Source organism: Pseudorca crassidens, chromosome 9 (genome assembly GCF_039906515.1).
Source record: "Pseudorca crassidens isolate mPseCra1 chromosome 9, mPseCra1.hap1, whole genome shotgun sequence".
NCBI lineage: Eukaryota > Metazoa > Chordata > Mammalia > Artiodactyla > Delphinidae > Pseudorca > Pseudorca crassidens.
The window spans coordinates 55500024-56476388 of NC_090304.1; the positions used below are offsets into that span (position 1 = coordinate 55500024).

Consider the following 976365-nt stretch of genomic DNA (forward strand, 5'->3'; position numbering starts at 1 on the left):
GCAGAGCACAGGAGAGATTCTCACTTCTCTGAGAAGCTGGGGCTGTGAGTAGAGGGTGCTGGAGACCACCTGGGGGAGGTCAGAGGAAACCACGGCTTCACAAACTTGTTGAAAGAACAAAGGCTGTGGCCCAGATGTGCAACCATCTGCCCCCCGTGGCAGCAGGAAATACTGCACTATCTGAATAATTCTTGTGCCTTTGTTTATCGGAGTTTGGATTTGAAGCCAAGTCTGTCTAACTCCAGTGATTACACTTTCCACTCCATCCTGTAAGGTGACTGGAGACTAATCCCCTTTATGACAACCATGAGGTAGGCCCAAATCCCTGCCATGCCCACCTCTTAGGTCTGCAGAGAGAATCCCCTAAGAGGAGGAAGAGTGGTCCATGAAGGGTAGGGGTGGGCGCTAACGTCCTCATAGATGTTAGAAATGATAGAGTTTGGCCGCAGGAGATGCCCTTATGGGGTCGCAGGTACCCGGGGTTCCCGTCCCTCCCGGGACTCTTCTCTAGCAAAGTGCAGCCAGGAGGACGCAACTAGCTTACGTTAGCCACTGTGCCTCCCCGCAGGAACACTGGATCTCCCCGCAGAATGCCAGGCACATCAAGCCCATGCACCCCACGTCGGTCCACGGCGTGGAGGACATGATCCGCTTGGGGGACCTCAACGAAGCTGGCATCCTGCGCAACCTGCTCATTAGATACCGAGACCATCTCATCTACGTGAGTGCCGCCCCGCCTGCCAGCAGCCCCGCCCACTTGCAGTCCCTCTGACTTGCAGCCAGCCCTGCCCAGCCTCTGCAGCTAGCCACTGGGGACCAGGGACTCAGCCCATGCCCACAGCCGCTCGGGTCTGTGGCTCATCCTCTCTTTTGGGCTGTGGCTTGTGTGGTCTGTGATTGGAGAATGGGGAGGTTTTTTCCCAGAGGTTCATGTGCCTCCGTAGGGCTGAAACCGCCGGGAGGCCAGACCAGGGAGGGGACGGTGACAGGCTCAGTGCTTTGCCCAGAGATGGGGGATCTGCTGCTCTCCCTGGGTTTGCTGTGGGGTCAGGACCTGCCACGGGTCCTCAAAGTCAAGAGGGGATGGGTTGGAAGTCTGTGTCCTCTTGAAGGGGATGGGGGCTGGACATGCTCCTTGATCCCCCAAACCCTTGAAATTAGAACCAGTCATACACACCCCCCCACACTTCCCCACCTTGAAACTCAAGAGGACAAATAAAGAGCATCTCACTCAGCCAGGAGTGAGCTGATCCCAAGAGGTGAGCTGAGAGACCATGAGAACAAGAAGGGCCCATCAGGATCATTTAGTCTAGAGATTCTCACACTTTCTGGCCTCAGGAGTGCTTTATGTTCTTAAAAATTATTGAAGACCTCAAAGAGCTTTTGTTTATGTGGGTTGTATCTATTGATATTTAACATATTAGAAATTTAACTGAGACATTTAAAAGTAACCACAAAAAATCCATTATAGGATAATGTATTTTTATGAAAAATAACTATATTTGCCAACATAAAACAATTAGTAAGAAGAGGGGCATTGTTTTACATTTTTTTCAAATATTTTTAGTATCTGACTCAATAGAAGACAACCCGATTCCTGTATCTGCTTCACATCCAGACTGATGTGACATTGTGTTGACTGAAGTGTATGAAGAAACTCTGGCCTCACAGATATGGAGGTGGAGAAGACAAGACCTTATGGACTTCCTGAAAGGGTCTCTGGGACCCTCAGGGGTCTTTGGACCACACTCTGAGAACTGCTGACCTAGTCCCATTTTACAGACAGGGAAACTTAGGCTCTATAAGGCTTAGCCAGGCCCGGAGCTGTGTGCCCAAGCAGCTCAGGGGTGAAGGAAGCTGTGGGTGTACAACAAGGAGAGAGCAGGAGGGAGCCCCCTGAGCCAGGTCCCCAGGCTGGGCATGCTCAGGGGAGGTGTGGGGTGATAAGTGCCTGAGAGGGGTGCGGAGCTGGTTCCGCAGAGTCTGTAGGAGTGAGGTCTTGCTCCCAGGTCACCTCCTGGCCGCTGGCGGAGATGGCGTTCAGGAAGGGACACTTCATGAACAGAAGGCCTGAGGCAGGACCGTGCCGAGTGAGTGATTTGTCAGACTGTGAAGGGGAGCCAGGGAGACAGAGCTGGGAGAGTCTGAGGGAACCTGAGGAAGCACAACAAGGAACTCTCGGGCCCTCAGAAGTCCTGGAATTGTGGTGCCTCAGCTGCTCGGGAGGCCCCCTGCCAGCCTCCCCACTCAGGGTCCTTCTGTAGCTTTCAGCTCCCAAGAAGAGGCTGTGCTTGGGCCCCTGACGTGCGTTGATTGCATTGGCACAGCAAGCAGCTTTCTCAGGGAGACCCTTAGTACCCACAAAGCCCCTCTCACTCCTTTCCTCACCCAGGGGGCAGGGCACAATGGCACCTCCAGATGTGAGCAGTGTCACCTAGACAATGGCGTGGGGGAGCTAGGACTTGAGCCCAGGCCAGAGATATCCCATGGGACCCACTGGTGTCTGCACCCCAGTTCTTGGCGGTTCCCTCCTCCCTCCTCTCTCTGGACAGCAGGTGGACACAGGATGGTCCAGGGGCTCTCCATGGCCATCCACCCAGGTCTGGGTGGAGTCTGACACTTGGGTCTGGAGGTGAGTGGGAGCCTACCTACTTGCCTGCCCAGGGAGGCCACTGCAGAGCTGACGTCCTGACACAATCTCCTTTTGGGGGTGAGCTTCACAGGGGGGAGCTGAGTGAGGTGGGAGTTGTTTCCACCAGGGACCCCGCGGACAATGTCTAAGAATAATTCAGAGGCATGTAGTTGGTTATTTTGCACGTTGTTTAGTGATTTTGCCGGCAAAATGGTTCTTTGTAAGTGAGGGGGTCGGTTGGTAGACTGAATCAAAGAACAAAGGCAAACGCAGGATTCAAAAGGGAGAGAGGAGGAAAAAACTTCAGACAGTCCGAGATCAGTGAATCTTGTTTGTGAAGTTTTGAGGGTAGACTGGCAGCCGGCAGAGAAATCAGCCTGAACATTAGGCCTTACCTAGGTTGACTGTGGGATCAAAGAAAAGAATTCTAGAGTTTTGTGGATTCTCCAGAGAACGCTGGGATCTGCACCGTTTGCCTCATTAGAAGTTTCACTAGTAGCCTTTCTGACTGATTTTTGGGTGAGGGTGGGAGGGCACGGGGGTGGAGCCCACACGAGGTGTCTGAGCTGTCTTTCTCCTTCAGAGACTCATGGCTGGAAGTCAAGTCGTGGCACCTGGAAGGTGCCCAGCTTGGATAGTCTGTGGGCCTGAGATGCTGGGTGTCTGTTGGTCTGGGGAGCCGTGCTCCACAATTGTAGGGCTCAAGAGTCAGCTCAAATGACTCTCTGACTCTATGATTCTGTGACTGGGTGCGTGAAGTAGGATTAGAGCAGGGCTTTGAAGAAGCAGCCAGGCCATTGTCCCACCCAGAAACCATACCTGTCCCTAACCATGGCAACCCCTGGTCACTTCATGGCTTGGGTTACCCTGGGCACACCCCCACACGCCCAGGATTTCCTCAGATTACCACGGCCACTCACAGCCTTTGGCCCGGAGGACGCTCTGTCCCTGACTGTCTGCCCAGGGCTTGCCTGCTCCAGCTGGCCTGGCCCCAGGTGTGTGAGGGACAGCACCCCAGGGCCGTAAGTCAGCCCGAGGCACCCTACATGGAGCAGAGCCTTCAGAGGACACCTAGCAACCTCTCGCTGGGTGGTCCCAGAGGCCAGGGGTCATCCCTGGGTCTTGTGGGCAGCAGGTGGCAGGGCTGATGCTAAACATGGGCTGGAGCCCTGGTCTGGGGGCTGGGGGGCCTGGATCCAGGTCTTGACAGGTTGCCTTTAGGGAGTCCCCACCCATTTCTGGTCTCAGCCGTCCCTTTGGCACAATGGGGTGGGTGCCTCTGTGACACTGGGAAGGTGTATGTGTCTAAGATGTATGTCTTGGTCTCCATGGTCTGCTAAGGGAGAGGCCCCAGGGCTAGCAGGCCCGGAGGCTTCCTGGAGGAGGTGGATTCCTACCATATCTCCTGGGGTGTGTCTCTGGCCCAGGAGAGGCTCCTTGAACTCCACCTGGGGACTTGGGGGCCCCTAGGGACCTGTGTGCTATGTCCTTGTCTTGGGAATAATCCTTATCTCTTCCCTACTCCAGCCCATGGGCCCACAGGGCAGGCTTTATTACTGGAGAAGAGGCCTGTGCTGGGTAGTTGGACATTAACTCTCTGCTGACCATGAACCCTTGGAGAGACAGAGCCAGAGGGCCTCAGGGAGCAGTGCCTAGAACCTCAGGGGACGGACGGGTGCTAAGGCCCAGAGAAAGGCAGGATGGGCCTGGGTCTCATTGTCAGCAGTGGCCAAGCCCCTCACTTCTCTTACTTCCCCCACCGCCAGCTCCGCAGTCTCACAGGTGAATTCCTGGGATCTGGGGGAGCCCAGGTGGGGAGGCGAGAGCTGGGGTTCTGGTGCCAGGGTCCCTCCTTCATCCCACTCCCTGCTTATCTGCTGTGCAACCTTGGCAAGCCCCGCCCCTTCTCAGAGGCTCAGTTCTCCCATCTGAGAAGGGGCGTCATGACTACATCTCACAGGGTCCTACTGACAATACAGAGAGAGCTGGCCTGGAAGCTGCAAGTCCTGCGCCCGACAGGGATCTTCCTGGCAGGTGGTGTGTCCTTGTTCTGCTGGGCCGGGTCCTCTCGCTGAAGGAAAAGGCTTCGTTTTTATTATTTAGTTTGAAATGGGTACATGTGCTACAGATTGGAAAATATTCCTTCTGCCACAGAGATGACCGCTGCTACTCACTTCTTATCTATCCTCTAAGAGAAAGACTATATATATATGATATATATGATATTAAATTATATATATATATATAATTAAAAATTTTTTCTACACAAATGATAGCATTTCTCCTCACACCTGTGTGCTTTTTCCACTAGCCCCAGCCCGGGCCATCCTTCCTGTCAGCGTAGGCAGGCCCGCCGCAGTGTTGCTGACAGGCCTGTCCCCTCAGCTCCTTTTCTTGCTGTTTCCTGTGGACAGCAGTGAATTTCTTCTCCATCCATTAATTTAGTGACTCATTCGTTCACTTGCCAAACATTTGCTGAGCGTGTCTTACGCACCATGCACAGTATTGGGCCCCAGGTAGAGAGAGGAGTGAGGCTGGGGGGCAGAGGCCTTGAACCAGAATTATGGAGGAGTTGGGGGCCAAGTGAAGGGGACCATGGAGGCTGTGATGGGTCACACAGGAGGGCGCCTGGCTTCCTGCGGGGGGAGCGCTCATCTCCGTTTGGACCTGAAGGATGAGCAGGCATTGGCTGGGTGAGGGGGCAGGGGATGGAGTTTGGTGCTTTTAACAGAAGGTTTAACATGGAGGGAGCCTCTGGCTGTGGGATGCAGATAACGAGGGCCAGGGCTCGGAGGTCTGTGGGCAGGAGAAGGATACTGACTTTGTCCTGAGGCCATGGGGAATCTCCTGAGGGTTTTCAGGAGGAGGATGACACAGTCAGATTTTCAGAGCTGACTCTGGTTCCCAGTGGAGGACAGATTGTAGGGGCCAGTGTGGAAGCTGGGAGCCCAGAGGGGAGGCGCCTGGCCGGGGAGGTGGCCGTGCCCACGGAGTGAAGTGCATTGTTATGAAGGAGAGGGAGGCCTCCCGGGTCCCGCCCTGGTGAAGGTCCGCCTGGTGAAGGTCGGCGGTGAAGGTCAGCCGTGAAGGATGGTGGTGGTGCTGTTGGCCGAGCTGGGAGGCAGAGGAGGAGCAGGGTTGAGGGGAGAGTGAGCTCCCATCTGGACAGGCTGGTGGACGTCAAGTGGGGGAGGAGGCTGAGGGGTCTAGTGCTCAGGAGGGCCCTCTGGGCTGTGGGCAGAGTAGACAGGGCCATGGGAGCTGTGAGGGGGAGAAGAGGGTCCAGGCCCAGCCCCTGGAAGGCTGCTTGTGGCATCTCAGCGTTCCCTTTGCCCTGTGCTTGGTCTGTCCTCAGGGCCACCTCGGTCTGGCTCTGACTCCCCCCGTCGATCGGTTCATTGGGTCTGAAATGGTGTCTCTGCCTCCTGCGTCTGTAGCTGCTCTTCATTCTCCCCAGCTGCCAGGGTGACCTTTTCCCAGCAATCCTCCCAAGTGTCCTGTCCTTTTATGCCTCTGTGTTTATCCCCACTGATGAGCCCTCCACTCCCCCGTCCCCCCCCCCCCGCCCCAATCTCAAGGAATCCGTGTGCTTGGTGCAAGCTGCCAGGGCCCCAGGCTCTCCCTCCCTGCCACCCAGCGTGTGGCTGTCAGCCTCCCCACGTGCCTCAGGGAAGGGTTCTTGAATGACAGCACGGAGCCTAGCTGACCTGAGGCCACGTGAGGATCACGGGCCAGGTCGTTGAGCATCACTTTGTTAGGGAAGTATTCAGAAGAAAGGAAGGGAGCATTTGTGGACAGCTGACTCTATATCAGACACCTGTCAAAGGTTGTGCCCTTTGGTCTCTATGACAGCCCTGGGAGGTGGGTGTTAACCATCTCCCTTTTACAGATGAGCAAACTGAAGCTTAGAGAAGCAAAGTGATCTGCCAAAGGGATGTTCCTTGTGGCTGTCTCTCCTACCTGGTTACCAGAGTCTAGCTGGTAGGAAGAGCCAGGGGGAGAGGAGAGTCCACTGGGGCCCAAAAGGACAATGTCTGGCAGGAGAGAAGCCTGGGTCTGGGGTGCTCAACCCAGGGCAGCTTTGCATGGCCACACCTGCCCCCGGGGTGGGCACTTGCCCTGGCATGCGGTGCTGGCAGCAGCCCCTTCCCTGCATGGCCACCTTGGGCTGAGGCTGCTAGGGCGTGACTGGGGCTCTGGTATGATGCACTGGGCCCTGGGTGGGAGGGGATGGGCAGGGCTGTCGCCTCCCCTGCACAGTCACGTCTTTCTTCAACCCCTCTGGGCCCAGATGTCAAAAGATCCGTCACCATTTATAAGCTGGGCCTGACCTTTTTGAGTTGGAGTGGGGAGAGGTGGGGAGGGAAGGAGAAGTAACCCCTGAGGGCCTCCCTGTGTCCTGGTGGCAGGAGGGCCAGGCCTTGTGTCCCCTGTGTAGCAGGGCCCACAGCAGGAAATTTTGCACGTAGGTGCCCTAACAGAGGAGCCCGAGGAGAGAAAGCCCCCAGAAGGCTCTCTGAGGTGTGTCTGGCCTGTGTGTCCCCACTGCCTGGGATGGCTGGAGGCACTCTGTCCCCCACAGCACAGGGGCAGTGCTGCAGAGACTGGGGCCCACCCAGCCCCTTTAGCTCTTTATGGCTTCATTCCACTCCCCCCTCACCAACCCAACTCCTCCACTCTGGGAAGGTCCAGTTTGTGAATTTTACTCTGAAGGTTTGGGATGCAGGGTTTGGAGGCAAAGGTGGGGGCCAGCATTTGAGAATTACCTGCAGTGTGCTATAAATTTTAAAGTCCACCATCTTCTTTCATAAAGTTATATTATGCCCATTTTACGGATAAAGATAAGGAAATTGAGGCTTTGAGACCCACCTTCCCTCCCTCCCCACTTCCTCCCTCCTTTCATCAAATGTCTCTGAGCACCTACTGTGAGCCCGACCCAATGCTAATCTGAAGGCCCCACCCCCAGCTCATAGGGAGGTAGGATTCTGACCCCAGATCCATGGGACTCCAAAGCCAGTGCTGTCCCTTCCAGAGGGACGGAGCAGGGCAGAGCCTGAGAGCTTTCTAGAGTCAGAGCCTCCCACATGGGAAGGAGTGAGCTCCCTGTTCCTTGTTGCCCACAGACCTACACGGGCTCCATCCTGGTGGCTGTGAACCCCTACCAGCTGCTCTCTATCTACTCGCCAGAACACATCCGCCAGTACACCAACAAGAAGATTGGGGAGATGCCCCCACATATCTTCGCCATTGCTGACAATTGCTACTTCAACATGAAGCGCAACAGCCGTGACCAGTGCTGTATCATCAGGTGGGCGGCCCAGGACCAGCATGGAGCTCCAGGCTTGGCCCCTAGAACTCCTGCTCTGTGCTCCCGCTAATGCCTCCTAATATAGAGAATCACCTCCCCTTTCCCAGGCCTTATACCTCTATTAATGCTACCAAAGCACATGTTAACTGTTGAGACCAAACTTGTTTACTGCTGGCTCCTGTTAAATTATGGTCAGTTGCAACCTTAGGCTCCTGTTCTCTCTTGGGCAGAGGGTAAAACAACAAAGCATTGATCGAGCATCTAGTTCGTGCCATGCTGTGTGGCAGTATGGGTGGAGGAGTGTGTGTGTCTGAATAAGGGGAAAGAAGGTAACCTTTAGCTGTGGCAGGGCGCTGAGCTCCTTTCGCCTTCCCCAGACCTGGAAGGTCCGTAGTGTCAGCCCATTTTACAGATAGGGAGCTGGTTGGAGGGGGGGCCACAGTTTAGGGCAGTAACAGGTCTTGCCTCTGCCTGGGGCTCCTCTGCAGTGGGGAGTCTGGGGCAGGGAAGACGGAGAGCACAAAGCTGATCCTGCAGTTCCTGGCGGCCATCAGTGGGCAGCACTCATGGATCGAGCAGCAGGTGCTGGAAGCCACCCCCATCCTGGAAGGTAGGGCCGGGCTCTCAGGGCGGGGCTGGGGGGCTGGGGGGCGACTGACATTGACCGTGACCCATGAACGTCTGCCCACTCTGCAGCATTTGGGAATGCCAAGACCATTCGCAACGACAACTCAAGCCGCTTCGGGAAGTACATCGACATCCACTTCAACAAGCGGGGCGCCATCGAGGGCGCCAGGATCGAGCAGTACCTGCTGGAGAAGTCACGTGTCTGTCGCCAGGTGGGCCCGAGCCCCTGGGCAGAGCTGCAGCTGCGCGGGACCCCCAGCCTCAGGGGGGTGTGGGGTGCACACCGTCTGCATGGCCTTGGTTGTCCCTGTGTTGCAGTTCGCTTGCCTCAGTGCCTGAAATCCCAGCAGGAAACCCACCCACGGGGACTTTTTCATGAAAGGCACTTGTTAACATAGTAAACTGGTTACAGTCTGCTTGTCTGTCTGGCTCCCGATGGCCTCCTCCCGCCCTCCCATCCCCCAACACCTTGTGCTCCCATTTTCAGGCCCCCGATGAAAGGAATTACCACGTGTTCTACTGCATGCTGGAGGGCATGAGTGAGGAACAGAAGAGGAAGCTGGGCCTGGGCCAGGCCACAGACTATAACTACTTGGCCATGGTGAGGCCCAGGTGGGGCACCCGGGGAGGGGGACACCGTCCCAGCCCCTCCGCAGCTCCAGGCCTGGTGGGTAGGAACTTCTCTGTGGGCTTCCTTCCATCCTCTGACTGGCCCCAGCCCACCATAAGGCCTGTTCCCCACGTGGGCACACGCCTGCTTGTACACACATCTAGACGAATTATCACCACAGACACACACATGCCTAAATGTGTACACGTCCCAGCCCCAGGGACGCAAAGACACACACACGCCCACGAGTACGCGCACCCGGCCCTGTCTGCACACGTGGGAGGTGATACGTTATTCTTTGAGGACGTGGAGACTGGGACCTCTGCCAGGGCCCCCAGGATTGTAGGGTACAGCCTGCTGTGGCTTCAGCCCCGGGGGCTTACTGGTTGCCAGGCCCTGTTGCCAGCCTCTTGCTGTCTGGACATAAAGGAAAAGTGGGCCTGAGGCCATTGCTGCCACTCAGCGCCAGTGGTGGGCCATGCACACAGCAGGCTGGACTGGGGGGAGCCCACGCCGGGTTGTCTGGACCTGAGGTGCGCCAGCCACGTGGACACAAGTGTGGGCCATGGCAGCTGAGGGATGTGGGACAACCAAGGGGGGTGTGTGTGTATGTCTGTGTATTGTAGGTGTGGCAGGCCTTTCTGGACACTTCCGTTAGCTGGTTGGCACACTTGGATACACACACACACGTGCACACACGGGTCTCATAGGCACACACAATGGGGCAGACCCCAGGCGATGCCCTGCCTGTCTGTAGTTACCACCTCCCGCCTTCTACCCCAGGCTGCACCTTGTGAGGGGTTCAGGTTCCTGAGGGTGGATGTCCATGGGGGGGAGAGGGGTAAGGTAAGGCCTTGGTGCTGTGACTTGCCAGGCGGGGTGACGGGGGCAGGCCTGGCATCAGTGACCCGGCTCCTCTCACTCATGGGAAGAAGGGGCATCCATGCTCCCCAGATGTGGGCAATGTATTCCTGAGAAGGCCAGCCAGGAGCTTTCTAGACTTCCTGGAGGAGTCATAGGTGAAGTCAGTGCTCAGAAACCCAGGCTGGCCTGGCCAGGCAGAGGGCCCTTCAGCCCAGGCACTGTGGGTACCTGTGGCCTCCCCGACACCCTTCTACTCCCCACTCTCCCACCCACTCCCACCAGGGTAACTGCATAACCTGTGAGGGCCGCGAGGACAGCCAGGAGTATGCCAACATCCGCTCGGCCATGAAGGTGCTTATGTTCACAGACACGGAGAACTGGGAGATCTCAAAGCTCCTAGCCGCCATCCTGCACCTGGGCAACCTGAAGTATGAGGGTGAGTGACTGAACAGCTATCTTCAGAAAGGAAGGCAGGCTAGAAAAGGGAACACGTTCACTCATCTGACACTCCAGCGATGTGCCAGGCTGGGAGGAGGTCCTCTGAGACAGGCACCAAGTCCACTCTGCTCTTGCCCTGGTGTCCAGCATGGCCCCAGGACAGAGTAAGAGCTCTGGGAATGTTTGCTCAGTATGAATGAATGATCCCAGCTCTAAGGAGCTCACAGTCTAGTGAGTCTTGAAAGACTAAGAGACGTGGAGAAAGCACGCACCAGGCAGAAGGAAGAGCCTGTGCAAAGGTCCTGAGGCCTGAGAGAGCAGGGCACATTTGGCGAAGGGCAGATGGTATCAGGCACAGAGCTAGACAAGTTCTCCAAGCCTGTCTCAGGAGCCCCTGATTGCTCTGGGGGTCTGGAGTGAGGGTCATGGGAGAGAGGGCCGTGACTGCCAGTGTCCGCTACGTGGATATCAGGCATGGGGCCAGATGCTGGGCATACGTGCTCCCTACCCTCCTGGTGACCGTGGCTCACGGTGACAACATTCGTCAAACTGATATTAACCCAGAAAAGCATTTAGTCATGGTGCTGATGCCCTCTGTGGGCAGGGCAGTCCCCCTGAGACTCGAGACAAGAGCTGCCTTGTCCTGCTAGACTGTCCCTTTCCCCCCACGCCCCGCCCCTTGCCTGACGCTGCGCCCTGATGCTGCTGACAGACCGTACGTTTGAAAACCTGGATGCCTGCGAGGTCCTCTTCTCCCCATCCCTGGCCACAGCCGCGTCTCTGCTCGAGGTCAGTGAGAGCTTTCTGTCCCCTCGCCTGCTTCTCCCTCTCCCAGAGGAGCAATTTTGACTTCATCAGGGAGCTGGGGCCCTCTGCTTGGAGAGTTCTGGAAGTTCGACGTCGAGAACCGGTTGTGTGCAGGATCTGTGTTGGGCACGGGTCCCAGAGAAGGAGTGGGGACCTAGCACGGCTGCCCCTGGGGAGGGTGTGGAGCATGAGGGGCCCTGAGAAGGTCAGTCAGTCTTGTAGTAAAGATTTACTAGACTCTGCCTCGAGTTGGAAAACTGGTATAAATAAAGCCAGAGTCAAAGCCGGTGCTGGAGGGACAGGGGACATGCTGGGGGGATGGGAGGGGGCTGTCGAGGAGAGAGCAGTTCCTTCTCAGCCGCCCTTGGGTGGGTTTGATGACTAGGGAGGATATGGCCGTGGAGGGCAGAGTCTGAGTCAGGCCTGGTGGAAGGCGGGAGGGGTTCTAGGTGTGATGGAGGGAGGGGTAGGCTGGCGGGCGGCTGAGTGGGTGCCTGGATGTTGCCCCACTAGGTGAACCCCCCAAACCTGATGAGCTGCCTGACCAGCCGCACCCTCATCACCCGTGGGGAGACGGTGTCCACCCCGCTCAGCAGGGAGCAAGCGCTGGACGTGAGAGACGCCTTCGTCAAGGTGGAGTGGCTGCCGGCTCTCCCCGGCCCACGGGAGGTGGGGTTGTTCACGGACAGGAGCCGAGGAGTCCACAGAGCTGGAAGGACGTCTGGGCCCTGACCCCGGTCTGCCCTTGGGTCCGGCTCCAGCCACTGGCGCTCTCTGGGGCTTGGGCAAGAGTCTGCCTTCCCCGGAGCCTCATTCGTCTGTCCCACAAGGGGTGGGAGCTGTGCTCTTCAGCGGCCCCAACAGCTCTGGTGCCCTGAGGCCCTCCACACCTGGCCTGCTTCATGTTGAATCATAACCTTTGGTCACTCGGTCTGCTGTGCTATTCCCAGCCCAGGGCATACCCTCTCTGATCTCTCCAACGAAGACCGCCGAAGAGGGGCTGGGTCGGGTGGAGAAGCCCCCCAGTCCTGCCGTTTTGTCATCCGTCGAGCCCCTCCGCTGTGCCAGGCCCTGTGCTGGGCTCTGGGACCCTCGTGATAATCAGACCTGAAGGGGAGACAGAGATGGTTGGGAGAGATGGGAGCCCAAACTGCATGAGGTCAGGAGAAGTTTGTTGGTGGAGCTGACGTCTCCACAGAGCTTTGAAGGACAGGCAGGAATTGTTCTGGCAGGAGAGGGTGAAGCTTGGGGGTTTCGTGCTGCAGGAAGGGGCTGGAGCGAGGCCGCCGAGGCCCAGGAGCCTGGCCGGTCCTCCTGCAAGGCTGTGGCTGCACCCGTGGCTTACGTGGCTGCCTCTGCCCGCAGGGGATCTACGGGCGGCTCTTCGTGTGGATTGTGGACAAGATCAACGCGGCAATTTACAAACCTCCCTCCCAGGAAGTGAATAACTCTCGACGGTCCATTGGCCTCCTGGACATCTTTGGGTTCGAGAACTTTGCCGTGAACAGGTACCACGTGGGCTGTGTCCTGTGGGAATTTTCTTCTGCAACATGGACTTCAGTGTCAAATCTCTCCCTTTAAACTACATTTAGTGGCTCCAAGCACACTCTGCCAGGCTGTTGGAAAATTTGACTCCAGACACCCTCTGGGGCCCTTTCCCCTTCTTCCCTGTCCCCTCCAGTCCCTGGGTCAGCTGAGGCCAGCTGGGGTGGTGGAGCGAAGGCTCTTACACCATCACAGACACTCTAGTCCCCGCTGCCCATCAGTCCAGTGTCCAAGTTCCAAGGTGCCGCAAAGCAGGTGAGGCCGGGCCTGAGCCAAGCTTGAGATGGGGTGTTGGCCATAGCTGGTGTCCCACTTGGGGGCTGTGTGAGGGGCAGATCGATGGAGCAGGCCCAGGTGGACACTGGAGCTGGAGGCAGCCAGCCCTGCCCCACTTTTTAGCTGTGTGACCCCAGGCAAGTCACTTCAATTCCTGTAATATTCAGATGTCTCAAAGCCCTCCACACCACCAAAACACTCACACTGAACACATGAAGTGTCTGTCACCTGGGAGAGCACTGAGTTGGTGGCGCAGAGATGTCACTGTCAAGGCCCTTCTTGCCCAATCTCGCGAGCCCGCTTCCCATGTCTGCTGACGCTTTGGATCTCTCTTTGAGGCCCCTCCCCAGCGCTTTGGCTCTTCCTCTCCCAGGTGCTCTGCCAGGGGTGTGGTGCCCATCCACCAGCCCTCTCTCAGGGCCTGGTCATGCAGAGAAGAGGGCTCCAGCCTTAACTCTCCTTCCGACTCACTGAGTGACCTTGGGCAAGTGCTGTGCCCTCTCTGGGCTTCCATGCCCTCTTCGGTAATGGAGGGGGTTGGACTTGCAATGCTGGTTCACCTCAGAGATTGGAAGTCCCAGGGGCACACTGCACACCAAGCTGGGGCCGGCCCCTGAGCGGCAAGGCAGGGCCTGAACATCCCCCTGCCTCCCGCTGCCCCCTGTGCCCTGCACCCCTCCCTGCAGCTTCGAGCAGCTGTGCATCAACTTCGCCAATGAGCACCTGCAGCAGTTCTTCGTGCGGCACGTGTTCAAGCTGGAACAGGAGGAGTATGACCTGGAGAGCATCGACTGGCTGCACATCGAGTTCACAGACAACCAGGACGCCCTGGACATGATCGCTAACAAGCCCATGAACATCATTTCCCTCATCGATGAGGAGAGCAAGTTCCCCAAGGTGGGCCTGCAGCGGAGCGGGGCAGACACGTCCCCTCCACACTCTGAGCCTCCGCTTTCCTCATCTGTGGAATGGGACTAATGATATGCGCCTCTCAGAGCAGCTCTGGGGCCAGTTCAAATGCGCTCATCTGACATTTGGGAATTACCTACGGTCCAGTGGGTCCTGGACCAAACTATGAAGATCTAAGCATGCAGCTGGTGCAGAATAGGTGCTCCAGACACAGAATATGTCTTGGAGTGGGGGAGGGGCTGCTCTCATGATTTTAATCATGGAAAATAGATTTTCTAAGCTGGAACGTACTTTCAAGGTTGTGTAATTCCAATTCACCCGCTTAACAGATGGGGAAATGGAGGCCCAGAGAGCTCCTGTGTGGGGAATAAATAAAGGGAGGGAAGCTGTTGGGAAAAACAGAAGAGGGGGTGAAAAGACAGGGGGCAGGAAAGGCAGTAGGGCCTGGTAGAGAGTGGGATGACGGGGAGGAGTGGGTGGGCTTGACAGCTGCCGCTTGGTTCCCACAGGGCACAGACACCACCATGTTGCATAAACTGAACTCCCAGCACAAGCTCAACTCGAACTACATTCCCCCCAAGAACAACCACGAGACCCAGTTTGGTATCAACCACTTTGCAGGCGTTGTTTACTATGAGAGTCAAGGTACAGGTGGGCCCTCCGGGGCTGGCTGTCTCTCTTTGCTTGTGTCCCCTCCCTTCCTTCCACTTGTCCAGCCCAGGACAGAGACCAGGGCCCTGGAATACAAAGAGGGAAGGGATGTTAGGAAGCACTGGGCTCAGTGCTTCTTTTTTAGGGATTTAAAAAAAATTGTGGTAAAATATAATATGAAATTTACCATTTTAACAATTTTTAAGCCTACAGTTCAGTGGCCTTAAGTATATTCACAATATTGTACGACCATCACCACTCTCCAGAGCCTCTTCATCACCCCAAATAGAAGCGCTGTACCCACTAAACAATGACTCTCCACCCTCCCCCCACCCGCTAGTGCCTGATAACCTCTATTCTACTTTCTGTCTCTATGTATCTGACTATTCTAAGTACACCATATAAGCGGAAACATACACTATCTCACCTTTTGTGTCTGGCTTATTTCACTTAGCATAATGCCCTCAGGGTTCATCCCTGCAGCATGTGTCAGAATTTTCTTCCTTTTCATGACTGAATAATATTCCATTGTGTGTGTATGTGTGTGTGTGTGTGTGTATACACCACATTTTATTTATCCATTCATCTGTCGGTGGACATTTGGGTTGTTTCCACCTTTTGGCTGTTGTGACAGTGCTGCCATGAACATGGGTGTATACCTACCTATTTTTTGAGTCCCTGCTTTCAATTCTTCGGGTGGGCTCAATGTTCTTTTGCACATATGGGGAAACTGAGTCTCAGAAGGGGCAGTTAATGTTTTTTTTAGATCACATGGCCTATTGGCTGCAAAGTCAGGCCTAGAACTAGCCCCGTTACTCACCAAAACTCTTCGAGCAGCAAGACCAAGTTTGGTCTTTGAAGGAGATGTATCTTCTTTCCTCTTGGGAGATACAATTGGGCTCATTTATAAGCTAGAAGTGAGGAAGACGGTCAGAAAACGGTCAAGTTTTCCCCACTTGGAATTCCTACAGGGTCTGTCAAAAGCGGGCAGACTGCCCTTGCCAACCTCAGTCCTCACACCCTGGTGCAAAGGGGTGGCCCTGAATGGGCATCAGCTGTGGGATGTGTCTGCCCTCCCGCCTTCAGTCCCAAAGTGTCCCAGCCACAGCCAAAGCCAGTGAAATTTCAAACGAACAAGCAAAGAGCCACTGCTTTCATACTTCCTTGTTGAGTTGGTCCAGGAGGCAGAGAGCAAGCCATGCGGCAATTATGCAATCAGAAGGCTGCTCAGCCCTCATTAGGGTGTGAGATCCGCCCCACCTGTTAGAAAGAAGAAACCCAATGTTAAGTTTGAAGGAGTGTTGAACAAACAAATAGATCTGTTGTTTGGAGTAAGAGAGGGTTTTTTTTTTTCAGTGCAGTCCAACCAACGTTCACTGAGCATCTATTATGTCCTAGGCTTCATGATGTGGCTGAGGAGACGAAAATGAAAATTGAGCAAACTCTACTCAGTTATAAAATTATAGAATATTATTAGATCTGGAGGAAACATACGGCTCATCTACTTTTATGGATTTGGAAACTGAGGCCCCGAGAGGGAAATGACTTGCCTAAGGTCACTAATCAGTTTTGAGCTACTTTAAACAATTGTGTCAGCATTTTCTGTGTACAGAGCACTGTTTCAATTCAGTAAATTTTATTTATGACATGTGTGGTGCTAGGTGATCCAAAAAGAAGCTAGAGCTTATGGGTGCATCCTGTTCATTCAACAGATAAGGAAGCTGAGGCCCAGAAGGGGACCTCCCTAGGGTCCCGTAGTGAGTCTGTCATAGAGCTTTAATTAGGACCCTACAATTCCATCCCAACTTCAGAGCCCCCCTTCCAGTACTGAGTGCCACCTGCAGCTCACCCCTCCCCAGATGCCAGGTGGGCAGCTCCGCACTGGGTCTCTGTGCCATCTGCCAGCCAGGGCAGCCTGAGTCCTGGGGGAAAGGGTGCTGCTTCTCTGCAGGGTTCCTCCTCCTCGGGCATCCCCAGCCCTTGGGCTCCTCATCTTCATCCCCGCGCTAGCAAGGCCCCCCATTAACCAGTTCCTAAGTCCTCAGGCCCTGGTAATGGTAGCCTGCTTTGGAGTCTCTGGTGCAGGGGAGCCTCCCTGGGCTGGTGCCAGGGCTCCTGTGCTCAGGTCTTAACTCTGCCCGTGGCTTGCTGTGTGCAGTTAGACAATTTGCTTAGCTTCTCTGAACATCAATTTCTTCCCTTGTGAGAGTGGGGAAGATAGTCTCCACCTGTCCTGCATATACAGGGGGAGTTGTGAGCATTCCAGCTGTGAAGCCACTACCCAAACACAAGGTATTTTAAATGCATTCCTTTACTATTAGCTGGTACCAGATGAACTTGTGTTCTCTCCCAGGGCACACACTTAACGAGGGCTTTTGACACCTTTGTCACTGAACTTGGGTCCTTGGACTTTTTAATCAATAGAAATTGGTAAGAAGCCAGACAAGAAATTCAGGCAAGCTTTGCAGGGGCTCGTGCTGCTTTAGCACGAGGGAGTGAGAACAAGAAACAGGTGCCTTTGCTCACTCCCTGAGCGGGGGGCGGGCTGGTTCCTTAAATGAGATGAGGGCGGTGGCGGATTGGTGGGCCAGGCTGGGGGGTGGGGCGGCTTACGTGGTCAGCTCACTCTCTTGGTGGTGCTGTGTGCTGGGGTCACGGGCAGTTCCCTGCTTTTGCTCCCAGCAGCTCAGGAATGGCAGTCGGTTTGTGGCCTTTTTGTATCTTATTGTTCACAATTGCTGGTACCGCACATGCGTGTGGTTATTTTTAGTCCCTAAGTTTCTTTGTATTTTGTTGCTGGAGGAGACGTTTGTCCAGGTGCGAGCACTCCGGTAGAGGGTCCCAGGTCCCAGACTATCTCCCCTTCGTCCAAAAGACTGAAGCTGGCATTTCAGGGGTTGCGGTGGTTGAGCTGGCAAGGTGCCCCGCTCCCTCCCGGGGCCTGAGACTTCCTGCCCTCCGCTTTGGCCAGGCCGGGAAGAGGTGAGCTGTGAGGCTGGGGAGACGAGTTCCAGTGCTGGCTCTGCCCCTCGCTCTCTCTGGGACCGTGGGCAAGCTACTGTCCTCTACAGGCCCCAGAGTCCCCAGCTGTAACGTGGATGTTGTTGAACTAGGTGGCTTTTGAGGGTCTTCCTGGACCAGGCGTTGTGGCTTCGGGGAAGGGGTGAGTCTTGTCAGGGAGACGCTGCCGGAGCTGGCGAGGTGTGACCGCTCTTTGCCGCCGCCCAGGCTTCCTGGAGAAGAACCGGGACACCCTGCATGGAGACATCATCCAGCTGGTCCACTCCTCCAGGAACAAGTTCATCAAGCAGATCTTCCAGGCTGACGTCGCCATGGTAATGTCGGGGTGTGGTTTTCATTGGGCAGGAAGGGCCCCCAGAAGCCAGGCCGGTATCTAGATGCCCCCTTGTCTAGTGGCTTCAGCTGAGCTCCTCTGGCCATAGAGCAGGGGTGGTGCTTTGCTGTGGTTCCGGGAGGGGCTGGAGGGCCTCCAAGGTCCTCCTATCGGGTCCTCTTGTACTAATGAGGTAGAGTGGGTGGGGTGTAAGGCCCAGAGAAGGATCACGTGGGGTGCTGCGGAGCAGAGCTTGGTCAGGACTCGGTTTTCCATGGGGGGCCCCTCCCCCACCCTGACCTCCAGCAGCTAACAGGGAGCACCGGCAAAGAGGGGACGTCCGGCCTCCAGGACACAGACAGGTGTGGGTGTTCAGAGAAATGGGCCCAAACGGCATATTTGCACCAGCCCTGGACCCCAAACTGCGGGGGGCGGGGGAGAATTTCCCACCCTCGACATTTCCCACCCTCGACATTTCCTTTGGCCCTAGCGTGTTAGCCTGGACTCTGTAGTGGGCTCAAGCCAGATTCAAATCCCAACTCCACCACCTTCTCAATGGGTGGACTTGTTTCTTGCAGGATTTTATGCCTTTTTATCTCATATTTTCCTCCTGTCCCATGGCTTCCTGGAGAGTGCATGGAGGGGCTCGGGGTGGGGGGCAGAGCCGCTGCCCCCTCAGTGCCTGTCCTGCTGCCTGTGTTGCCCCCAGCCTCCCAGAAGCCCAGACCACTGCCCTGAGGGTTGTCCTCTCTCCCTGGTGGATTTTGCTCCCTGTTTTCTGACCCGCCACGTTCTCCTTGCCCCCCACCCCATCTCGCCGTGCACTGTGGTTCCTGTTGTAGTTTCTCTGTGGTTATTCATCGGGCACTCTCTGCCAGTCAGCGGCTTCTGCGAAGGTAAAAGACCCCAGCCCGGGGCCAGAGGATGGCGGGAGAGGCCTCAGCAGCCCTTGGGGCTGGGCTGTGTCCTCAGCCCCTGAGGCACTGAGGCTTGGGGAAAGGGCCCTTTTTTCTTTATTGTTTTGGAGTGTGCGTTTTTGTGGAGTGGTTTGTGGAGTGCTTTGATTTTTGTTTTCTGAGTTGTGTGGACTTCAGGCATCTCAGTTTCTTAAAGGAGGAAACTGAGCCCTAGAAAAAGAGGTGTGAGACCTGCCCAGTGTATCGGGGCAGGGCTGGGACTCGAACCCTTCTCTCCCAAGTTCTCTGCCTCCACGGAGTCTCTTGGAGGCATCAAGACCTGCTCCTTCCATCAGGCCCTACTAAGGGTTTCTACGTCCATGACTCAGTCAGATCCTCAGATTAACCTTGTAGATCAGGAGAGACAGGTGGTACTATTTTCTGAATTTGCAGATGGGGGACTGAAGCTCAGAGATGGAGTGTGGTTCACTCCCAGTCACAGCATCTGGGGGAGCTGGGACTAGAAGCCACTCCCTGCCCCCTGACCTCCTTAGGCCCTGGAACAGCATCCCTGGTGTGTCCTGACCACCAGCTGCAGGTCGTGCGTGGCTCCCAAGGCTCTTTGGGCCCCAAAGATGCTGGGTACCCTTAGCAGCAGCATAGCTCTGGCGTCCCTTCGCCTCCCTTTTCTCTTCTCAGCCCTCAGTTTCCTCTCTGCCTGATGCTGACATCCTCTCACACTCGCTCTTGACGCTGGGTCCCCCTTCCTTCCTGCATGTCTGGCATCCCCCTGCGGCCTGGTGCCTGCAGAGTTCTGGCACAAATCACAAAACCACTGGTAGTGCAGGGCCCCCAGCACATCAAGAGCAGGGAGGTCGTCTGGAAGGAGGCCTCTGTCCTCTGCCCACAGTCGGCCCCAGGCCAACACTGGCCCAGCCGGTCGATGGGATGAACGTAGGGCCACCACCAGAGAGGGGCCCAGGCGCCTGGAGCTCCAGCACCGGCAGTCCCCAGCATGAAGCCCACAAACTGCCGGTCGCAGTGTTGGTGACACAGGTGTGGCTCTGGACTCTCCCCCACTCTCTCCTGTCCTTCTGTAGACGCCAGCCCAGCCCCTACCAGGCCTACCCACTCGTCCTGGTCTTGGGCAGTCCCGGAAGACACTGAACCCATCTTTTCCTCCTACTTCTCTTTCCCAAGCCCGTGGAGGCATGTGAGGACCTCTCCATGAAGTTTCCTGTTCTAAGCCCCCTTCCCTGAACTCTGGGAATAGAACCCACTTGCTGAGGAAACGTGGAGAGGTCCAAGTGTGAGACTGTGAGGTGTCCAGAAGTGGCCCGCTCCCGAGGGAGTTTTTGGAGCACAGAATGAGAACATGGCAGTGACAGATTTGATACCAATTACATCTACTCTTCTGGCCCACTTAGGCATCCCCGTGAGTAATTACTATTGCCCCTACCTTACAGGTAAAGTAACTGGGGCCCAGAGAGGCCAAGGTCTTTGCTAGAAGTCACACAGCTGGTGACACACAGGGATTGGTTCCAGGTCTGTCTCAGGGAGGTGCAGGGACTTGGCCAAGGTCACGTACAAGTGAGGGCTACAGTGAGGCTTTCTTGCCCCTGCTCCTTTTCACTGTACTGTGCTACCTGCAAGCTTTGCCTCAAGGAAAGAAAAAAATACTTCGTAACTGTTGGAAACATGATAGCTCTGTTAAAGGAACGAGCAAATGGGCTTGGTGAAGTGTGGATGCTGAGTCAGTTTGTTGGATGACAGCGTACCAGCCGCAGAGTTCTCTTTAGGGTGAGGGCCCACGTCCTTCCAGTGATCTGACCTGTGTCCTGCGCAGGTCCCCAGCCCCTGAATTTCTACCCTTTTGACTCTTGTGTCTGCCTCCTCAGGGCGCCCCGGGCAGCCCCACCCCAATCGTTGCTACTGGAGGGAGCAGCAGAGCGGGGCGGCTCTTCCAGGGCGTGAACACCACCCCACCCCCAACCCCAGGCACATGACCCGGGCGCCCTGAGTCCACAGGACGCTGGTTCACTCCTTATGCAGGTGGCTCCTCCTGACAGTGACTTCCCAGCACCGATCACATCATGCTCAGGTGCCTGTGCCTCACATCCCCACCGAGGCATCATTTAACGCTGACCTTTGGACTTCTCACTTCTGCCTTTACCCCGTCCCTAGTTATCTGCAGATTATCCCAGAAAACAACAAATGTCGGAAAAGACGACCTTTCCCCTCAATGAAATAAAACCAAATCAGAAACCAGGTGGCCAGGGAAGTGAGAGCAGATCCTGAGATCATAGACCCCATTCACTCATTCCTTCCTTCCTTCCATCACAAATACCTACTGAATGCCTGTTATATGTCAGACAGCGTCATATGTGCTGGGGACACAGTAGTGAACAAAACAGAAAGAAACCTCTGTCCTCGTGGGGCTTGTGCTCTAGCAGAAGGAGGAAATAGTTAATAAGCAAATAAATAAGTGTATTACATAATTTTAGATGGTGACTTATGAGATGGGGAAAAATGAAGGCGGGAAGGGTGCTGGTGGTGGGGCTTTGCAGTTTTGAATAGGGGATCAGGAGAGGGCTTACTGAGAGGTTGGTGAGGAGGTGAAGAAGCCAGCCACGTGCTTTCTGGAGGAAAAGCATCGCAGGGAGAGGGAACAGCAACTGCAAACCCTAAGGTGCTTTTTAAGCCCCAACCTGCCCTGGGAAGAGCATGGAGGCAGGGGTGGCTGGAAGGGAGGGAATAAAGTGGTGGAGAGGCTGGAGGTAACTGGGACCAGGTCCTGTGGGGTGGGTTCTTACAAGGGACCTTGGCATTCATGCTGAGTGAACTGGGGAGCCACTGAGGATTTTGAGCTGGTTGGGGGAGGGCAGACATGACTGGATTTGTGTTTTAACAGCCTCACTATCACTGTGTCGATAGTGGAGTGGAGGGCGGTGTGGAGAGTGGGCAACAGAAACAGGGAGACCGGTTTGGAGGTTATTGCAATAACGAGAGAGCCATGCAGGCAGCTTGGACCAGGCTGACAGTGGAGGAAGTGGTAAGAAGGGGTCAGATTCTGGGTCCATTTTGGAGGTAGAGCCAATAAGATTTGCTGACATATTGGATATGAGAGAGGAGGAGTTGGGAATGGTTCCCAGATCTGTGGCTTGAGCAGTGGGACAATTTCTCGGAGTTCAGCACCACTTCAGTTCAGCAAAGTGTTGTTGATTGTTGCTGTTGCTGGGCCCTGGGGCACAGCAGTAAACTAGGCAGACCCGCCTGTTCTCACGGGGCTCACAGCTCAGCAGGGAAGACAGACAGAAAGTGGTTCCATAGTGCTGATCGAAACCGAAGAAGGGTGTGTCCTATGTGTATGTGTGTTGTTTGTGTGTATTGTGCATGTGTGCATGCTGTGTGTGCGGGTGTGCTCTGTGTGTATGTGTGTTTTGTGTGTGTGTCTGGTGTGTGTGTGCCGTGTGTATTTGTGGGTGGCGTGTGTGTATATGTGTGTCTGTGTGTACATTTGTGTGTTATGTGTCTGTGTGTCTATGTGTGCTGTGTGTGCCTGTGTGTGTGCTGTGTGTGCACACACGTGCTCCTGGCAAGGCCTCTAATGCAGGCTGTGTACAGCCCACCCTGGACAGCTTCCCCCCCAACTGGGGGTCACCCAGTGCTACTGCTGGATCAGGTTCTGGGGCAGACTTGGGGGCTGAAGACCTGACATTCACCCTACCCCAGTGCAGATACTCCTCAGCTTCTCTTGGCAAAATCCTAGAATGTGTTCCAGATAATACTAAAACAGAAAACATGGCAAATTTCAGAAGAGCAAGCATTTGCTGTTTCTTGGCAAGTTTCATTTCATTCCGGGGGCGTGTGGTCTAACTTTAGAAGGGGTTAAATGCCTCTCCCTCCCCCCATATCTCACACGTTGACATCTGCATCCTTGGGTTTTGGTGCTACAGGATATCAGATAAAATGATGACTCATTTAAAATATAAAATCTTACAATAATAATCAAATTCACTAATTAAAACATCCTCACCCCAAAGAAATTGCCAGGAAAACAATAACATCAAAATGCTTTGGAATCGAATGTTGTTTCTGTGTCCAATTTCTTGGTCTGAGAGGTTCTGCTTCCTGTTTGCTTGTTGCTCAGGTCCTCCCCCAGGACCCCAACTCATTTCCTAGTCTTCTGAGAGGGGGACCCCAACAGGGCAGGGAGGTGCAGGGGGCCGCTGGCCAGCTCACCCAGATGGTGGCTGGTGGAGCACGGGGCCCCTGGGCCTTGGTGCTGGACGCGGCCAGATGCCAGCTCGGGCCTTCTTAGGGGCTTATCTGGGTCTGCCCCGCCCCCCTGCTGCTGACCTGCTAATCCCACAGGGAGGGCAGAGGGTGTAGGTAGCACCGCCGCCCTCGCGGGCTGCTGTTTACTGAGACACTCTCACAGCCTGGTCAGCTAGATAGGTGGCACTATTCCCATTCAGGAGACAGGCTCAGTGTTGCTTAGTGACCTGCCTAAAATCACGGGACTCCGAGGTGGTGAGCCAGGGTTTGAATTTAGGTCTGTCTAACCCGTCTCTAGAGATGACCCCATCGTCCTGAGGCGACCAAGTCTGGTCACTCATTTATACTGGGAAGGGAGGGTGGAGACTCAGAGAGGGGCTGCGTCTTGCCCAGAGTCATCCAGCACACCAGGGCGTGTGCCGCGCTCCTGGGCCCAGGATCAGGGAGGCTTTCCAGAAGGGGGTGCGTCTGGGATCCAAGCTCCAGCGCAGACCAGGCGGGTCACAGGAAAACCCATGTGCCTGGCCAGCCTGCTTCCTTGGGCGGCTCTCCCTCAGGACCTTGACCAGCTGACCTCTCCTCTCCTGCTTCCCTTCCGGAGGGCTGGAGGGGTACGGGTCAGCCCCTCCCATCGCTGTGGTCCATCCCCCCAGGGCGCCGAGACCAGGAAGCGCTCACCCACGCTCAGCAGCCAGTTCAAGCGGTCCCTGGAGCTGCTGATGCGCACGCTGGGTGCCTGCCAGCCCTTCTTCGTGCGCTGCATCAAGCCCAACGAGTTCAAGAAGCCCATGGTGAGCAGCCCTGGCCTGGGAGGGGGCAAGGGGGAGCCAGATAGGGCCAGCCTGTGGGGTGGGAGGGGCTGCGCCATGTGAGACTTTGTGCTCTGTGGGGAACGGCAGGGCCCCTGAGGGGCTTAAAGAGCAAAGTTCCTATTTACTGGAGGCAGCAGGTGCCCTGGAGAGAGCCTGGACTCTGTAGTCGTGGGCTCGAGCCAGATTCAAATCCCAACTCCACCACCTTCTCACTGGGTGACTGTAGACAAGTCACTTCATTCTCTCGTGCCTCAGTTTCCTCACAGATGGAAATGGGACTGATCGTACCCACCTCCTGGGGGTATTCCATGCAATAACGCATGCAAACTGCCTGGCGCCTAGGAAGGCACTCAGTAAATGGCAGCTGTGTTTCTTGCTGCGGCCCTGACTTTGAAAGCCTTCTCTCCTTTGGTCCAGCCAATGACCACCTCCTCCTGGAAGCCTTCCTGGATTCCTTTGATTGGTTGGGAACATTTTCGTTTTTGGCTTTTCTGAATAACATCTGTTGAGCCCTTTCTGTGTGTCCGGAGCAGAATGGATTGTCTCTCCAGAGCCTCATTTAACCTTCCCAACAGCCCAGGAGGGAGGGACGTTTATGGCCCCATGTTCGAGATGTGGAAGCAGAGGCTCAGGGAGGTTGAGGGGCTTGAGGCTGCAGATCCAGGAGCCTGGGCCGCCCCTCCCTGGGAGCCCTCTCCTTCCCCAGCTCTGGGAGGTGTTGTTTACCACAAGCCTCTTCCCAGAGATAGGAGGGGAGGCCCAGGGGAAGCTGGGGCCTGAGGGTCTGGGGAGGGACGGAAGGCGGGAGGCCAGTACTGGGCCAGGGAAAGTGCCTGTAGGGAGAGGAAACAGGTGGCGGCAGCCAGCCTTCCGCATGCTAACTCTGTCCCCTGTCCCCTGCCTGGAAACGGTCCCCAGAGTGGGCTGGCCAGTCCCCCTGGGGATCGGGACGGGGTCTTCAGGGAGAGTCACAGAGGGCTCCAGTGGGCTCCCCTCTAAGGCAGGAGGTCCAGGGGACCGAGGCCAGGGCCCTGTAGTTGGGCACCATCTCTCTTGCTCTCAGATGCCTCTGGAACCTTCTTTGGGCTGACCTCAGCATCTGTGGCCTGGCCCTTGGCTGCAGGACCTCCTCCCTGGGCCTCCTGCCTCCTGCCCCCCACTTCCGTCCTCCTCCCCATTGCAGTGAGAGACATGGTTCTCAAACACAAATCTGACCCGGTCACCTTCTGCTTCCCTAGCCTGGTCTCTCAGGTCCTTCACAGCCCATCCAACAACCCTGCTGCTATCACAAAAATGACTTTGTGCCAATTAGAAAAATGTATCTCTTTCTTAAGGAAGGTACTTTGCTGTCAGCAGCCAGAAAGCTGTCTGAAAAACTATCAATCTAAGATGGCTATAATATGAAGGGCGACCCCTGGGGTTATACAAGGCACCCACCACCTGCACAGCCATAATCCTGGCATAGATTAGCCTCCTCAGTCCCCATAAAATCCCCCAACACGTCCTGTGCTTTCAGGCTTGCTCACCTTTGCCTGAGCTAGCTCCTCCAGCACCCTCTCTCCTGTCAGGGTCAGAGCAAAGGTCCTCCACGAAGCCCCCTCGAGAGGTCCCAAGGGGAATTAAGCTGTCTGTCCCCTGTGCCCTCAAAGCACTCAGCTCACCCCACGTGAGGGCCTCATTCCATGCTGCTCCGTGGGGTTTGGACTGCAGAGCCACGTGTGGTCCCGCCTTTGCTCCTCATGTGCTGTGTGACCTTGGCCTCTCGGGGCCTTTGTCTGGGGCCAGGAAAATACAGAGCAGGGCTGGCCTCCCAGCGGGGGCCTCCAGCCCCGACGCCCTTGGCTCCTTGCTCGGCAGCTCTTCGACCGGCACCTGTGTGTGCGCCAGCTGCGGTACTCGGGCATGATGGAGACCATCCGAATCCGCCGAGCCGGCTATCCCATCCGCTACAGCTTCGTGGAGTTCGTGGAGCGGTACCGAGTCCTGCTGCCCGGCGTGAAGCCGGCCTACAAGCAGGTACGGAGCTGGGGGCATAGGCGGGCGGGTGGGTCCCAGCCCTGGGCTGGGCGAAGGTCCCTTGTTCTCATTGGAACAGTGTGCTGGGCGTGACATCCCCTCGGCCCCCTCAGGTATGGCTGGGAAAATTGGGGTCAGGCAGTGGAGTGCATCTGAGAGCTTCCATCGCCATGCTCGGCTGGTGTGGACTTCACACGTGTGGTGAGTGGGCCCTGGCTCTTAGCTGGAGGCAAGGGTTTTACAATCACCGGGCCGAGCGAAGGAGAAAAGCGAGTGTCAGAGACGGCAGGGCCCGGCTGCGACCACACACAGTTAGGGGCAGAGCTGGAGCAAGAGCCCCGCCTCCCAGCCTCGGGAGGGACACCAGGTGGCCTTTCCACGGGTGGGGCCACCCATTCTCTTATGTACCCCACAGGATGACCTTCAGGGGACATGTCAGCGCATGGCTGAGGCTGTGCTGGGCACCCACGATGACTGGCAGATCGGCAAAACCAAGATTTTTCTGAAAGTGAGCACGGCCTCTGAGTCCGGCTGCCTTGACGGGGCTGTGGGCTCCCCGTCACGGTGGGAACAGGTCCTAGGGGTGTGCTATAGAGGAGTTGCAGCACCGAATGGGGTCAGTGCTGGGCCTCTGTGACCCTCCTGCCCTGCAGCTGTGGCTGGTTGGAGCGGGTAGTGGAGGGGCAGTTGGCATTTGAGAGCATCTATGACCTGGAGGTGGGGTTGGAGCAGTGACCCCGGGTGAGGAAACCGAAGGCCAGAGGTGGGCTCATCAGGGAGGCCTGGGTTCAGTCCTGACCCTGTGGTTGTCTGTCCTGGGAATTTGGGCAGGTCACTGGCCGTTTCTGAGCCTCATTTTCCCATCTGTAAAATGGGATGTGCTTGTGGTAGGGGGCTGTTGAGTGTACCTTTGGTCCATTCCCTTTTTTCCTGCCAGGCGGGGCTCATGCTAGGCTGTGGTCAGCCGTGTGCTACTCACCTTGCTCTCTGGTGTCCCCGGGCCTGTTCCCGCGCTCCCCGAGCAGACACCTGGGGCCCTCTGGCTCCCACCACAGCTTGGGCAGGACTTTGGGGGCTGGGCGGTCAGGGAGGGGGCAGGGCTGGGAGCAGGAAGCTGGGCCGGGGGAGCTTGCTGGAGCTGGTGGAGACGGGACAGCTAGAGCAGGGACAGCGTGAGCGCTAGCTTCTCCATTTCCGTTTCTGCTGTTCTAGATTTCTGGCTGTCCTGGGTGATGGGGCAGGGCTCCTTCCTCTGCATAGGGTGGGCCCAGGCAGCCCAGGACAGCTGGGGAGAGGGAACGGGGGAGCCAGCCCTGCGCTGGAGGGAGTCCTGGGATCTAGTTTAATTCCTCCCTGGCTGAGGGGCCTGGGCTGGTGCCTTCGTATCTCTGAGCCTTCATCTCCTCATCGGAAAAATGTGTTGACTCTTCCCTGCCTGTGTGTCTCACAACTGCCACCTGGAGAACACGTTCCGTGGGCCAGGCCCCAGTGGGGGCTTTTTGTCCATCATCACTCATTTAGTCATCACAGCAGCCCGTGAGATAGAATTATTATGCCCGTTTCAGAGGCTTAGCACGTAGGGGTGAGGTGCGCATGGTCAGGCGCTACCCTGGAGTGGAGAGCAGGGCTTCCAGGCTGTGGTTCTGATGCCCAGCCCACATGGGTAAGGGAGGGAAGGCATGCGGCATGGCGGCATCTAGTCCCAGAGACGTCATTGTCCCCATCCTCCACATCCTCACTTTTCTGGGCTCTTCAGAAACCAGTAGTGGTTTCTAGACCCCAAACATCTGCTTCTCATTCGTTCCCTCCCTCGTTCACAAAGCCTTGGCTAAGCAGCCCCTCTGTGCCGGGCCCTGTCCCCAGCTGATGTGTCCTGCGATTATCTGATGCATGTTCCTCCCCCACCAGACTGAGACTCCCCAGGGCGGGGCCCAGGTCTGCCTGGTTCATTGCAGCCTCACCCTAGCACTTAGCACACGGCTGGCACATGGAGATATTTGATTCATGTATTGAATGAACCATGAGTTTTGTCCAACTGGAGTGAGGGTTAGGGGCTCAGGGGTGAGAAGGAGAGGGGGCTGGAGAAGTGGGCAGGGCCTGATGGTAGAGGACCCGGGTGCCAGGGGAGGAGACCAGGCTTGACCCCGGGAGACAGTGGGGTATCTCTGTGAGATCTGTCCTTGAGGGAAGGCCAGAGGGGGAGCGACAGAGGACAGGAGACTGGTTAGGAGGCTGTTTCTAAGATCCTGGAGAGAAACGATGGTGGCCTGGCCCAGGCCAGGGGCTGATGTGACAGAGACACCTAGAAGAGCTGGGACTGGGGTAGAGATGGCCATAGGATGAAGCCAGTGTGTGTGCGTGTTGGGCCCCCGACTCCATGCAGTCAAATTAGGCGCCCCCTGCTCCCTTTGTCCCTCCCAGGCCTCTGGCACCCACCACGACAGTACCTGTCTGTACTTGCGGCTGTGAGAGGCTGCCCCATGGGGCCAGGGCAGGGTTGGGAGCCTTTGGGGCCCAAATGAGCCCTAGGCCTGGGCTCTGAGTGAAGGAAGAGGGGGCCCACCTGGGGCGGCCTCAGCTCTGGGACTGGAGAGGTTGGTAGGGGCGCCGCTCAGGAGCTCTGCCCTCCAGGACCACCATGACATGCTGCTGGAGGTGGAACGGGACAAGGCCATCACTGACAGAGTCATCCTCCTCCAGAAGGTCATCCGGGGCTTCAAAGACAGGTTCGTACCTGGACCAGCTCTTCCCCACCTCAGCCCGCATGTGTGTGTGTGTGTGTGCGTGTGCCTGGCTCACCTCCGCTCCTCCCACGTGAACACGGAATAAACACCCACGTGCACACACAGAAACATGCACACACGTGCACAGCATGCCCACAGGGTCATGAGAACAGGGTTGAACACTCAGACACGTGGACCCATCTGTGCCCCCGTGCCCAGTAACACAGTACCCCCACCTACACACAGGCTTGCACACGTGGGTACGTAAGGCACACAAGTGGACCCTCTGTTGGTCTCAGATGCCCGATGAAATTTCCCAAAGAGGAAATTTGAGATTTTGTGAGTGACAAAGTGTGTCCCATATTCCATGTAAGGGGCATGTGTACAGCTGTGTCAGTTCTCAGATGGGCAGGGCTGACTCTGGAGTGTGATTCAGCTCCACAAAAATCCCACAGCCTGCATCTTTTGCAGTTCATCTGGTCACTCTCTTCCTCTATCCGTCCACCTACTTGTCCATCTGTCTGTCCATCTGTCCAGCCATCCTTTGTCCATCCATCCACCTGTCTGTCCATCAACTTGTCCCTCGTCCCACGGCTGTGCCCTCGTTTGTGCGTGTATCCAGGAATTGGCTTGCTGGCTCACCCACACTGACGTAGCCATCCTTCACTCCTCCCTTATTTATTTCTACGTTCAGGAGACACCTGCTGTTTGATGTGTGGTCTCTTGTCCTCCATCAGGTTGAAGGTGACTGTCGGCCTATAGAAGCTGCCTAGTGTACACAGGGAAAAGCATGGCGCTCAGTCAGTCAGAAGACGAGGGCTCCGGCCCCAACCTCATCAAGTCTCAGTTTCCTCACCTATAAAATGAGGGAGTTAGGTACTCAGTAATAAGTGATGTTTACAGTTTTCAAAGTGTTTAATCTTTGTTTACTGACTACTCATACATTTATTCATGAGTAACCTTCTGAATGTCCACCTTACTGGGTTTATGTGACGAGGCTGTGAGGTAGGCAGGGCAGGTATTCTGCGTGTTTTACAGATAAGGAAGCTGGGGTGCAGAGAAGTTATATGCCTTTGCCCAAGGTCATGGAGCCAAGGAGACGCAGAGCTGGGACTCAGCCCTGCTCTCCTAATTCCAAGCCCCGCCCCCCGGACCCTGGCAGAGGCCCTCCTGCATCACACTGCTGTTTTAGGTCCAACTTCCTGAAGCTGAAGAGCGCTGCCACGCTGATCCAGAGGCACTGGCGGGGCCACAACTGCAGGAAGAACTACGGGCTGGTGAGCCTCCTCGAGGGAGCTGCTTGTTGCCTCACGAAGCCTTTGAACCTGGCCCTGTTGCCATAGCAGCAGGACTTACCTGTTTGCGGGGCCTGGCTGACCTCTTGCCACCCTACCAGCCCCTACCCTTCCTCCAGCCCAAAGTCCGAGTCTGGTTTTGCAGCTCTCCCCATCTGGTCAGCAATGCTTGTGCTTTTCTTCTGGAATGTTTTGGTGGGTGATGAACACCTGGGTTATTAAACACCTCAGAGGGGGCCGGGAACGGGTGTGTCCCATGGACCCCTGTGAAGGAACTGGCCTTGGGGCTGGGGAGGTGGACAGGAAGGAGGCCCACTCCTGGTCTGAGGATGGGAGTCTCCTGGGGGGACCACATCACAGGGGAAGCCAAGGCCACTCCCTGGGCAACTTTGGTCTGAGAGGAGACAGCTGGGCCTTCGGGGAATGCAGGTTGGAGAGTGGAGCCCGGGGCAGTGACCTCCACTGGGCAGGGTTGGTCTGGAATCAGGGCCCTGGTTCTCAGCAGGCGGCCATCCTTGCAGATGCGGTTGGGCTTCTTGCGGCTGCAAGCCCTGCACCGCTCCCGGAAGCTGCACCAGCAGTACTGCCTGGCCCGCCGGCGCATCATCGGGTTCCAGGCCCGCTGCCGCGCCTACCTGGTGCGCAGGGCTTTCCGTCATCGCCTCTGGGCTGTGATCACCGTGCAGGCCTACGCCCGGGGCATGATCGCCCGCAGGCTGCACCGGCGCCTCAGGGCTGAGGTAAGGGTCCCAGGCCCACAGTGGCCACAGCTCTGAGCCCTGTGAGAGCTGTGTCCTCCGAGGGGTGCTCTTCCACCTCAGGCAGACACATCGCCCCCACGTGTGGCCTGAGCCTGTCGGGGGGTGCGGATGTAGGGCTCTACCTCTTTGGAGGCATGCACAAGACTGGCTCCCTCATTTCCCTCTTTCCAGCCAGGGGCAGGGCAGGGGCCCAGTCCCTGTTGTGACTCTTTGGGAGGCCAAGGCGAACCTGCTGTGGCTTTGGGATCAGCGGTGCCCCCAACCCGCTGTGGCACCTGGAGGGTTTCTCATGTGCCTCAGTTTCCCTCTACCAAATTATTTGGCAAAGTCATTCCCAGTCCCAGAACTCAGCCGGGGTGGGGTGGGGTCGAGCTGGCGGGAAGCACCGTGAGGGTCACACACGGTTTGGTGCGCACCCTGCCGCCCCCTCCCCCAGTACCTGCGGCGCCTGGAGGCTGAGAAAATGCGGCTGGCGGAGGAGCAGAAGCTCCGGAAGGAGATGAGCGCCAAGAAGGCCAAGGAGGAGGCTGAACGCAAGCATCAGGTGAGCTGGGGATGTGCCGACTCCTTAGACATCCATTCACTGGTTCAGCAGCCCTCAGCCAACACCGGCTGTCCAGCCTCTGTCCACGCGACCTTCCTTCATGCGCTGGGTGCCTGTTCTGTGCCAGGCCAGAGGGCTGTGGCTCCAGGGCGAGCGGGTCCAGGCCCTCAGCTGTGTTGTGACAGGATAAACAGCCTGAGCCGGGGTGGGAGCCCCCAGCCATGTGTAGCTACAGAGCACTCGAAAGGGCAAAGCACTGTCAGTGCAAAATACAGACTTGATTCCTTTTTCTTTTTTTTCTTTTTGGCCACGCAGTGAGGCTTGTGGGATCTTAGTTCCCCGACCAGGGATCGAACCCGGGCCCACGGCACTGAAAGCACCAAGTCCTAACCACTGGATTTCCAGGGAATTCCCAATTACACACTAGATTTTGAAGACTCAGTAAAAAAAAAAAAAAAAAAAAAAGGAATATAAAATATCTCAGTACTATTTTTTAATATTAATTACATGTCAAGATAATACTTTGGAAATATTGGGTTAAATGAAATACATTATTAAAGTTGATCTAACCTATTTTTTGAAAAACTATTTTGAATGTAGCCACTACGTATGTGGCTTGCATTATATTTCTATTGGACAGTGGTGGTCTAGAGCCTATACCCAGTGGCTCTTGGATTTGGGGGTTGGTGTGGTCCCCTTCGGGTGGGGAGAACTGAGCAGGCTTCCTGGAGGAGGTGGTCCCAGCTGAGCCTCGAGGCAGGCAGGCGACGTTACTGTCTGAGCTTGTTGTGAGCTGTCTCTGGCTCAGCACCGGGCATCTGTCTGCACTGAGCTGTGAGGGATGAGCTGGTGTGTCCCAGGGTGGAGAGGCCCGAGGCTCTGTCCTTCCCAGCGGTCAGGAGGGCCCCGAGGAGGTTGGGACTCTGGCCTGGCTGCTGCAGGGGCTCCAGTGGGCTCCCCACGGGGGGCTTGCTCCCTGACGCTGCATCACCCCCACCTCGCAGGAGCGCCTGGCCCAGCTGGCCCGTGAGGACGCAGAGCGGGAGTTGAAGGAGAAGGAGGAGTCTCGGCGGAAGAAGGAGCTCCTGGAGCAGATGGAGAGGGCCCGCCACGAGCCCATCAATCACTCGGACATGGTGGACAAGATGTTTGGCTTCCTGGGGACTTCGGGCAGCCTGCCAGGCCAGGAGGGCCAGGCACCTAGTGGCTTCGAGGTACCAAGCTGGGGAAGGGGCTGGAACAGGCCCCAGTGTGGCGCTGTCCCTCCTCTTGCACCCCTCTGTGTTAAAGTCCACGTGGTCCTCTCTGAGCAGAAGGCAGCTGTGATGACGTGGGACGGGGCTGCAGTCCCAGGCCCTGTCCAGCCACCAGCCTGCCCTATGACCTTGGGCCAATCACTGTTCCCCTCCAGGGCCATTCACAAACCTTTATTCATTCAGTGTTGAGGATCTACCTTGCACTAGGCTCTGTCTGGGGAGTGAACAGGATGAACAGCACCCTACACTTCTGGAGGAAGAGCTGGCCCTACAGGGACAGGCTGGGGGACTGCAGCCCAGCCCCATTTGCCCCTATGGCAGGGAACCCTTTTTGTCTCCCCAGGACCTGGAGCGCGGGCGGAGGGAGATGGTGGAGGAAGACCTGGATGCGGCCCTGCCCCTGCCTGATGAGGATGAGGAAGACCTCTCTGATTATAAATTCGCCAAGTTCGCTGCCACTTACTTCCAGGGCACGACCACGCACACCTACACCCGGCGGCCGCTGAAGCAGCCACTGCTGTACCACGACGATGAGGGCGACCAGCTGGTGAGGGCTGGGGCTGTCTGTGCTGGCAGCGCGGGTGCCGAGGGGCTGGGGCCCAGCTGTGCAGGGACCAGGGCTGACCTCATCCCGCACCCAGCCTGCGGCCGGGCCACAGGGCAAGGCCCTGAGGAACGCCCACAAGGCACTCAGCTCAGTGGTCCTCCTCCGGTTGGCGGGAGTGGGGTTCCCCATCCTCTCCCCCACCCCTGGGTCATTTTGACGGCTTCAGCCGCATCCTGCGCTCAGGCTTTCTGACTGGCCTGGGTCTGTCCCCAGGCGGCCCTGGCGGTCTGGATCACTGTCCTCCGGTTCATGGGGGACCTCCCTGAGCCCAAGTACCACACGGCCATGAGTGACGGCAGTGAGAAGATTCCCGTGATGACCAAGATTTATGAGACTCTGGGCAAGAAAACATACAAGAGGGAGCTTCAGGCCCTGCAGGGCGAGGGCGAGGTGAGTCGCAGGTGCCCTCTGGCCAGGGTCCCTTCCAGGCCACCCCCAGCCTTAAGGTCCCCAGCAGAAGGAGCACCCCAAAATTTGCCTCTGCCTCACCTCCCTGACCCCTGCCCTCCTCTGTCTACTCCTGGGAACGATTAGTGTGAGCTTGATATAAACTGTAAAGTGCTGACCACGATTGAGGCCACGTGGCAGGGCAGACAGGCTTTGCAGTCAGAGCCAGCTTCAATTTTGACTTGCTGGGAGGCGGTGGGTGGGTTACTACGCTTTTCAGTCTCAGTTTTCCCATTTGTCACTGGGCTGATGGGCTGGGGTGATACACGTTAGTGTGGAGGTGAGACAATTCTAACCACATTGTCAACTGCTCTTGTCATTACTTTCGGTCCAGTGGTTTGACTCTGACCCCTGTTTGTCCGGCAGGCCCAGCTCCCTGAGGGGCAGAAGAAGAGCAGCGTGAGGCACAAACTGGTGCACTTGACCTTGAAGAAGAAGTCCAAACTGACAGAGGAGGTCAGAAAAGACCCTGCACGGCCTTGGTGGCCCAGGCTGGGGCAAGGCTGGGCTTGGGACCAACAGGGACGGGAGTGGAGTGGATACTGCCTGTCCTCAGGGGACCAGGGTGGCCAGCAGGACAGCGTTGGATGTGATCAGGCAGACAGGATGCAAGGAAGAGGGCGCTGTTCTCAGGCTGGGGTCGGTCAGGGAGGCTTCCTGGAAGATGGGCCACGAGAGCTGGGGAGGGCTGGAGTGGCAGATGGTGAGAGGGAGGACATGCCAGGGCATGGACCCGATGCTTTTGATCCAGGGACTTTTTTTTTTTTGCGGTACGCGGGCCTCTCACTGTTGTGGCCTCTCCCGTTGTGGAGCACAGGCTCCGGACACGCAGGCCCAGCGGCCATGACCCAAGGGCCCAGCCGCTCCGTGGCATGTGGGATCTTCCCGGACCGGGGCACGAACCCGTGTCCCCTGCATCAGCAGGCGGACTCTCAACCACTGCGCCACCGGGGAAGCCCTGATCCAGGGGCCTTTTAGTCGATGAGAATTTTCTGTGGGATAACAGTGCCCATGGGGCACTAACACTATTAGTTTGTTTGTCATTCATTTAGTCACCTTGTGTTTTCTGAGCACCGTCCTGGCCCATTGCTCCAGGAATGTCCAGGCTGGGAGGGCCGACAGACACAAACTAAGGCATTCATGGTGCAGAGGGACTGGTTCCTCCATGCCCCTGCTTTTGTGCACACCAGTCCCTCTGCCTAAACTTCCTCCTTCCTCTTCTGTGCCTGGGGGGGTCACCTCCTCCAGGAAGCCTTCCCCTCTACAGCAGAGTCAGGCTGCTTCTCCTGGGCTTCCTCAGCCTGCTTTGTCTTTGTCCTCATTTTGTTCCCCATCTGAGGCTCCAATCCAGTCTTGTAGCTATGTTACCCCAGATCTGAGTCCCAGCTCCACTGCTCGGTATCCAAGGCACCCAGGGAAGAAAATGCCTGCTAGTGGCTTCCTGGAATGATGGAGTGAGATGATGGCCGTGGGTGCTCAGCAGACATGAGGACTGCCTGCAGGGGCGTGCTCCCGCCACTCACCCTGTCTCTGGGCAGAGCGCGGGGCTGGCGTTGTGGCACATGTGGAACCAGAGAGGAAAAGCCCATCTATAAGAACCCAGGCCCAAGGCTATTCACACAGGAGCCAGGGAGTTAATGACAGGTGATGGTGGCCGGGTGTTTGGAACCCAGGTGTACTCTGGGTGTCGGAGTGGTGCGTGGCCCACCTCAGAGAGAGAGGGATCCCATCAGGAGTCAGAGGAGCCCCTGGCCTGGATGAGGGGACTTCCCTGGGGCAGGGCTGGGGGTAGATGTCAAGGAGGCTGCAGAGGAGCCTTATCCCAGAAGCGCGTAGCCCCGGGCCAGGCATCCACCCAGCATCTGTTCTGCACGGGCGGGGCTATGACAGTGGTGGGGAGCCAGCTCTCTGGCTACTCCCAGGATTCTGCTCTCTGGGGGAGTGGGCAGACTCAGGGAAATAGCAGGGCCCCGGCCAAGCCTTGGTCAAGCCTTGCCCCGCCCTGTGGCCCAGGTGACCAAGAGGCTGCATGACGGAGAGTCCACGGTGCAGGGCAACAGCATGCTGGAGGACCGGCCCACCTCCAACCTGGAGAAGTTGCACTTCATCATTGGCAACGGCATCCTGCGGCCAGCGCTCCGGTCAGTGCCTGAGGGGCAGGGGCACAGGGAGGGGACAGCTATCGGGGAGGCATCCCGCACTTCCAGACCTGAAAGGCTTTTGCTGGCTGAGTGGTGGCTCTGTCACTTTAGCAACTGATTAAGCTAAGCAGGCCTGGGTTTAGCTCTGCTGCTAGCTGGTTGTGTGACCTTGGTAGAGTGATTTCAGCTCTGTAAGCTTCAGTTTCTTCATCTGTAAAGATGGAATAATAAAAGTACCTACCTTGTAGGCTTGTGGGCAGATAAAACTATGGAAAGTGTGACACAGGACCTACACAGTGGGCACTCGGTAAACGGTAGCTGTTGTTAGCATTATCTGACATGCATCTTCTGCTGTAACCCTATCCCTGCCGGCACCTGTGGTGACCCAGCCCAGGCCCGTGGTCAGGGTTACTGTGGTCAGAATGCCTGGGATCCTGCAAGTGGCTCCTTCCCCACACAGGCCCAGGAGAGGCCTTTGCTCAGGTCCCTGGGGTGTTGGGGAGGCGCTGCGATGATCCATGACTTTCCAGGAGCAATTACGGAATCAACTCGGCTGCATCAGCGGAGGGAAGGCAGATAGGGTTTCTCTGAGAACTCCATCTGCACGGGATGGCTGGTTAGGAGAGCTGATCCCATGAACTTGTGTGTGCTGGCTGGGAGGACAGCAGGATGGCCCGGGTGGGGAGGTCAAGTGTCATTTTCCCAGTGGGAGACATGAGGTCCAGAGAGGAAGAGGTTTGCCCAGGGGTCACTGGCCTCCCTTTCATTGCTCCTCGAGGCCAGTGACTACCTCGCTCGCCAGAGATGTAGCACTTGGGGCCGCCAGCCTCCAGGAAGAAAAGGTGGCTGCCCAAGGTATGTTTAAGGGCAAGAATTTGCCTCCCAGTTAGCTCACCATCAGACCTAAAGGGGTACTTCTAGAGAACACAGTGCCAGGAGCCCTGGACCGTTAGAAGCCTGGGGTGCCAACTCCCTGAGGGACCATGGCTAATCCCTCCCTCCTCCCGGCCTCCGTCTCCCTGTCCATGAATCGAACGGGATCAGGGGCTCCCAGCTATGGGTGACAGTTGTCACTGGTCTGTAGCAAGATGGGAAAAATAAGGATGTTTCTAAATTAGACTTATTTAAAGCACTGTTCTTTGTTCTGAGATTTTGCCCTTCCTACTTTTTGGATATTAAAATTACATTTGTTTTATAAAATGATTGTGATAGATAGTGGGCAGGTGCTGTGTGTGTGGTGTGTTTTAAATGTCCTTATTGTCTTGATAATAAGTTAGCGACGTCCACAATTTATTTTGAGGTTGCATTGGTCCATGAGCTCTCAAAATCGGGGAGCCACTGAATTAGATACCCGCCCTTCACAGAGGGAGGAGCAGCAGTTAGTGCCCCCTGGTGGTCACTCCCTCTTGGTGGGTCCCGCCCTTGGCCCTGGAGGGGGCATGCAGCATCTTCACAGCTGCAGCTAGGCTGGCATCGGCGGGGGTTTTACTGTGCTGGACACCGTGCCAGGTGCTGTATAATAAGCCTTGGCTCATTTTTCTTCACAGAAATCCTGTAAGGAAGGGGTGGTATCATTTCCCTTTAAAATGAAAACAAGACGAAAAACTACCTTCATTGCTTTAATCTGATTGCAGAAGTAAAGCATGGCCATTTAAATATTCAAATATTATAGCACTATATCAAGAGAACGTCATTCCATCCCCCAGAGAATCTCCCCAGCTGTCCTTCCTGTTTCTGCTCTGCCAGTTACCATTAGTAGAAATTGTACCTGCTGCCGTGTCTGTGGGCCAGGCTCCGAGGTGAGCTCACCTGCCCAGGCGGTGCAGCTTGGTGAGGGAGGAGGCACGTGGGGAGCCTGTGCTTCTCATCAAAGTGGTCACCAGTGACTGGGGCCACTGTGCCCAGGAGCAGGGTATGCACCGCCCTCTGGATCACGGGGCCCCGGCCGTGGACTCTGGACTGGAGTCAGGAACGTGCGTGCTTCACGCCTGATGAGCCTATCTCCTGCGGTAGCCGCAGAGCCCTGGGCTCAGCCTTCCCCACCTGGCCTCGCCTGCCTCCTCCCAGGTGGTCTCTGGCAGGTGGGAGAGCAAGCATCCTACCTGCTGCTGGGAGGGGTGGGGCTTTCCCTCTGAGGCAGTGCGTCTCCCGTCCTTGCCCCCCACCCCCGCCTGCCTAGGGATGAGATCTACTGCCAGATCAGCAAGCAGCTCACCCACAACCCCTCCAAGAGCAGCTACGCCCGGGGCTGGATCCTCGTGTCCCTCTGTGTGGGCTGCTTCGCCCCCTCTGAGAAGTTCGTTAAGGTAGGGGAGGCTTTTGGCCTCCGGGGGTGGGAAGGGGAGCCGCGCCCGGTGTCTGGGGTTGAGGGGCAGAGCACGGGGAGGAAACTCAGAGGGGCTTGGCAATGAGGCCCTGCCCGGGTCATCTCCTCCCAGGCCTCCCCACCTCCGCAGGCCCCCTCCTCCTGGGCACCCGCCACTGCGCCCCATCTCCTCAAAGCCCCATTTTCATTATGCGGATGCTGAACGTGACAACAGCGCCCCCTGGACCACATGCTGGTCTGAAGCACTTCCGTTCATCTCAGGCCCTTTCGTGACCTCCTTAGTGTCAGACCCTGGGTGCTGGGGACACAGAGGCAGAGCAGGTGACGGCTGGATCAACCCAGCTGGTCAGCGCTGCGCAGAGGGAGGGCTCAGGGAGGTGCGCCCTGGAGGAAGAGGAGCAGTTAAGCTGGGTGAAGGGGGTATGGTGTGTGGGGTGAGGCAGGAGGTGCAGCTGAGACTAGGCGGGGCCGGATCACGGTGGCCGTGCTGCCAAACGTGAGGGAGGTGGACTTGATCTGGAGGACAGTGGGGAGGCCTGGAAAGCCGAGGAGGGACGGGATGGATGGGCCTTGAGGAGCGGGTTCAGTGTGGGTGGAGGGACCAGAGGCAGGAGACCCGGTGAGGCTGCTCTGATGGTCTGGGGGTTACCGACCTGGGTCCTCTTTAATCGATAGAAGTTGATAAGAGGTCAGACAAGAAATTCAGGCAAGGCTTTACTGGGACTCATGCTGCTTTAGCACGAGGGAGTGAGAACAAGAAACAGGGGCCCTTGCTCACTCCCTGAGCGGGGGCGGGCTGGTCCCTTAAATGAGGTGAGGGCGGTGGCGGATTGGTGGGTCGGGCTGGAGGGGGGGGCTTAGGTGGTCTGCCCACCCCCTTGGTGGTGCTGTGTGCAGGAGTCATGGGCAGTTCCCTGCTTTTCTCCTGGCAGTTGGTTTGTGGCCTTTTTGTATCTTATTGTTCATAATTGCCCTGACTGCACATGTGTGCAGTTTTTAGTCCCTTTTGATTTCTTTGTATTTTATTGTTGGAGGAGACGTTTGTCCAGGTGCAAGCACTCCAGTAGAGGGTCCCAGGTCCCAGACTATCTCACAGGTGGGGAGGCCGAGGGAGGCTGGAGTGGGGCCCCCTCAGCTGGTCCTCTGTGCATAGTACCTGCGGAACTTCATCCACGGGGGACCACCTGGCTACGCCCCATACTGTGAGGAGCGGCTCCGGAGGACCTTCGTCAACGGGACACGGACACAGCCACCAAGCTGGCTGGAGCTGCAGGTGCGGCCCCCAGGCGTGTGTGTGTGTGTGTGTGTCGCCAGTGCACCCCAGTGCCCCAGAAACATTGCCTACTTTGGGATTCTGTGGTCATTCAAGCACCCACGCTCAAGTTCTGGAATTTCAGGGCTACTGGAACGGGAAAGCCCACAGTGGTGATGACTCCTATCTGCTGGCTTTATAGTCAAAGTGACTTGGGCAGGGGGTTTCCTCTGTGTCTCAGTGGCTTCATCTGCAACATGATAGTAAAGATATTCATTTCACAGGGTCTTGTGATGGTTACATGACAGGAGGGCGGAAGCCCCTGAACGTGGCAAAGCCCAACCACCCAGCCCTAGTGCCCCACCTCAGGGACCCTGAAGGTCCTTTCAGGGTGGGGAGCACAGCAGGGCTCCCCGGGCACCTGTGACCAGGGACAGGCAATGCGCCGTGGGATGCTGAGGTCCGAGGGCTCCAACCCCATAGGGAGCAGGGAGCCAGGAGCTCAGAGGCAGATGTTCTGAAGTGAAAGGATTCCCACAAAGCCTTGGATCACTTTCAGGCCACCAAGTCCAAGAAGCCCATCATGTTGCCTGTGACGTTCATGGACGGGACCACCAAGACCCTGTTGACAGACTCGGCAACCACGGCCAAGGAGCTCTGCAACGCGCTAGCCGACAAGACCTCGCTCAAGGACCGCTTCGGGTTCTCCCTCTACATCGCCCTGTTTGATAAGGTGAGGTTGGCCCTGATGCCCCTCCTCCTGGCGCCCCCAGGGCCACCCACCAGCTCCCACCCCAGTGCTGCCACCTACTGGCTCAGGTGCCCTTGCATGGTTGCTGACCTTCCAGGGCCTCAGTTTCCTCCCGTAAACCAGTGGTAACCCTGGTCCTGCCCCAACTCCTTAGGATCAGGGAGAGGTCCGAAGCACCTAAAGAGGAACCCAACAGCACACTGGTGATTGAAATCCAGGGCTCACTGCACTCGTATGTGTGCAGGTGGATTCAATCCTCTGCTGGTGACAGAAGAAGAACATGGCAGAGAGAGAGAGCCACTGGCTCGCTGATATAAAAAAAATGGGTTTTCCCATTTGCAAATGGGCATGTGATTCCTTATCAGGTTGCTATGGTAGTTCCTCTTCACTTGTTACCGACCAGCCAGAGTGTATGCCTCCCGGGGCACATCTGGGCTTGGAGTCTTCTCTGCTGAGCTGGCCCTGGGAGTGGGTGATTTTGCCTCCACACCCAGCATCACCACCCACAGCAGAGGTGACCCCCAGCCCTCACCCCAGCAGGTCCAGCGATAGGCACGTGTTGTCTGATGCCGTTTGCCTGGACTTTTCTCACCAACAGCTACCTCCCGTGTTTTCAGTGGCCATTTGTCCATCAGTTTCACCAAAGGCTTGTACTAGGAAATGGAAACTCCCACGTGGCTGGTCTGCCTCCTGGGTGACCTGGGCAAGCCCCTCCTCTCTCTGAGCCTTGGTTTTCCATCCGAATGAGAAGAGTTGGCACAGTCAGTAGCTCCTTGCGGTCCTTCCCAGCCTGCTCACCCTTCCACTGGGTGACCTCCAGCCCTGTGCCCGCAGGTGTCCTCCCTGGGCAGTGGCAGCGACCACGTCATGGACGCCATCTCCCAGTGTGAGCAGTATGCCAAGGAGCAGGGCGCCCAGGAGCGCAACGCCCCATGGAGGCTCTTCTTCCGCAAGGAGGTCTTCACTCCCTGGCACAACCCCTCAGAAGACAATGTGGCCACCAACCTCATCTACCAGCAGGTGGTGCGAGGGGTCAAGTTTGGGGAGTACAGGTGTGAGAAGGTGAGTGAGAGCTAATTTTCTGGCTGAGTTTGTTTGGTCAAGTCACCTGTGTGCTGAATTGGGCTGAGTGTTGCTGCCCTTGACTCACCGTCAGCAAATGTGGAGGTTAGCCAGATGGAGGCTGGGCATTATCTAGGCTTCTCCTGGATTTAACACGATCTATAGGAGCAAGGGCTTTGAAGAGTAGCCTGAATTCTGCAAGTAGTTCCTGCTTTGCTGCAGTGACTGTACATGCTTCAGAACTTGCTGTATTGTTCTTTTTTTTTTTGACCTCTTTAGATCACTTATTTAATTTATTTATTTGTGGAGTATATATTTTTTTGTTTTGTTTTGTTTTGTGTGTGGAGTATATTTGATTTACAATGTTGTGTTAGTTTCAGGTCCATCCATGTTGCTGCAAATGGCATTATTTCATTCTTTTTTATGGCATTATTTGCAAATATTTTCTCCTATTCTATGGGTTGTCTTTTCATTTTCTTTATGACTTCCTTTGCTGTGCAAACCTTTTAAGTTTAATTAGGTCCCATTTGTTTATTTTTGTTTTTATTTCCATTACTTTAGGAGACGGGTTGAAAAAGATTTTGCTTCAATTTATGGCAAAGAGTGTTCTGCCTATGTTTTCCTCTAAGAGTTTTATAGTATCCAGTACATTTAGGTCTCTAATCCATTTCGAGTTTATTTTTGTGTGTGGTGTTAAGGAGTGTTCTAATTTCATTCTTTTACATGTAGCTGTCCAGTTTTCCCAGCACTACTTATTGAAGAGATTGTCTTTTCTCCATGATATAGTCTTACATCCTTTGTCATAGATAAATTGACCATAGGTGCATGGGTTTATTGCTGGGCTTTCTATCCTGTTCCATTGATCTATATTTCTGTTTTTGTGCCAGTACCATTCTGTTTTGATCACTGTAGCTTTGTAGTATAGTCTGAAGTCAGGGAGCCTGATTCCTTCAGCTCCATTTTTCTTTCCAAAGATTGTTTTGGCTATTTGGGGTCTTATGTTTTTCCATACAAATTTTAAGATTTTTTTCTTCTAAGTCTGTGAAAAATACTATTGGTATTTTGATAGGGATTGCATTGAATCTGTAGATTACCGTGGGTAGTATAGTCATTTTGACAATTTTGACTCTTCCAATCCAAGAACATGGTATATCTTTCCATCTGTTTGTGTCATCTTTGATTTCTTTCATCAGCATCCTATAGTTTTCAGAGTAAAGGTCTTCTGCCTCCTTAGGTAGGTTTATTCCTAGATATTTTATTCTTTTGGACGTAATGGTAAATGGGATTGTGTCCTTGATTTCTCTTTCATATTTTTCATCATTAGTGTATAGGAATGCCAGAGACTTCTGTGCATTAATTTTGTATCCTGCTACTTTACCAAATTCATTGATTAGCTACAGTAGTTTTCTGGTGGCATCTTTAGGATTCTCTATGTATAGTATCATGTCATCTGCAAACAGTGACAGTTTTACTTCTTCTTTTCCAATTTGTGTCCCTTTTATTTCTTTTTCTTCTCTGATTGCCGTGGCTAGGACTTCCAAAACTATGTTGAATAATAGTAGAGTGGACATCCTTGTCTTGTTCCTGATCTTAGAGGAAATGCTTTCAGCTTTTCACCATTGAGAATGATGTTTGCTGTGGGTTTGTCATATATGGCCTTTATTATGTTGAGGTAGGTTCCCTCTATGCCCACTTTCTGGAGAGCTTTTATCATAAATGGGTTTTGAATTTTGTCAAAAGCTTTTGCTGCATCTGTTGAGATGATCATATGGTTTTTCTTCTTCAATTTGTTAATATGGTATATCACATTGATTTATTTGCATATATTTAAGAATCCTTGAATCCCTGGGATAAATCCCCCTTGATCATGGTGTATGATCCTTTTAATGTGTTGTTCGATTCTGTTTCCTAGTATTTTATTGAGGATTTTTGCAACTATATTCATCAGTGATATTGGTCTGTAATTTTCTTTTTTTGTAGTATCTTTGTCTGGTTTTGGTATCAGGGTGATGGTGGCCTCACAGAATGAGTTTGGAAGTGTTCCTTCCTCTGCAATTTTTTGGAAGAGTTTGAGAAGGATGGGTGTTAGCTCTTCTCTAAATGTTTGATAGAATTCTCCTGTGAAGCCATGTGGTCCTGGACTTTTATTTGTTGGAAGATTTTTTTTTTAACATCTTTATTGGAGTATAATTGCTTTACAAAGGTGTGTTAGTTTCTCCTTTATAAGAAAGTGAATCAGTTATACATATACATATGTTCCCATATCTCTTCCCTCTTGTGTCTCCCTCCCTCCCAGTCTCCCTATCCCACCCCTCCAGGCGGTCACAAAGCACCGAGCTGATCTCCCTGTGCTATGCAGCTGCTTCCCACTAGCTATCTACCTTACGTTTGGTAGTGTATATATGTCAATGCCTCTCTTTCGCTTTGTCACACCTTACCCTTCCCCCTCCCCATATCCTCAAGTCCATTCTCTAGTAGGTCTAGTAGAACACAGTCTTTATTCCTGTCTTACCCCTAGGTTCTTCATGACAGGTTTTTTTTCTTAAATTCCATATATAAGTGTTAGCATACGGTATTTGTCTCTCTCTTTCTGACTTACTTCACTCTGTGTGACAGACTCTAGGTCTACCCACCTCATTACAAATAGCTCAATTTCGGTTTTTTTATGGCTGAGTAATATTCCATTGTATATATGTGCCACATCTTCTTTATCCATTCATCCGATGATGGACACTTGGGTTACTTCCATCTCCGGGCTATTGTAAATAGAGTTGCAATGACCATTTTGGTACATGACTCTTTTTGAATTATGGTTTTCTCAGGGTATATGCCCAGTAGTGGGATTGCTGGGTCATATGATAGTTCTATTTGTAGTTTTTTAAGGAACCTCCATACTGTTCTCCACAGTGGCTGTATCAATTTACATTCCCACCAACAGTGCAAGAGTGTTCCCTTTTCTCCACACCCTCTCCAGCATTTATTGTTTCTAGATTTTTTGATGATGGCCATTCTGACTGGTGTCAGATGATATCTCATTGTAGTTTTGATTTGTATTGCTCTAATGATTAGTGATGTTGAGCATTCTTTCATGTGTTTGTTGGCAGTCTGTATATCTTCTTTGGAGAAATGTCTACTTAGGTCTTCTGCCCGTTTTTTGATTGGGTTGTTTGTTTTTTTGTTATTAAGCTGTATGAGTTGCTTATAAATTTTGGAGATTAATCCTTTGTCAGTTGCTACATTTGCAAATATTTTCTCCCATTCCGAGGGTTGTCTTTTTGTCTTGTTTATGGTTTCCTTTGCTGTGCAAAAGCTTTGAAGTTTCATTAGGTCCCATTTGTTTATTTTTGTTTTTATTTCCATTTCTCTAGGAGGTGGGTCAGAAAGGATCTTGCTGTGATTTATGTCATAGAGTGTTCTGCCTATGTTTTCCTCTAAGAGTTTGATAGTTTCTGGCCTTACATTTAGGTCTTTAATCCATTTTGACTTTATTTTTGTGTATGGTGTTTGGGAGTGATCTAATCTCATACTTTCACATGTACCTGTCCAGTTTTCCCAGCACCACTTATTGAAGAGGCTGTCCTTTCTCCACTGTACATTCCTGCCTCCTTTATCAAAGATAAGGTGACCATATGTGTGTGGGTTTATGTCTGGGCTTTCTATCCTGTTCCATTGATCTAGCTTTCTGTTTTTGTGCCAGTACCATACTGTCTTGATTACTGTAGCTTTGTAGTATAGTCTGAAGTCAGGGAGCCTGATTCCTCCAGCTCCGTTTTTCGTTCTCAAGATTGCTTTGGCTATTTGGGGTCTTTTGTGTTTCCATACAAATTCTGAAATTTTTTGTTCTAGTTCTGTGAAAAATGCCAGTGGTAGTTTGATAGGGATTGCATTGAATCTGTAGATTGCTTTGGGTAGTAGAGTCATTTTCACAATGTTGATTCTTCCAATCCACAAACATGGTATATCTCTCCATCTATTTGTACTATCTTTTATTTCTTTCATCAGTGTCTTATAATTTTCTGCATACAGTTCTTTTGTCTCCTTAGGTAGGTTTATTCCTAGATATTCTATTCTTTTTGTTGCAATGGTAAATGGGAGTGTTTTCTTGATTTCACTTTCAGATTTTTCATCATTAGTGTATAGGAATGCCAGAGATTTCTGTGCATTAATTTTGTATCCTGCTACTTGACCAAATTCATTGATTAGCTCTAGTAGTTTTCTGGTAGCATTTAGGATTCTCTATGTATAGTATCATGTAATCTGCAAACTGACAGCTTTACTTCTTCTTTTCTGATTTGGTTTCCTTTTATTTCCTTTTGTTCTGATTGCTGTGGCTAAAACTTCCAAAACTATGTTGAATAAGAGTGGTGAGAGTGGGCAACCTTGTCTTGTTCCTGATCTTAGTGGAAATGCTTTCAGTTTTTCACCAATGAGGACGATGTTGACTGTGGGCTTCTCATATATGGCCTTTATTATGTTGAGGAAAGTTCCCTCTATGCCTAGTTTCTGCAGGGTTTTTATCATAAATCGGTGTTGAATTTTGTCGAAAGCTTTCTCTGCATCTATTGAGATAATCATATGGTTTTTCTCCTTCAATTTGTTAATATGGTGTATCGCGTTGATTGATTTGCGTATATTGAAGAATCCTTGCATTCCTGGAATAAACCTCACTTGATCATGGTGTATGATCCTTTTAATGTGCTGTTGGATTCTGTTTGCTAGTATTTTGTTGAGGATTTTTGCATCTATGTTCATCAGTGATATTGGCCTGTAGTTTTCTTTGTGACATCCTTGTCTGGTTTTGGTATCAGGGTGATGGTGCCCTCGTAGAATGAGTTTGGGAGTGTTCCTCCCTCTGCTATATTTTGGAAGAGTTTGAGAAGGATAGGTGTTAGCTCTTCTCTAAATGTTTGATAGAATTCACCTGTGAAGCCATCTGGTCCTGGGCTTTTGTTTGTTGGAAGATTTTTAATCACAGTTTCAATTTCAGTGCTTGTGATTGGTCTGTTCATATTTTCTATTTCTTCCTGATTTAGTCTTGGCAGGTTGTGCCTTTCTAAGAATTTGTCCATTTCTTCCAGGTTGTCCATTTTATTGGCATAGAGTTGCTTGTAGTAATCGCTCATGATCTTTTGTATTTCTGCAGTGTCAGTTGTTACTTCTCCTTTTTCATTTCTAATTCTATTGATTTGAGTCTTCTCCCTTTTTTTCTTGATGAGTCTGGCTAATGGTTTATCAATTTTGTTTATCTTCTCAAAGAAGCAGCTTTTAGTTTTATTGATGTTTGCTATTGTTTCCTTCATTTCTTTTTCATTTATTTCTGATCTGATTTTTATGATTTCTTTCCTTCTGCTAACTTTGAGGGTTTTTTGTTCTTCTTTCTCTAATTGCTTTAGGTGCAAGGTTAGGTTGTTTATTCGAGATGTTTCCTGTTTCTTAAGGTAGGATTGTATTGATATAAACTTCCCTCTTAGAACTGCTTTTGCTGCATCCCATAGAATTTGGGTCGTCGTGTCTCCATTGTCATTTGTTTCTAGGTATCTTTTATTTCCTGTTTGATTTCTTCAGTGATCACTTCGTTATTAAGTAGTGTATTGATTAGCCTCCATGTGTTTGTATTTTTTACAGATCTTTTCCTGTAATTGATATGTAGTCTCACAGCGTTGTGGTCAGAAAAGATACTTGATACAATTTCAATTTTCTTAAATTTACCAAGGCTTGATTTGTGACCCAAGATATGATCTATCCTGGAGAATGTTCCATGAGCACTTGAGAAAAATGTGTATTCTGTGGTTTTTGGATGGAATGTCCTATAAATATCAATTAAGTCCATCTTGTTTTATGTATCATTTAAAGCTTGTGTTTCCTTATTTATTTTGACTTTGGATGATCTGTCCATTGGTGAAAGTGGGGTGTTAAAGTCCCCTACTATGAATGTGTTACTGTCGATTTCCCCTTTTATGGCTGTTAGTGTTTGCCTTATGTATTGAGGTGCTCCTATGTTGGGTGCACAAATATTTACAATTGTTATATCTTCTTGGATCAATCCGTTGATCATTATGTAGTGTCCTTCTTTGTCTCTTTTAATAGTCTTTATTTTGAAGTCTATTTTGTCTGATATGAGAATTGCTACTCCAGCTTTCTTTTGCTTTCCATTTGCATGAAATATCTTTTTCCGTCCCCTTACTTTCAGTCTGTATGTGTCTCTAGGTCTGAAGTGGGTCTCTTGTAGACAGCAAATATATGCGTCTTGTTTTTGTATCCATTCAGCCAATCTGTCTTTTGGTGGGAGCATTTAGTCCATTTACATTTAAGGTAATTATCGATATGTATGTTCCTATTCCCATTTTCCTAAGTGTTTTGGGTTCGTTATTGTAAGTCTTTTCCTTCTCTTGTGTTTCTTGCCGAGAGACGTTCCTTTAGCAGTTGTTGTAGAGCTGGTTTGGTGGTGCTGAACTCTCTCAGCTTTTGCTTGTCTGTAGAGGTTTTAATTTCTCCATCAAATCTGAATGAGATCCTTGCTGGATAGAGTAATCTTGGTTGCAAGTTTTTCTCCTTCATCACTTTAAATATGTCCTGCCAGTTCCTTCTGGCTTGCAGAGTTTCTGCTGAAAGATCAGCTGTTAACCTTATGGGGATTCCCTTGTGTGTTATTTGTTGTTTTTCCCTTGCTGCTTTTAATATGTTTTCTTTGTATTTAGTTTTTGACAGTTTGATTAATATGTGTCTTGGTGTATTTCTCCTTGGATTTATCCTGTATGGGACTCTCTATGTTTCCTGGACTTGATTAGCTATTTCCTTTCCCATATTAGGGAAGTTTTCAACTATAATCTCTTCAAATATTTTCTCAGTCCCTTTCTTTTTCTCTTCTTCTTCTGGAACCCCTATAATTCGAATGTTGGTGTGTTTAATGTTGTCCCAGAGGTCTCTGAGACTGTCCTCAGTTCTTTTCATTCTTTTTTCTTTATTCTGCTCTGCAGTAGTTATTTCCACTATTTTATCTTCCAGGTCACTTATCCGTTCTTCTGCCTCAGTTATTCTGCTATTGATCCCATCTAGAGTATTTTTCATTTCATTTGTTGAGTTGTTCATCATTGTTTGTTTCATCTTTAGTTCTTCTAGGTCCTTGTTAAATGTTTCTTGCATTTTGCCTATTCTATTTCCCAGATTTTGGATCATCTTTACTGTCATTATTCTGAATTCTTTTTCAGGTAGACTGACTATTTCCTCTTCATTTGTTAGGTCTGGTGGGTTTTTATCTTGCTCCTTCATCTGCTGTGTGTTTTTCTGTCTTCTCATTCTGCTTATCTTACTGTGTTTGGGGTCTCCTTTTTGCAGGCTGCAGGTTCGTAGTTCCCATTGGTTTTGGTGTCTGTCCCCAGTGGCTAAAGTTGGTTCAGTGGGTTGTGTAGGCTTCCTGGTGGAGGGTACTAGTGCCTGTGTTCAGGTGGATGAGGCTGGATCTTGTCTTTCTGGTGGGCAGGTCCATGTCTGGTGGTGTGTTTTGGGGTGTCTTTGACCTTATTATGGTTTTAGGCAGCCTCTCTGCTAATGGGTGGGGTTGTGTTCCTGTTTTGCTAGTTGTTTGGCATAGGATGTCCAGTACTGTAGCTTGCTGGTCGTTGAGTGAAGCTGGGTGCTGGTGTTGAGATGGAGATCTCTGAGAGATTTTCGCCATTTGATATTATGTGGAGCTGGGAGGTCTCTTGTGGACCAGTGTCCTGAAGTTGGCTCTCCCACCTCAGAGACACAGCACTGTCTCCTGGCTGCAGCACCAAGAGCCTTTCATCCACACGGCTCAGAAGGTAAGGGTGGAGTATGGAGCTGAAAACAGGAACGGTGGGAAGTCTGTGTATCAGTCTCCCATGTGTCCTCCTTCACTCTGAGCAGCCTGGAAACGATTATTCCTTTACCCTGGGAGATGATTCGGCATCTTTTCTGTGGCTAGTTTGAAAACCTGCTGGTCTTGGAGAGTCTCCTGGAGAGGCGGAGGGCAGCTGCAGCACATACAGGGGAGCTCCTTCTACTGCACAAAGCCCATGCTGGCGGGCGCCATTGCGGAGGCTCCTCCTGTTGGAAGATTTTTAATCACAGTTTCAATTTCATTACTTGTGATCGGTCTGTTCATATTTTCTGTTTCTTCCAGGTTCAGTCTTGGAAGGTTATACCTCTCTAAGAATTTGTCCATTTCTTCCAGGTTGTCCATTTTATTGGCACAGAGTTGCTTGTAGTAGTATCTTAGGATGCTTTGTATTTCTGTGGTGTCTGTTGTAATTTCTCCTTTTTCATTTCTAATTTTATTGATTTGACTCCTCTCCCGCTTTTTCTTGATGAGTCTGGCTAATGGTTTATCAATTTTGTTTATCTTCTCAGAGAACCAGCTTTTAGTTTTATTGATCGTTGCTATTGTTTTCTTTGTTTCTGTTTATTTCTGCTCTGATCTTTTTAATTTCTTTCCTTCTACTAACTTTGGGTTTTGTTTGTTCTTGTTTCTCTGATTCCTTTAGGTGTAAGTTTAGATTGTCTATTTGAGATTTTTCTTGTTTCTTGAGGTAAGCTTGTATTGCTATAAACTTCCTGCTTAGAACTGCTTTTGCTGCATCCCATAGGTTTTGGATCATTGTGTTTTCATTGTCATTTGTCTCTAGGCATTTTTTGATTTCTTCAGTGATCTCTTGGTTATTTAGTAACATATTGTTTAGCCTCCATGTGTTTTTGTTTTTACGTTTTTTCCCCTGTAATTGCTTTCTAATCTCATAGCGTTGTGGTCAGAAAAGATGCTTGATATGATTTCAATTTTCTTAAAATTACGAGGCTTGATTTGTGACCCACGATGTGATCTATCCTGGAGAATGTTCCATGTGCCCTTGAGGAGAAAGTGTATTCTGTTCTTTTTGGATGGAATGTCCTAAAAATATCAATTAAATCTATCTGGTCTATTGTGTCATTTAAAGGTTCTGTTTCCTTATCAATTTTCTGTTTGGATGATCTGTCCATTGGTGTAAGTGAGGTGTTAAAGTCCCCCACTATTACTGTGTTACTGTCGATTTCCTCTTTTATAGCTGTTAGCAATTGCCTCATGTATTGAGGTGCTCCTATGTTGGGTGCATATATATTTATAATTGTTATATCTTCTTCTTGGATTGATCCCTTGATCATTATGTAGTGTTCTTCCTTGTCTCTTGTAACATTCTTTATTTTAAAGTCTATTTTATCTGATATGAGTATTGCTACTCCAGCTTTCTTTTGATTTCCATTTGCATGGAATATCTTCTTCCATCCCCTCACTTTCAGTCTCTACGTGTCCCTAGGTCTGAAGTGGGTCTCTTGTAGACAGCATATATATGGGTCTTGTTTTTGAATCCATTCAGTGAGCCTGTGTCTTTTGGTTGGAGCATTTAATCCATTCACGTTTCAAGTAATTGTCAATATATATGTTACTATTACCATTTTCTTAATTGTTATAGGTTTGTTTTTGTAGGTCCTTTTCTTCTCTTTTGTTTCCCACTTAGAGAAGTTCCTTTAGCATTGGTTGGAGAGCTGGTTTGGTGGTGCTGAATTCTCTTAGCTTTTGCTTGTCTGTAAAGCTTTTGATTTCTCCCTCAAATCTGAATGAGGTCCTTGCTGGGAGAATAATCTTGGTTGTAGGTTCTTCCCTTTCATCACTTTAAATATATCATGTCACTCCCTTCTGGCTTGTAGAGTTTCTGCTGAGAAATCAGCTGTTAACCTTATGGGAGTTTCCATGTATGTTATTTGTCATTTTTCCCTTGTTGCTTTCAATATTTTCTTTGTCTTTAATTTTTGTCTCTTTGATTACTATGTTTATTGGCGTGTTTCTCCTTGGGTTTATCCTGCCTGGAACTTTCTGTGCTTCCTGGCCTTGGGTGGCTATTTCCTTTCCCATGTTAGAGAAGTTTTCAACTGTAATGTCTTCAAATATTTTCTCGGGTCCTTTCTTTCTCTCTCTCTTCTCCTTCTGGGACCTCTATAATGTGAATGTTGTTGCGTTTAATGTTGTCCAAGAGGTCTCTTAGGCTGTCTTCGTTTTTTTCATTCTTTTTTCTTTATTTTGTTCAACAGCAGTGAGTTCCACCATTCTGTCTTCCAGGTCACTTATCCGTTCTTCTGCCTCAGTTATTCTGCTATTGATTCCCTCTAGTGTATTTTTCATTTCAGTTATTGTATTGTTCATCTGTTTGTTTGTTCTTTAATTCTTCTAGGTCTTTGTTAAACATTTCTTGCATCTTCTCAATCTTTTCCTCCATTCTTTTTCCATGGTCCTGGATCATCTTCACTATAATTATTCTGAATTCTTTTTCCAGAAGGTTGCCTATCTCCATTTAGTTGTTTTCCTGGGGTTTTATCTTGTTCCTTCATCTGGTACACAGCCCTCTGCCTTTTCATCTTGTCTAACTTTCTGTGAATGTGGTTTTTGTTCCACAGGCTGCAGGATTGTAGTTCTTCTTGCTTCTGCTGTCTGCCCTCTGGTGGATGAGGCTATCTAAGAGGCTTGTACAAGTTTCCTGATGGGAGGGACTGGTGGTGGGTAGAGCTGGGCATTGCTCTGGTGGGAAGAGCTCAGTAAAACTTTAATCCACTTGTCTGCTGATGGGTGGGGCTGGGTTCCCTCCCTGTTGGTTGTTTGACCTGAGGTGACCCAACACTGGAGCCTACCCAAGCTCTTTGACGGGGCTAATGTCAGACTCTGGGAGAGCTCACGCCAAGGAGTACTTCCCAGAACTCCTGCTGCCAGTGTCCTTGTCCTCATAGTAAGACACAGCCACCCCCTGCCTCTGCAGGAGATCCTCCAACACTAGCAGGAGGGCTGATTCAGTCTCCCATGGGGTCTCTGCTCCTTCCCCTGGGTTCCGATGTGCACACTACTTTGTGTGTGGCTTCCAAGAGTGGAGTCTCTGTTTCCCCCAGTCCTGCCAAAGTCCTGCAATCAAATCCTGCTAGCCTGCAAAGTCTGATTCTCTAGGAATTCCTCCTCCCGTTGCCTGACCCCCAGGTTGGGAAGCCTGACGTGGGGCTCAGAACCTTCACTCCACTGGGTGGACTTCTGTGGTATAAGTGTTCTCCAGTTTGTGAGTCACCCCCAGCAGTTATGGGATTTGATTTTATTGTGATTGTGCCCCTCCTACCGTCTCATTGTGGCTTCTCCTTTGTCTTTGGATGTGGGGTATCTTTTTTGGTGAGTTCCAGTGTCTTCCTGTTGATGATTGTTCAGCAGTTAGTTGTGATTCTGGTGCTCTGTCAAGAAGGAGTGAGCACACGTCCTTCTACTCTGCCATCTTCAAGATTGTACCTTCCTAAGAATTTGTCCATTTCTTCCAGGTTGTCCATTTTGTTGGCATACAGTTCGTTGTAGTAGTCTCTTATGATCCTTTGTATTTCTGTGGTGTCAGTTGTAACTTCTCCTTTTTCATTTCTAATTTTATTGATTTGAGCCTTCTCCATTTTTTTCTTGATGAGTCTGGCTAAAGGTTTATCAATTTTGTTTATCTTTTCATAGAAACAGCTTTTTGTTTCATTGATATTTTCTATTGTTTTCGTTGTCTCTATTTCATTTATTTCTGCTCTGACCTTTATGATTTCTTTCCTTCTACTAACTTTAGGTTTTGTTTGTTCTTTCTCTAGTTGCTTTAGGTATAAGGTTAGGTTGTTTACTTGAGATTTTTCTTGTTTCCTGAGGTAAAATTGTATTGCTATACAATCTTAGAACAGTTTTTGCTGCATCCCATAGGTTTGGATTGTCGTGGTTTTGTTGTCGTTTGTCTCTAGGTATTTTTTAAAAATCTTTTTGGCTGAGCTGTGTGGCATGTGGGATCTTAGTTACCCAACCAGGGATTGAACTCACCACCCCCTGTGGTAGAAGCATGGAATCTTAAGCACTGGACCACCAGAGAAGTCCCTAAGTATTTTTAAATTTCCTCTTGATTTCTTCAGTGATCCATTGGATGTTTAGTAACATATTATTTAGTCTCCATGTGTTTTTGTTCCTTACCGTTTTTTTTCTTGTAATTGATTTCTAATCTCGTAGCATTGTAGTTGGAAAAGATGCTTGAGATGATTTCAATTTTCTTAAATTTAGTGAGGTTTGATTTGTGGTACAAGATGTGATCTATCCTGGAGAATGTTCCATGTGCACTTGAGATGAATGTGTATTCTGCTGCTTTCAATGGAATGTCCTATAGATACCGATTAAGTCTATCTGGTCTAATGTGTCATTTAAGGCTTGTGTTTCCTTATTAATTTTCTGTCCGGATGATCTGTCCATTGCTGTAAGTGGGTTGTTAAAGTCCCCCACTATTACTGTGTTACTGTTGATTTCTCCTTTTATGGCTGTTAGCATTTGCCTTATATATTGAGGTGCTCCTGTGTTGGGGGCATATATATTTACAATTGTTATATCTTCTTCTTGGATTGCTCCCTTGATCATTATGTAGAGTTCTTCCTTGTTTCTTGTAACAGTCTTTATTTTAAAGTCTATTTTGTCTGATATAGGTATTGCTATTCCAGTTTTCTTTTGATTTTCATTTGCATGGAATATCTTTTTCCATCCCCTCACTTTCAGTCTGTATGTGTCCCTAGGTCTGAAGTGGGTCTTTTGTAGAGAGCATATATACAGATCTTGTTTTTGTATCCATTCAGCCCATCTATGTCTTTTGGTTGGAGCATTTAATCCATTTATATTTAAAGTAATCATCAATATGTATGTTCCTAGTGCCATTTTCTTAATTGTTTTGGGTTTGTACATCTTTTTTCTTCCCTTCCTCTTTTGTTCTCTTCTCTTGTGGTTTGATCACCATCTTTAGTGTCGTGTTTGGGTTGCCTTTTCTTTTGTGTGTGTGTATCTATTGTAGTTTTGGGTTTGCATTTCCCCTGAGGTTTTGATTTAGCAGTGTATATATGTACCACTGTATATAAAACCAACTTGTTTTAAGTTGCTGGTCTCTTTCCCACCTAGAGAAGTTCCTTTAACATTTGTTGTAAAGCTGGTTTGGTGGTGCTGAATTCGCTTAGCTTTTGCTGTAAATCTTTTGAGTTCTCTCTTGAATCTGAATGAGAGCTCTGCTGGGTAGAGTATTCTTTTTTTTTTAATAAATTTATTTATTTAATTTATTTATTTTCAGTTCAATTGGGTCTTCATTGCTGCGCCTGGGCTTTCTCTAGTTGCGGTGAGTGGTGGCTACTCTTCATTGCAGTGTGCAGGCTTCTTATTGCCGTGGCTTCTCTTGTTGTGGAGCATGGGCTGTAGGCGTGCGGGCTTCAGTAGTTGTGGCACACAGGCTCAGTAGTTGTGGTGCGCAGGCTCTAGAGTACAGGCTCAGTACTTTTGGCTCATGGGCTTAGTTGCTCCGAGGCATGTGAGATCTTCCCAGACCAGGGCTTGAACCCATGTCCCCTGCATTGGTAGGTGGATTCTTAACCACTGCACCACCAGGGAAGTCCCTGAGTAGAGTATTCTTGGTTGTAGTTTCTTCCCTTTCATCACTTTAAATATATCACGCTACTCCCTCCTGGCCTACAGAGTTTCTGCTGAAAATTCAGCTGATAACCTTATGGGGATTCCCTGGTATGTTGTTTGTTGGTTTTCCCTTGTTGCTTTTAATATTTTTCTTGTCTTTAATTTTTGTCGTTTTGATTAATATGTGTCTCAGTATGTTCCTCCTTGGGTTTATCCTGCATGGGATTCTCTGTGCTTCCTGGACTTCAGTGAGTTTTTCCCTTCTCATGTTAGGCAAGTTTTCAGCAATAACATCTTCAGATATTTTCTTAGGCTCTTTCTCTTTCTCTTCTCCTTCTGGGAACCCTATAATGCGAATGTTCATGTGTTTAATATTGTCCTAGAGGTTTCTGAGACTGTCCTCATTTCTTTTCATTCTTTTTTCTTTATTATGTTCTGTGGCAGTGATTTCCATCACTCTGTCTTCCAGCTCACTTATCCTTTCTTCTGCCTCATTTATTCTGCTGTTGATTCCTTCTAGAGTATTTTTCATTTCAGTTATTGTATTGTTCCTCTCTATTTGTTCTTTAAATCTTCTAGCTCCTTGGGTTTTTAAATAACTAACTAAATAAATAAATAATTTAAAAATTTTATTCATTCATTCATTCATTCATTTATTTATTGCTGTGTTGGGTCTTTGTTGCTGCTTGCAGGCTTTCTCTAGTTGCGGCGAGCCGGGGCTACTCTTCGTTGCAGTGCACAGGCTTCTCATTGCGGTGGCTTCTCTTGTTGCGGAGCACAGGCTCTAGGCTCACAGATTTCAGTAGTTGTGGCATGCAGGCTCAGTAGTTGCACCTTGCAGGCTCTAGAGTGCAGGTTCAGTAGTTGTGGAGCATGGGCTTAGTTGCTCCACGGCATGTAGGATCTTCCTGGAGCAGGGATTGAATCTGTGTCCCCTGCATTGGCAGGTGGATTCTTAACTGCTGTGCCACCAGCAAAGTCCATAGCTCCTTGTTAAACATTTCTTGTACCTTCTCGATCTGTGCCTCCACTCTTTTTTGAGATTTTGGATCATCTTTACTATCATTACTCTGAATTCTTTTTCAGGTAGGTTGCCTATCTCCTCATCATTTAGTTGTTCTTGTGGATTTTATCTTGTTCCTTCATTTGCAACATATTTCTCTGTCACTAATTTTGTCTGACTTTCTGTGTTTGAGGTCTCCTTTCCACAAGCTGCAGGATCATAGTTGCTCTTGTTTCTGGTGTCTGCTCCCCGGTGGGTGAGGTTGGTCCAGCGACTTGTGTAGGCTTCCTGCTGGGAGGAACTGGTGCCTGCCCTCTTGTGGGTGGAGCTATGTCTTGTCCCTCTGATGGGCAGGGCCATGTGAAGGGGTGTGTTTTGAGGTGGCTGTGAGCTCAGTATGACTTCAGCCAGCCTGTCTTCTGATGGGTGGGGCTGTGTCCTTATCTCGGGCGTTGTTTGGACTGAGACTTTCCAGCTCTCAAGCCGGGCCTTGGTGCTGAAATGTGCACCTCTGGAAGATCTCACTCTGATCAGTATTCCCTGGGCCTTCAGTGTCCTAGCCTTCACAGTGAGTGATAGTTGACCTTCGCCTCCCCAGGAGACCCTCTAAGACCCCTAGGTAGGTATAATCCAGGTTTCTATCAGGTACTGCTTTGTGCTGGGTCCCAGTGCACGTGAGACCTTGTGTGCACCCTCCAAGAGTGGAGTCTCCATTTCCTCCAGCCCTGTGGAGCTCCTGCCCTCAAGCCCTGCTGGCCTTTGGGGCTAAATGCTCTGGGGGTTCTTCTGCCCAATGCCAGACTCTCACACTGTCTTGGAGGGCTATTTTATGTGGGAATGTCCATGTGTAGCCTGCGTGGGTTTAATATTTTTTGGTGCGAGGGTTGTTTTTAGTATAGATATCTGCCACTTCTTTCCTCAGTGTATTCTGGACATTAGCCCCTTTATAGGAGGTATGACTGATGTTGTGGTGACCATAGCCTGTACTGGATATTGAGTAGAGCTTCCCCTTTGCTCTGTGGTTGTCACTGCCCTGTCAGAGATGGGCTCTACTCCCTAGTTGTTGGAGTAGAGGCCCCCAGGTCTTCTTCTTAGCTGTGGTTCTGATCTGCACTGTGAGGTAGGCAGGATTGGAGCACTCCCACTGGGAAGGAAGCCACTGAGTATTCCTCCTCTGGAGCTGTTCGCCTGTGGGGTTGCTCTGTTGTGTCACCTTTCACCTGTTGTGCGAGCTCTCAGATTACACCATCATTGGCACTGCTCTCAGCCCCACCTTAAATGTGGGTATGCCAGCAATCGGCCCTGGTGTCTCTCATATGTTGTTTTCACCAGGCCACCAGCATAGATCTACTGAAGTCAGGTCCTAGGATTGCAGTAATCATGGATCTGGACCCACTGTGGATGCTATGGGGGCAGCTCCAACTCTAGGCCAGCCCAACCCTCATGTGTATGTGCCCACAAAGTCTACAGCTGCTAAAGCTAGACCTGCCTTGGCTGCAGGAGCACTGATTGTCCATTCAGATGTTCTGTAGGTGCTAACTTTACAAGGCCAGTCACGGGGGTGTCAATTCATGGTTTGTGCAGCTGTGAAGAGAGATTTCAGCTTTTCTTCCTTAGTTGTATGTCCCCTGGGGCTCAGCTGTCGTTTCAGCCCCACCTCTGTGTGTGGGCCACCCACAGGGGTCTGCTCCCGAGGCTGCCCTGGAGCACGTGAGTCTACCCTGGTGGCGATGGGCACGTGGGGGAGCCAGCAGTCACGGGCACAGGAGAGCTGGCCCCAGCGGGGGCCCTTCTTAGTTCCCCGGGGAGGCAGGGGCTGGAACACGGGGAGAGAGTCTGCAATGGCAGCTTTGCCCCTTACGCATCACTTAACTATGGCTCTTTGCTTCTGTGGCAGTCCAAGTTTCCTCCACAAGCATTCCCAGTTGTGGATTTCCTCACTTCCATCCCCTCAGGCTGTCTCCTCACAGCCAACAGAAGCCCTCTCCTGGGTCTGCTCTCCAAACCCCATGTTCCAGCACTCAGCCTCTGTGCACACCAGTGGACACCTGTCTCAGGCTGGGGCACACAGGGCTGTGGCACAGGCCATCTGTGTAGGTTTCACTCTGTCCTGCTTGGCTGTTGGCACTCTCTTCCAATAGCCCATGAATTCCCTTGTGTCCCAATTCATGCCCCTGTCTATGAGGGGGCTTCCCCAGATGTGGGACCCTCTCCTCTCCTTCAGCTCCCCACGACCCAGGGGTGCCGTTCCCATCCCGCTTCCTCTCCTTTTCTTTTTCCCTTTTTCTTTCTTTCATCCTACCTGGTTACACGGGGATCTTTCTTGTCCTTTTAGGTATCCAAGGTCCTCTGCTAGTGTTCAGCTGGTGCTCTGTGAGAATTGTTCCATTTGTAGATGTATTCTTGATGCGTTTGTGGGGAGAGATGAATTCCACGTCCTCCTACTCCTCTGCCATCTTGCCGACCCCTTTGGATTTTATATTACTATCTATCAATGAGTTAATCAATCAATTAACCTTAATTATTTCTTCTTCTAAATGAGTATCAGTTGATATAATCTCGCCCAAAAGAATGGGTCTCTTTTGGTTGGTCAATGCAATACAGAAACTCTGCAGGTAAGAAGTATCCAAGTTATTCCACTATATCTGGGGTGGTGTCATAATAGTAGTGTCCACCTTTTCCATGATGACTGAAACACCGAGTGTGCTCCAACCTCAAATCAAACCCTGGGTCTCTGAAGACAAAAACCAGCAGACAGACCAAAGGAGCCTTCATCTCATAAAAATGCAACAATTTATTCACGTCTTCATCAGAGTTCAATGGGCAGGAAGACAATTCTGTGGGCATAATGTGAGTCTTCACTTTTCTCTTCTGAATCACGAAAGTACCTTCCAGCCCCACAGGCTTATCTCCATAATCTTTTTCAAGAGTCTGTCTCATACAAGTCACAAAGTTAAGTTTTCCAGTTCTTCTTTTGGCTTTCATCTCAATGACCTTTCCAGGTTGGCCCCCACTGGCAAAAAGATTAGCCAGTAATGCACACCCCAAATCATGATATTCTCACTGTACTTCTCTAGTAGGCACCCTCCATCTTTAGGGTTAATACGAGCAAATGAACTTCAATACACAGGAGGTTTGTGTTCACTTTCTGTTTGAACAACTGACATAAACTCAGAATTGAATCCAAGAGTCTGAAATGGGTCTACTCCTGCTCTAAGAATAAAAGCTCTGGGAAGTTGGAGTTCTTTTGCAATCTTATTTAGGTTATAAACTTGTTTTTTGATTTACAAGAGGCAATAAGTAAGGCATACCTCCTACTTCTGCAATTCTAGTTTTCCCACAGATGCCTTTTACAGGAAAGGTAAATGGTCCTTAGTCAAATCAGGGCACTCAACTACAGAGACCTGGACATCAGCAAAGTTATCCTTTAGCACCTTCTGCAGAACTCCAACAAGCTCCTCTAGACTTGACAGCTGAAAAGAATACTCAGCGCAAGCCATCTTCCTTAGGTGTGAATGAAACAAGAGGGAAGGGGGCAGGGCACAACCTGGAATGGTGGTTTTTATTCTTCAATTCGTTAGTGTGGTGTATCACACTGATTGATTTGCAGAGATTGAAAAACCCTTGCATCCCTGGGATCAATCCCACTTGATCGTGGTGTGTGATCCTTGTAGTGTTGGATTTGGATTGCTAGTATTTTGTTGAGGATTTTTGCATCTGTGTTCATCAGTGATATTGGACTTTTTGTGTGGTATTTTTTGAATAGTTTCAGAAAGATGGGTGTTAACTCTTCTCTAAATGTTTGACAGAATTCACTGTGAAGCTATCAGGTCCTGGACTTTTGTTTGTTGGGAGTTGTTAAATCACAGTTTCAATTTCAGTACTTCTGATTGGTCTATTCATATTTTCTGTTTCTTCCTGGTTCAGTTTTGGGAGACTGTACTTTTCTAAGAATTTGTCCATTTCTTCTAGGTCGTCCATTTTATCAGCATATAGTTGCTTGTAGTCGTCTCTTATGATCCTTTGTATTTCTGTGGTATTGCTGTAACTTCTTTTTCATTTCTAATTTTATTGAGACCTCTCCCTCTTTTCCTTGATGAGTCTGGCTAATGGTTTATCAATTTTTTATCTTCTCAAAGAACCATCTTTTTGTTTCATTGATCTTTTCTGCTATTTTTTTCATCTCCATTTCATTTATTTCTGCTCTGATCTTTATGATTTCTTTCCTTCTGCTAACTTTGGGTTTTGTTTGTTCTTCTTTCTCTAGTTGCTTTAGGTGTAGTTTAGGTTGTTTATTTGAGATTTTTCTTGTTTCCTGAGGTAAGATTGTGTTGCTTTAAACTTCTCTCTTAGAAAAGTTTTTGCTGCATCCCACAGGTTTTGGATCATCATGTTTTCATTTTCATTTGTCTCTAGGAATTTTTTGATTTCCTCTTTGATTTCTTCAGTGATCCATTGGTTATTTAGTAGCATATTGTTTAGCCTCCACGTGTTTGTGTTTTTTACAGTTTTTTTCCTTGTAATTGATTTCTAATCTCATAGCATTGTGGTCAGAAAAGATGCTTGATATGATTTCAGTTTTCTTAAATTTATCAAGGCTTTATGGCGCAGCATGTGATCTATCCTGGAGAATGTTCCATGGGCACTTGAGACGAATATGTATTCTGCTGCTTTTGGTTGGAATGCTATATAAATATCAATTAAGTCCACCTGGTCTGATGTATCATTTAAGGCCTGTGTTTCCTTATTGATTTTCTGTCTGGATGATCTGTCCATTGATATAAGTGGGGTGTTAAAGTCCTACACTATTATTGTGTTACTGTTGGTTCCTCCTTTTATGGCTGTTAGCATTTGCCCTATATATTGAAGTGCTCCTGTGTTAGGTGCATATATATTTACAGTTGTTTTATCTTCTTCTTGGATTGCTCCCTTGATCATTATGTAGTGCCTACCTTTGTCTCTTGTAACTGTCTGTCTTTATTTTACAGTCTATTTTGTCTGATATGGATATTGCTACTCCACCTTTCTTTCGATTTCCATTTGCATGGAATATCTTTTTCCATCCCCTCACTTTCAGTCTGTATGTGTCCCTAGATCTGAAGGGGGTCTCTTGTTGACAGCATATATATGGGTCTTGTTTTTGTATCCATTCAGCTAGTGTATGTCTTTTGGTTCATTTGCATTTAAGGTAATTTGATTCATTTGCATTTAAGGTAATTACTGATATGTATGTTCTTATTGACGTTTTGTTAATTGTTTTGGGATTGTTTTGTAGTTCTCTCTTCTTCCCTTCCTCTTTTTTTCTCTTTTGATTTGATGACTAGTGTTGTGTTTGGATTCTTTTTTGTGGGTATCTCTATTGTAGAGTTTTGGTTTGTGGTTACCATGAGATTTTGATATAGCTGTCTATATATATACAAGATTGTTTTAAGTTGTTGGTCTCTTAATTTCAAATGTGTTTCCAACATCCTGCATTTGTACCCTCTTCTCACCATTGCTGATTTTGTTAACATATTTGTGTGTGGATGGTTTCCCACCTTTACTGTATGTTTGCCTTTATCAGTGAGCTCTCCCATTTGTAATTTTCTTACTTCTAGTTGTGGGCTTTTCTTCTCTACCTAGAGAAGTTCCTTTAGCATTTGTTGTAAAGCTGGTTTGGTGGTGCTGAATTCTCTTAGCTTTTGCTTGTCTGTAAAGCTTTTGATTTCTCCATCAAATCTGAGTGAGAGCCTTGCTGTGTAGAGTATTCTTGGTTGTAGTTTTTTCCCTTTCATCATTTTAAATATATCGTGCCACTCCCTTCTGGTCTGCTGACGACTCAGCTGATAACGTTATGGGGATTCCCTTGTATGTTATTTGTTGCTTTTCCCTTGCTGCTTTTAATATTTTCTTTTTGTCTTCAATTTTTGTCAGTTTGATTAATATGTATGTCAGCGTGTTCCTCCTGGGGTTTATCCTGTATGGGATTCTCTGCACTTCTTGGATTGGGTGACTGTTTCCTTTCCCATGTTAGAGAAGTTTTCAGCTGTTATCTCTTCAAATATTTTCTCAGGTCCTTTCTCTCTCTCTTCTCCTTCTGGGACCCCTGTAATGTGATTGTTGGTGCGTTTAACATTGTCCCAGAGGTCTCTTAAACTGTTCTCATTTCTTTTTCTTTTCTTTTTTTAAATAAATTAATTTTATTTATTTATTTTTGGCTGTGTTGGGTCTTCGTTGCTGTGCGCAGGCTTTTCTCTGGTTGAGGTGAGCAGGGGTTACTCTTCGTTGTGGCGCTCGGGCTTCTCATTGTGGTGGTTTCTCTTGTGGAGCATGGGCTCTAGGCACACAGGTTTCAGTAGTTGTGGCACATGGGCTTAGTTGCTCCGTGGCATGTGGCATCTTCCTGGACCAGGGCTCAAACCCGTGTCCACTGCATTGGCAGGTGGATTTTTTTTTTTTTTTTTTGCGGTATGCAGGCCTCTCACTGTTGTGGCCTCTCCCGTTGTGGAGCACAGGCTCCGGATGCGCAGGCTCAGCAACCATGGCTCACGGGCCTAGCCACTCCGCGGCATGTGGGATCTTCCCGGACTGGGGCACAAACCCGTGTCCCATGCATCGGCAGGCGGACTTTCAACCACTCTGCCACCAGGGGAGCCCAGGCAGGTGGATTCTTAACCACTGTGCCACCAGGGAAGCCCTGTCCTCATTTCTTTTCTCTTTATTCTGTTCTGTGGCAGTGATTTCCACCACTCTGTCTTCCAGCTCACTTACCCTTTCTTCTGCCTCATTTATTCTGCTATTGATTCCTTGTAGAGTATTTTTCATTTAAGTTTTTGTATTGTTCACCTCTGTTTTTGTTCTTTAGTTCTTCTAGGTCTTTGTTAAACATTTCTTTTACCTTCTCAATCTTTGCCTCCATTCTTTTTCCGACATCTTGGATCATCTTTACCATCATTACTCTGAATTCTTTTTCAGGTAGATTGCCTATCTCCACTTCACTTAGTTGTTCTTCTGGGGTTTTATCTTGTTCCTTCATCTAGAACATATTCCTCTGCTGTCTCATTTTGTCTAACTTTCTGTGTTTATGGTCCCACAACCTGCAGAATTTTAGTTCCTCTTGCTTCTGGCGTCTGCCGCCTGATGCATGAGGCTGGTCTAAGAGGCTTCCTGGTGGGAGGGACTGGTTCCTGCCCACTGGTAGGTGGAGCTGGGTGTTGTCCCTCTGGTGATCAGGGCCATGTCCAGGGGTGTGTTTACAGGCAGCTGTGGGCTCAGGAAGACTTTAAGCATCCTGTCTGCTGATGATTGGGGCTGTGTTCCTGGCCTTCTGGTTGTTCAGCCTGAGATGTCCCAGCATTAGAGCCTTCGAGCTGTTGGGTGGGCCAGGTCTTAGTGTCAAAATGGCAGCCTCCAGGACAGCTCATGCCAATGAGTACCCTGTACCTCCACCACAAGTGTCTTTGTTTCCACAGTGAGCCACAACCACCCCCTGTCTCCCCAGGAGACCCTCTAAGACCTGCAGGTAGGTCTGGCCCAGGCTCCTGTGGAGTCACTACTTTGCCCTGGGTCCCAGTGCATGTGAACTCTTGTGTGTGCCCTCCAAGACTGCAGTCTCTCTCTCCCCCAGTCCTGTGGAGTTCCTGTGATCAAGCCCAGCTGGCCTTCAAAGCCAAATGCTCCAGGGGCTCCTCTTCCCTTTGCCAGACGCCCAGACTGGGGAGCCTGACATGGGACTCAGAACTCTCACTCCTTTGAGAGAACTTCTGTGATATGATTATTTTCCAGTTTGTGGGTTGCCCACCTGGCTGGCATGGGGTTTGATTGTATTGAGAATGCACCCCTCCTACTGTCTTGTTGTGGCTTCTTCTCTGTCTTTGGAAGTAGAATATCTTTTTTGTTAGGTTCCAGTGCTTTTTTGTCGATGGTTGTTCAGCAGTTAGTTGTGATTTTGGTGTTTTTGTGAGGGGAAGTGAGCTCAGGTCCTTCCACTCCACCATCTTGTCTGTGCATCTTGCTGTATTGTTAGTTAGTCTAGAAACTCTGCTCTAAAGGAGTAAGAGATCCACTCGTTTAGACCACAGTTTACAAACGTGTATCCTTTTATCTCCTGAGGACAGGATTGATGTGGTTGCTTTGTTTTTGATGGTGATGATGGTTTTCATGACACTTATGGTTCTGTTGGTTATTATGATGGAGGAATAAGGATGGAGATGATGGAAATGAGGGATGATGGTGGAGGTAGTGATGGTGTAGGTGGTGGTAAAGGTAGTGATGATGATGATGGTGCTGCTGATGGTGGTGTTGGTGTTGGTAATGGTGGTGATGATAATAGTGGTGGTTTTGGTGTTGGCGAGCTGATATTCAAGGAGAATGTATTAGTACAGCCATATCAGTTGCTAAAATTCCAAACTACTTTGAACTAGTTGGAAAACATCTACTGCCTTCAAGGTGCACAAGACCCTTTCCCTATTGCCCCTGCTGCCATAGCCCTGGGGAGCCCCAGGCAGGCATCACTGGGGCTGCCATGCACCAGCCTCAGACAGAAAAGGGGCAAATGCTCAGTGCCCATCTGGCTCTCTGCAACCTCTGCATTATGACTCACTGGTTGTTCAATGCCTTGACTGTCCCCAGGGGGTGTAGTGATGGTGATGGAGGTAGTGATGCACCCCGTTCCTCTGATAGTCTCCAGCGGTACCCAGGTCCCCCATTCTCCAGGGCAGGCCTTTCTCATCAGGCTGAGAAGGTAGTGGCTGACCCATTACCAATGGGCTGGCTGGTCCCCCTGGGTCAGCTCATGTGCCCCTGGGCAGAGTCCAGCTCTGTGCTGGTGCTGAGGAAACCCAGGAGCAGGTGAGTGTGGTCCTGCCCTTGGGGTGCTCATGGCTCCACCAAGCAGACAGGAGGTCCTGGTGAGTCAGGGAGAGCACAGGGTCCCAATGGCAAGGGTCTGAAAGTGACAGGATGCAGGGCCTGGGGGCTTTGGTGGCCCGGAATGGCTTCCCAGAGCGTGTGTGAATGAGATCTCCCCACACCTAGGAGGATGACTTGGCCGAGCTGGCCTCCCAGCAGTACTTTGTGGACTACGGCTCTGAGATGATCCTGGAGCGCCTCCTGAACCTCGTGCCCACCTACATCCCTGACCGTGAGATCACGCCCCTGAGGACGCTGGAGAAGTGGGCCCAGCTGGCCATTGCTGCCCACAAGAAGGTCAGAGGGCTGGGGTTGTGAAGGAGGGGCTTTCTGATGACCTGGCTGAAGGGTAAGGACCTGAGAAATCAAAGAGGCCACAGCTCTTACCTGACATCTGTCTGTCCATGGGGCTGGGAGGACAGGATGGCACCCTTGACCTCCTGGCTCCCAGCAGCCTTTCTCCACCATGGGTATCAGTTCACTTGTGTTTTCTGCCCTCTACTCTACACTGGGCGCCAGGGACACAGAGATGGATCAAATCTAGCCCCATGGCCTCATGAGGGAAACCATGGGTCCATGGGCACTGGGGGTCCCAGCTCCTGGCCTCCCACCAAAGCTTATTAGTGCTGCAGCTCAGGAGAGTTGGTGCATGCTGGAGGAGCTTCTAGGAAGTGCACCTCCTTTCCCCTAAAAGAGCTCTGGCCCAACTTCCTGCCTGGGGAATTTGAGGTACTGGCCCCCTCTGCCTCTTGTTTAAGGCCCCAGGCCCATAACCAGCCCTGAGTAGCTCCCTTCTAAGCTAAGAGACCCGCCCCAAGTAGAGCAGGGGTGCCCTGGTTGGGGTGGGGGACCCTGGCTGCTGGAGGGGACCCATGGGCCTCCCCATCTCCAGGCCCTGGTTGTATAAGAGCAGAATCCTCTTTGCACACAAGTTGCCAAGGGCTCCAAGATCAGTGTGTCTCAACCCCTACGCCACGTGGCCTCTTCCCTAACCCAGGAGCCCCATGTGTCTCCCCCTGAGCTCTTTGCCTCCCCTTGAGCTGCCCACAAGTCTCCACCTGTACCCGAATGCTCCCTGCACCCCCTGTGCTTCTAGACCTGGCTCACCCCCGAGGACCTCCCTGTCCTCAGCCCCCTCCAGAAGAGATGCATGTACTCCCTCCCCCACTCTCTGTCCTTGGCCACCTCCTCTCCCTCACCCCTCACACTTGGTTAGCTGCTGAAGCCCGTCCATTCCACCTGCCAGCAGCTCCAGCCTCCGTCCCCACCTCCACTCCTCTGCCTTCCCTGGGTCCTCGGTGTGCGCGGCCAATGTGCATGTGGCACCTGGCATGTTCTGGGTTGGGTGCCATCACTCATGAATTCCCTTTGTTTTGGGTGCTTGCCATGTGCTGGGCACTGCACCAGGCCCTGGAGACACAGCTGCGAGTACAACAGATGTGCCCTCTGCCCTCTCAGAGCCCATGACCGAGCTCGTGTGTCTCCCCCTGGACTGTAGTGCCCTGGCCTGTGCGTTCCAGAGCCCTGGCCCCGGCCTCTTGTAGAGTGGACAGGTCCGAATTAGCATGATTATTAGGGTCAGAGGAGTAAAAACATTTTATTTTGAAATAATTTCAAACTTACGAAAAAGTTGCAAGTTAAAAAGCTAGGCCTGCTGTGTACAGTATGCACTTCACCTAGACTCACCAGATGTTAACATTGTCCCACATTTGCTTTTATTTTCTCTGCACACATACATGTTATTATTTTTTCTGAGCCATCTGAGATTAGGTTGGAGATGCTGAGCCCCTTATCCCTGAATACTCACAGCTCTTGGGATGGCATTGCTTCTGGGCCCTCTTCGTGCATGGAAATGTGACAGCACAGGGGCTGGCACACACACGTCTTCATCTATGTTTGTGTTCATAGATGATAAAAACCATGAGTTCATTCTGATCCCTCCAATTCTACTCCAATACCACCAAGTTCTTATTAAAGCTCGGCAGAATATTTTTAGATAATAAAACATGCGTGCATTAATTTCTTGCCAGGAGCACTGCATTATTCCCCCATCTGCTTGCCCACTCCAGGCTCCAACCCTTCTCTACCCTGCAATCTTCCTAACTCCCAAGTTTACCTGTCAGTTTCCACTAAGAGACCAGCCTCACAGTGGTGGCCTCGCCCATGGTTCTCTGTGACCTGGCTCCTACTCACCGGTTTCCCACTCCCTCTTCTTGGTCAGGCCTGGCACCCCCCCCGGCCCCATCCTTAGCCACTCATGTTCCTGTTCCCCAAACTCTTTCCCTGATCCCTGCCCTTGTGCCTTGCACATGCGCCGGCTGGGATTGTGGGCTTTCTTGTCACTCTGCTGAATCGGGAGCTCCCTGAGGGGGGGACCCATGTTCCTCTAGCAAGTGCTCTCCGCTGTTGATGGAATCGGAGGAAGATGGAGTGACGGGGAGGCTGTGGGCTGGGGGGGTGGGGTGAGGCCATGGTGTGCACGAGGACACGGTGGCCTGGGGCCCACTTCTGACGTGCAGACAGGGACGTTTGATTTCCAGGCAGAGCTTGTGCCAAGTCTCTTGTCCCCTGTCCCTGTCTGTGCCCCTCCAGGGGATTTATGCCCAGAGGAGAACTGATGCCCAGAAGGTCAAAGAGGATGTGGTCAACTATGCCCGCTTCAAGTGGCCCTTGCTCTTCTCCAGGTTTTACGAAGCCTACAAGTTCTCAGGTACCCCTCAGCCCACCTGCCTCCCATCCCTCCCTCGATGGCTCTGGTCCGTGACAGAGGGAGGGGGATGGCCTGAGCCAGACTCCCCAGTCAGCCAGCCTCCTGCCCGCAGGGCTGCCTGGCCTCCAAGTGAGTGTGCTGAGTGGGTCCTGCCTCCCTGCAGCCCAGTAGGGCTCCGTGGCACATAGTAGGTACTCAGCAACACACTGGGTCAAACAATTGACTGAGTATTGTGATCATTAAAGCACCTACTGTGTACAGAAGAGGGTGGCCCAGAGCACAGGCTGGGCCGAACCCGTGAAGCTGAGAGTAGATGCAGCCGACAGACCTGTCCTGGCCACTTGCTTAGCCAACCTCGGGCCACCGGTACCAGGCACCTGCTCCATGCCAGGCCCTGTGCTGGTGGTGGCTTCACAGAACCACCAAATATCAGGTTCGAGGGAACGTTGGGGCTCAGTTTGTCTGACTCCTCCCCGTATCCCACCATACCGCAGGGCAGGGACTTGTCCCAAGCTGCACAGACCAGTGGCAGGAACGCGGCTCCAACCCAGTTCCTTAATCCAACACTCTCTTCCCGCCGCACCTGGGGTTTCGGCTCGTAGGGAGGTTGTGTTCTCCGAGCCTCAGTTTCCACATCTGTAAAATGGACATCAACATACCCCACCCTGGCCACCTCCCTGGTGGTTATGAGGATCAAGAAGGGCTGGGTCCGGGAGCGGGCAGGTGCCCTCTCAGTGCCTCTGTCTCTGCCCCAGGCCCCAGCCTCCCCAAGAACGACGTCATCGTGGCCGTCAACTGGACGGGCGTCTACTTCGTGGACGAGCAGGAGCAGGTGCTTCTGGAGCTGTCCTTCCCCGAGATCATGGCCGTGTCCAGCAGTCGGTTAGTCCAGCCCCCACCCCCCGCGTCAGTGCAGGGCGGGGACTTGTCCAAAGCCGCATGAAGACCAGTGGCAGGGATGGGACTCAAACCCAGGGTCCTGATTCAGCACTTTCTGAAGTGAGGAGGGGCAGATGGAGACACAGGCGGACACACAGGGAAGGAGAGAGCTCCCGGGGCTTTTCTGCGGGTCATGGGGGCCTTTGAAGGAAACCTAACAGAGGACATCACCGAGGTGCAGAGACACGCAGTGGCCTGTCCTGGTCGCACGTGACCGAGCAGTATGTGCTGCACCCTGCAGACCCCTCAGGCACCTTCCTCCCTATAGGGTGTGGGGGGGCGGGTATTTACAGCACATTCGTGGCTGTTCTGAGATGGGCACGGGTGGTTAGGACAGTCAGGGACAGTCGAGCGTGTACAAAAAGCTGGCCTGAGATTCAGGGCTCCGTGTGGGACTCACCTCCACGCCCTCATCTCTAAAATGGAGGTCTTTCCATCAGTACAGTGGTGAGGAATACATGCAATAATTGATAGGAGAGCTCTTTTGTAAACTGAGAAGTGCAGTGCACATGGGAGCAACGTTGGGAGTGGGTCCTGGAATGGACTGGCATTCCCAGCAGTGCCTCCTCCCCGCATCTGGGGCTTGTAGGAGTGTCTCTGGGCTGTGTCCGATGTGGGCAGGGGTTGGGTCGTGTCCAGCTCTGACCAGGCACATGGGATGCAGTGGTGACAAGATAGTCCTTGTCCTCTTGCAGCTTCACTTGAGAGGGGGAGATGGGCATCGAATAAGCCATTGTAAAGTAGGGGCCAGTGTGCTGAGGGCTATGGGAAGGCAGGGAGGGCTTCCTGGAGGCGGTGGTTTCTAGGCTGAGCCCTAAAGGGTGAGTGGGAATTAGACAACAAAGGGGAAGTGAGCTCCCCCTGCAGGCCTCCCAGGACCATGTGTGACTTTGGCCTGGCCGTGGCTGACTCAGGCTGAGCTGTGGCTGCCTGGGCCCCATCTCACCCTGGCTGGGCCGGCCTCTTTCTGGCTGGGCCACATCTGACTGGGCTGGCCTTGGTCTCCTTCAGGGAGTGCCGTGTCTCGCTCTCGCTGGGCTGCTCTGACCTGGGCTGTGCTGCATCTCACTCAGGCTGGGCAGGAGTGACCCCGACAGGGCCCTGTTCTCCGTGTTGGTCCTGCAGGGGAGCGAAACTGGTAGCCCCCAGCTTTACGCTGGCCACCATCAAGGGGGATGAGTACACCTTCACCTCCAGCAATGCTGAGGACATCCGTGACCTGGTGGTCACCTTCCTGGAGGGGCTCCGAAAGAGGTCTAAGTATGTGGTGGCCCTGCAGGACAACCCCAGCCCTGGTGAGTGGCTCCTGGCACGAGATGCCGGTCCCCGGGGTCAGGGTGTTAGGCAGATTACGTGCCCTGGCCTTGGCCTGGCGTTCAGGATCACTAGAGCCTGTTACCCATTCTTCCCCAGAAACCTTCGTTTCCAGCTGGACCAAATAGCTCAACCCTGTGCCTTCGATCTGTGCCCTGTGGGGAACCTTCCTCCCTCTGGTCTTAAATACCTATTACTTGCCAACTTCTCCAAATGAGATCAGGGGTTCCTCCTCAGTGTTCCCCCAATACCCACCATCTTCAAATGATGACAGTGGTAACAACTATGGACCGTGCATCCCCGGGCCTTTGAGGTCCCGAGCAGAGCGTGAGAAAGAGACGAAATGAACCCAGCCCTGCCCTCAGTGGGGAGGGGGTGGGAACAGACAGTGACCATCCCTGTGATAGTGCAGTGACCCGGGAAGCCCAGAGGCTGTGGGAGCCTGGGGTTCGGGGAGGACGTATGTGTGAACAGAACGTTTGGGGCAGAGAGGAGAACCGAGCAGAGGCTGGAGGGGGCAGGTGTGTCTGGGAACTGCGGGTAGTTTGTTTCGGCTGGAATGGGTGAGGTGAGGCGGGAGGGGCAAAAAGTGAGGCAGAAGACGTCAGGAAGGCCATCTGCCAGCAACAGGCCTGTAGCGTGTCGAGGAGTGTGGGATTCCTTTTAGGGCAGTGGGGAGCCACGGAAGGCTTCTGAGCTGGGAAGGGGCCCCCTCCGATGGCTATCTGTGTTGGGGGTTGTGCAAGGTAGAGGCAGAGCGGCTGCTGAGCAGATACGGGACAGGGCCTCAGTTCCAGTGGGGAGGAGAGGCTTACGGGTCATCAACCCCAAGAGAGGTGTTCCAACCCAGCCTCTCTCTCTGCCCCCATGTGGCCCTGCTCACCCATGCCTTCCAGCGGGCGAGGAGTCAGGCTTCCTCAGCTTTGCCAAGGGGGACCTCATCATCCTGGACCATGACACAGGAGAGCAGGTCATGAACTCAGGCTGGGCCAATGGCATCAATGAGAGGACCAAGCAGCGTGGGGACTTCCCCACCGACTGCGTGTATGTCATGCCCACTGTCACCATGCCACCGCGGGAGATTGTGGTACGTGGCCCGGGGTGGGGCAGATGCATGGGAGGCTCCCCTGGCCCCTCCCCTGGCCCCTCCTTGTCTTCTTCCCACATAAAATGGAGTGAGGGGTTACAGTAGATTCATGCTTTGCAGCTTCTGTGAAGATGATCTGGGGGTCTTATGGGACCATAAACTGAAAGTTGGGGGCAACTATCAAATGTATGCCAGGTGGAGAGGGACCTAGAAATTGCATCAGAGGAGGAACTGCCCAGGGGTAGGGGATCAGAGAAGAGTGGCCTAGGGGATGGGGACGGGGGTAGGGGCTTGCACTGTCCAGAAAGGCAGTGAGGGCAGAGATGGGAAGTGAGGCCCTGCTTCCTCTGGAGCCCCTTGAGCCAGCACTGAGGACTCGGAGCCCAGCTTTCCAGGCAGCTCCGGAGCCAGGCTCTGTTGACGGGGCAGTTCTCACACTGCATCCGCTGCCTTGTCCAGGCTTTCTGACTGACCCAACTTAGTTCAGACACAGGGCACCAAGGGAAGGGTCCTAAGGCCAGCATGATGGAGGCAGTGGTAACGGCAGTGATCCCCCAGGAGGAAAGGTGTTCCCAGGGTCAGAATGGGGCACAGGGTCCACCTCCAGACCCACTTAAGAAGGCTCTGGGCTTTACCATGTTGATCCAGGGGCCCGGGGTAGAGATCCAGGGGTGCCTGACCTCAGCTCCCCGTCTCTCGGTCTCTAGGCCCTGGTCACCATGACCCCCGACCAGAGGCAGGACGTTATCCGGCTCTTGCAGCTGCGAACGGCAGAGCCTGAGGTGCGCGCCAAGCCCTACACGCTGGAGGAATTTTCCTACGACTACTTCAGGTGACGGGGGAAGGGGAGAGAGGGCCCCAGGACAGGGAGCTGCAGGCTTCTACTCTCTGGTCTGCGTGCTGGGGTTGCTTTGTGGTGTCCCTGTCTGTGAACAGTGCCCAGGTCAGAGGGAACCAGAGGGCAGTTTCAGTCCATCGAGATGACGCTTCTCATGTTGTGTCATCTTATCCTTCCTTTATTTAAGATACTGTGACTGCGCCCACCCTAGGTGGAGTCCTGGGCGCTCCTGACTCAAGGCTGTACCTGCCTCACCGATTCACAGTCCTGGTGGGGAGACAGGCATGAGACCAGGCGGCTGTTATTCTGTGCGCCCAGTGTTGTGATGGAGATGCTGGGTCGGGGTGGAGATGGAGGCTTCGTGGAGGAAGTGGTGTCTGAGCTAAGCTGGGGCGGGGTGAGCCGGGTGGAGGAGCGCCACAGCTGGAGCAGAGCGAGCAGAGAGAAGCAGGCGCGAGCAGGCCGGGGAGGCGGGCAGGGCTGCCGGGGCCCAGCCAGCCTTGTGGGCTGAGAAAGTAAGGCCCCTGCAGGGCTGGTGACTCATCCCAGGTCACGCGGCGCAGCAGGGAAGCCGGTTCCCTCCGCTCCGCTTCCTGCACGGGGCGGGCGGGATGGGGCTGGAGTCTCACAACCTGGCCGTCAGTGCGGACTGTCCCGTGCTGTGCAGGCCCCCACCCAAGCACACGCTGAGCCGCGTGATGGTGTCCAAGGCCCGCGGCAAGGACCGACTGTGGAGCCACACGCGGGAGCCGCTCAAGCAGGCGCTGCTGAAGAAGATCCTGGGCAGCGAGGAGCTCTCGCAGGAGGCCTGCATGGCCTTCATCGATATCCGCACCCTCAGGGCTGGGGGGGTCACGGGGAGGGGGCACCTAGGGCAGGGGAGGGCTGGGCTGGGTCTGGCCTCTAGGGTTTTCGTCTAGACACTTACTTCCTTCTGAGGGGCCCAGCTGGGGCCTGGGCAGACGTGGGGGGATGCTGACGGAGCGGCTCCCTCTGTGTGCCCGGCACCTTACAGCGTGCAGGGGGCTGCCTCACCCGTTGTCTCCTCGCACCCTGTCACTTGGTTGACAGATGTATATCGTGCCATGTGCTGGGCCAGGCATGGAGACACGGCGGTGAGCAGACCCAGTCCCTAGCCTCATGGTGCTCATAGTTGAGAGTGGAGATGTGCTGATCGGGGTCAGTGCTGTGATGGGACCCGACAGCACATTGACCTGACTTGGCCTTGGAGGAGGGCAGGGAGGACTTCCTGGAGGAAGTATATCTAGGCTGGAGACTGGGAAGGCCTTGGCCAGTCAAAGGGGAGATAGGTGGGGAATGTTCTTGACAGAGGGAGCAGCATGTATAAAGGCCCTGAGGCAAAACAGAGCAGGGCTGTTTCAAGGGCAGAAATTAACTCAGCACAGCTAGAGGCTAGAGTTCAAGAAGGGAATCCTAAGATGTGGGCTGATGGATGAAAGTTTCCCAAGGCCTGTTAAGAAGCTTGGACTGTGTCCTGCAGTGCAGCCATGGGGAGCCACTGGGGCAGGGGGTGGCATGGTTAGATCTGTGATTTGGAAAGTTTATTCTGGTTGCTGTGAGGACTCTGGTAGTGGGGCTGGGGCCTGGAGCACGATGGCCAGTGAGGAGGTGGCCAGAGGAGTTGAGGAGAGAGGGTGGGCAGTGGGCATGGAGAACAGTGTGGGCAGATTATGCCCATTTCCTGGGTGAGTAGCCTGAGGCCCAGGGCCACATGATCAGGGGTGGCAGACCCTGCTGGAGAGTGTGGCCGCCTGCCTCCCGGGCCATTGTTCCCCGATTGGCCACAGCCTTCCTTGACAGCTCCCCACCCGTGCTCAAGTACATGGGTGACTACCCGTCCAAGAGGATGCGCTCCGTCAATGAGCTCACAGACCAGATCTTCGAGGGTGCCCTGAAGGCTGAGCCCCTCAAGGACGAGGTGTACGTGCAGATCCTGAAGCAGCTGACTGACAACCACATCAGGTAAGCCGGGATGGTGGGAGGGTGAGGGGCAGGCCCCCCCCAGTGCTAACAGCTGAAGGTAATCGTGAAGGTCCTCCTCCCACTGTGAGCTCACTCCCTGCCCAGGCAGCAGCTGGCTCTGCCTGGGAACAGTCCTTCTTCACTCAGAGCAGGAAGCTGTCCTCAGTCCCCCTCATGTCCTAGCTCTCCCTCAAGGCCCAAGGAAGAGGGTCAAGAACCGAGAGGTGGTGGCTGCGCCCTGAGTCTGTCCTCCCCGCAAGCTGAACAGCCCCGGCTCCTCCTCATTTCCCGCTGCTCTCTGCCCGAGCCTCCTCTGGATACCCGCCCTAGCCCAGATGCCACTGTCGCCTACAGGTGCATCTCATGAGCACTTGTCCCATCCCTGGCTCAGGCTGAGCTGTCAGTCAGAAGCTCTGGCTAAAAACTCTCATGGGGGCTTCCCTGGTGGCGCAGTGGTTGAGAGTCCGCCTGCCGATGCAGGGGACGCGGGTTCGTGCCCCGGTCTGGGAGGATCCCACGTGCCGCGGAGCGGCTGGGCCCGTGAGCCATGGCCGCTGAGCCTGCGCGTCGGGAGCCTGTGCTCCGCAACAGGAGAGGCCACAACAGTGAGAGGCCCGCATACCGCGAAAAAAAAAAAAAAAAAACTCTCATGGGCTGGGGGTGTTGGACCCCAGAGGGTGTCACCGCCTCCCTGATGGCCCAGACCATGGCAGGAGGGGGAAGTCAGGCACATGCTCATCTCAGAGCCTGAGAGAAGCCCCACCCTCTCCCTTTATTCCCAGACTTCCAACTCCCTCCCCAGCTTTGTCACTCTCTACATCTCTTAAACAAGTCTACCATTGGACCATGCGTCAGATCTTTTCGCACGTTCTGTGCCCACAGCCAGGAAAACCTTTCTTCTCCTTTGCATATCAGAATCTGCCTCAGTCTTCAAAGCCTAGATCAAATGCCACCTCCTCCTAGAAGCCCTCCAGGCTTCCCTCCTGCCAGACCGAAGGAGCTCAGAGTAGTGCCTGAGGGAGTCCTGGGGCTGGTCTAACGTAGTGCTGCTCAAATAACATACGAGTTAAAGAGCTGCTGCCATAATATAAATCACACACTGCTTCCGTCATAGGAAAGTCTTTCTAAGAAAAAAAAAATCTTAGCCAGAGTGCTTGATGACACAGCTGACACAAGCACCTTACCTCCACCTGACTAGTAAGTGTGCGGCCTGGGGTGGGGTTGGCAGACCAGACTTTGAGTAGCACTAATGGGATCAGGCTGTCAGGGGGGTGGGTCCGTGTTGGTCCTCAGACAGGGGTGGGGGTGAGGGCAGGCATGTGCTGCCGCGTGAGGAGCTGAGGCGTATCGGCCCGCGGTGGCCCTGCTGGACACCACACCTCTTCCTGCAGGTATAGTGAGGAGCGGGGCTGGGAGCTGCTCTGGCTGTGCACAGGGCTCTTCCCGCCCAGCAACATCCTCCTGCCGCATGTGCAGCGTTTCCTGCAGTCCCGCAAGCACTGCCCACTCGCCATCGACTGCCTGCAGCGGCTCCAGAAAGCCCTGAGGTACAGCAGGGGCTGCAAGGGGCAGAGGGGGCAGTGGGCATAGTGCGTGGTGGCAGGCACTGGGATGGGCTTCCGGCCACCCTGGCTTGCGAGACGAGTCCCTTGGGGATGCTGAGGTCCTGACCCATCATCTTCGGGGTCCCACAGCTGCCAGGTTGACAAAGGTGGCAGTGCCCAGTACCCATTCTGGACAGTTTGAGAGTCTGGTTGCTCAGAAAGTTATTTTCTCATACCTTCAAGTCTGCTGGGGAGGCAGACACCTGGGCCGCACTCCACACTCTGCAAAGCCCACCTGTACCCTTTGCTTCATTCGGTCCCCTCCACATCCCTATCTGGTGGGTACCATGATCACCTCATTTTACAGATGAGGAACTAGAGGCTTGAGAGTTTGTCACCTGGTAGGAAGTGGTGGCTGGGGATTAGGACTGGGTTTGCCTGTCTCCAAAGTGCCCTCTGCTCTCTGCTCCCCATGGCCCCAGGAATCTGCTGCCTCCTGACTTGCCCCCCTTCCCCCCCCCCGCTGGTTTTCAGAAACGGGTCCCGGAAGTACCCCCCGCACCTGGTGGAGGTGGAGGCCATCCAGCACAAAACCACCCAGATTTTCCACAAGGTCTACTTTCCCGATGACACAGACGAGGTGAGGGACTCTGGCTTCTTGGTCTGTGGGTGCCCCTGAAGGACCAGGCTCCCTCGGGGACACGGGGCAGCCCTGCTGTCTCTTCCCCACCACCCCCACCTTTGCCCCCATCCTCCTGCCCCTCAGTGGAGCCGGGGCTCAGTCAAGAGGCCACAGACGCCTCGGGTCAGGAGCCCTTGGGTTCCTGGTTCAGCCTCTCACTTCCTTGATCAGCTTCCTTGAGAAGCTCACCCCTCCCTCTCTCTGAGGAGCCTCTGCTTGGAGAAACGTGCTTTCTCCCTCTGAGCTGAGCTCTGTGTTGACGTCATCTCCGATGCCAGCTCTGTTCCTGGGCACAGGCCTGCTCCGCAGCCCAAGACCTCCCCCATTGCCCCAAGCCCACTCTCCTGCAGACTAACACTTCCTTCCTTCTCACCTGACCTGAGTGTGAGTCCCCTCCACCGCGGTCCCCTGGGCAAAAGTCCTATTTGTCTTCTTGTCATGCCGGCTCCTGATCTACACCCCCTGCTCCATCCCAGCACAGCATCTCATTCAGATAAACAAGACCAACAGTGAAATTTTCGGTTTGAAAAGCAGTTTAAAACAGTTTAAAAACTTGTCTAGACTAGAGACTCAGAAATACCACCAGGGGATTCTAGTCACAAGGACAGAAAAACTTCCTAAAATCTTTTCCTGTCCCCTATGGAGGGTTACATGGAGCACCCCCCCACCCCTCAAATTGCACTCCTCCCTCATCTGGGCTTCTCCAGACCCTCCCATCCCTCCCAAGCCCAGTCTGGGCTGCTTCCCGGCTCTTGACTCCTCACCCTTTCTGGAGTTTGCTCTCTCCTTCCTCCAGTTTCTCTCCTTCCATTCACCCTGTCCCTCCTGTGCTCCCTTGGCCTCTGCCATCACTCATGCTTGTACAGCTGGGCCCAGGACCCTGGAGGCCAAGGCTTAGTCCCGCTTGAAGGGTTGGGAAGGGCACGATCTGGGAAGACCCAGACAGGAGTTGCTTTTCCTTCTTTTAAAAAAAATTATTTTTAATTGAAGTTTAGTTGATGTACAATATTATATGAGTGTCAGCTGTACAACACAGTGATTCACAAATTTTAACGGTGGTGTTCCATTTATAATTATTATAAAATATTGGCTATATTCCCTGTGTTGTGCAGTATATCCTTGTAGTTTGTTTATTTTATACAGGGTAGGTTTTATACTTCTTCCTTGTCTTAAGCATGGTGCCCAGCTCTGGGGAAGCCCCCTCAGGAGGAGGGTGTCTTGCATGGGAGGGGGCTCCGTCCAGCTGGAGGCACAGCCACAGGGATGCGAGAGGCCCTGGGAGAGGCCCTGCCAGAGGCAAGCAGGTGCTCCCCCGCCACCCCTTCCCCCAGGCCTTCGAGGTGGAGTCCAGCACCAAGGCCAAGGACTTCTGCCAGAACATCGCCGCCCGGCTGCTCCTCAAGTCCTCCGAGGGATTCAGCCTCTTTGTCAAAATTGCAGATAAGGTGGGTTGGGGGGGGCATTGCTTGCTTATCTGCCTGCTCTTGGTCTGTCTCATGGGAAATTTGCTGGCGCCCTGGGAGCTCATGGGGCAGCGGGGGTGGGGACAGAGACAGAAGGAGGGACGGGGAGAGGAAGAGGCCCTCTTGCACACGGCATCTGATTGTGCCCGTCTCTTTCTTACATCCCTGCAATGGCCCCCTGACATGCAGCAGCTATGCCTACATCTCTCTCCTCTGAGGCATTGCACAGCCTGGCCACAGACCTCTTGGGAGCACTCTGTGCTCTGGACACACTAGGCTCCTCGCCCTGCCCCAATACACATGTACTTTCCAGAGTTGATTTGACTGGTCCCTCAGCTGCCAGGCTGAGGTCAGTTCATCTCTGAAAAAGCCCTTGAAGGGAGAATGACCATCCCCACCTAATAGACCACAAAACCTGGACTCAGAAGTGTTAAGTGACTTATCTCAGGTCACACAGCAGGGACTCAGATCCAGGTGGGGCTGACTCTGAAGCACAGGCCCCTGCCTTCACCCCACATTGCCCCCTGCCCCATTTATGTCCATAGGAGTCAAAGGCCCAGCTTGAAAGCCCCTTCCCCTGGGGGGCTTCCCTGACCCTTGCAGGCAGGTCAGGTGCTCTCTCCTGTCGCTCACCCACAGTTCCCTGTGCATCCATGTCTGTCTCCTCACTTCATGTCTGTCCCTGTGCCAGACACTGTGACCCAGAGGTGATCTCCGTGAGGTCCTGGACCCAGCAGGGCTTAGAGCCTGTGGGAGGAGCAGGACACGGATACCAGAGAATGTCCAAAGCAGGGACTGGGCCCCTTTCTCGGCCTTTTTTCCAGGGTCCTAGAGCAGCAGTGACTCTTTGCTGAATGACTGAAGGGAGTCACTGTCACTGGACAGACACACTCAACAGGCACAGTCGGGGCAAGATGGGGTTGATACATGGACACTCCCTCTGGCTGCGAGCAGGAGTTCTTCTGGAGAAGGGGCTGCCGGGGAGGCCTTGGGTGGGAAAGTCAGAAAACTCAGTATTGCTCCAATTAAAATGAGTGGACTAGAACGGCCATGTCCCTAGGTCATCAGCGTTCCTGAGAATGACTTCTTCTTCGACTTTGTACGACACCTGACGGACTGGATAAAGAAAGCACGGCCCGTCAAGGATGGTAACGTGAGGCTGAGTCCTGGGATCATCCGAGGCCTGGGCCCAGCAGGTCCTGGCTCGGGGCCATACCTGAGGCCCACCTGGGTGGGGCCCGAGTCAGGCCTTCCTCCAGGGCTGGTGCTGGGATCTTCTGGGTGACCGACTGCCCTCTGCCACAGGAATCGTGCCCTCGCTCACCTACCAAGTGTTCTTCATGAAGAAGCTGTGGACCACCACGGTGCCAGGGAAGGACCCCATGGCCGATTCCATCTTCCACTATTACCAGGTGAGCTGCCCAGAGCCTCTCTGCTGTGGTTGCCTGCTGTCCTTGCCAGGGGAGGGGCAGCAGCATGGACTGGAAGCCATTCCTGCTGGGGTCTCCGGAGGTGGCCCAACTTCAGATCCTTCTCCTTCCCAACCCTCCAGCCCTCGGGCTGAGCTCGCAGGCCCTTCCCTTGGTGAGGGGCTATGCTCTGGATTTGGGATTCTGCTGGTACACCTGGGTCTGTAGACGTTTTCCAGCAGGGCATGGGCCTGCGGGAAGCCAGCAGGTGGCTCCCAGGCTGAGCCTCTATTGTGTGTCTGGCAGCTTGTACTCATTCTGTCCTCCCAACAACCCCCAAGAAGGAGTTACGTTGTTCCCATTTCACAGAGGAACACTCAGATCAAGTGATGTAATTAGGATCACAGGGCTGATGGAACTGGGGTTGGATTCCAGGTCTTCATGACTGCAGACTCAGTGGTCTCTTCCGAGGTGGCCGTTTACCGTTCTGTGGGACAGACAGACCAGGATGCTGGGAGGGGCGCCAGTGGTGGGGAAGGCAGCTGCCCTGGTAGAGAGAACCATGGCCTGCGAGCCAGAAGGGCCGCCTTCCTTCAAACCCAGGATCTTCCTCTCCCCTTTGCCCCATGTTGCCCGTTTAGCAAGTGGCACCGTTAACTACCAGCTCCCCCAAGGCAGAAACCTGAGTCAGCGTGGACCTCTCCCATGTCCCAAATCACTCACCTGAAGACTTTACCTCCCGACTATCTCTTATCTCTGAAACACATTCACGTCTCTCCATCATCACCTCCACCAACTTGGGTCGGTCCACCATCTTCTCTCATCGGGAAGAAGCCCATAACCTTCTCTCTGATCTCCTCCATCTGCCTTTTTAAATCTGTAAAGCGCTGAATCTGTGGCATAATGCTGTTTCCCCGTACTGTGCCTTCCCCCCTTGGGGAGCAGTGTCAGCTGAGGTTGGGGAAGCAGGTGGGCCCAAATGTGGGGTAAAGCAGTAGACCCGGCCTCACGGGGGGTGGGGGGGTGGGGGGTGCTTAAGGGAAGAAGCCCACTTCCTCCAGGTGCCTCCACTGCCTGTGACCCGCTCTGTCTCTGGCAGGAGTTGCCCAAGTATCTCCGAGGCTACCACAAGTGCACGCGGGAGGAAGTGCTGCAGCTGGGGGCACTCATCTACAGGGCCAAGTTTGAGGAGGACAAGTCCTACTTCCCCAGTATCCCCAAGCTTCTACGGGAGCTGGTGCCCCAGGACCTCATCCGGCAGATCTCGCCTGACGACTGGAAGCGGGTGACCGTGGGGGAGACAGTGGGAATAGGGGCCCCCTGAATGGTTCTCTGGGTACCCCAGGGTCAAGGGGGCAGGTGCTGGACAGCAGCCCAGGGAAGTATCTCTTGTGGCCCCTGTAAATTCAGCCGGCCACTTGGCAGTAATTTGCCCTGTCCTGGTTACCATGGTGACCGGATTTTAATTGATACTGTTTGGCCTGCTTGCTTTGGGGAGGGAAGGGCTGTCAGGAGTCCATTAACTGGTAGAAGTGGGGAGGCTTCATAGCCTCCAGGGCCCATGGCAGCTGCTGACAGTGCAGATGGGGCAGGAGCGGCAGGGGAGAGGACTCTGACCCCCCCGCTCCCCCTGCAGTCCATCGTCGCCTATTTCAACAAGCACGCAGGGAAGTCCAAGGAGGACGCCAAGCTGGCCTTCCTGAAGCTCATCTTCAAGTGGCCCACCTTCGGCTCAGCCTTCTTCGAGGTGAAGGTATGCCGTGGGTGCGTGCTTCTCAGGACAAGGGGGAACCAGATGGCACAGAGGCTCCTCCCCATGACTCTGGGAAACTGCAGTGGCCTCTGCCACCTGCCTGGCAAGGAAAGGAGGAAATGGCCCAGCTAGGTGTCTCAGCTAAGTACTGGGCCCTGGGCTTAGTCCTGGGACACTGAGGCGGCTTCCTGGAGGAGGCAACGTTGAGCTTTCCAGGGAGACCCTGAGGGGAGGGTTCCTGGCAGACGGCCTGGCACGAGCAAAGACCCAGAGAGGTGTGAGAGCTCAGGCCTGGGCAGGAAGTGCGAGTGGGTGAGTGTGGATGGGCGGGGGTGTGAAGCGCGCAGACTGCGGTAAGCAGCAGGTTGGCGAGCAGGAGAGGCCAGTAGGGTTCCTCCTGCAGGTGGTGCCCAGCCTGGACGGTTTTGCACAGGGATGATTGATGGGGCCAGAGCCCACTCTGACTTCAGGGTGGGGGTGGATCTGAGGGGCAGGACCAGAGGCAGGAGAATGGTGAAGTGGCTGGGGCGAGGGGATAGGTCAGGATGGAGAGGGGGGAATGGCCTTGCTACACACTGAGGAGAGGGCCCCTTTGAGAAGCCTGGCTGTGCAACGAAGAGAGCCTGGAGGCAGGTGTAGGGTTCAAGGAGGCTTTTTAAAGATGAGGGGCTTTAGGGCTGAGAGGGAGCAATAGCAGAGACTCCTAGAGAAGCAGGACAGAAGGGCTGAAACTGCTGCCGGGCTGGTTGGGGGCCCGTGAAGGGATTTGGGGTAGCTCTGGGGGCCCAGCAGAGGTATTGCTAGAAACCACGAGGTCGTGGAGCACCAGTGCACCCCTGGCATCACGCAGGCAGCAGGAGAGGCAGACTCAAGCCCAGCTGGGGGCGGCTCCTGGGGGCGGTTCCCCACCTGACGTCTCTGGCTTTTTTTTTTTTTTTTAACTAGCAAACTACAGAGCCAAACTTCCCTGAGATTCTCCTAATCGCCATCAACAAGTATGGGGTCAGCCTCATTGATCCCAGAACCAAGGTGAGCAGCGACAGGGAAGAGGACGCGGGTGGGCTTCTCTGTTTGCACTTCTAACAAAGGCCCCCAGACTCAAACCCCGAGAGACCCTATCAGCCACCACCATCCTCGCTTCATCCACCCAGCTGGCCACACATCTGAGAGGCTGACCGTGTTTGCTGCGTCTACTTCCTTACCTCTCATCTCTCCATCGAAACTGCTGAGTTACTAACAAAGCCCTCGCTACTAAATCCCATCACTCTAGTGCTTGGCCTTTCAGCGTCACTGGATACTTCCAAGCACTTCCTCCCAGAATGCTCTCTGTCCACACTGGTCAGGGTGGGAGGCTCTACTGGAGTAACTGCTGCTCAGGTCTGTGGGCCTGAGCAGTTCCTACCGAGGGGGCCAGGAGACAAGTCCTACCACTGACACAGAGAGGGCACAACGGGGGCTGTTGGCGAAGGGGGCAACGACCACCATCTTCCCCGTGGCTCTATGTGCCCACTTTCCTGGTTTTCCTCATGTCCCCCTTGGTCTCCCTCTCAGGCACTTCTCTACACAGCCCACACACTGTGTTCCCCCAGCCTGTGTCTTCTTGTCTCCCCCCTCCAACTCCGCTGGACCATCTCATCTGTGACCACAGTTTCAGTTCCTTCAGGCTCTCAGATTTCCAGTTCCGGGCCCCATACACCTGACGGCCTCTTGTCCCACCAGCCGGCCCCACCCAAGGCCTGGAGGGGGAAGGCATCTGCTTCCCACAGCAGCTCCACAGCACAGCTGGACTCTTCCCTTTGCCCCTTTTCTCGTCTGAGAGTCTGGGGTCCTTTGCATGGGTGGTGTCTGGGCTGGAGCTGAGGAGAGTGAGGCCGGACGGTCCAGGCCGTGCAGCTTCAGACACTCTCTGCTCCCCTAGGACATCCTGACCACTCACCCCTTCACCAAGATCTCCAACTGGAGCAGCGGCAACACCTACTTCCACATCACCATCGGGAACCTGGTGCGCGGGAGCAAACTTCTCTGTGAGACGTCACTGGTGAGAGCTCTTCCTTCCAGGCCTGGCGGGCTCCCCTGCCTCACCTGCAGCTTCAATTGAGGGACCCACAAATTAGCACCTTAATGTGAGGTCGCAACAGCTTAGAGCCCTAGATGTCTGGCTGGATGAATCCAACCCTTCAGCTGTGTGGCTGGGGAGACTTAAGTAAGTCCAGAGCAGGGAGCAGGATCTGCCTTTGTCTGGGCTTCTGTCCACTGCAGTTTGCTGGGAGCTGTGTCCTGGGTCTGAGTGGGCGGCCGTGTCCTACATCTGTTTATCTTCTTGCTGCTGTTTCCAGGGCTACAAGATGGATGACCTCCTGACTTCCTATATTAGCCAGATGCTCACAGCCATGAGCAAACAGCGGAGCTCCAGAAGTGGCAAGTGAACAGTGGGGAGGTGGCGCTGGCTCTGTGCCTGCCTCTAGGCAGCAGCTGGCTCAGGACCATCAGCTACCTCTGCAGCCAGGGGAAGACCTTTGCCATCGAGGCAGGGAGGCTGGGCCGGCTGGCCACCACTGACCGTACCATCGTGGCCTCTGAGCCTTCTTCGGGTGCAGCGGCCTCGCCGGGATGCAGAACTCCCCTCCACCCCTGAAGCACCCGGTTGGTTCTAGTCCTGGCTTGCTGTGGCCTTCCCAGTTGTAAAACCCTGTGCTCCTTGGATGCTGTTCTTAGCTCAGACTAGCCCTACTATGTGACCTCTTTTGACTTTCTGTGCACCACCAGGAAAGGTAACCAAGAGGACTACCTAGTTCTTCAGGCTGGGAACCACCAACCAAGATTGTTCTGAAGCCTAAAGGACTGGCTTCATTCCCCTAAGTCCAGGAGCCTCAGCTGGGGTGAGGGAGACAGACCACTTTTATATATTACAGTGTGAGTGAGCGCTGAGCCCCTGCTCGAGGCTCCCCTGATCACCTCAGGCATAAAGCATGTGTTCCACCTTCTGGCCCTGTAGTGTCTTTGCTGGGGGAGGGGCAGGGTGTGGGGCCAGGACAGGGCCCTTTGGGGGAGTGGCCTATAGAACTGTCTCCTTGTTCTGGGTCTGGGGGTTGGTTGGGGGTGCTTAAAGGACTGGCTGAGCCTGGGGCAGGCTGAGGGGATGCTGCCCTGGGAGGTGGTGACCTCAGTGTGGATGAGCTGGAGATCCAGAGGGGGGAACCAGCTTCTGGGCCTTACCTAGGGCCAGTGGATCAAGAGTGGCCCTTGCGTCCTGCCAGAAACATCTCCTTGGCTCATCAAGAAACCTCCAAGAACCTCAGGAACCACGCTGCCTTGGGATGAATGCTTACGTCCAGTAGGTGCCTGTAAAATATTACTTTGTGACCAGGATGGAACATACAAGTTTGGACAGGACCTGGGCAGGTCCGGGGGTGGGGGATTCAGACAGGGAAGGTGTGATCTGGGGGTGGGCTCCTTCTGGGCTGTGGCTGGGATGAGCGCCTAGAGAAATGACAGGGGAGAGGTTGGCATGTTTGTGATCTGTCCTCAAGGCCCCCACTGGTACTTCAGCACAGCCAGCCCAGCTCCACTTGCCCTCACACACTCAAGGGTCTGGGGTCACCTGCATGTAGGTGACAAACCACTCCACAGGGAGTGCTATTCCTGCTCTCTCCAGATGCCTGTGCGGGAGGTGGAGGGGCTGGCTGGTGAAATGGAGGCCCCAAACCAGACAGCCCTGCTTTCTGGGAGGACAGTGCAGCCACCTGAGGCAGCCCTGCCCCACCAATGTTCACATGACTCCACAGTCAGCCCGGGATAAATCTGAGCCCTAAGGAAGGTGCTGTGGTGTCTGCCCCTACACGTCATCAAATACATGGGAATATGAGCCCTGGAGGCGTGTGAATACCTGACGGGCACATAATGGAACACAACTTGCTGCTTCTAACGCTGGGCTCCCAAACAGGTATTCTCAGCTCTAGTTTCCCTTCAAGACCAAATGCCTTTGGGTGGACATGGGATTATGCCCATCAATCAACCCACTGGGGAATCAGCCAATGACAAGCTATTAGGACGCACCCACTGCACACTGTACAACAGGATGTGCGTGTGGGATGAGATCTTTACCCCCAACGCGTGCCCATGCCACCTCTCCTTCTCTGACTCACTTTGGCAATCATCCCCTAGTCTTTGTCAGTCTGAGTGACCACAGACGGTCTAAAGATTGCATCACTTACCTTCGGAGTTCCTGAGAGGTTGGTCTTTTTTTTTTAAACATCTTTATTGGAGTATAATTGCTTTACAATGGTGTGTTAGTTTCTGCTTTATAACAAACTGAATCAGTTATACATATACATATGTTCCCATATCTCTTCCCTCTTGCTTCTCCCTCCTTCCCACCCTCCGTATCCCACCCCTCTAGGTGGTCACAAACCACAGAGATGATCTCCCTGTGCTATGCAGCTGCTTCCCACTTGCTATTTTACGTCCGGTAGTGTATATATGTCCATGCCACTCTCTTTGTCACAGCTTACCCCTCCCCTTCCCCATATCCTCAAGTCCATTCTCTAGTAGGTCTGTGTCTTTATTCCCGTCTTACCCTTAGGTTCTTCATGACCTTTTTTTTTTTCCCCCTGACATTCCATATATATGGGCTAGCATACAGTATTTGTTTTTCTCTTTCTGACTTACTTCACTCTGTATGACAGACTCTAGGTCCATCCACCTCACTACAAAAGAACCCAAATAGCCAAAGCAATCTTGAGAATGAAAAATGGAGCTGGAGAAATCAGACTCCCTGACTTCAGACTATACTACAAAACTACAGTAATCAAGACAGTATGGTACTGGCACAAAAACAGAAAGATAGATCAATTGAACAGGATAGAAAGCCCAGAGATAAACCCACGCACATATGGTCACCTTATCTTTGACAAAGGAGGCAAGAATATACAGAGGAGAAAAGACAGCCTCTTCAATAAGTGGTGCTGGGAAAACTGGACAGCTACATGTAAAAGTATGGGATTAGAACACTCCATAACACCATACACAAAAATAAACTCAAAATGGATTAAAGACCTAAATGTAAGTCCAGAAACTATCAAACTCTTAGAGGAAAACATAGGCAAAACACTCTATCACATAAATCACAGCAAGATCCTTTTTGACCCACCTCCTAGACAAATGAAAATAAAAATGAACAAATGGGACCTAGTGAAACTTCAAAGCTTTTGCACAGCAAAGGAAACCATAAACAAGATGAAAAGACAACTCTCAGAATGGGAGAAACAATCTGCAAATGAAGCAACTGACAAAGGATTAATCTCCAAAATTTACAAGCAGCTCATGCAGCTCAATATCAAAAAAACAAACAACCCAATCCAAAAATGGGCAGAAGACCTAAACAGACATTTCACCAAAGAAGATATACAGATTGCCAAGAAACACATGAAAGAATGTTCGACATCATTAATCATTAAAGAAATGCAAATCAAAACTACAGTGAGATATCATCTCACACTGGTCAGAAGGCCATCATCAAAAAATCTACAAACAATAAATGCTGGAGAGGGTGTGGAGGAAAGGGAACACTCTTGCACTGTTGGTGGGAATGTAAATTGATTCAGCCACTATGGAGAACAGTATGGAGGTTCCTTCAAAAACTCAAAATAGAACTACCATATGACCCAGTAATCCCAGTACTGGGCATATACCCTGAGAAAACCATAATTCAAAAAGAGTCATGTACCAACATGTTCATTTCAGCTCTATTTACAATAGCCAGGACATGGAAGCAACGGAAGTGTCCATCAAAAGATGAATGGATAAAGAAGATGTGGCACATAGATACAATGGAATATTACTCAGCCATAAAAAGAAACGAAATTGAGTTATTTGTAGTGAGGTGGATGGACCTAGAGTGTGTCATACAGAGTGAAGTAAGTCAGAAAGAGAAAGACAAATACCGTATGCTAACACATATATATGGAACGTAAGAAAAAAAAATGTAATGAAGAACCTAGGGGTAAGACGGGAAAAAAGACACAGACCTACTAGAGAATGGACGTGAGGATATGAGGAGGGGGAAGGGTAAGCGGTGACAAAGGTAGAGAGTGGCATGGACATATATACACTACCAAACGTAAAATAGACACCTAGTGGGAAGCAGCTGCATAGCACAGGGAGATCAGCTTGGTGCTTTGTGACCACCTAGAGGGGTGGGATAGGGAGGGTGGGAGGGAGGGAGACGCAAGAGGGAAGAGATATGGGAACATATGTATATGTATAACTGATTCACTTTATTATAAAGCAGAAACTACCACACAATTGTAAAGCAATTATACTCCAATAAAGATGTTAAAAAAAATAATCTTCCAACAAACAAAAGCCCTGGACTAGATGCCTTCACCGGCAAATTCTATCAAACATTAAGAGAAGAGCTAACACCTATCCTTCTCAAACTCTTCCAAAATATAGCAGAGGGAGGATCACTCCCAAACTCATTCTATGAGGCCACCATCACCCTGATACCAAAACCAGACAAAGATGTCACAAAGAAAGAAAACTACAGGCCAATATCAGTGATGAACATAGATGCAAAAATCCTCAACAAAATACTAGCAAACAGAATCCAACAGCATATTAAAAGGATCAAACACTATGATCAAGTGGGGTTTATCCCAGGAATGCAAGGATTCTTCAATATACGCAAATCAATCAACGTGATACACCATATTAACAAACTGAAGGAGAAAAACCATATGATCATCTCAATAGATGCAGAGAAAGCTTCTGACAAAATTCAACACCCATTTATGGTAAAAACCCTCCAGAAAGTAGGCATACAGGGAACTTTCCTCAATATAATACAGGCCATATATGACAAACCCACAGCCAACATCATCCTCAATGGTGAAAAACTGAAACTGTTTCCACTAAGATCAGGAACAAGACAAGGTTGCCCACTCTCACCACTATTATTCAACATAGTTTTGGAAGTTTTAACCACAGCAATCAGAGAAGAAAAAGAAATAAAAGGAATCCAAATCGGAAAAGAAGAAGTAAAGCTGTCACTGTCTGCAGATTACATGATGCTATACATAGAGAATCCTAAAGATGCTACCAGAAAACTACTAGAGCTAATCAATGCATTTGGTAAAGTAGCAGGATACAAAATTAATGCACAGAAATCTCTAGCACTCCTATACACTAATGATGAAAAATCTGAAAGTGAAATTAAGGAAAGACTTCCTTTTACCATTGCAACGAAAAGAATAAAATATCTAGGAATAAAGCTACCTAAGGAGACAAAAGACCTGTATGCAGAAAATTACAAGACACTGATGAAAGATATTAAAGATTATACAAATAATTGGAGAGATATACCATGTTCTTGGATTGAAAGAATCAACAGTGTGAAAATGACTCCACTACCCAAAGCAATCTACAGATTCAATGCAATGCCTGTCAAACTACCTCTGGCATTCTTCACAAAACTAGAACAAAAAATTTCACAATTTGTATGGAAACACAAAAGACACCAAATAGCTAAAGCAGTCTTGAGAAAGAAGAACGGAGCTGGAGGTATCAGGCTCACTGACTTCAGACTATACTACAAAGCTACAGTAATCAAGACAGTATGGTACTGGCACAAAAACAGAAATATAGATCAATTGAACAGGATGGAAAGCCCAGAGTTAAACCCACGCACATATGGTCACCTTATCTTTGATAAAGGAGGCAAGAATATACAGTGGAGAAAAGACAGCCTCTTCAATAGGTGGTGCTGGGAAAACTGGACAGCTACATGCAAAAGAATGAAATTAGAGTACTCCCTAACACCATACACAAAAATAAACTCAAAATGGATTAAAGACCTAAATGAAATGCCAGACACTATCAAACTCTTAGAGGAAAACATAGGCAAAACACTCCATGACACAAATCACAGCAAGATCCTTTTTGACCCACCTCCTAGACAAATGGAAATAAAAACAAAAATAAACAAATGGGACCTAGTGAAACTTAAAAGCTTTTGCACAGCAAAGGAAACCATAAACAAGATGAAAAGACAACTCTCAGAATGGGAGAAACAATTTGCAAATGAAGCAACTGACAAAGGATTAATCTCCAAAATTTACAAGCAGCTCATGCAGCTCAATATCAAAAAAACAAACAACCCAATCCCAAAATGGGCAAAAGACCTAAACAGACATTTCACCAAAGAAGATATACAGATTGCCAAGAAACACATGAAAGAATGTTCGACATCATTAATCATTAAAGAAATGCAAATCAAAACTACAGTGAGATATCATCTCACACTGGTCAGAAGGCCATCATCAAAAAATCTACAAACAATAAACGCTGGAGAGGGTGTGGAGGAAAGGGAACACTCTTGCACTGTTGGTGGGAATGTAAATTGGTTCAGCCACTATGGAGAACAGTATGGAGGTTCCTTCAAAAACTCAAAATAGAACTACCATATGACCCAGTAATCCCAGTACTGGGCATATACCCTGAGAAAACCATAATTCAAAAAGAGTCATGTACCAACATGTTCATTTCAGCTCTATTTACAATAGCCAGGACATGGAAGCAACGGAAGTGTCCATCAAAAGATGAATGGATAAAGAAGATGTGGCACATAGATACAATGGAATATTACTCAGCCATAAAAAGAAACGAAATTGAGTTATTTGTAGTGAGGTGGATGGACCTAGAGTGTGTCATACAGAGTGAAGTAAGTCAGAAAGAGAAAGACAAATACCGTATGCTAACACATATATATGGAACGTAAGAAAAAAAAATGTAATGAAGAACCTAGGGGTAAGACGGGAATAAAGACACAGACCTACTAGAGAATGGACTTGAGGATATGGGGAGGGGGAAGGGTAAGCGGTGACAAAGGTAGAGAGTGGCATGGACATATATACACTACCAAACATTAAATAGATAGCTAGTGGGAAGCAGCTGCATAGCACAGGGAGATCAGCTCGGTGGTCTGTGACCACCTAGAGGGGTGGGATAGGGAGGGTGGGAGGGAGGGACACGCGAGGGGTAAGGGATATGGGAACATATGTGTGTGTGTGACTGATTCACTTTGTTATGAAGCAGAAACTAGCACACCATTGTAAAGCAATTATACTCCAATTAAGATGTAAAAAAAATAAAAAACGAAAAAAAACGTAGCCAGTCCCAATTAGTACATATTGTGTGATCCGATTTATATGAAATGCTTGAAACAAAAATCTCCAGATACAGTAAATAGGTTAATGGCTACATAGGGCTGGGTGGGTCAGGAAGCCAGTTGGGTGGGGAGTGACTGATAGTGGGTATAGAGTTTCTTTTTAGGATAATGAAAGTGTTCAAAATTGCTTATGGTGATGGTTGTACAACTCGATATACAAAACTCATTAAATTACATACTTTAAATGAGTGAATTATACAGTGTGTGAATTATATCTCAATAAAGTTATTTTTTAAAAGGAGGGTGATCTGTACGCAAACTTAAGGATAACAGTAATGCCACTCATTTGGGTAATACTTAATTTTTTCCAAGTGCTTTTTGATCCATATGGCACCCCTAAGATACATGCAGTATGAATGTTCTAATTTACAATTTAAAGATAAATAATTTGAGGCATATTGATTTCCCCAAGCATACATTTGCATATATTCTCTACCAGTGAAAGTCAATTTCTGGGGTGAGTGAAAAACATCTTAGATATTCCAATTGTTGTGGCTTTCCAAATGGCCACTGTACATAAACAGGTATATAGTATAACTATGATATCAAATTTTATGTGATTAGGAAGCAATGTCTTAAAAGGCTCCTGGGGCGGGTGGGGGCGAGTGGAGACAATGAAAAAAAAGTTGAGAAACACTGCCTTAGTGGTACAGCAAAGAAAATAAGTCAGATCTTCTAAGCATCCCAGGCCTGTGTTACTTCCATTAACGTGTGTGTGTGTGTGTGTGCGCGCGCGCGTGCGTGTTCTAGATCTCAGGGGTTTTAATGCAAAGGTGATCATATTTTCTAGGACAGTAACAATTTCACATGATTTTATTTTTCCTAATATTGATTAAACATACAACTACGGGGACTTCCCTGGTGGCGCAGGCCCAGCGGCCATGGCTCACGGGCCCAGCCGCTCCGCGGCATGTGGGATCTTCCCGGACCAGGGAGCGAACCCGTGTCCCCTGCATTGGCAGGCGGATTCTTAACCACTGCTCCACCAGGGACGTCCCCAGACCTTAAATTTTTAATAGCAATGAGGAGAAAGGCGATACCGATTTAAGCTTTGTTTTCCATTTCTTTTGCCTGGAAGTACTTTACCCTAGACTTCTGCCTGGCTTGCTTCTGCATACCATTAATATCTTTAGTCAAATGTATGGCAAAACCTTCCCTGACTGCTCTGTCTGAAATAGTACCCCCTCTGTCATTACCTTCTTTCTTTTCCTTATATCCTTCATAGCACATGAAGAAAGTAAAATTAAAATATGATATAAATATATATCCATATAAAAGAGATAATGGAAAATATTACAAAGTGTTTACAGCAATTAACATATACAGGTTGAAATTATGAGTGAAAAAAATATACATGGTACTTCCCAATTTGTCTACAATGTTAACATAATTTTGTTTTCAAAATAAAGGTATCATTAAAGAAAATATTATGTTAACAGAAATTCCAAAACAGGTGTAATAAGAGAATGAAGGGGAGTTCAGTTAATTTCTCCCACCTCTACAGTGCCCAGGCTGAGATCTCAACAGGTGCAGAACTTTGAGATACATAGATATGGAGGCCACGTCCTGCTCAAGGCTGGTTGGCCTCTGGCCTTACCTCATGGCACACAGCTCCAATCTGGCCTTCATCCATGTGGGTTCCCAAGTATTCCATGTCAAAGAACCTCCAGCCAAGTATTCCATTACGACTCATAGCCCATCTCCCGCAAGGTAACTGTAGGAGTAAAGATAACGGGTGAGAAGGAATAGAGTACCCTGGGCCATAGCAGTGGTTTTCAAAGGACAAGAATACACACAGAGTGACTCTGCATTTCCCTCAGCTCTGGAAGAATCTAGGGCTCTTTTTCCTAAGCAAAAGCAAAATCTGGGGGACAGGATTACTAACTTGACACCTCTTAAGTATTCACCAGGAGAAAACAAAGTAGACTCTTCTGTGAAGCCCCAAAGGGCAGAACTAAAATCGAGAGGTTGAAGATATAATAAAATTTTATTTCATCACAACACAAAGTAGTAATGCCTAAAATTAGGCATGACTCCCAAACCTCTAAAAGCATGAAAGCAGAGAGCACCCAAACATTTGACAAAGTTGGGATTTGGAGTCCATGTTACCAATATTAGGGAAAATCACTAAACCTCCTTGAGTTCTATTAGATTTGAGATCCATGAGACCCGCACTGGGTCTTGTTCAAAACTCCATACCCAGAGAGTCCAGCACAATGGATGTCAGTATTTGCTGAATAAATCAAATAAAAGATAATTGTAAATACTAAGTGAAATAAGCATCATAAAAGCCACTGAAAAGCTGTAGAGTTTTATACACATGTCATCATGCTGACAATGATCTCCATTTTGAATGTCTCCGATTCTAGGAATGGAATGAATTCAGTAAGGGCTGCAGAACCAAAGCCTCTTCTGGAAGCCAAGGGCTGCCGATTAAGTACTGTCGGAGAGATTATGGGGCTGACACGAGTTAGAACTGATAGCTTCACTCAGAGATTGGATCACTCAGCGCTATTATGTGATAAATTAAAAGGTCACTTGGCCTGTCTGGTCAGTTTCCTCAGCAGTAGAATAAGACAAATAACAACAAAGATAGTCCAGAGCTCTACAGACTCTTGTGCTCGCTTTAGACAGAGAAGCTAGACTGGACTGACTTAAGCTGTGTGGTGTGTCATCTTATCTTCATCCAGATACTGGGACTATTGCTGGGCAGACAGGGAGACTACTGGAAAAAACACATGGTCTCAACCAAAGGGTAAGCTTTGAGCCCTATTCTCTTGACTATGGTTCAATCCAGTCCTCTTTCCATAATGTTCTTCATTCTTTATACTTGAAAGTCATGTAGTTTTTTTAATGTCCATGAAGAATAAATATGACAGATTGCTTTTCTCTTCAACAATCACTTCTGAGAGAGAAGACTATGGGAACGTGGACCAAAAGAGAATCAGGACTGGGTAAAAAGCCTTCCACTTGCCAGGAGCCTATTTCCTCACTGACAAAGAATACACATTTATGGCCTGTCACCCAGCACATGGAGAAGACATCTTCAACTTGGACTGACTGGGGGAAAATATGAGGGTCCAAAAGACTATCTCTAGACACTGACAAAGCTGATTCTCTTTCCTGGGTCCGACATGTCCCTGTCAAAACGAATACAATGCAAGACCAGATTCAGGTTGTCTCAAACACTTTGTGACTACACACTGTGCCAAGGTAACTTCTAAAATCACGTCTCAGGGAATTCCCTGGTTGTCCAGTGGTAGGGACTCTGCACTCTCACTGCTGAGAGCCCGGATTTGATCCCTGGTCGAGGAACTAACATCCCACAAGCCGAGCAGCATTGCAAAAAAAAAGAGAACAAAAAAGCAGATAGCCTTTTCATTGTATGATTAAAATCACATCTCAAGGTAAAACCTCAGAGCATCACATATTTTGAGAAGAAGTAATATGAATGGAGCTCTCTTCTGGGAACTCACAAAAGCCATAGACTCTCAAATGCAGTACCTTCACTGAGTGCTCAAATTAAGAGCACCCACTTTGTCCTCCCGCAGGAGCCCCCCGGTATTCTTTTCTATGCCAAACTAGGAGCTATCTGATGGCAGGGACTGAGCCTTATACTTCTGATTCCACAGTAAAAGCCTCTGGAGACACCAGAAAAGGCACGATCAATAAACAATTTATAAATCTTCTAATCCCTTCCTAGAACACAAATTCCTTCAACAACATTGTCATGTATTTACTGTTTAGATAACTCCAATGATGATGGGAAACTCCCTGTTTTATGAGACAGGCCATAACTCTATTGGACAGCATTCATTTTTGCTTATCCTGAGACAAAATCTGGTACCTTATAACTTTTAGTACTTTGTCCACACACTATTCTCTGTATGAGTTCATAAAAGAGATGAGAAGATGGAAAATAACTTTCAGAGGCTTTTTCAGAGCCAGTCATGACCCACATTGTGGAGAGACAATCATCCCCCAAAAGGATAAGGCTCTGTTTTCTACAGTTATCAACAGCATGTGTTGGAAAGATCAAAGTCCTCTTAAAACAAAACAGAAACTTACCAATGTTTTAGATGCAGAACAAGAATCTGGCGGAATCTAGCAGAAATGAAATCTAGCAGGCAATGCAATATAAACAGTAAAGGAATTAGAGTCCAAGACTTGGGCCAATATCACCTGCACCTGTGACATCTCTGAGCTGGGCAAGAAGCTCACTTTCTTTTTTACATTTGAAAAATGGAAAGGGAATGGAGGTTGATGTAGGAATATTCAAATCCAAAACCCTCTTTTGCTACTTACTCTGGCTTCCTGATCTTGGACAAGTTATTAACTTCTATGAACTTCAGTTTCTTCATCTGTAAAATATAGATAATAAACCCTGCCTCACAATGAGATACTACTGTTCAGGAAAGTGTTTAGTACAAAGTAAAGCATGACACAAATGTTAGCTACAGCCCTTATTATTATGCTGAAGAACAGAAGTCTGATGGACTGGAACAATGGAGTGGAATATTCAAAATGGGGTTTAATGAAGATAATTTAAAAGTTCTATGTTACCAGCTTAAGGCAATCTCATGTTTAAGAAAAGGGTCAGAGATTTAAATTGGCTACAACTGTACCAGGGGTCAACAATGAAAAAGACCACCTAAAAAAAAAAAACCACAGAACAATGAATGAAATCATTAGGTTGTGTTGAGTTTCTAACAAAAGCTGAGTCCCAGCCACTCCATAATGGTCAAATCTCAAAGGAAACTACTGAGTGTCACATTTTAAGAGAATGCAGACAAACTAGAAGTTATTCAGCAGGGTAAGCAGGATAAGGAAAGATTTGAGATGCAGAATGATTTAAAGACCTATACGTTTGACTCAGGCAGATGGGCTGAAGGCGTTCCCTAGGGCAGAACAAACAGTACCAGGACCAGCTGTGAGAAGGTACACGGTGGTAGGGTTCAGCCTAACCCCAGAATACTGTGCAGCAATCAGAGGTGTCCAGCAACATGCAGGGTCAGAGGCAGAGAGCCAAGCATCATAGACTAATCTTAAATGGAGGCAGTTCTGAGCACTGGTGTTGCCTTCTCCTCTAACAGCTCCACCATCCATCTGTCCCAAAGGCCCTATTTCTCTGGCAGGACTCCACTCCATAAGTAGTTCACAATATTTGGGCTCTTGCTTTCCCTTATGACCAGGATCTCATTAATAATCAGGTCTCTCTTCAGCTGCTGCTGAAGGTTCATCTGCTTAATGGCCACCTGAAATCAGAATACATTCAATGTACAGAGTGACTCGGTATGTACTAAGCACCTACTAAGTACCAGACCATAAGCACTTAGGAGACAGAGATGAATAAGATATGGTCTTAGCCCTTGAGGAACTCACAGTTTATTATCGGAAACCAGTGGTACTCAATGTGAGGTCCCCAGACCAGCAACATCAACATCATCTGGGAATGAGCTAGAAATGAACATTTTCAGGCCCCACCCAGACCTGAACCAGAAACTCTGTGATTTAATAAGCTCTCCAGGAAATTCTCATGTGCACCAAAGCTTGAGGATTAAACTTTGTACTAAATAAAATACTTACATTAGAAAAATACTTTTTAAGATCGAAGGTCATGTAGACAGCGCGTCCCGCCCCCGTACCCCTAAGATCTCGCGTGAGTGTAATTTCCGTCCTTTTGGCTCTCGGAACAGCACCATGGCGGTCGGAAAGAACAAGCGCCTTACGAAAGGCGGTAAAAAGGGAGCCAAGAAGAAAGTGGTTGACCCATTTTCTAAGAAAGATTGGTATGATGTGAAAGCACCAGCTATGTTCAATATAAGAAATATTGGGAAAACACTAGTCACGAGAACTCAAGGAACCAAAATCGCGTCTGATGGCCTCAAGGGTCGTGTGTTTGAAGTGAGCCTTGCTGATCTGCAGAATGATGAAGTTGCATTTAGAAAATTCAAGCTTATTACTGAGGATGTTCAGGGCAAAAACTGCCTGACTAATTTCCATGGCATGGATCTTACCCGTGACAAAATGTGCTCCATGGTCAAAAAATGGCAGACCATGATTGAAGCTCATGTTGATGTCAAGACTACCGATGGTTATTTGCTTCGTCTCTTCTGTGTGGGTTTTACTAAAAAACGCAACAATCAGATTCGGAAGACCTCTTATGCCCAGCACCAGCAGGTCCGCCAGATCCGCAAGAAGATGATGGAAATCATGACCCGAGAGGTACAGACAAATGACTTGAAAGAGGTGGTCAATAAATTGATTCCAGACAGCATTGGAAAAGACATAGAAAAGGCCTGCCAATCTATTTATCCACTCCATGATGTCTTTGTTAGAAAAGTAAAAATGCTGAAGAAGCCCAAGTTTGAATTGGGAAAACTCATGGAGCTACATGGTGAAGGTAGTAGTTCTGGAAAAGCTACTGGGGACGAGACAGGTGCTAAGGTTGAACGAGCTGATGGGTATGAGCCACCAGTCCAGGAATCTGTTTAAAAATCAGACTTTTAATGGTGACAAATAAAAGACCTCATTTGTGATAAAAAAAAAAAAAGAAAAAAGAAAAATACTTTTAAAAATCACAATATAAAAGAGGCTAACTACAGCAAGAGTCCAAAAGGAATCCAAACTGGAAAAGAAGAAGTTAAACTGTCACTATTTATAGATGACAGGATACTATAAATAGAAAATCCTAAAGATGCTACCAGAAAACTACTAGAGCTCATCAATGAATTTGGTAAAGTTTCAGGATACAAAATTAATACACAGAAATCTTGCATTTCTATAAACTAGCAATGAAAGATCAGAAAGAGAAATTAAAGAAACAGTCCCATTTACCATCACATCAAAAAACTAAAATACCTAGGTATAAACCTACATAAGGGACAAAAGACCTGTACTCCAAAAACTATAAGATGCTGATGAAAGAAACTGAAGACAACACAAACAGATGGAAAGACATACTGTGTTCTTGGATTGGAAGAATCAATATTGTCAAAATGACTATACTACCCAAGGCAATCTACAGATTCAGTAATCCCTATCAAATTACCAATGGCATTTTTCACAGAACTAGAACAAAAAAATCTTAAAATTTGTATGGAGACACAAAAGACCCCAAATAGCCAAATCAAACTTGAGAAAGAAAAACGGAGCTAGAGGAATCAGTCTTCCTGACTTCAGACTATACTACAAAGCTATAGTAATCAAAACAGTATGGTACTGGCACAAAAACAGAAATATAGATCAATGGAACAGGATAGAAAGCCCAGAAATAAACCCACATACCTATGGTCAATTAATCTACAACAAAGGAGGCAAGACTATACAATGGAGGAAAAACTGTCTCTTCAATAATTGGAGCTGGGGAAAACTGGACAGCTACAGGTAAAAGAACGAAATTAGAACATTCTCTAACACCATACACAAAATTAAACTCAAAATAGATTAAAGACCTAAATGTGAGACCGGACACTATAAAACTCATAGGCAGAACACCCTCTGACATAAATCACAGCAGTATCTTTTTTGATTCGTCTCCCAGAGTAATGGAAAAAAAACAAACAGATGGGACCTCATTAAACTCAAAAGCTTTTGCCCAGCAAAGGGAACCATAAACAAAACAAAAGGACAACCCGCAGAATGGGAGAAAATATTTGCTAATGATGCAACCGACAAGGGATTAGTCTCCAAAATTTACAAACAGCTCATGTGGCTTAATATCATAAAAACAAACAACCCAACCAAAAAATGGGCAGGGGCTTCCCTGGTGGCACAGTGGTTGAGGGTCCGCCTGCCAATGCAGGGGGCACGGGTTTGTGCCCCGGTCTGGGAGGATCCCATGTGCTGCGGAGCGGCTGGGCCCGTGGGCCGTGGCCGCTGAGCCTGCGTGTCCAGAGCCTGTGCTCCGCGACGGGAGAGGCCGCAGCAGTGAGAGGCCCGCGTACAACAACAAAAAAAAAATGGGCAGAAGACCTAAATAGACATTTCTCCAAAGAAGACATACAGATGGCCAAAAAGCACATGAAAAGATGTTCAACATCATTAATTATTAGAGAAATGCAAATCAAAACTACAGTGAGCTATCACCTCACACCAGTCAGAATAGCTATCATCAAAAAGCCACAAACAATAAATGCTGGAGACGGTTTGGAGAGAAGGTACCCTCCTACACTCTGGGTGGGAATGTAAACTGGTAAAGCCACTCTGGAGAACAGTATGGAGATTCCTAAAAAAACCTCAAAATAGAGCTACCATATGATCCAGCAAGCCCACTCCTGAGCATATATCCAGAGAAAAACATGGTCTGAAAGGATACATGTACCCCAATGTTCATTGCAGCACTATTCACAATAGCCAGGACATGGAAGCAACCTAAATGTCCATCAACAGAGGAATGGATAAAGAAGATGTGGTACACATATACAATGGAATACTACTCAGCCATAAAAAAGAACAAAACAATGCCATTTGCAGCAACATGGATGGGCCTAGAGATTGTCACACTGAGTGAAGCAAGTCAGAGAAAGACAAACATCATATGATATTGCTTATACGTAGAATCTAAAAAACAGGACACAAATGAAATTATTTACAAAACAGCAACAGACTCACAGACTTAGAGAATGACTTATGGTTACAAGTGGGAAAGGTGGAGGGGAGGCATAGTTAGGGAGTTTGGCCTTGACATGTACACACTGCTATGTTAAAAATGGATAACCAACAAGGACCTACTATATAGCACATGGAACTCTGCTCAATATTATGTAACAATCTAAATGGGAAAAGAAGTTTAAAAAGAATAAATCCATGTACATGTGTAACTGAACGAAAAAAGCTACCTGACTTGCAAGAGGATTTGTTACCCAGCCCTTATAGTCCTGCACTAGAATCGCTTTAATTTTGACGAAGAATACCAGAAAAGAATTTGCCAAGACTTATCAAATGACTCTTAATTGTAAATTATTTTTTTCACTTAGAAGCACCTCACACTCAGAAAAGGGAGGGAAAATTGGAAATAGTCTTAATTTCAATACTTTCTTCCGAATACAGTATTTTCAATAAAATTTATTTTTATTGAAAAAAAAAGTTCCACATACTGAAGTTTATGATGATTAGTTAGGGTGTGTATCTCAAGCAGCTTGTGAGCTCATTTGAAAGCTCAGAATCCCTGCTGCCAAGTACAGGGCCTGGAACACAGTGGGTGCTCAGCAAACATTTGTGGAAATGAAGAGGGGAAGAGAGAATTCAGTGGGTTGATAAGTACTTTGTTGTTAAACAACAAAAAGCATCAGCAATAGGCTACTCTATCCCAGAGGACTAGACTATAAATTACTTGGTAAATGTTTATTCCCTAAAGATATTTTATCTTTTTCTTGCTTAACAGACAATAACATGACAAACTAACAGAACAACTAAATTAGTCTTTCCAGAATCAGCAAAACGTGTAGAGATGAATAATGCAAATTTTATGGGAAAATTCTAGACTCTATTATTTCTTCAAGTCAAGTATAGACAATCTTCTGCCAAGAGCCAGTTCATCAGTAAGAATAGAAATGATTTTTTAAAACATTTTGATCACCTCCATTCCCTGCCCCAAGTGAGAAAAAATTGCTTTGGAGTGGAGTCTCCTATCAGCTTAGGCTTCTGGTCTGGCTGCAGCTTGCTATAACAGCTGATGATTAGCTTTTTCTAATGTCTGAAGAGGAACACAGTGATCTAAAGACACATTACATTAAGACTGTAAGCCCTTACAACACATACTAAGATCTAGGTTCTCTAAGTTCCTCAGGCCATCCTGGAGGATGGGACAGCGCTAGTGAACCTCACAGAGGTCACTGCTGCAGTAGCAAGGGAGAAAAGAGGCAGCCTGTGGATAACAGACGGGGTGGCAAGACACCAGGAATCCTTTTCAATAGCTACTGACTAACTATGGGCTAGGCTAATGCCCTTCACCTAATCAGATCCCTCCTATTCAGGCCAGCAGATAGCACTCCTATAACAGAAAAAAAACTGGACTTGAACTCTGGGGGCCTAAGCTCTGGGGCTGGGTCTGTCACTTACTAACCTTGACTAGTCACAAGCTCTCTGAGCCTCCGTCCCTTTATCAATACTGAGGATAATAATCCCACCCTGAATCCCCTCCTCACAGGATTGTTCTGAGAACTAAATGAGACAGTGGTCAATGTGTTACTCATACATAAGAAATGTAAATAATACAGTAAGACAACAATGAAAATGCTAATCATTGTCATAACTGCATTTGATGAGTAATTGGCACAGAGCAGCAAGAGTGACAACGTTATCAGCAGGAATGACAGCAAAAACAAACCACCCTCCCACCACTACTGTTTATTGAATGCCTGCTCTGTGCCAGCGCTGTGTTAGGTGCTCTACTGACATTATCTCTGTAAAACCTAACAACAAGCCTGTCGAGCAAAAATCATTATCTGCGTTTTCAGGGAAGAAAATGAAGACTAAGACTTGCAGAAAGTTGCCCAAGGTCATAATCAATGCTTTCAGGTTCATATGACTTCAAAGCCTCTTCCAGTCCATTCTTTCTATTACACACATTCCCTCTAAAAAATGGGCTTGAAAATTAATTGCTGGATCTGTAACTGGAGGATTTCCAGCACTAATATGCTAATCTTCTTACATATGACAGACAATAGCTCTCCTCTTCTCAGCTGGATAACTCCCAATAGGCACTTGCTCACAAACACAGAGTATCTCGCTAGCTCCACTAAAGATTTACACTCCCTGGGGGAGGAAATGAGGCCTTCCTGGCTACACTGCATCAGCCACCCTAATGCACTCGCTTTCACTCATAGTTCTGTAACCACAAGGCAGGCACATAGTGAAGTCACGTTTGTTTCCTGTGGCCAGCTGCTCACACATGGAGCCTCCAGGCCTTCCAGAAACCGGCCAGCACCAGCCTGCCTCCCATCAAGGGCTGTGAGGTCCTAGAGGCCAGAAACGCGACCAGGGGCCGTGGTGCCTAACCTTAGCTCTGCTGCGGCCTTGCAGCCCAGAAAGCACAAGTTAAAATTTTAGAATCAAAGGATTCTAACCCAGCCCTTGCTAACTGCTATTAGCACAACCCGGCCAAAGTTACTAAACTCCCGAGTCTCCAATTCCTCATCAGTAAAAAGGAAATAATATCACCTACCAGGTAGGGTTCTTTTTAGTATTGGTATCATCTCATTTTTAGGGTTCTTTTTAGAATTGGTATCATCTCCTCTTCTTTATTTCTGCCTCCAATTAGCCATATTTAAAATTGGCAGAGTGATACCATGCTAACTTCTCACCATTATTTTACACAGGTGTCTTGTCAGCACTACAGTTTTATATGTACATGATGGAAAAAATGGTTTCTTACATTTATATGCTACATGATTATAATGTCTGAATCTTTAACAGTTCTTAGCACAAGGTGTAGCATAAAGCAAATGTTCAGTAAATGCTTTATGGAACAAATAAACACAAGTAAAAATTAATATATATGTAATTCTTAGTTTATGATGCATTTTCACAGGCATTACTTGACTCAACTTTTTCAACACTTTCATGAGGTATATGTTATCATGCACATTTTACAAATAAATAGAATTCAGGCTCAGGAGGTCAAATGACTTGCCCAAGGTTATGTAAGTAGGTAAAGGTAAGCATCTAGGTTATTGGATTCTTACATCTAAGAACAATTAATAAATCTTTTTTTTTTAAGTTGACTTACCCTCGATGGAGCCTCAATATTTGGCTCAGACACTTGTAAAAGCCTGACAAAAGCACAGTGAGGTACGTGTTGTCCCTATTAACCATGACTTCTCCAGTACACCATGGGGTTTCAACCACCAAACATATACAAGCAGGTCCTAGTAGCCTCCCTCAGAAGAGCCCAACTCTGTTTTCACTGGAACAGGAGGTGCCTCTCTTAAGCTCTGAGCCCCATTAGTCTTTTGAGCTAAGATCTTCCCCAGGCAACTCCCATATACAACCCACCTTCCAACATTCCTGCTCTGCAACCAAAGAGTACAACGCAAAGCAACTTCAAGCCTTCTAGACTCCCTTCATGGCTTCTTCTGCTGAAGATAAGAGCTTGGGTCATCAGGCCTTAGCAATAAGATCAGAGCCTTCCCAGCTTATGAAATGTGAGAGACAAAGAGGTGCCTCCAAATGAGGACTTCAACGTCTACTGGAATCCTGGGCACAGAGTAATGGAAGGACCACTAGATTGGGAGGCAAGAGACACATGTTTAAATCTCTTCTATATCAGATTTCTCTCCCAAGCACCAGACTTGTAAAACTAATTGTCCAGGAGTGATGTCAGCATCAAGATGGAGAGAAAGACGTTCCCTTTGTTTCTCTCCTCAATCTCTAACCAGTAAAATATCCATAACTCAACAAAGGTTCCTCTGCCCAACGCATCACAATGGTGGAGAATTCTACACATCTGTATATCTAAAGGTGAAGATGTGGGAACACATAGAGGAGGTGGAACCAGGGGAACCATGGAGGCAGTGAAGAATCCCAGTTCCCTGGCCTCAACAGCTGAGTCCACATTCCCAGAGAACCCAGTAGCAGCAGGAGAGGTGGCACACATGACTTTGGCTTCCCAGCTACAGTGGCACCCATGGCCACAGGTAACTAGGAAGCAGTGAACCCTACCCATCCAGCCACAGAGGCACCCACAACTCCACTCCACCCCTATGCACAGTAGTGGAGCCCGAGAACCTGACAACAGGAACATGGCAGAGGTGTCTACCTGACCCAGCTCCCTGCCCACTCCCACCCCCACCTGCAAGAGTGAAGCCTGAAGCTCAGCAGGTCCCAGACACAACAGAAGAGCCCGTCATCTTGGTGCCCCAGGCAGCATCACCAGGAACAGTGGCAGCAGCATGGCACCAGTGACTGTGGGAAGCACAAGAAATTATAGTGAGTGCAAGGGGCCAAACTTCCAACAGACATAAACTGGAGGATGTAAAGTGTGGACTCTTAAATATAATCAGAGGCAGGTCAGGTAAGTGAAACCAAAGACATGTGCTATAGTGCCACCTACTGGAAAACAAAAGAAAGACCTCTAATTTCTTATCTGTTGAATTGTTAGAAACAAGTAGAAAGATGTTCACTACCTCAAATGCACTGGTAGAGGAACAACTAATCAAGCACCATGCAGAACCACAGTAACACTGTAACACACACACACACACAAAATGACAATTCTTCAGAAACCAAGCTTAAAGTCAGAGAATATTGCAATCTAACTGATAGAGAATTCAAAATGGCTGGCATGAAGAAACTCAACAAGCTACAGGAAAACTCAGAAAGGCATTTTAATGAGCTCAGGAATAAAATTAATAAACAGAGGAATAATTTATCAAAGAGACTGAATATCTGAAAAGAACAAAACAAATTCTAGAGCTGAAGACTCAGTAAATGAGACGAAGAATGTATTAGAATGCATTGGAATGAGAGCAGAACATATGGAAGGAAAATTAGCAAGCTCAAACATAGAAATCTAGAAATTATAGAAGTAGAAGAGGAAAGAGAAATAAGATTTGAAAAAATAAGGAAATTCTACTAGACCTATCCCACTCTTCTAGGAAGGGCTGCATTAGGGTAATGGGTACAGCAGAAGGAGAAGAGAGGGAAAAGGAAGCAGAGAGATTACTGAAAGAAATAATAGCTGAGAAATTCCCAATACTGGGGGACAACTATATGGTCCATGAGCTAAGAGAATACCTAATTACATCAACACAAAAAGACCTTGCCCAAGACATATTATACAAAAGCTATCAAAAGTCATTGATAACTATACTACCTAAGGCAATCTACTAATTCAATGCAATCCCTATCAAATTACCAGTGGCATTTTTCACAGAACTAGAACAAAATTTTTTTTAATTTCTATGGAAACACAAATACCATGAATAGCTAAAGCAATTCTGAGAAAGAAAAATGGAATTGGAGGAATCAGTCTTCCTGACTTCAGACTATACTACAAAGTTACAGTAATCAAAACAGTATGGTACTGGAGCAAAAACAGAAATATAGATCAATGGAACAGGATAGAAAACCCAGAGATAAACCCACGCACCTATGGTCAATTAATCTATGACAAAGGAAGCAAGGATTTACAATGGACAAAAGACAGTCTCTTCAATAAGTGGTGCTGGGATAACTAGACAGCTACATGTAAAAGAATGAAATTAGAACATTCTCTAACACCATACACAAAAATAAACTCAAAATGGATTAAAGACCTAAATGTAAGGCCAGACAGTATAAAACTCTTAGAGGAAAACATAGGCAGAACGCTATTTGACATTAATCACAGCAAGATCTTTTTTGACCCACCTCCTAGAGTAATGAAAATAAAAACAAAAATAAACAAACGGGACCTACTTAAACTTAAAAGCTTTTGCACAGCAAAGGAAACCATTAGCACGATGAAAAGACAACCCTCAGAATGGAAGAAATTATTTGCAAATAATTAAACTTAATAAAACTTACAAAGGATTAATCTGCAAAATATATAAACAGCTCATGCAGTTCTATGTTAAGAAAACAAACAACCCAATCAAAAAATGGGCGGAAGACCTAGACATTTCTCCAAAGAAGACATAAAGATAGCCAACGAACACATGAAAAGATGCTTATTGTTAGAGAAATGCAGATCAAAAGTACAATGAGGTACCTCCTCACACAGGTCAGGATGGCCATCATCAAATAATCTAGAAACAATAAATGCTGGAGAGGGCATAGAAAGAAAGGGAACCCTCATGCACTGTTGGTGGGAATATTAATTGGTACAGCCACTATGGAGAACAGTATGGAGGTTCCTTAAAAATCTAAAAATAGAACTACCATATGACCCAGCAATCCCACTACTGGGCATCTACCCAGAGAAAACCATAATTCAAAAAGACACATGTACCTCAATGTTCATTGCAGCACTATTTACAATAGCTAGGACATGGAAACAACCTAAATGTCCATCAACAGAGGAATGAATAAAGAAAATATGGTACATATATACAATAGAATATTACTCAGCCATAAAAAGGAATGAAAGTGGGTCATTTGTTCAGGTGTGGATGGACCTGGAGTGTGTCATACAGAGTGAAGTAAGTCAGAAAGAGAAAAACAAATATCATGTATTAACTCATATATATGTGGAATCCAGAAAAATGGTATAGAGGATCTTATTTTCAAAGCAGAAATAGAGACATAGATGTAGAGAACCAATGTATGGATATCGAGAGGAAGGGGGGGTGGGAGGTATTGGGAGATTGGGATTGACATATATACATTATTGATACTATGTATAAAATAGATAACTAATGAGAACATACTGTATAGCATAGGGAACTCTACTTAATGCACTGTGGTGACCTAAATGGAAAGGAAATCCAAAAGAGGGAATATATGTTTATGTATAGTGGATTCATTTTCCTGTACAGTAGAAACTAACACAACATTGTAAAGTAAATATACCCTAATAAAAATTAATTTAAAAAATAATTTAAGTAAAATTTTTCAATTTTATTTAAAACCAGTTATGTTCTCATTATATTTTAAATAATATAGAAATATAAGGAGTTAAAGGTGAGTATTCTTTAGGGATGTGGTAAAGATGGCAGATTGAACATAGGCATGGTCTTTTAAAGCCATTAAACCTAGAAGTTTGGGGTGAACAGGAAAGGAGACAAGATCAGCAAAGGAGGCGATGACATATTGGTGAGCAGTAAATAACTCAAGGAGGAATCCAGTGCTGACAGTGGGCAAAACTGAAGACCAATTTATATATCTATGCTTCCGAATCCTCAAAAGGTTCAGGAATTGGTAGCACAATATGCTTCTGAAACTGGAGGAGTGGAGCAGGGGTGGGGGGTACTAAAGCCAGATTCAATGAAAGTCACTTAAATGCAGTTAGATCCCCAAACTCTTTCCCTACTCTGTAACACTGAGTGATTGCCTACACCTTCCTCAGCAGAAAATTGGAGGTTTATTCTCTGGAGATGGAAAAACACAGGATTTCTGGATTAGGCAATGTAAAGTACAGTTAAATATAAGAGGATCATAGGAAAAACAGGGTAATAAAGTAAATATATGCATACTAATGCTGAGATCCCTAACCCTCTTATCTTACTGTGCTCCTGAAATATTACTCAAACTTTTATTCTCAAAGCAGCAGATTAGAAGATTCTTCGCTGGATCTGATCAGCCTAAATTCTAAACACAAAAATAAAGAAAACTGGGGCTTCCCTGGTGGCGCAGTGGTTGAGAGTCCGCCTGCCGATGCAGGGGACGCGGGTTCGTGCCCCGGTCCGGGAAGATCCCACATGCTGCGGAGCAGCTGGGCCCGTGAGCCATGGCCGCTGGGCCTGCACATCTGGAGCCTGTGCTCCGCAACGGGAGAGGGTCAGGGAACTAAGATCCCACATGCCACAGGGCGACTAAGCCCGCATGCCTCAGCTATTGAGCTCATGTGCTCTAGAGCCTGCTCACCACAACTAGAGAGCCCATGCACTGCAACTACTGAGCCTGCATGCTCTGGAGCCCACACACCACAACTAGAGAGCCCACACGCCACAACTACCGAGCCCACGTGCTTTGAAGCCAGTGTGCCACAACTAGAGAGCCTGCGAGCTGCAACTACTGAGCCCGCATGCTCTGGAACCCACACACCACACCTAGAGAGAAGCCAGTGTGCCGCAACTAGAGAAGCCCATGCCTCAATGAAAGATCCCACATGTCACAATGAAGATCCCACATGTCATAACGAAGATCCCCCGTGCTGCAAATGAGACCCGACACGGCCTAATTAATGAATTTTTGAATTTATACATAGTATCCTGTCATCTGCAAACAGTGACAGTTTTGCTTGTTCCTTCCCAATTTGGATTCCTTTTATTTATTTTGTCGGATTCCACTGGCTAGGACTTCCAATACTATGTTGAAGTGGTGAGAGTGCACATACTTGTCTTGTTCCTGATCTTACAGGAAGTACTTTTAGCATTTCACCATTGAGTATGATGTTAGCTGTGGGCTTGTCATATATGGCCTTTATTATGTTGAGGTATGTTCTCTCAGTAGCCACTTTGTTGAGAATTATTATAAATGGATGTTGAATTTTGTCAAAAAGTTTTTCTGCATCTGAGATAATCATATGATTTTTATTCTTCAGTTTGTTAATGTGGTGTATCACACTGAGTGACTGGTGGACATTGAGCCATGCTTGCATCCCTGGGATAAATCTCATTTCATTATCACGTATGATTCTTTTAATGTATTGTTGAAATTAGTTTGCTGATATTTTGTTGGGGATTTTTGCATCTATGTTCATCAGTGATAGTGGCTTGTAATTTTCTTTTTCAGGGAGTCTTTATTTGGTTTCATATCAGGGTGATACTGGTGTCATAGAAAGAGTTCAGAAGCAGGCCTTCCTCTGTAATTATTTTTTAATAGTTTGAGAAGAATTTGTGTTAACTCTTCTTTAAGTGTTCATTAGAATTCACTTTGAATATAAGATGGCACTCCCTTCTGGCCTACAAAATTTCTACTGAAATTCAGTTGATAGTATTATGGGAGTTCCCTTGTATATAACTAAAAATGCCACAAAAATCTAGTAGAACTAACATATGAATTCAGAAAAGTTGCAGAATACAAAATTAATATACAGAAATCTTGCATTTCTATACAGTAACAATGAACAATCAGAAAGAGGTATTAAGAAAACAGTCCAGTTACAATTGCATCAAAAGAATAAAATAACGAGGAATAAATCTAACCAAGGAGGTTAAATAACTGTACTTGGAAAACTGCAAGACACTGATGAAAGATATTGAAGATGACGCCGACAAAGGGAAAGATACACCATGCTCGTGAATAGAAAAATCAATATTGTTAAAATAAACTTACCACCCAAGGAAATCTACAGATTCAAAGCAATCATTGTCAAAATACCAATGGCATTATTCACAGACCTAGAACAAACAATTCTTTTTTTTCTTTTTTCCTGCTGCACGCAGGCCTCTCACTGCTGTGGCCTCTCCCATTGCGGAGCACAGGCTCCGGACACGCAGGCTCAGCAGCCATGGCTCACGGGCCCAGCCGCTCCACAGCATGTGGGATCCTCCCGGACTGGGGCACGAACCCGCGTCCCCTGCATCGGCAGGCGGACTCTCAACCACTGTGCCACCAGGGAAGCCCAGGAACAAATAATTCTAAAATTTGTACAGAAACACAAAAGACCCTGAATATCCAAAACAATCTTGAGAAAGAAGTACTAAGCTGGAGGTATCATGATCCCTGACTTCAAACTATACCACAAAGCTACAGTAATCAAAACAATATGGTACTGGGACAAAAACAGACACATAGATCAATGCAACAGAACAGAGAGCCTAGAAATAAACCCACACTCATACGGTCAATTAATCTATGACAAAAAAAGGCAAAAGTATACAATAAGGAAAAGACAGCCTCTTCAATAAATGGTGTTGAGAAAACCAGACACCTACCTACAAAAGAATCAAACTGTATCACTTTCTCACACCATATATAGAAATAAACTCAAAATGGATTAAATACTTAAACATAAGATATGAGACCAAATATTTCTAGAAGAAAAATTAGGCAGTACACTCTGTGACATTGGTCTTAGCAATATATTTTTTATTTTGTATATGTCTCCTCAGGCAAGGAAACAAAATCAAAATACAAACAAAATTGATTATATCAAATTAAAAATCTTTTGCACAACAGAAGAAATTATCAACAAAAGGAAAGGGCAGCTTACTCAATGGGAAGATCTCTTTGCCATGACATATCTGATAAGGGACTAATAACTAAAATATATAAAGAACTCATACAACTCAACATACAAAAACAAAAATTCAGCGGTCCTTAATAGACATTTTTCCAAGGAAGATATACAGATGGCCAACAGACACATGAAAAGATGCTCAGTGTCACTAATCATCAGGGAAATGCAAATCAAAACCATAATGAGATTCCATCTCACACCTATCAGAATGGTTTTTATCAAAAAGACAAGAAATAACAAGCATTGGCAAGGATGTGGAGAAAACAAAAAACTTGTGCACTGTTGGTGGGAATGTAAATTGCAGTCCTAGTGCAGCCACTAGGAAAACAATATGGATATTCCCCCAAATATGAAAAATAGAACTCCCATATGATCCAGCAATTCCACTTCTGGGTATTTTCCCAAAGAAAACAAAATCACTAATTGGAAAATATATATGCACCTCTATGCTCATGGCAACATTCTTTACCCTAGCCAAAATATAACAAGCTACCTAAGTGTCCATCAATAGATCAATGGATAAAGAAGACACACTCACTCACTCACACACACACACACACACACACACACACACACACACACACAGGAATATTACTCAGCCATAAAAAAAAGAACAAAATCTTGCCAAATGCCACAACATTGATGGACCTAGAAAGTATTATGCCAAGTGAAATAGTTCAGACAGAGAAGGACAAATATCATATGATTTCACTTGTATGTGAAATCTAAAAATCAAAACAATCATACATAACAAAATATAAACAGTCACATAGATACAGAGAACAAACAGGTGGTTGCCAGGGAGGAAGCGGGAAGATGAAAAAAATGTGTGAGTGAGATTAAGGGGTACAAATTTCCAGCTATAAAATAAATAAGTCACAAGGGTATAATACACAACATAGGGAATATAGTCAAAAATATTGTAATAACTTTTTATGGTGACACATGGTAAGCAGTTACCATGGTGATCATTTTGTAACATGTAAAACTATTGAATCACTATGTTGTACACCTGAAACTAATATACTATTGTAAGTCAATTATACTTCAATGAAAAAAAGAAAAAATATTATCTGGTATAAGCTTGGAATCAAAATTCTGCTACCTTTTTCTTACTGCAAAATGGAGACTGTGGGACTTCGCGGTTAAGACGCCGTGCGTCCACTGCAGGGGGTGCAGGTTCGATCCCTGGTCGGGAAACTAAGATCCCACATGCCACGCAGTACGGCCAAAAAGTAAAAAAAAAAAAAAAATGGAGACTGTCCCTGCTCTTTCAAATGCAGAATTTTAATTAATTTATCCATGAATATAACCCAGGATTCATTCCTGCTTCTTATATATATTCTCTCAGTCCATATTCTCTGGAATTACTCTTATCTTCTAGGATTTTTCTCCTCTACGTAATTAAGCTGTGGTTTCTTCTGCTCCAATCAGTCTGACTTTACCTGCTTCCTATCTTCCATGAACCTTCTGACCATGGTCCATTCATGTCCTGTTTTTGTTTTGGAGCACTGTTTTTTTTTTTTTTTTTTTTTTTTTTTTGCCGTACGCAGGCCTCTCACTGTTGTGGCCTCTCCCGTTGCGGAGCACAGGCTGCGGACGCGCAGGCTCAGCGGCCATGGCTCACGGGCCCAGCCGCTCTGCGGCATGTGGGATCTTCCCGGACTGGAGCACAAACCCGTGTCCCCTGCATCGGCAGGCAGACTCTCAACCACTGCGCCACCAGGGAAGCCCTGGAGCACTGTTTTGAGTTCATTTTTTATGTATCTTTTCTGAAATTAAGAAATTTAGCATAACCAGAGAGAGACACATGAATTCACTCTACTACCCTACCCTGATCAAAATTCTTTCTAATATGGTAGTTTAGACTAAAATGCCCATCCAACTATATTAATCTCCCATCTAAAATACTTCCTCAGCTTCAGCACAAAGTCCAAATTCTTTGGCCTGACATGATGAATCTTTAACTTGGCTTTTGTTCATGCTACCTCACACAAGAAACCATTGCCCTTCTCTCTGGCTCGTATCCTTACCTGTGCTGACCTGACACTGTATTATAAATCCTTATTTACATGTTCTGAGTCCTCACTAAATTATAAGATCAAAAGCAAAGACCTTACCAGTCCTTGAGTCTTCAGCACCCAAAGGGCCTATCACATAGCAGTTGTTCATTTTATAAATAAGAATTTGGGCACAAAAGTGCTACTGAAAGAGCTGGATCTCAGACCAATGAGCCACGAATAAAAGAAGTTTAGAGTGGAAAGAACCTTAAATATCATGTTTGTTAAATGAACAAATAGTGAGGACCCAACGATTCCATACAAATTTCCTTGTAATACCAGACAGAATAAGTCACTCCATCAAATATGACCCTCATTGTACATTATTCATGTACCTCTCTTGCAGCCCTTATCCCTCTATCCTGTTGTTAATTTTTTCTCAAAGACTAAGAGAGAGCATATTCAATTTTGTATCACCAACACCTGGGCACAAAGAAGGTGCTACACAAATATTTTTGGTATGCATGAATAAATAAATGCTTAGGAGAACTGGATTTGGTATTGGTCTCTACTACTGACTCATTCAAGGGTACAGAGCAAGTCATGTAAAGTATCTGAGTTCCAATTTCTTAATTTGTGTCATGGAGATAACAATCCCAACCAATTATTTTACAAATAAAATGGAATGATTTGTGTGAAAACAATGCCATGCTCCCACAATACAAAACCACATGCCCCACATAAAACTAGCAAGGAAATAAAGAGGCCTGAGCCACAGGGACAGTATTCTGAACTGGGGGAGATAATGTCCTTGACAGCCTGAGTAGTTTTAATTGTAGATACTAAATCAGTACAGGATTTTACCAAGCAGGTGTCATCCTCTCTGCCATATGGCATGAGCCCCAGGGCCCCTCCTCCTCACCAAGGAACAACAGAGCTAAGGCTTTACTGCAGCCTCCTTTATAAGACCTCTCTGACATCTTTCTCAGTTCCCTGCCACAGTGAAAAGAATGCTGGATGGGGACTCAGAAAACCCTAGATCTAATCTGGTTCTGCCACAATAGCAATTATGAGCCTTCAGGAAAGTCTGTTTTGTCACCAGCAAAGAGGGGAGGATAATACTTTCTTCGCAAGGTAATTGTAAGGACTAATTATTCTAACATACATAAAGTTATTAACACAGTGCCTGGCACATGCTAGCTACTCAATAAATAATAGCTGTTACTCCTCCTATAAAAACATAAAGACATTTGAGCCACAAAGCTAAGCTCAGCTTTGTTCAGACCCCTTCTTCAATAATTTACAGTTCAGCAATGGGGAGAAACTCCCAAGGATCTCAACATTTGCACATTCTTCCCCATCTTTTAATTCCATTTCTTCCATTTGATGAAAGAGTGGATCAGGGGAAAGTGACGCAGACCGCAGATCAGATACTTTATTGTTATTAACCCTTCTTGATTTCAGTTTTATCATCTACGAAACAAAGATAAGAAACCACCTCACTAAATTCCAGCGAAGATTAAAAGAGACAGTGAATAAAAAAGGACCTGGTATGCCACAAGGCATTAGATATGTGAATACTTTTGATAATTGATAAGTGTATAAATGACTCAGAGTAAACTTCCCCACTTCTGGAAGCATGATTCAAAGTATTTGGATGGTTACTCAGTATCGTATTAGAACGTACGACCCCCACTTAAAATTTTTCAATAGCTTCTCATTACCTTAAAGTTATAACTCCTATATGATCAGACCTGTCTACGCTCCTCATCACCCACCTCTAGTCCCTTCACACTTCACATTCCCATCGTAACAAACCACTTGCAGTTCTCTGTGTAAGCCTACCTCGTGAACCTTGTTACCTTAGCACATGCTAATTATTCTGTCTGCAATACTCTCATCTCTCCTTAATTCTCAACCTAAATAACTCATTTAGCTCAGACTCTACCATCAAGAAGCCTTCCTTATACATCCAACCTTTCATTCAGTCAATTGTTCCTTGCCAGATACATGGATCCAGCAATTAACAAGTCAGACACAGCCCCTGGCCTCATGAAGTTTTAGCATGCTGCACTGTAACTGTTTGTGCCTTCATGTTGTTCACAAGATTCGGAGATTCTTAGGAGTTGGGACAATGCCTGATTCATCCCAATATTGTCACTTCTCCACACAGGACCTGGCAAAGTGTAGGGACTTTGCAAATGTTTAGTTAATCAATATGATTTAATAAATCCATATAATTACCACCTTCGTACAAGAGACAATATCAGGTATAAAGAAGAGCAGTATTCTTTTTAATGGCTGAGTAATATTCCATTATATATATTACCACATCTTCTTTGTCCTCTGTCAATGGACATTTAGATTGCTTCCATGTCTTGGTTATTGTAAACAGTGCTGCAATGAACACTGGGGTGCATGTATCCTTTCGGACCATGTTTTCCTCAAGATACATGTCCAGGAGTGGGATTGCAGGATCATATGGTAGCTCTATTTTTGTTTTTTTAAGGAACCTCCATACTGTTCTCCATAGTGGCTGTACCAATTTACATTCCTAGCAACAGTGCAAGAGGGTTCCCTTCTCTCCACACCCTCTCTAGCATTTATTGTTTGTGGATTTTTGATGATAGCCATTTTGACTGATGTGAGGTGATATTTCATTGTAGTTTTAATTTGCATTTCTCTAATAATTAGTGATATTGAACATCTTTTCTACAGATTGTCATACTGAGTGAAGTATGTAAGGCAGAGAAAGAGAAATATTGTATGATATCACTTACATGCGGAATCTGAAAAGAAATGATACAAATGAACTTCTTTACAAAACAGAAACAGACTCACAGACTTAGAGAATGATCTTATGGTTACAGGGTGGGGGGGAGGCAGGGGGGGAGTGATAGTTAGGGAGTTTGCAATTGACATGTACACACTGCTATATTTAAAATAGATAACCAACAAGGACCTATTGTATAGCACAGGGAACTTTGCTCAATATTATGTAACAACCTAAATGGGAAAAGAATTCAAAAAAGAATAGATACATGTATGTGTGCATATATATATATAACTAAATCACTTTGCTGTACATCTGAAACTAACATAACACTGTTAATCAACTCTACTCCAATATAAAATAAAGTTAAAATAAAAAAGAATAGCAGTATTCTCTCAGTTATGTCACAGCTTATAAGACCCTTTCAAATACATCCACATCTCGTCTTATCTGCTCTGAAAAACAGAATTTGTAAGTTGAGAGAGACAGAGGGATCCTTGAGGTCCTTTAATCTTACTTTCTACCCAATTCATCAATGGTTCCTATAATATCCCTTCAAGTGACAGGACATGCACAACAACTTCGGAATGAATGACTTTAAATTCATAGAATCCGCTCCCTTCAACAAGTAGTCCTAATCCTAGTTTTGTAGACCCAACAAACCCAAAAGAAGGAATTCTCTTCTAAATTCAGTTATTTGAAGACATGTCAGGAAAGGCAAAGTGTATTACGCTCACTTTATTGATGAAAAACACTGAAGCTCAGAAAGGCAAATTGGCTTTGCTAATGTTCAAATCTATAAATGAAAAACTGAGTCCAGCAGCCAGTTCTTCTGGTTCCAAGGTTAGGATTTCTACAACATTAATAAACTAAAGCTGGAAGGGATGCCTACCGTTTATTAAGTCCAAGTCCTTTACTCTGAGGCCCAGGGTGGGAGAGTGACCAAGATGAGTACCCCCCAGCCCAGGCTCTGCATCTACCACACTGACTTGATCCCTAAAAATCATACCTGCCCACATCAGAATAGAGGAAATAAAGCTTACCAAAGTGTTAGAAGGACTATAATCCTCAGCTAATTCACCTCCAAAGGAAAAAAGACACTGGATTTAGTCAGTAAACAATTACAGTTAATCCTTTCTTGAGAGCTAAGGAAGCCTATTCAGTCAAGCACTTGCTAGGCTCAGAGAATAATCATCATAGCGTTACTGGTACTATAGGCCCAACAGCGTGCTAAACACGTTACACACATTACCTCCTCTAATCCTCACTACGGCTCTCAGTACTATTATTATGTCTACTTTCATAGATTTGGAAACTGAGGTTCAGGGAAGTTAAGTAATTTGCCCAGTAGTTATTTAACACATGGATTGGTAGGAATCAAGAGTTGAATCCTGGTGTACTTCTAAACACTATGCTAGAACTGTATCCACATCAACAACTGCATCATCTTCAGGCCTCAATGGCCAAAGAGATTTCCTGCATTATAAGTGAAAGGGAAAGAATTCATGGCTGGCACTGTGCTGAGCCACCCATAACAAATGATGACCAGTTTTTAGAGAGGACCCTTCTACATCCATGTCTATTCCCCACAGGGAGAGAAAGACTAAGCCTTAGGAAAAGAGAGGCTTTAATCATCTCAAGTTTAATCAAAGGCAGGGTCTTATTTTCTAAGAATAGATCCAACTTCCTGAAAGCAGATAATTACCATAGTTCACCGATTCTTAGATGTATATTTTTTCACATTAACACGTCTGAAACAGAGATTTGTCCTACAATCAAAGGCATTCCATGGTTCAACTATTTTTCTTTAACGGCATATAAAATAACGGTGCATTTTACAATGAATGATAGCTTAGATTTGATGAAATATGAAACATAGATCCAATGGAGATCATAGCAAAAACATAAGTTTAAAGACTAAGTATTGTGTTTCTTTTTATTCTTTAATTCCTAAAGGTCTAAGAAGAAACTGACTTCACCAGTTCATTACCAATGGAATTAAGGAGGAGAAAAGTCTACCAAATTCAACCTATTTCTCAACAAGAACCAAGCCCAAAGAATGTCCAAAATCCCAATTCCATCAGATAAGAAATTACCAGGTACAGCTTTTTGGTCCTATGACAAATCAAATCATGAATACAAAAACTGTGACAATAAGTTCTTAAAATAAACCTTGAACATCCATCTGTACCTTGGAGAAATCAATTCAGGATTGATTCACATTTTTTTCTTGTCCAAAAGTACATCACCTTAGACAGAACAAAGTATAATACTACGCCTTCATCTTGTGCACTGGATATTCTGGTATTAAACATATCACCGCTCTATAAAAAACAGGTAAGCACTCTTTTTAAACGTGATTTACAATTTCTATGTATCAAAATCACATTCCATAGCCCAGAATGACAGAACAGAAAGTACTTTCAATCCCTTCATTTTATAAATGAATAAACTAAGGTTCAGAAGAAAAGAAACTGGTACAAGGTTACATAAATCAGTGGCAAAGTAGGGCTAAAACCCAGAACCTTGGGTTGTCTATCTAGTTTAGGTTTTGCTTATCATATTAGCTACTAATTGGTACAGAATATAAAGTGCTAAAAGAAATAGGAAACGTGACAAAAACTGGCATGAAGGATTGTGCTTGGATTATAGACAGCAAACTGTTTAAGGGCCCAAGTTGAAAACACCCTTCCATCACATATCAGTTGAGTCGCTCTGAGTAAGTCACTTACTTTCCCGGAGCCTAATTAATTTGTCTGAGTCTGCAAAATCGGGATAATAATCCTTTCCCTACCAATCTCTCAAGGCCATCATGAGAATCAAATGAGATAATTCATGTGTAATCACATATAAATTGAAGTAGTTTTATCATAATTAGTAGTATGAGAAGAGGGGAAAGTTAGCCCTGGACTTCAACTTCTAGAAAATTAAAAATCCTTCACATGTGTGCATGCACACACATGCACACATACACACATGCACATATACACGTTTGCACAAATTTATACACACAGAAGTAGCTGTATGGGCACATATCTATACATATAAACTCAATGTTATTCATTTATGCATGCACAGATGAACATACACAGAATTACCTGAATGTGTATATCTATACCCATATTTAGTCATAAATACTTAAATGGACTTTAATTCCAAACATAGGCAAACCCACAAAGCTATGCTTCCATATACATAAATGGCATTTGTACATATCTACACACATACACATAAAAACAGACTCTTCCAAAGACTTGGCCGCTGAGGCTTTCAAAGTCATCTTCTAATCTGTTGTCTCCATGACAAACTTTATAAAACACAAGCCTTCATCTCCTGACCAGAAAACTTTGCTACCCAGCACCCCTCAACCCCAATGACTCCTTGGAATGATCCAGGCCTTCAATGAAAGAAGTGAGACAGACCCAGCAGGCCAGATGTCAGGAAGGAAATATGCTAGGATCATGCATGACCCTCTCCAGGGCACCACTATGCAGCATGAGCAAAGCTGCAGTCTGTCATCCTCACCATCTGTGCCTACTGCTGCAAGCCAGATACTTGCTGGGGAAAGCATCCTTCAAAATTAGCTAGTTTCATCCCGGCTCTCACCTTCCCCAACAATACTGCCCTTTGAAAGAGACAGCATGAACACCAGAAAAAGCACTGGACTCAGAGTTAAGACCAGTGGTTAAGAGATCACTAATTTAGCCACATTAGAAAGGCATTTTGGGCTCTAATGTTTGCAAAACAAGGGGAAACTGGAAGTGGTATATACTAAAGATACTTCTTGCCCTAACATTCTAAGATGCTATATAAAAGGCAAGTTTCCAGAAATGTAGGCCTTCCTATGACTTGCCTAAGAAAAGAAAAATCTCTCTGCTATGGAGGTGCTCCAAATAGAGTTACTAGAACCAAGTGGTAAACTGAAAAGGTACTGGTCAAGGAATTAGGAGACCTGGATTCTAATCCCAATTTTGCAATTAAAAACATTCTGAAAAACATAGTCCCTTATATATATAGAGAGAGAAAGAGTATACCTAAAGAACATTTATTATTACTGGCCTATTTTTCATTTGATAAAAATCAGTTTCTTGAGGAAGAAATTGGGTTTGCCTACTTAAAAGATACACATTAAATGTCATCACATAATTCATTAATATTGAAAACAAAGTTTATAATGATGGCTACATTTCCATGGTTCTGTTTTACAACCTGTAAAGAACTGGGACTTCCCTGGTGGTGCAGTGGTTAAGAATCCAACTGCTAGTGCAGGGGACACAAGTTCGAGCCCTGGTCCAGGAAGATCGCACATGCAGCGGAGAAGCAAAGCCCGTGCGCCAGAACTACTGAGCCTGTGCTCTAGAGCCTACAAGCCACAACTACTGAGCCCACGTGCCACAACTACTGAAGCCCGTGTGCCTAGAGCCCGTGCTCCGCAACGAGAAGCCACCGCAATGAGAAGCCCGCGCACTGCAAAGAAGAGTAGCCCCTGCTCGCCACAGCTAGAGAAAGCCCACGAGCAGCAATGAAGACCCAACACAGCCAAAAATAAATAAATAAATATATTAAAAAATAAAAAGAACTTCGACATCAGTGAGCTCATTTATCTGCACTACAGACTCTGGAGATTGGAATTATTATTCCCATTTTGAACTTCGAAGAAATGAAGTGACAGTTAGAAGCTACTGAGTGTCAGAATCTACGTCTTCTAGCACAAAGTCTACGTTCTAAATATACAAAATACACTACTTTTAAAAAACCTTCAGTTTCAGGGGATTCCTTGGCGGTCCAGTGGTTAGGACTCTGTGCCTTCACTGCCGAAGGCCCAGGTTCAATCCCTGGTTGGGGAACTAAGATCTCACAAGCTGCACAGCACAGCCCCCCAAAAAACTAACAAAATAAAATGAAATAAAATACCTGCAGTTTCAGAGTAAAGACTCCATTTGATGCAAAAACCCATCATCTTGGCTCTCAAATTCCAAAATTCCATCTCAGTGAACGTGCCATCTCCACTCTTTCCGATACGTTCTTCCTCCACCCCACACTAACAGGCATCTACTAAGATGAAAACCTCTTCTTTCCTAGACTGCCCTGGACACAATCCCCATACCTGTAAAGCTCTGGCTATTGGAGGTCTTCTTCGAGTTATAAAATTCCAATACACCCAGGACTGCCTGCGGGTTTTTCTTCTGCTCCAACTTGGTGATATTTGATGTCTGAAGCAAGCGGGCCCACTGCTCTGGCATCCCCTACAAGAGAGACATGCGAGGCTGTCAGCAAGGCATAATCACAGGGGACCCTGAATGAAATTCAGAACTAACTCTGATAACTGATGGCAGCTAAAGATGGCTTTAGTCATTCCTTTCTCTCTCTGCCCTCAGAGTTCCACACTGGTCTCTCTTATAACACATCTCTTACTATATCTGTCATTTCTTGTGGTATTTGCCCCTTCACCAGGCTATTCCTCCTTTACAGCAGGAATCATGTCTGATTTGTCTCTGGATCATCAGTGCCCAGCACAGAGCCTGATGCCAAGGGGCCAGTTAACCGAGGTCTATTTAAGGAATAGAGATTCAAAGGCTTCTCTAGTACAATTCTGGAGGGGAGGAACGTGTCCCTCTCAAGAATATAAGAAGATAGTAATGAGGGTCTTGGGCAAAGACAGAGGCATCAGGCAGTCTGGAAAGGATTAAATCTAACAGTGCATAGCCAGAACTCTGAAAGACCAAAGGTCTTTCTGTGACCCAGGACTTACTGTAAACTCGCCTGTGACAGCATCAAAACCAATGTGAGGGCTTCCCTGGTGGCGCAATGGTTGAGAGTCTGCCTGCTAATGCAGGGGACGCGGGTTCGAGCCCTGGTCTGGGAGGATCCCACATGCCGCGGAGCAACTAAGCCCGTGCGCTACAGCTACTGAGCCTGCGCGTCTGGAGCCTGTGTTCCGCAACAAGAGAGGCCGCGATAGTGAGAGGCCCGCGCACCGCGATGAAGAGTGGCCCCCACTTGCCACAACTAGAGAAAGCCCTTGCACAGAAACGAAGACCCAACACAGCAAGAATAAATAAATTAATTGATAAACTCCTACCCCCAACATCTTCTTTAAAAACAAACAAAAAAAAATGTGAACCGTGTACTCAAAATCTGAAGGAAGAGAAATCTCTGACTGTTCCTTCTCCTGCCTTTTTTTTTTTCTGCAAGAGAAACAGGGAAAAGTAGATAAATCCAGGACATTATTATATTTTTAGGCTTATTTAGCTATTTGTTGAGCTCTTAACTCCTCTAGAGGCCAAGGACTGTGATTAAAAATTCACACGTGTATTTACAGAGCTCAGAGTTGGATCTAGGTTGGAGTAGACGGAGTAGTAAATTAAGCCATGATTAAAGGCTTTTCATTGATCTAAAGTAAGGGAGGGGCAGAAAGAACTTTCATCAGAGTTAATAGTCTTGGTTCTACCACTAATGAGTCAGTTGATCCTGACTCATTAGTGGTAGGTCAAGTCACTTCCTCTCTCTGAACCCTGGTTTCCTCATCTGCAAAACAAGAAGACTCAAATAGATGGTCTATAAAGACCTTTCCAGCCCCGGACATCTTACATTCTATGAGCTTCTATAAGCTGCATCCCACCATTTTGGTCCTTGATTATGGGCCATTGTAAGGTTCTCTAAATTACAGCATTTTAGATTTGGAACTTGTTTTAATAATATGAATCGCTAATATTATCATATCAGGTGTTCAGTAGACAGTGATTCAAGTTCTTCACATGTATTAACTTGCTTCAGCCTCACAGCAACCGTACCAATTAGATACTATCATCCTTATTTTGCAGATAAAGAAACGGAAGCACAGAGATTCAGTGACTTGTCCACAATCACATGATTACTAATTGGCAGTAGCCAGACCCAAACCCAGGCAGTGTGGCCCAGAGCCTGAGCTCTAACCACTATGCTATGCTGCCTCTCTTGCTAGGACCCTAAAGGATCATGAAGTCCAAATACTTGTAGTCATCCCTCTCCCATCAAGAGTCTTGCATACAGTAGATGTTCACTAAGGTCCTGATGACCTGACAGGAAAAACGTCCAATATTTAAGGAGTTGTATTGCTGAAGTACCCTTGTTAGGGGATGAATTGTGTTCCCCAGATTCCTATGCCGTAACTCCCAGTACCTCACAATGTGATCTTATTTGGAAAGAGGGCCTTTGCAGATATAACTAGTTAAGTTATAATTAGGTCATACTGGAGTAGGGTGGGCCCCTAATCCAATAATTCTGGTGTCCTTATTAGAAAAAAAATTTGGAGACAGATGCACACAAGAGAACATCTTAAGATAAAGGCAGAGATCAGAGCAATGTTTCCTCAAGCCAAGAAACACCAAAGATTGCCAGAAAGTCACTAGAAGCTAGGGGAGAGGCATGGAATAGAGTTTTCCTCACAGGTCTCAGAAGGAACCAACCCTACAAACACCTTGATCTTGGGCTTCTAGCCTCCAGAACAGAAACAATAAATTTCTGTTGCTTAAGCTCCTGGTTTGTGGTAATATGTTGCAGCAGATCTAGCAAACTAATATAACCCTCTTCCAACTAAAAAGAGTTTCAGGTTCTTGCTATTATCTAGACCTCAGCAAGCACCTGCAAATGCAACCCAGCTGAAACAGGCTTAAATACCTTCCAAGGCTCAGCCTGATAATCTTTCTTCCTAGATAGGGACCTACAGAGCCAAGATTTTAAACATCTGTAGAAACCCTCCCCCTTCCTTCAGCCAAGGTTCTTCTTCCTTCAATGTCCTAGGGAAGAGGTAGAGGACAGGACCATGTGGTCTAAACTTGCAGAGAACTCCCTACATATCACCTAGGGTTACTGGTTTCAGAGGGTAACTGCAAAAGCTACCATTTATGAAGCTATTAGTATGTGCCAGGCATGCATTAAGAATTTTGTATGTGTTATTTCACTGAATACTCATGAAATGCTGCAAAACAGATATTAATATCCCCATTTTATAGTACTTATTTTTAATAATTTGCTTGACCATTCCTGAGTATCAGTGACAAGCATGACCTGAAAGTATCCAACTTGCCATATACTCAAACCAGAAACACATTGCAGGCCTATGAGGCAAGACCAGAATATCCCCTCTTTAAGGCAAGTGAGCAAGGAAAGGCCAGGAGCCCTGAGCCTCTGGTCTTCCCCACTACCAATCTCCCAAGAAAACCTCCAGAGTTTCTCCCTGTAGGAGAAGTTATTCTCCACACTATCACAATCATGTCACAAAATCCTTGGCTCCATGACAAGCTAGACGTTTTCCCTCCTAGAAATGCCCAGCACCATACACCAGCAAGGCTCAGCGTTAAAGAATGGAAGCCCCAAATTCACCTCTAAAAGAATTCAGTGAGGGCTTCCCTGGTGGCGCAGTGGTTGAGAGTCCGCCTGCCGATGCAGGGGACGCGAGTTTGTGCCCCAGTCCGGGAAGATCCCACATGCCGCGGAGCAGCTGGGCCCGTGAGCCATGGCCGCTGAGCCTGCGCGTCCGGAGCCTGTGCTCCGCAACGGGAGACGCCACAACACTGAGAGGCCCGCGCACCGCAACAACAAAAAACAAACAAACAAAAGAATTCAATGAGCAGTACCTGGGCTGGGGTCAGACAGGGGCTGAATGCCAGGCTTGTCTGGGCCTATCCTTGGAGTTCATATTAAAAGTATAGGCTAAAGCCCATGGGCTAAAATAAGGCTCCCAAATCCACAGTTAAGGCCCCAGTGCCCAGGAAGAGCTGGACTGCATTTACATGAGCCACTTATTCTGTAACACTTGTTCTATTGCCCTTCCAGGTTGAAATGTCTGAGCCTCACTACCAGACTGAATATTCCTACAGGCCAAAGAAATTATCAGTATGTCACCGGCAAAGCCCATTAACAATTCGCAGGAAACAAACATAGAATCGGGTAATAAAGTCTAACCTTTTTTTTTCCTTTGTGCTGCTTAGTCTAGCTTCACTTGCTCATTGGGTACCGTGTGCAGAAGCCCTGCACCAAGCCCTTCAGACCAAAGCTGCTAGTGGGAAACGGCTGGTCCCGACACCGCAGCTCCGCAGGGCCATGGGCAGAAGCTCTGGCAGGACTCCGCATCCAAGATGGCAGCGAGGGGCCGCGAACCGAGACGCTGCGCCTGGCTCTGCAGTCTTAAGCCTGAGCAGCGCAGCAGTGCCCGCCCACAAGGACTCCTCCCCCTTCCCTGCGGAGAAGAACCCTATAAAGCAGCCCCGCCCACCGCCTTTCAGCTGAAGCAGGGGCTCTAGAGCACAGGTCCACATCTCTTCATGCCTTGATCAAAGAATAAAACTTTCCTTGGCTTCTAAACCAAACTCAGTCTCATCCTGTTGGCTCAAATGACACTGGGCAGGAGGACCCTTGTTGGGGCCTGACTCAAAAGGGTCAGTAACAAGTATACCCCTTAGCACTTTAGATTTACATTTCATAATAATTACAATGATCACCTTCATCTGTGTCATGCTCTCGTTTACATTTCATAATTACAATAATCACCTTCATCTGTGTCATGCTCTAGTTTTGACAAAGCACTTTCACATACCGTAGTTCATTAGCACCTCAAAACAACTGTGTGACAACAGGGCAGTGATTATGGTGCCCAGTTGACAGAAGAAACAGAGGTCCCAAGAAATTAAGTAGCCTGCCCCAGTTTACATAGCAAGTTAGCAGCAGATCTGGGGCCAGGACTGAGGTCTTCGGACTCCCAGCCCCAAGGCCTTTGTATTCAGTCATTCTGCCTCCTCTGGACAGCTGCTGCTCATGATGATGTTATTTCTCCTCTCTCTCCCAATGCATTCCACTCACCAAGTCATTAATGATTTTATCTTCTATACAGTGATCAAATTTACCCACGTTTCTCTGTCACCATGGCCCCCACCCTATTTCAGCCATCATTATCTGTGGCCTGAATCATTCTAACAATAACCTGTCACCTGCATTCTGGTCCCCTCCAATGGAAACAGCTGCCAGGGTGATCTATAGCCTTGCTATCAAAGCAGCAACAGCATCACTTGGGAGACTGCTGGAAATGTGGAATCCCAAGCTCCACCCCAGACCTACTGAATCAGAATCTGAATTTTAATAAGATCCCAAATGATCCATGTAACTTTTACATGTGCATGTAAAAGTTTGAGAATCAAGAGAATGTGAAGAAAAACCAGAGACAGGAAGAAAATATTTGCAAAAGATACACAGTTGGTCCTCCATATCCATGGGTTCTTTATCCATGGATTCAACCAACTGTGGATCAAACATATTTGGAAAAATATCCAGAAAGTTCCAAAAATCAAAACTTGAAATGCTGCACTGGAAACTATTTACATAGCATTTACATTGTAGTTACAACTATTTACATAGCATTTACACTGTATTCGTTATTATAAGTAATCTAGAGATGATTTAAAGTATAGGTATAGGTTATATGCAAACGCTATGCCATTTTATATAAGGGACTTGAACGTCCATGGATTTTGGTACCTGTGGGGTCCTGGAACCAATCCCTCATGGATACTAAGGGAAGACTCTATCTTATAAAGGACTATTATCCAAAATGTACAAAGAACTCTTAAAACCCAGCAAGAAGAAAACAAACAACCTGATTAATAAAATGGGCAAAAGATCTGAACAGACACCTTACCAAGAAGATATACAGTTGGAAAAAATGCTCAACATCGTATGTCATTAAGGAACTGCAAATTATAACAACAGTGAAATAACACTTCACACCTATTAGAATGGTCAGCATCCAAAACTGACAACACCAGATGCTGACGAGGATGTGGAGCAATAAGAACTTTCATTCATTGCTGATGGGAACGCAAGATGGTTCAGTCCCTTTGGAAGACAAGTTGACAGTTTCTTACAAAATTAAACATACTTTTACAATACAATCCAGCAATCACACTCCTTGTTATTTACCCAAATGAGCTGAAAACTACGTTCACAAACAAAAACTTGCACACGGATGTTTATAGCAACTTTATGAATAATTGTCAAAACTTGGAATCAACCAAGATGTCCTTCAGTAGGTGAATGAATAAATAAACTGTGGTACTTCCAGAAAATGAAACATTATTCAGCACTAAAAAGAAAGGAGCTATCAAGCTATAAAAAGACAATGAGAAACCTAAAATACATATTAAGATCAGTGGTTTCCATGGGTTAGGGGGGAAGGAGGGGTGAATTGGTGGAGTACAGAGGAACTGTAGGGCAGTAAAACCTATTCTCTATGATACTATAATGGTAGATACCTGTCATTATACATTTCTCCAAACCCACAGAATGTACAACCTGTGTAAAATGTTGTAACCCTAATGTAAAATATGGTCATAAATTGAATATGATGTATTGATGTAGGTTCATCAATTATAACAGATATGCCACCCGAGTACAGGATGTTGGTTGTGGGGAAGGTTGTGCATACGTGTGGGCAGGAGGTTTATAGGAAATCTGTGTACTTTCCACTTAATTTTACTGTGAACCTAAAACTGCTCTAAAAAATAAGCTATTTAGGGCTTCCCTGGTGGCGTAGTGGTTGAGAATCTGCCTGCTAATGCAGGGGACGCGGGTTCGAGCCCTGGGCAGGGAGGATCCCACATGCCGCGGAGCAACTGGGCCCGTGAGCCACAACTACTGAGCCTGCGCGTCTGGAGCCTGTGTTCCGCAACAAGAGAGGCCGCGATAGTGAGAGGCCTGCGCACCGTGATGAAGGGTGGCCCCTGCTTGCCACAACTAGAGAAAGCCCTCACACAGAAACGAAGGCCCAACACAGCAAAAATAAATTAATTAATTAATAAACTCCTTCCCCCAACATCTTCTTTAAAAAAAAAAAAGCTATTTAACAAATAGATTGGGAAGCTCTGCTCTGCAGACTTGTATCCTCTCCTTCATCTCCCACTACTTACGCTTCATACACTCTACACCCACTACACTGAACAGTGATGGTTCACCAAACATAATGGGCTCTTTCACATCCCTTCAGCTTGTCTCATGTTGCTCCCTTTGCCTGTAAATCCTGCCTTTCTCTTTCCCTTCCCTTGCCGCCTCACCACACAAGCCCTTTTATTTATCCTTGTCAGGTCTCAGCTTAAAGGTCATCCCTTCTGTGAGGTCCTCCCTGATCTCTAGTTTGGGCCGTTCTTCACCGTCTCCTCCTCAGACCCCAGTATGGTCTCCCCCAGCACCATACTAGTAATTGTCTGTTTTAAGGGTTTATCTTCCCAGCCAAACTGAGTTCCAAGTGCAGGGGCCACATACAATTTACCATGAATCCCCAGCGGCTAGCAAGGGTCTGGCATAAACCAGGTGCTCAGACAATGAATGAAGAAAGGAATAAATGACCAGGCCCCAAACTCAACCTGGCAAGGAGTCTAAGGAATCAGCCTAAGACATGCAAATTCTCTCCAGAGCAGGAATAAAGGTTTCATTTTTACTAGCTCTGACCTGACCTACACAATCCTGTTTTAAAACCTGCTCTATGGGAGCTTCGCACACTGGCCAAAAGATATTCTGAAGTCCTTGTGCCTCCAGGGACCCAGCACAACCCTGATGAAAAGCAGCAAAATGGGGGGACAAACAAGAAGATCTAGAGTCCAGGCCAGTTTTGCCTCTACCACACCATATAGTCCAGGTGTTCATCTCTCTTATCTGAACCATGGAAAGAATGGACTAGATGATTTTTTTATTATTGAAGTAAATTGACTTACAATATTAGTTGCAGGCCTACAACAAAGTGATTCCATATTGTTACACATTACAAAATGATCACAACAATGAGTCTGGTTACTATCTGTCACCATACAAAGTTATTACAATATTATTGACTATATCCTCTAGGCTGTACATTACATCCCCAGGACTTACGTATTGTATATCTGGAAATCTATCTGGTCTAATGTGTCATTTAAGGCCAGTGTTTCTTTATTGATTTTTCTGTCTAGATGATCTGTCCATTGAGATAAGTGGGGTGTTAAAGTCCCTTACTATTACTGTGCTACTGTCAATTTCTCCCTTTATGTTTGTTAATATTTGCTTTATGTATTTAGATGCTCCTATGTCAGGTGCATATATATTTAGAATTGTTATACCTTCTTGTTAGATTGATTCTTTTCTTTATATTTCACTTAATTTTTATTCTCAAATTACCCATTTTTATTCAATGTGTCAATAATAGTTTAAATTTATTGATGTATTTATGAAGCTTTATGCTCATTATTTCTTTTTGAATCTCATTCCTTTATTCTAGCTCAAGCTTTGTCTCCTGAAATGTAACCATTTGATATAGATTTTTTAACATCTTTATTGGATATAATTGCTTTACAATGGTGTATTAGTTTCTGCTTTATAACAAAGTGAATCACCTATACATATACATATATGCCCATATCTCCTCCCTCTTGCGTCTCCCTCCCACCCTCCCTATCTCACCCCTCTAGGTGGTCACAAAGCACCAAGCTGAGCTCCCTGTGCTATGTGGCTGCTTCCCACTAGCTACCTATTTTACATTTGGTAGTGTAGATTGATTCTTTTATCATTATATAATGTCCATCTTTGTCTCTTGTTACAATTTGGCATTATACGTGTCGTTACCCTTGCGTTTTTTGTTTCCATTTGCATGCAATAACTTTTTTCCATTACCTCACTTTAGGCTGTGTCTTTAGATCTGAAGTCAGCTCCTTATAGGCAGCATATATATGAGTCTTGTTTTTTTAATCCATTCAGCCACTCTGTCTTTTCACTGGAGCATTTAGTCCATTTACATTTAAATTGATAAGTATGTACTTATTGACATTTTATTCATTGTTTTCTGGGGGTTTTTTTAGTACTTTTTATTCCTCTCTTCTTCTTTTGCTCACGTTCCCTGTGGTTTAGTGTTATGCGTGGATTCCTTTCTCTTTTTTCTGTGTATCTATTATAGATTTTGGATTGTGGTTACATTGAGGTTCTTATATAACAACATATATGTATATATAGTGCTGATCTTAAGGTGATGATCTCTTAAGTTCAAATGCATTCCAACAAGCCTGCATTTTTACCCTGCCCACTTTAATTTTTTTTACATAATATCTTATTCCTTTGGTTTTATGTGTCCCTTAACCTCTTACTGACTGTGGATATAGTTGATTTTACTATTGATACTTTTGTCTTTTAATCTTCCTACTAGCTATAAAGGGTTGATCTATTACTTTTACTGTATGTTTGCCTTTGCAAATGAGATTTTTTTTTCTTGCTTAATTTTTATGTTTCTACTTGTGGTCTTTTTTTCCACTTAGAGAAGTCCCTTTAACATTTCTTGTAAAGCTGGTTTAGTGGTGCTAAACTCTTTTAGCTTTTCTCATCTGTAAAACTCTTTATTTCTCCTTCAAATTGGAGTGAAGGCCTTACCAGGCAGAGTATTCTTGGTTGTAGTTTTTTTCATTTCATCATTTTGAATACATAGTGCTACTCCCTTCTAGCCTGCAAAGTTTCTACTGAAATTCAGCTGGTAGTCTTTGGGAGTTCCCTTGTACATAGCTAGATGCTTTTCTCTTGCTGTTTTTAAGAATCTCTATATTTAAATATTTTGGCCATTTTAATTACAATATGTCTTGATGTGAACCTCTTTGGGTTCATCTTGTCTGGGACTCTCTGTGCTTCCTGGACCTGGATGTCTGTTCCTTTCCCCAAGTTAGGGAAGTTTTCAGCTATTATGTCTTCATGTAACTTCTCTGCCCCCTCTTCTCTCTTTTCTTTTCCTGAGACCCCTATAATGTGACTGTTAGTGTGCTTGATGTTTTCCCAGAGGTCTCTTAAACTATTCGTATTTTTTAAAACTCTTTTTATTCTTTCTGTCCCGCTTGAGTGATTTCCACTCTTCTGTCTTCCAGTTCACTGATCTTTTCCTCTGTATCATCTATTCTACTGTTGCTTCCTTCTTGTGCATTTTTTTTTTTTTTTTTTTTTTGCGGTACGCGGGCCTCTCACTGTTGTGGCCTCTCCCGTTGCGGAGCACAGGCTCCGGACGTGCAGGCTCAGCGGCCATGGCTCACGGGCCCAGCCGCTCCGCGGCACGTGGGATCTTCCCGGACCGGGACACGAACCCGTGGTCCCCTGCATCGGCAGGCGGACTCTCAAGCACTGTGCCACCAGGGAAGCCCCTTTGTGCATTTTTTATTTCAGTTACTGTGTTCTTCATCTCTTTTGGTTCTTCTTCATATTTTCTAGGCCTTTGTTAAACTCTCGCTGTGTTCATCCATTCTTTTCCCAACTTTGTTGTGCAGCTCTATGATCTTTACCTCGAACCCTTTATTGGATTGATTGCTTATCTCCACTTCACTTAGTTTTTCTTCTGGGGTTTATCTTGTGTCTTCATTTGGAATGTATTCCTCTGTCTACTCATTTTGCCTAATTCTCTGTGTTCTTTTCTATGTATTACATAGGCCTGTTACACTTCCCAGTTTTGGAGAACTGACCTTATGGAGGAGATGTCCTCTGGGGTTCCCCTCTGGTCACCAGAGCTAAATGCTACAGGGGTGCCCCAATGTTGGTTTTGTGGGTCCTACTTTCATGACAAGGCTGACTATTGTGCATGCACTGGTGTGTGGGGCTGGACTCTGGCCCAGCTGGCTGTGAGGACCTGCTTCCTTCAGTGGCTGTCAGTTACAGGAGGCAGGGCCTTGTCCTAGCCTGGCTGGCTTGCAGACCAGGGGATTCTGGGTCTTGTTCCGACCTGCTGCTGGGCAAGGCCAGGTCCGATTGTGGCTGCCTTCGTGGCCATGTGGTCCCAGAGACCATGTCTGCCTGCTGGTGGGTGGAGCTGGGTCCTGGGATGGCTGGCTGTGGGGCTCTGGAGGTCTTGTAGCTGGTGTCAAGACCCAGGAGGGCTCCAGGGCTGGTGCCAGCACACAAATGGGTGAGGTCAGGTTACTATCCAGGTTTCTGTTTGGCCTTGGGGGTCATGGACCTGGTGCTGGTACACTGACTGTGGGCACATTCCTGGCACTAACAGGCTAGGGGGAGGACTCCAAAATGGTGCTTGCCAGCACCAGTGTCCTTGTGGTATGATGAGCTCCCCAGATGGCTGCCACCAGAGTCTGTGTTCCCGTGGGGTATCTCTGTTGCCTTCTGCCTCTCTGGGAGGCTCTCCAAGGTCAGCAAGTGGGTCTGACCCAGGCTCCTTTAAAATTACTGCCTCCGCTCTAGACTTGGAGCTTATGAGATTTTGTGCATGCCCTTTAAGAGCAGAGTCTGTTGCCTACAGCCCTCCACCCCTCCCATACAGAAGCTCCATTGGCTTTCAAATCCAGATATTTTGGGGGCTCATCTACCTCATGCAAGACTCCTGGACTGGGGAGCCTGATGTGGGAATCAGACCCCTCGCTCCTTGGGGGACCCCTCTGCAATTGTGATTATTCTCCTGTTCGTGGGTGGCCTACCCAGGGGTGTGTGTCTTGACTACACTCATCTCCGCCCCTCCTACCCATCTCATGGCGTTTCCTTCTTTATCTTTTCAGTCATGGAAAATCTTTCCTGTGAGTCTTCAGATCGTTCTCATCGATGGTTGCTCTGTAAATTGTTGTAATTTTGGTGTGCCCGTGAAAGAAGGTGAGCTCAAGGTCTTCCTCCACCTTCTTGGCCTACCTGGACTAGATGATGTTAAGTGCCCTTCCAGCTCCTACTTTCTAAATGTCTGTGAAAACAGAAAGATCAGTACACTCAAAGCTCTGTAGCTATATCTCTTCCTGACACAGCATCCCACAGTCTTTAACAGGTACTTCACACACATCATTTCATATAATGAACACAATCCTGAAGCTCAATTTTTACTTGGAGATTAGGAAGTTGAAGCATGGGCTTACCTACAATTATTTAAGTAACTGAAATTCACAATGTCTGGCATCACAGCCAAGGCCATTTACATTTCTACTACTTTAGCTCCCTTAAAAAAATTTCAAGTGGAGTCAAGAAAACATACTTTGGTATGATGAGAAGAAGAAATAACATTAAATAAGAACTTACCATGTATAAGATACCATTCACAACTATTTTCCAATCCTATGGGATACATTATTACTACTGTCATTTTACAGATAAGGAAACTAAAAAGCAGTTAAATAATTTGCCCAAGCTCATACAGCTAGTAAGAGCTGGAATTTGAACCCAGGTCTCATTCCTAAAGTCCCTTCCTCAATATCTTAATGAGAACTATTTGTCTACGTGCCAGTTGTTAGTGTTTAAGTTATTTATATAAGTGGCCAGTTCCACTCCAGAAGCAGCTGCTTTGAGAAAGGGAAAGCTAGGGGTGTATCAGGACCCAAATTAAGCTGTCATCTATGACATAAGCGCATCTGTCTTACTCATAGCTAGAATACATGGGACATGCTGCAGGGCTTTGGAATTGCTGTCTGTTCCTAAATTTCCTCTCATCTAGTCACTTAAAAGATTTTAGGGGGTTTCCCTGGTGGCGCAGTGGTTGAGAGTCCGCCTGCCGATGCAGGGGACATGGGTTCGTGCTCCAGTCCGGGAAGATCCCACATGCTGCGGAGCGGCTAGGCCCGTGAGCCATGCCCATTCAGCCTGCACGTCCGGAGCCTGTGCTCCGCAACGGGAGAGGCCACAACAGTGAGAGGCCCACATACCGCAAAAAAAAAAAAAAAAAAAAAAGATTTTAGGAAAAAAAAATTATGTTTATGTTCTATTTAGATTTTTGTTTTATATTTATGTGCTTTATATTTTCATATTTTATTTCCATTATATGTTATTAATATACTGTGTAATATACAATCATAGGCGTGAAATGTCAAATACAAAAAATGCACAAGGAACTTTGGTAATAGTGACGTGAAAGAGAGTGGCTCAGAGGATGAAATAAGTGTATAGAAAATAGCCCCAGGGAAATGAAATCATTTAATGCATGAACAAACATATAGGGAAATGCTGAAGTTGGCTTTGCTTCCACAGGTCACTTTTCACCCCACAACCTTTGCATATGCCTCCCAGATCCCCACCGCCAAGTTTTTGCTTACTTTTCCTTCTCCTTGCTTAGAACGTTGCTCCTTTCATTCTCCCTGTCAAACTCTCAACCACCATTTAAAGACTGGTTCAAGTGCCACCTCTCCCTGGAAGGATTTCCTGACCTCTCCTCTCTGTATGAATTCCCAAGACATGGAGTTTGCCAAACCACCATGCATTTGGTCATTTCCTGATTTGTATGATTCTTTGATGTTTTTAAGACTTACCTCCTCACCTAAAATGTAATCTTCTTGAGGACCAAAATCATGGCCTACAATCATGGCTTCTTCTTATGATCATTATACTTCTGAATCTCAAGTAGGACCCAACACCAAGCTTACTTAGTTCAGGAACACCTCAGAAGATATTAGGAAGTGACCTCAGAGACTAGGTTACTCTACTCCCTGAGGAAAGGGGCTTGTGTCATAGAGCGCATAGCGGTAATACTCAGTTTACCTGATCAAGTCTTTTACCCTTTGTGATATCCCCTGATTTGACTGGAAGCAACTACTGACTGATTTGACTGGAAGCAACTACTGACTGAAATAACAAGTTGAATACAGACCAGTCCTGAGGAATAATATGAGGAAGAGCTTGGCTGAAGTGGGAGAGGAGGGAAGTGTGGGGAGGAATGAAACTTAGCTGCCAGGACTTATTATGAGTGCTGTGCAATTTAGGCTGAGTACTTACTGGCTGGAGGTCACAGCAGAAAACTGGGTACCTGAGGCAGGAAAGCAGGAGAGAACTGGAGAAGCCATGCAATCACAGAAGCATCTGGCACTCAGTAAATATCTTCCTGGAAGTAACAATCACCTCCCTCACATGTGTATAGCCCTTCACAAACCCCATTCACAGTCACTGTCTAACTGGCTCCTCACAAATACTCCAGGAACTGAACAGCATGAGTTATCTCCATTTTACAGCTAAGAATACTGAGGTCAGGCAATTAAAAGAAATATATCTTGCCTAGTTCATCCACCTGTAATATTGCTGCCTTTCATTGTTTCAGTTTACAACCCCGAAAATTGTAGCAAACCGATGATAATACAAATGATTCTTGTCCGTAAAAAAGAAAGAAAGAAATATATCCTGGGCTAGGAGCCAGAGGAAGATGGATCCAGTATATCCTTGCCATTAACTCACTTTACGAACCTGGGCAAGTCCCTTTCTTTCTCTGAGTTCAAATCCTCAATCTGTAAAACAGGTCAATGATCCATGCTCAGGCTAGAGAGAAAGGTAAGTAATAAATCACCTTTCTGGAGAAGACACTACCTCAAAGAACTCGCGAAGGATAAACAGGAGTTGGTCAGGCAGAGATGGGGAAGGCCATTCCAGAAAGAAACAGAATAAACAAAAACCCAGAGGAGTAGTGACAGGGATCTTTGTCCCAGCTTTCTGCCTGTCCAGCAAGCCAAGCAAATTTTATAAACTCTTACTAAGGGTGTACTCTGGGCTTGAGACTGAGGGAAGATAAAATAAAGAAAATGAAGCAAACTCAGGATCCTGTTAGTCCCATATCCCCAGGCCACAGATATCAGGATCCCTGGGACTACTGCTGCTGCAAGCAGATGATTGGTTTTGGTTTGTCTTATGGTGACAGAAGTACGAGTCTACAGGCATCTGATGAAAACTTGTGTCTACACAAAAACGTGGAAGTGAATATTCACAGCAGCGTTATTCAAAAGAGTCAAAAAGTAGAAACTCAAATGTACCTCAGCTGATGAATGGATAAATCAAACGTGGTATAGCCACACAATGGAATGTTATTTGGTCCTTAAAAAAAAAAAAAGAAAAAAGAAATCCAGATCCTTGCTACATCATGGATGAACCTTGAACACATTATGCTAAGTGAAAGAAGCTAGTCACAAAAGGCCATATATTGTATGATTTCATTTATATAAAATGTCCAGGAAAGGCAAATCCATAAACAGAAAGTAGATCAGTGGTTGGCAAGGGCTGAAGGAAGGGAGAAATGGGGGTATGGATACTAACAGTTTCTTTTTAGGGTGATGAAAATATACTGTAATTAGACAGTTGTGATGGTTATACAAGCTTGTAATGTACTAAAAATCACTGAATTGTACACTTTGAGATGGTGAACTATGTGGTACATGAATTACATCTCAATGTTTTTAAAAAAGTAAATGTAATTTACCATATTAACAAAATAAAGAAGATAACGTATGGAATCAATTAATGCAAAAACGGATTTGCTAAAATTCGACATCCAACTGTGATTAAAACCTCTTAGTAATCTAGGATTACAAGGGAATTTACTTCATCTAGTAAAAAAAGCTAATTACCAAAAACCCTAGAGCAAAAACCATACTAAGTGATGAAATGTTGACAGTTTTCCCTCTTAGATTAGAAATAAGACAAGGATGTGCTACCACTACTTCTATTCATCATTATACTGAAGGTACTAGCAGTACAATTAGGAAAGTAAAAGAAGAAAATGAAGGATTAGAAAGGAAGAAACAAAACTATCACAATTTATGGATAATATGATCATGTATACAAACATAGAAAGTTCTAATAGAAAAAAACTTCATATCTTAGAGTAGGTAAAGATTTCAGATATAGAACAGAAAGCATTAGAAAGGAAATAATTAATAAATTTGACTATATTAAAATTCTATCAAAGACACCATGTCATGTATCTATCAAAGATACCATCAAGAGCATAAAGAGTACTCCTGAGCATATATCCAGAAAAGACAAAAACTCTAATTCAAAAAGATACATGTACCCCAATGTTCATAGCAGCACTATTTACAATAGCAAGGACATGGAAGCAAACTGAATGTCCATCAACAGATGAATGGATAGAGAAGATGGACGTATATACAATGGAATATTTTAAGCTGTAAAAGAGAATGAAATACAGTAAGTCCCCTACATATGAACCTTCAAGTTGTGAACTTTCAAAGATGCGAACACGGAGCTTACTAATGAAGCCCGGACAGAATTGGAGGCCCAGAGAAAGGACGAAGACAGACAAGAGGAAGAAGAAGTAACTGAAGAGAGTCACGACGCAGGAAATGGTAGGGGGATTTTCTTTATCTGAGGAGGCACTGTTAGTTTTTGAGGCATAGGACCCAAACGTAGAATGGTACACGAAGGTTGCAGCGGCCGTTCAGAACGCAATCCAGTGCTACCATGTCATCTATGATGAGAACAAAAGAGCTACTACCCAGACATCACTGGAGCGTTTTTTCAAGAGGGTAGATAGAGTTGAATCCAGCAAGGAACCAGAACCTGTGCCATCAGCGTCAGGCATCAGTGAAACTGCAGCCTGGCCTCCATCTCCTGCTGTTGATGATCCCTCAGCTCTACCATCTCCCACCTCCTCTCCCTCCTCCAGTCAGTAACTCTTCTTGCCTGTTCACTCGATGCCAGCCCCTATATGCCAGCTGTTGTACTGTACTGCTGTACTTTCCAAAGTATTGTACTGTAAGATTAAAAATGTTTTCTTTATTTTTGTGTTTGTTTTTTATGTATAATTTGTGTGAAAAGTATTATAAACCTATTACAGCACAGTACTATATAGCCGATCGTGTTAGTTGGCTACCTAGGCTAACTTCGTTGGACTTAGGAATGCAATCTTGTAACAGAATGTTCTTATGTAGGGGACTTAATTGTAAAATTATTTGCAGGAAAATGGACAGACCCAGAGATTATCATACTAAGTGAAGTAGGTGGAACAGAGAAAGATAAATATCATATGATATCACTTATATGTGTAATATTTTTAAAATGACACAAATGAACTTATTTAGAAAACAGAAATAGGCTCACAAACATAGAAAACAAACTTATGGTTATCAGTGGGGAAAGGGCCAGGGGAGGGATAAATTAGGAGTTTGGGATTAACAGATACACACTACTATATACAAAACAGATAAATAACAAGGGCCTACTGTATAGTACAGGGAACTATATTCAATATCTTGTAATAACCTATAATTGAAAAGAATCTGAAAAAGAATATATATGTGAAAAAGTATCCCTGAAACTAATACAATATTGTAAATCAACTATACTTCAATAAAATTTAATTTTTATTTTTAAAAGAGTCTATTACTGAAATCAACCCTATATTCATCAATACTACAATGGAAGATATTCTTATAAGAGAATATTATATAGCAATGAAAATAAACATGTATGTAAAAAAAATAGAAATATCTTATAATCAATGTTAATCTAATGAAGGCAAAGAAAATAATATACACTGCATGATTCTATGAATAGAAAGTTCAAAAACAGGCAAACTCATTTATGATGTTTATCTTCTGAAGGAGACAGATGTTAGTGCCTGAAAGGGAAAACATAGGGAGCTTACAGGGGGCTGGTTATACCCTGTTTGTTGGTCAAGGTAGTGGCCACACAGGTGGTCAATGTGGTAATTCATTGAGCTGTACACTGCTGAACTGTACGTTTTTCTACATAAAGATTTAACAAATGCAGTGGAGGAACATACAAGAATCATGGTTCATGAGCTACATATGACCTTACAGAGCATTCAGTCCAATTTATTCATTTTACAGATGAGAAAGAAACTGAAGCCCAGAGAAGGTCATGGAGTTGTCACACAACAAGTGGAAACATTGCAATAGGGACAAAACCCCAAACAAGATATTTTATATTTTTTAACAGATGCATTTATTTTTTTAATAAATTTATTTATTTATTTTTGGCTGCGTTGGGTCTTCATTGCTGCACGCGGGCATTCTCTAGTTGCGGTGAGTGGGGGTTACTCTTCGTTGCGGTGCGTGGGTTTCTCATTGTGGTGGCTTCTTTTGTTGCGGAGCATGGGCTCTAGGCACACAGGCCTCAGCAGCTGTGGCACACGGGCTCAGTAGTTGTGGCTCACAGGCTGTACAGTGGAGGCTCAGTAGTTGTGGCACATGGGCTTAGTTGCTCCGCAGCATGTGGGATCTTCCCAGGCCAGGGCTCAAACCTGTGTCCCCTGCCTTGGCAGGCAGATTCCTAACCACTGCACCACCAGGGAAGCCCCAGGATATTTTTAAATGTTATTACTTAGAGAATCGTGAACACATAGTTGGCTGATAAGCCTAACTCCTGGTATATCGTATGTACAGCAATGTTTCCAACCCTGTTGACAACAACTATGTAAGTGAATTAGGAGAACACAGAGGAAGAGAAAGAAAGAAAGGGAAAAGGGAGATGGTTAGAGTAAGAAAGAAAAAAAGAGTATCTGAGATTTGTAGTTTTAAGAGGCTTACCTTCTTTGGCCTCAGTTTCAAATACAGTATTTGTTCCAGAGGCCCAGGCCCACGTCCAGAGCTTAGAATCCTGCTTCTGACGTTACAGAGAACTCTTGAGAACTCCTTAGGAAACCTCTCCTTGGGTCTGCTTAGTCTCAGTGCACAAAATTCTTTAATCTGGCCTTTCCAATAGCCCTATCTAAGCCAACAGGAAATACAGCCTATATGTAGGAAGAGAAAGGCTTTTTACCCCAGGAAAATTCTTTAATTCTATATTGGAGCAACTCCACTAAGAGTTGTTATTTCTTAAATCTCATAACAACTCAAGTGTTAATCACAGATTCCAAAAGAAAGCCATGACTGCAAGCAGTAATAGCCACAAAATTACTACCAACTCTGAATAAAGCTGCAGTTTGCATAACCTTTTTCACACCTTTAGCCTTATAAATCCATTCAGCAACTCTATGAGGTAAATATTATTATGTACCTATATTACAGGTAAGACAACTGAGGTGAAGGAAGGTAGAGCAACTTACCAAAGGTCACAGAGTCAGGGATGGTCAATGGTGATAACCTCAAGTGCTTGAACTCCAACGTAGCTGCTTCTACATGCACTGTGCCTTCCCCATATTGCAGACCAGGTGAATGTGAATGGATGTCATTAAATGCAAATTTGTTTTAAAGTTAAAAGAACTAACTAACTCATTTCTACTAAAGGCATTAGTCTGAACATCTCTAGGATGGGGAAACTTCAAATACTATATGGTGTCTGAGGACTTAGAAGAATTAAAGAGCACAGTACAGAAATCAAGAGACAATGGTTGAAATGCAGACTCCATGCACTGCAACCATGCAGCATGTGACCTCGGGCAGGTCCTTGATTCTCTGAGCCCAAGAGTATCACTGTTGTACAGTGGAAAGGTGCTTGGAATCATAGAGAAGAGCTAAAATCCCAGTTCAGCCATCCTAACTAGAAGACCTTGGGCAAGTTACTTTAAAACTATGAACCTCAGTTTGCTGTCTACAGAGTGAAATATTTATCTCCCTGAAAGGATCAGTACACTTCACAAACATGAAAGTTCCTAGTATAATATGTGGTAACTAACAGGCATTCAATAGATAGTAGCTTGGTTATTGCTGTTTCTATTTTACGGTTATTACTATTGTGTTATTGCTATTTGTTATTAATATTTTTATTATTGCTGTTCTTATTATTTTCAGGATCAACTAAGGTAAAGAAAATGTATTTACTTTGTAGAAGCTAAAGAGATTTACAAACATGAGTTATCATTAAATGAAGGAAAGGGTCAGAGTAAGATTTCCCAACCCACTCATTAAGACAGAGAAACTGTGGCTGAGGAAAAAGAAGAATGAATCACCTGATTTCATGAAACTAGAGATTAAAGGCTTGAGGAAATAAAGTGGAAAAAGAAGCCTGCAACCCTATCCATCCTATATTTGGCCAAATCTATTTGCTTCCTGGTAGCATGGGAAATGAGGCTGACATTGCCAAGTCCCAGGTTGCCGTACAGCCGTCCAAGTCTCATCACGGATCACTGACCTTGTTTATTTTTTCAAGATTTATTTTTAAGAAGCCCCTCTCATTAGTTCAGCTGAGCTAATCTAAGCTCAAGGCAGTAAAAACTCCAAACTGGAGAGAGGAAACACTGACGTAGTCCAGTTTTTAAATCAACTTTGTTAAAATCTTCCCAAGCTTGGAGAATTCCACCTTCGTTGTGAAAACGCAGCCAGAAAAGAATTCTAAACTACATGCTGTAGGACTTCTTAGAATAAACCAAAGGCTCCAGATCCTAGCCACAGGAACCAGGCTTTCCCACAGGGAATTCTGCAACTCAGCGCCACCTAACACAGGCCCTCAATTACAGCCTCTTGCAACCATTTACACATCCCCCCAGGCACACACTGAAGCCACGCTGGAGGTCAGCATTAGGTAATGCCCATAGACATTCTACCCATTGCCAGCTCAAATCTCAACCACTAACGCAGCCCACAGAGAGCTCTTCTTTCTCATCCCCCAAATCCCCTTAGACCCCAAAACTACAACTCTGGAAATTCTGACGCTGAAAGTCTGGGTGGGACCCAGGCAGCTGTATTTCAGAAAAGCACCATGAGTGAGTCAATTTGTGTAAGCTGGGCTGGGAACAACTAACAGAGATAGAATGTTGTGACATAATCTTTAGGAAGACTTAGTTCCACACTCATCCCTGCCACTTTCCAGGTGTGAGACCTTGATCAATTTACTTTTCTCTAAGCCTCAGCCTCCCCAGGTGAAAATGAATTGTTGTGGGTATCAGATAAAACAAGAAATGAGGTTTCCTTTAAAAATAAAATAGTTCAGGGCTGGAGATGGCCAAGACGGTGTAGGAAGACCCTGAACTCACTTCTTCCCACAGACACACCAAAATTACAACAATTTACAGAGCAACTACCTATGAGAATAACCCGAAGACTAGCAGAAAAGATTTACCACACCTAAACATGTAGAGAAGGAACCACAGCAGGATGGGTAGAAAGAGCAGAGATGCAGTATAGTCAGGACCCACTCCCCTGGGCCAGTAACCCAAAAACAGGAGGAATATCACAATTGCAGAGGTTCTCCGCAAGGCGAGGGGTTGAAGCCTCACATTGGGCTCCGCATCCGGAGGGTCCTGAACCAGGAAGATGAGCCCCCAGAAAGTCTGGCTTGGAAAACCAGTGGGTCTTCTGTTCAGGAGAGCTGGAGGAAAGAGCCTACACTTTTTTTTTTTAACATCTTTATTGGAGTATAATTGCTTTACATTGTTGTTTGTTTCTGCTGTATAACAAAGTGAATCAGCTATACGTATACATATATCCCCATGTCTCTCCCTCTTGCATCTCCCTCCCATCCTCCCTATCCCACCCCTCTAGGTGGTCACAAAGCACTGAGCTGATCTCCCTGTGCTATGCAGCTGCTTCCCACTAGTTATCTATTTTACATTTGGTAGTGTATATATGTCCATGCCACTCTCTCACTTTGTCCCAGCTTACCCTTCCCAATCCCCGTGTCCTCAAGTCCACTCTTATTAAAGGGGCACACTCAAAAGCTCACACACTCTGAGTTCCAGTGTAGAGGCAGTAGTTTGAAAAGACCCTGAGTCAGACACATTTGCTAATGTTGGAGAGCCTCACAGAGAGTCAGGAGTGAACTGGGACTCTCCTGGGGGAAAGCATTTCTTCTCTGGTAATTCAGAGGAGAAATGATATCTTTTTATTGAAGCATAGTTGATTTACGATGTTGTGTTAGTTTCAAGTGTACAGCATAGTGATTCAGTAGTTTTGCAAATTATATTCCATTATAGGTTATTACAAGATATTGGGTATAGTTCCCCTGTGCTATACAGTAAATCCTTGCTGCTTATCTATTTTATATATAGTAGTTTATATCTAGTTTGTATCTGTTAATCCCATACCCCTAATTTGTCCCTTCCTCTTTCCCTCTCCCCTTTGGTAAACATAAATTTGTCTTCTATGTCCGTGAGTCTCTTTCTGTTTTATATACAGATTCATTTGTATTATTATTTTTTTAATTCATACTAAATTCTTTTTCTTTTGTTTTTCTTTCTATTTTTTTTTAACATCCTTATTGGAGTATAATTGCTTAACAGTGCTCTGTTAGTTTCTGCTTTATAACAAAGTGAATCAGCTATACATATACATATATCCCCATATCTCCTCCCTCACACCCTTCCTATCCCACCAGTCTAGGTGGTCACAAACCACAGAGCTTATCTCCCTGTGTTATGCGGCTGCTTGACACTAGCTATCAATTTTACATTTGGTAGTGTGTATATGTCCAAGCCACTCTCTCACTTCATCCCAGTTTACCCTTCCCCCTCTCCGTGTCCTCAAGTCCATTCTCTACGTCTGCATCTTTATTCCTGTCCTGCGCTTAGGTTCTTCAGAACCACTTTTTTTTTTTTTTTAGATTCCATATATATGAGTTAGCATACAGTATTTGTTTTTCTCTTTCTGACTTACTTCACTCTGTATGACAGACCCTAGGTCCATCCACCTCACTACAAATAACTCAATTTCGTTTCTTTTAATGGCTGAGTAATATTCCATTGTATATATGTGCCACATCTTCTTAATCCATTCATCTGTCGATGGACACTTAGGTTGCTTCCATGTCCTGGCTATTGTAAATAGTGCTGCAGTGAATATTGTGGTATATGACTTTTTGAATTATGGTTTTCTCAGGGTATATATCCAGTAATGAGATTGCTAGGTAGTATGGTAGTTCTATTTTTAGTTTTTGAAGGAACCTCCATACTGTTCTCCACAGTGGCTGTATCAATTTACATTCCCATCAACAGTGCAAGAGGGTTCCCTTTTCTCCACACCCTCTCCAGCATTTATTGTTTTTCTTTTTTTTGTGTGTGGTATGCGGGCCTCTCACTGCTGTGGCCTCTCCCGTTGCGGAGCACAGGCTCCAGATGCGCAGGCTCAGCGGCCATGGCTCACGGGCCCAGCCGCTCCGCGGCATGTGGGATCTTCCCGGACCGGGACACGAACCCGTGTCCCCTGCATCGGCAGGTGGACTCTCAACCACTGCGCCACCAGGGAAGCCCCAGCATTTATTGCTTGTAGATATTTTGATGACAGCCATCTGACCAGTGTGAGGAGATACCTCATTGTAGTTTTCATTTGCATTTCTCTAATGATTAGTGATGTTGAGCATCCTTTCATCTGTTTGTTGGCAATCTGTATATCTTCTTTGGAGAAATGTCTATTTAGGTTTTCTGCCCATTTTTGGATTGGGTTCTTGTTTTTTTAATATTGAGCTGCATGAGCTGCTTGTAAATTTTGGAGATTAATCCTTTGTCAGTTGTGTCATTTGCAAATATTTTCTCCCATTTGGAGGGCTGTTGTTTTGTCTTGTTTATGGTTTCCTTTGCTGTGCAAAAGCTTTTAAGTTTCATTAGGTCCTGTTTGGTTTTTTTTTGTTTGTTTTTATTTCCATTTCTCTAGGAGGTGGGTCAAAAAGGATCTTGCTGTGATTTATGTCATAAAGTATTCTGCCTATGTTTTCCTCTAAGAGTTTTAGAGCATCTGGCCTTAAATTTAGGTTTTTTAATCCATTTTGAGTTTATTTTTGTGTGTGGTGTTAGGGAGTGTTCTAATTACATTCTTTTACATGTAGCTGTCCAGTTTTCCCAAGCACCACTTACTGAAGAGGCTGTCTTTTCCCCATTGTATATTCTTTCCCCCTTTATCAAAGATAAGTTCACCACATGTGTGTGGGTTTATCTCTGGGCTCTCTATCCTGTTCCACTGATCTATATTTCTGTGTTTGTGCCAGTACCATACTGTCTTGATTACTGTACCGTTGTAGTATAGTCAGAAGTCCAGGAGCCTGATTCCTCCAGCTCAGTTTTTCTTTCTCAAGATTGCTTTGGCTATTCGGTGTCTTTTGTGTTTCCATACAAATTCTGAAATTTTTTGTTCTAGTTCTGTGAAAAATGCCCTTGGTAGTTTCATAAGGACTGCATTGAATCTGTAGATTGTTTGGGTAGTATAGTCATTTTCACAATGTTGATTCTTCCAATCCAAGAACATGGTATATCTCTCCATCTGTTTGTATCATCTTTCATTTCTTTCAGGTCTTTCTTCTCCTTAGGTAGGTTTATTCCTAGGTATTTTATTCTCTTTGCTGCAATGGTAAATGCATTGCATTGCGGTGCACAGGCTTCTCATTGTGGTGGCTTCTCTTTTTTTCAGAGCACAGGCTCTAGGCACACAGGCTTCAGCAGTTGTGGCTCGTAGGCTCTAGAGTGCAGGCTCAGTATTTGTGGTGCACAGGCTTAATTGCTCCGTGGCATGTGGGATCTTCCTGGACCAGGGCTCGAACCTGTGTCCCCTGCATTGGCAGGCGGATTCTTAACCACTGTGCCACCAGGGAAGCCCTTGTTTGTTTTTTATGTATTATTTGTGTGAAAAGTTACTATAAACCTATTACAGTATAGTGCTATATAGCTGACTGTGTTAGTTGGTTTCCTAGGCTAACTTTGTTGGCCTTATGAACAAATTGGACTTAATGAATGTGCTCTCGGAACAGAACTTGTTCTTATGTAGGGGACTTACTGTACTGGGAAGTGCACTCTGTGGTATCACCTGTCACCCATACACTGTTTTTGGCACTGCCCTCAGCCCGGACTCATCCATGGGAATTCAGGCAATCAGCCCAGGTGTCCCTCAGGCACTGTACTCACAAAACCTCTAGCACAGATCTGTTGGCACAGAACCACTGAAGTCAGGCACCGAGACTGCCACAGTCACTCACCTGGACCCACCACGGGAGCTACTGAGTCAGTCCCAACCTTGGCCCCGCCTCAGTGTGCTTGCGCGGCAAAGCCTGCAGCCACTATCGCCGGATCCGCCCCAGCCACAGGAACACCAGTGATCTGCTTGGATATCCCAGACAAACTGAGTTTACATAGCTACGTGTGTCGCATAAGTCCCTGGGTTGCAGAACCACTGCACACTCAGATTTCAGTCCTGCTTCTGAAGTCGCTCAGCCTCTGGGGATCAGCTGGAATTTCAACCCCACCTCCACTTGCAACCTACCAGCGCTTGCGTGCTCCCAGAGCTCATAGAGATGGAGCCACTCCTGCTGTGAGCAAGTTGAGGAAAGCTGCTATGGTGGGGCCCATCCCTCCCTTCGTGCACATTAACCGTGGGGCTTCATTGGCAGAGCCCTGCCAGCTGTGAGCACGCTGAGAATGAGGCTGCCGTGGTGAGCCTCACCCCGCCCTTCGAGCATGCATGTTAACAATGGGGCTTCAATGGTGGACCTGGGCTCCTTCCTGCACACACCCCCAGTCGCAGCTTGGACCACACTCCAGGCCCTTCAGGCTGTCTCCATGAAGCCAATCCATCTTCTCTCTGGGTCTGTCCTCCGAATCCCAAGCTTCAGCACCTAGCACCTCACACACACCAGCAGACATGTGTCTCAGGCTAGGGAGTGCAGGGAGGTGGCCAGATCCTCTGTGCCGGTCTTTCTCTGTTCTGCCTGCTGCAAACTGGCTGCTGCACTCTCCTCCAAGCCTCTGGAGCTCTCTTTCTGTTCTACCTGATATCCCCACCAGCGAAAGCGCTTCCCAGTGTGAGGGAACCTTTTCTCTTTCACAGCTCCCGCCCAGGGCACAGGTCCCATCTCAATTCCATTCTTTTTCTTTCCTCCTACCCAGTTATGTGGTGATCTTTTTTGTATTGGTTTTATGAGATCTTCTGCCAGCATTCAGCAAGTATTCTGTGAGAACTGTTCCACATGTAAATGTATTTTTGATGTATTTGTGGGAGGAGGTGAGCTCCCCATCTTTCTATTCCACCATCTTGATCAGGCTCCCCTTGTTTTATTTCTGATCTTAGAGGGAAAATATTCATTGTTTCACCATTAAAATGATACTGGCTGTAGGTTTTCTGTAAATATTTTCCATCAGATTGAGGAAGTCCCATTCTATTCCTAGTTTGCCCAGAGCTTTGATCATAAATGGCTGTTGATTTTTGTCAAATATGCTTTTTCTACTTTATTTTGTTAATATGGTGGATTATAATGATTAATTTTCAAATGACATATTTATCTGGCACTGTTGGGATAAACCCCACTTACTCATGATGCATTACCCTTTTTATGTACTGATAGATTCAATCTGCTAATATTTTGTTCAGGATTTTCGTCTAAGTTCATGAATGATATTGATCTGTATATTTAGTACTTGTAACATCTTTGTCAGGTTTTATATGAGTTTATTGCTGACCTCAAAGAATCAGCTGGGAAGTGTTCCTTCCTCTTCTTTTTTCTGAGTTGGTATGGGATTTCCTTCCTTCCTTCCTTCCTTCCTTTTTATTTCTTAAATATTTGATCAACCAGTGAAACTCTTTGGCCCTGGACTTTTCTTTACGGTGAAGTTTTTGATAGACAAATTTGACTCTGACAGATAGTAGGCTATTACAAATTTATGTATCTTTTCTCAATTCTAGGAAGTTTTGTATTTCAAAGAATTTCTCTACTTCAAGTTGTCAAATATAATGGCATAAAAATGTTCATAATATTCCTTTTTATGTCTAGGATCTGGAGTGATATTTCCTCTTTCATTCATCATTTATCATATTGGCAATCAAACTCTCTCTCGCTAAAAGTTTATCAATTTTATTTATCTTTTCAAGAACAAACCTTTCATTTTCTCTCTGTTTGTATCTTTTCTATTTCATTGATTCCTGCTGTCTTTAGTGTTTCCTTCCTTTTACTTAGAGATAAATTTACTTTTCTTTTTCTAGATTCTTAAGGTAGAAAATTAATCAATATTAAACCAATCTTCCCTCTAACATTTAAAGTTAGAAATTTCCCTCTAAGTCCTGCTTTAGCTGTACCCCACAAATTCTGTTGTTGTATATGCATTATCCTTTAGTTTGAAATATTTTCCAACTTCCCTTGTGATTTATTCCTTGATCAATGGGGTGTTAAGAAATACGTTAATTTCCAGCATCTAGAATTCATGTTTGTTTCTAATTTAATTTTGCTGTGGTCACAGAACATACTCTGTAAGATTTCAGTCTTTTGAAATTCATCTATTGATGACACTTTTCACACTTTTTAATTTTATGCATTCCTTAACTAATTATTGCAATTTTAGTTATTTTTACTTTTGTCTTTTAACCTTCATGCTTGCTTTTAACCTTCATGCTTGCTTTATAAGTGATTGATCCCCTACCTTTATTATATATTTACATTTTCCAGTGAGATTTTAAGTTTTGTATGTTTTCTTATTATCAGTTAGTGCCATTTCTTTTCAGTTTAAAGAAGTCCCTTTAATATTTCATGTAGAATCAGTGTAGTGGTGATAAACTCCTTTAGCTTTTGCTTATCTTGGAAACTCTTAATCTCTCCTTCATTTCTGAACGATAAACTTGCTGGGTAGAGAGTTCTTGGTGAGATTTTTTTTTCCTTTCAGCACTTTGAATATGTCCCACCACTCCTTTATTGCCTCAAGTTATTTTTCTCTTGCTGCTTTAAGGATTTCCTCTTTATCCTTAACTTTTACCATTTTAATTGTAATGTGTCTCTTTGGGTTCATCTTATTTGGAGCTCTCTGGGCTTCCTGGACCCAGATATCTGTTTCCTTCCCCAGATTAGGAAATTTTTTAGTCACTATTTCTTCAAATAATTTTTCTGGCCCTTTCTCTCTCTCTTCTCCTTCTGAGACCCAAATGTTATTCCACATGACGTTTTCCCAAATCTTCCATATGATATCTTCACTTTTTAAAATTCTTTCTTCATTTTGCTGCTCTGTCTGGGGGAGTTCCACCATTCTTTTAGCTTGCTCATTAGTTTTCCTACCTCATCTACTCTGTTGTTGAAGCTGCTAGTGCATTTTTTCAATTCAGTCATAACTTCTGTTTGGTACTATCTTATATTTTTTATCTCATTGTGAAAGTTCTCACTATGTTCATCCTTTCCTCTCCCGAGTTTGATGAGCATATTTATGACCATTACATTAAAGTCTATCAGGTAGATTGCTTATCTCAGTTGCATTTAGTTGTTTTTCTGAGGTTTTTGTCTTGTTCGTTTGATTAGACCATATTCCTCTCTCTCCTCATTTTGCCTAATTCTCTGTTTCTTTCTATGTATTAGGTATATCAGCTGTCTCTCCCAGACTGTTGTATAGATTGTCATGTAGTCTATTTGGGGAAATATGCCATGTACACCTGAAAATATTCTGCAGTTGTTGGGTAAGATGTTATATGTCAATTAGGTCAAGGTGGCTAAAAGTGCTGTTCAGACTTCTATATTCTTTTTGTTTTATTTTTTGTGCTTAATTGTTCTTTCAAGTACTGAGTAAAGAATGTTAAAATCTCCAACTATGATCTCTCTTTCAGTTGTTGTCTAACATGTTTTGAAACTCTGTTATTAACTGAAAACAGAGTTATAACTATAATGCCTTCCTGATATACTGACCTTTTCATCATTATGAAATCTATCTCTGTTTCCAGTAATGTTCCATGTTTTGAAGTTTATTCCTTTTCAGAAAATATTTTTATGTTTATTGTTTGCATGGCATATCATTGTCCCATCCTTTCACTTTGTAATCTATTTGTACCTTTGTATTTGAAGTATTTCTTTTGTAGACAGCATATGGTTGGGTCTTGTGTTTTTCTATCTAGTCTGACAATCTCTACTTTTGATTTGAGTATTTGATCCATTTATACTTAATGTAAGTAATTAAATGGTTGAATTAATGATGACCATGTTTCAACTTGTCTTCTATTTGTTTTGTCTGTTATTTTGCCTCCTTTGTCCTTTTCTCTCTGAATCCATCTACTATAAAGAGAGATTCTCTTGCTGGCATTGAAGAAAAATCTGCCACATTGGGAGTGGGCCAAATGGCTAGGACTGGATATAGTCTCTAAACTCAAATCAAAACCCAGTCAACAGTGATCACAAAAAAAGGGACATTTCAGTTCCTGTAAGGAACTAAATTCTGCCAACAACCAGTGATCTTGGAGACTCTAAGTCTCAGAAGAGATTGCTGCCCAGGCCAACACCTCAATGTTAGCCTGGAGAGACTCTATGCAGACGACCCAACAAACCCATGCCTCCACCCGTGACCCACACAAACTGTGAGATGATAAATTTGTGTTGTATTGAGCTGCTAAATTTGTGGTAATTTTTTTCTATAGCAATAAAAACTAATATATATGGTAATAGAATCTATCCAAAATGAAGCAAAGAAATTAAATAGGCTAAAAATAAACATGAACAGAGTTTCAGTCACTTATAGGATAAAATGAAACTGTCTACCATCTATGTAATTGGAATCCCAGAAATAAGGTAGAGGCAAAAAATTTTTTGAAAAATAAAGACTGAAAATTTATCCAGTTTGATAAAAATTATACTCTGACTGATCTAAGGAGCTCAAAAACTCCAAGCAGGATGGACACACACACACACAAACACACTCACTCACTCACTCATATACACACTCATATACAACAAGATAAACTATAATCAAATTACTGAAAACCAGTAATAAGAGAAACAATCTTTAAAAGCAGCCAGAGAAAAAGGACATATACAAGTAAAAAAAACAATGATTTTTTTTTAAAAAATGAAAGATCTTTTTGGAAGACTTTTCATAAGAAACTATATGAGACGGAAGACAAAGGATCAACTTCTTTAAAGGTCTGAAAAATATATCCTAAAGCTAGAGAGGTGATAAAGCATTCCAGTGGCAGCAGTAGGTGCAGCAGTACATGCCCATCCTGGAGATGGTCATGGTGCAAGATGTGACACTATGCTTAGTGTTCAAGGCTCTATTCTCCCCAAACTGGATTGGTCTGGACTGTGTTTTCGGCTTCTTTCCAGTCTTCCTTGTTCCTTGCCTGATTCCAAACTTGGTCCACCCCTTCTAGGTATCTCTTGGAGGTACTCAAACAGCCTTCTCATGCATTTACTTAGTTCAGGCAAAATTGGTTTCCCTAATTGGGCAATTAAAAAATCTTAAAAACAGGAAAAATTCTTAATTTATTTCCTACTTACCTTACTTTCTTATCATCATTCAACACAGTTGGAAGTTGGGGTCAAGTTAACTGAGTACTTTTCTAAGGCATTATAGCCATGTCTTTTATCCCAATTTAAACAGCTCTTTGAGCTTTCCTTTAAAAGTTCTCTCCGTTCATGCTTTCCTCAACATTCCCATATTCTTTTCATTTCTTCACTGGATTACTGTTATGGGCTAAATTGTGTCCCACATTCATATGTTGAACCTCAAAATCTGACTATATGGAAACTAGATTAAAATGAGGCCATTGGGGTTGGCCCTGATCCAGTCTGACTAGAGTAGAGAAAATTTGGACACACCGAGAGACATGAGGCAGGGGTGGGTAGAGGTGTGTGCACAGAAGAAAGGCTGTGTCAGGACACAGAAGAAAGTGGCTATCTGAAAGCCAAGGAGAGAGGCCTCAGTAGAAACCAAACCTGCTGACACATTGATCTTGCACCTCTAGCCTCCAGAACTGTGCGAAAATCAATTTCTGTGTTTTAGCCACCCAGTCCATGGTATTTTGTTATGGCAGCCCTAGTTTACTAATAAAACTACTAAAAGTCATAAGGAAGCTGGAACATAGCCTTCAGACTTCTTAACAGCCAGCAGGATGATCTAAAAATCCATGTAACTCAGTGTTATTTGAGATCTCTCTGTCCCTTAAGAGATTTGAGTGAGCTTGGTTTAAACCTTCAGTTTCACAGAATGAAAGTCTATTTCCTTTCATTTAATTTATTCAAATTTCTGAACTTATTTTTTCATGGTCCCTTTGGATCCATTGCTGCAACTCTAAGTAATATATGAGTTTAACTCTCTGCCAGCTGGTACATGGCATCTCATGATCTTTACCATTGTCCACAATAAATTAAATTAATTCATGATTTTGTGACTGTATCAACTTTACTTAAGGCTCCAAGAGCTATGGGAAGAAACTGTATCTGGTACTGCACAGTCCTCTGCTTCCTAACTGGTTTTCCCTTTGACACTGCACTGACTTCCCAAACCTGTAACTCACTGTGTGATTATACCCACAACCACCTGAATAATAAACTCTAGCTTCCATTCCCTTACTGGACCTATCTCACTTAGCCTCTGAGTTATTCTGTTGAATAATAAGTTATTCTGCTATTCCATCCCTTTACTCAGAAGTCTGCACAAGCTCCCTTGTTTGAAATTCACTTGCCATCTCCTGATTGCTTATATGCAGAGCCTAGACTCGATTCCAGCATCCCCCCTCCACAGTTTTCTCTCTCCACCTTCCAATATACATCACCCACAACTGAAGCCATATAAAGCACATTCAGCCCTGGTAAGCATGGCACCTTCTCTGTCCTGGACCTAGGGGCCTAGCCTAATGGCATCAATTGCTATGCCTCTGCCTGCTTCGTCACTGCTCTCTGTGGGCCAGAACCTCTGTTCTCTTGTGTCACCCCATAGACGGCTTTCAGTTACTTCAGTCTCTCTCACAGTGCCTGGCACAAAGTAGGTACTCAATAACTATGTGATGAATGAATATATCAACAAGTGAACAAAAAATGCCCGTGTTCAAAATCTTCCAAGGAGTCTTATTGTTTAGAGGATAAAGTCCACAATGAATCCTTATGCCAAGGGCCCTCCAGAATCTGTGCCCAGCCTCTTTGTCCCAACTTCTCACTGGTCCCCACTCTTTCAACGCTTGTCAAATACATTAAAGGCAGGCCCTGTATCCTGGAGGCAATGGGTAGGAATTAAGAGAGTGGGCTAGGCCTCTGATTTACCTGTGTGAATGCCAGTGCTCTGGAGTAATTTTTCTTTTTGGCTCTCTCTCCACCTGGAAGGAAGCAGACTATCCATGAGCCTCACAGACCTCTTCCAAAATAGGCCATAATTCAAGGCAGTGGCCAGAAAGGAACATTATCCAGTCAAATTCTACCTTAAGCAGAGGGTTTGTAGTTTCCGCCTTTAAAGGAGAACTCAAATGAGGAAATGATGGGCATGATGAGGTCTAAACCACCATGGACTCTTCTAGCTAAAATTCTTCTACCAGATGTCCCCTCTCCCACCCTGAACCTTGCAATCTTGAAGCATTTTCCCTCAAGAATTCTCAAATGTTATTTTCTTGGACAGATAAAAAGACTATGGTCTGGAAAGGGGCAGTGATTTTCCCAGGGTCACCCAGAAACTAAGGGCAAAGCCACAACTAAAATCCAGGCTCCCCAGTTTGTGAACTTGCTCTTTACACAGCACTCTGCATGTCCAATTTTGTGGAAGGTGGGGAGGTGGAGACACTTGTTCTGAACAACCTTCAATCCCTGTCCTCTCCCAACTGATCCACACCAAAACAGTAGTAACAGGATTTGATTAAGCTTTAGTGAGAGTCCTTATTCTTAGAATATGGTCTCATTTTTAGGAGGTAGAAGGGGTGTGAGGAGCTGCAAGCAGCATGAGAAGAAATGGGAGGTTCAGATGATAAAACCCTGTCTTCCTGAGAATTCGCCATATAGAATTATGGGGAAAATGTAACTGTTTTTTCTCAGATTTACATAAGGACCATTTATATTTTTATTTTGGGAAAAAATCATTTAAAATTACAAACATATGCTTACCAATGAAAATAAAATATGGCAACAATGAAAACTGCAGAAACACAATCCACGAGAATCCACATGAACTTATAGTAACTTGGTGTCTGCAAAATAGAAAATAGTTAAAGGATTTACAGCTAGAAGGGATTTTAGATCATGTAGGCCAGGTCCCTTGCTTGGCTGCCCGGGAGGAGAGGGGGCAGACCAGGCAGAGGAACCTTGATGATGGGGTTGGTCTCAAACACAGAGAGTACCTGCTGCTATCCTAACAATGCCCCCTTACATGTGCCAAAGGCTCTACAAAGGATAAAATACTTCCCACACTTCTCCCTGGACCCTCAAGATAGGTGTTTGAGGGAGTCCCAGAGATGTCACAGAGCAAGTGTATTCTGGACCCAGGACTACAGCCCAAGTTTCTTGACTTCCAGTGTTCTATGTTTTCATGGCATGGCTTCCCAAACCTGGCTGTGCATCCAAATCTACCTGAGCAGCTTTTAGTAATACAGGTTCCTGGGCCTCACTACAGACTCAGGAATGAGAATTTCTGTATTTTTAACAAGCTTCCCAGGAAAAAGCAACCAGTCTGTGAACCAGCATTTAGGAATCCTTCTCCTAAATCATCATGCTTCAGATAAATATGTTGAAATTATAATTCTTAACTAACAGGCCAACTTCTCCAGTCTCCTTGCCTGAATCACCCATTTCACAGAGCTCCATCTTCTAGGTTCTCTTGTATGAGTTTTTCATTTCGCTAGTTTACTCATCCCTTTCCACCTTCATTGTCCCCCTTCTAGTATTACTTGATGGTACTGGGTCTATCATTTTTATTTTTTCTTATGCCATTTCCACCCTATCCCATGGTCTTTCCTTGGACTGATTAACAATGATAATAATAACAATAACATGAACTATCATGATAATGATGAGAACAACAGCTAACATTAATGAGAATTTACAGGAGTTAAGGAAGCATTCCAAGCACTTCAAAGGTATTTTCACAGTTAATCCTCACAACAGCTCTTCTAGGCATGTACATTAGAAGCTCTTAACCAACTTCCACTAAATTGAGGCTCTTAATCCTCTCTGGGAACCTAACTGACCTATGCTTTGGCCTGCTTCAGGATGCCCACTAAGTGAGCTGGACCGTCACCAAGAATCAGTTGTTCTTACTACCCAAATGGCTTAGAACAGCTGTACCAGTTGTTTAAATTGCGCAGTGTAATTCAGTGTTACTTAAATCTGTAAAATCTGAGTTTAAAAAGTATGTCATTTTCAAGGAAACTAAGTCGATGCTTTGAAAAACGATGAAGAAAGAAAAGGTCATTAAAAAATAAACTGCTTTTGATTTAGGTATGAGAGAAACACTAAGAGATGAGGGGACGATTATAAAAAACTGGGTGGCTTCCTCATTCCCGTCATTTCTCCAAATGACTTCACGTTGTTTTATTTTTAATTTTTTAAAGTATTTATTTATTTATGTATCTTGGCTGCGCCGGGTCTTAGTTGAGGCATGCAGGATCTTTTAGTTTCGGCATGCAGGATCTTTTTGTTGTGGCATACAGACTCCTAGTTGCAGCATGCGGACCTCTTAGTTGTGGCATGCAGACTTCGTTGCAGCATGCAGGCTTTTTGGTTGTGGCATACGGGAATTTTTAGGTGCAGCATGCGGGTTTCTTAGTTGTGGCATGCAGACTTCTTAGTTATGGCATGTGGGCTCTTAGTTGTGGCATGCAGGATCTTTTAGTTGCAGCACGTGGGCTTCTTAGTTGCAACATGCGAACTCTTAGTTGTGGCATGCATGTGGGATCTAGTTCCCTGACCAGGGATCAAACCCAGACCCCCTGTATTGGGAGCGCAGAGTCTTACCCTCTGGACCACCAGGGAAGTCCCTCAAGTTCTTGTTGTGCTTTAAGGAAACAAAACGTAGAAATCATAGATGGTTCATTGGAAAGTATACATAAGCAAGAGAATACAGAATTCAATCAGCTGAAATACACTCAAAGGAAAGACATTAAGTCTATGTCAAAAAGTGAATGGTTTAAATTAAAATGTGTGAGGTATGTATGTGGTAGATTGTTTATAAAAAAGACCAAAATATTCCTTCCAAAATGCAGGTCTATATGCAATGTGACTTTGCTGTTCCTCTCCATCAAAAGGTAAAGTCTGTTTCTTCCCTGCCCCACCTTGAATCTGGACTTGACCATGTGATTTTCTTTGGCCAATGGAACATTAGCAAACATCACACTGGGATATCCTTGAAAAGGTATGTGCATTGGGACTTGACCTCTCTTGCTGCTGAGAACCCAATGCAACCAGGTGAACATACACAAGCTGGATTCCTTAAGGATGACTGACCAAACGAAGAGAGACCACAGTCATCTCAGGTAAGACCATAGACATATGAATGAGGCCATCCTACCACTTAGTCCAACCAAACTGGCTGAGCACAGAGAAACCACTCAGCCATCATAGAGAATGTGACAAACATTTGTTTGTTTTAAGCCACTAAGTATTAGGTATTTTTTTTTAATGTAGTAAAAAGCTAATACACTGTATATCATTTATTTCACGATTCCCCATTTAAAATTTTTGAATTAACAGACTGCTAAGCAAAGAGGATTATTTTGGATAAAATTGCTTCTATTGTAGTATTTTTTATACATCTTTATTGGAGTATAATTGCTTTACAATGGTGTGTTAGTTTCTACTGTATAACAAAGTGCATCAGCTATACAGATACATATATCCCCATATATCCTCCCTCTTGCAGCTCCCTCCCACCCTCCCTATCCCACTCCTCCTGGTGGTCACAAAATTCCAAGCTGATCCCTCTGTGCTGTGTGGCTGCTTCCTACTAGCCATCTGTTTTAGATTTGGAAGTGTGTATATGTCCATGCCACTCTCTCATTTCGTCCCAGCTTACCCTTCCCCCTCCCTGTGTCCTCAAGTCCATTCTCTACATCCGCATTTTTATTCCTTTCCTGCCCTTAGGTTCTTCAGAACCTTTTTTTTTTTTCACATTCCATATGTATGTGTTACCATATGGTATTTGTTCTCCTCTTTCTGACTTACTTCACTCTGTATGACAGACTCTAGATCCATCCACCTCACTACAAATAACTCAACTTCGTTTCTTTTTATGGCTGAGTAATATTCCATTGAAAACATGTGCCACATCTTCTTTATGCATTCATCTGTCGATGGACACTTAGATTGCTTCCATGTCCTGGCTATTGTAAATAGAGCTGCAATGAATATTGTGGTACATGACTCTTTTTGAATTATGGTTTTCTCAGGGTATATGCCCACTAGTGGAATTGCTGGGTCGTACAGTAGTTCTATTTTTAGTTTTTGAAGGAACCTCCATACTGTTCTCCATAGCAGCTGTATCAATTTACATTTCCACCAACAGTGCAGGAGTGTTCCCTTTTCTCCACACCCTCTCTAGCATTTATTATTTGTAGATTTTCTGGTGATGGCCATTCTGACTGGTGTGAGGTGATACCTCATTGTAGTTTTCATTTACATTTCTCTAATGATTAGTGATGTTGAGCATCCTTTCTTGTGTTTGTTGGCAATCTGTATATCTTCTTTGGAGAAATGTCTATTTAGGTTTTCTGCCCATTTTTGGATTGGGTTGTTTGTTTTTTTGTTATTAAGCTGCATGAGCTGCTTATAAATTTTGGAGATTAATCCTTTGTCAGTTGCTTCATTTGCAAATATTTTCTTCCATTCTGAGGGTTGTCTTTTGGTCTTGTTTATGGTTTCCTTTGCTGTGCAAAAGCTTTTAAGTTTCATTAGGTCCCATTTTTTACTTTCGTTTTTATTTCCATTTCTCTAGGAGGTGGGTCAAAAAGGATCTTGCTGTGATTTATGTCATAGGGTGCTCTGCCTATATTTTCCTCTAAGAGTTTTATAGTGTCTGGCCTTATATTTAGGTCTTTAATCCATTTTGAGTTTATTTTTGTGTTTGGTGCTAGGGAGTGTTCTAACTTCATTCTTTTACATGCAGCTGTCCAGTTTTCCAGCACCACTTATTGAAGGGGCTGTCTTTTCTCCATTGTATATTCTGGCCTCCTTTGTCAAAGATAAGGTGACCATATGTGCATGGGATTACCTCTGGGATTTCTATCCTGTTCCATTGATCTATCTTTCTGTTTTTGTGCCAGTACCATACTGTCTTGATTACTATAGCTTTGTAGTATAGTCTGAAGTCAGGGAGCCTGATTCCTCCAGCTCAGTTTTTCTTTCTCAAGATGGCTTTGGCTATTCGGGGTCTTTCGTGTTTCCATACAAATTATGAAAGTTTTTGTTGTAGTTCTGTGAAAAATATCATTGGTAGTTTGATAGGGATTGCATTGAATCTGTAGTTTGCTTTTGGTAGTACAGTCATTTTCACAATGTTGATTCTTCCAATCCAAGAACATGGTATATCTCTCCTTCTGTTTGTAGCATCTTTAATTTCTTTCATCAATGTCTTATAGATTTCTGCATACAGGTCTTTTGTCTCCTTAGGTAGGTTTATTCCTAGATATTTTATTCTTTTCATTGCAATGGTAAATGCAACTGTTTCCTTAATTTCCCTGTCAGATTTTTCATCATTAGTGTATAGGAATGCAAGAGATATCTGTGCATTAATTTTGTATCCTGCTACTTTACCAAAATCATTGATTAGCTCTAGTAGTTTTCTGGTAGCATCTTTAGGATACTCTATGTATAGCATCATGTCATCTAAAACAGTGACAGCTCTACTTCTTCTTTTCTGATTTGGATTCCTTGTATTTCTTTTTCTTCTCTGATTGCTGTGGCTAGGACTTCCAAAACTATGTTGAATAATAGTAGTGAGAGTGGACAATCTTGTCTTGTTCCTGATCTTAGAGGAAATGTTTTCAGTTTTTCACCGCTGAGAATGATGTTGGCTGTGGGTTTGTCATACATGGCCTTTGTTATATTGAGGTAAGTTCCCCCATGCCTACTTTCTGTAAGGTTTTTGGCTGTTTAATTAGGTCGAAAGCTTTTTCTGCAGCTATTGAGATGATCATATGGTTTTTCTCTTTCAATTTGTTAATATGGTTTATCACATTGATTAATTTGCATACACTGAAGAATCCTTGCATTCCTGGGATAAACCCCACTTGATCATGGTGTATGATCCTTTTAATGTGCTGTTAGATTCTGTTTGCTAGTATTTTGTTGACTCTATGTTCATCAGTGATATTGGCCTGTAGTTTTCTTTTTTGTGTGACATCTTTGTCTCGTTTAGGTATCAGGGTGATGGTGGCCTCGTAGAATGAGTTTGGGAGTGTTCCTCCCTCTGCTATATTTTGGAAGAGTTAGAGAACGATAGGTTGTAGCTGTTCTCTAAATGTTTGATAGAATTCGTCTGTGAAGCCATCTGGTCCTGGGCTTTTGCTGGCTGGAAGATTTTTAATCACAGTTTCTATTTCAGTGCTTGTGATCCGTCTGTTTATATTTTCTATTTCTTCCCGGTTCAGTCTGGGAACGTTGTGCTTTTCTAAGAATTTGTCTATTTCTTCCACGTTGTCCATTTTATTGGCATAGAGTTGCTTGTAGTAATCTCTCATGATCCTTTGTATTTCTGCAGTGTCAGTTGTTACTTCTCCTTTTTCATTTCTAATTCTATTGATTTGAGTCTTCTCCCTTTTTTCCTTGATGAGTCTGGCTAATGGTTTATCAATTTTGCTTATCTTCTCAAAGAACCAGCTTTTAGTTTTATTGATCTTTGTTATTATTTCCTTCATTTCTATTTCATTTATTTCTAATCTGATCTTTATGATTTCTTTCCTTCTGCTAACATTGGGGGTTTTTGTTCTTTCTGTAATTGCTTTAGGTGTAAGGTTAGGTTGTTTATTTGAGATATGTCTTGTTTCTTGAGGTAGGATTGTATTGCTATAAACTTCCCCCTTAGAACTGCTTTTGCTGCATCCCATAGGTTTTGGGTCCTTGTGTTTTCATTGTCATTTGTTTCCAGGTATTTTTTGATTTCCTCTTTTATTTCTTCAGTAATCTCTTGGTTATTTTATAGTGTATTGTTTAGCCTCCATGTGGTTGTATTTTTTACAGATTTTTTCCTGTAATTGATATCTAGTCTCATAGCATTGTGATTGGAAAAGATACTTGATATGATTTCAATTTTCTTAAATTTACCAAGGCTTGATTTGTGACCCACGATATGATCTATCCTGGAGAATGTTCCATGAGCACTTGAGAAGAAAGTGTATTGTTCTTTTTGGATGGAATGTCCAAAAAATATCAATTAAGTGCATCTTGTTTAATGTGTCATTTAAAGCTTGTTTCTTTATTTATTTTCATTTTGGATGATCTGTCCATTGGTGAAAGTGGGGTGTTAAAGTCCCCTACTATGATTGTGTTACTGTCGATTTCCCCTTTTATGGCTGTTAGCATTTGCCTTATATATTGAGGCGCTCCTATGTTGGGTGCATAAATATTTACAATTGTTATATCTTCTTCTTGGATTGATCCCTTGAGCATTATGTAGTGTCCTTCTTTGTCTCTTGTAACACTCTTTATTTTAAAGTCTACTTTGGCTGATATGAGAACTGTTACTTCAGCTTTTTTTTGATTTCCATTTGCATGGAATATCTTTTTCCATTCCCTCACTTTCATTCTGTATGTGTCCCTAGGTCTGAAGTGGGTCTCTTGTAGACAGCATATATATGGGTCTTGTTTATGTATCCATTCAGCCAGTCTATGTCTTTTGGTTGGAGTATTTAATGCGTTTACATTTAAGGTAATTATCGATATGTATTTTCCTATTACCATTTTCTTAATTGCTTTGGGTTTGTTAGTGAAGGTCTCTTCCTTCTGTTGTGTTTTCTCCCTAGAGAAGTTCCTTTAGCATTTGTTGTAAAGCTGGTTTGGTGGTGCTGGATTCTCTTAGCTTTTGCTTGTCTGTAAAGGTTTTAATTTCTCTGTTGAATATGAATGAGGTCCTTGCTGGGTAGAGTAATCTTGGTTGTAGGTTTTTTCCCTTTCATCACTTTAAATACGTCCTGCCACTCCCTTCTGGCTTGCAGAGTTTCTGCTGAAAGATCAGCTGTTAACCTTATGGGGATTCACTTGTATGTTATTTGTTGTTTTTCCCTTGCTGCTTTTACTATTTTTTCTTTGCATTTAATTTTTGATAGTTTGATTAATATGTGTCTTTCTCCTTGGATTTATCCTGTGTGGGACTCTGCGCTTCCTGGATTTGATTGACTATTTCCTTTCCCATATTAGGGAAGTTTTCAATTATAATCTCTTCAAATATTTTCTCAGTCCCTTTCTTTTTCTCTTCTTCTTCTGGGACCCCTATAATTTGAATGTTGGTGCGTTTAATGTTGTCCCAGAAGTCTCTGAAACGGTCCTCAATTCTTTTCATTCTTTTTCTTTATTCTGCTCTGTGGTAGTTATTTCCACTATTTTATCTTCCAGGTCACTTATCCGTTTTTTCCCTCAGTTATTCTGCTACTGATTCCTTCTAGAGAATTTTTAAATTTCATTTATTGTGTTGTTCATCATGGTTTGTTGCTCTTTAGCTCTTCTAGGTCCTTGTTAAATGTTTCTTGTATTTTCTCCATTCTATTTCCAAGATTTTGGATCATCTTTACTATCATTACTCTGAGTTCTTTTTCAGGTAGACTGCCTATTTCCTCTTCATTTGTTTGTTCTGGTGGGTTTTTACTTTGCTCCTTCATCTGCTCTGTGTTCCTCTGTCTTCTCATTTTGCTTAACTTACTGTGTTTGGGGTCTTTTTGGAGGCTGCAAGTTCGTAGTTCCCGTTGTTTTTGGTGTCTGCTGCCAGTGAGTAAGGTTGGTTCAGTGGGTTGTGTAGGCTTCCTGGTGGAGGGGATTGATGTCTGTGTCTGATGGATGAGGCTGAATCTTTTTTTTCTGGTGGGTAGGACCGTGTCTGGTGGTGTGTTTTAGTGTGTCTGTGACCTTTTTATGATTTTAGGCAGCCTCTCTGCTAATGCGTGGGGTTGTGTTCCTCTCTTGCTTGTTGTTTGGCATAGGGTGTCCAGCACTGTAGCTTGCTGGTCTTTGAGTGGAGCTGGGTCTTAGCGTTGAGATGGAGATCTCTGGGAGAGCTTTTGCCATTTGATTTTATGTGGAGCCGGGAGGTCTCTGGTGGACCAGTGTCCTCAACTCGGCTCTCCCACCTCAGAGGCACAGGCCTTGACACCCAGCTGGAGCACCAGGACCGTGTCAGCCACATGGCTCAGAAGAAAAGGTAGATGGGAAAGAAAGAAAGGACGGAAGGAAGGAAGGAAGGAAGGAAGGAAGGAGGGAGGGAGGGAGGGAGGGAAGGAAGGAAGGTAGGAAGGAAGGACGGAAGGAAAGAATAAAGTTATTAAAATTAAAAATTTTTAAATTATTAAAAACTAAAAAAATTAGAAGAAAGAAAAGGAAAGAAAGAAAGAAGAGAGCAACCAAACCAAAAAACCAATGATAACACGCGCTAAAAACAACACAGACACACACACACACAAATGGACAGATAGAACCCTAGGACAAATGGTAAAAGCAAAGCTATACAGACAAAATCACACAAAGAAGCATACACATACACACAAAAAGAGAAAAAGGAAAAAATATATATATATCTACATATAAAAAAGGAGAGCAACCAAATCAATAAACAAATCTACCAATGATCATAAACTCTAAATATTAAACTAAGATAAACATAAAACCTGAAACAAATTAGGTGCAGAGAGCAAACCCCAAGTCTACAGTTGCTCCCAAAGTCCACTGCCTCAATTTTGGGATGATTCGTTGTCTATTCAGTTATTCCAGAGATGCAGGGTACGTCAAGTTGATTGTGGAGATTTAATCCACTGCCCCTGAGACTGCTGGGAGAAATTTCCCTTTCTCTACTTTGTCGGCACAGCTCCTGGGGTTCAGCTTTGGATTTGGCCCTGCCTCTGCATGTAGGTCACCTGAGGGCGCCTGTTCTTTGCTCAGACAGGACAGGGTTGAAGTAGCAGCTGATTAGGGGGCTCTGAGTCACTCAGGCCGGGGGGAGGGAGGGTTACAGAATGCAAGGCGAGCCTGCGGTGGCAGAGGCCGGCGTGAAGTTGCAACAGCCTGAGGCATGCCCTGTGTTCTCCAGGGGAAGTTGTCCCTGGATCACGGGACCCTGGCAGTGGCGGGCTGCATAGGCTCCCGTGAGGGGAGGTGTGCATAGTGACCTGTGCTTGCACACAGGCTTCTTGGTGGCTGCTGCAGCAGCAGCAGCCTCAGCGTTTCATGCCTGTCTCTGGTTTCTGCGCTGATAGCCGCAGCTCACACCTGTCTCTCGAGCTCGTTTAGGCAGTGCTGTGAATCCCCTCTCCTCAAGCACCCCGAAACAATGGTCTCTTGCCTCTTCGGCAGTTCCAGACTTTCCCCCAGACTCCCTCCCAGCTAGCTGTGGTGCACTAGCCCCCTTCAGGCTGTGTTCACGCAGCCAATCCCAGTCCTCTCCCTGGGATCTGACCTCCGAAGTCCGAGCCTCAGCTCCCAGCCCACACCCACCCCGGCGGATGAATAGACAAGCCTTTCAGGCTGGTGAGTGCTGGGCGGCACCGATCCTCTGTGAAGGAATCTCTCCGCTTTGCCCTCCACACCCCTGTTGCTGCACTCTCCTCCGTGACTCCGAAGCTTCCCCCCTCCGCCACCTGCAGCCTCCGCCAGCGAAGGGCCTTCCTAGTGTGTGGAAGCTTTTCCTCCTTCACAGCTCCCTCCCAGAGGTGCAGGTCCCGTCCCTATTCTTTTGTCTCTGTTTTTTCTTTTTTTTTTGCCCTACCCAGGTACGTGGGGGAGTTTCTTGCTTTTTGGGAAGTCTGAGGTCTTCTGCCAGCATTCAGTAAGTGTTCTGTAGGAGTTGTTCCACATGTAGATGGATTTCTGATGTATTTGTGGGGAGGAAGGTGATCTCCACGTCTTACTCCTCCACCATCTTGAAGGTTTCCCTATTGTAGTGTTTTTATTCCCAATTTACAAATAAACAAATAACCTGTCTGAGGCCCAGACAGGTTAACTAACATTTCCAAGGTCACACAGTAAGTGGTAGAGTCAAGATTTGAATCTGCATATTCTAACCCAGAGTGTGGGCTGCTTAGGAAAGTCCTTGGGATACTGGCCCCACCTCCCTGAACAAAGTGACTTTGGGTCCTTTAAAAAAGCCCAGGCCAGGTGTAGAGGGAAGTTTTTTACTTACATTCTTTTATACTCTTTGAATTTTGAATCACATGAATTTATTATCAATTCAAATATTATGAATTAAAATATTAAAATGAAAAGTTTTACTTAATAAAGTTTTATTTGATATATACAAAGGGACAACGTTAAGATATTACTGATTTAGGGGGGATAGGATTATGGAGGAGTGTACTGCTTTCTAATTTATAGGTTTTCATAATGATTGAATTTTATATAATGAACAAGTTTACTTTGCAATCAATTTTAAAAAACAAAAATGTTAGAAAAGTATATAGTACATACATGAAGCGGGATGGTATGGGGACAGACAAGTGGAGAGGTTTTATCTATGCCAAGGGACCTGCCATCCAAGGTTTCCTTGAGGGTCATCTATAGAAGAATGCCCGAGCCACCAAGAAAGAAGAGGGAAGCAATTTTACACTGCCACCAGAGGGCCTCAGTACAGGCACTGGCCCTGTGAGATTGTGCCCTTGGCCTTGATCCCCTTTCTCCTGCTCCTGACGCTGATCAAGACAGAAACAAGGGCCAGTGAACCTGGAGTTATGGAGAAAGCAACAAGAAATATTTAGGCCTCTCATTTAAAAAGCTTTAATTTTCAAGGCAGTTTAGAGTCTGGGTTATTCTCTGGACTAGACTGTTGATGCTGAACTGAGGCTTTTTGGTGACTAAACTGTACTTTAAGAAATTATCTAAGAGTGACTAGAAAAGCTATGGGATCTGAGTGAGACCTCATTCAAGGGCAAGGAAAGATCTAGTTCACAGAGCAGTTTAAAGAGTCAGTGGAGAGAAATTAAGCTGTTTTCTGTTATAGATGTCCGACTCAGTCAACATACTCTACACTGATTTGAAAAACAGCTTCTGTAGCAGTTAACTGGTTAGCTGGGGTTCCCTCTACAGACAGTAAGTGGTGGGATTTAGCTGGGATTAAAACACAGGTCTTCAGGTCCCCACACTTCTGGCCATAAGCAGTAGCAGGACAGAGGTGAAATCAAGCTCGGTGGCTGGACACTCACTCTCCTTTGCTCAGGACACACAGTTTTCACTTTGGAATCAAGTACACTTGATTTTCTCCCCACACCCCATGCCACTGTCATTGTTGTTGTGCCTACAGGAAGGTGTGGCTGCAGTAACAAAACTCTGGAGTCAGACCTCATTTTGAACCTTGTATCATGTGAAGCTACACACTTCAGATCCCCCATGGGGATACTCCTAGTGGCTAACTCAGAGGGTTAAATTACATAATGCACGAAAGGCAGTGTGAAGATTCAATATTAATTCAATTATTAAAACAACATTAATTTTTCCCTGAAAATCACAGAAGGATCTGGGTGAGAGAAAGGGGAATGCCATTTCCAAGGTCACATAAATCTCTGCTCTTAAGCAGCTTCCCTGGGGACTGCACAGTGGGCAGTGTAGGGGTGGGGTGGGGGACAGAGACCCCTATTATACCAGAGTCGGAAGAACAATCTGGACCATCAGCTCACCATGAAGAAGTAAGGGTGATTTATCTCATTTAGGACCTGAATGTTGTCTGTGGTCACTGAATGAATGCTGGAGCACCAGGCCAGTGAGAAAAGCCAAGGTTCATTGACGATGTATAAGTTGATGTTGATGTTAACTGCTTTATATTCTCTGGGAAGAAAAAGAACCCACAGGAGATTTAGACTTAATCTCACTCTCATCATGTAAAAGGGAAACAGCCACCATGTCCGTGAAAGGCTGTTGCTTAAATCACCAGAAGCAGTTGGTAGTAGGACAACTTATGATATGACATGCAGAATGAGCTCATGTTACGGTGAGATAAAGGACTGGATTTAATACCTTTCCTCCTGTACCAACAGTAGTATTTTAGTAAACTGGCTTCCTAAGGGAAAGAGGAGGGAAGGAAGGAAGGAAGGAGGAGAGGGAGAGTGGGAGGGAGGGAGGAAGGAAAGGGAGACGGAGGGAAAGAAAAAAGAAGAAAAGCCCTAACTGTAGAATTTGCCAATTTCCATGGTGTAAATACTCCCACAACTTGCTCCCATAAGCTGAAATGCACCAGCTCCAGTACACTGTTTTGTAGCAAATGTACTTCCTTCTATCAGAGTACTTACCACACTCTACTCTATTTATCTGCTTTCCTATCAGTCTTCTTTACTTGACTGTAAGCAAATTAAAAGCAGAGACTGTGTCTTACTCATCTCTGTATATCCAGTACCTAGCATACCTGCCTTCAGAAATAGTTAAAGGAAGGAATGAAGAAATGAATACCAATTTGTTGAATATTTAAATTTCAAATATAAAGAATTTTTATAAGCATTGAGTAGGGGGAATGGAACACAACACTTCCCAATGTCAGAACTTCAAATGTCAGTAAATATTTGTGCACTATCTACAGAAACAGTAGAAGAACACCTAGTCAAGTTGTTATTTTCAGAGATTAAATTTCTCAGAAAATACACCATGTAAGTGCCTTCAAAAGACTTTTTAAACCCTGAGATGGTATAGCATATTGAAAACAGCTCTGTACAAGCCTGGGTTTGAATCCCAGCTCTGTCACATACTAACCTGGCAATTTCTTAGGCTCAGTGTATACACTGTAAAATAAAAATAACCATACCACCTTTACAGGAGTGCTTGCCATTAGTTACCCAATATGTTACATTGTCTTTAAGAGAATTCTACAGATCACCTAAAGATAAATTTAAAAAATAGAAATAAGGAAATGGTTTTTAAAAACCTATTTTTTATACTTTTTGAAACCAACACATAAAAACCAAACACATTTCTATACATTAATAAACATATAGAAATTGAAATTTAAAACAATACTATTAGCAATCACTCCAAAGAAAATTAAATACTTAGGTATAAACTTAACAAAACAAGGAAGGATCTGAAAGCTGTAAATTGCATAATAGTGATGAAAGAATATGTTTAAAACATAGGAGAAATCTTTGAGATCTAAGAGCTAGACCAAGAACTCTTAGACTTGACACTAAAAGCATGATCCATAAAAGGTAAAATATAACTATTTTGTAACTATGGAATCTATTGAAGGCTTTCAACTTCCAGGGGAGTTTTGGATGGTAAGTTATAGTTAACTTTGGTTGATTTCATCACTTGGCACAGTAGCAGTTACAGTACACCAGCCCCTAGCCCCATGGCAGGCAGCTGTGCCCATGTTCCTGAAGCAGCTTGCACACACCTTGTAGGAGCCAAGGTGAGCCAAAAGGATGCTATCCTTCATATATTAGGTATCTGTGCTCTGATCACTGATTGATGCTTCCATCCACAGAGCTGTAGACAGAGTAGGGAAGCCATGATTTTTGTACCTTCCCCCATTGTTGCAAACCCCTCCCACTCCCACTGAAGTGACTACCAGGGGTTAAAAGGGCCAGCACTCTTTCCTCCCCACCTTTTATTTTTCTTTTTTTCCCTTTTTGGGAGTCATACATTAAAGACTAGGACATGCAAAAGCAACTTTATATAGGGGGAAAATTAGAAAGTGACATGTATGAGCAAGGAAAGGAACAGAAGAGATTTGAGAAGAACTCAGGCTGATCCTTGGCACAGAGACAGCCAACAACAACAAATAAACAAATAACAAAAATACAGCATACCTTGAGGAAGGGAAGAATCTGATTTCCAGAGTTACCAGATTATTAGATTGAAATATACATTTTTCAACCAAAAAAAATCACGAGGCATACTAAGAAACAAGAAAATAGGGTCCATTCAAAGGAAAAAAAATAACTTGATAAAAACTGTTCCCAGAAAAGAGCTGTTGGCAGATATGCTAGACAAGGACTTGGAAACAAGTATTTGAAAGATACTCAAAGAACTAAAGGAAGATGTAGATAAAGTTTAAAAATGTATAAACAAAATTTAAATATTAATAAAGAACATAAATCCTAAAAGAGAAACCAAAAAGAATTCTAGAATTGAACAGTATAGTAACTGAAATGAAAATTTTATTATTAGGATCCAAAGGCAGATTTGAGCAGGTAGAAGAAAGAATTGGTGAAGTTGAAGACAGGCCAATAGACATTAACCATTCTGAAGAACAGAAAGAAAAAAAATTGAAGAAAAATGAACAGCCTAAGATGTCTATGGGACACCATCAAACAGATCAATATATGCATTCTTGGATTCCCAAAAGGAAAAGAGAAATAGACCAGGACAGAAAGAATATTTGAAAAAATAATGGCTTAAAACTTCTCAAATTCGATCAAAGACATGAAGGAAAACATCCAAGAAGATCAACAAACTCCAAATAAGATGAATTCAAAGGGACTCACGCTGAGATGCATTATAATCAGATTTTCAAAAGCCAGAGAGAGAATGCTGAAAGCACCAAGAGAGAAGCAACTTGTCTCATACAAGGGATCCTCAACATCACCAGCAGATTTCTCATCAGAACTTTGGAGGCCAGAAGGCAGTGGACCAACCTATTCAAAGTGTTAAAATACTGTCAATGAAGGATCTTATATCCAGAAAAACTGTCATTCAGAAGTGAGAAACAAATTAAGATATTCCCAGAAGAACTAAAGCTGAGGGAGTTCATGGCCACTAGACTCACCTTGCAAGAAAAACTAAATGGAGTTCTGCAAGGTGAAATGAATGGACACTAGACAGTTACTCAAAACTGAAGGAAGAAATAAAGATCTCAATAAAAGCAAATATATGGGCAATTATAAAAGCTAGTACTACTGTAACACTGGTTTGTGACTGTACTTTTTATTTTCTACATGATTTAAGAGACTAATATATCTAAAGAAAAAAAATTATTAGTCTAAAAGTTAGTATTATTGTAAATTTGGTTTGTAGCTCCAAAAGTTGTTTTCTATGTAATTTGAGACTAATGCCTTTTTTTTAAATTACTAGTTTATGTTTTGGGGCACACAATGTATAAAGATTTAATTTTCTGATGTTAACAACCCAGAAAGGTAGGAATAGATCTGTAAAGGAAAAGAGTTTTTCTATATTATTGAAATTAAGCTGATATAAATTCAAATAAGAGTGTTAAAGCTTTAGTATAGTAAATGTAATTCCCATGCTAACCACAAATAAAATAGATATAGAATATACACCCCCCAAAAATGAGAAAAGGATTTAAACATTTCACTATAAAAGGTCAACAAAACAACAAAGAAAATTGTAATGCAGAAACCAAAGTGATAAAAAAGGTATAAGGCATACAGAAAGTAAAGAAAGAAAAAAAAACAGATGACAGAAACAAAATAACAAATATTTACAGAAATGACAGAAGTAACAGTGTGACAAAATCCCTCCTTGCCAGTAATTATTTTAAATATAAATGGGTCAAACTCTCTAAGTAAAAGACAGAGACTGGCAGAACAGATAAAACATATGTTTCAATTCATGATGTCTACAAGAGACTCACCTTATATTCAAAGACACAGATAGATTACAAGGGAAAGGATGGAAAGACAATCCATGCAGATAGTAACCAACAAGAGCAGGGGTGGCTATGCTGATATTAGACAAAATAGGCTTTATATCAAGGTTATAAGAGACAAAGAAGGACATTATATATTAATAAGAGGTTCAATACAGCAAGAAGATACAACAATTATAAACATTTACACACCTAATGACAGACCAGCAAAACTGACAGAGCAAAAACTAACAGAATTGAAGGGAGAAATAGACAGCTGTACAATAATCATTAGAGATTTCAATATCCCACTCTCAACAATGGATAGAACAACCACACCAAAGGTAAGTAAGGAAATAGAGTACTTAATCAACACAAGGACTAACTATATCTAACAGACATATACATAATACTCAGCCCAACACTAACAACATACTCATTCTTCTCAAGTGCACACTTTGCAAGACAGACAACATGTTAGGCAACAAATTAAGTCTCGATAGATTCAAACAGATTGATACCATACAAGTATCTCCTCCAACCACAACAAGATGAAATTAGAAGTCAATGACAGAAGGAAAACTGGAAAATTCACATATCTGTGGAACTTAACACACTTTTAAACTACCAATGGATCAAGAAAGAAATCACAAGGGAAATTACAAAATACTTGGGACAAATGAGAATAAAAACACAACATACCAAAACTTATGGTATGCAGCAAAAGGGGTGCTGGGCGTAAATTCATAGTTATACATGCTTACATTTAAAAAACAAGAAAGATCTCAAATCAGCATCCTAACTTTGTAACTTAAGGAACTAGAAAAAGATGAACAAATTGATCCAACATAGCAAAAGAAAGAAAATAATAAAGATTAGAGCAGATATAAATGAAATTGAAAACAGAAAACCAATAGAGAAAATCAATGAACCCAAAGGTTAGTTCTTCAAAAAGATCAACAAAATTGATAAACCTTTATCTAGATGTACTATTAATAAAAAGAGAAACTCAAATTACTGAAAGCAGAAATAAAAGTGGGGACATTACTACCAATTTTACAGAAATAAAAAGGATTATAAGAGAGTACTATGAACAGTTGTATCCCAACAAATTGGATAACCTAGATGAAACAAATTCCTAGAAACACAAAACCTACCTTTTAATCATAAAGAATTAGAAAATGCAAATAGACATACAATGAATAAGGAGATTGTATCATTAACCAAAAACCTTCCAACAAAGAGAAGTCCTGGACCCATTGCCTTCACTGTTGAATTCCACCAAACCTTTCAAGAAGAACTAATACTAACCCATTAGGATAGCTACATCAAAAAAAAAAAAAACCCAGAAATCAACAAGGGTGCAGAGGATATAGAGAAATTGGAACCCCTGTGTACTGTTGGTACAGCTGTTATGGAAAGCAGTATCCTCAAAATATTAAAAATAGAATTACCATATGATCCACAAAGTCCACTTAATGGATATATTGCCAAAACAATTGAAAGAAGGGTCTTGAAGAGATATTTGTACACCCATGTTCATAGCAGCATTATTCACTATATCTAGAATGTGGAAGCAACTCAAGTGTTCATCAACTGATGAATGAATAAGCAAACTGTGGTGTATACATGCAATGGAATATTATTTAGCCTTAAAAAAGAAAGAAATTCTGCAATGGATGGATTTAACATGGATGAACCTAGAGCATTTTATGCTAAGTGAAATAAGCCAGTTGCAAAAAGACAAATACTACATGATTCCACTTATATAAGTCAAAATCAGAGAAAGAATGCAGAATGGTGGTTGCCAGGGTCTGGGGGTGGGGGAGTTGGTAGGGATGTTATTGTTTAATGAGTACAGAATTTGAGCTTATAAGACAAAAAGAGTTAGGTAGCTTGATGGCAGAGATGGCTGCACAATGTAATGAATGTATATTAGAATGACTGAACTGTATGTTTACAAATGATTAAAACAGTACATTTTATATTATATGTATTTTTACCACAGTTAAAACATTTTTTAAAAATGACTAAAATCTGAATAAACTATAGACTTTTAATTTAAAAACCTTATGTTCACATGAAAACCTGTACACAAATGTTCATAACAGATTTATTTATAATAGCTCATAAACAGAAACAGTCAGATAGCCTTAAGTTGGTGAATGATTAAACAAACTTCAGTACCTCCACACAATGGAATACTACTCAGAAATGAAAAAGGATAAACTATTATATACGTAATAACCTGGATAACTCTCAAAGGGAATTATAGTGAATGAAAAAAAGCCAATCACAACAGGTTATATACTCTATGATACTATTTATATTACATTCTCAAAATGACAAAATAATAAAAGTAGAGAACAGATTAGTGATTGTGAAGAGCTAGGGTTTGAGGTGAGGGGAAGTGGATGGAAGTAAGGGGAGTGTAGTTATCAAAGGGAAACAAAAAGAATACTTCCAGTGATGAAACTAGTCTATGTCTTGGTTGTGGCACTGGATATACAATCCTACACATGTGAAAAAACTGCACAGAGCTATATATACAATCACACAGAAGATGAATATAAGTAAAACTGGGGAAATTTGAATAAGATTGGTGGATTGCATCAATGTCAATACCTTGGTTTTGATATTGTACTAAAGTTTTACAAGTTTTACCATTGGAGTAAACTGGGTAAAAGCTATACAGGATCATTTTGTGTTATTTCTTACAGGTTAATATGCAATTATCTCAAAATAAAAAGTTTAATTTAAAAAATACAATTTTTTTAACATCTTTATTGGGGTATAATTGCTTTACAATGGTGTGTTAGTTTCTGCTTTATAACAAAGTGAATCAGTTATACATATACATATGTTCCCATATCTCTTCCCTCTTGCGTCTCCCTCCCTCCCACCCTCCCTATCCCACCCCTCCAGGCGGTCACAAAGCACCGAGCTGATCTCCCTGTGCTATGCAGCTGCTTCCCACTAGCTATCTACCTTACGTTTGGTAGTGTATATATGTCCATGCCTCTCTCTCGCTTTGTCACAGCTCACCCTTCTCCCTCCCCATATCCTCAAGTCCGTTCTCTAGTAGGTGTGTGTCTTTATTCCTGTCTTAACCCTAAGTTCTTCATGACATTTTTTTTTCTTAAATTCCATATATATGTGTTAGCATACGGTATTTGTCTTTCTCTTTGTGACTTACTTCACTCTGTATGACAGACTCTAGGTCTATCCACCTCATTACAAATAGCTCAATTTCGTTTCTTTTTATGGCTGAGTAATATTCCATTGTATATATGTGCCACATCTTCTTTATCCATTCATCCGATGATGGGCACTTAGGTTGTTTCCATCTCCGGGCTATTGTAAATAGAGCTGCAGTGAACATTGTGGTACATGACTCTTTTTGAATTATGGTTTTCTCAGGGTATATGCCCAGTAGTGGGATTGCTGGGTCATATGGTAGTTCTATTTGTAGTTTTTTAAGGAACCTCCATACTGTTCTCCATAGTGGCTGTACCAATTCACATTCCCACCAGCAGTGCAAGACTGTTCCCTTTTCTCCACACCCTCTCCAGCATTTATTGTTTCTAGATTTTTTTCATGATGGCCATTCTGACTGGTGTGAAATGATATCTCATTGTAGTTTTGATTTGCATTTCTCTAATGATTAATGATGTTGAGCATTCTTTCATGTGTTTGTTGGCAGTCTGTATATCTTCTTTGGAGAAATGTCTATTTAGGTCTTCTGCCCATTTTGGGATTGGGTTTTTTGTTTTTTTGTTGTTGAGCTGCATGAGCTGCTTGTAAATTTTGGAGATTAATCCTTTGTCAGTTGCTTCATTTGCAAATATTTTCTCCCATTCTGACGGTTGTCTTTTGGTCTTGTTTATGGTTTCCTTTGCTGTGCAAAAGCTCTGAAGTTTCATTAGGTCCCATTTGTTTCCTTTTGTTTTTATTTCCATTTCTCTAGGAGGTGGGTCAAAAAGGATCTTGCTGTGATTTATGTCATAGAGTGTTCTGCCTAAGTTTTCCTCTAAGAGTTTGATAGTTTCTGGCCTTACATTTAGGTCTTTAATCCATTTTGAGCTTATTTTTGTGTATGGTGTTAGGGAGTGATCTAATCTCATACTTTTACATGTGCCTGTCCAGTTTTCCCAGCACCACTTATTGAAGAGGCTGTCCTTTCTCCACTGTACATTCCTGCCTCCTTTATCAAAGATAAGGTGACCATATGTGCGTGGGTTTATCTCTGGGCTTTCTATCCTGTTCCATTGATCTAGCTTTCTGTTTTTGTGCCAGTACCATACTGTCTTGATTACTGTAGCTTTGTAGTATAGTCTGAAGTCAGGGAGCCTGATTCCTCCAGCCCCGTTTTTCGTTCTCAAGATTGCTTTGGCTATTCGGGGTCTTTTGTGTTTCCATACAAATTGTGAAATTTTTTGTTCTAGTTCTGTGAAAAATGCCAGTGGTAGTCAATTTTTAAAAATAAAATAAAAATGTACTCTAGGTTTATAACAAAAATATTATTTATAACAACAATAGCACAAAGGGCAGCAGTCAATGGAATTAAGATTTTAATATTCTATACTCTATATTATGGAATAATTTAACTCAAGGTGGATTGTAATAAGATAAGGATATTTTTTATAATTCATAGAGCAACCAGTAAAAAATAATTTAAAATGTAAGAAGCCAGTAGAGGAGATAGAATAGAATACTAAAAAATAATTGATTAACTAAAAAAAATTAAAAGGCAGGAAAAGAATGACCAAAATAAACAACCTAGAATAAAAAGGACAAATAGAAAAAAATAGTATGATGTAATATAAACCCAAGTATATTAATTATTAAACTAAATATTAATGGGCCAAACATTCCCATTGAAAAGCAGAGACTGTCCTACTAAATATAAAAGCAAGAACCTATAATATTTTATGAGATGTTTATAAGAGATGTACTTTAAATATAAAGACACAAAGCAGTTGAAAGACAAAGGACACAAAAAGAAATATCACACAAATACTAATTATAAGAAAGCAAGTGTGGCAATATTAATAAAAGTAATCTTTAGGCAAGAATTATAACCAGAGAAAATGGACATTTCATAATGAAAGTGTGGATTCACCAAAAAGATCTAACAATTATAAAATGCAAATACACCTAATAAAAGAGTTTAAAATATGAGAAGCCAAACAACCATAACAATCACAATAACAGCAACAGACAGAGCTAAAGGGAGAAATATACAAATCAACAATCATAATTGGAGATACTACACCCCCTTCTCCATAACTGACAGATGATGCACAAGGAGGCCTTAATTTCTCTCTGACTGAAGAGGTTGCTCCCAGAAGAAAGAAGGAAGAAGACATGGTCTAATCTCCTTGTCAACATGATACCTACATATTTTCTAAATATAATAATAATATTTACCAGGAAGAAAGGCCTTATGTATAGAACATTTTTTAAAAGGATGTTTCTGGTTGAGTATTTCTTTATTATATATTTTGTAAATAAATACAGAATGTGGATTTATGAGGCATGCGTCCCTGGAGAAAGTCACATAAGCCATACAACTCCCTGGGAGTATTAAATGCAGATGTTCTGTAACTCAAATGCTCTCCTTCTAAGTGAAATAACCCTGCAAACACTCACTTGGAGGCCGTATCTATTACTGTGGGCCACAGAGTACGGGTCCAATAAAGGAAGAAACCTGCAAAGTTGAAATCAATGTCTCTGACCTCTCCTTGCTTTGTCTGAGCCTCTTGATAGACTGCTGTATCTTTGAAATTAATAATAAAACTTCATAGTAGGTAAGTTCTCTGATGTGTGTGAGTTTGATCTGCAAACTAATGTTTCGTGTTAACTGAATAGGAAAAGCAGGGGGAAGATGCAGTATAAAATGCTTAAAAAGACTATCAACCAATTTAAACTAATTGATATTTATAGAATATCACACCCAACAAATGAAGAGAGCTCACCTTTTTCAGGTGGACATGGGAAGTTCACCAAGATATACAGCATAGTGGTCTATAAGAAAAGTTTAAATACATTTAAAGTACTGAAATCATGTGTTTTATAATGTTCACTGAGCACTCTTGATTAGCACCAAGGTGAGCTTTGGTGAGATTTTTTATCATTTCTATGTGTCTGGACTACAGGAAGAAATCAATGGGGAGGAGATTCATAAATCAGCGTTCATGTCAAGACAAATCAGAATAATGCCTCTATTATTTCAATCAATAAACCATCTTTACTCCCAACATCTGATATACACATTGTGTCCATCTGTTTGTATTTCAAATTGGCCGCTTTGCCTTATACCAAAACAAACCTTTCAAAGGCATGTCAGTAAAATTAAAAAATTAAAAATAAAGTATTGAAATCATATAGAGCTGTTCTCTGGTCACAGTGACCTTAAATCAGAAGTCAATAACACTAGAGTAGACGGAAAATCCTCAAATTTTAAAAAAGTTAGCAACACGTTTCTAAATAATCCATGAGTCAAGTGGGAACTAAAAAAACTTTTAAATATTTTAAATTGGATAATAAGAATATATCAAAATTATTTGTGGAATGCAATTAAAGCAATGCTTGCAGGGAAATTTACAGCCTTAAATGTTTACATTAGAAAAGATCTAGAATCAATCACCTAATTTTCTGCTTCTAAAAGAAGAGCAAATTAAACCTAAAGGAAATAGAAGAAAGAAAATAATAAAGATAACAGCAGTCAAAGAAATAGGAAAGAAAATGTGCAACAGAATAAAGCTAACAAAGCCAAAATTTGGTGTTTTGAAATTGTTAGTAAAATTCATAAACCCCTGGCAAGACTGACCAAGAATCAGAGGGAAAATAAAAATGTTCAGTACCAAAATGTATTGGAACTACAGGTGACAGTTGCACAACATTGTGAATGTACTAAATGCCACCGAATTGTTTACTTTAAAATGGTTAACTTTATGTGAATTTCACCTCACTAAATTTTTAATAAATTAAAATTTTTTAAACACTTAAAAATTCCCACATCAGAAATAAAACAGAGGGCATCTCTATATTCATATAAGTTTGATCAAAGTAATGTATTTAAAGCATTCTCAGTCAAAATGGCAAGGTCACAATGTCTTGTGAGTGTGGTCTGATGGAAGTAAGCACTGCTCACAGAGAATGTATTGGAAATGTGATCATAATAAGTATTCTGGTCATGAACAGTATGCAAATAACAAGTTACAACCGCTTAACTTCTTAAAATTTAGTGTTTCTTGAGGGGAATGACTTGGAATAAAGTCTGCTCATGAACTGTCACAATCAACCTTGTATTATAGGCATATGGAAGAAACCCTTATTCTTATTAGAATATATAGTTTCCTTAAGAAAAAGGATGATGCCTCGCTTATGTTGACTTTTCACATAAAACTAGCATGGCATGCTGTACATATTACTACTCAGTGAATATTTGCTGAGCTAAATTAAACTGCTTGATTTTCTAATAGGACTCAGGATATGATCTCTCTTAAGTCTGATGCCAGCTGAAACTACGTCCATATAACTATGGCCAAAGAATAACTAAAGGCTTATTAGTGAAAGAATTTGGACTCTGGAGTCTGTCAGGCCTATATTTAAATCTCAGTGTGGTCCCTTACTGACCAACTGTATTGACTTTGGTGAATTACCTAACCTCCCTAAACTTTTCCTCTTTACAGGCAAGATGCCTCATTCGCAGAATGGTAGTGATGATAATTTCCAGGGCACAGAATGTAAGGATGGTGATAATGAAAGCAACATTCATACAACAACATATGAACAACATTATGTTCATATATTTGCCCAGCATTTTGCTCTGTGCATATATGAATTATGTCACTTAATCTTTCAACCATTCTATCAAGTTACTGTTATCCTTAATTTTCAAATGAGAAAACTGATTATTAGAAACTTGTCCAAAGTCACACGCATAGCTGATGGGTAAGCCAGAATTTCCAAAAGAGCCTGTGGTCTACCAACAGAACTTGACACATAATAAAGGCTCAATAGTGGAAGCTATTATAATTATTTCCAACTACTAGATGAATCTAAATTATGATTAGGAGAGAAGCAAATCATCTTGGAGCCATTTTCTCTTTGATAAAAAAGTAAAAGGGGGGCTTCCCTGGTGGCGCAGTGGTTGAGAGTCCGCCTGCCGATGCAGGGGACACGGGTTTGTGCCCCGGTCCGGGAGGATCCCACATGCCGTGGAGCGGCTGGGCCCGTGAGCCATGGCCGCTGAGCCTGCGCGTCCGGAGCCTGTGCTCCGCAACGGAAGAGGCCACAACAGTGAGAGGCCCGGGTACCGCAAAAAAAAAAAAAAAAAAAAAAAAAGTAAGAGGAAACAGAAATACACTCAAAACAGAGAAGTAGTTGGGCAAAGAGAAATCTTCTGAATGGGAAAAAGAGGTAATACATGTATAATTATCTAATTCTAAAAGAAAAAAGACATATTTTATGATCATCTCCCCCCATGGCCAGAGAGGCTGGAAAAGTCAGAACATGAACAGAGGTGTATCCAACAGCCTAGCTCATGGCTTGAGATACAGAAAGATATCTAGGGGAATTTTTACTAGCTCAAGAGATTTTGGAGATATATATGTATATCTGAACAAAATACATATACATGTTCAGACTGTCTCTGAAGCCTTTACAATTACCTGAAAAAAATTATTTTTAATCTAAGAGAAAGGGAATATGGATTAAATTAAACAGTGATTAATAATAGCTAAGTTTGAAAAAGTTACCACTTTATTCCCAGGTGCTTTTAATTCTAAAAATCTGTCTCTGATTATATATTTATAAATGTGGTGGTTAAGAATTTCAGTTTCTTCTCATACTTGGCTGTTTTAAGGGTTTTTCTAATAATGATTTAATTATGTTCTGAATTATATCTATAAGAAATCTGGCTATCTGGATTACAAAGTTATTTACAAGGTACTGCAATCCATCTAGTAATGGCAGAAGGAAATCGACAACTTTCTGAGTTCTGACTTTTCAATGATCAATTTATATAAAAACAAAAACACCAAGCATACAAAAAGGTGTGTTGAATGATGAGAGATTGAAGCATGAAGGAGGAGCTGAAGAGTATGTTCCAGGAAGAGTCTACCCTTGATAAATGTTTGTTGGCAGAGACGGAGGGAAGGGTAAGAAGATGAAAACAGGAGATTCGAAAAAGATAGCCACACACAGAAATCTTGAGGTGGGAGGGGGGACCTAAGTAGCTTGGTTGGGATACAGATTTCGTGCAAGTAAGGCAATATATGCCGAAAGAGATGTGGCCAAACACTTACCTCAATCCACTGTAGAACAGCCTCTTGTGGTCAACATTTATTCTACTGATATTTTCTTTTGTGAGGCGTTCAATGGAGAATAACTGGCCCACTTGCTGAAAACCAGGAGCTCTTCTCCTGACATACTCCCTATCAAAACCAGGCAACCAAAAAATCTGTAAGGAAAAACAGGAAGTCTTTCAGTGGATAATCCAGCTGTTTAGGTACCAACAGCCCCAAGTAGAATGGCTGGAGCCCCATTCCAGCATGGGTAACAGTCTACAGGGAGCAGAGAGATTCTAGCCCTTGGTGATAGAGTCAACCTGGCCTAATATTGTCTAATGAATCCTTATAATGGGGCTTTCACCCAGGTTGTTCTGGAGCTGAGTTTTCCCAGTTAACATCATAGGACCAAGGGTCCACTGTGTCCTCACACTGGCCAGAGTGGATGAGGAGCTGGTACGTGTGGAGGAAAGGTGGGAATCATAAACATCTCCTCTGGCTAATGATGCTAAGAATCATCTTTGCAGGGGGTCATTTCCTGCCAACAGGGAATGCTATTATGACTCATCTGTGGAAATAGTTCTATTTGCAAAAAGACACATATTTGTTTCACTCATAGCTTTCTTCTATATTCTGAGAATTTAAGACATTTGGAATGACTGACTGCCCAAATGCAGAGTTGCTTCTGAAGAACATGATGAAAAACTCTCTGCTCAAAAAGTCTCTTTATATGTCATTAATGAAAGCCAAGTCCTCAAAGCCTTAGTGTTCCATACCGAGGCTCTTTCTTTTCTTTCTTTTTTTTTTTATAAGGACCAATGGCTATAGAACTTGAGTGGCTTGGCCAATTAAATAAATTATTCCCCCCAGTGGGGAGCAGCAACGAAGAGAAGAAAGATGGGGTAGATTCTTTCTCCCCGTTACCTCAAGGCTCTTTCTAATAGCTGTATGCTGGTGATGGTGCAGGTCACGTCATATAGCCATTACACACATTCCCTTTTAACAGAGTGGTGACATTTCATTTGGTTTGTAATAGCAAAAGCCTCAATGTTTTTCCCCACTGATGTAAATTTCATTGGGTCATTCTCAGATTGCCACATATAGCTGTATAAAGTAGTCATCTCCATTTTTACAGGGAGCAAAATTATTTTAGGATCCCAGGGAAGATCTACAAGGTAGGTCAGATTCAGCTGCTATGCTCCTGGGACATGCTACCCACCTCCCAACCTCTACCATAAATACTAAGATAGACATACCAGATGTTGCTCAATCTTAGAGTCAAGGATCACGCTTACTACATGGCGGACATACAAGCTTCTGTGAAAATGTCTTGGTGCGGGGGCATTAAGATCAAATATCACAGATATTTTTTCCTTCTGTGCCAGTTCCAATAATTCAGTTAGTTTTGGAATCTTCTGATTTCCTGCTTTTTCTCTATCAGCCTCTGATAGGGGCTTCATATTGTAAAATGGTTTGAACTAAAAATAAATATATCAGAGAAAACACTGGCTCCTATCAAAAGCATTTTCCAATTCTCCTGCTTTTAGTCCCGTACCCAGCCCTACCTCCATGTTGGTCCATTACCATTCAACCCACCAGGCCCTCCAAAATACTGGTCCTGAGAGAAGATTTGCCAAGAAGAGATATTAAATGTAATCTCCATAGGTAATCATGGTATTTGGAATGATTTATTCTATATTGTAGAACCTGATGTATTTGTACTGAAGGTCCTTCATGTTCTTGTCTTGAAGTTCCTTTTCAACCTTTTTTTTACTATAACTCAAAATATTACAATCCCCTTTCAGTTGCACTGGCTTCCACATTTTCTCTCACTGTTCTAGTTTTGTGTAATGGAAAGAAAATAGGCTTTGACTTCAGACTGAATTGAATTCAATCCCAGCTCTATCACTCATTTGCCTTTGTTACCATATCCACCTGTTAAAATCCTATCCTCAAACTGCAAAGCCCAGTTCAAATGCTACCTCCTTAATGAACCCTCCCTTAAATATTCCTAAACTAAAGAGACTTCAATGGTGCTAAACCCCAACGACCCATTTTTAGGCCTTTGTAATTGTATGTCTCATTCTGCCTTCTTCAGTCATTTGTACATATCCTAGACCAGATTCAAATCCTAGCTTCATATACTTCTTGCTGTGTAACATTGGTAAAACCATTTAAAATTTCAAAGTCTTCATCACCCTAATGTAAAATGGGGAAGGGGAGAAGTAATCTATGTATTCACAGGATTATTTTGAAGATCAAGTATGATAAAACATTTACCAGGTCTAGGAGCATGTCTGGCACACAGAGAAGCGCACAGTTCACAATAGTTCCCTCACTCTCTACTGCTTCTACTGCAGTGCAACTCCCTAATGGCAGGAACTGTTATAACTTCTTTGCAGTACACAGCATTTCATCTTATACCTCAGTCCATACATATATTAGCTATATTAACTTTAAGAGATGGCTACTTTTATTGTCATTTGCCAATTTGTAGGTAAAGTCAGTGATAACAGGCTATCTCTCAGGAGAAGGAAGCAGCAGCTACCTCACATTTTACCAAGACTCAAATAATCTCTCTTTTTCTCTATACAACTTTATCTTCATTCTCCTTCTCACACTTTCCACTTCTTCTCCATCCTTTGACTTCCTAAGCAACCTGCCCTTTCTCACCTTTTTCTCAAGAAAGAATAAATCACATTGCACAATATTCCCATGCTATACCTGAAGGCAGATCGTAAGTCTGGAATTAAACCATGGTCTACATCTGAGTAGAGGTTTATAAGTAAAGGTTTTCTTAATCCTCAGGAAAATAGAAATTTGCTTTGGAATACAAGCTTTTGTTAGATTCCACCAGATCTAGACCAACTGATGCACTTAATCATTAGACCTTCATGAGGGGAAAATTGTTAAAAGAACAGGATGGGAAAGACCAAGAAAGGATTTAAATAACTCAGCCGTGCATAATTTTTAAAATGTCCCTGAATGGGAAAAAGGAATAAGAAGTGCACTATACAAGGACATTTATTTATGAAACCTTTACTTTAATGATAAAGTGGATGAAAAATTCAAAATAGTAAAATTATAAAGATTAATCAATAGAGTTTAAAACTAGATTCCAGTAATCTCTAAATAGCATTACAGGGTAGATCTAATATCTGAAGTAAGTTGAGCCTCTTTTTTATATATAAAATGGGAGAACTTATTCAGAAAAATAAACTGGAAAGGGACAATGCCAGTTTAGACTATCTCCAATGTAAAGTTGAACATTTTCAAAACAGTACTAAAAAGTTCTCTATGCCTATGCTTAGAAAAATTTCAAGTAGAAGAGCCAGTGGGTGATTCAATGTATCATATTGGTTTAGAAGTAGGAAAATTATCCAAAATCTGCCTAATGGTGCCACTCTGAGGGAAACAATACCGCTCAACAGACAATTATGAGAACTATCTGTAAATATCAATGAACAACAATACAGTTTTCTTGTTGATACAGGTACAACTACCTTTACTATTAATGTCACTACCATAGCAAATCACATTTCTCAGAGCACTAAAACCAAGAAGTGGGAATTTTTAACAACCCTAAGTCCTTTTCCATGTCTTTATCTGTAACAGTCAGAAGAACACTACTCTCTTCTCTATGGCACACTCTTATAAGCTTTGTTAGGAACCTACTTTGCAAGAACCACCAGAAGAAATGTACCACAGACAAGTTACTATCAGGAGTCACAGAAAATTCTACTGCACATTATCAAATTATAACTACGGACTTGAGTATGTTGATTCAAAAAAATGACCAAATAATTGTCCACGGTACCAGAACCCAAGGGGAAAAGAGGCAGAATAATTGGAGTTAAACCCACAGGAGTTCAGATTGACTCTGTCGACACTGTTGCCTAAGATCCTATTAATGCTGAAGTTAGAAAAGATCTAAGCCAACTATAACAGGCAATATAACAAGGCTTAATTATCCCTTGCATTAGTCCAAGCAATATGTCTATTTTACATGTTTTTTAAAAACCCCAAAACTGAGATGGTGGTCTGCCATCAATATCTGTGAGCTATTAACCAAAGAGTTATACCTCATTTTCTAGCACTGCCTAACCTGAATGTACTCTCTTTGGTCCTATCTTTACCTTCTTTCATTTCCTAGCTTATAAAGATAGCCAATATTTATTGCTTTCACCAGAGCAAAATCAACACTTCACCTGGAAAGTTATGTTTCAGGCATTTATGGAAGTCCCATCCTACTTTGCTCAAGTCTTAAACCAAGATCTTAAGGATATGCAGTAACCCATACCCATCTTGAAATTCTAAGACTGACTCTATAAATTCTATTCACATAGACTCTAAGGAGAAATTTTAACTGTACAAAGTAACATTTCATTATCCAGGAATCAGCAAACTTACCCTGTGAAGGGCCATACACTAAACATTTTTGACTTTGTTAGACATATAGTCTATGTCACAATTATTCAACTCTGCTATTATATTGCAAAAACAGCCATAGACAATTCATAAGTAAATAAGTATGGCTATGTTCCAATAAAACTTTATTTATGGATACTGAAATTTGACTTTTATATAATTTTTATGTGTCATGAAACATTATTCTTTTGATTTTTCTTCAACCATTTAAAAATGCAAAAACCATTCTGAGCTCACAAGCTATAAAATAGTCAGTGGGCTGGATTTGAACAGCATGCCATACTTTGCAAACCCCTGACCTTGGCCATGACCTATTGGCTAAGGAGAGACATAACCTAGTGAGAGATTACAAATTATCCAAAATTATCCAAGGCCAAACACTCAAGAAAATTAAGATGATTTCTGGGATTAACTGGATGTTGTAGAGTATAGGTAGCAAGCTTTTTTGAAATAGCTCTCTGTTATGATTTGACTTACATCTTGGAACCATTCTCACAAAACACAGAAAGACCTTCAGTGATCTCAAAATATTTCTTCAACCATCATCTTTGCTGATCTTCCAGATCATCATAAATCTTTCTTTTTGAAAGTAAAAGGGAAGGCCATAGTCTATGGGTATTAATTTAACGACAAGACATACATCAAAGACTGCCTATTAATGCCTATTCCTTGATCCAAGGCTTTTTATCTTTGCCTCAGAAAAACATGCAGTCTTAGCTAAATTAGTCTAATAATTTTCAGATCTCATAATAGGTTCATCTATTTTATGGTACCACATTCAATATAATGCCTCTTGTTAACTTAAAATATCCAGTATTTTTATATTAGTTGATTAATTACAAAATACCTACCTTCTCTTTCTCATATTACCAGTTACTAATGTAACACGCTTAATAGCAACTGTATTATCCTATCAACAAAGGAGAATCTCATCATTTCTATAATTTGAGAACTGTCCATACCTGGAACAGATCTTTTGGATGCTCCTATATCAAATCTTGATTTAATGTTACTTATTGATAGGTTAAACTTAAAAATGAAAAAAGGTAATAATAGGCTGATTATGCAATAATTTTTCTAGATTCCCTTATAGAATCTCAGATCCATTACCAGATATCAAATTGGCTCAACTGGCCAAAATTATGGCTGTCTCTATGGCATGTGGGATTACTAAAAATAAAAGGGTAAATATATGCATTGCTTGTTTGCCTTTCAAGTGATTCACAACTTGGGAATGTTATGGGGGAAAAAATAGAGATTTTTAACCTCTTCAGTTATCTGTATTAAAAATGAATAATAAATATGCCTATTACTAGATGTTTTGGAACTCCCCAAACAAACTGCTGTCCTAAAGGTAGAGCCCCACAGTAAAACAGACATTAGAGGAAATACTTTGGCAGATCATCAACAGATGATCTAAACAGAATGCTCTGATTAATGTCCTTAGACAAGGGCCTCTTATAGAAAAGAAAGACCAACCTATGGAATTCAAGAATTCCATCATTAATGCAAACTTGGTAATTGACGAGAAATTTATTCTCTCACAGTTTGGAGGCCAAAAGTCTAAAACCAAGGTGTTATCAGGCCCATGCTCACTCTGGCGGCTCTGGCGGAGAATCTGCACTAGCTTCAGGTGACTGCTGACATGCCTTGGCCTTCTTTGGCTAATAGCCACATCACTCCAGTTCCTACCTCCATGATCACATCGCTTCCCTTCTCTGTGTGGTCTCCTCTATATGTATGTCTGTTCTCCCCTTGTCTCTCCATTACAACAATATATGATTATATTTAAGGCCCACCCAGATAATCCAGGATAAGCTCCTTCTTTCCAGATCCTTAACTTAATCACATCTTTTGCCTTTATGATAATGGTCACAGGTTCTAGGAATTAGCATGTGGCTATATCTTTTCTGGAGTCACCAATCAGCCTACTACACCAACTCAATGATTATTTGTGTAAGTAATACCTAAATGAAGGGAAATATACTTAAGCTAGTAGAAGATTTTTTAAAATGCTTGGGGTGTAATAGTGAATGTTTGTCATGACAATTCTCAGAGAAAATATACATAAATTTCACTAAAGTTGGTTGTGTCTCTTGTATAATTTCTGTCTTCTTTTAATATGTGGGAATCAAGCTTTTTGATGTTAACCCAGGACAAGGTTAAATGTTCTCTGGGGCTGTTAGACCTCTCCAATTGTAGGACTCCCCAAACCCTTAGAAAACAATATCCGCTTATCAAGAGTCTGAAAAAATAGCGTATTTCCTAGGAAACAGCCTTCTAAGGATATTGATTCCATCAACAGGAATTGAATAATTTGAGGTAATTATCAAAAATTTGTCTTTCACTTTGGCTGATACAATAAACATATAATTTATTATAGTATTATAAATAACATAGCCCAAGCCCTCGGCATACATCACACTTTAAATTCTTTAGCCTGAGTAAATATAGAAAATAAAAAAGCACTAAATTTACTTTTAACCAACTAGCACCATTGTTAACACTTTGTGTTGTAGCTCCATTGGGTAGGTGATGTTTATTAAATGCAATTACAAGGACTTGCATTGGACTTGGTCTTGTGGCAGTGGATGGTACTTGAAATGCAGTGTTACAGGAAAATTAATTTATCAATGCCATTAACTATACATTTTCAACAACATTGAGAGAGAAGAAATGAGTATGACACACAGATTTGCTTACTAAGCCCTGGATAACCATTCATTCAGCAAGCTTATGCTGTGCGTTCATAAAACACCAATCCTGCTCTCAAGATATTCACAGTATAGTAAGGGAGATAAGACAGACAGACAGACAAATAAAACATGATATAACTTCCATGACAGTGGTCACTGAAAAAGTGACCTTCTTAGAGTTGGACTACAGTAACAATAAAATACAATTTGCGGAAAACTTCAAATGCATTATTTAATTCAACCGCAGAACACTACATTAAAAATGAAAAAACTGAAGCTTGAAAGCATAAATGACATGCCCAATGGTTCAACTAATAGGTAAATGATAAGTGACACTGAACTGTTCAACAATTGATGAACAATTCCAGACAAAAATCTAACCCTGATGCTGGGATGCTTTCCTCAGCTGTATTATTTCCCACTATAAATATGTTAGAATAAGGGTATTCAAAGTACTGGTTAGTAATGAGGTGGGGAGTTTGTACCAGAATATATTTTAACCAACTACTTTCTTCACCAAGAAATCTTGCTATGTAAAGAAAAAACTGAACTAAACAGTGTGTTTAGTGACACAGCTGATTTAAATTATCCGGTTGTTCTAGAATAATAATAATTAAAAACAAATAGGTGGGTACAATAAGTTACAGAAGATTTGAGAGAAAGTGAACTATAGTTGCTTTAGTTTACGATAACTGAAAATAATGAATGTGGTAAGAATCAATTAAATACATTAAAATTTTGACAAAGTTGGTTCAGAAACAAGCTCATTTAAGATTTTTTCAAGTGTTGTGAATCCTTTACCAACAAATGTTATATTATTGCAAGATTGTAATTCAGTTTCCTTTTTGTTAAAATGACAAAACTGATCTTTGAATATTCAGTCTTTTCCTTAGAATATGGACTAAATCTTTATTTACATTGTGGGTCATCTGCCCAAAATATCTGTCCTATTTTTCCCCAAAATAACTGTGTACTTTGTGGTAACCTTGGCATGCCTGGTATTATTTTTAAATAAAAACAGAAGTTCCTCACTTCTGAAGGAACTCAAGTTCCTTAAAATTATGTTATCTTCTGCTATTTTTATTTTAAAACATTGTATTACCAGTCTGCTTAATAGGTAGTAAAACTACAAACATTCATTGTTATCAAGTACGTAATATTCTTAAGTGACCAACCCACTATAATAACATTTTTTATATCACCTTTCCAGTATAGGACTCTAAATTCAGAAAAACAGAACTCCTTGAACAACGCAGGAGTTAGAGGTGCTGATCCCCACGCAGTCAAAAATCTGACTGTAACTTTACAGTCGGTCCTCTTTGTCCACAGTTCTGCATCTGCGGATTCAACCAACCACAGATGGTGCAGTGCTGGGTATGCGTTTTTTTTTTTTAATCTGCATGTAAGTGTACCCATGCAGTTCAAGCCCATGTTGTTCAAGGGTCAACTGTAAGATTATTAAATACTTTTACAACCAAATTATGTGCTGTTTCTTAGATAGCAAAATATCAAAGGTTGACTTCTTCATGCTATATGCCATATCCTACTTACAAGCAAGAAGGATGCCAGAAACACTTAGATATGTTTGGTATGCTCTGAATTACTTTTAATCTTGGCAATATTCCTTGTTTACAAATCTATGGTAAGTGTATGTTTATCATTACAAGCAACAGCCAAATGGTTTTCCAGAGTGGTTGTATCATTTTGCATTCCCACCAGCAATGCATGGGAGTCCAAGGGATCCATATTCTCACTAGTTATTGCTATTCCCAAGACTTTCTTTTTCTGAAGTCATTCTATAGGTTTTACCATAGTATCTCATTGTGGCTTAAATTTGCATTTCCTTAATGATTAATTAAATTGAGCATCTTTTCATGTGCTTATTTGCCATCCATGTACTTCTTTGGTGAAGTAGCTATTCAAATATTTGGCCATTTTTTAAATGGCTTAATTTCTGATTTTTGAGTTTTGGGTTTTTTTATTATTATTCTAGATAAAAGTCCTTTATCAGATATGTGATTTGCAAATATTTTCTCCCAGTCTGTGACTTGTCTTTTCATTCTCTTAACAATGTATTTCACAGAGCAAGTTTTTCATTTTGATAAGGATCAACTTATCAATTTTTTCCTTTTAAGGATCATGCTTTTGTTGTTCTAAGAACTCTTTACTAATCCAGGGTCACTGCAATTTTCTTCTACACTTTCTACCAGAAATCTATACTGAATAATAAAAATAGAAGATTTTATTTTTAAGTGTCATTTATTCCTTCTCTGATTCTCTTTCTTTCATGTCGATCCAAGTTTCTGACCTATGTTATCTTCCTTCTCTCTGAAGAACTTCTTTTGATGTTTCTTGCCAGGCAATTCTCTTGGTGACAAATTACCTCAGTTTTTGTTTGAACAAGTCTTTATTTCTCCTTTAATTTTGAAGAATAATTTTGCTGGATATACAACTTTAGGTCAGTGGGTTTTTTTCTTTCAACATTATAAATTGTATACTCTTCTTGTTTGCATGGTTTCTGATGAGAAGTCTAATGTAATTCTTATCTTTGCTCCTCTGTAGGTGAGGATTTTTACCCCTCTCTTTGGATCCTTTTGTCTTTGGTTTTCTGCAGTTTAAATATAGTATGGCTAGGTATAGATCTTTTGGGTATTTATCCTGCTTGGTGTTCTCTGAGCTTCCTGGATATGTGGTTTGGTTTCTGTCATTAATTTTGGAAAATTTTCTGCCATTAGTACTTCAAATATTTCTTCTGTTCCTTTCACTTTTTCTTTCTCCATTTGGAATTCCTATCACATGTATGTCATACCTTTTGTAACTATCCCACAATTCTTGGCTCTTCTGTTCTTTTCTTTTCTATTACATTTCAGTGTAGGAAGTTTCTAGTGATATATCTTCAATATCACTGATTTTTCCTTATCATTTTCCAGCCTACCAATGAGTCCATCAAAGGCATTCTTTATTTCTGTTAAATGTTTTTGATTTCTAGTGGTTCCATTTGATTCTTTCTTAGAGTTTCCATCTCTCTGCTTACACTACTTATTTTTTCTTTCATGTTGTCTACTTTTTCCACACTTCTGTTAGAGCCCTTAACATATTAATTATAATTATTTTAAATTCTCTGACATTTCCAAAGTCTGTGTTATACCTGAGTCTGGTTGTGATGCTTGCTTTGTCTCTTCATACTGTGTTTTTTCTTGTCTTTTAGCATATCTTATAATTTTTTTGCTGGAAGTTGGATATGATGTAAACAGTAATAGGAACTGAGATAATCATGCTTTTACTGTCAGGTTTTATATTAATCTGGCTAGGACCTGGACTATGTTTAATGCCTACTATAGCTATAGGTACCAGAGGATTCAGTTTCCTTGTTTTATTTTGTGCCCTATCCTATTTCTCTGGGTTCCTTAAGAACTTAAACAGAGTCTGTTTAAGTTCTCTCAGTCATAATCCACTTTTATTATACAGAAGCCCTGTTCATGTAAGGTGCTGAGGAAGGGAAGTATACTATAACCTTATGATTAAATCTTTGTATTTTTTAGTGGGTCTGAGTCTTGGCTATGACTTTCAAAAGCATTTCTTAGTATTTTTTTTCTCTACCTTTACATGACAGGAAGGCTAGAGAGGGCTTGAGTTGACTGATTTCCCTCCCCATGTATTTGATAAGGTTATGGTAATGTGGTTACTTCTGGAGACTAAACCTTTGTAATGGAGAATACTCTGGATGTATTTCAAAAGGGTTATATTCTCCTTTCCCTGTTCAAAACCAGAGATGGTTTTGTTTTCTTGATCTTCACTGTAAGAACCTGATGGAGTTCCTGGAGGCAAAACCCACAAAAATGTGGGGGCCTGTATAAAACTGGGCCCTCAGGAGTTTTTAAGACTCAAACTAGTTCACACTCAGCCTTCAGCAATTACTCAATATTACCACTTATACTTAAACTGCTCCTACCAGTTACTGGCTCCAATGGCTTCTGCTTCTGGTAAGCTGATCTTGGCTGTGATTCTCTATATTCACTTGTCTCTCCAGATTTCAGAGTAACGGTTTGCCCTACAACTTCAATTCTCAAATGTATCCAAGAAAATTCATTGATTTTCAGTTTGCTTGGATTTTTTCTTGTTTTAAGGAGGGCAGTGACAACTTCCAAACTCTTTACATATCAAAGTTGAAACTGGAAGTCCTCTCTGATTAGATTAAGGGGGTTTGGGGGTTTGCTTTCTTCAAATATTGACTTTGTATCCTGTGTCCACCCTAAACTCACCTATTAATTCTTGGATATTTCTGGTAGATTCCTTGGGATTTTATACATAGACAATCAGATCCTCTGCAAACAGAAATAGTTCTCTTTCTTCCTTTGCAATCTGTATGCCTTTTTCCTTACTTATTGCACAGGCTAGGACTAACAATATGATGTTAAATAGAGTGATGAGGCATCCTCCCTTTTGCCAGGTCTTATGGAAATGAATTCAGTCTTTCACCATTCAGTATGATGGTGGCTATAGGTATACTGTTAAGAAAGGTTGCTTTCTGTTTTTAGTTTTCTGAGAGAGTTTACCAAGAATGGAACTTGATTATATTTTCTTCTTTGTGTATGTTAACATGATAAAATTCATTCATTTTCAACTGTGAACCAGACTTGCATTCTCAGGATAAAACCCCTTTGATCATGACATGTTATCCTTTTTATATATTACTGGATTCAGTTTGTTAATATTTTGTTGAGGATGTCTATATTTTTATCCACAAGGAATACTGTTCTAAAGATTTTTTCAAATGGCTGGGACTTCCCTGGCTGTCCAGTGATTAAGACTCCATGCTCCTGATGCAGGGGGCAAGGGTTTGATCCCTGGTCAGGGAACTAAGATCCCCCATGCCGCACAGTGCAGCCTAAAAAAAAAAAAGGATTTCTTCAAATGCCTTTTTATGGATTTGTTATCAGAGAAATGCTGATATCATAAAAATTCATTAGAAATTATTCTCTCCTCTTCTATATTCTGGAAGGTATTTGTAGAATTGGTCTTATTTCTTCCTTGTGCATTTTGTAGAATTCACCAGTGAATATGTAACCAAGCAGGACCCCATGGGGGCCTTCCCAGGACAGACCCTCCCCCATATCCTCTGCTTTAGCTCCTCTCTGAAGTACCTAGATAACAGTATTTGATGCACATTTCCTGAGTTGTTTTGCAGATGTAAAAATCCCCCCTCTCCAACAAATGGAAGGTGCTAACTACTTGAGACCACGAGCACATAGCCCCAGGCCTTCTGGAGCCTAAGGACTGATAATGTTAATCCCTGTGACACCACCCTTATACCTCACCATCAGCCAATCAGAGAATTGTGCACAAGCTGATCACATACCCTTCAAACCCTGGCTCCCTCACCGGGCTTTTAAAAGTGCTTTGCCGAGGGCTTCCCTGGTGGCGCAGTGGTTGAGAGTCCGCCTGCCGACACGGGTTCATGCCCCGGTCTGGGAAGATCCCACATGCCGCGGAGCGGCTGGGCCCGTGAGCCATGGCCGCTGAGCCTGCGCGTCCGGAGCCTGTGCTCCGCAACGGGAGAGGCCACAACAGTGAGAGGCCCCCGTACAGCAAAAAACAAAACAAAACAAAACAAAGAAAAAGTGCTTTGCCGAAACCCTTCAGGGACCTCGGGGCTTTTTAGGGCATGAGCCACGTTGTCTCCTTGCATGGTCTTGCAAAAAATCTTTCTCTGCTCCAAACTCCGACGTTTCAGTTTGTTTGGCCTCAACGTGTGTTGGGCACACGAACTTATGTTAACAAATACATCAGCAACTGGAATCTTCTGTTGGAAGTATTTACACTACAGATTCAATTTATTTAATAGATATAATACTATTTAGTTTGCGCATTTCTTCTTGAGTGAGTTTTGGTAGTTTGTGTCTTTAAAGAATTGTTCCATTTCATCTAAATTGTCACCTTTATGAGCATAGAGTTGTTCATAGAAAATGGTGTGCTGCTAAATGTTTAACAATGGGCTCTCCATGAATATAAAGGCCTGATCTATACTGTTTGCCAATTTTTGTTGCTTAAATACTACAACCATGCCTAATATCGTAACCGGGTTTAACAACTAGTTTCAAAATTTCTGAAATGTAATAATTGGCCCTCATGAGCCAATATGAGCCAGCTCCACAGTTCACACTATTTCATTATTATCCTTTTTTAATGTCTGGAGAGTCTGTAATGAGGAACATTCTTTCTTTCCTTAATATTGAAAATTTGTCTTCTCCGTTTTTGTCTTCGTCAGTTGACTAGAGGTTTATCAATTTTGTTGGTCTCTTTAAAGAATAAGTTTTTGTTTCACTGACGTTTTCTATTTCTCTGTATCTATTTCATTGATTTCTGTTCTTTATAATTTATTCTGCTTATTTTGGGTTTAATTTGCTCTTCTTTTTCTAGTTTCTTAAAGAGAAAGCTTAGATTATTTATTTGAGACTCTTCTTTTCTAATATAAGCAGATAATCCTAGGGTTTTTCCTCTAAGCAGTGCTTTAGTTGTAATCCACCAATTTTAATATGTTGTATTTTTATCTTCTTTCAGTTCAAAGTATTTTCTAACTTTCCTTGACATTTACCTTTTATCTATGGGTTATTTAGAGGTGTGTTTTTTTAATATTTGGGAATTTTCCAATTCTAAAAAAGAACCAAACAGAAATTCTGGAGTCAAAGAACTCAACAAATGCAGTAGAATGCACTGAAAATAGAGCAGATCAGATAAAAGAGAGAACAGTGAGCTGTAAGATAGGAATCTAAAAATAATTTGGGTAGGAGATGGAACTAAGGTTTTTAAAAAGTAAAAAAAAAAATCCCTGCAAGAGGTATCAGACTCCATTATTAGAGCCAACATAAGAATAATGGGTATACCAGAAAGAGAAGAAAAAGAAAAGGGGACAGAGAGTTTACTAAAGGAAATAATAGTTGAGAAATTCCAAACCTGGGCAAAGACCTGGACATCCATGAAATTAATTGATCACCTTATTATCTCAGTGCAAAAAACCTTCTCCAAGACACACTATAATGTAGCTGTCAAAAGTCAATGATACAGAAAAAAAATCTTAAAGACTGCTGTTGGGGGTGGTGGGGAGTAACCTTCAAAAAAAACCAACCCACTAGACTATCATCAAATTTCTCAGCAGAAACTCTACAGGCCAGGAGGGAATGGAATGACATATACAAAATATTGAAAGATAAAAATTGCCACCCAGAAAACTCTATCCAGCAAAGTTATCCTTCAGATATGAAGGAGAAACAAAGGCTTTCCTAGACAAACAAAAGCTGAGGGAATTTGCTACCACTTGACCTGCCTTACCAGAAATGTTGAAAGGAACTCTTCTATCTGAAAAGAAAAGACAAAAGTACACAAAACTCTAAGGAAGGTGATAAATAGGATTAGGAAACTGTAACTCTATTTTAGAATAGGGTGTTAAACATTTGATTATAGCATAAAGGTTAATGGAAAAGAGCACTAAAATGGACTATAGCCACTATAATTCAGTAATGAACTCACAGTATAAAAAGAGGTAATTTCTGGCAGCAAAATTATAAAAGGGGAAGAACAAAAGGACAGAACCTGTATGGGCAAATGAAGATAAGTTGCTATCAGTAGAAAACGGACTAATTTATTTATGAGACATTTTATTCAAACCTCATAGTAACTGCAAAAGAAAAATCTAGTGCAGAGACATGAAACATTTAAAAAGGGGGAAACTGAGCAAACTATCATGGAAAACCAATTTAAAAAGGTATACGGAGAGCTTGGCCAAGATGACAGAGTAGGAAGACCCTCAGCTCACCTCCTCTCATGGGTTCACCAAAATTACAAATATTTACAGAGCAACTATTGATGAGAAAGACCAGAATCTAGCAGAAAAAATCTTCTATAGTTAAGATATAAAGAAGGAATCATGAGACATGTAGGAGGGGTGAGGTTGCAGTGTACCCATACCCCCAGGTGGGAAACCCACAAATGGGAGGTTAATTGCAATTGCAGAAGTCTTCCCCAAGAAGCAATAGTTCTGAGCCCCACATCGGGCTCCCAGCCAAGGGATCCTGCACCAGGAAGATGACCCCACAGAGCATTTGGCTTTGAAGGCCAGTAGGGCTTACTTTTGGGAGACACAGAGGGCTGTGGGAAATAGAGACTCCATTTTTTCTTTTCTTTTTTTTAATTATTTATTTATGGTTGTGTTGGGTCTTCGTTGCTGCACGCGGGCTTTCTCTAGTTGTGGCAAGTGGGGTTGTTGTGGTGCGCAGACTTCTCATTACAGTGACTTCTCTTGTTTCAGAGCACAGGCTCTAGGCCTGTGGGCTTCAGTAGTTGTGGCACGTGGACTCAGCAGTTGTGGCTCCCAGGCTCTAGAGCATAGGCTCAGTAGTTGTGGCACATGGGCTTATTTGCCCTGCGGCATGTGGGATCTTCCCAGACCAGGGCTCGAACCCGTGTCCCCTGCACTGGCAGGTGGATTCTTAACCACTGCACCACCAGGGAAGTCCCAGAGACTCCATTCTTAAAGGGCGAACAGAAAATCTCACATGATCCAGGACCCAGGGCAGAAGCAGAAATTTGAAAGAAGCCTGGTTTAGACATATCTGCTGATCTCAAAGAGTCTCCCAGAGAGGCAGGAGGCAACTGGAGCTCATCCTGGGGACAAAAACACTGGTAGCAGCCATTTTCGGCAGCTCATTCTACCACATGGACACTGGTGCCGGCAAGCACCATTTTGCAATCCTCCCTCTAGCTTATTAACACTGGGACCCAGCCCAACCCAACAGCCTGTCAGCACCAGTACTGAGACACCTCAGGCCAAGCAGCTACCTGGGTGGGAACACAGCTCCACTCTCCAGCAGTCAGACTGCCTTAAGACGCCCTGAGCCCACAGGTGACCTGGGACACAGCCCACACACCAGTACACAGGCACTAGACCCAGGACCCCAGGGCCCTGCAGCCAGATACCCTAGGACACACCTCTGCCAGTGAGTGGACCAGCACTAGCCCCAGGACTCAGCTTCATCCACTGGTGGGTGGGAACCAGCAACAGGAACCCTTGGGCCCTGACCCCACCAACCAGCAGGTGGACACCAGCCCCAGGACCAATGCAGCCCCAGAGCCTGCCATAGCAGGACCGAAACCACCTACCAGCAGGCTGGTACCACCCCAGGACCCCCTGGGTCAGAGCCCTACCTACCAGAAGGCCAACACCAGCTCTGAGACACCTTGGGCCCCTCACCCAGCTATCCCAGGATAAAGCCCCACCCACCAGTGGGCTGACATAAGCTTCTGGACACCCTGGACTCCAGAGCCAGCTGTGTAAGGAACTGGCTCCACCCAACAGCAAGCCACACCAGCTCCAGTACCCCCAGGACCCTGCAGCAAGAGATTCTGACACCCACCTCTACCCACCAGTGAACTGGCACTAGCCCATGATGCCCCAGGCTCTGGCCCCACACCAGCAGGCCACACCAGCACCAAGATTCCTTAGATTCCTCAGCCAGCCACTCTGGGGTCCAGTGCCACTCACCAGCAGGCCAGTACCAGTTTTGAGATACCTCGGAAACCACAGCCAGCCATGTCAGGAACCAGCACCCCCACCAGCAGACCAACAAAAGCAGTAAAATCAAATACGTCTGCAATTAGCATTAAGGGATACAAAACAAAAAGCAGTAAGATATGATGTCAAAAACCATGGGAAAGAAGACTGAAAATGCAGTTATTAAAATGAGTTAGAAATTAAGAGATTAGGAACTTAAAATATTTACATATATATATAAGTATATATATAAATAGATATATGTAAATAGATACACACACACACACACACACGCACACATAAACACACATTGCTATTATACACCTCATGGTAACTAGAAACCACAAATCTATAACAGATACAAAAAAAAGAGAAAGGAATCCAAACATAACACTAAAGGTAGTCATCAAATCACAAGGAAAGAGGAAAAAAGAAGACAAAAGGAACAAAAAAGAACTATAAAAACAATTAACAAAATGGCAATAAGTATATACCAATTCATAATTACTTTAAATATAAATGGCCTAAATGTTCCAGTCAAAAGATCTAGAGTGGCTGAATGAATACAAAAACAAGACCCATATGTATGGTACCTACAAGAGACTCACTTCAGATCTAATGACACAGACACAGAGAAAGCAGGGGATGGAAAAAGATATTGCATGCAAATGGAAACAAAGAAAAAGCCAGGGTAGCAATACTTATATCAGACAAAATAGACATTAAAGCAAAGATTGTAACAAGAGACAAAGAAGGACATTACATAATGATCAAGGGATCAACCAAAGAAGATATAAAAATTGAAATATGTATTTACCCAACATAGGAGCACCTAAATACATAAAACAAATATTAACAGAAAAACAGGTAGAAAAACATAATAATACTATGAGAATTTAACACCCCACTTGCATCAATTGACAGATCATCCATAGAAAATCAATAAGAGAGATCAGCTCAGTGCTTTGTGACCACCTAGAGGGGTGGGATAGGGAGGGAGGGAGTGAGACACCACAGGGAGGGGATATGGGGATATATGTGTACGTATAGCTGATTCACTTTGTGATAGAGCAGAAACTAACACATCATTGTAAAGCAATTATACTCCCATAAAGATGTTAAAAACATAAATAAATAAAAAGATAAGTGTAAAACATGAAAAAAAAGGAAAATCAATAAGAAAACACTGGGCTTAAATGACACATTAGACGAAATGTGTATCTATTAGACTTAATAGAATATTCCATCCAAAAGCAGCAGGAGACAGACACATTCTTTTTGAGTGCACATGGAAAATTCTGCAGGAAAGGCCACAAAACAAGTCTCAATAAATTTAAGAAGACTGAAATGATATCAAACAACTGTCCTGACCAAAATGTTATGAGACTAGAAATCAACTACAAGGAAAAAAACTGCAAATACACAAACACGTAGAGACTAAACAATAAGCTTACTAAACAACCAATGGATCACTGAAGAAATCAAAGAAGAAATTTTAAAATACCTGGAGACAAATGAAAACAAGCCAACATCTATGGAACACAGCAAAAGCAGTTGTAAGAGGGAAGTTTATAGTGACACAAGACTACCCCAGGAAACAAGAAAAATCTGAAATGAACAACCTACCCTTACACCTAAAGGAACTAGGAAAAGAAGAACACACAAAACCCAAAGTTTAGAATGAAAGAAATGCAAAGATCAGAGCAAAAATCAATGAAATAGAGACTAAAAAAATAAACAATAGAAAAGATCAATGAAACTAAGATCTGTTTTTTTAAAAGATAAACAAAATTGATAAACCTTTAGCCATAGTCATCAAGAAAAAGAGAGCGTCCTTAGCAGGTGCAAACTATTATATATAGAATGGATAAACAACAAGGTTCTATTGTATGGCCCAGGGAACTATGTTCAATATTCTGTAATAAACCATAATGGAAAAGAATATGAAAGAGAATATTATATATATATATATATATATATATATATATATATATCCAGAAACTAAGACAACACTGTAAATCAACTATACTTCAATAAAAAATAAATTAAAAAAAAAGAAAAAGAGAGGGCCCAAATCAATAAATCAGAAATGAAAAAATTTACAACTGACACCACAAGAATATGAAGTATCACGAGAGATTACTACAAACAACTGTATGCCAATAAATTGACAATCTGGAAGAAATGGAAAAACTCCTAGAAATGTAAAATCTCCTAAGATTGAACCAGGAAGAAATAGAAAATATGAACAGACCAATTACCAGTAGTGAAACTGAATCAGTAGTATAAAAACAAACAAACAAACAACAACAACAAAAACCCAATTCCCAATAAACAAAGTCCAGGACCAGAGGGCTTCAAAGGTGAATTATACCAATGTTTAGAGAAGAGTTAACACCTATCTTCCTCAAAATATTCCCAAAAATTGCAGAGGAAGGAATGCTTCCAAACTCTTTCTATGAAGCCAGCATCACCCTAATACCAAAACCAAAGATACAACACACAGAAAAAATTACAGGCCAATATCACTGAATAACATAGGTGTAAAAATTCTAAACAAACTATTAGAAACTGAATTCAACAACACATTAAAAGGTCCATACACCATGATCAAGTGGGATTCATCCCAGGGATACAAGAATGGTTCAATATCCACAAACCAATGTGATACACCACATTAACAAATTGAAGAATAAAAATCATATGATCATTTCAATAGATGCAGAAAAGCTTTTGACACAGTTCAACATTCATCTATGATAAAAACTCTCAACAAAGTAGGTATTGAGGGAACATATGCCAACATAAGAAAGACCATGTATGATAAGCCCACAGCTAACATCATTGTCAAAGGTGAAAAGCTGAAAGCATTTCTTCTAAGATCAGGATCAAAACAAGGATGCCCACTCTCACCACTTTTTCTATATACTAACAATGAACTACCAGAAAGAGAATTAAGAAAATAATTCCATTTATCACTGCACCAAAAAGAATAAAATATCTAGGAATAAATCTAACTAAGAAAGTAAAAGAACTGAACTCAGAAAACTATAAGATGCTGATGAAATAACTGAAGACAACACAAACAGATGGAAAGATATACTGTTCATGGATTAGAAAATTAATATTATTAAAATGACAATATTACCCAAGGCATCTACAGATTCAGTGTAATCCCTATCAAAATACCAATGGCATTTTTCATATATCTAGAACAAATAATTTTAAAATTTGTATGGAAACACAAAAGAGCCTGAAGAGCCAAAACAATCTTGACAAAGAAGAACAGAGATGTAGGAATCATGCTCCTGGACTCCAGACTATACTACAAAGCTACAGTAATCAAAACAGTATGGGCCTTTCCAGTTTTTATAGCAGGAGGTGGTCCTGTCTCTTAAAGTAGAGGACTTCCCAAATACAAGAACAGTCTGGGGCTCAGAGTAGCCTGCCCAAGATATGCCATAATGCATATTATTTTGAATTAAAGTTACTTGAGAGAGGAGATTCAAGATGGCAGAGGAGTAGAAGGACGTGGAGTTAATCTCTCTCTATGGAAGCATCAGGAATACATCTATAGATGCAACAATTCTCACAGAACACCAGCTGAAAACTAGCAGAAGACCTTGGACCCTGGAAAGAACTATAAAAATCCCTACATAACTGGGTAGGATGAAAAAAGAAGGGAGAGGAGGAGGAGAGGAAGTGGGACAGGGCCTACACACCGAGGCAGGGGAGGTGAAGCAGAGGAGAGATTCCCGAATTCGGGGAAACCCTCTCTCCAACACAGAAATCAACTGGAACAGAAGGGAAGCATCTGAGGCTGTCGGAAGAGGGCCAAGTGGCCAATCTGTGACAGATGGGACAGAGTGAGAAATACACAGATAGTCTGTACCATGGCCCAACGTGTCCCGGACTTGGAGGTGTGTTCACAGATGTGCAAGGGGGCTGGGAGCTGGAGTGTGGGGATTTGAGAAGAGGCCTGGAGCGAGAACTGCTGTTGGCTGTGGGTAGACGGACTGAGGGGACAGGAGGGAGGAAACCCGCAGCAGGGAATGCCTACAGAGGAAGACTGATTGCCTTGGAAGCAGGGTATTACTGCTGAGTCACACACAGGGGAAGGAGCTGCTCTTGTAACCTCTCTCTCCCCACATGCCAGTGCCTGCTGCTGAGCAATAAAAAAAGCCCCCTCAGAGCTGGCCTTCATGCACTGGCTGAAGGGCAAAAAAAAAAAAACGCCCAGGGAAGGGACCTTCACGATGGCGGAGGAGTAGGATGTGGGAATCACCCTCCTCCCCACAAATACATCAGAAATACATCTACATGTGGAACAACTCCTACAGAACACCTACTGAATGCTAGCAGAAGACCTCAAACTTCCCAAAAGGCAAGAAACTCCCCACGTACCTGGGTAGGGAAAAAGAAAAAAGAAAAAACAGAGACAAAAGATTAGGGATGGGACCTGCACCTCTGGGAGGAGGAAAACTTTCACACACTAGGAAGCCCCTTCACTGGCAGAGACGGGGGGTGGGAGGGGGAAAGCTTCAGAGCCATGGAGGACAGTGCAGCAACAGGTGTGCAGAGGGCAAAGCAGAGAGATTCCCGCACAGAGGATCGGTGCAAACCAGCACTCACCAGCCTGAGAGGCTTGTCTGCTCACCCACCACGGTGGGTGGGGGCTGGGAGATGAGGCTTGGGCTTCAGAGGTCAGGTCCCAGGGAGAGGACTGGGATTGGCTGCATGAACACAGCCTGAAGGGGGCTAGTGTGCCACAGATAGCTGGGAGGGAGTCCATGAAAAATTCTGGACCTCCCTAAGAGGCAAGAGACCATTGTTCCAGGGTGCGTGAGGGGAGGGGATTCCTTTTCAGTGTGCCAACAGAAGGCAGAACACCACCTAAACAAGCTCCAGAGATGGGCACGAGCCATGGCTATCAGCTTGAACACCAGAGACGGGCATGAAACGCTAACACTGCTGCTACAGCCACTAAGAATCCTGTGTGCAAGCACAGGTCACTATACACAGCTCCCCCACCCCGCCCCAGGAGCCTGTGCAGTCCGCCAATGCCAGGGTTCCGTGATCCACGGACAACTTCCCCGGGAGAACACAAGGCACACCTCAGGCTGTTGCAATGTCGTACTGGCCCCTGCCACTGCAGGCTCACCCGGCATTCCAATTATAACTACTGTACACCTCCCTCTCCCCGGCATGAGTGAGCCGGAGCCCCTAATCAGCTGCTGCTTTAACCCCATTCTGTCTGGGCAGGAACAGAAGGCTGAGGGCAACCTACACGCAGAGGTGGGGCCTAAACCAAAGATGAACCCCAGGAGCTGTGCGAACAAAGAAGAGAAAGGGAAATTTCTCCATGCACCCTCAGGAGCAGTGAATTAAATCCCCAAAATCAATTTGAGGTACCCTGCATCTGTGGAATACTTGAATAGACAATGAATCAGCCCAAAACTGAGGCAGTGGACTTTGGGAGCAACTGTAGACTTGGGGTTTGCTGTCTGCAACTGACTAGTTTCTGATTTTTATGTTTATCTTAGCATAGTTTTTAGCACTTGTTATCATTGGTGGATTTGTTTATTGGTTTGGTTGCTCTCTTCTTTTTTTAATTACTTCTTTATTTTTGTATTTTAATAATTTTATTGTATTTTTTTTCTCCCCCTTTTCTTCTAAGCCACGTGGCTGACAGGGTCGTGGTGCTCCAGCCTGCTGTAGGCCTGAGCCTCTGAGTTGGGAGAGCCAAGTTCAGAACATTGGAACACCAGAGACCACGTGGCCCCACGTAATATCAATCAGCGAGAGCTCTACCAGAGACCTAAGTGTCAATGCTAAGACCCAGCTCCACGCAACAGCCAGCAAGCTCCACTGCTGGATGCCTCATACCAAACAACTAGCAAGACAGGGACACAGCCACACGCACTAGCAGAGAGGCTGCCTAAAATCATAATAAGGTCAAAGACACCCCAAAACACACCACCGGACGTGATCCTACCCACCAGAAAAACAAGATCCAGCCTCATCCACCAGAACACAGGCACCAGTCCCCTCCACCAGGAAGCCTACACAATCCACTGAACGAACCTTACCCACTGGGGGTAGACACCAAAAACAACGGGAACTACAAACCTGCAGCCTGTGAAAAGGAGACCCCAAACACAGTAAGTTAAGCAAAATGAGAAGACAGAGAAACACACAGCAGATGAAGGAGCAAGGTAAAAACCCACCAGAACAAACAAATGAAGAGGAAATAGGCAGTCTACCTGAAAAAATATCAGAGTAATGATAGTAAAGATGATCCAAAATCTTGGAAATAGAATGGAGAAAATACAAGAAACGTTTAACAAGGACCTAGAAGAACTAAAGAGCAAACAAACAATGATGAACAACACAATAAATGAAATTAAAAATTCTCTAGAAGGAATCAATAGCACAATAACGGAGGCAGAAGAACAGATAAGTGACCTGGAAGATAAAATAGTGGAAATAACTACCATAGAGCAGAATACAGAAAAAAGAATGAAAAGAATTGAAGATAGTCTCAGAGACCTCTGGGACAACATTAAATGCACCAACAGTCGAATTATAGAGGTCCCAGATGAAAAAGAAAAAACGAAAGGGTCTGAGAAAAATCTTTGAAGAGATTATAGTTGAAAACTTCCCTAATATGGGAAAGGAAATAGTCAAGTCCAAGAAGCACAGAGAGTCCCATACAGGATAAATCCAAGGAGAAACAGGCCAAGACACATGTTAATCAAACTATCAAAAATTAAATCCAGAGAAAAAATAGTAAAAGCAGCAAGGGAAAAACAACGAATAATATACAAGGGAATGTCCATAAGGTTAACAGCTGATCTTTCAGCACAAACTCTGAAAGCCAGAAGGGAGTGGCAGGACATTTTTAAAGTAATGAAAGGGAAACTCCTACAACCAAGATTACTCTACCTGGCAAGGATCTCATTCAGATTTGACAGAGAAATTAAAATGTTTACCGACAAGCAAAAGCTAAGAGAATTCAGCACCACCAAACCATTTACAACAAAAGCTAAAGGAACTTCTCTAGGCAGGAAACACAAAAGAAGGAAAAGACCTACAAAAACAAACCCAAAACAATGAAGAAAATGGTAATAGCAACATACATGTTGATAATTACCTTAAATGTAAATAGATTAAATGCTCTGACCAAAAGACATAGACTGGCTGAATGGATACAAAAAGAGACCTGTATATATGCTGTCTACAAGAGAGCCACTTCTGACCTAGGGACACATACAAAGTTAAGGGATGGAAAAAGAAATTCCATGCAAATGAAAATCAAAAGAAAGCTGCAATAGCAATTCTCATATCAGATGGGGAATTCCCTGGCCGTCCAATGCTCTCACTGCCGAGGGTCCAGGTTCAATCCCTGGTCGGGGAACTAAAATCCCACAGGTCATGCCATGCAGCGAAAAAAAAAAAAAAAAGGAAAAAGATATACCTTTTACATGTATCAGTATTCCATTACCAGGATAATGCTATGTACCAAGCATGGACAAAACCTTAGTCACATATAACAAAAAGCATCTACTACTCACACATCTGAGTTGATTGGCTCTCAATTCTGCTTATCTAGACTAGCTTCAGCTAGAATGACCAGACAACTCTGCTCCATGTGTCACTCAACCAGGTTGGCCTGAGTATGTTTTCATGGTGATGGAAGTTGTCCAAGAGAACAAGTCTCAATGTCAAGCCCATCTCAAGCTTCTGCTTCAAGGGATGTCTTGAAGTCAAAGTCAACTCATGGTAGAGGGCACTGTAAAGTTGCATGGCAAAGGGTGTGAACACAAAGAGTGTAATTAAAGAACGGTGAGAATCGAGGCCAAATGATATAATCTACCTCATTATATTATCAGCAAATCAAAAAACCTCGAGGCAAAAAGCATTAGCAGAGGGGCTTCCCTGGTGGTGCAGTGGTTGAGAGTCCGCCTGCAGATGCCGGGGACACGGGGTCGTGCCCCGGTCCGGGAAGATCCCACATGCCGCGAAGCGGCTAGGCCCGTGAGCCATGGCCGCTGAGCCTGCGCGTCCGGAACCTGTGCTCCGCAGCGGGAGAGGCCACAACAGTGAGGGGCCCGCGTACAAAAAAAAAAAAAAAAAAAAAAGCATTAGCAGAGACAAAGAGGGACATTTCATAATGATGAGAAATTACTTTTAAACAATTTTTCATTTATAGGCACCTAATCACACAGCCTCTGTAGGAGAAACAGACAAATCCACAATCATTGTGGGAAATTAAGCACACTTCTCTCAATAAAAGATATAATAAGCAGATAAAAAAGTCTGTGAGGATATAGAAGATTTTAACAACTTGATTAATAAATTAGTCTTAATAAACATTTATAAAACACTGTACTCAATGACTGCAGAATTTATATTCTTTTCAAATGGAAATGGAACATTTATCAAAAGTACAATTAAGCCAGAAATCAGTAAGAAAAAGAGAACTAGAAAATCCCACATTTGGGAATTAAACACCATATTTATAAAAACCCATGGGTCAAAGGAAAAAGACCACAATTGAAATGAGAAAAGAGTTTGAATCGGTTGATGATGAAACTACATGAACTTGGTATGACTAGCTGCAAATATTGGAGCGTCTAAGAAACATGCTGTGAACAAAAGTTCTGTGACTGGGAGGAAGGTGAGCTGCTTGAATACTGAATAAAAGGGAGCATTTAAACCAGAATCATTACCATAACCATTTTCCACATATCTACAGATCTCTAATTTTGTGTTCAACAGCCAGAGTAGGCAAGTTCACATGAAAATCAACAATATTTAGGGAAAGATCAATAAATATTATTTCCCTTGAAGCTCCTTCTCTGATTTCCAAACCCATGTATCCAACAGCCTACTGAAATCCCCACCTGGATTTTTCAGAGGCATTTCAAAATTAATATGTCCAAAACTGAACCCTTGACTTTCCTTCCAAAACCTGTTCCTCTTGAAGCCTGTCCCATCTCAGTAAAGGGCACCACTCTTCACACAGTTGCCTGAGGCAAAAACCCGGGCTTGCCTGTCAGGATTAAGATACCAGAAAAAAACTCACTCTCCCCCCATAAAAACTAGAAAACTGGACAAAATGCATGAAACAACTACTTTCAGACATTGAAAAGGCAGCCGTGAGCAGTGACACGCAAGAAGAGAAACAGACGAGCGCGCCCTTCACACCTGCAGGGACTTCTAGATAAGCCGAGCCACCGGGCCTGCCCAGGGGTGCGGGGCTTGGTACCGTTGTGCCGAATGGGGGCTGGGGGCCGGCTCAGGTGGAGCCCTTTGCTCTCAGCGTCGTCCTTCGGGCAGGGGTCACAGTGGCAGCTTGCAGCTACAGCTTCACCTGACGTGGTGAACTGACTGGATAGAGGGCCTCAGGTGTGCCTGCCAACTTGAGAGTATTAATGTATTAGAGTATTTTCTAGAGATGCTTACGGGGGAAGCACGGAACTGGCCACGGTACTTATGGTAACTTCACAGCCCCAGACCTAAACCTGGAATTCAGGCTGGAGAAGCCTGCGTCTCTCAAGATGGAGGCCAGGCGGAAGGAGGAGCCCAAGGCTGCAGGGGCGGGTGGGGCCTGGCCCCAGATGCCCAGTCAGACACTAAGACTGAATTTAAAGCCGACACCCGACCTTAGCTCCAAGCACCACGCTTTCAATGTCTTTTAAGGTTTACCCTGTTTGTTTTGTTTTTGTTCTTCTAAAAATAACATAAATATAAACTTAACTCTTGTTAACATTTAGTTCAGGCATTATTTTCCAGCCCACTTATTCATAGATTGTCTTTTTTTTACTACTTTTTCTTGCCTTTTTTTTCCCTAAGCTGCTTCAAAAATACACCTGTTTTAGTCTTGTTTGTTTAATCTTTGATTCATACAGCTATTTCTCTAGCTCTGACCTCATTTCTGAGCTCTAGATTCTTGTCTCCAACTGCCTGCTGGTCATCTTCATCTGCATGTCCTGCTGTAGACACCTCAAACTCAGTAAACCGTAACCTAAATTATCTTTCCATCTCCTGTGGCTCCAAATTGCTAAATAACAAGATCTGAAACCTACTCCTCATTCTTACCTCCTCCTTTTCCTCTGCAAACCCCCTCCCACCTTATACCAACTAAATTCTGCTTATTATATTTCCTTATTAATATATTAATATTCATTTCTATTCATTTCTCCTAGTCATTCTCTTGTTAATTTCAAGGCCCACTAGGCCCCTAATCATCTCCCTGGGTATCAACTGCTTAGTACTGCTATCTATGATAAGCGTTAAGGTGGTTACTACAGTAGACTCCCGAAGAATCTCACTGCTTCCAGTTTATCTTTCACAAAATCTACCTTTCAAAGATCAGGTAGTGATCTTGTTAAAATGCAAACCTGAACATGGTTAAAATTCATTCCTAAGGTTAAAGTTTAAGCTCCTTAAATTGGATCCTGCCTTTCTCTCCAGCTTCATCTTCCGCCGACTCTCCTTCATCCCCACTCATATTGAAACTCCAGCAAAACCAAACCACTTGTACTGCTCCCCTACACCATTGTGTATCTTTCTTCATGTTGTCCCTACTGCCAGACTAACCCACTTCCCACCCCCCAACTTTCACCTGTTAACTCTTGTTGGTGGAAGACTCAGCTCAGGAAGCCTTCTTTGATCATCACCACCCATTCCTCACCACCAGACTCGGTTAAATACTTCTTCCTCTTGTCCCTTATGTCCCTCCAAATGATTGCACCCACTGAGATGAGGTAGAAATCAAGGGATTAAGCGATCTTTTGTGATATGAAGATTTTCTGAAACTTCATTCTGACTTTTTCTTTAGACACCTTTTCCTCTTATCAACAGAGAATGAAACAAGCTATAGAGGTTGGTCCCATGTTAGGGCAAATACAGACCTGATCCTATCACTCTTGGTTTTAAAGCAGAAGCATAAAACTAAAGCATGCGATACAGAATATAGAAAAGGCTACCAAAGAGCTCATCAAGTAAGTCTAATTATCACATTATTATTTCAAAGAACATAAGTATTCAATTAATCTCTGTGGGAGGCTTTAACTTTTAACTTGCCTGTTAAAAATCAGTAATGAAAGTTGACTTGGGGACATGAAAGTAAGAAACCACAGATTTTCCACTGATATCTGGGAAGGTTATTTTCCCAGCTTTATTGTCCCAACAAAACGGACTCAATTTTGTAAACTCATTCATCTAATTAATTTGTAATAAATATTATTTTAAGTGTGGTGGGCCCTATCTGATCCTAGACAAAAAGTATGATGAACTCAAACAAGACTGTGTTGGAAGAACTTAGGTCTTTTTGACGACTCTTTCAAAACTACAAACTGAAAGTTTGTTAGTCATTTCTTCAAAACTCTACTTTCCTTCTGTAGAATATAGATTCTTAGTCCAATAGCTTCCATAAGGAGCAAGATGACCTGAGATGGTTTTTTCTAGTGATCATTGTTACACTATCATCTAAGGGAAAATTCTGCTTAAAATGACATAAGAGAAATTGTAGTTTGCTATGGACCATAAAGTCTAATTCAAATACTTTGCAAATGTATATTCTCCCTCTCTCTGTCTCTCTCTCTGTCTCTCTCACACACACACATACACACACACACACACACACACACACACAAAGCTGTATGCTGTTTAAACATCTAGGATGGCACGTGGTCACCTAGGCCTTTGCATATAGGAGAGGTTTCTCAGCAAAATATAAGAAGCTAGTAGTTGTATAAAAACACAGCAAATTCCTAACTTTGCCTGCATCCTAAAGTCTAGTCAACATCTATCTCAACTTTTTGTTTTCTAATTACTGTAAAAGCAATTTTATTGCTCACTGCTTGGAATGAAGGATGAGTCAGGGGTTGTTTTAAGTACCAGTTACCTAAATCTGAAAAATGATAAAATTGACACAAAGAAAGAGATAAATTTGAGACCTATAGATAAATGTCATCTCATCAGCTGAGTGCCAGCCTCTGATTTCTCTTTCTAGGCAGCATGCTGGGGCTTGAGGCAGATTCTAGTCAACTGTGCAGCAGTGTATCAACCCAAAGTCTGGGCCTTATTGCTGCTAAGTATTCCTGTTGTAACAAATGTCCTTATTAAAAGGAATGAATCTCCTTTTAAGTGGAAGGTCACTGAAATTAATATTTTGCTTTTAATACACCCATAATAAAGAAATATTGAACTACAAGTCTGAAAGAGATACTAAATACTAACATTAGGGCTTAATCCCTTAGCAGCTTGGCAAGAAAGAAAAAGAGGCCCATACTTTTGAACAGAGTGTCCTCAAGCAGCCTCAAGTGGATACAGGTTTTTATCAATGTTGATTGGCCTTTGATTCTGTGGACCAAAACCAGTTACTGGCTAACAGGCTCAAGCACAACTTAGACTCCTAGTTTTTGGTTCTTCTATAAAACCTTCAATTTAGTGCCAATAAAAGAGTATGAGGCATAAAATCTCCTGACAGACCAGGTAATTCCAAGCATTATAAAATAGGACTGCATTTGCTATGTGACAAGGATCGTGTTAAATGCTTGCACACATTTTATTTCCTTCAGGGTCTTAAATACTATAATTGTACTCATCTCACAGATCTAGAAACTGAGGCTCAGAAAGATTAAGTAGCTTCTCCACAGTCACACATACCTCTGACAGAGCCAAACATTAACCCAGCCCATTTGACTCCAATTACACTGTGCTATTTTGTTTCCTTAGACCTATGTGGTTCAGTTAAGTGGCTACTAGCCACCTATGGCTATGTAAGTTTTAATTAATACAAGTTAAATAAAATGTAAAAGTCCGTTCCTTAGTCACTAACCAAATTTCAAGTGTTTAATAGCTGCGTGTGGCTAGTGGCTACCATACTAGACAATGCAGTTATAGAATTCATTATTGCAGAAAGTTTATTGGACAGTGCTGGTCTAGAGTCTCTGGTAACTGGGAAGCTCTCTCTCTTTTCTGATAATGATAATTACATAAATTACCTTGTTACTTGACTTCCAGGAAGTCAAGTATCAAGTATTGTTATACTTGAGCTTCAGTTTAAGCTCAAGTATAGCAATACTTTAGCCCCTGTGGTCAACATATTTGTGTTCATCTTTTTCTTGGTCCTGATTTTCTGCCTGTATTTTTTTCTTATTGTTTCACTGAAAATGTTCTGTTTGCAGGTTTTCTTAAATTATTTGTGGAAAAGGCAGGATATAAATATAAATAAATAAAAATCAGGACACATGACCTGATTTTTGTATGCCCTTTCTGGTATAAGGTGCAGAATAGGACTCATGAGCCAACTATATGCTGTCTTCATTAAGCTCACTTCAAATATAACAATAAAGGCTGGATTAAAGAAAATGCATGGAGGGGCTTCCCTGGTGGCACAGTGGTTAAGAGTCTGCCTGCTGATGCAGGGGACATGGGTTCGTGCCCCGGTCCGGGAAGATCCCACATGCCGCGGAGCAGCTGGGCCCATGAGCCATGGCCACTGAGCCTGCGCGTCCGGAGCCTGTGCTCCGCAAGCAACGGGAGAGGCCACGACAGTGAGAGGCCCGCGTACCAGAAAAAAAAAAAAAAAAAAAAAAAACGCAAAAAAAGTAAATGCATGGAAAAAGTTTTATCATGTAAGTTTTTATCATGAATCAAAGGAAAGCAGAAGAGGCTACATTCATATCAGATAAATTATATTTCAGAGCAAAGATAATTACTAGAAACAGAGAAGGACATTATATAATGATAAAAAGGTCAATCCACAAAGAAGATATAGCAATTCTAAATATGTATTTGCAGCAGACAACAGAATTACAAAATATGTGAATGAAAAATTGATAGGACTGAAAGAGAAATGGACAGATCCACAATAACAGTTGAAGTCTTCAACACCCAACTCACAACAATTGACAGGACAATTAGACTGAGAATCAGTGAATATGTAGAAGAATTCAACAACAACATCAACCAACAGGATCTAATTGATATTTATAGAACACTCTACCCAAGAGCATCAGCATATGCATCCTTTTCAAGTGTGTATAGAACATATAATAACATAGACCATATTCTGTGCTTGAAAACAAACCTCAACAAATTTAAAGGGGTTTAAATCATACACAGTGTATTGTCTGATCCACTGGAATCAAACTGGAAATCATAACAGAAGGATAACATAAAAATCTACAAATATTTGCAAACTAAACCACATACTTCTAAATAATCTATGGGTCAAAGAACAAATCTCAAGGTAAATTTTTAAAACACACTGAACTGAATGAAAGTGAAAATACAACACAAAAAAATTGTGGGACACACCTAAGGCTGCGCTGAGAGGGAAATTTATGGCACTAAATGCATAAATTAGAAAAGAGGAAGTCTCAAATCAATAATCTAAACTCCCATCTCAAGAACCTAGAAAAAGAAGAGCAAAATAAACCATAACATAGAGCAAACAAAGCCAGCAGAAAGAAGGAAATTATATTAAAGAGGTATGAGGCAGGAGGGAAGTAGATGTGGCTATAAAAGTAATATGTGGTAATAGAAATGTTTGCATTTTCATTATATCGATGTCAACATTTTGGTTGTGATATTGTTCTATAGTTTTGCAAGGCATTACCAGTGGAGGACACTGGAAAAAGAGTATGTGGAATACCTCTGTATTATTTCTTACATTTCATGTGACTACAGTTATCTCAAATAAAGAGTTTAATTTTAAATACAAGCAACAAAATAAGAGTATTTTATAACACAAATATAAAAAGAATAATTATCCAGAATATACAAAAAATTTCAACAAATAAAATATTTAAAAGATGAAAAAGTAGGGAAAAAATGAGGAAAAGATTTGAAAAGGCACTTCACAAAAGAGTAAAAGCTATATGGAATACTGCAGTACACACACCGGATTGGTTATGATGAAATAGTCTGACAATATCAAATGTTAGCAAGGACTGACTCAGCAATGTGAAAAAGGTTGAGCAATGTGTATGAACTCCAACACTGGTGGGAGATTAAAGTGGTACAACTTCTTTGTAAAACTCTTAGGCATTATCTTAAAATAATTGAAGAGGTACATGCCCTATGATCTAATAATTCCACACCTAGGGTATCTTCTAGATAAATGTGTGCTTGTGGGCACCAGGATAAATATACAACACTGTTCATAGCAGCATTACTTGTCATAGCCCCAAATAGCAGCTAACTTACACGCTCAACAGAAGAACGAATAAATACTATCTGCACATTCATACAACTGAATAACATAGGGCAAACAAAGTCAGATGACCAGACAGCACACACACCAGGCCTTTAGAATAGGATTTATAGGAGGAAACCAACAGCAAGTTTGGAAGTCCCCTGTTGCTCACTGCAATTTGGAGTCAGCACACAGGGATGAAAGGGATCCTGGTCCTGGCATGAATATGGCTGTACAGTGTCTCCTAATCAACTCCCTCCTCTCTCACTGCCAATAAGGAAGGTTGTTTCTTCACAAAGGAAGAGATTTAAAACCATAGAGTGGCTGCCTGACAAGGGTTGTGATCCAATAGACGCATGACATGGCAGAACCATGGCTTCTAGCCCCATTCACCACTTTATCATACATCAGGTAGGAGTGCACAGGCTGTTTCCTGACAAGGGGCAAAAGGACATGTCTTGATATGGTAGACAAGCATTCCAGTAGAACTGATTTCCTTAAGCATTCAAATGTAGCTAGTTCCCATGGAACTCAAAGGCCATGTCTTTTCTAGGAGGCCAGCCTGCAGAGAATCTTGGGAAAGTTAGCCTTTATTTCTCAACCACTGAAGTTCTCCAACTCCAATCTCGGCATGGCCTCTATGCATTATACCCCATTCCATCTGTAATATATACCATTTCAATCTACAGGCAACCCTGGAGAATGGTTAGTACAGTGACTACGGCAGTGGTTCTCAAAGTTGGGCTGTTGGAATCACCTTGAGGGCTTATCTGCAGAATGCAGATCCACGGAGGTCTCTGAGAATTTGCAGGAGCTCTCAGATAATGCTAATGTTGCTGGTGCAGGTACCACACTTTGAAAATCTCTGGAAAAAGGAAAGCCATGAATAGTCCTTTCCTAAATCAGGGGCTAAGGGAGCTTAGACTCAGACAAGAAATGAGGTACCAGAGTTCTGACTGGGGTACATTGGATAACTATAGTGCCTTTTCCCATATGCAGAATACAGATTATTCTACTTGCCACTAATCATGATCCATAAAAACAGGAGGTGTTGATTAGGGCACAGACAGCCCTTTGGCTATAAGATTATGAAGATCAGTTCTGTGATCTAAATCCACCTGGTTAAAAGAATAATAATAACAATAATAAATAAAAATAAAATCATCCTGGCTAAGGAATCCAGGCTAATCCACTCAGTGACTAGAGTGGTCTCATCAGCTATAGCATAACTGGCAGATTTCCTACTGTCTTCAGCTACAATTACCCGCAACCAGGAGTAAGACTATGTAATGTCTCCTAGCCCTCCCCGCCACTGCCAACTGGGAAGTTTTCTCCTTTACATCTCAGCCAGGTGGTGGCTATGGGCCTGAGAATCACAGAAAACATGAAACAGCTGTGTTATCACCTCAGGTTCTAGGTCATGGTTAATGGAGGGAAACAGGTGACAGCCATTTGACCACACAGGAAAATAGCCTAGGAAGGGCATATTATGCAGTCCATCATTGTGTGTGTTTTTGTGTGTACGTGTGTACATTGTGTGTAGTTAAAGTTAACATTCATAGTTACAGGGCTTGAATAAAAACTAACCAAGACCTGTAGGATTGCTCCCAAGTCTTTCCCAATCACCAAGAATCTTGTCATCCCAGGAGGTAGGGAAAGAACTAAACATGGAACTTAAGTGTCCATTGTTCACAGTCAATTTCATAGGCAGGGAGTGGGTAGTATAATTCAATGGAGTAACATAGGAAACTGGGAGTAGGTAAGTGTTAGGAAACACTGGAGTGCTTCAAGCTCCCTTTGCTGCATCCAGTAACTGATGACTGATTCAGCATTGTGACACATTAGCAAAGAAACCACTGTCAATAAGTGATGCACGGAAGAATGGGGTGGCCTGGGTGACAATCCTCCGGAAGGGATCCAAGTATAAGAGAGTATGTACTTCCTCCAAATAAATGCCTCCCATGGTTTCAGGTATTCCCTTATTTCTGGTGAGAGGCTTCTTCTGAAAACATCTATAACTGGCCCAACATAATCACCTTAACAGGAACCCAGGAGTAGCCCCATCACCACCAATCTCCTTGCTCCATGGTCCCATAGTAGTTGGACTGCATTTACTTACACCCAGAGGTGAGGACACCTAGCACAATGCTAGGTGGCAAGGTTTACAATAATATCAAATGCAGAATAAAGATACTACTGTGACCTCAGCTGGATGGGCCACCACTACCCAGACTCATGGCGTAGCAGTGCCTTCAGGTTGGATCTGCTCACTCTTAGTACAGGGTATTGTGCAGACTTCCCAACTACCAAAGAGAATCAGGGTTTAGGAAAAAGTGCAGAGGTGTAGAAAGGAACATCTAGGTTCAGGTCCATGTACTACTCCAGTTATTTCCCCATCCCCTAACTCCTGGGTCCCTAACAGATGGCTGAGAGCATATAGACCCTTGCAGGGTTTGCTGGGCAGAATTCTAAGATGGCCCTTCTACGGTCTGAATGTGTCCCTCTCCCCCAAATTCATATGTTGGAATCCTAATGCCCAATGTGATGGTATTAGGAGGTGGGCCCTCTGGAGGTGCTTAGGTCACGAAGGTGGAGCCCTGATGAATGTGATTAGTGCTCTTATAAAAGAGACCCCATAGAGCTCCCTAACCCCTTCCACTATGTGAGGACACAGAGAGAAATTGGCAGTCTGCAACCTAGAAGAGGGCCTTCACCAGGACCTGATCATACTGACACCATGATCTTAGACTTCCTAGCCTCCAGAACTGAGAAATAAATTTCTGTTGTTTATAAGCTACCCAGTCTGTGGTATTTTGTTATAGCAGCCCAAACAGACTAAGACAGCCCCCCAATATTCCCTGCCTTTGGTATACATGTACCTTTTCCCAGTTGTTCAATACATACAGTAATATAGGTACTATAGTGAAGGGATTTTGCAGATATAATTAAGTTCCCAAATCAGTTGACTTTAAGATAGGGTAATTATCTAATTAAGGCTGACCTAATCATGTAAGCCCTTTAAAAGCAGTTTTCTCTGGCTAGTTGCCAAAGTGGATGTCAAAGAGCTATGTTCTAGCTGGTGTAGAAGAAAGCAAACATTCATTTTATGAACTGCCTATGGGGGCCATGTGGCAAGAAACTTCAGGCAGCCTCTAGGAGCTGGGTCCTCCGCTGACAGTTAGCAAGAAAATGAGCACCTCAGGAACTTCTCTGGTGGCACAGTGGTTAAGAATCCGCCTGCCAATGCAGGGGACATGGGTTCGAGCCCTGGTCTGGGAAGATCCTATATGCCACGGAGCAACTAAGCCCATGTGCCACAACTACTGAGCCTGCAAGCCACAACTACTGAGCCCGTGTGCCACAACTACTAAAGCCCACGCGCCTAGAGCCCCTGCTCCCCAACAAGAGAAGCCACAGCAGTGAGAAGCCCATGCACTGCAACAAAGAGTAGCCCCTGCTCGCTACAACTAGAGAAAGCCTGCATGTAGCAATGAAGACCCAACACAGCCAAAATAAATAAATTTTAAAAAAAAAAAGAAAAGAAAATGAGGACCTCAGTCCTACAACTACAAAAAAATGAATTCTACCAACAACCAGTGAGCCTGGAAGATGACTCCAAGCCCCACATGAACTACAGCCCTGGCTAACACCTGGACTTTCAGCCTGATGAGACCTTGAACAGAAAAACCAGCTGGAACCGAGCAGAACCCTGCGCCCCCCTCCCAAGTACAAATCCCCTCTATGTCTCCTGCCTCTTCTTTATAGAAAAGCTGAAGTCTCCAGGCCTTCCTGAGTCACAAAAGAGTAGGCTCAAGGAGCTAATGATTAGGACAATAGAATCACAGACTCAGTGTTTGATGCACATTCCTGAGTTGTTTTACAGACACTGTAACTGCCACCAGAGGGAAAAAGCTAACTGCATGATGATCAGACTGCAGCCATGACATGAACTGCTCCATCTTGAGCAATATTGAATCTATGGCTAGCACAATTCCAAGAACTGGCCTTAAGAGAATGGGATTAACACTATTGCTCATAATAATCTATATCCTTGTGGGCATCAAAATAATTTAGCTTGTTCTGCCTTTCTATGTAAATGAGCAACTACAATGGTCAGCAAAGAGATGGTACAGACCCACGTCAACATCTTCCACTCTAAGAACATGACGCCCTATTTCAGCGTGAAGAAGTTACAGAAGACCGACCTTCACTCATAATCCCATAGAAATGGAACGATGTTCTGACAAACGGGGATTTGTAAGCAGCTTTTGGCAGGAAAGAGCTCTTTGCAGGAAAAAGCTCTCCGCAGGAGGCACCCTTTTGTCTTGTCACTAACCTTAAACCAGGCACCCCCATGCTCTACTCATCTCTGGCCCTAGCACACCTTTCAGATCTTTTGATCACACAATACCTTGTCTAATCTCTTGGTTCTTTCTGTAGATCAAAGAAGTAGAAATGAAGTAATTAACAGATGACCAGATCTCTTCCCTAGGTTCCCCTTCAGTAATATTGTGAACAAACTCTGTGAACAAGATAGCATCTAAAGAAAAATCACAAGAAGTCAACAAGCCAGCACACAAGCCTGCACAGTGTGGGATGGCGATGACTCTGACCTCCATCTCAACGGTTAACTGAGATTATGTCCCTTTTTCCCTTTAAAAACTTTCATGGCTGAGCAGAATCTTTGGAGATGTTTTTTGGGGAACAATGAATCCACCAGCTCCCCGGATTGCTGGCATTCTGATTAAAAGCAACTTTCCTTTCTACCAACATCTGTCTCTTTCTCTCGAGTATTGATTTTTGAGCAACAACCAGATGGACCTGATTCGGTAAAACAGCCACATCATGCTCCAACTTCTGACCTATAGAAACTGTGAGACAATCTGTGTTGTTTTAAGCCACGATGTTTGTGGTAATTTGTTATGCAGTAATAGAAAACTAACACATAGGGGACAGATGTGTTCAGTACTCATATAGAATTAGACAAGCAGTGATTGTCTATGAGTAGAGAGTTTCAGAGTTCTGTTTCCACACTCTGCAGGCAAGGAAAGGCATGGAAATATGCGGTTAAGCTGCATGGACCTGAAGAATATTCCATTATCTGAGTGGATGTCTAGATATACCAGTAGTAAATGTTACCAAACAAAAGTTTGAGTGTCAGACACACAGTAAGGCCAAACAAATCGAAACATGAGAGTCTGGAGCAGAGAAAGGCTTATTGCAGAGCCAAGCAAGGAGAATGGGTGGCTCGTGCTCAAAAACCCCGAACTCCCCATTGGTTTTTGGAGAAAAGTTTTTACAGGCAAAATTTGGGGTGAGGGCTGAAGGGTTGTGTGACTTCTTCTCATTGGTTGGTGGTGAGGTAACAGGTTGATGTTCCAGGAATCTTGCGCTCAGCCTGTACCATCCTCCACCTGCATGGGGGCCTTAGTTCCTGCAGAAGAACTCAAAGATGTTGTTACGTATATCCCTTGAGGAGGAACCAGGATCCTGCTTTAATGGCTACATTACAGTTTCTTTTTTTTTGGCTGTACTGCACAGCATGTGGGATCTTAGTTTCCCAGCCAGGGATCAAACCCACACCCCCTGCATTAGAAGTGTGAAGTCTTAACCACTGGACCACCAAGGAAGTCCTGCACTACAGTTTCTTGATTCTTCCTCCTTTGTTTCTGCATTTCCTTACTTCACTGATTAGAAACTGTTTAATCTGCTCTTTGGAACTCAGTAAGGTCTAGAAGGCTGAAGCCTTGATCCTGCAAATAAGAAAGGAGGGGACATGGAACTGCTTTTGTGCCCAGGTGGGCCCCACAGGGTCCTGTTCGGTTTCATAAACAGTCATCCCTCTAATGCTTAAACTGAGTGTTGGAAAGTTCACAGGACAGCCAACACTGGGGTTTTAAAACCCAACCAATCAGATAACTCTAAGATTCCAGAGGGGTAATTAACTAACAATTCCTCAGCCCTCATCAGACTAACCAGTTTACTTCTGCAATCTCAAAGTAAGGAGGTACAATCTTTGGGTCTTCATCATTCCTGTCTTCTGATGGGCCATACCATCATCTAACATTCCTTCTACCTTATACATAAGCAATCCAATTGTACTTGTCCTTTCAGTAACTGCATGGAGGTTCTCCTGTGCCTGTGTATTATTTTTCATAATATCGGGGGTCACCAATCATCACTTTTGACCCCTTAATCTAAAAGCCATAACCACATAGCTTTATAAGAGTTGTTGGCTCACTCAGTCCTCACTGGAGTTACCTCCTTCGCTTGGAGGTGGGGATGGGGAGTGTGATGGTTAGTTCTGCCAACTTGTCTGGGAAGCCCATTATCTGGTTAAATGTTATTTCTGGGTGTGTCTTTGAGGGTGTATCCAGAAGAGTTTAGCATTTGAATTGATGGACTGAATAAAACAGATGGCCCTCCCCAATGTGGGCATCATCCAATTAGTTGATGGCCTGAATAGAACCAAAAGGGAGAGGAAGGCTGCTCTCTGACTATACAGCTGGGACATTGATCTCTGTCTGACTATACAACTGGGATATTGATCTTCTCCTGCCCTCAGTGCTCCTGGTTTTCAGGCATCAGACTTGGACTAGAATCTACACCATGGCTCTCTGGCTGTCTGGCCTTCAAACTACACCACTGGCTTTCATGGGTCTCCAACTTGCAGATGCAGATCATGGGACTTCTCACCCTCCACAACTACCTAAGCCAATACCTTATGATATACGAACATTTTTGGCCCATTTCTCTTAATTAAATTATATTTTCAAGTGTTAAGAATAAAGAATACACACTGAAGTATATAGTGGTAAAGGGGCAGCTTATCTGCAACTTAATCTCAAATGATTCCAGAAGAAAAAAAAATTTTTTTTCCCTTAACTTTCAAAATATCAAAATAAAAAATTAGAAAAGAAAGGAAGGGGAGAAGGAAGGAAAGAAACAAAGAAAGGCATACTCCAAGTAGAATATTTTCATCTCCTTTTATTGAAGGAAATAAAACTTGTGCTGCAGAGGCAGTAGTACCTCAGAGCATGACAAGGTAGCCATTGGGGCTGACATGACAAGCCATAGTGCTGGCCAGGGGTCCTACCATAATGGGAGGACCAAAACCACAAAGATAGCAGGAGGTAGCAAACATCCCCAACACCCAGTGCAGGCATTTCCATTTGCAGAGAGCTTGGCCATGCATTGTAAAAACAGGGTCCCCTCACAGCTGGCAGGCTATCATCTCAGGCCAACAAATCCATCCAAAACTAACACGTAGCCTCAGATTTAGAGATCGTTCCCTTTGACCCAAAGATTCAGGCCATCAGAAGATCTGAGTTAATCTTTTAGCTCTTTATTGCTGATGAAAAAAGAGGCTGAGTTCTTGAAACATCACATAGGTATAGCTGGACAGGTGCTGATGCCCAGCCTTGTTCTAAAAGCAGCTACATTTTTTTTTCCTGACTTTTCACACGGCTCTCACCCAGCATGTGCTCTAGGAAACCTCTCAACGTTCTAAACAAGGACAGAATGAGGGCAGCAGCCTAGGGGGATTTAGGGAGTCAAAAGCTGCTACACAGCCAAGACCATTTCACAGGAAATAGCGTGGGGAACACTATTGGGTCAAGATCCTCCCACACAGCTGCTAGAAGCGTACACGAAGAAAAATGTGGTAGCTCTCCCTCCCACATCAGGATCAGCTGTGCCAAAGTCATGGTCCAGAAAACAAGAGCCATTTCATGTCCCTGGAAGAATATCAACCTCCATGGCATTTCTCAAGTTATTCCAATTTTCAAGTACAATAGTGTGTGTGGGCAGTTTTGAAATAGAAAAGCAAGCACTAAAGAAAAATCTCAACCGACTGCAAATTGATAATGTTATAAAGCCAAAAATTTATACAGTCAAGAACTGATGGGTGGAGGAAGGATTTTGCTATGTAGAAACAGGAGTCCAAGGGTTTATTCCTATAAGCCCTTGATCATAAACCACCCTCACATCCACAGATTGGGAGCAAATTCCTTATTTTAAAATGGCCATCATCCGATTAGTCAACTGCAGTTCTCTTCGATGCTGGACACATGGTTTTCAAGGATCAAAGTCTTGAGAGCACTAGATCAGGAAAGGGGAGGAGCAAGACAAGGAAGAGCATCAGGGGCTGGAATTTCCGAAATGAGCATTTACTTCACAGAAGGCGTGGCACAATGAGGCTGGGGTGACGTGGTTTTAGTGATTGTTCTTGGTTGCCTCCTTTGCGGCAGCAATCAGTGGAGTGAGGCTGGAGAGGGGCTTGGCAATCTTCAGGAACTGATGCTAAAGAGGAGAAAAAGAACAAAAGACACATGACAATTTACCATTCTTCCTCAGCAACCATTACAAGATGATAAGGGCATCCATGTTTGCACAAGGTGCTGCCTGGAGAGCTTCAGATCATCATCCCCAAATTGAAGCATATCTTTAAAAGATAACATATCATTTTGGAGAACTGTTTGGCAGTATCTACCTACAGCTAAATACACGTCTATCCTATATCCCAGCAATTCCACTTCTAGATATATTTCCAAGAGAAATGAGCTTGTGAATCCACCAGAAGACACAAACAAAAATGCTCATAGCAGCTTTACTTATTACAGTCATAACTGAAAAGAACCCAAATGTCCAAGATAATGGAAGAATGAATAATATTATATTTATATAATACCACACAAAAATTACAGAACAAAAAAGGATAAATAATTGATACACTAACAACAGGATGAATCGCACAGACATTATGTTGCATGAAAGAAGCCAGACACAAGAGAGCTCATATTGTATGATTCTATTTTATATTAGGTAAGACCAAACTATGGTGATAATCAGAATAATAATCAGCTCAGAGGGAAGGTTATTAATTGATCATGACCCAATGGTACATTGCAATACTGCATTTCAGGAGCATTGATCTAGCAATTTGTTGTTCTATCCTTGAATCTAGTAAGGCTAATTAACCCAGGAAGGACTTCAATGGCTTGGTTCTTTCCCAAACCACTTTCACTGGGCTGTACTTTGGGCCACACCCACAACTATTAAAGAAGATCATTTTGGAGAAAACACCATATGAAACCTTTTTATGTTTTTAGTAAAAAACATTATGGAAAATGATTCTTTATGTAACTCAGAGCCTCTTAACTGTAAATGACTTTTCTTACATTTACTAGTGAAAAAGCTTTGTGTCTTGAGGATGTAGGATGTTTCTTCCATTTGATAAGAAACATAGGAACTAACATATTTCCTTTTCTGTCCTCGCTACCAGGAAACTAAGAACCAAATCTGATGTTTAAACAAAACTATTTAACTCAAATGATTAGCATATTTGATTCTCCTGCCATCCTCATAAGTCTCTTTATTAATCATATTGTATATGTATATACACACACATATAGACGTATTTACACATATTCTTTGCTGGAAGTGCTTCAACTTCTTTTTGGACAGAGATAGGATATAAAGAGGTACTGAGAGCAAGAAGTTACTATTACTACAAAAGGAATAAAAGATCTTGGCTAAATCATGAAGATATGAATTCAAACATAAAACCCTATGTATTTCTGTCCAGATATGTGTTTTCACAGGAGACAAAGATGTGAAGCTTTCATGATTTAAGACTCTGAAAGTCATGGTTTTGAACATTTACAATGTACAGTAACAAATTAAAGAGTCAGTGTTCTCAGATCACATGTTTATACAACTCCCCTCCCAGCTGAGAAAGCAGCATGATCCAACACCCGACTGGGAGGCCTCAATTTCCTTCCCTGTGTAATGAATAAAGCAGATGAGATAAGCCCTAAGGTCTTTCAAGTTTTAACACTCTGAGCCAAGCAGTGGCCAAGAGCACACACACTTGAGAGCCAAATAGACATAGGTTGACATCCTGGATCCACTGCTTATCAGCTACATAATCATGCAAAAGTTACTAAACACTTGAAACCTCAGTTGCCTCACCTGTAGAAATGGGAAAACAAGAATCTATTAACTCACAAGGTTTTTAAAAAGAATAGATGAAAAAATATATAAAGTGCTTAGTGCCTAGAATGTGGTAAAAATTCAACATAATGTATTTATTAGTAGTTATATCAGGAAGGAAACTCTAGAAGGCATTCATCTTTCAAAAACTATATTTTAATACCTAATTAACAATATCATCTTGAGGCTTAGAATAGTATTTGCACATTTCCCAAAGCTTAGGGTTTCCAGAACAAACCTCATATAAAAGGCAAAGGATCCTATATTATACTGCCTGTTATAAGGTGGTTTTATTCCCAAAGGATGCTAGAAACTAATGGGTTACACTTGGCAGAACCCATATCTAATAGACCAGTGCTCTGTAGTCAGTTACTCTGATTACAAAGAGGTGCTAAACATATTCCAGAGGGTAACATTTCAATGAAGGTTTAAGCAATCCCATTTAATTCAACAAGTATTTTCTGAATACCTATATTTTATTGAAGTGTAGCTGATGTACAATGTTATATAAATTACAGGTGTACAATATAGTGATTCACAATTTTTTTTTTTTTTTTTTGCGGTACACGGGCCTCTCACTGTTGTGGCCTCTCCCGTTGCGGCGCACAGGCTCCGAACGCGCAGGCTCCGGACACGCAGGCTCAGCGGCCATGGCTCACGGGCCCAGCCACTCCGCGGCATGTGGGATCTTCCCGGACCGGGGCACGAACCCGTATCCCCTGCATCGGCAGGCGGACTCCCAACCACTGCGCCACCAGGGAGGCCCCACAATTTTTTTTTAACATCTTTATTAGAGTATAATTTCTTTACAATGGTGTGTTAATTTCTGCTGTATAACAAAATGAATCAGCTATACATATACATATATCCCCATATCCCCTCCCTCTTGCGTCTGCCTCCCACCCTCCCTATGCCACCCCTCTAGGTGGACACAAAGCACCGAGATGATCTCCCTGTGCGACGCAGCTGCTTCCCACTAGCTATCTATTTTATATTTGGTAGTGCACATAAGTCCATGCTACTCTCTCACTTCGTCCCAGCTTACCCTTCCCCCTCCCTGTGTCCTCAAGTCCATTCTCTGTCTGCATCTTTATTCCTGTCCTGCCCCTAGGTTCTTCAGAACCATTTTTTTCTTAGATTCTGTATATATGTGTTAGCATACGGTATTTTTCTCTGACTTACTTCACTTAGCATAGTATCCTCCAAATCCATCCATGTTGTTATAAATGGCAAGATTTCATTCTTTTTATGGTTGAGTAGTATTCCACTGTATGGAATATTCTTTATCCATGCATCTGTTGATGGACACTTAGGTTGCTTCCATATCTTGGCAATTGTAAATAATGCTGCTATGAATATTGGGCTGCATGTATCTTGTCAAATTAGTGCTTTTGTTTCTTTCATATATATACCCAGGAGTGGAACCACTGGGTCATATGGTAGTTCTATTTTGAGTTTTTTAAGAAACTTCCATACTGTTTTCCATATTGGCTGCACCAATTTACATTCCCACCAAGAATGTAGGAGGGTTCCCTTTTCTCCATACCCTCTCCAGCATTTATTATTTGTGTTCTTTTTGATGATGGCCATTCTGACAGATACGAGGTGATATCTCATTGTGGTTTTGATTTGCATTTCCCTGATGCTTAGTGATGTTGAGCATCTTTTCATGTGCCTGTTGACCATCTGCATTTCCTCTTTGGAGAAATGTCTATTCAGGTCTTCTGCCCATTTTTTAACTGGGTTGTTTTGGGGGTTTTTTGCTGAGTTGTATGAGCTGTTTATATAGTTTGGATATTAACCCTTTATCAGTCATATCACTCGCAAATGTTTTCTCCCACTGAATACCTATTTTGAGTCAGGTCTCAGGTATAAGAGGAGACAAGAGATTAATAAGATAGAAGTTATAATCTAGTAAGAAAGACAGAATTGTTCATAACTAACTTCAATGTGGTACAGTATGGTAGGTCCTGCCCTGCCCTGACCAGTTGCTCTTCGTCCTCAAAATACGAAAGTAACTGACTATGAAAGCCTACAAATTAATCATTGTCATTAAGTTGCATGTGATACTTATTAAAGCACCAGTTGGCACTGTAGTAAAATAACACTAGGAATGAGAAATTGTACCCGAGACATAAATGTTAAATACAAATAATGTGGTCAGCTAAAAGCAGTTTTTACAACCATATGAAATAATTATGCTGTAATTTCAGGATTAAGCTGGTGGAGTATAACAGCCTTAGTAAACCCCCAGCTCCAGGTTCCCCACAGCCTGGCAGGATCTTACTCCAAACAAGCAGACTATATGGGACTTCCCTGGCAGTCCAGTGGTTAAGACTCTGCACTTCCACTGCAGGGGGCGTGGGTTCGATCCCGGTCAGGGAACTAAGATCCTGCGTGCTACATGGTGCAGCCAAAAATTTTATAAATAAACAAACAAACAAACAAACAAGCAGACTATCATCCCCACCAACTGAGAGGGTTTCCAATGAAGAAACTGGGAAGACTTGAAAAGCTGCACTAACTATCCTCTAAACTAATGTGCTCTGATAAACTGAAAATCTATCTTTTGAGCTTACCCCAGTAAAATATAACTTGTATAAGATTTGAACATCAAAGAGTTTCTTCTCATTAAGACTCACTCAAACTCTGCCAGACTAATTCAGGCAGAACAAAACAGGCACCAGAGGAAGACACAAGCAAAGCTCAACAGGAGCTCAGAAAGTAACTCTATAAGATGCAGCCTAGGAGAATGTACAGAGTTTTAATAGGCTGAAGAAGAGCCTAAGGGAGTAACATGAGCAAAGGCCCAAGGATAAAGATGAGGGAACTAGGAATACAAATTGAGCATGGGATGTGCTAGGACAGAAGCTTAGTTCTATAACAGCCAGTACCTCACAGACAAAAATGAAGCAAAAAAAGCCTTGGTTTAGTGATTTCTCGAATTAAGTGCTTCCCTGCATAGGGACAGTTACCTGCAACAGCTCTTTAGCTGAACCTCTCTTCTCCACATCCATTTCAAGACAGCGGTTCAGAAAGTCTCGGAAGATAGCTGACAGCTTCTCTGGGTTCTGAAGCTCCGGGGTCCCATTGGTGGCGATGAGGTACAAGGCCTGGCAATACAAACAGAGAATTGCCTTGGGCTCCAACTGAGGTTCTCTCTTGGTCCCCAGACAGGCCCTCTAGAAATATGGTCAGCTGCTTTCTGCCTTCAGAACACAAAGAGGCAGCTTTGGTATACTGGAAAGAATATGAGTTAAGGGTCAGGTTTAACATTTAAAGGCCATGTAACCAGGTGCAAGCCAGTGAACTTCCAACTTCTTCATCTGTAAAACAGGGATGATAATAGTGCCTACCTCACATGTCTGAAAAATAAAACAAGATAGTATATTAAAAGCACTCTGTAAGCTTATGAAGTGTTACTGACCCAAGGGTTTATTATTATCCTTGATTATAGATCTAAATGGTTTATTATTCATTTAGCCTGATGATTTAAACACCTGCCCACTTGCTGAAGGAAATTATTCCTGGTGCCATCACTTCAGTCATCTAAAAACTCATCTCTTCTAGCAGGACAGAAATATGTATAAAGGAAGCATTCTGTAAAGGAGCAACCTGTTTCACTGTTGCCATCCTGGTCCCCTAACATGAAGTATCTCCTGGGAAAGGTAAAGAAAGACACAGTCAAACTAAACCTTTTAAAGCACTCAGCACTTAAATTCATAAAGTGTTTACACAAATACTGTCTCATTTAATGACCACAATAACTCTGGGTAATAGGCAGGGCAAGAATTATCCCTATTTCACAGATAAAGCCCAGAAACATAGAGCGATATGCCTGGAATCATGCTGGTTACACAAGTTCATGTCCTCTGACTCTACTCCCAGTCTTAGTTCTGTCACGCCCTACTGATATCATTTTCAAGGCCACTCTAAGGTGGCAGAAGATGAGTGGCATGTGGATCCACCGGGCAAAACTGGGGGCCGAGGGTAGAAACTACGAAGGTAGTTTTACTTTGGTACACTAAAGCACTTTTCAATAATCAGAGCTATCCAACTAAGATTAGATGACCACCTATCAGTGACAATGCACAGGGAATTCCTGCACTGAATGGGAGGTTGGAATAAACAACAAAATGAAAGCAATAAAAATAACTCTCACCTTTGCGCATGATCAAAATTACCAACCTACTTGCATCTGTATTCACATACCCTGCTTTCCCTCTCCTATTACAACGGATAAATTGGGCATATTCTAATCTAATGCTCTTTACTTCAGTACTTGATCCAACCCCCTTCATCTACTTAAGGACATCACTCCTACAGATGTCACTTCTCTCTTGAACATGACCATTTTCCTCTCCACTAGATCAGCCCCATCTGCACAAAAACATGCTATAATAATATCTTAAAAAAAAAAAAAAGGGACCTCCCTGGTAGCACGGTGGTTAAGAATCCACCTGCCAATGCAGGGTAGACAGGTTTGAGCCCTGGTCCGGGAAGATCCCACATGCTGCGGAGCAACTAACCCCGTGCGCCACAACTACTGAGCCTGCACTCTAGAGCCCGTGAGCCACAACTACTGAGCCCGCATGCCACAACTACTAAAGCCTGCGCACCTAGAGCCTGTGCTTCGCAACAAGTGAAGCCACCACAATGAGAAGCCCATGCACCACAACAAAGAGTAGCTCCTGCTCATTGCAACTAGAGAAAGCCCCCGTGCAGCAACGAAGACACAACACAGCCATAAACAAACAAACAAACAAACAAACCCTCCCTCGACTCCACTTTAATATATTGCTCCACTGTTACCTTAACAAAACTCCTTACCTTAAAGCAAAACTCCTTTAAAAGAAAACAACAATGAAAAGTAAAAACTAACTGCTTACACATGCCATCTCAACTTTGCCCACTCTGGTGAATTTACTCTAATTAGGCTTTCATTCCTATCACTCCAGTGAAACTGATTGTCAAAGTCATCAATAACCTTCACACTGGCAAATCTAATGATCATTTCTTAGCGTTATCTTAAATGCAACCTATCAGTCAGGTTTGACACAGTGATCCATCCTCCTTCTCGAAACACTTTGTCCTCTTGGCCTCCAGGACACTTCTCTCAGTTCTCCTACCTGGAAGGCTACTCATTGGCCACTTTGCTAGCTCCTCTAACCTGTAAACATGACAGTATCCCAGGTCTCAGTACTCTCCCCTCACTCCCTAGGTGAGTGATCTCATTATCAACTAGCTCTGATTTTTAAATAAACCAACTATATAATACCTACTAATAAATTTATATTTAGAGTACTGACCTCTCACCCTTGAACTCTGAACTCTTATGCCCAATTCTACTCAGTATTTCCACTTGGACGTTTAATAAACATTTCAAATTAACACAGAACCTTGTCCACTCTGTTCACTCACTTCAGGGACACTGGCCTCCTTGGTTTTCCCTAGGATGTATCAAGCACGTTCTCAGAACAAGTTCTTTATATACTTGACACCTGGAAAACTCTTACGTCAGATTAATCTCATGGCTCACTACTTTATTTTCTTCAGATTTCTCCTCAAATAACTTATAAGAGAAGACTTCATTCTCTACCTAGAATAAAATAGCACACTTCTCCCTCCTTCCCCCCTTACTCTCTTAAGCCACTTACTCTGCTTTTTTTCACAGCTCTTATCTTCTGTTACTATATATTAATTTATCATCAGTAGAACAGTTTCTTGCCCATGATAAGAACTCAAATAATCATTGAATAAATGAATGAGTGACTGCTAATATACCTTTTCTTTAAGCATTTATACTTTAAATTCAACAGTGCCTAGTTTTTATCCAGAAAAGAGAAATCCAACAGCCCAAACATCTTGATATGGGCCTAGTAACACTCACTCTCAGAGGATTTTCATTAAGGTATGGGGGCTCCCCTTCAATCATTTCGATGGCCATGATGCCCAGGGACCAAATGTCAACCTTAGGCCCATAGGCCTTCCGTGTCACAACCTCTGGTGCCATCCAGTACGGTGTTCCCACCATGGTGCTCCGTTTGCTCTGCTCTGGGGTGATCTGGGCACAGAATCCAAAGTCAGCTAGAAAAAGAAAGGACAAGACAGAAAGGATTTATATGTAGGGTATGCCTTTTGTAAATATTGACTCTGTGCCTACCCCTAGGTATCAAGCTCTGCCTGCATCCTAGCCACTGCATCCCTTGTCTCTCCAAAGCCAGAATCACTTAACTGCCACCTTCAGCTCTTAGTCTGTCTCCTGTTCAACCCTGAAGGAGGAACATAACAAATATCATCTCTGGCTTCCTTACCCCTCCTCAAACCAGAAGCGCTAGGCATTAAAGTCCAAGCCACCCCCATTGACCTTGATTACTTGCCCCAGTACTGCTTTCTTCTTGAAAATCATTCCCATACACCAGTATCTGGTAACTAGGTCCTTGCTTTATTTCCTGGGCATGAGTCTTGGACTTAAACCCTAATCACCTACAACTAGGCATGGCCCTGCTTTAATAAGTTCCTCACCCTGTGCCCCAGGACAGAGACTGCTAACAGTCCTCCCATAAGCAGCCCATCCACCTGTGACACAACCTGTTTGTCTGGACTATTGGTCCTTACACATTCGAACAAAATGTTCTGCCTGCAGTTCATTCCCATTATATTGCAATTATATGTTTATTTAATTATGAGGCCTTCAATAAGAAGGACTGTCTTCTTACTCATTTTTTTCATTCCCAGAGGGCCCAGCATACAACAGACATTTAATAAAAGTTTGCTGAATGAATGACTGAATGAAAGAAGTTACACTAAACTCTTTCTTCTAATTATGTATTTTGTGTTCCCCATACTTGATTGGGAACTACTTAAATACAGGCAGAAGTATCCTCAGCGCCCATCACGGGTCCTAGCACATAGTGGGCATTCAGTAAAGTTTTTTGGCTGAATGTATAAATGAGTGGGGAAAAAAAAAGAAATGTCATCCTATATAGTGCTGAGTAATATAAAGTGTCCGCATATCCAAGGAAATACAGATTCTCTGGTGAGTCTTATAGCTACTCTTATATGATTATCATCCCAGAGGAGACGGTCCCGCAGGGAAGAGAAGTATTACCACTCCTACTCACTTAGCTTGACGGAGCCATCCATTCCCAACAGGATGTTGTCACTCTTGATGTCTCTATGAATAACTTGGCTCGAATGCAGAAACTCCAAAGCCTGCAGGCACTATTGAAGCGGTGTGGGCAGAGGGAGGAAGAAAGGACATATAATATGAAGACTTACAGAATATCGCTAATCCAACCTGCTCATTTGATGATAACAAAAGTGAGGCCACAGTGAGTAAAAGGACTTATTCCAAATAAGCGGAAAAGGCAGGTCTGGAACCTAGTCTCCTGTCTCCTAGCTAAGCATTCTTTTAACATTCCGTGCTGCTTTATATCTTTCTTATAATATACTTGACCATACCGTATTATAACACAGCTTACAATAGTTTTCTTTAACTACAGGAGTTCCTCCAAAGTATTTTAGAGTTGTTTACAGAACATCAGCACCTTGACAAAGAACCCGAGGCAACAAAAAATAAATAAATACTGAGGAAGAATGGAAGGGATTTTGTAATGAAAAAACTGGAGGAAAGTGAGAGTTACATTTGGGAAACTAGACAAACGGAAATGATATTAGAAGCAGTGAGCTTAGGAGGATAATCTTATTTTGGTGAGGAGATAAATTTGTACTGTTTGGGGTATGCTGGTTTTTATATTCCTATAAAGAGTTGCAGACTAACGTCCGTAGGCCACTGCAGATGTGAATCTTGAGTTCTGTGGAGAGGCTGGACTTGAAATAAATGTTTACAAGTCATTCGTGAAGAGGTGATTTTTTTTTTCTTTTTAAGTTATGGTAATGGTTGGAACTGGCAAATGCTATAGGAGATAGAGGAGAAAGAAAAGAACCTTGGAAAATACCCAGACTTAGCAAGCAGAATAAGTAACATAGAGACTGAATGGAACAATGAAAATGCATGGTTCTGACCAACAATATTATTCTAGACAAATCTCTTACTCCCTCTGGGCTACTGGCTATCCCCCATTTGTAAAATGTGGGGATCAGAAAAGATACTCTCAGAGTTACTACTAAATCTACTAGTTTAAGTTCATAACCGAAAGCTAAAATTTTAGGGGCTTCCACTGATTAAAAAACACTAAAAATGCAAACCAGTTAGAAGATACTATTTAAATATTCTCAACTTAATACTTCACTTTCTAAGAACATATCAATGGCTAAATTAAAAACAAACCAATATTCAGAAGCGGCTTTTCCCTGGAAAAGTATGACTTGCTTTCCTAAGGAGGCTAGAGACTTTGGCCTCTGGATGTAAAAAATTATGAACAGGGACTTCCCTGGTGGCGCAGTGGTTAAGAATCCGCCTGCTGGGGCTTCCCTGATGGTGCAGTGGTTGAGTCCGCCTGCCGATGCAGGGGACACGGGTTCGTGCCCCGGTCCGGGAAGATCCCACATGCTGCGGAGTGGCTGGGCCCGTGAGCCATGGCCGCTGAGCCTGCACGTCCGGAGCCTGTGCTCCACAATGGGAGAGGCCACAACAGTGAGAGGCCCGCGTACCGCAAAAAAAAAAAAAATCCGCCTGCCAATGCAGGGGACATGGGTTCAGTCCCTCCTCCAGGAAGATCCCAGATGCCACGGAGCAACCAAGCCTGTGCGCCACAACTACTGAGCCTGTGCTCTAGAGCCCGGGAGCCACAACTACTGAAGCCCACTCACCTAGAGCCCGTGCTCCACAACAAGAGAAGCCACTGCAATGAGAAGACCGTGCACCACAACAAAGAGTAGCCCCCGCTTGCCGCAACTAGAGAAAGCCCACACGCAGCAACGAAGACCCAACGCAGCCAAAACTTAATTAATTTAAAAAATATATAAACAAAAAGGATGATTTCAAGAAATTGGAACCCTCATGCATTGCTGGTGGGAATATAAAATGGTACAGCCACTGTGGAAAGCGTTTTGGCCAGTCCTTAAAATATTAAACATAGAGTTACTGTATGACCAGAATTTCCACTCCTAGGCATATACCCAAGAGAAATGAAAACATACATCCAACCAACAACTTGTACGTGAATGTTCACGGCATCATCCATAACAGCCAGTACGTGGGCCTCTCACTGTTGTGGCCTCTCCCGTTGCGGAGCACAGGCTCCGGACCCGCAGGCTCAGCGGCCATGGCTCACGGGCCTAGCTGCTCCGCGGCATGTGGGATCTTCCTGGACCGGGGCACGAACCCGCGTCCCCTGCATCGGCAGGTGGACTCTCAACCACTGCGCCACCAGGGAAGCCCTGTCACTATCTTTTTATTCTACTTTATTTCCTTCATAGCACATGAATAAAGCAGGAAAGCAGAATAAAAATATGATTAAAACATATACCCATATAAAAGAGGTAAAGGAAAATAAGTGTTCATAGCAGTTATTTTTAAGAGGTTGAAATTATGCGTGATTATGCATATATATACATATGTGTGTATATATATATATTTTGGAACTTTCTAACTTTCAGAATATAGTAATCTTTAAAAACAGGTATAAAAAGAGGATGATGGGAGAGAGTACAACTAATTTCTCCCACCTCTACAGTGCCCAGGCTGAGATTCCTTCAGATGCAGAACTTTGAGATATATGGACATGGAGACCACGTCCTGCTCAAGTCTGGTTGGCCACTTGCCTTACCTCACGGCACACAGCTGCAATCTGGCCTTCATCCATGCAGGTTTCTGTTACCACGTCTGTCAAAGAACCTCCAGCCAAATATTCCATGACAACCCATAGCTCATCTCCCACGAGGTAACTGTAGGAGTAAAGATAAAGGGTGAGGAGGAATAGAGTACACTGGACCATAGCAGTGGCTTTCAAAGGATAAGCATATACCAGAGTGACTCTGCATTTCCCTCAGTTCTGGAAGAGTCCAGGGTTCTTTTTTCTAAGGAAAAGCAGAATCTGTGGGACAGGTTCACTAACTTGACATCTCTTAAGGATTCGCCTGGGGAAATCAAAGCACACTGTTCTGTGAAGCCCCAAAAGACAGAACTACAATCACTAGGTTGAAGATATAAAATTATTTCATCACAACACAAAGTAGTACTTCCTAAAATCAGGCATGATTCCCACACCTCTCTGCATGAAAGGAGAGAGCATCCAAACATTTGACAAAGATGGGATTTGGAGTCCATCTTACCAATATTAGGGAAAGTCACTAAACCTCCTTTAGAATTCTATTAGATTTGAGATCCATAAGACCCATACTGGGTCTTGTTCAAGATTCCATTCCCGGAAAGTGTGGCACAGTAGATGTCAATATTTACCGAATAATTCAATGAGTAAAATAAAAGATAATTGTAAATGTAAAATGAAGTATTGACTATAAGAGCCATTGAAAAGCTGTAGAATTTTATACCCATAGCCATTATGCTGACAATGATCTCCATTTTGAATGTCTCTGATTCTAAGAATGGAATAAATTCAGTAAAGGCTGCAAAACCAAAGCTGCTTCTGGAAGTCAAGGGTTCCCAGTTAGTACTGTATCCCTAGAGAGATTATGGGGCTAACATGAGTTAAAACTGATAGTCTCACTCAGGGACTGGATCACTCAGCTCTATTATGTGATAAACAAAAACGTCACCTAGGAGAGACCTTCAAGATGGTGGAGGAGTAAGACGTGGAGATCACCTTCCTCCCCACAAATACATTAGAAATACATCTACATGTGGAACAACTCCTACAGAACACCTACGGAATGCTGGCAGAAGACCTGAGACTTCCCAAAAGGCAAGAAACTCCCCACGTACCTGGGTAGGCAAAAGAAAAAAGAAAAAACAGAGACAAAAGAATAGGGATGGGACCTGCACCTCTGGGAGGGACCTGTGAAGGAGGAAAAGTTTCCATACACTAGGAAGCCCCTTCACTGGTGGAGACGGGGGTCGGGGGGGGAAGCTTCGGAGCCACAGAGGAGAGCACAGCAACAGGGGTGCAGAGGGCAAAGCGGAGAGATTCCTGCACAGAGGATCAGTGTCGACCAGCACTCACCAGCCCGAGAGGCTTGTCTGCTCACCCACCGGGATGGGTGGGGGCTGGGAGCTGAGGCTTGGGCTTCGGGGGTCAGATCCCAGGGAGAGGACTGGGTTTGGCTGTGTGAACACAGCCTGAAGGGGCTAGTACGCCACAGCTAGCTGGGAGGGAGTCCAGGAAAAAGTCTGGACCTGCCTAAGAGGCAAGAGACCATTGTTTCGGGTGTGCGAGAAGGGATTCAGAGCACAGCATAAATGAGCTCCAGAGACGGGTGCAAGCCACAGTTATCAGTGCAGACACCAGACACAGGCATGAAACGCTAAGGTTGGTGCTGCAGCCACCAAGAAGCCTGTGTGCGAGCACAGGTCACTATCTACACCTCCCCTCCCGGGAGACTATGCAGCCCACCACCGCCAGGCTGGCATGATCCAGGGACAACTTCCCTGGGAGAACATACGGCGTGCCTCAGGCTGTGGCAACGTCATGCTGGCCTCTGCCACCGCAGGCTAGCCCCGCATCCCGTACCCCTCCTGCCCCCCCACAACCCCCCCACCCCCCACCCCGGCCTGAGTGAGCCAGAGCCCCCTAATCAGCTGCTACTTTATGCCTGTCCTGTCTGGGTGGGAACAGATGCCCTCAGGTGACCTACATGCAGAGGTGGGGCCAAATCCAAAACTGAACCCGGGAGCTCTGCGAGCAAAGAAGAGGAAGCAAAATCTCTCCCAGCAGCCTCAGGAGCAGCGGATTAAAGCTCCACAATCAGCTTGACGTACCCTGCGTCTCTGGAATACCTGAATAGACAACGAATCATCCCAAAATTGAGGTGGTGGACTTTGGGAGCAACTGTAGACTTGGGGTTTGCTCTCTGCACCTAATTTGTGTCTGGTCTCATGTTTATCTTAGTTTGTATTTAGAGTTTATTATCATTGGTAGATTTGTTTATTGATTTGGTTGCTCCCTTCCTCTTTTTTTTTTATATATATACATATTTTTTTTCCTTTTTCTCTTTTTGTGAGTGTGTATGCGTATGCTTCTTTGTGTGATTTTGTCTGTATAGCTTTGCTTTTACCATTTGTCCTAGGGTTCTGTCTGTCCGTTTTTTTGTTTTGTTTTGTTTTAGTATAGTTTTTAGTGCTTGTAGTCATTGGTGGATTTGTTTTTTGGTTTGGTTGCTCTCTTCTTTCTTTCATTACTTTTAATTTTTTTTATTTTTAATAATTTAAAAACATTTTTTATTTTAATAACTTTCTTTTCTTTCTTTCTTTCTTTCTTTCATTTTTTCCTCCCTTTTCTTCTGAGCTGTGTGGCTGACAGGGTCTTGGTGCTCCGGCCAGGTGCCAGGCCTATGCCTCTGAGGTGGAAGAGCCAAGTTCAGGACACTGGTCCACCAGAGACTTCCCAGCTCCACGTAATAACAAACGGTGAAAGCTCTCCCAGAGATCTCCATCTCAAAGCTAACAGCTCCACTCAACGACCAGCAAGCTACAGTGCTGGACACCCTATCCCAAACAACTAGCAAGACAGGTACACAACCCTACCCATTAGCAGAGAGGCTGCCAAAAATCATAATAAGGTCACAGACACCCCAAAACACATCAATGGATGCGGTCCTGCCCACCACAAAGACAAGATCCAGCCTCATGCACCAGAACACAGGCACCAGTCTCTTTCACCAGGAAGCCTACACAACCCACTGAACCAAACATACCCACTGGGGGCAGACACCAAAAACAACAGGAACTGCGAACCTGAAGCCTGTGAAAAGAAGACCCTCAAACACAGTAAGTTAAGCAAAATGAGAAGACAGAGAAACACACAGCAGATGAAGGAGCAAGGCAAAAACCCACGAAACCAAACAAATGAAGAGGAAACAGGCAGTCTACCTGAAAAAGAATTCAGAGTAATGATAGTAAAGATGATCCAAAATCTTGGAAACACAATGGAGAAAATACAAGAAACGTTTAACAAGGACCTAGAAGAACTAAAGAGCAAACAAACAATGATGAACAACACAATAAATGAAATTAAAAATTCTCTAGAAGGAATCAATAGCACAATAACTGAGGCAGAAGAACAGATAAGTGACCTGGAAGATAAAATAGTGGAAATAACTACCACAGAGAAGAATAAAGAAAAAATAATGAAAAGAATTGAGGACAGTCTCAGAGACCTCTGGGACAACATTAAATGCACCAACATTCGAATTATAGGGGTCCCAGAAGAAGAAGAGAAAAAGAAAGGGATTGAGAAAATATTTGAAGAGATTATAATTGAAAATTTCCCTAATATGGGAAAGGAAATAGTCAATCAAGTCCAGGAAGCACAGAGAGTCCCATACAGGATAAATCCAAGGAGAAATATGCCAAGACACATATTAATCAAACTATCAAAAATTAAATGCAAAAAAAAAAATAGTAAAAGCAGCAAGGGGAAAACAACAAATAACAGACAAGGGAATTCCCATAAGGTTAACAGCTGATCTTTCAGCACAAACTCTGCAAGCCAGAAGGGAGTGGCAGGACATATTTAAAGTGATGAAAGGGAAAAAACCTACATCCAAGATTACTCTATCCAGCAAGGATCTCATTCAGATTCGATGGAGAAATTAAAACCTTTGCAGACAAGTAAAATCTAAGAGAATTCAGCACCACCAAACCAGCTTTACAACAAATGCTAAAGGAACTTCTCTAGGCAGGAAACACAAGAGAAGGAAAAGACCTACAATAACAAACCCAAAACAATTAAAATGGTAATAGGAACATACATATTGATAATTACCTTAAATGTAAATGGATTAATGCTCCAACCAAAAGACACAGATTGGCTGAACGGATACAAAAACAAGACCCATACATATGCTGTCTACAAGAGACCGACTTCAGACCTAGAGACACATACAGACTGAAAGTGAGGAGATGGGAAAAGATATTCCATGCAAATGGAAATCAAAAGAAAGCTGGAGTAGCAATTCTCATATCATACAAAATAGACTTTAAAATGAAGACTATTACAAGAGACAAAAAAGGACACTACATAATGATCAAGGGATCAATCCAAGAAGAAGACACAGCAATTGTAAATATTTATGTACCCAACATAGGGGCACCTCAATATATAAGGCAAATGCTAACAGCCATAAAAGGGGAAATTGACAGTAACACAATCATAGTAGGGGACTTTAACACCCCACTTTCACCAATGAACAGATCATCCAAAATAAAAATAAATAAGGAAACACATGCTTTAAATGATACATTAAACAAGATGTACTTAATTGATATTTATAGGACATTCCCTCCAAAAGAACAGAATACACACTCTTCTCAAGTGCTCATGGAACATTCTCCAGGATAGATCATATCGTGGGTCACAAATCAAGCCTTGGTAAATTTAAGAAAATTGAAATCATATCAAGTATCTTTTCCGACCACAACGCTATGAGACTAGATTATCAATTACAGAAAAAATCTATAAAAAATACAAGCACTTTGAGGCTAAACAATACACTACTAAATAACCAAGAGATCACTGAAGAAATCAAAAAATAACTAGAAACAAATGACAATGAAAACACGATGACCTAAAACCTAGGGGAGGCAGCAAAAGCAGTTCTACGAGGGAAGTTTATAGCAATACAATCCTACATTAAGAAACAAGAAACATCTCAAATAAACAACCTAATCTTACACCTAAAGCAATTAGAGAAAGAAGAACAAAAACCCCCCAAACTTAGCAGAAGGAAAGAAATCATAAAGATCAGATCAGAAATAAATGAAAAAGAAATGAAGGAAGCAATAGCAAAGATCAATAAAACTAAAAGCTGGTTCTTTGAGAAGATAAACAAAATTGATAAACCATTAGCCAGACTCATCAAGGAAAAAAGGGAGAAGACTCAAATCAATAGAATTAGAAATGAAAAAGGAGAAGTAACAACTGACACTGCAGAAATACAAAGGATCATGAGAGATTACTACAAGCAACTATATGCCAATAAAATGGACAACCTGGAAGAAATGGACAAATTGTTAGAAAAGCACAACCTTCCAAAACTGAACCAGGAAGAAATAGAAAATATAAACAGACCAATCACAAGCACTGAACACGAGACTGTGATTAAAAATCTTCCAGCAAACAAGGATCAGAGATTTGAATTGACTACAAACTTACCAGGGGTCAACAATGAAACAGAACTCTTAAAAAAAAAAAAAATCAAATCAAGTTCTGTAGTGTTTAGAACAAAGGAGGGGTCCCAATGTCTCCGTAATGGTGAAATCTCAAACGAAACTACTGAATGTCACATTTTAAGAGAATGCAGACAAACTAGAAGTTATTCAGCAGGGTAACCAGGACAAGGAAAGATCTGAGATGCAGAATGATTTAAAGACCTACATGTTTGACTCAGGCAGATGGGCTGAAGGCATTCCCTGGGGTAGAACAAACAGTATCAGGACCAGCTGTGAGAAGCTACAGGGTGGTAGGGTTCAGCCTAACCCAGAATACTGTACAGCAATCAGAGGTGTCCACCAACATGCAGGGTCATTGGCAGAGAGCCAAACATCACAGATGAATCTTAAATGGAGGCAGTTCTGAGTGCTGGTGTTGCCTTCTCCCCTAAAAGCTCCACCATCCATCCATCCCTAAGGCCCTATCTCTCTGACAGGACTACCACTCCATACCTGTCCAAGTAGTTCACAATATTTGGGTTCTTGTTTTCCCTCATGACCAGGATCTCATTAATAATCAGCTCTTTCTTCGGCTGCTGCTGAAGGTTCATCTGCTTAATGGCCACCTGAAATTAGAGTACATTCAATGTACAACCAGAGTCACTCAGCATTTACTGAACACCTACTAAGTACCAGACATAAACACTAAGGAGATAGAAATGAGTAAGATATGGTCTTAGCCCTTGAGGAAATCACAGTTCATCTCCGGAGACCAGTGGTACTCAGTGTGAGGTCCCCAGACCAGCAACATCAACATTATCTAGGAATGTGCTACAAATAAAAATTTTCAGTCCCCACATAAACCTACTGAATCAGAAATTCTGTGGGTTGTTTTTTTGGTTTTGCTTTTTTTTTTTTTGCACAAACTTTCTATTTAATGGAAAAGTTCACTTGCTGAGTATAAGGATCATTTATTACTTGGTATTGGTACTAGTATCACTGGAGATGAGGATAAGACATAGTTATGAAGAATTTAAATGAGGAAGTGAAAGAATTTAAAAATTGATCTTTCCATTCATCTCTCTACCTTCTTAGATCTCTACTTAATCCAAGCCCAAGTAAATAGGGACTTCCTTTTCCTCAAAAACTCTGTACTTTAATAAGCCCTCCAGGCAATTCTCATGTGCACCAAAGTGTGAAGATCAAACTTGCTACTAAATAAAATACTTATATTAGAAAAATACTTTTAAAAATCACAATATAAAAGAGGTATGCTATATAACAAAAGTCCCTACAAAGTGTTACAGGAGCATAAAACTGGGCCAAGAACTCTTTCACACTATCAATGCAGAGGTTTCATAAAGGGGAGATAAGTTTTTGAACTTGTTGTGGAAAAATAAATCAGAGCTGACCAGGTTAAGAAAGAATAGAAAAAAGGGATCGTTAATGTTTATGTATGAAAAAGAAATTGATAGGCTTTGTGTCTACGGAAATAAACAAATTTTCACATAATACAAATTTAAGGAACACGTTAGTTTCCAAGGCACTTTTGTGTCCTTTTTTATGTGTCGGGTACTATGTAGGGTATTCTCAAATGTATTTCATTTAATCCTCTGAGACACTTTATGAGTTAAATATTACTATCGACCCCCTTTGACAGATAAGGAAATTGTGATTCAGAGAGGATATGTGACTTGCCTACACAGCTATTCAGTAGCAAAGTCAGGATTAGAATCTCGAAAGTGACGCCCATTTATCCTGCACACACAACCAGATTAATCCTCCCCACAGTACACATTTGGTGACTCTCTCCCCTGTTCAAAGCAGAAATGGCTCCTGTTTGCCTAGAGATGCTCCTTGGCCCAACATTCGAAGTCCTTATGATCTGACCCCTATCTTACTTCTTTCTCACTGTATTCCTTCATATACTACAATCTGAGCTTCTCTCCATTTAGAACATCTTGCTCCACTGTTTTTACATGTTCCAAACCTTCTTATACTTTGTATCAGACCAAAAGAAACCTCATTCTCCAAACCAGATAGGCTTTTTGCCTTCTTTAAAGCCCCATAAGATTATACTTATACCTCTCTTGTGGAACTCAGCACATACTGAATTGTATGATGATTAGTTAGGGTGTGTCCCTCGAGAAGCTTGAGAGCTCATTTGAAAGCTCAGAATCCCTGGTGCCAAGCACAGGGCCTGACACACAGTGGGTGCTCAGCAAATCTTTTCAGAAATGAAGAGGAAAAGACAGAATTGAGTGGGTTGATAAATACTTTGTTTTTAAACCACAAAGAGCATTAGCAATAGGCTGCCCTATCCTACAGGAGTAGACTTTAAATTATTTCCTAAATGTTTATTCTCTAGAAATAACAGCCAAGAACACGAACACCTAACAGAACAACTAAAATTAGTCTTTCCAGAATCAGCAAGAAGTGTAGAGGATGAATAATTCAACTTTTATGGAAAAAACCCAAATTCTATTATTTCTTCAATCAAGTATGAACAATCTTCTGCCAAGAGCCAGTTCATCAGTAAGAATAGAAATGATTTTTTTAAAACATTTTGATCACCTCCATTCCCTGCCCCAAGTGAGAAAAAATTGCTTTGGAGTAGAGTGTCCTATCAGGTTAGGCTTCTGGTCTGGCTGAAGCTTGCTATAACAGCTGATGATTAGCTTTTTCTAATGTCTGAAGAGGAACACAGTGATCTAAAGACACATTACATTAAGACTGTAAGCCCTTACAACACATACTAAGATCTGGGTTCTCTGCAGTTCCTCAGGCCATCCTGGAGGATGGGACAGTGCTAGTGAACCTCACAGAGGTCACTGCTGCAGCAGCAAGGGAGAAAAGAGGCAGCCTGTGGATAACAGGGGTGGCAAGACACCAGGAATCCTTTTCAATAGCTACTAACTGTGGGCTAGGCTAATGCCCTTCACCTAATCAGATCCCTCCTATTCAGGCCAGCAGATAGCACTCCTATAACAGAAAAAGAACTGGACTTGAACTCTGGGGGCCTAAGCTCTGGGGCTGGGTCTGTCACTTACTAACCTTGACTAGTCACAAGCTCTCCGAGCCTTGGTCCCTTTATCAATACTGAGGATAATAATCCCCACCCTGAATCCCCTCCTCACAGGATTGTTCTGAGAACTAAATGAGACAGTGGTCAATGTGTTACTCATACATAAGAAATGTAAATAATACAGTAAGACAACAATGAAAATGCTAATCATTGTCATAACTGCATTTGATGAGTAATTGGCACAGAGCAGCAAGAGTGACAACGTTATCAGCAGGAATGACAGCAAAAACAAACCACCCTCCCACCACTACTGTTTATTGAATGCCTGCTCTGTGCCAGCGCTGTGTTAGGTGCTCTACTGACATTATCTCTGTAAAACCTAACAATAAGCCTGTCGAGCAAAAATCATTATCTGCATTTTCAGGGAAGAAAATGAAGACTAAGACTTACAAGAAAGTTGCCCAAGGTCATAATCAATGCTTTCAGGTTCATATGACTTCAAAGTCACTTCCAGTTTACTCTATTACACACATTCCCTCTAAAAAATGGGCTTGAAAATTAATTGCTGGATCTGTAACTGGAGGATTTCCAGCACTAATATGCTAATCTTCTTACATATGACAGACAATAGCTCTCCTCTTCTCAGCTGGATAACTCCCAATAGGCACTTGCTCACAAACACAGAGTATCTCGCTAGCTCCACTAAAGATTTACACTCCCTGGGGGAGGAAATGAGGCCTTCCTGGCTACACTGCATTAGCCACCCTAATGGACTCCCTTCCATTCATAGTTCTGTAACCACAAGGCAGGCACATAGTGAAGTCAAGTTTGTTTCCTGTGGCCAGCTGCTCACACATGGAGCCTCCAGGCCTTCCAGGAACCGGCCAGCACCAGCCTGCCTCCCATCAAGGGCTGTGAGGCCCCAGAGGCCAGAAACACGACCAGGGGCCGTGGTGCCTAACCTTAGCTCTGCTGCGGCCTTGCAGCCCAGAAAGCACACGTTAAAATTTTAGAATCAAAGGCTTCTAACCCAGCCCTTGCTAACTGCTATTAGCACAACCCGGCCAAAGTTACTAAACTCCCGAGTCTCAAATTCCTGATCAGTAAAAAGGAAATAATATCACCTACCAGGTAGGGTTCTTTTTAATATTAATATTTAATATAACCTCCTTTTTTCTATCTCTACCTCCAATACAGTATATTTAAAATCAGCAGAATGATACCATCCTTCCTTCTTTACCATTATGTTATCACAGGTTCCTGTCAGCATTATAGGAGTTTTATATGTACACAACAGAAAGTATGGTTTCTTACATTTATATATATGATTTTAATGCCTGAATCTTTCACATAGGTCTTAGCGTAAAGGTAGCATAAAGCAAATGTTCAGTAAACATTCTGTAGAATAAATAAATACATACAAATAAATATTAATATATATGTAATTCTTAGTTTATGGTATATTTTCGCACGCATTACTTCACTCAACTCATTCACATTTTGTAAGGTATATGTTATCATGCACATTTTATAAATAAATAAAATTCAGGCTTAGGAGGTCAAATGACTTGCCCAAGGTTTTATAAGTAAGTAAAGGTAAACATCTAGGTTATTGGATTCTCACATCCAAGAACAATTAATAAATCTTTAAACATAATAATGTTTGTTTTTTTTTTTAAAGTTGACTTACCCTCAATGGAGCCTCAATATTTGGCTCAGACACTTGTAAAAGCCTGACAAAAGCACAGTGAGGTACGTGCTGTCCCTATTAACCATGACTTCTCCAGTACACCATGGGGTTTCAACCACCAAACATATACAAGCAGGTCCTAGTAGCCTCCCTCAGAAGAGCCCAACTCTGTTTTCACTGGAACAGGAGGTGCCTCTCTTAAGCTCTGAGCCCCATTAGTCTTTTGAGCTAAGATCTTCCCCAGGCAACTCCCATATACAACCCACCTTCCAACATTCCTGCTCTGCAACCAAAGAGTACAATGCAAAGCAACTTCAAGCCTTCTAGATTCCCTTCATGGCTTCTTCTGTTGAAGATAGATCTTGGGTCATCAGGCCTTAGCAATAAGGTCAGAGCCTTCCCAGCTTATGAAATGTGAGAGACAAAGAGGTGCCTCCAAATGAGGACTTCAATGTCTACTGGAATCCTGGGCACAGAGTAATGGAAGGACCACTAGATTGGGAGGCAAGAGACACATGTTTAAACGTCTTCTATATCAGATTTCTCTCCCAAGCACCAGACTTGTAAAAATAATTGTCCACCAGGCAGTTTCACAAGAAAGTCTCTCAGGCAACATCTAACTTCCTCAAATCTGTACTCCTCCTTTGTTCTTTCTCCTTGACTAGTACCACTCACTTGTGAGCCATCCTCACATTCACCAAATTCTGTCATATCTACTTAAGTACCTCTCAAATTCATCCACTTTTCCCCATTCATACTATGCCACCACCTTAGTCCAGACCATCATCTCTCACATGGAATTACACAGTAACCTCCTGACTCATTGCTCCACTCTTATCTCCCCCAATCTCTTCTCTGCACTGTAGGCACAGTGACTTTTTCCAAAATCTGTAAATCTCATCATGTTAAGGAGTTCTAGTCTGCAATACTGAGAAACTAGAAGTGTCCCTATTGAGCTAAGAAGGGCAAAAACTTAACAAAAAGAAAAAAGAAACAGTGGAACTGAAGGAGTAGTAGTTGGTGGTGGATACTTACCTCCTGTCCTGTGGCCACATCCATTGCAGTGTACACAGTGCCTGAAGCACTGAACAACAGGTGGGGGAAAGAAAAAAACAGGTGTTAGATGAAGTGACATTTGTCAAATGAAGCTCTACACACAATCTGGCAATGCAAGTGTTAATAAAAATAGCAGCAAAAATAATCCTCCCCATTGCCTCTCCCACTCCACTCTCATGAGAGGCAGTATGTAGTAGTAAAGAGAATATATGCTCTAGTGGCCATCAGGAAGTGAGGGAAGAAAGGAGGGACGGACGAAGAATGGCAGAGAAATACTAGGAATAATGCTAGGAAAGTAATCATGTCCATTCTAAATGACTAAAAACCACACTTTATGCCTATAACCATGAACCCTGTGTGTTTGTAGATGAGTGATATGCAACAATATTTGTAACCTTACATGTCAGTATGTCAGATTTATATGATGCGATTGAAAGAAACTTAAAATTCTATGTACTGCAAAAATGTATTCTAGGCAAGCTCTGTGATTATGCTTCCCAAGGAAGTCAGGTCAATTCGGGGGAAAAGTCACTTGTAAGTTTGCCTGGAAGACAGAAATTATGGTCACCAGCTTCCCAACTACAGCTCTTTAGTTAGGATCCTAGCTACATGTCAGGAAGTTGGCATCATAAGATATGGACAATCAAATAAGGATGGGATGCTTTGCATTGGCAGTTTTTTCCCCATTGCCTGATCATCCTACCTCTAGACATCTTCTGTCATAAAGCTGATGTCTATATTCCTGTCCCCATTCTCCCCTATCCCACCAGATATACCATTCTTTAAGGGCAAATATGCCCAGTCCTCAGGGAACTGGACATTTTGAGACTGTGTCTCCATGATTACAGAGGCTCAGAAGCTATTGAGGCCCACTGGTTAGTTCCTGATTGTTTCTGCCTCAAACAGACATATGATTAGATATATGAATTCCAGGTCAAAAAAACCTTCAGGTCTTAAAGGGAAAAAAAAAACAAGCAAAATTATAATGGTACTAATTTATCTTATTTGTGTGCCATGTACAGTTTTAAAATCATGGAACGTGGAAACATCAGCCTAGGTGCTTAATACATATTGCATTCCTCCCTTAGCACTAACACACCTGTCAAGTAAGCAAGGAAAAAAACTTTTGCAGATAGTGCCTATTTATGGGCCTTATACATCTGAACACACACATCAGCAGTTTGGGAGGTGAAAGACCCTGAATCCACAGCCCCTTTCGCTTAAATGAAGAAACTGAAGTCCAGAGATAGGACCTGACTTGCCCACACTTGTCTGTGTACCTTTCTGCTACATTCTTAATATCTCAATGTAATTATCTAAAGGAAATACCATCCCAGATTACTCTGAGGCAAGCAAAACAATTTCTTCTCAAGGTGTTAACTACCTTATACCGGTTCAGACTCACAAAAGCACCAGACCAGGAAAAAATGAGATGCACTCAAGTCCAGGGTTGTTTTGAGGATTGAATTAAACAATAGATGCAAATAACAGATGTAAGCTGTAGAATACTGTACAAATACAACATCAGTATATTATGCATTACTTTATCTTATTTCAGAAGTTCTTGGATGCATAAAAAAGAAAACTAAAACAGAAAGCTTCAATTACTTCATTAACAACAATGCTTTCACTCAAGTAACACTGAGAGCTTTCTACAAGCCAGACACTTTTCTTCAGTTTCTTTTTAATTTCAGCTAATTGGGTATATCTGTAGAAATCTTATTATTTTTCTTTTTTATACAGAGGTATAACTCACTTAATCTGCACAAATCTCAAGTACACAACTTGATGATTTTTCAATACGTACACACCTACATGTTCACCATCACGATCAACCCTGAAGGTTCTCTCTTGCCACATCCCAATCAACACTCCCCTCCCAGATGCAATGATTATTCTGACTTATATTAGCATTAGTTTTGCCTGTTCTTTAACTCCATATAAATAAAATCATACAGCATCTGCTCTTTTGTATCTGGCTTCTCTTACTCAAAATAATGGCCACTTTTAAGACTTATCACAGTATATTATAATTTTTTGTTTGACTGTCTATCTCCTTCTGTAGCCATGGGGTCTCTGAAGGGAGAGACTGATTCATAGCTGTATTCACAGTGCCTAGCACCTAACAGGAATTCAGTTAAGATTTGCTGAGTTCAGTACATTGAGGGCAGTATACAAGATGCAGAGAAGAAATCAGAGAGCAGGAGACATGAATTCTGGCATCCACTAGAAAAACAGATCCCATTATACTAGCAGAAGAGTCTGCAGTTCTGAGTCTTCCATTTCATGTTAGTGCTGGTAGGTCTCAGCATCAGGTAAACAGGGTTAATCTGGAAAAGCAGAGCTATAATTTGGGAAGAAGGTTTTGTGCCAAGAAAATAAATGGGTTTTTCACTCTCACCACAGGCGTATTTTTAGCAACCATGTCAGCTAATGGCACATCTCACATATTAAACATAATTCTGTAAACCTGAGGTCAGCCTAACAAAACGCCTTCAGATGGGTGAGGTGGAGAAAGAAGAACAAGATTTATGAGAGGCAGAACAAGATTTATGAGAGGCAAAACAAAAGCAAAATCATATATACCAGCACACACAATTTTAAGTCATTTTTCTAGGGAAGAAAATGCCCCTACTAACCCTTGTCCAATCTTCTCAAACCGTGTGTATTTCTTCTTAGGATCACCCACACTCACTATGCTCCCTTTGAAAGAAACAGAGAACATGAATCAGTTTTTCCCAGATCAACATACAAAACAGGCCCCATATTTTCCCAAATGCTGAGCTGGCAAGGATTAAAGAACTATCTCCAATACCTAAAAACCACACTAAGCAGGTCCTTAGTTTTCCCTCTTTAAGTTGCAACCAAAAGTTTCATCTCCTTACCGCTTTTATTCATAGTACTCTAATCCAATTCTAAACTCCTAAAAGTTATTCATTCATTTTAAAATCCATTCATTCAACAGACATTAACTCATTTTAACATGCTCACTTACTATGTACTAAGCTCTATGTTGAATGCAACAAATAAAGAGATAGATGAGACACAGTTAAGACAGTCTCTGCTCTCAAGAAGCTCTAATCTCAGGGGAGACAGACAATAAGTATAAAGTTCCATGAAAATATAATAACTGTGGTGATACAGAAAGAGGCAAAAATATAGACTGGAAAGGCTTCAGAAGGGAAGTGATATCTGGATTAATTTTTACAGGGTTAGTAGGAATTAGCCAGGGAGAGAAAGTCAAGAAAGGGTTACAACAGAAAGTACTTCAAGTGCAAAGACACAGAGGTATGAGAGAGTTGACAGTTTCAAAAAAAATATTCTGGATATGGCAAAACTGAGGCCCACAGAAAGGGAGATACTTCCCCTCAAGGTCACACAGCAAATTGGTGTCAGAGCTAAGATTAGGAGCTTGGTTTTGGTCTCCCAGTCCAAAGTCCTTTCCACTAATACCAATTACTACTATTTGGTACTTTTCACATACATTATTTCATCTGACTTACAAATGAGACAGGTATTAGCATCCCTATTTAAAAGATGAGAAAAAGGAGGGCCAGAGAACAGCAGGAAATCGCCCAACATGCAGGTTAGTGGCTGTGCTTCAACCCAAGGGTCCATAACTCCCAGGCCAGTCTGCTTTCCATAATTCTATGTTCTAAGTATTACTGTTTTTAAAAAAATCTGGTTCAGAGAAAAAGAATACATACAAGAGTAAACAGACGGCTAGGTAAGTGGCTTTTCTTATTTCATCATTTCGTAAGGGCTCTGGGCAAGGGCAACTTTTAAAAGAGTGAAATTTTTTTCTTCAAGGGTTAAAATGAGGAGTAAATGAAAAAAAATCAAGAAAATGCCTTGCTTGTCATTTGGTACATAACACAGGCTCACAAAATGTTAGTTTCCCTTACTTCTTTTCCTTCAGCCAAGATGGCAGATCCATCTTCTGTCAACAGAAACATCAATAATCAACATAGCACTCTTTCCCACCAGGTTTAGACAAGGCCTCGGTCTTTCTCAACACAACATTCCAGACTATTCACTAGGGAAAAGCTATTTGTCATCTCCATAACCCATGCCCAGTGGTAAGTGATTTCTAGCCCTTAAAGTGGGCTATCCACGCTATCATCACATTCCCATCCTAATGTTGCATCTAATCAGGGCTGGTGAGACAGAGGAGGCGGGTGCAAGGACAGGTGAAGAGAAGCACAGTCTGGCTAAGATGTAAAGCACAGCCAGCCAGCCACATACACCTAGCGCAGAACCAAGATCTTTATAGCAATAGAATTCCACCTTTGTGCTTGACCAGTCACATACCAGAGGGAAATTAAAAAACCTGGGAAGTGCTTACGTAATTTCTCCAAGATCTCCTCATCAGACATTTTAGGCTTCTTCTTCTGCTTCTCAGTATTCCGGGTCAGAGCATCTGGCAGAGTGGTATTATTCTCAGTAGGTGAAATGGGAGATGTAGCCACATCCCGAGTTGGAGTAATAGGAAGTGGTTCAATCACAGACCGTGTGTATACCTGCATTGTTGGTGCAAAAATTTGGCAAGGCCAGTCTGTCTTAGATGTGTGTGTTAGAACATCCACAGAACAAATCCCAGTAAACTCATCCCTTCTCCTAGGTCAAAATCTATGTTACTCTTCCTCTATACTCAGGCTGTGAGGATGGAATGGCCTTCCTTGCTCTCACTGTACACACAAGGGTTAGTGACAGTCTGAGCACTTAAGATATTCAGTACAAGTTAGACAACTCTCATTATAAATAGTTTAAAGGACATTCTGTCATTTGATGGGAATCTCCTTCATCTGTAAAAGTCTATTCTTTCCCAAGCTGAAATGAATATCCTGTATTCCCATAGTACTTTCCACGGCTAATACAACACAACATTATCTTCATTTGAGTTACTTCCTCTTTAAATCCTGAACGCTCACAGAGAAGGAACTGCAATTGTTCTTCTTTAAGAGGCAGTAACGGTGTAGTCATTTAGATCACAGACTCTGGAAACTGACTGACTGGACTTAAATCCCAACTCTTATTCTTTTTTTTTTTTTGCGGTACATGGGCCTCTCACTGCTGCGGCCTCTCCCGTTGCGGAGCACAAGCTCCGGATGCGCAGGCTCAGCGGCCATGGCCCACGGGCCCAGCCGCTCCGTGGCATGTGGGATCTTCCCGGACCGGGGCATGAACCCGTGTCCCCTGCATCGGCAGGCGGACCCTCAATCATTGCGCCACCAGGGAAGCCCCCAACTCTTATTTTTACCTTGTATGACTTTGGGCAGATTATTTAACTTCTCTATGCTTTAGTTTCCTCATTTGTAAAATGGTGATGTTAGTGATACCTATCTTATAGAGCTGCTGTGGTAATAAATTAATTAATGTGTGAAATGAGTAATATCACACCCAAAAGACACTAAGCTTTCAAATTTTGGCAAATATTATTACATTTCCTATTCATTCATTTACTTAATAAACATTTACTGAGAATCTGTTCTTTGCCTTGCTGTACAAAATGCTGCCCCATCCACTATTCCTGTGAAGGAAGTCTTGGAGAAAGTCCTAACTGCAAGGCAAAAGGGATAAGTGTCAGAAGATACGAGCAAACTGTATACTATTAATGTACAGAAGAGGTGATCATACGTTATACTGCCTTTCCCCAGGAGATGCATCAAGGCATTTATCACCTTTTTTCATAAAAATATCACAATTTTTTGGTTAGTCTATAAGCTCTATGAAGACAGGGAATCTGTGTCATTCATCCCTGAGTTCCTATATCTAACCAGTTGCCTAACAGAAAGCAAGCATTCAGGAAAATGTTTGATGAATCGATAAATAAATAGGATTCTTCAGCTGGATCTTGACGGATGGACATGATTTTAATAGGTAGAAAAGGGAGAGAACTTTCCACATAGTGGAAATAGCAATAAGTCAAGATACAGACCAGAGACTACAGCTTCTTTCCTGACTATTCCAGCATAATGATTTCTTAATTTTCTATTCTTGTACATGTAGACAAACTATATACCTGGCACCTAAACCTGTACTTTCATGCCTTCTCCTCCTCCTTTAGTTTTCTTGACATGCCTCCTTAAGGGCACGAACCCTGCTTTTTCCTTCTCTAAAATTCTCTTTTTCTGGCTCCCAGCACAGGTCTGCTCACATAAAAAGGCCACTGTGCTACGCTGGAATACAACCTGGACCTGGGGTCAATTACCTGCTTTCAGTTCTAGCTCTTTTGCTTACTTAGAGACTTTGGGTAGATCAATTTACCTCTCCAAATCTCAGCTTCTTCTATAAATTAGGAATTAACAATGTCTTTTTAGAAAGGAATGCTATCAAGATCAAATTTATCAATTCACTCAATACTAACTGCCTTTCTAAAACCTTCCAAGAGCTATGTTAAGCGCTGCAAATACATACATATATATATATGTATTTGCATATATATGTGTGTGTAAATGTATATGTGTGTGTGTGTGTACACACACAGGAGTTTGTGGTTTAGTGGGAAAAATTTTTAAATGAACATACTTGCAAAACAAAAAAACATATCAATATGAGATATCCTGAGAACGCTCCAATTTGAAGCTTATTTTCCTTAAAGTGACTTTGTAGCCTACAGAAAGGGTGATTCCACAGATTCTGCTTATAAATTCTAATCCTAAAAGGTCATCTAATCCCCCTGAATGTCCTCCACAGCATCTCCATAGTCAGTCAACCAACATCTGCTTGAACACTTCCACGAATTCTCTAATCCAGAGACAATCTTTTTTTGTATTATCACAGAGTTTAAGCCCTAGATCATTCTTTCATTTTGAAGCTCTTGTCATAATAAAAAGTCCAAACAAAGAAACACTAGTAGAGTATCATCTGATGAGAGATCAGTGCTCAATGATGCTAAACCATGTAAAAGGCAGATTGTGCCAAGTGAGGGCAGAGGGACCTGGCTATTCAGAGATGCAAGAACGTCAAAAGAAGTTAAATAAAAATCACTGCCGGGCTTCCCTGGTGGCGCAGTGGTTGAGAGTCCGCCTGCCGATGCAGGGGACACGGGTTCATACCCCGGTCCGGGAGGATCCCGCATGCCGCGGAGCGGCTGGGCCCGTGAGCCATGGCCACTGAGCCTGCGCGTCCGGAGCCTGTGCTCCGCAATGGGAGAGGCCGCGGTGGTGAGAGGCCAGCGTAACGCAAAAAAAAAAAAAAAAAAGGCACTCCTGATGTCCAGCATATTAATAGCACTAATGTTTTTATAAATTCTCTTGAGTCTTACAGTATCATCAATGATGTACTAAGAGGCTGAACACTGCACATTTAACAGAGAAGAAAAGATCTATAGCAGACTAATATGTTGCTTCCCAGGAGACTGGAATAATTTATGTTAGTCTTGCACTAAGTAACATTAATTCTGTATATCTTTCTGTATGTGAACAGGCTAAGTAAACTAGGCCTAAGTTGGTACAAAGACCAATTATCTAGGACACTTTGGGACTATGTGCAAACTAATGATAAATAAATACACCACTTCTTGTCTTTAATCATACAGAAAATACCTTTCAATCAAGGTAATTTGGTGATTTCACCACCTGCAAAATCTAAGTACTGCTACCAGATTATTAAACCTCTAGGCCTCAGCACCCACCCCTCACTCCCCCTCTAAACTCTAATATATCACAAAGCTGCCCACGTCCCCAAAGACTCACCGATTTTGTGTGCTCTGGGCGTGGAGCAATCACTGGAGGTGGGGTAGCATCATCATCATCATCTTCATCTTCTGAAACTGGTAGCACTGCAGGGGTCTCAGACACCGTCTTCACGTTCTGCACAGTGGAGAAAAGCCAGATTCATCATGTCCAGCTGACATGCAACTTAAGCTACCAGAGTCACCGATCTCCCAGAAGAAACCTTCTCCTGACACTCCTTCTGAAACACACATCAGCCTCAAGATCTCCACCTTTCTGTAGCCAGTCTCAGGAACTCAGCCACCTTCCCTCTCTTCTTTTAGATACCACTCCCCACTCAGGCCCTTGGGGGCTTCCTTCTCCCACCCAAAGCCTAACTGTGGATGGGGAAACCAGCTTACAGCTTCTCTACGTGCCTAGCCCAATCCAAACCCCGAACACAAGATCATAGTTCCTTCTTCTTCTATGAATTTTACTCTCTATGCTAAAGAGAGGATAAAGTACAAAATGCAGGGGAGGGATCAAAAGTCTGGGATTTCACAAAGTTTATCATTGTAATTCCTTAGTCCTTTCTGATACGATAAGTGGAAGTCCTGAGAGGCCTTTCCCTCTCCTTTTCCTTTCTTTACGAAAACCTACTGCAACCATTATGCCATCAGGTGCCCTTGCCTCAACCTGAAGATACAGAACATCAGAAGACCCTTGTCTCAAGAAGACAATGAGTTTTTCCCCAGATTGGATGCTATCTATTTCACTAAGCTTTTGCCCTGTCCTGGAATGAACCTTACCAGCACCACTAATTGAATATGCTATAATCTCAGCAACTTGATTTTCCCATGTAAACTGTACCAAAGCTGGGCTAAGACTGGCAGGTTTTAGGGCAGGTCCAGGCAAAAAGATCATACCATTACTGTTTATAACACATATTCAAGAGACAAAATAGCTCCCAAACATGAGATTTTTGATAGAGATTAAATGATTACAGTGTAGGGCCAGAGAAGCAAGGGAGTTTTTGTATATATTGCTATAATTCAACAGTTTCAGATACTTTCAGAGCATCTGCTTTGTGCTCAGTAAGATACTGTGATGAATGCTTTTGATATAAATGCACAAAAATGAAAAAGATGGCCCATGTCCTAAAGCAGCTCACCATATGATGCAGGAGACAGAGGGACAATTCCCTTCTGCTGCCATTTGGGGCCTCTGGAGAGAGGAATGTCAGGAGTCAGAATGACAGGGGATAAGTGAAGGAACTGTCTAGTCAAATGCTAGTCTAGAGCTCCTGTGTGGGAGCCTGGTCTTTACTACATTTGACATACTAAGATAAAGAAAACTGGCAAGCTCATAGATTCTAACAGGGCCTCCAGTGCAGGGCATAACTAGAAAACTGCCAGTGACAGGCATATGTAAGCAACTAGCTTTGGTGATCACAGGCAATGAATCCATCCTCTGGGTCTCAAGTTTCATCACTCGAGGAACGTGGAAGAATAGGACAGGTATAATTTGAGGGGTGACCCTAAGTCACTTTTAGTTCTAAAATCCAATAGAGGTTCTTCCCTTGTCAAAGCACATGTTTTGATATTTTTCTGCTCTAATTTCTTTTCTCCCTAATAGTTCACTCAGCAAAATTTAACTAGGAACCCAAAATGAGAATGAGGTTAACTCAGCAGCCTCTTCATCATCAGGTGAAGGGCCCTCGGTCTGACTAATGTAGACTCTAAACACTTGTTTGTTGCCTCCTAAAACTCTATAAAGAAGGGGATTTCATCACCTTAGCAACACACTCTGTTTTCCACAGGTGATGGCTTTGTGTGGTAGTATTAACAACTACCAGAATCAAGAGATTTAGGTTTTTGTCCCAGATTTTTATTTCTTATCCCTGTGTTCTTTGGCAAGGCTGTCCCACTCTAAGCTACAGTTTCTCATCCATAAAATGGAGGTGATGACAGAAGCTCTCTGCCTACCTCAGAGGGCCACTGGGAGGAAGAAATGAAGTGATGTGAGTATACAAGCACTTTGTAAATGGCAAGGGGCTAGAAAGATGTAAGGAATCAATTAAATTATCATTACGTTTAATAACCACAAACCTCTTTTTTAAGAAGTGACATCAACTCACCCATTCATTCACTGTGTACCAGGCTCTATTCAAAGCTCTGGGGCTATATTGAAGAACAAATTAGATAAAGCGCCTGGTTTTATGGATTACATTTGAGAAGAAGATACAGTCAAAATTAATCACCAAACTACCAGGCAGTAATAAGATAAACATAGGAGAACAGAGAATGGTTGAGGGTAGGGAATTATTACTTTACATACAGTAGTCATGGAAAGGCCTCTCTAATGGCCTGAAGGAAGTGAGAAAATGAGCCATCAGACCCTCTGGGAAAAGAATATTCCTGGCAGATGGAAGAAATACAAAGACTCTGAGAGAAGGGGACATGCTTGGTGTGTTCCCAAAACCCCAGGTGCCTACCTATACTACTGAGAAGTGCTTATGATTTTAAAACTGCTGAACTTTGGGTAGAAACATAGGAATCTCTGACGTTCTGGCCCAGGATTGCTCCCATCCATCCCACCCTAGCTCCATCAGAGGAGGGGTTCTTCCAGGACGAGGTAGGCTGTAACTATGGGACCCAAGAGGGCTTACATTCATTTGAAGCAGTGGCAATGCCCAGGCCCAGTGGTGCCACCAGTGGAAGTGACCTCCCAGAGGTAGTAGCAGGAGAGTGTCAACCACTACTAGCCTGAGGTTGCAATCCTGAATAAGGCAAACAAATTCTGGCCAAAGGTACAGCAGACACTAGAGAGAGGCCCCATACTAGTCATACATGCCTGGCTCTGTGCATGTACATAAAAACTTCGGAAGAGCCAAGCAGAAAGTAAAAGTTTCTGGACAGCCCTGAAAGAGGTCTCAATAATTAGCAAGGATATAGATTTTAACAACACTATCAATCAACTCAACCTAACTGACATGTACAAAACTTTCCATCCAAGTTCTACAGAACACACATTACTTTTAACCACTTATGGGTAATTCTTCAGATAGAACATATGCTGGGCCATAAAACACATCTCAATAAATTTTGAATGACTGAAAACACACAAAATGTATTCTTTAACCACAGTAGAATTAAATTAGAGATAAACAACAGAAAGGAAATTTCTCTAAAGAAGATAAACAAATGCCAAAAAGCACATGAAAAGATGCTCAACATCATTATTAGGAAACGCAAATCAAAACCACAATGAGATACCACTTCATATCCACTGGGATGGCTATAATCAAAAGACAGACAATAGGGACTTCTCTGGTGGTCCAGTGGCTAAGACTCCACGCTCCCAATGCAAGGGGCCCAGGTTCAATCCCTGGTCAGGGAACTAGATCCCACATGCCACAACTAAAGATTCCACATGCCGCAACTAAAAGATCCCGCATGCTGCAACTAAAAAGATCCCGCACATGGCAATGAAGATCCCCATGCTGCAACTAAGACCCGATGCAGTCAAATAAATAAATAAATATTTTTAAAAGATGACAGACAATAACAAATGTGGGGGAAGATATGGAGAAATTAGAATCCTCCTAACGTTGGTGGGACTTTAAAAAGGTGCAGCCACTGTGGAACACAGCCTAGCAGTTCCTCAAAAGGTTAAACATAGAGTCACCATATGACTCAGAAATTCTACTCCTAGGTATATACCAAATAGAAATGAAAACATAGATCCACACCAAAACTTGTACATGAATGTTAGTATGAGCATTATTTAGAATAGCCAAAAAGAAGAAACAAGCCAAATGCCCATCAACTGATGAATGTAAAAAATGTAGTATATCAATACAATAGAATATTACTCAGACATAAAAAGGAATCATGCTGATACATGCTACTACATGGATGAACCTCGCAAGCTTTTAACTGAAAGAAGCTAGACACAAAAGACTACATGTTATACAAGTCCATTTATATAAAATGTCTAGAAAAGGTAAATTTATACAGACAGAAAGAAGATCAGTGGTTTCCTAGGGTTAGGCATGGGAGTTTGAATGAAGTGTAAACGAGTACAAGGGAACTTTTGTGGTGGTGGCAATATTCTAAAACTAGATTAGTGATAGTTGCACAAGCCTATAAATTTAATAAAATCATTGAACTGTACAATCAGTATGGGTGAATTTTATGGTATGTAAATAATACCTCAATAATGCTGCCTTTTAAAAGTTAAATTTTTAAATTATATGTAAAACCAGTAGGTTCTCATTATACATTTCATATAATACAGATATATAAGGAGTTAAAAGTGAAAATTCCTCAGGAATGCCTGACAAAGATGGCAGATTGAACACAGGCATCTACTTCTTAAAACCTCACTAGAACTATAATAAACGAATGGCCTTTTAAAGGCATTAAACCCAAAGGCTGGAGAGAACAGGATAGGAGGCAAGATTAGCAAAGGAGGCAATGACTGATGGATGAGCAGTAACTGTCAAGGAGAATGATTCCAAAGCTGACGGTAGGCAAACCTGAAAACCAATCTACATATCTATGCTGCAAAATCAAGGCAAGGTAAAACAGAGTAAATATTTTTAAAAACAGAGAATCAGTCCAGGAAGTCTAAAAAAACAGGAGTTCCAGTAAGAGAAAACAAAGAAAAGTGGGGAAGACATCATCAACGAAATAATTCAGGAAAATTTCCTAAAACTGAAGCCTTGAGTCCAGGTTGAAAGAGTCCACAAAGCTCCTCACAAATTAAGTAGGTGAATATAGGGATGTAATTATGAAATTTCAAAGCAGTGGTGACAATAAAGATGCTACAAAATTCCCAAGTGAAAAATAAAAAATAGGTCAGATGCAAAGATGCAGGAATAAATAGCTTTGAATTTGAATAGCCAATGCTGAAAGCTAGATGACAAAAGGGCAATGTTTTCCAAATACTGGTAGAAAATTATTTTCAACCCAGAATTCCATATTCAGCCAAATATCAATCAAATGGTAGAATAGAATGGAGGCGCTCCATTTTGAGACCTGAAAGATATTAAATATTTACTTTCTCAAAGCTACTGGAAGATGGACTCCACCAAACTGGGAAGCCAACTAAAAATGAAGAAGCATTGCACAGAGAAACTCCAATACAGAAATTTCAAAGACAATAATCTTAAAAAACAATAATCTTAATCTTCTAATCCTCTAATTCTTCCTGAATCTCCTTGAATAATCTTCTGTGTCCCTTATTCTCATATTTTCCATGTGTTTTTATATTTTATATCAATAATCCACTCTTACATGCATTTTTTAATCCTTGGGAATTTGTTTCTTCAACTATATTTTTAATTTCTAAGAATTCTTTTTTTATCTTCTGATTGATCTACCTGCAGTGTTTTTGTGGATGCAACATCTATAGAACCTCTCAATATATTAGATTTTTTAAAACTTTCTTTCCTGAATTATCAATTTCCTCTGGGGTCAGTTTTATTTCTTTTTCTTGGTCCTTCTCTTTAACGCTTTGTTTCTCTCAAATGTCTAGAGATCCTTGGTTCTCCCCTCATATTTATCAGTGAAAAACCATATTAACTAGTGTATTCGACTAGCATGAGTTTCCTCTGTAGTTGTGTAAGTCTATTTCTCTGCTGTACCTTCCTCTGAATGGGAGGTCTGATGCAGTCTGTACGTGAGTTATACAGATGTGGTAACTGGCAAGCATCACTTCAGGGTGAGCTGCCATGGAAGAGTATGTATACCTCTCTTCCCAGTTATCAAAAGCATCAGGAATTTATCCTTGGGATGCAGCAATTTAATGTATTTTCTTCCACTGCAGAGCTACTTCTCCTTTTTCCTCTACTTTATGCCTGTTGTAGAGATCTGTAGTTAACTCCAGTTCTGCTCTGCTTCTCTCTCTTCTCTCCCTGTACCACACTAGGCATTTTCCTCAAGTAGGCAGTTTACCTTCTTCAGACAAGTATCTGGTTTAAGCTTAGGATCAACCTTCTGGTACCTTTTGCTCACTGTAACATGGACACTGCCCCTGCTGTTTCACTTACAGAATTTAATTTACTCTTGAAGATGACCCAAGACTCCTTCCTGTTTTGTTTTGGTTTTTTTTGCAGTACGCGGGCCTCTCACTGTTGTGGCCTCTCCCGTTGCGGAGCACAGGCTCCGGACGCGCAGGTCCAGCCGCTCTGCGGCACGCGGGATCCTCCCGGACCGGGGCATGAACCCGCGTCCCCTGCACCGGCAGGCAGACTCTCAACCACTACGCCACCAGGGAAGCCCTCCTTCCTGCTTTTTATATATATTCTCTCAGACCATTTTCTCTTGAGCTACTCTTATCTTCCTAGGAAATTTGTCTTCCACATACATACAGCAGCTGTGCTTTCCTCTGCTCCAATCAATCTGATCTTATCTGCTTTCTACCTTCCATGAATTCCTGACAATGGTTTATTAACATCCTGTTTTTGTTTTGGAGCACTGTTTTGAATTCATTTTTTATGTATCTTTTCTGAAATTAAGAAATTTAGTATAGCAGGAGACGTAAACATATGAATTCACCCCACTACACTGACCCAATTTCCAGAGGAATCTTTCTAAGATGGTAGTTTAGACTAAAATGCACATCTAACTATCTCACTTAAAATACTTCCGATTTAAACTATTTCCTTAGGAGACCTTCAAGATGGCGGAGGAGTAAGAAGTGGAGATCACCTTCCTCCCCACAAATACATTAGAAATATATCTGCATGTGGAACAACTCCTACAGAACACCTACTGAACGCTAGCAGAAGACCTCAGACTTCCCAAAAGGCAGGAAATGCCCCAAGTACCTGGGTAGGGCAATAGAAAAAGGAAAAAAGAGAGACAAAAGAATAGGGATGGGACCTGCACCTCTGGGAGGGAGCTGTGAAGGAGGAAAAGTTTCCACACATTAGGAAGCCCCTTCACTGGCGGAGACGGGGGTGGGGGTGGGAAGCTTCAGAGCCACGGAGGAGGGCGCAGCAACAGGGGTGCAAAGGGCAAAGTGGAGAGATTCCCGCACAGAGGATCGGTGCTGACCAGTCCGCTCACCTGCTGGGATGGGTGGGGGCTGGGAGCTGAGGCTCGGACTTCGGAGGTCAGATCCCAGGGAGAGGACTGGGGTGGGCTGTGTGAACACAGCCTGAAGGGGGCTAGTGCACCACAGCTAGCCAGGAGGGACTCCAGGAAAAAGTCTGGAGCTGCCAAAGAGGCAAGAGACCATTGCTTCGGGGTGCTCGAGGAGAGGGGATTCAGAGCACCGGCCTAAACCAGCTCCAGAGACAGGTGCAAGCCACGGCTATCAAACGGACACCAGAGATGGGCATGAAACACTAAGGCTGCTGCTGCAGCCACCAACAAGCCTGTGTGCAAGCATAGGTCACTACCCACACCTCCCCTCCAGGGAGCCTCTGCAGCCCATCACTGCCAGGGTCCCGTGATCCAGGGACAATTTCCCCAGGAGAAAACACGGCATGCCTCAGGCTGTGGCAACGTCATGCTGGCCTGTGACGCCGCAGGCTCGCCCCACATTCCGTACCACTTGCTCCCCCCGGCCTGAGTGAGCCAGAGACCCCTAATCAGCTGTTCCTTTAACCCCGTCCTGTCTGAGCGAAGAACAAAATTCCTCAGGTGACCTACATGCAGAGGCGGGGCCGAATCCAAAGCTGAACCCCAGGAACTGTGAGAACAAAGAAGAGAAAGGGAAATTTCTCTCAGCAGCCTCAGGAGCAGCGGATTAAATCTCCACAATCAGTTTGATGTACCTGCATCTGTGGAATACCTGAATAGACAAAAAATCATCCCAAATTGAGGCAGTGAACTTTGGGAGCAACGATATATACATTTTTTTCATTTTTCTCTTTTTCCCGTGTGCCTGACAGGGTCTTGATGCTCACACCGGGTGTCAGGCCTATGGCTCTGAGGTGGGAGAGCTGAGTTCAGGACATTGGTCTACCAGAGACCTCCTAGCTCCATATAATATCAAACAGCAAAAGCTCTGCCAGAGATCTCCATCTCAATGCTGAGACCCAGCTCCACTCAATGACCAGCAAGCTACAGTGCTGGACACCCTATGCCAAGCAACTAGCAAGACAGGAACACAACCTTACCCATTAGCAGAGAGGCTGCCTAAAATCATAATAAGGTCACAGACACACCAAAACACACCACTGGATGGGGTCCTGCCCATCAGAAAGAGAAGATTCAGCCTCAGCCACCAGAACACAGGCACCAGTCCCCTCCACCAGGAAGCCTACACAACCCACTGACCAACCTTACCCACTGGGGGTAGACACCAAAAACAACGGGAACTACGAACCTGCAGCCTGTGAAAAGGAGACCCCAAACACAGTAAGTTAAGCAAAATGAGAAGACAGAGAAACACACAGCAGATTAAGGAGCAAGGTAAAAACCCACCAGAACAAACAAATGAAGAGGAAATAGGCAGTCTACCTGAAAAAATATTCAGAGTAATGATAGTAAAGATGATCCAAAATCTTGGAAATAGAATGGAGAAAATACAAGAAAGGACTAGAAGAACTAAAGAGCAAACAAACAATGATGAACAACAAAATTAATGAAATTAAAAATTTTCTAGAAGGAATCAATAGCACAATAACGGAGGCAGAAGAACGGATAAGTGACCTGCAAGATAAAATAGTGTGAAAATAACAACCACAGAGCAGAATACAGAAAAAAGAATGAAAAGAATTGAAGATAGTCTCAGAGACCTCTAGGACAACATTTATCGCACCAACATTCAAATTATAGAGGTCCCAGATGAATAAGAAAAAGAGAAAGGGTCTGAGAAAATCTTTCAAGAGATTATAGTTGAAAACTTCCCTAATATGGGAAAGGAAATAGTCAAGCCCAGGATACACAGAGAGTCCCATACAAGATAAATGCAAGGAGAAACAGGCCAAGACACATATTAATCAAACTACCAAAAATTAAATACAAAGAGAAAATAGTAAAAGCAGCAAGGGAAAAACAACGAATAACATACAAGGGAATGTCCATAAGGTTAACAGCTGATCTTTCAGCAGAAACTGGCTTGATCTGGCTTGATCTGCAAGCCAGAAAAGAGTAGCAGGACATATTTAAAGTGATGAAAGGGAAAAACCTACAACCAAGATTATTCTACCCAGCAAGGATCTCATTCAGATTCGATGGAGAAATTAAAACCTTTACAGAAAACCAAAAGCTAAGAGAATTCAGTACCACCAAACCAGCTTTACAACAAATGCTAAATGAACTTCTCTAGGCAGGAAACACAAGAGAAGGAAAAGACCTACAATAACAAACCCCAAACAATTAAGAAAATGGTAAAAGAACATACATAGGGGTAAACAGATTAAACGCTCCAACCAAAAGACAAAGACCGGCTGAATGGATACAAAAACAAGACCCATATATATGCTGTCTACAAGAGACCCACTTCAGACCTAGGGACACATACAGACTGCAAGTGAGGGGATAGAAAAAGATATTCCATGCAAATGGAAATCAAGAGAAAGCTGGAGTAGCAATTCTCATATCAGACAAAATAGACTTTGAAATAAAGACTATTACAAAAGACAAGGAAGGACACTACATAATGGTGAAGGGATCAACACAAGAAGAAGATATAATAATTGTAAATATTTATGTAACCAATATAGGAGCACCTCAATATATAAGGCAAATGCTAACAGCCATAAAAGGGGAAATTGACAGTAACACAATAATAGTTGGGGACCTTAACACCCCACTTTCACCAATGACAGATCATCCAAAACGAAAATAAACAAGGAAACACAAGCTTTAAATGACACATTAGGGCTTCCCTGGTGGCACAGTGGTTGAGAGTCCACCTGCCGATGCAAGGGTCACGGGTTCGTGCCCCGGTCAGGGAAGATCCCACATGCCGTGGAGCGGCAGGCCCGTGAGCCATGGATGCTGGGCCTGCGCGTCCAGAGCCTGTGCTCAGCAATGGGAGAGGCCACGGCAGTGAGAGGCCCACGTATCACACACACACACAAAAAAGACACATTACACAAGATGGACTTAATTGATATTTATAGGACATTCCATCCAAAAACAACAGAATACACTTTCTTCACAAGTGCTCATGGAACATATCCAGGATAGATCATATCTTGGGTCACATATCAAGCCTTGGTAAATTTAAGAAGACTGAAATCATATCAAGTATCTTTTCCGACCACAATGCTATGAGACTAGATATCAATTACAGGAAAAAATCTGTAAAAAATACAAACACATGGAGGCTAGACAATACACTACTAAATAACCAAGAGGTCACTGAAGAAACCATAGAGGAATTCAAAAAATAACTAGAAATAAATGACAATGAAAACACAATGACCCAAAACCTATGGAATGCAGCAAAAGCAGTTCTAAGAGGGAACTTGATAGCAATACAAGCCTACCTCAAGAAAGAAGAAACATCTCAAATAAACAACCTAACCTTACACCTAAAGCAGTTTGAGAAAGAAGAACAAAAAAACCCCAGTGTTAGTAGAAAGAAAAAAATCATAAAGATCAGATCAGAAATAAATGAAACAGAATGAAGGAACAATAGCAAAGATCAATAACACTAAAAGCTGGTTCTTTGAGAAGATAAACGAAATTGATAATCCATTAGCCAGACTCAGCAAGAAAAAAGGGAGAATACTTAAATCAATAGAATTAGAAATGAAAAAGGAAAAGTAACAACTGACACTGCAGAAATACAAAGGATCATGAGAGATTACTACAAGCAAATATATGCCAAAAAAATGGACAATCTGGAAGAAATGGACAAATTGTTAGAAAAGCACAACTTTCCGAGACTGAACCAGGAAGAAAGAGAAACCATAAACAGACCAATCACAAGCACTGAAACTGAGACTCTGATTAAAAATCTTCCAACAAACAAAAGCCCAGGACCAGATGGTTTCACAGGTGAATTCTATCAAAAATTTAGAGAAGAGCTAACACCTATCCTTCTCAAACTCTTCCAAAATATAGCAGAGGGAGGAACACTCCCAAACTCCTTCTAAGAGACCACCATCACCCTGATACCAAAACCAGACAAAGATGTCACAAAGAAAGAAAACTACAGGCCAATATCACTGATGAACATAGATTCAAAAATCCTCAACAAAATACTAGCAAACAGACTCTAACAGCACATTAAAAGGATCATACACCATGATCAAGTGGCGTTTATCCCAGGAATGCAAGGATTCTTCAATATACGCAAATCAATGTGATACACCACATTAACAAATTGAAGGATAAAACCATATGATCATTTCAATAGATGCAGAAAAAGCTTTTGACAAAATTCAACACTCATTTATGATAAAAATCATCCAAAAGTAGGCATAGAGAGAACTTACCTCAACATAATAAAGCCCATATATGACAAACCCACAGTCAACATCGTTCTCAATGGTGAAAAACTAAAACCATTTCCACTAAGATCAAGAACAAGACAAGGTTGTCCACTCTCACCACTATTATTCAATATAGTTTTGAAAATTTTAGCCACAGCAATCAGAGAAGAAAAAGAAATAAAAGGAACCCAAATCAGAAAAGAAGTAAAGCTGTCACTGTTTGCAGATGACATGATACTATACACAGAGATCCTAAAGATGCTACCAGAAAACTACTAGAGCTAATCAATGAATTTGGTAAAGTAGCAGGATACAAAATTGATGCACAGAAATCTCTTGCATTCCTATACACTAATGATGAAAAATCTGAAAGAGAAACTAAGGAAACACTCCCATTTACCACTTCAACAAAAGAATAAAATGCCTAGGAATAAACCTACCTAAGGTGACAAAAGACCTGTATGCAGAAAACTATAAGACACTGAAGAAAAAAATTAAAGATGATACAAACAGATGGAGAGATATACCATGTTTTTAGATTGGAAGATTCAACATCGTGAAAATGACTATACTACCCAAAGCAATCTACAGATTCACTGCAATACCTATCAAAGTACCAATGGCATTTTTCACAGAACTAGAACAAAAAATTGCACAATTTGTATGGAAACACAAAAGACCCCGAATAGCCAAAGCTATCTTGAGAACGAAAAACGAAGCTGGAGGAATCAGGCTCCCTGACTTCAGACTATACTAAAAGCTACAGTAAACGAGACAGTATGGTACTGGCATAAAATCAAAAATATAGATCAATGGAACAGGATAGAAAGCCCAGAGATAAACCCATGCACATATGTCACCTTATTTTCAATAAAGAAGACAAGAATATACAATGGAGAAAAGATAGTCTCTTCAGTAAGTGGTGCTGGGAAAACTGGACAACTACATGTAAAAGAATGAAATTAGAACATTCCTTAACACCATACACAAAAATAAGCTCAAAATGGATTAAAGACCTAAATGTAAGGCCAGGCACTATAAAACTCTGAGAGGAAAACAGGCAGAACACTCTATGACATAAATCACAGCAAGATCCTTTTTGACCCACCTCCTAGGCAAATGGAAATAAAAACAAAAATAAACAAATGGGACCTAATGAAACTTCAAAGCTTTTGCACAGCAAAGGAAACCATAAACAAGACCAAAAGACAACCCTCAGAAAGGGAGAAAATATTTGCAAATGAAGCAACTGACAAAGGATTAATCTCCAAAATTTACAAGCAGCTCATGCAGCTCAATATCAAAAAAACAAACAACCCAATCCCAAAATGGGCAAAAGACCTAAATAGACATTTCTCCAAAGAAGATATACAGATTGCCAACAAACACATGAAAGGATGCTCAACATCACTAATCATTAGAGAAATGCAAATCAGAACTACAGTGAGGTATCACCTCACACCAATCAGAACGGCAATCATCACAAAATCTACAAACAATAAATGCTGGAGAGGGTATGGAGAAAAGGGAACCCTCCTGCACTGTTGGTGGGAATGTAAATTGATACAGCCAGTATGGAGAACAGTATGGAGGTTCCTTAAAACACTAAAAATAGGTGCTTCCCTGGTGGCACAGTAGTTGAGAGTCCACCTGCCGATGCAGGGGACACGGGTTCGTGCTCCGTTCTGGGAAGATCCCACATGCCGCGGAGCAGCTGGGCCCGTGAGCCATGGCCGTTGGGCCTGCGCGTCTGGAGCCTGCACGTCCAGAGCCTGTGCTCCACAATGGGAGAGGCCGCAATGGTGAGAGGCCCGCGTACCGCAAAAAAAAAGAAAACACACACTAAAAATATAACTACCATACGACCCAGCAATCCCACTACTGAGCACATACCCTGAGAAAACCATAATTCAAAAAGAGTCATGTACCACAATGTTCACTGCAGCTCTATTTACAATAGCCAGGACATGGAAGCAACCTAAGTGTCCATCGACAGATGAATGGATAAAGAAGATGTGGTACATATATACAATGGAATATTACTAAGCCATAAAAAGAAACGAAATTGAGTTATCTGTAGTGAGGTGAACGGACCTAGAGTCTGTCATACAGAGTGAAGTAAGTCAGAAAGAGAAAAACAAATACCGTACGCTAACACATATATATGGAGTCTAACAGAAAAAAAATGGTTCTGAAGAACCTAGGGGCAGGCCAGGAATAAAGTCGCAGACATAGAGAATGGATTTGAGGACACGGGGAGGGGGAAGGGTAAGCTGGGATGAAGTGAGAGAGTGGCATGGACTTATATATACTACCAAATGTAAAATAGATAGCTAGTGGGAAGCAGCCACATAGCACAGGGAGATCAGCTCAGTGCTTTGTGACCACCTAGGGGGTGGGATAGGGAGGGTGGGAGTGAGACGCAAGAGGGAGGAGATATGGGGATATATGTATATGTATAGCTGATTCACTTATAAACCAGAAACTAACACACCATAGTAAAGCAATTATACTCCAATAAAGATATTAAAAAAATAAAAATTAAATAAAATACTTTCTTAGCTCCAGCACACAGTCCAAGTTCTTTTGCCTGACACGATGGATCCTTAACAACTTGGCATTTGTTCATGCTACCTCACACAAGAAAGCATTGATTGCCCTTTTCTCTGGCTAGTATCATTGCCTATGTTTACCTGAAACTGTATTATCAATCCTTGTTTACGTGTTCTGATTCCTCACTAAACTGTAAGATCAAGAGCAATGACCTTACCTGCCCTTGATCTTAGGCACTCAAAGAGCCTATCACATAATAGGTGATCATTTTATAAATGAGAATTCAGGCACTTAAGTGCTATGTAATCTGGGAGATATATCTCAGACCAATGAGCCACAAATAAAAGAATTTTCGAGCTAGAAGAAACCTTAAAGGTTATGTTTATTAAATGAACAAATCGTAGGGCCCAAGAACCTTGTGCAAACTGTTCTGTACTACCAAGCAGAATAAATCACTCCATCAAATATGACCCCCATGGTACATTATTCATGTACCCCTCTTGCAGCCCTTATCCTTTTATTCTGTTGTTAATTTTTTCTCAAGGACTAAGTATAAAATTTATCTGTGTATCACTAACACCTGGGCACAAAGAAAGTGCTAAGTAAATATTTATGGTATGAATGTATAAATGAATGCTGAGGAGAACTGAATTTTGTATTGGTTTCTACTACTAATTCATTCAAGGATAGGGAGCAAGTCACATAATCTCTCTGAGTCCCAATTTCTTAACTTGTGTCATGGATGTTATAATCTCATCCAATTATTTCCCAAATCAATTGGAAAGATCTGTGTGAAACCAATATGGAAAACAATGCAATACTACCACAGTACAAACCATATCCCCCATGTGAAACTAGTAAGAAAATAAAGAGGACTGAGCCACAGGGAAAATTCTGAGTTGCAGAGAAAAATGTCCTTTACAACCTGGTAAACCAGTACAGGATTTTACCAAGCAGGTGTCATCCTCTCTGCCATATGGCATGAGCCCCAGGGCCCTTCCTCCTCACTAAGGAACAACAGAGCTAAGGCTTTACTGCAGTCTCCTTTATAAGACCTCTCTGACATGGTATTTCTCAGTTCCCTGCCACAGTGAAAAAAATCCACGACAGGGACTCAGACGACCCTAGTTCTAATCTGGTTGTGCCACAATAGCAATTATGAGCCTTCAGGAAAGTCTGTTTTCCTACCTGTGAAGTGGGGATGCTAATCTCTTCACTAAGTAATTGTGAGGACTAATTATGCTAACATACATAAAGTTACTAGCACACTGCCTGGCACATATTAGCTACACGATAAATAATAGCTGTTACTCCTCCTATAAAGGCATAAAGACATTTGTGCCACAAGGCACAGCTCAGCTTTGGTTAAGGTCCCTTCTTCAATAATTTGCAGTTCAATAATGGGGAGAAACTCCCAAGGATCTTAACATTAGCAAATTCTTCCCCACCTTTTAATTGTATCTATTCCATTTGATGAAAGAATGAATCAGGGGAAAGCGATGCAGACTGGGAATCAGATACCTACTGCCATTAACCATTCTCAATTTCAGTTTTATCATCGATTATACAAGGATAATAACCCACCTCATTAAACTCCTATGAAGATTAAAAGAGGTAGTGAATAAGAAAGGACTCAGTATGTGACAAGGTAATGGACATACGAACATTCTTTATCATCGATTACAGTATAAATGACTCAGAATAAACCAATCCCCATTGCTGGAAGCATGGTTCAAAGTATTTGGATGGTGACTCAGTATTGTGTTAGAATGTATGACATCCCCACTTAAAATTCTTCAATAGCTTCTCATTACCTTTAAGATAAAGTTAAAATTCCTACATGATCTGACCTGCCTCCCCTCCCCTCCCCTCCCCACCAGCCACCTCTAGTCTCTTCACACTTCACATTCCAATCATGACAAACCACTTGCAGTTCTCTGTACAAGCCGACCTCACAAACCTCCTTGTCTTGGCACATGCTAATTATTCTCTGTCGGGAATACGCTTGTCTCTTCATAATTCTTCCCCAAGATAACTAATTCAGCTCAGTCTGCACCATCAAGAAGCTTTCTTTATACACCCAATCTTTTATTCAGTAAATTGTTACTTGCCAGATGCCAGGGATCCAGTAACTGACAAGTCAAACATAGCTCCTGGCCTCATGAAGTTTTAGCATGCTGCACTGTAACTGGTTGTGCCTTCATGTCACTTACAGGATTGGGAGATTCTTAGGAGTTGGGATAATGTCTGATTCATCCCTATATTGCCACTTCTCCACACAGGACCTGGCATAGAATAGGGGCTTTGCAAATGTTTAGTAAATCAACATGAAATAACCAACTTTGCACAAGAGACAACACTGGATATAAAGAATAGCAGTATTCTAGTATATAAGTCACAGCTTAATAGCCATTAAGACCCTTTCGGATACATCAGCATCTCATCTTATAATCTGCCTTGGAAAACAGAATTTGTAGGTTATGAAGGGCAGAGGGACCTTTGAGGTCACCAATGACTCCTATCACATTCCTTCAAGTGATAGGGCATTCACTACAACTTCAGAGGACAGAATGAATGACCTTAAATTAATAGGATCTGCTCCCTTCAACAATTTGCCCTAATCCTGGTTTTGTAGACCCAACCAACCCAAAAGAAAGAATTCTCCTCTAAATGCAGCTATTTGAAGACATCTCTAAGTAAAGTGTATCATTCTCATTTATTGATGAAAAAACTGAAGCTCAGAAAGGCAAACTGGCTTTCCTAAGGGTCAAAGTGAAAACTGAAAATTGAGCCTAGCAGCCAGTTCTTCTGGTTCCAGGGTTAGGATTTCTAGAGCATTCATAAATTAAAGCTGGAAGGGATGCTTATTGTTTATTAAGTCCAAGTCCTTTATTCTGAGGCCCAGGGTGGGAAAGTGACCAAGATGAGTACCCCCCAGCCCAGGCTCTGCATCTACCACACTTGACTTGATCCCTAAAAAATCATACCTGCCCACATCAGAATAGAGGAAATAAAGGCTTACCAAAGTGTTAGAAGAATTATAATCCTCAGCTGATTTATCTGCAAAAGGAAAAAGACAAGGGACTCAGTCAGTAAACAATTACAGTTAATCCTTTCTTGAGACCTAAGGAAGCCTGTTCACTAAAGCACTTGCCAAGCTCAGAATAATAACAGTGTTACTGGTACTACAGGCCCAACACCATTTTAAACACGTTATACACATTACCTCCTCTAATCCTCACTACAGCTCTCAGTACTATTAGTATGTCCACCTTCACAGATTTGGAAACTGATGTTCAGAGAAGAGAAGTAATTTGTCCACAAATTACTTAACACAAAGGTTATTAGGAGTCAAGATTTGAATCCTGGTCTAATTCTAAATACTAGGTTAGAACTATATCCACATCATCAGGCCTCAATGCTCAAGGAAATTTCCTGCATTCTAAGAGAAAGGGAAAGAACTCCTGGCTGGCATCACCCTGAGCCATCTATAACAAATCATGACCAGCATGTGGCTTTAGCTTTTAGAAAGGATCCTTCTACATCCATGTCTATTCCCCACAAGGAGAGAAAGACTAAGCCTTAGGAAAAGAGATGCATTAGTCATGTCAAGTATAATTAAAGGCAGGGTCTTATTTCTAAGAATAGGTCCAAGCTCCTTCAATCAGATAATCACCATATTTTATTAATTCCGAGACATGTATTTTTTCACATTAACATCTCAGAAAGAGATGTGTCCTACAATCAAAAGTATTTCATGATTTAATTGGCAGCTTCTTTTTCTTTAGGGGCATGTAAAATAACAATGCACCTTACAATCAATGATATCTTAGACTTGATAAACTATGAAACAGACCCAATGGAAATCTTAGCAAGAAAATAAGTTTAAAGACCAAGTATTGTGTTTGGATTTATTCTTTAATTCCTAAAAGTCCAAGAAGAAATTGATTTCACCAGTTCACCACCAATGGGAATTAAGGAGAAGAAATATTATATCAAATCCTACATCTTCCTCACCAAGAAACAAGCCCGGAGAATGTCCAAGATCTCAATTCCATCATACATGAAAGTATCAGGTATAGCTTCTTTGGTCCTATGACAAATTATGAACCCATAAACTGTGACAATATGTTCTTAAAACAAACCCTGAATAGCCAGCTGTACTCTGGATAAATCAATTCAGGATATAGCTTAAACATAATTCACTTGTTTTTCTTGTCCAAAAGCACATTCTATACCAAGTGCAATACTGTTCCTTCCTTGCACCACCCCTAACCTTATGTACTGCTAGTATTTTTGAGGACTGGGTATTCTGGTAATAAATATATCTCCACCATATAAAAAATAAGTACGTTTGCTCCTTTAAAATGGGATGTACTATTTCTGTATATAAAAATCAAATTCCATAGCACAGAATGACAGAGCAGAAAGTACTTGCAATCCCTTCATTTTACAAATAAATAAACTAGGGTTCAGAGGAAAAGAAACTGGTTCAAGGTTACATAAATCAGTCGCAAAGTAGGGCTAAAACCCAGAACCTGGCATTGTCAATCTAGTCTAGGCTTTGCTTATCACATTAGCTACTAGTTGGTACAGAAAATAAAGTGATGAAAAGATAGGAAACTTAACAAAAAATTGGCACGGAGGATTGTGCTTGGGCTTTTAGACAGCAAAGGATTTAAAGGCCCAAGTTGAAAACACACTTCCAACACTGGTATATCACTCAACTGATATGTTGAGGTTCTGTGAATAAGTCACTTAATTTCCCTGAGCCTAATTAATTTCCCTGAGTCTGCAAAATGGGGATAATGCCCTTGCGTTTCCAATCTCCCAAGGCCGTCATGAGAATCAAATGAGATGGTTTATGTGCAAGCATATACAAACTGAAGTAGTGTTATCATAATTAATAGTATGAGAAGAAAGGAAATAGGAAAACGAGAGCTAGGACATTAAAAATAACTGTGCCAGGGCTTCCCTGGTGGCGCAGTGGTTGAGAGTCCGCCTGCCGATGCAGGGGACGCGGGTTCGTGCCCCGGTCTGGGAGGATCGCACATGCCGCGGAGCGGCTGGGCCCGTGTGTCATGGCCACTGACTGAGCCTGCGTGTCCGGAGCCTGTGCTGCGCAACGGGAGAGGCCACAACAGTGAGAGGCCCGCGTACCGCAAAAAAAAAAAAGGGGGGGGCTCTTCCCTGGTGGCGCAGTGGTTGAGAGTCTGCCTGCCGATGCAGGGGACACGGGTCCGTGCCCCGGTCCAGGAAGATCCCACATGCCTTGGAGCGGCTGGGCCCGTGAGCCATGGCCGCTGAGCCTGCGCGTCCGGAGCCTGTGCTCCGCAACGGGAGAGGCCACAACAGTGAGAGGCCCGCGTACCGCAAAAAAATAAAAAATAAAAAAATAACTGTGCCATAAACAACAAGGTCCTGCGTATAATACAGATAACTAAAATCAGTATTCTATGAAAAACCATAATGGAAAAGAATATTTTAAAAAAGAATGTATTTATAACCGAATCACTTTGCTGTACAGCAGTAATTAACACAACATTGTAAATCAACTATACTGCAATTTAAAAAAAATTTTTTTAAAAAGTGCCAAATATACAGTTTTGCTTGGAATTGCCTTGGTCTTCAACTTACAGAAAACAAAAAATCCCTCACGTGTGTGTGCATGTGCACACACACACACACACACATATTTGCACAAATTTATACACACAGAAGTAGCTGTATGGACACATGTCTATACATTCTATACATATACACTCAATGTTATTCATTTATGCATGCATGGAAGAACATATACACAATTACCTTAATGGGTATATCTATACCCATATTCACTCATAAATACTTAAGTGGACTTTAATTCCAAACATATGCAAACCCACATAGCTATGCTTCCATATACATAAATAGTATTTGTACACATCTACACACATATACATAAAAACAGATTCTTCGAAAGACTTTGCTGCTGAAGCTTTCAAAGCCAGCTTCTAATCTGAAGTCTCCAGGACAAACTCTTGAAAACACAAGCCGTAATCTAGAATACTTTCCTACCCATCACCCCTCAACCCCAATACTGCCTTGGAATGACCCAGTCCCTCAATGGAAGAAGTGATACAGACCCAGCGGGGCCAGATATCAGGAAGGAAACATGCTAGGAACATGTATGACACTCTACTGGGCACCACTATGCAGCATGAGCAAAGCTGCAGTCTGTCATCCTCACCATCTGTGCCCTTTGCTGCAAGCCAGATACTTGCTGGGGAAAGCATCCTTCAAAATTAGCTAGTTTCATCCCGGCTCTCACCTTCCCCAACAATACTGCCCTTTGAAAGAGACAGCATGAACACCAGAAAAAGCACTGGACTCAGAGTTAAGACCAGTGGTTAAGAGATCACTAATTTAGCCACATTAGAAAGGCATTTTGGGCTCTAATGTTTGCAAAACAAGGGGAAACTGGAAGTGGTATATACTAAAGATACTTCTTGCCCTAACATTCTAAGATGCTATATACAAGGCAAGTTTCCAGAAATGTAGGCCTTCCTATGACTTGCCTAAGAAAAGAAAAATATCTCTGCTATGGAAGGAGGTGCTCCAAACAGAGTTACTAGAAGCAAGTGGTAAACTGAAAAGGTACTGGTCTAGGAGTTAGGAGACCTGGATTCTAATCCCAATTCTGCAATCAAAAACATTCTGAAAAACACAGTCCCTTATACATATAGAGAGAGTACATCTAAAGAACATTTATTATTACTGGCCAGTTTTTCATTGGACTGATTGGACTGATAAAAATCAGTTCCTTGAGGAAGAAATTGGGCTTGCCTACTTAACTGGGCTATCACATAACCTACTGATATTGAAAACGATGATAATGATGGCTACATTTTCATGGTGCCATTTTGCAACCTATAAAGAACTTTCGTATCAATGAGCTCACTTATCCTCATTACAACCTCTTGAGATAGGAATTATTATTCTCATTTTGAAGCTCAAAGAAATGAACTGACTACTAGAACATAGTGAGTATCAGAATCTAGATCTTCTAGCACAAAGTCTATGTTCTTAACACGTAATATCACAGTACTTTTTCAAAACATGCAGTTTCAGAGTAAAGACTCAAGTTTGATGCAAAAACCCATCATCTTGGCTCTCAAATTCCAAAATTCCATCTTAGTGAACGTGCCATCTCCACTCTTTCCGATACGTTCTTCCTCCACCCCACACCAATAGGCATCTACTAAGATGAAAACCTCTTCTTTCCTAGACTGCCCTGGACACAATCCCCATACCTGTAAAGCTCATGTACTTCTGGCTGTTGGAGGTCTTCTTCGAGTTATAAAATTCTAATACATCCAGGACAGCCTGCGGGTTTTTCTTCTGCTCCGACTTGGTGATATTTGATGTCTGAAGCAAGCGGGCCCACTGCTCTGGCATCCCCTATAAGAGAGACATGCAAGGCTGTCAGCAAGGCATAATCACAGGGGACCCTGAATGAAATTCAGAACTAACTCTGATAACTGATGGCAGCTAAAGAAGGCTTTAGTCATTCCTTTCTCTCTCTGCCCTCAGAGTTCCACACAGGTCTCTCTTATAACACATCTCTTACTATATCTGTCATTTCTTGCAGTATTTGCCCCTTCACCAGGCTATTCCTCCTTTACAGCAGGAATCATGTCTGATTTGTCTCTGGATCATCAGTGCCCAGCACAGAGCCTGATGCCAAGGGGCCACTTAACCGAGGTCTATTTAAGGAATAGAGATTCAAAGGCTTCTCTAGTACAATTCTGGAGGGGAGGAACGTGTCCCTCTCAAGAATATAAGAAGATAGTAATGAGGGTCTCGGGCAAAGATAGAGGCATCAGCAAGTCTGGAAAGGATTAAATCTAACAGTGCATAGCCAGAACTCTGAAAGACCAAATGTCTTTCTGTGACCCAGGACTTACTGTAAACTCGCCTGTGACAGCATCAAAACCAACGTGAATCGTGTGCTCAAAATCTGAAGGAAGAGAAATCTCTGGCCGTTCCTTCTCCTTCTTTTTATTTGCTGTAAGAGAAACAGGAAAAAGGAGATAAAAACAAGGACATTACTACATTTTTAGGCTTATTTAGCTCTTTGTTGAGCTCTAAGCTCCTTCAGAGGCCAAGGACTGTGATACAAATGAGTCAGTTGACCCAGAGCAAGTCACTTCCTTTTTTCTGAACCCTGGTTTCCCCATCTGCAAAATGAGAAGACTCAAGTAGATGGTCTCTAAAGAGCCTTCCAACCCAGACATCCTACATTCTATGAACTTATATAACCTGCTTCTGCTTGCTTGATCCTTGATTATGGACCACTTTAAGGTTCTCTACATTACAGAATTTTAGATTTGGAAATTGTTTTAATTAAATGAATAGCTAATATTTTATCATGTGCAATGATTCAAGTTCCTTCTTTTTTCTATTATAGTTGATTTACAATATTATATTAGTTTCAGGTGAACAACACTGTAATTCAATATTTGTATAGATTATACTCCATTTAAAGTTGTTATAAAATATTGGCTATATGCCCTGTGCTGTAAAGTATATCCTTGTATCTTATGAATTAATTCAAGTTCTTTATTAATATTCACTGTAGCCTCACAACAACCCTGTAGTTAGGTACTGTCATCCTTATTCTGCAGATAAAGAAACTGAAGCACAGAGCCTAAGTTATTTGCCCAAGATCAACTGGATAGTAACTGGCAGCAGTCAGACCCAAATCCAGGCCGTCTGGCCCAGGCCCTGAGCACTAAACCACTCTACTATGCTGCTTCCCTAGGCTACAAACTTAAAGAATCACTAAGTCTGAATATTTGTAATCATCGAGGGTGTTGCATACAGTAGGTGTTCACTAAGGTTCTGCTGATCTGGCATAAAAAGCTTCAATATTTAAAGAGTTGTCGTGCCCTTGTCGTACCCTTGTATTCCGCCAAGATTCATATGTTCTTAACTCCCAGTACCTCAGAATGTGACTTTATTTGGAAACAGAGCCAGTGCAGATATAATTATTTAAAATATGATTAGGTCAAATTGGAGTAGGTTCAGCCCCCTAATCCAGTCAATGTCCTTATAAAAAGGGGATATTTGAAGACAAACGTACACAAGGAGAACACCTTATGAAGATAAAGACAGAGATCAGAGCAATGCTTCTTCAAGCCCAACAAATCACCAGAAGCTAGGGGAGAGGAATGGAACAGATTTTTCCTCACAGGTATCAGAAGGAACCAACCCTACAAACACCTTGATCTTGGACTTCTAGCCTCCAAAACTGAAACAATAAATTTCTGTTATTTAAGACCCCTAGTTTGTGGTAATTTTTTGCAGCAGCTCTAGCAAACTAATATAATCCTTTTCCAACTCAAAAGACTTTCTGGCCTTGGTATTAGCTAGACCTAGTCCACTGGAGCCTCAAAACAACTGTGTGACAAGCAGGGTAGTGATTTTGGTGCCCATATGACAGAAGAAGCCAGAGGTTCCAAGAAGTTAAGTAGCCTGCCCAATGTTACAGAGCAAGTTAGAAGCAGATCTGGGGCCAGGACTGAGGTCTTCGGCCTCCCAACCCCAAGGCCTTTGTATTCTCTTACACTACTATATATAAAATAGATAACTAATAAGGACCTACTGTACAGCACAGGGAACTCTACTCAATACTCTGTAATGGCATATATTACATTATATAATAGTAATATATATTATTACTATGCTTTTAGAAAAGAATCCAGAAAAGAATGGATATATGTGTATGTATACCAGATTCACTTTGCTGTACACCTGAAACTAACAAAACATTGTAAGTCAACTATACACCAATAAAAATTTTAAAAATAAAAGCTATAATTTCATACACAAGAAAACCCTCAACAATAAGAAAACGCAATTAATGAAATACGCAAAAGACCTGAAGAGACACGTCACCAAAGAAGATATAGATAGAAAAGATACTCAATATTGTATTTCATTAGGGAACTGCAATTAAAACAACAATGAAAAACCACTACACACCTATTAGAATGGCCAAAATCCAAAACTGACAACACCAAATACTAACAAGAATATGGGGCAACAAGAATTTTCATTCATTAGTAGTGGGAATGCAAAATGGTATAGTCACTAAGACACGTTGGCAGTTTCTCACAAAATTAAACATACTCTTACCATACAATCCAGCATTCGTGCTCCGTTATTTACCCAAAGGAGCTGATAACTTGTTCACACAAAAACTTTCACGTGGATGTTTGCAGCAGCTCTATTCATAATTACCAAAACTTGGAAGCAACCAAGGTGTCCTTCCATAGGTGAATGGATAAGTAAACTGTGATACATTCAGAAAATGGAATATTATTCAGCACTAAGAAGAAATGAGCTATCAAGCCATGAAAAGATAATGAGGAACCTTAAATACATATTACTAGGTGAAAGAAACCAGTCTGAAAAGACTATATACCATATGCTTCCAACTATCTGACATCCTGGAAAAGGTAAAACTATGGAGACAGTATTAAGGGTCAGTGGTTGCCACAGATTTGAAGGGAAGGAAGGGTGAATTACCAGAGCACAGAGGAATTTTAGGGTGGTGAAACTATTCTATATGATACTATAATGGTGGATATTTGTCTTTATATACATACACTTGTTCAACTCATAGATGTACAACACCAAGAGTGAACTCTAACGTAAAATACAGACTTAAGGTGAAAATGATGTGTTGATGTAGGTTCATCTATTGTAATGTACCACCCCGGTATAGGATATTGGTAGTGAGGTAAGTTGTACATATGTGTGGGCAGGAGGTTTATAGGAAATCTTTGTACCTTCCACTCAATATTGCTGTGAACCTAAAACTGCTCTAAAAAATAAACTCTTTTTTTTAAAGACTTTGAGAACTCTGCTCTACAGACTTACATCTTCTTTATCTCCCACTACAGGCATACCTCGTTTTACTGTGCTTGGAGTTACTGCACTTCACAAATATTATACCTTTTACAAATTGACGATTTGTGGCAACCTTGCATTGTCAGATGATGGTTAGCATATTTTAGCAATAAAGTTTTTTTTTTTTTTTTTGCGGTACGTGGGCCTCTCACTGTTGTGGCCTCTCCCGTTGCGGAGCACAGGCTCCGGACGTGCAGGCTCAGTGGCCATGGCTCACGGGCCCAGCCGCTCCACGGCATGTAGGATCTTCCCCGACCGGGTCACGAACCCGTGTCCCCTGCGTCGGCAGGCAGACTCTCAACCACTGCGCCACCAGGGAAGCCCGCAATAAAATATTTTTTAATTAAGGTATGTACATTGTTTATTTAAACATAAATGTACACTTAATAGACTACAGTATAGTGTAAACATAAGTTCTATATGCATTTGGAAACCAAAAAAATTCATGTGACTCTTTTTATTGTGATGCTCACTTTATTGTGGTAGTGAGCATCACAATAAAACTGGAACTAAACCCACAGTATCTCCAAGGCATGCCTGTACTTATGTTTCACACATTCTACACCACTGAACCAGTGATGGTTCACCAAACGTAATGGGCTCTTTCACACCTCTTCCTATTGTCTCAAGTTACTCCCTTTGCCTGTGAATCCTGCCTCTCCCTTTCCCTTCCCTTGCCACCTCACCACACAAACCCTTTTATTTATCCTTGTCAGGTCTCAGCTTAAAGGTCATCTCTTCTGTGAAGTCTTCCCTGATCTCTAGGTTGGGGAGTTCTTCACCCTCCCCTCTGTTCCCACAGCACCATTATAGTAATTGCCTATTTTAAGGGTCTATTTTTCCAACCAAACTGAATTCTAAGTTCAGGGGCCATGTCTAATTTATCACGAATCCCCAACAGCTAGCAAAAGCCAGGCATAAAATAGGTGCTCAGGCACCGAGTGAAGAAAGGAACAAACAATCAGACACCTAACTCAACTTGACAAGGAGTCTAAGGAATCTGCCTAAGACATGCAAATTCTCTCCAGGGCAGGAATAAATGTTCCATTTTTATCAGCTCTGACATGATTTTCACAATCCCGTTTTAAAATCCTGCTCTGTGGTAGCTCAGCACACCGGCCAAAAGATATTCTGAGGTCCTAATGCCTCCACAGACCCAATATAACCCTGATGAAAGGCAGCAAAATGCAGGGGGCGGCGGTGGCGGGGGGAGGACACACAAGAAGGTCTAGAATCCAGGCCAGTTTTGCCTCTACCACACCATACAGTCCAGGTGCTCAGCTTTCTCATCGGAACAATGGGGAGAATGAACTAGATGATCTTAAGTGCCCTTTCAGCTCCTACACTCCAAATGTCTGAAAACAGAAAGATCAGCACACTCAAAGCCCTGTATCTACATTTCTTCCTGACACAGCATCCCACAGTTTTAATAGGTACTTCATATACATCATCTCATATAATCACCACAATCCTGAGAGTCAACCTTACCTGGAGATTAGGAAATTGAAGCATGGACCTGCCTACAGTTCTTGAAGTAATTCAAATTCAAAAAGTGTGGCGTCAAGAGCCAAGGCCCTTTACATTCTACTACTTTACCTCCCCTAAAGAATTTCAAGTTGAATCAAGAAAACATACTTTGTTGTAATGAGAAGAAATGACATTAAATAAGAACTTACCATGTATAAGATACTACAACCATAAAATATTTTCCTTAATTCTTATAATCCTATGAGATACATTATTACTACTGTCATTTTACAGATGAGGAAACTAAAAAGTAGTTAAATAATTTGCTCAAGCTCATACAGCTAGTAAGAGCTGGGATTTGAACCCAGGTCTGATTCCAAAGGTTGTTTCCTTAGTATCTTAGTGAGAACCATTTGCCTACATGCCAATTGCTAGGGTTTAAGCTATTTTTACACTTGGCAATTTCCCTTCCAGAAGCAGCTGCTTTGAGAAAGGGAACGGTTTATTATGGTTCATAAATGGTTCATTTATGACATAAGTCCATCTGTCTTACTCATAGCTAGAATGCATGGGACATGTCGCAGGGCTTTGGAATTGCTTTCTGTTCCTAAATTTCCTCTGATCTAGTCAATTAAAACATTGTAGAGAAGAACACTTATGTTATTTTTATGCTTTACTTAGATTATTTTTATGTTTTACTTAGATTTTTGTTTTATAGTTATATATCTTATATTTTATATATTATTTCTATGATATCCTATTAATATACCATATAATATACCATCACAGGCATGGAATGTCAAATACAAAACAAACTTCGGTAATGGAAACACAGAAAGACAGTGGCTCAGAGGATGAATAGCCTATAGAAAAGAGCCCCAGGGAAGTAAAATCACTTAACACATGAACACATAAAGAGTATCTGAGATTTGTAGTTTTAAGAGGCTTACCTTTTTGGCCTCAGTTTCAAATAGAGTATTTGTTCCAGAGGTCCAGGCCCACGTCCAGAGCTTAGAATCCTGCTTCTGACATTACAGAGGACTCTTGAGAACTCCTTAGGAAACCTGTCCTTGGGTCTGTTTAGCCTCAGTGCACAAATTCTTTAATCTGGCCTAATAGCCCTATCTAAACCAACAGGAAATACAGGCTATATGTAGGAAGAGAAAGGTATTTTACCCCAGGACCATTCTTTAATTCTATCTTGGAGGAATCCAATTAAGAGTTGTTCTTTTGTAAATCTCATAACAACTCGTAAGTGTTAATCACAGATTCCAAAAGAAAACCATGACTGCAAGCAATAATAGCCACAAAATTACTTCCAACTCTTAATAAAGCTGCAGTTTGCATAACCTTTTTCACATCTTTAGTCTTATAAATCCATTCAGCAACTCTCTGAGATAAATATTATTATGTACCCATACTACGGGTAAGATAAGTGAGGTGAAGGAAGGTAGAGCAACTTACCAAAGGTCCCAAAATTAGGGATAGTCAATGGTGATAACCTCCAGTGCCTGAACTCCAATATAGCTGCTTCTACATGCACTATGCCTTCTGCAGACTAAGTGAATATGAATGGAGGTCATTAAATGCAAATTTGTTTTAAAATAAGTTAAAAGAACTAACCAAATCAGTTCTACTAAAGGCATTAGTCTGAACATCTCTAGGATGGGAGCCTTCAAACAGTACATGGTGTCTGAGGACTTAGAAGAATTAAAGAGCACAGTCCAGAAGTCAAGAGACAATTGTTCAAATGCAGACTCCATGCACCGCAACCATGTAGCATATGACCTTGGGCAAGTCCTTGACTCTCTGAGCACAAGAGTATCAGGGTTGTATAGTGGAAAGATCCCTGGAATCATAGAAAAAAGCTATAATCGCAGATCAGTCACTCCTAACCAGATGACCTTGGGCAAGTTACTCAAACTGAACTACCTCAGTTTACTGTCTACAAAGTGAAATATTTATCTCCCTGAAAAATTGGCACATTTCACAAACATCAAAGTTCCTAATATAATATGTGGTAACTAACAGGCATTCAATAAATAGTAGCTCGGTTACTGCTGTTACTTTTTATGGTTATTACTACTGTGTTAGTACTATTTGTTATTACTATTTTTATTACTATTGTTCTTATTATTTTAAGGATTAATGAAGATAAAGAAAATGTACGTGCTGTGTAGAAGCTAGAGAGCTTTACAAACATGAGTTATCATTAATAAAAGAAAGTGTCAGAGTAAGATTTACCAACCCACTCATTAAGACAGTTTAGAAACTGTGGCTAAGGAAAAAGAAGAACGAATCATCTGATTTCATGAAACTAGAGATCACAGACTTGAGGAAATAAAGTGAAAAAAGAAGCCTGCAAAACCATCCATCCTAATATTAACCCTATCTTTGGCCAAGTCCATTTGGCTTTCTGGTAACATGGGAAATGAGGCTGACATTATAAAATCCCAGGTTGCAGTACAGCCATCCAAGTTTCAGCACAAATCATTGACCTTATTTATTTTTTTTTAAAGATATATTTTTAAGAAGCCCTTCTCATTGGTTCAGATGACCTAATCTAAGCTCAAGGCAGTAAAACACTCCAACCTTGGAGAGATAAACACTGACGTAGTCCAGTTTTAAAATTAACTTTGCTAAACTCTTCCCAAGCTTGGAGAATTCCACTTCGGTTGTGAAAATGCAGCCAGGAAAAGATTCCAAACTAAATGCTACAGAACTTCTTAGAATAAACCAAAGGCTCCAGATCCTAACCACAGGAACCAGGCTTTCCCACATGGAATTCTGCAACTCAGCGCCACCTATCACAGGCCCTCAATTACAGCTTCTTGCAATCATTTATGCATCCCCCCAGGCACACACTGAAGCCACGCTGGAGGTCAGCATTAGGTAATGCCCATAGACATTCTACCCATTGCCAGCTCAAATCTCAACCACTAACGCAGCCCACAGAGAGCTCTTCTTTCTCATCCCCCAAATTCCTTTACACCCCAAAACTACCCCTCTGGAAATTCTGGCTCCAAAAGTCTGGGTAGGATCTGGGCAACTGTATTTCAGAAAAGCACCATGAGTGAGTCGGATGTGTAATCTGGGTTGGGAACAACTAACAGAGATAGTATGTTGTGATGTAATAGATACTTTTGGAAGACTTAGTTCCATACTCATCCCTTTCCAACTGTAAGACGTTGATCAATTTACTTTTCTCTAAGCCTCAGCCTCCCCAACTGAAAATGAGTTGTTACAGATATCAGATCAAACAAGAAATGAGGTTTCCCTTAAAAAAAAAAAAAAAAAACTTCATATTTGTATAGTGTTTTAGAGTTTAGAAAATGCTTTTACATCCACTACGTCAAATGACAAAAGCCTACTCATGATATGGGATGGATGGGAATTATAATCATTCCCCACTTTACAGTTAAGGATACAGGGATTAAAATAAATAGGTAAAAGGGCAAAAAATCACAGAGTTAATAAATGTTAGAGGTAGGACTCAATCCAGACTAAGTCCAGTTCTAGCCCATTTCTCTGTATAGCTGGTATAAATTCTCAAATACTTCATGAAGGGCATACCACTTCAAAGGCTGCCAACACTGCAGTGCATCCTTCTAGGACTAAGTTAAGCACGAAGCGGCAGGTCAACAAATCCTTATTGGTTGAATGATAAAATCAAAAAGTACAAAATCAAGCTGAATAAAGTTTCCAAACAAAAGGAAAAAATGCATTTATTTCATTTTGATGTATGCATTAATTATAGCCATCTAAGGTCTTAAAGCAAAGGAGTGAAACCTATGTGCTCAGGGTATGCATAGGAAATACAAAACTAGGTGGTGAAAGAGAGGCCACTACATCGTTTCACAAGAACTTCTTAGAACTCTATGCTTTCTACATCTATGCTTTGAACTTATAGAGCTACAGCTTTGATCTTGAGCTATGAGACTTATTTTCAGACCAGATTTGGCCTAGGGTTACTCAGCGAGGATTTCCAGAAGAACCTCTGCATCTACAGCTTTATTGCTGAACAAAGTACTTCACAATGGCCTAGTTTTGTTTCACATACTTATACAACCTGATCCAACCTCATCTTTATATCTCATTTATGTAATTATAGCATTTCAAAACTATAAGAGACTGTATATGTCTACTGGTTTGACTAATTTTTTAAAATTGTTTTTTATTGAATGAAAGATTCTTCAAATTCTAGAGTGCTTTACAATTTTCAAAGGTTTCACACACGATTTCTTTTTTTTTTAACTTTTTATTTTATATTGGAGTATAGCCAATTAACAGGGTTGTGATAGTTTCAGGTGCACAGCAAAGCAACTCAGCCATACATATACATGCATCCATTCTCACATGATTTCATATAACCCCATAATAACCCTCTTTTTCCCATACCCCTATATTATCTTTTCCCCCTTCCCTCTCCCCACTGGTAACCACTAGTTTGTTCCCTATATCTGTGTGACTCTAATATTTTAGATGAAGGCACTGAAGTCCAAAGACAAGTAACTGACCCAAACCAGGCAGCCAAATTATGAGAGAACCAAGACTACAACACCCATATCCCAATCCCCATCTCCCCATTCAATACATAAGGTCATCCCTTCGGTTCCCAATGATGTCTAAACACTTCCATCAGCTGTTTGTTTTTTTTTTTTAACAAAGTATTATTGAGATATAATTCACATACTATACAATTCACCCATAGAGTCTAAAATTCAGTGACTCAATACATTCATGGAGCTGGGGAATCATCTCCACAATCAACTTTAGAACATTTTCATTACCCCAAAAAGAAACCCCATACCTCTTAGCCACTGTCCCTTAAATCCCATTCACATCCCCCTACAACCCTAGGCAACCACTCTCCACTTTTTGTCTATGAATTTGCCTGGATAATTCATATAAGCAGAATCATACAGTATGTGACTTTGTGACTGGCTTCTTTCACTAATAATAATGTTTTCAAGGTTCCCCCTTTTGTAGTATGGATCAGGACTTCATTTCTTTTTGTTACCAGCTAATATTTCTTTGTATGGATATATCACATTTTATTTATCCATTCATCAATTGATGAACATTTGAGTTGTTCCCACTTTTTAGCTATTATCAATAATGCTGCTAGAAACATTCATGTACAAGTTTTTGTGTGGACATATGTTTTCATTTTTGGTAATATAGTAACTCTTTATATTTTTGATATAACATCCTTATCAGACATATGATTTAGGAAAATTTTCTCCCATTCTGTGGGTTATCTTTTCTCTTTCTTTCTGAAGCACAAAAGTTTTAATTTTGATGATGTCTATTGGTCAGGAATCTCATGATCTTCCTGGTTTGTCAATAAGAACAATTCCAGCTTTTTATTTTTAAAAGTCCTCCTTACTGCATGTAGAAACTTGGGCTGAAAGCCTACTTATTTATAGAGATCAAGAATTATGGCTGATAAAGTACAATATTAAAAATAAGCACACATCTAAACTGAGGGTTAAACAAAGTGGCTATATATGTGGGAAAAGATTCTATGGTAGAGTAACATCACCTAGATCATAGCCCCTCGCCTAGGAAGTTGGCAGCTACTACATAAATGAATTAGCCAGAAAACAAAGTTAAGCAACTTATGTGTGCCTCTTCTATCTAGACCCCAAAAGAGCTCACAATGAAGGTGGGGTAGAGGAAAGGGTAAACACAAAGATGCATGCCCAATGTACTCAATAAGAGTCCTCAATAGTTCTCATTTCAGTTTTTCAACAATCATTTCCTATATGTAAGATCACTGCCTATTAGACACCTCTATGTCAAGACGTCTCAAATACAAAGTGTCTAATATTATCTTTTCACTTCAAATGCAATGTGTTTAAGTCATCATCTTTCCTGCTCTCCAACCATCAACCTTCCTCACTTGTTCCTCTTCCTGTGTTCCCTATTTGGTTAATGATACTATTATCTACCATCTCCCCTGCTCTGTAGTTATGCAGGTATATTTTTCTGCAACATATTTTCTGCAATTCACCACTGTACTTGACATATTTGGCCTACTGTTTCAGAATCCCAATTCTGACTTTACCATGTAGCCTACTAGCTATGCCTCCTAGCTTCAATGAAAGAGTAAGAAAAAGGGTACTGGGACTTCCCTGGTGGCAGAGTGGTTAAGAATCCGCCTGCCAATGCAGGGGACACAGGTTCGAGCCCTGGTATGGGAAGATCCCACATGCTGCAGAGCAACTAAACCTGTGTGCCACAACTACCGAGCCTACGCTCTAGAGATCGCAAGCAACAACTACTGAAGCCTGCGTGCCACAACTACTAAAGCCCGTGCACCTAGAGCCCGTGCTCCACAACAAGAGAAGCCACTGCAATGAGAAGGCTGTGCACCGCAACAAAGAGTAGGCCCTGCTCAATGCAACTAAAGAAAGCCTGGGTTCAGCAGCGAAGACCCAATGTAGCCAAAAATTAATTAATTAATTAAAAAAAAAAAAAAGAATCTGGATACAAGGGACTTCCCTGCACTGCTGGTGCAGTGGTTAAGAATCCGCCTGCCAATGCTGGGGACACAGGTTTGATGCCTGGTCCGGGAAGATTCCACATGCCGCGGAGCAACTAACTCCGCGAGCGACAACTACTGAGCCCGCATGCCACCACTACTGAAGCCTGAGCACCTAGAGCCAGGGCTCCGCCACAGGAGAAGCCACTGCAATGAGAGGCCTGTGAAGCGCAACAAAAAGTAGCCCCCGCTCAACACAACTAGAGAAAGCCCGTGCGCAGCAATGAAGACCTAATGCAGCCAAAAATAAATAAATAAAATTTTTCAAAACAAAAAGAATCTGGAAAGATGACATTCCAAATGAAACTAGTTTGGGGGAAAAACCATATCCAAATGAAGACATTTCAATATTTCTTATATTTTGTGAGGTCATAAACAGTTTAAGAACTTAAAAAGTAAGTAAATATATGGGTTAAAAAAGGACTTCCGGGAAGATGGCGGAAGAGTAAGACGCAGAGACCACCTTCCTCCCCACAGATACACCAGAAATACATTTACGCGTGGAACAACTCCTACGGAGCACCTACTGAACGCTGGCAGAAGACCTCAGACCTCCCAAAAGGCAAGGAACCCCCCACGTACCTGGTTAGGGCAAAAGAAAAAAATAGAGACAAAAGGATAGGGACGGGTCCTGCACCAGCGGGAGAGAGCTGTGAAGGAGGAAAAGTGTCCACACACTAGGAAGCCGCTTCGCGGGCGGAGACTTCGGGTGGCGGAGTGGGGGAGCTTGGGAGCCGCGGAGGAGAGCACAGCAACAGGGGTGCGAAGGGCAAAGCGGGGAGATTCCAGCGCAGAGGATCGGGCCGACCGGCACTCACCAGGCGAGAGGCTTGTCTGCTCGCCCGCCGGGGCGGGCGGGGCTGGGAGCTGAGGCTCCGGCTTCTGTTGGAGCGCCGGGAGGGGACTGAGGTTGGCCGCGTGAACACAGCCTGCAGGGCGTTAGTGCACGAGGAGAGGGGATTAAGAACGCTGCTTAAGAGAGCTCCAGAGACGGGCGCGAGCCGCGGCTAAAAGTGCGGAGCCCAGAGACAGACATGAGACGCTAAGGCCGCTGCTGCCGGCACCAAGAAGCCTGTGTGCGAACACAGGTCACTATCCGCACCCCCTTCCGGGGAGCCTGTGCAGCCCGCCACTGCCAGGGCCCCGGGATCCAGGGACAACTCCCCCGGGAGAACGCACGGCGCGCCTCAGGCCGACCTACACGCACAGGCGGGGCCAAATCCAAAGCTGAGCCCCTGGGAGCTGTGAGAACAAAGAAGAGAAAGGGAAATCTCTCCCAGCAGCCTCAGAAGCAGCGGATTAAAGCTCCACAATCAACTTGATGTACCCTGCATCTGTGGAATACATGAATAGACAACGAATCATCCCAAATTAAGGAGCCCTGTGGATGAAAGGCTCTTGGTGCTGCAGCCAGGAGTCAGTGCTGTGCCTCTGAGGTGGGAGAACCAACTTCAGGACACTGGTCCACAAGAGGCCTCCCAGCTGCACATAATATCAAACAGCGAAAATCTCCCAGAGATCTCCATCTCAATGCCAGCACCCAGCTTCACTCAATGACCAGCAAGCTACAGTGCTGGACATCCTATGCCAAACAACTAGCAAGACAGGAACACAACCCCACCCATTAGCAGAGAGGCTGCCCAAAATCATAATAAGTCTACAGACACCCTAAAACACACCACCAGACGTGGACCTGCCCACCAGAAAGACAAGATCCAGCCTCATCCACCTGAACACAGGCACTAGTACCCTCCACCAGGAAGCCTACACAACCCACTGAACCAACCTTAGCCACTGGGGACAGACACCAAAAACAACGGGAACTACGAACCTGCAGCCTGCAAAAAGGAGACCCCAAACACAGTAAGATGAGCAAAATGAGAAGACACAGAAACACACAGCAGATGAAGGAGCAAGATAAAAACCCACCAGACCTAACAAATGAAGAGGAAATAGGCAGTCTACCTGAAAAAGAATTCAGAATAATGATAGTAAAGATGACCCAAAATCCTGGAAATAGAATAGACAAAATGCAAGAATCAGTTAACAAGGACCTAGAAGAACTAAAGATGAAACAAACAATGATGAACAACACAATAAATGAAATGAAAAATACTCTAGATGGGATCAATAGCAGAATAACTGAGGCAGAAGAACGGATAAGTGACCTGGAAGATAAAATAGTGGAAATAACTACTGCAGAGCAGAATAAAGAAAAAAGAATGAAGAGAGCTGAGGAGAGTCTCAGAGACCTCTGGGACAACATTAAACGCACCAACATTCGAATTATAGGGGTTCCAGAAGAAGAAGAGAAAAAGAAAGGGACTGAGAAAATATTTGAAGAGATTATAGTTGAAAACTTCCCTAACATGGGAAAGGAAATAGTTAATCAAGTCCAGGAAGCACAGAGAGTCCCATACAGGATAAATCCAAGGAGAAATACGCCAAGACACATATTAATCAAACTGTCAAAAATTAAATACAAAGAAAACATATTAAAAGCAGCAAGGGAAAAACAACAAATAACACACAAGGGAATCCCCATAAGGTTAACAGCTGATCTTTCAGCAGAAACTCTGCAAGCCAGAAGGGAGTGGCAGGACATATTGAAAGTGTTGAAGGAGAAAAACCTGTAACCAAGATTACTCTACCCAGCAAGGATCTCATTCAGATTTGATGGAGAAATTAAAACCTTTACAGACAAGCAAAAGCTGAGAGAGTTCAGCACCACCAAACCAGCTCTACAACAACTGCTAAAGGAACTTCTCTAGGCAAGAAACACAAAAGAAGGAAAAGACCTACAATAACGAACCCAAAACAATTAAGAAAATGGGAATGGGAACATACATATCGATAATTACCTTAAATGTAAATGGACTAAATGCTCCCACCAAAAGACACAGATTGGCTGAATGGATACAAAAACAAGACGCATATATTTGCTGTCTACAAGAGACCCACTTCAGACCTAGAGACACATACAGACTGAAAGTAAGGGGATGGAAAAAGGTATTTCATGCAAATGGAAACCAAAAGAAAGCTGGAGTAGCAATTCTCATATCAGACAAAATAGACTTTAAAACAAAGACTATTAGAAGAGACAAAGAAGGACACTACATAATGATCAAGGGATCGATCCAAGAAGAAGATATAACAATTGTAAATATTTATGCACCCAACATAGGAGCACCTCAATACATAAGGCAAATACTGACAGCCATAAAAGGGGAAATTGACAGTAACACATTCATAGTAGGGGACTTTAACACCCCACTTTCACCAATGGACAGATCATCCAAAATGAAAATAAATAAGGAAACACAAGCTTTAAATGATACATTAAACGAGATGGACTTAATTGATATTTATAGGACATTCCATCCAAAAACAACAGAATACACATATTTCTCAAGTGCTCATGGAACATTCTCCAGGATAGATCATATCTTGGGTCACAAATCAAGCCTTGGTAAATTTAAGAAAATTGAAATTGTATCAAGTATCTTTTCCGACCACAATGCTATGAGACTAGATATCAATTACAGGAAAAGATCTGTAAAAAATACAAACACATGGAGGCTAAACAATACACTACTTAATAATGAAGTGATCACTGAAGAAATCAAAGAGGAAATCAAAAAATACCTAGAAACAAATGACAATGGAGACACAACGACTCAAAATCTATGGGATGCAGCAAAAGCAGTTCTAAGAGGGAAGTTTATACAATACAATCCTACCTTAAGAAACAGGAAACATCTCGAATAAACAACCTAACCTTGCACCTAAAGCAATTAGAGAAAGAAGAACAAAAAAACCCCAAAGTTAGCAGAAGGAAAGAAATCATAAAAATCAGATCAGAAATAAATGAAAAAGAAATGAAGGAAACGATACCAAAGATCAATATAACTAAAAGCTGGTTCTTTGAAAGGATAAACAAAATTGATAAACCATTAGCCAGACTCATCAAGAAAAAAAGGGAGAAGACTCAAATCAATAGAATTAGAAATGAAAAAGGAGAAGTAACAACTGACACTGCAAAAATACAAAAGATCATGAGAGATTACTACAAGCAACTCTATGCCAATAAAATGGACAACCTGGAAGAAACGGACAAATTCTTAGAAATGCACAACCTGCCAAGACTGAATCAGGAAGAAATAGAAAATATGAACAGACCAATCACAAGCACTGAAATTGAAACTGTGATTAAAAATCTTCCAACAAACAAAAGCCCAGGACCAGATGGCTTCACAGGCGAATTCTATCAAACATTTAGAGAAGAGCTATCACCTATCCTTCTCAAACTCTTCCAAAATATAGCAGAGGGAGGAACACTCCCCAACTCATTCTACAAGGCCACCATCACCCTGATACCAAAACCAGACAAGGATGTCACAAAGAAAGAAAACTACAGGCCAATATCACTGATGAACATAGATGCAAAAATCCTCAACAAAATACTAGCAAACAGAATCCAACAGCACATTAAACGGATCATACACCATGATCAAGTGGGGTTTATTCCAGGAATGCAAGGATTCTTCAATATACGCAAATAAATCAACGTGATACACCATATTAACAGATTGAAGGAGAAAAACCATATGATCATCTCAATAGATGCAGAGAAAGCTTTTGACAAAATTCAACACCCATTTATGATAAAAACCCTGCAGAAAGTAGGCATAGAGGGAACTTTCCTCAACATAATAAAGGCCATATATGACAAACCCACAGCCAACATCATCCTCAATGGTGAAAAACTGAAAGCATTTCCACTAAGATCAGGAACAAGACAAGGTTGCCCACTCTCACCACTCTTATTCAACATAGTTTTGAAAGTTTTAGCCACAGCAATCAGAGAAGAAAAGGAAATAAAAGGAATCCAAATCGGAAAAGAAGAAGTAAAGCTGTCACTGTTTGCAGATGACATGATACTATACATAGAGAATCCTAAAGATGCTACCAGAAAACTACTAGAGCTAATCAATGAATTTGGTAAAGTAGCAGGATACAAAATTAATGCACAGAAATCTCTGGCATTCCTATACACTAAGGATGAAAAATCTGAAAGTGAAATCAAGAAAACACTCCCATTTACCACTGCAACAAAAAGAATAAAATATCTAGGAATAAACCTACCTAAGGAGACAAAAGACCTGTATGCAGAAAATTATAAGACACTGATGAAAGAAATTAAAGATGATACAAATAGATGGAGAGATATACCATGTTCTTGGATTGGAAGAATCAACATTGTGAAAATGACTCTACTACCCAAAGCAATCTACAGATTCAATGCAATCCCTATCAAACTACCACTGGCATTTTTCACAGAACTAGAACAAAAAATTTCACAATTTGTATGGAAACACAAAAGACCCCAAATAGCCAAAGCAATCTTGAGAACAAAAAACGGAGCTGGAGGAATCAGGCTTCCTGACTTCAGACTATACTACAAAGCTACAGTAATCAAGACAGTATGGTACTGGCACAAAAACAGAAATATAGATAAATGGAACAGGATAGAAAGCCCAGAGATAAACCCACGCAGATATGGTCACCTTGTCTTTGAAAAAGGAGGCAGGAATGTACAGTGGAGAAAGGACAGCCTCTTCAATAAGTGGTGCTGGGAAAACTGGACAGCTACATGTAAAAGTATGAGATTAGATCACTCCCTAACACCATACACAAAAATAAGCTCAAAATGGATTAAAGACCTAAATGTAAGGCCAGAAACTATCAAACTCTTAGAGGAAAACATAGGCAGGACACTCTATGACATAAATCACAGCAAGGTCCTTTTTGACCCACCTCCTAGAGAAATGGAAATAAAAACAAAAGGAAACAAATGGGACCTAATGAAACTTAAAAGCTTTTGTGCAGCAAAGGAAACCATAAAGAAGACCAAAAGACAACCCTCAGAATGGGAGAAAATATTTGCAAATGAAGCAACTGACAAAGGATTAATCTCCAAAATTTATAAGCAGCTCATGCAGCTTAATAACAAAAAAACAAACAACCCAATCCAAAAATGGGCAGAAGACCTAAATAGACATTTCTCCAAAGAAGATAGACAGAGTGCCAACAAACACATGAAAGAATGCTCAACATCACTAATCATTAGAGAAATGCAAATCAAAACTACAATGAGATATAATCTCACACCAGTCAGACTGGCCATCATCAAAAACTCTAGAAACAATAAATGCTGGAGAGGGTGTGGAGAAAAGGGAACCCTCTTACACTGTTGGTGGGAATGTAAATTGATACAGCCACTGTGGAGAACAGTATGGAGGTTCCTTAAAAAACTACAAATAGAACTACCATATGACCCAGCAATCCCACTACTGGGCATATACCCTGAGAAAACCATAATTCAAAAAGAGTCATGTACCAAAATGTTCATTGCAGCTCTATTTACAATAGCCCAGAGATGGAAACAACCTAAGTGTCCATCATCGGATGAATGGATAAAGAAGATGTGGCACATATATACAATGGAATATTACTCAGCCATAAAAAGAAACGAAATCGAGCTATTTGTAATGAGGTGGATAGACCTAGAGTCTGTCATACAGAGTGAAGTAAGTCAGAAAGAGAGAGACAAATACCGTATGCTAACACATATATATGGAATTTAAGAAAAAAAAATGTCATGAAAAACCTAGGGGTGAAACAGGAATAAAGACACAGACTTACTAGAGAATGGACTTGAGGCTATGGGGAGGGGGAAGGGTAAACGGTGACAAAGCGAGAGAGAGGCATGGACATATATACACTACCAAACATAAGGTAGATAGCTAGTGGGAAGCAGCCGCATAGCACAGGGAGATCCGCTCGGTGCTTTGTGACGGCCTGGAGGGGTGGGATAGGGAGGGTGGGAGGGAGGGAGACGCAAGCGGGAAGAGATATGGGAACATATGTATAGATATAACTGATTCATTTTGTTGTGAAGCTGAAACTAACATACCATTGTAAAGCAATTATATTGCAATAAAGATGTTAAAATGAAAAAAAAAAAAAAAAAGTAAATATATGGCTTCAGATTGCCCAAAATCTGGCAAGAGCATAATTATTTTCCTAGAATTTTGGTCAGATATAGTTAATAGAGTATAATAATGGGTCTGTTTTCCATTTGACTTCACAGTCATTTCAGGAAAAGAAGATAAGGAATAAGGAAAATATTTAATGAGAAAAAGAGGAATTAAAGGAAAATTAAATCAAGGAAGGGACAAATATTATATTCAGGTTACCAAAAAAAATTTTTTTTAAGTATACAAATGATGAGAAAGAAATGAAATACTGTACTTTTATCACCAGGTAAGATGGCTCGGTAAAATCGGTCCTTCTTTTTCTTCTCCTCTGGGTTTGGAGGCAGAGGTTTGGAACCATGGTTTAGGGTTCCAGCATCTTTGCTGCCAGCTCCAATCATAGTGCTGGTATTTCTCATCGGAGGGGCTGGGGGTTTGTCTTGAATGTCTAGGCCGTTATTCGACATTGTCAGCACCAGCAGCAGCTACTGGAATCAGAAAGAAGAACATAACTCTTTTATTATTTTTTGAGCAAAAGGAAATAGGTATTGAAAATTTTAAAGGAATCCAAATTTTACAACCCTTCCTCCAGGACCCACCTCAGGCCCTTCCACTGCATACCATGACTACTGCTATCTTATTCAGTCCACCATACTCAAAGATGTAATACCTACTCTGTGCCAAGCACTGCTGAAAATTCACAAGGTTCTTGCTTTTCTCTTCATTCTCCTATCTAAGGCATCGGAGAGCACAAAAAGCCACCATGATGTGATTTAAAAGGCAGAAATTTGGCCCAGTTAAACTGAGAATGAATCCCTGTGCTACTTAACAAGCTTTAGAGAAATTCCTTAACCACTTGGGTTCCATTCAGTCATTCACATGAAGATTAAATAAAACTGCCAACAGTATTCCACATAGTGAGTTCTCTGCCAAGCTCTAATTTTGTTACCTTAGGAAAATCATTCCTTCTCTGGTAGGAATTGTATCACTATACCAATGGTCAGTAAAGCTGCTGGTTTTGTAAACAGTTTTACTGGAACACAGCCACATCCATTCACTTACATATTGTCTATGGCTTCTTTCACATTCTAATGGCAATACTAGTAGTTGCAACAGGCCTAAAATATTTAGGTTGTTCACAAACCTAAAATATTTACTATCTGGTCATTTACAAGAAAAGTTTGCTGATCCCTGGCCTTTATCATCTCTCCAGTATCTCCTTCCTCTAAAATTTGACCTTGTTCTAAATATATGATGATCAATGCATTAACCATCTTGTCCTATATGGTGCTGAATTTACAGGCAATTTCCAGTGCTTCTCGGAAACAGAAGGAATAAAAGGAATAAAATCTAAAAGAAAAGGGAAAAAATCCCTATCAGATGGAACCAGTAGTTTTAGTGAAGATAGATGTTATTACCTTAAATAAGTGTGCTTGACAATAGATAAATATGAATATATCCAGAGTTAATAAAGTTTCTCATTATTCTTCATGCTACACTGGAAATTATATCTTTCTTTTTTTTTTTTTTCTCAGTACGCGGGCCTCTCACTGTTGTGGGCTCTCCCGTTGCGGAGCACAGGCTCCGGACGCGCAGGCTCAGTGGCCGTGGCTCACAGGCCTAGCTGCTCCGCAGCATGTGGGATATTCCCGGACCGGGGCACGAACCCGTGTCCCCTGCATCGTCAGGTGGACTCTCAACCACTGCACCACCAGGGAAGCCCCTGGAAATTATATCTTTAACCATGACTATTTAGAATGTAAGCTCCTTAGAGTCAAATACAACAGTGCTTTTTAGACTGAAGTTTCTAATCATCAAAAAAACAAAACAAAACAAAACAAAACAGTGTAATAATCACCAAAACTTTTCAGAAATATAGATGTCCTTGTATGACCCTCATAAATTCTGATTTAGTACGGCTGGGTTAAGCCCAAAATTTATAATTTTAAAACTTAGTGATCCCAGTGCCTGCCAGAATTGAATACCACTGCTTTAGAAGTTAACTACTTAAATGCTATGGACAAAATCTATAGGAGTCTTAACATTTTCTAATAAATGCAGAGCTAAATGATCCCTTGCATCCATTTTTTCCCTCAATCCTTTCTCCACACGCCATCAGTGATCTTAAAACACTCATACCTCTACTTAAAACCCTTCAGTGACATCCCAGAATAAAAGCTAAAGTTCCTTAGCTTGCTGTTAAAGGCCCTCCCATTGTTTAACCCATTCCACCATCAGCTTCATTTCCCACCACTACCACTCCCTCTAATTCCCCTTATACTCTAGCCACACCCAACTTCTTCAAGTATACTGTAGCTTTCACACTTTCATTCCTGTACACATGCTGTTCCCTCTGCTTAGAATGCCAATTTCCCTATCCTCAAATTCACTCATCCTTCAACTGCTATTTTTTTTTTTTTTTTGGCCGTACGCGGGCCTCTCACTGTTGTGCCCTCTCCCGTTGCGGAGCACAGGCTCCAGACGCGCAGGCTTAGCGGCCATGGCTCACGGGCCCAGCCGCTCCGCGGCATGTGGGATCTTCCCGGACTGGGGCACGAACCAGCGTCCCCTGCATCGGCAGGCGGACTCTCAACCACTGTGCCACCAGGGAAGCCCCTCAACTGCTATTTCTCCTATGAAGCCCTTTTGAAATGTTCTCACCTTCAAGAAGTTAAGGTCCCCTCCTCCACACTCCAAAGGCAATGGGTATATTTCCAGGTTATCACATTTATTTTTACTATGTTTTAATTATCTTCGCCAGAAGAATGTAACCCAAAGATCAGGCACGATTTTGTCACCTTTGTAATCCAAAAGAGCCTAGTATAGTATCTAACTCAACAGTGGATTCAATAAATATTTCTATTAATCAAAAGTTTGACATAGTTATATACCTTGCCTTTAAGGAATTCAGTACAGACGAAATTTTAAGGTCCTTTGCAATCTTTGATATTGAACTGCCTCACAAACTAAGCCATTGTACCTGGACACAGCTTGCATTCAAACCACACTTCAGAAATCTCTGTTCTCCTGAATTTGCCAAGTAGTCTCTTACCCTCCTCTTGCCCTACACCCCCCAACCCCAATGCTTCTTGTCAGTGATTTCTCCCTCCTCTGACTGATGAAAATCTTACTCATCTTTTAAGATCAAATTTAAACTTCATCTGTTTATATAATTCATCCTGACCTACCTCTGACAAACCCACTGCTCCTCACTTCTCTTTCTGAACAAAAGAAATCAAGTAAGCAAGGACAATCTTGTTAATCTAGAGTAACTCTCTGGGTGGTGTGCTTTTTATCCATTTCTTCCAGTTTCATTTTGCAGATTTGTCTTTGCTTTCCCTCCCAGCCCCAACTCAAGTCCCTCAGCTCCCCCAAAGAGAATTTCTACTGGCCCAGCTCTCAAGAGTACCTTCCCACTCCAGACTGCCAGTTCCAAAATTACACTCCCTGCAGCCACCTGATACCCTAAGCAGGCCCTTCCTTGCCTCTTAGGTCCTTCAGCCAAAAGCTTCATTGAATATTACTCCTTTCCAGGATGACAGCCCAGAATTTCACCAAGAAAGCCTTCATCAGGGCTTCCCTGGTGGCGCAGTGGTTGAGAGTCCGCCTGCCAATGCAGGGGACACGGGTTTGTGCCCCGGTCTGGGAGGATCCCACATGCCGCGGAACGGCTGGGCCCATGAGCCATGGCCGCTGGGCCTGCGCGTCCGGAGCCTGTGCTCCACAATGGGAGAGGCCACAGCAGTGAGAGGCCCGCACACTGCAAAAAAAAAAAAAGAAAGGCTTCATCAACCTTTCTGATAAGGCTTTTCTTCATTTCTCAGTTCTTCCACTGTGTTTGGAGAACTCTAGGTGGTAGATCGCCAATTTCAAAAAAAATTCTAAATTATTAAAACCTAAAATCTGTTGTTGGAATACAACGTTTGAATACTCTGTACCACATTCCAGCCCAGGTCATCTAGCCTGTGCTTGAAAACCTCCAGTGATAGGAAATCTACAGTCTCACAAGTCAGCCTATTCTATCTTTGGTGACCTCATTTAGAGAGCTCTCACTTATATTGCTTTTTTCTTTTTGCAGTACGTGGGCCTCTCACTGTTGTGGCCTCTCCTGTTGCGAAGCACAGGCTCCGGATGCACAGGCTCAGCGGCCATGGCTCACGGGCCCAGCTGCTCCGCGGCATGTGGGATCTTCCCGGACCGGGGCACGGACCCATGTCCCCTGCATCGGCAGGCGGACTCTCAACCACTGCGCCACCAGGGAAGCCCTCACTTATATTGTTTTATCTTTTCACACTGAATTGCAATTATTTGTTTACACATTTGCCTCTCCCTGCACTTCCCTTCCCTGCCAGACTTAAGACTATGAACTCCTCAAGAACAAAGTTCAGTCATCGCAATCCCCAACACCAGGCCTGGCACAGAACAGGTAATCAGTAAAGATTTGTTGAACAAATGAACAAGCAAATGAATAAATAAAAGAACAACAAATGAACAAACACTACTTCCATCTATTATTCCTAAATCCTATATGAGGGCTACTCAGTGAAAGTCTATTGCCTCTTCAGAACTTTACGTACCTGAAATCATCTCTCAAGACTCCCTCCACCGCCCAAAATCTATTTTCTCAGTGCTAAACAGTGCCAGTACTTTCAACTATACTCACAGAACACAAGTTTGTGCCTTCTTGAACCTTTCCTTTGAACTTACTTGGACTTAATATTTTTACACTACTTTCCAGTTTCTCTGCAGCCCTCCATCCAGTCCTTTCCTATGGCTTCTGCACAAGTCTTTACTCTCTTTACACTTCATAGATCCACTCAGAGGTCATTTTGTCCATCTATACCTAGCACAATAATTAGCACATTTTAAAACATACACTATTCTAAACTTTGTTTATAGGAAAACAAGTCCAAAATTTCAATCCTGATAGGAAAAAGAATTCTTTTTTTAAAATTTTTATTGGAGTATAGTTGATTTACAATGTTGTGTTAGTTTCAGGTATATAGCAAAGTGAATCAGTTATACAAATACATATATCCACTGTTTTTTAAAGATTATTTTCCCATATAGGCCATTACAGAGTATTGAGTAGAGTTCCCCGTGCTATACAGCAGGTTCTTATTAGTTATCTACTTTACATACAGTAGTGTGTATGTGTTAGTCCCAATCTCCCAGTTTATCTGTCCCCACCCTTATCCCCTGGTAACCATAAGTTTGTTGTCTATATCTGTGACTCTACTTCTGTTTTGTAAATAAGATTCATTTGTACCCTTTTTTTTTTTAGATTCCACATATAAGCGATATTTGTCTTTCTGTGTCTGACTTACTTCACTCAGTATGACAATCTCTAGGTCCATCCATGTTGCTGCAGATGGCATTATTTTGTTCTTTTTTATGGCTGAGTAATATTCCATTGTATGTATGTACCACATCTTCTTTATCCATTCCTCTGTTGATGGACATTTAGGTTGCATCCATGTCCAGGTTATTGTCAATAGTGCTGCAACGAACATTGGGGTGCATGTATCTTTTTTTGAATTACAGTATTCTCCGGATGCCCAGAAGTAGGATTGCTGGGTCGTATGGTAGTTCTATTTTTAGTTTTTTAAGGAACCTCCATACTGTTTTCCATAGTGGCTGTACCAATTTACATTCCCACCAACAGTGTAGGAAGGTTCCCTTTTCTCCACACCCTCTCTGGCATTTATTGTTTGTAGGTTTTTTGATGATGGCCATTCTGACCTGTGTGATGTTACCTCATTGTAGTTTTGATTTGCAAGAAATACACTCAGCTCTTGAATAACATGACCAAATATATATTAAATCTTCTAGCAATCTCTGCTGGTCAAAGATTTGGAAGGATGACAAGCCAACGCCTTCTGACAAGCTGCAGAATAAAGCTAAGCCCGAGGCCAACATTTAGAATGGAAGTTCCTCAATCTTAAGTCCAGCCCAAACATGTTTATACATTTCTATATTTGCCATTGGCTAGATTTGACGGATCTAAATGTAAATCAGAAGTAACATAGTTTAGGTCAGAATAGGTACAGCGGGGTGAGAATTACCTCAAGTATAGTTGGAAAATCCTTTGGCAGAGAGTCAGAAGACTTGAGTTCCAGTCCCCACCTTTAAATTTCTGTGTGATCTTTGGCAATTTCTTTCTGCTTTTTGGACCTCCGTACTCCTGTTACGTGAGGGGGTCAGATTAGATGACCTCTAAGGTTGCTTCTGGCTTTGATGTTATGTGTATCTTAAAATCTTTACTAACCTTTATCTATCCTAGATGACAAACTGATATAACAGAGAGAAAGACAGATTGACCATGTGTTACCAATGCCCCAGAGTCTCATTTATAAGCAACTAATTATACTGAAGTACTAATTTATAAGCAACTAATTATACTGAAGTACTAATTTATAAGCAACTAATTATACTGAAGTACTAATTATTAATCAACTGAATGACTCTATAATACATGTAGGATCACTGTGAGGTTTCAAAAGGGCCACTGGCAGGGCGATATAGTAAAAAGATGACTGGAGTTAGAATCAGACAAGTTTAAGTCCTGGTTCTGTTATTTACTAGCTATAGTCCTAATAGAACTCTCTTCACCTATGAGCTGCAAACTGTTGTTTCCTCCTGAGCAGTCAGTCTCTAGACAGACACTAGTCAAGAGGCAACCAAGGAGGGGAAGTGATTTATGTTTCTTTTTCTATAAAAAGCATAAAGATACAGTGCTAGAGTAGAAAAAAGGGAAAGAAAACAGTTTTCAAGTAGCCAGTATGTACAAGGTACTTTACATACTGAACAAAACCAGTCAGGGATTCAGAGGAGTATGTTCACCAACAATTACTTCTTTCTACTTTACCACATCTGGATTCCACAGCCACAAGTATAAATCACAGCCAAGATAATCAAAGATTTTAAGATACACATAACATCAAAGCCAGAAGCAACCTTAGAGGTCATCTAATCTGACCCCCTCACGTAACAGGAGTACGGAGGTCCAAAAAGCAGAAAGAAATTGCCAAAGATCACACAGAAATTTAAAGGTGGGGACTGGAACTCAAGTCTTCTGACACTCTGCCAAAGGATTTTCCAACTATACTTGAGGTAATTCTCACCCCGCTGTACCTATTCTGACCTAAACTATGTTACTTCTGATTTACATTTAGATCCGTCAAATCTAGCCAATGGCAAATATAGAAATGTATAAACATGTTTGGGCTGGACTTAAGATTGATATTTACTAAATGTCTGCCATGAGCAAGCAACAGAGAAGATAAGTAATTTCTTGGTCCTCAAATCAGCCATGTGAAAGTTATGTACACCTTTTACTGCAGTTGCAGGCTCTTCATTCAAGTACAATTCAAATAATTTTTAATGAGTACTTACTTGTAAGGTGCTATGCCAGAAACCAGGGATATAGAGATAAATAAATGAATATGTTCCCAACTCTAGAGGTTCTCACTGTCTAGTAAGCAAAACAGACAGGACCTAGAAAACCACAATGTCAGGCCAATTGTGAACAGTGCTGTAGAATAGTACAAGCAGTAAAATGTCAGAAGAAACAGAAAGGAAAGACTATATTAAACTGAGGTCATCAGTGAGGCTTCTCAGAAGAAGTGGTGTTAAGAGTAGGGGCTTAGGAGAATGCCCTGGTGATCCAGTGGTTAGGACTCCACACTTCCACTGCAGGGGGCATGGGTTCCATCCCTGGTCGGGAAACTAAGATCCCACATGCTGCACAGTGCAGCCAAAAAAAAAAAAAGAGTAGGGGCTTAAAGAATAAATAGGTCAGACTAGTGGTCTTTGACTCTGGGCTATTAGAATTCCCTAGGAGCTTTTTAAAACACCAGATGAAGTACTTAAGAGAGGAAGTATACTAATATCTGCAATTTACTTTGAAATGCATTTTTTAAAAGTAAGATACATTAGTGGATGAACATAGGGATGTGATGTAATATACATGTCAATATATAATATATAATGGATGTGATAAAGCAAGTTAACATGAAAATGTTAATGGTAGAAGAATCTACATGGCGATTACACAGGTATTCACTATAAAATTCTTTCAACTTTGCTGTATGTTTCAGATTTTCCTAATTAAAAAGCGGGGGCGGCAGGGGTGCGGGGGGAATACCACTGCTTTAACTCTGATTTTAATTGGTCTGGGATAGGCCCAGGCATTGGTATATTACCTTGACCAAGGAAAACAGACAATAAAATGAATGATTTTGACAGAGAACGACGAAGGCAAATATATCCCAGATCATAGGAATAACACGTGTGAGAGTACAGTGTGGTAGAAGGCAACATGAAGGTGAAAAAGTAGGACACAGCAATCACAGAGGACCTTTCATTTTCTGCAATACATACAGCGCTAGTCAGAAAAATGGTCCTTTCTAAGCAGTTCTAGATCTGTACAATGAATGTCCCATGTTAAAAATAAAAGATGACGCTGTTGATTAAAAAAGGCTGAGGGATGACAATGAGAAAAGAAGTGTTCCCTGGAGGAGGGGACCAGCTGCTATCCATCTGCACTGACGACTCTGTGGTGCCTTGAGCTCACACAATGGGACTTGGAATTTAGGAGAGTTCTCTAAATTGACTAACAAAGTTGCTAAAATTCTTTTAAGAGTATCCCCATTGAACCTTCTGGACTAACTGTCTTTACAAATAGGGTTTCAGCCATCACCTGGGGCTGATATTTCAATAACCACTAACATTAATGGAGTGTACAAGAAAACCTGGAAATCTATTTGGTTGGTATTATTTTTCTCACTCATTCATGTAAATATTTATTCATCACCTACTGTTTGCCAGACTGTGTTAGGCGCTGGGGATAAAAGAGTGAACAAATCAGAAGAAGCAAAATCTCAGAGATGCTGCCAGCCACCCAGGGTCACACAGCTAGTGGAGAGCAGAGGCAGGAACCTGAAATGAAGTCTGTGTGACTGCAGAATCACCTCTCTTTCCACCATACCATACCTCACTGTTCACTCTAGAGGCAAAGGAATGGACTAGATAACCTTTAATATTACCTCAGGCCATTATTTAAATGAAGATGCGGAAGGAAAAAAGAAATAAAACCTATCTCATGTATTAATCACATTTCTCAGTTCCAACAACTCAGAGCTGCTAAGACTGGCATGCTCAACAATCCACCCAAGACTGGGGAGTACTGCATGCCCTTGACACCTGGTTATGAGAATCTGATCTTTAATTAAATTGTGCCAGGAGGTTTTCTTTGGCAGAAGCCTGGAATGCTACAGTCTTGAATTTGCTGAGGGATGTCCTTCTGACAAGTCAAAGACATTCCCGCTGTGCAGCCTCCAGCCACTCACAGTGGTTTAGCAACAAGAAAGCAACTGCTAAGGTAGCAGGGAGGAAAACTGGAAGCTCTTTCTGAGCTGTTAGGAAAGCTACTTTAATTTTTGACCCTCAGTTTCCTCTTTTTTAAAATACAAATAGGATTGTCTATTTTACAGAGCTATCATGAGAATTGAAAAGCATATATAAAAGCTCCTAGCATGCTGCCTGACACAAAATAGATGTTCAAAAAATACCTGTTCTCATCCCCCACTCATCTATCCAGTTTCATCTCTTCTATCTCTAAACTTGTCATTCCAACCCAATCTGCTTTCAGGCTACTGCCTTTGCCCACACTGTTCTCTCTGCCTAAAATGTCCCAACTTGTCTGCCAAGAAAACTCCTACTCATTCTTCAAGACCCCGCTTGATTCACTTCCTCTACAAAACCTTCACACAGCCCTCCTATTTCTACCTTGCCCCAAATTTAATAGCATTTTATACATAATTCTATGCAGCAGGTTCCATATTTCATGATATCAACCTCACCAGACCATGAACAAGTCAAGGGACAAAACTAAGTCTGATTAATGTCTATGTCCCCGAGTCCCACCCAGCACAGACCTGGCACAACTAGGTAATTAGTAACGGTTCACTGACTAAAAGGCAGCCTGGTTTAGAGAAGAAAAACACAGGAGTTGGAAGGATCTTGAAAAATCAGCTAGTTCCAAATCTTTATTTCATAGTTCTAACATGAAACCCATAAGGGTATGCAACTTAGCTAAGATCACTCAATGAAACAGAATACCTGGAAAACTTCCTACAGTTGGAGAGGTATGAGAGGCAGCAAAGTGAAATGGAAAAGGCAGAGAGATTTGGAGTCAGAGACTTAAATTAACTTATGTTGACCCTATACCTTCACCCTCTCCTCCCCCTACCAATAATACTACACATCTTCCTCACCCCTATCACCCCTGCAGATAGTCACTAGAGTCACTCACAGAAACCAGCACCAAATGTCTTATAATCCTCCTCCTACCATCTTGGGAAATTCCTGACCTGTATCCCCCGTTGAGCTATTCCCAATAGTTAAGGGAAAAATTCAAATTTAAGCTTCAAACCTCCAGCCCTCCCCACGGATGGCCTGAAATGAGAAAATAATCACTAAAACCTGAGGCTCATACAATCTGAGAGCTGAAGGAACCAATAAGGTGATCTAGTTTAACCTCCCAAGAAACACTGGAATCTATTCTGCTGTCTCCTAGATAGATGATCTTCCAGTCAATCTGCCTGAACATATCCTATGATTTCCCACACTGCCACATGCTGCCTCAAAGGAACATATTCTCTTGGAAGTATTAGGAACAAAAGAATGAAACTAGACTGCCCTCTCTCCTTTAAAAGAGAATCACAACTAATTTAATCAAGCTTCCAGTGTCCATTTACTTCAGACAGCCTTGACCACCCAAACTCTCAAACCCAACCTTTCCTGTATGTCCTCTAATCTGACCAAATTCCTCAACCCTTTCCTGACTCTGGATCCCTCCCACTATTTCCTCTGGAACTTCCCATTTGTCATGGGCTCATTCCCCTTGCCTCTTTGCCTTAAAAGAAATTTGGTTATCTCCTGAGAAAGAGACTTCTCTAGCAGCTCTCTCAACTGAAGGCTGTTTTCTCTCTTACTTCCAACCTATCAGTGTGGTCCTTAATTTTCAGTGCCATTTCCAAACCACTCCTTTTTCTTCCTCTTGTAAAACTTCTGTTCCTTTGAGTAGCCTCCACTGGCTGCTATCACACTCCCTTGCTGCCTAATACCTACTTCCTGGACACTCCACTCAAAGGTCCCTAGATCAGTGTTCTTCTGTACAGTTAACATTCTAGGTGATTCAACAGCCACAATGATGACCCTTCCAATACTCTGGCTATTTCATTTGCTGACCTATAGTCCAAGTTAACCAATACTCCCATGATCACACCCTGGACCTTATCCTCAAAATGTTCATTGACTCCAATATCTAGAGAGAATCATATATACTCCAAACACAACTTCCTATCCATGTAGCTCACTTGTTCAAGAACTTCCACTACAATTCCCAGACTTTCTTTTGAGCTCCAATCCACTATCGGTTAGTCCCCACTACAATCACTTTCTTTTTTCCCTAAACATAGTCCAACAAAATCACTTAAACATCAAAAACCATCAACCTGGGCTTCCCTGGTGGCACAGTGGTTGAGAGTCTGCCTGCCAACGCAGGCACGGGTTCGTGCCCCAGTCCAGGAAGATCCCACATGCCACGGAGCGGCTGGGCCCGTGAGCTTTGGCCGCTGAGCCTGCACGTCTGGAGCCTGTGCTCTGCAACAGGAGAGGCCACAACAGTGAGAGGCCTGCGTACCGCAAAAAAAAAAAAAAAAAAAAATGAACCCTCTAAAATTCAACAACAAAAAAAACAAACAACCCAATTCAAATATGGGCTAAGGATTTCAATAGACATTTCTCCAAAGAAGATACATGAATGGGCAACAAGCACAAAAAAAGATTCTCAACATCACTAATATTTAGGGAAATGCAAGCCAAAACTACGAGACACCACCTTATACCCTTAGGATGGTTACTATCAAAAAACCCCAGAAAACAACAAGTGTTGGTGAGGATGTGGAGAAACTGGAACCCTTATGAATTACTGGTAGAAATATAAGATGGTACAGCCACTATGGAAAACAGAAGAGCAAACAGTTCCTCAAAAAATTAAAAATATTACAGAATTACCATATGATCCAGCAGTTCTACTTCTGGGGTATATACCCCAAAATATTGAAAGCAGGGTCTGTAAGAGCTATCTGTACACCCATGCTCATAAACAGTACGAACAATAAACTATTGGCTCATTGGCTAAGGGAGGGGGTGAATGAGAGGCCCAGTTGATGCTCATTTGAGGCAAGGTAAATCTGATAAAAAACAAAAACAAGAACAATCAACCCCCTTGCCTTCTCTCCCTTTCCAAAATTCAGTTGACAAAATTCCAGCTTTGGGATGGTTGAGCTCAACTCTCTCCAAACTGTCTCTATACTGAAAGAGCTGAGTATCCTAGAGAACATTACCTGGTTGACTGTTTTAGCTTGAAAATTATGAGGCTCTCCCTACTTATGATTACCTTGCCTCAAATGAGCATCAACTGGGCTTCTCATTCACCCCTTCCCTTAGCCAATGAGCCAAATTTCAATGAGAAAACAGAAATCTTTGCAGAAGAACTCTATCTTCCCACTCCTAAATCTGTATGCTTCCCTGCACTGTACCACCCAGTTACAATGAAGGAGGTGACCCTTCTCCCATCAAAAGCCATCCTCTCATTCTCTCTTCTCCCTCTACTCCTTGGCTTGTACTCCCTCCTCTCACCTGGAATGATCTCCTCCTTCAGCAGCTACATTAATCAATCAATCTCTCTCTCTCTCTCTCTCTCTCTCTCTCTCTCACACACACACACACACACACACTCACTCACACACACACACACATATTCAGTCATTCCACAAACACTTATTTAGCATTTACAGTGTACCAATACTAATCTAGCTGAACAGGACAAAGTCCCTGTGTTCATGAACTTTATGGATTAGTAAGAGAAGCAAAGAAATAAGCAAATAAATATACAATGTCAAGTCCATAATAAAAATTAAAGAGTAGTTCGTGTGAATATGAAGGGACAGGGATGGGGATGGTACATAAGATAGTGATCAGGAAAAATTTGCTATGGAGGGGAAAGGATTAGAAAGACGAAGCATGAGAGGAAAGGGATTAGAAAGGGGAGCAGTAAGAATGGAGAAAGTGGGGATGGGAGAAAAGGTGGGTAGAGCGCAGGACAGGAAAAATGTTCAGGAGTAGGAAGCAGAAAGAAAAGTGGGGAGAAGATGATAAGGAGGTAGAGTCACAGAACAACTGGGGGGAGGAAGGCAGCCCAAAATAATCAAGGTAGGTTAGTATCAGGCCTGACATGTGTTTCTTAGTTTCAGATGATCAAAAAGGAAAGAATTATAGCGATTAAGACATTACACAGCCTCAAGGTCTGTCATTAGCTTGACGGAGTACGGAGGAAGCTCCAGAGAAGACAGCCAAGTTTAAAGCAGCTTTATGCCCAAGTATCGAACAATTGGCCAGTTTGGAGAAAAACCATTAATATACCTCGATCTGCTTCTTCCCAACCCCATCTCCCTACACCCAATATACCTACACTCAACACTAAAATAATCAGCATTCTCAATCTCTGCCTCGTCTGTGAAGACACTGGGTCCTGAGCAGCCCAGTAAGATGCCATTCAAAAGACTGGCTGGGAGACAGGGTACCGAGGTCTTCTTCCCAAGTTTGCCTCCAAGGTCTGTGTCCCAAGTTTGCCTATCTCCTACAGTGTTGAGGGGGACATTTCTGCAGTCCATTCTGGGGCTTTTACCAACTCACCTGTCCAAAAGGCAGTTTGACAGCCTGAAAATGCCAGAGTCACAAACAAAATGTCAAGCCCTTCATTGCACAGATAAGGAAACTGAGGCCCCACAGAGGCTGCCTGAACAGGACCAGCCCCCCCACCCCACCCCAGGTCTCACAGCTCTCAGTTTACTCCACCTCTTAACAAGTCACTTATAATGCAATGCCCCCCCCAGCACCCAAGAGAAAAGCCCCCATGGTCCCAGCAGGCCAGCCGCTAATCCAAGGCTGAGGGAAGCATCACCCTAGCCACCAAGCAGAAGGGTGCTTGCAAAGGGGCAAGGCTCCTGAGGCAGAGCAAGTTCCCCCCAAACCAGCTTCCCCTTCACACTCTTCCCTAGCCAGAGCTCTGATTCCAGGGATGGCCTAGGCCTGCGTGGGCTCATCTGGGGGTTCCACCCTAAACCCCTTCTCTCACTTAGGGTCTCTTAAAGGAAGAGACCCTAAATCTACCGGACTCGCGTCACCACTCCCCGGAAGCCAGCAGAGACGTCCCCACCCCCCCACCCCCCGCCCCAGCACCGCGCAGCTGAGCGCGCCCCAGGGTGGGCCAGCATTACCTGGCGGCGGGATATGGCCCCGGCATCTCTGCTTACGGTTTTTGTGGCAGAGCCGCACCTCCCTCACGCCTGGCCGGCCGCGCAACACCCTGGGCTCCACCCAGGTGGCTCTACTTAGCTGGGGCCGGACTCCCAGCAGCTCGGCCGCCCCAGCTCTGGCTCCAGGGCGCAACACGCTCCCGCCCTCGCAGGGCGCAGCGAAAGCTCTGCTCCAGGGTTGGCGAAGCAGAAGGGGCGGGGAAATAAGGGAGGGAAGGAGGCGGGAGAAAACCGCGCTTCTCCTTTCTGCAAAGAGGCTCTGAGGGAAGGCGGGGAGACTACTACCTTGCCACCCTCTCAGCTATTCTCCCCAACCTAGTCTTCAGCAGGGGGTAATTTCTCAGTGAATCCAGTCTTTCCAGGGACTGTCAGAGCTTCCTGGGTGGGCCCCAGAGTCAAGGAAGAGAACCAGAGCTCCCCTGTGCCTTAGTTTCTCGAGCTGGGTCTGGACTCCAGGACAACTCAAATCAAACCTAGCATTCTATCAGATTAGGCTTCAAGGAAAGAAATACGCCTACCCACCGCCTCGAACAAAGGTGTCAGGTGCTAATTCTAATGCCCTAGGGAGAACACTGGGTGGATGCTTATAGCTGCTTCTAAGCAAAGAAAGCTCAGCAGCAGCTACCATTTATTAGCGCTGTTGTGTACCAGGTACTTTACAAAATCTTATGTCTGTCTCACCACAACCTTAGGAAGTAGACACACTACCAATTCACATGTGTCAAAACTGAGTCCCAGGAAGAATATGGTTTTGTACAATAAGGATTTCTTAAACACATATTGTGAATCAGGCATTGTAAAGGGCCCTGAGCAGAACAATACAGAATATTTACCAACACTGGCCCAGACTCCCTAAATGCTAGTAGTGCCCCTCAATAATTGAAACAATAATAAACACCTTCACACATTTCCAAATGCTCCGTAGGACGTCAAATTACCTCGTCAACTACCCCTCTATGTCTTGCTCTTGAGAGAGATGTCAGGAGTCAGAGTATGCAGGGCCTCTTGTGGGTCATAACTAGGAGTCTGGGATTTGTTCTAGGCTTTAGCAATGGGAAAGCTTTGGAAGGTTTGAAGCAGAATGACAAGGTCTAATCTATATTTTTTAAAAATCACTGACTGCTGAATGGAGAACAGAGGGGAGAGTTATGGAAATAAGAAGACAAATCAGTAGCTTCTTTCAGAACTCCAGGCAGAAGAAGACGGTAATGATTTAGAATAACATATTGGAAGAAGAGATGAGAAGAAACAAGAATATTCTAGCATACAGCTTGGAAGAAGCAGCAGCCGAACTCGGTAAAAGACAGGATGTGATGAGTGAGAGAGGTCAGTGACTTCCCCAGGACCACACAGCTGGTAAATGGCTGCATCATTCCAACTTTGGTCTGACTCTTAAGCCTATGCTTTATTTCTCTCTGCCATGTCAGTCATCTTTGTATTGACTACCATATCCCTCTCCCTACAGCCTGGCAAAGAGCAGGTAACCAGCATTATGTCTGATCAATAATTTAAGTGTGCTAGAGAGAAATTTTCCCTGACAGATGTCTACACCTCCATTTGATATGCCCAAAGTAATCTAATTGCAGAAGGATGTAGAGGAAGAACTCCAGGAGGACAGAAAGAGCTCTTCTGTTAAGTATTTTTCACCTTTCCCAGACCCTGAGTACTTGTGTTATTCCAACTATCAAAGTCTCAAATTTGGTAGAGGAGACAGGAAATTTCTTGAGGATCCCCTTGCCCACACAGAGAATCGGTCAGTAATACAGACTGGAGGGATCTGCTGCACTATGAGAACTCAGCTTCAAAGTAGTTTTAGGATGTTCTTTTGGGCCCACACCCTTGTCCTTCAACTTATGAATGAGAGGAGAACCAAAAAGAGTCCGCAGTCTTGGACATAGTTTTTCAAAGTAATCATCAATAATCATAACATGACCTTACCCAACTTCCCATCCCATGCAGCATTTGCTCTTACAGATAGGCTCTGCTGGAATATGCAGGAACAGAAAGCTCATCTGCAACGAGCACTATGAGACAGTGCTTCCTAATATTCAGCCAGGTGCCTCTCTGTAAACTTCCAATTCTGGCTACTAGAGCACTCAGAAAACATCCTTCAATGCCAAATCATATTAAAGGCTTTCAGATATGTGTATATGGTGATCTATCAAGGCCATGCACATTTTCTCTTCTCCAGAATAAACACACTCAGTTCTTTTAATCATTTGTTCATTCAATAACTATTTAAGCATCTTGTACAAGCCACCAGAGACATACACACCATCGAACAGGACTACACCTTCAAGAAGTTTATGGTTTGAGTATGGCAGTTTTTAACTCGCCCTGTGTATCAGTATTACCAGGGAAGCTTTAAAAATATATACTGAAGTCCTAGCAGAGATTCTGAATCAACTGGTCTGGGATGTAGCCTAGGCAACGTATCTGATCAATATAACTATAGCTACATATAGATATCTATCAGAGGACTAATACTACCTGATTTCAAGACTTACTATAAAGCTACAGTGATAAAGGTGGTGTGTTATTGGTGAAAGGACAGACAAATATATCAGTGGAACAGAATAGAGACCCTAAATAGACATACACAAATATAGTCAACTGATACTTGACAAATGAGCAAAGGAAATTCAATGGAGAAAGAACAGTCTTTTCAATGAATGGTGCGAGAACAACTTGACATCCACCTGCAAAACAATTTAGACACAGACTTCACACTTTTCACAAAAATTAGCTCAAAATGTATCCACAGACCTTAATGTAAAATGCAAAACTATAAAATGACTAGAAGATAACAAAAGAGAAAACCTAGATGACCTTAGATTGGGTGATGGCTTTTTAGATACAACAACAAAACCACAATCCATAAAAGAAAAGGTTGATAACTTGTACTTATTTAAAAATTATAACTTCTGTTCTGCCAAAGATAGTATTAAGAGAATGAAAAGACAAGTCATAGACTTGGGAAAATATTACCAAAACACACATTTGATAAAGGACTTATATTCCAAATATACAAAGAACTCTTAAAACTCAACAATAAGAAAACAAACAACCCAATCAAAAAATGGACCAAAAAAATCTGGACAGACACCACACCAAAGAAGATATAGAGATGGCAAATAAGCACATGAAAAGATAATCAACATCATATGTCATTAGGGACTTGCAAATTAAAACACAACAAAATACCACTACTTACCTATCAGAATGGCTAAAACCCAAAAGAGTGATAACAGCAAATGTTGGTGAGGATGTGCAGCAACAAGAATTCTCACTCACTACTGGGGGAATGCAAAATAGTACAGCCACTCTGAGACAGTTCGGCAGTTTCTTATAAAGCTAAATATAGGCTTACCATACAATCTAGCAATTGCACTCCTAGGCATTTATCCAAATGAGTTGAAAAACCTGTCCACAAATATTTATTGCAGCCATACTCATAATTGCCAAAATTCAGAAGTAACCAAGATATTCTTCAATAGATGAATGGATAGACAAGCATCCATACAATGCGTATTATTCAGCAATAAAAGAAATGAACTATTGGGCTTCCCTGGTGGCGCAGTGGTTGAGAGTCCGCCTGCCGATGCAGGGGACACAGGTTCGTGCCCCGGTCCGGGAAGATCCCACATGCCGCGGAGCGGCTGGGCCCGTGAGCCATGGCCGCTGAGCCTGCGCTCTGCAACGGGAGAGGCCACAACAGTGAGAGGCCCACGTACCGCAAAAAAAAAAAAAAGAAAAAAAAGAAAAGAAATGAACTATCAAGCCATGAAGACCTAGAAAAACCCCAAATGTATACTGCTAAGTGAAAAAACTAGTCTGAAAAGGCTGACTCCAATTATATAATATTCAGGAAAAGGAAAAACTATAGAAGCAGCAAAAAGATCAGTGGTTGCCAGGGGCTAAGAAAGTGGGGGCAGGGATGAACAGGTGAAACATAGGGCTTTTTTTTTTTTTTTTTGACTGCGCAGCGCAGCGTGCGGGATCTTAGTTCCCCAACCAGGGATGGAACCCATGCCCCCTGCAGTGGAAGCTCGGAGTTGTAACCACTGGGCTGCCACGGAAGTCCCCACAGGGCATTTTTAAGGTGGTAAAACTATTCTGTATGATACTATAATGGTGGATACCTGATACGATGCACTTGTCAAAACCCATAGAAATATACAACACAAAGAGCTTTAGTTAATAATAATGTATCAATGCTGATTCATCAATTGTACCCACTGATAACAAGATGTTAATAGAGGAAGTGCTGGGAGGAGTGGGAGAGATGGAGTACACAGGAGGTCTGTGTACTTCCTGGTCAATTTTTCTATAAGCCTAAAACTGCTTGAAAAATAAAGTCTATTAAAATAAAATAAAAAATAAAGGGCAAATATCAAACAAAAAAGACATATAAGATAAACCTCATTTTCTTTTTCATTAGACCTAAAATTACTCTGTCAAATTATTGTAAAAGTTTCTAAACTCTCTCAATTTCTATGCTTACCTCATTGCAGACTGGGAACAGTTCAAACTCTACTTTGAGTGATCTGGGCACCTTTTACTAAACACGGTCCTGTTTGCAATGACCCTGGTGCAACTAGGGCACCTTCCACTAAACACAGTCTTGTTTGCAATGACCCTCTTACTGCCTGGTACCCTATGGGAAAGGTGATAGTCTAAGGGCAGTCTATCCCCTATAGAACGTAGTTGGACTATCACCCCCATTTACTATACTTTGTACTTCTAATAATTCAGTCTGAAGCTGCACTAGCTTTTTAGCCACTGCAGTGCCTTTGGCTGACACTGGCCTTAGGCAGCCAAAACCACAACTTTCATAAGAATAGCATCAGGCTAGGTCTCCTCTAGGCTCCCCATATTTTGCCATTTCTTTCAGACTTAAAATATAGAACTTCACTGCCATCCACCTTAAATTTCATCTTTTTTGGCTTCAACCCACCTTTTCAAGCTCACTCGCTCTCACTCGCTCATTCTCTCTCTCTCTGTCTCTCTCTCTCTGTGCCATCTAGCATAGTAGTTTTTCCTTCCAGTCTTTATCACCTGCAAATCTAGTAAGTATTCTATCTCTTCAAACATTTATCAAACATCTGCCATGTGCCCTTGCCTGTACTTGGTTACAGGGATTAAAGATGACCTAGAAATGGCCTATGACTCCAGGAATCACCACTAATAAGGGAGAGTGGCATACATAAAACTGTAAAAAGTACTGCACTAGAAAACTGAATAAACAAAATAAATAGGATAAGATGGAAGAAACTACAAAACATGTATCATATAGTATAAGGCAGGACCACTAATGTCTTTAGCAAGGAAGATCAAATTCAGGCATCTTCTGTTCTAGATTTCAGTTCTCAAAAACCAGATGCTGGTTTGGTTATAGAATGCAGACCAGCCAGCTCACATGCTGTCTCTTTCAATGGTGGGTACTGCTATAGGAAGCTTGGCTAACCATGGCTTCCTCTGATGAAATACAAGACTCATGAAATTGAGGTATATTAATAAGAAGCCAGCATTTTATTTATTACTAAGGGCTAGTAAATTATAATCAAGGAAGAAACTATTAGCTAAAGAAATGAAAAAGCAGAATCAAATGAGGTAGAAGGGACTTTAAAAGACTAAACTACATAGTCAGTGAAAGAAATAAAATCCTACATATATCAAATAACTGGCCCAAGTTTACACAAGTTAGCAGTTAACTTGTTTTAAGTGCAATTACTCCTTGCATTTATATAGTCCTTTGGTTTTCCAAAGTAAATAATTCACAAACTATTCATTCAACCCATGGATCTTGACCAGTGATGTTTTGTCTATGTAGTCATCTTAGCCTAATCAGGCCCTTTAGGTTATTCAGCTGACTTCTACAAGCATATGAGTTTGCAACCACTGTTAACACTATATAAAGGCTAATGATCAGTAATAATTAGCAAAATTTGTTTAGACATTAAAGGTTTCAACTGATAGTGGCTGTAGGATTTGAAAGTGATTGTTTTTATTTGATTCTTGTGCAACCACAAATAATTTAAGACCAATATATTTACTGATTGAGAATTACAACTTCTGATATTACCAGTTAAATGTAGGAGGAAGTGGGGACTTCTCTGGTGGCGCAGCGGTTAAGAATCTGTCTACCAATGCAGGGGCCACGGGTTTGAGCCCTGGTTCGGGCAGATCCCACATGCCGCAGAGTAACTAAGCCTGTGTGCCACAGCTGCTGAGTGTGAGCTCTAGAGCCTGCAAGCCACAACTACTGAGTCCATGCACCACAACTACTGAAGCCCGTGCGCCTAGAGCCTGTGCTCCGCAACAAGAGAAGCCACTGCAATGAGAAGCCCACGTGCCCCAACGAAGAGTAGCCCCTGCTCACCGCAACTAGAGAAAGCCTGCACGCAGCAAAAAAAGACCCAACACAGCCAAAATAAAAAATAATAATTTAAAAAAATAAAGTCTTTAAAAAATATGTAGGAGGAAGTCAGTCAACAATGATGATTTGGGGTCTATTAAAATAGTCACCTAATATACCATTCTTTCTTGTAATTACATGGCAGAGCCTGTTGTCTATTAAGGACTATGGAATGAGGTGGAGAATAAAATAAATAGATAACAATAATGGCTTACCAAAATACTTCAAGAAAAGAAATAAGCAATGGAAGGATGGAAAAGGGGGGAAAAAGGCAAAAATCTATTCAGTGCCAGTCAGATATAAAGCAACTAACTAAATCAAAATGTACACGAAGTTCAAACAAGGCAAAAAGTACAGAGAAGGGAGACACCAACTATATCTGTAGAGCTGGGGGAAGTTTTGTGAAGGAGACAGTATTTGGGTTGGGTATTAAAAAGGAGTAGAATTTTCATAAATAGAGGTACTGAGAATGGGGGTGAGGGTTGAGAATCCCCTTGAGGGAACCACAAAAGCAAAGGCCCAAAGGAGGAAAAAGCATGAGCTCTGTTTAGGAAATAATAAACAATCTAGACATTCAAGGAAATAGTAAATAGTCTCATCATTCATTCACCATTTACTGAATTTGTTCTACATGCCAGATACAGTGCAGTCACAAAGGATGAAAATATGAGGAGACCTACTTCTTACTTTCAAGAAACAGAGCATTTTTAAAGACAACAGAAGACAAACCTGTGTCACTGGCACTCAGACGTAACAGATCCAAAAATCTGTTCCTTCTTCACCTGTCCCCATCTCAATGCAATTCTACTCTTCCAATTACCCAAGCCAAAAATCTGATTCATCTTTTTTTAATATATATAAATTTATTTATTTATTTTTGGCCGTGTTGGGTCTTGTTGCTATGCACGGGCTTTCTCTAGTTGCAGCAAGAAGGGGCTACTCTTTGTTGCAGTGCGTGGGCTTCTCATTGCAGTGGTTTCTCTTGTTGTGGAGCACAGGCTCTAGGTGCATGGGCTTCAGTAGTTGTGGCACGTGGGCTCAGTAGTTGTGCCTCAAGGACTCAGTTGCTCCGCAGCATGTGGGATCTTCCTAGACCAGGGCTCAAACCTGTGTCCCCTGCATTGATAGGCGGATTCTTAACCACTGTGCCACCAGGGAAATCCCAATCTGATTCATCTTTGACTCCATTTTTTCTATCACCTTTACCTCAAAGTCACCAGCAAATCCTAACAACTCTACCTTCAATATATATCTACAATCCAATCACTTCTCATTACCTTTACTGCTACTGCCTTGGTCCAAACCATCAGCAACTTTTACCTAGAATAGTGGTTCTCAATATTTGGAGGCTAGGGGGGAGAGATTTTTCTCCAAAGGAGAAATTTGGCAATGTCTAGAGAAATTTTTGTTGAAACAACTGAGGAGGTACTACTGGCATCTAATGCGCAGAGGTCAGGAATGCTACTAATAATACTATGATGCACAGGACAGCCCCTCGCAACAAAGAATTATCTGGCCCAAAATGTTAATAGTGGAGAAACTGTGACTTAGAGTATTGCAGTAGACTCTTAAACAGATCCACTCCTGCCTCCCAGAATGATCCTTTTATAATGTAAGTCTCAGATCACATCACTCTCTTCTGCTCAAAATCTTCCAGTGGCTTCCCAAGTCCCTCAATGTAAAAGCTAAAGTTCTTATGAAGACCTACAAGGCCATACATGATCTTACCTCTATCCTCCTCCTCCACCCCCCATCTTACCCTGCTACATCTCTGATCTGGTCTCCTACTTCTCTCTCCTTCATTCACACTGCTCCAGGCACAATGGCTTCCACCAACAGGCTATGTACACTCCCACCTCTGGGCTTTGGTACCTATGGTCACTCCGCCTAAAAACACATATTCCCCCAGATATCCGTATGACTACTTTCCTCACTTCCTTCAGGTCTCTACTCAAATATCACTTCATCAGAGGTCTTCCCTGACCACTCTTCATAAAACGACAGGAACCTCTCTTCACCCCATCTCAGCACTCTTTATTCCCTCCTACTCTGCTTTATTTGTATCCATAGCACTTACCATCAACTGACATATTTGTTTCCTTTTTGGTTGACTCCCACCAATAGAACATATGCCCCACAAGCAAAAACTTTTCCTTTATCCCCCGACCTAAGAACTATTCCTTGCATACAGTAGGAGATTGGTAAGTAATGGCTGAATGGATGAATAAGTGAATGAATAAGTGGAGCTGGAAAGACCAGTCAGGAAGAAACTAGAAAGACCAATGAAGGCCAGAAATGTGGATATAATCTTAGAATTGGCCTAAAGAAGAGACTGCCCAAGAGTGATTATCTTGTCATATGCCATACAAATCACCTTGTCTTCTCCATCAAATAGAGACAGAGAGAGTAACGGGGAATTCTATTTTATATCAATATAAGAACATTATAATAATTAGAAGTATACAATAATGAAATGGATAATCTTTAAAGTATTAACACCCTCAATCAACCTCTCAGCACGTAGGACGCAGTAACAAACTACTCTCCCATAATTTTCCCCTCTGCTTATCCTTTTGGATTCAGTTCAAATGTCACCACCTCTACCAAGGTTTTTCCAAACTCCCTCAAACAGAGTTAGCCACTGCTACTTATGGTCCTCAGAGCAATCTGTCCACTTATCCCAATTTACTAAAAGTGTTTGTTAATATATTATTATGACTGAATTGCGCCCTCCTTAGCTCCAAAATTCATATGTTGAAGCCCTAACCCCACCTGTGACTGTATTGGAGACAGGGCCTGTAAGGAGGTGATTAAAGTTAAATGAGGTCAAGGAAGTAACTTCAGAGGAGGATCTGATGGATATGGAAGTGGTCGTGGATTGGGGGATGGCTATAATGGGTATGGAGGAGGACCTGGAGGTGGTAATTTTGGAGGTAGCCCTGGTTATGGAGGAGGAAGAGAAGGATACGGTGGTGGAGGACCTGGATATGGCAACCAGGGTGGGGGCTACGGAGATGGCTATGAAAACTATGGAGGAGGAAATTATGGAAGTGGAAATTTTAATAATTTTGGAAATTATAATCAGCAGCCTACTAACTATGGCTCAATGAAGAGTGGAAACTTTGGTGGTAGCAGGAACAAGGGGGGACCATATGGTGGAGGAAACTATGGTCCAGGAGGCAGTGGAGGAAGTGGAGGTTATGGAGGGAGAAGCCAATATTGAGCTTCTTTCTATTTACCACGGGCTTCTCTGTATAAATAGGAGAGGATGAGAGCCCAGAGGTAACAGAACAGCTTCAGGTTATCGAAATAACAATGTTAAGGAAACTCTCATCTCAGTCATGCATAAATATGCAGACTACACCAGAGTAAGATGCAGAGAGCCATTTTGTGAATGGATTGGATTATTTAATAACATTACCTACTGGGGAGGAAGGATTGTAAAAAAAAAAAAAAAAGCCTTTGAGACAGTTTCTTAGCTTTTTAATTGTTGTTTCTTTCTAGTGGTCTTTGTAAGAATATAGAAGCAGTCCTTCTTTGATAATGTTAAATTTGTAAGTTTCAGGTGACATGTGAAACCTTTTTTAAGATTTTTCTCAAAGTTTTGAAAAGCTATTAGCCAGGATCATGGTGTAATAAGACATAATGTTTTTCCTTTAAAAAAAATTTAAGTGCGTGGGTAGAGTTAAAAAGCGTTATACGTTTATAATTTAATAAAATAATTCTAAAGGAAAAAAAGTTAAATGCGGTCATAAAGGAGGGACCTTGATCAAATAGAACTGCTGTCCTTATAAAAAAGGAAGAGACACTAGAATCTCTCTCTCTCTCTCTCTCTCTCTCTCTCTCTCTGCCTCGAGGACAGAGTGAGAAGGCAGCAGTCTGTAAGCCAAGAAGAGAGCTCTTACAAGAAGCCAAATCCTGCCAGAACCTTGATCTTGGACTTCTCAGTCTCCAGAACTGCGAGTCAATAAATTTCTTTTGTTTAAGCCACCCAGCCTAGCAGATTAAAACATATACCTTTTCACCTCTAGACTGAAAAATTACTTTATGTCCCCATTTACTGTTATATCCCCAGACCACAATATGGCAACTTTAATAAAATGTAGGCACCACGACATATTTTTATGGAATGATACAGAGTACAAATACGTTTTTAAAAACCATATTAAAAAGTCATCAAAGTCAAATGACTTTCAAATGCTTAACCAATAACTATTCTTCCCTTCATTCTTGCTAAATAAACCCTAATTTTGTTCAGGAAGGCAATGAGACAACTAAATATTCGTTTTCCCAGCCTTCCTCAAAGTTTAGTGTGCCCATGTGACACAGTTTTAGCCAGTAAAGTCATGAAAAGCTTCTAAGAATTCTGGGGAAATGGTTGCTTTAAATACAAAATAGGACATAGAAGAAGTGCTAGTTCTGCCTTTCCCCCTTTCTTTTTCCTCAAACATTCCTGCTGGAGCTACAGTAGCCATCTTGTAACTATGAGATCATAAGCACAAAGGCTGAAAGCAAACACTCTAAGGATGCAGACTGGAAAAACAGAAATAGCCTGGAATCCAAATGGTATTGTGAGTATCTGAACCCATGCCAGAACCATCCTTTCTCCTCCAGACTTCTTGTCAAGAAAGCTAATCCCTACATTTTAAGTCATTGTTAGGTTTTTCTACTACTTACAGCTGGAGACATTCCTAATTAACACAAACAAGAAGCATACTAGAGAATCAAGAGGAAGAGGATTCTTACTAGTCTGAATCCTCTATTCCTTATCAGCCACTGGCCCCTAACCATAAATGAATTTCTATTATTAGCATGAGATTGGAGATCATCTAGCAAATTTAAAAAATACAGAGTAGATATAAAAGGAGGACTGCACAGTAACAGACACCAGACAATCACTCTTCCTAATAAGTCCTTATTTTTATAAGAATAACGTTATAACTCTGTCTTCTTCAAAAATGGCTTTCAAGTTGCTTGCACATATAAAAGATAGATAAGATAGACAGACAGACAGACATCCTAGGACAATAGTAATCATCAATGGGGTATAGGTCATAAAGTTGAAGAAAATCACAGCAAGTACCAAAAAACCCACACTGAAGGTAGCTATTGCAATTCATGACTGAATTTTGCTCTGTGTATCCTGGAAGCCAAATCAAAATCAAAAGGAGGGCTTCCCTGGTGGCGCAGTGGTTGAGAGTCCGCCTGCTGATGCAGGGGACACGGGTTTGCGCCCCGGTCCGGGAGGATCCCACGTGCCGCAGAGCGGCTGGGCCCGTGAGCCATGGCCGCTGGACCTGTGCGTCCGGAGCCTGTGCTCCACAATGGGAGAGGCCACAACAGTAAGAGGCCCGTGTACTGCAAAAAAAAAAAAAATCAAAAGGAAGGGAGTGAAATTCAAACTATTAACTCTCATTGTCTAATGGAAGAAGTATATCAGTTTTGTTACGAGACAACCATTATCAGTTGAAGCAAGGATTGGAAAACTTTTTTCTGCAAAAGGCCAGACTAAATATTTTAGGCTTTGCAGGTCGTATCATTGCTGTGTCAACTACTCAACTCTGCCTGTGTAGCACAAAAAGAGCCGTAAACAAATGAGTATGGCTGTATTCCAATAAAACTTTATTTACAAAGACAGTCAACTGGCCAAATATGTCCTACAGGCTATAGTTTGCTGACCCCTAAGTCAGAAGATTATTGGATGTAAGCACCAGACCTCTTCTGGCAGTGCAGGAATTTGGCTTGAGTGCAACAGCCACTAGCATCAATGCTACTTCAGTGACAGACACTCAACCTTGCAGGTGATGCTACCTGCCTCTACAGCCAAAGAGAGAAAGTTAGCTCCCCATTACCTTTTCTCTCATGTCATTAAGTCCTAAACCAAGTGTGGTGTGGGCATACGGTATTGGTGAAAGCTAGGTCACTGCCAGTGCCCTAGAAGCAAGGAAGTTTGAGAAGCAACTATCTAAATTTTTATCTCCTTTAGGGGACAGCATCTTTGCCACCAAGAAGACTCATAAAACGGGGGACACGCGGCTTCCCTGGTGGCACAGCAGTTAAGAATCCGCCTGCCAATGCAGGGGACACAGGTTCGAGCCCTGGTCTGGGAAGATCCCACATGAGCACGTGTGCCACCACTACTGAAGCCCGCATGCCTAGAGCCCGTGTTCCGCAACAAGAGAAGCCACCGCAATGAGAAGCCCGCGCAGCGCAACAAAGAGTAGCCCCCACTCGCCACAACTAGAGAAAGCCTGCATGCAGCAATGGAGACCCAACTCAGCCATAAAAAAACAAATAAATAATTTTTTTTTTTAAACGGGGGACACAAAGTGCTATGCAGTAAAAAACAAATGACAACTATCCATTTCAGTTAACTCTTACTTATACCTTCCTTCCATATATAAATTGTTTTTTTTTAAAATACTCCAGCCTATCATCATCACTAATCAACAGGGAAATGCACATCAAAACCACACAATGAGGGCTTCCCTGGTGGCACAGTGGTTAAGAATCTGCCTGCCAATGCAGGGGACATGGGTTCGAGCCCTGGTCTGGGAAGATCCCACATGCCGTGGAGCAACTAAGCCCGTGCGCCACAACTACTGAGCCTGCACGTCTGGAGCCCGTGCTCCACAACGGGAGAGGCCATGACAGTGAGAGGCCTGCGCACTGCGATGAAGAGCGGCCCCCGCTTGCCGCAACTGGAGAAAGCCCTCGCACAGAAACGAAGACCCAACACAGCCAAAAATAAATTAATTAATTAATTAATTTTAAAAAAAAACCACAATGAGATATCACTTCACATCTGTCAGAATGGCCATCACCAAAAAGACCAGAAATAACAAGTGGTAGAGAGGATGTGGAGAAAACCATTCTCATGCACGCACTATTGGTGGGAATGTAAATTGGTGCAGCCTGTGGAAAACAGCATGGAGGTTTCTCCAAAACCTAAAAATAGAACTACCATATGATCCAACAATTCCACTCCTAGGCATATATCTGAAGAAAATGAAAATGCACCCCAATGTTCAAAGCAGCATTATTTACAATAGCCAAGATATGGAAGCAACCTAAGTGTCCATCAACAGATGAATGGATAAAAATATGATACACACACACACACACACACACACAATGGAATACTACTCATCCATAAAAAAGAATGAAATTTTTGCCATTTGCAGCAACAGAGATGGAGGGTATTATGCTAAGTGAAATAAATCAGACAGAGAAAAACAAATACTCATATGTATAATCTAAAAATACAACAAACTAGTGAATATAACAACAACAAAAAAAGCAGATTCACAGATATTGAGAACAAACTAGTGGTTACCAGTGGGGAGAGGGGAATGGGGAGGGGAAAGATGGGGCAGGAGATTAAGAGGTACAAATTGCTATGTATAAAATTCATAAGCTATAAGGATATATTGTACAACACAGGGAATATAGCCAATATTTTATAATAACTATAAATGAAATATAACCTTTAAAATTTGTGAATCACTATGTTGTACACTTGAAACATAGACTATTTACCTCAACTATACCTCAATAAAAAAAAATAGAGAAAAAAATACACTCCAGCCTAACATATTGTCACTAACCCTAACAAACTAAAAATGCTCTCACCTTCTCCCCAAAAAAGGGACAACACACAGTCTCATTAGTTGCAACATCCCAGCATTAAATTCTAAGGAATTTATCTCTATTTGTTGAGTGCTTTAAGTACCAGGTACTATTCTAAGCCTTCATGCCTTTGTTCATGCTGCTATTTCTGACTGGAATAGCCTTATCTCTCCTTATCTCCCTTTGTTTCCAGGAAAACTCTTAATCTTCAGGTGTCCTCTCCTCTAACTGGCCATCTCTGATGCAGTCCTGCCCAAAAGTTTGAATAGGTCTTCCTCCCTTAGGATATTAGAGCACCTCATGAAAACTCTTCTCACCTTATTTACCACAGGTGTCTTACATTTCCAGCCAGACTATAAGTCCCTTTGGTAAGGGAATGTTTCATTCATTCATTTCCACTCCCTCAGTACCTAATCAAAGCCTCATACATAGAAGGTTCTCAACAATTATACCTACTGAATCCAAACAAATCTAAACAATAAGAACATCACATACCTTTTGGCCCAGCCGCCTAATTTCCTTTTGTCTTGCTCTGATTCCTCTTATATCCCAGGATATATTCAAGGCAGTTTTCAAGGCTGCCTTAAATATCTCTCCTAAATATTTAAAATCCTGCAGCAACACAAGTGCTTCTTTAAAAAGATGATTATAAATAAGTTCTTTATAAACCCAAAAGCAGTTTTAAGGTCCACTGTGTCGTCAAAGCATAAGACCATTTTAAAAGGTATATCCCATTTTAAGGACTCCTAGACTCAAAACACTTTTAGACACAGATTTCTCTTTAATGAGTTCCCATCTTTCTTGCCACTGAAATCTTTCTTCTCAATTAAGCTTAGACTCCAACTATAGTGTTCCACTGTGTCAGCCAAGGCTTCAGAAAAGAAGTACCTTCTATAATATATGACAATCCCTAACATTTATGCAGTTCTTTTTTTTTTTTTTTTTTTTTTTTGGCAGTACGTGGGCCTCTCACTGCTGTGGCCTCTCCCGTTGCGGAGCAAAGGCTCCGGATGCGCAGGCTCAGCGGCCATGGCTCACGGGCCCAGCCGCTCCGCGGCATGTGGGATCCTCCCAGACCGGGGCACGAACCTGTGTCCCCTGCATCGGCAGGCGGACTCTCAACCACTGCGCCACCAGGGAAGCCCTATGCAGTTCTTTACAATCAACAAAGCACAGTAGTATCCATCACCCAATTTAATTTTTGCATACAATCCTGTGAGATTTCTCCTCACAAGCAAAGCCCAGTCCCAAAGCCGTCTCTTGTGGACTACGACCACCACCAGGGCCACCCCCTAACCCCATCAAACAGACACAGACACACACACACACACACACACACACACACAGACACACAGACACACACACACACACACACATTTGCTATAGCTCTTCTCACTCATACAGATAATCTATTATCCATAGTGAAGTGTGAGTAGCCTAAGGGAAGGAACCAGGCCTACCAGTGTATAGCACAGTAAATGTTTGATAATTGTCTGCTGAATAAACAAACCAAAGTGAGTTAGGCAAAACAGTCAGCATTTTTATTTCAATAAAGTAGAAACTGAGATGACTTTCCCAAATTTTCCTAGCTAAGACTATAATCAGGGTATTCTTGATTTTCAATTCAGGACTCTTTTTACCATGCTGCCCTCTCCACGGATTGTTCAGCGTACAAAAGAAGGAGTCCTGAACTGGGACTCATAAGTCCCGGTACTCAGACAAGCCACTTAACTTCTCTGAGCATCAGCTTCCTCATTTTTTACAAGCAGGAACAATCACACAGTCTTTTCCTCTCAACACACTGTGAAGACTAATATAAGATAATGTGAGTAGAAGTGACTTGAAGAGTGAAATGATATACTAGGCTACAGACAATGCTTAGGTTGATGACTCCCACTGTCACTGACAAAGTCAAAATCAGTCTGCCCTAGAAGAAACAAATTTATCCTAATAGCTAAAAGATCAGCTTTATTATCCTCATTTTACAGATGAGAAAACTGAGGCACAGAGAGCATAACACTTGCCAAAGACTGCAAACCTAGTAAGTATTAGACCTGGAATTAGATAGAATTCTAGTCCATCACATCCTAAAGATCTTCCCATACTGCTTCGCCAACATTACAGAATAAAAGCTTTCAATTGCTTCTAGACTGATGGAACAGTGCTAATCTTGAGTTGAGAACATTTCATTGTCTCTCAGACCAAATCAAACTAAGTTAGCCTTGTAGGTAAGTGCAGCTTGACTGCCATCCCTGTTGTGCCACACCTCAGTAGGATGAGCTAAAAATTGAATATGTATATTAGACAATGTTCTGACATGAATTTTGAAATTATTTTAACTAGACTGAAAATCTGACAGGAAAAGCAAAAGTGAACAATCTATTTTTTTTTTTTTACCATTCATTACAGTGATTATGAAACATGGAAAGAGCCTAGGCTTTGAAATCAGACAGTTCAAACTTAAGAGTAGAAAAGAAAAACCTAGACAAAGGCCAGGAGAAGGGAATTAGCAGAGAGGATCAAGGTATGACAATGGCTGGAGCAAGTAGGACTGGTAGTGAGACCTAAGAAAACACAGTCCCCTAGCCTCTTCTTCCTCCCCAAACACCCCCACAACCTGCAAGAAACCTAACCTGTGATGCTTCTTTTCTCCCTACAGCACCTGAACAATGCAGATTAGTAAGTCACTGAGAAAGTCTAAAACCCTCCTTTGCTAACACTTCCTCCTAAATGCCTCTCCGGAGACAGACAGGCTGTCAGAAGACACATGTTGTCATCATACTGTCCTTCATACAGTTTGGGATAGCGTTTTTTTTTGGTAGTGATGTAGCTGCTATTACTTGCAGCTTTAAATACCCACATACGTGTAGCCAGCAATTATTTTATTTGGGAAGAGAGTGTAAACAAATTTGTTTTAAAGAACATATTTGGAATTTACAAAAGAGGAAAGCCATGTAAATACATAATTTTCTCAGCAAGAGCTCTGGCATAGGGCAGGTATCTGACCCAGCAGTGCCACGGTCCAAACCCCTTCCTGTAGTTAGAGCCTCTTAGACCTCACCAAGGCATATAAACATATTTTAAATAAAAACAACAGACTCACAGTTGCTGTATGATCCAGCAATCCCACTCCTGGGCATATACCCAGACAAAACAATAATTTGAAAAGATACATGCACCCCTATGTTCAGAGCAGCACTATTTACAATAGCCAAGACATGGAAACAACCTAAATGTCCATCGACAGATGAATGGATAAAGAAGATGTGGTATACATATTCATTGGAATATTACACAGCCATTAAAAAGAATGAAATAATGTCATTTGTAGCAACGTGGATGGACCTAGAGATTATCATACTAAGCAAAGTAAGTCAGAAAGATAAATACCACAGGATATCACTTATATGTGGAAACTAAAGTACAACACAAATGAGCATATCTACAATACAAAAATGGACTCACAAATATAGAGAACAGACTCGTGGTTGCAGCGGGTGGGGGGGAAGGATTGGGTGATTGGAATTAGCAGATGCAAACTATTCAATATTATATATGGGATGGATAAACAACAAGGTCCTACTGTATAGCACAGGGAACTATATTCAATAACCTGTGATAAACCATAATAGAAAAGAATATGAAAAAGAATATATATATATGTGTATGTGTGTATAACTGAGTCACTTTGCTGTACAGCAGAAAATAAACACAACATTGTAAATCAACTATACTTCAATAAAAGTAAAAAAAAAAAAAAAAAAAAAAAGACTCACAACCCAGAATTCATTTTCTCGACAACTTCCATCAGGCGCTTTCGAGGACCAGCCAATGAATCAGAGACAACAGATAAAAATTAATCATGAAAACAGGAAGAATGAGCTAATACTCCATCAGAAGAAAAAAAGGGATTAATTTTTACTGTGAAGGTCAGAGAGGCTTCACCAGGTAACCCCCTCCCCTTAAAAGTCCCCTCCACACTGTTCTCAGATTCTGACATCTCACACCAGACATCTGAAATAGGACCCCAAGGGATTCTGTCAAATTGTGAAGAAAGGAGTTGGCTAAGCCAGGTAGAGGAGAAGGAAAAGGCAAAATGGAAGAGTATATGTACTGGGCTACGTCTAAGGAATGGCCAGTGACCATGACTGGAGTGCAGGGTACACAGAAGAATAAATAAGAAATGAGGCAGGAAAGGCACATTTGGGTCAGATCTTAGAAGGCCTTGAATGCCAGCCTAAGGAACTTGAAATTTATTCTACAAACAAGGGGAACTATTATTAAGCAGAGCTATGGTGTTAGAAAGATCACTCTAGAAGTATGTAAGGTAAGGGAAGATTAGAAGTGGTAAGACTGTTAGGAATCTACTGTGTTATAATAGTCTAGTTAAGAGATGATAAGAGCAGCCCAACATTGTCTACACTGTCTATACCCCAGGTCTACACTGGGGAGGGGAGAAGGGAGAGGAAGCCTGGTAAGAAGAATCAGAGCCCAAGGTGGTGAGAAGGGCATCCACACATGGGGCAGGGCGGAGGACTGAGTACAGTGAGGAGGGCATCCATATTGGGTGTGGGGAGAGTTGCCTGATACAGTATGTCAGAGCCCAAGGTGAAGAAGTGAAGGAGTCCCAATGGTAGAGCAGCCTGGGTTAGGGTGTTGGAACCCACGCAGAATGAGGAGGGCATCCACACAGTGGGAAGAGTCTGTAATAGGGAGCTGGAACTTCGTTTCCTCACTATGTCTACTGAGAGGGCCTGGGAGCAGCACCAACCCAATAGCAATAAGCACACCCAGCAGCCAGACCTTGGTTTCTAAATACTACTAAACAATAAAAGGAACTATGGCTCCTTGGTGAAATGGATTATTCCAGGCCTGGGGCACAGAACGCACGAATGAATCTAGAATATCTTGTTTGGTCAGAAAGAAAGGGAGTGGTCAAAGAGTAATAGGGACATAAAAGTAGACAGAAGCCAACCTGAATGCGGCTCCTAGTAGCCAAATCAGGGAGAATTTGAACATCAATAAAAAATGATATAGCAATAGATTGCTACCCATTGAATAAAGTAGGAAGCCAAGAGTCCAAACAGATACAAATAACTAACTATATTGAAAGTTTGGCAAAGAGAAAGATATTTACATAGTTTCATAGTACCTTCCTATAAAATACTTATTAATTATAGCTTCACAGTGGAGAAGCCTGGCAGACACCGTCCTGAGCAAGTTAGCAAACTGAACATCAACAGTAATGAGACAATGGCAGCAAAATATAATAGAAAGAATATGGACTCTAGAGTTAGGTCTAGTTTTGATTCCATACTCTGCCACCTTGGGCTGGTTATTTAATCTTTCTGAACTGGAATTTCCTCACCTACCAAATGAGATAAAGTTGTTCTTGTGAAGTGTTGGAGAAATAATGCTTAAAGCACCTATCAAAAGTGCCGAGAACAGTAGCAGCTTAAAATGTATCTATTACTTAGCTCTTTTTTGCTACATTTTATAACATTTTGCTATTATTTACAACATTGACAATCATTTGCATTATTGTTTATGTTTACATTATTTGATACATTATTTGCAACTCTAACTTCTGCAAACAACTCATGTTTATACCCAGCTCTATATGCATCTAGGATATCATTTACAACTAATATCAAGCCTATGAGATTATGCAATAGAAGTGGTCTTCTCTTTTCAATTTGACAGATGAGGAACTGAAACATGAAGAGAATGCATTGATGTGCCCAATGTTTAACAGTTAGCTAAATGTACATCTCAGCCCTGAAAGATACCCCCATCTCCCTCTGCAGTGACCTTTCCTCCTCATAAAATTTATGTGTTACTTAGGGACATGGCCTTTTTCAAGGGAATTTGGAATAATATGAAAGAAAATAATCTCTCCGAGATGGGAGTGTGATTAAGGTGAACTAAGAAGGAGTGAAGGATCTTTTTACCACTCAGAACACAAATAGGCACCTAACTACCTAGCCACTTGAAACTTACCAAAAAAAAAACCCCAAACTCTTCAGAAGGACCTAAGTGAAAGAAGCCCCACAAAAGGCAAGTAATTTCACAATATGTTAAAACTAGAAGGGATCTTAAATACCACGAAGTCCAACCTTCCCTTCCCATGTACAGATGGTGAAGCTGAGACTTGGAGAAGGGAAAGGACATACCTCACAAAGAGTTACAATATGCCAACCCTAGGGAATTCCATGGCAGTCCAGTGGTTAGAACTCCACGCTTCCACCTCTGGGGCCCCAAGTTCGATCCCTGGTAGGGGAACTAAGATCCTGCAAGCCTTGTGGAGCAGCCAAAAAAAAATGCCAACCCTATAATCACTGAATGGCCTGAAAATAAGGTCACTGTAGAGTTCATTTGGTAACTATTTACCACACATCAACACAAGATACTGTCTTTATCACACTCTTGTGTTCTCAACTTTAAGCCTGTGTTTTTTTCTGTCTCCTCAATTACAGTGAATGGCGCCAACATCTTAGTAATTCATGTACTCCTACAGGCTTGGTAAGTAGCTGGTGCCCAATAAGTACCTGTCATAAAATACAGTATGATCCCAGGTAGCTAGGTTGTTTTAACATCCAATAACATCAGTCAATACACCATATTAATAGAACAAATGAAAAAAAGCCATAAGATCGGGCTTCCCTGGTGGCGCAGTGGTTGAGAATCTGCCTGCCGATGCAGGGGACACGGGTTCGAGCCCTGGTCTGGGAAGATTCCACATGCCACGGAGCAACTAGGTCTGTGAGCCACAACTACTGAGCCTGCGCTTCTGGAGCCTGTGCTCCGCAACAAGAGAGGCCACGATAGTGAGAGGCCCGTGCACCGCGATGAAGAGTGGCCCCCACTTGCCACAACTGGAGAAAGCCCTCACACAGAAACGAGGACCCAACACAGCCAGAAATAAATAAATAAATAATAATTTTAAAAATTAATATCTGCTTATAAAAAAAGCCATAAGATTATTTAATTGATAAAGAAAAGGCATTTGACAAAATCCAACACGTTTTCATGTTAAAAGCACTCAAGAAAACAAGAATAGATGGAAACTTCCTTATACCTGATAAAAGGCATGTATGAAAAACTCACAGCTAATATCATACTTAATTGGTAAATAACTGACCGCTTTCTCCCTAAAATCAGGAACAAAACAAGGATACCTGCTCTTGCCACTTTTATTTAGCATTGTATTAAAGGTTCTAGCCAGAGCAATTAGTCAAGAAAAAGAAATAAAAGCATCCAGATTGGAAAGGAAGAAGTAAAACTTTTTCTGTTTGAGATGACATGATCTTATATACAGAAAATCCTAAGGAACCCACACAGGCGCACACATATACACATACACACAAACACACACACACACACAAACTATTAGAATTATAAAGTTCAACCAGGTTGCAGGATACAAGATCAATACAAAAATCAATTTTATATCTATACACAAGCAATGAACGATCCAAAAATTGAAATTTTAAAAAATTCCATTTATAATAGCATCAAAATATGCTATTATATGTGCCTATTGACCATATATAAATGGTCAATAGGCACATAAAAAGTTGCTCCACATCATTAGTAATTAAGGAAATTCAAATCAAAATCACAATGAGGTAGATGCCATTTCATATCCACCAGCATGGCTGTAACAAAAAAAGAGAATAATAAGTGTTTATGAACATGTGGAGAAATTAGAACCCTCATACACTGCTGTGGGAATGTAAAATGCTGCAGTTCCTTTGGGAAAAAGTCTGGCTGTTCCTCAAAGGATTAAACATAGGGCTACCGTCTGAGCCAGCAATTCCATTGCTAAGTATATACCTAAGATCAATAAAAATATACATCCACACACACAAAATGTTCATAGTACCATTATTCATAGTACTAAAAAAGTGGAAACAATCCAAATGTCCATCAACTGATACACTGATAAATAAAATGTGGTATATCCATACAATGAAATATTATTCAGCAAAAAATATCGTCAAATATTACTCAGCAATAAAAAGAAATTATACAAGTTACAACACGGATGAACCTTGAAAACACACTAAATGAAAGAAACAGGATACAAAAGGCCACATACTGTATGATTCCATTTATATGAAATGTCCAAAATAGACAAATCAAATCTAAAGAGACAAAAAGTAGATTAGTAGGTGTCTAGGGCCAGGGTGATGAGAATGGGGGAGAATGGTAAGTGCCTACTAATGGGCACAGGGTTTCTTTTAGGAGGCCTAATGTTCTACAACTATTCAACAGAACGTGTGATGATGGTTGTACAACCCTGTGAATATACTAAAAAACATTGGATTGTACACTTTAAGTAAGTGAATTTTATGGTATGTGAACTATGTCTCAATAAAGCTGTTAAATACACACACTATGGTAGAGTGACAAGAGCATCCCCTGGTCTTAAGAGTAAGACCTAGGTTCAAATCCTGGTTCTTACTACTCACTACCTGCACCACGATGACTTGTCCCTGAACCTTATTTGCTTTATTTGTAAAATTAGGATAATAATAGTAATCACTACCTTTGCATAGTGGCTGGAAAATAAGGTAAGAAAACAGACATGAAAAGTGCCTTGCATACAGCTAATTTCCTAAGACAGTTACTTTCTCTTGATAGACATTTCTTGTCATTAGTTTAACTGACAAAAATATATGAAACGAAGAGAGGACATTTTTCTCACCTGATTTAAGTAGCTTTGTGGTATTTTCCTACAAGCTATTGATAAAAAGAAAATGAGCAGGCCCCCAAATTTACAATGAAGAGTAAGAAAGCTCTGAAGTTATGAACATAGGCACTCAGCATGCAGTACTGAAGAAAGAAGGGGTATAAGTAGATACCCGATTGCCTTCTTTCCCTAGAACCTAAAACTACTTTGTTTCAATTCCTATACCCTGACCACCACATTACCACTGAAATATGAAGTCATTGTTCAGGAGAGATAACAGGATTCCTAGTTCTGGGTTGGCAAGGAGAATGAGGCTTTCCTGGTTCACAGTAGACACTTATCCTGTGGTTGGAGGCCACACCAGGACACCACTGGTGGGCAACCAAAGATGGAAAGGAGAAACAAGCAGCTGTTTAATACTTTTGTTTATAGAAGGGAACACCGAGGGATTTGCCTAAGGCCACACAGCAAAATCATATAATCTCAACTGTATGATAGGTATATGGCAAGCAAAACAATGTTTTACAAAGAATTCTGCGCCTGAAGATAGGGAAAATCAGATCTAGTCTCAAAATTGCTAGCAAATTGCTGCCTAATCTTGAATAAATCATTCTCTCTGACTCTGTTCCCTTCCCATGTGCCTACTAATTCAGAAATTTCACAAATAAAAGAAACTACTGCACACACGGCACTGTGCTGAGATAGTGTGTTGAACAGAGTCTGTTTACATGTAAGTCTGTATTTATGGAGTTTACAGAACAGAACGCTACAGAAGTCAGATATTAAAAAATAAATAAGCAAGCCCACTGTAACAGAATTACAACTTGTGACACACAGCCAGTGTCAATCAGGAAGTAAGAAGTGGGTAGGAGAGCACATATGCAGAAGAAAACGTCATCAACAAACTTTAGATTACAAATCAGAAGGAGTTCCTCTCACCTCTCCCTCCATCACAAATAGGGGCTCAGTATTTCTTTGCCATACACCTTGTCACCTGACTGCCTGCTGCTTTGTGTGGCTAGAGCATCACAGTCAACCACAAAAAAAACATGAAACATATACACAATAAATGCCACCTCCATCAGTTTCTTCTCCTCTCTCTGAGTCTCAGTGTCTTCAACTATAAAATGGCGATAATTCTATCTACTTCACAACACTATTCTGAAGATAAAATAGGAAAAAGTGCTTTGGAAACTAATCCACTCCAGAGTGCCCCCAGTGCTCAGTACAGGGTTAGACACAGTACAGCTTCCCCATCTGTAAAACTGCAGTTAACATCTGTACCCACCTCACAGAGTGACTGTGAGGATTAAATGAGATAACATATACATAAGGTACTTAGCAGAGTCCCTGACACATAGCAATTCATAAAAACATTAGCTGCTATCGATTCACTGAACCTTAGTCCCTCAGTTTAACCGTTTGTAAAACAGGGACAAGAAGAGTACCTAACTCATAGGATTATTATGGAGATTAAATGGGCTAATATATTTAAAGCCTTAGAACAGTGTCTGGCACACAGTAGGTGCTGTTTGAGATTTTATTATTATTATTATCATCATCATCATCATTAAATTTATCTTTTAACTGTCCCTACAATCTGCATGTATGTAGACCACCGGTTCTCAATCAGGGCTGATTTTATTCCCTAGGGGACATTTGGCAATGTCTAGAGACATTTTTGACTGTCACAACTGGAGTGGGGGTAGATGCTACTGGGTAGAGGACAGGATGCTGCTAAACATCCTAGAATATACAGGACAGCCCCTAGCCCCTAACATAAAATGATATGATCCAAAATATCAACAGTCTCAAGATTGAGAAACTCCAATACAGACTAAACAAATCAAACAGAAGTTCTCTCTTCCTCCTCCTCTAAACTCCTAGAGTATTTTATTTGGATCTTTCTTCTGGACTTTATTAAACAGGTATAAAAGTTTTAGACCTAAAACAGATCTTAGAGAGCTCCTTACTTTACCAAGAGCTAAAATGGGCAAGTGGTTTATGAAAGAACAGAGATTCAGTGGGAAAGCCAGAACTGGAACCCAGACTGGTGCTCCTTCCACGAGCTAATTCACATATCTAGCAAGCACTTCCTCTTTCTCTTCCCCACTCCCTCCAACCCTCTCCCTCTTCATCTCTGCCTCCCTCATCCCCAGGTTTGGAAACAAAATCTGTTTCTTTTCTAGCATCATCAGAAGTCAGAGAAGGGCTGACCTTTCTCCCCACCCTTCCGTTGCCTGCCTTCTCAAGGACCTGCCCTTTAGAGCTCCAGCCTAGGCTTTGGATAAGAAGCCAAGATTTCTTCCAATTTACCTGCCCTGGGTCCTTTCTTGCAGGAGCCAAGCTGAAACTGCTTTGGTCACTGCTCTCTCCCGAGGTTAGGCAGGCGTTCTGCCTGAAAGTATAACTTGGGTCAGACAACTTGGATTAATCTCCTTTTCCTTGTCTATGGGAATGAACTGGTCTCCGGAAGGGGCCAAAGGCAAGCTGTAAAAACTTACATTGGACTTTCTCCCCAAGAAGGGGTTTTGAAGAGAAAAACGACTGTGGTATCTTGGTGAGGAAAACATGGAGAAAGGATACATAAGAGAAAAACAGTGAGAGCTTTAACAGAGTACTCCGCCACACACAGGACTTCTCGAACATTTCCCACATCTAATTCTTACCAGTACTTCAAGGACAAATGCCTGACTCATCAAAAAAGCCTCCGATGACCACTTCAGTCCATGAAAATATTAAGCAAGAGTTCATTATGAGCCAGCCACTATAGTTAACTTTATCTCATTTAATCTTCACAACTTGAGGTAATTATTTATCCCCATTTTATTTTTTTAATAAATTATTTTATTTTATTTTTGGCTGCATTGGGTCTCCGTTGCTGCGCGCGGGTTTTCTCTAGTTGCAGCGTGCGGGGGCTACTCTTTGTTGCGGTTCGCAGGCTTCTCACTGTGGTGTCTTGTTGCGGAGCACGGGCTCTAAGTGCGCGGGCTTCAGTAGTTGTGGCACGCGGGCTCACTAGCTGTGGCTCGCGAGCTCTAGAGCGCAAGCTCAGTAGTTGTGGCGCGTGGGCTTAGTTGCTCCGCAGCGGCACGTGGTATCGTCCCGGACCAGGGCTCAAACCCGTGTCACCTGCATTGGCAGGCGGATTCTTAACAACTGCGCCACCAGGGAAGTGCTATCCCCATTTCAGAGATGAAGAAAATGAAGATAGCAGAGGTTAGTAACTTACTTGCCTATTGCCTTAGCCGATAAGTAGCACAGCTGCAATTTACCCCTACATCTTTCAGACACCAAAAACCTAAGCTCTCAACTACTTTACTAAATTGTCTCTCAAGACAGTTTCCCCTTTCTTTGAACCGGTATCACATTTCCTGTCTGTATCGTATATTAAGCAACTAATTTCAGGGTGCCTTTTCTTAGTTACATGTGAATCAGATTTGTTCCAGACCCTGTGCTAGATCCTGTGAATAAAAGATATAAATAGCAGTCTCTTTCCTAAAGCAGGGTTTATCAAACTGTTCTGACTACAATCTACAATAAGAATACAATTCAGATGGAATCCCAGTACATCCACACACATGCACATGTGTGCACACACACCATACATATAAAACTGAGACAAAAGTTTCAAAAGACAATCCTTGTTCTTCGTATATACAGTATATTCTGATATTTTCACTGGTATATTTGACTTCTTTTTTTTTTTTTTTTACTTTTTTAAAATGCTGGTCCAGCGTACTATGTTAAATCCGTGAACCATGGGTTATGAGGTACAGCTTAAAAAAAAAAACCAAACACTTCCCTTGAGAGCTCCCAGGTTAAAGGGAGAAATAAGGCATGAGTAACAATAAAAATAATTACAATAACAGTAGGCAAAATTTCAGGAACTCTTATTACATGTCTAGCACTTTGATAAGCACTCTACATGAATTACTGGAGCCAAGATCCAACCCAGGTCTGCCTGTTTGAATCCAATATTCTTTTCACCATACTATACTGCCCACACAGCATGAAAAGTTCTATAATAAGAAACATTTCCATGAGGCATGGAGGTCAGGGGGAGGGAATGGTTTGGAAACTTCACAAAATGAAGATTTCTGAATTGTGACCTGAAGTGGACACTTTCAAGAATGTGGCAAATGAGCTCCTATAGGTGGTCTATAAATATTTGTTGATGGAGTCCTTCTACATTGTCTTGTGATGGGGAAAAACAGCATGATATTTTTAGATGGAAATCTATGTAATTTTTAACTGATTCTGTCTCTCCTAATAGAAATCTCAAGGTACCCAGCCACATGGCACTAAAAAAAAAAAAGTTTTAGAGTTTGGTATAGCTTCTCTGTAAGAGCTGTCTATGAAAAGGCATCCAGACTGGCTGCCAGGAGACCAGGGTCCTAATCCCAGTTCTGTCACAGAATTTCTGTGTATAACTTTGGGCAGATGTCTCTACCCTCTGGAATGCAGTTACTAATTCATAAAATGATAATGAAAACAGGACATATGATTAGCAAGTTTCTTTCTAGTATTCATATATTCTAATAGTAATAAATTCTAATGATTCTAGTACTAATAAACTCAGCACGTCCACAAAAAAGAATAAATAGTTTTAATAAAAATCACTAAGACACAAGGTTGAATCTGAGGCTCCAGAACTGAGCTCATGGGTCTCTGTCTTGCTTGATCCCCTTAGCTGGAGGCAGAATGGAAGATGCACACACAATGGCCTGATATACACCATTTCATCTGCCTGAGCCTAAACGCCCTTATGTGAGAGGCCAGTGATTAGAAGGCACACAGCAGCAGATTTTAGTTTTAAGAGCCAAAATGTCAAGCCATGAAAATGACTGCCTCTAGCAATAGAGAGCTCTCCATCATGAAATTATGCAAACAGACACTGGAGAAATACTTGACAGGAACTTTGCAGAAGAAAGTTAAACATGGGGTAAAGGCTGTGTTAGATGCCCCTAAAGGGAACTTTCAGTCCTAAAATTCTACAATTCTCTCCTCACACAACAGAAAGATTAGCAGATTCTGGAGGGAAAAAAAACACCCAAGGAGTTTTCTTTTCCATTCCCCTTCCCTCCTTCCTTCTGTGTTTCCATCACAGCACACTAGGTCATTCACTTCCAGAGACATCATGGCTATACTACCCTCCTCTTTTCAGGATTTGTCTTCAACTCATGAAGAGGAAATGAGGGGTTAAGTTGTCAAGGAAAAACCCACCATGTATATCTGCAGGGGCCCCGGTCCACACCAGGGAATACTTCTCTCCTAGGACAGTACGAAATTACGACATTGGCTCCACCCAGCCGTATGCAAACTCAAGGGGAGCCACCAGTTTCTCATGGCACACAGACTGCTGGCCCTCAAAGCATAAAGTTAGGAACCTAGTGTGAATATCTAATCTAGCCCCAGGCACCCAGATTGGCCTAAGATACGCCGGTCATTGGAGAATCAGTTGTTGTAAACTGAGTCCCTGATGCCATCACTGGGTAACCTTGGGCCATTTACTGCTTCACTGAGTCCGAACAATTCCAATTATAAAATGTACTAACTGTAAAACAAATATGTAAGATGATCTATACAACTTTTCTACTATTAGTTTTGTTATTCTAAGAAATTATAAGAAACTAGTATTCTTATAATTAGCATCTATTCTAAATTCTCAAAGAGGTAGTACAAAAATAACAATAATTAAAAACTTACATACTAAGTTCACAGACACCCCAAAACACACCAATGGATGTGGTGCTGCCCACCAGAAAGACAACATCCTGCTTCATCCACCAGAATACAGGCACCACTCCCCTCCACCAAGAATCCTACACAACCCACTGACCCAACCTTACCCACTGGAGGCAGACACCAAAAACAACGGGAACTACAAACCTGCAGCCTACAAAAAGGAGACCCCAAACACAATAAGTTAAGGAAAATGAGAAGACTGAGAAACACACAGCAGATGAAGGAGCAAGGTAAAAACCCACCAAACCAAACTAATGAAGAAGAAATAGGCAGTCTACCTGAAAAAGAATTCAGAGTAATGATAGTAAAGATGATCCAAAATCTTGGAAATAGAATGAAGAAAATATAAGAAACGTTTAACAAGGACCTAGAAGAACTAAAGAGCAAACAAACAATGATGAATAACACAATAAATGAAATTAAAAATTCTCTAGAAGGAATCAATAGCACAATAACTGAGGCAGAAGAACAGATAAGTGACCTGGAAGATAAAATAGTGGAAATAACTACCACAGAGCAGAATAAAAAAAAAAGAATGAAAAGAATTGAGGACAGTCTCAGAGACCTCTGGGACAACATTAAATAAACTAACATTTGAATTACAGGGGTCCCAGAAGAAGAAGAGAAAAAGAAAGGGACTGAGAAAATATTTGAAGAGATTAGAGTTGAAAACTTCCCTAATATGGGGAAGAAAATAGTCAATCAAGTCCAGGAAGTGCAGAGAGTCCCATACAGGATAAATCCAAGGAGAAACACACCAAGACACATATTAATCAAACTATCAAAAATTAAATACAAAGAAAAAATAGTAAAAGCAGCAAGGGAAAAACAACAAATAACATACAAGGGCTTCCCCATAAGGCTAACAGTTGATCTTTCAGCAGGAACTCTGCAAGCCAGAAGGGAGTAGCAGGACATATTTAAAGTGATGAAAGGGAAAAACCTGCAACCAAGATTACTCTACCCAGCAAGGATCTCATTCAGATTCAACAGAGAAATTAAAACCTTTACAGAGAAGCAAAAGCTAAGAGAATTCAGCACAACCAAACCAACTTTACAACAAATGCTAAAGAAACTCCTCTAGGCAGAAAACACAAGAGAAGGAAAAGACCTACAATAACAAACCCAAAACAATTAAAAAAATGGTAATAGAACATAAATATTGATAACTACCTTAAACGTAAATGGATTAAATGCTCCAACCAAAAGACATAGACCGGTTGAATGGCTACAGAAACAAGACCCATATATATGCTGACCTAGGGACACATACAGACTGAAAGTGAGGGTATGGAAAAAGATATTCCATGCAAATGGAAATCAAAAGAAAGCTGGAGTAGCAGTTCTCATATCAGACAAAATAGACTTTAAAATAGAGATTATTACAAGACACAATGAAGGACACTACCTAATGATCAAGGGATCAAGCCAAGTAGAAGATATAACAACTGTAAATATTTATGCACCCAGCATAGGAGCACCTCAACACATAAGGCAAATGGTAACAGCCATAAAAGGGGAAATCAACAGTAACACAATAATAGTAGAGGATTTTAACACCTCACTTTCACCAATGGACAGATCATCAAAATGAAAATAAATAAGGAAATACTGCTTTAAATGATATATTAAACAAGATGGACTTAATTGATATTTATAGGACATTCCATCCAAAAAGAACAGAATACACTTTCTTCTCAAGTGCCCATGGAACATTCTCCAGGATACATCATATCTTGGGTCACAGATCAAGCCTTGGTAAATTTAAGAAAACTGAAATCATATCAAGTATCTTTTCCGACCACAACGCTATGAAACTGCATATCAATTACAGGAAAAGATCTGTAAAAAATACAAACACATGGAGGCTAAACAATACACTGCTAAATAACCAAGAGATCACTGAAGAAATCCAAGAGGAAATCAAAAAAGAACTATAAAAAACTGACAATGAAAACACGACCACCCAAAATCTAAGGGATGCAGCAAAAGCAGTTCTAAGAGGGAAGTTTATAGCAATACAATCCTACCTCAAGAAACAAGAAACATCTCAAATAAACAACCTAAACTTATACTTAAAGCAATTAGAGAAAGAAGAACCAAAAAAACCCAAAGTTAGCAGAAGGAAAGAAATGATAAAGATGAGATGAGAAATAAATGAAAAAGAAATGAAGGAAACAATAGCAAAGATCAATAAAACTAAAAGCTGGTTCTTCCAGAAGATAAAGAAAATTGATGAACCATTAGCCAGGTTCAACAAGAAAAAAAGGGAAAAGACTCAAGTCAACAGAATTTCAAATGAAAAAGAAGTAACAACTGACACTGCAGAAATACAAAAGATCATGAGAAATTACTACAAGAAACTATATGCCAATAAAATGGACAACGTGGAAGAAATGGACAAATTCTTAGAAAAGCACAACCTTCCAAGACTGAACGAGGAAGAAACAGAAAATATAAACAGACTAATCACAAGCACTGAAATTGAAACTGTGATTAAAAATCTTCCAACAAACAAAAGCCCAGGACCAGACGGTTTCACAGGTGAATTCTACCAAATATTTAGAGAAGAGCTAACACCTATCCTTCTCAAACTCTTCCAAAATATAGCAGAGGGAGGAACACTCCCAAACTCATTCTACGAGGCCACCATTGTCCTGATACCAAAACCAGACAAAAAGGTCACAAAGAAAGAAAACTACAGGCCATTATCACTGATGAACATAGATGCAAAAATCCTCAACAAAATACGAGCAAACAGAATCCAAGAGCACATCAAAAGGATCATAAACCATGATCAAGCAGGGTTTATCCCAGGAATGCAAGGATTCTTCAATATATGCAAATCAATCAATGTGATACACCACATTAACAAACTGAAGGATAAAAACAATATGATCATCTCAATAGATGCAAAGAAAGCTTTTGACAAAATTCAACACCCATTAATGAAAAAAACCCTCCAGAAAGTAGGCATAGAGGGAACTTTACCTCAACATAATAAAGCCCATATATGACAAACCCACAGCCAACATCGTTCTCAATGGTAAAAAAATGAAACCATTTCCTCTAAGATCAGGAACAAGACAAGTTTGTCTACTCTCGCCACTATTATTCAACATAGTTTTGGAAGTTTTAGCCACAGCAATCAGAGAAGAAAAAGAAATAAAAGGAATCCAAATCGGAAAAGAAGTAAATCTGTCACTGTTTGCAGATGACATGATACTATACATAGAGAATCCTAAAGATGCTACCAGAAAACTACTACAGCTAAACAATGAATTTAGTAAAATTGCAGGATACAAAATTAATGCACAGAAATCTCTGGCATTCCTATACACTAATGATGAAGAATCTGAAAGAGAAATTAAGGAAACACTCCCATTTACCACTGCAACAAAAAGAATAAAATACCTAGGAATAAACCTACCTAAGGAGACAAACAACCTGTATCCAGAAAACTATAAGACACTGATGAAAGAAATTAAAGATGATACAAACAGATGGAGAGATATACCATGTTCTTGGATTGGAAGAATCAACATTGTGAAAATGACTCTACTACCCAAAGCAGTCTACAGATTCAATGCAATCCCTATCAAACTACCACTGGCATTTTTCACAGAACTAGAACAAAAAATTGCACAATTTGTATGGAAACACAAAAGACCTCGAATAGACAAAGCTATCTTGAGAAAGAAAGACGGATCGAGAGGAATCAGGCTCCCGGACTTCAGACTATACTACAAGACTCCAGTAATCAAGACAGTATGGTACTGGCACAAAAACAGAAATATAGATCAATGGAACAGGATAGAAAGCCCAGAGACAAACCCACACACATATGGTTACCTTATTTTTGATAAAGGAGGCAAGAATATACAATGGAGAAAAGACAGTCTCTTCAATAAGTGGTGCTGGGGCTACATGTAAAAGAATGAAATTAGAACACTCCCTAACACCATACACAAAAATAAACTCCAAATGGATTAAAGACTTAAATGTAAGGTCAGACACTATAAAACTCTGAGAGGAAAACATAGGCAGAACACTCTATGACATAAATCACAGCAAGATCCTTTTTGACCCACCTCCTAGAAAAAGGGAAATAAAAACAAATATAAACAAATGGGACCTAATGAAACTTCAAAGCTTTTGCACATAAACAAGTTGAAAACAATACATAAACAAGTTGAAAAGACAACCTCAGAATGGGAGAAAATATTTGCAAATGAAGCAACTGACAAAGGATTAACCTCTAAAATATAAAAGCAGCTCATGCAGCTTAATAACAAAAAAACCATCAACCCAATACAAAAATGGGCAGAAGACCTAAATAGACATTTCTCCAAAGAAGATATACACATTGCGAACAAACACATGGAAGAAGGCTCAACATCACTAATCATTAGAGAAATGCAAGTCAAAACTACAATGAGGTATCACCTCACACTGGTCAGAATAGCCATCATCAAAAAGTCTACAAACAATAAATTATGGAGAGGGTGTGGTTAAAAGGGAACCCTCTTGCACTGCTGGTGGGAATGTAAATTGATACAGCCACTATGGAGAACAGTATGGAGGTTCGTTACAAAACTAAGAATAGAACTACCATATGACCCAGCAATCCCACTACTGGGCATATACCCTGAGAAAACCATAATTCAAAAAGAGTCATGTACCCCATGTTCACTGCAGCACTATTTACAATAGCCAGGACATGGAAGCAACCTAAGTACCCATCAGCAGATGAATGGATAAAGAAGATGTGGCACATATATACAATGGAATATTACTCACCCATAAAAAGAAACAAAATTGAGTTATTTGTAGTGAGGTGGATGGACCTAGAGCCTGTCATACAGAGTGAAGTAAGTCAGAAAGAGAAAAACAAATACTGTTTTGTTTGCTAACACATATATATGGAATCTAAAAAAAAAATGGTTTTGGAGAACCTAGGGCAGGACAGGAATAAAACACAGACATACAGAATGGACTTGAGGACACGAGGAGGGGGAAGGGTAAGCTGGGACGAAGTGAGAGAGTGGCATGGACATATATACACTACCAAATGTAAAATAGATGGCTAGTGGTCAGCAGCCCCAGAGCACAGGGAGATCAGCTGGGTGCTTTGTGACCACGTAGAGGGGTGGGATAGGGAGGGTGGGAGAGAGACGCAAGAAGGAGGAGATATGGGGATATATGTATATGTATAGCTGATTCACTTTGTTATAAAGCAGAAAGTAACACACCATTGTAAAGCAATTATACTCCAATAAAGATGTTAAAAAAAAAAAAGACTTAGCAACTAGTAAGCACATATTATGGGGCAGGTACAGTACTTTACCTGCTTATCTCCTTTAATCTTCACAGCAATGCTAGTTTACATATAAGGAGACAAACTGAGAAAGGTTAAGAAACTTGCCCAAGGTCACACGGGTAAGTGGGAGAGCTGGAGTTTCACCCAAAGCTACTGATTCTTAAATCTAGGCCTTGTTCCAGTAAACCATTCATTTCCAGGCTTCTATTCCAAAAAGAATATTTATCTGGAAAGTAAGAGACCAAAGAATAGGGAAAAGATTGCTAGAGATTAGCTTCAATCAGCTGGAAAGATCTGCTTTCTACAGCAAACAGGAAAATAACAAAAAGTACTGGAGTCTCCAAAAGACAAGAGGCCTTCTCAATGATGGAAGCAAAATTCATCTCAATACCTCCCACCCCTACCCACTCCATTAGTTTAGTCTACAAAAGATAGACGGGCTTGGGGACAAATTATAGGCCAGGGAAAGTATGTTTACATCTAAATAATTCAAAGGAGGCAGAGGTCAACTTAGAAAACCAGCCCTCTCACTTGCTGCTGACTCATCTAGCCCCCTCCTCTTCCAGGAAGTCTGTTCCATGACCTCTACCTCTCCAAAGAAGGCCTTCACTCTCCTAGATCTGGATGCTGATTCCTGAAGAAGCTACATCACCTTAGAAATGGAAGATGCAGGCATCAGCAATGAATGTCCACCTCTCACAACACTGGCTTAAAACAAAAAACTAAAGAGGAAACGGTGAGAAAAAAGTCTAAGTTTCTTAGGAACTGCACTGCTAAGGACCAGTGTCTTAGGGAACAAATGTCTTCGGAGACATCCAGGCCCACTGTTCTGTTGTAGAAATGCAGAAAGGAGGGTACTCCAGCACCCCCGAGGCAACTGCTTACCCAATGGCAGCAGAAAAGCCAACCCCTTTCTTTACACAGAGAAGTCTTTTGAGATCACTCAATCCAGGGATTTCCAAGCTTTTTTAAAAGCCTCTCAACCTCTTCTTCCAATCAAATCTTATGGAAACACCAATACTTAAACAGATAAAAAGTAGAACTGCTCTGGCTGAAAAGGAGATGGGGAAGTTCTACTTCCTCAGCCTCTTTCCTCTTCCTAATCTCACCCCCATATTCTGTGAGGTTGCATTTCAAAACCCTGAGACTCCAGTTTAACACTACCATGTTAAACTTAAGGAAACTAGGGTCCAGAGAAAACATGTCTTTGTCACGATCACACAGTCAGTTAGTGCCAAAGCTGGAACTCAAATTCAGATGTGCTGACTTATAGGGCAGTCGATTTCCCATATCATCACACGACTCCTTTGGGATAATCACATGAAAATGAATATGAAAGCATTTTTAAAAGCACTAAGTGCACAGGCCTGTACAGTTCCCTCAGCGAAATTTCTCTAAGGATAAAATAATTGTAATGCTCAGACTTCTAAGGACAATTTCACCACATACAACAGCACCTAACAGCAAAGAAATCCTCTCGTGTTCCCAATCCCTCAGTAAAGTGTCTGACTATCTATAAAAACAGGCATGATTATGTCGCCAACTTAGACTGATAGTAGATAACTGAGACTCAGGAGGCTTCTGAAGGATTCCCTGCTCCCTGCGTCCTGAGAAACCATCCCTTAAAGACATATGGGAATTCTCCTGGCATCCACCATGCATGAAACATGGAACAGAATCTGCACCTGTACATTACGGTTAACTCCTTAATAAATGATGTGTATAGGCTAGGCCTCATAGATTTTCTACAACTGTCGTAGCTAGCCTCCAAGAAAAATACCCTGCCTCCTGGTATTTGCACCTGTGTAACCTTTCCTACTTGGTAGAAGGGTCAGTGTGTGTGATCAAAAGAATACAGTAGAAGTGACAGCATGTCACTTCTGAAATCAGATTATAAAAGACATTGCACCTTCTGTTTTGGTTGCTTTCTCCTTTCTCTGATCACTTGCTGCGGGGAAGCCAGGTGACATGCTGTAAGCTGCCCTATGGAGAGGCCACATGGCAAGGAACTGAAGATGTCAGCCTGTTAACAGCCAGCAAGAAACTGAGGCTGGCCAACAACCAGATGAGTGAGTGTGGAAGGGGATCCACTAGGCCCAGTTGAGCCTCCAGATACCTGCAACCTTGGGTAACAGCTTGATTGTAACCTCATTAGACAGAGACACTGAGCCAGAACCACACAGCCTAGCCACTCTCAGATTCCTCATGCTTAGAGACTGTGTGAGATGATAAATGTTTATTTTTTAAGCTGCTAAGTTTCAGAGGCAATTTATTTACACAGCAATAGATAACTAATAGAACCACAAAACTAAGGTTTCCTGGGTTTACATCAGAAAGCCCGTTACGAAACCAAAAGTCCCTCTGAAACAAAACCCAAGGCCTCAAGGGTTGGGGCTTCATCTTAAATAATAACTGTCTCCATTGCTTATTCATAAGGTGACCAGTTGCAAGTCACTTCATCTCTCTTACCTGTGATTTCCTCGTTGAATATATAGGGACATTTTCCTTGCAGAGTATTGTGAGGATTAAATGGGAATAGTTTGTAAAAGTATCTTTAAAATAGTTGGAACTATACAAATTAAAGTTGTTACAAAGACGCTGGAAGGTAACCCACCAAGCCCACGCCCAACAGCAACTAAAAGGACATGACTCTGCTCAATGAAGTCAAATGGAAAGGCATCTTCTAGGCCACTTATCCAACTGTATTAAAAGTATCCCCTCTATCACTGCCTCTCATAATAACAATAGGAAAAAATTACCAGTGCTTGATATTACATATCAAGCATAGTGCTAAATGTTATCGCACTATTTTCTCATTTAATGCTACATTTAACCCATAGAGAAACTGAAAGAGGTTAAAATCATTTGGTTAGTAATGGAGCCAGGATTGAACTTCATATTCATGCAACTCCAAAGACCATGTTCTTTCCACTAAACCCATATGCTGTTCACTACACCAAGGAGCCTGAAAGTATCCAATACAGAAGGCATACAGGCACAACTTAACAAAAGAGCTGAAAAAATGAGAGACAGGAAGAAAAATCACCTTTCAAGTTAATGGGGAAATTAAAAGATTCAGGAGATGTAGAGTCTGGTCCTGTCTAGGGCACCAAGCAATTGTTAACACCTTGGACAAGTTATCTGTCATTGAAAATTTTTAAAACCCTCAGATTTACATAGTACTTTGGAATCTACAAAGCATTCTGAAGTACCCACAAATATTTGATTGTCACAGCAACCCTGGAAGGTAGTTTTAATAATCTCCATTCTATAAATGAAAAAACTGAGACTAAGAAAGAATCCCAGTAATTTGCCCGTGGTTATTAGACAGCTGGTACATGCCAGAGATAATATACCTGGATTTCTTTATTCTCAGAAGTACCTGAGACTCAAAAGGTTTAGGGAATGCTCAAAGGTCACAACAAAGACAAGAATCCAATTTACTTCTTATTCCCCTAATCCAGTGAGCTACAAACTGGATATGCAAACCAGATATGCGAACCTGGAGAACTTTTAAAAAACACTAATGCCTGGGCCCCATAACTACCCCTGCCCCCTCCTCCCCCTGCAAAAAAATTTTTTTGGTCCTGGGGGGAGGGGGGGGGCAGGGATCTGAGTATCAACGTATTTTTAAGCCTTCGAGGACTAGCCACACTTGAAAACTACTGCTCTAACCCCAAGAGCCACAGGTTAAGAAATGTTATGATCCACCCTCATTTCCTAATGTGAAATTCTCTCAGTGAAGTCATCTACTTTTCTGTAAATTCATTACATTTACAAAGCAAAAAACTTCTATTATTATAAACAACTATCTAAGTTAAAATAATTTAATTTCTGTTACCTAGAATAAATTTTTATGCACCATGCAATCAATATCTTAATGGTCAAGACTGGTTATGTGATATGCAGCAATAAAATTGCTTATAGAAAGAGAAAAGCTGCCCACAAGAGTATACTGTGAACAAAACAACTAAGAAAAAAATTGAAGTAATCTTTTATCTCTAAATGTCCCTTCTTGGGGATCTCAGAACTCCTTGGTTCCACTGAGATGAATTTCCTGGAGCATCCTCTAATGAGGGTTTGGATACTGCAAAGACTCGTCTCATAATATCTCCACTTCTCTCTGCTAATTCAAGTCTTACCTGACCAAGTTCTTTCCTTAACCATCAAGCCCATTGTTATGGGTTTAAATTGTGTCTCCCAAAAAAAGATTTGTCGAAGTCCTAACCGCTAGTACATCAGAATGTGACTTTATTTGGAAATAGGGTCTTTACAGAGGTAATCAAATTAAAATGAGGTCATGAGGGCCAGCCCTAACCCAATACAGCTGCTATCCTTATAAGAAGGGGAAATTTTGACACAAGAGACAGATATACACAGAGAGAAGACTGTGAAGGGACACAGGGAGAAGATGTTCATCTACAAGCCAAGGAATGCCTGAGACTTCCAGAAGCTAAGGAGAGAACTGGAACAGATCCTTCCCTTGTACCTTCATGGGGAGCATGGCCCTGCCAACACCTTGATTTCAGACTTTCGGTTTCCAAACTTGTAAGGTTATAACTTTCTGTTGTTCTAAGCCAACCGGTTTGTGGTACTTTGTTACAGCAGCCCTAGGAAACTAATCAACTACCTTTCACTAAATTCTCAAAGTTTGTACCCAGTTTATTTGGTGGAACTGTTTAATTTTTTTTTATCATATGCATCCTACCTTCCTAATGAAAGCAAAGCCTCTCAAGGAGAGGAACACCATTTTATACATCTTTTGTATCGTCTACCACTCTTAGGGAAAGACTGACCTCGGAAAAAGTATTCAGGAAACATTTGTTCACTTGATTACTTTCTGGAAAATGTTCAACAACCACTGCTGGTTGTTTCAGAATCTGATAACCAGAAAATCACTTTTCCTACTTCTATAATTCTGTCATATTGGAATTAGCTATGCTAAAATCAACATTCTTTTTCATGAGCTTTTTATATATCTATTATATAGATAATACCGCATACTCTCTAGTACCCATAAATAAAAATTTCACAAAATCGTAGAATCATGTACTGTGTGTGACTGGAAGAGAGCTTACAGACCATCTAGTGCAGTCCTGAACTAATATCTTCTTAAATGTATACAATATCATTTCTCTCTCTTTTATGGTAAATGCCACATTCTCCCTTGGCCATTGTATTAGTTATTGGTCTACAGGGCTCCTTCTCACTACCCACCCACCCGCCACTAGGCTATAAGTACATTGAAGGTTGAGAAAAAAAAAGTAGCAACATCAAAACAGTACCAATTTTTAGTCCAAAAAGAAAAATATACTGGTGAGATACTTTAACAGAATTAAACATTGAGGTACCTTAAATAGGTTAGGTCCTGAAGACCCCACAGCTGCCTGGGATGATAGGAAGTAGAGATTCCAAACAGTTCTCAGAAATTCACTCCAGTAGCTCTCAAAAGGGCAGACACTGCTTTCAGCTTAACTGACATAAATGTATTAATAGTACCCAAACCTCAGACTAAGAACAACAGTCTGGCCAAGTATCTTGTTGTTCCACATCGCCACTAGTATAAACAGAAGTCCAAGCCAGCATCAGAAAAACACTAACTCAGACTTCCAAAGAACTTCTCAGCTCCCAATAGGCTCCAATGACTTCCTAAAGGAGTCCTCTAGGTTTGTGCTGAAGTCCAGAAAAAGGGCTGAGCAACACTGAAAGACATCAACACATTTTCAAACTGGTGTACTCCTGTTCATTTCACACTCAAGTGTCACCTCCTCTATGGAGTCTGTACTGCCTCTCCTCCTCCCTTCCCCCTTCTTGCTTAGATAATACTTTGTACATCCCTCTATTATATATTCATCACTGAATGTTACAGTAATTCTAGTGTCTCTCTCTGTCTTGCTAGAGCAGACACACAATAATCATGGCTGCAAAAAGCAAAAAGCTGCTTCTTCTCATGCTAAGACCTCAGTTACCCTGGCTTATCTTAATACCAGGAGGAAAAGAAAAAAAAAGGTGAAATATTTTCAAATAGCTGCCTGTTTACTGTGTACTGTCTAAGAGCCATGGATTTCCACACTGTGATTCCTCTTTTTTTTTCAAGTATCGTGCTCTGGTCGATATGGCAGGCCGGTTCAGACAGACTTTAAAATACCCAGTCCTGTCTGTCTGAGTCCTAAGGCCTTAATCATCCTGAACAAGGGGCTGGAAGTTAGCATTAAAGGATCAGTGCTCTTCAGGAATCAGGAAAATCTCAGACTCCTTAGGACAGTAAGGGTAGAAAGAACTCAGAGGGCACCCAGCCAACTTCCTCATTTTACAGAGAGGGAAACTGAGGTCCAAAAAGGGGAAAGGATTTGGTCAAGGTCCCATAATCTGCTACAAGCAAACTCATGTTTTGATTCCCAGTTCAGTGCAACTTCTGATATATCTTTTCTCTTTTTAAAAAAATTTTCAATCTCAAAAATGAGTCACAGGAAGGTAACTTGTCCAAGGCCATATACCTAGTAGATGATGAAGCCAAGATTTGAACCCAGGACATCTCCTGGGAAGATCTATTCTCTCATTTACTCTCATGGTGAAGTTTTTGCAACTCCATATATAAATGCAACTTTACGTTCTGTTCCTTTAACTTCCTTTGAAGTTTGCTTCTAGTTAAATTTGGCAAATTAAAAACACATTTACCTATGTTCTCCCCAAAAATCACACTAAAATGCTACTAAAGATATATATATATTTTAAAAGGTATAAACCTAAACAAGGAAGAGAATGGGTGAGGGGACATCAGAAGACGAGACATTTCAACAAAATTTTAGACTATCCATAATGAATGGGGTATTTGTAACAAAAAAAGAATGGCAAAAAAAAAGCTTTAACCCAGAGCCTTGCATGGTCCCTAGGCAGCAGAGATGTGTGGTACCTGGACAGCAGGATCACATCCCCTGGAAAGAATCACTGGATTAGAACATATAAAGGAACAGGCCTAGGAAGTATAAATCACTTGCTCAAACTCACATAGGGCTAACAAGAGCTTGAACCTTGGTCTTCATATTTTTGTTACCCTTCTGTAACTCATGTGCTATTAGTCAGACTTCAGAGAATAAAAGGATGACTCAATAGCCCATGTCACAAAACAAGGAGACAGAGGTGTTTCCCAAGGTCTACCTTTTGTCCTCCTTTACCAACTCCAAAAAGTATTTTGTGTTTAGGCTCTCCCTGATGAGAGCTTAGGCTGTTCAAACAGTTGGGGTAAGAACCCCATATTCCAATTCATGTTCCAACTGTCTGATTCTACAGCTCTGAAGATGTAGGTTACCAGCACCTAACAAAAATATGACAAAGTTTGGAAACGAAAGATTTCAAAAGCACTAACAATGTTTCAGGTCAAATCTGAGCTCATCCCCCTTGCCTATGATAGTGTGAAAGAGGCAGCTTTTCATCCCTTTTTAGAACAGAACATGCCCAAAGGTAGGTGTTGTTATATCTGCCAACCAGCTAAAACAGTTTAATTTTAAATGCCAAATTACAGGATTGCCTACAGAACCAATTAAGGCATTAATGACTCTAAGGCCATTTCTTAATACAGCAATAATGTGAGTGCCACAGCTATTTGAACCCTACTCCCATTTGAACTCATGTCCATCACTGCATTAAACACATCTACATACTCAATTTGTGTTTTTCTGATGTGCACAGAAAGAATACTGAATTAGGAGTCAGAAGAATAGCTCTAAACACAGCTCAAGCTTTGGAGTCAGCAAACAAGTTTGAATTCCAGTCCTCTGAGTCCTAATCTCTCTGGGCCTCAGTTACTTCATATGTAATACCTACATGAGAGAACTAGTGTAAGGATTGAGAGTATCTATACAAGGCAACTTGCACAGCAATAAGGCACTCAGTAAACGTTAGTTTCTTCTGTTATTGATCAACTGGTAAATACCAGGTACTTCCAACCTTCGAAGGGCTGATTGTTTTGAGTAAATGTTTAGGGTGAGACAGGATAGATGAACAAATAATTCCAATATAATATAGTACAAATAAGTATAATACAACAAAATAAATGCTGTTATAGCCATTGGAACAAAGTATCACATTAACACTGGGAAAAAAAAAGCATACTAATTCTGTCCGAAACAGGAGGAGAGTATCAGGTAAGGTATGAGAGACAGAGACATCTGAACTGGGCCTTGAAGGTTGTTGAGGAGAAGCACAGCAAGCAAAGGAAAACATCTTAAACAAAAGAAACCATGATGGGCTTCCCTGGTGGCGCAGTGGTTCAGAGTCCGCCTGCCGATGCAGGGGACGCGGGTTCATGCCCCAGTCCCACATGCCGCGGAGCGGCTGGGCCCGTGAGCCATGGCCACTGAGCCTGCGCGTCCGGAGCCTGTGCTCTGCAACGGGAGAGGCCACAACAGTGAGAGGCCCGTGTACCACACACACAAAAAAAAAGAAACCATGAAAAACAAGTTAGGGAGATATGAAAGAGAACATATGGCTTATTTAAGCAACAGTGACAAAACTTAGGAGAGTAGAAGTGGATGGGTTACACAGGAGCAGAAGATTAGCATAAGGAAGGGCCTACCCACAGGAGTATTTTACTGAGAGAAAAGTGGTATGAGGGGCAAGGAGAGGTAGTCATCTGAGAAGCACTTGAAGAAAATATTTACCAGAGAAGAACAGAAATAAAATCACCATTATGATTATAAAGGATTGTAATATGGAGGAAGCTTGAATTTATTTTGTATGACCCAAAGGTCAGACCTAGGAAGGTGGATGAAAATTAAAGAGTGACACAAAATTGGCCTAGGAATATTAATCACGTACAAAGTGAGCCATTTGGAAGTGAAAAGGAAATGTCCATTCTTTAAGTGGTGAAATTAGCTCAGGGAGCTCAAGGAAGAAACTCTTATCTACTGGCTAAGGAACCCAGGCTTTCTCTTCCTCTTTGGGGACACGAGTAGACTTGATGGGCATTTGGTGCAACCAGGTTTGAGGAAGGTGCTTCTGCCACTTCCTGAAGCCTTACACAATTCAGTTCAACCTCAAAAGGGAATGCCAGCCCTCACAGAAACAGCCTAAAAAGAAAACTAAAGCAGGCAATAGACTTTAAGGGAAACTAGCTTAAAGAAAGAGGGGCAATGAGAATGCAGAACATCAGAGGCATCAATTCTCTGTTACCACGTTAATGGAGGAAGTAAGCAATGCAACAGCTGCAGACCATTATTTACATGTCTGAGTTGTGGGAGCCATAGAGGTCATCCAGTCCAACACCTCATTGTACAGAGTTAACTGAAGCCCAGAGAAGGGCAGGGAGAGCTACGCCTAAAAACAATTTAACATACACTTTACACTTCACACAGGCTCTTTGACTTGTATTATCTCAATTTTCCTCAAGGCAAAACAGTGAAGGAGGTGTTATTTTCCCAATGAGACACTAAGCTCTTTAGAGCATTATAAAGTTTGCGTTAGTTACTCTTATGGATTTCTGCAGTATATAATGCTTTCCTTTTTGATCCTATAGGTTATAAAAAAAATTCACCTTGAGGACTGGGGTTCTCCCCAGGCAAATAATGCAGACTAGGAAACAGTTTCTTAATACCTCATCCCTATTGCCCTACTCTCTAAGTCTACAACTTTCCAGTGTATAAATTGTTCAATAAAAATTATTCTTTTTCAGCTCCTGTACTGAGAATAGGAAACAGATTTGAATCAGATTAACACCCCTGCCTTCAAGAAGCTCCCATTTGGTAAGGAAGAAAGACACGGCAATCAGTGATTATCTTTGCGTCATAAAGACATGGGTTCACCCAAAGTTAGCAGAGGGAAAGAAATCATAAAAATCAGATCAAAAATAAATGAAAAAGAAAAGAAGGAGGGGCTTCCCTGGTGGCACAGTGGTTGAGAGTCCGCCTGCCGATGCAGGGGATACGGGTTCGTGCCCCGGTCCGGGAAGATCCCACATGCCGCGGAGCAGCTGGGCCCATGAGCCATGGCCGCTGAGCCTGCGCGTCAGGAGCCTGTGCTCCGCAGCAGGACAGGCCACAACAGTGAGAGGCCCGCGTACTGAAAAAAAAAAAGAAAAAAAAGAAAAGAAATGAAGGAAACAATAGCAAAGATCAATAAAACTAAAAGCTGCTTCTTTGAGAAGATAAACAAAATTGATAAACCATTAGCCAGACTCATCAAGAAAAAAAGGGAGAAGACTCAAATCAATAGAATTAGAAATGAAAAAGGAGAAGTAACAACTGACACTTCAGAAATACAAAAGATCATGAGAGATTACTACAAGTAACTATATGCCAATAAAATGGACAACATGGAAGAAATGGACAAATTCTTAGAAATGCACAACCTGCCAACACTGAATCAGGAAGAAATAGAAAATATGAACAGACCAATCACAAGCACTGAAGTTGAAACTGTGATTAAAAATCTTCCAACAAACAAAAGCCCAGGACCAGATGGCTTCACAGGCGAATTCTATCAAACATTCAGAGAAGACCTAACACCTATCCTTCTCAAACTCTTCCAAAATATAGCAGAGGGAGGAACACTCCCAAATTCATTCTACAAGGCCACCATCACCTTGATACCAAAACCAGACAAAGATGTCACAAAGAAAGAAAACTACAGGTCAATATCACTGATGAACATAGATGCAAAAATCCTCAACAAAATACTAGCAAACAGAATCCAACACCACATTAAAAGGATCATACACCATGAAAAACGTGGGGTTTATTCCAGGAATGCAAGGATTCTTCAATATATGCAAATCAATCAATGTGAAAAACCATATTAATAAATTGAAGGATAAAAACCATATGATCATCTCAATAGATGCAGAGAATGCTTTCGACAAAATTCAACAGCCATTTATGATAAAAAACCCTGCAGAAAGTAGGCATAGAGGGAACTTTCCTCAACATAATAAAGGCCATATATGACAAACCCACAGCCAACATCGTCCTCAATGGTGAAAAACTGAAAGTATTTCCACTAAGATCAGGAACAAGACAAGGTTGCCAACTCTCACCACTCTTATTCAACATAGTTTTGGAAGTTTTAGCCACAGCAATCAGAGAAGAAAAGGAAATAAAAGAAATCCAAATCGGAAAAGAAGAAGTAAAGCTGTCACTGTTTGCAGATGACACGATACTATACATAAAGAATCCTAAAGACGCTACCAGAAAACTACTACAGCTAATCAATGAATTTAGTAAAGTTGTAGGATACAAAATTAATGCACAGAAATCTCTTGCATTCCTATACACTAATGATGAAGAATCTGAAAGAGAAATTAAGGGAACACTCCATTTACCACTGCAACAAAAAGAATAAAATACCTAGGAATAAACCTACCTAAGGAGACAAACGACCTGTATGCAGAAAACTATAAGACATTGATGAAAGAAATTAAAGATGATACAAACAGATGGAGAGATATACCATGTTCTTGGATTGGAAGAATCAACATTGTGAAAATGACTATACTACTGAAAGCAATCTACAGATTCAATGCAATCCCTGTCAAACTACCACTGGCATTTTTCACAGAACTAGAACAAAAAATTGCACAATTTGTATGGAAACACAAAAGACCTCGAATAGCCAAAGCAATCTTGAGAACAAAAAACGGAGCTGGAGGAATCAGGCTTCCGGACTTCAGACTATACTATGAAGCTACAGTAGTCAAGACAGTATGGTATTGGCACAAAAACAGAAATATAAATCAATGGAACAGGATAGAAAGCCCAGAGATAAACCCATGCACATATGGTCACCTTATCTTTGATAAAGGAATGTACAGTGGAGAAAGGACAGCCTCTTCAATAAGTGGTGCTGGGAAAACTGGGCAGGTACATGTAAAAGTATGAGATTACATCACTCCCTAACACTATACACAAAAATAAGCTCAAAATGGATTAAAGACCTAAATGTAAGGCCAGAAACTATCAAACTCTTAGAGGAAAACATAGGCAGAACACTCTATGACATAAATCACAGCAAGATCCTTTTTGACCCACCTCCTAGAGAAAGGGAAATAAAAACAAAAATAAACAAAGGGGACCTAATGAAACTTCAAAGCTTTTGCACAGCAAAGGAACCATAAACAAGACCAAAACACAACCCTTAGAATGGGAGAAAATATTTGCAAATAAAGCAACTGACAAAGGATTAATCTCCAAAATTTATAAGCAGCTCAGGCAGCTCAATAACAAATAAACAAACAACCCAATCCAAAAATGGGCAGAAGACCTAAATAGACATTTCTCCAAAGAAGATATACAGACTGCCAACAAACACATGAAAGAATGCTCAACATTATTAATCATTAGAGAAATGCAAATCAAAACTACAGTGAGATATCATCTCACACCAGTCAGAATGGCCATCATCAAAAAATCTAGAAACAATAAATGCAGGAGAGGGTGTGGAGACAAGGCAACCCTCTTGCACTGCTGGTGGGAATGTGAATTGGTACAGCCACTATGGAGAACAGTATGGAGGTTCCTAAAAAACTACAAATAGAACCACCATATGACCCAGCAATCCCACTACTGGGCATATACCCTGAGAAAACCATAATTCAAAAAGAGTCATGTACCAAAATGTTCATTGCAGCTCTATTTACAATAGCCCAGAGATGCAAACAACCTAAGTGTCCATCATTGGATGAATGGATAAAGAAGACGTGGCACATATATACAATGGAATATTAGCCATAAAAAGAAATGAAATTGAGCTATTTTTAATGAGGTGGATAAACCTAGAGTCTGTCATACAGAGTCATACAGAGTGAAGTAAGTCAGAAGGAGAAAGACAAATACTGTATGCTAACACATATGGAATTTAAGAAAAAAAAAATGTCTGAAGAACCTAGGGGTAAGACAGGAATAAAGACATAGACCTACTAGAGAATGGACTTGAGGATATGGGGAGGGGGAAGGGTAAGCTGTGACAAAGGGAGAGAGTGGCATGGACATATATACACTACCAAACGTAAGATAGATAGCTAGTGGGAAGCAGCCACATAGAACAGGGAGATCAGCTCGGTGCTTTGTGACCACCTGGAGGGGTGGGATAGGGAGGGTGGGAGGGAGGGAGATTCAAAAGGGAAGAGATATGGGAACATATGTATATGTATAACTGATTCAGTTTGTTATAACGCAGAAACTAACACACCATTGTAAAGCAATTATACTCCAATAAAGATGTAAAAAAAAAAAAAGACATGGGTTCAAATTCTGGATCTACCCTTTGCTAGCTAAGGCAAGTCATTTCCTTTATCTGAACTCCATATTCTGTATCTGTGTAACTGAGGGCAATATCATCAGCTTAATTCAAAAAGCTACTTGTTAGCATTTGGTAAGATAATGTATTTAAAGCACACAGAAGAATGTCTGATGGTGGAGCTGGTAAGAGATTAGGGGCCACCAAGGGTTTATGGACCCCTATGGGTCACAGCAGTTCTCCACTTCAGATATTCATTCTTTCAATAAAAAATACATTGTATATCTACTGTAAGTCGGGTGTTCAGAACAACAGCGGACTTAGAGATAGTCCCATGACTTTGAGGCACTATAGTGTCAGAGACTGAGATCATAATGAAAAAAGTTTTCACCGTTAAGGTCCTGACATACTGATATTCTGTGGGCTGCAGGCAGTGGTGACCAAAAATAGTACCACTTATCCCATTTCCATTTTTCCTCCCAAGTTTCGCAGCCACCAAGTTTCCTCCACCTCACCTCGTCTTCAATCAATTCACCATATTCAATGCCTGCCATCTCCAGAGGCCCTTCCCTGGACTGAAGAGCCTGAGCATAGGCCACTACAGTTCAGAATAGAAACCTGACTAACAGCACACCCCACACCCTACCCCACCTACAGCCTCTGAATCAGACTCCACAAAATAGTTTTAAAGCCCCAGAATAAGTGCTGCTATATCTATGTTAAGCCTTTAGAGGAACAGTTCTGAGAAGACGGAACTAAGTCATCTGAGAATATCTCAAACACTCTCTGAACACCTCTTATGTGCCAGGCACCATTTTGAATGCTTTACATACGTTAATGCCCTCAAAACAACTCTGCAAGGGAGCTATTATTGTCCCAATTTTACAAAGGATAAACTGTGTTCACAGAAATTAAATGACTTGCCCTAAAATCACAGCTTATAGGTGATGGAGCTGAAATCCATAAGCAAATTTGCCTTCCTTTTATCCACTGCATCTCACATGGTATTCTAAAAATAACCCTGTGAGGCAGGTAAGAAAGTATCAGCATTATCCTATTTTACAAAGGAAGAAACTGGTGCTTAAGGAAGTGATATTACTTTCTCAGGCACAAGTCAGTAGGTGGCAGAGCCATGGCTTTTACTCAGATCTTTTGCCCCCAAACCTGTGCTCTTCTCACTACCCCACATTTCCTCTTTCACTGCCTTGCAGAACGGTATAGTAGAAATATACTTAACAGAGTCAGAAGGGCTGAGATATGGTCCTGACTCTGGAACTAACTTATTGTATATATTTTTTTAATTTTATAATATTAAGTGAGTAATTTTTTCTTCTCTTGGCCTCAGTTTTCTCATTCATAAAATAAGGGTATTAGATTGGATAACGCTTAGGTTCCCCTTCATCTGGAAATCTAGGTTTTAATTAGTACCAACAAGACTAGAATCAGTTTCTCTGGTTTCCTTGCCACCCAACAGTAACTCTCTAAAAGAAAAAAAAAAAATTAACTGTTATTTGTAGTGATAAGGTAAGAAGTGCTCAGCATCACAGAGTAGAAATTACCCATTCAATTTCATTCTTTCCTTCTTCGAACACACTACATGTAAACATAGAAAAGGCCACAAGCTACCTAATAACACAACACTGGCACCTCCTCTAAGTGGCACATTTAATAACATGCCAAGTATGACTAGGAGTGAAGAGTGTGTTCATGGCAGGGCCCTTCTTCCCACTGTTGGAGTCACAACACTTCTATTCACTAGGTAATCTTCCTAGGTTGGGACATCAGCTCTGCTTCACTTACAGCAGACCAGGCTTATGACTTTAAATCCCATCAGATATAAACAATTTACAAGTGACTCTTGACTATTTAATATTATAGAACAAAATATGAAATTTAACCCCAGATGTAATTCTTCCATGCCAAGAAAACAGAAGAGGGCAAGAAGCAGGACCCAAGACTGGATAAATTACTTCCCTGTCTTAGTTTCTTTATATATAAAGTAAGGGAGAGAGTCCAAACCAATCCTAAACACCTTTCCCACTGTAACCTAATATGAATTTATAAATATTCTATATTTAGAAAATGTGAAATGTGTAAAAAACAAAAAGTAGGAGGAAGAGGGCATAGTGTTACACATTAAAATGACCTCAGATAAGAAAATTCTAAAAAATGCCAAGGCAGAACATAAAATACGTATGGTCACATCACCCCCCAATACATATTAGTTATAAAAGCAAAAATAAAAATCTATAGCCCTGTGACAGCTGAAGTAAATAATTCACATAATTCCCTCAGGAAAAGACTGCTGAGGCAGAAAACCATTGCTCATGCAGTTAAACCAGAGCTGATCTGAATATGATCAGATCTGAAACAACTGGAAATTGTTTCCTGAAACCAGGAAATTGTCTTAAGAGGAAAGACAAGCCTAAGGGAGCAAGCCTCCCCTTGACCTCGGAATAAAGTTCATACCGCTTTAGCCAAGCATCATAATTTTCAGTAAATATTTACTTATTAATATGCTAAACAATGAACTAAGTGCTTCCACATACTTTTGTTCATTTAATTCTCCCAACATTCCAGTAGTTATAGTCCCTATTTTACAGAAGAGGAGTTTGAAGCTCAAAGAGGTAAAAAGACCAGGATGAGAACCCAATCTCTGACTCCAAGTTCAATGTACTTTCTACTTCATCCCTATTATATTCTATCTCCTTCACTGTACAGGTCCCTCACACATCCCTTGTCTAGTCTGAAATCTCACAACAAGCTTGTGAGGCAGACATTCAAGATTCTCATGAACTGATCCCTACTCACCTTTATAGTTCTGAAATGGATGCTACTGGCTAGCCAGCATCCATTCCCCTCTTCCTCCCTCCCAATAGAGCCCTGATTTTTATCCAGTATTCATTCCTCAGTAGCCAATGTAACTAAGGCAGTTCTCAAATTTTAGCATATTATCAGAGTCAAAAATCACCTGAAGAGCTTGTTAAAACACAGGTTCCTGGGCCCCACACCCAGAGTTTTCGATTCAGTAGGTCTGATACCTGGCCCGAGAATTTGCATTTTTAACAAGTTCCCAATTGACCACTTTTTGAAAACCACTGTCCTAAGGGAAAGCTGACCCCAAACCTAGCTCTAAGGGTAGGTCTTCATTCTACACCCAAACCAAATATAGTAATCCCATTCTCCTTGCAGTGATTAGTCCAAGAACTCAGGCTTAACCAATTGGCATCTGGCACATCCCTTGAAACTCTTGTAGTTCAGGGATGGGTAAGTGGCCTAAGGTGGTCCAATTGCACTAAAGGGGAAATTTTGTCCATTTTGGGAGATGAAGTCAGTGTCTGCCTCTGTCTCTCTCTCTGCCTCTTTCTGCCTCTCTCCCTGTCTCCCTCCCTTTCCCCCACCCCTCTATGTATCTATATCTCTCTCATCCACTGGTTAACAAAGAAACTTAGCCCCTCCAACGGTTACTATCAATTTACCACCATGATGGAAGGCAGCTTCGGGATATAAGTAACACAATCTTTTACTTTTGTGTTGTTATAATTTTCAATTTATATAAATTTCAATATGATATAAACCAAATTTGAGTCAGAATTGCTGCTTAAAGAATTCCAAATGACATAGAATTCAGTAATAGAAGATGGTACAAGCCACGTGAATACTCTCTACAGTGGAATCTGTAAATTGCTTTGCTCAATACCTATTCTAACCCCTTTCTAGCTTTGAGTACTTCAGAGATTGGAAAGCAAAAAAAACCTGTATTTCCCAGACTCCCTCCTAAAAGTCATTTAGGTTCTGCTAATCAGATGCTCTCACGCTAGATACTGATTTGTAACTATGTATTAGATGAGTGGAGAGACTGGGCACAGGACACCCCTTTTGCTGGAACAAACTGCAACAGAGGCAGCATAGTTCTAGATCTAGCAGTTGTAGCAACAGCTGCCTGATTCTGCAGCTTCTAGATTATGGCAAAGACAGCAGCATCCTTGAGAGCTTTATTCTTTGGTGCAGTTTGAAAAGTTTATTCCTGGAAGCTCAGCCTGGGTCCATTTCTTCTATTCTCCCAAAGACTCTTTCATCTCTCTGGTATCCTTTAATAAATCAATTTTCCTTGAACTTGCTAGAGTGGATTCTGTTACTTGCCCCACTAATAAGAACCCTGACCAGTAAACTACCCTACACTAAAGATAACATATAATATTTGCCATCATGTTCGCATAACAACTGACCCTTTCCTTCCTTGTCTTTGCATCAACTCTTCCCTCAGTGTGGAATGTCCTCCTTCACAATCATCCCATTTGCAAAAGTTGCCCACTTCCTCCATGAAGAGATTTACATAATGAGGAATTAATCACAGAAGAAAGGAAGAAAACCAACTTGACAGAGGAAGACTGAGCCCTGAAGAATGAGCAGTTGACATCTGGCAGAGAAGGGGCAAGGAGGATGGAGGGAGTGTTTCAAGTATAAAGAATAACATTCACAAAGGCAATAAAGTACCTCTTGCCACCAAGGACTGACCCTACAAATTCACAACTTCTTAGAGCTGGGAATGATGCTATAGCATATACTGAGTTTTGCTAAAAAATAATGTTGAATACAAGTGATTTTTATAGTCAGTTGTCAGTAATTAATAAGCACTAATAACTGTGTACAAAAAAAACTACTACATTAGGAGCTATAGGGAAATTCCCAAAGCAGAGATCACAGTCTTCCACTCTTAAAGATTTACAGTATAGAGAGAAACAAAGACATCTGAAAAGATCAAGGATACAGCACAAATACTACAAAGACAAGTGCAAATTCATATAAACAACTGTAAAGAAAAAAGTTTCAAGTCACTAGAGTATCTAATAATAGGTGTTATTCAGAGAAAATTTTTTCTAAAAGAATTCATTAATACACCAAATACTTACTAAACATCTACTGTATGCTAAAAATTATTTTAGTTGCTGAGGAAACAGAGAAGCAAGCACAAGGTCCTTGCTTTTACAAGGCTTAAACTCTAACTGAAGGAGAATTAGGAAAAAAGGTTTCAAGGACAGGGCTGTAAATTAAAGCACTGGTCATTAGGCTCATTTTCACTTCCCTATCCTGTAATATGGATAATTATGAGAGCCAACATTTATTGAGCACTTGTTTTGTGCCAGAATCTGCTAAATGCTTTACAATTATTACCTCATGTAATCCTGGTAACAAACTTATGAAGTAGGTGCTACTGTTAATATCACTTTAAGGATAAGGAATCTAAAACTACAGAGGTTAAGTAACTGCCCCCAGATCAGAGAGTCAGGAATTGGCAGAGCCATTGGATTCCAAGTTAGGTCAGTAGCAGAGGTTTTTAACTGCTACACAATATAGGGACAAAATTATATTTATATGAGATAGAGCTTTGTTAAAATAGGAGGCATGGAACTGTTAATGTGGCATGAGGTTGACCATCTCTGAGGGGTTTTGTTTCCTTATGCCATAAAATGAGGGGTTAGATTCCCTAAGCAATGGTCACTTTCAGCTTCTGTTTCTACGGTTTCAAAAACAATGTCAAAAATTTTTCAGGTGCCTAGTCCAGTTGTTGTTAGTGAAAAGGTACTTTGAAAGCTGACACTATACTGTTCTTATCCACCGGCTGAGACCCTGTGTTTCCATGCTTTCATTAAAGGGCATATTAGCATTATATTAATTGGCATAAACAGCTGTAGCATAAACCTCCTGCAGAATAGAAGGCTGGCAGCACAGAGAACAAAGGGAGAGGCAAGAAAGCAATGATTGGCTGACCTGGATTCATCTAGGTCAGGCATGGCATTTGGTCCCTCTGCATTTCTAAGTTCTCGTGAATGTGGATGCCCAGGCAGCAGCCCAAAGCCTTCCTCATTTCCATCTCAATCTCTAGAAAGAATTACAATGAGAACAAGAGCTATTGCGGCAGAGACCAGACTCTGAATATTAAAGTACACACTAGGCAGGAGCTAGCAAAAGGAAGAATAAGAGATGTTCTCTATTTGGACATAACAAAGTATAACAGTCAAACCCTACTCACTCACCTGCCACGCAAACTGTACCAAACGGTACCTTTTTTTTTTAGCCATGCAGCACAGTTTGTGGGATCTTAGCTCCCCTCCCCAAACAGTACCTTTTCAAGACACTTTTCCAAATCTCTTCAATTACTGTTCACTTCTTCCTAACCCTTTGCTTTAGTAGGTATCTCCTATGTGCCAGACTCTGAGCTAGGCCCCATAGGAATATAATGAATAATGCAAAATCCCCAACATCAGGGAAATAAATCTAATGGGGGGCAAGTGCATACAAAGGGATTCTTATTATCTGGGTATAACTAATACCCAAAAATGCCACTTAAGTTAACTGACGAAGGACAAAACTACAATAAAATAAAATAAATAAAAAGTAGGTGGGGCCTTTAATTTTTCAAAATAAGTATAAAACAAAAGTTTGTAATTTAACAAAATTTAAGCAATAATTGCCACTAAGGTAATTCTTAAACCAAAGAACATCGGTCATTTCATATTTGGCTTTCAGAACACGTTGATGAAGAGGATCAGTTGTGTAAAAATATTCAGGAGCTTCACCAGTTTTTGCCAAGGGCCTCTCTTAATCCTTTGTTACTCAAATCATTGTCGTCTGAATCTCCTATTATGACATAACTCACGTTAATTTTTCCTTCAATTTTAAACTGGTCTAATTTTACCTAATCCTCATTTGTCAATGACTATTGTGTGTGTGGTTCAAGCCATTCTTCAATATCACTTTATTTCAAATTCATAAAATTCTTTATGTTTTGCAGAAATTTCAGTTTTCCTTTTAGAATCTACTTGCATCATATTGTTAGATATTAATTATCCTACCATTTGAAATGCCCTTACTGACAAGGAGAGTGAGGAGGACAGAGCCCAGTGGTGAGCAGAGAGGGATGTCTGAGTGGGGAGTAATTTTATAAGTGATCAGTTCCTATGGATAACAAATGAACATCTATATATCTAATTATAGTGCAAAGGACCAAAAGAGTGCTATGGAAATTCAAAAAAGCTTAATAAATATTTGTTGAATGAGTGGATAAATTATTTTATTCAATAATTCAACAAGCATTTATTGAGAGCCTAGTACATGCCAGACACTGTTCAAGATACTGAGTATACAGCAAGGAACAAAATAAAGTACTACCTGTCTTAGTCCATTTGGGCTGCTATAACAGAATACCATAGACTAGGTGGCTTACAAACAAAAGAAATTTACTTCTCACAGTTCTGGAGGCTAAGAAGTTCAAAATCAAAGCACCAGAAGATTCAGTGCCTGGTGAGAACCCTTTTCCTGGTTCAGAGATAGCCATTTTCTCTCTCACATAGCAGAAGGGGAGAGGGAGCTCTCTGGGTCTACTTTTTAAGGACACTAATCCTATTCATGAGGGCTCCATCCTCATGACCTAATCACCTCTCAAAGGCCCCACCACCAAATATTACCACTTTGGGCATTTGGATTTAACATATAAATTTGGGGGAGGGCTTCCCTGGTGGCACAGTGGTTGACAGTCCGCCTGCCGATGCAGGGGACACGGGTTTGTGCCCCGGTCCAGGGAGATCCCACATGCCGCGGAGCAGCTAGGCCCATGAGCCATGGCTGCTGAGCCTGAACGTCCGGAGCCTGTGCTCCGCAACGGGAGAGGCCACAACAGTGAGAGGGCCGCGTACCGCAAAAAGAAAAAAAAAAAGAATTTGGGGGGGACATAAACATTTAGTCTACAGCATACCATCAAGGAATTTATAGTCATGAATGGGTGGATGAGGGCTGCAAGCCTACATGGAAGAAATGGCAGCCCAGTTGGATCTTGAAGAATGAAGAGCTTTAATAGCATAGAGGAAAAAGGAATTCCAGGCTGAGGGAACAAAGTGATATAACATATGAAAGTGTAGTAAACTCAGTCTTTTTAGGGATGGATTAGGGTCAAGAGAGATGAGGCTGAAGAAGTAGGTGGGGTCAAAGTGTAATGTTCCCTGAATAACAAACCAATTTACATGTTATCCTACCAGCAATGGGGATACACTGATGGCTTTTGAGAAAAACAGTAACAGGATCAGAAAAATTACTCCAGGCAGAATAATGGATGAATAAGAGGGCAGAAAGACTGGTGGCCAGCACTATGGAGAACAGTATGGAGGTTCCTCAAAAAACTAAAAATAGGGCTTTCCTGGTGGCACAGTGGTTGGGAGTCCGCCTGCCGATGCAGGGGACGCCGGTTTGTGCCCCGGTCCGGGAGGATCCCACATGCTGTGGAGCGGCTGGGCCCGTGGGCCATGGCCGCCGGGCCTGCGCGTCCGGAGCCTGTGCTCCGCGGCGGGGGAGGCCACAGCAGTGAGAGGCCTGCGTACCGCAAAAAAAGAAAACAAACTAAAAATAGAGTTGCCATATGATCCAGCAATCCCACACCTGGGCATATACCCAGACAAAACTATAATCGAAAAGATACATGTACCCCTATGTTCACAGCAGCACTATATCCAAGAGCCAAGACGTGGAAACAACCTAAATGTCCATCGACAGATGAATGGATAAAGAAGATGTGGACTATATATACACAATGAAATATTACTCAGCCGTAAAAAGAATGAAATAATGCCAGTTGCAGCAACATGGATGGACCTAGAGATTATCATACTAAGTGAAGTAAGTCAGAAAGAGAAAGACACATACCATATGATACCACTTTATGTGGAATCTAAAATATAACACAAATGAACTTATCTATGAAACAGAAACAGACTCATAGATATAGAGAACAGACTTGTGGTTGCCAAGGGAGAGAAGGGGTTGGGGGACGGATGGATTGGGAGTTTGGGATTAGCAGATGCAAACTGATATACAGGATGGATAAACAACAATGTCCTACTATATAGCACAGGGAACTATATTCAGTATCCTGTGATAAACCATAATGGAAAAGAATATGAAAATGATTATGTATATATATGTGTATAACTGAGTCACTTTGCTGTACAGCAGAAATTAATACCACATTGTAAATCAACTATAAAATTTTTTAAAATGAAAAAACAAAACAAAACAAAAAGACTGGTGGCCAGGACACTAGTTAAGAGGTAATTTAAAAACCTAGAGACAAGATAATTATGGTCTAAACCAGAGCACAGAGGATAGAAAGATAAAAACAAACTTGGAAATAACTTCAGAGATAAAACTGACAAGGCTTGATAATTCTTGATAATGTGAGCTCGTTCATTCAGCAAATATTTACAACACTCACTGTGGTCCTGGCACTGTACTAGGTGATGGGGTACAAAGGTGAACAAAAGAGATGATCTTTGACTCCATGGAGCTGAAAGGCTAGACATATAACAAACAGACAGGTACAGAATTACAGGTCATTATAAAAGCCATTACAGAAAATAACAAATACTGTAAGATGAAAATAGAGGGGATCTTCTTTAGATCAGATGGGTCCTGGCTTCCAGTAGATACCCAATATTTAGAAAGAAGAATATACTCAATTTTCTTAAAGAAGAAAAAGAGGGAGGCAGAGAAAAGCTAGACTTGTGAAGAAGCCAGAAATGGAGAAAAGCATACCAGGGGAGTAGAACAGGTGTGAAGGCCCTGAGGCAAGAAAGACTTTCTCAAACTTTGTGGCGGGGGGAGAGGAAAAACAGTGCCAATCACTCTGAAACACAGCCACTGAGGTGGAGAGTGGCACAAGATGAAGTTAGAGAAACAAAAAACAAGGTCAGGTCACTCAAAAACTTAAAATCATGTTTAAGATTTTATATTTGGGAATTCCCTGGCAGTCCAGTGGTTAAGACTCATCACTTTCACTGCCATGGGTCCGGGTTCGATCTCTGGTTGTGGAACTGAGATGATACAAGCCACGTGGCACAGCCAAAAAAAAAAAAAAAAGATTTTATATTTTCTCCTAAATAAAACAAAAAACTTTTACAGGTTTCAAGCAAAGAACTCAGTTAAAAGATAGTCCAAGGTAGGGACTTCCCTGTTCCCTGGTGGTACAGTGGTTAAGAATCCACCTGTCGGGCTTCCCTGGTGGCGCAGTGGTTGAGAGTCCGCCTGCCGATGCAGGGGACACGGGCTCGTGCCCCGATCCGGGAAGATCTCACATGCCGCAGAGCGGCTGGGCCCGTGAGCCATGGCCGCTGAGCCTGCGCGTCCGGAGCCTGTGCTCCGCAGCGGGAGAGGCCACAACAGTGAGAGGCCCACGTACCGCAAAAAAAAAAAAAAAAAAGAATCCACCTGTCGATGCAGGGGACACAGGTTCAATCCCTGGTCCAGGAAGATACCACATGCCTCAGAGCAACTAAGCCCGTGCGCCACAGCTACTGAGCCTGCGCTCTAGAGCCCTTGAGCCACAACTACTGAGCCCGCCTGCCGCAACTACTGAGGCCCACGGGCCTAGAGCCTGTGCTCCTCAACAAGAGAAGCCACCACAATGAGAAGTCCATGCACCGCAACCAAGAGCAGCCCCGGCTCGCCGCAACTAAAGAAAGCCCGCACGCAGCAACAAAGACCCAGGGCAGCCCAAAATAAGTTAATTAATTAATTAATTTTTTTAAAAAGATAGTCCAAGGTAGAGATGATGGTAGTTTGGATTAGAGAAGTCACAACAGAAATGTAGAGAGGTAGATAGATTCAAGCAATACAAAGGAAGTAAAATTAACAAGATAGGGAGTGGAGTTATCCATATGAAGGACAGGAGAGAAGGGTGTCAGGAGAGAAGGAGATGTCAGGGATGAACCTTAAATTTCTGGTTTGAGCAACTAGAGAAACAAAGATGCCACTTACTAAGACAGTGATAACTGGGAGAGAACCAGGTTTGTGGAAAAAGACCAAGAACGCAGTTTAGAGTATATAAAGAAGGAGATGTTGTAAGACCTCAGTGGAAATATCAAGTGGGCAATTGAATATTATGAGTCTAGGGTTAAGGAGAGAGGTTTAGACTAGAGATATCTGGGGAAATACAGAAGTTGAGAGCATATATATAGTATTCAAAGGTAGGACAATGAATGAAATCAAGTAGAAAGAGAGTACAGTGTAAGAGAAGAGGATCTCTCCCTTGAGGAATTCCAACATTTAAAATCAACATTGTAGAAAAGGCAACAAATTAAACTGAGGAATGGCCAGAGGTAGGAGGCAAACAAGGAAAGTGATATCACAGAAGGCAAAGCATATTTTAAAGAGGGAGTAATCAATAAAGGCAAATATACTGAGAGGTCCAGAAAGATAAGAATGAAATGGAAATTCTGTGGCTGCTAACAACACAAAAAGAGAGCCATCCAAGCACTGTGAGCCTCTCAATGAAAGAACACACCAACACCTATAAAGTGGCCATGCAAAAAAGAAAACCTGGATTTGATCAAGCCTCTAGATACTAACTTACAAATAATGTATAACCAAGGAACTTGTTAAATTATAACAGGGAGATGCAAAATCCAGACAGTGAGAAACTTTATAGGACAACTGGTTTCTTCAACAAACAATCTGAAAGGGAGAAAAAAGAGACTGAGAGGAAATTTAGAGATTAAAGGAAACATAAAAGACATGTCAACCAATCTCTCTTTGTAGCCCTTATCTGTTTCAAACTGTTAAAGAAAGAAAAAAAGAAAGAAAGAAAGAAAAGTATGACATTTGTACCACAACTGAACATTTTGATGATATTAAGGGATTATGGGAAGGGGAGTGGTGTATGTGTGGCTGCGGTTTTGGGGTTGTTTGCTTTTTTTCTTTTTCTTTTTTTTTAAGTAGATTTGGCACCATAGGGGTCATTATGGGCCTTAGCACAAGCAGTTATGATAAGGTGGGGGGATGGGGGTAGAAGCAGAGTGGAGTAGGCTGCCAAGTAAATGGAAGGTAAGGAATTAGAAGCAGAAGTTGTAAACAGCTATTTAAAGAAGACTAGTTTTGAAGGAAAGCAAAAATAGCGCTTAGCTGAAGGCTGACATGGGATCTCAGGAGCGCTTTTGTTTGGTGGAGAAGGGGAAAACTGTTTTCCTTTAAATAAAACATTTCAATGCTGCTTATGATAACCCAGTAGAAAGCAAAATGTCATGACGTAGTGAAGTGAGGTTTCTAAGACAGGACCACAGGAAAGAATCTAAAAGTATATGAGGGATCAGGCCTTTCCTTGAAAGAGAATCATTTCCTTCATTGTAAAAAAGGAGCGAAGGCAAAAATGGGTACAATCCAAGTAGATTCTCAGATTCAGAAGTAGGAATATAAAGCTTCTGTTTTATTTGTGATAAATGAGACAAAGTGAGGGGTAGTAGAGAAGAGAAAGCACAAAAGAGAAAGTGGGGCTTCCCTGGTGGCACAGTGGTTGAGAGTCCGCCTGCCGATACAGGGGACACAGGTTCGTGCCCCGGTCCGGGAAGATCCCACATGCCGCAGAGCGGCTGGGCCCGTGAGCCATGGCCGCTGAGCCTGCGCGTCCGGAGCCTGTGCTCTGCAACGGGAGAGGCCACAACAATGAGAAGCCCGCGTACCGCAAAAAAAAAAAAAAAAAAAGAGAGAAAGTGACAGGTGGAGACTGAGGGGAGAATTGAAGATAACCCTGAAGGAAAGCAGCTATTTCCAGAGCTAGAAAATACAGGGGGGAAAAAATAGGCTTTTGGAAATGGGAAATAAGTCAGTTGAACAGACCAACTCCTGAAGAAATCATTAAAAGAAAGGCTGTGGTGGTATTCTCAGTTTGCAAATATTAAATCCTGTCAAGAGCCTATTAGGTCTTCATATCACTTGATCCAGTAATTCCACCTATGGGAATTTATTCTAAAGAAATAAACTCTGAAAGTAAAAAGCTATATGTAGTGTTACAGATAAAATTACAGTGTAATTTATTACAGGGAAAAAAACCTAAATGATTGTGATGGTTAGTTTTATGTCAACTTGGCTAAGCTACAGTACCCAGTAGTTCAATTAAACACTAAACTAGGTGCTGCTGTGAAGGTATTTTATAGATACAGTAAACATCTACATTCAGTTGACTTTAAACAAGGGAGATTATCCTTCATAATCTGCATAGGCTTCACCCAATCAGTTGAAAGACCTCAAGAGCAAAACTGAGGTTTCCCTGCTAAAGAATTCTACTGGTTCTGTTTCTCTGGTAGGACACTGACTGATACAATGGTATTAGGCAAATTATGGAATAACATCTTAAATTTTATAATGAACACTACACAGTAACATGAGGGAAATGTTTATAAGTCAAGAAAAACAAGGCAAACAAATGTAGGTCTACATTGTGATTATAATTATGTAAATAGGTATGTTTACATACAAGAAAAAAGGAAACAAGAGTTTATTCATTTGACTGAAGGAATTGTGCCTGAATTTTAAATTTATTAACAGTATTACAAAATAGTTTGTTAAATAGAGCTCTGTTATTTTTAATGGAATAAAGTTAGTAACATTGTACGTGTTAAGCCTTATTAGAATTGTGGCCCTATAAAGAAATTGGTACTAACCTAAAAGAACTCTGCCAATTTTGAAATGTTGCCTGGGAGAGTACTAAAAAAAAATTTTTTAAGGAAACTTCTGGAAAGCAAATATGCCTAAAAGGGCTTTAATCCAATGCCATTTTTCAGTAACATTTAATTCTTCAACTCAAATAAAATGAAGAAAGACCCAGAATGGCAAAGTAGCTGGCGATCAGCTTAAGAATTTTCCACATCCTTAGCTAGCACCAGGGCATGCATTCAACTTTGACTCAGGTCAGAGATATTTGTACTGGGCACCTAAATATTTAACACAGTGAAGTTTCTTCTCTCCTGGCCTCTCCCAACACCAGACAATGGAAAGGATTCTTGTATGTTTGCTAAACTTGAGTGAAGAAGTCATATGGACCTCAGTTTGAATGCTGGCTCCACTTTCAAATTCATTCAATCAAAAAACATTTATGGCGCTTCCCTGGTGGTGCAGTGGTTGAGAATCCACCTGCCAATGCAGGGGACACAGGTTCAAGCCCTGGCCCAGGAGGATCCCACATGCCGTGGAGTGGCTGGCCTGTGCGCCACAACTACTGAGCCCGCGCGCCTAGAGCCCGTGCTTCTCAACGAGAAGCCACCGCAATGAGAAGCCCACGCACCACCACGAGAGTGGCCCCCACCCGCTGCAGCTAGAGAAAGCCCACACGCAGTAACGAAGACCCAACACAGCCAAAAATAAAAATCAATAAAATAAATAAATTTATTTTTAAAAATGTAAAAAAGGTCTTCCCTGGTGGCGCAGTGGTTGAGAGTCCGCCGGCCGACGCAGGGGACGCGGGTTTGTGCCCTGGTCCGGGAAGATCCCACATGCCGCAGAGCGGCTGGGCCCGTGAGCCATGGCCGCTGAGCCTGCGCGTCCGGAGCCTGTGCTCCGCAACGGGAGAGGCCACAACAGTGAGAGGCCCGCGTACCGCAAAAAAAAAAAAAAAACATCTCTGGAGTAGCTACTATATGCTAGGAACTGTAACTACAACAGGGAGCAAAAAAAAAAAAGATACTTTTTATTTTAAGGAAAGGGGTACTATGTTAAAATTCTTTCTCTTTAAGGTGTCATGCCTTAAAGAAAAATGATTCTCCGGAGCATAGGGCCTAGTAGGGCAGACAGACATTAATCAAATAATGCCATAGAGTAGTGGGTAAGAGTATGAATGCTAAAGCGTTTAAGGGTGAAGTGTACTGATGTCTGCAACTTTTTTTGAAATGCTTCAAAATAAGATGGATTGATGAATAGATTAAGGGATGGATATTCAATAAAGCAAATATAGTAAAATATTATAGAACCTAAATGAGTATATGAGTGCTCACTAAACATACTCCCATCGTAATACTGTATTATAAAGAATTTTTAAACATACAAAATAGTTGAAAGAAGTGTATTGCTTCAAGAGGAGTCAGCCTAAAGAAGGGATTTTTCTTTTTTAATAAAAAATTCAGACTTCCCTGGTGGTCCAGTGGTTAAGACTCTGCATTTCCAATGCAGGGGGTGTGGGTTTGATCCCTGGTTGGGGAACTAAGATCCCATGTGCCAAAAAAATTTAAAAAAAGAAAAAAGTTGAATAAAAAATTCAATCTTTGACAAAGAGTTCTACTTAGATACTACGGATATCCAGAGGCAATCTCAAAACCACTTAAAAACTTTGATTAGTCAATTTAATCAATTTACTCCTCAATATTTATTTGTTTGTTTGTTTTAGCTGACAATGATAGAGAACATTCTACACTCAAGACACTATGCTAAAAGTGCTGGTTCATCTCCTCATTCTAGCACCAAGGGGTGGGGGGTGGTTTGGGCAGTCACTATTTGTCTCTGTCTGTAAAGTCTGATTTATTCATCCCTTCTCAGTCTCTCAGGATTAACTAGGATACTGCACAGGGTAGCATCTTGAAAGGTCTCTTCCTACCACACCAGCTTCATCTCATACCATTCACTCTTGCTCCCTACGGCACATCAACCATAATGTCCTGTGTTTAGTTCCTCCATGTTGAGCTAAACCAGTGTTATCCAATAGAAATATAATGCAAGCCACTAACACAAGCTACATAGGTAATCTTAAATTTTCTGGTAGCTATATTTTAAAAGTTAAAAAAGAAAAGCAAGTTAAATTAATTTGAAAAAATATTTAACCCAATTTATCCAAATATTAACATTTCAACATATAATCAATATAAAAAGTTAATTACTTTAAATTCTTTTTTGCAGTACTAAGCCTGAAATCTGGTATGTATTTTACACTTACAGCACATCTGTATATGAACCAGCAACATTTCAAATGCTCAGTAATCCCACTGGCTAGTAGCTACCACACTGAACATCATAGTTCTAAACTGTTACCTACTTTCAGGGCCTTTGTGCACTTAAAATGTTCCCTCTGCCGGCAATGCCCTACACTCCATTCTCTGCATGACTAGTATCTACTTATCTTGCATATCTTATTTTAAAAGTATCATCTCCTCAATGAGGCCTTCCTCTTAGCACTCCAAAATTCTCTACCCTACTCCTTTATCTTCTGTAGGATTTATCAAAACCTGCAACTACTTATTTGCACATTTAATGCTTTACTCTTTATTCCCCTCTGGAGTATAAGTTTTATAAGAGCAAGGACAAGGACCATATTTCTGTATTGCTTATGACTGTACTCCTAGTACTAAGCACATGCCTGGCACATAGGAAGCGATCAACAAATATCTGTAGACTAATTAAGGGATAGATAAATAGAAGCACTGTAGAGATGCATTTGGTTTGTATGCATGTGGAGGTGTATATGTTTTGTCCCTACTCTACCAACCCACACATAAGGATATTCTCAGCAGCCATTCCCAAGTGGCCTGGGGCCTTAACAAAGTAGTCAGCTTCAGACAACTCTCTGGCAACGGCAATGGATAGAAACAACATGATTTTTGGAAAATGAATGAACTGCAAATAGCTTTTAACATTCTCCAAGGAACCAGGATTTTTTTTTAAGTCAAGGGAAAATGAAGGAAGTGCCACTGGTCAAGGCAGCACCCAAATGTTCAGGAGCCAACACCAGATTTGGAGACAGATGATATAGATTAAAGATTCCAATTTGCAAACTCCCAGCTCTGTTATCATGGACAAGCCACTTAACTTCTTTCCATCTGTAAAAATATGATGCATTAAGGACAGAATTAAATGAGACTGTATACGAAAGTGTTTCGAAAACAGTAAAGCCTAAATATATATTGTCTCTAGGCTGCTTAGGAAACGTGGACTTACAAAAGTGTATCATAATGAATTTTTCCCCTTTGCTCATCTAGTTTCTTGTTTTAAGTTACTTTGCAGATTACATATAGATAACTTCTTGAACTGACCAAGCAAAATGTACCCGGACACCAAACAAAAATATCAGACTCTGGACCAGCCAGGTAATTCCAGATGGGAAAATAATCTTAGAAAGAAGAAAATGTTATAAAATAGTAATTCTTCAACAGGTGATTGGGGAACTAAGAGTCCTTCCAACTATACCAAGTCCCATGCCCCAACCTGGAAATTTAAATTTTACTCCTCTAGCCCACTGAGAATTGTTTCCATAGTGAAATACTGTTACTGATAGACTATGGGGATCATGGACTATTTTACTATGGAGTAAGGGTGAGGGCAGGGGAGAGAAGAAGATAAAAATATTTTTTAAATAAATAAAAAACCTTAAAAACACTGTCATAAAATATCTGAACTAAGAAGCTGGCATCAAATTTAATACATCTAACAGGAGAAGCCACCGCAATGAGAGGCCCACGCACCACAACGAAGAATGGCCCCCACTCGCCACAACTAGAGAAAGCCCATGCACAGCAACAAAGACCCAACATAGCCAAAAATAAATAAATAAGTAAATAAATTTATTTTTTAAAATAAATTTTAAAAAATTTAAAACATCTATTTGACAGCTAAGGAAAACGGAGGCTCAGGGTGGTTAAGTGCCTTCCCGTAGTTACACAGTAATAATCATAAAAATGTCTTCAAATCCCAACTTGATCTCTCTGCTTCTAAATTTTCTAATCTGTAAAATGAGTATAAAACAGTATCTCTCTTATAGGATTATTCTGAGGAATAAATGAAAAACCAAATGTAAAGTACTTGGCACTGTGAAAGTCCCCAGTAAAAGGTCAGTTGTAATGAGGCTGAGGATGCTGATTTGTTCCTGATGTCATTTATCCCCAACATACAATGAGGCTGGGGGGAGAAGGTGGCTGGGAAACAGGGACATCACTATCCCAAACTCATTTTTTAAGAAGATTAAAAGGGTATAGATGAAATGCTATAATACTTACTATTGGTTATCTTTCTACAATAAAACTCTGATAGATTTGTTGTTGTCCTTGTTTTACCTTTTATTCTTCTGTATTCTCCATATTTTCTACAAGAATCACATATTATTTTCATAATAAAAGAAACATAAATGTATTTTAAAAACAAACAAGGGGGGCTTCCCTGGTGGTGCAGTGGTTGAGAGTCCGCCTGCCGATGCAGGGGACACGGGTTCGTGCCCCGGTCCAGGAAGATCCCACATGCCGCGGAGCGGCTAGGCCCGTGAGCCATGGCCGCTGAGTCTGCACGTCCGGAGCCTGTGCTCCGCAACGGGAGAGGCTACAACAGTGAGAGGCCCGCATACCGCAAAAACAAACAAACAAACAAACAAGGGGGTTTGAGTAAAGACATTCAAATTGGAAGAGTTACTATCTGACGCTATTTTAGCTTGCTGGACCCTGGTTACCAACTCCTAGAAAAAAAAATCTATTTAAATGATTAAGGAAAATCCGAGAAAATGCCCACAGAATCTTAGAGCTAAAAGCACTTTTATAGATCACTTAGTCCGTTAACTCCCAACTAATAGACAACATGAGTCAAGCACTTTACAGCTCATGAATTGCTATGCATTTATCTATGGAGCTCACCTGATCCTCACAACACCAGAAAAGCATAAGACAGCTACAGTGTATTGGAAGAAGCACAAGCTCAAGAGTCAGAAGGACTGGTCCTCAAACCATAGCTGTGCTGTACAGCCTCAGGCAATTCAATTAACCTCTGTTTTCACTTCTATAAAATGGACATAAAATAATTCCTGTCTTAGCTAACCCAGGGAGTTGCTGAAAGAATAAAGTGAGATGACATTAGTGGAAGTACTTTGTTCACTATCCAAAAGGCCATTCATCGTCTGAGCCTTGCTTTCCTGTCTGTTCTTACCACTCCCCACCTTGCACCCCATCCTCTAAGTGTACTAAACTACTCAGAGTTCCCCAAACATGCTCTCAAGCCTTCTAGCCCTTGTATCTCTCTCTTTCAGAAAGGTCCTCCTTCTCCCTTCTCTTTCTACCTCTCCCCCACCGTCTTGGTTAACCCCTGCTTATCTCTCAAAATCCAACTTAGGTGTCACTTCCATTGAGAAGGCTTGCCAGACCACACCTATTTCAGGTGAAGTAGATGCCTTTCCTCTGTCTTCACATAGCACCAGTATATATATCCATGTGTCATTTTTTTTCTCAATATAGTACAGTTGTCTACAGACATGTTTGTTTCTCAAATATAAACTTAAAGGTAGGGACAAGGTATCATCTGTCTGTTTCTTCACAGCCCATGACAATGCCTGAGGCTTAATATATGTTTAGCAAATTAAGGGACTTTAGATGACAATTAAAACAGTTTTCATATAATAAGTACCAAAGACATTTATGCAAAATATTATAAGGCAGTACTTTTCAAACTTGGCTGCATAACAGAATCATCTATAACTTTTCAAGAATAGAGATTCCAAGAGATTTTGATTAAGTAGACCTGAGATAGAGCCCAGGCAACTGTATTTTTTTTCACATCTTCACAAGTAGTTCAAACGCATAGCCAAAATTAAAAACCACTGCTACACAGAATTGCAGTCATAAAATTACAACAATTGTACCTAACATCTATATAACTTAACATCTTACAATTCATTTTCACATGTTATTCATTTAATCTTCACAACAACCCTGTGAGTTAGGTATTATTTTTATTTTCCAAATGAAGAAACAGAGATTTAAATAAGTTAAGTGTCCAAGTAGGTCTTTGCCTAACTTCAAATTTACTGCTCTTCCTTCTACATCTATCCCCTTCCCTAGAAAAATGATAAATAATATTGCCATAATATACAAAGTACTATGAGGCAAGGATTCAAATGAGAAAGCCATCAATCCCTTTGTGCAAATCAGGGAAAGAGAGAATAAGGAAAGCTAGGCCTTCAAGATATAGGCAGGCAGATGAGGGTGGAGGCCACACATATACTGTCACTGTCATTTATCACCCCAAAAGATTCAAAAGGCAGATTCTATAAAGGAGAAAAATGTCCTTGCAGCCTCAGTTAGTACTTACACAGTCTGAAAGGGAAAGGGACATTGGAGAGAACTGGAAGTAGAAAAGTGGAAGAAGAAAGCCCTATAAACAAGAATGAATTTCCCAAGGCTGCACACAAATTACCACACCCTGACTCCATGAATAAGAGCCAAAACATAATGGACTTTTTATAATTAAGACTTAGATAAATTTTAGAGAATTAATCAATACCAAACAAAATCATATTTATGAGGGATCAATGAACCTCTGGTTCTTCCTTGACTTGTTACTACACTTTTCCTAAAGACGGGATAATCTGGAGGATCCTGGCACATAGAAGATTTCTCCCATCTCAAAGACTAGATGGGAGAGTGGAGGAAGTTACTTAGGAGAGATAAAGCTTAACACTAAAGCAGAAAAATGTATTACATTATGTTAATAAATCTACATTGGCAAAGGAAAAATGAATATTCAGGCACAGGTGACTCAGAACATGGATAAAGTCTGATCTCCCAACTTCAGTAAAGAAGTGTTATCCTATAAGTCTGCAATATCATGACCATCTGGCAGAGTTTTATCAGCAGTTATTTTTGGGGGGCTCAAACTGTGGACTTCAGTTGGGATTTCTTAGTGAGAAGAGGTTAGAGAGATTAGAAAGCAATCTAAAAGGACATTTCTAGTGCCCCAAAGTTTAGCCTGATAGGGTTTAAAAGGCAATATGATATAGTGGCAAAAATAAAATACATTTAGATTCAAAAAAATGTAGTTTTAAACCAATATTTAGTCATTTGCTAATGATGCACCTTTGCGCAAGCCAATGGAAATTTCTATTTCACATGGCTGTTGTGAAGACTGAACAAAACGCACCAAGGAGGAGGTTCGCTGGTGGCGCAGTGGTTGAGAGGCCGCCTGCCGATGCAGGGGACACGGGTTCGTGCCCCGGTCCGGGAAGATCCCACATGCCGCAGAGCGGCTGGGCCCGTGAGCCATGGCCGCTAAGCCTGCGCATCCGGAGCCTGTGCTCCGCAACGGGACAGGCCGCAATAGTGAGAGGCTCGCGTACCACACACAAAAAAATGCACCAGGGAAAGGTGCTATTCTTTTCCCTAATGAATGATAAATGTAAATCCATGTAAGTCTTTCTTCACCAGTCTTTCTATGCACAAAAAAAGAGAGGAGGCTAAATGAAGAAAGATTTTAACTCTCACAGCAGTACACTTACAAAACATTCTTACACCCGCCATACAGAAAAGTTAAAGCAGCTGGGGTGATGAACATGCCACATAACTGCTGGTATCAGATGGATACAGACTGGAACTGAGGTTTGCCACTTACTTAACAAAAGCTTAAACAAGTTCCCTTTGCCAGTCTGAGTTTCAACCTCCTTATCCATGATATAGAGATACTAGCAATCTTCTTACGTGCTTATTTTGAAGATTGGAAAAAATATCTCCCATAGTATCTGGTACATAACAGTTGTTCAATAATGTAAGCGGCTGTTAATAAGTTTACCACCACCTAACAACCAGCTAACAAATTATACTTTTCAAAAGTTTCTTTACATTCAATGTTTTTTCAGTTGCTTCATAGCTGTAAGCTAGTCATAGCAACTGTTACTAACCCTATTATACAGTTAGGACAAAAGGCACAAAGATAAAATTACTTCCATAAGGTCATGCAGTAATATAGAGACTAAATTAAGGTCTCCTGACTTTCTCTGGGTTTTATTACCCACCCCACCCCAAATTATAACATTAGTCCTTAGGAATTAAAATGAAACAGCATATTCTTTTTGATAAACTTAAACTTCTCTCTTTACTATTTAAAAAAAAAAAAGTTTTTTCCCTACTTTCTAGTCATGATTTAGAAAGATAAAAAGGGGGGAAAGGAAAATTCATTAACAACAGAATTGAGAATTATCTCAAATTAGCAACTGCTGATTCTACCTTGATTTTTGTTTTAGTTTTCCCCAATAAAGCCAACAACCTCTTAATTAAAAGATTTTAAAGTCTGCTTATCAAAATGATGCTTGTTTGATAAACGATTCCAAAACTGAGAAAAAAAATTAGAAAGCTTTGTTCCATCTTTATGAGTATGCATCACTTTATCCCTCTATTTAATTTCTTCATTTCCACACTTATCACATCATGTTTTAGTATCTTTAACTCCTTAAGGACTTGAACCACATCCTATGGATATCTGAACATCCTGTCTAAGCCTGGGACCTGGCATATGGTAGAGAAGGACTCAACAAGTGTTTACAAATAAATGAATCAACAAATGAAGCCAATCTCCCAGAGGGAAGTTAGGAAAGGAGAAAACTGGATATGGTATCTTAGGGCTAATAAGAAAGTGAAAGAAACAAAACATTTTAAGAGCTTCACAAGGAAGAGAAACCTTTGTGTGGAGTCAAACAGGCCCTTGTATGGCTTTAAGCATCACTAGAGAAAGACAAAAACCACAGGAGATCAGGAAGAGATAGTTTCAAGTTAAAAGGTTCAAAATTAGGGTGCTTATTTAAACTTGCAAAACCACTTGCAAGTTCCCAAGAAACAATCCTGGCCTAGGATATTTTAAGTGCAATTTTAAGGTCCTGGCTGAAAGAAAAAAAAAAAAATCCTCCAGGCTTCGGTGGAGAAAGACATATGTAAAAGGGAAGAAAAGCTCAATCTAAAATAAATCCCCCAAAATGTTAGAATCCACTTGGCTTTGCATATTGGAGTGTGGTTCCTCTTCCTACTGAGAACTATTCTTGAATAAACCCCCAACGTAGCAGCTGGCAATAAATGGGATTAAATCATTTTTATATTATTCATTCAACAAATATTTGAGTGCCTGCTATATACAGTCACTATTCTAGGCCTTGGGATTAAGGCAGTAAATAAAACAAAATTCTCTGCTTTCAGGAAGCTTTCAATCAAGTGGCAAAAATAGATGATATGGAATGGAATGGAGTATAATAGGATAGGATGGAATGGAATGGAACAGAATGGAATAGATGGAATGGAATGTCAGGCAGTTTGTACCCTGGAAGAAAAAGGAGGGAGCGGGGAGGAGGAGAGGTGGCAAGGAGCTGGTCTTACCAAAAGCAGATCTTTTAACCCAGTGATTCTCAAACTTTAGCAAGTGTCAGAATCACCTGGAGGACGTGTTAAAGCAAATATTTGGAGTCCCCAACCCTAGAGTTTTTCATCTGTAGGTCTGGAATGGGACAAACAACTTGCAATTCTAACAAATTTCCAGATTGTATTGATGCTGCTGGTGCAGAGACCACACTTGGAGCTAATTATTCTAATCCAAAGAATTAGGTAACCTCTAACTCATGGGTCTTGACTTGCTTCTTTATTCATACATTCATTTCAAACACTTATTCACTGCCAGAAGCTTTGCTAGGCACTAGGACTAAACAGATCCTGCCCTCAAGAAATTCACAGGTTCATGGAAAAGACAGCCACAAACTCAAATATTTGCAATAGAGAGCTATAGAGACCTCTAGGAGTGGTCTGTACATGAGCCAGAGGGTGGAAGAGCAACTCATTCTATGGAGGTAATAGGAGGAGAAACTAAGGGACTACTTCCCAGAGGTCCAACAAGCACTTCTCCACAGGCAGGTACAGGGTGGCATTCCAGGCAGAAAGAACAGCACATGCAAAAGCAGAGATGAGAAGAGAGTGGCAAGGGAGTTATAGAAAGTGAGGCTGCAAAGGCTGGCAGTATTCTAATCTCTGAGAGCTTCTTACTCATGTCAAAGTGTATAAAATTTTATCTTTAGGCAATGACTAGTCGGGGTGGGGATAAATCACTGGGTTTTGTTTTACAAAGATCTCTCTGGATACACAGTGCCCTCCTTTTAGAAAGCACTCCTTCCTCCAAACCTAGCACAGGGCCTCATAACATGTGCTTAGTAAATGTATACTGAACTGAACTGAACAAGCTCTTTGTCAAGTGCTATTTTATAGATGAGAAGCAGGTCACCACCTTCCCTGAAGGACTCACTTTGGCCAGGACAAGACCTGAAAAACAGGTCCAGCAGCCTCAATTATTGCACACTACTCCCTGTACAACTGGAGTAGAGACTAGGGAAAGCCTTCATTGTTTACGTGTCTACCTCACCCACTAGACTTTGAGCTCTTTGAAGACAGGGAGTGTCTTAGTAGATTCTAAATCCCCATAGCCCTAGCAGGAGACCTGAAACACAGCTCTCCAGACTCCAGTAATGTGGGGTAAATGAATGACTGAATAAGCAAATTTACCAGATAGACCCATGAGCTAATGTAGGTAAGCTTCAGCGAATGTTTCAGGGTCCATCATTCCAAAACCCCTTCTGAGAAGCAGAGTTTCTAGTTGAGGTGAGGTGGATTTCATATGCACCTGATTTAGGATTTCCCAAATAGGAACAAAAAAATGTTACAAGTGCTGTGGCAGAAATCCTACCAGGCCTCTGAGGGACCCAGTGAGAAAGTTTGGCCTGAGAGGAGTATGGGGGCGGATGCCAGCAAAGACTTCACACTAGGGGTAGTGGGGTGGGGGGGATGCTTCAGTAGAGTCTTGAAAACTAAGTCGGTGGTAGACATCTGCCTGTTTCTAGGGCACAAGAGCAAACTCCTGGAACTTTAAGACTGGAAGTCACCTGCTCAAGGTCACACAGGAAGTAGATGAAGTCATAAGGTAAGACCAAGGAGGAGGCATCTGTGTACTGTTGACTCCTGTTTTCTCCTGATAAAGTTGAGAGAGAGAACCCAAAGACACAGTAGGCAAAATTAAAGATTTTTCTCAGGAACAGCTCTTAAAATAAAGGCTAGACTAGTGGATTCGAATTTTTATTGGTAACCATAGTACTAACCCTTCCCTTAACCTTTCACAGTTCGGGGGGGCAGGGAGGGGAGCATAAGACAGTTACCCAAAGGGCTTAACAAACAACAAGCTCTTTGCTCCCAACACCCACAAACACCCAAAACTTCCCAAGCATTCTTCCAAAACACTCCCGGTAATGTTTGCTGTGAAAATATTCAATACAGTAAAGACTATAATAAACATGTCTTTTGAAATGGAATAATGAACATAAAGTAACTCCAATTCTCCTTTCCCCGTTTAGTTTTTAACTCCACATGTTACAGAGTATTCCCGGGGTGGGGGAGGGGCAGCACAAGTCAAGCACTATCCACTCGTATTTTTCAAGGAGTTCAACTCTATAGGTGATTCCCCCCCACGGCCTGGACAGGGGTGATTTTTTCGTGCACAACGAATCTGACGCCGCCTTGCTAGGCTTTCCCGTCGCGGGCCAGGGTTAGGATCGGAGGACCACAAAGTTCGGGAGGGAGTCGCTCCCGGGGCCGGACCTGTCGGATCTCCCGTCCCCTCCCCTGCCCCTGTCCTCCCCCGGGCCCCTCAGGGCCCCAGGCGTCCGAGACCGGCGGCTGCGCCGGTTAGTACACAGGGGGCCTTTGTTGGTCCGATAGAAGCGGCCAGCCTCGCAGGGGCCGCCCCCGCCTCGCCTCACCTGGCGCCCCCGTCCAACCGGCCCCACCGCGGAGAATGAATGGGCCCCAGCGCCCCACCCCGCGCCGCCCCAGCCCCACAGCCAGGGGTACCGGGCGGGAGGCCGGCTCTCACCTTCCGCGCACGTTCGGCTCGACTCGGCTCCTCCTCCTTCTCCTGCTCGGAGGCGGCGGCCGAGCCCGGGAGTGAGCGCGCGAGTGCACTAGGGGACGCTTCACTTTCTCCCTCCCGCCGCCGCCGCCGCCGCTCTCTCGGCGCCTCCCCACCCCGCTCGCGCCGGGGAGTCCCTCAGGACCGGGCGGGGGTGGGAGGGTGGTCAGCGACCGTGGGGGGAGTCGGATAGGGGGGAGGCGGAGGGAGCTAGGCGACTCGGCTGAGGGGGGTGCGTGCTCCCAGGGTCAGAGATGTGAGGAGCTCGGGTGGCCTCTGGGGGAGGAGGTGGGGAGACAGTTCTTTGAGGGGCTCTCGCGAGCGCGGGGCTCCTTGAAAGAGGGGATAAGAGTCTGAGGGAAAGCTTCTGTGGAGTAGGACAGCAGAGCCAGGGATGGAGGGGGCGGGTAGGCGCGACAGACGAGCAGAGGGGGAGGGGGGAACCGTGAGGGGGCGTCTACGGTGCTGCCGACACCTTGGACTCTAGCTGCAGCTGCAGCCGCTGCAGGGCCGCCTCCCCAACCTAAGCCGAGCTATTGTACGCCGGCCCCCGGGCCGACCGCCTCGCCCACCGGCCCCCGCCCTTTCCCCCGCGAGGCTTAGGCGCCGGCGTTGCCCGGCTCGGCCCGCCTCCCGCAGGTGGGAGGGGGCGGGGAGGGCTGGACAGACCTACGTGAGCGAGGCCAACCGGGGTGGAGGGGGGGGGGAGCAAGCTCCTCGCATGACGTCATCGGTGCATGACGCAAGAGGCTGGGGAATCACCCGGCCGCCACGTGACGTCATTGCGCCCCCGTCTCACCTCGAGCCCCGCACAGTATACAGGGGCAGGCTCCTTGGACGCGGGAAGGCTTTGGGACGGTTTCTGGGGGCGTTAGTGGTGTGTCGAAGAAGATGGCTCACCCCCCCCCCCCCCCCCCCGTCTTACGGTCCTCTTCAGGTTATAAAGCACCACGGCATCTGCTAGCTCTTTGCCAAGCGCTGAATTTGGAAACTACCCCATCTCCTGGGACCTCAGAGCCAGACATTTATACTGTTTCTTTTTTTTTGGAGGGGGTAAGGGGGTAAAGAAATGATAATGGAGGTTTCAACTGCTGTTACAGACAGAAAAGAATGGGCTTCTTTTCCCGCTTTTCTCCTACCTGAAGGCTACATTCAACGCAAACCTTTTTCCTGAGCTCGGGTTCTGTATGTCCCAGTGCCTCTTCTATTTTCCAATGCAGTGCTTCCATACCCCACTGTACCTCAAATTCCACATGACCCAAACTGAAACAACATTAGTGACGAAGGGTTTGGAATCAGATTGCTTTGCTTCAAATTCCAGCTATACAAATGTTAGTGACAGGACCTTAACATTTCTAAGCCACAATTTCTCTATACGAGTGTATCCTTAACTTGATCTCTTTAAGCCTCAGTTTTACCATAATAATAGCAAGTGCAATTTAGCATGTATTAAGCCCTTTGAAATGTTGGCTATTCGTACTATGTTTTTCCCCCAAGCTTGCAACTCACGTTACTTTCTGGTCTTAGAGAACGGACTGCCATCCAGCAGTCCACTGACCCAGAAACCTGAACATAGCGCCCCATTCTTCCTCTCTCAACACTCTTATCAAATTGGTCACCAAGTCCTAACTATTTCTCAAGTCCTTGCCCTTCTCTTCACTCACTACCATCACCTAGACAAATGGAGCAGCTTTCAGTCTCTCCAGATTCAACCCATTCCTACTGGTGACTAGAATGTCCTTTTAAAACCACAGATCTGATGTCTTCCCCTGTTTAAATACTCTGAAAGGGTTTTGTTGCTTTCAGGATAAAATCTAAACTCCTTAACTTGGCACTGTACAACCTTGGTGCTTACACCAGCCTTTCTAGCTTCATCTCACATGGTATATCTTTTGTTCCAGCCACACTGAAATGATACTTAATGTTCTTTGAACACACATTTCTTCATGTATCTAGCCCTTCTCTCTTTATCTCACTGGCCAACACATATTCATTCTACAAAGCCCAGCTCAAATGTCCTTTTCATTTGTTCATTAAACTAATATTTCTTAAGTTTCCCTGAGCCTTCACAATGCTGTAATCTTATAATACTTCCATGCCTTTAATGGCATGTAGCAGACAGCATAGTAACTTTCTTTGTGTATCTGATGCCCTGAGCTCCTTGAGAGCAAGTCCTATTCCTATCCCTACTATCCATATCCCCAGTATCTAGAATAGTGCCTGACATATAGTAAGAATCAGTGTTATGAAAATGTATTTAATAAATGCTCACAAATTACTTACCTTGTGCCAGATACTGTTCTAAGCACCCTCTCTTTTAAACCTCTAACAACCCTTTGAGATAGACTACTGTTATCCCCCCGTTTTATTGGTGAGGAAACTGAGGTACAGAGGAGTTAAGTAACTTAACCCAAGATCATAACCCAGTAAATTAATTCTAATCTAAACTGTTTTTGCATGGTCTCGGTGGTGGGCAGAATAATGGCTCCCTAAAAATGTTCACATCCTAATCCCCAGAGCCTATATTACCTTCAACGACAAAAGGGATTTTGCAGGTGTGATTAAATTAAAGATCTCGAGATGAAGAGGTTATTCTGGATTGTCCAGGTGGATTCAGTGTAATCACAAGGATCCTTAAACGTGGGAAAAGTAGGCGGAAGAGTGAGGAAGAGGCAGATTAGACTACGTAAGAGGTCAGATGTGAGATGTGATTCAATGTGAGGAGCACTCCATCCACCTTTTGAAGACAGAGGAAGAGAGCTACCAACTAAGGGATAAAAACAACTCCAAAAGCTGGAAGAGGCAAGAAAACAGATTGTTCCTTGGAACCTCCAGCAAGGAACAGAGCCCTGCCAACACTGTGATTTTAGCCCAGTGATACTAATTTCAGACTTCCGGACCACAGAACTGTAAAATAATGAATGTTTGCTGTATTAAGCCACTACAGTTGTGATAGTTTGTTACAGCAGCAATAGGAACCTGACACAGTCTCAAGTCAAGGGTGACTGCTTATGCTAACAAGTGGGAAGGGCTCCTTGTTAGAGGTGCCAGATTCTCAGTTGCATCCACCCAAATGTCTCCATCCCAGGCCTCATCCCACTCCCCACAGGAACGCTGACTTTAGCATAAGAGAACAGTCAAGCGGTCTCTGAAACCGCAACTATTACATTCTGGGCCTGATTTTCAGCACAATCTGCTCTCTAGCTGCAGGAAAAGAGGGTTTTAAAAAAACCTTCCATGTAGGTCTTCTGGATCTCATACATGTCCTGAATTGATAGGTGGATGACCTGAGCCTGAATTTCTCTTTCTTCAGGGCTTTTAAGATAGTTCCAGTCAATTCCATGAATTATAATTAACATTACTCCCATCCCATTCAAGTGCTAGAGCATGCATTCTCAATAATGACAATATCAACCTCCAAGGAAGTGAAAACTTGTTCTTAGTTGGGCAAAACACATCTTAGATTTTATAATGGTTTGTGTCCTATTTGACAAAATCTTATTCCTTAGTATTTCATTTCCCTGGCTAGGGATAATTTATTGAGTTATAATTGATATAAAACATATTATTCATTTTAGGTGTACAACATAATGATTTAATACATGTATATATTATGAAATGATTGCCACCATAAGTTCAGTTAACATCCATCACCATATACAGTTACAATTTTTGTTTCTTGTGATGAGAATTTTTAAGACATACTCTCTTAGCAACTTTCAAATATGCAAAACAGTATGTTTAACTATAGTCACCATACTGTACATTACATTTCCCAGACTTATTTATAACTGGAAGCCTGTACCTTTTGATCACCTTCACCTCTTTTGCCCACCTCCCACCCAGAATACTTTAAATTAATTTAATTTTTCTCCCTAGGGGGACAATATTTTTTTAAATGGCTGAGAATCCCTGTGCTAGAGCTACTACATAATCTGGTGTGTTCCTTCCACTTGTACTTCCGGTCTTCCACAGGTGAAGAGTTTAGTCGTTGTGACTGCACAGCATATCAGGGGTTATCACTGCTCAACTTATCATCAACAGCAGAGTCCTTGTTGCCATCTGATCAGTGAGTGATTCAGTTCCAGAATCCATCCTGAGGGTGTTCACTCTGAGGTCACTCCTGGTATCAGCTAACTAAGTTTAGATTTCCCAAAAAGCAGAGCCTAAGATAAATACTTGGGTTCAGGTAGTTTATTTGGGAGGTGATCCTAGAAAACAGAAATGAGACAGGGGGAAGGGAAAACCAATGTAGAGTGTGTTATTGAGGGTCTCACTTCTGCCATAACCTCAGAGAAACATATAGAATGTCTCCCAGATTAGAACCATCTGAGAGGACTTCCCTAGTGGCTCAGTGGTTAGGAACCTGCCTGCCAATGCAGGCAACAGGGGTTCGAGCCCTGGTCCAGGAAGATCCCACATGCCGCAGAGCAACTAAGCCCGTGCGCCACAACTACTGAGCCTGTGCTCTAGAGCCCACGAGCCACAACTACTGAGCCCACGTGCCACAACTACTGAAGCCCGCGCACCTAGAGCCCGTGCTCCGCAACAAGAGAAGCCACGGCAATGAGAAGCCCACGCACCGCAACCAAGAGTAGCCCCTGCTCGCCGCAACTAGAGGAAGCCCATGCGTAGCAACAGAGACCCAACGCAGCCAAAAATAAATTAATTAGTTAATTTTTTTTTAAAAAAAAGAGGGCTTCCTGGTGGCGCAGTGATTGAGAGTCCGCCTGCCGATGCAGGGGACAGGGGTTCGTGCCCCGGTCCGGGAAGATCCCACATGCTGCAGAGCGGCTGGGCCCGTGAGCCATGGCCGCTGAGCCTGCGCGTCCGCAGCCTGTGCTCTGCAACGGGAGAGGCCACAACAGTGAGAGGCCCGCGTACCGCAAAAAAAAAAAAAAAAAAGAACCATCTGAGAGATGAGAGCTTTTATCCACAGGCTTCCATCCCTATTTGAATGCTGATTGCCCCCAGGGCTGTTGACTCCCAAGGACCTTGTGACTTTGCTTGCAGGGCTACAGGTATCAGAGAAGGTCCTAAGGCAGAATAAGGAAAGATGTAAAGTGTATACTTGAGGTGACACACTAGCACCATGAGGAGAGTTGGAACTGTTTTCCAAAATTTCAGCTGAAATTAGATGTGGGTTAAAGGAATGTGACAAGTACCAGAGATATCTGCCACAGACTAAGTGGGTTTCTTTTATAGTTTCACATTATAAAACCAACTTTAGTAGATAACACCAAACCTATGTTCCAAAATAATTGAACCAATTTACACTTCCACCAGCAATGAGAGTTCCAGCTGTTCCACATGCTCACCAGTACTTGGCATTATCAATCTTTATTATTTTAATCATTTGGTGGGTATGTAGTGATATCATATTATGTTTATCTGCATTCCTTTGATTACTAATCAGGTTGAAAACCTGTTCATAAGTTTGTTGGTCATTTGGATATCCTATTTTGTGAAGTGTCTGTTCAGATCTTTTGCTCAAGTTTTTAATATCAACTTTATTGGAGTATAAATTACATGTGATAAAAATACACCTATTTTAAGTGTTTAGCTTGATGATTTATGACAAATGTTTATTCCTTGTAACCACTACCATACCCTTTCTGACCCAGAAAGTTCCCTTGTGCCCCTTTACTGTCAATCCCCTACCCCCTGCCCCACCCTGGCAACCAATGATCTGCTACCACTGTAACTTAATTTTGCCTATTCTAGAATTTCATGTAAATGGAACCGTATGTACTTCTTTGTGTCTAGTTTCTTTCACTCAGCATAATGTTTTTGAGATCATCCATGTTGTTCATGTGTCAGTCGGTACTTCCTTTTTATTGCTGAGTAGTATTCCATTGTATGGATACACTACCACTAGTTTATCCATTTAACTGTTGATGGGCATTTCAAGTTTTTGGCTATTATGAATAAAGCTACTATGATCATTCATGTACAAGTCTTTATGTGGATATATATTTTCATTTCTTTTGGATATGAAATGAATGGGTTGTAGAATGAATGCATATTTAACTCTATAAGAATTGCTAAATTGTCTTCCAAAATAGTTATACCACTCAGTGTCCTTTTCACATGTCCCCATCTTTCTTTGAGCACTTCCTTGCTTTTTGGCCCAAGATGTTCCAGGCTCTTCTTGCACTTTCTTTGACCCAGTCCTCAAATAAGTCATGTCTCCAAAGAGTTCTTATTCCTTTCATTGAAGAACAGTATTTACAAGCCAAGATCTATGCACTAGCTGAGTTCATTACTGGGGAGAGTCACTGTTCCCAGGTGCTCTCGGTATATATAAGACTCCAAGCAGACTCACTCTCACTCTCCTTCTGGCCTTTGAAAAGCATGGCACCAGGAATTCTATAGCCACAAGGAAATGAATTCTGCCAACAACTTGAGGGAGCTTGGAAGCCTCTGATGATAATGCAAACTGTCAACACCATGTTTGTAGCCTTCTGAGACCCCGAGGAAAGGACCTGCCTAAGTCGTCCACAGACTTCTGACCCACAGAAACTAAGATGATAAATATGCGTTGTTTTAAGCCACAAAGTTTGTGGTAATTTACTGAGCAATAGAAAACTAATACAGGAGGGGTAGGAAAGAAAGCTCCACCAGTTAAAGGCACTCATGAAAGTTTGGGAAGGCAGAAGTGAGGCAGAGGCCATCTTCTTGCTGCCTTGGCTACTGCTGCTGGAAAGAACAGTTATGGAGACTTTGGGTTTTTCTGTAACAGTATCTCAGTGGCTACTCACTAACTTTGTGCTTATCTCGAGGTAGTTGTTGTCGCAGCAGCAGCAGCATCCTGACCCCTCAGTTGTATATTCTTGAAAATCAGTAGTTCCATTGGTGGGCTTCTGATCCCCTTGCTCCCTAATTGTACAAAAGGTGGCAGTTCCACTGGCAAGTCAGTTTGGCAGTGTTGTTCTGAGAGTTATTCCTGAAGGACCAGCCTGTAACTTACTCCTCCTAAATTTGCAACAACTTTAAAAGTACCTCATTTTTCTTTAAACCGTTTTCTACTAACAGTAGCTTGGGCGCTTTTTGTTTCCTGAATCTAAAGCTTACTGATATACCCATCTTTGCTTGAGCTACTTTAAAAGGCTTCCTGTTGCCTGTAGCCAAGTGATCCCAATCTAAGATACCAATGAGGCCACTAAAATTGATGGTTGCAACAAGCAGGTGAGGGGAACTGAGGAGTTCAGTGAGGCAAGGCTAGGGCTAATTCATTCAACCAACACATCTCATCCCCTGCTCTTTGTTGGGGCCTGGAAATAAAGAGATGGATCATGAATACCCTTGCCCTCAAAGAGCACAAAATCTAGTGGGGAGACAAACACATATATGAATAAGTCATAGTACAACATGTTATGACTTGTAAAGGAATTAGTTAAATGTAGTGAGAGCCCAGAGAAGACAACAATAATTCTGCCTCCCCAGGGGTATTGAGATGGCCTTTGAGCTGGGTCTCATAGGATGAGTGAGTCTAAAAAGAAGGAAGAGAAAAAAGACCCACTACCCACAAGCCTTGCTGAACCCAGAGTAAGTCAGTCACTTTCAATTCATCATTCCATTTAACCTTCACAACATCCCCATATATAGGTATTATCTCTTTTTAATAAATAAGCTGGGCCCCAAAGGTTAATAATTTGACAGTGTCACACAACTGAATATAACAGGAAACAGTCCATAGGATCTACTGTAGAAAATGGATAAAAATATAGCATAAAATATTTATTTCAGGGTATGAAATCATTTGAAGAATCATTGGGAATGCTAAAGATAAAGACTCCAGGCTGAGCTTTCAGGAGTGACTCCCAAGTCCTACTGGTGGGAGCCACCAACGGAGCTGTTGCCCTCCCACAGAAGCCTCTCTTTAGGCTGCTGGCTCCAGAACCGTGCCATCTCCTGCAGTTCATACCAGCACAAATGGTTACCTTGTGTCCTGCCTCTCTCCCCACTTAACTCAGTTCCAAACTCAAGTCTTGCTAGGATACATCTTATTTGTGAATCCTAGTTGGAAACAAGTCTAGGAAATGTGATTTGGTTTTCCAGCCTCCAGTACAGGAAGACATACCAGAAGGCAGCTGCATGGGATGTTGAATAAATCAATCCATAATTTCTGCCACATTTAGTTTGATAGGCTTAAGAATATTGATTCAAAAAAACAGTAAAATGGGGACTTCCCTGGTGGTCCAGTGGTTAAGACTTCGCACTCCCAGTGCAGGGGGCCTGGGTTCGATCCCTGGTCAGGGAACTAGATCCCACATGCCGCAACTAAGAGCCCACATGCCGCAACTAAAGATCCCGTGTGCCACAACTAAGACCCAGTGCAACCAAATAAATAAATATATATATATATATTTTTAAAACACTAAAATGATTAATAATGCCAATCATGTGGACATTCTTATATACTACCGGTGGAAGTGTAAACTGACATACACTTATTGGAAGTTACTTTGAAAGCATCTAATAATATTTAAAGCATGTATCTACTATGGCCCAGCAACAGCACTTTTAAGATTCTATCCTACCAAGGGAAAAAAAAATAGGAGAAATACATGAAGTTGAAGAATGTTTACTGCAGTACTGTGACTACATAAATCTGGAAACAACCTAATATCCATCAATAGGTGACTAATTAATCGAATGATACATCCATACAGCAGAATACTATACAGGCATTAAACAGAATTAAATGGATCTGTATGTACTGCCCTAAAAAGATGTCCTTTATTGTTGTTGAGTGCATAAAAACAAGCTGTAAGAAATTTGTATAATATAATCTCATTTTTTGTTTTTTAAAATGAAGGTAAATGATATATCAGTATAAGTATAGGAAAAATTGCTAGTAGTGCTTACTCTTGGGAATTGGAAAGGGGACGGTAGGGGGACTGGACTTTTACACACTTTATATAATTTTTTAAAGCTGAGGATTATAGGTAAGATTTGCTTTTCTTGGTTTAATTTTCAGTATTTTTCTTATATATATATGTGGGGTGTGTGTTGTGTGTCTTTGAAACTTTTTTCAAAGGATAATCTAATACATTTTAAAATTTTTTAATTGAAGTATAGTTGACATAATATTATGTTAGTTTCAGGTATATTACATAGTGATCTGACAATCAAATACATTACAAAATGATCACCATGACAAGGCCAGTAACCACCTGTCACCATACAAATTATTACAGTATTATTCACTATATTCCCTATGCTGTATATTACATCCCAATGAGCTATTTATTTAATAACTGGAAGTTTGTATCTCTTAATCCCCTATCACTTATTTCGCCCCACTTCCCCACTTCTGACAACCACCAGTTTGCTCTCTGTATCTGTAAGTCTGTTCCTGTTTTGTTTTTTTGTTTGTTTTGTGTTTTGAGATTCCACATATAAGTGCAATTATACAGTATTTGTCTTCCTCTGTCTGACTTATTTTGCTTAATTTAATACCCTCTAGGTCCATTCATGTTGTTGCAAATGGCAAGATTCCATTCTTTTTTATGGTTGAGTAATATTTCATTGTGTATATATACCACATCTTCTTTATCCATTCAGCTATCAATGGACATTTAGGCTACTTCCTAGAAATAAAAATAAAATCTGAAAGGTGTGGTTCTCCAGATGGTTCTCCTGATTCTCCAGGTAGGTAGAAAGATCCATGCTGAGACCCAAATCTGCAGGGTCAGTAAGGGTTAATCTAGCTTGACTCTGCCCTGCTGGGTAGAGGAACAAGTCGGGGATGATATGCATTTGAGAATTGAGTGAACATCTGCAAGTCTGTGGAGGGGAAGGTGTGCCCAGGTCCTTATGTCTCCATAGAGATGAGTCTGCCTTAAGGCCTAGGCATGGTAATAGGCCCTAGGGTTATGAAGATAAGTAATATAATCCTTGTTCTCAAAATGTTTACTGCCCAAAGAACAATAATACCAATGAAAATTTATATCTGAAATCATAATTTTTACATAGATCTGTATAGCCCTTAACAATTTACAAAACACTTTTCTTCTCCCTTGATTCTCTCAACAGCCCTGTGAAGGAGCCATGGCAAGAGTCATGTCCCCATTTCACAGATGAGGAAACCGAGGCCCAGAAGAGAAAGTGACTCATTCAAAGTGCATATACCAACTGCATTTTACCAACTGCTTTTATAACCATTAATTAGTTCACTAGGGACAAAGCCAGGCCTAAGAGAAGGGCATGGGGAGAGTGGTACTGGGCTCCAGTACTGTGTGTAGTGTGTTCCGGTGATGCAGCCCATTCAGCTGCTTGATCCAAGAATTCCATCCAACTCAACAACATGTACGGGGCCCGTTATGCTCTGTTCCAAAGGACAAGGCTGTTCAGCCATCAGTATGAGAACAAAAGGATCTCTACCTTGCTCTGTCCTCTGACTGTTAGTCCTACAGTCCTGTGTTATTTTGCATTTTCTGACTTTGCACTAGTGTTCACATTGTTGTATTCAAGTGTTTTGTTTTGCTTCTCACTAGAGTATTAATCCCCATAATGGTAAGCATGCTTAATTATTTGGTGTCTTCTAAGACTGTGTCTCTCTCTTTTGTTACTTTTTTCAGCTGCCACCTTCAGTAAAACTACAATTTATACATGTAATGGAAACAAGTTTTATAAAACAGTACTTATCCTTAATCTGAGCAATGTACCCTGATATTTTCTATTGTATTCTATAGAATTTCACTTTTTACTAGTCTCTTAAATATAATCCAGGGTTGGATTCCGGAACAGAAAAAACATTAGTGAAAAACAGGTGCAAGCCAAGTAAAATCTATAGTTTAGTTAATAATATTGTACCAATGTTAATCTCTCAGTTTTGGTAAATGTGCCATGGTTATGTAAGATGTCAACATTTTAGGGGAAGCTGGGTGAAAATATGTAGAAACTTTCTGAAGTATCTTTGCAACTTATCTGTAGATCTGAAGTTACTCCAAAAGAAAAAGTTTATTAAAAAAAAATACCAAATGTGTGGGGTAGGAGGTGGTGAAACAGGTGAAGTGGGTCAAAAGGTACAAACTTCCAATTATAGAATAAATTAAGTCGTGAGGTATAATATACAGCCTGATGACTGTGGTTAATAACACTGTATTGTATAGTTGAAAGTTGATGAGAGAGTAAATCTTAGAAGTCTCAATACAAGAAAAAAATGTATAACTACATATGGGGATGGATGTTAACTAGACTTATTGTGGTGATCATTTCACAACATATACAAATACTACAACATATACAAACACATTTCACACCATATACAAATATCATTATACATGTATCATTTCACAACATATACAAATACATTGTGTTGTATACCTGAAACTAATATAATGTTATATGTCAATTATACCATAATAATAAATGAATAAATAACTTACATAACATGAAAAATAAAAAGTTCTAGCTTGAGAATTTAAACTGATTTCATGACCCACTAATAGGTTGCAATTCACACTTTGAATGTTGTAGGTGTTTGCTATCATTTTATTTATTTATTTACTCTCTTTTTTTTAAGATAGATTTTATTCATTTTATTTATTTATTTTTGGCTGCGTTGGGTCTTCGTTGCTGCACGTGGGCTTTCTCTAGTTGCAGCAAGTGGGGGCTACTCTTCATTGTGGTGTGTGGGCTTATTGCAGTGGCTTCTCTTGTTGTGGAGCACGGGTTCCAGGCGGGCGGGCTCAGTAGTTGTGGCTCACGGGCTCTAGAGCACAGGCTCAGTAGTTGTGGGGCCCGGGCTTAGTTGCTCTGTGGCATGTGGGATCTTACAGGACCAGGGCTCGAACCCGTGTCCCCTGCATTGGCAGACAGATTCTTAACAACTGCACCACCAGGGAAGCCCTTGCTATCATTTTAAATAATGCTGGTGGGAATAGTTGTGGTGATCTGTGAAAGCCCATGATCGTTCTTTCTCTGACTCTCATCTCTCCCACAGCTGACCTCTCTCCCAGTCCTTGGCCTTGTCTATCTTGTCTTATGCTCATTTTTGTCTATATGGCCTATCTTTGAAGGGGTCTCCTTGCCTGACTCATCTGTGGGCCTTCAAAGGGATACATGATATATATTTGTTAAATAAATGTCTGAAGGAATAGCTGTGTTTCAACACCCTTGCTTGGGAATTTTTCTGCCTCTTCAAATTGTAGGAAATTTTTGTGTATACATAGAAATCTAGTATAAAATCTTTTCTGAAAGCTTTATGTGAAACAAAGATTTCCAAACCTGGCAGAAAGCCTTTTCTGACAAACAACTTCATGACCATCTTTGGGACTTCCTTTTTTTTTTTTTTTTAAATTGGGGCATAGTTGTTTTGCAGCGGTGTGTTACTTTCTGCTGTACAGTGAAGTGAATCAGTTATATGTATATATATATCCACTCTTTTTTGGATTTCCTTCCCATTTAGGTCACCACAGAGCATTGAGTAGAGTTCCCTGTGTTATACAGCAGGTTCTCATTAGTTATCTATTTTATACATATTAGTGTATGTATGTCAATCCTAATCTCTCAATTCATCTCACCTCCTCGTTCCTCCCTTGGTGTCCATATGTTTGTTCTCTACGTCTGTGTCTCTGTTTCTACCTTGCAAACAGGTTCATCTGTACCACTTTTCTATGTTCCACATATGGAACTTTCAATAACAAAGGAAGAACAGCTCCTCTGAAAAAGGTTTTAAAGTTTTTTAAACTTTTATTATTATTTTATTTCACAAGTGACACGCATTCACTACTGGAAAAAAATAAATAAAAATAGATGAAGGGCTTCCATGGTGGCACAGTGGTTGAGAGCCCGCCTGCCAATGCAGGGGACGTGGGTTTGAGCCCTGGTCTGGGAAGATCCCACATGCCATGGAGCAGCTGGGCCCGTGCGCCACAGCTGCTGAGCCTGCGCTCTGGAGCCTGCGAGCTACAACTGCTGAGCCCACGTGCCACAACTATGGAAGCCCGCGTGCCTAGAGCCCATGCTCTGCAACAAGAGAAGCCACCGCAATGAGAAGCCCGCGCACCACAACGAAGAGTAGCCCCCACTTGCTGCAACTAGAGAAAGCCCGCGAGCAGCAATGAAGACTCAGTGCAGCCAAAAATAAATAAATAAAATAAATAAATTTATTTTTTAAAAAAATGGATGAAAATTTAAAATGAAATTCTATAAGGTCACCTATAATCCCACCATAAATAGCTATTATTAACATTTTAGTGTATAACCCCTTTTATATCATATACATGTAAACACATATACTTTTTTTTTTTTTTTTTTTTGCGGTAAGTGGGCCTCTCACTGTTGTGGCCTCTCCCGTTGCGGAGCACAGGCTCCGGACGCACAGGCTCAGCAGCCATGGCTCACGGGCTTAGCCACTCCGTGGCATGTGGGATCTTCCCGGACCGGGGCACGAACCCGTGTCCCCTGCATCGGCAGGCGGACTCTCAACCACTGCGCCACCAGGGAAGCCCCAACACACATACTTTTAAAATAAATGGTGATATTATTCATACAATTTTAGAGGTATCTTTGCTCAGGCTGTTCCCTCATCCCGGAATGCATTTCCTCCTTTCTGTTCTTCATCTGAATATTTCCTGCTCATCTTTCTAGACTCAACACATGCTAACACCTCTGGGAAGACTTTTCTCGCCCTCTCTTCTTTCTTCTACCCTAGATGGATTAGGTACTACCTCTTAGGTTTTCCAATGAATCTTTAGTTCTTTCTTTTTAATTAATTTATTTATTTTTGTCTGTGTTGGGTCTTCATTGTGCACAGGCCTTCTCTAGTTGCAGTGAGCGGGGGCTACTCTTGGTTGCCACGCGCAGGCTTCTCATTGCAGTGGCTTCTCTTGTTGCGGAGCACGGGCTCTAGTCTCGTGAGCTTCAGTAGTTGTGGCACGCGGGCTCAGTAGTTGTGGCTTGTGGGCTCTAGAACGCAGGCTCAGTAGTTGTGGCGCACGGGCTTAGTTGCTCCATGGCATGTGGGATCTTCCCGGACCAGGGCTCGAACTCATGTCCCCTGCATTGGCAAGCGGATTCTTAACCACTGCGCCACCAGGGAAGTTCCTTTAGTTATTTCTTTATTACATTTTGTATCTTAATTCATTGTTTACATGTCTGCCTGTCCCAAGAGTCAGGGAGCTCCTCGATGGCAAGGATAATGGCCAGAGTAGGTTTTGTTGAATGGTGAGTGGATGGATGAAGGGATGGAAAAATGGGCGGCCAAATGAATGATGCACAGAAAGAGACACATGCATGAATTTTCATCTGCTAAGGAGAGCATCCTCACCTTTTTGGCCCTTTAGCCTCAGTCTCAGCTACGTTGCCATGGAAGAGTCATTGGTAGAGGGAACATGGATGATGCCATCATCTTATTACTGAGGCTATAAAGACAACTCGAGTGCTTGTCACCTCCACAAGGAAATCTTCCAAATCCCATCAAAGTTTTGTGCGAAGTCCCGGACTCTGGCCCTTCATTCACTGGAGAGGCAGCAGACCTGCTCAGCCATCCTGAAAACTAAGCATCAGGAGACCCAACTTTCAGTCTCAATTATGTGATAAACTTGCTATGCATGGCCTTGGACATGCTGCTCCCCTGCCACAGGCCTCAGTTTTCTCACTTTACAATAAGAGGAGTAGACTGAGTGGTCTCTAATTCTCCTTTCAGCACTCACTTTCTATGGTCTTATAATTTACTCACTGTTGATCTCACTCAGAGAAGAGACAGGATAGAGAGCATTGCCCACCTTACCTAAACTGTGCTCACTGCCACTATCTCACCAGATTCCCTTGGGCAAATCTCTACTTCCCAGGGCCCCAGTTTCCTCATCTGGAATGGGAAGATTGAGCCAGATTTTACACACTGAATTTATGCCCAGGGTGACTATAAATGCAACTTATGCAAGTCCCCTAATACAAAGAGAATATTCCATTTAAAGATGAACATTCAGAGTCTCTGAAAATATAGTAAGATTGCATTAGTTGATGTTCTCTGCTAAATGTATTCTCAGAGGCCAACATGTTGAGCTGAAATAAATGTTTTAGCTTTTACAAAAATCACTCTGATTTTGGGCAAAGCAGTTCCCAAACTCATTGCAGAGTCAGATCACACTGATTTTCAGAGCTTCCAAAAAATAAGAAAATGGCTAACATCAATACTGCAACTGCTGCTAAATTCTCAGTTGCTTCAGAACTTTTCACCTTTTATTCATAAAATGACAAAATTTAGAGTCATCTAAAGGTTGGAGTTCACTATCAATATTATTATAATATCAAGCTTAGACCTACTTTTCCATTAGAAAATACCATAGTTATTACATTAATTATAATAGAAATTATTAGCCATCAATATGAAATTTCAGTAATGAGCAAAAATTTGGAGAAGCATTTTTCCCCATATAGTAAAGGGTTAATATATACATATAAAGAACAGGAAAAAGAAAGGAAGAAAATGCATAAAACTCTTAACAACATATGAAAAGTTGCTCAATATCATTAGCCATTATGGAAATGCAAGTTAAAACCATGATAAAATACAACAATATACTTTTTAGAATGTAAAATATTAAAAAGACTTACCAAACCATGTGTTGGCGAGAATTTAGAAGAGTGGTGATGTATACTAGGTTAGAAAACAGTTTCTTAAAAAACAGTTTGGAAGTATCTTAAAAAGTTAAAGGTATACCTACCAAATGATGTAATAATTCTAATCTTAGATACTTACTAAAGAGAAAACATATGAAAGCTATATCCATAGACGTTCTCTTACATGAATATTCATAGTAGTTTTATTTGTAATAGCCAAACACTGGAGATAAACTTTTGGTGGTGATGGGTATCTTGGTTGGAGCAATGGCTCCACGTGTGTATATGTATATCAAAACTTATGAAATTGTACCAATGTTCATCAACAAGTGAATGGATAAACAAATTGAGGTATATTCATACAATGGAATACTACCCAGCAATAAAAAAGAATGAACAAGTTATGAATCTCAACAAATTATGCTGAGTGAAAGAAGCCACATAAAAAAAGAATATATAGCATATGATTCCATTGCTAAAATATTCTAGAAAATGTGAACAAATCTATAGTGACAGAAAGGAGATCAGTTGTTGTCTGGGTTTGGGAGAAAGAGTGGGAGGGAGATCACAAAGGGCACCAAAAACTCTGGGGGTGACGGATATGTTTATGATCCTGATTGTGACAATGGCTTATTAAAACTAAACTAGGGCTTCCCTGGGGGTACAGTGGTTCAGAATCTGCCTGCCAATGCAGGGGACACGGGTTCGAGCCCTGGTCTGGGAAGATCCCACATGCCACGGAGCAACTAAGCCTGTGCACAGCTACTGTGCTCTAGAACCCACAAGCCACAACTACTGAAGCCCACGCACCTAGAGCCCGTGCTCCATAAGAGAAGCCACCGCAATGAGAAGTCCACACACCGCAGTGAAGAGTAGTCCCACTCACCACAACTAGAGAAAGCCTGTGTGCAGCAAGGAAGGTCCAACGCAGCCAAAAATAAAATAAATTAGAAAAAACAAAAAAAACCTAAAGTTTATTTTATTATCAACCCTAGTTTAAAAACAAAAGACAAAGGGAATAAGACTCAACCATTCTCAGTGATTATTTGTGAGGAAAATACAATAAGGTATTTTACATGTTTTTGTGGAGGGCCTGCTCTATGGGGAAACTCACACATTGACTTATGAACCAGGAGTATTCATCAAACCAGCCAGAAGTGGGAATGTTAATTTATGTGAGCTGATATGGTCCTGAGTTCATACTGCTCCCTAAAACATTGAGTTGATATGTGCTGCCACCACACACACACACACACACACACACACACACACACACACCACTGAACCTTCTGGCATTTGGGGCTTTTACAGAGAGAACAGACACATCCTCGTTGATGTATCTTGCCCTCTTGACTTTTTCTTGCACTCGCCTTGCAAATCCACTATCCTGCATCAGCCAGCACTTCCATTCTCTGCTTCTACACCTGGCTCTGAGAGTGACTGGAAGGTCTTTGAATGCACATGTGTAAGATAAGTGAGTCTGACCATGAGTGAGTGAAAGAACTTTGTTCACTTGGAAAAGTTGTAATCACTTCATAAAAGTGAACACAGATTCTTATAGCAAAGATGAATGTATGTAACTCAGTTCAGTTGGGGACCCTCCTCTGCTGAAAGGTTGAGATAAAATTGGCTTAAACTCCTCTTCTCTCCAACTCCCTATCCTGTGAAAATCCAAAGCCCTCTTCAAGATTTCAGTTTCTTCCCAGTGATCTTCTGCTATTATAACCACCTGGCCTCTAGGCTCCTGGCTCCACACCTCTTCCACTGTTCTGCAGTGCATGGATCCAGACTCAATCCTATTCTGTTTCAACCCCAACTATTCTGACGTCATCTGTTGTGCTGCAATTTCAATTCTGACACTAAGCAACCAGAGTTATTGTCAGACTCCACAGCTGTAAGGGCACAGTCTCCAACAAGACTGCCCCCACTCCAGACACCAGGAGCAAGTAGGGGCCCAGGCCACCCATACTCCCAACCAACTGGCTACAAATCCAGAGGGTTCCTCCAACCCCGCTCAGGTTCTATAATGCAGCAGAATGACACAAAACTGAGGATAGCACTATACTTACAATTAGAGTTTTAGAGGATACAAATCAGACCAGCCAAATGAAGAGACACATAGGGCAAGGTCTGGAAGGTCCTGAACACAGAGCTTCTGTGCCCTCTCCCCATGGGACGAGGGCACCTCATCTTCCCAACATGAGTTCACCAACAAGGAACCTCCACTGAGCTTTGCTGTCCAAAGGTTTATTGGAGTTTCACTGATTAAATCATGGACCATGCACTTGAACTCAATCCTTCTTCCCTCCCTGGAGGTTGGGCTGGCTCAAAGTCCCAACCTTCTAATCAGTGGTTGGTCTTTCTGGTGACCAGTCTCAATCTTGAAGCTATGCAGGGTCCCACCATGAGTGCCCTCATTAGCATAAACTCAGGAGTGATCCAAGGGACTCATGAATAATAAAGACACTTTAGTCACTCAGGAAATTCCAAGGGTTCTAGAAGCTCCATGCCAGGAACTCTGCAAATTATTTTTGGAACTTCTACATGACTTGAGCAGGGCTGACCCCAGCCTATTCCAGTGATCCAAACAAGTGACGAAACCCACATAATCCGTACATTCCATCTCCCCGGCCAGACTGCTACTCAGGGATAGACTTGAGAGAACTCTTGGTGAGTGAAGGACTCTTACCCCTGGGGTCACTGAGCTGGTAGAAAGGTCAGCCTAGCATTGCTAGTGCCCATCTTTGCCAGCACAAGTGAAGAGTCTGCTTGAGAGTGAATCAAGACAAAGGAAAACAAAATCAAGAGATGGAGAGAAAACGCAGATATGGATGACAAAGTTTGACTTCCTGAATCCAACCATGTCTAACTAGATATCTGGGTTTTCCCTTAAGCCACATTGAGTTAAATTTCTGTCATTTGCAATTGCAAGAGTGTTGACCAATACCTTCTTTCTTCCCCCTCCTTTTCACAAGCAATAAACCATGTTCCTCTCTTTGTTTCATGCAAAACAGCTTCCCCTTGTCTGAGCTGGGCATCTGCTGACATCTGTGTCTGCAGGGCATTTCAAAGAGTTTTCATAAAGACAGTTTCCTCCATGTGAGATACATTGGTGTCATCCATTTTTTTTCACTCTGTCACAAAAATATTTATACAATCAAAACCGTACTGTTTGTATAGTTTCTTATCTGCTTTTTTCAATTTTCAGTCAACAAATATTTACATAAAAACTATATACTAGTCATATATTAAGCAACTAACACTCTATGTTGAGAATTTTCCCACATCATTAAAAAGATTTTGTAAATGTAATTTATTATTAACCAGTACAGAATATACAAGCACATAGACAGGTTTCTTTTTTAAGATTTTCATTTTTTTAGAGCAGTTTTAGGTTCACAGCAAAATTGAGGGAAAAGTACAGAGATTTCCCATATAACCCCTATTCCCTTATAGATAGTTTTTAAACTGAACATTTATTGTAGAATATTTAGCTTGTTTCCAAGTTTTATGAATAATGATAGACACATAACACCATTTAAATCTCTCACCATTTCCTTAGAATAGATTCCCAGAAGTAGAATTTCCATAAGAACTTCATTTTTTACCTCCCAAAAATGCAGAAAAAATTTACTAATCTCTGTTGTAGTAAAGCGTCTATCCCCTCTGACCCCACCTTGCCTGGAGAGATCTGGCCTAAAATACCTTCAGGTAGTACAAGAATCACGTTCCTTGAGAGCTTCCTGTTTCCTCTGAGTGCCCCTCCTCAGCTGTCCTTAAAGGGCTGGGGACTGACCAGGCAGCAGGCAGTCTGTCAACCTGGCAGACCTCTGGAGGCATAGTACATATAACTGCTTTAGGAATTGCTGAAAAAAATGGCATTCAGGGCAAGCCTGAAAGGGAGCTAGATGCCAAGACAAGAAAGTCAGCACTAACCATGACCCCATTTCCATTCTTAAGTCTCTTTTTCCCTACTTTATTTTCCTTAAGAAACATATGTGATTTATAATGGAAAATTTTAATTTATTGGTAAAAACAACAACAAAATGAGTTTCTCAAATTCAGTGTGGGACTGGAGATAATCTTCTGGTTCCTGGAAAAGCAGTTGTGAGCTATCTAGCTTGGCAATGCTTCCTACAAATCACTGGCTGACTCAGAAAAATACATGTGCACTTTAGTCACACGAAGGACAGGGTGATTCCCTCTGGGACCACCACAAAGGGGAATTGATGACTGTCTTCCAGACCTGAAAGAGGATTCTAAATTGCAATGTGTGAAAATAAGGGGTGGGTCTAAGAACTGTCAGTGGGAGCCTCCAAAACAAAGATTTTTGACTCATTGCAAGAACCTTCTAAGAGGCAGAGTAGCCCAAAGATAAAACCAGCTGCTCCAGGAGGTGATGACCTCCCCATCCTGTGAAGTGCTAAAGCACAGACTGGAGGCCAGTTGTCCTGGGTGGTGTGGCAGGGATCCAACTGCAAGGCAGGACAGTGGTTTTCAATCTTTTTGGTCTCTGGACTCCTTTACACTCTTAAGAATTACTGAGGATCCAAGGAACATTGTTTATATAGGTTCTATCTATCAACATTTACCATATTAGAAATTAAAACTGAGAAAAATTTAAATACTAATTTATTTTAAAATAACATTAGTAATTCCTTTCTACATTAACATAAAGAAAAGGTTTTACAGAAAATAACTATATTTACTCAAACAAAAAAAATCTAGCAAGAAGAGTAGCATTGGGGCTTCCCTGGTGGCGCAGTGGTTGAGAGTCTGCCTGCTGATGCAGGGGACACGGGTTCGTGCCCCGGTCCGGGAAGATCCCACATGCCGCGGAGCGGCTGGGCCCGTGAGCCATGGATGCTGAGCCTGCGCGTCCGGAGCCTGTGCTCCGCAACGGGGAAAAAAAAAAAAAAAAAAAGAAGAGTAGCATTTTTTTAAAAATCTTTTTACTATCTAGATCAATGGAACACAACTGGATGATTATATCTGCTTCTACATTTAATCTGTTGCAATATGTTCTTCAAGGTTGGTTGCAATGTGGAATCTGAAACCATATCAAGGAACTGTGACAGAGATCATAGAGCCTTGTGCCCAAAGAGATCACAACTGAACAATAATAAGGGAAAACACTTATTGAGCGCTTACCATTATCCAGGTTATATGTCAAGTATTCTACACACATTACTTCAAACAACTTTATAAAGGAAATTTACCTATTTTTACAGATGAAGAAACGAAAACATAGAGAAGCTGTATACCTTACACCAGGTCACACAGCCTGGTGAAGCCAGGATTTAGAGCAATTTAGCCTAACTGTTCTAATCTCGGCTCTAAATCCTGGCTTATTTTACCTAGCACAGTGTTTTCGAGGTTCATCCATGATGTACTTCATTCCTTCTTAAGGTGGAATAACATCCCATTGTATGTATATACCACATTTTGCTTAGCCATTCATCTGTTGTTGGATGCTTCTTAGTATGTTTTAAATAAACAATTACTACGTTCTGTAATAGAGGCAAGCACAGGTTCTAAGACGGAGAGACAGAGGAGGAGCCACCAATCCAGCTTGGGCTGAGGCAGCCAGGGGCTGGTGCCTGAGCAGAGACTTGCAGGATCGGTGGGAGACATCCAGGAAAAAGACAGGAAAGGGAGGAACCAAGGGACGTGTAAGAAAGAGAACCATAGCCAGCCCCATAGGGCTGAGTCAGGTTTGTGTGGAAGAAGGGCAAGAAGTAAGGCTAGAGAGGCAACAACATTGACATTACAGAGTATTTAAGACAGGCTGGGTGCTGTGCAAAGCCTCTTAGATGTTTTAACTTATTTAAACATTACAGCACCGTCTAAAAGAAAACCAGCCTTCTTGAGTATATACTGAGGACCAGGTACTGTTCTTAGTGCCTTGTGTGCAATAATAAATTTAATCCCCATAACAACTCGACGTCAGTACTATTATCATTCCCATTTTATAGATGGGGAAGTAAGGCATGGGAAGGATAAAACAATTTTGCCCAAGTTTATGCTGGTAAGCAGGGATGTGAACCCAGGTTTCAGCAGCTATGCTTATATCCTGATAGTTGAGAATATGAGAACAAGGGAAGGAATTTAGACTTTTACTGGACAGGTTTAGGCAGAAAGCAACTTGTCCTGATTTGCATTTTATAATCATTCTAGCGGCTGTATGGAGAGTGATAGGCAGGAAGAAGACCGGAGGCAGAGAGACCAGTTAGTAAGTCAAATGGGAAAGAATGAGAATGGGGCAGGGCAGTGCAAATACAGACAAGTGGAGGGTTCTGAGAGATATTCAGGACATGTAATAGTCAGCCGATGGTGATTTGTTGAAGCGGGGTCAGGGATGATTCCGAGTTTCTGAGAGGATGACAGTGCAATCACAGAGACGGAAGATGCATGGGAAAAACAAGTTTGAGGTTAGGGAGAATCAAGGGGTGAAGATAATGAGATCATTTGGGACATCTGAGTCTTGGTAGGCCCAGGGAGAGCGACCTGGGCACATAAGCTCCATGAAGGCAAAGATCTCTGTTTCGTTGACTGACATGGCCTAGTGCCAAGAACAGTACTTGGCATAAGACACCCAGTAAAGACAACCCAGTATGTAGTTGTTCAATGAATGAGTATGGGTACAGAGGAGAAAAGAGTGTGACCTGGAGGTTAGGAAATTGTGTCAGGAGTTGGAGCTACAGAGATTGTCCATAGTACATAAAGTGAGGAGAGTTATAAGGACAGAACTCTGGGGACACAATGCTTACAAGACAGGCAGAGAAAAGCCAACCGAACCTTAGAGAGACTGAGTGGCCACAGAGAGGGAGAAACTAGGAGAAGGGAGGTTGTCAAAGGCATCTCAAATTTTTAAGGTAAAAGAGACTTTGAAGTGCTTCCCAGTTTATAAACCATACTTTCTCAGATTCTTCTTTTACTTTTTAGTATAACATACCTTTTACTAAATTTTTTATTGAAGTAAAAAATTACTTTTATGATAAAGTGCAATCATCTTAAGTGTATATTGTGATGAATCTTTGCGTCTTCATGCATCTGTGTAACCCCTATCTGGATCACAATAGAGAAACACTCCAGCACTCAAATGTTTCCTTCACACCCCTTCTCAGTCACCACTCTCCTCCCCACTGGAGATAAGCATTCTTCTGGTTTCTATAATCTTCCATCAGTTCTTGAACTTGTATCAGTTCTTAAATTTCATATAGATGAAATAATACAGTATGTATTACTTTGTGTCCGGCTTCTTCCACTCAATATAATAGCTGCGAAATTCACGTAATGTTTTGAGCATCAGTAGTTTGTTCTCAGGTATTTTCAAAAATGTAATTCTCATTGAGGATAATAACATCTACCTGTAAAGGAATCAAATGGGATCATGCCTAGTAGCCACCCTACAAAATGAATATTTATTGATTACCTAGCTTTGGTTCAATATCAAAACAATTTAATGCTCATAGAGGAATCATTATTTCCTCTTTGCAGAATTTGGTGATATTTTGGAGGGAAGGGAAGAATGAAACAATGGTATGCTGGTAAGCCAGTTTTCTGGGGGGGTTGAGGGGAGTCCTTGACTTGGAGAATCTATAATAAATAGACATTCTTCCAAAGAAAACAGACAGATGGCCAACAGGCACATGAAAAGATGTACAACATCACTAATTATCAGGGAAAGGCAAATCAAAACCACAACTGTTATAATGGCTATTATCAAAAAGACAAGAAATAACAAGTGGTAGAAAGGATATGGAGAAAAGAGAACACTTGTGCACTGTTGGTGGGAATGTAAACTGGTGCAGCCACTATGGAGATTCCTCAAAATATTAAAAATAGAACTACCAGGACTTCCCTGGTGGTGAAGTGGTTAAGAATCTGCCTGCCAATGCAGGGGACATAAGTTCGATCCCTGGTCCAGGAAGATCCCACATGCCACAGAGCAACTAAGCCTGTGCTCCACAGCTACTGAAGCCTGTGTGCCCTAGAGCATGTGCTCTGCAACAAAAGAAGCCACTGCAATGAGAAGCCCACGGACTGCAGCAAAGAGTAGCCCCCGCTCACCACAACTAGAGAAAGCCTGCACGCAGCAATGAAGACCCAGAGCACCCCCCCCAAAAAATAGAACTACCGTATGATCCAGCAATTTCAGTTTTCCCAAGAAAACGAAATCACTAATTTGAAAAGATATATGTGCCCCCATGTTCACTGCAGCTTTATTTACAATAGCCAAGATATGGAAATAACTATGTCCAATGATGAATGAAGTGATAAAGAAATTGTTTTATATATATGGAATATATATATTCCATATATATGGAATACTACTCAGCCATAAAAAAGAATAAAAAAGAATGACATCTTGCCATTTTTGACAAATGGATGGACCTTGAGGGTATTATGCTAAGTGAAATAAGTCAGACAGAGAAAGACAAATACTGTATGATTCCACTTATATGTGGAATCTAAAGACCAAAATGCATGAACAAATAAAACAAAACAAAACTCACTGATACAGAGAACAGACTGATGGTTAACAGAGGTGTTGGGAGTTGAGGGATGGGAAAAATGGGTGAAAGGGATAAGCAATATGGTGACAGGTGGTAACTAGACTTATTGTGGAGATCACTTTTTAGTGTATATAAATATTAAATTATAATGTGCACCTCAAACTTATATAATGTAATATACCAATTTTACCGCAATAAAAAAATTTTTAAACCATCTAAAAAAAAATCCCTGATTTGTAGTGTTTGCTGATTTTTGTAGTGTAATACTCCCATTGTTGCTGATATCAAGCTACCAATGGCTTAACAACTGGCCTGCAGAATTTTTGGAAAGTTAACCATGAGCTCTCCAACACCGATATGAGCCAGTTCCAGCACACCACTGAGTGATTCGCAGACTCTCAAGCTCAGTCCAGCTGAGATTCTTGCTCAAGGTCTCAGACCTGGAAAGACCAGCCTTTTAAGACCAGCCTCTTCTGACCCTAATCCTCTCTGCTTTTCCCCCTATGTAAAGGATTCTTTAAAAATGAGCTGGCATCTACTGATGGACGTGAGTCTTACTGATGGGCCCCAAAATGACTCCAAAATTCAAAATTTTATACACTTTCATTTTCATTAGTCACCTACTAAGTGAATTATCCATTAATAAAATGTGATATTCATAAACTAAAATTGGGCGGCTACTAGAATTTATTAAAGAGTCTAAATTCAGTATTCCACTAAGAAGTCTGTCTGCCAGGCCAATCTTAACCCCGATTTGCCTCCTGCTGCACAGTACCTCACCCAGATAGCTGGAATGCTCTTAATTTGGGGAATGGACTCTCTGTTATCAGAGTATTAAATCCTCATTGTAGTATTGTCTTCAGTTTGTTGTGATTTTCAATTGCTAATATTCTTCCTCTTTAATTAAAATTACTGTTAGTTTAGCTCCCTCCTTTTTGTTTGTTAAGGTTGTTAAGTGTTAGAGAACACGCAGTGACACATATTTGCACCAGCAGCATTTTTGTCCTATAATTTTCTAATAACTAGACTTTAAGATATGTATACATCATGGTTCAATCATGACTCATCCATACCCTCATTGCTGAAGCTGATGTAAATATCATCTCTCTAAATTTCATTTTTGCACTCACAGTTCTGTGGTGATGTGTGCGGCTGCCTCTGAAGTGGTGCTGTTTAAACAACTTGCAATACACTCTCAATATAAATGCAATTACTGGGTTATTATTAATTTACAAGGTGTTGTTTATAATACAAAATTATATGAAAGTACACGTTCCCCCATGTGGAAATAATAAATGTAAATCCAACTATACCTATGCCTATATTCTTATATGTGGGAACAAGAGAAACAGAGAAGTTTACTGAGGTTTAGGAACAATTTCCACATGCCATACCAGGCAGTAAGGTGATATAGTTGAAGACAGAGGCTTTGGAATCAAAATGACTTGAATACATTTTAGCCATGTGACCTAGGGCAAAACATTTCTCTTTGTCTCAGTTTCCTTGAGTTTAAATGAAGCAAATGCCAACTACCACAGAAAGATATCTTAAAGATTAAATGCATAAAAACAGGCACATAGACCAATGGAACAGAACCAAGAGCACGGAAATAAACCCAGGCACGTTTGGTCAACTAACATTTGACGAGGGAGCCAAGAATACTCAACAGGGAAAGGATAGTCTTTTCAAATAAACGGTGCTAGGAAAACTGGATAGTCACATGTAAAAGAATGAAATTGGACCCCTATCTTTACACCATTCACAAAAATTAACTAGAAATGGATTAAAAACTTAAATGTAAGACCTTAAACCATAAAACTCCTAGAAAAAGAAAAACACACGAGGACAAAGCTAGTTGGCACTGGTCTTGGCGACAATTTTTTGGATATGACACCAAAACACACAACTGACAAAAGCAAAAACAAAGTGGGACATCAGACTAAAAAGCTTCTTCAGCAAAAGAAATGATCAACAAAATGAAAAGGCAAACAGTGGAATGGGAGAAAATATTTGCAAACCATATATCAGATAAGGGGTTAAAATCCAAAATATATAAGGAACTCATACAGCTCAACAGCAAAAAGACTAATAATTTGATTTTAAAATGGGCAGAGATCTGAACATTTTTCCAAAGAAGACACACAGATGGCCAGCAGGTATATGAAATGATGCTCAACACTCTAATCATCAGGGAAATGCAAATCAAAGCCACAATGGGATATCACCTCACATGTGTTAGAACGGCTATCATCAAAAAGACAGGAAATAACAAGTGATAGAGAGGATGTAGAGAAAAGGGAACCTTTGTGCACTGATGGTGGAAATGTAAATTGTACAGCCACTTTGGAAAACAGTATGAAGGCTCTTCAAGAAAATAAAAATAAAACTATTACATGATTCAGCACTTCTACTTCTGGTGATATGTCTGAAGGAAATGAAATCACTATCTTGAAGAGAGATCTGCACCCTAATGTTTATCGCAGCATTGTTTACAATAGCCAAGACATGGAAACAACCTAAGTGTCTATCAGTGGATGAATGGATAAAGAAAATGTGACACACACACACACACACACACATACACACATTTTTTTTTTAATTCAACCATAAACAGATGGAAATCCTGCCATTTGCAACATGGAGGGACTTGAAGGTATTACACTAAATGAAACAAGTCAGACAGAAGGACAAATACTGCAATATCTCACTTATATGTGGAAAAGTATATGTTTGGCTTAAAGTATATGTTTTAAGCCAAACATATATATATGTTTGGCTTAAAAAAAAAAGCCAAACTCATAGAAACGGAGAGTAGAATGGTGGTTGCCAGGGACTAGGTTGGGAAGAATGAGGTTGGTCAAAGGGTTAAAAATAAATAATTTTTTTAAAAAAATTAAATGAGATAATCATAGGCCCCCAAAAAGTAAATGATGTTTATTATTATTTTTCTCTGTGTGGCCTCCTATCAAGTAAAATCATAGACTTCCCTTCCCTATTGCTTCTCCAAGATTTCACCAGATACATAAATATTATATTGGCAGGTTGACAATACAATCGGTCATGCAGCCGAGATATATCTTTTCTAGAAAATCTGAGTAGAATTCATTCTATTTTTAAAAACTGGTCACTCTTGTGGACTTGTTTTCTTATCCCACATTAAGAACTTAAAGGTCCTACCCGCTTCAGCCGGAAGATGCACTATATGCTAGATATAATTGGCAGAGAGTTAACTCTCCAAAGGAGCATTTTTTAAAGAGAAAGCTGTAGCTTCAGGAAAGAAAAAAAGATGGGTGGGTACTGGTTGTAAGAAGTGATGTTGCATAAGAAGAGAGTAACTCTGTTGAGCACCATAATATGGCAATTCAGACTGAGGGTCATGGAGAGTAGAGTGGTGGTTACCAGGACTTCGGGGATGGAAGTTAGGGGGAGATATTGCTCAAAGGGTATAAATTTCCAGTGATAAGATGAACAAGTTTGGGGATCTAATGCACAGCATGGTGATTACAGCTAATAATACTCTATCATATACTTGATACAGAGTGTATCTCAAATGTTCTCACCACAAAAAGAAAATGGTAACTATGTTACCGGATGAAGGAGGTAACTAATACTATGGTGGTAATCATTTTGCAATTTATAAATGTATCAAATCAACATATTTTAAACCTTAAAATTATACAATGTTATGTGCCAATTATATCTCAATAAAGCTGGGGGGAAAGTTGTTTTTCTTTTTTAAAGAGTGAGGGTCAAGCGAGGCCTGCACTTTTCACACGTTGCCTCAGGGAACACTCGCCCAATGAAGAAGCTGAGGGTAAAGGCATCACCGCCAAAGCAGGAATGAGAGTGACCTGACACCAGGAGGGAAACCCCAAAGACGCTGCAGCCACAGGAGGCCGGAGTCCTGGCTGCTGTCGCCTTCCCCGAGGGCTTCGACCGGCCCCCTCAGGTCACGCAACAGATGAGTGCCACCCGCCTCATGGACCCTGTCCTGCCTTGTGTCATCGACACAGTTGCCCTGTTGCCAGAATGAGCTGAAGTCTGAAAATTGCTCAGCGGGACCAGGCATAGCACGGGCCTCTTCTCTTGTGGTTTCACTTGCCAATGACCACTATCCTGATAACTCCATGTGACAGACAGGGTCTTGGTGCTCCGGCCTCATGTCAGGCCTGAGCCTCTGAGGTGGAAGAGCCGAGTTCAGGACATTGGACCACTAGAGACCTCCTGGCCCCTCGTAATATCAATCGGCGACAGATCCCCCAGAGAATTCCGTCTCAACACTAAGACCCTGCTCCACTGAACGACCAGCTAGCTCCAATGCTGGACATCCCAGGCCAAACAACTAGCAAGACAGGAACACAACCCCACCCATTAGCAGAGAGGCTGCCTAAAATCATAATAAATTCACAGACACCCAAAAACACATCACCAGACATGGTCCTGCCCACCATAAAGACAAGATCCAACCTCATCCACCAAAACACAGGCACCAGTCCCCTCCACCAGGAAGCCTACACAACCCATTGAACCAACCTCACCCACAGGGGGCAGACACCAAAAACAACAGGAACTATGAACCTGCAGCCTGTGAAAAGCAGACCCCAGACACAGTAAGTTAAGCAAAATGAGAAGACAGAGAAATACACAGCAGATGAAGGAGCAAGGTGAAAACCCACCAGACCAAACAAATGAAGAGTAAATAGGCAGTCTACCTGAAAAAGAATTCAGGCAATTGAATAATTATAATGATAATAATAACAGTAATGATAGTAAAGATGATCCAAAATCTTGGAAATAGAATGGAAAAAATACAAAAAATGTTTAACAAGGACCTAGAAGAACTAAAGAGCAAACAAACAATGATGAACAACACAATAAATTAAATGAAAAATTCTCTAGAAGGAATCAATAGCACAATAACTGAGGCAGAAGAACGGATAAGTGATCTGGAAGATAAAATAGTAGAAATAACTACAGCAGAGCAGAATAAAGAAAAAAGAATGAAAAGGATTGAGGACAGTCTCAGAGACCTCTGGGACAACATTAAATGCATCAAAATTCAAATTATAGGGGTTCCAGAAGAAGAAGAGAAAATGAAAGGGACTGAGAAAATATTTGAAGAGATTATAGCTGAAAACTTCCCTAATATGGGAAAGGAAATAGTTAATCAAGCCCAGGAAGTGCAAAGAACCCACACAGGATAAATCCAAGGCACATATTAATCAAACTATCAAACATTAAATACAAAGAAAAAATATTAAAAGCAGCAAGGGAAAAGCAACAAATAACATACAAGAGAATCCCCAAAAGGTTAACAGGTGAATTTTCAGCAGAAAATCTGCAAGCCAGAAGGGTGTGGCAGGACATATATGAAGTGATGAAAGAGAAAAACTTACAACCAAGATTACGCTACCCAGCAAGGATCTCATTCAGATTCAACAGAGAAATTAAAACCTTTACAGACAAGCAAAACCTAAGGGAATTCAGCACCACCAAACCAGCTTTACAACAAATGCTAAAGGAACTTCTCTAGGCAGGAAACACAAAAGAAGGAAAAGACCTACAATAACAAACCCAAAACAATTAAGAAAATGGTAATAGGAACATACATATCGATAATTACCTTAAGTGTAAATGGATTAAATGCTCCAACCAAAAGACGGGCTGAATGGATACAAAAACAAGACCCATATATATGCTGTCTATAACAGACCCACTTCAGACCTAGGGACACATACAGACTGAAAGTGAGAGGATGGAAAAAGATATTCCATGCAAATGGAAATCAAAAGAAAGCTGAAGTAGCAATTCTCATATCAGACAAAATAGACTGTAAAATAAAGACTATTGAACTTCCCTGCTGGTGCAGTGGTTACGAATCCACCTGCCAATGCAGGGTACATGGGTACAAGCCCTGGTCCAGGAAGATCCCACATGCCGCAGAGCAACTAAGCCCATGTGCCACAACTACTGAGCCTGCACTCTAGAGCCCATGAGGACAATTACTGAGCCCTCGTGTCTAGAGCCTGTGCTTCGCAACAAGAGAAGCAACTGCAATGAGAAGCCCATGCACCGCAACGAAGAGTAGCCCCAGCTCACGGAAACTAGAGAAAGCCCGCATGCAGCAACGAACACCTAGCAGAGTCAAAAATAATAAATAAATAAAATAAATAAATTTATAAATAAATAAAAACAAAATAAAGACTATTACAAGAGACAAAGAAGGACACTACATAATGATCAAGGGATCAATCCAAGAAGAAGATATAACAATTATAAATATTTATGCACCCAACATAGGAGCACCTCAATACCTAAGGCAAACATTAACAGCCATAAAAGGGGAAATCGACAGTAACACAAAAATAGTAGGGTACTTTAACACCCCACTTTCACCCATGGACAGATCATCCAAGATGAAAATAAATAAGGAAACACAAGCTTTAAATGACACATTAAACAACATGGACTTAATTCATATTTATAAGACATTGTATCCAAAAACAGCAGAATACACTTTCTTCTTGAGTGCTCATGGAACATTCTCCAGGACAGATCTTACCTTGGGTCACAAATCAAGCTTTGGTAAATTTAAGAAAACTGAAATCATATCAAGTATCTTTTCTACCAACACACTATGAGACTATTATCAATTATAGGAAAAAAAACTGCAAAAATTACAAACACATGGAGGCTAAAGAATACACTACTAAATAACCAAAAGATCACAGAGGAAGTCAAAAAAACCTAGAAACAAATGACAATGAAAACACAATGACCCAAAACCTATGGGATACAGCAAAAGCAGTTCTAACAGGGAAGTTTATAGCAATACAATCCTACCTCAAGAAACAAGAAACATCTCACATAAACAACATAACCTTACACCCAAAGCAATTAGAGGAAGAACAAAATAAAACCTAAAGTTAGCAGAAGGAAAGAAATCATAAAGATGAGATCAGAAATAAATGAAAAAGAAATGAAGGAAACAATAGCAAAGATCAATAAAACTAAAAGCTGATTCTTTCAGAAGACAAAAAAATTGATGAACAATTAGCCAGGCTCAACAATAAAAAAAGGGAAAAGACTCAAATCAACAGAATTCCAAATGAAAAAAGAGAAGTAACAACTGATACTGCAGAAATACAAAGGATCATGAGAGATTACTAAAAGCAACTGTATGCCAATAAAATGGACGACCTGCAAGAAATGGAAAAATTCTTAGAAAAGCACAACCTTCTGACTAAACCAGGAGAAATAGAAAATATAAACAGACCAATCACAAGCACTGAAATTGAGACTGTCATTAAAAATCTTCCAACAAACAAAAGCCTAGGACAGATGGCTTCACAGGCCAATTCTATCAAACATTTAGAGAAGAGCTAACACCCATCCTTCTTAAACTCTTCCAAAATACAGCAGAGGGATGAACACACCCAAACTCATTCTACGAGGCCACCATCACCCTGATACCAAAACCAGACAAAGATGTCACAAAGAAAGAAAACTACAGGTCAATATCACTGATGAATATAGATGCAAAAATCCTCAACAAAATAGTAGCAAACAGAATCCAACAGCACATTGAAAGGATCATACACCATGATCAAGTGGCATTTATCTCAGGAATGCAAGGATTCTTCAATATACACAAATCAATCAATGTGATAAACAATATTAACAAATTGAAGAATAAAAACCATATGATCTTCTCAATAGATGCAGAAAAACTTTCGACAAAATTCAACACCCATTTATGATAAAAACTCTCCAGAAAGTAGGAACAGAGGAAACCTACCTCAACATAATAAAGGCCATATATGACAAACCCACAGCCAACATCATTCTCAATGCTGAAAAACTGAAACCATTTCCAATAAGATCAGGAACAAGACAAGGCTGCCCACTCTCACCACTATTATTCAACATAGTTTTGGAAGTGTTAGCCACAGCAATCAGAAAAGAAAAAGAATCCAAATCCGAAAAGATGAAGTAAAACTGTCACTGTTTGCAGATGACATGATACTATACACAGGGAATCCTAAATATGATACCAGAAAACTACTAGAGCCAATCAATGAATTTGGTAAGATAGCAGGATACAAAATTAATGCACAGAAATCTCTTGCATTCGTATACACTAATGATGAAAAATCTGAAAGAGAAATTAATAAAACACTCCTATTTATCACTGCAACAAGAATAATAAAATACCTAGGAATAAACCTACCTAAGGAGACAAAAGACCTGTATGCAGAAAACTGTAAGACACTGATGAAAGAAATTAAAGATGATACAAACAGATGGAGAGATATATCATGTTCTTGGATTGGAAGAATCAAGATTGTGAAAATGACTATACTACCCAAAACAAACTACAGATTCAATGTAATCCTTATCAAACTACCAATGGCATTTTTCATAGAACTAGAACAAAAAATTGCACAATTTGTATGGAAACACAAAAGACCCTGAATAGCCAAAGCAATCTTAAGAAAAATGGAGTTGGAGGAATCAGACACCCTGACTTCAGACTATACTACAAAGCTACAGTAATCAAGACAGTATGGTACTTGCACAAAAATAGAAATATAGATCAATGGAACAGGATAGAAAGCCCAGAGGTAAACCCACATACACATGGTCACCTTATCTTTGATAAAGGAGGCAAGAATATAAAAAGGAGAAAAATCAGCCTCTTCAACAAGTGGTGCTGGGAAAACTGGACAGCTACATGTAAATGAAATTAGAGTACTCCCTAACACCATACACAATAATAAACTCAAAATGGATTATAGAACTAAATGTAAGGCCAGACACTATAAAACTCTTAGAGGAAAACATAGGCAGAACACTCTATGACATAAATCACAGCAAGATCCTTTTTGACCCACCTCCTAGAGAAAGGGAAATAAAAACAAATATAAACAAATGGGACCTAATGTAACTTAGAAGCTTTTGCACAGCAAAGGAAACCATAAACAATACCAAAAGACAACCCTCAGAATGGGAGAAAATATTTGCAAATGAAGCAACTGACAAAGGATTAATCTCCAAAATATAAAAGCTGCTCATGCAGCTTAATATCAAAAAAACAAACAACCCAAACCAAAAATGGGCAGAAGAGGTAAACAGACATTTCTCCAAAGAAGACATACAGACTGCCAACAAACACATGAAAGGATGCTCAACATCACTAATCATTAGAGAAATGCAAATGAAAACTACAATGAGGTATCATCTCACACTGGTCAGAATGGCCATCATCAAAAAATCTACAAACAATAAATGCTGGAGAGGGTGTGGAGAAGAGGGAACCCTCTTGCACAGCTGGTGGGAATGTAAATTGATACAGCCACTATGGAGAACAGTAAGGAGCTTCCTCAAAAAACTAAAACTAGAACTACCATATGACTCAGCAATCCCACTACTGGGCATATACCCTGAGAAAACCATAATTCAAAAAAAGTCATGTACCACAGTGTTCATTGCAGCACTATTTACAATAGCCAGGACATGGAAGCAACCTAAGTGTCCATTGACAGATGAATGGATAAAGAAGATGTGGCACATATATACAATGGAATATTACTCAGCCATAAAAAGAAATGAAATTGAGTTATTTGTAGTGAGGTCGATGGACCTAGAGCCTGTCATACAGAGTGAAGTCAGCAAGAGAAAAACAAACACCATATGCTAACACATATATATGGAATCTAAAAAAAAAAAAAAAAATTGGTTCTGAAGAACCTAGGGGCAGGACAGGAATAAAGACACGGACGTAGAGAATGGACTTGAGGACACGAGGAGGGGGAAGGATAAGCTGGGACGAAGTGAGAAAGTAGCGTGGACATATATACACTACCAAATGTAAAATAGCTAGTGGGAAGCAGCTGCATAGCACAGGGGGAATAACTCGGTGCTTCGTGACCACCTAGAGGGGTGGGATAGGGAGGGTGGGAGGGAGACACAAGATGGAGGGGATATGGGGATATATGTATAGGTATAGCTGATTCACTTTGTTATACAGCAGAAACTAACAACCATTGTAAAGCAATTATACTCTAATAAAGATGTTAAAAAAAGGGGGGGAAGAAAAAACAAAACCAAAAAAAATCATATTAATGCCTTTTATTTTATTACACGTTAAAGTGAAAATATTTAGGTTATATTGGGTTAAATCAAGTATATTATTAAATTTAAAAAAAAAAAAAGTAGTGACGGTCACAGAGTCAAGTGTCCTGGGTTGGAGTACAAATATGTAAAATCTAGCCTTCTGTGTGCCTCAGTTTTATCACCTAGAAAATGGTGATAATAATACCTAATAGAAATAACTAATACAGTTGACATGAAAACTAAGTAATTTAATATAGGCGTTCCCTCGTGGCGCAGTGGTTAAGAATCCGCCTGGTAATGCAGGGGACACAGGTTGAGCCCTGGTCTGGGAAGATCCCACATGCCACAGAGCAACTAAGCCCATGCACCACAACTACTGAGCCTGCGCTCTAGAGCCCACGAGCCACAGTAATTGAAGTCCACATGCCTAGAGCCCATGCTCCGCAACAAGAGAAGCCACTACAATGAGAAGCCCGAGCACCGCAACGAAGAGTAGTCCCTGCTCGCCACAACTAAATAAAGTGCACCAGCGGCAATGAAGACCCAACGCAGCCAAAAATAAAATAAATAAATAAATTTATAAAAGAAAAAGAAAATCATCCCCTACTTGTGATTTGGTAGGTTTTGTTTTAAAAAAAATAATAATAATAATTTAATACATATAAAGTCCAATAGGTGTACTCAGGATATAGTAAACACCCAGTGAATGTTAGCTGTTATTGCTATGCATCAGGTCTGTTCTAGGCACTAGGGCATAATGAAGTATAAGATAGACGAGGTTATTGCATTAAAGAGCATAACTTCTAGGCAAGGGATGTGTCAGATTTCTTATTTGTTCTCCAGATCCACTTTCCACACTTCTCCACTCTGCTCAGTGCCTCCAGAGCTGACTGTAAGACCACATGAATGAGTTCCCCTGTCTTCTGGCTTCTAATTGTGTGCCCATGCTACCCACATTTTTTCCCAGAAGATTACAAATTCAGGGGTTACCACGATCCCCTGCTCAGGTTTGATAATTCACTAGAATGATACATAGAACTCAGAAAAGTGCTACACTTTCTTTTACAGTTTATTATAAAGGATACAAATGAATAGCCAGATGAGGATACAAATGAATAGTACATAGATCGAGGTCTGGTACATAGGAACCTCTGTGCCCAGGGAGTCAGGCTTTGCCACCCTCCAGAAACATGATGTGTTCACCAATTCAGAAGCTCTCTCAATCTTGTAGTTTAAGAGTTTTTATAACCCAACTCCAGTCCCCATCACTATCCAGGAAGTCAGAGAGTGGGGATGAAAGTGGAAATGAAATTGCTGTTGCTGGTTGCTGTTTCAGCTGACCAGCCTCTATTCTAAAGCCATTTAGGAACCTCATTCTGAGTCATCTCATTAGTATAAACTGAAGTGTGGTTGAAAGGGGCTCCTAATGAACAACAAAAGATAATCCTATCACTCAGGAAACTCCCATGGTTTTAGGAGCTCTGTGCCAGGAACTGGTGACAAAGACCAAGTATATATTATACCATAGTCTATATGAAGTTGTATACACATTCAAATCAGGACTCATTTCTCATTTATTTTACTGAAACTTTTAAAAACATCTTTCCAAATTTCAGTTAAAAATGATATATTAGGAAAAAATGATACATTAGAGTTTCATCAACTTTTTGAATAAACTCTCTTCATTTTGTTTGTGCCAGGTTTCTCGTCCAAGTTTTGAAAATATATTTTAGAATCCTTAAATGTTTCTGTATCTATATTGCAAGATTTGAACAATTTTATAACAGGTAAACTCTCACTACCCTTTAACTCTTTAAAGAAAAATCCACATTAGTATGTGTGTTTAAATTATCCCAACTGCAAAACAACACAAAAAAGAAACTGTTATAATTCAAACCATTTAATTAGTATCCTCATAGAAAACAGAGCATTTACAAAATAAAAACAGGATGTTATGAAAAGGAAAAAATATTGGAAATTAAAAATATAAATGCCAAAATTTTTAACAAAAGAGTTGTAAGATGGAAAAGAAATCTCCCATAAAGATGGGGGGGGGGAGGCTTCCCTGGTGGCACAGTGGTTGAGAGTCCGCCTGCCGATGTAGGGGACACGAGTTCGTGCCCCGGTCCGGGAAGATCCCACATGCTGCGGAGCGGCTGGGCCCGTGAGCCATGGCCGCTGAGCCTGCGCGTCCGGAGCCTGTGCTCCTCAATGGGAGAGGCCACAACAGTGAGAGGCCCGCGTACCGCCAAAAAAAAAAAAAAAAAAAAAAAAAGATGGGGGTAAAAACCTGTACAAAATGTGAGACAAAAATACGAAGTCTAACATTTGACTAACAAGAGATCCAGAAAGAGAACAGAAATGGCAAGGACAAAACTGACAGAGAACTAATAGAAAAGAAATACTTGGAGCTGAAGGACATGAGTCCTCAAGTTGGAAAGTTCACAAAAGTTTAGCACAATGAGGGACTCAAAGTCCATACTTAAACAGATTGTTGTGAAATAGTAGGACCACAAGGAAAAAGAAGGGAAAATCAGGTCAACTGCAAAGGACGACCTGGATACCAGAAGACTATTGACAATGCCTTCCAAATTCTGAGGGAATCTGACTACAATTTAAAATGAAAAGAGAAAATCACCGAGAATAAAATAACATCCACATATCCACCATTCAAAATAAATACATGTTAACACTTTTTCATTTTTGCTTCAGAAAATAAGTGAAAACAGAGCACCCCATACTCCAAAGCAACCATTCTCATAACTTAGATGTGTACCTCCTAGTCTATGTTTTCACACTTTTACTACCTGCATGTGTAGCTATAATCAATAGACAGTGAGAGTTGGGTATTTGAAAGGTATTTGAATTGAAATCTTATGGTGTATATCATTCTGCAGTTTGTTTGCCATCTTCTCTGTTCTATCTGCAAGCAATGCACTACCAGGGGCACATCCAGGCTTCGTGGGGCCTGAGAGTTAGAAAATTGGTGGCAGTGTGTGGAGGTGGGAAAAGGGAGGTCTCTTTAAGAAGAGAATATTAAATTATGAATACAAAATTATATCTGACAGTAAATTTTTATGTAGAGTGAGAAAAGAAATTACAACAAATTACAAGTTTTAAAAAGCTGACACACCTCCATACACTTTTTCCCCTACAGCTTTTAACTGTTTACTTTTTTGAAAACCTCTTCATAGGACAATGATCTTATAATTTTCAATAGGGAGAATAGAAAGATAACTCAGTCTTGTCTCTATGGTTGATCAAAATTCATTCTCTGTAGCTGATAGTTTAGAAAAGTTTCTTTCTGCCTCACACATAATTATCGGTTAGGTCATATAAATTGTTAGGATTATTGTCAACTTTGGGAAAGCCCTGATTTTGCACTCTGACATTTTCCTTTTTAATACCAAACTGTTCTTATTTTGTGGCTGCACCATCTTCTATGAGGATACTAATTAGATGATTCTTTTAAATGTTTATTTCATGTTTTGGTCGTTCCCCTGAGTTATCTCTGCTTCCTTCAGTATTATTATTTTATCTGTTAGTTTATCTTGTCCTTTATGCCTAGTCATCATTGATTGTTTATACATGCTTGAGAATGAGGAGAGAGGAGAGCTTCCTGTGACTTCTGCGTGGGAGGGTGGTTGGGAGGCTGAAAGTTTTGTTTTATAATGAGCAGGCAGAGAACCAGCCATTATACTTGGAAAGTCTAAAATCCAGACACAGGGACTTTCCTGGTGGGCCAGTGGTAAAGAATCCACCTTACAATGCAGGGGACGCGGGTTCGATCCCTGGTCAGGGAACTAAGATCCCACATGCCGTGGGGCAACTAAGCCCGTGTGCCACAACTACTGAGCTCACGCGCCTCAACTAGAGAGCCCGCCTGCTGCAAACTACAGAGCCCACGTGCCCTGGAGCCTGTGCGCCACAACTAGAGAAGAGAAAACCCACACGCCACAACTAGAGAGAAGGCAGCGTGCTGCAACAAATGATCCCTCATGCCTCAACGAATATCCCATGAGCCACAACTAAGATCCGATGCAGCCAAAAATAAAAATAAAATAAATAAATAAAACCCAGACACAGAGGATAGTCCTAATTCATTCTGTTTCTTTAGAATAAACCACCAACGTTCCTGCAAGCTTTGGGGAATATCCTGGCAACCAGACCCTCTGTACCCAGAGATGGGATGGGAGGATTGATGATTAAGGTTTCAGCTCTATAGCTCACTTCTACATTAGGCCAGTGGTCGCAAAAACATTGAGAACACAGCATAAACAACATCCCCTCTTATTTACCTCTAAAACTCATCTATTTGTAGAGCTCTACTTTGCCATCTTCCTTTCAACATGTGAAGGTAAATCTCAGGAAGAGCTATGCCTCTGGAATTTTGCTTGAGAGCTGGTCAATGCCCTCAGCCACAATGCCCTTCCTCCTCCATATGCTCACAGCTCAGAAAACACTTCTCAATGCTCATCCTATAGGAGTGTGAGCAAGGTGCAAAGATGTGACAAATAAATGGCACATTTTTAATTTTTAAAAACTAGGTCAGTCACAGATGTGAATAGCACCAAAACACAGCTGCTTTCAAGTTTCTTTTTTCTTTTTTTCTTCTGACAAGGTCTAATTATAAGTTGCAAGAACTAAATCAGAAGTGTGCGTTTGATTATAATATGAGCATCACCTGTGGCAGGTGGATTTTGCCTTGACTATATGGCTCCCAGTTCAGAGTGGGAGTAGCCTCCAATTTGACTTAGAAACACAGAACCCTAAACCCACAGTTTGCAATTTGTAATATGCATAAAAATGTGGGGTGGTCCACCATCATCCCAACACAGAGGTCAGCTTAAACTGGTTCTGTCTATTCCCACTTTGACAGCAGGGTTAGGATTTCCTTTCAGGACATCATAACCCCTCCAGGAGGCCATATCCCCTCTCCCTATGTTCTGAGGCTGAAAAGAGTCAACGTTGCTAACATGTGAAAGGTCAGATGGGGAAGGAAAGCTTGCCAAGCCCTCCAGGGCAAAAGAACTCATTCCAAATGAGATACTCGGGGGCAGCCCAATTCTGTAGGCCGAGCATGGTCCACTCCAGACAGCAGCATGAGGGACAGCTGGTCACTGAAGCAGTTCCTACTTCATGGTTCCTCCTCCCTTCAAACCTCCCGAACCACCTCCCCCCATTTCAGATCTCTCCACATCTTCCTCTTCTGTGGTCCATGGTAAATGCCACTCCCACACTTTTCTCATCCTGCTCTGGCCTGTGGTCATTTATCTGGTCTCTGAGCAGGAAAATCTGCAAGGTTGCAAACCAAACTTTATGCCTGGAGCAGAATTTCTAGCCTTTGTAGGTAGATGACTCATGTCTGTCATACGAGCCAGGAATGGGGATGGGAGCCACCATTAGGGATGAAGTTAACAGGTTTGATGATCTCAGTGGTACTAGGAGGACATGGTGAGGGAAGGAAAGATTGTATCTTTTTTTTTATGATTCCCTGCTTTTTTTTATTAATTAATTAATTTATTGGCTGTGTTGGGTCTTTGTTGCTGCACTCAGGCTTTCTCTAGTTGCGGCGAGCAGGAGCTACTCTTCGTTGTGGTGCACGGGCTTCTCGTTGCAGTGGCTTCTCTTGTTGTGGAGCACGGGCTCTAGGTGCATGGGCTTCAGTAGTTGTGGCATGTGGGCTCAGTAGTTGTGGCTCGTGGGGTCCAGAGCACAGGCTCAGTAGTTGTGGCACACAGGCTTAATTGCTCCTCAGCATGTAGGATCTTCCTGGACCAGGGCTCAAACCTGTGTCTCCTGCATTGGCAGGTGGATTCTTAACCACTGCGCCACCAGGGAAGTCCTAAGATTCCCTGCTTTAATCAACTTTTTTGATCAATTGACCAACTTCTAGTTAGATAAAGGCGTCCCACTATACTATAACTAGCCACAGTTCATTGAGTACCTGTGTCAGCACTCTTACATGCTTTTCATTATTTCTATTCCTTTCATAATTCTTGCAAGGTAGGCACTTGTATCTGCATGTTATAAACAAACTGAGGCTCCCAGAGGCTGATTGCCTCACTCAAGACAACTCTGCAAGTTAAATAATGGAATAAGAATTTGAGTATTAGTCATTTCCACTGGAAGACTAAGAGGAGACCGTGTGCAGGGTCAGACCAATGGGCTATCCAGACTAGAGTCTTTGTGATGATAGCACAAAGAAAGTGTTGAACAAAGGCCTACTTGCAATTCCTCAGCTCATAGGTTAGCTGTGTGCCCACAACATTCCTACCTACTCATATTCACTTGTTAGAAACTAACATTTATTAGGTATTGACTATATGCCAAGTACTGTGCTGAACACTTGACACTTTATCTCATCTGTTTCTTGTTACCACCTATGAAATGAGAATCATTACCCCCATTTTTCTGATGAAGAAATTGATACTCAGAGTTATTGTGTAAGTTTCCTGAGGTCAAAGAGCCATGATTTGAACCCAACTTGAAGAAATCCCAGAGCCTCCTCCATGTGGCCTCCGTGATTTGGAACCTGTTCCTCTTGAAGGCATTCCAATGGCCCCTTTAGGCTTCAGGACAAATCATTTAGTGACTAAATATAAGATGATCTCTGTGCTGATGCATTCCAGGCCTTCAGGATGAGTTACTCAAATGCTAACTAAGAACTTGGATGACATAATGGTGTCAGTGTCTAAAAACATCTAGAAAAGTTTCCATTTACATTTGTGAAAATCTGCTTCAGCTCACTAAAGGGCAAGTGGAGCCAAAAGCAGGCAGAGTCCTGTGCTCATCTTCAGCTTCTGGAGCCAGGGACTATCTCATTCATCTGTTTCCATAGCCCCCAGAAAAACAACAAGCATACCATAATTTTTGCCATTTGTTGAGTACTTACTATGGCCCAGATAACCCCACTTAATTTCTACAACAATCCTGCAAGGTAGATATTATTATCTCTGTCTCACAGATACAGACTCTAAGGGTCAGAGAGATTGAGCAACTTGCTGCTGAATCACAGAACTGGTACAACTCAGGCTACCTCAGACGGCTTCTCAGAGGAGATCGATCTGGAGGAAGCATTTGAGGGAGGAAAACATAGAAAAGAACTTCTAATTAGCAGCAGCAGGCCCAGTCATAGAGACAGGAAAGAGCAGTGGTCTTGCTCATACCTAATTCAACAGCAACCTTTTTTTGTTAATACATCTTTATTGGAGTATAATTGCTTCACAATGCTGCGTTAGTTTCTGTTGTACACCAAAGTGAATCAGACATTATCAAGCCTTTCCAAAACATTCAATTTAGTTTTCATAGAAATAATAGCTCAATCTCTCTTTACACTCATATTTCACAGATTTACACTTTATTTAATTAAATTATACCATGTGTGCCTGGCAAAAATTGGTTTGCTAGCAAACATCACTGACTCCTGGTAAGCATCTAATTGGTGCTGAGTTATTTAACTTCCTCAGGCTATATTTTTCTCACCTGTAAAATGGTGGCATTGTAAGGATTTAATGAGTTAATCTATATAAAAATCTTGTTAAGCACTCAGTAAATGTTTGGGCACAGAAGCACACAGGATGCCTTTGTTGATAAGTTTTCCAGGAGGAATGGAGAGCATCAGTTAATCCTGTGAGTTGGTTACGTGGGGGTACCTTAAGAGCTTCTCCTGTATTGGGTGTGATTTTATTAGATAAAAATGCCTTTTGGGGATTACAGAAATCTCCCCCACTCCAAATACTGCCTTTTATTCCCTGATTTTCTAATTAAATGTGCACTTTGTCCTCAGTATACTTGACACATACCTTATCCAAGAGCCCTCTTATTCACAGATCTGGTCTGAAGGCAAAAAACAGAACAAAAGCAAGTTACTCCTTCAACACTTGAATGGCAGCCACAAAAATAAACAAATAACATCCTTTTTATTCTCCCGAAGAGACACTTCCGATGAATTTCTTAATCTCCCTCCACTACAGCAGATATATTCTCAGGACTATCAGGTTGCAAGGTATACACAAATTCCAAGAGCACTTCTGCGAACAAAATATGCCACACTCTCTGGCATTAAAGGACTCCCACTGTTGGCTCCATTTCCCAGTCACTGGCAGCCAGGCATAAGCATCCTAGACATGCCACACCTCTAGGGGAAAAGCTAGAAGGTATGGTCCTTAGAGAAACATGACAGAAAGACGAAAGCCTTTGGAAGCAGACATGTCTGGATCCAAATTTATGCTTTGCCATTTGTTAGCTGTGTGATCTGGGCAAGCCACTTAACCTCTCTGAGCCTCAGTTCCCTCAACTATACAATCAATAATCGTTGCATTAAATTCTTGAAAATATTTAATGTGTTAAGGCAGGAATGCACCTAGCACAGGGCTGGGCACATAAGAAGCATTCAGTGAATGGTGGCCATTATTATTGATTATTCTCCAGGATAACTCCAACATTGACCTTTAGGTATAATGAAGCTCTAGAATGTTGTGGTTAAACGCCAAGCTAGTTGGCTTTGAATTGCAGATCTTCTATTTCTGAAGTGGGTAAACTTTGCCAATTTCCTTAACCTCTCTGGGCCTGATTTTCCCTATCTCTAAAATGGAAAAAGCAACAGAACCTATATCAAACGGTTGCTGTAAAAATTAAATAAGTTAGTATATATAAAATGTTTAGAATAGTGCTCGGAACACATTAAGCACTATGTAAGTGTCATCTATTATATTAGTACTGTATCATAACTGTCTCTTTAACTGTAGACACCTTGAAATAATGATTGTCTTTTTTTTTTTTCCTGTATCTCCAGGGTGTCAAAGTGACTGCAACACCTTAATAAATGTTAATGGAATGAATGAGGCATCTCACATGCCATGCTAATTAAGACTTTCCCTGGAAATGACACTAACCCAATTCAAACTAAGGGAGAAAAAAAAGACAATTTGCTCATATTTAAATTATCCAGGAGTTAATCTTGCTTCTAGTACAGTTAGAACCAAAGGGTCAAATGGTTTAAGGACTTTCTTTTCAACTGTTTCCAGCATTTCGGTTTTGTTGGCTCTCTCCATGTGAAGGGCATTGTAACCATCAGCAACCCAAGCTTCACAGCCAGCCACTTTATCAACTTAATGCTTTTTCTCCAAAAGATCTGGCTGAAAAATGGCTAGAATTTAATGGGCCCAGCTAGAGTTATGTGCCCATCCATGTATTAACTTCTGTGTTCAAGGAAATGGGGTAATCCGACCGGCTAAGCCTGCTCACCCCATGTAGAAGAGAAGGGGCAGACCTATGCAAACAGACAGATTTCCTCAAAGTAAAGAGTATTCTATTATAAGGAGGAGGGAAAAGGGATGCTGGGCAGGCAAAAATGCCAGATGCCCTGACATAGGCCAAAAGATGGTGCTCAACCTCATTAGTCCTAGACCACTCCAGACAATAAGAATCTGCCCAGAATTTTTTAAAAAATATGGAATTCCCTGGTGGTCCAGTGGTTAGGACTCTGCACTTTCACTGCCGAGGGTACACACCTTATCCCTGGTCAGGGATCCCACAAGCAATGTCATGTGGCCAAATTTAAAAAAAAGAAAAAGAAAAAAAAGAATCTGCCCAGCTTTGATAAGTCTTTTAAGAAAAATATCTTAATATTTCTAAGTAATTATTCACAGATTTCAACCTCCTCACATGAGGCTCTTCCTCAAATCCAATCTAATCTAAATTCCTTGAGTTTCTAGTCAAAGTATTTTTCTTCTTGTTTGTAAAAGGTTAAAAATACAGCTAAGCAAATGCTTTATAATCTAGTCTGAAGATATTTTTGAGTAGGAGTTATTTTGTAGCCGAGCAGGACCCTACGCGGCCTTCCCAGAACAGGACCACCCCATCCCCCCAGACATCCTCTCCCTGCCTCTTGTCCATAGAAAAACTTTAGCCTTCTTCCCTAAGTTTCAAAGAAGAAATTTAATCAGAGAAGTGACAAAATGCAGAAAGAAAGGAAAACAGTCAAGTAAGAAAAAATAATAATAGTTTAGCCATTAAACAAAGTCAAGGACTTTTAATTCCTTTTAGTTCCTCCTAAAGGGCTATAGATGATATTCTGAGCCACATCCTTTGAGCTGTTTTGCAGATACTGAAACCCCCACCAGGTGGAAGAAGTTAACTGGATGCTGACCCACAAGCATGTAGATCCCAGACCAGTTGGAACCAAAAGCTTGATGATGTTGATTCCCAATTACCTTACCACCAACCAATCAGAAGAATGTCCACGAGCTGATCATACACCCCACAGCTCTCTTCCCTCATCCTGTCTTTAAAAATCTTTCCCTGAACACAAGAGGGAGGAGATATAGGGATATATGTATATGTATAGCTGATTCACTTTGTTACACAGCAGAAACTAACACAACATTGTAAAGCAATTATACTCCAATAAAGATGTTAAAAAAAAAATCTTTCCCTGAAAGCCATTGGGGAGTTTGGGTCTTTTAAGCACTAGTTGCCTGGACTCCTTGCTTGGCCCCTGCAATAAATGCTGCCCTTTCCTTCACCACAACCTGGTGTCAGTAGATTGGCTTTACTGCGTGCAGACGAGTGGACCCAAGTTTGGTTTGGTAACAATTTCATCAATATGGTGCTACCTGGAGTAGTATGGCAAGCAGAACCCAGAGAAAAAGAAATCTGTGATCAATTTGTGATGTCTGCCTGTCCCAGGTTCTGGAATGGAGAGGGGCCACACACTTGGCTGAATTTGCATCCCTGAGTTTTGTAATCCTTCATCAAAAAAAAAAAAAAATTTCTTCTTCCTTCACCCAGCACCCTTACTCAAACAGGGCAGGCATGGAGGAAATGTCAGGAAAAGTGGGATATCGGTAACATGCTTGTTAAACTCTTCCAAGTTCCGATTTCAATCTTGAGATCTACTTACAGGACTAAAAGTTATTCCTCAGTGAATCAGCAAAGGCACTGAGTGTGATTAGCAGTTTTTGGATGCAAAAGAACATTGCAAACTTCTCTGTACTCTGCTTGGCTGTGCTGAGGTGCCACTTCAGGTGTTAGCAAAAAAAGAGACGTGAGAGAGAAAGAACTGTTACACCCACCAACAGCCCTTCCATTGGCCATGATCACATCATCCAAGGTGTGATCACTGACATCAGGTTGTTTTACCACATAGTGTGAGCTGACAACTAAAGAACAGCAAGTTAGTCTGTATTACAAAAACTTTTCCCGTTTATTTGCTCCATTGACTTTCAAGGGTTAGGCTGAATTATCATCCAGAAGATTTGTATTTTGCCTGTTCCCACTACCTTTTCTTAATACAAAAAATTTCAAACAAATAAAATTGGAAAGAATATTATAAAAAATACCCATCATTCAGATTCAACAATTGTTAGGATTTTGCCACACTTGCTTTATCTATCCTTCTCCTTTTTCTGTGGAAGTATTTTAAAGCAAATCCCAGCCCTCGGGACTTCCCTGGTGGTCCAGTGGTTAAGAATCTGCCTTCCAATGCAGGCGGTGTGGGTTCGATCCCTGGTTGGGGAACTAAGATCCCACATGCCGTAGGGCAAATAAGCCTGTGCGCTCTAGAGTCCATGCACAACAACTAGAGAGCCTGCGTGCTGCAACAACTGAGCCCACGTGCTCTGGAGCCCATGTGCCACAACTAGAGAGTCTGTGTGCCACAACTAGAGAGCCCGCATGTCTCAACTAGAGAGCTTGCACACTGCAACGAAGAGCCTGTGTGCCACAGCTAAGACCCGACGCAGCCAAATTAATTAATTAATTACTTTAAAAAAAAATCCTAGTCCTCACGTTATTTCTTCTCTAGATACGTCATTTCACATCTCTAAAATATATGAAAGGATTGGTTTAAGATGGCAGAGTAGAAGGACATGTGCTCACTTCCTCTTGTGAGAGCACAGAATCACAACTAACTGCTGAACAATCATTGACAGGAAGACCCTGGAACTCTCTAAAATAGACACCACACATTCAAAGACAAAGGAGAAGCCACAGGGAGAAGGTAGGAGGGGCACAATCACAATAAAATCAAATCCCATAACTGCTGGGTGGGTGACTCACAAACTGGAGAACAATTATGCCACAGAAGTCCACCCACTGGAGTGAGGGTTCTGAGCCCCACATCAGGCTTCCCAACCTGGGAGTCCGGCAATGGGAGGAGGAATTCCCAGATAATCAGACGTTGAAGGTTAGCAGGATTTGACTGAAGGACTTCGACAGGACAGGGGCAAACAGAGACTCCACTTGGGGAGGGCACACACAAAGTAATGTGCACATGAGGACCCAGGGGGAAGGAGCAGTGACCCCAGAGGAGACTGAACCAGACCTACCTCCTAGTGTTGGAGGGACTCCTGAAGAGGCGGGGGGTGGCTGTGGCTCACCGGGGAAGGACACTGTCAACAGAAGTGCTGGGAGGTACTCCTTGGTGTGAGCCCTCCAGGAGTCTGCCATTAGTGCCACCAAAGAGCCTGTGGGCTCCAGTGCTAGGTCACCTCAGGCTAAACAACCAACAGGGAGGAAATTCAGCCCCACCCATCAGCAGACAAGTGGATTAAAGTTTTACTGAGCTCTGCCCACCAGAGTAACACCCAGCTCTACCCACCACAAGTCTCTCCCATCAGGAAGCTTGCACAAACCTCTTAGATAGCCTCATCCACCAGAGGGCAGAGAGTGGAAGAAAGAAGAAATACAATCCTGTAGACTGTGAAATGAAAACCACATTCACAGAAAGACAGACAAAATGAAAAGGCAGAGGACTATGTACCAGATGAAGGAACAAGATAAAACCCTAGAAAAACAACTAAATGAAGTGGAGATAGGCAACCTTCCAGAAAAAGAATTCAGAATAATGATAGTGAAAATGATCCAGGACCTCAGAAAAAGAATGGAGGCAAAGATTGAGAAGATGAAAGAAATGTTTAACAAAGACCTAGAAGAATTAAAGAAAAAACACCTAGAAGAATTAAAGAACAAACAGAGATGAACAATACAATAACTAAAAAGAAAAATGCACTAAAAGGAACCAATAGCAGAATAACTGAGGCATAGAATGGATAAGTGACCTGGAAGACAGAATGGTGGAATTCACTGCCACAGGACAGAATAAAGAAAAAAGAATGAAAAGAAATGAAGACAGCCTAAGAGAGAGCTGGGACAACATTAAACACACCAACATTCACATTATAGGGGTCCCAGAAGGAGAAGAGAGAGAGAAAGGACCAGAGAAAATATTTGAAGAGATTATAGTCAAAAACGTCCCTAACATGGGAGAGGAAATAGCCACTGAAGTCCAGGAAGCGTAGAGAGTCCCAGGCAGGATAAACCCAAGGAGAAACATGCCAAGACACATAGTAATAAAATTGACAAAAATTAAAGACGAAGAAAAATTATTAAAAGCAACAAGGGAGGACTTCCCTGGTGGCCCAATGGTTAAGAGTCCACCTGCCAATGCGGGGGACACGGGTTAGAGCCCTGGTCTGGGAAGATCCCACATGCCATGGAGCAACTAAGCCTGCGCACCACAACTACTGAGCCTGCGCTCTAGAGCCCATGAGCCACAACCACCGAGCCTGTGTGCTACAACTACTGAAGCCCGCATGCCTAGAGCCCATGCTCCACAACAAGAGAAGCCACCACAATGAGAAGCCCATGCACCACAACGAAGAGTAGCCCCCACTCACCACAACTAGAGAAAGCCCACGCATAGCAGTGAAGACCCAATACAGCCAAAATTAAATTAAAAAAAAAAAAAAAGCAACAAGGGAAAAACAACAAATAACATACAAGGGAACTCCCATAAGGTTAACAGCTGATTTCTCAGCAGAAACTCTACAAGCCAGAAGGGAGTGGCAGGACACACTTAAGGTGATGAAAGGGAAGAACCTACAGCCAAGACTACTCTACCCGGCAAGGATCTCATTCAGATTCGATGGAGAAAGCAAAAGCTTTACAGACAAGCAAAAGCTAAGAGAATTCAGCACCACCAAACCAGCTCTGCAACAAATGCTAAAGGACCTTCTCTAAGTGGGAAACACAAGAAAAGAAAAGGACCTACAAAAACAAACCCACAACAATTAAGAAAATGGTAATAGGAACATACATGTCGATAATTACCTTAAACATGAATGGATTAAAAGTTCCAACCAAAAGACACAGGCTCACTCAATGGCTACAAAAACAAGACCCATATATATGCTGCCTACAAGAGACCCACTTCAGACCTAAGGACACATACAGACTGAAAGTGAGGGGATGAAAAAAGATATTCCATGCAAATGGAAATCAAAAGGAATTTGAAGTAGCAATAGTCATATCAGATAAAATAGACTGTAAAAAAAGAATGTTACAAGAGACAAGAAGGGACACTATATAATAATCAAGGGATCAATCCAAGAAGAAGATATAACAATTACAAATATATATGCACCCTCGATATATAAGGCAAATGCTAACAGCCATAAAAGAGGAAATCGACAGTAACACAATAATAGTGGGGGACTTTAACACCTCACTTACACCAATGAATCGATCATCCAGACAGAAAATTAATAAGGAAACACAAGCTTTAAATGACACAATAGACCAGATAGATTTAATTGATATTTATAGGACATTCCATCCGAAAACAGCAGATTACACTTTCTTCTCATGTGCACACAGAACATTCTCCATGATAGATCACATATTGGGTCACAAATCAAGCCTCAGTAAATTTAAGAAAACTGAAATCATATCAAGCATCTTTTCTGACCACAACGTTATGAGATTAGAAATCAATTACAGGGAAAAAAAACCCGTAAAAAACACAAGCATGTGGAGGCTAAACAATACGTTACTAAATAACCAAGAGATCACTGAAGGAATCAAAGAGGAAATTAAAAAATACGTAGAAATAAAAGACAATGAAAACACAATGATCCAAAACCTATGGGATGCAGCAAAAGCAATTCTAAGAGGGAAGTTTATAGCAATACAATCCTACCTCAAGAAACAAGGAAAATCTCAAATAAACAATCTAACCTTACACCTAATGGAATTAGAGAAAGAAGAACAAACAAAACCCAAACTTAGTAGAAGGAAAGAAATCATAACAATCAGAGCAGAAATAAATGAAATAGAAACAAAGAAAACAATATCAAAAATCAATAAAACTAAGAGCTGGTTCTTTGAGAAGATAAACAAAATTGATAAACTTTAGCCAGACTCATCAAGGAAAAGAGGGAGAGGACTGAAATCAATAAAATCAGGAATGAAAAAGGAGAAGTTAAAATGGACACCACAGAAATACAAAGCATCGTAAGAGACTACTACAAGCAAGTCTATGCCAAAAAAATGGACAACTTGGAGGAAATGGACAAATCCTTAGAAAGGTATAACCTTACAAGACTGAACTAGGAAGAAATAGAAATATGAACAGACCAATCACAAGTAATGAAATTGAAACTGATTAAAAATCTTCCAACAAACAAAAGTCCAGGACCAGATGGCTTCACAGGTGAATTCTACCAAACATTTAGAGAAGAGCTAACACCCATCCTTCTCAAACTCTTCCAAAAAATTGCAGAAGAAGGAACACTCCCAAATTCAGTCTACAAGGCCAGCATCACTCTGGTACCCAAACCAGACAAAGATACTACAAAAAAAGAAAATTACAGACCAATATCACTGATGAATATAGATGCAAAACTCCTCAACAAAATGCTAGCAAACAGAAATTCAGTCTACAAGGCCAGCATCACTCTGGTACCCAAACCAGACAAAGACACTACAAAAAAAGAAAATTACAGACCAATATCACTGATGAATATAGATGCAAAACTCCTCAACAAAATGCTAGCAAACAGAAATTCAGTCTACAAGGCCAGCATCACTCTGGTACCCAAACCAGACAAAGACACTACAAAAAAAGAAAATTACAGACCAATATCACTGATGAATATAGATGCAAAACTCCTCAACAAAATGCTAGCAAACAGAATCCATCAACACATTAAAAGGATCATACACCATGATCAAGTGCAATTTGTCCCAGGGATGCAAGGATTCTTCAGTATATGCAAATCAATCAATGTGATATACCATATTAACATATTGAAGAATAAAAACCATATGATCATCTCAATAGATGCAGAGAAAGCTTTTGACAAAATTCAACACCCATTTATGATAAAAACTCTCCAGAAAGTGGGCATAGAGGGAACATACCTCAACATAACAAAGGCCATATATGACCAACCCACAGCAAACATCATTCTCAATAGTGAAAAACTGAACGCATTTCCTCTAAGATCAGCAACCAGACAAGGATGTCCACTCTCACCACTATTATTCAACAAAGTTTTGGAAGTCCTAGCCATGGCAATCAGAGAAGAAAAAGAAATAAAAGGAATCCAAATTGGAAAAGAAGAAATAAAACTATCACTGTTTGCAGATGACATGATACTATACATAGAGAATCCTAAAGATGCCACCAGAAAACTACTAGAGCTAATCAATGAATTTGGTAAAGTTGCAGAATACAAAATTAATGCAGAGAAATCTCTTCCATTCCTATCCACTAACAGCGAAAGATTAGAAAGAGAAATTAAGGAAACAATCCCATTCACCACTGCAACAAAAAGAATAAAATATCTAGGAATAAACCTACCTAAGGAGGTAAAAGACCTGTACTCAGAAGACTGTAAGACACTGATGAAAGAAATCAAAGATGACACAAACCAATGAAGAGATATACCATATTCTTGGATTGGAAGAATCAATATTGTGAAAATGCCTATACTACCCAAAGCAGTCTACAGATTCAAGCAATCCCTATGAAATTACCAATGGCATTTTTTACAGAACTAGAACAAAAAATCTTAAAATTTTTATAGAAACACAAAAGACCCCAAATAGCCAAAGCAATCCTGAGGGAAAAAAAAATGGAGCTGGCAGAATCAGACTCCCTGACTTCAGATTATACTACAAAACTACAGTGATCAAGACAATATGGTACTGGCACAAAAACAGAAATATAGATCAATGGAACAGGATAGAAAGCCCAGAGATAAACCCACACACATGTGTTCAACTAATCTATGACAAGGGAGGCAAGGATATATAATAGAGAAAAGACAGTCTCTTCAATAAGTGGTGCTGGGAAAACTGGACAGCTACATGTAAAAGAATGAAATTAGAACACTCCCTAACACCATACACAATAATAAACTCAAAATGGATGAAAGACCTAAATGTAAGACTGGACACTATAAAACTCTTAGAGGAGAACATAGGAAGAACACTGTCATAAATCACAGCAAGCTCTTTCTTGATCCACCTCCTAGAGTAAGGGAAATAAAAACAAAAATAAACAAATGAGACCTAATGAAACTTAAAAGCTTTTACACAGCAAAGGAAACTATAAACAAGACGAAAAGAAAACCCTCAGAATGGGAGAAAATATTGGCAAACGGATCAATGGATAAAGGATTAATCTCCAAAATGTATAAACAGTTCATGGAGCTCAATATTAAAAAAACAAACAACCCAATCAAAAAATGGGCAGAAGACCTAAACAGACATCTCTCCAAAGAAGACATACAGATGGCCAACAAACACATGAAAGGTGCTCAACATCACTAATTATTAGAGAAATGCAAATCAAAACTACAATGAGGTATCACCTCACACTGATTAGAATGGGCATCATCAGAAAATCTACAAACAAATGCTGGAGAGACTGTGGAGAAAAGGGAACTCTCTTGCACTGCTAGTGGGAATGTAAATTGATATAGCCACTATGGAAAACAGTATGGAGGTTCCTTAAAAAACTAAAAATAGAATTACCATATGACCCAGCAATCCCACTATTGGGCATATACCCAGAGAAAACCATAATTCAAAAAGACACACGCACCCCAATGTTCATTGCAGCACTATTTACAATAGCCAGGTCATGGAAGCAACCTAAATGTTCATCAACAGATGAATGGATAAAGAAGATGTGGTACATATATACAATGGAATATTACTCAGCCATAAAAAGGAACGAAATTGGGTCATTTGTAGAGAGGTGGATGGACCTATAGTCTGTCATACAGAGTGAAGTAAGTCAGAGAGAGAAAAACAAATATCGTATATTAACGCATATATGTGAATCTAGAAAAATGGTAGAGATGAATCAGTTTGCAAGGCAAAAATAGAGACACAGATGTAGAGAACAAATGTATGGACATCAAGTGGGGAAAGTGGGGTGGGGGTGGTGGTCGTGGGATGAATTGGGAGATTGGGATTGACATGTATACACTAATATGTATAAAATAGATAACTAATAACCTGCTGTATAAAATAAATAAATAAATAAAATTCAAAAAAAGAACCTGAAGGTTTTGGGTTTGTTTGTTTTTTTAAATAAAATAAAATATATGAATATTTTCTTATATAGCCACAGTGCCAGTAATACACCTAACAACAGTAGTAATTCCTTGATATCATCTGATTCTTAGACCATTTTCAAAGTTCCCTAATATCTAAAGAAATATATTTCTTATAGTTGGCTCCTTAGAATCAGGATGCAGGCGAGGTCCACACACTGCATTTGATGGTTATGTCTTTTGAGACTTTTATAATCTAGAACAGTTTCTCCCCCTTGCCCCAAGTTTTTATTTTTCTTTATGCCATTGACTTCTTGATTAAACTAGTTCAGTTGTTCTATAGACTCTCCTATATTCTGAATTTATCCATTTATGTCCTGTGGCATCACTTAAACCTGAGCCTCTACCTCCTGTATTTCATGTAAACTGGAGGTTAGTTCTAAAAGACTTGTTAGAATCAGGTTCTGTTTTCCATAACAGGGCATCTCAAGAAGCACATATTTTCTGGTGGTCCCACTCTTAGGGAAGTTAAGATTGATCAGCAGATTCAGGTGGTGTCAGCTAGATCTCTCCACTGTAAAGTTCTCCATAAGCTGTTTTTCTAGGGAAGTGCCAAGATGTCAGAGTAGGAAGATCCTGAGGTCACTTCCTCCCCCAGGCACACCAAATTGCCACTATTTACAGACCAACTATTGATGAGAACTACTTGAAGACTAGCAGAAAAGATCTTCTACAACTAAAGATATAAAGAAGGAACCACAATTAGACAGGTAGGAGGGGTGGAGTCGCATTATACTCAAGACACATACCCCCAGGTGGGCAACCCACAAATGGGAGGTTAATTACAATTGCAGAGGTTCTCCCCAAGGAGGAAGTGGTCTGAGCCCCTGCCCAGGGGTCCTGCAACAAGAAGATGGGGCCACCTGAACGTTTGGCTTTGCAGGCCAGTGGGGCTTACTTTCAAGAGAGCCAGAGGGCTGTAGGCAATGGAGACTCCGCCCTTAAAGGGCACACACAAAATCTCACATGCTCCGAAATACAGGGAGACAGCTCTACCCACCAGCAGGCCAGCTGTGCAGTTTAGCTACTTAGCCTGCGAAATCCCAGGACTGGTGCCCACCAGCTGGTGGGCCCCTCCAGGTCCTGGGACTAATAAGCTATAGGGAGGACTCCAAAATGGTGCCTCCCAGCACGAGTGGCCTCTTGATAGAATGAGCTCCCAAAAAAGTGATGCAAGGAGAAAACCTACAACCAAAAATACCCAGCAAGGCTATCATTCAGAGTTGAAGGAGAGAGAAAGAGTTTTACAGACTAGCAAAAGCTAAAAGAGTTCAGCATCACGAAATGGCTTGAAGCCTTTCATCTAATGCTTTCATCCTTTATTGATCTTTGCCTTAAATTATATCATGAGGATTATAAAATGGTGATTTTTCTAATTCTGTCATTCCTTTCACATATATTAGCTGGGAATTGTGTGTAAGGAAGAACTTTTCCTCATTAATTAGGGCTATTTGGTCATCCTGAAATGCAGATTGAATTGGAAAAGCAGGATAACGTTTACTTATTTCTCTTAAATTGCCAGTTTTCAGAGTAAGGGCTCAAACCCGTGTCCCCTGTATTGGCAGGAGGATCTTAACCACTGTGCCACCAGGGAAGCCCCCTGGTTCCTTTAAATGCAGAATGTCATTTAGGGACCACAGTCTGGGCACTAGAGGTTGCCCATTGCCCATGGGGTTTTAATGCTTCTAGGTCTTTCTGAAAAGTATAGAAATAGAAGAAAAAAATCATAAGCATATACTGATATTTCTAATTCAAATTTAATATTAAAATCTATTTAGGGACTTCCCTCGTGGCACAGTGGTTAAGATCCTCCTGACAATACAGGGGACACGGGTTTGAGCCCTGGTCTGGGAAGATCCCATATGCTGCAGAGCAACTAAGCCTGTGCACCACATCTACTGAAGCCTGTGCGCCACATCTACTGAAGCCCGTGCGCCTAGAGCCCCTGCTCCACAGCAAGAGAAACCACTGCAATGAGAAGCCCACGCACCGCAATGAAGAGTAGCCCCCGCTTGCCACAACTAGACAAAAGCCTGCGCACAGCAACGAAGACCTAACGCAGCCAAAAATAAATAAATAAATTTATTAAAAAAAAAAAAAAAGATCTGAACTCCTCAGTCTGGCATTTAAAGCCCTCCCAATCCTGTTCAAAATAAATAAATTAAAAAAATCTATTTATATGAATGCCTTTGATTTTATATTTCTCTTCTCTTACACTAAAAACCTTGGTTCCTAATAGCATTAACATTATTACTTTGTGCTACACTACATAAAAAATAGTTTCAAAATACTAATGTAGGGCTTCCCTGGTGGCACAGTGGTTGAGAGTCCGCCTGCTGATGCAGGGGACATGGGTTCGTGCCCCGGTCCGGGAGGATCCCACATGCCGCGGAGCGGCTGGGCCCATGAGCCATGGCCGCTGAGCCTGCGCGTCCGGAGCCTGTGCGCCACAACAGGAGAGGCCACAACAGTGAGAGGCCCGCGTACCACAAAAAAAAACACAAAAAAAACCCCCAAAAAACTAATGTAAAGACCTACTAGTGACATAACTATTGAGTGCAGTGTTAGATTTCTTTGCAGCTCTATTCTCCCTTAAAATATATTCCACTACATATGTACAGCAAATACACCACATTGTAGAGTCACTTGAAATAATTGTCCTCTCTGTGCAGCTACGTAATTAACTTCATATACAGTTAAGTTCATTGTTTTTGGTTTGTTTTAAAATCTTAGGAATTGTCCGTTTAAATTAAATTTTGAATGCGTAAAACACATTTATATGATTCCAAAGTCAAAAATGCATAATAAATATATTCAGAAAAGTCTCTTTTCCATCCTTGTCTCCTCTGCCCTGTATTATGTTGAATTGTATGAAATTGCTAAAGATTAACCATTTTATCAGCAAAAATGGCAATTTCTGTGGTTGAACCATAAATATATCCCCACCTTTCTTATAGAATAGACAGGTGCTACACATACTATTCTCTATTTTGCTTTTTTCGCTTATATATTCTAGAGATCATTCCTTCCTCTTCATTCAGGTGCATTGTCTTCCATGTGTGTATTGATGTACCATGATTTTTATTCAATCAAATCTCTATTGCTGAACATTTGGATAGTTTCCAATATTTTGCTATTAAAAATAATGCCTCCACAAATAACCTTGTATGTCGTTCCATATTATAACTCAGTCCATATTTTAATTAGTAGGTATAAGGCCACCCTATCTGTAAGTGACCACCCCATGCCATACCCAGCCTAAGTCATTCATTCTGCTAAACATTTGTCCTGGTCTTTTGGTATCCACTGCCTTTTGAACACCCTTCTGATGTTAGGAGAATTTTCCCTTTCTGAGTACCACTAAGTTAGAGCGCAAAATGCTCATTCCCGTCCCTCTCCTTTGCAGTTAGGACACAGGCATGTGACTTATGCTCCTCTAATCAGATGCATTTGTGTGAGATTCTGGTGAAGAAAGTGGCAGTGAGAGGGGAAAGGCTGCAGAGTGCACTCCTTTTGCTGGTGAGGGGGTAGCAGAGCTATGTGGTTTGGGGAAACTGGAATGGTCTCTAAGGTTGAGTTCCTGGTACAGAAGTAACACTGATGCCTTTGGCAGCGGTGGTTGCAGTCAAATTGAGTTCCTGGCAGCATATGGTTACTGAGTGGTGACAGGGCATTGGCTTCAGTGTGCTTATTAGGCCAGCTGTGCTACTAATTTGGGGGGATTTTCCTGGAAACTTAGCCTCAAAATTGTTTCCTCCAGTCTTCCCAACAATTCTATGAGTTACCCAATATCCTTTAAATAAATCCCTTTTCTGCCTAATCTGCCAGCATCAGCTTCTGTCACTTGTGGCCAGGAAATAATTTATGTAGCAGATCCTGAGAGTCAGAGAGGGTAAAGTTTTAGCTACCACAGGGGCCTGATCATCCTCTGACTTGCACTTTCACCCTTCTTCCTTCCTCCTAAGAGTGCTTGTGAGTTCAGGGACAGAAGGTCTGTGGTCTAACAAAATTAACTGGGTCATTAGGGGCCCAGAAGCTCTTTTGCAGGAAGCTCCTTTGACAGTAGTCAGTCATAAGGAGTAGAAAGTGTTTTCCTGATTGCTAGAGGAGAAGAAGAAAGACAGATGTCAGTGATGGGAAGGAGGTCAGCAGTGGCCCAGCAGAGCTCCTGGGGTCAACAGAGCAGAAGGATGGTGAAACCAACAGACAGAACAGAGGGACTAAATGTTAGGAATCTTACCCTCACTCTTAACATTTCTCAAGTGAATAACTGGGGCAGGAGATCTAGAGAAAAAAATACAACTTCCAGATCATATGATATTGCTTATATGTGGAATCTAAAAAAATGGTACAAATGAACTTATTTACAAAACAGAAATAGTCACAACCAAAACAAACTTATGGTTACCAAAGAGGAGGGCGAGGGAGGGATAAACTGGGAGTTTGGGATTAGCAGATACAAACTACTATATATAAAATAGATAACAAATAAGGACCTACTGTATAGCACAGGGAACTCAGTACTTTGTAATGACCTACATGGGAAAAGAATCTAAAAAAGAGTGGATATATGTATATGTATAACTGATTCACTTTGCTGTATACCTGAAACTAACACAGCATTGTAAATCAACTATACTCCAATAAAAATTTTTTAAAAAAGAAGATAGAGTCTAAAGAATCTCAACTTGGTGTCATCTTATGAGTGGATCCATCCGGACCCAGTGACAATCTAGACAAGACCATGTGTATTAAAGCTACTAAACTGTTGTCTCTCATAGATGGTAACTATATCCCCCACCCAGTGTATCATTTGTCCTTTCATTTTGTGTTTGTTGACCAAAAGGTTTTAACAGCATATACTTGATTTTATTGATACTTTTCTTTGTGACATTTTCCATTGCTTTTATGTTTAGGTAACATATTCCTTTTCCAAAAATATGTTCAATATTATATTTTATTTTAGTTTTTTATGGTTTTATTTATTCATATGTAACCCTTTATTCCATCTAGAACTCATTTTGGTATATGGTGTGATCACCATGTGTCTCAGTGGTTGGATAAAGCTGACAGGATAAAAAAAGGCAACTTTAGGGCTTCCCCAGTGGCGCAGTGGTTGAGGGTCCGCCTGCCAATGCAGGGGACACAGGTTTGTGCCCCGGTCCGGGAAGATCCCACATGCCGCGGAGCGGCTGGGCCCGTGAGCCATGGCCGCTGAGCCTGCGCGTCTGGAGCCTGTACTCCGCAACGGGAGAGGCCACAACAGTGAGAGGCCCGCGTACCGCAAAAAAAAAAAAAAAAAAAAAAAAAAGGCAACATTAGACATGATTTTCAAATTAAAATAATGTTGTGCAATAATGAGATACAGTTTTGTACCTTAAAAATTATCAGGTGTTAAAAAAAAAAAACCTAGTGAAGGTGAGCATGAAGGAAAATGGCACACTTAAAGTGCTGTTTTCAACTTAACCATTCTGTTAAGAGTCTTTAGTTAAATAAATAACAAACAAGGTAAGAAAAAAAAAAGAAAAAGAGGGAAGCTATTAATTAAAGAAAACGTATACAACCCAATACAAATGTGGACTTTAACTCATGATTCAAATAAGCCAACTTTAAGAAAAAGAGAGACAGTTGGAATTTGAGCACTGACTGTATGTTTAATGACAGTAAAGAATAACTCCTTATTTTGTTAGTTGTAATAATTATGGATATGTTTTTAAACAAGTTCTTATCTTTTAGAGATACATACAAAAAGATCTGATGTCTTGGATTTACTTCAAAATAATGCAGTGGTCGGGAAGAGGAAAGGATATAAATGAGACAAGATTGGCTGTAAGTTGTTAATTGTTGACATTGGGTGGTGGCTATATGAGGGTTTCTTATACTACCCTTTCTATTTTTACATACATTAATATTTGGATTTTTGCATAATAAAAAGTGACAAAAATGGAGATAAAAAAACATAGTGGCAATGACGCAGCAGGGGGAATTGTTAAATATTCCTAGTTAGGTAATCAAACTCCAGTTTCTTGGAGTGGCACAATTGGGCCAGATCATAGCCTCACCTAAGCTGACTGCAACTTACCAGTGTCCATGGAATTTCAAAAACAGCAAATCTTTACTGAGAGACTTCTGTATGTCAGGTCCAATGTCCTTCCACTGTGAAGCAGAAAGAGATATGCAAAGTACCATTTACAAAAATAGTATAATGAAATCATTGCTCCCACAAAAAGTCCATAAGAGTCATCTAAAATAAACATATGTCATTTGTGGAATTTTTTAAATACATTTTTATTAAGAAAAGAATAAACCAATCAGACCATGTCATATTGCCATTTAAATTGATCCACAAATTTTCTAATTGTCATCAGGACAAACCTCCTTAGCCAGACCTACCTCAAGCCCCGACCCTGCCTCCTTCCCCAGCCCCGTCTCCTGCTTCTCATCCCCACACACCTTAAACTTCAGCCATTGGAAGGAACTTGCAGTTCCCAGAACATATCTCATGGAGTTTATGCTCTCCTGGGGAAGTTTCATTCATTCATTCAACAGCATTCATTGGTCTCCTCATCTGGCCCAGGCCCTATGCCATGCTCCGTCTCATCACCACCAGGTCTGCCTTTCTCCCCCATCAGTTCATTCTTCCAGCCTCAACTTACTTGCTTGTTTACATGTTTCTCTGAGAAACATTCTTTGAACCACTCAACCTGAACGAGGTGCCCCTCTTCTGTACTTTCTATATATGAGGGTATATGGCGGGCAGCAGGGGAGGACAGGGGACATGTCTTATTTCTCCCACTAGACTCTGAGGGCAGGGATAAAATCCTATTTAGGCACAGTATGTAGTTTAAGGCCTGAGTTGTATTAGAAGATCAATAAATGCTTGTGGAATAAATGAGTGAATGAATGAATGAAGCTTCCCAACTAGCATGTAAACCCACAAAGGCAAGAATTTTTGTTGTTTTCTTCTGCTTTATCCTTAGCACCTAGGACAATACCTGGCACATTAAATATTTGTCAAAATAATTAAAGTTACCTGTCAAGGAAAAACGAACAAGGAGTTGTACATTAAGTCTCATGTGCAAACTGCCCATTTGTTGTGGTCGACCCATCTGTCGTTGGCAAAAGACTGATTCAGGACTAAAAAAGGAATTAGAGACAAAAAGTGTTCTGGAGGTCAAATGCAATGAATTGAGTTAGTACCTTGTATTTAAAACCTAACTCTAAGTGCAAGAAAGAACAGTACATTTATTTTTTTTACATGCATTGTTTTAAAAGTCACTAAGCAAAATGTTGATTGCACTTCACCTAAAAGAAAAGTCAGCATTTTGGGGGCTTAAGTAGATTCTCATCTGACACAGGTCATCTTCTATGTGCCCATATTGCCTACGGATCTGGAGAAATATATCCAGCAATGGGGTAGCACATGATCTCCTACATCTGGAACAGCTGGGACCCAAGGAAAGCCATACGTCATGAATGATATCACCCTTATTGATCTAACTTTTAAAAGACAATGGAATAATTTCTTCTTGCCCAAACCTTACTACAGTGGTTTGGACCAGCAACTCCATAGTGGGATGATGGGAGGGCTGCATGGACAAAGGACAATTGTTGAACTCCCACAGCAGAAGGATGGTTTACAAAGTGATCTTTCTTAGGAGTTCTGCCTGGGACTATTGTACACCACATGGCAGGTGCTCTGACATAAGTAAGGCCAAATTGGATTCCATTTGGATTTCTTTTCTTTTTGAAACCATCCTTCTCTAGAATTGTCCTCTCTAAAAGTCACTAGAACAACAGGGGGGGAAAGTGAGATCTTGAACTCCCCAGGGAATCAAGGCAGACTTTCCTTCCCCTTTCTTTACTCATCCACTTTTCCACGGCTGCCATTCACTGGGACCTCATTTGAGAGGAGGTTTTATTTCCCTGCTTTCTCTCAGGATTCTGCCTCAAATAATGTTCACTGGCTTTTCACAAAGAAAACTAGGACTCCCATTTATTTTATCCAATACACCGCTACATTCAACCTTGAAAACAGTATGCATTGCATTATTCTCTAACAGGAACAAATAGCAGAATGGAGCCTGACTATTTTCCATGAGGCTGATTTTTGCTAATCAAACACATTTATTCTCTGAACACTTTCAGTGCCTGTTGAGAAATAAGTGGTACCAGAAAGGGCATATCTTCCAGAATGCAACTTAGAAATGTATAGAAAATAGATAATATTGAGGTCTTCATGTGAAAGTAACTCAGTAACTTGTAGAAGGGCAGTAGGGCCATTCTGTAGTACCATAAAGATACGCACTACACACACTCTTCCACCTAACAATTCTGTAGGATTCTATCTCACAGAAATGCTCATACCTGGGAATAAAGGCATATGAATGGCACACTGATTGAATCACACGTAGGAGCCACATGAACTGACAAAAAGAGACACACTATATATTGTAACGTGATAGAAGTAAATTGCCAAGTAATATGTAATATAAGATTCCATTTTTGTTTTAAAAAAACCCACACTGTATGTATGTAGATGCATATTCCTATATATATTTATAGATATAAAGAAAAAGCCCAGAAAGATACCAACACCAAACTGTTAACAGTGGTTCCTTCCTCTGGAGAGTAAAATTGGGGGAGTATTACTTAAATTTATTTTAAAAAAACAATAAAGGAAATAATTGGATTAGTATAAGGTAGTTAACATTCACAGAGTATTTATTCTGTGAGGGGCACGTGATGGACACTCTGTATATCATCTCACTTATTCTGCAAATCTTCTGAAGTAGGTAATATTATCCCTGTTTGCGGATGAGAAAACAGATTCTGAGAAGTGAGTAACTTGCCCTACCTAACAGGGTTAGTAAGTAGCAGAGCTGCAATTCAAACCCAGAACTTTCTGACTCCAAGGCCTAAGATCTTCCCATTGGTCCAACAATGCCATCTCCCGTGACATAGTCTTGGCTAAGTAGATGGGCTTATAAACATTGCCATATGGCTGTTGAATGTTAGGTTTATTCTTTAAAAGTTTTTCTTATGGAAAATTTCAAACATACACGAGAGGGGAAGGAATAGTATAATGAATCCATGTGCCCGTTATCATCCAGAGTCAACAATTATTAATATTCTGCATTATTGTTTCATCTACCCCAACACACACTTTTTAGGAAGCATTTTAATGCAAATTCAAGACCTCATATCATTTCACCATTAACATTTCAATCTCTGAATATAAGAACTTAAAAAAAAACATAATGGTGTTTTGTAAATCAACTATACCTCAATAAAATAAAAAATAAACTTTAGAAAAAAGAACAATGGTGTGATAATCACTGTTATCAGACATAATAGTTCACAATAATTCCTTAATAATATCAACATCCAATCCATGTAAATTTTCCTAGGTTGTCTCAAAATTATCTTTTTGTTTATTCAAAATTTATGTCTCAAATCTTTGTTTCCTTGAATTCTGATTTTCCCCTCCCTTTTTCTTCATACAACTTATTCATTGAAGAAATTGTCATTTGTCTTATAGAATTTCCCATCTTTTTTTTTTTTTTGGCCACACCATTGCAGCATGGAGGGTCTTAGTTCCCTGACCAGGATTCGAACCTGTGTCCCCTGGATTGGAAGCGCACAGTCTTAACCACTGGACCACTAGGGAAGTCCCAAATTCCCATCTCCTTGATTTGATTTCTCATACCTCAATGGGGTCATTTAACATGCTCCTATTTCCTTTATATTTCTCACAACATGATGATTAGAGATGTTAAATTCAGGTTCAATTCTTTTGGCAAGACTGTTTCTTAAGCAGTGTACTTCCTACTGCATTTTATCAGGAGGTAATTAATGTCTGACTGTCCTGCTTTTAGTAAACGCTAAGATTGAACAGTGGATTCAGCGGCTGCCAGTCTGATACATATGTTCCTCATCAACATTTTACCTAATAGTTTTAGCAGCCATTGATGATTTTTTTGCCTAGATCCATGATTTCATTAGGAACTTAGGTTCATTTAAAATCCTATAAGGGGGCTTCCCTGGTGGCGCAGTGGTTGAGAGTCCACCTTTCGATGCAGGGGACACGGATTTGTGCCCCGGTCCGGGAAGACCCCACATGCCGCGGAGCGGCTGGGCCCGTGAGCCATGGCTGCTGAGCCTGCGCGTCCGGAGCCTGTGCTCTGCAACGGGAGAGGCCACAACAGTGAGAGGCCCGCATACCGCAAAAAAAAAAAAAAAAAAATCCTATAAGACTTAGGTATTTTTAAAAATCATCCTAAGATAGCAATACTATATCTTAGTTTTGAGTCAAGGTATCAAAAAAAAAAATCTCTTTTTATCTATTACCTATCATGGTTCTTTTGTTTTTGGATTTTTTTTTTTTTTTGCAAGAGTAATTGAGTTTTTAGGCATTTTCCTAAAACCATCAGTATTCTGCAACCCTCTATCCCCCATGTGGGACCATTTTGCTAATTAGATTGACATTTTTATTAACCTATCATTCAGAATTTTTATCATACTTCAATTCCTAAATAATTCATAAAAAGGAAAAAGAAAAGATATCCTCTTCCTCTATGATAAATACCATAGTAGGCCAGTTAAACATCTCTGAATCATTTTCAATTCCATGCCCAGGGTAACCACCCGTTTACATTAGAAAAGGTTGTTATTTTCAGTGATTTTAAGTCTGTTCTTATTCATTCTACATTCTTGTGGCTTCTGTCCTGGGCCAACTTTTGAAGCTAAAGAGAGGAAAGGCCCAGGCCCCATCCTCCAAAGATTCACAATCACCTACACTGATAAAATAAAGAAATGTCCAGAAGGTTCTTGGGGTGTAAGGGAAGAGGCACCCAAGACTATGAAATCAGGGAAAGCTTCTCAAAGGAGGAGATGTTTAGCTGAGTTTTGAGGGTTGAGCGGAAACTAACTAGGGGAAGGGCATTCCAAGAAAAGCAAAGCCATACAAAGGCACAAAGGCAGGAAAGAATAGGTCCTTTCAGAGCACTGCACATGGTTTTGTATGGCTGGAGAATAAGGTGTATAGGAAGGGGTAGCTGTGGTGGAGCAGCAGCAGGGCCAGGACGTGAAGAGCCTTGTTTGCCATGCTAAAGAGTTAGGAAGTCCCTGAAGTATTTTAAGCAGAAGAGTGACGGAGTCTGATCTATGTTGTATGTTTTTCTCCTCAGTAGATTTTTTTCATTTTTCTCTGTTGAGGTGAAATTCATATAACATAAAATTAATCATTTAAAGTGAACAACTCAGTGGCATTTAGTACATTCACAATGTTGTACAACCACTACCTCTAACTAGTTCTAAAACATTTTCATCTCCCCAAAAGGAAACCCACACCCATTAAGCAGTCACTTCCCATTCCTCCCTTCCTGCAGCCCCTGGCAACCACCAGTCAGCTTTCTGGTAGATCTACGTATTCCCTCAGTACACTTTTATTTCTAAAAATTATATAAGTAATATGGATTCATTATAGAAGAATCAAAATACAGGTGAGCAAAAGAGGAAAATAAATAATGCTCATAATTTTAGCATCTTAAGTAACTTTTGCATACTGTCTTTCCTTCTAAAGAATTTTCTCTTGAGTTTCTTCATCGCATGTACTTTATGGGTCTCCCCAACCTTTGAGATGGAAAAGAATTCTGCTCAAACCTCTGTCCTATGAAAGGGTGTGAAGCCCAAGTCCCTACCAATACCTCTGAGGGTTCTTGGGGGGTTTTGTGGAGGTGATGGTGGGGATATGTTTCTTCTGATTACCTCTAGCTCTGATTTTCTGCCTTGATCTGCACCGCTCATTTCACTTTCTGGGCACGAAATGTCCCTTCTTCATTTCCCCAACCCCTTCTCTCCCCAGAATATGGCCTAAACAAGGTGGTGTGTTGGCAAACTTTTAGGGAAAATTTGGGAGCAAGAAAGGATGGCTTATATTGAAGCTCAGCTTAGAGAATAACTTGAAACTGCATGTTAAGAGAGCAGTTCTTTTAAGAGTCCATTAGTCATTCATATCACTGGAAAATTCTCATTGACCATCCCTCCAGAGGCAGTACAGCAGCAACAGCTGCCCAGCTTCTCTCCCTGAGAAGGTAATGAATATCTTTTTCATTTTCCAAATTCAACCCCCTCTAGCTATAAACTCCAAAGCAATCATTTCCAGTTCCCATCCTCTTTTGCACAAGGCAATTCAATGCTGCTTCTGCTTTATTCTAAACTACAAAGAGATAAGTTATTCTGCTAAATCAAAATAGTCCCTCCTTACCAGAACTCTGGTGTCAGGTTGTCAAAGTTACAACTTCTTTCCCCCTACTGGCTGCATTTTCATGATTGCTTTGTTATTTTAAATATCTTTCCTGAAATATTTTTTGTTCCTAAATATTCTTCTACGTCTTTTGAAACGGCTGCATACATCCCTTGTTTTTGGACACTTAGGTTGTTTCCAATTCTTTATTATTATAGAGAGTGCCATGTTATATATTAAGGAGATATATATATATATATATTTTTTTTTTTTTTTTTGCAGTACATTCCTAGTAGTAACATTATTTTTTTGCTGTACATTCCTAGTAGTAGCATTCCTAAACTAAAGAGTAAATCCTGTCTTATGGCTTTTATACCCTCTAGAAGAACTGTATAAGTTTATATATCCAGTAATGTTTGAAAGGGCCTGAATCTCCAAACTCCTCTTAATTATGGATATATTTATTCTTATTTTTTTCTTTATGGTTTAAATTTGCACTTCTTGACTGATAGTGAAGTTGAACTTTTTATGTTTATTGAGCATTTGAGGATTTTTCTTATGTCAAATACCTTTCCTGGTCAGTTGTGTATCTTCATTTTTCTTTTATTGATTTGAAGAAAGTCTTTGAACACTAAGGATACAAACCTTTGGTTAAGGATACTTTCCTCCAATGTCATTTGTCTTTTAATTTGGTTTGTGGTAAATCTTGCTATATGAAAGTTTTATACCTTATATAATCATCTCTATCATCCTTTATACTTTCTGTTTTTAGTTTCATGTGTAGAAAATCATTCCTTACTCCAAATTTTGTAAATATTCCCGTGTATTTTCTTCTATTAACGTTAAAATTTTTAATCCTTCTGGAATTTATCTTAGTGTACTGTGTGAGTTTGGGTTTATTTTAACAGTTAGACAGCTTTTTTTTTTTTTTTTTAAACTTTTGGCTGCACCGTGGCATGTGGGATCACAGTTCCCTGACCAGGGATCGAACCCCTGCTCCCTGCACTGGAAGATGGAGTCTTAATCACTTTCACTTCCACTGCCAGGGAAGTCCCCTAGACTGTCATCTTAACACTCCCCCCCCCAATGAATGAGGCACTAGCTTTATTATATACTAAATTCTAATATGTACTTGGATATATTTCTGAGCTATTTTTTTACGTAGAACAGTAATATTTTAATTACTCTATCTTGCTGACTTATTTTAATATCTGATAGGAAAAGGCCTTTTCACTACTATTTTTCCTAAAGATGTGCTTGCTTTCTTCATTTGTTGATTTTTTTAAATAAACTAAAAAATAGATTTATTTCACATTCTAAAAAACTTCCAGGTGTTTTTGTTGGGGTTTTGTTAAATTTATAGGCTTTGCTTGAGGAAAATTAATATCTTTATAATATTAAATCTTCCAGTACAGTAATGTAGAATGTCTCTCCCTTTATTCAAATCTCCTTTTAGATTCCATGGCAAAATTTTGAGATTGGCACATTTATCTTTATTACTTTGATTTTACTTTTTTACTTGTATTTATTTATTTTTTTTCGGTACACGGGCCTCTCACTGCCGTGGCCTCTCCCGTTGCGGAGCACAGGCTCCGGACGCGCAGGCTCAGCGGCCATGGCTCACGGGCCCAGCCGCTCCGCGGCATGTGGGATCCTCCCAGACCAGGGCACGAACCCACGTCCCCTGCATCGGCAGGCAGACTCTCAACCACTGTGTCACCAGGGAAGCCCTGATTTTATTTTTGATTGCCATGATATGAACCCTTTTTTTCATTATCTTAACTAACTATTGTTGATACATAAGGAAACTATTAATTTTTAAATATTTCTGTCATAATTGCCAATCTTTCTGAACTCTCCCACTAGTTCTAATAGTTTTTTAAGCAACCTTATAATCTTTAAATAATGATAATTTTGTCTCTTCCTGTCAGATATTTATACCTCCTTCACTTCTTTTTCTCATTATTGCATTGATTAGCACTTCTAGGAAAATTTTAAATAATAGTAATGACACTCAAATTATTAACTTTAATGAAAATGATTCTAATGTTTAACTGCTAAATAGAATACTGGCTGTTGGTTTGAGATCAATATTCACTAACATATTAAGATTTGCTTAAATCAAAAATATATGGTGATATTTATCAAAATATTTTGGCATTCTGTTAAAATGATCATATGATTTTTTCTCCCACATGCTGCAGAACAACTAAGCCCATGTGCCGCAACTACTGAGCCTGCGCTCTAGAGCCTACGAGCCACAACTACTGAGCCCATGTGCCACAACTACTGAAGCCCACGTGCCTAGAGCCCTTGCTCTGCAACATGAGAAGTCACCTCAATGAGAAGCCCGCACACCGCAATGAAGAAAAGCCCACACTCAACACAACGAGAGAAAGCCTGTGCACAGCAACAAAGACCCAATGCAGCGAAAAATAAATATATAAATAAACTTATTTTAAAAAATATTAAAGTGCTGATTATTTCTGGGGGGGTAGATACAAATTTAGAAAGGTAAAAGTGAAGAAGAAGCTAGTCAACCAATGCAGCCAAAAATAAATAAATTTATTTTTTATTAAAAGATTAAAGTGCTGATTATTTCTGGGGGGGGGGATAATAGATACAAATTTAGGAAGGTAAAAGTGAAGAACAGACTAGTTAACCAATGCATGTCCTAAGTGTCCATTGACAGATGAATGGATAAAGAACAAGTGGCACATACATACAATGGAATATTACTCCGCCATTAAAAGAAACGAAATTGAGTTATTTGTAGTGAGGTGGATGGACCTAGAGTCTGTCATACAGAGTGAAGTAAGTCAGAAAGACAAAAACAAATACTGTATGCTAACACATATATATAGAATCTAAAAAAAAAAAAATGGTTCTGACAAACCTAGGGGCAGGACAGGAATAAAGATGCAGATGGACACTCAGGTTGCTTCCATATCCTGGATATTGTAAATAGTGCTGCAATGAACATTGTGGTACATGACTCTTTTTGAATTATGGTTTTCTCACGGTATATGTCCAGTAGTGGGATTGCTGGGTCCTATGGTAGTTCTGTTTTTAGTTTTTTAAGGAAGCTCCATACTGTTCTCCATAGTGGCTGAACCAATTTACATTCCCACCAACAGTGCAAGAGGGCTCCCTTTTCTCCACACCCTCTCCAGCATTTATTGTTTGTAGATTTTTCGATGATGGCCATTCTGACCGGTGTGAGGTGATATCTCATTGTAGTTTTCATTTGCATTTCTCTAATGATTAGTGACGTTGAGCATCCTTTCATGTATTTGTTGGCAATCTGTACATCTTCTTTGGAGAAATGTCTCTTTAGGTCTTCTGCCCATTTTTGGATTGGGTTGTGTTTCCTTAATTTCTCTTTCAGATTTTTCATCATTAGTATAGGAATGCAAGAGATTTCTGTGCATTAATTTTGTACACTGCTACTTTACCAAATTCACTGATTAGCTCTAGTAGTTTTCTGGTAGCATCTTTAGGATTCTCTATGTATAGTATCATGTCATCTGCAAACAGTGACAGTTTTACTTCTCTTCTGATTTGGATTCGTTTTATTTCTTTTTCTTCTCTGATTGCTGTGGCTAAAACTTCCAAAACTATGTTGAATAATAGTGGTGAGAGTGGGCACCATGTCTTGTTCCTGATCTTAGAGGAAATGGTTTCAGTTTTTCACCATGGAGAACGTTGCTGGCTGTGGGTTTGTCATATATGGCCTTTATTATGTTGAGGTAGGTTCCCTCTGTGCCTACTTTCTGGAAAGTTTTTATCATAAATGGGTGTTGAATTTCATCAAAAGTTTTTCTGCATCTATTGAGATGATCATATGGTTTTTATCAATTTGTTAATATGGTTTATCATATTGATTTGTGTATTTTGAAGAATCCTTGCATTCCTGGGATAAACCCTACTTGATCATGGTGTATGATCCTTTTGATGTGCTGTTGGATTCTGTTTGCTCGTATTTTGTTGAGGATTTTTGCATCTATGTTCATTAGTGATATTGGCCTATAGTTTTCTTTCTTTGTGACATCTTTGGCTGGTTTTGGTATCAGGGTGATAGTAGCCTTGTAGAATGAGTTTGGGAGTGTTCCTCCTTCTGCTATATTTTGGAAGAGTTTGAGAAGGATGGTTGTTAGCTCTTCTCTAAATGTTTGATGGAATTCGCCTGTGAAGCCATCTGGTCCTGGGCTTTTGTTTGTTGGAAGATTTTCAATCACATTTTCAATTTCAGTGCTTGTAATTGGTCTGTTTATATATTCTATTTCTTCCTGGTTCAACCTTGGAAGGTTGTGTTTTTCTAAGCACTTGTCCATTTCTTCCAGGTTGTCCATTTTATTGGCATACAGTTGCTTGTAGTAATCTCTCATGATCCTTTGTATTTCTGCAGTGTCAGCTGCTACTTCTTTTTCATTTCTAATTTGGTTGATTTGAGTCTTCTCCCTGTTTTTTTGGATGAGTCTGGCTAATGGTTTATCAATTTTGTTTGTCTTCTCAAAGAACCAGCTTTTAGGGCATCCCTGGTGGCGCAGTGGTTGAGAGTCTGCCTGTCGATGCAGGGGACACGGGTTCGTGTCCCGGTCCAGGAAGATCCCACATGCCGTGGAGCGGCTAGGCCCGTAAGCCATGGCCGCTGGGCCTGCGCGTCCGGAGCCTGTGCTCCGCAACAGGAGACGCCACAACAGTGAGAGGCCCTCGTACCGCAAAAAAAAAAAAAGAAGAACCAGCTTTTAGTTTTATTCATCTTTGCTATTGTTTCCTTCATTTCTTTTTCATTTATTTCTGATCTGAGCTTTATGATTTCTTTCCTTCTGCTAACGTTGGGGTTTTTATGTTCTTCTTTCTCTAAATGCTTTAGGTGTAAGGTTAGGTTGTTTATTTGAGATGTTTCTTCTTTCTTGAGGTAGGACTGTATTGCTATAAACTTCCCTCTTAGAACTGCTTTTGCTGCATCCCATAGGTTTTGGGTCATCGTGTTTTCATTGTCATTTGTTTCTAGGTTTTTTTGTGTGTGTGTGTGGTACGTGGGTCTCTCACCGCTACAGCTCCTCCCGTTGCGGAGCACAGGCTCCGGACGCGCAGGCCCAGCGGCCATGGCTCACAGGGGCAGCCGCTCTGCAGCACATGGGATTCTCCCGGACCGGGGCACGAACCCGTGTCCCCTGCATCAGCAGGCGGACTCTCAACCACTGCGCCACCAGGGAAGCCCTGTTTCTAGGTATTTTTTGAATTCCTCTTTGATTTCTTCAGTGATCACTTGGTTATTTAGTAGTGTATTCTTTAGCCTCCATGTGTTTCTATTTTTTACAGTTTTTTCTCCTGGAATTGATATCTAGTCTCACAGCGTTGTGGTCGGAAAAGATAGTTGATACGATTTCAATTTTCTTAAATTTACCAAGGCTTGATTTGTGACCCAAGATATGATCTATCCTGGAGAATGTTCCATGAGCACTTTAGAAGAAAGTGTATTCTGTTCTTTTGGGATGGAATGCCCATTAATATCAATTAAGTCCATCTTGTTTAACATGTCATTTAAAGCTTGTGTTTCCTTATTTCATCTTGGTTGATCTGTCCATTGGTGAAAGCGGGATGTTAAAGTCCCCTACTATGATTGTGTTATTGTCAATTTCCCCTTTTATGGCTGTTAGCATTTGCCTTATGTATTGAGGTACTCCTATGTTGGATGCATAAATATTTACAACTGTTATATCTTGTTCTTGGATTGCTCCCTTGATCATTATGTAGTGCCCTTCTTTGTCTCTTGTAATAGTCTCTATTTTAAAGTCTATTTTGTCTGATATGAGTATTGCTACTCCAGCTTTCTTTTGATTTCCATTTGCATGGAATATCTTTTTCCATCCCCTCACTTTCAGTCTGTATGTGTCCCTAGGTCTGAAGTAGGTCTCTTGTAGACAGCATATATACAGGTCTTGTTTTTGTATCCATTCAGCCAGTCTATGTCTTTTGGTTGGAGCATTTAATCCATTTACATTTAAGGTAATTATCAATAATGTATGTTCCTATTACCATTTTCTTAATTGTTTTCGGCTTGTTATTGTAGGTCTTTTCCTTCTCTTGTGTTTCCTGCCTAGAGAAGTTCCTTTAGCATTTGTTTTAAAGCTGGTTTGGTGGTGCTGAATTCTTAGCTTTTGCTTCTCTGTAAAGGTTTTAATTTCTCTGTCGAATCTGAATGAGATCCTTGCTGAGTAGAGTAATCTTGGTTGTAGGTTTTTCCCTTCCATCACTTTAAATATATCATGCCATTCCCTTCTGGCTTGCAGATTTTCTGCTGAAAGATCTGCTGTTAACCTTATAGGGATTCCCTTGTATGTTATTTTTTGCTTTTCCCTTGCTGCTTTTAATATTTTTTCTTTGTATTTAATTTTTGATATATTGATTAATATGTGTCTTGGCGTGTTTCTCCTTGGATTTATCCTGTATGGAACTCTCTGTGCTTCCTGGACTTGATTGACTATTTGCTTTCCCATATTAGGGAAATTTTCAATTATAATCTTTTCAAATATTTTCTCAGACCCTTTCTTTTTCTCTTCTTCTTCTGGGACCCCTATAATTTGAACATTGCTGCATTTAATGATGCCCCAGAAGTCTCTGAGACTGTCCTCAATTCTTTTCATTCTTTTTTCTTTATTCTGCTCTGTGGTAGTTATTTCCACTATCTTATCTCCCAGGTCAGTTATCCGTTCTTCTGTCTCAGTTATTCTATTGATTCCTTCCAGTGAATTTTTAATTTCATTTATTGTGTTGTTCATCATTGTTTGTTTGCTCTTTAGTTCTTCTAGGTCCTTGTTAAACATTTCTTGTATTTTCTCCATTTATTTCCAAGATTTTGTATCATCTTTACTATCATTACTCTGAGTTCTTTTTCAGGTAGACTGCCTATTTCCTCTTCATTTGTTTGGTTTGGTGGGTTTTTGCCTTGCTCCTTCATCTGCTGTGTGTTTCTCTGTCTTCTCATTTTGCTTAACTTACTGTGTTTGGTTTTCCTTTTCACAGGCTGCAAGTTCATCGTTCCCGTTGTTTTTGTGTCTGCCCCCAGTGGGTGAGGTTTGTTCAGTGACTTGTGTAGGCTTCTGTTGGAGGGGACTGGTGCCTATGTTCTGGTGGGTGGGGCTGGATATTGTCTTTCTGGTGGGCAGAGCCATGTCTGGTGGTGTGTTTTAGGGTGTCTGTGAACTTATTATGATTTTAGGCAGCCTCTCTGCTAATGGGTGGGGTGTGTTCCTGTCTTGCTAGTTGTTTGGCATGGGCTATCCAGCACTGGAGCTTGCTGACCATTGGGTGGAGCTGGGTCTTAGCGTTGAGACAGAGATCTCTGGGAGAGCTCTTGCCAATTGATATTACGTGGGGCTGGGAGGTCTCTGGTGGACCAGTGTCCTGAACTCGGCTCTCCCACCTCAGAGGCTCAGGCCTGACACCAAGCCGGAGCACCAAACCCTTTCAGCCATACAGCTCAGAAGAAAATTGAGAAAAAAGAAAGAAAAAAAATTTTTTTAATAATAAGCAAAAAAATATATAAAAATAATAATAAAAAAAGAAGAAAGAGCAACGAAACCAATAAACAAATCCACCAATGATAACAAGTGCTAAAAACTATACTAAGATAAACATAAAAATCAGAAACATGTCAGTTGCAGAGAGCAAACCCCAAGTCTACAGTTGCTCCCAAAGTCCACCACCTCAATTTTGGGATGATTTGTTTTCTATTCAGGTATTCCACAGATTCAGGGTACATCAAGTTGATTGTGGGAATTTAATCTGCTGCTCCCGAGGCTGCTGGGAGAAATTTCCCTTTCTCTTCTATGTTCGCACAGCTCCTGGGGTTCAGCTTTGGTTTAGGCCCCACCTCTGTGTGTAGATTGCCCTCAGGCATCTGTTCCCACCCAGACAGGACCTGGTTAAGGCAATAGCTGATTAGGAGGCTCTTGCTCATTCAGGCCTAGGGGGAGGGAGAGGTACGGAAGTTATAATTGGAATGCAGGGTGAGCCTGCAGCAGCAGAGGCCAGCGTGGCATTGCAACAGCCTGAGGCGCACCGTGTGTTCTCCCAAGGAACTTGTCTCTGGATCATGGAACCCTGGCAGTGGCGGGCTGCACAGGCTCCCAGGGGTGTGTGGATAGTGACCTGTGTTTGCACATAGGTTTCTTGGGGGCTGCAGCAGCAGCGTTAGCATTTCATGCCCATCTCTGTGGTCCAAGCTGATAGCCGCACTTGTGCCCATCTCTGGAGCTCGCTTAGGCGGTGCTCTGTCTTCTTTTGCAAAGTCTGAGGTCTTCTGCCAGCGTTCAGTAGGTGTTCTGTAGGAGTTGTTCCACATGTAGATGTATTTTTCACGTATTTGTGGAGAGGAAGGTGATCTCCACGTCTTACTCCTCGGCTATATTGAAGGTCCCCCCTACTTTATTTTCTTGAAAATTGTCTTTGATATTATCATAGCAATTTATCAATTAAAGTAAACATAGTACAGAACTAATTCTAGAGGAAAAACAAACTAATGAATACCCAAATTACTGCTATTGACTTTCATATGCTTTGTCATGTGTCCAAATTTATGATGGAAAAGCATTGACAGGAAATTTGACTTCTATAGAAAATAACAACAAAGAAATCACCCTATGAACTTAAAATTTAGAATACAACAGAGGGAATTCCCTGGCAGTCCAGTGTTTAGGACTCCGTGTTTTCACTGCCAAGGGTGTGGGTTCAATCCCTGGCCGGGGAACTAAGATCCCGCAAGCCATGCAGTGCAGCCAAAAATAAAATAAAATGAAAGTAAAAATACAACAGAGAAAATGAGCGGTTTTGGTTAGAAAGCTTGAAAAAAAGCGTAATTTAAAGCAGTATTCATTCCAGACACAGTACATGAAGAGACCATGACGTTCCTTCAGCTGTCCTAGGGATTTTCATGTGATGACCACAGCATGATGGAGAGGTCTGTAACCAGAGTCCAGCTCCGCTGCTTACTGGTTATGTGTCCTTGGTCAACTTATTTAGGCTAAGCCTTAGCTTCTTTCTTTTTAAAATGGAGATGTAGATAACACACATCATGAGATGGTGGTAAGACTTAAATGATATATGGCAAGTAAAGCAAGCACCTAACACCTTGCCTGGTAGGCAGTCTATGTTCACTATGTGCTCATTCCCTTATCTCTCCATTCCCTTCCCAGAAATCTGCCATATAAAAGTGGATCTAACAAATAGAACTACCATATGACCCAGCAATCCCACTACTGGGCATATACCCTGAGAAAACCATAATTCAAAAAGAGTCATGTACCAAAATGTTCATTGCAGCTCTATTTACAATAGCCCAGAGATGGAAACAACCTAAGTGCTCATCATCAGATGAATGGATAAAGAAGATGTGGCACATATATACAATGGAGTATTACTCAGCCATAAAAAGAAACGAAATTGAGCTATTTGTAATGAGGTGGATAGGCATAGAGTCTGTCATACAGAGTGAAGTAAGTCAGAAAGAGAAAGACAAATACCGTATGCTAACACACATATATGGAATTTAAGAAAAAAAATGTCATGAAGAACCTAGGGGTAAGACAGGAATAAAGACACAGACTTACTAGAGAATAGACTTGAGGATATGGGGAGGGGGAAGGGTAAGCTGTGACAAAGCGAGAGAGAGGCATGGACATATATACACTACCAAACATAAGGTAGATAGCTAGTGGGAAGCAGCCGCATAGCACAGGGGGATCAGCTCGGTGCTTTGTGACCGCCTGGAGGGTTGGGATAGGGAGGGTGGGAGGGAGGGAGACGCAAGAGGGAAGAGATATGGGAACATATGTATATGTATAACTGATTCACTTTGTTATAAAGCAGAAACTACCACACCATTGTAAAGCAATTATACTCCAATAATGATGTAAAAAAAAAAATTAAAATATATTAACAATGCAAAAAGAAAAACTGGATCTACCTTTGACTAAGTTAATCGTCAGGTCATTAATACAGTAATACCATTTACCACTTATTGTCTGCTTACTAGGAAACTCAGTGCCTGGCACATGGTAGGCTCCCAGTAAAGATATGCTTAGTGGTTGGATAGTTGGATAAATGGATGGATGGAGGGATGGATGGCTTAATTTCCATCTTGAGATTCCTAGAGAAAGAGATACTGTGTTTATTCTATATATTATTAAAGAATACAATTGGGACCAGAAAACACAGTGGCAGTCCCTATTAATTTTTTGAGCAGAAAAATTGGGCTTGGCAAAGCAACAATCTGGCTATTGGACAGGAGCCCTTGGGAAGAACAGAAGTGAAAAGGAGGCTTCTCTGAGCAAGACACATACTCTCCAGGTCTTTGGATTCTGCTGTAAAGAGTCACCCTCTTCATCCCTGGGTCTGAGAGGACAGCAGTCTGCCAGAGGTGTGTTGCTTCCTTCCTTCCTTCCCTGGTGTTCTGAGGGTCAACAGTGCTAGGTCATAAGGGAGGTGCTGATGGGCAGGATAGCCCAGAGTAGTGGGGCTCCCACTGATGCCACCAACATCCTTGAGTAATCAATCTTGTGTGGAAGGCCTGACTCAGCCACACCAGGCCTCTCACATGCCCAGGCCCAGATGCAGTGCATGTGTTGTTTTCACTTAGTTGCCTTGTAGTGAAAGCTAGAGGGAGGCAGAGTTTCACAAAATCAAGAAAAGCATTCTAACAAAGCTGTCCAAACATTGAAGAGGCTGCCTCAGAAACAGTGGGTTCCTCATCACAAGTCCCTGGTCTGGAAGGAATGTTGCTATGGTTGTTGTTATGTTGGAGAGGGAATTCTAGCTTTAGGTTGATGACTGAGATGAGAAAAAGTCCTTCTAGCCTGAGATTTTGATTTCATTTGAGACACGCTATCAAAACTAGGCTTTCTACTGACACCTAGAGGCTTACTTATAAATATTATTACAAATCTGAGCCCGAGGAAAGCTCTATTCCTTCTTAGTTCAAATTTTCAACTTCATTTGGGCCTATAGGCTCTCCCCATCTCCAGATATTCCCAGGGGAGGAGTCTCAGAAAAAACTAAGTATTATGATGTTGCAATAGCACCATATCTTGACACAGCTACAGGACCAGGACAGAAACACAGTCAGAGGAAGGTCCTTGTCCTTCCCAGCCTCAAGGAGAAGGAAACAGGTCATATACATGACAAAATAAGTTACCACGTGAGGTGGACTCACCCAAACAGCTAATGTGGGTGATCAGTGCCATGAAAATTGAGTAAATAAAAAGATGGGGTGGAAGGGCTTTCAGGGAGGGTTTGAAACTAGAGCTGGTTCTAATGGAGAAATAACTCAGGAAGGTAAGGCAGGGTAGGAACAGATGGCAGTGAGTGTAGCTCAAGAGCCTGGGCTTTGGGGTCCAACCGAACTTTGTTAAATTCTTGCTTCTCCAGGACTTCCCTGGTGGTCCAGTGGTTACGACTTCGCCTTCTAATGTAGGGGGTGCAGGTTCGACCCCTGGTCGGGGAGCTAAGATCCCACATACCTCACAGCCAAAAAACCAAACATAAAACAGAAGCAATTATGTAACAAATTCCATAAAGACTTTAAAAATGGTCCACATCAAAAAATCTTAAAAAAAAAAATTCTTGCTTCTCCTCATTAGCCAGTATTGCAACTAGTCTCTTAGAGTCTCTGACATCAGATTCCTCCTCTAACGATGGGGATACTCGTGCTTTCCCTGAAAGCTTGATGTATGGATTAGAGGTAACACATGTAATTTGGTTTGCTCAGTTTGGGCACATAATAAGCACTCCAATGGCAGCTTGTACTGCTGTGGATTTGACACAGGGATGGACCTGGTATGTTCGGGGAATATAACATGAGACAATTTGACCGGGACAGAGTGTTTGTGTAGAAGCATAAGAAGTGAGCCTGAGGCACGTTATGTGCTAGACAGAACCCAGGACTAGGAGTCAGGGGACCTCAGTTTGAGTTCTTGATCTCATTTCACCAGACAAGTCACTCTCACTTTCTCTGAGCCTCTCTTTCCCATCTGTAAAGTGAGATATTAGTCTAGAGAAGTATTTATCTCCCTAGCTACATATTAGAATCATCTAGAAAGCTTATAAAAATTCCAATGACCATGCTGTACCCCAGACCAGCTAAGTCAGAACTTCTGGGGCTGGGACTCCAGACAGCAGACTTTAAAAAAAGAAAAAACAACAGCTTTATTGAAGTATAATTGATATACCAAAAAAAGTACATATTTGATGTATTCAATTTGATGAGTTTGGACATATGCACACACCATGATATCACCACCAGAATAAAGGTAATAAACATGTCCATGACCTCCAAAAGTTTCCTTGTGTCCCATTATTTTGTGTGTGTGTGGTAAGAATGCTTAACATGAGATCTACCCTCTTAACATTTTAAAATGCGCAACACTGTGCTGTTAACTGTGGGTACTATGTTGTACAATAGGTCACTAGAATTTATTCATCTAGCATAACTGAAACTTTTACTCATTGAACAACTCCTCATTTTCCCCTTCTCCCAGCCCCTGGCAACCACCATTCTATTCACTGCTTCTATGAGTTTGACTATTCTAGATACCTCATATAAGGGGAATCGTACAGTATTTGTCCTTATAACGCTGGTTTATTTCACTTAGAATAATGTCCTCCAGGTTCATCCATGTTGTCATAAATGGTAGGCTTTCCATCTTTTTTAACGCTGAATAATACTCCATTCTATGTATACACCACATTTTCATTGTCCATTCACCTGTTGATGAACATATAGTTTGTTTTCATATCTTGGCTACTGTGAATAATGCTTCAACGAATATGAGAGTGCTAACATCTCCTCGACATCTTGATTTTAATTCTTCTGGATATATACCCAGAAGTGGAATTGCTGGATAATATGGTAGTTTTATTTTTAATTTTTTGAGGAATCTCCAAACTATTTTCCATAGTAGCTGAATCATTTAAATTCCCAGCAACAGTGTACAAGGGTTTCGGTTTCTCCACATCCTCACAAACACTAATCTTTTGGGTTTTTGTTTTCTTTTTTTAAGTTTTTGGCCATACTATGTGGCATGTGGAATCTTAGTTCCCCAACCAGGGATCAAACCCGCATCCCCTGCATTGGAAGTGCAGAGTCTCAACCACTGGATGGCCAGGGAAGTCCCATAATCTTTTGTTTGTTTTTCAATAGCCATCTTAACAAGTGTGAGGTGGTATCTTATTGTGGTTTTGATTTGCATTTCCCTGATGGTTAGTGATGCTGAGCAGCTTTTCATATACCTGGTGGCCATATATATATCTTCTTTGGACAAATATATTTTTTAAGTCTTGTCCCATTTTTCAATCAGGTTATTTGTTTTTCTGCTACCAAGTTGTAGAAGTTTCTTGTGCATTTGGGATATAACCCCTTATCAGATAAATGGCTTGCAAATATTTTCACATTCCATAGATTGCCTTTTCACTCTTGTGATTGTTCCCTTTACCTTAAAGAAGTTTTTAAATTTGATGCAGTCCCTACTTTCTCACCCCATGCACAAAAATAATTCAAAACGGATTAAAGACATAAATGTAAGACCCGAAACCATAAAACTTCTAGAAGAAAACATAGGAGGTATGCTCTGTGACATCAGTCTTAGTAATATCTTTTTGGATATGTCTCTTCAGGTAAGGGAAACAAAAAATAAACAAATGTGAATACATCAAACTGAAAAGCTTTTGCGCAACAAAGGAAACTATAAACAAAACAAAAAGCAGCCTGCTGAATGGGAGAAGATATTTGCAAATGATTTATCTGATAAGAGGTTAATATCCAAAATATGCAAAAAAGTCATACAACTCAATATCTAAAAAACAAACAACCTGCTTAAAAAATGGGCGGAGAACTTGAATAGGAATTTTTCCAAAGAAGACATAAAGATGGCCAACAGGCACATTAAAACATCACAAATCATCAGGGAATTGCAAATCAAAACCACAATAAAATATCACCTCACACCTGTCAGAATGGCAATAACTGTTATCAAAAAGACAACAAATAACAAGTGTTGGTGAGGATGTAGAGAAAAGGGAACACTTGTGCACTGTTGATGGGAATGTAAATTGGTACAACCTCTACGGGAAACATTATGGAGTTCCTCAAAATATTAAAAATAGAAGTACCATATAATCCAGCAATTCCACTTCTGGGTGTATATCTGAAGAAAATGAAAACACTAATCTGAAAAGATATATGCTCCCATATGTTCATTGCAGCATTATTTACAATAGCCAAGATATGGAAGCAAACCTAAGTGCCCATCAGTAGATGAATGGATAAAGATACAATGGAATATTACTCAGCCATAAAAAAGAATGAAATCTTACCATCTGTGACAACATGGATGGACCTAGAGGCTAAGTGAAATAAGTCAGAGAAAGACAAATATTGGACTTCCCTTGTGGCGCAGTGGTTAAGAATCCGCCTGCCAATGCAGTGGACATGGGTTCAATCCCTGGTCCAGGAAGATCTGACATGCCGCAGAGCAACTAAGCCCGTGTGCCACAACTACTAAGCCTGCACTCTAGAGCCCATAAGCCACAGCTACTGAGACTGCGTGCTGCAACTACTGAAGCCCGCGTGCCTAGAGCCCATGTTCCGCAACGAGAAGTGACCACATGAGAAGCCCACGCACCGCAACAAAGAGTAGCTCCCGCTCGCTGCAACTAGAGAAAGCCCACGTGCAGCAACAAAGACCCAATGCAGCCAAAAATAATTTTTTTTAATTAAAAAAAAAGAAAGACAAACACTCTATGATTTCACTTATATGTGGAATCTAAAAAACAAAACAAATAAACAAACAGAACAAAACAGAAACATACTAATCGATACAGAGGACGAACAGGTGGTTGCCAGAGGGAAGAGGGGAGGGAGAGGACAGAAATAGGTGAGGGAGATTAAGAGGTACAGCTTCCAGTTACAAAATAAATTAGTCAGAGGTATGAAATGTAAAGCCTGGGGAGTATAGTCAATAATTATGTAATATCCTTGAATGGTGACAGATCATAACTAGACTCCTTGGTGATAGTTTTAAAATGGAGAGAGGGAGTTCCCTGGTGGTGCAGTGGTTAAGAATCTGCCTGCCAATGTAGGGGACAAGGGTTCAATCCCTGGTCCAGGAAGATCCCACATGTCACAGGGCAACTAAGCCTGTGCACCTCAACTACTGAGTCTGTGCTCTAGAGCCTGCGAGCCACGACTACTGAAGCCTGCATGCCCTAGAGCCCATGTGCTGCAACTACTGAAGCCCACGTGCCTAGAACCCCTGCTCCACAACAAGAGAAGCCACCTCAATAATAAGGTCGCACACTGCAACGAAGAGTAGCCCCTGCTCGCTGCATCTAAAGAAAGCCTGCACGTAGCAACGAAGACCCAATGCAGGCAATAAGTAAGTAAGTAAATAAATTAATTAATTAAGTAATTAATTAAATTGATAGAAATATTGAATCACTATATTGTATGCCAGGAACTAACATAGTGTTGTAGTTCAATTATACTTCAAAAAAAACCAAATAAACTTATAGAAAAAGAGATCAGATTTGTGGTAACCAGAAGTGGGGGTTGGGGAGAGGGGACTTGGATGAAGGTAGTCAAAAGGACCAAACTTCCAGTTATAAGATAAATACGTACTAGGGATGTAATGTACAACATGATAAATATAATTAACACTGCTGTATGTTATGTATGAAAGTTGCTAAGAGAGTAAATCCTAAGAGTTCTCATCACAAAGAAAAAATATTTTTCTCTTTTTCTTTTATTTTGTATCTATATGAGATGATGGATGTTCACTAAACTCACTGTGGTAATCATTTCATGATGTATGTAAATCATATCATTATGCTGTACACCTTAAACTTATACAGTGCTGTAAGTCCATTATATCTCAATAAAACAGGAAGAAAATAAAAAGAAATTGAAGATGACAAACAAATGGAAAGATATATTGTGCTCACAGATTGGAAGAATTAATATTGTTAAAATTGCCATACTCCCCCAAACAATCCACAGAATCAATGCAATCCATAACAAAATACCAATAACATTTTTCACAGAACTAGAATAAATAGTTCTAAAATTTGTATGGAAACAAAAAAGACTATAAATAGCTAAAACAATCTTGAGAAAGAAGAACAAAGCTGGAGGTATCACACATCCTGATTTCAAACTATACTACAAAGCTACAGTAATCAAAACAGTATGGTACTGGCACAAAAACACCTAGACAATAGAACAGAAGAGAGAGCCCAGAAGTAAACCCACACTTATATGGGCAATTGATCTACAACAAAGGAGGCAAGAATATACAATGGGGAAAAGACAGCCTCTTCAATAAATGGTATTCAGAAAACAGCTATCTGCAAAAGAATTAAATTGTGCTACTTTCTCACACCATATACGAAAATAAACTCAAAATGGATTAGAAACCGAAAATGTTAAGAGCTGAAGCCATAAAACTCCTAGAAGAAAACAGGCAGTATGATCTTTGATATCGATCTTAGAAATATTTTTTTAGATATGCCTCCTCATGGAAGGGAAATAAGAGAAAAAATTAATAAATAGGACTACATTAAAATCTTTTCACAGCAAAGGAAACTATCAGTAAAACCAAAGGCAGACTACTGAATAGAAGAAGATATTTGCAAATGATACACCTGATAAGTGGTTAATATCCAAAATATACAAATAACTCATATAACTCAACATCAAAAACAAAAAACAAAAAAGCCTGGGCTTCCCTGGTGGCGCAGTGGTTGAGAGTCCGCCTGCCAATGCAGGGTACACGGGTTCGTGCCTCAGTCCGGGATGATCCCACATGCCGTGGAGCGGCTGGGCCCATGAGCCATGGCTGCTGAGCCTGCGCATCCAGAGCCTGTGCTCCGCAACGGGAGAGGCCACAACAGTGAGAGGACCGCGTACCAAAAACAAAAAAACCAAAAAAAACCTGATTTTAAAAATGGGTAGAGGACCTGAACAGACATATTGCCAAAGAAGACATACAAATGGCCAACAGGTAAAACGATACTCAACATCACAAATCATCAGGGAAATGCAAACCAAAACCACAGTGAGAGACTTCCCTGGTGGTCCAGTGGTAAAGAATCCGCCTTACAATGTAGGGGACGCAGGTTCGATCCCTGGTCAGGGTCCCACATGCTGCAGGGCAACTAAGCCCAAGCGCCACAACTACTGAGCTCGCAAGCCTCAACTAGAGAGCCTGCATGCCACAAACTACAGAGCCCATGCACCCAGGAGCCTGTGCTCCACAACTAGAGAGAAGCCTGCATGCTGCAAAGAAGAGCCTGCGCACCTCAGTGAAAAGATCCCTCATGCTTCAACAAAGATCCTAACTGCTATAACTAAGACCCAACGCAGTCAAAAATAATTAAAAAGAAAGAAAACACACACAATGAAATATCACCTCACACCTGTCAGAATGGCAATATCTGTTATCAAAGAGACAACAAATAAGTGTTAGTGAGGATGTGAAGAAAAGGGAACCCTGTGCACTGTTGGTGGGAATGTAAACTGGTGTACCCACTACGTAAAACAGTATGGAGGTTCCTCAAAAAATTGAAAATAGAACTATGATACCATCCAGCAATCCCATTTCTGGGTATTTATCCAAAGAATATGAAAACACTAATTTGAAAAGATATATGTACTCGTATGTTCATTGCTGCACTATTTACAAAAGCCAAGTATGAAAGCAAACTGAGTGCCTGATGATGGATGAATGAATAAAGAAGATGTGGAATATATATACAATGGGATACTACTCAGCCATTAAAAAGAGAAATCTTACCATATGGGACAACTTGGATGGATCTAGAGGGTATTATGCTAAGTGAAATAAGTCAGAAAAAGATAAATACTGTATGATTTTATTTGTATGTGGAATCTAAAAACCGAAACATAACAAAACAGAAACAGACTCATAGATACAAAGAAACAGGCAGTTGCCAGAGGGGAGGGAGGTAGGGAGATGTGTGAAAGACGTGAAGGAGATTAAGAGGTACAAACCTCCAGTTACAAAAAGAATGAGTCACAGGGATGAAATGTACAGTGCAGGGGGCGGGGGGGGGGGGGGATATGATTGATAATTATGTGATATCTTTGTATGGTGAGAGATTGTAACCACACTTATTGTGGTGATCATTTTGTAATGTATAGAAATAGCAAATCACTACATGTGTGCCAGGAACTAACATAGTGGTGTAGGTCAATTATACTTCAAAAGCAAACAAACTCTTAGAAAAAGAGATCAGATTTGTGGTTACCAGAGGTGGGGATGTGAGGAGGGGGAACTAGATGAAAGTGGTCAAAAGGTACAAGCTTCCAGTTATAAGATAATTACTAGATATGTAATGTACAACACGATTAATATAATGAACACTGCTGTATATTATGTATGAAAGTTGTTAAGAGAGTAAATCCTAAGACTTGTTGTAACCAAGCAGGACCCTATGGAGCCTTGCTGGGGGCAGAGCCCTCCCCCATATCCTCTGCTTTAGCTCCTCTCAAAAGTACCTAGATAACAGTATCTGATGCATGTTTCCTGAGTTGTTTCACAGATGTGAAAACCCCCCACCAAATGGAAGGTGTCAACTACTTGATGACCATGAGCACATAGCCCTCAGGCCTAAGGATTGGTAATGTTAACCCCTGTGCCACCACCCTGTTACCTCACCATCACCCAATCAGAATTGTGCAGGAGCTGATCACATACTCTAGGACACCCTTCCCTCACCTTGCCCTTCAAAATGCTTTGCTGAAACCCTTCAGGGCGTTTGGGGTTTTTTGAACTCAAGCTACCTGTCCTCCTTGTATTGGCACCTTTACAATAAAGCTGCACTTTCCTTCACCACAACCCGGTGTCAATAGATTGGAGATTGGCTTTACTGCACATGGGTGAGCAGACCTGAGTTTGGCTCCGTAACATTCTCATCATAAGGGAAAAAACCTTTTTTTTCTTTTATTTTGTATTCCTATGAGATGATGGATGCTCACTAAATTTATTGTGGCAATCATTTCATGATGTATGGAAGTCAAATCATTATGCTTGTACACCTTAAACTTATACAGTGCTATATGTCAATTATATCCCAATAAAACTAAAAGAAAAAATATTTTTAAAAATTATGTGCAATCATAGATAAATGTATTATAGCCATTAGCTATGACTGTATTAGGGTAATGCTAGTTCTGCAATAGGTAGGTAGATAGCTAGCTAGATAGCGAGATAGACAGATATTATATAATGCCTACTATTTATTGAGTGGTAAGTGTCAGGCACTTTACCAAGAGCTCTTTATGTGCTATTTAATATTCACAATGAACTTAAGAGGTAGGGAATTTACCGATGAAGAAATTGCACAATACCATGTAGCTAAAGGTGGGAGATAACATTTTAACACAGATCTCTCTGACGACCCAGTGGAAACTTGACCACTACATTCTACCATGTCGCATAACCCCACACATCATTGGAAATGGTTTCTTTTATCCTGCTCACTTGGAGGCAAATGTCAAGATCCCAATGCCTATCGACGGATGTATTTCTGGGAACTTAGGAACTTTTAGACTATTTCTCAACAAGTATTTTTGGTTAAGATAGGTCAGTTTCTAAATATCATCTATAAGTGATATATTACTTTTTATTCAATATTTTTATACTGAAACAGTTGGCCACAGGAGCAGGAGAGGCCCCCAAACCAACGAGTAAGACGCTGACACCTTGTGGCCTTTTTTATAAGGCCAGGTGTGCAGTCCAACACTGAGGATTGATTGCCCAGGACAAAATTCTAACCATGCCGGCCACTTTGCCATCCTTCTGTTGTCTTCCTACCTGTAACATCATTTTGTTTCTCCAAATATAATATTAGGAATGAATCAACACAGCAACATAAGAAAATAATAAGAACTGAAGACAAAATAATAAAGTTATCCTCTCCTACTATTTACTAGTAGCATATCACCTTTATCAAGTTACTCAACTTTTCTGGGCTTGAAATTTTCTTATCTGCAAGATGGGGACAATAACACTCATCTTGTAGTACTGCTTTAAAACAAAATTAAAATATAAATGTAAAGATCCTGGCAAATTGTGGCCATGTGACAAATATTAGTTCCTTACTCCCTCCCCCTCTTTCCTAATCCTTCTTCCTTTCCTTGATTTCTAAACTCTTCCCACTTAAGATATCCTAGTCTTCTGTTTTCTATTCACTTTCCTAAGTATTTTCTCCATTGTTCTTTCTGTTTCTGACTCCACCCTATCCCCTCCCCCATCACACACACAGAACAGTGTCCATTAGTTAACCCTTACTTGGGTAAGGTCCGGCTCGGTAAGCCTCTCTATATTATCCAGCTAATCATCCCAAAACATCCCCCACTGGATTTCACTGAGCAGTTTTCCCATTACTAACAGCATTTTATGATCCTGAGTCTGGTACCCTCAGATTCTGCTTGTCCCTTACCTCTGTCTGACTCTTTCAATCCAACCCTGGGAGACCTGACACACACCCCTCAACTCCCTCCTGACCTCACTCAGGCCACGCTTCCTCTCTCATTACTCACTCTGCTCTGCTCACTGGCCTCCTTCCATTTGCTGCTCCATTTGGCTGAAAGGCTGTCCTGGACATTCACACATGGTTTAATCCCCCACTTCTATAAATTCCTGCTCAAATATTACCTTATCAGAGACAACTTCCTTGACATTCTGTGTAACTATATAAAATAGCACAAACACACAAAACCCCAGTTTCCATCCCCTTTACCCTACTTAGTTTTATAGTACCTCTTACCACCCGTAATATAGTTGCTGCACTAGAGCAAAGGTAAATGAGTTGGTAGCTCCTTAAAGCGTTCTTCTGTGGGAGGCCAAGGTTCACTTTGTGGGGCATTGGGTCCTCAGTAGTGGATTATTCCTGGAAACATTAATTATTACATATGTTAGCTGATGATAACACATGTAAGATAAAGCTATAGAAACTCACTTTTCATTCTTGCTGCTGCCACTCCTAAGCACTTAGTCTACCTTCCCCTCCATATATCTTGGAATGTCTGCTTATTCAGACATTCCAAGATATGAATTTATCTTGGCATTTATCATTTAGGGTGGGAATTCTAAACCCAGAATTCATGAAAGGGCTTCAAAGGATCCATGAACAACTTGAAATTATTGGTTAAGTTTTGGGGATATATTTGTTTTCTGGGGCAAGATTGACAAGATTCAAGGGGTCTATGACTCCCTCAAAATAAAGATTAAAAATCATAGTCTTAGGAATGACAGCACAATATTCCCCTAACTTAATATGCATAATATTTAATCATTCTGTAGTATTATCCTCTCTTTCTCAATAGCCAAACACCAAGAGTAATGGGATAGTATCTACTCATTGCTAGCAGACTGGCTGGCACCTAACTGATTCTCAATAAATACTTATTGAATGAATGAAGACTCCATGGTGGTAAGAGCCTATTAATTAGTCATTCTGTCCATAATCTTCATTGAGCAAGACTTGTTCTGGGGTAGGGGGTGTCTTGATAGATCCAATTAGATTATTCACCATCTACAGATAAGGGAAGAATTAATCCTACTGAAAAACACAAATCTCACTTTTAACAGGGAAGAGCCAGTCACAATGCACACTGTAAGAGAAGTTGATTGAAGATGAAATAGCTAGTTGAACCTCAGAAAGGGAACAGTGAATGGGAAGTTAGGTGGAGTGAAATTCAGAAGAGGTAGCTCCCATAACCAGAACTCAAAGAGTTTATAATCCTGGCAAGAATCAGGCTTGTCCAATTAAATCCAATACTAGAAATTTAGGCATATGTTCAAACCACCTGTCCCATCATTAGAGACAAAAGGAAGTTGAAAAACCAGTTGGTTGAGGTTTATATTTCTAATAGATTAAGTATAATAAAAGGGATTTCTGGTATCTGTGTATTATGTTAGTTTTTAAGCTTTATATAAAAAAAATACACTCTTTGACTCAGGTCATTAAGTTGCATTTACTGTGTGTGTGTGTATTTTATAGATTTTTGCATTTTATGTTGAACAGATTTTAAAGAGATTTATAGATAGCAATAAGTACCCTTATTTTGTAGACCCCCTGTTTTTCAGGCAACAGCATCCTTCACAGTAAATAAAGGGCTGCAACAACAGCTACAAAACAGTGGTTCTTTGGCTCTGCTTCCATTCATTCTGCAGGAAAGCCAAACTTCCTTATTTTCTCTCAAATTGTTCTGTGAAGCCCCAAGTTCACCTGCAGAGCTCCTGTCTTCACCATTTTTTTTCCAGCTTGCTCTAGTTCTTGCTCTCTGCAGAAACCCCACTGTTTCTATTCAGGCTCAAAGGGCGGATGGACCTCTGGTACCTGCCCACATGTGCCTGCCCCAAGGCTATTAAGGTCCTACTTGAGGCCTTTTCTTTCTAAACCGTTGCTGAGGACTTCACCTTCTCTTAACATTGCCAAAACCACCAGCACCAACTCCAAGCTCTGCTGAAACTTCCTGGTGTTCCAATACCACTTAAAAAAATTAAGAGCAACTTCTATTTTGTGTGTATGATATATTATTTATTAATTTTAATAAACTTTTTACTTAAAACACAGACTTTAAAAAACAAAAAAAGTTACAGAAAAATTACAAATACAGTACAGAGAGTTCCTGTATACCCTATACCCAATTTTCTCTATTATTAACATCTTACATTAATATGGAACATTTGTCATAATTAATGAACCAATATTAATGTTATTATTAGCTAAATCCATATTTTACTCATATTTCATTAATTTTTACCTGATGTCCTTTAGCTGTCCCAGGATCCCTTCCAAGATACATTACATTTAGTCATCATATCTCCTTAGGCTCCTCTTGGCTATGACAGTTTCTCAGACTCCCCTTCTTTTTTACGACCTTGACAGTTTTGAGGAATACTGGTCAAGTATTTTGCAGAATATCCCTCAACTGGAATTTGCCTTATGTTTTTCTCATGATTAGATTGGGGTTACATGTTTTGGGAAGGAAGCCACAGAAGTAAAGTACCATTCTCATTACCTCATATCAACGGTACATACTATCAACATGACATCACTGTTGAGGTTAACCTTGATCATCTGGCTGAGGTAGTGTTTGTCAGGTTTCTCCACTGCAAAGTTACTCTTTTCAGTCTTCCCCTCTCCCCCTCTTCCAGACTAGCCTCTTTGAAAGGAAGTCAATATGCACAACCCATACTTAACCAGTGAGGAGCTATGCCCAGCCTCCTTGAAGGCAGAGTATCGACATAAATTATTTGGAATTCTTCTACACTGGAGATTTTTATATTCCCTCCCATTTATTTATTTATTCAATTATTTATGTATAACAGTATGGCTTTGTGGATAATTAATGTATACTTTGGGCATAATCCAATACTACTTTATTTATTGTATTGCTTAAATGGTCACTTTGGTCAGCTCTTTCAGTTGGCTACCATGTCCCTTTGACATAGCTCCATCTTTTTTATTTTGTTTTAGAACTTTTACTTTCTGGCACTAAAAGATGTTCTGGCATTACAGATGCTCCTGTATATTCCCTGCCCCAGTCCTTGAATCTGCCGTTTCTCCAAGGAGCCCTGGTTCCTTTTATGGGAGAATGGTATTAGAAACCAAGATCTGGGCAGTAGGTGCACTCATTGCTATTGGGGTATTCTTCCTTCTAGGCCCTCCCAGCTGACAACGTAAGGAAATGTATGTGTGTATGCTGACCCATATATATATACACATAACTATAAATATTTCTGTATGTAACATCTGTATCTATATTAAGCTACACAAGTTCATACTGATATCTCCAACTGTAATTCATTACCATATGGAGCCTTCTAGCCTCTTCGTAAACTCCCACTCCAACAGTGAGAAACCTGGCTCCCACAATCTGCCATCCATTTACTTAATTATTCAGTTCCAGTATATATATATATTGAATTCAGATTTGTTAACTTATACCCCATGGGTACACAACTTTTTCAGCTAGAGTACAGTGCTGATGTACAGTCCCTTTGGCATTTAATTTTACAGACTCCACTCATTTCCAAAGTTACTTGGGTCAGTACCTTTTCTCCCACCCCCGTCAGTGAGACTGTTTCATAGATTGATTGAATGATTTATTTTAAATAAATTTATTGATTTATTTTTGGCTGCATTGGGTCTTTGTTGCTGTGTGCGAGCTTTCTCTAGTTGTGGCGAGCGGGGGCTACTCTTCGTTGTGGTGCGTGAGCTTCTTATTGCAGTGGCTTCTCTTGTTGCGGAGCACGGGCTCTAGGCACACGGGCTTCACTAGTTGTGGTGCATGGGCTCAGCAGTTGTGGCTCATGAGCTCTAGAGCTCAGGCTCAGTAGTTGTGGCGCGTGGGCTTAGCTGCTCTGCAGCTTGTGGGATCTTCCTGGACCAAGGCTCAAACCCATGTCCCCTGCATTGGCAGGCGGATTCTTAACCACTGTGCCACCAGGGAAGTCTCATGTTTCATAGATTTATAATATAGTTAGATTATTTTGTCCCATCCTTTATTCCATCTTGGGATCCTCCAATCTCCTTAATTATTTAAAAATTTTGCATATATTAAGGTTCTATGGGTATATGCATGGTATCATATATCCATCATTACGGTATTATACAAAATGGTTTCACCACTGTAAAATATCCTCTGTACTTTACCTATTCAATCCTCCTCCCCAATGAATCCCTACTGATCTCTGCTAATGTATTTTATGGCTCTATAGTTTTGCCTTATCTAGAATGTTCTATTAATAGAATCATATAGTTTGTAGCCTTTCAGACCTGATTCTTTCATTTAGCAATATACATTCAAGATTCATCCATGTTTTTGCTTAGCTTGATAGTTTATTTCTTTAAAAAAAATTTTTTTGTTTTAATTGTAGTAAAATACACATAACATAAAATTTACCATCTTAACTATTTTTAAGTACACTTAGTGGTATTAAATATATTCATATCATTGTGCAATTCATCATCCATCTCCAGAACTCTTATTATCTTGCAAAACTAAAACTCTATGCCCATTAAATAATAACTCCCCATTCCTCCTTCCCCAGTCCCTGGCAACCACCATTCTGCTTTCTGTCTCTATGAATTTGACTACTCTAGGTCCCTCATATAAGTGGAATCTTACAGTGTTTGTCTTTTTGTGACTAACGTATTCCACTTAACATAATGTCCTCAAGGTTCATCCAACTTGTAGTATATGTCAGAAGTCCCTCCCTTTTTAAGGCTGAATAATATTCCATTGTATGTTTATACCACATTTTGCTTATCCATTCATCTGTCAATGGACATTTGGGTTGCTTCCACCTTTTGGCTATTGTGAATACCTCATCCCTTTTTCTCAGTGAATAGTATTCCACTGAATGGCTGTTTCCCTTTAGTTTGAATTTTTTTTTTCAATTGCAGCCCTTTTACCTTATGACAGAAGCATGAATCCATGGAGGCTGATCTAAATGACAGAGACCATGATGCTTTCACCATTTCTTCTCCTTTCTGACAGTGGCTCACGTCCTTGAACCAGGCTTGGGGACTCAGCTCTCTCTTAGCATGGCTTCTTTCCTAAGATGCTCTAGGAGCTATATATAAATAGAGTCCTGAAGTCCTGCTCCACCAGTCCTCCAGCAATGCTTGAATCCTAAGGAGATATAGAATAGGCTCCAGCTGGGACCCCTGATGGAGAAAATGGAAGCACAAAGCAGTAGTCATTCCTTAGTGGCTGTTATAGACCAAATTGTGTTCCCTCCCCACAAATTCATATGTTGAAGCCCTAACCCACAGTGTGACTATATTTGGAGATAGGACCTTTACAGAGGTAGTGAAGGCTAAATGAGGTCAAAAGGTTGACCTCTAATCTGATAGGACTGCTGTCCTTTTAGGAAGAGCAGAAGACACCAAAGATCTCTCTCTTTCTTTTTCTTTTTTTTTTTTTTTGATCTCTCTCTTTCTGTGAGAACACAGAGGAAAGCCACGTGAGGACAGAGTGAGAAGGCCACCGTCTACAAGCCAGGAAGAGAGATCTCACCAGAAACGAACTCTGGCACCACAGTCTTGGACTTTCAGTTTCCAGAATTGTAAGAAAATAGACATCAGTTGTTTACGCCACCCTGTCTATGGTATTTTGTAATGTCAGTCTTAGCGGATTTATACAGTGGCAGAACTGCACCTAGTACTCAACCTGATTCCAATTTCAGAGTTCTTTCCATTCAGAAACATTGTGGGGTTTTTTCTTTTCTTTTTTGATTTCTATCATTTATTTATTTTTTTTAAAAAGGCATATATGCAGAACCAGTGTTTCTCAGACAGATTGCAGTGACTGTGCTTGTGCTATCTCCTAATCACTTTCATATCCTCTAGGATGATCAGAGAATCAGTCCATAGGTGTCCTCAGACTATAGATGTCAGTTCCCAACATTGAAGATAGGTTGTACAACATCAACATTAACAAGCCCTGATTTTCTGCTGCCATGATGGACTGAGATGAAAAGATTTCCCTGCTCCCAGTCTCTATTTTACTGAAAATAGGGAAGCTAATATTATTTTTTAAATCTGAGGCTGTCTCATTTTTTCCTCAGATATCTGTTTTATTTTCACTGAAATTCACAAAAACAAAGTTCTAAAATAATTCCACATCAACAACAAAATTCGTATTTATTAATTATTGGAGATTGTCGTATTGAATTCTAAGAAGTTACAGAAACATTGCTTTTCTTTTCTTCTATTAGAGAAATATGAAAATAGAGATACTCACCTCTCCCACCCCCATGATACCAGATCACAGGACCTGAGCACTTCAGCTGTTTATAAGTTATCAATACTTTTTTTGTTCAAATAAATGTAAAGTTTGATGAACCTTCCCTCCACACAATGGGAAAAGAGCAACTTTACAGTATAGAAACCTGGCAGACAATACCTTCATCAGGAGCTCAAAAGTAATTAACATCAGTAATAGGACAAACTGAAATCATGTCATCTGATAGGATACAATGTGAAGAGCATCCCATCATTTCTGTGGTATTCCTGTCAAAGATACATAAACTGAAACTAACATCTAGGCAACATCAGACAAACCCAAATTCAGAGAGGTGCTACAAAATAACTGACCTGTAATCCTCAAAACTGTCAAGGTCTGCAAGTCAAGGAGGGACTGAGGAACTTTTCCAGACTGAAGGAGATTAATAAGACATAATGAGTAAATGCAATGCATGATTCTGAACTGAATCCTTTTACTATAAAGGACAGTGCTGGGACTATTGGCCAAACTTGAATGGAGTCTGAGGGATAGATGGTAGAAATGTAAACAATGTTAATTTTCTGATTTAGTTGATCTTATTGCGGTTACATAGGAGTATGTTGTTTGAGGAAATAAACATTAAAATATTTAGGTTAATGGGACATCATAATAATATCAGCAACTTGCTTTCAAATGGTTCAGGAAAAAACAGTTCTTTGTATATACTTGCAACTTTTCTGTAAGCTTGATACAGTTACAAAATAGTTTTTTTAATGTAGTGACTCAGATCTCTTCCCTAACATTCAGAGTTTTAAAGTTTCTGTCCCTGATAACATCAAGCCGAAGGAATTGCCTTTACAATCTCTTAAACATCCCATCTCCCTCTCTGTTTACAGATGCCACTGTAACGGTAATTCTAAATTTTGGTGAGGTTTTCTTCCACCTTCATTTCTCTTTATCTTATGTGAGGCCTCAGTGTAAAATTCATCATTATATAACTTTCATCTGCTTGAACTCCATTTTTATATATTAGCCTTTAGCCTTTATTAAGCACTAACTATGTGCTGGCCATGTACTAAGTACTTTTTAGTACTTAACCAGTATAGCATTATCTCATTTAACCTTGATGTCTTGCTACTTCCCTCTTCACACCCCAGCCTAGAGTACCCTGACCACCCTGGGCTTTCTCTCTGGGATTTTACAAACTGCACTGGCTCTGTCTCTCTTTCCTTTCTCTTGACCTTTTAGCTCCTACTTATCCTAAAGGGATCAGCTAGAATGACTCTTTTTCCAAGGAGCCTTCCCTTAAGTCTGAGTAGGAGGCCCTTCCTTGTGCTCCTACAGAGTAATGTCCTCTTTTAACCACAGTAGTTTTACACTATATTTTAGTTTTTCTTCTCTCTTTTGTTCCCTCTTGTAAGGTAGGTAAAATCAAGGACTACATCTTCACTGTTATTTCACCAAAGCTAACAGGGTATGTTACACTGAGTAGGTCCTCAAAAAAAAAACACTTATTGAGTGAATAACTGTAAGCAAGGGAGGCTAGATGACTGGTCTCTATTGAGGGTCACCTTGATGAATCCACCATAGTCTAGGATTATTTCTCAGTGTTGCAGGTCTGAAAACACAAGTGGATCAATATCCAGAGTTGAGCTCTCTCTTCTCCTAAAGTTAAACTTTATCACACTAACAAAATCCAATAAAGGCCTAAAGGAATCAATGAAAAGGGGCTCTCACTGACCTAACGTAGAAATAATAAATAGCATATCAGAAATAATAATGATTAAATGTATTGAAACATATCAAATATATAAAAATCCATGAGTTCATCATGGTAACAAGGTAATTAGTCATAATTAAAGGCTGCTGGGGCACTAACTCATTCTGAATATTAATAAAGGATATCGATTAAATCCTGGATTTCCTTTACAAACTGAATTTTAGAGTGACCAAATTGTTACTACGGGAAAATTCTTCTTTATAGAAGAAATTCAGCTGATAAAGGAAAAGGAATGAGGGATTCAGAAAATCACCAATTTTCAACCCCTAATAAGTTAATAGAGCTATGAAAATAATGGATACTAAAAAGTGGAAGACTGATGGTGTATATATATATATATATATATATATATATATATATATATATATATAAATATTTTTCTTTTTTTTTTTTTTGCGGTACGCGTACCTCTCACTGTTGTGGCCTCTCCCGTTGCGGAGCACAGGCTCCGGACGCGCAGGCTCAGCGGCCATGGCTCACGGGCCCAGCCGCTCCGCAGCATATGGGATCTTCCCGGACCGGGGCACGAACCCGCGTCCCCTGCATCGGCAGGCGGACTCTCAACCACTGCGCCACCAGGGAAGCCCTGATGGTATATTTATAGACCACTTGATCAATCTTAGTATTACCAAAAGTAGAACTATACATTATATGCCTTAAGTACACAGTGACACTTATGAAGTATTTTGCCTTAAAAAAAATAGAAAAGAAAGAAACTAAACTTAATTAAACATTTAAATGTAGCTACCAGTTTGAAGGAAATGCAAGGGATAGAGGAAAAAGTTAAATGACACCATGTAGAAGCAGTCAGCCAAATCCAGAATGTGGGACATTTTACAGAACAAATGACTTGGTTTCTCCAATAAATCAACAACATAGACTAAAGAAAACTAAGAGGTGCAATAATTTTAAAGAATGGGTTTTGTTTGGATCTTAAACCAAAAGACATGTTTTTAGTCAATTGGAGAAATGTGAATTTGGACTGGGTATTAAATGATATTTAGAAAGTATCGTTAATTTGTTACATGGGACAGTAACATAGCGTTTACATTTTTTAAAAAATATCTTTATCAATTAGGGATGCAGCCTAAAGTATTTATGTGTAAAATGACATTTCAGTCAGGTTTCTAGCAGAAAACAGTAGCAATCAAATCAGGTAATTTAAAGAGAATTTAATAAAAAGGATCCTTTTCAAAGATGCAGGAAGACTGTAGGGAAACTAGAAGGGATAACCCAGTACCCCTGGACTAGTAATAACAACTGTTAACACCCCTAGGCCTAGGGGTGAGGAAAGGGTGTGGTTATCAGAACCCAGAGACAGAGAAGTCTTGTGACAAGAAGTTATGACATTTGGTTGAAGGATACACCTGGCTGCCACAAACCCTCAGAAAGGGAGCCAGAAGAATAGTACCTCAAGGTATTAAGCTTCTGGTGATACTATCCATTAGCAGAACCCAACTAGATGATATTGGATAAGGAAGTCCTTATGCTATTGGGTAATGCAGTCCTTATCTGCATTCTATACAGATAAGCCTCAAGGGAATCAGAGCAGGGAAGAGAGGCAGAGAAAGAGTGGACTGGGAGGGGGACACAAGAGATATCTAGGAAAAATGACAAGATGTATAGAATTTGCTTTAAAATACTCCAGCCTCCTCCCCACTAAAACTGAATAAATGAAACAAAATTGGCAAAGTATCGATAATCATGGAATAGTATATACAGTGAAAACTATATACGAATTTACTATATATTCCCTCTGCTTTTGTATGTTAGAAAATTCTTATAATTAAAAGTTAAAAAAAAGATTTAGTCCCTTAAGCATGAACTGAAATATCATTTAATTATTTAACGTAAATCATATTCTTTCCTGATAGTTGAAATTCTTGTATCCTCTCTCCAAGGCTTCTTTTTCGTGGTATTAAGAAGCATGCGCCAATGTTCATTGCAGCACTATTTACAATAGCCAGGTCATGGAAGCAACCTAAATGCACATCAACAGATGAATGGATAAAGAAGATGTGGTACATATATACAATGGAATATTACTCAGCCATAAAAAGGAACGAAATTGGGTCATTTGTAGAGACATGGATGGACCTAGAAACTGTCATACAGAGTGACGTAAGTCAGAAAGAGAAAAACAAACACCATATAGTAACATATATATGTGGAATCTAGAAAAAATGGTACAGATGAACCAGTTTGCAAGGCAGAAATAGAGACACAGATGTAGAGAACAAACGTATGGACACCAAGGGGGAAGTGGGGCGGTGGTGGTGGTGGTGTGATGAATTGGAAGATTGGGATTGACATGTCTACACTAATATGTATAAAATAGATAACTAATAAGAACCTTATTAGTTCTTATTAATTAATAAGAAATTAATTAAATTAATTAATTAAACTAAATTAAATTAATTAAATTAAATTAAATTAATAAATTAAATTTAATTAAATTAATTTAAATTTAATTAAATTAATTAAAACTAAAAAATTAATTAAATAAAATTCAGAAAAAAAGAAGCATGGGCAGTCAAATTAGTACATAACATGAAATCGGAGCAAAAGGAAAAAGACAATCTAGAGGGCTTTTTCAAACAAGTCAACTTCTGTAAAAATCTGATCTTATCCATTATATGTTGATTCAATTAGTCCAAATTTAAAGCATTGGTGATGCCTTAAAATAATTTTAATTTATCTGCACTCTTCTTCTTCCACCATATTAAATGATATCTTCTCTATTTTTTTTTTTTTTTTTTTTTTTTTTGTGGTATGCGGGCCTCTCACCGTTGTGTCCTTTCCCGCTGCAGAGCACAGGCTCTGGACACGCAGGCTCAGCGGCCATGGCTCACAGGCCCAGCCGCTCCGCGGCATGTGGGATCCTCCCGGACCGGGGCACGAACCCGTGTCCCCTGCATCAGCAGGCGGACTCTCAACCACTGCACCACCAGGGAAGCCCTCTATTTTTTTTTAATCCTCTCTTGACCTATGTAAAGCAAGGCTAATAATATCCAATGTTTGGCACAAAATAGTGCTCAATAAATATCACATATTATTATAAGATTGTGTTATTGAGGCAGACTGTGTCTTATTAATGTCTGTGGCTCAACAAATATTTTTTTTAACTGAAATTAGAATTAACAGGAAGATAGGGAATTCCTTGGCAGTCCAGTGGTTAGGACACGGTGCTTTCACTGATGGGCCCAGATTCAATCCTTGGTTGGGGAACTAAGATCCCAAGCAAGCAGCATGGCACAGCCAAAAAGATAAGGAAGGAAGGGAGGGAGGGAGGGAGGAAAGAAAGAAAGGAAGGAAGGAAGGGAGGGAGGAAGGAAGGAAGGAAGGAAGGAAATAAAACATATTACTGAGATAGAAGCAAAAAGTTCTCACAAAAATTTAATTGATTATATGTGACAGAGCACTAGATAAGTATCTTCCATTTTAGGATCCACTGATTGCTATGGACCTGTTTAAAGTTATAGTTTGGGTTTCCTCTCCACATAGGAAGCAGTGTATATAATAATAAGACATAACTGTTTCATATTATATTTAAATAATTCATGGCAAAGATTATAGAGACAGTCGCATTATAAATTTAGGACTTCATTTCTAAGAATCACCACTCAAAATAACTGATAATTTGTGATGGCTACACAACTCTGTGAATATAATAAAACCACTAAATTGTACACTTTAAAAGGGTGAATTTTATGGTATGTGAATTACATCTCAATAAACATTTGTAATAACTCTTTACAAAGCACTTCATCTGTATTCTCATTCGATCTTCACAACAAAACCCTAAATTAGTTATTTACCATAATATTATGATGAGGAAACTGAAGCTCAGAGAAGTTTAATGATTTAGCAATTTCCTCAAGATCTCACAGTAAGCATGGCGTAAGATGCAAACCCTCATTTTCAAATGCTAAATCCAGTGCTTTCACCAAACCTAGTATTATGTACTTCCTGCCTCACAGAAACAGGATATCTCTGAAATGCACAGAAGCAAAGTGGTTAAAATGGGGCCAACATTGCTGAGGAAGCCAGACTCTTGTAATCTTCCAACCTACGGAAGAGTCGTTCTTCCTCATGAAGACACTGGTCTTAGAACTGGAATTTTGAGATCTGGGTTTGCAAGATGCAGCTCTGTCACCCATACCAACAAACATTTATGTTGAAGGAAATGGGGTGGATTAATTAGTGATTTCTTGTTTCTGAAAACAGAGATTCATGTGATGTGAAATAATCACAAGTAATTAATTGGGTTTATTTTGCCCTTGTTCTTTAATTGAAAGAATTACCAAAATCCTTTTAATGACAACGTATATTATAATGTTATTAAAATTTCTAATCGAAGTCCAAAAGGCTAGTTTTCTACATGGCTTGTGCTAGTAAAAGTGAATTATCAGCAGAGCAGTAAACAAAATATATTCACATTAATGAAAACTCAAGTGACTTCTAGTAAAGGGGAGCGATAAAAGCGTTACACTCACAGGACTGATTTAAAAGCAACCTCTTTCAACAGCAGTGAGCAAACAATAGTTTTAATTTACTCTAAATTCTTTCCTGATCAGGCACCAACACAGGAAAGAGGAAAGGCCTCTTGTGTGTTTTCTGAAAAAATTTATATTTTTTAATTCAGAGAATACCTACTGGCACCACAGAAAACTTGGGAGTTAAGAAGAGAACTTTCATTAGTTATTAGACGGCTTCCCTGGTGGCGCAGTGGTTGAGAGTCCGCCTGCCGATGCAGGGAACACGGGTTCGTGCCCCGGAAGATCCCACATGCCGCGGAGCGGTTGGGCCCATGAGCCACGGCCGCTGAGCCTGCGCGTCCGGAGCCCGTGCTCTGCAACGGGAGAGGCCACAACAGTGAGAAGCCCGCGTAACCGCAAAAAAAAAAAAAAAAAAAAAAAAGCTCTTTCATTAGTTATTAGAGGACAAATTGAGACTGGGAAGGAAAGCTGAGGAGAATCAGCAAGAATGACAGAGACGGAGTAAAGGGACAAAGTAGGTAATTAAATAGTTAATCCCACTAAGGGGACTGTAAGTAAAGAAAAAATATGTGAGACCTCTATAAGTTAATGATCACTCAAGAAAGCAGGTCTGCTTAACCACGAAACCAAGCAGGCTTGCATAGCAACCGAAGCAGGAGACATGACCCAAAACAATAAAACAATGGTGGCATGACACTCACATCCTGCCCAGTGAACTCAGTAAGTTAATGACCCCTAGGACATACTCTCTGCACACATAAAAAACAATACTTTATGGAAAAGTGACATTTCAAAGTGAAAGACCCTCACTGTACTGAGACCTGAAATAATTTTTCCATAGTGCCATGACAGTCCTGGCTTGACCATGTAGGGACAAGAAAACTCCCCTGCCCAACCTGCAGGAGGAGGTGATGATGGAAGCTTGACGTCTACTGAAGAATGAGGAAGAAGGCGGTTTTCCCCCCCCTCCCCACTTTTCCTTTGATTATAAAACTGTAGCCCACTAAGTTCTCAGGGCACAGCATCCTTTCGCCTGCCCACTTGTAAGCCTCACAAGCATCCTATTCTAATAAATCACTTCTTATCTACCACTTCGCCTCTGGCTGAATTCTTTCCATGCCGAGACAGAAAGGACCCGAGCTCCTTGGAGCCCCCCCAGAGATGCCACCTAGTGGTGTCAAGAACACCTTCGAAGCGCTCTATCACTTGAAGCTCGGGCTAATTATTCCTCTCATTTTAGCTCTTCTCTCACTTCTCTCCAGCCCTCAGAAATGTGGACTTGTGTTTCAGCAGAGCCCAGGGGAGGCAGAACTGAGGCTGGAGAGTGCTAAGGAATTTGCACCCCTCTCCCCCAACTAAACCATGACACCCATTCCATTGGCAGAAAACCACGACAGGTGCAAGGTCTGAGGAATCTCAGACATTCCCTCCCAGCTGCACCCACAAAGGGCCGCCCAAGGTGGGCGAGCTGTTGGGAGTGGGGGGCGGTGGCAAGACGTGCTCTTTCAACTTCAGCCTAGCACTTCTTGAACACTTCCTGTCTGCCAGGCTCTGTGCTACTTGTCTTCCATGCTTTTTTAAAACAAATCGATGAGGTGGGTCGTCTGATCCACAACTCTACGAGGTAAACGTCACAGGCAGGTGAAAAAAACTAAGGCTCAAGGAAACCCAGTTGCCTGCCCTTCTTCACACAGGTCAAGCCCTGGTTCGCTCTGAAATCTACTCCCCGCAAACCACCACCCAGCCCCACCCCCGACCTCCGCGCTGCACCTCCGTCACTTCCCGTCTTCTCAGTCGCCCCATAAATTAAAAACGAGGTGGTTGGCCGAGATGAGCTTTAGCGGTCTTTCCAGCTTGCCGGCTTTACAGTTTTAGGAGCGGGGAAGGAAAACCCCTCAAGGTTCCCACGTCAAGGCACCTGTCCAAGCGCAAGGGGCGCGCGCCCTCCCGCTTAGCACTGGGAGAAGCGCGCCCGGCGTCGCCAGGGGTCCGGCGGTCCCAAGTCTAGCCTCTCGCAAAGGCGCGCGGGCCGCCGCGCGCATGCGCAATGGCCTCCGGACGCGCGCCTTCCCTCCACTCCCTGCCCCACCCGCGCCTGCTTCCAGTCCCTGAGGGAAGCGGCGAGGGCGTGTGCTTGTCCGGCTCCTGCTGACCTTTGGCCCCTCAGCCAGTGCCCTCGCAGAGCTGTCCTCGTCGCCCCTCCTCCCCGGCTCTGGTAACAACACCCTAGCTCAGAGCCGGGGAGGGGAGGAGCCTTTCGCGTAGCGCCCCCGGTGCCTCCAGTAAGCCTAGAGTCGGCCCGCCCCGAGGGGCGTGAGGGGGCGGGGCTGAGGACTTAGGACTCCGGCCCGTAGACCGCCTCCTGCCGAGCCAGAGCAGGCTTCCCAGTCTGGTGTTGAGAGAGCCATGACGGCGCTGCGGGGGCTCTGGCCCGAGATGCAGGACACCTGTATCTCGCTGGGGCTGATGCTGTCGATCGTGCTGTTCATGGGGCTGGCCCGCGTGGTCACCCGGCAGCAGCTGAACAGGCCCACTGCCCACGCCTTCGTCTTGGAGTTTCTGGCCACGTTCCAGCTCTGCTTCTGCACCCATGAGCTGCAACTGCTGAGCGAGCAGGAACCCCTGCACCCCACCTGGCCGCTGACGCTAACCTACTTCTTCTCGTTGGTGCATGGCCTGACTCTGGTGGGCACCTCAAGCAACCCGTGCGGCGTGATGATGCAGATGATGCTGGGGGGAATGTCCGCTGAGACGGGTGCGATGAGGCTGTTAGCTCAGCTGATTGGTGCCCTGTGCAGCAGGTACTGCATGGGCGCCCTGTGGAGCCTGGGACTGACCAAGTATCACGTCAGCGAGAGGAGCCTCGCTTGCAGGAATCCCATCCAAGTGGACTTGCCCAAAGCGGTCATCATAGAGGCCGTCTCCTCCTTTATCTTCCACAGCGCTTTGCTGCACTTCCAGGAGGTCCGAACCAAGCTTCGTATCCACCTGCTGTCAGCACTCATCACCTTTTTGGTCTATGCAGGTTTGTTATTCCCACAAAACACTTGGCATGTCCGGACCTTCTATGACTTGAGGCTCTAAGTTCTTTGCCAAGATACATTTTAAGCCATTATGCCTCTGTGAAGTCAATATTGGTATCTCCGTAATTCTAATCATTTTGCAGCTCATTCTTTACTGATAGGGTCGAAATATTGATCCTCCATTCAGTGCTTTTTTTTTTTTTAACACCCAGAGAAAGCCACTTCTGTGCTGAAACTGAGATCATGTGAGATATTGCCAAGGGTTCAAATATCCTACAAAGGGATTGTTGTTATGGTAGAAAGGAAAGATAACATCAGCTACCTCTTGCCAACTTGGTATAGATCCTTTCTGAGACTCTCACTGAAACATGATCCTGGGTGTCAAAAGTTCCTTCCAATTTAACGCACAAGCTACCTGATTGGTTAGTAGTAAGAGTGGGAAGTAGAAATTCTGTAGTTCTATTTCTTAGTTCTTTTTCTACAAAATTACTTAATATCATTTATCTCCTTAATAATTCATCTTGAGTTATAAGTGAATTTTTAATGGCCTATCAAGAAAGATGTTTTAAAATCAAAACGTGCTTGAAATCAAAGACGCTTTTTAAAAACTAATAATTCTTGAGAATCTGTTGATTTCTTGTAAACCATTTGTTCACCTTGACAGATCTCAGATTCAGTGGATAATCTGAATATTCCAAATGGGACAAGAAAATCCAAAAAACAAAAGTTTGATGATGAAGTGTGTTATTTTAAATGATCACGACAAAATATTTCATTAGGACTATATCTGAATTCTAAGATGTTTTGGAGGCAGGAATCTAATAAAAGGAATTAGTAGTAAGAATCAGTCTTCTGCCCACTGAAAGGGAAACTATGAGTAGACACAAACCTCAAGATAAGGAATTTTAAACATATGCTCGACTTCCTAGGTAGAAGTGAAAGAATTTCCAATCCATTTCAACTTCTTTAGATCTAGTACCATTTTTTTTGTAGAGGCAGATGGAAGTAAATGGTATAGGAGAGAAGGAAGGATTTATGCATATCTGAGGGGTTGGTGAGTAGTTGCTTATTAAAGTTTTAGGTTTGCGCCAAAGCAGAAACATCCCTTGAAAAAAGTTATGCCACAATTTAGCTCTGTACTTATATAATTAGAAGTGGTAAATATTTAAAAGATGTTTTAAGTTAATAAAATGTTATACACAGTTCCTCCTCCCTCTCTTATCTTTAAATTGGTATTCTTCCTATTTTTGTACTTTTAATACATATTTATGATTTCATAATAATACTGTATATATTAGCCAATACCTATTTTATAAGTGACAAAGATTTTGAGAGAAGAGAAACAAGATAATAATTGAAGTTATACATAAATATAAGGAGAGTTATTAGAAAGAACCCATAAAATAACAATTTAAAGTGTCCAAAAACACTGCTCTTTTTCTTCCCCTCACACTATTAACATCGACATTGCTGAAATGAGGATACTAATTGGTAGGGGAGGAGGAGAGAGTGAAGGGATCACTACAGCAGTGGTTCTCAACATTCTCTCTGCATTACAGTCACCTAGGGAGTGTCTTAAACATACCCATATCTGGATGCCAAGATTAAGATTTAATTGCTGTGGGAAGGGGCCTAGGCAATAGTAGATTTTAAATTTTCCCAGGTGATCCCAATATGAACCACTGCTCCAGTCTAGACTTTGCTGGCCATTTCAGTAGCCACTAGTCACATATGGTTATTTAGGTATAAATCAACTAAAATTAAATATTTACTTCTTCAGTTGCTATAGCCACATTTCAAGTACTCAATAGCCATATGTGGCTAGTGGGTATAATATTGGGCAGTGCTGGAGGCTGTGTGCAGGGACAGAACCTAACAATTATTTAGCACTGTTACAAAAATTGATACCCTATTATGATCTTCCTTTTCTGCCAATATATGAGAGATAAGAATATTCATTGGGCAACATGCCAAGCATGTAGGAAATTTATATGAGTTATCCTAGTTAATCCTTACAGCAACCCACTGATCAATACATTATTCCCATTTTTATGTAAGTGAGGCTCAGAAAAGTGAAATGACCTATCCAAGGTCACACAGCTAGAATGTGCTGGAACCATGGTTTAAACTGACACTAAAGCTTATACTCATTTCATTATCAGCATTTCTACAGCATATTCCTCAAAAGTAACAAAAATATATACATACAATTGAATATTGTTCAGCCATGAAAAGGAATGAAGTTCTGATACATACTACGATAGGAATGAACCTTGAAAACATTATGCTAAGCAAAATAAGCCAGACACAAAGGGACAAATGTTATATGACTCCACTTACATGAAATATTCAGAATAGGCAAATTCATAGAGTCACAAAGTAGAGTAGAGGTTACCATGGGCTGGGTAGCAGGGAGGAATAGGGACTTTTTGTTTAATGGGTACAGAGTTTCTGTTTGGGGTGATGGAAAAGTTTTGGAAATAGTGGTGATGATTGAACATTGTGACTGTAATTAATGCCATGAATATACACTTTTAAATGGTTAAAATGGCATATTTTATGTTATGTATATTTTAGCATAACTTAAAAAAATTTAAGTCACAAAAGGATTCTGTTGCCAAGTAAATTTGGCAAACACTGGATTAAACAGATTTTCTAATTTAAGACTTCACAGAGCCTTTACTATGCTACTGTTTATTGTGAAACTCCAACAAGAGAAGCATGTGGAACACAGTTTTTCAAACTTATGGAATCCTTATGTCTAGGAGTGTGTAGCAGAAGAGAACATACTTTGGGAAGTGCTGCACGAAGCCATGTCACTCCCCATTTTTTCTATGGATATAAGTCATAACTTTAGATCAGTTATTCTAAATAGAGTGAACTGTTTGGGGACTAGCTGAGTGTGTGTCTTACCAGGCAGAGGTGAGGCTTTTGTAGGAAGGAGTTAAGAATGGATAGGGAAGGAAAGTCAGGGGAAGCATCTGCTAAATCAGGCATCGTTACAAGTTACTTTGATATGTCTTTTTTTTTTTTTTTTAAACTTCTAAGATACTATTAGTACTGGTTTGGCTAAGTTGCATGCTGGGATATTTCTTTAATCACTTGCATTTTGAGGACACTAATACAGGTCACATCAAAAGAACTGATAATTTAAGATTACAGAACGTAACTGTCCAGCAGCATAGCCACAGGCTCCTTGGATAGCCAATGATCAAGCGTCTGATTGTGTAGTTATTGGTTTAGCACCCTGCACTTTGATGTGCAGATGGAGGCCACTGATGTCATTACCACTTATCATGTATTTATTGACTTCCCAAATAAAGTAAAAAAAACCTGTGATTTATTAACATATTAAAGCTATAAAACTATTAATGCAAATTTCAAGCAAATCTTCCTTAATTTAGGTTTTGGGAGAATTTGGTTCAATGACCAGGGTAAGAGAGAACTGCATTCATTTTTAAATTAATTACATATTGGGGAAAAAATCTGTTATTTTACATATTCAAATAGGCTGTCTTTATTACTGTACCCTGTTCATTTCCTTTGTAGAATTTTTAAATTATATACTTGTTTTCTGATGTAATGCCTGTCTTCCTCCACCAGACAGTAAGCTTTATGAGTACAGAGACTAAAATTGTTTTATTCATTGTTATAACTAGGACTTAGCATGGTGTCACCTGTTACAAATAAATACTCATTATTTTTAGAATGAGTGAATGAATTAGCAAATACTCTATTCATTTAAAAATAGAAAGAAGTAATACATATCTGGGTATTCCATATTTTATGTCTAAGAGCTTTCAAAATAAGCCTAATATATTGTTTGAAGTAACTGCATTTTTACTTCATTTCTTTACTCCATTCAGGAGGTTTTTGTATCCTTCTAAGTCACGAAGAATTTGGGTAAGATTATTTGTCAAAGGAGAAGGGAACTAAGTTCTTTACATATGTTTATTTTTAATACAATAACCATATGAAATAGGTGTCAATTTACAAATGAAAAACAGCTTCAAACAAAGGTCCAAAACTTTTTTTTTTTATCATGCCAGTATAATATAGTGGTTAAGCACACAGCCTTGGAGTTGGACTGTGTCCATAGGAGAGATAACTTAATTTAGGTCTCAGTTTCCTCATCTTTAAAATGGAGAATACTACTACCTATCTCTTCAGACTATGATGAAGAATAATGTATTCCAAGTTCTTCCCAAAGTAACTGGCACAAATGTTCTGGTCACTGGAAAGGCCTAGCTTCCATTATGAATTAGTTAATTGACATTCTAGCTTTTACACGAGTCTTACATGATTTTGACTAGTGTCATTCTGTCACAGAGAATTTGATTCCCTTTAGGAGTACTGAGAAACATTAGTGCCTATAATTATCAGATTTGGGACTCAGTCTTTGTGGTAATTTCACCAAGGTCATACTGTCTTCTAAAACTCTTGGCAGTCAGCCAGCTGGATCTCCCTGTTGATACCTCTTCTTCAACATATGTTATGGCTTCTCCCCTCCAGACATCAATAAATAGTAACTCATTTTTCAAAGCCATTTTCTGTAAGTTCTGTGCCTGATGGATGATTCTTACTTTTTTTTTTTTGCTGTACACGGGCCTCTCACTGTGGTGGCCTCTCCCGTTGTGGAGCACAGGCTCCGGACGCGCAGTCCCAGCGGCCATGGCCCACGGGCCCAGCCGCTCCGCAGCACGTGGGATCCTCCCGGACCGGGGCACGAACCCGCGTCCCCTGCATCAGCAGGCAGACTCCCAACCACTGCGCCACCAGGGAAGCCCGATTCTTACTTTTTAAATAATTCACATTTAATTACACAATACATGAATGTGTTATTTTTGTAAAAAATGGAAATATTACCAATGAGACTTTTGATTGCCATCCTTCATGCCTGTCCCCTCTCCTTCCCTGCCTACTCTTCTCACCAGTGTAGTCCTCTGTGCGTGCATATGTGTCCTTCCAAATTCTTACGTGCATTATACGTATAGATAGGACCCTATAGAAACTATTATGTGGTCATGTTAACATGAAAGGTATCATACTTTACTTTCTGCAGTTTGCTTTGTTTAGTGGTGTGGTTCAGTGATATTATCTTGGAGATCTATATTAGTAAAGAGATTTCACTTATTTCAGTACTGAATGGTATTCCAAATTAATAACTAAGTTGTATATTTAGCTACCTTCTTCTGAATGGACATTTAGGTTTTTCCCAGTTCATTGCTACTATAAATAAACAATCTTATGTGTGTCTACTAGTATACAAGTACCAGTAGTTCTCTAGGACAGTGGTTTTCAATGCGACAGTTTTGCCCCCCACCCCCCCCAGGGGACTTTTGGCAATGTCTGGAGACATTTGTGGTTGTTACAAGGTGGGAGATGGATGTGCAACTGGCACCTAGTGGGTGAAGGCTAGGAATGCTGCTAAAAATCCTACAATGCAAAGGACAACTCCCAACAAAGAATTACCCAGTCTAAATCATCAAAGCCAATGCCACATTTTGGGCCTTTTGTTGACACAATGGATTTCTGAATCAGTTAACTTATCCTTAAAATAACAGTAATTTATTATTTTTCATGACTTTGTGGATTAGATAGGAAATTCCTGAGATCATATAGCTGGACAGTTAGTATGTCTGGAAGAGCCAAGGTGCTTCACTCGTCCAGCAGTTGGTACCAACAGCCATCTAAGATGCCTCAGTTTTCTTCCCTGTGGCCTCTCATCCTCCAGCTCACTTACATGGTCAGGACATTGTTCCAAGAGAGTAAAAAGTGGAAACCGACGATGGCTTTATTGAGACCTGAACCTAGAATTCACTCAGCGTTGCTTCTCACATTCAGAATTCACATAGCATCACTTCTGCTGCATTCTATTTGTCACTGCAAGTTGCAAAGCCAATCCATATCCACGACAGGGGAATAGACTGTACCTCTGGGTAGGAGGGGCAGCTTCTACCAAGTCACACTGAGCAGAATTGGTGATGTAAGGCTTAGAAGATAAGTGTGAAGTAGTTGGAGTTTTAGAATGGTATAAAACTGACTGACAGTGTTCTTAGACCTAATGGAGATACCAAAGACCTAATGGGAAAACTGAAGCAAACTAATTATGAGGGCAATGATTCAGTCTATTTTTATTGATAAATGCCGAAAAAAAATCACAGGTCACTTATATTATCACCGCACATATTATATTATAAAGATCTGTGTGAATCCTTATATTTTTATCCATGGTGTCCAGAACATAAGAACTCAGTAATTTTTTGTGGAATTAAGCTGAAATGACCACATGCCAACCAAACAATTCTGTTGGCCCTCGGCAGTTGCAGGTTTAACATTCCAAGATTTGACTATTCAAGAGTGGTCCTGAAGGTCCATGATGTGATGTCATTTATAACTGCTGAGGCATAAATATGAATCATGCTGTGAGGCTGGTATGCTAAAAAGGACTCTTAGCCATGGAGTGAACTCAGTTCAGTGTCAACATCTTTACCTCCACACAGCTTCAATGTTTTCAGCCTATCAGGAGTGAAATCTCATTAGTGAAATCTTATGAAAGGGTCTCTTAATTTCCAAATTTACTTCACTGCATTTTATAAAGACAATTAACATGCTATAGTGGCATATGTCCACGTAAAATTTGTGAAGATCTCCGGATCTGTAGCTGTGGCTGAGTCAGAGGCAGACAAGTGTGCCAAAGCTTCCACTTGGAACAACCACCAGAAATGTCTCTATCTCAGGGATACAATTAGAATATGTTTTGAAAAGCTGAGCCACAGTTCAGGTGAGAACCACTGGACAGGCAGTCCAACCTCTTTTGCCTTTCCTTACTTGCTATGTAGCCAGAACTATAAGCTCCTGGGCCCCATCTCAGAGAGAGACCCTGTGCAGAGCTGGACCATGAATCCTGAAAAGTAGTCAACAGTTAGAATTTGTGCTTATCTTTCACGACTACTCAGTCACTTTTTTTTATTTTTAAAAATTTTGTAACCACTTTATTGAGATATAATTCACATACCACTCACAGTCACTTCTTCAGGGCTCTGCTGCCAAGTAAAAATGGAGTCAATGATAATGCTGTGGTCCATTTTTTGTTTTCAAAGCAAAGGTACTTCTGCTCAAGAGGATCTTGGGGTATTGTACCCATTTTAAATGTACTTTCGTCTTATTTTTATTATTATTCACTCATTTAAGTTGATGAATGTTAAGAAGGGCAGCCAAATCTCCTGTTTTATAAAACTGTAGGAACAATAACAGAGCAGGTTAACTTTCAATGTGCATTTTATAATATACTATAGGAAAAGCATTGGATTAAAATTCTTAATGTCCTTTGTCCCCCCCCACCCCCGCTTTTTTGCACCTGGCATATTATAATCTATAATCTATTTTTATCCTCTATGCCAGGTGATTCTGCAAAGGAAGATTACAGAATAAGAATACTTAAATACCTAAAATGAAATAGTTACATTTAGTAATCCCTGTATTTCTAGTTGCAAGAAAATGTAAGATATATGGTTTGGTATCATTCTGTTTAAAATGTATTACAGGAGGAAGTCTAACAGGAGCTGTATTTAATCCAGCTTTGGCACTTTCACTACATTTCAAGTGTTTTGATGAAGCATTCCTTCAATTTTTTATAGTATATTGGCTGGCTCCTTCTTTAGGTAAGCATATTTTTATTTAATATAATTAAAAGATTAGAATATTTTAAATATGATATGGAATGTCACTGTAACATGTCAATTTCCAAAGCCAGAGTAGGGACAGAAAAGAAAAAAGGTAGGAAATGTTATGCCTGAAGTAACATTTTATTTTGTGCAGTATCCTTTAAAACTGTTTTTATCTTCAAAGAAACAAATTACCTAGTTAAGGATAGTCAGTTTGAGGTCTGATACCACTTTAAGAATCCCTCAGATATGAGGGCAAAAAAGTGAGAAGTAATTACTTCCTTTAAAAAATAATCTTTTTTTTTGCTAAAGGAATTTGTTTTTTTCAAGTTTGTGAGCGCCAAATAAAATACTATTTAGTTCATTTGACTCATTTTACAGAAGGGCATCTCATGAAACAATGCAGAACTATAATAAATTTAGTTTTAAAATTTTCCACAAGTTGCATTCCTGTTCTCTCTATCTGGATCAGATATGTAAAACTCCTCTTTTCAGGTAGGTCAAATAACATAAAGAAGTTATAAAATAACTGTAATCATGATATGCATTTCCTTATGTAAGTTATCAGCATTTCTTGATTTTGTTTAGTCATCTGTTTTAAGCCTGACTACAATTCATAACTATAAATGAATATGAGGATAGCTGGCCTTCTGTTAGTTCATCCTTCTTTTTATCCGGTTTGCATTTTGTTTCTTGTTGCTCATTTCTTTAAAAAAAAAAAAGGGGGGGTGGGGAGGAGGGTACTTATAGGAGAGAACACAGGCATAACAGGTTTGAATAGCCATCATACTTCACTCCTTCCATTCCTTCCATTCGTTTCATTTAGGAATTTTCCTCACATTTAGTATCTATTATGCTCAGCAATATCTATAGGCCTAAACATGAAGAATATCAGAGAAAACCTGTATTTTAAAATGCTAATAATGGTAGCTTTTTCTCATCTATTGATTACTAGTATTTTCCAATAAGTTCTTTAAATTTTCTCTGCTCTTAATTTTTAAGAAGTAAAAAAGGTCACTGAAGTTCATGAAGAAGTTAAAAACATCACTAATTGGACTGGTCTACTGAAGTTTTTATATGGAAAAATTCTCTTAATATGTCTTATTTGAAATGAACATATATTATTAACATTATATATTTGTTAATGTGCTCCAACTACAATTTTAACAGTAGGCCCATGATACTAAGGAATTATGTCATTCACTACTTGAAAAACAACTAAAACGTAGGCCTTTCCAAAAGAATTTTAAAAGAAAAAAGAAACAGAAGTCATTGCCATTCTCTGTAAAAAGACCATGACTTTTTTAAACACATTTTCTAGCCTAAATCACTTGATAACTTCTTCCTGGAAGAACATACTGGAAAAAAGTCTCATGACAGATTAAAAAAAAAGGAGCAATTACTTCTGCCCCTTTAGCAAATATACAGACCAGAGAGTAGTAGGGTAGGAAAACAGAGTATATTCTCTTCCTGACAGTGTGGTGCAAACAGGAAGAGAACATTACTTGTTGCCGTTACCAAAACATTTTAAAGAACCACTTATCCAAAAAACAATCCAAATACGTAAATGAAAGACAAATACACTTTTATTTCTTTACTTCCTATCCAAGGGATCTTTTAAAAATGGGATTGGGATCAAACTTTTCTGCAATTATGTATGGCCCTAATTAGCCTGTTGAAAATATACATTCAAAGATTCTTCCTTTGTTAACCTAAGCTTTTTAACCTAGCTTTGTTAAGCTTTGTTAACCTAGCTTTTTGTAAACAGACCCAAATAAAATTTCTGTTCTAGTTTTTCATTTAAAGAGCCATGTTCCTATACTGCTTTCACAGGTTTGTGAATGAGAAACAATATAGAAATAATTCGATAGGTGTGGATAAAAGACATGTGACTAAATGGCAGTTTTTAGAATACTGAATTCTGGCTTGCCACTGACTTTTGTCATACACTGAAATTACATTCCCATTGGGAAAAGGAATGGCCTCAAATGAAATAAGGTCACTATTAAACTCAAAGAAGGATAAGAAAAATAAATTTTATTTTTACAAGAGTCATTCAAAGAGCTAAGTAAGAGATGAGGAGTCAAAGCAAACAAACACTAGGCAGTGCCACAGAGTGCGACAGAGGAGCGTAATTGCAAGATACCTATCTTCTTTCCCTTCTTGACCAAGCAGGGAGCACACTATTCTTGGAAGACATGGTCCTTGTTCTTTCTTGTTTCTCTTCATAGCGGAGATAATTATAATTCCTTTAATGGGCCCTGCCATCTTCCCCAATTAATAAAATGTTAGAAATGTGACTATAAGAATGTATATAGAATTAATTCTCTAGCTTACACATTTCATATAATAAAAATTTGCAAATTCTATTTGCTTCTATGAAACTGCAACTCCATTTTTAGAAAGTTTTAAATGTAATGTCTTATTTTCTAGCTATGACTTTATAAAGAAAATGTCAAATTTTGTGGATTTATTAACAGACTGTTTCTGACTTTTAAAAAAATCTAAAGCCTTTGTTTGCAAATCAGATTCATCTTTCAAAAATATGTTAAGCTATCCAAATGCTAGTCAAACCTTAAGGTTTCCTCTTGTTAGCAAACAGGAGTAAACTATCAAATCTGCATGTGACAAAGACACATTCTTAATCTAAGTTTAAACTGATTTAGAGCTTTAAGCCTACATACCTTCAGATAAAAACATTAACTACTGCAGACTTCTCTGTTAGACAGTGATTTGAGTCCTGTGCCTAAATCTCCTCTGTCCCTATTTCCCACTGAAAAATTTTAAATCTTAAAAAATGGTTTTTAAAAAAATCACACTGTTTACATATATATACATATATATATATGCTAGTTTAGATTTATCTGGCATGACCTCAAAAATGAAGATTTGCTAATGTGATTTTTTTAAAAACATATTTATATTTAAGATTTAAAACGTCAACTGAAGTTTTCTTTCAGATACTCTGCTTATTAATACAGCTCTAAAAGCTATTAATCGTTGAGACTAAAATGGAGACACAAGTCCAGAGTTTCTCACTCAGCAAGTCAGTAATGCAGCCAGAACTAGAACTCCAGATCTATTTTATTTATCCTTTGAATTCATTGTTTAGATCCTATTGGTTTTTCCAAGTACATACTGTTTTTAAGGATTCATCGTTGAAGAAAAATAATGTGAGAATATTATATTTTAAAATACCTACATGTTTCATGTAGAACTGATGTAGCTAATTCTCTTAAACATAGCTCTACAAATCTCTAGGTATGTAACTGTATATAATCTTAAATTATAACCACTGAATGATTATGAACTTCCTTAGGGATTGTTTTGTTTTTACTGTATTTTTCTTTCAGGTATATTGCTGATGATTTTGATGTTCAGTTTTTTCCTTCCATGGCTGTATAACAACCACACAATTAATAAAAAGGAGTAACTATTCTAAAAGACTCAGACTAAGTTTCAGGACAGTCAAGATGGATGTGATAAAGATTTTATCACCTAATATTCACACACTGGCTGCACTGGATTCGTCAATGTTATCTTCCTTTGAAGAAACTGCCTTAGAGTTTTCATCACTGGGACTTAAAAAAAATTACTGTGAAAATGAGGTATCCTGTGTTTTTCAGTTAAGACTTGTTCTTTTAAGCGTGTATTAAATGCTGCTAGAAAAGACTCTTTAAATATAAATCTCAAGTGATAATTGTTAATTTTGATGAAAAAGAAATTGAGTACAGGGTGAGAAGGGAAGGGAAGGGAAGGGAAGGTGATGGTAGGACCATGAAAGAGTACGTGTATCATGTGTCACCTGAATGAACAAGATTTTTAACCAAAGTTCAAACAGTCATGCTTACAAAACTGGAGAGAGGATACTTTTCAGCCACTACCTCACACAGTGATACCATCAGCAGTGTCATCTTTCAATAGGAAAGTTGCTTTTGGAAGTAGATTATATACCTACTCATACTCAAGGGGGTTCCTGAATTTTAAATATATTCTAATCTAAAATATTTTCTCTAAATAGACAATCTCACTAGCTTTAGGCAAACTGTCATTCTTTAGTAGAATAAAGCACTCATACAAGGTGTAAGCTTTTCACATTCTCATCGGACTAAACAGCTACCTTATGAAGTAGGCAGGGCATGTATTTTTAATCTCCAGTTTACAGATAAGGAAAGGAAGTCTAGAAGGGGGTTTACTGCTTTGCCCAAGGTCAAATACAACCAAATACCATCTTTAAACTTCTACTTCAATACAAAAAAATATTCTCCGTCATCATTAAGACTAAAGGAAAATTGAAGATTTTAAAGAAACATTAAATACTTTATAATGTTACAATCTGTTTAGGAATTAACAGTGGGTTTTTTTAGGCTTAAAGAACCTTCAAGTTTTCCTCTATTAGAAGCTTTCTTTTATTGTATGTCTACTTTTTATTAAAAGTTCAGATGATAAAAGGTTAAGTATGTTTCTCTTCAAAGGAATTCCATTATCAGAGTTAAAACTGAAAGCAAAAAAAAAAAAGCAGGGTTGGGGGCGAAATAAGATCTGTTTGAGTAATAATCAATTAAGCAACTGATAAACTGCCAGGTGATCTAAGTGCTGCTTGGTGATCAGCCTGTGATAGTCACTCCCTTTACACCTGCAGACTGAACCAGACTGCTGCAGGCTACCCAACAAGGCAGCCAGTTTGACAGTCATGGACTTTGACTCTTGAACTTAGGAATACATACCGTAGTATTTTCTATTTTAAAAAGCAGAGTTCATAAAATTGCAACAATGGCTAAATGCAGTCTCTGACTTGTTTTATTTGGCCTGCACAGTATTTAAAACAAAATAACAAGCTAGTTATTTTAAGCTTTTAAACCACACAAAAATCCATAGTTCTAGCTTCTCTTGAAAAAAATCAAAAGATCAGTCAATATTAGGCCTGACTTCTGCTATTACAAGCACACAAAATGACTGGTCCCTTTAAAATAGTCCCTTTGCCACTCCCTATGTCTCTTCCAAACATGAAGCTGAATTTCACTTATTATTTCATGGCCGTTTTTCTTATAGGAATTTTTTTTTATTCATGTCTCTTTATCATGAGACTGTGGTTTAAGAAAATTGAGTATTAATTTGTGAAAATGCCCAGCCCTCTAAACTGCACTTGTCGGAATTAGAGGTTGTGACTTCTGATGACACGGCTTCACCTGCAGCCCTCTCAAATGGTAGCTTAGCTGTTTTCTCTATCACACCTCTTGATACCACTGGGCCTGGAGATGGAACAGGTCCCTTTCTCCTCATCTATTCTCTGCTCCCCCCATTAAAAACATGTCATTAGACCATGCCACCTTCTACCTGGGTACTTCTTATTGCAGTTATCTACTGTACAGTCCCCTCAATTCCCTCTTGATCCTTTAGGAATTTAGTTCCTGTCTCACTCTCACTCTCCACAACACTACTCCAGCTGTATTTGTTGGTGATTTCAATACTTACAAAGACGATCCTTCCAATATCTTGGCCTCCCAGTTCATTGGCTGAACTTGAAAGGCTCTTCAATAATTTTTCCCTTCTCTTCTGCCTCAACGACAACTTTGGTCATAACCTTGAGCTTGTCATTACCAATAACTCAAACTCTTCTCTGATCTCAAATACCTCATTCCCCAACCACTAACCCCTCTCTCCAGCTCACTCGCCCTACTATCTCATCTCCAATGATCCTCTGAACCCCCCATGGGGAACTTCTGTCCACCGATACCACCACGTTTTCACATCTTTCTCCCCTCTCAATTACTCTCATCTCCTTCAGCAGCTTAAATTACACTCTTGCATAGAATCTTAACTCCCTCGTTCCTTTATCTCATCATACTCACATGGCTTAACCACAATTTGATTAAATCCAACTGTCTGCTTATTCCATGCCTGCACCCAAACATGAAATAGAAGAAAAACTGGAGATAGCAGCAGGACAGTTCTTTCAAAGACTTTTGCTGTAAGCAAAGAAAATGTGGGGGAAATTGGGTCAAGAATTTCCTTTTTTAAGGTGGGAAAGACATCAGCAATGATGCAGTAGAGAAAATAATGATGTAGGAAAGGGAGGGGAGATTTCCCAGGTCCACAGTTTTTAATTGGCTAGCAAAGATGGAAGCAAGTGCACAACGGAAGGGGCTGGCCTTAGCTAGAAGCACAGACAGATCATTCATAGTAACAGGAGAAAAGATAAGAATATATGGGCACAAGAAGAGTTGGTTAAGCAGATGTGATGGTGGGGGTCTGAAGAAGTTCTTCAGTTTTCTTCTTCCCATTTTTTCTTGAAGCATTCTAGTCAGCCCTTCAACTCTACCATTCCACTGAAATTCCTGCCAAGGCCATCAATGACTTCCATGCTGTTAAATCAAGTTCTCATACTTCTTACCTATCAGCAGCATTTGATACAATTTATTGCTTTCTCCTCCTGAATCACTTCACTTCCAGAAAATTATTGCCTTCTCAGTTTATTCTTCCTCCTTTCCCCAAACTAAATGATAAGAGTTTCCCAGGGCTCAGTCCTCTGAGCTCTTTTCTATTTATACTTACTCCCTTGGTAATTTTATCCAGTCTTGTGGCTTTATGGCAACTATATCCTAATAACTGCCAAATTTCTGTCTCCAGCTTGTACAACTGTCCTGAACTCCAGACTCATATCCATCTGTAAATGTAACTCTATACTTGGTTGTCTAACATATAACTCAAGTTAATACGTGCAGCTCTAGTTAATTCAAACTGCATAGTTTAGCCATTCTATTGATGGTATTTGTACTTACTCACTATTAAATCAATACATGTGATAAGCATTCTTGTGCATGTCTTCTTGTGTACATGTGTTTTTCTAGGGTAGTAGGCTTTCATACTTTTCATTATGGCCTACTAGCATAGTTTGGTCAAGGCTCCATCTACTTACTCCTGTCCAGATTATTGCAATAACTTCCTGTTTCTATTACCAGAGTGATCCTATTAAAACAATCAAATCATGCAACAGCTCTCTATTTCAGACTTAAAGGCGTATATTCTTCGATTTAACTATTACAAAACTGTACACAACTGTTGGTGCAAAATATTAATGTGTTGGGAAAAACTGCACATGAACCAATGTGATTTCTGGGTTATACGGACATCACTGCCTTACTCAGCAATCATTTGTGAGCTAGTTCACATTATTTAAAAACACACTGTAGCAAAACTGTATTAGAATGCTAGGGCTAGAATAACCACACTTTAAAGCATCCTACATAAGGAATAATTCCTAGCTTCTAAAAGCACACAGGATTCCACAACTTCTTGCTTTTAAAAGACACTGTAAACAAAATGAAAAGACAAGTCACAGACTAGGAGACTGGAATCTAGAATATATAAAGGACAGATCAGTAAGAAAAAAATAACTTAAAACTGGGCAAAAAATATGGAAAAGTCAAATGTACAAAGCAGGAAGGTGTTCAATCTCACTAATAATCAGGAACATGGAAATTACAATCCTGATGAAATTCTACTTCCATATTCATCAGGTTGGCAGAAATTCAGGAGTCTGGAAATATCAAAAATTGATGAGGATATAGAGAAGCATTATTCCCTAATGGTGGAACTGTAAATAGCTACAATCGTTTTGGAGAACAGTTTAGCAAAATCTAGCAAACTTTAAGATTTACGTAAGTGGGGCTTCCCTGGTGGCACAGTGGGTTAAGAATCCGCCTGCCAATGCAGGGGACATGGGTTAGAGCCCTGGTCCAGAAGGATCCCACATGCCGCGGAGCAACTAAGCCCGTGCACCACAACTACTGAGCCTGCGCTCTAGAGCCTGCGAGCCACAACTACTGAGTTCATGTGCCACAACTACTGAAGCCCGCGCGCCTAGAGCCTGTGCTCCACAACAAGAGAAGCCACTGCAAAGAGAAGCCTGTGCACCGCAACAAAGAATAGCCTCTGCTTGCCACAAGCAAAGAAAGCCTGCACGCAGCAAGAAAGTACCTAATACGGCCAAAATAAATAAATAATTAAAATTTTAAATCTTAAAAAAAGTAAATAAAGTGCTTAAGTAGGAAAAGCAGCAGAAAGATTCAATTAATAAAAGTTAAAAAAAAACATGCAACCCAATACTATATAGTGTTTATAGCATACATATACATTTAGCAAAAATACAAACACATACATAGTTATGATCAATACCAAATCTGGGATGGTGGTTACTTCTGAAGAGGAGGAAGGGGACTGGGATCTGGGGAATACAAAGGGAGCTTCAACTGTATTTGTACAATTTTATTTCTTAGCTGCATGTGAGTATATGGGTATGTGTTACATCAGTATTTTTTTTTTAACTGAAGTATAGTTGAGTTACAATATTACATTATTTTCAGGTGTATAGCATAGTGACTCAGTATTTTTGCAGATTTTACTCCATTATAAGTTATTACAAGGTAATGACTATAATTTCCTGTGCTACACAATATATCCTTGTTGCCCGTTTACTTTTTACATGATAGTTTGCATCTGTTAATCTCATACCCCTAATTTGTCCCTCCCTTACTTCTCTCTCCCCTTTGGTAACCACAAGTTTGTTTTCTGTATCTGTGAGTCTGTTTCTGTTTCGCATATACATTCATTTGTATTATTTTTAGATTCCACATATAAGCGATATCATATAGTATGTCTTTTTCTGACTTATTCCACTAAGCATAATATTCTCTAGGTTAATCTTTTTAATATGCCCAAAATATTTCAGAACACAAATTATTTATAAAGTTAGGTAACGATAACCAACTTTTCCTTTACCTGCACAGTTTTGCATTTAAACAATGAATAATTGTAAATTTTTTAATTCTTTGAAACTCTAAACTACGATATATAGCCCAGATCCCTATTCCTCAGATAAAAATTACAACCATGCAGGAGATGTGTTAGTTTTCTAGTACCACCATAACAAAGTACCATAAACTAGGTCGTTTAGAATTACAGAAATTTATTCTCAGTTCTGGAGGTCAGAAGTCCAAGCAAGGTGTCAGCAGAGCCATGATCCCTCTTAAAGGCACTAGGGAAGCATCTGTTCCAGACCTCTCTCCTAGCTTCAGGTAGCCTCAGGCATTTCTCTGCTTGTACATGCATCACTACAATCCCCCATCTTCACATGGCTTTCCCTCTGCCATGTCTGTCTCTGTGTCCAAATTCTCCCTTCTGATAAGGACACCAGTAAATATTATATTAGGGCCCATCCTAGTGACTTCATTTTAACTTGATCACCTCTGTAAAAACCCTATGTCCTAATAAAGTCACATTCTGAGATGCTGGAGGTCACGACTTCAACATACCGTTTTGAGGGGACACAGTTCAACCCATGAACACGGAAAAAAAACTCGTCTCCCTTCTACCCCAGTCCCCTACTTCTCCCCCAAACAACTTTCTTATGCACATGATACGTATAATCCCCATTGTAACCTCCAGCCCCTTTTCTTCTATACAAATATCTCTGTGTCTTGTTTTTTAATCTAATGTTATCTTGGAGCTTATTCATTATTGGTAAATAGTATCTAACCTTTTTTTTTTAACATCTTTATTGGAGTATAATTTCTTTACAATGGTGTGAGTTTCTGCTTTATAACAAAGTGAATCAGTTATACATATACATATGTTCCCATATCTCTTCCCTCTAACCAATTCTTTTTAAGGGATACAGTTTTCCACTGTACAGAGGTACTGTAAATAATTGACCCAGGCTTAACTATAGACATTGAGGTTGTTTTCAAATAAAACCAAACCAAAACTTTATTTGGTTGTTTACAAATAAAGTGCAATTAATATCCTTGCGCTTACGACTTTTCCTAATGTGCAAATTTATCTTTTAGATAAATTCCTTTAAGTGAAGTCTCTGGGTCTCTCATGTGCACTTTAAGCTTTGACAAATATCAATAGTACGTCCCTCAGTTTCTATAAAAACCTTTCTTTAATTATATACAACCCCAATTTATATAGTTTTTGTTGTTGTTTCCGTTTGTTTGTTTTTTAAGGTTTGGGGATGCAGTAGACAGCTGTAAATTTTGCAAGCCAGCATCCAAGCCTCCTTTCTATTTAGGATAATCCACTACTGTGAGAATCTGGGCAGGGGCAGTGCCCTTCCACTACAGAAGCTGAAAGGGCCAGATAGTCCTGTCTTCTGGCAACACACACAGTGCCAACCAGGACCCTGTGGTGACTCAAAGACACAGAAGCAATTCAATCAGTCTAACACCCAGAGGAATCACAACATCTTATGTAAACCAATCCTAGTTCCTAACCTTTTTCTGAGCCTGGTTTATTTCAGCTTTCATGTCCATTTTGTGAGCTACCAGATAGCCTTTTTTTTGCCTTTTTTTTTTTTCTGCTTAAATTAGCCAGATTTGGATATTTACAACCAGAATTTAGGCTGATAATTTTGGTCATACTTTTATGAACATAAATTGCTACACTACTCTCATATTTGCATTACACGCTATGAAGGCTTAGACTGCTATATTTTGGGGTAATACATATTTGCTTTTCTTCATAATTCTGTCAGCTGTTTACTGCTGCTATTAATATGCCTGAGGCAACCACCCCTTTTCTCCTTTTCTAACCTGTTACATGCCTAGAAACTAGATGAGCAAGTCCATTGGACCTGTTTGTAGAGCAAGGGTAGAGACCTGCAGTGAAGGCCTGAAGGTCCTTCGAGAAAAATGCATAATTTTATCACATCTGTTTTAATTGCTCAGTGGAATTTTAAATATCAGGCATCTCAGATGTATTCTAAGAGCTGAGTTAACATTACATTTGTAGCTGCTTCTTTCTGTTATAGAAAGAATTAACTATTGGTAATGATTAACATTTATTACATCATCTTCTAGACACTGTTGTTAGTGATTCATACAATCTTCAAAATAATCCAAAAATAAAATCCTAGGAAGAATTCGCCTGTATACACTTTTATTTATTAGCCTTCTCATCCAAGTTATGTATTTCTATTTTATCTTCTTAAAATGGTGTTAAAAACAACAATTCTAAGTTCACTGCTCTCTCCCCAAAGTTGTCCTGATTTCTTATCTGAAGTTATTAAGTCCCTGACATTAGATATTGATTTTATTTACATAGATATGAGCAGACAAAGCGAGACGCTAGTGAAAGTATTTTTCAATTTCAGCTTCTTTGTCAAGGGATGGCAATAATTCTATCAGAATCCTCATAAGAGATTTTCTCAGATTTTAATTACTATCTACTAGCCACAGAAGATGGGTACCAGATGAAGATTCACCCATTCTAGAAATACTTTAAAAATATGATTTGTACGACAATTAACTATATAGTGATTCTATCTGAAATCCTGCAGATAAATAAAATTTTATCTAAAATTTCTCTGAACAATGAGTAATCACACTTGTCTTCTAAAAATAAAGGGCTATATACTATGATCACCTGTGCATAATCCCTCATCTTTAACAATACCGGCAAGATCCCAACAAGATCTCAAAATACACAATCAACATTTAAACAAGCCTATCTGAAAAGTATCAATATCTGACAAAGTGACCTGAGGGAGGCAGAAATCCACTGGGATATTTTAATGAATACATTTTTAAACTATAGAACCTAGATCAGACGACCACTAACCCTAGCTATGGGGCGAGAATGTATATGTCTTTTCTTAAAATTTCCTCTACACCAAGCAGCAGTAAACAAAACAATTCCAGCAACCCTAAAATTAAGTTCAAATAGAATCAAGAAATGTTGGCTTGCTGATCATTATGAATTTTATTTTTAAAAAGTGTGACCTGATCTTTTCTTCTTTCTCTTATTTTCTCAAAGCTATGGGTACACCTGCCTACTATTACAGAATGTTACAGTTGACTCTTTTAAAGTCATTTAGACTTTGAAAGTCTAGTCCTCTTATTTTACAAAGATGAGGAAGTAGGTCCAGAGAGGTTAAATATCTTGTCTGCCAAGCCAGAACTAGATGCTTGGTCTCCTGCATCTTAGCTGACTGCATTATCCACAATACCAGGCTGACCGCAGCAGTGCCTACAGGAAACACAGTGCACAGAATCTCAACATTTTGTTGATATGTTATCAAAGAGCACTTTATGTTTCACTAAAAGTCATGATTACAAGTATGTAAACATGACTTTAAAAAGGAATTCAAATAGAATTGCTAAGATTAGCCCATAAGAATACCCAGACTGCTTACTGAAGAATGGATAAACGTCTAGCATAGAATTATGAGTGCTGCTGAGATTGGCAGCAGAGAAATTTGGGAACTTCCTGTGCTGTCTATTGAAATTTTAACACTGAAAACCCTGCAGTAAAAAGAAAATGTGCTTCCTTTCAGCTGCTGGTAGATGGTAAGGCTGAATGGTATTTGGGAGCACAGGCTTAAAAATCACAGCTCCCTATCTATGTGACCTCAAGCGTTACTTTACCTCTCCCTGTATAACTCAGTTTCCTCATCTCTAAAGTGGGATCATAAAAGCACCTATAACTCATAAGGTGGTTAAGAATATTATATGCATAATGCATGTAAAGAACCCAGAACAGTACAGAGAAGGTCTCAGTAAATTTCAGTTCCCATTTCCAAGCGGCCTTTATCTTTGTTTGTTGTAACAAATTCAGTATTTATAAGAGTCTGGTAAGGAAAAAGAATATTCTTTTTTTCAGTCTACCATGCAAGATGAGGGAAACCAAGTAAAAGTGCTGAAAAGAACACTGGGCTTAGTGGTGACACACTAGTCACTAATTAGGCAAGTAACTGTGAATAGCTTTCCTAACCTATTTTTAAGGTCATAAAGTCCGAGTATAGGGGCTTCCCTGGTGGCGCAGTGGTTGAGAGTCCGCCTGCCGATGCAGGGGACGCAGGTTCGTGCCCCGGTCCGGGAGGATCCCACATGCCGCAGAGCGGCTGGGCCCGTGAGCCATGGCCGCTGAGCCTGCGCGTCCGGAGTCTGTGCTCCGCAACGGGAGAGGCCACAACAGTGAGAGGCCTGCGTACCGCAAAAAAAAAAAAAAAAAAAGTCCAAGTATAAACCTGTAATTACAAATCAGCCTGATAACTACCCAGGTGTCTGTGAAAACAGAAAACTGAGAGTTGAAAAGTATGCCCTGAGAAATTACTCCTGATTCAAGTGGAAGCAGAAATCCCTTTGAAATGTGTTATGACCTTGTCCTACTAAACATCTGCCTGAAGCTCTAACTATACATTTTCTTACTTATTTCATGTTCATGTTCTCAACAAAAGTCAAACAAAAATAAGACCAACAAGATTCTCAGTTTTTGCCAACACTAATTTTTAAAGAAATGTTTCTCATTAATGGTTTTAGGCAAGAATGAAAATGGGAGGGAAGTCCAAAAGGGAGGGGATATCTGTACATGTATGGCCGATTCATTCTGTTATGCAGTGGAGGCTAACACAACATTGTAAAGCAACCAAACTCCAATAAAAATGAATTAAAAAAAAAGGATAAGAGCACAATAATATAGAAAACCTAGATTTATTTGTTAAGCTATTACAAAGACAAAACAATTATCTGAAGTACTTTGAGGACTTCACCCCAATTTCACTTGTTCTTTTACAGAAACTGACCTAAGAGGTTGGGAATGGAAGGATATAACCTAAGAGGTTATAAGAGAGCAGACTGGTGAAACATGGTGAAAGGAGCAAAGGCTAGGCAAAAGCACTTGTGTTAGTGGTAGTATGTGTGGCTGGGCTGTTTCTGAAGAGGCTCCCTAGAGTTAATTAATCTGGGTTCCCAATTAGTAAAAAGAAAAAGACCTTTAACCCTGCGGAGACTGTGCATAGGCCAGGATTTATCTGAGATATCTGTTTTTCTTTTTTTAAGGAGTAAGGGTATTCTTAGGCCCTAAGGTGTATATCTTGTATTCAGCCCCTCTCTTTCCCATGCAGTCTACCTACACCTTCAAGTGCCAGTGCATTTCCACCATGTAGTCCTGCTAGGTTATGAGGATGCATATAGTGAAGGCAGGAATTATAAGCCTACGGAGGGTACACCTAGACACAAAGTTTTGGAGTAAATGATAAACTACAAATACCCTCTTGGTTAAGTTAATTCACCTTTGTTAATAAAGGTCATAGTTTCTTGTGCTGGCGACAACTTGTTGTCTCAGTATAATCTGTCTCAAGAAAGAACTGGTTCAGGTAAGTTTTGGAGAAGGAAAAAGACTTTCATCAATACCCACTCCACAGTGGAAGAGGCACCAAGTTCTCTCCTAAGGTTATGAGCAGAATCTGAAAAACAAAAGGTTTACAGTGTTTATAATAATAATAGCTAATTTATTAAATGCCTAGTCAAGAGTGCCAGGGACTTAGATATATTATATCTCAGTCTTAGCAACAATCCTGCCAGGTATTTACTATCATCCTCATTTTTCGGAAGAGGTAACTGAGAATTAGAGAAGTTATACGCCTGTCCAAAGGCACACAGCTGGTACGTGGTAGAGTTGTGATTCCACTATTCATGTGCCTTCCCCTCCACCCCATCTCATGCATTGAGAAGTCCTAGCTCCATTATCTTGAAATTTTTAATAGTTGCATACACACTCTAATTATTCCTTGTTCACTCCTCAAAAGCAAATGTAATTTTAAATGATTAAAAATTTACAGACATTGTTTGGAATTGAGGTCAATTATCCAGATGAAGAACTTATATAAACTTTATGAATCAAGTATCTCTCTGCTCCAGCTGTAGCACAAAATGAAAGGAAAACAAATCATCAGCTCATTAGAAAGTTTGGGCTATTTTACAGTTATTTCACCATAAAATTGCATTACAAAGAATGCTAAGAATTCTAGCCAGGAAATGCTGTAACATCCCATTTGTGTAACCATTTGTGACATACCGAATAAGTTTCTCAATCTTATTAGTAGAGTAGTTGGTGTTCTCTGAATAGTCTGTTTTCAAGAAGAAATATGTTAAAGCCAGATCAAAAAATCTGTTTTCCAGTTTCAATAAAAGTTACTGAAAAAATCCACACGCTATAAAGAATGTAATAAATAAGAATCTGAGAAATAAGGGAAGAAGACTTATATTGGTACTGAAAGATTTCCCATGAAGTAGAATAGTGAAATACTGACACCTGGAACTGTGAGATCTGAAAATTAACGTTAACAGAGCTCCAGCTAAGTGCAGAGGAGACATTGCTGATTTTAGACTATATGGCTACCAATGACAGAAATAAATGTTGTGGAAATAAATATTTAAAGAAAGAGATATTAAATCACAGAACTCTTAAGATTATTTTCTAATAGTTCCACTGGCATCTAAGAGGAAGGCAGAGTTCCATTATCATAATTCATGGTTACCGTAAGAAGCGATGTTATTTTCACAGTGGCAATAATCTGGAAGGTAAATGGAACTTGAAAAACAAGGGATCTTACAACCTAATTGGATGACTGACAATGGTATAAAACTCAAGCCAAAAATACATAAATCTTGCCACGTTATTACTATATGCTTTAATAAAACAAAGAACCTGGGTATAAGTACTCAAAGAATGGAAAACAGCTAGTATTCAAGAAAATGCTATAAGGTCAGCAGTAGAAGGACGTTGTAAAGGGGACAGTGGAACAACAATTTAACAATGTAAAAATCTTAACAGTTTTTTTTTTTGGGCCACGTTGTACAGCTTGTGGGATCTTAGTTCCCGGACCAGGGATCAAACCCAGGCCCTCGGCAGTGAAAACACGGAGTCCCAACTGCTGGACTGCCAGGGTATTCCTGATCTTAGTTTTTAAAGGAAGGACTGCTAATTACTAATCCTAGCTCAGTATGATATAAACTAGCTACATGACCTTCAGCTAGTATTTAACATACAGTTGAGATACTCAAACTGACAAAGGACAATTTATTTCTCAGAGTAGCATGTAACAAGTAAACAGTCAGGAACAAACTTCAGGCAAAGCTCATGAGAATGTGTCAGAGGAGAGAAAATTGGCAGTGAACTCATGTCCGTCAAGAAAAGCAGGAATGAAGCAACTTGGGAAGTGACAGCTTTTGGGCAACTGTACGTGGACTTGATATGGTTTGGCAAATCAGCCTTTAACACTGAAGTGCCCAGGACCTTGGTCCTCCATTATATTCAAAACGAGGGAAACTGATACAAGATTATGATTCAAGGCTTAAACTCAGATTGGAATGACTTCTACTTCCTCCCTCAACTGAAAAGTAGTGAGTTGCAGCAAATCTCTGCTTTGTGTTTTTTGATGAGTATGTTAAGGTTTCAAACATCACAAGTGGGAAAAGGTGACTGAGCAGAGCAGGACATGACCTCAGGCTCTGTTGTTCCCACCTGAGCCAACCAGGGATATCTCTGTTTCTGAACAAAGGGTAATATCCTTCTCCTGATTCACTGAAGATGGGTATGTCTTATTCTTCCATGTACTCTCAATGCCTAGCATAGTGCTTAGCACGTAATAAGTGCTCAATAAATGTTAACCTGAACATCACCACGTTGGCAGATCTTGATTTCTTAGGGAAAAAACCTACACGATTTTAAATAATTTCATAAATGAATAACTAACATTTTTCCACAACTGCTAATTTTATGGAGTTCTCCTCAATTATGAAAATAAAAATCAATTATTTCACATGATTTTCATGTTCAGTGACAAGGGAGAAAATAAACTACTCACCCTAAAGCAGCATCAATCATTTTCAGTGATCAACATCTGCATCCTCAAACTGTCCAGCAACTGTTGGTGTAGCATCTACCTCCATCCCATCTGAAGAAAAAATTAACCACTGAGCAACAGTCTACTAAGCACTTCAGATAGGTAAAGATTCAGCTCAAAGTTAGACCAGAAGGAAGCTAGTGCCCCCTGCTTGTAGGAGTTGCAGTTTCTTTCTCTTTTGAAAATTAAAAGTACCAGGGAACAAACTGAGAAAGAAAAATGCCACCTGTGGATTTAGGCCAAGTTAAAATTAGTCTATATATTTAACATTTACTTCGCAATTCTCAACCTGAACACTGAAAGAACACCAGGTAGGGACTTTCAAATGCAGTAAGCATCCATTGTTCTCTCTTCACAGAACAGTGCTAGGTGTTTACTGTGTGACTTTTTTTTACGATATGAAGTCCTATCTTCATAAGCTTACGACATAATTCAGGAGAGAAGACTAAATAAGTAGAGCGAGGTTCTTACATATCTTTTTCTTATCTCATTGAAAAAAAAGGAGAGGGGAGGACAAGAAAAAAAAAAGGCCCTCTGGAAAGAGTTGCCTAAAGCTGCTTTCTCCACTTCTTCACTTCCCACTCACCCCTCAACTCTTTAGCCCACCACAAACTGGCTTCTGCCTGCAGCCCACTGGCACACCACCACCTTGATATCCAGCAGGGCATGCAAAAACAACACTTATCTAAAATTAACTCATCATCTTTCCACGTAGAAAATGCTTCTCTCTCCAAAGAGTTTTGCAAAAGGATACCTTTTACCTGCCCAACCCAGAAACCCCTACCATGTCTCTAACTTCTGTTGCTTCTCTCTCTTAAATATCTCTCAAATCTGTTGTCTTTTGACACGCACTGCCACTCTGTAATTTAGGCCACTATCTCTTATCTAATTTAAATCATAAAGTACTTAACAGGGTTTCTCTTCTTTCCTCTAGTATTTCCCTCTGCAATTAATTTTTTGTTATCATAGCCAGAGTCATCTTCTGAAACATTAATCAAACTAAAATTCTTCAATGGTTTCCCAATGACCTACGCATAAGTTGAAATTCATTAACACAGCTTTCAAGTTCCTTTAATATACAGCCCAGTTCACTACTCCACCTTTATCTGTTGCTATAATAACTACCCTTCACACTCAGAGTTCCAGACATATGAACTTTCAGTTCCCCAAAGCTAAATGGTCTCTTGGACCTTTGCACATGACTGATCCTTTTACCTGCCTCTCTCCCCAAACTGTATGCAATCCCTCTTCACTTGGTTCATTTTTATTCATCTTTAGATTCTGGCTTAAATGTCACTTACTCCATGAAGTTTGACTCTCTCCCTGACTATCCAAGCTGAGTGACAGGCCCAGTCTCTGATTCCACACTTCCTCAAGTCTCCCCTATATCTCCATGCTGTACCACAATGTACTATAACTACCTAATTAGTTAATTTATTTTTCTCGCCACTAGATTGTCATTGACAGATATAACCGCATCTCTCTTGAGCACTCCTGTATTCTCTGTACCTGGCACTGTAGCTCAACAAACACCTCTTACATAAATAAACACACAAAGCACTGAAATGCCAGCAGTAGAAATTTCACCATGTATATATCTAAACATCATGTTGTACACCTTGAATATATACAATTTTTATTTTAAAAATAAATTTAAAAAAAGAAAATGCACAGGTCAAATAAACAAATAAATGGCAAAAGAGTGATATGGGTACCCAGGACTTTAGAAGATAGAGAATGGTACAGGCTGAAGAAGTTTTATATATAGGCAAGTCTCCATACGCTAATGAGGCTTAGGAATACAAGTCCAAAAATCTCACTTTAGCAACAAGTGTTTGTGACCTTAAAATCACTTGCTACAAAGCATCAAATAAGGAATTTTACAATTAAAAGCAACAAAGAAACTTCAGTGATGAAAGATTTTTCAATGTCCAAGGGTACTCTTCAGTTAATCATTATAATAAAAAAATATCTTGAATTCTTTCAGCTAAGAGTTTGGCAGAGCACTAGAAATCACCTGAGCCATCTCACCCTAAAGCCTGTGTTAGAGGCTCACCACCTAGGGCTTAAAATGGAGAGGAGACATAAGGAAAAAGTGTGACCCAAAGCCTAAGTTTTTCCAAATTAAATATCCCAGAACTTCAGGACCCCCAGGTCAGAATGCTATGCGCATGGAGATACTGATCACAACATTATGAGAGAAACTTAAATGTACCAATAAAAGAAAAACTATGGTAACCCTCTTTAAGAACATTCTCCATCACTAAAAATTAGAAGTATTAAGATTCTGCAGCAACATAAAATACTGAAATGAATACATATAAGATGTAAGAAATGCTCACAACAGTGCCTGGCATATTGTTTTTGCATATTAGTTCATTTAATCCTCTTACCACTTACTAGCTATTTGCCCTCAATCAAGTTATGTGACCTTTCTGTGCCTCAGTTTCTTCATCTGTAAAATGGGGATCATAACAGCATCTACCAGAGGGTTCTTGGAAGGATTCAATGAGCAAATACATATAATGTGCTTAAATCAGGACCTGGCAAATAAGAGCACTATCTAAATGTTTTATTGAGGGTAGCAGGAACAAGACTGGAGACAAGTAGGGCAGAGACACAGCTGTCTCTTCAGAGTCAGAGAGAAGAGTTTGAACTTCATATGGTGAGTATCAGACAATCACTGAGGGGACATCCTTATACAGGGAGGACACAGAGTGTTCTCAGAAGATTCATATGGCACAGTGAGCTGGAGGAAGGAATGACTGAGGCAAAAAATTTACTATTGTAAATCCAGTGTGAGAAGAAAAGGGGCTAGGTTTGAAGGATAGCAGTAATTATAGCAAAGAGATCTGAAAAGTCATTTAAAGGAAAAATCCATAGAATTCAGTATTGGACTGGATAAGGGAAAAAATGGTAAAGGCTGAGTCAAAAGAAATACGTTAAGATTCTAACTGAAATAGGACACTTAGAAAAGGGAACCAGTCTAATAGGTAAAATATTTACAAAGCGGCTTACAAATATGAGACAAATGAAACAGTTAAAGCCACTTGTGTAAGGTTCAAATGTCTGTCACTAAAAGAAATCCCAAGTTTCTTGAATGCTGTCTAGCCCTCTTAATCAACTGACTAGTTTTGCCCATAATCATGCAGGAATTCATTTAAAAAATTAAAATGGCAGCATCAATGTGTGCCTGCACATACACTTACATAGCAAGCAAACAAAAAGACTGGAAAGATATGCAGCAGGAAAGTAACAGATGTCTCTCAATTAGAATTCTACTTGATTTTTCATTTCTTCTTTGCCTGTGCCCATTAAAATTTTTTTGACTATGAACATAGACTGTCTTTGTAGTTAGGGAAAAAAGTTAAAAAAAAATTTTACATAGAATTCCCATTCTATGTAATTCTACGTTTGTTTCCTATGCTATAAAGAGTTAATTCTGTGTACTCACCTTCATAATCTCTTACTGAATCTTCTGTCCGGACTCCAGCCATGTTATACTGGCTGCTCACAGACTGAGAAAGCATTCCTTCTAATCTCTCCAGTGTGGCTTGGCCTTCTGCTGTTAAATGGGATAATCCTTCTTCATAGGTATAAAATGTAGGGATGTCCCCCTGCCCTTGTTCTAAATAAATAAAAAGCTTTTAAGCTACTAAAAAACAATTAGAAAAAAAAAAGATAATCAATAATGCACTTACTGAAGGTAAGCTAAAATGAAAAAAGGCTTCCAGGAAAACACTCAACATTCATTTAACATACATATATCAGCCATCTGTTGAAGACAGAGATACAAAGAAAATGTCTCTACTCTCTAGGATGAGAAGGGATTCCAAGACATAATAAGCCAGTAAACAGCAATTCCCAAAGAATCAAATGTCCAGAGACTAGAAGGAAAAGAGGGTGTTCCTAAAGTTAGGGAGTCTTGTATTATCCCAAGGTGGGAATTTTACATGTGAGTGTTTTTTACTGATTAAAATACATGCTCCTTTTAAAAAATCAGAAATTCTGAGGACTTCCCTGGTGGTCCAGTGGTTAAGAATCCATCTTGCAATGCAGAGGACGCTGGTTCGATCCCTGGTCAGGGAACTAAGATCCCATATACCGCGGGGTAACTAAGTCCATGCACTGCAACTAATGAGCCTGCACCCCACAACTAGAGAGCCCGCATGCCTCAACTAGAGAGCTCGTGCACTGCAACTAATGAGCCAGTACACTCTGGAGCCCGTGTGCCACAACAAGAGAGAAGCCCATGCGCCACAACTAGAGAAAAGCCCACACACCACAATGAAGAGCCCGCACACCACAACTAAGACCCAACGCAGCCAAAAATTTATTAATTAATTTTTAAAAAATCAGAAATTCTGGAAAGTACAGGATTAAAAAAATTAAATTGGCACTTCCCTGGTGGCGCAGTGGTTAAGAATCCGCCTGCTAACACAGGGGACACGGGTTTGAGCCCTGGTCTGGGAAGATCCCACATGCCGCCGAGCAACTAAGCCTGTGTGCCACAACTACTGAGCCTGTGCTCTAGAGCCCACGAGCCACAACTACCGAGCCCGCATGCCTAGAGCCGGTGCTCCGCAACAGGAGAAGCCACTGCAATGAGAAGCCCGCGCACCCCAACGAAGAGTAGCCCCCATTCGCCACAACTAGAGAAAGCCCACGTGCAGCAACGAAGACCCGATGCAGCCAAAATAAATAAATTTATTTTAAAAAAATTTTTAATTACCCCAAAATCTCAGCAAAGATGAGAATGTATTTAGATATATAAAGGGAAATCCCAGAAATGAGTGTTCTCAGGCCAGGAAGTGGTATATATGGAGGAAAAGGCTTCAGAGAGCCAAACTTGTATACATGAGACCAGTGGGAAAAAGAAAAGAGAACAGCAGGCACCTCAAGTAACAAGACTCTACACCAAGCTAGTGACTGCACTATGCTCTGGGGAGGTAAAGGGAGATATTCTTAGATCAATCAAGTATGGTTGTGGGAAAAAGAAATTACTTTGGCAATGAGGTGTTAGATGGAATATGTTAAAGATGTAGATGATACAGGTTCCAAGCAATGGAGAGAGAAGGTTTGTTTTCTGAGAGCAACTTCATCAACTTAAAAGACTCTCCTGACTCCCCACTATCCTATCATTTTCCTTCCTTCCATTTATCTCTATCCACTTTCTCCCCTGAGTAATCTCTATTTTTTGCTCTCAAGCCTCGGAAGCCCACGAAGTTTTCTAATTTGGCTGAGACATGAATTGTGCCATTCGCTTTTATTAAAAACCAAGCTATATGGATACTTAGAGATATAAAGAACTATAATCCCATATCCTATACAAATAGATGCTTAAAATGAAACACATACACAAACACTTAAAAAAATCCACTTCACTAACCATGTGCTTCCACATCATATTCTTCTCCATCGTAATCATCTGAATCTTCATCCTCAGGATCTGGATGCAAAGCCTGGCATTCACACATTGCAGTGAACATGGCCTCCACTGAACAAGTAAATTAAAAATTCCTAATTAATTTTTTTCTGACCAATGTACAATAAAAATTTAATAAAATAACCATCAGGGCAAATAAATTTAATGAGTAGACAAGAGGTATACTAGGGTCACAACATTTACAAAACCTGCCAAATTCCGAGGAGAATCAATCTTGAAAAGTGCTTGATAGCAATGGACACGCCACAAAATAATAAGAGTTCATTTCGAAACATTATTGACATCCCTTCATGCCTGGCTGGATTTTTCTAAAAAAAAGTGTCAGTGTCCTGGTCAGACCACTGGCCTCAGGGTGAAGCCCCTCAGCTGGCAGGGCTCTTTCCAGCTATCCTGGCATCTTCCACTTTGGAAATGCCATGAGTCCTCTGTCCTCTATCCAGTGAGATTCACAGTCAACAGCATCAAGTCCATAAAAATAACATATTCCTCCACTCACAAAACATACCAGGCAACACGGCATCTACTGTACTATCACTTCATTCACAATCTTTATATTAATAGTTATCTGGTCCTCAATGATATTACAGATGCTAAAATGAAGAAAAAGCAACAGAAGGGAGGTAATGAGGGTGAAGGTAAGTGTGTGGGGGGAGGGATGAGGGAATGCTTCGTACTTAAAGGGAAAAGAACTCCACAGAGTACTCACAGGCTGATCTGTCACTAGGCACAAATCTAAATTCAGCAATAGGTTCAATATCATCATCACTGTCTTCCTCTTCTTCATCAGCAACAGATTCTTTTGATTCTTCTAGAAAGGGAATAAAAAAATAGCCTTTTAATGATGTTGTTTATTTGTTTTCAAAAATAGAAGCCTAAATTAAAGGATGCTTACTGATATATCTAAATACTGCAATTTTTTACTTCAAATTATAAGAACATTGTTATTTTAGAGCTAAAAAAGACTCTGGATAGTCTCTCTGGTCTAGTCACACTGTACTTTGAGTCCTAGGGATTCCAAGCCCCAACGCCATGGTGGGGGTGAGGAAACCTGTACAGTCAGGCCTCTATCAAGTAGAGTTCCATTGTCATGTCTGTTTCTTTCACCTTGAAACAAGGGGTTCCAGCAGCAGTTTGTAAACCACTGATATGATTCATCACCAACAATTTACAGATGAGAAAACTAAGGCCCATGAAAGTTAGCTGAGCCAAAAGATAAATTAACAAAGTCTGTTGGCAAGAAAAAAATACAAATGTTCAATAAAGAGAACTAGCACATGCTGCTGGTGGAAGTAGAAATTGCTAAAACCATTCCAGACATGTGTTTATCCTACTACCCAGAAATTCCTCATTTAAGTACATATTATGTACACAAGGAGTTTGTATGTGAATGTTTACTGAACTACTATATGTACTATAGAAAACATAAAAAATAAGTGTTAATTAAAAAAAGGAAATAGATGTATTGTAACCTGGTCATACTATGTTTGAGAGATAGCAGCTGAAAATGACTAAATGTGATTTATATGTACCAAAATGAAGAGATTTTAAAATATAAGTGAGTGAAAGAGCTCGTTGCAGAATATATATAATACCACTTACATTAAAATTTTAAACACAAAAGAGAACCATTATAGTGCTTATGGGTATATACATATTCAGTAAAAATCTAAAAGCATAGACAAGAAGGACACACACCATCTTTAAGATGAACTCTGGAGACAGAGTTAGGAACGAAATGGGGAGGGATACAAAAAAGATTTCAGTAGTATTAATATAGTTTATTTCTTTTAGACTAGAATAATTATGAAAAATGTTAGAATTTACACTGGACATTAAATAATGGAATTTTTTTATTATTCTGTACTTTTCAATGTTTGAATTAGTTCATAATAATAATTTTTAAAAAAATGGTCAATAAAACACTTAAAAAGACCCCCAAACCACCAAAACATGTTCAACCAATCATCTTAAAAATGTAACTTTTGGGGCTTCCCTGGTGGCGCAGTGGTTAGGAGTCCGCCTAACGATGCAGGGGACACGGGTTTGTGCCCTGGTCTGGGAAGATCCCACATGCCACGGAGCGGCTGGGCCCGTGAGCCATGGCCGCTAAGCCTGCACGTCCGGAGCCTGTGCTCCGCAAAGGGAGAGACCACAACAGTGAGAGGCCTGCGTACCGCAAAAAAAAAAAAAAAAAAAAAAAAAAATATATATATATATACACACACACACATATATACGTGTATATATATAAAACTTTTGTTTAGCATATTACAGTTACCATTTTGAAAAAATGTTAATTCTCCATATAGATGAAGATAAGGTAGAGAGGTACTGAAAGTATAAACTTTCTGGAAAGCAACTTGACAATATATGTTAAGAGCTTTAAAAATATTTACTTTTAATGCAGCAATTCTACTCATAGAAATCAATAATAAGGGGGTATCCACTAAATTTTTTTTACCTTTTATAAGTCATACAAGTTCACTGCAGAATAATGAAAAAATACAGATAAGCAAAAAAGGAAAAAAATTTCAGTGGCCACTGTTAGCAGTTTTAAATAGCAGATTTAATAGGACGTTTTCTGTCCTGTTTCTAATGTTATTAAATTGTCAAATATAATAGAGGTGTCTTCTGTAAAAAGTAAAATACAAAAATATTGGAGAGTTCCAAACAATTCTAAGGAGTTGAATACATTATGGTACTACCAAACTTTTTCAATGCATTTAAAAAAACAGAATAGTATCATACTGTAATTATTATTCTATAACTGAATGGATATCACTTTTCAAATTATAAAAGTAACTCACACCCAGCAATCCCACTCTTGGGCATATACCCAGAGAAAGCCGTAACACAAAGAGATACATGCACCCCAGTGTTCACTGCAGCACTATTTACAATAGCCAGGACACAGAAGCAACCTAAATGTCCATCAACAGACGAATGGATAAAGAAGATGTGGTACATATATACAATGGAATATTACTCAGCCATAAAAAGGAACAAAATAGTGCCATTTGCAGAGACATGGATAGACCTAGAGACTGTCATACAGAGTGAAATAAGTCAGAAAGAGAAAAACAAATATCGTATAATATCGCTTGTATGTGGAATCTAGAAAAATGGTACAGATGAACTTACTTGCAAAACAGAAATAGAGACAGATGTAAAGAACAACCTTACAGATACCAAGGGCGGAGGGGGAGTAGGATGAACTGGGAGATTGGGATTGACATATATACACTACTATATATAAAATAGATAACTAATGAGAACCTACTGTATAGCACAGGGAACTGTACCCAGTGCTCTGTGGTGACCTAAATGGGAAGGAAATCTAAAAAAGACGGGATATATGTATACATATAACTGATTCACTTTGCTGTTACAGCAGAAACTACACAACATTTTAAAGCAACTATACTCCAATAAAAATTTTAAAAAAAAAAGTAATTCATGCTGGTATAAATATAAGTAAAAGAGTCAAGACGGATTCAAAGGAAAAAGTCCCTACCCTCTAGTCCTCTCCCTAGAAATAACTACTATTAATTAATACCTTCTTTTATATCTGCAGGAATCTATCTTAAGGCAGTAAACAGAAATGTAATATAGCATTTTTACAATTAGGAAAAGAAAATACTACCATGACAAACACTCATCATCTCATGCTAGATCATAGTAGTGTGTGCCATACTCTGTCTCCTTAAAACTTTCTAAATTGTCAGAAATGGGAATGTATTTTTAGTCATTTTAAAAATAATCTAATGTTCTCAACAATAAGCCGATGGTCCACTTTAGAGGTTAATGGAGGTAAGCCAAAGAGGAAAAAAAAGTCTGAATCAGGACCAGAGGAACAAAGGCTGGGAAAATAGGATCCACACCTGTATAACAATATAAATGTTCATCTTATATCTGAAACCCTATTAAAATCTCAAATTGAAGGAGCAATAGCTCAACAGGCAAATTCATGGGATTGTCTCTTATGTGCTATTTCAAAGAAAAGCAACCCGCTATTTTAAAAGAAAAAGTTTACTAAAGATGTGACAATTGTCTTTGCAACCCCTAAGTTCATTTCTACAAAAGATGAACATATTAAACTAACACAATATACTATATAAACTTATTTAGTTATACTTACAAAAGTCAAGCACAAGATTCTATTTCGTGCCTAACCTGTTTCTCATTCAGAATTCTTACAACTTATTGTGGACAGCCTAAAAAAATGGATTTTTAAAATCTTTCTCGCTTCTTCTTTCATCAACTACACTAGATTTTTATGAATCTTTGTATTTTATCCAAGACTTGGGAATCCTGTACCCTAGGGTTTCTCAACCTTGGCACTACTGACATTAGGACTGGTTAATTTTTTGTTGTGGGAGCCTGTCCTATGTGCACTGTAGGATGCTTAATACCATTCCTGGCCTCTAACTAGATGCCAGTAGCACTCCTCTCCACCTCTAGTCATGACAATCAAAATGTCATTGCCAAATATGGGGGGAGGGCAACATGTCCACCACTGAGAACCATTTCTGTAACAAAACAAAATATGTTCTATCCTAAACTCTTAGAAGCAAAGTACACTGATCCAAGCCTCTAAGGGTGCCAAATATAAATGTCTTTACAAAGAGAAAGAATAAACAGTTAAACTCAAGAGGAAAAACTAGAAATACAAACGCACAATAGCTAAATAATTCTAAGTGCAAGTATATGGAAAATACAAGGCAGTGCCCATGGGCTTCCCTGGTGGCACAGTGGATAAGGATCTGCCTGCCAACGCAGGGGACATGGGTACGATCCCTGGTCCGGGAAGATCCACATGCCGCGGAACAACTAAGCCCATGTGCCACAACTACTGGGCCTGCGCACCTAGAGCCCGTGCTCCGCAACAAGAGAAGCCACTGCAATGAGAAGCCCGTGCACCACAGCAAAGAGTAGGCCCCACTAGCCGCAACTAGAGGAAGCCCATGTGCAGCAACAAAGGCCCAACACAGTCAAAAATAAATAAATATTTTTTTTAAAAAGGCCAAACTATTTTACTGTGCTGAAATTTTGCTTAAGAAAGTATTATCCAAAATAAGTCAATTGATTATTACATTGATTATCATCAGAGACTGCTTTTTGAAATATAATATACTACTAAAGGAAGCTCAAGGTTAAATAGTACCATACATACCTCCAAACTTGGCATTCACCATAACATACAAATGCTCTCGTGGATAGGCATTTAGGTCCCTGGACACCGCATGCAAACTAATGGTGGGGTATTCCAGTGAGAATCCTAATCCAGAGCCATCTAACCAAGACAGGCGGCTGAAAAACATGTTTTAAGTAGATTATTTTCAGAACTTAAATCCTAATTTAACGTCCTAACGTTTATAAAAGTTCAGCTTGGACACTTTTATACATGTGAATAAATTCAAGCATACTGTTTAGAAATATTCCTAAAATAAGAAAATTCAACAGCAGGAATTGAATTTCTTTAAGACCAATTCTGTTACTTTCCTCTATTCAAACAGATTTGAAATGCAGTTTTTCTTCAGTCACAGAAAAGTGACTGTGTGTTTCTATGCCTTTTTATGCTTGTTCGTATTTGGAATGTCTTCAGGCACCCTTTTTGCTTTTGCAAATCCTCTTCATCTGAATAAGTGTCAGCCTCTCCAAGAGCCCTCCCTACAATTATTCCAGTCCATAATGATCTCTTCTTTTTCTAAACTGTACTTATGCTCAGTAATATACTATTGAGCACCTAACTCTGTGGTAAAGAATCTTATATGTACCCTGACAGAACGTGAGCTACTCGACAAAACTTGTCATATTCCTTTATTTAACATTCTTCAAAACCACTACCATAGTGCTTAGCATGTAAGTATGCAATAAATACCTAGGAATCACTAATTTCTTCACTAATCCTACAATAAATGATATAAACATGAAATGGCTGTAATCATACCACAAGCTGGAAAATAATCATCACATTGAAAGGCAGACTTTATGAAGCCTTTCATTTATTCTGCAGCTTTAACAGAAAGCCACAAATAAGCAACATCTAGTTTTCCCTCAAAAGTGGTCTAATGCAAATATTTTATTGGTATAACAAAGGAAATATATCAAGAAAATCTGTACGTTGAGTTTTGAGCAAGGACTGGCTAATTTTTTGGTAATACTTCACCACTTAGCAGGAAAAAAAGTAGGAAAAAGATGCTTAAGAAACCACAAAAAAAATGTTAATGCAATATAGTGGTTGCACAGGGCTGGAGAAAAATAGAAAGTGACTGCTAATGGGTGTCAGTTTTTGCAGGGGGAATGAAAATATTCTAAAATTGATTGTATTGGAAATTCCCTGGTGGTCCAGTGGTTAGGACTCGTCACTTTCACTGCCAGGGCCCGGTTCAATCCCTGGTCGGGGAACTAAGATCCCACAAGCTGCGTGGCGTTGCCAAAAAAAATTAATTAATTAAAAATTAAAAATAAATAAAATTGTGTTGATGGCTGCACAACTCTGTAAATAGATTAAAAAACATTTAATTGTATACTTCAAATACATGGATTGCATGCTATGTAAATTATCTCAATGCAGCTTTTCTTTTAAAAAGAGGTTAACGCAATAAAACCCCCATATCGTTCTATTTTCTATACAGCTCTAACAAGCCTGGTGGTCTTATTCCTAATGAAGCAAAAACAAATACAACAGTAGAACCTAGGACTCCCTTGTGCAGGAACAATGACAGTACAGCAGTTTGAGAGCATTCATATCCGATGTAAGGCAAGGTTGAACTTTATACCTTAGTCCCTAAAGGAAATCAATGTCTAATAGCACAAGTGTGTAACACTTGACCCTCACTTATCAAAAGCAAAGGCAGAATTAGATTGTGGTAAAATTGTACAACTCTGTAAATACACTAAAACATAAGGAACTGTACACTAAAAAAAGGAAAAGCGAAAAAATATGCACTGTCATTTAGAAAGATTTCCATTCAACATGCTTATTAAAAAAAGAGAAAAAGAAAACCTGGGAAGCTTAAAGTGATAAATCTTAAGATGCTTAAAGTGGTAAAAGCTCTACAAATGATTTTCCAGGATGACTCATCCCATTGGGTCCAAAGAAATAGATTTTATTATTGTAATTGGATTGTGTGTGTTCTACGGGCCTTTCCTCCACTGCTTTCCTCTTAATGTGGAGAAGAAATAGTGCTCATGTATCACAGAAATATTGCCAGTCCCTTACTAAAACTGTATTACTTTAAGCAAATAAACTCTTTTTTCTCAGCTCAATAACCCCCTGGCATTATCACAAGTCAGAAAGGAGTATTCCAAATTTCGGTGTCCAAAATGATTTGAAATACCAAAGCCACAAAACTTTCTTTAGTGACTCAATTAGGAGATGGAAAAACTGAAATATAAGCATAGATTCAGTGCCTATAAATTATGGCTTTCACTTTAAAAAGCACATAATAATTACTCTGTAGTTCCTTACTGCTGGCAGAACACAAATGCTACCTCACCACAGCATTTCCTATGGAGCTCTCATAACCTTATACAGGAACATGGATTATGTACTCTACAGAAGAAAGTTTCAGTTAAAAGCAACGTTCACTCTGATTACTAAGTTTTCATTTTTATTTCTTCTCTTTTCATATATTTTAGAAGAAAAGCCCTCCAAACCAAAATATCTAACTATACCCAGTCCCAAAGAAACCATGAGTCACATAAGGGAAAATCAAGAATTAGGAAGCCAGTACTGGTGGCGCAGTGGTTGGGCGTCCGCCTGCCGATACAGGGGACACAGGTTCGTGCCCTGGTCCGGGAAGATCCCACATGCCGCAGAGCGGCTGAGCCCGTGAGCCATGGCCACTGAGCCTGCGCGTCCGGAGCCTGTGCTCCGTGACAGGAGAAGCCACAACAGTGAGAGGCCTGCGTACCACCAAAAAAAAAAAAAAAAAGAATTAGGAAGCCAGTAAAGGTGCAGAGGAATGTTTTGCTAACCTCCAATTTTTTTGCAGAAGAATATCACTGTACTTTATTCCTGGCATGGGGAGAAAAACAGGACAGAAAGGTAAGAGAGGTCTTGAATTTGGACTGGCTTAATTATTTGGTTTTAAATTAATTTTGGAATAAGATATAAAAAGAGCATAATTTATAAGTTTAAGATACCTATTTTTAATTTAATTAAATATTTTATTTCACTTGTTTCAAATGATCTATTTTGAATGATTCATGCCTCTGTTCCCTTATTTGGAAAAAAGTCAACTTTCTATGAAAACTAAGCTTTGAAAATAAGCCCAAGAGTTCTAAATCTCTCATTACACATCTGGAAAACTACCTAAAACCAAATCAGACCCTGTTCCTCTTTGCCTAAAATCCTAAAACAGTTTCCCCAAAACCTTTAGGCTATAAGCTAAGCTCATAAACATGACTCCCTCCTTCTCCAGCTTTATTATGTTTCCACTCTTTCTCCCTCGGTCCCTCAGATGAAGAACTGCTGAACTGTGTGTGTGCATGTATGCACACAGATATATACCCTGGCACACACAATACTGTTTCTCACCATTGCCTCTGAACATCCTGTTTCTTCTAATTAGAATGTTTCCTCTTAGCCCCACCTCATTCCCCTGACTGTTAATCCTCATTTGTCACATCCTCTAGGAAGCCTTCCCAGTTTGTTGAGATCTTGAGTCTATCAAGATTTGGAAATGCTAGGTGGGAAAGAACAAAACGGGAAAGAGACCAAGGAGGTAACGCTAACAATCAGTAGAGGGATGAACAACAGTGTCCAAGGTACTGGTAATATTCTATTCTTAACCTGGAGGTGTTATGCAGGTGTTAGTTTAATTATAATTCCTTAAACCATACATTTATAATTTATATTCTTTTTGTATGTATATTTTATAAAAATAGTTTCTTAAAGAAAAAGATTTGTTAGTGAAAGGTTGAAATAAGTAAATTTTTTAAACAGATAAGAGCTAAAAAGGAGTTTGTACTTCCTCAGTGTGATAACTGTATTGTGGTTATACAAGAGAATGTCCTTATACTTAGATTTTTGCTCAAGTATTTACATGTGAAGTGATGACGTGTGTGCAACTCTCAAAAAGCTCAGAAAAAAAAGAGAAAGAGGTAAATGTGGCAAAATGTTAACAACTGATGGATCTTTGCAAAGGAGCCATGGGTATTAATTAACAACACTTGCAACTTTTCTTTAGGTTTGAAAATTTTCCAAATGGAAAGACAAGTATAGGACCTTCCCAAAACAGGATTTATATTATAGAAGAGCGAATACACAGAGAAGCCATGGAGAAAAAGGGGACTGAGTAGGGGCTAGGAACATATCTGTGTTCCACTTTCTACCCCTTAAAAGAAATTGCTCTTCCAAGATCACTGAAAGTCTCCTTGTCAATACCCAATAGGTGCTTTCCAGATATGATTTTATCTGACTGCTCCTCTCACTTTTCTCAAGTCTATTCTTCTATAACCTACCTCTTAGTGTGGATGTGTCCCCAGGGTTCTACCCTTGGTCCTCTTCTCTTCTTGGGTATCTAATCTATCCATCTTTAACACCACTCTCCCAAGAAACATGCTCCTATGTGCAACTAATCCACACATATACAGACCAAACTCATTCCCCAAACTTGCTTTTCCTCCCATCCATATTTCCTATCTCAGTGACTGGCCAAAACCGTAAGCTTTCCTCAGTGACTAGATTTCCTTCTAAACCAAGGGTTCTTTACATCTTTTTGTGCCCTCTGTGGTAGTCAGAATTTTGGCCCCCATGACTCCAATTTCCCCTGGTGTCAACCTGTGAATGTGTTATGTTACAAGGCAAAAGGGACTTTGTGTATGTAATTCAGGTTACTAATCAGTTGACAATAAAATAGAGAGATTATCCTGGATTATCTGTGTGGGTCCAATATAATCATGTGACCTCTTAGAAGCAGAGAATTTTCTCTGGATGTAGACAAAACTGATGCAGAAGTCAGAGAGATGTGAAGGACAGAAGGATTCAATGTGTAACTGTTGGCCTGAAGATGAATGGAACCGTGTATCATGGAAATGGGAACCTCTATTCTACAATCTCAACATTTAAGACAAGTCTATCTGACTGTGAAAGTACAAAGTGCCCCAGGTACCCAAATAAAAGGGCAATTCCTTCTAGGAATGAATATGAGAGTCAGGTCCCTCTGGATATAACCCCAACCTGCGTGGCGTTGAAGGTGTTCCTCTCCCCACCCATACCTACAGAAGAAAACCTACACTCCTTAACCAAATTTTAAAAATACTGCACAATCTGCTCTAAACCTACATATCCTGCTCAGGGTAACACCTCCCGCTCCTGTTCATCGAGAAGGCAGGCACATTGATGACTCTAACTCAGGGCCTGGAAACTCAAAACCTTAAAATGAGACCTTGAATAAAGAGCAACACCCCACCAGACCTCCGGTAAACAGGCGGGTAAAAAGCATAATGAATGAGGAGAAAAAAAGGTTCCGAACAAACGACACTGGAACAGTCAAATCTTACCCCCAGCAGAGGCACCCCCAAGGGAACGCGGAGCACGCGCTCCCCCGCCCCGCAGCCCCAGAGGTCTTGGTGTCGCCCCGCTCCTCCGCACCGCCCGCGCCCTGGGGGAAGGAGGTGCGCAGGAAGCCAGCACTGGGGACCAGAGAACCTACCTCTCAGCGATATAAAGGGTGCCGGTGCCGAAGCTTTTCCCGTTTAGCACGGCCTCGGTATCTGGCTGCTGCTGCCGGAGCCCCTCAGCCGACCCAGGCGGCGGGAAACTTTTGAGAAAGCTCATTGCAACAAGGAGCGCAGAGAAACCAGTCAGCAGCGAGCTAAAGAACAGCACTCTAGCCTCGCCGCGTCCCGCCCCGGAAGCGGTAGCAATTACTCAGGAAGAGCAAAGTCTTTGCCCCGGAAATTCCAGCGCCATCTACCATAGAAATGAGACGTTCTAGGACAAACTCTCGGAGGCCTGAGAGGCCCGAGTTTGTCACGTGACTCCTTATCCTCTCTCCCTCCCATTTCTGAGGCTTCAGGCTTGTAATAACGGACTGCTGTCTCTCCGATCTCCTACCTCAGTGTCTTCACAGCAACCCTGTGAGAGAGGAAGCACCACAAATAATAAATTACTTTTTCTGCATAAGGGGAAACGGAACCGTGAGACAGGGAGTCCTTGCCTGAGGTTGCCTAGGAAGTAGAGAGACCACACTGATTTACAGGTCGGAGGTCTCCTAACTGGGTTCTACCCTTCTCACCTGCGCCCGCCTCATCTAGGCCTGTTCACGTCTCAACAGCCACGCCCCAGACATCAGTCTAGGTCCCAAGGCCGTCCTAGTGCACGAGCCACATATCCCCTGGTCTCAGACGGGCAAACGAGCGCAAAGAGGTAATTAATTCTAGGTGAAGAGCTAGTTATGTCAGTAAGCAGATGGGGCGCTGAAGGGAAAAGAATTAATCCACTAGATTTGGAATGTTTGCTTTATTTCTTCGTTAGGCGTCGAAGAGCAAAGTAATAAGAGCAATAAAAACTTCTAAAATAATCTTAATAGTAGCTAATGGTAACTGGGTGTTATGTGTCAGGCACTGTTGCACTTTACCCTTATTATTTCTTCATTTCCTCTTAGTGACAACGATGTGGCAAAGATGGAGTTGAAAGAAGGCGAACTAGTGGAAAGTATGTACCAGGAATAGATAGATCCTGAGATCCTGAGGCTTCCTTACTGACATGCGGACACATGGTGGCTGTCAGCTAGGCCCTCTGTGGGAACTATCAGCTGGAACACATTTACATAGCCTCTCCCTGTGGCCTGAGCTTCCTCACAGCACAGCAGCTGGGTTTCGAAGTTGAGTATCCCAAGAAATAGACTGATAGAAGCTGCATGGCCTCTTCTCACTTAGCCTTGGAAGTTACAGAGTGTAACCACAGGTAGGATATGCTGGATTTTTCATCTTTTTTTTTTTTTAATGAGCTTTGTAGTACTATATATGCCTTGAAATGCTTGCATCCCTGTCTAAACATCTTGACTGCAGGTTTGGGACAGACTTTGAGGCAGAGGCACCCAACCAAACTGTGCCCAGATTAATGACCAACAGGAACTGCGAGATAATAGCTGCTGGGTTTTTGTTTGGTTTTGTTTTGTTTTTTATTGACCGCACCACGTGGCATTCGGAATCTTAGTTCCCTGACCAGGGATCTAACACGAGCCACCTGCAGTGGAAGTGCAGACTCTTAACCACTGGGCCATCAGGGAAGTCCCAAATAGCTGTTGTTTTAAGTCACTGAGTTTTGAGGTAAACACAGCAACAGATAATTAATACACTAACTAAAGAGAAGAGAAAGAGAAAGAACCTTGAACAGTATTAGCCACTGTGCTGCTCCTTAAACACTTGACTTGGCAAGCTTATCCATGCCCATTATTTGAATTACCCTGTGTGAATGATTCCCAAATCTATATCTCCATCCCAGAATTGTCTCATGAACTACAGACATTTACACCCTACAGCCTACTAGACGTCTCCACTTGGAAGTTCCACAGGCACCTGTCATTCAACTTATCAAAAATTGAACTTATAAAGTATGGACTTTGGGTGATAATGTGTCAATGTAGGTTCATCAGTGGTAACAAATGTACCACTCTGGTGGAGGATGTAGATAATGGGGGAGGCTATCATGAGTGGGAGGGAGGTATATGGGGATCTCTGTACCATCCCCTCAAACTTGTTGTGAACCTACAACTGCTCTAAAAGAATAAAGTCTTAATGAAAAATGTTGCATTTATGGGAGTTCCCTGGTGCCTAGTGGTTAGGATTCCAGGCTTTCACTGCCGTGGCCCGGGTTCAATCCCTGGTTGGGTTACTAAGATTCTGCAACCAAAAAAAGCAAAAAAAAAAAAGTTGAATTTACAATTTTCTCAATTCTGTTATTTCTTCAATGTCCTGTTTTATGAAAAAATACCACCTTCCATTTAGTTGCTCAGGTTAGAAACCTCGGACTTAGCCTTATTTCCTTCCTCTCTTTCACTCTTCATATCCAGTAATAATAACAATTATTATTATTATTATTATTTTAACAAGAAAATAGCAACTAACACTTACGGAGGGCTATGTGCTAGGTACTAACTGTTTTAGGCACTTTGTATGTATCAACTCATTTAATCTTCACAGCAACCCTAGGAAATAAATGCTGTCATTATTCCTATTTTACAAATAAGAAAACAAGTAAGAAGGTTGAAGTAACTTGTCCAAGGTCCATAGCCACCAAGTGGCAGAGTATGATTTAGAACCTAAGCTGCTGGGCAGCACAGCGTACACCCTTCAACCACTACATTCTAATGCCTCCAATCAACCAAGTCCTGTCATTTCTTAACTCCTATCTCATGACCTGACCCCTCACTCTTCCTCCAGCCCACTTCAAGCCATGTCACCTCTTAAGTAAACTGTTGTAAGAGCCTCCAAATTGGTCTTCATTCAGTGAACCCAGAGGCCCCATAGTCTTTGGGATAAGAGATACAGGAAGGATTATAATCTTGTGTGGTAAGTGTGGTATTGAAGTCTGCACAGACCCAAGTGCCATGGGATTGCTCTGAATGAGAATCCAGAGAGAACTTCATGGAGACCTGGGACTTGAGAGTGAGGAGTTCAAAGACAGAAAGAAAAGAAGGAGTGGAGGTGATTCCACTCAATGGTACAAAAGAGGCATAAGATGCTTGAGAACTGCAAGAATTTGTGTGTGGCACATGATGGCATGGTGGGGCTACAAAGTAGGCAGGGACAATCTGGGAAGGGCTATGTACAGCAGGCCCTTGACATTCATAGATAGCCTGCCACAAATTATCCCTCAAATCTGTAACAAGTTCTAAGACAGATGGGGAGGTGATAAATGAGCCCAGGTGACATATCTTAGTGTATAGTATTAACATTTTAACTGTATTAAGTCTTCCAATCCATGACATGGGATGTCTTACCATTTATCTGTGTCTTCTTTAATTACTTTCAGCAACATTTTGTAGTTTTCAGTGTACAAGTCTTTCACTTCTTTGGTTAAGTTTATTCCTAAGTAAAAGATTATTTGTATTTCTATACATTAGCAATGAACGACCTAAAAATAAAATTAAGAAAAACAATTCTATTTATAATACCATCAAAATGAATAAAATACATAGGAATATATTTAACAAAAGAAAACTACAAAACTTTCTTGAAAATTAAGGAAGACCTAAAATAAAAGGAAAGACATCTCATGTTCATTTATTAAAAGACTTACTATTGTTAAGAAACCAATATTCCCTCAAATGATCTGCAGATTAAATGTAAGCCCTATCAAAATTCCAATTGCCTTTTTGACAGAAATTGATACACTGAACCTAAAATTCATATGAAAATTCAAGGTACCTAGAACAGTCAAAATAATCTTAAAAAAAAAAAGCCAAGTTGGAGGACTCACTTCTTGATTTCAAAACTTATTGCAAAGCTACAGTAATCAAAACTGTGTAGTAGTGTCATAAGTGGAATCAAATTGAGAGTCCAGAAGTAAACTCATACATTTTTGGTCAATTAAGTTTTGACAAGGATTCCAAGATAATTCAATGGGGGAAAGGACAGTCTTTTCAATAAATGGTGCTGGTACAACTGGATAGCCACATGCAAATAAATGAATTTTGATCTTTACCTCACACCATATACAAAAATATCTCAGAATGAATCAAAGATCTAAACATAAACTTATAAAACTCTTACAAATATATAACATAAATCTTTGTAACATTGCATTAGGCAATGGTTTCTGAGGTAAAACATCTAAAGCACAAGCAAAGAAAACACCCAGAAAAAAATTGGATGTCATCAAAATGAAAAACCTTTGTGCATCAAAGGACAACATCAAGAAAGTAAAAATCTAACCTGCAGGGGCTTCTCTGGTGGCACAGGGGTTGGGAGTCCACCTGCCGATGCAGGGGACGCGGGTTCGTGCCCCGGTCCGGGAGGATCCCACATGCCACGGAGCGGCTGGGCCCGTGAGCCATGGCCGCTAAGCCTGCGCGTCCAGAGCCTGTGCTCCGTGGTGGGAGAGGCCACAGCGGTGAGAGGCCCACGTACCGCAAGAAAAAAAGGGGGGGAAAAAAAAACTAACCTGCAGAATCGGAGAAAATATTTGCAAACCATATATTTGGTAGGGGTGTGGTATCCAGAATATATAAAGGACAGTCAACAATTTAAAAGACAGGTAACCCAATTTAAAAATGGACAAAGGATTTAAATAGATGTTTCTGAAAAGAAGATTTACAACTGGCCAGTAAGCACACAAAAAGATGTTCAACATCGTTAATCATCAGGGAAATGCACATCGAAACCACACTGAGAAACCACTTGATATCCACTAGGAGAGCTATAACAAAAAAAGACTGACAATAAGTGTTACTGATGTGGAGAAATAGGAACCTTCGTGCATTGCTAGTGGGAATGTAAAAAGATGCAGATGCTGTGTAAAAGAGTTTAGCAGTTCCTTAGAACTTGAAACAAAGAGTTACCATATAATCTAGTAATTCCATTCCTAGCTATGTACTTAACAGAATTGAAAACATATGTCCACACAAAAACTTGTACACAAACGTTTATTATTCCTAATAGCCCAAGAGTAGAAACAATCCAGTATCTCTCCACTGATGAATGGATATACATGATTTGGTATATCCATAGAATAGAATATTATTCATCCATGAAAAGGAATGAAGTGCTGATTCATGCTAAAATATAGGTGAAATCATGAAAACATGCTAAATAAAAGAAGTTAGACACAAAAGGCCACATATTGTATAATTCCATTTATATCAAATGTCCAGAATAGGCAAATCCTTACAGACAGAAAGTAGATTACTGGTTGCCAGGGACTCGGGGGGAGGGATGGTGAGTGACTGCTAATGATATGGGGTTATTTTGGGGGGTGACAACAACCTTGTGAATATAGTAAAAACCACTGAATTGTACACTTTAAAATGGTGAACTTTATGGCTTGTGAATTATATCTCAATTTTAAAAACTAAGAAGAAAGATTTAAAAATAAAATGGACAAGAACATTTATTTTGGAAACCATTGCATAAGCACATCCAGACTATTAAAAGTGGCTGTGTCATGGAGAGGACAGTCATCCTGAAGGCTGCTTCCTAGCCTTCTCTCCCCTTCCAAAGTGCCTTCTCTGGTTGTGGGTCCCTGCCTTTCATCCTTGCCTCTTTGGCACTGTCCTGACTCTGCGTGTAGTACCTCCCAGTAAAATTTCAGCCTTGCCTTCTCAATCAGTCTGAATCTGAAGCCGACTTTCTGATTTTCTAGAACTGAGTCAGCTTGCTTCTCCTTGATGTTGGTAAGCCCTACTTAACCTCAAAATTCATCCTTAAAAAAAAAAAAAGATGCAATTACTGGCATCCCACTAGCAAGCAATAATGCCAAAGAGGAAAGAAAATGGACATTTCAAAAGAAAAACATGAAACAAGTGCAGGGAAAAGGGAGGACCCTCTCCCATATTGTAAATTTCAGCTTTCTAGAACAATTGTTCCTCATGATGGAGTTCAGGTATGTTCTTGAGAAGCCTGCTAGGGTCCTAGAGTTTCTCTTCGGAATTTCTGACATTTCAGTGAGAGTTTTCAAATATAGTTTAACATTTCTATAACCTATTTATTTTAAAGACTGGTTGTCAAGTAGGAAACAGATTGGATGGGAGACAGGATGACACTTGTTTTCCATGATAAGGGAGAGTTTTGTATCGAGAAAGTGAATATAGAGGGATGGAGGTCAGAGAGAAATCAATGAGATGGGAAGACCCAGAGCAGGCAAGAGGGAAGGGGCCAGATCAAGGACACAGGCAGAGGGGATGTGGCAAAAGCAGAGGTGACATCTGTTCCTTGGAGACTGGAGAGAAGGACGGGTGCTCGAGTGTGGATAAAGTGGCTCTGAAATGGGCAAAGAGGAACAATAAGGAAGCTATACGTGACCTATATATACCATGAACTAGTAAGTTCCTAGTTGACTTTGCTTTGGGGATAACTTTATGTGTAAAACTAATGTTGCAAATATGAATTCACATTTCCTTAGAGTGGTTTTTTTTCCATTTTAGACTTTTAGGACCTTAAAGAACTTATGTGAAGTGATTGAAGAATCAAAACGACACACAAGCATTCATCTCACCCAACATTTAATTGTTTCACTAGAAAGTTTTCACTACTTTTTATAATTCTACTGCTACTAAATGATCACAGTATAGTAGACCGATTCTCAGTTTTTAAAAGAAAAGAACTCTTTTACATTCTCTGGTCTCATAACCTGAAAGGGATGTGGGTCGACAGTCATGTTCTGGACCCCACTGTCAGCTCCAGAAAAGAGCTCTCTCAAGGCTGCCACAGCGCTGTCACCCTTAGCCTCCAACACAGCATCTCACTCGTATTTGACCAATTCAGTTTAAGTGAACATTTCAAATAAATCACTAAGAAGCACTGTAGCTGGTCATTTCTTGCCAGCATAGATCAGCTTTCACTCCACTAAGTGAAATTCTGATCCAAAAGTTCTTTACCTAAATAGTTTATCAATATTTTAAATCAGAATTGCAAATAATGAACTCCACTAGTTTGTTGGGGAAAAAAAATGAGTTCGTTGTGCATCTTACTGTATTCCAAGAGTAAGGAAAATCTATCAAATCAACATTTGTAGATGAGAATTATACTCAGGATTGGAAGGGCCCCTTAAATGTCTAACCCCTTTTTATTTATTTTTATTTTTTTAACCCCTTTTAAAATGTGTTGATCTATTACAGTCCTGCAAATGGCAGTTCAACCTAAACCCAAACATCCCCTATTGGTGACAGTTCACATCCAAGTTATTAGAGAACTCTGTAAAAAAGAATTTCCATAGAATAAATAGAAAGCTTTTGCCTATGACTTCTGCCCTCTGGCCTAGTTCTGTGGCTCCCACAGGGCCACACAGAACAAGTCCAAGGCCTCTTTAATGTGTCCGTTCTCCAGAGGCTAAAGATAGAAATCAAGAAAGCTTTCTAATATCTATAATTCACATCCTTGGCAAATAGCCTTAAACATTATTTTGGGGAAATTGATGCACTTGCAAATTTACTTTCTAGATAGTAAGGGAACAATTCATCTATTCCTGAGGTGATAAAAATTTTCAACCTTCATCAACTGTTACTGAAAATTCTTAACTTTCTATGTGCTACAAAGTTTAAAATAAACTAAGTTTGCAAACACATCATGCTAAATACATCAAATTATTTAATTTTTTTATTATCACAATTGACATATATTAAGTGAAAGAAATGACAGAAGTATTATAATAAAACATTTTGAAAGAAAATTTACACAATTAGGCCAATAGCCATCAAATAGCTTTGGGCCTATCTTAAAACACCAAGAGTTTTGATCAGACTATAGTGAGACACTGAACATTTCATTAACAAAAATATTGGCATGAGCCACAATGTATTCTGGTTGTCACTAACAAGGAATATTGTATTTAAACAACTATGCACTGCAATTCTAACACACTAGGTGTTCATACACTGCAGTTAACCCCTGAAGCTTTAAGCTACCAGGAATTCCTATATTTTCTATGCACAAAATTTACTTTGTGCATTATTGGAATCACATTTCCAGTTTTCAAATCTCTTCCCCCCCCCCCGATACATGCAGTATGTCATACGTGGCAGAGAGCATGCCAGCTTCTCCTGTTTAACTACTAGCACATTCCTTATTACCTCAAGAATTTTATGCTAATCTTGGAGTTTCTGCTTTAGCTCTCATCTCCTAGAAACAAAATAAAGCATTCTGAGAACCTATTCCAGGAATAATTTTTTATGCATAGGAAAATAAAGCAATCCAAGAGGCATTCTGATTAAACACTCCCTGGATCCTAGCTACTACTTTAAAATTAAAATGAAAATCTAACATAAGCCATCTACAAATTCTTATCTGGAATTTGTATTCTTTGCCTGGAAATAAATGATTCCCAGGCTTCATTTCTGAATGGATGAGGAGAGCAAAGAAACTGACATCCTACATTAACTGACAATAGATACAGGTAACTTAGGTAGAAGTTTATGGATTTAATTCTTTACAAGAATACACTTGCGCTACAAAGGTGAGAAATTAGAATGGTAAATTATCAGATGGCAAAAAGTAATGGCACTTAAACAAAGGTGTCAATATAACTTATGGTAAAATGTGCCATATAAGGCTGCTAGAATCAGCAGATTTACAAGATTTCAAAATACTTTTTATCAAGTAAGAAGGGAATTGGAATTTGAACCTGATATCCCTTCCTGCCATGCCTCCAGCAGACAAATATTCCTGTGGAATTAAGTCTACTGAATTGAGTCTACAAGAACCAAATCAAACAATTCTAGTTTCTCCTTCTTTTACAGATTGAAAAGAAACCAAGCTCTGTTCCACTCCCAACCCCCCCATCCCAGCACAGGACACATCCTTTCAAGGTGTATACAAAACCTCCTGGCATGTTTGGGCAAGCTATAATTCAGATACCATTATCAAGACTCTACTTTGATACGAGAACAAAACATCAGACCAACGTTGAGAATACCCTAGTTAGGCATCACGAAAATCACGCACTTAAAGAATATGCTGCTAACTGCCAAATTTGGGCCATTATAGCTGTTCTTCAATTGAAAATTTACACTAATATAAACTAGATCTGTGTATATATGTCTACATGTGTGTATATGTGCGTATGTGTGTGTGTGTAATTTTCATGCAATGATCTTAAAGCTTCGGAGACAGGGTTATTAGCCTAATTTCAAGGCTTGTCCATATAGCAGTACTGATGTGCACCAACTCTGCTAAAGGGCAGGATAATGAAAAAGACCATGGCACAAATTTTTAAACAATTTTAGGTTTAATTACATAATGCACCTGTAGATGTTCTAGCATAAACACAATTGTAAAAATCTACATCCTATTTTAGGGTATTTTTCCACCTCCCCTCCCTTAAAAGCTGTACATTTATAAAAAAATGTGACTCTCAAGCAAAATAAACTTTTTTTTTTTTTTGCAACATACAAAATAAGTTAAATGATTCAGAAGGTCTTGAGCCATTAAGTTTCCCAATGATTGTGTTCTGGGCCATTCATAAGCACGACATGCAGCTAGCTCCTGGTCTAAGAACAGAACTCAATAAATACATGTCAAACAAAATCCCAAACACTTGAATTAGATTTCTTTAGAAACTGATGAAAGTCAAGAAAATATATAGTTAGGGTTAACAATTCCATTCTTAACTTACATCATCCAGTGGCAGAATGAACAAGGCAGGTCACTCAGTCCCTAGTGCATTTTCTAGCTTGTACCGGTTTGGCAAAAAACACAAATGTAGTTCCTTTAAAAATGTTTTTTCTCATTCAAAATGTCTAAGGAGCTTAATGAATAAATTTCTACTTGTCCAATAATTTGTTATGCCCTCTCATATAACTTATGCATAGGATAGACATCTTAGTTATTAAAATAAAAATCTTTAACTGAAATCACTACCATGTGTCAGAATTGGGTTTGCAGCATTTCCCAGAGCAAAATGGTATAAACATAAAATGAAAAAAAATTGAGCTTACGTGACAAAAATGAAAAAATTCACTAATGGAATCATATCCTAATCAATTTCCGAGAGGGTTTATATGAATTTTTAAAAAGTGTCAAGTGTACCATCTAGAGTAGCTATATACCAAGAGCACTACATTTTTGCTTATTAATGACTGCTTGCTTGCTGGAGAATGACAATCTTCAATATACATTACATAGTTACTTAGCAATTCTTGGCACTCAAAATGTTAATGATAATTTAAGAGTGAAATATTTTGAAAACAAATTATTAAGTATACACATAACAAAATAACTCAGTTTAAATACATTGATAGCAAAGGGTCTTGTCTTTCAGGATTGGTATAAAAACAATGAAGTAAATCAGCAGTTAGCTTGCCACTTCCAAGGTAGGTTTACAGGTACAAACTGGGAATGGTGGATAAAATAGGAATGGAATTTATTCTAAGAAAGTTTAATAACAGATATTAAGCAGAGGACTAGGTAGATACAGAAGGTATGCAGTCTTGGCATTCTTGCTTCTTGGGAGAACCAGGATGTTAAACCAAGAAGAGGAACTTCACTATTTTTCTCTAGGCTTTGTGTAATTAAATGATGTTCATAATTTCACATCAGTTACAATTATGTCTTATTTTTTATAGTGTCAAATAATTTCAAAGGGTTCATTTTTATTTCTTCTAACATCTAAGATATGTATATACATATTAATTTATATATATATATACACACATACATATATATGTTTATTCCATTTAAAAAAAGATCTGGGTCTTTGAATACTTGTCCTATCACTGTGAGGCAATGCCATGAATCAGAGACCTGTTTGTTCCACTGTGTTGGTGAAGGGCAGTTCACAACTTTTTCTGAATATTAAACTTGTAAATTCATTAGGTTGCTTTCAATTGTATGGTAGAACTAGCGAACGGTTAACATCTCTTATCCCCACAAACATAAGCTAAAAAGGCATTCCTTGTGACAGAGGAAATTCCATCAGTCCCACTTAAAAATAGCTAACATTTCCCCACCTTTTAAACTCTAAATAACAGTAAACACCTACATTTTTCTTAATATATGTTCTTTGCCCAAATGCATATTATGGGATGGGTTCTATCAACCAAAAAGTAAAAACTGGAGTTTGTAATGTCCTGTTAATTTATTTAAAAATCTTTTTTTCAACAACTTCTTTAGCATTTGAAGTCCTTGATTCTTTGGTAGATCATTAAAAAAAAATTATCAGTAGACATGAATTTATTCTAAATGAAACTCCTTTTAATTCTCGGAATCTGCAACCTTGACCAACTGGAAAAAGATGTGTCAAGGAAACCTGACCTCAATAAATCAGGTATATTCTTGAGAATGTCGCTGCCGTCATTCTCTAGTAATGTGCCAACAACAGAAAATGTTTACACGAAACACTATTTCATCAGCACAAGTCTACAAAACCAAAACATGTTATTTTCAGTCTCAGTTCTTTTCACGTATTTTAATTCAAAGTTTCTGCTTTGTGAAAATTTGTCTAGTTTTCAAACCTTTACAGAAACTGCAAACTAAATATTCTGAGTACTAAACTACATCTCCCCTTAATATATTTGCTATAGACTGTGGAGTTTGATACTGGGAGTCCAATTTGTATTTCCAAAAAGGGGGTTTAAAGTATTAAAGGACTCTATTACATGGCAGCTATTGGGAGCCTAAATCCATGGTTAGTACTCTAATTACAAGGATCCAAAATGTTCTAAACTCTAGATGAACTGCTGCTTTCCTATACTCTGTCCAGTTCCTAATGACTGAATTATGTCTTTGGAAATAGAAAATTCACTTTTTCCTACATTTTGTTCTTTTTAAACTTCTTCAAAGCATGTTCAGAGTTAGTATTTCAGCAACCACAGACTCTTTGAGGGACTGAATCTAAACACCAAGCAGCAGAATTGTTTTTGAACTGTTCAACATTTAATCAGCCATAATTAACCTACCTGCATGATAGCAATTTGTAACTATCAGGTGCTTAGATTGCACTCTTTGTAGATGAAGCATAGTTAACTGGTTTAATCAGAATGTGAAGGGAATTCAAAGGGAAACACTATCAAGTTCACAAACACTGAATTCAAGTTTGGTAAATAACAGGCAGCAAAAATGGTATCAATGTCAGTGGGACATTTGCTAAATAGAATACTCAGTCCTTACTAAGATAAAAATTACCTTTTGCTCTCTATAGCAGAAGAGTAAAAAGAACTCCTTATTTCACATTAGGCATCCTGTAAAATAAATAATCTACCCATTTAATACTACTTCTTGTCATTTGCTTAACTGAAGAAAACTAATAGGCTGAAGCAGAAGCTGGTGTGTCCAGAGGTAGAGAGAGGGTACATGGGAGTTTCTGCACCTTAGTGGCTTTACCCAGCGGGACTAAAATGGTAGCGGGAGACTGGGGGCAGGATAGGCCACCTGCTCATTCTAACCACTTACCTTGCATTAATAGGAATCCTTCTATTGCCTGCCTGTTTTAGATAGTTAAAAAGGCCAACATTCTTAACTGACTTTCAAATAAATTAAACAAACCTAGCCAGAAAGCAGGCTTGGTAAGTGAATGTGGCTCCTTACATAGCCCTACTTACTGTCTGTGAATGTAAGCCCTTCCCTCCCTTCTGGTGGAACACTGTCTCAAAATAAAAATCACAACTTGCTTGGAACCACATGCTATTGGTGCATCCTATTTTTAGGTTGCTTTCATTCTTTTATTTTTTATACAGATACATATACACTGCTAGAATCAAAGCAAAAATATCAATGGGTAGGTACTACAGAACTAAAGTGAAACAAAACAAAAAAAAACCAAGAACCAACAAGTGAAAAACAACAGCTATAAACTTTCAAGGCCAAAAGATAAGATTTAAGGGCAACACCTGTGGAGAGAGGAAAAGGAGTATAAAGTTTCTAGAGAGGTATTTATAATGCAAGTCTAATTCCAGCTTTTTAATAATAAAAAAGAGAAGTGCTTTACTACACACTGACTAGCACATATAATGCTTAATTTGGAAAGAAAAATTAATGAAGTTCCTTGGGCCAGCAGCAGATATGGTGTGTCCATTGCCGGCAACAGACACAGCACTGGAACAGAAAACCCAATCCCAGGGCAAAAGTATTCACAGAAGTAATGGCTGAAGGTTTCAGAATTTGACAGGCAAGGTTTAATCACAAGTGCTACACTTTGTACAATGTTATTTATGGCTCTGCCTGAAATTTTACAGCTGTAACAGAAACTAAGACAAGTTCATATTTTAGTGTCAATTACATGTTAGATATTTAGTTAGTTACAAACCCCTTTTTCTTGAAACAAAGGGCTTTATCTTTCTTTAAAGTGTTGAGATGTTTGAAAAGGATGTCATACCTATTAAGTACATTGGCGGTTTTCAATCAATTCTATATTGGTCGTGTGACTATTAATGAATTTTAATAGAAGTCTAATGGCCAAAGGCCAAAACTACATTCAAACCCTGCTAATATATCCAGGCAGATAGGAAATTCCAACACACACACACACACACACACACACACACACACACACACACACACACACACACACACACACACACAAACTCAAACTAAAAACCTCCCAAAGGAACTGCTTTGTTTGTAGACTTCAATTTGAAGTAGATACTAAGGGCAAGAATAGACCAGTTAAAATTCACCTGAAAATCCTTTCCCCTTCTACAAATGTGCTAAAATACTGCGGTCAGCTTAGCATCCATCTCTTCATGTATGTTATGTATAGATGTACTTGTTTTAAAATGATATTTCAGATATTTAAATATTAAGTGGCCAGAAGACAAGAGTTACACTATCTGCAAAGTTTACAGTCCACCCGGTCCTTATGAAAGACCACACTCATTTCACTAATAATTCTCCATGACAGCATATTAAAGGCCACCTCATCACCACTGCATAAAGCTGGTTTAAAAAATTTTTTACTAGCACAATCTGGTTGTCAAAGCTTCATTATACATTTTACTGTACAAATGCTTTTCAGATGATTTTTTTTTTTAAACAACATACTCCGCTATAAGAGAAACTTAGGTTAGAGTTTTTTACGATGGTACTTTTTCAGTCTCTTTATTAAGTGTGGTTATCTCCAATAGTAAACAAGCTGATTTCATGAATGCGGTTACTAAATGACTTATGTATGATGTTATCTACAATTCTCAAACTGCAATAATACAGACTTGAACTTTTAAGCAGTTTGTTAATCATCATCTATGCCATGAATGTTTAAATATAATATATATGTAATATGAAAAAGCTAAAGCACAAGTGCTTTCTCCCACCCCTAATTCTGTTTTTGGGCCCTCACAGATTCGGAATGCATTCTTATCCACCCTTTTCACAAAGTCAGGAGAGCTCAGGAAATATAAAGTCAAAAATATACAAATCTTTGTTGTTACAATAAGATTTTTTTCCCACGACTGAAATTACCAAGGACCATGAACTTGGAAAAAGAAAATCAAAAGGAATTTACAGCAATTTATCTTCAAAGTTCAAAACTGGTCACTTCACAGAAAGACTTCAAGGTCTGTTGAAATTTTTCTTCTAAAAAGTCATTCTGTAGTGGAGTTTTCTAGGAAAAATAAAACAGCTTTTAATAACTGGCCCGCTGGTGTGAGAGCTACCGTGGAATAAATTAGCACAAAAATGGAAAAAAGTCTTATAACTGTTCACTGTTACAGACATAATCAACAAGGTCAGTCACTCTCAAAAGCTCATCTTCCTCCTCTTCTGGTGCCCCTGCCTCCTGCCCACCACTTGTCCCATTGGGGGCCAGGCTTGCACTGGTTGTGCTGTTGTCCTTGGGGGTCTGAGGCTTCTCAGTTGGCTTGCCAATCAAGTTCTCAATGGCTTTGCCAGGACTCTGTCCATTGGTGGAAGGTAAGTCCACTAAGCTATAGTCCAAAGGGCTCCCCACCTTGCCTACATTTTCAAAGTCCTCTTCCTCATCACTGTCTATCCGATAGGGCTTTTTGGTGCTCTCTTGTTCTGAGGGCAGAACCCTGGGCTGGCTGTCATGGGCAGGCTGATCTGCATCTCCATGAGCATTGTCACAACTCTCCTCTTCGTCTGTCTCGATCCGGTGTAGCCGTTTTCGGGATGGTTTACCTTCCTCTTCCTCCTCATCTGCTTCTGAATACTCATCCGTGCTTCGACCCCGCTTTCGAACTGACCGCTTTGATTCTTTAGCTAGCTCATCATCTTCAGAATTCTTGGATATATAGCTCTCTAGAATAAACAGCACATTTAAGCCATTGGCACAGTTAACCATGAACAGAGCTAAGTAATTCTCCTTTAACAGATTTAAGTAATTCTCCTTTTCCTCCCCATATTCATCCCATGTCCTGCTTTCAGACTTGCTTGTACATAACTAGTTCCCTTCAATAACTGGCCTTATTTCTCTCTCCTCTCAGTCCCACAACAATGCCCAATGTGATTCACAGTATACTTTGCCCGTGATTTTAGGAAAGAGCAGAATCCTTAAATTAAATGAAGATAGGCTGGTCACAAACTAAGCAACTCCTTCCCACTAGCCCTCAAATTAGGGAGTCATGTAAACATACTGATAAGGAAAGAAACTAAGCACCCAATTCAGGACATCTGAAATACTGCGCTAACTCTTATTCCATGTTATTCAATGTCCTTGGTGGTCCTTAAACGTCTTCTCTTGTTTATACTTGACTCACCTGGTCTCATCGCTTTGCATACCATCCATATGCCAATGACTCTCACATTTGTTTTAGGCAACCAATCCACAGGTTCCAGACTCATGTATCAAACTGCCTGCTCAACATCTATGCCTGGATTTCTAAACAGGCAGAACCGAGCTCCTAAACTTCTTCCTCAAACCTGCGCCATTCTGGTCTCCACCATCTTAGTTATTGGCAACTCTAGTCTTCCAATCGCTCAGTCATCCGTGATTCCTTTCTTTCTCCCATCTAAGCCAGTAGTAAATCCTATGGGTCTACTTTCAAAGTATATCCATAATTTGACTGCTTGTCACCCCTTTACTGCTACTGCTCTAGTCTCACCCACCATTATCATCGCCTGGCCTATTTCAATGGCCTCCCAACTAGATTCCTAGATTTCCTCCCTGTCCCCTTCAATGTACTCATAATACAGATACCATAGCAAATTAAAATGTAAGTCAGATCATATCACTCCTCTGCTCAAAATCCTCCAATTATTTCTCATCTCACACAGAATAAATTCCAAAGTCTATACAATGGTTTACTGTACTATCTAATATGGTACCCACTGATCACATGTGGGTATCAACATTTTTTTCAGGTCTTTACTAAAATGTTGTCTTCTGAGTGAGGCATTCCTTTGGTACCCTATCTGAAATTTCACCTACGCTCCTTTTCTCCTTTACTTTTCTCCGTAGCATTTATCTCCACCTAATATATCATATATTCTGCTTATTTATCATGTTTATTGTCTCTCTTCCCCCAACTAAAGTAAGAGTTACATGACAGAGTTATATGTTTTTGGTTATTCTTTTCACTCTTCTATTCCCAGTGCCGAGGACAGTGACTAGTTCAGTAAGTATTTATTTTTAATAGATGAATTAATGAATTTATATCTGTCTTTAATGACACATGAAGATAAATATACATTCACCCAGATGTTTACCTCCCTCCTTTAATCTCCCATATCCAAACATTTTTTTCCCATGCTCTCCTGGCTTGGGCTCAAACTTTAATGACAAGGATCTATGAAAGCAAATAATCTTCAAAACAGACCATAAACAATGGAGAATTAAATATATAAAAAAGAAATGGGGGAAGGTAAGGGTTAGACTCATTTAAAATGAACTTGGGAAGAACTCTGGAATAACTACAAAGACTAAACGGATATCACAAGTTCATATTTTAGATCTTTTCCTGTACTTCTGGTATGGGACACAGCTAAAGCTATTAAGAAATAAAAGTTTACCAACTAAAGCTCACTGTTATGGTGGAGAGAGACAGTAGGCACCCTTGGTTTGGAACTGTTCAGGTATTCAGGACATAGGAGGTTATTTCAAAATGAGGGCCATAAATAATAAGGGAGCAGAAGAAATCTTGTTCAGATCATAATTTTCTGATACTCTTCTAGTTTCAATGAAGAATTTAATTATTACAATGAAGACCTTAAAAGTTAGTATCTTATCAAGTATCAGTTATTTAAACTATAAGTTGACCAGGCATAAAATAATGGGTTTTGTCTCAAAGATATTACGGGTTATATTAAATTTCTAAGAAATGGTACAGAATCATCATCCTGAGTTCACTTTATAATTTGTACTGCTGCCTTGTCCAAACTTCTGTAAACTGGAGAGCTATTCCTTACCTTCACTCTCTGAGCTGGAAAGCCTACGCTTGTGAACTCGTCTGATTTCTTTACCACGTCGTAAACTCTTCTGGGAACCATCACTTTCTGAATCTTCTTTGTAGTTAATTTGTCTTTTCTGGTTCCTCCTTGACCGCCTTCGACGAGTTTCTACAAAATCATCACTAAAACCATCACTAAAATCACTTTCTGTTAAAAAAAAAAAAAAAAAAAAAAGAGAGAAAGGAAAAAGAAATCAAGCACATTTTTTTAAAAAAAATTTATTTCTGGCTGTGCCATGCAGCACGTGGGATCTTAATTCCCTGCCCAGGGATTGAACCCGGGACTCCTGCATTGGAAGTGCAGAGTCTTAACCACTGGGCCAGCAGGGAAGTCCCATCAAGTACAAATTTTAATTCCACTAAATAGAAAAGTAGTTAGCTTAGGTTATAAAAATATAAAGCTATTAGGCAGAGTTCAGTCATAACTTTTAAATGAACAGTAACTTTCATGTCTCTCATTTTCTTCTTAATAATATGAGTACATCTGGGGGGGCTTTAATGCCAAACCTCACAAATGTATCCTATTAGCAGTCAATCCTCAAGATTAAAAAATGTTTTACAGGGAATTCCCTGGCGGTTCAGTGGTTAGGACTCCGCACTCTCACTGCCAAGGGCCTGGGATCAATCCCTGCTGGGGGAACTGAGATCCTGCGGTGCGGCCAAAAAAAAACCAAAAAAACAAACCCTTTTTACATAATCCTTATCTCATACAACCTAGAGCTACCCAGTGAGCTGCATGGCTGCCACAACTGCTCTTCTTGGTGGATAGTTACTATTTTGCCTCATGATAATCTGCTGTTTCTATATATATGTAGCTGTATGGCTACAGTCATAGCTTCACAATGTACTGCAGAGGTTATACTTTCTAACCACAAAAAACTGATGAGCCTGTTTCAAATAAGTACAGAACTGGAGTTATATTTTTGCCTTTTTTCCACGCGGAATTAAAATCTGCTAAATACAGCTCATGGGACTACTTTAACTTTCAAAGCACTGCTAAATAGCACTATTCTTGTCATGTCACCTCTGATCAATAAACCAAAGTCACACTATGGCTTTGTGTCAGAGCAGTTTTTCAGGAATACTAACAAATTCCACTGAATCATCATATCTAGCTTTGTTTTCTAATGGATTTCAAATATTTCAAAACAGCTAGCCAGTAGTTTAAAGGGGTCCCCATTGGCCAAATCTAGGGCAAAGTGTATCAAAATAGTGATGGTAACATATCATATCCATCGACTGAAATACGAATCCGTAAGTCCACACTGATACAAAGAAATAAATATATAGGGGAGAAGAGAAAGCTCTTCCTTACAGAACACCAAGTATTAAATATAAAAGGAAGGAAGGAGTTAGAAAACTCATGAATAAATGCTAAAGCTAGTGGGTGAAACATCTGATAAGGAACAGGATATTTACAGTCTCAAAATATCTTCCTATGAATTATTTATTAATTAAAAAGGGAAAATAATAGAGAGACCTGGAGGACATACATTAACTCTGTGATATTCTTGCCAAAAATGTATAACTAGAATCTAATCACAAGGATACAAAAACCCAAATGAGGTATGTTTTACAAAATAATTAGTGTGTATTTTTCAAAAATGCTACAGTCAACAAAGTTTGAGGAATATTACAGATTAAAGGAGACTAAAGAGACATGAATAAATGCAATATGTAATCCTGAACTACATACTTGACCAGGAAAAGATGTTTATATAAAGGACAATATTGGGACACCTGATAAAATTTGAATGTGTACTGTTGATTAGATAATAGTATTTTATCAATAAAATTCCTGATTCTGATATTGTTCTGTAGTTATGTAGAACTCCACAAGCCTGGCCCAAGTTGGGGATATAATACTCCTGTCTGTGGCACTTCCTCAGTAAGACGACAGCTACCTACCTGCTAATCCCATAAAGCACTCCTATCTGTTCTTTTACCTGCTGTGCCTCTCACTGTTTATTCAGTTAATAGAGATAAGCATAAGCTATAATAACATCAACCACTGATAATTTATAAAAACTAACAATCATAATCACTGATCATGATCTAAATGTTAGAGATAATTGGTGATCTTTCTCTAATAGCTAGACATCTGAGAAAAATGTTCTCAGATTATTAAGAATGATTCCCAAGAAACACTATGAAGGTAAAGTCTAGGCATGGAAACACTTGGCACCAAAAGGAATCATCACAATCCTAAATGAGTCTGGCATGAAGTTAACATATCCATCTGTATCTACCTTCTCAGATGTGCTTTATGTGAAAGATTTAATTAGTGGTGAATCGTAAGAATAGAACTCAAAGTTTCATCAGAAAGCTTATATTACAATTGAATGGAATTTTATTTTAAGAAATCTTAATTCCAAAAGTCATAAGAATTTACTGACTTGGTGAGATGTGGATACAAATTATTTTTACCAGAGTCTCTACTATTCTCCTCAGATTCCTCCTCTTCATCATCATCGGAGTACTTTTTCTTTGGAGTCTTTCTCCGCAAACGCCTGCTTTGCCTCATTGGCCGGGAGGGATGTCGCCTTAGTCTTCGGCTACAGAAATCAGTGTCGCTGTCATCATTAGATGGTGGGTCTTCTTCACTTTCATCTGGGTTCTCATCAGATACTACAAACTCATCTTGAGATCTGTCCAAGAGAAACCAAATGAATTATGATGGTATACTTAAAACCGTGAACCCGTTTTTGAGTTCTGAGTTCAAATTCTAACAAGTCCAGTGAATTATTAAGTAACGTTTAATGTAAAATATCCAGTTAACTGTATCAGTTTCCCTGTTTATAAAATGAAGAGATGTTTTGCCCCCTCTCCTTTTTTTTGAAGGAGTTATGAACATGAATGGATGCTGATTTTTGTACGTAAATTGCTTTGGCCTCTTGGGAAGTCCTGCACATACCTCAAATTCAACATGCCCAAAAGTGACCTCATTACTTCCTAACCTACTCCTCTCTTCTGTTCCCTACCCTGGTATTTGGTACTGTCACCCATCCAGTAATTCAAAGCAGAAACATGGTATTTATCCTAATTTCTTTCTCCCTTTTCATTTCTCACATCTAATCAATGACTAATTCCTCCCGAGTCTATCTCATAAAGATAATATCTCAAACCTGATACCTCTTCTCAGTTCAGGCTCTCATATCCCATCTAAACTACTACAGCAATTCCCCAAAGTCTCTTTAATCTCTACACTCATTTCCCCTCAGTAAATCCTCCGAACGAATGCCAGGATGAATCTTTCTAAAACATAAACCTCGTATTAGTCTGGTATTTAAAACCATTCAGTGGGTTTTCATCATCTTCAGGAAAGAGTCCAAATTCTTATGCATGACAAACAAAATACTCCATCATCTGGTTCCTTTTTATGTCTTGGCCACATTTCCAGCAGGGCACCTTTCGCTGCTTCCTCAATTCTTCTTATCCTGACACACCAGGAGTTTCCTAAATATTCTACGACGTTTTATGCCTGGCTGCCCTGGACAGGATTTCTCTGCTTAGAATACTTTCTTTCCTTCACTGCTTCTAATCTCAAATTCATCAATCTGCCCAATTCATTCTTCACATTTCAGATAAAGCTTTATTTCTACTCTGAGGCTTTCCTTGACCTCCCTGGATTGATCTGGCTCTTCTCTGTACCCTGACTTATGTTTTAGTAGCAATCATGCAGCATGACTTTTTTGTGGTTTATATGTTTGTTTCCTCCACTAAACAATGAGAGGAGAAACTCTGTGGTATTCTTTCTATACCTGTTCTGCAGGGAAGCCTTTCCTGATCTTCCATACTGAATTACTTGCCCCAACCCAAACCCCTATGGGTCACGAGAGAATAGTTTCTAAATATTCATACCTGTCCACTTCTCATATTTGACTGGGAACCTCTCATGGTCATGGTGGCAGAAGGTGGCACAGAGGTACACCACAAATGAATGCTAACTGCTGTTCATGAAATTTAAATACAATGTTGAATATTAAACCAACGAGCATAGGGACTTCCCTTCCCTGGTCCAGTGGTTAAGACTCGGCACACCCAATGCAGGGGGCACGGGTTCGATCCCTAGTTGGGGAACTAAGATCCCACATGCTGCATCGTGTGGGCCACCCCCAAAAAACAAACAACCCATAAAACTTCGTTTTAATCTAGAAAGAACCAAAATCAGCATCGCTGGATTTGTTTAAAGTATACTGAAAAACAGATTGTCTATGTGCATGAAGAACAAAAGCTCCATCAGAGCAGGGCCGAGCTTATCTGGTAGGCCTGTTCAAGCCTGGACGTAGAGAATGGGATCTACTGACAGACCACGCACCCATCACTGATCTTGAATTCATCCTCACTCTCTTCTTCATCCAGGTTGCTGTCACTGTCCAGATCATTTAGTCGCCGGCGTTTCTTCCGGCGAGCAGCAGCTGCCCTCTGGGGTCGTTTATTTTCTTTTCTTTCTTCATCCAAAATAGTAGAGATATCTTTTCCACGGTGGCCAGTGATAGTGGAGATATCTTTTCCTCGGCCAACTCCTGAGTCCAGGGGGCAGGGTGTAGGGCAGGTGAGGGGAAGAGAGGGAGGGAGAGAGACAAGTATATGTTTATTAAAAGCTTCCCTTTAATATCTACAGATTGTCCTTAGCAGATTTTCATTCGATTTCTTTATTTTCTTCCTACAGATACGCAATTTTCTCACAACTTTAGCTGACAGAGCTCTCTTTTGTTTATCCTACTAAATAGAAGTTTACTATGTAGAGAACTTGCTTCTTCAAAAATTTTGGTATGATTCATGTACCATAATATTCACCCTTTTAAAGTTTATAATTCACAGGTTTTTAGTATAGTCACAAAGTTGTGCAACCATCACCACTAATTCCAGAGCATTTTTATCACCCCAAAAAGAAACCTCATACCTATCAACAGTCACTCAAGAATCTCTTCTTGGGGCTTACCTGGTGGTGCAGTGGTTGAGAATCTGTCTGCTAATGCAGGGGACGCGGGTTCGAGCCCTGGTCTGGGAAGATCCCACATGCCACAGAGCAACTAGGTCCGTGAGCCACAACTACTGAGCCTGTGCGTCTGGAGCCTGTGCTCCGCAACAAGACAGGCCGCAATAGTGAGAGGCCTGCGCACCGCAATGAAGAGTGGCCCCCCTTGCCACAACTAGAGAAAGCCCTCGCACAGAAATGAAGACCCAACACAGCAAAAAGTAAAAAATAGATTTAAAAAAAAAAAAAAAGAATCTCTTCTTGAAAGCTGTCTTTTGGATGTGGCTTTAGAAAGAGGCCAATCCATTTTTAAATTTTTTTTTTAAACTGTGTTTGCAGGGCAGAGAAGTGAGAATTTAGCAGCAAAGATATACATAAGGCACACATGTCTGGAAAAGCTAGTGACTTCTTCAGTTTTACTACAAACAGCCTACTTATTATTAATCCTTTCTAGAGCTTTCATAATAACACTGGAGCACTGGTGATTTCCTACATAGCTCTTTAATTAAATTATCTTCAAATTCTTCTATTTTAATGTCACCCATTAAAGACTATGAAATTAATAAATTGATTTTTAATTTAAAGCAATCATTTAGATTCTGATTATCCATAATTTTTGTGACTTTGTAGCAGCAGTGATCTAAAAATGGAAAGACAACAGCAAACTTTTCTGTTTGGAAGCAGAAGAAAATTTTTTAATCTAGGGAAGAACATTTAACCTAGGGAGGAACATTTATGTTTCATATCAGATTACAAAATAATACTACTTTTAACATAATTAGAAGCTCTGAGTCTATACATTGACACCGTGTCCAGAGATTATTTTCAGTCTCAGACAGTTAACATCAGTAGTGATCGTGATACATACTGAGGAGAATAAGAAAATATGCTTGCTCACTGCTTCTTCAGGGCATTTTAGTTAACATATTGGCCGAGTTAGATGAAAAAGAGAGAATGATAAACACATACCTCCTCCATCAGCCTCTTTAATATCATCTTCTATAGCTTCATCAATTGCTTCGTCAAACTCATCAAATCTAAAATACATACAACAATCACATTACAGCCTGTCCTGGCATATGGGTTAGGAAAATTGCCTCTGAAGTGAAAAAGGGCTGAATGTGAAACTGCTCTCTGCTACTTTGGGGCTGTGGGACTTGGATTAGACCACCTCAGTCCTGTTAACCTCAATTTCTTTGGTAAAACAGAGTTTTGCAAATCAGTATCTAATTCTAAGTTGTTTTTCATTTTCAAAGATCACCTATACCAGGCAGCAACAAATATTTTTGTAATGGGCTTTGTAGACTGTACAATCTCTGTAATAACTACTCAACTCTGCCATTGTAGTGCAAAATCAGCCACAGACAATATAAGTGAACGATAAGTAGCTGTGTTCCAATATAACTTTATTTATAGACACTGTGATTTGAATTTCATGTAATTTTCAAATAATTTTATCCTTCTGGTTCTTTTTTCAACCATTTATAAATGTAAAAACCACTCCTAGGTCACGTGCTATACACAAACTGGCAGTGAGCTGGATTGGCCCACAGGCCAACCCGATTATACAAATCATATGACAAGGTAAACTGAACAAAATTCGTGTTCCAGAAATAATACTAAGTGTGAGAAGTATACTACTGTTGTTATTAAAGATTATATTATTATTATTATTACTGAAATTCATATACAGATGGTCAGAATTTTAAAACTAGGTAAACATACTTTATCTCACAAGGGCTATTTCCTCCAACTTAAAGCAAAAAACCAAGACTAGATGATTCCTAAGATTTATTCACATACAAAACTCCTTTCACTTTAGAACTGAGGTGACCAAAAGATAAAGTGACTTGAAGATCATGCTAAATATGGTAATTACTAGCCACACGTGGCTATTTATATTTAAAATAATTAAACTAAAAAATGCTGTTCCTCACTAGCCATATTTCAAGTGCTCAACAGTGACATATGGCTACTGATTGCCACACTGGACAGCAAAGTAACAGAACATTTCCATAACCACGGTAAATTGGACAGCATTGGATTAAAGTTACACAGTGATTAACAACAGAGTTAAGGCCAATAGCCAGGACTTCCCTGGTGGCGCAGTGATTAAGAATCCGCCTGCCAACGCAGGGGACACGGGTTTGATCCCTGGTCCACGAAGATCCCATGTGCTGCAAAGCAACTAAGCCCGTGTGCCACAACTACTGAGCCTGTGCTCTAGAGCCCGCGAGCCACAACTACTGAGCCCGTGCGCCACAACTACTGAAGCCCGCGAGCCTAGAGCCCGTGCTTCGCAACAAGAGAAGCCACCACAGTGAGAAGCCCGCACACTGAAACGAAGACCCAACGCAGCCAAAAAGAAAAAAAGAATAAAATCAAAAATCCTTAAAAAAAAAACAATGACTAATAGCCAAATATTTTGCCTTTTGAGTTGAGAAACTCATTACAGCTATAGATTTCCTCTCTAGGAAAATATATACCTACACAAGCATAACATTTTACATATAATTTCAGAGGATTCACAAGTTTCAGGTTAAGAACTCTTCTACATATTTTTACATGCAACAGTTTACTTCCAATTTTTTCATGATTATAAACAATGCTATGAAAAACATCCTTATAGATATAGCTTAGCTTTTCCTTAAGATAAATTCTGAGAAAGTAAAAATCGGTGTATCTATTCATCAGGCTAGAATAACAGATTCAGATACAGTCAGATATAAAGTTAATGGAAAACAGGATTTCTCCGAAGGACAAGATGCAGCTGTAAAGTGCCATAACAATCTATTTCTTTGAGCCACTACTACTTTCTTACTGAGACACTCTGTTTTCTAAATTCAGAGACCATCAGAACCCTTGGAAAAAGGAAATTATAGCAGTAAGAATGAAACACCCACCCCTGCCTAGAGGATCTAAGTCACTTTTAACACAAATAAGCAGCCTTGATTTACATTCCAGATTCAGAGTTTGGATAAGGGGTTGGACACAACACTCCACACTCTATCTTCATTGTTTTCAAGTAAATAGGACCCTGTGTCTACCATGCCGTACACATACGATACTGACCCTTTCACAGTCCTGCTTTGCTTTGAGCCTCACTCGTCATTTAAATTTCATCTAAACTCTACCATTCCTCAGTATCTTTTCATAACTCTATCTTTTCTTTTGTTTGGTGAGATGCCCCTTGGTTCCAATATGAGATTTTGTTGGATTATAGGTTTGTTCCTGGTATTCTTGCTACAAATAAAATTGTTGGCTTAAAGGCATACAAATTGTTCTTCAAGGGTTGTAGCAATTTAAAATACAACCATGAAGTGAATTTTACCATTAAGATTTTTTTGCTAATACGGAAAAACAAAATTATTTTGTTCCTTAATTTTAATTTGAATACACAGTAAAGCCAATATTATTTTCATGTTTACTGGTCATTTTTACTTTTTCATTCGCAAGTACTGGTTTGTGTCCTTTCCCCATTTTATTAGCCAGTATATTCATCTTTCTTTACAGATCTGTAAGAGCTTTTTATGTATTAAAGATTTTAACATCTTTGTCATATGTTGCAGTTATTTCTATCCAAAGTGTATTCCTCGCCCCCCCCCCCTTTTTTTGGGCCATGCCGTGGCATGCGGGATCTTAGTTCCCCAACCAGGGATCAAACCAATGCTCCCTGCAGTGGAAGTGCTGAGTCTAAACCACTGGACCACCAGGGAAGTCCCCAAAGTGTATTTCCCCTTTAACCTTTGCTTATTTTTTCAAGTTTTGAGACAGGAAAACTGACATTTTGTCCTGCTATCATTACAAATATGTGCCCATCCCATCCCCAGTCAGCATCCCTCTCAAATAAACAAACAAACACAAATCATGCTGTCTAGTTCTAGTCTTCAAAATACATGGAAACTTAATTTTTATTAAGGAACTGATTTCATAACAAAAATGGCTTTTTATCCTTGACTTCAGAAATGTTAATGTCTGAAGTATGCAACAGTCTTTGCAGACACCATGTGGAAAAACTATTTCCACTATGAAAAAAACTATATACTCACTGTTATTTTAAAAACTCATAAGCCATTCCTTTTGAATTTTAACTCCTTTACAAAATTTCTTTGCAAGCAAACATTTTCTTTTGTAAGTGCTTTTTGTCTTTCTTAATTTTATATAATCAAATTTCCTTTTCACTATTTTTTCTGTGTTTGGTGTTATACTTAAAAAGTTGCTCCTTACATTAGAATATGTATCTTCCTTACCTCCTTTTGGGAACTAGGCAGGGTATAAATAAATGAATCACACAATACATATTATGATAAAAAACATAGTTTATATTACTGTTATATAATTTTAAGCTGAAGGGATCATCTGGGTTAGTTCACCATCATAGGTATGTCAACCAAGATCCAGGGAAATGGACCAAGCACTCAAAGATACATGGCTAATTAGTGGCGTGGTGAGGGCTATAATCTGAAGTCTTCTGGCCCCCAATCCAATGCTCCTTCCAGTCAACTTTGACATCATCCTCTGTTAGGAGCTATAAGAATCCGATAAACAATTATTAAATGATAGTAGTGATGAAATTTTTTTTGGGGGGGGAGGGTTTCTTTTCTGTGTTGATATATTAAGTGCTTTAGATTTTATCCTCACAACAGTCCCATTGCAGCCCATGTACAAAGTAAATTCTAGGTGTATTTATTAGAGCTTGAATATGACGAATAAAACTTAAAAAAAATATATTAGGGGCTTCCCTGGTGGCGTAGTGGTTGAGAGTCCACCTGCCGATGCAGGGGACACGGGTTCGTGCCCTGGTCCGGGAAGATCCCACATGCCGCGGAGCGGCTGGGCCCGTAAGCCATGGCTGCTGAGCCTGAGCGTTGGGAGCCTGTGCTCCGCAATGGGAGAGGCCACAGCAGTGAGAGGCCCGCGTACCGCAAAAAAAAAAAGAAAAAGAAAAAGAAAAAATTACTAAGAAGCAGAAGGAAAAAAGAAAAACTGAGAAGAGACATACAAATGCCCAACAAGCACATGAAAAGATGCTCAACATCACCAACCATCAAGGAAATGCAAATCAAAATCATGAGACATCACCTCAGGTCTGCTAGGATGGCCGCCATGAAAAAAACAAAAGCAGACAAGTGTTGGCAAAGACGTGGAGAACCCAGAAACCCTGTACACTGCTGGTGGGAATGGAAAATGGTGCAGCTGCCATGGAAAACAGCATGGCGGTTCCTCAAAAAAAACAAAAACAGAACTACCATATGATCCAGCAATCCCACTTCTGGGTATATACCCAAGATGAAATGCTAATAAAACAAATTTCTTCTCCCACTGAAAACCACAATTACATCAGGATTGAAAGACAATACAGTTCCCCTATGATGCTTGTTCCGATAATGTAAATTTGTTCCAACATAACTGATATATTAGGAAATAATTCAAGCATAACATGTATTTCATACTTGCTTATATATAATTTTCCTTGTGAGAAACACTAGGTAAATGTAGAAAACTGCACCAGCTGTGTAGGAATACACAAAACAAACACGTGCACACATCTTACAAATATTTACCAGCTACCCAAGCTCATCATGTGTGTTATAAGCTAGAGCCATCTGCATCTGGTATTACAAGTTTCTGGCTGATTTCAAGTAACTCTCCTTCTACCACTACACAATAATTTACAAACTGCAACTCTCCTCACAATCACTTCCACAGACAAGCTTCAGGTCTTTTTTCAACATAAAATGTCATATTTATTGTAGTACTTGTTATTTCTTAACCACTTCAGATGTGTCAAATGGTACTCCCATTGTTATCTTTTTTTTTAATGTGTCACTAATGAAGTTTTTGAGTGTGTGACCCTAACTCCATATTTCCCATAATCTCTATAGTTTTTGTGCAATTTTGCACACAATGGCAATTTTTAGGAATGCATTTGTTGTGTTTTAGTAGAATTGACTTTAACACTTACACTTTCCATTAGTAGGTTTTGACTTCACTAGTTTTAATGATTTTATTAAAAAACGGTACTTTTAAAAAGTTTTTTTTTTTAAGGAATAAGATGGACACCATTCCCCTAAATATTAAGGATTTTACTCTTACTGATCCTACTGCATTTTATTTTATTTATAACAGTTTATGGAAAAACCCAAACAAACTTTTCAGCCAACCCAAAATAAAGTTTTAACAATAACAACAGAAACTACACAAGGGGAACTCTTTCATGATCACTGACAAAAGTTTATAAACAGGAAACAAGCTTAAAGTTCTATAAAATCGACTCTGTTTTCCATCTCCAGTTATTCAAGTTAAAAGACTGTTTTGGTGTTGTCTAACAATGGTCTAAAATAATTAAAATATCATTTATTTATTATTTGAGTGAGACAGGGTGGTTTCGTGGAAAGAACACTAGACGAACAAACAATTAGAAGATAAGGTCTTAGTCTAGGTTTAGCTACTAACAGAATGACTATGGAAAAATCTCTCTCTGATATTTCTGGTGGCAGATGGTAAACCAAACTATATTTATTGAGTCTCTCAATAGGTACTGATGGAGCACCATGCTAGCTGTAAAGAACAGAGGGATGCATAACACGGACATGGTACTCACCTTCATGTTAACAGTATAGTGCGGGAGAGCAATATTAATCAAAAAATTAAAATCACGATTGTTACAAATATAGAAGTACTTTCAAGAAAAAAAACTGGTTGCTATGAGGGCATATAATAGAGGGGTTTGATTAAGAGAGGATTGTTAACAAGGTAAAAAACAGGAGGGAAATTCAAGTAAACAGTCTACACAAAGGGACCGAAAGAAGACAGTGTGGCTAACCTGAGAGAGTAAGGGAAAATGTGGATGAGATGGAGCTGAAAGGCTAAGTGCAGGGCAGGCTATGCAGTGCCTGTGGGCCTTGTTAAAGGCATCGGTTCTTATCCCCAGAGCTACAGAAATTGGACAAAGTATGTTAAACAGAAGAGGATAACACGAGCAAATTACATTTGGAAAAGATGATGTTGGCTGCTCTAAAATTCTATGATTCTAAAGACGGTAAGTAAGAAATATATACACAATTTCTAATCATCACTGTCACTGTAATGGGAGAAGCATATACTTTGGGGTCAGGTTGTTTCAAAAACATTTTCCACTCCTTCATTCTCACAGATTTCATACCTATAACTTATACATTTCCGTGTTCTTGTTGACCTCCTTTCAAGCAAGTTTGCTTTGGATTTTTTGGAATCTTTTTTCTTTTCTTCATGATCTTCAGAAAAATCTGGCTCCTGGTTTAAAAATATGATAATAAGTATATAGGTTATTAATCACAACAGAACGAAGTTCCTTGGAATTAATAGCTTTCTAATGTCCATCTAGGCAGCACATGTGAAAGGTTTAAAAAAAGTGAAATGATTCCCATAAAACTGAATAAACATGGCAACACTAAGTACAGAGATTAAAAAGAATATTGGTGATCAAAGGATGAAAACACTTCTGTATTAAACTTATGCTTTTGTGAGTTTATAATTACCTCTTTTAAAACAATCATGATGAAGTCTATCCACCGATAATGAAACTAAACACACATAAATCAAAAGATATGCTGAATAAATGAAATAATGGGTTTAGAAGAAGAAAGGGGCAAGGTGCTCCAGAAAAATAACTAACCAAGACAGGTTATTTCAGTGTGTGATTTAATTAAGCCTGAATGAAACTGCATATGAAACTAAGAAAATTTCTTCATTTCAAATGAATATCATGTTACATATACTTTCACTCATGAGATAGCTTTCTCAATTATAAATTAGATTAATAACTGCAAAACAATGGTATCCCTTCAAAGAAACTGAACTGTAAGAACACAAACTGAAGTTTCTGATAACCCCCAAAGGAGGGAATTAAAAACCAAATCTCCCTGAACTATTTTTTAGTCCCTTCACATAAATAGCACATAAAGAAGCTAAAAATGAATTACCCAATTTAGGGTACAAAAAAAAAAAAATAGAACATAAACTCCGTGGGGTGAGCTTTAAACTTGGTTTGGATGTGATATTACATTTTGGGGCTATCTGCATACACATAATTTTAATCATGAGGGAAATGGGTGATTTCTTTCTTTTTTTTTTTTTGTGGTATGCGGGCCTCTCACTGTTGTGGCCTCTCCCGTTGCGGAGCACAGGCTCCGGACGCGCAGGCTCAGCGGCCATGGCTCACGGGCCCAGCCGCCCCGCGGCATGTGGGATCTTCCCGGACCGGGGCACGAACCCGTGTCCCCTGCATCGGCAGGCGGACTCTCAACCACTGCGCCACCAGGGAAGCCCTGGGTGATTTCTTTAAGGTGCTAAATTTTCATTTTTAATAAAATAGGTATACTATATATTTAAAACCACTCATATTACATAAAGTGAGTTAAATTTTAGAACAATTTTGGCAGTCTCCTCTTTAAAAATGCTATAAACCAGAAACTTACTTGTGGAGGAATGATGTTTTCAATACTGATACCAACATACACCAAGCGTTCTTTCCTTTAAGTAAAAAACAAAAAAGCACACAAAGTGAGATTTGCTAAAAATAAAATTGTTATGAAAACATTACTAACACAGATAATACTAAAATTATGATTCATGGTAACAGCAGAAGCTAGGTCACAGACATGTTAGTTATTATCCATGAAACTTATAATATTGGTATCTGTGGCAGGCACAACACTTCCTAAAGGTATGAAAACTTAGCTTTAGAAGTGACTTATGCCAGGTAAAATAAAACCTGTAAGTGAAACAGACAAGGAAATCTGATGAAAAGAGTCATGCTTATGACTCACTGATGAAGTGATTAGATGGAACACCAACTCTGGACAAACTGGATCTTTGTTATGCTGGAAGTTCTCAGTAATACCGTATGTGAATGATTCTAAGACCATCCACTTCTTGTTTGCAGAGAAGAAAACGAGCAATACAGCCATATGTCTCTGCACTCTAGGATGCTTACAACAAAGATATCTTCAGAGCCAGTTAAGACTTCTCCAGAAAATGTGGATTTATGGACACTAATGACATAGAGTTTCATTTCAAAGAAATCTTTGTTGATTTTAATTCAACAAATTTTACACAACGAATTGCTATACAGAACAGAAGCTTTCTCTGGTTCTCCCAAAGTTAATTCAAATACACCAAGAACAGCTGAGCTTTTACATACATGCCAGTGTATGTTCAACTAAACAGAAATAGTAACCACTCTTCCTCCCTTTATTTGTGATGTCCCATATAGGACATTAATGATCCAGTTGTGTGGGTCCTTTAGAACACAGCCTTTACTGCCCCATAAACCCTGGGCTAACAAGAATTTTATAGTCTTTTTAAGAGATGGGTTATGAAGCTATTAAATAAAACTGGCATGTAAGAAAATAAAGTTATTTTAATCAAAACATTTAAAAAAATTAGTACAGTTAATGAACTAAAAACTAGGAAAGGAAGAACAGTACTAGCTGAAATTAATAGGAAAGGCTACGTGGATAATTCAAAACTTCAGCTCTCTGTTATTAAATATGTTTGACATGTCCCTCTTTACATTAACCAAGTTTATTGTGGTATCAGTTTCCTCAAAAGCTCTATTTTCACTTGACCATTATTTCTCTTCTCAACTCAATGGAAAAAACACTTAGTCATGTTCCATGTTAGGTCTTGACTTGTGTCAGGCTTGGAAATCGAAAGGTAAATGAGACATAGTTCTTGCCCTCACAATTATTTAACAGCTAACTGTAGTCCATTACGAACAGGTATAATGGAAATGAGAAAAAGGAATGGATTTTCTCTGAAGAGCTGAGAAACTCGGGAAGGCTTTAAATAGGTGGTAATATCTGAGTAAGATCTTGACGGTCGGTATGATTTCTCATCAAGGCATTCTCTTGCTCAGTAATCTTATGGAAAGTCACATCTTCCATTCTATCTCACCACCTAGCTCAATGATCATATTGGGCCCAGACCTTATTATTACCAATAACCACACCCTTTCTAAAATTTCAATTTCAAGGAACCTGTTCTCTGACTTCTACTGACTCACTTTCCAGCTCACTCCCTCTGTTACACTGATTTCAACCATTCCCTGACTCCAGTGGGAGCTCTATCCATTGACCCTACCCTTTTTTCACTGTCCGGCACTCCCTTTGTGTCCTTACTTTCCCCCTTACCTGGCTTAGACTCCATGGTCCATCATTACAAATACTCCTTTGCATACACTCTCAAATTCCTTGTCTCTTTCTCTCCTTCCCTCTGTTATATTACCTGGAAAATTCCAACCCTGATTAAATCCAACTCTCTGCTAGCAAAGCACTAGTAATAGTACTTTGGAAGTACATAGCTATTTGAATTCCCAATAATTTCTGGCACCAAGTCCAGGAAGGGACATTTACATATCAGCTGAATGGACTGAAACATGAGATTTCACAGAGCATCACAGCTCCAGCTCTATAGACAGTTGCTGGCTAGTACTAATTACTCACTGACACATCCTTCTTTTCCACCATACCGTAGAGCCACATATCATACACCTCATATTGATTACATTGCCCAGCATAAAGCAGGTGCTCAATAAATGTTCACTAAATGTTGACTAAAAGAACAAACAAGGGGAAAGATGCTCTAGCACTATGACATAGACAGTAAGCAAGGCTCTAAGTTGTTAGGATGAATGCTAGAGAAATTATTTCACAGATTTGAAACAGCATGAATAAAAATGCTCACTTTTAAAAAGAGATGAAGTCACCTGTATTTACAGTTAATATATTATTTACTTTAGAAACATACATATTTTGCTATTTAGAGCTCCTAATATATACATATATTAGGAGTTATAAATAATGAAAGCTTTGTTAACCAGATTTTTGGGGGAATTCACAAACAACAGTAACAGTTAACTTGCCTTGTTAGAATGGTCTCGTATAGGATTTAGTGTGATGTAAAGGCACAATAACAGATGTCCTCTTAAAGGATGACATTTAAGTAAAGAGGATTACCAAGGATAGAAGAGAAAGTAGATGAACTAGTAAATGGGAGACCAATAATATAAACAAATGTGGCACATTTTAACATAAATTTCTAAAACTGAAAGTATTTAACTGCAGCAGCATATTCTAAAGTGTGTGAGGCAAGAGTAAAATATACGTTCACCAATCTTTCCACATAGAAAATGTACAAGCATCACAGGCCTCCGAAGAATAAACGGATATAATGTGAGTATGAGACAAACTCTTAGTGGTTTACATTCTTGGCTTTTAGAGAGAATCTACTTTCTTCCAGGTCCTTAAAGGGTGAGAGCCTATTAGCTATCTACACTGCTAAGTCAGATCAGCTTCAGAACATGAACTCATTTCTCAGAAGGGCAGGCAGATTGCAGGAAGACCGAGTCTAATTTTTAATTATGATTTAATTTGAAGCATCCTTAGTTAGATCTTTTCCAGTGTCAAAAATTATGACAGGAGCAGTTCGTACATCAAAATAGTCCTAATAACTGTATACAGGACTGTTAGTTCCTAAATATAAAGGTATTTAGACAACCAATTAAAAAAAAAAGTACTACTTTTATCTCCTAGTGAACTTCAGAGATAAACTTTGCCTTTAAACTAAGCAGCATACATCATGAGCCAGAGAGAGCTCAAGGTGAGCAGTAAAGAGGAAAAAGGGTCTAGAAGTTGAACTCATTTTTAAGGTTCAACTTGGCACAAAGTGTGTGGACTATGGAATGAGCAGACTGTCTCAACGCAAACTAAAGTTTTGAGGGGAATACTATGTGACAGGAGGTAAGAGTTAAAGTAGCAGCAAATGAAGGAGCAATCAGGAGACACTGCTTAGATTTTTCTCAGATGGGCATCAAGTCCTACTGATTAATCCTCTGAAAATTCTCTTCAACCTCTCTACTGTATTATCATGATGACTGCTCTAGTTCAGGCCTCACTGGCTCTCACAGACTTTATTCCAACAGCCTCAACTCTAATTCCTTCTTCTTACTGTTACCAGGGCATTTTTTCTGAAATAAAAGTCTGATTATGCATATCCCTCCTTTGATGGCTCCCCCATGCCTCTAGAGAATAATTCAAATTTCCTAGCCAGTTATGCAAAGCTGTTCACAATTTGGCCTCAGTTTCCTTTATAGCTTCATCCCCCACCACTCATTTACACTCTCTCTGCTTGTACTGTGCTCTTTGCCAGAAATATCCTTTCTCTGCATGTCCACCTATATAACCCCTAGTTATCTTCCAAGGACTTCCCTGATAACCCCAACTCCTAGGAGAACTAAAGTGCTCCTCCACAATGTTCTAGTATTGCTCTAAATATACCTCGATTTGTCTACTTTATTGAATCACTGGTTCATACATCTGCATCCTCTGGTAGAAGGTGAGCTCCAGGTAAGCAAGAGCTTTGTCTTACTCATCTTTTCTCTTCAGTTTGGAACACAGTAGGAATGAATGAATGTTTAGCAGTAGACTAATCAACAAAGGTACATATAAATATAAATAAATACAAACTTACTGTCTTGATTTTGAGCCCCCTTTAAAGATTAAGCTCAACTCCAATCTTACCTCCTCCAAGAAGCCTTCTTCAACTGCTTTAGACCACACTGCAGTGGCATATTGAAAAGGGAGGCATTGCTTACAGTCAATAGGACACAGTTCAGCATTTAAATGCTCTTTATTTCACCAGTGTTAATTCTGCCCACCCAAAGAGATGACATGGGCAACTAAACTGTAGACCAGTTCTTACAGTTTTCTTGTACTCCCTACATACTTAGCTACATATACTCCACAATACTTGGGTCAATACTTATTCAGAGTAGGTTCTGATATACATTTTAGATCAGGGATTGGCAAACTTTTCCTGTAAAAGGACAGATAATAAATTAGGTTTGGGTAATAAGGTCCCTGTTGCAACTACTCAACTCCACTGCTGTAGTGCAAAAGTAGTCACAGGCAACATATAAACATGAGCATGGCTATGTTCCAATAAAACTTTATTTATGGACAATGAAATCAGAATATACAATTTTCATGTGCCATGACATATGATTTTTGGTTTTTTTCTAATCATTTAAAAAAGAAAAAACCATTCTTAGCCAGGCCATATTTGGCCCACAGGTCAGAGTGTGCCAAACCCTGCTTTAGACAGACACATTAGTCTATACAGGAAGACAATTCTGAGGTCAAATTCCCAAGTAAAACATTAACACACTATCACAATACCTGCGTTCAGCACGCTCCTTCTTCTTTAAGGCAACATCCAAATCCTGCAATTGTTCCTCTAATTTTTCACACAGTAGTTTCTGAAAAAATAAAACAGATGAGTGTCATTTTACACACCTTTCCACAATCATTTATCTCTTGCCTATTAGCTACAGATACCATGCTATTGAGAGCTGATAAGGGGCCACGTAGTGAACACTGAAATGTTCCTTATATTTAATTAAATAAAGACATGCTGCTTCAGTTCATCCACTGAACTGAAGATGAGCAGGGTATCTTTAAAGTAACACACATGTTAAAGAAACTTATAGCTTTGCCGAGAAACATGTTCAATGCCTATCTTGCTGGCAGTAATCAATGTTTAAAATAGCATTTGGTTCACTGTATATACATGACAGTGATTAAAATTTTTTTTTAAATCCTAAGACATTTTTAAGGAAGAAGGTTTATGTACAATAAAATACAATGGTGCCAATCACTATTTTTTAAAAAAGAGAATGGAAAAGAATTTACAAAACCATGCCACATGGTTACTGGGTCAAAACAGAGCTGAAGAATGTAATTGCAAAAGTGATGCTAAGCCAAAAACATTCCACTTCATTAAGAAATGCAACAAAGGCCATCTTTTTTGGTTTTGGCTGCACTGTGCGGCTTGCGGCATCTTAGTTCCCCAACCAGGGATCGAACCCATGCTCCCTGCAGGGGAAGTGTGGAGTCCTAACCACTGGACTGCCAGGGAAGTCCCAACGCCATCATTTTTAAAGTAAAATGAGACTGGGCTTGTGAGAGAAAGGACCTCTTGGATGCAAAAAAATATCCTGCTCTTCAGTTTTAAAAGAAATCCACCTGAATCGAGATACGAGAGAAACAGAATCCATGTTTCTATTCATAGTAACATTATAATGGTGCATAATTCATAATACCATCTATAAAACTGACAAAAAAGAAGGTAGGCAGAAATGAAAAAGAGAATGAAACAAAGGGATAAACAAAAGGAAGAAACTTATTTCTTCCCTTGTATATTATCTTAATTTGGGGAGTTTTTGTGCCTTTAATGAATGTGAGAAAAAATAAACCAGAGATTATAATTCTACAAAACCCAGAGGTCTTCTAAGAATTGCTTTGGAAAAAAAATAAAGGGAAGACCTAAAAGATACTAATAAAAGGTAGTTGTTTTTTTGGGGTTTTTTTGCGGTACGCGGGCCTCTCACTGTTGTGGCCTCTCCCGTTGCGGAGCACAGGCTCTGGATGCACATGCTCAGCGGCCATGGCTCACGGGCCTAGTCGCTCCGCGGCATGTGGGATCTTCCTGGACTGGGGCACGAACCCGTGTCCCCTGCATCGGCAGGCGGACTCTCAACCACTATGCCACCAGGGAACCCCTAAAAGGTAGTTTTTATCAATAGTCTCTAATTTCACAGAAATTTAAACAAGAGATGAACAATATCTACAAACTGAAGATTAAAATGTTTAGTGGCTGTCAAGAAATATTATTAATTTAAACATAAAATCAAAGACTGGAAAAACAAAACTGTGCTGGGTCATCATACATGTTGGCAAGGGGGGCAGAACCATTCTCCATCTGGGATGATCATGAGAGGAGGGCGAAGGCAGGCAGTGTGATATCCACTATCACAAGAGTCACACAGGAGAATCTGAAATAAACCACAGATTGTCAACCTAACTCTATGACTAATATTCAATGACTCAAGTTAAAAATAAAGACATTCTATATTTCTTAGCATAAAACTAAGTAATATACTATACTATACTCTTTATCTGCATATAGCATAATAATAAAAAAGCTCTGCTAATTAGGATCCTAACATGTCTTTTTTTGGGGGGGGGGCCTCACTGCACAGCTTGTGGGATGTTAGTTCCCTGACCAGGGATTGAACCCGAGCCCTTGGCAGTGAGAGTGCGGAGTCCTAACCACTGGACCGCCAGGAAACTCCCCTCTAAGATATGATTTTTTTTTTAATTTAGAACCAAGAAAAATAATATGTTAAGCTAATAAATTAAGTGAAAAATAACAAGTCTTTTCTGAACTAGAGTTACAATCCTTTTTTGGTACGCCATGAGGAATATAACACATTCTTTATAACAAAGTTTTATAGCTGAAGTACCATAAACTTCCCTACCACACACAGGATTTTTAAAATACAAATAATTTCCACTGTAAATAGCATTTCAATTACGTATCTGTAAGAAACATTCATGGCTCCTTTTATCATGTAAATTCAAACATGAGAGGAATGGAACTACACTAAGGACAATTATGTTCAAATAAAAAAGTTACGAATAATTAATCTTAAGCTGATTATTTTTTGCTATTCGAGTTTCAGATGACCAGTTCTCTAAAACTTAAAATGGTACACACTCATGAACTTAAAAAAATCATTTATTTTAAAATAATTTTAGATTTATGGAAGAGTTGCCAAGATAGGACACTAACGTTAATATCTTACATAACCATGGTACATTTACCAAAACTTAAGAAATTAACATCAGTATAAAACTATTAACTAAACAACAGACATTATTCGGACTTCACCAGTTTTTCCACTATTGTCCTTTTTTTGATTGTAGGATCCAACCCAGGATATTACACTGCATTTCATCATCTCTTCTTAATTTCCTCTGATCTGTAACAGTTTCTTGGTCTTTCTTTGCTTTCCATGACTTTGACAGTTTTGCAGAGTACTACTCAGATATTATGCAGACTGCCCTCAGTTTGGGTTTGTCTGATGTCTTCTCATGATTAGACTGAAGTTATGGGTTTTTGAGAATACCATAGAGGTGAAATGCCCTGCTCACTACATCATATCTGGGGGTACATGATAGTGTAACAATTTGATAAATTACTGTTCAAATTGTACAATATGACTTATTACTGGTGATATTAACTTTGATCACTTGGTTATAGTAGTGTCTGTTGTTTTTTATCACTGTAAAGTTACTTTTCACTTTCTATACTCTATTCTCGTTAAAAGTGATAACTCCAGCCCATACTCACGGGGAAGGGAATTAAGCTCCACTTTCTGAAGAGAGGAGTATCAAAGAATTTGTAGAGATAAGTTAAAATCACCACAGTAATTAATAAATATTTTGGGGGAAGATATGTTGAAGTTATGCTATACCCTGGTTTTCCTTACAGCTTCACCCACTAGTTTTAGGACTCATCAGTGGATCTTGCTGCAATAATTATTACTGGGAATTCCCTGGTGGTCCTGTGGTTAGGACTCTGCGCTTCCACTGCTTGGGACCTGGGTTCGATCCCTGGTCTGGGAACTAAGCAAAACAAAACAAAACAATTATTACTGTGGTGTTCTAATGGTGATTTTCTGTTTTCCTCATGCCCTCAACATTTGCTATTTGGAATTCTTCTGTAAAAAAAAAAAAAAAATGTCCCTCCCCCATTACCCCATTTTTTTGTTTATTCAATTATTTATTTTTATCAGAATGAACTAATGAATATTATTTTATTCTTTGGGTTATAATCTAAAACAAATATTTAATTTATTGTTCAAATTGTTCTAGCCATTGATATACTAGGAGTTTTCAGGTTGGCCCCTGTGTCCTTAGGACTCATTTGCATGCTTTTATTTTTTTTTAAAGCACTTCCTTACTTTCTGGTAATACAGGATACTCTAGGCACATCTTATATTTTCCTTGCCCAAGCCTTAGAATCAGCCATTTTCCCCAGAAACACTGGTTCCTTTATTGGAGAATGGTATTTAGAAATCGAGATCTGGGTGCTGAGTGCTCACTGCTCCTGGGTATCCCTGATTCTAAGTTCTCACAGAGGACAGAGATAGGAAATACATGTATGTATAGTACCCCATGTATATACATATATCTATATTAAAATAAGTATGAGTTCATACTAATAACTCACCATCTAATCCAGCACCACAGGGTTCATTCTAGCCTTCAGCCTTATTTGTAACTCCTTTACCAGTGAGAAAGCTGGCTCCCATTATCTACACTTTATTTATTTGTATATAGTTTTATTTGTATATAGTTATATATAGTTTCTGAATTGCTAACATGTACCATGGGGAGGGTTTAGAGTGGGGGATGGAATGTGCACACATTTTAAAAGTGGAAAACTCCCTTCTCCGTTTGCTACCAATAGCCAGAATTCAATGTAAGTTATATTAACATTATACTTCAGTTATGTGATTGATTGCTTACATAGGCATATGTGGACTAACCTGGGCACCTGATTCTATTTATCACATCATTTCTATGTTAAAACATAATCTAAATTTCAAATAAGAAAGTTAAAAATAAACTTTTAGAATTCAGTTTATTTCTAAAATGATGATTGTCTCTATTCTTCAAGAAAGGTAAGAACCCATTAAAATAAATACTACGTGAGATTTCCACGCTTCAGGCAATGATCCACTTATTTTCACTAGAACATCTGAAAAACCCGATAGAGTTCTATACTCATCTATGAATTTATTGCTTTTCTGCTGTAAGCTCAAAGAGAACAAGGACCACATCTAATTCACCATCATTTCCCTACCACTTAACACAAAACAGCTGCCTAATATTTTTATTTGAGGATTATCCTTAAATATCTAGCATAAGAAATCCACCATATTTGGGATCTTCAGTTTCCAATGTCTTTCTCTTTGGCACAATAACCAGCAATGGGATTTTCAGAGCAGTTATTAAGATAACCAAATAAAAATCCTATGTGTGTTCCAAGAAGGGTACAACTTTCTCCATCTCCTGGGTGTCATTTCTGCTCACCTCATTTTACTTTTCATTTCTTCACACCCCTTTGTCACTGACGTCTATTGCTGCCCCAGTCAAAATGCATTCTCTCAGTATAAAAAAATATTAGGAAATGGTAGGGAAAGAACACAAATATTCATTTTTACTTGATTTAGGGGCAGAAAAGACCACTATCTCAATCTTCTCTTTGCCCTTCTCCACACGAAAGTCTTTACCTAACTTTTATAGTTTGATGATCATAAAAATGCTTAGAAGGGTCTTCTCAGTGTACTTTTGACAAGTGTTCTTCTCGGAGCTAAAGTTATTCTCTGGGTCTAAGTTACATCTTTTACTTGAACCCTCTGCAACTACTGGAATTTGATGAACTTCACTGATTTGGTTTCCAGATACGATTTTCACATGTAGGAAGAAAACAGCTTTACCCCAGCACACAACAGATTATCAGGAACTGTGCTTGGCAACTTTACATAACTTATTTCTGCTCCCATACAACTCAACCTATGTGGAAGTTTCTTTCTTTATGTCTCTTTCTGCTTAATAGGTGGACCTTGCTTTTAAAGTCAAATCTATTCAAAAGAACAGAACGGTTGCATAGAATTGAGCATAACAAGAGTGTTTCCTCAATAGGTTCTTTAGAAAGCACTTATGAACTGCAAAACTACATATATAGGTTAGGAACTGGTTTTCCTGATTTAGGCAATCTTTGAAGAACTTACTTCCTAAATAAGGAAGTCCCATGTAAATCTGTCACTATTTTTCTGAATATATCTAGTCTATAATTATCCTCTTAAAATTTTTTTACAACTGTCCACTTTCTAAAGTTTAAAGCCCTACTAGGTTACTACTTGACTTACATGTTTTTACAGAAAGGCAACAGGCCCTTCAGGTCTTACTTATTTAAAGCTGCCACTTCAGAAATATCATTATAAAGTAACTTAAAGGAAAAGAAGAAAACTTTAAAGGAAAAAAACAGAATAGAAATATTTGAATAAACTAATTGATCTGTGAGAAGAGATTAGAAGTGCATGCTTAAGTAGAGGAAATATCAATATAAAGCCAGGTAAGAATGAAAGCAAGATCCTAATCCTCCCTAGAGTTGGGTTATTATCTGAGAAACAGAAATAAAGGCTATTTTGCACACATAAAACTGAAATCATGATCAAACCCAGAAGTTAGGCTGCTTCACACCACAGCATGCCAATAATTTGAATACTGTCCATTTAGATCAGGTACATACTAGTTCAGGATGGTTTGGAAGGCCACATTTTTTGCATGGTTCATCATCATCTGCTAGGATGGCGTCTTCACTTTCCTTTTCTTCCTCCTCTTCCGAAGCTGCAGATGATTTTTCACTGTCAGACCCTTCACTTTCATCATTGCTGGAATATTTCCACCTGCCACGTGTTCGAGACCCAGTCCATCGAACTTTGCCTTTGGGTTTTACCTTGTATAAAATAAAACATTAGGATAATCTGATGTAATAAGAATGTTAAAAAAAACACTTCTGATTACATGTGCATTGTAGAATATTTAGTGAATACACAAAGAAGAAAAGAAAAATTATTGTGGCTTCATCCACAGATATACCTACTATTAAATTTTGGTATATATTTCCATTAATTTTTTCTACTTTTTGGAAGGGAGAATTATAATGAACATTCTGTCTTACAACTATTTTCCCTAGTTATAAAATAGTCTCCTAACATCATGTGTGTGTGTATGTATATGTATAAGCCATCACATAGCTATATTTATCTAATCCACTACTAGACAGACATTTAGGTAGTTTTCCATTTTTCACTTTCATAAACAGTGTATCCTTGCAAATACAAACTTTTACACACACTTCTGTGGTTAGGATAAATTCCTCGAAGAGGATTCTGGGTCAAAGATCATGCACTTTTCAAAGGCTCTATAATAGAGCGATGACTATATTGTTACATAAAAAATTTAATTCCCGTATTAGTGATGAATTTAAAAAATTTAATGGGTCAAAAATGCATACAAAAATCCTGATAAACTTAAAAAATATTATTCAGAGAATAACTTTATAATGTTGGGAACTGCTTTTTATTGGCTGGCTTCACAATATTTTAAGTCATATTTCTGTTCACTCCTACAGTGTAAGTCCCCACCAAAGACCAAAATAATTCTAACAACAGAAGGGGAAATTTTTTTTAAGTAAAAATTTAGTATTTCAGGGGACAAAGGATCACTTGCAATTAAGAACAATCTGACCACTTAAATATATCAAAAACAAAAGTAGCACTTTTAATTACAACAAACTCCCATAGGCTAGCCAAAGACTTGTACTAGATTTTGCTTAAAGTAAGAGGGTCATAGAAAAAAAAAATTCTGGCTCTATGACTAATGATTAAAATGGGGACACAGAGGCACTCTCAAACACTGGCAATGAGAAGGTACATTAACTGGGCCTTTTTTGGAGGGCAATATAGAGAAAGCCATCAGAACTTAAAACACATATGCCCCTTGACCCAGCAATTCCAATTCTAGGGGTCTATTCTAAAGAAATACTCACTCATGTCCAAAAGGATCTTCAATGCAGCACTGCCTGTAATAGTGAAAAATTGGAAACGACCTAAATGTCAATCAAGCAGGGAGTGGTTAAATAAACTGAGGTACACCCACACTATGGAATACTACGTGGCTGCCAATAACCAAAAAGTAGACTATATCTACTGATATGTAGAGTTCAGACAACACTGTTAAGTGAAAAGCTCATAGAAAAATAATTTGATTCGATCTATTTTTTAAAAGAATGGGAAGTATTTACGAACATGGACATGAATATATGGAAAAAGGACTGCAAAGAGATGAAGCCCAAACTGTTAATAGTGTTTCTAAGGAATTTTCATTTTCAATCATACAGGTTAGGTATTACTTGGATAGTTTACAATACAGAGAATATATTTCTATATTGCCTATAATAGAGAAAAAGTTTAAAAGATGACAAGATTATACAGTCTGAAATTTAATGTCTGGAGATAACTACTAAGAAAAAACATCTCAGATATAGGAAGAGAGGCTTTTTTGTGGTGGTTGTTCTTTTAGTTATCTTTGAACGAGCTAATTTAGCCAAAAGCAAACAGCTACAAACACTCAGAGCTAAGTATTTCTAAGAAAAATTAAAACTCAGAGTAGAAGAAATTTTACCTTGGTTACTTTAGAATTTGTATCCTTCTCTGTTTTTTTCAAATTTTCTTTTTTCTCAGTTTTTTGCAAAGCTGCTGACTCTTCTTCCACTTCATCTTCTCCTTCCCCTCTTTTTTTATCAGCTTTCTGATCTCTGATTTCAGCTACTTTTGCTGTGGGTCTAGATATTCTTGGAGACCTCCTTAAAGTACGACCCACATTTGTTTTCTCTTCTTCCTTTTCTGTCTTCTCTTGCTTGGTTTCTGGCTCTAGAATTTTGGGAGGAGAATCTGGCTTCTTCTTCCGACTGGATATCCTAATTGTTAATTTGATACCCTCTTTCTGCCTTTCAGAGGTTATTTCTGTGTTCTCTGAGGCAGTGGTTTCTTCTTCAGGAATCAACTTATATTTAAATTTGCTTTTTTGCATAGAACCCTTTGTCTCAGAAGGATCACCTGTGCCAGAGGTCTGGGCATTGTCCAGATCATCCACTTCTACCTTTGTGGATTCAGCATCCACTTTTAAAATTTCTGGGTCTATTTTCTCCAAAGACTGACCTTCAGTGGAACTGCTATTCTGACACTCTACCACTTCTTTTTCTGAGGCTAGTTTCTCATGGTGGACAGTCACGTTAGATGATGGAGAAGTTTCAGCTGTCTCGGGAAACCCTGCGTTTACTGATTCTACAGTACTCTTTGGAACCTCCTCTGGTATCGGACTCAATCTTTGTGTGTCTTTATCAAGAAAAGTCTTTTTGGACTTCTCTAACTTTTCAAGACATTCTAGGACTGGTGGGCGCTTATCCTTCTTACTTTTGGGAGACCTCTCTTCAACTCTCATGCTACAGGATTCAGCGGTAGATAAAGCAGTTTTTAAAGAGAGATCCTTTGCTATTTCAGAAGTCTCAAGAGGAGTTTCCATTTCTGGAGGACCAGTTTCCTCTATGTGCCCTTTGTGACTCTGTGTCTCTAAGGCTGATATTGAACTATGTGCATCTTTCCCTAAAGTGACCACTTCTTTCTCAAGATCACCTATTTTCATACTCGTTATGACAGAATTTAAAGACTCTGCTCCATTTCCCTCCATGATGACACTTCTGTCCTTAGAGGGGCTACAGCTATCTTCCTTTGTATCATAAAACTTCATCTCCATCTGTTCTGTCTTAAAATTTGGAGTTACCCTTTCATCACTAACTTCTCCATTTACCAGCTGTTTCCCTTCATGACCAAAAGTAGTGATTGTAGAGATCCTTTTACAAGTCTCTTCCTCTTGTTTTATTTCATCTTTCAAAAACTCTTTTGTTGGAGTACCTGATTTACACAAAGGTCCTTTGATTGGACTGTCAAAATCATCACTCAGTTTAATTTCTCGTTTTTTTAGTGGTATCTTGGCCTGCTGGTCATTTTTAAGTTTCTCGGTTTCTTCAGTAGACTTCTCAGTGATTTCTTGAGAAGATTTAACATTGCCAGCAAAATCTAGCCTCTCAGGCTCTGGCTTCTCCATGCTACCTTTGATATCTCTAGGATCTGCTCTACATTCCTTCACTTCGACTTTTACGGGTTTGACATTTTCCTTGAAGGAATCACTTTCTTCTTTGATACTCTTTTTTTCTTCGCTTTCTGGCAAAGGTTTTTCTAGCTTCACTATGACAGGCAGTTTTACAAGTTCCTTTTCATCTTCTTTTTCTATTTTCACAGTAGTCTCTTCTAGAGCATTGGGTGTAGAACAGTTTTCTGAATCTACTCGCTGCTCAACACTTTTCATCTTTTCACTTTCCTTCCGTTGCTCTAAAAATCAGAAAACGTTCACATGAATCTAAGCATTCAAGATTATAAAATATATAAGGCAAAACATAAAATATATATCCATTCAAAGTTTCTCTCTTAAAAGAGGTGGCTTCTGTCACTGGACATCTGACAATAAAAAATAAACTCACACAGTAAAGAAAATTACCAAACTCTGAAGTACAACTTTTAGATATTAAAAAAACTATTATTTAGAAAAACTCAGGTTTCTGCTTTAAACTTTTAGCTTCAATGTTCTCAATGAAATGTAAATATTTATGCATCTCAAATAATTTATTCAAGCTCCAGTGATGGCTCAAAAATATGAAACTAAGAATATATCATAAAACATTTCCAAAAGACCATATTTGTTTTAAAACCTGACAACTGTTCTTTGCAAGTCACTGAGCACTTCATTTAACTGAGGTAACATGAGCAAGGCAGTGGGAAAATGTTTTATGTTTTATCAGGTTATAAAAGTAACAATTCTGTACAGAAAATGAAAAACAGAGAAACAAAAAACATGCCCATAATCCAAATACCCAGAGGCAATCACTATTAATATTTTATTTTAGGTTACTTCCTTCTAGTCTTATATATTTTTGAGAACACTGGGATCATGCTGCCCCATTTTTCTCACTGAAACATTAGCATTTTCTTATGATATTAAATGCCTTTACAGAAATTTGACTTAATTATGTAACATCCCTCAATATGGTTATATTGCAGTTTACTTTATCAAATGCCATTACTGAACATTTCAGAAGTTAGTATTTTATAAGGAAACTGTGTTTATCTGTCAACTCCTCTTTTTACCTTATCGGCTATATATTTCCAACTTTCATGGAGTATCTAATAGTGCAAATTTAAATATAACAAAAGTATGGGGCTTCCCTGGTGACACAGTGGTTAAGAATCTGCCTGCCAATTCAGGGGACACAGGTTCGAGCCCTGGTCCGGGAAGATCCTACATGCCGTGGAGCAACTAAGCCCGTGCACCACAACTACTGAGCCTGCGCTCTAGAGCCCGCGTGCCACAACTACTGAAGCCAGCGCACCTAGAGCCCAAGCTCCACAACAAGAGAAGCCACTGCAATGAGAAGCCCACACACTGCAACGAAGAGTAGCTCCCGCGCACCGCAACTAAAAGAAAGCCCGCGCTCAGCAACGAGGACCCAACACAGCCAATAATAAAATAAATAAATTTATTAAAAATAAATAAATAAATATAACAAGAGTCATATTTAGTAAATATCATAAATCTTTGAATGGAATTACAGAGAATGCATATACGCTTTAAACTTGTGCTCAGGGAATCTGAGTAGTGTTTTCAGAATTCTTTAACTACTAATTTTACCTAAATTTTCCTCACCCTATCCTTGCAACTGAAAAACCTCACTTCTTAATGAAGTTTTACCAAGATAGGAATTAAAAACTTTTTTATGAACAGATTCTTGCCAAGTTGATACACCAGTTTCAACGTTTTCGTGGGAATAAAATGTAATAGACAGAAGTGAGATGAAGTAGGACATATTCTTTAAACTGAGAATTCAACATTTCTTTTAAAAAGTTAAGTACTTTTATTACAAACCATCATTTCTTTTATGTTCAATCATACTGCAAATAAAAAATTCAAGAACCACTGATAACTACTGAGAACCTGAGATTAGAGTATTGTGCCTCCCTCTTTAACTGTCATATACTTATTTAACATATGCATGTCACTAAGAAAATTAAAGACATGGCAGAAATTATCTAGTTTGAATGTCTTCCCTTTCCCATTGATTAAGTAGGTTTAGTAAATTCTTTCATTGAAATTGGTTAATGTATCAGGAAGTCTAATTAAATAAATATCTTGGTTAACAATTAAAATACAGATTACCATCTTTATAAATAACTTTAGCCTAATACAAAGAGTATACTAAACACAATTTCGTATTTTTTCTATATATTTTGGTTCAAAAAGCAACTCAGGGGCTTCCCTGGTGGTGCAGTGGTTGAGAGTCCGCCTGCCGATGCAGGGGACACGGGTTCGTGCCCCGGTCCGGGAAGATCCCACATGCCGCGGAGCAGCTAGGCCCATGAGCCATGGCCGCTAAGCCTGCGCATCCGGAGTCTGTGCTCCGCAACGGGAGAGGCCCGCGTACCGCCAAAAAAAAAAGCAACCCAGGATTCTGTGACTCCCACCCAAGCTAAAATGACACTTTGCTTTTGGGGTGGTGAATGAATAAGTCCTTTAAACTGATTTTGATTTGAGTAACAACGTGACAAAATAAAAGGAAGAGTAACATTAGTTTCAAGACTCCTAGGTTCAGTAATCCTAATTCAGCTAGTGGTGTATCTTTAGATATGTCACAAACTCTGATCCTCATTTCTTCATGTATAAATAAAGCAGCTGGACTAAGTGACCTCAACAATTATTCTTCACTGGCTTATATTTCTCTTAACCCCAAAATATTCAATATATTTTTTTGACTTAGTTCTTATAAGAGAAAAACATAACAACAATTATATCTCTAGCTCCTGTAGATCACATGGATGTATCCCTAAAACCGAAGACACAAAAACCATGACATGAAATGAAATTTTAAGCACAATCATAATTGGTAAAAAGGTCATTCAGTTATACAAGCATTTCTAACAAGTTCTGTCAAAAGGAAACTAACTGTAAAGGAAGATGCAAATAAGTTTAAGAGACATGAAATTTGAAGTAACAAGACTCAAGGAAAAATTCACCTCTAAAATCACAATGCAACAGCAACATTGCTTGACAAACTTAAGGTGATTCAAGACAAGTGTTACTTACTGTGGGTTTTTAAAGCACATTTACTCAACAATTATCTATTAATCACCTATTATGGGCTTTCCCACCCATCCCAATCACTATGTAATGAAACACTGAATGTCTATGTAAGTTAACACTGAAGGACATTGCTAGTTACCTATCCAGTATCAATCTCCTCTTCTTTCTTACTACTACAACTCTAATTTTGTTCAAGAAAGTACTTGCCTCTTCAGATACCTTATAGCTAAGGGTCATGTGAACCAATTCTGGCCAATGAGATGCATGAGGAAATCTGGGTGAGACTTACAAAGTTCAGTTGACCTATGCCTTCTGCCCCTTCCCCTGCTTTTTTTTTTTTTTTTTTTTTTTTTTGTGGTACACGGGCCTCTCACTGTTGTGGCCTCTCCCATTGCGGAGCACAGGCTCCGGACGTGCAGGCTCAGCGGCCATGGCTCACGGGCCTAGCCGCTCCACGGCATGTGGGATCTTCCCGGACTGGGGCACGAACCTGTGTCCCCTGCATCGGCAGGTGGACTCTCAACCACTGCGCCACCAGGGAAGCCCTCCCCTGCTTTTTTTCCAGAGCCTGCACACAATACCTGGAGAGGGAACAATCAAAGCCACATGCTAAGGATGGCAGATTAGGAAGGGTACTTGACGGCTTCATGGAGCTGCTGAACCAGACCTGAACTGCTTACCACATGACTTTTTATTACAAGAAAAAAATTTAACTCACACTTGTCAGAATGGCCATCATCAAAAAGAACACAAACAAATGCTGGTGAGGATGTGAAGAAAAGGGAACCCTCATACACTGCTGGTGGGAAAGTAAACTGGTGCAACCACTGTGGAAAACAGGATGGAGGTTTCTCAAAAAACTAAAAGTAGAAATACCATATGACTCAGCAGTTCCACTCCTGGGTATATATATCTAAAAGAAACAACAACACTAATCTGAAAAGGTACATGCACCCAATGTTCACAGCAGCATTATTTACAATTGCCAAGGTATGGAAGTAACGTACGTGTCCATGAACAGATGAATGGATAAAGAAGATGTGGTAGATATATGCAATGGAATACTACTCAGCCATAAAAAAGAATGAAAGTTTGCCATTTGCAGCAACACAGATGGACTTGGAGGGCATTATGCTAAGTGAAATAAGTCAGACAGAGAAAGACAAATACTGTATGATATCACATATATGTGGAATCTAAAAAATATAACATATAGCATTATTGATATATATCAATAAATTAAAAAATCTTTTATTTTATGTTGGAATACAGTTGATTTACAATGTTGTGTTAGATTCAGTGTACAGCAAAGTGATTCAGTAATACATACACATATATCTATTCTTTTCCAGATTTTTTTCCCCATTTAGGTTATTTTAGAATATTGAGATCTGTGTGCTATACAGTAGATCTCTATTGATTATCTATTTTATATATAGTAGTGTGTATATGTTAATCCCAAACTCCTAATTTATTCCCCTCCCCCACCTTTCCAGACGAACAAACCAGAAGTTTGTTTGTGAGTCTGTTTCTGTTTTTTAAATAAGTTCATTTGTATCACTTTTTTTTTTTTTTTTTGCGTTACGCGGGCCTCTCACTGTTGTGGCCTCTCCCATTGTGGAGCACAGGCTCCGGACGTGCAGGTTCAGTGGCCATGGCTCATGGGCCCAGCTGCTCCGTAGCATGTGGAATCTTCCCGGACCGGGGCACGAACCCGTGTCCCCTGCATCGGCAGGCAGACTCTCAACCACTGCGCCACCAGGGAAGCCCTCACTTTTTTTTAGATTCCACATATCAGTGATATCATATGATATTTGATCTTTCACTGTCCAACTTACTTCACTTAGTATGATAATCTTTAGGTCCATCCATATTGCTGCAAATGGCATTATTTCATTCTTTTTGTGGCTGAGTAATATTCCATTTTATATATATATATATATATATATATATATATATATACACACACACACACACACATACCACATCTTCTTTATCCATTCATCTGTTGACGGACATTTAGGTTGCTTCCATGTCCTGGCTATTGTAAATAATGCTGCTATGAACATTGGGGGGCATGTATCTTTTTGAATTACGGTTTTCTCCTAATTTATGCCCAGGAGTGGGACTGCTAGATCATATGGTAGCCCTATTTTTACTTTTTTAAAGGAAACTCCATACTGTTCTCCCTAGTGGCTGTACCAATTCACATTCCCATCAACAGTGCAGAAGGGTTCCCTTTTCTCCACACCCTCTCCAGTATTTACTGTTTGTAGACTTTTTGATGATGGCCATTCTGTGTGCGGTGATACCTCATTGTAGTTTTGATTTGTGTTTCTCTAATACTTAGCGGTGTTAAGCATCTTTTCATGTGCTTTTTGGCCATCTGTATGTCTTCTTTAGAGAAATGTCCCTTTAGATTTTCTGCCCATTTTCTGATTGGGTTGTTTGTTGTTTGTTTTTTTTTGATATTGAGCTGCATGAGCTACTTGTATATTTGGAGATTAATCCCTTGTTGGCTGCATCATTTGCAAATATTTTTTCCCATTCTGTGGGTTGTCTTTCCGTATTGTTTATGGTTTCCTTTGCTGTGCAAAATCTTTTAAGTTTAATTAGGTCCCATTTGTCTATTTTTCTTTTTGTTTTGGCCACACCCACGGCATGTGGGACCTTAATTCCCCGACCAGGGATCGAATCCATGCCCCCTGCAGTGGAAGCAGAGTCTTAAGCACTGGACTGCCAGGGAAGTCCCTGTTTTTATTTTTGTTACTCTAGGAGGTGGATCCAAAAATATACTGCTGGATTTATGTCAAAGAGTGCTCTGCCTATGTTTTCCTCCAACAGTTATATAGTTTCCGGTCTTACATTTAGGTCTTCAATCCATTTTGAGTTTATTTTTGTGTACGGTGTTAGAGAATGTTCTAACTTCATTCTTTTACATGTAGCTGTCCAGCTTTCCTAGCACCACTTGTTGAAGAGATGTCTTTCTCCATGGTATATTCTTGCCTTCTTTGTGGTAGATTAATTGGCCATAGGTGCGTGGGCTTATTTCTGGGCTTTCTATCCTGTTCCATTGATCCGTATTTCTGTTTTTGTGCCAGTACTATACTGTTTTGCTGACTGCAGCTTTATAGTATAGTCTGAAGTCAGGGAGCCTGATTCCTCCAGCTTCATTTTTCTTTCTCAAGGTTGCTTTGGCTATTCGGGTCTTTCGTGTTTCCATACAAATTTAAAAACTTTTTTGTTCTAGTTCTGTTAAAAATGCCATTGGTAATTTGATAGAGATTACACTGAATCTGTAGATTGCCTTGGGTAGTACAGTCATTTTGAGAATATTGAGTCTTTCAATCCAGGAATGTGGCATATCTTTCCATCTGTTTTGCATCATCTTCGATTTCTTTCATCAGTGTCTTACCATTTTCAGAGTACAGGTCTTTTGCCTCCTTAGGTAGGTTTATTCCTGTGTATTTTATTCTTTTTGATGTGATGGTAAACGGGATTGTTTCCTTAAATTCTCTTTCTGATCTTTCATTGTTAGTGTACAGAAATGCAACTGTTTTATGTGTATTCATTAATGAGCTCTAGTAGTTTTCTGGGCTCAAAATATTGAAATCATCATTTGATATTACCAACATGCATTTAATGGACAAATAATAGGAGCTGCCTTCACTAAAACATTAGTAATATCATTTTATTGCATGTTAAAGGGATACAAACTGGTGCCAATCCTTTTGTAACTTATTTAAAAATTGATGATATCAACATGGTTGATATCTGCCAAAAAGGTATCAAGAAGTTGTTTATAATTAAGTATAACAAAATAAAGCCACAGGGCACTTCCCTGGTACTCCAGTGGTTAAGACTCCAAATTCCCAATGCAGGGGGCCTGGGTTCAATCCCTGGTCAGGGAATTAGATCCCACATGCCACAACTAAAGATCCCACATGCCACAACAAAGATCCCACGTGCCTCAACTAAAAGATTCTGCATGCCGCAACTAAAAAAAAAAGATCCCACATGCTGCAATGAAGACCCCACGTGCCACAACTAAGACCCAGTGCAGCCAAATAAATAAATAAATAAAAATTTAAAAAGTAAAGCCACCCACAGAAAACAAATGAACCACTTAATAAATTATTAGAAGGCAAGCAGGAAATAGAACCCTGTCAGCACCCGAAAAGCCACACACAAGCCTTTTCCCAATAGTAATTCCCTCTTTAACAAGTATAACTATTACCTTGACTTTTATATTAATCACTTCCTTATTTTGCTTTATAGTTTAGTTTTACCTTTTACTTTCTTTTTTAGGTCTCTTTAACCTACTATTGTTCCTCCATCCTTTATTTTTTTTGCAATTTATTTGAGTCACCAAATCAAGTAATTTGATGGTGACTCAATTCTATAATTTCTGGATTTTGCTGACTGCATTCCCATATTCCTCTGTCCTTTCTTCCCCTGTAAGTCATCACTTTAATCTATAGTCTGCATCAGATTCAGGTTCAATTTCTGTGGCAAAACTACTTCAGTGGTGGTATGTTCTTTATCAAGAGGCATTAATGTGTGATCATCTCTTTTTGTGATGTTAAGAGATGTTAATGCTGAGTATCTAAAACCTTTTCTTATTAGGGATTACAAAATGATATTCCCATTCTGTCAATCTTCCATCTGTGATTATAAACCCTATAAAAATAAACTTTACTAATTTATTATTTTGTTATACAGTGGTACAGTTAATACTGAAAAGTCAGGATTAAAGTTCAATTCTTTTTGTTTATTTAACAATTTTCAAAATAATAATCTGGTCTCTACTGGCATCCTCCAAAGGTAACCAGTTTTTCTATTAGTATTATGATGAAGTCATGGATTTAAGACATATTCAATGTGTTTTAATCCACTACAGTTATTATCCTTGTGATGCTTAAATTGTCCCATCTTAGACAATGGAAACCTTTTTAAGTTGGCTCTTGAGTCTTTCTGAAATGACTTTGATACAGTCCACACTACTTGGAATGACAGGATGTTTCTTGGCTCATTATGCCCCAGAACTGGAATCAGCCACTTTTCCAAGACGCCTTGGTTTACTTTAATGGGAAACTGTATTTCAAGACCACGATCTGGGTGCTAAAGGATGCTCACTGCTACTGGGTTGGCCATTGTTTTTAAGTCTTTTCAGTGGACAGAGCTAGAAAATAATAAAATTAACCCATGAGTTCATAATGATAGTTGTTTTCCTTAACTTTTCTGTCTTACATCTTATTTCTTTTTCCCACACTGAGAATCTTGGTTTTCAAGGACACCACAGATGATATAATTAGAATATCAGTTACTTTTTCCTCATATTATGCACGTTTTCAGAATAACAATGACACCACCATCACCAAAGTGATTTAATGAAAGGTTCACAAGTTTTTGCATGTACTCTTCCCATTCTTTCTCCATTTGTTTTGTCTTACTATAGCTCCACTGTGAAAACACACAGCCATTAAAGACTACATGTTCTCTATATCTGTCATTTAGATTTAGTTACATGTAACTACCAAGTTAATGCTCACCCAACATTCTTTTTTAAATCTTTATTTTGAAATAATTTTAGACATATAGATGTGTTACAAAAATAGTTCAAGTACATCATCACCCTGTTTCCTCTAAGTTAACAACTTACATACTCACAGCACAATTATCAAAACCAGGAAATTAACATTAGTAAAATACTATTAAACATAAACAGATTTCATTTATATTTTGCCTTTTCCCCCAACTCCCACCCGATCCTTTCTGTTTGAGGATCCATGTCTCATTTTGTTCTTGTGTTTCCTTAGTCTCCTCCAATCTGTGACCATTCCTCATTCTTTCCTTGTCTTTTCTGACCTTGACAGTTATTTTGGAGAGTACCTCTCAATTTGGTCTTGTTTGATGTTTTCTCAAGATTAGATTAAGATATACATTTTTGATGAAAATTTCACAAAAGAAATGTTGTGCATTATATCAGAGGCTACATGATGATGTACATACCTTGATCATTCAGTTACGGTGGTGTTGGCTGCTCATTCCACTGGAAAGTTAACCATTTCCCCCTTTGTAACAGGTAAATGTCTTGGAGAGATACTTTGAGATTGTGCTAATATCCTGTTTCTCCACAAATTTGCACCCACTAATTTTAGTGTCTGTCAGAGATCTTGCTGCAACAATTACTACTGCAGTATTTCCCTAATGGTAAATTTGTATTATTCTCATTCCTTCTACACTGCAGGGAAATGTAGTCCCTGCAGTGCAAAAGGAATTAATTGACATTCACCTGCAGGGAAGACCTGTCCCTTCACCTCCATTTATTTATTTATTCAATTAGGTACTTATATAAGTAGGAACTTATAGAAGATTTAAAATCTATCATCATATAAAGTTGTTGCTAAAACAGTTCTGCTCTCACCACTGAGAGCTCCTTCCAGTTGGCACTGTGTACTACTGAGATGCCTAAATTATTTTTTGAATATGTCCTTAATTTCTGTCATTCTAAGATACTCTAGGCTTATCCTGTATTTTCCCTGCCCATCTCCTGAATCAATCTTGTCTTTAAGGGGCACTAGTTCCTTTTAATGGAAAACAATATTTTGAAATAAAAATCTAGAAGCTAACGGTGCTTATTGCTACTGGGGTATCATTGTTCTTAGATTCCTCTCATGAACAGAGGTAAGAAATACATGTATGTATATTAAACCGTACACATGAATACATTTATATTTATTTCTATATCACCCACCATTGAGGTTTTGTTAGTCTTTTTGGCTATCTGAAGCTCATTCACTAGAAGATCCCTATAAAAAGACTCATGGGAAATTAGGTCTTCGATAGCACTTTACCTGCAGCCTCTATGTAAAAGTCAGTTTGGCTAGACATAAAATCTCTGGTTCACATTTTTCCCCCTTAAATATGTTATGGCATTTTCTTCTGGCATAAGTCATTGCTTTCAAATATAGTGATGGCAGTCTTATATTCTTTCCCCTATAAGTTACCTGGTCTTTTTGTCAGGATTGCCAAAGTACTTTCTTCAAAGCCCAATAATTTTACTAGAATATGTCTTGATGTTGGTTGTTCTGGGTTGATTTTCCAAGGTACACAGTGTCTTTTAAATATGTAGTCTCATATCCTTTTTTTATTTCAAGAAGTTTTGTTAAGCATAGTCTTTAGCATTTTTGCCTGTTCCCTTGCTTTGGTTTTCTTTTTTATGGGCCTCTGTTGGATTTTCATTGCGTATCTTCAAATCCTTATCTCTTTCTCTCAAATCTTTATCTCTTTATTCATTTGTTTTTGTTTTTAACTTTTTTAAAAAACACACACCTTTCCATCTGCTATTTATTAAGGGCACTAATTCTTGTGTTTGTTGACTGAGATGTTATTCATAGATTTTTGAAAAATCATAACTCTACCACCTAATAAGTTTTCATATGTTTAGTAAGAATGTGTTTTGGGTAAGCTTTCATTCTCTGCAGTGATGTTATTCTACTTCTTATTCTATTTTGTTATTATAATTCTGTGGGATTTGACCTGGATCTTTTTTAATTTTTTAGTTGCTCATTTTTATGGCAAGTAGACAGTTTTTCTAATTTCACAGCTATAGAGCTCTGCATTTTTTATATTAAAAATTAAAGTGACTTATTTTATGAGGTCACCTACCTCTAGCCTTCTCTCATACTTTTATTTGCACCTTCTTTTTTGCTTGTCTCCATTGTCTTTATTGTACTTAATTTAGATCCTATTCCCAGCAGATTGCACAAAGCTCTGTGTGGAGTTTAGTCCTGGAAGGGAGCTTTGGTTGGAGAAGTTTGAGAAGTCATAAGGCCTAGAGTACCCGAGTCCCTTTAAGATCTTAATTTCACATACTGTTTATAGTTTTTTATTTTTGCCATCAATATGTTCCTTTTATAGGGGAATCTGTAGAGAGTCAAAAACCACGCCACTGACATTTTCCAAAAATTATGAATGATAACTTAAATTATCACCTTCTGATTCTAGGCACAACAAACTCAATCAGAAAAGAAAACTTCAACAGTTTCTCTAATCATGAAACGTTTCTTTTTCTTTTCTTCTTCTTCCCTTCTCTCCCTTCCTTCCTTCATAGAGTAGAATGAAGAGCTAGTATAATACTAAAAACTAAATAATGATGGTATTCAATTACAAAAATTGTATGAATATCCTGAACATAGAAGCCCTGTACACAAAACTATTCTTTAAAATTCTATTAGGCGGGGCTTCGCTGGTGGCGCAGTGGTTGAGAATCTGCCTGCTAATGCAGGGGACACGGGTTTGAGCCCTGGTCTGGGAGGATCCCACATGCCGCGGAGCAACTGGGCCCGTGAGCCACAACTACTGAGCCTGAGCTCTAGAGCCTGTGCTCCGCAACAAGAGAGGCCACGATAGTGAGAGGCCTGCGCACCGTGATGAAGGGTGGCCCCTGCTTGCCACAACTAGAGAAAGCCCTCGCACAGAAACAAAGACCCAACACAGCAAAAATAAATTAATTAATTAATAAACTCCTACCCCCAACACCTTGAAAAAAAAAAAGTGTTGTGAATATCATAAACAAATTTATTAAAAAAATAAAATTCTATCAGGCATTTTCAAATTGATAGAATTTTAAAGAATGGTTTTGTATATATAGGGCATCTACATGCAGGATATTCACATAATTTTTGTAACTGAAGGTCATCATTAAGTTTTCAGTACTGTACTAGTAAACTTTGGTTTACTAGTTTGGTTTACAGTAATTTATCCTGTAGCTATTCTCTCCACTCTGTCAATATTACTTCAGGAAGGCAAAGTAAACAACATTAATTATTCTCCTTAAGACTGAATTCAGGGCTTCCCTGGTGGCGCAGTGGTTAAGGATCTGACTGCCAATGCAGGGGACACAGGTTCGAGCCCTGGTCCGGGAAGATCCCACATGCTGCGGAGCAACTGAGGCCACGCGCCTAGAGCCCGTGCTCCGCAACAAGACAAGCCACCACAATGAGAAGCCCGTGCACTGCAACAAAGAGTAGCCCCAGCTTGCCACAACTAAAGCAAGCTCACGCACAACAAGGAAGACCCAATGCAGCCAAAAGTAAATAAATAAATTTAGAAAAAAAAAGACTGAATTCAGAAAACCTATTTTGGAATGCAGGCCATAACATCCATTTCTAGATACCAAATGTAGTATAGGAAAGTGCACCAGATTATCCCTTAACTGCTACATTTCCTATTGAACCAATTTCACAAAAAATGAATAAATCAACTCATAAATTGCAATATCAAAAATGTTTCCATTATATCACCAACCCAATAAATTGGAGTCTTTGGGAAATATTAATTGATAAGGTAAAGATCCTTCCCTGAATGATATTAAAAGTTTTAATCCCTCCCCCCACCAAAGCTTCTTAGCATCACACCATGACTAGGCCATCTATGTTCCATGGGCTAAGAAAAGCTTTTTTCCTTCTCCTGAGAACTTGACTGTTGGTTAAGTTCTGCTCCTCTTATAAACCAAAAACTGGATGTCAACTCAATCACTAGGCCACAGAGCTCATGTTATCAATAACATCTTACTGACGAACTAAATCTGGATTGAGAAAAAAAAAAAAAGGCACTGAGAACAGTGTTGGCACATTGTGATGATATACGTGTCAGCTATTTTACCCACTACAACGTAAGCTTCACAAAAGCAAGGATTTTAGTCTGCCTTGTTTACTAAATTCCCATGCCTAAAATCATGTCTGGCACACAGTAGGTGCACAATAAGTATCTGTCGAATGAATAAGAATTATTTTGCTGTTAGAATAAGAGAAACAGAAGAGACACTATCTAAGAGAAAGAAAAAAACCAGAGAACTAAATGTCTTGCTCCTCCCCTCCTTTGCTTTTCCAAGAGATGTCCTGCCCTACAGACTTTCTTTTAATTGTACTGAGAGTCAGAACATCAGCATTCACTGAGAAATATTTTCAGAAACAGCTGTATGAAAGCCTTTGTTGTCCAGTTGGCCCTCTGCATCCTCAGATAGAAAATATTCAGAAAAAAAAAATCCAGAAAGTCCCAAAAAGCGAAATTTGAATTTGCCATACACAGGCAACTATTCACATAGCATTTACATTGTATTAGGTATTATAAGTAATCTACGGATGATTTAAATGAAGTACACGGGAGGATGTGCATAGGTGGTATGCAAATACTATTCTATTTTATATAAGGGACTTGAGCCTTCTTGGATTTTGGTATCGGCAGAGGTTCTGGGAGCAATCCCCAGAGAGACCAAGGGATGACGGTATTTGTTTTCAAGGTTAGGAGAAGACTGCCTATTTATAACCTTGATACTCAAACTGTGGTCCTCTGACCAGCAGCATCAACTTGGCCTCTGTAAAAATGGTGAATCAGGTAAATCACTAGGTAAACATCATGCATATTAAAATTTGAGAAGTACAGTTCTAGATCACTCTAGTTAAGGGCATAGGCTTTACAAGAATCAGAGTTCAAATCTAGACTCTGACACATTATTATCTATATGACTCGGGCAAGCTTATAACCTTCCAAATTCCTTCATCTGTAAAACTGAAATAATAATAGTAGTACCTCAAAGAGCTGCTAATCCTTTTATTAAGAGGATTAAATAAAAATGCACATGAAGCATTTGGTAGGCTGCAAAAAAGCAGGACAGGCCCAATAAATGTTAGTTGCTGTTATTGTTGAAATTCCCCCCAACATAAGGCCCCCAACAGTGAAATTTTAGAATTCAATACAAGAAAGAGCTTTACTTTATTGAGGAAATAGTTTGTTTTTCTTTCTAATTTAAACTATACAATGACACCCCCCCTTCAAAATCAGTGTAAAATTTAAGTTCACTTAATAGGAATAATTGCCTCTTAAATTTCTATTGCCTTGATTTAAATACATTGGAGAAGAAGCAAACACAGGAATGAATGACCAAATGAATATTAAGTCTAAACTCAGAACTAATCCTTAGGGATGCTACTAAAAAAATCTGGAAAATTCAATAACATTATATAGTAAACTTGAAATTTGCTAAGAAAGTAAATCTTAATGGTTCTCATCACAAGAAAAAGTTTTTTGTAACTTTGTATGGAGACAGATAATTACTAAATTTATTGTGGTGATCATTTCACAAGGCATACAATGTCAAATCATTATGTTGTACCCCTGAAATGAATAATAATGTTATATGTCAATTATACTTCAATTTAAAAACATCTTAAAATTCAATAGTGGGTTTAGAGTACTTTAAAATTAACTTTTACTGATGTAGGCTACAAACTGAATTTTAAGATATAGAAAAGAATTTTTCAAATCAGAAATATGGCTTATGAGTAAGACCACCAAAGATATTTGAAATCATATAAACACTGGTCAAAGGAGGACAGTAAACAGGATTTTTGCTAAAAGCAATGCTTAATATGTACGAACATTATAGCCTACATTAAAAGGCATAATTACTTGTTTTTATACAATGCTTGCAGCTAGGGGATGACTTTATGGTTAATTCCCTCAAAGCAGCGAATAAGGTAAAAATATATTGCTTTCAGATTCTAATCAAAACAGTAAAGGAAAACTAACAGTAGAGGAAGAAAGCATAATAAGGAGAGCAAATTCTCTCCCCTGTCATTAAAAGGTATGTTATCAACAAAAAGTATTAACTAAAATGATGGTAGACAAAATTTCAGTTGGTTTCTCTGCTTCTAGAAAAGTTAGGACTTGGTTCTGTCCTTCTGAAGAGGTTACGATTTGATCTGGTCAGTTAAGCATATTAGGAAGCTCAATCAGGAAATCAAGTTTAATAATTATAATTCTTGGAGACTTAAGGATTTGCTAAGGGCAACCCAAAACAAAACAAAGAAAACCAATCCACACCACACACACACAAACAACTGAAGAATTGGCAAAGAACTTGAATAGATATTTTTCCAGAGAAGATATACAAATGACTAAGTACATGAAAAGGTGTTCAACATCATTATAGTCATTATGAAACGGCAAATCAAAACCACAGATAGGGCTTCCCTGGTGATGCAGTGGTTGAGAGTCCGCCTGCCGATGCAGGGGATACGGGTTTGTGCCCCGGTCCGGGAAGATCCCACATGCCGCGGAGCGGCTGGGCCCGTGAGCTATGGCCGCTGACCCTGCACGTCCGGAGCCTGTGCTCCGCAACGAGAGAGGCCACAGCAGTGAGAGGCCCGTGTACTGCAAAAAAACCACCACAGATACCACCTCACATCCATTAGAATGGCTATTATTTTAAAACAAAGAAAAGAAAAGGAAGTGACAAGTGATGCGTACCTTGTGAAAAAACTGGAACCCTTATGCATTATTGGTAGGAATGTAAAATGGTGCAGTGGCTGTAGAAAATGGTATGGCAGAGGCTCAAAAAATTAAAAACAGAACTATCATCAGATCCAGTAATTCTACTTCAGGTATATACCCAAAAGAAGTGAAAGCAGGTATCTATACACCCACTTTCATAGCAGCACTATTCTCAATAGAAAAACGGTAGAAGAAACCCAAGCATCCAGTGACAGATGAATACATAAAATGTGGTAGATACACACAATGGAATATTAGCCTTAAAAAGGAAAAATTCTGATACTTGGACAATATGGATGAACACTGAAGACATTAAGCTCAATGAAAATGAGACGGTCACAAATGGACAAATACTACCATGATTTCTCTGAAGTAAGGTTCCTAGAGTTAATCAAATTCATAGAGAAAGAAAGTAGAATGATGGATGCCTGGGGCTGAGGGGAGGAGGAAAGGGGAATTAGTGTTTAATGAGTACACAGTTTCAGTTGGGGAAGGTAAGTCTGGAGATGAATGGTGGTGACAATTGCACAACACAAATGAACTTAATGCCATAGAACTGTACACTTAAAAATGGTTAAAATGATAAAATTTTGTTATGTATATTTTACCACAATAATTTTTAAAAAGTTCACTAATATTTTGTACTCTTAAATTAGTAACAGATATTATGTTTTGATGATATGAACATTTTTTATTTAAATTTTTTAAATGTTCAATATAAAAGACCAAAGTCCTCAATGGTTTTTGCCGCTGTTTCTTTTTTTTTTTTTCATTAAATAAAAGGAAAATGTACCTCCTTTTACAGGAAGGGTTAAAAATTTTCAAATTGAGGGAATTTCAATTTATATAGCTGGGAAGAGGAGTAGAAAAGAGAAGAAATTACAAAACAAAGCAAAACAAAACACACAAAAAAAACCTTGTTTAGGTGTTTCTTCCTCCTTTTTAGTCTCCTCATCCTCTAAGCTGGGACTTTCCCGGGAAGAGTTGTCCTGTTGGCTAGAGTTTTTCAATAGTACAGGATCAATTTGTGCTTTCAGGAGCGCAAGAGTCTCAGCCAACTCGTTTCGATTTCTAAAAAAGTGGGAAAAAAAAAAAAAAGACAGCATAAAAATCTTTCTTGTTTTCTAAGACCTGTGTTGCCAGGGGTTGGGGGGGAGGGTCAGAGAATTGGGAGCCTGGGGTTAGCAGATGCAAACTAGTATATATAAGATGGATAAACAACAAGGTCCTATTGTATAGCACACGGGACTATATTTAATATCCTGTGATAAACCATAATGGAAAAGAATATGAAAAAGAATATGTATAACGGAGTCACCTTGCTGTACAGCAGAAATTAACACAACACTGCAAATCAACTATACTTCAATAAAATTTAAAAAATCTTTCTTCTGTTCTAAAGAGATTTCAGAATATATCTATTAGAAATTAAAATCGAAAAAAGAAAAACATATTAAGAACATCAAAAAACACTAGTACAGGACTTCCCTGGTGGCACAGTGGTTCAGAGTCCACCTGCCGATGCAGGGGACACGGGTTTGTGCCCCGGTCCGGGAAGATCCCACATGCCGCGGAGCGGCTGGGCCCGTGAGCCATGGCCTCTGAGCCTGCGCTCCGCAACGGGAGAGGCCACAACAGTGAGAGGGCCGCATACCACACACACACACACAAAAAAACACACAAAAAAACACACTAGTACAGCTAACCCTAATTAACCTTAAATTTTAAAATTAAGTATTAGGAATGAATACATATTAAAATAAACTCTTCCCCAAAGAGGGGAATAGTCTTAAGACTATTCTATTGATTTGAATGGCAATGCAAATCTCTTTGGTTAAAAAGAACAATAGGAACAAAAATTAAACAAAAAGCTAACTTGGATAATTTTTTTTAAATACTATGCAATGTCTAGGAAGTACAAAATCAATGGAAAACTTCCTTGAAGAAGAATTTTTTTTAAACTAAATGATTCAAGTTTTTGATTCATATGGGAATAAGAACTCTTTTCCACCTACAGAGAGAATAATATTTGAAACTGCTAAGGAAGTCTACTAACACAGTTCAAAAACCCAAAATTTTAAGTTATGGATGCTGCTTTGTCAATTAGAGTTTACAACTACAGGAAGGGAATTCATTTTGAATAAAAATTACAAGAAAATCCCAAATAAATAAGATACCAATCTACAAATTATCTGTTTTTTCTACCAAATCCGCAGGTGTAGTATGGTCAATTTTAATGCCACTTACAAACAAGAAAACTAATTTAAATATTTTCCTGCTCAGATAAACAGGGTGTAACAGTGAAAACAAAAAGGAAACCCTGGACTAAGAGTTGAGAAACTTAGTTCTAGATCTGCTACTAAGTTAATTAAACAGCACCATGATCTTCCCATCTGTGTCATCAAAGCACCGTGCATGCACCTCTAATTCTATGTAGTTAGTATTAAGATGAAACTACTTGTTTTCTTATCTGTCATGCCACATATGTCCTCTATCCTGTTTCCACCTCTGTGCTAGCTGCGTTATGAAGTAGGCTCTAAAAAAATGTTTAATGAATGAATAGAATCCCTGTTCCTAAACTAAATGGCGATGTACCCCTGGACAGGTCATCTATCTTCACTAGCCCTGAGTTTCCTTATCTATAAAAGACTAGATTCTCTCAAGTATTATTAAATTGGCTTCCAAAGAAAGTAATAAAATTGCCAGTGATTGACATCTTTCAGAAATTAAAATGACAACCATTTTGTCATTGTGTATGACAATGAACACAGGTTTATACATATTAAAAATATTGTGCATGGAAATGAATACATGTTTATATATAACTATCACATTAGCATATACAATAAAATGAATAGTTTTAGGATTTTAATTACCTAATAGTAGAAGGTCAGATTATATGCACTTTCAAGATCATGTCTGGTACTACATCCACTTTACAAAAAAGGAAAATTAAAACCTAGATATGTTAAATAAATTAATTTTTGGCTAAGTTTCTATCTCTGAATTTCAGTAGACCAACCTGATTCTAACCTAAGCCTCTATCCACTTAATGTTATTACTATGATATTTCACTGAGAATTCTATTTGTTATTTTTTGAGGTCATGCTGGGAACTGCATGACCTCAACCCATTTGTTATTTTTTGAGGTCATGCTGGGAACTGAAAAAAATATTGAAGTATTTCACTATACCTATTTTTAAAAGCTGCTGAACATTACAAGAGTGCCAATATTGCTAGAAAATCCATGTCAATTACTTCCACTACTCTAAGCAACAAAAAAATTTAGCAGAAAAATTAATTAAGAACTCCCCTAAAGGCTTTTAACCTGACTACAGTATTAAAATGCAAACCTAAAATAGCCATTATATGAAAACAGAAAACTACCCATCTGGATTTCTCCTGTTTCAATCTTACAATTAGATTTAGTATGCTAAGTAATTTTTAAAAAACCCTAAATTAGAACTAGAGGGTATTTTAATAAATATACATATATTAAAATTATATCCAAATTTCTTACAGGACCTTTTATTTTTAGTACGATTTTTAAAGGTTACTTTCCATTTACAGTTATTACAAAATATTGGCTATACTCCCCATTGTTGTACAATACATTCTTGAGTCTATCTTACACCCAACAGTCGGTACCTCCCCCTCCCACTGGTAAACACTAGTTTGTTCTCTATATCTGTGAGTCTGCCTATATTTTGTTTTATTCACTAGTTTGTTGTATTTTTTAGATTCCACATGTTAGTGATATCATAAAGTATTTGCATTTCTCTGTCTGACTTATTTCACTTAGCATAATGCCCTCCAAGTTCATCCATGTTACTGCAAATGGCAAAATTTCTTTCAAGACTGAGTAGTATTCCATTGTGCGTATATGTGTATGTGTGTTTGTGTATATAAATATATGTAAACCACAACAGATTCATGTATGTTAATTTTGTTTCCTGCAACTTTTCCAAATTCACTGCTGAACTCCAGTAGTTTTCTGGTAGCGTCTTTAGGATTTTCTATGTACAGCACCATGTCATCTGCAAACAGTGGCAGTTTAAGGCAGTTTCCTCCTTTCCAATTTGTAGTTTTTAATTTCTTTTTCTTCTCTGATTGATGTGGCTAGGACTTCCAAAATTATGTTGAATAAAAGTGGTGAGAGTGGGGATCTTTGTCTTGTTCCCGATCTTAGAGGAAATACTTATATAGCTTTTCACCATAGAGTATGATGTTAGCTGTGCGTTTGTCACATACAGCCTTTATGATGTTGAGGTACGTTCCTTCTATGCCCACTTTCTGGAGTGTTTTTATCATAAGTGGACGTTGAATTTTATCAAAAGCTTTCTGCATCTATTGAGATGATTATATGGTTTTCATTCTTCAATTTGTTAATGTGGTATATCACGCTGATTTGCAGATATTGAGAAATCCTTGCATCCCTGAGATCAATCCCATTTGATCACAGTGTATGATCCTTTCAACGTTCTGAGATTTTTTTTTTGGCTGCGCCACATGGCATATGAAATCTTATTAGTTCCCTGACCAGAGATCGAACCTGCACCCCCAGCAGTGTAAGTGTGGAGTCTTAACCACTGGGCCAGAGAAGTCCCCTTTTAATGTATTACTGGATTCGGTTTGCTAGTATTTGGTTGAGGATTTTTGCATCTTTGTTCATCAGTGATATTGGCCTGTAATTTTCTTTTTTTATGATATCTTTGTCTGGTTTTCATATCAGGGTGATGTTGGCCTCATAGAATGAGTGTGGAAGTGTTCCTTCCTCTGCAATGTTTTGGAATAGTTTCAGAAGGATAGGTGTTAACACTTCTCTAAAGGTTTGGTAAAATTCATAACTGACCCACTTTGCTGTACAGCAGAAATTAACACAACACTGTAAATCAACTATACTCCAATAAAAAAAATTAATTAAAACCAAAAAAAAAAACAAAAAAGGGGGGGGGTTTGTAGAATTCTCCTGTGAAGCCATCTGGTCCTCTACAGGACCTTTTATTTTTTTAAATAAATTTGTGGGGTTAAAAAAAAATATTTATTTATTTGGTTGTGTCGGGTCTTAGTTGTGGCAGTCAGGCTCCTTAGTTGTGGCATGTGCACTCTTAGTTGCGGCATGCATGTGGGATCTAATTCCCAGACCAGGGATTGAACCCAGGCCCCCTGCATTGGGAGCATGGAGTCTTAACCACTGTGCCACCAGGGAGGTCCCTACAGGACCTTTTAAAATAGACTGTGGATTCTAACAACAGTTCAGTTGTTTTGCCCTCCCTCTCTCCATTGTTTTCTTTTCTTTAAAACATTTCTTCACTGAAGCATATTAAATCAGATATATTCCTCCAAAATGCCATGTTCTCTTATGATCTCAGGTGTTTACATTTCTGTTCTCTTCAGTCCAAAGTGCATTTCAGACTAACTCCAATCATTATTTCAAAGACAAACACAGAATGGATAAACGTGGTATATCCATACAAGGGGGAATATTATTTAGCCATAAAAAGGAATGGAGTACTGATTCTTACTACATAGATGAACCTTGAAAATATTATGCTATCTGAAAGAAGCCAGACACGAAGGCCACATATTGTATGATTCTATGTATATACAGTGTCTAGAAAGGCAACTTAGGGAAACATAAAGTAGACTGGCAGCTGCCATGGGCTGGGGAAAGGGAAAATGGTGAGTAAATGCTAATGCACAGGGTATGGGGTTTCTTTGTGGGGTGAGGAAAATGCCCTGGAGTTAGATAGTGGTGATAGCTTCACAACTTTGAGAATATACTAAAAATCACTAAATTGTATTTTTTAAAAGTGATGGTGACTTGGACAAGAATGTAGTTATGAAAGGAATGAGGAACATTTAAACACTGGATCCATTTTGCATAGAGAGCTGACTGGATTTGCTGCAAGAATGGATGGGAAGTGAGAGAAAAAGAAAAGTTAATGATGTGCCTCCCAAGTTTTGGATCCAAGTAAACATGGATGTTCTTAACTGTGATGGGAGAAACATATTGAAGTGGAAAGGCTGGAAGCTCAAGTTATGGGCAGACTGACTGATGTTGACTTAATGGATTCTTAACTATCTGTACCTAAAGTTAATCTAGACTTGAGTGAAGTAGAACATATCATCCTAATTGTATAATATATATATAATATATATACGATTGGAATATATAATTATATATTCCTATCATATAATGTGGAATATGATTTTTCTTAGTCTAAGGGATGTTCAGAGTTAGAATTAGTGGTAGGGATAAACCGTTCAGAAGCAATTGACCTGATAGCCCAATTCAATTAAAAAAAAAAAAAAAAAAAAAAAAAGGGCTTCCCTGGTGGCGCAGTGGTTGAGAGTCTGCCTGCCGATGCAGGGGATGCGGGTTCGTGCCCCGGTCTGGGAGGATCCCACATGCCGCGGAGCGGCTGGGCCCGTGAGCCATGGCCGCTGAGGCTGTGCTTCCGGAGCCTGTGCTCCACAACGGGAGAGGCCACAACAGTGAGAGGCCGTGTACCGCAAAAAAAAAAAGACAGAACAAAAACACAGCCAAGCATAGGTATCATCTGCCAAGTATGGGTTAGGTATCTGGTTCCTCCATAGCACACTGGAGTGATCTCCATCACAGATCACATTTATGACACTATATTACCATTTACTATTTCCCTGTATCTTTCTACCACAATATGGAGAGCTTAGGAATGGCATCATGTCTTTGTACCTCCAGAGCACAGGACAGTTAGTTATACAGCAAGTCTTTAGCAAACACCTGTAATATATGATTCCAAGGTTTACCAATAATTTTCCATCTTTTTCATGCAAGTCCAAACTACTGAGTAGACAAAAAGGAGGATAACTGAGTATGACAGTATTCCTTAAGGGGGCCAAGAAACTGAAGGAAGGTATTAATGAGTGATATCAAAGAAGTTAACATTAGTGAGTGATCACTATGCTCCAGGAATTACTCCAGAAGCATTACATGAATTAATTCATATAATTCCAATATAATCTGATTAAATAGGTACTATTATTACCCCCATTTTATAAGACTAGGAAAGTGAGAACATGCAGAAAGGTACAGTAATTTGCTTATGGTCACAGTTAGTACATATTAAAGGCAGAACTGAATTATAGACAGTCTGACTTCAGAGACCATCTTTTCAATCACTGTGCTATATTAGCAGCATGTCTTGACAGATTTTCTAATTATGGGTTCATGAAAACTCGGTATACTATTTAGAAATCAGCTCTTTGAAAATGATTGTCAAACCACTATCAATACTTAAAATATTTTTATTGAGGTATAATTGACATCCATTGAAATGAACAGACCTTAGGTGTTCAGTTAATCAGTTTTGACACATGCATACATCTGTGTAATCCACACATCTATCAAGATAAGGAATATTACACATCACCCCAGAAAATTCCCCCCTGCCCTGTCCTCCTACTCAATCCCTCTCCTCCACCAAAAGCAAAAATGAATTACAGTTTTGAACACTGTAACCATAGATCAGTTTAGTTAATTCCAGAACTTAAATGGAATAAAACAGTATGTACTTTTTGGCTTCTCACACATGATAATGCCTTTGAGACAAATCCACAGAGTTGCATGCATTATAGGTCATTTCTTTTTATTGCCTAGTAATAATCCATATATGGGGACCATTATGAACAAAGATGCTATGAACATTATTATACAAGGTTTTTTGTAAACATTTGGTTTCATTTCTCTAAGATAAATACCTAAGAGTGAAATCACTGGGTTATAGGGTAACAGTTTGTTTAACGTTCGAACAAATGGCCGAAGTGTAAGTGGTTATACCATTTTACATTCCCAGCAGCAAGGTGTTCAAGAGCTCCAGTTGGTCCACATACTTGCTAACATTTGGTACTGTAAGTCATTTTCATTTTAGTCATTCCAGTGGACGTAAAGTAGTATCTCATTATGGTTTAAATTGGGAATTCTCTGATGAATAATGGTATCAAACATTTTTTCATGTGAATATGGGCCATATGTATATATCTTTACGAAGAAACTGTTCAACAGTCTGCATAAAACTTTATCTTTCTTAGCAGACCTAGTATAAAAGCACTTTCAGCAGTCGCTTTCTGATTTTGAAGAATCGCCTAATGAAGTCGGGTCTAAGATGTGCTAAAATTCTCTGATCATTAATAACCAATAACTACCACTTCATGGTATTCATATATTTTGCTCATCTTTTACATTCCTAAAGAAAATTGCTTGACATATCCCCTAGCATAATATCACTTATAGCATGTTATTTCGTCAGACATAGAAAATATTTTTCTGTACTTTATCCTCTTTCATTGAGGACTAAAGTAGTGATGAAATAACTATAACAAATACTATTTTTTCACAGCAATTATGTTTTGAACATTAGTTGAAATGAGTGGGACACTGGCTAGAGCTCAAACATTTTTGTTTGTTTTTTACATTTTTGTTTTTGAAACATAATACTTGGTTACGCCATACATAATTGCCGGTTTGATAGGTTAAAATGTTCAAATGTTGGCAATTTCATTGCCAATGTTGGCAATGTTGGTTAAATGAAACTTAATGATTTTTACTATTTTGTAAGTAACTTACTAAATCTAAGTGTTCAAACTTAAAATACAATTATATTTCAGTTAACCACTTCCTATCTATCCATCTCATATACATTTATATTATAAATTTTACACACACAGGAATGGAAATTGCAGAAGTTTTAAAACTATGATGTTATAGCATTAAATTTAAAAAAAACTTAAGAACTTAATTTTTTTTTCTTTTTTTTTTGCAGTACGCGGGCCTCTCACTGTTGTGGCCTCTCCCGTTGCGGAGCACAGGCTCCGGACACGCAGGCTCAGCAGCCATGGCTCACGGGCCCAACCTCTCCGCGGCATGTGGGATCTTCCCGGACCGGGGCACGAACCCGTGTCCCCTGCATCAGCAGGCGAACTCTCAACCACTGTGCCACCAGGGAAGCCCAAGAACTTAATTTTTTAAGAGCAGTTTTAGGGTCTAAGCAAAATTGAGAAGGTACAGAGATTTCACATGTATTCCATGGCCATGCACAGCTTCCTCCATTCTTAAGATTATGTTTGTTACAACTGATGAATCTATCCTGACACACAACTACCACCCAGAGTCCATAGTTCACGTTACGGTTACCCTTAGTGTGGTACATTCTACGGGTCTGGACATATATATACCAACACTCATCCATCATTACAATAGTATCAGACAGAGTAGTTTTACTGCTCTGAAAATTCTCTGTGCTTCACCGATTCATCCCTCATTCCTCTCTAAACCCTGACAACCACTGTTCTTTTTACTTTCTCCATAGTTTTATGTCTTCCAGAACGTCATATAGTTGAAATCATACAGTTAATTTCAGACTGCCTTCTTTCTTTTATTAATATGATTTAACCTCCGCGTCTGTTCATGGCTTGACAGCTCATTTGTTTTGTTTTAGACAATATACCATCGTCTGGATACACCTCAGTTTATCCATTTACCTACTGAAGGATATTCTTAGTTGCTCTCAAGTTTTGCCAAGTTATGAGTAAAGCTGCTACAAACATTCATGTGCAGGTTTTTGTATAGACGTAAGTCTTCAACTTCTTTGGGCAAATACCGAGGAAGATGATTGCTGGATCATATGGTAATGTTTAATTTTGTAAGAAGCCAGCAAACTGTCTTCCAAAGTGGCTGTGCCATTTTGCATTCCCATCAGCGATGAATCAAAGTTCCTATTGCTCCATATTCTCACCAGCATTCGGTGTTATCAGTGTTCTTGATTCTGGCCACTGTAATAGGTGTCTAGTAATACCTCACTGTTGTCTTAATTTACACTTCCCTGATGAAATAGGACATGGTGCATCTTTTCCTGTGATGATTTGCCATCTGTCTGATAAGGTCTTTGGCCCATTATAAATCAGGTTGTTTGTTTTCTTACTGTTGGACTTGAAGAGTTTTTTGTATATTTTGAATAACAGTCCTCTATCAGATATGTCTTTTGTAAATTATTTTCTGCCATTCTGTGGCTTATATTTGCATTATGCTGACACTGTCTTTCACAGAGCAGAAATTTTTTAATTTTAATGAAGTTCAGAATATCAATTCTTTCTTTCATGGATTGCACCTTTGGTATTGCATCAAAAAAGTTATCATCAAACCTGAGGTAATCTAGAATTTCTTCTATGTTACCTTCTTGGAGTTTTATAGTTTTGCATTTTACATGTTGGTCTGTGATTCATTTTGAGTTAATTTTTGTAAACGTTGTAAAGCTCTGTGTCTAGATTCAATTTTTTGCAAGTGAATGTCCAGTTGTGCCAGCACCATTTGTAAAGACTATCTTTTCTCCACTGTATTGCCTTTGCTCCTTTGTCAAATGTAAGTTAACTATATTTATGTGTGTTATTTCAGTGCTCTTTATTCTGTCCCACTGATCTACTTGTCTATTCTCTTGCCAATACCACACTCTCTTCATTATGATAGTTTTATAGTAAGTCATGGACTCAGGTACTGTCAGTACTTCAACTTTGTTCTTCTACAACACTGTGTATTCTAGGTCTTTTGTCTATAAGTTTTAGAGTCAGTTTGTTGATATCCACAAATAAATTGCTGGGATTTTGATTGGGATTGCGGTGAAATCTACAGATTAAGTTGGGAAGAAGTAACATCTTGACAATATTGTGTTCTTGTCCCTGAACATGGAATAGCTCTCCATTTATTGATTCTTCTTTGATTTCTTTGATTAGAATTTTGTTTTCCTCGTATACACTTTTTCATATTTCGTTAGATTTATACCTAGGTATTTCAGTTTCAGGGGAGCTAATGTAAAGGCACTATGTTTTTAAATTCAGATTCTACACATTCACTGATGGTATACAGGAAAGGGATTGACATTTGTGTATTAACATTTTATCCTGCAACACTGCTATAATCACGAATTAGTTCCAGGAGATTTTTTGGTTGATTCTTTCAGATTTTCTACATAGAAAATGACGTCATTGGCAAAAAAAGACAGTTTTATTTCTCCCTTCTCAATCTGTGTATCTCTTATTTCCTTTTCTTAACTTACTGCATTAATTAGAACTTCCAGTATGATGTTGCAAAGGAATGAAGCGAGCAGATACCCTTGCCTTGTTCCTGATCTTAGTGGGAAAAACTTCAAGTTTCTCCTCATTAAATAGATGTTACATGTAGGTTTTTGTAGCTTTTTTTAAAAATAATTTTAAATTAAATATTCAGCTAACAAATCTATTAGATGCCCCTTAACTTTTGTTGAAAGCCAAGTACTGGAAATCCTCCAATTCTGATTAGGATTTATTCTCTGCCTCCATAGCAAATCAGTTTGTTTTTTGGGTTTTTTTTGGCCGCGTCACATGGCTCGCGGGATCTTAGTTCCCCATCCAGGGATGGAACCCGGGGCCCCAGCAGTGGAACTGCAGAGTCCTAACCACTGGAACGCCAGGGAATTCCCAATATATATATTTTTTAATCAAGGAAGTTTCCATCTCTTCCTTTTACTAAGAGTTTTAATCATGAAAGGGTGTTGAATCTTATCAAATGATTTTTATGTATGTATTGACATGATCATGTAATATTTTCTTCTTTAACCTGGTGATATGTGAAAACTGGTTTTCAAATATTGAACCAGCCTTGTATACGTGGGATAAATCCCACTTGGTCATGGTGTATTATACTTTTTATGCATTGTTGGTTTTAATTTGCTAATATTTTTTGAAAATTTTTGTCTTTATGTTCATGAGAGATACTAGTCTATAATTTTCTTTCTTTATAATATCTTTGTCTGGTTTGCATATTAAGGTAATACTGGCCTCACATAATTAGTTAGGAATTATTCTGTCTCCTTCTATCTTCTGAAAAAGACTGAAGAAAATCGGTATAATTTCTTCCATAAATGTTTGGTAGAATTCACTACTGAACCCATCTGAGCCTGGTGTTCCATTTTAGAAGGTTAATTACTGATGCAATTTCTTTAATAGAGACTTGTGCATATTACCTATTCTTCTGTTGTGAGATTTAGCACATTGTCCTTTTCAATTAATTGGTCCATTTCATCTAGGTTATCAAATCTTTGGGAATCCAGTTATTCACAGCATCAGCATTCCTTTATTACCCTTTTAATGTCCATGGGATATACAGTGATGTCCTCTTTTTCATTTCTTTTTTTTTTTTGCGGTACGCGGGTCCCCCACTGCCGCGGCCTCTCCCGTTGCGGAGCACAGGCCCCGGACGCACAGGCCCAGAGGCCCTGGCCCACGGGCCCAGCCGCTCCATGGCACGCGGGATCCTCCCGGACCGGGGCACGAACCCACGTCCCCTGCATCGGCAGGCGGACTCCCAACCACTGCGCCACCAGGGAAGCCCTCTCTTCACAAAGCCTTCCCCAAAATGAGAGACCTATATGGATAAAACGGTTCACTACATTTGTCCAAAATAGTACTAGTATGTCAAGTTAAAGCTAACTGAAATACCGTCATGTCACAGGACACATTGAGAATCTATCGAAACAATGGTACTTCCCCGGAAAATACACACATTAATTACAACTAAGAGCTACTACTTAAAATATAAAGGATTCCAAAGGTGCATGAAGCTCATCTAGAGATGTCAGAGCTGTACTATTCACTACCATATTCCCCATTGCTCAACACAGAGCCAGTTATACAAGTAGGCATGTGATAGAAATCTATTAGTTTAATAAAATAAAGGAACATTAGTGTGACAATCAGGTGTTTAGAATTTGGCTTTAATTACCTGAAATCAGAGTCAAAAACCCAATGTTTTATTAATGATCCCAAATATTACTGCATACTTGGGAAAAGTTGCCTGGCAAATTTGCCCTTTTTTCTTCCTGCTGATAAATATTTCTTTTATAAAGAAACTAAGTTTCAATCTTTGGGGATAGAAGTTGTAAGAAAAGACAATAGTTTAACTGGGAGAAAAGGAACAAATTTTTATCAAGCATGTACTATGGCCCTAGTATGATTTCTCTTATAGTTCTCAGAACAACTTAACAGGGAAGTATTATCATCTTCATTTTAGGAAAGAGTATCAGAGAAATTAAGTAAGCTGCCTACAGATGATAAGCAAAGGAACCCAGATTCAAACAGTTATTAACTATAAAATCAATGCTCTTTCTCTCACATCATGCACTGGGGTATAATCTACTTAAAACAGTGTAAACTAGAAGTTGTTTTAAGCGTGTATGACTGATTAATAATAACCATAATTTTTTTCTGCCATATGTTCTTCATCTACAAAGCAGAAGACAGTATGTCTTTAACAACTATGCAAGTTTGATATAGGAATTAGCAGTGGTGGTAAAACATAACGAACAGAACCTCATTTAATGTATGTATTCACAGGGAAAGATGGTGAGTATATTTTATTTCAGGAACATTTTGTTGATCTTAATTTAGTAAATTAACTACATGGAAAACCATATTATAATATGAGGAAAGGATGCTTATAAAACAATCCCGCAACAGCTCATTTAATGTTTATCCTTAGGGCATGAAAGTTGAGCCTCCCTGACACAAACAATTATTAGGAATTTCTATGAATTATCTCTTCGAAACATTAATAAATGACCACTGACAAAAAACTGCTAAATCTGAGCAGAAACAAAGACGAGTTACAGTTAAAGGAGTTTTTCATAAGCCAGTGGATATATATCTATTACTTATCCCTACTGTAGTTATAAATCCCGATATTTTCAAACTTAATATAAATTGTGAGAATTAAAAGAATAAATTCTAAATAATTCATTACCAAAAACAGAAAATTGGACACACAAAGATTCTGAATAACAGTCCCAGTCACTTATCAATTTAAAAGAAAGTTTTATTTTAAGGTTTTACATTAAATGTTTCCATTCAAATATATTTGTCAGTACAAATATAAGAAATCAAGGTTTTTCGAAAAAGATTAGGGGAAAGGGTCCAAGATGTTGGACCACCAGAGACCTCCTGGCCCCATGTAATATTAATCAGTGAGAGCTCTCCCAGAGATCTCCATCTCAACACTAAGACTGAGCTCCACCCAACGGCCAGCAGGCTCCAGTGCTGGATGCCCCATGCCGAACAACTAACAAGACAGAAATACAACCCCACACATTAACAGAGAAGCTGCCTAAAGTCATGCTAAGTTCACAGACACCCCAAAATACACCAGCAGATAAGGCTCTTCCCACCAGAGGAACAAGATCCAGCCTCATCTACCAGAACACAGGCACCAGTCCCTGTGCAAGAAAGCCTACACAAGCCACTGAACCAATCTAACCCACTGCGGGCAGACACCAGAAATAAGAGGAACTATGAACCTGCAGCCTGTGATAAGCAGACCCCAAACACAGTAAGTTTAAAAAAAATGAGAGGGCAGAGAAAACATATGCAGCAGATGAAGGAGCAAGGTAAAAACCCACCAGACCAAAGAAATGAAGAGAAAATAGGCAGCCTACCTGAAAAAGGATTCAGAGTAATGAGAGTAAAGATGATCCAAAATCTCAGGAAGAGAATGGAGAAAATGCAAGAAACATTTAACAAGGATCTAGAAGAACTAAAGAGCAAACAAACAGTGATGAACAACACAATAAATGAAATTACAAATACTCTAAAGAAGTCAACAGCAGAATAAACGAAGCAGAAGAACAGATAAATGACCTGGAAGACAGAAGAGTGGAAATAACTACCGCAGAGCAGAATAAAGAAAAAAGAATGAAAAGAATTGAGGACAGTCTCAGAGACTTCTGGGACAATATTAAATGTACTTACATTCAAATGATAGGGGTCCCAGAAGAAGAAGAGAAAAAGAAAGGGTAAGAGAAAATATTTGAAGAGATTATAGTCAAAAACTAGTCAATCAAGTCCAGGAAGGTCCAGGAAGTGCAGAGTCCCATTCAGGATAAACCCTAGGATAAACATGCCAAGAAACACATTAATCAAACTATCAAAAATTAAAAAAAAGAAAAAATATTTAAAGTAGCAAGGGAAAAGCAACAAAAACCTACAAGGGAATTCCCATAAGGTTAACAGCTGATCTTTCAGCAGAAACTCTGCAAGCCAGAAGGGAGTGGCAGGATATATTTAAAGTGATGAAAGGGAAAAACCTACAACCAAGATTAGTCTACACAGCAAGGATCTCATTCCGATTCAACAGAGAAATTAAAACCTTTAAAGACAAGCAAAACTTAAGAGAATTCAGCACCACCAAACTTTACAACAAATGCTAAAGGAACTTTTCTAGACAGGAAACACAGAGAAGGAAAAGACCTACAAAAACAAACCCAAAACAATTAAAATGGTAATAGAAACATACATATTGATAACTACCTTAAATGTAAATGGATTAAATGCTCCAACCAAAAGACATACAATGGCTGGATGGATACAAAAACAAGACCCGTATATATGCTATCTACAAGAGACCCATTTCAGACCTAGGGACACATACAGACTGAAAGTGAGGGGATAGAAAAAGATATTCCATGCAAACGGAAATCAAAAGAAAGGTGGAGTAGCTATTCTCATATCAGACAAAACAGACTTTAAAATAAAGACTATTAGAAGAGACAAAGAAGGACACTACATAATGATCAAGGGATCAATCCAAGAAGATAAAACAACTGTAAATATTTATGCACCCAACATAGGAGCACCTCAATACATAAGGCAAATGCTAACTGCCATAAAAGGGGAAATCGACAGTAACACAATCATAGTAGGGGACTTTAACACCCCACTTTCACCAATGGACAGATCATCCAAAATGAAAATAAATAAGGAAACACAAGCTTTAATATCAGTTAAGTCCATCTTTATCAGTTAAAGACGGACTTAACTGATATTTATAGGACATTCCATCCAAATACAACAGAATACACTACCTTCTCAAGTGCACACGGATCATTCTCCAAGATCATAGCTTGGGTCACAAATTAAGCCTCAGTAAATTTAAGAAAATTGAAATCATATCAAGCATCTTTTTCAACAAATATGCTATGAGACTAGATATCAAATACAGAAAAAAAAAACTGTAAAAAATACAAACACATGGAGGCTAAAGAATACACTAAGAAATAACCAAGAGATCACAGAAGAAATACAAGAGGAAATCAAAAACTACATAGAAATAAATGACAATGAAAATACGACAACCCAAAACCTATGGGATGCGGCAAAAGCAGTTCTAAGAGGGAAGTTTATAGCAATACAATGCTACCTCAAGAAACAAGAAACATCTCAAATAAACAACCTAAACTTACACCTAAAGCAATTAGAGAAAGAAGAACAAAAAACTCCCAAAGTTAGCAGAAGAAATCATAAAGATCAGATCAGAAATAAATAAAAAAGAAATGAAGTAAACAATAGCAAAGATCAATAAAACTAAAAGCTACTTCTTTGAGAAGATAAACAAAATTGATAAACCATTAGCCAGACTCATCAAGAAAAAAGGGAGAAGACTCAAATCAACAGAATTAGAAATGAAAATGGAGAAGTAACAACTGACTCTGCAGGAATACAAAGCATCATGAGAGACTACTGCAAGCAACACAATGCCAATAAAATGGACAACCTCAAAAAAATGGACAAATGCTTAGAAAAGTACAACCTACCAAGAATGAACCAGGAAGAAATAGACAATATGAACAGACCAATCACAAGCACTGAAGTTGAAACTGTGACTAAAAATCTTCCAACAAACAAAAGCCCAGAACCAGATGGCTTCACAGGCGAATTCTATCAAACATTTAGAGAAGAGCTAATACCTATCCTTCTCAAATACTTCCAAAATACAGCAGAGAGAGGAACACTCCCAAACTCATTCTACAAGGCCACCATCACCCTGATACCAAAACCAGACAAAGATGTCACAAGAAAAGGGAACTACAGGCCAATATCACTGATGAACACAGACGCAGAAATCCTCAACAAAATATCAGCAAACAGAATCCAACAGCACATTAAAAGGATGGTACATGAAGATCAAGTGGGGTTTATTCCAGGAATGCAAGGATTCTTCAGTATATGCAAATCAATCAATGGGATACACCTTATTAACAAATTGAAGCAGAAAAACCATATAATAATCTCAATAGATGCAGAAAAAGCTTTTGACAAAATTCAACACCCATTTATGATAAAAACTCTCCAGAAAGTAGGCATAGAGGGAACCTACCTCAACATAATAAAGACCATATATGACAAACCCACAGCCAACATCGTACTCAATGGTGAAAAACTGAAACCATTTCCTCTAAGATCAGGAACAAGACAAGGCTGTCCACTCGCACCACTATTATTCAACATAGTTTTGGAAGTTTTAGCAACGGCAATCAGAGAAGAAAAAGAAATAAAAGGAATCCAAATCGGAAAAGAAGAAGTAAAGCTGTCACTGTTTGCAGATGACATGATATTAAACACAGAGAATCTTAAAGACTCTACCAGAAAACTACTAGAGCTAATCAATGAATTTGGTAAAGTAGCAGGGTACAAAACTAATGCACAGAAATCTCTTGCATTCCTATACACTAACAATGAAAAATCTGAAAGAGAAATTAAGGCAACGCTCCCATTTACCACTGCAACAAAAAGAATAAAATACCTAGGAATAAATCTACCCAAGAAGATAAAAGACCTGTATGCAGAAAACTTTAAGGCACTGATGAAAGAAACTGAAGACAATACAAACAGACGGAAAGATATACCATGTTCTTGGATTGGAAGAATCAACACTGTGAAAATGACTATACTACCCAAAGCAATGTACAGAATCAATGCAATCCCTATCAAATTACCAATGGCATTTTTCACAGAAGTAGAACCAAAACTCTTAAAATTTGTACAGAGACACAAAAGACCCTGAATAGCCAAAGGAATCTTGAGAAAGAAAAACGGAGCTGGAGGAATCAGACACCCTGACTTCAGACTATACTACAAAGCTACGGTAATCAAGACAGTATGGCACTGGCACAAAAACAGAAATATAGATCAATGGAACAGGATAGAAAGCCCAGAGATAAACCCACACATATATGGTCACCTTATCTTTGACAAAGCAGGCAAGAATATCCAATGGAGAAGAGACAGCCTCTTCAATAAGTGGTGCTGGGAAAACTGGACAGCTACATGTAAAAGAATGAAATTAGAACTCTTCCTAACACCATACACAAAAATAAACTCAAAATGGATTAAAGACTTAAATGTAAGGCCAGATAGTATAAAACTCTTAGATGAAAACATAGGCAGACCACTCTATAACATAAATCACAGCAAGATCCTTTTTGACCCACGTCCTAAAGTATCGGAAATAAAAACAAAAATAAACAAATGGGACCTAATGAAACTTAAAAGCTTTTGCACAGCAAAGGAAACCATAAACAAGACGAAAAGACATTTCTCAGAATGGGAGAAAATATTTGCAAACGAAGCAAGTGATAAAGGATTAATCTCCAAAATACACAAGCAGCTCATGCAGCTCAATATCAAAATCAAACAACCTGGGCTTCCCTGGTGGCGCAGTGGTTGAGAGTCCGCCTGCCGATGCAGGGGACATGGGTTCGTGCCCCGGTGAGGGAAGATCCCACATGCTGCAGAGCCGCTGGGCCCGTGAGCCATGGCTGCTGAGCCTGCACTCCACAACGGGAGATGTCACAACAGTGAGAGCCCCGCGTACCCAAAAATAAATAAATATATAAATAACTCAAACAACCCAATCCAAAAACGGGCAGAAGACCAAAATAGACATTTGTCCAAAGAAGATATATAGACTGCCCACAAACAAATGAAAGTATGCGCAACATCAGGAATGATTAAAGAAATAGATATCAAAACCACAATGAGGTATCACCTCACACTGGTCAGAATGGCCATCATGAAAGAATGTACAAACAATAAATGCTGGAGAGGGTGTGGAGAAAAGAGAACCCTCTTGTGCTGTTGGTGGGAATGTAAATTGATACAGCCACTATGGAGAACTGTATGGAGAGTCCTTAAAAAACTAAAAATAGAACTACAATATGACCCAGCAATCCCCCTACTGGGCATATACCCTAAGAAAACCATAATTCAAAAAGAGTCATGTACCACAATGTTCATTTCAGCACTATTTACAATAACAGGACATGGAAGCAACCTAAGTGTCCATCAACAGATGAATGGATAAAGAAGACGTGGCATATATATATACGTTGGAATATTACTCAGCCATAAGAAGACACGAAACTGAGTTATTTTTAGTGAGGTGGATGGACCTAGAACCTGTCATACAGAGTGAAGTAAGTCAGAAAGAGGAAAACAAATACTGTATGCTAACACATATATATGGAATCTTAAAAAAAAGGTTTCTGAAGAACCTAGGGGCAGGACAGGAATAAAGACGCAGACATAGAGAATGGACTTCAGGACATGGGGCAGGAGGGGAAGCTGGGATAAGGTGAGAGAGTAGCACTGACATATATATACTACCAAATGTAAAACAGATAGCTAGTGGGAAGCAGCTGTATAGCACAGGGAGATCAGGTCGGTGCTTTGTGACTACCTAGAAGGGTGGGATTGGGAGGATAGGAGGGAGACGCAAGAGGGAGGGGATATATGTGTACATATAGCTGATTCACTTTGTTATACAGCAGAAACTAACACAACATTGTAAAGCAATTATACTCCAACAAAGATGTAAAAGAAAAAAAATTAATTAAGAATAGAGGGACTTCCCTGGTGGCACAGTGGTTAAGAATCCACCTGCCGGGCTTCCCTGGTGGCGCAGTGGCTGCGAGTCTGCCTGTCGATGCAGGGGACGTGGGTTCGTACCCCGGTCCGGGAAGATCCCACATTCTGCGGGGCGGCTGGGCCCGTGAGCCATGGCCGCTGAGCCTGCGTGTCCGGAGCCTGTGCTCCGCAACGGGAGAGGCCACAGCAGTGAGAGCCCTGTGTACCGAAAAAAAAAACAACAACAACAAAAAAAAACAGAATCCACCTGCCAATGCAGGGGACATGGGTTCGATCCCTGGTCTGGGAAGATCCCACATGCCACAGAGCAACTAAGGCTTTGCGCCACAACTACTGAGCCTGTGCTCTAGAGCCCGCGAGCCACAACTACAGAAGCCTGCACGCCCAGAGCCTGTGCTCTGCAGCAAGAGAAGCCACCGCAATGAGAAGCCCACGTACTACAACAAAGAGTAGCCCCTGCTAGCCACAACTAGAGAAAGCCTGCGTGCAGCAATTAAGACCCAACACAGCCAAAAATAAATAAGTAAAATAAATAAATAAACGAAAGAAATTAAGAATAGAAAAAAAAAAGATCAGGGCAAAAAAAGTAGAATTTTCCTCAGATTTCTTCAGACCTCAGTAAAGAAATGTATGCACAAGAAAAACTGAAAATATAGTTAAGTGTCAGATGAATTAGCCACATTAATGAGTAATAAACAAATAATGCCTAATAGAAAACTATATAGCTAAATAAAAATCAAATAATGTTTTTCTGGGAATTTCCTGGCAGTCCAATGGTTAGGACGCTGGGCTTTCATTGCCGAGGGCATGGGCTTGATCCCTGGTCCGAGAACTAAGATCCCGAAGCTGTGCACCACAGCCAAAAAATATATATATAAAGTTTTTCTTACATTTCTTTCCAACGATGAGTTTCTGTGTGCATATTACCTATGCATCATTATTTTTCAGATTCCAGCTTTCCAAAGTACAAGGTATTTGTCCTGATATGGACCACACTGCTAAATATATTTATTTGACAAATAATTGAGCACCTGCTTTGGGTATTATGCTGGGCACTAGGCTAGGTCCTGGTAATTCCCAATCCCATAAAAAGAAAAGGATCACCCAGCTTTAGAGATTATATTCCAATAGAGAAGAGATCAAAGTAAGAAACATGCAAATAAACATTAAAAAAATTCCAATAAAAGATACCTGACAATGCACTTCCATGAAGAGCCATCTTGATCATCTTGTTCTTCTATATACATTCTGACATTGTGATCTTGATCCAACTGGTACCAGTACATGAGGCCATCTTTGTCACGGCCAATTGGCTGGAGACGCATGGTATCAGCATCCTCCTCATTGATAATATTCTTGAATTTGAGATTGTCATCAAACTGACACTCACAGAGGTACTGGAAAATAGTCATGACATGGTTTAAAATACCCCATAAATGTTTCTCCATGAAAATAAATGTGATATGTTCAACCAAGGAACAGATTTGGGGATAGGAGAAAGAATACTTTTAGTTTTATCCATCTTTCACTTTCCTCTCTCCCCTTTTGTACACTGATTTTACAGTAACCAACTTTAAAACATAAATTTCTAAGTTAACATTTAATTTTTGTATTACAGAAATTTATAGGTTTAACCCAACCAATGACACAAAAGTGAAGTTATATTTTAAAGCAATGAGTCTGTTTGTACTAAAGTTTCCCAAATTTGTTCATGGTATAAAATTTTCAATCACTCCTTCTCTCTTAAAGCTTTTAGATGAACTTCATTTTTGAAATGGCTATCTACTTTTGAAAGCTTGAGACATATACAGTTTTTAAGGAAGGCAGTCTTATTGATAACTTACTCTGCGGAATTCTCTTTAAAAAAAAAAAAAAAGACATCACCAAATTGGAAGAACTGATTTTTAATTAAAATTTTTGTGTATGATTAGTGTATAAAGTCAGATTTCTTCCCTGAACCTATCTGCCCAGGCAAATAATACATGACGTTCCTATCATAGCCTCTTTGCCTTTGCCTGTGGTGTCTAGGCCCGTAGACTCTCTTCTATAAAGGTAGTTTTCCCCTTCATTGTGCTGACCACATTGCTAATAATTAGGGCCAACACTCTGAAGCAAGCAAGGAGAAAAAGGGGAACTCAAACTTGAAAATAAATCTATACTTTGAGAAGACCTATTTTAATTAAGTAGGTTTGGTTATGTGAGACTTTTATTAAGTACACACTGGCATGCCCCATGTCATCTGGAAAACTAATGATCAAATTACTAATTTATAAATCAGTAAAAGATTAACCACAGTTTACCGTATTTGTTAACAATGACTGTGAAGGCTGCAAATAATGCATAAAATTAATGTGGGGTTTACCCATTCTACTATTGTCCCTACAAGCAGAGATCATTAAACCCAGATATACTTGTATATTGAAAAATAACCCAAAACAGTAATTTAAAGAACAGTTTTATCACCAAACAATAAACAAGAAAAAGAAAAATCTATTGTCCTTTTCCCCTAACAGTGAAAATGTCTACTTGGGGACTTCCCTGGTGGTCCAGTGGTTAAGACTCGGTGCTTCCACTGCAGGGGGTACAGGTTCGATCCCTGGTCGGGGAACTAAGATCCCACATGCTGCAGGCGTAAGCCCCCCACCAAAAGTCTACTTTCTAGTTATTTCCCAATTCAACCAGAAGGAGTCAAAAGTGAATTTTTTAATTAAAATAACTGTAACAAATAATAAATTTATTACCTTTAAGAGTGCTAACTTGCATTCAACACTCATTTCAAGATAGCCTTTCTTCTCCATCTCCCATGCCCAGGTGCTGTTAAACTCTTGACATATCTGTCAGAGAAAGTTAAAGTCTTAACACATAAAAGCAATTTAAATCTACATTGGTAGTTCTGTTGTACAATTATGTTAACAGTTTTGTTAATATATAAAGGAAAAAGTTTATACCAAACACAACTGAATCCAATCCCACCCTGAAATGCCTATTACTTAAATATACCAGAAATGTTTACTACTGTCTGATGATTGAATTTAAGGTAAGCAGTGATCCCTGCAGCTTTCTCCTCTGCTCTCAAGAATTTTATATACACTTTTGTGGCACATTTTCCCAAATGCAAGTAATTATCTGATTCCACCTCTCCAAATAGCCTAGAAGCTCCCTGACGGCAAGGACAATAGTTTATTCATCTCTATGCCTACAACAGAAGCAAGCTAAAAAAACCATGCCAAACTGTAGGCACATTTTTATTCAAGTAACTCTCCAACTCAAAATCCTCCTAATTATGGGTAAAGATTCCACTGCTTGGCATTTGAGACCTTCTATAATGTGGCATTAACTTAAATTTCTAGGCTTCTCTTCTCATACAAACATTGCAAGCAAACCAGAGACACGTTAAAAGGATGAGGAAAGAAGATCTGGATAACCATTCCACTTATCAGGCGATGCACCGTGGGCTTTATGACCTCTGTGAGCCAGTTTCCTCAGCAATAAAAGGGGAGCAGTAATAATACTGACCTTAAAGGTTGTGAAATAGGTATAAAAAATGATAAAAAGTACCTAGAAACTTCATGCTCTTTTTCCAATCCAAGGAACAAAGAGTATAATGAAGGCCAAGGGAGAAGAACCAATACAAGGCACAAAATTATCTGGGAGCTTGGGCAATTAGCTAGAAACACTGGCAGGAGAAAAACAAACAGGCAAGTGAAACTGCTTTATATAACCACCTCAACCTAGGAATAAGACCAGGCTGGCCCTCCTGGGAGGGCTACCCTTTTCCTCTCCTGTACCAGTGTCATCTTTTTTTTTTTTTTACCAAGTTAGGACAGAATGCAGTATGGCAAGGAACTATATCATGAGGGATCTTCAAAGGCAAAAAGGAAGAATAAGCTCTCCATTCTCTGGAATACCATACTTCCTCTGACTGATAGCACTACATTTTGTAGAGAAAAAAAATTGAGATATACAGAATAAGGGAAATTTCTGGAATATTATACAAGGAAGACCTCAAATGATTATATTAAAACCTAAAGGTCAACATGTGAATAGACACTTTGCCAAAGAATATATATAAATGGCCAATAAGCACAGGAAAAGACAGTCAATGTCCTTAGTCATTAGGGAAATGCAAATCAAAACCACAATGAAATACTACTTCATACCTGTTAGGATAGCTGTAATCAAAAAGAAGGATAGGGGCTTCCCTGGTGGCACAGTGGTTGAAAAACCACCTGCCAATGCAGGGGACATGGGTCCAAGCCTTGGTCCGGGAAGAACCTACATGTTGTGGAGCAACTAAGCCTATGCGCCACAACTACCGAGCTTGTTGTGCTCTAGAGCCCACGCACCACAACTACTGAGCCCACGCACCACAACTACTGAAGCCTGCGCGCCTAGAGCCCATGCTCTGCAATAAGAGAAGCCACTGCAATGAGACGCCTGCTCACCGCAACGAAGAGTAGCCCCTGCTTGCCGCCAGCTAGAGAAAGCTCACGCAGCAACGGAGACCCAATGCAGTCAAAAATAAATAAATTAAATAAATTTTTTAAAAAAAGGATAATAGCAAATGATGGGAATGTAAAATGGTGCAGCCGCTTTGTAAAAAAAAGTTTAGCAATTCCTCAAAATGTTAACACTGAGTTACCACATGACTTAGAAATTCCACTCCTCGGTATGTACTCCCAAAAAATGAAAACATCACAGTACAATAGCCAAAAGGTGGGAACAACCCAAATTTCCATCAACTGATGAATGAATAAAATAATACATGGAATATAAATACAATGGGATTTTATGCATCCATGAAAAGGAATGAAGTAGTGATATATTGTACAGCACGGATGAACATCAAAACACGATGCTAGGGCTTCCCTGGTGGCGCAGTGGTTGAGAGTCCGCCTGCTGATGCAGGGGACACGGGTTCGTGCCCCAGTCTGGGAAGATCCCACACGCCACGGAGCGGCTAGGCCCGTGAGCCATGGCTGCTGAGCCTGAGCGTCCGGAGCCTGTGCTCCGCAACGGGAGAGGCCGCAACAGTGAGAGGCCCGCGCACCGCAAAACAAAAAAAACAAAAAACCCCCCCAAAACCACGATGCTATGTGAAAGAAACCAGACATAAAAGGTCACAAATTTATGGAAGTTTGTATATGGAATTTCCACAGGAGTCAAATCCATATAGACAAAATTCATTAGCAGTTGCTAGTTGGTAAGCAGAGGGAGGAACAGACAGTGGTGGCTATGGGCAGATTTCGTTTCAGAGTAACAAAAATGCTCTATAATTATGATAGTGTTCTACAGTTAAGATAGAGCACATCCTTGTGAATATGCTTAAAAACACTGAATTGCATATTTTTAAAGAGTGAATCTCACGGTATGTGAATAATATCTCAATTTAAAAAAATCAGACAGAGGGACAGCCAACAACACAGAGCCAAGCATATGATTTGGATGAAGCATTTCTTGAGTGCTCTACTGTATACCATACCCCTAGAAGATGTAGGCTAAAGCTGAGTGTGGGGAAGTTCAGTTTCACCAAAGGGGCTGAGAATGACACAGCTCCAAAGCATGTGTCAAAGCTCACAGCGTCAGACACCAAATATAGCTGAACAACTGTTGATTATCATTTACTGTGTGAAAGGGGAGGAAAGAGAAAGAGAGGTAGATATAGAGATAATTAAGATATAAGCCTCTGCTTCCTCACTACTTAGCTTCAATTTACTGAACTTCATTTACAATGCTTAGGGTGTAAAACCTCTGTTGTGCTGATATTCAGAGATAAACACGCTATTCATTTTCTGTTTCTTTAAGGGCAATGTAGACATACTACTGTGCCATTTGAGGTACTCCCCCCCTCACCAAAGGCACATTAATTAGATTTGCCCAAGTAGCCCTAACCTGTTGTTACCACGAAGTAAATACTGCAAATAAAACCTGCAAATAAAAAAGGTACTCTAAATGACACTTAAATAATTCTTATGCAGGACTATATAATCTCACCAAGAGTCAGCAAACTTTTTCTAAGGGACAAACAGGAAATAATTTAGGCTTTGTGACCATATGGCCTCTTTTTCAACTATTCAACTCTGCTGTTATAGTGCAAAAGCAGTCACAGAAAATACATAAACAAGTAAGCTTCACTGTATTACAATACCACTTTATAAGGAAATTTGAATTTCATATAATTTTCATATGTCAACCATTCTCCCAACCATTTAAATATATAAAACCATTCTTAGTTTTCAAGCCATACATAAACAAGCAGCAGGCCAGATTTGACCCAGGGGCCACAGTCTGCCTAGAGAACCAGAAATTAGCTTTGTTTATCAGAGACTGTCTAGACAGTTATTCTTGGGACCTTAAAGCAAGGGGATCCCTAGTAGACTGGTAATTCACATTAACTCCCCATGTTCCAACTTGATTCTAACCAAGCAGCCTTGTATCAATATATAATAATAATTTGGTTTTGCATGCAATTCCTCTTTAGAGAATGTTCCAATATCCAAAACATTCATATTTATCACCATAAGTTATAATTCCATAATACTGGTTTTAAGATTGACTCTCTCTAAATGTAGTTAATGAGCGGTCACATCTTGTTGCGACCCCCTGTATGGTGCCTAAGGAACAGTCTTTCTAATACACACACAAAATCAAATGTCCCGGACCTGCAAGGCTGAATGCCATTCAGCCTGGGAGACCTCTTGGCTGGCTGCCCGCTATCACTCCAAAACTCCCTGTGTCTGTTCTTAACTTCTTCTACACAGAGAAAAACAAGGTTGAGGATGGAAAATAAAGGGGAGGGGGCGTGGGGGGCATTTAAAAGTTCACATCACCTCAATATTTATAAGAAAGGTAGTTTCACATGATCTCAGTGAGATCATTAACATATTAATCTTAGATTCATATACACAATGGAAGTACCAGTAACTCTTCTCTTTTTGGCAGTTCGAAAGATAAGGCATTAAAAAGGAGGAGGGGTACAGAAAAACTGCAAAAACTCTCAGCATGAATACCCAAACACCTGCACTGAGAAAGCAGACCAAACTCTAGCATGGCTTCTATCAGCCTAAGGACACGTCCCTAGCCAACCCTGCTCCTCCCTCACTGCTGTCTAGAAAACTCAAGGTTGCCAAAAGAATTTATTGTTTGTTCCAGCCAATACCTGATCTAGGTCCCTCACCTCCTTTTTTTCTTTTTGGCATGCTGCGCAGCTTGCAGGATCTTAATTCCCCGACCAGGAATCGAACCTGGGCCACCGCAGTGAAAGCGCCAAGTACTAACAACGAGACTGCCAGGGAATTCCCCCATTAATTTTAAAAATAAACTTAAAATTGTAAATCTTTCCTCTGTCCCTCTGAGATGTGTATGTATCTCCTACAAGACAGGGTGTCCTCAAGGACCTGAAAGCCATTCCTTTTGTATGTAATCATCAGACTCTGTGGGAGGGTAGAAGTCTAGTAACTTGCATAGTTAGCAGGCACAAAAGCCCAAATCAAGCTAACTTTGACCAACTCTCATACCAGGTGTTTGTGATTTTTGAATTTCCCTAAGCCTGCTTGACCCCTTTACTCCCTCATTACCATCTCCCCAACTCCCTCATTCTCCCTTTAAAACACCAGCCACCTCTGGGCAAATTGAGATTAAGCTCAAGCTCCATCTACTACTGTAACCGAGTAGGACCCCATGGGGGCCTTCCCAGAACAGCCCTTTCCCCCATATCCTCTGCTTTAGCTCCTCTCTGAAGTACCTAGGTAACAGTATTTGATGCACATTTCCTGAGTTGTGAAAACCCCCCACCAAATGGAAGATGTTAACTACTTGATGACCATGAGCACATAGGCCCAGGCCTCCTGGAGCCTAAGGACTGATAATGTTAACCCCTGTGACTCCACCGTTCCCTCACCACCAGCCAAACAGAGAATTGTGCATGAGCTGATCACATACCCTGGGAACCCTACCCCCAACCTGGCTTTTAAAAATGCTTTGCTGAAACCCTTCGGGGAGCTCTGGGCTTTTTAGGGCTTGAGCCACCTGTCTACTTGCGTGGCCCTGCAATAAACCTTTCTCTGCTCCAAACTCCGATGCCTCGGTGTGTTTGGCCTCACTATGCGTCGGGCACATGAACTTGCACTAACACTACCACCGTAGTTATTGAATAAAATCAGTCATTACAGCCTTTAACTAGTGTCTGCCATTGTTTACCTTTGATGGGGGAGTCCCTGAATATCATCCAGATGAAAACCTTTATTTTAACTGAGAGACATGAAATTTAAAGAGATTCATTTATCCAGCGATTCCACAAATATTTATTGAGTACTTGTTCTATGGCAGGAACTAGCCTAGGACCTGGAATACCACGGTAAAGAAAACAACCAACCTGCCACCATGGAGCTTATATTCTAGGAGGCAGTCAAATAGGTGAACATAAGAAAATATCAAGTAGAGACAAAGGCTATGTTGAAAATAAAATAGAATACTGTGAAAGAGGAAAGTCTGAGTGCTACTCTGCATTGGGTGCTCAGGGGAGGCCTCATTTAGAAAAGTTGACATTTGACACAAAAAGTTGAGACATGACTGATAAAACAGAAATCAGCCACATGAAGACCTGGCATAGGAATATTCCAGACAGAAGAAACAGCAAGCACAAAGCCTTAAGGTTTGGCATATTATAAAACCACAAAACAGGATCAGTATAAGTGAAGTAGAATAAGAGGGAGAGCAGCAAAAGATAAAGTTGAAGAGGTAACCAAAGGCCAAATTTATATAGGCCAGGGTATGAAATTAAAATCTAATTTCAAATGTGATGGATATTTTACAATTTTTTTTGTGTGTGTGTGTGTGGCGGGGGGTGGGTGGGGGGAGAGCATAGCTCATACAGAATATTGTGTTAAATGGTGGAGAGGTTGTGTTGAAAAGAGAACACTCCTACACTGCTGGTGGGAATGTAAACTGGTGCAGTCACTATGGAAAACAGTAGGGAGGTTCCTAAAAAACTAAAAAGAGTTGCTATATGATCCAGCAATCCCACTCCTCGGCATATATCCAGAGGAAATTCTAATTCGAAAAGATACATGCACGCCTAATGTTCACAGGAGCACTATTTACAACAGCCAAGACATGGAAGCAACCTAAACGTCCCTCGACAGATGAACAGATAAAGAAGACGTGGCACATATATACAATTAAATACCACTCAGTCATCAAAGAGAATGAAATAATGCCATTTTGCAGCAACATGGATGGACCCAGAGATTATCCTACTACGTGAAATTAGAAAGAGAAAGACAAATACCATAAAATATATCACTTATATGTGGAATCTAAAATATGACACAAATGAACTTATCTATGAAGCATAAAGAGACTCACAGACATAGAAAACAAACTTATGGTTACCAAAGGGGATAGCAGGAGGGATAAATTAGGAGTCTGGTATTAGCAGATACAAACTACTATATATAAAATAGATAAACAACAAGGTCCTACTGTATAGCATAGGGAACTGTATTCAATACCCTGTAATAAACCATATGGAAAAGAAGATGAAGACCATATATATGAATCTCTTTGCTGTACAACAGAAGCTAATACAACACTGTAAATCAACTATACTTCAATTAAAAAATTAAAAAATATTGTGTTAGTGTCAGGCATATGCCCAGGAATGGGATTGCTGGATCATACGGTAGCTCTATTTTTAGGTTTTTGTTTGTTTGTTTTTTGTTTTTGTTTTTTGCTGTACGCGGGCCTCTCACTGTTGTGGCCTCTCCCGCTGCGGAGCACAGGCTCCGGACGCGCAGGCTCAGCGGCCATGGCTCACGGGCCCAGCTGCTCCGCGGCAAGTGGATCTTCCTGGACCGGGGCACGAACCCGTGTCCCCTGCATCGGCAGGCGGACTCTCAACCACTGCGCCACCAGGGAAGCCCCTATTTTTAGTTTTTTAAGGAAATTCCATACTGTTTTCCATAGTGGCTGCACCAATTTACATTCCCCCCAACAGGGTAGGAGGGTTTCAATATGATGGGAGGATTTTACATGGGGGAATAATTAGATCGGATTTATGTTTTAAAAATGGCTGCTGTGTGTAAAATAGATTGCAGAGGGAAAAGAATGGAAACTAAGAAACCAATTTTAAGGCAAGAGATAATGATGACATGGCCTATAGTGGTAGTAGTGGCAACAGAAAGAAGTAGACAGCTGTATTTCAAAGGTAGAATTATCAGGACTTTTGAAAGAACAGATATGGAAGGTGAATGGAAAGAAAAACCAAAGGTGACATCTAACTTCCTTGCCTTGAACAAATGGAAGGATGAAAGTGCTTTTAACGAAGGTATAAAGGAATACCTGAGAGAAAAGAGATCTCTTTCGTACCTAATGAGTTTGAGGTATGTATTAGACATCTAAAAAATATCCTTCTCAAAGTTAGTGACTGAGCTGAATCTTGAAGCTTATGACTCCTGGTTCAGAGATCTTTCCACTGGATCATATACAGTCTTTTTTTTTTTTTTTTTTGTGGTATGCAAGCCTCTCACTGTTGTGGCCTCTCCCGTTGCGGAGCACAGGCTCCAGACGCGCAGGCCCAGCGGCCATGGCTCACGGGGCCAGCCGCTCTGCAGCATGTGGGATCCTCCCGGACCGGGGCACAAACCCGTGTCCCCTGCATCGGTAGGCGGACTCTCAACCACTGCGCCACCAGGGAAGCCCCATATACAGTCTTTACTTAAACCTTTTCAAATCTGAGTCAAGAAGAATTTTTTGGCTGAGCTCTGAGAAGTCATCTTTGTATCCCTAGCTTGTGACAAAGTATGAGACACACAGCAGGTACAAAACAAATATCTGATGAATACATGAAAGACATAGAAAAACAATGTTTTTACCTTAATTTAAAATACTATTATTTTAAGATAACCACCAATAACTTCTATAGGCAACACAACACATCTCAGAGAACATTATAAATTCTTATCAGGATAATAATAATAGCTAACATTTATTGTGTGTTTACCATGTGACAATACTATTCCAATTGCTTTAAAATATTAACTCAGTCAATTCTCACAAGCCTTAGATGGGTGTACCGTTATCCTTAGGAGGTTCTGTGCTTCAGCCAAGAAATAGGAGTTAGTATCTCTAGTAATTTATGGTGAAATTAGTAATACATTTAAGACACCAATTAGGTCAGTTATCACCAACCAAGCTATGGAAAAAAGCTAGACTGAGAATTAGAAATCATTCAGCTCCTTTATTATACTCAAATTACACCTCACCAAGTCCCCCTGATCTAATACTTAAATATGTCCGACTATTTTGTATATAATATTCTTTCCAGAGGACTAAATGAAACATTTACTAAGCACATTTAGTATTTGGAGGGCAAAGATAAATTAACAGACAGTTTCTGCTCTAAGAAGTTCAGCATTCAGAGAGCGAGATGGTCATGAAAACAAATAATTATAGAGGCAGAAAGCAGTCAGTCATCTACAAACTGAGTAACTGATATATCTATGAACTACTATGAAAATACAGAGGAGAGAAACCCTTATACAGCCAATGGATGAAGGGCGATCAAAGAAGTTTTATTCAAGTGGTGACATTTATGCTAGGACCTAAAGGATGAATGAGGTTTTACCAGAAAAAGAGGTAAATAAAGAGTATTTCAAGAAAAACAGATTATGAAAACCAATGGGGATATGAATATTTTGGTATGTTCTGTCAATGTGAAGGCGAATAGAGGAGCTCTTCATGCTGAGCCCTTAGAATCCTAGATCATGAGTGCTGGGGGGTGGGGGTGGGTAGAGACAAGGCCATGAAAGTAGGTCATGGCTCATAAATATGAGGACTCAACAAGCATCTGGAAGTACTGATGAAAAACAGTTCTATTGCACTGCGCAAGACAGACAGGAGTATAGATTCCGAGGTCAAGGAGACCCACTAAAGCCTGTTTTGCAATATTCACGGGAAAGGTGATGAAGCTGCAGCTAAGCCTGGCAGAGGATACTCAAGGAAGATTCAGATTGTTAGTACACATATCTTACAAAGCAACAAGCTTTATGCCTAGTATATTACCAAGTAAATGTTTTACTATTTACAGTAGAACTTTCACAAACATTATTTCATTTGGGGTGGATGTTCTGTAAAACTACAAGATTTTTGAAAGCAAAAACAAAGTCTGATTCATCTTTCTGTTTCCTACAGTATCTCCCAAGTTCAGGGCCTTGCTAATAGTGGACACTCAGTATTTACTGTATCAATGTTCTCTGATATAACTACAGAGTCAACTTACTATTATGACGGGCTATCTGGGAACACTGCCTATAAGAATGTATATTCAGAGTTATACAGAATGGATGTTTCTTTAATTCCTTAAAAATATACAGGAAATAAAAGACTGTCACTTATTTCAAGTTGGAAGGTGTTGAACCACCATGGAGAAGACAACTGTTTTGCCTGTTTGGGGGCTGGAGAGGGTGGGTGGGGGTTACTGTTATACTTACTTTAGTGCTGACTGTATGCAGGTAAATGGACAAGGTTTGTCGTCTGTTTAGGGACCTGTTTTGTATTCTCCCAACCCTACACCCATTTTTCTTTCTTTTTTTTTTGCAGTACGCGGGCCTCTCACTGCTGTGTCCTCTCCCGTTGCGGAGCACAGGCTCTGGACGCGCAGGCTCAGTGGTCACGGCTCACGTGCCCAGCCGCTCCGCGGCATGTGGGATCCTCCTGGACAGGGGCACAAACCCGCGTCCCCTGCAACGGCAGGCGCACCCTCAACCACTGCGCCACCAGGGAATCCCCCTCTTTTTTTTTTTAAGATGTTGGGGGTAGGAGTTTTTATCAATTAATTTATTTATTTTTGGTGTGTTGGGTCTTCGTTTCTGTGCGAGGGCTTTCTCTAGTTGCGGCAAGCGGGGGCCACTCTTCATCACGGTGCGCGGGCCTCTCAGTATCGCGGCCTCTCTTGTTGCGGAGCACAGGCTCAGGAGCTGTGGCTCACGGGCCTAGTTGCTCTAGAGCATGTGGGATCCTCCCAGGCCAGGGCTCGAACCCGTGTCCCCTGCATTAGCAGGCAGATTCTCAACCGCTGCGCCACCAGGGAAGCCCCTCTTTTCATTTTTGAATGTACTTTTTTTGTTTTTAAACTAAGGTTGTAGAATTCCAATTTTTTTTTCAACCTTGGAACCTTAAGTAGAATGCCCTCAAACGGATGGATTTTAGTCCTTAGAGAGTCAGTGTGTGTGTTGCTGCTTATTTAAATACAGTTCAGATGGGGCCCCAAGAGTGCCAAGGTCCTCCCTCTGCTTTCCAGATGTGCTTCTTCTTCTAAAACCAGGAGAGGTGAGCACCTGAGCAGGGAATCGCAGGTGACTTAATTTAGTTCACTGGTGCCTACTCTGAAGTGCTGGGTGTCCGTTCTTGAAGAAACAAACTCACCGGAAGGGCGTGTTTCCTTATTATATACTAATAACTTCTCATATTAATTTGTACCAGAAGTTCCTTGACTGTGACTTATGCCAAGTAATTATGAAGATTTTTTTTTCCCCCGAGTATTGAATGAAGGCTACCAAGTTGGAACAGGCAAGTCCTAGATGTGAAAGCTTTAATTTATCTATGTCATTCATGTGTTATTTTTGTAGCTATAATCTCTATTTTCTTATTTGATGACCGCTGAAGTGTTCCTAGGCCCTGTCGTAAACCTAAGAGTTGATGTATTGGTGCGAGCAGCTGGAAGTTCAAGATGTTGTTGTGATTCTTTTTTTCTTAATCCCCCTTTCGTATATGTGATATTAAGCAGACGATGAAGCGTTACTCTTGAGATTTTAACAAGGAAGGAGAAAGAAAGACCCACATTTCTGGGGGAAGTCTTTGCCCCTCTATGTGGAAAAGTGGATTGAGACTGTTCTCAAGTCTGTCTCTTGGTAACTGCACCTGACTTTAGGATCCAAAAAAAATTTTTTTTTGTTTTGCCAAGTTGTGCCTTTCCTTCTGGAATTGTAAGTGAACACAATAATAGTACCTATTTACACTATGAAGTGGATATTGTTACAGAAAACACACCAGAGGCTTTCTCAGTTGTTAAGCTAACAATGCCTTGTGAATGTATGATCTACGGAGAAACCCCTGTAGTTTTTACCTGCTGATGCCGTCTGTCAGAGAATAAATTTTGGATGGTTCTTTTTTTCACCAAAAAAAAAAAAAAAAAAAAAAATATATATATATATATATACAGGAAATATTTCGATGGCAAGATTTCTCTAACAACATGGTTTTGAAAATCAAAAGAACACAAAAACCCCAACAACTGACAAGAGAATAGGTATGTATCAGTTAATTAGTTCATTCCACAAACAGGATAAACAGTCCATTATTAGGACTTTATTGTATGCCAGACACTGTGCTTGAAATCAGGATAAGTAAGACACTACAACTCCTGCTAAAGGAACTCTTAGTGGGACAGGCAGCTGGAATCTGTTAACCTACAAATTTGGCACATTTACACATGTCAAAAATTTGAGAAGCTACTCTCAAAAGTAGTCTATTCTGAAGTCTTAGTTAAGGAAAAGGTACCTTGCAAGTATCTGACAAAAATCCAGCAAGAAAAATAAAATCTCTACCATAGCTATTCTGTATCATAGGTAAGAATAACCATATACCTAAAATAGGCCTAAATGGAAAGTGTGATTGGTAAGTACCTCTTTCCAAAAGATCTACTTTATATCAATAATCTAAATAGAAAGGGAAATAAGGCTTTAGTATAAAATAGATTGAGATTCAAATCCAGGCTCTAACAGCAGTGTGATCTTGTCTAGGTCAATCACCTTTCTGAATTTCAGGATCTTCACCTGTAAAATGGAGGTTTTGTTGCTAATAAAAGAGATGAGATTAGGAAGATCAGATACTCACAGTGCCACAGCTACTTATATAAATGCAAACCTGAAAATGGATCCAGAAAAACACCACAAGAACCAACTGGAACATAGCAGAAAATACACAGAGAATTAAGAGCTGGTAGGAAGTATATTGGTATTCTTCAAACTGTACATAAACATTGTTTCATGACACTTTTGTTTCAGATATATTAAAAAAACATGCCATATTTAAACAAAATTATTGGTGACTGATTTAATTCCCTACTTTTATTTTCTGGGTAATTAACCCTATATTATACTGAATGGCTTGCCTTGTTATACTCTGTATCCAATATGATAGTGAATATATGTTGAAGCTAAGATCACTGCCAGATCTAGAGAAAAGTCCCTAACTGCTGCCTTTTTAAATACTGTGAAATATATATGAATTTAGTATACAGAGATATAATGTTTACATATAAATAAACATAAAATTTGCCATTTTAACCATTAAGTGTATAATTCAGTGGCACTTATCAGTCACATTCACAATGTTGTATAACCATTAACACTTTTTATTTCCAAAAGTTTTTTTTTATTATCCAGACAGAAACTCTTTTTTTTTTTTTTTTTGGACATGCCATGTGGCTTGTGGGATGCTAGTTCCCCGAACAGGGATTGAACCCCGGCCCTCAGCAGGGGAAGCGCAGGGTCCTAACCACTGGACCTCCAGGGAATTCCTTCCAAACAGAAACTCTTTACACTTTAAGCAATAACTCCCCATTCTCCTCCCACCCTGCAGCACCTGGTAATCTCTAATCTACTTTGTCTCTATGAATTTGCCTATTCTAGATAGTTCTTATAAGTGGAATCATCCAATATTTGTCCTTTTGTGCCTGGCTTCTTTTACTTAGCGTAATGTTTTCGAGGATTGCCCATGTGGTAGCACATATAAGAACTTCATTCCTTTTCAGGGATGAAAAATATTGCATTGTATGAATACACCACATTTTGTTTATCCATTCATCTGTTGATGGACACTTGGGTAGTTTCAACCTTTTGGCTATTATGAATTACGCTACAATAAACACCGGCATACAAGTATCTGTTTGAGTCTCTGTTTTCAATTCTTTTGCGTATATAGCTAGGAGTAGAACTGATAGGTCCCACGGCAATTCTTTGTTTAGCTTTTTGAGGACGTGCCAAACTGTTTTCCACAACAGCTGCACCATTTTGCATTCCCATCAGAGTTTCAATACCTCCACAATCTTACCAATACTTATTTTCCATTTTTAAAAAACAATCATCCTATTAAGTATAAAGTAATATCTCATTGTGTTTTTGATTTGCATTTCCCCAGTGACTAAAGATGTTGAGCATCTTTTCATGTGCAAACTATTAATCTTTGTATATCTTTAGAGAAATGTCTACTTAAAAATTTTGCTCCTTTTTAAACTTGGGTTGGTCTTTTTGTTGTTGAGTTTTAGGAGTCCCTTATATAGTCTAGATATTAAGTTCTTATCAGTCATACGATTTGCAAATATTTTCTCCCATTTTGTACGTTGTCTTTTCACTTTCTTCATAACGTTATTTGATGCACAAAAGTTTTTAATTTTGATAAAGTCCAATTTATCTATTGTTTTTCTGGTTGCTCACATGCTTTTGGTGTCAGATCTAAGACTCTACTGCCAAGGCCAAGGTCGTGAAGATTTATCCCTATATTTTATTCTAAGAGGTTTATGATTCTAGCTCTTTTAATTAGGCTGTTATTCCATTTTGAGTTAATTTTTGCATATGGTATGAGGTAGGGTATCTACTGCATTTTGCAAGTTGTTAAATCTCAAGAAATACATATTTCATACTACAAGCAACAATCAAAAGTTGTTCTAAAAATACTACAATGAATTCTCAATACATCTTATATACTCCATCCTCTCATTTTCAGCTCAGACAAGAATCAAGACACATACACATCGGGCTTCCCTGGTGGCACAGTGGTTGAGAATCTGTCTGCCAATGCAGAGGACATGGGTTCAAGCCCTGGTCTGGGAAAATCCCACATGCTGCGGAGCAGCTAAGCCCATGCGCCACAACTACTGAGCCTGCACTCTAGAGCCCACAAGCCACAACTACTGAACCCGCATGCCACAACTACTGAAGCCCGTGCACCTAGAGTCCATGCTCCGCAACAAGAGAAGCCACCGCAATGAGAAGCCCATGCACTGTAACGAAGAGTAGCCCCGCTCACCGCAACTAGAGAAAGCCCGCGCGCAGCATGAAGACCCAACGCAGCCAAAAATGAACAAATAAATAAAAGACACATACATATTATCATATTTTTCAATGGGTTCCTAAAGCTTCTTATACATAGGAAATTTTAGGAGATTTTATTTTTACTTCCCAGGTTTATCTGCTTAGTAGCTAAAGCAATGAGATATAACTTTAAATTGGTATTTTTATGTAACTTCTTTCAAAACACACTAATACTACAATTATAGGTATGTTTACTAAATAAACAAATGTGGTTATGAAGGAGCACTACTCCTGAGTATATAATTGAGAGGTTATGACCAATACAAGTGTGCACACTTGAAAAAAAATCTCTGGAGGGGAAAAGCAGGTTTCTTAAGTCAACTACAAGGGCACTCTTGCCACAGGTCTTCCCAGCCATAATTAAGGCACTGATCCCTTCTGACTGGAAAAGCCTGCAGGTATACTATCAACATAAAACATTCACTGGAGCACCTGAAGTTCACTAGAAAACTAAAGAAAATGCAACCCAACATTTCCATATCCACAAGTATAAATAATTTGGCCCAAGTTGCTAACAACCAAAGGAATGCCAGCCACAGGAAAAAAAAAGTAAAACTGCCATTGTTTCTCTGATAATTTATTATTAATATTTAAACAACATTTGCTGAGTTCCAACTATTTGACAAGACTATGCTGAAAAGTATTCACATATACTTTCATGAGAAAACAGAGCAAAGAAGTAACTAAACTTATGCACCTAGTAACTAGCAGAGTTCAGGTTTTTCCCCATTAGAAATCCAGTGCTCTTCGTACACCACCGCATGCAATTCATTTATGAGGGTACATTATGGCTGCTTACACATTACCACAGAGTAAATGGTACTCTTTAAGGAACATTTTGCAAAGTTAAAAAGTATGTGAAAATGCTTTCCAATAAATAAAGCATTAAGTATTCATTCTGTGGCAACAAACTTATGTTCAACCCTTGCTTCATCATCTACTATCCATGTGACCTCGGGAGTTATTTATTCTCCATGATCTGGGCTGTACTATGAATTAAATGATAATGTACTTAAAATAGCATAGGATCTAGTATATAGTAAGTTCTCAAATATTAGCTCTTATCATTATTATTAAAATAAAAGCTTTGGAGAATTGAAACCCTCCTAAATTGCTGATGGGAATGTAAAATAGTATAGCAACTATGGAAAACACTTTGGCAGTTCCTCAAAAAAATACCATATGACCCAGTAATTATACTCGTAGGTACATACAGAAATGAAAATACATGGCCACACAAACACTTGTATACCAACATTCATAGCAACATTACTCCTAACAGCCAAAAATCCAAATGATCATCAATTGATGATGAATAAATAAAATGTGGTATAAACCAAACAATGGAACAGTGTTTGGCAATAAAAAGGAATGGAATACTGATATATACTATAATATGAATAAACCTTGAAATCATTATGCTAAGTGAAAGAAGACACAAAAGGCCACTTATTTTATGATTCCATCTATAAGAAATGTCCATAATAGGCAAATCCATAAAGACAGAAAGTAGAATGGGGGCTGCCAGGGGATTTGAGCAGGAAGGGGTTTGAACGGAACGGATTGCTAATGGGTACAGTTTCTTCTTGGAGTGACGGAAATGTTTTGGAATTAGATAGTGGTTATGGTTGTACAACACAGTGACTATAGTAAAACTCAATGAATATACTAAAACTCAATGAATATATTTTAATATGGCAAATTTTATGTTGTATTATTTTATGTTGTATGAATTATATCTCAAATAAAGTAAAACACAAATTAATATTAACAAGGCAAATAAAAATGAAAGATAACAACCTTAGTTTACTTTTGACAACAGTATTTATGGCAGTACAGAAATAACTAACCCTTGTCAAAATATATCCAAATTAGCAAATGACAAAAGATGACCCTTATGACTTGCTAACACATGACAAGCTTCCTAAGGAGTAAAGGAGTAAAGGCAATGGGCTTTACTGAAATTGTCATTTAGGTTAAAGGCATCTATTGCCAAATTTATTCACTTTCCAAAGAGTTCTAAACCTGTTACTAGAAACCAAAGGACAGAGATTATCTCTTATCTTCCCTTTACTTTTGAGGGACAAATGAGGTCATTTTCTGTTAAGTGGTGGATAGACACCCCAGAAGAGACACATTAGGTTATTTTCTACTGAAGGTCATTATCCCTCAAGTATTGAGCACCAGCACATACTCTTTGCTTATTGTAATTAGCATATATTTTTTTAATATTTTAACATTTCTTAAAATCAAGAGCCTTTTAAAATCCATGGTAACATTCAATGTGACAGTATTTCTTTTTTCATTGAAAAACTGTCTCTAAATCACTGGCTGTGGCATGCACTGAAGAAATCACAAAATTTAAGAAAAATAGCAATCATAAATTACCATCTGTCTCTTAGAAATAATTCTGAGGCTAAAGGAAATCCACTCCTTTAAAGGATAATTTATTAAAAATTAGCTTTCCCATTACTTTTTAGGGCCTCTTTATTGCTGTTTGTGGGCAGGAGGCAGGGCAGCAGGAAAGCAGAGGCACAGATAATGAATTTGTTGAAGGCACGTATCTGTTTATTGCCATGGTGGTATTCATTATCCACGGCTAAGGTGTCTGAAATTGCTCACGTGGTATCTAAAGTCATTAACAACCACAGGAAATAGAGGAGTTTCACGGAGGCATAAGAGTTCACTGGCAGAGAAATTTCTTTGTGACTCACCAAAAGGAATCTGAAGCTCAACAAGGCCAAGGCCTATCCAATGAAGCAAGACGTTAACGGGTCATCGCAGAACTGCTATTTTAAATTTCTACTCACTGGGTTTCTTTAGGAGGGTAACTCCACCTTAAAAGTAAAAAGTCACCAGCTAGATTTTCAGGTTCCTTTACATTCTGGATGAAATTGGGAAATATATGTTAGCAAGTGCAGGATATAGCACAACAATGAATGCCGTTCTTGAGGTGAGCTGCTAGACACCTCTCTCTTTCCCTCTCTATCAGTTACAAAGACTTATTGACTCTACCTCCCAAAAAGCTCTCACATAAACACTTTTCTTTCCATACTTACTGCCAAAACCTTAATTCAGGCCCCTTCATTGCTCGGTTGGATTATTACAGTAACTTTCTTTCACGTGAACCCTAGGCCTCCACTCACTCCCTTCTCTCTAGGTACTTTATATTATAGTGAAGCCAAGCTATTAGTAATTTCCTAACAAGCTTCTGCTCATTCTACAGGTCTCAGTTCAACTGTTTTAGGGAGACACAAACAAGACAAGACAAACAGATGCCAATGCTGATGATTTGTGGTGGCAGTGTAGTCTGCTAAATCTAGACTGGGCAGGAAAAGCTTAGATTGGTAACATCTGCTATGAGCCAAGGAACAAGGCCTAGCAGATGTCAGATATTTGCTCTGGATTTAAACAGAATTTTATATTAATTATGTTCCACTGACTTCAAAAGGAAAAGAAAAAGCTCTCCATAATACATATGCACAATGGTACCACTAGGAAAAAGATAAAAGGTCAAGAGGCATGTTAACTGGGAAGGTAAAAATTCCACTAGAAAATTAATGTAACCAACTAATACAACTAAGAAGTAAATACAGAGTTAAGCTTATTAGCAGCCAAATGAAAGAAAACTGAAAATGTTTAAGTGATTAATTCATCTAATATTGATGCATAAAAGATGCAAAAAGCATTCAAGATGCTTAGAATTTACAACAAAGACAAATAGGAGGGGCAATACTAGCGGTGTTTTAAAGCACTGGATTCACAAAGTCCTGGGCTTCAATGCTGGTTCTGCCATATCTAGCAATGAGAGACTGGTCCAGTTATTTAGTTTCTTAAAATCAATTTCCTTGTGCATAAAATGAGGATAATATTTACTTCAAGACAGAGCTATATAAGGAAAATATTAAACACAGTGCCTGGTACATAGTGAACATGCAATATAAAAAACATAGTCGGGCTTCCCTGGTGGCGCAGTGGTTGAGAGTCCGCCTGCCGATGCAGGGGACACGGGTTTGTGCCCCCGTCCGGGAAGATCCCACATGCCGCGGAGCGGCTGTGCCCATGAGCCATGGCCACTGAGCCTGCGCGTCCAGAGCCTGTTGCTCCGCAACGGGAGAGGCCACAGCGGTGAGAGGCCCGCGTACCGCAAAAAAAAAAAACAACCAACAAACAAAAACATACAGTAGCTTCTAAAATGGAGTTACACATAAATCCATGGAGGAACATCTTCCTGAGAGAAGAAAGGTCTCAAGAAGAAAGTAATTCTTGAGGTGAAAGCTAAAAGATAAATGTTTGCCAGGAAAACAAGTTGGTGGGAAGGCATTCTAGGCAGAAGATACAGTACATGCAAAAACTGTGAAGAATGAAAAAGATAGTATTTTCTGTGAATGACTCAGAATGTGAGTCAAGTAGCAGGGTACACAGGAGTGAATGTCATTAGATGTGGCTAAATCATTAAGAGCTTTGAATGCTAAGACATAGTTTAGATTTTTAGAAGAAAGAGAATCACTAAGTAACTGTAAGTGATGTAACAGTTACTTTTAAACCTTTGTGTTTAATGACAGAATCATGGCTTGGGCTCACCAAGTTGGTGGTGACGTGAATACATCATGGATTCAGTATGTATAAAAGGATTGAGGAATAACAGAATTTAGCTTTTGATATATGTTGAGTTTGATTTGCTTACATCAAACCAGTTCACTAAGCAGTCAGTTGGATACAAATGTAGATGTTTGTAATCCGGTATAAGAGATATATGTATACATATAGCTGATTCACTTTGTTATACAGCAGACACTAACACAACATTGTAAAGCAATTATACTCCAATAAAGATGTTAAAAAAAGAAAAGCCTGAGCTAGAGCTAGAGCTTTGGGAGTCACCGTCTGTAAAACTTTTTCTAGTAATAAACTCTCAAGGAAATTTATTGCTTAGACTCCATACAAATACATTTGTTCAATAATTCAACATGCTTAGAGCTGGGTAAACTGTGGTCCAAAAGGTAGACATAGTTCCAATCTGCTTACGAACCAGCAGACAACTAATATGAGAGATAATAAAAACAGGCAAAAGCAGTTCTGCAGCAGGTACAGATGCATTCTTTGCTCATCCTTGTCCTTTTTATCTGTCCAACACCAAGTGGCTTTTTGGTATTCTAATTTCATAAACAACAGAACTAAGAGAAATAGGTGGTTAATGTGTTTTCCAGACCAGGTGTCCAAGCTTTTCTATAAATGGCCAATAGTAAGAATTTTAGGCTTTGTTGACCATACAGTCCATTAAACAGACCACTGAACTTGGCACTTGAGCATGAAAGCAGCTGTAGATCATCGGTAAACAAACAGATGCAGCTGTGTTCAAATACTACTTTTTCACAAAACCAGGCAGCTAGCTGGATTTGGCTACAGTGTGCCAACTCCTCCTCTAGACTATCAATAGCTTCCTTAACAATGCAGAAAGAATGGCTAAAGAAAAAAATTCCTGATATAGCTTTTGGCCACAATAAAACTTGTACTTTGATTTTTAAATTATATTTTTAGAAAAGCTATAATGTAACATAACTTTACATTAAAAATGTTTATTGTCAAGTATTTATCAATTATACCCAGTATCCATACTATTATCAGGTTTCACATAAAATGTTCACTCCTGGTGATTTGGAGAAGAAAATAATATACGCAAATAATTATAATGTTCCTTTTTAAAAACAACTTAAGGGACCTCCCTGGTGGTACAGTGGGTAAGACTCCACGCTCCCAATGCAGGGGGCCAGGGTTCAATCCCTGGTTGGGGAACTAGATCCTGCATGCATGCCACAACTAAGAAGTCCACATGTTGCAACTAAAAAAAAAGTCCTGCATGCCGCAACAAAGATCCTACATGCCGCAACTAAGACCCAGCACACCCAAAATAAATAAATATTAAAACAAAAACAAAAAACAACCTAAGGATTTCTTTCTTTTTGCCCATAAAGAGAACTTTATTGTTTTTAAGGCTATAAAGTCAGAAAGATCTAGGTTGGTAACTTGGCTTTGTGTCCTTTGCAAAGTTATTTATAATCACTATTCATTCATTCATTCAACAAATAATAATTAAGCACCTATGTGTCAAGCACTGTGCTAGGCATACCAAGGGTCAGCAAACTTTTTCTGTAAAGGGCCTGATAGTAAATATTGATATTTAGGCTTTGCTGGCCAAGAGGCTAAATCAAGGATCTTATACAGGCACCTATGTAACAAGAGAGAAAACATTTCCACAATATGTTTTTTTTAAATTGTATTTATTTATACAGCAGGTTCTTATTAGTTATCCATTTTATACATATTACACAATATGTTGTTTTGTTTTTTTAATCTCCAACTTTTTATTGGTCTTGCTCCATACCACTGATGCAGCTACATACTGGTGATTTTTGAATGTCCAGATTAAGAGGGAAAAATGTGTTTGAGGGGTATTCCACCCATGGGTTCCCCACTGTACTCTGAATCTTACCAAAGTCTGCTGGGGAAGCTGTACATGTCTTTAGTCTTGCTAGGTCACGTCTAGAACCTTAAGGCCTGAGAGCACAGGCTAGAAGATTCAACCCTGCAGGCAGGAGGCCACGAGGAGAAGCAGCTATTCAATGGAAGCAGATTTGCTTCCTGACAGTCAGTGAGGACTCACAGTGTCCTTGGCCATGCCTCGTGCCAGCTCCTGAACTGTTTCTTCTCTGCCTTGATTGAAGTTCCAGCTCGTATTACAGCCTGGCTGCTACTTCGAACCCTACCCAGGCGTTATGTCATAGCTGGAGTACTGTTCTTGGGAGGAGGTGTGCTTCTCTTAATTCAATTGGTACCTTAGCTGGGTGGTTCTGGCTCACGGTTTCTCATGAGGTTGCAGTCAAGCTATTGGCTAGGGCTGCAGTGATCTACAGACTCAACTGATACGGAAGTTGCCGCTCACAAGCTCACTCACATCAGGTCAGAGTGCCTCAGTTCCTCATTGGCTGTTGGCAGGCGTCTTCATTCTTTGCCATCACCTGGGACACTCAAAGGGCTGCTTACAACATGGGAGGCAGCTTGCTGAGCCTAGCTTCCAGCTTGCCCGGGTTTCGTGCTGGGCCAGCGAGCTTGGCCTCAGACGCTGCCAAGGTCACGAGCCTTGCGGCCTTCCTCAGCCCAGCCAGGGCTCCTTCAGATGTAAACTCAAGTATGGGCCCACGGAGGCCCGCCGAGGCCGACTCCGCCCAGGAGCTGCCTCCACAATATTTTTGATGAAATTTAAAATATAATAACTACATGTGAAATGTGATATGCTATGCAGTATATCATATACATTATATGTTATGTGTAATATATAATAATTAAGTACAATTTTTTTGTAATACAGGTGTATTAATGAGAAGAAGAGAACTATTTGGGGGACAGATAATAGTTTACTTAATTGGAATTAAAGCAAGTACTCCCTCTTTCAATGAACTGATTTCAAATGTTCTTTGCAAAAAAGTATTCTTGGCTCACAAGCCTTATAAAAATAGGCAGGGGGCCATAATATAAGGACTTTTGATATACATAGAAGTGAATAAGGCACACAGGGTCTAGCTCTCGTGAATTCTGGTGAGGGACAGAGATTTTTAGAAAGGCAATTACAGCTTCCTAATCTGTAAAATGGGGATATCAATATATGGATCTACTCTGCAGGGTCTGGGTAATAATTTGCATATGCATATAGAAGGTACTTTCTCCTCCCTTTTTTATAAAGGACTGTATTTAAGGGTATTAAAATGTAAAGACTAAAGTGGCCTAGACAGCCAACCAACAGATACAAATTTGATTCCCTAGTCATTAGGGAAAGGACATTTCCATGCTGAGCATATCTTGATTTGTCTTCCTGTTTCATTTAAAGCCATCTATTTTTACCTTCAGAATTTAGTAACAACCTACCATTCCAGTAAATACTTTAAGAGTTTTTGTGGTGTGGTACCTTCTATTAACTAAATTACCTTAATATTAGCTTTTATATATCTTAAAAATTAGGTAAGAATGTAAGCTTCAATAGTATCTTCAATATTATATTTATCTTTAATAATAGTTTTCTTCTTGAAGCCAATATGTGAAGATGATAGTTTTGAGTGCATTTCATACATTACTTCATTAAATTCTCACAATTCTGCAAGATAAACTGTTAGTTTCTCCATTTAATAAGACTGCATTTTCCCAGTTTTACAGATCAGTCAGCTTGGGTTCAGACAAGTGACAAAGTTTCCTGACATCAACAGTGCTGAGAAGCCAAGAATGGAGCCCAGATTTCCTAACATCAAAACTCTGTAACTCTTTCCAGCTAACCTATTGGGTTGGCCAAAAAGTTCAGTCGGGTTTTTCCGTAAGATGCTATGGAAAAACCCGAATGAACTTTCTGTCCAACCCAATACCTCATTTAGTACCAAAAAGTAAATCTGTTTCATGTTTAGCATCAGGTTAGATTTGGAGTAAATAATTAAATGCACTAATCTGAGAATTTCATGTTCTATTTCTGGCTTTTACAGGAAAAGAGCACATTTTTGATGAAAATGAAAGATGTAAAAATATTTTTGCAAGGAATTCTTTTAAACTTCCAATCATATGTGAGTTTTCTCATCAAATTATAAATCCTTCATTCATACAATAAATCTGTATTAGTTTTCTACTGCTGCATAATAAAATGCCACAAATTTAACATTTTAAAAAAACACCTATTTATTATCTCACAATTTCTATGGGTTAGAAGTCCTGTGTAGTCCGGCTTGACTGGGTTCTCTGCTTCGTCTCATGAAGCTGATATCAAGGTGTTAGCAGGGCTGCGCTCCTTCTGGGGGCTCTGGGCAAAAAAAACCACTCAAGCTCATTCAGATTGTTGGCAGAATTCATTTCCTTCTCATGCTTTCCACATAACCCTCCACCTTCAAGCTGGCAGAAGTATGCTGAGTCCTCACACTGCATTTATCTTTGACTTCAATGTCTACCTCTTCTGCTTGTAACAGCTCATGTAATTTACATTGGGCCCATTTGAATAATTCAGGAAAATCACCCTATCTTAAGGCCAACTGATTAATAAATATAATTATATCCATGAAGCCCCCTTTGCCAAATAACATATTAAAGAATGTAACATCAAGGAACAAAGGCCATAAGGGTCCAACTTTTGTCTACCATACAACTCATATCAACTGTTCTAAATGCCTTTCATAAAAAAACCACTGAGTGACCACTTCTCGAAGTATGCTTTCATGTCGAACACTTCCTATCTCACAACTTTGGTCTACTTATATCTTTCACATTATTTTCCTAAGCATTGCTCTTTAGAAAGAAGGAAAGCAATCAATGATTATTCATTTTTTATGAGTCAGTCTTTACTACAAACACTGAAAAGATGAGAAAATTTTGAGTATATCTGCATACCCGCAGATGACTTTATTCCTGATACCACACCGCACTTCTGCTTGGCACTTTATGCATTTGTATATCTGTTATTTTCTTCCTTCAATGAACTCCAGACTCAAGAACATCAGTGTCTTATATATCCCCTGTAATACCCTACTGAGTCCCTAACAGAGCCGGCCATCAAAAACTATTTACTGATTAGGTGGGTGAAAATCTACTAGCTTTAGTAGCTGTGGTTTCTTAGCTAACCACATTTATGGCTAGAAGCCGCATTTAAATGACTGATTTTAAGGAATCTTCCAGCTTTTCTACTAGATGATTCTGTCTTGTGTACTACTCATGAAATGTTCAGGGGTCAAAGAGAAGAGCCAGCAAAACAAAATAAGAAACCACACAACCAGAGGAAGAAATCAATAAAAGCTGAGAGAGATTGAAAAAGGTTCAAATGTGGAAGGCTGATAAAGTATTTACCTTAGAAGAACTAAAGAATGTCCACTGGATTTGATAACACAGCAAGGCTCATTTTGACAAGACTTGGTTTTGGTGGCGTGGTGGGGTCAGAACCAGATGGGGAAGATTCAGTAGAACTGAAATATTGAATACAGCACATGGGGGCAATTCTTTTTCCTTTTTAAAATCTTTTTTAGATTCTATACATTTTTTAACTGATAGAAGGGCCTTTATTTCGTTTTTATTTATTTACTTTTGGCTGTGTCGGGTCCTTGTTGCTGCGCACGGGCTTCCTCTAGCTGTGGCAAGCCGGGGCTAATCTTTGTTGAGGTGCGCGGGCTTCTTACTGTGGTGGCTTCTCTTGTTGTGGAGCACAGTCTCTATCTAGGTGCACAGGCTTCAGTAGTTGTGTCACGCGGGCTTAGTTGCTCCGTGGCATGTGGGATCTTCCTGGACCAAGGCTCGAACCCATGTCCCCGGCACTGGCAGGCGGATTCTTAACACTGCGCCCCCAGGGAAGTCCCTGTGGGCAATTCTTTAGAAGCTTGACTATAATAATACAATGAAGTTATAAATTCAGGATTACTATTTTTAAACAAAATGTTACTCAAAAGTTTCCAAATGGACATTCTATAAATTTTAACAGAATAGCATTTTATTTCAAAGAAGAGCATGGAAGTAGCTGTTATTATTACAACAATCATGATGGAGTGGAATTTCACATTATGTTAGAAGTTATCCCATCAATAGGGACAAGAGAAAAATTACCGCGTGGTTTCTCCTTCTAACACTTTTATTTTGGAGGTAACCACTTACCAAAAACTATGCAATAATGTGAGTAAATGGGATAATTTTTCTTGCCAACAGAGTTTTAACATACATTGAAAATAAAATCTTTTGTTTACCTGAGAAATTCCAGCAAATTACTGGTGAAACTCTCAATTTGCACTTCCATGAAGTTTACTTTTCCAAGTACTTTCACACCTATGATTACTACATGATGATTCCCAATATTGAGATTTGGGGCATTCTTTTTTCTCAGTATTATTTTATGTTCTACTTGGAAGTGCCAAGTCACAGAAATGTGAAACTTATTTATCCAGCAGAGCTGGAACTCTTTGATTTCTTTTTTTTAATCGAAGTACAGTTGATTTACGATGCTATGTTTTAGTTTCTGGTGTAGAGCAAAGGGGTTGAGTTACACACACACACATTTTTTTGAAAAATTAATTAATTTTTGGCTGCACTGGGTCTTCATTGTTGTGCACTAGTTTTCTCTAGTTGCGTCGAGTGAGGACTACTCTTCTTTGCAGTGTGTGGGGCTTCTCACTGTGGTGGCTTCCTTTGTTGCGGAGCACAGGCTCTAGGCGTGTGGGCTTCAGTAGTTGAGGCATGTGGGCTCAGCAGTTGTGGCTCACAGGCTCTAGAATGCAGGCTCAGTAGTTGTGGCACATGGGCTTAGTTGCTCCACGGCATGTGGGATCTTCTCCGACCAGGGCTCAAACCCATGTTCCCTGCATTGGCAGGCGGGTTCTCAACCACTGTGCCACCAGAGAAGTCGCACATATTCTTTTCTATTATGATTATAGGATACTGAATATAGTTCCCTGTGCTATACAATAGGACCTTGTTGTATATCCAGTAGTATCTGCTAATCCCAAACTCCTAATTTATCACTCCTCCCTCCATCCCCGGTTATCCCCTTTGGTAACTGTAAGTTTGTTTCCTATGTCTGTGAGTTTCTTTCTGTTTCATAGATAAGTTCATTTGTGTCATATTTTAAATTCCACATATAAGTGATACCATACGGTATTTGTCTTTCTCTTTCTGATTTACTTCACTTATCTCTGGGTCCACCCATGTTGCTTCAAATGGCATTATTTCATTCTTCTTTATGGCTGAGTGCTATTCCATTGTATATATATATGCCACATGTTCTTTATCTATTCCTCTGTTGATGGACATTTAGGTTTCTTCCATGTCTTGGCTATTGTAAATAGTGCTACTATGAACACTGGGGTGAATATATCTTTTAGAATTAGAGTTTTCTCTGGATATATGCCCAGGAGTGGGATTGATGGCTCATAAGGCAACTCTATTTTTAGTTTTTTTAGAAACCTCAATACTCTTTTCCATAGTAGATGCATCAATTTACATTCCCACCAATGGTGAAGGAGGGCTCCCTTTTCTTCACACCCTCTCCAGCATTTGTTATTTGTAAACTTTTAAATTATGGCTATTCTGGCCAGTGTGAGGTGATACCTCACTACAGTTTTAACTTGAATTTCTCTAATAATTAGCAATGTTGAGTACCTTTTCATGTGCCTGTTGGCCATCTGTATGTCTAGGTTTTGGGGTTTTTAAAAATATTTATTTATTTGGCTGCATCTGGGTTTAGTTGTGGCACACGGGCTCTTCACTGCGGCACGTGGGATTCTCTCTAGTTGTGGCGCACAAGCTCTAGAGCAGACAGGCTCAGCAGTTGGGGCTCGCAGGCTTAGCTGCCCCGTAGCATGTGGGATCTTAGCTCCCCAACCAGGGATCAAACCCACATCCCCTGCATTGGAAGGTGCATTCTTAACCACTGGACCACCAGGGAAGTCTCTGTATGTCTTCTTTGGAGAAATGTCTATTTAGGTTTTCTGCCCACTTTTTCACTGGGTTGCTTGTTTGTTATTGAGTCGTATGAGCTGTTTGTATATTTTGGAAATTAAGCCCGAGTTGGTCATGTCGTTTGCAAGCATTTTCTCCTAGGCCATAGGTTGCTTTTGGTTTTGTCCATAGTTTCTTTTGCTGCACAAAAGCTTATAGGTTTGATTAGGTCCCATTTGTGTATTTTTCTTTTATTTCTATTGCCTTGGGAGACTGACCTTAGAAAACATGGGTACTACTTATGTCAGAGATGTTTTGTGTATGATCTCTTCTAGTAGTTTTATGATGTCATGTCTTATATTTAAGTCTTTAAGCCATGTTGAGTTTATTTTTGTTTATGGTGTGAGGGTGCGATCTAACTTCATTGATTTAAGTGTGGCTGTCCAGCCTTCCCAACACCACTTACTGAAGAGACTGTCTTTTCTCCATTGTATATTCTTGCCTACTCTGTCAAAGATTTATTTACCACAGGTGTGTTGGTTTATTTCTGGGCTCTCTATTCTGTCCAATGATCCATATGTCTGTTCTTGTACCAATACCACGCTGTTTTGATTATTGTAGCTTTCTAGTATTGTCTGAAATCTGGGAGGGTTATGCCTCCAGCTTTGTTCTTTTTCCTCAGGATTGCTCTGGCAATTCTGGGTCTTTTATGGTTCCGTGTAAACTTTAGGATTATTTGTTCTAGTTCTGTGAAAAATGTCATGGGTAGTTTGATAGGGATCGCATTAAATCTGTACACTGCTTAGGGCAGTATGGCCATTTAAAAAGTAGTAATTCGTCCAATCTAATAGCATTGGCAATCTTTCCATTTCTTTGAATCATCTTCAATTTCCTTTATCAATTTTTTTTTTTTTTTTTTTTTTTGGCGGTACGCAGGCCTCTCACTTTTGTGGCCTCTCCCGTTGCAGAGCACAGGCTCCGGACGCGCAGGCTCAGCAGCCATGGCTCACGGGCCCAGCCGCTCCGCGGCATGTGGGATCTTCCCGGACCAGGGCACGAACCCGTGTCCCCTGAATCGGCAGGCGGACTCTCAACCACTGCGCCACCAGGGATGCCCTTTATCAATGTTTTATACTTCTCAGCATATAAGTCTTTCACGTCCTTGCTAAGGTTTATTCCTAAGTTTTTATTTTTGATGCAATTTTAAAAGGGATTTTTTTTAAACTTTCTCTTTCTGATATTTCATTGTTAGTGTAAAGAAATGCAACAGATTTCTGTATGTCAATCTTGTATCCTGCTACCTTGCTAAATTTGTTAATCAATTCTAGTAATTTTTGTGTGGAGTCTTTAGGATTTTCTATATATACTATCACGTCATCTGCATATAATTACAATTTTACATCTTCTCTTATAATTTGGATACCTTTTATTTCTTTTTCTTGTCTGACTGCTGTGGTTAGGACTTCCAATACTATGTTGAATAGAAGTGGTGAGAGTGAGCATCTGTCTCTTATTCCAGATTTAGTGGGAAGGCTTTCAGCTTTTCACCACTGAGCATTATGTTGGCCGTGGGTTTGTCATAAACAGCTTTTCTTTTTAATTAAAAAAAAATTTTTTTAAATCTATATTTGGCTGCGTTGGGTCTTCGTTGATGCACGCGGACTTTCTCTAGTTGCAGTGAGCAGGGGCTACTCTTCATTTTAGTGCACAGGCTTCTCACTGCAGTGGCTTCTCTTGTTGTGGAGCACGGGCCCTAGGGTGCGCAGGCTTCAGTAGTTGTGGTGCACGGGCTCTAGAGCACAGGCTCAGTAGTTGTGGCACACGGGCTTAGCTGCTCCGAGGCATGTGGGATCCTCCCAGACCAGGGATTGAACCATCTCCCCTGCACTGGCAGGCAGACTCTTAACCAGAGTGCCACCAGGGAAGTCCTAAACAGCTTTTAGTATGTTGAGATATGTTCTCTCTCTGCTACTTTGGTAAGAGTTTTTATCATGAATGGATGTTGAATTTTATAAAATGCTTTTTCTGCATCTATTGAGATGATCATGTGGTTTTTGTGTTTTCTTTTTTTTTTAAAAAAAAAGTTTTTAATGTATTTATGTATGTATGTATTTATTTCCTGCATCAGGTCTTAATTGCAGCACACAGGATCTTTCATTGTGGTGAGCAGGCTTCTCTCTAGTTGTGGCTCACGGTATCCAGAGCAAGCAGGCTCATTAGTTGCGGTGCACAGACTTTCTAGTTGTGACACATGGGCGCCAGAGTACATGTGTTCTGTAGTTGTGGCATGCAGGCTCAGTAGTTGTGGTGCACGGACTTAGTTGCCCCATTGGCATGTGGGATCTTACTTCCACGACAAGGTATCGAACTGGAGTCCCCTGCATTGCAAGATGGATTCTCAACCACTGGACTACAGGAAGTTGTGGTATTTGTCTTTTCTTTTGATGATGTGGTATATCACATTAATTTGCATATATTGAACCAACCTTGTGACCCTTGGATGAATAAAACTTGATCGTGGTGTATGATCTTTTTTTATGTGTTGTTGGATTTGGTTTACTAATATCTTGTTGAGAATTTCTGCATCTACATTCATCAAAGATATTGGCCTGTTTCTTTTCTGGTATTGTCTGTCTGGTTTTGGTATCAGGGTGATGGTAGCTTCACAGAATGATTTTAGGTGTTTTCCCTTCTCTTCAATCTTTTGGAAGAGTTTGGGAAGGATCAGTACAAGTTCTTTGTATGTTTGGTAGAATTCCCCAGTGAAGCCATCTGGTCCTGAACTTCTGTTTGCAGGGCTGCTTTTTTTTTTTTTTTAACAGATTCTATTTCACTTCTAGTGATCTGTCTATTCAAATTGTCTATTTCATGTTGATTCAGTTTTGGTGGGCCATATGTTTCTAGAAACTTGTCTGTTTCTTCTAGGTTGTCCAATTTGCTGGCATATAATTATTCACAGTATTCTCTTATGGTTTTTGTATTTCTGCTGTATCGGTTGTTAATTCTCCTCTTTCACTTCTTATTTTGTTTATTTGCTTCTTCTCTCTTTTCGTCTTAGTGAGCCTGGCCAGAGGGCTGTCAATTTTGTTTACCTTTTCAAAGAACCAGCTTTTGGCTTAACTGATTTTTCTACTGTTTTTTAAATCTCTATGTTATTTATTTCCTATCTGATCTTTATTATTTCCTTCTTTCTGCTGACTTTAGGTTTTGTTTGTTCTTCTTTTTCTAATTCTTTTAGGTGGTAGGTGAGGTTGTATATATGAGATTTTTCTTGTTTTCTGAGGAAGGCCTGTATTGCTATTAACTTCCCTCTAAGAACTGCTTTTGCTACATCCCATAGATTTTGTATGGTTGTGTTTTCATTATCATCTGTCTCGAGGTATTTTTTAATTACCTGTTTGATTTCATCGTTGACCCATTGGATTTTAGTAACATGTTGTTTAGTTTCCTCGCAATCATTTTTTTCTCGTTTCTCTTTCTGTGATTGATTTCTAGTTTCATGCCATTGAAAAGATGCTCAAAATAACTTCTATCCTCTTAACACATTATTGACTGGGGGATTTTTGCAGAAACTATTGCTTGTGGCCAGCAATTTGTTATGTAAGTGAATACTGAAATACCACATCTGAGTAGATATCAACAACTTTTTTTGCACTTAATGTATTTATTTGAAACTTTGTATATGTTGTAGTAAAGCATTCTAATATTTTGTTAGAGTGTGATAGGCAGTATAGCAGGCACCTCTGTGCAGGGGAACAGAACATCTATTACAAATATACCATGTATCACTGTGCTTTCCCCTGGAAGAGCAGGCTTTACACTTCCAGCAAGCAGTTTTTTTTTTAATCCTGTAGGTATTATTTTCTCTAGAATATGGACTTTTAATTTACCTGATAGTCCACAAGGTGGATCTTTGTGGGGGCTCTTTTAGAAACGCTACAAGAAGGACCAGGTGTAGGACTAACACTACATTCACCAAAAAAGTCAGTTACCCATTCTCTAGCAATTGCTAACAAAAATTGCTTGTAAGTCATTTTATTCTGTGCATTAAGGCTGCAATAAATTTTAAACTCATTGAATAAACCACAACTATTCAAAGAGAAACCCACTTTCTTATACCATTTTTTAGTTTTCCAGAGGATACTGAAGTTTTCCAGATATTGATTGGATCAATTAACTCCTTTAATATATTATACTCTAATATACAAGTGGGCTTAGTTATCTGATGGCCAGTCCTCCTGTCTTCCTTTCCTGTAGATGCTGTGGAGGCATCATGAATAGCTGTCACCATGTGGACTAGCCTCTTGTCTTTCCATATGAGAAGAATCACTTCTCCTTCCATAAGAATGTCATTTCTCCCCTCTGTAGATTTTTATATTTCTCCTTTAATTGGTTTGGTAGACCAAGATTCTATCTTACAGTCCCACAAACTCTGGTTTTATTTTTCAACAAAGTTTCAGATGTGGACACACTGTTGTAATAATTGTCTTGGTAAATATGGTGCCATGAACCAAGATAAGGTTGTAGGACCAATAATATTGTTTCTTGCAGTTTCTTTCCTTCACCTGTGTAAATCACAAGGTTGCATATATATATCCAGTTTCACTTTCACTAACCATCATGACCAAAATTCCATATTTTGTAAGTTTTCCAGGATTATATGTTTTGAATCTGAGTTGTCCTATTCACTTACATGTTTTGAATCTGAGTCGTCCTCTGAGTTCATGAGGCAATGAACTCAGATTCACTGCCTCATCAAGTGATAGCTCTTGTTTGGGTATATAGATTGATTCAAATTTTTGGAGAAAATATTCCAAAAGAGGTTTAACTTTTGAAATTCTGTCTGCAGGAAGTGGAGTTTCCAAGTTATCATTCAAGTGAAGAAATGTCATTATTTGTTCGAATCTTCTTCTCATCAAAATCTTTGGGAAGATAGGTGTTTCAAGTAAGGGATCAGTCAACCAATATTCTTTCCAGTGTGACTTTCTTATTTGTCCCATCAAAATTATTAATCCAGGCTTCCCTGGTGGTGCAGTGGTTGAGAGTCCGCCTGCCGATGCAGGGGACACGGGTTCATGCCCCGGTCCGGGAAGATCCCACGTGCCGCAGAGCAGCTGGGCCCATGAGCCGTGGCCGCTGAGCCTGCACGTCCGGAGCCTGTGCTCCGCAACAGGAGAGGCCACAACAGTGAGAGGCCCACGTATCGCAAAAAAAAAAAAAAAAAATTAATCTAAGAAACTTCTTCATGCCATTATTAGTTACATCAGTCCATTTTAAAGCCTTATCATACTTTTTATATAATTTTTCATTCTGTTGGTGATACAAGTTTGACTGAGAAGCGACCAACTTGAAAAAGTCGTTACCAAAAATTACTTCTGTTATATCACAAACTTTGCAGGTTATTACATTCAATAGTTACACCTGACACACCTGTAAAGCCTTCTAATTTTCGTGAAATGCTGTCTTCAATCTACTCTTCTGTAGCAGCAAAGGAGTGTTCTCTAGCACCGTGAGCTTCATTTTCACTTTCCTTATCAGAATCAATCACAAAGGCTTTGTCCTTCTGTTGGTCTAATAGTTAGATCGACTATTGAATTGAAGTCAACTACTGATTAACTATTGATCGACTGAATCAGAACTATATTCTGAAGAACTACCATCTTCTGAGACACTAGTATACATGTCACTCAGACAATCACAGAAAGTATCTGCATAAAATTCACTGAAAAATTCTTCTTCACTTAAATTTCGCGACGCATCGTTTTTTGAAAATTTTATGGCAATAAACTTGCGTTTATAATATACACAAGGTTGGACCAAAAACCTAACGGAACAAAATGTTTATGATAAGGACAATGATAAGTTGTATAATGAATACTTGATCAATTTTAAGCTCCAACAACTTCACATGGTGATGTTAATTGTACCACTCTGTAGAACGATATTGATACATCTCTGGTCAATAACGTTCAGGTAACAAAAGATGTATTAATACATCTCCAGTCAATCATGTGTTAAAATGCTGAGGCTTGTTTTGTGTCCTAGCTTGTGGTCAATCCTAGGGAATGTTCCATGTGCACTTGAAAAGATTTTTTGGATGTAATGTCCTAAAATTAACAACTAAGTTGAACTATTCTATTGTATCATTTAGGATTTCTGTTGCCTTATTGATTTTCTGTCTGGAAGATCTGTCCATCGATGTAAGTGGGGTGTTAAACTCTACTATTATTGTATTCCCACCTATTTCTCCCTGTATGTCTGTATTGATTCACAGGTGCTTGTGTGCCCCCAGAGGTTGTAGAGGCAGAGTTGTGCCTGCCGTGAGCACGTCGAGGATGAGGCAGGCCCGCCCTTCCTTAGAGGGCTCACGTTACCAACGGGGCTTCAATGGCAGACCTTGGCTCCTTCCTGTGCAAACCCCCAGTTGTGGCTCAGACCACACTCCATTCCCTTCAGGCTGTTTCTATACAGCCAACCCCAAGCCTCTCCCTGTGTCTGTCCTCTGAAGCCCAAATTTCAGCACCCAGCCCCCATGCACACCAGCAGACATGTGTCTCAAGCTGGGGAGTGCAGTGAGATGTCCAGGATCTTCTGTGCAGGTCTCTCTCTGTTCTGCCTGCCCCAAGCTAGCTGCTGCACTCTCCTCTGAGCCTCTGAAGCTCCCTTTCTGTCATGGCTGATCTCCACGCTGGTGAATGGACTTCTTAGGGTGAGGAAACCTTTTCTTTTTCACCGCACCCTCCCAGGGGTGCACGTCCTGTGCCAATTCCCTTTTTTTTCCCTTTTGTCCTACCTGTTACATGGTGATCTTTCTTGCCATTTTGGGTTTATGAGATCTTCTGCCAGCCTTCAGTAGGTATTCTGTGAGAATTGTTCCACATAATGATTATTTCTGATGTATTTGTGGGAAGAAGTGGGCTCCACATCCTTCTCTTCTGCCATCTTAATCCAGTCCTGAACCCTCTGATTCTTAATTCAACAATTTTAAACTTTAGTCTAGAAATCACTACAACCAGACTCTACGATAATTTACTGAAGCATACCGTACTGTAATCAAAATTTTAATGACCCTCAAGTCAATGGGAATTCCTGACTGTCTGCATCATTTAAGATTCTATGAATCTAAACTACTAAGAAATTAAGAGAGATCTAGAATCCCAGGAAAGACAGTTTATAGGGATGAATCTCCATTTCACAAAATAAACAGGCTCCTGAAAAGTTGTACATGAATGCAATAAATTCTTATGTTGAAGGACCTACATAATGTACGAGTAGTTTTCAACCCCACTTCCCTTTTTATTAATCAGCATAATCACTTTCTTCCAACAAAATATTTCATTAGTTTTTATGAACCAAATTGTGTCCCCTCAAAATTAATATGTTGAAGCCCTAACCCACAATGTGTCTGTATATGGAGGTAAGGGCTTTAAGGACATAATTAAAGCTAAAGGAGATCTTAAGAGCAGGGCCATCCTAATCCTACAGGACTGGTGTCTGTGAGACCAGAGATTCCACCTCCCTGAGCACACCCACAGGAAAGGCCATTTGAGGAAACAGCAAGAAGGCCTTCTACAAGGTAGGAAGAGAGTGCTTACTAGGAACCAAATTTGCCAGCACTTTGCTCTTAGACTTCCAGCCGCCAGAACTGCGAATAAATTTTAAGCTAACCACTCTGTGGTATTTTGTTATAGTAGCCCTAGTGGACTAACACTCGGGCCCAGAAGCAATTCTGGGGAAACCCTATGGCTTTATGAAAAATAAGCTGAAAACTGCTGTGCTAAAAGGAAGTTCTCAATCTAATTAATGTTTTATGTGCACAGAACACAAAATTCTCGAAGAAAACTAAGATTAAAAGCATATCTATACCTGTTCTGTAATCTCAAAACATGGCCTATTTATACATTAAAACTAATTTTTAAAAGTTAAATCATTGCAACTACAATAAAACTCCAAGTCCACAAATATATCAATGGCTAAGTAGATGAGGGTACTTGATTATCAGTAAAAGAGATGTTTGTCATTTTCTCTGTAAAAGCTAATTGCTTAGTGTTGTAAAATAAAACTGCTTAGTGTTGTAAAATAAAACTAACAGACTTTTAGGCAAAATGTACAAAAGTGCTCTACGAGTTAACAGACTATATATATGTTCACTAATATAATTAAAAGTTGGAATATTTGCCAAAAAATAATGATAAAGTGGGGACAGATTTCACATTTCATGAGAAGTACTATCTAATTCAAGTTAGTAAAAATGTGAAAGGACTAGTAAAACAGAAAAGCATTAATTCTAAGTGGCAGAAATATAGGCATTATATTATCCTTAGTTTTAATCTATGCATTCTACATTTTTTAATATTAAAAATAAAAAGAGGCTGTGGGAAACCTGTTTCTAACCTCATTTCATGGGAATACCACAAGGTCCTCCAAACTGAGGAAATCCAAGAGCAATTTCTGACTCTCAAATGAATACGAGTTAGTACTCAGACCTATGTGAGACATAATTATATGCAGTGCAATGTCTCTCAACCTTAGCTTTTCTAAGCTAGACCTTAGGGCTACCTAAATTAGGAACAATGGGATTCTTTAAGACAAATGTGTTAAAGTTTTGCTGGCATCAAAGAAAGCTAAAAGTATAAAATACACTTAGGGGGGTGGAGTGAAGATGGTGTACTACGAGGACATGGAATTCACGTCTCCTCACAACCAGGGCACCTACCAGGCACCGGCGGGGAACCATGGACACCTAAGGGGATGGGAGGAACCCCCAGCGACTGGGTAGGACGTGGGGCACAGGGGGAGTGAAGGGGGAGGAGAAGTGGAGGTGGGAGAGGACTGGCGCCCCGAGGGGGTCGCTGGGGGAGGGGAAGGGATCCCACGCACGAAGGGGGAAATTGGGGGACCACTGGGAGGGCAGAGGATAAAAAGGGAGTGTGGCCAGGTTTCCCCTGCCCACTTGGACCCCCAGGAACCTGTTGTGATCCCGGGCCTGATCCTCTGCCCACCTAGGCCCCCTACAGCAGAGCAGGTCCTGAGAGAGTGGGAGGGAGGGAAGGGGGAGCAAAAGTAAAGGACGGACTTTGGGACCAGCATCCCTGAAGGATGGCTGGGGGAGGGAAGGAGTTCCTACACCCAGTGGGACCCACCCATGGTTAGGGATCCAGTTGCCACAGGGGAGATCCTGGGGGAGATGGTGGGGAAGGGGCACGAAGGAAGGGTAAGGAATGGGGTCAGTGCTTTCCCATCCACTTAGGCACTGGGGAGCCTGCTGGGCTCCCAGGCCTCATCCTCTGACCTCAGAGCCTCCCTCCTGAAACATAGATCCCAAGCCTCGCTCCTACACCCCTACCCAGGGCCCTCCCTCTACACTCGGAGACCGCATCCAACACGCTGGGACTAAACCCCACCCCCACACACTCACTCAGGGCCCTACCTCCAAACTCCAGAACCACACACCCCACCCACCCACACTCACTCAGGGCCCTACCTCCAAACTCCAGAACCGCACACTCGAGAGGCCCTCCTTTCAACCAGCTGCTTCTCCCCTTCCGCACAGGTCCTAGGCAGACACCCTGCCCCACGCTCAAATGTCACGCCACCAACTGCCTAGGTCCTGCCCCAGCCTAAACCACGCCTCTGCCTAAGTTCCACCCCCTGCCTAAACTCCGCCCCCAGAGCCAAAGCTCTTTTCTTTTCCTTTTAGATTGCGGTTCTGTTTTACCTTGTTGATTCACTGTTGCTAATTCATTTATATTTTTATTTTTACTAATAAATCTCTTATTTTTGCAATTTTATTTTAGACTTCGTTAGTGATCTCTCCTTTTGGCTTGTTTCCCCACCCACCCACCCTTTTTTTTCTTTTTTCTGTCGTAGTTTTATTTTACCTTGTTGAGACTATTTCAACCACAGTTTTATTTTTCCTAATATATTTTTTATCTTTCTAATTTTATTTTGTTTTTTATTCTTTGATATTGTGCTGCTTTCTTTTCTTCCTTTTTTTTTTTTTTTTTACCGCACCATGAAGCTTGAAGGATGTTGGTACCCAGTCCGGAGGTCGGGCCCAAACTCCTGTGGTGAGAGCTCCGAATCCAAACAGCTGCACTAACAGAGAACCTCAGAACCCAGGGAATATTAATTGGAGTGAGGCCTCCGGGAAGTCCTCATCTCAGCACCAAGAACCAGCTCTATCCAACTGCCTGCAAACTCCAGTGCTGCACGTCTCAGGCCAAACAACCAGTAAGACAGGAATACAGCACCACCCATCAAAAATAAAATAAAATAAAATGACAAAAAAATATGTTGCAGACGAAGCAGCAAGGTAAAAACCTACAAGACCAAATAAATGAAGATGAAACAGGCAACTGACCCCAAAAGAATTCAGAGTAATGATAGTAAAGAGGATCCAAAATCTTGGAAACAGAATGCAGAAAATAAACGAAACATTTAACAAGGATCTAGAAGAACTAAAGAGCAAACAAACAGTGATGTACCACACAATTACTGAAATTAAAAATACTCTAGAAGAAATCAACAACAGAATAACTGAAGCAGAAGAACAGTAAGTGAGCTAGAAGATAAAATGGTAGAAATAACTGCCAGGGAGCAGAATAAAGAAAAAACAATGAGGATTTGCCTCAAGAAGCTGAAGGAGAAGTACGTGCTCTCACTCCCTCTTGTAAGAGCACCAGAATCACAACGAACTACTGAACAATCATCAACAGGAAGACACTGGAACTCACCAAAAAAGATATCCCACATCCAAAGACAAAGGAGAAGCCACAAAGAGAAGGTAGGAGGGGCGCAATCACAATAAAATCAAATGCTGTAACTGCTGGGTGGGTGACTCATAAGCTGGAGAACACTTCTACCACAGAAGTCCACCCACTGGAGTGAAGGTTCTGAGCCCTATACTGGGCTTCCCAACCCGGGGGTCCAGCAACGGGAGGAAGAATTCCTAGAGAATCAGACTTTGAAGGCTACTGGGATTTGATTGCAGGTCTTCGAAAGGACTGGGGGAAAAAGTGACTCCACTCTTGGAGGGCACACGCAAACTAGCATGCACATCAGGACTCAAGGGAAGGAGCAGTGACGCCACAGGAGACTGAACCAGACCTACCTGCTAGTAGTGGAGGGTCTCCTGCAGAGGCGGGGTGTGGCTGTGTCTCACCGAGAGGACAAGGACACTGGCAGCAGAAGTTCTGGGAAGTACTCCTTGGCATGAGCCCTCCCAGAGTCCACCTATAGCCCCACCAAAGAGCCCAGGTAGACTCCAGTATTGGGTTGCCTCAGGCCAAACAAACAACAGGGAGGAAACCCGGCCGTACCCATCAGCAGTCAAGCAGATTAAAGTTTTACTGAGCTCTGCCCGCCAGAGCAACAAACAGCTCTACCCACCACCAGACCCTCCCATAAGGAAACTTGCACAAGCCTCTTAGATAGCCTCATCCACCAGAGGGCAGACGGCAGAAGCAAGAACTACAATCCTGCAGCCTGTGGAACAAAAACCATGTTCACAGAAAGTTAGAAAAGATGGAAAGGCAGACGGCTATGTACCAGATGAAGGAACAAGATAAAACCCCAGAAAAACAATTAAATGAGTGGAGATAGGCAACCTTCCAGAAAAAGAATTCAGAATAATGACAGTGAAGTTGATCCAGGACCTCGGAAAAAGAATGGAGGCAAAGATCAAGAAGATGCAAGATATGTTTAACAAAGACCCAGAAGAATTAAAGAACAAACAAACAGAGAGGAACAATACAATAACTGAAATGAAAACTACACTAGAAGGAATCAATAGCAGAATAACTGAGACAGAAGAACAGATAAGTGACCTGGAAGACAGAATGGTGGAATTCACTGCTGCGGAACAGAATAAAGAAAAAAGAATGAAAAGAAATGAAGACAGCCTAAGAGACATCTGGGACATTACACGCAACAACATTTGCATTACAGGGGTCCCAGAAGGAGAAGAGAGAAAGGACTCGAGAAAATATCTGAAGAGATTATAGTCGAAAACTTCCTAACATGGGAAAGGAAATAGCCACCCAAGTCCAGGAAGCGCAGAGAAGTCCCATACAGGATAAACCCAAGGAGAAATATGCTGAGACACATAGTAATCAAACTGGCAAAAATTAAAGACAAAGAAAAATTATTGAAAGCAGCAAAGAAAAAAAGACAAATAACATACAAGAAAACTCCCATAAGGTTAACCGGTGATTTCTCAGTAGAAACTCTACAAGCCAGAAGGGAGTGGCAGGACATACTTAAAGTGATGAAAGGGAAGAACCTACGGCCAAGAGTACTCTACCCGGCAAGGATCTCATTCAGTTTCGATGGAGAAATCAAAAGCTTTACAGACAAGCAAAAGCTAAGAATTTAGGACCACCAAATCAGGTCTGCAACAAATGCTAAAGGAACTTCTCTAAGTGGGAAACACAAGAAAAGAAAAGGACCTACAAAAAAAAAAACAAAAACAAAAACCACAACAATTAAGAAAATGGTAATAGGAACATACATGTCGGTAATTATCTTAAACGTGAATGGATTAAATGTTCCAACCAAAAGACACAGGCTCGCTGAATTGATACAAAAACAAGACCCATATAAACGCTGTCTACAAGAGACCCACTTAAGACCTAGGGACACATACAGACTGAAAGTGGGGAATGGAATAAGATACTCCATGCAAATGAAAATCAAAAGAAAGCTGGAGTAGCAATACTCATATCAGATAAAATAGACTTCAAAATAAAGAATGTTACAAGAGACAAGAAAGGACACTACATAATGATCAAGGGACGAATCCAAGACGAAGATATAACAATTATAGATATATATGCACCCGACATAGGAGCACCTCAATACATAAGGCAACTGCTAACAGCTATAAAAGAGGAAATCGAGAGTAACACAATAATAGTGAGGGACTTTAACACCTCACTTACACCAATGGACAGATCATCCAAAATGAAAATAAATAAGGAAACAGAAGCTTTAAATGACACAATAGACCAGATAGATTTAATTGATCTTTATAGGACATTCTATCCAAAAACAGCAGATTATACTTTGTTCTCAAGTGCTCACGGAACATTCTCCAGGATAGATCACAAATTGGGTCACAAATCAAGCTTCAGTAAATTTAAGAAAACTGCAATCATATCAAGCATCTTTTCTGACCACTACGCTATAAGATAAGAAATAAATTACAGGGAAGAAAACGTAAAAAACACAAACACATACAGGCTAAACAACACATTACTAAATAACCAAAAGATCACTGAAAAAAATCAAAGAGGAAATCAAACAACACCTAGAGCCAAATGACAATGAAAACACAACGATCCAAAACCTACGGGATGAAGCAAAAGCAGTTCTAAGAGGGAAGTTTATAGCTATACAAGCCTACCTCAAGAAACAAGAAAAATCTCAAATAAACACTCTAACCTGACACCTAAAGGAACTAGAGAAAGAACAAACAAAACCCAAAGTTAGTAGAAGGAAAGAAATCATAAAGATCAGATCAGAAATAAATAAAAAAGAAATGAAGGAAACAATAGCAAAGAGCAATAAAACTAAAAGATGGTTCTTTGAGAAGATAAACAAAATTGATAAATCATTAGCCACACTCATTAAGAAAAAAAGGGAGAAGAATGAAATCAGTAGAATTAGAAATGAAGAAGGTGAAGTAACAACTGACACTGTAGAAATACAAAGGATCATGAGAGACTACTAGAAGCAATTATATGCCAATAACAAGGACAACCTGGAAGAAATGGACAAATTCTTAGAAAAGCACAAGCTTCCAAGACAGAACCAGGAAGAAATAGAACATATAAACAGATAAATCAGAAGCACTGAAATTGAAACTGAGATTCAAATTCTTCCAACAAACAAAAGCCCAGGACCAGATGGCTTCACATGCAAATTCTATCAAACGTTTAGAGAAGAGCTAACACGTATACTTCTCAAACTCTTCCAAAATATAGCAGAGGGAGGAACACTCCCAAACTCATTCTATGAGGCCATGATCACCCTGATAATAAAAGCAGAAAAAGATACTCAAAAAAAAGAAAATTACAGACCAATATAACTGATGAATATAGATGCAAAAATCCCCAACAAAATACTAGCAAACAGAATCCATCAACACATTAAAAGGATCATACACCACGATCAAGTGGTGTTTTTCCCAGGAATGCAAGGATTCTTCAGTATGTGCAAATCAATCAATGTGATACACCATATTAACAAATCGAAGGAGAAAAACCATATGAGCATCTCAATAGATGCAGATAAAGCTTCTGACAAAACTCAACACCCATTTATGATAAAAACCCTCCAGAAAGTGGGCATAGAGGGAACCTACCTCAACATAATAAAGGCCATATATGACAAACCCACAGCAAACATCGTTCTCAATGGTGAAAAACTGAAAGCGTTTCCTCTAAGATCAAGAACAAGACAGGGTGCCCACTCTTACCACTATTAGTCAACACAGTTTTGGAAGTTATAGCCATGGCAATCAGAGAAGAAAAAGAAATAAAAGAAACCCAAATCAGAAAAGAAGAAGTCAAACTGTCACTGTTTGCAGATGACCTGATATTATACATAGAGAATCCTAAAGATGCTACCAGAAAACTACAGCTAATCAATGAAGCTGGTAAAGTAGGAGGATACAAAAGGAATGCACAGAAATCTCTTGCATTGCTATACACTAACAATGATAAATCTGAAAGAGAAATTAAGGCAACGATCTCATGTACCACTGCAACAAAAAGAATAAAATGCCTAGGAATAAACCTACCTAAGGAAACAAAAGACTTGTATGCAGAAATCTATAAGACACTGATGAAAGAAATTAAAGACGATACAAGCAGATGGAGAGATATACCATGTTCTTGGATTGGAAGAATCAACATTGTGAAAATGACTATACTACCGAAAGCAATCTACAGAGTCAATGCAATCCTTATCAAACTACCAATGGCATTTTTCACAGAACTAGAAGAAAAAACGGCACAATTTCTGTGGAAACACAAAAGACCCTGAATAGCCAAAGCAGTCTTGAGGGTAAAAAACGGAGCTGGAGGAATCAGACTCCCTGACTTAAGACTATACTAGAAAGCTACAGTAATCAAGACAATATGGTACTGGCACAAACAGAAATATAGATCAATGGAATAGGACAGAAAGCCCAGAGATAAACCCATGCACATATGGTCACCTTATCTTTGATAAAGGAGGCAAGAGTATACAATGCAGAAAAGACAGCCTCTTCCATAAGTGGTGCTGGGAAACTGGACAGCTACATGTAAAAGAATGAAATTGGAACACTTCCTAACACCATACACAAAAATAAACTCCAAATGGATTAAGGACCTAAATGTAAGGCCAGAAACTATCAAACTCTTAGAGAAAAACATAGGCAGACCACTCTATGACATAAATCACAGCAAGATCCTTTTTGACCCACCTCCTAGAGAAATGGAGATAAAAACAAAAATAAACAAATGGGACCTAATGAAACTTAAAAGCTTTTGTACAGCATAGGAAATCATAAACAAGACAAAAAGACAACCCTCAGAATGGGAGAAAATATTTGCAAACAAAGCAAGTGACAAAGGATTAATCTCCAAAATATACAAGCAGCTCATGCAGCTCAATATCAAAAAAACAAACAACCCAATCCAAAAATGGGCAGAAGAGGTAAACAGACATTTTTCCAAAGAAGATATACAGATTGCCAACAAACACATGAAAAGATGCTCAACATTACCAATCATTAGAGAAATGCAAATCAAAACTACAATGAGGTATCACCTCACACTGGTTGTAATGGCCATCATCAAAAAATTTACAAACAATAAATGCTGGAGAGGGTGTGGAGAAAAGGGAACCCTGCTATACTGTTGGTGGGGATGTAAACTGACACAGCCACTATGGAGAACAGTATGGAGGTTCCTTAAAAAACTAAAAATAGAACTAGTATATGACCCAGCAATCCTACTACTGGGCATATACCCTGAGAAAACCATAACTCAAAGAGTCATGTACCACAATGTTCACTGCAGGACTATTTACAGTAACAGGACACGGAAACAGCCTAAGTGTGCATCGAGAGATGAATGGATAAAGATGTGGCACATATATACAATGGAATATTACTCAGCCATAAAAAGACACGAAACTGAGTTATTTGTAGTGAGGTGGATGGATCTAGAGTCTGTCATACAGAGTGAAGTTAAGTCAGAAAGAGAAAAACAAATACCGTATGGTAAAACATATATATGGAGTCTAAAAAAAATGGTTCTGATGAACCTAGGGGCAGGACAGGAATAAAGACGCAGATGTAGAGAATGGACTTGAGGACACAGGGAGGGGGAAGGGGAAGCTGGGACAAAGTGAGAGAGTAGCGTGGACATATATACACTACCAAATGTAAAATAGATAGCTAGTGGGAAGCAGCCACATAGCACAGGGAGATCAGCTCGGTGCTTTGCGACCACCTAGAGGGGTGGGATAGAGAGGGTGGGAGGGAGACGCAAGAGGGAGGGGATATGGGGATATACGTATGCATATAGCTGATTCACTTTGTTATACATCAGAAACTAACGCAACACTGTAAAGCAATTATACTCCAATAAAGATTCTAAAAAAAAAAGTACTCTTAGAAGAACTAAAATCATAGGCACTAAAAATTGGTATCTCATAATAGTATCCTTTTAACATGCTTGAGTACCTACAATTAGCAAGGCATAATATTAGATGAAAACACTGAAAAATATGCATACTTCCCTGATTTCAAAGAACTTGCATTTTGATGTGTGTGGGGGGTGTGGAGCGGAAGCAGGGTAACAGGAGAGCAGACAGAGACACACACACAGACATACATACACAAACACACTCATGTGGCTGGCTTCTGCCAGGACAGTGTTCGTTCATTTATCCAATTACTGATTCAACAAATATTGACTGAGCAATCACTATGTGTTAGGCACTGTTTCAGGTGCTAAGAATATAATAGAGATTGACAAAAATCCTTGCCCTCACTGAGATTTGGTTTTTGTGGAAGACAGACTTAAATAATAAACTTGGGATTTTTCGTTCTATGAATGAAATAAAACAACGTGATTAGATGAGATTGAAGGGCAAGACCTACTTTAGTTATACAAAAAAGCAAGGATCAAGAAACAGCATGACCATTCTGGAAACCAAAAGTATTTCTTCATGGCAGAACTACTGTACTGTATGTACTACCACACAGTACATACTGATGTGGTAAAGAGAACAGCAAGAAAAGAATCCAGAGAAAAAAATAGCAAGGCCCATCACATAAAAAACTTTGTTCCCATGTTAAAAAATTTATTTTCCATTCAGAAGACAACAAGGAGTCATAATTAAGGGCTTAAAACAGAAGAGAAAGATCATTCAGACTTTCGCTTTACCATTTTCACTGTGGTAACTGAAATAGACACGGAAACCAATCTGGAGGTTCCCACATTAATCCAGGTGAGAGAAAATGACTGCAAGCAGGGTAGAAACAAAGAGGGTTGAGTATACTGAGTTGAGAGAGATTTAGAAGGCTAAATCAAACAGGGCTTGGTTGATATGAAGTCCAGAGTGACCAGCAGCTCTGAATATATAATAGTACCATTTACCAAGTCAAGGAACAACTTTTACCAAGGAACAAATTTACCAAGTCAAGGAACAAACTCTAGACTATTAAAAAAAACACTATAAAAGTAGCAGATCTATCCAAGTTCTGGTTCTCTTTTACTAACTTGGATACATGGCCAAGAATAAGTATCTCCCTTTGGTTCTTAATATCTTCATCTGTTAAATGAACAGTTCAGAGAGCGGCCAAGATTTAGTTTGAGAAATGATAAAGGAATCAAGGATGATACTTATATTTCTGGTTTGAGAAAATATGTGGTATTGATGCTATTTAACCAAGGGTATCAGTCAGGATAGTAGGGTTATGCTGCAGTAACAAAGGACCCCCAAATCTCAATGATTTACAGCAATGGCTGGCAAACTCTGGCCCACAGACTATTTGTTTTTATAGATAAAGTTTTACTGGAACACAGCCATATCCATTTATTTAGAAACTGTAGTTGTGAAAGAAAATATAAGGACCACAAGCCTAAAATATTTACTATCTTACCCCTTAAGAAATAGTTTGCTGAACACCTAGGTTTATAGCAACAAAGTTTATTCTTGGGCTACACTGTATCTTGATAACAGGTTGGTAGTGGCTCTGCTGCACATTATCTTCACCCCCAAATGAGCGGCATTTATCTAGAAAATTATCAGTCATCATAGCAAAGGTAATAAAACATATAAAGAATATACATTGCTCTTAAAGCTTTTTCCAGAAAGTGTAACTAACATACCACTTTTCCTTCATTTCACCGACCAAAGTCTAATCACATGACCATGCCTGAATTTACCAGCAGGGGGATGTATAGTCCTCCCAAAGGGAAGGGAACCAAATATTTTGCAGTTGTCCCACACAAATCTGGCCACCCTGTTCCATTTTCCTGAGTTTGTGGCCACTAAAGAAGACCTGACATTTTCTAACCTCTTTTACGAATAGGTATAATCATGTGACTGTGTTGTTTCTAATGGAATAACAGAAGTAACATACGCAACTTCTGCTTTGCTTATTAAAAGAAAACTGCATGCCCTGAACTTACTTTCTTTCTCCTTTCTGAGGCTGAAGTACATTATACAACACAGGAAAGCAAAATGTCCTAGGGTACAACAGTGAAATGAAAGAAACCTGGGTCTCTGAATAACCTCATGGAACACAACTGTCTCAAGAGTCTAGACCAGTCATTGTTATGATAGAGAGAAATAAACTTACTGCTTTTTTTCTCCCCTTTCTGGCTGCACTGTAGGGCATGCAGAATCTTAGTTCCTCGACCACGGATCAAACCTGTGCCTCCTGCATTGGGAGCTAAGAGTCTTAACCACCGGACCACCTGGGAAGTCCCAAGTTATTGCTTATTTAAGCAATTATATTTTGGAATCATTTTGTTACAGAAGTTTAGTCTCTACACTGACACAGATTCACTTTATTTTTTGAGTAAAGATGTTCACTATGTAATTGAGTATACTGGCCTTGGAACTAAGAAGATTCAGGATGAAAATATGACTCACTGGCATACGGGGTTTAAAGCCATGGGAATAAATACGATAATCCAGGGAGAGTGTATGAAATGAGACTAGAGGAGAGTCTAAAACAAAACTCTGTAGTACAAAAACCTTCAGGAGCTTAGATAAAAAGAAAGATCTGGCAAAGGAGACTACTAGGGATAGAAAGAAATCCAGGAAAGTACTGTAGGAAAGAAGGCAAAAGAAGAATGTTTGAAGGAAAGAACATGTAGAGAAACTGGGAAGATATGTAATAAATAGTGTCACTTGAATTTAGTAATAAGCGACACTGTTCAAACGCTTGAACTGAAAAAGAAATTTTATTGGAATGGAATTATGCAGAGGAGGAAATTTTCAATGGACTAAGGAGTGAATGGGAGGTAAAGAAACAGACTAGCAAACAAAGAAAATTATTTCAAGAGTTCTGTAAGATAGATAGCTTCTACGTGGCCCATAATGATCTTCACCTCCTGGTATTCATTCCCCTTATGTCATTCCTTCCCTTGTTCCTTCACCCCACCCGCTTTGGTTATGAGCCAAATCTAGTGATTTCATTCTAACAAATAAAATATGGCAAAGGTGATAGTACGTCATTTCCAAGATCTGGCTACAAAAAGACCATGAGTTCCATCTCAGGCACTCTCACTCACTGGCTCTGTTGCAATATTTTAAGCTGCCTTATGAAAAAGCCATGACAAGGAACCCAATCCTGTCAACAGCTATGTGACTGAGCTTGGAAGTGGATCCTCTTCCAGTTGAGCCTTCAGAGAAAACTGCAAGGCAAGCTGACAGCTTGACTATGTACAGCCTAATGACAGACACTGAGCCAGATTCCTAACACAAAAAAATTATGAGATAATAAATGTTTGATGTTCATTGTTTTAAGCTGCTCAGTTTGGGGGTAAGTTGTCATGAAAGCAATAAATAACTTATATAAAGGGGAAGAAGAGCAGATGGGTGGCAGCTGAAGGGAAATAAAGAGTTAATGGAGAGTTTATAGTTCTTTACTAAAATAGTAGAGACTTTAGCATATCAAAAAAGGATAAGGGAAAAATACACATTTATACGTAAGAGTGTATTTACAGGGCAGCGAAAGTCTTAAAAAACAGGGAAAAAAGGACTGTAAATATACATATGAAGTTAGCAAATCTCTATAAATATCTAAGTAGAAAAATTATTTTTTAATATTGAAGAAGGATATAATATATGTTAAGTAAGGGCAAAAAAAGTCTCAACAAAACTAGAGGGATCAAAATCAAACAAAGTATGTTCTCCTACACAATGGAATGGAATTAGAAATCAAAAACAGGAAAAAATTGGGAAATTCACAAACATGTGGAAACAACACACTACTAAATAACCAACGGGTCAAAAAAGAAATCACAAGGGAAAAGAGAAAATACTTAGAAATGAATGAAAACAAAAGAGAACATACTAATTTATTAAATGTAACTAAGCAGGGATTAGATGCAATAGCTGAAAATGCCTATACTGAAAAAGAGGAATACCTCAAATTAATAACCTAAACTTCCATGTTAGAAAAGAAGAGTAGGGACTTCCCTGGTGGCACAGTGGTTAAGAATCCACCTGCCAATGCTACAGACACAGGTTAGAGCCCTGGTCCGGGAATATCCCATGCCTCAGAGCAACTAAGCTGGTGCGCCACAACTACTGAGCCAGCACTCTAGAGCCTGCGCTCTAGAGCTCGCACTCTAGAGCCCGCGAGCCACAACTACTGAAGCCTACACGCCTAGAGCCCCATGCTCTGCAACAAGAGAAGCCACCGCAATGAGCAGCCCACGCACCACAACGAAGAGTAGCCCCTACTCACTGCAACTACAGAAAGCCTGCACGCAGCAACAAAGACCCAACGTGGCCAAAAATAAATAAAAAATTAATTTAAAAAAAGAAAAACAGAAATTCAATTAAACCAAAAGTTGGTCCTTAAAAAGATAAAATTTTACAAACCTCTAACTAGACTGGCCAGGAAAAAAGAGAACACTAAATCAGTAAAATGAGGAAAGAAAGAAGGAACATTACTACAGACTTTGCAGAACTAAAAAGAATTATAAGTGAATACTATGAACAACTGTATGCCAATAAATTAGATAAGCTAATAAAATGGACAATTTCCTAGAAAGGCACAAACTACTGAACTTGACACAAGAAGAAATACAAATCTGACTAAATCAATGACAATTAAAGAGACTGAATAAACAAACAAAAATTTTCAACAAAGAAAAGCCCAAGTGCACCTGGCTTCCCTGCTAAATTCTAATAAATACCTCACAAACACTTGCAAAAAAAACAAAAGCAGAGGAAACACTTCTCAATTCAACATAAGAGGCCAGCATTACCGAGATAGCAAAACCAGACAAAGACACCTCAAGAAAAAAAAAAAAAAAATACGGATATCCCTTATGAACATAGGCACAAAAATCCTCAAAAATAAATTAACAAACCAAATCTAGCAACAGATAAAAATGATTATGGACCATGACCAAGTGGGATTGGTTACAGGATTGCAAGGTTTCAACATATGAAAATTAATCAATGTAATATACCACATTAATAGAATAAAGGACAAAATTTGTGTGGTTAACTCAATAGATGCAGAAAAAACATCTGACAAAATCCAACAGCTTTCATGATAAAAACACTAAACAAACTAGGAAAAGAAGAGAATTTCCTCAACCTGATAAAGGACATCAATGAAAAACCCTCAAATAACACCATACTAAAAGTTGAAAGGCTGAAAACTTTCCCCCTAGGATCAGGAACATGACAAGGATGTCTGCTCTCACCATTTCTATTCAACAGTGTACCAGAGGTTCCAGCAAAGCAATTATGCAAGAAAAAGAAATAAAGCGTATCCAGATTGAAAAGGGGGAAGTAAGCCTATCTATGTTTGCAGATGACATAATCTTGTATATAGAAAATCTTAAGAATTCACAAAAAAAGCTATTTGAGCTAATAATGAGTTTGGCAAAGTTGCAACATACAAGATCAACATACAATCATTAGTCATATTTCTACACAATAGCAGTGAATGATATGAAAATGAAATTAAGAAAATTCCATTTACAATACCCTCAAAAACAGCAAAATGCTAAGGAATAAATTGAACAAAAGTATAAGACTGGAGTCAGAAAACTGCAAAACATTTTTGAAAGGAATTAAAGACCTACATATTTTGAAAGACATCCTATTTTCATGGATCAGAAAACTTACTACTGTTAAGAAGCCAATACTCCCCAAATCTATCTATAGATTATATACAATCCCTATGCAAATCCTAACTGGCATTTTTGCAGATACTGATAAGCTGATCCTCAAACTCATAAGGAAATGAAAGTGATGCAGAACAGCCAAAACAATTTTGGAAAAGATGAACAATTTCAAAATTTACCACAAAGTTGCAGTAATCAAGACTATATGGTACCAGCATAAATAACAACATGTAAGTCAACAGAATGAAAACTTCAGAAATAAACTCTCACATTTACGGTCAATTGACTTTCTACAAGGATGTCAAGGCAATCCAGTGAGGGAAAGAATGTTTTTTACAAATGGTAATAGAACAAATGTATATCTATGTGCAAAGAATATAGTTGGACTCCTATCTGAGAGTATATTCAAAAATTAAATGGGTTATAGATCTAAATTTAAGAACTAAAACTACAAACTCTTAAAACAAAATATAGAATTAAATCTTCATGACCTGGCTTGGGCAACAGTTTCTTATATATGACACCAAAGCACTAGCCACATTAGAAAAATATTGGACTTAATCAAAATGAAAACTTCCATGCATCAAAAGATATTACACAGAAACTGAAAAGACAACACACATAATGGGAGAAAATATTTGCAAACCATATATCTGGTAAGGGTCTAGTATGCAGAATATATAAAAAAAACTTTAAAAACTCAAAAACAAGAAGACAACCAATTAAAAAATGGACAAGGATGTGAATAGACATTTTTCCAAAGAAGATACACACAAAGTCCAACAAGCCCATGAAAAGAAGGTTCAACATCCTTTAATCATAAGGAAAATGTAAATCAAAACCATAATGAGATAGTACTTCATCCCCACTGGGAGGGCTAAAATCAATCAGTCAATAATAAGTGTTGGTAAGGTGGGATGTGGAAAAGTTGGAACCCTCATAGGTTCCTAGGGAAAAACGTTGGAGCTGTTTTGGAACAGTCTGGCAGTTCCTCAAAAAATTAAACAAAGAATTACCATATAACCCAGCAATTCTACCCTAGATATATACTCAAAAAACTGAATCACCTGTCTACCCAAAAATCTGTACACAAATGTTCATAGCAGTACTATTTATAATAGCCAAAAGGTAGAAACAAGGCAAATATTATAAACTGATAAGCAGATTAAATGTAATATTATCCACACAATGGAATATTATTCAAGCATAAAAACAAACAAAGTTCTGATACATGCTACAACACAGATGAACCTTGAAAACATTTTGCTAAGTGAAAGAAGCCAGACACAAAGGCTACTACAGATTCTGATTCCATTTATATGAAACCTCCATAATAGGCAAATTCACAGAGTCAGAAAACAGATCAGTGGTTGCTAAGGACTGGGGGAAAGGGGAAGTAATTGCTAATGGGTATGAGGTTTCTTCTGGGGCGATGAAGATGTTCTGGTTTGGATACTGGTGATGGTTGCACAACCTTGTGAATATACTAAAAACACTGAATTGTACACTTTCAAAGGGCAAATTTTATGTTATGTGAATGTATCTCAATTCAAAAAAATTGAGCTAGAACCTGCAGTTATGACCATAAAACTAAAGGGGTTTATAAAATCATCTTGTCCCAATTACCACATTTTATGAAGAAACTGAGATACAAGGGGGCAAAAGGAGATTATCCGTGGACCCAAATTTTGTTAACAGTAGAGTTGAGATTAGTATACAAGATATTTCTACCTCAGTTCTCAGAACATATACAAAACAAACCAACCCACTTTAATAAACAGATTTACAAACAACTACACCCTTTAAAATGTTATGTTAAAAACTACTGTCCTGAAATTCTAGCACCTCTTTTTAAGGTCCAGACCTAGATTGTTAATAAATATTTTGTTAAAGGCAAAGCAGCAACTTCACTGGTATCCACCCCCTGCCCCACTGGTATGTTTAAAAGGACTTTAAACAGTTAAAACTTTGCTCATTTATTATCCACAGTTTAATATAGTTCAGAGATTTAATTAAATATTAGTTAATCAAGGCTTTTAGAAAATCATACAGCATCAAATTTTTGAAATGCTGAGCCAACTTTCCAGGGCTTCAAACTTGTGCAAAAGTATTGAAATATATCTCATCTCATATTGGGCTTTTCAAAAGTTAAGACACTCCTACCACTTGCTGAGCGTTCAGGTCTATGCCTCCTCTCCCTGAATCTGGGGAGAACTGTGGTTGCTTCAACCAACAGAGTACAGTGAAAGTGACCTTTTCCAAATTCCCAACCCAGAGAGTCACTGAGCTGATTAAAATGATTATTGTTTTATGTCACTTAATTTAGAGTGGTGTGTTACACAGCAAAGATAACTGAAACAGCACATGTGATTTTTTATGATAAGAACAAGCAACTCCTGTTCCCTGATGGTTCCTCTTTTCATAGCACTCTACAATCATATGCACACGCCTGCAAAAGCAGTATGAAAATATATGTATACATAAACATACACTTTTAAAAAGACGATAAGAAAATTACAGGTTTTCAATCGCCTAAAAATGTAACCTAATATTCTAGTATGTTAGAGTTCAAAATATCACCCCCCTCCCTCACAAAATTGTGTGGATCTCAAAAGTTTGGATGCAATTCCATCCAGACAATTTTCCTGAATGGTCGTGCCCTTAATAGGGTTTATCCTAAAGCAATCATTTTCTGATTACCCAAGTTGTTCTCATTAAGGATAGGTTTGGCCTATTGTTAACTTAGAAGCCTTCCATACTGACCTAAAGGTCTTTGGACATTTTACTTTTTAAGTAAAAGACAAATTTTGGCTCTGTCTACACATACTATGTGATCTCAAAGAAAAATGACAACTTTGTTGGGCCTCATCTATAGCTTAATTGAGTTGATCAGGACGATTTTAAGAAATCATGAAAGAAACTGAGAGAAAACATGAAAAAGTCCTGAGCACAGTGTTTGACACAAAAGATAACACCTCTGAAATCTAACTTTGGGACTCTAGACTATTGCTTAGTAGCTGCAAAAAAGAATCACATACCTGTAGTAATCATATAGATTTCTGAGTCATATTTTACAACTTTTAGGAGACCATTTTAAAAATCAGAGCATATTATGCAACATAACATCGATTTATGCTAGATAGAATATAGAGAAGGTGATTTACAAATATTTACCTTGATCAAATATTTTTCCCATCTATCTGCTGTAACAGATTTGCCAATCTTCCTCATCAACTTCAAATGGAGCTCCACCAATTCTTTAGGTACTTAAAAGGAAGAAAAAATACTGTTAGCCAGCAAAATAAAACATTTGTAAACATTTAGGATCATAAAAAAAGAACTTTCTTCAATGCTGAATACTTTTTCAAAATAGATGTTGATTTAGTTATCTTTTAGAACTCTGAATCAGAAAAGACTAAACTAGGGCAAGAAATAACTGAAAACTACTTTTTAAAACATGAACAAGAATATTCATGTTTTCTTTCAAAACATCAACAATTAAGAGTGAACTCTAATGTAAACTGCAGACTTTTGGGTGATAACAATGTGTCAATGTAGGTTCATCAATTTCAACGAATGTACCATAGTAGTGTGGGATGTGGACAGTGAGAGAGGTTGTACATGTGCGGAGGAAGAGGGTATATGTGAACTCTCTCTACTTTGTGCTCAATTTTTTTTGTGAATCTAAAACTGCTCTAAAAAATAAAGTCTATAAAAAATACCATAAAGTAAAATCACTTAACTATACAACTAAAATTTCTACTGTGTTTCTCATACCACATATTTGGTTTCTTGACTGAGATTGCAGACCAAGACACAGATTCACAGAATCAGAAAGGAATCAACCAATATAAATTCCAAATTGACAGATATCTCAGAAATAGAGTCTAATTGGTTTTCAAGCTGTTGAAGAAAACTACTCTTCTGACCCATCCCTTAGCTAATGTGCTAAACTCCTCTATAGCATCCCTATAAATCTCTGCTTGACAAACTACAGGGACAGAAAATTTACTTAACCTTCCAAAATTCTAATTATTAGAAAGTTACCCTTACACAAAGTAAAAAATCTGCCTCCCTACACCTTCCTCCCATTTCTTGCTCTTATTCTCTAGTTTCAAAGAAAATACTTTCAATTCCTCTTTTATTGGAAACTTCAAATATTTGAACACAGCTGTATCTTCCCTCAAGTTTTCTCTTCCAACTGTAAACAACCAGATTTCCTCCAAATATCCCCTGGACATCATCTGATTATATGGTATAACTGTATTAATTAGACCTGAGGGAAATAAAGGACACACACATTTAGCAATTCCCAAATACCAAATACTGCTAGTAACCTAAGAGAAATTACATTTATACTATCTAAAAAGTTTCCCTAATCAAATACATTAGGGAAATATATATTTATTTTTACCACAGAACTTCCCGAAGTCTTAATTGATTAGTCTTATATAAATAGTCTTATATCCCTATCTTGGATATAATCTGCAGCATTCCCTAATATATTTGATCATGGAATCTTTTTCTGTGAAACACACAATACCTTGTAGTATACAAGTGCTCTGAAGTACAGGTTGGGAAGTGATGGACTAATTTTTTTCATTCATTCTTTCAGATTCTTTATGCTCCAGTAAAGCCACTTCTAACTTGAAATGACCCTGAAGCATAAAAACATTTCACTATTCAACAAATTTCTGTGGGTCCACTATTAGTAAGCAAGAAATAGTCTCTACCTTTAATGAGCCTACTTAAGGGAGTCTTCTCTGGGGTGGGGGGGTGGGGAGGTAAATGGTGGGTGAGTTGGAGGTAAAGGAAAGAAGCAGGGGAGGGATGATTACAGATGAGTAAACAGACAATCAAACTAAGCCAAGACCAGAATACACAGGATTGAGGGTGGAGTGGAGAAAAGGGGGAAAGGACACTGCTTATGAAAGTAACAAATACAAAAGGCTGAAAAACAAAGTGAGCATGGAAGTGGAAGCACTCAGAAAAGGGGTACGATCATGAAGAATCTTATAAGAACAGGCTACAAAGTTTACATTTTATTAAAAAGTTTAAGTGAGAGTGCTCTATAATTTAGAAAGATCTCAAAAACTGAACTGTAGGAAAACAGATAGCTTTTATTTGCTTATTTGTTTTAGGAGGTGGTGTGCAGGGTAGAGACGATATAAATTCAGGAAAATATCAATCCAGAAAGATGGGAGTAACCTGAAGGCAGAGGTGGTACCAAGAGAAGTGGGGGGATTTGAGATATGTTTAGGAAACAAATAATAAAACTTAGGGACTGGCTGACTGAGCAAAGGGAAAGCATCAAGAAAAACTGAGGCACTGAATTAGGCAACTGAGTAGATGCCAATGACAATACATCAGGAAGAAAAAGACCTGGGCTCAATTCTCAGCTCTACTACTTAAGACAAGGAGACCATGATTCTGGTCAAGTTCTTTAAACAATGACTCTCAAATTCCTCGTCTGTAATAAAGGGTTGAACTGGCTATCTTACAGTTTTAAAAACAGGAAACATTATACAGGGCTTCCCTGGTGGCGCAGTGGTTAAGAATCCACCTGCCAATGCAGGGGACACAGGTTCGAGCCCTGGTCCGGGAAGATCCCACATGCCGTAGAGCAACTAAGCCCATGCGCCACAACTACTGAGCCCACATGCTACAACTACTGAAGCCCGCGTGCCTAGAGCCCCTGCTCCACAACAAGAAAAGCCACCGCAATGAGAACCCTGCACACCACAACGAAGAGTAGCCCCTGCTTGCCACAACTAGAGAAAGCCCGCGCGCAGCAACAAAGACCCAATGCAGCCAAAAATATATAAATTAATAATAATTAAAAAAAGAAAACATTATACAAAGCTAAAATACCTTTATTTTCACTTCTGTCATGACATTTGGGGAACCAAGGTCAGTTTCAATTTCTTTTTCCTTTTCCCCAAACATAGTAGTCTTAATGATTCTACCTTTCTACATCTCAAACCTGCTCCCTATCTCCCCCAATTTCTCTATGATATCATTGCACCTTCTCACTTCAGAAAAACAGGTATGGATACTCTCCTGTAACCAAAGCAATCTTTAAAAAAAAAAATACTGCTTTCATGTCACTTCCCAGTTCATAAATATCTTTGATGGCTCCTAGATACTTATATAAACTCATCTAGATTTCTTACCCTAGCCAAAGAGTCCCAATATTCAATTTCAACCTAACTCTCCAATCCTTCCCTCTTACTTCTGCACTGAAATGCTTGATTCAAGTCATTCTGGCCTGTTCACTATCCACTAAGCATACCCAGTCTACAACCTATCTGGGCTTTTATTCAAGCGCTCCAGTTTACTGTTTTCTGCCACTTGAATCATATTCATCTTTTAATGTTGGGTCAATAAAAGCCCTAAAAGTCTCTGGGATACCTTTCCAATGATTCCAGCAACGTCTTTTTCCTGGGAATGCCCACAGTATTCATATTATCTATATCACTCATTTATCAGGTAAAAGCTCTGCACCTGTGTTTTATGCATATCCTCCACATCACAGACAAATGAAACCACAAAAAGTTTTGATGCAATTGGTACTATTTTTAAAAATCCAAGAGGACAAAAGTAAATATATGCAAAAAATGTTTTTCATCCCACTTCGCAAATATAGTCATTCTTGATTTAGGCATGTAGAAGTAGATTTCTTTATTAAAGCATTGGCTGTTACACAGTACTATCCAATAAAAATATAAAATGAGCCACATAATTTCAAATTTTCTATTAGTTCATTCATAAAAGTAAAAAAAAACAGGTCAAAATTAATTTTAACAATTTATGTTATGTAGCACTATATAGCTCAATGTTATTTCAACATACTATCAGCATTTAAAATTTCAGACTTTTACTTGACATTTTACTTATTTTTTTAATTTATAACTCAATTAAAATTATACATCATTGACATATCACAGTATTACTTTCAGGTGTACAACATAATGATTTAATATTTGTATACACTGCAAAATGATCACAATAAGTCTAGTTACACCCACCACCATACATAGTTACAAATTGTTTTTCTTATGAGAACTTTTAAGATCTCCTTGCTTAGCAACTTTCAAATATGCAGTACACTATTATTTTTTTTTCTTTTTTCTTTTAGTACACTATTATTAACTGTAGTCACCATTCTGTATATTACCTCCCCATGACTTATTTATTTTATAACTGAAAGTTTGTACCTTTCGACCGTCTTCAACCATTGTACACTTTTGGGGTGATACCTAGTATTCAAAACATATCATTTTACCCTTACAGCATATCTCAATTCACCCTAGCCATATTTCAAGTGCTCAAGGGCCACATATGGCTACTGGCTACTGTACTGGATCACACAGAGCTAGCACGTTTAAACCTAAAATTTAGAACTCACAATTTACTAACAATTTACTTAATTTTTTTTTTTTTTTTTGGTGATACAACTGACATATAACACTATATTTAGTTTCAGGTGTACAACATAATGACTTGATATTTGTAAATACTGCAAAATGATCACCACAATATGTCTAGTTAACATCCAATTTACTTATATTTTTTTGTTACAAATAGAACTGACAGGCTAATAACCTTATGGACACTTGTAGCTCTTAATATTTTGCCAGTCAATAAGAAGCAGACAAAAACTTCAATAGAAAAGTTAAATTGAAAATATTATAATTCCCATACTTTGCATTCTCTAAACAGTGCAGTCTATATCTGCACTTTTCAAAACAGCAGCCATTAGCTACATGTGACTATTTAGCACTTGATATGTGGCTAATAAAACTAAGGAATTAGACTTTTAATTTTACTTATTTTTAATTAACTTAAATAGCCACATGTGGTAAGTGGCTAGGGTTTGGGGCAGTGCAGCTATAAAATATCAATCATATTTTTTAAACACATGATCATTTTCTATAACACGCACTGACGATCTATAAATTCACTTATTTATCACCTGGAACATTTCCTAAATAATTTCATTTTGAGAACATTAGGTAATTATTAACTTCCTTCTAAGAATTATCTATTAACCAATTTCATGTCATTCTGAAAAATACAGGTTTTGTCCCAATTGAACCAAGATCTCTACCTTTTCACATGACAGATTTGATATATAACCTTTAACAGACACGTTTCTTTCACAAGGCCTCAAGAAGGTGAAAGGTTCTGAAGCAGAAGAAAAGGTCAGGTGCTGTGTGAATTCATGAAGGGCCTGCCAAAATGATGCAGGTATGAAACAGCAGTAAGTGGTTAGGATCCCAGAATGTATTACTGATCCAATCACCCAAAGATGTTCTATAGTTACGTTTTTCTAAGCATCTTTCCAGCACCAAGCCTTAAGAATGCTGCTGCTTCTGAAATTCTAGTTTTATTATGTACAATTCTCTTTTTAATGGCAGAAATTTACAGCTGGTCATAATAACTAAATTACGTAATTCCTCTCATTTCTCATTGAAGTCTTTTACTTAAACTTCCTCTACGGTTGTAAGCAGCGATACACTTAGAGTCACAACACAGTTGATTTTATGTAGGCCATTGATAAAAGAACACTGATTTCAGATACAGGGATTTAAGTATAAGCTTACAAAAAGATTTTACTTACTGCCAGTTTCTACAAACTCTGTTGGGGGAGCACAGTTTTAACCATAATGACACTGGTCCCACAGTCCACTTGATCCTTGAAGTAACTATTATGTTTTTATATACCTTATCTGCAAAAAGTTCATTTAATCAATCATCTTAAAGTTTTCAGAAAAGCAAGAAAAAAAAGAAGTCTCAAGACTATGAACTAAAACTTTGGTCATTATCTGAAAAGCTACAGTTTATAGATGCGAGATGCCAGGTAAGTGTAATATAAATCACTAAGCTCAGCTTTCCATTATTACCATAATGGAAAAAAAAAAATCCAAGAATAGTTGTTATGTAAGCAGGCAAACCAAGGGGTTTCTAATGCTCCATTTAGGTTTTGGGTTTCATTTAGAATCATACTGCTGTTCCCATATAGGTAAAGAAACACACCAAACATGGCTCAGATTATTTCAGAACCAAAGCCGTGAAAACATCTCTGCTACAAAGAAAGTAATCAGTGTACTACTATAAACATCAGTATGGCTGGAGGCTCGAATAACCAGCATTCAGCACCTCTTCCTGAAGGAGAAGGTAGATGTTTATGGGGAGGAAAGACCTCTAGGTAAGATGATGTGAGCCACCCTCACATCAGTCAGTCTTTAAAGGGTTACTCTTTCCTTATATGTACTTGAAAAACAGCATCCTGGCAGAGGGAATCCGAGGTACTTGAGGCAATGGCTTCCAATAACATACACCTCCAACTCTAATCAGATAATTCTATTTCCCTTCTCTCTTTTCTCTCTACTCAATTTAATAATCATGGGAGGGGTGGGGGGATGGGTAGGGAAGGAAGGAAAGAGAGACCCAAAACAAATTTTAAAAGAAAGAAATAATGATATCATGGTATTTAAGGAAGAGGAGGGATTTTTTTCCCTCAACATCTTTTCCTCTAATTATTTTAAATCTAGTGAAAGGTTGAAAGACTAGTACACCTGTCACCTAAATGCACCAACTGCTAACATTTTAGGTAAACATTTTTATACAGGATAAAACCATCAGCAAAAGGTTCTCTAATAAAAAAAAGAATGAAAAGCAGCAGCCAACCAAACCAAGGAAGGGAAGAACATGCCAGGCACAAGGAAATGCCTGTAGAGAAGACCTGAGGCAGATAAAAGCTTCCAGTGTGGCAGGAAAGAGAAAATGGTAAAAGATGCCACTGAAGAAGTAAGCAAAGGTCATATCTTATAAAGCCTTGAGGTTCGTGTAAAGAGTTTTGATTATATTTTGAGTGTAATGAGAAATCAAGGGAGGAATTTAGGAAAGTTTCCTGATCTAAGTTTTTAAAAGATCATTCTTTGTCTAGGCTCTGCTTCATAATAACCTAAGCAGCAGAGGACAGATGGAGTTACAGATGAAACAAAATTACAAAATTTCACTGAATCTAGGTGATGAGCACGTGAAACTGCATTATACAGCTTTCTAACTTTGTATAAGTGGGGAATACGACTAGACTAACTAGGAGGCTAGTGCCATACTTCAGGCAAGAGATAATGATGGCTTGGACGAAGGTGGCAGCAGTGGAGATTTAGAGAAGTACCCTCAAGGAAAACTGCAAAATCTAGGAAATTTCAAAATTTCTAAAATATTTTCTAACAAGCACCTTCACCAATCTCAATCTGAGAAAGTAACTACTATATATCTGTCTTCTATGTGATTCCTATTGATTTGTTCATTTTTAAAAGCAGAAACCACAACTTTTTGTTTGATTAGTCATGATTTAGAAAGACAACATATACACACAGACATTTAATAATAAAGTTAAATAAATTTATGTGTACCGTGTCTTATTTCTCATACTCTTCATCATTTCAAATGTTCATACTGCACTTAAAAGCCTGCACTTAATATTTCAACTAAGTATTCTTTTTTTTTTTTTTTTTTTTTTGCGGCACACGGGCCTCTTACTGTTGCAGTCTCTCCCGTTGCGGAGCACAGGCTCCAGACGGGCAGACTCAGCGGCCATGGCTCACGGGCCCAGCCGCTCCGCGGCATGTGGGATCCTCCCAGACCGGGGCACAAACCCATGTCCCCTGCATTGGCAGGTGGACTCTCAACCACTGCGCCACCAGGGAAGCCCAACTAAGTATTCTTTAAAACTGCGTTACATGTATATTATGAAAAGCACTAGAAAGAGTCAAGAGAAAGAGGTGCAAACCTCAATTTTCTCATCCATAAATGGAGTTCTACCAGATGATCTAAAGTCTTCCAGCTCTAATATTCAATGTCCAAGTCTAAGTATTGAGGCAGGTATTTATTTGCCTTAGAATAACACAGCAGTCGTCATAGGATTTAGCATTTTTGAACTGAAAGCACACTATCTGATAAACTAGAAAACTTAGCAACTAAGATGTGATGTCAATTGCTCAAGGTCGAAGAGAGCCCAAGCAAGATCCCAGACCTCTGGCCTTCCAATCCAAGGCTCTTCCTAATGTTTCTTAAAGTACCAAATGGATGGAGGAATAGTTCAGAAGACCTGACTTATGAATCAAGCCACCCTTTCGGCATAGCTCAGTATCTGGGTTTTTATCTTTTACCTTGGGTTGTTCCTGCCTATGCACTCTGAGGCATTAACCATTTCTAAAATGTAATCCAGCTTTCTGTAACAACAGAAAGACTGCTACTCCTCCTCCCAATCCATTCTTTCTTTTTTCAACAGCTTTATTGAAAAGTAATTTACATACCATACACTTCATCCTTTTAAAGTACACAAATCAATGGGTTTTGGTATGTTTTATGATTAATGTTTAAATTGTGGTAAAATACAAATAACATAAAATTTGTCATCTTAACCATTTTAAGTGTAAAATTCAGTGGCATTAATAACATTCACAAAGTTGTGCAACCATGACTGCTGTTGCTGTTTTCCTATCCGTTTCCATAGTTAAAAGTTTTGAAACAGTCACTTCACTTCCAAATTGCTTTCTGGAAAATTTACAATTATAAAAGTGAAGTCCACTACAGTATATATTCTCCGTGGGAGCAATACTGCACCCAAGAGGGCAAAAACTGATCCTTGAGGAGGGCAAAAAATCTCAGATATGGTTTACAGTTCTCAGCAACTTAACCCTACCTGACAAAATCTTACCCCTTAGTATTTAAATTCTCTTGCTAGGGAAAAATTAATTTTAAATTAAAGTTTTCTCTTTAGGAGTGTGATCATGGGAAAAAGAAAAAAAAAAGGTTGAGAAACACTGTGCTTTAGAATTCAAAAGCAAACACTGTTACTCAAAATGTAAAGCACCATCTTTAGACAATGCTCAACCTGCGAAAGAGGCTGTATCCACTGAAACCAAAGCCAAGCTGCAAACTGCCTTGCTACCCCACAAGAACTGATTTTATCCATAATGTTAAACACAATAATGGGAAAAATTATGTTACAATTTTAATATTTAAATAAAGCAGAAAACCAAGCATGCTAGCTAAAAAATTGTTTTAAATTTATCCCCAATACTGATAATTAAGAGAGAGTAAGAATTAAGTATAAAACAGAAAAAGAGAAAGAAAATAAAGGTAGGCTCTTTGACATCATATAGTCTTAACTACCTTTACAGTCTCACTTTGTAATTACCTATCATCTATCTCCTCTTCTTCCTCTCTGCCACCCTTAGATGTAAGCTCCAAGGTAAGGGTCAGATCTATCTGCCTTTTTCATTGTTGTATTCCCTCCACCAAGCACAGTTCCTGGCTCATTCAACTATTTGATGAACTAGAATGGGACAAGAAAATAAAGGACAAGGAAAGCAACAGGGAGAGATGGAGTGAGGAAATTTTAAAAGTTCTCAGACAGCTAGAAAAAAAGAAAGTTCCTTTAGGTGTGAAAGAAAAATTATCTGAAAAGTATGTAGGAAAGTGATGAGGGAGATGAGATGAAAAAGATGGCAAAAGTGGCTTTAGAATTTCAGTTCACTGTGTGAGCCATCTGGTGACAGCACTAACCCAAAACAACTTATTGGCAGGGTTTTATTTCCCCTTTTCTCTCCCTTTTGAGGAAAGGGATGTAAGATGTGAATGCTCCCATGGACATTTGTATACAGGAGTCAATAATGAAGTCCACAAGTTTAATTAAATAAATACCTATATAGTGATTTCCTAACACCAGACCTCTATAAAGTGCTAGATTTCTATCCCCATCATGTATGTTCCGTAGTATTTAAAAACTTAAAAGCACACTAAAAGATGCCTTTATGATTCAATACCACGATTTTAGGTGTTAGGAAATCAGTTTGATGTTTCTTTTAAAGACCATTCTGCAGATCTATGAACTTAAATTAAAAGAACTATATCTCTTGGGACTTCCCTGGTGGCGTAGTGGTTAAGGATCCGCCTGCCAATGCAGGGGACACAGGTTCAAGCCCTGGTCCGGGAAGATCCCACATACTGCGGAGCAACTAAAGCACGTGTGCCACAACTACTGAGCCCACGAGCCACAACTACTGAGCCTGCGTGCCCTAGAGCCCGTGCTCCACAACAAGAGAAGCCACCACAATGAGAAGCCCACACACCACAATGAAGAGTAGCCCCTGCTCACTGCAACTAGAGAAGGCCCATGTGCAGCAAGGAAGACCCAATGCAGCCAAAAACAAAATAAATAAGATAAATAAATTGAAAAAAGTAACTATTTCTTTATGAAATTTATGTCATCTTTATTCCTTGCTAACAAGTGATCATACTTTTCTTTCCATCGACATTCATTTGACAAGCAGAGATAACGATATAAGTAACATACCATGTCATCTTACAGTTTCCTAAAATCTTGGCAGAAAGCATAACAAATGAATTCACTGTAACTTCTACAGTTATTTCAATAAATGAGAAAATGTACATGAAAACACTTTATAAACCATAAAGCAATAAACAAACCAAAGTTACTGTTATTCACCACCAGATGGTGATCATGTCTTATTTAAAGCAAATGCTGACACCTTATTCAGGGGCCAGCCAACTGACTATTAAAAATTATTAATAAGCAAACCAGGTTGTCTGAATACAATACTGGTGATTTAAGTATGTTCAATTGAAACATCAGCAAAACAATAAAAAACAGGTTCTGCCTGAAGATTTCTAAAGGAGCTGATCTCTTCTTATTCACATTTGATACAATTTAAAGAAAAAGACAACAGGGCATGTTTTTCTGGCAGTCTTATATGGGTTATTTAACCATTCATACCACCTTGATCCACCCTAACGTGTTATTTTAAAGCAAATTCCAGATATCATGATTTCATCCACAAATATTTCACTGTGTATCTCTAAGGGATAAGGACTCTTTAAAACTAAGCATAATAATATTATTACCACCTAAAAACTAATAATTCTTTAATGTCACAGAATTTCCAGTCAATTAAACAATTTTAAAACATTTTCAATTAACCAAGAAATAAAACTGTATTTTTTTGTTACCTCTGTAGCAGATGCTGGCAGCACCTCACCTTTATCCCCTCAGCACTTATGTTTCCAGTACAGGCCAACCTGCAAGCATGTGCAAGTCTTCACATGAGGGTTTTTTCTGACTACAGGGCAGGGGAGTTAAGCATTCCTGAGGGCATCCCTAAACCAGTAACTGAAAGAGCTCTTTAACCCCTTTGCTGGGATGAATCTGAGATATAATCTACACTGCCTTTCAGCTCAACAAAGGATTTAGTCCCAGTAGCCTATAAAATAACATACTTGAAAACACATCCCATATTGGCTTTTTTTCTCCCTTTCCAGTATCACTTCCCCTGCCCTTGTCAGTGTTTCCTGGCATCAGTTTCCAAATAAACTATTTGCACTCACATTTCTGTCTCAGGGTCTACTGCCTGGGGAGTCCAACATAAGACAACCTCTTAATTTTGAATGAAAGCTATGGACATCCTAAGAAAATGTAACCATAAAAATTTCTGTAAATATGTTCAAAGAGTTTAGAGACAACCCAAAAGACATACAAATATCCCAGTTTAAAGAACCCTTTCTCCTACAGGTTCAGGATAGTCAAGATCTTAATGTGTTCCACTGAGATTGTTCAGTTATGTTGAAAAACTAACATCCCCACCGCTTACTCTTCATTGTTGGCAAAGAAGCATCATTATCTCAATCCTCAGTTCTTATGTGCATAACAATCTAACTGAAAGTACACCAACTGCAGGCTTAAGTGCTACACTTTAAAGAAAAAAAAAATGTTCCTAGAAGGAATGGTTTACTAAGACTGGGTCCCTTGAAAAGCCACAAAATGTGATATTTATGAGTATTTTCATTTATATATGACTTTTTTTTTTATATATGACTTTCAATGGATATTTTTTTTAAACTGCTGCTGGCCTCAAACAACAATTCAAGTAAGAGTAAAGGACTTATGAAGATTTCTTTTGAAAAATCAACTTGGGGTGGGGGGTACTTCCCTGGTGGTCCAGTGGATAAAAATCGGCACTCCCAATGTAGGGGGCCCAGGTTCGATCCCTGGTCAGGGAACTAGATCCCACATGTATGTCGCAACTAAGAGTCTGCATGCTGCAGCTAAGAAGTCCACAGGCTGCAACTAAGAAGCCTGAATACTACAACTAAGAGCCTGCATGCTGCAACTAAACAGGCCGCAAGGAAGATCCCACGTGCCACAACTAAGACCTGGTACAGCCTAAATAAATAAATAAATATTAAAAAAAAAGAAAGAAAGAAACCAAAAAGAAAAATCAACTTGGGGCGGTCATACTAATAGTATGATAAAGTCCCCTCTAGCTAACACACACTCCTCCTCTACCCTTCTGAAAAAAGTTCTATGCACTCAGTTTCCATTTTCTCACCTGTCCCATTTGCTCCAAACCCACCACAATCTGACTAGTTAAATTAAATGGATGCTTTAGTCTTTGCCTTAATTTGGCAGCATATGACAGCAGTGATCACAACTTCATTTTTGAAACTTGGCCATCCTGTGACACCACTTTTTTGATTTCTCCTCTTATTTCTTTGCCCTGTTTTGGATTCATTTGCAGGCCCACTTCTGCCCTTTCCTTGAAAGCTGGTTCTATTTTAGAACTTCATTTCTTTTGTTCCTAAGATATCTCATCCATCCCTTCATTTCAACTTAAATATGCTGTCTCACTCTACTGGTTATGGATATGTTCAAGTAACAGAAAACCTTACCAGAGTGGCTTCACAAATATAATGGGTTACTTTTTCTCATACAGACTTCTCTAGAAGTCCAGACTAATGAGTTGCTAGTTTTGGTTTAATGGCTCAACAAATCCACCATATTCAACTTCATGGAATACCCAAACATTCCATGCTGTTTCTAGTCTTTGTACCTTAGCATGTGCAGCTCCCTCTATCATCAACCCACCTCTATTCACCCTCAGAGTTGTTTGGTCGTCACTCCTTAGGAAATCATTCTTTTATCCATTCTTTGTTTATTCTTTTATCTTATCAGGATTAAGTGCCCCTGCTGGATATTCCAAAATGATTTTGCTTATACATCTCACTGTATCATAAATGCCTGTCTGATCACCTCTATCCCACATTAAATAGGCCTTTATCTTCAGCACCTAGGACAGTGCCTAGTGCATACCATACATTCAATAAGCACTTATTGAATGAATAGATGATGTGGCCTTTAAAAAAATCTATTTTATTAGAGAAATGCTAATCAAAAACTACAATGAGGTACCACCTCACACCAGTCAGAATGGTCATCATTAAAAAGTCTACAAATAATAAATGCTGGAGAGGGTGTGGGGAAAAGGGAACCCTCCTACACTGTTGGTGGGAATGTTAATTGGTACAGCCACTGTGGAAAACAGTACGGAGGTTCTTCAAAAAACTAAAAATAGAGTTAGTATATGATCCAGCAATCCCACTCCTGGGCATATACCCAGGCAAAACTATAATTCAAAAAGGTATATGCACCCCAATGTTCACAGTAGCACTATTTATTGATACAATAACCAAGACGTAGAAACAGCCTAACTGTCCATTGACAGATGAATAAAGATGTACTACATATATACAATGGACTACTACTCAGCCATAAAAAACAATGTAATAATGCCATTTGCAGCAACATGAGTAGACCTAGAGATTATCATACTAAGTGAAGTAAGTCAGAAAGAAAAAAACAAATACCATATTATAACACTTATATGTGGAATCTAAAATATGACACAAACGAACTTACCTATGAAAGAGAAACAGACTCACTGACATAGAAAACAGACTTGTGGTTGCCAAGCAGAGGGTGGGGGAGGGATGGATTGGGAGTTTGGGATTAGCAGATGCAAACTATTATATATAGAATGGATAAACAACAAGGTCCTACTGAACAGCACAGGGGAACTACATTCAATATCCTCTGATAAACCATAAAGAAAAATAACATGGAAAAGAATGTAAAATAAAAGTTTAAAGTAATTTATTCACAAACATGAACTCATAACCCAAGCAACTGGTTGATTAGCAAATGAATAAACAATAATATACGTTTCTTGCTCATACTTAAAGAAGCAGACAGAGAAACAGATAAATTTCTAAAACCTTTAAAGGAAACATGTAAAATAGACTATCCATCTTGGCAATGTGCATTTATACCAAGCAATCAACTATACCCATGCTTATCAATTTACAAATTGCCAACCATAAACTTGCCTTTATGAATGATTAAGTTTCCTAATGTGACAAGAGAAGAAACTAAGATAAGCAAAAAACAAACAAAAAACAACAAAGAAGAAACCAGAAGAGACTATGACTAAACAAATGGTTGCCTTGTGACCCTCTTCCTAGACAGTGACCCCACTTTTAACCTGAGGCAACCACTGATCCGCTTTCTGTCACTAAGATCTGTCTTTTCTAGCGTTTCACATAAATGGAATCATATAGCATGTACTCATTTTGTCTGGCTTTTTAAGCTCAGCATAATGTTTCTGACATTCACTCACGTTCTGCATGTATTAGCAGTCCGCTCCTTTTTTACTATAAATAGTATCCTATTATATGAATATATTTGTTCATCCAATCATCTGATGAACATTCAGGTTATTTCCAGTTTGGGGCTATTACAAGTAAAGCTGCTATGAACATTTGTGTACAAGTCTCTGTGTGGACATACATTTTTATTTCTCTTGGGTAGATAGCAGTGGAAACTGATAGGCTGTATAGTATATGTAGGTTTAACTTAATAAGAAACTCCCAAACATTTCGCCAAAGTGGTTGCACTATTTAATCTTCCCACCATTATTGTATAAGAGTTCCAGTTGATACACATCCTCACTAACATCTGAGGTATAGTGGGTCATTTCAAAAGAATGTATCTTCTGCCATGTTGGGTAGTGTTCTAGAAATGTCAGTAACATCCAGTTTGTTGATAACATTGTTCATGTCCTATATTCTGACTGATTTTCTATCTAGTTGCACTATCAATTACTAGGAGGAGTGCTGAAATTTCCAATTATAACTTTAGATTGTGTGTGTATCTTTCAGTTCTGTCAATTTTTGCTTCACATATTTTAAAGCTGTTACTGGGGGAAAAGACACTGTCAGAATCATCACATCTCCCTGATAAATTAACTCCTGTAGCATTGTTCTGAAGTTTCCATTTTCTGATATTAGTATAGCTATTCCAGCTTTCTTATGATTCGTTTTGCACAGTAGAGCATTTTCTATTCTTTTATTTTTCACCTGTAACCTTCTAATTAAAGTGGATTTTTGTAGCATATAGTTGGGTCTTGCTTTTTTTATCCAGTCTGACAATCTCTTTTATTTAACTTTAACTAAAACACCACAGGTGGCTAGTGTACAGCCCGTGAACTAAGAATGGTTTTACATTTTCTAAAGGTTGGGGGTTAAAAAAATAAATAAATAAAAGGAAAAACAGTATTTTGTAACACATGACAATTACATAAAATTCAAATTTTAGTGTCTATATAAAAAAAGTTTTAGTGGAGCACAGCCATACTTATAAATTTATGTAATATCTATGGTTACTTTCATTCATGCTACACTGGCAGAACTGAACAGTTTCAAGAGACACTGTACTGATCACAAAGCCTAAAATATTCTTAATATCTGGCTTTTAAAAGAAACTTGCCAAACCCTGATTAAAACCATTTATATTTAATGCAACTATTGATATAATTGGATTTAAATCTACAATCTTACCATTTATATTCTGTATATTCCACCATTTCTTTGCTCCTTTCTTCCATCTTTTCCTGTTTTCTTTTGGATTAACTGGGCACACTCTAGCATCTCATTTTATATCTACTATTGGCTAACTAGGCATACTTCTTTATTTTAATATTCAGTGGTTGCTCTAGGTTTTACAATATACATCTTTAACTCTATACAGTGTACCACCAATGATATCCTCTCACTTCACAAAAATGTGAACACTTGTTACCCTTACACCGTAGTACTTCTATTTCCCTGCTGTCATCCTTAATACTATGGATGTGATACATTTTACTTCTACATATGTTGTAAAACTTACCATAAATTATGATTTTTGCTTTAAACAGCCAATTATCTTTTAAGATGTTTAAAATTAGGGAAAATGTATTTTATATTCAAACATATTTATCATTTCTTGCACTCATCATCTCTTTGTCTAGATCCAAGCTTTCATCTGATCCATTTTCCTTCCATCTAAGATGTTTCTTATTGTATATTTCAACTAGCTAGTAATAAATTCTCTGGTTTTATTTCTCTGAAACGGTTTCTATTTCACCCTTATTTTCAAAGGATATTTTCCTGAATATATAACTATACACTGACAATTTTTTTTTTTTTCCAGTACGCGGGCCTCTCACTGTTGTGGCCTCTCCTGTTGCGGAGCACAGGCTCCGGACGCACAGGCTCAGCAGCCATGGCTCACGGGCCCAGCCGCTCTGCGGCATGTGGGATCTTCCCGGACCGGGGCACGAACCCGTGTCCCTTCCATGGGCAGGCGGACTCTCAACCACTGTGCCACCAGGGAATTCCCTATAATAGTTATTTTTAACATCCCTGTCTGCTAGCTCCATCACCTCCGTCATTTCTAATCTGTTTCTTTTTCTACTGGTTATAGGTTACCCTGGACGTGCTTCTTGCAATGTCTAGTGATTTCTGCTTAGATGCTGGAAAATATCAAAGTCACACTGCTGTTTTTGAGTATTTGCAATCACTCCACAGAGAGCTGGGATTTGTTTTGGCAGGCATTTATTTACAGATCCATTTATCCCTCTGAGGACTTTTCTGTCTTTACTACATGACAAATCCAGTGGGGTCTCCACTGAATGCCTTGGGTGCTCCAAAAGACCCTTCACTCTGGTCAGAATTAAATGTCTCCTGCATAAATTCGGTAAATGTTCTGCTAGTAATTCCCTGGATGTTCACTGCCTAGCCTTACAGCGTTTTACTTTATGCATTCATGACCTAGTATTCAGCAAAGATTCAACGTGGCCCCTATAAACATTTCTGGAGTTCTTTTGTTTGCATAGTTCCTATCTTTTCAGAAACTGGCTGTGCAACTTCTAGCTGCCTAAGTCTCTCCAAAATCCAATCTGTGTCTCCTCAACTGAGTGAGGCTTGCAGCCTCATTAGGCTCCCTCTCCCTGCTTCTTCAATCCCAGACAGGAAGCCATGGTAGTTGTAGAGCTCATATTCCTATTTCCCTTCTCTCAGGGACCACAGTCCTACTCTGCCCTATCTAATAAAAGACGGTTCATATATTTTGGTGCAGTTTACTATTTGCGACAAGTGGGTAAAGACTCCTTATTGCTCCATCACGGCCAAAGATGAAATTCCTCATTTTTTAAAACAAAATGAAAGACATATGTATCTGAGCAGATCATACAAATTTAAAGAAGAATGAATTATAAATGAATCTATTTTTCACATGTCAAGTACCTAAAAAGAAACAATAGGGGTATCAGATACTGGTTTCTAACATTTCCAAAAAAAGAAAAGGGAATATTGGATCCTTAAAACTTTAGACGTGTCTCCATTATGAAGAGGCTCACAAATTAATAACTTGCCCAGCTCACACAAATATCAAGTGGCAAGGCTAAGATTCTAACCCAGCTGACAGTAAACACCATGTTTTCACTCTACACCACATTGCGTCCCATTATTTCTCAACACAAATACTACATTTTAAGAAATCTGGTTTGCCAAACTGAATTTATTAAAATCTCCTGTGTTTTACTTAGCAAAAGTTACTATTAACTATCAGTAATAATATCTGATCAATGTGGGGAAAAGATATTACCACAGGGAGTTGAGAATATTTCATATAAAAGCAATGATAGGACTTCCCCGGTGGCACAGTGGTTAAGAATCCGTCTACCAATGCAGGGGAGACAGGTTCGGGTCCTGGTCCAGGAAGATCCCACATGCTGCAGAGCAACTAAGCTTGTGCTCCACAACTACTGAGCCTGCACTCTAGAGCCCACAAACCACAACTACTGAGTTTGCATGCCACAACTACTGAAGCTCGTGCGCCACAACTACTGAAGCCCGTGCACCTAGAGCCCATGCTCCGCAACAAAGAGAAGGCACCGCAATGAGAAGCCCGCGCACTGTAACGAAGAGTAGACCCCACTAACTAGAGAAAAGCCTGCGCCGCGCAGCAATGAAGACCCAATGCAGCCATAAATAAATAAATATATAAATAAGCAATGATACAAATGACTGAATTTAAAAAAATATTATAAAATAATGAAACACTGTATAGCATAGGGAACTCTACTCAATACCCTGTAATGGCCTATATGGGAAAAGAATGTCAAAACAGAAAAAAAATAGGAGTGGATATATACATAACTGATTCACTTTGCTGTATACTTGAAACTAAGACAACATTGTAAACCAACTATACTCCAATAAAAATATTTTTTTAAAAAGAAACAAGTAAAAATAAAACAAAAAATGAAAAAGAAAGAAAAACAGCAATGATACAATGTCATTTTTAGCCTATGTGGCATTTGGACAAATAGATATGTATTTTTTTAAATCTAAAATTGGCATTTAAAAATACCTTAAATGATTTGTGGACCTTTGGTTATGATTCACTCAAGCTAGTAAATCCCTAAGGAACACATATATTTCCTATTTCATAGGTGGACATTATGTTCATTATCCAATGTTGGAGACCCCCTAAAATGTAAATTCCTTTAAAATATTATCCATAAGACCCAGAAAAGGGGTTAACATAGACACTCAATGCACACTTGGGGAATAAAAGGCCCCCATATTTCCATTCTCAAAATGAGGGAGGTACATTACACCAAGAAGGTGGGCTATCCCTCTTCCACAAATCCCTTAAAATGACAGTAAAAAACAAACAAAGAAAAACAAAGAGATAGAGAGAAAAAAAGTAATAGGCTTGTGGTTCCAATAAATATGAAGTAACAGAAACTGTATTTACCTTATGCCTAAAACAACTAAACAACAGAACAAAATATATGAAACACTGGTACTCGAGACATTACATAAGAGGTGACAAAAGACAATAAACAATGATACATGAAAGATTAGAAACAAAGATGATAAACACTAAACTGCTCCAGTGTATTACTTGGGTAAGGAGGCAAAGAGGGAGGACCCGGTCAAAACTTGGCAATTTCCCTCTGTCAAAGAGGTGAAGCTGCGAGTCAAAAAGGCAAATTAGGGTCTTCCCTGGTGGCGCAGTGGTTGAGAGTCCGCCTGCCAATGCAGGGGACATGGGTTCGTGCCCCGGGCCGGGAAGATCCCACATGCGGCGGAGCAGCTAGGCGCGTGAGCCGTGGCCGCTGAGCCTGCGCGTCCAGAGCCTGTGCTCTGCAACGGGAGAGGCCACAACAGTGAGAGGTCCTCGTACAGCAAAAAAAAAAAAAAGGCAAATTAGAGATATGAACTAGCGTTCATGGAGTAGAGTGACAAAGAGGTGAGAGGTGCAGAGACCACTCTGGAAATCCACAAACAGTCCCTTCTGAGTCTTCAGCAAAATACTAATCAGTGTATGTATGTGAGGAAACTACCCAAGGTCAAGGAAAGAAGCATTAAAAGGAACAGAGGAAACAATGCCCAACACCCATACAAGTCTTATGAGCAAGTTCTATTCCCCAACAGCCAAAATGGAAAAAGGTCATATTTCAAATAGCATTGGCTGGATCAGAGGTCAGCAAATTACATCCCACAGATCAATCTGCTCCTCCTCCTGTTTTTGTACAGCCCAAGAACTAAGGATGGTTTTTACATTATTAAACAATTGAAAAATAGTCAAATGGTAACATTTTGTGACAACTGAAAACTACATGAAATTCAAATTACAGTGTCCAAGAATAAAGTTCACAATATGCTCATTCATTTAAATACTCTCTGGCTGCTTCCACACTATAACAGAAGGGATAGGTAGCTGAGAAAGAGACTGAGTAGCCCACAAAGCCTAAGATATTTACTGACTCTTTACAGAAAAATGAGTCTTGTGTCAGTTGGAAGAAAACTAATCCTAGAATAAACACATATCCCATCCCACCTAACAAAGCTTAGAGGGAAGATATTAAATAATCAGTTCCCAAGTAACTGAATCACATCCCAGAGTTTAAGAATACTATAGGTGTACAAAAATATCTGGCATTTAGCGTAGTTAAAATTAACAATGTCTAGTATCAAATCAAAAATTACCAGACACAAAAAAGAAAGCAGAAAAATTAAACACATAATGAGAAGGAAAAACCAATTGGATCTGACTCAGAAGTGACCAAATAATAGAATAAAAAGGGACAGGAGAATTTATTATATGATTATAAATTACTATAATACATGTGATTAAAAAGCCAGAGGAAGAACTGAACATGTTAAGTGAAGACATGGATAATATAAAAAAAGACATAAATGAAAATTCCAGAAAGGAAAACTACAGTGTCTGATGTTAAAAATACACTAAATAGCATAGAGGCTAGACTGGCTATCCCTACTACCCACCCTCCCATTAGTGAACTTAAAAACACAGCAATAAAAAACAAACAAAATGATGGTGAAAAAGGACTGAAAAAAGATTCAAAGAGAATCAATAAACTGTGAGGCAATTTCAAGTGGTCAAACACACACATAATTGGGAGTCCCAGAAAACAGAAAAAAAATTATTTGAGGAAATGATAGTGAAAAAGAAAAATTATGAAAATACATGTAAGTGTTGTGGCATGCAGCTGAACAAGTACTTATAGAGAACTTTATAGAACTAAAAATCATTAGTGTGTGTGTAAAACCAAACAAACAAACAAAACAGAAACAAATTCATAGATAGAACAAATTGGTGGTTACCAGAGAGGAGGGGAATAGTGGGATTAGCAAACAGGCGAATAGGTGAAGAGAATTAAGAAGCACAAACTTCTAGTTATAAAATATATAAGTCATGAGAATGTAAGATTCAGAATATAGAACATAGGCAATATTGTAATAACTTTAAATGGTGACAGGTGGTAACTAGACTTATTGTAGTGATCATCTCATAATGATATAAATGTCTAATCACTATGTTGCACACCTGAAACTAAGGTAACATTGTATGTCAATTATACTTCAACTAAAATTTTAAGAAAAGAGCAAACGAAAGAGGCCAGGTTCAAGATGATGATGTAAAAAGATCCTGAATTCACCTTGTCCCATGGAAACAACAAATCCACAACCACATATGGAATAATTCCCTCTGAAAGGGACCTGAAAACTGGATGAAAAGAGTCTCCACAACAAAGGCTAAAAGGACAGCACTGAGATGGGTAGAAGAAACAGAGAAACGATGACACCAAAGGAAAAACCACACCCCAGCCACAATCCACAACTGGGAAGGATCACAAAGGTATGGTTATTTTCCCTGAAGAGCAAGGGATTTGAGTTCCACATTGGGCATCCCAACTCCTAAATCCTGAATAGAAGAGCTCCCAGGACACCTGGCTTTAAAAACCAACAAGGAATAGGTCCAGGAAAACTACAGAACTACAGAGAACAAAAAACTTGCTCTTAAGGGGACTGCACACAGACTCAGTCAACTGAAAAACCAGTGCATGAACATGAGCTTGAAAAGTACCTGGACCAGAGGGGAAGGAGACCCACTCACTAATTTTAAAGCATCTACCTGAGAGGGAGGAACCACTTGGGATACACTTCCTAGGGACTGAGACAGTGGCGGGAGCCATTTTGGAGATCTCCATCTAACCTGTTAGTGCCAGTGGGCATGGCCCACCAAGAGCCTCACCCACCTCTTGTGCCTTCTTCAGGCCTGAAACCCAGCTAGATGAAAACCCCTCCTACCAGCACCCAGCAGCCAGTCCCCACAGCCATTCTCAGGACCAGTGCACCAAAGCAGCAGCTGCAACTCTGACTCAATGGGAGGGTGCAAGCAGCCCACATAGGGGTACCCACTGAGTGCTGGGATCTGAAGCCCAGGCAGGACTGCACTTCTGAGCCCTATAAAATGTCTCCTACATAAGGCCACTCCTTCAAGACTAGATATATAGAAACAAACAAAGAGAGAAGACAGAGGAATTTGTTCCAATCATAAGACCAAGTCAAATCTCAGAAAAAGAACTAAACAAAATAAAGATAAGCAATCCACCCAATAAAAAGTTCAAAGTAATACTCACAAAGGTACTCACTGAACTTGGGAGAAGAATGTATGAACAAGTGAGAACTTCAACAAAGAGAAAGAAAATATAAGAAAGTACCAAACAAACTTTTTGAAAAAAACTTATAACTGAACAACATAAATAAATACCCTAGAGAGGTTCAACAGCAGACTGGACAGGTAGAAGAACGAATCAACAGGCAAAACGAAAAATGATGGAATTCACCCAGACAGAGCAGGAAATGAAAAGAAAAGAAAAGAAAAAAATTTTAATGTAAATTGGTGCAGCCACTATGGAAAACAGTATGGATTTCCTCAAAAAATTAAGAATAGAATGCCACATGACCCAGCTATTCTACTCCTGGGTATTTTTCCGAAGTACATGAAAACACGGATAAGGAAAGATATTTATGCACCCCTATGTCCACTGCAGCATTATTTACAACAGCCAAGATATGGAAACAACCTAAGTGTCCACCAATGGATGAATGGATAAAGAAGACATGGTATGTGTACACACACACACACACACACACACACACACACACACACACACACACAAATGGAATACTACTAAGCCATAAAAAGGAAATCTTGCCATTTGTTACAACATGCATGGAACTTGAGGCTATTTCGCTAAGTGAAATAAGTCAGACAGAGAAAGACAAATACTGTATGATTTTACTCATATGTGGAATCTAAAATAGGACAAAATAAAATCCAACAAACAAATGCATAGATACAGAGAACAGAACAGTGGTTACCAGAGGGAAAGGTGATTGCAGGGATGGGCAAAATGGGTGAAGAGAGTTAACTGTATGGTGATAGATGGTAAATAGACTTGAGGTGGTGATACTCTGTATTGTACACAAATGTTAAACTACAATGCTGTATACTTGAAAGTTATATAATAAAAAAATGAGAGAAAAAAAGAAATCAAAGCCCTATTTTAAAAAAGAGAGAAAGGGTTTACCTGGTGGCACAGCGGTTGGGAATCCGCCTGCCAATGCAGGGGACCCGGGTTTGAGCCCCGGTCCGGGAAGATCCCACATGCCACGGAGCAACTAAGTCCATGTGCCACAACTACTGAGCCTGCGAGACACAAGTACTGAAGCCCACATGCCTAGAGCCCATGCTCCTCAACAAGAGAAGCCACGGCAACGAGAAGCCCATGCACCGCAATGAAGAGTAGCCCCCGCTCACCACAACTAGAGAAAGCCCGCACACAGCAACGAAGACCCAAAGCAGCCAAAAATAAATAAAATAAATAACTTTTAAAAAAAGACGAAGCAGCAGAAGAAAGGAAATAATAAGCAGCAGAAATCAATGAAACCAAAAGCTGGTTCTTTGAGAAAAATTAAAATAATTGATAAACCTCTTGGGACTTCTCTGGTGGTCCAGTGGTTAATACTCTGAGGTCCCAATGCAGGGGGCCTGGGTTCAATCCCTAGTCAGGGAACTAGATCCCACATGCCGCAACTAAGATCCTGCATGCCGCAACTAAAGATCCCACATCCCGCAACGAAGATCCCACATGCCACAACTAAGACCCTGCGTAGCCAAATAAATAAATATTAAAAAATTTAAAACTAAAAAAATAATTGATAAATCTCTATCCAGACTGAGCCAAGAGGGAAAAGGAAACACAAATGGAAAAAGGAAACACAAATTAACAGTATCAGGAATGAGACGCATTACAGACAGGAAAAACATAAGAATACTATGAGCAAATGTATGCTGATAAATTTTGTAACTTCAGGAAAATGGAAAAATTCTTTTGAAGAAACAAATTACCAAGGCTCATCCAAACAGAAACAGATAACATGAATAATCCCATATCTATTAAAGAAACTGAATATGTAGTTTAAAGCCTTCCCATAAAGAAAACTCCAGACCTAGATGGTTTCATTGGTAAATTAAGCCACAGATTTAAAGAATACCAATTCTATACAAATAGTTCCAGAAAACAGAAAAGGAGGAAATACTTTCCAATTTCTTCCATGAGGCCAGTATTACCCTGATATCAAAATCAGAAAAACACATCAAAAGAAAGAAAACTACAGACTAATACTGCTCATGAACATAGATGTAAAATTTCTTAACACAATTTTAGCAAACATATAAAAAGCGTAATTGATAATGACTATTTTAGTCTGCTCCGACTGCCAAAACAAAATACCATACAGACTGTGTAGTTTAAACAACAGAAATATATTTTCTCACTGGTCTTGAACCTGGAAGTCCAAAGCAAGGGAGCCAGCATGGTCAGGTTCTGGTGAGAGTTCTCTTCCTGAAGACAACCAACTTCTCAATGAATCCTCACATGGCAAAGAGAAAGAGAGGAATCTCTCTTCTTCTTGTAAGAGGTCACAGTCCTATTAGGGCCCTATTCTTGTGACTACACTTAACCTTAGTTATCTCCTAAGACCCTACCCCAGATACAGTCTCATTGGGGGTTATGGCTTCATCATATAAACTTGGGGGAGACACAATTCAGCCCATACCAATGACTTAAAAATGGGGTTTATCCCCAAAAATGCAAGATTAGTTTAAAAAAGTCCATCAATATAATTCACATGAACAAACTTAAATGAAAAAACATAATCATCTCAGTATATGCAAAAAAAAAAATTGACAAAATCCAACATCCAGTCCTGATAAAGCAATCTAGAAATAAAAGGGAACTTTCTCAACCTGAAGAAGGGCATAGTGAAAAATCTGCTATCAACATACTTAAGGGGGAAAGACTGAGTGCTTTCCCCCTAAGATCAGGATGAAGGCAAGAATGTCCATATATAACCACCACTTATATTCACAACTCTACATGTAGTTCTGGGAAGAAAAAGTAATCAAAGGCATGTGGGGTGGGATAGGGAGGGTAGGAGGGAGACACAAGAGGGAGGAAATATGGGGATATATGTATACGTAGAGCTGATTCACTTTGTTATAAAGCAGAAACTAACACACCATTGTAAAGCAATTATACTCCAATAAAGATGTTAAAATAAATAAATAAAACAAAAACAAACAAAAAATAAAAGGCATGCAGATGGGAAACAAAGAAGTAAGACTTTCTTTACAGATAAAAGAATCATGTATAAAGAATTTTTAATCTTTAAAAACTATTAAAAATGAGTGAGTTTAGTAAGGTTGCAGAATACAAGATCAATATACAAAAAACAACTGAATTTTTATATATCAGCAATGAAAAACTAGTAAATAAAAAATTTAAACAATACCATATAGATTATCATAAAAAAACATAAAACGTTTAGGGATAAAAGTGATGCAAGATGTGGAAGACGTGTATAGTGAAAACGAAAAACACAGCTAAGAAAAACTAAATAAAACCTAAATAAATGGAGCAATGTAACATATTCATCTATCAGAAGACTCAGTATCTTTTTATTGAAATATAGTTGATATACAAAATTATATAAATTATAGGTATATAATATTATACAGTGATTCACAAATTTTTAAAGGTTATAGTCCATTTATAGTTATTATAAAATATTTGCTATATTCACTGTGTTATACAATATATCCTTATAGTTTATTTTATACTAATAGTTCGTAGCTCTTAATCCCCTACCCCCTCTTCCTCTGGTAGTCTGTTCTCTATATCTGTGAGAGAAAACTCAGTATCTTAAGGTATCAATTTTTCCCAAATTCATCTGTAGATTCAAGATAATCCCAATAAAAATTCCAGGGAAATTTTTTGTAGAAATTGATAAACTTATGTTAAAATTCATATAGAAATTCAAAGGACCTAGAATAGTTAAAACACCTTTGAAAATAATAATAAAGGGAGTTCCCTGGTAGTCCAGTGGTTAAGAATCCGCCTTCCAATGCAGGGGATGTGGGTTCGATCCCTGGTACCACGGGGCAACTAAGCCTGCGCACCACAACTAGAGAGCCTGTGTGCCACACTAGAGAGAACCCTGCACGTCACAACAAAGAGCCTATGCGCCACAACTAAGACCCAACACAGCCAAAACTAAATAAATAAATATTTAAAAAAAAGAATAATAATAAAGGTGAAGGGCTTAAACTACCTGGCTTCAAGACTCATTACAAAGCTAGAGTTGAGTGAAGGACGAGTGACATTGGCCTGCAGACAAATATATTACAGAAATAGAATATGGGGTCCAGAAATAAACCCAAACACATATAGTCATATAACTAAAAAAAATTGGGGGACTTCCCTGGCAGTCCAGTGGTTAAGACTCCATGCTTCCACTGCAGGCAGTGTGGGTTCGATCCCTGGTGGGGGAACTAAAATCCTACATGCCATGTGGTGCGGCCAAAGAAAAAAAAAATTTATTGAAATAAACTTTACATAACATAAAATCCATCATTTAAACCATTTTAATGTGTACTATTCAGTTGTTTTAGTATAGTCACAATATTGTGCATCCATCACTACTATCTAATTATAGATCATCTCCATCAATCCAGAAAGAACCTACGTCCCTTCCAAATCTCCCCCCACCTCAACCCAGGCCAATCACAGATCTATTTTCTGTCTCTATGGATTTACCTAATCTGGAAATTTAATGTAAGTGGAATCAAAATCAATGAAACCAGAAGTTGACTGTTTGAAAGGATGAAGAAAATTGATAAACCTTTAGCTTGACTGATGAAGAAAAAGAGAAAGGACTCAAACTACGAAAACAGGAATGAAAGCAGAGATATTACTAATGACCTTACAGAAATAAAAGGATTGTTAAGACAATACTATGAACAACTGAACATCAACATATCACATAAGCTAGATGAAAAAGACAAATTTCTAGAAACAAACTACCAAACCTTACTCAAGAAGAAATAAAAAGTCTGAATACCCATAGGAGATTCAAGTAAAGAGATTCAAGTAAAGTAAAAAAAGTTAGTAATCAAACAATTTCCCACACAAAGAAAAGCCCAGAACTCAATAGCTTCACTGGTGAATTTACCAAACATCTACAGAATTACACCAATCCTTCTCAAATTCCTCCAAAACATAGAAAAGGAGGGAATACTCCCCAACTCATTCTATGACTCCAGTATTATCCTGACACCAAACCAGAGACAAAATCACAAGAATTGCAAAGATGAGTATCCTTTATGAATATGGACACAAAAATTCAACAAAATACAAGCAAACTGAATCCAGCAGCATATTAAAGAAATTACATATCATAACCAACTGGGATTTATCCCAGAAATGCAAGGGTTTAGGATAGGGGCTAGTCATGCCAGAAAGACCAATCACATGATTAGACAGTTGGGGCTTTGAGTCATGTGATATCAGCCCCACTTCCATGGAGGGGTAAGGGACTGGAAATGGAGTTCAATCACATGGTCAAATCTCCAATTAAAACTCTGCTACACTGAAGCTCAGTGGCACTTCCTGACTGGTGAATACACTGATGTGCCAGGAGGATGATGCACCCTGATTCCACAGGGAAAGGGCATGAATGCTCTACGCTGGGACCCTCCCAGACCTTGCCCTATGTATCTCTTCATTTGGCTGGTTCTTAATTGTATCCTTTAAAATAAAACCATAATCACAGGTATAGCAGTTTTCTGGGTCCTGTGAGTCAGCCTAGCAAATTTTCAAACCTGAAGCAGGTCATGGGAACCAGCAGCTATCATCTGCAATGGGGGCAATCTTGCTGGTGACCATGCCCTTCAACCTGTGATATCTGACCTAGTTCCAGGTGGTTGGTGTCAGAATTGAATTGTATTGCAGTACAGACATACCTCGTTTTACTATTTCACTTTATTGCACTTTGCAAATATTGCATTTTTAAAAACATCTTTATTGGAGTATAACTGCTTTACAATGGTATGTTAGTTTCTGCTTTATAACAAAGTGAATCAGTTATACATACGTCCCCATATCTCTTCCCTCTTGCATCTCCCTCCCTCCCACCCTCCCTATCCTACCCCTATAGGTGGTCACAAAGCACCAAGCTGATCTCCCTGTGCTATGTGGCTGCTTCCCACTAGCTATCTATTTTACGTTTGGTAGTGTACATATGTCCATGCCACTGTCTCACTTTGAATATTGCATTTTTCACAAATTGAAAGTTTGTGGCAAACCTTCATGGAGCAAATCTATTGGCGCCATTATTCCAACAGCATTTACTCATTTACTGCCTCTGTGCCACATTTTGGTAATTCTCACAATATTTCAAACTTTTCATTATTATTATATTTGTTACGGTGATCTTTAACCAGTGATCTTTGACGTTACTATTGTTAATTGTTTTGAGACAACATGAAAAGCACCCACATAAGAAGGCAAACATAATCGATTACTGAAATGACAAACAGGGATGCAGAATATTACGTAAACTCAGTTGATAAAGCAGCAGCAGGGTTTGAGAAGATTGACGCCAATTTTGAAAGAAGTTCTACTGTAGGTAAAATGCTATCAAACAGCTTTGCATGGTACAGAGAAATCGTTTGTGAAAGAATCAATCGATGTGGCAAACTTCTTTGCCTTATTTTAAGAAATTGCACAGCCACCCCAACCTTCAGCAACCACCACCCTAATCAGTCAGCAGCCATCAAAACTGAGGCAAAACCCTTCACCAGCAAAAAGATTACAACAGGGACTTCCCTGGCAGTCCAGCGGTTAACACACCGTGCTTCCAAAGCAGGGGATGTGGATTCAATCCCTGGTTGGGGAACTAAGATCCCACATGCTGTGCAGTGCGGCCAAAAACAAAAACAAAAACAAAAAGATTACAACTTGCTGAAGGCTCAGATGGTGGTCAGCATTTTTTAGCAATAGAGTATTTTTTAATTAAGGTATGTACATTGTTTTTTTAAAGATATAATGTTATCGCATGCTTAAGAGACTACAATATGGTGTAAACATAATTTTATACTCACTGGGGAACCAAAAAATTCATGTGACTCACTTTATTGCAGTGGTCTGGAACCCAATCTGTATCTCCAAGGTAAGCCTGTATACCAGCTGGTATCAGAATTAAAATCCAACCAAAGATTTTTGTGAAGTTTGACATGCCAATTCTAAAATTCAGATGAGAACGTAAAGGGCTAAAAATAACCAACAGCATTTCCAAAAGAATATGGTGCGAGAACTTGCCTTAGCAGATGAAAGGACTTACTTTAAAGCTATAGCAAGTAAAACCACGTGAAGGATACACCAATGTAACAAATAAAGAGCCTGGAAATAGACCCACGTATATGTGGAAACTGGGATACAAGATGTGGCATTACCAATTAGTGAGGGGAGAAAAAAAAATTACATAATACAAAAATAAATTCCAGGAGGTTTAAGACTACAGTTTGAGAAACAAAACTTGTAGAAGAAAATACAGATGAACACCTTATGCCTCAAAATCATAAAGAGAAGGGTTTCTTAAATGAGATATGAAAAGTATAAATGTAAAAATAAATAATTAACAATTATACTATGCTAAAATTTTAAAGTCTGGATCAACAAGATACTATAAAAACAGTAAAAAAGATAAACAGTATTAACATAAAAATAAATAAAAATATAAAAACGACAAAGGATTGACATCTGAAATACATAAAAAATCGCTACAAATCAATGAAAACAACAAAGAAAATGGAGAAATGCTATAAAAAGGCAATTCACGCAAGAGAAAAGTGAATGGCAAAAAAACCATGAAAAAATGTTCAACCTTATCAGAGCAATAAGAAACTAATTCACAACCACATTATCAAATATTTAAAAAGTCTGACAATGCTATGATTTGATTACCTGGAAAAATGAGAACCCTCATACACTATTGGCAATGTATAAATTGATAAAGCTAATTTGGAAATCAATCCAGCTATACCAAGGCTAAAAGGAAAACAATGGACCTTCTGTATCCCTGGATGCAGAACCTGCAGATATGGACGGCAGACTGCACTAGGCCATTTAAATAAAAGGACTTGAGCATCCTCGGATTTTGGTATACAAGGGGGTCCTGGAAACAATCCCCCATTGATACCAAGGGATGACTGTATACCCTTTAGCCCAGCAATTCTACCTCTAAGCAAAGCTGCTAGAATATTCATTACAACATTACTCTTAATAGCACAAAAACAAACCTAAATATCCACCAATTAAAAAAAAAAATTACAGTATTTTCATGTAATAGAAAACCATACAGCAGTTAAAGTAAATAACTAAAACAGTAAGGCATTAACATGGATATGTTTCAAAAATACTGTTGAGAGGCAATAAAGGAAGCTGTAGAGGAATGCATATAGTATTATATTGATTATATATAAAGTTTTAAAGCCTATAAATCCAGGGCTTCCCTGGTGGCACAGTGGTTAAGAATCCACCTGGCAATGCAGGGGACACGGGTTCAAGCCCTGGTCTGGGAAGATCCCACGTGCCGTGGAGCGACTAAGCCCATGCACCACAACTACTGAGCCTGTGCTCTAGAGCCCGCGAGCCACAACTACTGAAACCCAGGTGCCACAACTACTGAAGCCTGTGCACCTAGAGCCTGTGCTCCGCAACAAGATAAGCCACCACAATGAGAAGCCTGCACACGGCCACAAATAGTTGCCCTCACTTGCCTCAACTAGAGAAAGCCCGTGCGCAACCACAAAGACCCAATGCAGCCAAAAACAAACTTATAAAAAAAAAAGTATAAAAAAAAGCATATAAATCCATACAATGTATTATTTATAAAAGTATAAAAGTGTTCATGGGCACAATAAACTTCAAAATTCAGAACAGTGGTTGCCTATGGGAACAGACAAAAGAGAATCAGAACAGGAGTAATATACAGAGGACTTCAAATAAATTTGTAATTTTATCATCTTAAAAAGTAAAAGTAAGGGAATTCCCTGGCTTTCCAGTGGTTAGGACTCCGCACTTTCAAACACACACACACACACACACACACACACACACACACACACACTAAAAGCAAAAGCAAGGAAATTGAAAGAAAAAAGCAGACCCTAAAAAATCTCAGAACTCTGGGGATTAAGAAAAAAAAATCATAAAAATCACGAAGAAAAAGAAACTCATAAACGAAAAGCATCAGACTGACAGATTTCTCAACAGCAACAGTGGATCCTAGAAGACAGAAGAGCAGTATCATCAAAGCTCTGGGGGAAATTATTTGTGAATACTAGAATACTGTATTCAATCTAAATGGGCAGTCAGAACAGAGAACAAAATAAATATATTTTCAGACATGCAAGAACTCAAAATTCACCTCTTAGAAATCCTGTTTGAAAAAGAATGTACTACAGCAAAAGAATGAATCTAAAAGGAAAAATGTGGGAATCAAAAACAGTGGTGAGTGAAAAAACTAGTAAAACATACAGTTTAATTTAAATAATTGTTGAGAAACATAAATATAAATAAATTACAAAGACTTCCCTGGTGGCACAGTGGTTAAGAATCCACCTGCCAATGCAGGGGACATAGGTTCAAGCCCTGGTTCGGGAAGATCCCCCATGCCACGGAGCAACTAAGCCCGTGCACCACAGCTACTGAGCCCCAGAGCTACTGAGCCCGCGCGCCTAGAGCCCATGCTCCGCAACAAGAGGAGCCGCTGCAATGTGAAGCCCGTGCGCCACAACTAGAGAAAGCCCACACGCAACAATGAAGATCCAATGCAGCCAAAATATTAATTAATTTTAAAAAAAAGAATGACAATATGGAACTAAAATCCCAGCTAATTAAAACATGACAGGTTGGGTGTGGGACAGGATCAGGGAGGAAGCCTGTTAAGATTCTTAAATTGCTTGAGTTATTAAAGCAACTTACTGAGGACACAGGGAGGGGGAAAGGTTAGAGAGTAGCACTGACATGTACACTACCAAACGTAAAGTAGATAGCTAGTGGGAAGCAGCTGCATAACACAGGGAGATCAGCTCAGTGCTCTGTGACCACCTAGAGGGGTGGGATACGGAGCGTGGGAGGGAGACGCAAGAGGGAGGGGATATGGGGATATATGTATGCATATAGCTGATTCACTTTGTTATACAGCAGAAACTAACAAAACATTGTAAAGCAATTATACTCCAGTTGAGATGTTAAAAAATAAATTAATTAAATAAATAAAATACAAAAAAGGCAACTTACTGTCCTCTAGTATCACCCTCAGAAAAAAAATGGAAAAAATCTCCCAATATTAATTTCCTTGTAGATACAATTATTTACATTATTGATAATTCTAGCTTAAGAAGTATACATAGTAACATTTTGTCTTTCAAAATGATGGAGCTATCCTTTACTAATTAAATGGCATGAGACAAGACTTAAACTATAACTCAAGAAACAATACAGGTTTGAGTTACTACATGGTGTCTAATAGCATGTGTAACAGTTGGAGAGTCACTCCTAAAAAGGAATTCAACTCAAAATTTCTGTTAAATAATCTTTCAAGATTAATCAAGAATTACTCATCAACTATCAACACACACAAAGGACATATATTTACTTAAGTATTCTCATCTATATAATGGACTCAATCCACACTACATATTTAACATATCTATTTATTTAGAGTGGCATTTCAATTTATTTGAAGTTCCATCTCTTTATTTGTGGGGAGGGGGAAACAGAATGTCTAACAACTAACAAATCTTTACCCAGCAGAACGCAGCAATCTCTAAAATTACAACAAATTTTTTTTTGCAAATGAAAATGACAAAATATCTCAGTTAAAAAAAGCTTTACTGGGCTTCCCTGGTGGCGCAGTGGTTGAGAGTCCGCCTGCCGATGCAGGGGACACGGGTTTGTGTCCCGGTCCGGGAAGATCCCACATGCCGCGGAGCAGCTGGGCCCGTGAGCCACGGCCGCTGAGCCTGCCCGTCCAGAGCCTGTGCTCCACAACGGGAGAGGCCACAACAGTGAGAGGCCCGCGTACCGCAAAAAAAAAAAAAAAGAACTTCAAGTTACCCCTGGTGGAGATGATATAAAACAATTCAGAGAAATTTAGCTGAGAATTTTTTTTTATTTAAAAAGTAACTAGCAGAGAAGTAATAATGACTTTTCCCTGAGATGACTTCAGACAGGTAAAAGAAAAAGTGGATTTTAAAACTATACTCTGAGGAGTCATATAAAAAGTAATAAGCTTAGAAGACAGAGGTTAACACATATGCTTTGGCATGCACTTAAGACCTGGTACAACCAGGGCTTCCCTGGTGGCGCAGTGGTTAGGAATCCATTTGCCAATGCAGGGGACACAGGTTTATGCCGTGGAACAACTAAGCCCATGTGCCACAACTACTGAAGCCCGCGCGCCTAGAGCCCATGCTCCACAACGAGAAGCCACCACAATGAGAAGCCCGTGCGCCACAACAAAGAGTAGCCCCCGCTTGCCACAACTAGAGTGCCACAACTAGAGTGTGCAGCAATGAAGACCCAACACAGCCAAAATAAATAAATAAATTAATTAATTAATTAATGGGGGAGGGGAAGACCTGGTACAACCATATAAGCCAAAAACAGAATTGGTAAAGAGTAGCCCCCGCTCGCCGCAACTAGATAAAGCCCAGGCGCAGCAACGAAGACCCAATGCAGCCAAAAATAAATAAATAAATATAGAAAAAATAATAATAATAAAAGTATACTTCCCGTTTAAAAATAATAATAGTAATAATAAAACCCAAGATGGAGAGGACCTGGGAGGAAAGTCGGAAGGAAGGAAGGAGGGAGGAAAGGAAGAAAGAAAAAGAAAAAAAAAAGTGGAGAGAGGGGGATTTAGTAGTACAGTGGACCCTTGAACAACAAGGGTTTGAACTGCATAGGTCCACTTACAGACAGATTTTATTCACTACAATACCACACCATCTACAGTTGGTTGAACTATGTGATATGCAATTGGTTGAATCTGCCAACGCGGACCTCCATACAGAGACAGCCGGATGGCTGACTGTGAAGTTATATGCGGATTCTCCACCACACTGAGGGTTGGCATCCCTAAATCCCCTGTTGTTCAAGGGTCAACTGTACATATCTGTATAACCAATACCCAAAATGAAAAGGAGAGTTACACCATGACAACTCTCTAGCAAGCAAAGGATAAAAAGAAAAACTAAAAGTACATCAAAATAGCCATCATTACTAATTTTAAATATGTGACATTTTTTCTTTCAACCAACATTTGGGCATCTACTATATGCTAAGTACTATGCTAGAAACAAAGTGAATAAAGCAAAATGAATTCTTTATGGAGCTAAGTCATTGACATGCTGCCTTTATTTCATGTGCTTTTTTTTTTTTTTTTTTTTTTTGCTTTAAAGAAAAAGAATATACTTCTAAGGAGCTTATAACTCATGTGTCCCAATGTGATTTTCTCACATGGTCTGAAGTTCCTCAACCACAAATCTTTTGGAAAGCTAATGCCTAAAGTTTGGTTGCAATTTCCTAGACACACCATATTATTTCACACTTCTGTGCCTTTTCCCATGCTGTTCACTACCTGGAATGCTCTTCCATCTCCTCTTCAATCATCCAAATTTCCATAATAACTACAGTGATGCTATGATATCCCCTGGGAAAAGTTAGGTATTTGCTCTTTTATATTCCCAATGCACCTCCTCTCTTAAAGCAATGAGAAGCCCACACACCACAATGAAGAGTAGCCCCTGCTCGCCACAACTAGAGAAAGCCCGCATGCAGCAACAAAGACCCAATGCAGCCAAAAATAAATAAATAAAATAAATAAATTTTTTAAAATATTTTTTTAAAAAGTTAACTTTAACTAAGATTTAATTCTAAAATGAAGTTTTAGGGCTTTCCTGGTGGTGCAGTGGTTGAGAGTCCACCTGCCGATGCAGGGGACATGGGTTCGTGCCCCGGTCCGGTAAGATCCCACATGCCGCGGAGGGGCTGGGCCCGTGAGCCATGGCCACTAGGCCTGCGCGTCCGGAGCCTGTGCTCCGCAACGGGAGAGGCCACAACAGTGAGAGGCCCGCGTACCGCAATAAATAAATAAATAGATAAATAAATAAATAAATAAAATGAAGTTTTAGAACAGAACATGGCATTATAATAAATTGGGAAAAAACTATTCGTCTCATTAACATTACCCCTGCCCTCAAGGAGATTAAAGTCTCATAGGCTAGACTGTAAGTGCAAAAAGTGTTATGAGTATTTATTTATTTATTTTTGGCTGCGTTGGGTCTTCGTTGCTGTGCGCGGGCTTTCTCTAGTCGCAGCAAGCAGGGGCTACTGTTCATTACTGTGAGCAGGCTTCTCATTGAGGAGGCTTGTCTTTGTTGCAGAGCAAGGGCTCTAGGGGTGCGGGCTTCAGTAGTTGTGGCTCGGGGGCTTAGCTGCTCCACAGCATGTGGGATCTTCCCAGACCAGGGCTTGCACCCGTGTCCCCTGCACTGGCAGGCAGATTCTTAACCACTGTGCCACTAGGGAAGTCCCTGTTATGAGTATTGTGATATAAAATCTACACAGGACACTGTGCGGTAAAATGGCAGAAATGGTTAATTTAACCTGAGAGACAGAGAAAGCAGGAAAAATTTCACATGAGCACTTGGTGCTTAAAGAGCAGATTAATGATGGGCAGGAGTACAGTGAGCAGGCCAGGGAAGGAAGGTGGAAAGAGAATATTCAACTCAGGTAGAAGGATGAAAAAAAGGCATAAAGATGTGAAACAACCTTTCATACCTTCAGAGACCTGCAAGCAGTTCAGCCTGACTAAGACAGAGTAGTAATGATGATAGAAAAGTGAGGTTGAATATAAAACGGGATAAAGAAATAGACTCAAGACATGGAATAAAGTATGTGAGAGACTGAGGTCTAAGTTGGCTCCTTGGTTTCTGATCTGGGTGACTTGGGTGGATGATGGTAATATTCATGGTGAGAGGTAATTCAAGATTAAAAGTAAATAAGGCAGCAACTCAATTTTTCTTTTATAAAGCCTCTTAGAAAACTAGTTTTCTTAATTCTTTTTTTGAGATATAATTGACATATAACATTATATTAGTTTCAGGTGTACGAAATGATTCAATATTTGTATACATTGTGAAATGATCACCACAATAAGTTAATATCCATCACCACATAACTATAATTTTTTTCTTGTGATAAGAACTTTTGAGATTTATTCTCTCAGCAACTTTCAAATACACAATGCAGTATTATTAACTATATTCACCATTATACATTGTATAATTATACATTGTAAAGTTAACGGTACATTATATCCCCACGACTTATTTATTTTAAAACTGCAAGTCCGTACCTTTTGACCACTTTCACCCATTTCACTTCTTGGTATAAGACTACTCTTAAATAATTTGTTTTGTGATTACCAAAGAGATACACAATTAGTATTGAAAAGGATATGTGAAAAAATATGATACAAAGAAAAAACAACTTATAATCCTACCATCCAGAAAATTATTAAGATAAACTTGTACAAATATAGGGGAAAAAGGCATACAGATAGGATAAATACAAAGCTAAACAAATTATAAAACAAAGTTCACTAAAAATATGTATCATTACAGAGTGTACACTATATTTGCTCATATAATAACATTTTTTTAAAAAATCACTGCTTCATTGTCTATCTTTGCTGCTAAAATATGAGCTCCATAAGGACAAGGATCTTACCTATCTTGCTCACCAATGTATCCCCAGTGTATAGTGTACCTGGCACACATTAGGTAATCAATTAACATTTGTTGAAAGAATCAATCTTTTTTTTTTTTAAATGAAGCCCCAGATTACTCTCTCAAGCAATATTTGATACTTCAAAAATTCTAACATAAAAAGAAAACAGAAAACACGCTGATACCCTTTGTAATGGGATCTGCCACACAGTAAAAACAGAAAAACAAAAACACCCAGGCACAGTATATTAAGGCTATATCCATCAGGTAGAGAGCCAAAGAAATTTTCTCAAATCCAGGAACACACATAAATACCTTTCTTGAATACATGATTCAGGCTAAAATGTACTTTGGGTCTGAATTTGGGTTCTTACTTTCCCACACTATATGAGGTTGTACATCTCACCATAAAGTTGTCATAGAGATAATTTTAGTCTATTAACTTATAGACTAGAATTCATAGACTACTAACTCCCCAGAGAGGGGACTTCCCCGCTGGTGCAGGGGTTAAGAATCCGCCCGCCAATGCAGGGGACATGGGTTTGAGCCCTGGTCCGGGAGGATCCCACATGCCGTGGAGCAACTAAGCCCGTGCGCCACAACTACTGAGCCTGCACTCTAGAGCCCACGAGCCACAACGACTGAGCCCACGTGCCACAACTACTGAAGCCTGCGTGCCTAGAGCCCGTGCTTCGCGACAAGAGAAGCCACCGCAATGAGAAGCCTGCTCACTGCAACAAAGAGTAGCCCTTGCTCTCCACAACTAGAGAAAGCCCGCGCGCAGCAATGAAGACCTAACGCAGCCATAAATAAATAAATAAATTTATATATATAAAAAAGAAAATCCCAGAGAAAAAAATAAGCATTTGAATGATGATAGTAACTCAAGCTCAGCTTTGTTACTTCTTACTAGATTAGAAAATCCTTAAAAGAAGGGCCCATGTTTAATGTCTTTTTAAAATAATCACCATAGGGAATTCCCCGGTGGTCCAGTGGTTAGGACTCTGCGCTCTCAATGCCAAGGGCCTGGCTTCAGTCCCTGGTCCGGGAACTAAAATCCCACAAGCCGCGTGGCCAAAAAAAAAAAAAAGGGTATTTTAAAAAATACATAATCACCATAATGTTTACTGCACTTAGAATATAGCAAATATTCAACATACAAATTAAGTAAATGAAGTAGCTAATAAATGCTTACCTTCCTTACTAGCTGAGAATTTAACAACACTGGTAAATTTCAAGGCAAACTCTTTAGTAATTTAAAAAAGAAGAAAGTCAGTTTTCATTAACAGGCCCAATTTTAGCCAGAAAACTCCTGTCCCTATTACCTCCAGTTCTGGGACAATGCCAACAACCTCCCTCCGAACGTCCATAACTTTTGGTTACCTCAACTCTGTGATATACCAAAAATGATGGAAAAGAAATACCTTTCTCTCCTTCCCTCTAATAAATGTCTAAAGAATATTTCTTCTTTCAAAGGTGGAAGAGCCAAAACTAGACATTTCGACCAAACGAGGTTGTGGTTCCAGCAATGCTACCACCAACAGCCTACCACTGTAGATCCATGCAACTCCTGGCACATGTACCTGGTAAGATCTTTTGCTCAAAGCAACAGATGGTGACTCTAGTTATGGTAAAGTCATCTTTCTACTTCATGAATGAACCTAAAAACTGCCGTCACACAATTCGATTATCACCAACAGAAGAGAACATATTAAGTTACAATCACAAGTCCAGTTAAAAAAATAAGGTATATCCTTTTTTATTTATTTATTTTTTTTTTGCGGTACGTGGGCCTCTCACTGTTGTGGCCTCTCCCATCGCGGAGCACAGGCTCCGACGCGCAGGCTCAGCGGCCATGGCTCACGGGCCTAGCCGCTCCACGGCATGTGGGATCTTCCCGGACCAGGGCACGAACCCGTGTCCCCTGCATCGGCAGGCTGACTCTCAACCACTGCGCCACCAGGGAAACCCGGTATATCCTTTTATACTTGACATTTTGACTTCAAGAGTTAAACTTCAATTCATTTAAAAATGCGAAACACAAATCAAAACTAAAATTACACTAAAAATTAAAAAACCAAAACAAACCGAAAAACTAATGATTCAACTTGTTTAATACTATACAGTAACTCAGTCAACCTTATCCATACACACCTTAATAGACTGTTATTAGATACATATAACTTCTCAATCAGTACCCATACAAAGACTATGTTTAAAAAATGAAAAACTATATTTTCCTCTTGAAGAAGAATGCCCTCTGGAGGAGAGGGAAGATACTTGGGAGCCTTGGATGTTGGTAATTCCACAAAGTCAATGTCCACTTTTGTTCACAGTCATACCTCCTGATCAACCACCTCCCATCAAGAGGAAGCTGGGGAGGTCCATACAGAGCACAGAATTGGGAGGGCTACAGTAGACTGAGGGAGAGGGAATAAAACATACCTTCAGTTGGCACATTCTTTTCCTATTCTAACTAATATCAATAACAAATCTAAGATTCTACCAAAAACTGTATAATCTTGGGCACTGGACAGCTGAATCAATCTCTTGAACCTTAGTTTCTATGCCTGCCAAATAGGAATAATAGTACCAACCTCAGAGAATAGTTGTAAGAAATAAGGAGCTGATGTTTGCACATAGTAAATGCTCAATAAATGGTAGCTTATATCCTTAAGACTAAACAAGTCGTTTATAAAACCAAATTTAATAATTGACACTGTAGGGGATGAAGAGCATTCTAAGCCGAAGCCATAATGTCAAATTAAGACTTATAAACAAAAATTTAAGGGAAACATCATAAAGGGCCTAAACAAGGACAATATAGAGAAATACAGCCTTGTTCAAAGATGTCATAATGTCGATATACCTACAACAATGACTAGGTAAAAAAGAATTTAACTGGCAACTCAGAAGAATATACAAACCTTTTAAGGAATAATCGCACTAGGAAAAACCAGAAGTTTTATAAAATAGGATTATTGAAATGGCACTAAGAACTGCCTTTTAAAAATACTAAAATGTATATAGAGCAAAACTCCTTTGATTATAACAAGACTTTTCCCCAAGAGCACAACAGCTCAACATTAGACTGTGCTTAAACTCCTTTCTCACTACAAGCTAAAAATTTAACATTTTCATTCCAAATGTACTTTTGTGTCTTCTACCTCACAAATATCTTTAATAAAATTTGTAATACAAGAATATTTAGGGAATTCCCTGGCGGTCCAGTGGTTAGGACTTGGCACTTTCACTACCAAGGTCCAGGTTCAATCCCTGGTTGGGGAACTAAGATCCAGCAGGCAGTGCGGCATGTCCAAAAAAAAAAAAGAATATTTATAAGTACTTGGTTTATGAAAGGATTTTTAAAACATTTCATTTGATCCTCAGATATTACCTCTATTTACTCAAGAAACTGAGGTCCATAGAAATTAAGTAATTTGCCCCACAAACTACATATTATTACACTATTCAAGAGGTTGATTCAGCTGTCCGGAGATTATCAGCAAAATATTTAGTTCAACTAAAACCAACGTCTTTTAACTCTTTCTAGTACACCACAACTCTTTCCCCAAGACTCAGTCCAAATCTTCTTAGTTGGAGCAGTATTATCAACTACTACAAGTAGGTTAACCATCACCAAAGGCCTGAAAATCTTTTCCCTGCACAGTAGCAGCATTTCACCTGCAGAGACTTTTCACTTGCCAAGGATCTTGAACTGCGTAACATTAGTTATTATTCTTGGATCACCTTATGACAAGATCTATTATTATAGTTGAAACTATACCAACAGTAATGCATGGCTGAACCCACTGGTATAATCTCTCAACTCGTATTACTTCTCATTTTTTACTTAGCTAGTCGCCCATTGTTCAATCCTAGATAGAAAAGTAACATGAAGTATTAGACTGACTCTGATATTTTTTCTTGTTACTAACAGAAGCCAAATGCAGTGGCCAAAATACTTAAAAGGAATGGAGAAGCAAGCAATCTTATATACCACCCAAAATATAATGCCAGGACAGAAAATTTATGCCTGCATTCCAACTTGGTCCAAATACATTCCAAAAACAATTTACCAGCAATCCCTTTCCTCAAATTCCCACATTTCTCTCTTATAGATACATTACCATCATTTCCCAAGGTATCCTAAAAGTAACTTATAAGGCACTCTCCTTCATAATGACCACTCTCCTTCATAATGATCATTTCCGTAAAAGAAATGTAAATACAATTTGATAGCCATCAAATTGCAATTGAAATTACTATATTGGGGAGTTTAACTTTTCAAGAAATTCTGCAGAAGTCTTTATATAATATAATCTTTTATTTGCCAGAATTTATGAATGGTAGAGGAGATCTGGGCAGGTAAGAAGAGATATATGCCTGTATCATAACTGCTGTATTAATTTGAGTCTTTGGTAGCCATAATATAATTTTCTCTATAGGTAAGATTTTGAACAACTTCACACTTGGGCTCTTCCTAGCTATGTAAATATATTCTGTTAACAGAAACTTCTTCATTTCCATGGAGAATTAAAGAGCAGTCCTGATTTCTTGTAAAGGAAATAGCTATCTGTTTTGCACAATACCCAGTCCACTGTGGCCACCTAATACGGACAAAAAGGGGGGGAAAAAAAAGACCTATTTGGAAACGTTTCTTCTCCAGCCAAGGGCTGTTCCCAGATAAAGGCAATGCTCAGAGTACAACAAAAAAACCCTTCTCTGAAAAAAGAAATGTGCCAGAAAGCAGAGGCATGGATCGGGAATAAATAGGGAGGGAGTGAGTGTATGCGCTCAATGAGGGCTGGAGGCAGCAGGCGCAGCGCGGAGATGCTCCAGCGAAAAGAACCACCAGCCGCCGCCGCCGCCGCAGCAGCAGCAGGAAGTTTCAATGGGGCCGGGCAGAGCATGCGCCCTGAAGCCGCGCGGTGGCCTTATGTGGAAGGAGCACCACTTGCGAACACCAATAATAGACCGGCGGCACCAGAGAGAGAAACATGAGCAACAAGCACCTTCTTCAACTGTTTCCCCTCCGTCTGAGCCCCTCCTCCACCCTACATACTAACCACCCCACCCTACCCTGCAAATGGGAGGGCGACTTCTTCTTCCCCTAAGCCTTATGCCAGGATGAAGGGGGAAGGGACTGGAAAAGTGGGGAGATGCTCTTCTATTATTTGGGGGGAGGTGGGGAGGAGGAAAACTATGGGGGAGGAGAAATTAACCCTCTACCCTCCAAAGTGGAGAAGCTGAACCGACTTCACCCCCCAAAGCGAGAATGGAGGAGGACCCCCTCCTAAGGAGGAGGAGCAAACCTCCGGACTCAGAGGAAGGAGTTTGGGGGGTTAAACCAGCCCTGGAGGGGAAAGGAAAAGAGACCAGAGCCGACTCTCTCGGGGGAGTTCCCACTAGAGGGAGGGAGAGATGAAGTGTCCGCTGCCCCCGCCCACCCAGGTGGAGGGACAGAAAGGGGCGCCCCGAGAAGATGAGCCCAGCCTCCCCGGAGATGGTAGCGAGGATGGTGGGAGGAGGGGAGGGAGTGAGGGAGGAGTAGAGGAGAAAAGCGCAAAGCTGGCCGGAACCTGCGCTCCCCTTCCCCCGCCACCGAGAGGGAGAAGGATTGGGGGGCCCGGTCCCCGCCGCGGGATAGCAGTCCCAGGGGCGGCCGACCAGCACAATGACCCCTCCCCGCCCCCAGCCAAGACCTAGCCCGCGACGCCCCCACCTCTGCTGGGCGTCGGGCGGAGTGGCTCTATGGGGCCTCCGCCCCGCCTCCCCACTGCCCAAGACCCCGGGGGCTGGGAGGAGAAGATCGGCCGGGCTGAACTGCGCCCCAGCGGGAGGACAGAGCCGCGGAGGTCCGGGGTGTCTGTGAAGAGCGGAGAGAAGGAGCATGCCAGGGCCGCTTCCCGCCGGGCGTTCGGGCCCCTAGCTTACCTTCTCCGTTGCCGACGTCCGGCGGCGGAGCTTGCAGCACCCGCTCCAGCTCGGGGAACGGCAACTCAGGCAGGTCGAGCAGCGGCCCGTAGCGCTCCAAGAAGGAGCAGACTACGGCGAAGTTAGGGCAAGAACCCGGGCAGCCCGGAGGAGCCATAGCCACCGCCGCTGCCGCCGCCGCCGCCATTTTGAACTGGAGGATGGAGGAGGAGGCGATAGGGGGGTGGGGGGAGTTGGGGTGCCGAGGAATGGCAGGGCAACCTTACAGACGACAGGAGGCGCTAGCAAGTGGGCGCCCCTGCGGATCCGAGCGTCTCAGGCACGGCGCAGCGATCCCACAATACAACGGCGGCCCGGAGCAGTCGAGAACCTAGTCAGACGTAGGAAAGAGAGGCGCCCCGTGCCTTTCGCTTTCTGCTCTCTTTCCGCCCCCCTCCCTCGCTCCTCCCACTTTGGGTTCGCCACTGCCTCGTGTGACAAGGGGAATGAAAACAAGGGCTGCGGGGCAGGGAGGCGGGCTGGAAGCTGGAGAGGCGGGAGTTTTAGGAACGGTGACCAATAGGCTTGAAGAGGGCGGAGCTGCACTCGATAACAGGCCAAAAGACTTTTTCAGGGCCGCGCGAGTCGTGGGGGGATCGCCTAACCGGGTCCTCGGGAGCAAAGGTGAGAGGTAAAGCAGGGAGCCGTTCGAGATCGCTGCTCCTTGGAGAGAGGGCGTTGGGTAAGTTTGGGGGGGCACTCCCGGGACAGAAACTGGGGCACCAGATGGTGGGGGAAGTTGAGGAGAGTGAATAAGAAGCAACAAAAGAGCAGAATAGGGGGGAAAAAAACGATTCTGAGAAAAAGGTGGAGAAGGGAAAGGTGGAGAGGTGCCCTGAATTAGGGGTTGGGTTGGAACCTTTGTATGGAGAAGTCTCAGTGAACGTCTGCTGAGGGATACTGCTAAGGTACAAGAACCGCACCTGTGCTGGAAAGCAGTGTCTGAAAACTCTGGGGGACGAGGGCCTGATGGAACGAGGCTCTGCCGGGATCACTAGTCTGCGGAGTTGGGGCCCTGCTAGGAAATCAGGGTCTAAAGGGACCAGGCTCTTCACAGGGACCAAGGTGTGAGAGGACAGGGCCCTGCTGTGGTTGCCAGCGTGTGAGGGGGAGGGGCTTTGTTGAGGCACGAAGATCTGGGGACCAGGCTCTGTAGCAGCCCAAGATCAGAGGGTGGACCAGGACTGCACTGAGGGTGGACATGGTAGGAAACTTTGTGCAAGGGCAAAAAGTTTGTTACAAGACAGGGTTCCGCTTCGTTGGGAGAAGCAATGAGCATTCTCCCACAAAGAATCTCGGAAAAACCATCAGTAATGCAAAGTAAAATGTGCGGCTTGGGATACAATGTGCATTTTGGTTAAGAGCCTGAGCTTTGGAGTTCAGCAAGACTTGATTTCTAACGGAACCGCCTCAGGACATTGCGGACGATTTTTTTATTTCTTTGAACCTCTGTAAAGTCGGGGTGATAATAGTACCTACAACATAGGATTTTACTAGATAATTCACAGTACATTGATTAGCACAGTGCCCTGGCACACTGTAAATACTTTAAAAATATTAGTTGCTACTATTGAAGAAAATTCCTAAAACTTAGATAGAGTTCAGCTATTTGTAATTGATAGTTTACTACTTTGAGCCAAAAATTTCCGTGCGCATTTAAAATTTATATAGTATCTACTTACTAAAAAGAATTTCAAAGTATAATATAAACCATTTAAAATAGGACCATTTATAATTAAAGGAAAATAAAGAAATATATAGGCAAGTAATTATATTGGGAACAGAAAAAATGATTACCACAATTAATAATTGAATTTTCAAAAAAAAAAATTGAATTTTCTTCTGCATTTCTAGGTAAAAAAGGGAAAAACTGTAATGTTCTATATCAGACTTATTATCTAAAGAAAGAAAGAATACTCGTTTATCAAGAGAAAAAAATTCTATATTATAAGAGGACTTTATTACCTAGAATACTGATTCTTAATCTCAAATAATATACAAACCCTTTTTGGGACTTCCCCATCAGCCCAATGGTTAAGACTCTGCCTTCCAATGCAGGAGGTGAGGGTTCGATCCCTGGTCGGGGAACTAAGATCCCACATACCAGTGGGGTGCAGCAAAAAACTTAAAAAAAAAATTACAAACCTTTTTATTAATTTATTTATTTTAAAATTTTATTTATTTATTTTTGGCTGTGTTGGGTCTTTGTTGCTGTGCGCGGGCTTTCTCTGGTTGTGGCGAGCAGCGGCTACTCTTCGTTGCAGTGCGATTATGGTGGCTTCTCTTTGCTGTGGAGCATGGGCTCTAGGCATGTGGGCTTCAGTAGTTGTGGCACGCAGGCTCAGTAGTTGTGGTGCTGGGGCTTAGTTGCTCCACGGCATGTGGGGTCTTCCCAGACCAGGGCTCGAACCTGTGTCCCCTACTTTGGCAGGCGGATTCTTAACCACTGCACCACCAGGGAAGTCCCTACAAACCCTTTTTAAAGGAAAAAAATGTTCTTTTAAAATTTACAAATACTGGGAGGGGGAGGAATTGGGAGATTGGGATTGAAACATATACACTATAGATACTATGTATAAAATAGATTACTAACGAGAACATACTATATAGCACAGGAATTGTACTTAAAGCACTGTGGTGACCTAAATGGAAAGGAAATCCAAAAAAGAGGGGATATATGTATATGTATAGCTGATTCATTTTGCTGTACAGTAGAAACTAACACAACATTGTAAAGATATGCCAATAAAAATTAATTTTATAAAAAAGAAAAATAAAATTTACAAATGCTCTTGAAAATATCAGTTTAAGAAATACTGATGTAATTAAAGTCTATACAGCAATATGAATGTACTTCATGCCATTGAACTACACACTTAAAAATGGTTAAAATGGTAAGATTTATGTTATGTATATTGTGCCACAATAGAAAAGTTTAAAAAGTGCTCGTTTCGGCAGCACATATATTAAAATTGGAATGATACAGAGAAGATTAGCATGGCCCCTGCGCAAGGATGACATGCAAATTCGTGAAGCATTCCATATTTTTATGGGGATATATGTGTATGTATATCTGATTCACTTTGTTATAAAGCAGAAACTAACACACTATTGTAAAGAAATTATACTCCAATAAAGATGTTTAAAAAAAAAAGTTAAAAAAAAAAGAAAGAAAAGTCTCACTTTAGGAAAATGTGATGAATTATCATAGCAAAAGAGAAGTCTTAATTTAATGTGTAGTAAAATATGTTAAACAACACTGAAATGAAACAGAACTAAACTAAAACATATATTGTATACCAGGGAATATAGCCAATATTTTACAATATAATGGATGTAAATATAGTATAACCTTTAAAAATTGTGTTTTAAAAGTGTGAATCACTGTGTTGTACACCTGAAACTTATATAATGTTGTTCATCAACTATCCCTCAATTAAAAAAATAAATAAATAAACTGAAATATATTGGTAGAACTCTCAAACTCCCAAGTATATATATCTCTATACCTGGGGCCCCGAAGACCCCAGTTTAAGAAAAATTTGACCCAGAACTTACCAGTTTTGCAAAGATACAAAAATCTTCATAAGATCATAACTTAATTGACCTTAAATGAAAGGCAGGTACACAATATTAAATAAAATCATATCTTTGTGAATGAATTTTGATGGAAAAAAACCCTTCAAACCAAAAGAAAGATTTAGTTATATCGTTTTCTGAACACTACCCCCCTGCCTCTTTCCTTTCTCTCTCTTCGCTTTCAGCTTTTCCAGCACCTCACCTGCTCTCCCATGGGATTGTAAATATAACTTTCTAAAAAAAAAGCTTTATATGATTTTTTTCTTTTCTCAGTGCTGACACTGTTACTCAAAGCGGGGACTGATAAATAAGGTTAGAGTTTCTGCTTTTGTAATCAAGATTGGCATTAGAACAAAGTCCTTGGGCATCAAAAGTTATATCTACCCAAAAGATGAGAGATGTTGTACTACAAAGCAAGGTTTAGGTCATACCTTCACTAAGTCTGTTCTTGGAAAAAAAATAAATGATAAGCACCGTCTCTTCTTGCCTTGGGCTAAGAGAATTTGTGGGTTATAAGAATTTAATCCCAATTTACATAGTTAAATAATTGCATTATATATATCAAACTAAAAGGTAAAGATAGAAAAAATAAGTAGCTTTAAAAAAAAACTGTAATTGATTTACTGCTACTTCCATAAAGAAGCCTTTAAATAAGCATTAAATTACCTACACTCAGTCTTTATTTATGAATAAGAAATTTCTTAAGATAGTTCAAATTTCACATTCTCTTAGGGGAAAAGACAAAATAGTTTTGCATTCAGAATTAGTGACTAGTTTATTCAAAATACCAAAAAGAAACAAAATGCTCATCAGAAGAAGAATGAGTAAATAAATTGTGATATAGTCTTTCAACAGACTACTACTCAGACTGATACACACTTGATATATATTACAACATAGGTGAATCTCAAAAGCATTTTGAGTGAAAGAAGAAAAACACAAAAGAGTAGGTACTGTAAAATTCCATCAATATGAAGGTCTGGCTAATATATGGGAATAGAAATCAAAAGCTTCTTTTGAGCTTGGAAGGGGATTGACTAGAAAGGTGCACAAGGGAAATTTCGAGATACATTCTGTTTCATGACTAGCAAGTTTATACATTTGTGAAAACTCTTGAACTCTAAAAGATATTTCTGCATTTAATTGAATGTAATTATGCTTTGATTTTAAAATTTAATGGCTTAGCCTTCAATTTTGTCAAATTACATTGATAACAGTCTGCCGTATAATGGAATAATTTATACATATTTCTGTCTCTCCAACATATTATCTTTACATTTGTCACACAATTTTTTTTACAGATATTGTAAGCCTGGCAAATGTATATTGAAGTGAACTGGATTCAGTTGTGGAGCCAGTTTGGGAATTCCTAATTAGTAACAAGCAAATTTACTTAGGTTTGTTTAAAACTCACTTTTACAAGAAATACTTCTAGAAGTATATGGATATGTTATATGTAGTGAAAAAACTGTTAAATGTCAACAGAAGTAGGAATCTATGGTCTTCAAAATAGTTTCATAGGAAAATATATGACAATAAAAAGAAGTAATAAACAAGATTTAATCCAGCCATTTTCTGGTTCTTTCTCTTAATGAAAACTGAATTCTCTGTTGTAATAGAATTGTATTCATTGAAGAAACACTTTTAGAAGTGCCTTACCATCTTTTTTCTTAATTTTTTTCTTAATTTTTTTTTATGCATCAGTCTATTCTCATTTCTTAAGAGCAAGGCTGAAACCAATTTCTCTGATGAAATAATTATTTTTACTGAAAGAAAAATTATGTTGGCTTTTTTGTAGAAATGTGTAAGTTGGTCCTAATATTAATATGGAAGTGCAAGGAACCCAGGATATCCTAAACGGTTTTTTAAGTGATGAACAAAGTTGAAGGTCTCACACTTCCTGGTTTCAAAAGTGACTACAAAGCCACAGTAATCAAGACTGTGTAGTACTGCCATAGGATAGCTACTATGGACCAAACTGTGCCTCCCCAAAATTCATATGTTGAAGCCCTAATCCTCAATGGGACTATATTTGGAAATAGAGCCTTTAAGGAGGTAACTAAAGTTAAATGAGGCCGTGAGGATTGGGGCTCTAATGGGACTGGTATCTTTATAAGAAAAGGAAAAGACATCAAGAGTGCTCATGAACAGAGAAAAGGCCATGTGGGGACAAAGCAAGAAAGAATCCATCTGCAAGCCAGGAACAGAGGTCTCACCAGAAACCAGCCCTGCTGGCACTTTGATCTTGGACTTCCAGTCTCCAGACTATGAGAAAATAAATTTCTGTTGTTTAAGCTACCCAGTCTTTGTTATTTTACTATGGAAACTCTAGCAGACTAGTACAGAAGTCTCTCTCAACCCTCATAACAGTTCGTTACAATTTCCTTATACCACTTTTCAAAAGTTACCTTGTAATTTTTAAAAGTCACCTTTAAAAAATTGTTAGTAATTTGCATATGTCTTCTCTCCTCTAGTGTAATATTAACTTCTCAACAAGAATCATGTTTTATAAATTTGTGTCTTCCTCCCATAGCACCAAAGATAGTGTGTTTATGTCCTTTGTTATATTACACATTTTAAAAATAGGTTAGTAGTTATTAATATTAGGGAGAAATATCACTTTGTTATTGTCTTTATTTGGAGATTAAATACAGTTTAAGGACATGTATATAGGTACCATATTAACAAGGGGTAGACTGTGATGGTTAATTTTGTGTGTCAGTTTGGCTGGGCTATAGCACTCAGTTATCCAATCAAACACTAATCTAGGTGCTGCTATGAAGGTGTTTTGTGGACCTAGTTTACATCTACAATTAGTTGACTTTTAAATAAAGAAGATTATCCTCAATACTCTTGGAAGGCCTCATTCAATTAGTTGAAAGGCTGCAAAAGGAAAAGTGAGGTTTCCTCGAGGAAGAAGAAATAACACGTCAATACTGAAATGACAACTCTTGCCTGAGAGCAGCCTGCCAGCCTGCCCTGCACATTTTGCACTAGCCAATCCCCACAGTTGCATGAGCCACTTCTGTGAAATAAATCTGTTAATATATATAGTCTACTCGTGCTGTTTCTCTGGAGAAACCTGAATCAAGCACCTTTTAGCTATTGTACTTATCAATGCTAGAATTCCCATTTGATTCTTTTTTGAAATGTCTCTTTATTGAGATTCTATATTCATTGAGTCATTGTCATAATTTTTACACTGAAGTATAGTTTTCTTTAAATATTTATTTATTTATTTTTGGCTGCGTCGGGTCTTAGTTGCAGCACACAGCCTCTGTAGTTGTGGCATGCAGGCTCTGTAGTTGCAGCACACGGGCTTCGTTGCCCTGCGGCATGCGGGATCTTAGTTCCCTGACCAGGGATGGAACCCGCGTCCGCTGCACTGGAAGGTGGATTGTTAACCACTGGACCACCAGGGAAGTCCCTGAGGTATAGTTGATTTACAACGTTATATTAGTTTTAGGTATACAACATAGTGATTCAGTATTTTTACAAATTATACTCTACTAAAAGTTACAAGATAATGGCTATAATTTCCTGTGCTATACAATATATCCTTGTTGCGTATCTATTTTATATAGAGCATTTTGTATCTCTTAATCCCATCCCCCTAACTTGCCCGTCCCCTGTTTCATCATAATTTTGATTCTTTATGAATAGTTTCCTTTAGTTCTTTGAACATATTTAGAGTAGCTTCTTTGAAGTCTTTGCTAAATCAAATATATGGGAGTGCTCAGATACTGTTTCAGTTGATGAGTATGAGTCACATTTTTTTGTTTCTTTGCATGTCTTGTAATTTTTTATTGAAAACTGGGTATTTTAGATAATGTATTATAGAGTCTGCATTTGGATTTTCCCCCTACATTGTTGTTCTTAGTTTATTTGTTTCTGTTTAGTCACTTGCCTCAACTAAATCTGTGGATTCTGTCTCCCATGCAATGTGTGGCCACTGAAATCTGTATTAAGGGCTTTTTTTTTCTCTCTTTTTTCTTTTTCGTCCGTGCCACATGGCTTGTGGGAACTCCCCAACCAGGGATTGAACCCTGGTCCCAGAAGTGAAAAGTGCCAAGTCCTAATCACTGGACCGTAAGGGAGTTCCCCTTGTTTTTACTTTTAAGCTTGGCTTCCTAGGGGGTCTCCTCTGTGCCTATATGTCTTAGTGTACAGCCAAAGATTGTGTTCAAACACCTCAAGCCAGTAAGACTTAACCCTCTCTACTGATGGATCAGTGTCTGTGCTGGGGAGTACATTCAATGTTCAGATGTTTTCATCTCTTCCCTGGCTCTTACATTCTTCTGAGTCCTTCTGAGCCCCCTCACCTCTTCACTTTGCATGTTCTATAGGCTCCATTGGCCCAGAACATTTCCATGACTTAGGCCTATTCCTGTCTTTGATGCATATGCTCACAGCCTTTGCTCCACTCTGGATAGAGAGCTTATCAAGCACCTCTTGGGAATTCCTTTTAAATCCCTGTCTACTCTGACAATCCATTGCTTGTTCCAAACAGGCTTACAATATTAAGGAAGCAGAGCCACCTGCCACCCATATTTACTTGCCACTGAAATCACCAGGTTAACTGAAAATGCTCTAAATCAAGTGAGCCTCCTCTGCCTTAGCAGCAAGACTGTTGGTTTTCATGCCCTGCCCCAATCAAGTTGAACCTCTGTGCCAACAACTGTTGTTAGGGGCATGGGAGTAATCCCAGGCAAGAACAACAAAACATCTTACTGTTCTTATCTGAAATTCAGTGGTTTTCATGAATAAGCGTTTTTCAGTTTGCAATATATCTTTAATATTATTTCCAGAGTGCCAAATTTTTATTTTGACAGTTTTGTCCAGCTTTATACCTGCTTTTAGGGAAAGGATTTGTCAACTTCCTCACTCCATCATGCTGAAGTAAATCTCCACCTTTAATTTTACCTCTCAAAAATATCCTGAGGGGCTTCCCTGGTGGCGCAGTGGTTAAAAGTCCGCCTGCCGATGCAAGGGACACGGGTTCGTGCCCCGGTCCGGGAGAATCCCACATGCCGCAGAGCAGCTGAGCCTGTGCGTCTGGAGCCTGTGTTCCGCAACGGGAGAGGCCGCGGCGGTGAGAGGCCCGCGTGCCACAAAAACAAAAAAAAATCCAGAGAATTCCCTCCAGCGTCTGAGAAGTAATTGTAGTATCTAGTTTCCATGGTTGGATGATTCAGGATCCCAAGAAAAACATTTCACTTTTTAGACCTCTGGAGAAGAAGTGACAACCACATAAATGAGAAAGATGCTTCTTAACTCATAGAGGACCAGGGCTTACTATATTTTGTATACAGCATTATAATTTGAAATACATTCTGTTTATAGTATAGCTCCTGTATTTTGGAGCTGTTTCAACCTTACTTTAAAACTGATTTAGTGTATTTTTCTTTTAATTTCAGAGTTCAATTAAGTTCCTTATGTCTTCCCCTGAAATTGCTTCCCTCTCATGGGGGCAAATGAAAGTACACGGCTCTACTAAAATCTATAAGGACTGCAAAGTGTGGCCAGGGGGAAGTCGGGCTTGGGATTGGAGAGAAACAGGAACTGAGGTAAGCTATTAGTGTATGGTTGACACTGCATATGGTTGACACTGCATAAGGCTGACCAAGTGATTTTCAAACTCCTAAGCCATAATGACAAAGTTCCAAGTAAAAAGTAACTATTTCTTTCATTCTCTCTCTCTCTCTCGATATAATACACATAACATTAAGCTCACCATTAGAGTTTTAAAGTATGCAATTCAATGGATTTTTTGTCATAACCTTGTACAATAGCTACCACTACTAACTCCAGAATATATTTATCACCCCAAAGGAAACCCCATAACCATTAGCAGTCACTACCCATTCTTCCCTCCCTCCAGCTCCTGGCAACTACTACATTCTGTTGCTATAGATGTGCCTATTCTAGATGTTTCATATAAACAAAATCATTCAGCACATACCTAGGATTGGAAATTCTGGGTCATATGGTAACTCTATGTTTCACCTTTTGAGGAACTGCCAGACTGTTTTCCAAAGTAACTGCACCATTTTACATTATAGATGTTAGAAATGTATGATGGATCCAATTTTTCTAAATCCTTCCTCATCAACTCTTATTTGTTTTGCTTTGTTTTTATTATACCACCCTAGTTGATGTGAAATGTTATCTCATTGTGATTTGAAATTTCATTTCCCTTATATTGCAGCTCCTCAAGTATTCTCAGTGTGCCATGCCCAAAATAGGGTCTCCATTCCATGAGTGGAGGTTGGATAAAAGAAGGGAACCCCCTACCTCTCCACCACACTCACTTGGGACTAAGCTTCAGCAATAGATAGCTGCAGGCAGTATGAGAAACATTGATGTCCTGATTCTCCCAGGAAGAAAGCCTTACAGCTGGTAGCTGAGAGAAGAAATAGCCCTATGTTCTTGGCTGCAGCAGTCTGGAGTGGAGTCTCACCTCACTGAACTAGGAGGAGGGAGGCAGGCAGCAGTCTTTCTTGAAATATCACAGATTTTCACCTTTCCTACCAAATATTTATATTTTTTCTTGAATACGTATTTCTTATTTGCTGTTTCCTCTTTGAACCTTTTCCAAAGTCTTGGCATGATTGGGGTTAAAAAAAATTTTTTTTAGGTTATGTTTGTTGGTTTGTTTGTTTTAATAATTTACACTTAGGTGCAAGTAATGGAGCTCTTCATCCAGTAGTGATGGAAGTTGATCCTTCCATTCTGAAGGATAGTTTTGCTGGATATACAGTTTGTGATAGACAGTCTTTTTCTTTCAATACTTTGAAAATGTCATCCCACTTTTTTTGGCATTAACTGGTTACTAATGAGAAATCAAATGTTATTAAGATTTCTTTGGATTTGACAAGTCACTTCTCTCTTGCTGCTTTCAAAATTCTCTCTTTATATTTAACTTTTGACAATTTGACTATGATACATCTACATGTGGATCTCTTTGAGTTTATCCTACTTGGAATGTATTGAGCTTCATAGATGTGTAGATTGTTGTTCATCATCAAATTTCGGACGTTTTCACCCATTATTTCTTCAAATATTCTTTCTGCCCCTTCTATCCCTTCTCCTCTGTGAAAACTGTTAGGGAGTATGTTGTGTGTTTTTTGGGGTTTTTTTTTGTAGGGGTTTCCGGTGTCCCACAGTTCTCTTGAGGCTCTGTTCATTGTTTTCATTCATTTTTCTATCCGTTTTCTCAGATTGGATCATCTCAATTTACCTATCTTTCAGTTTTGCTGATTCTTACCTGCCATTGTACCCCTTTAGTGAACTTTTCATTTCAATATTGTACTTTTCAGCTCCAGGATTTCCTTTAAAAACTAATTTCTATCTTTTTATTATTATTCTCTATTGGGTTAGATACTGTTCTCGCACTTTCCTTTAGTTCTTTAGATATGGTTTCCTGAAACAATGACAGAAGTTTCCCTATATGCCTGAAACCAATAAGTGTTCCACTTTATGGTAAGGGGCTCTGTATGCAATTTGGGGTATGTAATCAATACTTAGCCAGACAGTTTAAAACTCTGCTTGCTCCTTGCTTATGCAGACTCTCAAGGGTACCCAGAATTGTGATCTTAGGGCCTTTTCATGTCATTCCTGAGCATGTGCACAATCCTGGACATGTGTTTGGCTTTTTCAATACCAAGGTTCATACCTGAGCTTTTCAAAGCCCCCATAAACATCTCATTTCTTATTTTTTTCATTTTAGTTTATTGGAACCTCTCATTTGCCCTGTTGTCTACTGCCTGAGGCAGCTGCACTGTTAAACAATTGTCTGCGACTGTTTTTGACAAGCTTCTCTGGGATAAAAGATGGTTTGCATTGGCAAGCTCCAAGTCAGATCAAATAAAGAGAGCCTATGAGTGGGGCCTTCCAAGGAACCACCAGACAGGTCAAATAATGACAGTTCTCTGGGAATGGGCATTTGAAGGAGCTTTAATCCATTAGGTGATTGCAAAGCTGGTGGTTTTCACTGTGATTCCAGGTTGTTGCTTTCCAAGGTGACCACAGAAGTGGGGATGGGATAGTGGGGTGTGTTAAAGTCCCCCACTGTTATTGTGTTACTGTCAATTTCTCCTCTTACGTTTGTTAACATTTGCTTTATATATTGAGGTGTTCCTATGTATTTACAATTGTTATATCTTCTTCTTCGATTGATCCTTTGATCATTATGCATATGTCCTTCTTTATCTCTTACAACAATCTTCATTTTAAAGTCTACTTTCTCTGATAAAAATATTGCTACTGTGGCTTTGTTTTGATTTCCATTTGCATGGAATATCTTCTACTGTCCCCTCGCTTTCAGTCTGTATGTGTCTCTAGATCTGAAATGAGTCTCTTGTAGGCAGCATATATACAGGTCCTGTTCTGTATCTATTCAGCCAGTGTATATCTTTTGGTTTGTGCATTTAGTTTGTTTACATTTAAGGCAATTATCAATAGGTATGTTACTATTGCCATTTTGTTAATTGTTTTGGATTTGTTTATGAGGTCTTTTTTCCCCTTTCTTCTTTTGTTCTCTTCTCTTGTAATTTGATGACTATCTTTTTTTTAAATTTATTTATTTATTTATTTATTTTTGGCTGTGTTGGGTCTTCGCTGCTGCACACAGGCTTTCTGTAGTTGCGGTGAGCGGGTGCTGCTCTTTGTTGCAGTGCACGGGCTTCTCACTGTGGTGGCTTCTCTTGTGGAGCACGGGCTCTAGGCACACAGGCTTCAGTAGTTGTGGCACGTGGGCTCAGTCGTTGTGGCTCGCAGGCTCTAGAGCGCAGGCTTGGTAGTTGTGGCGCATGGGCTTTGTTGCTCTGTGGCATGTGGGATCTTCCCAGACCAGGGCTTGAACCTGTGTCCCCTGCATTGGCAGGTGGATTCTTAACCACTGCACCCCAGGGAAGTCCTTGATGACTATCTTTAGTGTTATGTTTGGATTCCTTTTTCTTTTTTGTGCATATATCTATTAGAGATTTTTGTTTACAGTGAGGCTTTTGTGTAGCAGTCTGTATATATATATATATATATATATATATATATATGCTTAAGTTGCTGATCTCTTAATGTCCAATGCATTTTAGATAACCTGCATTTGTACTCTCTTTTCCTCACAATTACTTTTTATTTTTTTGGCCATGCCACACAGCATGTGGAATCTTAGTTCGCTGACTAGGGATCGAACCCACACCCCCAGCGGTGGAAGCACAGAGTCTTAACCACTGGACCACCAGGGAAGCCCCACAATTACTTTTTTTGATATTATATTTTACATCTAATTGTTTTGTGTATCCCTTAACCACTTATTGTGGTTACAAATAATTTCACTACTTTTGTCATTTAACCTCCCTACTAGCTATATGTTTGGATGATTTCCTACCTTTATTGTATGTTTGCCTTTACCAGTGAGCTTTTCCATTTCGTAATTTTCTTGTTCCTAGTTGTGGCCTTTTCTTTTCTGCCTAGAGAAGTTCCTTTAGCATTTGTCGTAAAGCTGGTTTGGTGGTGCTGAATTCTTTTAGCTTTTGCTTGTCTGTAAAGCTTTTGATTTCTCCGTCAAATCTGAACAAGAGCCTTGTTGGGTAGAGTATTATTTGATTGTAGATTTTTCTTCTTTCATCACTTTAAGTGTATTGTGCCACTCCCTTCTGGCCTGCAGGGTTTCTGCTGAAAAATCAGCTGATAGCCTTATGGGAGTTCCTTTGTATGTTATTTGTTGCTTTTCCCTTGTTGTTTTTAATATTCTCTCTATCTTTAATTTTTGTCATTTTGATTACAACATGTCTTAGTGTGTTCTTCTATGGGTTAATCCTGTATGGGACTCTGCGCTTCCTAGACTTTGGTGATTATTTCCTTTCTCAGGTTAGGGAAGGTTTCAGCTACTATCTCTCCAAATGTTTTTTCAGGCCCTTTCTCTCTTCTTCTGGGATCCCTATAATGCGAATATTAGTGTATTTGATGTTGTCCCAGAGGTCTTTCAAACTGTCCTCGTTTCTTTTCATTTTTTTTTCTTCTGTTTGGCAGTGGTGATTTCCACTACTCTGTATTCCAGCTCACTGATCCATTCATCTGCTTCATTTAATCTACTATTGATTCCTTCTAGTGTGTTTTTCATTTCAGTTATTGTATTTGTCAGTTCTGTTTGGTTGTTCTTTATACTTTCTAATTCCTTGTTAAAAACTTCTGATTTCTCACTCTGTGCATCCATTCTCCTCCTGAGTTCTTTGATCATCTTTACGATCATTACTCTGAACTCTTTCGTGGGTAGATTGCCTATCTCCATGTCACTTAGTTCTTCCTCTGGGGTTTTATCTTGTTCCTTCATCTGAAACATATTCCTCTGTCTCCTCATCTTTTCTAAATTGCTATTTGTATTTTTATGTATGTGGTAGGTTAGTTATGTTTCTCCACCTTGGAAAAGTAGTCTTCTGTAGGAGACATCCTATGTATCCCAGGATTACACTCCCCTCTCGTCACCCAAGGGCCAGGGGCCAGCTGGTCCCAGGGTAGTGTCTAGCCTGCAGCAGGCTGCAGGACTATAGTTTTCTTAGTTCTGATGTCTGCCCACTGGTGGGTTGAGCTGGGTCTCGGCCCTCTGGTGGGCAGGGCTGTGTCTAGAAGCTGTCTAGAGGCGGCTGTGGGCTCAGGAAGTCTTTAGGCAGCCTGTCTGCTGATGGGTGGGGCTATGTTCCCATCCAGTTTGTTATTTGGCCTCAGGCATCCCAGCAGTAAAGCCTACAGCCTGTTCCGTTCTGCCGGGTCTTGATGTGCCAAGGTGTGTCAGTCTCCAGGAGAGCTCATGCAGATGAATGCTCCCTGATGTTTCTGCCACCATTGTCTATGTCCCCAGGGTCTCCCCCACACCAGGAGACCCTCCAAGACCAGCAGGTAAGTCTGGGCCAGTCTTCTATCAAATTACTGCTTTTACCCTTGGTCCCAGGGTGTATGAGATTTTGTGTATGCCCTTTAAGAGTGAAGTCTCTATTTCCATCAATCCTGAGGAGCTTCTGCGTTCAAGTCCTGCTAGCCTTCAAAGCCAAGTCCTCTTCATGGTGCCAGACCCCTGGGCTGGAAGGCCTTAGTGGGGCTCAGAGCTCTCACTCCTGTGCGAGAACCTCTGTAATATAATTAATCTCCAGTTTGTGGGTTGCCCACCCGGGGAGTACAGGATTTGATTATATCGTGTGTCCACCCCTCCTACCGGTCTCATTGTGGTGCCTTTGTTTTGAACTGCATGCACTCATTGTTTTGATCCAGACACCTAGTTGTTTGTTAGCTACCAACCTGGATCTTAAAGAAAGGAATATACCTTTCTTTATAAAAAGAAAGGACTGGTAAAAGAAATGAGAGGGCTTTGAGTTGTAGAAGGGACAGAATGAGAGCAGGCTGAGGAATAAGAAGCTATAATGCTTGTGAACCAAATGACTCCATTGGATTGTTTCATAGAGTAAAGCTAGTGTGGTGTAAGAATAGGCAGTGGTATAGTTGAGGATGTCGGGTGTCTGCAGAGCTCAGTTTACATTTTATTCAGTAGATAAGACATAGCCACTTCAGATACTTAAGCAGGAGATTGATTGGACTGACAAAGATTATCCAGACTATGGGTTTAAGATATATTGGAGTACCAACTTATGAGTGTGCCACACTGGAGAGATTTTTTTTCTTCAGAAATGGATTTAACGCTATATATTATATTTTTCCCATATAAGACTACATGAGTTAGTATTACCCTTAACCTCATTCTGTATTTAAGGAAACTTAATAAGCAGAGTTTAGAGCTAGAAAGCTAGAAAAATGTGAAATCAAATAGTAAATTCAGGTCAGATTCTAACTTTCTTCCCTGTTCCTTTCTACTACATCATGATTCCTCTTATAAACTTCAACACTAAAGACTACAAAACTGTGAAGTTGCCAGTGATGATAACAGGAAAATAGGAAAAGTTTGCTGTAGGTTTAGTTTTCATCTTGTTAAGTTTCATTTGTCAGTAGAATAAACAAGAGGAGGTGTTCTAGAACTTGTTGGAGAGAGAAGAACTAGGAAAGATGAGAGGAAAAGCTGAGCTGTTGACTAGAACTTACCTGTATAGAGGCAAAAGGACATCAAATCAAAGCTATTAAGCCTCAGAGTCCTCATCTATAGAATGGAGATAGTAATATTACCCACCTCACAGAGTTGATCTAAGGGTTACTGTACTGTGCTAGATATGGTGTAGGCACTCAATAAATTAAGCTGTTATTGTTAAGTTAGTAGTAGTGTGGGTGGATATGAAACAGCAAATATCAAAACTATTAAGAAGGTGAGAGGGTTGGATTGGGAGTTTGGGATTAGTAGATGCAAACTGGTATATACAGAATAAATAAACAACAAGGTCCTACTGTGTAGCACAGGGAACTATATTCAATATCCTGTGATAAACCATAATGGAAAAGAATATGAAAAAGTATGTATATATATGTATAATTGAGTCACTTTGCTGTACGGCAGCAATTAACACAACATTGTAATTCAGCTATACTTCAGTAAAAAATTAATTTAAGGGCTTCCCTGGTGGCGCAGTGGTTGGGAGTCCGCCTGCCGATGCAGGGAACACGGGTTCGTGCCCCGGTCCGGGAAGATCCCACATGCCACGGAGCGGCTGGGCCCATGAGCCATGGCCACTGAGCCTGCACGTCTGGAGCCTGTGCTCCGCAATGGGAGAGGCCACAACAGTGAGAGGCCCATGTACCTCAAAAAAAAAAAAAAAAAAAAATTAATTTAAGAAAAGAAGGTGAAATTGGCAGGATAAGGCAGTTTATTAGATTTAGCAGGCAAAGGAGAATTCTAGCATGGACAAATGGGTAGATGGTAGTGCCATTTATTGAGATTGGGTATATGAAGAGGAGGAACAGATGTGTTTGTGTTTGGGGCAGAGGCCGGGTAGAGAAAGTGATTAATTCTTTTGGAATATGTTGAGCTTGAACTTACAATAGGGCATCAAGAGATACCTAGTAGATATTTAGATTTATAGGTCCAGGCACTGTCACATTTTAACTAGATACCTTAACCAAGTTATATAGCCTGACTGTGCCTCAGTTTAACCGTTTATAAAAGGAGAATAATAATGTCTGTTTGTCATGGCTTCATGTAAGAGTAATAAATGGGTTGGGAAGAATAAATTTGAAAAATGCATGCCACTTACCATCATGCAAATTCATTCTTTCTCGCACTCAGTATTTCTCAGTGTGATTCATGGATCTCTTGCATCAGAATCACCTAGAGCTTTGTTTAAAATGCATGTTCTGTATCTCCTGCACTCTTCCCAACTACTGAATCATAATCTCTTGGGGATGGGACCTGGAAAATAATATATTTCATGTGGTTGCTTTGAATACTAAATATGTTCATCTTTGTAAAGCATCTACCACAGTGCCTGTCACATAGTAGACACTTGATCTTTTTAAGTTTTTTCTTTTCTCCCTTAGTTACCTAGCACCACGCCTAGCACATAATACTGCTCTACAGTATGTTTCTCAACTATAGAAATGACTGCATTAATTCTTTTAAAAGTCTTGGACATGAAACACTCTGATTTGTACATCAAATGCTGCTTAATAGGGAATCCTTGAGGGAATTAATTGCCTGAGAGTGTTTAGGGGATTTCTTTTTACTCTAGAGTACTACAGTTGTTTATGCCATGACCTGATGGAGGTATTATCTCTAGTTATTTTTCATGCTCTAAATATACAGTAGTATTGTTCAGCTATTCTTTTTTTGTGTTTGTTTGGGGTTTTTTTGGCTGGATCACGCAGCTTATAGGATTTTAGGTCCCCAACCAGGGATTGAACCTGGGCCCACAGCAGTGAAAGCATCGAGTCCTAACCACTGGACTGCCAGAGAATTCCCTTGTTCAGCTATTCTTTTTAACAAACTACCCAAAACTTAGTGATTTACAATAATAAGTGTTTATTGTCATGCTCATAGGTCTAGCTGGAGCAGCTCTACTCCAGGCTGCAGTTGGCAAGCTGGCTGGGTACTCCATATGTCTCTTATCCATCTTAGACCAGTGAACTAGCCAGGACCTGATCTTCTCATGGTGTTACCTGAAGCTCACAAACATAAGCCCCACTGAGCAAGTATATTTCAAGGCTTTGCTTGCCCCAGGTTCACCAACGTAAGTTCCCACATCAGTAGGGCACAGAAGTATATTCTGCCCACACTAAGAGGGCAAAAAGAGTGAATATTTGCTGAACAGTTATCCAAACTATCAGAATATTCAATCACATGTTGTACATCTGCATATGAGTTGTTCCTTGGGCAACTTAAACCAAACATATCCAAAGCTGATTTCATTTCCTTTTCCCTACCTCCCCACCCCCCACAAATATCCAGGTACTTTCTTGTGTTCTCCGTCTCCATTAATGCAATCACTATCCACCCAGTCACCTAGAAAAGAAACATCAGACAGAAGTTTTATTTCTCCAGTTTTCTCCTCCACCATATCCAACAAAGTACATTTGTCGACTTGGCCAACATAAAGCTAGTCATGTCACTGCTCTGCTTAGAAAATTTCAAAGGCTTTCCATAGACCTCAGAATTAAGCAAAAACTCCTTAGGATAGTGTTCAGGGCCATTTTTTTAAAACAATGATACAGTTCCAAATTTTTCCTTCATTCTCATCCCCTATATTTCATAATACATCTGAAGACCTAGCTATTCCATACCAAATACATATTCCCTTACAAACCTACCATGATCTTTGATTCTCTGTACCTTTGCTAAAACCACTTCCTTTTATTTATTGTTATTTATTTATTTGATTGCGCTGGGTCTTAGTTGTGGCAGGCGGGCTCCTTAGTTGTGGTTCACCAGCTCCTTAGTTGCAGCACGTAGGCTCCTTAGTTGCGGCAGGTGGGCTCCTTAGTTGTGGCATGAGAACTCCTAGTTGCGGCATGCATGTGGGATCTAGTTCCCTGACCAAGGATCGAACCCAGGCCCCCTGCATTGGGAGCACAGAGTCTTATCCACTGTGCCACCAGGGAAGTCCCTAAAACCATTTCCTTTACTTGAAATGACCTGCTCCCCTTGGTACCTGTTGAAATCTTATATATCCTTTAATTCCTAGCTTTTGTTTTATCTCCTCTATGAAGCACTTCCTGATAATCCTTGTGAGAATGAGCTGCTTACTCCATTCTCAGTATTCCTATAATACTTTGTGCCTCTATTTTAGCACTTAGTGCAGTTCACCTGTATTGTACTGACTGTGTATTTACGTGTTTCCCTCACTAAGTGGTGAACTCCCTAAGGGCAAGAACTATGCATTTGGCACAGTGCCCATAAAGTATGGGCTCAGTAAATGTTGGCTGCATTGAATTTTTAATTATAAATGTCATTAAAAAAATTTTTTTATACTTTGTGACATTCCTTCTGAGGTAGGTTAATGTTGTGATTCCTTTTTTATCAGTTTAAGGGTGGGAAGGGGCAGATGATATAGCGATTGCAGAATGGAAATATCAAGAAAATTTACTGTCTTCAACCAGTGTCCTTGAAATAATAATTACTACTACCTACTCCCAAATCTCTACCAATCATTAAACAACTGCTGTGTGCCTGATCAAATATAGCATTTCCAGGGTCACACCACTAATAATTTTTGGAACCAAGATTTGAACCTGAGTCTTACTATAAAGCCTATACTTTTCTACTATTGCATACTGTCCTCACTCATTTCTATCTTAAAGCAATAACTATCTTATTGGAGAAGAGTTTTCTATGTGGAAACATGCATAGGTCTTTCATTTATATATCCTTTTGTTAGGCTGTAAGGGGACAAGGAGGAAGATATGACAAAAGTGTAAATTTAAAAGAAAGCCAAACCAATTAGCAGGCACCTAAAGAGAACCAAAGGAAATGTGGAAACTTTACCCCACCTATTTAAAAAAAATTTTTTATTGACATGTAGTTGATTTTAGTCCCACCTTTTAATTTTAAACAATATTAAACCTATGAAACAGTTGTATGAATATTACAATAAATAGCCACACACCCTTTCTCAAAATCTTCAAGTTGTTAATACTTTGCCACGTTGGTGTTTTCTCTCTAAACACACACACACACACACACACACACACACACACACACACACACATTTTTCCCCAATCATTTGAGTGTAAATGGCAGATATTTTAGCATTTCTTTCCTAAGAACATAAACATTCTCCTACATAGCCACAATATCATTCTCACAAATAAGGATATGATCCTTGATACAATATTACTATTTAGTATACAGCCTATCTTCCAATTTCCCCCCAAATGCCCTCTATAACTATTGCCGATTTTGTGGGTTTATTTTTATATATAATACAGGCAATAGGTGTAAAGTATAACATAATTCTCAGAGTCTTGTCCATTTGATCAGACTAAAGGTTCTAGTACTTAGGACGCAAAAGGAAAGATAGATGAGCTGAGCTGTCCCTAACCCTTTCTGCTTTTGTGTGTGTTTGTTTTTGCTTGTGTTTTCCCATTTACCTTCTAAACGTGGTTGACCTGAAAAGCCTATTGAACCTCTCCTGCCCCTTTTTCTATTTTGAAATATTTTGAACCTATATAACAAATTGGAAAAAAATAATAAACACTTGTATACCATCAGCCTAGATTTACCAGTTTTTAATATTCTGGCACATTTACTTTATTTATCTTTCGGTGGCTTTCTCTCTCTCTCTCTCTGAATAACTATATTTGCTGAATCATTTGGAAGTAAGTACTGACATCATGATACTTAACTCTAAATACTTCAGCCTGTATCTAATAAAACAAAGGCATTCTGCCTTACATAATCATAATGTTACACTCAAGAAATCCAACATTTATATAATATTAAATAGCATCAACTCCATAGTCAAATTATAACAATTGTTCCAATAAAATAATATCTTTTATAGCTGGCTTTCCTTTCCAACCCAAGATCCAGTCAGGTGTCATGCATTGCATTTTGTTGTCGTGTTTCTTTACTCTATCAATAGACAGATTTATTGATTGAAGTATAATTGACCTACAATACTATGCAAGTTTCAGGTGCACAACATAATGATTTGATATTTCTATACATTACAAAATGATCACCACAATAAGTCTAGTTACCATCTGCCATCATACAAAATATTTACACTGTTATTGACTATATTCCCCATGCTGCACATTTCATCCCTGTGACTCATTTCTTTTGTAACGGTTAAGTTTGTACCTCTTAATCTCCCTCACCTATTTCACGCATCTCCCCCACCACCTCCCCTCTGGCAACCACCTGTTTATGAGTCTAATTTCTGTTTTGTTTTACTTGTTTATTTGTTTTGTTTTTTAGATTTCACATATAAGTGAAATCATACAGTATTTGTCTTCCTCTGTCCGACTTATATCACTTAGCTTAATACCCTCTAAGTACATCCTTGTTGTCGCAAATGGCAAGATTTCATTCTTTTAGTGTTTTCATTTTCTTTGCAAAAATACACAAGTGGAATTGCTGGATTGTCTGGTACTTCTATTTTTAATATTTTGAGGGACCTCCGTACTGTTTTCCATAGTGGCTGCACCAAGTTACATTCCCACCAACAGTGCACAAGGGTTCCGTTTTCTCCACATCCTCGACAACACTTGCTATTTGCTATCTTTTTGATAACAGCCATTCTGACAGATCTGAGGTGATATTGCACTGTGGTTTTTATTTCTATTTCCCTGATGTAGCTACATCAAACTAAAAAGCTTTTGCACAATGAAGGAAACTAACAACAAAATCAAAAGGCTTTGGAAGAAAATATTTGCAAACAATGTATCTAATAAGGGGTTAATATATAAAATATACAAAGAAGTCATACAACTCAACACCAACAAACAAATAACCCAATTAATAATTGGGCAGAGGTCCTGAATATACATCTTTCCAAAGAAGACGTACATATATCCAACAGACACATGAAAAGATGCTAATAGCTTTCCTCCAAGAAAACACAATAAGATTTCCGTAACATTGACACGTTATGGAAAGCCTCTTAAAGAGGAACAGAATCAGACACTCACTAAGGGTAGAGAGCCTTAGTGGTTTGCCGGGAGGGATTGCAAGCAGCAGAGAGGGAGCTGGTGGCAGGGTGAGGATGCCTCAATAACAGGCTGATGCTTCAAACACAGACCTATGCGCAAGGCTGTAAGTAATCACCCACCAAGGCCTGGATCCACAGGCTGTTGCAGTTATCTTTCATGACTCTGTATGTGACACCCTGGGCCTGCAGTAAAGCACGCAACAGCCAATTGAGTTCCACTGCTCCAGCAACTCTGATGGGCTCCTGCTGTCTGCAGTCTCTGAATCTTCAGAGGATTATGGTTTTGCACTCTTTTATGACCTTTCACTTCATTGAGCAGTGGCCTTGTTTCCTTATACTAGAATGTGAGCTCTTACAGCCTGGGGATCACAGTGCTCCTCAAAGTAGATGCTATTCTTTGGGGGTTTTCTTAATAAATTTATTTATTTTTGGCTGTGTTGGGTCTTCGCTGCTGCGCGCGGGCTTTCTCTAGTTGCGGGGAGTGGGGGCTACTCTTCATTGCAGTGCGTGGGCTTCTCATCGCGGTGGCTTCTCATCGCAGAGCACGGGCTCTAGGAGCATGGGCTTCAGTAGTTGAGGTATGAGGGCTCAGTAGTTGTGGCTCATGGGCTCTAGAGTGCAGGCTCAGTAGTTGTGGCACACGGGCTTAGTTGCTCCACGGCATGTGGGATCTTCCCAGACCAGGGATCGAACCCGTGTCCCCTGCATTGGCAGGCAGATTCTCAACCACTGCGCCAGCAGGGAAGCCCCTATTCTTTGTTAAATGAAGGAATCATTCAGTATTTCAGATAAATGCATTTACTTAAGACAGGTGAAGCTCTCCAGCCCTGATTTGTAATTCTGTTAAATATTTACCTTGGTCGTTGTACCAGAAAAAAAAAATGTTAGTTCTTCATACCATAGCTGTTCAGCTCAGGGTGGTTCTAGGATTGATCACAGAGCTGTAGAACTAAAAAAGCATCTAATCCAATCGTTTTATCGATGCATTCTTTAAGAACCAATTATTGTAATCAAATGAAAAAATATTCCCATTTTTGTTTTGCCTTTTAAAAATGTGTAAACCTAGGGACTTCCCTGGTGGTCCAGTGGTTAAGAATCTGCCTTCCAATGCAGGGGATGCAGGTTCAAACCCTCGTCGGGGAACCAAGATCCCACATGCCACAGGGCAACTAAGCCTGCACGTGCCACGACTACTGACCCCTCACACCATAACTAGAGAGCCCACACACTGCAACCACTGAGCCCACGCACTCTGGAGCCTGCGCGCCACAATGAAAGATCCCGCATGCCACAACGAAGATCCTGCATGCCGCAACTAAGACCTGATGCAGCCAAATAAACAAATATATATATTTTTAAATATATAAACCTAAATTACTTTAGAGATAAAGAATCTAATCTCCCCCCAATCTCTTCTGATCTTTGTGGAGAATAGGGAAAGCTGGAGGCAGAGATACTGTTCAGAGCCACCTGGCCACTAGCTCTGCATCCCCTCCCACGATGAGGAAGTACCGTTGCTGCTGATCAGTTTGGTTCACTCTTTGACGTGCAGGTGTTCTAATTTAGAACACTCTGATATTCCCTTAAGTGTAAGCTCATATAGTCTTAGTGTAAATTCCTTAAGAAGATGCTGATGAAGTTAAGTCAGAACATAAAAAGGTGTTAGTGTGAGAGACTGGCTATGTTATCAGCTCTGGAACACTCACTGAGTGAAGAGTGTCAGCAGTAGCTGTACACCCCACAGGGAATCAAGAGACATGGAGAAAGCCAGAAAAGATGGGCTGCATCTGTTCCTGCTTTGTGTAGCCACCTGGCTTATGCTAAACTTTGTTTCCTTGGCTAAATAAATCAGGAAGTAGTGAGTAGGTATGTGTGCCTATATGTGGTCTCTTCCTGCTAATCTATAACCTGCCAATACTACAGGGTTATTTTTTAAGCTGTTTATTTTGAAATAATTTCAGACTTACAGAAAAGTTACAGGAATATTAGAATTCTCATTTTTACCCAGACCCAAATGTTAAGATTATCATATTTTCTTTATCATCCTCTTCTCCAATAGACTTTTTTCTGAACTGCTGTATTCTATCCCTTTGCTCCTAAATGCCTGTGTGTATTTCCCCAAAAACAAGGACATTCTCTTACAACAGTGATGAAAATCAGGAAATTAACATTGATACAATACTATTATCTAATAAACAGACCTTATTAATATTTTGCCAATTGACCTAATACACGTTACATTTATTTGTCATATTAATGGAATCATACAGTATATAGTCCTTTGAGACTTGCTTTTTTCACTCAGCATAATACATTTTAGATTCATCCATATTGTCATAGGTATCAATAATTTGTTCCTTTTTTATTATTGAATAGTATTCCATTGTTGGATTATAACACAATTTGTTGATGAACATTTGGGTTGTTTCCAGTTTGGTTTACTACACGTAAAGCTGCTACAGATGACTGTAGTTAGTAATGCTATACGATATATATGAAAGTTGTTAAGAGACTAAATCCTAAGAGTTCTCATCACAAGAGAAAAATGATTTTTTCTTTTTTTGTATCTGTGTGAGATGATGGATGTTAACTAAACTTATTGTGGGAATCATTTCATGATATACATAAGTCATATGCTGTACACCTTGAACTTATACAGTGCTGTATGTCAACTATATCTCAATAAAACTGGAAAAAAAAATCTAGAGTAGGATATGCTGCTTCTAAGTTTAGGAAATAAGAGTTAACAACGCCTCCTCCCACCCCCAATAGAAAGCTGCTATGAACGTTCATGTACAGGTTTTTGTGTGAATGTGAGTTTTCATTTCTCTAGGATAAATACCCAGGTATGTGATTGCTGAATTGCGTAAGTACATATTTAAGAAAATGCCAAACTGCTTTCCTGCTAGAACATGAAGAAAGTGATATGCAGTAAGACTGGTGAGGCAGCTGGGAACTTACAGACCATGTTAAGGAGTTTGGCAGTTATTTTAAGGGCAATGAGAAGCCATTGAGTGCTGTTAAGCAGAGGAGTGACTTGAGTGGATTTGTGTTTTGCAAAGATTCCTCTAGCTACAATTTGAAGAATGGTTAATTGGAAAGGGCTAAAGTGGTTTTATGGAGACCAGTTAGAAAGTTACTGCAACAGGCTAAATAAGAAGTAATGACAGCTTAGACCAGGGTAGTGGCAGTGGAGATGGAGAGGAATGGACAGGTCCAAGAGATAATAAGGAAGTAAATTATTATGTCCAATCTTTTGGGGAAAATGTTTAACATTTCAACATTATACTTAATGTTTAGCTAGCTGTAGGTTTTACTTAGATGTCCTCTACCTAAGGAAGGTTCCCTTCTAGTTTAGTTTATTTTTAAAATATTAATAATAATTATTATTTATTTTTATTGAAGTATAATTGACCTACAACACTACGTTAGTTCCAGGTGCACAACATAATGATTTCATGTTTCTATACATTACAAAATGATCACCATGGTAAGTCTAGTTACCATCTGTTACCATACACTATTATTGACTATATCCCCCATGCTGCATATTTCATCCCTGTGACTCATTTGTTTTTTGTTTTTTAATTTATTTATTTATTTATTTTTGGCTGCATTGGGTCTTTGTTGCTGTGCACGGGCTTTCTCTACTTAACTGTGAGCAGGGGCTAGTCTTCGTTGCGGTGTGTGGGCTTCTCATTGTGGTGGCTTCTCTTGTTGCGGAGCTTGGGCTCTAGGCACACAGGCTTCAGTAGTTGTGGCACACAGGCTCAGCAGTTGTGGCTCGTGGGCTTTAGAGTGCAGGCTCAATAGTTGTGGTGCACAGGCTTAGTTGCTCTGCGGCATGCGGGATCTTCCTAAACCAGGGCTCGAACCCATATCCCCTGCATTGGCAGGCGTATTCTTAACCACTGTGCCACCAGGGAAGCCCGACTCATTTATTTTGTAACTGTAAGTTTGCACCTCTTAATGTCCCTCACCTATTTCACTCATCTCCCCCACCACCTCCCCTCTGGCAACTATGTGTTTATTCTTTGTATCTATGAGTCTATTTCTGTTTTGTTTTTTAGATTCCACATATAAATGAAATCATACAGTATTTATCTTTCTCTGACTTACTTCACTTAGGATAATACCCTCTAGGTCCATCCATATTGTCACAAATGGCATTATTTATTTCTTATGGCTGAGCAATATTCCATTGTATATATGAACCACATTTTTAAAAAATTTTGTTTATTATTTATTTTTGGCTGCATTGGGTCTTCGTTGCTGCGCGTGGGCTTTCTCTAGTTGCAGCGAGCAGGGGCTACTCTTTGTTGCAGTGTGTGGACTTCTCATTGCAGTGGCTTCTCTTGTTGCGGAGCACAGGCTCTAGGCACACAGGCTTCAGTAGTTGTGGCATGTGGGCTCAGTAGTTGTGGCTCGTGGGCTCTAGAGTACAGGCTCAGTAGTTGTGGCACACGGGCTTAGTTGCTCCATAGCATGTGGGATCTTCCTGGACCAGACCTTGAACCCGTGTCCCCTGCATTGGCAGATGGATTCTTAATCACTGCGCCATCAGGGAAGCCCTGAACTTTTTAAATTAAATTTTATTGGAGTATAGTTGCTTTACAATGTTGTGTGAGTTTCTTGCTCTACAACAAAGTGAATCAGTCATACATATATATATATCTCCACTCTTTTTTGGATTTCCTTTCCATTTAGGTCACCACAAAGCACTGAGTAGAGTTCCCTTTGCTATACAGTAGGTTCTCATTAGCTAGCTATTTTATACATAGTAGTGTATATATGTCAGTCCCAATCTCCCAATTCATCCCACCCTTCTTCCCCCCTTGGCAACCGTAAGTTTGTTCTCTACATCTGTGACTCTATTTCTGCTTTGCAAATAAGTTCATCTCCACCGTTTTTCTAATTTCCACATATAAGCGATACTATACTATATTTGTTTTTCTCTTTTTGACTTACTTCACTCTGTATGACAGTCTCTAGGTCCATCCACGTCTCTGCAAATGGCACTATTTTGTTACTTTTTATGGCTAAGTAATATTCCATTGTGTATATGTACCACATCTTCTTTATCCATTCCTCTGTTGATGGACATTTAGGTTGCTTCCATGCCCTGGCTATGGTAAATACCGCTGCAGTGAACATCGGGGTGCATGCATCCTTTTGAATTATGGTTTTCTCCAGATATATGCCTAGGAGTGGGATTGCTGGGTCATATGGTAGCTCTATTTTTAGTTTTTTAAGGAACCTCCATACTGTTCTCCATAGGGGCAGTACCAATTTACATTCCCACCAGCAGTGTACAAGGGTCCCCTTTTCTCCACACCCTCTCCAGCATTTTTTGTTTGTAGAACTTTTTTTTTTTTTTTTTCGGTACGCGGGCCTCTCACTGTTGTGGCCTCTCCCGTTGCAGAGCACAGGCTCCGGACATGCAGGCTCAGCGGCCATGGTTCACAGGCCCAGCCGCCCCACGGCATGTGGGATCCTCCCGGACTGGGGAACGAACCCGTGTCCCCTGCATTGGCAGGCAGACTCTCAACCACTGCACCACCAGGGAAGCCCTGTTCGTAGAATTTTTGATGATGGCCATTCTGACCGGTGTGAGGTGACACCTCATTGTGGTCTTGATTTGCATTTCTCTAATAATTAGTGATGTTGAGCATTTTTCATGTGTCTGTAGGCCATCTGTATGTCTTCTTTGGAGAAATGTCTATTTAGGTCTTCACCCATTTTTTGATTGGATTGGTTTTTTTCTATATTGAGCTGCATGAGCTGTTTGTATATTTTGGAGATTAATCCCTTGTCAGTTGCTTCATTTGCAAATATTTTCTTCGATTCTGAGGACTGTCTTTTCATTTTGTTTATGGTTTCCTTTGCTGCACAAAAGCTTTAAGTTTAATTAGATCCCATTTGTTTATTTTTGTTTTTATTTTCATTACTCTAGGAGGTGAATCAAAAAAGATCTTGCTGTTATTTATGTCAAAGAGTGGTGTGCCTATGTTTTCCTCTGAGGGTTTTTATAGTGTCCGGTCCTTAATCCATTTTGAGTTTATTTTTGTGTATGATGCTAGGGAGTGTTCTAATTTCATTTTTTTACATGTAGCTGTCCAGTTTTCCCAGCACCACTTATTGAAGCGACTATCTTTTTTCCATTGTATATTCTTGCCTCCTTTGTCATAGATTAGGTGGCCATAAGTGCGTGTACCACATCTTCTTTATCCATTCATCTCTCGATGGACATTTAGGTTGCTTCCATATCTTGGCTATTCTAGTTTAGTTTTCTGAGAGTTTTCTTTTTTTTAATCATAAATACATGGTGAACTTCATCAAATGCTTTTTCTGCATCATTTGACACAACTGTGTAATTTTTCTTCTTTACTTTGTGGTGAACTACATTGATTTTTAAAATATTGAACCAACCTTGGATTTGCTAATGTTTTGTTGAGGATTTTCATTAAATGTTTAAAATAGAATTCACCACTGAAATCATATGTGTCTAGAATTTTTTCTGTGGAAGGGTTTTAAATTATAAATTCAATTTCTAACATCTATAGGACTATTCAGATTTTCTGCTTCTTGTGTTTTAATAAGTTGTCTTTCAAAAAAATCTGTCCATTTCTTCTAAGTTGTCACATTTATTAGTGTAAATTTATTCCCAATTTTTAAAATTATTCTTCTGCTATCTGTATGATCTATAGTAATGTCCCCTTCATTCCTGGTATTTATGAATTGTGTCTTCTCTTTTTTTCCTGATCAGTCTTACAATGGTTTCAATTTTATTAATCTTTTGAAAGAACCAACTTTTGGCCTTGTTGATTTTTCTCTGTCATTTGTTTCCCATTTCATTGATTTACATACATATATTCATTATTATCTGTCTTCTGCTTGCTTTGAATATGATTTGCTTCTCTTCTAGCTTTTTAAGGTGGGGGCTTACACCATTGATTTTAGACAATTATTTTTCTATTATAAGTATTTAAAGTGATAAATTTGCCTATAAGCATTATATAGCTGTATTCCACAAATTTTCATGTATTTTTCCTTTACCCTTTAGTTCAAAATACTTTGTTGCTCAATTTCCAATTATTTATGGCTTTTCTAAATATCTTATTGTTATCAACAAATCTATTTTGTCAGATATCATATTCTCTGTTATTTCATTTCTTTGAAATTTACTGAGACTTATGTCAGCATAAGGTCTTAGTGACTGTTCCATGTACACTTGAAAAAACAATGTGTATTCTGCAGTTGTTGGGTGTAGTAACCTATAAATGTCTATTAGGTCAAATTAACTGACAGTGTTGCTAAAAGCTCCCATTTCCTTAATTAGACTCTTTGTCTATGTGTTTTATCATTTACTGAGAGAAGGTTGTTAAAATTTCCAACCATAGAGCTGGATGGACCTAGAGTATGTCATGCAGAGTGAAGTAAGTCAGAAAGAGGAAAACAAATACCGTATGCTAACACATATATGTGGAATCTAAAAAAACAAAAAAATGGTTCTGAAGAACCTGGGGCAGGACAGGAATAAAGACGCAGACATAGAGAATGGACTTGAGGACGTGGGGAGTGGGAAGGGTAAGCTGGGATGAAGTGAGAGAGTGGCATGGACATATATACACTACCAAATGTGAAACAGATAGCTAGTGGGAAGCAGCCGCATAGCACAGGGAGATGAGCTCGGTGCTTTGTGACCACCTAGATGGGTGGGATAGGAAGGGTGGGAGGCAGATGCAAGAGGGAGGAGATATGGGGATACATGTATATGTATAGCTGATTCACTTTGTTATAAAGCAGAAACTAACACACCATTGTAAAGCAATTATACTCCAATAAAGATGTTAAAAAAAATCCAACTATAGTGGTTTTGTCTCTTTTCTTAGTTCTGTTATTTTTGTTTTTTTTTTTTAATATTTATTTATTTATTTATGGCTGTGTTGGGTCTTAGCTGCAACATGCAGGATCTTTCCTTGCAGTGTGTGGGCTTCTCTCTAGTTGTGGCATGTGGGCTCCTCTCTAGTTGTGGCTCCAGAGTGCATGGGCTCTGTAGTTGTGGCACAGGGGCTCTTTAGTTGTGGTACACGGGCTCAGTAGTTGTGGCACGTGGGCTTATTTGCCCTGCCGCATGTGGGATCTTAGTTTCCAGACCAGGGATCAAACCTGCATCCTCTGCATTGGAAGGCGTTTTCTTAGCGGCTGGACCACCAGGGAAGTCCCAGATATGTTATTTTTGTTTTCATATATTTTGTAGCGCTTTCACTAAGAGTGTACAGATTTGGGTTGTTATGTTTTTCTTAATGAATTGGTCCTTTAAGTATCATGAGATGAAACTCTTTATCTGTCGTAATACTTCCTATCTTGATATTAATATAACCACACCAGCTTTCTTGGTGTTTGCATTTTATATCTTTCTTTATCCTTTTACTTTCAACTTATGCCTTTATATTTCAAGTATATACCTTGTAAGTAGTGTTTAGTTGGGTCTTGCTTTTTAACTCAGTCTTTGCCTTTCATTAAACTATTTAGTCCACTTAAAGTTAATTACTGCTACAGTTATGTTTAAGTGTTAACATATTGCTATTTGTTTTCTGTTTGTCCTCATGTTTTTTATTCCTGCCTTTTTAGGGGGGTTAATCAAGTATTTTTTAATACTTCAGTCTGTCTCCTTTATTGTTTTTTTAGCTCATGTGTGTGTGTGGGTGACAGGCAATTGCCTTAGGGAAGATTCAGGTTACACCTAAAGTAACAATTATTGTGTGCCTACAGTGGGCCGGGCACTGGGCTTAAGCACAACTCTGTGGTCATTAGGGCTAGTTCTTTCAAGTTTCAACGTTGCTCCCTAGGTTACAGTATTCTAATAAAGTGCATTAAACAAAGGTTAACATGTTTCTGTTCAAATCCCAACTGTGCTACTTAGTAATTGTGTCATCTTGGCTAATGTGTATTTTGTGAGCTTCAGTTTCTTTATCTATAAAACAAGGAGAATGGATGCTTTTGTGCTACTATTAATGCAGATCACATGGAATAATTTCTATAGCTGTATTATGAAAATTGCAACTTTAAACATGTAAGATATTATTATTCCAGGATTTAATAAAAATATTCATATTTGTTCTTCTACCTTTTATAACAAATTTCAATCCTATCTTCTCTAAACCATCAGCTTTTTAGACTGAAAAACCCTTCTTTCTTTGGTACATTTGTTGTTGTCTTGGTATATTCAGCAGCTCTTTCCCTAAACCATGTCTAACTATGATTAGAATGTACCCCTTCTACAACCACTGCATCAAGGCATACTCCTAGTCATACTTCAAGATGCAATTAAAACAGCATGTCTTCCATGACAATTTTCCACTCTTATTCACTCTCCAGTAGTTGGGCTGGTATTTACCAAACTCTAACTCCTGTATCCCCTTTGCTGATGTGGAAGCAGTTCAGAAGCCACCATCCTTTAACGTTGGATTAATGTTCATTAAACACCTTACCTTAAATATCCCTGGGAGAATCTGGGAAGACTTTGCAGTGATAGGTTTTAAAGCATCGAAGTTTTCCTGGAGTTAAGTGGGAAAGGGGCTCAGAAAAAGGAAACGGTATGGAGCTTTCCAAGTTTTGGCATGGTGTGCAGGTGCTTTCTTCTCCCACGTCATCTCTTTTCACTCACCTGTCACTTACACTTCAGTCATATGGAACTAATTGTAGTTCACTAGGTTGCTCTTTCCTCTGAGCCTTAGTTCATGCTATTCCCTGTATTTGGTATGCCTTGTTCCCCTGATTTCCTTTAACCTGGCTAATTCCTGTTTGTCCTTTAGGTCTCAGCTTAAATGTCATGTCCTCTGGGGTGTCTTCCCTGACCCCCTGCCCTGACTCCCCAGGTCTGAATTAGGTGCCCTTTCTGTATGTTCTCACTACACCCTGAACATTACTTCTTTGTAGCACTTGTAAAACTACTGAAATTTCTTTGTAGTCTTCTATATTTTTCACTAGACTTAGAGCTCCCTAAGGGCAGTACTGTATCTTCTGCTATTCCCAGGGCCCTAGTGAGGCTTGGCCTAGAGTAAACCTCAGTAAACATTTGTTCGGTGAATGAATGACTCTAACAGGAATGCTGACCGCAAAGAAAGATGAAAAGAGCAGGTAGCTGGTATACTTTCTCTTTCCATGTCCAGCATTCTCCTGGTGTGCAGCCTGCAGATGTGGAGGAAGTTGTCGAGAAGGGTGTGCAGATCCTTGTCATTGGCCGAGGGATGAGTGAGGCCTTGAAGGTAGGTATTGGTGAGCACAGCATTCCTGAGGACTTCTGGTAATCTCCTGGATCTTTACCTTAGAGATATGTCCTTCTTGGAAGTTCATCTCTATATATCATGCACCCTCATTTTGCTGAGCCAGGGGATGGCCCAGGATAAAATAGTGGCTGCGCACTATTCTTCCTCATCAGGGTTGGACTCTCCAGTCTCTAATCATAGGCCTGTGCTGTTTCAACTATTTTTCAGAAATTCCTCAATCCTGGAATTTCTTTTAAGCTCTACAGCTATCAATATTTGGCTCTTTAGATTTTTACAGTACTTTCCATTTTTACAGTACTTTTAATTTTTCTTTTCTTGGGCACATTCAAGTTAAGCCTTTTTCCCCTTTCAGAAAAAGAAAGTTTATTTTTATTGTACTTACAGAAATAGTACATGCTTGTTGTAAAAGAGTCAATGCGGAAATGTAGAATTAAAAAGGTGAAAGATTTCCCCTTCCCAATCGTAACTGCTCTAATGCTCTCTCTATGCATCTGCAAATATATACACACTTACACATACTGATATACATGTTTTTACATAAATAGGATCGCTCTATACATATTGTTCTGTAACTTTTTATTCACTTACATTATTGCATTATGGACAGCCTTTCACATAAGTTTATAGAGATCTACCTCATTCTGTCCTTTATATAGATGTCGTAAAATCCAGTTCCCTACCAATGTAGGTGCCCTTTAGTTATATTTTTTAGTTTAACCTAGTTTTTTCCTCCATTAAAATGATCCCTATCTGTAAGACTACTGTTATTATAAAATTGTTCAAACATATAAAAAAGTAATGTAGGACATTTTAAAAAACATTTCACTCAGAGCTCCTTCTGACAAGGCAGAGTCTAATTAAAATCTATTTAAAATAATATTGAAGGCAAGCCAGAGTTGAGAAAATATCCAATAGCTGCCACTCTTGAGAATCTTTTATATAAATTCATTTACAAATATTTATTCAGCACCTTCTCTGGGGCAGACACTATGCTAGGTACCAGGGACAACAAGCTAAACAAGGCAAACAAGGTTCATGGCCCTCATGGATAATAAAAATGTAGACAATTTCAGATCATAGTAAGTGCTGTGAAGAAAATGGTGACTTATGAGGGGCTGCTCTAAATGGGGTGATCAAGAAAGGCCTTTCTGAGAAGACGTTTGAGCTGCAGTGTACGTACATTCATAAAATTTCATCCTCACACCAACCCTTTGATTTTAAGTATTATTGTCCCCATTTTATAGGGGAGGAAATTGCAGTTGAAAGACTTTCAAAGGTCTCTTGGTTAGTACATAGCAAAGTTAGAATTTAGACTCAGGTTGGACTGACTCAGACATTTAACGTTTTCCATACCTTAGCTGAATTCATTCTCATACCAACCCTGTAAGCAGGTATTGTTATCCCTATTTACATACATGGAAACAAAGGCTCAGAGAATTTAATTCACTTACCCAAAGTCACAATGCTAGTAAGGACTTAAATTCAAGACTGACTCCAAAATCCATGCTCTTTCCAGTTTCCGTATCACCTGAGCTGTCTGCACATGTTTCATGGTACTTCTGTTAACTTCTTAGAAGGCTTTTGACTCCTTGGGACTCACTGCCAAATTCTGGGCTGGTGACACGCTGGGTGATTGAGGAGTGATGGTTGTCACTGTCCAGTTCTGTAGAATATACTTGCCTCATAGCAGGAAAAGAAACCCTGGGGGCCTTTCCCCCTGATTTACTCATCTTTTTCCTTCTTCCCAGGTACCCCCATCAACTGTGGAATACCTCAAGAAAAAAGGCATTGATGTGCGGGTCCTCCAGACAGAGAAGGCAGTGAAGGAATATAATGCCTTGGTTACCCAAGGCATCAGGGTGGGAGGGGTCTTCCATTCCACCTGCTGATGGAGCCTTAAGAGAATAAATCACTAAGCAATGATGCCTGTGACTGTCACTCTTACCTCTGTCCACTCCAGCCCCCCCAAGCATTTTTGAACAGCTGCCCGTGCCAGGTCCTGTGCTAGGCTTTGGGATGCATGGATGACTTAGGGAAGGTCCTTGTCCTGGGGGGGTGGGGGCTGAAAATCAGGGGAGGAGACAGAAGTTTACCAAAGTTTAATATTGTGGCAAATGTTAGGCCAGAAGTAAGCGAAAATAAAGGCAAAAATAAAGAAAGCCTTCTGACTTGAAGTTTGTAAGCCAAAGAAAAGTTTCAGTGCATTAAAATCACATTGCAATTGATGCTTTGGAATGTTTAGTCATCAATTCAACCAATGTTTATTAAGTACCTTATATGCCAGGCACTGCTATAGGCTCCAGAAAAACAGCAATAAAAGTCTTGTGCTCATGAAGCTTATATTCTAGTGGGCAAAATAAACAAGTAAACAAATACATAATATAAGTAGAATGTTATGAAGAAAAATAAAGCAAGATAAGAAAAAGAGTGACAGGGGCTATTTCAGATATGTGGTCAGGGAAAGTGTCTTTGTGCAGTGACATATGAGCAGAGCCCTGAATGAACTGAGGCAACATTTCAATAACAGTAAAAGGAGCTATGCCTTGATACTAGGGTTCTAGGCAGGCTGTTCTACTAACTAAACCTGAGCCTTGCCAGACAGTTCTCTCTGCCTCAGATTCCCTCACTATAAAATGATGGGGCTGGACTAAATGCCTTTTAATGGTCCCTACTGGCATGGATAGCCTTTGCTCTATTAAATACCAGGTGGCCTTTGTGAAGCCTTAGAATAGACTGACAGAATTATAATAGTAATCAGCATTACCTTATTTTTCATTTTTCCCCCTCTTTAAAGAGTTATGAGTATCAGCTTTGGTGTCAGATAGCCTTGGCTTTGAACTGTGGCTTTCACGGCCACTCACCGGTTGGGCATTTATTTAATCTCTCAGAGTTTCACTGTTCTCATTTGTCAGATAGGGATCATATTAGTACCTGCAGTTATCATAGGTGTTAAGTTGGGCAATTCATAGAAAGTCTTGGCACATTGGCATGTAGTAAGGACTCAATAAACTGAAACCATTGTATCTTTCTCCTAATGGGGCTGCTGTGTAAAGCTAACTGGTTTCATTTTATGGTTCTTAATATATCAGCTTATAATTTCACAGATTCATAGAATGTTGGAGCCCAAAGGAATTATCTACTCTATTCTCTCATTTATTCAGTACTTCTCTTTTATATTCATTTACTGAGAGTCTCTTACTAATATTCTTATGACCAATTATTGCTGGATCCTAGGGGTACAGGAATGATATAGTTCTTGCCCTCAGGAGTTATGTGAGAGAGAAACAAATAAACAAGACAGTAATGATACAGTGTGCTAACATTATACTAGTTACAAGGTCCAGTGGTGGCACAAAGGGTGGACTAACTTATCCTACCAGAATGGGAGGAAAATTAGGGAAGACATCACTAAGGACATAACACAAGTCTTAAAGAACAAGAAGAGGTTCATTTATTCACCAAACATTTGGGAACTCTTTATTAGGTATGGTGTCTATCATGGTCATAACTAAATAAAATTGCTCCACCCCAGCCCCTGTTGAAGCCACAGCCCAGAAAGCTGATTTTTGCTCCACATGATCCTGTTGCCTGACTGGCCCCACTGGGCATCTGACCTCAGGACAGCCAATCCATAGACTGAACAGCAACTTAAGATGTGGCCTGGCAAGAAAAGATGAGCTAAGCCCATCGGAATGGAAAGTGATCTAATTTCTAAGCTTACCCAGCAAGAAAGTGGCAAAGGCAGGATTAGAACCCAATGCTGTGTCCTGATCTCTTTCTATCACCTTAGGAGGCCCGTGGGAGAGAGATCCTCACAGACCTGAGACTCAGCCTAGAGGTCTGAGAAGGTCTTGCTCAGTGCCCTTTCTACAACCAGCCATTTGTCAGATGACAGGATGTTTCTAGATCTCAGTTCCCTCAGCTCATAAAGCCAGACACTTATATAGCTAGGAAGGATGTTTGATAAAATTTAGACTTTCTCTGGTTGATGCAATAAAAAAATTTTTTTTGTCAAATGTAAGATGAGACAGCTCCAGTGGGTGTTGAATTAGGTGTGGGTGTAATCAATGTTCCTAAGTGAGTTGTCTCTACATTAAACAGAACTTAGTACAAACTTCTTTGAGACAGAAGTACCTGACAGTGAGGTTATTAAACTTTGTATAGAACCTGCTGACAGCCCCTACTTCTGAATCTGTTCTGCATGGTCAGTGCTGGAAATTTGCAGAGCCTGGAGAGAAGCTCTTTTTCCATGACACTATACTTAGTCCCATGTCTTAATCATTAAACCCTTTGATTCAATTTGTAAGTTGCTTGCACAGCCCTCACTCTGCCCACACTTAAATTTCTTCTAGCTTGAGCGGTTCCTAAGACGAGCAGTCTGCCAAGTGCTAGGTGTGTACTTTCTCCATAATTCCGTTTGCTGAGGTCAATCATGTCAAAGCCAAATATAAAGTCCTTTCAGAAACCTGACTCTCAGGGCTGGGTTTTGCAGGCATGTCATGGTACAGCTAACCTTGCTCTGGATTCACGGGCTCATTCCTTCTTTCCTTGCCTGGTATGTGCCGGGAGCTATGCTGGGGATACAACACAGACATTCTTAAGGTCTAGCTATTCACAGACTGGTTGGAAGAAACAGACATGTAAATATGCAGTAACGATGCAGAAGTTTCAAACTGGCACAAATCTACCTGGAGACAGGTTTTGTTTGTCTCAGAGTAATTTTAACATTTACTTTATTTAGTTACCAAAATTTTTAACGTGGTTATTTTTCACATGAAAATGCAGGTTTCTGACTTCTCTGGAAGAATCAGAAAATCTGACATCACCAGGCCCATACCTATGAACAACTGAGTGGAGCTGAATAGCAACTGTCTTCTTCTGATAGAGAATGTGCTGATTCCTCAAGTCTCTGTTATCTTCTTCCAGGTCACTTGACACCCCCCCCTTTTTTAATTTGTACAAGGATTATTATTTTTCATAATTTTGAAAAATACATTCATGAAAATTACCTAGGATGCATTTATTAGATTGACAAAGCCACCTGACCCCTTTTTTTCCCCTGCCTACCTGCTTCAGGGGTTGGCATTTGTGAACCTGCAATAAATACCACGCTTGAAGAATGTATAGGAGGCTGTGCAACGCACCAAGCCCACAGGAGACACAGATAGGTTGCAGAATGAGGCTCAGTCCGGAAGAATGAAAAGAAAAGAACCATAGGAGACAATCTGAAGAGCACATTCCAGGGCTCAGCAAGTGCAAAGGTGTGAAGCAAGAGAGAGCATGGTAAGTATTGGGAATAACTACAGATAATCCTCTACAGCTGGAGAAGTAGAGAATGTTTGGGACACGGAGTATGAGGCTGGAGAGGACACAAGGGGCATAAAGAGCCTTCAAGGATAGGAGTTTAGACTTTATCCTGGGGCCAGAAGTGACCCACTTAAAGGGGGTTAAAGCAGGGGAATGGTGTGATCAGATCCGGGTTTTAGAAAGATTACTCTGGCAGCTGTGCGAAGAGTAGACCGAGGGGGGCAAGGCAAGATTTGAAGCAGGCAGCTCATTAGGAAGCTAATCCCGTACCTTAGGAGTGATGATGAAGGCTGCATCAGGACAGAAACACCGAGTCAAGAAGAGAATTGAAACATTTAAGGAAGCAGAATCTAAAGGACTTGATGGCTGGTTTTATATGAGGCGTAAGGATAGAGTCCAATGTGACAGTTTCTGGCTTTGACGAGGTACATGGTTGGCCACTGAAAAGGCATAACAACAGATCCCTGTCATGAAAACCATATTAGACTGAGAGGCCTGGGTTCCAGACTTGCTTCTACTAACCCAGTCTCTCTGGGCTTGGACATTCACTTATAAATGAGGGTGCCACACCGGAGCCATCTTTATGCTCCCTTCCAGGTCTTTGTCAGAAAAATCAAGATTCTCATAATTCACAGAGAATTCATAGTAAAAGGAATTTAAAAGGTTAAGCCCAACTGCTCATATGATACTTGAATTCCTTTACAACAAACTTGTCAGGAGCTTGTTCAACCTCTGCTTGAACACATCCAGCATGGAAAGCTCCTTATCTCCTAATGCAGCCCATTCAATTCTTAAAAACTTATCCTGATACTAAGGTAAATTTTGCCCCTTCGTGTTTTTCTCCACCTTTGGTGGGAAAAGTACTATTTTGGGTTTTAAGACCTAGGGATCAAATCCCGCCCTTGCCCCTTAGGAGAAAGACATTACCTCTAAGTCTCCGTTTCCCCACCTGTAAAATGGGGAATGACCCAGAAGGATTTTTATAAAAGGAGTAGTGTTATCTGAAAAGGATTCAGCATATTCTTCCCTTGGAAGGCTTTCTATAGCTATGGCATCAAAGGCTCAGTTAGCAGCGATGAGTCTTGATGTTTTCATCTGTGCTTCAACTCAGTAATCATCATTAGGTGCTTTGTGTCAGGGCCATGGTATGGTTCAGCCTGGCTTTAAGATTCATTTTATCTCCAAGGCAGGCAATTTTCTTTAGGCCATCTGTTGACACATGAGAGCCCGCTGATGGCACATCACTGAGATGTACTAAACAGGCGAGCACACGAGAAAAGTAAATCCCACGGAGGTGATCTTCTTCCCTTAGTCCCTCTATAGCAGTTATAACCCCCCAGAGCCAGACTTCCTGGGTTCAAATCCCAGCTCTGTCATTTACTAGTTGTGTGTCCTAGGCCAACTAGGCAGCTCCAACACTGTAGTCATCAGAGATGTAGTTCACAATATTATTTCTTATAGTGGATCCCTCTTTCTCATAATCCTGGTTTCTTTAAGTTCTCTGAACTTCAACTGCCTTGTTTATAGAATAAATGTAACAGTACCTACTTCATAGGGTAGTTTTGAGGATTAAATGAGTTAATTCATGTAAATGGCTTACAACACTGCTGGGCACACATTAGGTATATTAAACCAAAAGTCAAACATGCTTGAATTCAAATTCCAGCTCTGCCTCTGAGTAATTGTATGCTCTTATTATTTTTATTAGCTTTCCAAGTACCAAATATGATCAAGACTGGCCACAGATTCAGATTTGCCAAGCATTATTTAATTAAACCCATTCAACAACACTTAAGGTATAATTACCTCTGTTTTACAGATGAAAAAACTGAGGCACAGAGAGAAAATTTGAAGGTTCTTTTCCATATGGTATAGCTCAGGCCTTTGGAATCATCTTGGATTTGAACGAGTAAAGGTGTTATTACAGTTTTCCTACCAGTGACTTAACCTCTTAGTCTCACTTGGCTGTTGCAAGGATAAAATGACAGGTAAAGAACATAGCACAGGCCTTCACGTGGTTCACATCTCTGGAGCCTTTACTGTTCTTAGACCCCTGCTGCACCTTCAGCTCACACGCAGCTCCAACGCTGGAGTCATCAGAGTAGTGGGAAATGACTTTGTTTCTTACACTAGGTCCCTCTTTCCCATAATCCTGGTTTCTTTTGTAAAATATGGCCCTTCTCTCATATTTTTGTTCTAAGGATAACGGCAGGCAAGATCAAGAATTTCCCTGAGGGATGAAAGTGATTCATTCTTCAGCTGTTCATTCAGTCCTTGGCCAGCTATTGCCTGAGTTAAGGAAGGAGACTCAGCAAGATAATGAAAGTCTAGGGCCCTTCAGGAACTGTCGGTGGTGAAAAAGTACAGCTGTGAAAGCTGCTTTGGAGTTGGCCCTGGCAAACAGACTATTGCTTTAAGAAATAAGATTACGGCTCCAATAACTGGTTCTTTGGAAGGGGCTAGAAAATTGGATCTTTTTGTTTCACACCCGAAGAATGTAGGCCTGCGGTATAAATGTTGAACCTATAGCCACACAGATTTCTTTAAGGACCAGGAACTACAACAGCTTGGTGTCTCAACTTTACTGGGGGCAAGGCTAGGGAGGTAGGGGGTGGGGGATGGGATAGACTTGAAGGTTTTTGTTTTCTTAATGCAAAATAATTTATCCAATGTTTGATACCAGGTAAGACTATAAGGGTCACATGTTCTTCCTTATGCCTATATACCATGTCCAGGTGAAATGTTCCAGGCTTCTGGCTCACTCTGACCCCAAGAAGGGCCTTCTAGGCCACGGCTGTAAAGACTACTTGTGACTCAGCGCCTTGCGGGTTTGGGCATTATGTAAACTTTTACAGACTTGCTGAAGGGGATGGTGCCCTCGATGCCGGTTTCCACCTGGGATGACATCTCACCACCCTCAATCCAGGGGGATTTTGGAATGCGTGAACTGGAGTTGTAGGCCAGCAGCAGTCTCACTTCCACCTGGCACGGTTCTAGAAAAAAAAAAGACAAAAATCCTCTGATGGGGCAACGCCTAGGAATTGGGATGAAATGTCAAGTAAAAGCAACATCAAAGATAGAAGCAGTAGGGTTTCAAGAACATTTCTTCATCTGTCTGCGTCCCTCCTTTCCCCCATCAGCATACAAAAACACTTTTCCAGCCTGAATATTGTGAGGCTGTTCCTAAGCCTGCACATGTACTGCTGCTTCTCTGCCACTGCTACCTCCTCCTCCGGTCTCTTGGGCTCCCCGCAGCTCAGAGCCATGCTGCTGAGATGTTCAGAGAGCAAGCTAAAAAGGCCTCTTCCACAGAGGCCTTCCAGCCTCAAGACAGAGGGTCACAAAGTACATGCATGTGGCCAATTCTTGTACCCAGATAATCGTGCCTTTCTCCACAGCTGATCTCAGGCCTGAGGGCTACATGCACAGTGGACTCTACTGCATTAGCGGAGAGGAAGCCTTTCATTAAGGAAATAGTTTGGACAGAAAACTCTCACTACTGAACAGGAATATATTTCAGGGACCTAAAATCACGTCACTGAACCTTCCGTTCTTTCATGACATGACATTACAATACTGATCTGGTGTCTTCATGTGGCAGGCCCCAGCAAAAATAAATAAGACCTCCCTCAAATTGCTGTTTGGCTGAGGAGGCAGAGACAGTTGCACTGGAGCACAGTGCACACTCGAGTCCGTAAGAAGTACTGAGGAGGGAGCTCAGGAATGCTTTGGAATGGAACACCTGCTCTGTGCCAAGCACATAACTCCAAGAGTTCTTACCCTGCCACACCATGAAAGAAAGACTGTCACAATCCCAAAAAAGTCCCAAGACTCTGAGAGGTTCTAAGTGACTACCCAAATCCACACCAGTGACAGAATTTGAGCTTAGTTCATAAACTGAAGCAACTAATCTTTCTATTCACCATGTGGCTTCCATAAAGAAGGGGGAGAGGATTTCAGAAAAACCTAAGGGCAAGTGCAGAGGCCAAGAACACCGCTAGCTTGGGTGTCCGCCTTGATTTTGTGTGACTGGGTAATCTCATGAAAGGTGTAAGTATTAAAGATGAGCCCAAGGCTAAGAGGTTTACAGGGCAGGAATGAGGGCTGGATGGATCTAAATGAACAAGGGCAAAGGTCCCAGGACTTCTCAATGCCTCCCCAGATGTGTTCCTGGCTACTTCCAGACTTCTCCCTAGGGATCAGAATACAGACTAGATTGCTGTCCTCCAGGAAGGGAAAGGCTGGCAGGCAACCAGAGCAACCTAGCCAACCCCAGAGAGCAACCAACCTCAGCATCACCTTTTCACGTGGGGCCTTTTACCAGCCTGGAGTGTATCTGTAATGAAACTAGCACTGCTTTCTGGTACTAGGCTCCAGTATCAGCTCTCCCACTACGCTCTCCTTTCTTGTCCTGGATGGCTATTGCCAACCCCTAAACCACAATCTAGCCCTGGCTCTCATAGTACTTTCAGGAGCCAAATACTGCTAAGGTCAGAGGACTAAACCCAGGTCAGAGGACTAAACTCCATCTGGTCATTATGCCTTTTCTCACCAGCACGTGGGAAGAGTGGCAATTCAAGCCACTGCCAGCAGCGGAAGGGAGCAGGGAGAAGAAACAAGAGGGAAAAGACAGTGGGAAAAAGACAAAAGATCATCTGGGACAAATCATGCAACCTATTTATCATGCTTGGAAGAATATGTCTTTATGAGGTATATATTATTACTCCAATCTTAAAGGAAAATGAGATAGAGAGGTTAAATAACTTTCTCAGGATCACACAGCAAGTAAGGCAGAATTTGGAAACTCGTCTATGCGACTCAAACCTTGTGACCTGGCAGCATTCTGTCTCCCAAAGGAGAGGCCCTTGGTAGGGAGCTGAGGGACTAGATGGAGGACTCCTTACCAATACCAGGCACCATCTCCTGGATTAGGAGAAAGAGGTGCTGGCACCTTCAGAATGAGAACACATTTTCACTTTAGTGTCCCAGGTCAGATGGGAGGATGGTACAGTGAAAGAAACAAGGGATTTAGGAGTTAGGAAATCTGTGTGCCAGCCTCAGTGCCATTACTATTCAGCTACATGGGCCTTCACTTACGCATCTACAAAATTAAGAGCAGAATACTAATTCCCACCACAAAGCTGTCTAAGAATTAAATGAATTTTAATTGCAAATTTAAAATCCTATATTCAGTTTTCATTATTTGTTGAGCACCTACTCCACGTCAGGCACTAGGGACACAGAGGTTAAAGATGACGAGCAAGTCCCCTGTTCTCAAGGAGCCTACATTCCGATTGGAGAGAAAGTCAATAAACAAATGAGAAAACATCTGACACTAGTAAGTGCTGAGCCGAGAATTAAAATAGATATTTGTAATTGTGACTAGGTAGCAACCTCTCAGAGGAGGTGATCCTGGATGAATTACAATTCTTCAGGCTCAGGACAGCCCGAATTGTAGGCCTGGTTCAGGCAATGACCTGCTGTGTGACCAGGGGCAAGTCAATATGCCCCTCAAAACCTACCTTTCAAGCTCTTCTGAGCTCTAACATGTTGTTTTGCTTCCCTCAGTCTTAACCCTGTAAAACAACGCTGTCCCACAGCATTTCTTTCCCCATATCTAGGATCCCTTCACCACAAGAGATTAAAATAAGGAACTCTACGTTTCTGTGGACTTGCACTGTGGCAAACAGTGCAGAACACTCCAGGCAGCAAGGATATGGATTGAGGGACACTCAGGGAGGCAGATTCTCTGTACAAGCATTGCTGGATCTGCTCCCTCAATTTTGCCAGGCCCGCTGGACCCCCGAAGGGGCTGCCCTGACACTCAACAGCACCACTTCCTCTTTGTGAAAACTTTATAAAGTCATCTACACCTGCCTAACACCCTTGACAGAGGAAAACCATTAATAATGGCAATAAACAGTTACTCGTGTATTCAAAAATACAATGAAATAAAATTCCAGAAGGCGTCCACCTATTTCTAAAATAAACCAGATTTGGTGGTATTGAACACCTTCTCCAGTAACAACCATGCTTCTGAATCACCTTCAATGACTTAGGCAACACCACCGAGGCCAATTCTCTCCCACATTTTAGGTTCTGCAGACTGAGTCTTTTTCAGTTTCCAAAGCAGCCTTACAGGCTTTGGAAGCGTAATGTCATTGCACTTGTATTCTCTCGTTTTATTCTTTACAAATGAAAGAAAAATACTTATGTAACCTCCATGTGTTTTCTCAAATTATCAAGGTTCTTCTCAGTTGCTGTATGGGAGGGTAAAATAGGAATAGATCACCTTACTTTGCATTATCGCACAAACCAGCCCATGTGGGAAGGGAAGGCAAGAACAGTTGTCATTTTACTTGTTCTGGGGGAATGAACTGTATTGTTCATATACAAAAAAGAGTGATTTTAAATTTCTGGTAAGAAATATAAAACTTTAATTTCCAGACAGAATAGTCCTCAGAATTAAGTAGTAAAGAATTGTTATCTTAATTTGAAAGGTGAGGAAACAGATTCAGAAGGGAGAGTAGCTTGCCCAAGTGTACACAGCAAGTCAGTGGCAGTGTTAGGATAAGAAAATAGTCTCCGGGTGTCCAGCCCACAGTTCTTTCAATGAGACTCCATTCTACTGCTTTCAGGCTCCTTAAGAAATCAAGTTCAACCCTCAGCAGGCCTGGTTCAATCACGTATTTTTAAAACTACAAAAAAAAAAAAAAAGCCTTGGCCCACTGACTCCTTACCTGTCCAGGCAGTGTGGGAGAGGTACACCTGAGTGATAAGCCGGTGCCGCCCTGGGCCGGGATTCCGAAAGTCTGCCGGCTTAGGGTGGATCATCTGAGCTTGGCCATCTGGATATGAGACCTAAGAGGTGACAGAAATGAGAAAAAGAGGCAGAAGAGCCATGAGCTTTTAACAGAATTGCTGGTGACATCTGCTGTGAACCCCAAAACAGGAGGAAAAGAAGACACTACCCTTCATACAAAACTGCTCCTGGAGGGGAAGACAACACTGTCGAAATCTCTCTACCCCCTCCCCAGTACAAAGCAGTATGTGATAAATGTTTCCTGAATTCATGGTGAATGAGGGACAGGAATAAAGTGCCTCTGTTAAGTACATGGATAGGTTAAAATATTAATCCTGATGTGAAAAGCCTTCTCAGACACCCCCATCAGAATGACTCTCCTTCCTCTGGCTCCAAATCATATCATGGCCCAGGATCCATCACCAACTACCAAGGATTAAGAATAATTCTGTAACTCTCCACTAGATCATAAGCAGCTAGGAAGCTGTTTATCTGTCTCTTTCTACAGAGACAGTGCTCAGTGCTCAAATCACTGGCCAGTTCTTCAAATCTTACAAGCTGCCAAAGAGCTCTCCTCAACACCCAGGGGGACCTCACAGCTATCTGTGTAGAGGGCCTATTATTATATACTGCACAGTGTACAAATGAGCTAAATGAACAAATGAAGCATATCCTACAAACACATAGGTCCTGGGCTATGGGAATACACTGATAGGGGTAAAGTAGGGACCACACAGGTCTTTCAACTTTGAAACTCTGGGGAGGCATGTCTCAGCCCACCTGCCCCATAATCTCATCTGTCCGGAAGTGTTGGGGCATGGTAGCTGAACTGGACAATGCTTTCCTACTGTCAGAGCTGTCCCATGACTAAGCAGCGAGTTCCTCATCTCCCAGCCTGCAGAGGTATCCAAACAGTCTGGCCATGCATGTAGTAGAGCTACTCTGAAGGTGATCTTTCAGTAGAGTGTAGCAGGTGATCCTTAAAATTATCTATACCTGCAATCTCATTTATGCTCAATTGGTCAGCGAACTTCTTCCAGGGACAATGTGAAACAGGGCTTCTCAATCCGGGCTGCACATTAGAATCACCTATGAGCTCTTAAATAAAAAATACTGGTAGTCATGGGCCCTACTCTCAGGATTCTGATTTAACTGGTGTAGGCTGAGGCCCCGTGCATCAGTACTTTTTAACACTTTCTGTATAACTCTAAAGTACAGCTAGGGTGGAGAACCACTAACTTTGGGGCTGAGAAATAAAACATTGCCCACCACATCAGTAAACAAAGGATTTTGGGCCATCAGCAACCGCAGCCGCCCTCCAGCAGTGAGCCCTGAGGGAACTGAGGAAGGAAACAAGGAATGACCGCAGTCATCAAACTGCAGCCACCCCAAATGGTGCAGCTTGAGGAAACTCGGGAAGAGGAAACACAGGATACTGGCCCCAGAGAGCTGAGGTGCATATCAAAGGAATGATTTCAATGAGTCCAGACTCTTGCATCTTCCCTTATGTAGAAAAGTGCCAAATTCCTTAACTTGAGCTATCTAGTTTTCTTTTATTAACAGTAGTCTTTTGTTCCGGCTACCTGGTGGTGTTGCAAAAACTCCTATATATCCTGGTTTCCCCCTTCCTCTTCGGAACAGTTTTCTCAGCATTTATCTGAGATGCTGTCTCCCAGGCTTGCGACAATCTATACCTGCAATCTAAGAACGTCTGCCAAAAAAAACATAACTCTCAAATTCTACGTTGTGCATTTTTTTTCGGTAGACAGGGGAAAACAAACCAACAAACAAAAAACTGCCGTCCAATAAAACTGCAGCTCAGAGTTAGTTCTCTGTAGGTCTCATGATTTCTAATAATTCCTGCTGGGAAGCCAGAAGATTTTTTTCCTCTACTGTCACCATAGGTAAATATTAACCGTCTTCAGGGCCTGATTCATCCTGACTCTCTTCCAGGAAGCCGACCCTGCCTGCTCCAGGCTATTTTTCTGTACTTACTGCAGGTGTTTGCATCCCTAACTTTTATTCATATTCCTTCTGCTTGGAATACCTCTATCCTTTGCTCTTAATCATCCTTTATCTCATCCATGTAACAGTATCTCCACAAAGTCTTTCTCTTCCTTAGTCACACTCTACAAATTAAGGGCTTCTCCATAGTATTCTTTATAATTTATATATATATATACACACACACACACACACACACACACACACACACACACATGTATATATACACACATATGTATATATGTGTGTGTGTGTGTGTATATATATATATATTTTTTTAAGTATATTGCAGAATGTTTTTATAGTAGCCAAAACTGGAAATAACCCTGTAGGGGAGAAAAATTAATTTCCCCTCTACCCTTCTAGGTTCTTGGCTGAGACCCCGCTATAATAAAAGGCAGATTAACAGGAGAAAAACAAATAGAAGTTAATAACAAATATGTCTCCTCTATATAAGGAAGAGACCTAGGAAAACTGAGTAACTCCCTGAAACTAACCAAGCCATCACCTTAAATACCATATTCAGCTAAAAACAAAAGAAAGATGTTGAAGAGGAAGGGAGCCTGTTATGGGAGGTTATCAGGTAAAACACAATAATCAAGGGTACGAGTGTTATGCAAATTTAAGTTGGCATAGTTTTCACTGATGAATTTCTAGAGATTTAGTCTTGCTTCCCTTTCTGGTACCGAGAGGGGGATACCTTACAAATGGAGATTTCCCTTATAAATGTAAATTTCCCTCACAAAAGGGCAATTCTACTCTGTTTCCAGTCTACAGCCTCTCAAAAATAATCATCCCAAAATAATCCTTAGGCCAAAAAGGCTTATTTTGGGGTGGTGTATTATGTTCCCCTTCATTCCTGCCTTTGAAACTTCTAAGAAGCTTCACAATCCAGAAGCTAAGTCGGTAGATCGGTCCATTATCTCACTGAACCAGTCTCTTAGTCTTTCTTTTTTTTTTAATCTTTATTTTCTTTATTTATTTCGTTGGTTGGTTGGTTGGTTGTGCTGGGTCTTAGTTGCGGCTCGCGGGCTCCTTAGTTGCCGTACGTGGGCTCCTTATGTAACAGAGAAGAGCCAAATCTGGCTACATGTTGGACCTGTTTCTTTTACTTTAACCTTTGCTTTCCTGCTGTTGTTCACTAAAAGGATACTGTCTATACATAACGGCCTGCCTCGGGGAACCCTGTCCCTCTGCCTGAATGTTAAACCAAAGTGCCTTTGTTGGGGGAAGCATCCTGACCCTGTCCACCTGTGGGTGGCTGCAAGAAAGAAGAAATTAACCCATCCCCTCCCTGAGGCTAGCCATTCCAGGGGACATTTGCAAAACTTATGGCCTTTTTACTTTACTTCCTCACCTCCTCCCCCTCTCTGTTCTATAAAAGAAACTGGCATCCAAACCCAGATAAGATGGTTTTTCAGAGACACTAGTCTGCCATATTCTTGGTCTGCCAGCTTTCCGAATAAAGTCGTATTCCTTGTCTCAACACCTCATCTCCCGATTCACTGGCCTGTAGTGCAGTGAGCAGAGTGAGCTTGAACTCAGTAACACTTAGTTGCAGCAGGCGGACTCCTTGGTTGCGGCAAGCAGCTCCCTAGTTGAGGCACGTGAACTCTTAGTTGCGGCATGCATGTGGGATCTAGTTCCCTGACCAGGGATCAAATGCGGGCCCCCTGCATTGGGAGCGCGGAGTCTTATCCACTGCACCACCAGGGAAGTCCCAGTCTCTTAGTCTTGAGAATAGGTCAGGTTATTTAAAAAGTTAGGTCTCATTTCAGGAGGCAGTGTTGCAAGTGGCTCCCAAAGTTAGATCTATGTTGTGTGAGCAATCAGGATTTAATAAGAGGCCATAACATTCTTAATTCATCCTGTGCCTGTTGGAACTGATGACTGAACTTCTGTTTTACAACTGCCTGTCCATTTGTCTGTCTCTCACTGAAACTAAGCATCCTCAGGGCATGAATTCTGACATGCTTGCCTAGCACTCAGCATGTGCAGTAGAGTAAGCATGGATGGATGGAAGGGAGGAAGGAAGGGAGGGAGGGAGGGAGGGAGGGAGGGAGGGGGTGTAAATGGGTAGGACTCTTAGTGGGGCTTAACTACTGACTGTTAAATTGCTTAGTGCCTATACTGCATCTCTCCTGTCTCTCTAGTACATCCATCTAACTTGGAAAGAATACTCCCTAGTGACTACTTTTTCCCACCCATAAACTGTATTCACCAAGCTGACCCACCTACAACCGGAAAAGGACTTATTACAGTTTGTTTATAGCCCTGAAAATACCAAGTCTTAACTTCACATTATAAGAATAGAAGCGGCCCTGTCATTTAGTGAACCCTTACTGGGGACCAGGAACTTTATACACATCACTTCATTTCAATGTCAACTATTCCTATTTGTCAGTTGCAGAATCTAAGGTTCAGAGTTTAAAGTAACTTCCTCCAGACCATACTCAGCAGTAGAGCTGGGATTCACGCCCAGGCTCTTGTCCATAAAAACTTATCTCTTTTCTCTCCCCAGTTTCTGTCCCTCAGGTAGAGATTACAGGGGTGCTAAAGTTAAAAGTTCCAACACAAAGTCAGTTTAGAAGCTCCATGGGAACCAAAAGCTGACAGACCTGGACCTTCACAGTGCTCTGAGGATCCTGAACATGTTCCAGGGTTGCATCGACATCCAGGGCCACCACCAACCCAGAGGTAAACCGCAAAGGGTTGTCTGATTCGCCCGCTGGCTCAATAATGGTGGCTGAGGCTTTGTGGATCTGTAAGCAAGAAGAAAATATGATTCTAAAGCCAGGTCATCTCTGGGTAACAAAACATGATCCTTGCCTTTCTGTCTCCTTATCTAATGGGTGGACACATGTTAGTCAATCAGAGGAAAGGCCCTAACCCAGCTCCTCCACTGCTCAAAGAAGATCACCAAGATGAGCAGTTTTGGATGCTCTCTGGATGGATTTCGCCTGAAGGGATATGACACAGACACTGACCTGCTCTGGAAGGGGGAGGTGTAGGAAGGTACTCTGCCGCAGCATGGTATGTAGAATTTTGACCACTTCTGCAGGTTTGGATGTCATAAGTCGGGGCATGAGGTCAAGAAGTTTGTCCACAAAGCTGTCCTGCAGGTGGGGCAAATCAGCGATGAAACACCTGAAGGAACAAACAGAAGCAACTATGCATTCATTCACCACAGGCTGAGCCCCAAACTTCTGCCAAGCCCTGAGGTAGGAAAAGTGATGAACTGGAGGAGTTCATGGTTACCGAGGAAAGCCATGCACCTATGTAATTATGCTGTAGTGACATGACCATCATAATAGCCTTGCTTATTAAATACCTATATATGCCAGGCATGCTCTTAAGTGTTTTACACTATCTTATTTAATCCTCCCAGTAGTCCTGTGCATTGTTAGAATTATTATTGTCATATTACAGATTCATTAATTAATATAACAAATATGTCTTTAGGTCTTACCAAGTACTATTCTAGACACTGGGGATATTATACTGAGCAAAAGAGAAGAAAAAGCCTGTCTTAATGGAGCATCACTGATAGGAACATTGAGATTCAGAGAGGATAATGTTGTACTGAGGCTTAAAAAAAGTTAAGTAACTTACTCCCAGCTCTGAATGATTCCACAGTACTCTGCTTTGTAGAAGGAGATAGTCAAAAAATATTTCACTGAGGGGTGATATCAGTATAGGGACTCAGAGGCTGAATTAAGAAAGAATGTGCAGCCCTTAACAACAGATCCTCATCTGTGGCAAATCAGAGCTGTCATCTTTCCAAAAATCTCTCCAACCCAACTGTGCAAAAACAAGACTCTCCACCTTAAAGAATCTAAAACCATGTCGAACTAAATCAGTTTGCTGTACACCAGAAACATATACAACATTGTAAACCAACTATACTTCAATTAAAAAAAAAAATCTAAAACCAAAAGTAAGGCATGGACTTCGTAGAGATTTGAAGTCAGGATCTAAAGAGTCAAGCTAGATTGTATCATTTACTAGAGAGCAGCTCCTATTGGTGAAGAGTAGTATTGCAACTCAGCCCTATAGGAAGCCATCATCACCCACATGAAAAAAGCCTGAAAAGTGTAGAGTCATACAAACCTGTAGAGCCAGGTTTGGTAAAGTTCATGGGGGTAGAAGCAAGGAGTGAAAAACTGAAATATTAGACTTAATAAATATTAGATTTTAAAATCCTATAAATGCCTTCTTCCCAGTATTGTATCGCCAGCATACCACAGGTCACAGTCAAGGTCACTACCTCGACCCCCACTGTTTCACCAAGCCTTCCACTCATTGACTGCATATGTTTTAGCTGATTTACTTCATAATGAATCCTGAGAAAACGTATCTATGCTACAAAATAAAAGCTACCTATAGAATGATGGAACAATTTTTGTAGATTAGACAGAAATATGCAAGTTTAAGAACCATGGTGAAGAAAAATAGACAAGTTGTGATTTTTCAACGAGAGTTTGAGTTTTCTCACATAATATTTGTCTTTTTCTGGCCCAGCTGAGTGCTGAATCAAAAACATTCCTAATGTTTTTATTATTATGTTGTATGTTTAGCTAACCTAAGAAGTTTATATACCAGTAAAGAAAATACAGTTATCTCTCAGTATCTGTGGTGGATTGGTTCCAGGACCCCTTGCAAATACCAAAATCCACGGATGCTCAAGTCCTTTATATAAAATGGAATAATACAGTCGAACCCTCCATATCCATGAATGCAGAACCCATGGATACTGAGAGCCACCTGTATACAAATTAGGGCACACTGCATGTATCATAATAGCTTGGCTACATGGGCTAAACCAAAGATTCTGGCTTGTGATTGCTCTTGTTTCCCTGTAAGTACGATCTTTACATCACCAAGATTTAATAAGCTAGAAGGTGATGAAATACTTACCTCTGAAAAAAGTCCACTTCCTGTAAAAATTTTTCACACATCCCAAATAAGGGGTCAACTCTGTAGAAAAGAAAAAACAACAAAACAAACAAAAACCCATGTAATTTGCTTGTGAAATCTGAGAACTGAGGAGTAAAGACCAAAGTTCCAGAAACCTGAGCCCACAAGAAAAGACGATGAGCATATTATACTATAAAAATTATCCGTAAGAGAAACAGAGGACTCCTAATGGACCTAGGGGGAAATATTTGCCAGGATCCCAAGACCTAATTAAAACACTGCAGTGCCCATTAGGCTCAATGTACATTCAAAATCAAAGACTATCACAGGCCACACTTGGCACCAGATTCAGTAAGGATATAGGACAGAAGCACAGCTTACAGGCAGTGCAATGTCATATTCCTCCTCTGCAGGAGCCCTTGGCAGCAGCCCATTCAACCATCTACATAGCTGTCTGGGAGCTCTGACCTTGCCACTGACAGCTCAGGTTCAAGGAGATGAGATCTACATCAGGTGAATGTGGAGACTATCTTCACTTAGAAGCCTCATGCTCCATAGGTCCTAATATCTCTTGAAGTAATCCAAAGGCATACCTTCCAGGGTCCCCACAGGGATATGCTCAGTTACAAGAATCACTGCATTCAATGAAGCCCAAAGCTATGGTGTCTGCATTAGGTAATTATAGTTCACTGATAGTTCCTTCTAGTGTACATGTAATTTTCTCAGAGATCATTTTTACCATAGCAGTGTCACCTAGTAATAGAGTTGATGCCATCAGCTTACCAGGGAATAGATCTGGAAACCAAAGGTCAAATTTTCATGCAGAAGGGGAAAAAGTTTTGTTACTACTTTGCACACAGACACAGACTATATGCTTTCTTCTCTATCCTGGCTTCTTTGGTCAAGTAGTACTTAGAGTATTTCATTTCTGTAAAAACTTAAATGTATACCTAGATAAGCCAGGCAACATGCCAGGCCAATATAACTTACTAATCACACAACAGATTTTTCCTTTGATCTTTGTGCATTTTATTTATTATAATTTCTGCAGGGAATGTTCCACTCATTTGCATTAATATATTATTAATTGAAGGAGTAAAGTTCCAGTGAAGAAAAAACAAATACTCTTTCCTTATATAAAAACATGTAAGAGAAAAAAAAAATAAAATAAAAAAAATAAAAAAACATGTAAGAGAATGGTATCAAGGTTCTTAATAACCGAGTCAAGTTTTTCTACTAAACCGTAAGCTCCATGAGAGTAGGGACTTTGTATCATTCATCATGTATTTCCTGACACAAGCAGCTATGCAATAAATATTTGTTGAATGGATAAATGATAAATGGCAGATGGAAATGTACTCTACAACCAACATTAATTTGAATTATTTTCCTAAAAAGCAGGTAGCACTTGAAACTTTCTTAACTCTGACAAACTACTAGAAGTGGAACTGAAATTTGCTGGTGAGGTTAACCAACCAAAGACCACCTAGGATGAGAGCGCTGGAAGGGAGAACTCCAGCTAAGCAGACTGAAATGAAAGCAATTTGGCCAAGTAGTACCTTTTTTGGCTTGCTCACGTACAACCAACTTGGAGAATTTCCAAACAGTAAAATACAAAAAGATTTGGGAACTCTTCCCCAACCCCCAAGCAGAGTAGGTAGCCTCACCTACATGGTACGTACATGAAGTAGGCCTCTAGCACTAAGAACCCCCGCTTTCAATGTAAGAGTGAGGCCCACTAGGGGAAACCAAACATTGACCTATAACTGTTGGGGAAGCCTATATCAGTTACCAATTTAAACTAGTCTAAACTTTCACTTGTAAGTATTCAAAGACAATGAAAAATTATTAGATGTTATAAGGATGATAAGGAGCTGTAAAGGAGACCAAGCAGAACTCAGTGAGGTAATGTCAAGGGAAGAAAGCACAGAAAGCTTTTTTTTAAAATTCTAAGAAACAACCTGATTAAGATTTAAGAGGAGATTTGAAAGGATATCGCATTGATAAAGTGAGAAAAACTGCTACAAAAAAGGTACACAGAAGAAAGCACACTTGGAAATAATAATAATGAAATCAACTCAACAATTGAAGAACACTAGAATGAAAAATGATGAAAACTGAAATGGTAAATTAAAAGAGTACGTTGAGGAATTTACTCAGAATATAAAGTAGAAAAAGAAACTGAAATTGTGAGAGAAAAGATAAGATATAGGGAAAATAGATCCAGAAGATACAATATCTAGTATGGCAGACTGGAGTGGATGGAAGAAGTAGTAATTAAAGAAATAATAGAGGGGAAAAATCCCTGAGATAAAACAGAGCTGAGACTTCGAAGTCCCATTAAAAGTCAGTAAGAATAATGAAAGGAAACACATAACTAGACATATCCTGATGAAATTTCTGAATTCTAAAAAGAAAAAGAAAAGTTTACAGCTTTGAGCCATGAAAAATAAGCTAACTACAAAGGAAAGAGAACCAGACAGACATCAGACATCCTAACTGTAACATTAAATACTAAAAGGTAACATAGCAATATTAACAGAGTTCTGAAAGAATTCCAATTATGTATGAGAGCAAAAGAAAGGCAGTTTTAGATATGCGAAGTCTCAATGAGTATACTACTTATATACTTACTCTGAAAAACAATACTAGCGAATGTGTTCCAGTCATATAAATGGTGAATTAGAACAAGGAATTTTAAAAGACAATTGTGATACAAAAAGAACAGTGGTGGGTAAGCTGGAGCTAAATTATTTTGATAATGTACTTATAAAGAGTAATGCTATTTTAAGAAAGAAATCTTAAAATAAGAGATACGTTAAAAACCATAATCCAATATATTGTACAGCACAGGGAATTATAGCCATTATCTTATAATAACTTTTAATGGAGTATAATCTGTAAAAATACTGAATCACTATGGTGTACACCTGAAACTAATATTGTATACCAACTATACTTCAATTTAAAAAAAGAACAATCTGAGGGCTTCCCTGGTGGCGCAGTGGTTGAGAGTCCGCCTGCCGATGCAGGGGACACAGGTTTGCGCCCCAGTCCGGGAGGATCCCGCATGCCGTGGAGCGGCTGGGCCCATGAGCCATGGCCGCTGGGCCTGCGCGTCCGGGGCCTGTGCTCCGCGGCGGGAGGGGCCGCAGCAGTGAGAGGCCCGCGTACCACCAAAAAAAAAAAAAAAAAAAGAACAATCTGAAACTAAATTCTAAATTATTTAACAGCATGAAACAATCAAATAAAAATACACTAAAACTTTCATTTTGATTAGATATGGTCTTGACAGAGATGATCATAAATTCTATTTTTTAATGCTGAAAAATATAAGGTCAATCTGTTTATTAAAAATATAAGGGTAGGGATTCCCTGGTGGCACAGTGGTTAAGAATCCGCCAGCCAGTGTAGGGGACACAGGTTCGAGCCCTGGTCCGGGAAGGTCCCACATGTCGTGGAGCAACTACACCCGTGCGCCACAACTACTGAGCCTGTGCTCTAGAGCCCGTGCTCTGCAACAAAGAGAAGCCACTGCAATGAGAAGCCCGTGCACCGCAACGAAGAGTAGCCCCTGCTCGCTGCAAAAAGAAAGCCCGTACACAGCAACAGGACCCAACACAGCCAAAAATAAAAAAAAATTTATATATATATGAGTAAAAATACTATTTATACAACTAAAATGAGCTAACATTTGTCAAGTGTTTACTCTTAATGTGTCAGGCAGTATTTTAAGGGCTTTACATATAATAATTCAATAATCCTTACAATAACCCTATGACAGAGAGGCAAGTACTATTATTATCCCAGTTTAACTTATGGGAAATAAACTGAGACAGAAGTTCTTAAGTAACTTGTCCAAGGTCACTAAGTTTGCAAATGGTGGAGTCAAGATCTGAATCAAATCAATGAGGCACCCCAGGCCTCTTAATCATTATGTTCTACTGCCTCTCACTTGAATAGGTTAAAATTAGGGTACAGAACTTTCAGACCCCTGCGAGAAGAAAGAATCAAAACAACAAAAAATTTCCAGCAAAAATCAAGGAAAAGAAAAAGAAGCAGGTATGCATACAAATGGAAAATATAAAATAATATAGCATGAGTAAACATCAAATATATTGGAATCTTTATACAATGACATGGAAATACGAAATATTATATTGTTGGATGAAATGAAAATATGGCAGAACAGCCAAGTATATTATGATTCGATTTACGCTAATACATGCATTTATAATCTACACTTTTAGTCATTTGTTTTACAAGGGGTAGATTACCAGAGAACAGAATGTTCACTTAATCTGCAATATTTAAACTTTTACAGTAATCATACATAAACTGAAAAAGATATTTATTTTCTTTAAATAAAAATGCGTAGGGCTTCCCTGGTGGCACAGTGGTTGAGAGTCCGCCTGCCGATGCAGGGGACACGGGTTCGTGCCCCGGTCCGGGAAGATCCCACATGCCGCGGAGCAGCTGGGCCTGTGAGCCATGGCCGCTGAGCCTGTGCGTCTGGAGCCTGTGCTCCGCAACGGGAGAGGCCACAACAGTGAGAGGCCCGCGCACCGCAAAAAAAAAAAAAAAAAAAGTGTAGATGCCAGCACAAGCACCTATCTTTTCTCAGCTGTGACTGGCACATAGCAGGAATTAAACATTTGTTAAATGAATGTATGGCTATCTCTAAGATTAAATCACTACCTGAGTTTATCAGGTCACTATCAAGATAAGCAAAGAAATAAAATAATACAATGTTCCTTTTAATGTATTTTTCAGTGCTTAAACACTCATATTTATTTCTCTACACTATTTTTAGGCTGATACAACTGGTGGACTGAGCATCAAATGTGTCTCCTGTCTGATAACGAGTTTCCTAAGTACTATATTACATTAAATCCGTGGTGCCATTATTCTTAAGATGCACCTTTATTTTATGAAACACCAAGAAACAAAAACACTTTCAAACTACGGCACACCATCAAAATATCTGATTTCAGAGAAGTAAAATTTTTAAATGTGCATTTTAGAATCAATGAAATATAGCAATTCTCATTATCAGAAAGTCTAACAGCTACAATTATAATGAGCTCTTACTATGTACTAAGTACCATGCTAAGTGCTTTTACATGTATTATCCCATTCATTTTTCACAGAAACCCCATGAGATAGATGCTGTCATGGTGCTCATTTTACAAACAGGAAAACAAGGCACAGAGAGGCTAAAAAAAACCTGTCTGTAATCAAACAACAAGTAAGTAGAGAGTCAGGATTTGAACAAAGTAGTCTCACAGCACCATACATTCTCATAATTTGTCTTTACTGCCTTAGAGCACTAGTCCCATCAGAAGAGGAAAAAAAGTGGTTCTGGCACTATATTTTTAAAGAAATCTATCAAGGACTATACAGAATGCCTTGTTGCCAGATGAAGCCCTATGTTGTGTTGTAGGCAATGGAGAGCCACCAAAGGGTTTTTCCAGGGATCTGATCTGATCCAAGAATGTAACTTGGAATATCTGAAAAAATGAAGAGCTTGTATATCCCTTAGGTAGTCTTTCCTAAATATTATTTCACGCATCATTAACCTTGGTGAGATCTCTGAATGCAGTTGTGTCTTTAAAAGGACTCAGCCACCCTTTTTCACCAACCACACATCTTACCCTCGAGCAGTCCGTGCTGTTACTATAAGTTGCAAGGCTTTGGCCTGCAGCCTCATGTGATGGATAATCACCACCTGCTTGTTCTCCACGCCACTATACATGAACTCCATTTTGTAGGTTTCTTCCATGATCTATAAGGAACAGGTAAGTAATAAGCAGCAAAAATATCATTATAGTCTTACTTAAGAGCAAAGAGCAGCACAGGATTCTAAGTGAAACCAGATCTGAACAGAGTGCTTTTTTTTAATGCCTATGTTTTAATTCTGAACTGAGATTTTTAAGTGCCTATGTTGAGAGAAACTAGTGTGATTTGAGAGAAATTAATATACATGTTGAGAGAATAAATTATTTTGTCAATTAAAAAACAAACTTCCATCTGGTAATATCATCTTAGTTGATGATATAAAGATATGAAAGTTTAAACACTGATAAAACTGTAAAGCACTGCTTGTAACTAAAGCAAATTCACTGTGATGTGGTGGCAAATGAATACGTATGGAAACGTAATCCTCAGGAAAAGTCCTCAAGAACTTAGTATTAGGAACCATTGACCACCTGTTAGCCATCCAGACTGTTCTATGGGCCTGGTCTCTCAGAGGGATTTTAGGGAGGGAATCAGTGCAGAAAACAATGTCAGTGACCTCAGCTCAAGCCCACTGCATCTTAAGCTCTCGCTCTGTTCTATCCAAGTCAGCGACTCCCCCCCGAATGATGCTTCTCTTTCCCTTCCCTTTCTTCAATGGGAGGCAAGCAATGATGGCAGGCAATGATGCTTGCCTCCCATTGAAGGCTTTGGAGTCAGAGCCCTGTCAGCTGTCTTCTACAACTGACAGTAAGATAAGTTTCCTAATTACATGGTGCCTCAGTTTCCCTATCTGTAAATGCAGAAGAAACAGCACGAATATCATAAAATTTAAAGGATTAAATGGGGTATGGAAGGTGCTTAGCACAGTAACTGTCACATAGCAATGGTAATTCCTTTCTCTTTCTTCCAGACTACTGCTCCCTGTCCCATCCCTCCCAACATGGCCTATTGGTGTTCTGTTGTCATTAAGTTCTACTCCCCTACAATAAGCCACATGGCAGGTCTGAAAGGGAGTCTAGATTAGATGAGAGATGAAGCAGAGTAGTGGAAAGAAAACAGACTCTGGGTATCAGAGTACCTGAGCTCAAGTTCCTGACTTAACTACCTACAGCTCTACGAATATAACCTTGCTGAGCATTGTTTCATCTGTAAAATGGACTTAATACTTATTCCAACCTAATGGGATTATTATGAGGGCTAATTAAAATAGACCTGAAATCATTTAGTGAACTGTAATGTAACAATCATAGTCACCATCATTATCTTCCTACAGGGTTGTAATTAGTCATATACAGACTTACTATTGGGAAGACATGACCCAGAAGAGTTCACCAAATTCCAATACCCAAGAATGAAGGGAAATTGCTCAAAACTAGAAAGAAATAAACTTAAGGCAAGTAAAATTAAATGCTACTTAATGAACTGAGAAGGAAAAAAAAGACCTTTAAATATTCAAGAGATGGTTAAAGAAAAGAGAGAGAAAGAGAGATGGTACAGGCTAAAAATATAACCACCTCAAAATGAATTCAGCTACATTTTCAGATGAAAGATTCATGATAGTATTTATTGGATTTTAGTATATCTGAAATACAAACTAATAATATTTGAGAACACAAAAGAAATCTTAGAAATCAGGGAGGTTAAGTAACCTGCTCAACACCACCCAACAAATTAGAGGCAGACATGGGAACAGAACCCAAGTCCCCTGACTCTAAAGCCAGTGCTGTGTCCCCTAATTATGCTGCTTCTCGTATCACTAACTTCTGACACAGGCTAAAAATGGGGAGGCCACAGCAGAGCCTTCTGAAGGCCTCTGACTCTAACTTAGACAATGCAATTTCTGGACAGAGATCTGGACAGAGATCCACCTGAGGAGAAGGTCTCAATAAGCTTACCTGTTTTGCTGCTGCTGAGGCCAAATCACTCTGCTTCAAATACAAAGGGGCAGCCACATTCCACAGCTTTTCCTGCAAGGCCTAACAAATCAGGAGAGGACAGAACACAGAGGTCAAAAAGACTGCCATATAATTTGAGACTTAAGTGTCTGTTTTGCTTTGAAAATTTACCGTGATCAAGACTTCCTCTCATTCTTATTCTTTTAGGCCAATAAGCCCTACCTATTATGGACAGAGAGGAGACCAATGATTTGGGCCAAATGAACTCCTCCCCATTCAATTCTTGGCCCAAAGACCCTATGTTCCAGACCAGAGCTTGCAAGCAGAGTGCAGGAGCCATGAAGGCCTCACCAAGAATGTCCAGGCAAGCCAGGCTTCTGAGGCTCTGGGACCTCCTTGATCCCAGAGTCACTGGACTAACCAGACTGCCTAGACCCTTCTCTTCCCTGACTTAGTTCCTTTTTCTTTGCTCCATGCTCTCTATCCTTTGAACAGCCCCATCACCTTACCAACATACTCGAACAAGAAATCAAGAAGCTTTCCTAGATTCCTCCCTCTCTCAATCTCTGCACATTCAAAACTATCACTTAGAGCCATGGATTTTACCTTCCATCTCCCTCCTCGCCTATCCATCCATACGGCCATCTCATCTAAACCTCTGCTATAGTCTCTTATTTTCACAGCCCTTCTTAATTACAGACATAATGACATTACAGAAAACCTAGACTAACACTATACAACAGAAATATAACACAAGCCGTGTATGTAATTTTACACTTTATAGTAGCCACATCTTTAAAAGTAAAAAGAAACAGGTGAAATTAATTTTAATATAGTTTATTTAACCCAGTATAAATAAGGTATTATTTCACTATGCAATCAATATTTTTTAAATTATTAATGAGATAGTTTACATTTTTTTATACTAAGTCTAAGAAATCCAGTGTGTATTTTACACTTACAGTACATCTCAATATGAACATTTATTTACTTATTTTTATAAATTTATTTATTTTTTATTTATTTATCTGTGGCTGCATTGGGTCTTCGTTGATGGGCGCGGGCTTTCTCTAGTTGCGGCAAGCGGGGCTACTCTTCCTTGCAGTGCATGGGCTTCTCACTGCGGTGGCTTCTCTTGTTGCGAAGCACGGGCTCTAGGTGGGTGGGATTCAGTAGTTGTGCCATTTGGGCTCAGTAGTTGTGGCTCGTGGGCTCTAGAGCGCAGGCTCAGCACTTGTGGTGCACGGGCTTAGTTGCTCCGCGGCACATGGGATCTTCCCAGACCAGGGATCGAACCCGTGTCCCCTGCATTGGCAGGCGGATTCTTAACCACTGCACCACCAGGGAAGTCCTCAACATGAACATTTAAAGTGCTCAATGGTCACACATACCTAATGACTACTGTATTTGACAGTGGCAGGTCTAGATTATAGATATAGAAATTGTTTAATAACCTAAATCATATTACCATTAAGAGTTATTGTTTTTAAATATTTGCTTCCAATCACTTCCTATATGCATGTTTTTTTATATAGTTGTAGTCAGAAAGCAGAAATAATTTTGTGTGCTTCTTTGGGTACATAATATTATGTCACATTTGGTCATGTTCTTATATAATTCTTCATAAAGATCATTACTGCTACAGAATATACTGTTGAGTGGACGTGCCACGATTTATTTAGCTCCTCCCCTACTATCAAACACTTGCCTGCCTTGGGTTCTAAGTCTGGGTCCCTTACCTACGCTTCTCCTACACGACGCTGAATAAAAAACATAGTTCTGTGTTCTTTTTAGGAGTAATCTCTTCTCTTTTCCTACTAAAGAAAAGTGGATTCTTTTCAAAGGCCTTCTTGTATTGCTATCTAGAAGACAACAAGCCAAGGAAGAAGGAAGAAGACCAACACTGACATGGCACTCACTGTGTACCAGACACTAGACCAAGGGTTGTCACATGCACTGCTTGCTACCAATCCTTACCTGGGTAGAGTTATTATTAGCCTTGTTTCACAGAAGCTTGGAAAAGCCAAATAACTATGCAAAGGGACATGAAAGAACTTTGGGGGGTAATGGAAATCTTCTATATCTTAACCGTGATGGTGGTTACACAGGCATATATATTTGAAAGAATCTATCTAGCCAAATAAGGACTGTTTAAATCCCAAACTATTTCAGTGTACACACTCATCTTCACATGCATACACACACCTACAAAACCCTAAGCTCACATATCTTACAGTGGCAAATAATTTCTGACGCCTCCATTTATTCTGACTTTGGTCAAATATCTTTAATAACTTTGAAGACTAACCACATTTAGAACTAAAGCCAAGTTAAGTCTTATCAAGTTAGAAGGGCTCTTCTAAATTCTAAGCCTAAATTTATAGCAGAACTCTGCTGCAGAAGCTGACAGCTATTGAGCTAGTTTAACTGGTTTTCAACTCAGAGAACTAAAACAGCTTTTGGGTACCAATTTTGTGTATGTATATATATGTACTCTAACTACCTAGTATGAAATGACAGCAAGTCATTAGCTCTTAAGAGCAATGAAATCAACCTTTGACTAATTTGGCTTTGACCAAATGAAATTAGCATTTAGAAATATATAAATATATAAAATACAAATGTTTATATAAGATCTTTGCTAATCAAATTGTTAAAAAACAATTAAAATCCTTGGTATTCTAATGCAAATGGTTATCCAACCTGCTCTAATTATATGATAAAGGAATTCTCTCAAATTAAAAAATTCAAATTCCTATATGAGTTAACAATTCTTTAATTAGAGGCAAATATAATTATACTACAGAGTACATAATTTCCCCATTGCTAAGCAGTTGCATAAAACCAGTTATTTTTCTACTTATAGCCTCAAACACTGCTGGGTCCATTAAACTGCATTCTTAGCAACACACTCATGAACAAAATGGATTCAAACCAACCTTGATGAGAAGAAGCTGACACCTAAGATAGGTAGCAGAGAAGTCAGCTACTCCTGCCAATTCAGACTGAAGTTCTCCAAGTCTTTGCAGATCCCTGTAGTAAATAAAAACCCAAGCCAAACACAGAATAAGAATAACACCAATTAAAGATCATGTCAAAAGCTTTTTACCACTTTATACCTAGTAAATTGGTAAAAAAATTTTAAATGACAGCACTCAATGCTGAAGTGGTTATAATGAAACTGTTTCACTTACACTTTGATAGCAGTTTAAGCTGCTGTAATTCTTCTGGAAAACAGAACTGTACTACGTTATAAAAGTCACACATATAGTCAAAAGTTTTGATCAGTAGCTTTATGCTACGAAGTAATTCTAAGGGAAACATGCAACAGAAATGAAATACTTTATGCCCCGCAATATTCATTGTTATGTTATAGTAAAACCCAGTAACTACTTAAATATCCAACGGTAGAGGAATTATTAAATAAATTACTGTACATACAGTCAATGGAATATTCTACAACCATTAAAATATAATATGGTAATAAGGTATATGATCTCAACTACGTAAAAACCATATATATATATATACATATACATATATATATATACACACATATATGAAATATGAAAAAACAGAGCAACCTGTTTTCTAGATAGAGGTATTAGGGTGTTTTTTAGTGCCTTCTCCTAACTATGCTTTATTTTCCAAGTGTTTTATACAATCGGTAAGTATGTTTTATATCATCAGAAAAAAAAATTTTAAGGTATCATAGTGGGCTCCATTGGCTGCCTACCTAGTTAGTAATTTTCCACTTTTTCCTTACTAAGTGAACCTGATTTTGTTCAAGAGAAGGTGCCCCAAACCTAGATCCAGGTAGAGTCCGACTGGACTAAGCTAATTAGCACACATCATCTTCCTGGTTAGGTCACCTAGGCTGGCCTTATGAGTCCTAATGGAAGGACTTATATTCAATGCTTGAAGCAGGTCTGATGGTGGTCTATGAATCACTCATTTTCTCTTTCTCTCTCTCTGTCTCTATCTCTCACTAGACTGAACAAGAATGTTTTATAGTCCTGATTACCACTGGCAGTCATACTGTAACTCTAAAAGAAAAAAAGCCTTGGGATAAAGCAAATGTTGAGGACAAGAAAAATCCAAAGAGAGAGAGAAACTGGGTCCTTAATGATATAAATGAACTACTTAACCATACCATACTAAGAAATGCCTCTGATTTCTGTTCATATGAAGAAATAAATACCCATTATAAGTTAATTTGAGATAAGGTTTTCTGATACTCACAATTAAAGCATGCTAACTGGACATAGGTATAGACAAAGTGATTGCAACCATATTAAATACATCTGCCTGTGGACAAGAGTACAGAAAGTGGTACACACACATAAAATAGTTGTGTTCAGGGCTGGGACTACTGATTTGAAACATTTAATTTTTTTGATAGGTTATACATACCTAGTTATAGAATTACACCAATAAGGAATAGAATTCAAAAGATACTAAAGGATAGATAATTAAATTAGTCCACTTTCCTATACCTGTGTGCTGCTAACCAGTAACCTTTTCCAGAGGCAACTACCATACCAGTTTCTTTTAAATTCTTTTGGAAATATGCTACACATCTACAAAAAGTAATGTTTTTCTTTTCTTTCTTCTTTTTTGGGGAGGAGAGAGAGGGAGAATGAGAGAGAGTGCGAGCAAGCAAGCTAACAATCTCAGAAAAAATTCATAGAAAGCTGCTTTGTTTTTTAATGTCGTATCAAAATTTCACATAGAAGTGATAACTGTGGGAAACCTAAAGATCTGGCTCATGAGGGAAGTTAACTGTTTCAGGGCTGGGATACTATATCAGGTTTCATAGCAGCCTGTACAAAATTGTCCATTGGACTAAGTCCCTCCCTCTTATTTCAGGCAACTTTCTGATAGCTAATGCTGTCTCCTGAGAACCTTGATACAAGAAAGGAGATGCCCTAGAAAGGGGCAAAAATGAATTATTTCCAAAGTGACTGAAGAAATTGGGGTCTGTGGCTTATATACCGACTCTTTTGAGTTTTGGTGATTTGAGCTAATCCCGGAGAGCCTGCTCATGTGTGGGAATCAAGCACAATACAAGGCAAGACCCTGCACTAGCTAACCATAACTGTAAAATCCTATTTTGGCGGCCAGCTGGTCTCTCCCTTTCGCATCTCTGATGTCTCTCTTGCAAAAGATGGCCCTGAATCATTCTACGTCTGAACCATTTCATCTCCAGAAAGATTCTGCCTTCTGCTACATTATAGAGAACACTGACCAGCTGACTATACGTTAGCTGACTGCCCCCATGTGTTAAGTCATTCTACCACCCTTGCCCTGTAGCATTTGTTCTGAATTGCACAAAACAAGATGCAACCCAACTAGCCATGGGAAATCTGAACTATTATACAAACAAAAATAGAAACTTGGCAGCCCTGCTCAAAAAGCTCTGTGTCCCAGTGTTTCCTCTCTGTATCTCTTTTTTTTTTTTTTTTTTTTTGCTGACCACTGGACTTTATTAAGATGGAATCACTGATAATTACACGGAAGCTACCTGCCTAAGCCCAAATCCTTGAGGTTCACATGAACTTAGTTATACAAATAAGAAACAAATGGCATGTTCAAAACCATAAGGAAATATCCCGACGCTCAGGTGATGAAGGCTGGGGTGAATGAATCGGCACACTTATTCCAAGCTTTAAAGAGTTTGTGGGCCACGCAGTGGTCCCTTGCATGCAAGAAGTCAAAGACCTCCTCTGCGCAATCCTCCTCTGTCAGTGACCTGGAGGATACATGCTCATCACAGAGCTCTAGCCGCTCCCAAGCCTTTACACATTTCTCCAGCTGCCCGCATTGCTCTCTCGCTGCTGTTAGGGGATCCACTAATTCCTCCTCCTCCTCTTCCTTCTCCTTGGGATCTCTGGATCCAATTAGCATCCTTTGCTCATCCTCCAGCCCCATGTCTGGCTGCTGTTGTGGACTCAACATGAGCAGCAACAGCGACACCTATTCTCTGTATTTCTTTATGCCCACGATCCTCAGGAAGCCTCAGTTTAGACATCCATCAGGAGACTATGGACTCTTTAATGAAAAAGGTACAAAAAAGCACCTCCTATGTGCACTGTACTAGATGTGCTAGGTGTTTCCTTATTTGAGCTCATTTAATCCTTACAATGTGAACTGCAATTACAGGCATACTTCAGAAAATTGTGGGTTCAGTTCCAGACCACCACAAATAAAGCAAATATCACAATAAAGCTAGCTAGGCATGCAAGTTTTTTGGTTTCCAAGCATATAAAATTCATGTTTACATTACACTAGAGGTTATACTGTTCTCCACAGTGGCTGTACCAATTTACGTTCCCACAAACTGTAGGAGGGTTCCTTTTCTCTATACACTCTCCATCATTTAGTATTTGTAGACTTTTTGATGATGGCCATTCTGACCAGTGTGAGGTGATAGTATCTCACTGTAGTTTTGATTTGCAGTCTCTAATAATTAGTAATGTTGAGTACCTTTTCATGTGCCTGTTAGCCATCCGTATGTCAAACTATGTTGAATAAAAGTGGTGAGAGTGGGGCTTCCCTGGTGGTGCAGTGGTTGAGAGTCTGCCTGCCAATGCAGGGGACACGGGTTCGTGCCCCAGTCCGGGAAGATCCGTGGTGAGAGTGGGCATCCTCTTTTTCCTGATCTTAGAGGGAATGCTTTCAGCTTTTCACCACTGAGTATGATGTTGGCTACAGGTTTGTCATATACGGTCTTTATGATATTGAGGTATATTCCCTCTATGCCTGCTTTCTGTAGTGTTTTTATCAGAAGTGGATGTTCCATTCTATCAAAAGCTCTCTGTTATCTATTGAGATGATTATATGGTTTTTATTCTTCAATTTGTTATTGTGGTGTATCACATTGATTGATTTGCAGATATTGAAAAATCCTTGCATCCCTGGAATCAATCCCACTTGATCGTGAAGGATGATCCTTTTAATGTATTGTTAGGTTTAGTTTGCTAGTATTTTGTTGAGGATTTTTGCATCTATTTTCATCAGTGATATTGGCCTGTAATTTTATTTTTTTGTGATACCTTTTCTAGTTTGGGTATCAGGGTGATGGTGGCCTCACAGAATGAGTTTGGAAGTGTTCCTTCCTCTAAAATGTTTTGGAATAGTTTCAGAAGGACAGGTGCTAACTCTTCTCCAAATGTTTGATGGAATTCACCTGTGAAGCCATCTGGTCCTGGACTTTCATTTGTTGGGAATATTTAAATTAGTGATTCAACTTCAGTACTGGTAATTGGTCTGTTCATATTTTCTATTTCTTCCTGGTTCAGTCTTGGGAGATTGTACCTTTCTAAGAATTTGTCCATTTCTTCTAGGTTGTCTATTTTGTTGGTGTACAGTGGTTTGTAGTAGTCTCTCATGATCTTTTGTATTTCTGTGGTGTTGGTTGTTAACTTCTCCTTTTCATTTCTGATTTTATTGGTTTGGGCCCTCTCCCGTTTTTTCCTGATGAGTCTCGCTAAAGGGTTATCAATTTTGTTTATTTTTTTTTAAAGAATCAGCTTTTAGTTTTATCAATCTTTTCTATTGTTCTTTTAGTCTCTTTTTCATTTATTTCTGCTCTGATCTTTATGATTTCTTTCCTTCTACTAACTCTGGGTTTTGTTTGTTCTTCTTTCTATGGTTGCTTTAGGTGTAAAGTTAGGTTGTTTTGAGATTTTTCTTGATTCCTGAGGTAAGTTTGTATCGCTATAAACTTCCCTCTAAGAACTGCTTTTGCTGCATCCCATAGGTTTTGGATTTTTGTACTTTTGTTTTCATTTTTTCTCCAGGTATTTTTCTGATTTCCTCTTTGATTTGAAACAAGTCTTTGGATTTTAAATCTCACTATACCAGATCCTTCATGTCATACAGACTGTTTATGCAGAAACAGAGCAGTGTGACAAGATGGAAGGGCTGGAAAAACCTATGTTCTAGTCCAGGGCTTTGCTGTTCCTTGTCTTTGACAGTCTTCTCCCTTCTTCACTTGACTAACTTCTAGTCATTCTTCTGGTCATTGCTTAAACCATGAAAGGAAGGGTTAGGTGCCCCCTTCTGTCTTCTAGAAAACCCTGTACTTAATGTATTGTGTGGAAAGCACAATACTGCATTGCCTGTTTACCTAGCTATTTCCCCAACCAGGCTGTAAGATCCCTTGCAGCAGAGACTATGTCTTGTTTACTATTGTGTCCCTTCTGCCTAGCACAATGCTTGGCGCTAAAAAACCATATAACAAATTAATGAACTCCAGCTCCCTCACTCATTGTAAAAATTGGATAATTCTCATGGAATTGTTTTCAAATTCAATGAAATAATGTACATAAAACAGAAGAGTGGGCACTTAATAGACAGCAGCTCTTACTATGATCAAGGATAGTGGAGCCTTATAAAAGATTAAATCCATGCAACTGAAGGTGAGGTATGACCAGAAGAAAATGCCATCTATAAAAATATTAAAAGTCTTCATTCCTGGTTAAGCCATCATAACCAGAGTTTTCAACAAATATTTACTAAGCTCCTAAATAAGGCACCCAAAATACAGTGGTGAAGACAAAGTAGTTATGTCAAGTTCTAAAAACAAACCAAAAAAATCATCCCCCCAGGGTCCTCACTGAACTACAGCAGTGCGGTGAAATCTTATTTGGGTGACACGGCTGCTTAGATTACAACAAAGGACAATGTGTTTGACGGTGAAGTTTGTTTGATACTAGTACTAACAAGTAAACGGCCAGAGTCCTAATCAGAGAAACTTCTGTATGAAATTTTGACTAACATTTCACTTTTCAGCAACTACGGAAAAATGTAAATTCTGAAGAACCCCAGGGATCATCTGACGTACCTCCACTGATAAAAGAATCCCCTTCACTGCTGCATATCAGAGAGCAACAATTTTAGAGTCAAACAAAGCTAGATTTAAATCCCAGTTCTGCTACTTCCTAGCAAATTGCTTCATTTCCCCAAATTTCTATTTCTTCATTGTAAAATGGTTAACAACATCTAACTGCAATAATATTTGTAAAACACAGTAGGTCATCAGTAACTGCTGCACCATTGGCTTTCCTTTTCGGATCTTTCACCATCCTGGCCACCTTTCTCAGAATGCACTTACCTAGAAACATAGTGCCCGGGACTGACCACAGCACTAGAACTGCGGTCTGACCAGCCCAAAGCCCAACAGGACTATCATCTCATAAAATCCAGATCATAAGAGTGACTCAAACCTGGGTGTCTACTGAGTACCTACTAACAGCCAGCACTGCAGGTGATGACCAAATTGGTTTGCTTTTGTGCATTTTGTACCTTCTCAGTGCCAACTGGATAGAAAACTGTCAAGGACAAAACTTAAATGTTTATTTAGGTGTGGCTGAGTGGGGAAGTAGAGCTTTTTTTCCTGGGCTCAGGGCCAAAAACTTCAGTAGCAGCTTCTAAATTTAATCACATTGGTGAGGGAGCAGATGAGAAAGAAAATGTGATCCAGGCATCACTTCAGGGTCAGCAAACTTTTTCTGTAAAGGGTCACATAGTAAACATTTTAGGCTTTGTAGTCCATATAGTCTCTGTGGTAACTACTCAATCTACCACTGCAGCAATGAAAGCAGCCATAGACAGTACCTAAACGAATGAATGTGGCTATGCTTCAATCAAACCTTATTTACAAAAGCGGACAGATATTGTCTTTGCTAAAGGCAAATGGGGGGCTTCCCTGGTGGCGCAGTGGTCAAGAATCCTCCTGCCGAGGCAGGGGACACGGGTTCGAGCCCTGGTCCAGAAAGATCCCACATGCTGCAGAGCAACAAAGTCCATGTGCCACAACTACTGAAGCCCGCACGCCTAGAGCCCGTGCTCTGCAACGAAGAGTAGCCCCCGCTCGCCACAACCAGAGAAAGCCCGCGTGCAGCAACTAAGACCCAACGCAGCCAAAAATAAATAAATAAATTCATTTTAAAAATTAAAAAAAATAAAGGCAAATGGGTTTCATTTCTTTTCAAATCATTCAGGACAAACTAATAGGGCCTGGCAGACTCTGCTGATTGTTCTCGATATCCTTCCCTTCTTCCTTAGTAACAGAGTCACTAAGTGCTAACTAAGCACTGCTCACCCAGAACAAAGACTACCTTTCCTAGCTCCTTACAGCTAGATATAGCCATGTGACTTAAGTTCTAGTCAATGGGACACAAGTAAAATTAGAACATGCAAATTGGGGAAGTGTCTTTAAAAGGGAGTGGTTGTAGAAATGATGCCCTTCTGCTCTTTCCTTTTTCCTAGAGGCTGGATTACAAAGGGGATGGTTAAAGTTTGGATCTTCAGCCAAAGGCCACTTGATGCAAAAGATGGAGAAATAAGAAAGAATGAGTCTAGGTCATCAGCCATCTCAGCTCTGTCCGCCTATGAGAAACAATTAACCTTTTATCCTGTTTAAGCCACTGTTAGTTGCATTTTCTGTTACCCTAACTAATATAAGGTAAGAAAAATTGAAAACAGGTTCTTTGTAACTCTTTCTAGTTTTGTACTAATCATCAATCTTGTCATGAACACAAAGCTTTTCTTTGTAATATGCTTAAACCACAATCTAATCCAAATAAAAACATCAGAAAATCCTGTCAACACAGTCAGAAAAACTAGCCTATAACCAACATTAGAAATCAAAAGGATCAAGCCAAGCATAACAACGTTAACTGTGTCAAAGGAAAGGGATGGTCAATCACCTCACCTGATGGTGAACTCTAGCAGCTCCTGAGTTCCTTGAGGGTCCAGGTGTTGAAGACTGTATACCCTTTCAAGGCTCTGCTGCAGGAACTGATGGGAAGGATCCTCATGAGGCATGATATTGGGAGAAAGAGCTGATGACACTAGTTTTCTACCTGGTAACTAAGCAAACACAGTGGGGTTACAGCACCATCAAATTCTCTGGCTTAAAAAAAAAAAAAAAACCAACTCCTGTGGCTCAGTTTTTAGTAACACGAAGAAACCAGGAAAAAAATGTGAACCAAACAAAGAAATGGTAAAAAAAAAAAAAAAAAGCTAGATAATTCTGTAAACAACCTTCTTCTCCTTCCTCAGCTTAAGTGGGAGAAAGGGAAAGAGAGAGAGAAAACGAACATGGTCTACCGAATACAGCCACAGCTGCAAGGAGAAAAAGAAAAGAGAATGGTATAACATTATTTTCTATTGCTAACTGAAATAAATGGGCTAACCACAGAAATAGGACTAAAAATTAATCTGTAGTCACATTTATTTTTAACCTTTATTTGATCATTCACTTCATAGAAGAGTGATGATTTATTCCCAAATAAGTTTACATAGCATGTTGTAAAAATGTTTTTTATGATGATAATTATAATCCTTGTTCTTACTGTTAAAAGTGGCTACCTTTCAAGAAAGGGATGAGGAAGGGAGAGCAAAAAGGATTTTACTTTTAACTTTGTATCTTCTATATAGTTTAAATTTTCTAACCATGTACATATATTATTCTAAATAAAGTCATTTAGAGTTACTTAAGCAGGGGTGAGTAAATACAAATAAAGAGCTTAGAAAAGTGCCTGCACACAGCATTCAGTAAGTGTTTGCTATTATTATCATTATAGTTCATTAAAATTTTTTTCTAAAAAAAATAAATAAATAAATAAAATAAACTTGGGAGTTCCCTGCTGGCGCAGTGGATAACACTCTGCGCTCCCAATGCAGGGGCCCCGGGTTCGATCCCTGGTCAGGGAACTAGATCCCACACACATGCCGCAACTAGGAAGCCTGTCTGCTGCAACTAAGACCCGCAACCAAAAAAAAAAACTTGCTGAGAATCATAGCTTTATGTAATTATTAAAATATAACACAATCTTATCCTTGATTTAAAATACGTTGTTCCAGATTTCTTCTTCTTGCCTAATATAACATAATCAATAACCCAGGGACATTTTTTTTAACATCTTTATTGGAGTATAATTGCTTTACAATGGTATGCTAGTTTCTGCTTTATAACAAAGTGAATCAGCTATACGTATACATATATCCATCCCCAAATCTCCTCCCTCTTGCATTTCCCTCCCACCCTCCCTATCCCACCCCTCTAGGTGGTCACAAAGCACCGAACTGATCTCCCTGTGCTATGTGGTTGCTTCCCACTAGCTATTTATTTTACATGGTAGTGTATATATGTCCATGACACTGTCTCACTTCGTCCCAGCTTACCCCTCCCCCTCCCCACGTCCTCAAGTCCATTCTCTACGTCTGTGTCTTTATTCCTGTCCTGCCCCTAGACCCAGGGACATTTAAAAAATGAATCTTCTTAAAAGATTCAGAGCAGGGACTTCCCTGGTGGCACAGTGGTTAAGAATCCGCCTGCCGATGCAGGGGAGACAGGTTCGAGCCCTGGTCCAGGAGGATCCCACATGCCGCAAAGGAATTAAGCCTGCGCACCATGACTACTGAGCCTGCACTCTAGAGCCCGTGAGCCACGACTACTGAGCCTGTGCTCTAGAGCCTGTGAGCCACAGCTACTGAGCCCGTGTGCCACAACTACTGAAGCCCATGTGCCTAGAGCCTGTGCTCTGCAACAAAAGAAGCCACCACAATAAGAAGCCCACACACCACAACGAAGAGTAGCCCCGCTCTCTGCAACTAGAGAAAGCCCACGCAGAGCAACAAAGACCCAAAGCAGCCAAAAATAAATAAATTTATTAAAAAACAAAAAAAGATTCAGAGAAAAGTACAAAACAATAGAAGAAAGCCCAAGAGAGAGAGGTAATTAATGAATGTGTTTTCAGAGAATACACAGTCTGCTTTCTGCCACTTAACCACCACACGGACTAAAAATCAAAAAACCAAAAACAAGAACGAAAGATGTTTTCAACATACCCTCAAGGCAGGAACAAGATGAGAAAGACTGTCTCGGAGGTAGGCATAGTGTCTGAAGGTATGATCTGAGAACAATGCAGGCATTGTTGGACAGCTTTTAGCAGCATTGAAAATAAGAACCAAAACTGCAATGTCTGATAAATAAGTGGGTTAAGTAAACTTGGAGGTATAAAAGGTTGAGCTTGGCCAGAATTTGGTGCCTCTACTTCTAACCCCCCAAATTCCTGTTAAATGACTACAATTTTCTAACAAAGAAATGCAAATTCAAAGAGATACATTACCTCACTCCAAATTACCCCAATTACCCCTCCAATTACCAAAGAAAGGTTTTTTAAAATAATGTCTGCTGTCAAGAATACTAACAAATAGGAACTTCTGGTACAATGCCTACTAAAGTATATACTGGCACAATCCCTTGGAATAATAATTTGGTACTAGATATGAGTCTTATGAATGTTGAGTAATTCCACATCTCAAAATCAAATGGCAGAGTATCATTTACAGTAGCAAATAATCAGTAACAACCTAAATGTCCAAAACCAGGAGAATGATTAAATAACTTGTGTTTCATCTACTTGATGGAGTATTACGCAATAATTAAAAATTATCCTTATAAAAGATTTTTAACATTGCATCATAAGCATTTTGTTATAAGTGAAAAAAGCAGACTCTAAAATGTATAGACAATATATGACAGCAGCTATCTATCATCAAATGTTTGTTGATGAAATAAAATGTTAAAAAATAAAATGACAGCAAAATCCCAAACCCAAGCTTTTAAAAAGGGAGGAGGAGGGCTTCCCTGGTGGCGCAGTGGTTGAGAGTCCGCCTGCCAATGCAGGGGATGCAGGTTTGTGCCTCCGTCCAGGAAGATCCCACATGCCGCAAAGCGCCTGGGCCCGTGAGCGATGGCCACTGAGCCTGCGCGTCCGGAGCCTGTGCTCCGCAACAGGAGACGCCACAACAGTGAGAGGCCCACGTACCGCAAAAAAAATTAAATTAAATTAAAAGGGAGGAGGAAACACAACAAAATATTAAGTCAATTACATTGGCTATTAAGACTCTGGGTGTTACATATTAAATTTCCTCTTTCTACTTTTAAAAGTTTTCTTTCTATGTATATTAATTTTGTAACAGAGGGAAAATCAGAAATTAAAAACACAAGATAAACATACCTTCCAATCTTCTGTATGTATCTCTATGGCAGAGTGTGCTATTTGCCTACCCAGTATCCATTGTTCCCTTTTTCCTTACTAACAGAATATTGATTTTATTCCAAATATCCTCTGACTTCCTGCCTAGAACCTGGACCTGATGACTGGAGCTCTAGCAATAATTTTGGACAACTGAAAATGGAGGAACAGAAAAATGGAAGGAGCCTAGATCACCAAGAATAATGTGGAACTACTATACCAGACTGCTTACCTCCAGACTTCTTTTACATTGAGGAAAAAAAAAAAACTGTAATTAACATTTAAGATACATTTGGGGCAATCTCTGTTATTCACAGCCAAACATATTTCTTAAATAACACAATTCTCCAACTACCCAGAAAAATATCTTAACATTAGGCTTCCAAAAATGTTTAGTATTTTTTTTTAACGTGAAAGGGGCTTCAGATTTCAGGGCACTTTAATATGTCCTGTGTGATTTGTAATAACACCTAGCCCACAAGCCTCTGTGATGAGCTGAATTTCAAATAGTCATAGTATTGCACCTTTAGAGGTAAGGTCAAGGACGTGCCTTTTTTAGATGTAAACACAGAGTCAGGCATTGGTTAGCACATCAATTACACAGATCTTTTAAAGAATTCTCCAAATGCCCTGTGAAAATAAAAAGAATTAAGAGAGAATACAATGGTCATCACAAAAGCCAGTTATTTGGCTGATCCCTGTATCTCAATAAATACCCCACTAAACCTCACCAAGGACGTGCTATAGAGTGAAAAGAACCACGGGAGAGTATGGATGTACTGATGTAAATGTATTCCCATTACTGGAAAACAACCCTACGGCATGGCATGCTGCCCAAAGCTATCACAACCCCCTTGAACTTGTATCAGGGCTAGAGTAATCATGCAGCCTAGCTCAGCCCATCCCCTCCTTCAGGCTGCAGATCAAATTAAGCACAGAATAAGACATAGGGAAAAGTCCACAGGCTTTAAAACCAAAGATGTCTGTCTGGCTTTGAATCCCAGATTTGCTGCTTAGAGAGGTACTTAGCCTCTCTGAGCCTCAGTTCCTCATCCGTAAGCAGGGAATAATACCTCCTTCCAGGGTTGTTTGCAGATCAGTGATAAAAATGTATGAAGCATTTAAACAGTATGTGGAATGTAGTAGATGCTCAATAAATGGTTAAAATTTAGTATTAGTATTAAATGGCAAAGTTGAACTACTGTGAATATAAGAATAAAAGCTGAGGAAAATAACCATTAGGCTCCCTCAGGATATACTTTTAACTAAAAGAAATGAGAAAGAAAAATAACAACAAAACAAAACAAAACCCTCAGACCATCCAGGCTATACTGTAGAAAAAGATGCCAAAATTCCCTGCTAAATCAGCAGAGGATACAAGCTGGATCATCCATGTCTGGTTCAGCTGTGTCAAAAAACGGGTGGGTGCTCAGGAGCTCAGGCACCAAGGGAAGCACCAGGGTTGGATGCCGACTTCCCAGAAACTTCAAGCATCTGAAACAAGCAAAATGAGAAACAAGCAAACCTCTTTTTTAAAAAGTACTGAGAATTGGAATCAGAAAACCTGACTCAGAATTACAAATTCTCAACCATCTACTTTTGTTACCTCTATGACTTCAGATAAGTCATTCAATTATTCCAGAACTCAAGTTAATTCATCTAAAAACTTGGTTATTATGAAGACAGAGAGCTGATATGACAGATATTACTACAAGTTATTTAACTAACAACCATTTCCCCCAGCTTCCTTGCCAAGAGAACCCTGATTTTACTCAGGTATCAGGTAAGTAGCAAAGTGCTCAATGAAGGTAGGCCTAGCCCAAGGGCTCAACCACAACTGGTCTAAACTCATCATGGCAATCCCAAGCCCATTTTACAGAGACTGCTTTGCAGGTAGTCAAGTAACCCAGTTCTGGTCAATGGGACAAGAGGGGAAGTCTGCTGCAGAGCTTCTCAGGAATGTTTTCCTAATCAAATGAAGTGCATACAAATGAACATATCTATGAAACGGAAACAGACTCACAGATACAGAGAACAGATTTGTGGTTGGGAAGGGGGGTGGGGGAGGGAAGTATTGGGAGTTTGGGATTAGCAAATGCGAACTATTACATATAGGATGGATAAACAAGGTCCTATTGTATAGCACAGAGAACTATATTCAATATCCTGTGATAAACCATAATGGGAAAGAAAATGAAAAATAATATACATATAGGTATAACTGAATCACTTTGCTGTACAGCAGAAATTAACACAACATTGTAAATCAACTATACTTCAATAAAATTTTTAAAAAAGAGAAGTGCATGGAGGGAATGTCCTTTTCTTTCTGTCTTAAGATATTGTCTTATCAGGTAGCCATATTGCAACTATGAGGAGAAAGCCAAGAGAACTGCAAAGAAGTCAACCAGAGTACTAGCCCTGTTAAGCTGTTGAATGACCAATCCTGAAATCAACTTTCTGACTTCTTGTTATGCAAAAAAATTAGACCTTACTGTTTAAGGCACTTTTAATCAGATTTTCTGTTACTTGTAGACAAAAGCATTCTAACTGATATCCTGGGTGAAGTTCTAGAATCAGAAGAGATCTGATCTGAAACAGGAAACTTAATAACTCTGTGGCCTTGAGCAGATATATGTTTACCTACAAATGAGATTAAATATAATTACCTCATACAGTTGCTATAAGGATTAAATGAGATAATGAGTGAAAAGTACTTAGCAAGGTGTCTGCCATTATATAATAAGAACTCAATTAACTATTAGTTAGCTATTATTAATTGGCTATTAGTTAACTACTATGACTACACGAAGGCCCTTTATAAGTTATAAAGAACTACATGTGTGCTGGTATTTATGCTTTTTTGTTATTTTTAATTAAGTTCTGGTGTAGAAGGTGTGTTGAATTGAAAATAAATATAAACCTTAATTTAATGTCCTCACTGAGTTTATAATCCAACTGAGGCAAAGATGACTAACACTATAAGGTAATGAACTATCAAATGAATGATACCCTGCTTTCTACCTGTCAAAGGTAGAAGGGATCACTATGATCGGAGAAAGCTGCACAAAGAAGATGAGACTTCACCAAGGACTGGAGAATAAGAAGATCAGCAAAAGGGAGAAAACAAACCCCATGAACACACTGATGGCTATATGGGGTATGAAAGGCATCACATTTAAAACACTTGATACTGTTAGGAAAGTACACTTTTCTCTAGTTCTGTCTTAAAGAACTTAATTCACTAGTTTTCTGACCTCTCTCAGCCCATTTACTCACTGTGCCTCAGGGGACATTGTATCCCCACAGCCCAAATGACTGAGTGCCCCTTGAAGACACTCAATAAATGTACAATGAATTGAGCTGAATTGGACTGAACAAACATGAAGAAATGGCAAAACAGAAAACCAGGTATCGAAAACGTTACCTAGAGCAAGATTCCCTGGCATTTTTAGTTCTTAGTATGTCTTCCAAGCACCTGATTTGACCCACAGTTTTTCGACTTTTAATAACAATTTTTTTTGAAAATAAATCAATCATATATTTGCAGTGATCTCATCACATAAGCTCATTGAAATATGTGGAGTACAACAACGCACATTTTATATTAAATGTATGCAAGGAGCTCCTCAAACAGCAATTCATGAACAGTGTTAAGCTTGACTCTAGCCAGTAAAGCTAGAGGTAATCAGGGGAAAATATGATTGTGATTTTCCATCTGAATACCAAATACTCACCCTCCCTTTAATCTCTACAATGATGGAAACAGACAAAGAGTGACTAACACTCTATAAGAGGAAAAGGAAATCTAATCGACTCATCTCTGTACCTCCAAAACTTACCACAGGGCTTGGCACATAGTAAGCACATAGCAGGCACATAGTATTTGCTAGATGGATGGATGGACAAATGAATAACCTAAGATGTGATATTCAATTTAGGAACCAGACTCTTGAGAGTATAGTTATGTTGAATCAGGTTTCTAAATTGAAGACAAAATTGAAGGCCATACCCAATCTATGATGATCCACTAAATAATGTCAACATTGTACATTTACCATATTATCAGACTCAGCGAACAAATGAGCAAAAAAAATCCTTACTTCCATATGGAGTCCCTATCAGTAGGGTACTTGGTTAAATTTTTCAGCAGCTCCACCAGTGCAAGATGAATCCCTTCTTTGGTTGAAACATTAGTGCAACATAAGAGTTCATGAAGAGCCTCTCTAATATCTCTGGATGAATCCTTAAAAAAAAGAAAAAGGTAATAATAATAATAGCAGTCACTATGGATTAGCTATTATGGAGGAGTATACAAGTTAAAGTGGGAGTACAGGGTAAAGAACTTCTCAATTTTCAGAAAGGGGAGGGCCTAGTGTTCACAGAGGAGGAAAAATTTGAAATGATATTTGAAGAATTCATTCATTTGTTCATTCATTAATCGGTACACTCAACATTTACTGAACACGTATTAAACAATCAACATTTATCAGCACCTACTATGTACAAGTGCTAGGGATACAGAAGTAATTAAAATTGAATCCCTGCTCTCAGGAGTTTCCTTTTAGTGAAAAGACAAAAATGAATAACTAAATATATAGGTCACATATGAGAAACTATAAAGCAGGTTAAGGTTAAGAGTGCTAGGATAGGTGGGGTATTTTACATGGCATAATCAAAGGGAACAGCAAACATAAAGGCCATGAGGTGAAAGCATGTTGAAAAATAGCAGTGTGGCTACAGCAGAGTAAACAAAAAGAGAGTAGGTACTAGATGATGTCAGAGAGCGGCCTCTTCCCTCCCCAACACTTTCTGCTCAACCTCACTAAAATGATTAGAAAAGCTCAGCAACAACTTCTTAATGCTAATGTAAATGAAAACATATCAGTTTTACTCTTATTTGGTATCTCCATAGCATTTTTTGCCAGTTCTTTAAAACTTTTTAATATAGACAATTTGAAACATATGTAAAAGTAGAGATAATTCTCCAGTTTCAACAATTAACTCATAGCCAATCTTGCTTCATCTATACATTTACCCACTCCTCCCAGATTATTCTGAAGCCAATCAGAGAAATCATAGCATTTTGTTGGTAAATATTTCCATAATATCTTTTTTAAAATTATTTTTTAAAAAAACCCACAAAACCAATATCATGCCTAAAATTTTAATAACTCTTTAATAGCAAATATCCACTCCATAATAAAATTTCCCTGACTCAAAAAGTTTTTATTTGTTGTAATTAGGCTCCAAGAATGTCCGCACATTGCAATTGGGTAATATGTCCCTTAAGTATCTTTTAATACATAAAATCTCTTTACATCTCACTTTTTTTCCCCTTGCAATTTCTCCCCTGTATATCCTGAGATGGTAGTTTGATTTAGAGGTTTAATCACATTCAGGTTCAATATTTTTATAAGACCACTTCACAGGTAGTAGTGTGTACCTCCCTCAGGAACTATATTTTTCTTTTTGTGATATTAGTAACCACTGAAGATCACTGCCTAGATCTGGTAATTCATTAAAGTTGTAAAACAATGATATATAAATTCTATCATTCTTCTTCATTCATCAACTGGAATACTTCTACAAAGAAAAACTTCCCCTTATCAACTAGCTGGTTGTCTTGAAGTTCCATCTGTATAGGAAAAGGAAGGATAAATGCTTGATTCCTTAATTTACCAGTTTTCAAAATAATGAATTGATTACTAAGCATCTTCTAAAGGTGACTAATGCAGTGTTTTGTTTTTGAATTATTATAAAATCATGGGTTTCAACAGATTTGCAGTTGTAATCCTTAATAATATGTTTCACCTTTGCCCAGTGTGAGTCTATTTAAGTTATCTCCTGGGTCTTTTTTTTTTTTCGGTACGCGGGCCTCTCACTGTTGTGGCGTCTCCTGTTGTGGAGCACAGGCTCTGGACGCACAGGCTCAGCGGCCATGGCTAACGGGCCCAGCCGCTCCGCGGCATGTGGGATCCTCCCAGACCGGGGCACGAACCTGTGTCCCCTGCATCGGCAGGCGGACGCTCAACCACTGCGCCACCAGGGAAGCCCTCTCCTGGGTCTTTTTGATATAAGCCTAGAGGTAATAGCTAATAGCTAATACCTAATGTTTGCTTTCTGTATGACAAAGACAGTACAAGGTCATCTTGTTACGTTTCCTACACCACACTTGGAATCAGCCATTTCTCTTTGGAATTTTGGTTCCTTTTAGCGGGAAATGGGATCTCCAAAGCATTTTTTTAAAAGTCAGGTTTGAGAATTCCCTGGAAGCCCGGTAGTTAGGACTCCACGCTCTCACTGCCAAGGGCCTGCATTCAATCCCTGGTCAGAGAATTAAGATCCCACAAGCCACACGGCTTGGCCAAAAAAAAAAAAGTCAGGTTTACTGACATATAATTTACATTCTGTAAAATTCATCCTGTTTAATGTACACTTCCATGAGTTCAACAAATGAATACAGTTATGTAACCACCATGACAATCAAGATATAAAACACTTGCATCACCCAAACACTTCCCTTGTGTCCCTTTGTAGTCTACCCCTCACCCCCAGCCTCTGGCAACCACTGATGCATTTTCTGCTACAGTTTTTGTCTTTTCCAAAATGTCATATAAATGAAATCACAGAGTATGCTGCTTCTTGTGTCTGGCTACTTTCACTTAGCATAATGCATTTGAGATTCATCCATGTTGTTATGCGTATCAGCAGCTATTCCTTTTTATTACCGAGTAGTAATCCATTGTATAAATGTACCATAGTTAATTTATCCATTCACCAACTGAAGGATTTTGTGTTGTTTCCAGTTTTGTGACTATTATAAATAAAGCTGCAATAAACATTTGCATACAGGTCTTTGTGTGAACATGAGTTTTCAGTTTTCTTTAGTAAATACTTCAGAGTGGTACTGTGGGGTCATATGTTAAGTGTATATTTAATTTTATAAGAAGCTGTCACAGTAGTTTCCAAAGTGGCTCTACCATTTTGCATTTCCATCAGCAGTATATGAAAAGCGCCAGTTGTTCCCCATCTTCACAGCACTTGATATTGTCAGGGTTTCTTTTGTTTGTTTGTTTGTTTTTACCCATTCTAACAGATGAGTTGTTGTAATTTCTCACTATTGTTTTGTTTTTTGGGGGGTTTTTTGGCCACGTGGTACAGCTTGCAGGATCTTAGTTCCCTGAACAGGGACTGAACCCAGGCCCTCAGCAGTGAAAGTCCAGGGACCTAACCACTGGACTGCCAGGGAATCCCCTCACTATTGTTTTAATCTGCATTTCTCTAATGACTAATGATGTTAAGCATGTTTTCACATGCTTATTTATTATTTGCCACTGCTATCTTCTTTGCTTAAGTGTCTGTTCAAATCTTTTGCTCATTTTTTAATTGGGTGGTGTGCTTTCTTATTATTGAATATATATTCTTTTTATTTTTCTTTTTCTTTTGGCCGTGCCACATGGCTTGTGGGATCTTAGTTCCCCCACCAAGAATTAAACCCAGGCCCTTGGCAGTGAAACTGAGGAGTCCCAACCATTGGACTGCCAGGGAATTTCCTGAGAATTTTAAATATATTCTTTATCAGATGTGTGTTTTGCAAATATTTTCTCCCAGTCTGTGGTATGTCTTTTCAAAAAAAAATTTTTTTTGGCTTAAACAGAAATTTATTGTCTGAGCTCTAGAGGCTTGACGTCCAAAATCAAGATGTAAGCAGGGTTGGTTCCTTCTGAGGGCTGCGACACAGAATCTATTCCACAACCCCCCTCCTAGCTTGTGGTAACCTTACATTCCTTGTATGGCCTTGTAGATGGCATTCTCTCTGTGTCTTCACATTGTCTTCCCTCTATGTGCGTTTCTATATCCAAATCTACCCCTCCCTTTTTTTGGTACAGTTTATATATCAAAGCCATTATATGTGTTTGATTTGGTTCCATTATCTCTTTACTGTCGTCAAATATATATAACATAAAATTTACCACTTTAAGTAAATGTACATTTTAAGTGTACAGTTCTATGGCACTAAGTATATTCACATTGTTGTGCTATCTTTAAAATTTCTTACAAGTGTTTCTTTGAAGAAATTTTTTTATTTGATAACCAGTTTATCTAGTTATTTCTTTCATAGATTAAGTTTTTGGTGTCATATCTAAGAAATCTTTGTCTAAGACAAGGTCACAAATATTTCCCCTAAAAGTTTTATACTTTTAAGTTTTACTTAATACATGAAAGAAATCAAACTAAAAAATTTAAAAGACACATCCATAACTATATAACAAAATCTAAGAATCAGAGGACTCTTCCTTGAAGCTCAGTTGGAAACAAGCCTTCTTTATTCTCTAAGCACCCTCTTTTACCCTGCAATTCTCTCATTTCTTTACCCTATACAATTGGGGGGCCCACTTCTCAATAAACACATCTGACCATGTCATCCCCCCATTTAGTAACCTCATTTGGCTTCCCCGCCACCCCTAGGATAACACTGAGTCTCCTCAGCATAGCACACAGGCCCTTTACAATTGGTTCCCTACTGACCTCTCCTGTTTCACCTCCCACCCCTTCTCCCTCACAGCCACATGTGAACTTCTCAATGTTCCCTGTCCAGGTCGTGCCATTTCACACCCCACCCCCCATCCCCCGCCTTTACCTGCGGTCATATGCTAACCTTCTGGTGAGAATGTCATCCCTTACCTTACTTTTGATACGATCTTGTAATTATGGTTTATATTGCTGTTTTCTCTATAAAACTGAGCAACTAAGAGGCAAGAGGACTGTCCATCTCAACATCCTCAGAACCTAGTATAGAACCTGGCTCAGGAAAAATCAGTAAATGTTTGTTGAATGATTTTCTGAGGCATACCTGAGAGACACTGCAAGTTTGGTTCCAGACTACCATGACAAAGCGAATATCACAATAAAGCAGGTCATAAATTTTCTGCTTTCCCAGTACATACAGAAGTTATGCTTATACTACACTATAGTCTAGTTAAGTACGCAATAGCATATCTAAACAAACAATATACATACCTTAATTTAAAAATACTTTATTGTTAAAAATGCTAACCATCAAAACTGAGCCTCAGCAAGTCATAATCTTTTTGCAATAGGAACATCAAAGATCACTGATCACAGGTCACCATCACAAATACAATGATAATGAAAACGTTTCAAATACTGAAAGAATTACCAAAATATGACACAGAGACATGAAGTGAGCTGCGGGAAAAATGGCACCAATAGGTTGGGGGTGCAGGGGGAAGAAAAAAACACAGGACCGATAGACTTGCTCCATGCAGGGTTTCCACAAACCTTCAATTTGTAAAAAATGCAACATCTTCAAAGCGCAATAAAATGAGGTATGTCTATATTATGAACTACTACCATATGAAGCGCTTTACATGAATTCTCTCATTTAATTCTTAAAAGAAACATAAGAATATGTGAAATTATCCTCACTTTAGAGATGAGAAAACCAAGAACCAGAAGGATTAAATAATTTGTCCAAAATTGCAAGGCTGCTAAAATCCTTTAATAGCTTTTAGTTGTTCTAAAGGCTCTGCATGAGCTGGTCCCACCAACTCCCTCCAGCCTAATCTCATACCACACACTAGCTCTGTTACTGCCAGGCCTTCTTTTGGTCCCTCAACTGTGTCATGTTTCCACCCACCACAGTTTCTATACTTCCTGCTCCTCTGCCTGAAATGTCCTTACACCTCACACTCCCAACTCCTCCTGCCAAGTTAGTGCCTTATTCCTCCTTTAGAGTTCAGGTTCAGAAGCTTTTCCTGATTGCTGTACCCCCTCAACTCCTGAAGACCAAGTACCTCCATGATATACCACCATGGGACCTCACTTCTTTCTGTCGTGAGCTCCTTATTTCAACTTATATTACACCTTCATTCGTGTCTTATTTGTCTGTCTACCTCATACCTAAATTCTAAGGTCCATGAGAGCAGGGCCATGGCTTTTGCTCACTATTGTGTCCCCCTTCGCACAGTGCCTGGCACATAACAGATGGTCAATAAATAATAAAAACAAACAAACAAAGGGAAAAAGGGACCAAAGAGAAGAAATGACAGGTTGATTTGGATCTGTCTGGCTCTGTATGTAGCACACTTAAATAAGATATAATGCTTTCCATATGAACAAATCTCCACCACTGATAGGAGGCAGCTATATGGATGTAATGGAGAAACAATTGTCAAGTAATAAGAAAACAATTTTGACTCGTGTGTTTCTTAAGAACTTCCCAGTTATACAATTAACCTGTGTAGATTTGTTTTAGGAAATGTTTACTAAGCATCCTCTATGGGCAAGTCACCACATTAAACCCTGAAAGGATACAGTAAAGGGTACAACATGGTCACTTAAGGACTTCACAATCTCATCAGGGAGATAAGACAAACATACTAAACCTGACATAAATGGATAAAGTGTGAAAACTACAGTAAGAGACACATGGACTTGGTACTCAATAATTATGCCTTAAATGAAGGAATGAGGGGAAAAGTCAATTTATTTGATATGAACTTCAAGAATGAGATATGTTGGGGCTTCCCTGGTGGCGCAGTGGTTGAGAGTCTGCCTGCCGGTGCAGGGGACACAGGTTCGTGCCCCGGTCCGGGAATATCCCACATGCCGCGGAGCGGCTGGGCCCCGTGAGCCATGGCCGCTGAGCCTGCGCGTCCGGAGCCTGTGCTCCGCAACGGGAGAGGCCACAGCAGTGAGAGGCCCGCATACCTCAAAAAAAAAAAAAAAAAGAATGAGATATGTTGAAAGCGGTAAATTGTTATGTTATCCTTCTGCATAAAATTTTCCAATGGTATCTCATAATACTTAGAATAAAATCCAAACATCTTACAACAGCCTCCAAGGTACTCTACCTGCCCCTACCCACCTCTCAGACCTCATCTCATACCACTTTTCTACTTTCTATGTTCCACCTATACCAGCCTTCTTACTCCTGTTCTGGAAGCACACCAAAGCTCACCTATGCCTTAAGAGCCTTTCTACCAGCTATTGCCTCTTCCTGAAGGTCCTTCCTCCAACTTTCACATGGCTGGCTTCCTTTTGTCATTTAAGACTCAGCACAGGCCCCAGCCGCTGGGTCGACCAGCTGTCCCGGCGGACTTGCGTTCCATAGTCCCAGCTGTCTGCTCCTTATTTGTGTCCTGAAGATTAGTGTGCCAAGTTCGTCTGTTTATTAAGATTAAATATGTAAACAAGAACCAAAAAAAAAAGACTCAGCACAGGGACTTCCCTGGTGGCGCAGGGGTCAAGTATCCACCTGCCAATACAGGGGACACGGGTTTGAGACCTGGTCTGGGAAGATCCCACATGCCAGGGAGCAACTAAGCCCATGCGCCACAACTACTGAGCCTGCGCTCTAGAGCCCGTGAGCCACAACTACTGAAGCCCACGCGCCTAGAGCCCGTGCTCTGTTACAAGAGAAGCCACCTCAACGAGAAGCCTGCGCACTTCAATGAAGACCCAACGCAGACAAAAATTAATTAATTAATTTTTTAAAAAGACTCAGCACAAACACTGTCTCCATAGAAAGGCTTTTACTAATCCCTAACTTTACAGTGAAACTTCCCATTCCTCCATCACTATTTACCTTCTGTATAAGACTTATCACTCTCTGAAATCATATTGTTTACTCTACCTGTCTTTAGAATATATGTCCCATGAGAGCAGGGAATCTGTTTTTGACCACTACACCTCCAGTACATAGACAGCACTTGTTGAATTCAGGTAGTAGCTCAATGTAAAAGAAAGGAAGAAAAGAAAGAAAAAAAAGTAAAGGAAGGAAAGGAAGAAAGGAAGGAAGGAGCAAAGAGACAAATTAAGGCTGGAAGGGTCAGGTACCTAAATTTCAACACAGTGAAGTACAGAGGCACAATAACTATATAGAGCAGTGAGCAGTAGGGTAGAAGAACAGACAACGAGTTTATATAAGTCTAAAATTCATGGACAGAACTCCAAGTCAAGGAGTTTAGACCTAAACAAATTCTTTGTGAGTTTTATACAAAAGTGCTCATAAATAAGCCTATCATGGCCCTATGAACAATTAAGTATGTCAAATTATAGCTTGGAATATAGCTCAGCTACTTAACGTTTACTGAGCATCTACTTGTGTAGATGCTACAAAGCACTGCGAATTTAAGAACGAAAAAATCAACACTGGCGCCTTGAGAAGCTCACAGTCTTGTGGAATAAAGAATTAAACAAACAGAACACCTACTGATAAATGCCACAGTAGCATAAACAGGGTGTTACAAAAATACAGATGAGTGCTATTTAGCCCACTCAGCAGTACAGTTAGTTAAGGAAGGCTTCCTAGATATATTACCTAGTGTGGATTCTGGGAATAAGCAGAAGTGTGCTACATGAAAAGTGGCAGTTTTGCAGGCAGAGGAGAACAAGTTACAATGAAGGCAAAATGGTGAAGAAAAGCAGGATGATTAGCGGAGTGACTACAGCATAAAGTTCAAGGTGAGGAATGATGGGAATGAAAGCTAAAAGGAAAGGGGCTAGGCTATAGAGACCAACCATAGAGAACAACACAAAAAATGAAAACTTATCTTCCTAGGAAAAAATACGAGGGACTTAGCTGGTGGCGCAGTGGTTAAGAATCCGCTTGCCAATGCAGGGGACACAGGTTCGATCCCTGGTCTGGGAAGATCCCACATGCCGTGGAGCAACTAAGCCCATGTGCCACAACTGTTTAGTCTGTGCTCTAGAGCCCGCGAGCCACAACTACTGAGCCCACTCTCCTAGAGCCTGTGCTCCACAATAAAAGAAGCCACTGCAATGAAAAGCCCACGCACTGCATCTAAGTGTAGCCCCTGCTCGCCACAACTAGAGAAAGCCTGCGTGCAGCAACGAAGACCCAACGCAGCCAAAAATAAATAAATAAATTTATTTTAAAAAATACGTGAAAAAAATTATAAAGATTTATAATTCAGGAAAAATCTTAAGAGAAGTGCTAAGCAACTGAGAGAATGATAAAGACCTTCAAAATCAAAGCACCTAACCTGTTTTCTAAAGTATGTAGCAGAAATCTATAACAAGTGCTAATATGTAAACACCAAATTGCTATCCCTTTCACAATATCTAAAAAAGGGGGGTGGGAAATCAAAGCCCAACTCTCATTTATTAATATTTTGAAAAACTTCAGTGACTTCCCTGGTGGTCCAGTGGTTAAGAATCCGCCTTCCAATGCAGGGGACGGGGGTTCGATCCCTGGTCGGGGAACTAAGATCCCACATGCCACAGGGCAACTAAGCCCACACACCGCAACTACTGAGCCCGTGCACTCTGGGGCCTGCAGGTCACAACAAGAGAAAAGCCCGCATGCTGCAACAAAAGATCCCACATGCTGCAACGAAGATCCCATGAGCCGCAACTAAGACCCAATGCAGCCAAATAAATAAATGAAAAACTTCAGAGCTCGCAAATAAAATCCAGACACTTTAAAGAAACAATTGAAGAACCACAAAGAGTTGTACAGCCTGGGAGGCAAATCTGTGTTCGTATCCTGGCACAGACACTTATCACCTGTACAACCTCAGAGAAATTACCTTTTTTCTGAAAACTCCAAGGTTGAATGAATTGATCCCTAAGATCCCTTCCTGCTGTCTATGATTCACTAGAAGAATTAAATCAAATCAAGGCTGAAAAGAATTCTTCATTATTTAGCTCCTGCCTTATCTGTAGCCACTTCCCTTCCCTCCTCTCTCTCTCAACTCTATGTTATATTACAACGAATTCCTCCCAATTCCTTGAATATATCATATCCACTCTTACTTCTGGATCCTTAGACACTGCTCCCTCTGTTTGGTATCCTTCCACCCTACTACTATCAGTGCCACTCCTTCCCAAGAAAATGTTTCATACACCTGAATCTAATATAATATAGTAAGTCAGCTATACTTCATTAAAAAAAAAAAAAAAGAAAGAAAGAAAATGCCTCATTAAGTCCTACTCCTTCAAGTATCCACTACAGCATTCCTTCTTTCTTCCCTATCTCCTCAACCTTACCCCAGGCAATTCAGGTTAGATACTCTGCATTCCCAGAGCATCCTATCCTTCCCTGATCATAGCAATACTAAGCTTTATTCTAATTTCCTGTTTAATAGTCAGTCTCCTCCACCACGAAGGAGTTGTATGATGAGAAGGCAGAATTGTGCTGCCTCTACACAATTTTATCATCAATGCCTGGTTTAAAAAAAAAAAAAAAGTGGTGCTCAGTAGGTATTGATGAGGAAATGCATAACAAACTCACCTCTAACACAGCCAGGACAGTGTCAAGCTGATCCTCTCGAAGGGTGATATTGTTAGAGATTTTTCTCATGGTATGTATGGACTGTAGACGTACTTCCTCAATTTCATCATTAAACATGTCAACCAGGAAATCAAGGCACTTCTCAGCAAAAGAGGGTGAAGACTGGGCCAGCATGCAGAGCGCCTCTACAGCAGCAATGCGGACCTCTAGAGAAAAAGGGCCAAACAAAACTGCACGTCAAGTTAAGATCCATGGGAAAAATGTAAGAAGGATTCCTTCTCATTCAGGTTTGTGTTTCCCTCTCTACTCCTGTTACTTTACAAACTCTCTCTGGGAGATCTCCTCCATGCCTGCAGATTCTGCTACCACCTTCACACAGACCTATGAACAAGGATGTTGGTACCACAGGGACTAAGGTTTAGATCCTGACTCCTTGAAAACTCAGCTGTCTTATTATCTCAGTAGTCCAACCACAGTAAAGTACTTTTTAAAAAAGCACTTTTAAAATAATATTATTAAGATTAAAACAGGGTCGATATCATTATTCTCATTCTACAGATAAGAATCAGCAAAGTGGATAAACTTGCCTCAAGTGAATGAGAGCAGAGATAAGACTAGGACCCAGGTCTGCTAATTCTAGACCAGCATCATATAGTGGTTAAGGGTACATGCTCTGGAATGATAGAGGCCTCACAGTGAATTGTGAAAAGTAATCCATCCACTAACTTGGACGGTGATCTTGAATAAGTAAATTAACTTCGTAGTATCAATTTTCTCACCTGTTAAATGGAGATAATACCCATTTCCTTACAGAGTAGTTAGGAGGAGTAAACGACATAGTGTGGGTAAAGCACATAGCACACTGCCTGGCATATGTTAAAAGCTCAATAAATATTAGCTATGATTTAGGTACACATCTTGTAAGCACCTTGAAAACAGAGGCATGTCCTCTATCTCTTTACATGCTCAGAACATGTAACAGTAAAGCCACTGAATCCAGGAAGCCCTTCATTCTTTCACTAACACTGTCGCCTGAACGTGTACTATATGCCAGGCCCTGTGCTGACTGCTGGGATACAGAGATGAGAAAGCTATAGACCATGGTCGCAAGACTTCCATAAAAGCTTGTTTTGTTCCAGCGGTTCCCACAATAAAATGTACAGTTTCAAAAAAGAAAAGAAAAACACTCAAATTGTGGTTAAAACTCTCCAATATACTTTGGTTTTTGTATAAGAAAGGTTTTATAGACACCTTAAAAGCAGAGTTACTACATAAAAGGGAGATGACTCAGATTTTTCTTGGTACTTATAAATTCCTCTTTTTCATCAGAAGGGAAGGATTTGCTCTACATCACATCTATGTAATTTAAACAGGAAATTGCTAATAATTACAAAGCAAGCCAGAGATGGACCCAAATGTTTTAACTGCTAACCCTGCTTCTTAGGGCTTTATCCATTACATTGCATTGACTCATGTGTAACTCTTGCAAGTGTATCAAGGGAATCACAGAGAAACTTCAGATCAACATGAGATAATCAGTATGACCTGACCTGATGCAATTCCAAGCAGAAGCAAAGAAGCTTGGTTTTTTACTTTGCATGCTACAGGTAGCTACAGGTAGCTAAATTAGCTAAATTAATTTAGCTACAGGTAGCTAAATTAACAATTTCTACTGGACTTTTTGGAATGTTGAAAATATATAGTAGTCTCCTTAAGGGTCCAGGGCAGAGAAAAGGAATTAGCTTGCTCGAGAATAAAAAAAAGACTGATCCTCTGGTGTCTTAACATATGTAATCAGATCCTAGTTTTGCTACTTACTAGCTTTATGCTTAGTACTGAAGGTACAAAGATGAACAAGAACAAGACTGTGTCCCAGCCACTATAGACTAGAATAGTTAATTGCATTACAGAGTGATGAATGATACAATGGAAGAGCACACGTAGTATGAAGAAAATGCAGAAGAGGCACATAGCCTACTCAACAGGATCAGAGGCAGCTTTTCAGAAAGTGACCCCTAAAATAATACTTGAAGGAGTTGCTAGGCCAGAGGAAAGGAAAAAGGCCTTTCTATGCAGAGGAACCACATGTAAAGGCCCAGAAAGGAGGGAGAACATGCAACAACTAGAGGACTAGAAGTATGTGTGATACTACACTACAGTCTATAGCCAATGAAATAAGGCTCCATTTCACTCCCAGCAAATGTGTCCCTAAAATCCTGATTTACCCAGAATTTTATAGGTATGATTAGAGAGCTGCCATACCTGATGCTGGTTATGATCTAATCACTTTCCAAAGTTAAGTTCCTTTAAGTAAACATTAGTGACAAACTAAAAACTGTAGAAATCAACCACATAAACATTAACAGTGATTAAATTCAATTGCAGAAACTAAACAAAGCAAAAATGCTAGGAGAAACAAAATAAAATAGGTTCTAGTTACCTGTCTTAGGATAAAATGGGTTTTAATAACTGGAATTCCTTATTATCTAACACTATTTAAATTTTTAATTCATATATCAAGTTCATGGAGAACATAAGCAGAGGTAGCTTTAATTAATTTCCATATATACAGAAAATCTTACAGCAAATTGAATAGGGTAACCCAATTCTAATATCTACTAATAGAAAAATTGTCTTTCAAAAGTAATTTTCTTGCCCTTCTAAGAAGTTCTATTCTGAGGTATCATTTTTATAGGCATTTTAAAGACCTGAGCTCTAATCCTCTGACACAAATTTACTATAAAATTTGGACCATCAATATTATCTCCCCACATCTGTTAGCCTCACTGAAAATAGGCTGGAGTCAATCATCTCAAGGCACTGACAGTCTGTGATCTATGTGAAATGGAGAGCATCATATTGAAGAAATCGTAAGAGCTTTGCAAGCACTTCTATTACTGGCTAAAATGGAGTAACAAGGGCTAGATTTATCTTTCTATCTGAAACAACTAAAAACAGAGACAAAATATATGAAAGAAAAGTATTCAACACACTATACAACAGGCAATAAGAGGTAGTGATCCCTGAGAGACAGGAAATAAATGAGGTGAGCTTTATGATTATACCAGTTTACTGTCTGTAGAGTTTCCAGGTTGTAGGTCGCCCTGAGTTGAGAAGACAGAGCTGGGAGTCTGGAAAGGCCAATGTGACTAGAGTTCATAGGGCAAAGTACCAGAAAGACATGCACAGAGAGAGCAAGCCTAGGAGGTCTGCAGAGGGTCCTCCTCAAGTCTTCAGGCAAGTTCTGTTCTGTGAAGAAACTATCCAAGGCCTGAGAAAGAACCACTCAAGAGGGTTCGAGGGAACAATCTCCAAAGCTCATACATGGTCAACAATAGTTTTTTCAGAAGAGTTTGTTTCACTAGTGATGAAAAATAACCCCTAGACTAAATGCTACTTAGGTCCACCTAACAAAGCTTAAAAACAAGACCTGAACTAACTGCATTCTAGAACAAAGCTCAAGAATACTCATAGGAATATAACAATGTTCAGCACCCAATAAAGTAAAATTCAGAGTGTCTGACATCCAATCCCAAATTACCAGGCATGCATAGAAGCGGCAAAATATAATCCATAATGAGGAGAAAGATCAATCAATCAAAACCAACCCAGAAATCACACAAATAACAGAGCTAGGAGACAAGGACATCAGGATAGTTACTGTAAATACATTCTCTGTTGACAAAGCTAGAGAAAAGATTAAGCGTATTAAGTAGCGATACAGAAGATACTAAACAAATGCAAATTCTCATCAAACTTCTAGGGATGAAAACTACAATGTCTGAGATGAAAAATATACTGGATGGAATTAACAGCAGATTAGACACTGCAGAAGAAAAGATTAGTGAACTCCAAGACAAAGCAATAAACATTATCCAAAATGAAACAAATAGGAAAAAAAGATTACATGGAAAAAAAAGAATAGAGCATCTGTGAGCTGCAGGACAACCTCAGTAGCCTAATATATATGTAATTGGGAGTCCCCAAAGGAGCATGGGGCCAGAAAAATATTTAAAGAAATAACAGTCAAAGATTTTCCAAATGAAAACCACAAACCCATAGATCCAAGAAGCTCAACAAACTCCAGGTATAAGAAACATGAAGAAAATTATACCAAGGCATATTATAATTAGATCGTTTAAAACCAGTGATAAAGAGAAAAGCTTAAAAGCAGCTAGAGAAAAAAAGATACATTATGTACGGAAGAACAAAGATTTAAAATGACAGCAGAGTTCTCAACAGAAAAATGCAAACTGAAAAACTGTGGAACAAGATGTTTAAAGGACAAAAAAATAAATAAACCACTATTAATCTAGAATTTGATTCCCAGTGAAACTATCTTTCAAAAATGAAGGCAAAATAAAGGCTTGATTAGTCATTAGTTAGTCAGACTAACCTGGGTTTAAATCTTGCTTCTGTCTCTTACTAGCTGAGTGACTAATAAGAAAGTACAATTGTTATCAGTATAAATATCAATTTTTACTACCATTTATTAAGTGCTTACTATAACTGGGTTATGTATCATGTCATGTATATGTAATGTCATTTCATTATCACAATTCAGAAACACTTGCTATTAACCTTGCTTTACAAAAATGCTAGAATTTGAACCTAAATTGACTGAACCCAAAGTCCATGCTCTTAACCACTGATCCATACCACACGAACCTCAACCTCTTCTGTTTATAAAATTAAAATAATAGTAGATAGTTCACTGAGTGACTCTAAAGATTACGTGAGACAACCTGTATATATCACTCAGTACAATGCCAGACACATAGCAGCCACTCAGTAAATGGGCACTGTTATTTTTATGAAGTCATTCTTACCATACATTTCATCTTCCAATCCATGAACAAAGGCTCCACAAGCTCCTGACTCGATCAAGTTCACAGCCCCTGTATCTACTTCTTCCTTGGGAGCATCATCTCCCCACTTCCTGCCGCTGGAAAACTCTCCTGAAGTGTAAAGTTCCTTGGCACGTTCATGTGCAGTGCGTTTCCTCTATAGAAGACAACAATTACCACTTGATAGAGATTCATGAGAACTAAGTTGCACCCCAAGAACATGAGAAAGTAGGAAATAAGATTGCTCTCTGAGAGTTACATTTAAAAAAAAAATACTCAATAGATCAGAGCAGAGAAATGCAAATTCAACTTGAAGTTAAGATCAAGGTTCTCAGGTCATCAATAGCTGATAGTAACCTTATTAAAGATAGTAACTTCATTAAAGATAGCACAAGAATGTTGACTGGACAGGTGGTTATGTTTGCCATGGCAACATAGGAAAGGGAGAACCAGAGAGGTAAATAATGGCAGCGTCCTTCCAAGCACCATCCTGGGTAGACAATACACTGGCCCTAGAAAATAATTTTTTTCATCCCATAGAAGTAAGCCTCTATTTGACAACACTATGCTCACCAAGCAAGTGTCTAGTAAATTTACTTTCTTCACAGATTGCCTAAGGGGGAATGTACTAGTCAGCTAAAGTAAATATTGAGTCTACTTGACAGTTACAGTTACCTTCATAAATGAATAAACTGGCATAGATATCAGCCTCTGTGAACCTTCCTGGTGTGAGCCCACATCCTCATGGCTGATCATCTCAAAGGCACTGATGAAATATAGCACCTACGCCTACAAGGATGTGGGTCAGACGCAGAAGTAAAGTTTGTACCTTGCAAAGTGTCTTAGAAACCTTTGCATTACCCATCCCTCACCATTCACCATGAGCGTGTCCTTCTTTGCACTTCCACCCCAGTATACACAAAGAACACTTAAGCAATCACTGACCTCAAATGAAGGGAATGTCCTTCAAGAAAGCCATGCAGCAATGTTTCATGAAGCACAGATACTAACTCCCCAACCATTCCCAAGAATTCATCTTATGGAATAAATCAAAACAAGAAAAGATCTAATATCCATGAAGGTGATTCTCTATATGTGAGTTATAATGGTAGAAAAATTAAGGAGAAACTGTAAATGTATAACAAAGGGCTAAAAAAATGATGGCACATCTACTTAACAGAATATTACGCTATCAGTAAAAATGGTAAGTATGAAGTTAATATGAAAAAAAAAGCATATGAGGTAGTGGTAAATACAAAAAGTAGACTACAGGGGCTTCCCTGGTGGCGCAGTGGTTGAGAGTCTGCCTGCCGATGCAGGGGACACGGGTTCGTGCCCTGGTCCGAGAGGATCCCACATGCCGTGGAGCGACTGGGCCCGTGAGCCATGGCCACTGAGCCTGCGCGTCCGGAGCCTGTGCTCCGCAGCAGGAGAGGCCACAACAGTGAGAGGCCCGTGTACCGCAAAAAAAAATAAATAAAAATAAAAAATAAAGATACTGACAATGAATGCTCCTATCATATTCTCAGACTCATATTTGTTCTTGACAACTATGTCAGACAACTATCACAGTCAAAGCTTAAGGGCATTCTGTTACTGTTCAGAGAAAGGATTAACTCACTCTTCCATGAGAATTGCTGTTGAAAGGAGTCACAAAGACAAAGACAAAGTCACAACTACAAAGACCAGACCTTTGTAGTTTCTAACAAATAGAAAGTTAATCTTGCCTCTTGTAATTGTACAAGTACTTTTACAATTGTAAAAGTAACTTGTAATTTGGTTCAATTTACAAAGATTTTAAATTAAAATGTAATCTAGTCATCCTAATTAACAAATTTATGGGCTGTAAAATTAAATCAACACAACTTGGCTTATAGCTACACTGATTTTGGTTTCAGAAACCCAGTTTAAACAACAAAGAATTCAAGTTACCCTCAGATCTGACATCAGCTTCTTGTCAAGCGTCTGTTCCAAGAAATGAGAACTGACTTGTTCCATAGAGCCCTATAAAAAGGAAGAATCCAGAGCAATTAAACAACTTTTAAGATCTGAACAATATCTTCAAATTCAAAGTTTGCCACCAACTTAAATGCATAAAGATAACATTATTCTTTTTTTTTAATTTTAATTTTTTTTTATACAGCAGTTTCTTATTAGTCATCAGTTTTATACACATCAGTGAATTCATGTCAATCCCAATCGCCCAATTCATCACACCCCCACCACCCCCACTTTCCCCCCTTGGTGTCCATACATTTGTTCTCTACATCTGTGTCTCAATTTCTGCCCTGCAAACCGGTTCATCTGTATCATTTTTCTAGGTTCCACATATGTGCATTAATATACGATATTTGGATAACATTATTCTTGATAGTAAAGATCCCTATGGGTTTTGAATCATCAGGAAAATAATAAAATCACTAGCAGCAGCAGCTAGCACCTATACAGAGCTACTAGGTGTCATGCACTGCTCTAAGTGCTTTATACATATATTAATTCATTTAATACTCACTACAACCCTATGAAGTAAATACTAATATTAGTCACGTTTTATATAAGGGGGAAAGAAGGCACAAAAAGATGAAGTAATTCATTCAAGGTCACAAACAGTGTAAATTACAGAGCTGGGCTATAAACCCAGGCTCCAGAATCCTTTGCCTTAACTACTACTCTCCACTGTCTCTCCATTCCTTTTCATTCCATCCTTTCCATTCATTTGTCCATTCATTCATTAAACAAATATATACTTAGCAAACCATTCCATTATATGCCTAGAGTTACCAGGAACAGGTACACAAAAATAAAAAGACATCAACTCTACACTCAACAATCACACACTAGTGAGGGAAATTGACAAGTAAAGAGATTACTGCATTATGGTATGAAATTTTATAATATACATTTATAAAGGGTGCTATGGGAACTTAAAGAAAAGCAGTATGGGGTGGAGGCAGAGAGAGGTACATCTGGGGAACTGGAAATCACAATTAAATGCATAAAGAAAATGTTATGTGGGAAACATCAAGTGGTTCTATGAATAGAACATAGGACGGGGGTACTGAAAATGAGGCAAGACATGTCGGTAGAAAGCAGGTCATAAAGGTCTTTGTTTGCTATGGTAAGGAGTTTGCCTTATGAATAATAACTCTATAGATAATTTCTATTAAATACTTAATGAGCTCAGTAATGTACAAAGACTTGCATTTTAAAAATGTATCCCTCCCAATAATCCCATGAAGAATGAGCATTATCCTCACTTTTTATTTATTTTTTATGAGAAATTGAGGCTGAGAGATTCAGTAACTTGCTCATTTCAAATAAGAGAGAAACATAATCAGATTTATACTCATAAACATCATCTTGGCAGCAATGTGGCTAATGGACCAGAAGGAACCCAAAACAAAGCAGAGACACAAGTTAGGAGGCTATTTAAAGCAGGTCCTAGACATTCTTAAGGAATATATTGGAAATCTTCTCTAATTCCCAAGTTAATAAATATGGAAATGTTTATACAGGCTCAGACTTTTTCTCCAATCACATTTTCCATATCAAGTTACATGTTCTTTGGGAGTACTCTTACCCAAGTTAACACCTTTCCTACAATTCTAGAAGGGCAATTGTGCTGTTCACCTTAAGTAGTTTCAAAACCACTTTTTCTTATCTCTACATGGTATATAGTTTGTTACATAGGTCTGAGCCAATACCAAATCTAACATTCATTTTTTTAATGCAAAACATCAATTTTATGAATAAAAACTATACATTTTTAAGAACTCCTCACTTTCTCTTTAGTCTTACCACCAACATTAACAGTTGTCTTTTTTTTGGCCGCACCATGAGCCACGTGGGTCTTAGTTCCCCGACCAGGGACTGAACCCGTGTCCCCTGTATTAGAAGCGCAGTATCTTAACCACTGGACTGCCAGGGAAGTCCCCAATAGTTGGCTTTTTAACAGGCACTTTGTTTTTCTACAAAGAATGAAAGTTTTAATGACTTCACAGTAAGTTACTGGAACCCACAGTCTCAACGTCCTCCTCCAAAGCCTTCAACTGAGCTCTCTCCCAACACAGTAGCAAAGAGGGGGTACTATTCAAATTCTAGCCTCAAAAAATTGCACATCATTATTTGTAACAAGTTTCCAGTGTTATGTAAGAATAGCTGAAGCTTTCCATTTTAAATCCACAAATAGCAAGAACCTTACAGCATAATCCACTTGAAAAATAGTAAAACCTGAACTGTTACAAGCGCAGTGGAAATAGAGAAGGGATAGATTCAAGGTATGTCGAGAAGGTAGTACTGATAAGAGTTGATGACTCAGTGGATACGAGACACAGAGAAAGAATTCTCAAATGCCTCTGGGTAAATGATGGCACCATTTACGAAAGCACAGAAGGAGGAAATCTGGACCGAAAAGATAATGAGTTCATCATAAAGTGCATCTCACCAATCAGAAAAACATCTACATTCCTGTATACTTTGACCAAGACACATATATTCAGGTAAAAGCTCTCCAACTGTACTACTACCCCTACTTAACAATCTATAACACTAAGAAAACTGATATTTAACAAACAAGTGCGTCAAACCTGCTCTCAGAACAAAAACTGCTCAACTAGTATAATAACGTAAGTCTATGCACTGTTTGCCTATTTCAATTTTAAGCTCCTAGCCTCTATTCATTAGGTGATGAAAAAGAGAAGCAGACCAAAAAAAAAAAACCAAAACAAACAAACAAAAAAGATGGACTACTATGTGAGACATAAAACTGCCGCTGACTAGGACAGCTACATTTGCCCTGGGAAAGACCAGCCCTGGGCAGAGTTACAAACATAAAAACCTACAGTCTACAATCTAACTGTCTGAAAATGTTACAATTTTTAAGGTCAAAGACTTCCGGAGCCTTACTAATAAGGTTTAAATTATTTAACATCTTAAAAAGAAATCATTAAACTAAGGACCCTATTCTAGATAGGATGCCAATTACCATAATTAATTTCAAAGTAGTGATTGTATTCTAAATAGTCCCATGGAGCTATATTCTTGAAAATCAAGTTTCTTTGCTCCATCAGGGAAGTTACAGATAACTGAAAACCAAACCTTTACATGGTTTTGAATTTTCTGATACATCCCATATCTGAAATTTTTCATCCTGCTATAAGCCAAGGAGAATGGACTCTATTCTTTCTGTACAAGATGGCCTTAAGTCTAAAGCCTTATCATTTCAGCTAAGTTCTTGAAAACCTGGCTTCTATGTTCCTCCCAAGCTTAATCTTGTCACACATCATCAAATCAAACATTATCCCCCACACCAAGAAGTACTAAACTGCTTGTAGTTTAACATGATCTTGTAGTTTAGTATGATATTAGCATGCATGATAGTGTACTCATGTATCTCTGCTCATATTTTCTCCTTCTCTACTTCTTTACCTAGATAACCCATACTCATCATTCAAAGTCAACTGAGAAACACCTCGTCCAAGAAGCCTTCTGTGCATGTGTTAGGTGCTCTTTCCTAGGAGTACCGGTATTGTAATTGACTGATTGCCTATGTCAACCTACCTAACTATCCACTTTTTTTTTTTTTTTTGCGGTACACGGGCCTCTCACTGTTGTGGCCTCTCCCGTTGCGGAGCACAGGCTCCAGACGCGCAGGCTCAGCGGCCATGGCTCACGGGCCCAGCCGCTCCGCGGCATGTGGGATCCTCCCAGACCGGGGCACGAACCTGTGTCCCCTGCATCGGAAGGCAGACTCTCAACCACTGCGCCACAAGGGAAGCCCAAAGAATAGTTTTTCTGTTTTTTTTGGTTTTTTTGTTTTTGCAGTACGTGGGCCTCTCACTGCCGTGGCCTCTCCCGTTGTGGAGCACAGGCTCCGGACATGCAGGCTCAGCGGCCATGGCTCACGGGCCCAGCCGCTCCGCGGCATGTGGGATCTTCCCGGACCGGGGCACGAACCCGCGTCCCCTGCATCGGCAGGCGGACTCTCAACGACTGCGCCACCAGGGAAGCCCTATCCACTCTTTTGAAGGCACAGATTATGCTCAGAGTTTGCTGAATTGATGAATATGCAGTCTAAAGACCATATATGGTTTACCTGATCACGGATTTGTCTACTCAAGAATTGGAGCAGGGGAGTTTACCTCTTAGCTTGCACAGAGGAACTAGTGAAACAGCAGGGCCTCAGCTGCATTAACTGCAGCTCCCAATATATGACTGGACCCGCACCAGGAAGCAATTCTACATGGGCTTTAGAGCATGAAGTATCATTTACTATCTATGTGGCCTTGGACAAATTATACTTTTCTAAACCTTAGTTTTATTATTTATAAAATAAATAATATAATATCTACCTCAAGGAGTTTAAAATAATTATAAACAAAAAGTGAGTATGTATATAAGTGTATGTACAGGCATATATTTACATGTGCCTGTATATGAGGAAATGGGTGTATGTGCATGTGTATGCATGTATGACTAAAAGTGCCTAGCTTAGTGGGCTAGGAACTCTATAAATAGTAACAATTATTATTATTAGCAAGATTAGATTATTAATTACTTTTGAAGTATAATCATACTTGTGTAATTTAGAGTTGTTTGGATTTGAAATCACTTAAATAACATAAAGCACTTGAGTCAAATTATAGTCATCTAAGTGAAAATCTTTTCAATTCACCACTGTGATTCATTATTCATACAGCTTCACATAAATGAATTTTAGATTCTATGGGGTACAAAACTAAAAAATTTGGGGCTTCCCTGGTGGTGCAGTGGTTGAGAGTCCGCCTGCCGATGCAGGGGACACGGGTTCGTGCTCCGGTCTGGGACGATCCCACATGCCACAGCCCATGAGCCATGGCCACTGAGCCTGCGCGTCCGGAGCCTGTGCTCCGCGATGGGAGAGGCCACAACAGTGAGAGGCCCACGTACTGCCAAAAAAAAAAAAAAAAAAAAAAAAAAAAAATTTGAATGACTCTGCTTTAAGGATTACTTTTCTAACTGCCTACTCAGATGATAACATATCATTGAATTATTCCTCTAAAACATCCCCTCACACACACACAGCACACTGTAGATGCTCAGTACACGCTGAATGAAGGAATCTGATGAATGACTGGATTGTTCTGAATTTTAAAATATCCACAAATCAAAACAAGGCTTTAAAATGTGAATTCAAAAATAAAATCACTAACAGCTGGCTTGTTTAACTCTATATTTTATTATGGACAAGAAATATAATCTGTAAGCAGGAAATACTGAAATCATCCAAGTTCCTTATTTTTCCATGAAAGTGCTTCACATAGGTTTCAGCAGTTACCCCCAAAATACTGGTCAAAGGACTAGGGGTAACACAGGATCTGTGTCCAGTACAATCAGGTCCAAACTTTTTAGCCAACAATCTTACTAAGACTGGCATAGTTGGGGGCCCTCAAAAGAGAAGTTATCAAAAAGAATTTCAGATATCCTTGCTGTGACATTAATACAAATTTTTATAGTTACATATATATTTATATATTATAACAACCCCACCACCTTGCATAGTGTAGTACTTCACAATTTATACACATATTCACAGACAGGATCTCATTTGAGTGTCATGACAACCCTGTGATGTAAACATGAGAGATATTATAAGCCACTTAACAGATGAGGAAACGAGACTAAGATAAAGTGACATGTCCAAGACAACACAGGTATAAAATAAGGCTGAGCATTACGCCAACACTCCTTCTTCTATAAGACAGTTCTATCTTTGAAAAGTTAAAATTTTTCTTATAGGGGGCTTCCCTGGTGGCACAGTGGTTGAGAGTCCGCCTGCCAACGCAGGGGACGCGGGTTCGTGCCCCGGTCCGGGAAGATCCCACATGCCGCGGAGCGGCTGGGCCCGTGAGCCATGGCCACTGAGCCTGTGCATCTGGAGCCTGTGCTCCGCAACGGGAGAGGCCACAGCAGTGAGAGGCCCACATACAGGAAGAAAAAAAAAAAATGTTCTTACAAATATACTAGAGTCCCCAAAGGCAAAACAGTAGGAAAGAATGAGGCTAAAAGTCAGATTAGCATCTGAATCTCATTCTACAACTTCCTAACTGTATAAATTGAATAATTTACTTAAATTCTCAGAGCCTCAGCTTTCTCACCTGGGAAGTGGGAATAATAGCACCTACCTTGCTGGGTTACTGTAAGAATAAATGGGATAATAAAGCAATTATACTCCAATAAAAAAAAGAATAAATGAGATAATTAAGTGGCCTCATAGCAAAGTATCTAGGCCATACCAGGTGCTTAGTAACGGTAACAATTATTTTTATTATTATGTTTTTCTCTAGACTTTGGTTGTCTAATATGCTAACAAGATTAAATAGGATTATCTTTAAAATTCTTTCTAGTTCTTAAAGACTACTTCTCTATGGGAAAGTGAACAATTTCTTTCTATTTTAAGAAACACTAAGGTTTATAAAAGCGCATTACACCTGTCTCTATCTAGTTTCTCAAAATGTTTTACAAGTGTAACAGGTAATATGCTCATTAAAGAAGATGTAACTTACCAATAGCTTTGAAGCTTGAACTCGAACCACCCAGGAGCTATCACTGACCATGTGACAAATTTTTCCAAACGCATCATCAACTAAGCGAATTTCTTCATTAGAAGAAGGGATTGGGACAATGCTAAATTAAAAGAAAAGAAACCACAAGTGACAAAACATGAGCCTAAAATTGCAGGTTCAATAAACTGAGAATGACCAATGAAAATCAGCACAAATAGAAATGATAATTGAAAAATTCATCCTATAATGATGAAATACATTCCAGAGTAACCAAATCAGTCTGGGATTTATTTATTTTTAGTTGCAATGCAAATTTGTGTCTTGAATAAAAAGTATTTAACACTAAAGATTCAAAGATTTATGAGATACCAAAAACAGCTACCACAGAGTTATCTTTAAGTTTATTCTCTCTTATAAATTGCATTGCTGTCAATATAGCAAGTCTCAGAATAAACCAATATAAAACATACTTGCAAATCTGGTCCTAAATGAAAAGACAATTTCCAGCTAGTCTGTTTTTTTGCAGGGGGTGGGGGGTGGTGTCTATGGGGGGTGGTGTCTATAGCTTTATTAACTCATTCTTGTTTTTCAATTTCAGTAGGTAGTTTAATGAAGAGGAAAAAACACTTCTTTTTCCTATAAAAGGAGTTCTATAAAACAGAATAAATAATACCTGTCTCTCCACCTCAAAGAATCACTGTGAGATAAATTATTTAATTACTGTGAAAAAAAATTTTTTATTTTTGGCCGCACCACACAGCTCGTGCAATCATAGTTCCCCGACCAGGGATTGAACCCAGGCCCTCAGCAGAGAAAGCACCAAGTCCTAACCACTGGACCACCAGGGAATTCCCTATGAAAATATTTTAACCAGGAAAACACTACATAAGGGATCATTATTCTCAAATTCACCTGGTATCTTTAGCTGGCATTTGTATTTACTAAAATGTGCCCCAAACCATTTCAAAGACTTTTTTTAAGGGTTGGGCAGAGGTGGAGTGGATAGCATTTGAGAAAGACCATCCAATCTCTTCATCTATAGTTGAGGAGGTTGGGACCCAGAGAGGCGAAGTGGCTTTCCCAGCATACACAGAAAGTTCAAGGCAGAGATGAAAAACAAGGACCAAGCATCCTGATTTTCAGGGTCCATGCTTTTCCCCTATTCCATACTGCCTTCCAAAAATCTAACCAACATTCCTTTTCTGGAGGTGGGCTTTCTGCATGGTGGGAGGAGAGAAAAATGGCTTAGCAATGAACAAAAGCTGGCTTACACCCACACTGACCTTTCAGGATAGAGCTGACTGACAACCCAGATAAGCTGGACTGCAGCACTGCGCACTTGTTCATAGTCATCAGAGAGCAATTTACAAGCCTGCAAACAAGGATTCCAAAAGTCTGTTAGTTCTGTGTCCTCCCAGGTGATGTTCAAACTATTTTCAAAATGAAGATACGGTGGTTGGATAAGGATACCAATCAAAACACATATGGGTGATTTTAACTTCTTGAACCTTTGCCCAACAAAGAATTCTTGGCCTCTGCCAGCTGCTCTGCCTGTATTCTGTGTACCCTCCCACCCCATGTCTGAAAGGAGAATCACAGATTGATAGATAGCACAAAAGCCATCTAGAATAGCATCAATCATAGCAAAGCTTGCTGGGAGCCCACAGTACTACCCTGACAGGCTCAAACACAAAGATGAGTTTTTTCCCTATCTGTAAAACTAGAGCACAAATTTCTGACTGACAGTCCATCTGAAAATTCAAGCACTCTAAATAAATGTACAATTTTAACGTTAAGCTGCCAAAAAGAGGCCAAATTTTCCTTTTTTACTTTAGTCTGAAATGGAATATCCCTACTCCACCCACAGTCATAGCTACACCCTAGACTTCAACAACACCCAGAAAACGGTTTCTGAAATTTTAAAATCTTATATTCCATGCTTTGACCATATACGCTACTCTACCAGCTCTTCCATCGCCATGACTTAACCCATCACACCTGCTCTTCATCCCACTTAAGTTACCTATCCGTTTAAGCAGGGTCTCTCAACCTTGCTATTATTGACATTTTGGACTAGATATTTCTTCGTTGTGAGGGGCTGTCCTGTGCAATATAAGATATTTAGCAGCATCCCTGGCCTCTACCCACTAGGTAGTTGTAGCACTGCACCCTTTTCCTCTCCCCAGCAACTGAAATAGTCAAAAATACCTCCAGACGTTGCCAAATGTGCCCTGGAGGGCAAAATCACCTTGGTTGAGAACCACTGCTTTAATTCTGTCCTTTCTTTCCAAATAAACCACCTTTTCCTTGCTCTATACCCGTCCTTACTTCAGTCTCTTTTTGTTGTTGTTGTTTAGTTTTTATTTCATAAACTTAACTTTGCAATTCAGCTAAACTTGGAGGGGAATAAGGAAAATATGGAACCCAAAGAAGTGCAATGAGAGCACAAAGATTACAGTATATTTTGAGCAGATGGGGATGAAGGGGTGCTCTCCTGAGCTACAGAAGGAATGGTCTGGTGGTTAAGATAAAACACAAGTCAAATTTATTACTAGATTTGTCCACAGTCAGCAATGGTGATCTTCTTGCTAGTCTTGCCATTCCTGGAACCAAAGCGCTCCATGGCTTCCACAATATTCATGCCCTCTTTCACCTTGCCAAAGACCACATGCTTGCCATCCAACCACTCAGTCTTGGCAGTGCAGATGAAAAACTGGGAACCGTTTGTGTTGGGGCCAGCATTTGCCATGCACAAGATGCCAGGACCCGTATGCTTCAGGAGGAAATTCTCATCATCAAATTTCTCCCCATAAATGGACTCGCCACCAGTGCCATTATGGCGTGTGAAGTCACCAACCTGGCACATAAATCTCGGAATTATTCTGTGAAAGCAGGAACATTTATAACCAAAGCCTTTCTCCCCACTGCTCAGAGCACGGAAGTTTTCTGCTGTCTTTGGAACTTTGTCTGCAAACAGCTCGAAGGAGACGCGGCCCAAGGGCTCGCCATCGACGGCAATGTCAAAGAACACGGTAGGGTTGACCATGGTTGGACAGCGCGGGAGGTTCCGATGTGGCGGCGTCTGCAAAGCCACTTCAGTCTCTTGACAGCATTGTCTGCATCATCATATACAACCCCCTCAGGATTTCTGCTACAGCTGCTCCACAAACCTAAGACTTTCTCTAGTCTTCACAAGGGCAGCAGAGCACTGGCAAAGACCACACTCTCTAGGGGATTGGTGATTCATGATCTCAAACCTTATTAGTCCTACTCTGAAATCTTTTACACTCCTGCTTTCCACTTCCATTTCCCAAGGCAGCTTTTCTTTTTTTCAGAAAGGTGGCTAATGAGCCTTTTTTTTTTTTTTTTGGCTGTGTTGGGTCTTCGTTGCTTCATGCTGGCTTTCTCTAGCTGTGGCGAGCAGGGGCTACTCTTCGTTGCAGTGCGCGGGCTTCTCATTGCAGTGGCTTCTCTTGTTGCTGCTCACAACAGTAGTTGTGGCTCAAGGGCTCTAGAGTGCAGGCTCAGTAGTTGTGGCACACAGCCTTAGTTGCTCCACGGCATGTGGGATCTTCCTGGACCAAGGCTCGAACCCGTGTCTCCTGCATTGGCAGGCAGATTCTTATCCACTGCGCCACCAGGGAAGCCCCAAGGCAGCTTTTCTTAACCTTTTCCTCGGGACTTCTATCCTACTACCAGCTATAAGGCGACCTGTTTATCTGACAAAAATCAAGGTTCTCAGGCACAAACCCACTCAACTACTCCACACCAGTTATAAATTCATTTATTCCTGTATTTTCCCACCCCTTGTTTTCTCAATATCTGAGGGAAAAGGGTCCTTTCTAGTTCCTAATCCTTCTACTTTTGCTATGGATCCCATCACTTCCTCACATGACCATCCCTTACCATCCTCCAAAATAGATCCTCTTTGTGATTCTCTATGATAGCATCCTATTGATTTACCTCACAGCAGTACTCATATGCTATAACTGTGTTTGCTTATTTGTTAATTGCCTGTCTTACCTATGACAATGTGAAGGGCATGGGTCCTATCTATTATAACATGCTTGGCATTATACAGCCAGCATTAGGTACTCACTAACATTTGCTGGATGAATCAGCTCATGAATCTGATTTTCTGCCTCAAGGAACTTACTCCAGCATTTATTCCCCTTTGTCTCTTCTATCATAACACTAGCTCTCCCTTCAACATATAAACATACTTAGCAACTGTCTTTAATATACAGGAAAAAAAACAAAAACAACCCTTAATCCTATGCCCCCTTCTACCAACTTCTACCCCACTTTCCTATCATAGTCAAGTTAATTTAAAGTATAGTCATAGTCAATAGACTTTAAATGCCTCACCTCAAAAGACCCTGATCTGGCTTCCCCCAGTCCCAGCACTCCACTGAAATTGCTCTCTTTAAACTCACTAGTGACCACTTTGTTGCTAAGTCCCATGACCAGATTTCAGTGCTATCCTAAATGACCTTTCACCAGCATTTGACACTGCTGACTATGAGAATGCCCTCTTGCCTTTTCTGGAATATATTCTTCCTCCTCCTCCATCAAGCTGCTCCTCAGTTCCATTCTAGGGCTCCTTTCTTAAACGTTGGACCTCACCCCTGGCTCCATCCTCATCACTTCCAATCTTCTTACTCTCCCTGGGTATCCCCATGACCCCTAGATATTGATGGCTCCAAATATCCACCTCCAGCTCTGATCTTTCCTGAGTTCCAGACCTGGAATTCTCCTCATAAGTATCCCATCAACCCTTCAAACTCAAGATAATCAAAATGAACTCATTATAGTAACTAATTCTACCTCATATCTCAAATCCTCCCCCATCATTCCATCCTCACTCCCTTGAGGTCCACAGCATTGCTTGCCTAACCAACTGACACAGTCTTATGTCACTAAACATCTGAATCATCGGACTAACTCTTTTTCCTTTGAGTCCTTACTCTACAAGTTTCCTTTAATTATTTGGTTTCCCACACAGTTTTCCTATAGGTCACACCAACATAACCATTCTGAACTCATTCTACTTCATTTGTAAAAGAACGTACTTGGTTTACACATCAGTCATAGGGGTTTGGCTAATTATCCTCTTCCTCTAAAAGCTAAAACCACTGTCAGTAGGCTAACAAAAACTGGTCTCTGAGCGTGGATTTAGATTCCTTGTCTCTAGATACATCCAATTGTTCTACAAGAATAAATGTAAGGGCTTTTGGTTAGGCACTCGGTCAGCTTCTCCTAATGATACTATAATTTCATTGTGCTTTTCCTTACCAATGCTATAACAATCATGTGATATCTTTTCATACGATCCCATGGTCTTGGTCATCCTCCTCCATAAATACTCCAGTTTCTCAAGTGTGGTGCCCTGAATTGACTTCAGGTTTGAAGTCAATTTCAGTCAACCAAACAGAGATCAACAAGACTACCACTCTCCTTACTCTGAACACTACACTTCTCTTTGTATACTCTGGCATTCATACTGAGCTACCTAAATCCTCCCAAATGTCCTCCTCACATGCACTAGTGCTATTCATTACATATTCCCCATTCTCTTCTTAGAATGTATGCTTTGGATACAACTGCACATTCATCACAACACTGCCACTGTTAGCCAGCTGAAGCTCTATGTTTTCAAATTCTGACCACCAGCGTGCCACCCTCCCAGTTTCACGATTTCTCCACCTCCCTCCTCTTCTAGACAGCAATCATTTAAGGTACCTGAGTATAAATTGTTTGGTATAATTTCAGTCCTCTTTCATGGAGCTGCAACTAGATAATAAAGATACAGTTTAAGTATTCTGAAAAAAAAAATCAATATTTCCAATGTCTCCCCACAATCTCATATATTTTTCCCCATTATATCACATTAACATGGTTCCCTCTGGCCAAAATCAGTGCTATATAAATAAGAAACCTGGACTTTTCAGTAGAAACACTCAAACACTTAATGAATCTAACCCATGGACTGTCCCAAGGGGATGTCAGAAAAAATACGAAATAATGATAAGGAGGCTGAGGAAGAAATGGTTAGCACCATCTCCCCCTAAAGAGCAACCCTCCCCCATAACTTTCACCTATACTTCTGAAATACAAAGGTATAACCTGTACCTACTGTACTATAATACCAAGTAACATCTCTCCCATGGACCTGGGATACAAGTTGTACCTTCCATGTTTCAGAAATGCAGGTGAAAGCTACCAAACAAGCCCAAAGATAAGCAACTGTTGTAAAGGAATGTGTGCCTTTGAGTTCTGTGATGCCACCAACACCTTCCTGAAAGTGTGCATAAAGTATACCCTGGGGGGGATTCACAATGTATCCAAGGTGGCATTAGCCATTAACTTAAAAAAAAAAAAAAGTATCTCCATTTAGTTTCCATGATCACGTTTACCATGGCTTTTATAGCTGCTGTTCTGACACGTGGGTCCTGGTCACTGAAGTAATCCCCTATAATCTTCTGGACGTCTCTGACAGCTAGGCCTTCTGCATCTTTTGTGACACTTTTCTCCAAAGAACCCAGATTACCAAGTAATTGCAGGCACTTATTTCTTACACCATGTGAGGTATCTGTCAGGTGCTACAAAAAGAAAAGAGAGAACAAAAGGACATGATTAAGGTATCTTAAAAATAAACAAAAACACAGAAACAAAAGCACTGAATCAACTTTAGGAATGACTTCAAACACTACATTCTCACTAGTCTGTCTAGTCTCATGGGTTTGTTGTTGTTGTTGTTTTTGTTTTTTTGGCCATGCTGTGCGGCTTGTGGGATCTTAGTTCCCCAACCAGGGATTGAACCCAGGCGCTGGCAGTGAAAGTGCCGAATCCTAACCACTGGACGGCCAAGGAATTCCCTTCATGTTTTTTGAGTATGTGTCTTCCAAAAAGAATCATGAGTCCTTAGAAAACAAGACTCCCATTTATTCAACATTATACTCCCAACAGCAAGCACCTGGCCTTGTAAAGACTAGGTACTTTAAAAGTGACCCCTTTAATTGCATTTTATTTACTATCAAATCTAAAAACAGAAGAAAAATTCATAAATTTTCAAATTTTTAATATTCATACAGAAATATGCAAAAATATTAAATGTACAGCTCGATGAATTTTCACAAAAAACACACCAATAAGAAGCACCCAGATAAGGAAGTAAAAGATGACCAACTTTCCCAGTAACTACTCTACCACCATCAAAAACAGCCACCATCAGGCTTCATCCTCCCCAGCAGGAAGCTAGGCCCTTCCTCTTGGGAGCTGCTGTAGTATCCTCTCAGGCATCAAATTGTACTGCAATGTCTTGTTTTCACAAGTCCATCTCCTTTAAGACTGTGCTCCTGGGCTTCCCTGGTGGTGTAGTGGTTAAAAATCCACCTGCCAGTGCAGGGGACACAGGTTCAATCCCTAGTCCAGGAAGATACCACATGGTGCAGAGCAACTAAGCCCATGCGCCACAACTACTGAGCCCATGCACCACAACTACTGTAGCCCACACGCCTAGAGCCTGTGCTCCACAACAAGAGAAGCCACCTCAATGAAAAGCCCGCGTTTCTCAACGCGGGATTAAGCTGAGCTTGCCGCAACTAGAGAAAGCCCATGTGCCGCAACTAGAGAAAGCCCATGTGCAGCAACGAAGACCCAATGCAGCCAAAAAAAGAAAAAAAAGACTGTGCTCCTTTCAGAATCTTTTATACGTTGAGCACAGAGTACAGAGACTAAATATGGATTATAAAGGGCCTTCTTTTGGGGGTTCTTAGGAGAACTGAAAGTAAATTAATTTAAATTAAGTGCATGCAAAGCATCTGCAGTGTTGTGAGAATTCCATAAACATTAGCAGCTATTGTTACTATTACGATTATTATTAATAATAAAATTTGCTTCCTTCCACCTAAAAAATAAAATAAAATAAAAAGCCACCATCACCAAAGCAATCTTGAGAAAAAAGAACAAACCTGGAGGAATCATGCTCCCTGTCTTTAGACTATACTACAAAGCTACCATGATCAAAACAGTATGTTAATGGCACAAAAACAGACACACAGGACTTCCCTGGTGGCTCAGTGGTTAAGAATCTGCCTGCCAATGCAGGGAACACAGGTTTGAGCCCTGGTCCGGGAATATCCCACATGCCACAGAGCAAATAAGCCCATGCACCACAACTACTGAGCCTGCGCTCCAGAGCCCGCAAGCCACAACTACTGAGCCCGTGTACCACAACTACTGAAGCCCGCATGCCTAGAGCCCATGCTCCGCAACAAGAGAAGCCACCGTAATGAGAAGCCCACGCACCGCAACAAAGAGCAGCCCCACTCGCCAAAGCTAGAGAAAGCCCGTATGCAGCAACAAAGACCCAACACAGCCAAAAATAAATAAATAAACAAATTTTTAAAAAGACAGACACACAGATCAATGGAACAGAAGAGAGAGCCAAGAAATGAACCCACACACTTATGGTCAATTAATCTACAACAAAGGAGGAAAGAATATACAATGGGGAAAAGACAGTCCCTTTGATAAGTGGTGCTGGGGAAACTCTACAGCTACATGTAAAAGTATGAATTAGAACATTTTCTCATACCATATACAAAAGTAAACCCAAAATGGATTAAAGACCTAACTGTGGGACTTCCCTGGTGGTCTAGTGGTAAAGAATCCACCTTCCAATGCAGGGGACGCAGGTTCAATCCCTGGTCGGGGAACTAAGATCCCACATGCTGCAGGGCAACTAAGCCCGCATGCCACAACTACTGAGCCCATGTGCCTCAACTAGAGTCCTTGAGCTACAAACTACAGAGCCCACGCGCTCTGTAGCCCGCACGCCACAACTAGAGAGAGAAAAACCCACACGCCACAACTAGGGAGAAGCCTGCACACCACAATGAAGAGCCTGCATGCCACAATGAAGATCCTGTGTGCCTCAACTAAGACCCAACGCAGCCAAAAAAAAAAAAAAAAAAGACCTAAATGTAAGATTAGAAACCATAAAACTCCCAGAAGAAAACATAGGCAGAACACTCTTTGACATAAATCATAGAAATATTTTTTTGGCTCTCTCTCCTAAGGCAAAGGAAACAAAAGCAAAAATAAACAAATGGGACCTAATTAAACTTAAAAGCTTTTGCACAGCAAAGGAAACCACTGACAAAAAAGACAACCTAGTGAATCGGAGAAAATATTTGCAAATTACATGACCAATACGGGGTTAATATTCCAAACATATAGACAGCTCATATACCTCAATATCAAAAAAATCCAAACAACCTGATTACAAATTAGGCAGAAGACCTGAACATTTTTCCAAAGACATACAAATGGCCAAGAGGCACATGAAAAGATGCTCAACATCGCTAATCATCAGAGACATGCAAATCAAAACTACAATGAGACATCATCTAACACCTGTCAGAATGGCAATCATTAAAAAGAACACAAATAACAAATGTTGGCAAAGATGTGGATAAAGGGGAACGCTTATACACTGTTGGTGGGAATGAAAATTGGTGCAGCCTCTATGGAAAACAGTATGGGGTTCCTCAAAAAATTAAAAATAGAACTACCATATCATCCAGCAATTCCACTTCTGGGTATATATCTGAAGAAAACAAAAACACTGCTTGGAAAAGATACATGCACCCCATGTTTACAGCAGCATTATTTACAATAGCCAAGATATGGAAGCAACCCAAGTGTCCATCAACAGATAAATGGATAAAAAGATGTGGTGTATGTGTACACACACACACACACAATGGAATACTACTCAACCATAAAAAAAATGAAATTTTGCCATTTGCAACAACACAGATGGATCTGGAGGGTATTATGCTTAGTGAAATAAGTCACACAGAGAAAGACAAATACTGGGTGTTATCACTTATAATGGAATCTAAAAAAATAAAACAAACAAATGAATATTACAAAACAGAAACAGACTCACAGATATAGAGAGGAAACTAGTGGTTACCAGTGGGAAGAGGAAGAGGAGTAAAATAGGAGTAGGGGATTAAGATGTACAAACTACTATGTATAAAATATGTAAGCTACAAGGATATATTGTACAGCACAGGATTATAGCCAATATTTCATAATAATTTTAAATACAGTATAACCTATAAAAATACTAAATCACTGTGTTGTACACCTGAAACATATAATACTGTAAATCAACTATACTTCAACAAAAAATAGCCATTATCTTGACTTCTAACATATATTTTGTCTAGTTTTCTACTTTATAAAATCAAATAGTGTCTGGCTTCCTTTGCTTAATATTATGTTGGTGAGAACCGCCCATAGTATGGCATTATAGCAATGGTTTATTTATTCTCATTACTGGACAGTATTCCATTTGTGTACACACCATAATCCATTTATCCTTTCTACTGCTGACAGATATTTGGGTTATTTCCAGTTTGGGGCTGTTCTAAATAATGCTCTCTGCTTATTCTTGAATGTGGCTTTTGGTATACATGTTCACATTTCTGCTGAATATACAGTAAGAAGTGAAATTGCTGGGTCACAGGACATGTATATGTTCAGCTTAAGATGAGACTGCCAAATAGTATTCCAAAGTGGTTGTACTAATTGAACTTATTTACACTCCCACCAGTGATATGTAAATGTTCCAGATATGCCACATCTTTGTCGACCCTTAGTACTGTCAATCTTTTTCATTTTGGCACTTCTCACCATCATTTTTAACAAATTTTCAGTTATCTCTCAATCCTAGTCCACTGCTACTGAAATAGGCTATTTGCATAATGCAATAACAGGAACTGAAAATACTTTAATGAAATGACTAATTTAAGGGCTGGGCAAGAAATATGTAAGAAGAACCTGGGACACCTTGTGCCAAAAAGCAAGGAAATATCAAGGACTAATTGAGTCTAGATCAAAAGGACACAGAAGCCAATCTGTAGGGGTTCCCACTGTCAACATATATATGACACCAAAAGGAAGCAATCAAATCCAGAATGTAGGACATAAACAAGACCAATGATCCAGTTTCTTCAATAAATCTGTGGCAATTAAAGGAAAAACAAAAGAGGCCACTGTTACTGATTAAAAGAAATTCAAGAGACTATCCAAAGGTAATACATGCTAATCCAAAAAAAAAAAAAAAAACCAACTACAAAAAGATATTTATTGCAATTAAAAAAATTTTAATATGAACTGGTATGAGATGATATGGAATAACTGATAGTAACTGCATCATGGCTATATTAAAAACATATCAGTTATTATCAGTTAGAGACATACTTAACTATTTATAATTTAAATAACATGTCTGGGATTTCCTTAAAAATATTACAGCAGACTACAACAAAAAGTGGAAGGAAAAAACATGAAAAAGATTACAAAGCATAAATAATTGTCAAATTTACACCAAAAACTGGAAAGAATAAGTAAATTTGAAAATTTCCATATTATAAAGTATATATAGATTGAAAAAAAAAGACCTAGCTTCAAATTTCAGCTCTGACTCTATATATGTAACATTGATCAAGCAACTGGACCTCTTAGGGTCTCACTTTCCTCATTTATAAAGAAGGAACAATAATATCTGCCCTACCTAACTTACAGGTGTATCATAAGGCTCAAATAAGAATATAAATGTTAAAAAAAAACTTTATATACTATAAAGCATAATATGACTATTAGCTATTATTACTATAATCTAAAATAATGAGATTACTGCATGTAAAATTGTCAATACAAAAGAGTATCTTCAGATATTCCCTTCAAGTTCACAAAATAGTATCTTTGGATATTCCCTTCAAGTTCAAATTTTCCAGGATTTTCTACCCATAAATGAAATCACTGATTGAAATCACACAAGTTTCCCTCTTGCTCACTCTAACACTGGGACATACAGTCTCTGAAAGTACCCTCAGTAATCACCCATCTCTCTCCTTGTGCCTTCACCAATTCCCTATTTTATAGGATGATAATGATTAAGTGATATGTCTAATAACGCAAAGATAACCTAGTGGAACAGTTGATACTGGAATCCAAGTCTCCTGACACTCCATCTAGAGCTCTTTTCCCTATCCAGCTTCATAAATAAATAATGTCATGATTTCTAAAACTTTGCTTACTATGTTCAGAGTTGGGCATTTGAACCTTAAATACTTAAAAGCTCTACAATACCTGTTTTCTTTACATACACTTATATTGCTACTCCCAAGTATCACTATTCTCCAGCCATGACAAACTGCTTGGGTTTCTAATTACTGCCTGATAAACACAGTGATGCTAAATTAATACCCCCTTCTTTTAATCATCTTTATTGGAATACAATTGCTTTACAATGGTGTGTTAGTTTCTACTGTATAAAAAAGTGAATCAGCTATACATATACATATATCCCCATATCTCCTCCCTCTTGTATCTCCCTCCCACCCTCCCTATCCCACCCCTCAAGGTGGTCACAAAGCACTGAGCTGATCTCCCTGTGCCATGCAGCTGCTTCCTACTAGCTATCTATTTTATATTTGGTAGTATATATAAGTCCATGCCACTCTCTCACTTTGTCCCAGCTTACCCTTCCCCCAGCCTTGTCCTCAAGTCCCTTCTCTAAATCTGCGTCTTTATTCCTGTCCTGCCCCAAGGTTCTTCAGAACCTTTTTTTTTTTTAGATTCCATATATATGTGTTAGCATACGGTATTTGTTTTTCTCTTTCTGACTTCACTCTGTATGACAAACTCTAGGTGCATCCACCTCACTACAAATAGTTCAAGTTCATTTCTTTTTATGGCTGAGTAATATTCCATTGTATATACGTGTCACATCTTCTTTATCCATTCATCTCTTGATGGACACGTAGGTTGCTTCCATGTCCTGCCTATTGTAAATAGAGCTGCAGTGAACATTGTGATACGTGACCCTTTTTGAATTATGGTTTTTTCAGGAACACCCAATTCTTATGATTAGCAAACCAGGCCACTGACACTTTGTGGAAGTAACATACACACATTCACACATATACAAAACTGAACAGGAAGATACATCAAATAAGTAAATATATTAAGGATAATACTATCTAAGAAAGAAGTTACAAATACTAGAAAAACACTGTCAAGTAAACACTATAGTGTTGGGTTTGACTTACAAGGAGAGATGAGAACATGATTTTTCTTACATACAGATATAGAAATAAAAATACAGATATATATGTTTGTATATGATATATATAGACATTACATTAGAATATATATATCTAATATATATATATGTGTATGTATCTCTGCTAGCTCTCTCCACTGAGAGGGCCCAAGAGTAGCAACACCTCAACAGCAACGAGCACACTTAGTACCCAGAACTTGGTTTCAAAATACATTTCGCCACTAAGAGGAAGCAGGGCTTCTTGGAGAAAAGCTCATTCCAGGGGTAGACTAGAGAAAGTACAAGGTGGGCCTGAAGTATTTTATTGTGCCAGAAAGAAATGACGCATTAAAAAAAATATACAGTTGACCCTTGAACAACATGGTTTGAACTGAGTGGGTCCACTTATACACAGTTTTTTTTCAATAGCAAATACTACAGTACTACACAGTTCGTGGATGGTTGAATTGTGGATGTAGCACTGTGGATACAAAGGAAGTGGGTATACTGAGGAACTGCATATATGGAGGGTCAACTATAAGTTAAATGTGAATTTCTGACTATTCAAAGTGTCAGTGCCCCTAACCCCCAAGCTGATAAAGGGGTAACTGAAAAGTCAAAAGGACATAGAAGCCAGCCTGAAGGGGTTCCCACCTGGCAAAATCAGGGAACTTGAACAAGATGAATAATGACAGTAATAGATTATAACACTGAATAAACAAGAAATCTGAGTCCATAACTGATATAAATAAATAAATAAATTGAAAGTTGGAGGACAATTTACATAGTTTCAAAGTAGTAGTACCACGCCACAAAATACTTATTCATTTCAAAAAGAAAGAGTAATTTTATAGTGAAGAAATCTGACAGACAACACCTTAACCAAGTGATCAAAGTAAACATCATCACCAATGGGAACAAATCAAAATGGTGTACCGCCTAATAGGATACAATGAGAACAGAACAGCATCAAGTCTGTGATATTCGTGCCAAAGGTGGAAAACTTGAATCTAATCATGAGAAAATATCAGACAAACCCAAATTCAGGAATATTCTACAAAATTACTGTCCTATAATTTTCAGAAGTGTCAAGTTAATGAAATGAAGTGAAGACTGAAGAATTATTCCAAATTGAAAAAGACTGGGGCTTCCCTGGTGGCGCACTGGTTAAGAATCAGCCTGCCAATGCAGGGGACCTGGGTTCGAGCCCTGGTCCAGGAAGATCCCACATGACCCGGAGCAACTAAGGCCATGCGACACAACTAGTGAAGCCCACGCACCTAGAGCAGTGCTCTGCAACAAGAGACGCCACCGCAATGAGAATCCCGCGCACCACAAAGAAGAGTAGCCCCTGCTCGCCTCAACTAAAGAAAGCCTGAGCACAGCAATGAAGACCCAATGCAGACAAAGAAAAAATATTAAAAGCAGCAAGGGAAAAACAACAAATCACATACAAGGGAATCCCCATAAGGTTAACAGCTGATCTTTCAGCAGAAACTCTGCAAGCCAGAAGGGAGTAGCAGGACATATTTAAAATGATGAAATGGATAAACCTACAACCAAGATTACTCTACCCCCTACAACCAAGATTACTCTACCCAGCAAGGACCTCATTCAGATTCGACAGAGAAATTAAAACCTTCACAGACAAGCAAAAGCTAAGAGAATTCAGCACTACCAAACCAGCTTTACAACAAATGCTAAAGGAACTTCTCTAGGCAGGAAACACAACAGAAAGAAAAAACCTACAATAACAAACCCAAAACAATTAAGAAAATGGTAATAGGAACATACATATCAATAACTACCTTAAATGTAAATGGATTAAATGCTCCAAACAAAAGACACAGACTGGCTGAATGGATACAAAAACAACACCCGTATATATGCTATCTACAAGAGACCCACTTCAGACCTAGGGACACATACACACTGAAAGTGAGGGGATAGAAAAATATATTCCATGCAAATGGAAATAAAAAGAAAGCTGGAGTAGCAATTCTCATATCAGACAAAGTACACTTTAAAATAAAGACTATTTCAAGAGATAAAGAAAAACACTACATAATGATCAAGGGATCAATCCAAGAAGAAGATATAACAATTATAAATATATATGCACCCAACATAGGAGCACCTCAGTACATAAGGCAGTGTTAACAGCCATAAAAAGGGAAATTGACAGTAACACAATCATATAGGGGACTTTAACACCCCACTTTCACCAATGGACAGATCACCCAAAATGAAAATAAATAAGAAAACACAAGCTTTGAATAATACATTAAACAAGATGGACTTAACTGATATTTATAGGACATTCCATCCAAAAACAACACAATACACTTTCTTCTCAAATGCTCATGGAACATTCTCCAGGATAGATCATATCCTGGGTCACAAATTAAGCCCTGGTAAATTTAAGAAAACTGAAGTCATATCAAGTATCTTTTCCAACCACAACGCCATGAGACTAGATATCAATTACAGGAAAAAAACTGTAAAAAATACAAACACAGGGAGGCTAAACAATACACTACTAAATAACCAAGAGATCACTGAAGAAATCAAAGAGAAATCAAAAAATAACTAGAAACAAATGACAATGAAAACACGACAACCCAAAACCTATGGGAAGCAGCAAAAGGAATTCTAAGAGGGAAGTTTACAGCAATAAAATCCCACCTCAAGAAACAAGAAACATCTCAAATAAACAACCTAACCTTACACCTAAAGCAATTAGAGAAAGAAGAACAAAAAATCCCCCAAGTTAGCAGAAGGAAAGAAATCATAAAGATCAGATCAGAAAGAAATAAAAAAGAAATGAAGGAAACAATAATAAAGATCAATAAAACTAAAAGCTACTTCTTTGAGAAGATAAACAAAATTGATAAACCTTTAGCCAGACTCATCAAGAAAAAAAGGGAGAAGACTCAAATCAATAGAATTAGAAATGAAAAAGGAGAAGTAACAACTGACACTGGAGAAATACAAAAGATCATGAGAGATTACTATAAGCAACTCTATGCCAATAAAATGGACAACCTGGAAGAAATGGACAAATTCTTAGAAATGCACAACCTGCCAAGACTGAATCAGGAAGAAACAGAAAATATGAGCAGACCAATCACAAGCACTGAAATTGAAACTGTGATTAAAAATCTTCCAACAAACAAAAGCCCAGGACCAGATGGCTTCACAGGCAAATTCTATCAAACATTTAGAGAAGAGCTAACACCTATCCTTCTCAAACTCTTCCAAAACATAGCAGAGGGAGGAACACTCCCAAACTCATTCTACGAGGCCACCATCACCCTGATATCAAAACCAGACAAGGATGTCACAAAGAAAGAAAACTACAGGCCAATATCACTGATGAACATAGATGCAAAAATCCTCAACAAAATACTAGGAAACAGAATCCAACAGCACATTAAAAGGATCATACACCATGATCAAGTGGGGTCTATCCCAGGAATGCAAGGATTCTTCAATATACGCAAATCAATCAATGTGATACACCATATTAACAAAACGAAGAAGAAAAAATATATGGTCATCTCAATAGATGCAGAGAAAGCTTTTGACAAAATTCAACACCATTTATGATAAAAACCCTCCAGAAAGTAGGCATAGAGGGAACTTTCCTCAACATAACAAAGGCCATATATGACAAACCCACAGCCAACATCATCCTCAATGGTGAAAAACTGAAAGCATTTCCACTAAGATCAGGAACAAGACAAGGCTGCCCACTCTCACCACTCTTACTCAACATAGTTTTGGAAGTTTTAGCCACAGCAATCAGAGAACAAAAGGAAATAAAAGGAATCCAAATTGGAAAAGAAGAAGTAAAGCTGTCACTGTTTGCAGATGACATGATACTATACATAGAGAAACCTAAAGATGCTACCAGAGAACTACTAGAGCTAATCAATGAATTTGGTAAAGTAGCAGGATACAAAATTAATGCACAGAAATCTCTGGCATGCCTAAACACTAATGATGCAAAATCTGAAAGTGAAATCAAGAAAACACTCCCATTTACCATTGCAACAAAAAGAATAAAATACCTAGGAATAAACCTACCTAAGGAGACAAAAGACCTGTATGCAGAAAATTATAAGACACTGATGAAAGAAATTAAAGATGATACAAATAGATGGAGAGATATACCAAGTTCTTGGATTGGAAGAATCAACATTGTGAAAATGACTCTACTACCCAAAGCAATCTACAGATTCAGTGCAATCCCTATCTAACTACCAATGGAATTTTTCACAGAACTAGAACAAAAAATTTCACAATTTGTATGGAAACACAAAAGACCCCAAAGAGCTAAAGCAATCTTGAGAATGAAAAACGGAGCTGGAGGAATCAGGCTCCCTGACTTCAGACTATACTACAAAGCTACAGTAATCAAGACAGTATGGTACTGGCACAAAAATAGAAAGGTAGATCAATGGAACAGGATAGAAAGCCCAGAGATAAACCCACACACATATGGTCACCTTATCTTTGATAAAGGAGGCAGGAATGTACAGTGGAGAAAGGACAGACTCTTCAATAGGCGGTGCTGGGAAAACTGGACAGTTACATATAAAAGTATGAGATTAGATCACTCCCTAACACCATACACAAAAATAAGCTCAAAATGGATTAAAGACCTAAATGTAAGGCCAGAAACTCTCAAACTCTTAGAGGAAAACATAGACAGAACACTCTATGACATAAATCACAGCAAGATCCTTTCTGACCCACCTCCTTGAGAAATGGAATTAAAAACAAAAATAAACAAATGGGACCTAATGAAACTTTAAAGCTTTTGCACAGCAAAGGAAACCATAAACAAGACCAAAAGACAACCCTCAGAATGGGAGAAAATATTTGCAAATGAAGCAACTGACAAAGGATTAATCTCCAAAATTTACAAGCAGCTCATGCAGCTCAATAACAAAAAAACAAACAACCCAATCCAAAAATGGGCAGAAGACCTAAATAGACATTTTTCCAAAGAAGATATACAGACTGCCAACAAACACATGAAAGAATGTTCAAAATCATTAATCATTAGAGAAATGCAAATCAAAACTACAATGACATATCATCTCACACCAGTCAGAATGGCCATCATCAAAAAATCTAGAAACAATAAATGCTGGAGAGGGTGTGGAGACAAGGGAACACTCTTGCACTGCTGGTGGGAATGTGAATTGGTACAGCCACTATGGAGAACAGTATGGAGGTTCCTTAAAAAACTACAAATAGAACTACCATACAACCCAGCAATCCCACTACTGGGCATATACCCTGAGAAAACCATAATTCAAAAAGAGTCATGTACCAAATGTTCATTGCAGCTCTATTTACAATGGCCAGGAGATGGAAACAACCTAAGTGTCCATCATCAGATGAATGGAGAAAGAAGATGTGGCACATATATACAATGGAGTATTACTCAGCCATAAAAAGAAACGAAATTGAGCTATTTGTAATGAGGTGGATGGACCTAGAGTCTGTCATACAGAGTGAAGTTAAGTCAGAAAGAGAAAGACAAATACCGTATGCTAATACATACATATGGAATTTAAGAAAAAAAATGTCATGAAGAGCCTAGCGGTAAGACAGGAATAAAGACACAGACCTACTAGAGAATGGACTTGAGGATATGGGGAGGGGGAAGGGTAAGCTGTGACAAAGCGAGAGTGGCATGGACATATATACACTGCCAAACGTAAAATAGATAGCTAGTGGGAAGCAGCTGCATAGCACAGGGAGATCAGCTCGGTGCTCTGTGATCACCTAGAGGGGTGGGATGGGGGGGTGGGATGGGGGAGTGGGAGGGAGACGCAAGAGGGAGGAATATATGGGGATGCATGTATATGTACAGCGGATTCACTTTGTTATAAAGCAGAAACTAACACACCATTGTGAAGCAATTATACTCCAATAAAGATGTTAAAAAAAAGACCCAATGCAACCAAAAATAAGATAAAATTTTAAAATAAATAAATATATACAATTTATGGATAAATAAATATACAGTATTGGGGAATAAAAGACCGAACGCTGCCAAAAAAAAAAAATCAATTAATTAATTAATTTTTTTAAAAAAAGAAAATGACTGATGAGATATGTTGACAATCAATGCAAGATGTGATTCTGAACTGGATTCTTTTCCTATAAAGGACATTGGAATACTGAAATTTGAATGAGGTTTGAGGATTAAATGGTAATATATTGATGTTAGTGTCCTGATTTTGATGGTCATATTGAGGTTATGAAGGAGAGTACTTTGTTTATAGGAAACCCAAACTGAAGTATTGAAGAGTAATGGGGCACCATGTTAGCAACTTACTCTAAAATGGTTCACAAGAAAAGAAAGTTCTTTATTACTGTGCTTGCAATTTTTCTTCAAGTTTGAGAGTTTGTTTTTGTTTTTTTTTAAGGCCACACCACATGGCTTGGGGGATCTTAGTTCCCTGACCAGGGATTGAATCCGGGCCCTCGGCACTGAAAGCACCAAGTCCTAACCACTGGACCACCAGAGAATTCCCAAGTTAGAGACTGTTTTGAAAAATGAAAGTTTAGGGCTTCCCTGGTGGCGCAGTGGTTGAGAGTCCGCCTGCTGATGCAGGGGACGCAGGTTTGTGCCCCGGTCCGGGAGGATCCCATGTGCCACGGAGCGGCTGGGCCCATGAGCCATGGCCGCTGAGCCTGCGCGTCCCGAGCCTGTGCTCCGCAACGGGAGAGGCCACCACAGTGAGAGGCCCACGTACCGCAAAAAAAAAGAAAGTTTAAATATACACAAAAAAGAATAAACTAACCATACTGTTTCATAAACATTTGAAAAATATTATATTATCCATAAGAATAAGTGTACTTTAAGACCATAAAAAGGGGGTAGGTATAGCAGACGCATACCCACACAGGTGCAAAGAATGCCTGGAGGAGGTGTAGGAGGCTTTGCAAAGAAAGTGGATTTCATAACTTGTTTCCCCTCTTGTTTGAGAGGCAAAGAAACACAGTGGAATGAACACAGACTGGATCCAGACCTAGGTCTGATTGTTGGAGCTGCCACTTAGTATCTATGTGGTCTTCACTAAGCCCCTTAAGTTTTTAGAAATCCTTACTTTGTAATAATAGGAATAATATCCCCTACCATGAAGTTTTATGGTGAGTGGATTAAAATGAATTCATTTAATAATTATTGTATGTAAAATCAGCTAATAGTGTCCCAGATATAATAGACATTCAGTAAGTACAAATGCCTAGCATAGTGCCTGGCACTTGGCATGTACTTTTTTTTTTACATCTTTATTGGAGTATAATTGCTTTACAATGGTGTGTTAGTTTCTGCTTTATAACAAAGTGAATCAGTTATACATATACATATGTTCCCATATCTCTTCCCTCTTGTGTCTCCCTCCCTCCCACCCTCCCTATCCCACCCCTCTAGGTGGTCAAAAAGCACCGAGCTGATCTCCCTGTGCTATGCGGCTGCTTCCCAATATATCTATTTTACGTTTGGTAGTGTATATATGTCCATGCCACTCTCTCACTTTGTCACAGCTTACCCTTTTGGCATGTACTTTTATTTTTTTTTTTTTGCGGTACGTGGGCCTCCCACTGTTGTGGCCTCTCCCGTTGCAGAACACAGGCTCCGGACGCACAGGCTCACGGACCCAGCCGCTCCGCGGCATGTGGGATCTTCCTGGACCAGGGCACGAACCCGCGTCCCCTGCATCGGCAGGTGGACTCTCAACCACTGTGCCACCAGGAAAGCCCTGGCGTGTACTTTTTAAGAAACAACCTGCTTAAGAAGAGAAGGGAAACAGGTGGGGAAAAGAAGGACAGGCAGTGGCAAAAAAGAGAAAACAGAGAAGGGTCAGAGGTAAAAGTGGGCCAGCTGGATGAAACAGCCCTGCTGATCTGGAACACACAAGCATAAACTTTCCAGTGATAGCTGTTTAATAAGAGGGCAGTCTGTCAGGAAAGGTACTAAGCACCTGTTAATGGTTCACATCAGAATGCTCCAAGGGGAAATTCCTGAACTAAATGGACCTGAACTTTCTGTGTGAAGCTATGTTCTGTGTGAAGTTAGACTAGGCAGGTAGGCTTACTTAGAGGAGAGAACAAAGGAAACCTGGAGAGAAAGCTCAGGTGCAGAGGGTGGGGCTCTCAGAGAGGTATTGTCTCCTTATAAAAATGTCTCAATCAAGCATTTTAGATCAGAGTTAGTTCATGCCTCCAAGTTATTTAAGCTACAGAAATGTGAAACATATACTTTTAAGTGATCACAATGTCATGTATAGTAAGGGCTCAAAATTATCCAACAAAATAACACACTGAAACTGAGAAGTTAAGAGAAATTTCCAGATATGAAGCTGACAATGACTCTCTGTCAGAGTTAATACAGCAAAGTTGTTCTTTTTTTTTAAACTATTTTTATTTAGTATGGAAGCATCATTTGTCATAACTAAACTGTTAACTGAACCACCAGCCCCTGGAAGACTACTGCAATTGTTACAAATACTTTATTTGATTTTCAAACAAATTAAAACATTCTAGTTCCTATTAAGGTAACCAAGGCAACACGGATTCATAACCAGCCTATTACTGCACACTGAATGTTAGCCCAAAAGAGATCATAAGTCTAAATCACACCCTCAGGGCAGCAATTACAGTTTTATGATGTCCTTCCCCCACATGTCACTACTTACATCACGGCTATCATCACTAATAGCTGCCTAGTGTCTGCTCTGCAGATGATGCTATTTTGGTGTTGTACCCAGGCCATTAAAGTGCCATCATTTCTCTATTAATGGAGTGAGTAAGCAATCCACATCCCTGATAATAAGAGCAATCCACGTCAAAAATAAAATAAGCTAAACCAACCAGTTTAAAACTATTGCTACAGGAAAAAAAATCAATGATTAAGTATATCAAGAAAATCTAAGACTGAGGTTAAATAAGACAAGAATACCTTACTGACTCACTCAGTTTCAATATGGATATTTTTTTCTTTTTTGGGAGGGGGAGGGAGGCAGCACACTGCACGGCTTGTGGGATTTTAGGGCCCCGACCAGAGATTGAACCCCGGCCACGTCACTGACAGCACTAAGTCCTAACCACTGGACCGCCAATTCCCATCAATATGGATTCCCATCAATATGGATTGTTTTTAAGCACAGATAAAAATTCAGTGTACAATAAAAAAAAAAAAAAATTCAGTGTACTTAGCAATGGAAATGATTCTAACAGACAACCTCTCCTAACAAACAACACATAATATCTGTTTATCAAATTTGATAAATGTTAAAATGCTGTATGTTTCTATCTTTTGTTAAATGTTATCAAATTTGATAAATGTTAAAATGCTGTATGTTTCTATCTTTTGCCTTAAGAGCTTGATGTTTTGATACTTTTGCCACAGAATTAAAGGAACAGAAAAGAAACAGAGAGAATGGAAGAGAAGGTGAGATGGAAACAGAAAAACAAAGAATTAAACTAGGCTCTAAGGAAGCCATATAAGCAAAAATGACAAGATATTTATTTTTCTAGAAAAATCTTCACAGATAGGAAAGAAAGCAGAAGACCTCTAATTTCAGTTGTGTGAATCCTATATAAGAAAAGACTGAGTAATTTCCTGGCCAAATCTAAATCTCATCATCTCTCAAATGAAGACTAGCTGTACAATGTACCTCAAAGGATTAGTAACAGGATAAAATGAGATGAATTTTGAAACGTTAAGAGTACCCAAAAGCATGACTTTGTTCCTACTGTGAAACAAAAAATATGGCAGATTCACATCTTACATTTTAAAAATATATAAAGGAACAATATGAACTTCAAAAAAATAATAAGGATAAAGGACTTCCCTGCTGGTCCAGGGGTTAAGAATCCGCCTTCCAATGCAGGGGACGTGGTTCAATCCCTGGTCGGGGAACTAAGATCCCACACGCCGTCAGGCAACTAAGCCCGTGTGCCACAACTACCGAGCCCCACGCTCCTTTTCTTTTCTGTCAGGTCAGCGGAAACAGCCTCTTTTCACTTCTGATTCTAATAATTTGAGCCTTCTTTTCCTCCTTTCCAAAACTAAAGGTTTATCAATTTTGTTGATTTTCAAATAACAAGCTTTTGGTTCTCTGATTTTTCTCTAATGTTTTTCTACTCTTGATTTCATTAATTTCTTCTCTAGTTTTTCGTATTTCCTTCCTTCTGCATGCCTTATATTTAGTGTGCTCTTCTTTATACAGCGTCTTAAGGTGGAAGGTTAGGGTACTGGTATGAGGGCTTTCTTCTTTTTTACTATAGACACTACTTGCTATAAATTTCCCTCTCGGCATTGCATTAGATGCAGCCCAGTTTTGGTATGTTGTGTCTTCATTTTCACTCATCTCAAAGTATTTTCTAATTTCCCTACTGATTTCTTCTTTGACCCATTGGTTAAATAGGAGTATGTTGTTTAATTTCCACGTATTTGTGCTTTTCCTAATTTTTTTCTGTTACTCATCCAATTTCATTCCATTGTAGTTGAAAAATATACTTTGCATTATTTCTATCAAAAGAGTGAACGTTATTGTATGTGAATCATATCTGTATGGCACACTGTATGGCAAAAATCACAGACAAAATAGCACTAGGCAATAGAAACAGTAACTGTAGCTATGAATCATAGTCTTTATTTATGCGAATTTGCAAAAACTTGTGACAGATATGCCATTTCCAGGTAGTTCAAATTTTTACCCTATTACAAATGGTGAAGAAATGCACAAAAACTCCATATGAGAATCTGGAAAACATGAAAAGCTCATTCTCAAGAGAGGCAAATGAAGAACAAATATGAGGTCTCACTAGTAATTTTTTAAAAAGGAAATTAAAAAAAATGAAACTCCATTTTCCTCCTACCAAATTAACAGGTTTATCTCTTGTTTAAATCTTAATCTCTTGTTTAATATCCAATGTTAGAAAAACAGGTGAAATTAGGCACTCTCATATACTGTTGATGGGCATATAAACTGGAATACTTCGGAAAACAATTTGGCAAAAGTATCAAAAGCCTTACAAAAAACTCTAAATGCTTTCATCTAGTAATTCTACTGTAACAATCTATGTTTAGGAAATAACCCTAAATACAGAAAATACTTTAGACTAATCACATTCACTGTACTATTATTTACAATTTTAAAAAATGGCTACAATATAAATGTCCAATAATAGGAGAATAGTTAGGACAAACTATGGTTTAATTACTGGACAAAATATCATGCAACTATTAAAAATATTTATAAAACATGTACAATATAAGGAAAATACTTTTGTTACGTTAGTGAAAAAGCAAAATTGAACATAGAATATGATTACAGCTACATGTGTAAAAAGAAAAGCAATCGGGCTTCCCTGGTGGCGCAGTGGTTGACAGTCTGCCTGCCAATGCAGGAGACACGGGTTCGTGCCCTGGTCCGGGAGGATCCCACATGCCGCGAAGCGGCTGGGCCCGTGAGCCATGGCCGCGGAGCCTGCACTCCGCGACAGGAGAGGCCACAACAGTGAGGGGCTCCCGTACCACAAAAAAAGAAAAAAAAAAGCAATCAATCTGTATACAGAAAAAAAATTCAGAAAGCATACATCAAAAGACCAATAATAATGGTTGCCTTTATAATGGTTGAGTGTAGTTCTTTCTTTATACTTTTTAGTATCTTTCCAAAGTTCCATGAGAATAAATTTTTATAATAAAAGGTTTATTCAAAACAAATTTAAGAAACTGTTACTTCTAGCAGAACAATCCACTGAGTACAACACCTCTCTCACAAGCAAAACCTCCCAGGTATATATATACTCTCACATGGGAGATACACTTACTCTCTCAAACACATAATTCCTAGTTTTTTCCACTTAACCTTTTAATACTGTACTTCTCAAAGTGTTCTGGGTTTGTTTATTGTTGTCATTGTTTATTAAGATAAATGAAATACTCTTTCCTGGGGTTCAGAAATGGCTTTCTAATTCCATGAATGTAACCCTTCCACAATTCAAACATATGTCTCCTTATATTCTCAAAATAAATTTACCAAAAAGATTAAAACTAAAGACAATTGTCAGAACACTCTGACAGAAATCACAGCAAGATCCTTTTTGACCCACCTCCTAGAGAAATGGAAATAAAAAAAAAATAAACAACTGGGACCTAATGAAACTTTAAAGCTTTTGCACAGCAAAGGAAACCATAAACAAGACCAAAAGACAGAATGGGAGAAAATATTTGCAAACGAAGCAACTGACAAAGGATTACTCTCCAAAATATACAAGCACTCATACAGCTCAATATCAAAAAAACAAACAACCCAATCCAAAAATGGGCAGAAGACCTAAACAGACATTTCTCCAAAGAAGATACACAGAGTGCCAACAAACAAATGAAAGGATGCTCAACATCATTAATCATTAGAGAAATGCAAATCAAAACTACAATGAGGTATCATCTCACACCAGTCAGAATGGACATCATCAAAAAAATCTACAAACAAGAATGGACTTGAGGACAAGGGGAGAGGGAAGGGTAAGCTGGGATGAAGTGAGAGAGTGGCATGGACATATATACACTACCAAATGTAAAACAGATAGCTAGTGGGAGCCACATAGCACAAGGAGAGCAGCTCGGTGCTCTGTGACCACCTAGAGGGGTGGGATAGGGAGGGTGGGAGGGAGACGCAAGAGGGAGGGGATATGAGGATATATGAGGATATATGTATGCGTATAGCTGATTCACTTTGTTATACAGCAGAAACTAACACAACAATGTAAAGCAATTATACTCCAATAAAGATGTTAGCAACAACAACAAAAAAGTAGTCAATTCTACAAAGTTTAGGAACTGGTGTTATGCACAAAAGACAGCTAATAAAAAGCTCCAAATTAAGTCCAAAGGCACAACTGGGCTTCCCTGGTGGCGCAGTGGGTGAGTGTCCGCCTGCCGATGCAGGGGACGTGGGTTCGTGCCCCGGTCTGGGAAGATCCCACATGCCGCGAAGCGGCTAGGCCCGTGAGCCATGGCCACTAAGCTTGCGCATCCGGAGCCTGTGCTCCGCAACGGGAGGGGCCACAACAGTGAGAGGCCCGCGTACCGCAAAAAAAAAAAAAAAAGGCACAACTAATGTACATACAATTTTTTATAATCAGAGAAACAAAAAAAATTTCCGAAACACTTGTGTCTAGTTGGTCTGTTTATTGAGGCAACAAAGTATCATAAAAAGAATATGGACTTTGGAATCAGAAAAAGGAGTTTATGCCCTGGTTCTGCAACTTCCTAACTGCGAAAACTTGGGGAAACTAAACTTCTCCAACCTCAATTCCCACCTTAGTAAAAGAGGTAATAATAGCACTTCCCTAAAGGACTATGAGGAACAAATGAAAAACTGGGTACACAGTACTGTAATAAGCAGAGTGCATGTATTAGGTACAGGATACATGGTAGTTCCTATGATTATTTTCATTTCTTTTGGGAGGATGAGGAAGCTCATTTTATAACAAGTTACTCAACTTTATTCCTAATCCAACATCAAGAAACAAAATAATGAGGCAGCTCTTAAAACCATTAAGAGTCCTTGGCAATTCTCAGTTATAGATTTAGGATGGAGGTAAGCAGATCTTACAGCTCATATCACCTCTCCAGATAATGCAAAACTGTTCAAGAAAGATGCAACCCTATGTCTAACAATTATATTCTTACCTTGCAAGCTACATCAACTAATCGCATCTGGATAGCTTGATTGTCTGGGAGTTTAGTGCCAATTGCAAGCAAAGTGTCCAACAGCTGAGCTAGGACTTGATGAGACTCTAGAAAGGAAGATGGAAAGTTGGGTTTTAGAATTTCAAAAGGAGATCACTATAGAAACTAAATTTACTTGGGTAAAGAATGTAGATTTTTGTCAGCTGGGTTCTACTGTTTGATCCCTAATTCCCTTCAACTAAACTCCTAAAGGGATCATGTCTAAAAATTTGAGTCCTCCACAGGATGGCACATAGTGCTCCAAAAATGTTTAGTGCTTGACTAATTCAAGGGCTTTTCATTGCCTCCAAGATAAAGTCTAAATTCCTTAGTAGGGCATGCATACATACATACATATATACATACATACATACATACCAGTCCCGCCATGATGTCTAGCCCTCCCTACTTTTCTAGCCTCATCTATTTAAGGTCTCCTCTAGTACCCTTTTCCCCAATTACTTATAATTTGCTCAGGCCAACTTCCCTACCTAGAATGCCTTCATCTACATCCAACTCCATTTTCAACCCTACTCCCCAGGGAGCACCTACTAATCCTGAAGTGTCACCTCCTGTATGGTACTTTTCCTTCTTCCCCTAAAAAAATTAACCATTTCTTCCTCATGCTTCCACTGAATCAGCTGTAACACTTTACAATACTTATTTATTTGTATATCAGACAAAACCAGGAGACTGAAAGATCCTTAAGGGCAAGGACTGTGTTTTATTCACCTTTGTATTCTCAGAATCTAGCACGACTCATTATATGCCCAACAGATGCTTAATAAATGGGCAAACAGCCAATTCTAAGTGAATCACTATCAATCACCTTAGCCAGATTCTCTTCTTTGTCTAAATTCTCTTCTTTGTTCCAAAATACGGCTCTTATGGTATGGTAGTGTTAGTGGTATACAAGAGGATTTAGGTGGCATTAGGAAAATCATTTTTATATTAATAACCTTGTACAGGCATACCTTGTTTCACTATGCTTCACTTTATTGCACTCTGCAGATACTGTACTACATTTTTTACAAGTTGAAGGTTTGTCTCAACCCTGCAACAAACAAGTCTATCAGTGCCATTTTCAACAGCACTGCTCACTTCATGTCTCTGTCACCTTTTGGTAATTCTTGAAATATTTCAAACTTTCATTATTATATTTGTTATGGTGATTTGTGATCAATGATCTTTGATATTACTATTGCAAAAAGATAATGACTCACTAAAGGCTCAGATTATGGTTAACATTTTTTAGCAATACAGTATTAAGGTAGTACATTCTTTTTAGACATAATGCTATTGCACACTTAATCGACTACAGTATAGTGTAGACATTACTTTTATCTGCACTGGGAAATCAAAAAACTTGTGTGACTTGCTTTAGTGTGATATTCATTTTACTGTGGTGGTCTGGAACAGAACTTGCAATATCTCAGAGGTATGCTTGTACATATTTTAATGAACAAAATAAAAATTGCAGTTATTATGTTGATGACATTAATTTTCTTTTACCTTTACTAATACAGTCTCTTTAAATTAATTTTATTTAACTAAAAAATAATTGTCCACTTAAAACATTAAGTAAACCATAATATAGATGTGAAACAAATATGTCAAAAATGGTATGATATATAAATGACCAAAGCTCAGAAAACACTGGTTAAATCATCTCTTACTAAGACTTCCAGTAAAACACAATAGACTGAACACATCTGTTTATCACTAATTCTTTCCTAAAACCTCATTAACATATAAGCGTAAAGAAATTTAAAAGGTATAAACTTACAAGGACAAAGAAAACAGGAGAAGAAAGGTAAGCAGATGAGAAAAGTCAACAAATTTTTCAGAGATGGAAAGCAGTTAAAAAGTCTATGGCAGCTCGGTGCTTTGTGACCACCTAGAGGGGTGGGATACGGAGGGTGGGAGGGAGACACAAGAGGGAGGAGATATGGGGATACATATATATATATATATATATAGCTTATTCACTTCGTTATAAAGCAGAAACTAACACACCATTGTAAAGCAATTATATTCCAACAAAGATGTTAAAAAAATACTTAGTATGCCAATAAATAAATAAATAAAATCAAAAAAAATAGTCTATGGCAAAACTGAGAAATCTAATACTAAATGCCTACTGAGGAGGGTGTCGTGACAGAGCAAATAAATTCTAGCCATACGCCCAGAAAGATTCAGGAATTGTAGATTTTAAAAAAGACAACCAGGGCTTCCCTGGTGGCGCAGTGGTTGACAGTCTGCCTGCCGATGCAGGGAACTGCCCCGTTCGTGTCCCGGTACGGGAGGGTCCCACGTGCCGCGGAGTGGCTGGGCCCGTGAGCCATGGCCGCTGGGCCTGTGCGCCCAGAGCCTGTGCTCCGCAACAGGAGAGGCCACAACAGTGAGAGGCCCACGTACCACAAAAAAAATAAATAAATAAAAAGACAACCAAAACACACCCCAAAACAGGGATGAGGCAGGGATTTGTTTGAAGCGTCTGTAAGAAGTAGTTGGACCCCTGCCTCCTTCCCTATCCTATATAACCAAATGACCACTGAAATAGGAGGTTTGTTCTCTATAAAAATTAGGACAGAAAGGATCTAATTTGGGGAATACTAGGTGAGGACAGGGAGGAAATATAATGAAGAAGAGAAGATTAAGAGATAATCAACATATTGAAAATGAGACTCCCTCCTTCTCCCTAGCTCCCTTCAGTTGCTTTGGCTAAAAAAAAAACATAGCAGCCAGGCATTTCTCTGTCTTCCTAGAAGGAGAGTCAAAAGCTGATGGGTGCCACAGAAAAACAGCAAAAAACACTAATATTTAACAGTCCTCCAAAGACATAAAGGATCATCTTAGAGTGGAGCCTACCAGCTGACTCTATTCTCTATTCTGCTCCTCTGCAGTTATTCCCACCATTCAATCTTCCAGCTCACTTACTTAATGTTCTGCCTCAGTTATTCTACTATTGATTCCTTCTAGTGCATTTTTCATCTCAGTTATTGTGTTGTTCATCACTGTTTGTTTGTTCTTTAGTCCTTCTAGGTCTTTGTTAAACATTTCTTGTATTTTCTCAATCCGTGCCTCCATTCTATTTCCGAGATTTTGGACCTTCACTATCATTACTCTGAATTCTTTTTCAGGTAGGTTGCCTATTAACGCTTCATTTATTTGATTTTGTAGGTTTTTACCTTGCTCCTTCGTCTGTAACATATTTTTCTGTCGTCTCATTTTTTCTGATGTATGGGGCTGTATTCCTGCCTTAATGGTTGTTTGGCCTAAGGCGTCCAGCACTGGAGTTTGCAGGCAGTTGGGTAGAGCAGGATCTTGGTGCTGAGATAAGGACCTCTGGGAGACCTCACTCCAATTAATATTCCCTGGGGTCTGAGGTACTCTGTTAGTCTAGCAGTTTGTTTTTTTTGTTTTTTTTTTTTTACACGGGCCTCTCACTGTTGTGGCCTCTCCAGCTGCGGAGCACAGGCTCCGGACGTGCAGGCTCAGCGGCCATGGCTCACAGGCCCAGCCGCTCTGCGGCATGTGGGATCTTCCCAGACCAGGGCACGAACCCGTGTCCCCTGCATCGGCAGGCAGACTCCCAACCACTGCGCCACCAGGGAAGCCCAGTCTAGCAGTTTGGACTCGGCACTCCCACCAAGGAGCTCAGCCTCAACCCCCGGTCTGGGAACCAAGATCCTGCAAGCCACGCAGCATAGCAATAGAAACACACACACACACACACACACACACACACACACACTAAGGAGCAGTACAGGGGCTTCCCTGGTGGCACAGTGGTTGAGAGTCCACCTGCCGATGCAAGGGACACAGGTTTGTGCCCCAGTCTGGGAAGATCCCACATGCCACGGAGCGGCTAGGCCCGTGAGCCATGGCCGCTGAGCCTGCGCGTCCAGAGCCTGTGCTCCGCAACGGGAGAGGCCACAACAGTGAGAGGCCCGCGTACTGCAAAAAAAAAAAAAAAAAAAAAAAAAAGGAGCAGTACAATAACAGAAATAAAAAATAAAATAAAATAAGAAAAAACAAAAAATATATTAGGAAAAATAAAAATATAAGTGAAACAACTACAAGGTAAAACAGAACCACAACAGAAAAAAAAAAAGGGAACAAGCCAAAAGGAGCTGAATAACAAACTATAAAGAATAAAATAAAATTAGAAAAATCAAAATATAAATGAATCAACAACAACAAGGTAAAACAGAAACACAACCTAAAAAAATTTAAAAAATTAAAAAAGACCCTTGGCTGTGGGGGCAGAGCTTAGGCAGGGGCAGAACTTAGGCAGGGGTGGGGTTTAGTGTGGGGGAACCTAGGCGTAGCACCTGTGGGGAAAGGCAGCACGGCCTGAGGGGGGCCTTGGTGTGCAGAGTTTGGAGTTCAGAGGTAAGGCCCTGGGTGGGGGTGTGTGGACGGAGCTTAGGCTCAGCACTGCTGGACCTCCAAGGGCAGAGGATTAGGCCCAGGACCTCAGCAGGCTCCCCACGGGCCCAAGTGGGCAGGGAAATGCTGGCTGTGCTCCCTTCCATTCCTCCCCTCTCCCGAGGGTCTCCCCTGTCCCTGTTGATCCGCTAACCATGGGTGGGCCCCACCTGGTCTGGGAACCCCTCCCCTCCCCCAGCCGCCCCTCAGGGGCGCCAGTCCCATCCCACCTCCACTTCTCCTTCCCCCTCACTCCCCGACATGTCACACTCCCCCTACCCAGTCACTCAGTGGTTCCTACCATCCCCTTCAATGTCTGTGGTCCCCCACCAGTGCCTGGTAGGTGCCCTAGCTGTGCAGAGATGCGAACTCAGCGTCCTCCTACTCTGCCATCTTGACTCCGCCCCCATCAAATTGTTTTATGGTAGTAGTAGGAATACTTTTTAAATTTCTCCCTAATGTCATTACATTGGCATTTCAATAAATGCCAAAAAAATTTTTTTAATATATTTTGATTGTTTCCTGTGAATTAAAAGTCTTGGGTCAAAATTCAATACAGGTAAAATTTAAAGTTCCTTCTAACAAAATAAAAAATTCTCAACTTCAACCCATGGGCCACTTATAAAAGATATTTGTTATCATTAAACAGTTGTACAGTAAGTGAATTTAGATTGTCTCTTGAGTTCACTGGACCTTTATTACTCTCATAACCTCAAGTTGATAGACTAAATGTTGTCCAATATTTAAATAATCATATTTGTTTAAATATGTATACCCTAAAATGAAATAAAACTATTTTTTGAAACTACAAACAATTCAAACAAAACTATAGTACTTTCAGGAACAGCCACAAAGGATTTCATTTTATTTAATTTTAGAATAAATATCAAGGCAATGAGGCACTAACCCTATAAGAAAATCTTGTACATAAATAAAACTAGATAATCAAAGAAAAAAAATTTTAAGGTAAAATAGTTTTCCTCTTCACCTAAACACTGAGAATAATTTTAGTGGGCATCAACAAGGAACAAACAGAAAAGGCAACAACATATGAGACTTGGGAGATGTTGCCTTTATAGGAAGTAAACTGTGGGGGACCCCATGACCAGGGCAGCACCAGGGCAGTTTCTGAGTTAGTAGGCACAGTCAACAAAACATCAACTCTGTCACATACTATGTAACCTTGAACAAGTTAGTTAACTTCTCTGAGCTTCAGTTTCCCAGCCTATAAAACAGGGACAATAGTATCTATCTTATGTCATATGTAAACTATCTTAAGTATATGGCACTTAGTAGAGATCAATAAATGATAGCTATTAAGAGACAAACCTGTATTTTAACTCTAGTGTAAATATATGTACATGGTTTTATTGAATCACCCTCAAATTCCTTTTCAATAACCACCAACACAACAAAATTTTGTTCTACATTGTATACAAAAGGAACTAAAGATTTCTGATCTAATTATACAGCTTTTTCTTTTTTTCTGGCCAGGCCTGCAGCATATGGGGTCTTAGTTCCCCAACCAGGGATCAAACCCATGCCCCCTGCAGTGGCAGCTCAGTCCTAACCACAGGACAGCCAGGGAATTCCCTATATAGCTTTTAAATTGCAACTTACTTTCATTCTGCAGGATGTTAATGGCATCATCCATAATGCAGTCTGGTGAAAATCCTGCTGTCTTTGACAGTAAACCCAACAATGATGCAATTTTCAGTCTCACAGATGGATCATTCTCCTGAAACAAAAGCAGCTATTGTTACATTGATGCTCTACTCTCAGGAACATGGGAAACTAATATCTCAAAACAGAGTCAACAAGTATTTCTTAAGCTTTATTTCTGAAAAATTAACTTTATATGCTTTGGGGGCAGAAAGCTTTTCTCAATCTGTATGTTACACCTAAATACTGCAAAGTGAATGGGAATATTTTATGCCTTCCTGATGTCATTAACTTCTAAGGAGATGTGTGCTTTTGGGATTAAAAGTAACTTTCCTCCACTTTGCAGTAACATTAGACATGAGTTGCAGCAACTTGGACCACCAACACTGCCAGCACTGGGCACTCAACATTGCTGTCAGCACCACTGTTTTTGGAGCCCCAGAAATTGGGTGCTGCAGCTACTACTGCTATCACCAGAAAGAAGTTTTCGTTCTACCTGTGTTTTTTTGGATCACCAGATCCTGATCAGAAGTCTGGGGCAGGTGATGGGATTTCCCAGGTGGTCCAGTGGTTAAGACTGTGCTCCCAATGCAGGGGGCCCAGGTTCAATCCCTGGACAGGGAACTAGATCCCACATGACACAACTAAAAATCCTGCATGCAGCAACAAAGATCCTGCGTGCCACAAGTAAGACCCGGCGCAGCCAAATAAATAAATAAATAAATATTTTAAAGAAAAGTCTGGGGCAGGTGAATCATTGTCTGGGTCTAGGTCCTGGGTCTGGGGCACAGGGCAAGAGAGACTAAGATATGAGTTAGCGTGGCCCATTTAGCTTCAATATCGGGAGGTGGTCTCTAATTTGCACCAAGATTCCTATGGTGAGAAGTTTTCCCCAAAGACCGAAAGGAACACGTCTTTTTGTTCATCACCATATCGCAAGTATGTAGCACAATATCTGGCACTAAGTAGACAGATGTTCAATAAACATAGGTAAAATAAAAAAAAAAAGTACCTTGCCAACGCTAAGATTAAGCAAGCATTTCTGTCCCAAGGACAAAATTACTTAAATGTATGCTCAAAAGATGAAGTGCCTTCTAGATGTGACCCCAGTTTCTAAGGAGGTAACTGGGCACAACAAGAAGGCCTGAAGCAGGAGAAGGGACAAAAGATATGCAGTCAGAAGACCCTGAATCCTGGCACACCACTTACCATATGTTCAACCTTGGGAAAGTCATTTTCTTGGGAACTTAAGCTGTGGAGTGCAGCAGAAGGAGAAAGGGCTTTGAAATTGGCCAGATTGAGGTGTGAAGCCTGGACTCACTATGTAATAGCTATATGTCTTGAACAGGCTAATTAATTTCCTAAGCCTCATCTGTGAAATGGGGCTAATAACAACCTCAAACAGCTACTGAGAGGAAAACAACTCACACAGAAATGGGCATACAGAAGGCAATCAAATATTAATGCCCTTCCTTCCTTCCTCTATGATCATCAGTCCTTTCATGTGGAGGGTAATAAAACCTGAACTGAATCCCTATGAATATGGTACTCCGATAGGTACCATAAAGAGCAAATAAAAAACACGTGAAAAATAAGGATGCAATCACCAAGCCCAGAATATGGGAAATTCCACAGGGTAAAATGCCTGGTTTTTAAACAATAAATATCATGGGAAAGAAAAGGTGGTGGGGGGAGGGAATGCTATAGATTAAAAGAAACTGAAAAGGACAGCTAAACTAACGAAATGCAACATGTGAATCCTGCTCAAACAAACCAACTGTAAAAAGACTTTAAGACAATCAGTGAAAGCTGAACATGGACTAGGTATTATACACTATTAAGGATTATTGTTAAGTGTCATTTTTTTAAGTCCTAAAAAAAGTCCTAATTTGTTAAACACAGATAATTAAGTCTTTATAGGTAAAATGATATGTTGCCTGGGATTTGCCCCACCCCCAAAAAAGTAGGGGAATGCACCAAACAAGAAGAGCAAAATGTTGATAATTGTTGAAGCTGGATGAGGAACACTGGAAAGCTCATATTATTTTCTCTCCTTTTGTGTATGTTTGTAAATTTACAAAAAAAAAAAGTTAACTTTTTAGAAAAATCACATGAAAGTACTTATTCTATCTAAAATGCAAATTAATTTACTCATTCAACAAACATTCAAGGAGTACCTACTATGTGCCGAGCATCATTCTAGCTGCTGGGGATACAACAGTGAATAAAACAGAAGCAATCCCTGCTCTCATAGCGCTTATATTCAAGTGGATAAGACTGGCGAAAGAGGGAATCCTCTGGTGGTCCAGTGGTTAGGACTTGGTGCTTTCACTGCCATGGGCCCAGGTTCAATCCCTGGTCGGGGAACTATGATCGTGCAAGCCGTGTGGCTCGGCCAAAAAGAATAAAAAATTTAAAAATAAAGACTGGCAAAAGAAAATATGTAATTTCAGATGGTAAGCATTCTGAAGAAAAACGACGTGTGTAAGAGGTTAAAGAGTACTGTGGAGAGGCTGTTATAGACATGACAGTGAGGGAAGTCCACTCTACGGATATGACTTTTGAACGGACACTTAACTGAGTGAGACAGAGAGCAATAGGAAGTTTTAGGGAAGCAGCATTCCAGGCAGAAGAATGTTGCAAACCCAGAATATGGAAGATTCTAAAATGCTGCATTTAAGAATACATACATATCTGTTACAGTGATTCTCTCCAGAGTAATCTCTGGAGAGTGTATTTTGTTTTCTAACTTTTTTATTTGCAGAGGCAAGTCTCATTCTTTATTTTATACACTTCTATACTGCTTGAATTTGTTACAATAAATGCTACAGTTGGGGTTTTTAAAAGAATGTTAAATTTAAAACTCCGCACAAACATTCATAACCCTTCAAAAGCTTCCAGTTTCCTATGGAAAGAAGCCTGAGCTGCTGAGCATGACACAACGGCCTGCCAAGACTGTCCCGTACGTCAGCTCCCACAATTCCCCACCACGCTTGATGCCATGAGGCTTCAAGTTTCTGTACTTCTGCTCAGATTGCTCCTCTGCCTAAACTGCTCTCCCTGCCTCCCACAGCCACTCCCTCCTGCCCCTCAGGTGTCAGCAACCCCAGGAAGTTTGTCTCTGATGCCTGAACTGGACAAGAGTGCCCTTCCCCTTGGACCACCCAAGCAGCCTGGTGCAACCCTTTATCATGCCCCTCACCAGTGCACTGTAATTATCATAGTGTATTATGTGATTGTGTCTGTTTCCCCAACCAAACTGTGAGCTGCTAAAGTGACAAGCAGAATGCCCAGAAAGCACTTCGTACATTCTGATAAAAATAAAGGGAAGAGTATAGGAAAAGGAAAAGCCACATGTCCTACTTAATTCACTCGGTGAATTAAATAATTCATCCATCATCTGTTCAACAGGATTTCCTGAGTACTTACAAGGAGCCACTGTGTTTGGCCGTGGGGATACACTGCCCTCATGGAACTTTAAGTTTTAATGGGCAAGGCAGACAATTGTCAAGTAATGTCCAAATACATAATTACAAAGTTGTACTGTAAAGGAAAAATAAAGAGTTCTATGAAAGCATATAACAAACACGGACTTTAATTTGAGGCAGAGAGAAAAGAATAAATGAATGCTCTCAGTCATGAAAGAACACCACAGCTTCCAGAACTGAAAAAGGGGGCAATGTGGCTAAAATGTAGACTACCATGAAATGCGGCTACAGAGGCAAGCAGGTGCCACAACTTTTTGAGAATTATGGCAAGTGCCTCTGATAGTGCCCAGAATGTAGCAGGAATTCAATACATATTTGTTCACTGTTGAATAAACAAATGAATAGTCTTTGTCCTAAGAACAATAAAAATCCTTCGAATAACTATAACGAGGAGAGTGACATAAACAGATTCAAATTTCTGAAATACCAAACCAGCCTCAATATAATGATTGGATTGGAAGGGGCAAAAGTAGCCAGAGACAAATTAAGAGTAATTACGGTGCTTGCTTTGGCAGCACATATACTAAAACTGGGACAATAGAGAGAAAATTTGCATGGCTCCCATGCAAGGATGACATACAAATTCATGAAGCATTCCATATTTCTGAAAAAAAATTTAATCCTTTGAGCAGCGAAAAATAAAAAAAGGAGTATTTGATTAAAAAAATTATAGAACAGCAAAAGAATTTGAATGGTTCCAAAGAATTATTCATCTTTCCATTCATTCTTTTAATAAATTAAATAAAACTTAATACGTGAAAAAAAAAAAAGAGTATACCGCTATAGTCCAGCAAAAGGCAATGCCAAGACTCCCACTTACATTAGGGGCAGGCTAGATAATACAGAACAACCTTCCCGCTGAGGAAAACTAGAATCGTATTACAGATGCCAAAATCGTAGAATCTAGAATCGTATTACAGATGCTGTGTGTGACTTCTCAAAGGAAACAATACAATGATATATTTAAAATACTAAAAACAAACAAATAAAGAAAAACAGCCAATCTAAAATTCTACACACAGCAAAAACATCGTTCAAGAAGGGAGGTAGGGGCTTCCCTGGTGACACAGTGATTAAGAATCCACCTGCCAATGCAGGGGACACTGGTTCAAGCCCTGGTCCAGGAAGATCCCACATGCCATGGAGCAACTAAGCCCATGCACCACAACTACTGAGCCTGTGCTCTAGAGCCTGTGAGCCCCAACTACTGAAGCCCGAGCACCTAGAGCCCGTGTTCCACAACAAGAGAAGCCACCGCAATAAGAGGCCCATGCACCGCAACGAAGAGTAGCCCCCACTTGCCGCAACTAGAGAAAAACCTATGCACAGCAACAAAGACCCAAAGCAGCCAAAAATAAATAAAATTAAATTAAATTAAATTAAATTAAATTAAATTAAAAAAAGAAGGAACATAAAGGGAATTCCCTGGCAGCTCAGTGGTTAGAACTCAGCACTTTCACTGCTGTGGCCCAGGTTCAGTGGCTGGTTGGGGAACTAAGATCCCATAAACCATGCAGCATGGCCAAAAAAAAAAAGAATGGACGTAAAACTTAAAACTTTTCCATACATACAAACACAAAGAATTTGTCACTGAGTGCCACCAGTAAAGTCACAATAAATGGAAATATCAGAGGGTATTCATCAGCCAAAAGGAAAATAATCCCAGATGAATAAACAGTCACAGATACAAGAAGGAAAGAAAAGCAATGATAAATACATGTGGGTAAATGATAAATACATAGGTAAACTTAAATGAATATTGTCTGTAGAAAATAACAATGTCTTCCAGAGTGAAAAATGGAGAATTAAAACATAAAACTTCATTCACACATGTAAGTCAGGAAGGTGGATAAATGAAGTTAAAGTCCTCACATTGTTCAAAATAGAAACTGTACCATTTAACACTTGACTTTGATCAGTCAAGAATTCATGTAATAGCTAGGTTATAACCAGTAAAAGAAGTGTAAAAGAATGTATAACTCCCAAGCTAATAAAAAAGGGGTGGAGGAGAGAATTTTTTTAAAAGAGTCAATGCAAAAGATGGCAAGAAATGAGAGAAAAGAAAAGAACACTGAGCAGGTAAGACAAATAGAAGGCATTTAATAAGAGGGTAGATTTAAACCGGCATATATCAATAAACACATTAAATGTAATGAACTAAATGCTCCAATTGAAAAACACTCTCAAGTGAAATTTTTAAAAAACTAACTACATGTTTTTTACATGGGTCATAAAATAAAATGCTATAAAAAAGATGAAAATAAAAAGTAGAAATAGGTATACCATGTAAACTTTAATCAAGAGATAGTTGGTATCATAATATTAATATCAAAGTCATTATATGCTGATATGATTATTTGTAAAGAATACAAAATCTACACATAATTTATTAAAATTGTTAAATGAGCTTAGCAAGGTTGTTAGATATAGGATTTAATAAGCAAAAATCAATTGCATTTCTGAATATCCATTCTGTACTGTTAGAAAATAAAATTTTTTAAACATATCATTTACAATAACAAAATATTAACTACCTAGGAATAACTAACAAAAAGAAGTACACAAAAAAAAAACACAAAAAAAAAAAAAAAAAAAAAGAAGTACAAAAGGACTTTCCTGGTGGTGCAGTGGTTAAGAATCCGCCTGCCAATGCAGGGGACACGGGTTCGAGCCCTGGTCCGGCTCAAAATTTATAAAGAAATTAAAAGACCAAGAACAATTAATATATTCTTAAAGAAGAGGAAGGTGGGAGAAGTTGTCCTACCAGATGTCAAGATTTATTATAATGTTATGCTAAGACAGCATGGTATTGGCATAAGAATAAATAAACGGAACAGTAGAAGAGACAGCCCTGAAACATACCCACCCATATACAGACACTTAATTTACCAGAAAGGTGGTACTGCAAAACAATGGGGAAAGGACATTCTTTTCAGTAAATGGTGCTGGGACATTTGGACTTCCATACACCAAAGCATCACACACACAAATCAATTCCATGTATGAAAAACAAATAATAAGCTTCTAATAATAATGTAGCAAAATGTCTTAATGAGCTCAGGGTAGATAAACCCTTCTTATATCAATCAGACAAGAAAAGCACAAAATATAACTCAAAAGACTGTCAAATTGGGTTACATTAAGAACTTATTTTCATCAAAATACAACATTAAGGGACTAAAAAGCGAGACGATATTTGTAACATGTATAACCAAAGAACTTGTACCCAGAATATAAAGAATTCCCACAAAGCAATAAGGGAAAAAAAAAAAATTTGTAAAATAGGCAAGAGACATACATAGGTATTACCCAAAAGAATATCCAGTTAAACGTATTAAAGTTGCTCCCCTTTATAGTAATCTAAGAAATGCAAATTAAAGCTACAGTGACTACACATCCACAGGAATTGTCAAAATGAAGAAAATCGGGCTTCCCTGGTGGCACAGTGGTTGAGAATCTGCCTGCCAATGCAGGGGACACGGGTTCGAGCCCTGGTCTGGGAGGATCCCACATGCCGCGGAGCACCTAGGCCCGTGAGCCACAACTACTGAGCCTGCGCGTCTGGAGCCTGTGCTCCGCAACAAGAGAGGCCGCGATAGTGAGAGGCCCGCGCACCGCGATGAAGAGTGGCCCCTGCTCGCTGCAACTGGAGAGAGCCCTCGCACAGAAACGAAGACCCAACACAGTCAAAAATAAATAAATAAATAAATAAATTTATTTAAAAAAAAAAAAATGAAGAAAATCAATTGCAGCTATTGGAAAGTATGTGGAACAACTGGAACTCTCACACAGTGCTAATACGAGTGTAAACTGGTATTATCACTTTGGAAAACAGTTGGCTCAGTAATTCCACTCCAGGGTATATACTACACAGAAATGCAAGCCATGCACACCAAGAGACTTGTATAAAAATGTCTGTGGCAATATTTCTTATAATAGCTAAAACCTGGAAACAGTCTAAATGTCCATCAATAATAGAATGAATAAATAAATTATGGTATACTCATACAATGAAATCTTTTTTTTCTTTTTTTCTTTTTTTTGCGGTACGCGGGCCTCTCACTGTTGTGGCCTCTCCCATTGCGGAGCACAGGCTCTAGACGCGCAGCCTCAGCGGCCGTGGCTCATGGGCCCAGCCGCTCCACGGCATGTGGGATCTTCCCGGACCAGGGCACGAACCCGTGTCCCCTGCATCGGCAGACGGACTCTCAACCACTGTGCCACCAGGGAAGCCCGAAGTCTTATACTGTAGTAAAAATGAATGAACTACAGCTACAGTTAATAATATAGATAAATCTCACAGAATTTTGAGCAAAAGTCCCACAAAAAAAGATACATACAGAGAGGGAGGGAGGGAAAGAGGAAGGAAGGAAGGAAGGAAGGAAGGAAAGGAGTGTGTTTTTTTTTACCAAATAAATCTGTATTTAGTACAAGTTTAAATGGTAAAAAAATTTTTTAAAGAAATTTTTTACCCCAAAAGTCAGGAGAGTAGTGGTTATCTTTGGGAAAGGGGGGAGAAATAATTAGAAGGAGTTTTGAGGGGGCCTATGGGAGGCTGATTATATTCCATTTCTTGACCTGGATGGTAGTCACATACGGTGTTCATGTTGATCAATAGGCTATATGAGGTTTTTCTACGTATTCTTTACATGTTATATTTCATAGTAAAGCTTAAAAATATGATAGTTGGGACTTCCCTGGCGGTCCAGCGGTTAAGACTCTGCACTTCCACTGCAGAGGGTGCGGGTTCGATCCCTGGTTGGGGAACTAAGATCCTGATGCTGTGTGGTGCAGCCAAAAAATTAAAAAATAATAATAATAAATTAAAAATATGACAGTTGTTTATATTACTGAGGTAATGGAAACAGAGAGGTAGATGGACTTAAGAGATATTTAGAAGGTAAAATCAACATGAGTTGGTGAGGAAGGGAATATGGAGAAAGGAAAGGGTGAGGGTTATATTTAGGATCCTTCTTGGGTTTCTGATTTAAGGGTCTATATTGTTGGTGGTACACTCCTTGCTATAAGGTAAACTGGAGAATGAAGGGAGATACCAAATTCAGTTTTGAACACAAATAAAAGCCAATTCTTTATGGACTTCAAATCATTAAAATAACATCATCAAATCAAGTAATTGTCTTTCAGAGACAATAGATTAGTCAAATACCCTAATTCTGCAGTGAAAGAGGACAGAAAAGATACATAGTCTTTCAATGGTCTGGAATGGAGTCACAGACCTCCAAACACAAGGGAGCAGCACAGAAAACAGAAGTACTAAGTCTAGCAGATAAGAGGAAGGCAAGGAGGAAGGAGAGTATCTGACCTAGTAACATTCTTTCTTCATCTAGATACTTTACTCAAGTTCTTCTACTTTCTGAAATTATCCCCTGGTACCTTTCATGCCTAAGCTTAAAACTGCCTTGGGGGAAGGCCTCTCTAATAATTGCTCTTCTCACATTAAAACTGGCCTTGTTCAGGCTTTCCTCATCTTGCTGTAGACTTATCAGTCTCCTAGTTGGTCACCCTAACTCCCGTCTTGCCCTCATTCAGTTCCTCCATCCTCCATATCGCCCCCGAGAGTGACATGTCTAAAACAAAAACCCCCAAGGTAGAATACAAGAACCTTCCATTAGACAAGATTTCTAGTCTAAAGTAAAGAGTTCTCAATTTAAAATCTACACCAGGGACTTCCCTGGTGGCGCAGTGATTAAGAATCCGCCTGCCAATGCAGGAGACACGGGTTCGAGCCCTGGTCCGGGAAGATCCCACATGCCACGGAGCAACTAAGCCCGTGTGCCACAACTACTGAGCCTGAGCTCTACTGAGCCTGAGCTCTAGAACCCACAAGCCACACTGCTGAACCCAAATGGCACGACTACTGAAGCCCGTGGGCCTAGAGCCTGTGCTACGCAACAAGAGAAGCCACCGCAATGAGAAGCCCGCGCACCGCTACGAAGAGTAGCCCCCGCTCGCCGCAACTAGAGAAAGCCCACACACAGCAACGAAGACCCAACACAGCCAAAAATAATTAATTTAAAAAGTAATAAAATAAAATAAAATCTACAGCAGCCAAACTACCTGTATTTCTTCTAACGTGATAAGTTATTTCACATCTCGATGCCTTTGCTCACAATTGCTCCTTCTTTCTAAAACGTCTTTCCTCCTACTTTCCAACTACCCATAATCTGATTAAGATTCATCTCAAGCATCACTACTCTATAATGCCCTTCTAGGCCCGTGCTCCCAAGTACAATTGATTACCCTCTTCTTTAAAGTTATATCATAACCTGTCTCAGATTTCGTAGCACCTATAACATTGTATTATTATCCATTTTTTGTCTAATCTACCCAACTAGACTCAGATCAGGGATCATATATTAATCTCTGTATCATCAACATGAAGCACAAGGCCTGGCACAGAATTAGAATTCAGAACACTTAGAGTGAATTAAAAAAATAAACAAATGAATAACTCAAGGCCTTACCATCTATATATCACATATATATTTGATCTACCAACTATACTACTGGCCCTTAAAGGACAAAGAACATGTCTCACGGTTCCCAACATCCTCCACAGCAACTAACACAGTAGTATAAGTGAAGAACCCCTCATGTGAAATATTAACAAGTTCAGCTACAGAAAACCTTGATGAGAAAAGCAGAAGCCAAAGTAGTTATCTACTAAAATACAAGATACCATATTTCTGTATAAAATAGAAGAATAAAAAAACACTATAGTCATCAATCTAGAACTGGACCCATTTATCATCCCTCCTCCTTTCCTCTGGGGCTAGAATCTGCTAGACTAATGCACACAGCATGGCCTGGTTAAAGAGCTTGGGGTCTGACATCAGAATGCCTGAGTCCAATTTTTCTTTTAGACATGGTAACGGTATTGTGATTATGTTTTTAAAAAGAGTCTTTATTGTTTAGAGATATAAACTGAAATTTATGAATAAAATGATATGATGCCAGGAATTTGTTTTCACAAGAATCTGGTAGAGGGTGAGAGTGGAGGAAATGGAAGTGGACAGTAGGAGTGGGGGTGGGAATAAAACAAATTTAGACATAAAATGATAATTGTTGAAGATGGGTAATGAGTACATGGGAATTAAACTATTCTCTCTAATTGTATACATAGTTGAAATGTTCCATGACAAAAAGTTGAAAACAAAATTCCATACAGTCCAGCAATTCCACCCCTGGGTATTTATCAGAAGAAAACAAAAATACTAATTCCAAAAGATATACGCACCCCTATGTTTGTTGCAGCATTATCACAGTCAAGATTCGGAAGCAACGTTAAGTGCCCATCGATAAATGAATGGATAAAGAAGACGTGATTTATATATACAATGGAATATTACTCAGCCATAAAAAAAGAATGAAACCTTGCCATTTGCGACAACATGGATGGACCGAGAGGGTATTATGCTAAGTGAAATAAGTCAGAGAAAGACAAACACCATATGATTTCAGTTACATGTGGAATCAACAAAACAAAACAAATGAATAAACACAACAAAACAGAAAGAGAGTCATAGATATCAAGATACATAGGTGTTTGCCAGAGGGGAAGGGGTTGGGGGGGAGGAGAGAAATAGATGAGGAAGCTTAAGAGATATAAACTTCCAGTTGCAAAATAAATGAGTCATGGGTATGAAATGTACAGGGTGGGGAATATAGTCAATAACTATTTAATATTTTGTATGGTGACAAATCATAACTCAACTTATTGTGGTGAACATTTTGAAATGTATGGAAATACTGAATCACTATACTGTGTAACAGGAACTAACATAGTGTTGTAGAAAACAAGGCATTTTACAAAACAACTGACCAAATTTCTTTAACAGGTCAATGTCACCAAAATAATAAAAATTGTTCTAGATTTTTAAAAAAGCAAATGCCATATGTGGAGACAGTTTGCATTTCGATTTGAACAAATCAACTATAACAAGATATTTGGGGAACAACTAGAGAAATGTGAATATGGACCATTTGTTAGATGACGTTAATTTTACTTGAGATGCTTAGATGGTTATATTTTTTAAGTGTCCCTTTGTAAGAGGTATTTACTGAACTATTTAGGGAAAAGTATTATGATACTTTAAAAAAACTTCAGGAAAACAAACTGAGCAAATTTGACATAATATTAATAACTATTTAATCCCAAAGATGGGTATTTGGCAGTTCATACAGTATTCTCTACTTTTCTATAAGCTCAATAATTTTCATACTAAAGTTTAAAATCCGAAGTCATCTGTGATTCAAATATTTGAAAATTATTTCTTCTTTTACTTCAGATCTTACTTACAAATAAAAACTGAAAAATAAACCATTTTACAAATTTCATTTTCTGCTTAAAATATTTCCTCTATTTAACTATGCATGAATTGATGTTTTTTTCTAACCCATGAAAATAGAGAAATAAAATGCCACTTAGCTAAAAAAGTTAAAAAAAAAAAAAGGACTATTGCAGTTAGATATGAGGGCCTTGAATTAAAGCAGTAACAGCAGAATGAGAGGACTATATGCCAGAGACAAATCTGGTTACAGAAGGGTCATGGTTGAAGTTAACTCCTCCTTTGTGCTCCAACGCAGTCTCAGTACTCTGAGCAATTTGATGCATTTTATCATTCACATCTGTTTCCATCTAGATATTGTAACCTTTTTTTTTTTTTTTTTGACTGCATTGGGTCTTCTTTGCTGTGTGTGGGCTTTCTCTAGTTGCCGCAAGCAGGAGCTACTCTTCATTGCGGTGCATGGGCTTCTCAATGCAGTGGCATCTCTTGCTGTGGAGCACCGGCGCCAGGCGCGCAGGCTTCAGTAGTTGTGGTGCACAGGCTTAGTTGCTCCACAGCATGTGGGATCTTCCCGGACCAGGGCTGGAACCCACGTCCCCACTCTGCCACCAGGGAAGCCCATGAAAGCTTCTGATAATAGGATCTTTTTGGACCTTTTGGATCTTTTTTATCTCTGTATCCACAGTGCCTAGCACATGGAAGACACTCAGTAAAAGACTGCTGAATGAACACTTATTATTTATTTTGCATATTAACCTATTCTGCAGACACATGATACAACTCCTATACATACTCCCATACACACTCTCATCAGGTCCTCAAGACCTTCTTACCTTGTAATAATGTTCCAAGAGAATCCTGACTACTCCCTCCACACTTTCTGCCTCCACAGGCTTCCTGGCAAACTGAAGTAGGTACTGCAAAGCATCTGCTGGGGAGGTAGCCTTACACAGATCTATGTGGAGTGCTGCAGATTTACTTGGTTTTGTCAGTCGGAGTTTCTTAGTGGCAATTTCCTCCTGCTGTTGCTGCAAGAGGGTAGGAAAGATAAAACATGAAAACTTGACTGAAAACAGAGAGTTGCAAATTTAACTTTACCTTGTTTGATGGAAATAATTTTTCCTATACCAAAATAATGTATTTAGGTAACAGACCCAGCTTAAACAAAAAGCAGTGTTATGAACTGGGAAAGGAGCCAACTGGAGACAAAGCTATGAGTCCCAATTTTGCTTTTCACTAGCTCCTACAGCTTTGGGTAAGTTATTTAACTTCTCTAAGTCTCAGTTTCTTTCTCTGTAAAGTAGGTCCACGAATATTTTGTTCTGCCTATCTCTTAGGATTGTTGTAGCTTTAGGGTTAAGAGGACACACAAAGGATCTGCTCCACTCCTTATTAGAAAAGAAATCTCAATTCGACAAATATATTCAGACTGTGCTGAGGCACTTACTAGGCTCACCTTGCCTCCTAAGAAAACTACAACTGATGGGAATGGTCTGCAGCTTACACTGAGGACAAAAATCTTCCTCTCATAACGGATGACTATTTTCACCCAAATCATTCTACCTTTGTTAGAAGGATGGTCAGTATAGGAAAGAAATACATTGCCATATGCCTAGCAAACTGCAGCTACTTAACAAATATTTACTGAATGATTGATTTGGAATTAGAAGTTGTCTCTGATTCCAACTCTGCTGCTCTATTCTAAGTATGTCATGATTCACATTTTTATCATCCATAAAAAACAGAAATGATGACCTACCACTAGTCTATCTCAATCAGGGATCCTCATCTGAACCACAGAACACACAAAATTAGCTGAGTAACTATTTTCTCAACTTTCCCAAGGATGGTGCCTAACTAGAACTATTCTAGATGAATCTGTTACATATGATGAGTGCCAAAAAGTTCACGTAAAAGGGAACCTGTTACTCCAGGGCTTACGTAAGGCCCTGGTGTGTAGATATAGAGAAGATCACAACAGAAGATAAAAGTTGTAATCAACAGTAATCATCAGAAAACTACTAGAGCTAATCAACGAACTTGGTAAAGTTGTAGGATACAAAATTAATGCACAGAAATCACTTGCATTCCTATACACTAAAAATGAAAGATCAGAAAGAGAAATTAAGGAAACAATCCCATTCACCATTGCAATAAAAAGAATAAAATACCTAGGAATAAACCTACATAAGGAGGTAAAAGACCTATACTCAGAAAACAGCAAGACACTGATGAAAGAAATCAAAGATGACACAAACAGATGGAGAGATATACCATGTTCTTGGATTGGAAGAATCAACACTGTGAAAATGACTATACTACCCAAAGCAATCTACAGATTCAATGCAATCCCTATCAAATTACCAATGGCATTTTTCACAGAACTAGAACAAAAAAATCTTAAATTTGTATGGAGACACAAAAGACCCTGAATAGCCAAAGCAATCTTGAGAAAGAAAAAATGGAGCTGGAGGAATCAAGATTCCCTGACTTCAGACTATACTACAAAGCTACAGTAATCAAGACAATATGGTACTGGCACAAAAACAGAAATATAAATCAACGGAACAGGATAGAAAACCCACAGATAAACCCACGCACCTATGGTCGACTAATCTATAACAAAGGAGGCAAGGATATACAATGAAGAAAAGACAGTCTCTTCAATAACTGGTGCTGGGAAAACTGGACCGCTACAGGTAAAAGAATGAAATTAGAACACTCCCTAACACCATACACAAAAATAAACTCAAAATGGATTAAAGACCTAAATGTAAGGCCAGACACTATCAAACTCTTAGAGGAAAACATAGGAAGAACACTCTGACATAAATCACAGCAAGCTCTTTTTTGACCACCTCCTAGAGTAATGGAAATTAAAAAACAAAATAAACAAATGGGACCTAATGAAACTAAAAAGCTTTTGCACAGCAAAGGAAACTATAAACAAGATGAAAAGACAACCCTCAGAATGGGAGAAAATATTTGCAAACGAATCAATGGACAAAGGATTAATCTCCAAAATATATAAACAGCTCATGCAGCTCAGTATTAAAAAAACAAACAACCCAATCAAAAAATGGGCAGAAGACCTAAATAGACATTTCTCCAAAGAAGACATACAGATGGCCAAGAAGCACATGAAAAGCTGCTCAACATCACTAATTATTAGAGAAATGCAAATCAAAACTACATGAGGTATCACCTCACACCAGTTAGAATGGGCATCATCAGAAAATCTACAAACAAATGCTGAAGAGGGTGTAGAGAAATGGGAACCCTCTTGCACTGTTGGTGGGAATGTAAATTAATACAGCCACTATGGAGAACAGTATGGAGTTTCCTTAAAAAACTAAAAATAGAATTACCATATGACCCAGCAATCCCACTACTGGGCATATACATGGAGAAAACCATAATTCAAAGACACATGCACCCCAATGTTCACTGAAGCACTATTTACAATAGCCAGGTCATGGAAGCAACCTAAATGCCCACAGACAGACGAATGGATAAAGAAGATGTGGTACATACATACAATGGAATATTACTCAGGCATAATAAGGAACGAAACTGGGTCATTTGTAGAGACATGGATGGACATAGAGACTGTCATACAGAGTGAAGTAAGTCAGAAAGAGAAAAACAAATATCGTATATTAACGCATATATGTGGAATCTAGAAAAATGGCACAGATGAATCAGTTTGCACACAGAAATGGAGACACAGATGCAGAGAACAAACGTATGGACACCAAAGGGGGAAAGGGGTGAGGGGTGGTGGTGGGATGAATTGGGAGATTGGGATTGACATATATACACTAATACATATAAAAAAGATAATAACTTGTTGTATTAAAAATAAAATTCAAAAAAAATTTTTTCCTTAACGCTTGATGCATCATAATGATACCTTGAGCAATCACCTCTTTACAAATTTACACTTCTACAGAGAAGAGACTAGGATTATTCTAGACAGGAACATGGCATGGCATAATAAAAAGACCAAGGGCTTTGAAGTCAGAGGAATCTGAGTTCAATTACCACTTACTAGCTACAGGAGGCCTTCTCCTTCTTCTATAAAAAGGAATACAATACCTACATCATAGGGATATTTAAGAAGTCTAAAGTATAATGTCTTTATTGTGCAAACACATAATAAGCACTAGATACATATCAGTTCTCTCTCCCTCATCTTCATAGCAGAGGAAAAATAAGAGAAGCAGTAAGATCTCATTTCATCACTCCATGGTAACCATGCATGAACAATGAAGTGAAGAAATGAGCTCTTCTCTTAAAATCCTTACCAATTTCCATCCTATTCCACACAAATTTGGTCTTCAGTGTTATCTGGGCTGCAATTAGGTCAAAAGATTGGAAAGATTTTTTTCCCTAGGGAGTATATAAGGAGAAGGACAGACCAATATCTGCTATCATTCAACCATCTATAACATTTTAGTGAGCCACGCCTTATGGTCTATCCAGGGAACACAGATGAACCACGCATCATCTCTGCCCTCGAGGAGCCCAAACTGGTGGGGAGATATGTAAACTAGTAATTATAGCAGCACTCAGTGATAAGTACAAATAGATGAGTGCTACAGAAGCAGGGGAGGAGAGACTAAAGCAAAAATATAAGTCCACTGAGTGGAGAACAAAGAGAGAGGGAAGCATGACATCCATTCTATGTAAAGGAAACAACAGATACAAAAGTTTGGAAAGGTGCAAACACGTGGCATGCTGGAGGAGGGGTGAGTAGTCTTGGTAAGGGGGAACAACAGAATACTGGAAAGAAAGGAAGTGACATTTCACAACAAAGTGAAAGTAGTTAATGTCACTGAACCCTACACTTAAAAAATGGTTAAAATGATAAATTCTGTGTTATATATATTTTGCCACAATTTTTTAAAAAGGGGGGCAAACGAAACAGAGCCAGGAAATCCCAAAAAGCAAGCCACAGAAGAGGGAGCTCTGTGAAGTCAGAAAGCTTTCCTGAATGTTGACTCATTTTAAAAGTTGAGGAAGGACTTCCCTGGTGGCGCGGTGGTTGAGAGTCTGCCTGCCGATGCAGGGGACACGGGTTCGTGCCCCGGTCTGGGAAGATCCCACATGCAGCGGAGCGGCTGGGCCCGTGAGCCATGGCCGCTGAGCCTGCGCGTCCAGAACCTGTGCTCCGCAAGGGGAGAGGCCACAACAGTGAGAGTCCCGCGTACCGCAAAAAAAAAAAAAAAAAAAAAAAAAAAAAAAGTTGAGGAAAACTAATTTCACATAAAAAGGAGCAACAAAAGAGTGTTAAGGTAAATATCAAAGTTATTTTCAGAAAAAAACAAGAATAAGAAGCAAACTAACTTCCCTACACACAATGGGAATACGTCACAAAGTGTCCACAAAACAAAAAAGGCAGTGATACAGCTAGAAGGAATACTGTTAAATCACAAAGAGCTAGGAAGTTTGGCTAGGGAGTTTTTACAAAAAGAAATAGCTGTTAAAAAAAAAAGGGTTGGGAGGGGGCTTCCCTGGTGGCACAGTGGTTAAGAATCCGCCTGCCAATGCAGGGGACACAGGTTCGAACTCTGGTCCAGGAGGATCCCACATGCCACGGAGCAACTAAGCCCGTGCACCACAACTACTGAGCCTGCTCTCTACAGCCTGCAAATCACAACTACTGAGCCCGTGTGCCACAACTACTGAAGCCCGCGCGCCTAAAGCCCGTGCTCCGCAACAAGAGAAGCCACCACAGTGAGAAGCCCGCGCACCGCAACGGAGTAGCCCCAACTCGCCGACAACTAGAAAAAGCCCAAGACCCAACGCAGCCAACAATAAATAAATAAATAAATTTATTTATTTATTTAAAAAAACAAGTAGCTGTAAAAAGAGGAAGACTTGATTTGTCGATGCAATTACCTCTTTGCACTACAATCACAGATATGCCGTTCCGTATCTCCCACTGGCCTGTGAGTTCCTAAAGGACAGGGACCCTACTGTGTATTGGACTTTGTAGCTCAGCACCTTTTACCATACCTAATACGTAGTAACCACACTTTTACTCAGTAAACTCTTGTTGAAGGAATAAATGAAATGTTTAAGGATCAGTGTCCTGCTGGATGGTCTAAAGCTTGCTATTCCACAAGTCTGTGGATGGAAGGATGCTACTGACTGGCATCAATTGAGGGCTTCTCAGAAGTGCAGATTATTGCCTCACCTCCCCGGCCCGATTTACTTACTGAGTGGAATCTACATTTTAAAAAGACCCCAGGTGATTTGGATACACAAAGTCTGAGAAGCACGACACAAGGTATGACGTGGGATCAACCTCTACTTCAGCTATATATATGAGGAAATACAAGGAGAATCACTAACTGCTGACACGGGTTTGGCCCACCAGTCCTTAAACAACTCTAAAGGAGGAAGGTATTGCCCTCCTCCCTAGGTGAACTGTTCCACCAATGGAAAGTTCCACCCCTATGAAGCCTGTGACCCTCGCCTGCTCTGACTGGGTCTTGAGGATTTCTATAGGCTCCTCTTCCAATCCCTTGAGCTCTGCATACAGCCAACTTGTCCCTGGGCGCTTTTTTTGTAACGGGAGTTGGGAGGCAATTTGCCACTAACTGGCTCATACTCCACCAGAAGCCTCAAAGTCCTCATCTGTAAAATGAGGATGCTAATGTAATACGAATAAAATGAAGTAACGAATAAGATATTTTCGTAGATTGTAAAGCGCTGTTTGTTTCTTCTAATAATTTTTTAGTGTCAGACTGCACGTATTAATGCCGACAACAACAGCGGCAAACGACACGCCCACTAAAGTGTAGCCTCAGAGACGCTGCCTACCAAAGCAGTAGGCATTCAACCCAGCTTTGTGGCGCCTGGTCTGGCAAAGTGCCTGGAGCGTGGAGAACCTTCCCCTACCCCAGACAGGTGCCGGGACCTTTCCTTCCAGAGCTTACCTGAACCACCTTAGTGAATTCCTCGTACACCCGCTTCTTGAGGTGCGCCGCCATGGCCGTCCGCGGACCCTCTCAGCTTCCGTACCCGAGGAGGGAGGTGGAGCGGAGGAGTCCGGAAAACCTGCCCAGGCCGGAGGAACCAGCCACGGTCCCACAAGGCCGTGGGGTTCCGGAAAAGAGAGGCCGCTTCCGGCTGCTCGACTGTCCTGTCGCTGTGCCGCTGGATTTGGTCGCCTACGCCACCTGCGCCGGAGAAAGGTAAGCCAGAGCGAGAGCGTAGCGCAGGGGGCGGGGCTTCTGGTGGGAGGAGCCGGGTGGGAAAGGCTAAAGGAGCCAATGGGGGATTTGGGGAGCTTGCTGTTGATCTGAGTGACGGAGAGACTGGCGGGGGAACTGAGCCCAGGGAGGGAGGAAGTACTATCGGGTAAAGGGCAGAGGTGGAGCTTTCCAGAGCTAGAGACAAAACCTGGAGCTGTGTAAGGATTTTGACTCAGGAGATAAGGGAAGGAGGTCAAACTGACGTTCGCATCATCCATTGCTGTTCACAGTATTTGCCATCTGTATGTTGCCTGCACTCTCCTCTTGGTCAAGCCATTACTGGAAAAGTGGTTCACCTTAGTGAACCCAAAAGACACGACTAAGCCAAAGTTAGGAATAAGGAAGGATATATTACTTGCAGCAAGTAAGGAAAACAAAGAATCTTCCCCAATACATTGTCTCTCCAAACAGGAAAATTGGGGAAGCGTTAAGCTAAGGGAGCGTACATATTCATGAAGGGGCTTGAGCAGAGGAGAATTCATCGTAGAATTGGGGCAGAGGTCAACAGAGTCCAGGCTTTAGTTGATTGAAGTCAGGAGGGTCGACATCATCATTCCATCCTCCACCTAGGTCTGGAGCCTTAGTTCCTGTAGAACCCAAAGACATGTATCAGATTGTTATGTATATGCCTTGGGGAGAAACTTGTTTCTTTTTTTTTTGCCATGGCTCATGGCATGCGGGATATTAGTTCCCCAACCGGGGATCGATCCTGCACCCCCTGCAGTGGAAGCTCTGAGTCTTAACCACTGGACCACTGGGGAAGTCCCAGAAACTTGTTTCTTGACTGCTTTTCCTTTGTTCCTGCATTCCCTCACTTAATTAATTACCGAGACCTATTCAAGGACAAATGTGGTCAGGCTTAGGTCACAAAATGGCTTAGGCCAAAAATTGCTTCCCTTATGTCAAGAAAGCCATGCCTGGTTCTTTCTCTGGGGCCCCCCTACCCTACCTGCTTACAGAAAGCTGGCTGCCACCACCCCCACCCCTGCCCCAGCCTAGGGTACTTCTCCCTGCTTTCTCACTCCAGTTGTTCAAAAGCTACCTATCCTTTAAGGACTCAAGCCATCCTCTGACAGCTAGGGGAGAGTGGAAAGAATTCTGAGGCCAAGGGTTAAGCAACAAAGCTTCAGACTGCACAACTCAGATGGGATTGAACCCAGCCGAAACTCACACTTGGATTTGAACCCATGGGCTGGGACTTTTACTCAGCCAAAACTCTGACTGGGACTCAAACCCACTGTCTTTTAATTAAAATTGCTCACCTGGTGTCAGGACTTACTGAAGCTCAAGTTCTTTATGTCTTAGCGCAGAAGGAATTCAGCGAGAGGCAATGCAATATGGAAGACGTGGATTATTTAGAGAGGTACAACATCCCATAGACAGAATGCAGTCCATCTCAAAAAGTGAGAGCAGTGGTGGGAGAAACACACTCCACAGAGTGTGAGGCATCTCAGAAGATGAGAGGCCCTGAAATATGGGGTAGATGGTTTTTGTGGGCTGAGTAATTTCATAGGCTAGTGAGTGGGAGGATTATTCAACTGTTTGGGGGAAGGGATGGGGATTTCCAGGAATTGGGCCACTGCCCACTTTTTGGCCTTTTATGGTCTGCCTTGGAACTGTAGGCGCCTGTAGGTATGTCATTTGGCATATGCTAATGTATTACAATGAGCATATAATGAGGCTCAAGGTCTACTGCCATCTTGGACCTAGTTGATTCTAACCAGTTTATGTCATATCCTCAATGGCTATGTCATTCTTTTTGTTTGTTTGTTTTTTCGCTGCACCACATGGCTTGCAGGATCTTAGTTCTCTGACCAGGGATTGAACCCAGGCCACAGCAGTGGAAGCCCAGAATCCTAACCATTAGGCCACCAGGGAACTCCTGGCCATGTCATTCTTTTAAAGGTTGTGCCCTGCCCCCTTCCCTCCTGTTTCACTACGACTAGCACTTAATGAACAAGTAGCCTCAACTACAATTGCACTAACACCTAGCCTGACAAAGATGTAGTGACAGTGTAATGAAATAACGCAGAAACATTTTGCACAGTAAAGTATGGTTCACGGGGCTTCCCTGGTGGTGCAGTGGTTGAGAGTCTGCCTGCCGATGCAGGGGACACGGGTTCATGCCCCGGTCTGGGAAGATCCCACATGCTGTGGAGCAGCTAGGCCCGTGAGCCATGGCCGCTGAGCCTGTGCGTCCAGAGCCTGTGCTCCACAATGGGAGAGGCCACAACAGTGAGAGGCCTGCATACTGCCGGGCCTCTGCTGCCCGCATCAGCAGGCGGACTCTCAACCACTGCGCCACCAAGGAAGCCCTATTTTTTTTATTATAGCTACATCTGAGTAAATGGGGTAACTGGCAATACCAAGAAGTTTCTTTGCTATACTTTTTTCATCATAAAATAAGCTCCTTAGTCAGAAGCAATGTGTGAGATACCATGAAAATGAATAAGGTATCCATGAATGCTAGGGCTGGCAGAAACATTGCAGTTAGGTATCATTAGGGTTCTTCGGGAAAACAGAACCAATAGGATATATAGAGATATTAGGATACTATAACAGAATACCGTATACTGAGTGGCTTATAAACAACAGAAATTTATTTCTCACAGTTCTGGAGGCTGGGAAGTCCAAGGTCAAGGTGCTGTCAGATTCAGTGTCTGGTGAGAGCTCACTTTCTGGTTCAGAGATAGCTGTCTTCTCTCCCTGTCTCACATGGTTGAAGAGGCAAAGGGGCTCTCTGGGGTCTGTTTTATAAGGGCACTAACCCCATTCATGAGGGCTCCATCCTCAGGACCTAATCACCTCCCAGAGGCCTGACCTCCTAATACCATCACACTGAGGATTAGGATTTCAACATATGAATTTGGAAATGGAGGTGGGGGTGGTGGTGGGTGACACAAACATTGTCTATAGCAGTAGAAAAGTCAAATCTGAATCTGGGATATGTATCTATTCCTATGTGGTTAAATCACCACTCCCTCCCTGATGGAAAGGATAAAGCATATGGTAGCATGATTTGTAAAAAATGGCCCCAATTTTTCCTCTCTCTGTATGTAAATCCTTTGAAGTGTAGCTCTAGAGCTGCTTCCATTAAGAGATGGAATCTCTATCCCCACTCTTTGAATTGGGCTGGCCTTGTGCCTGGCCAGTAGAATACAGCAGAAGTTACAGTGTGCTAGTTTTGAACCTAGGCCTCAAGGTCCACCCACATACCAGTTCTTCAGGTCTATTATTTGATTTTGGAAACCTACCCTTGCCATGAGAATAAGTCCAACCTAATCTACTGGAGAGTAAATGACCACATGGAACAAAGCCAAGTTGACCCAGCTGAGGCTATTTCAGACCAGCCTCACCCCAGCTGATCCCCCATCTGACTACAGATGCATGAGTGAGATCAAATAAGACCAGAAGAACTGCCCAATTTATAGGCTATGAGAAATAATTAATGGTTATAGTTTTAAGGTATTAAGTTTGGGGGTCAAGAGGTTGTCATGTGGTTAGACAATTCCTAAGCTGCTAACTTCCATAGAGTCAGCTGGTAAGGAGAAAACAAGCCCAAATAGATTTAGGCAGCTTATCATTCACAGCATAGCAGGCAGCATGAATTTCATGTTTGTATTAGTTCTCCTTGCCCTCTAAACACCATGGGAGCAATGCAGGTGAATGCCATGCACAGTAGATCTGTAGCACAGATGAAGAACACTGAGCTTAGGAAACGCTCAATCTTAAAGAAGGAATGCTAGCAAACCTGCCCTCTGGAGAGAGACAATATCGGTGTTTTTTTCCCCCAACATTATCTTTATTATACTGGTCAGGAAACGAATTTTCCTGCCAACCCAGTGGGAAACATTTTTATCACCCTGAAATATCTCCAGGATTGGAGGGTGAAACTAGCTTTATTACCCTGTAATGAAATAAATCTGCATCCTAACCCTAGGCAGCTTTGCAAACATCCTCAAAGCTGTCAATGCCATTTGCTTAGAAATGCCAGCATTTCTCCCAACAGTCTGTTACAGTGCAATACAGCTAACTGATTTGCAGGATTATCTGCCTACCACCAAGAAGTATCTAGTCCCCCAGTGGGAATAATACCATATCAGGGACTCAGTGTTGGTCTCTGCTGTTGGACATCCATCATTGACCAGATCAGCTTTGGCAAGAGGAACTATACCACAGAGCCCACGCACAGACTCCATCCCTACCATCATGGCCACCTTTCTCATGACTCCGTTGAGCTCTGGGGAAAGAGGCTGACTGGCACGCACAGTTTTTTTGTTGTTGTTTGTTTGTTTGTTTTTATATTTATTTATTTAGGTTGCGCCGGGTCTTAGTTGCGGCATGCAGGATCTTTTTTTAGTTGCGGTATGTGGACTTCTTAGTTGCGGCATGCATGCAGGATCTAGTTCCCCGACCAGGGATGGATCCGGGGTACCCCCCGCATTGGGAGCACGGAGTCTTACCCACTGAACCACCAGGGAAGTCACAGGAATGCACAGTTTGGATCGTTGTGTCCATTTATGTTTTGAAAGCCTCTTCTAGAATGGGTGCCCTCTGGTGGGCATTCATAGGAAACACAAATATTTTCACCATTCCAAGACATTCATCTACATACCAACATCCCAGGCCTTCTTGTCCCCAATCTTCCACTCTCATACTTTCCAAAGCTTTGGCCAACCAGGAAGGGGCGGGACATGCAGTACCTAGAGATCAGTCTTCCAGGACACTGAGCACAGCAGAAAAGGGAAAAGAATGAATGGAAAGGGGGGCAGGGAAGACAAGGAAAATAAGTAGAAGAAAAATAAAAGAGGTGCTCTAAGAAAACAATGAGACCTGAAAACCTGGCACAGTGCTATGAAGTAGGGTGTCTCCATGAGGGCAATCTCAAAGGTTTTACTGTGTGTTTTTCCTTTGGATTATAGTGACAGTTATATTTAGCATTCAGTTTTAACTTTTTCTCCTCTGACTCTATAATTTTCTTTAGTTAATCCCAACAGATCTGAAAAGCCACATATACCCCTACAAATGAATAGAGGTGGTGTTTTTTTTATTGAGGTATAGTTGATTTACAATTTTATATTAGTTTCAGGTGTACAGCATAGTGATTCAATATTTTTATAGATTATACTCCATTCAAAGTTATTACAAAATAATGGCTATATTTCCCTGTGTTGTACAATATATCCATGTTGTTTATTTATTTTATACATAGTAGATTTTATCTCTTAATCCTATACCCCCCCCTTTTTTTTTTTTTTTTTTTTTAACCCTTTGGCCACACTGCACAACATGAGGGATCTTAGTTCCCCCAACCAGGGACCAAACCCACACCCCCTGCAGTGGAAGCAAGGAGTCTTAACCACTGGACCACCAGGGAAGTCCTTCCCATACCTCTATCTTGCCCCTCCCCCTTCTTCTCCCCACTCATAATCACTAGCTTGTTCTTTATATCTGTGAGTCCGTTTCTGCTTTGTTATATACATTTGTTTGTGCTAGTTTTTAGATTCCACGTATAAGTGATAACAGAGAGTATTTGTGTTTCTCTGTCTGACTGATTTCACTAAGCATAACACCCTCTAAGTCCATCCACATTGTTGCAAATGGCAGAATTTCAGTTTTTTATGGCTAAGTAGTATTCCATAGTATATATACACACATATCTTCTGTATCGATTCATCTGTTGGACACGTAGGTTGCTTCTATATCTTGGCTATTGTAAGTAATGCTGCTATGAATATTGGGATGTATGTATCTTTTGTTTTCGTCAGATATATAGCCAGGAGTAGAACTGCTGGGTCATATGATAGTTCTATTTTTAGTTTTTTAAGGAACCTCCGTATCGTTTTCCATAGTGGCTGTACCAATTTACATTCCCACCAACAGTGTATGAGGGTTCCCTTTTCTCCACATCCTTGCCAACACTTGTTATTTGTGGCCTTTTTGATGACAGCCATTCTGACAGGTGTGAGATGATATCTCATTGTGGTTTTGATTTGCAATTCTCTAATAATTAGTGATGTTGAGTATCTTTTCATGTGCCTGTTGGCCATCTGTTCATCTTCTTTGGAAAAATGTCTATTCAGGTCTTCTGCCCATTTTTTAATCGGGGTGTTCAGAGATGGTATTTTGAACATTACTAATGTGCTTTACTTATTTTGCTATTTCAGAGGAAGGGAGGAGATGGTATTATTGGGAAGGCAACCAAGCGTGTCAATTTAATTTATGTATTTCTAATTTATATCTTTTATGATATTTCTTTTTTTCATAGCCCTGTAAGCCCCACCACCTTAAATCCTTTTTAGAGCAAAGATTTAATTAAATTGTACTGAATTAAATTAATCTCCTCCCCAATAATTTTAAGCCATCTATAAATGCAATTTTGCTATATAACATTGCATTATATAGATGTAACTAAGTTGGCTTATTTCCAATTGTTTTGCTATTGTAAATTAAGTAGGATAAAAATAGTATGTTATCTTAATTGTATTATGGATTGGGAGTGGGGGGCTGGGGTATTGGAATTGCCTTCGTTTAATAAAATAGTTTGGTAAATTGCTAAGGAAGAGAGTCAGATCCAAAGGGATGCAGGCTAGAGCCAGAGCAGTAAAAGAGGTAGCTAAACTGGAACATGGTCTTTTGGCAAATGACAAGAACACAAGGGGGCTGGTGGAAATTTGGCATGCCTCGAAAGCCTCATTTTGGAACTGGCACAACTGTCACTTCCACACGTATACCACTGGCCAGATTAAGTCATGAGGCCAAGCACGAACTCAGTGGGGTGGGGAAGATTACTCCCACCTACAGAGAAGCATGGCAGGAATAGAGAGGGAAGAAAGAATAGGACACAAATACAATCTACTAGTGAAAAGCCCCTAGTGATGGGGGTGACTAAGGCACCCTTAAGAAGAAATATGCCCAATATTCAGTTTGAAGTTGTTGGCATTTCTGTGTGGTAAACTCCCCTTACTTGCCTGTATTTGCCACAGTCTGCTATGTGCACAAATAGCTGATGGGAGTGGCATTTGTAAAAAATAAGAAAAAGATCTGAGTGTTAACTCTGGGTAAGCATTGCGTAGAACAGCACAACAGGCTTAAGACATCTAGTTGATCCCTATGCTGAATGAATCTAGCAGAAACAGAGAACCAGAGCTGACCATAAGAAGACAAGCCCTCTGGGAATGTGCAGAAATCTTGGGGAGGACATTGATCTTTCCATAATTCATGAAACTGAGATTTTAAGCAATCCTATTTAGATCTTATGGAGCAGGGTATCTCCTTGGAATCAAATCTCAAAAGTGTAATTACTGATCAAAGGGTATGAACTTTTTTCAGGCTCTTGATGAGTAACGTTGAATGACTCATGATGTTAAGTTCAAATAGATATTCAGGATTTTTCCACTTTAAATTGTCAACCATATTAAATACCAAAAAAAGAAAAAGAAAAAGAAAATATAGAACAAGCTTTGAAAATAAGAAAAAAAATATACAAGCAGATGCAGTTACTGATTTAAAACGCTCACTGAAAATAACTATGTTCTGAGCGATTTTATGTTTAAATTTGAAATTCTCTGATTCAGTGTTAATTCCTTAAAGCTTCACAGTTAAACCTGACCTTCAGTCCCAGGGAACCCAGGATGGCTGGTAATCCTACTAGGTGGGGAACGGGGGCCATCTATCCCAGACCTGAACTTGGAGAAGGATGAATGTGTCCTCTTTAGAGTTACTTAATGTGTTTGGTTGAGAAGCAGAACCTGAGAGAGTCTCTTGTTTAAGTGGTTTATTGAGGATGTGTTCTCAGGTGAGGGGGAGGGAGGGAAGCAGGGTAAAGCAGAGGAAGACCACTAAGCAAGAATGTGGTGTTCAGTGAAGACTGACTTCAGCCTGATCCCACGAGGAGCTCTAGAATAGGAACTGCACCTCCTTGAGGTGAGGGATCAGTCTGCTGTACCTCCACACAAGCGAGATAGCAATTCTGTTCTTGATCAGATCTCAAAATTAAAGTGCATCAGAATTACCTGGAGGACTTCTTAAAACAGACTGCTGGGCCAACTCCCTGTTTCTGATTCAGTTGGTCTGAGGTAGGGACTAGAGAATTTGTATTTCTAACAAGTTCCCAGGTATTGGGGATGCTGCCGGTCTAGGGACCACACTTTGAGAACTACTGCTCTAGGTAAGAGGACAGCTGTGACGCTTTAGCAGCCAATACCCACAGCATCCGGGAAAGGAGATCTGAGCGCCGTCTACTCCAGGTATACTAACTTGGCATCTTCCTCATGAAGGCACATACCAGGGCTAGAAGATTGGACCACAAGCTGAGGCTGGGTAGATTACATTTTTAGGTCTGTCTAGACTCATGACATCCTATTATTTTCCTGTTGTCATCCCGCATCTCCAGCCAAAGCATTGTTGAAACATTCCAGTTCACCTCTGCCTTGCTATTAGACTTCAAGGGAAGGGTCTGGCAGGTACATGAGGCTTTAAAGAGGAAACAGCTGCACCTCTCTAGGCAAGTACAGTGGAGTCAGTTGCAATGAGTGGAAAGTCCTTAAAGGGGAAACACATATTTGGGGGCAAGACAAGTAGACCACCTTGGAAGTTTTTGATGTCTGTTTGTTTTTAAAATTAAAGGAAGATGGCTTTGGAAGGCAACCTTTAATTTCGTAAGTCCCACCAGAGCTCGTAACAAACAGCCCCCACCCCTGGGGATCACCACCAGCTGAAGCTGAAGGTATAGAAGTAGTCGGAGACCTTGGCCGGTAATGGACTGTTGTGTGAATAGTGTACCTGGTACCCTTGGGCCTTAATGTCCATGTTCATGCAGTCCAGGAGGTCCCTGATATCCAGGGCTGCCTTCCAAGGCCCGAATTTGACCACTGACCTCTTGTCCGCCTCCAGGGAGCGCAGGGCGTCCGCGCAGTTTGCATCATCCTTTTCGTTTTGTACTAGGCACACCAGAACTCTAGAGCAGCGCGCCGCCACGGCCTCAGCACGCGCCAGGCGCACCATAAGCTCCAGGTTCTCACTGTAGCCTGGCACCTGCAGCAAAAACTGCTTCCGAGCTACCTGCTCACCAAAGATCTGTGGCATGTCCTCCAAGAGTTTGATTAAAGGCTTGATTTCGTAGAACTGAGCCTCACGGTACACCTCGGGGATGTGCTGTGTGGGCAGCTGCCCACTGCGCAGATATTCCAGGATGGGTCCAAAATAGGTGCCGCAGCGATCGATGAAGAAGCGTCCCTCCGCATCCAGGCAGGCCTTGGCGGAGCTGCAGAACATCTCTGCCAGCTTTGAGCCTGGGAGTTTTCTCAGGGTGCCCAAGGTGGTGGTATAGAACTCACCCCCAACGTTCAGCTCCACTACAGGAGATTCCTGGGGGCACAAGAGGCAGAGTGAACCCACAGCGCCATCTCCAGGGAGCTCATGATTTATTCTCATCCAAAGAACAATACCCTACAGAATTTAGGGGAGCCATAATGATTGGCTTCAGCTTATTGGAATGTCCATCTTACTGAAGGGGGTTATATTTATGCTGTACAGCTACAGAGAGTAGGCATTTTAAGGAAGAAAAATATTTTAGTTTGATATAAGAATACCCATTCAAGCATTTGCATTTTCTCATTTAGGTCACAGAATATTAGTGGAAGCAAGTCACACGGACAATACCTCTAAAGCGTGTGGCCTGTGGCTAGGCTTTTTCCCTCCCTAGGCCTCAGTTTCCTTGTTTATAAAGTGAGGATATGGGGACTTCCCTGGCGGTCCAGTGGTTAGGACTCTGTGCTTCCACCACAGGGGACACCGGTTCAATCCCTGGTTGGGGAATTAAGATCCCACATGCCATGTGGCATGGCCAAAAAATAAATAAATAAACTATAATGAGGATATGGAGCTATTGTGAAGTCAAGAGTTCCTGACAGGGATGCTTAGATATAAGATACAGTAAAAAAAAAAAAAAAAAAAAGTGGGTGGGGGGAGGTTGGGGGGTACAAAACATTTTCAACCTTTCAGAAAGGCTAAAGAAATCACACATGTATTCATTCAGGAATCATTTCTTTGGTACTTACTGCATGTCCACATCCGTGCTGGAAGTGGGGATAAAAATTCTTATTTCATATAGAGCAGAAGTTCTGATTAGCAGTTGGCATGACTTTGATTAACAAATGTAATTTGATGGGTATTTTTTCAAAATATGGGCCCATGGGATTAAATAACAAGAATATCCTTGGTGGTGACAAGGTTGGTAACACCAAATACAACAGGCGTAAAACTGCCCCATAAATGGTAAAGTATGGTGCAAATGTATGTTAGATTTAGCTGTTCATCAGAATTTTTAGAGGCCTCTTCTCTAGATCAGACCTTGGGCTGAGCACTAAGGATGTGGGTGAGACCCATGTGATATCTGCCTGGAAATGCCCACAGGCGAGTGCAGAGAGGGACCTGGAAAGAGACTGAGGGTCGGGCTGCATCTGGGGAATGCTGCCACACAGACCTAACAAAAATACCATAATACTCTATAGCAATTATTACACATGAGGTGATACACCGGTTGTTATCCTTACAAACCCAGCTTCCTGAACAACTTCCATCTTTTAAAATTCACTCACTCATTCAATAAAACACGTATGTGCCTATTTTGTGCCAGGTAGCTGGGACACAGTGAGGAACAAGCAGGACACAGAACCTCCCCTCACAGTCTAGTAACTGTGCAAAGTGCTTTACATACACTCTGCAACTCAACCCTCATAGTAATCCTATGATGAATGTATTAAATCCCCATTTTCCAGATGAAGAAACTAAGGCTTAAGGAGGTGAAGTTCAAGTTGCTTAAGACCAACCAGCTACTAAGCGATAATGTCAGGATTTGAACTCAGGTCTGATTTACCACTTAGTCATTACATAAATTGATTTTCAACCTTCAAACACCTCCACTCTTCAATCCCTATTCATCCAACAGACTGTAGGGAGGACCTATTCCACCCAAGCCTCCTCTGAAGCAGATGGACAGGACAAGGTCCCTGCCCTTGAGGAGCTCATAGGGGAGAAAGGGAAACAGATGGCTTAAATGTGTAGGTGCTGATGGGGAAGACTCAAAGGTAGAAGGGATTGGCTCTTTTTGTAGATGTGTGTTGGAGGTTGTCAGGGAAGGTTTCCTAGGGGATGTGATGGCTGCTGCTGTGGAAAAGATCTACAGTATTAGGGGGAAGGCTGGATTTCCAAACTGGAGACTCCACTCCAGGTCATTACAGGGCCAGGGATAGGGACAGGACTCAGGAATGTCCTTCAGTCAGATTTAGGTGTGACTTCCTTTTCAGCTTGTCTGTGGGCTCTACCTCTAAGATTAAAGTACTAGAATTAAGAGAACTCAAGGCAGCCAAACTGCTGGGGAGAACTGAGTTGCCATGGCAACAGCTCCTACCAAGGGACAGTTCTGCTAGCTGGAATGGAGAAGGGAGAAAAGAGGTTGCAGTCTGACAGCAGCCAAACAATACAGCCCTGAGAAAAATAAGCCCAGAACCTGTGACGCCCTCTTCTTCCCATAAACCTCAAGGTTCCTTGGCAAGGCTGTTTAGTTAACCCTAAGGTGGCTCTGTAAAGCAGGCAGTTAAATGTGAATTTGCAGACTTTAACCCCTGAATGGATCGATGATGGACTCTCATCACTCCTGTACCACTGAAAGCTCTTAACGTCCCCACATTACAGGCGAGGAAAGCTCAGAAAGAGGGGTCACACAGCTAGGAGGTGAGGAAGTTGGAGCCGGGATCAAATCCGTATCAGTCTGACTTCAGGGCAGTGTGGATGCCCTACCCCCACCCTCCCAACATCCAGTCGCACCGCTGCCAGTAATTAGCTATGTTCCTAGGGCATCGCACTTCCTTCTCTGGGCCTAAGTTTAGTCATCTATCAAATAGTGAGGCAAAATCAATGAAGAGAACTCTAAGACTCTCCAGCTTTGAAAGTTTAATGAATCCAATCACTTCAAATGTTGTTTCTGAAGCTCATTTCCAGATGCTACACAAAATAGTCCCCTGCCCTGATATTCGCAGCCCCATTTCTTTATCAGCCAAGACCTGGGCCCTGTTCCCAAGCTTCCTAATTATGTCCCTTTTCCCTCCATGTTTTCTAAAAACTCCAAATCTCTTTGGAAATCCCAGACCTCCTACCTCATCCATAAGTACTACTGTGTGTGTTTCGAGCAGATAAAGACTTCTTTTCCATCCCTCGTCCAGACCACCTGCCCTTCCTCATGGCCCCTCTTCCCCACCTGTTCTACCAGTCACCCTGCTGGAGCATTCCTGAGTGGGCAAGCCTGACCCAGGCCCTGTGTGCACAGGCCGGGGAAATGTGGTCTTTAGTAGCCTCTGCTGGGTACCAGGCTACTGCTGGCCACGAGGACACAGGGATGAATCAGGCCCAGCTCTCATCCCACCAAACATTCATACATTTCCTTAGGTCACACTTAGTCTAGTCAGTGGAGGGACACGCCCATTCATATGTCTCCCAAGCCCAAGATCTCTCCCCACACCACAACTTTGACCTTTTCCCACTGTACCGTATCTCGGTCGTCTGAGCCAGAAACCTAGACTCTAATCTTGCACTCTGCTCCTGTCCTCAACCTCCCCACACACAGGTAATCAGTCACCAAGTCCTGGCCATTCTAAATGTGTGGTCAGTTCCATGGCTCCCAGCTCCCTCGAATATCCTCCCCCAATCCAGTCTCTATTCTGAAACCAAAGCAGTTTCTCTGAAGCGGAAATCCAGTCTGGTCACCACCTGCATTAAACACTTCAGTGATCCCACATTTCTTTACAGGTTAACTCGAGACTCCTTAACAAGGTTTACAAGGTCCTTTGCAACCCTGGCAATCAACTACCAGAGCCAACTACTGCTCCCCAACACCAACCCATTCAGAGCAGGCTGGGCCCCACTGCCCCCAGGACTTCACTCATTTAACACCCCCAGTCCCTTCAGTCAGCCCACTCATCCTTCAAGGTAATTCCTCCGGGAATTTTCTGGATAGGTTGTCTCCTTGTGATTTCAGAGGGCCATGTACTTCCCCTTGTCATGGTAGTTACGTCTCTTGTAATTCTGTTCCTTCATCTGTATCCCACACTAGATTGGGAGGATCCTAAGGGAGGACTATCCCAGATTCATCTTTATGTTACCAGTACCTACTACGGTGCTCAGCACACCAGGGATGCTCCATAAGTGTCTGCTGAATTGAACTGCACTTACCCTCAGCACTGACTTACAGGAGCGCCTGGTATTCTGATAAAGGCCAATCTTGCCCTACTTGGCATCATGCACGGTGCTGGCTTCCTCCTTTGCCCGGTAATTAATTCAGACATTTATTGGGTACCTTGAGCGGCCCCTGCCTCTGAGCAGGTGACACTGTCACTAGCCAGGAACAATAAGGTTATCGTCATCCTATTGAAAAGAGCCACAGTCGCCCCACTGCTGGATCTGCTTTCCCTTCCTACAAGTCTTCAGGATGGCACGTAGCCGGGGAGAGGTTAAGTGTTCTGATCCTTGAGTGTTCTGGGCTTTTTCTTGATCCTCCCCCCACCCCCCGGGCCCCCCACCCAAGCCCTGGGAGGGAACGGGCAAGCAGGAGGGCTCAGGACCCAGCCAGAGGTCAGGGACAGGCTAGAGAGGGTGGGTGAGGGAATGAATGATACTCTGGCCAGCCCTCAGTTGGGTCTACTCCCACCGGCAGGAGGGGAGGGGCAGGGGAAGAGGAGGGGCAGAGGAAGAGCAGTGGACTGGGGCAAGCCAGGGCACTGAGAGACGAGACGCAAAGAGAAGAAGGAGGAGACAAAGGCAGCCAAGCAGGAAAGAGGGCATAGAGGAGAGACTGGAGTGAGCCGGAACCGGAATCGAGGCTGTGGCGCGGAAGGAGAGATCAAAGCGTTAGGAACTGACCAGGTGAAAAGAGAGCGCCCAGCCGCAGGCCGAGACGGGCGCGCCGGAAGCTGGGGAATTCAGACCCGCGGGGAGGGAAGGACGCGGGGCCCTGGAAGGAGTGAAAGAAGGGAGAGGCGCGGGGCCGGAGCCGGCAGGGTCTTCTCGTCCACCCAGGGCTTCGCACTCACCGTCCGCCGGCCCGCGGGGGTCACGGCCCGGCGCAACGGCCGGGAATCGGGCGCCGAGGTCAGGCTCATCATCCCGGCCCCGCAGGCGCTGGCGCTGCGCAGCCAGGCTGCCGCTCGCCGGTCCCGCACAGCCCGCCACGTGCGCGGTACTTGTGGCTGGCGGAAGTGCTCCTTGCTCCCGCCCCGGGGTGGGGGGAATCTGTACCCAGGGTGTGGTTAGAACCCTGATTGGGCTGGAGTTGGAGGCCTTGCGGTGAAACCTTAGGCTAGTCACTGTCCCTCTGTTGCCTGGTGTTGCGGGACAGCCAAATGGGGGAGGCAGAGGGAACTGACATTGACGACCTTGAGACTGTCTCCACTCACTACAGTCCTAGGGGTAAAGGATGAGCGACACCCATTTTACAGGTAAGAAGAGTGAGCTTCCAGGAGATAGGGCGGCCAGTTATTCACCTCAGATCAGCTGCTGAAAGTGCAGAGCATGACCAGTGATGAGAAGAGCTAGGTACCTTTGTGTGAGTTATCTTGCTTGTTAAAACATAATCCATATGAAGGGGGGCATTACTCTTCGGTAGTATGGGCTTGCATAATGACCTTCCAAAGAGGACAGTATGGAAAGAGGAGGGGAAGAAGAGTAACCGTACAGTGGGGAAAATGACAAACACAACTTCAGCCAGGTGATCAAGATCAACATCAGAAGTCATAAATCATGATGATAGTATGTATCCTTGATATGATGTGATGAAAATGGCACTTTGCCTCTGTGATCTTCCTCCCCAAAACCCATAACCCCAGTCTAATCATGGCAGTTCCTCAAAAAAAACAAAAACAAAAAACTACAAGTAGAACTATTATACGATCCAGCAAATCTACTTCTGGTTATATATGAAGAAAATTAAAAGCAGGACCTCCAAGACATATTTGCACACCCATTTCATAGCAGCATTATTCACAGTAGCCAAGAGGTGGAATATCCATCAATGGATGAATGATGCATAAGCAAAAGCGGGATATATGTACAATGGAATGCTATTCAGCCTTAAAGAGGAAGGAAATCCTGTCACATGCTACAGCATGGATGAATCTTGAGGACATTAAGTGAAATAAGCCAGTAACAAAAAGACAAATACTGCATAATTCCACTTATATGAGGTACCTAAAGTAGTCAAATTAATAGAAACAGCAAGTAGAAGAGTGGTTACCAGGGGCTGGGGGGAGAGGGAAAAGGGGAATTGTTTAATGGGTAGAGAGTTCCAGTTTTGCAAGATGAAAAAGTTCTGGAGATCTGTTTCACAGCAATGTAAAAATATTTAACACTACTAAACTATACCCTTAAAAATGGTTAAGATATAAATTTCATCTTATGTGTTTTTTAACACAATTTTTTTAAAATATGACTTTTGGTCATAAACTAATGGTATAGAAACTTGGAAAAAATAATAACAATAGTAACCAGACAATATCTGGTGAAAATAAATAGAGCTTTGGAGTGTGACAACTGGGAATGGAACGCTAGACCTGTCGTTTACCAGCTGTGTGATCGTCCATCACTTCCCCTCTCAAAAGAGCCCAAATTTCCTCTTTGTAAAATACATGCAAATACTTACTTTCTGGGTTGTTGTGAGAATTAAGAGGAAAACAATCTATCGTGTTTCCCAAACTTCCCTGTTGCTAAGACTCTCTCAGAATGCTTGTTGAACATCATTCCAGAGCCCCACCTCCAGAGTACTGAAACCAAATTACCAAGGAAGAGCCTGGGAACCTGCATATTTAACAAGCATCGTGTCATCTTAGAAATTTGGGAAAAACTAGAATGATGCATTTACTGGCCTAGGAAGAATGGGGCTCAGTGAATGTCAGTGCCCATTCCCCCGACTCTATGACCTCACCCTTCCAACATCAGCCCATCCAGCCGTGGATAACTTTCCAATCTTTTCTTCCTCCCCATGTGGGTTGTCACTCCATTTAATGTTCACCCAAGAGTTACTGATACTGACCTTAGCTAGGGGTTAGGGGCTGCGGACACAAGTGTGCAAGACATGTCTGTTCCAAAGATATGAACACAAATAACTTTAATGAAAGAGTAAATGAGCATATGAAAATATGCTGGAAGTCCATGTTGCTGGAAATCCTCCTACTAAAAAGCATCTCAAAATATTGAAAATATTGAATATATGTATGTCTATATGTCTGAGCTCTCAAGAAAGTCAAGGAACTTCTCTGAGGTGCTCTGAGATGTTTGAACACCAACTCCATGGACTCCCCTGGGATTATCTCCAACCCTGAGTAACCTAGAACTTTTATTTTCAGGGGAGAGATGGTAGGAGACAAAGTCTGGGCCACTCACAGGGTTGGGTGTCAGATCAGAGACTATAAAAGGGTAAATTATTAAAAATCCACCACTCAAATGTGAATGCTGTGGAAACATCTATCTCATTCCTCGGTTCTAGGTAGAGAAAAGTCTCCCCTGAAAAATTCTGGCAATAAGCTAGAGCTCAAATAGATCCAGGGTCCAAATATTCATTTTTTTCATGATCAACAAGAGCAACAACAACACGGAACTTAATTTAAAACGGACCTGGATTGGTAATGCCCCAGATGTCTGACAAAATGAAAACCCTTCCTGGAGGTAAGTGCACAGTCAAACCAAGCCTCAAAGAATTCACACAGATAGCAGTCCAACAAATGCAAGCTCAGAATCAAAAGTCACCACAAAAGGACACAAGGTACAGTGAGCAAGAATCAATAGATCCACAAGCACCTCAGATACTGAGATTACTGGGTATAGAATATAAAATAAGTGTTTACTGTGCTTAAATAACTATAGAGAAGGGTGTATTTAAAACCTGAGTGAAGACCAAGAAGATATGATCAGAAATGACCAGGTAGGCTTCCCTAGTGGCGCAGTGGTTAAGAATCTGCCTGCCAATGCAGGGGACACAGGTTTGAGCCCTGGTCCGGGAAGATCCCACATGCCGCGGAGCAACTAAGCCCGTGCGCCACAACTACTGAGCCTGCGCTGTAGAGCCTGCGAGCCACAACCACTGAGCCCGCGTGCCTAGAGTCCGTGCTCTGCAACAAGGGAAGCCACCACAATGAGAAGCCCGCACACTGCAACAAAGAGTAGCACTTGCTCACCATAACTAGAGAAAGCCTGCACACAGCAACAAAGACCCAATGCAGCCAAAAATAAATAAATAAAATAAATAAATTTATATTAAAAAAATGACCAGGCAGATTTGAAAAAAGCCAAATAGATCTTCTAGAAATGAAAAATAAAATAACTGAAAAGTTACTGAAAATTACTAGGGGTTGAGAAAATGCAATCAAAGGGAGCAATGTTGTACTATTTTTCATCCATCATTTTGGCAAATATTGAGAGGAATAACAATGTGCCAGAGTGGGTAAGGATGTAAGAAAAGAACTCAAACTTCACTGATTGGATGTGAACTGCTGTGATCTTTTTTGGAAAGCAATACGGCCATAGCTACTAAAATTTTTTAAAAAATACAGATATCATTTGACCCAATATTTCCACTTTTGAGAATCTATCGAATTGAACTAAAAGCACTTCTCTGAAAGGATATATGAACAAATATGTGTATTACTGTTTTGTTTGTGATGGCAAAAATTAGAAATGTAGACATATGGTTGAATAAACCATGGTTTGTCCATGCCGTGGAATTCTATGCAGCTATTTAAAAGAGTGAGGTAGATCTACATCTGTTCACTCATCCATGATTTATTAAGCAATTAAAAATAAATAGCAGTGTTTACTACGGAAATTCAGTAAAGACAAACATAAACCTCCTCATATAAATTTATATCTATTTATCTGAGCGTATACTCAGAAAAGTGTAGAATGATACACAGTGGGTGTTACCATTGGTTATTCAGTAGGACGGGATAGAAATGAAGAGGGGAAATTATTGATTAAGAAATGTTTTTCTTAATACATGTTTGTATTATGTCACTAGTTGCAGTGAACATGAAAAAGTATAAAAGAGCAAAAGAAAGAAAAAGAAAAGGCAATAACATAACACAAGAAGAAGGTATTACAAAAGGAAGTTAGCTTTTCAGTTTGAGGGGCCTGGAAAGGCTTCATGGAAGCAGTGGCACATAAGCTGGGTCTTGAAGGGGGGAGAGATTAGTTGAGAGAAGCCTGCGCGGGTTTCCTCCCAGCAGAGGGGTCACCTGTGCCAAGAAAAGGAGGAAAATGAAAGGAAAATGATCATGTGTTGAACACCTGCACTGAACACAGACTCTTGTATCAATTCTTCCAAGCAATTAGACTTACTGTACAGGTGAGGGAACCGAGGCTCAGAGAAGTTCAGTGAATGGCAAAAAGCCACACAGCTGGTAATTGGCAGAACCAAGCTTAAACTCCATGTCTTTCTCACTCCAAAATTCTTTTTCTGTGACTGGAAAGAATTGCTTTGTATCTGGCTGCTATGATCTGAATGTTTGTGTCCCCCCAAAATTCATGTTGAAACCTAACCATCAATGTGATGTTAGGAGATGGGGCATTTGGGAGGTGATTAAGTCATGAGGGTGAAGCCCTGAAGAATGGTATTAGTGCTCTTATAAAAAATGAGACCCCCAGAGAGCTCTCTAGCCCCTTCCTTCCACCGTATGAGGACATAGCAAGAAGATGGCCATCTATGAACCAGAAAGCGGGTTTCATTAGACACCGAATCTACCAGCACTATGATCTTGCACTTCCTAACCTCCAGAATGGTGAGAAAAAAATGTTTGTTGTTTATAAACCACCCAATTTACAGTATTTTTGTTATAACAGCCTGAATAGATTAAGACACTGGGCAAGGTGTGTACCTTGAACATTATGACTTGCAAATGGGATTGAGCTATGGGGAGGCAGCTGTGATCTCCTCAAAGCAGCCTTCCCTGCCCGCTGCATCTGGGTTAGGGAGCTTCCCATGGGCCGGCTCCACGCGGCACGTGTCCCCCCTTCCCCTTGCATTGTCTGACTCCTCCCAGAGGGTTGATCAGCCACATGGGCCAGGATGATTCCATGGGGACGCTGAGTTCTGAAGAGTCATCACCCCAGAAAGGAGGGCCAGACAGTTGGAGGGACAGTGGGCACTTCTGACAGCACCAAGAACCCTGGGCGCCATTTCCTGTTTCTCCCCCAGCTCCAGCTGCCCTGAAACAACCTGCACTCCTATGCTTTCTTGCTTTTGTTTATGTTGTTCCTTGTGCTCAAAATGCCTTTCCCTACCAGCTTCTTCTCTCTGGAAAACTCCTACACAGCTTTCAAGACCCAAGTCAAATGGCCCTCTTCCTTTTATATCCATTAGCACATTTGACCCTCACCATTCAAAATAGGAATTAGCACCTCCATTTTATGTATGAGGACCCCAAGGGTCCCAGAGATGAAGTGCCTCTTTAAGAGTCCTTCAGCACCGGGAGACAAGAGACCGACTGGGGTTCCAGTTCTGGCTCTACCATTCGTGTGTAATCTTGGCCAAATCCGTCTCCCTCTCTGGGCCTCAGTTCTTCACCTGTAACGTGGTGGGGGTTGGGATATTGTTTGAGATGGTCTCTGGGAAACTGTCTGGCTTGATGCTATGGCAACAAAAGAATTCAAACAGTCCCTTGGTGTTGCCTAAAACTGGATCTTGTTTCCCTTTGGCCTGAATCCAAGAGCAAGCACTGCTTCCCTCTGCCCTCCTCCCACGCACCCTACTCTTTGTTCTTCTTCCTGAGACAAAGCTGCCAGCCCCTCTCCTCTCCAGGCTGCTGGGCTTTGGGCCAGCCAGCAAAGTGGCAGCTGGGACTCAGATGAAAGGGCCCTCAGAGGGCTGCCTGTGGCAGAGTGCCCAGCCCAGCCCAGCCCAGCCCAGGCCTGGCAGCCCTGGGCCCAGCTGTCGCTTGAAGCATCCTGCCACCACTCCCACACAAGACTCCCTTTGTGAGTTCCACAGTGGGGGAGACCCCTGCCAACCCACAAGAACCCTCTTCCCTTCCCTCTGCTCCATACTTGTTTGAGAAATATCCAGGTCTTTATAGAATGGTCCAGGACCGAACGAGACTGGTCTGACTTTGGGCCAGGTGCTTTGGAGAGTTTTGTTCCATTTCACCTTCAGAACAAATAGCAGGTAGTGCTGTTCCCCTTTAGAGATGGGGGACATAGATATCTGAGGGCCTACTATGTGTCAATCGTGGCATCAGGTACTGGGAGTTGGACAAGAGCATGTGTTTCTCCCGCCCTCCCTCCCTCCCTCTCTCCCCTCCTTTCTTTCTTTCCTTATTCCTTCCTGTCTTTCTTTTCCAAACACTCTCTAGGGGTCTTTCTTATTTCTTTTTTAAAAAAGAAGTCATGGGACTTCCCTGGTGGCATAGTGGATAAGTCTCCACGCTCCTGATGCAGGGGGCCTGGTTTGATCCCTGGTCAGGGAACTAGATCCCACATGCATGCCGCAACTAAGAGTTTGCATGCCACAGCTAAGGAGCCCTTGCGCTGCAACTAAGGAGCCTGCCTGCCACAACTAAGACCCGGCACAACCAAATAAAAATAAATAAATAAATATAAAACTAAAACTTAAAAAAAATAAAAAAGAAGTCATGGGACTTTCCTGGCAGTCCAGTGGTTAGGACTCTGTGTTTCCACTGCAAGAGGCATGGGTTTGATCCCTGGTCAGGGAACTAAGATCCCACAAGCCATGCGGCATAGCCAAAAAAATAAAATAAAAAATAAATTTAAAAAAATTAAAAAAGAAGTCAGGTATGGAGGACAGATTGTGTGGCCTGGGTTTAAGTCCTGGCCTTGACATTAACTGCATGCTCTTGTGTAAAACCTTTTGCTACCTCGCAAATGGGGTCACTAGGCTAGGTAATCTTCAGGTCCCTTTAGTGACAGGTGGGAACGGGTGGCCCAGAGACATCTACATTTCCCTAACAGGCCACACTCAAACAGAGGAGACTGCTCACCCTGGCCCCAGTAGCAATCCCTGTCACCTGAGTTTATGAGCACCCTGACATAAACTATAGTGGACATGTGTAATGTTTCCACCCAGCTTCTGTTCTCCCTCCTTCTTTATACAGAACTACAGTTTTCCTCTGGGGACCACCCCTCCTTTACTCTCTACTGCCACTCTCATCTTGCCACTACATACAGCTTGAGAATGAAGCTGACATATGAAGGCAAATAGAATTGAGAGACGAGATACCTGTTCCTGGCCATCGTTTGAGCACTGATCAAGCTATGGCGAAGGCCCTACCACTGGAGTTTCTAGTTAGGTGACCTGATGTTATTCTCTTTTGATGTAAGTCATTTTACATTGGATATATCTGTCACTTACATTCTAAAGGGGCCCAAAGGTGGAGGGTTCTGTACTGTGGCTCTGCCAGTTGTCCCTCCAGATCCTCTCCACCCTTCCCCCCACTGGCTCTCCACCCTGGGAGGCTGATCCTAATGGGCTATAGGTGCAGGCTCCCATGCCCTCCAGCTTCCGTCTGAATTTGGCCAACGCGAGGCCTAGCAGGAGATCAGAGGGAAAGAGGAGGCTGAGATCAGACTCTATTCCCTGGGCATCTCCCTGCCCAGTCCCGGTAACTCAGCTGCGTCCCTCAGGCACCCGCTTCACACAGCTATTCTCTTTGGTTCTGGTAACCACTGTCTTCCTCACCCTTTTAGGTCCCCACAGTTAGCTGCCCTGAAGGACTGCACTATTTCTTGCTTCTCTCCCCAATCCCTGCCTTATCTCTGTAGAGTCTTTTCATGAACCTCTCCTCGAACCCCCAGCTTGAGGAGGCACCTGTGTCCTGCCTCTGTGTGTTCTTGATGGTGTATGTACTGCGCATGCACGTGTGTGTGTGTGTGTTTGAACGTGTGCGTGCATCATCTCTGTGCCAGTCTCTCGACAATTAATCGAGAGCTGGTAGAGGAAGGGAACTGATTTTTACTGAGAGACTCCAGGCAGGGCACTTGATATACATAGTTGGGTTTCATCGTCACAATTCTATAAAGTAAGTGTTTTTAACCACATTTTATAGAAGATAAAACTGAGACCTTAACTGGTAAAGGGACTCACCTAAAGTCCCACAGCTGAGTAAGTAGTGGACCCAAGATTTGAAACCCATCCACATCTGGCTCCTAAACCTGTGCCTTTTTGCCACTCTGGGTCCTGCTTTCCAAAATGCCTGGTTCATTCTTATCCTTTAGGTCTCAGTTTATGTGTGTCACCTCTCCCAATAGGCCTTCCCTGACCACTCTACTGGAAGGAAGTCACCACTGGTATTCTTTTTCATAATACATTGTGCTTCTCCTTCATGATGTGTATTTATTTATTTAATGTCTGTCCCACTGCTTAGATTCTAAGCTCCATGAGGGCAGCCAGTCTCCGTACTTGTTTTGTTCACCACTCTTTTCCTAGTGCCTAGCACAGCTGCCTGCTCTATACCAGGCCCCAGATAAATATTTGTTAAATGAAAAAAGGGCGAAGAAAAGGAGCAAGCATTTATTAAGGGCCTGCCCAGTGTCAGGCATTTTATGTGGTTTTTCTCGTTTCTTCTTCACAACTATCTTACGAGGCACAGGTTGTTGTCCCATTTTGCTGACCGAAGTTAGAGAGGGAATGTGACTTTTCCAGAGTCACACAGCCTAGAGCCGGGGTTCAAACGCAGGTCTCCCTGATGTCGCAGCTGTGCTTGTCCCCCATGCCCCTCTGCCCTTGGCACGGGAGCTCACAGTGGGGCAAGGAGGAGGAGGCGCTGATCAGTGGAACTCACATGAATCATTCTTGGACAAACAAACTGCAGGGAGCAAATAGTGGCTGCTGCAGCCACTACCCTGGGACCAAACATTCCTAGACCCTCCCAGCCCAGCCCAGAAGCAATCATCTTTCCTGTTTGCCCTCAGGCTCTCAGCCCAGTCCTACGTGGTCTGTGATCTTCTCCAAACACCCTGTTGCTTGCCTTTCTTTGCAGGGCTGCCCATGGCTCACCAAGTTCCCAAGGGACGACCCTGAACTTCTGGGTGTGTGTTGTGTCCCGGAGCCCTGCTGCAGGCCAGTTCACTTGTCAGTCAGGCGGCACCTGGGAGGATCTTTTCCTTCCTTCCTCCTTTGCTCTCAGACCCTGCCCACTTTCCTCTCTAAAACCATTGCTACCCAAATGGGGGGCTTCTGAGACCCTGAGTAATGTTTTTGTTCTTAGCCTGGGTAATGGTTACACAGGTGTGTTTACATCTTGTGACAATTACTGGGTGCATTCCTCTGTATTTAAGTTATACTTCAATTAAAAGTTTTTTTAAAAAATCATTGCCACCCACTCTTGCCCCTGGCTCCCCCTACCAGACCAGCTGTGAAACAGGGATCATCTTTCCAGCTGTTCTCTCTGAATACTCCCCAACACATACCCAGAGACCCTTTTCTTTCTTTTTATTTTTGGCTGCATTGGGTCTTCGTTGCTGCACACGGGCTTTCTCTAGTTGCAGTGAGCGGGGGCTACTCTTCATTGCGGCACGCGGGCTTCTCATTGCAGTTGCTTCTCTTGTTGCAGAGCATGGGCTCTAGGCGCACGGACTTCAGTAGTTGTGGCACACAGCCTCAGTGGTTGTGGCTTGCAGACTCTAGAATGCAGGCTCAGTAGTTGTGGCTCATGGGCTTAGTTGCTCCACAGCATGTGGCATCTCCCCGGACCAGGGCTCGAACCCATGTCCCCTGCATTGGCAGGCGGATTCTTAACCACTGCGCCACCAGGGAAGTCCCACCCAGAGACCCTTTTCATCTAAGGGTTTCTGACTGAATCCTGCCCAGCAAAGATAGTATAGGTCAACATAGCTGACGTGGGCAGTGCCCCAAGTCCTGGGACCTCCAGAATCCTTGGGTTCCCGCTCCTGGTGGGCAGCTCCTCCCTCTCTGAGCCATCACTTGGAGCCCCAAAGGCCTCTCTCTGGACTAGTCTGAGTGAGAGCTTGGTTGCCCTCCCAACTCCTCCCCAGACCCTCTTTTTCAGGTCATGCTGGCAGCTGTTGTCTTGCAGGGTCAGTTTTTAGGTGCCCAGGCACCATGTGGGGCTAGTTACTGTTTACCCGTTGTCACTGAGAAGAGCATGTCCCATGGCCTGTACTCAGGACCTCTGCCAGCTCATCCTCCTTGGGTTCCTGGAGAGGAATTAACTGCATCCTATCCACCTCCTTGTTCACTGGCTGCCCAGCCCCAGTGTGCAGACCCCAGTTGATTACCCCAAATGGACACCTTCTCACACAGCCCCAAGCCACCCTAACCCAAGGAAGGGAGGGGCCCTGCCCACCAAGTGGGTGGTGGTAGCAGAACTTCCTGCAGCTGAACACAGTGAAAGTGTCAGACCAGGCTTCTGGTGGCCAGTAGCAGAGGCCAAGGCCAGCTCTTTAAACCAAAAGGAAATTTCCACAATTATCAGCGTTCCTAGGGGATGGGCACCAGGAGCTCAGGGGGCCCAGTGGCAGGAGCCTGACTAGGATTACACTGCAGAACTGAGTGGCTTCTGCTGCTGTGGTCACAGGCAGGCCCCTGGCTATACCAGGGGCAGGTAGAAGAAGAAGTCAATCATTCGGGCTTCTGCAGCGGGAGCAGGGACTAGCAGTTACCTACCCTGGCAAGACTTGAATGGGAATTTCCCCTAAAGGGAGAGCATGGGGCTAGTGGGGAAGGGGTAGAGTCTAGACATCACATTGCCAAAAACAAAAACAAAATGACTACCTCTTAGCACAGGGTTGAACTGAACTTGGAGAAGACTTTGAGCTGGGCAGAGGCAATGCCACCCCCATTACACACATATCCACTAACAACTTTTTTTTTTTTTTTTGGTGGTATGCGGGCCTCTCACTGTTGTGGCCTCTCCCGTTGTGGAGCACAGGCTCCGGACATGCAGGCTCAGCGGCCACGGCTCATGGGCCCAGCCGCTCCACGGCATGTGGGATCTTCCCGGGCCGGGGCACAAAACCCGTGTCCCCTGCATCGGCAAGCGGACTCTCAACCACTGCGCCACCAGGGGAGCCCCACTAACAATGTTTGAATCATACCTTTTCTTTCTTTTTGGCCGTACCCCACAGCCTGTGGAACTTCCCCGACCAGGGATCAAACCTGTGTCCCCTGCAGTGGAAGCGTGGAGTCTTAACCACTGGACCACCAGGGAAATCCAAATCGTACCATTTTAAAGATTAATTTGAACATTTTTTTTTTCCATCTAGTATTGTGAGGATTTCTCCCATTTTATTAAGGGCTCTTCTATACACCATTTGTAATGGCTACATCACAGTGCGTTGTAAGAATGTATCATAAATCTATTAAGCCATCGGTCCCCAACCTTTTTGGCACCAGGGACCGGTTTCGTGGAAGACAATTTGGTTCAGGCAGTAATGCGAATGACGGGGAGCAATGGGGAGCGACAGATGAAGCTTCACCTGCTCACCCCGCCGCTCATCTGCTGTGCAGTCTGATTCCTAACAGGCCATGGCCTGGTATCAGTCCGCGGCCTGGGGGTTGGGGACCGCTGTATTAAGCCACACTTCATTTCTGCCTTCTTTCTTTCTTTTTTCTCCTTTACTGTAACTAGCCCTGCAAGGAGCATCCTTTCTAGCTAAGACACTGAGCAAGGAGTATGCACCTTTTTTGAGGATCTCTTCCTTGTTGCCAAATGACTAGGAAGGCTGTGCCCACCATCCAGGCACACAGGGTATGGCAGCTCCTTAGTGTATTTTTGCCCCTGTTCAGAGTCTGACCCCACCCACCAACCCCCAGGGGGCTGCGGGCGAGGCTGAAAACGTGAGCTGGCTTACAGGCAGGGCCTGAGAACCAAGCCAGGCCACCTCCACCATCAGAGTCTTCCTGAGATCTGATAAGCATCTTATTCTTGAGTGATCCAAAATACCAGCTAAGGAACTCACCCCACGTCCTGCTCCGTGCTGTCTTTTCTTTCTCCCGTCTTCTCTTCCTTCTTGCTCCCCCCTCCCTTTTCTCTCTCTCTTTCCTTTCTGGGTCTTCCCTCTAACTCTGGTCTTTTTGCTTTCCCTTCCTCTCTACTCGTTTTCCTTCACCTTTTAATTCCCCCCTGCCCCGGAATTCAGCCTTGTTTCTGTCTGTTTTCTCTTCTCTCCCCTCTGTCCTCCACCCACCACTCCTGTTGTGTGAGTCATAATTTCCCCAGGGAGATAAGGCAGGCTTTTCCTTCATGGGCCTTGATTTGAATGAGAGGTGAGTTTGACTCCCACAAAAGGCAAAGCTAACAGATCACAAAATTGGGAGCTGCACGGTACACCAGGGTGACTCAGGGCTTCCAGGTTGGGAGACACACGATGCATCAAGATTTCCTTAGAGGCTTTGTCCCCCCAAGGGCCAGCACACTGTGCCCGATGACTCCTCAGGGCAGCCTTGGTGTATTGACGGCAGGCTGTGTGTAGGGACATCAGTTTATGATGTAGCGCCAGGGAAGAAACCCGCTCTCTGAGGGCAGATGCTGGGGACCCAGGAACACAGCAGATCCAGGCCCCATGGCCATGTTTCTCGTTGTGTGTTCTCCCATCACAATGATCAGGTAGGATTTTATAAAAATTCAGGTTGCTGGGCCCACGTGCATTCTTATTAAACCAGAATATCTGGGAATGGGGGTCAGAAACCTTCATGCAGAATGTGATGCCCAGGCTGATAAGTACCTGTTAGGTTTTTGAATGCACACACCCTATGTCTCAGCAACCCCACTCCTCAACTTTCTGCATGAGGATATTCGTTGTAGCATTGTTTGTTATCCAAACTTGGGAACACCCTAAATGTCTATTAGTAGAGAATGGCTAAATAGATGATCATGTTTCCTACTGTAGAGTAATATTCAGTCATTTTTTAAAAATGGGGCATTTGGGACTTCCCTGGTGCTCCAGTCGTTAAGACCCCACGCTCCCAATGCAGGGGGCCCAGGTTCAATCCCTCATCAGGGAACTAGATCCCGCATGCCACAACTAAAGATCCCACACACCTCAACTAAAGATCCTGTATGCTGCAACTAAGACCCATGCAGCCAAATAGATAAATAATATTTTTTTTAAATGGGGAATTCATAGAGACAGAAAGTACATTAGAGGTTACCAGGTGTTATGAGAGGAGGGGCAGGGGAGCATGGGGAGTTATTGCTTAATGGGTACAGAGTTTCTGTTCGGGATGATGAAAAAATTTTGGAAATATAGTGGTGATGGTTGCTCAGTATTGTGAATGTAATTAATGCCACTAAATTGTACACTTAAAAATAGTTAAAATGGCAAATTTTTTGTTTTATATATATAAATAAATAAATTAAATACACACAAGTTTAAAAAAATGAATGAGGTAGAATCATATGCAGTAATATGGAAAGATACCCAAGATAGACTGTTAAGTGAAAATGGAAATTGTAGATGAAGATGATTATAAAATTGTGTGTGTGTGTGTGTGTGCGCACGCGCACGCATTTGTGTGCCAGGAAAAGTCAGTAAAGAATCATATCACCCTCTTAAAAGTGTTTGTCACTAGAGGTGAGATTGGTGGGACATACAGGAGAAGGAAGATTCTTTGTCCTTTCTGTGATATCCAAAATAAGTGCTGGGCACTGGTCAGAATGGGCATCACTAAAAACTCTACAAATAACAAATGCTGGAGAGGATGTGAATAAAAGGGAACCCTCCTGCACTGTTGGTGGGATTCTAAGTTGGTACAGCCACTATGGAAAACAGTTATGGAGGTTCCTCGGAAAACTAAAAATAGAGCTACCATATGACCCAGCAATCCCACTCCTGGGCATATATCCAGACAAAACTCTAATCCAAAAAGACACATGCACCCCTATGTTCATAGCAGCACTATTCACAATAGCGAGGACATGGAAACAACCTAAAAGTCCATCAACAGAGGAATGGATAAAGAAGATGTGGTACATATATACAATGCAATATTACTCAGCCATAAAAAAGAATGAAATAATGCCATTTGCAACAACATGGATGCAACTAGAGATTATCATACTAAGTGAAGTAAGTCAGAAAGAGACAGACAAATACCATATGGTATCACTTATATGTGGAATCTAAAATATGACACAAATGAACCTATCTATGAAACAGAAACAGATTCATGGACATGGAGAACAGACTTGTGGTTGCTAGGAGGGAGGGGGTCAGAGGAGGGATGGAGTGGGAGGTTGGGGGTAGCAGATGTAAGCTGTTATATGGAATGGATAAACAACAAGGTCCTACTGTATAGCACAGAGAACTATATTCAGTATCCTATGATAAACTATAATGGAAAAGAGTATTTAAAAAAAGAATGTGGGGCTCCCCTGGTGGCGCAGTGGTTGAGCGTCCACCTGCCAATGCAGGGGACACGGGTTCGAGCCCTGGCCTGGGAAGATCCCACATGCCACGGAGCAGCTAAGTCCGTGTGCTACAACTACTGAGCCTGTGCTCTAGAGCCCGTGTGCCACAACTGCTGAGCCCCGCATGCCTGGAGCCTGTGCTCCACAAGAGAAGCCACCACAATGAGAAGCCTGTACACTGTAACGAAGAGTAGCCCCCGCTCGCCTCAAGTACAGAAAGCCTGCGCACAGCAACAAAGACCCAACGCAGCCAAAAATAAACAAATTAATTAATTAATTAAAAAAAAAAGAATGTATATATATGTATAACTTAATCACTTTGCTGTACAGCAGAAATTAACACAACATTGTAAATCAACTCTACTTCAATTTTAAAAAAGTGCTGGGATTATAGGTGATTTTTACTTTCTTTTTGGTGTTTTTCATATAAAAAATTTAAACACTCAGCAAAACAAATACCATCCTTGTTCTCAAAGAGCTCGGGATCGAGTGGGGAGACAGATACAGATCCAGGTAATCATAACAAAACACTATTTGTGGCAAGGCCTGTGGAAGCACAGTGGAGGTAGTGGAAGGCTTTCTGGAGGAGGTGACATTTTGACTCTGGTCTTCAAAGACCTCAAGGAATCAGCCAAGTGGAGAAGTGGAGCTAGAACTCCTCTGGTGGAAGGAAAGGCAAAGTTGCGAGAGAAAGCGTGAGGTTCTGGAAGCGTCTGTAAAGCTCAGGAGCTGAAATGCAGCTTGCCTGCTGGGAGTAGCTGGAGAGTGAAAAGTTTTACCAGGGGAGTGACAGATTTGTATTTTGGGTGGATCCTCTGGCGAGGTCTTTTCTGGGTTGAGGTTAGAGACATTGCTCTCAGGCAAAGGCTGGAAACTAATAAGATGTAAACAAAGACTTTCCCATTCACCTCGGAATTTCAGCTGAGGCCCCAAAGGCCAGACCTGCTAAACTTAAAGTGAGAGGCTGAACCACCCATGCAGAACTCCGGAGGAGGAGAGAGGGCAGGACTAAAAGCCATTGCTCAGCTAACCTGACTGCCACGGAGAGAAAGTCAACATCCCCCAGGAACCGCCGGAGAGAAGACTCTTCCGAGAGAGTTGTCAGTGCATTCACTCTGCCTGTCCCCCAACCACACCTTACCAGGGAGGGGAAGGAGCTCTCCCCCGTCACCTCGAACCAGGGGAGAGAGGCTTTGGGAGAACTGTTTGGGGAGCCTTGGAGGTGGGGCTGTGAGGTCTGGAATCTGGAGAGTGGGGGGGGGGGAGCGCTTCTAGTCAGGGGGCTGTACTTCCAGCTGTGTGTTTCTCTTAGGGCACCTGTAGATCCCACAGTAAGGAGAAGGATGAGACCTTCTTGGAAAGCACCCCGTGGAAGAGGGCTTCCGCTCAGGGGAGAGGGGACTCCCGCAGAATGAGGCTGGAAGTGTGAGGAGGAATGCAGAAGCCAAGGGGCTGTAAACAGCCCCAAAGAGGAAGCACCCCCTTTTTTTAGGGGTACTGTAGCCGAATGGTGTGGTAGGTCTCCCAGGAGCCTATCAGAAGTGTTCCTGAGAGAAAATGTCAGTATCTGGAACCTGCCAAGACCAGAGGGCTCTATCGTAGGTAGACCTTCCTGGCTGAGACTACCCCAACCCTCCCCCCAGCTCTGGAGTGCCAGAGGCAGCCGGGGCAGGGGCAGGAGGAGCAGAAAAGCGAGGCGAGAGAGGCTGCCCAGGCCCCTCCCCAGCCAGCAGGTGTCCCAGCCAGAGGTGGCCAGAACAGGGGCAGTTTTGCTTTAACACTGGCCTGCACGTAGAGTGCCTGACAATAAACGGGAGGCTCTCGGAAAGCTAGGGGACCTGCCGAGATTTCATCCGGGAAAAGTAAAGCATAAGTCCGCAGAATCGGTTCGAAAGGGCAGTGGTAGGAAAGAAAGAAATCGGCTCCGTGCTTTCCAGCTGCTGAGTCAAACCCCTTTCTTTAATAAACAGCTACGAAACCTTAATGACGCCTATCTGGTGAATGCGGTCTTAAAAACGATGAGAGGATTTTCCTCCCACTGTCTCCCGCATCGGCCAACCCTTTTTATCAAAGCGAGACGGGCAATTACCGCTTGGAAACTCGTGTGTTTCCGCTGGCGACGTGTCTCGTCGCGCTGGCGGGGGCTCAGGGACGCAATAGCTGGCTCGGGCGGCGGCGGCGGCGCGGGCGGAGCACCGGTCCTGGCCTGCCCTGCAGCGCCGCCTGCTGACCGAAGCTGCAGCGGCCGGCCCCCCCCCCCCCCCGCCTTGCGACCCAGCTTTGGGGCTGGAAGCCGCCCTGCCTTCCTGGAGTCTGCAGGCTTTGAGGCGAGACAGGCATTCGGGAATTGAACGGTCAAACGAGAGGTGTACACTTGCCGCTGGGATGAGAGCCTATCCGATAGGGGAGGGGGCTGATATGGTCAGAAAGGTCAGCCGCGGAGGGTGAGGCTGGGCAAAAGGGCTGAGGTGGGAAGTGGGGGTAGTGGCGTTTGGGAGAGTGCAGCATGCTGAGGAGTCACCGGTATTCCTGCTACTTAGTGTCTCTGGGCATTTGCTCAAGCTGGTACCTCTACCTGGAAAACATTTCCCACTTTCCGTTTTTGTTTTTGTTTTTTTTTTGGTTCTAATTACTGAATGTATTCACAAATATGAGAGAATGAATATATAAATATCCATGCACCCATCACTCAGCTCGAGAAATAAGACCTAACAAATAGAAAGTACCCATGTACTCCTCCCTTTCACCCTCCTTCTTCCCAGAGCTGGCTCCTTAAGTTGACGTTTTCATTCCCATGTAAGTTTTTTTTTTTTTTTTTTTTTAGGGAAGTCATGTGACCCTATGCCCTCATACTTTGAATCATCAAGACTAAATTTCATCGTCTCGAATCTGCTTTAAAAATTCAGTGTGTCTATGACCCTCTAGGACTGAATGATAGGACTCGTTCTTACATTTGGGGTTGGCTGTGCAATTTATTATTTTTTTTTTTCATTTTAACATCTTTATTGGAGTATAATTGCTTTACAATGGTATGTTAGTTTCAGCTTCACAACAAAATGAATCAGTTATATATATACATATGTTCCCATATCTCTTCCCGCTTGCGTCTCCCTCCCTCCCACCCTCCCTATCCCACCCCTCCAGGCCGTCACAAAGCACCGAGCTGATCTCCCTGTGCTATGCGGCTGCTTCCCACTAACTATCTACCTTACGTTTGGTAGTGTATATATGTCCATGCCTCTCTCTCGCTTTGTCACAGTTTACCCTTCCCCCTCCCCATATCCTCAAGTCCATTCTCTAGTAAGTCTGTGTCTTTATTCTTGTTTCACCCCTAGGTTCTTCATGACATTTTTTTCCCTTAAATTCCATATATATGTGTTAGCATACGGTATTTGTCTCTCTTTCTGACTTACTTCACTCTGTATGACAGACTCTATGTCTATCCCCCATGTAAGTTTTTATTTACTGTATATGTAACCATAAATAATATATAGATGCATGAAATCAGGAAAATTGTAATTTATTATATTTAGAATATAGATATAGAATGTATGCTATATGTGTGTACTTTAATATAGTATATGTATGGGGCTTCCCCGGTGGCCCAGAAGTTAAGAATCCACCTGCTAATGCAAGGGGACATGGGTTCAACCCCTGATCTGGGAAGATCCTACACACCGCAGAGAAACTAAGCCCGGGCACCAAAACTACTGAGCCTGCGCTCTAGAGCCAGTGAGCCACAACTACTGAGCCCGCCCGCCTAGAGCACATGCTCCACAACAAGAGAAGCCATCAGGCCCCACTTCTAATTCTAGTTCTCTTGCTGTTTCCACATCTGCAGTTTTTTCCTCCACTGAAGTCTTGAACCCCTCAAAGTCATCCATGAGAGCTGGAGTCAACTTCTTCCAAACCCCTGTTAATGTTGATATTTTGACGTCTTCCTATGAATCAAGAATGTTCGTTCTTTTTTTAAAATAAATTTATTTATTTATTTATTTATGGCTGCATTGGGTCTTTGTTGCTGCGCGTGGGTTTCTCTAGTTGCAGCAAGTGGGGGCTACTCTTTGTTGTGGTGCACGGGCTTCTCATTGCGGTGGCTTCTCTTTCTGTGGAGCACAGGCTCTAGGCACATGGGCTTCAGTAGTTGTGGCTCGCAGGCTCTAGAGCACAGGCTCAGTAGTTGTGGCGCACGGGCTTAGTTGCTTCGCGGCATGTGAGATATTCCCGGACCAGGGCTCAAACCCGTATCCCCTGCATTGACAGGCAGATTCTTAACCACTGCGCCACCAGGGAAGTCCAAGAATGTTCTTAATGGCATCTAGAATGGTGAATCCTTTTGAGAAGGTTTTCAATTGAATTGGCCCAGATCCATCAGAGGCATCACTACTTGTGGTAGCTATAACCTTAGGAACTGTGTTTCTTAAATAATAAGACTTTAAAGTCAAAATTATTCCCCGATTCATGGGCTACAGAATGAATGTCACGTTAGCAAGCATGAAAACAATCTTGTAGATCTCCATCAGAGCTCACAGGTGACCAGGTGCGTTGTCAATGAGCAGTCATATTTTGAAAGGAAACACTTTTTCTGAGCAGTAGGTCTCAACAGTGTGTTTAAATTAGTCAGTTAACCATGTTGTCAGCAGATGTGCTGTCATCCACATTAGAGCACAGGCAGAGTAGATTTAGCATACTTCTTAAGGACCCTAGGATTTTGGGAATGGTAAATGAGCATTGACTTCAACTTAAAGTAACCAGCTGCATTAGCCCCTAGCAAGAGAGTCAGCCTGTCCTTTAAAGTTTTGAAGCCAGGCATTGACTTCTCTCTAACTATGAAAGTCCTAGATGGCATTTCTTTCCAATATTAGGCTGCTTCATCTATATTGAACATGTTGTTTAATGTAGCCATCTTCCTTAAATGCCTTAGCAAGATCTTCTGGATAACTTGCTGCAGCTTCTATATCAGCCCTTGCTGTTTCACCTTCTATGTTATGGAGATGACTTCTTTCCTTAAACCTCATGAGCCAACCTCTGCTAGCTTCAAGCTATTCTTCTGCAGCTTCCTCACCTCTTTCAGTCTTCATAGAGTTGAAGAGAGTTAGGGCCTTTGACTTAAAGGAATGTTGTGGCTGGTTTAGTCTTCTACCTAGACCACTAAAACTTTCTCCATATCAGCAATAAGGCTGTTTTGCTTTCTTATCATTTGTGTGTTCACTGGAGTAGTACCTCTAATTTCTTTCAAGGACTTTTCCTTTGCAGTCACAACGTGGCTAACTGGTACAAGATGCTTAACTTTTGGCCTATCCCAGCTTTCGACATGCCTTCCTCAGTAAGCTTAATCATTTCTAGCTTTTGACTTAAAGTGAGAAATGTGTAACTCCTCCTTTCACTTGAACACATAGAGGCCACTGTAGGGTTATTAATTGGCCTGATTTCGATATTGCTGCATGGCCTGAAGAGAGGGAGAGAGATGGGGCAATGGCTGCTTGGTAGAGCAGTCAGAACACATGCAACATTTATCTATTAAGTTTGCCATCCTATATGGGCACAGTTTGTCATACCCCAAACAAATTGCAATAGTAACGTGAAAGATCACTGACCACAGATAACCACAACAAATGTAGTAATAATGAGTGACTTCCTTGGTGGTCCAGTGGTTAAGACTCCACACTTCCACTGTTGGGGGCACAGGTTTGATCCCTCATCAGGGAACTAAGATCCCACATGCCACGCTGTGCAGCCAAAAAAAAAAGAAAAGAAAAATTTGAAATACTGCAAGAATTACTAAAACTTGACACAAAGACATGAAGTGAGCAACTGATGTTGGAAAAACGATCCGATACAGATTCTGAATAGCCAAAGCAATATTGAGAAAGAAGAACAGTCCTGAAGTTATCATGTGCCCTGACTTGAGACTATACCCTAAAGCTACAATAATCAAAACAGTATGGTGCTGGCACAAAAACAGACGCATAGATCAATGGCACAAAATAGAGAGCCCAGAAATAAAACCACACAATATGGTCAATTAATCTATGACAAAGGAGGCAAGAATATGCAATGGAGAAAAGACAATCTCTTCAATAAGTGGTGCTGGGGAAACTGGACAGCTACATGTAAAAGAATGAACTTAGAACATTCTATAACACCATATACAAAAATAAACTCAAAGTGGATTAAAGACCTAAATGTAAGACCTAAAACCATAAAACTCCCAGAAGAAAACATAGGCAAAACACTCTTTGCTATATATCATAGCAATATTGTTTTTGGATCTCTCTCCTAAGGCTCCCTAGGGGGAGCCCAGTAAAAGTGTACTGAATGAAAACAGAGGAAGGAGTGAAGAAATATCTGGGAAGCACACCAAGGATAGACAGGTCCCCACAATTTTCATTCATTCATCCTTTCAGTCAACAAACCGAGGAAAATTTCCTGAGCTCCTGGGGTCATAGGGAAGAGGTAGACCTGTCTCTTGCCCTCAAGGACCCCAGGTAGAGGAGAGACAGACATGTTTTCCATATGAGTGACTACTTTTGTCTGGTCACAGAATTTTAAAATATAATAGCTTTATAGTAAATGATATATATGGCAGGTGAAGTCCTTCCAGGGGAGTGAACAAAACATGGTTGAAAATATAATTTGGAGTCCCAGGTTCCTCATCATTAAGGTAGAGGTTGAGTTGCAGGAGTGCTAGAGTATATCCAGCTCTGATAATCCAGACCTTTGTGACTGAAAGACTAGGGAGCACTTTGTTGTCCTATCAACCCCCCTCTTTACTACTCAGCAAGCTCAGAAGCCTGTAGGCTGCCCCGGGGGCCAGTTGCATCAGCTGGAAGAGGGCTGGGTCTTCCCAGAATGGGGGGAGGGGTATGATAGGGAGGAAGACCAGAGTGGAGGCTGGTCAGGAAGACCTGCCAGCTTCCTGGGTTGACGCCAGTCAGCCACTCACAAGGAGCCTTTGTAACAGTGGAGTCTGCAGTGGATTCCCCAAGCAGAGATACTTCTATTCCCAAGGGACAGAAAAGGCCTGGGCCTCTTAGGGTAACCTGAGGACTCCAGGGCCCTGCTGCTCCCTCAAATAGCTCTTTCTTCGCTGGTCATTTGACTCTTGTAATTTTTTTTTTATTTGTTTTTTTATTTTTGGCTGTATTGGGTCTTCGTTGCTGCGCGCGGGCTTTCTCTAGTTGTGGTGAGTGGGGGCTACTCTTTGTTGCGGTGCGCGGGCTTCTCACTGTTGTGGCTTCTCTTCTTGCGGAACACGGGCTCTAGGCGTGAGGGCTTCAGTAGTTGTGGCTCGCGGGCTCTAGAGCTCAGGCTCAGTAGTTGTGGAGCACGGGCTTAGTTGCTCTGTGGCATGTGAGATCTTCTCAGACCAGGGCTCGAACCCTTGTTCCCTGCATCGGCAGACGGATTCTTTTTTTTTTTTTTTTTTTGAGGTACGCGGGCCTCTCACCGTTGTGGCCCCTCCCGTTGCGGAGCCCAGGCTCCGGACGCGCAGGCTCAGCGGCCATGGCTCACGGGCCCAGCCGCTCCGCGGGACGTGGGATCCTCCCGGACCCGCAAGAACCTGCGTCCCCTGCATCGGCAGGCGGACTCTCAACCACTGCGCCACTAGGGAAGCCCCGGATCATTTGACTCTTGATGCCTCAGAATCCTTCATTCAGAGGATTGTATTTTTTTAGTTTGAAAGCGCCTCTATTGAGTTCAACTCCTCGATTTACCCGGTTGGAAACTGAGGCCTAAAGAGGTAAGATGACTTGCTTAAGGTTCCCTAGAGAGTTAGTTGTGCCTTTAAGGAGAATATTTTATGATTGGTAGCACTGGCTGTTCCCTCTGCCTGCAAGACAGAGCTTCCAGAAGCTGAGAACATTTACATCTCAAATGTTTCTTTTCTCCCTGGGGCAATTACCATGCTTGGAGTGAATTCCTGACGCGCCGGTCCTGCTGAAATAGAGATTAAGGAGGTCCTGGGCAGGGCCTGAGAATCTGCATATCTGATGAGCTCTCTGGTTATTGGATGCTTCTGGTCTGTAGACGACACTTGTAGTAGCAAGGCACTAGCTTATTAATTTACTTTATTTTCTTCCTAGTACATGTCATGATGTGATATTATCATATTTATCTGTGCATGTGTTCATCATAGCTTTCTTCTCACTAGATATAAACTGTCTGAGTGGGGCACCTTGACCCCTTCGTGCCCTGTTACATCCCCAGGCCCAGCACAGCACAGACACACTGCAGGCTCTCAGTGCATGAAGTCCCCCCAGTGACAGAGGGAGTCTGGTTCTGGAGGGCAGGGACTTTGTCCAGTTTTCTCTTGACCCCTCATGGCACAGCAGGGGGTCAAAGTACACAGCAGGAGCTCAGTGACTCTTGACCCCCTATGTTCTCCAGTAGGTCAGAACTGGAGTGACAAACAGCCTGAGGTCCATGGGCATCAGGTGACATGAGTGTGTGTATATAAATCATTTTTAAAACTAGAAAACTTGTCACAACCTAGGTCTGAGTCCCTTCTGTAGCTGCCTGGGCTCAAGCTCAGCCAGGGTTACTTGGAGTCTGGCTTTCCCAGGGCACTTGATCAGCTTACCCCTGGCACCACAGTCACATGGTGTTCCTGGCCTGGCCCTTGGGGGCCTTGATTCCAGTCCATCTGGAACCAGTTCAGTTTTTCCAACTTGAGGCATTCAGATACCCTGAGGGTGATGTCACAGGCAGCTCCGCAGAGGCCATTCCAGTAAAGTGCCTCACTCGGTGTCAGTTTCCCCACCTGAGGGTGGGAGGGAAGTCTGGGGAAACTGAATGATGCTTGAAGTCTAGCCCAGCTTGTGCTACTTCGCTCTTCTCCATTGCTACTTCCACCTGCAGTGGCCCAGCTGGACAAGATAACCTCCCAACCCTGAGACATGGCAACTTGAGAGCAGGGACACCTGAGTTCAGTGGGCCCTTCTGAACCAAGGGCTACCTCTCCTGCCTCATCGCACCCCCTGAGAAGACCTCACGCCCTTGTCCTTTCTTTCCTGCCTGCCTCCTCTCCCCACTCCTAGAACTTGTCTGAGCGCAGCCTGTGCCCTTAGATCCCTGATAATTGGAGCCAGCTGGCAGCTGCTGAGTCAGCAACATTTTATCTTTCATCCACCAGGTGGGCATGGAGGCAGTCTCAGTCTGTAGCCTGCTGGCTGCATGACCCTGGCCACGCAGACCTTCCTGTCCCTCCTTCGCAGGGCTACTCCGTCTGTTCTGCACTTGTTTACTCACATTGCTCATTTATTCCCCCAATTACAAATTGGTGCACTCACTCACTCACTCACACGTACAGCGCCCCCTCAATCCCTGGGGCCGGGGCCAGGGCCAGGAGCATTTCTGGGAAAGGACTGGCCTGAGATGGGATTATGATGCACACACAGAAGCAGACTGACACAGCAGGACACAGGGGCCCTGTGCTCAGCTGGAGTCCCCCAAAGTCTGAGCTGGGGAGGACTTAACAAAGGTCAGCCCCCTTGTTGAATAAATTCTATTTATTCAAAGGTAAAGGTAGGCCCAGGAGGCTGCTGATGGGGCTGATGGGGCACTCCTGACCTGCCCACCACGCCGAGTCAGCTCTCCCAGCCCTGTCTGCAAGCAGGACATCATGTTTTCCAGTTCTGAGTCAGTGACTCTGGAGCTGGGTTAAAAATGAGAGATGTAGAGCAGGATAATAATATCCTTAGTGACCCAAACATGGATTCAGAAGGAGTTATACAACTAGGGCTGGAAAGGCCTTCCCTCAGAGATCTCCAAACCCTTCACTTTATACTCGTGGATGCTGGAGCGCTGGAAGCCTGGTCACAGGTGGACCTGGAAGCAGCCCCAGAACCTAAACCACAATGTCCAGCCTACTGGTCTCTGGCTAAACACACTGCCCAGCCATCCTGGATGTTTAAATACACAGGAAGCTCCATTTTCCTGAGGAGAAAACATTTTAAGAACGTTTTCCCTTCCCTGGCAGTCCAGTGGTTGGGACTCCATGCCTTCACTGCCAAGGGCGCAGGTTCAATCCCTGGGTGGGGAACTAAGATCCCACAAGGTGCACGGCGTGGTGTTTTCCCTAGTAAAAGTCAAAAACAAACAAACAAAAAATGTTTTAGGGCTGGAAATGAATTAATCAAATGTTTACTTAAGTAATCTATTAAAATTAAATGTTTTCACTTAATCTATTATTTTAGAAAACCTGCTCTTTTCCACTCATAGTTTAGGATACAATTTTACGAAAATTCTTCTCCCAGCTGACTGGTGGGGAGGTAATGTTGGGCTAATGCACCTTGCTAACAGTTTGTCTGCAGTAACATATTGAGGAAAGCACCGTGCATGATGAAGACTGTCAGGACAGAGTACGGCACACCTCTCCTTCTGGAATTCTGGAAAAGAGCTTCACCTTAGAGTCAGGCCCATGAGCTGGCTTTGAGCACCTGCTGTGCCTTGGCCATGTGTGGCTGCAGCCACTTGGGGTCCCTTGCCAAAGTGTCAAAGTCCTCACTACTTCCTCCTGCCAAGTCAGGGACCCTATTTTTCAAGGTGCCTGGACATTATAACCAAAGACCCTAGAGTGTATCAAAAAGTGAATCTAACGGTCATCATTCAGCCAGCATCTACTGAGCATTTGCAGTCCTGGGAGCCAGGACAGGTACAAAAGGAACTGAACTGTGTGTAGCAAGTCCTAGAATGGAAGAATAAAGGAGGAATTGGGAGCATAGCATAGGAAAGGGGAGTGGCCAGGAGGCAGTGTGTGTTTATTGAGGTCTTGCAATATTCCAGATATTTCACAAACACCATCTCTAATCCTCATAACTACTGGGGGGTAGGATTTAGCACTTGTTCCAACTCCTCCTTGCCTAAGAACTAACAGTGTGTGTTTTAAGGTTAATTTCTTGACCTTCCTAGGCTTCAGTTTCCTCCTCTGTGAACAGACCCCATAGGATTATTGGAAGGATTGAGTTCTGCTCTAAGCACTTTGCATATATTAACTTAGTTTAGAATAGCAAGCCCTCAATGGATGTTTGCTCTTATCTTTATTACAACGTAGGAGGAAGTTGAAGCTCAGAAAGGAGCAGTGACTAGCCCAGGGCCACACAGCCAGAGGGAAGAGCTGGCCATGTTCTCTGTTCTACTCTGCGACCTGCAATACAGAAAGGGTTAAAAGGGGACGCTTTGCCCTCACAGCAGGTCCATGGCTGGACTCGGCTGCCCTCTGTACCTTGGAGAGGCAAGGCCAGCTGTCCAATGCAGGATGACCCCAGGTCACCTGCGGCTGTGTGCCTGGCCAGCCCATGAAGGGGGCTTGGAGAGAGGGAAAACCGTCACTTTCTTCTGAGGTCTGGGGAGCTGGGCTGAGTCTCCTCCTGTCATGCGTGAGACCTTGGGCAAGTACCTCCCCTTGCCTGCGTCTCTGTGTCCTCATCTGAAAAGGGCGACACTAATGTTTTTCTGCTTCATGTGGCTGTTGTGCGACTGAGCAAGTTAAAGCTGGGAGATGGGTTTTCACACTACCCTGTTGTGCTAATATAAGCAGAGTTAAGGCCCATGACTTTAGGGTGGGGTGAGTATTTTCATGTAATGGGGAGGGGCCATGAGGAGTTAGAATCCAGTTCAACATAAAGATGAACTTTCTCATAGCTCTGGCCACAGGAGAGGAAGGAAGTGGTCCAGCGGATGATTATCAGTCAGGACGGTGCAGAAGCGGCTTCTGCTCTGGACTGGGAGTGAGGGTGGCCTAGGTGAGAGATCCCCTCTGATGCTCTCCTCCTCTCTCCGTCAGGTACGTAGTAAATCTTTTCCCTCAAGGTGGTGTTACAAGCAGGTAACTGAACTAGAACTTGGAAGGTCTTGTTCACTTGACTCTGCTACTAACTTGTGCAACTATGAGCCTCTCATTGGGCCTCATTTTCCTAGTTATTAATAAATATAGCAAATGCAGTTTGTCAACTGTGATAATGTGGCAATGCAAGGGATTATTATCTTCCAAGACTGTTGGTCAGAAGACTAGGTCAATGGTAAAGAGGAAGCATTGTAACTCATGGAATAACTGACTAGAGTTGAGAGGGACCTCAGCATTCATCTGGCATCTGCACAGATAATATATCTGGGGACTGTGCTTTGTCTCCTAACACCTCAAATTTACAGATAAGGATATGGATCCTGTTACCTTATATAACTTCTCTTTTTTTAAAAAAAAATTAAATTTACTTTTTTATACAGCAGGTTCTTATTAGTTATCTACTTTATACATATTAGTGTATATATGTCAGTCCCAATCTCCCAATTCATCCCACCCCCACCCCCCGCCACTTTCCCCCCTTGGTGTCCATATGTTTGTTCTCTACATCTGTGTCTCTATTTCTGCCCTGCAAACCGGTTCATCTGTACCATTTTTCTAGGTTCCACATAGATACGTTTGTGCCCTGGTCCGGGAAGATCCCACATGCCGCGGAGCGGCTGGGCCCGTGAGCCATGGCCGCTGAGCCTGCACGTCCAGATCCTGTGCTCCGCAACAGGAGCGGTCACAACAGTGAGAGGCCCGCGTACCGCAAAAAAAAAAAAAAAAAACCAACTCTGAGTGAGTGGTTCACACTCTTACACCTGCTGAGCACAGGTGAACTATATTTATTGCAGTAGCAATAAAAAATAAGACCTTGTATTTGTACATATCTTTATTAACCTCTAAAGTACTTTCTCAGACACAATTTCATTTTTAAGTAGGACTCAAGAGAAGAGAGATGGAACCATCTGATTTGCCCATCTGCCTATATTCAGACTGCCACCTAATTTGAAATCACATATAAACAAACACTTTTATTAATCTCCAAAACCTAATCTGATTATAAAATCCGACCCTGGAAACAAAAACTTTTTGGACAAGCATTTGGACTTGATAAGCCATAAAGAGTAACCTCATTCTAGTTAGGTGGGATCTCTTACTTCTAATTGCACCAAGCTCCACTGTGGACAGAATTAGCTACTGAGCCCACTTTCTCCAGGATGATCCATCTAAGAGCTGAGACCCCGTTGCCGTGTCAGCTGTTCTCCTGGTCTTGAGTTTCCTCCTTCTCAACCACCCTCTATGTTGTTGCAGAGAGCTCAGTAATACAAACATGACCATGTTATTCCTATTTAAAATCATTTAGTGACTTTCCACTACCTACAGAATCAAGTCAAAATTATTCTGCACGACTCACAAAACCTTCCATAATCTAGCTTGCTTGGTTTCACTTGGCATTAGAACTGGAGCAGGCAAAACCCTTCTGTAAAGGGCCATATATTAAATATTTTAGGCTTTGCAGACCATTAGGTCTCTGTCACAACCACTCAACTCTGCTGCAGTAGCATGGAAGCAGCCATAAACAGATAAACAAATGAGCTTGGCTGTGTCCAGTAAAATTGTATTGGCAGTGAGCCAGATTTGGCCCACAGGCTATAGTTTGCCAACTCTGAACTAGAACCCCATTTTTAAATCTCCCAGATGGCTTCTTAAAACTAGGTAAATGGAGACTGACCATTCTCTGATGAACTATTTTTCTTATGACAAAAAGGAGTCAGAGTGCTTATGATGACCATTTTAATCACAAGGTGTTAATGTATAGATTAACATAAACTTCAGATGTCACAGAAACAGTTCCACAAAATTCAGAAAAAAACCAGTATCAGTGAAACCGGAGCAAGCATTTTGGAGACTTCAACGCACTGGATAGAATTCTTCAAGAATTTTACTGTAAGTTTTCTTATCTATAAAAAGAAAGATCACAGAAGATTTTTAAATTGTGTTTAAAAAATCATATTTCCTAAAGAAAAATTAACACTTAATATTCTTTTAAGAACTGCCTTATTTTCTAGTCCTCAACCATGGCTTGGCAATCACTGAGGCATTTTGTTCCACTGAATGAAGAATAACTTTGGAAGAATCTGTGGTGACATCCAGATGGTTATCTGGAGGGGCAAAGGGCTGCCAGGGGGATCCTAGCTGAAGGGGTAAAAGAAGGAATGAATAGGGAGGGGCCAGGAGCTGAGGCGTTCAAGCTCTCCATGACTGCACTGTCCCTGCAGAAGGCTCTTGGCACACCTGCCAGTAATCTGCTGCTCAGGGGGAATGAGCCCGTGAGGCTACACTCACTGCCAGAGGGAGCTAGTGGAAATGTGGAGGCAAAGAGCCAGAGGTCTGGGACTGAGGACTAACTAATACTGGGTCTCCCTCTTAGAAATCAATATTCCCAAGATTCCTTTTTCAGATCTAACATCCAGCAGTTCTGAGTATTTCCCATCCCTGATACACCTACTATTCATGGCTTTGTATTAGTCTTTGAGTTCTTCATTGGCAAAAAAAGTTGCCTTTCTGATCCACCATAAACATCACATATGTGACTGAAGGCTAGGGAAATGTTAGAGTAATACAATTTCAGAGCTAAATAGGACCCTACACATCATCATTCAGTCTGATGAAATTTAAATGCTTAATAATATACTTTTACATAAATAGGAAAATCTAAAAATCTATATATTTACAAAATTTCAAAAATTTCCTACACTCATTCACGTATGTACACATCTATATTGTGTATCTGTATAAAATATGAACAAGAAAACAGCTGTATTACAGTTATATTCACAGCTGCACAAAGATAAGTAGAGTATGCTAAGGAAATTCCTGTTTATAGCTGGATGAAGGCTTCATTGAGATGATGAATCTTGAGCAGGAATTTGTTGGGTGCGCAGAGTGGAAATGGGGCAAGAGGAGGACTAAAAGAGGTATAGCATGTACAAAGCGATATAGGGCAGGTTCAGGACAGCATTTCATGAGGCAGGAGATGAGGCAGGGCTCTATGTAGTTCAGGCCAGCCATTATTTAAGTGCCTACTATGTGTAGGCTCTGTGCTGGAGGCTGGAGAAACAAAGATGAAGCTACAGTCCAGTGAGGGACACAACACAGCCTGTGTGTGATAAGGGGTGGATAAGAGGTATGAGTTAAGTGTTTCTACCAGGTAATTAGCTCAGCCTGGGAAAACAAGCCATCCTAGGGAGTCTTGATTTTATCCAAAAGGCAATGGATAGCTATTTTAAGCACATCCATATTTATCCACACAGATGTGATTTCTGGTAAGACTAAAGGCAGAGGCAAGCTGGAGGCAAGTGCAAGAGCCCACACAAGAGATTACCAGGGCCTGAACCAGGGTAGTGGCAAGGGTAGAGAGGAGAGTTCAGAGCTGAGAATTATTTAGGGATTAGAACGGTTAGACTTGATGACTAATGGGAAGTCTAAGACACAGACTTGAAGGTGATTCCCAGGCTTCTGGCTGGAGAGCCTAGGTGGACAGTGTGCCATTCACTGAAGGAGGACACAGAAGAACAGAAGGTCTGGGCAAGCAGAGAGGACATGAGTTGTCTGCTGTCTGAGGGACACAGAGGTACTCAGCCAGAAACTGGATATATGAATTCAAGAGAATTCTGGTCTACAGACAAAGATGTGGAAGTCAACAGAATACAGAAGGCACTGAAACCATAGGCATAAATAAGATTAACCAGGGAAAATGATACATTATAAGAAAGAAGTTTTCTGCAATTAACTTGAAATACCTTTTTCAGGAAAATCCTCTGGATGTGACTTTTCATATGCAAACATATCATGGTCCCTCAGAGCACACATACAGTCTTGACGTTTTAAAAGATAATATCCGACAAAAATAAAGGAAGTAACATATAGAAGCTGGCGATGCAAACCTGAAATTGAAACAAATCCCAAAGAAAGCGAAAATCAGTCACGTGTATTAAAAATCACATTTTTCATGTTTCAGATATATAATTTATTTCTTTTGACATTCTTTTAAGAAAAAAGGCTTTTGTACATGGGTATTCTTTGGGACATCTTCCTCAGGATATCTGGCAACTATGAAAAGCAACATTAAGTCTACAAATATAACTATCAACAGAACCCAAGATTTTTAAAATTCAGGTTTTATAAGTTTCTTCAAGGAAAAAGGTGGATAAGTACAAAAACTTGAATGGCAGACTGAAACAGAAAAAAAAGTTTTTCTTTTTCAATAAGTTAACTTTAGACCTACACTAGCTTGTATTCCAGGACATGTTCAGAAGATGACGAGTAGAGGTAAAGTCCTCTACAGATGGTCTAAAAGCAATCTGGTTTGTCTCCATATACCAATTTATTTTTGCGTATCTAGTGGTTACTAAAACAGTACACTGTACGACAAATATATCTCAATTCTCTTTTGTACCTGCTAAAATTTGTAATTTTGCATATATTACTTATTCAAAAACTATCTTTAAAAAATCATCCTACTGGGACTTCCCTGGCGGTCCAGTGGTTAAGACTCTACGCTTCCACTGCAGGGGGTATGGGTTCGATCCCTGGTTGGGGAACTAAGATCCCGCATGCCACGCGGAGCAGCAAATAAATAAATAATAAATAAATAAAATCATTCTACTAAAAAAATCATCCTATTATAAGACTAGAGAGGATCACATGATCTAGGAAAGCCAAAATTTTAAATGTGAAGGGGAGATGCAAAGGTATAAACTTTATATACAAAAATTTTTTTTTGCAAAAGGCTAAGGGCAGGTTTTCTAGCTATGCCTCAGAATTCTATTCCCAGCCCTCTTCTTATCCCATAGATGTTCCTTTGGAGAACTTTTTATTCCTATAGTTTTATCTATTATAATCTATAAGTAACGTCCAACTCAGGCACCCATGCTGAACAACAAATATAGCCAAATATTTGACAGATACGTTTACCTGAATACCCCCAAACAAACTCAGTTCCTTCCTATTCATACCTCTTTTTCTTAATTCAGAGAATAAGACCATTTACCCAGGAATCCATGTCCTGGGTAATAAACATAGTAATTATCTTTTTTCCTACCCTCTTCTCCTACATCCCGTCACTGTCAATCCTACCTTATAAATATTTCCTTTCCTCACTTCAGGGAACCTGTGCGCATTTACACTAACTGGTCTCCCTTTCACCTCATTTTCTACTCCACACTGATCCCAGCTTTTACCCTGTCATTAGAGGAATTTCTACTAAAACACAAACTAGTCTGTCAGTCCCTTCTTCAATTATGGTCAACAGGACCCTAAACTCGTGCATATGATCTCCCAGGCCTTTCATGAGCTGCCTGTTCCACCTTCATCTTCTGACACTCCCTGATATGCACATTGTGCCCAACAATACTGAACTACTTTTAATTCCTCACATAAACTAGGCTCCTTCATGCTTCTATATACCACGCACTGATTACTTCTCTGTCCAGCAACTTCCTGATCCTTCAAGATTCAACTCAGACATCACTTCTTTTTTTTTTTTTTTAATATTTATTGATTGATTGCTGTGTTGGGTCTTTGTTTCTGTGCGAGGGCTTTCTCCAGTTGCGGCAAGTGGGGGCCACTCTTCATCGCAGTGCACGGGCCTCTCACTATCGCGGCCTCTCTTGTTGCAGAGCACAGACTCCAGACGCACAGGCTCAGTAAATGTGGCTCACGGGCCCAGTTGCTCCGTGGCATGTGGGATCTTCCCAGACCAGGGCTTGAACCCGTGTCCCCTGCACTGGCAGGCAGGCTCTCAACCACTGCGCCACCAGGGAAGCCCCAGACATCACTTCTGCTAAGAAACCTTCCTATAACTTTCCTAGAGTTAAAAGGATGAACTCATCTCTATTAATATGTAAATTGCTATAGTAATTATTTCTCTCTCTACTATCAGGCAAAGTCAATATTTGATTCATCTTTGTATACCAGCACACAGACAGCACTTAATATATAATAAATGGATGAATGGCCTTGGGCAAATCAATTTACTACCTCTAAAACAAAGATAATACCTAACCTATCTTTTTCACAGTAGTTATTATAGTGTTTTGGAAAAATTGTAAAACAATAAAAATACAAAGTATCACTATGACCTGGGACTGGACAGGGCCCAGACTCTTCTGCATTCTCCCTTAGCCCAAAGAGCCACTGCTTCCCCTAATGGGCCACCTGTAATACAGCAAACCAAAATGTGCTGGGTTCTCCCATGTGCCACTGGACTACACAAAGACTCAGACTCTCTGTGCTTACTCATATCCCTCACAGAAGATTTAGATGATATCAGTGTCCTAGCCCTAAAGGCATGGCTTGGCCTCTTCTCAAGTCCTCATTTCCCTAGCCTCTTCTCTTTCAGCAGTGGTCTCCGTTTCACCACATACACAACCCTCCCACAATTATTTTCCCCTTCTTTCCTTTACTCAGTGAACCTAAACTTGAAAGCCATGATGCTCTTCGCAGAATGCCATAAACTACTGATATATTAAACTAGAAATCAATAAAAATTTAATTTTGTTGATTACACTTAGATACCAACTAACTCTAAATTTAGGGCAGGTAAGGGGTAACCAGAAACAAGGGTTTAAAAACAGGTGATGGGAGAAAAGCTTAAGAAAAAATTGTATTTAATATTTTATGCTAACTTGAAAAAGATCTGCACAACTTGATTTCATTGACAGAATATTCCAACTACCTACAGAATGCCAGGTACTCTCCATGGCCATAGTTGGAAAATCCACTGTGTATTTCTCTTCCCCACTCCTCCTATGTGCATGAAGTTGTACCACAATTCACCTTTTTAATAGATATGCCCATCTGGTTTGTAAATCTTTGGATGGTTGGGACAATGTTTTATATTTCCTTGTAATCTACACATTCATTCAATAAATACTCATTGAACATTACTATATGCCAGACATTGAACTAGATAAACACAGTATGCATTCAATAAATGCTACTGAGGAAAACTATTTCAATAAAGTCCTCAAGACCTGAATTTTCCAAAGCAACTAAGGGGAAACCCAGGGAACTCAGGAACTTTGACCCCTAGGCCTGGGCTAAGTGCTTTACATCCATTATCTCACCTAGTTCTCACAGCCACACAAAGAGGTAGACACCATCCCTATTTCATAGATGAGGAAACTAAAGCTCACAGAGATAAGTAACTTCTCCAGAATCAAATGGCTAGTAGGGAGGAGGTGGTGTCAAATCCAAAAGCTTGTGCTCTTAACTACTATGCTCTTCTGTCTCCCAGAAAAGGCACAAAACATTCTTTGACAACAATGAGGTGAGATTACGTGATACATACTTCAAATCTCAGCCAACCGTTTCTTCCTCTGGAACAGGATCCCTCTAATCTGAACCTCCTTTATGCTCCCAAAGCACTCTCTGCTCACCCACCTCTATCAAAATACCTGTCTGTCACACCTACACCCAGATCTGTTTGTCTCCCTGACACAATTAGGAGTTCCTCAAGGGCAGGACAGTATTCCTCCCCCCATACACCCAATGTGCAACACTGCCTGGCACAGAGAAAGAGCTCAGTTAAGGTTGAACAAATATATGGTAAACTGTTTGCATAACAAGAGCTAAGGAAAGGGAAACCTGTTAGGCACCTTCCATGTGCCAGGCATCTGCCTATAGAATCTCACTTAATTCTCAAAAAAAAAATATGCAAAGATGAATTATTCTCACTTTATAGATGAGGAAACTTGAGCTCTGACCAAGTAACTTGCCCAAGGTGACATGGCTGGGAAGCAGCGGAGCAAGGCCATTTAATTCCAAAATGGAGCTCCTTCCATTACACCAAGTGACAGGCGTGGGCAAGTGTGGAGTGGTGATAAGAAGGGAGAACACCCCATAGTTCCTAGTGGCAGAAATGGACAAAGATCACTCCTTTCTGTGGAGTGGGGGCATGTCCAAAGCACACAGGATCTCAACGCTATTTGAGCACTAGAAATGCCAAAATTTGGTGGGTTGGGAGTCGACCTCCAGGCACACATACAGCTGGAAGAAGGCAAAAGAGGCACAAGTGAGGTGATTCCTGCTTGCCTGGACCATTGTATTAGCCTTCTTCCTAGCTGGGCTCCCTGGCTCCAATCAGTTCCTAACAAAGTTGACCTTTTAACACAGGTCCAATCACTGAACTTCCTCTGATAGCTTTCAAAAGCATGTAAGGTTCCCGTCTGCCTAGAGAATAAATTGCCACCATCCACCTAAATCTTTGTTGCCTTATCGCCCTACTCGGCACTCACTCATCAACTGGCCCCCATTCACTCCCACTAGCCTCCCACGGGCCTGGAAGGCTCTCTCCAAGTATCCATCTGACATACTAAAGCTAAATTCAAACACACCTTTTACAAAGTTTCCCTCTCTTCCCTTTGGAAAGCCATAGACTTTAGCACAGTTAACTGTGTCACTTACTATCACTGCTGGTCTCAGACAGGTGAACACTGATCTACTAGGAAATAGAGCCCAGTGGTTTAGAGCCTCCTACTCAATGTGAAGTCCCCAGACCAGCAGCGTCTGGGAGATTGGGACCATCAGGCCTCTCTCCAGATCTAATGAACCAGCATCTGCATTTTAACAAGATCCCCAAGTTATCAGTATGCACATTAAATCTGAGAAGTGCTGGTTCTGAACAGCACTCTCTTTAAACTCTGAAGTTTAAAAACAGACTGTGCTACTTAGGACCTTGGGCAAGCTGCTTTAATCTAAGGCTCTGTTTCCCCATTATGGATAATACCTCTCCCCCACCTCACCACCCAAGGTGTCTGAAGACTAAATGCTATAATGCACGCAGTGTCAGTAGTGCATTGCATCGATTGATCGCTCATTTTTGCACACCCCACAGCGCGAACTGAGAGGGGAGCAGGCAGTTCAGTCCGGGGTCCTTCACAGACTCACTGCGAGGTCGTGGGTTGCACTGCATCTCAGTTTCCTGAAATGACACTCTGGCCGGCCCGATTCTGAGAAGCTCACGGGGCGCGGATACCTGAGGGAGGCGAGGCGGGGCCTGTTAACGCGAAAAGGCCCGGAAAAGCGGAGGCACCTCAGGCAGCCTAAGGCAGAGCCGGCCCTCAGCCCTACGGCCCCCTCTCCTCCCAGACCATCCCGCCCGCGCAGCCCTCACCGGCCGACGCCACCGGCCGCCGCCGGATCGCGTTATCAATCAGGCCGGAGCAGTAACCCAAGAAGCCGACGTAGAAGAGCCGCGGGTCGGTTAGCTTGGGCGGCGGCAGGCTCCGGGCCTCATTCGGCAGGAACTGTAAGGGCACTCGGCCCGGCCGGCCGTTCATCATGGTGAGGCCGTTCCCACTTGAGGCCTGGCCTCTGACCTCCAACTACAAAGAAAATCACCAAGACCACGGCCGGGACCCAAGCCACAAGCTTTCACCTCCGAGCGCGGTGCTGAAGGGCATGGCGCGAGGCGGTGCGGCGCCCAAACCCTTCCCCTTGCACGCTGCTGCCGGAAACGCGCACGCGAGGTTCCGGGCTACTAAGTGTCCGGCGTTGCTCGCTTGCCGGCCGGCGCTAACTCCACTGAAGGGATGTCAGGACTTGGTAGCGGGGGTCGAGGAGTACAGGAAACGAGCCATACTGCAAGAAGACTAGGAGATACTGATTTTTTTCGCCCAACCTCCCCCACCCACAATTGCCTCTCTTTTTCCCGCCCCAGAATGTTCTTTCAGCAAGAATTTATCTTTGTATCCAAAACCCACAAGTGGGCTTGATGGATAGTTTTAAGAAACGTAATTAATTGAAATAAAATAAAAGCTAGTTTTCATTTCCTGCGTTTCCTGTCATTCATTCGCACAGGCATACCCTCCACAGAGCCTAAAATTAAGGTCCAGCCAGCCATAAAGAATTTGGAGAATCCCAGGCCATTTAATTCCAAAATGGAGCTCCTTCCATTACACCAAGTGACAGGCGTGGGCAAGTGTGGAGTGGTGATAAGAAGGGAGAACACCCCATAGTTCCTAGTGGCAGAAATGGACAAAGATCACTCCTTTCTGTGGAGTGGGGGCATGTCCAAAGCACACAGGATCTCAACTCTATTTGAGCACTAGAAATGCCAAAATTTGGTGGGTTGGGAGTCGACCTCCAGGCACACATACAGCTGGAAGAAGGCAAAAGAGGCACAAGTGAGGTGATTCCTGCTTGCCTGGACCATTGTATTAGCCTTCTTCCTAGCTGGGCTCCCTGGCTCCAATCAGTTCCTAACAAAGTTGACCTTTTAACACAGGTCCAATCACTGAACTTCCTCTGAAGTTCAGGTCCTTGCTTCAGGTCCTTGCACGTCGCTGAGGGACGAGGTGTTTCCCAAAGATTTGAGGACTGAAAAAAAGAAGGAATCTATAACATTCTGCCAAGTAATTGTCCAGTCTCTGCTCACCTGCCTCCAGGACTGAGGAGCTCCGATCTTCGAACAGCTCTCTGTTTAGACAGCCCTTCCTGATAAGGAGCTAAAATGTCTTCAACATTTTATCTAGAGGAATGCTGATTAAACTAGAGGTTAATGCGAAGCTATATGCATCAGGTATTGATCTCCAAAGTGGAAGAATTAAGTTTCAGTTAATAAAGGATGAGGCTTTTATGCCTACAAAAAGCAATATCAGATCCGTAACATTTCAAGTTAGGATTTTCCAAAGGAACGTATATTGGAACAGTTTCCTGGAAGGCAACAAATGTTTCAGAGGTTCACAGTCTTTGACCCAGTAATTACGTCTGAGAATCTGTCTTACGTAAATACTAGTATGACATATGCACAGTCTTTTTTTTTTTTAACCACAGTGTTCCTTTTAAAATTATAACAAAAGGGGCTTTCCTGGTGGCGCAGTGGTTGAGAGTCCACCTGCCGATGCAGGGGACACGGGTTCGTGCCCCGGTCCGGGAAGATCCCACATGCTGCGGAGCGGCTGGGCCCATGAGCCATGGCCGCTGAGCCTGCGCGTCTCGAGCCTGTGCTCCGCAACTGGAGAGGCCACAACAGTGAGAGGCCCGCGTACCGGAAAAAAAAAAAAAAAAAAAGAGAGAGATAATGCCTAGCATAGTACCTGACATATAGTACGCTCTCAACAGAAAGGACCACTATGTGGGACTTCCCCTTTGTGTATCACTTGAAGGGCTGTCACAAATGGGAATAGAACCTCATTATGTATTGTTCCAGAGACCAACTGGTAAAAGTAAGAAGAAGAAAAATATTAATTCAGCATTAAATGCCCTAAGAAACAGTTGCACATGTAGGAGAGGCTGCTTTATGAGATGGTGAACACCTCGACACTGCCTAATCAGCTACCTATTCATTCAGGAAAACTGTAAAAAATAAATCCTCCTCGAATGCTCTTCTGAGGGTCTCTAGGATTCTAGGATTCCATGATGTTGTACATAGGTATATTATGGGTCCTGTCCTTTTCACAGTTGTTTCTATATATACTATACTGTTTTTATTTCTGACTCCTTTAAACAAAGAAGAATAGGGAGTGTTGCTCATTGACCAGTTCTGTAAGGACTAACCTGTTGCAGTCACTGATGGACAGTACACTCTCTGCTTCAGACAGAGGAAATTAAGACAACAGGATGCTCTGTGCTTCGGACAAACAGTTCCCTTATAGTTAGATGTATATCTTAGGAAGAATTGTGTTTTTTTTGGATGGTTTGAATTATATATATATATATATATATTTTATACAGTAGGTTCTTATTAGTCATCAGTTTTATACACATCACTGTATACATTTCAATCCCAATCAATTCATCACACCACCACTCCCACCCCCCAGCTGCTTTACCCCCTTGGTGTCCATACGTTTGTTCTCTACATCTGTGTCTCAATTTCTGCTCTGCAAACTGGTTCATCTGTACCATTTTTCTAGGTTCCATATATATGCGTTAATATACAATATTTGTTTTTCTCTTTCTGACTTACTTCACTCTGTATGACAGTCTCTAGATCCGTCCACGTCAAACAAATGACCCAATTTCGTTCCTTTTTATGGCTGAGTGATATTCCATTGTATATATGTGCCACATCTTCTTTATCCATTCGTCTGTCAATGGGCATTTAGGTTGTTTCCATGACCTGGCTATTGTAAATAGTGCTGCAATGAACATTGGGGTGCATGTGCCTTTTTGAATTATGGTTTTCTCTGGGTATATGCCCAGTAGTGGGATTGCTGAGTCATATGGTAATTCTATTTTTAGTTCTTTAAGGAACCTCCATACTTTTATCCATAGTGGCTGTATCAATTTACATTCCCACCAGCAGTGCAAGAGGGTTCCCTTTTCTCCACACCTTCTCCAGCATTTGTTGTTTGTGGATTTTCTGATGATGCCCATTCTAACTGGTGTGAGGTGACACCTCACTGTAGCTTTGATCTGCATTTCTCTAATAATTAGTGATGTTGAGCAGCGTTTCATGTGCTTCTTGGCCATCTGTATGTCTTCTTTGGAGAAATGTCTATTTAGGTCTTCTGCCATTTTTGGATTGGGTTGTTTGTTTTTTTAATATTGAGCTGCATGAGCTGTTTATATATTTTGGAGATTAATCCTTTGTCTGTTGATTCGTTTGCAAATATTTCCTCCCATTCTGAGGGTTGTCTTTTCATCTTGTTTATGGTTTCCTTTGCTGTGCAAAAGCTTTGAAGCTTCATTAGGTCCCATTTATTTTTGTTTTTATTTCCATTACTCTAGGAGGTGGATCAAAAAAGATCTTGCTGTGATTTATGTCAAAGAGTGTTCTTCCTATGTTTTCCTCTAAGTGTTTTATAGTGTCTAGTCTTACATTCAGGTCTCTAATCCATTTTGAGTTTATTTTTGTGTATGGTGTTAGTGAGTGTTCTAATTTCGTTCTTTTACATGTAGCTGTCCAGTTTTCCCAGCACCACTTATTGAAGAGACTGTCTTTTTTCCATTGTATATCCTTGCCTCCTTTCTCATAGATTAGTTGACCATATGTGTGTGGGTTTATCTCTAGGCTTTTTTTTTTTTTTTTTTTTTTTTGCGGTACGCAGGCCTCTCACTGTTGTGGCTTCTCCCGTTGCAGAGCACAGGCTCCGGACGCGCAGGCTCAGCGGCCATGGCTCACGGGCCCAACCGCTCCGCGGCATGTGGGATCTTCGCAGACCGGGGCACGAACCCGTGTCCCCTGCATCGGCAGGCGGACTCTCAACCACTGCACCACCAGGGAAGCCCTTTCTAGTATATTTTTCATTTCAGTTACTGTATTGTTCATCTCTGTTTGTTTGTTCTTTAATTCTTCTAGGTCTTTGTTAAACATTTCTTGCATCTTCTCGATCTTTGCCTCCATTCTTTTTCCGAGATCCTGGATCATCTTCACTATAATTATTCTGATTTCTTTTTCTGGAAGGTTGCCTATCTCCACTCCATTTAGTTGTTTTTCTGGGGTTTTATCTTGTTCCTTCATCTGGTACATAGCCCTCTGCCTTTTCATCTTGTCTATCTTTCTGTGAATGTGGTTTTTGTTCCACTGGCTGCAGGATTGTAGTTCTTCTTGCTTCTGCTGTCTGCCCTCTGGTGGATGAGGCTGTCTAAGAGGCTTGTGCAAGTTTCCTGATGGGAGGGACTGGTGGTGGGTGGAGCTGACTGTTGCTCTGGTGGGCGGAGCTCAGTAAAACTTTAATCTGCTTGACTCCTGATGGGTGGGGCTGGGTGGGGCTGGGTTCCCTCCCTGTTGGTTGTTTGGCCTGAGGCAACCCAATACTGGAGCCTACCTGGGCTCTTTGGTGGGGCTAAAGGCGGACTCTGGGAGGGCTCACGCCAAGGAGTACTTCCCAGAACTTCTGCTGCCAGTGTCCTTGTCCCCACGATGAAGCACAGCCACCCCCCGTCACCCCAGGAGACCCTCCAATGCTAGCAGGTAGGTCTGGTTCAGTCTCCCCCTGGGTCACTGCTCCTTCCCCTGGGTCCCGATGCACACACTACTTTGTGTGTGCCCTCCAAAAGTGGAGTCTCCGTTTCCCCCAGTTCTGTTGAAGTCCTGCAATCAAATCCCAGTAGCCTTCAAAGTCTGATTCTCTAGGAATTCCTCCTCCCGTTGCCAGACTTCCAGGTTGCGAAGCCTGACGTGGGGCTTAGAACCTTCACTCCAGTAGGTGAACTTCTGTGTTATAAGTGTTCTCCAGTCTGTGAGTCACCCACCCAGCAGTTATGGGACTTGATTTTACTGTGATTGCGCCCCTTGTACCATCTCACTGTGGCTTCTCCTTTGTCCTTGGACGTGGGGTATCTGTTTTGGTGAGTTCCAGTGTCCTCCTGTCAATGGTTGTCCAGCTAGTTGTGATCCTGGTGTTCTCGCGAGAGGGAGTGAGAGCACGTCCTCCTACTCCGCCATCTTGGTTCCAATCGGAAGAATTTTAATGAACCCTGATTCTTGAATCTTCCTTTACATAGAAAAGCACTAAAATCATTAAGCTGAGCTATCTGTTCTTTGTGACTTGCAGTAATCTTTTACCAAGATGTATACTTGACTGTATGTATTCCCTAGCCCAAAAGTCACATATATACTTGAATCTCCCCCTACCTCTTCAGAGCTGTTCTCTCAGAGTTACTGAGAAGCCGTTTCCTAGGCTATAGTCCTTGGTAAGGTCCCTGAATAAAACTAAAACAACTCCTATGTTGTGTGTTTTTCTTGCAGTCAACACTCCTGAGACTGAAAAAGAATTTTTTAGTACATTTATTGACATTTCTATAAAGTGGGGATGCTGAATATGGGACTTTATTGTGAGAAACTAACGGCTATATTGATTCAGGTTTTTGAGGTTTATAAAATTGTTCTAAGTTCAGTTGCCATTAGCACAGTAGCCCATTTCTTTTTTTTTTGGCTGCATCAGGTCTTAGTTGCAGTGCATGGGCACTTCGTTGCGGCACACGGGCTTCTCTCTAGTTGTGGTGCACCAGGTGCACGGGCTCTGTAGTTTGCGGCATGCTGGCTCTCTTGTTGAGGTGCTCGAGCTTGGTAGTTGAGGCACATGAGCTCAATAGTTGTGGCATGCGGGCTTAGTTGCCCCACGGCATGTGGGATCTTAGTTCCCCGACCAGGGATTGAACCTTGCGTACCCTGCACTGGAAGGTGGATTCTTTACCACTGGACCACCAGGGAAGTCCCAGTAGCCCATTTCTTTGAAGCACGAAAAAGGGGGTAGATGGGTCAAAATAATTTTTTTTTTTTTACCATGATCATACTGGAAGAGCAATTTCATCAAACTACTTAAGAGTAAAACATCTTTTTCAAAGGTTATATTTTAATAGAATTTTTTTTCTCCCATTAACTGCAAACAAGCTGCATGGACTATACATAGGGGGCAATTCTCTCTTTCACTGAAGTGCTTCCTCCACAAAGAATAGTTTCTAGGTGGAAATCATTAACAAGGAAAACTATGACAGTGTTGGGCTGTAAAGAGTGCAGCTTCCATAGTTCCCTCCCAGTTCTGGCTCTGTCCCCTCAACCCAGGGAAAGATACGGTGACCAAGAATACCAAGTTCCTCCCACTTTTCTTTTTCTTCGTCTTGTTAAATTTGGGTACATTGCAAATAAATTAAAAGCAGGTAAAAAATGGGTTTCTTATACATCTTGTTTAAATTTTGATAGTAACCTTTGCTTGTTCTTGACTTAATTCTAGATTTCAAAACATTTTGAAATGGCACTTTCATTTATTTAGTTAACTGCTGAAACCTAGGAATTTACTGTTGAAAACCACTCATGTTTTTGCAAAGTTTAAATACATGAATACTAGGGAGGAAGTCTGTGTTGGCGTCAACAAGCTTTTCCTCAGTCTCTGGAGCCATTGCCCTCCTGGTAATATAAGGGGTTGAATTGCTTTAAAGACTATATTTAGAGTTTGAATCCTTAAGTCAAACAAAAACTTACATGATGCCTAATATATAATAGATCAAAGCATATTTGCTTTGGTTGAAGATGCTTCAGGGCCCAGAGCCTCTGAGGCAGCTCTCAAGAACCTCCAAGGCCCTGCAGAACATTTTGGAAACCTCCGCACCAGATGAGCTCTTCCAGTTCTGACATCACATCACTTTGACAGTAACAACCTTCAAAGCATAATTAAATTTGGCCTTGTTGAGAGGCATCCAAATTCATCTTTTTTTGTTTGTTTGCATACCAATTGGCAAAGATATGAGGAACTACATTGGGTGCCTTGTGTTACTGCTGGTGCTACTAAACATTTAGATTTTAATCATGGCCTGTGTGGTGTTTTTCATTCATTCAACTGTGCCAAAAACTGGGACTATCAAGACAAGTGTGGTCTCCGCTGTCAAATTGTTAAAGTCTCCTAAGGAAAACAGATAAACAATTATTACAGCCGTTAATAGTAGAAGTAGACCCCTGGCCTGGGAGCACATGGTGGGGTACTCAATTCTGGGGGAGGGGGAGAGAAGGTAGAGGGAAAGGACTCGTTAAAATATCAGATATTTATTTATTGGCCGCACTGCACAGCTTGTGGGATCTTAGTTCCCCGACCAGGGATTGAACCTGGGCCCTCAGCAGTGAAAGTGCAGAGTCATAACCACGGGGCCGCCAGGGAATTCCCTTAAATGATATTTATTGAACACGTAATATGTGCTAAGCAGGGTTCTAAATTTTTTGTGATTTTAGAAATGAGGACATTGAGGCAACGGATGGTTAAATAACTTGACTACAGATAAAAAAAAAATCATGGAGGCAAGATCTAAAATCAGGCTGTGTGATTTCAGGGACCCTACTCTTTTTTGTGTGTGTGTGTGTGTGTGTGCGCCAGGGAATTCCCGCAGGGCCGCTACTCTTTTTTTTTTTTAATATTTATTTTATTTATTTGGCTGCATTAGGTCTTTGTTGCGGCACATGGGATCTTCCTTGTGGCATGCGGGATCTTTAGTTGCAGCATGTGGAATCTTAGTTGCAGCAGGCAAACTCTTAGTTGTGGCATGTGGGATCTAGTTCCCTGACCAGGGATCAAACCCAGGTCCCCTGCACTGGGAGCACAGAGTCTTAACCACTGAACCACCAGGGAAGTCCCAAGGCCCCTATTCTTAATCATTACACTGTATTACATTTATATTTATAGATACGGTAGCAGTGAAGTTGAATCTTGAAGAAGTTCAGACAATCAGATGATAGGGTAGAAAAGTCAGTAGAGAGAGGAAAGAAAGGAACTGGCAAAAATGAAAGGAAGCAGAAGTACGAAATAGCATGGCACACTGGGAAATCTAAGTTGTTGGGACAGCGGGAGTATAGGGTGCAAGGGGGACTGTGGTGAGGAAAACAGGCTAGAGGGGCTGTACTTCCCTCCCCCTTTGGCAAAAATCCCCATCTTTATCTTTGAATGAGACTCAAAAGAAGTCTGGGAAAATAGAGTGAATTTAAGAGATGGGATAGCTGGATTAGCATCCCAGGATTCTATTGACCTTGGACTCTCTCTGATCTTCTTAGGGGACAATGGGTAAATAAAATGTGTGAAAGTTCCTAGTGTCAGCTAGATAAATGTTGGTTGAATTTGAATGTGCAGCAGGTATTAGGCAAACGGGGGTCTTGGATAAAGTGTATGAAGTACTCTCAAGGTAGGGGGAGGACAAGACTGGGCTGCAAAACACCCTTAAGTCTTTTCACATGAGGAAAGTTTGAGAAGGAGTAGCCTTATCAAAATTGCAGTACTTGCTTTTAGAATAAATGAACTGTACAAGATGTCCTTAACTAATGTAAGAGTAGATGTGGTTTATAGTGTCTGCTGACAGGCCAAACAGTTCATTAAATATTCTCCCTGGCTTTGTGAGTATTGTCAATGTATAATTTCAATGAAAAAAAAAAATCTCCTGGAACAAGGTGTACAGAATGGGGACAGTGCACACCACTTGCTTGTATGCATGCCAACAGGAAAATGTAGGAGCTGGAAATGATCCAAAAATTTTTTGTGCAGAAATACAAAATGGTATTTTATTTATATTTCCCTTAGCATATAATTCTAATTATGCTTTATACCCTGACAATGGTCATCATAGGCTACAGATAATCATGCTGTTGATCAGACTCCCTCCTTGCCTAGAGCAAGCAAAGCAGCCTCAATGATCTCAGACAACTTTAATAGGGGAAGGCGAGATTTGTTTCAGATGCGTTTCACTGCTTATGGAGGACAAGTGGCTTCTCACCATGGTGACAATCAGGTTGCTAAGCTGGGCAAGGCCAAGTTTAGAAGAATGGTCCTCAAACAGATTTACTGAAATGAATGGCTCATGCCACCAGCAACTTTCTTCAAGCTCTGATTAATTTCTCATGAAATAATTGCTTGGAATACATCCAAGCAGTTCCTTTATTCATTGCTTCTTTGTCTTGCCAACAGGAGGGTCAGTCAATACTGAAACATACAGTTTGAACCAAGCATATGTGATGCCCACTGCACAATACACTGAGGTCAGTAACAAAGGGATAAAGGGGTACTTCAGCTTCCAAGAGGTGAAAGGGAATACAAATTCACAGAAGACTTCCAGAGGCCCCAGGCCAAGGAGGTAGAAAGTTTCCATCCAATTAAAAAGAGGTTTTTCTTTTCTGAAGAAAAAATGAGAGGAGTCTGATTTTAGATGAGTCATTCTGCTTTTGCAAACATTTCTCAGCTAAAGCTTCTCACCTGCACTGTCGTGATGTGAAGTACAGATAAAGCTAGAGTCAAATGAATGAATAAAATTTCACATTTTAAAAAAATGATAAAGATATATCATTACATTAACTCAACAATCCAAATTTACCCAACCATCATCTATGTTGTCACTTAGCTGAAGTTGCTGAGAGAGAATTAGCTATGCATTTGGAAGAGGAAAGGGGGCTGGATAGTGTGATATTGGAATAAGAATACGGTAAACAATGCATAATTTTTTGTTTTGGTAAAATAATATAAAATTTGGTATTTTAACCATTTTTAAGTATATAATTAAGTAGTATTAAGTATATAGACAATGTTGTGTCAATATCCACTTTCAAAACATTTCAACACCCCAAAAAAGAATCTCTGGAAACATTAAGCAATAATAACTTCCTATCCAGCACCACCATTGCTCTCGCCGGTCCCCATACCTACTAATTTACCTTCTGTCTCTATGAATTTGCCTCGTCTGGATATTTCATATAAATGAAATCATACAGTATTTGTCCTTTTTGTGTCTGGCTTATTACACTTAGCCTAAGTTTTCAAGGTTCATCCATGTCGTAGTATATATCAGAGCTTCATTTCTCTTTCTGGATGACTAATATTCCATTATATGTATATATAATATTTTGTTTATCCATTCATTTGCTGATGGACATTTGGGCTATTTCTACCTTTTGGCTATTGTGAATAAAACTGCAATGAACACTGATGTATAAGTATCTGTTTGAGTCCCTATTTTCAGTTCTTTTGGATATACACCTAAGAGTGGAATTGCTGAGTCATATGGTTATAACTGAGTTTTCATATAATTAAGCATTTGAGGTTTCATGAACACAATCAGATATAATCCATAAGCAAGCTTTAAAAAATTATATAGGTAACATTAAGTTTAGAAAAGAAAAAAATTCCACCCATAATTCTAAGATATGTAAGAATTTTTTACATATCTTTTGGTTTTAAGCATCTGTATTTATGTGGTTTTACTCATAATGCATATCTTACATTCCATTTTTTAGTTTTCATATAAAGTTTTAATTTAAGCTGGGTAGTCCCTCCTCAAATATTCCCCCAAACTAAAGCTATGACCTATGTTGCCATGTGAGAGTGATGGAATATGGGTAATTTCTCCTGCTATCTGCTGATATTTTGTAATGTTGTGATGTTACTATTTAAACTTAAAAAATAAAATTTAAAAGGCTTATCAATCATTTAGGAGTAAACATTTCACAAGAGTAAATATAATTTTAAATGCACTTTTTTTAGCTTACCTGAATAGAGTCTTCAGTGAGGAAATACTATAGATGGTAAACAGTAACATGAGTAAGATTTTAATGGGAAGTTCTGTTAAAAGAATAAAAAAGTACATATGATAATTAAGTTGGTAAGAGAAAGGTTTATGGTACTTAAGGGAATATAATCACAATGACACAGCTATATAGTGCTAGGAACGCTTTCGGAGCTTAACTGTACATTTTTGTGACATGTAAAGATACTGAGAATTAGGGACATGTTGGAGGTTTTATTTAAAAGAATGGATGAGCTCTCTCTTTCTAAGAGATTTTAAGGTTGTTTAAATCAGATAGTATTGATCAGACAGTAGGCTCTGATGAAAAGGCACGGCAATTAAATAGATCTCTCTTAAAAGAAGCTATTTACCTGGTGCAGTGAAGAGCAGAGGGAAGAGGGAATAATGTCCTGTTGTGGTCAGAATCAGAAAAATTGAAGCATCTCCTGCTTTTCCCACAGACAAGAGGCTAAAAATAAAAATTCTTATAATAATTCCTTAAAACATCAAATGAAGCTTATACTTGCAAATAGCTGGGATAACCTGCATCTAATATTATTTCTAGAACTGGCTTATGCATAAAATAACATACTGATCTTTGCTACAAGTCCAATTCAGTTGAGAATATTAATTTTTTCAGTGGGAAACTTTAAGCAATACAAAGAAGAATGCATCACACTGAGTCATGGAACATTCAAAAAAGAATCTTGCCTCTCTGAGTAACTGCCTCCTCAAAGAAAGGAATATTGTGGGATTGGGAGCTGCCTAGTGGTGGCAGCTAGAGAAACAGGACTTGGAGTTTTATTTCCAACCCTATAGTCCTTCTCTTGGACATACCTGCTGGTGTTTAATAAGAATTCTAACTAAAGACATTAGAAGTTTTTCTCTATTTTTTAATTTGGAAACTCCAAGTTGCTAAATGAACCCAGACAAGCCATATACTCATCTGACAAATTTGATTAATGTCCTTTCAGAGCTTAAATGATTTCTCTCAGGATTTAAGAAAAATCTTAAGAAAAAGGCTAATTCTATTACCATCTATCTAATTGGGTTTCAGTTGTATATAAAATGGACACAACTGCATTTAAAATGCCTCTTTTTTTTTTTAGCATGACACAGTGAAAAGATCTTAAGATTCAGCATGATAAGATTCAGGTTTAAGTCCTAACCCTGCTATTTGCTAGCTGTGTGACTTTGGATAAGTCACTTAAACTTTGAGACCCAGTTTCTGCAGATGTGAAGACAGGGGATGATATCCATTTATACTAATTATCTTAAAGGTTGTTGTGAGGCTCAAAAGAAAGAATGCAAAATAAAACAAAACAACAACCCCCGCCCCCAAAAAACCAACTAACAACAAAAGCAGTTCTGAAAACTCTGAAGTGCTGTACGTGTTAGGTATTATTCCATAATGGACTCAATCCTTACTTTGACTAACAACACTTAACAAGGAACTGTGGGACCTTATTTTCACAGGTGTGATTGACACCAAAGTCCATGCTTTTTCCATACTATGCTGCTATTCAATAGCCAGAAGTAACAGCCTGGTATCATGGCGCTTAATCACTACGGTACCCCTTACCAAAAAATGCAGGAACAATACAGGCAGTTTTGCATACCTTAGAACCCTCACAGGTACCAGGATCCCAAGTTAAACATCCCCATTCTGTCCTGGTATAAATCTGTTCCCACGTGTCTTTGCCTTTGCCCATCCCACTGAACATGTCAAGAAGCGACAGATCAAATGGAAAACAATAGGATCACTGTGAAATATGCCAGAAATGTTGACTGACTGAGCTATCTGCTTACCTCATTGGGAGAACTGCAAGGAGTATGGCTTTTTCATGGACGTGCCACCCAAACATGAAGGAGCTCAAGGCACAAAGAATTAGACATCGGAGAAAGCCTCTGGGCCCTTGAGGTTTAAACCAAAGACAGAAAATAGAGGGCTAGAAACAATAGGCAAAGATAAAACTTCAGTATCATTTAAAATAGGCTTTACTGAAACATTGTTCAGGTGAATATAATTTATATCATCTCTGAAAAACAGTAGCTCTTAAGACTATTCTCCATCAAACTGGGATAATTCGCTTTGTGAACAGTCCACCAAAAGTTAACATAAAAACAACTACTCAGGAAAAAAAAAGGCATTTGGAAATATATATTGAACACATTAAAATTAATTCTATTCGTCAAAATTAATATGAAATGATAATTAAGTTCTAGGATATCCAGTATAACTCCTAACTACACCTTCATAATTAATTAATAGTCACTGAACATATTAGGTCAAACTACAAAAGTTCATCGATATTGTGGAGCTAATAATAAATTAGATCTTAGCATATTAATAAACAAACACCTAACTTTGTGGGCTGGAGTGTAATTTACAACAAAACCATGGCCTTCCATATGCAGCTTACAAGGCTGAAGTTTTAGGAAAAAAGTTTTAAATTCAGAACATGTGGATAAGTAGGCCAACAGAGCTTAACTACCTACCAGTACTGCCACGTAGTTAAGTGGGGTCAGGTGTCTTGTGAGTAGATTTGATTGTTTAGAAACCAAAATTAAAACTGAGTGTAATTAGATATGATTAAGTTATTTATCCTGAATTTTACTAAAATTGTATCACGAAATTGAGGGCATCATGATCACTAACAAATAAAAACAGCTATGAATGATGCCTATAACAGCATCTGATTCATATAAGATTCTTATCTGATGCTCAGACAGCCTCAATTCATTGACTCTCTCAATTCATTATCATCGTCACAAAATATCCATGCAGTACAGACAAATTTAGAGTTTTTATCAGTTAGCCATGTATGAAAACAAAAACCTGATGTCCCTACTACATTGTCCTCTTTCTCCACGGTGTGGTCCAAGTTCCCTCCCCTGGGCTTTTCTTTCTTCCTCATCTGACGGTGAACAGATGGTCTATTAGCTTCTGGTGAGAACCTCTCTCATAGAGGCTTTACTAGTAATCCTTCCTTACAGTGTTCAAAGTTACCCTAAGAATAGGAAATGCCTCAATCTGCAGCAGGATTACAGCCATGGAATTTATCCTACAGTTGGGAAAACTTGAAAGTTAAAATTCAACCAGCCACACAAAAGAAAAGCAGAGAAAACTCAAGAAATGAGGACCATGTGTGAATTCTTACCAATATGGCAATCAGAGTGCAGATAAGGGTGGCCAAGGGTGTCACTGAGGGAAGGACTGTGTGTTGGAACTGCTGAACTAAACCACTTGTCATTGAGGCCTTGGGAATCTTGCTGGGGTCAAGAAATTTCAGTTCTAAACCTACAGAGTAAAAAGACATTTTATTTTGTTTTGTTTTGATTAATGGCACACCATATTTTACCAATCAATTCCTTGAGGAAAAAAATAAATCTACTAAATCTTAAGACTGTTTCAAGGTCAAGATTTCATTAACTCGGTCCTGCACCATTCTACCTAAAATGCCTCTAGTTTAGACTGCAGCTGTCTGTATTGGAACAGGAAACCTTGCTGGCGGGCAGCATGAACAGCTCTAAAATGAAGCGAGCTTTCTAAAATACAGGTCTACCATGTCACAGGCCAGCTTTGAATCCTTCCTTGCCTATGGGATAAAGTCCACCTTCCTAAGCATAGCACATAGTGTCTTCCATGATCTAGCCCCCTCCCACCTCTCCAGCCTCATCTACTCCACCTTGTTAAATACAGCTTGGCCACAATGAGCCGACATACCACTGACACCTGTGTCCTTTTGCACAGACTACTGCCTTTGCTTAGAATGGCCTACTCACTTTTAAAAGTTAACTCCTAATTCACTTACTCATCTGAGAAAGCTCCTAACTCAGGAAATAGAGCTGATTTTCTTGTGGGCTAAGGTCTGTTATACATGTCTCTGTTCACCACACTGCACTGTATCTGTATGTATGTTCATTTCCTCTACTATACTCGGTTCCTTAAAGGCAGGAATGACAATTAATTTATTTCTATCCCCAGCACATAGGAGTTCAAGAAATACTTACTAAATGAACCAAGTCTGAGGATAATGATGCAAGTCCCAGCCCCCAAAAGCTAACGGAACAGTCAGGGACAGTCTGAGCACCTGAATGGCCCTGCCTAATGCCATTGAAATTAGTGAAATGTGGGAAAGGTGTAGACTACCAAAATATTTTCTATTCATTCACCTTGTCCCTTTTTCCTTCAGCCTGCTGATTCTCTCTTAAAGCTGATCACTATCTGCCTGAAACAGAGTTGCCTAACCTGCCACTGACTTTCCATTCACGACCTCCTTGAGGAGACAGATATACACGGTGAGGTACAGCGGTTTCCTGACTCAGATAAGGCAAGCGACCCTTGTACCTCATATCATGCTGGTTGTTTAAAGCTTTTAGAAACGTTAAGAACTTACTTTATAAGACGCCATGTACGTCAAGGCCGGACGCAGTGGGTGAGCAATAATACCAAATTATGATTCCCTGTAAGTACGCAGCCAAAACGGTAATAGCAGCCACCACGCATTAAGCATCTACCATGTGCCAAGGGCTTTGTAGCCATTACTTTTTGCCCCCCTGAGGCACAGAGAGATGAGTAATGTGCCTAAGTCACACAACTAATAGGTGGAAGAATCAAACCCAGTTCTGTCTGGTTCCAAAGCCCCTGCTACTGACAGCCTAGCACTTCTTTATTGTTGCATTTGTTTCTCACACAGGTTTTTACGTTTTTAAAGGTTGTAAACAAAATCTTATGTGGCCTAAAATATTTACTGTCTGTCCCATTACAGAAAAGTTTACCTATCCTTCTCTTGATCCTGCCATTTTCCATCAAGCTAGGCTGTGTTCACAAATGAGAGACTGTGAGTTGTTCCACACAATTATTTTCAGAACCATCTAAAGGTTATAAATTCTTTTTCATCACACCTCAAACTTAAAAGCATAGCCTAAGTTTTCCCTTTCTTCTCATCTCATGTTAAACTGCATGGCCATCATTTTCCTTATTGGTTCAATACCCAGAGTCACAACTTACACATTCTTCTTTCCTGCTTCTTCACATTTTTAAGTTTAAAACTAAGGCTATAACTACTGAATAACGTTTTGCTTAAGGTAAAATTACCTTTTTTTTTTTTTTTGCGGTACGCGGGCCTCTCACTGTTGTGGCCTTTTCCCGTCGCGGAGCACAGGCTCCGGACGCACAGGCTCAGAGGCCATGGCTCACGGGCCCAGCCGCTCCGCGGCATGTGGGATCCTCCCGGACCCGGGCACGAACCTGTGTCCCGTGCATCGGCAGACGGACTCTCAACCACTGCGCCACCAGGGAAGTCCCAAAATTACCTTTTAAAAATGTCTAAAGGGGCTTCCCTGGTGGCGCAGTGGTTGAGAGTCTGCCTGCCGATGCAGGGGACGCGGGTTCGTGCCCCGGTCCGGGAAGATCCCACATGCCGCGGAGCGGCTGGGCCCGTGAGCCGTGGCCGCTGAGCCTGTGCTCCGCAACGGGAGAGGCCACAACAGTGAGAGGCCCGCGTACCGGGGAAAAAAAAAAAAAAAAAATGTCTAAAAAGTTTATTTTTTTCCCAAGGACAGGAGCAACAACCTCACTGCCACAAAGAGCTTTTATAAGGAGTGCAGTCTGTTTCCTGCACTGAAGTCTCAGCCCCTAGAACCACTCTGCTGTTCATTCTGAAAGCTGAAACGCAGGGCTGGAGAACAAACAGCTCAGCCACATTCAAAACACAAAACAGGTTTTTCTATTTGTCAATGTGACTAGTCCTTTTAATATTCATAGTCTAAGTAAGAAGGCTTAGGGAATTCCACGGCGGTCCAGTGGTTAGGACTCGGTGCTTTCACTGCCGGGGCCAGGTTCGATCCCTGGTCGGGGAAGAAAGATCCCACAAGCCGCACAGCACGGCCAAAGGAAAAAAAAAGTAAGAAGGCTTGCTACCATACCGATGACGGACAGCACTTTGTCCAAAGCACTGTACAAAGCCCAGAAGTTTGGGGCCCAATACGCGTGGCAGAGGCCCCTCTTGAAAGGGAAGAGTCGGGAAAAGACTTGAGGCAGTTGGTTCTGTTGAAAAGAGATTAAACAGTGATCAGTATTTTCTAAATTCAAAAAGAGAACTAGGGTACTGTCTATGGCATAGCGTGTAGAAAGTTATGAGGTCTGAGTTCCGGTTTTTATACAAGGAAGTAGTTGTGTGATCCTGAGCAGTTCACAGAACCTCTTTTTTGTCCAACCTTCTCATCTGTTAAGTGGGACAAGATACATCAGAGTACTTTGAATACCAGTCCAATACTATAATAATGGAAGAATTTATAAGGGGCAAAGGAGAACACAGACTGCAGCTTTACCAAGTTTACTAAAGAGAAGGGGACGGCAGGGAAGGCTTGATGAGAGATGCAGTGTTTCCCAATTTTAGCAGAAATTAAAACTAATTAGTTGAATTCAGCATGAGGGAAGAAGTGAAAAAAGAAAAACACCTGTTGAACATCTGTAACATTCTAGGCACTTTAGAATGTTTGCTGTCAATGAATGACTGTGAAAGCACCGTGAGTACTGATTTTGAGGTTACAAATAAAGTACAGCAAACAAGCAAATTAGCAAATATGGAAATCTGTGACTAATTATTAGCAACTCTGTGTGAGTGTGTGTGTCTGTGTGAGGCATATAGTTAAACATACAAATATATGCACATACATATTTGCATAAGCACAGAAATGTCTGAAAGAATAACATCCTATCTTTGGGGAATCAGAGTGGGAAGGAGTAAAAAAGGAGTAGTTTTCCTTATTTTATATATTCCTGGCTTTATTATTTTTTTCTAAATAACAACAAACATGTATTCTTTATAACAAATAAAAGACTTACCAAGGCTAGAAAAGGACCCAACGAAAGAGCAGAAACTAGGAAAACAATTAGTCCCAGGGAAATAAGACGGAGAAAACTGAAGCTGTTCCATCGGATGGACCCATCTACAGAAAAGGAACATTATCGTTAACCAGGAGCATGGAAAGCCGTAACTTATACAATACGCCCAAACTAGAAGTATCCCATGATAGTACACCAATCTTTATGATGTGGCAAGAGCAGAGAAAAATCAGAATGGGTAAAGGGTTTATAGGATCAATAGCTGAGAGATACCCGTTGTGCCTCATAAAACTCTCTCACAAAGCAAGCCAACAAGTCAAGGTAAAATAAAATAAAGCAAAAATAAAATAAAATGATCACTAAAACTTGCCTGGTTTATTTGCAGTGAAACAGTAAGATCGCAGTAAATATACACCGTAAGCTGGTGCTACATAGAGGTAGATGTGCTTGAAATGTAGGAGAACAGCAAAGAGAAATGCTCCTTCCATATGCCTTTTCTAGGAGATTTAAAAGGTAAATAATTCAAAATTCAGGGTAGACTAAACACAATAATGTAGTATCCTGGATTGGATTCTGGAACAGAAAAAGGATGTTAGTGGAAAAACTGGTGAAATCTGAGTGTACCAAGGTCGGTTTCTTAGTCTTGATGAATGTACCATAAGATGGTAACATTAGGGGAAAATGAGTGAAGGGGTACAGGAACTCTATTATCTTTGCAACTTTCCTGTAAAGCTAAAATTATTAAAAAAATAAAGTTTATTAAAAAATAAAAACACTGGAGACTGGTTGCACAACAGTGTGAATATACTTACCATTACTGAACTGTACATTTTAAAATGCTTAAGATAAATGGGTGTGGGGAGGAAAGAAATAGGTGAGGGAGACTAAGAGATTAAGTACAAACTTCCAGTTGCAAAATAAGTGAGTCATGGGTATGAAATGTACAGTGTGGGAAATTCAATAACTATATTGTCATATCTTAGTATGGTGACAGATTGTAACTAGACTTATGTGGTGATCATTTTGAAATGGATAGAAATATTGAATCACTATGTTGTGTAACAACTAGCAAAAACAAACAAACTCTAAGAAAATGAGATCAGATTTGTAGGTACCAAAGGTGGGGAATGGGGGAGGGAGAACTGAATGAAGGCAGTCAAAAGGTACAAACTTCCAGCTATAAGATAAACAAGTATTAGGGATGTAATATATAACATGATAAATATAAATAACACTACTGTATGTTACATATGAAAGTTGTTAACAGAGCAAATCCTAAGAGTTTTCATCAGATTTTTTTTCTATTTCTTTAATTTTGTATCTTTATGAGATGACAGATGTTCACTAAACTTATTGTGATAATCATTTCATGACGTATGTAAGTAAATCATTATGCTGTACACCTTAAACTGTATGTCAGTGCTGTATGTCAATTATATCTCGATAAAACTGGAAGAAAAAAATGATTTAAGATGGTAAGTTTTATCTTACATGTATTTTACCATATTGAAAAAAACACATGGTTTTGAAGATATACAGGCATATGTCGTTTTATTGCAATTTGCTTCATTGCGCTTCACAGATACTGTGTGTTTTACAAATTGAAGGTTTGTGGTAGCCCTGCATTGAGCAAGTCTATTGGTGCCACTTTTCCAACAGCATTTGCTCACTTCCTGTCTCCGTGCTGTATTTTGGTAATTCTTGCAATATTTCAAACTTTTTCATTATCACTATGCTTGTTATGGTGATCTGTGATCAGTGATCTTTGAGGTTACTACTACAACTCACTGAAGGCTCAGATGATGGTTAGCATTTTTTAGTAATAAAGTATTTTTAAATTAAGGTATGTACATTTTTTTAGACAATGCTATTGCACACTTAACAGACTACAGTATAGTGTAAACATAACTTTTATATACACTGAGAAACCAAAAAATTCACATGACTAGTTTTATTGCAACATTTGCTTTATCGTGGTGGTCTGGAACTGAACCCACAATATTTCTGAGGTCTGCCTGTATTTGGAAATACTTAACAAATGAAATATGATGTCTGGGATGTGTTTCAAAATAATCCTCTGTGTGTGTGTGTTTAGATCACTGTACTGTTTTCTCCATTCTTGTATATAATTTAAATTTTCTATAATAAAAAGGTTTAAATGTAATATAAGGAGAACAGAGGCAAGTGATTCCAGCCAGCTTTTGTACTGAGCCTAGTCGGTTTATAAATTCATTATTTCAACAAATATTTATTAAGTACTAAGTTTGATGCTGAAGTACAAGATACATCATCATAACAACACACTACAAATTCTCCTTAAGGAACCTAGGGAAGTTAATTACCTTCACCCTCTAATAGCTATACAATAGCTGGAGTTGATTTCCAGAGAGGATCTGGGAATGAGAGTACCAATGATTACACATAAAGCTATGCTAACAAAGAATCACTTAAATCTTATATTACATATTAGGTAACATAAACTACAATCAGGCTGAAGGCACCAAGTGTTGTGCCAATAGTACCAGATCTAACAAACTTCCTAGGAGAATTAAAGGCATTCTGATTTAGGAAAAAAAAAAACCACCTCCAAACTGAGTTGACTATAACTAAAGAAGTCTACATTCTACCTACCTCACAGGAATTCTGGAAGGATCAAATGAGATAATGGTCCTGGGGTCCTGGGGTTTGGAAGGATCAAATGAGACACTGCCAAAGGGAACATGAAAGGCCAAGTTCCTCCTTTCACTGTCTCATCAGGTGTGGTCTAGAATAGATGCGTTAGGAATGATAAGGCAAAAACAATGGGATGCTTCCAAATCTCTCCACCGGTTTTATTATTTATTTAAGATTCAGAGAAAGTCTAGCTGGTTCTATAGCTAAAGTTTAGTTCATTTGTTCAACAACCATCCAACATTCATTCATTGAACACCAATTATGATCCACGTATAATGTGGCTTTTTATGGTTAAAAGAAAAAAACTTATCCACACATTTATAGTTGCCAAAGAACTTTAAAATAGATTATTGAATTTGATCTTTCCAAAGTCCCTGTGAGGCAGGTGGCCCCATCTTATAAACAGAATGTATCAAGGGTAAATTTTATTTTATGGATGAGAAAACTGAGGCTGAGGGGGTTGATGGTTGCCTTGGGTTAATGGTTCCCAAACCTGATGGTGTATCAAAATTCCCTGGAGATTCCTAAAACCCAATCCCAGAGATTCTGATTCAGTGTACAGAGGAGTGTCCCAGAAATCTGAATTATCCTCCTCTATGAAAGGAGGAAACATTTAACAACTTCACAGAATAGTTACAAGGTTTACTCAATAATATATTACCTATAACGTACCCAATCTGAAGCAGCCAGTGCTTTTGAATAACCCCTGTCTGAGTCACACAGCTTAGTAGGGTTATTCAGGATTTCAATTCAGGTCTTCTGGTTCCAAATTCCATACTCTCCATTACACTATGCTACATGCTGCTGATGGTTAAGGCCCCGCCATCACAGTTACTACATAGTATAAACTGCTGAAGATTTCATTCCTGGATAAATGGTCCCAACCAAATATAGAAACTCAAGTTTATTTTAGGCCTGCCACACTCTAACAAGTTTTTAGAGTATAATTTTCTCATCTGTAAAATGGAGAAAAGTATTATTAAAAGAGAAGATGGAATTTGTGAGAAATACTCAATAAAAGTGTCTATAGCACTTGGCAACTCAAAACAGTTGGTCAAATAAACTTACCTATCACCTTTACAAGCTAAAAACCAAACTAATATAATTAGCCTATTTCGTGTTTACCTGAAATAATCGTGCAATAGAGAGTAGCATTAATCCAGATAAAAAACCATTGTACTGGAAATGAATATCTGGACTTAGGTCAAGGAAAGAAAACAGAGGATGCCAATTTCACAATGAACTGTGCCCGCAGACTAAGTATAAAAATTGCAAATGCTTCCGTTATAGGTAAATTAAAGACAAAAATATTACTACCAGTTTGGACTTTTCATAAAAGTGTTTTGTATAAACAGCCAAATCCTGGACAAACTTTTAAATTAAAATTTATGTTTAAGAAGAAAACCAGGAAACTTTCCCAAATTTTCTGTACCTTAAAGAGCCAGCAACTAAAGGAGTTTTTTGTTTTGTTTTGCTTTTTAGCATCAGGGATAAGAAAGGAAGGGACCTAACAGCTACTGAAGGCCACTGCATGTAGCATTCCATTGTTTACAGTACACATACAGTGAACCTGTGAGGTAGTTAGAGCTCAGAGCATTAATCCACTCATGGCCTAACACTACTTGAATTTCATAACTGAGATTCAAGACCAGGTCAGACTTAAACCGAAGTCTCGGTGTTTTCTTCCACACCTGGCTACCTCTATGAAAACGGTAGAAATTCGGCTTCTGTCATTCGGATTTTAGTTACATTCAGGAACCACCCCCCACCCCGCTTTTTCTTTTAAGATTTTTTTGATGTGGACCATTTTTAAAGTCTTTGTTAAATTTGTTACAATATTGCTTCTGTTTTATGTTTGGGTTTTATGGCCACAAGGCATGTGGGATCTCAGCTCCCCGATCAGAGATCAAACCCGCACCCCCTGCATTGGAAGGCGAAGTCTTAACCACTGGACTGCCAGGGAAGTCCCCCATTCAGACCCTTTGGATTTAAGAACTTTGCCTATTAATATGTCATAAGCCAAGATGGCAGAAAAGCATGAAGGCCTGTCTGTTTCCATATGGACACTGTGATACGCCGTTTCCTATAAAAGGTATTTAGAATAATGTGTTATAAACTATTTAAGATATGTGTATTAGATTAATCTAAAGACAGTTACCAAGTCCCAGTATATTGCTTTACTGGCAGTTTACTGGTTCTTGCACGTCACCACTAACTTTTCAGGGACAAAGTGCTCTAACAATCAGAGTCTGATGAAGTTGGGCAGAGACCACAGTTTGGGGAACTGACCAACCCACCCCACATCCACTTTCAAAAGCAGCTCACATTTCAGAATCACCTTTACAGAAAGAATTAATCTTATACTTAGTATATATCAAATAAGTAAGGGAACAGTACATAAAACGTCAAGGATACGGTCTACAATTAACAACCCGAAGTTCCACAGCAGTAATACTGATAGAATGAACTTTGGCTTCTCTGTAAGTTCTCTGCCTGCTTTTTTCCCATCAATGCATTTACAGCACCTATATTGGAACATGAGGAAAGAATCAGAAACAAATTTAATCTTCATTAGAACACCATAATACTTCTACAGAGTACACTCTGATATACTCCGATGTGTTTGATTAGCCATTCCTGATAAAGTGTCCATGCCATTCTTTTTTTTTTAATGTGGAACTATTTTATTTTGAAAATGATGATTAAAAAGTGACACTGAGGCTGAATAGCAGTCAGAAAACCCAGGTTTATATCAACCCAAATATGAAGAAAAAAAAAGGAAGAAAGAGATGGAGGAATGAAGGAGAGAAAGGATGAAGGAAATGAAGCTAGTATTTATGGAGTACTCAGTGCACACTAGATGCTTTCATTCAGAGTATTAAATTTACTTCTCAAGGACCATGGGAGGTTTTTTTTAAAAAAGGAGGAAAGGGACTCCAAGAGAATTTCTTGTAGTCCTTCAATATGACTGCACCCAAAACACAGCTCTAATGTTGCCAATTATTAATAGGGAGGAAAAAGAAAGGTGATGGAGTCCAGTTCTGGTGATGCTGACAATTTTCCAATTAAGGTGCCCTTCGGTGTCACCTCTCCCAAGAAATTCCAGTGGGTTGGAAAAATTTTAGTTGCTTCCCTGTCAGTTTATTAGATTAGACACAGGGATTGGGGTGTCCATGCCATTCTTGACTGTTTAAAAAGGTGGTAGCAGAAAGAAAGGCCTCAGGGCCAGTTCCACGTCTCTTTCTCAGCTATGCTGATTTGAAACAAAAGTCTTCATTTTTTCTTTTTCTTGAAAACAAAGTCTTCATTTAATAAAGCAAACAAACAATAAAACCATCCACCAAAAACCCAAATGTAAGGATTTTGAAAATTGAGAGGGCACACACTATTTTGGTCCTTAAAACTAAAAAATGCAGACCAGAATGATATAGCACTCCAAATTATATATTATGATACCAGCCAAGTTAAGAATAGACCTGTGAAGACTTCCCTGGTGGTGCAGTGGTTAAGAATCTGCCTGCCAATGCAGGGGACACAGGTTCAACCCCTGGTCCAGGAAGATCCCACATGCCGTGGAGCAACTAAGGCTGTGTGCCACAACTACTGAGCCCATGCGCCACAACTACTGAAGCCCACGTGCTCTAGGGCCCACGTGCTGCAACTACTGAAGCCTGCACGCCTAGAGCCCATGTACCACGACAAGAGGAGTCACTGCAATGAGAAGCCTGTGCACCGCAACGAAGAGTAGCCCCCTATCGCAGCAACTAGAGAAAGTCTGTGTGCAGCAACAAAGACCCAACGCAGCCAAAAATAAAATTTTTAAAAAAATATATTAAAAAAAGAAAAAAAGAATAGACCTGTGATAGTTTGGGAGAGGGTGGTGGAGGGAATTGAAAAAAAAAAAGAATAGAGCCACAAACCTGCAGCTCTTGATTGCCCAAATAATTTAAAAATCTCCTATGAAAAAATGTATGTTATTTAAAGGTAGAGATATTAAGTGACAATACCAGGTGACAAAACAGTATGATCCCATTTTTATTTTATAAAAATTAAATTCAGATACAGGAAAGAGGCTGAAATAATATGCACCAAAATGTTGATAGGGACAGCTGTAAGTGCAGGAGTATGGGTCATTTTTACTTTGTGTGTATGTATAATTGCTTTGTGTTTTCCAAAATTTTGACAATGAAAAGGATGTATTATTCTATAAAAAGATTTTTAAAAAATGTGTTTCATTTGAATATCAGCAAATTCTAAAACCAAAGAAATCTAAAACCAAAAGAAGACATAATAAAGATGCAATTAAGGGGCTTCCCTGGTGGCACAGTGGTTGAGAGTCCGCCTGCCGATGCAGGGGACACGGGTTCGTGCCCCGGTCCGGGAAGATCCCACATGCTGCGGAGCGGCTGGGCCCGTGAGCCATGGCCGCTGGGCCTGCGCCTCCGGAGCCTGTGCTCCGCAGCGGGAGAGGCCACAGCAGTGAGAGGCCCGCGTACCGCCAAAAAAAAAAAAAAAAAAAAAAGATGCAATTAAATAGGGGTTAGCAAAAGGTGTCCTGCTTTTCCTCCATGGAGCCTCAGTTTCCTCATAAATAGAGATAGTAACCTTACAGGGTAATTGAGAAAATTAAGTAAGTTACTAATCTATACAAAGTGCCTTGTTCCAGATTTTTATCTTACTTAACTGTTCCCTCTACATTGTAGATGGAAATGAATTCTACTCCCTCTCTCTGCCTGTATACACTTTCCCTGAGAGTGTGAATTTAAACATTTTGAGTTAAAAGGAGTACATTTACATATCACCTTCCCTTTCAACTCTTGCCAGGTCATAAAGAGAATGAAGGTCAGGGTGGCAAACAGCAGTTATTCCACGAAAATGAGCAGGGGTTAAAACATCCCCAAGGGAGTCTTTACTGAATGGGGCAAGAGTTCAGTCTAGAAGGCCTCACAAACAGAAATGATCTATTTATGACAAAAGTCATTGAATGGACACCAGTTATTGCTCTGTCACAATCACACCAGCAGGCTTAAGTCTTAGGACAGAATAGAAACCAACATTAACTGGGAAATCACTACTTGGAAGTCACTGTGCACAATATTCTACGTACGTGTATTCACCTACTTAAAAGTAAATTGTAAGTAAAATATGCGAAACATTAAAATATAAACATAACTTAAAATTAGTGAAGAGTCTTCATGAAGGAAAGAATCCAGAGACTACAACTGAAAGCACTCAGTAAGATTTCTTGAGTTTACTACAATGGAAACTCCATTGGTGGTTAGCATTATGCGTATGTATGCATGAGTGTGCTGTGCTGTATGTAGGTATGTGTATCCCAAAGAACAGGGTAGGTCATGGTAGCCTCTGGTAGTCTGCTACAAGGAAGGAAAGAGAAGCATGTAGAGCCACTTTGGGCAGGAGAAACGGTCCTGGAACTCACTTGGGACTACTTTTCACAACATTCACAATCTCTTGTTCTACCTCTAACTTGTAACCCCACCTTAGCCCCCATTTTCTTCCACAAGATTCAGCTAGACTGCTTGCTGTAATTACTCATTGTGAAGTTTGAAACACAACCATTTTGGACTGTTCTAGCATTTGCTATTATATGAACTTTGTTTGCCCCAAATGAGGAACAATGCTATAATATTTCCTCAACACCTTCCACAGGAAATGACATTCTCAGACTTACTCATGGACAGCATACACAAAGAGTGTATCTGTAAAGATGACGGAAAATCTCTGGAAGAGTAAGGTCCTTGAGCTGCAGTAATTCAGATTACGGACATTCAGCATCTCTTGATCAAAATATTTGGCAACATGTGACAGGGCATACTCAAACCATGCAAAAAAGGGGGGGTAATCCAAGGTCCACTCTGAAGTTGCCTGTGGTAAAAATTGAAGATAGAACATATCCTAAGTAACTGAATAAATAAAGAAGGTGCAAAGGTTGGAAATTTTCATTCTCTCATCTTTAAAAAGCACACATGATGAAATTATACTTAAAATAGGCCATAAATAGAAAATTTTCTGTTAAGTCTGAGCAGAACACCAAAACATGTTTCCTAAGTTATTTAATACAGTCTTCAATTTCCTTAGAGTCAACTATACTTCACAAGAAGTTAATTTGAAAACTTTTAATAATAAACTTGGTTATGACATGGTTCTACTCATCTAAATATAAAAAGGAAGCTAAGGCATAACGAATGATTTACTAGCTTGAGTTCAAGATCTGTCCCAGAGATTCAATTTCCCTATCTGTAAAATGAGATATTGTGAGGACTAAATAAGTTAACACATATGAAATACGTTTATAAATGAAAAAATGCTACACTGATGCTACTTATCTTTTGTTCCACTAGGTCATGAGATCCTTGAGAGCAGAAACCACTCTGTCATTTCTGTATCCTGAGCATTTAGTAAGTTCCTGATATATTATATAATCATTAGTTAAATGAATGAATGGTCACTAATGACTAAATGAAAATATAGATCATATGAAAAACATATAAACTTTATATAAAAATATAAAGTATATAAACTTTATGATGCTATATTTTGTTGTTTTATTTCAGTTTCTGCATTCATACAAGGATGACAGTACCTAGTTCATGGGTTATTAAATTTTACATATAGGGCTTCCCTGGTGGCGCAGTGGTTGGGAAGCCGCCTGCCAATGCAGGGGACAGGGTTCGGGCCCTGGTCCGGGAGGATCGCACATGCCGCGGAGCAACTAAGCCCGTGCGCCACGGCTGCTGAGCCTGTGCTCTAGAGCCTGTGAGCCACGAATACCGAGCCTGAGTGCCACAACTACTCGAGCCCGCGTGCCTAGAGCCCATGCTCCGCAGCAGGAGAGGCCACTGCGATGAGAAGCCCGCGCACCACAGTGAAGAGTAGCCCCCTATTCCCACAACTGGAGAAAGCCTGTGCGCAGCAACGAAGACCCAGTGCAGCCAAAAATAAATAAATATTAAAAAAAAATTTTACATATATATATATATATATATATATATATACACACACACACAGTATTGAACCAGATATAAACTAAGTATCAGTAAAAAGTGTTAATTGTTATCATTTAAAACATTATTACTATCCTCATAGCATGTCCCTAAAACTAAACCTGACCTTGCACCTAGAAGAGCTGAGACAGTAATAATCTCCCTACTCTGCATTTGTTGCTCTTTTCAATGGAAAACTCCTCTCCTTCTGGATGTGCACTAAGGGTTCACTAGGTACTAACTGAGTGCCCACAGGGACTACTATTTAGGGTCTCTCTATAGTATAAAATGAGGCAAGGGAGACTCAAACTACTTATTAGCTCTTTGTTCATGATAAGGATGAATGAAAACTTTAGGTCTCAATAAGAAGTAGCCTATTTACTCCCCCTGCAGGTATAAAATGCAAAGGCCAACCCAGAGGCTCTCTGTCTAGGGCACTCAGGCTACGAACCCACCCATTAAATTTTCCTTTATGAAAAGTTCCTTCTCTAATCCCAAATCTTCAATGTGGGGTGATGAGCCACTGAACTATGGAAAGAAAAATTAGAAATTCTATTTTTTACTCTTATCCTTCTTAATTTCTGTTTTTAAAAGTATATTAATAGGGCTTTGCCTTTATAATTTATAAAGACGTCTTGGGTAGTGAATGCTCAAAAATGATTTCTGGCTAGGGAACATATTTTTTAAAAAGTTTTGAAATTACTGGTCCATATAATTTCAAGAAATTCCACATGAATCTAGACTTTATTAACATCTGTGGTTTCCAGCCACAGTTTCTATGTCAGAGCTCACTCTACGCTTAAAGAGCCATTTATTTTATTGGAAGTCTAAAAGATTTTCCTACTTTATTTTATTGACATATTTATTACTTTAAATAAAATGGGGAACAGAAAGCATGAAAAGAGTTGGGAGAAGGAACAGGTGCTGCCTGAGATGGTCATTTATCCAAAACAAAATGTCCCTGCCTTCCCTTGCCATCCCCAACCCCACACCACTCAGGCACCCTCTGTTATGTTGGTCCTTCTCCCCAAAAAGACTTCCCAAACCTAGCCCAGAAGGCCGTCCTGACATCAGGGATTTCCAGCTGGGGCCATCATCTTACCTAAACAGCTTTTGGGAAGCCAGGAAAGTGATTAGCTAACATTTCCTCCCAAGTGAAGAGTTCTGTCACTTATATGTGGTAGAGCTGGGGCTCAAATCTGGGTCTCCGACTCCAAATCCATTAGCTCAGGAAGCTACCACAACAGAGCTGTTTCTTCAAGTACAAAAACATCCAACCTCATTTTTACATATGAAGATGTAAAAATTAATAAACAGAAACCTCAATTAAGATAGAATCAGAAGGCCAGAAGAGGGAGGTCTCAGGCCCTAGGAGGACAGCAGAGCCCAACAGCAAGAGGAAAGTCTCTTCTTTCCTGCAAAGAGCTCAGACTGTCACAACTCAGCCAATGAAAAGCCATGGACTCTGTTTACTCTAGCCCTCCCAACTTCCTTTTTCCCTCTTTGAAAGAATTCTCCTTCCCTCTCTATGCACTACGCAGGGACTAGCACATGACTCGCTATGGTTGCAGACCCTGAATTGCTATTTTCTGCTGAACCTGAATAAACCCATTTTTGCTGGAGAAATAACTGGCAGTCTACTTGTTTTAGGTCAACAAAGATTCAAAACAATTGTGTTCATTCTACAAATATTTATTATGGGTCTTTTTAATGTCTTTCCCAACCAATCGACCAATCAATTTAATTTGAGGCCAGAACAGAAAGGTAGGCTAGAAGTCAAAGCTAAGAAGGGCTCTACAAAGCAATCCACTGCTCACATGTCCACTCTCCTTAGTATGGCAGAAAGACCTTCCAGACCTGAGGCATGTGCCTCTCCAGCCTTATATCCTACTGTGAACCTTGCACTTGAGTTTTTGTTGATTTCTTTTGTTGTTATTTCTTTTGTTGTTATTGCTGAGGAGGGCAGGAAGAACAAAGAATTTTACCATTACTAGAATCTCTTTTACATAAACCTCTTCTATCTAAAACAAGCCAATAACAGGAGACAGCGCTGGCCTAAATACAGTTTTAGGAGTACTAAGTAACAGGTAGTAGTGAAAGTTATAGGACTAAATGAGAGAACAGCCAGAAAGAATTATAGAATTAAAAGAAAAAGGGCAGCAACTAACACAACAATGTAAAGCAATTATACTCCAATAAAGATGTTAAAAAGAAAAAGGGACCACAAAGAGAGGCAGAGGGAACCAGCTTTTGAAAGAGTGTGTAGATGAAGAAGAGTTAGCAAAGGAGACTAAGAAGGGATAGTCAGAGAGCAGGGAGGAAATGGTGAGACAGGAGACTGCCTTTTCATTTACAGGATGAAGGTCATTATATTAATAATGCTAAGTATTAATAACCTTTAATAATATTTAATGAGCACATTTGTTCTAAGTACTATGCTAAGCACACCACATACATGATATTCATTTCATCCTAATAATTATTTATTATCATTTAATAGCTGGGGATACGGAGGCTTTGAGAGGTCAAGTAGTTTGCCCACAGTTGCCCAGCATAGGTATTAAGTGGCAGAGCTGAAAGTCAAACCTAGGCAGTCTGAAATCACAGCCCAACCTCTGGACAACTAGGCCACACAAAAAGTTTCCTCACTGGTATGCATACATACATGCAAATGGAAATACTTCACACTAAAGAAACTACTTAAAGTTCCTTAGCATTCTTATGAAATACTTGTAGTGTTGTTATGTGAGAAGGAACTTGGTCAATTAGGTCAATTGTTCTCAAGCTTTTTCAGTGCAAAGGGCTATTCTGACCTGACCAAAAACCCCCAAAAGCAACAACAAACTCACAGAAAACTTTACAGCTTGTCTTAAAAAAATCTTCCTGACAGCACAGTGCTGTTTTTGATCAAGTCATTTTTGAGCTGATGTCTGTTTTCCATGAAGTATCATATGCAAGTTAGTAACTCATACCAGAAATAAAAATACAGACATGTTTTTCTAATAATAGAATAGAATGGTTTGTATATTACCAGACACCTACACATCACATTTGATTATTCCTGTCCTCATAAATCACAAAATGTTAGGGAGAGACAGGATCTTAGAAATAATTCATTCCAAATCCTCATATGCCAGATGAGAAACCAAGGCTCAGAGAGATGAAATGTATTTTCTATGCTGATGCAGAGCCAGGTCTTGAATACAATTTTCCCTCTTTCCCAATCCAATGTTCTTTCAAAAAGTATGTGGCATATATTATAATTTCCCATGTATAATTTGGGAAACTCATTTTGAAGTAAAGGGGTTCCCTAATAGTTCCAGAGGGCAGAACTGAATGAAACTGACTCCTCCTAAAACCAAGTTCCCTTGCAGAGTTTATGATTAACCTCTCTATCCAAAACGTTATTCCCTTTCTTGTCCCACCATGTTCTCCTCAGGAATTGAGGAGTGTCAAAGAAAAGGGGGGACTGAAACCGAGTAAGACCCTGCGGGGCCTACCCAGGTATAAAACCCTTCCTGTCCCCCACTTCTTGTTTGGCCTTTCAAAGAGCAAACTCAAGTAGTTAATGATTAGAACAATAGAGTCACAGGACTCCTAGTTCCTCCTGAATGAATATAGACAACAATTGGACTCATATCTTTGAGTTGTTCTGAAGAAACTAAGACCCCTGCACTCAGTGGAGGATGGTGACTATATGCTGTCCACAAGCACATAGACTCCAGACTAGAACCAGAAGGTTGATGATTAAGATTCCCAAAACAAGGACTTCCCTGGTGGCGCAGTGGTTAAGAATCCGTCTGCCAATGCAGGGGACACAGGTTTGATCCCTGGTCTGGGAACATCTCTGTGCGCCTGTGCGCCACACTACTGAGCCTGTGCTCTAGAGCCCGCGAGCCACAACTACGGGGCCAGCACACCACAACTACTGAAGCCCACGCGCCTACAGCCCGTGCTCCGTGACAAGAGAAACCACCGCAACGAGAAAGCCCGCGCACAGCAACGAAGACCCAAAGCAGCCAAAAAAAAAAAAAAGATTCCCAAAACATCACCCTATGACCATACCACCAACCAATTAGAAAAATGTCCATGAGCTGATCATGCACCCTGAGACCCTCACCCCTACTGTGGCCTTTAAAAACCCTTGCCTGAAAGCCATTGGCAAGTTCACAGTCATCAGCGATGGCAGCTACCACCTGATGGTGAGCTGGTGAGCCCTGAGGGAACTCAGAAGGGAAAGAATACCAGCCACCTAGCAGTAATCAGACTGCAGCCACACCCTACCGTGAGCCCTGAGGAAACTCAGGATGTGAACATACAGGAAACTGGCCCCAGATAGCTGAGGTGCATATCGAAGGAATGATTTCAGTGAGCCCAGACTCTTGCATCTCCCCATATATAGAAAAGCGCTAAATTCCTTAACTTGACATATCTGGTTTCTTTAATTAACAGTAATCTTTTGATGTTCCCGACTACCTGCCCTTTGTTGCAAAACTCCTATATATTCTGGCTCCTCCCTCGCCCCCTCGGAGCAGTTTCTCAGAGCTATCTGAAATGCTGTCTCCCAGGCTGCAGTCTTCATTTTGCCCCAAATAAAACTTAACTCACAACTCTGACGTTGTGCATTTTTTAAGCCAACAAGGTCTTTTGAGAACTAGCTGCCTGTTCTCTTTGCCTGGCACCCTGCAATAAACGCTGTATTTTCCTTCACAATAACCCAGGATCAGTAGATCTGCTTTGTGCGTGCCAGGCAAGGGGACCGAAGTTCGGTTTGGTAACATGAGTAAAGACTATGATTTTTTTTTTTTTTTTTGCGGTACACGGGCCTCTCACTGTCGTGGCCTCTCCCGTTGCAGAACACAGGCTCCGGACGCGCAGGCTCAGCGGCCATGCCTCACAGTCCCAGCCACTCCGCGGCATGTGGGATCTTCCCGGACCGGTGCACGAACCCGCGTCCCCTGCATCGGCAGGCAGACTCTCAACCACTGCGCCACCAGGGAAGCCCAAGACTATAATTTTAATAAAGATTTATTCAACCTATGATCACAGGGAAAACTGTTTGAATATCAATAATACTTACATGATTTCACACATCATCTTAAAAAAAAAAACCAAAAAGGTGAAAATTAAAACTTACCTCATAATACCACTGTGATATTGGCAAACTGTGGGTGATAGCAAGCCAGTTTCGGTGCACTTCAAAATCTGTGGAATGGCTACTCAAAACAATCAGATGAAGAAAATGAGATTTCATAACATTTATCAATCTCACATTTCTAAAATTAGGCTTTTAAATGGACCAACATCCCCTACATAGTCACAGCTCACTATCCTATAAAGACACAAATAGGTATTTTACATATTCCTGAAACACCTCACTTACCTGGAGGCCAGACCTCCTTCTGGAAAAGGTGGGGAACCTATTCAGTAAGATGTTGTGGAAAAACCCAAACGAACATTTTGGCCAACCCAACACTAAGTGAAAAGAGTCTCTGAGTCATCTAAAGCAGTGGTCCCCAACCTTTTTGGCACCAGGGACCGGTTTGGTGGAAAACAATTTTTCCACAGAGTGGGCAGGGTGGGGGGATGGTGTTGGGATGATTCAAGCACATTACATTTATTGTGCACTTTCCTTCTATTATTATTACATTGTAATATATAATGAAATAATTATTCAAATCACCATAATGCAGAATCAGTGGGAGTCCTGAGCTTGTTTTCCTGCAACTAGATGGTCCCATCTGGGGGTGATGGGAGACAGTGACAGCCAAAGTGTGTTGCTTATGTCTGGTCTACTCCATAAGATGCAGCTTAATTGTCACTTGCCACTCACTGACAGGGTTTTTTGTTTTTTTTTTAATAAATTTATTTTTATTTATTTATTTTTGGATGCACTGGGTCTTCGTTGCTGTGTGCGGGCTTTCTCTAGTTATGGCGAGCGGGGATTGCTCAGCAGTTGTGGCGCAGGGGCTTAGCTGTTCAGCAGCATATGGGATCTTCCCGGGCCAGGGCTCGAACCCGTGTCCCCTGCATTGACAGGCAAATTCGTAACCACTGCGCCACTAGGGAAGTCCCACTGACAGGGTTTTGATATGACTCTGCAAGCAATTGATTTATTATGGTCTCTGTGCAGTCAAATCTCTCTGCTAATGATAATCTGTATTTGCAGACACTCCCCAGCGCTAGCATCACCACCTCAGCTCCACGTCACATTATCAGGCATTTGATTCTCATAAGGAGCACACAACTTGGATCCCTCGCATGCGCAGTTCACAGTAGGGTTTGCGTTCCTATGAGAGTATAATGCTGCCGCTGATCTGACTGGAGGCGGGGCTCAGGCAGTAAGGCGAGCGATGGGGAGCGTCCGGTAATTGTCCGTGGCCTGGGGGTTGGGGACCCCTGATCTAAAGGGTTGACCAAAAGCCCATACATTTTCTTAAGGGAGGCCCTCAGGCTACTGCTCAGAGGTGACTTATTCTTGTTCACAAACAATTCTAATAAGATTCATTATCTGGCAAAGGCCTCACACAGAAGCTGGATCTTCAAGAATCAGCAGGAGTTCATCAGACAGAAAAGGTGGGAAAAGGCCCCTGCCCTGCCTTTCTTATGTCTCCAAATTCTGTTTACTGGTCCCCCTCTCACTATATATAAATATATCCAAGTATGTCCCCTATATACAGGGGAGGAAAATTATTTTCAACCCTTCCAGGTTCTGTGGCTGGTCTAAGAATTAAATTGACCTAAGACAGAATAACAGGAGGGAAAAAAAGACAATTTAAATTACATACATATGTACAGGAGCCCCAAAAGATATAAGATGAGACTCAAAAGGTGGCCAGGTGATTGAGGCTTATCTACCATCATGAGAGCTAAGGAGAGGGGTAGGGGTCCGGGGCTTCAAAGAGGGGGGAAGGCAACTCTTGGGAAGGTGAGAAGAGAATGTCTGGCAAGCAAAGGTTGCTCTGCCTTGAAGCTAAGTCTCTCAGATGAAAAAGTGATCTCTGGTAATAGTTACTTTCCAGGTACAGGCCTCCTTTCTAATGTAAATTTCCCTCGAAAGTAACTTTTACTGTTTTCAGAGCTTCTCCTATGTCTGCAGTTCCTCAAGATAATAAGTCCCGAAAAATCCTTACACCAAAGAGGCGTATTTTGGGGTGGCATATTCTGGTGCCCTTCACTCCTCTTTAGCAGGACTTTATTTTTCTGTTTATTACTCTGCTTTACTTCCCCTCCACATCTTACCTGATATGTGGATGGGCTCAATACATTCTTGTTGAATTAACCACTCACCAGTCAACAATGAGTTCCACAGCAAAACCTGATTTACCTTTTCTAGTGTTTTACACAAGATTTCCACTGTGACAACTCTCTCGTGAGTTTCTTAGCCAACCCCTTCCATGTCTCTTTCATGGCTTCCCATTCCAGTACTCATCAAGCAAATGCTGATGTTCTTTTCTTTCAGGTTCGGTTCTTGGTCTTCTTCTTATGCAGTTTACTCTGCTCTGCACAATCTCATTCACATTTATTGCTTCCACTAAGAACTGTGTGATGATGACTCCCGAATCACAGTATACAACCTTGGTCTCTTTCCTGAGTTCTAGAAGAGAGACATCTCCAACTTCCTGCTGACAACGTCACCTGAATTTCCTACAGATTTCTCAAAATCACAATTCACAGCTGATCTGATGACCTAGCAATAACATTTCTAGGTATACACTTGTAGGGGAGCAAAATACGGCAATGCAAAATGTGTCTTTTTGGCATGAGGATTGATTTAAGCTGATTATTTTTAAGAAACAGAAGACTCAGGAAGTCTTTCTTTTTACCTCCATCTTAGCTGCCTAAAGAATTTATATAAAGGGCTTGTTCCCAGAAAAGAGCTATCACCCCTGATATCTGCAAAGAATATGGGCTACGTGTGGTGAGGGAAACTCACCAGAGCCTAGAGATCACAGTCCACTCTTATCTCTTCATGGCCCAGCAAACATATATGTGAATTGCCTTTCTCCCCTTTGAAGTCCCAAACTACTACCCCCAACATCCTCTTTTGTCTTTAGCTGAAGATGGTATTTAAGGTGAGGGGCTTCAGCCATTTTGGTGAGTTACTCCATTTTCCTGAGTCTCTCCCATGTACATGTTATTAAACTTTTGTTTGATGATTTTCTCCTGTTCATCTGTCTCATGTCAATTGAATTCTTAGACCAGCCAGAACCTGGCTAGAAAGGTAGAGAAAATTGTCTTCCTCCCCAATAGAGGGAGGAAGTTTCTTCCTCAAGAGAAACACATACATATGTTCAAGAAAAGACATGTACTGGGTCTATCTTCAGTCCTACAATTATGTCAGAGACCTTTCCCGACACTCAATCTAAAGTAAGTCCCCCTTGTTAGTTGCCTTATAGGATCCCATTCTTTCCTTTCATAACACTTAAGACAGCACTGTTATGTAATTACATATTTGTGTTGATTTATTTCTGGGACTGTTATCTTCACTAAACTACACCCTTTATAGGGTTAGGGATCATATCCATTTTGTCTTCCCCTCTAGTAGCTTGCCACAGTACCTGGTTCATAATAAAGCAGTTAGTAAACATTTTGGTGAATACTTTTGCATTTATCCTGTAGCTTCCCTCTCACATTCCAGGGGTTTCCTGTTTGAGAAGCAGAGCATTAACTACAACTACATACATTCTTAATCCTGGATCAACAGCAGTATTCAAAGTAACAACCCTGAAGACACATTTCTAGGCTGAAGTAACTAAAGCAAGGAACATCACCTTATATCCACGGATTAAAAAAAAATCCCTTTCATTCTGATTTGAAAGGAATTTCCTACATTTTAGAAGGATTTTTCCAATTTGCTTTTAAAAGAGAGATGTTTCTTATTTGTTTTCAGTTCTGCAGAAAGTTCAACTGACGAACGCCTTCTTTTCCCAAGTCCCTGTAAGTCATTTTGCTGAACCTACATATACATTTCATTGCTTATATACACATCAGTATGGATTTACCTATACATACAGCTCTTCCATACCCAACGAGAGGTCACCAAGAACTTGAACCAAAGGATACCAATAAACCAAACACTAAACTGGGAAGGGAGCAAAGGAATGAGGGGAAAAGTCAAGGGAGAGGAAATAGGAAGGATGAACAGATGTGGAAGCCAATATTAATAAATACAGAGTACCCATTGTATACACATTACCACTGAGTGGTAGTTTCCTAATCGGATCCCATGCTTTCAGTCTTGGGTCTGCATCCATTTGTCGCACAGCAGTCTAACCCTGTGTGACCTGACTACTGCCTACCTCATCCTGTGTCACTCTCCTCCTCCCTTACTGCTCTTCAGCCACAATGCTCACTTTCTGTTCCTGGAATGCTCTGAGTTCTTTGCTACCACAGGGCCTTTACACTTACTCTTTCCTATGCCTGAACTACTTTTCACATTGCTTATTCTTTTTCATCCTTCAGCTTTCAACTCAAACATCACCTCCTAAAAGAGGACAGTAAAGCCTTGCCCGGTAGCCACTCTCTACCTCTTTTACAGACCTCATCGCAATCTGAAACTTTACTGTTTGTCTATCTGGCCCCACCAACTTCCCCAGAAATGTCTTTCTCAAATGCCTCTCCAGGACTTAGAACAGTGCCTAGCACAGGAGGCAGCTGATAAATACTGTACTGGCTGAATGAATGTTGGAGGTGGGTGTTGTTTATCTGCATGTTAAGGAAGAGGACCTTAAGGTCAGAAACATTAAAGTCAGACAGTGCCAGCCCTGACCCCAGCCATCAGGGCTATGATCTAGTGAACAGGTGAAATAACACTCAAAAGGCGGAGTGGGAAGCATAGCAAAGGGGTAGCAGCGACCGCATGACTTCAAGTTCCCTTTCCTCCTCGCACCCAGGAGCATCCACGCTTCTCTCTCCCGCCCTGACCGACCGCGGGGCCTCCCCGCCCAGCCCCGGGCAGTGCGGGTCCCTTACTAGGTGGGGATGAGAAGGCATTTGAGAAGAGTCACCCCGAGCGCCAAAGCCGAAAACCAATTGCCACCACCTGTCGCAACTCCGAGCGCCGCCATTGCTACGGCGCCACCCGCTGTCAATCAACTTGACCCGCCTCCGCGCTCCCGCGCATGCGGGGAAGACCCTCTGAGGCGGACCCCGTGAGCTGCGCGCATGCGCTCAGCCGCTCAGCTGCTCAGCCAGCGGAAAGCCGGGGATGGACCGTTTAAACTTCCCGCTCCGGGTGCTTTCTCCGCTCCGCCTCAGTCTCCGCCAGGGAGTGCTACCCCGAGTCTGCGCGGTTTGTACGGCGACAAGTTTCACGTGCTACTTTATGCTTTGGTTCAAATAGTTGCTGGGCGTCTGCTCTGGGTGTTGATTTTGCCTATTGTTGGGGTACCTGGTGAGAGAAAACTTTTTTTCCTGGAGACGTTCACATATTAATGGAGGAGACAGAATTATAATCCCAGAGTAACAGTAGATAAAAGTACCTGAGGATACTGGAGGCGCCTAATCCAGACACCTGGAGTATTAGCTCCAGGCAGAGAATGGGCTGGGCAAAGGTACAGATGGGAAAACATTCTGCGCTTCTAGAACTCTGAGCTGGGCTCTGGGAAAGTACCTGCCTGAGGGGAGCCCACTGTGGAAGCAGGCTAGAGCCTAGTGCTTCTTCTGTCTGTACACTTGGGGGATCTTGTTAAAGTTCAGATTCTCATGCAGTAGGTCTAACAAAGTCCTACCTGGTGTGGATACTGCTGATACCTGGGCCGTAAGAGCCGAGGCACAAGGAATGGAGCTAGTCTTGTCACCCTCTTGTACTGTCTGATTTTGCACAAATGAGTAATCTTTCTTTTCTTTTTAAAAAAATATTCATCGGGGTACTGTTTATTTACAATGTTGTGTTACTTTCTGCTGTACAGCAAAGTGAATCAGTTATACATATATCCACTCTTTTTTAGATTCTTTTCCCACATAGATCATTACAGAGTATTGAGTAGAGTTCCCTGTGCTATACAGTAGATCCTTATTAGTTATCTATTTTATACATAGTAGTGTGTATATATCAGTCCCAACCTCCCAATATATCCCTCCCCCCAATGACTAATCTTTCTAACCCTGTTTTCCTTTAATGTAAATAGCAGGTTAAAAATGGTGTCTGCCTCATAAAGTGGTTGTGAGGATTAAATGAGGACACTTGTAAATTGCTTGATATGATGCCAGGACAGAATAAATATTCAATAAAAAATGTTTCAGAGAAGTTAAGTACCTTGGTGAAAGATAAACAGCAGGTAGGTGACAGTGTCACTCTCCTCAGATGAGTTTATGCCCTCCTGCAATTTCAAATGCCATCCACATGAATATGACATTCAAATTTATATCTCAGGGGCTTCCCTTCTGGTGCAGTGGTTGAGAATCCACCTGCCAATGCAGGGGACACAGGTTCGAGCCCTGGTCCAGGAAGATCCCACATGCCGCAGAGCAACTAAGCCCGTGCGCCACAACTACTGAGTCTATGCTCTAGAGCCTGAAAGCCACAACTACTGAGCCCAAGTGCCACAACTACTGAAGCCCGTGCACCTAGAGCCCGTGCTCCGCAACAAGAGAAGCCACCGCAACGAGAAGCCCACACACCACAACCAGAGTAGCCCCTGCTCGCCGCAACTAGAGAAAGCCCGCACGCAGCAACGAAGACCCAACGCAGCCAAAAATAAATTAATTAATTAAAAAAAATTTATATCTCAAGCCCAGCCCTTTTATTTCACCTCCAGACCATTATATCTAACTACCTACCTGCCATCTCTTAGATGTTTTTTATTATGCGGTACGCGGGCCTCTCACTGTTGTGGCCTCTCCTGTTGCGGAGCACAGGCTCCGGACGCGCACGTTCAGTGGCCATGGCTCACAGGCCCAGCCGCTCCGCGGCATGTGGGATCCTCCCGGACCGGGGCACGAACCCATGTCCCCTGCACCGGCAGGCGGACTCTCAACCACTGCGCCACCAGGGAAGCCCTCTTAGATGTTTTAAAGGCACCTTGCATTAGTTTCCTAGGCTGCTGTAACAAATTATCCCTAACTTAAAACAACACAAGCTTATTCTCTTACAGTTCTGGGGATCAGAAGTCTAAAATCAGTCTCACTAGGCTAAAGTCAAGATGTCATAAGGGTTGGTGCCTTCTGGAGGTTCTGAGGGGAGAATCTATTTTCTTTTTCAGCCTTTAGAAGTTGCCTGCATTCCTTGGCCCCTTCCTTGCATCACTCTAACCTCTTGCTGCTACTGCCGCATCTATTTTCTAGAATCAAATCTCCCTTGCTTCCCTCATATAAGGACACCTGTGAATGCATCTAGGACCCTCCCATCTCAAAGTATTTAACTTAATCACATCTGCAATGTCCCTTTTGCCATATAAGGTAATATTCACAGGTTCCAGTGTTTAGGACACAAATATCTTTGGAGGCCATTATTCAGTTTACCACACACCTCAAACTCAATATATCTAAAACTGAACTCGTGATCTTTCAGTATTATCCACTCAGAGAATGACACCAACCAACCATTCAGTTGTTCACCTCCCCTGCCCCGCACCTGCAAACTCACTGTGAACTTACTAACTCAATACCCATTCCCAATCCCCTTTTTCACTTCTTCTAAAGAGTCTAGAAAAGTTAAAACAGTTGATCTTCCAGCTTCCCTGGCAGCTAGGTGTGGCCTGATGACAGCTCTGTCTAGTAGGACTTAGAAGTCTGCTGGGGGGTTTCCGGGAAAGGGTTTCCTTTCCTGGTAAAAGAGGCAGTTGTTATGGATTTTGCCCCTTTTTTCATTCTTCCTGCCTTGGACTTGGTCATGAGGCGTGGAAGGCACATAATACTGGCCCTGACATCACTGCGCTGCTAAACAAATCCCTCCTACCTCCAGAATTCTTATCTTCTTATTATCTGAGGAAACACATACACACATCATCATCATCCTTATGTATTTGAGCCACTGTTGGTCATTGTCTGCTCCTTGCAGCTAAAGTATTTCTAACTGCTTTTGCCTGGTCCTGTCTGTCTGACTTCCTTAATCCTCTCACATTCATCCACTCTTCTCCACCCCCTGTTCTCTTCTCTAGCCTAACTGATTTGTTTTCAGCTTCTGGTACATGCCACGTTCCCTCCTGTCACTGCACCTTTATACATTCTTTCCCTATATTTGGAATGTTCTTCCTTCTCCTTGTTAAAAAACAAAATTCAACTGAATAAGTCTTAAAGATCTTCTTGGTTTTATTCAATGATTTATGAATCAAGCAGCATCCAATCTAGGAGACAGAGAGGAACTCTGAAGAGCTGTATGGAAAAGATGACTTTTATAGGCAGAGGGGAGCAAGAACAAAGAAGTTATGCTAGGCAAAAAGCAGATTGGTTATTGCAAGTTTACTTTCCCTATAGGGGATGCCAGGGGTTTATCGGGCACATTACTCAGCTAATGCTGATAAGGTGATTCCTGATTTTCTGGTTTAAGATTCCATTTCTGGGAGGACAAAACTGTAATTGAGTCAAGTCTCAGTTTGGTCGTGTGGAGCTTAGCATAAGTGATTCTATTTTGGACCAGTTGTCTTGTTTTTAACATCTCCCTAGGCTAGTTACCTCTCCATTCTTTAGCTCTCAGATCAAGCACCACGTTCCCAGGAAACCTTCCCTGACCTCCCTTTGTGCACCTGTCAGCTGAATGCAATCACACATTTATTTGTGTGATTATCTAATTCTCCATTAGGGATTCATACCATGAGTGCAGGGACCTTGTCTGTTTTTACTCACTATTGTAGCAGCAGAACTGGCACAGCAGCTGGTGCAACATATGCACTCAATATTTGTTGAATGGCGTGAATGTCTGGAACACGATTCCAACCCATGTCTTTCCTACCCCTGAGTCCCTGCTTTTTTCCCTCACAGTACACCACCGAGAATGAGTAGATTTCAACCCTGGGGAGATATTGTGCCATTTTTCCAACTGCATTTGCTCACTTTGTGTCTCTGTGTTGCATTTTGGTATTCTTGCAATATCTCAAACTTTTTCATTATGTTTGTTATGGTGATCTGTGATCAATGGTTTTCTTTTTGTTTGTTTGTTTGTTTGTTTTCCTAACCCTCAAGCCACTCTAATGGACACTTTGTGGAGCAAAGATAAGCTGTTCCTGCCACATCTGTCCAAATTGCAGATTTGGGAGCAAAATTAATGACTGGTGTTTTAAGCCTCCCCTTCTCCCCACCCCAAAAAAATCACATTATCTCAGTAAAACATAGAGCTATGCTCAGGTTCTACTTAATCAACGTTCCTGAACTCAAAAATATATAAATTTTAAGAGATGGGTGCATATTTTAAAACAAGCAACCAAAAAATCACCAGGCATGACTATTTCTCCTTTTCTTGAAACCGTAAGGTCAGTTGTCCCCTGAGAAATTTCCTTAGTTCATATCTAATACTTTTCCAGTTAACAACCAGCCCAAATACCCGCAAACCAATATATGCCCCGATTCCTCATTCTATACGATCATTTAAACAAAGCAGTATGAACTAGGATATGAAAACAAACTTTTTGTCGATTTTTTTTTAAAACAAGGTCCTGTTCCTTGCACACCTTGTAAGAATCCTCTAAACTATTTGAGAAATTTGTTCATGTTTATAACACCTAGCAAACAATCCTAAAAGCCATAGGGCAAATAATCAGCCTTCGATTAATGGTTTTTGATGTTACTGTTGGGGAGAGGGAAATTTCCCCCTCTACCCTTCTTGAGTTTTTGCGGCTGGACTAATAATAAAATTGACACAAGACAGATTAACAGAAGAAAAATAAATTTTGACTCATGCACATGGAAGTCCCATAGAAATGGGACCTAAGAAGTGGCCATACAGGAAGCTTTGATGTTTTTTCGACAAAGAATAAATTTGTGAGGAATTGACAGGACTAGGAAACTTAGCTTTTGGGTGCCCAATTAATGAAGAATCTAAACAGAGCTTGGGCTTGGGTTCGTAAATTAAAGAAGTAACAAGGTTTATTTATATAGGCTTCTGGGTCCCAAATTTCCTATCTTTGGCAGTAAGGGTGTCCTTCTACCTCCAGATGCCGGGGTGCACCTTTCACATGAGAGATTTCTTTCCTGCTTTCAGGGAGACAGCAGGGAGAATCAGTGTCCCTCTTGCGTTGGCTATTTCTTAAGTAACTTTAATTCAAAATAATCAATATGCCATCGAGGCACATTTTGGGGTGGCCTACCTTGGGCTCCAACATTACTATTGTAATTGTTTTGGGGTGCCACGAGCCATGCCCATAGAAGATGGCGAACTTAATGGATAAATGTTTTGTGTGTTCTGACTGCATCACCAACTGGTCGTTGCCCTGTCTCTCTCCTATTCCCTGAGACACAACAGTATTGAAATTAGGCCAGTTAATTACACTACAATGGTCTCTGAGTGTGCAAGTGAAAGGACGAGTCACGCAACTCTCGCTTGAAATCAAAAGTTAAAAATGATGAAACTTAGTGAGGTGGGCATGTCGAGGTAGGCCTCTCGCACCAAACAGTTAGCCACATTGTGAATGCAAAGGAAAAGTTCTTGAAGGAAATTAAAAGTGCTACTCCAGTGAACACACGAATGATAAGAAAGCAAAACAGCCTTATTGCTGATATGGAGAAAGTTTTAGTGGTCTGGATAGAAAATTAAACCAGCCACAACATTCCCTTAAGCCAAAGCATAATCCAGAGCAAGGTCCTAACTCTCTTCAATTCCATGAAGACTGAGAGAGGCAAGGAAGCTGCAGAAGAAGCGTGTGAAGTTAGCAGAGGTTGGTTCATGGGATTTAAGGAAAGAAGCCATCCCTATAACATAAAAGAGCAAGGTGAAACAGCATGTGCTGATGTAGGAGCTGCAGCAAGTTATCCAGAAGATCTAGCTGAGATAATTAATAAAGGTGGCTATACTAAACAACAGATTTTCAAAGTAGACAAAACAGCCTTATATTGGAAGAAGGTGCCGTATAGGAGTTCCATAGCTAGAGAGGAGAAGTCAATGCCTGGCTTCAAAACTTCAAAGGACAAGCTGACTCTCTTGCTAAGGGTTAATGCAGCTGGTTACTTTAAGTTGAAGTCAATGCTCATTTACCATTCCCAAAATCCTAGGGCCCTTAAGAATTATGCTAAATCTACTCTGCCCATGCTCTATAAATGGAAAAATAAAGCCTGGATGACAGCACATCTGTTTACAACATGGTTTACTGACTATTTTAAGCACACTGTGGAGTCATACTGCTCAGAAAAAAAGATTCCTTTCAAAATATGACTGCTCATTGACAACACACCTGGTCACCTGTGAGGTCTGATGGAGATCTACAACGAGATTAATATTTTTCATGCCTGCTAACACAACATCCATTCTGTAGCCCATGGATCAGGGAGTAACTTTGACTTTCAAATCTTATTATTTAAGAAATACATTTTGTAAGGCTATAACTGCCACAGACAGTGATTCCTCTGATGGATCTAGGCCAATTCAATTGAAAACCTGGAAACTATTCTCCATTGTAGATGCCATTAATAACATTCTTTTTTAAAGATTATTTTATTATTTATTTATTTATTTGGCTACACTGGGTCTTGGTTGTGGCACGCAAGATCTTCATTGCGGCATGCGGGATCTTTTTTTTAGTTATGGCATGCGAGATCTTCAATTGTGGCATGCAGGATCTTTTAGTTGTGGCATGTGGGATCCAGTTCCCTGACCAGTGATGGACCCTGGGCCCCCCACATTGGGAGTGTGGAGTCTTAACCACTGGACCACGAAGGAAGTCCCAAGAACATTCTTAATTCATGGGAAGAAGTCAAAATATCAACATTAACAGGAGTTTGGAAGAAGTTGATTCCAACCCTTATGGATGACTTTGAGGGGTTCAAGACTTCAGGGGAGAAAGTAACTGCAGATGTGGTGGAAATAGCAAGAGAACTAGAATTAGAAGTGGAGCCTGAAGATGTGACTGAATTGCTGCAATCTCATCATAAGACTTTATTGGATGAGGAGTTTCTTCTTATGGATGAGCAAAGAAAGTGGTTTCTTGAGCTGGAGTCTACTGGTGATGATGCTGTGAAGATTGTTGAAGTGACAACAAAGGATTTAGAATACAGTAGTACATAAACTTAGTTGATAAAGCAGCAGCAGGGTTTCAGAGGATTAACTTCCATTTTGAAAGAAGTTCTACTGTGGGTCAAATGCTATCAAACAGCATTGCACACCTCAGAGAAATTGTTTGTGAAAGGAAGAGTCAATCGATGCAACAAATTTTATTGTTTTATTTTAAAAAATTGCCACGACTACCCCAAGCTTCAGCAACTACCACCCTGACCAGTCAGCGGCCATCAACATCAAGGCAAAACCCTCCATCAGCAAGAAGATTATGACCTGCTAAAGGCTCAGGTGATGGTTAGCATTTTTTGGCAATAAGGTATTTTAAAATTAAGGCATGTACATCATTTATTTAGACATATTACTGTTGCACAATTAATAGACTACAGTATAGGGTAAAGATAACTTTTTTTTTTGGCTGCATCAGGTCTTAGTTGGGGCACGCAGGCTCTTCAGTGTGGCACACAGGCTTCTCTCTACTTGTGGTGTGGGCTTCTCTCTAGTTGTGGTGTGCAGGTTTTTTTTCTCTCTCTAGTTGTGGTGCACGGGTTCTAGAATGCATGGGCTCTGTAGTTTGTGGCACGTGGGCTTTCTCGTTGAGGCACATGAGCTCAGTAGTTGTGGCGCGCGGGCTTAGTTGCCCCGCGGCATGTGGGATCTTAGTTCCCCAATCAGGGATCGAACCCAACGTCCCCTGCATTGGAATGAGGATTCTTTACTATTGGACAACCAGGGAGGCCCAAGATAACTTTTATATGCACTGGAAAACCAGTAATTCATGGGATTGCTTTATTCCAATATTCATTTTATTGTGGTGGTCTGGAACTGAACCTGAATATTTTTGAAGTATGCCTATACTTCCTCAGTTGTGACTTATATTCTTACCTTGTAATCCAGATGGGAAATTCTGCTTATTCCCTGGTTTCCAGGCAAATCTGCTCAGACACAGTATTTATGAATACAGAAGATTTTCTTGAAAAGCTGCAGGTCACACAGGAAATCCTTTAAAGTCCTTAGGAATCAGTCTGGCCCTCTTCAGTCCTCTTTGGCTCCTTGGCCACATGGTGTCCCTCCTTTGTTCTTTCCTTGTGTAGTACCAGTCTTCCCATTTCTCTGGTCTTCCCTTACTCTCTGAAGCAAGAAACCTCTTCCACATGCAGAGCAATTTCAGGGCACTTTCTGCTCTTGGCCTCTTCTTCTACCCAAGAGCTTATCAAGGTTTTTTCCCAAACGAAGTCAACTCCTTTTCAAAGAGGGATTCTGGGGCCAGCAGTTGAGATAATCATTTCCCATTCCTGTGCCTAATTATATGTTTATGAGTGTTTCACCCATGGGTCTGAATCAGGTCTTATATGGTTTGTTTTGTTTACCCCAGCTTCCTGCACTGAGCCCTCAATAACATTTGTAGAATAAGTGAATTGATGATTGAGAGAATGACTGATTGAAAAAACTGAATCAAAGAATGAATAGGTTGATGTTAATTTGATTTGATGGTTCCCAGGGATCTTTGCTATGCAAAAGAAAGGGGCTGACTAAGGGTCTAGCCCTAATTCTAGTCCCAGTTCTGCCTCTAACTTGCTGTGTATCCACAGGCTCTCACATTTCCTTCCTGTACTTTGGCTGTAAAATGAGAGGTGGCTCCTAGTTATTCCTTTCTGTTCTGTCAACCACACCTCATTCTTATCCCCACGTGATAACCTGAAGCTTCACCGTGTGGACCTAGTTGGCCTGCTGGGTAGCTTATTATTAAAACCCACCTGCCTGGCTAAGAAGTGCTTTCAAAGCAGAGGGCCCACCTGGAATTGTTTTAGCCCATGCTTCTTATTCAACAATACCTGATTTTACCACCTACACTTTCCTCATCCTCCTCTAATGCCTTAGTTAAGCTGGATGTTGAATGAACTCCCTTTAATCCCTCCCCAACTTTATGTATTAAATCCCATCAGCCTTTTCCTAAGCCCAGCCCTCAAGCACAAGGGCTATGTGTATGCACTTCCTTAACCAGGTTTATTGTCTCTGGAATTTCCTGAAACTTCCTATAGGATTTATGAAGGAAGTAGAGACCCCATATGGTATTTTTGTCAAGGTTGTGGTTTTAGCTGCTTTTTCACTGGGGCCTTATAACTTGAGCAACTCAAGATGAGTCCTCAGAGGCAAGTGTTTGTGAGAACTGACCAGTTTTCATTCATTCCTAGCTCATTTATAGCACTAAGCTACTGTGCCAGCAACTAATATTTTAATTTTAGTGTCAAAGAATATCCAATATTACCTTTCATATGGTCTATTTTGTTAGTGGTGCTGTAACAGGGAAGAACAAAATCTGACTCCATGTTGGATCTGTTTCTTTTACTTTAACCTTTGCTTTCTGTTGTTGTTGTTTTTTTTAAACTATAATCACTAAAAGGATGTTGTCTATAGCTATTAGACAACATACATAATGGTCTCCCTTGGGGAACCCTGCCCCTCTGCCTGAATGTTAAACTAAAGTGCTTTTGTTCAGCTCACAGGGAAACATTCTGACCCTGCCCACCTGTGAACAGCTGCAAGAAAGAAGAAATTAATACATCCCCTCCCTGAGGCTGGCCAAACCAGGAGATATTTTGCAAGACTTATGGCCTTTTTATTTTACTTCCTCACCTCCTCCCCCTCTCTGTTCTATAAAAGAAACTAGCATCCAGACCCTGATAAACGGTACTCTAGGACATTAGTCTGCCATCTTCTCAGATGCTCGGCTTTCTGAATAAAGTCCCTATTCCTTGCCTCGACACCTCATCTCCCCACTTATTAGCCTGTCATGTGGTGAGCAGAGAGAGCTTGGACTCAGTAACAAATTTGGCTTAGCCAGCCAGGAGTCTTGCTGTTCATGGCTAGCTGGCCCCGATCAGGCAATTTTGGGGCAAGGCCCTAGCAGCTGCTGGGACCATTTGTTTTAAAGATCTTCCCTTCAAAAAATTCCTTGAAGTGGCACTGGCTACCCCAGAGCTCGGCATTTGGAGCAAGGAATCAACAAACTTCTGCAAGCCGACAGACTCCATCTTTGTAGGGTAAGTGGCTCCCGTGTGCACAACCAGGAACGAATTCCCCCTTTGATTTGTCTTGCGTTGGGTACCCTGTTGGAGAGGGGGATTGTTGGACCCTGCCTGATTTGGAAACCAGTTCGTTGGCTTCTGTTTTGTGTGCATCGATGCTGGAATTTGTTTGCGCTTTTTGTGTTGGAATTTGTTTGCATCTATTGTGTTCTGGTGTTATCAAACTTATAAAAATGGGAAATACTTCATCTATCTCGAAGGAAAGCCCTTTGGGGTGTATATTAGATAAATGGGCAAAACATAGCCGTGAGCCTATGACTAAGAAAGAGGTGAGATTCCATACGTAGAAGCATTTATGCTATTGCATCAGGAGGAAAAGAAGTCAGAGGGCTGCCATCTTATGGTACAGCAGTCTGAAAGAAAACCCAAGGGGGAACCTGCTCTACAAGGGAAGAGGGAGAAAATGAGAGTGGGGACATGTTACTTCAAAACTTAAACACCCCTCCGGCCTATCCAGCTCCCCAACTGGCCGAACACGCTGCACCAACAGTTGTTCCAACTACCCCCCCATGTCGCCAACATATTCATTCCTTTTACCGCCTCCTGTTTCCCCTACCTGTGGAGTCGAATAGAAGTTTCTGTGTTAACCCCCAGGGCACAGGGACCTGGTTTAGTATCACCATCTAAGACCTGACAGGGCATCCAATTTGGACTGGGAGCCACTTCCACAGCAGGGCAATTTCCCTTGTGCCAATATCCTGTAGGAGGCCTTAATGCAGATGGCCAACCAGCTGGGTTTCTATGGATACACAATTCATTCTTGACTTCGGATTTGCTTAACTGGAAAAACCATAACCCTGCTTACTGAGAGGACCCATTCCGTTTGACTGAACTTTTCACCTCTATATTTGCCACTCACCATCCCACTTGGGCGGACATTCACACTCTTATGAATATAATGCTTACTGGGGTTGAAAGGAGGAAGGGCTTTGGGAAAAAGATTGCCCTAGACTAAAGAATAAGAAGGAGAATAATAGAAGGAACACAGGAGCCTCTCATATAAGAAAGAGAGGAACACTCTGCTAATGAATGAAGAGGCCAGGAGACTCCCTTGAGCTTGAGGCGTCCGATTCTAATTTCCCCACAGGAGCCCCAGGTAACTATGACAGTGGGGAACAAATTGATTGACTTTCTTTTTTCTTTTTTTTTTAAAGATATATATATATATATATATATTTAATGAATTTATTTATTTATTTTTGGCTGTCTTGGGTCTTCGTTTCTGTGCGAGGGCTTTCTCTAGTTGCGGTGAGCGGGGGCCACTCTTCATCGCGGTGCGCGGGCCTCTCACTGTCGTGGCCTTCTCTTGTTGCGGAGCACCGGCTCCAGATTCGCAGGCTCAGTAGCTGTGGTGCGCGGGCTTAGTTGCTCCGTGGCATGTGGGATTTTCCCAGACCAGGGCTCGAACCCATGTCCCCTGCATTGGCAGGCAGATTCTCAACCACTGCACCACCAGGGAAGCCCTGATTGACTTTCTAATAGATATGGGTGCCACATATTCTGTGGTAAATACCAAGGTGGCACAGAAAATACCTGTCTATCCTGGTCATGGGAGTTTCTGGAGAAATACAACCTCTAGAATGCTAATTAGGGGACCCCACCCTTAAACATAGCTTCTTATATGTACCAGTGTGTCCAATTCCCCTTTTGGGACAAGATATCCTTTGTAAATTAAATGCTCAAGTAACTTTTTTGCCAGAACAGCTTGACATTAGGGTCCCACTGGAGCATGCTTTAAGCCTACAAATGGCACTAATGGAAACCCAAGAAAAGGAGAAAGAGCTCTTTCCCCCTGAGGTCTATGAAAAGGTAAGGCCAGAAGTATGGGCTGACAGCACTCCGGGAAAGGCCAAAAACTCAAGACCCACACAAATCCCATTAAAAATGGATGCTGGGACACCTAATCTAAAACAGTATCCTCTGAGACAAGAGGCCCAAAAGGGAATTCGCCAATTCTGGAAAAGTTTTTGAAAACAGGACTGACTAAGCCTTGCAAGTCCCCATATAACACACCTATCCTCCCGGTCAAAAGGCCAAACTTGGCAGAGTATCACTTTGTCCAAGACTTGAGGGCTATTAATGAAGTCGTCCAAGACCTACACCCTGTGGTGCCTAATCCATACACTCTGCTCACAGCTATTCCGGGAGAATACGGCTGGTTCTCAGTCCTGGACTTAAAAGATGCTTTTTTCTGCATTCCTGTTGCAGAAGAATCACAGCAGCTAAAAGTAAAACATTCCAACCTAGGAAAATGGGTATGTCAGTCCTTCAATATCATTGAGGTAGCCACACAAGTCTTTGAAAAAAAGAAAAAAAACACTGTCCTTGTTTTACAAATCCAGTCTTTACAGGACCAGAGGTGCAGCTCCAACAATGATCCAAAGCCCACCAATCTTTTTACCACTCCCAAACCTTCCCTTTTTATCTTAAGAGGCTTGTATGTATTAAACAAAGGGGAAACAAAGTCATCCTAGGAGAAACTTGCCTGTATCTTTGAGATGCAAATGTCCTACCTGGTCTTCTCAGGAACCCTTATATCTGCCATCTTTTTAAAATGCAAATTTTGAAAAGAGAGTAAAGTAATTTAGAAATTGACTTCTCAAGGATAAATAGAAATCCTAAATGTCTTTTCTATAAGTATTAGCAAAAAGATTCAGCCATCTAGACAAGTGAGCTTGATTTGTTCCATCTGCCAGAAACCCAATTTTAATCAAACCTCTTTTGTAAACTGATGAGTTTTACATTGCTGTACCTGACTCAGGGCTGAAATTTTGAAATGAGAACTATGAGGTTTCTCTGTTTGTTTGTGTGTTTGTATGTGTCTATGTGTGTTGTAGATGTATGGTATTACCAAAATTAATTCGTAAAAGAGCCCTACTTAAATGAATTTTTAAAAAATTAAGCACTTATATAAATACTCAGGAATATAAAACTGGCCAGAATGAATTTTGGGTTCACATGATCTGGAAAATATTTACCATTAAACTGATATCTGGTATTGAAGGTAGCTTAAACTCGTTGATCTAATTAATATAGACATGTCTTTAGAGTCATTAATTTAAGCATAATACCTTATTGTACCTAGGAATCAAAAAAGACCTTATTACATCTGTTGCAAGGAAAATAACTTAATAGGATGAAACTTTAAAGTAAACGTAGGAACTTTCCTGGTGGTACAGTGGGTAAGACTCGGCCCTCCCAATGCAGGGGGCCTGGGTTTGATCCCTGGTCAGGGAACTAGACCCTGCATGCATGCCGCAACTAAGAGTTCGCATGCTGCAACTAAGAAGTCTGCATGCCACAATTAAGAAGTCCACATGCTGCAACTAAGAAGGCTGCATGCCACAACTAAAAGATCCCATGTGCTGCAGCTAAAGATCCTGCATGCCACAATAAAAATCCTGCGTGCTGCAACTAAGACCCGGTGCAGCCAAAATAAATAGATAAGTACTAAAAAAATTAAAGTAAATGTAAATGAGATAAGAGCTTTTAGGTAAACTCTATAGGAAGAATTATGTTCTGAAAATTACCTAAGACAGTCTCTCCAGATTTTGATAACTATTACTTTCTTCTTGGTTTTCACTAGAAATTAAAGTTTTTAAGAGTTGGGGATTCTAATTTAAATATGTAATTAAAGCTACTAAAAATAATAAAACATTTCACTATATAATAGGAAAGTGGGATATAGGTTTTGAGTAAAAAGGAGTTTTATGCATTGTCAGGCTGAGGTTAGGTTAAACTTAATTGGTAAATGGATTTTGTTCTTAAATATTCTATCTGACCAAATGTTTAAAAAAATTTTTTTTTGATTTTTTGATGAATTTCCTATCAAATTCTAATTAAAGATCTTTTGACTTCAGCTAGTTTTGGGATGCTTCAGAGAGCCCCTGAGAGCCTTCCCTATTGCATTGGTTTGGCCTGCGGCAGAGCGTTGGTTGGGATTTTCCCTTTTGAGTCATCCTTGGTCATTCATTCAGCTTCATCTCTGATGGGACATTGGTTGGGGTTCTCCCTTTTTGGACTGATGGGGCATTGGTTGGGAATCTTCCTTTTGTGGGGCTAGGGAACTGTGACCCTGAGAGACCAGTTTGATAATGGGACTCATGTGTGACGATACCAGGGTATCCTTCCCTATTGCGTTGGTTTCGCCTGTGGTGTAGCATTGGTTATTTTCTTCATTTTTGGGGGCTAGGGAACTGTGACCCTGAGGCACCTCAGAGGAAAAAAATATATATATTAAACTGACTAGAATTGGTCAGTATGCTAAATTACACAGAAAGCATTGTCAAATGAGTGATAAGCCTCCTCAGATTATATGGTGTGAATAAATGTTATTAATATAAAATTCTAAAAATCATATAAAGTTTCTGAAATTTACATATGTCATGGTATAATGTTATAGTTTAGTTGTTACTGTAAAATGTTGTATGTCACAACAACTTGGAAAAGGTTCTTTGCCAAGAATTGTAATCAGATCTTTAACCTTGCCTTTTTAAGACCTTTATCATTCATTGGCAGCTAAGGTGGTGCTTTGCAAAACTGCCACATCTTCTAGAAGGCATAAAAAGGAACTTTTTAAAAACAAATGTAAGTTTCTGGTAGCCTTTAGATAATGCCACTGGACTGGGTAACAAATGAAAAAACTAATGGAAAACCTGATTGCTTCATCTAGATCAACAGGAATTAATTAATTACATGGGACTGAATGAACTGATGAACATGATTTATAACTTTATGACTTTGGGAAATATACTAGCCTTAATCTTTGTTTTCCAGAAAAACCTTTTCTCTTATGCTATGAGCTACAACAAGTTGATAAAGTATACCCTTGTAAACAACGATGAAACATTTATCTTTTTCTCTCTACCTGGTCCTGCCAGAATTTGTCTTTCTCCAGCCGGCTCTCCTGTGGACTTGATGGTTTATTATAACTGGATTACAAACAGTTATACTAAGCATTGTTTTAATTTGTTCTTTGTTTCCTAACTGTTCATGATTTGCGTCTCCCTGCTGCACTATGACTTTGTCAGTGTTACTAGCTGCATTGCTTATATCCTATTATATAAGATTGTTGTCTCTTACAGTACCCAGTGTGTAACCAAGGCTCCAACAAAATTGATGATGACTAAACATCTTGAGGAAATAGATCACATTTATGACTCTTATAGAATAATTGTAATACTGTGATTCTAAGTATGGGAAGAAGCAACAAGGGAAAAGATTTCCTGGATCATAATAGACTAGAAAGACAGAGGATCCAGAGAGTCTTTAATTATCAACAGGGCCTAATCCAGAAATTAGCACCTGGAGCGGCACATCAACAAGAATTTTTGCCTGATCTGGGACGAGCCTCCCAGTGCTGTGGGACAAAATGCGGTCATGAAGTGTCTCCCAAATATTTGTCAGAATTCCTGACCAGGAGGAGGATCTGAGTAATGGAATATTTTCTGCCATATCAGTAAACAAAGGATATCACAGTCATCAGCAGTTGTAGCCACCACTGACGGTGAGCTGATGAGCCCTGGGGGAACTCAGGAAGGAAAGAATACCTGCCATCTAGCCGCCAGCAGACTGCAGCCACTCCCTACGGTGAGCCTTGAGGAAACTCAGGTTGTGAAAACACAGGATACTGGCCCCAGATAGGTGAGGTGTATATCAAAGAAATGATTTCAGTGAGCCCAGACTCTTGCATCTTCCCATACATAGAAAAGCACCAAATTCCTTAACTTGAGATTGCAATTTCCTTGTGGCTGGAGAAGGGCGGGTCAATCTACTTGTTTAATCCTCTTCTAGTACTTGTTTACTAAAACTTCTGAGAATTATTCCCTGCCCAAGGCTGATCAATTCCAGTCCATGATCAGCCCTTGTCAGCACTACACAGCAGGAAGCAGTTAGAGTGGTCATCACCCCTTATCCCACAAGACTGTGGAATGGACATTGACAGTGGGAAATTATAACAGGGGAGAACAAAACCTGTCTCCATGTTAGATCTGTTTCTTTTACTTTGACCTTTGCTTTCAGTTGCTTTTGTTTGGTCTATAGCTATAGGCATACATAATGGTCTCCCTTGGGGAACCCTGCCCCTCTGCCTGAATGTTAAACTAAAGTGTCTTTGTTCAGCTCACAAGGAAACACCCTGACCCTGCCCACCTGTGACTGGCTGCAGAAAAGAAGAAATTAACACATCTCCTCCCGGAGGCTGGCCAAAACCAGGAGATATTTTGCAAGACTTATGGCATTTTTATTTTACTTCCTCACCTCCTCCCCCTCTCTGTTCTATAAAAGAAAGTAGCAACCAGACCCCGATAAGATGGTACTCTAGGACACTAGTCCGCCATCTTCTCGGATGGATGCCCTGCTTTCCGAATAAAGTTGCTATTCATTGCCTCAGCACCTTTTCTCCTGATTTATTGGCCTGTCATGTGGTGAGCAGAGCCAGCTTGGACTTGGTAACAAAGGGGTTCAATGTAATCAACCTGTTACCAAGAGGCTAATTGGTTTCCTTAAAGATTAGAGCTCAGCATTGATCTCTGCTACTGGCTTTTCAGGTATTTAGCAAAGGCAATAACTAGATCAGTTTTAATAAGAGGGAACCCATCCTGCTAAGCCCATGCATAGCCTCCCTCTTTGTCATCATAGCCACTCAACTCCTGGCCCCATTGTGCTAGCACTGAAGTAGCTGAGGAGAGAGGCTGACTGACATCCACAGGACAAATCATCCTCTCTCCTGGTAGTTGAGCACTTTCTCTATGGTGGATGTTCTCTTATGGCATTAACTTGGGATACAAAGACCTATATACTAACTCCCACATGTCCATCCACGTGTTTCTTGCCCAGATTTCTTTAGTCCAATCTTCCAATGGTGTTTCTTTCAAGTCTCTGACCACTCACTTCAAGCCATTCACCATTGGTCAGGAGACCATGTAGAACTGTACCTCAGGCCACTTTTCTTTCCTCACAAAGTAATCAACTAAGAGTACTGATTGTATCTCTGTCCAGGATTTTCCTTAACTACTATCCTTTACAACTACCCTTTGAGTCATGAAGCAGCTGTCCATTTTTGACTAGTACCAACAAATTGTACCAACCGATCTCTGAAGTAGGTTTGAGTTTTTCCCTTCTCTGTCAGTTGGTTATGTGGGCCCATCTCCTCTCCCCACAAAGGCCATAGGTGTGAATTGATGAAGAGGTCTCACTGCAACAGAAATAGGTGACATGGGAATCTAGGCATATTGTAATTGTGCTTTCTGGACCTCCTTGGGTCTGATACCAAATGCAACATTTCCATCCTACAATGGATTGCTTTTCCAATCCTTATGGCTTGCTGGATCTGATAATACTCACTCATGATGGGCAGCTCCTGTCATATAGTAACTTGGTGTATTGATTTCCTATGGCTGCTGTAACAAATTACCACAAACTTAAAGCTGTGGCGTAAAACAACGGAAATTTATTGTCTCACAGTTCTGGAGGCCAGAAATTCAGAATCTGTATCACTGGGCTGAAATCAAGGTATCAGCAGGACTACACTCCCTCCGGAGGCTTGAGGGGAGAATTTGGTCCTTGCCTCTTCCAGTATTTCTGGTGCCTGCCAGCATTCCTTGGTTTGTGGATGTATTCCTTCAGTCTCTGCTTTCACGGCCACATTGCCTTCTCCTCTTCTTATCTGTGTGCCAACTCCTGCCTCTCTCTCATATAGATACATGTGATTGCTTTTAGGGCCTACTTGAATAATCCAGAATAATTTCCCCATCACAAGATTCATGACTTAATCACACATGCAGACTCCATTTTGCCATGTAAGGTAGCATTCACAGGTTCCAGGAATTAAGACAGGGATATCTTTTTGGAGACTACTATCAGCCTACCACATGTGGTATCCCAGTGTCAAGCAATTATTCTCAACTAGGACCCTGTAACATGTAGGATCTGCTTTTCAAATGATGAGTGGTTCTGTGCCGTAGAAGACATGGTCTTGCTACAGAACTCTAGGGCTGCAACTCTCCTTGTAGGGTTTTTCAGAGATTCTATATAACATCCTTATGCCCCACAGATCTTCTAGGTCATATGCCTGAGTGTTAAGGTAACATGAACTGCAGACTGAACCTGCTGCAGAACCCTCTCTTGCCTTGAGCAAAAAACAGAACTGGCAGCCTTCCAAGTCATCAGGGAAATGGACCAGAGCAGCATTTGTAGCCCAGTATATGCCACCTTCAAAATCCCCCAAGCATGTGGTTCTTCCTCAATGATAGGAATGCTAGTGCAAAAACTTGTCCTTTCCCTTAGATGGAATGTTTTGCATGCTCTAGGTCATTGAACCGCTAAAAGCTTCTTTTAACATTGTGAGCCTTGAATCTTCATGTTTATCTCTCTGTAACAATTATGTCTTATTTGGGCATCTAAAGTACTTTCTTTTCCTGCTCACCAGCACCACTGGCATGATGCCATCATTCTGGAGGACCACTGTTAATGTTCTCTGCAATGAGAAGATGACTAAGGGGTCTAGAGACCACTCTGTGACAGAGCAAGAGAGCTGATATAAACTTCAGTCAAGGTAGTGAGTGTAGACTAGTATCCTTTCCAGATAAAGGTGAACTGCTTTTGATCTTATTTACCAATGGGAATTGAGAAGAACATGTTTGTCAGATCCGTAGTCGTATTTCAAGTGCCAGAGGCTGTGTTATAGTAAAGGTATCCCATTAAGCATGGCAGCTACAATTAAAGTTACAAGTTGGTTAAGTTTATGATAATCCACCATCATCTGCCAGGGTCTATCTGCTTTTTGCAGAGGCCAGAAAGGTGACTTGAATAAGGGTATAAGGGGGATGAACACTCTTACATCCTTTAAGGCTGTCAGCGCTAATCTCTGTAATTCCTTCCAGATGCAGTGTTGCTTATAATTTTCTCCTTTGGCTTGATGGGGCAGTGGGCTGTCTGGGTAATATCGAGGGCTTCCACTTTGGCCCCTTTTGCTTTACTTTTTTTTTTTTTTGGCTGCGTTGGGTCTTAGTTGCGGCACGTGGGATCTTCGTTGAGGCGTGAGGGATCTTTTTGTTGCAGTGCACAGGCTCTTCGTTGTGGCATGCGGGCTTCTCTCTAGCTGTGGCATGCGGGTTTTATCTCTCTAGTTGTGGCGTGCAGGCTCCAGGGAATGTATGCTCTGTAGTTTGCGGCACGCAGGCTCTCTCACTGAGCTGCGTGAGCTCAGTAGTCATGGCACACGGGCTTAGTTGCCCCGCGGCATGTGGGATCTTAGTTCCCCGACCAGGGATCGAAGCTGCGTCCCCTGCATTGGAAGGTGGATTCTTTACCACCGGACCACCAGGGAAGTCCCACCCTTTCTGCTTTAAATGTTTTATTCCTCAAATCAGGAAATCAAGGCAAAGATTCTTATATCTGCTAAATATATCTCTACCAATCTCCACTCTCAGAAACTGGGTAATTAACTACAGGGTAGATCTATGAATGCATTTCACTTTGTGCAATGGACTTGGGCTAGAAGTCATTTTATCACTTGGCTTCCTTAATTCCCCACTCTAACCATAGGCCTATAGTGGTGTTTTGGTTCTCCTAGTGTAACCAGCATCAGCTCACACTCCATATCCAACAATCCTGAAAACTGTTCTCCCCTATACAGCCTTGTATTTCAGCCCCCTAAGTCTAATGCCTTCAAGATCCATTCCCACATATGTTCCCCTGGTTTCTTCCAGTATGTGTCAGCGAGGGTCTGCAATACCTTCAGTGTAGAAGATGTCTCCCCCCAGAGATGGTTATTAGCCTGGCAACAGATGGGGCAATAGGGGTCAGATATTGAGGAAGAAGACTAGTACCTGCCTCAGGGCTTTTTTTTTTTTTTTTTTTTTGCGGTACGCGGGCCTCTCACTATTGTGGCCTCTCCCGTTGCGGAGCACAAGCTCCGGACGCGCAGGCTCAGCGGCCATGGCTCACGGGCCCAGCCGCTCCGCGGCATGTGGGATCTTCCCGGACCGGGGCACGAACCCGTGTCTCCTGCATCGGCAGGCGGACTCTCAACCACTGCGCCACCAGGGAAGCCCTCAGTTAGGGCTTTTATAGCATCTCCAAACAAGAGAGACTACTTTCTTATGGCAAGGGAGAAGGGGCTGTTTCTGCTGGAACAGAGAATTCTGGCGAATCTGGAAGTTTAAGATTCTAAGGTTACTCTGCCAAAATGTCCCCGTCTCTGTTAGGATTCCATCCTTTGTCAATTAGGACCTTGACATTGACACAGGAGACTCTTGAGGTTGTGTATTCAGTCTCTTTTGTAGCTCTGCCACTAGTGCCATGCTGAGAAGGGCTCTCAAAAAATGAAACATGGAGCCTAGTTTTTAAAGAATCTCCTTTACTATTTTCTGATTATAAAAATACTATGTGTTCATTGTAGAAAATTTGTAAAGTATAGAAAAGTATAAAGACATGGAAAAAATTATCATACATAATTCTACCACTCAGAGGCAAATGGTGTATTTCCTTCTAATCTTTTTTCTGTGCAAATTTTAACCTAGTTGAACTCATTACATATATGCAGTTTTACCCGTTCACGTTAAAACAGTCACTTAACACAAGAAAATTTCCTATGCTATTAAAATCCTAATTTTTAGTAGCTGAATTTGAATATATTGAATTTGAATATGAAAAGTGAATATAGCAAAATTTACTGAACTGTTCTTCTATTATTGGGTATTTAAGTTGTTGCCAATTTTTTGCCATAAGGACAAGAACACAGCTTTCGGAGACAGATGTATTTGAATTCCAGTCTTTTTTTTTTTAAATTCCAGTCTTGATTCTGCTTACTAGCTTTACCAACTATGTAGCCCTGGGTGAATTACTTAATTTCAAATTCATCATCTGAAAATGGGGATGACAGTTCCTATCTCATAAGTTTTCTGTGCAGATTAAATAATATGTGTAAACACCAAAAGCAGCTCCTGGCACATAGCAGATGTTCAATAAATAATATTGTGATAGGACATATTTCTGCAGAAATCTTGGTCCCTATTTTGGATGACTTTCTTATCCTAAATCTTTTGACTCCCCCAAACTGACCTCCATGGTATAGCATACTGATTAAGAGCAAAAACTTGGGAATCAGACTGTGGGGCTTCAAATCTTGGTTTTACCAGTCACAAGCTGTTGAACTTTGGGCAAGTGGTTTAACCTGTGACTCAGTTTCTTTATCTATAAAATGAGGAAAATTATAGTATGTATCTCACAGTGTTATATTGAGAATTGAGTTATTATATGGAAAACACTTAGAATTGCGTGGCACATGGTAAGCACTAGTTGTTGTTGCTATTATTTTGTCAACTCCATCATTCAGAATTTCTCACTGGCTGACTTTTTCCTCAGAATCTCCATCTATTGCTCTGTGACTTTTTAATTTTTTTATATTTATTTATTTGGCTACATTGGGTCTAAGTTGCGGCATGTGGGCTCTTTGTTGCAGCGCCCAGGTTTCTCTCTAGCTGTGGCATGTGGGCTCAGTGGTTGTGGTACGTGGGCCCAGTAGTTGCGGCACACAGGCTCTAGAGCACACGGGCTTAGTCACCCCACGGCATGTGGGATCTTAGTTCCCTGACCAGGGATTGAACCTGCGTCCCCTGCATTGGAAGGCGGATTCTTAACCACTGGACCGCCGGGGAAGTCCCTGCTCTGTGACTTAATTCCCCACTCCCTCTTCTCTCTTCTCCCCCCACCAATATCAAATTCTTATTTTATACTGTCTCTGTTTAGCGTTTTCCTTCCAAATTATACCTGAGGGGCTCAACTTTTCTGGAAAATGTAATAATAAAAACATTTACCTAGCACTGCCTCTGTGCCAGGCACTGTGTTAAATGCTTTATATGGATTAACTCATTTAATTCTCACAGCAGTCTCACGAGGTAGATGTAAATATTATACCTACTTCATAGATGGGGGACATTGTAGTTTTAGAAGGATGTGGCAACTTACCCAAGGTCTTACTCTAGGAATTGGTAGAGTCTGGAATTGAATCCAGGCCTGTGGGATTCCATATGCTGTGCCCTAACTGTTGGAGGATGGCATTGCACAGTGGTTAAGATTGTACACTCCAGTGTCAGACTATGTTCAAGTTCTGGATTTGTTGCCTAGCTAAGTGGCTCCTGAAGGGATTTGGCCATTCCATTTGAGACAGAAGCATGTGTGGTCTAGTTGTGTTTTTAAATAGTGCTTCTTCCAATAACCAACATAGAACCTGCCACAGAACAGATGCCTCATAAACATTTGCTCAAACAAATAAATATATGCAAGATACTATTACAGGCACCATGTGGTTATGAAGGTGATTGATTTATTGTCTTTGCCCTCAAGGAACCCACAGACTAGGAGAAACTAGTCAGGTGCTTAAATCACCATAATATCAGGAAGAATGTGCTAAATGCTTCTGTATAGAAACAAAAATATCTCTATAAAAACAAAAAAAGAGTTATTAGGTTATTACAGCCAGCAAACCGTCATGGCATACTAACTGTAGAAATAACAGCTAAACAAAGTCTCTTGATATGATCAGTGTATTTTCTAAAGTCTGAAAGAATCAGTCCCTTGATAATTTTGCCCAGTTTTAGCCTCATATTTCTGTTGTCATGTTTGCACTTTCTTTTGGTGATTTACCAAGGTAATTGACCATTTTAGAATTAAAAATTTAGTTATGCTGCAAACTCAAAACAACAACAACAGCAAAAACAACAAAGAAGAGGGAGAGGAGGGTGGGAGGGAGACACAGGAGGGAGGAGATATGGAGATATATGTATATGTATAGCTGATTCACTTTGTTATAAAGCAGAAACTAACACACCATTGTAAAGCAATTATACTCCAATAAAGATGTTAAAAAAAAAAGAGGGAGAGAGTAATTCAGTTGGAGGCATCCACTAAGGTTTTTCTGGAGAAGTTATTATTTCAAATGGTCTTAAAGAAAAGGTTACCTTTTTCAGGATGGAGGATACAAGGAATGGCATTCTAAGCAGAGAGAATAGTAGGCAAAAGGCACAGAGAAAAGAGAGTTTGGGGTACGTGGAAGGAATGGCAAGTGTCTGGGTAAAACTGGAGTGTAGGTTGTATAGGGTAGGAGGAGGAGTGGGGTAGGGGCCAGGTGAGTCTGACCGTGGACGTCACTGAAATGGACATTCTGGACTGCTTAGCATTCATTCACCTACTTCTAGTAACAACCCCTGATTTCCATTCAGGAATCTACTCCACCTTATTCTCAGTCCATGTTGGTTGGGTAGGCAGGCCCCATCCCCATACACAGTTCAGACCCAGAGCAACTGATGCTTGGCACATCACTGATAGTAGCGACACATCTCCACATCAGACCAATCAGAGCCCCCAAAGCTCAGTTTTTCCTACAACTTATACTTGAGATATGGGAGAAATGAGTTCTCTTCTTCCCTAGGACTGGACCTAGGAGTGTGCAGGCTGGAGCTACAGCAGCCATCTTGCCACCAGGAAGGGACAGCATGACCAAGAAAGGGATTACAAATTAAAAAAAAAAAAAGGAAAGCAAAGATGAGAGTTGGAGGGAGAGAAACTATTCCTGGTGAAACCAGAACGTCTCTTAACTTCTCCAGTACATGAGGCATAAACCCACACACTCCCGCTGCCCCCTTAATTTTTCTTAAGCCATTTTGAGTTGCATCTTCTGTTGCTTGCAACCAAAACAGATTTGACAAACATAGTCCTGCTAGGAATTTTTATTCTGGTATATGATAGATTCAATGAAAGGATTCATGTAAGCTGTGACATGAACCCACTTGTGCTTTGTCACGCTCACTCTGACTTCAAATGTTCTGAAGTCGGACCTAGATTCGAACTCCATTTGTATCAATTATTAGCCCTGTGATCTCAGGAAGTGTATCAGTCAGGCTTCTACCAAAGAAACAAAAACAAAACCTTTAGGAGGAAAAAAAAATTACATATATATACATATATATATATATATATATATATAGAGAGAGAGAGAGAGAGAGAGAGAGAGAGAGAATAAGAGAGAAGAGAGAGAAGGGTCAGGGGATTGGTTGCAAGTAATTGGCTTTTGGGATTGTAGGGGCTGGCCAGGCAAGTCTGGAATCTGTAGGGCAGACCAACAGGCTGGAAACTGTCAGGTAGGAGCTGAAGCAGCAGTCCATAGGTGAAGTTCTTCCTCTTCTAGGAAACCTCATTTTTGCACAGAAGGCCTTTTTAACTTATTGGATCAGGCCTATGCAGATTATCAAGGATAATCCCCTTTATCTAAAAGTCAACTAGGAATTCCTTGGTGGCATAGTGGTTAAGAATCCGCCTGCCAATTCAGGGGACACGGGTTCCATCCGGTCCAGGAAGATCCCACATGCTGCAGAGCAACTGAGCCCATGTGCCACAACTATTGAGATTGTGCTCTAGAGCCCATGAGCCACAACTACTGAGCCCATGCACCACAACTACTGAAGCCCACGTGCTCTAGGGTCCGCTTGCCGTAACTACTGTGCTCGCGTGCTGCAACTACTGAAGCCCGCACGCCTAGAGCCTGTGCTCTGCAATAAGAGAAGCCACTGCAATGAGAAGCCCGCGCACCGCAGTGAAGAGTAGCCCTCTGCTTGCCACAACTAGAGAAAGCCCACGCGCAGTAACGAAGACCCATCGCAGCCAAAAATAAATTTAAAAAATTAAAAATAAGTAAGTAAACAAATAAAACATATTATAAAAGCTAACTGATTGTCCAAAATACCTTGACAGCAACACTTAGATTTGATTAATGTTTAATTAAAAAACTGGATACTGTAGTCTAGCCAAGTTGGCACATAAAATTAACCATCACAGGAAGTTACTTAATTTCCTTAAATCTTTTGTTTCCTCAGATATAAAATTGAGATACTGATCCTTACTTACCTCATACATGAAAATATATGTAAAGCAGAACTTTAAATAAAGCATAGAGCATAGTGCTTGACACAGTAGCAGCTCAGTTTATGGGAAAAATTGAGGACGACTTTGAAACAGTTTAGAAGAGCAGGGTTTGGTTTAGATAAGACTATTTTTTTTCTAACGTGAATACTTTTAAAATAAAAGTAATATAAGTACATGGGGAAAAAAAATCAAACCAGTTCAAACTGGTAGTCACTGAAAAGTTAGTCTCCCTCCTACTCCAGAATCTCAGTCCCTTTACTCAAGTAATCATTGTTGAAGGTTTCCTACCATCTTTCCAGAATTTTGTTTTATGTGTGTACATATACACACACCTTTTAAAAAAATATTTCTGTGTATCTTTTTTTTTTTTTTTCAGTACGCGGGCCTCTCACTGCTGCGGCCTCTCCCGCTGTGGAGCACAGGCTCCCGACGCACAGGCCCAGCGGCCGTGGCTCATGGGCCCAGCCGCTCCGCGGCACGTGGGATCCTCCCAGACCGGGGCACAAACCCGTGTCCCCTGCATCGGCAGGCGGACTCTCAACCACTGCGCCACCAGGGAAGCCCTCTGTGTATCTTTAAAAATTTTTTTTAATTTAAAGTTTTTAAATTTTTAAATTGAAGTATAGTTGATTTACAATGTTTCAAGTGTACAACAAAGTGACTCACTTCTCTCTCTCTCTCATATATATATATATCTATATTCCTTTTCAGGTTCTTTACCCTTATACTTTATTACAAGATATTGAATATAGTTCCCTGTGCTATACAGTAGGTCCTTGTTGGTTATCTATTTTATATATAGTAGGGTGTATCTCTTAATCCCAAACTCCTAATTTATCCCTCCCACACCTCCCTTTCCCCTTTGGTAACCATAAGTTTGTTTTCTTAGTCTATGAGTCTATTTATGTTTTGTAAATAAGTTATTCATATCATCTTTTTAGATTCCACATATAAGTGATATCATATGGTATTTGTCTTTCCCTTTCTGACTTACTTCACTTAGTGTGATAATCTCTAGGTTGTGATAATCTCCATGTTGCCGCAAATGGCATTATTTCATTCTTTTCTATGGCTGAGTAGTATTCCATTGTATATATGTACCACATCTTCTTTATCCATTCATCTGTCGATGGACATTTAGGTTGCTTCCATGTCTTGTCTATTGTAAATTGTGCTGCTATGAACATTGGGGTGTGTGAATCTTTTCGAATTAGAGTTGTTGTCTTTTCTGGATATATGCCTGGGAGTAGGATTGCTGGATCATATAGTAGCTCTATTTTTAGTTTTTTAAGGAACCTCCATACTGTTTTCCATAGTGGCAGCACTAATTTACTTTCCCACCAACAGTGTTGGAGGGTTCCGACACACACACCTTTTTTCACATCCAGCTTCCCCCACTGCACCCCTGGAATCTTGATGTTTTAATTTAACAGTACATCTCAGAGAATGTTTCATTTAGGCACATGCATATCTACTTCTTTTTTAAAATGACAGCAAAATGTTCTATTGTGTGGTTTAACGATAATTTATTTATTTAGTCAGTCCCCAACTGATGGTCATTTAGATTACTAACATTTTTTGCTATAATATATACAAGAGTAAACATCTTGTACATATATCTTTTTTTTTTTTTTGCGGTACGCGGGCCTCTCACTGTTGTGGCCTCTCCCGTTGCGGAGCACAGGCTCCAGACGCTCAGGCTCAGCAGCCATGGCTCACGGGCCCAGCCGCTCCGCGGCATGTGGGATCTTCCCAGACCGGGGCACGAACCCGTGTCCCCTGCATCGGCAGGCGGACTCTCAACCACTGCGCCACCAGGGAAGCCCATGTACATATATCTTTGCATAATGTACAAGAATATCTGTAAGATAAGTTTCTAGAACTTGAAGTGCTGCATTAAAGTGTTTTTCCATTTAAAATGTCAATAAATAGTACCAACTTGTCCTTCAAAGAGATCACATTAGTTTATACCCCACCAATAATATATAAGGGTACTTGTTTCCCTACCCTCTTATCAACACTGCCACCCTGGATTTAAACCCACTTTTCCCCTTTAAAGTACCAAAAGGCACATTTAAAAGAACAGTTATCATGACGATCCCTTCTCTGGGCAAGAAGTACAGTTTTGTTTGGGTTTTATCTTTGTGATAATAGTGCTGGGCCTTCTGCCCTGTCCTGTGTTCTCCACTCTGAAGGGTTGGGGCAGATGACCTGACCACAGAATAGCTCTGGGTCACCAGGCAAAAGGGTAGGACAGACCCGGGCCTGTGCCCCGTCCGATGATGGAAATGCAAACAAGCCCAGTTCTATAACAGAACACAGAGCCATTGTCTGGAAACCACAAATTGCTGACTTGCTACTGCAAACAACAATACTCAGAAGCTGAGTCGAGGAATTCTAAAGCTGCACCCTGCGTCAAGGGCTGAGTGGGGGAGGACACTTTTAGAAAAGAACCCAGCAACAGAGGCCCTGGTGGTTCTTCCTAGAGAGTCACCAAGAAGGCTCTGTGTCCCCTTTGCCGTGCCTTTGAATGATCCCAGAACCCTAGGCTGCCAGATCTGGAGTGGATCAGGAAATTATTCCACCCTAGGAGAGTCCAGGTAAAGAGCCAGGGCAGTTCCAAGAAATATGTGCTCACTTTCAGTGGGACAGTACAGTGCAGTGGTTAGTGACCACACCTGAGCTCGAATCCCGACTCAGTCACTCACCAGCTCTCGGACCGTGTGCATAGCACTTCACCTCTCTCAGCCTCAGTTTTTTCATCTATAGAGTGGAGATAACACTTAGAAAGACGTTGTGAGGATTCAACTGATGGATTATGTTTGTAAATAACAGCATGGTGCCTGGCTCTTTGTAAGGACTTAACGAAATATTATTATTGTTGTTATTAATAATAACAATACGAGTTTGGGGTAGGGGGGACTAGGGAAAGCTTCCTGGAGAAGGGGCCATTTGAGCCAGATCTTAAAGATTTGGGAAGATGTGGTACATTGTAATGAATAAAGAGAAAGAATGAAGTTCATATGTAAAGGCTCTCTTACAGCTTCCTGGGTCTGAGTCAGAGACATGCAGAGGCCTCAGTGGTAGGTCAACATGGAGAGGAGGGCAAGGTACACACAGGGGACCTACTTTGGAACATTGCCCAGCAGTTCTACAATTGGATAGATGGGTCCAGGGGGCAAAGTGTAGATTGAATTGGCCCTCAGTGTCACTAGCTTCTGGAGTCCAAACTGGAGCATGGGGCTGGGCACAGTTGTAGGAGTCACTGCAGAGGGTAGTGACATCATAGGAATAAGCTCTGGACATCCCCCACTGAGCTCAGTGGGGTATATTTTGATCACACTATCTCATCTTTCATAGCATCATGATACAATCTTCTCCCATTGTCCAACTCCCAGCCCTTCATTGCTATGACAACACACATCTCATTATAGGTACGGTGTAAGGAGAATGAAGACCAGAGCTTGCTAATGCTTCCTCCGCCCCAGCCCCTTTGGAGATGATTGTTATTTCATCTTCTCGCATGAGCCTTTGGCATCTTCGGCCCCTTCCTGTGAAGTTCACGAACACAGAGAGTTCACAGGTGGATCCAAGCTGCACCAGACATCATGGGAAGAGTGAGGGTCTTCCTCTATCAGAGGAACATGATGATTACATAAATCTGAATGAAGCTAGGGGATAGATGAGGACCAATATGAGATTTAATATTTGGGAAAATGAAGGCAACTGAGGCTGTAACTGCCAAATGCCAGATTTGCCAGAAGAGCTTGAGCTCTTTAGGCACCACTTCAGTGACATATGTCAAAGAGCCTCCCCAGTTCCTCCTGAAAATACCTCACCCACAAGGCCTATGACATAGCAGGTGGCAAGGGAAATTCCAGGGAAGTTGTCCCTATGAACAACTTCATAGGGACCTCAACTTGCAACTAGGTAGCTGGGTCCAGGGGCCAGAATGTGGACAGAGAGACTGACAGAGCTGGGTAGTTTTCTGGACCCAGGCAAGGGAGCTGGGGTTTTGGACAAAGCTTTGGCCCCTGGGAGGAGAACTGAGCCAACCCAGGGGCAAGAGTAAAGCTGGAGCATCAGGGCTCCTTGTGGGCTCACTTGGCCTCAGGCTCGGGTCAGCAAGACCAATTTCAGAAAGGGGATCTTGACACATAGGTTGGCTTGGTGTAATGAAACGACCCCTTTTTCTTATATGTGTTTCTCTTTTATGGATAAGGTGGAAATATTTGTTTTGATTAGGTTTGACTACAAGTGAAAATAAACAAACCGTGGTTTCAATAAAGTTGACATTCTCTCTCTCATAGAATTGTAGAGGTTGTCAGTCTGGGCTGATACAGCACTCCATGGTGTCAGTGACCCAAGCTCCTTCCGTATTGTGGCTCCACCATCTTCAGCATGTGGCCATCACATCATGGTTCATGGTGGCTGCTCCTGCCATGTGTCTGCCATTCCAGCCAGCATAAAGAAGGAAGGGACAAAGAGGGGCACACTCCCTCACTTTAGAGACTCATGCCAGAAGTTACCCAACCACTTCTCCTCACATCCTGTTGGTCAGATTTTAGCCATATGGCCATAGCTAGCAGCAAGGGAGGCTGGAAAATATGGTCTTTCTTCTGAGTGGACAAATTCATGAGCTCCTATTACAGAAAGGAGTGGGGCAAAATGGATACTAAGGGACAACCAGCAGCTTCTGCTACAATCATTTTATCATCTGTTTTCCTAAGGGCCTGGATACCTTGAAGCCAGAGGGCAAGTCTCTCCTTTAAGGGGGGTTATGATTCTTTGTGAAAATTGTAGAGGACAGTTAAGTTCAAGAGAGAAAATCAATGTGAAAGATATGCTTGAAATAGGCAAGTTAAAGACCAGCTGTCTCTCTGGCTCTCTTGCTGGGGTCTGGCACTCAGAGCAGTCTACACAGGCTGAATAGGACCTCTGGGTGGGGTGGAAAATGGCCTCTGATATACAGAGAGAGGTCTCCCATAGGTTGTTCCTAGCTGAAGAGGAGTGGACCTGACTTTCTAAGTGTGATCTAGCTCATGTTGTTCTTAATGTTTATTTCCATTTTGCTGTCCCCTGAACCCTAGGGAAAGCCTTGTTCACTGCCTGTGCCTGGTCACAGTTGTGCCATGTGGAATTATAAGATGGGGTATCTTTCCACGTTTGAATTCAGGTTCCATAAGGGCAGGGCCCTTTTCTGTTACGTAATGGCTGCATGATGATAAAACGCACATACCAGCATGGATTGCTTCTACTACATTCAACATCTGCTGATTCCCTCCCTCAGTACTGCCTGGCAGCCCTTCCCTGTGGCATTGACTTAGAGGCAGGGTATGTCTCTGGTTTAGCACTGAATCCCCAGTGCCAGATACATAGGAAACACTCAGTGATTAAATCGAATGACCCTAACACACAAAACCCTTCATATTCTGCTCCCAGTGTATATTTTATTTTATTTAATTTATTTATTTATTTTTTGCAGTACGCGGGCCTCTCACTGTTGTGGCCTCTCCCATTGCGGAGCACAGGCTCCGGACGCTCAGTCTCAGCGGCCATGGCTCACGGGCCCAGCCGCTCCGCGGCACGTGGGATCCTCCCGGACTGGGGCACGAACCCGTGCCCCCTGCATCGGCAGGCGGACCCCCCAACCACTGTGCCACCAGGGAAGCCCCCAGTGTATATTTCAGTCTATTCCCTTAGCCTAGACTCTAGTCTCTAGCCTCGACTAATAAAAATAGCAATATTGATAATTATCATCCATTGAGTGTGTAAAAGGTGCCAATCATTGTTCTAAGCGTTTAATGTGCATTGACTTATCTAACACTTACAGAACCCTATCCGGTGAGTATGGTTATTATCCCCAGTTGTCTGATGAGGAAATTAGGCTCAGGGGGGTGAAATAGTTTGCCGAAGGTCACATAGTCAGCAAGTGGTAGAGCCAGGACTTGAAGCCAGGCAGTCTGCCCAGACCCTTAACCATTCCCAGCCACCCCTTTTTTTAGTGCCTCTGTTTTAGAAGCAGTCTTGCTCTTTCCAGTCTCAGAGCCTGGGCTCTGCTGGAATGCCTTTCCCTAATCTCTGACTCTAGCAAACTGTACTTGCCATTTATTTATTTATTTAATACGTTTATTTATTTTTAACTGTATTGTGTCTTTCTTGCTGAGGGCAGTCTTTCTCTAGTTGCAGTGAGCGGGGGCTACTCTTCGTTGTGGTGTGCAGGCTTCTCATTGCGGTGGCTTCTCTTGTTGCGGAGCACAGGCTCTAGGCGTGCAGGCTTCAGTAGTTGTGGCACACGGGCTCAGTAGTTGTGGCTCGCGGGCTTTAGAGTACAGGCTCGGTAGTTGTGGTGCACAGGCTTAGTTGCTCCATGGCGTGTGGGATCTTCCCAGACTAGGGCTTGAACCCGTGTCCCCTGCACTGACAGGTGGATTCGTAAACACTGCACCACCAGGGAAGTCCCCTACTTGCTGTTTAAAGTACTTCCTAGATTTTGTCCCTGACCCCACCTGCCTCTCCAACCAGGAAGGGAAGCTTCCCCTCTCTCCTCTTTGCCCCCTTTACTAGTTGCTCCCAGTAGCGGCCTAGAAGCTGTCCTGAAACAGGGACCACATCTCATGCCTCGGTATCCCCAACCCTCAGCATGGTACCTGTATGTGAAAGGTCCTTTGTTCATGTTTGTTGAATGAGTAACTGACCCGACTCTTTCACACACAAGAAAACAAGTCCAGAGAGGCGGAGGGACCTACTCACATCACAAAGCAAGTGAGAGAAACACCCAAGGCCAGATCCCAGGACTTGTGATTCCCAGCCCTGCTCTCATACACCAGCCACGCTGCCTGTGCGTGGAACATTTGAAAAAGCCTTCATGTACTTTGAGCCTTTCTTAATTCTGTCTACATCTCACCCCAAAGAGGCCTTCTTTGAGAATGCTGGTGGGAGAGTGAGTTTTGGCAAGTCTTGTCTGGGAGTCATGAGGCAACAGGGAAAAACAGACAAACAATCTTGGGATGTATTTTGCTAACCCAGTCCTCAAAAACAGCAGAACAAAACAGTCTAAACTCAAGCTGGGGCCTCTGGCCAGCAGGGCACCAAGTCAACTTGGACAGAATTCACTAAGTGGATCTTCCTTCCTTTTATTAAAATGGTGGGGCCGTTGGAGAGGAAATGCTTTCCAGTTTGTCTGGATTTTCTTTAAGGCAAAGCAAAAAAATATTGAAAATTTCACAAGGTCCTAGAAACTTCCAAATGTAAACAAGCTCTGGGCACATCTTCTCTTGCCCCATCTCATTGCCACATGAGTCCACTGTGTCCTAAGACATGAAACTCCCCCCCCCACTCTCTGGTTAGAAAAGGCTTGAGAAAGAACTGATAACCATTAATCACAGTTGGAAAAATCAGAGAAATTATAAAGGAAACATTAAACTTCTTTTATTAACTCTAAACTCCAGGTTTCTGTACAGATGGTAACATGGTAGTGGTGAGGACACAGGCTTTTGAGGTCCTACTATTAACAGCTGTGTGACTTTGAGTAAGTTAATCACCTTCTCTGAGCCTCAGTTTCATCATCTGTAAAACTGGTTATACTACCTATCGCATAGTGTTGTTGTGAGGACTGAATGAAATAATGCAACTACAGTGCCTAGAATCATGCCTGACACATAACGAGTACTTAATTGATATTAGCTATTATTATTACTTGTACATGATGTCCTTTATGGCTAAAATGCCCTTCCTTGCCTTGTCTGCCTAGGAAACTTCTACTCATCCTTCAATACCCATCATAAGGGTGTCTTCCTAGGTGAGGTATCTTTGACTGTTCCCTGTTTCCTCTACAACATGGTCCCTAATTCTCTCAACTCTCCCTCTCCCCTCTCACCTTGGTCCTTCTAATGTTGCAATGATCTCACTATGTAGAAATTCTTTGCTTCCTTACCTGTCTTCCCCAATGGGCAGTGACAGCCAGGAGGACAGGCTCAGGTCTATGCCCCCAGTCCTAACAGTGCATAACCCACAGGGTCTTAGGAAATGGCATCTACATCCTTAGATTAGAAACACTACAAGGGTGGGAGGCAGAGGGTGGCCAAGATGGCAGAGGAGGAAGACCCTGAGCTCACCTCCTCTCACAGGCATACCAAAACTACAGAGCAACTACTGATGAGAGAGACTGAAAGACTGGCAGAAAAGATCTTCTGCAACTAGATATAAAGAAAGAACCACAGTGAGATGGGTAGGAGGGGTGGAGATGTGGGATAGTCAAGACCCATACCCCTGGGTGGGTGACCCACAAATGGAAGCGTAATTACAATTGCAGAGGTCTTTCCAAGGACTGAGGGGTCCAAGCCCCACATTGGGCTCCCCAGCCCAGGGTTCCTGCACCAGGAAGGTGAGCCCCCTGAACATTTGGCTTTGAAGGCCTGCAGGCCTTGCTTTTGGGAGAGCCAGAGGGCTGTGGGAAGTAGAGACTCTTAAAGGGGTGGGCACTAACTTTGGGATTCCCCTGGGCACTGTCCCTGCCAATCATCAGGCCAACACCAGCATTGAGACATTTTGGACCCCTAAGCCAGCTTCCCTGGGATATAGTCCCACTCACCAGTGGGTCAACATTAGCTCTGGGGTACCCCAGACCCAGCAGCCAGCCATGTCAGGAACTGGCTCTGTCCACCAGCAGGCCAACACTAGATCTGGGAACCCCAGTCCTGTAACCACCCACCCAGCACATGGCTCTGCCCACCAATGGGCCAGTACTAGCCCTGGGACCCCTGAGGCTCTGTAGGCAGATGCTTCATGACCTGGCTTTGCCCATCAGCAGCTGGCAGCCTCCACACAAGGCAGGGCATGGTAACTGACCAGAACAAGGGCCAGCAACTTAAAACAATCATGTATATATATATAGGCCCTCATGTAACCACAAAACAAAAATCTATAATAGATATACACACAAAAAAGAAAAAGGAATCCAAGCATAACTCTAAAGATAGTCATCAAATCGCAAGGGAAGAGAACAAAAGAAGAAAGGGGAAAAAAGACCTACAAAACAAATCCAAAACAATTAACAAAATGGCAATAAGAACATACATATTGATAATTACCTTAAAAGTAAATGGACCAAATGCTCCAACCAAAAGACACAGGCAGGCTGAATGGATACAAAAACAAAATCCATATAATTGCTGCCTACAAGAAACTCATCACAGATCTAGAGACTCATACAGACTGAAAAAGGTATTCCACACAAATGGAAATAAAAAGAAAGTCATAGTAGGACTTCCCTGGTGGCACAGTGGTTAAGAATCCACCTGCTAATGCAGGGGACACGGGTTTGAGCCCTGGTCTGGGAAGATCCCACATGCTACAGAGCAACTAAGCCCGTGAGCCACAACTACTGAGCCTGCGGTCTAGAGCCCGTGACCCACAACTACTGAACCTATGTGCCACAACTACTGAAGCCCGCACACCTAGAGCCCATGCTCCGCAACAAGAGAAGCTGCCACAGTGAGAAGCCCATGCACCGCAATGAAGAGTAGCCCTCGCTCACCGCAACTAGAGAAAGTCCGCGCACAGCAGCAAAGATCCAATGCAGCCATAAATAAATAAATAAATAAATAAATAAATTTATGTATATAAAAAAAGGAAAGTCAAAGTAGCAATACTTATATGAGACAAAATAGACTTTAAAATAAGACTGTTACAAGAGACAAAGAAGAATACCACATAAGGATCAAGGGATCAATCCAAGAAGAAGATATAACAATTGTAAATATATATGCATCCAATATAGGACCACCTCAATATGTAAGGCAAATGCTAACATTCATAAAAGGAGTGTAATCAACAGTAACACAATAATAGTAGGGGACTTTAACACCCACTTACACCAATGGACAGATCATCCAAACAGAAAATAAGGAAACACAGGCCTTAAATAATATACTAGACCAAATGGATTTAAAGCAGCAGAATACATTCTTTTCAAGTGGTCATGGAACATTCTCCAGGATAGAGCACATCCTAGGCCACAAAACAAGCCTCAGTAAATTTAAGAAGATTGAAATCATGCCAAGCATCTTTTCTGACCATAACACTATGAGACTAGAGATCAACTATAAGAAAAAAATCGCAAAAAGCATAAACACATGGAGGCTAAACAATATGCTACTAAACAACCAATGGAACACTGAAGAAATCAAAGAAGAAATAAAAAATTACCTGTAGACAAATGAAAACAAAAACACAATGATCCAAAATCATTGGGCCACAGCAAAAACAGTTCTTATAGTGACACAAGCCTATCTCAGGAAACAAGACAAATTTCAAATAAACAACCTAACCTTGCAGCTAAAGTAAGTAGAAAAATAAGAACAAACAAATTCTGAAGTTAGTAGAAAGAAATCATAAAGATCAGAGCAGAAATAAATGAAAAAAAGACTACAAAACAGTAGAAAAGATAAATAAAACCAAGAGCTGGTTCTTTGAAAAGGCAAACAAAATTGATAAACTTTTAGGCAGACTCATCACGGAAAAAAGAGCACCCAAATCAATAAAATCAGAAATGAAAAAGGAGAGTTTACAACCAACACCACAGAAATGCAAAGGGTCATAAGAGATTACTATGAAGAATTATACTCCCCCAAAATGGACAACCTAGAAGAAATGGACAAATTCTTAGAAAGGTACACTCTCCCAAGACTGAACCAGGAAGAAATAGAAAATATGAACAGATCAATTACCAGTAATGAAACTGAATCAGTAATTTTAAAACTCCCAACAAACCAAAGTCCAGGACCAGATGGCTTCACAGGTGAATTCTACCAAATATTCAGAGAAGAGTTAACACTACTCCTTCTGAAAGTATTCCAAAAAATTGCAGAGGAAAGAACAATTCTGAATTCATTCTAAAAGCCAGCATCACCCAGATACCAAAGCCAGACAAAGATATCAGACAAAAGGAAAATTTTGGGCCAGTATCACTGATGAAGATAGATGTAAAAATCCTCAACAAAATACTAGCAAACCAAATTCAACAATACAGTGAAGGATCATACAACATAATCAAGTGGGATTTATCCCAGGGATGCAAGGATGGTTTGATATTTGCAAATCAATCAATGTAATATACTACATTAACAAATTGAGGAAAAAAATCATATGATCATCTCAATAGATGCAGAAAAGCTTTGACAAAATTCAACATCCATTTATGATAAAAACTCTCAATAAAGTGGGTATAGAGGGAGCCTACCTCTACATAATAAAGGCCATATATGATGAGCCCACAGCTAATATCATACTCAACAGTAAAAAGCTGAAAGCATTTTCTCTAAGATCAGGAACAAGACAAGGATGCCCACTCTCACCACTTTTATTCAATGTAGTATTGTAAGTCCTAGCCACAGAAATCAGCCAAGAAAGACACACAAAAAGAATCCAAATTGGAAAGGAAGTAAAATGGTCACTGCTTGAAGACATGATACTATACACAGAAAATCCTAAAGACATCACCAAAAAAACTACTAAAACTCATAAATGAAATTGGTAAAGTTGCAGGATACAAAATTAATATACAGAAATATGTTGCATGTCTATACTATACACTAACAACAAACAGAAAGGGAAATTAAAAAACAATCACATTTACTATCATATCAAAAAGGATAAAATACATAGGAATAAATCTAACTTAGGATGTAAAAGATCTGTATTCTGAAAACTATAAGACACTGATGAAAGAAATTGAAGACAACATAAACAGCTGGAAAGAGCTACTGTTTTCATGGGTTGGAAGAATTAATATTAAAATGACCATACCACCCAAGGCAATCTACAGATTCAGTGAAATCCCTATCAAAATACCAATGACATTTTTCACAGAACTAGAAAAAAAAATTCTAAAATTTGTATGGAAACACAAAAGACCCTGAATAGCCAAAGCAGTCTTGAGAAAGAACAAGGCTGGAGGTACTGTGTGCTCAGATTTCAAATTATGCTACAAAGCTACAATAATCAAAATGGTATAGTACTGGCATAAGATCAGTGGAACAAAATAAAGAGCCCAGAAATGAACTCACACTTACATGGGCATTTAATGGATGAGAAAAGAGGGAAGAATATACAATGGGAAATGACAGTCTCTTCAATAAATGGCATTGGGAAAACTGGACAGGTACATGCAAAAGAATCAAACTGGATTACTCTCTCACACCATGCACAAAAATAAATTCAAAATGGATTAAAGACTTAAATGTAAGACCTGAAACCATAGAACTTCTAGAAGAAAACAGGCAGTAAGCTCTTTGACATCGGTCTTAGTAATTTTTTTTTTTGGATATGTCTCCTCAGGCAAGGGAGAAGAAACGAAAAATAAACAAATGAAAACTACATCAAGTAAAAAGCTTTTTCAAAGTGAAGGAAACTACTATCAACAGAATGAAATGCCACCTACTGAATAGGAGAAGATATTTGCAAATGAGACATCCAATAAGGGGTTAATATCCAAAATATACCAAGAGGGACTTCCCTAGGTGTCCAGTGGTTAAGAATCTGACTTCCAATGCAGGGGATGTGGGTTTGATCCGTGGTCAGGAACTAAGATCCCACATGCCACGGAGTCATTATGCTGTACACCTTAAATTTATACAGTGCTGTATGTCAATTATATCTCAGTATAATTATATCACATCTCAATAAAACTAGAAGGAAAATAAAAGAAACACTAGGAGTTTGGGGAAGGGGGAGCCTCCCAGTTCTGGGATGCTGCACAACTCCAAGGAGCAGTAGTCATATTGAATTCTATTATTTTGTGCAAACAGAGCCTCTGGGTATTGTGCAACTTGAGGGCTCTGGGCTTCTGCATCAGAAAGACTTGATCTGCAATGTTAGCTCTGCCACTTTCTGGCTTCATTCCCTTGGGCTGTTTAATCTACATGGTCCTCAGTGTCTTCACTTATAAATGAGTGTTATGTTAGTGACTTCTCAGGTTTTTGTTAAGATTAGATGAGATCATATAGGTAACACTCCTCATGGTGCTTGGCCAGTGGTAGTTGTTACCTGGAACTGGGTTTTTGATGACAGGATCCACACCAGCGTTGAACATCAGACTGTGTTTGCCTTATGGTGTAATTCCAAGGCAGCATGAAGAGGAGGAAGAACAGTGCTCTAGGAGACAAGGGGTGTGTGTGGGAACAAGGGGTGTGTGTGTATTTTCTGTTCTCAACCTCACCACTGTGGTCCATCTTTTCCACTCTGCCCCAAGCCTATCACAGCTTGACATACCACACTCAGCTGGAGGAATCTGAGACAGAGGAGCTGCCACGAGCTCATCTAGGCTGACCTGGCTGCCTGGGGGCCAAGAAGCACAAGCCCGCTCCGGTAGTGGCACTGTTTTGGGCTGGAGCCATGAGGCCTTCTCCATGGTGGAGGTGGTGGTTTGGAGCATAGGTTATAGAGCCGACTGCCTGAGTGCAAAATTCTCCCTCAGCCTCTTCCTAGCTGTTTTACTTCTCTGTGCCTCAGCTTCTTCACTGTCCTAGTCAGCTAGGGCTACCATAACAAAGTACCACAGACTGGGCGCCTTAAATAACAGAAATTTATTTTCTCAAAGTTTTAGAGGTTAGAAATCTAAAATCAAAGCATCAACAGGATTGGATTCTTCTGAGGCTTCCCTCCTAGGCTTGCAGATGGCCAACTTCTCCCTGTGTCTTCATATGGTCTTCCCTCATGTGTCTGTCTCTGTCCAAGTTTCCTCTTCTTAAAAGAACACTAGGGCTTCCCTGGTGGCGCAGTGGTTGAGAGTCTGCCTGCCGATGCAGGGGACACGGGTTCGTGCCCCAGTCCGGGAAGATCCCACATGCCACGGAGCGGCTGGGCCTGTGAGCCATGGCCGCTGAGCCTGTGCGTCCAGAGCCTGTGCTCCGCAATGGGAGAGGCCACAACAGTGAGAGGCGCGCGTACCGCAAAAAAAAAACACCAGTCCTATAGGATTAGGGTCCATCCTAATGACGTCTTTTAACTTAATTACCTCTTAAAATACCCTCCACATACAGTTGTATTCTTTTTTTTTTGGCTGCACCATGCAGCACGCGGGCTTTTAGTTCCCTGACCAGGGATAGAACCTGCGCCCACTGCAGTGGAAGTGCAGAGTCTTAACCACTGGACCGCCAGGGAAGTCCCCCAAATACAGTTGTATTCTGAGGTACTGGAGGATATAACTTCTACATATGAATTTTGGGGGGGCCAAAATTCATCCCATAGCATTCATCTGGAAAATAGGGACAGTAAATTGTTTCTAACTCACAGGGCTCTGGTGAGGATTAGAAGTGTTAATACCAATAAAGGAGGTGGGAGGAGCAGGTCCAGCTCACAGGACGCTGACCCAGCCCTACCACTGATTGGCTTTGTGGCCCTGGCCATTTTCCCTATCTGTAAAATAAGGATGTTGGGCCAGGGGCAAAGCTTCCAGGGTCTAATTAGCCCAGGGGAAAGGGTATGCAGACCTGCAGTGACATTGCCTCTGTTGGTTAATGTCGGATTTCATTTAACCTAAGACAATTTCAAGATACAAGTTTATTTTATGTTTTACCACATAAGAATACATAATGTCAATTATAATTGAAAGATATTATCAATTGTTAAGTCTCCTCCTGATTTCAGAGATGTTGGAATGTGAAAAAATATGTGTCTTAGAATTGATGAAAGAGAGTATGTCCTGTTTCTTTGCTTTTGGCAACAAAGATCTACTGAAGGGGAGCAGGCAGGGCCATTTGGCCTTCAGCCTCGGATTTTGGCCATTGTTCCACGTCAGATTTATGCAGGGAGGTAGGGTGGTGAGGCATCTTCCCAACTGATGCTTATCACCTGCAGAACTAGCTAAACTCATGGCTGGGAAACAGATTTAAAAAGCTGTTTAGGCCCCACTTGAGCTTTTGGTGTACCTCATAAAATGAGCTCATGGCTTTGGAACCTGACAGACCGGGGTTATTGTTCCAAGTCTGCTGCTCACCAACCAAGAGGTTGAAAGAAGAAAGCCTCCAAAAAAAAGAAAAAAAAAAAAAAGAAGAAGAAGAAGAAGAAAGGCTCCAATGTGCAAAGAGGGCTTTGCCAAATGTGGCATGCACAAGGCGTCGTGTATGGGAGAGGGAGGGCTGAGAGTCAAGGGTCCTGGGGTCCTCCCTGGCTGTGTAACTGGGACAAGTCCCTCCACCACTCTGGACCTGTTTCCTCATGGGTAAGGGTAAAGAGGTGGAGTTCAGTCATTTATTCAACAAATGTGAACTGAGGAGCTCCCCTTGGAAGCAGTGTGCTGCAGGCCAGGGATATAGAGGTGTGAGAGGTGGTCCCTGCTTTAGGAGAGATCTTCCCATCCAGTTTGGAGAGCACGAAGTACAGGGCCAAGAGAAGGGAGCCAGGCACTCTCCATGTACTTCTCACTTCATCCTTATAATCACTCCACAATGTAGGGAATGCAGGTATTTTTATCCCCACTTCCTAAATGAAGTCATTGAGACAGAGAGAGATGGTGGTGCTTGCCAAAGTCACACGGCAGAGCCAGGATTTGGACTGGTCTGCCTGACTGAAAGCCAGTTCTCTTTCCTCTTTGCCTTTGATGGTCAGTTACAAGTTTCCTTCTAGGACAACATTCTCAGATTCTATGCCAAAAATAGCCAATGAATGTCACGTTCTGACAGCCCTTTTTCTTAGCCGCCAAGTAAGGAAGCCCCTTTCTTTGCTCAGGAAGGATGATGTGAGGATGCTGAGATTTGTCTAATCTGCCTCCCCTTCTAAGGAGGTGGGGAGCACCATGTTTCAGTGGAATAAACCTCATCCTCACAAAAGCTTTCGGACTTCACTCAAGGGAATATTAGTACGACATGACATCTGAGTGACTCCACTTTGCCTGGTTGTTTTAGCTCCAGAAGCACTTAATAACGTCCAGCGTTTCACACCGAAAAATACAAAAATCCCAGGACTGCTCCGTCACCAAGTATTGTGTTCACAGCAAAAAAGGCTGGGAGAAGACAAGTGGGGCCAGTCCAGTGCTAGAAGCCCATGACAGCCCCATCAAGGGATTTTTTTGGTCTTGCTCACATAGCTCCAGAGTTAGGAGGATCATGCTTCCAGCCAACTCTGGCTAGAAGAGACTTCTAGCTGGTAGAGCTGAACTCTACCTTTTTGCCTTCGACCGAGGATGCTCTCTGGCCCAGCTCAGTGAAGTGATTTACCCGAGGTCACCTGGAACATTGTGGAAAAGCCTGGATCAGAGTACTGGCACTTGGAGACCTGGTTCTGTCCTTGACCTCACAACTGAGGGGAAATAATCCTGAAGGAGGATTCAGACTGGTTTCTCACCTTGACTTGGCCACTCAATTTGAATTAAGTGACATATAATTCAATTTCATAATGATCCAAGGGCCTACTATGTTCAGGCACTGTACTTACAGTGTGTTCACATGCAAGTCGTTTCATCCTCATCTATTAAAAAAAAGCCCCTCCTGTGTTGCTTCTCTCAGAGCCTTTTTGGGAGGATTAAATGAGTAAAAGAAAGCAAAGTGCTTTGTTAAACTGTAAAGTGGTGTCAACATTGAGGCTATCCTATCTCTGTGGTCCACTCCACCTGGAACAGACTTCCACCTTAGCACTGCCCATCCTATTGGAATTTGTTTACCTGTCTCTCTCCCCCACTGCACACCCTGAGGGAGGCATGTGCAGGGTTCACCTTTGCTTTCTCAGAGCCCAGCCCTGGGGTTGGTATATGTTAGGCATTCAAAAGAGTATGTGAATAAACAGACCCTGTGGTTTGAGATCTGATTCTCAGACCCCTGGAGACGCCAACCAGAAGGGCACTGAAAGACCAGAGGAGGAAGGGCTCAGTGAGAGGGTGGTGGAGGGTGAGAAGGGTATCCACTGTGGATGGACAGGGTTTGGGTCCCTGGAGAGGAGAGGTGGGATGCTTTAAGCAGTAGGAGTGCCTTGGGCAAAGGTCAGGAGTTAAAAATCCATGTGGATTATGCAGGGGACACTGAGGGCATGAGCAAGCAAGACAGCAGTGAAAGATGAGGACAGAAAATAATGATGATGATGATAGTAATAATTATAGTAATGGTAGTAAGTAGAGCACTTACTATACTCCTGGCCCTATTCAAAAAGCTGAAGATGTATTCCTCATCAAACCCTTGCAACAGCCCTATGGGTTGTAGGTACTATTACCACAACTTTACAGACAAGGAAAGAGAGAGGTTAAGTAACTGGCCAGAGGTTACATAGCCGTTAAGTGGCAAAAGCCAGGATTTGATTCCAGGCAGTCTAACTCCAGATTCTGTGCTCTTAAGTAGGTTGAAGCCTGTATAGAAAGAGCCAGGAACTTTGGACTTTTTCTTGTGTTACAGGAAAAAGTTTGAGCAAGACTTTTGAGCAAGATAGAGTTTGAACAAGAGAGGACATCAAGGAGGTAAAAATGTCTTATTCCACAGGTGGCAGAGTCCCTCAAACATAGATTGAGCCCTTTCTGTGTGCTGAGCACTGGTGATACAAAGAGCCAGCCAGAGCCCTGGCCCTCAGAAGCATGCGGTTCAGTGGGGGACACGGAGGTGTGCTGGAGCACGCTCCCTCTGGCTCTCCAGAGCCCATTGTGTGCCTCTCTTCCCCGATGATCAGTGACTTCATGTTGGTGACTTGAAATTGACTACTGTGAGAGTATTTACACCATGGAAATTGGCTGATGCTACAGAGCAGTGCGTTTCCATGAGAGCTAGTTGTTGTTTAATATTTACCAGCACAACGCTGCCTGTGAACAGCTGCAGTATGCTGATAAAAGTCCACACCAGATATAGGGTGGTACAGAGCGGGCTGGGAGTAACTCTCCTTGGTGAGCCAAGGAGGCAAGGCTTATGCAGAGTGTTGAAGGATGAGCAGACGTTTGCTATGTAGACAAAGTAGTAAAGGGCAGGCGAGGTGTGGAATGGCATGGCATGGTCATTCTTTGGTTCTGTGAAATGAAACTATGGACAGGAAGGAGCTTGGCAACCTATGAGATGCCAAACAAAAGGGTGTGTTTTTAAGCAAATTCAGTACTGGATTTATAAAGTGAACTAATTGGGGTTGGGAAGGGAGAACCCATGTCACAATGCAGCAGGATCTCTAGAGGATCTGTGACTCAACTGAGCCTTTACCCAGCACCTCAGTAAAAGGGAACCTAGGCTTTTGGGAGGGACTGACATAAGAATGGGGTGGAACACTCTAGGGCCGTCCGTTAACTGGGAAATGTTGATAAAGGCTTTGAAATACTCCCCAATACGTATATTGGGGTGGGAGGGCCAGGGAACTTGGTGGAAAATAGGTCCAGGAGAGGGGGCAGTGAGGTCAGACACACCTGACTGGGCATGTACTCCCTGCCCAGAAGTCAGAGCTAAGCCGTGGCACCACAGAGCTTATTTTGTTGTCTTTGTGTCGGGTGGGGTTCTGGGTACCATGGGTTGCTCAGTGGTCCTCTGGTTTCCATAGGCCAACTTTTCTCTTCAGGGCCCCCCTTGGTCCCTGTACCCCAGACTGGGGTAAGCATGTCACCAGACTGTCTCCACAGCTCTCTGTTTGGTGCCACACTGTCCTGAAGGTTCTGAAGGAGACTGAGGTCACAGGGCTGTCTGGATAGATGGAGCTGCCAGAGCCAGGACCCCACAGGGCCTGGAAAGAAGCCTGGGCCCCTCCCTTTGATGGGCCCGTTATCAAGGTTGTTTTGCGCTGCAAGATGATCACGGGGTCTCATTTCCCTGCCAACTGCCCAACCAGCCCTGAGGCCCCTGGGATACAGGCAGACTCGGGTGGTCAGTGTGAACAGACCACAGTTCAGGAAAGGGATGGGCTGGTGCTCTGGACACAAGTGAAATTGACCTAGGCTGATCTTGGCTATGCCTCCACTTACAGTAGCCTGTCTTAGGAGTGATTTGTAAAAGAAACTTGGAAGTTTGGGGTGAACAAAGGTGCAGTTACAAAAGCGCTATGTTTTAGGCCACACAGAAGTTTACAAAGCAGAGTGACCACACCCTAGCCCGGGGGGCTGTGTAGGGCACTGAGGTGCTGGCACGGGGGGTGCCATGGCCACCTCTGCACAGGGAGCTCTGGCCCAAAGACAGAACCTAGCATCAGAAGGCTTGCCCTTTGTAAGAGGGCAAAGAGCTTTAGGAGGTGCCTGAGGTGACAGCTACTGCTGGCCTTCCAGCATGCAGGGGCCCTGTTTGGTGGCAGGGCTCACCAAGTGGTCACGCCAAGTGCCTTAGGGTTCCCTCAAGAGCACCCTCCCTGACCATCCCTCTGCATGGCTCGGGGAGGAACAGACAGCTCACAAGGTCGTGTGCCCAGAATTGCCCTTTAGTTGGGACAAAGCTCTCAGCTGTGCAAAAGGCTAAATAAACTGAGTCCGGTTGAGATCACTGACCACCACTGTGTCTCGCTCCGGGCAGCTAGGGGCTCATGACAAGAATCACATGCCTGCCTCCCAGCCGACCCTGACTCACTGGTCCTCTGGGATGGTGCCGCCTGCAGGCTCAGTATCTCTCTGTTGCACTAAGCAGGTGGCTGCACTCACCTGAGGGAGACGGGCACCGTGAGCACTCTACATGTACTGCATGTGGCTCCCTTTGTGTGGAGGCCCTGCGTGGAGCCTCACCTGCATGGCGCCTCACCTGCACGGCTCCCGGGCCTCGGCTCATGGCGTTTCCAGTGCCCACGGTGCCCTCCTTAGCTCATTTTGTTACCATCCAACCTATCCTTAAAGGCCCAGCTCGACCATCCATTATGCCTTTTCTGAGAACTAAGCTTGCTTTCCCCAAGTTCCCACAGCACACTGTGTGGCCCTCTAAGCTTTTCTAGACTAAACTTATCTGTGGCTGTTCCCATCCTCAGGGACCATTCACCAGGTGCCCCAGAAGGCTTGTTAAATTGTTATATGCTCATGGTGTCTCCTGCATGACAGT

General features: G+C 41.0%; 12 protein-coding genes, 3 long non-coding RNA genes, 2 other non-coding genes and 3 pseudogenes across 34 annotated transcripts; 7 read left to right on the top strand and 13 right to left on the bottom strand.

The window, feature by feature from the left end:
- The first annotated feature begins 574 nt into the window (after positions 1 to 574).
- On the top strand, positions 575 to 83232 carry MYO7A (myosin VIIA). Its single transcript, XM_067750455.1, has 47 exons — positions 575 to 721; positions 7756 to 7940; positions 8429 to 8550; positions 8637 to 8779; positions 9055 to 9168; positions 10324 to 10477; positions 11192 to 11268; positions 11800 to 11919; positions 12652 to 12794; positions 13794 to 14004; positions 14526 to 14661; positions 17896 to 18013; positions 21909 to 21971; positions 23843 to 23966; positions 25845 to 25991; positions 26419 to 26511; positions 28635 to 28729; positions 29919 to 30003; positions 30543 to 30761; positions 31219 to 31326; positions 32331 to 32540; positions 32926 to 33129; positions 33403 to 33579; positions 34003 to 34092; positions 35650 to 35777; positions 37957 to 38083; positions 39257 to 39376; positions 39915 to 40088; positions 40941 to 41168; positions 64658 to 64828; positions 67124 to 67241; positions 67997 to 68123; positions 69306 to 69475; positions 70391 to 70581; positions 71289 to 71413; positions 72087 to 72244; positions 73249 to 73402; positions 74794 to 74949; positions 75481 to 75586; positions 76960 to 77073; positions 78152 to 78239; positions 78397 to 78503; positions 79600 to 79785; positions 80137 to 80253; positions 81199 to 81282; positions 82172 to 82291; positions 82590 to 83232. The coding sequence occupies exons 1-47, from the start codon at positions 611 to 613 to the stop codon at positions 82677 to 82679; spliced, it is 6408 nt and encodes a 2135-aa protein (XP_067606556.1). The 5' UTR covers positions 575 to 610; the 3' UTR covers positions 82680 to 83232.
- Positions 58187 to 59143, bottom strand: LOC137230541 (ester hydrolase C11orf54 homolog; annotated as a pseudogene).
- Positions 80109 to 118868, bottom strand: LOC137230651 (uncharacterized). The gene is made up of 5 exons (XR_010946204.1): positions 118831 to 118868; positions 118186 to 118324; positions 91077 to 91193; positions 83470 to 83595; positions 80109 to 82341 (listed from the first exon to the last, which is right to left on the bottom strand). It is a non-coding gene; the product is annotated as an uncharacterized lncRNA (long non-coding RNA).
- Positions 95120 to 96045, top strand: LOC137230649 (small ribosomal subunit protein eS1). Its single transcript, XM_067750454.1, has one exon. It carries the CDS (start codon positions 95180 to 95182, stop codon positions 95972 to 95974), a length of 795 nt encoding a protein of 264 aa, XP_067606555.1. The 5' UTR covers positions 95120 to 95179; the 3' UTR covers positions 95975 to 96045.
- A 30790-nt stretch (positions 118869 to 149658) lies between the features above and the next one.
- GDPD4 (glycerophosphodiester phosphodiesterase domain containing 4) lies at positions 149659 to 176956 on the bottom strand. The gene is made up of 6 exons (XM_067751683.1): positions 176951 to 176956; positions 176642 to 176863; positions 175404 to 175558; positions 162194 to 162341; positions 150504 to 150586; positions 149659 to 149728 (listed from the first exon to the last, which is right to left on the bottom strand). Exons 1-6 carry the CDS (start codon positions 176954 to 176956, stop codon positions 149659 to 149661), a joined length of 684 nt encoding a protein of 227 aa, XP_067607784.1.
- A 37281-nt stretch (positions 176957 to 214237) lies between these two features.
- PAK1 (p21 (RAC1) activated kinase 1) lies at positions 214238 to 372915 on the bottom strand. 4 transcript variants are annotated; one of them, XM_067750457.1, is made up of 15 exons: positions 372756 to 372915; positions 286169 to 286379; positions 267831 to 267931; positions 267177 to 267324; positions 262904 to 262941; positions 245964 to 246080; positions 242612 to 242786; positions 240906 to 240969; positions 238246 to 238294; positions 233009 to 233121; positions 226998 to 227115; positions 224388 to 224487; positions 223154 to 223350; positions 220239 to 220376; positions 214238 to 215571 (listed from the first exon to the last, which is right to left on the bottom strand). In XM_067750457.1, exons 2-15 carry the CDS (start codon positions 286356 to 286358, stop codon positions 215485 to 215487), a joined length of 1635 nt encoding a protein of 544 aa, XP_067606558.1. In that variant the 5' UTR covers positions 286359 to 286379; positions 372756 to 372915; the 3' UTR covers positions 214238 to 215484. The 4 variants fall into 4 exon arrangements, with proteins under 4 accessions (XP_067606558.1, XP_067606559.1, XP_067606560.1 ...); XM_067750458.1 differs by lacking the exon at positions 372756 to 372915 and adding an exon at positions 353088 to 353198; XM_067750459.1 differs by lacking the exon at positions 372756 to 372915 and adding an exon at positions 300240 to 300445 and having other exon boundaries at positions 286169 to 286376.
- Positions 372916 to 376307: 3392 nt separating this feature from the next.
- Positions 376308 to 473073, bottom strand: LOC137230656 (uncharacterized). Of its 5 annotated transcripts, none has more exons than XR_010946209.1 (8): positions 472919 to 473072; positions 464858 to 464918; positions 463172 to 463426; positions 458506 to 458635; positions 432449 to 432552; positions 431498 to 431571; positions 387073 to 387300; positions 376308 to 377002 (listed from the first exon to the last, which is right to left on the bottom strand). It is a non-coding gene; the product is annotated as an uncharacterized lncRNA (long non-coding RNA). The 5 variants fall into 5 exon arrangements; XR_010946208.1 differs by lacking the exon at positions 472919 to 473072 and adding an exon at positions 472536 to 472862; XR_010946207.1 differs by lacking the exon at positions 464858 to 464918 and having other exon boundaries at positions 472919 to 473073.
- AQP11 (aquaporin 11) lies at positions 472886 to 488264 on the top strand. Its single transcript, XM_067750460.1, has 3 exons — positions 472886 to 473790; positions 481336 to 481452; positions 484809 to 488264. Exons 1-3 carry the CDS (start codon positions 473172 to 473174, stop codon positions 484886 to 484888), a joined length of 816 nt encoding a protein of 271 aa, XP_067606561.1. The 5' UTR covers positions 472886 to 473171; the 3' UTR covers positions 484889 to 488264.
- CLNS1A (chloride nucleotide-sensitive channel 1A) lies at positions 479838 to 514474 on the bottom strand. 5 transcript variants are annotated; one of them, XR_010946205.1, is made up of 8 exons: positions 514256 to 514473; positions 508765 to 508901; positions 504298 to 504399; positions 503535 to 503642; positions 501600 to 501773; positions 498107 to 498196; positions 496315 to 496366; positions 494933 to 495703 (listed from the first exon to the last, which is right to left on the bottom strand). XR_010946205.1 is itself a non-coding variant. In XM_067750463.1 (7 exons), exons 1-6 carry the CDS (start codon positions 514378 to 514380, stop codon positions 498129 to 498131), a joined length of 714 nt encoding a protein of 237 aa, XP_067606564.1. In that variant the 5' UTR covers positions 514381 to 514473; the 3' UTR covers positions 479838 to 481027; positions 498107 to 498128. The 5 variants fall into 5 exon arrangements, 3 of the variants coding, with proteins under 3 accessions (XP_067606564.1, XP_067606563.1, XP_067606565.1); XM_067750463.1 differs by lacking the exons at positions 494933 to 495703; positions 496315 to 496366 and adding an exon at positions 479838 to 481027; XR_010946206.1 differs by lacking the exon at positions 501600 to 501773 and having other exon boundaries at positions 514256 to 514474.
- Positions 514475 to 514507: 33 nt separating this feature from the next.
- Positions 514508 to 516333, top strand: LOC137230657 (uncharacterized). Its single transcript, XR_010946212.1, has 3 exons — positions 514508 to 514971; positions 515210 to 515511; positions 516052 to 516333. It is a non-coding gene; the product is annotated as an uncharacterized lncRNA (long non-coding RNA).
- Positions 516334 to 526881: 10548 nt separating this feature from the next.
- On the bottom strand, positions 526882 to 692536 carry RSF1 (remodeling and spacing factor 1). 3 transcript variants are annotated; one of them, XM_067750468.1, is made up of 17 exons: positions 692086 to 692536; positions 649545 to 649636; positions 609287 to 609352; positions 597133 to 597225; positions 595583 to 595788; positions 575544 to 575698; positions 557723 to 559488; positions 555786 to 555992; positions 551350 to 551454; positions 549800 to 549879; positions 545039 to 545093; positions 543745 to 543854; positions 537549 to 537616; positions 535917 to 536124; positions 534026 to 534246; positions 531558 to 531746; positions 526882 to 528795 (listed from the first exon to the last, which is right to left on the bottom strand). In XM_067750468.1, the coding sequence occupies exons 1-17, from the start codon at positions 692270 to 692272 to the stop codon at positions 528776 to 528778; spliced, it is 3828 nt and encodes a 1275-aa protein (XP_067606569.1). In that variant the 5' UTR covers positions 692273 to 692536; the 3' UTR covers positions 526882 to 528775. The 3 variants fall into 3 exon arrangements, with proteins under 3 accessions (XP_067606569.1, XP_067606566.1, XP_067606567.1); XM_067750465.1 differs by having other exon boundaries at positions 526882 to 529451; positions 692086 to 692534; XM_067750466.1 differs by lacking the exon at positions 609287 to 609352 and having other exon boundaries at positions 526882 to 529451; positions 692086 to 692533.
- A 25-nt stretch (positions 692537 to 692561) lies between these two features.
- On the top strand, positions 692562 to 725998 carry AAMDC (adipogenesis associated Mth938 domain containing). 2 transcript variants are annotated; one of them, XM_067750472.1, is made up of 4 exons: positions 692562 to 692748; positions 701121 to 701270; positions 723959 to 724054; positions 725824 to 725998. In XM_067750472.1, the coding sequence occupies exons 2-4, from the start codon at positions 701139 to 701141 to the stop codon at positions 725962 to 725964; spliced, it is 369 nt and encodes a 122-aa protein (XP_067606573.1). In that variant the 5' UTR covers positions 692562 to 692748; positions 701121 to 701138; the 3' UTR covers positions 725965 to 725998. The 2 variants fall into 2 exon arrangements, with proteins under 2 accessions (XP_067606573.1, XP_067606572.1); XM_067750471.1 differs by having other exon boundaries at positions 692582 to 692806.
- Positions 695067 to 695173, top strand: LOC137231382 (U6 spliceosomal RNA). The gene has a single exon (XR_010946504.1). It is a non-coding gene; the product is annotated as a U6 spliceosomal RNA (small nuclear RNA).
- Positions 725999 to 731128: 5130 nt separating the features above from the next.
- INTS4 (integrator complex subunit 4) lies at positions 731129 to 844345 on the bottom strand. The gene is made up of 23 exons (XM_067750469.1): positions 844205 to 844345; positions 838091 to 838285; positions 825419 to 825536; positions 819326 to 819432; positions 798884 to 799069; positions 798210 to 798260; positions 793751 to 793839; positions 792468 to 792588; positions 785857 to 785928; positions 783907 to 784081; positions 779078 to 779283; positions 768897 to 769039; positions 766172 to 766287; positions 763601 to 763734; positions 761460 to 761617; positions 753679 to 753772; positions 750740 to 750820; positions 748760 to 748890; positions 743106 to 743165; positions 741176 to 741335; positions 740807 to 740950; positions 736123 to 736243; positions 731129 to 732375 (listed from the first exon to the last, which is right to left on the bottom strand). Exons 1-23 carry the CDS (start codon positions 844256 to 844258, stop codon positions 732197 to 732199), a joined length of 2895 nt encoding a protein of 964 aa, XP_067606570.1. The 5' UTR covers positions 844259 to 844345; the 3' UTR covers positions 731129 to 732196.
- Positions 756198 to 756740, bottom strand: LOC137231331 (cytochrome b-c1 complex subunit 6, mitochondrial pseudogene; annotated as a pseudogene).
- LOC137230661 (peptidyl-prolyl cis-trans isomerase A pseudogene) lies at positions 794990 to 795562 on the bottom strand (annotated as a pseudogene).
- LOC137231402 (U6 spliceosomal RNA) lies at positions 829448 to 829554 on the top strand. Its single transcript, XR_010946523.1, has one exon. It is a non-coding gene; the product is annotated as a U6 spliceosomal RNA (small nuclear RNA).
- Positions 844346 to 849548: 5203 nt separating the features above from the next.
- On the bottom strand, positions 849549 to 858782 carry KCTD14 (potassium channel tetramerization domain containing 14). The gene is made up of 2 exons (XM_067750470.1): positions 858610 to 858782; positions 849549 to 853891 (listed from the first exon to the last, which is right to left on the bottom strand). Exons 1-2 carry the CDS (start codon positions 858679 to 858681, stop codon positions 853229 to 853231), a joined length of 735 nt encoding a protein of 244 aa, XP_067606571.1. The 5' UTR covers positions 858682 to 858782; the 3' UTR covers positions 849549 to 853228.
- A 27732-nt stretch (positions 858783 to 886514) lies between these two features.
- On the bottom strand, positions 886515 to 894084 carry NDUFC2 (NADH:ubiquinone oxidoreductase subunit C2). The gene is made up of 3 exons (XM_067750473.1): positions 893916 to 894084; positions 888541 to 888684; positions 886515 to 886698 (listed from the first exon to the last, which is right to left on the bottom strand). The coding sequence occupies exons 1-3, from the start codon at positions 894082 to 894084 to the stop codon at positions 886649 to 886651; spliced, it is 363 nt and encodes a 120-aa protein (XP_067606574.1). The 3' UTR covers positions 886515 to 886648.
- Positions 894085 to 902697: 8613 nt separating this feature from the next.
- ALG8 (ALG8 alpha-1,3-glucosyltransferase) lies at positions 902698 to 931366 on the bottom strand. Of its 4 annotated transcripts, none has more exons than XM_067750476.1 (13): positions 931223 to 931366; positions 926385 to 926463; positions 919936 to 920129; positions 916659 to 916768; positions 915369 to 915436; positions 911941 to 912067; positions 911571 to 911674; positions 910649 to 910769; positions 907879 to 907977; positions 906527 to 906632; positions 905089 to 905186; positions 904701 to 904773; positions 902698 to 903335 (listed from the first exon to the last, which is right to left on the bottom strand). In XM_067750476.1, exons 1-13 carry the CDS (start codon positions 931315 to 931317, stop codon positions 903104 to 903106), a joined length of 1506 nt encoding a protein of 501 aa, XP_067606577.1. In that variant the 5' UTR covers positions 931318 to 931366; the 3' UTR covers positions 902698 to 903103. The 4 variants fall into 4 exon arrangements, with proteins under 4 accessions (XP_067606577.1, XP_067606575.1, XP_067606578.1 ...); XM_067750474.1 differs by having other exon boundaries at positions 906527 to 906666; positions 907879 to 908018; XM_067750477.1 differs by lacking the exon at positions 904701 to 904773 and having other exon boundaries at positions 906527 to 906666; positions 907879 to 908018.
- Positions 931367 to 976365: the final 44999 nt, after the last annotated feature.

Coding starts and splice junctions, on each gene's coding strand:
- MYO7A (XM_067750455.1), top strand. CDS start 611: ATGCACCCCACGTCGGTCCACGGCGTGGAGGACATGATCCGCTTGGGG. Junction 28,730..29,918: donor ATCCGGGGCTTCAAAGACAG/GTTCGTACCTGG, acceptor CTGCTGTTTTAG/GTCCAACTTCCTGAAGCTGA. Junction 30,762..31,218: donor ACCGGCGCCTCAGGGCTGAG/GTAAGGGTCCCA, acceptor CCCCTCCCCCAG/TACCTGCGGCGCCTGGAGGC.
- LOC137230649 (XM_067750454.1), top strand. CDS start 95,180: ATGGCGGTCGGAAAGAACAAGCGCCTTACGAAAGGCGGTAAAAAGGGA.
- GDPD4 (XM_067751683.1), bottom strand. Junction 150,587..162,193: donor ATCACCCTTACTTCTTCATG/GTGAGCTGATGG, acceptor TCTATTTTGCAG/ACACCAAGTTACTATAAGTT. Junction 149,729..150,503: donor GCCATATTTTATTTTCATTG/GTAAGCATATGT, acceptor GCTTCCTTCCAG/GTGGAGAGAGAGCCAAAAAG.
- PAK1 (XM_067750457.1), bottom strand. CDS start 286,358: ATGTCGAATAACGGCCTAGACATTCAAGACAAACCCCCAGCCCCTCCG. Junction 242,787..245,963: donor GCCCAGAGCACACAAAATCG/GTGAGTCTTTGG, acceptor CCAACAATGCAG/GTATACACACGGTCTGTGAT. Junction 240,970..242,611: donor GGAGATCTTGGAGAAATTAC/GTAAGCACTTCC, acceptor TTTCTTTCAAAG/GGAGCATAGTGAGTGTGGGT.
- AQP11 (XM_067750460.1), top strand. CDS start 473,172: ATGACGGCGCTGCGGGGGCTCTGGCCCGAGATGCAGGACACCTGTATC. Junction 473,791..481,335: donor CACCTTTTTGGTCTATGCAG/GTTTGTTATTCC, acceptor AATGTATTACAG/GAGGAAGTCTAACAGGAGCT. Junction 481,453..484,808: donor TTGGCTGGCTCCTTCTTTAG/GTAAGCATATTT, acceptor TTTTTCTTTCAG/GTATATTGCTGATGATTTTG.
- CLNS1A (XM_067750463.1), bottom strand. CDS start 514,380: ATGAGCTTTCTCAAAAGTTTCCCGCCGCCTGGGTCGGCTGAGGGGCTC. Junction 501,774..503,534: donor ATATGATGTGGAAGCACATG/GTTAGTGAAGTG, acceptor TTATTTATTTAG/AACAAGGGCAGGGGGACATC. Junction 498,197..501,599: donor TTCAGTAAGAGATTATGAAG/GTGAGTACACAG, acceptor TTTTTTCTTCAG/ATGGGATGGAGGTAGATGCT.
- RSF1 (XM_067750465.1), bottom strand. CDS start 692,272: ATGGCGGCGGCGGCGGCAGCGGCGGTGGCTATGGCTCCTCCGGGCTGC. Junction 595,789..597,132: donor GCAAGTTAGCACTCTTAAAG/GTAATAAATTTA, acceptor ACTATTTTCCAG/TACCTCTGTGAGTGTCAGTT. Junction 549,880..551,349: donor TCTGCCCCCCTTGCCAACAT/GTATGATGACCC, acceptor TTATTTTTTCAG/AAACTACTGTGTGAAAAATT.
- AAMDC (XM_067750472.1), top strand. CDS start 701,139: ATGTCTTCCCCTGAAATTGCTTCCCTCTCATGGGGGCAAATGAAAGTA. Junction 701,271..723,958: donor GGAGAGAAACAGGAACTGAG/GTAAGCTATTAG, acceptor TTCCATGTCCAG/CATTCTCCTGGTGTGCAGCC. Junction 724,055..725,823: donor GGATGAGTGAGGCCTTGAAG/GTAGGTATTGGT, acceptor CCTTCTTCCCAG/GTACCCCCATCAACTGTGGA.
- INTS4 (XM_067750469.1), bottom strand. CDS start 844,258: ATGGCGGCGCACCTCAAGAAGCGGGTGTACGAGGAATTCACTAAGGTG. Junction 793,840..798,209: donor ACCAAACAATTTATACTCAG/GTACCTTAAATG, acceptor CCTTGTTTGCAG/GCTTGTAAATTGCTCTCTGA. Junction 750,821..753,678: donor GTCAGCTTCTTCTCATCAAG/GTTGGTTTGAAT, acceptor CTGATTTGTTAG/GCCTTGCAGGAAAAGCTGTG.
- KCTD14 (XM_067750470.1), bottom strand. CDS start 858,681: ATGATGAGCCTGACCTCGGCGCCCGATTCCCGGCCGTTGCGCCGGGCC. Junction 853,892..858,609: donor CCCCCGCGGGCCGGCGGACG/GTGAGTGCGAAG, acceptor TTGTGCCCCCAG/GAATCTCCTGTAGTGGAGCT.
- NDUFC2 (XM_067750473.1), bottom strand. CDS start 894,084: ATGATGAACGGCCGGCCGGGCCGAGTGCCCTTACAGTTCCTGCCGAAT. Junction 888,685..893,915: donor GCGGCCGGTGGCGTCGGCCG/GTGAGGGCTGCG, acceptor TTTCAATTTCAG/GTTTGCATCGCCAGCTTCTA. Junction 886,699..888,540: donor AGAGGATTTTCCTGAAAAAG/GTATTTCAAGTT, acceptor TTCTTTTTATAG/ATAAGAAAACTTACAGTAAA.
- ALG8 (XM_067750474.1), bottom strand. CDS start 931,317: ATGGCGGCGCTCGGAGTTGCGACAGGTGGTGGCAATTGGTTTTCGGCT. Junction 920,130..926,384: donor TATCACAGTGGTATTATGAG/GTAAGTTTTAAT, acceptor TTTTTACCACAG/GCAACTTCAGAGTGGACCTT. Junction 906,667..907,878: donor GCACTCTGATTGCCATATTG/GTAAGAATTCAC, acceptor TATTGTTTCTAG/CCCTCTATTTTCTGTCTTTG.